We start from the raw sequence: 1,153,433 nt of genomic DNA, 5'->3' as shown, positions 1-1,153,433 counted from the left end.
GGCTTCGCTGGGTGCTTCTGGCTCAGAGGTTCTGCAGGTGTGGCCACGGGTCTGGCCGCGGCTTCAGTCATCCGAAGGCTGGACCGGGGTGGGAGAGCTTGCGATCTCCCTCACATGGCCGCCGGCGGGAAGCCTCAGTTCCTCACCACGTGGGCTGCTCTGTGGGGTTGCTCAGGACTCGACAGCTGGCTTCACACAGAAACTTCACACAGGGCGAGGGGAGAGAGAGAGAGGGAGCGAGAGAGAGAGAATGTGGAGATGTAAACACAGTGTCTCTTACACCATCATCTTGGAAGTGACATATTACTTCTGCCGTATTCTCTTGGTCACAGGGGCCAATCCTAGTACAGTGGGAGGTGGGCTCATTGGAGCTATCGTGACCTTCTTAGAGCTACCTAGATCCTTCTCGTCCTCTGACTATTTGATGTATGAATTTATTTGGAAAATGAGACCCATCTTCTTTTCCTATTTGGCTCCGTTAAGTTAATGTAAGAAAGGCACTAATATACTTCTTTTTTTGCAATAAATATGACAAAACGGCCTTATGATACTCACAATGAAATGGAACATGCTTTTGTAAACTTTGACCTCTTTGTCTGCGGCCTCATAGCCTCCTGAGTATGACGTGCAAGAGCTTGGTTGAACCATGGACGTATTCCTCTGAGCTGGAGGCTGGGACCAGAACACCTCTGCAGAGACAATGCGGGAGATCAGAATCCTAGTAATGCCCAGACTACCCTCCTTACAAGCCCCTGAGTCTTCACAGTACAGCAGGTGGAGCAAAGCAAGTGTGTGTGTGTGTGTGGGGGGGTGGGGGGTGGTCCAAGCAGGTGTGGACAGAAAGAATCTTGGGTAGAGACGTCTGGAAGACTCACAAGCAAGTCAAGGAGAAAATGGGTCCAAATCATGTTCGTCAGCAAATCAGCATTGACTTGAGTGGGCGAGTCTGGGTAAAGCCCATGGACGTTGTTCTTTTGTTGTTTTCCCCAAACACCGTTTCACCGGTTCAAATAATTCCCGCTCTGGCTGGCATCCTGGCACACAGCAGGCCTCTGCCATGTCACCAATAAAAGGCAATTGCCTCTAATGGGATGGAAACCCATGGCAGGATAGGATCAGCGATTACATAAGATTACGTTCTGTCCTCAGGCTGTAAGAGGCTCTTACAGCGGTGGAGATCTGTGTAAATGGCATTAACTTCAGCTCATTAGGACCCCTCCCGACCTGAGAAATCTGAATTCCGGAAGCAGATGTGAGAACACTTGGACCTGTTTGCTGAGTTACAAAGCAGCTTACAGTTGCCTGTGGCTGGTGCTTGTTTAAATCCTCACGTCGTAAAGGGCTTAGCGGAGGCTCTTCATTCCAGCTTGAACAGAGCAACTGGCCACAAACGCTTGGACTTGTCCACTGAGGTCGTTAAGACTTTGGCCATGGGACTGTAATTGTTTGGACTGGGTCCACCCGGTTCAGACCGGTTAAGAATGTGTGGAGGCCCGCTTCCCATCAGAACTCTGAGGGAGATGAGCATTTAGGAACATGATACAACCCCTTTCTGGGTGCGAATGGCACCGCTGTTTCTTCCAAGATGTCCCATGCACTCAAGGGCCACCTCGGGGGTCCTGCTTTTCTTCAGATTGCACCTGACTTAAGACCCCTGACCATGCTAGGGGACACCTGGGTGGCTCAGTCAGGTAAGTGTCCGACTCTTGACTTCTGCTCAGCTCATGATCTCATGGTTCACGGGATCGAGCCCTACATTGGGCTCTGTGGTGACAGTGTGGAGCCTGCTTGGGATTCTCTCTCTCCCTCTCTCTCTCTGTCTGACCCCCTCTCTCTCAAAACAAACAAACAAACAAACAAACAAACAAACATTAAAAAAAAAGATGCTAAACAAACATCAGGGAATCATCTGCCCTCTTAAGTTCAGTTCTTGAAGACCATCCCTAGCCTTTGCTTAGGTCCACATTCAAGCTTCCTTGGATACACAGGTTGGGGAACCAGTTTCTGTCAAGGTTTGTATATTCCTGGCTACATATCACCTCAGGGGTACCCTTCTAGATCAGTGTCCCCGGGTTCCCCTTTCTGACTGCCGCTGGTTGGCCCTCCGAATTCTCTGCCATGCGGGGCTAGTGGAGGGTATGGAGAGGAGTCCTGTCCTGTCGGGAATACGTGTGGAAAGCTGGGCCTTCGCAACCACATTAAATACTTCCTTCCCTCTAGAAATCTTGCTCTTCCCTCTAGTGCAAGAAAGTGTGTCCAAAACAGGCACACACACGATAGAGGCAGGGTTGACTACATCATGCTGACCTTGTCCGTCCTAGACAGCTCTTAGCTTATTTGCATAGGTGTCTAGAGTATTGGCTAAGAACTCAAGCTCTGGGTCACACCGTGTCTGAAGACTCTCTCTTCTCCATGTTTGACCTTGAGCAACTTCCTTAACTGCTCTATGTCAGTTTCCTCACCTGAAAAGTGGATATCTATTATGTATCTATATATCTAATCTATCAATCATCTATCTATCTATTATATATTACCCATCTATCATCTATTATCTATTATCTATCATCTATCTATCTATCTATCATCTATCTTTTATCTATCTACCTATTATCTATCTATGTATCTATCTATGTATGTATTTATCTATCTTTTATCTGATATCTATCTATCTATCTATCTACCTATCTATCTCTATCCTCTTATCTATCATCTATTGATCTATCATCTTATCTGTCTATCTATCTATCGTCAAGTATCTATCCACACCTCATGGGTTGTTATGAGGATTAAACAGGTTACTATACGCAAAATGCTTCGAACAGTGCCTGGTAATATAGTATATAATAAATGTTAGCTTTTAAAATGGTCTGGTGGCACCCTTAAACTTGCCCCTGATAGCAACCAATATTTTCCTTCTCCAGTCTTCTTGTTCACATACATGCCCTGCTGCATTGTTTTATCTTTAACTGTTGTGGAAAGCGCTTGCTTTGGCAGCACAAATACTAACTGCTGTGTATGTCTTTCTCCCTATTGTACTGAAGGGTGGGAAAGACAGTCGGAAATACTGCAAAATTATCGATTCTGACGCAATAAGTAGATGTGTATGTTTAGCAAAACTCCAACCAAAATCTTAATGCTTTGGCTTTTAGAACTGGACAAGACTTTGAAATTTATAATGTAGAAGAGCATGCAAATAAAGGTATATTTGTCAATCAATAATGAGGCCTCTTGCCATATGAGACCTTGCGCTAATCACCCCGGGTGGGGTAGACGGAAGGGCGTGCAGCCTCCGTAGGGTGTACTCACACGTGTAAAGACGAAGGATACAACAATGCGGCACACTGGTACTCATCATCATCAAGCATGAAGAAACATCCAGATGCAGCCGCCTTCCCTCCCCCACCCCTTTCCCCCTTTCCGGGGATGTGCTTTGTGAACCACTGAGAGATATCGCTGGGTGTCAGAGGAGACCAGACAGAAGTGTAGTGAAGGTATCTTTTCTGTCGGCTGGTGCGGAGCTGAAGCTAGTGTGTGTAGCCCAGGAAGGCTGGAGCATGGCATCCGTCTCTCACCCCTTAAAAAGGCAAACACACGAATTCAAAACATCTCCAGGGGGGTTTCAAACCCTAAACAGCACAGGACAAACCATTAGCCAACCCATCTCATCCTTCTTTTGGCCAACAGTCAGGACGACACTCTGAGCGTCCCCAAAGGTAAGCCTAGAGTGTCCCAGTCCCGCTGGGAGACAGCCATGCTCCCACCCAGTTCCCGCATGTACTTAAAAAAAATTATTTTTTAATGTTTATTTATTTCTGAGACAGAGAGAGACAGAAGGGCAGAGAGAGAGGGAGACACAGAATCCGAAGCAGGCTCCAATAGTCGCAACGTCGGGGATTGGTGAAAATCTAGACCGCTACAAGAACAAAATACATATTAAAATTGGTGCTGCACATCAGTGAGGAAGGGATAAATCATTCAGGAAATTATATCTCGGTTTGTTCTAGCCATTTGCTATTTTTCTGGAGCAACCATTTTTATTCAATGATAGAAGTGACCTTTAATTTTACCTCTTAGTAGCTCAGGGACTCTTCTGGTGGCAATATTTCAGTAAGATGTCAAGAATACGCAGATTTCAGGGGCGCCTGGGTGGCGCAGTCGGTTAAGCGTCCGACTTCAGCTCAGGTCACGATCTCGCGGTCCGGGAGTTCGAGCCCCGCGTCAGGCTCTGGGCTGATGGCTCGGAGCCTGGAGCCTGTTTCCGATTCTGTGTCTCCCTCTCTCTCTGCCCCTCCCCCGTTCATGCTCTGTCTCTCTCTGTCCCAAAAATAAAAAACGTTGAAAAAAAAAATTAAAAAAAAAAAAGAATACGCAGATTTCAGGAAAAATGTGTTATTGCAGTTTTCTGTCAAATTTTCAAAACCATACTATCATACATGACCGGTGGCATAGATTTTGGGGGAGCAGGACACACACACAAAAAGATTTGTTTGATGTTCATTTTTACTGGAAGTTCATGAAATTTACTAAGGAATCTCTTCTTACTTGATTTTTTAGATGTTTTCTTTTTTAATATAAGCCAAATGCATGTCTAATCATGAACTTTAACTCTGTTATTTCTTAGCCTCTCTTTTTATGCATCAGTGTTTTCACAGGCATGCTTAAAAATGCGTTTTATAAGTACAAATTTAGGGGCACCTGGGTGGCTCAGTCGGTTGAGCGTCCGACTTTGGCTCAGGTCCTGATCTCAGGGCCCGTGAGTTCGAGCCCCCCCTCGGGCTCTGTGATGACAGCTCAGAGCCTGGAGCTTGCTTTCGATTCTGTGTCTCCTCTCCCTCTGCCCCTAACCCACTCGCATTCTGTTTCTGTCTCTCTCAAAAATGAATAAACATTAAAAAAATTAAGTATAAATTTAGGGGCATCTGGGTGGCCCAGTCGGTTGAGCATCCAACTCTTGACTTCAGCTCAGGTCATGAACCTATGGTTCATTGGTTCAAGCACAGGGCCTGCTTGGGATTCTCTTTCTCCCTATCTGTGCGCCTCCTCTGCTGGTTCTCTTTCTCTCTCTCTCTCTCTATCTCAAAATAAAAAAATAAACTTAAAAAGATAAAGGTACAAATCTAACTGCATTTATCATCTTCAACATATTTGTTAGTTATCATTTGTGCGTGTTGAGGAATGCATTCAGTTCTGTCTTCTAAGTCTGCTTCTGGGATAAGAGGTTCTTGGAGCGTACATAAGCTGATCGTCAGAAAATTATCTATTTCCAGGGCACCCAGCAGGCTCAGTCAGTTAAGTGTCCGACTCTTGGTTTCCGCTTAGGTCGTGGTCTTACAGTTGGGTTTGTGGGACCGAGCCCTGTATGGGGCTCAGTGCGACATTCTCTCTCTCCTCTCTCTGTCTTTCAAAATAAATAAATAAACTTAAAAAAACTTGTCTACTTCCTCATTATTATGAGCAAATACATTGGCATTCTGTGTTGCAATCTGCCGGCCTGGCCTCCAGAAGGCTGGGTTAGTTTAATTTTTTTTAATTTTTAAATTTTTTTACGTTTGTTTATTTTTGAGAAAGAGAGAGAGGGAAAAAAAAAGTGTGAGTGGGGGGTGGCACCAAAAGAGAGGGAGACAGAGAATCTGAAGCAGGCTCCAGGCTCCAAGCTGTCAGCACAGAGCCTGACACGGGGCTCGAACCCACGAACCGTGAGATCATGACCTGAGCAGAAGTCGGACGCTCAACCCACGGAGCCCCCTGGGTGCCCCGGGGCTGGGTTAGTTTAAATCAGTTCCCTGGCGCTTCTCTTCTTTCTCTTCATCCTCTGGAGCTGAGAATAAAAGGAACATTCACAGCACAGGCCAGACAAGATGGTCCTACAAAATGACTTAGGGCTGGTGCACGTGAAGGGTGAACAAGGTGTTTTCAGGGTCATTCCTGGTCAGAAAAATCTAACATTCCACAGCAACTTTGCTCATACAGTGGTAACTATGTTCTCACTTTGTAGTGTTTTGGGGCACATGCTCTCTCTCTGTGCTCGAGTTTTATACTCATGACTGATGCTCAGCCAAATACACTTGCACATTTTATTGGTCAAGACACACGTGCAAGGGAAGAAGCGTCGTCAGTGGAAAACTGCAGAAATGCACAAATGCACGCTTTTCCTACCCTTCATGAATTAGAAAGCTTCATCAGTGATCGCTTTAAATTACAGGCTCCTGGTCTCACCGCCTAGTAGTCACATCATCACCAACTCCTTATCTGTTGCCCACTAATCTACCATTTGTAAGGTGTCCTTTCTGGAACGACAGGGTAGCTCCGCAAGAGATTCTAAAATAAGAGGGGTGGTGATAAAAACTTCAACGGCTCTGGCAAACGGGGACACAGCCATCCTTATCTCATCTCCGTTTCGTGTCCTCGTCTGCGTCACAGTCTCTCTTGAAGACCCGGGCAGCCGCTGGGATGTTTACGGGATGATGCCGATATCTCAAAGGATCGGACCGCAACACTGACTCTGATATAATAAAATGAAAAAGCGAACACATTCAACCTTTAACGTTCATGGAGATCTTGGATTCCTTCTTTTCTTGAAGCAAGTTATATAAACACCTACCGCTAGTGTGAATGAAACCCTTTAATGTTGCATATGTATGTGTACGTATTGAATATTATGGGATTACGCAAGTTGGGCATTTAGAGATGTTTCCTAAATTAATTTTATAACTGAACAGGATACCTGGAGAATGAAACCCATGTGCTACTTAAAACACAACAGCCATGGGAAGACCACGTTTAACAACCAGGTCTTTAAGGTGAGAACTTGCTCTGAGATGCTTGCATATTGTGGCATCACCACTAGAGTGTAGGGATTTTAAAAGTCCGCTGACCCCCTGGATGAGACGAATCACACAGAACCAACGTGTAATTTTTCCTGATGCAGATCTCCAGGTTAAAAAAAAGAATTGTTTCAGGAACTATGCCAGGCACTTGCATCATTGATTCTTCTAAAATAGCCCCATTTGTGGTGCTTGGGTACCTCAGTCAGTTAAGCGTCTAAGTGTCCAACTCTTGATTTTGACTCAGGTCACGATCTCACCATTTCTACATTCGAACCCCACATCGGGCTCTGTGCTCACCACTCGGGGCCTGCTTGGGATTCTCTTTCTCCCCCTCTTTATGCCCCTCCCCACTCATGCTCACTCTCTTTCTCTCAAAATAAATAAATGAACTTAAAAAATAAAATAGCCCATTTAACATCTGAAGAAACTAAGTGAGAGATTTTAATTGAATTTGCTAAGGTCATACAAGCAAAAAAAAAAAAAACAAAAACAAAAACAAAAAAACCAAGTTTTTCAAATTCCCTGCTCATTGGCAAGAATTTACTGGCGTGGCCATCATCCCAGTATACAAAGATAAAAATTGAGATCTTGTTATCAGCCAGAAAGGAAAATAGATGCTGGGGCAGAAATTAAAGTTCCAACATGTATTGAGTCGGGGTTCCAGAATGAGATAATAAAGTAACGCTGAAGAAATTTTCCGGAATTGAAAAAAGGCATCGATCTTGAGTGTGAAAAAACACAGTAAGTCTCAATCAAAACACGTGAACCCAAACTTCGTCATAGGTACATTATCAGAACACCGTGAACCATCAAACACAGAGAGAAATATCTAAACAGCCATCAAAGAGAAAAGACAGAATGTCTAGAAAGAGGAGTGACAGCACGAATGTCTACTCTTCGGGGGAAACGAATGTCATGAGATAATGAAATAGCTGAGCTGTCGTGTTGGGTGGGTGATGGGAAGGGCTGGAATCAGAATCTCTTCACGCATCTTCCCGGAAACAAGAGTCCTAAAGGAGCATAAATGAAGTCACACGCAAGCCCCAGCACCCTAATTGCTGGGAGGCAGAGAATACCAAAAATTTCAATGACCTAAAGAAACAAATATCAAATTCCAGAGGAGTTTCCATCACCGTTATAAACCATTAGGTGCAGAAAACAGGGGAGGGGAAGGAAGGCTTCAGAGACCCTGTGAACAATAGAAGAGGACAGTGGGAATCCACAATGAAATACAGGCGAAATCACTCTCAGAAAGAGAAAGTCCGACCCTGAGTCTAAACTCCTCAACCGTGGTCAGGAACTGGTTCCAGGGGTAGGGATTCGACTGTGCAACACTGGATTTTGTGGCTTCAGGGAAACACTGTCCCTTGGGGAGAATCAGATCTGTAAGGAGGGTGCCTCTCAGAGGGGCGTCAGGGTAGAGACAGAAGGAAGAGAAAGAATTTGCAGAAACTAAGAAATGAGATGTATCCACCTGTAACCTTCTACCAACACCTAAATCACCACTTAATAAACTTGGTTTTACTAACCTGATGAGAGAGAAAGTTTGTAATGAGGAGCCCTATTCATAAATGTCTGGGAATGGAAAAAAATCAAAGCAACTTCATATAAACCTTTTCTAAAAAACTAGAAAATGCAAATCACAACCTTTACTACTGATAAAAATTATCCCCCCACAAAACAACCAGGAAGCAATAATTATAGATTATCTATAATCTAAATTATATACACATATAATCTATCTATCTATGTATCTATCTAATATCAATTGAAAAAAAATTTCACATTTATTCATTTTTGGGAGACAGAGAGAGACAGAGAGTGAATAGGCGAGGGACAGAGAGAGAGGAAGATAACAGAATCCAAAGCAGGCTCCAGGCTCTGAGCTGTCAGCACAGAGCCCAACGTGGGGCTTGAACCCACAAACTGTGAGATCATGACCTGAGCCAAATCAAACACTCAACCGACTGAGCCATCCAGGCACCCTGAAATACATATGTATTCTAAATATATGATACATATATAATCTGAATATGTATATATATAAACTTGACATACATACTCACATATATACCTGGATGTATATAGTTTGAACATCTGTAAACTGCACATATATAACCTTGTGGGTGTGTATTTTTTTTTTAATGTTTATTTAGTTTTCGAGAAGAGATAGAGTGTGAGCAGGGGAGGGGCAGAGAGAGGGAGGCACAGAATCCGAAGCAGGCTCCAGGCTCCAAGCTATCAGCACAGAGCCGACACCGGGCTCGAACTCACAAACTGTGAGATCATGACCCGAGAGGAAGTCGGACGTTTAACCGACTGAGCCACCCAGGTGCCCCTGTGTGTATGTGTGTATTAACCAGAGGGAATAGAAATCAGGAACAATATGGAAGGAAAAGGCAAAATCCATCTCAGAAGTGAAGAAAAAATTACTTGGTGTCCTAGGGTGAGTCAACTAGAATGAAAATTTAATAAGAAACATTAAAGGAAGACAGGAAAGCAACCAAGAATTTGATTAAACAGAAGTAAAAATGACTAGAGGGAAAGTGGTTGAAGTGGAAGATGGGAAATAGATATCATTGCAATTCTTGAAAAAATAAAACAAGGTAAAGGGAAAGAATGAATATTTAAATAATGATCCACATAAAATTTCTGGGTAATGGGAAAAGGTATAATTGTATATAATGAAAGGGGCAGTTGTTTTTCAGGGAAAATTGCACTGGAAATGGTTAAATCTGAGACCTGGCTCATTCAAAGCACTCATTGAGCCTTGGCAAACAAACAGCCTTACTTGTGTGTTTGAGTGAGCTGGGCAGGCGTGAGACCAAGTTGTTCTGGAAGCATAAGGCTTTCCGGACGGAGAGTGCGCATGTGTATGAGCTCAGGGAGCACGGTGCACAGAAACCTCCGGAGACACCGACTAGAGAATGATGATCATCCGACTGGGGACAGACTGGGGACCAGCCGGGAAAGGACCAGCGAGTGCTGGTAATTCAGTACTTTCGTTGATGAGCCGAGATTAAACCAAGACTGTCGTATCTTGTGACAAAGTAGAAAGGAACATACAGAAAGTGCAAGGAAAGGAGGGGACATCGGTGACCAATGACTAGTGACTAATGACACTGATCACTGACTAATACATAGAAAAGAGATGTAAGTCAGATGCTGCTGCTTGTTAAACCTCAGAGCCTGGGTGGTAATGGTTAGGTGAAAAAAAATGGGACTGCTGTAAGAACTATAAATATACAGCTAACTACTAGAACCAAAGGTTAGCGATTCCAAAAGTGCCAAAAGAATTTGCAAAAATACGGAGAAAGAAGCCTCACCGTACAAAGAAAGAAACACAATGACTATGACCAAATACACAGAGTAATCAGAACAGAAGATTATGTGACAGGTCTGAAACCAATATACCAGTGGTATAAATACAAGGCGAATGGGATTAACTCATCCATTAAAAGAGAACTGTTTTCACAGTGGCACATAAAATAGAACCCAACTCTGTGCTGTGGAGAGAGACCTACCCAATATACATTGATTCAAAAGGCTAAAAATAAAGGAATGAGGACCATATACGAGGCAGATGGAAACAAGGAGAAGATCGGTGATAAATCTGATTTCAGATAAAGGGGAATTTGGGCGGAAGAGCATTAAACAAGGATATTTTATAATCCGGAGTCAAAACTCATAATGAAGATGTGAATATCTACGCACCACATGGCCCCTACCTGCACGGAGCAGAAACCGTAGAAGAGGCAAGGAGGAGCAGACATTGGCACTGAAAGGGTAGAAAACGGTCATAACCGTCAGTCTAAGACAGGTCAGCTGCATTGATAAGTAAGAACATAAACAATCCAAACAGTGTCCGAAACAAAGTGTATCACGTGTGTATGGAACTACATCCTGAAAACAGAGAATGTACCTCCCTCACAGTTGCACGTAGACCATTCAAAAATTATATGTTGATCATATATTGGATCATCGCGAAAGCGTTAGAAAATCCCGTGGAATAAATACAAGCAAACTGTGATCAAAATATAAAAGATCTAGAAATTTAAAAGGGAATTATAAAAATGAAAACTCCCCCAATTCTTTTCATTTGGGAATTTAAAGCCTTCTCTTCAATGACTCCGGAAAGAAAGGGGAAATATGAATTGAAATTTAAGAATTTCCGGGGAAAAAAAAAGAATTTACATCTCAGCATCAATGGAATACATTTAAAGCAGTGACTAGAGGAAAATTCACAGTCTTAAATAAATAGCTGCAGCAATAAACACACAAGGGTGAAAATAAATGGATTGAATTAGCAATTTGAAAAGTTATTCAAAGCGCGAGGTGAACAGAACAAAGCATAATAAGGAAATAATAAAAATAAAGAAAAAAAAACTAATGAGGTACAGAGCAGAAAAATATTAGATCAAAGTAATCATCAAAATCTTGATTCTTTGAAGATCCTTTAAAAAAAGAAAGAGGGGGCGCCTGGGTGGCTCAGTCGGTTAAGTGGCCGACTTCGGCTCAGGTCATGATCTCGCGGTCCGTGAGTTCGAGCCCCGCGTCGGGCTCTGTGCTGACAGCTCGGAGCCTGGAGCCTGCTTTGGATTCTGTGTCTCCCTCTCTCTGACCCTCCCCCGTTCATGCTCTCTGTCTTTCTCTGTCTCAAAAATTAATAAACGTTAAAAAAAAATAAAAAATAAATAAAAAATAAAAAAAGAAAGAAAAAAGAAAATCCACTGGCCAATTTTATGAAGTAAAAGGAGAAAGCACAAATATATAAAATATCTATTGATATTGAAGGAAATTTGAAACAAAATAACACCATTTTTACATCATTGTGCTAGTACATTTGAAAACCTCAGCGAAATTAACAATCTCTTAGGAAAATAAAATTGACCCAAGATGATCTCATTAGACCTAAAAAAACCTTCCACCAGTTCCCACAGAAGAAACAGAAGGTTATCAAGGCTCACCCCACAAAAATCACCCCCCACTCAGTTGCTATCACAGGGATTCTACCAAATGTTCGAAGCCCAGATGATCTCAAAGTCAAAAACATTCTTTCAGACCATAGAAAATGAGTCAAAACTTAAATTCATTTTGTGAATCAAGATTAGATACAAGTCAATATACCAAAAAGAAAATGTAGATCAATGTTGCTTATTCATATCAACACAAAAACACTACTGTTAGTAAACATTGAAAAACCACATTAAGAAAAAAAAAAGTACACCATGACTAGGTGGAATTTATACCACGAATCCGATCATTAAGAAATCTATTAATATAATTCTCCATACTACTGGGTCTAAGAAAAAAAAATCCTATGATTGTCTCCAAATGAATTTAAAAACACTTTGGCAAATTCAACAGCTGTCCTACTAAAAACTTCCGAGGAAGTAAGAAAGGATGGACACAGTTTTAACATCATAGCATATAAATACTGAAGTATCAGGGCCAGATTCTTATTGGGGAGATGAGAGGCCTTGGGTTCATGGTCAGAAACAAGGCAAGGATATTAAACGTGGTGGGAAATCCAGTGCAAGTGAGGAAGAGAGAACAATTAGGGCATAAGACATAGAATTCAAGGAAGACCATTACTGATAGCCGCTATGATAGCATGCCTCGAATGTCCTAGAAAAGCAAGAAGAAAACTAACTCAAACCATAAAGGGATCTATTGGGTTGGTAGGATATGAGCTTTACCTAAAAAATCAATAACGTTCATATATAGAAAAAGTAACCAGTTACAGTATAATGAAGGAGAAAACTCCATTTAGAACAGGAACAAAAGAGGTAATATGTTTGAGATTCGATTTAATAATTTAAGTGGGTAAAATGCACCTATTAAAAGACAAGTATTCTCAGAATCAAGAAAACCTAGCTACATGACCTTTGAAAGAGCTATGTGCCTAAAACGTGAGGCTCTAGAAAGTTCAAAAACATAGAACGGGCAGAAGTTAAACCACAAAGGCATTACTTTACAGAGAGCTCTATTAGCTACCTCAGAAAAAAGTTAGGAGAAAAGCATCCAGAAGGATAAGGAAGAAAAAGTCTCAAGGATACAAAGCAAACATTAACTAAGAAGATACGAAAATCAAGTCCCTTTCTGCGTAACTCCATTGCCTCAAAATGTTTAAAGCAATAGAAAAAAGAGTGGATTGTGAAACTGATGACAAATCTACTCACATAGCAGATGTTTCAATAAACTTACAGAAGGAAGGGATAGCCCATTGCCCATTGAATGAATTGAATCATTTAGTCCTTACAGTAATCCCATGAGGAAGATAGGAATTTATTTCCAGATGAGGAATCTGGGAGCACAGAGTAGTTAAGTAACTTGCCCAGGGACACACAGCAAGTAAGCGGTGGACCCAGAAATCAAAAGTTGGCAATCTGACCCCAGAGCCTGTGTGCTTTAGCTCTGAAGACAGAAGAAAAGACCTAGCTGGCTAGCTGTGACCTTCAGTCACCTTAAAATAACTTGCATTACTTAGGTTTTCAGCTTACCGTTTGTAAACTACAGCCCACCCTTGAACAATGCAGGATTAAGGGTGCTGATCCCCCACGTAATTGAAAATTCACATATAACTTGTGATCCCCCAAACCTAACCACTAGTAGTAGCCTACTGTTGAGTAGAAGCCTGATATAAGCAGTCGATGAACTCATATTGCACGTGATGAGTCTTATAGTAAAGCAAGCAAGAGAGAGGAGGTGTTACTAAGAAAATCCTGAAAGAACATACACTTACAGTGCCGTATTTCTTGGGGAAAAAAAATCTGTAGAGGAACAAACCCACGCGGTTCAAACCCGCCCTGTGCAAGGGTCAGCTGTAAGTGAAATGACATCAGGTGCCTGGCGCACAGCGGTCTCAGTAAATGACAACTGTCGTCAGTCTCGGCAGCTCTAACAGCTTTTCCTCCCGAAGAGGGCCCCGAAGAAAGCACCGTCTCTTCATTCCCGGCTTCATTTCTCGCGGATCACTCTAATCGGTCTTCCCCGGGGTGGGAAGGATTCCTCGAGAGAATTGCCAAAGGACAAACACAAATGACCCACAATGAGAAAAACAGTCAGCTGGTAAACATTTGACAACAGTAGAGGTCATCCCCACTGGTAGTCAAGGACATGGGCGATTAAAACACCATTTTCAAATACCAGGTCGGAAGCTACTTTGAAAAGTGTTACTACTCAGTGTGTGAGTCCTGGGGGTTTATTATGCTCATCCACGGGCTGGTGAGGATGTTAACTGGTATCCTCGTTCTGAAAAGAAAAGTTTGTATCACGACCCTTTGAGAAAGTTCGCGTAACTATGTGTAAGGCTACTTGAAACATTTGCATGGTGTGAATGACGAATGTTTATCAAGTTAAGCACAACCGCCTCTATGACTGTGGGTTACCTGTTCGCACTCGGCTCCTACCTGAAGCCCAGCTCCTTCTTGAAGATGCTGAGAGACACAGCCAGGACCCTCTCTGACGATGCAGGGAGGGTGGGGAGCTCATAATCATCAAGATCCCAAGACTGGCCGAGGAAGGAGGCACCAAATCATAGGGCAATTTCTGGAATCTCCACACCCCCCTTAAGTCTCAGCCAACCAACCACAAGACTCAAAGTTGTCTCCCTTGCTGAGTAAGGTGGACAATGGCCACGAAGGAGCTCAAGGCACAGCCGAACTTGGGATGGATTTGGAGGCTGCTGTGGGTGATGCCCTGAACTCCTGGCCGGACCTCCCAGTGGGGTTAGATAGCTCGGACGTGGGCTCTGTACATTGCTTTATTTCATTCTCTGCATTTTCCCTTATGTTTTCTCCTATCTCCGTTAGGGATTATTTTTCTAGAGGGTGGGCTTTACTGCCCGAACATCCCCACACCTTTAGCACATTGCCTTCCAAAGGACATACACTCAGTAACAACGGATGGTTGCTGCTCTGTGAGTTTTCTCATATTGTGCCTCGCTATCTCGTCTTGTATTTTGAGCAAAGCAGATTACATTAAAAAGCAAAGAACCTAACTAGCCTAACGTGGTCCGATCCCGCACGGTTGATAACGCGTATAGCTGTGCATTTAGGCTTTTCCATAGATGGGCAGCTGTTGTGCGTTATTTTCTCACTCAAATTATACTTGTATTTGCTTGAGTTGACATCTCAAGTTCACTGTGTAAGGGTTACCTTTAGAAGTATAAGGACAAAGAAAAAAAAATTTAAGTTTTATTTATTTATTTTGAGAGAGAGAAAGCATGAGTAAGCGAGGGGCAGAGAGACAGGGAGGGAGAGAGGATCCCAAGCAGGCTCCACACTGTCAGCACAGAGCCCGACGCGGGGTTCCGACTCACAAATCGTGAGATCGTGACCCGAGCTGAAGTCCGTAGCTTAATCAACTGAGCCACCCAGGCGCCCTGAAAAAAAAAATTTTGGTCAAGTGAAACTTTTACATTCTGCGTATTTTTTCCAGGTCAACAAAAGCAATTATGAAATGATAAGGCACAAAGGAAAGAAAAAGGAGAAATAAGGGGAAACTCCCCAGCCCTGGTTGACATCTTTGTTAGAATATCTGCCCTAAGTTGAGGTGCTGCTTTGTTTTTTTAAATGTTGATTTATTTTTGAGAGAGAGTGCATGTGAGCTGGGGAGGAGCAGAGTGAGGGGGACCGGGGACCCAAAGCAGGCTCCGTGCTGACAGCACAGAGCCCCACGCCGGGCTCAAACTCAGAAACCGCGAGATCATGACCTGAGCTGAAGTTGGACGCCCAACCGACTGAGCCCCCCAGGTGCCCCTGAAATGCTGCTTTTTTTGATTTTCGGAGGTTTCTTTGTCTCAGCAGTGGTCATGCTGACAACTGGAGACCAACTTACTGTGTTCTTTGGAGCCTCCAAAGTGGCTGGCCCCAGCTGTAGCAGATATGCTCCCATCCACTGAGAAGTGGGATTATACGGGAGTTAGGATCCCAAACGGTAATTAATTTATTAAAACGAGGAATGAAATAAAACAGCTATCTTATGAAATCATCTGCTTAATTCATAAGCTAGTGGTTTAGATTTCAAATTTCTGATCAAACTTCAAATCAAGTTATTAATTCAATGCATAAGCCAACTGCTGTCCTGGGTATGGAGGCCGCTATGGACACGGGCAGGTTAGACCATCAAGGAGCGCATGGTCCGGCCATTTCTCTGCAAATACATTGTACCATTGATTCAAATGCTGGCATATCTGAGGACGAGAAGCTGTATGGTTCTTCAGAGAGATCATAGCTTCCATGCTAAATAGTTTTCAGAAGTGCCGAGAAACTCATTGACTTTCCTCAGAACTTTGCCTGCCCGGTATCCATCCTGTTCTGTATTCTAGATATGAAGGGCCAGGCCTTCAGAATTTCGCACGGTGCGGTTGGTTCTTCATCAGTATGGGGGCTCCTGTCTCACTGTGCTCACTGGAGAGGTTGGTAAGTTCTGCCTGGTCCATTGTAATTTCACTGTGATGGGTGCTGCGATAGTGATGTGATGTGGTGAAGTGCATTTCACGAAGCACCTGCTGATGGCGTTTGAGCTCTGACATACCCCCTGTGGTATGTTTTCTCTCCTTATAATATGGTCCATGCTTTTTTTTAAAGTTTATTTATTTATTTTTTGAGACAGAGAGAGAGAGAGAGAGTGAGCAAGCACCAGCTGGGACAGGCAGAGAGAGAGAGAGAGAGAACTCCAAGCAGACTCTGCACCATCCGCAAAGCCCAATGAAGGGCTCAATCCCAAGAACCTTGACATCACCACCTGAGCCGACACCAAGAGCCAAACACTTAACCGACTGAGCCACCAAGGTGCCCCACCATGCCTGTTTTTTAATAAAAAAAAAAAATTACCCATATTTAAAATTTTTTAAAAAATTTATTTATTGTTTATGTTTTTGCTATTTATTTTTGAGAGAGAAGCAGAGTGTGAGCGGTGGGGGGAAGCGCAGAGAGAGAGGGAGACACAGAATCAGAAGCAGGCTCCAGGCTCTGAGTAAGACGCGGGGCTCGAACTCACACCCAGCGAGATCATGACCTGAGCCGAAGTTGGGCGCTCAACCGACTGAGCCACCCAGGCGCCCCCATACCCATATTTTTTAAAGAGGAAGAACAAAAACTTCCCAGAGCAAAGACAGCCCTCTCTTGAAATGTTCAGGGGAGGGAGATAGCGTTTAGAAAGCTGTTTAAGCTTTTCTTTTACAGATGGCTCACTGCCTTTAAAATGTCGTGATCGTATGGCAACTTTTATAAGTAAAAGAGGAAATGCTCTACCTTGGCAGAGACTGTGGAATGTTTTCATCCACTGATAGTGAATCTTCTGGACTCATTGTTGATGAAAATCAGTGGGCCTCTCTTTGAAGAATGCCCGGGTAGTTTATATACAGAATAGGATCTTCGATCCTTTTTATTTTATAAAAGCACACAGTTAACGGATTTCTCCGGCGTTGGAAGCCTTCCCCAGACTGCAAAGGCTATCAGGAGCCAAGAAACATCACGGTCATGGGGAGTGGGACCCGTCTCATTTCTTGCCGGAAGTCCTTCTTCCAATGCCCCAGGCTTTCTTTTCCCTGGTTCCTTATGAGTTCTGCCCTTCGAAGAAGAAGGTGAATTCATGAATTGATAATGTTTCTCATCGTTGTAGAAAATAAAATTTGCATATATATTTCAGAGCATAAGGCATTGATGCGGATGACAAACAGAATCCTTCTAATCAATAGTTCAAATGTCATCTGGTGGTTTTTAGCCCTGGCAAAAAATATATTTTTCTGGAAACTTATAACAGGACACTGGATAAAGTCTCTGCGATCTGCTCAAGGCAAATGTCTGACACACACTCCAGCCGGGTTTTCTCTGATGCCATTGTCGGCTGAAGGAAAGAACACATCCTACTGTGTGAAATACAAGGAGTATTGACGGGGAAAAAGTCTGCAAGAGAGACCTAATGAAAACACTTCCATCACCATCAAAACATCTCCTACCAACCGTTATCGTGGGAAGAAAAGTCATCAGACTGGCTAAGACCTTACGTATGCTCAATTGTCCTGATCTGCTTTTGAGGAGTAGCATCTATCTATCATCTATCTATCTATCTATCTATCTATCTATCTATCTATCATGTATCTAACATCTATCTATCATCTATCTATCTATCTATTTTTCTATCTATCTATCTATTTTTAGTTTATTTATTTATTTTTGAGAGGAAGAGAGAGTGACAGAGAGAGAGAGAGAAAGAGAGCTGGGTAAGGGTAGAAAGAGAGAGGGAGAGAGAACCCCAAGTGGACTTCACACTGTCAGCACAGAGCCCTACACAGGGCTCGAACTCGCAAACAGTGAGATCATGGCCTGAGCCGAAACCAAGAGTTGGACACTTAACCGACTGAGCTACCCTGGCGTCCCGGAGGAGCAGAATTTTTTAAAAATGATATTTGGAATCAATGTCTTCCTCTGATTACAGGACAGTAAGTCTGCTGTACCAGTCTTTCTCCCTCCCTCCTGCCTCTCTCTTTCTCTCTCTTTTTCTCTTTCTGACATTGTGGAATAGAACAGTGACATTTTAAGCTTAGGTTATGATCATTCCAATCCTTTATAAAGGAAAGGAAGAGTAAATGTGCCTGAATTAGATTTTGGTGGAAAAACCGTGTCTAAATAATACTCGTTTTCAATGCATGTAACTTTAGGGTCTAAAATAATTCAGCAGTAATTCATTCAACATGTATTCCATCCGCACTTACTCCCATAACAGGGGTGGTGTCCTCAGTCGGACCCTGGGATTAACAAGGTGACCAAGAACCTGTCCCTCTTCTCTAGAATTTCAACATCCAGTCAGGGAGCCAGGCACATCTGTAAATGATTTTATTCCAGGGCAGATATCTGAGGAGTAAGGCACAATATGGTACTGAGGGCAGAGAAGGGGAGAGGGCTCCTTTATTTGTGGATATAGACATACACACACACACATATACAGTCAGTAGAATAGCCTCTTGAAGAAACCAGAACTGGAGAGATCATTTGAAAGATGTCCGGAATCAAGAAGGGTAATTTACGCAGAAGAAACAACTTCAGTGAAGAAAGATTAAGTACTTATTGTGTTAAGGGGAATAGAACTTCATCACCTTATGGGATTTTTAGGGGCCAGGGTGAAAAGCTGGCAATAGAAAGCTATGGAATATTTTATAACAAAGGAGTGCCCTTCTAACAGCTCTAACAATGTCAACAGCAACAATAACATTCCACTGTCAAGGGCTATGGTAGCGAGCTTGCAACGGGGCCCTGAACAATTCTCAGACCTTGATGTTGGTGTCTATACTGGGTTGAACAGTCTCCCCCACCCTTCTCCTCTAATCATGTCCACCAGAATCACAGAATATGGTATTTTTTTGGAAATAGGGCTTTTGCAGATGTAATTGAGTTAAGATGTGCTCATACTAGATTGGGTGGATCTCTAAATCGAATGGCCGATGTCCACATATAAGACACAGACAAAGCCTAGAACACCATGCGAAGGTGGGTACAGAGATCAGATGATGCGTCTACCAGCCAATGATGGCTAAGAATCACCGGCAACCACCAAAAGCTAGGAGAGAGGCGAGGAAGAAGTTCTTCCCTCCAGAAGGAAGCGACCCCTAAAGACACCTTGATTTTGGACTTCTTGCCTCCAGAGCTGAGGTAGAACGTTGTTTTAAGTCACGCAACTTGTGGTACTTTGTTACAGGAAACTAGTACAAGGTCCTGTGCTGTGCAGTCTTCTCTCGAGAGAGATAGGGCTGGCCTGCATGGCCAATGGGATATTGCCAGAATGACAACACGTGGCCTCTACCTTGTTCTCTTGTGCATGGAACTCTCTGGGGGAAACTGTTTGCTATCTCTGAGGACACATACACACAACCCGGTGGGGGGTTCATGGGGTGAGGAGCGTCAAGGATCACCAGCACTGACCTGCTCGGTCTGAGAACAGGCCACCCTGAAACAGACCTTCTGGACCCCATCAAGCCCAGATGACTGCAGCCCCAGTGCCCCTCTTGGCTGCAACCTCCTGAGCAACCCTGACCCTGAAACTCCCAGCTGAGCTGACCCCCAATTCCTGTCCCACAAAAATTGTGTGAGATACTGGGTTTACTTTCTTGAGCTAAGTTTTGGGGGTAACTTGTTATATGCTAATCCCAAGTATTCACATTTGGGAACTTTCTTTTCCATGGCTGCTTTTGAGTAGGTTGTGCGGAGTATGCTCTCTTTAATGATGGAATAACTTGCATTTTACTCCCTGCTTATGCAGAGTTTAGCTCTTGAAGCCTTTTTCAAGACCTACCCAATGGTCATGGAACTTTTTAGACCAGGATCATGGTTTTCGGGCAGCACCCTTTCCTCAGAAGCTGTGGGCATTCTGACCTGTTTCTTTCTGGTTGGCTGCATGTGGGACTGACCATACCCCAGTTCATTCCTGGACATGCCTTTTAGCTTTTCTTCCTCTGCCCATGCTTCCCTGATGCCATTTTGAACCTTAAACCACAGGCTCAGGGGTGGAGTCTGGTATTGAACACACATCCGGGTCACTGGTCGACCGAGGAATCTCATTAGCTTTTGTGGCCCAAAGCTCTGATTGGTCTTATTCTCTTCCATTTGGGGCCAGAAGCACTTGGTTTTTCTAACCAGACTTGCTCAGTTTCAGATGTTCTGTGTTTCCTTTAAGTTCTTGAAAACTATCAATGTGTTGCCCAAGCTTATTTTATCCCTTGCGAAGGGCGGACCAAAGCAGCCCAAACACAGTGATGCTCTGACTCTGTCCTGACCCACTATGCTCTGCCGACCACGTTACTCAGGACACAGTTTCACCAGCTGTTTCCCATGGCATCACAAGACTCTCCAGTGTGCCGTGTTGCCTGCCACCTTCCTGCTAAAACCATGTCACAAATTTAAGGTTTCCTTAGGGCAGCACCCCCCTTCAAGATAACAAGTTCCGTATGGGTGACTGTAGGCTGATTGCTATAAAAACCAAATGCCCAAGTTCCATGGGTTTAACACAGAGAAAATTTATTTCCTGTGCCTCTAACAAGACCCTATGGGTCCAATTGAGAGTTGGTAGATGTGGGGAATTCTGTTCCTCGTGTTTCATTCAGGGACCCAGGATGCCAAACATTACCATCTTTATATCACTGGCCAATGTTCGGCCAGCAGATATATAAGAATATGGTGGATTGTGCATACAATGTTTTTACAAGTATGACTTGGCGGGTTTACAAATCATTCCCAGCGGCCGCACATGGGAAGTTGGAAAATGCAGCCTGGCTGTGGCCTGAAATATGAGGAAAGAGGATTGATGGTCAGTTAGGAGTCTTGGACACAGATATTGAATCTCAAGAAATACCATCACTTCAGGAGTAATTACAAGAAGAAAGAAAAAAAATACGATTAAAGAGAAGCTGTTCAAGTGGAGCGAGGACCAGCAGAATTCAGTGACCAAAACGAAGCAAAACAAAGAAAGTGCTAGTTCTAAGGATGGAGGGGTCAGATTTGTGTTTCAGTCATGTACATTTCTCCTCTCACCACTTACGTGTTCACAGAAATACGCTACACGCGTCGGGTGTGTGCGTGTGTGGGTGTCTCTAGAAAGGATGGGTTCACACGCTGGGTGTAAGCAGTAAAGTAGAGAGCAAATGACATCTGGTTACCTACAGTATCTCCTATCTTAAAACCTACACGAACATGTGGAATGAAGTAAAGGACGAGCAGATTAAAGTTATCTCTGCCCTGGTTATAACACAAGTTGATGTGGTTAAGTTGGTCAGTTCTCCAGGCAGCGTGGTCGACATGTGAAGAACGAAGTCTCTAGCTTCAGACACATTTGGGCGAGAATCCCAGACCCGCCTCTCTCGCGGTGAGACCCTCTCCGAGTCTCAAGTTCCCCATCTTTAAAATGTAGCAACCACGGTACTTATTTTGTACAGCTGATAGGATTAGTTAAAACGATAAGTGGAAATTCTAAGCACAGTGCCTAGAACATAACAAAATATACAGCAATAGCTACTTTCTTCATTTTTAAAGAAAGCGTCCAAGCAGCTTGTGGTTGTGGCTAGAGAATACCTCTAGGGGGCGTGCAGTTTCCCAATCCCCTCCGCCCATAGGGATGAGCCATGCCAAAGAATATGGGGAAAGTGACCTTCCCTCTGGCAAGTAAGTCTTGTACACTTTTGTAAGTAAAGTAAGTAAGGCTTTTGGATGGCAAAGCCCAGTGGTTAGAGATCTGTTTCATGTCCTTTTCTGATGTTTTTTGTCGCTTAGAATCATCTCTTATTGTATTCCGCTTCCACGAGGGTGATGATGAAACATGGGCCAGAATTCCTCCAACATGGGGAAAATACTTCTCCCGACGCTCTTTCTCCTAACTCCGAGTTAGAAAGCCGCCTAGTTGCAACCCATGGGACCCAGGACAGAGTAAGCCTGGGAGAGACCACATAAACTCTCATTTTGTCTGATCTTTACTGAAGGAAAACCCAACATTTCATGCTGACACTGAGAGCACACTCGGACTTTTTATGGAGATTGGAGGCTGAATTTCTAGGAATCACTGACGTGCAGTTTTTTTTCTGGAGTGCCTTTTGTGATATGTGCCCAGAGGAAACCAGCAGAGAATGAATCTTCAGAAATTCTGATTCTTTGGTTCTCTCCCCAGAAGGGAGAACATAATAGTGATGAGAGAACATATCAAATTAGTAAGTGAGACTTCCACCTGGAACTGAATTTTGTTCCCTTTCTAGTTTGAATTGTTTCTCTCTCAATCGATCATCTATCAGCTTTTATTTTAGGAAATGTTGGGAAGCACTAATCATTTCTTTTTTTTCTTTTTTACACTTTTTTAATGTTTGAGAGAGAGAGAGAGAGAGGAAGAGAGAGAGAAACAGAGCACGAGCAGGGGAGGGGCAGAGAGAGAGTGGGAGACACAGAATTTGAAGCAGGCACGGAGCCCGACATGGGGCTCGAACTCACAAACTGTGAGATCATGACCTGAGCCGAAATCAGGTGCTCAACCAACTGAGCCACCCAAGCGCCCCGAGAAGCGCTAATCATTTCTAACCTACACATGGGTACTTCTTGATAAAGTATTTCTTTCAGTACCATAAATACTTCCAGAATGTCTTCCGTAAGTTTATTCACATCATACCCAGTACAGTTTGCTTAGAACAATATCTAAATAGGATTCACTGTTGGGGTAAATCAACTGTTGAACTTCTTTTCTTACCATTATTTGGGCTGTGATTATGTTACTGTGGTAACACGGCTATGTCTAATTCTGTGCTATGCACTCAATAATGTTTTGAGGTCTGAATAACAATTAAAAGCAAGCCAAAAATACTAATTTTGTATCAGAGCATGAACTCATCTCTTTCCTTCTCGGTAATAAAAATATTTTTATGACGTTACTTGTTTCTATTCTAATTTCAAAAGAAATGTAACCTCATAGCAGGGTCTATTAGAAATAGAAAAGATTGAGGAAAAAATTAGAAATTGTTACATAAAAATCATTACTAACACATTTTTATATTCATTTCCTGCAGTTTTTTTGGTAAACATATATTTAAACCCGTATTTATGTGGTGAAAGAATCTGCTTACACAAATATAGATGTAGAGAACAAAATTGGGGTAACCCTGTACATGATATTTTGTGTGACAGAGTTATAAAACGTTTTTGACTTAATATGATATAATGAGCATTTTTAGATGGTATTAAGTATATTTTTAAAAATAACCTAAAAGCATTGCATAAGATCTCAGTATAGATTTGCATTTTAAGCCTTATTCCAATGTTGGTACTTTGGTTTTCTGTTATAAATAATGCTGTGAATACTAATTATTATATTTATTACTATAGTTATCATTATTGTTTCTTTAGAATAAATTCCTGGAAGGAGATTGAAAGGGTGCAATCTTTTTTATAAACCTGCCCTGATTTGCTTTCTCACCAATAATGCATATTCACAAAATAACTGCTTTAAAATCTTGACTAAGATTAGAGAGAAATATACTGGCATGTATCATTTTTTTCAAGTTGTAGTTCTGTCATTTCTCATGAGATGGAATTTTCACGTATTTTTATCAGACATTTGTATTTCTTTACACTCCTAGGAGAAAGAAAACAAGACGGAAGGTAGGTGGCGGGGGGCGGGGGTGGGTGGTGGGTGGGGAGGAGAGATGATAGCAACACCCTGACTTTGCAGGTCAGGGTCACAGGGAGAGAGGAATCAGGACCACTCCGTGGCAGTGCATGCTGGGATTTGTGGCTGGTCTTGTGCTTCACTGGTTGGGACTATTAGGAGGACCCACCGTAGAAGACCCAACAGAGCCCAACTGGATGAATGTCTACTGAGCACTCGGAGAGTGGGATAGAAATTATGTCTGTCAACTCGTCCTGCACCTGAATATCCAAGGAGCGATTTTGGTTGTCATCCAAGTGGATGGGGAATGGGTCAAAAGCAAGCCACATACCCCTCCTATTGGTAAAAAAATGTTTCTGCCTAGAACTTGACTTACTTTATTTTTATTTAAAAGAAATGCTTGGGGCGCCTGGGTGGCTCAGTCGGTTGAGCGTCCGACTTCAGCTCAGGTCACGATCTCGCGGTCCGTGAGTTCGAGCCCCGCGTCGGGCTCTGGGCTGATGGCTCAGAGCCTGGAGCCTGTTTCCGATTCTGTGTCTCCCTCTCTCTCTGCCCCTCCCCCGTTCATGCTCTGTCTCTCTCTGTCTCAAAAATAAAGAAATGTTAAAAAAAATAAAAAATAAATAAAAAAATGCTTATTTTTGAGGGGGGCAGGCAGGGAGAGAGAGAGACTGAGGATTCGAAGTGGGCTTTGTTCTGATAACAGAGAGCCCAACACAGGGCTCGGCTCCTGAACCGACAGATCATGACCTGAGCCAAAGTCAGACACTTCACCTACTGAGCCACCCAGGCGCCCTTGAGAGCTTGACTTATGTTAACAACAAACAAAGTGTTTTATGGAATACCAAAAGTCCAAGTGACTAACATCTTGAGTCATAGAGAGAAGTTTACATAACCTTTAATTGCTTTATGACCCGAATAAGAAGAAAAACGTAGAAAACTGCTTACCGTTCTTAATAGGTTGTAGGGTAGAATAAACTCTCAGAAACGCATAAGAGAAGAGAAAGCCTCACCAGGGTAGAATAAATATAGAGAGGCATGAGGCAAGAAAGGGCTGCAGTGAAAATTTAAAAACATAATAGTGCACTTAAGTCAATGTGAAAGATTTGTCTACAAAATCATGACTGCATTTTGGAGTTAGAAGTGAGAACAGATCCATTCCTCTGTCCACATAGGTATTTTTTTTTTTCTTTCTTTCTTTCTTTCTTTCTTTCTTTCTTTCTTTCTTTCTTTCTTTCTTTCTTTCTTTCTTTCTTTCTCTCTCTTTTTCTTTTTTTTTTAAGTTGACTATATTTTTTAGAGCAGTTTTAGGTTCACAGCAAAATCGAGCAGAAAGTACAGGGGGGTCCCGTATGTTCTCTGACCCCACACGTGCACAGCATTCCCTATGCTACTTTTCTTATTAGTTACAAGAGCTTGGAAAGATTCTGGAAGTATTGGAGACATGTGAATAGTTTACATTCAGAGGTGCAAAAACTTCACTTGCCCTGCATCATTTCCTCCGTCCCCAGTTTCAGAAGACAATTGTGCTATAGTCAACAATTTTCAAGATAAATGCCTGCTACCCAAGAAATGTGCCCGGAGAAGTCTTTTATGGAGAAAGGCATTTAAAACATGTTTAGATATACAGGAACGGGGAACATATACTGCACATTTGCTCTTCTTAGAGAAAAAAGAATACTTTGAACACGTACCAAGATGTATTGAAGCTATGACTTTAAGAGCAAAATATTCATGGATTCAAAGGGCTGACGAGGCTTCCCTTCCTGGTTTTCACTCCAGATCCCGGCATCCAGGGGTGCTGTGTGCTCTGGCCCGCTCCGCAGGTGGACCCCAGCTTCCCTCGGTGGTCCCATACCTGCCTGTTCTTCTCACCAGGAGCCCCCTCCCCTGGCCAGGCCCCCCACAGAAACAGAACCTCCTGCTCAGTTTCACGTGCACTTAATACGGTTGCTTTTTTTCCTCTATTAAAACTTAATTTTGGTAAAATAGGTCCCTCGTTTGGACTCTGAGACCAGAGAATTAAAAAGTCAGCCAACAGAATCTATTTTGAAGTGTATGATGCTATTCCTATTATAGATTCTCCATTCCCTTAATTTAGTCCCTGGGGTTATTTAAAACCTCTCCTCTACTGACAATCAAAATATTCTCAAGGTTCATTAGTTTAGGATTCTTTCAACATGTATTTATTTACTGATGATTTTATGCCAAGTTACCGGGATGGGCACTGGGGATAAAACGATGGCAAAAAACGAACACGATTCGTATCCTTGGGAAATTTAAACCGTAACAGGGAACGTGAGCATTAGTCAAACAATCCGCAGACTCATGCAAATGGCTATAGTGGCAAATGTTGCAAAGAGGGGGTGCACAGTGCTGTGAGGCCTCGCTAGGGAGTCAGAGTAGTGTGCGAAATGGTCATTTAATACATTGTTTTTGTAAACATCAGTTAAAATATCTAATACCGCTTTCCCCTCCTTTTTGTTATTAGAATCTGACCCCAGCTGGTTCAGGGCAACACCATGCAACTGCGAGGGGGAGCGGGGGTGGGAGGGGGGGTGGGGGTGCGGGGGGCAGGTGAGCTGGTGCTGGCCCATAGGATGTGCTGGGTGGGGTTATCAAGAAGGCTTTCTTTGAACCAGAGACTCAGTGGACACGTCCTTTTAGCTCTTTGCTCTCCACAGTTTGTGTATTTCCTCCATTTACTTGAGGAAAAAATACAGCTCAGCTGAGGTATAATCCACGGATCATCATTTTTTCCTTTTAATTTATAGGCATCAGTGGTTTGCAGTATATTCACAGAGGGGCATGCTCATCAGCCCTGTCTGGTTTCAGGTGTGTTTCATCCCCTCCCCCCACCAGGGTTAGAAAACCCTGTACCTGCCAATGATCAGTCCCTCGTCCTCCCTTCCATGTAGCCTCTGGCAACCAGTAACCCGCTTTCTGCTTTCCTGCGTTTGCTGATTCTAGACATTTCACACAGGTAGCACCAAGCAGTCTGTGACCTTTTGTGTCTGGCTTCTGTCACTGGGCGTGCTTTACGGGTTCATCCATGTCGTACCTGTGACAGTACTTTGTTCTTTCTATTGCCCAAGATATATCATTGTATGGATTTGCCACATTTCGTGGTGTTAATTCCTTAAACATTCGGTGGAATTCGCCCGTGAAGTCATCTGGGTCTGGACTTTCCTTTGTGGGAACATTTCGTTTACTAGTAGAATCTCTTCCCTTGTTATGTGTGGATTCATATTTTATCCTTTTTCTTGAGCCCCTTTTGATAGTTTGTGTCCGTCTAGGAATTTGACCCTTTCTTGTAGGTTATATAATTTCTTGGCACACAGTTGTCCATAGTATTGCCTATAGTCCTTTTTGTTTCTGTAAAGTTGGTAGTGATGTCCCCTCTTTCATTCCTGATTTTAGTAATGTGAGTGTTGTCTCCCTTTTCTTCTTGGTCAGTCTAGCTAAACGTTTGTCAGAGAACAAACTTTTGGGTTTAGTTGATTTTTCTCTATTGCTTTCTATTCCTTAGTTCATCATTTCCACACTAATCTTTATGACCGTCTTCCTTCTGCTTGCTTTGGGTTAACTTTTCTCGTTTTTTTTTTTTTTTTAATTTTTAAAAATGTTTTTATTTATTTATTTTTGAGAGAGAGAGAGAGAGAGAGAGAGAGAGACAGAGCATGAGCGGGGGAGGGATCGAGAGAGAGGGAGACAGAATCCGAAGCAGGCTCCGGGCTCTGAGCTGTCAGCACAGAGCCCGACGCGGGGCTCGAACACATGGATTGTGAGATCATGACCTGAGCCGAAGTCGGATGCTCCACCGACTGGGCCACCCAGGCGCCCCACTTGTCTCGTATTTTTTCCAGTGCCTTGGGTAGAAGGCTAGGTTGTTGATTGGAGATCTTTCTTCCTTTTAAATGTGAGCACTTGGGGCTGTGGAATTCTGTCTGTTCCAGGAGTACTTGAGGAGAGTGTTCAGTCTGTTGTGGGTGGGTGTTCTATACATATCTGTTCGGTCTGGCTGGTTCTTAGTGGTCTTCCAGTCTTCTATTTCTGTTTTGATCTTTCGCTTACGTTTTCCATCTGTTACTGAAAGCGGGGAAATGAAAGTCTCCAACTATTCTTGCTGAATAATCTGTGCATCCCTTCAACTCTATCGGGATTTGGCTCATGTATTTTGGGATCTATTATTCGGTGCGTGTAAGTTTATAATTGTTGTATCTCTCCAATGGATTGACTCTTGTTATGAATATAAAATGTCCTTCTTTGTCTCTACTAACAATCCTTGTATTACAGTCTGTTTTGTCAGAGATGAGGCTAGCTACTCCAGCTCTCTTTTCATTACTCTATGCCTGGGAAGAGTTTTCTACACTTTTAGTTCCAACTTATTCGTGTCTTTGAACCTGAAGTATGCTTCTTGATCTATACTTGGATCATTTTTTTTAAAAACTCATCCTGCCAATCTCTGCCCCTAGATTTTAGTGTTTAATTAATTTATTTTAATGCAATTACTAATGTATGTAAGATCTATTATGGTAATTACTATTTGTTTTCTGTATATTTGATGTCTATCACCTTTATTCCTTATTAATGTCTTTTTATGTCTTATTAGTGTCTTTTTTATGTCAACTGAATATTTTCTAGTGTACCATTTTAATTCCCTTATTTCCTTTGCTATATTTCTTGAACTAACTTTACTAGTTCCCCTGGAATTACAATTAATACTTTAGCATCTAACCATTTATTTTTAAATTTAATTTTTTAATCTTTATTTATTTTTGAGAGAGAGAGAGAGAGAGAGACAGAGACAGAGCATGAGCATGGGAGGGGCAGAGAGAGAGGGAGACACAGAATCGGAAGCAGGCTCCAGGCTCTGAGCCACCAGCACAGAGCCCGATGTGGGGCTTGAACTCACGAACCGTGAGATCATGACCTGAACCGAAGTCGGATGCTTAGCCAACTGAGCTACCCAGGCACCCTATAACCATTTAGTTTTTATCAATTTAATTTCAGCAGTACACAAAAATGTTGTTGTTATTCAGGTTTACTCTTCCCCCTCCATTGCGCTATTGGTGTACAAATCACAATTTTCCAATCCACGATCACAGTTTTACCATTATAGCTTTATGCAGTATTCCTTTAGCTAGAGGGATGAAACCCTTGCCAACAAAGACTGTTTATGCTGTTGTTTTACATTGACCTACACAGCTCCCTGGACTAGCGCTCTGTCTTTCCTCACGTGGATGGAGTGGCTATCCATTGTCCTTTTATTTCCGTCTGAAGTGCCTCTTCTTGGGGATCCCTGCTACTGACAAATGTCCTCCGTTTTTGTGTTTCTGGGGAGATCTTCATTTCTCCTTCATTTTTGAAGGTGGTTTTGTTCGGTGTAGAATTCTTGTTTGACATTCTTTTCCTTCCAGCGCTTTGAATGTGTTATTCCATTGCTTCCTAGTCGCCGTGAGAGATTAGCCGTTAATATTTTTGAGGATAGGTGACAATTGGCTTCTTTCTTGCCACTTTCAGTTTCTCTCTTTGACAGTTTACGACGTGTCTTGGTCAAGATCTCTTTGAATTTTTCGTATGTGGAGTTTACAGAGCTTCTTGAATGGGTAGATTAACATTTTCAAAAAGTCAAATTTGGGGCGGGGTGGGGGACCTGGGTGGCTCAGTCGGTTAGGCATCCGATTTTGGCTCAGGTCATTATCTTACAGTTTGTGAGTTCGAGCCCGGCGTCGGGCCCTGTGCAGACAGCTTGGAGCCTGGAGACTGCTTTGGATTCTGTGTCTCCCTCTCTCTCTGCCCGCCTCCCCAGCTTGTGCTCTCTTTCTCAAAAACAAATAAATGAACATTTTAAAAAATGTCACATTTTCAGACATTATTTAAATATCCTATTTGCCCATTTCTTTCTCCCTTCTCTTTCTGGGACTCCCATTACGTATATGGTTGGCCCAGTTGATGGCCCATAGGTCTCTGAGGCTCTGCTAATTTTTCTTCATTATTTTTTATTTCTGTGCTTCTGACTGGAGAGGATCAATTGACTGGTTTTAAAGTTTACTGACTTTTTCTTCTGCCAGCTCAAATCTACGTTAAGCCACTCTACTGAACTTTTTGGTCAAGTTACTAAACTTTCCGACTCCAGAATTCCTATTCAGTACCTTTCAAAACTTTCTCTTTTTGATATTTCCTATTTGGTGAAGCATTCCCCCTCCCCCCATATTTTCCTCCAGGTCTTTAGATGTGGTTTCTTTTGCTTTGAACATATTTGTGATAGTTGACCTAACATTTTTGTCTGGTAAGTCCAACATGTGGGTTACCTCAGGGGTCATTTCTATTGACTGTTTTTTCCCTGCACATGGGCCGTATCTTACTGCTTCTCTGAACATCATGTGATTTTTTTTTTTACTGAAAAGTAGACTTTTACATCGTAAAATGTGACAACTCTGGAAATCAGATTCTTCACCAGCCCCTCTTCAGAGTTTGTTATTGTGGCTTTTCTTTTTGTTGTTGTTGCTGATGATTTTCTTTAACGACTTGATTGAACAGATTCTGTGAAGTCTGTCATGTAAAACCACTGAAGTTCCTGCCTTGTTGACTTGGTGGTCAGCTATGATGGGACAGAAATGTCTTTAAATTGAGTCACTAGGTCTCCAGTGCTTGCTAAGGGCTCTGCCTGTGTGCGCTTCTGTACTTTCCAGCTCTGCATTGTCTCCTCCTCACGCTTGCACAGAGCCTCAAGGTTCACAAGATGGGGGTGTTTAGGACCTTGTAAGGTGTTTGCTGGGGATTCGTGTAGCTTTGCATGTACATGTGGGCTGCTCGATTTCCAGAAGTATGTGGGAGTTTTTCAAGCTTTCTACGGATGTCTCATGCTTTGGATTTTCTTTGTAACCGTTTTCTTGCAAACCTCTTGTTGCATCCAATGGTTATCACCACCGATCATTTTTAATAACTGTCTGGAGGAAAGGAGCTCAGAGCATGTGACTTCTGAGTAAGGTCAAATAAAGAAAACTCCGAAAGTAGGGGTTTCCAGAGAGTTCGCAGATGGGTCAAATACTGACAGTTCACTGAGGACGGGGCATGGGGGGCTCTAATCCAGTTCCTCCGTGTCCCATGGTGGTGAAGCTGCCGGCCTTCCAATCGGCGGTGGTGGGGCTGCTGGTTTGCAAGGCTCTCGTGGGGGGAGGGGGTGAAGAACACAGCAACAGGGCAAGTGAAAACACCAACACCTCACTGAAGGGATGTTGTTTCTCTTGAATAAGCTCTTCTTGGAGTGTTACAAGCCTTTGTTTAATTTCCAGAGTTCTAAAAAGGTTGATTTGCCATTTTTGCTGGTGTTGTGATTGCTTTTGCGGAAGAGTGTATTTTCATATAATTGGTTCTTCTTTTTTCAAGAAAAATTTTAAGTTTATTTATTTTTTATTTATTTTGAGAGAGAGAGAGAGAGAGAGAGAGAGAGCAAGCAAGGGAGGAGCAGAGAGAGAGGGGGAGAGAGAATCCCAAGCAGGCTCTGCACTGACAGCACAGAGCTTGCTGTGGGGCTCCATCTCATGAACCGTGAAATCATGACCTGAGCCGAAGTCGGATGCTTAACTGGCTGAGCCACCGAGGCGCCCCTGTAATTAGTAGTTGGTTCTTATTAATGTACTTGGTCCTTACTCCACCATTCTGAATGTTACCTCTCCCTCTCCCCACTCTTCTTACCAGGAATGTGGAAGATATGTTTGGAGTGGGAAGAGAATCTCATTACCATGAACCCAACAGTTGCACAAGTAAGGGCGGTGGAACAGGAAGGTAAATAGAGCTTAAATCCTTTATATGGTTGGACCGTCATGTCCATTCTGTACTGGGATTCCTATTTGTGGGAGAGAATCAAACCCTTATTTTAAAAAATCGTCGTTTGAGTTTCGTTGTTGTTACTCGTAACTGCAGGCAAGCGCAACATGGGGTGTGGCACGGAACGCTTGTTTAATACATTATTTTTGAAAAACATTACTTGATCATCTCAACTATATGCGACTGAGCAGAGGTTTGCTAAGAAATGCTTCTTCTGTGGCAATTTGTGCCAATTTAATGAATGGCTTTACTATGGAACGCCCTCCCCCCCCCCCCCCCCCCCCGGAAACTTACCTGGAAAGAGTTCAGTGGGCAGAGCAGGGTGGGAGGGGGAAAGTGTTGGGAGTACAGCATGGCGAATGGCAAGGAGACAGAGAAGGGTGGGGCCCCAAAGGGGATGCTGAGGAAATGGGGTTCCATGCTGGGATTTGGATTGAGAAAGCCACCTTTCCATCAGGCATCAGAGCGTCTTCAGTGGCATGTTAGGGGGTCTGGCCCTTCTAACGTATGCAAATAGGTGGTGGAGTCTGTCTTTTCCCCCAAGTTAAGAAAAACCCCCTTAAAGATACTTTCAGCCTTTGCTTTAAAAGAGCGAGAGCCGCACACCCCCATTTTTCCAGCCTGCTAGCTCTCGGCTGGCGTGGAGAGATAGGACCGGCCCAATTTCAATTTCGCTATCTCTTCTACAAACACATTAGAGCATGGCCAGCAATAGAAATGGAAAACTCATCCTACGGCTTGATAAATGCCTCTCGAGAAGTGCCTGTTTTCCCAGGGGCAGCATCATCTTCTGCAGGATGGGAGGCCTAATGAGGAGGGCCACTCCACCGGTGTGAAGGGCAAATAAAATGCAGAAAACATGGAACCTAAATTCTTCCCAACAACATATTATTGTTTCACAGAATCGCTCCACGACGGTCATCTTTACGTGCCTCTTTAAAGCAAAACAACTGCGTTACAACTGTTTACCAATTTGTGGTGAAAGCTCTCCCACGTACAAAGGGGAAATACAGGAATGGCTAGTTTTTATACCAGGAGATACGGGAAAAAACAGTTCCTGCGGAAACATACAAATCACGAGCACACTTGAAGTTGACTTGAACTGGATGTGACAGTAGCTATTAGACGCTACCCTACCCACCACCCCCCCCGCCCCCAAATAGGGAGTCACTGCAGCCTGGGTTTATGTTTAATCCATGGGAGGTCCTTATGAAATGTTATTTTCATGTTATTAATATTCCTGTCCATGAATGTACTGCAAGTGAGAATCAGTAAAAACACATTCTTTCTGGTGGGAGCATATCACCCCTCTCAGGGATATATTTCAAGAGGGAAAAGCAAGAAAGTAGGTTGAGAGGAATTGATCTCTTGCCTACGTGGACAGTAAAGGTCAGTGTTTATGTGTGGGTACAAGACTCCATGAGAATGTGTCCCTCGTTCGCTTTCCCGTCTCCGTCAATATTTAATCAGCTCACAACTTTACGGGTCTTTACTTACAGGCTCTCGCTAGATTGCATGAAAGAGACCATTATCTCCCATGGTTACCTGCCTTGTGTTCTAACCAAGAACTGCCCAAACTATCCTTTCTCTTGCTCAAAATATAAAATAATGAAAGCTTTAAGTTTCCATTAGGTAGCCTCCCTGAGTACCTTTACAATATCAGTATAGGGCTGGGCAAAATGGAGAATTAATGTCTTTCTCCTTTTGGATCTGAAAATAATGTGCTTTCCTTGCATATTATTTTAATTTTTTTTTTTTTGAGAGAGAGAGAGAGAGAGAGAGAGAGAGAGAGAATGAGCAGGGGAGGGGCAGAGAGAGGAAAACAGAGGATCCAAAGCAGACTCAGTGCTAACAGCACAGAGCCTAATGCCGGTCTCCCGAACCACGAGATCATGACCTGAGACCAAGAGTTAGACACTTAACCAACTGAACCCCCCAGGCCTCCTTCTTTGTGTGTCATTTTATATTAGTGCTGTCCAATAGAACTTTCTGCAGTGGCCACTGAGCACTTGACATGTTGTTGGTGGGACTGAGGAAATGTTACATTTTTCTGCTGTTAATTAATTTACATTTAAATAGACCCAAAGTATTAGTGGCTAATGTACTGAATGTACTGGACAGTGCGATTCTAGAAAACTCAGTGTGTAGTTAAAATCATAATAATTAGACAGCATGCCCAGGAAAACTTTATTAATTTATGTCTGAATGCACATTTCCTTTTGAGCTTCAGAAAAAGACCTCTGCATGTGTGTGTTTGTTCTTGTGTCTGTGTTTTGTTTTTTAAACTAAGATTTACCAAGGTCTAATTTACATACAACAAAATACACCAATTTTTAGCTACAGTTTAATGAGTTTTGATAAGCATTTACAGTTGTGTAACCACCACCAGAAAGTTCCCTGCACAGTCACCCAGGTCCCTCACCCCAGCCCGTGGCCACTGCTGACATCTTTCCTGTTGTTAGGACCTCACCGTTCCTTTTTGTCCGACATCATTTCTCTGTAATGTTTTGGGGTTTACTCGTGTTGTGTTTTGTATTGGCAGCTTGTTCGTTTTCGGTTGAATAATATGCCATCGTAGGGATCCGTCACAGTTTGTTTATCCTTTCACCTGTTCAGGGACATTTGGATTGTTCATATTGTTTTGTTACTATGAATAAGTCTCGGTGAAAATAATTTTTACAATTTATTTTCAGTAGGTTGGAGGGAGATTGCTGGGTTGTATGATAAAAGCATGGGTAACATGTAAGAAATGGCCAAAACCGTCTTCCAAAGCAGCTGTCCATTTTGCACTCCTGCGGGGCATGTGTGAGGGTTCTGGTTCTTTCCTTTATTGGCCAATAGGCAGAAAAGTCAGTGTTTTAATTTTTCACCATTCTAGGGCATCTGTCATGGTATCTCACTGTGGTTTTCATTTGTGTTTGCCTAATAGCTACTTACAGGGGGCATCTTTTGTTATGCTTATTAGCCATTGGTATATTTTCTTTGGTAAAATGTCGGAATATTTTCCCCGTTTTTTTCAGATGGGTTTTTTGTCTTTTTATTGAGCTCTAAGAGTTCTTTACACATTCTGGATCCAAGGTTTCTTTCTTTCTTTCTTTCTTTCTTTCTTTCTTTCTTTTGAGAGAACATACGAGTGGAGGAGAGGGGGCAGAAAGAGACAAAAAAAAAGAATCTTAAGCAGGCTCCTTGCTCAGCACAGAGCCTGACACGAGGCTCAATCCCATGACTCTGGCACCATGACCAAAACCAAGAGTTGGAAGCTCAACCAGTTGAACTACCCCGGTCCCCAGTGGATCCAAGGTTTCTAAATTGGATACACATTTTAAAAATATTTGCTTCCAGTATGTGGATTGCCTGTTTCATTTTTAAATGCCTTTAAATAGCAAAATTCTTAATTTGAGGAAGTCTAATTTTCAATTTTTGTTTTATGGTTTGTGCTTCTTGAGTACTACCCTTGAAATCTATTCTTAACCCACAGTCATAAATTCTTTTCATCTGAAAATACAGGTTTAACTCTTACATTTAGATTTGACTTTTGCTTGCAGTGTAAGGTGAGGTTGAATCAGAGGAAATCTGAATCTGCCCTCTGCAGTGGGGTTTGAAATCATTAAGGTGGTTAAATCCACGTGAAAGTTTAGAAATACAACTTTAGAGTTGTTTGCATTCTTAAAAAAATTTTTTTTAATGTTTATTTATTTTTAGGAGACAGAGAGACAGAGTGCAAGCTGGGGAGGGGCAGAGAGAGAATGAGACACAGAATCTGAAGCAGACTCCAGGCTCTGAGCTGTCAGCACAGAGCCCGACGTGGGCCTCAAACTCACGAAGTGCAGGATCATGACCTGGGTCAAAGTCGGAGGCTTAACTGACTGAGCCGCCTAGGCGCCCAAGTTGTTCACATTCTTAATTTCATTAGTTACCTTAGAAAAAAATTCTGGCAACTCTTTGGGAGAGATGAAATTTTAGGCTAAAATTAACTGGCTAAAAATAGGCAGGAAATTATGATTCTTTTGCAGAGGATATACCCTTGCAACAGCTTTCAATGTCTTCTTCGTTGTCAGAAAACATATGAAGCTCCCATCTCTTGGCTTCTTTAACCACTAGATTATTCCATGTATTCCCTCTTGTATGGAAACAACTCAAATCTACCAGCCCCTCCCCTCCCTGTAACATTTTATAACACCTAGTAATTTTGGCCGTAGGGTTAGATAGGGTCTACTATCTGGAATTTACTTTATCTGCTGACAGTCTTTTATTTAGGTATTCATAATATATATTCACCTACTTTATCCACCCCATTAATATTTAGATAGATGCCCACCAATTAAGAGAATGGGCTCAGTACCTTAAAAGGTATTTACAGAAGAAGGTGCACATTCTGAGACTTACTTAGCTCTTATCTCGCACCCATTTGATAAACATATCTATCTTCCCTTTATGGATAGATCAAAAATGATTACAAGGTCAAGCCCTATGTTTTTATCTCTTTTTCTCTTTCTCATCGTGTAAGCATTCGGTTGGAACCGAGTCAGCCACTTACTGGTTCATTGAGGATGACTGCAGACCTCCATAAAGTGCAGAAGGTTCATGTTCAGAGGGGGCAGAGGAAGGGCACTGGACTGGGGCATGGGGAAAAGACCAAGAGGGTGAGGGTTCCATGGCCCAAAGACAGTGTGGCGGGTGCCCCCCCCCCCACTCTGGGGAGTTTGGAGGGAGGACAAGATGGCACTGAGGGGTTGAGTTCATTTATATTGCAAGAAGACCTAGCTGGATGTTGGTGGTGCCTCTAATGAACACATGGCAAGAGGGAAGCCAGAGAACCCAAGGTAGCAAGGCCAAAGCCTCAACTAGATCAGAACGCTGATAATACATGGGGGCCATATTCACTCTCCTCCCTTCATAAGCACCCTGCTCAGTGTTGGGGGGCAGCGTGAATGCAGTGCCCGGCCTGGGGTTCTGTGGGCAACGTTATTTTGGCAACGTCGCTCTCCTGAGGTGGCATCTGACCACCTGCACCTGCTCCAGTCCCTTCTTCCTGCCTCTGATAGAATGACTCCTCCTTTTAAATATAAATGATAAAATTAAATAGTCTCATCTGGATTTTTTTTTAAATATTATTTTCACAGCCCGGCGTCTGCGGTTTTATTTCTAATCAAAACACGTATTTGAAGACCCTAGTATCTGAACACTTTCAGAAAGTGAAGTATTTTATGACATAAAATATGGAGAAGGGAGGCCTCGCTGGCTCCGTGGGTGGAGGATGCGACTCCTGATCTTGGTGTCATGAGTTTGAGCCCCATGTTGGGTGTAGAGATTATACTGTTAAAATTATTATTACATTATTACCATTATTAAAAAATATGGGGAATTGATGACATAGGACAAGCCCATCATACTGGAACATCTATCATTCCCTAAATGTGACCTACAATTTTATTCTTTCTGGTTTTTATCTGTGGTATCCTTTTCTCCAATCCTTCCCAGCCTGAAGACCTTGCTTACGTGTGGAATCCACCAGAAGCCTTCTGTTCTTCCTGTGCTGCCGTGAACCTGCCTGTACTAATCCTCCCAGGATGGCTGTGCGATAAGTCTCTCTGTATTTATTCTTTTACGATTGTGTATATACCTCCACTGTAGCACATCTTATATTTGTCTTGTTTGAGAGCAGGTTGTAAAAATCTTCCTGAGGAAAGGGACCTAATTTTTGTATGAATTTGCCTCAAAACACTTAGTGTACTAAAACATAGAGTGGTCCTTATCACGTCTTGGTTGAATAGGCTTAAGCTAGAAAGCATCAAGAAAAGCATCAGAAAGCATCAAGATTTCAAAATACACAGAATGATAGAGCCAAGAGTAATAAAAGCCATGTGAATATCCTGTCACCGCTCTCAGTCACCCATTGATTGATGAGTTGGCTCGGAGAGGGTCAGTTAAGAATGTAAATCGTTTCCGTGACAGGTCCTATCCTGGTTCCTCTCATTAGCCTCTCCCCATAGAAAGAGCATATTTCTAGACACATTTTACAGATGCTACATTCCTTGTTAAGTGTGAGACTCAACCACTGTTTGAATGTGCTAATGCCTCAAATTAGGAAACGAATCTTAAGGGAGTTCACCTTGAAATAAACACACAAACCATAAACTTAATTACATAAATGAAGAATTTCTTAGTGGGGCTTTCCTGCCTAACATTTGGTGATTATCTGCAACACAAATTTGCATACATAAATATTTTTGTACATTTAGAGTACATTAGGGTATTTTGGTCTCCTAGTTATGTGTACACACACACATGTGTGCACACACACACACAAGCATGCACATATGTGCACGCACACACAGATGTGCATCCAGAAGCATGCACATGTACACACTCACAAACAAGCATGCACACATGGGCACACGCATGTACACACACACACAAGCATGCACACACACACAAGCATGCACACACACACAAGCATGCACACACGCATACACACGTGCACACACAGCCAGTTCACCCAAGTGAATTAATGTTGTACCTTTAAATCGAATGTGATTGTGGGGCCCCTGGGTGGCTCAGTTGGTTGAGTGACTGACTCTGGGTTTCGGCTCTGGTCACGATCTCATGATTTCACGAGTTCAAGCCTGTGTTGGGCTCTGTGCTGTCAGCATGGAGCTTGCTGGGGATTCTCTCTCTCTCTGTTCCTCACTCACTCACACTGTCTCTGTCTCTTAAATAAAGAAAAAAGTTTTAAAAATTTTAAATTGAGTGTCATTACTTTCATTTTAAGACACTGAAAAAAAATTTAAATGGTAGAGTTAGTTTCTCAAGGCTTTCCTTGTGTCTTATGTTCTTGGACTCTAAGCTAGGACTTGGATTTTGGTGCCCATCTTTTAGCTCTCATGCATTACGTAATGTCTAGGCATTATCTTGCCTCCCCATGACTCATGAGCATGTGGAGACGTGTAAGTAGCCTATAGCTACAAGAAATGAGGGGAAGATGGTGTACCCAACGAACAATACAGTCATTACAGAAAGGTCACATGAATGTAACACATTTACTTTCTCACAAAACGGAACAAATTAAGACCTGAGGAAACTTTGAATGTTTGACAAGAAAAAATAAATTTTGTTAAGGAAAAAAAGCTCCTATATCTTAAACAGTTCCACAAATATTGAAGTTAAGGAGGGGTGACCATTGGAAGACACTATGAAGAGCACTGTTATATAGGGTGTGCTTTTGACTAGATAGTGAGTGGATTTATGAGGTGGCCCTGGGGACACGGTCTGAGCTGGGAGTGGGACATGAGTCCATAAGTTTGCACTTTTCATTTATCTTATTTTCTTTTATCTTGATGGTGATATTTATAAAGTTTATACTTTTGTAGAACAAATGGAATAATCACTTGCCTCGTACAACTTACAGAGCGGATTCCGTACGCAATCATAGTTTAAGTTCTGTCATATTTTCAGTAAATGTACGTACTCTTTTCATAAGCATTGGGATTTTAAGTTGTTATAGCGCACAGTTGGGGTGGGGGCTATGTTGTATACCCTCTTTGTTTCCCCTCCCCCCTGCTCCCCGCCATGTGCAATCAGGACCATGGACAACCGCCAATGTGGTAGTTGTATCTGTGCTTTCTTTCAATGCTGAGACTTCTATGATTTATGTTTAGTCTTTCTCTTTCCTACTGAGGTTGGGTCCTAATGTATTGAACATGATCAATTTTTCTGTATATATTTCTAAAGAAAATACTAGACACGAAATTGGTTAATGAAGAAAGCGTGAATGAAGAACTATATTTTACCTTATATCAACTGTAAATGGGATTCCCTGGGTCACCAATTCCTGTTACTTTAGTTTATAACATTGTATCTCTTATGCCTTTTATTATTCCATTCTGTAAATTCATTCTCCATTGATACATGGAGTTTTATGTTTTTTTATGAAGAATTAAAAAAGGATAGATTTTTTTTGGGTTTTCCAGTTTAATAATGCCTTTCTTATTTTTTTCAAATTTTTGTTAAATTATAGTTAGTTAACATAGAGTGTAATATTGGTTTTGGGAGTAGAATTTATTGATTCATCACTTACAGATAAAACCCAGTGCTCATCCCAACAAATGCCCTCCTTAGTACCCATCACCCCACCCATAATTATGCTTTTAAATTTACCTGGTTATGGAAGTCACTTGATACTGGAAATTGTGTTCTTGAAAACAGTGAAATATTGAAGCTGAAAATCCTCAGACTTGATCTGTAGTTCTAATTCTACATCAACATGCATTAAAAAAAACCAAAAAACCTAATTTTAGACTGACTTTATTGCATGTGACATCTCCATCCACATTCGGAGCACCCTTATGTCGAGTGAGGGACTGAAATACCATTTTCCACTGAAAGGAATAACAACTACTTAGAGAAATAGCAGTTCTGGGTCTGTGGCAGTAAAACCTTTAGACATTCTATTGTGCTGGAAAGTAAGGAAGCTATCCGAGACGGCAGGGGCAGCTTTCTTTGAAGTTTTCCATTGTTCAAATTAGGTCCTAGGCTTGATCTCCAGCGCTGTTTGCCTCTGGCTGCGGATGGGAATATCCATTTACATAGAGTCAAAGAAGTTCACTGACCTTCACATTATGCTCTACATTGCGATTCATGGCTCTGAGCCTGCCATTTTCTCTCTTTAAGGAATCTATGGCACTTGGGAATATCCACCCCAATCTGCAGTCTTTATAATTCTCATTATCCCCCTGTTGTTGTTGTTGTTGTTGTTGTTTTCAAATCCTGGGGACACTGCAGGAGCTGGTGTATCTCCTTCTGTGTTTGTCCTGTTCCAGTTTACAGAGGCCAAGGCCTCAGCACTCTTACGTACCTGAGGGGTCCTCTGAATACACCTCCTGCCGTGCCAATCTTAGCAACGTCACTGCCTTAGCAACGCGCAGCCAGGCGTGCAAGTCCAGAAGCCCATCCCATCCAGAATCCCTTCTTAGGACCTCGACTGTCACCAACCACATTACACTGAGTTCCCTAAAAGCAGTTGCCACTGCAGGGCTCAGGGGATGTGATTTATTGAGAGAGTGCACCCCCAGAAAAAGCTATAGGTTGGGAAGGCCAGGAGGGCAGGGAGAGCACTGAGCAAGCTGGTCTCAGGTAAGGTCTACTTCGATGGGTTTGGTGGGCCAGTGGCCACCAGTGGCGGTGACCCGGCAGTCATCACAGATCCATCTACAAGGAGCTAACTGAAGCTTTGGGGCATAGATCTAAATCTAGGATGTGGGTGTATTAATTTGCTGTGGGGGACATAACAAAATACCACAGCATGGTCTAAGTAAGACAACTTTATTTCCTTACAGTTCCGGAAGCCGGAAGTCAGAGATCAAAGTTTTGGCAGGCTTGGTTTCCCCTAAGACCTGTCTCCTTGGCTTGTGATGGCCACCATCTCACAGCGTCCTCACATGGTCTTCTGTGTGCCCGTGTGCTAACCTCCTCTTCTTGTAAAGTCACTAGTCAGATTGAATTAAGGTCCACCCCAATGACCTCATTGTAACTTAACTACCTCTGTAATGGCTCCCTCTCCAAACACAGTCACATTCTGAGAGGTAGAGAGGAGTAGAGCTTCAAATAGGAGTTTTGAGGGCACACAGTTTAATCCTAGTCCAAAAAAGGGGGTGGGGAGGGGAACCTGCTATAGATTAAAAAACATCAACAAAGTGTAAGATAAGGGCCTTCCTAGGTCCTAATTCAAGCAAATCAACAATAAAAAGATATTTTTGAGTGAATGGCACCTGTTGGGATGAGCACTGGGTGTTTTACGGAAACCAACTTGACAGTAAATTTCATATTAAAACAAAAAAGAAATCCCATTTCAGACTGGGTATTATAAGATATCAAGAAACAAATTTTAATTTGGTTAAATGCATTAATGGTGGTTTTATTTTTATAAAAATGTTCTTACATGAGAATAGGTACTAAGCATATATTGATGCCTGGGATTGGTTTATTTATTTAAAACGTTTTTTTTTTAAAACATTTATTCATTTCTGAGAGACAGAGAGAGACAGAGTGCAAGAGGGGTGGGGCAGAGAGAGAGGCAGCCCTGGAATCCGAAGCAGGCTCCAGGCTCCGAGCCGTCAGCACAGAGCCCGACATGGGGCTTGAACTCACAAACTGTGAGATCATGGCCTCAGCTGAAGTTGGATGCTTAACTGACTCTGCCGGGGATTTATTTTAATGTAGCCTAGATGTGCTGTCCCCCATAACAAGAGTGGAAGCGTATTGCTGAAAGAATAAAGGCAAAAATTCAGACGTGTTTGAAAGTGGGTCATTGAAGATTCATTGTACCACTTTTTCTAATTTATTTTTTTTTGCATTTTAAAACGTCCATAAAAATGGTAATTAAACATAAATTAAGAAGGGTGTTCACATTGTTCCATGAGGAGAACATATATGTTGAAGCGAATAGACACCCCTTGCTCTCACTGTATATTACCATGGGTCAGGGTGATTAGTGCATGTCTTTTATCTTAACTATTAAAATGGGAGTTAATTGAGGGCAAAAAGCAAGTTTTCTTCATCTTTTTTATCCATTGCATTTTTCACGGGGTCTTGCACAAAGTGAATTGTCAACAAATAAGGGAATTAGCTACGGATTAGAATGTCAGGTTCATAGCATTTATTTTTTTGTTCTTGTTAGATGTTCTACATTAAACATTTTTTTTGCCTGTATTGTTATTTATCTGAAATAATTTGGATGATTTCCCAAAGATTTTTTTTTTTGGCTGAGTAATTTTGACTTTGAAATTTCTCATGCAATAACATTTTTGTCAGTAGGCATATTAAATAATTCAGATAGTAGCTCTCATTCAAAATCTAATAGGCATAGTAAAAAGGTAGCATGAGAACTGTAGAAATTTCTTTTGAATACCCTAAAAAAACCTCTTCTTATGAAGACTTGAGGTCATCGTACTGATGGGTGGCCAATATATGAAGTGCTCATAAACAAATGTTTATGGTTAATATCTATTTAAGACCTTTTTTTCTTTTGTTTTCTCTTTTTAGGGGCCTCCCAGTTGACGCTGTAGGAAGTAACATCCAAAGCTTTAAGTTTCCTACAGACCAAATGATGGTGAGACGCTCGCGTCTCCTTCTATCTCGGTCCCTCTCTGTCTCTCTGTCCCTTTTTTACTTTAAACCTAGTAACAAACATAGAGTTTGAAAGCTGAGAAGCAGGTATGGGTTACAGGTGCCAAAGCGTTGGCACACTGGTCTAGCTTCTCATCTCGGTCACCTACCAGATAATGACAGTCTCTTGCCTGTCAGTGTCTGTGCACGCAGTTGTCAAATTTGCGGTGGCAAATCTCATGCACTTAAGTGGAGACTGCATGCTCCTGCTTGTCCGGCCCTTTCTCAAACTCAAAAGAACCAACCAAGAGGTTGAAGTGTCTTGATACAGTCCGCCATTTTACTTTGGAGTTGGCGTTTCTTCCCCGGCGCACTTTGGTCTCCTTCTGCTTTCAGAATATCTCTGTTGGCAGCCTGAAAATTGCTGAGCGTGTTGATAAAATTCGGATTGCAACACTAAGTCCCAGCTGGAAAACAGGCCCTTTGGCTTTGGGACATTCTTTATGTTGATGCATAAGATTTCTTCTTTTCTGCCTACTCTGTTCTACCCTTGTTTTATTTCTTTAGTGGTAGCCTGAAAAATCTGGCATGGCTAAGAAATGTCATGTTCTGGAAAGATTAGGTCATGAAATAACTTGTATTCATGGGCAATGTATTGGAATTTTAAAAATCTTTAGTAAATAAAGAGTCCTGGGGACTCTTTCCAAAGTTTCAACTAAAGGGCACACGATTTAAATCAATTCCACCGTATGTTTATTTCACTATTGTTTTTGCTTTTTAACTAAACAGACAGACAAAAAAAACCCCAACAATAACACCAGTTTGGGAAAAGGGCTTAAAGGTATGTCATCTCATAAAACAAGGTTCCAATTACCTTTGACCTGGATTTCCTTTTTTTTTTTTTTTTTTTTGGCCTCCATTTTCTGTTTGGATCCAATTGTGCTAAAATAGCAATAACACAAACAAAAGAAAACACAAGCAGCCTCATTATTTCCCAGCCTAGGACACACATGAGCCATATGGACCTCACACTGAAGTTCTGATCATCAGTCTACGGCAGGGCATTCACGTTTTATCTCCAGATCAAGCAGATAGAGAAGCCACTTCGCGTGGATGGGGAATTCTTACTCAAAGCACAGACAGCTGGAATAATAATGAAGGAAATTCTGCAAAGAGCTCAACTAGTCACAGGTGCAATTTTTTCTTTCCTTTTATAACTTTACCAAGTCTGAAAATTCACGGACGTAAAGACACGGCAGAGAAGAAGAGCACAAATATACAGTTTCTATTTAAAGCGGTGAGCTAACAGCCATGGGTTAGTGGGTCACAGAAATCCTGATGATTGTCCATCGGAAATGCCACAAGGAATACCCTACACGTCTTTCTCTTTGGTCCCAGTGGTAGAACAAGGTGTTAAGAGTATTACAAATATGTACATTTCATTTTTTTCCACACTAGAAGAGGGGACATTACTCTTCTCTTCCTCTTCTGAAATACCAATAAGACACACACACACGCACACCCGTGTGCGCACACAGAGATCGCCACACAAGTGTCGGTTGTGACGGCTGTCACAGGGCATTAATGGATGGTATCAGATGGCACAACGTGGGAACAACTCTGCCTGTGAGTCATTTGTGGGTTTTGTTGCTTTTTCTGAAGGTAGAACCTGTATCAAGAGGAATGTAATTTGTTTCTATAAGAGGAATGGGTAACTCTTTTGTAGGGTCACTGAGGTATGACGAAAGCTGCCATACTTCATTAGACCAGCTTGTCACACACTGTTTAGTGGAAATACCTTCCAGCCTTTCTGTCAGCTGTTCTGACAGACCAGAGAGACCTCAGATTTTAAGGAAATATTCCATTTGACGATGGGAAGGGAGGTTGCAGGGTGCCAGGACGCAGGCACGACTGGAAGGCACAAACGCACGTGGAAAATGTAAGTCTTCCCTGGGTGTCACCGGAATAGATTTCAAGATGCTGCCCAATGAAATTTAAGGCAAAGTTTTCCAGAATCTCACAATTCAGAACATCCTCAAGCCTTCGGGTTCCACGTGAAGGTTAGTCTGGCCTATTGATGTTAGAATAATACTATTTTCATCTTACTACTAATTTCTGACACTGCGGTAGTTTATCGTAGGTCAGGGCACAGTGGAATGCGCATCAGCTTACGGGATACACTTTTCCTGTCACATTCATGTTCTGCTGTTTTTATTTTTTAACTCTGGCAGGGGTAAGAGTAGCCATATGCCCTACAATTAAAATGCAAGCATCTATTTTTATGCAAATTTTCTCATCTAAGAGAAACTTCCCCTTGAATGTTGGCACATTATATATGTTGATAATAAATAGCAATTTATGTTTGGTATTATGGAAGGAAAGTCACAAAAAGGTCTTTGATCTCTATGGGCCCAAGTAGATAAAACAGGATACTGCAATTAGCAACTAATGTAAGCCCTGGAGAGGCATAAAGAAGGGAAGGAGGAATAGGCATTTTTCTTCTGGAAGGATTTTAAGAGAACTAAAGCAAAGAAGGATATTAAAGCAGTAAGATAATGGTTTCTTTTATATGTCTACCAGGATAGCGGTGTCCATTGTTATCTGTGTGAAAAACATTCATTAAACATCTAATGGCACACCGAAGGATAATAACACTAATTCAATATTTTAGTCCAGAAATCATTTACGAAAGTTGTTAGTACCATAAAATTCTCCTTGGAAAGTTCGACTCCATCAACATTTGCTAGAAGAAGAGTTCCATTGGTTCAAAGCAATGCATACCACGGTTTCAGGGGCTGCAAAGTCAAATTCTTTGTGGAATTTTGTGATACCCTCGTTATTTCTTAAAACCATAACAGCATTTGTTTTTTGAATTTCAAAGAAATTAATGTAATTCAATTTTGAGGCTCGTTGAAATGCCTAAGCATGCTCTTGAAACCATTGGCAGGAGTAGCAATTTCCAATACACCAGGCTTGGAATTATTGAACTATGGGAAGAGGTGATATACTCAGTTAATTTGATAAATTTCTGATTATGAATTCACAGTAACAATGTTTTAAGTTTTTTTTTGTTTTGTTTTTTGTCTTTTGCCATACAGCCAGTGGAAAACACAGTGACACATTATAAGCATACAGCCGAATGCCTGATCACATGGGCACAAACCTACGATTCCTCCATCCAGGATGGGATGACATTGAACAGCACGGACACCTTCGAAACCCTATGACCTCTTCCCCATGCCTTTCCTGCCCATAGGTAACCATCGTGTTGGCTTCTAACATGACGGATTAGTACTTGAGTCTTATGCAAAACGAATCATATATACGTATTCTTTGTGTCTTGTTCCTTTCACTCATGACGATGCTGGTAAGTCTCATCTCTTGCGCGTAGTGGCGGTTTATTCATTACTTTGTGACGCCCCATCGTATTCCACAATCTATTGTCTCTCCACTGCACTGTGATACAAACTGTCCGTTTATGGGGCACCTGGGTGGCTCAATTTCATGACATTTGTATGACAATATGGGGCGAACTGGCATACAAGGTGGGTCTCTCCCCTGTAACTTTCTCTGACGTCATATATTTTTCGGCATACCAAACCCTGCATGACAGTGACTTCCACGTCTGTAACAGGAATATATGCAACTTGTAAAGATGTTATATTAAGTCATGTAGTACTTTTGCTCTTTTTAAAAAAAGTTTAAAGCAATCGTAAAATTATAAACAGGTTGTGAGACAGGACGAGGCTTTTAAAAATCCTGAACTACTCGATGCTTCATTTCCTCTAAATATTTTCATCTTCATCTCCTACGAATGCTGACGTCCTCCTACCTAAGAGCGATTAAAATCATGTCATTAACACTGATACAGTAATAATATTTAGTTCAGGCTGCATTTGAATTTCTCTGATTGTCCCAATGACATCCCACAGCAAAGGAATACAGTTCAGAATCAGTGCGTTTAGTCGTCGGGTCTCTTTAATCTACCCCAGCCTGGATGAGTTCCTCAATATTTGACTTTGGGGAACTGGGCACTTTTGGAGATGACAGGCCAGTTATTTTGCAAAATGTTCTTGGTTTGGGTTTGTCTGCTGTTCCTCATGATTAGACTTTGGAGTTGAGTTTGGTCAGTGTGATGGGCAACTGGACAGAAGCGACCCCGGAGAGCTGGTAAGCATCATCCCCTGGTGTGTCTGTGAGGGGGTGCGTGCAGGAGACGAGCATTTGATTCCGTACATGAGTAAAGAGACCCACCCTCACCACCCTCACCACCGTGGGGGGCACCGTCCCTCCCGTGGGGGGCACGGTCCCATCCATGGGGGCACCATCCCATCCATGGGGGACATGGTCCCTTCCGTGGGGGACCTGATGGAACAACAAACCGAAGGAAGGGAAAATTTCTCTCTCTTTTCTCGAGCTGAACATTCATTTCTTCCCCCTCCTGCCAACCACCGGGGCTTCTAGTCCTCAGGCCCTTCAGCCTTACCAGAGGCTTCCCGGGTTCTCCAGCCTGCACATGGCAGGTGGCAGGACTTCTAGGCGACCGGAACTGTGTGAGTCAATCCGTGTGATAAACGTCCCCTTCCATGCCAATCTATATATCCTACCGGGTTCGTTTTCTGGAGAACCCTAACACAGGAATACAACGGTGGGGCTGTTCTGCTACATCTTACACGGAGGCTCGAAAACTTTGTTCTGCTGCTGAAGATGATGAATTGGATCACAGTGATGAATGCAGTGTCTGCCAGGGTCCCTCCTGTGAAGACACTTGTTTACTCCTTGTAATTAACGAACGTGTTTTTTTTTATGAGGAGGGATTTCCAAACCGTGTGGTATAACCCGTCCCTTACGCATGGAGGTATGTATGTAGCTATCGGGGACTACTGGTTTCCTATTGTATCCGACGAATTACAATTCTATTTATTTGTTTGTTGTATTCTGATGTTTCAATGGTCCCAGATTTGGCCACTGGAAGTGCTTCAACTTGGTTTCTGTGTCCTTTTGCACATCATTTTTTGAGCACTTTTTTTGGTTTGTTTTCAAGAATTGCAAGATATTCCAGGTTTTTTTTTTTTTTTTTTTTTTTTTTTTACTTTCTCTGTCCCAGATCTAGAATCAGCCCATTCTCCAGGGAGCCCTGGTTCCTTCTAGCACACAATGGTGTTAAGAATGTACTATGTGTGCAGCACTAGGTGTGATCATCGCTGCCGGGGCCCGGCTGCTCCCCGGCCTGGCAGTGGAGTGGGACACTATACGAATATGTGTACGTGCACGATAGGGGCGTGTATGTGCATGGGTGAGTGTGTGCATGTACACGTCTATTTGCTTCTATACATTTCTGCATATTTTGAAGTACGTTAGCTCACACTGACAACTCTAATTATGATCTCATATCACAGCATTAATTCTAGCTTTCTTCTCCCTTGCAATCCAAAAAAATTTTTTTTAACTGTTTAATCTTGAGAGAGAGAGAAAGAGAGAGAGAGCAGGAGAGGAGCAGAGAGAGAGAGAGGGAGGCACAGAATCCGAAGCAGACTCCAGGCTCCGAGCTGCCAGCACAGAGCCCGAAGCGGGGCTCGAACTCACGAACCGCCAGATCACGACCTGAGCGGAAGTCGGACGCGCCACCCGGGCGCCCCTCCCTTGCAACTTTTTGGTCACCTGATTGCAGACATAAACCTGCTCTCATTCTCTTGAAGATGTTTACCCCCTTGGTCAAGCCTCCCATGTAACCCATCAATTTCTCCTCTCCCCTTTCCTCGGATGGGGACACTCACCATGTCCAGGTTCAAACGCCACAGGCCAGACCTTCCACCCTGCCGGCGCGCCCTCCTTGGCCCGCTCACCACTCTGGCTCTGACTTCCCGTCTGCTTCCCCTCCAGCCCGAGATCACCCTGCTCACCCTGCTTGGAGTCACTGCACAGCAGGCCTGCCCCTCTGCTTGGGGCTGAGACCCTGTGGGGCTCCCATGCACGCGTATCTTCCTTCCACTGTTCGGTTCCCAGACTCCGCACTGGGCCACCCCCCAGGCCCCAGCAGAAAGCTATTTTGCTTGGCTCCGCACCGTGGCTTGGAGCGGATTTGTTCAGGAAGAGAAGGAAAGGAAAAGGAAGCGCTACCTCTCTGTATTTTTGTTTCCTCTTTGCTGCTCGTAGTAAAAAATGTGTTCGATTTTGGCATTTTTACTTTTCTACTTTTGTATCTGTAGCAGGTTGTTAGAGCAACCTTTGTAAACATACCTATTAATTCTAATAAATTATGTACAGACTCTAGTACATAGTTTAGCACCTAGCTATGCCTCCCGTAAATAGTTGCAGGTTTAATTTCACTTTCCCATCCCTATACTTTTCTTTCTGTTTCTCTCCTAGGTTAGGGTGGGTATGTAGTAAGGGCAGCAGGTAGGATTTTAACACAACCCACTGGGGAGGAAGGCTTCGAACATTCCGCCACTGAGGATGTTTTTGCCATTTTGTGTATTTCACAGATGCCCTTTATCAGATTAACGTTTACGTTCCATTCTTAGTTTGCAGAAAGACTTTTCATCCTTTTTTTAAAAAAAAAATTATTTCGAAAGAGAAAGAACAGGGGAGGGGCACAGAGAGAGAGAGAGAGAGAGAGAGAATGCCTGCACTGACAGTGTTCGAGCTCACGAACCGAGAGATCATGACCTGAGTGGAAATCAAGCTGAAATCCAGAGTCGCACGATTAACCGACTGAGCCACCCAGACCCCCATCCTTAATAGATACATTATAAAAATGTTTTCTGTGTTCACTGATTTAATTCTATGAATTTCCCCACCTACTCTATTGATTTGGAAAATTACAATGAGTCTTGATATTATTACTAAGACCTTGCTTTTGAGGTCACTTCAATATATCTTAGTATATTATCCTTTTTATTTGCTGCTTGATTCAGTCTGCTTCTTGTTCAGGAGTTTTGTATCTATGTTCATGACAGATGGGTCTGAGTTTCCTTTTGTAATTTTTTTTTTTTAGTTTTGTTATAAAGATTTTCACTGCCTTGGCTATTCCCTAAAACAGTTAGTGTAAGAATGTCATTTCTTCCTTCAAAAACGTGCAGAACTTTTTGGCAAAGCTTCCTGGAACTAGAATTTTTGTTGTTTCATTTTTATCTGGTAGTTTTTCATTGTAAGTTTACTTACTCTCATCATAATAGTGCTATTCAGTTAGTCTATTTTATTTCAATATACCCTGGAAAGTTTTGCTTTTTTGGAGCATTTTCTAATTTCATCTAAGTTTTTAAACGTATTGGCCACTACAAAAACTACAGCGAACTGTTGACTACTGGCAACATCTCACCTGCTTAGGGCTGTGATTTTAGTGAAGGCAAACACGAGCCGGGGCAGAATTTAAAAGGACGCTTAGATAATGAGAAGGAACTTGAAAAGCTCTGATCTAGTCCTTGTGATCTAAAAGGCTGCGTGCATATGCACAGCTCTGTGCAAGACCAGCAAAGACTTTGGGAAAGAGTAAGTACCATGAGTTCACCTCTGGCTGACCTTGACTGTATGCACAGCAGGAAGTGAAAGTTAAAGCTGTCTTGTTAAGTGCCTGATGTTTGAAGACCTGTATCCGCATACTGACCCACTTGGCAAAAGTAGGAGACATACAGAGAAGGCATAGAAAAATATCTTCCCACGAAGTAGTCGTTGGTTGGTCACTAAATTAGACTGATCCAGGTCTGACCCATATGAAGCCAGTTTTAAAAATAAAAATGAGGATTTAAAGAAAAAGTTATCAGAGAAGTCAGTTGCTTTATATAACCTATATAAAATAATACATAATAATAATACACAATACATAATAATATATCCTATTATATATAGGATATATAATGCTATATGTATAGGATATATAATGCTATATATATAGGATATATAATGCTATATATATCCTATATATATTATTATAATATACTACATATTTCAATACACAGAATCTATAGATTAGGAAAGTTGCTAAACAAGTGAGCTACAACGAAGAAAATTAAAATCGGCAACAAACACAATAATGGGGGGGTGTGTGTGTGAAGGAGTCTAATACTAGATATGTTATTATCTAAAATGTTCAGGTTTCGATAAAAAAGTATGTGTCATACAAAGAAGTAAGAAAGAAGGACGCACTTACCGTAAAAAGAAGAGTTGACAGAAAGTGTCCCTGGGGGGCTCAGATGTGTACTTAGTAGACAGAGAGAGTCTAAACAATGAAAGGAAAATGTGGCTACAAGGTCTTACCAAACAAAGAATGTCAATAAAGAGAGAGAGATTTATCTTAGTTCAAGCGGCCATAACAAAATACCCATAGACTAAATGTGTAAGAATATAATTTATTTCTTAAGTTCTGGAGCCTGGGAAATCTAAGATCAGCGTGCTGGCAGATCAGGTATCTGGTGAGGACCCTTTTTCTGGTTCATAGGCCATCTTCTCATTGTAGCATCACATGGGGGGAGGGGCGGAGAAGCTTTCTGTCGTTTCTCCTTATAAGGGCATCAATCCCATTCTAAGGGCTCCACTCTTATGACCCAATTAATTTCCAAGAAAATATCCTTCTGATACCATCATATTACGGTGAGGGTTTCAACTTCTAAATTTTGGGGCATACAAACATTACTCCATAGCAAAATTTATATAGCAAAAAATATATTTATATTATTTATATCATCTCAAATAGCAATTTTGGACTCAAAAACTAAATAACTGAAATAAAAAATTTACTAGATGGACGTAATACAGATTGGAGCTGTTAGAATAAAGAATCAGTGAACTTGAAGATCTGTCAGTAGAGATTATACAGATTATACATAAAGAAAATGGAGTGAAGAAAAATCAATAGAGCCTCAGAGACCTGTTGGACCCCATCAAGGGTACTGGCAAATGCATAATGGAATGCCACAAAGATTAGAGAAAGACAAAGGGTCAAAGGGTCAGAAAGAATATTTGAGGAAATAATGTCAAAAATTTCTCAAATTTGATGAACAAAATTAATCTACACATCGAGGAACCCCAACAATCAATCGGGGTAGTGCATCATATTCATAGAATAATGGAAAAATCAGATGAACGTTTCAATAGATACAGCAAAAATCATTTGACAAAAATCCAACATGCTTTTATTATAAAAACTCTGGGGCGCCTGGGTGGCGCAGTCGGTTAAGCGTCCGACTTCAGCCAGGTCACGATCTCGCGGTCCGTGAGGTCGAGCCCCACGTTGGGCTCTGGGCTGATGGCTCGGAGCCTGGAGCCTGTTTCCGATTCTGTGTCTCCCTCTCTCTCTGCCCCTCCCCCGTTCATGCTCGTCTCTCTCTGTCCCAAAAATAAATAAACGTTAAAAAAAAAAACTTTTACTCAACAAACTACAAGTCGAGGGAACTTCCTAAATCCAACAGAGGTCATCTGGGAAAGTCCCACAGCCAATATCATACTTATTGGGGACACATTAAGTGCTTTGCCCCTAAGGTCAAGAACAAGATGCTTCTATTCAACATGGCACTGAAGGTTCTAGCCAGTGAAATTAGGCAAGAGAAAGAGGTAAAAAACACCAAGATTGGAAAGGGAGATGTACAGATAGAAGAGCTCTATCTGCCCATTATATGATCTTGTTTATAGAGAAATCTAAGAATTCCCCAATAAAACTATTAGAAATACTAAGTTCAGCAATACGCAAATTAAAAATGGGCAAGTGATGGGAATAGATATTTCTCCAAAGAAATGGCTAATATTTCTCCAAATGGCTAAAAAACAAAGTGAACAGGGACATGTAAGTTAGAATCACAACTGTGTGATGCCACTTCCTACACGGTAGGATGGCTATAATAAGAAAGGCAGACAATGGCATCCATCAGCGAGGCTGGGGAGAAATTGAAACCCTCCTACATTACTGGTGGGAATGTAAAATGATGCAGAACTTTGGAAAAGTGAGAGCTGTCAAAAGATTAAACATGGAGTCAGTGGATGGCCCAGAAATTCCGCTCATAGGTATAGTGAAGGAAAGCAGGCACAGAAGACCATGTATGGTATGATTTCACTTGTACGGTATGATTTCACTTACATAAAATGTCCAAACAACACATACGGAAAGTAGACCGGTGGTTTTTAGGGACTGGGGGGTGGAGAAGGGATTGGAGAATGACTGTTACTGAGGACAGGTGTTTTGGGGATGGGGTGACGAAAATGTCCCAGTGGTAATGGTTATACAATGATGTGAATATTGAAAAACCACGGATATGTACATTTTAAATGGGTGAATTTTATGATATGTGAAATATATCTCAGGAAAGATGTTTAAAACTCGAAAACTTTAGGGGCACCTGGGTGGATCAGTCGGTCAAGTTCTGAATCTTGATTTCAGCACAGGTCATGATCTCACAGTCATGGGATTCAGCCCTGAGTCGGGCTCCATGCTGAGCCTGCTTGGGATTCTCTCTCTCCCTCTCTCTCTCTCTGTCCCTCTCCCCTACTCACACACACACACTCTGTAAATAAATAAACATTATGTAATGTAAATAAATTTATTTGTAAAATTTATTAATTTATTTATAATTAATTTATAAATTAATCAATTTATTTATAAATTAATCAATTTGTTTATAAATTTATTAAATAAATTAAATAAATTTACATTACATTATGTAATGTAAATAAATGAACATTAAAAAAATAAAAATTGAAAAATTTAGAGTCTCTGGATCATGTCCTCCTTCCTCATTTTTTTTTTCTAACATATACAGAGTATGTTAAGTAATGAAGTAATCACTTAAATTCTGGTGAGGATTGTTTTTAAGCCTTGTTCAGGCTGGTCTACTTTAATAGCCTCGCCCTTATTCTGAGAAAGTGGCCCCTCTGGTATTTTTATTACAACTGCTCCACCTTGACCCGAACTCCAATCTCTGTGACATTCAGTCCCTCTGTGTTGAAAATGTCAAAGTTCTGGGTAACGGTGTTGGGATGAATGTGAGGTCTCACCTCATTCTGCTTCCCTTTGGAGGACAGGGACACTTCATTCTTTCTCGCTTTGGCTACGCTCCAAAGTTTTTTTTTTTTTTTTTTAGCAGTGCTTTCTTCATTTTCCCAGATTTCATGTTTCCTGCTGGAGACATAATAATAACCCAATTCTCCATGATAAGTACTGAACACCCCTCTGTAGTGACTGCTTTTAGCATGGAGAATCTCAAGACCCCTATGGCAGACGTCCTTCGTGCTGACACACCCAGGCGCTGCCTCCCTCCTTGCAGGACGTGGGCGTATTTCAAAAACTACGGGGACCTCCATTCCAACCATGGGATCTGAGTGGGAGCTGCCAATCACGCACTCCCACCCCCAGGCAAGCCAATCAACCATAGATCTCTAGTTTTTATTCCTCACTGGTTACACACACTCTTTCCTGTATAGTTACACCAGTAAGTTTGTCTTATTCTTTGAGTTAGTTCCTACTTTTGTCCTAAGCAATGAGGCTTTGGATCTGTAGACCAGGCAGTGACTGTTGTGCCTTCACACCTTGATTCAGAAATCATGTATGTATATTGGTTTTCTGTCCACAGTTTGGGGACCATTGCTTTAGGCAATAGGAAGAAATAGAATATTATTTATCAAGAGAAACACATGCCTGGATTTATCTCAAAAAGCTAGTTTTGATCACAGGGCAGCACAGGAAATAGGGAGGGAAGAATCAGAAGTCAGAGAAAAGAATTGAAAAGCGCAGTGTAATTTAGATAAGTAACAAACCAGGAAAGTTGTAGAAGATGAGCAAATGAGAGAAAATGGGTATGAGAAGTATTCTGGCAGGAGGACTGACAAGACACGGATATTGACGAGAAAAGAAAAATGAAATAAGAAATCGTAATTTCAGAAGTTGCCAAGAACTGTCACGGGGGAGGATAGGATAGAGGAAGAAACCTCGTGTGTGTGTTTCCTGGGCATCAGTCCTTGAAAATATTGGTGGAGACTACATCTTACCCTGTTGTCACATGGTCTGATCATGGACTACACACTTGGAAACAATTGGAACTCATCTATCCTTTGTTATTTCCCTATTCTCGCTCTTTGATCTATTTCCTGGGATGGCTTCAGCTCCCCAGCTTCTCAGAGATTTGGGATGTTATAACCATGCTTCTCTGTAACTACGGTGATGTAACATTGGAAACGATACCCAACTTGTTGGCTGGGTAAACACGTTTCATTTTTCTAATCATGTTTTAGATAACAAAAGAAGAAACAATCACATGTATCGGTAAGCAAATGGAACCAAGTCTGGATGAGCTCAGCGTTAGAACAATGACAAAATGTTGACTCAAAAATAACCAAGCTTCTTATATGTAACAGTGTCCAATGTGTTTTGATTCTTATTTTGTTGTTTTTCTGTCATCTTATCTATGTCCTTGGAAATTGTAGCCTCATGTTTTATTATAACAAGAAGAAATATTCCCGGGATGCATACAGCTGTGATATTGAACTTGTGACATTTAAAGGGCAATAGAATGCTAATGTGACTAATAAAACAGAAAAAAAAAAGGTTTTCTAACAGGCCATGTGATCATCCTTGGTTCTTGTTTACTTGTTTTTTAAACTGACTAAATTTGACAACTTAGTTTGTAAAAATTGCGATAAAGAGGCGCCACGGATTCAAACTGAAATATCACTGAAACAAAGACATTTCTTAGCTTTCAATACACAGGTTGTCATCTTCTTCTCCCTTTTTTCTGTAAAGAAAAATCTATCAGGAAAGAGGTGAAGAGTGTGTTTCTATGAATGTGACGGTCTCTAATGATTTTTGGATTACTCTGGGAGGCAAGAGGTTGCAATACAAAAGTAATCCTTCTTTGGTAATTGATTTTTGTACTTTTCCTTTGAACACACAAAATTGGTTTCAGGGCTGGCGTATTACAAGGTGCCGGTGAACAAGGATATTGATAACTATAGTACGTGAACTCTGCAAGCTTTCAGTGGCTAGTTTTGACCCCGGTGGTTATAGTTGGCATGTAAAACCACGTCTCAGTAGCTACAGTGACTGTGGGGCTGAGAATCAGAGCACTTGGTCTGTCAAAGGTAAGTGTGCGTAAGGGAGAATATTGAGTGAGGTTATTCAAAATAAGGATACTCTAGAAGTTCTACAACATCTAGCTACTCTAGCTAAAAGCTATTTTAAGGAGAAAAGACCACAACATCCTTCCTTCCTTCTTTCATGAACTCAATAGGCATTTTATGACTGTATGGTAATCACCAAACACTTGAATAGGGAGTTGGGAATGGAACCATGAACAGGACCTCCTCTCTAACCTCCTCTTTTTTTTTTAACTTTTTAAATTGATTTTGAAAGAGAGAGAGAGAGAGGGAGAGAGAGAATCCCAGCAGGTTCTGCACCATCAGCATGGAGCCCAACATGGTGCTTGAACCCATGAACCGTGAGATCATGACCTGAGCCGAAATCAAGAGTTGGATGCTTAACCTACTGAGCTACCCAGGCACCCCCAATTTTTCCATTTTTAAAAATTATAGTCAGCTTAGTGGGTATAAAGTGGTGCCCAGTTGTGGTTTTGATTTACATTTCCTTAAAGATGGATAATGTTGAGCATCTTCTTGTGTGCATGTTGGCAATTTGTATCTTTTGTTTGATGACATATCTATTCAAGTCCTTTGCCCATGTTTAAATTGAGTTGTTTACCTTTTTGTTCTTTCTTTTTTTTGGCATTTACATATTTTATTTGAGTGTAGTTGGCACACAGGGTTACATTAGTTTCAAGTGTATAACTTAGTGATTTGCCAAGTTTACAGATTATGCTATGTTCACCACAAGTATAGGTACCCATCTGTCCCAGTACACTGCTGTCATAGTATCATTGACTGTATTTCCTATGCTCTGCTTTTTATTCCTGTGACTTATTCATTCCATAACTGGAGTCCTGTGTCTCCCACTCCCCTTCACCCAGTTTGCCTCCCCACCCCAGCTTCCCTTTCCTCTGGCAACCATCAGTTTGTTCTCTGTATTTATAATTCTGATGCTGCTTTTTGTTTGTTTATTCATTTTTTTAAAGATCCCATTTATGAGTGGAATCATATGATATTTGCCTTTCTCAGTCTGACTTATTTCACTTAGGACAATACTCTCTAGGTCCATTCGTGTTGTCTCAAATGGCACAATCTCATCCTTTTTGATAGCTGCGTAACATTCATTGTATATATCTGTGTATGCACATTTTCCTTATCCACTCATCTATTCCAAGTGATGGTCACTTAGGTTGCTTCCATGTCTTGGCTGTTGCAATAATGATGCAATAAACATAGAGGCTGTATCATAGATCTTTTCAACTTAGCGTTTTCATTTTCCCTGGCTACATACCCGGTAGTGGAATTATTGGATCATATGCTATTTCTGTTTTTAGTTTTTTGAGGAACCTCCATACTGTTTCCCACAGTGGCTGCACCCATTTACATGCCCACCAACAGTGCACGAGGGTTTCCTTTCTCTTCAAGTCCTGCCAATGTTGTTTCTTGCCTTCTTGATTTAGCCATTCTAATGGGCATAAGGTGGTATTTCATCGTTCTTTAGATGTGAGAGTTATTTATACATTTTGGACTCTAGACTCTTACCAAATATGTGATTGGCAACTGTTCTCTCCGATTTTGTAGGTCATCTGTTATTTTTTTGATTAATGTCCTTGGATGCACAAAAGTTCTTAACTTTGATGAAGTCCAATGTATTCATATTTACTTTAGTTTCTCATGCTTTTGATGTCATATCAAGGAATGCATTGTGAAATGCAAAGTCATACTGGTTTACTGCTATGTTTTCTTCTAAGAGTTTTATGGTTTCAGTTATTGTATTTAGGTTGTTGATGTCTTTTGAGTTAATTATTGTATATGGTGTGAGCTAGGAGTCTGATCTCATTCTTCTGGATGCGGAAAGCCATGCTCCAGCACCACCTGTTAAAAAGACTGTACTTCCCACACTCAACAGTCCTGGCGTCATTGTGGAAAATCAATAGGCAGGAAAATTGTATATTTTAATACAGTCAAATTATGACTACATTTCATTTTTCATTTTCGTGAAAGCAGATCCTCTGAGTAAATGATGTCTTAATTGTGGATCATAAAGAGGAAGCTAGTCTTCTGGGAGAGGAGATTGAAGCAGAACTAGACAAGAAAGAGCTGTGAGGGATGGAGAGTCCCTGCCCCTGACCAGTTTCCATTTCCAGTCTCTCTGAGGCCCAGCACTGTCCCTGCACTGGGTTTCCTCATCACACCTCTATCCCCATCGGAAGTTCCACTTAATTTGCGACTCACAGAATTTCCTTTTAGATGCAGTTAGTGAGGATGATCCTTAAGACAAGGGATACTCTCATTGTGCCCAGGAGAAATGGAAAGATAGAAAACTATGCTTGAATTATTGCATGTAGCCCCACCTTGGCAGGATATTTATGTGCAACCACATGAATGGGACAGAGGCTGAATGGCTAGGCTACCATCAAGTGTGTGAGGCTAGAAGGGCTCTTACGGATTCATAGATGCAAAAGAAACCCTAGTCCAGCTCGTGCATGAGGGTTCCTAGACTTTTATTGCCGGTGGACACATCTTGATCAGAGCTGGCAGTTGTCACAGACATTTACTATGCGGTGGCCAGAAATCCGTGATGCCCAGACAACCTCTCTATTTGCTGATTTTGTCCAGAATTTTAATATCCCAGCTCCATTCCTTTGCTTACATAGTTTTTTTTAAATTGAGGAGTGATTATTAAACAATGGGTCAGATTCCCTACACCTTATATGAAAAGACATATTTTTTACTTTACTTATATTAAACAGTCTTTAAAAATGACTTATTACACAAGAATTTGTCCTTTTCTTTGGCTTTTCCTAAATGACCCCACTTCATCAAGTTTTTATATAAAATTTTAATTTCGATATGAATTAATAGTTTGAAGTCATTTAAAACCTATAGAAAAGTTATAGGAGTAGCTAAATAAAACCTGTATGTCCTTTATCCAGATTTACTCATTATTTACATTTTACCCAATTGCTCTGGTGTGTTCTCTCTAGACATATACATAACATATAAGCAAAATCATACTTATATATTAGATAAATTTATATTTTATAAATTAAATGATACGATATATATTATTTTCCTAAACCATTAGACATTAAGTGGCAACAATAGCTCTCCACCCTTAAATACTTCAGAATGTCTCTCCTAAGGAAAGGAGATGTTCTTTTAAATAATCATAGTACATTTATTAAAATCAGGATATTTAACATTGATGCGATACTACTAAATTTTGTCAATTGTCTCAATAACGTTTTCAATTGTCAATTGTCTCAATAACGTTTTCCAGCTGTATTGTCTAAGGAATTTTTCAATGTGAACTAAGCATTTTTAAAAGGTCTAGTCTTGAAAATTTTGCCTTATCCAGCTGTTTTAGCCTCTAATTTTACAAACTGTCTTTTGCTTTTTCAGTTGACTTTCATGGCACTCAAGTCCTGCCTGCATGCCCACACGTCTCTCCAGACTCCCAGAGTTGTGTATCTAACTGAACATTCCAGTTCTTCCTAATGTGGGCACGTAGGAGTTACTAAACATTTGGTAAAAGTATGCATTAATGAGTGAATGTGTGGATTTCTTTCTGTACCACGCACTCATCAACTTCTCCACAAATCCATCCAACTCAGAAATCTGGACATTCATTCTTCTCTCTCATTTCTTCCCCCAATCAGCCATCACTCCCTACTATCCATGATGGTTCTGAAGTGTTTTTCGTCTCTATTCCTCTGGTCTCAGGTTCTCATTTTCATTTTCTTTGGTAAGGGTATATTTCTCTGCCTCCCGTCTCCTCTCTTCTACGACCCTCCCAGAATGTCTTCTTCAACACTTGAAAGGCTGGTTCTATTACTCCTCTCCTCAATATTTCTCTTGGTAGGAAACTTATATGCCATATCCTAGCACACGGGCCCTTGACCCCATTTCTGTGCTTGGCCAGCTGTATCTCTATCTACATGGCCTTCAATATCATTAGTTGGTATTTGCCGGTTGAATGTTTTTGCAGATGGCAGAAGTGCTTTTATGTTTTTTAAGTGTATTTATTTATTTAGAGAAAGAAAGAGTGCAAGTTGGGGAGGGGCAGAGGGAGAGAGAGAATCCCAAGAAGGCTCCGCATTGCTGTGCAGAGCCTGGCTCAGGACTTGAACTCATGAACCAGAAGACTGTGACCTGAGCTGAAACCAAGAGTCAGACGCTTAACTGACTGAGCCACCCAGGTGCCCCTAGATATCAGAATTGCTTTTAAAGCTTAGATTGCATCAAACCTGGTGTAATTGCTCCTAAGGTAGACTAGGCTGAGAAAGAGCAAGGCTAAAGGGAATTTGATCCCCGCAATGGCCATCTGAGGGCCCTGTGGAGGTCCACTCCAAAGCCAAGGCATGTAAATCAAAGGATCTGACAAATGATGAGTGAAAATTCAACCAAAAAACTAGTGTGGTGGTCTTATGTGAGGTAGGGGGAGGCAGTGGGAAATCTAAGTGACGTGACAGGTGCAGGCTTGGATAGACAGGCAGTTGGCATTAGCAGGGTACTTCCTCAAACACTGAAGCTCCATCTCAAGGCTGAGGCCAGGACCAGGAAGATTCCAGGCAGGTGTCAGAAGAGCTCTGTGACCTTGGAGCTGGACTGTCAGGCCCCTTACATTTCTGAGTCATGGGTGGTGTAGAAACTGGGCCGGATTGGTCCTTCTATGTGAGCCCAGTGTCTAGAAGGAAATAGAGTAGGGCATGCCCAGAACCTGGGAGCACCGGGGTGCATAGACTAGTGTAGATATTCTGGAAAGCACCTGCTCCTGTATCAATGATGTCACCTGCTCTTTCCCCTGCAGGCTTATAAGCTCACCTGTGCCCCATTAGTTATTGAAATAATTGTTTGTGACTCAGTTTCATTAAATATCTTTCAAAGCAGATTAAATCAGTACCCTGTTGATTTGAAAATGAAGGTTTTTAAAATAATCTTTTAATTGAATCTTAAAAGTGAAGAGGCTTTTAATTAAGCACCTGAGAGACAATTAACAAGTGAAAAATCTATTGTTTCAACCGAATCTTACTGACATTTGTAGTTAAAATGGAGACATCTCCAAGTAGCGCTTTTCACGGAGCTTGGATTCTGTTAGTATCGTAATCATTTCTTTTAAAATACTGGAAAAGGAAGAAGTGTGTTCTGGAAAATTAGAAAATATTGAGGACTTTATAAAAATAGCTGCTGTGGAAATTCAGGTAAAAGCACACTTGGATAATTCCAACAAAATAAAATTAATGGCTCCAGATGGCATTCAATGCAGGGGTGCAGCGGAATTAGCGACGAGACATTCAACTACTAAGGATTATTTTGAGAGTACAAAAATAGAGACCTGGGAAGGTATCAGGAGATCAGAAACTAAGAAGTAGGACACATCATTTTAAAAGAGAAAAATAACCATGGTAATTACCCTAAATGTATAATTCTTGCTCATTTTATAAGAAATTGTAAGATAAAATAGCTCAGGAATCTGGATTCTACTGACACTATTTTTTTTTTTTAGAGAGTGAGTGAGCAGAGGAGAGGGGCAGAAGGAGAGAAATTTTTTTTAATGTTTATTTATTTTTAGAGAGAGAGAGAGCGAGCGAACGTGAGCGCACAAGCAGAGAGAGGAGCAGAGAGAGGGAGAGAGAGAGTCCCGAACAGGTTCCGAGCTTTCGGTGCAGAACCTGATGTGGGGCTCGAATCCAGGACCCTGGATCGTGACCTGAGCCGAAATCGAGTGTTAGCGCTCTGTCACCTGAGCCACCCAGGTGCCCCTCTACCCACACTATCAAAAATAAAATTCATCAGGGGCGCCTGGGTGGCTCAGTCGGTTAAGAGTCCGACTCTTGGTTTCAGCTCAGGTCATGATCTCACAGTGTGTGAGTTCGAGCCCCGCATCGGGCTCCATGCTGACAGCACAGAGCCTGCTTGAGATTCTCTCTCTCTCCCTCTCTCTTCCCCTCCCCCACTCACTCTCTCTGTCTCTCTCTCAAAAATAAATAAATAAAACTTAAAAAAAATTAAAAAAAATTCATCAGATTTAAAAGGTTGGTAGCAATTCGTCCAGAGGGTTTTCTTCTCTTTCTTGAGTTGAACTGCTTTTCCCACATTGGATTCCCCTTTCCCTGCCACCTTCTGCTGCTTTAGTGAAATCATCCACTAGCTTGCCGCAGGATGACCGTCAGGCTTAAGTGAGACCAGGTAGGAAATCCCTGCCACACCGAGCCCGGCACATGACGCGAGGTAAGTGTTAACTTTCCTCCCTTCCTACTCCTCCCCAGCCTTACATTCTACTTCTCTGCAGTACGCAGTCTATTCTACTCACTACCCTCCCAACATGAATGCCAGGGTCCTAATCTGTGAATTTCGTCAATCAGAAATGTACTATCTGCTGTCGTGCGGACAGCGGGCTGGGAACCGTGATGGACAAGAGTGTCCACATAACTCACTTGTGCCCTGTAAGAGCTCAGTGTCTGCCTTCAACCCGCAGCCTCCTCTGATCCCCGTCTTGGAAAGTCTTTCCTTCCCTCTTCTCTGACGCTGGCCTTTTGCCCCTCGTTCTGGCTCCACGAAATGCCCCCAGCTCTTCCTCACTCATCCGGCGATCACGTGGAACTTCTAGAACAGCCCTTCGTGAACATGGCCTGAGGGATTTCTTTGGAATGTTGATAATTTTCAGGCTCCAATACATTCGGGAGTGGTTGATTTAAATGAGGTTACACTAACAGCTTGGATTCTGAGTAACTTGTTTGGTGAGTGTTCTGGAAGACGAGCAAACATTTCTGATAAATTTTAGCTCGATAAACGAGCGATGTCTTCCAATAGGAGTCGTCCGTGACGCCGAACGTCACATGATCGCAACTGAGCCAATGGTTCTTGAAATTCGCTTTGCTATACGAGTGCTTTGGATGACAAGTGTGTTTCTGGAAGGAATTAAGCTCGCAAACCGAGGTTTTACTGTAGCTGAGTTTCTTCTGCACAAGATTTCTCAGAGCTTTCAACATCCAAATCTGCAAGTGTTCTGGCGGTGGTGGTAGGGGGAGGGTTATGGTTTACATTTATATATTTGAGAACATACATGATTTCACGGGAGGACAAATGCGGCCCGTGTCCTGCAGCACATGCCCTGCTCAGCTCTGTTCTGATTACATGCTGTGTCACTCCCTGATCGTTCCTGTTATGTTTACATGTCTCATTTCTTCAATTAGCATTCTCCCTCTTTTTGAGGACTATGGCTTATGCTCCTTTGTCCCACACAAAGCATGGCACACTTTGCCTTATCCAAAACACAAGGTGCAATTTCAAAGAAAAGCCAGACTACTACTTATCAACACCTTATCTGCAAGGTGCTGGACAGGTCTTTGCAGGGGACACAAAGCTTCTTCTGCAATAGTTACCATTATGCTTCTGTGATATTTTAGAATTTGCCTCATACTTTTCAAAAAATGTTTATTTATTTATTTTGACGGTGTGGGGGGACAGGGCAGAGCAGGGGAAAGAGAGGATCCCAAGCGGGCTGTCGGGGCAGAGCCTGGGTTCGGACTCGTTCACACGAACAGTGAGATCATGACCCGAGCTGATCACGAGTTGGACGCTTAACCAGTGAGCCACCCGGGCGACCTTAGAATTTACCTCATACTTGAAAATACAGTGCTGTCGTTCAGCTTCACAGCAATCTGGTGACGTTTGACAAGTGTCACTCTACCCACTCAACAAATGACTCAACTGGGTTCCAGTCAAGGTTGCCAACTTCAGAGTTGTGTGCCCAGTAAGCACCAGATGAAGGATGTGATGTGGCTTTGCCCAGCAGGAATGGAGTCCCGCCTGGGTGTTCACGCTAAGGGGCCCGGGAAGTTACCCAAACACAGGCCACCCGATTAACTACCATGTTGACGGGTGCCGGAGGGGCGATTATTTGCTCGAGAGCAACAGTGTTGCCAAAGGACTTCACACAGCTTTGCATCACTGATAGGTTAATTAGGCCAGGTGGTGGGTTGAACAGTTCTTGGGTGTCACAGAGGACCAGACCCATGCCAAGATAAGCTGTGTGATTTGGGGCCAATTATCTAACTTTCCTGGGGTCTCCACGCATCAGGTAGAATCCACCAGCCCATAGGCAAATCAAGGAGTCATTTGGTCCCTGTTGCCGTGAAAGCATGGCCACATTTTACCAGAAACATTGCTTTCGCTTCTGCCTTTTAAAGGCACCCAGGCAAGGAATGTTCTTATTCTAGAGAAGAGCCAAGTTTTCTATTCTAGAAAGAAATTAGAAATGCTAATTGCTTTATTTGTGAATTTCATAATTTCTGAAATTATGGAGGGGAACGAACCTGTTGGGATTGGTACCCATCGTGCATGCTTGGCATGATGATAAAAATGCAATAAAAACTGAATTCGGACATATAGGGACAGGTGGCCACATGAGTACTAGAAACGTGACAAGTAGTGGCAGTCTTACAAATTCATGATAAAGGAAGGATTGTACTTACAAATGAATTAAGGCTGCAACAAACAAGTAACAGGCTGTGAAAAATGTTGTATTTATCGTGATAAGTATAGGTATTTTGACTTGCAGAATTTTATAAGCTTTAAGAGCTCACTGCTTTCTACTTTATATTTCATTATGAGAGTCTTAAAAATATTAGTCATTAAGTCACATATATATTTAAATTTTAAGTGGGAGGTATGAAATTGTCCATATTTTCTATAAAAGTTTTTAACTTTCTTAGTAATGCAGAAATAGTGTAGTCATCCTGGATAAAAGAAATATCAATGCTTTAAAATTGTAGCAAGTGTTAAGATTTTAACTAGAAATAGGAAAGTCTGAGCATATGAAGTAAAGTGTCATTTACCTGTCTGTCTATCTATCTATTTATTTACCCAAGTTAAAAATTTTAATTCCAGTTAGTTATAATACAGTGTGATATTAGTGTTGGGTGTGCAATACAGTGATTCAACTCTCCCAGCCATCAGCCAGTGCCCAACAGGACAAGTGACCCTTCCACCCCCATATCTTATTACCCCCATTCTCCCGCTCACCTCACCTCTCGTGTCCATCGATTTGTCCTCTGTAGTTAAGAGTCTGTTTCTTGGCTTGCCTCTCTCTCTTTCTCTCTTGTGCTCATTTGTTCTGATTCTTAAGTTCTACATTTGAGTGAAATCACATGTATTTGTCTTTGTCTGACTTATTTCACTTAGCATTATTCCTTCTACAGGTGTTCTCAATGTCTTTTAACATTTTGCCAGTCCTTTCTGCGTCAGTACAAACATAAAGATTTGTTGAAGGACTTCCTCTTAGCTTCAGAGTCCTTTCAATTTGGGATTTATCACCGTTACTGTTTGCATCCTCACTGCTCATTAGTGGGCATCTTGTTCATTGATAATGTTTGGAGAAGAGCTTTGAATTGTTCTTTAAAATGACACATGGACGATACAGTATTATATATATTTTTAAGTGTGTTTATTTATTTTGAGACAGACAGAGACAACGTGAGTGGAGGAGGGACCGAGAGAGAGGGAGAATCCCAAGCAGGCTCAGCACTGTCAGCGTGGAGCCCAATGTGGGGCTCGAACTCATGAACTGTAAGATCATGAACTGAGCCGAAATCAAGAGTGGGATGCCTAATTGACTGAGCCCTGCCAATACAGTATTATTAAAGCACGGTGACAGCCATGCCTACTGGTCTTGGGTGTGGCTTCTGTGGATGACAGAGCACGGGGTTAGCAAACTGAGTGGCTGCAGACTCTTGTACATGAATCTGTTAGGAACACAGCCACACTCACCTACTTGTATGTCGTCTGTGGCCACTTTTGCACTGTGGTGGCAGAATTGAGTAGTTGTGGCAAGAACCTCAGAGCCCACAAATCCTTTTTCTACCCGAGCCTTTACAGAGAGTTTGTCTACTCTGACTTAGAGGCTGTGTCGGGGGGAAAATACTGTTTCCTCTGGCCAGTATTCCGTTTTCCGTTTTCTGATAATAGCTCATGGTGTCCCTTTAAGGAACCAACCTCCTTTGCTCTCAGTCCGTGTTCTTTGATGATTCCAGTCCTGCTCCAGTCCCGGGAGTAGGCACCTTGGGCAATCAAGGTCAGCATGACTGTTCAGGGACGGGCACTTTATTTGCTTTGGTCCAATTCAGAAACTTTGAAAGAAGCATTTTTGTCAGACGAGAGGCCTTTTTTCTTGCTGGCTTGCTAAGTTTAGAGGATCTATAACTCAGTTGCCATGTTGAGAGAGCCTCCCAAGAAAGGAGCTAACCAAGGGAAAGTGAGTCAGCACTGAAGGGGAAGGGATGAGGCCGAAATTGACGATACCTGTATACCTGGATGTATACGTCTATCTATCAACCAAATCCTGATGATGCGGTTGCTGCCTGGAATCTAGTGGTGCTGGACCTCCCACCCTTGCAAATAGAGACCCCAGTTTAGGTCAGGATTTAAAGAATTCCAATGGGTATTGGTGTGGGGAGCAGGGTGTAGATAGTGGATTGAAGACAGAATCTTCCAAGATCATAACAATGGAAGTTATAGTAAAGGGTCAAAATGTCACACTACCTGGCAGAGGAAAAGACGGGAAGGTAGAGAAAAGGGGAGCCATGCCCGTCTGCTGTCCTTGAGGCAAAACAGTGGGTGTGGAAATAGCTGGTCTGTAGTAACCCAGACCATTGGGTTCATCTCGGGGATTAGGACAGACATGACCCAGCTAGCAGTTGAACTCCAAAGTCTTTGAAGTGAGGTTTTAAAACAAGGCCCTCCTCAGAAGCATTATGCTCAATGAAAGACTTCATATTGTATGATTCCATTTATATCATGCATCCTGAAAAGGCAAATTTATAGAGACAGAAAGCAGACTAGTGCTTGCCTTGTGCTGAACTTGGGATGGGGATTAGTTGTAAGTGGGCATCAGAGATATGTTTGTTTTTAAAAGAGAGAAATGGGGGAGGGGCAGAGGGAGAGGGAGGGAGAGAATATTAAGCAGGTTCCACGCTCAGCTCAGAGCCTGATGCGAGGCTCGAGCCCACGAATCGTGACATCATGACCTGAGCCGGAATCAAGATTCGGACGCCTAACTGACTGAGCTCCCCAGGCTGCCCAGGTATCAGAGATCTTCCTGGAGGGATGAAAATATTCCCAAACCATATTTCCAAATATGGTGATCGTTGTATCACTCAGTAAAGTTAATAAAAGTCATTGAATTGTATGTTTGAAATGGGTGGATTTTATGATGTGTAAAATATACTTTGATAAGATTGCTTAAAAAAGAGGCAAGAAAGATAAAAATAAGACGAAATAAACGACTTTGCCTAAAACAGAAGATTTTATTTAAAAACATTGTTCCTACTGAGCTGGTGCACAGCACCATTAATAATATCACTTATAACCAAATGCAATACATACACCTTGGGCGAATTCTGGTGAAGAAAGAAACCCAGTGGTACCAGGCATTCTTGGGACCGTTGAAGACACTTGAGTATGGATTAGGTATCAGGTGGCATCATAGGGGCGTTTTTAATTTTCTGAGGTGTAATAATTACACCTTGTTTTTACCAGAGACTAGCCTTAGTCTTAAGAGGATGTTGAGCCATTCAAGGTAGCAGGTAATGATAATTTAAAAAGCCTGGACATTTCATTGTATTTCGTTGTATCTAATACCCCACTGGTTGTAAGGTGCATCAGTATTGTTTATACCATGGAAAGGGAAAGAAAGTTGCCTATAAAATGACACAGTCCTTTTACGTGAAAACGAAGCCAACCAGGGGACCAAAGACAAAAACTGATCTCGTGGAGTGAAACAAGATTCTGGAACCGCAAACCTGAAGGTGTGTAAGTATCCATGGGGAAGATACAAGCTGGTCTCCTGCTTCTCCATCCATCGTGAGTGAGGTAGGAGAAAGGGGAAGCTGTGAGGTCTTGGCGGTTTCAGAAATTTTCATTCCCAAGTGAGTTCTATTGATTTAATGTTTGTTTTATATTACGACGCACACTTGGCAGTTATCACTCAATAACATTTTTTTAAGTTTATTTATTTTGAGACAGAGATAGAAAGAGAGAGAGAGAGAGAGAGAGAGAGGACAGAGAAAGAGGGAGACAGAGAATCCCAAGCAGGCTGTGCACAGGCAGCACAGAACCGATGTGGTGCTCGATCTCACGAACCGTGAGATCGTGACCTGAGCCCAACTCTTAACTGGCAGAACCACCCAGGTGCCGTAGTAACATTATTTTAGGAGGCGTAGCAAGATCTAGCTCTACTGCACACATCACCACGGTGCTGGAAAAGCTGCGGTCCGCTTCCTGAAACCAACATGAGTCAACTAGTGACCTGGAGGGACATGTTGGATGACACATGGTCCTTCACACGGCGACCACTGCAATCCAGATGTGGCTCCTAGTTTCCGGAAAATCTCATTCTCATGTGGACCACACTGATGAACAACATAGCTAGTCAAGCACAAGGGCTGTCAGGCATCCAAGCCCGTCAAGGAGCTGCTGTTACGTTCACTTTTTTGAAGGAAATAGATTAGGTTTCATATAAGACAGTGAACGAATTAACATATGAGTTAAAGGAAAGTTGAAAATAAGGGGATGGGGAGAGAGGTCCTAGGAAGCCTCAGAGAGAAACAACAGTAAGCAAAGGGGTGTGTACATTTGTGTGAGGAAGACGTTAGCGGAAGGGGCATGCCTCTAAATTTTGGCAGTGAGTAAACGAGGACCATTGCAAATACCTTAATACACGTGCCTTCACAGCCGTCCACCCATTCAAGAAGGGAGAGAACGAAGGTGGCTATAAGCAGTGTTAATATATTCCTTGCCGTGGGAAACTGAACAAGGTGAACATAAAATATGTCTGGCTTTTGGTTAAAGAAGAGCTTCAAAAATATACTCTCAGAGTAACTTGTTATTTTCCCTTCGTGTTACCTACCAAATTTATAACTGAGTATTTCTTTTTTTAATTTTTTTTTCAACGTTTATTTATTTTTGGGACAGAGAGAGACAGAGCATGAACGGGGGAGGGGCAGAGAGAGAGGGAGACACAGAATCGGAGACAGGCTCCAGGCTCTGAGCCATCAGCCCAGAGCCCGACGCGGGGCTCGAACTCACGAACCGCAAGATCGTGACCTGGCTGAAGTCGGAAGCTTAACTGACTGCGCCACCCAGGCGCCCCTATAACTGAGTATTTCTATAGTTATTTGCGTACTGGCTATGATGCGAACAGATTATAAATCACGTAGGAACGAAACTGTCTCTCTCTTGTATGGGCCTATCCTTAGCGCTGACGCTCTGCTTATCAGAATGTTCATGCTGATTCAACGATTTTTTGAATGAATGATGCACGTGCTAGCAAGTTAAAAATATTTCAGAAAGATAAAAGCTCCATAAAGTGTTGAGATGTAAGAACATAAGGGGCCTTGAAAGGTAGTAGAGGGGTTAAAATGGTAAATAATTATTTCTTGAAAGAGCAGACGAGCTGGTCTGCATGACAGAAGCTAAAACAGGAATGCATAGTTTGCGGGGAGGGCTCAATGATCACATCTAATTACACTGGAGTACATGTCATTCCTCCATTCCTGGCAAAATCCTGCTCATCCCCAAGACTCACTTCTATAAACACTGTCTCACCATATGCCTCTAGACGATTCCCATCTTTCCTACAGATTTGGGATATCATTGTGTTGGTTGGCTAGAAACAATGGCTATGGCTTGGCATGAGTGTGGGCAGGTGGCCACATGTTGGGGACGGGGCAGGAGGCAGAAGGCAGCCTCAGGAAAGAGTGGTCTGAGACTGTAAAGAGAGGATGGGGTGACCAGTGAGGAAGGGTCAGACAAGGTATGGCTGGTGAGTCAGGCAGAGTGCAATCACAGAGAGTGAGTTTGCCATGCTACACAGTTTTTCTGAAAGTGATGGTGGGCATTTGGAGGGTTTGGGGCAGGGAAGAATTCAGCTATTTAGAAAGATGATTGTTTTGGTAATATGGAGAATGGGATAGATTGGAGGCAGGTAACCTTTTTAGGAAGCAAAGGTTTTAAGAACCTTAGGACATGGGTAATAGCAATAGAAAGGACAGCGTGGATAGATATTAAAGTAGGATGGACGAAACTTTGCAATATATTGGGTATGAGGGTTGAAGGAGAGATCAGGGGGTGAGATGATTCTTGGCTTTTTAGAGTCCATGGACTTTTGAGAATCACATAAAATGTTGACTTAGAAAACGTTATCAGCTCACAAACACACAAAGTTTTGCTGAGAGATTGGAGAAGGAGTTCAAAGATCTACCCCCCACCCCAAGCGTGCTCTTGTTCTATCCCTCAGGTTCCGACCTCAGCAACAGCAATTTCCTACCCAACACACACCCAAAGGCAAGGGAATTAAAAGAAAAAATGAACTACTGGGACCTCATGAAGATAAAAAGCTTCTACACCGCAAAGGAAACAATCAACAAAACTAAAAGGCAACTGACAGAATGGGAAAAGATATTTGCAAATGACATATTGGACAAAGGGCTAGTATCCAAAATCTATAAAGAACTTACCAAACTCCACACCCAAAAAACAAATAATCCAGTGAAGAAATGGGCAGAAGACATGAATAAACTCTTCTCTAAAGAAGACATCCAGATGGCCAACAGGCACATGAAAAGATGCTCAACGTCACTCCTCATCAGGGAAATACAAATCAAAACCACACTGAGATATCACCTCACGCTGGTCAGAGTGGCTAAAATGAATAAATCAGGAGACCATAGATGCTGGTGAGGATGTGGAGAAACGGGAACCCTCCTGCACTGTTGGTGGGAATGCAAACTGGTGCAGCCGCTCTGGAAAACAGTGTGGAGGTTCCTCAAAAAATTCAAAATAGATCTACCCTATGACAGCAATAGCACTGCTAGGAATTTACCCAAGGAATACAGGAGTGCTGATGCATAGGGGCACTTGTACCCCAATGTTTATAGCAGCACTTTCAACAATAGCCAAATTATGGAAAGAGCCCAAATGTCCATCAATTGAGGAATAGATAAAGAAGTTGTGGTTTATATATACAATGAAATACTACTTGGCAATGAGAAAGAATGAAATATGGCCTTTTGCAGCAACATGGATGGAACTGGAAAGTGTTATGCTAAGTGAAATAAGTCATACAGAGAAAGACAGATACCATATATTTTCACTCTTATGTGGATCCTGAGAAACTTAACAGAAGACCATGGGGGAGGGGAAGGGTAAAAAAAGTTCGAGAGGGAGGGAGGCAAACCATAAGAGTCTCTTAAAAACTGAGAATAAACTGAGGGTTGACGGGGGTAGGGGAGAGGGGAAAGTGGGTGATGGGCATTGAGGAGGGCACCTGTTGGGAGGAGCGCTGGGTGTTGTATGGAAACCAATTTGACAATAAATTTCATATTAAAAAAATAAATGCAGTTTCAGTTAAGGACCCCGGGTTTAAGGTGGCCACCCAAGGTGGGGCTGGACAATGGAATCATCCCCTAGCATAAGAAACATGAACAAGAGCGAAGTTTTCAGGGGAAAGATGAAGACACCAGCTGAGGAAATGTCGGAACCTAACAGATACTATTATTAATGTAGCTAAAGTGCCGGGTGTAAGCTAGGGAAGAGTGCCCTGCCGGGCGCAATCAGTTAACAGGTGGTATTTAAACATCGGGAATAAATAAGGTAGTCTGGGAAGTGTGCCAAGAGAAGAGAAAGGACAAAGGACAGAATCTGCGAGAACACAAGAAGCGCATTCCTTCAAATGCACTGAGAGTTGAGCAGACGATTAAAGGGAGTCAGAAACTCATGTTATTTAAACAGAGAGTTTTGAGAAGAACCTTAACATGCTCCAGAGAGGTCCCCGAGGGCGAGAAGTACACAGTCTATTGGATGCGGTGTTGGTCACCAAAGTTGTGTCACTGGGGGTTGGGGGGTCCACCGGCACCGAGAGAGTGAGGCAGCGAGTACGGAGTCTTCTGGTGGAGGACTCGCTTGTGAAGGGCAGGCGAGGAGAGGAGTGTGTCAAGAGAGATACAGTCGTCGCTGATGGTTATGAAGGTAAGTTAAAGATGCCCAGGGTCCATCCACTTCCTTTTGCAACTGACCCTGCCCTCAAAAAAGATCAGCACGTGTCCCCACTTGCAGAGATCCCAGTAGGTTGCGCGGACACTTGGCTTGACCCAGAGGACAGTTATCGCGTTGGACGAGGTGTTCTACCGCCGCGCATGTGCCGGAAATAGTATTGGCACCACGGATTTCTAGGGCAAGGGGGTGCTGTTGATAACACCACACGGCGTTCTTGATTCATTGTTTCCTCTCATAAATAATACATACGAGTGTTTCAGCCATGTAGTCCAAACGGTAAAAATGCAAGTTTTGTCTTACTCTGTGTGTCTAGAATGTAGACCAAACAGAAAAAAGGGGTAAGATCTAAAATCATTAGTTCTTTATAGTCATTAGCATTAACTAACAGTTTATATATTTTCCTGTATCTGAAGACATGGGCACTAGATAAATTCTTTAACTATTTCAGGAGTAAATAATACATTACTTTTACTATGTCTACACTCTGCGCTAGCTTAAAAAACTCTAGTTTTGAAGGCGCCTGGATGGCTCAGTCGTTTGGGCCTCCGGCTCTTGGTTTCGGCTCAGGTCGTGATCTCCTGGTTTGTGGGATTTTGGGTCTCCCTCTATCTCTGCCCCTCCCCCACCCGCTTGTGCGCTCTCTCTCTCTCTCTCTCTCTCAATAAAATAATAAAAAAAAACCCTCCAGTTTTGAGTAATGCATTTACATCTATGCCAATTCAGGTATCATGACTCCTGTCCTTATCTCTCCACGTTTCTCAACATTGATGCATTTCAACCACATCGTGCATGAATTGGGATGATCAGAAGCCCAGGGCATCGCTGTTTATTCCTCAGCTCCTTTCTTAGGAAGTGTGCTTATTTCCTTATCAATTAACTCATTCATTGCCTCCGTTGGGATTACTGTGTGCCTAGGTCTAGAGAAGCAAAGGACAAGGGAGACACAGACTCTACCCACATGCAGTTTACCAGTTGTGGAGTTTACCTTGTGGGGCGGAGGGTCTTCTCTGGTCTTGGAAGTTTGAAGTGAGCCCTCATGAGGAAGCCTCCCTGATGCTTGAGGGAGGAGCGGGACTTTGCCAGAAGAAAGAAGGATGGAGGGGCACCTGGGTGGCTCAGTCGGTTGAGCGGCTAATTCCCGATTTTGGCTCAGGTCACGATCTCACGGGTTCATGGCTTTGAGTCCCACGTTGGGCCCTGTGCTGACGGTGGGGAGCCTGCTTGGGATTCTGTCCCTCTCCCTCTCTCTCTGCGCGTCTGCCACTCGTTCTTTCTCTCTCTCGAAAGAAATAAACAAATTTCAAAAAAGAAAGAAGGATGGAGAGAATTGTACATGGAGGACACTGGCACTTATAGAGGATCTTGGTACATTTAGGGAACAAGAGAAGACGGGTGTGTCAGGAGCTTAAAAGCATCGTGGACAGTGCCACGAAATGGCCTCGCCGAAGGCAGACACGGACCAGAACGCTCAGGACTTTGACGTGGAAAGTACAACAAGATGTCAGCAGGTGATGTTGTCAAACGTAGTTTAAATAATCTCTGTGGCTGCCAAAGGGAGAAAGGATTGTGGAAGGCACGAATGGCCGCAGAAAACCGTTCAGGGATCATTGTAGTGATCAGGGTGAGATGATCAGGAGGGAGAACAGAGCCGTGTGGGGTGCTGCGAGGAGCTGGTGAAGTCACACAGGTCTGAGAGGCATCCTGGTAAGTGAGGGATTGTTGGCACTGGGCACCAGCCTCTGGATTCCTCTCCGGGTGCGAGGGGCACTGGGGGATCGGGGGAGGGCGGGGAAGCATGGGTTGTGAGAGCGTAAGACGAGGCATAATAACAGTTAAAACCGTTTTGGTCTTTATTGCAAGGCACCGGTATTATTTTATCTAACTACCAATGACGATCAAGCTTATGAGATCATTTCCTTGATGACATTTTGAGTGGCTTCAGGCTGTATTTATAGGAAGTAGATGGTTCCCGACTACATGGCTTTTGTCAAAGACACAGTTAAGACATCAGGGGGCTATGTTCTGCTTTGGTTCTCTTCCTCTTCATAGGAGATGACCTGAAATGAGAGAACGAGCAGATAATTTCAGCAACGATGATTTACTGCTCTCCGGCCTGTGCCTGGGCACACGTACCAACTCTGCCTCAGTTCCCTCAGCACCCACCGTGATGTGAGTGAAACCCAGCTCCCCTTCAGGAGCTATTCTACAAACGTCCCCCTGCGAACAGTGTCTCTCAGCAGAGAACATCACAGGCGGACATTCTGGGGCTGGGGTCCTGACAGGCGGAGGGGGGAATTCACAGGGGATGTACGTGCACTGGGATTCAAGCCCAGGAAACAAGCCAACAGAAGAAAAGGACTTACTTAAAAAACAATCTCAGAAGAAGCTTTCAGGAGAATGCAATCTAAAACTCCCCCACCCTTGACACTGGGGATGCTCCCATCTTCAGGGACCACTCAGATGTCCCTCAAGATCCAGAAAGGCCTTCAGAGACCCGTAGGAGGGAGCTGCAGGGTGGCCGTGGGGAGGCAGGGCTCACAGCCCGCGCCTCTGCGGGTGGGCGCGCTCGTGACCCAACGCTGGGCACCTGCCCCAGGTGCCCGCAGAGGGGACCTCACATTAGAGTATATGGGCCCAGGTTTTAATTATTTGGAAATTTCTGGAAGTTTCTGGAAAGCAACTCTCAGTCGACTTAAATAACAAAGAAATGACATTTCCTAAATATTACTGTGGACTCCTCTCCAAATGGAGCAAACGTCACTGTCACCATTCTGCTCCCCTGTGTGACAAAGTTCTGTTTTTGGATGCACAGCAGCTGGGTTTAATCCAATTAACACAAGATGCATGAGATGTTGGCTGGCAAGAAAAATATCCCCAATAGCTGCCCATTATTGTGCCTTTACTTCTTTCGAAATTGGGCGCTGATTGCCAATTCTCAAGACAGTGTGGTGCTTTACCGCCATTATGCACTTGTGTCTCTGCTTTAAGAACCTAAATATCTCCTCCTTTTCTAGAAAAGAAAATCCCTTTCCTCTTCTTTACCAGCTCCATAAGAATTAATACGATTATTATTTTTTAAAAAGGCCTGAACATGAAACATGTTCTCTAGCGCTGCCAGTATAAAGCCCCAACTATTTCAGAAATAATGTTGATTATCTCTCAGAAGAAGAAAGATACATTGTTTCTGCTTGGCTTATCAAGGGACGCAGCTTAGGCTGGGTTCTAAGGCGCGTTGTTTGCTGAGTTTCCTGGTAAAAAGAGGTTTAAAATTAACTCATGGTAAAATAAGGCAGGGCTGGGACTCGTCGATATCAATTTGGAAACCCTTCTTTATCCGGGGGCTAGTGGAGAAACGGATAATTGTATAGGAAAGGCATTAAGATAGCGCAGGCCCTATCCATAAGCAGAGCAATTTCAGACCAACATCTTAGCGACCTGAAGACTGGTTCATCTGTCCTGCATTTCCCTCCCTATGCTTCTCATGGCTTATGTCTTGCGGGGATCACACGTATTTGAAGGACCCCAGCTTGCTATTTTCTTAACCTCGAGTAGACTCCCCTCATCTAGCGAGTTCAGTTAGTATTTAGATCCATATCTATATAGTACTGACGATTCTCTAGCATTGAAATTTGTGCTTATATACAAAAAAAGGCAAATAAGGTCAAGGTTATGAAATTTCATCAGGAGAAATGGCGGTAGCCGCTTGCCTCTTCCAATGAAAATATTTTCTGTGGTTCAATGAAGATTGCTAAAGATCTCTCAAAATCTTTCAGGTGGCCCATACAGTCACACCCTTTAGAAATTTATTTTAGGCCATTATTTACTTTCGCAAAGGGAACAGGGCTGGGTGTCTCCATATCCGACACTCAACGTGCCAGCATATCAGGCACTGTATGGTGAGTTCATGCATGCATCCAGACACCTGCTGGCTCACAGATGCCCTGGGAGCATCCCTGGTGTGATCTGAAACCAGACCCTTTATGTGGAGCTCAGGGAGGGACCAAAGAAAGGGGCAGGCCACCCCAGAGGACTGGTAACAGGTTTAATAAGCAAGGGAACTTAACCCACGAGGCTTCCGTTGGGTGGCCACACGATGAGTAGATCTCTCTGCCTGCACACCAAATCTTAAAAGATTATATGGAGGCCTGGATCGAGTTTAGCCACATCTACAGATGGTCTCAACACTGCATCACTGTCTCAAGCCTGTGCCCTTGGGGCAGCTTCTGGGGAGCAGGGAAGGCAGGCAGAAGGCACATTCCAAGGACCAGGGTGCCTCAAATTGTTGGGGTCCACCTCATGGGCCAACCAGTGCTTACATATACTCAGCGACCTCCGCCAACACCATGAGTCCGTGAGTTCGAGCCCCGCGTCGGGCTCTGTGCTGACCACTCAGAGCCTGGAGCCTGTTTCAGATTCTGTGTCTCCCTCTCTCTCTGCCCCTCCCCTGTTCATGCTCTGTCTCTCTCTCTGTCTCAAAAATAAAAATAAAACGTTAAAAAAAAAAAAGAAAACTGCAGAGAATTGAGGGTTTCGATTCAAATTTTAGATCCCTATTATTATGAATGAAAACAATAACACAATTGTAAAGTACTGTGGATCTAGAAAGAAGCTTAACATTTAGCCTTCGAAATTCAGACTTTGCATGAAATGTCTTTATGGTAATTGGCACGTTCAGACATCGGTTTTAATTGTAGATGCACAGTGTCAGGAAATAAAACTGTCAATCTGGCCATCATGGGAGAACAAGACATTCAAAGATATGCCTAGAGAAAAGAAATTATATCCCTGAAGCAAAAATAGAAAACTTTGAAATATGTGCAATATTAGAAAACACTCTACAAAAGAAAGTAACATACTTCAAGTTGCGTTTTATAACCAGTGGGTATTAAAATGAAAGCTACAAGAACATTTTTTTTCTTAGGATAAACATATGTTATTTTTCTAAGGAAAAACGTCTGATCTCTACCACTTCTCGATAATTCTGCCAGCACGGAGGACTTGGGAGAGGGCGGTATAAAAATTCCTTAAGAAATGACGGTTCCTGGGGCGCCACGATCTCGCGGTCCGTGAGTTCAAGCCCCGCGTAGGCTCTGGGCTGATGGCTCGGAGCCTGGAGCCTGTTTCCGATTCTGTGTCTCCCTCTCTCTCTGCCCCTCCCCCATTTATGCTCTGTTTCTCTCTGTCCCCAAAATAAAAATAAACGTTGAAAAAAAAATTAAAAAAAAAAAAAAAAAAGAAATGACGGTTCCTTCCCAAGACTCAATTCTTCAGTTGTTTTGTTACAAATATTTATGGCGAGGCCCATTGATTGTGCTTCATAAAACAGTAATAGTTACCTCCATCAAGTCAGTCTCTGTGATTTTGTTGAAGTGTTCATAAGCACTGCTTGTCTACAGTAAGGCCATGTTCTTCTGGTTACAAAAATCGCCAAAATTTGGAAGTATCGTGGAAGCTGCCTTCACCGAGGAAAGTCACCTGAACGAATCATGCCTTAAGTTGACAATTCAGTTTGCAAAAGTGTATTCATGTGACACAAATGTCATAATTCTTTTTCCAACTGGTTTCTATATCAGGTACGCTCCCAAAGAGAGAAACATAACCCAGTTATCTTGCATTTTCTACTGTGAGAAAACTTTAATTAGGTATAAATGAGTTTGATCAATGAATAATTAACTTCTGTTAAAGTTTAAGGAGATTGCCTGACCTGTGGCCGCTCTATTCTGAATTTAATCTGGAATAGGCTGGATAATTAGTGTTAAAGGAGTTGATGCTGGAGGCTCTCCTTCTCGGTCTTCCCACCGGACAGGGTTGAGTCAGCCAAAGAGTTCATTTTACAGTCAACTTCTCAGGGATCAACAGACTGTAGTGGGCTATTCTACCGTTAAACATAGTCTATTAAGAAGCTGATGCTGCTGTTTTCGCTGGGGGCTCCCAACCTTCGGGAGATGTGGTGATCGCTATCTGAATGGCTGTTGGCCCATGTTTCTCAGATCTAAAATTTTAGAGCGCACTTTCAAGTTTACTCAGCAATTGTGGATACCTTTGTTCATCTACTCATTTGCCTTTTATTTCATACCTACGATAGGCTGGCAGTGTGCTGGTTGCTAAGGATAAAAATTTACACCAAACTCAGTTCCAGGTCCTGGGGAACCTACAATGAGGGAGGCAGAAAAATACATGAACAGTTTAGGGGCGCTTGGGGGGCTCAGCCGGTTAAGCGTTTGACTCTTGATTTTGGCTCCTGTCGTGATCTCACGGTTCGTGGGATCGAGCCCCGTGTCAGGCTCTGCTCTGGAAGCGCAGAGCCTGCTTGGGATTCTCTCTCTCTTTCTCTGTCTTTGCCCTTCCCCCACTTTCATGCATTCTCTCTCTCTCTCTCAAAGTAAATAAGTAAACATTAAGAAAAGAGAAAAATACATGGACAGTTGAAGTGTGATGTGACAAGAGCTATATTAGAGGCTCACAAAATGCTGAGGGTCACAGAAGACGCAAGCCCTAACTGTCCCTGATTAACAGTAATGGGCGAGCTGAGCCTTTGTGACTGTGTTTTTCTGGTTCGACTGCACCAACGAAAGCGTGGGAGTGAGGTTGGGTGGGGTGCGTGGGGCAGTGCGGTGAATGGGTGTGGACTAGACTTGAAACAGTGCTTACGGATGCAGTTCTCAGAAAACCCCATTTCTCACCCGTGTGCTTGATCTCTTGTTCTCAGCTCTCTGAATTAGTTTGTTTTAAAAATTCGGCAATTACGACGTAAATTTTGATATTGAGGGCAAAGTAAAAATAAAATGAGACAAGGATACTTCTCTCTCTATTACAGTGTAGAGTTTACTGTTAATAACACAAAAACTCTATTTGGGAGAAATTTGAGTACCAAAGTCCTCACCTTTACTAGTGATTATCTGAAGTGTCTACCAGGTTTTATAAGAAGGTAAGAATTCTAAGCCAATACTAAGAGTCACATAGATTTGAGGGCAGCAGAATGATTCACGTTTTAGTGTTTCTGTTCCTCCATATTATTATTCATCACATTTAATAAATGCAAGTTACTCCTGGGGAGGTCAAGAGTGTCGTTCCGTAACCACGGCTGCTGTTAGTATAGGAGTCACATTTTTAGAAGTTTCAAAGCCTCGTATTCTCTCACTTACCAGTTTACACCACCCTTTCAGTTGGAAACTGTCCTTCCACTTCTGAGTGGGGAAACCGAGCTGGCGATGGAGGGTGGCCTCATGCAGGGAGCCATCAGATGGTCAGATCCGGGTGGGAGGTTCAAGCTGGAACACGTGTCCCGGAGATTCTGATTCTCCACCTCCCCACCCAGTGTAGGGGAACCACTAGTTACTGAGTCTGTGCAGCCGCTGAAGAGAGTCTACCCCTCGGACACGTTGTAGAAGGGGAAAGTGTTGAGGACTGCTGGCTGAACATCTCAGCAGTGGAACTGCTTCTGTAAAGAGTACTGTTTTATGAAAGCCACTGCAGTAAACACATTTTCATGATTTCTGGACATTGACTGACCGTAGAAACTTGATGAAATAAAGGGAACCTTAATATTGGTCAATTATTGATTCATCCTGAGTAAGTAACACTACAGTTGACCTTTGAACGTGTGGGTGTTGAGGTGTTGACTCCCCATGTAGTTGGAAATCTGCATATGACTTTTCTTTTTGAAGAGGGGGAGGGGTAGAGAGAGAAGGAGAGAGAGAATCTTAAACAGGCTCAATGCTCAGTGCAGAGCCCGGCACAGGGCTTGATCTCACCACCCTAGGATCATGACCTGAGCCCTAATCAAGAGTCTGATGCTCAACTGACTGAGCCACCCAGGTGCCCCCGGTGTATGACTTTTGACTCCCCCCAAAAATTAACTACTAGAAGCTTACCGTGGACCGAAAGCCTTACCAATAACACAAACAATCCCTCAACACAAATTTTGTATATGTATTATATGCTGCATTATTAAAATAAAGTAGGCTAAAGGAAAGAAAATATCATTACAGAAATCACCAGAAAGAGAGTGATTACAGTACCATACTGTATTTATTCATGTGTAAGTAGACCCGCACGGTTCAGAACTTTGCTGTTCAAGGGTCAATTGTTCTTTGGATTCCTTCCCTTTTTTAAAAACCCCCATGAAAGGAAAAGGAAAAATAATTGTCATGTGTAAGTGGCACAGGGTAGAGACATGGGAAAGAGAAAAACGCTGAGGCCCTGTGAACAGAGATTGATTTAGATTATCCCGTAGGCTATGCTTGGAGTAACGCTTGAAGGGAACAGACGGTAGGAATCAGATTGAGACAGATCAGCAGCACGCACTGTGCGCAGGTGTCTGGAGGCGAAGGTGGGCCAGCTGACCGGGTTGGGACTTCCTTAATTGTGCCTCATCGTTTCTGCGATCGTGAAGTTGCAACTGGCGAAAGACTTTTTTTTTAAAATTTTTTTTTGTAATGTTTTTATTTATTTTTGAGACAGAGAGAGACAGAGCATGAGTGGGTTAGGGGCAGAGAGAGAGGGAGACAGAGAATCGGAAGCAGGCTCCAGGCTCTGAGCTGTCAGCACAGAGCCTGACGCAGGGCCCAAACCCACGGACTGTGAGATCATGACCTGAGCTCAGTCGGATGCTCAACCAGGCGCCCCATGACTTTAAAATAAAAAGTGTGGGACCCAAAAGGGGTATTTCCTGAGGCTGGGGGAGGGGGAGGACTTCCGGGAATCTGGAAGTTTCCGGAAGCTGTCTCTACGCGACCCTGTGGGGGCCGCAGGGCTGGGACAGGCCTACCCCGGTGATGATGGGTGGCCGCCTCTTTTTTATTTTTTAAAAAATCGAAGTATAGCTCACCCATGACTTAACCTTAATTTCAGGTGTACAGATAGGGATTTGACCACCGTGCATGCCATGCTGGGCTCACTGCACGTGTGGCCACCAGAGTCACCACACAACGCCATTGCAATACCTTTAGGTATATTCCCTACACTGTGCTTTTTCTTCCCGTGACTTACTCCAAACCCGGATGCCCGTGTCTCCCTCTCCCCTCCACCCCCTTCATACCCTACCCGTGTGTGGCCTATTCTTGAAAGACATTTTGCATGGGGGAGGGGGACCCTGGGGGAGAGGGTCCGGTTCAGGCCAAACCCTCACCAGCACCAGAGGCGGCAGAATGAAGGGAAACCCATGGAAAGGGAAAAGGGCAGGCGGGGCTCATTTGCGACCACCCATCAGAGTAGCCTTCTGCGAGGACAGAGGCGGGAGCCACCCGGGACCGCCTTGCGGTGCACGTGTGGTGGACGTCCAGGCCATACAAAGGCCTTACAGGTGCAGTGACTATGGGCCGACCTTCCCCTGTTCCACCCGAGCACCACACCGGTGGCGAATGCGGGACGTTCTTTATCTCCTTCAACAGCAGAGAGTTCACACAGGAGAAAAGCCTTCCGAGTACAGCAGATGGAGAGTTCTTTAAACAGCTCATGACAGATCGGAGTTCAGCCAGGGGAAGGGGCTTCTTCTGAGTGCAGTGAATGCGGGGAGGCCTCAGGTCTGGTCCCACCTGGCAGGGCCCTAGAAAGCTCACGCCAGGGGCAGCCCTAAGAGGACAGCAACCGTGGGAGAGCAGTCAGCCTGTGGGCTAATCTGATTAGCACCAGAAATTTAACAACCCAGAGAGGCTGTTTGTTGAAGCAGCAGATGTGGGAAAACCTTTGCACAAAGATCGAAACTCTTCCAGAACCAGGAAGTTCCCACTGGAGAGAGGCTTTAGTGTTGCAGAGATCATGCTCTCTTTTTTCCTTAACGTAACAGCTCATGACAGAGAGAAGTCCTGAGGACAGCCTTTTTTTTCTTTTTTTTAAGTTTATTTATTTACTTTGAGAGGGAAAGAGAGATCAGGAAAGGGACAGAGAGAGAGGCAGAGAGAGAATCCCAAGCAAGATTCACACTGTCAGCACAGAGCCCAACACAGGGCTCAATCCCAGGAACTGAACGGTGAGATCACGCCCTGAGCCGAAATCAAGTCTGACGCTTAACCAACTGAGCCACCCAAGTGACCCATGACAGAGGAGTCTTGATGACCCAGATGGAAAGGGCTCTCATTGTTCACTGGTCTTTGCAGCCAAGGTTGAGGACAGAGATGGTCAAGTGAATACGGGGTTATGAAATCTTCTGTTTTTCTAAAATAAGAGGTAAATCCAGATTTTCTTGTGCAAAGATTCATTTAAACATTTTATTGAAGGATAATTGATGTATACGAAACTATAAATACCTGGTGTGTGCAATTTTGTAAGTTTTGAAATACATATTCATGGATGAAAGCATCATCATAGTGAGCATACCCATCACCCCCAAGTTTACCCTTCTAATCGCTCTCTCCCACTCCTCTCCAGCGTCACGTCTTCAGGAAACCAATGCTTTCCTTTATTTCTATTAGTGAATTGTTTGTCTCTTCTAGAATCATAAAGTGTTCACTTCTTTTTGTCTGATTTCTTCATTACAGCATGATTCTCTTGCGATTCTCCCTGCTGTGCATGTGAATGGTTCATTCATACGATGAATGTACCATGGTTAATCTACTCTTGTTAATTGACTTATGAATTTTTAGCTTTCACAAATGAGTCTGCGAGGACCGTGAACATATAAGCCTCTATATGAACATATGCTTTCATTTCTCCTGAGTTAACGCCTATGTCAGAGAGCACATGAATGTTTAACTTCTTAAGAGACTGCCAAATTGTGTTTTAAAATGTGTGTTTCTGACAGCAATGTGGAGTGGTTATGGTTCTTTAACATCCTCACTTAAAATTTCCATGGTGGGGGTTTTTAATTGTTTCCCTGCCGATAGATGTGTCTTGTGGTTTTAACTCGTATTTCTCTAATGAGTCATGATTTTGAGCAATTCTCATGTGTTTATTTGCAACCCCCATAGCTTCTTTGGTGAAACGTAAATCTCTTTTGTCTATGTTTAAATGCACGTTGGTTAATATTTCCATTTTCATTACGAAGGAAACAGTGAAACAGCAAAATATTTTGAAAGGTCAGTCATTTATCAGGGATACCAATAGCTTCTTTTCGGAAGGGTAAAGCTGTTTGAATCTTAGAAGTGTATTTCAGGGCGCCTGGGTGGCTCAGTCGGTTGGGCGACCGACTTTGGCTCAGGTCAGGATCTCGCGGTCTGTGAGTTCGAGCCCCGCGTCAGGCTCTGTGCTGACACCTCAGAGCCTGGAGCCTGCTTCTGATTTTGTGTCTCCCTCCCTCTCTGCCCCTCCCCCGCTCATGCTCTCTCTCTGTCTCAGAAATAAATAAACATAAAAAAAATTTTAAAAAAGTGTATTTCATCCATTTTTCTGTGGTATTCACAATATCAAGCTGTGGACGTGGTGTACTTTTCAAATCCATCAGAACTATTATATCCACCGCTCTAAGTGAGGTAAACAATAAATCAATTCAGTGACAACGCAAACTCTGGAAATAACTTAAAAATAAAAACAATACATGCAGATTTCCACAGCTAGGTAGGTGTGTTGTGTATACAAGTGTGTTGAGATGCATGTTTGGGGATGCTTATGCTAATATGTTTATAACAAGAATGTAGAAGCAACTAGTCACTGGTGGGGCGTTGGCTCAGTCCACTGTGGAGGGTCCGTGGAAGAGAAGGCCATGTGGTGTGAAAAGGACAGGTAGATTCACGTGCGATGCTGTGAAAAATTTCCAAGACACATTGTGGGAAATGATGTGCACAGGCACGTGTGTGTTAAAAAGTCCTACCTTTAGATGGCGCACTTGGGTGGCCCAGTCAGTTGAGGGTCAGACGCTTAATTTCGGCTCAGGCCTCGATCTCACGGTTCATGGGATCGATCCGTGCATCAGGCTCTGGGCTGACAGTGCGGAGCCTGCTTGCGATTCTCTCTCTCCCTCTCCCTGCCCCTCCCCGGCTCTCTCTCTTTCTCAAAAATAAAATAAAATAAAATAAAATAAAATAAAATAAAATAAAATAAAATAAATATTTTAAAAAACATACTACCTCTAGAAATGAAACGAGGTATCACTGGGGTCGGGTGGGGGTTACTTTCATTCCATATTCATGCCTTCTTTAGGAGTTTACTATGGACATGGGCTACGTTATGTTAGAGACTCCATATTTAACTCTGGCAATCGAAGCTGAAAAGCAAATGTGAAATTTAGGACAAGGGGTGTGGTTGAGACATAGACGCACACGTAATTCCAAATCAGCAAAGTCGATGTTTTAGAGATTTCTTCGACACGTGAGAGTACAATGTCTTTGGTTTTCGAAATAATTTGTACCACTCTGTGGTCGGTGGTAGACATCAGCTAGCTTGAAAAGTTACCTAGAATCAGAAGAAAAGACCACAGACCTAGGAAGTCAGGAGGCCCGTGCTGTGCCGGTGGCCTGGCTGCGTGGGGTGCCAGGCACACCTGACTTTAGTTTTAGGGCGCACGGCGCATGGGGGCAGATGTCCAAGCGGAAAACGAGGCTGCTGGAAGGGTGCTAATGCATGAAGGCATCTCTCAGAAACCATCTGGAAATCAGAGCCCCTCAAGCCCTTTGTGGAGGCTTTTTGCTTTTCCTTTTAGTGGGATTTCCTTGTTGTTCTGTGAAGGGGCAACGATCATGTGATCATGTTACACCTGAGAAGGGGCCGGCCCTGTTTCTCAGAGTCCCCGGAAACAAACGAAGGTTCCTGTGATGGGCTTCAGTGCTCCTTGGTCCGGCGTGTTAAAAGAAAATTTTCTGTAGACAATTTACTCATCTACGAGGCTTTTATCCTGTGACGAATGAGTCGGGCAGTGTCTGGTCTAGCAAGGAGAAAGGTGTTCTAGAAGAGCTGAGCAAAGCGAGATTTTTATCGACCAAATGGAGCAGGAACAAGCAAGTTATCCAGGGCATTTGCTGATGGGTGAAAACAGGGTTATTTTCTGTAGGTGCAGCAAAGGGAAGGCTTGGAGCTGGTGGGGTCAGGTAATGTGTGCCGAGCAGGCAAGGGTGGGTTGGTGGACCCCGGCCTTCCTTTTCCAGGACAGCAAGCCTAGGAACTTCAGCGTTACTGGTTTACTGATGTGGGGCTTAGCATGAGCGACTCCATCTTGGGCTTAATCTGGTTACTTTAACAGGTGTGCGCCACAGGGGTCCTTGTCCCTGGGCTTCCCTCCTTGTGTTTTCAAGCAATCCTCCCTTCCTCTAAACTCGGACTTTCCCGGTACACACGTCAATGATGATGTGACCCTCTGTGATGTTTCAGTCACAGTGTGAGTGTGGCCACGCGGACATTTGTGTGGTTTCTATTTTATTGACACTTAGGTGGTTTTAGCTCTTTCGTTTATTTGGTAGTTGATGGATTTCACTTCAAATTTACTTTAAAATAAAAACCGGGGATTTACTTTCCAATGGAACAATGATGAGTATGTTTCATGCCATGGATGACAGTGGCCTCCTTTGATTCTGAGGTGGGGTTCTGTGGGTTCACCCTGGACTTAAAACCAACCCTATCATGCTTGTGCCCAATGAAGCACCAGGTCCCAGAATCTGTGTCCACCGGCTGCTGTCCAAAATTCAGTCAGCTTGATCACTCAAGTTCGCGAGGTCTATTTTACCAAAGACGAATGATGAGATTGGGTCTGGCAAACATTCAGAGGCCTGCTGGAATTGATTATAAAGTCAACGGGGAAACTGGATTCCATCTCCCAAGATTTTGTTACCCTGCAACTTTTTAGGATCTCATCTAGTTTATGATAATTGCACACTTATTAGAAAAACACTAGCATGAATGATTTGGTCTCAGCTCCACTGGCAGATTTTGTTTTAGATTTGTTTCCCCAATTACATCCTTCTATGATGGGAACTTTAAAAATGAGGAAGAACAGAAATATTTGCATCCCTGTCACAAACCTCATCTCTAAAATGAGATTTTTTGGTACTTAATATTTAACACGTTATAAATTGTAACACATTTTCAAAATAAATTTTACTAGCTAATGAGTTTTCGCAATTTCTTGTTGCAGTTGTATTAACTACCCATATCGATTAGATTCAAGTTTCCTTCTGTTGAAGAGCCATGAGAACTTTCTAAGAGAAAACATTTGTTAAGGCTTTATTGCCTATGGTACATAATACACAGGCTCAGAATCCTGTGGGGGCAGTTGTTGTTGAACGTGTTGCTTTACAGATTGTAACGCTGATCCTTGAGGAGGTAAAGCGATGCGTAAGTCACGGGACTTGGGAATTCTGAGGTTTTCAACTCAACCCAACGTCATTCTTCACTCGAAGTCTTCGGCAGTGTTTCAGCCGAGGAAGTTAAGAGGCAATTCTCCCAGCCAGCAGTGTGGTTTGACCGAAGACATGTGGGCATCAGCACCTCTTCTGATGAGCAACGTTTTACTGGTTAGTTATGTCACCTAACACAGTTAAGTTACTGTTTCCTATGGAATGGGAATAGGTCATTGCATAAAGACCGATTTCTCTGAGAGGAAAAGATGGAGGCAGTTTCTGCACAAACTACCGAAAGTAACCGAGAAGAAAAGAGAGACTATGGAGCATATAAGAGAATTAATGTCCAACGATCAAAAGAAGTAAGATATCGTTACAGCAACGAAAGAGAAATCAGGGGATGAAGAAAGCCTGGTTCTCAACATCAGTCGTCACCAGGGAAATGCAAATCAAAACCACAGTGAGATACTTCCTCATACCTGTTAGAATGACTGTCATCAGAAACTCAGAAATAACAAATGCTGGCCAGGTTGTAGAGAAAAGGGAACTCATGTGCACTGTTGATGAGAATATAAATTGGTGTGGTCACTATAAAAAAACAGTTGGGAGGGTCCTCAGAAAATTAAAAATAGGATTATCCTATGACCCCGCAATTCTACTTCTGGGCATATATCCAAAGGCATATATCCAAAATGGGATCTCAAAGCGATATGTTCACCCCCATGTTTATTCTGATATTATTCTCAGTAGCCAGGAGATGGACACAAAGTGTCGGCAGATGAATGGATAAAGAAGTTGTGGTACATATATATGGTGAAGTATTATTCTGCCATGAGAAATAAAGAAACCTGCCATTTAAAACAACATGGGTGAGTCTTGAGCGCATTATGCTAAGTGAAATAAGTCAGACAGCGAAAGATGCTGCATGGTATCATGTATATGTGAAATAATAATAATAACAATGATAATAAAAAGTAAACCCCATGGAAACTGAGAGTAGAAAAGTGATTTCCAGGGGCTGGAGGTAGAGGGAACAGGGAGAGGTGGGTAACAGGGTGTAAGTTTCAGGTATAACGTGAGTAAGGTCTGAGGGTCTAAGCTAAACCATGGTGACTACAGTTGATAACACTGTATTATGTAACTGAAATTCACTAAGAGAGGAGAAGTTACGTGTTTCCATCACAACAACACCAACAAAACTGTAAACACGTGAGATGGTGAATGTGTAAGGAAAGGAAAGCAAGTCTGGTGCTGAAGGCGTAAAACTCAAGAGCAAAGAACTAAGGTGAGTGGGTACAGCTGCAGGAGTTGGGGGAGGTCAGAAACGATCACGCAAAATTGTTCCTCTAGTATTTGCCGGTAAGCAAGGGGAGATTAACACTGGCGCTGAGAACGATATTGCACGTCACACCATCAGGGAGAGGGTGAGCAAAGACTCCTTCAACATCTACAGAATTATATGTTTTCCCTTAACTCTGCTGTTATTAGTGCTAATGCTTTATCTAAAGAATGAGGTTGGGGGAGCAGAGGGTATGGTTTGATAAAGGGACGCCCAAGGACTTAGACATGGATTTGGGGCAGTAAGCCCTAAGTTCTTTCTATCATTGTGTATAATGTATATATAATGCATATATGTGTATATTATTCATATCCACACACATATATGGTGAATATATAACATATACATATATATTCGCCATAGCAGACATACATGCACACGTACAATGGAACATTTCAGTGGTTAACTTCTCATAGTGGAATGCTTCAGGCGTGAAAATGTCTCTCTCACACCCATCTTTTCTCTCTAGTAAACATGGTTAAGAAATGTCTATATTTCAGTTTTCCTGAGGAAAAACACAAGAAGAATGTATTCAAGGTTTTCTGGAAGTTACACCCACAGATAAAACGTGATTCCTTAGAAGTCGAGATCCGACCCCTGGGCCAGGGGAAGGGAGAGGCAACGTAGGGTAGGGAGCAAAATTAAAAATGGCGGGGGTAAGTGGGGTTGTGGCAGACGCCCAACAAAGGAGCACAGGGGTAAAAGGGAATTAATGAATATAAGTAAGAGAGCAAAGGCAGATTCGAGAATATAGGAAGTAGAAATAAACGGCTTCATGATGCCCTTGCGGGCAGCGAAAAAGCAAAGAAAGTGTGCAAGACAAGAACAGATGAAACTTCAGAACAATCCGAGAAGCATGACATATATAAACAGAGAACAACATTCAGGGCGGGGAGACTCACACCACACAAGCCCTTTACCTGTGAGAATGAAAATAAAGCCCTGAGCAGAGAGAGAGTGATGGGGTCAAATAATGTTAATAACATTAAGCCCATGAAATGTAAGGACAGAGACTATGTGACTTTGAGAACAATAAAGGCTCTATATTGCTCTCCTGTCCAAATCCAACCCAAAGCCAAAGAGAATGATGAGTGATTCCAGAAGGTGTAGGATTGAATGAATTCCACTGAAGTTTTGCTACGAGTAATTTATATGTGGCTGCCACCACCTGGATGCATGGGTTTCGCAGCCATGATTTTTACATTGCTTTTTGGGACAGCATTATTTAGAATCACTCCTTGACCTTACTTCGTCTTCAGGCTTATGTATTCACTATGCTCTATGTAATTTTGATAAATTGCTTTGTAATTGTTCTGTCGTTTCACGTTGCGGCTCCCTGAAAATATTTTAAGTTCTTTGAGGTTACGGACTTTGTCCTCTCTGTTTTTGTATTTATAACCTATGTTTCCCTTCTCTGAACTTCCTTCCTTCCTCCCCTTCTCTCCAACACACACACACACACACACACACGCACACTCAAGCACACACATGGCACCTTGGGTATGGAAAATGATCTTTAAGACTTGCCTACTGACCGAAGACATCGGAAAACATTAACTGGCAGCTTTTCTTTGCATTAAATGGGCATGCCATTTTATTTTTAAAAGTTATGGATAAATGGGGCTTTTGAATGGTCAGCTGAAAAATTTCAGTATTTAAAAATCGATAGAAGATTTACCCTGCTTTTGGAAGGAGCCCTGTGCTGGAAGTTGCCACACGCCAGTTTAGTTCTGACCGTGTCTTAGCTGTATGACATGGGCAATTTACATAATCTCTCCCGAAGGGAGTTTTCTCATCTATAAAATGTGAAGTTCGCCTAGATGATCTCTAGAATTCTCCCAGTGATACAAGTAGCTTGCTTTGGAAAGAAAGTAAGGGGGGAATAGAAAGACGGTGCCCCTAAAGAAGACAACTGAATGCTAACAGTGGGGTAGGATTGGAAACAAAAACAAGAAAATGGAGCACGGTGATTACTTTTTAATTCTCTACCTTCAGCCAACTCTCAAGGGCTTACTGAATTTATTTTCTGTCCTCTTCACTTCCATTCCTTTATTCTTATCCCATTGAACTAATAATTGAATCCCCCAGATCAACCACTCTTCTTAAAAGAAACTACCTCATTTCTCTGTCCTGGTCAACTCATAGCTAGTTCACCGCACAGTGGATCATCCCCACTTGGTCATCATGACTTTTCAATCACTTCTCTTTGTTTGCATGCTTCCTTTGATGTGCTGGCCCGTGTTTGCAAGGGCATTGCTAAGTAAAAGCCTTTCCTCTCATCTAGAAGGGAGATTGGAATAAGTTTCAGAAGCCAGAAATCAAAAGAAGCATCAGTCTATGAGTTTCCATTAAGAGATGCCATAGCTGACGTCCTTGGAGGCCACCACTGGGAGAGACCTGAAAACCGAGCACTTGAATGCAGGCTTGCTTCCTTGGACTAGGACTTGTGAGGGGTGTGGTCTGTCCAGACTTTAGTAGCTTCTCTTAGGTCCTGGGCATCCTTTCCCACACCCTCACAAACTGACTTGGAGACGACTGGCGCAACATTGGAAGACCTACTGTCTTCCAGCCCCACCTTGCTTACGCCAAACCACCATCAGTCACCCAGCAGTGCTGTGCCTCTCCTGTGGGTCCCTTCCTGCACTTGCCGCCTCCTTACCTCTCCTTCTGTGCGCACTTGCCCCGCTTCTCCCCAAATAACCCTCTGTGCCCAAACAAACCGCACCCCATGATGAGAGAACTACGTCTTGACTTCCTCCTTCAATGTTCCCTTCAGTTACCGGCCTCAGCTGTGCCATGGTGGCCGTCACATCAACGGCTGGTGCTCATTTCCCTCACTTTCACCTCCATCGAGTTCAGAAGGAGACGGTGACATTTTCCTTCAGTCCAACCTCTACTTCTAGACTCTTACTCCTCCACCTTGTATTAAATAAACGAACAAATAAAAGAAATCAAACAGAACCACACACACACACACACACACACACACACACACACACAGCTCAGCTTTTCCAAAATATGTGCTGTATAGTTTTACCTCCTGCTCATCACAGATCTGCAGAAATATACACCCCGCCATTCACTGAGGGTTTTGGAGGCCACTTCACAATCTTCTCCCCACCTGAGTCCACCTTTCACTCTGAATTTCATGACTGTAGTGTCTGGGTTTTCCTTCTTCTCTTGCTCATCCTTCCAAGTCTTCCTGACAGCAATCACGTTCCCTGCCTGTAAGTATTGTCGGCCCTGTGCCTGCGTCCTAGGCTCTTCTCTTCCCACTACCTACGTGGTCCTTGTCAGTCTCTTTCATATCAACATCTTCTCTGACTTTTTAGATTTTTTTAAATGTTTATTTATTTTTGAGAGACAGAAACAGATAGAGAGAGAGAGAGAGAGAGAGAGAGAGAGAGAGAGAGAGAGAGATACAGGGTGAGAGCTGGGGAGGGGTAGAGAGAGAAGACATACAGAACTGGAATCAAGCTCTGGGTTCTGAGCTTTCAGCACAGAGCTGATGTGGGTCTCGAACCCATGAACTGTGAGATCATGACCTGTGCTGAAGTTGGATACTCAACTGACTGGGCCACCCAGACACCCCTTCTACGGCTCGTACTCAGCTTGTTTCTCTCACCTCTCTATTTCTTGCATAAATGGATTGTCCAGACCCCATATGGATCCTGAATTTTCCACTTGCATGATGTACAGATAAGGGTTAGAGAACTCTCTATGTGCAAGACTCAACAGCCACACATCACTTCCTGCAGTTAACAGCCTCTAATTCAAACTTCAGCCACAGATTTCATTATCTCCAATTTATTCTCCACCTTGAAAACAGAGTGCTGGCTCTGTACGAATCTGGTTATATCGCCCTCTGCTTAACAAGTAGTTTCCTGTAACTCTGAGGACTTATCCTCGCACTGTGCATTCCAGCTAACTGTCCCTGTTGTGTATAAAGGCCTATATATGATGTGTGTGTGTGTGTGTGTGTGTGTGTGTGTATGGAACACTTGCACTGTTCTCTTCATTTGGTTCAGTTCTACTCATTTTCTTAGCTGAGACATCACTTTCTTCAGGAGGTTATTCCAGAAACTTCAAACAGAGTCATTAATCCCAGAGTCCCTGGACTTACCCCTAAGGTAGTGCTTTTCACATTATGAATTCTCTTTCTTTGTTTGTGTCTCCTACCGTACTGAAAGTTCCTTGTGGTCAAAAAGTCTGTCTTGTTTACTGTTTTATGTACAGTCCCAACACAGTGCCTGGAAAGAATGGATTCTTGCCAAAAATTTATGGAATGAATTGGTACTTTCCTGTCATTATGTTGTGATTACCGTTTTCTGCAGGCTTTTGTTTTTAAGTACATTTCATTAAATATTTTCGTTGAGAAAGAGAAGACACTTACAATTATGGAGACATAGTTTATGGCTCTGCAAAGTGGTGATTCAGAGGGGCAGGGGGGCACATGCTGAGCACAGGGGAAATTACAGCAGCACTCTCGATAGTGTAAATAAGGTCGAAGTCATAGAATCACTTTCTGAAAAGTGATCGCAAGACCACTGAGCAAAAATAAGGTAATAAATTACCCAAAGACAGACATTTGTACAAACAGTTTTGGGTGTTGGCTGACATTCGATGGGTGTTGAGGGAGCATAGGGGTAGGGTGAGGAGAGCTTTCTTCCAAGCAGGCAGATCTGGGTGCTGCCTGGACATACAAACCAGGAATCATACTGGAGTTGGTCTTGGTCTAAGTTTGCACGTCTGTAAAATGGAGGTCTGTAAACCGAACGTTTGTGCCCTCCCCAAACGCGTATGTTGAAACCTAACCTGCAATGTGACGGTGTTAGAGGAGGGCCTTTGGTGGGTAATTAGGTGATGAGGGAGGAGTCTCCATGATAGGGATTAGTGTCCTTCTGGAGGGACCCCAGAGACCCCACCCCCCTTTGCCCTTCCAATGAGTGAGGAAACAGGCAGAAGACAGCTCTCTGGGAACCAGAATGCAGGTTCTCACCAGACGCCGGATCTACCAGTCCCTGGACTTGGACTTCCAGCCCCCAGACCCGTGAGAAATAAATGTCTGTTGTTTACAAGCCCTTGGTCTGTGGTATTTTTGTTACAGCAGCCCAAATGGACGGACACACGAGGATAACAAAAACTACCCACTTTAAGGCTCAGTGGCAAAGATGAAATAATGTATGTGTGACGCCCTCATCATTAAAGAAACTCAGTCCAAAGTGGTCACTGTAGTTCCTGCCGTCACTGCTTCACCGCCAAGTGTTTCTTAAAGGACTGCTTCCCATCAGGAATTGTGGGCAGACAGTTAGACGCAGGGGATGAGGCACGTGTAAGAAAGCAACGTATGTACTTAGTTCTTCGTGATGCTGGCTCCTTCTGAAAGGGAGGAAGAAAACAATTGTATTTTCAAGAGAAAAATAGTCAATAGATGATACTGCTGGGAAGGAAACAAAAAGTATTTTGGGGGAACACTTTGTAAACTGTCTTTTAAAAAAGAACTGTATTCATGTATCTCCACTGGTGGGGGGGGGAATCTTTTTTTCTAGCAAAGCCTGTGAAAATTCAAGGGATAATGTATGCGGATCTATATTTGCTATTTGTGTTGATTGGAAGAAACTGCTTAAAAATAGGTGTTTGTTTGTTTTGACAAAACTCATAGATACAGAGAGCAGATGGGTGGTTGCCAGAGGGAGTGGGGGCAAGAGGTGGGTGAAACGAATGGAGGGCTCAAGCAGGAGAAATCTTCAGTTATAAAATAAATAAGTCCTGGGGGTGTAGCTACAGCACGGTGACGATAGTATTAATACTGTGCTACATCTTGGAAAGTTGTGAAAACGACAGATCTTGAAAGTTCTCATGAAAAAATTATAACAGCTCACTGTGACTGACGTGACGTAATGTGGTGATCGGTTCCCGGTGTATACCCACATTGCATCATCTCGCACACCGGAAATTACTGGAACGTTACATGTGAGTTATACTTTAATTAAAAAATAGGTGATTAAGAAAGCTCTTTTTAAGGGGAGAAAAATATTTTAAAAAGTTGCATCGTTTCCTTTTTCTTCCGCCTTTCCAGTCCTTTTGACACAGCTTAAAAAATGGGCAAGAGTTTGGTTTCTTAACGATATTGTTAATGGCACACTCACCGTGAGGTAGGTTAGTTCACATCTTTGTGCTTAACAAGTGCGGGCTTCAGTAAGAGAGCAAGTGTTATGGGTCAGAAGAAGTTACTGGGAGGGGAAAGTGTGGTTCTTGCTCAGAAAAAGGGAATTCATTGTTGTTTTTGGAAAAAGAATATAAAGCATCGAGGCTAGGCATTATCAATCCACCTTAAAGGGAAGCTATGAATCTTTACTCCTCATATGTCTGAGTCATTTGGAAACCTTTTGTGTTACTAATGGAGTCCTAAGAAAGTGTGGGTGGCAATCAAGGGTTCACATCACAATCTCATGGCACCTGAAATAATTATGATCCTATTTTAAAAGGTACACGAACGGGTGTTCCAGAAGAAGAAGAATAGAGTACCAAAACAACACAAGACAAAAGAACAGTACATGTTTCTGGGTCAAATGCATTTTGTAGACATCGGGTCAAATGATGTCCAACGGGTATCTCTTCTAAAAGACTCCTCACAGACATTAATATACAAAGGGGGGTTAGTTCACAGTTTCCCAATGTTTTCAGAGGCTGAGCTGTTTTGACTGAGCATATGTTCCGTAGTACACAACTGTTTGCTGGCACATGGTCTGGAAAGTGGTGGTAAAACTCAGAGGTTGGGATTAGGTCAGTGGTTTGGACTGTAAAACAGACTACCGTAGACTGGGTGCTTATAAACAACAAAAACTCTTCTCAAAATTCTGGAGGCTGGAAGTTCAAGAGCAGAGTGTCAGCATGGTCAGGTTCGAGTGAGAGCCCTCTTTTGGGTTGCGGGCTGCCCACTTCCTGTACCCTCACATGGCAGACAGCAGAGACAGGAAGTAAGCTCTTTGGTGACTCTTTAAGGGCACGAATCCCACCGTGAGGACCCCACCTGCCTGACCCCATCTAACCCTAATTGTCTCCCAAAGGCTCCATCTGGTTCTATCGTCACACTGGGGTGGGGGCGTAGGGTTTCAGTATATGAACTTGGGGGAAACACAAACATTCAGTCTATAGCCATTGGTGCCTCTGTCTCTGCACCAATCAAGATCGTTGCATAGAACCTATCAACAATGATTAAAAATCCAAGGCATATTCTGGAGCCTCATGGTTTGGATATTTGCCTGTCAATGGATCTAGTGCTCAAAGAAAAATAATATGAGGAAGAAACGGATTAAATCACAATGAATTCAAATCTGTTTCCTTCTTACTAACTCCTTTTCCTGTTCAGTGGCACACATGACATTCACCTTTTACCTGGAATACCCCAGCATCCTCTCATGTTCTCACTTTCTTCCCTGCGTGACAGCTTCATTGTTTGCAAAAAACAAATCTGGGGGCTCCTGGGTGTCTCAGTCAGTTGAGCGTGAGACTTTTGATTGTGGCTCAGGTCATGATTGGATCCTTGTGGGATTGACGCCCAGGTTGGGAGCCTGCTTAACATTCTCAATCTCTCTGTCTCTCTGTCTCTCTCCCTCTGCCCCCTTCCCCACTCATGCTCTCTCTCTCTCTTTAAAAAAACAAACAAACAAACAAACAAAAAAGCAAATCTGGCTACGTTAGCCTTTGCTTAAAGTTTTCATTGGCTACCCTCTAGAGTCTTCCATAGCTTCGAAGGCTTGGCCAGCCTGGTCTCTCCCCAAGTCTGTGGCCTTATCTACATTTCCCTCTGTTATGGTCTGTAGTTAAGCTGTAGCGACCTTCACAAGACCTTGAAAACCCCATCCTATCCCTCATCACAGGCTCCCCCCTGCAGTGCCCTCTCCTCCCAGCCTATCCAGCGTCACTGAGACAGTTTCTTCTCATCCTCCAGATTATACCTCAAAAGTGATTTGTTTGAGGAGGTTTTGTTGATCTCCCCGATTAGGTCGCCTGCCTCTGTTATGCACGATGGTGGTACTTTTTTAATGATAGCACTCATAGCTGTGGTAATTATGCATCCATTTTTGTGATTGGTCGATAATTCTCCGCTTCCCCTCTAGATGACAGCCTATGTGAGCGCAAACACCATTTCTCTTTTCTCCATCTCACTGTATGTCTCAGGCCCAGTATGGTCCTTGTCCCTGGGGAGTATTTAAAAGCACATAGTTTGTTTGCTGAATTAACTAAACAGTTGGTTTTCGAAAGGCTATCTAATGAGTTGCCTTAAACTCTTTGTCAAGGGAACCTATTCGGTACCGTATACAGGCTACATAAACATGGCCAGAAGTAGCCCACGATGTAACATCCCCACCCATGTATGTGTGTACTATATATAATGTGCATAAGACATGTTATATATCTTCAGGCATAACCGCGGGCATGCGCAGGTACATGCGAACGTGGGCATCCCCAAGCCCACGGCAGGATCCCCTCTTGCTCTGGCCAGTCCCTGGGGTGCTTGTTTCTGTGTAAGTCAAACTGCGGTGATCTTCCCGCTTCAAAGGGAGCCCCGTGGTGGGGCGCTCCACTGTGTCTCAGGGCTGTCTCATTGATTTGATTGTCTAATAAGTCTTTCAATTAAAACCACAAGCCCGTGTGGCGCCAGTTCATCCTTTCCTTGGAACACGCCTCCCCTGGGACAGATTCTTTGGCTTGGCTGCTGCCCTTTTATGACTTTTATCTCTCCCTCTTCCTGCCACTTTATTACTCTGTCTTTCCCCGATACAAAGCAAGTCGTTTCCTACGTTTTATGAGTCTCAAGCATGGGTCGAGACTCATAATTAATGTGGGCACGAGCCTTGCTCAACACTAGAGTGATGCTACCCTTGAAGAAGGGAAGGAACCACTTTGCTTTCAGATGGACTTAGAGAAGGAAGGGGTGATTGAGGATAATTTTCCAAACGGGTTTGCCACACGTGCCCCCTGACTGGACATTCTCCAGGGGCAGCATTGCGGGGACAGCATGGAAACTGGCTCCCCCGTCACCCCGTGGCTCCAGATGTCACATCACCCCGTGGCGCCTGTGGGCCAGCAAATAGCCATCATTTATGTGTATCCTCCATTGGTATGCCACGCGTTATTTCATTTTCTCTCAAGTCCCCACCAACGGAGAACAAGTATTTATTTCCTGCTTCCTTCTTGACTCAGAGGGAAACAAAAATCTGCTTCTCTTTCTTTCTCTCCTTTTCCTTCTGAGCTTGTAGAAAAATTGTACCGCAGTTTCAGTTAACATCATCCCTTCCTTCATAAGTTTTCCTGGTGCTGGTGTCTCTGCATTTAAGTCCCATCCAAGCAAAGGTGCGTCCTGAACCGGATGATGAGTCTCAAATAAATCACTGTTTAATTCACATAAGTGAATTATGTAAATATGTGAGTAGGTGCTCAATAACATTTGTTGAGTCAATGAACGGATTTTGAAGATAAGACGGATTTCAAAGCATGACTCAGTATTAAATGAAAAATCTATTCGGTTTAGTTACCTCAACTAAAGTAATTTTCTGGTTTGATTATATATTTTATGGGTGTAGCTCAATTATTCAAATTCCATGACCTTGTTAGTTAGCTTTCACTAAATAATGAGCCATCCCCAAACTTAGTGGTTAGAAACAATGAACATGTATTATTTCCCAGGATGCTGTGGGTAAGCTGGGGGATCTTCTGTTCTGCATGGGCACAGTCAGGACTGGATGATCAGGAAGGCCTCACTCATGTCTGGCCATTGGCAGGCTGGCTGGGGGTCTCGGGTGTGTGGGATGTGTGGGATGCTTAGTTGGTTGGCTCATTTCTGCTCCATGAGGACTCTTAACTACATCATCAGGTGAGTGCAGGGTCCTTCACGTGGCGACAGAAAGATCCAGGGTAGCACGAGACAGCAGGACCCAATGAACATGCATTTTTCATGTCTCTGTCTCTGTCTGTTTGCTATTGTTCCACCCCAAACAAGTAACATGGGCAATCTGTGACTCCATGTGGGAGTGGATTATGCAAGTGTATGGACACAGGGAGGTAATTATGGCAGACGTTTTGCAAACAACCCACTACAGTGACATATGGTGAACTAGTGAAATTTAAAAAAGATGATTCACAGTGATGTAACATGTCCACTTTATGGCTAAATCATTTACTTTGTAGCATTTTTTCCCCTTTATTTTCTGCATAGAAAATACAATTTTTTTCTTTAGTTCAAGGCCAGAATTATAGTGCAGCTACTATATATTCAAACATCTTTGTGGAATGATGCTAATGTCAGGATACTAAAGCTGTAACACAGAGCAGAAATGAGCTACAATGTCTTTGTGTGAACCTGGAATCCAAGTTTCTCATTGTGAATAAACTAGTTTTTAGCGTTTATTTATTTTTGAGAGAGAGAGAGAGAGAGAGAGAGAGAGGGAGAGCAGGGGAGGGGCAGAGAGAGGGGGAGACACAGAATTCAAAGCAGGCTCCAGGCTCTGAGCAATCAGCACAGAGCCCAATGTGGGGCTCGAATTCAGGAACCGTGAGATCATGACCCAAGCCGAAGTCAGACGCTGAACCGACTGAGCCACTCAGGCGCCCCATCAATAAACTACTTATTCTTAAAAGAAGATCTTGGCATTATGTTATTGGGGCGCCTGGATGGTTCAGTCGGTTAAGTGTCTGACTTCATGTCAGGTCATGATCTCCCATTCAGAGTTCGAGCCCTGTGTTGGGCTCTGTGCTGACAGCTCAGAGCCTGGAGTCTGTTTCAGATTCTGTCTGTCTGTCTCTCTCTCTCTCTCTCACCCTCCCCTGCTCATGCTTTCTCTCTCTCTTTGCCCCTCCCCCACTCATGCTGTCTCTCTTTCTCTCAAAAAAAAATAAACATTAAAAAAATTTAAAAAAAGATACGTTATTGTGTTGGAGATACTGACAGAAATGGCAGCATTCCTGCACTCAAAAGGAGAGGCAGACAAAGGCTCAGAACACCACAATGCACTGTGGTAATAACTGGAACAAAGGGTTCTAGAAGTAACTATCAGAGTAGATGAACAGTACCTACTTCAGATGGTAGAGGAGGGAAGAGGTCAGGAAAGACTGGTAGACAAATTTCAAAAGAGAGGACTTAGGTAAAAATACCAGTAGGAGGTCTCCAGACTGAGGGGAGAAGAGGAGTGAGGTCAGCAAAGTGGGCATGGCCATGGCACACTTTGCTGATGTGGGCACAGAGGGCCCCCCAGAGCAGTAGAGACAGAAAGGTGTGCCCCGAAGGGTGTGGGATGCTAAGATTGGCTTCATCCACTCATTTATCCCACAAATAACTACCGAATTCCCTGCTTGAGGGAAAGGACACTAAGTGACTGGGACACAGTAGTAAACAGAGTATATAAGAGTCTTGAAAGGTCAGGAAGCTTAGAACATGTATTCTTTCCCAGGATGCTGTGGGTAAGCCGGGGGATCTTCTGTTCTGCATGGGCACAGTCAGGACTGGATGATCCAGAAGGCCTGGATCAGGTGGAAAAGATGGAATCAGAGCAACAGTCCGTAAACAAACATGATTTTACATTGTGACCTGCGCCAGCAACGGGGTTTTCCTCTACCCTTGACAGCACCTTGTGGAGCAATGGAAGCATGTTACAAAGAGAAAAGATTGATCGTGTTTTAGTTTGACAGGAATAAGAGGTATCCTGGCAGCCAAGGGAGGGGATAATTTCAGGAAAAACTGGGTGTTACTCATATGCAAGATAAGAGTGAAAGTATCTGCTGTATTCACAACTAAGTAGTTGTATGATCAATGACTGTTGCTTAGTTGTAAGTACATTTTACAGATGTTTTAACTCGTCGTGCCTGTTATCTTCAAGTAGGAGATGATGAAAGAAACCAGGTTTTGATATTGTGAGTAAAGCCAACAGACACAGTTCAACGGGAGCTCAGAAAATGACCAATTAAGTCCATCTGAAGAATTGAGACTTCGTGGAACATGGAAAATCGAACTGACATTGAAGACTAGAAGCATACGAAAGGGTTGGGCGTCTGACAACATAATGGGAAATATGGAATGAGCATGTGACGTTTTATCCATTAGGATACTTTCAGTTGCAAATGGCAGAAATCGGAAGTTCAAATGAATGAATATATATATAGAAAAGATGTTGGCTCAATATCAGAACCGGCCACATCTGTGGCTTCAGACACATCATCAGCAATCTGTCTCTCCGTGTCTTGGCTCCACCTTCCCTCTAAAATACCCTCATCTCCGGGGAAGTTCTCTCAGCTCTAGGAGACCGTTTTTAGCAGCTCCTGGCTTACATAGCTCCAGCACCATGGGATCTAAGTCAGAGATGCTTTTGCTCAGAGCATCCATATAAATCTCTAAAAGGGGTATGATTTACTTTTCTCCGACCGTGTGCCCAGACCTTGGGTACTACAGTAACTATCAACCGCTGGGTTAGTCTAATGTTGGCTCTGACTGTACAAAGCTGAGAGTCAACAGTACAGGTGCTGATGGATCAGGGTGAGTTTAGGCAATGCCACAGTGGGGAGGGATAGCTTATCAAGGATATTGTTTGGAATTACAGGGGTGTGGTGAAAAGTAAAAGCAGACTCTTCAATGTTTTTAATTCTCTCTGGACAATTTTATTGTCTCTTATTGTTCCTCTCAATTGGTACATAACCAAGTACAAGCTGATGTCTTTTTTTTTAAACCTTTTTTTTGGCAGTAACTTGACCATTTTGCTTTTTCAAGGGAGAAGGTTATGTCATCTCGATTTTATAGCACTTAAGCAAATGACCATTATTACAGAAGATAAAGTTCTAAGGAAGGGTGTAAAATTAAGTCCTCAAAAAACCTGTAGGGTTAGCATGACTTTAGAGAGACAGAACCATTCAGCAGAAAGAAATACACTAAATGAGACTGAGAATCACCTGCTTTTGAAGACTATTCTGTTCTCATGTTCAGCAGGATGTGTCTTATCACTCGTCATCATGGCAATCGAGAGCCTCTGCCAATCTGTGGAAATTTTAGAAGATCTGTGATCAGGCTTTGGGAATGGCTTTTTTGACTGTATTTCTTAAGACTTCAGGCCATATGTTGTTGGCCTTCAGGAGCTCTGTGGGAGCACAAGGCATCCGTGCGCTCTGTGAGTCTAGGCTCTTTGAGGTGCTCCTTACACAGGGGAAGAAAGCAGGCTCTGCAATGCTAGGGGAGCAGTGGGTGAGTCCTCTGCAAATCCCAAACCCTGGGTCAAGTCCTAAATCTGGTAGTAACCAGGGATTATCCTGAGAGACTCACTTCACCGCTTTTTGATGTGGGTTGCTCGCCTATAAAGTAAAAGGGTCGCTTTGATCATTGCCGATGTCTTCTGTGGCTCCAACTGTGTATGAAATCTAGAGAGTGTATATTAAGGTTGCAAAAATATTTGGCTACATCCTTTATCTACGTAGCTTTGCTGTTTTCTAGAGAATCTTGAAGTCTTATTAGGACATAAAGTTAATCTTGAGGATCCTTGGATTCAGAACGAAGTCCAACATTGGCCCAAAGAGACAATGGAAAAAGTCCAGGGAAGAAAAGGGGACTGCGTCAGTCATCATTAAAACAACCACTTTGTTGCTGACCTGTTGCTCGAGCTGAGGCACAGGAGGTGCATCTCAGCAGTGTGTGTGTGGGTGTGTGTGTGTGTGTGTGTGTGTCTGCACTGTCCCCTTTTTCATGCCTCCGTGTGGAGGAGGCTGTGAGTCTGTGGTGCACACTCCCTCTCACAGGTGGAGGCTCTCTGGAGGGATCGCGCGTCTCTAGGGAGCACTTCCTGTTTCTGCTCTCGGCAGTGTGTGGAGCTGTGGGGGATGTTGAGGTTGTCCCCTGCGCCAGGGGTGCGGTAGAGTCACCTGCCCTCTGCATTCCTACCGGTGGCAGCGTGCCGACCTCAGGCTATCTCACGGCTTTGGTTTTCACTGGGCCTGAGGTGCAGGGAAGGGAAAGGGAAAGATATGTGTCCACAATCTCAGGCCCCAAGGTGTGCAGACACATGTGTGCACGTGCTAAGGGAAACAGGGATGCTCCAAGTGTACTATGTGCACCTTCTTGGGAGAAGTTGGGGGTGGGGCGCATTGCCCTTGTCTTTGCCACGTTGGCATTGTCGTTCTGGGCTGCCTTCCGGCCCTATGACTCCTCTCCCTTCCTGCCCAGGTGATGCGTTCAGCTCAGGTCATCTGGAGGAACGAACATCAGATACTCTGTCAAATGGTTAACTTATGTCACACATTTGTTTTGATTTCAGTCTTGGAAAGCAGTTCTGATTCTTGTAATTCCTGTGGCTTTAGTTAGAAATTGTGTTCATTTGCAAATAATAAAAATCCCTAATTTCAATAGCTTAAAATTATAAGCTATTATAATATTTAAACAGCTTAAAACATGAGCTATTTATGCTCTACCATAATAGCTTAAAGAAGATGAATGTGTATTAGACCATCTCTTTGTCACATATCAAGTAGCCTGGAAGTTGTCATCCAGGTTGGAACATTGTCTCTGGACAGCCTGCCATCAAGCACCCAGCCCTTTGTTTTCCTCCTTAGCCATCCAGAAAATATGGTTGCTGCACTTCCAGAAGCCCTGCTGAATAATTTCAACTTAGGCCTGATGGATGTGTGGCAAACGTCTGGCAAATGGAGCCCTTTAACAAAGAGGACGGGGCGGGTAGATATGGCGGCATCTAATGGTTTCCGAAACACCTGCACTCAGATCCTTTGTTCACACAACAGGACTGACGCCTCACACACGGTGCACGTCTACCTTGGGGCATTTGAATTTTAACAGGGACCAAGTCTATGCAGTTAAAGGAGTTAAATCCCCTTCCGAATGTTAGATATGAGTCAGTTTATAGAGTTGGCCATGTGGGGGCTGTGGGACCCCCTCCAGACCCTTGGACTCACCTATCTATGGAACAGTTGATAGTTAATTTAATTACTAGCATTAGCCCTGACACATTCAGCACATCTGGCCTAAGACAGTATAATTTTAACCTGATAATAAAGCCATCACATATTAGGTTGATGTAATGATGTCATCATCGAAATGCAGAATCATGAGCATATTACAATGGCCACTTGGATGGCTTCTATTTCTCATTCACGGTCTGTTTTTTGTCACTATGTTCCATTCTCCCAGCCACGAGATGAAAAGAAAGGAAACCAAAACCATTAATTCATGTCCTTGTGTTTCTTTTTATCTTCAATTATAAGAAGGAGTTTGTTTTGAGGTGTGTGTGGCAAACATATTTCTGTCTAGCTCTTGATATTTTCCCTGAAGACATATCTTCATTCTATGATCTATTTCCCCATAATAAAAATTTGAGATTATTTATATCTGTGAATCAGTGTTTTTTGTTGCCACGTGCTAAACTTGGGTAATTTTGTATTGATTACGTTTACCCCCACAATTGATCTGTACTATTGAAAAGGCTGAAAAACTATTTACTATTTCAATTTTCAGCCGGGGAAAAGAAAAGAGAAAGAAAGAAAGGTCAAGTAACTGAAATAAAAGAGTACATCGATGAAGCCAAAACAACATCTCAGGTCCCACAGATCTCCATTTCTTGCCCAAATAAACCCTTATGTTTTACTTCCATCGGCACCGTATCTAAGTTTTATTGGACTGGTCCATTTCATTTTCCCTGATGTATTTGTTACATTGGAATAAACCAACTCAGGAGTGTTTTTGCCATCTTTTAATTACGAATCGCTGTGCCTTAATCTTTAGCCGTCCATCAGCCTATTTGCGGGACTCCAGCGACCTCAGCATTTCCCTCCATTTCAGATTCCTCACTCCTCCTCTGCAGCTTAATAATAAACCTCACGGCTTCACCTGCAGTCTCTCCACCCAACCCCCATCTCATCAGAATCCAGCTATGACAGGTAACGATGGCTTCAGGGCAATTCTCATATCAATAGCTCAATAGCCTTTTTAACCTCTAGGAGGCAACCGAACCCCTAAAAACATGTCTTTATCCTTTTCTTGGTTCTGTCTTATCACGAATGTCAACCAGAGAGCCAATGTTCAGAAGCGGAGGGGCTTTCAGTAGTATGAGACCAGCCCAGTAGAATCAGAGGTTCAGAGAGTGTTTACAAGATGGAAAGTTCCTGATGGTGCAGGTGGGAAGTCAGGGACACGACCTTATCTGCTCCTTGCTAGAACAACAGGCAATGGACAGCCAAGATCGTGTGGTGGGCAGCTAATCTAAGTACATACATGATGCTTGGGGGCTCATGGTTTTGCTCTGTCACAGTGACTCTGTGCTTTCATCTTTTGGAAATTCTCAACATAATTGTTCATATTCCAGCCCTACGCACTTAAAAAGGTTTTTCAGACTCCATGCCCATAACTCATACTATTCATTAAATCCCAGTATTTTCCTGGAGTGCTTTAAAAAAGTTTAGAGATGACTTTCCACGGAATGAAATGCTCAGATCTCAGTTAAATGAGTTTCGAGAAGCACATGCACTGGCATAACCAATCTCCTTATCAAGATACAGAACAGTTTCTTCATTCCATGAGGTTCATTCGTGCCTTTTCCTTCTATTCTGTCCCAAGAGGCAATCAGTGTTCTGCTCCTGAGCACTATAATTTTTCCTGTTCAAGAACTTCATATAAATGGAAACATATAAGGGGCGCCGGGGTGGCTCAGTCCGTTGAGCGTCCGGCTTCAGCTCAGGTCATGATCTTGCAGTTCGTGGGTTCCAGCCCCGCATTGGGCTCTGTGCTGACAGCTCGGAGCCTGGAGCTTTCTTCGGATTCTGTGTCTCCCTCTCTCTCTGCTCCTCTCCCGCTTGTGCTCTGTCTCTCTCTCTCTCAAAAATAAATAAGCGTTAAAAAATTTAAAAAAATAAATGGAAACATAGAAAATGTACTTGTTGGTGTCCAGGTTCTTTGCTCTATTCCATACTTTGAAATTCATTCATGTGGGTCAGTGGTTTGCTCCTTTTTTGTGGCACCATTCCTTAATCCATTCTGTTGTGGATGGACATCTGGGTGTCCAGATTTTGGCTATAATGAAGAAAGCTGCTATGAACATTCTGATGTGTGTGTGTGTGTGTGTGTGTGTGTGTGTGTTGTGTGTGTGTGTAATATATACTATATATATATATATATAGGTACATATATCAATATATATGTATATTGATATATATTGATGTCGTTGTTTGTCTTCACTGGTTAGTACCTGCAGAACAATGTTGAATAAAAATGGTGAGAGAAGACATCCTTCTCTTGTTTCCTAATTTTAGGGAAAAAGCATTACTTTTCCTATTAAGGGTAATGTTAACTATATTATTTTCAAATGACTTTTATTAATTTGAGAAAGTTTCCTTTTCTTTGCGGAGAACTTTTATTAGCATAGGGGTTGAATATTATCAAATGTTTGTCTACATTTTATTTGATCAAATTATATAGTTAATGTCACTATTCTCTGTTGATATGGTGAATTATTGATATTTAATCATTCAATTATCCTTATGTCTCTGGCATAAAACACTCTTAGTCATAGTGTCCTTTTTATGTATTTCTGGATTTGATTTACTCATGTTTGCTAAGTGTATTTTTGTCAAGTTTCATGAGGGGTATTTGTTTGTAGTTTTAATTTCTTATAATGTCTTTATCTGGTTTGTTTTGGTTAGATAAAATCAATCGGTGTTTTTTTCCTCCTGTAATTTATGAAATGATGGTACTTATTTTTTAGGCTTTGAATTAATCGATTGGTAAAACCATCTGGGCCTAGAATACTCATTGTGGAAAGGTTCTCAATAGTGAATTGAAAGATAAGTGGGAAGTCAGGGACATAAGGGAATAAGGAAAGTCAGCGAATAAGGAAATCTCTTATTTCCTTACGAGATAAAGGGCTATTCAGATTTTTATTCACCTACAGTCAATTTTTTTTTTAATTTTTTTTTCAACGTTTTTATTTATTTTTGGGACAGAGAGAGACAGAGCATGAACAGGGGAGGGGCAGAGAGAGAGGGAGACACAGAATCGGAAACAGGCTCCAGGCTCTGAGTCATCAGCCCAGAGCCTGACGCGGGGCTTGAACTCACGGACCGCGAGATCGTGACCTGGCTGAAGTCGGACGCTTAACCGACTGCGCCACCCAGGCGCCCCTACAGTCAATTTTTAAAGTTGCATTTTTCAGAAGTCATGACTGTAACTATGTTGTTGAATTGACTGGCAAAAAAGTTTTCATTTTGTTTTCTCATTCATCTTTTAATGCTTGTAGGGTCTGTATCTGTAATGATGTCTCATTTTCATTATGATTTTGATAGTTTGAGGGTTTTTTTTAAACCTTTTTCACCCTTACTCTCTCAAGCACTGTGATTTGTTATTTTTTACAATTGTTTACTTTCCATCTTATTCATTCTGATCTTATATTTAGAGTTTCCTTTCTACTTCTTACTTTGGCTTTAATATGTGCTCTTTTTCCAGCTTCTTTAAGTGAGAGTTTAGCTTCTGGATTCTAAACTTTTCCTTTGTTTTCTGATATATATATATTTATATATGTTTTATCTTTCCTTTTATGTGAATTTGAAAAAAGTTTGATTTCTTCAGTTGTTGGGTTTGGGCATTGTCATAGAAAGACTTTGAGCTGGCCCCCAAGATCCTCTCTCCTGGTACTTACGCTTTTATGCAATTCTTTCCCCTTGAGGTTGGGTCAGACCTGTACCTCGCTTGTAACCAAAAGAATAGGGCAAAGGAGAGGGATATTTTCTTACTCCTGTAATGACGTGATTGTGTTATACAAGATTTTGTCTTGTTGGCAGACTCGACTTGGAATTTCTCTGTCTTTGGGTTCTGTCTCTGTCTCTCTTACTTGCTGGGTTTAGTAAAGCAAGCTTCATGAATCCTTCAGCTGCCAGGGAATAAATTCTCCAAAAATCAGAAAAAGCTTGGAGGGCGATCCTTTCCCAGTCGGGCCTCTGATGATAATGCAGCCCCTGTCAACACCAGCATTGCATCCTGATGAGACAATAAAACAAAAGACCCCGCTAAACCATGTTCAGATGCCTAACCCGCAGGAACTGAAATGATAAATGTGTGTTGTTTTAAGCCACTAAATTTGTCGTAATGTGGCATATAGCGTACCCAATGATTGCTTTACATTACAGTATTTTATTTTTAAGTGCACGTTAATCAAGATAGTTGATAATGCTGTTCAGATATTCCTTAGGCTTACTGATTCTTTGTCTTATTCTTTTCTCCGTTACCAGAGAGAGGTATGAAAATCTCCTACTATGATTGTGGGTTTGTCTATATCTTCCTGATCGTCCGTGAGGTTTTGTTTGGTCTGTTTTGAAGTTCTAGGCTCAGTGTGATATTCAGTTTTCTTTGTCAACTTGTCTAGCCTATTGCCCCAGTTACATAGTTAACACTAATCTAGGGTGTGCTGTGAGTGTGTTTAGGAGATTGGACTGACGTCTATAATCAGTTTAAGTAAGGAAGATTAGTCTCTTGGGTGGGCCTCATTCGATCAGTGGAAAGGAAATCAGTGGAAAGGCTTCAGGAGCAGAGCTGAGGAGGATTCTCCGAGGAAGAAATTCTAGCTGTGGACTAACTTCAGTTCGTGCTTGAGAGCATTGGTGTGCCCCCTCCTGATGCCCTTGATAGACTTTGGACTTGCCCAGCCAACGCCCACAGCCATGTAAGCCAACCCCATTTAATAAATCTTTTAATATATAAATCCTACGGATTCTGTTTCTCTGGTGGAACTCTGATGGAGACGGTCAGGTTCAAACACATTTATGATTATGGTGTTCATGATGAACTGAACTTTTTATCATTCTGAAATGTCCCTCATTATCTCAGGTGATACACCTTGCCTTGAAGTCTAGTTTGTCTGATGTTAACGTAAGCATTCCAGCTTCTTTATGCCTCCTGTTTGCATTTTGTATCATTTTACTTTCAAACTGTCTCTAAAGGACATTTCTTACAGATAGCATCTAGCTGCATTTTACATTTTTATGCATTGCAATAATTTCAGCCTTTCCATTGAAGCGTTTTGTCATACGTACTGTCTGCTAATTTACCTTCACATAGACATTAGCCCCACATTAATCACATACGTTATAAAGGAAATAAGAGACGAGTTTAAAATCTGGTGTTTTAATATTTTCATACCTATGCTGATTTTGGTGGTCCTTATCTCTTTCAGAAGATTGAAGTTTTCCTCTGATAACTTTTCCTTTCCTTGTGGTGCATGTCTGCTAGCGATAAGTTCACTGAGTTTTTCTTTCTTTTCAACGTCTTTTTATCTTCTAAGTTTTTGAGTATATTATCACCGGCTATAGAATTTGAGACTGACATTCCTTTTTTTTTTTCTTTCTTTCTTCTCATACTTTATAAGATGGCATTCCATTATTCTGGTCTCCTTTTTTTCTGGTAAGTCAGCTATCATTTGTATCATTGTTTTTCTGTCTTTAATTTTTTTTTTTTTGGTCTTTTCTCAATATTGTTTCCTCCTTTCTTAGGTTTACCTGTTTGGCAATGATGTGCCTAATCATGGTAATTCTCAAAAGCATGGTATTGTGAAATAATTTCAGACTTACAGAGAGTTTAGCAAAAATAGCATGAACAATTCTCATATGCCCTTTACTCAACGTTAATACCAGATTTATTTTACATAGGCATATACGTTAATGTACTGATGTCATTATACATCTATTCTATCAGTTTTTTCTGGACCTCGTAAAGTTGCAGACATATTTTTCCTTACAGGTAAATAATTCAGTGTGTGCTTCCTGAAACCGAGGACAGTCTCTTACGTATCTGCAGTGCAAGTTATCAGTGGTTTTAACATATTTGTTAGTCACCCGTCATCACTCACATGTAACCAATTGCCCTAGTCATATCTGTGTTAGCAGCAGAAGAAAATTGATCAGAGAGCCAATCCAGGAACACTCATTGCTTTCAGTTCTCACTTCCTTCTTGTCTTCTTTAACCTGGAACAGTTCATCAGTCTGCGACATTTTGACAAGCACAGACTAGTTGTGTTCAACACCCTTTAATCTGTGATTGCTGGATGTTTTCTAACAAATAGATTCAGGGTGTGCATTTGTCACTGGAACAACACAGACGGATGTTTTTAGTACGTTATATCAGATGGCACATAGTACTGACTTGTCCCTTTCCCAGTGCTGTTAATTTCGAGCATTTTGCTCAAGTTACGTCTTCCAGCTTTCTCTACCATAAGGTTACTACTTTACCTTTGTTATCAAAAAGTATCTCTTGAGGAAATGCTTTGCGATTCTGTCAGTATCTTGTTTCTCCTTAAATTCTGTCAATATCTCCTTTCTCCTTAAATATCGCATCCACTATTTTTAGTATCTGTTTACGATTCTCGCCTGAATAAATGCTTGCTGTAATGATAACCAAATGGTGTTTTTCTAATTTGCTCATTCCTTCTAAACGTACTCTTTGGAGTTGTCGTGTAAGGAAGTGCTTTGAAGTTTCGACTCTTCATTTATCCACTTTGATACGGAAGCACGCGTCCTTACTTGAGTCGATGTATTTTAACCCTTGGGAGCCCCTTCGGACTTATTCACGTCCTGTGTCCTGGCTCCAGTATGTTTTGTCTTGTTTTTTTTTTTTTTTAATTTTTTTTTTACGTTTATTTATTTTTGAGACAGAGAGAGACAGAGCATGAATGGGGGAGGGTCAGAGAGAGAGAGAGGGAGGCACAGAATCTGAAACAGGCTCCAGGCTCTGAGCCATCAGCCCAGAGCCCGACGCGGGGCTCGAACTCACGGACCGCGAGATCGTGACCTGAGCTGAAGTCGGACGCTCAACCGACTGAGCCACCCAGGCGCCCCTGTCTTGTTTTGTTTTTAATTTTTGGTGTAACAGTATACTCCCTCTTATCTTGTACATTCCCAGCCTCAGCCCTGGACTCGGTATCCTAATGAGCCATGGTATATTTTAGCAGATAATGTTATTATGGAAACCAAGATTATGGTTTCTAAATATCATAATATGATGAGGTACACTCGCTGTTACTGGATATTACTGCTTTTAGTTCCTCTTAGCAGACAGAGCCAGGAAACATGTGCAGATGTGTGTGCATGCACACAGGTGCACACACACACACACACACGCACACCTGTTTAACTCTCAATATATCAACTATACATGTGTATGTCAGTATGTACATCAAATCTACACCTGCCTATCACATCATGGGTTCACACTGGTACCTCCAATTCCAATGCAAAATATAGAAGGTTTACTCTCAACTCCTCTCTTTTTACGCTTCACAGGAAAGCCCTGACTTCATCTGGCTGTGATATATTTATTTCTTTGCTCAATCCTAGAATTTGGAGAAAGTAGTATTAGAATTGTTAAGTCACACCCACTGAAAAGAAACAAATCCCTTATAGCTAGAGTTTAAAATGTGTTTATGTTTCATTTTTTTCTGTTCATCCTGAGGCTAATAAAAAATAAACTGGCTAAAGGTCACTTGGGTCAGTTCCTCTCACCCTTTTGGGTGTGGTTATGTCTCTCGTTAGAAATACAGTTAGGTTGCTTGCTGTTTGCCTGCAATTTTCGTATTCTTATTGACTTTATTATTTACTTTTTTGTGTATATGATACGTGGAAATCGTTTAAAAGTCAGACGGTGAAAAATAGTGTACTCAGATGGGTATCACTTGCCGTCTCTTCTGTGCTTTTCTGATCCTACCTCCTATTTGGTTTTTGTTTACACATCTGTACTTCCCTGTGCACTAGTGAGTAGATGCATATTTATTTTCTTCGTTTTCTTTCTAATATAAAAGGTCACAATATATAGACATTTACACTTTACTTTCACTTGGCAATTATATCTTGGAAATCACATTATGTCAATTCATTGAGATGTTCTTTATTCCTCAAAGCTGCCTAATGTACCCTTGGGGACATGTATCAGTTTTGTTCAACTCCTGTCTATAGGTATCTGGTTGTTCCTAACAATTGGCATTCATAAACAGTGTTGCCATGAGTAACCTTATGCACATATACAGTTGTATGGTTGAAGTGTATCTTCAGGGTAAAACACTAAAAGTATGATCGCGAAGTCGAAAGATAAACACTGAGTAGGTTTGCTAAATATTGCATGAACCAATTTGTGTGTCAACCAGCAATGTATGAAAACGCCTGTTTCCCCAAAGCCTTAACAAAAAGGTGAAATGGTAAGAGCAGAGCCATTCTTCTATAATTTATCGTGGCTATAATTTGTATTTAAAAATACATCTATCTTGATCACATAGTTTGATGACTTTTTAAAATTTTTTTTTTCAACGTTTATTTATTTTTTTGGGGACAGAGAGAGACAGAGCATGAACGGGGGAGGGGCAGAGAGAGAGGGAGACACAGAATCGGAAACAGGCTCCAGGCTCCGAGCCATCAGCCCAGAGCCTGATGCGGGGCTCGAACTCACGGACCGCGAGATCGTGACCTGGCTGAAGTCGGACGCTCAACCGACTGCGCCACCCAGGCGCTCTGATGACTTTTGACAAATGTATACATCAGTGTAAACACCAGCACCATCAAGTTCTAGAACATTTCTATCCCCCGAAGCTTGTTTATGCCTCTTTGAAATAATTACTCCTTTCTACTTTTGACAACTAGCATACCTCTGGGATACTTTTTGTCACTATAGACTGGTTTTGCCTGTTCTGCAATTTCACATGAGTAGAGTCACAGCATGCACGCTTTATTTGTCTTCTGTTGCTCAGCATGGTTTTGACTTTCATCCATGATACTGAATATATAAATAGTTTGGTCCTTTTAATTGCTGAGAAATAGTATAGATATGGGTATACCACAAGTCGTTTATCTCTTCACTGGTTGATGGACATTTGGGTTATTTTCAGATTGGAGATACGTGAATACATCTGCTAGGAACGTTTGTTTAAAAGTCGTTGTGGGAACATATGTTTTCAATACCTAATCTGCATTTTTTTAATGAGTAAAGATGTCAAACATTTTTCATATGGTTATTGATCATTTTTGTGTGTTCTTCAGAGATTGTAAATACTTTGCTGATTTTCATTGGTTGTTTTCTTACTATTACGTTGTAAGAATTCACCATTATTTTGTCTGATAGATATATTGTAAACCTTTCTGTGGCCGCATTTTCATTTTCCTAACCCTGTCTTTGAAGAACAGGAGTTTTAATTTGATGCAAGTTGGATGTATTGATTTTGTTGCACAGTTCTTGTTATCGGTGTCGTAACTAAGAAATCTTCATGTCTGAGGGTGCCTGGGTGGCTCAATTGGTTGAGCTTCTGACTTTGGCTCAGGTCATGATTTACGGTTCGTGAGTTCGAGCCTCGCATCGGGCTTGCTCCCATCAGTGCAGAGCCCGCTTCAGATCCTCTGTCCCCCTCTCTCTGCTCCTCCCCTGCTCACTCACTCTCTCTCTCAAAAATAAACATTAAAAAAAGGAATTTTCATGTATTCAAAGTCAAGTAGATTTTCGCATGTTTTCTTTTACATGTTTTCTAGTTTTAGCCCTTAGGCTTTGGTCAATTTATTTTATGTTTTGTCAAAAATCAAATGTCCGTATACCTGTGTCTATTTCTGGATTCTTTACTGTTTTCTATGGTTTATATGGATATTATGCAAAGTTGCCCAATAATCCTTAGGGAAGGTGCAGTAACTGTATAACGATTTATGGGTGGCCCCCTTCATGGTGATGGTGTCTTATGAAACTGGCCCATCTGAAATCTCAGAAGTCAACCTGGTCACTCAAAAGTCAGTCATTTACCCTAACTTGGCTGTGAAGGTTTTGCCTTATCCAGAATGGGTTGGAAAGGTACTCCTATCCCCCATAGTAATTTATATATCATTTAGTATGATCAATTTTGTTACATTCATTCTTTCAGTGCATTCTGGAAGGGGTCAGAGGGTGTTGGCATAAAAACAGTAGTGTAGCTTCAGTTAACAGCCAAGAGACTAGAGCAAATTCTGACTCTGTGTCTTACCGACATCATGAACTGAGGAAGTTCTATAATCCCTTAAGCCTCAATATGCAAACCCTAGGGACAATAACAATATACATGATTTAATATCTGCTATTGTCTAATAATATCTACACAGTAAAATCTTATAATTAAACACTTAGCATATCTTAGTGGCATATAATAATAACTAACATTAAGAATTTCAGTTAATGTTTATTATCAGTACTTTTATTCTGTGACAACTCAACATTTTTTCTTTTGAAAAATCTCCAAGTAGTTCAATATATAACCCCTATGAGATATACAGAGAGAGAATATTCAGATACACCTTTTCAGGTGTCCATTGAGCCATGTTTTTAAAGAATCCCTTGTTACGATTTCAGACATACCAAATCTACTTGGTGCTTGTAACATCTTAATTTGTTCGTCATTGAAAATTCATCTTTGGACTTCAAAGTGAGGACAAAACACTCCGGAGGTGAAATCAGTACTTACTGAGTCAAGCAAAACCAGCTTTCATACAATGAGGTGAATCAATGTAGTGCTAACATCAGAAGACTCGTGCTCATCGGCCTCGCACTTTTAATTAATGACAGCATCTGAAGGTAATGACTCAGAGCTTTTCAAATAAATGTGCGCCATTTTCTTGAGTAATTTCTCGATACATAGGCCATGGCTAGTAGAATGGCATGCATTTAGTGTGTAAGGCAACAGATTCGTAATTCACATAAACATAAATATTAAAAAGAAACCGTTATTGTAAAAATATATTCATGAATCAGACATAGAGATGATTTTTCCATGGTAAAGAATAAATCTCTCTATTGACCACAGCATTTGTTGTAACTTTACGTCGCTATAAACTGATTATGGTTCTTATTTGACGGTCTAGATGCCCATGCATTTTCAACTGGTAGGCTAGGAACTTTATGGGGATTAGTAAACCCTATGCTTCATTAACACTGTCTTTGATCTCGTGAATAACAGCTTCATGTCACAGAAATATGCTGGATAATTTCAGTGCCTTTAATTCCTGGGAAAATCACCCAGGAGCTTATGATAATAGATGAGCTAAGTAAAATAAAGAATGTGGCCTGAAAATAAATTTGTTAAAGAGACCTGACTTCTAGGGAAGGATTCTATTGATGGTACAACAGACACCCCCCACTTCCTCAGCTGTAGCTCATGTTATCATCGGATAATATTGGCGTTCTGATTCACAAATCAGTCTCTCAGGAGTTTGGTTATAATGAATCATTTTTCCCAAACTTGATCAACTGTGAATAAGCAGATAAAAACCAGAGCCACTGTACTGTGTTACTGCTGGCCACAGGCAAGGGCTCGTAGGCAGTGAAATCTGTACTGAGGTCACAATCGTTCAGTCCCCGGTCGGACTGCTAATGTTGTGGTCACTTTGGCATCAGGCTCTCCATAGACTTGAAAGGTCTTTAGCAGCAGAGGCCCACGAGAGTTTGTTTTCATGGAGAAGCTTCTGAGCCTGACATAGTTTAGGTTCTCCTTTTCCTTTGTTTAGGTTTATTTGAGAGAGAGAGAGAGAGAGAGAGAGAGAGAGAGAAAGCATGGAAGGGGATGGAGAGAGAGGGAGAGAGAAAGGATCCCAAACAGGCTCCGTGCTGATGTGGGGCTCATTCCATGAGCCATGAGATCATGACCTGAACCGAGGTCAAGGGTCTGCTGCTTAACCGACTGAGCCACCCAGGCACCCTTATCAAGTTTTCCTTTAAGGGGCTTTACTTATACTGTTAAGAACTGGATATAAATTTTACCTGCAGGGAGAGATGTGGGTTTGACACAATCAAATACTCTGGGGGAGAAGACCTATTATTTTGCTTTTCCTTATTTCTCTCACTAGGGTCTGGGATTTATTTTTCTCCAATTCCCTTTTTTGAAAAACAAATTTTTCTAATGTCTATTTTTGAAAGACACAGAGATAGAACATGAGCAGGGGAGGGGCAGAGAGAGAGGGAGACACAGAATCCAAAGCAAGCTCCAGGCTCCAAGCTGTCAGCACAGAGCCTGATGCGGGGCTCGAACCCACGAACTGTGAGATCATGACCCGAGCTGAAGTCAGACGTTTAACTGATGGAGCCACCCAAGCGCCTCCTTCTCCAATTCTGTAAGCAATTCGCTGTCTACTAAACACACAGCTTAGCTCAGAAAAGGGATTTGGAGAAGGATAAATGCTTTCTAGGTTCATGCGTTCATAGCATGTCTGAAGGGCATTGTAGAAACAGAAGGACTTTTTCCCATTCCCAAACAGGAATTTTCAAGGCCAGGGTGCGTTGGCAAGGCGGGGCTGCTTCGGAGGTGACGAGAGAACCTAATGAGGGAAGGCATGTAGACTTAAAAGAAAACAGCCCGCCTCATTTATTAGTGGTTCAATAATGAGCTCTCCAGCTCTGGGATGGCTCGAAAATATGTCCTCATCTGCCTACCACACTCCCCGGGTACAGGGGAAGGCTGTCTTGTTCCAGAAAGACAACCTGGCACTCGCTGTGCGAATGTTCCTCCTTACAGAGAGGTGCACTGACAAATCTTGAAGACGAACATGGCAATTTTAGGGCCACCCTGCAAAATGCTTGGGAGTAAATTTCTGGCTCCAAGGTTGAAGGGTTTATTTGCTAATTGAGACAACACGTCCAGACCCACGTGGGTCTAGGCACAGGCACAGAGTGACACAATCCAGTCACAAACACCCCCAATTTTATTCATTCAGCAATTGCTTATTGAATGTACACTCCAGGCCAGCCAGTCTGCTAGGTCCAAAGAATAAGCGAATGAGTAAGACACCATCCCCTGAGTCAGAAAGTTTCTAGTCTAGTGAGGAGGGCAGGCGGGAAAGGGGACACGTGATAAAGAGAGACAACACACTCCAAGGACAGAGTTTCCAGTCAGGTGGCTGGTCGGGGAAGAATTCTCTGTGCAGGTGAGGTTTAGGTAGAGAGAATCTGAGACACCTGAGTGCACATTCACTGAATACAAAATCCAACCCTTTATTCAGGCATGTGGGGACCTTCACCGTCTAATTCTTGCTTCCCCTCCGGACTTCTTGTCGATGACTCCCAAGTTTTCAGATTTTCTTTGATCTCCTCACAGAGCACTTTATAGCGACGTCTGTTTAGTACTAATCATTTCGTATTATGACTTAATGGGGTACCAGGAATGGTCATTTTAAAAAAAAAAAAAGTCAGCGTCACCATTCATCATCAAAGATCACTGCACAGTGCATATGTGTGCATGCAGAGAAAATGAACCCAGAGCAGACCTTGTTTGTTTTGTTAACAGTCCCTTGGGAATCCTTTCTAGACCAATGCGTGTGTGTGTGTGTGTGTGTGGTGGTGGTATTTGAGAGACGTTAGTTCATATCATGACCTTCTAACTCTGAGAGAGGGTTAGAACAATTTAAAAATAATTGGGGGGGGTCATCAATAGGAAAGAACCTCTGAGCACTCGTTAGGTAGGGCAAGAACAGGTTCAACAAACCTGTTGCCTCTCAGGGGCTTAACACGACGGCCGTTTGGTGCTTGCTCATGTGGAAATCCAGGTCCGACCACAATGGCTTCAAGTCCACGGTTCCTCACACCTTGCACGTCCACTCTTCTGTCAACAGGAGGGGAACTACAGCGTGAAGGAACTCATCTCGACTTTTCTCCTGCCATGACTTGTTAGTGACAAAGGTACTTCTGTTTATATTCCATTGGCAAGACTACATCCGTGGCCCCCCACCAAGGCTTCCAGTGACAACTCTATACTATAGGGAGAGGTGTAGGTATTTTCGTGTTAGTTTCGTCATCCAGTAGTAGCACCCGATATCTGTTTGCACTCTTCTTCCCAAGGGGAATTTTTTTCCTTAGACAGAAAGAGCCTGAGTGGGCGAGGCGGGGGGTGGGCAGTAGGGGGAGAGAGAGAGAGAGAGAGAGAGAGAGAGAGAGAATCTTAAGCAGGCTCCACGCCAGTGTGGAGCCTGCTGCCAGCTGGATCTCACAACCCTGAGATCATGCCCTGGGCTGAAATCAAGAGTCAGATGCCTGACTGATTGAGACACTCAGGCACCTCCCCAAAGGCAATATTCTTGCCTGTTCCCAAGGGAGGCGACCCAGGGTCCCACCCAGTCAGTACATGTCATGCAAAGTCCAGACCTCATTACTATCTGCAGGCTTGAACGTGGCTTCTCAGTGTTTAGAAAGCTATGGACCAATAGACAAGTCCCTCATTCCGGCCATGGTGTGAAGAACCACATGCCAATAACTGCAACCCAATGTCAAGTGCAGAAAAGCATTAACTAATGGCAGACAGATAATAGCATCCACTGTTCATACCGTTCCAGAACAAATGCCAGGGAGGCTCTTTGGAGACTCTGTGGCTAACGGAGCCTCATTTTTGATGAACTCTAATTCTCCTTACTGAGGAGAAACTCTTTTATCCACTTTCCCTGACTCGTGGGGCTTCCCTCCCAGTTGGATAGAACTGAACAGACATTATTTGAAAACCTACAGCATATTATGTACTGAGCAGTGCTAAGAAGAACGCAGTCAATGGGGATGGGGTTTTGTGCTTCTAGACAGGATGGCTTTATGGCTTCAGGTAGCATCCGAGTAAAGACCTGGAGAAAATGAGAGAGACGGAACTGGAGCCAAAGTGATGCCAGGGAAGAGCGTTCTCGAAGAGGAGCCAGCTTTTGGCAGTGGAGGTACCGCAATGAGTCCTGTGTCCCTGGATTGGAAGGAATGGGGACAGAGTCGTAAGAAGAGACGTCACACAAGCAAGAAGGAGGCATATCGTGTGAGGCCACGCCTGCCTAATGTGTGGAATGTTTGATCAGACCTTGATCAGACTTGGAAGTGTCCATTTCAGTGAATAACGACATCTCTGGCTGTAAAGCTTTTCATATTACTTTCTTTCCCCCCGTTTGCAGACTGGTTTATGAAGATGGCTAGGAAACACAACACTAAAAGCATGGCTTCAACCGACGTGCACCGAATCAGTGAAATGCCATGCGTTCTGAAAGAGGTCTTAAGTATCATCTACTTCGTGTGTTGAACGTGCTCCTTTCCTTTTTCACACGAGAAATTTGAACCCTAGGGTGCTTTCGATGGTGGCACAGCTAAGAAGTGTGAGTGCTAGTCTTAGAACTGAGTTTTCCTAACTGGGCCTTGTTTAAAAAAAAAAAAAAGAGTTAATTGAATTGCTGGAAGTAGGAATAGAGATTACAGATAGAGATTGCAATGAATAGTTTCTGTCACTTTTTTATATTTCTTCATTTTTCCCAATTTAAAAATTAAAACATAATTAACTTACATGAAATGAAATTCCCTCTTTTAGTGTAGGGTTCAGTGAGTTTTGGCAAACATATACAGGTAGGCAATGACCACCACAATAAAGATTTTGTACACCCTAAAACATTTCCCTCCGCACTCTTGTAGTGGACCTTTCCCCCGCCCGTAGTCCTGGGCGATCGCTGATCTGTTTTCTGTCTCTATAGTTTGCCTTGGCAAGAATGTCATATAAACAGAACAATGCCGTGTGTAACTTGTGGATTTGTCTAGTTTTCTTTCCACTTTATATGTTTTTGCTTCATTTATTTTAAGCCTCTAAGAGTCACATATATGTTTGGGTTTTTTTTTTTTTTTAATAAAGACTTTCTATTAGAGCAGATTTCTTTTAATGTTTCACGTTTTTTTTAAAAAAAATTCTGGTTAGTTACCATAGAGTGTAATATTGGTTTCAGGGGTAGAATTTAGTGATTCATCACTTACATATAACACCCAGTGCTCATCCCAACAGGTGCCCTCCTTAATGCCCATCACCCGTCTAGTCCCTTCCCCACTCACGTCCCTCCATCAGTTTGTTTTCTATCATTAAGTCTTTTATGTTTTGTCTCCCTCTCTCTTTTTCCCCTTGTCTTCCCCTATGTTCGTCTGTTTCTTAATTTCCACCTATGAGTGAAATCACATGGTATTTGCCTTTCTCTGACTTATTATACTTACTATTATACTCTAGCTCCATCCACATCATCGTCATCACTTTATTTTTTTTAAAGTTTATTTAGTTATTTTGAGAGAGAGAGAGAGAGAGAGAGCAAGAACAGGGGAGGGGCAGACAGAGAGGGAGAGAGAATCCCAAGCAGGCTCCCGCTGTCAGCCTCGACAGGGGCTCGAAGTCACAAACCACGATACCATGGCCCGAGCTGAAGTCGGATGCTCAACCAACTGAGCCACCCAGGCGCCCCTCTTTCATTTCTGATATTAGTAAAAATATGTGTGTGTATGTTTTCTTAGCTAGCTGGCTTATCAGTTTTACTGATCTTATAAAAAAGGAGTTTTGGGTCTTGTTGATTTTCTCTATTGATTTCCCATTTCCAATTTCATTGATTTCTGCTCTGATTTTTATTATTTTTATGCTTACATTGGACTTAATTTGCTATTTTTCTCAAGCTGCTTAAGGTGAAAGCTTAAATATTTGATTATAGGTCTTCCTTCTTTTCAAATATATTCATTCAATAGTTCAAGCTTCCCTCTACTGCTTTTGTTGTATTCTACAAATTTTGAAAAGTTGTAGTTTTGCTTCCATTTGGGTAAAAAATGCTTTAATTTCACTGTGATTTCTTCTCCAACCCATGTGTTATGTAGAAATGTGGGGACTTTCTTTCTCCAATTGATTTCTAGTTTAATTCTAATGTGGTCTGATAGCAGATGTGGCTGTGGCATGATTTTTATTCTTTTTTAAAAAACTTATTTATTTATTTTGAGGGGGGAGGGGACAGAGAGAGAGAGAGGGAGAGTGAGAATCTAAAGCGCTGTGCTCCTGGGGCGCCTAGATGGCTCAGTCGGTTGAGCGTCTGACTTCCGCTCAGGTCATGATCTCGCGGTCCCTGAGTTCAAGCCCTGCATCAGGCTCTGTGCTGACAGCTCGGAACCTGGAGCCTGTTTCAGATTCTGTTTCTCCCTCTTATTCTGCCCCTCGCCCACTCATGCTCTCTCTCTCTCTCTCTCTCTCTCTCTCTCTCTCTGTCAAAAATAAATAAACATTAAAAAAAAAATTTAAAGCGCTGCGGTGCCACGCAGAGCCCTGCGTGGGACCCAGTCTCACAAAATGTGAGATCGTGAGCTGAGCTGAAATCAAGAGTTGGACACTGAACAAACTGAGCCACTCAGATGCCCTTAGTTTTTATTCTTCACAAAGTTTTAAGGTACATTTTATGACCCGGAATGTGGTCTGTCTTGGCGAATGTCCCGGTGAGGTCAAGTAGAACATGTATGCTGATGTTGCTGGATGAAGTAGACTTATTGACTTTCCGCTACTGGGTCAGTTCATGTCTGATAGAGCAGAGTTCAAGTCTCTCTTATAATAGTTCAGTCATCTATTTCTTCTTGCAATTCTATTGATTTTTGCCTCATATATTTTTATGTTTTGTTGAGACGTACACACATGTTAAGGCTTGTTATATATTCCTGGAGAATTGACTCCTTTATCACTATGTAATGTCCCTCTTTGTCCATGATAACCTTCCACTATCTGAAGTCTGCTCTGTGTGAACTTAATATACCTACTCCTGCTTTCTTTTGATTTGTGTCATCATGGTGTATTTTTCTCCAACTGCTATTTTTAATCTACATGTGTTTATATTTAAAGCGGGTTTCTTGTAGGGGCACCTGGGTGGCTCAGTTGGTTAAGCGTCCGACTTTGGCTCAGGTCATGATCTTGTGGTTCAGGGGTCCGAGCCCTGTGTTGGGCTCTATGCTGACAGCTCGGAGCCTGGATCCTGCTTCAGATTCTGTGTTTCCCTCTCTCTGCCCTCCCCCACTTGTGCTCTGTCTCTCAAAAATAAACACAAAATTTTTTTTTAAATAAATAAAAATAAACAAACTGGGTTTCTTGTAGACAACATACCGTTGGGTCTTCTTTTTTGATCCAGTCTGATGACTTCTGTATTTTAGTTGCTATAGTTAGACCATTGACGTTAAAAGTGATTATTGATAGGGGTCGCTGGTGGCTCTGTCGGTTAAGTGTCTAATTCTTGATTTCAGCTCAGCTCATGATCTCACGGGTTCCTGAGTTGGAGCCCACATTGGGCTCTGCATTGACAGCATGGAGTCTGCATCATATTCTGTCTCTCACTCACTCCACCACCCCCCCCACCCCCGCTCACTCTCTGTCTCTCAAAATAAATAAACATTAAACAAAATATGGTGATTATTGATACGGTTGGAATGATACCTATCACTTTTGTTAGTGTTTTCCATTCTTTGCCCTTTTTCCTTTTTTTTAAAGTTTATTTATTTTTGAGAGAGAGAGAGAGAGTATGGGTCAGGGAGGGGCAGAGAGAGAGGTAGACACAGAAACTGAGCTGTCAGAAGAGCCCGACGTGGGGCTGGAACTCACGAACCCCAAGAACATGACCTGCACCCAAGTCCAATGCTAAACTGACTGAGCCCCCCAGGTGCCCCGCCCTTTTTCTTTGCTCCTATATTTGTCTTCCACTGGTTTTGCCTTTTGTGATTTTAATTCAGCCGTTTATAGGATTAGCTTTTTCCCCCCTTCTCAACAAGTTACACTTCTTTTCTTACTGTTAGTGGTTGCTCTAGACTTTGCATATACATTTACAACTAATACAAATCTGCTTTCAAATAACCCTAAACTGCTTCTCGGGCAGTGCAAATACCTTACAACAAAATAATCCTAATCTCTCCTCTCATTTCTTATTTAATGGCTGTGAGTTTTACCTAACTCTTTTAAAGTAATCTGTTTGCAGTTTACTTAAGAAGAAAACAAATAAGGTTATATGTGTGCACGCACTGAAATGGCGTTCCATTAATTGTGTCTTTGCCTTAACCACAGTCGGCATTGTGGGGTCAAAAAGGAAGAGAAAGTATTGGAAAATCATTGTGGATCGTGTTCTATTTGTGGGCCTTGGAATCTTACAAAAAGACAGAATGTTTCACTAAATAAGTTTGGAGTTTGTCCTTCCGTATTTTGTTTATTTCTCTCATCTTTTCCAGACAATCCTCAGGAAGATGAATGGTGTTGATTTAATTATCTTTTAAGCTGCTCCAGACTATAACTGCGTGCATCCTTATTTCCGTGAGTGAATGATTGAACAGTTCTATTACTGAGACTATTAGATTTGGAGAGTTTATTGATTTGGAGTCTTGGAACAAGACTGGTCAATACGCTGGTTTGGTACTTTAAGCTCATTTAGATTCAAAAATTCCTGGAGATAGTGGAGACCGAGGTTCTCCTTTTGAATTAAAGATTACGGTGGCTAAGCAATTTCAAAAACCCTGAGCTTTCCCTTCATGGACTTTAGAAGATAATGTTAGAAGATCAATCTGTGCATGTGATTACAAACACACACCGGCCTTTGACATCGACTCTATGAAACAAGTGTGTCTAGTCTAATATAATTTGGGTTTTGAGAAATGGTGCCTTATGGTAATTGATTCCTTTACTTGAATCATCTTGGTAATATTTTACTCAGCCTAATAAAATTGGTGTATTCTCCGGTGAGGTTCAAGATGGATCACCCAACCATCATTAGTAGAAAGAATTGATGAATTCTTAAAAAATCAATCAACATTTATTGAATTTCTCCAAAAAGCAGGGATCTATTGCCAGAATCATCCGGCTTTGCTGAAAATCGGGTTATATTTACAAATTATTTTGAAAGATTTAAAGTGGAGCTAAATTGGAATTGCTTATTTCCATCCAAAATGGAAATGACTTTCAGCTTGGCAGTGCTGCACTCCTGGCCCTTGTTTTGAGGAAATGTACCAAGTCAAACCGACTGGAGATGGGGTCGAACAGAATGCAGTGTTGGAGAAGGCCCAAGGAGAATGAGTGTTATCAGTCTTTCATTTATGGAGCTCTGGAGGTCTGAATTCCTCTAAGTCCTGGAAGAAATTTTAGCCATTTTAACCCTGCCTGCATGCCAGCAGGCTGCAGTGGTCCAGCTGGCAGATTGGAACATCTCGGTTGGTGAGTGTATCAGCCTACAGGCCCGTGATGACCTCAGGGACCTCCCCAGGAGCTGGTTAAGAAAAAACGTGTAATCGGCAGACCTGTTTTGGTGTAGACCTGTCCGAACAGAGACTCAAGTAGGGGCTGTGTTTGTGTTGGTCGTTTTCGATAACCTGGAAAACTTTTAATTACGTAGGGAGAGATTTGGGCTTTTGATCAGAAATGTAAACCTCTCCAGGGACAACAGGATTATTTCATTCATAGTAAGTGTCCTTGAGAAGGGTTGCAAATAGGGATTTGCCTCACAAAACTGTGATTTTTGTGTAGGAAAATAATAGTCTCCTGAAGATGGAAGCATGGTTTCTGCACCTGCTATTGACTCAGGCTTTCTGGTTGATAACATTAGTCGTTTCTGACACCAACTGTTACCTTTGGGTGCCTCTTGAGTAGGGTTCACATTAGGAGATCATGTGTTGTGAGAGCACATGTGAGAGCACATTCTTTGATGTGTCTATACAAGGAAGTCCAATAGAAGATGTGAATGGGATTTAATTTTAATTTAATTTTATTATTTTTTCTGAGAGAGATGAAGAAGTGGGACTCATCCGGGGCTCATGTTTTACGCAAAGCAGGGCTCACGTTCACCCGAAGCGGGGCTCAAGCTCACGGGATGTGGGATCGAACTCGCGAACTGTGAGGTCGCAACCTGAGCCAAAGTCAGACGCTTAACAAGTGAGCCACCCAGGTGCCGAGAATGGGATTTTTTAAGGCCGAGGAAAAAACAACCCAAACAGAGGTTTGGCAGGTCCTGCCTCTCATATCAAAAATCTCCTATTTCCTTATTTCTTGAGCTGATTTGCCCAGACCTACATCGCTTCATTTTCCCAGTTTTTGTCCCCCAACATACTTTTCAAGGCTGAGTTCATTGTTTTTGAGATGATCTTAAAATGTGTTGTCCTCTTAACAGTGACCTGAAATTCTTAACAGAGAAGAACTAAAAAAAGAGAAATCCTTTGGTGACCTTGGGGTATTTGCTTTATTGTGAGAAAACTAGAGAAGTAGATGGCTAGTAATGGGCTGGGGCAGCAGTGAGCTCACCCAAAGGGACGCTGTCATATGGGATGCAGGACACTCACAGCCACCCACAACAGGTGTGTGTTGATCTAACTCTGTGACCGGGTTCCAGTTCTTCCTTAGTTTACGCCCAGAGTGATACATCAATTTGTAAGCCAATGCTTCCTTAAGAAAAATGTCTTTTGCTTAAATGAACACCAATATATTTGAGGCTTCATTAACAGAGGCATGAAACCCACTAACTCTGGCTTTCTGAACAATTGTTTTCAGATTGAGCAGAAGGTCGTCTGTCAAGATCTCCCTTCATAGTAGAAATAAATGCTCCTGGTAGAGTGCGTGAACTATGATTATGACAACTTCCCAAAGCTAGTCCTGCCACAGAGGCCTGCCCAAGCTGCTTGTAGGGACGCTGCTGGGGTAGGCATGTTGTACCCAACACAGTTCAGAATACATGCTATGTGGGAAGAAATTGTCCTGTGTGCAATTTGTGCAAGGATACCTCAAATCATTTCATTAACAGGAATATAGATATATAAAGGGATGCATGTAGACATATATCTAACAAATATCTAGCACCAATTCTATCTTGGGACTTTTGCTTATGTAAATAAAGTCCCTAATCCACAGACTTTGAGGTCATCAAAAAGCCTATGGTGGGCCTGGCCTTATCGGTCGAGTTTGGGAGGCAGAGCTGCTTTCTCTTGTTGGCCTTGAAAAAGCTAGTCCCCATGAGTCTTACAGAGGCAAGGAAATAAATGCCTCCGATGCATGTCATGAGCTTGAAGAGCAGGGACCCTGAGTTTCAGAAGAGAACACAGCCCCAGCCCACACTTGGATTGCAGCCCTGTGAGACTCTGAGCAGAGGATCCAGCTAAGCTGGACCCAGAACTCTGACCCAGAGAAATTGTGATACAACAGAGGACTGTCTTTTAAAGCTGCCAAGTTGGTAGCAATCTCTTGTGCGGCAGTAGAAAACCAACATGGCACCGTACGTGGGTTGGTTGCTGGTTCAAAGAATTTATCCCGTCTTTGAGTGTAACTTTCTAAACTTGCACGGTGTGCTTCCCAGTTGGTGCTGGGAGTCTTCAATAGGCCATTCCAAATCTGGATGTGGCAAAGACAGTGCATTCTGCAGGTGGGAGCCCCCTGCAACACTTCTGCTGAGAAAACGAGGGGTTCTTGGTAGATGCAGAGCATCCCGGAATACCACGGCAGTGAAGAGGGTATCCAGCAAGCCCGGGACTATGGCTCTGGAAGAAGCACTGGGGGTAGGGAAGGCACCTCCATATCCATGCAGAGTGTGTACTTTGATAAGGACAAGACCTGAAGGAGGTTTCCATATGACCAAGGTGGACGAGGTGGCTCTCTGCTCCACCCAGGGATGACGCCACGCAGGGGGCTCAGGTGGCCCCCACTTTGGGCAGGTTGGGCAATCGGTTGAGTCTTTAGCCAGACAAGCTTCGGTGAAGGGAAGTCCAGGGTGTCCGTCCATTCCTGCCACCCTGGCCGTTTTCTCCGTGAACTTCAGCAAACACCAGGGTGGATGAGGAAATGAGTGACACGCGCAGAACGTCCCCCAGTCCACCTGATGCATGAGGGCCTCCTCTTGGGTGCACGTGGGTGAGTGTCCACACAAAGCCTTCACACATCACGCCTGTCCTGAGGGTCCACCTACAGGTTTCTGCCCCGGAAGTTCTGGTCATCTATCTCTCCATCTTTTATTCCAAGTTCCTGCCTGTTGGCCAGAATGCTGGTTGTTCGCTGTGACTCAGCGTCGATCTAACACATCTGGCCATCTTCCAGGCCAGGCAAATGGAAGCCCGATGTCCTCTCTGAAGCTCTTCCTTACCTGGTGGTGGTGGTGGGGTTTCTTGAACTGCCATCTCTCAGTACAGAACTACAGCAGTGTAACCGAAGAACCATCAGCAAACCAGGCTCAGGACTCTACTTCCTGCTTTCGCTGGCCCTCGGGAAGCTCTGTGAGTCCCTGAGTGGAGGTGAAGTGCAAGCTGGCAACGAGCCGGAAAAGTGCCACCAAAGGGTGAGCTAGTGGCTCATGCCACGTCTTCGCGTCTTTGGGAGCCACCGCCCTGTGCTGTTGGGCACACGTTTGCCTCACTGACGTGTCCAGCCGTCAGTCTGTGGGTCAGCGCATTGTTAACGCAGACCATACTCCCCCATGAGCTATCTGAGCCCTGAGTGGTCGTGGTGAAGGCACCAGAACCAAGATCTTCCCCCCCTCCCTTGCAACGTGGAGGGAGGGAGCTGGAACCCAACATTCTCGCCTTGTGGGGGCTCGTCTAATATTAACGGTTGCTCTGGGCTCCCCTGCTGTGGGATCAGGAATTCCCCATTTCGGGCTTTTCTTACCCAGGCCTTCCCTCCTCTTTCTGGAATACATCCTGATCTGAAGGCCGGCCACCTGTTTGGCTCCCTCCCTTCTGCCCACCCACAGGCTTTCCCTGGTGAACCTCCCCCCCCCCCCCCCCCCCGACCCCGGCCCTCTCTCCATTCCTGCTTCCTATGCAGCCTGGTGCAGTGATTAACTGTGATCCTCTTTCCGAAGGAATGAAGAAAGGCATTCAGTGGTGCTCAAAACATTCCATTTATTGTGTTTCCCCTTTGCTTTGGGTGTAGGGCTTCCTCTGCTTGGGTTTCAGAGTAATCCCTAAGAAGGGGATTTAAAGCCCCTGGGCACAGGCCAGGGATGCCGAGGGGCTGGTTTGTGTCTGGACGGGCCGGCCAACGTCCTCCCTCCCGAGGACAGTGGGGTGCGGCCGGTGGCTTTGTCCAGAGAGCAATCGTACCCCAGCCCCATCTGTGGCGGATAGAAAACCAGGGCTAGCACTTGGGGAGCTGATCCGGGAAAGGTTTTGGAGTCTCCAGAGTTCAATTATAGAATCAATCTCCCTATTTTCAACCTCTTTCCTCACCCCAGGCCTCTGCTGTATCTCCTTTCTCAAACCCTTATCCCCCCCATGTTGAGGCTTTCCAGAAAAATAAGCCTCCAGTTCTGTGGATTGGAGTCCGTCGGTGGTGGTTTGTGCGGGAGGGGGGGCCAGAAATCCAGCCCCTCCGTGTGGGGACCCTGGTTCTCCTCTGACGTGCAGCCTACCCCCCCCCCCCCCAGCCCCAGCCCCCTCATGCCCTTTTTAGATGTTCCTGGGACCCTCAACCCCTTTGCAGCCCTTCACCTCCGGAGCACCTCTTACAATCCGGTAAGTCACCCCAGCGTGTTGTTCCCGGTCTGGTTTGCTCAGCTGGCTGGGCTCGTGCCTCTTGCATTTTGTTGCGGTGATACTTGGAAAGTTTTGCAAGGACAGGGGGCACGCAGGTTCCTTCGACCTGCTATTTTAAACCGGAAGCTTCATGTTGAGTTGCCGCCAGTGATTCTTGGTGTTTTTTTTTTTTTTTCCCCTCCTTCCCATCAAGGTCGTTAATGAAGCCACTTTTGTGCCTTTCTGTCATACCCTGGACTGGCCCTTGGAGACCTGGTCTTGAACACCCCACCAACCCGTTCCCCGAACAATCAGGGGCCAGACTTTGTAGTTTTAAGTCTGAATAAAGCCTGCACGTAGTAGAGGAACAGTAAAAACTTGTAAAGAAAGCAAGATAGTACCAAGGTTGGGTAAATCTGGGTTTATGTTGCAATTCTCCTGAGAAAGTTTATCAGTCGAATCAAATGCTTAAGTTGGTATATGTTAATTGTTCTACTTACGTGATATATTTGAGCACCACATGTGGGTGACAGACAGCGAGAGGGAAGAAAGTGCAGGTAACATTCCAGTGATGTTCTGATTTATTCTGACTCACTAAAATTGACTTTGATTTTAAAGCTATGTAGCTCCTTGTATAGATCATATGCATGCATAATCTTCTACTTGAATATTTGAATATGACTTCATCACAAGTTCATGAAGTTTAAAGTTTAATTTAAGAGCACTGGGAATGACAGACTTTCTTATGAATAAAATTTCCTGTTTTTAAATCTTAAACGGGCAGTGGGAACCTTCTTTCATTGAGCAGAGATCATAATTTTCAATCTACTTGTAGTGAAAGGTTTTCTCCTCTCTCTTCTGTCCAGAATGATGCCTCTATAATTCTACAAATAGAAATCTCTTATAAAATTTCTCTTACTGGAGGTAATTTTAAATTCCCCATTTTATTTTTTAATTTTTTAAAATGGTTATTTATTTTTGAGAGAGAGAGAGAGAGAGAGAGAGAGAGAATGAACAGGGGAGGAGCAGAGAGGGAGACAGGAAATCTGAAGCAGGCTCTAGGCTCTGAGCTGTCAGCACAGAGCCTGACTCGGGGCTCGAACTCACGAACCGCGAGTCGGAGTTGGTGCTTAACCAACTGAGCCACCCGGGCACCCCTAAGTTCCGCATTTTAATTAAGCACAGGGTATTTGGGCACTATTGTTATCTGACTTGACTTTTCAAATTTCTTACAGTAGATATATTGATAATCTTGTCATCCATAGTACATATTCCTTAATTTGGACTCTACCCTAAATATTATACGGAACTTAATATTTTTCGCAAGACTCAAATTCTCAGCTCCTTATGTATTAACCTATTTGAGAGTGTTCGGAATACGGGAGCTCTCAACCTCGCTCTTTTGTTTCTGCCGTGGGACACATTTCCATAATCTCAAAACCGGAGGCACAATTTAAACTTGCACAGAGGTTAATATTATAGGGCTCTTGGGCCGCGGAGCTGACGGCTTCTCCCACACTTGAATTCTGATTTTTCTTCAGGAGGACCCTACGTTTTCATTCACGGCTGATGCAGATGTTACAGATGTAATCGAACAGCCTCAAGCGGTTGCAGAGAAAAAACCGGTTCTTTTCTGGTTTCATCTTGTCTCCCGGTTCATTTGGACGAAGCTTCCCATTGAGCCTAGACATCGTTCTAACACCCCGCGATGCCGAGTGTAAACTCAAGCCACGTTCTTTCTGTAAGATGATGGAGAAACTGCGTCAGATCGGTGGGGAGGGGAACCATGGAAATAGCACAGCAGGGAATCTTGCATAGACACACCATATTTACATTTCCATACTTGGATCCCCCTCCCTCCTAACAAAATTTTTGAGCGCAGTTGACACACAGTGTTACGTTAGTCCCCAGGGAGTCAACCTCTCTGTGCGATGATACGCTGCGCTCACAAGTGTACCTTCCACGGTCACCGCACAAACAGGTTACAACATAATTGACTGTCTTCCCTACGCTGTGCCTTTCCCCCCCCCACCCCATGACTTATTCACTCCATAACCGGAAGCCTGTACCTCCCCTCTCCTCTTCTGCCATTTTACCCAGCCCTCCCCTCCCCTTCCCTCCTGCTGCCACCAGTTTGTTCTCTGTGTTTACAGGTCTGCTTCTGGTTTCCATTCATTTGTTCACTTGTCATTTGAGATTCCACCTCAGAGGAAAATCATGTAGCACTTGTCTTTCTCAGCATGACTTATTTCACTTAGCATAATATATACCCTCCAGGCCCATCCAGGTTGTGACAAATGGCAAGATCTCACTTTTTTTTTTTTTTTTTTTTTACGGCTGCGTAATATATAATATACACCCACATCTCCTTATCCATTTATCTGTCGGCAAACACTTAGGTTGCTTCTGTATCTTGGCTGTTGGAAATGCTGTGGCAATAAACAGAGGCGCCTGTATCTTTTCAAATGAGGGTTTCTGTTTTCTTCGCGTAAATACCCAGTAGTGGAATTATTGGATCATATGGTATTTGTATTTTTAATTTCTTTGAGGATCTTCCGGGCTGCTTCCCATAGTGGCCGTACCAATTTACGTTCCCACCAATAGTGCGCAAAGGTGTCTTTTTCTCTACGTCCTCACCGACACTTGTTATTTCTTTCATTTCTGATTTTAGCCATTCTGACAGGTGTCAGATGATATATATCATTGTGGTTTTGATTTGCATTTCCCTCATGATAAGTGACGTTAAGTATATTTTCATGTGTCTGTGGGCCATCTGGATGTCTTGGGGAAAACGTCTCTTCAGGTCCTCTGCCCATTTAAAAAATTTTGTTTTAATGTCTATTTTTTTGAGAGAGAGAGAGAGAGAGAGAGAGAGAGAGAGACAAAGGGTGAGTGTGGGAAGGGCAGAGAGAGAGGGAGACACAGAATCCGAAGCAGCTCCAGAGCCCTGTGCGGGGCTCGAACCCACGAACCGTGAGATCATGACCTGAGCCGACGTCGGATGCTAAACCCACCGAGCCACCCAGGAGACCCTGTCTGCTCATTTTTTAATTGGATTATTTGTGAGTTTTTGTTTTGTTTTGTTTTTGGTGTTGTGTTGTATACATTCTTTATATATTTTGGGCATTAATTCCGTTTCAGATATATCATTTACAAATACCTTCTCCCATTCAGTAGGTTGCCTTTTTCTTGATGGCTTCCTTCACTGTGCAATAGCTCTTTGTTTTGATGTATTCCCAATAGTTTATTTTGCCTTTGTTTCCCTTGTCTTAGGAGACATATCTAGAAAAACATTGCTGCCGTCCATGTCAGAGAAATGACCGCTTGTGGTCTCTTCTAGAGTTTTTATGATTTCAGGTCTCACATTTAGGTCTTGAATCCATTCTGAGTTTATGTTGGTGGCCCAGTATCATTTTTTTTTTTTTTGCATGCAGCTGTTTAGTTTTCCCGATGCCATTTATCGAAGAGACTGTCTTTTCCCCATTGTATATTTTTGCCTATTCTGTTATAGGTTAATTGATCATACAAGTGTGAGTTTATTTCAGAGCTCTCTGTTCGGTTCCATTGATCTGTGTGTCTATTTCTGTTTCAGGAACATACTTTTTTGATGACCACAGCTTTGTAGTATGTCTTGAAATCTGCGATTTCCACTCCCCTGTGACTTATCCTCACAATGTTTACAACTTACTCTTGATATACTGGTAAAAACACACATAACAAAAGGTCACAGTGTCTCTTAAAAGGTTTGCTAGGAGTTTCACAGAAAACTGTTCCTCAGACCACAGAATGACATGACTGACACATGTGGCTGGGAAATGATATTGGCAGTTTTCTTTCTGCCGCAGTGGGCGTGCCTGGCGAGCATCAGGTGTTCATCTGGACGTCCGATGTTTGGGAATATCTTACTGTTTCGAAATCTGCCTTCTCCTTCATTATCAGCGTCTTCCTTAAGTTTTCTTTATAGTTGATTCATTTATATGAATTGTTTCCTATTCTCCTTATTCTGTACTCTTCCTGGTACCTTTTAAGGGATTAGTTGTATTATTTTTTGCTTTCTTTGCCAGAAAGCAGAGTTTAATGGGAATTTTGGGATAAAATTTGCTAGTGACTTATGATGGAGAAAGTCATGATGGTTTCTATTTTCTCCCCTCTGACATCCATCTTTAGTTTTTTAAAATATTTTTTTAAGTTTTAATTTAAATTCCTGGTAGTTAACATGCAGTTAGTTAACCTACAACAGACGGTTGTTCAAGTGTGCAACATAGCGATTCAACTCTTCCATTCAGCATCTTTATTTAAAAAAAATTTTTTTTCAACGTTTATTTATTTTTGGGACAGAGAGAGACAGAGCATGAATGGGGGAGGGGCAGAGAGAGAGGGAGACACAGAATCGGAAACAGGCTACAGGCTCTGAGCCATCAGCCCAGAGCCCGACGCGGGGCTCGAACTCGCCGACTGCGAGATCGTGACCTGGCTGAAGCCGGACGCTTAACCGACTGCGCCACCCAGGCGCCCCTCAGCATCTTTATTTTAAACATCCCTTCCCCACCCCTGCAACACGTTGTTGCTGTATTTGGCATTAAAGGTGAGAAATATTTGGTAGTTAATCATCTGAGAACACTAAGCTGATCAAAAAGGCATAGTTAATATGTGACGGGGTATGGAGTTCTGTACAAATCAGGGAGATAGCAGAGTCTAGATTACAGAGACTTGTTGCATGGTATTGTTACCAAGGTTGCCATATGCAACAAGTCAAAATACAGGGCACCTGGATAAACTTGAATTTCAGACAAATAGCAAATGGTTGTATAGTGGGAGTATATCCCAATGCAGTATTGGGATAAACTTACGTGAAAAATAATAGTACTGAACATATACTTGCCCTATAGAATTATTCATTATTTATCTGAAGATCGAATTGAACTGGAGGTCCTGTGTTTTGTCTTACAGCCCCAGCCATTATCTATAATGACTTTACAAAAGGTAAAAAATATTACATTGTGACGAGGTCTACTCGCTGTTATCTTCACTACTCTTCAAATGTCAGATTTCAGCCAAATGGCATTTTAAGGTAGTTGTCTTGGTAATAATCTCTTGAAATTTTCATTATGTATTTCTTTTGGTAACAGGGAATTGTCATCTTTCTCAAATTTCTCACCATAAATTTTGATGGGAAATATGAAAAATATATTTTCATGAACATCTAACCATTCAGCTTTATTTACATGGATACTTGAAAAAATTGCCTTGTTTGAACTGAAAGTTTAGTCAAAACTTTAGTCAATTTTTTTTTTCTGGTAGTTTTTTTGCAGGATCAATAGTTAAACATCCAATCAAAGTATTACACGGTTATTTACTCTAATAATTAATGAGAATCGAACTAATTGAAAACAAAATTGAGAGAAATGATGTTGAGTGTCTGGAGGTTATACATAATCTCAAAAGAAATACTTCTAAGTTTATTGTTAATTTTTTATTGTTTATTTATTTATTTTTTTTTAACGTTTATTTATTTTTGAGACAGAGAGACAGAGCATGAACGGGGGAGGGGCAGAGAGAGAGGGAGACACAGAATCGGAAGCAGGCTCCAGGCTCCAAGCCATCAGCCCAGAGCCCGACGTGGGGCTCGAACTCACGGACCACAGGATCGGGACCCAAGTTGAAGTCCGACGCTTAACAAACTGAGCCACCCAGGTGCCCCAATTGTTTATTTATTTAGAGAGAGATTAGGGAGGGGCAGACAGAGAGGGAAAGAGAAAGAACTCAAGCAGGCTCCACTCTGTCAGTCCAACACAGGGCTTAAACCCACAAACCATGAGATCATATCCTGAGCTGAAACCAAGAGTCGAGCTCTTAATTGACTGACCCACCCAGGTGCCCCTCTAATGAAATAATTCTTATAAAACATAAAACAAACTAAAACAAAAAAATACTTCTTTTTTTAATGTTTTATTTATTTATTTATTTATTTATTTTTATTATTTAAAAAAAAATTTTTTTTTTTCAACGTTTATTTATTTTTGGGACAGAGAGAGACAGAGCATGAACGGGGGAGGGTCAGAAAGAGAGGGAGACACAGAATCGGAAACAGGCTCCAGGCTCTGAGCCATCAGCCCAGAGCCTGATGCGGGGCTCGAACTCAGGGACCGTGAGATCGTGACCTGGCTGAAGTCCGGCGCTTAACCAACTGCGCCACCCAGGCGCCCCTGATGTCTTACTTATTTTTGAGAAAGACAGATAGACTGTGAGCGGGGGAGGGGCAGAAAGAGGAAGGCACAGAATCTGAAGCAGGCTTCAGGCTCTGAGCCGTCAGCAGCACAGATCCTGATGCGGGGCTTGAACTCATGGACCACGAGATCATGACCTGAGCCAAAGTCAGACGCTTGACCAATGGAGCCACTCAGGCACCCCTGAAATACTTGTAATGTAAGAAGGTATAAAAGCTGAACTGTTCTAGTTGATGCATACAGGAGCTCATATCTTTATCCCCATTCAAATTTCAGATGTCTTTGAAGATACTAACTTGGAAATATTTGTTGCTTGATTTGTGGTGCACAAATAATCAAACTACAATGAAAAAAAATCCCCAAATATAGGAATTCTAGGGTTTTGTTTTGTGTGTGTGTGTGTGTGTGTGTGTGTGTGTAGAGAGAGAGTGTGAGCTGCAGAGAGAGAGAGAGAGAGAGAGATAGAGAATCCCAAGCAGGCTCTGCACTCTGAGCTAAACCTTACATGGGGCTTGATCCCATGACCATGAAATCATGATCTGAGCCAAAACAAGAGTCGAAAGATTAACCAACTGAACTACTCAGGCAGCCCAGAATTGTAGTTTTTGATAACTTCATGTCCCATCTGAAATGGGCTAGAGTACAATTAGTTTCCAAATATGAGATTTTTTTCTTAAGAACGGTAGTTAATTCCTACCAAAAAATAAGGAGATGCTGATGGGGAGAGAATGGAGGGGCAAAAGAACAGGAGAAAGAACTGGAAGAGAAGGATCAGAAGAAAGAAAGGAAGTTGTTGAGTTAGAATTAGGGATTGGATTCACAGAGTTTTTTTTAACAATGTGAGCATGATATGACATGCCAATGTGTTTGTAATGCTTAATTTTATGTCTGAACTTAATTTTATGTCTCAGACAGAGAGGGAGGCAAACCATAAGAGACTCCTTTTTTATTTTTATTTTTAAAAAAAAATTTTTTTTCAACGTTTTTTATTTATTTTTGGGACAGAGAGAGACAGAGCATGAACGGGGGAGGGGCAGAGAGAGAGGGAGACACAGAATCGGAAACAGGCTCCAGGCTCCGAGCCATCAGCCCAGAGCCTGATGCGGGGCTCGAACTCACAGACCGCGAGATCGTGACCTGGCTGAAGTCGGACGCTTAACCAACTGCGCCACCCAGGCGCCCCAAGAGACTCCTTTTTTAAAAAAAACATAATTTATTGTCAAATCGGCTTCCATGCAACACCCAGTGCTCATCCCAACAGGTTCCCTCCTCAATGACCATCACCCCTTTCCTCTCTCCCACACCCCCCATCAGTCCTCACTTTGTTCTCTGTATTTAAGAGTCTCTTATGGTTTGCCTCCCTCCCTCTCTGTTACTTTTTTCCCCCTTCCCCTCCCCCATGGTCTTCTGTTAAGTTTCTCAAGATCCACATGAGTGAAAACATATGATATTTGTCTTTCTCTAACTGACTTATTTCACTTAGTGTAACACTCTCCAGTTCCATCCACGTAACTACAAAAGGCCGTATTTCATTCTTTCTCATTGCCACGTAGTATTCCATTGTATATATAAACTACATCTTCTTTATCCATTCGTCCGTTGATGGACATTTAGGCTCTTTACATAATTTGGCTGTTATTGAAAAGAGACTCTTAAATGCAGAGAACAAACTGAGGGTTGATGGGGGGCAGAGGAGAGGGGGAAATGGGTGATGGGCATTGAGGAGGGCACTTGTTGGAATGAGCACTGGGTGTTGTATAGAAGTGATGAATCATGAGAATCTATCCCTGAAAATAAGAACACACTTTACACACTGTTTGTTAGCTAACTTGACAACAAAAGACCTGGCTTTGATCCCGATTAATCCTGAAAGTGGTTATAAAATTAAATGACACAAAATTTTTTGAGTTGCGGAAACAGCGTTCAAAGAGTATTTATTTATCATGTATGCATGCATTCGTTCTCCCATCCATCCAAAGATGGTTAGTGTGTATGTAAGATGTGCCTAATTGCTGGGACTGACAACCATGAGGAACTCACCACACAATGTCCCCACACTTCGAGGACTGTCCCCTCCGATGATATTCCTAATTTCAGCATCTACCCATGTGCAGATAGCCTATTCTCATGAAGAATAGCGCCATCAAAATACTCTTTCTTTATTGATCCCAAGTCAAACATTTCTGACATGAATTTTCTCTATCCTGGTCAACCTCATTTGGGCTGAGCCATGTTCCTTTCAGCATCAAATTGAGTGTCCAGGTGAGTGCTGAACTGTGCTAAGGACAGAGAGTGCAGCAGGGCCCAAGTCATCAGCACCATATTTTGCACAATCTAAAATCCATGATGATTTGAAAAATAGCTTTTGATAGGTGTCCAATGAAGAAAATTTATGTTTATTTGTAGTTTTACCATAATACAGTAAGCTAACTACTTTTTGGAAATTTAGATTTTATTCAAGTTTAAAATATTATAAAACTTTGTGGTAAATGTATATATTAAAATTCTGTTGGAATTGCATTAAAGCACTGCTCTATCTTGGTTACAGTTAATGCATTTCCAATGTAAAAAAAATCATCTGGGGGCGCCTGGGTGGCTCGGTCGGTTAAGCGTCTGACTTTGGCTCAGGTCATGATCTCACGGTCCGTGAGTTCGAGCCCCGCGTCAGGCTCTGTGCTGACTGCTCAGAGCCTGGAGCCTGTTTCAGATTCTGTGTCTCCCTCTCTTTCTGCCCCTCCCCTGTTCATGCTCTGTCTCTCTCTGTCTCAAAAATAAATAAATGTTAAAAAAAATTTAAAAAAAATCATCTGGTCAGTAACATGGATACACCACCTCATTCAAGTTTTCTTTGATTTCTCAGTAAAATTTTATAGCCATATTCATATAATTCTCACAAAAGTCTTCTTAAGTTTATCCCACTTTATTTTGTGATGCCAAGTTTGAATTCTACTATTTCCAGTCATTTTTCTAAATAATTATTCTGGTGGAAAGGGATACAACTGACTAAGTGAAAGAATGAAGAACAACTTAAAAATCACATGTACTAGAGAGAGGATATTCTACTTAGTAGTTGAGAAATTGAGATATATTTTTCATACAGTAAATGTGGAAATCTTAATTGTAAAGCTCAAAGGATACTTACTCATGTATATACTGCACAGACTGATACAGAATATATCCAACACCCACAATGCCCCTTAACGCAGCATCTCAGTCAATGTCCCTGCCAAAGGTAACCACTATTCTGATTCTAACATCAAAGGTAAGTTTTTCCTGCTTTTAAATTACATACAAATAAAAAGAGTCTTAACTATGGAAGACAAACTGAGGGTTGATGGAGGGAGGAGGGGATGGGTTAAATGAGTGATGGGTATTAAGACGGGCACTTGTGATGAGCACTGGGTGTTGTATGTAAGTGATGAATCACTAAATTCTACACCTGAAACCAATTTTACCATTAACGGGAATTATGGTATTATGGAAAATATAATAAAGGGACATCTGGGTGGCTCAGGCGGTTAAGCATCCAACTCTTGATTTTGGCTCACGTCAAGATCTTAACGTCATGGGATTGAGCCCCATGTGGGGCTCTGAACTGAGTGTCGAGCCTGCTTGGGATTCTCTCTATCCCTCTCTCCCTCTGCCCCCCACTAGTGCTTGTGTGCCCTCTCTCAAAAAGAAAAAAAAAAGAAATTACATATAAATGGGACCATAAAAATGTAGCCTATCCTCTCTAACTTCTTTCACCCGGCATTTTGATTGTGAGATCCTTCCATCTTGTTGTGTGAATTAGTAGTGCCTTGTTTTTCATTGCTGGAATTGTATCCCTGGAATAAGTCCCAGGAGGTTATGATATTATCTTTTTTATATATTGCTGGATTTGAGTTGCTAATATATTGTTTAAGATATCTCTGTTTTTGTTAGTGAGATAAACTATCCTGTAATTTTCTTCTCCTGTAAATCCTCATAACATTTTGGTATCAAGGTTATGCTGGCTTCATAGAATGAATGGGAAAATATTTCCTGATTTTTGTATTCTTTGGAAGAGGTTGTGTAAGAAGTGATGTTATTTCTTCCTTGAATATTTGGAAAAAATTCACCAGTGAAGTTATATAGACCTAGAGCATGCTTTCTTCAATAGATATTGGAAAATTTAGGTTTTATTTTACTATTATGAATGTTTTACCAAATTGTGATTTTTTTAAAGAATGACTATGTTTCATCTCTAAAAATTTATTGGCATAAAGTTCAAAATAATCTCTTGTTAAACTTTTACTATCTCTAGTATCTGTAGTGATGTCTCCTTATTTTCCTGATATTAGTAATGTTTTCTGATTTGGAATCAGTCTTGTAAGGTGTATATAAATTTTATCAATGCTTTCAAAGAAATAACTTTCAACCATGTTGATTTCCTCTATTGTACATTTTTTTCTTTCATTAATATTTGGTCTTTAAATTTTTTTCCTTACCTCTGTTTAGCTTGGTTTTATTTGTTGTTCCTTTATCCAGTTTCTTAAGTTGAGAATTTATGCCATTGTTTTTGACTTCTGTTTTTTCTCTTAAATATATTAATCTAACACTATGAATTTCCCTTTAAATACTAATTTAGATTTATCCCACCTATTTTTATATATTTGCATTATTATTCACCTTAAAGTCTTTCTAACTGCCACTATAATTTCTTCAATGACATGTGGACTATTGAGAAATGTGTTACTTACTTCCCAATCATTTTTGGATTTTTTGGTTATCTTTATGTTATTGTGTTCTAATTTGATTCAAAGTGGTCAGAGAATCTTTTTATTTAAATTTTTTAATGTAATTTTTTTTTTAATTTGAGGATAGTTGATACACAATGTTTCATTGGCTTCACGTGTACAACATAGTGGCTGGACAGTTTTAAACATTATGCTATGCTTGCTGAAAGTATAGCTACCATCTGTCACCACACAAAACTATTACAATATCATTGACTATGTTACTTATGCTGTTCCTTTTACTCCTGTGACTTTTTTATTTCGTAACTGGAAGCCTGTGTCTCCCTCCCACTGTCGCTCATTTTGCCATGCCCCCTCCCCCTCCCCTGTGGCCACTGCCAGTTTGTTCTCTGTGTTTATGGGTCCACCTCTGCTTTCTGTTTGTTTATTCATTTGTTAAACTTTTTTTTAATAAGCCAGGTAACATCTGTTTTGGTAAATGTCTCATGCTTATGAGTACAAATTGCATAGTTGGTGGTTCATACATGTAAGTTGAATAATCATGTTTTTCAAATTCTGTATACTTTAGTGATTTTATGCATGCTTATTCTATCAGTTACTTAGTTCTCCCACTATGGGTATGGATTTATCAACCTCTGCTTTTAACTTCTATGAAAATAATTTCTCTTCTACATACTATTGCTGACTTATGTTTCTTCACCACTTTTCTTAATTTTAAATACATAGGGTCCATGTTGAATCTCCTATATATTTTTATATTACTTATTACTTATTTTTCGATTCTATAATTGATTACTACGTTGGTTATATATAATAGAATTATGATGAATGGCAATGATGAACTGGGGTACATTTAGTTGCATAGTATGTCTGTGTAATTGTTTCATTAATAGGCTTTACTGTTTAACTTTTTTTTAATGTTTATTTTTGAGAGAGAGAGAGAGAGCAGGGGTGGGGCAGAGAGGGGGACAGAGGATTTGAAACAGAATCCACGCTGATGGCAGAGAGCCCTGACACAGGGTCCGAACTCATGAACCATTAGATCATGACCTGAGCCAAAGTCAGATGCTACCAATCGAGCCACCCAGGTGCCCCCTATTTAACTTTCAAGAAGGATGTTGGGTATTGATATATTTGTTTTTATTGTTTTTAGGACACATCCTCTTATTTTCACATATAATTATCATTTTAATCAGGAATGAATATTAGATTTTATTGCATTTACCAGAATGTTCATAATGATCTAGGATAGTAGTTGATTATGAAGTTTAACCTATTTTTACAATTTTTAATTCCCCCTACTCAGCTTTGATACTGTTATATTGAAAACTTATAGCATTTTGTGTTTTCGTGTTTTACTTGAAAAAAATTGCTCCTACATCACCAAGAGTTTGGACTATAGCTTCTTTTTTTTTTTTTAATGTGCTATTTTTAGTCAGGTTTTGCTAAAAGAGTTTTCATTAGGTGAAAGAAGGTTTTGTAACTTTTAGTCTTTTGAGATCATTTGGATCAAATTTTATGTATATTGAAGTTATTACTTTTAAGCCCAAGAGAAATTGTTAATAAAGATTATTGGTAAAACTCTTTGAACTTAAAAACATTTTAAAGACAATTATGTTATACAATTAAATATATGTTACATGATTATTCACTTTTTCAAGCATTCTTTAATTTTATGTATTTATTCTTTGAATGTTTATTTATTTTGAGAAAGAGAGAGAGAGAAAGAGAGTGACCATGAGCTGGGGAAGGGCAGAGAGAGAATCCCACGTAGGCTCCAAGTTCAATGTGGAGCCCCATGTGGTGCTGGATCTCACAAACTGCGAGAACATGACGTGAGCTGAAATCTAGAGTCATACACTTAACCAACTGAGCCACCCAGGTGCCCCAAGTATTCTTTGATTTTAAATAATCCTTTTATTTTATAGAAATCATGAAGATACCATAGAATTCCCATATATCCCACACCCAGTTTTTCCTATTAACATTTTATATTAGTATGGTATATTTGCTTTAATTAATAGACAATAGTGATACACTATTATTAACTAAGTCAATATCTTATTCTGATTTCCTTAATTTTAACCTACTGTCCTTTTTCTTCCTCAGGATTCCATCCAGGATTCCACATTCTATTTGGTAATTTAATGTAACCTATGATTTCTTAGAGCTGCCATAACTAACAACCACAACTTGAATGGCTGACTACAACAGAAGTTTTATCAAGGTGTCAACAGGGACGTACTTCCTTTGCAGACTCTTGGACAGAATCCTCTCTTGCCTCTCCTGAGATTCTGCTGTTACCGGACATTCTTGCCTTTTCTTGTCCTGTAGATGCATCAGTCCAATCTCTGCCTTCATCGTTTCACCTTTCCCTGTTTCTCACCACACGGTCTTTCCTTTGCACGTGTCTGTCACTGTGTCTGTTCTCCTCTTTTTATAAGAATATCAATCATATCGGACTAAGGGCCACCATGAGCTCCTCTTAACTAATCACATTTACAAAACCCTTACTTCTGAGTTGTGGGATGGGCATAGGTTTTCAGGGGAGAGCACCATTCAACCCAGTATAGTTGTCCTGTCTCCTTAAGAAGCTCTTGGATGTGACTGTTTCTTAGCCTTTCTTTGTTTTTGATGACCTTGAGAATTTTGAATAGTGCCGGTCATGGTCATGTACTTTATAGAATATCATGTTTTTCTCATGACTGCACTGTGGTTATGTATTTGGGAGGAAGACCACAGAGGGGAAGTGCCATTTTCATCCCAACGTTCCAACATGATTTATCACTGTTGATGTTGACCTCGATCAATTGATTGAGGTACGTTTTCTTTTAAAATTTTAATCTGTTTGGATCATTTCTAAAAGACAAATTTCCCTGACATACTGCTTTTCAAATTAATTAACATACATATTGCATAATCGTATTTATCATGGAGCTCGAGGCTAGTAGATCCAGAGACAGGGACAATGTATAAATGGATTTCAAGACAAGTTCAGACAGATGGGAATTCAGCCAAGCATTCAATGCCGTGGCTGATTTTTCGCAGCTTGAGCAAAAAGGAAATAACTGAGTAAGGGCCCTAGGCTGCCAGGCCCACTGAGTAGGAAACAAGGGGGAGTTTGATGGATATTTCCTTGGATTAGAATGTGGTCTTGGTTACTCAGATTACCAATAGATTATATAGATACAGGGAGACAAAAACCTATGGGGGTGCGAAACTGGCGGTTCCTATTTCTTTCCTACCCAGGGTACAAGACTGTCCTAAAAGTCTGTGCTTGTCCAGCCCGGCTCTACGTGATTGGGAATGGACACACAGGGGACAGTGGTCAGCCTCCTATGGCTGCCAGTTGTATGAGTGAGTCCTCTTTCTAAATCTGATGGTCTTACATCAGGTGGGGATTAGGCTCTGTGTAGAAAATTAATGACAAATGAAATGGAGGAGGAGTGGTTAGCCTGATAAAGGGAGCCAGTAAATAGATAATGGATACATTGGATAAACACAAAAAGAAGGAGGAGAAAGAGGAGAAGGAGAAGGGGAAAAGGGAGGGAGGAAGGGGGGAAGGAAGGAAGGGAGGGGAGGAAGGAAGAAAGGAAGGAAGGAAATGAAAGAAGAAGGAGAAGAAGAAGAAGAAGGAGGAGGAGGAGGAGGAGGGGGAAGGAGATCTGACAGCCACAAAGTACACATTGAGAGTCTGAGAGCAACAGAATGACATCATCTTTTATCACAGATGCCCATGAGAGAGAAGCTTTTTGTCTGCAGAAGCCTCCTCTTTTGTTTGAAGATGAAGGGCCAGGATGGATCCCAGCAGGCGGGGGGAGTGTTTCATCCAGATGTGCCTTGATGATGCCGGCAGCGCCTTCTAGATGAACACTTGCTGGATGTAATTCTAGTGTTACTTTGTCTTTGGGTTTGCCTTTTAAAGCTATGTGTCTTTCAGGGGCCTCAGCGTTTTGATCACCTTGAAGTACGTTTCCTACAAGAGTGGCGGGAATGTGTTTAATTCTTTTCTTCATTTGACAGCTCTCAGAGTGAGACGTTGTGCCTCGAGCAGACACTGTGACGCCTTGCCATAGTCCCTTAAGTTTTAGCATTTCTGCACAAGCTTCGTTTCCTTCCCACCAACGGAAACTGCACTCTTTGCCTGACGGCTTCCTCAGACGGCCAGACGTCACTTTGCCTGGGGTGAGGGACCAGAGGGCAAGGGGTTTGACGTCACCACATCCCTTCCTCTTTGCTGCTCTGACACATGACAGGTGTGAGCGGAAAAAGACATAGGTTCCTGCACTCCCAGCTGAGAAAGCTCTGAGGCGTTCATTGTACACTGGCTTCTAGAATTCTCCATGAGGATTGAACTCTGGTTGACCGCGGTGATGGGTAGCTGGATAATGCCCACTCTGTAAACTCTCTCAAGCTTGTCTCCTCTCTCCACCTCACCCCACCCCACTCTTTGGGCTGGTGTTTCCAGGGGTTATTTCCCAAAGACACTGCTTACACACAAGTCCTTGTCCCAAGATTTGTTTTGTGGGGACTCTAGTTACTGTCAACAGTAAGAGTGCTTTTTGTTCTCCCCTTACTGTTTTTCTTTAGTCTAGCTCTTTCTCTCTCACTCTCCTTTAGGCAAAAACACTCAAAAAATTTTTTTTAATGATATATTTACTTTTGAGAGAAAGAGAGAGACAGAGTGAGTGGGGCAGGGGCAGAGAGAGAGGGAGACACAGAATCCGAAGCAGGCTCCGGGCTCCGAGCTGTCGGTACAGAGCCCGACGCGTGGCTTGAACTCAGGAACTACGAGATCATGACCAAGGCCAAAGTGGGATGCTTAACCAGCTGAGCCACCCAGGCACCCCATCAACTTTTGGGGTTTTATATATTCATTGTGTTTGAGTCTATTAGTCATTTGGAAAGTGCCCAAATTGTCACACTTTCAGTGATTGGCAACACTTTTCATGTTATCATGTTACCTCTTGAGTTCCCTCCTTGTTCTTTTGTTTTCTTTTCTCAAAAATAAAATTTCTTTCTTCTTTTTTTTTTTTTTTTGAGAGTGTGAGTAGTGGAGGGGCAGAGGGAGAGGGAGGAAGAAAATCTTAAACAGGTTCCAACCCACTGTGGAGCCCCACACAGGGCTTGATCTCTCGACCTTGAGATCATGATCGGAGCTGAAAATCAAGCGTCAGATGCTTAACCAACTGAGCCATCCAGGTGCCCATAGATGGTGCCTTTCTTTTTTGTGCTTAATAATATCCCATTCTCTAGATGTAACACATTTTATTTATTCACTTACTGAACAACGTCTTGGTTGCTTCCAAAATTTGGCAATTATAAATAAAGGGGCTATAAACACGTATGTGCAGGTTTTGGTGTGGACGTAAGTTTTCAATACATTTCGATACATTTTTCAATACAAAAACCAAGCAACATGATTGTTGGATTGTGTGGTATTGGTCTATGTAGTTTTGAAAGAAACTGCAGGACTATCTTCCAAAGCGACTGCACCATTTTGCTTTCTCATCAGCAATAAATGAAAGCTCTTGTCGTTTCACATCATCGCCATCATTTGGTGTTGGCGGTGTTTCAGATTTTGACCGTTTTATTTAACGGGTGTGTCGTACTATCACAATGTTGTTTTAATTTGCATTTCCCTGATGGCCTATGTCATGAAACAGCTTTCCGTATGTTTATTCGCCATCTGTATATTTTGGTGAAGTGTGTTGACATATTTTGCCTACATTTTAATTCAGTTGTTTATTTTTTTTTTTGCCGTTGAGTTTTGAAAGTTCTTGGTGCATTCTTCATATGACAGTCCTTTATCAGATGTGTCTGATTTTTCCCCCCGTCTCATATTTGTCTTTTTCATTCATTTTATTCTCATTTTTTACTTTTACTTTTTTTTTTAAGTAGGCTTCATGCCCAGCGTGAAGCCCAACCAGGGCATCGACTCACGACCCTGAGATCAAGACCTTGAGCTGAGATCAAGAGTCAGACGCTGAACCGACTGAGCCACCCAGGCACCCCTCACTTTAGTCACACTTTTTCAATGACATTTTCTATTGCAGGTTAACGTACACAAACAAATGTGCACAAAGTGTAAGTGTAAGCTCAATAAACCGTCACACGATGAAGGCAATCTTACAACCTATACCGCAGAAGTTCTCATGAGGTTTCATTCAAACACTACTGTCTAGGTAACCTCTATATGGAGTTCTGTTGCCATAGATTAGTTTTGCCTATTTTAAAAGGAGTTAGTTTTTGCCTGTTTTAAAATGATTGTCTATTTAGAAAGGGGTTCATTCTGTCTGGCTTCTTTCACTCTAGGGTGTGTTTGGGAGATTTATTCCGTTTTGATGGGGAGTGGTAATTTATTCATTGTCATTATTGCACTTCATCGTATTAATGTATCACATGATATTTTTCCACTTTTCTGTTTTTGGACATTTAGGGTGTTTCCGTTTCCAGGGTCAGTTATTATGAATAAAATTACGATGAATAAACTTGAAGAGAAAATTTAAGGGCATAAATAAGATTTCTTCTGTAGATACCTAGGAATAGAATCACTGGTCATAGTGTAGGTATAGATTTGCTTTCTAAGAAAAAGCAAAATACTTTCCCAAAGTTACTGTGACCTTTCACATGACTGCCAGCAATGTCTGAAAGTTTCTGGTTTTCTGCATCCTTGTCAACATAGGGTGCTGTGAGTCTTCCACCCACTTTAGTGAGTATGACAAGGTGTCTAAGGATGGGCAGAGTTTGCGTTTATTTGATGATTAATGATGTTGTATTCCCAACTGTCGACTCGTAGTTCTTCTGTTAAGTACGTGTTTAAGTCATTTGCCAATTTTTAATTGAGTTCTTTGTCTTTTTATTGTTCATGTTATATAAGTTTTTTACATTCTGGATGCAAATCATTTGTCACACACGTGTAGAGAGAATATATTCTTCCAGTGTCTGGCCTTCCTATTAATTATCTTACCAGTGTCCTTTATCGAGCAAAAGTGTTTTGAACTCGTCTATAATGTTGTTGGAGTCCGATTTATAAATTTTGTTTTCTAGCTATTTCTTTTTTTTTAATTTAAAAAAAGTTTTTTAAACTAGCTATTTCTTTTTGTGTGTTTTCTAAGAAATCCGTGACTATTGCAAGGTAACTAACTAATTGCCTAACCAACTACATATATGTACGATCACGTATTTATTTACATATTTACATATACAGTACTCTTAGCAGTCAACATATTGAATGTTTTAAGAACTCTGCTGATGTATAAGTTACGCACCACAAATTTACCCATTTAAATGTAAAATTTAGCTCTTTTGAGTAAATGCATTGAGTTGTGCATCCATCACCACCATCCAGTTTTAAAACATTTCACCCCATAATGAACCCTCATGCCTGTTTGTAATCATCCCCAGCCCCAGGTAATGACTAATCTGCTTTCTGTACCTATAGAGTTGCCTTTTCAAATATTCATACACATAGAATCATGCAATACTGTGATAGGCAGAATTTAAAGTGGCCTTCATGACCTTGATCCTCGGGTATTTTAATGTGACTATGGTACTTTAAATAAAAGGGAGATTATTCAGGTGGGCCTAATATAACCACTTTAGGTCTTTATTTTTATTTATTTATAAAATATAATTTGTTGTCAAGTTATCTAACACACAATGTATACAGTGTGCTCTTGACTTCCGGCATAGATTCCCATGATTCATTGCTTCCATACAACACCCAGCGCTCATCCCAACAAGTGCCCTCCTCAATGCCCATCATCCATTTTCGCCTTCCCCCTCCCCACCCCCCCATCAATCCTCAGTTTGTGCTCTGTATTTAGGAGTCTCTTCTGGTTTGCCTCCCTCTCTGTTTGAAACTATCTTTTCCCCTTCCCTTCCCCCGTGGTCTTTTGTTAAGTTTCTCAAATTCCACAAATGAGTGAAAGCATATAATATCTGTCTTTCTGTGTCTGACTTATTTCTCTTAGCATAATACCTGCCAGTTCCATCCACGTTGCTTCAAATGGAAAGATTTCATTCTTTCTCTCTCATTGCCAAGGAGTATGCCATTGTATATATAAACCACATCTTTATCCATTCATCAGTTGATGGACATTCAGGCTCTTTCCATAATTTGGCTATTGTTGAAAGCGCTGCTATAAACATTGGGGTACATGAGCCCCTATGAATCAGCACTCCTGGATCCTTTGGATAAATTCTTAGCAGTGCTATTGCTGGGTCACAGGGTAGTTCTAGTTTTAATTTTTTGAGGAACCTCCACACTGTTCTCCAGAGCAGCCGCGCCAGTTTGCATTCCCACCAGCAGTGCAAGAGGGTTCCCCTTTCTCCACATCCTCGCCAATATCTGTTGTTTCCTAAGCTGTTCATTTTAGCCACTCTGACCTGTGTGAGGTGGTATCTCAGTCTGGTTTTGATTTGTATTTCCCTGACGAGGAGCGACGTCGAGCATCGTTTCGTCACAGTAGATCTTTAAAAGCAATGGGTTTTCTCCAGATTTGGAGCAGAAGGAAAGACAGGACTAAGCACTAAGAGGATTTGATGAGCCCTGTCTGGCTTTGGAGAGGCAGGAGGCCCCTTGTGGGGCTGGGGAGGGGGGTGTCTGTGGGTTGAGAGGGTCCCCAGCTTACAGCCGGCCAAGATATGAGGAACTCTTATCTTCAGGCTGCAAGCAGCCGGATTCTGCAGCAACTTGAACAAGCTAGAAACAGGTTCCTCCCCAGAGCCTCCAGGTACTTGCCTAGTCTGACCTCCACCTTGAATTCACCTTGGCCTGCACCAAAGACCCAGCCGAGCTGTGTGCAGATTCCTAACCTGCAAGCGGGAGGTGCTCGAGGAGAGTTTTGTCAGCCACCGAGTAGAGTATGTGGCTGTTGTGATGCAACAGTAGAAAACGAATACGAACATGTAGTCTTTTGTGCCTGGTTGATTTTATTTCCATGGAGGCTCACATATGTTGTTGCGTATCAGCCCTCCATTCCTTTTTAGTGACAAATAGTGCTGAGTGCAGTTTTAAATAGTTAATTTTAATAATCCTTCTTACGTTTAAGCAGTTAATAATATACAAAGAAAAACACTTGACTGTATACATACTTATCGCATGAACACATTCTATAAATATTCAGATGGGAGCGAGGATAAGTTTAGTTAGTGTTTATGTGTATAGTTATAACGTTTATTTACACTTACAGTTTTAACATTGATCCATGATCAATTTAATTTAGCTTGTAGATCAAAATGATCATTCATTGGTCAATTCATAATAACAGAAATCACATTTAGAGGAAACGATTGTGGCTTCTAAGGTTGGAAGGTATGGGGGAATTCACTGTTACAAATATATATTTTAGGGGCGCCTGGGTGGCTTAGTCGGTTAAGTGTCCGATTTCGGCTCAGGTCATGATCTCGCCGTCCGTGAGTTCGAGCCCCGTGTCGGGCTCTGGGCTGATGGCTTGGAGCCTGTTTCCGATTCTGTGTCTCCCTCTCTCTCTGCCCCTCCCCCGTTCATGCTCTGTCTCTCTCTGTCTCAAAAATAAATAAACATTAAAAAAAAAAGAAAGAAATATATATTTTAGTTCAAAGGCATGGATCTCATTGATAAGATCTCATTTGTATTTTAAGAGTTTTCGTTTGTATATCCTTCTGATAGGAAATTTAAGTTGATCTAAGATTGCAGAGAATACCGTGTAATTATACATAAAAATGATAGCACTTGTCTCCACGTTGTGTTTACTAAATTAATCCCTTGAGGCTCAAAAAAATATAAAGGATAATTGCAGATAAAGTAAGAAAATGTCAATGAAAGCCTAGTGAAATTTCTGCAAGTGGTGCAAAAAAAAGGAATGTGGTTGATGTGTGCTGCAGAATCACGTAATATTATCACTTTGTCTCTTTCTGAAAATGTGCTTATTTCAATTATCCGGACAGAAAAAATAGTGTATGGTAGAATGTGAGGCAACCCCCAAGCCCCCTCAATTTGGACACTAAGGTGTTTTAGCACCATTTGTTGAAGAAATTTTTCCTTTTCTTATTTAATTATTTGGCGTTTTTGTTGAAATTTGATTTTCCACTTAAATCTCGGTGTAATTCTGGACTCTATTCTGTTTCATAATGTATTTGTCTATCTTCATTCAAACCCCACGCTGTCATGATGTCTGTTGCATTAGGTCTTGAAATCAGTTTGGGCAGGGGAGCCTGGGTGGCACAGCCAGTTGAGTGTCTGACTTCGGCTTAGGTCACGATCTCACGGTCTGTGAGTTCAAGCCCCCGCATCGGACTCTGTGCTGACAGCTCGGAGTCTGGAGCCTGTTTCAGATTCTGTGTCTCCCTCTCTCTCTGCCCCTCCCCCACTCATGCTCTGTCTTTCTCTCTGTCCAAAATAAGTAAACATTATAAAAAATTAAAAAAAAAAAGAAATCAGTTTGGGCAAACTGCTCATCATCTTGACTTTTCTAACTTATAATCGTAGTATGTATTTCACTTTATGGAGGATGCCTTTAATTGTGCTGAAAAAAGTCTTGTCATTTTTTGGAAGAGATCTTCAACAACTTTTGGTGTATTTATTCTTGATCATTTAAATGCTTGATATTACTGTAAATGGTATTTATTTTAAATTTTATTTACAATTGTTCATTGCTTACGCATAAAATTACACCTGCTTTTTGTATATTGACCTTGTATCCTGTTACCTCGCAAAATTCACTTACTAGGTTTAATTTTTTTTTTGTAAATTCCTTTGGATTTTCTACTTTTACAAACACATTATCTGTGAATGAAGACCAGTTTATTTTTTCCTTTCCAATCTCCGTGTGTTCATGATTAAAATATTCTGAAAGTAATTATGTTTGTGCATTAGAAATAGAAATATCATGAAGTTTCGCCAGAGTGGTTTCACCTCCACCAAAATGCTTTGCGTTTTGTTTTTCTCACCCAGGAGCCCTGCTACGTAAAAACAAATATTTCAGTTTCCTCGACAAATATTCTGTGGAAGGGAGAGATTATGTAACAAGACCAAGAAACAGATACTAAATTTTTGAATTTGAGCTAGGATTTGGACAGAGGCATTTCTGATTTCAAAGCCATCTTTAAAGCGACTATGAATATTGACTCTTGGTTGGTCAAATAGCTATTTTTACATTTTATGCACAACATACAGATATGCTGTCTTCTTACATCACTGATAAAATCCGAGCAACAGAAAGACCTTCTATCACACCAATGAATGCGTGATGTTCGACCAGTCATAAAGCCACTCACGCAGACGTCAACATTCTTTCATGGACCTCCTCTTTAAATATTCCCAGTGAAAGTCCTCTGACATAACTGAAGAACAATACAGATTCTGAATAATAAAGACTACAGGGATCCTTAAACCACAACTTCCAGTGTCAGAGAATCGTGCAGATTATTGGCATGGATCAATGACGGTCACATGAGTCTCGTAGGTTACCGAGCAATCTTTATTCACCTGTTTATTTTTTGATTTATGAAAAGGCATTTCCTAAATGCCCCTTGGGCATCCAGTTGGCAATGAATATAAATTTAAAATACAATAAACCTTTCTTCTCTATAACATTTTTTCTAACATACTGCGAAAAGAAAATGCTACAGGGAAAGAACTCAACAGAGGAAATCATATGAGCATTACAAAGACTCATTAAATGTTGTACATTGGGAAATATAAATGGGTTTCACTGAATATTTAATTAAAATTAATTAAAAAGAAATCTCTCACAGGCTCCTATTGACTTTCTGTGTGTATGTCTAAATACTATTATATCCTATGGCAAAACAAGACTTCACTGCTATCTCTAAATAATGCATGCCTCACTACTGATATTATATATTATGCGTGTGAAATATGGGGTTGAATTATATACGCATATAAAATTATAGCCGATGATATGAACGCCATGTTGTCAGGAGGGAATTGCGAATATTATAAAAAATCCTAGTGATGTTGTTTTTAGATTTTTTTCTGATTCAGTAGCAGCAGCCTATCAATAGTGTCGTGCTGCAGAGATCACACCTGATGGGAAGGAATAAAAGGATGAGGAGGGAGAGAAGGACTTTGGAAACACAGTCCACTTCCTGGACCACATACGGATTATGGTGACCCGGTGGCTGGAAGTTGGAAAGCCCGATGGAAGGGGAAGAAGGTGTGACAGGAGAGCTTTTGAGAGCCAAGGGTAATTCTTGGTTTCCTTAGCCTAGGCTTTCCCTAAGCTTATGAACAATGTAGAGACAGAGACAGAGATTGAGATGACACTGATAGAGATAGCTAGAGATAACTAAATTATGTTGTGGGTTTCCTCCTGCATCTTCCCAGGTCATTGACTCATAAAACGGTTTTCAGCAGGTCAGATCTGATGGACGTTCTATAATGGACTTAAACAGGGGCGGCCGGGTGGCTCAGTGGGTAAGCATCCGACTTCCACTCAGGTCATGATCTCGCAGCTCGTGAGTTCAAGCCCTGTGTTGGGCTCTTTGCTGACAGCTCCGAGCCTGGAGCCTGCTTCAGATTCTGTGTGTGTCTCTCTCTCTCTGCTCCTCCCCCACTCGTGCTCTGTCTCTCTTTCTTAAAAATAAATCGACGTTAAAAAAAGTTTATCATGATTGACTTAAACACATTTGTGTGAGTGTCTCCTCTGAAAGCTTAAACAGAACTGATGTCAGACTTTCAGCCAGAGACTCATCATTACGGCACAGGAAAGAGTTTTTTAGAGGTCTACTTAGGGAATTGAAAAATAATTACATATGGGTCAATTTTTAACAAAAACAAATTACGTTTAGAAGCAGTAGCTGGCAGCCCCTGACTTCAGAAAGTTTGGGATAATTTATTGATAGAAAAACGTATTTTATTGAAAGACCTCATTCTGGTTGGGGAATAAGGCCTGTTTTGTACTTCAGGACTTTATGTTTGAGACTTTATGCATTTTAAAACTTTGAGGAGGAAGATGTCTGGAGACAGCACTTGGTTTTTCTAGTTGCAGAAGGCTACTCCTGGCATTTAGTGGATAGAGGCCAAGGATGCTACTGACATCCTGTGACACAGGGGACGGGACCCACCAACCCTCACCCTCACCACGAGGAGATGTCTGACCCCCGGGTGCCACAGGGAAGCGAGCCATTTCCTGATATGCTTGAAGGTCTACGTAGACCAGCAATGGGCCTCTGGGCCTGGTCCCGTTGACTTCATGCACAGATGTTTGTCGATGCAGAGCACATGTCTCTGACAATTTCTGACTCTACCTTATGGTAATTTGGAAGCTTCTTCAGGCATAAGCCCTTCGAGCATTTCCATGACAGGTCATAACATCGGATAAAAGCAAGCTTTCTCAGACATGCACAGAGGGAAGTCATCTTAACCAGAGGTGAATACTAAGGCTGCTTTAAAATACTTGAACAATCTAGCATTGAACCCCATCGTGTTGACTGTAGAAGCCATTTTAGTAACTCGCAGGTGCTGATGATACTACTGAGAAACAGAAAAATTCACATCGCCCAGCTGCCTCTGGAAAGTTTCTCATAAAACATAAACTCCCACCTGAAGAAAATGAGTCACTGTCTCTGTGTGAAAACAGACATTTCTCTTGAAAATAACAGTTTGCGTGGGCATGGAAACGTTTCACCTCTGTGAGAGAGAAATGCTCAAAAGTCAAGAAAATGTATCACACGTTCCTTCAATCTGCTTTCTAAACCGAGGTTTGCCTTTTGCCAGTTAAGGGGAGAGGGGGTGCTGTTTTCGCAGCATGTCCAGACACGGGGAATTCACTTCCGCAAGGCTTCAGTAGCCAGGTGTGTGCGTGTGTGAATGTGTGTGGGTGTGTGTTTGCGTGAGGGAGCGTGTGCACACATGCGAGAGAGTATGATGGTGTTTGTGTGTAACTGTGTGCATGCAAACGAGTGCACGTACCTGTACACTGCGTGTGTGTGTGTGTGTGTGTGTGATGCTATCCAGCTTCTGCAGAGGAAGGAGCCCGTCATCCTAAAGTCAAATGCTGGGGCACCTGGGTGGCGCAGTCGGTTAAGCTTCCGACTTCAGCCAGGTCACGATCTCGCGGTCCGGGAGTTCGAGCCCCGCATCGGGCTCTGGGCTGATGGCTCGGAGCCTGGAGCTTGTTTCCGATTCTGTGTCTTCCTCTCTCTCTGCCCCTCCCCCGTTCATGCTCTGTCTCTCTCTGTCCCAAAAATAAATAAATGTTGAAAAAAAAAAAAACTAAAGTCAAATGCTTCGTAAGAGCCCGTGTGCAGACGAAACCCCGGGAAGAACGAAGAGGCAGTTAGTTTCCTGCAAACAGCCTGTGGGTGAGACAGCTTTTGCTTCCTGTGGGGATTTTCCTTGACCATCGCAGGGCTGGAGGGCCACACGGGTCATTGTTAGAGAAGCTGCATACCCTTCTGTCTATTGGGCGTCCCTGAACAGGGCCCTTAATGACATCACACTGCTTCCCAGGTGGCCTTGTGTCTGCATCGCCTTTGCTGGTCGTGTGGCCCCAGGAGAGCTGTGTGAGAGCAAGAGCCCTTTCTCGTGGTTTCTTCTCATCTCCGCTTTGTCCTCCTCTGGTGCAACACAGACACTTGAAGTGGACCTGGCCATTTCTATTGTCAGGGTGCTGAGGCCTGTGGTCCCCGTGAGGACACAGCCTGAAGCACCCTTGGGGGCATGCGGGGTCACAACTGAAACGCGTGGGGTGGGAAAGGGCGGCTGCTGGTGTGGATGGAGCCTGCAGAGAGGCCAGGGCAGCTTCTGGGGGACTTCAATTTTGAGACGGGACTGAGATAGAGCTTTTTCCTGGAGGAGAAATGAGTCCAGAGAGGAATTTGAGACAAGAAAGAGTGCGAGGCAGTGTATAGCAATGAGGAAGGGGTTGGCTTGTCTTGGAAGCAATTGCTTGCCTCTGCCACCTACGTGTCCCCAAGAAGCGTGTTGGTCTGACTTTCTCTTGCTGTCTCTCCGTCCGTCTGCTCGGGCTGTCCTAACCCAATGCCACACACTGAGTGGCTCCAACAATAGAAATTGATTTCTCATGACTCTGGAGGCCAGGAAGTCCAAGAGCAAGGGCCCAGCTGGCTGGGTTCTTCGGGAGAGCTCTCCTCGGGGCTTGCAGATGGCCACCTTCTTGCTGGGTCTCATGTGGGGTGGGGAGGAGCCATGGAAAGTAGGCTCTGGTCTCTATTTCTCTTCTCCTCAGGAGTCTAATGTGTCATGGGGGCCCCGCCATCATGACCTCATCTAATCCTAAGTACCTCCCAGATGTGCTGCCTCCAGAGAGTGTCCCGCTGGGGAGCAGGGCTTCCGGGGGGAATTTAAAAAAAATCTTTATTCATCTTTGAGAAAGAGAGAGCATGAGAGAGGGGAGGTGAGGAGAGAGAGGGGGGGACAGAGGATCCAAAGTGGGCTCTGTGCTGACAGCAGAGAGCTGGATGTGGGGCTCAACCTCACGAACGGTGAGATCGCGACCTGAGCCTATGTCGGTCACTCAACTGACTGACCCACTCAAGCATCCAATCGAGGTGGGAGTTTTAAGGGGACACAGTCTTGCGTCCTACGTATGATCTCTCAAGTCGTCAACTTGTCCATGCACATCCAGGCTGTTCGTGAAGGGTAAACACAGACTTGTAATTCTTATTCTATGGATAGTAAGGAACCAGTTTCAATCTCTATACAGAATGAGAAAGAACCCCATGGACAGAGATGTATTTTATAAAACTCAGTGCACAGGAGGTGATGAGGGTCCGATGGGAGCCAGCTGAGATCTGGACAGGGGAGGGTGGAGTGAGGGAACACTGCAGACATCAAATGATCGAGTTTCACTCATTAGCTGAATGTGAGTGTACAGGAAGACTGAACAGGCGTGGATAATTCTAGATATTGTAACCATGTGCCCGGCGATGTCAGCAGCCCAGGAACCAAACACTGATGGGAATGTGAAATATTCAGAGGGGGAGGAAAGTGCAGGACTGTGGGCATCGCAGTGTGGACCAGCGCTCGTGGCTCGTGAAAGAGCATGGGATTTGAAGTCAGGTGGGCTTTACTACAAACACAGGCTTTCTTGTTCTTCCAGAGACCTCGAGCCCTTTGCTTCAAAACCGGGGTACTTGGGCGCTTCTTACAACAACAGTAAGAATTAACATATATAGCTTATATCGTTTATAAATTATTCTTGAATAAAAGATAACTGTGCCTGGTGTATAATAAACATTCAACTAGTACCAGCTATGAGTATGTAACTCCCCCCCCCCCCCCATCATGGTAAATACATTGACAGGTAACAGGTGTACCTGTTTTTGCTGAGTGAAAGGCGTGTTCTCAGTCCTTTCCAAACAGCAGCGTAACATTCTCCGAGTAAGATCGTACGATCAGTACTTTTATTTCACACATGAGCAAAGGGGAGACGCAAGAATCCAGCAAATGAGGCAGCAGGGGGAAAATCACTAAGGGGGCGATGATGCAGAAGCCAAGAAGAAAACCGGAGGGGGGAAGGAGGGATTCGCTGTGTGTGCAGGCAGGTCACTGCCCAGGATGAGGAGGACGAGGAGGATAGAGGCCGGGAAGGCACTGGGCTGTGTGTCAGGTCGGGACGAAGGAAAGGCAGGCGGCAGGGTGAGCCCACCTGGCCTCACGTGTTACCATTGTGTCTTTAACCGACATAAAAAAATAGAAATAAAAATGACTTCACCTAAGGCAGGTATCGAATTCCTCATTTGGTGTCTGCGGAAGACGTTCTGTTACCAAGGAACAGAGCAGTTGTCTGCCTCGCATGCCAAAGCTGCTGCTTTCAAAATAGTTCCTGGATTGTGCCTTTACAAACATTGCTTACATTTTCTTCTTTATGGGTAGTTCGGTCGGGTCTTATTTACCCGACACGTCCTGGAGTGACGGGCTTTGAGTGTCACAGCAGGGCTCTCTCTGTCCTGGTTTGTATGAAGCTGCCTCTGTGAAAAAAGCACCAGGAGGTTGACCAGGTGCCCAAGAGGTCCTTAGTGAAGACGATGGACCATGTGTCTATTGAGACACAATGAGAGATGGTAGTTCTGATTCCTCCAGGATTCACCCGTTATTCACTCCCAGCCTACGGAAAAGTTCTGTGGACGAGTTGACAGGGGGACTTTCCTTGGAAGAGTCTGCGGTGGGCTCCTGGTTACTTTCTTTTGATTTAAGGACTGGTGTTTGGCTCATGCTGGCGTGGGAAGGTGGAATGAAGAGCGTAGCCCTGTAAGGGAGCTGCACTTCCTCCAGAGATGCATGTTTTCCAGAAGTTGTAGGTGGACTCCATGGAAAGACCTGTTTGTTGGTACCACGTGAGAGGGCACGGAGGTAGAAAAGTCAAAGCTCAAGAGAGGGGAGTCCTAGGCCGGAAAGCAGCATCGTCCAACCTGCACGAGGGGGTAACCTCATCGTGTTACTTCCATTGTGCTGGAATCTTTGTGTCTGCGGTGGGCAAGGAAAACCACGCTTCTTCCAGTGCAGGGTGGTGTTGGCACTCGGGAGAGCTGGCTGTGCGCACCTCTTCTCTCGCTTGTATTTGGCGACGCTGCCTTGGCAATAATGGGTGAATCCTGGCTGGAGCATCTACAGCATGGAGGTCAGTAAGCACCACTGATCAAGTCCTTCTCTATTCTTTGGAAGGCTGGTCATTAGACATTACCAGCACACCGCTGTGTTAGGTTCATCTGTCCTTCACCCTGGCCTTGAAGGGATCCAGGAAAACCACTCGTAAGTTGGGGAGGATGGACTTAGATTTATGGACTCATTATGTCCGATTCAACGGGATGGACCCTAGGAGTGCCCTGAAAGATAGCAGATCTGATGGAGTTTCTTCAGGGGAAGGAAGGTAGGAAAGTTCAGTGAGGATGGCGAACAAAAAGTGAGTGCATTTCAGACTTTTAGATCTTAAATACATCTTTTTAAACTGGTTACAACTTGGGGCGCCTGGGTGGCTCAGTCGGTTGAGCGTCCAACTTCAACTCAGGTCATGATCTCGCGGTCCGTGAGTTTGAGCCCCGCGTTGGGCTCTGGGCTGACAGCTCAGAGCCCGGAGCCTGTTTCAGATTCTGTGTCTCCCTCTCTCTCTGCTCCTCCTCTGCTCATGCTCTGTCTCTCTCTGTCTCAAAAATGAATAAACATTAAAAAAAATAAAAAATAAAATAAACTGGCTACATCTTGATGGGGTTTTCCTATGGCAATGGAATCAGACCAGTTCTGGTGTTTTTGTGATTTAGAGATTACCTTATTAAGTAGCAGTTTACATATCAGAGGACTAGTCTTCTCCTGAGCTACTGTGAAAGAAATACTCTGTAGCTGTCCTTTGAAGTCTCAAAACAATCATTTCTCTAGGAGTCTGTGGTTTAAAAGCCTTACAATTAGAGAAACCTTAAAATAGTAATATTCACGTGCGAAAGAGGCTTCTGTGTTTCATCAACGACAACAGTTAAAAACCAGGGCAAAACAGATAAGGAGTTAGGCTTTGTATGTGGAAAAATTAAAAGGAATCCCTCTCTGGTCCTGACCATGAGAAAAGTCTGAAAATCTACACATGTTCAGCCAATGTGCTGAATTGTGAAGACTGACAAGGCTTTCCAGAAGAGAAGGAACACAAGAACGGTTTTACCTTTGGCAGCAGGTGGGAGAAAGAGGTGGCTGTTGCGAAAGTAGGTAAGAAGAAAGCAGATAAAATTTTAACACGTTCTTAAACGCCAGGTGTGGGCTAGACAACAGCCTAGAAACCAGGAGAGACGCTCCTGCAGGCAGGAGAGAAGTTCAAATGGTCCCATTTCTTCCTTGGGCTGCTCTGCTAAGTGCTTGCGAGGAAGAGTGGGGACAGGGCTGAAAACTGGGGTGGGTCCTCCCTGGATGGTGCAGACATCCCAGTGATGACCGACTGCTTCCAGGGCCAGTGAAGAAAGCTCACCCGCTTCCCCACACCCTTCTCTATCTGGAGTCAAAACTTTGAGGTGAGGGGCAGGGAACCCTCCACCCTCCAGTCCAGGCAAAGATCCAGTGCTTCTGGAAGAGGAAGAGTAGAAGCAAAGAGTAGAAGCAAAATGCATCTGCAGCTGTAAGAGGGCAGTAGAAACCCTCCTGCCCGTGGACCTAAGTGAGACTCACTGAGTATGGGAGAAGATCAAAACTGAAAGGCTGCCATCCCTGGGGGAGGAAGGAGGAAACTCTCTTAGGCCCAAGGCCATGCCCAATGCAAGCAGGTGCTGGTGCTGTCCAAGAGCCTCCAGAGATACAAGGCAGAGTGTTAATGCCACAGAGGCGAGGCCCCAGAAATGCTGAGAAGGCTCAGCTCCCAACGCCTGAGCACACAGGGCTTGCCCAAGACCGAAGATGGATCAGCGGGGACTTCTGAAAGCAGGACTTCAGGGACAAACCCTCTGTCACTTGAGGCCTGAGGCTAAGCACAAATTATCAGCAAGTGTTGTCGCAGAAGTTTGGAGCCTGCAGACAACGGGAGCAATTCGCTGCAGACAATAGAAGCAAACAGCGGAGCCCAGGCCTGACTCAACGGACCACACTGAATCTAACTTCCAGCCCAGCGGCCTTTAAGCAGAAGAGATGTGCCAGTTTTTGTATATAAATAAAATTGACCTCAGTATCTATCATTTTATTCTATACATTCAAAAAAGAAATCCTACGTTCGATTAATGAGAAACACAGTAAAAGCAAAGATGATTAAAAAAAAAAAAGATCAAGTATCAAGAGATAAAGCAATCAACAGAACAAGATCTGGAGAAGACTTCAAGGTTAGAGCCATCACACAGGCACTGTGAAATCACTACATTTATGTTGAAAAAGACATAGTGGAAAAAGTACACAGTTCAGCTTGTATGGATAGATGGGGAATTTCCCAAAGAGTTGGAAACCATAAAAAAGAATGAGATAGAGGGTCACCTATGTGGCTCAGTCAGATAAGTGTCTGACTCTTGGTTTTATCTCAGGTCATGATCTCACCGTTTGTGAGTTTGAGCCCTGCATCTGGCTCTGTGCTGCCATTTGCGGGGCCTGCTTGGGATTCGGTGTTTCCCTCTCTCTCTCTCTGCCCCTCCCCATTCACGTTGTCTCTGTCTCCAAAAATAAATAAACTTAAAAAGTAAAAAATAAAATAAAAAAGAATCAGATAGAAATGCTACAAATAATAACCACACACACACACACACGCACACACAACAACAACAACAACACACGTGCAAAGTCAGGGGAGGAAGAACTTAATCCATGCACTTAACCGGCAGACCGGGCATCTCTAAAGGTAACTGGCAACGTTGAAGTTGAGTTGGGTTAGTAGAAACTTTCAAACTGAGTCACAAAGAAAAATAATATGAAAAAAGAGTAGTACATTCGAGGATGGTGGGCCACCCAAGTGTCGAAGATAATCACAACTGGAGTTCCAGAAAGACAAGAGAGAAAGAAAAGAGAACAGACGGGTTAACAAGTGAAAGGTTTGCAAAATTAGTGAAAGAAACTAAACCACAGATGCAGGAAGCTCAGAACCACCATGCACCACGGAAAGTCAAACTCTGCACGTAGTGACGCCAGAGGAAAGCTCCAGGAAACCAAGGATAAAAAGGCAAAGCACAGAGGCATAAAGAGAAGTCAGAGCGGTCCCCTACTCAGAAATGGTGGGTGGCCAAAAGGATGGAACAGCATCCTAAAATTGTTCAAAGGGGGGAAATCAGTTAACTCAGAAATCTGGATTAAATATTAAAGTGAAATATAAACTATTTGTGAAAAAAAACCCACCTTGAAATAATCTACTGCCAGTAGACATACATGTTAAGAAATGTTAAGAAAATTCTTCAGGCAGAGGATCATGATGATAGATGGAAATGCGGAACTTAAGAGCAATGAAGATCATTGGAAACCAGAAAAATGAAGGTATACATAAAATATCGTTTGTAGTATTTTTAAGGACTTCCAAAGATAACTGTTTAAAGGAAAATCGTAACAATGGATTGTAGAGGTTACGACCTACGTAGAAAGAAAACGTACGGAAGCCGTAGTGGTAAGGGGCAGGAGGAGAAAATGGAAGTGAGTTGTGGGGACGCTCTTATCCTCTGTGTAACGTGGGATAGTATTTGAAGTCAGACAATGGCATGTTGAGAGGTATCTTGTAGACCCTGGATCAGCCACCAGAGATAAGAGGAAATCATAAAACTTTTAAATCGATAATTAAGAATAAAGGGGAAGAATAGGTAACAAAGAATGGATGGGGAAATACAACAGACTTAGCAAAACGGTACCTTTTATTCCAACCATATTAATAATCCCACTGATAATAATTCATAATTATTAATAATAACTGACCCATCAATTTTACTCCTCAGTATTTCCCCAGGAGAAAAGAAAACTTACATGCACACAAAGACCTTTCCATGAGTGTGTTCAGGGTGATTGAGAGGCTCTGTCTTCATTGTGATGGTTGTGAATCAGACAACTGTGTGCCTTTGCCCATATGTTTCAAACTTGATCTTTAGAGGGGACTACGTAACAAGTGTAAAATATACTACGTTAAACCTCACTTAGGGGCGCCTGGGTGGCTCAGTCGGTTAAGCGGCCGACTTCAGCCAGGTCACGATCTCGCGGTCCGTGAGTTCGAGCCCCGCGTCAGGCTCTGGGCTGACTGCTCAGAGCCTGGAGCCTGCTTCAGATTCTGTGTCTCCCTCTCTCTCTGCCCCTCCCCCGTTCATGCTCTGTCTCTCTCTGTCTCAAAAATAAATAAAGGTTAAAAAAAATTAAAAAAAAATAAACCTCACTTAAAAATCTCAAACAGAGGGGCGCCTGGGTGGCTCAGTCGGCTGAGTGTCCGACTTCACCTCAGGTCATGATCTCCCAGTTTGTGGGTTCAAGCCCCACATCTCAAGCCCCGCATCAGGCTCTGTGCTGATGGCTCAGAGCCTGTAGCCTGCTTCGGATTCTGTGTCTCCCTCTCTCCCTGCCCCTTCCCCACTCATGCTCTGTCTCTCTCTGTCTCTCAAAAATGAATAAACGTTAAAAAAATTTTTTTAAAAATCTCAAATAGGTAAAAGTGTTACTCCAAAAGCTATGAACAAAACCAAACACCAAAAAAGCAAACACTTTTGTTAATTACAACAGTATAATTTTATGTTGGTTTTCATTTACTCAAGATTTGTCTGTGTTTGTGTATGTTTATGAGGAAATGATGTAATTTTAAAATGAACGATACAGAAATAAAATATTGCCTATTCCCTGGAAGTCATGAATTTGCCATTAAAGAAAAGCCATGCTATTATTGGGATGAGTGAAGGAATTTAAAAAAATATGACAACATTGTGACAATTTAAAATTTTTAAAAATGTTTATTTTTGAGAGAGAGGGAGGGAGGGAAGGAAGGGCAGAGAGAGGGAGACACAGAATCTGAAGGAGGCTCCAGGCTCTGAGCTGTCAGCACAGAGCCCTTTGGGGGGCTCAAACTCATGAACTGAGAGATCATGACGAGTTGAAGTCGGACGCTCACCTGATTGAGCCACCCAGGCGCCCCCAACACTGTGCCAATTTAAAATACTTTTATACTTTCTCAAACTCTATAATCAATTTTTGCTTTAAAATGAGTAAAATCTAGATACATCTCTTTCATGTGCCTGTTCTCTGCTTCTCCCCGTGAAGCTATTACTACCTCAATGTGTTTTATAATTGATGGCATTTTAGAAATGAAGAAACTAGGTAGCAGTTCAAGAGTAAAATGCTGCATATGAGATCCTTTAAGTGCCCTTTGAATTAATCAACCACTCTTGGAAATGCAGAACAACTTTAGAAATGCATTGCTGTACGTGCGGGGTTTTGGGCTTTCACGACCAATTCTTCCTCTGCCTTCTTTTGTGTGTCATCGTCTCCCTCCCCCGCCCCGAGTACCGTAAGCCTCTAAGACCTATAGATTGAGTCCACTCGCCTTCATTTCGTAAAACAACCAGGTCAAATTCTAAAAATACACTCAAGTAGTCCCATTTGGTGGGGCCTGGCCGGTCCCACATCAGATTCCTGTGGAGTCGACCTGACTATATGCTGTTGCTTCGTTTGACAACATAAATCATAACTAATGTTGGAAAGCCCACTGAAACCGCTCTGGAAACACTCAGAGAAGGGATCGTTTCAGCGCTCTCGCTTTTGGGAATTGAAATTGACCCCGTGTGTGTCATCATTAACGGCCCAAACTTTCAGAACCTTGGGGCCGGAGTGTATTGCAGGCACTGGCAGTAAATTTCTGCACGTAGAGGAGTCTCGTTTCTCCTTTCAAACATCAACAGATTTTATATTGCATCCTGAAGAGGCATTAAAGTAGGAGAACAAGGTTTATTTTACGGACGAGATGAGACACTTTTAATATCACCGGTAGAAAATAACCCTGGTTACAGAGGATCGAGTCTGGAAACCATCTCTTTAAAACTTACAATTGTCTCTAGAGTTAAAATCTGGGGAGTATGTCCTAAGGAGGTGAGCATAACTCCATAAATGGGGGCCATTCGCAGTGATTTCTTTCCAACATGTGCGGCAGGAAAACGAGGAAAAAGCAGACTGACAAGTGGCGAAACTGACCGCCTGGTCTCCGCCAGGTGATAAAGGTCGACGTGGACAGTGAGGAACCACGCTGATGAGAGTGCGTACCCTTGAGACGATGCGATGAGAATGACTTTCACCTCTGTGATCTTCCTCTTCCAAACCCAAACCCCTATCTGATATTGAGAAAACATCAGAGAAACCAATCGGAGGGGCCTCTTATAAAACATTTGATGAGTACCTCTCAAAACTGTCACGAATATCACAAACGAATCTGAGAACCCGGCATTAACCAAGAGCAGCTTCAGGAGACACGAAGAATAAATGTAATTTGGCGTCTGGATGGGGCCGTGGGACAGGAAAGGACATTAGATGAAACTAAGGAAATCTGTATAAAGTGTGGTTTCTAATGAATCATAATATTCCAATACTGGTTCATTAATGGTGACAAATGCACGTTTGTGTAAGGTGTTCCTCCTCAGTACCCCACTGAGTGTAGGGTAATAAATAATCTCTGTACTTTCATAATTTGCTGGGAATCGAACATTGTTCTAAAATGTAAATTTTATTAAAAAACGTTGGAGATACAGCCGTATGAAGTGTAACACTCCATTCCATTTCAGACAATGCTGGTGTCTGAGCATTCAGCAACCTCATTTATTAAATGGAGAGTTTTATTCTTATGTATCTTTAACCTCATTCGGTATTTTTCACACTCTCTTATATTTACTTGCAGACTCCGTGTTTCCCATTAGTTGCTGGCTTACAAATATACACACATTATACTTTGTAATTAATGCAATCATTTGAGATAGCATCAATGTGCTTCCCTGTTGATATGAACATTACCAGCTAGCTTCTAAAATGAGCTTCTGTCTTCTTCAAAAGGAACACATAGCCACCAAAAGAATATTGGTCTTGGGTTACTGGATATCATTTTTTTTAATAAGCAAGTAATTTCACATAAAGAATATTATAGATGGAGAACTTGGGTCACTGTCTGCAATGTCTTTTGCTTCTGTTATTCTTTTTAATATGGGGCACTTCTTACTCAGCATAAAGTGGCTGGAGTGGTTACAAATTCAGTGGAAATTTGAGTATTTTTTAATGATAATTGCAGAAAGTGTTTAGAGCAGAAACCACTGGCTTGTTCTTCCTGAGTGTCAAGAATCTCTTGCATCCTATTTGGAGATAAATTCCTTTGCCCTGGTCTTCAGGGCACCGTGTGATGTGCTGGGGCATTATCTTAACATATGCTGCCCAAATTTCTTGAAGGAATAAACTCGAAGTAAAAGAAAAAACAACAAACAAAAACAAAAACGAAAACCAATTTCCTCTTATACAAAGATCAGAATAAGGTGGCAATTTTCGATTAGTATTAGAGGTAAGCAGTTTTAATGACAGTTTGTATCAAATGAGTAGTGGTTCAACAGTAGTTTGGCGGCATTTGAGTGGACTTGTATTTGACATTGACAAGAAAATGCATCAGCAAATGTGCAAGTCTGTGGCGGGGCACAATGCCCTTCACTAGTGGGAGAGTCCTTCTCTCTTGAGTGCGATTAGCAAGAACATTGTTCTCACCCATACAACAACAACAACAACAACAACAACAACAACAGCACAACACTGGATAACTGCAAATTAAAACTTTTCTCGAGTTCATGAGAAATCTGAAGTCACAGAAAAAACAACTAATTTCAAATCTGGAGAGAGACGGTTCCTATAGGGAGAAACGGATCCCAAATATTTGCTTACCTGGACAGGTGTCACCGAAATAAGTTGGTCAGAAATTCTTTTTTTTTTTTTTAAATGCTTATTTATTTTTGAAGGAAGGAGAGACAGAGCGTGAGTGGGGGAAGGGCAGAGAGAGAGGGAGACACAGAATCTGAAGCAGGTTTCAGGCTCTGAGCTGTCAGCACAGAGCCCGACGTGGGGCTTGAACTCACAAACCGCGAGATCATGACCTGAGCTGAAGTCGGTCACTTAACCGACTGAGCCACCCAGGCACCCCAGAAATTCTTAATGAGTTGCCAAAAGCTGAGTATGGGCTAGCCTGAGAAGGTGAAAATCCTTCAGGTCACAGACATGGGACCGTGCGCACACTCTTGTAGGCTTTTCCTCAGAAGCCTTGGCAAGCACTCACGGAGTACGTCAGGGAGAATCCTGAGAACATTCCCCGCTGGTGCCTACTGGGGAAGGGAATGGCACTCATCATAGATATTCTGCTCAGACCTATCTCCCCTTCCTCTCAAGGAACAAAAGCTTTAATCTGCAGGGGAAAGGCCATGAAGCTGTTGACTGAGAGCCCTGGTGGGAATCCCACTGATGAGGAAAAGGGAAGAGAAAAACCAAAGCTCTACGTCTAGTATGGGGAATGCACTTGGGAGGCCCACCATTGAACCTGGAGGCTACCGTCTTGTCTAAATCACACCTGCGGACCCAGAACTGGGGTGCCTGCCTACGATCAAGGCTTCGTCAGAACACTGCTGTTGGAACCCACAGCCACATTCATTCTCTCAGAGCTCTGGAACTCAGAGTCTGGAATCAAGATGTGGGCAGTGTTGTGTTCCTTCTGGAGATGCCAGAGATTTCCCAACTTCATTTCTTGCTTGTGGACTGTCCCCCACGAAATCTTCATCTCTTCTTTCCATCACTCCACCCCTTGTCTCTACCCAACCCCCCTCTGCCTCCCTCTTGTAAGGACACATGTGGTTATGTTTAGGGCATACCCAGATAACACAGGGCAATGACCCCATCTCACGATCCTTAGTTTAGTCACTTCGGTGGGTCCTTTCTGCCATGTCACATTCGAGAATGCCAGTCTCGGGTTCTGGAGACGAGGACACTCACATCTTTCGGGGGGACGGTTATTCAGCCTCAACACCATCGCTTCAAAGAGTTGCTCCTTTTTATTTGGGTGTTTGTTTGCTTGTTTTCTCCACATCTATAACGCTATGTGCTGACATTTCTCTTTTTAAACATCTCTCTAACGGAAACATTGTCATCCAAGAAGCATTAGCATTCTCCTACGTTCTGCTCACCCGCTCTCAGAAAATTCTCTTACTGTCTCCTCCTCCTGTTTGTAAGGAATTCCTGACCTCTTCTGGTGAGGATATTCAGAATCATCTCTTTAAGGCGTCTGGGTTTTACCTCCAAAAAAAAAAAAACAAACAAACAGAAAGAAAGAAAAAGATGGAAGGAAGGAAGGAAGGAAGGAAGGACTTGACTTCAAACACTTTGTCTTTTCTGCCTGCCTTAAACATTTGCTGAGACAAAGGAGCATATTGTCTGACCATCTGCTTGAAATGGGAGGGAGAGAAACACAGGCAGAAAAGACTCAAACAACTCACTGCCGTTGGAAGCAACAGATCTGAGCTTAAATCTGGGTTCTGCCCCGACTGACTGCTTTGCGGCCTTGGGTATAAGGCAGAGATGGCAATACGTACCTCACAAGCCTGTGAAGAAATGATCAACGAACTTGAACACGCCATGCAAACAGGAATCACGCTTTTATGTGGTTAGAAGCAGAACCACCATTCAGTTCCTCATCCATGTCTCTGGTCCCGTTCTGTTGCCGGTTGTTCTTGACCTGTGGTGTAGACAACTGGAACACAGCGCATGGAAAATGTATGTTTTCCCCTCTTTAACGCTGAGGGGAACACACAGTTCCAAAGCCATTTTTTAATTTTTGTGAAACCGCGGCGGACTGACCTGTGCGAGGTTATTTTGCTGCAGAGCTATGTGAGACTAACCTCAATGAGGCAATTGATTTTTTCATCGTTCCTTATGAAGCCCGTTAGGCAGCTTTCGGTGGAGAGTCCATTACCGCATGGAGAGCCATTGGCCCTTTTTATGACCGCAATATAAGAAGGCTCATTAGCTCTCAGCACCTACACAACGCAGCGAGCCAGGGCGGAAGGCCCAGGGCAGGCGCCGGGCAGAGGCTTTTTTTTTTTCCCCCCTGCTTATTACCACCTTTTAATGGACAGTAAATCACCACCTTCACTTGTCTGCCATGGGCTCCTTTCCCAAGGAACAGACACACACAAAGGGCCTGTGCGACCCGTGCTTTCGCTTGTCAGTGTGGTTATTAAAAGTTCACGGTGGCGAAGGCAAGAAATGGTTTGGAGAGCGTGGAAGAAGCTAGGTTTGGGCTTCCCTCCTCCATGGCCCGGACACATAACCCGAAGTGGCCAGTGAGTTTTTTGTTCATTGATTTAGTTAGACATTTTCCAACGTACGTGCACCTGTTCCTTCTACCTCAAATGATACTCTCCTAAACACAAGATAACTGGGGGGAGGCATTGAAATGCAGAAGCATTACCAGAGGGCAAAATTCAAAGCTGCGAAGCTGGTTTTCTTCTGAACCCGCCAGCCAAATTTGGGGGGAAGTACAATTAAAGTTCACGGGTGACAGGGGAGTTCTAGTCCCTAAGTAGGTGAGGTCACAAAAAGGTAAGATGGATTTGAGACGACCTTCAAACCCCAGGGACTCTGACTTCTTGACTTGTGTTGTGTGGCTCAGTGTTCTATCCACTTTTAATGATTTATCCATCTCATCATCTCCTTATTGCATATGGAATATATCTTCTTCGGAAAGATATAATATGCAGGATGATAAGAAACAACGAAATTCTCTCCTCTGTGCTGTGCAAGTTTCCAGTATTTCTGTGCATATATTTAGCCATGTGTAAGAATTTTGCTCACTGTGCCATGACGCCAGGGACAGGGTTTCTGACTGACGAATACAACCAGCCACTGTTTTCAGGGCGCGCCTATAGTGAAACTGCACGGATTCACTCCGAAATCCTTAATAACTGTACTGTTGCCCTCAGCATTGTTTCCTGCCCCCCCTCCTCCCCTTTTTCTATTCAAATATGAATGCAGGAAAGGCCCATGAAGCAGGCGCTATGGTGTGGTATTCTAGCACCGATTTGTGTAGACTCTGGGTTTAAACGCCTGCTCTGGAGTCTGGGTAGACAGCTGTGAGAACTCGGACGTGTTTCTGCACGGTGCTAGTTCATTCATGTGCAGATGGGAATGAAACTCAGCAGGGGTTTGTGGGGAGGAATTTCAACCCCATTTGTGGTCCTGTCCTTGGAATGCAGTGAATACACTATAGTGGTGGCCATTCTGCATCAGTTCAAAATGTAATTATCTTCCTGTCTATTTCTCTGGGCTACATCCTTAGAAGCAGAAGCCCTGTTTTCCTAGGAGGAGTCTTACTTTTGAAAACCATCCAAAGAGATACGTGTGCTATTAGGCTGTCCTCCACAAAGCTTGTGCCATTTGACATCATAAACAGTGGGCTTAAGGTGCTGATTTTCACTTACGCTCGTGAACATGAGGTGTTTCCACCGATAAAAAGAATTTCATAGAAGATCATCTCATTATTAATTTCCATGTCTTTGGCTACTAGTGAGGTTGCACTTTGATTCTTAACAGCACCTATGTGTTTACTCAGCCTCTGTATTTCTTTTTCAGTGGTTTGTTATTTAAGCCTTCACTTTTTTTTTTTTATCGATAACACCTTCTCTGGGTAGTGAATTGTAACTCTTTTTGTGACATAGTGGCAAATATTTTTTTCGGGTTGTCACTCAACTTATTATCCTTTCCCTGTTTGCTTCCTGCCCCCCCCCCAAAGTTTATTTATTTATTTTGAGAAGGACAGAGACAGTGGGAGTGGGGGATGGGCGGAGAGAGAGAGGGAGAGAGAGAGAATCGCAAGCAGGCTCCGCACGGTCAGGGCAGAGCCCTACGTGGGGCTGGAACTCACAAAACTGGGAGATCACGACCTGAGCTGAAACCCAGAGTCAGACGCTTAACCGTCTGAGCAACCCAGGTGCCCCACCCTCATTTCCTGCACACAGCCATACAAGTTCTAAAATTAATTTGTGTCAGCAAATCTACTAGGCTTTTTCTCTAATATTTCTGCCTGGTGGGGGGGGGGGCGGTCATAATCCCCCATGCTCTAGTAGGAATCAGAATGCACTCAGATCTGCTGGTTTGGCCTTCTATATTTATTTAAAATTGCCGGGAAACACCTTGTTTTGTGAAAAGATTTCAAAAATGTTATACACTTAAACCAACTGTGCTAAATACCGATGTGAGCAGCCAAAGATTTGTGTAGTTTTAGGGGTCAGCTACGAATGAGAATGTTCACACGTATCAGCCTAAAGTATCGTGGTGGTCACTTCTGACGTGGAGATCAACTGCCTTCATTATGGATTATGCTAAATCAAACATCTCCAAGCATCTGGTGATGCACATATTAGATTTTGCCTAGATGGCGCCATCGTTTCTGGCTAAGCCCAGCTTGTCAGGTTTCCTGTGAATTTTGGAAGATATCTGCTGTTTTAATTTTGTTTTTTTTTTTCAACGTTTATTTATTTTTGGGACAGAGAGAGACAGAGCATGAACGGGGGAGGGGCAGAGAGAGAGGGAGACACAGAATCGGAAACAGGCTCCAGGCTCCAAACCATCAGCCCAGAGCCTGACGCGGGGCTCGAACTCACGGAGCTCGAGATCGTGACCTGGCTGAAGTCGGACGCTTAACCGACTGCGCCACCCAGGCGCCCCTGATATCTGCTGTTTTTAATAAACTCTTTTATTGTTTAAGATAAATAAACAAAAGGCATAAATGGACAGATATGTGAATAGACATAAAACAGTGGGCTAAAAATCACCAGAGACCTAGAATATCCAAACAGATGAACAGACTTTGTCATATATCTATCGTCTGTAGAAATAAGTTTACACATTCACCATTTACACACAAGTAAAGAACATGTGTTATTTTTAAAAGCACATGGAATATCTAGCAAGGATAAAAGACACAGGACACAAAACCCCCAAATGAAGATCAGAAAGAGGATGTAACCACAGACGGCCTCGGCACGAAAAAGACCTTAAGATGATATTACGTGCAATTACATCAATCAATTTGAAAGCTTAAAAGACGTGGACAAATTCGCCGATCTGGCTGGTTTTACTGGTAAAGTTTTATCTTCCCTGACGCCGTAATTACTAGGAAAATGAAAGCTAGCTCTGGCATTTAAATGGCCTCTGCACTGCACGTCTCGGCACCGTGACAGTGACAGTCTTCTGGAACTTTCCTTGGTCTGTAGAAATTTCGAAGTTTTCATTATTCTTGTTTTCTCTTACGGTGTGAGCCCTTATTCCGTTTTCTCCGTGTCAGAAGAGGATTCCAGTTCAGAGGATGCACCTCGGGACAGCAATTGATGTCATGACTTGGAATCGATGTGTCTGATCGTACAATGTGAGCCCCAAATCCAAGAAATAAAGGTTTTAAGGTACATGTGTATAAACCACTGAAGGACAAATTTCTTCTCCGTGGGAGAATACCACATCCCGGTCCCTTCGTGGTCACTGGCTCCTGTGTCTCCATTCGGCACCGTCGAGGTGGTTAAAAGGTACGCTCACAGATGTGCCCCGTAAGAGAGGCTGTGATCCACAGGCACTTTATAAAGCTGGTTATGGAAACCATGGGGGGGTGCCACTACGGAACTCAGGGAGCAGCAGGTTTTGATTTGCAACCGAACTGCTGTCTTCTCTTCTGGGATTTTCTCTTTCTCTCCCTCCTGTGATTCAATTGCGCTCCTCACCTGTGTGACACGCGATAACCATTGTATCCTTTAAGATGATTCCTTTTCATGAGGCACAATGCAGTTGTGTGGTGGCATTTGCAGCCACACTGGGTCTACCTCGCTTCCTTACCTGGAAACCTCTGCTGCGTGGCGTGGGCACTTGTCCCCTGGAATGGTGAGGCATCCACACGCAGGTGCTCCGGGTCGCAGGTCACCGCTACGGCGTGGCCTCACACGTCGAAAGAGGCTGAAAGCGGTTATGATTTACAAAAGGCTGTGACGTGCAAAATTCTTAGCTGGCGAGTGCTTTCTCCAAGGCTTTTCTGATCCACACAATCTTAGGGAATTTTCTTTTGTTTATTTATTTAATATGAAATTTATTGTCAAATTGGTTTCCATACAACACCCGGTGCTCATCCCAACAGGTGCCCTCCCCAATACCCATCACCCACCCTCCCCTCCCTCCCACCCCCCTCAACCCTCAGGTTGTCTTAGAGAGGGAGGGAGCCAAAACATAAGAGACTCTTAGGGAATTTTCACAGAAGGTCGTGCTGGCTTCCAAAGTTCTCTGGCACCTATCACCAAACCAATCCATCAGCTTGTTTTTGAAACCTAAACAAAATGAATGACTTTCTTAGCTCCTCCTCTCTAATATCTCCAACAGGATCTTCTATCCTTTTGGGAAACATTGGGGAGTAAATGACTAAAATAAAATAAATGTGTTTTTTTAAAATGTTTATTTACTTTTGAGAGAGAGAGACAGAGCACAAGTGGGGGAGGGGCGGAGAGAGAAGGAGACGCAGAATCCGAAGCAGGCTCCAGGCTCCGAGCTGTCAGCACAGAGCCCGATGCGGGGCCCGAACCCATGAACCGTGGGATCAGTCATCCGTGGGATCGGATGACCTGAGCCGAAGTCGGACGCTTAACCGACTGAGCCACCCAGGGTGCCCCGCAAAATAAAATAAATGTTTTAGGTTCTCATCCCTACTCTTCTCTCTCTGAATGCACAGAAGCACATGCACACAGAAGTCTGGGTACATAAACACGCACACAATACACGCTGTTTCTGAAGGCATGACGTACATGAATGCGTGTGTGTTTGATCTGGTGGGAAGGGAAGGACCGTGACCTGCCGAGGGCGGGAAGCCTGGAAGCAGGCTGACCAGGGCTAACCGTAGGTCTGTGACATACTCGGTGGGCCGGATGGCTACACCCTTGCCTCCCGCAGTCTCTGGCCCCCGGGTCACCTTGGGGTCCACGAGACAGATGCTGGAACTCCCACCGTTCTGAGGCACAAAGAAGGAAGCAAGAAAGAAGGACGGACAATGCTGACCAGTTTAGGCAACCTAAGAGCTTTCCCAGACACCTTACTCTCTGGCCACGGCTTATATTTTATTGACGTGTCTGCTCCAAAGGGAGATCAGCAAAATATCTAACAAAATATTGAGCGAATTGCGACCCTTATCGATATAGGGGTTCTGTGAGTGAGAAAAAAAAGGGAAAATGAGTCTCAGGCAGCCACTGTTTGTCCACCATCCATACATGCCTGTTGGGTTTTGTATCTGCGTATCACTCACTTAAAACAATAATTAAAAAAAAAAAACAAACCTGCTGTCATAAGACGGTACAATGAATGAGGGTGGAAGAAGACAATAGAATCAAAGAACTAATTCAAGAAGGGGCGCCAACCCAGCGCGTGGGACTGAGCAGCCGCCACCAAGTTGGGGAGCTGGGGAGGGGACAGGTGGGGTCTCTGGGTTCATGGGGAGGTCAGGTTTGAGCGCCCAGGTCCTTCAATCACCAATGTTGGAGAACCGCCTGCTTTCTTGGGGCACATAATGCGTCAGGGACGTCTCCTCTGAGAGCACATCTAGAATGTCTAGAATGTGTTAACTCTCCTCCCGCCGCCTGGTACATGCCAACCCTCGCTGCACAGGGACCTCTTACCGGAAGCTGCGCTTTGTCACTCCCTGTTTCTTGGAACTAGCGTTCCATCTAACTCCTAAAAAGAACCTGAGAAATCGTTTTTGAATCCATGAATAATAACAGTCTAAGGATTCCTTAAACTCTAAGGTATGTTGATTTAATAAATATGATATTACTTTTAGCTTAACATTTGTTGCCTAGATTTGACATAAGAAATGTCATGTGGGGCGCCTGGGTGGCTCAGTCGGTTAAGCGTCTGACTTCGGCTCAGGTCGTGATCTCATGGTTTGTGAGTTCGGGCCCCGCTTCTGGCTCTGTGCTGACAGCTCAGGGCCTGGAGCCGGCTTCGGATTCTGCGTCTCCCTCTCTTTGCCCCTTCCCTGCTCACACTCTGTCTCTCGAAAAATGAATAAACACACATTAAAAAGTTAAAAAAAATGTCATGCAAGATTGTAACAAGCCACCACACAGATATTTTTTTTAAATTATGGTTTTTAAAATCCTATGAATATGTTTTAAGACAAAGAAGTCTTAAGAAAAAACAAAGGTACTTAGTGCTGTATCGACAAATAATTAAAGAGAATTAAATGAAAACAACACAGGTGTCCAGTTTGAAAAACAAAAGTTTTGGAGTCGAAATCCATTTCCATTCTGGTCTCTGTCCCCAGGGACTGTTGTGGCTTCTCCGTATTTTCTTCCTTTAATGTTATTCCAGTTTATCTATCAATCCATACATCTACCCTCCTGCTGTCGTCTGTCTGTCTCTAACATCTATTTACCCTTTCAAACTTACATAAAATATTTACTTTGTTCATTTACTGTTTTTGAAAGAATTTTCTATATTGGCACAGACAGACCCATTTTATTCTTTTTAAACACGCAGTACAAACACCGGATGATATATGTGTAGGTAAAAAGTGGCAAAACGAACAGAACACTGTGAAATAAAACACAGACTTGCGTGTCATCCTTGAGCAGCACGTCCCTAGTCCCCCCCAGGTGACCCTAATTTCAGTGGCTCACGTCACATATTATTAACCAGTCTCTTTCTGAGTGACGCTTGATGGTTTTTCATTGGCTTGCTTTTATAAACTATGATTTAAATGCATGTTCACCTCTTACACTTCACACTTAGGATTTTATCAATAAGTTACATTTGCAATAGAAGTCATATGTTGAAAAGTGCTTGTAATGGACATTGCAGTTGACCTAGGCAAACCGTGCTTTCTAAAGTTTGGTCCAATCTACCCGCTCACCTAGGATATTTGGGTATCTTCGAGCAAGCTAAAAAGTAAAAAGTAAGGTAGTGGTGGGCGCCTGGGAGGCTCAGTCAGTAAAGCATCTGACTCTTGATTTTGGCTCAGGTCATGATCTCACCATTTGTGAGTTCGAGCCCCTCATCAGGCTCTGTGCTGACAGCTCAGAGCCTGGAGCCTGCTTCGGATTCTGTGTCTCCCTCTCTCTCTGCTCCTCCTCTGCTCATGCTCTCTCTCTCTCTCTCTCTCTCTCTCTCTTTCTCAAAAATGAATAACTATTAAAAAAAAGTAAAATAGTGGTGCTTATTTGAGATTCCACTGGCTGTTTACATTTATAGGTGAATAAACATTGGTTCGATATTAACTGTACTTACTGAGATGTTTTCATTTATTTCAATGTCTCTTTGGAGGGTTTAATATATTTTCTAATCGGCTATTCCCAGTGTATTAAAAACAATGGCAGTAAAATTTTAGAATGTGTCACCTTTCTACTTGCCCTAACTTTTCTAATAGTTTTTGGTTAATTCTCTCTTTGGTTAATATATATATATTATACATATAATGTACATTATATATGTATATATACATTATATTATATATTGTATATATGTGTATACACATAATATAATACATATATTATATAAGTATATATGTGTATGTATATATATTATATATATAATGTATATATATGTGTATGTGTGTGTGTGTGTATACATATACACACACCATAGGAGATAGATGTACATATTAGTTTACATAGATAATTAATATACTAATTTTATATATCGGTAAGTATAAATGCATGTGAGTATGTGTGCATGTGTGTGTCAAACAGAGTTTATGAAGCTATCAAACTGTTTTAATCTTGGTTGTTTGTTTTTTCTTGTTATTGCTACATAAGAATTTTCTCAAAACCTTCACAGAATCTATTGTCATATTGCATTTCTTTTTGATCTAGTAGTAAAAGCATCATATTAATCAATTTTCTAAAAATAAAACATTCTTGAATTTCATGAATCCAGCTCATTCAGTCATGATGAGTTAATTTAAAAAAAACCTTTTTTTAACCTTTATTTGTTATTGAAAGACAGAGAGAGACAGAGTGTGAGCAGTGGAGGGGCAGAGGGAGAGGGAGACACAGAATCCGAAGCAGGCTCCAGGCTCTGAGCTGTCAGCACAGAGCCCGATGCAGGGCTCAAACCCAAAGTTGGATGAGTTGGATTGACTGAGCCACCCAGGTGCCCCCTCAAATGATTTTTATATGAAACCATCTGGATCTTATTTTTTGAAGAAAAATGTATAACTGAATTCTTTTTAAAATGTTTATTAATTTTGAGAGAGAGAGAGAGAGAGAGAGAGAGAGAGAGAGAGCGCACAAGCATTAGTGGGGTAGGGGCAGAGATAGCGATGGGGAGAGAGAGAGAATCCTAAAGAGGCTTCACACTGTCAGTGCAGAGCCTGACTCAGATCATGACCTGAGCTGAAATCAAGAGTCTGATGCTTAACTGAGCCACCCAGGGACCCCACTGAATTCTTTTCAATGCTTTACATTATTTCTGTTTTGCTTTGAGTTTCTAGTATCTCTTGGAGCAATTTTGATATTTTCTGATAAATTATCTGTCATAGAGATTTTAAATTAAATGTTATAAAATATACACACCTGTTTAAAAAATTTCCTTTGTAACCATAAATATATTCCCCTTTACTGTTGTGATGTTTGTATTTGTGCTTTCTCCTTTTCAAAAATAATTATCCTTAACTCGTGGTTGATCCATTTCTTGCAGGGTTTTTTTTCTTTTTTTTGTCTGTTTCATTTTTCTTGCTTTTTTTGGTTTTCCCACTTTTTCTGATTTCTGTGCTTTAATGTTGCTCTTTGAAAATAGAAACACCTCAAAACCTATGCACTGCATGGCAACAACAGCTTAAAAAAACCCACTCCCATTTATTTGTACAATAAGTTTAGACTATGAATTTTCCTATGAGTATAGATTTGGCCATATCCAATAAACTTTAATGCGTAAAGTTTTCATTATCAAATAATAATTTATGTATCTTTAGTCTAAGTATTGCTTACTAAGGTTTTCAAACTTTCAGATAACCACTTTTTGTCTGTTTTTATTATCATGTTACAATTTTTGTTTCCCATGGTCAGAAAACACTATTTATATTCTTCTTACATTTTGGAATTTTTTTGGCTTCTCTTTATGATTATATATGTTTACATTTTGATTCAGTGTTTCATAAAACTTGAAAGTGTATTTTATCAGGTATTTTTTATTAAATATCTATTAATTTAACCTTATAAATTATGTTCTTTTGATTCTTTACATGTTTTCTTTCTCTTATGTTCTTGCTCTCCCAGGGAATAGAACTGCAATTTACTACAATACCTGAAATGTGTGATTTTTTGAGTTAGATTGCTACTATCTGCTACATAAATATTTATGCAAAAAACCTCACTGAACATTGTGTCCCTCACTGTCATACAGTGTTTCACTTGATCTCATTTCATACCTTCTGCATGTGGAAAACCCACTGAGCTTTCTTTTTGTAAACACTTTTCCTGGGGATTTTTGACAAACTTTTGTGTTTCACAAATAATAATATTTCATTTCTCAACTCAGTCTTTGTGTCAACTTTGTCTTAATGAGTTTATTCTATATTTATTTACTGATGTAAAGTAGATATTTGGACTTAATTCTGAAATCCCGAATTTGTTGTGTTTTTGATTACCTTACATTGAATTTGATTGTATATTTGAGAAGGCCCAACACACTCCACAGTAGGAAACTGGTTTCCCACATTAGGTCCCCTGGAGCTAGAAACATTAATATTAGCATCTGAAAAACTGATTCTATGCTTGCCTGTAGTAATACCTATGTTATATAAATAGGCTTGCTAATTCAACAAGCAATAATTCAACTCCCTAAAATGCGTGTAGTACCTGGCATTATTAAATAAACTCTTCCTGTACTTGCTTTTGTATTTGATTCTCATCCATTAAATTTAATATTTGGGAAGAAAAAAAAAGGTCAGTGCAAGTGCTTGGTCATTCTGTCTACATCAGAGCGTATTACTAGACCTATATCAAAAGAGGAAAATCACATTCTGAAATCGATTTCCCAGATTATTAATGTTATATGGTACTAATCATGCTGTGTACTCCAAAGAAGAAATTATGAGTAATGGCCCCAAATTAGTTACTGAGAGTGGTAACAGAAATGAAAAAAAAATGTCTGTTTATTCCATAAGTAATTTGTAGTGGTTTTGGCAATTGATAGAAATTTCTTGTTATTAAGCACTAATTAATTTGTCAGCTAGTTTACTTTATGGACTTGCTGGCTGTTCTTTTTTCTCATAAATATTTTATTACTTTGGTTAAGTAATTAAAGTTTCCTAAATGGCTTGTGTTTCGCGGGGCAGCTTATCCGTGAATTACAATGAACTCGGGGTGAGCCTCTTCCAGAGAATCTGTTTTTGAAAACCACAAGCTGCATTGGGCAGCCGGCTCCCTGGTCCACTTCCCTCCACCGCCTGGTGCTCATCGGGCACCTGCCCAGGAAGTCGCGCCTCCTGCTGGAGGCGGTTCTGTCTGGGGACACCAACGGGAAAGAAGCTCAGATCATGATCTGAAGTCTTAGTTCCCTCTGCCACTGCACTAGCCTCTTCATGCTGTCCCCACTGTCCCCATCCCAGCCTGTCTGCCTGTCAACCAGCAGAATAACATCATCTCGTAACCTGATGGTTGTTACTTTCTGGAGACAGTGGGGGCCTCATTCACCTGTAGGACCTGGACTGACCACCAAGGATGAACCCTCCTGGCACCTCCCCTGCCTGCTATTTTGCTCACACCAGATGGACCTCCGACTCACAGTAAGGCTTCTTTCTTCTCCTTTGCAAGTTTTGTTTGTATTTGTGTTTGCTTGTTTAAAAAAATTTTTAACGGGGCACCTGTGTGGCTCTCTCGGTTGAGCCTCAGACTCTTGATTTCCATTCAGGTCTTGATCTCATGGTTGGTGGGATCCAGCCCTGAGTGGGGCTCGGTGCTGACAGCGTGAAGCCTTTCTTATTTCTCTTTCTCAAAAGAAATAAAACTTACTACTTAAAAAAAAATTTTATTCATCCCACTCAGAGTGGCTTACTTTTCTCCCCCAGTATTTCTTTTCTTCGTGGAAATTTACAGGGTCTATAAATCCATTATAAATGCTTCATCGTCCACTGGAACCCCAGGTTCCATGTGAAGCGTGTGCAAATTTCATTTGCAATCAGATTGGCAGAGCGGTATTTTGTTGTTGTTTTACACTTAAAATTAGACTTGAAACCGTACATCTGGTTTGTGCATGCGGCAGCTCTATGGAATAGTATGTACTTGGAGTGCGAGTAGCCAGGGCATCTGAACAGTTCATTTCTCATGGGTACCTTTCGTTGAATGTTTTGCTTTAAGGAAGAATGTTTGGAGATTTGACTTCAGTTCTTGGTGTGGCCGTGCACTTCTTCATGGAGAACCATATCAACATGGTGGGAGCAGATTCCCCAGGGGTATCTCACATCACTTGTCGAGGGGTGCTTTATCATGCTAATGACTTGGGGGTAGGACTCTCCTGTTCTTGGATGGAATGCAGGGGCACATTTTCTAGAGCAGTGTACCAGAGCAACTGGAAAAAGTAGCATATTTTCCTAATGTTTGTCTGGGGATAGCACTACTGTATTATTGTTGAAGGTTTTTATTTATCATGAATGAACGTTTTCTTTAATTATGTTTTTTTTATAGATAAATGAGGACAGGTATATTCGTGTCGCGGCGATGCCTGTTTTCATTTGTAAATAGTTGAATACACACACGAGGCAAGACTTCTGACTTTTTGCAGTGTTTGGACTTACTTTTTACTTTTACTCTTGGAAAATTAGGATTTGATTGCATTTTATGGACCTTCAGCCTGAGTGAGATGTGTGAAGGTGTCCTGATAGTTTATGAGTATCTCCTGCAGCTAGTTATGTGAATAATAAACAGTTATGTTTAGGGAGAGAAACAAACAGTGGGCTTGGATTGTCCCTTCCATTACTGAGCTGTCTTTTCCCCTTCCTTTGGACATGTTTTTTCTTATCCATAAAATAATGGTATTTCAGTAGATGTCTTATCACTACCTGTCTCTCATTTTTGGTGAATAAAGAGTCAGTTCATTTTTTTTTTTACATTAGACATTTAAAAATATAAAATTGTAAAATACTAAAATATACTGAACACATCATGACATTAAAGATATTTTAAAACTTCTTTCAAAATTCAAATAAAGCAGGCACCATAGCCAATAGGAATCCAATAACTGAAATTGATCAGTTTACAAAAGGTTATTCTCGGTAGAAATTCACAAGTTGAACATGTGTATTAACAGGACTAATCTATTTACATAGACACGTTTCTACTTTTATTAATGTATGTGAACATTTGAAGTGAAAGAATTCTGTTCCGTATTTGGAATGAAATTTTCTAAAAATGTTACTGCTTTTAACCATGGCTAATTGGAAAACTCATTCCTGTAAATAATTGTAAACCTCGCATGTGTTTATACTGGAATTATTTTAATTTTCTCTTTTATTATCTCTGTTAATTTTCTTTGGTAATTAAAAAATTGAATTATAACAAAGATAGTGACATCCTTCTATGAATTAATACTTAGGTATGAAGTTTCAAGCGTCTGGGCCTTGAGTAGCTATTTATTTGGTTTTTAATGATTCTTCATAAATATTCAACAAATAAAATAATAAAGAACAATTTTATTTAACAGCTATGGAACTGTTCTCTAGCAACATTTTTCTTTTATATTTGGTTAATTTTCTCCTTGTAAAAATTTGACTTCTGACCTTTATTGGCAACCTGTTTTTCATAATCATTTAGTAAAAGCCGAAAATTCCTTTAAAAATCCAAGCCTTCTCATCCAGAAAGAGCTGACGAATTCCCAGGTGAACTGATACTCTGTTGCCTGAGCTCATTTTTAAAAAGAGATGTTTAAATAAACATAAGAAATTATACACTAACATAGTTGTTACCTCCACATACAGAATTCCTATTTAAGGATGCTATCTGCATCTACGAACCTTGCTTCTTCCACCATTCAGGGCATATTTAGAACACCTCTAAAATTAGTTTTGGAGCCTGAAACACACAGTTGTCTGAATATTCTAAGTGGTAGTTGACTTTTGTCTTGTGTGTATCTGTGTGTCTGTGTTAACAAACTATTAACTGTTGGGAATGCAAGCTGGTGCAGCCACGCTGGAAAACAGTATGGAGTTTCCTCAGAAAGTTAAAACCAGAACTACCCTACGACCCAGCAATTGCACTACTAGGCATTTATCCATGGGATACAGGGGTGCTGTTTCGAAGGGACACATGCACCCCCATGTTTATAGCAGCACTATTGACAATAGCCAAAGGATGGAAAGAGCCCAAATGTCCATCGATGAATGCATGGATAAAGAAGATGTGGTATATATATATATATATATATATATATATATATATATACAATGGAGTATTCCTCGACAATCAAAAAGAATGAAATCTTGCCATTTGCAACTCTGTGGATGGAACTGGAGGCTATTATGCTAAGTGAAATTAGTCAGTCAGAGAAAGACAAAAATCATATGACTTCACTCATATGAGGACTTAAAAAGACAAGACAGGTGAATATAAGGGAAGGGAAACAAAAAGAATATAAAAACAGGGAGAGGGACAAAACAGAAGAGACTCATAAATATAGAGAAGAAACCGAGGGTTACTGGAGGGGGTGTGGGGGATGGGCTAAATGGGTAAGGGGCACTAAGGAATCTACTCCTGAAATCAGTGTTGCACTAGATGCTAATTTGCATATAAATTTAAGAAAATAAAAGATAAAATTAAAAAAGAAAACAAGAAAACCAATCTATTAACTGTGATTGGCAGTCAACCTGGATAATAAGCTATTTGGGACCAGAAATGAGATGTGCTTATAAAATAATGAAATTTATTTCATTTGTGTCTTCTGAACTGTTCCTGAATTAATTCACTCAGAAACATTATAAAACCACTTTGAACAACAGCAGCTTCGTTGTAACAAATGCACAGTCTTTTATAAAAAATATTTTATTTTATTTTTTTATTGATTTTTTTAATGTTTATTTATTTTTGAGAGATAGAGAAAGAGAGAGAGAGCTCAAGCAGGAGAGGGGCAGAGAGAGGGGGAGACACAGAATCCGAAGCGGGCTCTCGGCTCTGAGCTGTCAGCACAGAGCCCCACGCAGTGCTTGAACTCACAGACCACGAGATCATGAGCTGAGCCGAAGTCGGACACTCAACAGACAGAGCCCCCCAGGTGCCCCTATAATAAATACTTTAAATAGAGGTGTAAAGGATAGAATATCAGTTTAGGCTGCTTTAGGTAAAATGACCTTTTTGGTCAAATGACTAAAGGGGCCGGCTTCAGGCCTGGCTTGACAAAGGGACTCAAATGTTACCTGCTCTTGTTGCTGCCTCTCACCTCCTCTAGACTATGTTGACCCCACTTAAGCTCTTGTGACCAGAAGTTCAAGTCCAACTGAGATTTTGCCTCTACCTGGTTGCTTCAGAAAAATCCTGGGGTCCACTCTCACATGATCAAATTGGATCCAGGGGGTGAAATCACATTTTTGGAGAGATACTAGGCCATTAAGTCAACTGGACAAGGGGAGTTTAATGCTTCACTGGTCAGATTTGTGCCATATTCTCCATTCCTTGGCTAGGTGTTGAAGCCCCACTCCTGGACGACCAGGACACCTATCTTGTTTCCTAAAAGCAAATCTATTAACTTAATAAAGGAAAATGAATGTAGGCTTTGATGCAGCAAACAGATAGCTTCCATGCACTTAAAGCCCAAGGTTTTGGCTTACATCGTTAAAGAATTGCCTACCATTATTGAATAGTAACTAATAATATGAGAAGTTATGTGTGAAGGTCTGCAAGGAAAGTTAGTTTTAACGTTTATTTATTTTTGAGACAGAGAGAGACAGAGCATGAACGGGGGAGGGTCAGAGAGAGAGGGAGACACAGAGTCGGAAGCAGGCTCCAGGCTCTGAGCTGTCAGCACAGAGCCCAACGCAGGGCCCCAACCCACGGACTGCGAGATCGTGACCTGAGCCAAAGTCGGATGCTTAACCGACTGAGCCACCCAGGCGCCCCGGAAAGTTAGTTTTAAAACTTGTTTTATACAATCCTAAAATTTGTGTGGAACCACAAAAGACCCCGAACAGCCAAAGTAATACTGAAGAAGAAAACCAAAGTGGGAGGCATCACAATCCCAGACTTCAGCCTCTACTACAAAGCTAAATCATGAAGAGAGTATGGTATTGGCACAAAAACAGACACAGAGACCAATGGAATAGAATAGAGAACCCGGAATTGGACCCACAAATGTATGGCCAACTAATCTTTGACAAAGCAGGAAAGAGTATCCAATGGAAAAAAGACAGTCTCTTTAGCAAATGGTGCTGGAAGAATTGGACAGCGACATGCAGAAGAATGAAACTTGCTTACACCACACACAAAAATAAACTCAAAATGGATGAAAGACCTGAATGTGAGACAGGAAACCATCAAAACCCTAGAGGAGAAAACAGGCAATGACCTCTTTGACCTCAGCTGCAGCAATTTCTTACTCAATACATTTCCAAAGGCAAGGGAATTAAAAGCAAAAATGAACTATTGGGACCTCATGAAGATAAAAAGCTTCTGCACCACAAAGGAAACAAACTAAAAGGCAACCGATGGAATGGGAAAAGATATTTACAAATGACATATTGGATAAAGGGCTAGTATCCAAAATCTATAAAGAACTCACCAAACTCCACACCCCCAAATCAAATAATCCAGTGAAGAAGTGGGCAGAAGACATGAATAGACACTTTTCCAAAGAAGACATCCAGATGGCCAACAGACACATGGAATGATGCTCAACGTCACTCCTCATCAGGAAAATATAAATCAAAGCCACACTGCGATATCACCTCACACCGGTCAGGAAACTATAGATGGTGGCGAGGATGTGGAGAAATGGGAACCCTCCTGCACTGTTGGTGGGAATGCAAACTGGTGCAGTTGCTCTGGAAAACAGTGTGGAGGTTCCTCAAAAAATTAAAAATAGAACTACCCTATGACCCAGCAATAGCACTGCTAGGAATTTACCCAATGGATACTGGAGTGCTGATGCATAGGGCAGCTCAATGTTTATAGCAGTGCTTTCAACAATAGCCAAATTATGGACAGAGCCTAAATGTCCATCAACTGATGAATGGGTAAAGAAGATGTGGTTAATATATACAATGGAATACTACTTGGCAATGAGAGAGAAAGGATGAAATCTTTCCATTTGCAGCAACGTGGATGGAACTGGAGGGTATTATGCTAAGCGAAATAAGTCAGAGAAAGACAGATATTATATGCTTTCACTCATATGTGGAATTTGAGAAACTTAACAAAAGGCCACAGGGGAAGGGGCAAAAAAATAGTTACAGAGAGGGAGGGAGGCAAACCATAAGAGACCCTTAAATACAGAGAACAGTGGTGCCTGGGTGGCTTGGTCGGTTGAGCATCCGACTTCGGCTCAGGTCATGATCTCGCAGTCCGTGAGTTCGAGCCCCACATCGGGCTCTGTGCTGACAGCTCAGAGCCTGGAGCCTTTTTCAGACTCTTTGTCTGTGACCCTCCCCCGTTCATGCTCTGTCTCTCTCTGTCTCAAAAATAAATAAACGTTTAAAAAAATTTAAATACAGAGAACAAACTGAGGGTGGATGGTGGGGGGTGAGGGGAAAGTGGGTGATGGGCATTGAGGAGGGCACTTCTTGGGATGAGCACTGGGTGTTGTATGGAAGCCAATTTGACAACAAATTGTATTAAAAAAATAAAGTTTGTTTTATTAAAAGTATTAAAGAAACAAGTGGATTCAAATTGATGCCCATAATGGATAATATTATTTCCTTTCCATTCATCATACTCTGTAGAAAAATCAGATAAGAAGCTGGCTTCGCTATTATTATTTCTTTATTTCTTTTTTAGGAAAACTCTACTTACATACTTAGGCACAGCTCAGGGTTTAGAGATTTTTCCAGTGTGACTTGGAAATTATATGGTCTATTTTTTTATTATTGTAAATTTAGTTAAAATAGGTAGGATATTCATATTTTCATGCATTTGTGTGAGAGGTTTCACTGTTTTGGACTTTACTTGCCCTTATGATCACCTAGCTCTTGTATCTTTATCTGATAAGACATAGGTTAATACTTGGAGAATTTATTATTATATAAGTGGCAATTTCATATCCATTTTTTCCATACTTTATACTTGGATCAATTCCGCAAGCATCGTTTCTCATAGGGAAGTCACGAGACTACTTACTCTTTCTCTCTTTCTGTTATGAAGTCATATAATATTACGTATTCTCTAATTTCTTATTTTGCTAAGCTGTTCAACCCATTATATCAGGGAGGTGTCCCAAGAGAATACAAAGAAAGGGGTAGTAGAGATAAAAGATGATGCAAGACGAGGTTTTGGGGGACCGATCGGTCAAATTGGTATTTGTGTTAGGCAGTAAGTAGAATTGTATCAAATGCTGCCGATATGCATTATTTTTCTCTAGATTTTAATATTAATGTAAAAAGGCATTAAAATCTAATAAACATCATCTTCTTGGTCCAAAATACATTAGTTCACTCTTCCTTTAATAGATTTTGGGAAAAAAAAGGAGGTAGACTGAGGATATAAAGTAAAACGCACATTTTGATTTTGTTTTTGTTATTGAGTTTATGTTTTAGTCTTTCATGTTATTTACATACTTCTAAAACTCCTATGGAAATGATTTTCAGTGGGGAAAAATTGAGAAGAGGAAAGTCATTGCTGTTGCATACAATTTGTTTTCACTGCTTTAACAGTTCCACGTGGAAAACACATGCACCAGCTAACTGCTAATGTATAAAACGGGAAAATTTTCTATTTCTATAGTAAAAAGCTATAAGGAAACATTCCCCAGGTAAGGAGAGGGGGATTCTTTTTATAGTAACATGCCGTTAGTATTTCCTTTCACTCCCTATTTTTAAAACTAAGCAGTCACTAATTGTGGGAGGGATGGTACCTTCTCACCAAAGATTCACGTGCTCCGTTTTCTTTTACAGGTTCCTCTGAGGGACTCTCTGTGTGGCTCTGGCCAGTGGACTGTGAGAGCCCATGGTGGTGAAGACCAGGGGCCTCTCTGTAACTCTCTTCCTTACCCACAAGGATCTTGGAGGCCACCTGTGCCATATGGCAGAGCCACAAGATGGTGAACAGCTGGTCTACCTAATTTGGACTTTGCGTGAGTGACAAATACAATTACATTTTGTTAAACTACTGGATGGTTTGAGATTCAGGCCTGCTGGCAGGTAAAATTAATCCAGATTCACACATCAAATTTTATTTAAAATATTTGACGTTCGATTTTAAATGTATCATGTAACTCTTGTAAGTAAAACTTAGGACAAAAATGAAAACAACCAGTTGGCACCATCCAAAGTTAGTACTTTTATTTTGTTGACGGTCCAACAACATTGCCCAGTTATAACTTTAAAGACTCCCAGGATATGAGATCCCTGCGCGAGGTGGCCATGCCAGCTCTATTTTTATTTCCAGAAAGTTCTCCAGTAAGAGGAGTATAAATGTTCCCTGGCATTGCTTTATTTGCACAGAATGATAGCAATCGAAATTTTGTCTTGGCGTCTCAAGTAAGTGATACTTTAACTTCTGCCACATCCTGTTCTTTTTGTTTGTTCACCTTTGTAATAGGCGAGTACTTTTCCTATTAATTTCATTTTCGTTATGAAACATGCAGACCTACAACGTGTTATTAAAAAAAAGTAAAATAAGGAATATCGGTGAACCCAACATCCAGATTAAAAAACAATAAATGCAAAGAACTGCTAAAATCATCTGGGTAAACTTCATAGCTCTCATTACACAATCAGCCATAGTTCCCTGCTGACTTTCTAAACTGAACCGTGATCTTGAATTAGGTGTCTAACATTCAGATTTATTTCTTTACATATTTACTTCCCACGTACGTAAGTCATACAACTGATGCTATATCTATGTTGATAGAGAGCATTAATTTACTCCAATTTGAGTTATGTCAAGCATTCTGTACTCTAATTCAATTTTTTCCCAGTTCTCAACAAGTAGTAGGTATCGGACAATTTTTTGAAAAAATTGAGTTGGAGCTGTGTTAGGCGTTGCTTAATTAAGGATTCACAAAGTTACCTTAAATATTTATGTAAAATTTCACCCAAATATATATACACACACATACACACACACACATACTTTTCTTTTGGGATTATCTTTCTTTCTTCTCTGAATGTGCCTTTCTTCTTGCTTAAATGGTGGATGTCTAGGTCATATAAATCAGAAATATTTACCGTCCTCAAAATTAGGTAACAATTATTGTTTTGGCAGTCAATATTTAAATTTATAAACCAGTCACTGCATACATTTTAGTCACAACCCATACTATAGTTCAGATCCTTCAGTGTGTTGAAGAATACGGTCAAATACCACAATTTCACAGTTTATAATTTTTTTAAACCAAAATGCAATATGAATTAACATAACAAGCACTGGTGAAGATGTGGAGAAATCGGACATCTTGGACATTGCCTGTAGGATTGAAAAATGGCACAGCCACTTTGGAGAACAGTTGGGGGTTCCTCAAAATGTTAAAGATACGTTTAGCATGCAATCCAGCAGTCCCACCCCTGGCTGTTTACTCTAGAAAATTTAAAATATATATTCACACAAAATATCTGCATAGGAGGGGCGCCTGGGTGGCTCAGTCGGTTAAGTGTCCAACTTCGGCTCAGGTCACGATCTCATGGTTTGTGAGTTCGAGGCCTGTGTCAGGCTCTGTGCTGACAGCTCGGAGCCTGGAGCCTGCTTCGGATTCTGTGTCTCCCTCTCTCTGCCCCTCCCCTGATCACGCTCTGTCTCTCTCTGTCTCTCAAAAATAAATAAATGTAAAAAAAATTAAAAAAAATATCTGCACAGGAATGTATGGTGGTATCATACATAATAGATAAGAAGAAACAACTCAAATGTATATCGATTTATGAATAGATAAATAAAATATGATATATTCACAAGGTGGAATGTTATTTAGCCATAAAAGTGAAGGAAATACTGGCACATGCTACAACATGGATGAACCTTGAAAACATTATGCTAAGTGAAACAAGTCAGAAAAAAAAAGAACAAACATTTTTTTTAATGTTTATTTATTCTGAGAGAGAGAGAGACAGAGAGAGAGCAGGGAAGGGGCAGAGAGAGAGGGAGACACAGAATCCGAACACAGGCTCCATGCTCCGAGCTGTCAGCACAGAGCCCAACACCGGGTTCAAACCCAGGCACGATGAGATCATGACCCGAGCCGAAGTTGGACGCTTAACCAAATGAGCCACGCAGGCGCCCCCAAAGAACAAATATTGTATGATTCCACTTTTATGAAATGTTCAGAGTAACCAGATCCATAGAAACAGTACATAGATTAGTGTTTGTTAGAGGTGGGAGGAGAATGGGGGGTGATCACTAATGGGTATGAGACTTATTTGGGGGGTGATGGAATGTTATGAGATAGTGTTGACAGTCGCACACCCGTGTGAACCTACTAATGGGTCATCCCTTCCCCCCACATTGTATACTTGAAAAAATGGAGTTTATAGCCTGTGAATGATAGTTCAAAATATCTCTTATTTAGAAAATACATTTAGGAGGCACCTGGGTGGCTCAGTGCGTTAAGAGTCCAGCTTCAGCTCAGGTCATGATCTCACGGTTTGTGGGTTTGAGCCCCACCTCGGGCTCTGGGCTGACAGCTCAGAGCCTAGAGCCTGTCTTTGGATTCTGTGCCTCCCCCTCTCTCTGTCCCTTCCCTGCTCATGCGCTCTCTCTCTCTCTCTCTCTCAAAAATAAATAAAAAACATAAAAAGAAAAAAAGAAAATCAACTTAGAATTATATCACTGAAGTGCCGAAATGTTTATTGCTTCACTTCTGTGCTTGATCACTTTTTTGGATTCTGTACAGATATCTCCACCCAACCCATTTAGCGAATATTTGTTTGCTAATAATCAGTAAGAAACTCTCTCCAATATCAAAGTGTACACATTTATCAGCAGCTGTATTTAGAAATGAGCCAGTGTTACAATTGTGCCATCACTCAACAGAGCACTGTCACTTGCCGTCACCTGCGGCTCTGGGACTCACGTTCCCCAGAAGCAATAATGGGGCCGATGAGGACCAGCGACTGCTTCCCGCACAGACCTGCTCCGTCTGTCTAGACTCTGAGTTTGCGTACAGTTAGATGCTTTGAATTGCACACCTAAGCTTTTCTAACTTTGCTCCTTGACTGATTACTATCAGCTCCAGGAAAAGCCCTTGGCGGGGGGGGGGGGGGGTGGGGGGGGGGGGGGGGGGGGGGGGGGGGGGGGGGGGGGGGGGGGGGGGGGGGGGGGGGGGTAAGGCTGTAAGCCTCCATATCCTGAGAGTTAAAGGACCAGTTTCGCGTAAGTATTTGGGATATCACTGGCACCAGAGAAGTCTTGTCACAAGCACACTGGAACTCAAGAACCCTAGTGCACAACATTTCCAGACCAACTCTTGGGACACGAGCACTTGCTCAGAGGTAGACTTCCTCACCTGCACTGCTTCTAGGGCAAAGCAAGCCCCATAAAAGTCTCTACCAATCTGTATCGTGTTTTGTTCTCTTTGCTTGTTCATCTTTATAACAGGCTAGTACTTTTCCTCTTGACTTTTTGAGAGGGGTATTTTGAGAATTCAAAGGCCCTTGGCATACATTCCAAGAACGTTTTTCAGAAGCACGTAACCCATATTTAAAGGGGGTACTATCATATATTTGATAATGGGGACCAGCTCTCTTTTGAGAGCGGAAGACCCGCGGCAGGAACTCACAGGGTACTGTTGGGAGTACGTGAGGTGCCTGAGGGCAGGGAAACTGATTCTGGAAATGGCAGGCACCGATTCTGTGCCTCTGAATGGCTGCTATGTGTAGTTGAATCCATGATGTCTGCGATCATGCCATCGTCAGGGAGCCCAGATTCAAGCAGGGCATTATGTATGACTTTATAAGTAACGTGTGATGAGGCAAATGCCAGAACCAAGGATAACAAAGGGCTAAGCAAATTAAACGCATAAACAATGACTACTTGCAGGGTGTGGAGGAGGGATCCTGGAAGCAGAAATATTATCGGAAGTGACCTCCGTCAATGAGTGGAGATTCTCCCTGGAATATAACCAGGGCAAAGTCATGGAGTAAGACGTGTGTGTGTGAACAAAGCAAGTGGTAAATGTGTAAGATGCCCGAGGAATGGTGACTGTTGCAACCGAAAGCCACGTCACAAAGAGCGTGACAGATGCTAAGGAGTCTCCTATTTTTGGAAGGAATGAACAGCTCTTTGTAGTTTCTAATGATGAAAATGTTCAAAAACACAGAGGCAGAGCGAACGTTACAACAGACTTATCACATAGCTCCAACAATTATCAACTCACGGTTAATCTTGTTCATCTATACAAAAACAAGAAAAACACACATTTTCTCTATCTCCGAGATTATTTTGAAGTAAAGGCAAGGCATCAGTGTATCTTATCCATAAATATTTCAGCGTGTACCTCTGGAAGATAAGGACTCTGAAGGAATATAACCATACCACGATCTTACCTAAAACAATAAAAAGTAAATTGCAATACCAGCAGCCGTATGGTTAATTTTCGATTTTCTCATAATTTATTTTATTTTATTTTATTAAAAAAAATTTTTTTTTCAACCTTTATTTATTTTTGGTACAGAGAGAGACAGAGCATGAACGGGGGAGGGGCAGAGAGAGAGGGAGACACAGAATCGGAAACAGACTCCAGGCTCTGAGCCATCAGCCCAGAGCCTGACGCGGGGCTCGAACTCACAGACTGCGAGATCGTGACCTGGCTGAAGTCGGACGCTTAACCGACTGCGCCACCCAGGCGCCCCGATTTTCTCATAATTTTTAAAGCTATTTTTGGAACTGGTATCAAAATAAAGTTCAGACATTGTCATCAGTGGCTGTGACTTTTAAGCCTCTGAGGTCGACGGGCATGCCCAGCTCATGTTTTCCTTGAATTTTATTTGTTGATGAAACCGGGTTCTCTGCATACAGATTCTGTGGGGGAAAATCACTAATTGCATCCCTGTGATATCCTTTCATACGTCGATCCCCCCTCTGAACTTTCTGTGAGTTGGTAGTGAGATCTTCAGGCTAATCTGAAATCAGATTTTGGCAAGAATACTTCTTACGGGGGTCGTCCGTTTCCTTCCACCAGGAACCATGAATGGTTATCTTTCGTCTGTGAGGAGAACTGTTCATAAGGATGTTTATAACCTTGGTCCACAGTTTCAACGGTGATCATCTAATCATTATTCATTTACTCACTCTTCATTAATTAGCTGGGACACTTCCACGAAGAAAAACTTGTCACATTTGGTTATGCTGTGATAAAGCTCATAAAAGGAAGGCAAAATAAGGGTTTGATTTTTTTATTCATTTTCAAACTAGTGAGTAGGTTTCTTAGTATCTTGACAAGGTGACCAAAGAAGCTTATTTATTCATTTATTTTTGTGTTTTTTATGACTAACAGATTTAAATATTTGTGGCATTCAGTCGACTATGGTTTATACTTACTGACGTTCAGATTCTGACCATTTTTGGTTGACGAGAGCCTCTTCAATTTGGCTACGGGGTCTTTTTATAGACATTTTTTTATAAAAATATAAAATGCATGCCATTGAATTTTCAAAAATTTGAATACTCAGTTCAAGAAACAGAAGGTTACCAGGACACTAGAAGCTGACATTTGCTAGGTGCTAAGTATTGAGACTGGGGTTGGGGGCAGTGCTGCACAAAAGATTTCTGCCCACTTCCATTCATCACAGAGGGGGGCGTGCACAAAACCTCTTGAGAACAAATTGGTTAACTTTCACTTGGTAGAATTGGAAGTCTAGGGCCATCCTTCCATTAGAGCAATCTGCTATTGCAATGTGTTGATAGATTTCGAAAGGCATTCTAGCACCTGCAACAATGAACATTTGTAGGTAATGAGCAATCTTTGAGGGAGGAAACTTTTCTTTCATAACTTATAAGGAGAGGTCCCCTTTACGTAACTTTCTCTTGACAAAGGGTCGCTTCTCCTCTATGCGTCATAGCTCTGTATTCTAATCTGATGTGGTTTGCCAGTCTTCTGTGTTTCAGGGAGTGACAGCAGGAATTTGCAAACAGGAAAATCATTTGTGGTGAAATGTGGACAATCAATATTTATTAAACACTATTATGTGTCAGATACTGTCTTTGGTGCTTTCTAAGAGAATCACAACTAGCCCTTCCCAGAAGTCCTTGGGCAAGTGAAGTTCTCCCTTCGGGAGAAAACCTGAGGTTTTAAAAAGAGTAAGGTGGCTCATTCAAGAGCACACAATTGGCAAGTGGTTGACCCTAGAATTGAAATCCCTTCAACTATAACACGCTTCTCTATTACACTCTACATTTCTTCCTCTTTTCTCTCAGGCTCAAAGAAGACTATACTGGTAGCATCCTAACGTGGACTGGAGACTTGCCCCAAAGTGCTCTATCTCATTGATAAAAATGCACATAAGCATCCACACGAGTCAATTCTACTAAATCTATGATGGTATGCTCTCACAGGTTATCAATACTTGTCTGTATCTGTACAAGTCACTGAGGATATGAGAGAGACACTGAGAGATAGTCCGTACAATGCCTTGTCGACACTTATTCTGCCTACTGGTTAATCATTACAAAGGACCTTGAGGCTCATTTCACTATAATTCAAATCACAGAACCAACGTTAAGGAAGATCCAGAAAGATGTCCCACGTGGCATGGGACATTAATCCTTTGGAAGGCTTCTCCCAGGGCTACTTGGAAATAGAATCATTGGAAACATTTTCTCTTGGGTAATCTGGCTTTGAATGTTCCTTACACACCTGGCATTTCATGGAGGCCGTGCAGGGAAGATAAGTAACAATCCCTTTCTATTCTTGCTGTGGAGTCACCTATCATTCCCACCCTCGATATCATCCAGATGCAACTCTGCCAGAAAATACACACTGGTGGCTGAAATCACCATCAAAGACAAGCCTGTCACCTTTGCCAAAGGCAGTAAGTTTCAGTATCACCTGTGGCTTCCCCTGATGCCTGTGTTTGCAGCCCACATTGGTTTTACCAACAGCGGTTTTCACATGCATAAATCCATCTTGTTGAAGACTTTCTCACCTATTGATAATTCTATTGTTGGTTAGTAGAATATAGTTTTTGATGATTAAGACTAAGAGATTTGTCGGAAACACATGGTGAGCTAAACACTCTGCTCTGTGAGGATCCATGGGATCCTGTTTACCCAAATCAGAATGTACCAGGGAAGCCCTTTGGAGCAGGTGACGGGGGCAGAGCTCTGCTCCTCGGTGTTACCATTTGAACACGTCTCGCCCAGGGAACACCCCAGCCCACACGTGGCGCATGCAGACGGCTCACTGTCTACAGAGAACAGCTGCCGCCTGGTGAGTTCATTCTCCAAGGACGGCGAGCTAATACCCCCATTCGTCTTCTTCCCTTGTAATTTGGGAACTGAAAATCAATTCATCCGCAAGGAAATGGAATTGAGGGAACATTATCTTGTAGATCCAGATGATCTTCTTGCTTCCATCCTTTAAAGATAATCTCTGTCATCATTGCATATCCTGACAGAGTACGTTCAGAGCGAGAGATAGTACCAGATAATCCAGGCAATTTGTCGCTGGATTATTACATGCTTAACAGAGAAAGCTGCCGTATGACATAGTTTCGCTGGCCTTGAGAGTGTGATGTGGAGTTTGCCATCTGTATGTTCCATTTGTCTCCCACAAGAAAGCCAGAGTTCGGGCAGGGGGAGAGGAATGTCTGCAAAGTCACCACCCTCTCTCTCTTCCCAGTGCTCTGTGACTTTTTAAGAAATTAGGAAAAGGATGATCCCCTTTCCTCATGCTGTCAAAACCTTGTCTCAGAAGAGACTTGTAGATTCACTCAAGGAGAGGTACGTGTGACTGGAGGTTGCATCACACATCCCAGAATTGTTTTTCTTTAGATATGCGGTATGACTTGAATATAAGCAAAAAAAAGATTCCCTGAGGGCTTTAGAAAAAGCCTGTCCAGGCAAGGATATAATTTAGGAAGTAAATAGCTGCCTGTTTTGTCCACTTGAGAGAAAGTTCTTAAAACATCTTTAACATACTCTTTCTGGTATCAGTCTGTTCAGGGTAAATTCACCCAGGGCGTTTCGCTTCTGCACTGAATTTTGTATTTCCTTTCTTCTTTTTTTATTTTTGTACAGTTTATTTCTTTATTTTGAGAGAGAAAGTGAGAGGGTGTGCGCATGTGTGCACATGAGCGGAGGAGGGGCAGGGAGAGAAAGAATCCCAAGCAGGCTCCGTGCTGTCAGCGCAGAGCCCGATGTGGGGCTCGATCCCACAAACTGTGCGATCATGGCCTGAGCCGAAGTCAAGAGTCAGATGCTTCATCGAGTCACCCAGGCACCACTGTATTTCCTTTCACCTTGGTTAACTTGAGGAAAAGGCAGACTGTTCCCTATTGACTGACACGTACTTATCATATGTTGTCTCGCCTAAGACGCGAGGCCTCACGAGGATTTCTAGGTAACAGAACTCAGAGTGATTACCTGTTTCAGCCGGTGGTATTTATGTTCTCTTTGGTCTTTAAAAATACTTAATAGCAATTCCAGTATTACAAAAAACAAAGTTCCAAGTTATGGGTCACTAATTTTGGTCACTGGGTTAAAAAACAACCGTATCGAATAATTATCTCAAACCAAAACACAAATGTGTAGTTCTTGGTCTTATTATTTCGGCCTTTTCTATATTGTTAATTTAACGATTGGCATTGACTTATTGGTATTCATTTAACAAGCCTCAGATGTAAATCATGTAATTGGGAAGGCAGCCTCCAAAGAAGAGATTTTTTTCTTTGCCGCGTGAAAGAGATTAAGTATTACAATATTGAAGTTATACAGAAAGGTGGTACTCATTTATCTCACCCATTTCCCCATGTCATTTAAATGACCCAAAGATCCTTGGTCCTTTTTAAATTGAAGCAGTAATTGGCCCTTTGCACTTGTGACTCCTCGTAAAATGCACTTCTTCCTCCTTGACATGACAGGATTCTCTTTATTTTTCTCTTTTGCAAACTCTGTGAGAATGGGGTTTTCTTCTGTCTTTTTCTGGATGGATGTGCGGGTGGCTGGGTGGGTGGGTTCCTTTTAGCTTAAAATGCAAGGATTTAAAAAATAACACAATTTATTTTTAAATTAAAAATTTTAATGTTTATATCTTTTTGAGAGAGAGAGACAGAACTCGAGTGGGGGAGAGGCAGTGAGAGAGAATCTGAAGCAGGCTCTGGGCTCTGAGTTGCCAGCACAGAGCCCTACGTGGGGGTTGAACTCACAAACCGTGAAATCATGACCTGAGCCAAAGCTTAACTGCTTAACTGACTGAGCCACCCAGGTGCCCCAATAAATTTTATTTTTACAGAAGTTTTAGGCTTGCAGAAAAACCAATCATAAATTAAAGAGGACTCTCATATTCTCTCTCTTCCCCTGACTTCAGGTTCCCTAGTATTAACATCTTGCATTCATGTTGCGCATTTGTTGCGATCCGTGAACCAATATTGATACATTATTAGTAACTAAAGTCCAGAGTCTGATTCGGGTTGCTCTGGAAATTATGTTTCTGTAGAGTCATGTGCAGGTTTGGGTGTGAACGTACTTTTCACTCAGGTAAATATCTAGAAGTGTGTTTACTGGATTATACGGTGGGGCTAAGGTGGCTTTCTAAGAAACTGACGGACTGTCTTCCAAAGAGACTGCCCTATTAGGCGTTCCCATCACCACTGAGGAGAGTCCTTGCTCCACATCCTTACCTGTATTTAGGCCAGTTTAGCCATTCGAGTAGGTGCGTAGTTGTATCTCACCGTTATTTTGATTTGCAATCGCAAAATGACATATGATGTTGAATATTTGTCAAATGCTAATTTGCACTTTGTAGGTCTTCTTTGGTGAGGTGTCTGGTCAAAGTCTCCCGCCCTTTGTAGTTGCTTTTTTTTGTTTGTTTGTTTGTTTCTTTACTGTTGAGTTTCAAGAGTTCTTTGTATATTTTGTGTGTTTTGGACACAAGTTCCTTTCTTAGATATGTGTTTTGTTAATGTTTACTCCCAATCTGTGGCTGTCTTCATTCCCTGAACAGTGCCTTTGCCTGACAAAAGTTTTTAATTTTAATGATGTTCAACCTATTAATATGTTTTATGGGTGAAGCTGTATTTAAAATTGCATGCAATTTGGGGTCTTTTATTTTTTCTCTTATGATATTTTCTAGGAGTTTTATAGTTTTGTGTCTTATGTTTAGGTCTATAATCCATTTTGAGCTATTTTTTGTAAGAAGTGTAAAGTCAGTGTCTGGATTCATTTTTTTTCATGTGAACACCCTGATGTGTCAGCAGTATTTGTTGAAAGACTGTCCTTTCTCCAAAGAATTGTCATTGCTCCTTTGTCAAAAGATCAGTTGACTATATTCGTGTGGGACTATTTCTGGTCTCTCTATTCTGTTTCATTGACCTGTTTGTCTACCATTTTACCAGTAGCACTCTGTCTTGATTACTGAGGCTTGAAGTTTGGTGAGACTGAAGTCAGCTAGTGTCAATTCTCTGACTTTCATTTTCTCCTTCAATATTGTGTTGGCTTTTCCATTTCTTTTGCCTCTTGGAATAAACCTTAGAGTCAGTTTGTCAATATTCACCCAGCAACTTAGTGAGGTTAGATTTGGGTTTCACTGACTCTTCAAGATCAAGTTGGGCAGAACAATAGTGAGTCTTCCTATTCATGAACATGGAATATCTTTCCATTTATTTGGATCTTGTTTATTTAGGTCTTACTTATTTCTATTTATTTTTGTCTAAGATGGACACTTAGCTTAGTTTATGTCATTCAACTTTTCTAATTCATGCCTTCATTGCTGTACATTTCCTCTCAAGACTGCTTTTTCTGCATTCTACAAATTTGTATTGGTTATACTTTCATTTCCACTTAGTTGAAAACATTTATTGCCGGGGCGCCTGGGTGGCACAGTCGGTTAAGCGTCCGACTTCAGCCAGGTCACGATCTCTCGCTCCATGAGTTCGAGCCCCACGTCGGGCTCTGGGCTGATGGCTCAGAGCCTGGAGCCTGTTTCCGATTCTGTGTCTCCCTCTCTCTCTGCCCCTCCCCCGTTCATGCTCTGTCTCTCTCTGTCCCAAAAATAAATAAATGTTGAAAAAATTTTTTTTAAAAAAACATTTATTGCCTTTGAGACTTCTTGGACTCAAACATGTTTTTTAGATGAGTATTGGTCTAGTCTTCAAACAAATATGTGGGATTTTCTAGCCATCTTCCTGTTACTGATTTCTACCTTCATTCCATCATTGTTTGAAAGATTACTTCATGATATCTATTTAAAAAAAAATTGTCAAGATGTGTTTTATTACCCAGAATGTGTTCTGTAGTGTTGGCTGTTCTCTGTGGGCTGGAGAAGGGAATGTATACTCTATTGTTGAGTGAAGTAATTTAGAAATGTCAACTAGACCCAGTTGATTGATGGTCCTATTCAGTTCAATTATATCCTGACTGACTTGCTGTATGCTGAGTCTGTCCATTACCCATACAGGGGTGCTGAAGTCTTCAACCATAATAGTAGATCAGTCTATTTCTCTTGGCAATTTTGACTCACCTATTTTGATGCTCTGGTGTTAGGAGCATCCACATTAAAGATTTTTATGCCTTTTTAGAGAATTGATGCTCCAATTTTTCTCTGATAATTTTTCTTGCTCTGAAGTTTGCTTTGACTGAAGTTAATGTAACTTTTCCGCCTTTCCTTTGATTAGTGTTAGCATGGTATAGACTTCTCCAACCCTTTACTTTTAGCCAAATCGAGCCTTTATATTTAAGTGGGTTTTTTTGTATCCTTGAAAGACTCTGTATTTTAATTTATATATTTAGACCGCTCACATTTAAGAGTGATTATTGGCATATTTGAATTAATGCCTACCATATTTGAAATTTTTTAGTCATTGCCTTTTTTCTTTTTTTTAAAATGACTTCCACTTTTTTTTCTGCCTTCTCTAACTTTAACTGAGTATTTATATGATTCCATTTTCTCCATTTTCTTAGCATGACAATTTGACTTTTTTTTTTTACTTATTTTACTTATTTTTACTTATTTTAGTGGTCCTTCCTTCCTTCCTTCCTTCCTCCCTCCCTCCGTCTGTCCTTCCCTCCCTCCCTTTCTTTCTTTCTTTCTCCCTCCTGCTCCTTCTTATTATTCCAATTATGTGTGTTTTACACCTTTTGCAATTGGCCCACTGTTCTTAGATTTTCTGTTCATATTTTTCATTTTTAAAATCTCTTTGCATTTCAGTTTGTGTCATTTCTGTGAACATATATATCTTCAAGCTTGCTGGTTCTTTCTTCAGCCATGTCCAGTCTACTGACGAGGTCACCAAAGGCACTCCTCATTTCTGTTGCAGCATTCTTGTTGTCTAGGATTTCCTTTTGATTTTCACTTAGTTTCCATCTCCTTGCTTAAAAATGTTGTTCTTAAACATTGCTTAAAAAAATGTTCTTTTTAAAATTTTTTTAAAAATTATTTATTTATATTGAGAGAGAGAGTGAGAGAGAGAGTATTAGCAGGGGAGGGGCAGAGAGAGAGGGAGAGAGAATCCCTAGCTCTGCACTGTCAGCACGGAGCCTGATGCAGGGCTCGAACTCACAAACTGCGACATCATGACCTGAGCTGAAACCAAGAGCTGGACGCTTAACCAACTGAGTCACCCAGGTGCCCCACATACCTATATATTCTTACATATTAGAGGCCCTAGGATATTAATTGTAGTTACTTTGAATTCCCAGTCTGATAACTCCAAAATATCTGCAATTTCTGAGTCTGGTTCTGATTCTTGGTTTGTCTCTTTAGATTGTGTTTTTTGCTTTCCGGGATGCCTTGTGATTCTTTTGTTGTTGAAAGCCAGACATGATATATTGAGTAAAAGGCACCAAGAAAGAACTTTGGTGCGAGGTTTTACATCTATGTGGCTGGAAGCTGTTTACCATGTGCAGTGGCTGTCATGTCTGAGGTTAATGTTTCCTTTAGTCAGTGTGTTTTGTCTCCCTTGTTTCCTTTGGGTGTCCCTCCTGCCTCCTGAAATGGGGCTGCGGCTTGCAATTCCCATTACTGTGCTGAAGCCCATTGATTGGAGGTAAGAGGTAGGAGGAGGAACATTCTAGTCTGGAGGTGAGGCCCCAGTCTCTCAGTGAGACTGAGTTGGGTATTTCCCTTCCCCAGATCAGCTAGGTTTCAGTAGAACCCCAGGCAGTAGGGCTCTGGTAAAACTGTGTCCCCTGAGAGGAGACCTCGTGAAGGAGACCAGCGTCCTGGGCTTATTTCCACATGCTCACTTTCCTTCACCCCCCTGGAGGGAGCACCGTGGGTTTGTTCACTGAACTTCACCTTGAGGATACCAGGGGCCTCTGGCGGTGAAGCTCAGGAAAATGTGGGGCCGCCAAGACTCAGGTTTTAAACTCTCAGCATCCGAACGGCCACCCTTCCACCGGGTTCGGTTTACATGCTCCTGCTCGACGCTTGTAAGTGGCTTCTACTCCTAGGTGTGGGCTGGGGGAGGTCGTGGTTCTCTGCTCCTGCGTGTCTGTCCCCCCCCCCCCCCCATGATTTCCATGCCGCCTGTGACCGCAGTTCTCTGAGAGAGAGAAAGAGAGCTGTTGATTTTCATTGTGTTCAGCTTTTTCCTGGGGGTGGGGATGGGAGCGGTTAATTCCGTGTTTTCTGCACGCCAGACCAGAAACCATGCAAGCACTCTGCGTGGCTTCTTGACAGGAATGAGTGAAGTACCACGAATAAGTGTCTTTTCTTCATGTTAGTCACCTGGATGGAGTGGCACACACCTGGTCTTTACGTATGAAGCTGAAGCTGTCACTCCCATTGTCCTTTGACGTGTTTAACTTGCACAGAAATTCATGAAACGCGGGTCTGGGAATATTACTGTTCAATTTTCAATGACAGGTTGAAATTTACAAAAGTGACATCAGGTCATAGTTATGCGTGTGTGATATAAACATGTGCTGTACTCGTATGTTCATGTATATTAATATTCATAGGTTTCACATATATGTGTAGAAGGTTTCATTGGATTATTCATTTATTTTTATACATTTAATTTCATATGTATTATAGGTGCAATACTTACACCTCTAGAGGAGAGAATCACGGGAGGTATAAGTCCATAAACCCATTACAGGCACTGGGTTGAATGAACAAGACAGGGCTAGCTCTCTTTTTAGCCCTTTCCAGCCAGCATGCTCCTTGGTCAATGACTATTTTATGGATGCGCCTTAACTTGATGGAAAAGTGCACATGTTTTGGATTAAGACAACTTGGGAGCAAGTTTCACGCCTACACTTGCGAGCTGGACAGTGGCTTTGGGCCTCCGTCCGTCCCTTGTTGATTCAATGGAACTGTTAAGAGCACTCTCCACGTGTGATGGGCTACTATGAATACATTGCACGGGAGTAGCCTGGAGCCTAATATGTTCTGGATATGCCGTATTATTGCTGCCATTGCCAACAATAGTACCTTTTCTGCTCTTTGACACTTTCTGTCATGTTTTGTTCAGCTTTGGGGGCATTAAAGAACATGACTGAACACGTAATCTGGGTGCGATGGCCAGAAGTTCCTGGCTTCAACTCAGTTCTGTGTCCTGGCATCTCCAAGATCGACATGTGCAGCCCAGAACTTTCTTCTAGGCTCCAGTGCCATATTCCCGTGTTGCTACTATTCGTCTCTATCCTGGAAAACAACTCAGCTGCCCTTCTCTTCCCACAGATCAATTTTAGCCCAATTAGATTAGCAAAACTTAAAAATATAATGACAGCTGATAAATACAATGGGTTAGTCCTTCTCCACACTGCCATGTGAGTTCAAATTCCTTTATTAAAGTACTTTGGGTCATGTATCAAAATCGTTCAGATATTCTTTTTTCTTTTTTTAATGTTTATTTATTTCTGAGACAGAGAGAGACAGAGCAGGAACGGGGGAGGGTCAGAGAGAGAGGGAGACACAGAATCCGAAACAGGCTCCAAGCTCTGAGCTGTCAGCGCAGAGCCTGACGCGGGGCTCAAACTCACCAACCGTGAGATCGTGACCTGAGCCAAAGTCGGTCGCTCAACCAACTGAGCCACCCAGGTGCCCCAATCGTTCAGATATCCTTAACATTTATTCCAGTATTTTTACTGCTGGCATTCCAGCCTAGAAGAATCAGAAATGGGGCCAAATATGATGTAAAATTTCATTTATTGTATCACTTCTTTGTAGCGGGGGAATTATTGGGTATTGGTTACATATATTCTCATAACGTAGGAAACGACAGTTATAATAATGCTAAGTGAAAAAATAGTGAACGCAATTCATCTATACGACTGTTTCAAAGTAAAGACATATGTAAATACACCGAGCATACTCATGGGGAAACACACTGTAGTTCAAAAGCCTGAATGGCTAATTATGTTATACCTGGAAATGAGGATATTCAGTTGTCATTTTCTTCTTTATGCAATTCTCTCATGCCATGTTTTATAATTCTGATAAATTACGTAGGAAGATACTACAGACAGAAGGAGGAGTCCAGAGGAGAGCACTGGCAGAAAGCACAGGCATTTTGTCTTCATTGTCCTCACTAGAAGGCTGCATTCCCCTGGCCACTTAGATACATTGTTTTCCCCTCACTACCAAGGAAAGGAGGTTCTGAGAAGCTGAGTAACTTTCATGGCTCATAGACGGCAAGGCTGAGCTGTGAGTCCCTGTCCTTGTCATTGTTCCTCGTTACTTTCGGGGGGATAATGTAAGGAATCGGGTCTCCAACTCACAGCCCCTCTTGGGAGGGAGCGGGTGCCGGCACATGGGAGAGGGGGCAGTGGTCACAGGAGGTCAGGTGGTCCATGGGAGAGGATTCACAAGGCCTGTGGGTCAGTCCCCTTCCCCTAGGACCACAAATCATAAACTGCCTGCAGGTGCGATATTCTGGTAACTGGTCACTGCCTTCCTTGCAGGGAATCCCATCCACGGCTTCCAGAACACAGCCCTGAGCACGCCCCGACCCGGCACAAGAAAGATCAGAGGCTGGGAGTCTGACATCCTAACCCCGCCTGGCCTTCAGATCTCTCCAAATCTGTCCTCAGACAGCCTTCCCGACTCTTTTCTTGCACACTCTCTGGGGCCCCTTCCCAATCAGTCCAACATTGACCTCCCTTCCTCTTCCCAGACCTCCCCCGTTTCCCCGCCTCGTGGCACTTCCTCCAGTGCCTCCCCCTGCCTGGACCGCCCTTCCTGCGTCTCACATCCTTCAGGAATCAGCCCAGTGTCCTCTCTCCCTGGTGGGAATCACGGGTGCCGTGCCTTATGCTCTCAAAAGAAAGCCCTCCGTGGCGCCACATTGTTGCACTGGCGTGCGGGCAGCATCGCACAGCACAGGTGGCTCCTGAGTCCTCACCGTACACACGGACCCGTCACCTGTCCCGTGTGACCCTGGACAAAGCACTTGCACTGCCCTCAGCCCTGCGTCCTCATCTGCGAGATGGAGAAATCAAGATCAAAGTCACCATGCTGTTGTTGGGAATAACAGTGGGACTGAAGGAGCCTGGGGGCCTCAGGGGGTAAAGCGTCCGGCTTCGGCTCAGGTCATGATCTCGCGGTCTGTGGGTTCAAGCCCTGCATCGGGCTCTGCACCGACAGCTCGCAGCCTGGAGCCTGCTGCAGGTTCTGTGTCTCCCCCTCTCTCTGCCCCTCCCCTGCTCATGCTCTGTCTCTCTCTGTCTCTCAAAAATAAATAAACGTAGGGGTGCCTGGGTGGCTCTGTCGGTTGAGCGTCTGACTTCGGCTCAGATCATGATCTCATGGTCTATGAGTTCCAGCCCCGCATCGGGCTCTGGGCTGACAGCTCGGAGCCTGGAGCTGCTTCGGATTCTGTGTCTCCCTCTCTCTCGGCCCCTCCCCTGCTCACACTCTGCCTCTCTCAAAAATAAATACACATTTAAAGAAAAGGACTAACAGTGGTGTTGTCTTGTGCCTGGGGTATGGCAGATGCTGGACAAACGTAAATAAATAGTAGTTATGACGTCAGTCAACGGCACTTCTAGATGTTTTCTGTGTCTTAGCTCTTCTTCTCTTCACAGCTGCCCTGGGAGGGGCCCTGCCATCATCATCGACCCACCACAGGTGGAGAGACTCGGGCACAGAGAGACAAAACGATGCTCCCGGGGCCACATGGCGGTGAGGGACAGGTCTGTCGCCGCTCCCCTGGGGTTGGTGACGGAGCCTGCAGGTGCTGGGGCCTGCAGAGGGGACCCAGGCGGGGTCTCTTCTCCAACCCTGCCTGCCCTGAGCCACCTTTAACCCTGTGGCCCCCAGGGGAAGAGAGCGGAGGGGGTTTGTTTCGCCCGTGGTGTGCACATTAGGCAACCGCTTTGGGGAGGTACAGAAGGACACCTGAGCCTGTTGCCTTCTGGAAGGTGTAGACAGCATTGTGGGAGTTCTTTTGCGGCCAACAGAGTCCATATCTGAGCATGGACGCTGGCAGGGCAGTTCCCAGCCACCCGCTGCCTGTTCGTGGACACGCGGACGCCAGGCAGGACCGTAATCCTGCGCCTCATCGCAGGGTCCCCTGCGCCAAGGTGCAGCCTTGTTAAGTGCCTAATTATTCCCTCGGGACAAGGTGGCCTGATGACGAAGTCCTGCCCCCTTTAATTTTCCTCTTCAACTCTTCCGCTGGAAGAAAGCTCAAGGCATTCCTCGCACCCGCGATCCACTGTGCAGACAGCTTCTCCGGGTGGTTTCGGCCAACTGGCTCCCCTCCACATCCTTCCATCCTTGCTGGTGACCGCAACTGTCCACGTGGCCTGGTGTCTCAGCCTCCCAGGACATTCAGTCATCGGGTCTCATCCGTGTCCGCGGGCAGAAGACGTGCCTCTGATGCCACTTACGTTTATGACGTTAATTTTAGAAGCATGTGAATTTTTGGCTGTGTTTTATTGAATTCGTTTTATTGGGGGACAAAGAAGGAATGCAGCTACTCTGTCCCGGCACAAATATTTATTTATTTATTTATTTATTTATTTATTTATCTATTTATTTATTTATTTATGTTCCCAACAATCTAGGGAATTACCAACAAGATAAAGAGAGTAAAGAAGCCAGCCATGACATCTGTTGTTGGAGGGGCGCATGGCCAAGACCGGAAACGAGGAAGATGTGACCTGCAGGCACGTATAAACTTTGAAAACATCATTTCCTGGAGGAGCACCTACCACTCACTTCTCTTTCACACCGAGAAAAGCCGTGTTACCGGGGAGCCCTCCAGGGTTCCTTCTCCCAGCTCACCCTACCGAGTGGTCACTGCATTGAAATACCTGTGCTCCATCGAAAGACCTCAAATATGTTCGTTTCCCCTCCTGCTCCAGCTGTAAATGCAGCTCAGGAAACGGCTCCCCCCCCCCCCCCCCCCCCCCCCCCCGTACTCAGTCTACTACCTTGCAAACCGTGCTGAAGTTTTCCCTGCTCTTGTGGTCCGTGCGTTGTTTCCATTCGAGCAACACGCGGAGGGCAGGGGCTGTGGCCACAGCTCCCTGGGGCCCAGCGTCCTGACCACTGCACCCACAGCCCTGCCCCCTTCGGTGAAATGCTTAAGGCGGCGCTAATTAATTTCTCCCTCCTTATCCCCCAGGCCCATCTCAGGGTATCTGGTCTCTCAATCGACTTCCTGGTCTTGTCCTTTTTCACAATCCAAATTAGCTTAATGCACGACAGGAATCTCATCTCGACCCAGGGCCCCGAGCAGCTGGCAGTCTCCCGGGAGAAATCAAATACCGAGTCAATTTGGGGGGGGGGGGGAGAAAAAGAAAAAGAAAAAAAGAACCGCATCGAATTTATTTCCAGCACCTTCGAGATCCGGAAGGGAGAGCCCCTCACCAATGACTGTTTAGCCTCGGGTTTTAACCAAATAAGGCTCCGACCAAAAGGCCACGTGTGCATTTATTCGCTGCATCGGGGCGGAGAACGAATCGCAAGGCGACAATCTGAAAGTTCCCTCGAAGTTCTCGCCCCTTCTCTCTCCTCATTCGGCCTGGCTGTCGCGTAGACGTTGCTGAAACCTACCGGGTACATAGCTGCCATACAAAGCACCAAGGAACTGGGAAAGCACAACCTGCCAGAACTGTGTTCAGAACTGTGTTCCGAATACAGTTCCCCGCGCTCCCGCCGGTGTCTGGCGCGTCTGCAGCTGGACTGGCCAAGAATACCAAAAGGGGGTCAATCGGCAGGTCCGGGAGCTGAGGGTCAGCTGGGACCTAAAGCAAGAACTGTCCTAAGGAGCGCGGTTCCCCTCGCGGCCGGCAGGTGGCAGCAGAGCCCCGGGGTTGCGGGGAGCCGCCCGAGCGGCTGCAAAGGCCCCCTTCCTTTTCCCGGGGGTCCACTCCTCAGATTCTCCCCAAGGGCTTTCTGCGGAACGGACCCTGAAATTGCATCGGTTCGTCCATAGTCGTATATTGCCAGCATCTCTCCCTTTTACCGCTTATCAATGGCATTAATTCAGAGGAAACAGGGACCACTGATCGTTTGGGGCAACGCTCTGCATAAAGAAGATATTCATAAAAAGGCAGGCACACCGCAGGGGCAGCCAACTGGCCTGAGATAAAGAAGTGAGTTTTAAGGGAACGGGGGAAGCACGCGGGAAAAAGAATTGATACTTTGTATTTCTTCCCTTCCTTTACTCTTTTTTATTTTTATTTTTTTTAACGTTTATTTATTTTTGAGGCAGAGAGAGACAGTGCATGAACGGGGGAGGGGCAGAGAGAGAGGGAGACACGGAATCCGAAGCAGGCTCCGGCCCGAGCCGTCAGCACAGAGCCCGACGCGGGGGCTCGAACCCACAAAGCGTGAGATCATGACCTGAGCCGAAGTCTGACGCTTAACGGACTGGACTCAAAACATAGGTTTATCCTTATGATGCATTTGCTTAGATGTCCAGCTGAATATTTTCCTATATTTAATAAAATCCCATTTGATGCAATGGTTTTAAATATCCTGTTCCCAGACTATATAATAAAAAAAATGACGCCGAGGACTGAATTTTGCGTGGTAAAAACAGGCCCTCTGGTACCCCAGTCCCTTCACGGAGAGCTTGGTGGCCTGTTGGCAAAGTAGACACGTGTCTGGAAAAGGATAAGATGCAAACGTGAAAGTATTTGGCCTACCACAAGTTCAAGTGATTGAGGGTTAAACTGAGGAGGTGTAAGGGGAAAAGACAGTTATTATTCCCTCAAATCTCACTAAATCTATGGGACAGGAAAAGACTGCTTTGCTTATTAGAAAGATTGTCATGATCTCAAAAGACTCTAGATGGTACTACCGAATCAGCCTGTACCACCATTTATTACGATCTCTTTTTCTGCTTTTTTTTTTAGGGCGTCTGGGGTGCTTGCGTCAGAAAATATATTAAGAAGAGAAGCTACAGGGGAAAAAGGCAATACTGTAAATGCAATCGATGAGAAATCGCCGAGTCTGGGGACGATGCGCGGGATGTCGCATGCGCGTTTCATTTGAGACCCCGTGTTTCGAATAATTTTCAGCCGAGTGTAACCGTCAAAATGTTCTGGAAGTACGTAATGGAATTATGCTGCAGCATTAATGAATCGTGCTGACTTGAAATGAGATTTTCATGAAACGTACTAGCAGAATAAAAGGAGACATCATTCGCCACCAAGTCGGGGCTGTGCCTCTTTTGCTCTGCCTTAGCCTTTCTGCGCAGGTGTGCGAGGCAGGGGCGTGTCTGCACGTGCATTTTCCTTTCTTCCCAGCCAGGAAGCAGTTCTTTGCAGGGGGCGACGCCTGTGGGCTCAGACACAGGTGCACACATACGAGCCCACACACGCCTGGGCCAGGTTTCCTCACACACCCAGTGCCACGTGTGCGATGTTAACGGCACGCGACCGCCTTTCCAGTGAACAAAGTGGCTTAAGACACCTTTTCTGCTGTTGCTGGAGGTTGGGACAGAGAAAGCAGGTGCAAAACCACAGGGAGACTAAGACGGGAGCATTTACAGAGCTATTTGGTCAGAAAAAGGTTCTTCCCCCTAAGTTACCTGGCCACGAGGCCTTTGGGATCGGGTCTTCCTCCTTCAACCTCGCGTCTGCTGACTGGCCCACCATTGCATTTAGGGTCCTCATGGCAACCCGAGCGGGTCTTCGAGATGTGCCGTGGAGATCCCACATTGCGCTCCAATCCCCCTCCCTCCACTCACCCCAGACCACTATCGAAGTTCTACATTTGTCATCCCTGCCCTTAAATGCAATCCCTCCCTTTTCGATCGTGGAACAATCCCCTCCTTTTCAAAAGCCACAAACACATGCACCTTGGAGGCGCTCCCCTGCGTACCAGATGCCGTCAGGTAAACCCTGCACCACATGACTGAACTTAAACCCGTGCGTAATTCTTCCTCAGGAGATAATCCTGCTTTACCGGTGATGGCAGTGAGAGCCCGAGAGGCTAAGTAACTGGCCAAAGGCTCTAAGCCACAAATAAGGGCGAAAAATTCAAAATAGAGCCCCATCTGATTCAAAATCCTGTGCTGTTAGCAAGTGTGTTCTAAGGTCTTATCATATCGTGTGAAAATCTACTGTATTGAAAAGGAACACCTACAAAAAGCCAACAAATGGAAAACTTGTCTCTGGATCCTTTATCTGCTTCTACCTGCCTCATCGCTATCCTTAATTCATTTATCAAAGTCCTACTGAATGCCTACATGCTCTAGTCACTGGTTTTTGGAGTCACAGCCTTGGGGCGTTAGCCAGAGAAACCCGCTATCGCCACACACAGCGTCTGTTGAGAGAGGACCCATGAAGCACGCCAAGAACATTCTTCAAAGACCAGTCTACTCTCATTTGCCGCGTACTCTTCCCGACCCAGCCGAGCACAATCTGATTCTTGTCCTCCATCGGTTCTCTGAAAGTTATTTTTCAGAGATCAATTCCTCCCTAGTTGCGGGTTATGAAGAATGAGGGGGAGGGGTCTGTGGTCAAATCTAAAGGCAAAAGCTGGCCTACAGGGGTGCCTGGGTGGCTCAGTGGGTTGAGCATCCCACTTCGGCTCAGGTCCTGATCTCACGGTTCATGAGTTTGAGCCCCGCATCGGGCTCTGTGCTGACAGCTCAGCGCCCAGAGCCTGCTTCGCATTCTGTCTCTCTGTCTCTCTCTCTCTCTCTCTCTCTCTCTCTGCTCCTTCCCTGCTCACATGCTGTCTTTCTAAATAAATAAATAAATAAATAAATAAATAAAATTTAAAATCAAAACCTGGCCAAGTCTGAAGGCACATTTCAGGTGAGTTACAGATTTGGTCGGGGTAGATGCCCTTCCGGGGAAAAGACATAGGTCAGAGACGTTCCCTTGAATGCTACGGGCTGCATGCCCGCTCCTGACTTTGCAGGCCATGTTGTCCAAATCCTGCTAACTGTGCTGGATGATATTTCGGACCTCGGCGGTTGGTGGCCGTTGACCCTCAACCAATGTTACCGTGCTGGCTTTGGTGGGCACTGCTTTTCTCAAGATGCTCGAGGAGAAATCGAATGTGCCTTCACAGTTCCATGAGCAACGCTTGGGTGCCAGAGGGTTCTATCACAAGCTTGTTGTCCCCTCTGCGTACAGTTTCACGAGAGCACCTGTCCCCCTGCTCGCGTGGGCAGAGCACTCTGCCACAGCCAGGCCAGCTGACCTAAACCGAGTGGAGTGCAGGGAAACATCACCAGCCTCCTCGCATTCCAGGCCTCCCCCGAGTCGTCGAGCTCACTTGGAGGTGACGAAACGGTGGCGTGTGCTGTCTGTGGGGCACACCGGGAGCCGGAGGAAGTGGGTTCCTGCATTTTGAGTAATACTAGAAACCACGGTTACGGTTTAGTAAACAACAACACGGAGAGATTGGCAATAAATGCAGGATATCTTGTTCTAGTTTACGAAAGATGTGCTCGTGTTGACCCCTGTTAGTGTTTGTCCCACGTGCGGAACAGAATCAGGCTTTTCATTTTCCTCATCCGAACGGGTGTGGTGTCCTGGCTTTATGACCTCCCACGTGGCCCAAGGCACGTGGCCATCGGGGCTTGGGGACACCAGGAGGGAGCACGGGCTTCGACCCGGGCTTGGGACCCTGCGGAGGGGCGATCCAAGCAGAAGGAAGAGCCAAGTCAGGGTCAGGAGACAAGAGCAGATGTTAAATTTAAGTGGAGAGGAGTGAATATTGGGCAATTCCTTCAAACCGCAGACAAAACATTGCCTCTTCCCTGAAACTTCGCCTGATGCACACTTCGCTTTACGTCACGTTGGGCGTGTGTGTGTGTGAACGTGTGTGTGTGTTCACCCACACACTCACGTGGAGTAGCCAGGTTTGCCACGGAAGCAGTGACACCCGGGTCTCGGTTCCCTATCATAACGGGATTTATTTCTTGTCCACGGTATGAATGTGGTAACTGTGGATCGACCCCAAACACATAGGTCCTAAGGGTGCCTAGGAAGCCCTTAGCGTGCACTTCTATTATGCTATATGCTATTGCCGTTATGACGACCGTGTCAAGGGTGGTTATGCACAAGGTGGCTTTATTCGAAAATTCACGTCTTCCGGGCACGTGGGTGGTTCAGTCGGTTAAGCATCTGACTCTTGATTTCGGCTCAGGTCACGGTCTCACGGCTCGTGAGATCGAGCCCCGTGTTGGGCTCTGTGCTGACAGTGCGGAGCCTGCTTGAAATTCTCTCTCTCCCTCTCTCTCTGCTGCTCCCCCACATGGGCATGTGCTCTGTCTCTTTCTGAAAACAAATACATAAACATTAAAAAAAAAAGAAAAGAAAATCCTTAGCTTCACCTCTCTACACATATCATTGTCGTTGGCTCTAAAGTTATGAAACGTGGAGTTTGGCATTTGGAATGTCATAGATCAGAACATACAGCTACAATAGACTTGCAGATTATATATGGGATCTCCCACGTATATACAAGATGTTCTCAAATAAGGGGAAGTTTATTTTTATTTTCATCATGCAAGGCAATAAGAGAACATTCATGGAACAATGAGAAGTCAAGGCATTTGGGGAAAAAAATGGGTGGGACGTTGGGCTAGTGACACGAGATCTCCTCCTACAGGTCAAATGAAGCCGTTGTCCATGAATGCCTTGTTTATTCCCCTGGAAACCTGGTTTGCTTCTATGAAACAATGCTTATTCCAAGCCTGGGCAACATATTTTAACAGATTGCTTTGCATTGGTTTTCGTTATCAGATGTCAAGAGATACGTGTTTGCTTTGAGGAAAAGTTTCGTTCATTTTCTTTATAACTTTTCACCTTGTTTCTATTGAAGGTGCGGCTGCCAATGTTACATGAGCTTCGGGTGTACAACAAAGCGATTCAACAAGTCTGTAAGTTACGCTGTCCTCACCTCAAGTGTAGCTGCCATCTTCTTTGATCACTGTTAAAATTTTATTATGGGGGCGCCTGGGTGGCGCAGTCGGTTAAGCGTCCGACTTCAGCCAGGTCACAATCTCGCGGTCCGTGAGTTCGAGCCCCGCGTCGGGCTCTGGGCTGATGGCTCAGAGCCTGGAGCCTGTTTCCGATTCTGTGTCTCCCTCTCTCTCTGCCCCTCCCCCGTTCATGCTCTGTCTCTCTCTGTCCCCAAAATAAATAAACGTTGAAAAAAAATTAAAAAAATTTTTTATTATGAAACGTACATATAAAACAGTGGACAGAAGAATCGAATTTCTACCTTCAAAAATTAAATATCGTCAATATGGCCCAAGCCTCCACTTCCAAGGATATACCCTCCTGATCATCTTCTCTGATCCCTTTCCTCTGGGAAAAATAACTTTTGGAATTTGATGTTTATCATATCTACACACTTTATAGTTTTATTTCAAAATGCATATGTCATCAAACAGTCTATGATGTCACTGTGTATATTTTACAACATTGTAAAATGGATACAACCTTTTTGTTCAATCACTGGGAGACATGCGTTGATAAGATCCGTTGTTTATATACTTTAAGTGTGGAATACTATTCCATTTCGTGAAAATACCACAAAATATGCACCCTTTCTTTTGTTAGCATTTTTGTCATTTCCGTGGGAGAAAGTGTGCACGAACATTTGCCGTATGTGCTCGTTTGTGAATATGTAAAATGATTTTCCTAAAATACTAAGATTAAGGAACAGATTTCTTGGGCTACCCGGCATTTGTGATCTTCAACGTAAGTGAATGTTGCCAAGCAAATCTCCAATGTAATTGTATAAATTTGTATGACCATCAATTATGCAAATAGTTTTCCTCCACATTCTTGATAACATTTAATATTTTAATTTGTGAGAAATGAATTATCATCTTGCAAAGAAAGTTACTTTTGATGTTGACATTTTTCTTCATATGTTTAGTTTATATTTCAGTTGGTTTCCTTTCCTGTGAACTGCCTATTTGTGTTGACTGGTATTTTCCACTCCTTTGTCTATTGTGCTGCTTATCTTTTCTTATTGACCTATTGTACTGCTGTTTACAACGTAGAGGGTACTTTTCCCTCGTCAGTCGTATGTACAGAGTGTCAATATCTCCTCTAAAAGTGAGGGCTATCTTTTTACCTTCTTAGGGTGTATTTAGATACAAACATACTTTTTAGTATTCACGAAGCTGAATTTATCAGTCTCTGTGTGTAATATTTTGAAAATTAATTTCAGGTGTACAATATAATGATTTAAGAATTCTGTACATTTCTTGGTGCTTATCACAGTACATGTACTTTTTATTCCCTTCACCTATCTCACCCATTCCCCCACCGTCCTCCCCTTTGGTGCCACCAAATTATTTTCTGTAGCTAAGGGTGTTTTGTTTGTCTCTTTTTTCCTTTCTTTCTTTGTTTTCTCAAATTCCACATGTGAGTGAAAATGTGTGTTATTCGTCTTTCTCTGTCTGACTTATTTCACTTAGCATAATATCCTCTAGGTCCATCCATGTTGCAAATGGCAAGATTTCTTCTTTTATGGCCGAGTAATAGTCCATTGTTTATATACACCACATCTTCTTTATTCACTCATCTATCGACGGACACTTGGGTTGCTTCCATTTCTTGGCTAGTGTAAATGATGCTGCAATAAACACTGGGATGCAAATACCTTTTTGAATTAGTGTTTTTGTAAATAGCCAGTAGTGGAATGACTGGGTGATACGATATTCCTATTTTTAAGCTTTTGAGGAAACTCCATACTGTTTTCCACAGTGGCTTCACCAATTTACATTCCCATGAACAGTGCACACAAGAGTTCTTTTTCTCTATGTCCTCGCCAACACTGGTTATTTCTTGTGTTTTTGATTTTAAGCATTCTATCGGTGTAAAGTGATATCTCACCGTGGTTTTGTTGTGAAATATTTAACAAATATTTTCCCAACTTATAAAGATATGTCCTATAACTTCTTCCAGTATTTTGAAGTTTTTCTTTTTCTTTTAATATATATATATATACATTTTAAAGTTTATTGATTTATTTTTGAGAGAGAGAAAAAGCATGAGGGAGGGCAAAGAGGGAGGGAGACAGAGAATCCCAAGCAGGCTCCACGCTGTCAGCATGGAACCCAATGTGGTGCTCAAACCCACGAGCCATGAGATCATGATCTCAGCAGAAATCAACAGTTGGACGCTTAATTGACTGAGCCACCCATGTGCCTTTCTTTAAATGTTTTAATCTACCAGAAAACGACTTTTGTGTGGGGTTTATGTACAAATCCGGTTTGATTTTCCCACTCTGGACAGCAAATTGTCTTAGCATCATCACTGGCACGCACGTTAACACACTCATCTGCAATTCCAGTTCTGTCTGTATGGGTTTTCCACATTTATGATGAATTTTTCTTCCTCAGCCAGAAGAAGACTAAGACTAAGACTAAGAGGAAGGAGGAGGAGAAGAAGGAGAAGAAGAAGGAGAAGGGGGAGGAGGAGGAGGAGGAGGAGAAGGAGAAGAAAGAGAAGGAGGAGGAGGAGGAGGAGGAGGAGGAGGAGGAGGAGAACTGAAATTAAGTGGTCATTTAGCAGGTAACACATTTGCATTTAATTCTTGCAACAAGACCATCTTATTTTCGCCTATATTTTCTTCTCCAAAGATCTCTTCTGCTGAAACCTTAGACGATACGTTTTGTTTTGCCACGGAGCCCACGCCCTCCTGAAGACTGAGTGCCCTCTTGTAACCTGATTGCCGACATCCAAACTCACGGCCTGTCTGTGAGCTGGGAAGCAGGGCTCAGTGTCCTGGCGTGGCTCCCAGAAGCCGCTGGTCTAACTCACATGCACTTGCCCAGCGAGCAGGTGGTTATCTGCCAAGGATGTTTCCGCTTGGACCCGTCACTGGGTTGTGATGCTTTGCTGGAGGTGAAGAGTCAGTGGTAGGGCATTCCAATGGTTATTTCTCTTCTCCTGCTTTGAGTTAACACCTGTCTTCAGCCAGTGAACTGCTGAGTGGAGCGAGTGGATCCTTTCTGTTCTCAGCCTTCCGGCCAGGTAAAGCCCTGACGCGCGTGGGCACGGAAGAGGCTATCGTTGGACACCTCTCGGGTTCATCAATCACCTGGACTCCTGTTATCGGAGCCAACGTACCTTTCAGCTCTTGGCCAAGGACAAGAAATAGCACGGAACATAATTTGTTTGCAGTTGGTCTTCTGAGGGCTAATTCCCCCAGTCAGGGTCTCCTTTCTGGGATTAAAAAATGGACTAAATACGAACCGATTCGTCTGCTGCCAGCCAAGAAAGTATAAACCCAGCAACTAGTCTGCAGATAGGAGAAAGCAGTCTCAGCAGCCGGTAAATTCTGCAGTTCATTATTTGTTATTCATCACGTGAAAAACACACAAATGAAAGGCCTGACCTTTCCCAGACAGCAGTGCTGCTCTGACAATGGTCAATGGTTACCAGCTAATAGTGGTGCAATTTAAGATCTGCTGTTTAATGATACATTTGTAAACACATTTTTTTTTTCCTCGAGCAGTGTGAATGGCAATCTACTGGCAGCAGATATAAAAATAAAATATCTCCTTCCGGCTGGTGGTGATCCCTCTCCTATAATTAGATTTCATGGGGGATTCATCCCGGGGGACGACGAGGCCCAGGGCTGGTGAGGAGGGGCAGGGCGAGGGGCGGCGTCCAGGCACTTTTTTGCCCTCCTGGCCCAAGTCTTTTACCGACTGAAAGTCTGTGGTTCTAAAAATGCCATTTGACTGTGCGGTGGAGGGAAGTATCTACCTTTGCGGTGGACAGAATGTGAGAAACACGTACGCGCAACAGGGATGTACTTAGAGACGTACTTAGGCAAGTCGCCCACAGGTTCCCTTTCCAGTCAAAGATATTGTATCTCGGTGTATAATAACTACTTGTTACTTGTCCTACTTTTAAGCAGTGTTTCTCTGTCCCTTTGTAAGTATACACAGTCACTGAAAATCCTCTCTTCAGGGACAAAATACTGGCTTTTGCCATTTTAAAAGGTGTGACTTCTATACTCTCCCTAATTTCTCCATGGATAGAAGCTGGACATCTGGTACCTCATCAGGAAACCTGCCAAAACCATCAGAAATGCTTAACGCAGAGTTTGGGCCAAATGCATGCTATCAATTCAGAGAGCAAAGCCAGAACAATAACAGGAAAGGAATCGTGCTAAATTGCATCAGACATTTAATTATCCTCCTTCTGTGTATCCACACTCACACACATTCACATACCACTCACTAGAAGCTTTAAGATCAAATAAGATCACGTCGCCTCTGTGGTGCTCGGCAGGTCCCCGCCTCCCCAGGCTCACAAACATCAGGCATGGTGCAGACCTTGTCAGGGCCTGTGCTGGAGAGGCGACGCTCCCACCCCGGTCGTCCGCTGAAGAGTCGCCATGTAGTGGGAGAGGCAGACAAGTAAATCGACAAGTATTATGGCTCCTCAAATGGACATCTCTAGGATCTCTGAAATGTTACCTCTAGGTCGACGAAAAGTATATAGACGAGGCATCTGTTGGGCTGAACCTTGTCTACACTCTGCCAAAGCAGATGCAACAAACAGTCTGAAAAAGATATAAGGCCTTGGAAAAGCAGCCTGGTTAGTTGAGGAAACTGGACATCGGTTACGATGTGTGAGCTCCAGGCATGGGGGTCCCGCAGGGATGCTGCAGGGGAGGGAGGCAGCGGCTTGTCATGATACCTGCATGTGCCAGGATGAGGCATTTGATCTGTATGCCAAGGTGGAAAGTGAGCCACTGAAAGGCTCTTGGCTTACTTGGCTTTTTGTCTTTTTTTGGAGTAAACTCTAGCTACTCACAAGGGTAGCACGTTTGGAAATCCATGCTTTATAGGCTGCTGTTCCCTCCGTCCCTTTTCTCCCTTCCTGATTTGATTGGGATTCTCTCCAAAGCAAAGCACTCGCACTTAAATGTTTGTCTTAGCTTTTACTTCAGGGAGCCTAATCTGTAATAATAAAGAAGGCAGAGTGAGGACTTCTAAGAGAAATTTTAAAGGGAAAGAATCCCAGCGGCACAGCTGATGTCTGGTTTCATAGAATAAGGTAAGACACAGGCATCTAGGGTTGTGGTTTGGATCGCGGGGTCAAGGTGTCGCCATTCATCGAGAACGGGCCATAGGAAGAACAGGAAGGCTGAGAAGAAACACTAGGGACTTAATTTTGGAATATGAATCTGATGAGTGCTGGAGACATCCAAAATTGACGTGCTTAATCAGCCGTATGTAACCAAGGCGTAAAGGGAATTCTGGACTGAAAACTGAGATTTCTGATAGAGTAGTATGAAGTTGGAGTCTTGGAGGAAAAAGAGGCTGCCAGGGTCATGGGAAGGCAGCATGGGGCACACGAACACTCAGGGGAAGAAAGAAGAGAGTCCCTAAGAACAAGGAGCAGCAGGAACACCACGGCAGTCGGATCATTGAGACATAACGATGTCATGGAAGTTACAGGGAAAGAAAACTACAAGAGCAAGGGAGAAGACAGGGTCCAAAGTAGACACAGTGGTCAGTGAAGATGAGGAGGAAATCCCTGCAACCCCACGGGAGACATGGGGGGATGGTGACAGAGCAGCGGCCTCAGGGTGAGAGGGCTGTGGTAAGGTTCGGTGGTAGTCCGGGAGCAGAGGCAGTGTCTGTGCATTGCTGTCACGCAAACATTTGACAACCGTGAAGGCACAGGCTCAGACGAATCCCGGAAAATGTTGGCAGTGACTCAGGAACAAGGTTCTAGAGACAAGACACCTGGCCAGGCATGTCCTGCCCAACTGCTGGGTTATGGAGCTGTCTGGGTTGAGGAGGAGAGAGTCCAGGGTGTCAGAAGATGTGGGGGCTGGGGGAAGCTCTTCTTCATGATTAGAATCACTCCACATGATTGCTTGCTGGCTATTGGTCCCATCAGTCGGGGTGCTCTTGCCCTGACACTAACCCTTACATACACACGGTTTGGAAAATAGCACGAATGTAGGGGCAGATCAGCCTGGGTGCAGGTGGCTTCTCCATGGAGAGGGTGCACCTACCGATGCAGCATGAGAAGGGGGACGGGAGGTCTGTCCGGTCAGAGCAGGGCTGCTGTGGATCAGAAAAGGGAAGGGAAGCCCAAGAGGCTCAGCTAAACTCAGCAGAGCCACGATGATGTGACTGAGTACAGTCCTGGCGTGAGATCAGAACACTCCGGAATCAGGATATCGAGGTACCGTGCACTGTGCATCACCCCACAAGAAGGACTTGGTGAGAGTCGGGCTGTGTTCTGGGGACAGAGGAAATATTTGGCCTTCCCTCCCCTCCGGGCCTGCCTCACATTGCAGAGAAACATATGGATGCAAACTATGGTCAGTTGTCCATTTTTCCAGCTCAGCCTGCTTCTCCTGCGTGAAGTTGAGTGAGCCCTTTTCCCTGAATGGTATGCTTAGCCAGGCCATCATAGGGAGGACAGGAAATGGGTGAAAGCTGGCTAAACGGGAAAGGGCAGGTTCCCAGGTGTGCAGTGGGGTTCAGTTCCCGGGTCGTGTAGGATCAGGCTGGCAATTCAACTCTCCAGGAACACAGCGAGTACAGGACAGAGTGCCTCCTCCAAGGCACGTAGACAAATATTGACAGTGATCGCCATCCGCATGAAAAAGGTAGGTGCCCTTCTGGGGAAAGGATTGAGCAGCTACCTTTTTCTTCTCCAGGAAAGAGTATCTGTCCCCTTCTACAGAAGCGCCGTCCTCTTTCCAGCTCATGGCCATATTTAGCAGCAATATTAATTTCGGTTTCTCACAGTTGCAGCTGTGAACAACTGAAAAAGGTCATTTTTCTCTACTTGAAATATGGAACACATATTCATTTTCCAGTAGATTAACTTAATGATCAAAACTGGGAGAGAAAAGAAAACACTTTTGGGGGGGAGGCAAGAAGGAAGAGAGTCGTTTTCTCACCCTGAGCCCACACCGGATCCGTATCGTTGTATTCCCTGCAGACATTCGAGTGGTCTTGGTAGAAATCCACGCTCAGGTTTCGTAGGGCACCTGAGCTGCAAGCAGGTGGAGGGCAGCGCAACACTGCCCCAGAGGGTGGCATGGAACGTGCCCCCAAGTCAGTCTTGTATGTGCTCCGGGCACGTGGGGCACGTCACCTCACATGCTTGTTGCTACCACTTATCGTCACTTTGCTTTTACATCTCCAGAGTCCTCATTTCTAGGAGTCTCACGCCAAGGGCTGGGCCACTGCAATTATTTGAAACACTTTCGCCCACGTTTCACACTTCGGCGTCTCTCTTTCAAGTTCCCAGAATGCTCAGAACATAAATACTTCTTCCAATCACCAGTTGAAGAAGGCGGAAAAAAAATATGTAACCGTTTTGATCAAATTCGCCACAAACCTTTCATACTGAACTTGAACACAAAGCTTCTAGTCACCTGGCCAACCTGTTATTCATTTGGGGAATTCAACGCAATGGTTGCAGGTATTTATTGAGGGCCTGTGTTTTCTCAACTACTGCAGATTAAAATAAACCCTAAAAAGTAGAAATGAGGAGGTGGCATAAGGGGAGTGTGTATAGAAAGAGTCTGTGGCATGCACAGGCTCCTAGATCAGGATATTTAAAGGGCAGGCAAAAAGAGCAGTGATCTGGAAAACCGAGAGGCGGTTCTATGAAGGAGGGTGGTCGCCCTCCTGTCCTTTAAAAACTCCTTCTGAGGGGCACCTGGGTGGCTCAGTCAGTTGAGCATCTGACTTCGGGTCAGGTCATGATCTCACGGTCTGTGAGTTTGAGCTCCACGTCGGGCTCTGTGCTGACAGCTCAGAGCCTGGAACCTGCTTCGGATTCTGTGTCTCCCTCTCTCTCCGCCCCTCCCCCACTATCTCTCTCTGTCTCTCAAAAATAAATGAAAACATTAAAAAAAAAAAACAAAAAAACTCCCTCTTGTCCCTACATTCAGTTGGAACTCTATCTTCTTTTTTTTCTTTTTTCACATTCCTTTTAACTTTTTTTTTAAGTTTATTTTTTGAGAAAGAGAGAGAAAGAGAACATGAGCAAGGAAGTGGCAGAGAGAGAAGGAGAGAGAGGATCACAAGCAGACAGACCCTGTGCCATCGGTGCAGAGCTCCATTTGGGGCTCGAACCCTTGAACCATGAGATCAGGACCGGAGCCAAATTCAAGAGTTGGTTGCTCAACTTAGTGAGCCTCCCACCCCCCACCCCCGCGGTTCCTCTAAATTTCTAAATGACTGGCACATGGTTAGCTATACTCACAAAAAGACCATAACAAGTAAAAGCCATTTTGCTCTAGGAATACCTGCATACAGTCAATCTGGTTATTAAGATTACAGAGAAAATAGAGATAACAATGCTTTGTAGCCAACCAGATAGTAAGAGCAATCGCTATGTTCACTGACACCCTCCCTTCTTCGTGCGCAGACCTTGTACGTGTTGGTTTTTTTGCCTTTCTAAACAGTTACTATTTTTTCTCTTTCCTATCTTCCCTCAAATGCTGGCTTTACATTAAGAAAATATTTTCTTCAGCAATATTGCCTCATTTATTGCTATACTTCACATACCGCTCAACTTTCTGTAACAAAGATGTGCATATTCTTTTCCGTTTGCAATGATGCTCCGCAACGAAAATACAGCCCAAGCACTAAAATCCCCTTCTGTATGAGGCAGGTGCAGTAAGAGTTGGCATCCTAAGTACTTTTATTGGTTTTTTGTTTGGTTGGTGTCAGTTTTGACCAAAAAAAAAAAAATCCTTCTGGGATTTTGACAGAAGTTGAGTTGATTCTATTGATCATTTTTGGAAGAACTGACATCTTAATAATATCGAAACTTCCACGCTATATTCATGGAATGCACTATGTAGTCTTTCTTTACATTTTCTCGGCCAGGTTTTATAGTTTTCGGTGCTCAGATCTTTCATATTTTTTTTTGCCAAATTCATTGTTTAGTATTGTGTTATCTTCAATGCCATTATATGTGCTATTTCATATATTTCGATTTCCATTTGTTAATTGGTCTTCTATGGAAATACAATGGATTTTTTTTGTTGTTCTCCTCTGCAACTTAATCAACTTATTTATTAGATCTACTACTTTGTTTATAGGTTCTATCAGATTGCCTGTGTGGATGACCTTGTGATATACGTTTAAAGATCATTCTGTTCTTTTTTTCTAATGTGGATACATTTTCTTTTTCATGCCCGATTGCACTAGCTAGTACCTCAGTACAACGTGGAATGTAGGTTTTCAGAGGAATATCCTTGTCAGTCTTCAACCACCGAGTACAACGCTGGTTCAAGTTTTTGTTGATGTCCTGTATCAGGTAGAGGATGTTCCTTTCTATTCCTACTTTCCTGAGAGTACTCATCAGGAAAGTCTCTTGGATTTTCATCCTATACTGTACCCATATTACCATACATATTGCAGTGACAATGTGTGTTCTCTCTCTTTTTTTTTTAATATGTAGAATTCCATTCTTAGATATTCTGAACATTAAATCAACTCTGCATTCATGTGATGAACCATACTTAGTTCCTTTTTTCCTTTTTTTATATTGTTTGATCAATTTGTTAAAAGTATTGTTAAGAATTTCTGCGTTTACGTTCTGAGAGAGATTAGACTGCTGTTTTCTTATCTCATAGTGTCTTTTTCTGGTTTATCTGGCTTCTGGCTTCACAGGAGTTGGGAAAAATTCCTTCCTCTTTAATTTTCTCCGTGAGTTCATGTGGAATATATTCTGTTATTAGGTGAATAAATATTTAGGGACTGCTTTGTTTTTTTGAGTAATTGATATACTGTGGCCTTCTTTCTTCCTGGTAGTATTCTTTAATCTGAAATCTTTGTCAGGTATTCATACAGCATGTCAGATTTCCTTTTGACTGGGATTAGCCTGATATGTCTCTTTCCATTCCTTTCCTTTCAGCCAGTTTATTTTTATACCTAAAATGGATTTATTGTAAGCAACATATAGTTGGGTCTTGCTTTTTTATCCACTCTGACAATCCCTGCTTTGTAATTGAAGTGTTTATACCTTTTGCATTTTATGTGACTATTGATATAATTACATTTAAGTTTATGATTTTTCTGTTTTTGGGTTTTCCTATTTTCTTCTATTTTTCTCCTCTCCCTCTTCTTTTGGATTGAGTATGTTTTCATGATTCTGCTTTATCTCCTTGTTGGCATATTAGCTATAACTCTTTGTGTTCTTTTTTACTCATCCCTATAGTGTTTACAATGTATCTCAAAATTTCTTGATTTTTCTCTCTGTTTTTGACAAAAGTTTTCTCTGGATATAGATTTCTAGGAGGACAAGCTCCCTCTAGGATTCTAGAGATGCTGCTCTCATCTCACTTACAATGCAGGACGGCCTATAATATTTAACTCCACTGCCCTCTATGCAGTACCTTCCGTAATATTCTTCTGTTCACTTTAATCCATTTGGATGATTCTGTCCTCAACATCAGGTAGATTTTCACAGACATGCACTAATTAGTACTCTGCTAAATACCCGAGGGGACCCTCTGTAGATCTCTCTCTGTCCTTATCCTTTTCTCTGGTCTCTGTGTGCCTCTTCTCTCTCTCTCTCTCTCTCTCTCTCTCTCTCTCTCTCTCTCTCTCCCCCCTCTAATATTCAGTCATTTAAACTCCAGCCAGCTTCTTCTCCCAAAGCTTCTGTGTCACTTCATCATGTGACCCACTGGATTCTGCCTAGCTTCCCTTCCCTGTGCTGTGCCCTGCAAACTTTTCAAGGCATTGAGCTATGGCGGTTACAGGGTTCATCTCACTTGTTTCCTATGCCTTAGGGGTCATTATCTTTCGTTCTTTCGTTGCCTGGCATTCTGCATCTCGAAAATCATGGTTTCATGTGTTTTTAAAAATTGTGTCAGTGGGGAGGGAACATCTAGCCTCTGTGTGTCCATGCTGGTCAGACACAAAAGTACCATTATAGTTAAATTTTAAAATTCACTTTGAGGAGCACCTGAGTGGCTCAGTTGGTTAAGCATCTGACTCTTGGTTTTGGATCAGATCATAATCTCATGGTTTGTGAGTTCGAGCCCCACGTGGGGCTCTGTGCTGACAGTGCAGAACCTCCTTGGGATTCTCTCTCTTCCTCTCTCTCTGCTCCTCCCCCGCCTCCAAAAATAAATAAAATAAAACTTCAAGAAAAATAAATAAAATTCACTTTGAATGTGAAATGTCTTTTTTTTTTCCTTTAAGATAGAGAGAGGCAGAGGGAGAAGGAGAGAGAGAATCCTAAGCAGGATCCACACCCAGTGCAGAGACTGATGTGGGGCTTGATCTCATGACTGTGAGATCATGACCTGAGTTGAAATCAAGAGTTGGGTGCTTAACAGATTGAGCCACCCAAGCACCCCTGTGAAATGTCTTAATTGATTTGAAAATTATGAAGAATTTTTATTCCTTTAATCAGGTATTCTTTTGATCAATATGCATCGAATATGACAATTGATACAGTTGTTGGACATACCTTTTCCTTGGAATCTTTTAATTCAATAAGAATGATAGCTATTCATAAAGGAAGAAACAGTTATTATCTTTCTAAATTTCTCCTGGGACTATAGAATATGTTTATTGGAACTGAAAAGAAGCTCAAAATAGTTAATTAAAGATACTTTCACTTAACTTTCTGTTGAGGTCTAGAAAAACATATGACTGTTCTGGTTATCTATAGCTGTATAATGAATGATTCCAACACAGTGGCTTTAAAAAACAATAAAGATTTAATTTTTTTATTTAAAAATTTTTAACATTTATTTATTTTTGAGAGACAGAGAGAAATAAAACATGAGCGGGGGAAGGGCAAGGAATCCAAAGCAGGCTCCAGGCTCTGAGCCGTCAGCACAGAGTTGGACGTGGGGCTCAAACCCATGAACTGGGGGATCATGACCTGAGCCGAAGTCGGACGCTCAACCCATGGAGCCACCCGTTACCCGCAATGATTATTTTATAAGTAGCTCCTACGGTTCCGGATCTTGTCTAGACTCTAATCGATGGTTTTTGCTAGTCTCTTGGGCAGAGCTGACAGTGGTGGGGCTGAGGTCACTTTGAGGTTCAGTCACATGTTTGGAGGTTGATACTGGCTGTCATCTGGCACTTCAGTCGAGGACAGTCTGCTGAAATGTTTACACATAAATGCTTCATATAGACTCCCTCCTACTCAGGGCATAGTCAATGGCCACCAAGAAGGGGTGTCTCATGAGGACCGGCAGAAAACCTATTGCCTTAGCTTCAGAAGTCACACAGTGTAGCTTTCACAGTAGCCACAAACCTCCGCAGATCCAAACTGAGCAAACTCTTGATGGCGGGAGGGCCCGAGTCACACTGCACAGAAGACTTGTGCGTGGGAGATCTTCTGTGGACTTCATGGAAAAGGTGGTCTGCCACCCTGACCGTCATTGCCATCCTTGAAGTCGCCACGCTGTCGTCATAAGTAGTGCCGTGAATACAAGGGTCCAAAAGCAGAAACAACAAAAAACCTAAGCTCCCTCTGGGTTTCTTGGGCAATGAGCTAACGAGGACTGAGGATTCCTCCTTCCCCTGGTGTTCTGTCCTGGTGTGAGCTTAGCCTCTGGTGGAACACTGGGCTGTCTCTCCAGGCTTCCATGGATCACCTTCCTACAGGCTCCATGTTTCCTGGGTGCTGAGTGACTGGTTTTCCTAGATAACTCCTATAAGAGTTGGCATCCTCCTCCAGGCCCCTGAGTGCCAGGCAGTTTGTGACATGTCCCACTGACCAGGTAACTCGAATTGGTTCCCTGAGAGAAAGGCAGGGCATCACGGGGCTGTGCCCGTTCGTAGAGTGGGACACCTGGCCTCAGCTCGCCTCTCTGTGCATGATGGGGAAGTAGAAGCCTACCTTTTCTTCTCTCAGTATCCTTTGGCCTCTAAAGCCTTCTTTTTCTCTCTGATAAATCCTTTTCTTTAACCTCTGTGATGTGACTTTGTGACACTTGTCCCATTCTTAATGCATAATTGGCAGAAACTCAGAAGGAAAGTATCATGCCACACCCATAGGAAAGAGTAAAGCAAGACACCTTATATGTATTCATATGATATACGTCTCACCAATTTCACTGATGAAATTCTATTTGTTTCCTAATTTCACCCATATTTACTTAGTAGATTATTGATACCTGTGTAATTTAGTAGGGCATACATAGTGTAGACTTGTCTGGCATAGGGTCAGGTTCAAAAGAGCAACAATAGTACTGTAAACATCCCTCTTATTTAGAATAATTCCCAGCACACAGCAGTGGTCCAGTGTGTTTTGTTAAATAAATGAATAAATGCTTATATAGGAGTTTATTGGTCATTCTTATGACTAAGGTGCCTATTTGGATGGCCCCGAGAGGCCACTTTGCATTTTGGGATGGGTCCTCAGTTATCTCAAATCAGTTGCAAACATGAATTTTATTGGTGCAAAGCCGACAATGTGTTATAACCAGGACAATGGCCAAATGTTTGTGGGGCACAAACTTTACCAAACTTATGACCTACCATAAAACTCGGGCTGCAAAAAATTTTTAAGGGTAAAACTGATTTCTGTACATACGACAAACAAAATATTAATACCCTTAATGTTTTCAACACCCTCATGAATCAATAACAGAAAGAAACACACATCAATAGAAACAATGGATTAAGGGTATGGATAATCATTTCTCTGTAGAAGATACAAAAAAAGAGGATGAACCTATGCAGGCATCGTTGATGTTCACTACATTGTATGTGACTTGTCAAATTGAGAATGATAAAAATGAATGCCACACATTGTTGATGACAGTGAAGTGAAAAATGAAATGTTATGAACTTTTAGGAAGATGGCAAGCCGATGCAAACTTTGGGTAGAACAGTTTGGTAACGTTTATTAAAATTGTCGACCAAGCAATTCTTGCTTATTACAAAGATACCCTAAAGAAATATTGAGAAATATTTTCAGATTTTAAAATTTATTTATCATATCAGAACATTGAGATAACCTTGGAATCTATCAAGAGGAATTTTTTTTTTAAATTTTTTTTTTCAACGTTTATTTATTTTTGGGACTGAGAGAGACAGAGCATGAACGGGGGAGGGGCAGAGAGAGAGGGAGACACAGAATCGGAAACAGGCTCCAGACTCTGAGCCATCAGCCCAGAGCCTGACGCGGGGCTCGAACTCACGGACCGCGAGATCGTGACCTGGCTGAAGTCGGACGCTTAACCGACTGCACCACCCAGGCACCCCAAGAGGAATTTTTTAAAAGTAATGGCACATGTAGTTGTGGAATATTAGGTACTGAGTTCGAATATTGTAAGAAGTATGTCACAGCATACACATTTGCTATCTAAAAGGCACATTTTAAGACTATCATAGTAAATGCAGAGCCTTGATAAGAGTGTGAGTGATTTTTATTTTCTCACTGTTGCTTTTCTGTATGTTCTTATTTATAGGGCGTACGTGTACTAATTTGGTATTGGGACAGAGATCACACTAAAAATAAACAAAGACTGTCACTGAGTAGAACGGGAGGTTCTGATAGCTTCTTTGAAAGTGGTCCCCTCACCAAGTAAAATAGCAGAAGCCACTTGGGGCCGTGATTTTGAGCGCATATGTACTAAAAGCCTAAAAGCTTTTTCAAACTCTCTTCGGTTTCACTTGGATAACTTATTGAAACCTAAGCTAGGTAACAAAGTGATTTCTCTCCAGTTACAAGTTAAATCGTTTGTCCACTTCAATCAGAATATAGATGATTACTAATTAATTAACTCATCCATTCAATATATAACCAACATTCATTCGACTTTGTGCTGTTAGGTTGGGCATCTGGGGCACTTAGGATAAATATGACTGGATGCCTGCCCTCTGAACACTTGGTGTTTGCACATCATCAGAAATCATTTTCGCACATGCTGACTACTCATTAAAATATGTATCTTTAAAAAAATTTTTTTTAATTAAAAAAAATGTTTATTCATCTTTGAGAGAGACAGAGAGACAGAGAGACAGAGAGAGACAGAGGGAGACAGAGACAGAGCTAGAGCAGGGAGGAGCAGAGAAAGGGGAGACACAGAATCTGAAGCAAGCTCCAGGCCCTGAGCCATCAGCATAGAGCCCGACGTGGGGCTCAAACCCACAAACCATAAGATCATGACCTGAGCCAAAGTTGGACACTTAACTGACTGAGCCACCCAGGCACCCCAAAATATATACCTTAAGGTAGGATTAAGTTGGTAGCTGTCCTACTAATTAGATGCATTATTGCCTTCAATATACTGATTTTACTTATTTATTTATTTATTTTTACTGTGGATAAAATCTTTTTTAGGATAGATCTTCTAAAAGGCTATTGATAAATGGGTACCATGATATGTGTAATTAACCTATTATAGATCTTCCTACCTAATGAAGAGGAAACTTTGCAAGACTCCTACATTACCCTTAACTCTTTCCTTTTGCATACTGCTTTGAATTATCTTCACATATTTGATGTTTACTTATAAATGGTGGAGCCAGGACACATTTTCAAAAACCATAAAATAAAAAAAAAATTAGTCAATATTGAAGGAATAAAATTGAAGCTATCGTTAAAATTTTTTTTAACATTTATTTATTTTTTTGAGAGACAGAGACAGAGCATGAGCTGGGGAAGGGACACAGAGAGAGGGGGAGTCACAGATTCCGAAGCAGGCTCCAGGCTCCAAGCTGTCAGCACAGAGCCTGACGCGGGGCTCGAACTCATGAACCATGAGATCATGACCTGAGCCGAAGACGGACGCCTAACCGACTGAGCCACCCAGGTGCCCCGAAGCTATCATTTTTAAATAGAAGTGGTCACATTATTCATAAACAGATCACAGAAGATAGGAGATATTTGCCTGGGTAATATGCAAGAGGGAAAGTACTTGCGACGTTGATAGGAAAATAGGAATTAAATTATTAGCCAGACTCCTTCCTGGATATGAAATATAAAGTTCCTTTAATATTCCCTGTTATCTTTCTGCATTTCTGGAAACCTCCTCTCTGGTTTATATAGTGAGGTGAAAATGTCCATAATATACCCAGAAGTCTGATGCAGGTGTACGAGATCAAAGATTTTCTTTCCTGAGCCAAGAGCTAAGATGAGAGGAATCTTTCTGAGTTTCCTGTTTAACCAGAGCAGCGAGGCAGTGATTATGGCCAAAGGCTGTCTTCCTCCCTTTTTATATTCAAGAGATTTAAGTTACCATCCCTCTAATCAGAGCATTGAGTACTGTAATAGACTTTTCTGAAAGAAGGTAAAAAAAAATTCCCTTACCTTTTTTATGATAAAAATTCAGTGCCATATAGAACTAGAAATGCTTTTCAAGCTTCCTGGAGAAGTTCATCCTCTGCAGAGGGTGAGTAATTTGACATGGCAGTAACATGTTCTGTTGGTAGAGAGAATGATTGAATCCTACAGTACTCTGCACTGGAGATCATTGCATGAATCTATTAGGCTTTATCTAAATGCAGTCCAGCAAATTACATTAATGACTGCCTGATGCTAAGTTAACATCTGGAAATCCATTGTTTTTGACTTTATATGATCCCAGTTTCTGAACTAGCTTGAAACAAACCACTTTAACCCTCTTGTTTTCTATGTATGAAGGAAAACTTCATTCACCATCCCGAGCTAGTAAAAACAGTGCTTAAGATTTGAGAAGCAGATATACTGGACTTCCAAAGAGTAGCAATGAAGTATGCAGTGAACTTCCTGCTTCCACTCTGTGTGCCTCCAATACAACCTGCACATTGCCATTCAATCGCTTTTAATTACAGACTCTGAGACATGTGATTTCCTTGTTGAGAAATGTACACCAAGGCCCTCCATTTGTCCGCACCATGGCTAGATTGTGACGAGGAGGACAAGATGCCTGACATGGGATAAGGCCAAGGCTGGAGACAGATTGGACAGAACCGAGGAAGCCGATGGTCAACTCAAGGCGTAGACGATTAGGAGTCCTTGAGCTTCTCCAATGATGGAAGTCAAAGTCAAGAAGAGAAATGAGCCCAAAGCAAGGCAGACGCAACAGAGCCAATTAAATGGTAGAAGCAATGGAGTCCAAATCCAGAAGCACACAGCCATCAGAGTCACCGGTTAGACAGAGAAGAAATGGGCTCCTGAGAATTAAGCTGACCGTCACAGATCAAAGAGCCTGGAAGAAACTGGGGACAACACAGAGCAGCCCATCTATTCGTTTTGTTTTCCATCTATTCGTTTTTAATGCTATTTCCTTAAAAGGTTGTTAAAACCAAGTTTAAGGGCATTAGACGCTTAAATATGAGGTGTTATGCCAATATTATTTGTACACTGAGCCTAAAGCCTTTTAATATATGAAACAAACATATAGAGACATATCAAATTAAAATGTTTGAATTTAAACTAGGAGTCTTTTATGAGAGTCAGGGGAGAAATCTCGGAGCCATAATTGGGTAATAATGTTTCTACCAGACTGGGCATGGAGAGATAAGAGAAATGGCCGTACACAGAAGAGATCCATTCAATTCATTTTCTTTACGAGAATATTTTTACATTTCTAATGAAAACTTTCCAGTTTCCAGGAGAACAAACACCAGTTTACAAAGGAACATGGTGGTCACAAGTCTCTTTCTGTAAAAATTGTTTCAAAGAAGTATATATAGGGTAAAACCAGAGCAGTAAGGTAAATAAAATGTGTTCTCCTACACTGTACATGTATTTCATGTTAAATTTTGTTTGAACTGACTGGGGGTTGGAAATAATTTTGGCCTCCATAAAATGGTCTAATTAGTGGTGTTTAAACAATTACTCTTATGATGCACCGTCCGTCTTAGCCTACTCACCTAACTAGCTTTTGTTTTGAGGCCATGTATGGAAGTATTGTAGCTGAAGCAGTCAATGGCTACTACTCGTTCCTCTCCGCTTTCCCATTGCTGCAGCTGCACACTGCAGAATTTACTACCATTTGAGTCATGGTCCAGTAGTTGAGCAGGTTCCTGATGCTTTCACCCAAGTTAATCTTTGAAGCGATTGAATGTAGTGCGATCCAGATGTGTTTCATAGGACCACCCAAGGTTCCCAAAGCACCCCCTGGTTTTTCTTGGTAGATAAAAAGCACTTGCCTTCAAGGTACTCCAGCTTTTCTGGCCAGAATCAGTGAGGAAGATTAAAGGGAACGATGATTTTCTGAATGAGAGGAGAGAGGAATACAATCATACCCACTGATCTCTTCATACAGCAATTCAATCTTGCTTTGCTTTCTTGTAAATTCCCCTAAGCTGTGTCATAGATGTTCCCTGTGACAGAGAATTGAACCTCTTTATTTCTTTGGCCAGCAAAGGCAGTAGTTCTATCCTTTTTGATCTTAGATTGTAAACTTCTCGGGGGCATGGACTCTGTTAGTTTAATTCACCTCAAGTCAAGCATAGCACCTTTACAGAGAAAACTCCATCCTTCTTATGGGTGACTTTTTACTCTTGTTATTATTAGATGTACATTCCTTTTCATGTCTAAGCTTCAGATTGGGGTGATATCTCTCTTACTCTTTTGAATGCCACCATCAAGGTGGCCGTTTCCCTCAATGGCGACACATATAACTGATTCAGCAACATGATCGTCCTTGCGTTTCCAAGGGTTGTCTCCGAATGCTTTCCCAAATGCATGGCCCTTTTACCGCCTGCTCCTTCTTTTCACATGAAGTGGATTTTAATTCAAGTCGGATATTATAATACTGGAATGGCTTATATATCAGTGCCTTTGTATTCTAAGGTGCTAATGGGGATGGCCAAGAGAATCAGGATTTTTCGGAGCCTGAAGGCAGTGCTTCTATGTTGCCATTGCGTTCCCATTAAATAAGTTTTTGTAAAGAAGTACCCTAGTTTATAGCTCTGCCTTTCTATTTAATAATCAGACCAAAGGCTTTTCTTTCAAAGAGCAATTTACTTCGTAGGGCTGCTGACCAGAAGGAGGATGTCCCAGCCCTCTGCACACTTGCTGCTCAAAAGTGTGGGCCATGGGTTGGCATCATCAGTGCTCCTGGGGAATTGTTAGAGATGCAGAAATCCAGGCCTCCAGGCTCACTCCAGATCTGCTCTAGCAGACGCCACAGTACAACAAGAACCCAGGGGATACGTATGTGAGGTAACATTTCAGAGGCTGGACTCCATATTCAATGGTCCTATTTTCTGAGATTGTGATCCAGTGACCCTTTTGGTTTGGCTTCTTGGGATCAGGTGCCCGCTTCAACAGGGCCCTGCTGAGGTGGCTACTGGGGTTCGTTTTGGGCACATGGTAGGTCCAGTAAGAACACCTCATGGAAAACAAGTCTTCAGGGCCCAGGCCTTTCAGTCTCAGGGCTTTGTTACTGGTGACTCCGTTTGGCAGCCACTTTGTGTCAAGTGTCACTGCTTCTCTATTTATCTTGTTGTTGACACATGACAATAATGAATAGCTTTGGGGCACCTGGGTGGCTCAGTCAGTTGCGTGTCCAACTCTTGATTACGGCTTGGGTCATGATCTCATGGTTGGTGGGATCCAAGCCCACGTTGGGCTCTTTGCTGATAGCACAGAACCTGCTTGGCATTCTGTCTCCCTCTCTCTCTCTCTTAGTCTCTCTCTCTCTCTCAAAATAAATAAATAATAAATAAACTTGAAAAAAATAGCCTTTGTTCCCCTAAAGGTTCGTATAACTACCAGTGACAAGAGATACCTAAGATACAAACCGCAGTTCAGTACTTTGACACCTACCTGTCCTGATGCTTAAGACTGATGCAGATGTTGCTTTAAACTTGCTAGCATGGTGCTCCAGAGCTCTTATTTAAAATTAATACATACACCACTAAAAATGTCAGGCAAATACGCTGAACATTGTCATTGGAGTGATTTTATGATTAACTGGACCCTTGAGGAAACTTCTGGATAAAGTTGAAAGAGGTCACACCGTATTCTTGACCTCCCCTGTTTTACCCACATGGCGTGGTTATCTATTTGGAATTTTAAGACTTCCTGGAATATAGTACCAGAACCCCCGGCATACAAGAATGACAATTCCTCATCCCCTGTCAATATTGCATATGATTTTCATTTGAACAATGGGTTTCACTGTCTAAACTATGGAATTCTTAAATGCTCTGGGATTACGTGTGTGTGGAATGAAGTATGATATATTGGTCCCACTGGCAATGGACTTGTCCTCTTATCTGAGTGCCATCGCTTAGCGATGGTGTGCAGTTACCAAGATAAATAGAAAACTAGTTGGTGTTTAGTGTCTCCCCAAGCCTGTCCAGGACCTTCCCACGTAGGATAATCTTTAACCTGCCTTGTTTGGAGTCCAGTTGGACGTCCTGGTGATTTCTCTCCTTCTCAAAGTTAGAGGTTCGTTTTTAAGCGGTTGGCTGCAAAAGGGACATTTAAGCAATGCTTCAAGGCCACTTTCTGCAGAGTGAGACCTCAAGCACTGTCTCACTAATCATCATTTACTCCTGGCTTGAGAGTGATTCTGAAACATTATTATCAGTGAGTATTGTCTCCCGAGTTTGTGACACTGTGATCATTTAACTACAGCCATTGCTGGATAGCTCTCTTCCATACTTCCGGGACTGCCAGTAGAACTTTGCAGTAGGAGCATTTCCCAGATGTCTAAACATATACTCTGACACTTGGTTCTAGATCTCTTACTTCATGCTGGGCATGCATGGCTGACAAGAAAAAGCTGATTAACACAGTGACTTTTTTTTTTTTAAAGCCAGGTACAAGTATTAGCCTGTAGTTGTAAATAAACTCCCTAGAATAATCAATTATTCTATTGATTGATCTATAGATGGGCATCAAAGCCTACTTCTCAGGCTAACATGTGCATCATCTAAAGGCTTGTAGGGGCGCCTGGGTGGCACAGTCGGTTAAGCATCCGACTTCAGCCAGGTCACGATCTCGCAGTCCGTGAGTTCGAGCCCCGCGTCAGGCTCTGGGCTGATGGCTCAGAGCCTGGAGCCTGTTTCCAATTCTGTGTCTTCCTCTCTCTCTGCCCCTCCCCTGTTCATGCTCTGTCTCTCTCTGTCCCAAAAATAAAAAAAATAAACGTTGAAAAAAAAAATTTAAAAAAAAAAAATAAAGGCTTGTAGAGGTCACTGTGAACTTATGAATTGTTGAGGGTCTACTATGCACCCAGCATTTCTATGCACGGACAATGCACCAGAGCAAACGGACACAACCTGTGTCTTCGTGGTTCTCACAAATAAGTGGGCACAACAGACATTAAACCATCGTAAATCTAAGATTTCATTTATGTAGCTGACAGACTTTGCATAAAGAGAGAGCCTGAAGTCTTAGGGACTTTGACCAACATTTTGAAAGAACTCACTAGACGGGTCACATGGAGCTTCCCTTGTGAAGCTAAGGCAACACCTTCCTGGAGGCATGTGACTTCTTCCTCAGTCCTGGCCAGTGCAAAGGGGCACCACACAGAAGTGGAGAGAACCTGAACGCTTTCAAGTTATGTGACTGTGAGTGAATTGGGTTTTCCCGCATTATGAACTTAACTTGCACGGTCTCTGAGAGTGTATGTGTAGTAGCAAACTGGTGGGAGAGTTAAACCTTGAAAAGTTTTTGAGGAAAAACACAGGTGTCTGTGCAACGCAAGCTGGTGAAATACTCCCTGGAGACCCTGCATGAAGAGACACCCCCACCTCGCTTGTGGGGGTGTGGGGCTCACAGCCGCACAGCCAGCTCCCTGGGACAACTGAGTGAAGACTGGGAAATTAGCAGTCAGCATAGAATCCTCGTCACATTCCCCCTCTGAGTGCCTGGGACTTGGGAAAATGTACTCTCGGAGGGTAGCAGGGAGAGAAATCCTGAGGCGGCTCACCCTCTGAGTCTTTGGCGGGTCCTGAAAAAGAACATGGCTGCTTCTCTGGGGGAGCTGCAGGAAGGTGGTGCTTGGAGAGAGATGCCAACATGAGGAGAGATTGTGTGCTATGAGCTCAGAGAATGCCAAGAGCTGGCTTCCCTTAAAGGATTTAACTTCCTAGGAGCTTTCTTTTGAGTTCTAAAGAGTGTCATATTCTGCATCCATCTCCAGATTTCTTCCTCAGAGATTAAAAAATAAGTCCATTCACTGATGACAGCCTTTAAGTCTGCACTCAGAGATGTTGTACACAACACACAGTCTGGTCTAACGGTGGCTCCGATGACACCGGGATGAGAGAGCAGTCATGGGACACAAACCGGCTGTAAATCCACAGCAGGCCACACTTTATTAAGGTTGTGAGTCTTCCAAATCTAGATGATAGATAGGGGGATAATTGGGGATGAGGGACACGTAATGGAGTCCTCTTAATGGACACCTCAGAATAATGTTGACTCAAGTATGTTCATTTGCTGCTTGCACATGAGGAAGTTGGCTCCTGAATGATTCATGGCGGTACATGGTGGTGAATAAAGGAAGGTGTTTAGAATTTAATTGTTGGCTGCAATATTCCCAGGGAGAGATTGTGCAGAGATGGGTGTTTTTGATTGCTTGGTTCAGGTAACGTTTATTCAAAAGTGTATCCCTGAAGGCTGGAAAAGAGCTGCCAGGGAGGGATAAGGAAACTCCGGTGACTTGTGGTCTCCTAAGTGTCAGGAGAGAGTATCTCAAGGAAGAGGAAGGAGGCAGTTGTGGTGAATGCAACTGACAAGTCACATAAGTGCTGACACGCATCCCCTGGATTCGTCCACAGGAAAGCCACAGGCGACCTCACCCGGGGTAGTTTCCACTGGGGCGGGGGTTGCCATTGTGTAGATGTCTACGGACATGGGAAACCATTGGATTTGAAGAAGGAAAGGCATGTTACACACACATGCACACTTGATTTCTCACTATTAGTAATTTGGCATGTTGGGCAATTTGTTCAAGGCTCTAGCTGTGGAGGCTCGCGTAGGAAGTTTAGTTCCTTATTTGAAGATCTCCGCAGAGGTGAAACTCTAATGGCATTGGCAACTTCGTCAGAAATGGGGCAGAGGTCTGTGGGTTCCTGAGTGATTTGCAGGATATTTCCATTGAACATTCTCAGGGGTCTGGCTACTGGTCTCCTGAGTCCTATGTCTCATTCATCAGACTGGCTAGTTTGAGCTGGAAAGTCCGGTATGATCTTTCTTGAGTAACAAAGAACATCGAAATATTAAACCCACACTCTCTTCTTCCCCTCGCGTCATTGTCAGCCTCAGTCTCAAATGCAAATTGTTGGGTGCTGTGTAATAATGCTCAGTGTTTTCATCGCTGTCTAATTGGTATTGGAGCAAAATAATACATTTAAATTGTCTGGCACAAGGTTGGTGCTTCACAAACAGAATCCCGTGATAAATAGATTCCCAGTAGTAATAGTACTATTGGAAACAAGAGGTCAGATGAAACCCTTATTTAGTTACATACAGAGAGGAAGATGAACTAGATTTTTCCTTTTACCATTTATACTAGAGTTTTTATCAAATTTGAAACAATTCACTTGTCCCATGTTCTGTCCCCTTATATCCTTGAATGAGGCTGACACATGATTATAACAGGGATTCGGGATCCACATCTCTAAGCCCTTGGCCAGTGCTGTCGCAGAACAGATTCAAAGGGTCTTGGGTGACACGTGAAAATAACCACAACTAACTATGCGTTACTTGTGCTCACACTCCCAGATCAAAGCTTTGGAAGAAACTTTGAGGTTGGTATACCGTGATACGCCCTCTCCTCTCTCCATAGTACAATGCCAGCTGTCAGAAGTTTATTTATATCATTTCTGGAAAGCTTGGAATTAAGAAATCAGTATCTCTAGAATTCCATATTCCTTATTCTTTTCAAATATACTTGGAGAAATTGTGTTATTGCTGTATATACGGTACGTTTACCTTCTTAGCTACCAAGCTAAAGACTTTAAGCTAATTTAGAAAACAGAACACGTACCAAAATGAATCAGCGAAATCAATGTATCCTTAGCTGCATTCTGTGTAAGAACCATTTTAAACTCTCAAAAAGAATCTCCTATTACATAAAAAACGTGGGAATCCAGGTCAAATCTGGGGATCATTGCACATTTCATAAAGGACATCATTTTATTCAAGAATGGAAACAATCTTATATTTATTGAGTCTTTATTCCATGCTTGGCTTTTGAAGAAGAAATATGTATTATTTATTTTGTCTAACAATCCTATAAGGCAGAACTATTTTGTCCAATACCCATATAAAAAAAAAAAGTAACCGGCTGATGCTCGCACAGCAGACAAATAGCATAACTAGAATTTGGGACCACGTCTGTTTACTCCAGGGACTTCTCTCTGCCCTCTGCCATACATTGAGAGCGAATATTTATTCTTTTTTTTTTTTAATTTTTTTAACGTTTATTTATTTTTGAGACAGAGTGAGACAGAGCATGAACAGGGGAGGAGCAGAGAGAGAGGGAGACACAGAATCCGAAACAGGCTCCAGGCTCTGAGCTGTCAGCACAGAGCCCGATGCGGGGCTCGAACTCACGGACCGTGAGATCATGACCTGAGCCGAAGTCGGACGCTTAACCAACTGAGCCACCCAGGAGCCCTGCGAATATTTGTTCTTAAAAGTGTTTCTATTTCATAATTTAACTTCCAGGTGTTTACACTCTGGAAACAGTCATAGACTTATTCGAATAATTGTCTATAAGCCTGTTTGGTCTTACTTTTTTAAATAACAAAATATTTAAAATAAGCCGGTGTATGAACATAGATTATTGATTAAATAAGTAATAAGAAGCTATGCTACTTTATTTTATGGAGACAACGTAAATGAACGTTTCATTTTACTCTTAATTATTTAAAAGACTTATTTATTTACTTGAGGAAGACAGAGACAGTGTGAGTGGGGGGAGGGGCAGAGAGAGAAAGAGGCAGAGAATCCCAAGCAGGATCCGAGCTGACAGCAACAGAGCCCAGCATGGGGCTTGACCCATGAAACCGCGAGATTATGTCCCAAGCCGAAACCAAGGGCCGGACCCTTCACCAACTTAACCAACCACCCAGGTACCCCTGTTTTATTTTTTTGAAGTTTCTTTTTATTTATTTTTTTTTAAAAAAATGATAGAGAGTGAGCTGGGGAGGGGCAGAGAGAGAAGGAGACAGAATCCCAAGCGGGGCTCGAACTCACGAGCGGTGACCTGAGCCGAAATCGAGAATCAACCGCTTATATGACTGAGCCACCCAGGCTCCTTCGAAAGTTTTGTAAAAAACCCTACTTTAAAGTGAAAAATGAATGTGGTTTTCTGTATATCTGTTGCCTAAAGCTAATAAAAGGCCATTACACAAGTTTTCCTTTAGGTCAGAAACACGGTCATTTATTCAGATGGGGCTCCAACGTCCCTGGATTTTCTTTTTTTTATTTTTTTTTAATTTAAAAAAAATTTTTTTTTCAACGTTTATTTATTTTTGGGACAGAGAGAGACAGAGCATGAACAGGGAGGGGCAGAGAGAGAGGGAGACACAGAATCGGAAACAGGCTCCAGGCTCTGAGCCATCAGCCCAGAGCCTGATGCGGGGCTCGAACTCCCGGACCGTGAGATTGTGACCTGGCTGAAGTCGGACGCTTAACCGACTGCACCACCCAGGCGCCCCTCTGGATTTTCTTTAAACGTGAGGGCCTTTCCGGTCTCTCCGAGGCCCAGTTTCCCAGGCCCCCCCCTCGTTGCCCTCCGTTCTTGACGTCTGTGCTGTGCCCTCACTGTCAGGTTGAGCGGACTCACCTGGTCCAGCTACACTGCTAGGTTCTTGATTCCGGCATCTGATTTCATCTCTATTTTTAGCAAGCGCCGTAGCAACCAAAGCGTTGCTAATACTGTGTCTCAGGGTACAGATCAAACTCAATAACTTTTAAGTCAGACAAGGTGAAATGTTCTGTCAAACTCGACCACTGTGAACTTTCATAGACCTGGCACTGGTCGGGGAGAGAGACTGATATTGATTACCTCCTCCTTACTTGGGAGGCAATTGTTCTTCGTGAAGCGTTCGCAGGAAGGAACCAGTGGAAATTTAGCTACCGTTCCTGACCACTATTGGATTCTGGGCAACTAATAGGTTCTTTGGGGAAATCCCTTGCTTCCCTGAGGCCCACAGCATGTTTGTCCCAATTTTAAATGCTGTGAGCTGTCTTAGGGTTTGGCTCGATGTGCCCGATTGCGAATATTGAACCTTCGGTAGTCAAACACAGAAGTGATATGTGTCTGAACCCTGGCAAAAGAGACCAGGGGAAGCGGACTGTGGAAGATTCAAAGACACCCTGCCTGTTTGGGACAGGAGCCCGGCACCCGGCCTGCATTCTTCCCGCCAGTTATAAATGAGCAGCATCGATCGCTTGTCTGCTGAGGCCCTGTGCCGCACCAGAGGCTGGGGGACAGAGCCGGAGAGAGGACAGCGTGCCTGCTTCGAGGAGCCCCTTAGATACCTCCCTCCCGGGAGCTGAAGTCTGGCAGTTGTTTCTGTGAGATTTCAGACAGGCATCCAAGCAGCTAGCGTGCCCCTCAAGGTAGTTCACACCTGCAGACACACAAAGAACATAGATCGCGAGCCTCTCGCCATCTATAGGGACAGGGACCTTGCCACTTCCTCCTTTCACTCCTTTCGTTTTAAAAAAGGTTTTTGTAATGTTCATTTATTTAGTTTTTGAGAGAGAGAGAGAGAGAGAGAGAGAGAGGAGGAGAGAATCTCAAGCGGGCTCCCCACTGTCAGAGCAGAGTCGCGTGGGGGGGGGGTTTGAACCACGAACTGGGAGATCATGACCTGGGCTGAAATCAAAGGACGGGCACTTAACCAACTGAGCCTCCCGGGTAACGTTTTACTCCTTTCTTTTTCTGTCGCTTCCACTCCCCTCCTGCTTTAGCTCAGATCCTGACCCCCCGCCCCCAAAGCTCGTCCACGGCAGTAACCTCCTAATTTCTCTCTTGCCCCAGCCACGGTCCCTGTAATAAGTCCTTCGCCGTGAAGTCACATTGCTCCTGCTAAAGTGCACACCTGATCTTGACTAATCTTGCCGGAAAACATCTGATGATTTCTCACTGTCCAAGCATGAAGAAACTGCAGTAATTCTCTACGTGTGTGTGTGAGTGTGTGCACGCACATTCACACATGCACACTTGCATAGGCTTCATTCTCTACGTACAATTTTAATCATGCTTTAAAGTAATATTTTAAATAGTTCTCATGTAGAGGCGCCTGAGTGGCTCCGTTGGTTAAGCGTGGGACTTCGGCTCGGTCGTGATCTCGAGGTCTGTGAGTTCAAGGCCCGCATCGGGCTCTGTGCTGACAGCTCAGAGCCCGCTTCGGATTCTGTCTCTCTCTCTCTCTCTCTCTCTCTCTCTCTCTCTCTGCCCCTCCCCCGCTCATGCTCTGTTTCTCTGTCTCTCAAAAATAAATAGACATCAAAAAAATTTAAATATTTCTCATGTAACTGAATAATCTTCTCATGGCGAAGATTTTTCAACCAATGTGTGTTATTCCATCTGTAACTGTCCTAAAATAAATCAGGTCAATCCATTATTGCTGGGCACTTACTTCATTCCAATTTGCAATAGGGTAAATAATGATTAATAAATATCATTATACTAAAACACAGAGATCACACAGAAATCTTTACTCTAAATAATCTGGTTATTTACCAGGATAGAATCAATGCAACAGAGAAAATAATTATTTTGATGTAACTCCGCATTTGTCAATATACTTCTTTTCTAAAGTCAACATTTAATATGATAAATGTGTAGTGCTTTTCCCGTGAAGGTTCTGCTTCTGGAAACCACCAGAGAAGCACTCATTTTCAAGTATGAAAGCACATGTTTTGGGGTATAAGTGGGGGAGGAATCATGCGGATTTTAGCATTTAATGCAAAAATCTTGAGGTAACAGCAAATGTTAATTTGTCTGCCTATGGTAGAGAACAGGATAAATTCTCACATTGCCTTTTTTCTCAAGGGAAATAAGAATAAGAATGTTGAAAGTGTAAAATCTGCCAATTGCTTCTTTTTTTTTTAAAGTTTTCTCTTAATGTTTATTTTTGAGACCGAGAGACAGAGTGAGAGAGACAGAGAGAGACAGCAAGCAGGGGAGGGGCAGGAGAGAGGGAGACAGAGGATCTGAAGCGGGCTCTGTGCTGACAGCAGAGGACCCGATGCGGGGCTCGAACTCACGGACCGTGAGATCACGACCTGAGCCGAAGTCGGAGGCTCTGGTCACCCCTCCAATTCCTTCTTTTTAGGACATTCACAAAATAAGAAGTTGGGGTGTAAGGAACTTCTGGGCCATATTCAGTAGGAGAAACAGAAGCTTTATGAGCCACACTTCTGATGGTTACAACAATATGTGAATACTGCCTCAGTGTTGCAGGTGTATACAGGAGAAGCGGCTGGAGTGGATCATGACAGAATGAACGGATATGACATGTTCACTTCCTGTGTCCTTTCACTTTTTCTTTCCCAAGGCCACTGAAGAAAAGATTCAGATAAATAATTGTGTCTTTAGCTTCTAGCTTCTAGTCTAGTCTGACTGCTAGAACTACAAAGAGAGAATAAATAATTTCATAAAGGGAATTAAGGATGAAAATTCACCTCTCTCTGTGTGCATCAGCTTGGTTCTTTTCCACTGTACCGAAGAAAAAAGAAATTCGTCGGGTAGTTACTCCACTATTTAAGACTCTGAGGTTGTCTGAAATTTTTAAACAATTTTTTTTTAACATTTATTTATTTTTTGAGAGACAGAGAGAGACAGAGCACGAGCAGGGGAGGGGCAGAGAGAGAGAGAGAGAGAGAGAGAATCTGAAGCAGGCTTCAGGCTCTGAGCTGTCAGCACAGAGCCGGATGCAGGGTTCGAACCCACGAGCTAGGAGATCATGATCTGAGCTGAAGTCAGACACCCAGTGGACTGAGCCCCCCAGGTGCCCCTAAGATTTTTAATAGAATCAAGTGTCCGTTGAGTAAACAGAATGGTGCATATTGTTCTAAAGTATATTCTTCCTGAGAAATTATTTGTACACGTGCCCCCTGCTCATGGATAACAAGGGGACTGTGTTCTGTGCTGAGTGACACATATCGGACAGGCACAGGAGAAAGGACACATTTGCTGAGCGGGAGCCATGGATACCTGAATCCCTGGGAAAGGAAAGTTGACAAGTGCCTTGTGTGAATGGTTAAAAATAGCTGCTTATTTAATTAGTTACAGGAAAGGCCTATGTTTTGTGAGTTCTATATATTGGGAATTTCAAATATTGCATTGAACTTGTTCCGCTAAGATTTTCGCATTAAAGTTTAGTTTTAAAATAGGGAAAATGCATCCACGTCAAATCCTGCCAATCCCTCTTGCTTTTGTAATTTATCTTAGGTGCTTTATTTTTTGTTTGCTTATTTTATTTTATTTTTTTGCTTTCTCATAGGAGCAAAATTTTAAAACATGCCTTAAAACCTGTTTGCTATCCTGGAAGGAAAAATAAAAAAGGAAAAAAAATAGGATTGTTATCCCATTTGTCCATGAACAGCAGAGACCATAAATGAGATAACTCCTCAAATACGTATGGCTTTTCTCAGGGATATATTTGTTCTCCTCACTGTAGAGGTTCAAAGATGATGAACTTTAAGAAAGGACACACTTTTCAGGGGCACCTGGGTGGCTCAGTCGGTTGAGCATCCGACGTCAGTCAGGTCATGATCGCACGGTTCGTGGGTTCGAGCCCTGCGTTGGGCTCCCTGCGTTGGGCTCGGGGCCTGGAGCCTGCTTCGGAGTCTCTGTCTCCCTCTCTCGGCCCCTCCCCAGCTTGTTCTCTGTCTCTCTCCGTCTCTCAGAAATAAAAATGTTAAAAAATTTTTAATAAAAAAAAAGGAATGATACACTTCTCAAAGCATGTTGTTATGTACACTGTGGCAGAAGAACAAAATTTGCTATTTTTCACTACATTTCGCTTCACATAAGCATCTACACACTGTATAGACATATACACCTTACATAACATATATATAGATATAGATATAGGTCTATACGCTGGCTCATGAAAATGAAATCATTACCTGGACTCGTGTTTACCTCTTCCCTGTGAACTAAGCCATCTCACTTTCCTGCCAACCTCCTTTCTGCCTGCCTGTTGAGCTGAGACATCTGTGTTCTGCTCTTGGAACTCTTCAACTCCCTTGGTTCTGAGGCCTTTCAACAAGATTGGAGTTACACCATTGGATTTTTTGGGTTTTCAGCTTGCAGATGGCTGATCATAGGACTTCTCAGCCTCCATAATGAGTAAAACAAATCTGAGAGGGAGAGAGAGAGAGAGAGAGAGGGAGGGAGAGACTGTTGGTTCTGTGTCGATTGTGTTTCTCTGGAGAATCTTGAGTAATAATTTATTTTGCAAAATCCAATTTTCACTTCCCACTCTGTCTCACATGATTTCTAAGTATCCTTTGAGCTGGTGGATTCATTCTTCCTTCTCCAAACTCTACACCTCTCTTGACCTTGCAATTTTTTTTTGTTTGTGTTTCTCTTACTAGGTGTGCCATTTTGCATTTTCCTCAGCAATGTATAAGAATTTCATTTGCTCTTGTCAGTACTTGGTTTTATTAATTTTTATCTGCCATTCTAATAAATGTGTAGTGGTTTCTTATTGTCATCTTAGTTTTCTTTTCCATAATAACAAGAGCTGTAGGGCATGTTTCAATATGTTTGTTTGACATCCATTTGTCATCTTTTGGAAGTTCCTGTTCAAATATTTTGGTCATTTGAAAAAGGAGTTGTTTGCTTACTATTGCATTTTGAGAGTTCTTTGTATATTTAGGATACAAGCTCTTTTTCAAATATGTAATTTGTGAATATTTTCTGCCAGTCGGTGGGCGTGTATTCTCTAAGAGTGCTTTTCTTTTCTTTTTTTTATGAGTGGTTTTCAAAGGTGTAAGTTTTTAATTTTGATGAGGTTCAATTAATCAATATTGTCTTAGATGGGCCATTTTTCTGGGGCCATGTCTAAGAAATCTCTGCCTAGCTAAAAATCACCAAGATTTTCTTCTAGTTTCACGTGTCTATTTACGATCCATTTTGAGTTAAATTTTTATTGGATGCAAAATATGGATCAACTTTTTTATTTTCTTGTAGATACCCAAATATTCTAGCACCATTCTTAGAAAAGACTATCCTTTCTGCATTGAATTATCTTTGCATCTTTACCTAAAAATCAAGTGATGGTCTCTATGGTCCTATTCCTGGACTCTCTATCCTGTCCCATTGACCCAATAGGTAATATTTTTTCCAAACACACTGTGTCGGTTGATTAGTTTAACTTTATAGTAAATATTTAAATTAGATGCTATTATAAGTTCTTCAACTTTCTTCATTTTCAAAATTGGCTATTCCAGTTTCTTTTCATTTCTGTATAAGGTTTAGGATCATCCTGTTAATTTATAGAAAATATTTTCTATATTTTTTTTCTAATTTTTCTCTAATATTTATCTCAAATTGAGCTGAATCTATAGATACGTTTTTGAAGACAGATGCTGATATGATATCGAGTCTCTTAATCAACCAATGTGATGCTCCTCTCCATTTATTTAGATTTTCCTTGATATTTTTTGTCATTATTTTGTAGTTTTCAGCATACAGATCTTACGCACATTTCGAAAAACTTATACAAAATGATTTCATGGTGTTTGGTCCATTTTCAACGGCAATTGAAAAATTTTTGTGATTTCAAATTGCTCATTGCTTGTGTGCTCTTTGAAAACTTACCTTACGATCTGTGTGATCTTAGTTCTAGTTCTTTCTCCGGGGTTCTTTGTGAATATCTAACACAGCAATCATGTTGTCTGCAAACAGGACGCTTTTGTTTCTTTCTTCCCAGTCCACGTGCCTTTTGCTTCCTCCTTTTGCCTTACTACACATCCCAGCCCTTCCACGAATTTGTTGAATAGGAGTTACATGTGGACAACCACACCTACATCAGATCTTAGGGGAAAAGTAATTGGTCTCTCACCAGTCTGAATGATGGGATCCATAGGACTTTTGGAGATAGCTTCTACCAGGTTGAGGAAGGCCATCTCTGCTCCTAGTTTCCTGAGAATTGTAACCATGAACATGGAAAGAGAAGAGGAGCATGGGGAGGATGTAGCCAGGAAAGAGTCCAACACTGAGCATCAGGAAGAAGAGGGTGGAGGGAAACCATCCTGCTGGGAGCAGCAAGTGACGGAAATGTGCAGAAATCCAAAGGAAGGAGTTTTGAAGAGGTTGGGAGAGATGAAAAGTGACCATTGCGTTTTGCAACATGTAGGTGGTATTTAACCTTGACAAGTGTCATTACGGTGGAAGGAAGATTCGAGTATGACAGCAGTGAATGGGAAGCGTTAAGTAGACATCTACAGACCCTTTCAGTCTTTCTTTCTGCAAGGGGGCCAGAGGAATGGGGAGATTCCCTGAGGGAGAAGGGAACGTAAAAGCAGATTTCTCATGCCAGTATAACACAGCCTGTTTTCATGCCAAAGGACGCGACGTGAGAGAGGAAGGTGACACCAATAGCGATAAAAGACAAAGAATGGGAAGAACTATGGATGTGTCACAAGTTCATAAAAAACAGAAGTAAAACCAATGAATCATCATCACAGCAGTAATCAGGGCAAGTTTATTGTGCACACACCAGAAAGACAGTTGGCAAACTGGGAGCACTCAAACTGAAACATGGAATGAGGCTCAGGGGTGTAGAGTTATAAAGCAGCTTATATAGTGAGAGAGCAGCGACTGTTTATTCTTCACAGGGATTGGTTATAATACCAGAGTTTTCTTACATGATAGGGAATTGGTCAGGGGTTACCTCACATCAGCCTTAGAAAACAGTTCAAGTTGTGCTTATGATTTCCAGAGGCAGAGCGATAAAGGATTCCCATCGAGTTAGGCTTGCAAAATAAGCTAAATTAAGCTTCGTTTGTATGGCTCAACTGGTTTTATTTGTTCAGGGAATTTTTACGACTTGTCTCGGTTTGTTTTTTATTTTAACAGATGGAAATTCATGAATAAAGCAATAACGAACAGGAGCCAAAGCAGAGTTCGCAGGTCTCGGTCTTTGAAAAGAACAGGAGTGGGGCACCGGGGTGGCTCAGTCAGTTAAGCATCCAACTCTTGATTTCGGCTCAGCTCATGATCTCGTGGTTCATGGGTTCGAGCCCCATGTTGGGCTCTGGGCTGACAGTGCAGACCCTGCTTGTCATTCTTTCTCTTTCTCCCTCTCTCTCTGCCCCTCTCTCCTTCTGCCCTCTCTCTTTCCCTCAAAATAAATAAACATTAAAAAAAAGAAAAAAGCAGGGGTTTGATATATGTGACAAAGTGTTGTTTTTTGTTACACAAAACAGAAAGAGCTCTTCAAATAAATAGGAAGAAAATAGAAAAACTGTGAAAGCATGGGTACATAATCCACGCAAGTGAAAATATCAAATAGCAAACAATCATTTTCAAATGGGGGAAGGAATGAGAGAGAAGCATGAATGTCCAGATTTCTGAGTTGGATGGATTTACGGGGAAGTTGACGAGCCCACGCTATAGGAATCCCCACGTTTACTCATTGATCCATACGTCTACCAAACATTTAGTAACTCCTACATGCCCGTATCAGGAAGAACTATTTAGAAAGTGTAGTTAGATGCACCACTCTGGGAGTTGGGAGAGACGTGTAGGTAAATAGAATCATTTTCAAAAGCTTCACTAACGATGATAAAGAATAACAACAATAATGCTTAATTCTCACCGAACTCGACTATAAAGCCTGCTATGGAGAATGCTGAGTGGTGCGTGTGGCCAGGTGAACCGGGGGTCACCAGAACGCAGGTACAGCCCAACGGGGATGATGGGCATACGATTTCCTTTCTAGTATCCCCCGGCGTGGACAAAACAGAGTCTAAACCCAGATGTGACCATGCAGGGCCGGTGGGAGAGATGCTGGGCACACCTTCTAGTTCCTGCTCCTGGAACAGAAAAGGAAATTTCTAAGTCTCAAGAAAGAATGGGGGGAATCCTCCAGGATTTTCTTCCTTCCATTGTCTCACTTTGTTCATGTCTCAGTCCCTGGGCTGTCCCAGGCAGAGGCGATGGCAGGGCAAGAGCTTCAGGAATGAAGTTGCAGGAATCAAAATTCCCGGGAAGGGGGCCTTCCTTGGTGGGGTAGAGCTGCGTCTCTGGGATGGAAGCGTCAGACCCTATGGCCTGTATTCCTCTCCATGCGCCCCCCTCCCTGCAGGGCCCAGAGATGGCACAACCATGGAAGTGGTGAGTTTCTGGCAGAATTGAAAGGGGAGCCTCGGGAAGGGGTAAGCGCTGACGTTGTAAGTCCTAGAAAGGGAGCAGCTCGGGAGAACCGCCCTGGAGGCAGGTTTATGAACTGCTGCAGGTGCATCCTGGCGTGCTGACCATTTCTCAGAGGCCAGCAACAGAACGGATATCGCCGCAATGGCTTTGGAAGCAGAGCTGACATTTCAACCGCGGCCCACAAAAATGCTGACATTCTCTATAGACTATAAACGAGACCCAGCATCCCATAACGTCAAAGGTCCAAGATACAAACTGAAATTACTCCGCAAGCGAAAATTGCAAACATCTCTACCGACTTTGTAAAAGAGCATTGAAAGAAATAAAGGGACATAAAGAAAGAAAAAATGAGGCAGTCAAGTATATACAGGGTAATTATATAGTAAACTTTTTTTAGCGTATCTGGTGGGAGCTTCAGGACGATTCTTAAAGGCAATAAAAATCCATAGGGCTTTTAAATATCTAACCCCTGTTATGGGCTAAACCGTGTCCCCCCCTCAACCCCCAGAATTGATATGTTGAAGTTTGACTCCTAGTATCTCAGAATGTGGCTTATTTGGAGACAGAGTCTTTAAAGAGCTGATTATGTTCAAATGAAGTCATTAGGATAAGACACAATCCAATATGATATTGGCTACACACGGTCTGAGGTTCAGTTTCTTTCTTTCTTTTTTTTTTTAGTGTTTCTTTTTATTTTTTGAAAGAGAGTGCGAGTGGAGGAGGGGCAGAGAGAGGGGGACAGCGGATCCCAAGTGGGCTCTGCGCCGGCAGGGGAGAGCCGGATGCGGGGCTCGAACTCACGAATCGTGAGATCATGACCTGAGCAAAACCAAGAGTCGTGCTCTCAACTGACTGAGCAACCCGGGTGGCCCTGAGGTCCAGTTTCTTTTTCTTTACAATAGTGATTAAACACAGTGCCAGAGTCAACGTTTGCTTCTTAGATGGCAAGGATAAAATGAGTCGATGGGCATCCATACCTTCCATCAGCGTTCTCCACGTTGTATGGAAATGGTCTGCAAACAACTCTTCACTTTTGTTTTCCTTCCAGTCCCGCTCTGGAGCCAGAGACTCATCTCTCTTGGAATTTATGTCCTCGTGCCTGTCAGACACACGTTAGGAGCAAATAACATTTGTTTCATTGAAATTAAAATATGTTTTCAATTTCGAAGAGCTGGTTATTAAACAATAAAATGATTTGTTCGGTATGTGTGACTCTAAAAATGTCTCTTAATTCCAGTAGAATAAAACCAGTGTGAAAACAGTTTTTGTCTATTCTTGAGTTATTCTGCCATCTTGTAAGTTGCAAAGAAATACGCAATATATTTTAACTTATAATTAAGTACATTTAATTAAATATATATATGATTACATAAATATGTTTTACTTATTTAATTTTTCTGGTCAAAAAAAGATTTTATTTTACACAAGGCTGAGATATAATTCTAGTTAGTATGATTTACCTTATTCTTTATTCTTCCTAAAATCAGTGACACTACATTTGCCTGTACTTACTGGGGTAGATTTGGGAAGTATTGACCCCCCACCAAAAAGCAATTTTGGATTTAAATGGATAAAGTGTCAAAACACACACATCAATAATATCTAAAACATTACATATTTTTTCCCTATAGTTTCCTGACTAGCAAAGCATTTTGTACCAGCTACATTTAGTTTCCTGATGTCAAGGTAGACTGTGCATTTCTCTCACAAAATATTTATGTGGCTTTCTCAATTTGCATTTGCTTCTAAAAGTGTTTGCTTCATATTGATAATGTTCCTGAAAGATTTCTCATGTGAAATTCAGCCTACCAACTTCCATTTACACATGTACAAAATCTGACTTTGCCTAACCATTTTCTTCTATTCGTGACTGGCTAATAATGTGAGCCACTGTTTCCGGACTTCGTGTCACACAAGTTAAATTTGAGTCAATGGGCCAAATGTTTTCAGAGCTCCACCAGGTACAAGAAAGGTTACTGGGTGCAACAGATACAAACACAAGGGAAGGAGTTTTGAAGTCTGGTATGATAAGGGAATGTATACAGAAAAGTGATCAGGCCATCATAACACTATAACTCAGGTAAATGTTAGTCTGAGGGAGGAAGGTACTGTGAGACAAAAATAAGAATATTTAACGAGCACCTGAGGATTGGGGTTCGAGGCCCGCCCGAGGAAGTAACGGTAAAAGTGTGACCTATCAGCATCGGGCATATAGTCAGTGGTATTAAAATGGAGGTGTATGGTGACAGATGGGAGGTACGGGCTTTCAGTTATGGAATGAGTAAGTCATGGGGATACAGGGTACAGCACAGAGAACAGAGTCAATGGTATTGTGACAGAGGATGGTGACAGATTGTAGCCACACTTGCGGTGAGCACAGGATAACATGCAGACTACATTGCACACCTGAACCTAATGTAACACCGTGTGCCAACTATCCTCAAATTAGACGAAACCCAGAAAAGTGAGACCTACCAGGTAGGCACTGTAATGGTTATCCAAGCAAACCATTTGGGAGAAAATGGGGAGAACCAGGCAGAAGAAATGGCTCGGACGTGAATACACAGCTGGGTGCTTTCAGTGCTAGGATCGGAAGGTGATTGGAGAAATCTAGAGGGACGAGTTTGCAAGAGAGTTGAGAGGAGCTTTGAGAAGTTAGCAGGTGCAAGGCATACAAACTGTGAGAAGGTGTGAAGGTAACAGGGAAACTTTGGAAGACGTCAAAAGGGGAATGTCCTAATATTTGTGCTTTAGTTTAGAAACCTCACTCTTGGTGCAGTGGAGGGAATGCTCCAGAAGAAGATGGCCGAATCTAAGTTGACGGGGAGGGGTTGATAAACTATGCAAGGTCAGAACTCAGATTTAGTAAGAATGAAGATTGCTTCTCTGACGGGCCCACAGAGCACAGGGGAAAGGTGAAACATTCCTGAGCCAAGCAGTTGGGAGGCTGGCCGTGCTTTGACTTCCAAGGGTAGAGCTCAGAGGCAGTGGCCCGTCGGGGAAACCCTGCCCCCACCCCAAAGCATTCATGACACATTCAGTTCTCAGCGGCAGGCTATACAGAAGTGATGTGAATCACGTCTAGGCTAAGGAAGTCACAGAGTGGTCTTTCCGTCCACACTTCTTCCTCTGTTATTAGATGGATGGCATGCCTAGTATGACCATGGACTACAGGCGACAATATGGTAGGTCCTTTTCCACTTAATTTTCTTTTTCCTTTTTTTTTTTTTTTTTAAATTTTTTTTTTTTTCAACGTTTATTTATTTTTGGGACAGAGAGAGACAGAGCATGAACGGGGGAGGGGCAGAGAGAGAGGGAGACACAGAATCGGAAACAGGCTCCAGGCTCCGAGCCATCAGCCCAGAGCCCGACGCGGGGCTCGAACTCACGGACCGCGAGATCGTGACCTGGCTGAAGTCGGACGCTTAACCGACTGCGCCACCCAGGCGCCCCTTTTCCTTTTTTTTTTTAATGTTTTAGTTTTTTTAAGGTTTATTCATTTTTCAGAGACACAGAGCCCGATGCGGGGCCCAAACTCAGGACGGTGAGATCATGACCTGAGCTGAAGTCAGAGGCTTAACTGACTAAGCCACCCAAGTATGCACCTCCCCCCGCCCCACTTACCTTAATTTATTAACTTAATTACCTCGTTCACTCTACTTAACTCTTAAATTACCTGGGAGAGTAAAAAAGGGGCACCTTGACATAAAGCATGGCCATAATAGAATCATGTTAGTGTTCAGAAGGAAAACTATGAGGAAAGGCTATATTTTGTGTGCAGTGGCAAAACATTTGATAAAATGTCACTTATAAAAATTTGGAAAGCAGCCCATATGCCTGTTGTGGTGTGGTCTGGAGGAAGAGATTGGAAAGAGTCAAATACAGTATAACTCTTAATTTCTGCTTTTAGCAAGATCTCAAAAGAATGAGGTGAGCTTAGGCAAAAATTGCTTGAGAGAACAAGTAAAACAAAATTAATCAAAACCATTGGGGCTTTAAAGGGTCTGAAAATTCAGTTCCCTTCTGATCCCAACAAGAGGAGACAATACAGAAAAGAAATGGCCGGGACAGTAAATGTTTCTTAGAATTTATAAGTTATTCATAGAGATTCATCCCTGGGTGTCTTTCCCTGCTCAAAGCCTAATTTCAGATAGTCTCAAGATAATTGATATTAAATTGAGAGAGAAAGGCTCGGGAGCAAGAGAAAAAGTAAAGCTCAAAAGTTATTTCTAGTTGCGAAGAATGTAGTTACTGGAACATGTATCTGACTGGAGGCAAATAAATCAGAAACTAACTAAATTTTAAATTTAATTACACTGTTAAGAAATGTAAAGCTATACTTGTGCCCCCAAAGTACATCAAGGGAAGGCCCACGGAGGCTGGGTAGCCCCCAGGAAGGACATAATTAATTGAAGTCTATCAGATTTGCCACGGAGAATGAGGAACAGAGATAACTCCCAAGAGTGAACCGAAACCAGAAGAAAAAATGGGTAATGAATAAAAGAAGGCAAGTGGCTGGAAAATTGGTTTCAAGGTGACCAGCTATCTTGATTTGCTCGTCACTTTCCTAGTTTTAACACTGATAGTCCTGTGTCCTGGGAAACCAATCAGTTCCAGGTAAACGGGAATGGTTGGTTACTGTACAATAATTCTAGGAATGAGTTTTTCCTGGTGGATCCTGATAGTACAGTGAGACAAAGTTGTTGGAGATATAAGTAAAAGTGTAGTTGTACCGATGGATGCTGATTCCAATCCAGCTGTGGAGGGAAGGACAGTAGAAATATCTGTCGGGGTGGGGGGGAGGGGGTGGGGGTGGGTGTGTAAGGGACTAGAGTTCAAGATGAAGTCCAGACGTAACCACAGTGGTTTTTCGATGTAAAAAGCTTTAAAGCATAGTATAAGGAGTCATGAATAAGAACGTTGAGGAAAGATGCCTGGCACCTATAAATAATTTATTAGCGTCTAATTTATATTGAGACCCTATTACAGTGAAAGTCTGGGTGAGCTAGTGCATTCCTTTGTCTTTCCTTGACTTGTTCCACAGAGATAAGAATGATAACGGGTGAGTATAAGAGCATTAGGAGTAAGCATTTCTGTATCTTTCAGTCATAGTCTATTCAATCTCAAAGCCTCTAAAATTATGAAGTTTATCCTGGTTAATATCCTGCCTTCAATTTCAACACCTCTCCCTCCCTGTTGGTTCTAAACAAGAAGGCACCAAACTCGTTTGATTTATGACGTGTGCTCTTTCCTTAACAGTTGGGACGGGGGCGCCTGGGTGGCTTAGTCTGCTAAGCGTCCGACTCTTGGTTTTGGCTCCCATCATGATCTCACAGTTCATGAGTTTGAGCCCCGCGTCAGACTCTGCACTGGGGCTCTGGGCTGGCAGTGCGGAGTCTGCTTGAGATACTCTGTCTCTGTCTCTCTCTCTCTTCCCCTCCCTTGCTTATTCTCTCTTTCTCAAAATAAATAAATAAACGTTTTAAAAATTAAAAAAAAAGCCCCACACAATTGGGATGAGTTGGGAAGCGTTAATACCAAAAGAGTTGCTTCTAGAAGACAAAGCAGAAAGCAAAAATGGTTTTTCTTTCACTTTACTGTATTTATTTACTATATAACTGATGTTAATAGGTTTGGAAGAAGGCAGGGGGGATACGAAGGGTGGATTTTAATTAAGTTTGAGGTGTATAAATGCAAGATTACAAATAACGTGCAAAGAGCCAGTCCTATTGGTGGTACTAAGGATGAGCTTGGAGCTAAATTACATTGTTTAGACTCTTATATTTTCACATTTGTGCAAGACACAAAGAATCGATCCCTACTGACAGGAGACATTCTAGATGGTTTGCAAAAGAGCCCTCATTCACTCTGATTCATGGTTATCTGTGTGGTAATGCAAGTGTAAAGTTTTTGCACAAACCATATTGCAAGCAACGAGTTTGAATCAAGGAATTGTCTTGATTATCTAAGTCTCAAAAAAATAAAGGGGAAAAAAAAAGCTAGTGAGACCACTTTTCTTGAGTCGCTGTCTAATGAGATGGATAAAAAATGACTTTGAGCACTAAATTAAGAGTAAGTACAACTTGTATAGCAGGGCTCATAGCAGAGACAGTAGCCTGGAAAGATTAAAAAGGAGGATGGTAATGATTGCTCTCTATTATCGATGCCCCTCCCCCCCCCCCGCTCCTCCCCCAATAATGACCGTGAACTACCTTAGAAAGGACACTTCGGGCACCCCTTAACCAGTTCCTTGTACTTTTTATGCATTGTTTAGAGGCACTGAAGTTCATCAAGCTAAATCTGTGGCTGGCAGTTATCAGGAGAAAATAGCAGTATTATGTATCAGGGTCCTGATTAAATAAATCAGCTAAGCTTTAGACTCTGCAGAACTTGGAGGAATATAGCATAAGCTTCATTAAGCCTAACAGGTGAATGATCATGTTATGGCGGGCCTCATTACCTTCCATCATTTGCCTATATTTTTGTAGAGGGCACAGGTTATTAAATGGCTGTCAAGGGAAACAGGACTTACTAGGAAAGGGAACCAGTTTCATCGTGTATCGGTCATATTATTTGGCTTTGATTAACCCAATTTTGGTCCCATCGAGTACTAGAAATGCCCCAGATCTTTGTAGGGTAGACAATAGGAAAATATGGGCAATGTACTGGAAACTTTCTTCGGAATTCTTCAGAGAGGTTTTGGGAAGATTTCTCCCTCCAAACTAGTGGGGAAGCATTCTCCATTCCTGATGCTGTGGTTGTGGGTTGTGTTCATGGTTGTTGGTAAGCTGCCCCAGGGAGAGTCAGGGAGGAAAATCCCTTTGGCTCCACCGTCTCTGAAAACACCAATTGTCTTAGAGAGGTAAAACAAAAAGAAAAACGCTCACCACCCCTAATTCTATGCAGAACAAAAATTTATCTCAAAACTGAATATGAAATAAAGACGTTTTCAGAAACACTAAACCCAAGGAGCCCTACTGCCAGTGTATTTTCACTAAAAGATCTTCTGGCAGAATAAAAACAATGCCAGTCAGGAAAGGGAAGTATACAAAAGCAAATAAAGAACTCTTGAAATGATAAATACGAAGGTAAATATAACTTTTTCTTTTATTTTTAAATGACTGTAATAAATAGATGTCTTAAGCAAAAAGATGATTTTAATTTTTTTTTACGTTTATTTATTATTGAGAGACAGAGAGACACAGAGTGCCAGCAAGGGAGGGACAGAGAGAGGGGGGAGAGACAGAACCTGAAGCGGGCTCCAGACTCTAAGCTGTCAGCACAGAGCCCGATGCGGGGCTGGAACCCACAAACCACGAGATGATGACCTGAGCTGAAGTTGGACGCTCCACCGACTGAGCCCCCCAGGTGCCCCTTATGCAAAAATATTAATGATAAACTTTCAGGGTATTTGAGAGAGCAAAATGTATTTCAAAAATAGCATAGGGGAGCCTGGCTGGCTCAGTCTTTGGAGAATTGAACTCTTGATCTCAGGGTTGTAAGTTTGAGCCCCATGCTGGGCACGTAGCCTACTTAAAAAATAACATAAATGAGAACATATACATACACTGTTATAAATTTCTTAAGTTTTATATACATTGGTTAATGTTTTAGAAATGTAAACCACGGTAAAATAAAATATATATTAAAAACCCTATGGCAACACAAAGATATTAGAAAAAGAGGCAGAACTAACAAATCCTTTGTAGAGACACAATGGAAACACAAAAGCACTCAAGTGATCCAAAAGAAACTTTTAAAAAGTGAGGCACCTGGGTAGCTCAGTTAAGCGTCTAACTCTTGCTTTTGGCTCAGGTCATGATCTCACGGTTTGTGAATTCAAGCCGTGCAACAGTGCAGAGCCTGCTTGAGATTTTCTCTCCCCCTCTCTTTCTCTCTCTGCCCCTCCTCCACTTGATCTCTCTCTCTCTCTCTCTCAAAATAAATACACTTAAAAAAAGAAATGTTTAAAAATAAAATAAATAACTAAAAGAATGGAAAAGGGAAAGACAACTTGCAAGGTGGTAGATTTAGATATAACTGTATTGACAATTATGTGCAAATGGTCAAATCTTACAAGAAATAATGCCAAAGCAATTGGGCATCTTTAGAAAACAATAACTGCTACCTGATACCAGCTACAAAAATTACCCCCAAATGGACCATGATCTAAACGTAAAACTGAAAGCATGGAATTTCTGAGGGGAATCCCCCCTAAAAGCAGCCAAAGTACTATCAAATCTTTGCAACACTGATTTAAGTAAAGACATTTATTAGATACAACACAAAACGCTCAAATCACAAAGCAAAATTGATAAATTGTACATCATCAAAATTTAAAACTTCTGTGCCTTGAGAAACACTGTTAATTTCAAAGATAATCTACAGACTTGGAGACAACATATGTAGAGCATATGTTTTACAAAGGACTGGTCTCTAAAATACATAAAGGACTCTTACAATTCATTAATAAAACAAATTTTAAAAATTGGCAAAATATGGAGCACCCAGGTGGCTCAGTTGGTTGGGTGTCAGATTCTTGGTTTCAGCTCAGGTCATGATCTCTCATTTCGTAAATTTGAGCCCTGAATCGGGCGCTGACAGTGTGGAACCTGCTTGGGATTCTCTTTCTCCCTCTCTCTCTGCTCCTCCCCCACTCGTCCTCTCTGTCTCTCTCAAAATGAATAAATAAACTTAAAAATAAAAGAAAAAATTGGCAAAACATGTGAACGTGCATACTTAGCCAAAGAAAAGACATGAATGGAAAGTGAGATATGAAAGTCATTCAAATTTGTTTGTCATCATGGAAATGCAAAGTAAAGCTACACTGAGATATTTCTAAATATTTGAACGGTTAAAACAAAAATTTAACCTCTTATAACATCAAATACTAGCAATGAAGTGAGGCAACGTGGACTCATCAATTTCTTGTAGAATTAACAATGGGATATAAATTTTGAGAAATAGTTTGGCGGTCCCTTAATTTGCTTTACTTTTACTTCTAAAATTGTGGTTAAGAACACAAAACATGAAATTTACCATCTGAACCATTTTTTAAACTTATAGTTGAGTGGGAGTAAGTACATTCATATTGTGCAGCCTTCACTGCCATCCATCTTCCAAACTCTTCTCATCTTGCTGTACAGAAACTACACCCACTGAGCAATAACTGCCCATGCCTTTCTCCCCATATGCCCCCGAAACCACCATTCTACTTTCTGTCTCCATGATGTGACCAATTGATGAACCTCATAAAAGTGAAATTATAAAATATTTTTATATTTTATATACCCTCAAGTTTCATTAATGTTGTAGTTGTATTAAAATTTTCTTCTTTGAGTCTGAATGGTATCCTGTTGTGTATATACAGCATATTGTCCTTCTCTGTGCATCCTTTGATGGAACTTGGGTTGTTTCCACCTTTAGGATATTGTGGATAATTCCTCTGTAAACATAGGTGTCCAAAATCTCTTTGAGATCCTGTTTTCAGTTATTTTGGGTACATATTCAGAAGTGGATAACATACTAAGTATATTTTTAGTTTTCTGAGGAAGGATCGTCCCATTTTCCATGGTGACAGCACCATTTTTCATTCATACCACCAGTGTACAACTGTTCTATTTTCTTCATATCCTTGTCGACACTTACTGTTTTCCGTTTTGTTTATGTGTTTGTTTGTTTGTTTTATAGTAGACTCAATTTGTGGCGTAACACGTCATCTGTCCTGGAGAATGCCCCATGTGCACTTGAGAAGAATGTTTACTCTGTTGTCATTGAGTATGGTGTCCTTGAAAGGTCTGTTAGATTTAGTATATTTATTACGTTGTCCAAGTTCTCTATTTCTGACTTTTCTTCTATTCTATTTGTTAGGTTCTATTCATTGAGATTGTGGTATTAAAGTCTCCAACTAGTGTTGTAGAACTATTTCTCCTTTCAATTTTGTCAATTTTTTCTTCATGTGTTTTGGTTCTGTTATTATGTGCAAAAATGTCTAAATTGCTATATTTCTTGCTGTATTGAAACGTTTGTTAATATACCCTCTTTGTCTCTTATAACTCTTTTTATTTAAAGTCTATTTTGTCTGGTATTAGTATAGTCGCCCTGGTTTCTTTTTGTCACTATTTACATGAAATATCTTCTATCCCTTCGCTTTCAACCTGTGTTTGTCTTTGGATCTAATATGAGTTTCTTGTAGACAGTATACAGTTCAACCATGTTTTGTTTTATTTTGAACCCCCACTCCCATTCAGCAAATCTTAGTCTTTTCATTCAAAACTTTAATCCACATACATTTAGCGAAATTACTAATAAGCAGAGACTTCACTTCCATCATTTTGCTATTTGTTTTCTAAATACCATATAGATTTTTTTGCCCCTTATTTTCTGCATTATTGTCTTCCTTGTATTTAGTTGACATTTTTAGAGTGAAATATTTTATTTCTATTTTAATTTCCTTTTGTGTATATTCTTCAGCTATTTTCTTTTCAATTGCAGTGGGAATTGTGTTTAACATCCAAAGTTATCACACTCTGAGTTGATTCCAGCTTAACTTCAATAACATAGAAAAATCTGCACCCTTTTTTTAGTTATTAACGTCACAGAATTACATCTTTATAAATTGTGTGCCTCAAAACACAGATTAATATTTTTTTGCATTAGTTCGTTAAATCATTTGGAAAGGAAAAAGTGGAATAATAAACCAAAACTATATTACAAATATGCTGACTTTCATAATTGCCCAAGTAATTACCTTACCCAGCAATCTTTGCTTCTTCATATGACTTTCAGTTACTGTTCAGTGCCCTTTCATTTCAAGTGGTAAAACTCCCTTTAGACTTTCAGGACAGATCTAGTAGTAAGACTTCCTTAGCTTTTGTTTATCTGAAAATATCCTCATACCTTCCTCACTTTCAAAGATCAGTTTTGCCAGATAAAGATTTTTTGGTTGACATTTTTCTTTAAGCACTTTGAAAATATCAGCCCATTTCTTTCTGGCCTCCAAGATTTCTGGTGAGATGTCTACTGATAATCTTACTGAGAATCCCTTGTATGTGACGGGTTGCTTCTCTCTTGCTGCTTTCAAAACTCTCTTTGTCTTTTGACAGTCTAACTATAATGTGTCTTTGTGTGGGTCTCTTTAAATACACCCAATGTGGGGCATCTGGGTGGCTCAGTCGGTTGAGCGTCCAACTTCAGCTCAGGTCATGATCTCGCAGTCTGCGAGTTCGAGCCCTGCGTCGGGCTCTGTGCTGACAGCTTGGAGCCCGGAGCCTGCTTCAGATTCTGTGTCTCCCTCTTTCTCTGCTCCTCCCCTGCTCATGCTCTGTCTGTCTCTCTCTCTCTGTCAAAAATAAATAAACATTAAACAAAATTTTAAAAATAATAATAAATAAATAAATACACCCAATGTGGAGTTTGTTGAGCTCTTTAGATGTTTATGTTCATTTATTTCATCAAATTTGAGATGCTTTGGTCAAATAATCTTTCTGTCTCTTTCTGTCTTCTTCTTAGGGGACTCCCACAGTACATATTTTGATCCACTTAATGGTACCCCATAGACCCTTAGGTTCTGTTCACTTTTTTCCCCAACCTTTTGGGCATGAACAATGATTTTCTATTTTTCCCAGTTGCTTTTGAATGTTCCAGTCCTTAAAAGTCAAGGTCCCAACAGAGAAAAAAAAAAAGAAAAATGAGGAGAAAAAAAATGTGTCAGCCCTTTAAATTCTCTAGAAGTCACTTCAGCCAAATGTAGTAAGCCTTTCAACAATAGGATGGGGGATTGTGAAATGATGGCTACCCATCTCTGCGCCTGCACCTCTGTGATCACAGGCATCAATCAATCAATCAATAAAAAAAAAAAAACCACACAGAGCGCAAATCCCCAATATTTGGAGGGCAAGGTCCTTTTTGTTCCATTGGCTTCTGTGAGGTGTGTGTAAATTGCTCCCAGAACACATGAACAGCTGGCTGCCAGGGACCTAGGAGTGGTAAGTGATAGCTGATGCTGTACTAAGAACTGAAATTGACTCAAACTAACCATGACTTACCATCCAAGCCTTCTCTGGAAGCTGGAAGCCTTCAAGTAGGTACAATTTCTGAAATCGTTACCACAGACAGATGCTGCCAGTACAGTTATTGTCAAGGTGGGGAGACAGCTTTCTGGTGCTTCTTATTCTGACATCTTCCTAGAACCTTCTTCAGCATGTTTCTTATTGAGCTAAGTTTGCACTTTTGTCCCAATAATCTCACTCCTAGGTATTTACTAAAGAGCAATGAATAATGAATATCCACAAGATAAAATGTATGTGAATATCTTAAGGGTTTAAAAAATCATCTCCCTAAACTGGAAACAACTCAAATAATCTTCAACTTGTGAATGGTAAAAAACAAAACCAAAAAACAAATAAACAAAACACCAAGTTAGTATAACCATATAATGGCACACAATTAATCAATAAAAGAATGGAAACATCTGACATGGGAAGTTGATGTAGACTCAACTTTCCCTTCTCCATCCAGTAAGTATATCTACATGCAAGAGACATAACACAAAAGATAATCAAATTAGAACTCTGAAAAACAGAAAGAGGAAGGTGAATTAGTTAGAAATACCAAGACGGGAGGAAAAACATAGGGGTCATTCTTCTTAGCATCCCCACCCTATCCAACAAGAAGAACATGGTTCAAATCTGGTGATTTTGACCTCCAAGTAAGCACAGAATGTGTCCAATGTATGACTAGCCATCCACCGGATCGAATGGGAGTCTGGTGACAAGACCAGGAGACCACAGCAGGATCAGCAAGAGGTTTCAGCCAGAAGCTTCACTGCCAAGAAGTGCACAGGGGAAGCACTCAACATCTCCACTCAGCTGAGATTTTCCAGCCAGAGAAAAATGCCCATCTTGGGAAACTGACAAGAGGGGTCCTGCCACAACAAACATCCATCCTGGGAAGAACTCTGAAAACAGAGAGAAAATAGACTGAAAAACAATTAATAAGCAGAGCCGAGGGACCTATGAGACAATAACAAAAGATCCAACCTTTGTGTCATCTGTGTCCCATAGGAGAAGAGAAAGAGAATGGGGCTGAAATGGTGTTTGAAAAAATAATGGCTGAATATATCCTAAATGTGATGAAAGATAAACCCACACCACAAAGAAGCTGAATGAATCCAAAATAGGATAAACTCAGAGAAATCCATGCAAAGATACATTGTGATTACTGAAAACTAAAGATGAAGGAAAAAATCTTAGCAACAGAGAGAAAAGACACATTATCTATAGGGAACACCAGTTCAAATGACAGCAGATTTCTCATCTGAAACCTTGGAGGTCAGAAGGAAGTAGCACATTTTTCAAATGATAAAAGAAACGTCAACCATGGATTCTATATCAGGTGAAACTGTCCTTCAGGAATAATAGGGAAGTAAAGACATTGTCAGATGAAGTAAAACTAAAATTATTTGTCACTGAGAGGCCTACTTGTAAAGAATGGCTAACATAAGTTCTTTAGACAGAAAAGAAATGTTAGGGAAGAAATCTTGGAGAATCAGGTGGAAGCCAGTAGGAAAAGGCAGAAAAACTGGTAAATGCAATAGACTATCCTTATCCTCATGAGTTTTTAAAGACTGTATGTGATGGCTAATACAAGAGTTATAATGCCATCTGATACTTAAGACAATGATATTTGTAAGTGGGAGAGGTAAAAGAAGTTAAATGGAAGAATTGCACACAACTAAAAGTAATAGAACACTAATGTCATTATATACAACTCTTTGGAAATGTACAACCTTTTCAAACGTTTTAATTAAAATAAAACAAACAAAGAGCAGGACTGAACAACCAGTCGTGCAACACCAATGATACATGATGATAAATGAACCAAGCCAGACTCAGAGGCCACAGAACGTATTTGATTTAAAAGACACGCTGACATATGCAATCTTCAAAAATAGAAAGTTCATCCATGTTTACCAGGGACTGTGGTGTGAGAAGTGGGATTGATAGCTAAGGGGCACAAGGGAATATTTGTGGATATGGAAATGTTCTGTATCTTGATTTTGGTGGTGGTAACATGATTGTTTGTGCTTGCCAATGTCCATAGACTGTACACCTAGGAAGGGTGAAATTTACTCTGTAAATTATAGTTGAAAACCTGCATGAAAAAATATATATTTATTTTTTGATTAATCGGAGTTCTAGATAGCTGAATTTCCTCATCACTTCCATTTCTGGCCTTTATACAGATCTATGATGACATTCTTAGGAGAAGATATCTCAGTGTCTTTATTTAGTCATGTGGTTTCTAGTAGACTTCTAGGAAATCATTTCCTGTAAGTCTTTTTTCCTCTATCCATTTTCCCATGCTATTCTAGGCTTACTCACGTGGTTTATTTAAGTGTCCTAGTCACGGTCAAGTCTTTGCTTAACTATATGCCAGGGTTGTGCTTACTACTGGACTTACAGATGTAAAGGGAACCAAGTTTGGTCTTTATCCCTATAGATCCACTCCCTGTCTTATATGACAATGCATAAAGCATTGTCCAGTAAAAGCATCTCACTGGATAAGTTTAGGCATCTCCCAAAAGGCTGCCTGAACAGTTAGTATGACCATGTGTGTGTATAGCTCTGGCAGATTTTTTATTTAAAAAATTTTTTTAGTGTTTATTTTTGAGAGAGAGAGACAGAGAGATAAAACCTGAGCGGGGAAGGGGCAGAGAATCCGAGGCAGGCTCCAGCCTCTAAGCTGTCAGCACAGAGCCTGATGTGGGGCTCAAAATCATGATCCGTGAAATCATGACCTGGGTGAATTGGGTCACCCAACTTACTGAACCACCCAGGCGCCCCACTCTGGCAGGTTTTTTTTTTTTAAGCCATTACTCTGTAATAAGAAGAACAATGGCTGGCATTTATTGAGTGCTTCCTTTTTATCAAGTTTTCATTAATATGTCACTTCTATATTTTCAATTAATGTTTATGATAATCCTATAAGAAAGATCCTACTAGGATCCTGACTTACAGGTGAGGAAATGTAAGTTAAATAACTCATCTAAAGTCATACAGGTAGCAAGTGGTAACCCGGTTACTTTGCCATTGTTCTTGAATTCTGCTGGGCACAGGTGGCCTGCCATGTGCAAGGGACCTGAAGGGAGAAATTAAAAACTCAAAACCCTGCAAAATAACTTTTCCACCTACTGACTGCTTACATGCCAGATAACCTAGTCACTGTTATCTTTCTAACTATATTAGTGAACACAACTAAATAGTACAAGACGACTTTGTGTCTGCATCGTTCATTGCTTTCAGCTTGGGGGTGAACACAGGTACAGGTTAGAGATTCTATAATGGAAAGATAAGAGTACTGAGAACAAAGGAGTAATTTAAAATCATAATGTCCTGGGGCACCTGGGTGGCTCAGTCAGTTGAGGTTGAGCGGCCGGCTTCGGCTCAGGTCATGATTTCATGGTCTGTGAGTTCGAGCCCCGTGTCAGGCTCTGTGCTGACAGCTCGGATCCTGGAGCCTGTTTCAGATTCTGTGTCTCCCTCTCTCTGACCCTCCCCCGTTCATGCTCTGTCTCTCTCTGTCTCAAAAATAAATAAAAGTTAAAAAAAATAAAAAATAAATAAAATCATAATGTCCTGCTCTGTCGTCATAATCTCACGGTCATTTGCATCACATTAGGATTAAGTATTGAGGAATGTCATAACATCAGCAGCGATGAATATGCAAAGGAGAGCCTTGAGGGGCTTTAGCTACCAGGAAATCTTTTGTAAATATTTATTTATTTATTTGGAGAAAGAGCATGCGCGTGTCTGTGTGTGCAGGTGCACAAGAGGGGGTGGGAGGGTGGGGGGAGGTTGCACGGCAAAGAGAGAGAGGGAGAGAGAGAATCCCAAGCAGGCTCCGCAGTGTCAGCACAGAGCCTGATGCAGGGCTCAATCTCATGAATCATAAAATTACCGCCTGAACCAAAATCAAAGGTCAAACACTTGAACCTACTGAGCCACCCAGGTGCCCTTTCGATTATGAAACCTTAATTAGTACCTCAAACCACCCTAAATAAACATGCGATTTAAGACCTGATATGTAGCTTCAAGTAAAGTTCTACAAAGAAAACTTCCTCCCTCAGGTCCCCCTTATGGAGAAATTTAGGAGCCAGTACTGGTGTGCAATATGAAAAATGCACAACAACAGTATTTCTGGTTTTCATTCTTGATCCAGCCATTCCTTCTTGTCCTGCACACACATGTACTTGCACACGCACGCACACACACACGCATATACACAGCATGCCCCTTGAAGAGAACACTGTAATACTTTCCTATAGCAGAATCAGGAATATATTTCCAGTAACCTCAGCTTGTTCCAGTTCTCAGGATAAATCTCGACTTTCAACCTGACAACTTTCATATGTGAAAAATTTACCTGGACACACACACAAATAGTATTTGATGATCATTCTCTATTTAATTTTGCCGCAGTTCTCTAAAGGCTGCATTGGAATCACCCATGCTTTCGTTTAACACGCATACAATTACCATTACTAGAAAATTGTATAGAAGAGACAGTACCTATCTGTCTCCACACACACTTTTATACACTCTATTAAAATCCCTTACTTTGCCAATTATATTTCTCTGTGCCTGGTTAGTCAGGCATCCTTTATGCTTGCGAAGGTCAGTCTACATGCTGTCAGGTAACATTAGAGAGACTTCCAATTTCATTTCTATATAGATTCTTCCCGAAGTCCCTATCATTAGACACACTGCCAGTGAAGCTTCCAGTTGGGCACATCGGGGTTTATGTCACTGTGACAGGTCACCGAAATATGCCAGTACCACACTAACACTAGCCTTGCATTTTGCTTTTACATTTATTTTAACCTTAATGAAGCCTTGTGCTGGAAAGAGAGACTGGCATAGCAAAGAAGAGTGAGTCATTACAATCCCCTGCGATCCCACAAGGAAATGTCAGTGAAACAGCTCAATCTTCATTGCTTTTTATATGTGAGGACCAGGTAGATTTTCAATTTCTTTAAAATACTTTCAATAATCAAGGTTTCCTTGCAGCCTCCGTCTTCCTTAAAATCTGCAGTCTCTTTCCTTTCCCTTCCCTGCTATTTACAGAAAAAAAAACTAATCATCTTGAAAAGTATCTGTACTGAATTTTTGTTTTGTTTTCCCAGAAAATCATGAAAAGTGTAGTTGTGCATAAATTGGAGACATTTTGGCCCAAAGTCATACAGTTATGAGGCAAATTATTCATCTTTATCATTTAGTGAATTGCAAGAATTAACGTACAAGAAATTAGAGTGCATTGAGTTGTCAGAAGTTACATATTTCAGATGTATGCTTATCGACACAGGTGCTCTTTTAAGGAATTTCTTTTAAAAAATAGTTTCTATGGCAACCACATTACATTTAAGACCAAAAAGAATGATCTTCAACTCAAATTGGAGACTTGCACTGTATATTGAGATCATTCCAATAAATTGCAACAATGTAATCTGTGCTAACACTCTAATGTTTTTCAGGTCTTCTCATTTTTTTTGTAACACACCTAAGTATGCCTCTGGGACTGAGTGAAGTCTCAGGGTGTAGAATCCAGATTGACAGGTGTTTTTTTTTCTTATTCCTTTCAAGGTCTGCCTAAAATGGCAATCAACCACAAGAGCACAAGGATATACATTTCCTCACACTTTCCAACAGTGGCATAAAACTATAAATTTCACCAGCCTAACGAACGGAAATATTAAGTCTGGTTTTGTTTGCATATTCCATAATACTAGTGAAGGTCAAGGAGTATTCATTACTATCAGGTATTTTATATCCTCCTTTGTTACTTTGTTTTTGTTTTTGAGGGGTTGTCACTAAAAAAATATTTTATAAACAAATAATAAGTAAACAAACAAACAAATAAATAATTTTATTGTTTTTCACCAGATTCTTCCTAGGTTACATATGTAGGAAATATATTCTACAGGTCTTTATCTTTTAACTTTGCTTTTAAGGACATAAAACGTTATTTCCTTGGATGGAGAGCATCTATCAGTCTTTGCTGGGCTTTGTTTTAGGGTCTTCTTTATGAGCATTTCACTCGCTGTCTTAGCCCATTTGGACTGCTCTAACAAACTACTACAGACTGGGGGGCTGATAAATAGCAGGGATTTATTTCTCACCATCTGGAGGCTGTAAGTCCTGGTTCAGGCAGGGTTCCAGGGTTCTGGTGAGGGCCGGGATGCAGACTTCTCATTGTGTCCTCACAGGATGGAAGGGGCAAGGGAGCTCCCTGGGTCTCTTTCAGAAGGGCACTAATCCCAACACTCAGGATCCACCTTCAGGACCTTATCACCTCTCAAAGGCCTACTACCCCCCAAAACTATCATGTTGGACATCAAGATTTCAGGGTATGAATTTTGTGGGGACACATTCAGACACAGTCCCTTACAACTTCATGGAAGAGTATATATCGTCATTTCCATACTTCGTTTCTATATTGTTTATTTAATACAAATCGTACACTGTTTTAGTAACTTGAAATGTAAAATATGTTTCTGTATCTTAAAGGGAAAGCTCTTCATTCATTATTTTCCACAACAGCCTTGGCTCTTCTTGTGCAAATATTGCATTATATACATTTTAGTATCATTTTGTCAGGTTCTATGAAAAACTCCTGTTAAAGCTTTGCCTGTAATCGTGTGGTATTTATTAATTAACTTTGGAGACTGGACATCTTCAGGTTCTATGAAAAACTCCTGTTAAAGCTTTGCCTGTAATCGTGTGGTATTTATTAATTAACTTTGGAGACTGGACATCTTTGCCATGTTGACTCTGTGCCATGGACATAATATTTCTAGTAATTCAGGCTACCTGTATATCTTTAGTAATATTGCTAATATTCTTATCAAAAGTGGTCTACTGTTTTGTTATTTTCTAGGTATTTTATTTTATATTCTTTTGTTTATGTTCTTACCATTATATTTTATAATTGTTGTTTGCTGACGTATGATATTTATATTTTCATCTTGTCCCAGACCATTTATTGTAAAGGTAGTTTTTCAGTGGATTCTCCTGAACTTTCTAGGTAGACTCTCATTGTCTGAACATTCTCACCAGTTTCTATCTATATTATCGTCTTTATATTTATTTTTGTTTTTCCCTATTATTTCTTCTCTATACCTGTCATCTTTCTTAATTGTTTATATTTCCTTATTCTCCTGTGAATTCCAGCCACACATGATCACTTTGTCTCTGACATATTTTTCTGCATTCATAAATTGTCTCCTTTATTCTTTATGCCACTGTGAATTGTTAAGGCAAGACTTTCTTTTGATGTACCAATCCCTTTTCTCATTGAAAATTGGTTTTTAAAAAGTTTCCATCCTTTATATCTTGTTTCGTAGTGTTCTTGTCTTATTTAAATTTTAAGAGATTTTAGAACAAATGCTCTCCGTCGTTAATTTTTTTAAGTTAAAAACGTTAGAAACCTAATTTTCCCTTTTCTTTATTGATAGTTTGATTCTTTTTATGTTGTAACATAATTTCATGAGACTCATGTTGGTTTCCATGCTTGTTAATCATTGAGCAAAGAAAAGGCTGTAGCTGATGCTGGTGATTTCTTGAGTTGAGTGTGAGTATGGGCACTCACAGTTCATTTGATGCTATTAGAATTTTTCCTGGATTTTTTTAAAGTTTATTTATTTATTTTGACAGAGAGAGAGAGAGAGAGAGAGAGCACAGGGGAGGGGCAGAGAGAGAGGGAGAGAGAGAATCCCAAGCAGCCTCCACACTGCCAGCATGGAGCCCGACACCGTGCCCGAACACACGAACCATGAGATCATGACCAGAGCCGAACTCAAGAGTCTGCTGCTTACCTGACTGAGCCACCTATGTGCCCCAATTTTTCTTGGCTCTTAAGTTGGAGGATGATACAAAAGATAAAAATTGAGGGTGTTGCCTTTTGGTGAATCTGAGCAGAGTGTCTTCTCTACATCTGATGATGCCACTACCTCCCTTACCTAGGTTGATCTCACCCCATGAAACTTCGCCCTTAGTCTTACTCACCTTAAGAAACGGCACTTAGACCAGGCCAATTGCACAAGCCAAACATAAGAATGACTCCTGACATTTATCTCTCCGTCACCGAACATCCTGTCAATGCAACTTCCAGGATACTTCCAAAAAGTACCCATTTCACTCTTTCTTCATTGGTAAGCCCCTCCTTAAAGTCACCATGATAACTCAGTAAATTGTGGAATCGATTCACCTGATCTCTCATCCAGTGCCTTCTCTCTATAGCACTCAGGTAATTTTTAAGCACCTAGATTGGTTATGGCAGTCCTTTCTGGACAATATTCCCAGATTCTGCATATCTTGTGGATAGTCACTCTGATTTGTTCTGATTTGTATCAGAGGTGACACATACCTGGCTGATAGTCACATAACTCTCTTCCAACAAGAATGAGACAGTATTCTATATTCTACAAAGCTTATTTTGACCAAGAAATACTACCTAATTTTCTAGCCCATTCAAAGGGGAAAGAAAATCTGTGGCAGAAAGTAAAACCACAGTCTTGGAAGACGGTGTTGAATATTCTGTTATCTGGTCTGAGGCTGCAGAAATCTTCTTGACCTCTAACACTTACTAAATTTGTGTGTGTGTGTGTGTGTGTGTGTGTGTGTGTGTGTGTTTAACTGGGGTAGTCAGCCTTCGTTGCTGACTTATTTATGTAAATAAAGTTGAGATTAATGTACATTCATCTTATGCAAGAATGAAATTATTTTCTTTCTAATTTAGCAGCCACAGCACACAGTGGTGAAAATAAAAGTATGCCAGTTGCATTGGCTGACTAGAAAGAGGATGTTTCACTCTCTTTTTGACCTAGGATATCACACTATATTAGACCTGAGCCAAGATAAAGAAACAATAACATCTCCCGTCCCCTGGTTTCCTTTTCCCATGGATTGCAAATGGGCAAAAATACAACCAGCCATGTTTGTTTTATTCCTAGCAACGGGAATCAAAACAAAAACAACCTGGGCGCTTCGACTCATGGGATTAGCACTGACTGGATTTGATTCAGAACGAATGTCGCTAACTGGTTTGGCAGGCAAATTATAGCAGCCGTCAGTGACCAAATGATAAGGATTTTGTGTTTGCTCCCAACTGAAACCCGTAGTGAATGAAGATTCGTTTGTGATGTGTGGAGAAGAGGTTTCCCTACCATTTTAAAAAACTTCCTTTTTTTCCTTCATAAACATCAGTTTCCCAAAACCACCAATGAAGCAGACTCTTAGGTCTAAAGGTATAATTTGTGTCTGAAAGTGTCTCGTCAGATGCGACCTCTTCAGATGAATTCCGACTCTTCAATACAGTGATGATAGGTCTCTGGGGCGAGATTAAGATCTCAGTATGATCCTCATTCTGTCGCCTGTGCGCACAGATCACTCCATGCGAACCGCAGCTTATAAGGTCGTATCGCCAGTGAAATCATGTATTTGTTTTTCCATTGCCACAATATCAAGTCCAAGTGGCCCGTCACGGCAGGTGTGCGGCAATCCTAATTTTATGCTTTATGTCCTACCCGTCTCCTTCAGCGGGCAGGCTTTGGCCACACCAAATCTGCTATTTCCCGTATCAACACATCTGCTGTGCTGCACACACTCTCCCCTCTACCACGAACCTTCTTCCTCTCTTACTCGTCCTACAGGTAAACTTCTAAGTGCCTTTCAAGCCCCTGCTCTGCAGGGTCCTGCCCTGAGAAGGCAAAGACACTCTTACAGGCAGTGAATCACTCCCTCCTCTGTGATCCCGTTGCGGGTGATTGGCTCCTTCGCTGGAGCATTCACTTTGTGGAACTAAAATCAGTTAATTTTGAGTCAGCCCTCTTGTGCTTCTTTGGGCAGGGCTGTTTGTTTATCTCCATGTCGCCTAGCACATTGCCTCACATGTAATCTCTCCTTTACCAGATGCTGGCTGCACGCACCCTCACGATTCCTGCTTCTGAGGCCTCTCTCCCTCCATTCTCAGGGCATGTGACACAAACTAGAGACTTGACAATTGCCTACCACTGAGGGGATCGCACAAGCCTTAATAACAACGAGAGGGAAGGGGAGAGGAAGACGGTGAGTATTAAGCATCTGAAAATGTTACGGTAAAATCCGTTTGGACCTCTTGTAAACACGTGGCTTCAGTCAGTGTGGGAAATGTAATGTTGACTAAGGCATCTTTTTCTTTTTTTTAAAAAAATTTTTTTTAACGTTTATTTATTTTTGAGACAGAGAGAGACAGAGCATGAACGGGGAGGGGCAAAGAGAGAGGGAGACACAGAATCGGAAGCAGGCTCCAGGCTCTGAGCCATCAGCCCAGAGCCCGACGCGGGGCTTGAACTCATGGACCATGAGATCGTGATCTGAGCTGAAGTTGGACGCTTAACCGACTGAGCCGCCCAGGCGCCCCTAAGGCATCTTTTTCTATCTTCCGTTTGAAACAAAATTTATGAAACGATGACTCCTCCGACTATTTTTATCTTGGGAAATAAAATAGCCACGGGTCATGAAGGTGACATATAATTTGCCAATAGAAACGGGCAAGGCCCGCACACTGTTCCACTTGCAGCTGTGAGGGAATGGTTGAGAGCAGATCACTCAAACAGTGAGATCCGTTAGAAGAGTTGCAGAAAATAAAAACAAATAAAAACGTCTCTTCGAAGGCATCTGAAAACCACAAAGGCATTCGGGATGTAGGAAGCCAATATCCCCGAGAGAAGGAAAACTCATTGAGGAAAGCACCATATTTCATGTACCTTTTCCTTTCAACGTAGTTGCCAATTCATAGCTGCCTAAACAGAGCACCAAAGGAATCCCCAAACAAAGTGTTACTCCAGGTGACAAGGGGATGGGGTGATAGTCTGAACCACTTTTGGCATTGACTTATTAGCTTAATTTGAAGCTTTGCCAACACTGAGCATAACTTGGCTGCTAAGATAATGAGAAACTAAATCGAGCGATTAACATTTTCATGGTGCTGAAGAAATAAAAATTGGAGTTCAGGGATTGCCAGCGTGGAAGGACCTTAAAAGACACCGTAGGGGAAGCTGGCGAGCCTGAACGTTTAGACCGGAGGAGAACGTGTGACCCAGAAATAAACCAGGACTCACAAAGAACCACCCCCGCTGAGAATCAGGTTGACTGCTGATGGCAGTAAGGTGATTTTCTCCCGAATTTATTACTGGAATAAACTAAAGTAAATCCCTTATGAAGAAAATAGTGTCGTCTAGAAGTTCTACCTTTTTTATACATATAATGTCCAGTCTGTAATAAAAATAAATGTCTGACAGAGCAAAAGACAGAATCTAGAGAAAATGAAAACCAAACAAAACAAAGAGTGATAGACTAACTGGTGATAGAAATACTGAGTTTGTCAGACTTGAGCTTTAAAATAACCAGGACTGACGTATTTCAAAAAAGGACGTGAAAATAAATAGGTTTGCCTGTAGCCAATGTGAAACCTTTACACTGAATATCTAATGTGAAAAACTCATAACGGAAATGAAGAAGTAATGAATAAATGGTTTTAAGAGCCAATTATTCAAAGTTGAAGAAACCACTAGCAGTCAGAAGAAACATTGTCTAAAGTATAAAGAAAAAAAAACCAATGAAAATTAAAGGGTGTAAAGAGATATATTTGACATAGACAATATTTTAAAATATTAATGCCCAAGAATTTCCACAAACTCACAAAAGACATCAAGACACACATTGAAGGGGTGCCCGCATGGTTCAGTTGGTTAAACATCCAACTTCAGTTCAGATCTTGATCTCATGGTCCGTGGGTTCAAGTCCCGCTTTGGAATCTGTGCTGATGGCTCGGAGCCTGGATCCTGCTTTGGATTCTGTGTCTGTCTCCCTCTCTCTCTGACCCTCCCCTGCTCGCCACTCTGTCTCTCTCTCAAAAATGAATAAACATTAAAAAAAAAGACACAGATTGAAGGGGTATCACAAATCCCCAGCAGGAAAAGAAATATACATCTGTACACAACATAGTAAATCTATTAACCAAAGTAAAGAGAAAAATCTTAAAAGTAGCCAGAGGAGAAAATTAGTATCACCTCTCAAAGAACAACAGATAAGACTGATGGCTGACTTTTTAGAAGAAATGGTGGACTCCATAAGATTATAGGCTATCATATTTAAAATAAAATAACTATCAAAGTAGCATTGGATACCCAGTGAAAATAGCTTTCAAAAATAATAGCGACTGGCAGGCATTGTAAATTCTGGTCAGCCCATCCTTCCCACAGATGACTTCCTAATCTCTGGACAAAAAAGGACTCTGAAGAGTAAACAGAGAAAAAGCCTTGGACAGATGATACAAACAAGGGTAAATTTCTCATCTTTTCAATTCTTGTGGCTTTGCTCAAAGATAGACTCCAGTCAAGTAACAGTTGCAGAGACAGAGACAGAGACAGAGAGAAAGATCTTTCTCTCTCCACTCATGCACCAAGAAGGCCACGTGAGGTTGCCATGAGAAGGCAGACATCTTCATTCAGGAAGAGAACTCACCAGAAAGCAACCCTGGAAACACTGAGAGGGTGCTTCTGGCCTCCAACACTGTGGGGAATAAATCTCTGTTTTTTAAGCTGCCTAGACTATGGTAACTTGTTGTGGCCGTCCGAGCTGACACATGCGAGCACCCATTTTAGCTATGCTCCATGAGTTAAAGGAACACACACTTGACATGAATGAAAATATAGAAAACCTCAGCAGAGAAATGACAACTGTAAAAATGAACCAAATAGAAATGAGCTCCACGGCAGAATAGTGATGGTAGTCAAAAGAGTCAGTGAATTTAAAGGCATTGCATAGGACTTGTCCAATCTAAGAGCAGAATATGATATCCTTCAAGCAGAAGGGCAATGCTTTGAGAGCTGTAGATCTCTCATCTGAAAGTTTAGAGACTAGAAGTGGCAAAAAAAAAATCCCCTTGAAACAAGAAAACAGGCATCGTCAATCCGGTATTTCATATCCAACAGAATTAAAAGGAAGTTTCAGATGAAAACAGTTAATACAACGTGTTGTCAGCAGATTGTTCCACAAGACACGGCAAAGGAATTTCACTAGGGAGTTAAAACTGATGGCAACTTGGATGTTCAGTAATGAAGAAAGAGCATTAGAAATGAGGATAACTATTCCGCACACACATATGGACACATGCAGGCACACAGGTTCACGCACACACATATCTTACACATATAAGACAAACAATGCATGGATATTCCATTGTCTTCTCACAAGAGAACTTACATACTGACCTGACATTTTCCCAAAGGCATTTCCCATGACACCACAGTGATTGCATCTTCATAATTTTCAGCATCTGCCATATGCCTTTGTCAGTCTTCTAGGCTCTGAGGTTTAGTCTCACTTACGAGTTTATACCCTGCTCCAGCATGTATCCATCATTTTGAACATTCAAGGCAAGGTGTCAGGATCCCACTTTCCTTTTTCCCAGATGGCCCTTTGGTCTTTGCATAAATGCAAATATATGCACATTGCGAAGAAGCCATGTCAATCTTTACCCATCCGTTTCTTTTTAGATGCCAGACCTTGGACTAAGGGTTGCAAAGCAAATCTGTGGGTCAAATCTGACCTATCCTTATTTTTGGAACATTTTATTAGAATACAGCCTCACTCTTTGCTTTACGTATTGTCTATGGCTTCTCTCATGCTGTAACAATGGAGTTGAGTAGTTGTGACAGCAAACATATGGCCCAGAAAGCCAGAAATACTTCTTTTTTGATCTTCTTTTGTAAAGGTTTGATCCTCCAGAGAAAGGAAAACATATATTTGGTTACCCTCTTTACAAACACTGTAAGTAAATACATCCTCTATACCTAAATAATAAAAGGAACAATGTAATGATATTTCCAGAAAAGTAAAAAGTCATCCTTATTCTAAATATACCCATTAATCTTTAGGAATTGAAACAATTGGCAATTTCCTTATACTCCAGATTAAAAAGAGACTCTAGACCTGCTCCCCAGTTTGGAAGTTTTCACTGGGCATCCCGTTATCATCCCACACATAAACACTTACACACAAAAAATAAAGCATAGTACCCTAGAACATATAATAAACAATAAAGGAAAAATTTAGAATTTTCTAAACAATGGAAACTGAATTTGTTGCCAGCAGAAATTGCATCAAAGGTAACAGCAAAAGAAGTTCTCCAGGAAGAAGAGCATGGAAATGCAGAACGTAATCGAAGAGGCAAGGAAAGGTCATATGTGGTATGAACCTAAAAGAACATCGTCTATGTAAAGCAATAATAATAATTTCATGTTATGTTTAATGTATATGTAATTAAATGACAAAACTAATAGGACATGAAGCAGTTAAAATTTCTTAAAATTCCTTCACTGCAACTAGCTAAAGTACTTATATCTATTAGACATTGTTAACTTAAGGATCTTAATAAGGTAACCAATAAAATAAATTAATTAAAAGGTAGAAGGAGGTGATAAAAATATATTTTTTTATCATATAAACGAAAGAAAGTAAGGAGACAAAAGGATTGGAGAATAGAGGGTACACAGATTTAAACGAAGTGTCAATCGTAAATTTAAATAAAATGGATTAAGTACTTCAATTAAAATGTAAAGATTATAAGACTGGATTAAAAATCTTCAAATCAATATCACTCTCAAGAGATTCTTAGATATAAAAGTCACGTAAAGCTGGAAGTAAGGAAAAATTTTATACCCCACATATCAATTATATCTCAAAGAAAAAATGATATTAAAGTAAGAAGAGTTAGTAAAAAATAAAGGATATTTTGTAACATTATGTATCGACTTACTGGCCAAATATAGCAATGATAAATTGGAATAGATCTGACAGTATAGCTTTAAAAACTCATATAATGAAAACTAATATTGCGTGTCAGTCATACTTCAATTTAAAAAAAAGTATAAAAAAAGAAAGGAAATTCAATGACAATGTGTTTTTTAATTGGTATTTTATAATAAAATGTTCACAAAATAAATAATATAATGACGGGTAGACCTGAAAGGAAAGGAAAAAAGCCATAGCGAAATTGAGATCCTCTAATGTACTCTTCTTAGTATCCAATAGAATGAAGAAATTAAACGAAATCAGTGAGAATATGAAAGATCCAAACAGTAAAAATAAATATGATCTAATTGGCGTATAGATAACATTGCGTAGAACTGACAAGAAGTTGTCTTTAAACTGGCTACAAAACCTGTCTTTCATTCTAAGAGTAGAAATGACTCAGAGCCTGTTGTCTGATTATAATGACATTAATCTAGAAATCAATAAGAAACAGGTAAATAGAAGATCTCCAAATAAAACTTTAATTACTATATATTTTAAAAATACCAGAGTTAAAGAAATGATAATGGAAATGAGAAAATATTTTGGGTTAGAAAATGATTAAATGTGTGGGATACACATCCAGCTGTATATTTATAATCTGTGGACATTTCCTTATGTATATTATACTTCAAGAGATTCCTTAAAAACCAATATGATTAGAGTAGAAGTAAGAAAAATTAAGATATTAAGATGCTATTTTACTAGTCCAGGTTGGAAATAACAATATTTCAAAAGTAGGTGATAATAATAAGTAGGCAGAATCTGAATACATATTCTTACAACAAAAGAGTAGTATCCAAAGTATATAAAGAACACCTACAGTTTAACAAATAAATCTGCTTTAGATACCTAAATGGAATACTGTGCAAAGGAGAATATCCAAAGGGTTAATAAGCATATGAAAAGTTACTCAACCTCATTTTGATCAGGGAAATACAAAATAAAACATCAAACTAACCCACTGTATGCACTTTGCTAACATGAACAAGATAGAAACGACCAAGGATTGACATGGCTATGTAGTAATAGCCCTCACACACTTCCTATAAAAGGTGATATTTTACCACTTTAAAAACCCTTTGATTTTATCTTTAAAAACCAGATATATTTATATCTCATTAGCTTTAAATCTCCTACTATTTCCCCGACTGAATTTCATGTGCATGTGGATCAAAAGCATATACAGTATGTTAATAGCAGCACTATTTAAAATAAGCAATGATTGGAAAAATCCGATTGTCAATGGATACATGTTGGCCTATTCAGACAATGATAAATTATGCAGTAATAAAACTAGGTAACTGGACAGCTAGGTGGCAAATTACACTTTTATGCACACTGGAGAACAGAACACACTTTAAGAATATTGTATATAAATTCAGTGTCTATTTCTTTTTTTTTTTTTAATTTATTTTTGGGACAGAGAGAGACAGAGCATGAATGGGGGAGGGGCAGAGAGAGAGGGAGACACAGAATCGGAAACAGGCTCCAGGCTCTGAGCCATCAGCCCAGAGCCTGACGCGGGGCTCGAACTCACGGACGGCGAGATCGTGACCTGGCTGAAGTCGGACGCTTAACCGACTGCGCCACCCAGGCGCCCCTTCAGTGTCTATTTCTAATGGTTGTAACCAATTAGGAAAATAAATATTGAAGACATTCATGCACTTTGTTCATTCACAACATTTCATTTAGACAACTATTGAGTATTTACCATGCTTTTAATATTCTATATACATTATCTCACATTCCAAAATTATATGGAGCAATCAAAGACCAACAATAGCCAAGATACTCCTGAAGAAGAAGACAGGATTTATTTTATTATATATTGAGAATATAACTTAATATAAAATATACAATACATATATGTAATATATACATAATATACAGATAATATCGCTACAGATAATATACAGATAATATACATAATATACAGATAATATGGCTACTAGACAACACACATATAAATATAACATATACTAAGTATTTCATATATACTTGTAATGCTATATTACATTTCATGGTTGGTATAGAATTAGGAATAAACAAACAAATGAATAGAAAAGAAAACAAAAGTGCGAAACTAGATCCATGCATATATGAAAACCTGAAATATGTTAAAGCTGCCATTTTACATGAGTGAGGAAAGTCATTAATACATAGTGCAGGGAAAACAATCAGTTATTTAAGTGAGACACAAGTAACAGGTTTCCATCATAATAGATAAGCAAAAATTTAATCCATGTAGTTAGTGACATTTGAATACAATGTTTATCAATTCCCAGGGCTGTATTCACAATGATATCCTGTCTTATAATTACACTAAGGATATGTAAGAGTTAACGTGATAGGAAGCTGGGAAAAGGAAATAAGTGAATTTTCTATACTATTTTTGTAACTATTCTGCGAATCTACAATTCTTTTAAAATAAGAAAAAATTTAAAAAGTAATGTAAATAACATATGATCAATAATAAACTGGATTCCATATGAATTATGAATTTAAATATGAACAGCAAAATAATATTTAAAAAAACAATACAGGAGAATGTCCTTAACGCTTTGCAGCAGGAAAGACTTTCTTAAATTAGATTTAATAAATACAAACCATAAATAAATATATTGATCATCCAACTACATTAAGAACCAGAATTTCTGTACGTTACAATTTATATCTCATTTCCACACTTGCCATAACAATTTTGAAAAGCAAGGGGCTAAGGGGTCAATATCAGCTGATATCAGATAGCTACCAAGATTTGGAAATGAGATTTAATCTCAGGTCTGCCTAATTCCAGATTTCTTGCTTTCAGTAATACTACCATTTGTTCCTTCCCCCAAATAACATGTTAAACAATAATGTAATCAGCCTGCAATCTTGAAAAACATGCATGAATACTATAACTTATATTCACATGTAAGTAAATTAAAAAGCATGACAGTTTAAAAATGAATGAAAAGGGGCGCCTGGGTGGCGCAGTCGGTTAAGCGTCCGACTTCAGCCAGGTCACGATCTCGCGGTCCGTGGGTTCGAGCCCCGAGTCGGGCTCTGGGCTGATGGCTCAGAGCCTGGAGCCTGTTTCCGATTCTGTGTCTCCCTCTCTCTCTGCCCCTCCCCCGTTCATGCTCTGTCTCTCTCTGTCCCAAAAATAAATAAAAAAAGTTGAAAAAAAAATTAAAAAAAAAAAAGAATGAAAAAAAGTAACTCACAGTAAACAGTAAATCCAGATGCCTTTTATGATGTAAGCTATCGGGGGACATACTGGATGAAATAGTGTGATGTATTACAAGGCCTGATGACATAGTCGATGCTTCATCCACGTAAATTTATATTCAAGAGGAGACAATTCTTAATTGGGTAGAGTCCACACTTTTTCTGTAGTTTTGACATTTCGAAATAGGGCATAAATAAGACTTTTTTTTTTTTTTTTGAGAGAGAGAGAGAGCACTGGGGGGAGAGGGAGAAAGGGAGAGAGAGAATCTCAAGCAGGCTCCATGCTGTCTGCATAGAGACCAAACATGAGGCTGGATGTCATGACCAGTGAGATCACGATCTGAGCTGAAATCCAGTCAGTTGCCCAGCTGACTGAGGTACCCATGTGTCCCAAGACTATTCTTATATGTAAAAGGTATTGTGTGTATTTCAATTACAGATACAAACTGACACAGGAATTTTGGGATAGTGACACATACAACGAACAGTGTGGCTGTTAGTATCTTGATTTTTCTGGAAATGTAAGTAAACTTTTGGTAAACGTTTGGACAAAACAAAGTACACGCTTCTTCAACTTTCATGATAAAATGAGGTTTTGGATAATTTCATAGATATTAAAGCTCAGCAAAAAATGCGTCATGCTTTGGGGTGCCCGGGTCGCTCAGTCAGTTAAGCTTCTGACCTCAGCTCAGGTCGTGATCTTGTGGTTCCTGAGTTTGAGCCCTGCATTGGGCTCTGTGATGACAGCTCAGAGCCTGGAGCCTGCTTCAGATTCTGTGTCTCCCTCTCACACTCTGTCTCTCTCTTTCTCTCAAAAATGAATAAGTGTTAAAATTTTTTTTAAATGCTTTATGCTTCAAAAGAGTATGAGAAGTATCCAGACTCAGATATTCACGCATCCAAAGGAAATTAGTGGGGCATTTGGTTGCCAGGTAGAAAGGACTGAACAACTTTTATTGTGCAGGGCTGTGTACGAACGTCAGGGTGTCTAAGTCACATGGATCCGGCCCACTAAAACTCCGCGCCTTCCTACTTTTCGTGATGGTGCAAAACAACTCCCATATTTCCAAAGAATTTTTGGGCACCCTATTGAGAACCCCTGGCCAACGGACACCAAGCTTTGGATTAACTTAATTAAGCCTGGCAATGTTATGTTTAATGGAAACTACAACATAATAGTTCCTTATGTTTGTCTGCCATTTTCAAAGCCCTTTCTACGTTACGTCTTCTCGAAATCTGCAAAAGGCAGATTTTTCTACTTTTCGGATAAATTCAACTTTGCAAAGCTTGCTCCAAGTCGAACAGCTAGTGGGTGGAAGAATGGGTCTTTATTCAGCTGTCAGTGAAACTATCCACGCCCTTGAAATGGACTGGATCTTTCCCACAGTAGGACATACGCCATCTTGGCCCCATTCAGTAGAGGAGAGCAGTGGGTGTGCGGTGATTCTCCGCTGCCACTTTACGTGGCTTCTTTTCCAGGAATCCCGTGGGAAGCAATTGTTTTCCCTGGCCTGTACTTCACAGGGCAGCCAGCCTGTCTCTGAGATGTGCACCCAGCATCTCTTGAAGCCTATGTGATATATTAAGAGACTGTGTTCACTGGTGAAGGCGGCCATCTGTTCCAAAGTGCTGACACATTTGTTCTGATAGCAGCTGTGGGAAGAAATCTAACAGCGCTGCAGAGGGTGCTGAGGACAGAGAGCAGCTGACAGCCTGAAGCCCAGTAAGGACACGGCAGAAGGCTCTACAGGCACTGAGAAGGACCAAAACAATCCTATGCAGGTGATTGACTTGGGACCCCAGAGGTACCGTCCAAAGCACAGAGTGGAAGCAATTTTCTCTATTCCTCTCCTAAGGAGTAGGTAGGGAACGTGAGGTCATCCTGGGGAAGCAAATGCAAGCTTTTGCAAACTCATCCCTCCCTTTTGAAATAAACAATTCTGATGTAAAAAGATGATATCAAATTCTATGATTAGAGACACCCCGCCCCACCCCACCCATGCCTTCTTTTAGGCATAAGAACTAACTTGTTCTCTGCTTTGTAACAATATAATGGTGCAGCAGGTGAGAATGTATATATGAGGGACACCCTGGTGGGCTTTCATGCTAGCAAATACTAAAGCAGGCACGTAAAAAGAGTGTGGTAGGCAAAACAATAGAACCCCAAAATGTCCACATCTGCATTCCTGGAACCTGTGAGTTTGTTATGTTCTCTGGCAAAAGGGAGTTAAGATCGTAGATGGAATTAAATTTGCTAATCAGGTAACTTGGAGATGGATTATACTGTATTACCTGGATAATCCCAGGGTACACTGGGAGAGACCCAGTGTAATCACGTAGGTCCTTATAAGTGACACTGGGAGGCAGGGGCATGTCAGAGTGCTGCAGGGTGAGACTCGAGAAGCCAAAGACACCTTTAAAGATGGAAAAGGGACCCCAGTCACAGAATGCTGACAGCTGCTAGGAGCTGAGAAAGGCAAAAAAACAAAAAAACCAAAAAAAAAACCACAAAAAAAACTGGATTAACTCCTGAAACCCCCAGGAAGGCAAGCATCCCTGCTGAGAGATCATAATCGTAGCCCAGTGAGACCCATTTCAGACCTCTGACCTCTGGGCCTATGTGATAATAACATCGTGTTCTTACGAGTCACTAAGTATGGCATAATTTTTATCACAGCGATAGGAAACGAATACAGGGTTACAGGGCTGCTGGTGCCTTTCACTTCCATTGCATGATGTCAGACTCAGAGCGGCAGGTTGATAAATTTAGCAGCCGTGACTTAGTGGTGAGAGAGAAAGATGTCTCATGGCTGCATGTGTCTGCATCATATGTTGAATCCTATCATAATTGGAGCTCTCCCAATTTAGAGGCAACAGAAACTATAATCAAATGAATTCCTCTTTGGGAGTAATTCCAGCCTTCTAGTGAGAAGAAATCACAAATGGTGTCCATGCAAATTAATTTTGGCTAATGCATGAAGTATTTGCTATCACACAGTGAGCTTCCTATTTGTCACAGGTGTAGTGATAGTGAGAAGAGAAGATTCGAGGAATAAATGCTTCAAGGAGGCATTTGAGATTAGCTGGGGCCAGCCGGGCCAGCTAGTGTCATTTTTTTCTTTATTCATTCATTTGCCAAACGTGTTTTAGGAGCTGTGTTCAATGTGGAGATGATGGAACGTTGACCACACGTAGTCTCTGCTCTCTACAAGTTAATTGCCCAGTGAAGGAGATAATCCTATGGATGAGTACAATGCAGCCTGGCCAATGCTTCTCTGGAGGCCCGAGCTGGATGCCTGGAAACAGGAAGGTGGCATTCAAGTATGACTGGAGAGGATAATCAGCAATAACCCCCAATATGACCATCTTGCCGGTGCGCTCATTGTATCCAGGAGCAATCCGTTCTTGCAACCAACATCATATTATATTGTTCTAATTCTTTACCCATCTATCTTCCTTGGTTGTTTTTATGCCCTTAAGGAAGAAGGTTATACGTTTTCTTATCTGAATTCCTAGTATCTACCTCAGGCTTTGGCCATTCTGATGATGCTCAATGAAGTCATTCCTTTATTGAGTAAGCAAAAGAATGAGGGAATCAGGTGACATTTGCCCTGATGGATCTTGAAGCACAAGTAATTGATTGGGCCAGGACAAAAAATATTGCAGGTAAAGTAAACAGTACTGTATTGATTGGATCTAGATTCCAAAGACGTCCCAGCACTGCACTGTTCTCGCATAAAAGGTCACCTAACTCTAGGTGCTAACAGATGTGCAAATACTAGACCAGCTCCAGTGTCCAAGGAGGTGAACGTGTAAGCATTCTGTCCTCTTTCTCCCAATACACAGTCACAGTAGCTCATTCTAGTGACTTAGAAACATAGTCCTTGATAGCAGGGCTCTGGGAAACGGAATATGGAAAAGGCTTCCTCATTTTGTCCTCGGTTTCTGCTATCTTTGTCACCTCAATGTCTCCCTCGGTCCACTCCCTATTTTTACTTTTCCTTGGTTCTTTCCTTTCTTCACAGTAGCTCTTGCTGAAACCGAAATCACTCTAAGATCCAGAATAAAATAGCTAAATGTAAGTGCTGTAAAACATTGGTTTGCAAGCATGATTCATTCCAGAAACATGCTTGTAATCCAAAGCACTTGTATATCGGAGTGAATTTCCCCATAAGGAATAATGGAGACTCATATGATTGTTCCACAACCCCAAAATATTCATATAAAAATGATTACAGTGCTGTGCTATAATACAAAATAATAAAGAAAACACAAAATAAAAAGAAAAATAAACAAATTGACCTGCAAGTGCCTTTGAAAGCCTTTGTGGCTGATGTGAGGGAGACAAGAGAGAGGAGAATTAATGTGCAGGAATGACTTTCACTGTTACTAACAGAATCACCGCTATCTATTGGCTCAATGGAATCTATTTCTTTTTGTGCAGCTTTAACAAAGAACCCATCTGATGATGACCTAGAATGAAGCAAAGCATTCCTCAGCTTTCTCTTGTATGTAAAAGCAAAGAACTGTCCACCACAGGTGCTTTGAAGTGACAAAAAAATATATCAGTGTCCATTGGCTCAGTTGTGATCATGTGACGTTCGGCATCACACGCAAATCCTGTTGCAAGGCATCTCTCGTTTATCAAGTTAAAATTTATTAGAAACGTTTGCTTGCCTTGCGGAACACTCACAGAACGAGTTACTTGCAATTCAAGGTTTTACTATATTTGCTTGCTTCTAAGGGGCTAAGAGACCCTAACACAATTAGAACCAGAGTGATCTATGATCACTTATACTTTCTTATACTTCCAGAATTCGTATCTCTAATGCATCGCAGGTTTGTTTGGGCTCACTTTCCTGTTTCCTAATCTTTTGGAGGTACAGTTCTATCCATTTTCTTCCTGCAGAAAAATTAGAGAAGGGAAGCCCAAAGTACCAAAGACCAGAGTGGGCCGGGGAATGAGATGCCGATTCTCCAGTGCTGTATCAGGGCCCGTCAGAGAAGAAAGATTTGGAGCCATTTGGTTCTTGGGAAAAAGTTATGACCAAACCTGTGAACAGTTTTCTCCCACTGATAACTGTGGGTTGAAGAAATTTTTGTTTAAATATTCATGTCGCAGAGTTATTGAAATTGCATTTTTGGTAGGAACATACTGTGGGCACTAATGAGCTTTTATGATGATAGCTAATTATAGGAGGTGTTTCAGATGGTTTAACAAGGTAATTTTTGAAAATTTAATTAATAACTAGCATTTATGTGTCATTCTTAAAATATGATATTGCATGTCTTTTATTGGAGAAGAGCGAAGATTTCTGCAGTTTGTGAATTTTATTAGGAACCTGATACTTGTTATATTTGTATATACCCAAACAACATACAACAACTGTCTCTTGGACTTTCTTATTTATAGTATTAGTCACCGGTTTGCAGATTTGCAAAATCATCATTCCTAGAGTTATAAAAATGCAATTTTATGCTCTGCTAGTTATTTCCATATAAACACTTCAGTGGATTTTGAGGTTATATTGGAGTCTATCCATTGATAACACAATAGAATTTGCTGGAAACAACATTAAAACCTATTATAACCCAGTACATTATACAGGTGACTTTTGAGCTAAGTGGTAAATGTGACACACATATGGAGCTTATATTAAATTTCTTAAATTTATTACATCCATTATTATGAATGGTTTTATAGAAATATATAAATAATATATACATTTTTGGAAGCTAATATTAATATTTTTGAAAAACAATGCCAAAGTTTCAGGAGAGAGGGATTGTATGAAAACACTTTACGTATGCAAACACTGAGACTATCAAACAAAGAGGTCACCTACTAAACAGAGCAGACTGGGATCGAGCTTTAGATTCTAAACTGCATGTGATTTATTAGATATGCACACAGTCAGACACTCAGTACAGACTGAGTTGAATGAGGGAAAGTAACCAGAATGTCTTAATATAGTGTCCACATAACCAGGAAGAAATATAAAAGTATTATGGGAAGAAACACTGTAAATATCCCCATAAAACTCAAGAAATTTACCATGTAAATCTTGAAATTAATACTAGTTACATTTTAGAACACTGTAAAAATTACAAATTTTTAGTTGAGATTACAACTCAGAGATCAGATGATCTCATGGCGAGTCTTGAAGCTATTATGTTCATATTTTCCATGCTACTCTCAATAAATAGATACATACATACATACATATGTACATATATACACAGATACTTGCATATATACATACATGATATTTTCTCATAGTGTAAGTGGGGGATTGGAGTCAATGGCATATTCCTGCCAGGAGTAAAGTTCCTTGATACTGTGGTTTTAAAAGGAACTACAAAATTATGCTCTCGTTTTTTTCCTTTCACAATTAACACAAGATGTCAGAAATGGTAAGCCTAAGTCAAGGAAAGCCCAACATGCAACGTTCTTGAGAGACTGGGCTTAGACTATTAAGCCATAGTCTCTAAAAAGAGGTCGTCTTTTTAACCTTTTTTGACTACAAGACTCGAATCTGTTTGGATGTGACCTTCAGTCTCTTAAGAAGTTCTATCAGAGTCACTGACACGTGAAGTTTAATAGCAAATGGCAACGGAAGATCAATAATGAGGAGGTCCCAAAGAATTGAAGCCAAGCATCCTGATCCAGGCATGTCTACAAGATGATTGACAGCATGACATCTGAGCAAGTCCTGAGCTTCACAGATGAAGTAGGGTCACCCCTGGACGCGTGAGTCGAAAGCTGGTGCAGGGACGTACAGAATCACTTCTTCAGGCAGTTAGAGCAGCAGATGTGCATTGGTGTGCCAGGCGCAACATGAGATGGAAAGATTCATTCTGGGCAAGAAAAGCAGCCATCCAAGGGGCAGAACCTTAGAAAATGACAGGTCTCAGAGCTGAGGGTACCCCTGTGCTCCAAAGAATATGTGTCTGCTATGTTAAAATTGCTGCTGGGCACACTGTCAGTAGTGACATTTTTGAAAGCGCTCAGTGAAGGATGAATTCTTTGAGATGGCAGCTTCTGGGTAGTCGTCAATACAGTGGACCCTGAAACAATGTCACTGCCACAGACCCGATAAGAATAATTTGTTTTTAAGGAATTTAAATGATCCTTTTAGTGCCTGATGATGATGATGATCTCTGGGGAGGTAAAAAAAAAATTAAGATAAAGAAAGGAAACTACAGATGAGGATGAACAAAGAAAAAAAGACCAAGTTCTATGCCCTTCACTATTTCACGATCAGAACAGAGCTTTTACCACATAAAGGTGACCGGTAGTACCATGGAAATACTGACAAAATAAGGTTTTACTTATTACACGTGTTTTACAGAAAATTGTTCGCATTGCAGTGGGCACGAGGCTTCAAATATCGGACCTCTCTGACACATCTTTACTGCCATACGTAATATTGGAAACGTATGATGATACACGCAAAATCCCCTGGGAATGAGACGCTTGATGAGAGCAAAAACCTTGCTTATAACATATCCATCAACATTTTCAAATTATTTGAAAATTCCGCAAAAATCAGAGTCATCCTTTCATGGAATATTCGTAAGCACAGGTCATATGCAAGGACTGAGTGAGATATTGATGATGTGGATATGATATAGATCAGAGAACACTTAATTCTTGTCCCCAAAGGAAATGAGGTGGTATTCCCCAGACATCTTGCCATCCTCTGGAGAAGACAATCAAGGGAAGCAATGACTAAAGCACATTATGACAAGGACCCTCATCTAATTTATAAATAGTGTGATAGAGAACCAGAGAAGAGAAATGGGTTTTGTTTTTGTTTTTGTTTTTGTTTTTGCTTTTGTTTTTTACTTTTTGGGAGAAGACACATCTGTATCAATTTAAGTGTCGAGAGGAAGATGTAAAGTCAAGCTGAGTCTGGACCAACACAGAAGAGTTTGGCCATTTGTAAGACTTTGAGGAGAAGTGGCCAAGGAAATGTCCTGGAAGACAGGCTAGCTTAATAAGTTTTCCGTTATCTTGAGAAGTGTGACGTGAGTAATGTCCTTTCCAAATAGTTTAGTCTCAGGATTGCTTTACACTCTTAAAAGTTATTGAGAACACCAAAAAGCTTCTGTTTACAGAACTATTGACAAATGTATTTTGTCAATAGTTACCGTATTTGAAATGAGAACAGAAATTAAGATATTTAAACTTAAAAATAAGAACACTCAACTAATTAAAAATAAGAACAATCAGCTCATGGTTAACATCAACACCATATTTTATGAAAATTACTATATTTTTCAAAACCAAAAAACTACCTTTAGAGGAGTGACATTGTTTTCCCTTTTATCTATTAGTATCTGGCATAATAGAAGACAGATGGATTCTCATCTGCTTCTGTATTCCATCTGTTGCAATATGTAAAATTGTAGTGTGAGCTTATATGGAAAAATCTGGTCTCATAGAAATATATAGATGGAAAAGAAAGCAGTATTTTTTAGCAGCTTTTTTGGACACAGCGGATATTCTTCTTTTGATATTACACCAAAATTCAACAAATAGTAGTATCTCAAAGTTTAGTTGCAATGTGAAATCTCAAACAAATCAGTAAGCTTTGGGTTTATTCTATCTTATTGGTCTACCTTGTACTTTCAGTGGATCCCAAGCATGTTTTGGGTCATTTAGAAAATACTGTTTTATTGGGTTACTGAGTTATCTTTCAAATATTGACTCATTTTATCGTATGATATTTAAAAATACCTCGTTTGTTAATATCACTGCTGATCTTATTAGAAAGTTATACATATTGGGAAGTTTTCAAGGTTACATTGATGGATATTCAGAACAACTATATTTCATTTGAGAGCCATTATTTTGTTTATAAATTAAAACCTATCACTTTTTTCTTTGTATATTTTAATAAAAATTGTATATATTTAAAGTGTACAGCATGATGATTTGATATATATATATATATATATATATATATATATACATAGTGAAATGTTTACTATAGACCGGGTAATTAACTATCATCTCTTCCCATAGTTAGCATTATTTTTCAGATGAGTGCACCTGAAATCTGCTCTCTTAGAATAGTTCCAATATCCAATACAGTATTGAGTATAGTCACTATATTTGCATCCAATCTGTAGACTTATTCATCCTACATAACTACAATTTTATACACTTTAACCAAATTCTTCCCATTTCTCCCACCTCTCCGGCCCTAGTAACCGATGTTCTAATCTGTCTCTACCAGTTCAACTTCTTTTTTTTTTTTCACATGTGAGATCACATAGTAGTTTGTCTTTGCTTTATTTCATTTACCAAAATGTTCTCCATGTTCATCCACGTTGTTGCAAATGGCAGGATTTCCTTTTTTCTTGTTCCTGAGTAATATTCCATTGTATATCTCCATTCATCCATCGGTGGATGCTTAGGTGGTTTCTAAGGAATCTCAGCGATTGTAAATAATGTCGCAAGGAACATGGGAGCGCATATATCTCTTTAGGTTAGTAATTATATTTCTTTTGGATAGATACCCAGAAGTGGGGTTGCTGCATCATATGGAGCTCTATTTTTTGATTTTTTGAAAAACTTTCATACCATTTTCCAACTACATTCCCACCAAGAGCGTACATGGATTCCCTTTTGTCCACATCCTGGCTGACATTTGTTGTAGTTTGCGTTTGTGATAATAACTATTCTAATAGGTGTGAAGTGATATCTCATGGTGGTTTTGATTTGTATTTCCCTGATGATTAGTGATATTGAGTATCTTTTCATATATCTATTGGCCACTTGTACACCTTCTTTTGAGGAATGTCTATTCAGGGCCATTGCCTATATTTTAATCAGATTGGTTTTTTTTTGTTGTTGTTCCTGAGTTTTATGTTTGCAAATACCTTCTCCCATTCAGTAAGTTGTCCTTACACTCTGTTGACTGTGTCCTTTGCTGTGCAGAGCTTTTGGTTTGATGCAGTTATATTTGTCTTTATTTGTTTTGTTTTGTTTTGTTTTGTCTGTTCTGTTGGAGGCATCCTGAAAATGATCCTTGCCCAAAACAAGGCCAAGATTTTTTGTTTTGTATGTTTTCTAATAGTTTTATGGTTTCAGATCTTACACATAAGTCTCTACTCTATTTTGAGTTGATTTCGGTGTATGGAATGGAATAAGGCTCAAATTTCATTTACCTGCATGTGGAAAATGAGTTTTCCCACCAGCATTTATTGAAGACACTGTCCTTTCCTCAGCGTATTCTGTTGGCCAATGTGTTGAAGTCAACTAACCATAAATGAGTGGATTTATTTCTGAGTTCTCTATTCTGTCCCGCTGATCTATGTCTGTTTTACTTACAACACCTTTGTGGTCTATTTCAAAATCAAGTACCCTGATGCTTCTAACTTTGTTCTTCTTGCTCAAGATTGCTTTGTCTAGTCACAGTCTTTTGTGGTTCCATACAAATTTTAGGATTATTTTTTTTTTCTGTTTCTGGGAAAAGTTCCAATGGGAATTTCGATAGGGATTGCGTTGACTGTGCAGATTACTTCGGGTAGGATGAACATTTTAACGATACTGATTCTTCCAATCCACAATTGTGGAATATCTTTCCATTTGCTCATGTCTTCTTCAATTTCTTTCATCAATGTCACAGTTTTCAGCACGCAGATCTTTGATCTCTGTGGTTAAATTTATTGCTAAGTATTTCTTTTTGATGCTATTATTCATGTTTTCTAAATTTCGCTTTTTGGATAGTTTTCTGTTAGTGTATGGAGAGGCAACTGATTTTCGTATGTTACTTTAATAAATTTTTTCATCCACTTTAATAATTTTTTGGTGGCCTCTTTTGGGCTTTTTACTACATGACATCATGCCACCTGCAAACAGCATTTTACTTCTTCCTTTCTTATTTGGATGCCTGTTATTTATTTCTTTTGTCTTCTTTTATTTTTCTCCCTCTCCCCTCAATTGCTTGGGCTAGAACTTCTAGAATTATAGTTAATAGAAGTGGTGAGGGTGGGCACATCCTTGTTCCTGATCTGAGAGGAAAAGTTTTCATCCTTTCACCATTGACTAGGACATTAGCTATGGAATCTATACTATCCATACATCGTATACTTTCACACATTATATTTTGAAACAACAAATGCTTTTCATATGATGAATTCAGGCTTTCATAGATCCGCTGAAAACAGTCCTAGCATTTGGAGGTCACAAACTTATGGTGAAATTAGGCTTACAGATATGTTTAGCGTGACCCAGATGCATTAGACCACACAGCCCTTTACATTTGTATTTGTTTTTTTAAAAATTTTTAATGTTTATTTTTGAGAGAGCAACAGAACGTGAGCAGGGGAGGGGAAGAGAGAGAGAGGGAGACACAGGATCCAAAGCAGGCTCCAGGCTCTGAGCTGTCAGCACAGAGCCTGACCCTGGGCTGGAACCCACAACCTGAGAGATCATGACCTGAGCCGAAGTCGGACGCTCAACCGACTGAGCCACCCAGGCGCCCCGTACCACACAAGCCCTTTAAATTAGGTGGCAATATTTAAACATCAAGAAATTTAAATACTCAGACTTATGACCTCTTTGCATATTCACAATGTATGGCGAGGTAAACCTTCACTTCTTCACGACAACATCCAGGTGAAGCAGGTTTGAAGTGGTCCCTTTATTCCAAAATGTCCCCTCCAACTCAACCCAGGCCCCCCCGCCCCCTTCTTACACGGTTGCTGATTAATCTTATATTTTGCCTGCCTTGCTTATCCATATCACCTCCCTGGTGCCTGTCGCCAGCAGCTCAAAATAAGCAGAATAAGAGATAGACTGAGCCAGGTTCCAGCTGATTTCCTCTCAGGCATCTCTCCCTTCTAGCTTTTTCCTTCTGTATCCCTGGGGCATTGTTTGTTGGCCATCGACCACGCTCCAGCAGGCTGGACAGCTGCTTCCCTTAATGAGGGCTGGTTTGCCCAGAGAGGGAAGGAGAGAGAGAGCAAGAGAAGGAGCCCAGATGAGAGAGAAGTTATCTTAACTTTGCTGCAGATTCTCCAAGTCTTTTAATGCTGACCGGAGCAGGTAGGATTTGGTAAAAGATGCCTATGAGGTTCTCGGTGAGAGACTTTATAACCTTTTCTCTTAAAACTCTTTTTGAAATAGAAATTTCTTTTCAACGTAGGATCTGCCCTGTGACTGGCAGAGATTTCCAGACATTAGGAGTATAACGAGCATATGACAGCAGGCTTCTTCCCTGTCCCCCTGCCCCACTGCCACCTTGTTTACATGGAGACTTGACCTGACAGCTTCCACTGGGCACATACTCTTGTGGTCAGTAAAGATCTAAAGTCATTTCAAATGTACCTCATCAGACCAGGGCTTATAATGTTTTTATTAAATTATACTAGATAAACAGAAAGGTGCACAAATCAGAATTACACAGTTCAACAGTTATCCCTACATGAACACAGCCATGAACTTCAATCAAAGTTCCTGGCATTTTTACTTAATGAAGTATCTAACCTTAGGCCGGCTTTAAAAAATTTCCTTCTGAAACACCGTCTTTTGATTCGAGTCCATTGTTACAATTCTATCCATTATATTAAAGAAAACAGGGTCTCCAGTGGATCAGAAAACAATTGTGTTTTTTTGTTTTTTTGTTTTTTGTTTTGTCCCTACTGAACATCCAAATCCACTCTGCGGGACAGGTTTTCTCGTACACACGAATGAAATCTAGGCCAAGCGCAGTCATATTTCAGCTCGTTTTTCTTGCAATAGAAAATTTTTGATCATTTTCATCTTTCCACAGTGCTCTCGGCTCTATATTTTTCCACAGTTAAAGCATCCATAAGTATAGTAAGAAAAGGGAAAAAAATTTCCAGGTTAATTTGGAAATTAAATCTATTGCTCTGAGCTTGCTTGCAGGCAGGGGTCCGTCCGGGTATGAAAGAAGGGTGGATGTGGCTGGCTTTCCCACCTTATTTAAGACTGTTTTCTGATTCTTCTGAGATCAGGGATGGGAGTTTGGAGTAAAGCGGTAAGCAGGCAGGAAATAGTTTACTTCTATTGGTGCTGCCTTGAGAACTGCCGGGACTTGGTTATTATTCAGAGCCGCCTCTATACGTGATGCATGATCAACCGCTCAAATTCTTTCGACACACGCGTGAGTTTGTCGGGGACCCTCCCATGGCCAGGACGCTCCTGCACCCCAGCCGACCTGTGTCTCTGGCTGTCTCCCTCAGCCTTTGGTGGTCCAACCATCAGCTATGATCATACTTCCAATCTGAACTTTTCGCCTGGGCCAGATGTAAGGTTAATCCAAGGGCAGTTCTCTCTCTCAGCCGTGTCTGTGAACAGGAAACACTAACACATTTGCTGCTTCTCCGCACACGAGGATGCTCGCTGTGCTCACAGCGTTCCATCTTTGGAGCACACGGGCATTCCAGAACTTTCTCCCTTTAAACTTTTCAGCTAGGAGTCAGACACCAGTGGGCACCTAGCAACCTCTCCAGTGTTTTCCTTGATATTCGTCTCGATATGTTTTGCAGGATACGCTTCTTGCTGAGGTGGTTGTAGAGAAAGGAGCATATGTGGTTTCACGGGAGCGGAATCAGAGAGGTGTCATACTATCAGTTTGTCACACGGTCTACGGAAATCTTTTTGAAATCTGGCTGTCAGATTGGTTTCACTTATAAATTTTAAATGCAGATTATTTGGCATCAACACTTTAATTAACAGTTGGAAGAAAGGGCCATGGCCAGGGATAAAGTCCTCGTGGTAGGCTACCAGATAACTGCTCTTGAGCTGGAATGTTCTATAGAGGAACACTGTCCATGTACGATTTGAACTGCATTGCTACCTAACTATATTATCATTCAACATCTCTGTGCTGTGTTCACAATGATGTATTATGGGTGTTTTTTTTTCAAATGCTTTGTAGAAGCACAGATATTAAGCGCATTTTTAAATTTTTTTCAACGTTTTTTATTTATTTTTGGGACAGAGAGAGACAGAGCATGAACGGGGGAGGGGCAGAGAGAGAGGGAGACACAGAATCGGAAACAGGCTCCAGGCTCCGAGCCGTCAGCCCAGAGCCTGACGCAGGGCTCGAACTCCCGGACCGCGAGATCGTGACCTGGCTGAAGTCGGACGCTTAACCGACTGCGCCACCCAGGCGCCCCTAAGCACATTTTTAAAAGGAAGTGTATTCAAAAGAATGCACAAGAAACACACCAACAATTTAGGTAATAAGAGGAAGACTTTTAAAAAAATATTTGCGATTTCTTGGCACGAGCTTCTGACTGAGATGCTAGAAATTGAAAAACCTAGTTGGAATATCATTAGAAAATTATCAGTGTGAGAAAAAGGCAAATAACAAACTGGGAAGAATATTTATAGCATGACAGGCAAGTGATTAATGCTTTTTACTATTTTAAAACCCCCAGAAATCAGGAAGAAAAAGACAGAGTCTCCATTAAAACGGGCGAGAGATATGAAGAAGTAATACATAAATTATTATGACGAAATCCAAATTTGTTAATTATCTAAGAAATGCAAATATAAACAAAACAGGAAGCCATTTTTTATCTTTCAAGTTGGCAATGGTAAATGGCAGTGCTTGGTGTTAGCAAAGGCTCAAGAGGTTCTCATGCAAAGCTGATAAAAGGAGAAAAAAATGTTACGTATCTTCATTTGGCAAAGTGTACGAAAATGCTTAAAATATCGCTGCCCTTTGACCCATCAGCCACGTCTAGAAACCTAAATCAAAGAGATAATCAAGGTTGTGCGCCGAGATTAGCCACAAGAATGCGCAGAATTGTTTCTAACGGTGAAAACTTTGAAAACAAATTCAAACACGAAACACTAGATCGGTAGTTGATTGTCTTTATACTTCCTTTTAATGGTGTGCCCTTTATCCACTAAACCGTGTGTAACAAATTAAATGAAAAATTAGCTCCTTCTTTCACACTTTGTATTTGCTCAGCACGTGCACCATGTGAGGGGCTTTTCTAGGTACTGATGATACAGCAGGGAACAAGGTGGGTAAAGCCCCTCCTCTCACAGACTTTACCTTCTAGTGAGTTCAAGCTAATTCCAGATAGTAAACACTTTGATAAAAATAAAGCAGGCTATGAAATAGAATCAAATAAATTAGGTGACAGCATATACACCCAGACAGCCCTATTGCTTTCTTTTCAAGAGAAGTATTTTTTAAACGTAAAAGTTAATCTGAGCAGGGATGTCCAGGTGGCTCAGTAGGTTAAGTGTCTGATTCTTGACTTCAGCTCAGGTCATGATCTCACGGTCTGGGAGATTGAGCCTCATGTCAGGCTCTGCCCTGACAGCACAGAGCCTGCTTGGGATTCTCTCTCCCTCTCTCTCTCGGCTCCCTCCTCTGCTCACTCTCAGGTGACCGTCCACTCTCTCTCTTGCTCTCTTAAGATAAATAAGCATTTTTGAAAAAGTTAATCTGAGCAGCAGAAATACTTTAAGTTGTTCTCTCCTATTCCTTGCTTTTACCTTTCTAATGTTTTATAATTCACTATGATAATTTCATGTATTTGTTAATTACCGTAAATCAACTCAGATTTTCTGGTGTCGAGTGACCTAAACCATGATCAGATAAGTTGTATTTCTGTTCCTTTTCATCCAACTCAGAAAATATTTGTTAGGATACCATGCATTCACTATACACGTTTATACTCGGCTCCATAAATAATCTCACAGCAATCCATAAATGTGGTTATGTGCGTGTAGGCGCATCCCTTTCTTAGCGAGGTCTGTATTTCTTCTTAGTCTTTTTTGCTTCATTACCCAGGGGCCTGCCATCTTCCTCTTTACCAGCACATGGTGATGCACATTATCAGCCCGGGCATACTGTCCTCCTTTCCCTCTTCCTAAGCCCCCCGATCATGTGCTATTCTAAGGACAAGCAAGCTGGTGTGGAAACGCAGGGCAAGGAGGTGTCTCCACCAGGAGACGGGAGATGCTGTCTTTGCTTCTCCATTCTTCACCTCTTTGCTTCTCCATTCTTTGCTTCTCCACACCCTCTTTGCTTCTCCATTCTTCAGACTGACAGTCCTGGAGACCTCCTGTATGGTTCCCCAGGGCTCCCACCGGAAATGGGCAGGTGTCAGGTCTTAATACGACAGTCCTATTGGCCTTTATCATCCTTTGTTTCCACATGTGTCCTTAGATGCCACCTCCTACAGAAAGTAAGTTCACCCGGGTCCTGTCCCAGGCTCTGATTAAAACAAGATGTCAGAGGTACTCACGAGACTTTGTGCGTTGTGTTGTTGTTTTATGAAGATGAGCTAAGTTACAGTACATGCTTTGCACTGTGATTCATTCCTTTTTTATGGAAATTCTTCTTACCACGTGATTGCATCTGAATGTATCTCTCTCACTTATTGTCTCTCCCTCCCTCTCTGCCTCTGGATGCACATGCACATAAGAGATGTGATGCATAGTACGCATACAGACGTGTGTGTGTGTGTGTGTATGGTTATGTTTCTTTGTTTATCCTTTTTCCACCTCAAATAAAGCTGCAAGGAACCTCTGCATGTTCTAGTACTTGATTTCTGTGGGCTAAATTGAAGAGTGAGGGTTGTTTGTCAAAAGGTATGTCAACGGTATTTGAATAGTGTTCCATGGTGACAGATGGTACTACACTTGTGGTGAGCACAGCACAATGTGTAGACTCATTGAAACGCTCTGCTGTATGCCCGCAGCTAATGTAATATCACGTGTCAGCTACGTTCAAATAACCTTTTTTGCTAGAAGGGTGTGTATATGTTCTTCTATATAATTTCAGTAACGATGTTACCAAATTATTTTCCTTAAAAAAAAAGGGTAGTATCACTTTCCATTTTCGTCAAAAATGTTTGAAAGTATTCTTTACCACACATACTTACTGGAAATAGGCTTTGTATCTTACATGTTTTCAGTTTAATGCGAAATGATATATCCTTGTTACTTTCATTTACATTCCTCTACCTCCAAATTGTGTCTTTTCCTGTGTCTCATGGCTTTTACATTTGTACTTGTGTTAATTATTGCATTTAATTTCCTTTGCGTTATTTGGTCTCTTCTTGCAAATTTTTAGTATGTCACTTTATATCATAATGGTAACACACCGACATCTGCGTAACGAAAGTTTTCCACCTGACGTGGTTGTCTATTGGCATTTTTTATGGTAACTTTTGCTCTACAAAGATTTAACTTTTTCTGTAATTCAATGTGCCAGCTTTTCTTTAAGAAACACCCAGGTGTCTAGCCTTGATTAAAAAGAGAATTTCTTGGGGCGCCTGGGTGGCTCAGTGGGTTAAGCGTCCGACTTCGGCTCAGGTCATGATCTCACGGTCCGTGAGTTCGAGCCCTGCGTCGGGCTCTGTGCTGACAGCTCAGAGCCTGGAGCCTGCTTCAGACTCTGTGTCTCCCTCTCTCTCTGACCCTCCCCCGCTCATGCTCTGTCTCTCTCTGTCTCAAAGATAAATAAACATTAAAAAAAATAAAAAGAGAATTTCTTGGACTCCCATGTGTAGGTTTTCTATTAGGTTTTCTGTTGGCATTAACTCTTCTCATTTTTTTAAACATTCAACCATCTAAAATTTATTTTGATATGAGGTCTAAGATTTGAGTGAGTGTGGATGCCCTTATTTTTGTCTTCTTGATAGACAGTCGATGGTGGCAACACAGTCATTAAATAAGCCATTGATTTTTTATTAGATTATGCTAACACCTATTTCTATATTCCGATATCCACTTTTGTTCCAGTGATTTATTTTTCTAATTTCATGTTTCAGTAGTGATCAGTTAGCTTATGCTGAGTTTCAAACATCCCCCAAATGTCAATGTTTTAAACCAACAAATGCCTATTTTTTGTTCATTCTGCATGTTCCAGGCAGCTTTTCTGAGACCCATGGTGGAGTAGGTCTCTAGTCACACACACCCTTCCACAGTCTTCCAGCAAAGAGAATGGAGATAAGACCAAAGCATTCGCTGTGTTTCTGCCTGGAAAGATCACACCAAACATTGTGCTAAATATAGTTCATCGGTCGAAGCAAGTCACGTGGCCATATTTCTTCAGAAACGATGAGGAAGGAAAAGAAGAAGTAGACTAGCTATGACAACCATAGTGTTCATTCTTAAGGGCAAATACCAGACTGATTTTGTTAGTTTCTGTGAGACTATGGATTGATGTCTTTCATCAGTTCAAACAAATCCTTGGTCTTCATGTCCTTTGTTGAACCCGACTCATTTTCTCCTTGCTCTCCATCTAGAAATTCAAATAGATGATGGTGTATGTTTGCATATAATCTTCCATGTGTGCTATTTGTTATTTTAGATCTCTGCCTCTTTTTCCTCTATGCTGTGTTATAATTTATTTTGATCTATTATCCTACTGAGTAATTTCTTCTGCTGCCATGTCTATTTTTAAAGCATATTTTGTTGAGTTTTAATTTCGCTTTCAGCATTTTTCACGGGTAGTTGTTCTATTTAATTCTTCTGCAAGTCAGCTGAGACATTTTTATTAATTCCCAGATTTTTACCATTTTTTTTTCAAATTGGTTTGTATTTCTTTAACCAGAGTAAGATAGTTGCTGTATATGTAAACAGTTTTAGGTCTATTTTCTCAGAGTGTTTTTTTTTTCTTACTGATTCTTGGTTATGATATCTTGATTCCTTGTGGGGTTAAGTATTTCTGAAGGTTAGGTGCTAATTTTCCTTGATTAGTTATTTGTGGGGATTACTTAAAGCATAGGAGGAAGGCTCTATCATTGGAAAAACATGTGAATTTTTCCCTCCCTCGTGCCTATAAATGTTTTAAATCGGGGCCACATTAAATTAAAGTGATGGTGGGGAGCCTGGGTGGCTCAGCCGGTTGAGCATCTGACTTTGGCTCAGGACATGATCTTGCGGTGCATGAGTTGGAGCCCCGCATCGGGCTCTGTGCTGACAGCTCAGAGCCTGGAGTCTGCTTCAGATTCTGTGTCTCCCTCTCTCTGCCTCTCCCCCAGTCATGTTCTGTCTCTCTCTGTCAAAAATAAATGAAAAAATAATAAATACAAAAATTAAAAAAATAAATTAAAGTGATGGCTACAGGTGTTGCAGACCAACCATGTTATATACGTTGGGTTGCAAGGTGCACATGTGAGGTTTGCATTCAAAGAAAGAAAAAGGTCTCAGTGAAGGGATAGAGAACTTCAATGGAGAATTAGAAAATAGAAGCAATAAAATTCCATGATATGGAATTCAAATAAAAAATTCCATGATATGATAATTCAAATAAAAAATTCACTAGATGGACTCAACAGCAGAGCGGAGATGACAGAAGAAACACTCAGTGAAATTGAAGATAGACGGATGGACATCAGCCAATATAAAAAACAAAGGAAAAGCCAATAAGAGATGAACAGAGTCTCGGAGCCCTGTGGTAATGCGTTAATGTGTCGGTATGAATGTAATCGGAGTTTCAGAAAGAGAAGAGGGAGAGAAGGGAGCAGAGAAAATACTTGAGGAAACAATGAGGTAAAACATTCTACATTTGGTGGAAAAGTTATACAGATCCATGAAGCTCAACAAACTCCGAGGAGAGATTAAAAAAAAAAAAAAAAGAAAATCACCTGGGAACATTGTAACTGAGCCATGGAAAGTTAAATATGGGAGAAAATATGATAAGAGAAAAACATTTCATAAAGAGGAGAAAAACCAGAATCCACCCTGAGTTCCTATTAGATAAAAATAAAAGCCGGAAAATATTGGGCACCATGTCTTTATGCTACGGGGAAAAAAGCAAGAACAGAATTCTTTAAAAATTTTTTGAGTATAGTTGACACGCAACATTACATTAGTTCAGGGGTACAGCATAGTGATTGTACCGCATTATGTCACGATGTGTTCACCTCAAGTCCACCTGCCATTTGTCACTACATGACTCCATTACAACACCAGTGACCATATGCCCTATGCCTTTGCCCCATGACTTATTCCCTCCATAACTGGAAGCCTGTGCCTTCCACTCCCCTTCCCCTATTTTGCCCATCCCCCCCTCCGACAAATCGGCTTGTTTTTGTTCTTTGTATATGTAAGTCTGATTCTGCTTTTTGCTTGTTTGTTTACTCATTTGCTGTTCAGATTCCACATGAGGCAAACTCTTTTTAAAACAATTGTTTTAGGGGCGCCTGGGTGGCGCAGTCGGTTAAGCGACCGACTTCAGCCAGGTCACGATCTCTCGGCCCGTGAGTTCGAGCCCCACGTCAGGCTCTGGGCTGATGGCTCAGAGCCTGGAGCCTGTTTCCGATTCTGTGTCTCCCTGTCTCTCTGCCCCTCCCCCGTTCATGCTCTGTCTCTCTCTGTCCCAAAAATAAATAAATGTTGAAAAAAAAACCAATTGTTTTAGTGTTTATTTATTTTTGAGACAGAGAGAAACAGAGCATGAGCGGGGGAGGGGCAGAGAGAGAGAGGGAGACACAGAATCTGAAGCAGGCTCCAGGCTCTGAGCTGTCAGCACAGAGCCCGATGCGGGGCTTGAACCCACCAACGGTGAGATCGTGACCTGAGCCGAAGCCGGATGCTTAACTGACTCAGCCACCCAGGCACCCCTAGTCAAACTCTTAACTAAGAATTCTACCTGCAACTAACGTATCCTGAAAAAATGAAGGGGAAATGTATTTTTGGTACCAGAGGAACAAAAATTGAAACTACTTGTCACCGGCAGACTTCCATTATAAGAAATGCAAAAAGAGAAAAAAAAAAGGTCCTTTTTAGGCCAAGGGAAATGACTCTAAATGACAAATCCAATCTAAGGAAGGAAGGAAGAGTTGCATGAATGGTGAATATATGAGTAAGCATGAAAGATTATCACATACAGGGACAGACACCTACACACACACACACACACACACACACACACACACGTGCGCGTGTGTGCCTGCTTTCTCGTACACACACTTAGAAGGTTAATCCCAGCAGCCCTGGAATTGGCCTGGGCTATTTTGTTGAAATTGGTGATGGTCCTGTATAGCACTGACCCTAGTGAAGGCATGAAAGGTATTGATTAATCAACACGCCGCTTTGTGATGAGGGGGCCAAGGGAGTTTGGGGTGGTTTGCACAATAGAGTCGATGATTTGTGCGGGTCCAGGTAAGAAACCCAGAGGGCTCTGCGAGGGCGGTGGTTACATAGCAAGCTGGTCATATACCACGGGATAAGCCAGGTTTAAGATGCCCCCATTGAGAATCTACTTTGGGGTGTTCCATGCACCTGTTAGTGATTCTGGATTTGAAAAGGAAGCACTTCTAGTTGAGACAACCTGAAGAGAAAAGACCACCAGGGCTGATGCTGGCTCTGCAGGACCCACGCAGAGAGGCAACCTACAGATACCCTCACCTTAATGTAGTTGCTCCGTTGTATCCTTTTCCAGAAGTAAATGGTTCGCCTGAGTTGCCATCTGGGGTCTCGTGAGTCTTCTTTAGTCAGAAAAATCAAACCCTATGTGAATGAGACCATTAGAGTTTTGTCTACCTCACTAAAAGGTATAGGACTGTTGAAAGCAAAAATGGTCATATTTTTTGGGTCAGTTTATAATGTCTATAGGATGGTGGATGTGACAATAAGCCATAAGGATGGGAGTGTTACAAACAGACTGATCAGAAGTTTCCTATAGTGACTGAAGTAATTGAAAAACAATTCTAAGACTACTATCATACATTACAGATGCATATTGTAGTCTCTAAAGAAACTACTAAAAAGTAATCCCAATAAATACAGCAAAAAAGCCAATAGTGGTAATAAAGCGGATTCATAAATTATGTAATTAACAAAAAAATGGAAGAAAGGAAGAACAGAAGTTAAACAAAATGGAAAACTAACAAACAGTAAAATGGCAGACTTATTCCCAACCATATCAATAATGATGTTAAATGTAACTAGACTGAAGAATCCAATCGAGACAGAGATCATCAGACTGGATTTGAAAAGCGTCAATTTTATTTTATTTATTTATTTTTTAACGTTTATTTACTTTTGAGAGAAAGAGAGACAGAGAGACAGAGGCATGAGTGGGGGAGGGGCAGAGAGAGGGAATCACCGAATCCAAAGCAGCTCCAGGCTCTGAGCTGTCAGCACAGAGCCCGACGTGGGGCTCGAACCCACAGACTGTGAGATCACGACCTGAGCCAAGGTCGGACACTCAACTGAGACACCCAGGTGCCCCTGAAAAGTATCAGTTTTAGCCTGGCTAGAAGAAACACCTAAAACACACAAACATAAGTAGGTTGAAAATACGTTAAAAATCACATGCCCTGAAAACAGAAAATGGCAGAAAGAAGGAGAGGCTATAAAGGCTCGTAATGTTCAATAGGCCTTCAATGTTCAAGAAGCTGTCACTGTTACCTACATATGTTTGAAACTGCTGTAGCTAAAACTCACAAGATTTAAGGGAGAAGTAGGTAAATCCACACACAAATTTGGAGACATTAACAAACATCGCTGGCAATGTTAGTTCATCTTTCTTTGTAACTTACCGGAGAATTAAAGAAAAGTAATTTAGAGTGACGTAGATCTGAATAGAATTCAGAATAAAGTAGATGAAGAACCGCTTTAGCTTAATTGACATTTCCGTAAGGGCCCGTCCAACAATTGCATAACGCACTGTTTTCATTTAAACCTCACCGGTGGATACAAATACCTGTACATCCTACCGCCTTTCCTCTTAGTGTTTCCTCTGCTGTGTTCCCACCCGGTTGTCTCTTCTGCCTCATTGTTTCAGTTTTATTTTATTTTATTTTTTCTGATAGAGTCTTTTCTCACATAGTTTTCAGTGAGTAATATACTTGGAATTTTTGCATACCCCTTAGTTAGGTTTTTATTTTTCTTTTTAGCCCCACAATCGTAAACGTGATCGTTTTTTGCAACTGTCTCTTTTATTTTCCTCTTTGTGTTCCGCGTTGATTTTTTTTTTAGCTGGTAGGGTACTGGACTTTCAGTTAAAAACCTTGTAAGAGTTTCCCTATATCCTCCAACCATGCCTCGATTTGATTCGTAACTCTTTTTATCAATCGTCTCTGGAAGTGGTGAGCCATTCTAACTTACAGGCTTCAGCTCGTTCTTCGTGTAGCAGTTTTCCGTCTTATCAACACTGAATTAGTAGAAGAATAAGATGATGATTATTGAGGGTAAGTTCCAATCTGTGTACATTCTCCTTCTGAAGCTTCTGTTATGAATATTTTTTTATCCTTTTAAAAAAAATTTTAATGTTTATTTATTTTTGAGACAATGAGAGAGACAGAATGCAAGTGGCAGAGGGGCAGACAGAGGGAGACACAGAATCCAAAGCGGGTTCCAAGCTCCAGGCTGTCAGCCCAGAGCCTGACGTGGGGCTTAAACTCACAAACTATGAGATCGTAACCTGAGCCAAAGTCAGATGCTTAACCGACTGAGCCACTCAGGCGCCCCAATATTTTTTTAATCTTAATCTACCCTCCAATTTTCTAATGTTTCCTTCCAGATATCCCCCCCCCTTTTTTTTTTACATTTTTGCACTATGGGTTTGAAATGTCTTGAACTTTCTTTTGCAAAACACAATCTCAATGTTTTTCTTCCGTGCATCTATTGCACTTTATAGAAGACCTCAAGCTCTCTTTTTCAGGCCCCCAAAAGATGAGTAGACATTTGTGTGTTACATCTCAAACCTTAAAGTTCTGTCTGTTACGCGCACACAACTTGGCGGGGCTCATCTGTGTCCCCTGGCAAGCCAATATCCCTCTTTTCTGCAAGGTCTCCCTCTCTCTGGCTATTTGGTTACTCGGCCTGCCCTGGATGGTTGAGCTACTCATCTGCTGGTTTCTCGCAAGCTTGGAAGGAAGGTTTCCCAGCCTCTCCCACCCTCTCTGTAACTACAGCATAGAGCTGAGAGAATGTCAGTTGCTTCCTGAGGATTCAGAGGAGGTTTCCCCTCTTTGGCCCCAATCTTTGGGGCGTAGAAGACTCAACACCCCTCATCGGCTCTCTCGACCCAGTCAGCAGCCTGTAACTGTCACATGATGGAGGGGTGACTCTGTTCTAAGGCCATGTCTTCACATTGCCTTTGGGTCCTTTCCTGGGCGATGACATTGCTCTGCAGTGTTTCTTCAAGGGGGTGAAATTCTGTGGAGTGTCCTGTTCTCTCGGTGGGGATGCCCATGAACTCCCCCCTCCTCTCTTCTGTCATCAGGCACCGCCGCTCTCTGTTGAGAAATGACCTGCTCCACGTGACGTCACCAGTAGAGCTTTTTCTCCAGCCGGTGTGCCCCAGGGCCGCATGACTGCCATAGCCTTTCCTCCAGGCCTTCTGGACACTGTCATCTTGAAATTGAGGTTAAAATAGATCTGTGAAAAATTCAGAACAATGAGCGATAACCCTCAGCAGCCCTGTGCTATGGGGAATCCTTTAGAATCTTCGGACTTTCCAAAGCACGCATGAAAAAAAAATCTTCTGTTTTTCTTGATGGGAAGCAGGAAGAAACTGAATGAATGTGCAACAGAAGAGCTTTTCAGAAGTCAACAAGACATAACTTCCCAGGATGGTAAGACCATGAAACATGGGGAAATTGCAGCAGTAATTACGTGAGATTGGACAGGTAATTGCACTGAGAAACATATCTGCAGTTCTTCAAGAAAAAGTGCCAGGACAACTTTAAGATAGTGCTGGTTACAGAGCCAGAATCATTGAATCGTAAGCTTAATAAGAACCGTGAAAAACAAAGATATTGGAAGAAATTTTAATATACATTTTTGGTTTCAGAATTGATGAAATATATTTAAATGATACATGAAGTCAGACGGCATTTCCAACGAATGACTCTACAAGCTTTGCCAATTACTTACGTTATTCAGCCGAAATAGAGAAAAAAATATACTGTGTTCAGTGTAAGCTGTTAAAATGACCTGAGACAATTTGCCTATTGTAATAAATCTTCTAATCCAGTTTCTCCCCCCAGAATAAAACAAAATGTAGTGCATGGGAAAGAAATTAATTTATCTTTATTCCAATTTTAATTTGTACCCCTAGCTATTGAAACCTTTCCATAGCAACACCATACATACAGATTCATAAGAGAGAAAGCAAAAACGGGCGCCTGGGTGGCGCAGTCGGTTAAGCGTCCGACTTCAGCCAGGTCACGATCTTGCGGTCCGTGAGTTCGAGCCCCGCGTCGGGCTCTGGGCTGATGGCTCAGAGCCTGGAGCCTGTTTCAGATTCTGTGTCTCCCTCTCTCTCTGCCCTTCCCCCGTTCATGCTCTGTCTCTCTCTGTCCCAAAAATAAATAAACGTTGAAAAAAAAATTAAAAAAAAAAAGAGAGAAAGCAAAAACAAAAAAAGTCTACATTGTTGCTGCTCTTCTGGCAGAGAAATTTCCAGGGTAATGCCAAGTTGACATGAATGTGAAAAGAATTATAGCAGGTGTAATACATGGCCATTAAATAAATGGTATTGATCTCCACCTATCGTAAACTGAAAAGCACAAGAATCATTGACATTCTCTCTATTGGCTTTTTTCTCTCAAAATCTGTTCTAGAAGATAGCAATTTGTTATGACAACCTGTTCTATTCATCAGGACTAGAAAGAATCAGGCATTTGTAAGTATGCATTCTGAGCAATGTATTCGGTGCAAACAGCATACTGTAGCTGAAAATTAGTCTGCAAAACCAGCTACCTGATACGCTAAGCACAATGCAGCATTTACAGCTTCTCTATAGAAATTGGTTTTTTTTTCAACGTTTATTTATTTTTGGGACAGAGAGACAGCATGAACGGGGGAGGGGCAGAGAGAGAGGGAGACACAGAATCGGAAACAGGCTCCAGGCTCTGAGCCATCAGCCCAGAGCCCGACGTGGGGCTCGAACTCGCGGACCGCGAGATCGTGACCTGGCTGAAGTCGGACGCTTAACCGACTGCGCCACCCAGGCGCCCCATTTCTCTATAGAAATTGTAAAACTCAAGAGGCAACGTTGCTTTTTAACTGAATGGACGCATGTATCCATTTTCTTCAGTCCATTAAATACTGGGTTGTGCTTTGGAAGAATGACATGTAAATGGCAATAAAACACACACACACACACATTCAGACAGTCGTAAGTATCATGAGTTGCTGAGTTTTATCTAGATAAAAGTTCTGGGGGTCCAAGTAGTCTCTGTTATTTCCGTAACAACAAATCTCAGTGAATTAACCATGAAAAGAGGGGGTCTCTCACAAAGATGGTGAGCTCTGGGTTGGCGTAACTCCCAGGGACAGTTGCCCCATGTGTGGGCTTGATACTCTGCGCTGGGTCAATCAGAACTTACCAGCAGACCATCGCCACCGCAGTAAACGCTTCTGAGCACCATGGGAAGAGCCACCTGGAGAGGGAACGCCAGCCGGGAGGCATGTGATGGCTATGATTGCAAGTGACTGAGAGTGACTCCTGGGCAAGTCAGGCGCACCTGCCTTAGAGATGAAGGAACACAAGAATCCCAGATGTGCAAGTATGGAGGAGCACGGGACGTTGCTGAACAGTGGTTGCCTGCGTTTTGCTGCTCTTCTGAATTTTTCCATCTCTCGAGTCCACCAATAACCACGTCCCCTAGCCTCAACATCATCGCAAATAATTCCTCCTATCCCGGATCGACCAAGAGCCTGGCACTGTGCTAGATACTCTGGATGCGTTACCTTCCTTCATTCTTACGTAAATTTATGAGGTCAGTGCACTGGCATCCCTATTATACAGACAGTGAAAAGTGAATATCCCAGTATGCACGCCGTCAGGACTCAACCCCACTTCTTTTTCTGATTCCAAAGCTTAATTCCCAGGCTACTGACTCATACGATGGTTTGCTTCCATTCACCAGTTACTGGCTGTGTTCTTTTATGTTAAAATCTACAATCAGAAAGTGCTTATAAAATGATATTAGACAATGAAGAGTCAAGAAGAATGGCGTAGAAGCTAGGCTGTAGCCCATCCTTTCTACTGGGGAACACCCAGGGTGAGACGGATAAATAGAAAAAAGGAAAAGGCTAGAAGATCTCCCTTTACACCTGCTAATCGGAATTCCTGATAGAAGAGAATGAGGAGTCTTTATCTCCAGAATGCCTTTAGCAAGTCATATCTGCACTTCTTGTCTTTCTAACAGGAAGCCAATTTTATGGATTTGTGGTTCATTGAATTATGGGGCACACCCACTTAAACTAATAGGGAAAAATCTATTATAAGATGGCCAACAGGACTGATAGGGGACTTCCAGTCCCTGCCTGAAGACTCCCCTTCTGGGCTTTTCTTCCCACCCTGCTTGCCTCCTGTGCCAAATTACTACTAATGCGGAATGTGGAAGTAACGGATTATAAATTGTCCCCTCTGCTCATGCTCTGGGCTCAGACCTCGGGAGAGCGATCTCCTCTGAGCCCGCAGGTGTGAAATAAACCTCCCGCCTTCCAAGACCTCTGAGTGCCGCTTGGTTCTTCCGCTGGGTGATCCGGACCAGGTTCTGCAACAAAACTATCAATGTCAGTATATTTCTATGAAAGCATAAAATGTCTCCCTTTGTGTGTGTGGGGGGGGGACATCTAACCTAATGTCCGTTAGCAATCTCTTGTGTTCAGCCTGGATCCGAGAACATCCAGTACAGTAAGAAATGACCTGGTGGCCGCAGGCAGACTTCGTTCGTCACTGCGTCTCAAAGCTCTCTCTGCCCCCTGGTTTATAAGAAAGTTGGAGAGTGCCTCGGATCTTCAAGTCTTGTGAGAATGATTTGGCCATCCTAAACTTGGTGACGTCTAGCCAACTTGATCACCCGTCTGACTGATATCACTAATGCTTAGGAAATAGGGCTTCGCCCTTGTTTTGGAGCTACCTAAAGGTGAAAACCAAGCCTTTTTGGATCCCTGACTCAGGGAGACCAGGAAGCCGCAGGGTGACTCCAGGGAGGACTCAGATGTCCTTTGAGGGACATGAGGAGTTAAGTAAGCTAAGCAATTGAACATTTTGAGTCAGAGGATTTGCCAATGTTCTAGGTCAAGGCAATACATCTTTCAAAATATCGCTTTTATTTCTAGTAAGTGGATATAATAAAACCTGCCTGACAGCGATGAGGGAGTGTGGGGCAGGCTGAGAGCAAAACACAAGCCAGCAGACACTCCCCCCACCCCCTCCCCCAGTGGGATTTCTGTGACATTCCTCAGGCACTCTTGGCTGCCCAAGGACAAAGGAAAGGACAGAAAACAAATGGTGGAGCTAATAGAGTCGCCATCAGTTTACAAATATCTTAGTAAATTACAAGAAAAAGGCAATCTTACCAATAGCCTGATCTCCAGAAACCTGTAGACTCAGTTTCCTGGAGCCTCAACATCACCCCTCCCTAGTGATATGGAGAACAAAGGCAAGAAGAAAATGGCAGGTAAAATTAAATTTCCTTATAATCAGCAGCCCATGGACAAATACTTGAGGCCAGAGGAAAACGTTTCTCCAGGAACTCCCTACTGTCTTAATGCTAATGTTTTGCTGGAGGGAAAAACAACTTTAATTTGACAATAGCCAGGCCTGGGGTATCTTTGGAGTCCTCTTTAGCATATGAAAGTCCCTCCAGGAGGCCCCCCTTTTGAGTTTACCTCCAAGTCCATGGTATATAACCATCCATTCTACACAATCCCAGGACAGCTCTTCCTGCCCCCGGGTCCTGTCCCCAGGCTTCAATAAAATCACCTTTTTGCACCAAAGAAGTCTTCAAGAATTCTTTCTTGACCATCGGCTCCGGACCCCATGAACCCCACCATCGCCCCCAAACCTCATCAACGGGGTTCAGGTTTTTAGAACCTGACAAACTTTCCTGACTTTGTGTCGTCTTCCCGTCCCCTTCTGGGCAGCAACGTCTCAAGTCTGTTCATGACATTGATTCCATCAGTTGTGTGATGGACACAACTGATCCAATGAGTTCGAAGCAACGGGGCCAAGCGCCGTTCCCACACCCAGGGCGAGGGGAGCCTGACTGGGATGTTGTGTGGGGCGTACTTAGGCAACCAGCCCCAGTTCTCCTGCACTGGTCCCCATTGACTGGTCCCCAGTCCTGCACTGGTCTCCCTGCCCTGCCCTTCTCGCCATTCCCAGAGCATCTCAAGAAGTGTCCTGGGCCTCACTCAACACCCCCTTTCCAGCACTTTCTCCCCCTGTTTCTTCCTCCCGCTAGTCTACATTCTTTTCCTTTGAGAGCCCTGCCATGTAAAATATAAAAGAAAAGTTTTATAGTTCCTCGCAACCCAATGGGCATGGTAAGAAGTCTGTTTACCGATCCTGTGGATAAAGACAAGCAGTTCTTAAAAGCAAGATGCCTGATTTCCATTCCCTGCAAAAAAAAAAGGGTACTGCTCACCCTCTTCCTTCTCTTCCTTCCCACAGACTGTGTGCTAGGAAAAAAAATAATAAATCCACATTTAATTCACGACTTCTCCTACTATTGCCTAGGTCTTTGAGAGGACGCCATTCTACATTTATGCAAACAGAAATCCTCTTACCCCCCCTCAAAATGATTGCAAACTGCTAGCAGGCAGAGGCCACATTTTGTACACATAATTTTTTACCGAGAGCTGCACGCAGGCCTGAAACATGATAAATAATCTCTCTGGATTCCCACCAGGCTACAGAGAAAGCTTCCCCTCGTTGAAAAACATGCACTTTATATGCAAACTTTATAGCAAATAGTTTTCTGTGGAACCAAGACCTGGAATATATCAAAAGTGATGCTAGCACATAATCTTCCCATGGTCACATAGTTTGTAGAGATGGCATATTTGTAGTTAAAGTCGTAGTTTGGTTATAGTTGTAACACTAATAGCACATTAAAGTGTCGGCAGGGTCGCCTGAGACAAACCTTTTCAATTTTAACCTACTAGTTCCCAAACTTCCTTGGAATCCGAACTACTTTCTCTTGGGATCAGAGGCCAGTGGGTATTTTTCTGGCAGAGTCAGACAATACATGTTTTCGGGTTTGTCGACAAAAAATTTAGGCTATCGTGTGGGTGTTCCTATAGTCACTTAAAGCATAACAATTTGGAAAAAAAATGAAATAAGATATAGCCATGTGAAGTGTAAAAAGGCCATTTTTCATTCGTGGGCCATAAAGAAAGAGGTCAGCCAAACCTGGCTGACAGGTTTACCAACCTTTAGTGCACACACTTCCACTGACAGAGCGAGGCAGAGTTGGGGATGCTCACAGTGACGTATCTGCACCCTTGAGTGTTTGGCTCAAAACTCGCTCAAACGTCAAGAAACTGCTTGCGTCCATAATTGATTCTCATTTTGATGACTGCTAATCCCACTTACACTTGGAAAAAAGATACAAATACTTCCCTACTTTCTTAAAGTTACACACTGTTTTTCAAATTGCGTGTCACTTACAAGTAACAATAGAGAAAACAATCCCACGACTCCGAGATAAATATTCTTTTTTTTTAAATTGGTAATGTGTATTTGTTTTTGAGAGAGACAGAACATGAGCAGGGGAGGGGCAGAAAGAGAGAGGGAGACACAGAATCGGAAAGAGGCTCCGGGCTCCGAGCTGTCAGCACAGAGCCCGACGCGGGGCTCGAACTCACAAACCGTGAGATCATGACCTGGGCCGACGTCAGATGCATAACCGACTGAGCCCCCCGGGCGGCCCTCAGAGACAAATATTCTTAAGCATGTGTTATATTTCTCCCGAAGCTTCCTACTGCATAGTTTAAAGTAGTATTGATTCTTTTGAAATTGCAGAATCCATATACTTGAGGGTTTCAGTGTTTGCAATAAATAAGTGTAGGTCAGAGGGGCACTGTAATTAGACGAGGGTAGGCTGGCCGTAAAACAGATCGCTGACTGACTTCCCATTTTAATGGATTTTTTTCACAAGTTTTAATATTTTTCCTCTAAATTTCTGTTAATCGAATGAGATATGCACCAAGCTATGGAGCAGATACCACTGTCCTGGGTGGAATCTCTTCTTTAGGCAGGATGACAGGATTGGGGACGTTAAATTCACTCAGCTCGCGGAATCATCCCTGGCGCCCTGCGTGAACTGACAGGTGCTGCCGTCACAGAGTTAAAGCAGCTGGTTGCCCAGTTATGCTACATATTTGCTGTGCCGGGAACCACCTCTTCTAGCGCCTTTTGCATGAGCTAAAACTGAATGAAGCAAATAACAGAGCTCACTGCCTTGGCGACACGGATCTTCTGCATTTCAGGGTAATCTGCATTTCGTGGAATGCAGTTTGCATTATCAGAGCCTCTCACGGGGGATTTCACCATGAGGTTCCGCACCCACAGAAGCCCCTTCTGGAGGTTTTTACTGATATGTCATGAAAGTTGCAAATATCCGCTGTGTTTCTCAGATTCAGAATCTATTTGCACCTCAGCAACTACTGATTATGGGGAAGGGGGCGCTTGGCTGCTGGATGGGACAGGGTCAGCCGGTGGCTCTTCACATCTGTTGGTCTAAAAATGGACTAGTTAAAAGCTCGCTGCGTAAATTTTCCCGAGTGTTCAAAACTGAGGGAAGGCTGCCAAGGGAGGAGAGACCAAGTCCTGCCAAGAAGCTAAAACAGACGAGGCTCCAACAATTTATTAAGCACAAATAACAAAGAAATAGGGTATACGCTGCTCTGTCCTGCCAGCTTTGAGCCACTTTTCAATTCCAGTGAAATTCTACTGTTGGCAGAGAAGAAGAATCACATACAGGAGACTGGAAAGGTCCCATTCACCAGCCCACACGTCAGTAGCACAACGTGAACAGTAAGTAGTGCTGACAGAAAACAGTCTAGAAGTGGAAAACCAGTGAACAGAAAGGAAGGATCGAGAGAAGAAAACAGAAGACATTTTCAGAGGAGCACAGACGCATCTAGGGAGACTCTTGATGGTTTTCTGTCACCACGTTTCCTGGCACTGACAGCTTATATTCGACTTCTAAGGGACAGAGGATGCTGTACGAAGAAACTTTAGTGGTTGAGCCTCCAGAAGCATGGGGCTGTCTCCTACGAATGGACTAAGCCTCAGAGGTGATTGGATGATGGATACGAAGGCCGGTGCTTCCCCAGTTACCCAACCCCCATCCCCCAGCCTGCTTGAGCATCTCCAAGGGAGAGATCTTAACAAAGCAACATCTTCCAGGCTCCAGGTCACTTGCGGCTCTCACGCAGAGTTCACGCCGAAGGAAAATGACACGGTGTTTCTGTCCAAAAAACGACGGAGCAGCTGGAAGGGACAGAAGTGGCCTTATGTGCTTTGAAAAGATGGGCTAATGACTTAAGAAAGCGGCCAGTTGTAATCTCTCTGTGTTCTCCTTGGGATACCAACAATAGGGTGGAAGCATCACCTTGCCTTTGGATGGCCCGAGATGGAAGGGGTTGGCCAAAATGGTCATGGCGGTCCCAGCAGCACATCATGCATGTTTTATGGGGAGATTCTTGGAACCCAGATCCTGGTTTCCGTGTCCAGACTCAATGTACACAATATGTTAAAAAAATTTTTTTAAATGTCTATTTATTTTTGAGAGAGAGAGAGAGACAGACAGACAGACAGAGCATGAGTGGAGGAGGGGCAGAGAGAGCGGGAAGCACAGAATGTGAAGCAGGCTCCAAGTTCTTAGCTGTCAGCCCAGTGCCCACTGCGGGACTCAAACCCAGGAACCATGACATCATAACCTGAGCCAAAGTGGGACACTGAACCGACTGAGGCACCCATGTGCCCCAATGTATACAATATTTTGATGATCTGACCTAGATTAGCTAGACTAATCATTACACAGATTATAGCTGTAGATTACATTATAGCTGTAGATTGAAATTGGTTATGATTTTATCAGCTACCATTTTACGTGTGTAATTTGTAACTTCCTTTAGGTCATTTTTTTTCTTTCAATCTCCTTGGATGTTGTGAACTAAGTATTTGTGTTTTCCCAAAATTTGTATGTTGAAATATAATCCCCAATGTGATGGTATTAGCAGGTGTGGCCTTTTGAAGATGACTGGGTCATGAGGCTGGGGTCCTTATGAATGGATTAATGCTCTTGTAAAAGAGACCTAGAGAGCTCCCTCACCCAGTCTGTCACATGAGGTCACAGAGAGAAGATGGCCATCTAGGAACCAGGAAGCAGGCTCTCACCATTCTCTGGGCCTGCAAATGCCGTGGTCTTGAACTCCCAGCCTCCAGAACTGTGGGAAATACGTTTCTGTTGCTTGTAAGCCCCCCTCTCTCTCTATGTGCAGCAGCCTAAATGGACTAAGACATTGATTTACTATTTTGAACTTTACTATTGCCGTGCTTATGTTAAGGTTTTTAAGCAATTTACGTCAATAGTCACGGGAGAACCAGGAGATAAACAGGAAGATACCGAGGACAACACTGAAGGCTGTGAGGGAAGCCGGCCCGGCTCTGGTGGACAGGAGATGCCCGTGGCTCTGTGACGGGTTAGTGCCAACCTCAGCCTCTCTGGCACTGGCTTCCACCAACTTTGGACCTGGACTCCCTTGACCACCTTCACACTCCCCAGGTGATCAGACCCCTCAGTCTGTTCATGTCCTATCGCTGCACACACGGTGATCGGCCATCTGGGTGACTCTTTCACTCAAACCTTCCCTCCTTCATACATTTACATGGTAACTACCACACACAACTCCAGCTTCTCTTCCATGTTGCCCTCCAGAGTCTCTACTGCGTGCAGGCGGCACAGTGGTGATAAAGAAAACCCGACCCTCTCGGAAACCAGTTCACCTGGCGCGGCTTTCTGTGTGAGCCACCGTCCCTCCGTTTCGGCTGCAGCAGGACCTCTTTTTTCCCTTCAGGAGCCAACAAACTGGAAGCACCATTGCCATCCCCCTCCTGTCCACCTGCCGCTGTCCCACTGTGAAAGTCAGGGCCGTTCTGCGTGAACCCGTTCCCCTTCTCAGGGCCCCAGTCCTCCACCATGACCCCATTTTCCATGCCTGTTGCCAAGAATCACCTGTCTCCTCCCAGCGTCTCCTTGGTCCTTTATCACCTCCCTTCTTTGGGACGCGCCACAAGACTCATGGCCTCTGGTGTAACTTTAGCATCTTTCTATCACTGAATCTTCCCACGAGGCTTATGAACCTCTTTGTGGCCAATTCCAAGCACTCTCTTTAGTCTCTGCTTCTTCTAATCTCTGCCATACATTCTACTGTTGACTCTTTATATGACAGCCATCATAGTCCCTGCCTTCCTTGGATTTCTTCCACCAGTCCGGGCAGGTTTCTTTTTTCCCTGCTTCTTTCTTCCTTGTCTTTTCCTATTACTTCCTTCTTCCTCATAAAGAAATCCTGAATGCATCCCCCCTTTTCCTGCTAAGATCACTCAAGACCACATTATAGACAGTCCCTGCTCTATGCAGGGCAAGATAAAAAATGAATATAAAGTGAACCATTGTAAACCAAATTTCTTACTCATAGAATTATTTAAAAGAGCTTTACTCATTTTTATGGCTGAGTAATATTCCATTGTGTGTGTGTGTATGTGTGTGTGTGTATGAGTGTTTGCGTGTGTGTGTGTATATGTATGTATGTATCTATCTATCTGTATCTATCTATATCTATATCTATATCTATATCTATATCTATCTATATAGATCTATCTATAGATCTATAGATCTATCTATCTATAGATAGATCTATATAGATAGATATAGATATAGATTTCTATATCCATTCATCAGTATATGGATATTTGGGCTGTTTCCATAATTTGGCTAGTGTAGATAATGCTGCTATAAACACCCAATGCATGTACTCTTGTATTCTTTGGGTAAATACCTAGTAGTACAATTGCTGGAGAGTAGCGTAGTTCTATTTTTTTTTTTAATTTTTCTAACGTTTATTTATTTTTGAGACAGAGAGAGACAGAGCATGAATGGGAGAGGGTCAGAGAGAGGGAGACACAGAATCTGAAACAGGCTCCAGGATCTGAGCTGTCAGCACAGAGCCCGATGCGGGGCTCGAACTCACGGACCGTGAGATCCTGACCCGAGCCGAAGTCGGCCGCCCAACCGACTGAGCCACCCAGGCGCCCCATCATAGTTCTATTTTTGCAAAGACATGGATAGAGTGAGAGATTATTATGCTAAATAAAATACATCAGTCAAAGGGGGCGCCTGGGTGGCTAAGTCAGTTGTGTCTGACTTCGGCTCAGGTCATGATCTCGTGGTTTGTGAGTTTGAGCCCCGTGTCGGGCTCTGTGCTGACAGCTCGGAGCCTGGACCTTGCTTCGGATTCTGTGCCTTCCTCTCTCTATACCCCTCCCCAACTCATGCTCTCTCTCTCCCTCTCTTTCAAATATAAATAAAACATTAAAAAAATTAAAAAATATAAGTCAAAGAAAGACAAATACCATATGATTTCACTCATATGTGGAATTTAAGAAACAAACCAGAAAAGGGAGAAAAAGAGAGAAAGAGAGAGACAAACCAAGAAACTACAGACTCTTAACTACAGTGAACAAACTGATGGTCACCAGACGAGGTGGGAGGGGGGCTGGGGAAACAAGTGATGTGGATTAACGAACGCACTCGTCATGACGAGCACCAAGTGATGTACGGAAGTGTTGAATCGCTATAGTGTGCACGAAACTGATAGAACGTCATATGCTAACTAACTGGAATTTAAATAAAAACGTAAAACAATGAAAGAGCTTTCGTCACTAGTCGTATTGCTAAGAACATGGGGACAACGACACGTGCAACATGATTGATACAACATCTCAAGTGTAGGCAAGATAATTTCAAATACTGCTCTCTTGTTGCTCCGGAAAGGTAGCAAGTGGCCATACAATATTATTTACAGAAGCAGATATGTATAAAATATATGATAAGTTATTGGTAGTCTCCATTTACACAGGTTGCCTGAAAATTAATTAATAAAACCACACGAACACTTGAACATGTGTTTGCAGAAAAAGAAATACAAGTAACCCATGTTTGAAACAGTGAAGAGTTGGAAAGGACCTTTGCATGCAGTCGTGACATTTTTTTGCAATCTGAGGAAACTACTAAGAATGTTATCGAAGTATGTGTGAAAACATTAATGATATACTCCGTGTGCTAAAGTGTTGCCAAGCTCTCTGAAGTGGGGTTCATCATTTGCAAAATGAAAACGTTACTAACTATTCCCCTGATTTCAGAACACCATCAAAATCCAGTAAACCCTCAAAATACCATTTTTACCCTGAGCTGAAGGCTGTGCATAAAGTACGATGTAGACAGTGAAATGTAATAAATTTTAATAAATTATGTTGTCAAGTATTTGCGGAAAGAATAATATCGCCTTCGTGGAGAAGGCTTGGGTGCTGTCAAGCACTCTTTCAGGTTTGGGTATTTTTCTCACTCAAAGTTACAAATGTAGCCACTCAGAACGTTATACACTTTTAGTGCTTGTAGCTTTTATTTGGTGGCTACTGGAATACGCCCCAGTTCACTGGAAAAAAAAATCCCACAAAAGTGATCAGTTTATTCATTTGGATTTTAGTGTGTTCCTTTCTTGGTGTTGCATGGAATTATTAGGGTCGGAGGAAGCAGTGCCTTATGGAGCGTGTGGGTTATGTGTCGTATATTTGAATATTAACAGAATAAGTGGATATATTCAACAAGACTGAAATATAAATATTAACATTTTTTAATGTTTTATTACTTATTTTTGAGAGACAGAAAGAGAGCGAGGGAGAGAGAGAGAGAATGAACAGGGAAGGGACAGAGAGAGAGAGGGAGCCCCCGAATCCAAAGCAGGCTCCAGGCTCTGAGCCATCAGCACCGACGGCTTGAACCCATGAACCCGTGAGATCATGACCTGAGCCAGTCAGACACATAACCGACTGAGCCACCCAGACACCCCAGTAATACTGTCTTTTAAAGTACTATTTCCGTTGTGCAAGAATGTGGAACAGGCACAGTGAAAACTCTATTAGGTTTGTGTCATTTGGTCCAGGAAACTGAGGCTGAGATTAATGGGCTAAAGAAGAGTCACACAACAAGCGAAGAATGGCTAGTGTTGGCTACAGTGCAAATTTATCTATTATTTTAGAACTGTGCTGACAATACCGAAGACCCTCAATTCATATTTGTTGGGAGCGTTAATAAATGGTTGCTGATTTTCATTGGCCCTTATTAGCCTTTCTGGACTTGTTGCCCATCTGTTTGTTTGCTTCCGGTCCGGAGGAGCCCCGAGGAACAAAACTTTTAATGGGTCAAGCCTCTAGAGGCTGAATGCTCTATTATTTCCTTTCTCATTTCTCCATCTGTCTCTAGGAAACTAAAATATTAATTATAAATATCCCCAACATATATATTTTTGGTGCCTAAAGATAGCATAGTGAATCTGGCTTGTGAATCATGATCTGGAATATTAATAAAATTCTCTTGCCTCTTTTCAAGTTTACAAAAAACATTACTCAGAGATGATAATCTCCTCCCGGAATTAACTTCAAATATTTAAATGAAAGTAACCCCAGGACTGTATAAATATTATACATGCTTAAATGATATGAAAAGCAGTTGACAAGCTATTGATGTTTTTGTTACTAGTTTTCAGGAAAAAAAAAATCTTAATATCTGAAAACTAGAGAACTCAGCGAATATCAACAAAGCTCACTTCACATGTTTTAAACGTTGCAACATTTCCTCAAATTGACTGAAAGATAATTTGGGGGGTGTAAGATGAGAATAAGAATCCAGGAAAATGTAGTATGCAAAATATGAAAAACGTCCTTCCTACTTGACCCAAGATCCCAAAGGCTGACAATGAACAGTTTGATTGAGAAAGAACTTCGGTGCTGAGAACTGTTGCTTCAAAAGATTACCAGTGTCTGTAACGTGCACTGATTTGTTGCATTAAGGCATGCCTACTGAATGCTGAATGGAAGCGCACCAGTCTATAATAGATGAAATTGATTGGTTTTGGTGGCAGATGGGAAGAACATCACTGCTCATTATATGGTTGGCTCAATTGGCTTTCCCCCGGAAAACAGAGACAATATTCTCTTAATCTGCTCCACACCAGGTACTTAAAACCAAAGCCTCTGAATTATTGTCTAATTGTCAGTATTTTTAAGAGAGTGGTTATCTTCCGGGATTGGCTTATGATAAAACACTAGTTTGTCCTTTGCATGGAGATTCATGCCTGACAACAAAGGTCGTCTCTGCTATTTTCAAGCATTCACCTCTTATTGATGTGAGAATGCACCGATTTTTTAAAAATCAAAAACTTGAACAGAATACAGCATTTAATGAGAATATTCTTCTCTTTGGGGAATCATTTTTGTTGTCATGTTATATATAGCAGAAAGGTCAAATGATGGATTTGAGTAAGTATTACAAATCTCAGTGATTTATGAAGGGCATATCTGCAAAACACAATCAGTCAGACCTCGGTGAGATTTATTTTAGTTGCTTTGAGAAAACAATGATCAAAATCTCTGTTTAAAATGGCTTTAATATTTCTGTTCTGTAACTGGAAAATTAATAAACAATGTTTGCAAAAAGACTTTGAGCTGTGATTTTTGTGACTATGGTTTAAATAGTAAGAAAAATCTAGATTAGGGAACAACAGATTAATATTGTCTTTTAAAATGTTTTTTGAAAAGCAGCAATTCCTGAAACAGCCTCCCCCAAGTTCTCATTAAAAGATGGAGGGAGAGGGGCGCCTGGGTGGCGCAGTCAGTTAAGCGTCCGACTTCAGCCAGGTCAAGATCTCGCGGTCTGTGAGTTCGAGCCCCGCGTCAGGCTCTGGGCTGATGGCTCGGAGCCTGGAGCCTGTTTCCCATTCTGTGTCTCCCTGTCTCTCTGCCCCTCCCCCGTTCATGCTCTGTCTCTCTCTGTCCCAAAAATAAATAAAACGTTGAAAAAAAAAATTAAAAAAAAAAAAAAAAAAAGATGGAGGGAGACTGGGGCGCCTAGGTGGCTCAGTCGGTTAAGCGTCTGACTTCAGCCCAGGTCATGATCTCACGGTTTGTGAGTTGGGCCCCGGCGTCGGGCTCTGGGCCGACAGCTCAGAGCCTGGAGCCCACTTCAGATTCTGTGTCTCCCTCCATCTGCCCCTCCTCTGCTTGCACTCTGTCTCTCGCATTGTCTCAAAAATAAATAAACATTGGGGCGCCTGGGTGGCGCAGTCGGTTGGGCGTCCGACTTCAGCCAGGTCACGATCTCGCGGTCCGTGAGTTCGAGCCCCGCGTCGGGCTCTGGGCTGATGGCTCAGAGCCTGGAGCCTGTTTCCGATTCTGTGTCTCCCTGTCTCTCTGCCCCTCCCCCGTTCATGCTCTGTCTCTCTCTGTCCCAAAAATAAATAAACGTTGAAAAAAAATTAAAAAAAAAATTAAAAAATAAATAAACATTAAAAAAAAAAGATGGAGGGAGACACAAAACAAAATGAGAACTCAGAACACTGCAAATTTAGACCAAATGACCTATACTCAGAATCTAGGAGAACTTTCTGTAACCTGAATAAGCCTGGACTACCCCGCAACTTATCTAAAACCAGTGCCATGCTCAAAACAAAAACAAAAACAAAAACAAAAACAAAAACACACAAAAAACACCAAAACCCCACAAACCGCCCCCCCAAACCAACCCAGTTGGATACACAATAAAGGAATCAAACAACAATTTAAATGTTTACTGCTGCTCTACAAAGAAGTGCCAAAACAAAATCGCAATTCATGACTCATGGTGAAAAGCCCTAAAATCATCTATATTCACCTGAATCTCTCTGAATCCTCTCAAAAGTTGTTCATGAGTCTCTCATATACATATTTCTTCCTCAGAAAACCTACAGTCCACTCAGCTCAGGCAAATCCATACTTTCATTTTTGTCTTCCGTACATGGTCTGTCTGACTACTGTTAGATTTAAGACTGATTCAGGGCCTTTCCTATTGTAAATCAATCTAGTCTTTTTCGTTTTTTTTTAATTTGTCTCCTACCTAACAACTTGCATTAAAAGAAGAACTAATGATTAAACAAACAAACAAAAAACCCATAATCATAGTTTCTAGGAAGGGAGGGAGTTCTATATTTCTATTCTTATACAATTTCCTTGAGCATAACAGGGCTGGGAAAATTTCAGTGTCTTCCCCATTAACCTCATGAAACAGATAAACTGTGCTCACTGGCAAGGAAAAAGAAATATAAGCAAACAAAATATTACATGCTTTAGAAAGTAAACCACCAAAGCTCCCTTCTTTCCACATCTTCTAGAATTTTATTCATGTAAAATAATGAAGCATGTCTTATAGTTTACTACTTATATTTCGATAAATCATCTGCCATTCACCAAATTTTATAATCTAGCCTTAAAGCATTAAATTTTTGTGCCCCATTACAGGTTGTCCCATCTTTTAGTCTTTTGGTATATCAATGGCCACTTTTCACAGATGACGAGAATAATAACATTTTCTTAAGAATGATTGTTTTTGGAGACTTTTGTAATTTAGGTCCTTGTGGATGATCTAATTATATACAGAGATATTTTACTGAAAATATCCTTCAAGATATGCACATTTACCAGTCCCCAGATAGCCATTATCTACTTATTAGATTGCTATTACAAAGTATCAATTGTATCCTAAATTAAAATATTTTGAAATAGAAGTTTTGTACCATATGAATCTCTTCATTTGTTCCACTGTTGTATGTTGTATATATGTAGGAGTGCGTGTATGTGCACACACACACACGTAATATACAATCTATGACGCAATTATTTAATCTGCCATTGTAGCTCAAAAGCAGCATTGATGATAATGGATAAATGAACATGGCTGTATTCCAATAAAACTTCATTTATGAAAATAGGCAACCAACTTATGGGCTATAATTTGCCATGCCTGTTGTAGAAGAAAAGAATAAATGAACAGATGGTACTTTTCATTAAAAACAGAGATGAAACCATAACAAATGATCTCATAGAACACAGTAAAAAACATTTAAAAATGCTTTGATAAGCTCATTGTTAAAGTTGATATAGTCAGGAAAGAATTGGTGACCTAAAGATAGGTCAATAGTAATTAAGTAATTTAAAAGATAAAGAAGAAAACAAAAATAAGGCAGAGTATGGTAGATATGTGAAATGATATAAAGGATCTAACGTGTGTATAATTGAAATCCTGGAAGAACCAAAGAGAGAGAAAGGAGCAGAAGAAATATCTGAAGAAATAATTGCTGAGAAGTTTTTAATCAAAATAAACAACACTAAACTATACGTTCAAGAATCTCGTATACTACCAGAAGGGAAATAAATAAAACATGCACGTGGAGAAAAGCTTTAAGGCAGCCAGTGAAGACCCACTTCATACAGAATTCAAAAATAGGAGTTACAGGGGTATCTGTGTGGCTCAGTTGGTTAAACCTCTGACTCGTGGTTTCGACTCAGGTCGTGATCTCACGGTCCATGAGTTCGAATCCAACATCTGGCTCTGTGCTGACAGTGTGGAGCCCGCCTGGGATTCTCTGTCTCCATCTCTCTCTGCCCCTTCCCTGCTCACTCTCTTTCTCTCTTTCAAAATAAATAAATCAACATCAAAAAAATATAATAAGATTGACGACAGATTTCTCATTAGAAACCATGCAAGTCAGAGGGTAATGGAATGTCATTTCATTAAATGCTGGAAGAAAAAACTCAAACAGAAATTGTATATGCAACAAAAGCATGTTTTTAAGAATGAAGGGGAAAGAAAGATTACAAAAAAATCAAAACCAGAGAGAATTGATACTAGTGAACTTTTACTACAAGAATTCATGAAGGAAGTTCTTCAAGCTAAAGTAATATGGTCTCACAAAAAGATATGACTTGCAATAAAAATGTGGCTATAAAACTCACTTTTATTTTTTTAATCAGTTTAGAAGATAAATGACTTTCTAAAGGAAAAATAGTATTATTGGCTTCCATATATAAAATGAAATATAAAAAATAAATTGTATGAAAGCAGTATCACAGTTGAGTGTAGGAACTGAGGTAAAATGTAAGTTTCTTATGCTACAGATGAAGCATTGTGATATTCTTTGAAGGCATATTGCGATTATTTGATATATTTATAATATAAATGCAAGTATAATCATTAAAGGTTTTAAAGAGCAGTGTAAGAAATAAGCATAAGTGAAGATAAAATGGAATAAAGGTTTTAAAATAATATAACTCCAAATAAGCTACAAAAGGAGAGAAAAGAAACAAGAAAGAAAGGAACAAGTAGAAACTACGACCTAGCAATGTAGAAATTTTAATCCAAACAGCAACAATCACATTGAACATAAATGATTTGTACATACCAATTAAACAGAAAAAATAGATTTGATAAAAACTGACACAGCTATATGTTTTTGTAAGAAATCTACTGTAAATAAACAAGTCAATAAATACCTATTTAAATATAGATAAAAATTAGGGTGCCAGGGTGGCTCAGTCACTTGAGTCTCTGAGTCTTGATTTTGGTCCATTTCATGAACCCCGTTTGTAGGATGGAGCCCTGTGACTGTCTCCATGATGAGCATGTAGCCTGCTTAATATTCTCTCTTTCTCTCTGGCCCTCCCCTGCTTGCATGCATGCTGTCTCTCTCCCTCCCTCTGAAATAAATAATAAACAAACAAACAAACAAATAAATAAATGTGATAGACAGATGATAGATAGATAGATAGGTATGTAGATAGATAGATAGATAGATAAAAATAGAATGGAGAAAGATATTCCATGTAGACAGTAATAAAAGAAAGCTATACCGGCTATTTTAAAATTAAACAAAATAGATTTATAATAAGCACTTTTACCAGGGATAAAAACGGGCATCAATGAATGAGAAACGTATCAACACAACCAATCTATAATCATGTTCCATGTACACACACCTAACAGTAGAGCTTCAAAGTACATGAAAAATAGATCAAAAAGTAATAGAATCGAGAATATATTGTTGTGTTGTGTTGTTGTTTTAGACCCGAGTGACACTCATTAATTACTTTTTGTTTCTGCTATAATTATTCAGTTAGATTTTCTCTTTCTGTTTGGATCAATATGGATAAATTACATTTATATTGGAAATAATCCACTTCATGTAGGTTTTCACAGATGTGCATGTTGTTGTAAAAAGACGTCTCTTATGATATTTTAAAGTCTCTTCTGACATTTCCTTCGTTTGGTAGTTATTTGTCACTTGTCATTTCCTATGTTTGGCATTTGTGTTTCCATAGCTTTCTATCAGTTGGGTTAAAGTTTATGAATTCTGTTGGGTTAAAAATAAATCGTTTTTGGAATTTCTCCTTTTCTCTACTATTTTTTGTTTCCCAATTAACTAATTTTTATTTTTATATAGCTACTACTTTGTATTTCTCTTGGGCCGTTTTAGATTTTAGAGTTAGATTTTGAGAGATATTTTTTCCCTCCTGACACCAATCATTTCTCCAGTCTCTGTGGACACCAATAGGTGTTTCACAAATCACTTCAATTCTGACCTTCTTTACTCGAAGTCAGGGCCCAGCTTCCCAGGCTTCAGGGCCCAGTCCACAAGACTGTCCTCACTTCAGATGGCAGTCACAGTGTCACTTCTCAAGTTATGCACACTTTGGTCAGAATTAGCTACAAAATTGGAGGTTCCCACAACCCCTATCCACAGGTTTGATAATTTTCCAGAGAAACGGAACTCTGGAAAGCATTTTATTCTCTGTTGTCATTTATTATAAAAAATATACCCGAGGAACAGCCAAGTGGAAAGGTGCATTGGGCAAAATATTCTCTTTTTAAATAAATTCTGAGGATTGGTCCATATTTCCCTTACAGTACAAATTGATTTAATTACATTTTAAAATCTTCTTATAGGGGTGCCTGGGTGGCTCAGTCGATTGAACATCTAACTTCTGCTCAGGTCACGATCTCACGGTTCATGAGTTCAAGCCCCGCATAAGGTTTTGTGCTGACAGCTCAGAGCCTGGAGCCTATTTTGGGTTCTGTGTCTCCCTCTCTTTCTGCCCCTCCCCTGATTATGCTCTGTCTCTCAAAAATAAATTAAAAAAATTTTTTTTAAATGTTAAAAATTTTTCTTATAAAAGTGTGCTTTTTGCATTTATTAGCTTTTAGTTTATTGCCTTGGCATTCAAATTTTATTTATTTTATGATGTTGGGAGTTTTATTGCCAAAGCTATAGTCTATATCACTTGACCATCCAATACATGAGTAAGTTTTTCTCTATGTTATTTGTATACAAGGTACAATATGTAATATAAGCTCTACTGTATTGGCCATGTTGTTCAGGCCTTCTAAATCACTTCCATTTTATTTTTTCTGTTTAATTTGTCTTAGACTCTGTGTTTAAGAGTACATTTTGAGTTTACAGCTACCAAAAAAAAAATCAATATGGATACAAATGAACCAAATACCATGATCAAGCAATTGGATTCAATTTTATTTACTCTGAATTACTATATAAATAGTAAGAATATTTCTATACCTTTTTGTGACTCTAACATAATCTCTATTCTAAAACATGAGAAGCACCACACAAGACAATAAAACTACAGACCAATTTCACTAAAAAATTAACAAATATTGGAAAATCAAATCCCATAATATATATAAGGAACAATACATTACAACTAAATGGGGCTTATTCCAAGCCTTTAAAATTGGGTAACGTTTGAGTATTAATCAATGTTTCTTTACTACATTAAACATAAAAAAAGAAAGGCTATATTATTATCTAAGTAAATCTGGAGAAAGCATTCAAAAAAATTTAATACCCTTTCTTGATTAAAAAGTATTATTAAACCAGGACTATGAGAGTACTGCATTATTTGGAAAAGAATAACTACTAAGAAAAACATTAATCCCTATGGTAAAATATTCATCTTTCCCACCCTCGAGAGCAGGAAGAATAAATGCATGCTTGTTATTCTTCTTATTCAGCCAAGTGCTTACTGAAATATGTAGCCTTTGCTCTGAGGCAACATAAATAAATAAATAAATAAATAAATAAATAAATAAATAATAAATCTATATGGATTTGGAAGGTGAAATGAGGCTGTTGTTATTTGCAGGCAACATGATTATTTTTTCTAGAACATCCAAAAAAACGACAAATTATTTAAAATCAATATGTAGACTTAAAAAGGCTATTGGTCACAAGGTCACTAAAAAAATCAATTGTATTTTAATTTTTTTAATTTTAGAGACAGAAAGAGTGAGAGCAAATGGGGAGAAGGGCAGAGAGAGAGAGAGAGAGAGAGAGAGAGAGAGACTCTTAAGCAGGCTCTATGTTTGGTGCAGAGCCCCATGCAGGGCTTGATTCTGAGACCCTGGGATTGTGACTAGAGCCAAAATCAGGAGTTGGGTGCTCAACCACCTGAGCCACTTAGATGCCCCTCAATTGTATTTGATATATTACAGCATACATTTAAAAAATATAAGTGTCAGAGACATGCCAGAAGTATTTCATAAACCATATCAAATACAAGAACAAAATCTAATGAAAGAGTTGCAATATTTCTCGCTTGCACATTCATGGGTCGAAAGATTCAATATTGAAAAAAGTCAGTTTTCTCCAAATTTATCTATAAATTCATTTCAATGACAAACAAAATCCAAGCAAGTTTTTCTTTCCTTTCTTTCTTTTTTTAAGAAATTGACATGATGACACCAAAATTATTACATAAATTGAAAGGCACAAGATTAACCAGGATGCTCTCAAAGGATAAATTTGGAAAACATACATTCCAAAAGTAAGACTTACCGTAAATCTACATGAATTAACACAGTGTAGTAGGGAACAGGGACGCTGTGTAACTGCATTCTCTTATGAAAAAAAAATGTGCTCCAAATTCTGTTTCAGACAATACACAAAATTAAATTTCATATGGAATCCAAATTTAAATAATGACATTTAAAAGAATAAATCATAAAAGAACATCATTATGATGTTGACATTGGTGCAGATTTCTTAAAGAAATATGAAAACACTAAGCATGAAAGAAAAAGAATAAACTGAGATGTATTAAAAATTGCTATGTCAAAAAGGAGTCATATACTGAAGAGAGAAATCAGCACAGGGGTAGAAAATATTTTCATACATACAGGTACAAAGGACTTTACATAAAGAACTCTTGCAAATAAATAAGGATAAGATTCACAATCCAATAGAAAGACACAACCTGGACAAGTATCTCACAAAGGAAAATATACAAATTGCCACTAAATACATGAATGTGCTGCTTTTCTTTAAGTTTTTATATATTTATTTTGAGAGAGAGAGAGAGAGAAGAGTACAAGCAAGGGAGGGGCAGAGAGATTATCCCAAGTAGGTTCTGCTGACAGTGAGAAGCTCAAAGCGGGGCTCGATCCCACAAACCAGGAGATCATGACAGGAGCCAAAATCAGTCCGTTGGACACTCAACTGACTGAACTACCCAGGCGCCCCTGTTCATCTGTTTGTCATTAGGGAAATGAACATTATAACTGCAGCGGTATGATACCATTACGTATCCACCATTTTGGCTAAGATGGAAAAAATACTAAAAAATTATGAAGCGCTGAGGAAAAGATAGAGTGACCAGGACTCTCATGCAACACTGACGAGAGCACAACTTGAAAACTACTCTAGAAGGCTGATAGGCAGTCTCCACGAATGTTGATGCAGATAAATACCAGAGCAATTCCACCACCATGCATATGCTCAACAGAAATGCATACCTGTGTCCACTTGAAGACAGGGACAAGAATATTAATAGCAATATTCTTTGTAATAGATATGAGAGCAATTTGATAATAGGCATCAAATGCCTTGAAAGGATCTATATTCAGCAACTATTTTAAAAGAATCTTACCTAAATCTTGTATTAGAAATGTGAGCAAAGATTTATGGAATTAGTTACAAAAATACAACTGGTACTATCAACAATGAGTGAAGGATTACCACAGTTAAGATTTATCCAGAAGATAGAATATTCTACGGTCGTTAAAAATCATGTTCACAAAGATTATTTAATGTCAACAATTAATGTCTCCCAAAATACGATCTGAAATTCCTGAGGTGGACACAGGAGGCTTTCTGGGTACATCCAGAACTCTGACACCAAAGCAACATATTGCAATCTATTGAATGCAGAAGCAGAAATGAGAACGGAGCTGTCTTCTTTTAAGCCAGATGGCAAAGAAATTTGTGAAAATGTAAAACAATGCCCCTTTTCACTAATATGTTGCTTTGGGAAACATATTTAAGGGTCAGACAATTATTATTTTTGTTAACACGTAATGGATTACTGTTATTTTTAAATGACTAAATGCATATTTGAAATTATTCTCAGTTTTAAATTCTGATAGAGTCAATTGACACAGCTTACATAAACCAAAGTTCTTGGTGGACTCGGTAAGTTTTAATAACATTGTTCCAGAGATCAGAATGATTGACAACTACTGCACAGGTAGTATCAGCATAAGAAATTAAACACAGTTTGAACAATGCACGGGTAAGAGCACTGATCCTACCCTCCAACCCCAAGTTGAAAATGCACATACAGTTTTTGAATCCCCAAAGCTAAACTACCAATAGCATACCGTTGACCAGAAGTCTTACCAATAACATAAATAGTTAATTAATACATATTTTGTATATTTTTTATATACTGTATTCTTCCAAATAAAATAGGCTAGAGAAAAGGAAATGTTCTCAAGAAAATCATAAGGATACATTTACAATACTGTACTGTATTTATCAAAAAAAAAAATAAATAAATAAAGGGGCACCTGTGTAGGCTCAGTTGGCTAAGTGTTCGACTTCGGCTCAGGTCACGATCTCACGGTTCCTGATTTTGAGTCCCTCGTGGGGATCTGTGCTTATAGCTCAGAGACGGGGACATGCTTGGGATTCTGTGTTTCCCTATCTGCTCTTCTTCCACTTACACTCTGCCCCCCTCTCTCTCTCTCTCTCTCAAAAATTATAAATAAAAAATAAACATTAGAAAAAATCTGTTCAAACCCATGTTGTTCAAGGGTAAACTGTAAAAACACACACAAAACGTAAACTGCCTGGCTTTGTGCTTCCATAGCAGTGAGTTAGGAAAGTTAACTTCTGTGTGGCTGTGTTTTCTTACCTTTTAAGTGTGAAAATTAATCATGTCTTGTTGGTTTCTTGCAATGATGAAATTCAGTAACAGTTTTGAACCTGGCATATCCTAAGCCCTCATTCCGTGTCTTCAATAATAATTAACTGCTTTCAGATTAGAAAACATTTAAAAGTCATTTTTCTCTATATGTAAGAAGACTTTTGTTAAAATAAGGATCGTGAAAACAGAGAGAGATGGAGAGAGACAGAAAGAGATTGGGCTACAACTAAAAAATTAAACTCCTTATTTCTAATCTTAACTAAGAAGGTGCCAATTTATTGCATTTTAAATTGATTACCTTAATTGAAACTTCTTGGTATCTTTTTTCGAGGCAAAGAGAGAGAATGTGCAAGCGGCAAGAGGGGCAGAGGGAGAGAGAGAAAGAATCTTAATCCTAAGCAGGCTCCACACTTAGTGTGGAGGCTGATTTGGAGCTTGATCTCACAACCCTGGGATCATGACCTGAGCTGAAATCAAGAGTTGGATGCTCAACTGACTGAGCCACCCAGGCACCCCAAAACATTGTGGTATTCTTAAAACGAAATCTCAGCAAGGTGACTCTGTTGGTATTATGGAAATCCAATATAGTTTTTCTTTTAATTTAAAACTTCAGATCAGGTGACCACATTAAACCTCCAATATAGCATTACTAATATAAATATCATAGTCAAATTGCTACATTTGTTATGGAAGAAATAAGGACTCTCACATAAAATGCCATGAAACAAATAACACCTTGAAAACAAAAGCAAAAATGAACTACTGGGACCTCATCAAAATAAAAAGCTTCTGCACAGCGAAGGAAACAATCAGCAAAACTAAAAGGCAACTGACAGAATGGGAGAAGATATTTACAAACGACATATCAGATAAAGGGTTAGTATCCAAAATCTATAACGAACTTATCAAACTCAACACCCAAAAAACAAATAATCCAGTAAAGAAATGGGCAAAAGACATGAACAGACACTTATCCAAAGAAGACATCCAGATGGCCAACCGACACATGAAAAAATGCTCAACCTCACTCATCATTAGGGAAATACAGATCAAAATCACGATGAGATACCACCTCACGCCTGTCAGAAAGGCTAACATGAACAATTCAGTCAACAACAGATGTTGGCGTGGATGTGGAGAAAGAGGATCTCTTTTGCACTGCTGGTGGGAATGCAAACTGGTACAGCCACTCTGGAAAACAGTATGGAGTTTCCTCAAAAAAACTAAAAATAGAACTACCCTACGACCCAGCAATTGCACTAGTAGGTAATTATCCAAGGGATACAGGTACGCTGATTTGAAGGGACACATGCGCCCCATGTTTATAGCAGCACTATCAACAATGGCCAAAGTATGGAAAAAGCCCAAATGTCCATCGATGGATGAATGGATACAGAAGATGTGGTATATATATGCAATGGAGTGTTACTCGGCAATCAACAAATAACATCACCTTGAGCAATAAAAGCTATAATATAGTCACTGAATATATATAGTTTTTGTAACCATGATTTGAAGAGAACTTTTCTCTGCTCATTAATATTCTAACTGAATGCAAGAGTATTCTTTTCAGGTTCAAGTAGGAAATTAATCAGGCATCTGATTTTCATTTTGCTTGGGGTAGTCTCTAAACATCTGAAACCATCAGTTCTTTTTTTTAAATTTCTTTTATAATAGAGGGTTGTACCACGTAATTCTTTAAGATTCCTTGTTTTCAGATCTATGGTTTTTTGCCCTATGTTCCCTAAAATGAAAATAGGGGTTGTTCTTTTTTTAGCAAAATTCTTTTGACGTCTTCACTTTCATAACCTAATCCACTCAGCCAACATTCCTTTTCAATTATCCAATGGCTGCTAAGTTGTCATGTACAATTTTTCATTTAATTCTGAAACTGCCATTGAACATATTTTATAATTATCATAAAGCAAAAATGTTATTAAAATTGAACAGGAATTGTGTTTCCTTTGATTTGCTGTGCGTAATATTCTCTGAAACAGGCTGACTCAATAGCGTGTTCAAAGACAGAGTTTGTCTAGTAAGCGTTCTGGAAAAATGACAGGTCTAAGACAGAGCCAAGGATCCACGGGAAAAAGAAAGAAAAAAAAGGAGAGCAGGAGGGAAAATGCACATGTTGTAAAAAGGGAATCCCAATAAATAATTCAAATATATTCTGCCCAGATACTTTTGTGAAATGGAAATGGGTTTTGTGTGGGCGTTTTAAGTTTATTTGGTAAGGAAAATGATGAGCTTTGAATTATCATTTTTTATTATTAATTTGGCAGCTTACGCTAGGATAGCACTTACAAGTTATGACAAATTACTTTCTTGCTTTGAACTTCACAGCGGCCTGTGAGGGTCTTTAAACAGGAAATATTTGCACATGAGGAAACCGGCAGAAAATTCAGTTAAATTGCCCTAATTCGTCCACACGTTAAATTGCACCAGGCCTTTTTCTCTGAATACTGTTTATTTCCATCTCATTAGGATTTCTGCCTGTCTCCATAGGGAGGGAAAAAGAAAGGAAACAAGCCATTATCCACCCACCAGCTTGCCTGGACATTCCGAAAGTTACGTTTGTTATGATTTCGTGGCCACATTATTCATGTCTGCTCAAATGCATACTCCAGCGATGTGGCTATAACAACAAAGGTAGAATTAGCTTCAGAATTCTCTAAGAAGCTATTGTATTAGATTATGAGGTTTTACTGGAAAATCCTTGCACTCATGTAAGTTGAGTAATATTTATGTGCATGATAGTTATAAGCTTTTAGCAATAATTTAATTTACAAGTCCTCGAATGACACACACATGTTTTAGATGGATGGATGGATACATACATACATACATACATACGTACATATGTAGGATGGATAGATAGACATAGATAGATACATACATACATACATATGTAGCTGAAATAGTGTTGTGTAGTCTCCCACGTTTGTATACATGTCTAGTGCGTGTGCTTTTTACTTCACTCTCGTGCTGTCATTGCAGGACTATTTCCTGATTTCTACTATTTTTATTAATTGTTCTCACAATGTGCTTCATACGAGATTTCCTGCAACTTACATAAGTCCATAGGACAAAACGCAATGGTCCACAATTTAAATTGAGTGGATGGGAGAGGAAGAAGGCAGGACCAAGGGAGTGAGGGAGCAGTTGAATGAAGATTTGGGCAGCTCAGCACCTGTGTGTTCTCTGCTGCGACAGCTGCATTCACTGCTCAAGGCTTTCCAGGGCAGGGCCATAAATTTGGTTTCAGATTTTTCGAGACTGTCACCCAGTAAAATGAAGATCACATGGCTGATCAATTGGCCCCATTGGCTAAAAACTCAGGCGTGGTCAGGAGAAATCCATCTTGTTTAGAGGTGGACGAAATACGGCCCAGCACTTTGTCTTTGAGTGTCCACACCTCCTTCTGTCCCTGGCAGGCTTTGGGCATCAATAGGGCATCAAAGGCATCTTCCCTCTCAGAATCAACTTTTAAAGTATCATCTCTGACCTGTCACTCTTTTTATATTCAAAAGCCGAGGGGATGCTAGGATTTGGAGCTTACTTTCCATCTGGTGAAGCCACATCTGTAGATGTGAGATCCCTTGCTCTCAGGATGGTGGGGGGGAGGGCAGGGGGAGGCAGCTCTGGGCTTTGCTCCAGCCTCCGACTATGCACACTGAGTGCAATGCCTCGTGACCAAGAAAGGAGATTTCTTTCTTCTCAACTTGACCAATTTTATTCAACAACCACCACCAAGAAGAAAAATCAGTTTTATTTTAAAAGCTTTAATAACCCGGAATTACCTGAAATAACCATGGTAACATGTTCTGAAGTAATATACGTTGCTTATATAACCATAGAAACGGTACTAAAAACTGGAAATTACCTATAATTTATCTCAGTTTCTTACCGTGACAATAATATAATGTGCATTTCTCACAAAGCACATATTTTGGCTATCGTGCGATCAAGAAGTTATTCAAAAATTATTTCAGGCTTTCCAAAAGGTATCAGTTATTGTTTGGTTGTTAAGGTTAGTTCTCATTAATAATTTTCTGGACATGATAATGCAACTACACACACACGGGAGCAAATTTTAAATGCAGGAAAACCAGGTATTTCTGAAAGTTACTGGTACAGAGCTCTGATCCACAAGCGTGAGAACAACTGCTTATGTTTTCGTCTAGTTTCAGGTTTTTTTCCCTTTAGACAATATTCAATATTTCTCTTTTTCTATATGTTTATAAATCTATAATTATGCTATATTTGTAGTATGTATTTCACCAAATCAGAATGGCTCACTGGCTCCCTGGCCCACTTAAGTTGACTCTGGGCACCGTATGCTGGGGTCAGGTCCATGCACCTGTCTACCCATGCAGGCCTGTGGACACTGGCGGGACGTTCAATTTCTGGAGCTCCACTGGGCACTGAATCACATTTTGGGCCCATGAAGTACCTGATTCTAAGCTGATATCTCAGTTTCCGAGGGTCAAATGATTAATTCTCAATTCACGTGCTGGAATTTACAAATGACCACCACTGACTTGACGTTGTAGATTCTCGGATTATTTATTTTTAGAGAGATTTCCAACGATGTGGTAGCATTCATAAAGGCCCATAACCTTTCTTATCCTTGAGAATGACATCCATCCAATGAGTGCTTCTAGGGAGTATTTTTTAACAGCTTTATTAGGATGTAATTCACATACTATAAAATTCACTCGTTGAGTGTAGAATCAGTGTTTTTTAGTGTGTTCGCGGAGTTGTGTAGCCACGATGATGTTCTAATTGTAGAACACTTTCATAGTCCCCAAGGAAGACCTTACCCCTTAGTGGCCACCCACGGGCTCAGCAACAACTAATCTACTTTCTGAATTTATACGTTGCCTATTCACCACCATCCTAGTGAGGAAGCAAATAAGGAAAAAAATATTTGCAACCAGGGAATTTAAGTAAATGACATAAGGAAGTTCTTTGAACTATTTCTGTGAATTATTTATTTTTTTACATTTATTTATTTATTTATTTATTTATTTATTTATTAATGTTTATTTTTGAGAGAGAGAGACAGAGACAGAGCATGAACGGGAGAGGGCAGAGAGAGGGAGCCACAGAATCCGAAGCAGGCTCCAGGCTCCGAGCTATCAGCACAGAGCCCCACGCGCGGGCTTGAACTCGCAACCTGCGAGATCATGACCTGAGCCGAAGTCAGACGCCTAACTGACTGAGCCACCCAGGCGCCCCACTGCGAATTTTTTTTTATAACTTTTAAGTTATTTCAACACAATACCAAGAGTCTTTTTTTCCATTCTTTCTTTTTTTCCTGCATTTCCAGTGACCTCTTACGCGACAGGGGTTGGTTTGAAATGCATATGTGTATAAATGGATACGTCCTATGCATAGTATAACTAGGACATATGGTCCCTTATAGATATTGTAGATCCAATAAGGTTAAAATTTTTTGCACAACTCCCTTTCGGAGGTAGAGTCTCTGTCACTGCCCATTAGATCTGGCCTGGCATGTGATTTCTTTGAGCAGTAGAATGTGGTAGAAGTTAAATTATGGACGTTTCCGAATCCAGGCCTGAAGAACTCTTTCCAGCTTCTGGCTTTCAACTCTGGGAGGGCTCCTGCTCCCGCTGACATGTAAACAATCCCGGCCTTTCCTCCTGAATAACAGCAGAGAGAGAGAGAGAGGTCCGGACAACAGTCAACTCCAGCAGCATGAACCTGACCACGAGCCAGAGGCTGTCCTAAAACCCTGTCCACAGCTGAACTGACAGCTGACGGAAGCATCTAAGTAAGGCCAACAGGCCCGGCAGGAAAACCACTGTTGTGGTCAAGGGGTAAGAAAGGGGTGATTTTTCAGTTGCTCTATGGGTGTCTGCTTCTATATGTACATGTTGATTCCTCAGCTAGATTCCAGTCTATTCATGCTTTGGGGGACACTCTACACTTCCCAGTCTCTAGTGAGCCCCTGAGGGCACTAACACCGATTGTCTTTTTCAAGCCCTCTCTGGACACCTCTCACACGAAGGAAGCATGACCACACCGGTTTTGTGGCGAACGGAAACTTTAGGGAAAAGCATCTTTACTGAATTCCATCTTGACTGAATACGGTTTATACGAAACAGCTCAGAAAGCCTAGCTGAGGGCAGTGCTTGGCTGTGCCTTAAGCACACTGTTTGCTCGTAGTTTTAGTTGCTGTTTCGTGGCAAACTTTTCCTACAGACTTGGCCATGAGACCCACTGACCCTTAGCTCCGAAACGGTGTCCGGCCCATTGTAAACCGGCCATAAATATTTGTTCAAATATTTGTTAGAGGAATCCGTAAATGACCCTCCTTTATTTAGCTGAATCTTTGGATGGGTGTGGCCCTGAAAATCTGATTTGATTCTGTGTCTCTATCTCACTAAGACTCTGGACTTTCAGACCAGACTCTGGATTTTAAGACTGAGCCCCTTTTGGCTATTTTCCCACGTGTGTGTGTGTGTGTGTGTGTGTAACATGATATATACATCATGTTATATACATACATAATATATATGTGTTATACACACACACACATATTCAAAATTAAGAAAGCTTTTGAGATTCAGGAATTTCCCAATACCTTTACTATTTCTTGGGCTCGTGTCTTTATGAAAACATGCTTTTAATTTGAGTATTAGACTGCCAACATGCCTAATGACACAATATTGTGACAAACCCAGAAGTGCAGAGGGCAACATGACGCTTTTTTCATTTCGAAGTGGTTGGAAATTTTGACTATGGCAAAAATAAAAACAAATGCAACAAAAGGCCAGAGTTGACATTGTGCTCATATCTGTGAAGACAATAGACAGGGAAGAATTATGAAAATAATCAAGGCAGGGGAACTGCTTCCCCAATCAACTGGTTTTTTTTCCCCCTTATTATTGCAGTATCTGTATGCATAGCACTTCTGTCTGCTAACAGACTACGACCAATCCACGGTGCGTAATGAAACTGGATTGTCTGGCGTCTTATTTTATGAACCGATAATTTAAATCTTGCGTTTTCCTTTTTCTGCTTATCAGGCTAAGTATTATACAGTTTTTTTTTTATAGTTGATTTAGCGGAAAAACCAAAGAGAAAATAAATCCTTGTTATTGGCTCTTTCTAGTGGTTCCTCCGCTGCCCCACAGCAGTAGCTTAGGCTTCCCAGCTGCCACGCGGAAAGCTCAGACCACCCATGGGGATCAGAAGGCCCTCTGAGACTCAGTCTGTGGGGTAAATTCTGTGCAAAGATAGAGACAAAGAGAGGCTTTATACCGCATGCATTTAATGCTCTTTATTTCTTCCTCAGTCATAAATGAGAGAAACTGTTCCCACTAAAAGTGGAGAAGAAGGATATTTCAAAAAACAATTAGGCACCAGGCCAGTACCCAAAGTACCCACCCTAAATACCAAAGGCTTTCCCTTTCCTGGGCGTAATGCAGAAATCGTTATCAGGCTCAAAAGGCAACATAGTCGAAAAGGAATTAAGAATTAAGTGAGTTGTATTTTTATCCCCCAATGCCCATAACTACCATAGTGCCAGGGAGATAGGAGATGTTCAATAAATTTTTATTGATTGAATACATGTAGACGGTTCAGTAACTTATTAAAAGAATAGGCATTTAAGAGAGAATTGCTGAATAACACTGACTCTTCAGATGATTGGCTAATCAATCACATGTGTTGCATTTTAGATAATTTTCAAAGCGTCCAAAACTGAAATAGGTTAGGCCCAGGATTTTTTTTTTTTTTTTTTGGCTAAGCTCAAGCCCCAGGTTAGCCTATCCTCGTGTGGTGAATTTGTATTACTTGTGAGCTGTTGATTGTCAAACTACTTCAGGAGTGCTTACTTTGCATCAGTAACCACGTCTAGTACAAAAACTGAAAGAAAATACTCAGTGGAAGGTCCAATAACATAATAGAAGGGTGTCTGAGTTAATTTGAGCCTCCATAACAAAATACCACAGACTGGATGGCTTAGCCACAGACATTTATTTCTCACGGCTCTGGAAGCTGGGAAGTGCAAGGTAAGATCCCAGCTGACTTAGTTTCTGGTGAAGCCTCTCTTCTCAGCTTGCAGACAGCTGCCTTCTCTCCAAGTCCTCACAAACCCTGTCTTCTGTGCATCAACACAGGCGTGAGGAGAAGAGGCAGGGAGAGAGGATGAGAGAGAGAGAAGAGGGGGGAGAGTGCCTTTTGGTGTCAATTTTTATAAGGATACATATCCTTTCGGATCAGGACCCCACATTTGTCATCTAAGGTAATCTTAATTTCTTCTGTAGACGCCCAATCTCCAAATACAGCCACATGGAGATTAGGGCTTCAATGTATGAATTTTGGTGAAACCAACATTCAGTTGTTAACAAGGGGAGAAAGGAAAGAATCTGTGAAGTTGAAGACAGAACAGTAGAAATTACCTAATTGGAGCAACAGAGAGAAAATGGACTAAAAAAAGGGACTATAACATCAGGGACCCATGGGACTATAACAAAGTATACATTCTTATCATCAAAATGCTGGGAAGAGAAGAGAAAATGGGAGGGGCTGAAAAAGTACTTTAAAAATTAATGACTGAAACCTTCTTAAATGTAGTGAAAGACATAAAAATACATATTCAAGAAGCTAAGTGAATCCTAAACAGGACAAAATCAAAGAAATTCACACTGCAGCTCATTATCGTCAATCACCTGAAAACTAAAGACAAAGAGTAAATCTTCAAGTCAGTGAATGAGAAACCACACCCTACCCTTAGAGGGAAACAAATCAAATGACAGTAGATTTCTTACCAGAAACTCTAAAGATCAGAAGAAAGCAGCACAAACGTTTTCAAATGCTGAAAGAAAACAACTGTCAACCCAGGACTCTATATCTAGTGAAAGTATCCTTAAGGAATGAAGGGGACATCAAGGAATTCTCAGATGACAGAAAATGAAGAGCGTTTGTCTGTTTGTTTATTTTATGCCAGAAGACCTGACATAAAAGGACAGCAAAAGGAAGTTTTCTAAATATAAGGGAAATGATGAAAAAAACAATTAGAATGAGGAAGGAAGAACACATTAAACAAAAATATGGGGATATATATTACTTAGTGATAAGAGGGTCTATCCACCAGAAGTACACAGTAATCTTAAATATGTATGCACCACACAATAGAGCGGCAAAATATGTAAAGCAAAACTGTTTAAACTGAAAACAAACAAAAAAAAACCCAACAAATTTACAATTAAAAACCTGGGGCACCTGGATGGCTCAGTCGGTTAAGCATCAGAGTCCTGATCTCAGCTAAGTTCTCTATCTCAGGGTCTTGAGTTCAAGCCCCATGTCGGGCTTCACACTGGGTGTGACGCCTACTTAATAAAACAAAACACCCACTCATGCTAAAAACTCTCAGAAAAGATAAGAAACGAGGAGACTTCAATTTAATAAAAATTATTGATGAAACACCTACAGTGAATATGATACTTAATTATAAACACTGAATCCTGTTCCCTAAAATTTGGGGCCAGGCACAAATGTCAGCTATTACTACTCTGATTCAGACAGTAGTGCAACGCAGTGAGAAAAAGCAGTAAAAGGTATACGGATCTTAAAGGAATAAAACTTCCTATCTCAGATTGTATGAGGATCTATGTCAAATAATCCCAATAAGACTACAAAAATATTATGAGCACTAATGTAGAGTTCAGCAATATTGTAAGATATAAGATACACATTCAAAATTCAATTACATTTCTGTATATGAACAATGAGCATGTGGATTTAAATTAAAACTATAACATTATTGATGGTCATTTACAAAATGAAATGTTTAAGTGTAGATCTAATAAATGGACAGGATTCGTACACTGGAAACGACACAAGGCTAATTAAAGAAATCAAAGATCTAAGCAAGTGGAGACTCACTGTGCTCATTAATTTGAATACTCAACATCATGAAGATGCCAATCTTCCTTACACTGAAATATAGATTTAACGCTGCTTCTAAAGTACTAGCAAAATGTTTGCAGTTATAAACAAAATTAATCTAAAATTTATAAAGAAAGTCAAAGAAACTAGAATAGCTGTGGGACACAGTTAAAACAATGCTGAGAGGGAGATTTATAACATTAAATACATGTATTAGGAAGGAAGAAAAACCTCAAGTCAACGATCTAAGCTAAAACTATTTCACAAAAAAGAGGAATTACTCTACTTAATTTCAGGACTTATTACTGAGCTCCCATAATCAAGATTATGTGGTGTTGTGAATAAGTAGACTCACACATGAATGAAACAGAATAAAGAATTTAGAACTAGAATCACATAAACATGCCCTGCTGATTTTTGACAAAGGGACAAAAATCTTTCAAATGGAGTAAGACGGATTTGCAATAAATGATGCTAGGTATCTATGAACACAAACAACAACAGCAAAACAAAACAGAATCTCAACTGAAATCTCACACCTCATACAAAATATTAACTCAAAGACAGATTATAAACTTCAAAGTAACAAACGAATTCTAAAATGGAGAAAGGACAAAACCAGACATTTTATCCAGGAGAATATACAGGAGGCAAATAAGCACATACAAAGTGTTTGATATCATTATCATTGTTAAGGACGTGCGAGTTAAAACCACAACGGAAGGTCACAGCACATGTAACAGAATGCCTAAAATAAAAAATAATGACAACACCAAATGCTGGCATGGACGTGAGAAAGTGGGTCACTCATATATTGCTGGTGGGAATGTACAATGATACAGTTAGTCTGTGAACCTCTGTGTACCTTACATGCTGACAATTACATTCTTGGGCATTAATGCTAACAATATATTCACTAAGAACCTGTACATGAGAGGCCCCTGGGAGGCTCAGTCCGTTAAGCATCTAACTCTTGATTTCTGCTCAGATCATGATCTCAAGGTTCATGAGTTTGAGCCAAGCGTTGGGCTCTGCACCGACAGCATGGAGTCTGCTTAGGATTATCTCTCTCCCTCACTCTCTGCAATCCCCAACCATCTCAAAAATTAAATAAGTAAATAATTAAACTTCAAAAAAAACCTTGTACATGAATATTCAGAGCAACTTGTTTCATTGTAGGTCCCCAATGGAAACAACTGAGGTGTCCTTCACTCCGTGAACAGGGAAACTCTGACATAGCCATACCATAGAATGGTAACTCAGTAACAAAAAGATACACAACAACATGGGTAAATATCTTAAAAATAAGACTGAGCGAAAAAGCAAATCCCAAAGCTGATTATACTATATGATTCCATTTATAAAATAGCCCTTGAGTGACAGTATCATATAAGCAAAATATTTTTGGCTTCCAATGTTTACAGAGGAGATGGAAGGGTAGGAAGAAAGTGGATGTAGTTACAAAAGGACAAGAAGGATCCTCACGGTGAAGGAAATTTTCTGTCTCTTGACATTATCAATGTATGTATTCTGGTTGTGACAGTGTCCAAAGTTACACAAGGTGTTACCATTCAGAGAAACAAGGTAAAGAATACATGAGATCTGTTTGCAATATTTCTTCAAAAAAATTTTTTTTAATCTTTATCTTTGAGAGAGAGAAACAATGTGAGTGGGGGAAGGGGAGAGAGAGAAAGAGAGACACAGAATCTGAAATAGGCTCCCGGCTCTGAGCCGCCAGCACAGAGCCTGATGCGGGGCTCGAGCTCACAAACCGGGAGATCATGACCTGAGCCGAAGTTGGAAGCTCAACTGACTGAGTCACCCAGGCGCCCCTGCAATATTTCTTAAACTGAATCCAAAACTATAATTATGTCTAAATAAAAGAAGTTTAACTAAAAAGAAAATAACTGGACTCATCAATAAAAGAGAGAGAGAGAGAGGACTCAAATAAACAAAATCACAAATAAAAGAGGAGAAATAAGCGACATCACAGAAATACAAATGATTATTAGCAAACTTTGTGAAAGATTATATGCAAACCAACTAGATAACCTAGAAGAAATGGATGAATTTCTAGACGCTTATAACCTACCAAAACTGAATCAGGAAGAAATAGAAAATTTGGACAGACTGATTACCAGTAATGAAATTGAATCAGTAATCAAAAAACTCCCTCAGGGAACCTGGGTGGCTCAGTTGGTTAAGCGTCTGACTTCAGCTCAGGTCATGATCTCACGGTCCGTGAGTTTGAGCCCCACATTGGGTTCTGTGCTGACAGCTCAGGGCCTGGAGCCTGCTTCAGATTCTGGGTCTCCCTTTCTCTTCACCCCTCCCCTGCTCATGCTCTATCTCTCTCTGTCTCAGAAAGAAAAAATTAAAAAAAAGTAAATAAACAAAGACAAAAACAAAAAACAAAAAACTCCCAATAAACAAAAGTTCAGGACCAAGCAACTTCACAGGCAAATTTGACCAAACATTTAAAGAAAAGTTAATACTTATTATTCTCAACTTCAAAAAAGAAGAGAAGAAGAAGGAAAGTTTCCAAATTCATTCTAGGAAGCCAACATGACCTTGATACCAAAACTAGATAAAGATAACACACAAAAAAAGAGAACTAAAGCCAATGATCTCTGATGAACATAGATGCGAAAATCCTTAACATTTAGCAGACTGAATCCAGCAATACATTAGAAAAATCATTCACCACAGTTAAGTGGGATTTATTCCCCTGATGCAAAGGTGGTTTAATATTCACAAACCAATCAACATATTACATGACATCAATAAGAGGATGACAGCCATATGATCATTTCAATAGCTGCAGAAAAAAGCATTTGACAAAGTGCAGTATCCATTCATGATAAAACCCTCAACAAAGTTGGCTTAGAGGGAACATACCTGAACATAATAAAAGCCATATATAAAAAACCCACAGCTAACATCATGCTAATGGGGAAAAACTGAGACCTTTCCCCTAAGGTCAGGAATAAGACAAGGATGTCCACTCTTGCCACTTTATTCGACATAGAACTGGAAATCCTATCCACAGCAATCAGACAATAAAAGAAATAAAAGGTAATCAAATCGGTAGGGAAGAAGCAAAACCTTCACTATTTGTAGATGACATGATACAATATATAGACTCCATCAGAAAGCTACTAGAACTGATAAATGAATTTATTAAACTCACAGGACAAAAAGTCAATGTAAATCTGTTGCATTCCTATACAATAATAATGAAGCAGCAGAAAGAGAAATTAAGAAAACATTCCATTTATAATTGCACCCAAAATAAAATACCTATGAATAAACTTAACCAAGGAAGAATAAGACCCGTACTATAACTATAAGACACCGATGAAAGAAATCAAAGGCTACACAAACAAATGGAAAGATATTCCACGTTCGTGGATTGGAAAACCAAACATTGTTAAAATGTCTATACTACCCAGAGCAATCTACAGATTTAATGCAATTTCTTTCAAAATACCCACAGCAGGTTTTGCAAAGCTAGCGCAAACAATTCTAAAATTTTTATGGAACCACGAAAGACCTCGAACAGTCAAAGCAATCTTGAGAAAGGAAAACACAAGTGGAGGTATCATAATTCCAGACTTCAAGTTCTATTACAAAGCTGTAGTAATCAAATCTGTATGGTACTGGCACAAAAACAGACACATCGATCAATAAAACCGAATGGAAATTGCAGAAATAAACCCGCAATTATATGGCCAATTAATCTTCCATAAAGAAGGTAAGGGTATGCAACGGGAAAAAGTCTCTTCAACAAATGGTGTTGGCAAAACTGAATGCCTGAATGCAAAAGACTGACACTGGACCGCTTTCTTACAATCTACACAAAAACAAACCCAAAATGGATTAAAGACCTCGATGTGAGACCTGAAACCATGGAAGTTCCAGAAGGGAGAACAGGTAGTAATTTCTCTGACATTGGTAATAGCAACATTATTCTAGATATGTCTCCTAAGGCAAGGGAAACAGGCACAAAAATACACTATCGGGACTGCATCGGAATAAAAAAGTGTCTGAGAAACAAAGGGAAGAAAGAAACCAAAAACCTACTGAATGGGAGAAAATACTTGCAAATGACATATCTGATAAAGGGTCCGATAGCATCCACTATCTATATAAAGAACTTGCACAACCCAACACCAAAAATCCCCAAAGAATCCAATTAAAAATGGGGAGAAGACATAAAAGATTTGTCCACAGAAGACATCCAGATGACCGCCAGACACAGGAAGAGAGGCTCAACATCACTCATCATCAGGGAAACGCAAATCAAAACCCACGATGAGATACCACCATTCTGGCCGTCAGAATGGTTAATACAAAAAACTCAAGAAACAACAAGTGTTGGCCAGGATGCGGAGAAGAACGAATCCTTTTGCACTCTCGGTGCAAATGAAAACTGGTGCAGCCACTCTGGAATACAGTATGGAGGTTCCTTAAAAAATTAAAAATAGAACTACCCTATCATCCAGTAAGTGCACTGCTGGGTATTTCCTCCGAGAATACAACAACACTAATTTGAAAGGATACATGCACCACCGTATTTATCGCAGCCTTATTTAAAATCGTCCGGCTGGAAGCAGCCCAAGGGTCCATTGACAGATGAATGGATAAAGAAGGTGTGGTGTATATATATGTTATCCAGCCATAAAATAATATTATTCGGCCATGAAAAAGAATGAAAATATGATTCAACCATAAAAAAAGAATGAAATCCTGCCATTGCAACAGCATGGACGGACCTGGAGAGTATACTGCACTTTGTCTTGTGCATTACTGACTCCCAGTCCCTAGTGCGAAGCAGACACTGCAGTATTCATGGGATGGATGGACGCACAAACAAATAGTCTTATAACTAGAAAACTCACGGTATAATTACGGATGCTAGACTAACTTTGACATTATTGCCCAATGTCACCTCTATTAATAATCAATAACTTGGGACGATTAGTGCTACAAGTTTCTACAGAAGCCGTTAATTTTCAGAAACCAAGAGTAGAACTTCAGCTGAATTAATCAATGGGTATGCTGAATTCTATTTATTTCACTTTTAAACAATATAATTAAATAGATTTTTTTTCACTAAATCGTTAACACGGTGGCTTGTGTTTTTATGAAGAAAGAAACAACAGAAAAGTTCCTTTCATAGTCTTGGAATGGGAGATTTAACTTTGATGATTCCTCCAGTATTTTATAAACTGCTTGTATTTATGTAGGTAATGAAAAAATATAAATCCACACATATTTCACTGCAGGGGAAATAAATGAAGCACAGTCCTGGGAGGCTTGTCTTTAATCATGAAATGTGCAACATTTGGCTGCACTGAATTAGCCATTTGTCTCACTAATGTAAATCCTCAAGAGCACTGAGGGCCCAAGCAGAAAAATCCACGGAGCTGAGAACGTGCCTTCCAGGGGCGTGGGCATGAGTTAAGCAGCAGAAACAAAAAGATGAAGGGTGTTGCTCCCTGAACGTATTTACGTCGGGGAAGTCCCAACTTCCGTGATTCTCTTTTATCCCCCAAAGCCCCCCATGAATATATTCATCAGAAGCCCAGCACAGTTTCGGCGATCCGACACCAAATAAGGGGTAAGAAGCTTCCATTGCCTTTCGATTTACCTTCCGACTGTGCTTGAGCTGTGATGACAGACTTCCTGGTTTCAGAGACCCATGTGGCTGTTACCCTGCCTTCTGCGTGGGTCTCTAAGCTGCCTCCACTGGGTGTTAGGAAGACCACTGGAGAAAAAAAAAAAAAAAGTCAGTATCTGACTTCTCAGAAATGCAAACAATGAAACACGCACTGGGGATCATTTCTATCATAACTGTGGCCATTTTGATTAACACGGTCCACCTAGTACGATTGCAAACTATTCATCAAAGCAGGTCTGTCCTACACAAATGCCATTAATAGTGGAGACAGCCTCTCGCTCAAGAGACAGTGGTGGCATTAATCTTCCCCACTGTGCATTAGTCATGCTACTTTACTGGTCTAATCTTGTAGGTCTTAAAAAAAAAATCACATCCTTGCCAGATCGCCTGGAATTTTCAGATCAATTTACCCAGATTTACTCTCTGCTCTCATCACTCAGCTGATACACAGAGGAGATGGTTACAGGCAGTATTAAACCCCATTTCATCCCCACTCGTGTTTCTTTACAGGAATTTTATAGGTTTCATCTGTTTTCCTTACATTTCAAAATGATTCCATTGTTTTCAATATTGCCCTACTTAAAAGGAGTAAAAGCAGTGCTATGTTTAAAGGAAGCCACTTGGGGATTTTAAGCACAACTACACAGAAATGAGCATGCGGGGTCATTTTCTGTGTTAATTTTGATATTGTGGAAATTAAAAATGATTTGTAGAGCTTCACCTCAGAAGAAACACTGAAATTCTAATACATTGAATATTTATATTAAAAAACAAAACTAGAGAATGACAACAACATTACAGAGCATAGATCTGATCCTGAAATCAAAGTTACTTCCCAAACCTAAACCAATAAGAAATGCCAAAGAAGATGGGGGCGCCCGGGTGGCTCAGTGGGTTAAGCGTCAGAATTCGGCTCAGGTCATGATCTCACAATTCACGGGTTCGAGCCCCACGTCAGGCTCTGTGCTGACAGCTCGGAGCCTGGAGCCTGCTTTGGATTCTGTGTCTCCCTCTCTCTCTCTGCCCCTCCCCACTCACACTGTCTCTCTCTCGCTCTCACAAATAAATAAAACATTAAAAAAATAAAAAAATAAGAAATGCCAAAGAAGAAAAGAAATAGGAAATACGAATTTGAATTTGAAGATGTTGACATAATCACAAAATGAATTTTAAAAACATGCAAATAAGAAAAATAATTGCAACAGATATAACTGAGCAGGGACAACAAATTATTGTAGGAAGCATCTATATAAGTAGACCCAAAATACTACAGGTAATGGAAAGATTATTATAACATGACAGTTAAAGAAGAATCACAGATGATTAATAAAACCATTGTATTTGTTCAGTTTAATAATGACAGGAAGTCAAATTAAACAAAAATGTCTTGCTTGAGAGATTAATAAAATTCTTTGAATAGTAGTATCCAATTTTGGAAAGGTCAGAATGAAATGAGCTCTCACATATTTTTTGAAAAATCTGACATTTGGGGTCATGACAATGTAGCACACATTCTCTCCCTTAAAATGTTCATTACCTCTTAGGAAGTAACCTAGGGAAAGTTAATCTAGGCAAAGACTTTGATTATATATACATATATATACACATATATATATAATATATACATATATATACATATATACATATATACACATATATGCATATACATATATATACGATATATATGTATACATATATATATGATATATATGTATACATATATATCGTGTATATATATACACACACATATATACATATATATACATATATATACACACACACATCAACATTGTATGTAATATATATACATTATATATATTATATATTATACGAGCATTGTATATAATTATATACAATAGTACTGCATTATATTATTATATATAATACAAAAACCTTAGGAGCAATGTAAAATAGCCATGGGCAGAAAAAATATTCGATTATCAAATGTTCACTTTAGAGCAAAATTATCAAAAAATATTATGAATACCCTAAATTATATTTTCAAAGATTATATAGTTACATATAACACTGATTATGATATATTAAAAAACACAACTATATCCATATATATATAGGTCTACATTCCCTGTGTGTGGATACATATACATATATATGTAATTAAATGTGTGTGTATATATAAGCCATAATAAATAATGCTTACATTGTATAGTAATTTAAATTATATATATCACATATATAATTATAATATATATGATATCATAAGAATTTAAATATATAATGATATGTATCGTGTTATTAATAATTTTAACTACGACATATATAACATATAGTGGAAGAAAATGAACTAAATGTTAGCCATGATTAATAAATTTGAGAGTGATTTTGCATTCCATTTGTTTATTTATCTTTTTAAGTTATTCTGTAGTTAATAGCTTGGGAAAAAATTAAGTAAAAAGACGTGTAAAGGGGCGCCTGGGTGGCTCAGTCAGTTCTAAGCATCTGACTCCCGGTTTCGGCTCAAGTCATGATCTCATGGTTTGTGAGTTCGAGCCCCGCGTTGGACTCTGCTCTGGTGGTGGCATGGAGCCTGCTTGGGATTCTCTCTCCCTCTCTCCCCCTCTCCCCGCCTCAAAATAACTAAATAAACTTATAAAAAAAAGATTATGAAGTGAAAAGCAAGGTTTGCCTTGCAGAGACACCGTTTTCCACTATTCCCTCAGCCCTCCCATTGTATACATGTGTGCACGGCCCCTCTGACAAGTGCACAGGCATTTCTCACTGTGAGATCCAGGAGTCTGAGCCTATACCTTGTGTGACCACTTGATAAAATAAGAGGGACCAGGAAAGAGTCTTTGCGAATGGTGCTGGGTAAGGAGCTGGAGTGTAAGTGACAGTAACTCTTCCTTAAACTTCATGACCGTATACACTTTGACCGTATACACTCATGTAAAGCTCACACACACACACACACACACACACACACACACACACTTTTCTTTTTCAAGTCCTCAGCCACTCTCAAAATTCTTAGAATTTGGAATTTCCCTGGGAGGTAGAGTTTAGAACAGCATATTGGGGACCGGCGTGGCCTCAGCTGCTATGCACGTTACAGAATTACCTCAGGACAGAAGCTGCACTTAAGGTTTGAACAGAAATGAAAATGAAAGCAGTGACGATTTTTCTGGATCCATTCCGGTCACCCAGGAAGTTCCGCACGTTGCATGCATGAACTGGTCCCTGGGCATATGTTGCCCGGGGACAGAAAGCACGGATTTGAAAGGAATCCATAAGTCCTGTGGATGTTGTGTGCTATGTATAACAGAATTTTGTTCTTCCTTAGATATAAACTGCCCACCCCTTGAGTGAATGGCAGTGGGCAAAGGCACTTAGAACCTTCTGCAGGAGTAGAAAATATGGCTGAATGTTTTAAAAAGTTCAGAGTCTAGGAAGATAGACAAGTCAGAAGTTTACCTAAATTTAAAACTCTTTGTTTCTGGCTAGGTGTGCATGCCCTCAGGATATAAATGAAATAGACTGACTCAGTGGACTGGACTTACCAGTAAGAGATGGTCAAGGTCCTGGGTTTGTAACTTTGCTGCCTCCCACCGTGTGCTGACAACTGCCTTCTGTCTTAGGGGCTCCTGGGGGACTAGTGATACTCAACTGCACTGACGACAAATGCACAGGCCCAGGTGTCCAGGAAGAGATCAAGACAAGTGGTAAAACATTCTCTGTCTCTGAGTGTCTATAATCTCTTTGGAAGAAGAGCAAAAAAAATGAAATCACGTCATGCGTTTTACTGTATTCCCACCTCCGACGTGTTCTTACAAAGCAGGACATTGCGTGATGCTGAATTATTTAATGTTGCACCTGGAAGGGAGTAATTATCATAATTTCCTTATTTAATGACAAATTTATTAATCTTACCAAAGTAAATATTTTGAGACATCAAGAAGTGCCATTCATCCACACAATTACATAAAACTTGTACAACCCATAAAATTTATGTACCTCACAAAAGAAAGTACTTCAACCATGGACATATTGGTTGAAAATATAACCATTTCTGTATATCTTATTAGGATGAAAGTCTAATAAATCAGGCCTTCACATACTTTAAACTCTGCAAGACACAGCCAAAAGATACATGAAATGTTAAAATGATTGCACGATAGTAAACTTACCCTAAAGAAGTTATAAAGAATGTTAATCCCACGAGATTGTATTAACTATTCCTATTCTTTCCTAGAATAATTTCTACATGTCCCTAGGGTTTTGGTACACTTGTTACGCCCCAAAGAAATGAAAATATGTTTTTGTGCTAGCCATGGTTACAAGACCTGGGTTATCAACTGAATATTTTTTGGTAGAAAGTAGGACCTTCCTGTCCAGCCAAAGCATGAGCGTCAACAGCAACGTTTACTCGGTATGTCATCTCTCAAGACCTTGCACTTTTTTCCCTGGAATTTGATTTTTAGAGGCGTAGTGTCTTTCTCAAAGCCAACGCGTTCTACAAGTTTTACATAAGCTGTCATTATGAACGCACATTAAAAGTCCATTACAAGAGCAGACCTAGTCAATTTTTTTTATCTATTATGATGGCATGTTTAGAGTTTTCATTATTTAGAATCATTTCATTATTTAATATCATCTAGAAACTCAGCTTTCTGTTGTTGTTAGTAAGTGACCACTGTTGTGGATTCCTTCTCCTGTCTTTTTCCAGCACTCCTTGACTTACTCAAAGTTTACTGTGTTGGCTTGCGTGCATGCTGGAAACAAGCAAATATCCGTGTTTTATGAGAAGATATATAATTGTTAAAGAAACAAGCTACGTATAATTGCCCTCTCGTACACTCAGAATTCAGTGACGATTTAAACTTATTTTTTATATTCTTATCATTTTATGAAGTTTGTATTTTGTCTTCGGAGTGCAATTATGAGTCCATGGCTTGATGCAGTCTCGGCTTGTCCCAATTTCCGATCACATAATCGGAAACGTTTTGAAGATCCATTTCTCGTAACTTAGCTGATAGGAGCCCTTTCACTTGGCTTGTTGTGCGTCCTTTTGATATTACTCCTAACCTTCGTGAAACCACTCTTGGTTTCTGGATGCGACGGGACGTGTCAGAATCATCCTCATGTTTTCCTGCCCAAGATACAGAATTGAGAATATTGAAGAGGTCCCCATATCCACCATAATTGGTGGAGGGCAAAGTGCTGTTACTGTTTCATATGCCATTTTGACGCCAATAATGACTTGGGCATTTTTGCCAGTGTTCTCAGTAATTTTGTGAAGGGAAGAATTTTCCAAAGTCCTTACTCTGTCACTCCTGCTGCTACCACCTCCAGGTTTCTTACTCTAGCTTTTCTCTCACCAAGGTTTTCTCTACATTTACCGTGTGAAAGACATAAAAGGTATTCCTACGTATTGAGAAGCTTGCATTAAGAACAAGTAAACAAATGAAATCCAGTTATTATTAGAAAATGAGACCACATATGAGGGTGTGGCGAAGAGGGCGAAGGGAAGCTTTGAATGCCACACACAGGCGTTTGTGGATCAGCTTGTTCCAACATGCTCTCTGCCCGTAGTTTAATGCTTCAGAAGATGTTTAATGTAAGGCAGTTGTCGGTACGGGGGTGTCTTCTATATCACTTCTCTTTATCAGGGGAACCAAATTCTACAGAGCAGGTTCTAAAGCCCGAGTGATCGTTTAATCCTACGATGTAGGGAAATCTTGATGTTGAGCAAAAGAAACGAAGAGATCTATCATCACCGTAGTGCAGACGAGGCACTGTGACAGATGTTTAGAAAGATTGTTTCACTTACTTGTCATACTTCCAAGATCAATATCATCATCCCCTTCGACAAATGGTAAGTGAGCTCTTAAATGAAATTTCACGAGACCTTTTGGGTTTCAGGAGACGTCTTTGCATTCCGCTGTTCGAAAGCTTGGATTTAAACCTTGTATGCACCCAGGCACTAACTATGTGACCATGAAAGGAATCACAACTTCTTTGCTGCTTGTCTCCTCAGTTATGAAGGACACATTATGTTACCTGTACATCTGAGCAAGATCCCGGGAAGTAAGCGAAGAGATGACTGAGACGTGGTCTATTTCAAAGCTGTTCGCGGAATAAATGGATCGGCAGCCCCTCACCGGGGCCACAGGGAAACCTGGGTAAACAGAAGCGCACGTGGGAATGTTTCCATTGGCTGTAATCATTTCTCTTTGCTTCATGTGTGTGCTATCTCCAGATGGGACTAATTAGTGGGTATAAATGTAATCACTGATATCACAAAGAGATACAGTAATCTGCCATATATATTATATATATTAAAATGCTCTCCGATCATCCTGCTTTCAAGGATTTGAAATTTGGGGGCACATGGGGGGGTTCAGTCAGTTAAGCATTTAACTCTTAATTTCAGCTCAGGTCACAGTTGCACGGTTCGTGGGTTCAAGCCCGGCTCTGTGCTGACGGCGTGGAGCCTGCTTGGGATTCCCTCTCTCCCTTTTTCTCTTCCCCTCCCCCACTTCCTCTCTCTCGCTCTCTCTTTCTCTCAAAGTAAGTCAATAAACTTTTTTTTAAAAAGAGAGAGTCTGAAATTTGGCTAAAGGTTTATATGAGTTGGGGGCCATATCTCTCCATGTCTCCTAAGAAAAATGTATCGTTATTCTGCTTTCTAAAGTATACGTAAAATGGGGAACAGTGACGTAATACCCCCATACACACAGCCTCTGGTGGCATTTTGTCAGTTTATTCCACCGGCTAAGGGGGCTCCTTCAGTTATGCTGGCTTTGGGCGCCTCCAAGTGCTGGCTGGAAGCCTCGCTGTGGGGCAGCTCAGACAGCTTCCACGGCCACCTGTTCGGTAGTCACTCTTGAGTCACAATCCACTTGGAAGGTTTGTGCTCAGCTAGGGTCAGGGTCACCTCACAGGCCCTGGGGCCTCAAGGGAGCATCCCGGCTTCTGCAGACTTTCACACAGGTGCCCTCATGCCCGGCCCTCCAAGCACAGGCGTGTAGGGGATTTCTCACAAACGCTTTCTTTGGGTTTTCAGTGTAGACTCACCACTCACTTTTGGAAGCATCCCAAATTGAGGAATAAGGGTCTGAGCCCCGTTCTTTGCCTCTGCACAGGTGTCTACCTTAAAGTTGAGGAGATACACTGACATCCTATTCAATTGGCAAGAAATTGTTCTCTTGTCATAGAAGATAAGTCCTCTACCTGCGATCCTTGGTTAAGTGCTTTTATTTGGCTCTGGACTCCGTGTGGTCTTTTAGAGGGTTTCCTGGTCTCAGCTGCTGGAAAAGACTTCTCTTCTCCAGCGAACGTATTCCCCGACCTGGAAGCAGACCTCAGGTGGGGCCCTGGAGGCAGCAAGAGAAGCTGGGCTGAGTGGAGACTCACACCACAGAGGTACAGAACCCCAATACCTCCCTCTTCCACAGACCGGACCAACTGGATGGGGTCACCGGGTTTCACCAAGCACGTTTTTCAAATCAAATTGTCCAGGAGAGTCTGATACAGGTCCTCCACACCCAGCTCCTCCTCCGAGCGCCTGGCATCGAGTGCTCACTGCATTGGTGCGAAATAAGGCTGAGAGAATCCCATTTTCCTCTCAGTTTTCTGGTCCCTTGCAGTTCAGCGGGGACAGGACACAGGTCTGGCTGTGCTCCGACTCACAGACACTGTCAAGGGCTGAGAGGCGAGCACGAAGGCTACAGGCAGCAGCAGCAACCTTGATCTCTGAGCACCCAGGTGGGGGATGCAGGGGGGGGGTCCAGGCTGATGGTGTCACAGAGGCCAAGCGGTCACAGGAGGCTTCAGGGTGCGATCCTAGGTCCTGTGACACGGGAGCCATCCTACCCATTTTTTTTTTTTTTTTTTTGCCGCCTATTCCTCCCCATTTTATGATCCTGAGATGGTAAAATCTCAAACAGGATTATAAAATCCAATCCTGAGACAATCTTGAGTCTCCGGTCTTTCGTAGGATTCTGTAAGCTAGCCAGTAAACTTCCCAAAGTATCATTTGTTGCTTAAAGCCACCAGTTATGTTCTGCCTCTCGCAAAAAAAGAAAAAAATGTCACAGTGGAGAAGGTGTCAGCGGTAAAAGCAGGGTTCAGGACCCGGACTCCAGGACTGATGACCCTACCCGAGCTTCAGGGACCCCGGTCTTACTGGCTGGGAGAAGGCAAGCCCTCAGATGTTTGCGCTGTGAGCGACCAGATGGACGATCCAAAGTGTGGATCCCCGGTGGCTGTGTCCTCGGGGCAGGTCACTGCGAAGGCACCCCCTTTGCAAAGGTGGAGCCCGCCTTCATGCAGCCACCCTTCGGGACCCCGACACTTTGCGGGACACGGTTTTCAAGCCCCTGGATAGTCTCTCAACTCCGTTTCAGCTTCAAAATAATATGATCATACACATGTAAGTATGTAAGTACAGCGGGAGGACTTGATCAGAAATTTTAGCAGAGACACTTCATCCAACAGCCTGCTTCGAATGCCTCCCATCTCTTCTCCCAACAGCCTTGGAAAGACTGGTTTCTGCGCCCACGAGAATCACATCCTAGTGAAGCTCTAGACTCTATGAGGGTAAACGCTGCGTCCTGTGTTTTCCGTGGTTCCTTCAGTGCCTGTATGAGGCTCCAAGGGCTGTGGTGACAAAATGCCACCAGCCAGGTTGGCTGACCCAGGGAAATGTCCTCCCCCACCGCGCTGGGGGCAGAGTCTGACATCTGCTGATGGCGGGATCTCACCCCCTCAGGAGCCCTGGAATTGACCCTTTTTCCTGGGAGTGCTGGCAATGTGGGCTGCCGCTTGCTGGCCAGTGCCCCACTCCACTGCGTCACATGGCTCCTTGGGTTTCTTCTTTAAGGACACCTGTCACGTTGTGTGTGGGCCCACCCTATCCCAGGATGACCTCACCCCAACTTGGCTACATCTGCAAAGACCCACCTTTACTGGGAGGGGGACTAACATTCCAGCGTATCTTTTGTGGGGGACACACCTCAGCACCCCCCCAGACAGGGGAAGGTCAACACGCTGTTCTGAGAGCGTATTAAATATATTTCTTCTCTTCTAATTTCTCCTCACTCAAATAAATCAGCAACCCACAATTTCCTTTCTCTTCCACCTTCCTTAGCTGCATGATTCCAGCCTCTCTGCCTGTTTGACTGGGGGATACACTTTTCCCACCTGCGACAGTCACTTCTTTCTTGTGCTGGGGGCAAAGCCGCAGGGAATCTTCCAGCTGAGCCTGTCCCTCCGCCTCCTCCACCGCCCTGAGGACAAGGAGACCCCTGACCTCGGCATCGATTCTTGGATCAGGCCTCTTCTTCATGTTCTAGAAACAAAACTGCATGAAACAAGCAACCCCCATCGTGTGTGTCTCTTGAGAACGTCTCTTGCACTAGCCGATCCATTTCTGTCTCTCCCCCTCTGGCTCATCCCAATCCATCACCTCCCCCTCCATGGTAGAGAGGAAACATCTGGAAGGGAGTCACAAAGAGCTCAGCGACGGGGGGAGAAGTGTGATGCTTTCGCTCTGTGGCGACGGATGCCCAGCCCTGTGATGAATCCCCCTCTTGGCCCAGCGCTGACGTGAGGCTCCCGCATAGACGAATTCACAGCCACAGACTCACGGACCTGCCCCTTCAGGCTGCAGACCAGAGATGTGTCTGATTTGTGTGTTTGCTGAAGCTTAAGTGGGCAGGTTCTTTTCTCTACCCTCTGAATAGCCAAGGAGGAACCCACCAACTTACAAGAGAGAGAAAAATCCACCCCAATAGCAAGTGTGGTCTTTCTTCACACCCCTCCTATCGCTTCATCCTCCGAGGTGCTGTTTGGAAGGGTGTATGGATTACATCTGGGAAGCTTTCCAAACTGTCTCCACAAAGAAAAGAAAGAAGGAAAAGATAACCAGCTATATTAGGCCAGCCATATTAACAAGCAAAACGCTTTTCCTTTAGTGAACCACAGAGTGTCTGTGGTGAGCAGGGAAGGAGCCTATGTTCTGGGGTTTTCTCACAGAAGGTTAGGTTTCCGGTCTATTTTCCTGGATCTAATCACTCACGTGTCCCTACCGCTGGCTGTGTGTGCAACCAAAGTTCTCATCAATTCGCTGGCTTAACAAGGAGTGGATGTGAGCGATGGGAGGGTCTCCCCAGATGCCATGCGTTTTTGTTCGCCCCCATTCCTAAACGTGGTAATAAAGTGCTATACCAATAACTAATTAAAAAGTCCCTGGAAAAGTTGCATGAATGAAATCCCTGTGAACTACTGCCGTAAATATCATGAGAGATTCCTTTCATTCAGAACTGAGTGGGTGCCAGGCACGGTGTAAGCAACTGATCCGATCTTCACCAAATGTCCATCAAGGTGGGACTTTTATCTCGGATAAGAAATTGCGAATCAGAAAGATGAAGCGATTTGTTCAAAATAACAGAGGTAAGATATGGGAAAATTGGGATTTGAAAGTGGGACCTCGGATTCAAAAATCCTGATTTTTAATACCGCGCTATGCTGAAGGAGATAAGGAACAAAAACTGAAATACGGAATGGAAAAGTGGGCTGGTACAAAAGCGTGAAGTACAAGTCAACGAAGGGCTCAGAACTAGAACAACAAGTTCTGGTATGCAAATCGAGTGATCAAAATTCTTAAAAAAAAAAAAATAGCAGAAGTGTCATAGAAGACATAGATTTGGAGCCGAATCTGGAGGTAAGAAAGAAATACTCCAAAGAGAAAACCGTCCTGTATTTCTTTCTGTGCACTTCCTGTTTTAGAAGTGCTGTAGTCATTGGGCAAGAATCTCATAGACATGCAGAGATACTTTGAACTTGGGTAGACCGTTCCATAACCTGCACGGGTATTGGCAACGGGATGGTGGGGAATAGAAAGCATTGCTATATCTGAATGGAGGTTCATTGATTTTATCCGTTAAAAATAGCTTGGCAATTGGCTTTTGATCATTGTTTCCTCAGAACAAAAACCGAAAGTAGAAGAAATAGCCTATTGCCGAAATTGGGTCTATAGCCGCTACCTGAAACTTTTTGCTGGATTCAGGGAAGAGTTTGGAATAACCTGAAGATCACGTTTTTTTTTTTTTAATGTGCTTGAAAACAAGTTGGAATCTTCATTGAACTTGAAAGTGCAGGAATCCCAGCATGTTGGGCAGATAGTGGTGTTCAGCCTTTGGGGCTAAAACAAGACAGGATGATGACAGAAACCCATCTGTGGGCTTGGAAGGCAGTTATTATGGGATATGATAACAGTATTTTGAAAGGGTGACTGTTTTTATGTTTCCTGTCTTTTCTTTGTGGTTTCCCTTTTATTCTTTCTCTTGGAGTTTGGTAAAGATCTTTTGGAAAATTCTGACCTGTTTCCACTCTTCTGGAGGGAACTTTTACAGAGGAATCTGCCTATGCTTGGGGAAGATTTATTTTTAAAAAAAACCTGGAGTATTGGGGCGCCTGGGTGGCTCAGTTGTTTAAGCCTTTGACTCTTGATCTCAGCCCAGGTCAGGATCTCATGGTTTGTGAGTTTGAACCCTGGGTCGGGTCTGCACTGACAGCAAAGGGCCTGCTTGGGGTTCTCTCTGTCCCTCTTTCTCCACCCCTCCTCCATTCACAATCTCTCTCTCTCTCTCTCAAAATAAATAAACATTAACAAAATGAAAGCATTTGGTGTTTTGGTTTTCTTGTGTGAAATAATTCATGTTTTCCACACTACAATGGACTACATGTTTTTAAGAAGAAAAAGCAAGATAAAAGAAATTCATATATATTCTTTCTATTCTAGAAGAACCTTCATTAATACCATCATACATATCTGTCCAGGACTGTGTGTAAGAATGTACGTACTTGTTCTGTAGATAGGTGGGTGAACAGATAACATAGTGAATCTCACTGCACAAGTTGTTGTGACCATTTTTTCACAAATGTATTTCACAACATCAATTTCAGTGGCTTCAGAGGTGAATCCTGTGAATATTCTCTACCGTATTTAAGCCCATCCACCACTCTTTTCCCAGTCTGGCTTTATAAACAACACTATGAAGAATATAGATACATTTCCGCATATATTTCTTCCATAGTCCGAATGTGTTTCAATCTTCTCCTGAACATCCCAGAATTCTCCCTATTGTGCGACCTCAGAAAACATCTCTTTTAAATGTGTTGTTTTGTCATATTTTCAATATCTCCCTTTCTCCACATGTGGTGGCAAATTAAGTTATCTCATTATATGCCTTGTTTAATGCAGTGATTAACACATCTAATTCACATAGTAAGAATTGAAGAGAATTGTGAGAGACTGTTGAAAAGTGTAGTAACTGTTAATAGTACCAACTGTTCACGGTGTACTTAGCTTAATTTATATGGAAGAATTGTGTGTGCAGCCGCACTTGCCAATATGAAAATTTGCCAACGGTAATGATCGTTTTGTCCCAAGACCTGTGATTGATCTCCACCTTGGGTCAGAAAGGATTTCTCCCTGTGCTTTAGTTTTTTATGGTTAACTCTATCACGGGGGCTTTCTGCTTTCCTCTGGAACAGCTGCACCAGCTGCTGTCACACGCAGAACTCCTGACTCAATGGACCATTAGTTTTTGTGCAGAAATATGTGTGGATTTACAAAAGGCACTCGTGAGTGCCTATAATGGAGGCCATGTGCTATCAATTGGAAAGAAGGGAGAAATTGGCTTTGCTCAGATCATTACAATTCCCCAAGCAGAAACCTCTGTCCTAAAATAAGCCAAGCACATACTGGGGCTATGTGGGCTCAGAGATCTCTCCCGGAGTCCCTGAGGTAGATGCCATCCGGATGCACTCGGAATCATCAGGTGAGGATTCCCTGTATCCGAGGCATTTGACAGATCCCGGGGAATCAGCGTTCGCCAACAGCAGAGAAAGCGGCTGCTCTTGGGCATAATTTTAGGAGTGCTGAGAAATGCCCTCGGACCCCAATAATTCCTCTCTGTTACCTGTAGCATCTCGTTGCCGGCATCAGATTCTTCTTCCACTCCAATATTCTTTTCCATCGGGAACAGTCGCGTCTAACCTAATGTTCGCTGAAATTAATCTGTAAGACTTTGTGCGAAAAGACAGCTGCTTGTGTGCAGAGGAGAGCTAGGAGCGCAGGTGGAATTGCGTGCAGTCTTGCTGAGATAACAGAACAGTTGGGGTAGAGAACGTGTCCCACGGCCCAGGAAGCTGAAGGGTTTGGTTGCTGAGTTTAGGGCCTTGGGGCCAGAAGCGGGCTGGGGGTCCAGGATCCGGGCAGCTGCAGCCGGTAAAGAACAGAGTCTATCTTACCACTGTTTTATCTGGGATTCTCAACTCCTCCCCGTCCTCTCCCTGGAAGGGCTGTCCTTCCCTCCAGGAACTCCGCGGCACGTCCCTCTAATATAACATACGGCACTGCCCTAAGACTACTCCCTTTCATGTCTCGCTTTCTAGAACTCTACTGGTCTTAAAGAAAGGGTCTGTGTTTTTTCTGTCTGCATATTCTCAGTCCCCTTAAAAGTAACTAACACATGGAAGGCGTTTCAGACTTCCTTTTGAAAAAAAGGAAAGGAAGGCTCCTCCGAGGAGAACGCGATTGCTTCCTACTGAAAACATCGTCTCTGGACACTCATACCTTTCCAGCAAAGAAACAGTGCGGGCGCTCCAGCGATAACACAGAGTGGGAGTCCCGGAGTGTCAGCAGCACTTGACAGGGATTCCTTGAACTTGTTGACTAAACTGCATGATGAAACCATAAAGTAATAGAACAGCAGGGATGGAAGAGAGTGATGGATTTTGCGCCCATCGCTCACCAGGCCTGCGCGTTGTTGTGCAAACGTCCGTGGAGGGCACAGGACATGTAGGTACCGCTGTTCCCTGTCCTGGTGTTAAGGCACTGACCGAAACATAGGAAAGAAACGGCCTCGGAAGTGAAATCGAGTCTATCAGGGAGCTTGAAGGCTATGCCGAAAAATAGGCGGGGCATGGGAAAAGGGGGTTCCAGCATGCCAAGGCGGGGGTGGGGGGAGCAGGGAGTTGTTATCTAATGCACGGTTGCAAGAAAGGGCCCCTGGGGGCACCGTCTGCCTGTAATGTGGAACCTGAGAGGGTAAGGAGTGTCCACCCGGTGTGGCCTCCAGATAATGTTACAAACCGTGGCTTCGAGACTATCTTGGAACAGATGAGCATCTTGAGTATAAAGGTGGAGAACCCACAGAAAGGGAAAGCCTGGGGGGGTGGTTCTTACCCCACACCTGCTGCTCTAGACTATCCCCCCACCTCCGACCAGTGCCCCTGTCAGGTGTGGAGACAGAAGCCTGGGCAGAACAGAGAACTAGAGGAGGAAGGCCCGAGTCTGCGGGATTCACAACACAATGTACAGGTGCGAACATCACTGGCACCGGGAACTGCCTCAAGAAGACCAGCCACCTGTTAATTTTTAGGAGCAACTTCACGGCCAGAGAAATCGCATAGCCGGTGGCCACCAGTATCGGTTAACCTCTGCAACACTCTGAAGCCCCCAATCTCGAAAGTGCCCCCGAAGGGACAAGGCCAGACCTACATAGTAGGATTCCGCCTGATGTCTGCATCGTATCCCACACAGAGGCAGGTGGTGGCTTTGGTCTAGGAACACATCCGTCCCATATTTGCACCCGCAAGAGCAAGCCAGCCTTGCCCGGTCAAGTTACAGGCACCTGGTCCGGCAAGAGCAGCCTTGTTCCTGTCTTTGGCCCCCGCCCTGCAGAAGAATCAAGCAGGTGTAGAAGTGAACTCGAGGATGCTTTGTGGAGTCTTGCCAGCGGTGGGGGAGAAGGGGCAGGCAGTCGGGGTTTCCGGGACCAGGGCTGTAAGTGTGGGGGCACATCACTGCGGCTCTGCGAGAGGTCAAGTCCAGACTCAACGTCCGCCCCATGCCCTGCGGAAAAATTGCATTCGTTCGTGGCCGGGGCTACCCCGAAACGACAGCTGGCCGCGAGGGGGGTGACTGCAGCACAAAACAAACCTACCTGTTGCTCAGGTGGCAGTGCTGAGCGGCCCCAAGGTCAGGGGCGGAAGGAGGAAAGGGTCAGGCCTGCCATAGCTACGTTCTCCGCACACCTCCTGCCGTTCCAGTGTCTCTTCTCTCGGTTTGGGTGCCCTCACTTTGTCGGGGGACACTTCAGTCGCATTTGGAGTTGGCATGTTTTCTCGAACATGGCCTGAAGATGTGAGATTTTTTTGTTGTTCTTCACTGTGTTCCTCTAAAGGTTTCCAGGAGAAGCCAAAGAATAATTCAGAACTGGGCTGCCACATATTCCCATCCGAGGAAGAATCCCGTCTTTCATTCATTTCCATGAATATTTTCTGTATACATACACATATATTAACGTTTATTTTTGAGAGAGAGACAGAGCACGAATGGGGAAGGGCAGAGAGGGAGAGAGGGAGGGAGACACAGAATCAGAAGCGGGCTCCAGGCTCCGAGCTGTCAGCACAGAGCCCCATGCAGGGCTTGAACCCGGGAACCGTGAGATCATGACCTGAGCTGAGGTCCGATGCTTAACTGACTGAGCCACACAGGTGCCCCTTTCATTCATTTGTAAATCATCGACAAGGGTACCTCCTATGCTGGACTGTTCTCACGTGGTTTCTAAAATAGTTTGGGAGACGGACGAATAGAGATATGTTTAGAGAAAAGTATGGTGAGAAATTTTGACGGGAGAAATAAAGGTCATGGGAAGAGAATCAGGAAACAGAAGAGGAAGGTTTTAAACAAAACTGCCTTTTAGACCTCCCTGAGAAAATACACCCGCACATTTCTTTCCCCACTCTTCCAACCAAGATATTTATGAGGAAATGAAACGTGAAGTCGATTCCGATTTGGAAAGGGAAAGGTTGGAGGTCTAGACCTTTCCCTTCTGTTTTAACCAAAGCCCAAGTGCCTCGAGAGGTTAAATGTAATATTCAGTAATATTCAATAATTCGGGAGTCAGTGAGCCCTGAGAGGAGGACTGGAGATTCAGCAGGAGGTAAGGCCATTTCTATCCTCCTTGGTTTTCTCGGCTTCTCTGTCTCTCTCTGGTTATCTGTCTTCCTCTCGTGGAAGGCAGTGGTGTCCGAGGTCAGCTCACTGAGCACACGTGTCAAGCTTTGAACCTTGATAACCATGAACGACTAGAGGAATTGGCCTTGGATGAAGGAGCTGGGTTACTTCTCTGTGGGCACCGCCTGGGAAGCATGCCTGTGTGTGAGATTCCACGGAGGTGGGTGTCTCTGGTGGGTCACGTTTGTGGAATCTCCTCTGATTATTTCTATTTCTTTAAAGAAATAGAAACTTGTGGGGCGCCTGGGTGGCGCAGTCGGTTAAGCGTCCGACTTCAGCCAGGTCACCATCTCGCGGTCCGGGAGTTCGAGCCCCGCGTCGGGCTCTGGGCTGATGGCTCAGAGCCTGGAGCCTGTTTCTGATTCTGTGTCTCCCTCTCTCTCTGCCCCTCCCCCATTCATGCTCTGTCTCTCTCTGTCCCCAAAATAAATAAGCGTTGAAAAAAAAAATTAAAAAAAAAAAAGAAATAGAAACTTGTGTCATCAGTGGAGAGAGACCAGATAAGGTAATGAAGCTGATCGTCCATTTGATTTTCTCCATGAAGTTCTATCTGTGCACAGTCTATTGAGAGCTTTAGGATGGGAAGCCTGAGCCGCTGGCTTTGTCCTTAAGGGAGGTGGAGGGCACATTGTTCTCTACGCTGTGGTCTAGAAGCAGAGGCTGAGTCTCCTGACCATCCATGGGCTGACCACTCCCTAGCCTGGGCACGAAGCATTCGATGCCAAGGCCTTGTTTCCCTTGCATTCTCATTTGAACCCTGTCTTTTTTTAAACTTGATTTATTTGTTTTGAGAAAGGGGGGGGGAAGGGCAGCGGAAGACACGGGAGAGAGAGACAATCCCAAGCAGGCTCTGCCCTGTCAGCACAGAGCCCGACGCGGGGCTTGAGCCCACGAACCGCGAGATCGTGACCTGAGCCAAAATCAAGGGTTGGAGGCTTAACCAACTGAGCCACTCAGGTGCCCCTCATTCGGAGCCTGTCTTTGTGGCTGGTGTAACCTGACTCTGTGTGTGGCTGTGTCCTCGCTTCAGAAAAATGGAAGGCCCGGTGCACTGAGGGTTTGACCCAGGGTCACTCCGCCTCTTCCCCAAACCCTCCAGTCAGGTGAACAGCCCACATTTCCAACTTTGCTCTGGTTTTCAGTTCCCTTGTCAGCTAGAAAAGATGTCACATTTCAGGTTTTCTCCATAGGTGGTGTCTAAAGCAAGATTTCCATTTTTGTGTTTTGTGTTCCACCCCCACCCCACCCCCACCCCCAGTCTCCGGAGGACCTGAAGAGGAGGGGTCGAGGCTGTCTGGCCTAGACCTGCGTTGATATCTGGCTCCAGCAGCCATGTCCATGATGGCCTTGGGCAAAATATTTCTTCACCTGTAGGGTGGGTGTACAAGATCCCTTCTGCCGACACATCGTGCAGACGGGATATGCTGTACGTAAAGTATAAAAGTTCAGCATTAAAGTGATGCTGAATCAAACGTAGCTGATGAAAGTTGTCATTTATTCAGTGCTCACTACATGCTAATGAACTCATTCGCTCCTCACAAGGACCCAGGTTCTGTTACAATTGTCATTTGACCGAAGGAGAAACTGAGACTCAGAGAGGACATGTGACCTCCGTGTAATTAGGCAGCTAATATAGGAAGACTGGTGTTCGAACTTGGGCAGTGTGACTTCAGAGAAGTCACTGTGGAAACTACCCACACTGGTGGGTGCCAGTACCCACCCCCCCGGCTTCCATCAACTGTGCACATACCTGTCTTGGTTTCAGATTGTTGCTGTCTAAAAGTCGACAAGAAGATCGTGGGAGGAACTTACGTTTACCCTCAAGGGAAAAAAAAATGACTTTCAAGAATGCCACTGCATTTTGATAATGAGAAATTCAATGAAATGCAATGTACTCATAGTTCGAAGACTGCAAGTTTTATTTTAAATTGTGAAACTGATATATTTTTGAATTTCCAACTCAGAAAACAAGCCCTGGGACAGAACAACTGTTCCTGTGTACAGACAGGAAAAGGAAGCAGGGTGTGTTCAGGAGAGCCAGGAAAAATCGAGAACATAGTTCGTAATGTTTATGAGAGGTAATCAATCCTTAGCCTGTATATTGTAAATTCATGCACAAAAAAGCATATAAGAATTACAGAAGCAAAAAAGAAAGTGTAGTAACTTTAGTAAAAAAAACAAAAAAAAAAAGATCAGGAGCTATGTAAGCTTCATAGGCCAACATAGAATTTCCGGAGAGTTCTTGAATTTTTAACGATGTTTACAAAGTGGAGCTAAGAGGTCTAAAACCTGTATCCTCTTAATATTCCACTGAGGCTGTGGATGCATTAAATAATGAGTTAGAAGTTTGCAGAAACCACTTTGTGGCAATCGCAAAGCATAAAGCATATTTAATTAAATTAAGTAATCTCTATTTAGATGAAAATAAATCATTTTAGTGCTGACTATTTTTAATGACTCGGGCTGTCATTCAAAAAGAGGACAGGAAGCTGATAAAGTACTTAGAACTCCACTTATGGGGCTTTTATAGCAAAGCGCTAATGGGATTTTCTTGCCAGGGAAATGCCACATTTTATTAATAAATGATTCTGAAATACTCACAATAATTAATAACACACCTCACAAAATGTGCCAAAAAATGGGGCAAGAATATTTTAAAGATGTAAGTATTTCTGAATGATTAAAAGTGTCTTTAGAATATTTTAAAAATTATGGTTACTTAATCCATCTAACTTTCTGTAAGAACGTTAATAAAAAAAACAGAAGAAATCTGTACTAATATCTTTTTTTTCATGATAAGATAGCTGGCCCTCTCTATTGGCTTTCAGTTGTACAAGGATACACGACTGAGGATTCTGGGAAGATGGTGGGCTAAGAAGCATCTGGAACTGGTCCCTCCACCTAGACAACAATTGCACTAGCAGAACCTGATGTAACTATTTTGGAACTCTGGAATCTATTGAAGGCTTGCAACTTCTGGATGAAAGGCTTAGATGGTCCCACGGTCGACAGCTGTGTCCAAGTTCTCCAAGCAACCTGTGCACAGTTTGCAAGAGCCTCGTAGGCAAAGAAGGGTCTGCCCTCCAGATACTGGGGATCTGTGCTCTGATCTCTGACTGCTGCCTCTGATCGCAGAGGCACAAAGGGTGGGTGGCCACTGTTGTTATACCTCCCCTCATCATTACATGGCCCTCCGTCCTCTCTGGCTGAAGGAACTTCCAGGGAATTTCAATTTCAAGGGCTCTTTTGTTTCCTTCCATCATTTTTCTTTCTTTCTTTCTTTTTTTTCTTTTTCAGGAGTCAGACATTAAAGGCTAGGGCCTTCAAAAGAAAGCACATTTTATAGGGAAAATTAGAAAGTGACCATGACTGCCCAGGAAAAGGCACAGGCTCAAAGCCCCTCGAAAGATCTCAGGTTTACGTCTCAGGCTGATTCATGGCACATAGGCAGCCTTAACAAATTTTTTAAAAAAGAAGCAGTAGGAGAGAAAGAAACAATAGCAAAATGCATCAAGCAGTGAAAAATGGAGGAGAATCTGACTTCCAAAGTTACCCCATTGTTAGATTCAAATATCTGGTTTTCAACAACAACAAAAAAAATCCAAGGCACACAAGGCAAAAAAAAAAAGTATGGCCTATCATAAGAAAAATAATCCACAGAAATTATCCCTGGAAAACACTTTGATGACCTATCTACCAAAGGATTTAAAACAACCAAGGCTCAGAGAACTAAAGAAAGGCAAGGAGAAAGTCAGGAAAAGGATATGTGTACAAAATGAAATATCAGCAAAGAGACAAAACCTAAAAAGAAAGCAGAAAGAAATTCTGGACTTGAAAAGTACAATTAACTGCAATGAAAAATTCCCTCAACAGGACAATGGGAAACCTTGAGTCTGAGGAAGAGAAAGGAAAAAAGATGAAAGAAAAGTAGCCTGTGGCTACAGTACCGTACTGTACTGTACCTGTGGAGCACCACATAGGTCAACTTACGTCTACGAGTCCCAGAGGAGAAGAGGGAGAAAAAAAGGCCGAGGGAATATTGGAAGTGATGGCTTAAAACTTTCCAAGTTTGATAAAACATATGAACATAAACATCCAGGAAGCTCACCAAAATGCATGTAAGATGCATTCGGCTTTCATTAGTTGAGTGGTAGCCTTAAGAACCAGCAGCCTACCTTCGGAGTGAGAAGCAATGGTCTAGCGGTCTCTGTAAGGGGCAGAAGGTGACTGGAGCTCCCGAAACACCCAATTCCTCTGTAACTCTTATCATTTGACCTGTCTGGCATTTCCTTGGAAAATTACACTCCCAAGGCTTGTTTTCATGGGATGTGAGTTAGAGCTCACTCAGCGGGGATAGCATTTTCTCCGGAATCGTTTGTCGGAAAACATCTGCAGCAACTAATTGACATTGCGGCTGCCTGCGTGGGTGATGACAATTGGGGAAAACACTGAGGTGAACAACAACCCTTAGAAGGAAATGGTGAAGAATGAGATGTCCACAGGGGGGCTTTGAAAAGCTCCAAGACGTCCCCGGGAATGCAGGAGGCCCACACTCACTTGTTGGGCTGTGCACCTGAGCAGGGCGGTGCACATCTTGAGGAAAAGCCAGAGGTTCTCCCCTCCAGCTGACCTTGAGGCCCTGTGCAAGGAAGAAGTGAATGCTGAGGAAGAAATGTAAACTACGCACCTGAAAATGGAAAATGAACTCCAACATGTACACAGAACCCCTCAACAAAAGCTGATTCCAGGCATAGAAGGAAACCTCTGTCCAATCTGCTGACCACTAAGTCGAGTGAACACTCCAGCGACAACAATGCATATTCCAGAATCAGTTTTAAAATATAGCAATAAGACAAAATACAAACATCAACAAAAACAAACCCTGGGGGGTGGGTAAGAATGTGATTCCTAGAGTTGCCACAGGACGTCAAAAGTCCAGCTTTTGAAAAAGGGTATAAAATATGCAAAGACACAAGGAAGTAGGGTCCATACACAAAGAAAAAAAATCAATGGAAACTGTCCCTGAAGAAGACCAAGCACAGGATTTATTATACACAATTTTTAAACCATGTATTTTAAATATTTTCAAAACAATTATTTTGTAAAGAAGTAAAGAGAAGTATAACCGTGATACCACAGTAAATAGAGAAAAGAGATCGAAATTGTAAAAAAAAAATCAAGTAGTAATTCTGTAGTTGAAGCAATACAATAACTGGAATCAAAAATACATTTAAGAGGGGCACCTGGGTGGCTCAGTTGGTTAAGCTCCAGACTTTGGCTCAGGTCATGATCTCATGGTTTGTGGGTTCAAGACCTGCATCAGGCTCTGTTCTGACAGCTTAGAGCATAGAGCTAGCTTCAGTTTCTGTGTCTCCCTCTTTCTCTGCCCCTCCCCTGCTCACTCTCTGTCTCTCTCTCGCACCCCCCAAAAAATAAACATTAAAAAAATACATATAAGAATAGAAGAGTAGTTTTGAGCTGGCAAAACAAACAAACAAACAAACAAACAACATGTTGTTTACAATTTTTTTAATATTTATTTATTTTTGACAAAGAGAGAGAGAGAGAGAGAGAGAGAGAGAGCCAGCGTGTGAGTGCAGAGGGACAGAGAGGGGCAGGGACAAAGAATCTGAAGCAAGGTCCAGGCTCTGAGCTGTCAGCACAGAGCCCAACACAGGGCTTGAACTCACAGCCATGAGATCGTGACCTGGGCCGAAGTGGGACACTTAACCAAGCGAGCCACCCAGGTGCCCCCAAAATATGTTGTTTTAAATTAAGATAGTATTTATAATCTGCAGGACATTAGAAAATCCTCAAAAATGTAGTAAAAGAATTGATAAGGAGTAAAAATAATGCAACAGAAAATATCTTTCTTACACAGAAGAAAGAAAGAAGAAGAAAGGAAAAAACAGACATAAAGAAAACCAATAGCATAATAGAATTCATAAAGCCAGTATTATTGGTAAGTCTGGTGTACGTAAATGGATTAAGCACTCAATCAGTAGGCAAAGGTTGTCAGAATGGATTTGAAAGAAAATATTTCAGGATGTGCTATCTGCAAGAGACACAGTCTAAATTCAATGACAGATACACACATGTATATCACACAAAATAGACTTTAAGAAAAAAAATATCGTTAGAAACAAAGAAGGATATTTTGCAAACATAAAAAGGGTCAAGCCATCCATGATGTAACATTTAAAAACATGCATGTACCTAACAACAGAGACCCAAAATGCAGGGAAAAATCCTGACAGAATTGAAGAGAGAATCAACTCATCAACAGTAACTGTTAGAGACGTCAGTTTTTTCCTTTTAGTAACGGATAGAAAGACCAACACAGAAATAGATGACATGAACAATGCTGTAAACCGTTAGACTATAGAATATTTGGGGCACCTGGGTGGTTCAGTCAGTTAAGCGTCTGACTTCAGCTCAAGTCATAATCTCCCAGTCCATGAGTTCGAGCCCCACCTTGGGCGCTGTGCTGACAGCTCAGCGCCTGGAGCCCGCTTCAGATTCTGTGTCCCTCTGCCCCTCTGCCCCTCTGCCACTCATGCTCTGTCTCTCTCTCTCTCAAAAATAAACATCACATTTTTAAGAACTATAGAATATTCAATCCCCAAATAAAGGATTACACCTTCTTTTCAAGTGCACAGTGAACATTTTCCAGGATAAATCATATATTAATGCAAAAAACCAATCAACACCAATTTAAAAGGGTTACACATACAAAGTATGTTCTCTGGCCACTATGGAAGGAAATTAGGTATCAAAAACACAAGGAAATTTTGGAAATTCGCAACATGTAGACTCCAAAGGACCCATTCCTAGATAGTAAGTTGATCAAGGACAAAATAACAAGGGAAATCAGAAAATATCTTTATGTGAATAAAGATGAAAACACAAAATTCCAAAACGGACAGAGTTCAGCAAAAGTAGGGTTTATGTGGCCACAAATATCTCCGTTGAAAAATAAGAAAAATCTTAAATCAATAACCTAACTTTGTATCTGAAGAAATAAGAAAGCTAATCCCCCAATAAAAACAGAAGTAAGGAAATAATAACAGTGGAAATACATGCAATTGGACATAGAAAACAGTAAAGAAAACCAATGAACCCAAGAGTTGGTTCTTTGAAAAGACCCGTAAAATTGATAAACATTTGCATCTCAAAGGAGAAAAGCTCAAATCACTAAAATCAAGGAAGAAAAGTGGTAAATACCATCAATCTTAGAAATAAAAAGATCTATAAGGTAATATTATGAATAATAATATTATAGGGTAATACCTACAAGATGTTAAGCATTTATCTTTTACCTGTTCACCAAAAAATTAGATAACCTCACAGAAATGGACATATTCCTAGAAAGAAACAAACAACTGAGAAGGACTCAAAAAGAAGTAGAAAATTTTGGGGGTGCCCGAGTGGCTCAGCCAGTTAGACATACGACTCTGGATTTTTGTTCAGGTCATGATCTCATGGTTCATAGGATTGAACCCTGCATCAGATTCTATACTGACGGCACAGAGCCTGCTTGGGATTCTCTCTCCCTCTCCCTTTGCCCCTCCACTGCTCATGTGTTCTCTCTCTCTCTCTCAAAATAAATAAATAAACTTAATAAAAGAAGTAAAAATTTTAAATAGACTTTTAAAAAGAAGAGAAACTGATTAACAATTAAAATCTTCTCTCTCTCCCTCCCTCCCCCCCACTCTCTCTCTCTCTCTCTCTCTCTCTCTCTCACACACACACACACACACACAGACACACACACACACACACTTTTGAAGTCCAGATCTAGCTGGCTTCACTGGTGAATTCTACTGAGTTATTGAAAAAAAATTAGCATTAATCTTCTAAAAACACTTCCAGAAACTATTAGGAAGGAATTCAATTTATTTATGAGGTCAGTATTACTGTCATATCAAAACCAGACATCATGAGAAATTACAGAAATACCTTAGGAATCACAAAAATCGTCAACATACTGCCACCGCACTGAATCCAGCAACATATAAAATGGATTCTACACCATGACTCCAAGAATGCAAGGTAGATAGAACACATGAAAATCAGTAGATGTAATTCTGTCTCTTAACAAAGAACAAAAATAATGCAATCATATCAATAGATGTAAGAAACAAACAAATGAAAAGAGAGGCATTAGGCATTAGATAAATTTAAGAATAAGAAAAATGAAATATTTTGTTTTACCTTTTAACACTTATTCTCTGATGCTCTTTCTTTCCTTATGTAGATCTGATTTTTCTGATTTATATTCTACTCCTTCTGTCTGAAAAACTTTTTAAACATTTCTAACAAGGCAGGTGTATTAACAACAAATACCCTTATTTTTGTTTTTCTGAGAGAGATTTTATTTCTCCTTCACTTTTGAGGAATGATATCACCAGACGCATAATTCTAGATTGGTGATTCTATCTTTCAACCCTAAATATTTTATTTCACTCTCTTTTTGCTTGCCTGAAGTCTGAAGAGATATCTGATATAATTTGTATAACTGATATTTTATATAGAAGGTGTTTATTCCTCTGGATTCTTTCAATACTTTTTTTCCTGCAGTTTATATATGATATACCTAGGAGTACATTTTGATTTATTTATCTATTATTTTTTACTGTTTACTTATTTTTAAGAGAGAAAGAGAGAGAGAGAGAGAGAGAGAGAGAAAAGAGGGGAGGGTCAGAGAAGGATGGGGACAGAGAATCTAAAGTAGGCTCTGCACTGACAGCAGAGAGCCCCACGCAGGTCTCGAACTCACGAACTGTGAGATCATGACCCTAGCTGAAGTCAGACTCTTAACCAACAGCCACCCAGGCGCCCTGACCTTGGTGTACATTTTTAAATGTATGCATTCTAATTGGCATTCTCTGAGTTTTCTGGATGTGTCCTTTGGTGTCTGTCACTAATTTTGAATAATTCTTAATCATGAATAGTTCAAGTATTTCTTCTGTTCCTTTATTTTTATGGTATTCACATTCCGCGTATGTTGTACTTTTGTAATTGTCTCACAGTTCTTAGATATTCTGCTCCATCTTTTAAGTTATTTTCTATTTACGTTTTAACTTTGGAAGTTTCTCTCTTGACCTGTCTTCGAGCTCACCAGTTCTTTCCTAGGCTGTGTCCAGTCTATTAGTGAATCTCTCAAAGGCATTCTTCATGGTCTGTCACAACACATCTTAACTCTTTTTGATTCTTTCCTATAATTCCTGTCTTTCTGCTTACACCCTCCCCCCTCTTTTTACATGTTGTTCACTTTTCTTTTAGAGCCCTTAGCGTATCAATCATAATTGTTTTAAATTTCTGGTCTGATGATTCCAAAATCTCTGTCATATCTGATTCTGCTTGTGAGGTGTCCTCAGCCTCTTTAAGTCATTTAAAGATTTGTCTTTCAATATTCCTTGGTGTGTTCTGTTGAAAGCCAGACATGATGGCGGGATGGAAGGAACTAGTAGGCCTTTGGGGTGAGGTTTTGTGTTTATCTAGCTGTTCCTTAGATTGTGTTCACTGTTCACTCTAGTGTTTTAGGCTAAAATTCCCTTGTTTTTGCCTCCTGTGTTATCTTCGGGTTTCCCTGGAGACTTCTTAAGTAAGGCCTGAGCCACGCGTCCTGTTTCACTGTATTCCCCAGGTCCTGGCCCCAGTGCACTTCCTGCCTCTGGGCTTCTGCTTCTATAATCTGTGATTCTCTGTCTGTCTGCCTCTCCACCTTGGGAGGAAGCAGTTTTTCCAGTGACCTCAGTTCTCTGATGGATAGATCGAAGAAGGGTTGTTGATTTTTAGTTACAGCTTTTTCGTTGTGAGTATGAAAGTGATAATTTCCAAGCTTCGTGGAGGCTGAATCAGAACATAAATGCTTTTGAATACTCTCCAGCAAAGAGTTAAATTTACCTTCCTAGGGCTAAACCAATCTTTCTAAGTAGTGATTAGAGCACATTTTCTGTTAATGTACCATTTAGTTATTTAAAGAGAGGGGTAATGTGATAATTTAATCATTTTTATTATACTTCAACTTCACAATGCATTCAAATCAGCTTTTCTTATTTTTTAATAACATACTTATGTATTCTTTTTCCATATTATCTTTACTGTAAAATCAGACCTTTAATAAATTTGGGAAATCAGAAGATGGGGATACGATTTGAGCTAACGATTTCATGGCGAGCCCCATTTATTGAGTGATGATTTTATAATTTTTACATACTTTGAAATCCTTATCTGAGTTACATTACTAAGTAAAATATTCCATTAACAAATGAACAATAATGTACATTTCTATGACAAAAGTAATAAACACTGGAAGATAAAGCTGCCTTCGAGTTTAGAAGGAAATAAGCATCTATATCATGTGACACAGTTCAGGTGTTCATTAATGGGTACCTTGATGAAACTTACAAACTCATCCAAAAAATGGGTCAAAAAAATGATAGTTGTTGTAATATATAATCTAGATTCTGGCAGTTACAAGTGAATGAGAGTCTAAATCCCCTCTCTTACAACCTCATGTTTAAATGTTACTTATAATGAAAGCAAGTTTTAGACCAAACTCTGCCAAACAACAAAAATGCACAACATCAAACAAATTAAAAAGAGTCACAGAGCATTTAAAGTCTCACTCTCTCACCTAGCTTTCTCCAACTATTACTATGCATGAAACAATAGCTTGGAAGCCCACAGCGACTTTCTGGCTTCTCTGTCAGAGTACGGCGACCTCTGCGAAGGAAGAAATGTAAGAAGAGGGCCCTGAGCTGTGAGCCTTGTGTGACAACTTTTTGATTGCTTTGCTGGAGACTTAAACCCCAATCGCGTATTGGATCTGTAAAGTATTAATAGATTCTTGCCCACTGTTACTATCTTTAACATTTTCATTTTTCCAATATCATTTATTTCAGATCCCACTTACAGCAATTCTGACCTTGCCCAATGGGCTGGAAATACTAAATACCATTCTGATACAGGTGATTTCTGATTAGAGCCTTTCAAAACCCCAATCGGTGGCCCTTTAGAGGAGATTAAATTTGAACACATGCATCACTGTTTATAATGAGACATTTGGTAACTAGGTAGTTCATAGACGATATAAAGACAGGGGAATTTGAAATAAGTATCCATGATAGATAAGCAGAAGGGAGAAGCCACCAAAGACAAACCAAATGGCGATGCCTAGGGCAGCCCCGAAGTGATGGAATGACATTTCTTACTGTCTTTGCTGGCGGTTATTCAATATGGTCATCAGTCCTGCCGGCATAATGTCCCAGGCTGGCCCTAGGAATCTTGTGGTCATTCAGTAAGGTGTCATCACTGAGCAAGGACATGTTCTCAGCAGTCACATGGATCCTCTGGCTGTCCCCAGTGTCCATAAAAATTGTCTGACTTTGTTTATTCGCCTGTCCAGGCAGACCAGTGATGGAAAGGGTAATGCCAGTAGTGGTTCTCATGGTAGGATGCTGGATCTTCCTCGGGAAAAGGAAACATCAAGATTTGGGAGTAGGTGAAATAAAGACTATTTGGGTAGAGTTTTTCTTTTCTTCCCCAAATGGTACTTTCAGATAAGTAAAGTGGAATTCAAACATTAGCTTTTGTTAGTACTTAGCAAAGGGTAAATGGGAGACGGCATTTCAAAATAAAGTTTTCAAAATAAAGCAACTCGGTATTTAAAAGGCTTATCTCTTTGGGTCCCCTCGTGTGTTATTCAATTGTAAGCTTCTGTTCTCCCACTCAAACTGTGGGACACAATGAATCACAATTTTCAAAAAAGCTTCATTGCACAAACAGTTCATTTTTTCATATTGCTCTGAAGAAAAAAAATTATGAAAGTAATTTTTTTTTTTGGAAATTAGTGAAATTTTTCAGAAAATTGCTTACCTTGAGTTTCAAAAAGTCAGATGATGCAAGCAATGACTTTAAAACAGCCAATGTAAATTGGTTAGAATAGAGAGATGCGTATAGAAAATAGATCAAAAATAGAATTTAACAAGGAGTTGGAATTTATAAAAAAGGGTCAAAAAACACTGCAGAACTAAATAATAAAATGTATAAGTTGGGAACTCATCAGATGATCTTAACAGTAGCCTGGACTTAATTTTAAACAAAATTAGTAAACCAAAAGACAGACCCATAGGAAATTTACAAATCACATATTTGTGTTTAACGATGCAAATTAAAGGAAACAAAATGAGAATGAGAATAGTAGAAAGCGTAAGAACTGCATGTGACCTGGTTAAACGGTTTCATACACATGCAACAAGAGGCTGCAAACTAGAATAAAACAAAACCAGACACAGAGTATCTAATAACTGGGATTTTCCGATGGTGACGAAATGCATCTAAAGCCACACAGAATAAAGAGGAGCAAAGCCACATGCAGGTATATCACAGTAAAATTGCTGAGCATCATATATAAAATTCAGGAAGAAATGAACCCTGGGAAAAGGAAACTTGTGGGTGAATATTACAGACTGTTAACCATCTAAACAGACAACAATAACCATGTCTAAATGGAAACATTTATAACATCTGTAGAATAAAACACAAGGCAACATCAACCCAAAGATCCAAAGAGAGCGCAACTGTTTAAATTGTTGTGAGACATTTGTGGGCTTTCTAGAATTTAGGGAATAATCAGATAAGTTAAAGTATCGATTTTAAGATACACATTTTAAATTAGAAAATACTACCAAAATGTTATGAAAGCGCACTCTTTGTGAACTTGGCGGGGGTGGGGGGGTGGGATGTACAAGTGGATTGGAGTAAAATGGGAGGTGAGGACATGAAAACCAACTGCAGGGGTGGTAATTTTTAGAAGTCTGGCTGGGCAGGGATAAAAGGAGGTGATATAGTACTAAAAGGTCAGGAGATGCCAAGGAAGACTTCTATATTTTTTCATGAGAGAGAATAGAGCTTGGGTTTTTACGTGATTTTTATTGAAGCGTAATGTACCTACAGAAAAATGCACCAATGATACTCGCACCGGTAGATAATCTCTAACAGAGCTAAAACATTTCTGCCACCAGCTCTCCATAGGTGCAAAAACCCAGAAACATCTCCTCGGTTTCCTCCTAGTCACCACCCCTTATGAAGGAAAGCTAATTTCCAGATTTCTACCGCCGTCACTTAGTTTTGCATAGTATCGACCTTTCTATAAATGAAATCGTGCCGTATGGGGTTATTTCTGCCTGGCTTCTCTCACTCCTTCTTACATTTGTGAAACTTTTGCAGATCATCCGATATAATACTTGATTCGCTTTCCTTGCTATATAGTATTACATTTCTTTCAATGTATTATCTTTTGTTTGCGCCTTCCACTTTGATACGCGCTAGGTTATTCCTGGGTTTGTTCAGTGATGGGTAAGATGCTTTAATATTCTGTAACATCTTTTTTTTTTTTTGTGGAACACTGTTTTCCTTTCTCTTGATTAAATATCACGGTGTGATAGAGTCAAAAGTTTGCACGTCCTGCTTTAATGGCCCAATTTTATTTCCCAAGTAGTTGTACCTCTTTGCATTTCTATTCACAAGGTATGAGGATTTCAACCGATTTGCATTGTTGCTAACACTTGTCAGTATCTGTCCTTTTTTCCATGTCAGTGATTCTAATAGATATATAGGGCTTTCTTGTAGGAGTTTTAAATTGTATTTCCTGATGAGTTGTGAAGTTGAGTACTCTTCCGTTTGCAAAGGGCCTTCTCAAATCTTGCTCAGTAAGCTGGTCTTTCTACCTGCTCTCTGGTCTCTATCATTACAAGCCAGAAGGTCACATTAAGTGTGTGACTGTGTCTAACTTCCTCCGTCTGTCTCTTGCATTCATCCATACATGTGTTTCTCTCTTAATGACTTGTGTTGTGTCAGTCTCCACTTCTGTAGTGAAAGACTTCTAATTTTACTCTTCTTATCTTGGACATTGGCCTTCCCATAAAAAAAAATATTAGAATCTGCCTGTCAATTTCCACATTTGCCCCGCTCCCCCCCACCCCCCCGCCAGAATCACCTGGAATTTTATTTAGGGTTGCTTTGTAACTATAGGTCAATTGGGGAGCAATGACTTCTTTAGAACGTTGAATCTTCTGTGCATAAAAATGCTACCTCACTTCATATATTTAAGACTTCACTTATTCTCAGTAACGTTTCATAAATTTCAGAGTAGAGTTATGTACATCAATTGTAGATTTATTGTGCTTTGCGGGTTCTTGTGAAGCTACCGATGGTATGAATTTTTCAATCAGTTTCATTTACATTTACTTATTTAAATTTGTGTCTTTTGTTAGTTTGAAATTGATTGGCTTGCTGCCATTTTATGGTTGAGTTCTACCTTATACTTGTGTCCCGTGACCTTGTTAAATCCACATACAAATGACCATCTGCAGACTATTCATTTCTGTGCCCACAAATGTTTCATACGGGAATAGTGAGCTTTCTTTTCCCATCTTCCTGTATCTTAGCGTATTGTTATTTTCCCTCATATTGGATTCAATTTTCCTTCAGCTAGGAGAAATTGAGACATTTGGAGTCCGACTTTCAGACTTTGTGAACGCGGGCCTATTTTCAGTTGGTCTTTGCTCCCAAGGAAAAGCTAGTTAGAGGTCTCAACAAAAAGCTGATGGTGCTGACAAAGCCCCTCCCCTTTCAATGGCTCTGAATTACAGCTTCTGCCTCTCTAGTTCTATGCGGTCCCCAAAAGCTTTCAACCTGTTACCAACAGCTTCTTCTTTGGTCTCTCAACCCCCAACTCTTAACTCTCTTAGGATTTGGCCATGGCGTCAAGGGAAAAGCCTTAATCCTTGGGGAACATAAGTCGTGTGTGAGTCAGGGGCCGGGGGAGTCCTTCTCCACTGAGGCCAGGAAAAAAAAAAAAAAAAGCACTCTACAGGAATAAACAGGAGAAGGTGCTTGTGCCAGCGGGCGTGTTTGCGAGTCGGTGAAAAGCGGGGTGATTCTACTGAGTACTATATTCTCAATAAAGGAAGGGGTGTCATCAGCCAGGAGCGGGAGCCCCAAGTGGATAGCAGATACGGTGTGGGTCCAAGACAGCTCGCACAGAAAGAAAAGTTCAGAACCGTGATCTTTAAAACTGGGAAAATGCGCTTAATAGAAAACGCTGGTGAATTGCCAAGCAAATTACGTAATTTTTCCGTAAGGCAATTTTCTCACCTGCTGTATTTATCTAGACCATCTTGCAGGGTTGATCCAGGCACTTAAGGGATAATGGCTGCAAAATGTCTTTAAAAGCCACAAAATGCTATAAAAATCCTAAGGCACACAGGAATGGAAGGATTAGTGAGGGAGGAGGTGGGGCTTGGGGAAAGTCAAGGGAAGTTGAGGAGGGATTAATGACCAAATCTTGCAACTGGCTTTGGGAGAAGTAGGGGGACCTGGTTCAGACACCTGTATCTTGGAAGCCTGTCTTTAGAGGGAATAAAGGATGACGGGAACCCTAACTGAGGCGGGCAAATCGGAGAGTCCTGCTAACGAACGGGGAAATGTTCCGAACCCTAAAACAGGTGCAATTTTCGAAGGTTGTCTGTCATCATTTATTTATCGGGGCATCTGAGCGTTCTGCATCTCTGAAGCAAAGACAAGAAAGAAAAACAAGAGTTAAGACTCATTATTGTTATTATTGTTATTGTAGGTTTTAATACATGCAGACTCTCAACCCACTGTCCCCAAAGGGGCTCTGCAATCACTAGGCATTCAGCCAAACCGTCATGTATTATTCATAAGGCTGCTTTGTTTACTTTAAAAGATATTTAAGAGCTATTCCAATTGCATACTGCACCCGGTCTCTATAGCATCTGTGAGCATTCAATTCTAGTCGGTAACTCTTTCCCTCTTGAAAGCCTAAGACATATGGTTTTTACCCTCGCTCAGCTTCTTTGATTCTTGTGCCTCATCGTTGTGCACTCTCTCTGGGATGTGTCATGATCCAGAAGGTTACCAACCAGTAGAGTCATGTTGACTGTTGAATACCAACCTTGCATGGAGCTCCTTGTCCAGAGCTCTGCTATTGCATAAAATCGCCTTAGACCCGGTGCTCCGGGTAGTTGCTGTGGTTCTTGAGGATGGAATCCATGACTGGAGCCACAGAAGGATTCAGAATTTTCAGGAAGGTACTAGTATATCCCAGGTATCGAGGCAATAGATTTAGTTAGTGCTTTAAACCGTTTGAGGAAGATGTGGATAACATGTGAACTAGCATTTTGTGTAAGCAGTATTATTAAGCACCTACAATCTGCAGTGTGTTGTGTGACTATTAAACTTCTATGAAGTCGATGGAGTATAAAGTATGGTTCTTCCCCATCAGTAACTTTTAATTTGTAGAAGAGACAAACCACATACACAGTTTCAATGACAAAAACTCACACTGTGGTAGCATTTAATAGTTTACAAAGCACTTCAGCCACATAGAAGCCTCATAAAATTCTAAGAGGAGGTTAAAACCGCTTTTATAATCTTGACTTTAAAGGCATTGAGAAACTGAGTTTCAGAGATGCACATAGCATAATCGGCAGGGTGACAGTTTTAGTTTCACGCGAATGACCCCTCCCCCCACCCCGGATCTGTGCAGGGGGGAGGCCTAGTCAGTGCACGTCGGAAATAGCACACGCAGACCTGGTTGTGTGATTGAACACGGGGTCACTAAGGAGCTAGAATTCAATGTGCCTGGGAGCAATGGAACCTTGTAAAATGAGTTTAGACCTGAAATCAGAAAGGGGGTGAGGCCGCAGGAGGATCAGAGATGGGGGAGAGGACATTCTAATCCAGAACCATGCGAGCCTGACCGTTGGCTCAAGACTAAGCGCGACATATTCCACGGACAGCCTCCACGGTCCCACCAGCTGGCGCAGAGGTCTGGGGTTTAGGCCTAGTAGAGACAAACTTGTTGGAGAATAGGGGGTGAGTGGAGACGAACACCATGGAGCCCTTGCTGGATTCAAGTAGGGAACTGACATTGCGGGAAGCATTTTAGTTCTGCTCACTTGCAAGGCTTCTTTCATTCAAGACTTGGGTGAAAGGTGGTTGCGTTTCTGGTGTTTCACACCACTCGTGATATATTATTTTTATAAAGTTAGAAAAAATCTCTTTAACTGTCACCTTCTTAGAGCTGTAATTTTACTCAAAGCTAAGAAAACTGAACCTTTAACTCTCCATATATTTAGATTAAAAAGATGCAGCTGGGCTTTAAAATTGGCCCCATGCATTTTCCCTTCCATAATTTGGCAAAACGGTAGCGACCTACTCCCAAACATTGGCCTCTTTCCTCGTTTCAACACAATGGAAGCGTTCACATTTCTTCCAAAGGGCTTATTCACGATTATGCAGCCCTGGACGGAAGCTTCCTGCAGAAAGTCACGGGGAGTGATGCAGGCACCCCCGTTTGTCTGGGTTCCTGCCGAGAGGCAGCGATTTAATGAAAACGAGGAAACCAGACCACATCGTGAGGAAGATTCTAACGTGTGAGCCAGCATACTAAAATGTTAACAACCCCGCTTGTATCATTCACATTAATGAAAACGCAGTTAGTCTGACACACCAAATGCACTTGATTTTGAAAGCACTTCTCATTCTCATACCGACCAGATCATCTGCTATTTTTTTAATCTTTTTTCTTTTTCTTGAACCTAAGAGGATGGGTCTGAGAAAAATATGCTCCCTGTCTTTACATTGAAAAAGGGGAGAGTTTTGGCAAGTAGCGACGAAATATCATATTTCCCCTCTGAGATTTAACATTATTCAGAGGAACGTATTTAAATGAGACCAGCAATGAAGCATGAAATATTTCGTTTCCTGATACAGCAGGACTCACTCTCTTTTATTGTTTTGGTAGCATCCAATGAGAAGTTGCATTCAGATGATGAGTCTATCCCCTTTAGATTTGCTGGCTGCTTACTTTAATATATTGTAATAATTATGTAATTAGCTCATCATCTCTCCCACATTCAGTTTATTTCCCTCCTAGCTACTTTCTGTGTTTACTTGAGGGACTTTTTGAAAGCTCTGTGCACAGAATTAGCAAGTGGCATAATTTATCTCTTCACTGTTCACAAAAAGCCTTTCAGACCTGGGTTGCCTTTATCCGCTATAAACCCTGGGGCACTTGGACCATGATGCGGTCCTCAGTAGTTACTGATTCCAGGATTCAATTTAAAATACAGTTCAGTCTTTATTCTGTTACATTTTGATTTCTCGGCCTACAGATTTTGTGTTTGAAGGCATTTCTAAAGACACTTCCAGTCAAGAGTGTTAAATTACTAATCAAAATGCCATGATATATAAGGCAGGGAACAGGGTAGATTGGGGAGAGAAAACACGAGGGCGGTACTGACAGTTTTCGTGATGAAGTAATGATAAATGCAAAGTAAAGAGTTCCAACATTTTCCATGAACACGGATGGCGATCACCCCGTCCCCCCTTCCCCATCTCTTTTGTGGGTAGGGTTGAGAAGCTAGGGGAAGAGTGGCTATCTGCAGAAAGATGCCAGAAGCATGCTAGTGAATGAGTCTCTTACGCTGACTCAAAACAAGGGTGACGGGATAGGTAGATACTCCTTTGAATGAGGAACTCAACGGAAGAAACAGTTTCCTAGTCCTGACAGAGCAGGAGGCCCTAAGCGAATGTGGCCAACATTGAGACTGGAAGCAGGAAGCTAAGATTCAGAGGGAATTACAAAACCTGCAGAGAAATTAGTAGTAAGAACGCACGTAGCTGGACTAGGATTTTCCCTCAATCCGGGAAGTCAAACTAAGGAAGCACCAAGTGGTAGAAATGAAATCGAAATAGGTTTCAGGTTAATTAAAAGAACTTTGAAACAATCAAAACTGTTCTGGAAAGCTAATAGACTGCCTCAGCCAGCAACACGCTTCTCATGAATTGAAATGTTCAAACGCAATTTATCATCATTTGCTGGATTCGTTTCAGGACAGACTCAGGCATTAGCTCTATGATTACACAAAATTCCCTGAAAGTGCCATTTAATATTTAATCCGTGGTCCTAAGCCTCTCTATTTTTAAATTTATTTATTAGCTGTTAAGACAGATACAAGGTGCCCACAATCAAGACAGAACAGAGACAGAAATAAGAAATACACCAGGCGATTAAATGAAAAATATGCATAAAAACCCGGGGCAATGACTATATCTCATTATTATTTTTACATTAAATTAAGCAGGACCTCCCACCGACAAGCCTAAACTTCCTAATGGAAACAAAGAGGAAAAATATAAATTCACAGGCTTTCGCATTTTCATTCCTGTTCAGTTTTATGTATTGTTGTGTTTTCTTTCAGGCTTTCTTTTTGACCGATGGCCTATCTTAAAATGTATGTTTAATTTCCAAGTCTTTGGGGGGTTTTCAAGTTGTCTTTCTATTATCGATTTCCAGTTTCATTCCCTTACGGTCAGGGAACATACTCTGTGACTTAATAGGAATTAAAAGAATTTAAATGTGTTGAGATTTGTTTAATAAACCAGAATATGATCAATCTTGGTGAATGGTCCACACGTGCTTGTAAAGAATATGTTATCTGCTGTCGTTGGGTGGAATATTCAATAGATGTCAATTAGATCCTGTTGATTGATGGTTACGTACAGACTATTGAGAAGTTCCTCTTCAGAATGCTTGCCATACTTCGTATCTTAAGAAAACATGAAAGATGATAACCATTATTTAAATGTTGCTTAAAAATGCGAGGTACTGTTGCTTTCTATATATAAATCTGATATAGTCTTAATTATAGTGTAGATTCCCAAAACATTGTTTCAAGGGGTTTTAATAACTGCTTAAAGAATCCCAGTGCTGTGAACCAAATGGTAAAATAAATGTAGAATTGGGCAACGCTAGCACATTTCTTTACTATAGTAACTTTTCAGAACCGTTAAACGGAGTAACGTTAACGTTAATACGAAGAGGTCCGCCAATGGCTGTGTGTCTTCTTGTGTGGCAGTCACCGCTCCTTGATCAGGGCTTGGTGTGAGAGAATTTTATGGTTACCGCTTCCTGCTGGATCACCTGTAGGAGCAGTGTGGCAACCCAGGTTCTGCGAGGAATGTCTCCTTCCATCAGCCTAGTTTCTGCATGGCTTTCTCCACTCTTGCCATCCAGAGGGCATTCCTTCCTTTGCCAATTTGCAGTAGATCGTGAGCCAACCAGTAAGTCATATGCTCCTCTCCCCTCCCGACTCCCTCTGCTTTTTTTGGCTTCAGGTCTGAGAAGTGGGAGGTGAAGAAAGGAATACAGACATTCCTGAGGTCAAGGAGAGTGGCTGTTGCTTCCCACAGACCTAGACCCGGGAAAGGTTTCTGCAGCGTGGACACCTCTGTTGCATTTCACGGTGTAGTAGCCAGAGACTGCCACACAAGCATCTCTCGACGAAGTGTCTCCAGGCTCAGCGGCAGATAAATGGAAGCCCTTCTCCTGTGCCTGACTATGCAGATAGGTGTCATTTGGCTGATGGAAGAAGTGCGTGGTTGGCTAGCCTGAGCTCGGGTCGCTGGTTTCCCACACCTGGTTCCAGCTATACCTGGATCAGGTGTTCTCTCCACGAGCTGTTCCTGGGTCCCGGCCAGAGGTGCGTCAGCTCCCCGGTGTGGGTTTTCCCCATTTTAAATCACGGTAGCCCAAGAGCAAAGCCATTCTGCACAGCATCTTAGGGCCTCAGCTCACATCACATTTACTAACATTCCATCAGGCCAAAAAAAAGTGAGCTGGCCCAACACCACATGATGTGATTAGGAAGCGTCCTCTGCTCTCGCTGACAGGTGCGGGGAGAAGGCGCTGCCGAACGATGTTTCCAACTATTGCATAAATCCAGAACCTTCTGCTCTCTTTTTTTAAGTTTACTTACTTATGTATGTATGTGTGTATGTATGTATGGATAGAACACAAGCAGGGAAGGGGAAGAGAGAGAGACAGGGAGAGCAAGAATCCCAAGCAGGCTCCTCGCTATCAGCGCAGAGCCTGATGCAAGGCTCAAACCCACAAGCTGTGAGATGATGACCTGAGCCAAGATCAAGAGTTGGACGCTTCCCTGACTGAGCTGCCCAGGCACCCCCGAGCCTCCCTCTCTTTTCGATGCGCTTCTAGTCTAGCTTTTTTATCAGATCAAACTGTTTAAGGGGGAGCCGGAGGAAGAAAGTATGATAATTAAGAGGAAGGGACAGAGAACCACGTAAAGCAACCTTAGGATGGATATTGATTGAAAGCAGAGACGACAAATTCACGATAAACGATGGATGAAATCAGAACACGCTTGAGTGGAGATCGAGAGCAAGGGCAGTGGTCCTTTGAGGTAAGAAAGCAGGAGAGTGGCTGATGTATTTCTCCTGTGGTTTCCTTTGACTTTTATTCAGTTGACTAGATTTCATTAGTTGATAGGAAAGCACAAGGATACAGCAGTAAAAATCCTGTGTGTAACACTCACGTGCACCTACCCTGTTCTTCTCTGGTGTGCAGTTCGACTTAGTTATTTTCTCTTTCTTTTCTTTTCTTTCTCTCTCTCTTTTCTTTCTTTCTTTTCTTTTCTTTCTTTCTTTCTTTCTTTCTTTTCTTTTTCTTTCTTTTCTTTCTTTCTTTTCTTTCTTTCCTTCTTTCTTTTCTTTTCTTTCTTTCTTTCCTTCTTTTCTTTTTCTTACTTTCATTCCTCTTTCTTTCTTTCTTTCTTTCTTTCTTTCTCTTTCTAAAGCACTTTTAGTTTATTTCCTAAGCTGAAATTTGTTCCTTGTGTGTTCAGTATTTGATTGGATTTACTGCCCGAGGAAAAATAGATTATAAACATAACACCTAGATTGTAACATTTTGAAACTGCAGAAAGGGGTTAATTTTCCCCCTAAAAACTCATATATGGATTAACCCGCATGGATGACTGAACCCATGAATCTGTAAGTCTCCCCTATATATAATATCTAGAGATGGGCGGAGGGGCCTTTTTACAAAGATAAATCCAAAGTAACAAGGAAAAATACAGTGCATTTGTGCACACAAAATTATAATTTCTGAAAGGTAAAATCTGCCAGAAAGCACGGCAGCAGGGGCCTGCCACAGAGCAGGAGATACTGAAATAATTGTGTGTGTGTTTCTGTGTGTGTGTGTGTGTGTGTGTGTGTGTTCCCTTCAAATAGAAAACTTTGTGAAGGCAGGTATTCTTTATTTTTTTACTTGTAGCATCTAGATTGATGGTTATTTGCAGACTATTGAAAGACTCTTCTGAATGTTCACTCTAGGTATATGATGGACCCTTCTTGACAAAAGCATGGAAGGAAGGGAGGGAAGGAAGGGGAAATGAAGAGAGAAATGGAAGGAGGTTAGTTAGTACAGTAAGTAAGTCAACATGGTTGTTCATGACCTCTGAGGGTTAGTGGTGTCAAAAAATATCTGGGGATGGGGCGCCTGGGTGGTTAAGCCACTGACTTAGGCTCACGTCAGGATCTTGTGGTCCGTGAGTTCGACCCCCGCGTCAGGCTCTGTGCTGACAGCTCAGAGCCTGGAGTCTGCTTTGGATTCTCCGTCTCCCTCTCTTTGCCTCTCCCCCACTCATGCTCTGTCTCTCTGTCTTTCAAAGGTAAGCATAAACATTTTTTAAAAAATATCTGGGGAATATTTTCAAGCTAAATCTTTCCATCCCACCCTTCATCACCTCACAGGGGGATCACATGTGTGAAAACATGCCCCGGGGATTAGCCTGTAGTGGCTCACACCTCTTTCCAACTTTCCTCCCCCTCTATTGAGGACCACTATTTAACGTGATATAACTATCACAAAGGAGCTCTTGGTATATAGTGTTCGAAAAACACACTAAGGAGACAGGATTGCATTATTCTTTCCCTCTCCAATAGAAAAAAACCAAACACTTCTCAAGTCTGCTAATTGCCTACAGGGATGTTACCAACCCACTTAAGCTTTTAAAATCATAGAAAGTATCTTTTTCTATCCAAAATAAAATCACATAAAAGCATCAGCAATAAAAAATTATCTAGATAATCTATAAATACTTGGAAACTGTATAACACAATTCTAAACAACATATAAGACATTAAAAATACATTTTAAAATATTTTGAAAGAAAATGGAAACATAATTTATCAAAAATATTAGGACTGAAAGATGAAATATCATGCCAGATACTACAGAAATTAAAGTGGTGAAATGGAACGATGAACAACCTTACACAAATAAATTGGGCACATACTTGAAATGGACAAATTTTTGAGAGATTCAAACTTCTACAGTCTACTAAAAAACTATACAGAGAAATTACCAGGATACACCATGCTTCTGTCTTTCATATTTCAATATAAATTTTAGAATTAGCTGATTAATTTTTAAAAAGCCTTGGTGGCATTATTAATGAATTTATATTGAACTATAGGTCAATCCGAAGTAAAATGGTATTTTTCAAGCCATGAACATGGTTTTTCTGTTCATTTATTTTTCTTAGTAATATTTTAAAATTTTAAGGCTTAAATACTTTTCTTAAGTTTATTAATTAGCATTTAACATTTTTATGCTGTTGTAAGAAAATATCTTAAAAATATGATTTCCATTTGTTTGCTGCTAGTAGGGAGAATGCAATTGTTTTTTGTGTTTCAATCTTACGCTTTTTAATCAAGTTAAATTTAATTACTGATTTTTCTGGTGATCTTACAGATTCTTAGGAATATGTACGTAAAGTTATGTACATAATACTTGTATGTACAAAACCCTCGAAAGTTACAAGTATTCTTTGCTTCTTCCTTCCTGAACTTTATCCCATTTATCTGGTTTTCCTGTCTTATTACCACAGCTAAGATTTTTCAATATCATGTTAAGTAAAGAAGTAAGTAACCAACAGGGTTAGAGTGGTAAAATCCAATAGGGAATTTTTTTTCTCTTCTTATTTACTGAAAGAGATTGTGGAAGATAGGGTTATTTCATCTTTTTAAGTATTTGATAGAATTCAGTAAAGCCATCTGGCTTTGAGTTTTCTTTGTTGTAAAGCTTTTGGATTTGTTTGGCTTTGTTTTGTTTATGGTTGGTTGGTTTTAACGAGAATAGTTATTATTTATTAATGCCTGCTTCTTCCTCTGCTGGGAACAGCACAAAATTTTAAAAATATAACTTCCCTTCTCAGGAATTACAGTAAGATTTTTAATAAAAATATTAAGTGCTTAATGGTTTACGACTATTCAAATTTTGTTTCATTTTGTGTCTGTCTTGATAAGTTGATTTTTTCATATTATTTTCTTATTTTATATATATTATTGAACATGTTGTAATAAAGTTTTCTCATAAATATCTTTTTTTTAAATGTCTGTAGTAAGTCTTTTTTTAAAAAAATATTTTATTTGTTTAGTTTGAGAGACAGAGAGAGTTAGAGAGGGAGCAGGAGAGGGCCAGAGAGAGAGAATCCCAAACAGGCTCCACACTGTCAGAGCAGAGCCCAGAGCTGGTGCTCGAACTTACGGACCATGAGATCATGACCTGAGCTGAAACCAAGAGTCAAACGCTTAACCAAGTGAGCCACCTAGCATCCAGGTGCCGCTGTAATCTTTATTTCTAATATTTGTGTTTTAGTGACCTCTCTTTTTATCATGTTAAGGCCAGTTTGGAATTCATCAATTTTGTTGATCTTTCCAAAGAACCACCTTTGGGCTATGATAATTTTCTTTCTTGTTTTTCTTTTTCCTATGTCTTTGGATTCTGTTCTCATCTTCATTATTTTTTTCTTTCTGCTTAGATTAATTTCTTCTTCCTGGTTGCATTTAGTTTTCTGTGTTCTATTTTTAACTTCTTAAGGTAGCAATTTAGATCATGGAATTTAGACATTTATTTTTCTCAATTTTATGTATTTAATGGTCTATATTTCCCTGTACAGACTATAATTATACTTCACAGTTGTGATAATATTTTCATTTTCATTCGATTTGATTTGATTTATTTTCTAGAATCTTTCATAAGTTCTTTTTTTTATCCATGTATTATTTAGAAGTATGTCATTTAATTTCCAAATATTTTTATGTTTATTGATTGCTCACTAAATTACATCAGGGAGAGAATATACCATATATAACAGAAATCTGTTAAATTGATTAAGACATTCTTTATGGCCAAGGATATACCATGGTAAATGGTAAATACACCATGTGCACTTGAAAAAATGCATTTTATGTAGTTGTTGAGTATAGTGTTCTATAAATGACAATTAGGTCAATATGTTGATAGTTATTATTTAAATTATATATGCCTTTACTGTTTATTTTGCCTAGTTTTCTACCAATGTCTGAGTTAGGGAAAAGATCAACTTTTCACTGGAGAACATTTATAATCTATGGCTATGTAATTACATTTACTTACATCTTGTTACATATTTTGTATCTCTTTAAATACATATATACAAACATATACATATCTATGAGTTAACACATGTACATAAACTATATACTTATGTACATATGTACATAAACATAACAACATATAACACACACACATATTGTTACTATATATAATTTAGATAATATTCACGATTCAATTATTAAAATATTTTTGTTTAGTTTTCTATGTCAATTATACAATCTTTTGGAAAATATAGCTGGTTAGTCATGTGATCAGAGATTTGGATTAACAGGTGATAACCTTCTCAATTCGGGGCTCCCCCTATTAAGAAATGGTCTACCTATGTACGACCGATAGATCAAAGCCAAGTCCAACCAATGATAACAAAAGACATTCTTTATTAACTTTCCCTTCAAGTGAATAAGTTTACATGCTTTTTAACAGCAGATATCCCAGACTGAAGGTCTTCATTGTGACTCAGTTGTAACTACAAATATGAGTATAACTCAGGATATTTTCTTTATTTCTCAACAATTCAAATCTGGAACACTCTGGATATATGTCTTAATTGCTGTGCAATTTAAGATCTCATATTTTATTATTAATACATGCTAGAAAATAAAAGAAATGTAATGTTTCCTCAAGACAACATAACATCTCATCTCCTTAGAGATATTTATTTATATTCTTTAATTAACTAAATTATCAAAGTGACGATTTAGGAGAGCATTCCAATGAATGGTTTCCTTTTTCTTTTACTTCCGATGGTAGAGGTAAAAGGCTGACTTGAAAATTCTGTGTGCAATTCCACTTTTGTTTTAGCTGCAGTGTATGCTTGTTATATATAGTAGATGTGTTTCTTTGGTGTCTCTCTGGCAATGATGTAGCTCAGCAGTGCTTGGCCTCTGGGTAAGAAGAAACTATTGCATTAGCCTTAGCTATAAATTGGTACCACTGGGATAGACAACTACTTAAATTATCATATTATCTTCACAAGATGCCTTGTTCTGAAATACTTCCCATTCATCGACTTAATAGCTCAGTGGGTATCTTCTGTAATGTTTATCATTTGGGTCAGTTAGCTCTGGAGGGTAGAATGGTGATTAGGAGGTCAGGGTTGTGGTTTTAATCTCTGTGTGGGCCAGTTAGCTTCTCAGAAAAACCCTGTGCATAGCGATCACCTGTCCCTCTCACCTTGCTGTCTTGTGGTTGCACATTAATGGTTATAAAAGTTATATGTCACGGGAATGTAGATGACACAGTGTAATTCATCATTACTACTAGGGAAAAAACATTAAGGTAAATATTCCATTGACTATATATTTTCCTCATTCTTAAATGGGGAAGAATCTACATTGATTTGAAGCTATATATGCTTGCATTTAAATGAATTCTTTTTCATTGAAATAAAGACAAAGCCAGTAGCTTTTTGAATTTGGAATACTGAAGGGTAAAGCATATCGATGCTTGAACTTTGGAACCCTTTTAAAGCTCCCAATGTGCCCTACAAGAAGCTCCCAGAGATGTATTTCTCAGAGGCTCAAAAATTCCTTCAGACTAACTTGAAACTGTTATTTTTTCCAGTCTTCCACAATCATTATGTTTAGCTTTTCACCTAGGTGTATTTGTTTTCTAGTCTTGTTTGGATTGACAACCCAATTTTTATCCGTCTATGTGGCTGAGTCCTGGCGTATCTGAAAGCCCATATTCTCCTTTCTACTAATTGTACTTTTGCTTTAATGATCCATGCTTCTGGAACACTCTCTTTGCCTGCACTACCTTGTGCCTCCATTTTTGAAGGAAAGAGGTTGGTCTGGTAACTCAATATCTTTCTCCATCCCTTCAGTCAAGAATATTTGCTGACTATCAGCATTTTTTTTCAAAGTGATGTATAAGATAGAGTAAATAATGATGATCTGCTTTAAGAAGCTTATCATTTACGTATAGAAAATAAGAAGTAAGCATTCTTAATTTTAATTCAAGAAAGACCATGGGTCATGACCAACGGGTATGGAAAAGATATAAGCAGTGCTGTAGGAATCCTTCAAATATTGAACTGTGCTAAATGTTGAATTCACTTCTTTGAACTTGATTCTTCTCGATATACTTACTAGAAACAGTATGAAATTTGGTGGCCAATATCATGACATTTAATTTTTCCTTGCTACTTTGTGACCTAAAGTAAGTTTCTTACTTTCCCTAAATTTCAATCCCTCACCCATAAATGAAGTATTTTGAACAGTTTTTATGAGAATTAACAAAAATGTATGTGAAAATAAGTACACATCCTCTTATACACAAGTAGATGTTCAGAAAATGTTGAATAAATAAATAAATACATAGGCATATGGATAAATACATTGATTATGACTTGCTTCTAATGCTAATGACTTGTACTTCTTTAAAAGAATAATGCCAGAGTAAGATTTTAACACCCTTTACATTTTCTCTTAATTTTTTTTAATGTTTATTTATTTTTGAGAGAGACAGAGACAGAGCTTGAGCAGGGGAGGGGCAGAGAGAGAAGGAAACACAGAATCTGAAGCAGGCTCCAGGCTTTCAGCTGTCAGCACAGAGCCCGACGTGAGGCTTGAACTCACAAACCACGAGATTATGAACTGAGCTGAAGTTGGATGCTTAATCGACTGAGCCACCCAGGCACCCCTACATTTTTTCTTAAAGCATATATTCTCTTGCATTCCACTTGCTAATTAATTTGGGTCTTCCCCACCTCATGAATGGACAGCAAGAATAACAACTGGTCATTTCTGCCTCTACAACTTCACTTTGAGTCTGATTCTCATACAAATCTTGTATCACCATTTCTTTCAAAATCGTCAAAGACCTATTACAGGTATTAAAGGTTTGATTTTCTTATCATTATCCCATGCTAGTCTCTTCAGTTTAGCAGATTAAAAATTGACCAACACATTGTCAACCCATTTATTTGCAATACATTCTAAATAAATATTCTACATTGCACATGTACATGGAGTCAAAACACCGTATTTGTTAATTTTATCATCAGAATTTTTCTCAGCTTTAGCGATGTAATTGACCTGTAACATTGCGTAAATTTGAAGGGCACATAGTAATGATTTTACATATATATATATTGCAAAATGATTACCACATTAAGGTTCGTTAACACATACATCATCTCACATAGTTACAATTTTGGGGGGGTGGTAAGAACCATTACAATCTATGCCCTTAGCAACTTCTAGGTAGGCAATACATCATTGTTAACTGCAGTCAACAGGCTGTACATACATTCCCAGGACTGGCTTGTACCCTTTCATACTTTCACCCATCTCCCCACCCCCCATCCATGGAAACCACCAATCTACTCTCTGTTTCTATGAATTCAGTTTTTTAGACTCTTCATATAAGTGAGTTCATTCACTATTTTTCTTTCTCTGGTTTATTTCACTTAGCTTAATGCCCTCAAGGCTCATCCATGTTGTTGTAAATGCAGGATTTCCCTCATTTTATGGGTGAATGATATTCCATTGTGTGTACGCACACACACACACATTATAATACATATATGCATTAATAAATATATATACACAATCACCTTTTCTTTTCATCTATTTGATGGACATTTAACATTTAGGTTGTTTCCATGTCTTGGCTATTATAAATAATGCTGCTGTGAACATGTGGGTGTGGCTATTTCTTTCAGATAGTGATTTCATTTCATTTGAATATATGTCCACAAGTGAAATTGCTGGATGATGGTAGTCCTATTTTTAATTTTGAAAAATTTTTTACACTTCCCGGCGATACTCCATACTGATTTTTATAGTTCCTATACAAATTTACATTTTCACTGACCGAGTACAAGCATTCTCTTTTCTCCACATCCTCACCAACATGTGCGATTTCTTGTCTTCTTGATTATGGACATGCTAACAGATGTAAGGTGGTACCGTCTTATGGTTTTGATTTACATTTCCCCAATAACTAGTGATATTGAGCACCTTTTCGTGTACCTTCTGTCCATTTGAATACCTTCTGTGAGCAAATTTCTACTCAGGTCCTATACTCATTTAAAATTGGCTTTGTTTTCTCTTGGAGTGTATGAGCTCCTTATATATTTTGGGCATGAGCCCCTCATCAGATGTATGGTTTACAAATATTGTGCTCCATTCCATAGGCTACCTTGTCATGTTGCTGATTATTTCCTTTGCTGTGCAGAAGACTTTTAGTTTGATGTAGCCCCACTTGTTTATTTTTTTTTTGCTTGTGCTTTCGGGGTCATTTCCATAAAATCATTGCCAGGAAATAATGTTAGGGAAAATTTCCTTATTTTTTTCTAGGAGTATTAATGGTTTAATTTTTTATATTTAAGTATTTAATCCTTTTTGAGTTATTTTTTTTGAGTGGACTAAGATAAGGGTCCAGGTTCTTCATTTTCATGTGAATATCGAGTTTTCCCAGGACCATTTGTTAAAGAGATTACCTTTTCCTCATTGAGTATTCTTGGCTATCTTGTCAAATCCTATTTGATTGTTTAGGCATGGGTTTATTTTTGGACTCTAGATTCCATTCCATTAGTCTACTTGTCTCTTTTTATTCCAGTATCACGCTGTTTTCATTACTGTAGGTTTGCAGTGTCATTTAAAATCAAGAAGCGTAGGGGCGCCTGGGTGGCTCAGTCGATTGGGCATCTGACTTCGGCCCAGGTCATGATCTCACTGCCTGTAGGTTCTAGCCCTGCGTCATCGGGCTCTGTGCTGATGGCTCAGAGCCTGAAGCCTGCTTCAGATTCTGTGTCTCCCTCTCTCTCTGCCCCTCCCCCACTCAAGCTCTGTCTCTGTCTCTCTCAAAAATAAATAAACATTAAAAAAATTAAAATCAGGAAGTGTAATGCCTTCACCTCTGTTTTTATTTCTCAGATTTGTTTTGACTGTTCTGGGTCCTTTGTGGTTCTAGAAATTCTGGAATTGTTTGCTCTATTTGTATTTAAAAAAATAAAAGCCACTGAAGTCTCAATAGAGTATATTGAATCTATAGATTACAGTAGGCAGTATGGACATTTTGACAATATTAATTCTTCCATACCAAGAACACAGATCTCTTTCCATTTATTTGTGTCTTCTTCAACTTCTTTCATCAATGTCTTATGGTTTTAATTATACAGATATTTCCCCTCCTGGTTTAAATTTATTTCTAAGGATATTTGACACTATTGTGAGATTGCTTTTTAATTTCTTTTTCAGAAAATTAATTGTTAGTGTATAGAAACAAAACTGATTCTTGCGTGTTGGTCTTGTAGTCTGCAACTCTACTGAATGTGTTTATTTGGCTCCAACAGTGTTTTGGTGGAGTCTTGAGGATTTTCTATATGTGAGATCATATCATATGCAAACAGAGACAATTGGACTTATTCCTTTCTAATTTAGATGGCTTTTATTTCTTTTTCTTGTCTGATTGCACAGGCTAGAACTGCTAGTATTATTTGAACAGGGTGGTGAGAGTGAACACCTTTTCTTGTTTTTGATCCTAGAGGGAAAGTTTTTAACCTTTTGCCTCTGAGTATAATGCCAGCTGTGGGTTTATTAGATAGGACCTTTATCATATTGAAGGTACTATAGTTGGAAAAAACCTATGTCACCATCTTGATGACATCTCCCCACCGTGAATCTGTTTCTTTCATTTGCTGAAGTCTACCAATATTCTTTTCCATGCATGAAAAATCCATTTTTTATATCTTTTTTATTAAAACAATTAAGATGGAATCTATTTTCCTTTAGTCTTACTTTTCTATCCCAACAATATATTTTAATTTCATATATATATGTATACACACACACTCACATATTCAACTATATTTCTTGTGTAGGGATTCACAAAGTTGAAAGAATAGCTGTGTGCTTTGACGGTTTTTCCTCAGGACATTTCCCACACTTAAATTCAGGTCATAAAGATATTTTTAAATGCCATTTTAAGAAGACAGGGAGGTGGCAGATGCAGCATTTGATTTGTAGGTTTCTCGTGTTGTTTACGCGACCCTGCAGCAGCACAGAAGAGCACCAGATCCCGGAGCAAGGCAGGCGGCACTAGGGAGGTGATGGCATCCCAGTCGATGGGAGCTGTCTCTGTGCCCCTGGGTGCTTTTCTGATTGCCACCCAGACCTATGTGTTCCTTTTTAAAAAGAAAAAAAAAATGCATCTGCTTAGTCCACTGTTCTCTTCTTGCTGAATGTCATTCTGCTGCTGACACCGATGTGCATCTTGCTCTGTGTCATAGTCACTGCCCTTGGTGCATCATTGTTAAGGGCACATACAAAACCAACTCTGGGAAGGTGATGACGGTTGGACATCTTTCCATGGAAAAGAAGTATATATTAATCCAGATCTATCTATCTATCTATCTATCTATCATCTATCTATCTTATCTATTTATCATTTATCTATCTATCAATCATCTATATATCTATTATCTATCTATTATCTATCTATCTTATCTATCATCTAACTATCTTGTCTATTATCTATCTATCTATTATCTATCTATCTATCTAAAGAATAATATGCTCCTAGCAAGTCAGGCATCTTTCCAGAATGCTAAACTTGCTCAATAGTCAAAAATTAATTAATAGAATCCATTATATTAACAGTCTGAAGGGAAAAAGATCCCACATGATTGTATCAGTGAATACCAAAGAAGCAAATTTTCCCCATTCTTAAAACCTCTCAGTGACTTCGGATGGCTCTTACACTAAAGAATACATTCTGTCAAGCATCCTGCAACTCTGTGTCTGAATTGTCTTCCTTCCGCCTCTCTGGCTTTCCTCTTGCCCACCTATCATAGAGCCGGGCAGGCTTTCCGGTTTTCTCCGGGAGAGGTGGATTATCTAAACTCTTTTTTACCCCCAGTTATTCTCACTCAGAGTTGCCTCTGCTTTGAAGGTTCTTCTCCACCATTTTTGCTTCTTCCCTTCTCTAGCTTTGTTTGAGCATAATCAGGGCGACTTCCTGGAAAGGCTGATGTAAGTGAATTCTTACTCACCTACAACTCTTAGTTTATGTTTACGACTGTACTTACACAGTAATTCCACATTTACATACACATTTGTTTATGCTTACTTCTCCACATCTGCTGTCTAATTCATAATAGGTATTAGTAAATATTGATTGTCTGAGTGACTGAGTTGCTTCGTAATGACTTCAGCTTTAGAGCATTTTATTAATAGCTGTGCCATCACGTAACAGGCAGAGCAAACATGTGAGAGAAAACATGCTAAAAGTACATAGAACTGAATCAGCCTGTTTTGCATTTATACAGGCCTGTTATTCTCATCTCGATGTTGTATTCAATATTTTTATTGATTTTTATTGTTTCTTTATGAAATGAACACTTATTGAGCACCTAATATGTTTCAGGCTCAAGGGACACAGTAGTAAATAATCCGGACAAAATTTCCCAAATCTCAGAAGCGTGCAGATTTGTGGGTCTTTTTGTTGTTGGTTTGCTTTACAAAAGAGGATACAAGGGAGGAGAGAAGCAGTCAGTGTTCTTTCTTCCTAGATAACCCCCGTCAATATCACAGAGTACTATTTAGTTAAAAACAGTTAAGCCATTTAAAAAGGAGTGAAATGAAGGATGAAAGTATCAATCCCCTCTGCAACTTTGAGCTTCTCTCCCTAAAGGCGACCACTGTTTTCTTTTCCTTTGACTCTCTGAAAATAAATGAAAAACTATATATGTGTACATTTTTATTTACCCCGAGGAAAGGAATGGTAGTTATTCACCTCTGTTTTCCATTGAAATCACGGCATGTCAATTTTCCACATTAGCTTATGCACAGATAACTCAATTGTTTTGGCGATGCAACATTATGGCTAAACCGTGATTAACAAAACTCATCTCCTCCTGAGTAGCTCCAATTGTGTATGTTTTTCATTATAAAAATTATTTTGAAAAATATGTAATATGTTGTAATAAATATTTGAACAGTGAGGAAGGTCATAGAATGATACTTAGTTCATTCTAAAAGAAAAATAATAGATATTATAATATTAAATTGATCCTTTGACGATCTCATAAGAATCGAGTAGTTCATTAAGTATGACTTCCCTATGTATTAAAGGACCAAAAGGTCAGTTATAAAATAAGAAATGAGCAGTTACTGAATCACACTGGGAAAGTCACCAGCTTTGAACTATTTTGCCTTCTTTGGATCACAGATAAATGCTTTTCCATAAGAATGCCCCTTCAAAAAAAAAAAAGGCATCCCAAAAGTATACATATGTCTAGCCAAAAATTCCTGTCCTATGTTTTTTGAAAGTGGTCTAGGAGTAATGCAATATTTGGACTTATAAAGCGGACTAAAATCCAGAATTTTCTATCGGCACATCTCTGATGATAGCTACATTTCTTGCGGAGAGCAGTAGGTACAAAGCATAGTAGTGCCTTTGCTAAAGGTAGCATCCTCTGTTTTCAAGGAGCCGTGAGAAACCAAGGCGGTCCAGGAAATTCATCACACATAAGCACATTGACAATGAAATGAGAGCATTCATCTGAAACAACCCACCAGATGCTTCCATGATATCCTGTCAATATGGTTCACTTCATTCTGTCAAACCCTTTCTGACAGTATGGTTGTTTTGTCTTGTAGCTGTCAAAGATACTTTTGTATTGGCAGGCCCAGCAGGGATCATTTTTGAGATTCTTTTTTTTCTTCTTCTTCTTCTCATCCCATGAGCACACAAGTACAGTGAAGGACAAGAATCAATAAGCCTGCAGAAGATTCTAATGAGGAAAGCACATGTATGTGCTAACCTATTTTGTTCTTTAAGAAAAAGTGTGATGGGAGACAATGTATACACAAGGAATAGCTGGTTTGTTTCTAACACATCGTTGCTGACTCTGTTTAATCTCTGCTTTTTCCTGGGCTTAGTGGTAGGAGCTACAGTTTCTTTTTCCTTTTAACTAGAGACTGTGTGACCAAATGTGTTGTGTTTGTGCCTGAAACCTGCACTATTTCTGACCCAACATCTCTCTAAACGTTGAAGATGATGTTCTCCGCAGCTGAAAACTTTAGAGTTCAACATCAATTCGTGGACACAGCTGAACCAACCACAGGACCTGCATTGGGAAAGAAAAGGACCCAGCAGGCTAAAATATCAGTAAAGCAGCAGCGTAACTGGATTGGACTGAAAGCAATTTTGGCTCAGAATATGTCAGAACGTTCCTTTCTCAAAAGTAAGATTCACTCTCTCTGGAGCTAGATGTTTTGAAACTTTTTTTTTTTAATTTTTTTTTTCAACGTTTTTATTTTTATTTTTGGGACAGAGACAGAGCATGAACGGGGGAGGGGCAGAGAGAGAGGGAGACACAGAATTGGAAACAGGCTCCAGGCTCCGAGCCATCAGCCCAGAGCCCGACACGGGGCTCGAACTCCCGGACCGCAAGATCGTGACCTGGCTGAAGTCGGACGCTCAACCGACTGCGCCACCCAGGCGCCCCGAAACTTTTAAATTTGAAATCGTTTACATTCGAAAAACTGAAGCCTTCACAAGCACCTCTCCCCCAGCTTCCCCCGGTAGTGACATTGTGCACAACATCATGTTTCAAAGCAGAAATTTGACATCAGTATAACACTAGTATAGTCACACCCTGCTTCCAGTCCAACCCACGGGCGGCTACGGCATTGTCTCCATCACCCCGACTTTGTCATTGCAAGAATATTGGAAAAATTAAATGATGAAGTATTTAACCCATCCTAACAGATTTACAGAGAGATAGGACTCACATGTCATAAAGATCACCCATTTAGAGTATCTGGTTCAGTGCATTTTAGTATATTCACGGACCTGTGTAACCATAACTTTAAAATATTTTCATCTCAAAAAGAAACTCCAGGGGTTAAGCATCTGAGTCCTGATTTCAGCTCAGGTCATGATCTCTCGGTCCTGAGATGGCACTCCTACATTGGATTCCACGCCTACAGCAAGGAGCCTGCTCGGGATTCTCTCTCTCTCTCTCTCTCTCTCTCTCTCTCTCTCTTTCTCTCTCCCTCTCTCTTTGTCCCTCCCCTGTTCATGGTGCCCCTCTCACTATCAAAATAAGTAAATAAACTTTAAAAATAAAATAAACTCCATACCCATTAGCATTCACTCTCCGTTCCTCCACCCTCAAAAGCGCACGGCGTTAGATATCCAAGGATGTATTTTCCACTTTATGTCCCTAGAGATACTTCTGCTCTAGATGTTTCACATTAATGGACTCATACGATGTGTGGTCTTGTGTGACTGACCTTTCACTTGACATATTGGCATCAAAGTCCACCAACTTTTATGCTGCCGAATTATTCCTTTGTTATTTCCAAATTGTATTCCATTTGATGGATATTACCAACATTTTATGTGTCCATTTCCAACATTTGGTGGAAATGTGGGTCCCTTACAGTCTTTGACCAATATGAGTAGTAGTGCTATGAAGAATTGTTTTCACATCTGTGTGAGCATGAACGTTGCCTGTCTGTTGAATATGGGTTTTGAATAGAGATGTTTTTATTCTTTCATTATAAATACACAACAATGTAATTGCTGGGTCATATCGTATACATTTAACTCCGGAAGGAATTGTCAACTGTTTCCAGCATGGCTATGATGATTCCACATTCTCATAAGCAGTGCTTAGAGATCCCGTGGCTCCTTGCCCTCATCAGAACTACGTATTGTCAGCGTATAATTTGAAAAAACAAAACAAAACAAAACTTTAGCCATTCTTAGCAGAGTGAGCGCCATTTTGTTGTGGCTTTAATTTGCATGTCCCTAATAAGCAATGACGTCGGCACCTTTCAGGAGTGTATTTGGTATTGAATATTCTCTTCCCTATTGTGGCTTCTGAGTGTTTTGCTGATGTTCTAAATGCATTGTTGCCTTTTTTTAAGTTTGTTTATTTATTTAGAGAGAGAGAGAGAGAGCGCGCATGGGGGAGGGGCAGAGAAAGAGCTAGAGGGAGAGAATCCCAAGCAGACTCTGCACTGTCAGCACAGAGCTCAACGTGGGGCTCGATCCCACCAACCTAAGATCATGACCTGAGCCAAAATCAAGAGTTGTACTCTTGACTGACTGAGCTACCCAGGCACCTGTAACTGCATTGTTTACTTAACTGTAACAGTAGAAAATACTTTATGTATTTTCCATTGTAAGATGTGTGATTTGCTGGTATTTTCTCCCAGCCTTTTTGTCCTCCTAACAAGGTCTTTCACAGGACAGAAGATTTTAATTCTGATAAAGTCCAGTTGAATCATCATGTTTTCAATGAGCTGTGCTCTTAGCGTCATGGCTAGGAAATCTGCCTAGGCTTGGATCCCAGTGATTGCTTCAATATTTTTCAAAGTTATAGTATACATTTTACATTTCGATCTATAAGTAACCTTTAAAATAAAATATGGACTTTAATGGGCTTTTTTTTGTGTGTTTGTTTGTTTTGCCTATGGATGTCCCTTTGCTCCATTATGATTCATTTAAAAGACTCGATTTCCCCATTGAATTGCTTCTGCCATTTGGTCTATTTCTAACTCTTGGCAATGGTGAACTTTACCTGAGCCTTGCAATCCGGGAAACAGCAAAGATTAATAAATACCCTCAACCTTTGTGTCCTACAAAGTTAAATGTCTTACCTGAGGTCAGCCTAGTTTCTAGGATGACCCCTAGGGCAGGGTCGGATGGTGGCAGAGGCCAAGTAGGACAAAGTCCAAGATGTGGTTCATAAGCATTTTGTTTCCATTGATAAGTGAGGACAAACAGTTCAGCTGATCATTTATTAGGTAAAAAATGGGAATTTGGGGTGTCTGTTTCTAACCTTGCCAGAGGTAAGCAGGGCAGTATCCCCGAGACTTACTTAACTCATATGGCAGAGGATGTTACCTTTAGCAAAGCCACTGCTATGCTTTATGTCACCTGCCTTCTGTAGATACACAGATATCATTAGAGATTTGCCAATAGAACATTCTGAGCTGTAAGGGTGCCTGGGTGGCTCAGTTGGTTAAGCATTGACCAGCTCAGGTCATGATCTCATGGTTTGTGGGTTCGAGCCCCATGTCGGGCTCTGGACTGAGAGCTCAGAGCCTGGAGCCTGCTTCATATTCTGTGTCTCTCTCTGTCTCTACCCCTCCTCTGCTCGCACTCTACCTGCCCCTCAAAAATAAATATGAAAAAAAGAAAATTCTGAGTTTTAGCCCAAATTGTTGGTCAAAAGAAATTGCCATTGCTCCTATACGCATTTAACAAAACATGTGAAAGGAATGTCTCACTATACACGTGCATATTATTGAAATATTGCTTCTTTTCTTTTTGAAGAAATGTTCCAATGGAAAAGCTTCAAAGAAACAGAAACTAGCTCCACTCCAAAAAAAGAAGATAATACATAAAAACTGGCTACTTTCCATGTGCGATTCAGTGGCATCTTTCTTATTCCCTATCTTATGGCTTACCTTCTGGTCCTTTAATACGTACAGAAGTCAGACTCACTGAACTATTGAGCTATGTTTATGGCATGGCCATAGGATCAGAATAACACTTAATATTATAATACCTATTAGTTTTCTTCTGGAATAAACCAAATATTCTATGACATTCATCACTAATAGAATATTTATTACCACATATTATTACATATTTTCAAAATAATTTTGTATTAGAAAATATACACAATTGGAGCTTTGCAATAGCTGGTTATATTAAGTATGATATATCCATAAGAGTGCATTGCCAGAAAAATGAGGTACATGTGCACGTGCTGATACGGACAATTTACATGTCATGATTTCAGTGAAAAACAGGTGAATAACTGTCATCTGTTTCACCTATACGTAAATAAGAATATATACATCGTTTTCTTTTTCTTTTTTTTTTTTGAAAGAAATACAAAAAAGAAAGACATATAAGCAGTGTGTGAAGCAAGTGAATGAGATTATCTACTAAGAAACAATGTTGTCTAAGTGAAGAAAAGCTCAGAACCAGGCCGGACAGACTATAAGAAAGCAGCAAATGAATTGGGCGAAGATTGACACCCAGGGGAAGAGTAACACGGTGAGCATGTGTAATGTGTGGTGTCATAATCCAAGATTGATGAGGATTTCAAGGGGTGTGAGAGTTTCTAGAATACGAGGGAACACGGGGTTCATTTGGACGTAAGTGAGGGGGGATCGCTGGAGTTATTGGCTATATAACCTCCTGGGGAAGAAAACTGTAGCGAATTGGAGATCGATCCCGAGAGGAGGATTGGAGTCAGTCAAACTTTGGAAAATCTGGTTGTAAAAGAATATAAGCTGGACAGGTAGGACAGGAGTTGGCGGGAGATGTGAAGTCAAAGAGCAGCTCATTTGCTTAAATGAGATGTTCTAGCATACATTTACACATTTAAGGGAGATAAATCAGGAGACAAAAAGAGGCTCATTAGATCGGAGAGAGACTGGGTGCCGAAGTTGAAGGAATAAAATTCTGTGGTAGGCAGAACATCGTAGACAGAATAATGGCTCCTCGAGATATCCACATTCTACTCCAGACCCTAGGAATCTGTTACTCACATGACTCTGCTAATGTATTCAAGTAAAGGACCTTCGGAATGGGGAGATTATCTTGGATTATCCAGGTAGATCCAATGTGTATCAAAGATCCACTATAGATCGAAGATCATAAAGTTTCTTAAAACTGAAAGAGGTGGGAGTGACAGAGTCCGAGGAGAAGATATGAGGACAGGAGACGAAGTTTAAGTGATTGCTGGCTTTGAAGATGCAAGGGGCCACGGGCGGCGGGATGTCAGGTGCCCGTGGAAGGTGGAATGAGCAAAGAAATGGGTCGTCCCCTAGAGTCTCCAGAAAGAGCACAGCCTTGCCGACCCCTTGGCTGCAGCTCTCTGAGACCCAGACATCCTGAGCTTTCTGCCATCCCAAACCATAAGTTAACACATTTGTGCAGTTTTAAGCCCCTGAATCTGCATAAGTTGTCTCAGCGGCAACAGAAAGCCAGCATAGCTTTTGTCTGGTCAATCTCCCTTAAAGATTTCACATCTGGAATGTGTTTGTGCTGGGAAGAGATGGTTCTTATTGACTCATCGACTTATTTCTTCATAAAACCGTCTCATTAAAAGGGGAGACTTGGTCCTTACTGGCAAAATAGCTTTTCCTAACATATAAAGACAACTTTAAATTATCTACGTAATTAAAATACTTTGTAGTCGGGCCAACGGTAGCCAGCATAAGCTCCTGCTTTCCCCTGTCTCTACTATAGCATCTAAATATCACAATTATATTTGTTTTCTTTTCCCTATCTCCCAAAGTTAATCATCAAAAAAAAAAAATCTCGAGAAATTCTTGACAACTCAGAGTTATGAGGGAATTCCTAGGAGTGATACTGGCCAAGCTTCTGTGGCATAGCCCCTGTGGCAGGCATCATGGGTGATCTCTGAGATGCAGTTGTGGGTGAGTCACTGTATTTCACCCTTTTAGCTTATGGATAACATCGATGAAACTCTCCCTAAGAGCAAATAGCATCTACAGAAGGCAGGTTGTCCTTGTTTGATTCCCTGATGCCAGTGTAGAGGAATAATTGTTCCCTTATTTGAGTTCCCGCGTACTTTATACATCCCACTGTTGTAGAAAATCTTATATGGATAAGTTACTTACTTATATTAGTTTTTGCCGGAAAGATAAATTAAGGTTAAGAATATTACCTAATTAACGTTTGAATATCTAGCTGTAGTCCTGGTACCTGATATATAATAGATACTTCATAGATCAGCAAAGTGAGAAGAAAGCAGTGATTTCTATTCCTTTACCACAGTGTGTATCTTAGAACTTTAGCTTGGTATGAATAGAATCTCTGAAATTATGGCAATGAAAACAAGGGCAAAGCTGTCACATCTCTAACCTGGGTAAGCCCTGGGCAAGTCAGTAAGTTCATCTTTGGCTCTGTTTTTACATCAGTAAGATGAAGATAATGATAGTCCCTACTTTTACGTTGTCTTGTTATTTTCAATATCACATAAGACACGGCATGTAAAATTCTTAGCCCAGTGCCTTATGTAGTTTCTCTTCAAAAAAGTTCAGCAAAATTGTAACCATCTTGCAAAATCATAACTCCATAGACAATAAATATTGATACTATTACACATTTATTTTCCCAAGTGAGATGCTAAAGTCAGCGATGTTGCCTACTGCTTTTTATATTAGATACTTAATTGAAAGCAACAAATAAATTATGGATAATTTCACTTGAAGAGGAATGTACTAATAGGATATTAAATGATTCACCAAGCCTCTAGGAAATCTAACAAAAGTTGGAGGCTGCAGAGAGAAAAACAATGCTCAAAATCAAGCCAGCGAAAATGCTTCTGGGGGAGACAGAACTCGTCTCCCAGAAACACCACCCACAGTGGACAACGCTCCATGTGGTTTTTAGTTTTTAAGTGTTCATTTATTTATTTTGAGGGGGCCAGGGGCAGAGAGAGAGGGTGAGAGGGAGAATCCCAAGCACGTTCCGAGCCACCCAGGCAGAGCCCAAAGAGGAGCTTGATCTCAAACACCTTGAGATCGTGATCTGAGCTGTAATCAATAGTCGGATGTTTAACCGACCGAACCACACAGCCACCCCTCAGTCCACGTTGTTTATGATTCAAATTATGAGGACAGCATGTCCAGCTGGACAATCCCAGGTCATGTACTCTGCCTTGCCTCCAAGAAAGCCTGAGAAGATGAAACTTTGGCTGCAAGAGAGCCTGAGAAGATGAAACTTTGGCATTTTGGTTTCCATGGGGGAGATGAAGGTGTTCCTGCAATGCAATTCCCTGATCACAGAGAGTTAATTTAAAAGCTGAATGGCAAAAGAAAATGTAAAAAGTTAATAGGTAGAATCCATGGGATTTCAAAGAAAGAAAAATTAAGTCTAAAAAATATACTGTCTTGAGTTTAATCATATATCAAATTTCCTTTAAAGTTCTTTTTATCAGAGGCTACTCCTCACCTTCCCCCCAAACCAAAGTGGCTTTACACACACACCCCCGCAACGTGTTACAAGTGTTTACAATCTTGCCTTTTCTTGCTCTTAGATTGGAATCGTGAGGTGGCATCGTGAATGAGGGCAAAGACAAAAGTGTCACGATCGCCGGGCTGTTGGTGGCAGTTGAGTGGCTGAGACGTGCACTTCAACTCAGACACGCTCTCGAATTCTCGTGGGAGAAATCTTAAGGCAAGTCTATATTTGGATCGTGGTTATTGTATTCTCTCCTTTGTTCTATATTCAAATTATCCCTAGATTTCACTCTGAACACAATCAAATCCTACCCATGCCTACTAAAGAAAATGTGTGAAGCTTCTACAAACACACTAGGCGATTTGAACAAAGCCTCTGCTTCTACAACTCTTTAAAGTAACACTTTAAACTGTATCACTTGCCTTTTGTATTTCCCAGGAGAATCTTCATGAATGTTGTTCCAAAGAAATAATGATTCTGGGTTGAACGGGGTGACTGTGTAACTAAAATCAATGTGAAATTTTTGACAAAAAGGATTTCTCAAGAGTGTTTCACAATTAATATGAATTCTCACTATAGTCTCCATAAAAAGGTGAGTTTTTTTTTATTATTATGGTAAGGTATTTTAATTCACTAGAGCTAGAATAAACAGAGAAAGCACCGTATTTAAATATGTATGATTATGTGTGCATATAAATATTCATATTTGTACAGTTTATTAGTTATACCCTATGTCACTAAGCCCAGGGGTACAGTAACATAATTTAAAATACACGCTCCACATTTCAATGTTTAAAATATTTAAAGTCAGTATGAAATATATGGTAACTAGTAATGTTAATGTATATTCTCTTGCCATAGTTGTGTGTGAATACATATATGTAAAATGTAAAAAAAAAATTTTGTTCAACGCATTAAATATATTCTTATATAAGAATAAAAATTCTTTCTATCCCGTTAATATCCAGAACATATTAGATGTCAATGAGTGGGAGGTTAAATTCATTTCTAGTGAGTTAAAATTTAAAGCAAAAATTTAAAAATTCTTGCATAATATCCTGGCCAAGAACAAACCTAAGTCATGAATCTACAGAACAAGGAAGCAGTGGAGGCAATATTTCTTGAAGAGTATATGACAATTTCTGATGGCTTAAAACACAAATTTCAGGAGCCATTACAGGAGACAAGAGGCAAATCTAAATCCCTGAGTTGGGTGAGAAATTGCACTTAAGAAACCCTATTTACAGTAAAGGCCTCTGACAGGTAGCAGATTCAGCAGATAAGACACGAAACACTGAGAATTTATATGTTCTAACCATTGGATTTATATCAATTTTGAGTTGGTAGAGCCTCTTAGCTCCTAGAAGTAACATCAACAACAAAGAAGTGAAAGACAGTGTGTGCCCATACGACACAGAAACAGTAAGAGACAGAGACAAGGAGAGACAAGGAGAAGAAACCCATTCAGAAGAAACATTCCTGAGGCCCCTGGGTGGCTCAGGACCCACTCTTGATTTCGGCTCAGGTCATGATCTCACGGTTGATGAGGTGAAGCCCTGCGAGGAACTCTGAGCTGACAGCACGAAGCCTGCTTGGGGCTGTCTCTCTCCCTCCCTCTGCCTCTGCCCCTCCCCTGCTCACACATGCTCTCTCTCTTTCAAAGTAAATGAAAAACTAAAAACTTAAACAAAAAGACTAAAAATGATGTTAGAAATTAAATGACTATGTACCAAAATAAACATAACTGAAGAGATAATTAGGGATAGATCTGAAAAAGTTTATAAACAGTTTGAAAATATCACATGAAAAAAGCTCTGTAGAAGACAGGGGGCATCATTGAAGGAACATTGAAAAGACATATCCTATAAAGTCCAGCACACATAATAGCAAAACTCCAGAAAGAAACAGAAGGAATGAGGAGGATAACAAACTGGAAGATGTGATTCACAGGTTTTCAGTTTTGTTTATGTAAACCAATTTACATATTTAAGAAACCCAGTAAATCCAAGCCAGAAAATAACATATATATATATATACATATATGTAGTACATATATGTATATATCTATGTACATACACATATATGTACATAGATATATACATATATATGTGTGTAAGTTTACGTATATATGTGTATATGTAAGTATATGTGTATATATATGTATATACGTAAGTGTAAGTATATGTAAGTAAGTATATGTATATGTATGTAAATATATGTATATATGGATATATGTAAGTATATGTGTATATATAAGTATATGTATATATGGATATATGTACATATGTAAGTAGATGGATATATGTATGTATGCATATATGCATATATATGGATATATGTAAGTATATGTATATATGTGTGTAAGTATATGTATATATGGATATATGTAAGTAGATGTATATATGTGGATATATGTAAGTATATGTGTATATATATGTATGTATATATATTTATTCAAGGAACTGACTCACATGATATTGTGGGCTGGCAAATCTGAAATCTTCAGGGTAGCCCCACAGGCTGGAAATTCAGGCAGAAGCTGACGTTGCGGTCTTGAGGCAGAATTTCTTTTCCAATAAAACTAAGTTTTCACTCTCAGAGCCTCAAATGGATGAGGCCCATCAACCTCATCGAAGGTAATATCCTTTACTTAAGGCTAATTTATATACACCACACTTAAAATAGAAAAAAAAAAAAACAAGAGAAGAAACCAAGAACAAAAAACTTTCAAATAGCAACTAAATTGACAGGTCTTTAACAAGAGGGGATGAGAAACAAAAGGAGACTCAAATTATGAAAATCGGGAGTAAAGAGGCAGAAATTACAACTGACTTTACAGAAATAAAAATCATAAGGGGATACTCTGTCCAACCGCATGTCAATAAATTACATAACAGAGATGAAATGGACACATACCTAAAAAGACATAAACTATAAAACTGCCTCAGAAAAAATAGGAAACCTGAGTAGATCCTGAGTGGTATCGTTTACCCTTGGGAGGAGAAAAGACCCACACTGACTAAGGAAGTGAGCCGTGGCCATTTGGGTGGGGAATTCTGGAGTTTCAAGGGCCTTGAATATGGTCTATCGAGAGGGTAATAGCTGTAGCCAGCATATCCCTTTGCCGCCCAGGACTCCTTGCCTGGGCACAGAGATGTAGACAGAGAAAGGCTATAATGCAGACCTCTGTAGTGCAGTGTTCTCTTCTTTGTTTCCAAACACAGTGTTTCTTCCACTAACTACTTGTGTAATATTTGGCAAGTCTTGTTGTCTTCAGCTGTGGGATGAATATAATACGTCATTGAATTATGAGAACGAAAGGGAATCAGAGATTGAAGAGAAAATATTCTGCATTGCCTGATACATGGAGATGTACTGTTCTGTGTGTTTCCTTTCACTATTGCCTTAGTTTCTCCTAGAATCTTAGATTGCTCATTTATATAAGAAGCCTAATATTATTGCTGAATTCTCAGTATTGATGTAATGAATACATCATGTAATATATGAAAATGAAACAGTAAGAAGTAAGTGGCATAAAAGATAGTCAATACATGAGTCACTGAGCTTCACTTCCACTTGGGAAAAATAGAAGTGGAATTCATAACTATTTGGAATTTGCTGCTAGAACCATCCTGATACGTATTTTTTCACACAAAATTTTCACACAAAATTTTAGTTGACCTAGAAATTCATTCTTGCTTTAGTTTTAGCAAAACCTAATAACACGTAAACTCAATTTGGAAAACCTGCCAAAGATTTATCATATAATTTCCAATAATATGTGTCAGAGAGATTTCTGTTGGTGTCAGTCCTCGGATGTCCCACTTTTTTCCTGGCCAGCAGAAACAGATGGCTTCTTGGAGAGAAGTTGGCCTGGAGATGTAATTAGAGAAGAGACTCAATGTGTCTGTAATTTGAAAGCTATCTGGTTATGATGTAACAGAAGTCATGGTGGGATTTTGAAGTTTAGGTGGGAGTCATCAGAAGAACAAAATATTCTCCCGAAGTGAGTCCTGAAAAGTCTGTCTTATCCAGTCATGCTACCCTCTCTACATGCATGTGAAACTGCATGAAATGCTCTCATTTTTTTTTCTAGAAGCTTTATTCAATCCCACATCTGCTGCTTTACTCATCACATCCCCCCAAGAGCATCAGTGAAAGTACAAATTTATCTCGAAGCAGTGTATCCTTTAGGATATCTAGAAAGTTTAGTAAAATTAGATTCATGAAAACCTCTCAGAGAATGATGTTTAACTGACACTGATGTTTAACTGACTACTGAATTTTGCATTGTTAATTTGAGAAGGCATAATATTAACTTTTGGAAAAGTCTACATCTGATGTAAAACTCATTTAGTTGTATCAATAAATTTAATAAGGAAAGTTGACTCTCCCCCTCCCCCATCTTAAGGTTTTTTACATCATAAGAACATATTCTAAAATAGTAAGCACAAAGGGCCATGACTTTATTTTAAAAGAAATATGCCTGGGGAACTTGGGTGGCTCAGTCAAGTTGCAACTCAGGTCATGATCTCATGGTTCATGAGATTGAGCCCCACATCAGGCTCTGTGCTGACAGCCTAGAGCCTGCTTGGGATTCTCTCTCTCTCTCCTTCACTCTCTGCTCTTCCCTTGTGATCTCTCTCTCTCTCTCTCTCTCTTTCAAAAATAAATAAACAAACATTAAAAAAAAGAAATATGTCTAACATATTCTTTATTTTATGTGAAGAGAAGTTGCATCGAGAGATAATTCAACACACGATTATTTTTATTTTTGAGAATAATCAGTTCAAATTGCAACTTAATGTTAAATATAAATCTACAGTGCTCTGTGAAAAAGTTTTTTCCTTTTTTTCCCATTATATTCCATTTTTTTTTGAATTCCACTTTTTTCCTATTATATTCTTAAGAAACACACAAAAAGATAACCACAAAAGAATGAAAAGTATTCCATTTTTTTCCTACAAAGTTCAAATTAACACTAGAGGAAAACTTTGGTTTGCGAGCATAATTCATTCCAGAAACAGGCTTGGAATCCAAAGCACTTGTATTTCAAAGCGAATTTCAAGAACCATTGGCTCAGTTGTGATCATGTGATGTTCGGCAGCACATATGCTCATATTGCAAGAAATCAATCATTTATCAAGTTAATATTTATTAGAAATGTTTGCTTGTCTTGTGAAACACTCATAGAACAAGTTACAATCCAAGGTTTTACCGTATATATTGTAAAAAACCTCAAATGACCACCAAGGTAGACGTATACAATTATATGATGGCTTAGCTATATTTTCTCTTCCATACTACATGAACAGAAACCTTAAAATGTTCCTCAAATTAAAGTTAGATTAATGCATCCCCATCATTATATATGTATGTATATATATATCTTATTATACATACATATAGTTTGTATCTACATTACATATGTTAGTATATACACTTAAGGCTTTAAAGACTTATAAGGATGCTCAAGTATATAAGGTATTATATAGCCTACTATCAAAAGAGGGACAAAGGTATAAAACTTTGATCTTTTTGTTTTGAGAAATTACTATACATATCAGTAGATATCTATTGAGACACAGAAATCTCAGAGAGGATTGGGGAGCAAAGAGAATCTCCTAAAAGACCCAAATACCTGACAGCCAAGTTAAAGCAAAGTGAGACCTCCCACAGTTCGGAAAGTACACATGGATGGTAAGTAAAACTAAGTCTTCGTATTTTTCCCTCCAAGTTCTGCTGATCAGAAGGTCCTGATCTTATCCTCAAATTATCTGAAGTCAAGGGTGAAGGGAATATCACTGATACAAGAACAAAGTTTGGCTTCAGCTTATGTTGGCTTGTGCCATCAGGCTAATGTCACTAGCTAATATCAATAATTAATGTCATTTACTTCAGCCTCTCTTTTTCTCTTATACACACTGTCCAGCTTATAGTAAACAATTAGAAGACACATAAAGAAGCAATAAAATATAGCCCATTGTCAAGAAAAGAGATTGTCAACAGCAACAGAAATAGAAATAGACCACATTTTAGAGTTAAGTTATTTAGAGTAACCTATCTTGAAAATAGCATTTAAAACACCCATGATACATATATTAAAGTATGAAGAGAAAAAGTGGGCAAAGTGCACAAATGGGTAATTTCAGAAGAGAGATGGAATTAGAGCTAAACGGGGATGATGTTCACGAAAAATGTAATATTAGAGATAGATACAATGGAATAAAGAATCAATACAGATAAAGTCATTTTATAGAAATAATCTTATATGAAACACAGAGATTTTTTTTTAAGAACAGCCTTTTGGATTGTTGGAACAGAATCAAATTTTCTACTATTGTTGTAATTAGAGTCTCAGATGAAGAGGAGGAAGAGATTCCAAATTTCAAGAAAACCAACAATTTATAGACCTAAGTAGAGTGAATCCCTGGCAGGAAAAATGCAAAGAAACCCACAGCTAGATATATGATAATAAGTTGCTGCAACAAAGATAAAGAGAAAATCATAAAACCATCCAGATGGGAGAAAACAGACAATGTATTGGGGATTAGCTATTAGAATAATACGTGACTCCACATCAGAAACTATGACATCCAGAAGAAAATGTAAAAAACATATTAAAGTGCTCAAGGAAGGAAAAAAACAACCTAAAAATCTATACTCTTGAAAAATTAAGTAAAAAATGTGCCATTCAGACAGATAGATGCTGAGAGAATTTATCCCCAAGTGAACTGCCTTGCTAGAAATGCTAAAAGAAGTTCCAGGGAGAGGGGAGATGATACCAGATAGAAACCCAGGTCTTCAGGAAAAAATAAAGAGCACCATTCAGGAAATATAAATATATATACATTATAATTACCTGTAAAAATAAAACAAAAATAGTAATGTATTATGTAGTTTATGCATGCAGGAGTGAAATTATACATCAATAGAAGCACAAACCATCTAGTGAAATTAAGTTAGGTATAGTTAGCTGTTTGAAGAGTAGACTGTAATAAGTGAAATATGCATAGTGTAACCTATGGGGCAACCATTAGAAATATAACACAAAGAAGCGAAACAATAAAGACAATGAGGGAGATAAGAAACAATACTCAAATAAAACTCAATTCACCTAAAGAGAATAGATAATGTAAGTCAAACATTGTATCACAAAGCTTAAAAGGATATATAGACAATATATGGTCATAGTTGTAGACCTAACAACATTCCTCAATAATGGAGAGAGATATAGACAAAAATAAAATCAGTAAGGAGATAGAAGAATTTAACAGCCTATCAGTAAGCTAAATCTAATCAATATTTAGGGAAAATTTCACCCAGCAATTACAGAATTCACATTCTTCTCCAGTTCCCATGGAATACTCACCAAAGCGGACCACGTTACAGGTAACAAAAAAAAAAAAGCCTCAACAGATTACCAATAATTGAAATGATACTGAGAGGCTTTGGTTTCTGGCACGTAAACAGCTTGAAAGTTGTTACCACCATTATCACAACAGGAGCTGAGCCAGCCAAAAATCAAAAACTCTTCCTAGACCCATCAGAGAGTTGAGTTCACAGGGCAAACCAACCACTGACCCCCAAAGGAAGAGACAGGTGGATACAAAACATCGCAGTGGACCTCCCGGAGCAGGAGCCCAGGACCGCTACAGGAAAAAGTACTGGTATAAAAGAACCTAAATTGTAGTTGACAAATTGCTGGAGACTCAGTGTGCACAAGTTAGAGAGCTAAAAATTCTCTGTTGAGAGGGATAAGGCAGGCAGATACAAGACTCCACGCCGTGTGAAAGTATCGTGTGATACTCACACGATATTTGGGAAGAGGAAGCACTGATCTGCGGCCATGGAAGTCAGAGCACTGGCTTTGGAGATGGGGGACTGACCATGAAGGCGCACGAAGGAACCTTCCGGTTTACAATGATCTATATCGTGAGAGGGCTGTAGGTACCATGGGCATATCCATTCATGAACATTCAATGGACAGTACACGTACAACCTTTACATGGAACTGTGTGTAAGTTGCATTTCAACAACAGAATTAAAAACTAACTGAATAAATACACATGTTAATTAACTTAACTCTATTCCTGTTTAGTCTTTCTCTAAGTACAATTCAGTTAATTCAAGAGAATCAACCAAAGGACTCTGTTTCATAATACAGCATGCCATATGCGTGTGTATGTGTGTGGACACATTTGCGTGTTTGAGAGAGAGAGGGAGAGAGACGCAGAGATAGAGGGAGAGACAGAGTGAGAGGAAGCTAAATGAAGGTGGGATATGAAGTCAGAGAGATACAAATAGAAGGAGACACGTTAAAAAGTAGGAGAAATAAAACTCGAGTGAAACTCAATTTGCCTAAAGAGTAGGTGATGTCATCAATCATTATATTAAAAAACCTAAAGGGATATATAGACAGTAAAAGAAAATGCTTTTGCCGAATTGCCAGCCTTCAGGAAAGTTACGCAAGTCTTTGTTTTCCCACAGGCCAAAGGACATATACCTGTTGATGAACCTAACAGCACCACTCTCTAATCAATGAAGCAAAGCAAGTAAGTAGAGTCAGAGGTGAACTAGAACTGAGGCATGTTAAGTTAGAAACGCAGGATACCTGATCATATGTTCCACAAAACAGCTGAGGGCTTTACACACTTTTCTTTCTATTTGAAGTGATTCTCACCCTTTCTATGTCACCAATTCCCCATTAGGGTTCAGGAAGACAAGGCACTGAGGAAGCCAATAGGTAGTTGTATTAGCTTTTCTATTTCAAGCTGCGACAGCTGCAAAATTGTTCAGTGTAACTCCGCAGGGAGTGCTACCCAGCTATGCAAATGAATTCCAAATGTGACATTTGCCAGTATGGGGGATGGTGGCTGTGAAGGCTGAATGACTGCCACCGGTCTGTCTGATGGATTGACGCCGATCACCGAGATGCCTGCCGCCATTGATTTCTGCTCCTCAACGACCTTCTCCCTGGAAGGAAGGAAAGGAGGGAGAAAGAATAGAAGAACAAGAGATGTAGAAAGGAAAAGAGAGAGTTCAGGTGTTTTCTTTCTTATCCCTCCTCCCTGAAAGTATTTCTGTCGCAATGTCATTCTTCAATCCATTCCCCGTGGCCACAACACTTTACTCATGTTATAACCACATTAATAACTAGTCTTCCCTTCCCCTCTGTTTTTTATTATGCGGCTTGCTTTGGTGTTGCTTAATTAGTATTTGTGTCATGTGCTTTAGAGTGTACTACTTAAAGAATAGAGATAACGTAGGGATTTTGTGGCATGATATAAATTCTAAACCATATGGGCAGAAGATGTGAAATATTGTCGGTTTTCTTTCGGGAAGAAACTCCCGTGTCATATATGTTAGTTTCAACAGTCCCTGATGTAGTGTAATGATCCCCTGTTCTTGCCTGAAAATGTTTTAGGGGGTGGGACGTGACAGAAGAGCCAGAGGCAAGATAAAGAGTGAGTCGTGTCCAAGAGAGGGGACAGGATTCAGAAACCAAGGATGCCCCGAAAAGCTTCGTGGGTTTTGTAGCCCGGAGTGTATTTCTTGCTAAATGTTTTTGTTTTCTTAATCTTCTCTGTCTACATTGGCCTCAGTCATACTTCTTTATGAAAGCAGAATTTTTACAGAGAACTGTGCCTTCCATTTAGGAGTTTAAGAGCTTTCTATCTTGTTTAAAGAGTTACAGCAAAGGCGGGGCGCCTGGGTGGCTCAGTCGGTTAGGCGTCCAACTTCAGCTCAGGTCATGATCTTGTCCGTGAGTTGGAACCCCAGTTTGGGCTCTGTGCTGACAGCTCAGAGCCTGGAGCCTGCTTCGGATTCTGGGTCTCCCTCTCTGGCTGCCCCTCCCCCACTCACTCTCTGTCTCTGTCTCTCAAAAATGAATAAACGTTAAAAAAATTCTTTTTTAAAAAAGAGTTTCAACAGAGGCAATATTGGGATGGTTGGAGCTGGGCAGATATACAAATGAGTTCCTGTTAATTTTCTCCTTGGGGATTCACACTCGGATTCTCTGGACCTTTTAGAAGTTCTCAAATGTATGTTTCAAAATTCCTTGCTTGAGTTGTATTCAGTTTGTAAGCAGAACTTAATGGCAATATATAAGGCTCAGGATGTTATGGCTGGAGAATAAAAACAGAATTTTCATCCTTGGAAGAAGTCTGTAAACAATAAAAGACATCAGAGTGTAGACGAAATCAGTATGTGGCTATAAAGCTCATTTTTTTAAATCTTATTTTTTGTTTTTTAAAATTCATAACCAAATTAGTTAGCATATCGTGAAACAATGGTTTCAGGAGTAGATTCCTTAGTGCCCCTTACCCATTTAGCCCATCCCCCCTCCCACATTCCCTCCAGCAACCCTCAGTTAGTTGTCCATATTTATGAGTCTCTTCTGTTTTGTCCCCCTCCCTGTTTTTATATTATTTTTGTTTCCCTTACCTTATGTTCATCTGTTTTGTCTCTTAAAGTCCTCATATGAGTGAATTCATATGATTTTTGTCTTTCTCTCTGACTAATTTCACTTAGCATAATACCCTCCAGTTCCATCCACGTAGTTGCAAATGACAAGATTTCATTCTTTTTGATTGCAGAGTAATACTCCATTGTGTGTGTGTGTGTGTGTGTGTGTGTGTGTGTGTGTGTATATCACATCTTCTTTATCTATTCATCCATCGATGGACCTTTGGGCTCTTTCCATACTTTGGCTATTGTTGATAGTGTTGCTATAAACATGGGGGTACACGTGTCCCTTCGAAACAGCCCACCCGTGTCCCGTGGATAAATGCCTAGTAGTGCCATTGCTGGGTCGTAGGGTAGTTCTATTTTTAGTTTTTTGGGTAAGCTCCTTACTGTTTTCCAGAGTGGCTGCACCAGCTTGCATTGTCACCAACAATTGTAAAGATAATTTTTAAGGACTCAGAGCAATTTAAGGCAGTGAAGAGTAGATTCCGCTCAAGTTGACAGAATGGCTTCGAAGGATCATCAGTGCATGTGCTAATACTCCCACACCAGAACCAAAGTGTCAAAGGACCTATAGCAAAAATATTCATGCATGGGGCTTCTGGAGCATGGTGTGAACCACAATTATATTCGTAGGTAACCCATGAAGGTTTTCAAAAGGTTGTATGAAATAACTCCACAAGTAGCTTGGACTAAAAGGGCCAGAAATAAGTTTACAATAAAAGGAAGGTTCTGGGCTTCCCAGTTTCTATGATGAGGAAGCAGCATGATAACTGTTCAGTAGCAAAAATTATTTTCCCATGTTTTAATCAACTTTATTTTTAAATCAACCATATACATATGTATATGTACATATATGTGTATGTATACACACATATATGAACAATTATATGCAAGTATATATATATATATATACACACACACACAGTTCATTGAATTTTGGCAAATGTGTAAATGTGTGTACCCATGTCACTGCCACCATAATGATAGAAAACATTTTCATTTTCCTAAAAAGTTTATTTCACTGGTTAATCTCCATCTATCCTTGTGTTTCATACAACTACTGTCTCTTTTACATGGCTATTGATAAAATTTAATTTTTCTAGAGTCATATATGTAGATGAAAATAACATGTTTTAAATTAGGAACATTAAATTTTATATAAATTTTCATACAAATGTATGTATATGGTAGAAATTGGTTTTGGCTGACTTTTAAAAAAAAATCACTGTAACGGTTTGAGACATATCATGAGTTTTCATGTTTAATCTGTATCTGTACATCGTCTAATGGCATTTCTGAATAGAATTCTATCCCATAGATTTTCTGAAATTGGATTATCCACTCATCTGTTGATTTGTATCTGGTTTATTTCCAGTTTGGGGTTATTATAAATGAAAACAGCCATGAACGGTAATGTATAAATCTTTGTGTGGACACATGATTTTCTATCTCTTGGGTAAATGCCTTAGAGTTGAGTAGCTTGGCCAAAGTGTAAATGTAAATTAGCTTTAAAACATGATGTCAAAGTGTTTGCAAAATGTTACATTCTGACCAGCAGTGGATGAAGTTTCTGGTTGCTCCATCCCAATGTGCTGTGGTCAGTGTCTGTGACAGAATTTCTAGAATAGTGTTATCTCACTGTGCTTTGAATTTGCACTTTCCTGAAGACATAAAATTGAGCATTTTTTCATGTGCTATCATAATTATTGAATTTTAATTCTGTACGGTTTGGAGGCACATACTTTTTTCATATGTATGCAGAGCAAATATTTTCTTCCAGTTTGTGTCTTGCATTGCATTTCCTTCATAATGTCTTTCAAAAAGCAAAAGATTTGCATTTCGAAGTCCAGTTTAACAAACGATTGTTCTATGTGTCTTACTCAGTCATATAGGCAAGGAATCTCAGACTACACCAATGATGAAAATATTTATTCTATGCTTCATTCTAAATATTTTATAGTTATTTATTAACCTATATTATTATATATATGTTATTATATATTAATATACAACATTAGATAGCCGTGACCAATTCTGAGTTATTTTTACTGCACGGTGCATGGTAAGGTTAAGGTTTTTTAACATATTAATACACAATTTTCAAGGATTGTGTGTTGAAATGTATGTGTGAAATTATATGTTGAAGTTTCGCTTCCTCCCCATTAAATTATCTTGGCTTATGTCCCCATTACATCTCCTTGGATGAAATAAAAACTTGACCATCTATATTTTGAAACTGTTGGAAACCGTGATTGAAAGCATTGCTTCAGAGACCCTGTGGACAAGCCAGCACAAACCCTACCTCACCTTGCATTCCAACACCGATGCCGCACTGAAGGGTCCTGCGAGGGGTCCCATGTGGTTTGAACCAGTTCCATTACAGCACGTGTTTCTGAAGCTGAAAGTAAGACCTTCCATTTTCGAAAGTTCATTCGTGAACATGCGCACACACTCAATGCGACAAGCTACCTTTACATTTATGTGACACATCAAACTCTTGGTAAGACGTTAAACCACTTCCTTTTTTTATATTTTATTTATTTATTTATTTATTTATTTATTGTTACATGAACTTTATTGTCAAACTGGTTTCCATACAACACCCAGTGCTCATCCCAACAGGTGCCCTCCTCAACGCCCGTCACCTACCCTCCCTCCCCTCCCTCCCCTCCCTCCCACGCCCCGACAACACTCAGTTTATTCTCACAAAAATAAACTCAAAATGGATAAAGAACCTGAAAGTGAGACAGGAAACCATCAAAGCCCTAGAGGAAGAAAGCAGGAAAAAACCTCTCTGACCTCAGCCACAGCAATTTCTTACTTGGCACCTCTCCAAAGACATGAAGCTACTTCTAGCAAAATAACGAGTTAAAGATTTGCCGTGGAGAGTGCCAAGAACGTCGATGGTGTGTTTACGTGTGTGTTTTAAATACTACATTTTTTTCTTGAAATCATTTTTTAAAATGTATTTTTATAGGGCATTTTTATGTGGATAGAGGGGTGACTTTATGCTCTATCTCTCTCACCTTGATTTTGACCAATTTTAGGTCCATGCCTCGCCATTTTCCCCTCAGTGCGAAGTCACCATGTGGAAAGGGAGCCTTAACATGCTGGTTTTGATCCTTCATGGCACCTGACTTCTCTCTTCCCTCCAGGCCTTGGAGGCGGAGGGGGGGCTCCTTGAATTCCACTGTCACTGAATTAGATGACACACTTTTTTGTTCCAGCTGCTGTTCTCAAATGAGCCCATTATTTTTGCAGTTACTTAGAGATCTCCTGTTTTACACCAAACCCTCGCTGTCCCCCCTCTGTTGTCTCCCAGTCAGATACCAACGATTTAAAATTCTTAGGACGGCTGCTGATTTTTCCCCCTATTTGCTTCTATGTTTTGAAGACTAAGATTATACTTTGTTAGTTTATTATGCCATAAACGTCACTTAGGGATTTTAAAAGTCTTGCTATCTCGGGGAATCTGGGTGGCTCGGTTGGTTAAGCGTGTGACTTAGGCTCAGGTCATGATCTCTCAGTTCTGGGTTTGAGCCCCACATGGGCTCTGTGCTGACAGCTCGGAGCATGGAGCCTGCTTCCGATTCTCCGTCCCCCTCTCTCTCTGCCCCTCCCGTGCTCACGCTCTGTCTCTCTCTCTCTCAAAAATAAACATTAAAAAATATTTATTAAAAATTGTGCTATCTTATTTTAATTCTCTGTTATCAGGTGGGTATTTGGAAAGATCTAAAAATTTCTGCTGTTAACTCTACCCTCCTCTTCCCTAAATCCTTTTACACCTGATTTTTATTATTTTTATCTAGTATTTATTTCTATAGGTCGTTCCCTTATACATTGTCCTTATACATCTTTGATTAAGTTACTCATTGTTCTAGATTTTTCCCTTTGAAACTATTTCTTATTAATTTCATTTCTCTCTCCCCATGCTCCTAAATACAAATGTGTTTCCCTAGTAATTCTCCTTTCAAAGCACGAATCTTTCCGCTCTCAAACTACAAATGATTTGTCCCTTTAAGTTATCAATTATTGAGGGTCCATTTATTTTATTTCATTTTTCAATATTTGTTTCTTTATTTATCTAAAATGTATCCCACACACAACATATATCTGATTCTGAAAAGTGTGCAGATACATTATACATACAAGTGTGTGTATCTATGTGCATATACATATATATGTATATATATATTAATTTTTCACCTATTTCTTTTCTAACTTTCCATCACTCCTGATCAGGTTAAATCTTTGAAATACCTAATTCCCCACCTTAACCTTTTTTCTGAAAAGCTTTGATTTTTTTTTTTTGCTGACATATTTTCATATACTTAAATAGTTATTATTAGAACTTCCTCGGTGGTAGGAATCCATTGTTTTAAGAGTTCTAATTTAGCACTTAAATATTCCTAGAGAATTTGTTGTTTTAAGTCTAGGTAAAGATTGGGGCTCCTGGGTAGCTTGGCCCATTAGGCACCAACTTCAGCTCAGGTCACAGTCTCACGGTTCGTGAGTTCAAGCCCCACGTTGGGCTCTGTGCTGACAGCTCAGAGCCTGGAGCCTGCTCTGAATTCTGTGTCCCCTCTCTCTCTGTCCCTCCCCCTATTGTGCGCTATCTCGCTCTCTCTCTCTCAAAAAAGTAAATTAATTAACATTGAAAACATAAATCTAGATAAAGGTAAAGGTATTGTGTGTTTTCAATTTTTTTATATCTGTAAACCTTCTTCCGGACATGTGACTACTAGCTCATGTGGCCCTGCTCCTTCCCTAAGTTGGAGGCGATCCCACCGCCTACCAGCCAGCAGGGTGTGGGCGAGAATTCTGGTGCCAGACTGATATTTTTTTCCTTGAGAGAAAACATGCTCTGCTGATCCGAAAACTGGCATTTTTTAAGCCACGATGAGCCTAAGTTTGTGCTTTTCCTCATCACTTCAGATTTAGATTCAGGTGAATTCTTTAAATTGATGGATGTTAATATTCCTTTAACTCCCTGGCACTTTCCTCTGTTCTCTGTGTAATTCTGTTCATCATCTTCCTTGTGCATTTTTTTATCTTCCTGGAACCTCAACTATTTGCAGTCTTTGGCATCTCCTAACACTCTCATGATTTATATCATTATATATATCTTAATATATATGTGTGTGTGTATATATGTATATCTTAATTTTTAATATTTATTTATTTATTTTAGAGACAGAGAGAGAGAGAGAGCATGAGTGGAGGAGGGGCAGACAGAGAGGGAGACGCAGAATCCGATGTAGGCTCCAGGCTCTGAGCTGTCAGCACAGGGCCCAACATGGGGCTCGAACCCACGAGCCATGAGATCGTGACCTGAGCTGAAGTTGGGCGCTTAACCAACTGAGCCGCCCAGGCGCCCCTCCATCACTTTGTATGTTTCCTTATTCATTCATCTCTCATTCAACTGTCAAATGAACGTGTTGAAAACTATTGTTAACCACATATTGTAAGAACACACCATGCAAAGTTAAGCATTTCAGTACAGTGTTAAATCCCCTCAGAACTATAAACTCCCATTGTGAAGAAGATCCCAATGACCTGTTAAAAGCTGTCTTTTTATATTTTGTCTCGTGTTCTTTTTTCTTTATAAAAATTACGTTAAGTCATTTTTAACTGTCGGTATAGGCAGGAATATTTAATTTTATTTGGACATTTAGAACTCAGTATTTTTTTCAAGTTTGTTTATTTATTTATTCTGGGGGGTGGAGAGAGATAGTGTATAAGCATGGGAGGGGCAGAGAGAGAGGGAGACAGAGAGAATCCCAGGCAGGCTCTGCATGGTCAGCACGGAGCCCGATGCAGGGCTCGAATTCACCACCATGAGATCATGACCTCATCCGAAATTGAGAGTTGGACACTTCATCAACTGAGCCACCCGGGCACCTCCCCACCCCTCTGCCCTGAATATATATATATATTTTTTTTTTAAAGAGAAACTGGAAGTCACTTTGACATTTATAGCAAATCCTAGGTTTGCTTTCAGGAGACTGCTAAAAAATAATACTAGGAAATGCTCAGGGTATTTTGAGAACACTGATGCTTGTCTAAAATATTAATCATGGGCTATCCCATTCAGTTGAGGATGAAATACTGAGCTATAATCCAGAAAGTGCTGGCTGAGAGAGTTGCCTCTGCTAAATTTCCTAAACAAGTGGAGTAGAAATAGATAGAACTCTACGGGAATTGACCTGGAAATGCATTAATCCAGGAGGTGGAGACGGGAACAAGAGAGAAAGACTTAATACCTCACTGGAGAGAAGCTTTCTAATTATGCAAAATGTTTCTGTGGAAAAGTCATCCGTTAAGGAAGTAACACTGGGTTCTGCAACTGTGCTCCTGACACAGCCAAGCAAGTTTCGGTCAAAACTTCTGTAACTAAAAGGAAACAAAGACACTGAAAAACCATGCAGCAAACTAAGATGCTACCATAAGCAGCAGACTTGAGCCAGTGTTCTCTCCGTGGAGCTATCAGAGGCAGAAATGACAGAGCGCTGTGGGTACATGACATAGCTCTGTCCACGAGGATGGCAAAGAGACTTGAGGAGACGTGGGCTTGAGAGAGACAAGACAAAGAGACTTGAGAGAGACTTGAGCAGACATCTGCTGTCACTGTGAACCAGACCGTTTTCAAGATCTGAATAGATTAAGGACAATGTAATAAAAAGGAAGGTTGCAGAAGCTAAACACGATTGTTAAAAGGAGATTTATAAGAAGGAACCCCGGTGGCTCCGTCGGTTAAGCGCCCGACTTTGGCTCAGGTCATGATCTCCCGCTTCCTGAGTTTGAGCCCCGCGTCAGGCTCTGCGCTGACAGTGCGGAGGCTGCTTGAGATTCGCTCTCTCTGCCCCTGCCCCGCTTGCACCCTGTCTGTCTCTCAAATAAATAAGTAAACTTAAAAAAAAAAAGTAGATTTATAAGAAAGCGAACTTCATACGAGGGCTTCCTATCAGTAATCATGACGTGTGATGGGTTGAGGTGAATCATTGGGAAACTGCCTTTTAGAATAAAATAGATTGTTCTTAAAATAATTTCACGAATGTGTACAGGAGAATTGAAACATGTAAAAAAATTCTTGAGTGTTTTTTTTTTTTTTTTAGTTTAAAAAGGGCTGTCTAAGATAAAGTCGAATGAATTCATAATCGTAAACATCTGAAACATTCCTGCAGCATTTTCAAGGTTGGGTTTTCTGTCCCCTTATCTCAATCCTCATCTGAGTCACCATACCACGATTTTGTGACTCCAGTGTCTCTAATAATCTCCGCTAGTAAAGGGCTATGAAAATTCAGTAACGACACAGAACAGGACCTCAATAGATTCAAATGCTCATATTGTCTTAGGCCTTGAGTCTTCAGAGAAAGCAAATTAATGAAAATGGTTTTCTCCCCTTTTCCTCCAGAATGGTACGTATATCATGATTACCTTTCCCCAGGTCTTCAGTATATTTCGCTATGAAATATAAAAGTAATTTCTGGATTCCTCTTGGTTTTGTCATATACTCAGGGGTTTGCCTCAGTATCACAGATACAGAAAACACAAAAACCTTCCTTGTATTTATGACTGATTACATAGATAAAGGGCTAATATTTTGAAAATCGAGGCAAAACGCATGTTGGGTGTATGCCGTAGCAATGCCATGGAGTTCTCACACTTGCACACGATGAACCCTCCCGACAGCCCAGCCAAGAAAGAAAACATGTTTAACCTGAAGATACGTAGAACCCAGGAGCAAGGGCATGGTCCAAGGAAGTCAATTCTGTCCGTTTGGAGGCTCGTTCAACTTTTCTGTAGAAAGAAATCATAATCATTTCTTCCATAAGGGACAGAGATGGACAAGCCGGAAAAGGTTTAGGTACTTCCATCCATAAAAGTTCACTTCTCAGTTTCACTACAGACCCTGAGAAAAATCAAACGTAACATACTTAAAAGTTTACATCTGTTCGATCAGTTTGATAATTTAAGCTTCCGGTTCTGAAGTCTGGGCTCTGTCATATTCCAAAAAAAACCCCAGTGTTTACAATCAGAAATCCATCGTGAGAGTCTTTTCCTAAGAGGTCGCTGTATGGAGTCTGCTTTTTCAATTTCCGTATTTTCAAGAAACGCAAGAACTCCTCTCCGTACCTGAACCTGATTATGAACCCCTGATTGTCAGTGGGTGCGGAGAGCCTGCATCCATGAGGAAGCAGTTTACAAAAAAGAACCAAAAACACCTTAATTATGAACTGGATTCAGAACTTTCTCGGTCAGGGAAGCTTTTGCGTCAGATGATCAAAACACGGAGTTTCGCTAATCCTTTCTTCTGGATTAGAGAATGTCATTTGAAACGTAGAGAGAAATACACGTAATATATTGGATGACTTCTTGTGCTGTGATCATTGTGTGTTGTTGGAACTGTTGATGCTGTAGGTTGTCATTTGGCTCCAATGCCCTGGTGGTAAGGAAATGAAAACCTGAGGGACATCTTTCTCGTTTATAGCTGGGGAGGGCTTTCTTAACTGCTGGGAAAAATTGGGAGGCCACATTTGTCCTCGGTTTAGTGGGACCATCAAATAGCCCAGCAAAGCGCTGTGTTGATTGCCCTGTGCACCGAGCGGGGCTCTTCCATTTCATTTTCATGCATCATTTACAAGTTGCTGCAGTGAATCTACGGAGTCAGCACATCTCAGCAAGTTAACACAAGTGGGCTCGAAGGGAAGAAAGACATTCTGAGGTATCGAGGCATGTTTGTTTCTGTCCACTGATTGCACTGAAAACACAAGTCAATCAGGAAGAAAGATTAATAGTTTGTGTAGATGTGAGAAGTGTGCAGGTCTCCACATGGACGGGATCACTCGCCGAGCTCACATTACAGCAACAACGTGATAGAAGCTAGCTTTGCGTTCTGAGTTTGGAGCATCAGGATGCGAATTTCACCTTCTTTTGCCTTCATAATTATGCGTGAGCAGAAGCATACCCGTGAAATAACTATGGACAAAGAACTTTCACATCGCGGGGTGCCTGGGTGGTCAAGAGGGTTAAACGTCCGACTTTGGCTCGGGTCATGATCTCACAGCTCATGGGTTCAGGTCCCAGGTTGGGCTCTGGGCTGACAGCTCGGAGCCTGGAACCTGTTTTGGATTCTGTGCCTCCCTCTCTCTCTGCCCCTCCCCTGCTCGTGCTCTGTCTCTCTCTCTCTCAAAAATAAATAACCATTCAAAATATTTTTTAAAAAAGAAAGTTGAAAAAAATAAGAACTTTCCCATCTCAATATTAAGGAAAAAATGGAATAAGGGCATTAAAAATTGTCAAAGAATTTGAACACACACTTCACGAATGAGAAGAAACAGATGACAAATTATTACGTGAAAAGTTGGTATCTACCATTAATCATGAGGGAACTGCAAATTTAAAATGACTCTTAGAAATATCTAAAAATAATCTGACCATACCAGTCACCAGAGAGAAAGTGGAACAATAAAACTCGTTTACATTTGTGTGAAAAGCAAAACGATACAGTCCTTTGGGGGGGAAAAAAAACTGGGAAGTTTCTCATAAAATTAAGCACAAGCTTAACAAATGAGCCCTAGTTATTCACTCAAGACAAATACGAGCCCATATCCACACAAAGACCTGTGTGCAGATCTTTATAAAACCTTTATTCACACTGGCCCAAAGTGTAAAGAGCCCACATTTTCATGGTGAATGAACGAATAGGTAAACACATTGGGATGCATTCATGCAATTGAACACTACTCAGCAGAATCAATCACTGATGCCCACACCCGCAGAAACAAATCGAATCCGCAAAGCTTTAGGTTAAGGGACAGAGCTCTACGCAAAAAGGCTGCACGCTCAATGCTTTTATTGATGAGGGACACTTTGCAGAGGCAAAAGGAACCAAAACCAGGCAGATGGTTGGTTGCCCATGCTGGGGACAGAAGGAGTTGACTGACTATAAAGGTGGGAAATGTCCGTGGGGTGAAGGAAATACTGTGTGTCTTTAACATGTTGATGGTTAGTCGACTGTATCACTTTGTAAGTCTTATGAACAGTGAACCTAAAAAGAGTAAATTTCATTGTATGGTAAATGTACTTCAATATATTCAATGGGCACGTATATGTGTGTTTATACATAGGTATATACACGCCCTTTCCCTATTTCACCCTTGGGTGAAGGTGGGGCAAAAGGTATGGATTTCCAACTTATAAAATAAATAGGTCCTGGGAGTGTAACCTACATCATGGTGACTCTAGTTAAGAATATTGCATGGATTTTTTTTTTTGACGTTTTATTTATTTTTGAGAGACAGACACGGAGCGTGAGCAAGGGAGGGGCAGAGAGAGACGGAGACAGAATCTGAAGCAGGCTCCAGGCTCTGAGCTGTCAGCACAGGGCCCGACGTGGGGCTTGAACTCACAAACCTCAAGATCGTGACCTGAGCCGAGCTCGATGCTTAACTGACTGAGCCACCCAGGCGCCCCAACTATACTGTACTGAATATTTGAAAGTTTCCAAGGGTCGATCTTAGAAGTTCTCATCACAAGAAAAAAAAAATTGTAACTCTATATGGTGACGGAAGCTAACTAGACTTATTGTGGTGATCATTTTGCAATATATGCAAATATACTATTATGTTAAACAGCTGAAGGTAATACAATGTTATATGTCAACTATACCTCAATAAAGATATACATGCAGAAAAAATACACATGCAGATATTTTTACATATATAGTACATAAAGAGACTAGGTCGGTGTTTCTCAAATGCACATGTAAATCTTTAAGGCATCTTTCTAGAAATGCACATTATGAAACAGTAGGTCTGGGGGGTAGCCTGAAATTCAGCATTTTAACAAATTCTCAGATGATGTCTGTGATGTTATCCATGGACCACTGTGAGTACCAAGAGATAAGGTCTGGTACAAATCAGATTGGGCCATTATCCGTGGCGCTAAAAACAATTACAATATAATTGGCGTAAATTGCAGCCCATAATTTGAAAAAAGGTCTTGAAATTCTTGAAAGACGAAATTCTTCTCCAGGGGCCCTGTTTAGCTGAAAGCATTCAATGAAATACATTCCATGAGGGAAGGCTTCCTGGGAGCCGCCGAAGGCCTATGGAATTCAAGTCAGTGGATCTTGACTTATATAAACTTTCTTGATGTCCACAGGACCTAAATGTCCAAGATTTCATTCATAAAATTCTTGTGTAATCTTGTGCCCAAATCCAATTGCATTACAAGATATAATGAACACAAGATTTATTTTTTTATGCATGAACTTTTGGAGGCTATAAATATTTTTGCTAAGAATTGAACTTGGGATTGGCATGATACGTCACTAAGCAGGTGAGTGGATCTCAGTTCAGCCTTAGCTCTGTACTAACACTCCAAGGGCCATCTCGTATTAGTGCTTCCTTTTAAATCAGGCCATGGAAAATTAGGAAGATGTTTCTTTTTATCCATTTTTTAAAGTTTATTTATTTATTTTTGAGAGAGAGAGAGAGCAGGTGAGGGGCAGAGACAGACAGAGAATCTCAAGCAGGTTCTGCCCTGTCACCACAGAGCCCAGCATGGGGCTCGAACTCACTAACCATGAGATCATGACCTGAACCGAAACCAAGAGTTGGACGCTTAACCAACCGGGGCACGCAGGCACCCCTCTTTATATCCATTAATGGAGGAAAACTTCTACCCTGTCAAGTCATATTCCGTTTTCAATTTTCCTTGATTTCATTCATCGTAAAATGATACCTTTGCAAACTAATACACTAGACAAGAGGATGTAAATGACTTAACATAATTTATGCCAGAATGTTAATTTTACTTGGTTTTTGAAATGCTAATAAGAGTATAGTCAAAGTGCTTGCATAATATTAGAAAGATAGTTTCTTCCTAGGGGGATAGTTATGAATGCATTCCGTCCTATATTTTTATTTTCTAGATTGCAATACTTTATGAATAAGGTATGCTTTTAAATACATTTTATTTGTGCTTTTATTCATGGTAAAGTTGGAAGGAGAATCCATAGAAACAAAAGTACCACCAAAGTAGTTCCTTTATATGTGGATAGCATTTGTACTTACCACACCCTCAAAGCAACCTCAGTATTTCTATTTGTCTCACAATTTGTAAATTTTTCCAGTATCCACTTTTATTCTCAGATCACCTGCTTAACATATAACATATAAAACTAAGGTCTAAAATTCAGTGTCATGTAGGAAGGGTATGAACGTCAACACTGATGACCTTCGATGTCTGGAAGAATTTTGTCAGACTTCGCCATTCAGGACAGAGCTTTGTTAGTAAGTTCTTTTTAACACAAAAACCTATCAAAATCAGTCAGTGCTTTGTGTTGTTAAATGGAAAAAAAATTATTATTCTTAAATTGTATCTTTATAACTGTAATTTGTTCAATTGATTCAAACACTGAAATGCCCTGATGGGTATTTCATGGAATATTTTATTGGGGAAATTTGGATTGGCACTTAATTCTTGTTCATCAGTAAACGAGCAATTGTCCTGCGTATCGTAGGAGACGAAGGGCAGGCTATCGACTTTGCTTTCTGCCTGCAGTATATTTACTAACTGAATTTTTATTGAGTTTGTGTTTTTGTTTTCTCCCCGTGAGTCACTGACAGTCCTACCAAAATGTAAAAATTCATCCTGAATCATCTTTGGCTCTCAGATAACATCTTAGCTGGTTACTAAAAAAGCTAACTGAAAAAAAGACACGATATAACTTCAAGGAACACAACCGAAATCGAGTTTTATAACACATATCTACTGTCATGGTGGAACCAGTCCAGTTTCATTAGACCAGAGGTCTTGCTAGATCACAGGAAGCCAAGCATTCTGGGTTCAGTTGGTGCTATGTCTCATCCGAGGCGTGAAGTGTTGGTCAATATTAGATTAGAGGCTTCTAAAGAAAATCAACAAGAATGATTGTTGTTGGCTTAGTGGACGGCACTATTTCTTCTGAAACCTTTTTTTAAAAATTTGTTTTTAAGAAAGGGAGAGACAGAGTGCTAGCTGGGTAGGGGCAGAGAGAGAAACACGCACAGAATCCGAAGCAGCCTCCAGGCTCCGAGCTGTCAGCCCAGAGCCCTACATGGGGCTGGAATCCACGAACCGCGAGATCATGACCTGAGCCAAAGTCGGAGGCTTAACTGACTAAGCCATCCAGGCGCCCCTCTTCTGAGACCTTTTTAATGGACACCACTCGCAGGGGGTTACTCCTTCTTTTTAGAAAAAAATTTTTTAATGTTTATTTATTTTTGAAAGAGAGACAGAGAGAGAACAGAGGAAGGGCAGAGAGGAGACACAGAATCCGAAGCAGGCTCCAGGCTCTGAGCTGTCAGCACAGGGCCTGACATAGGGCTCGAACCCACAGACGGGGAGATCATGATCTGAAATGAAGTCGGAGGCCCAACCAACCGAGCCACCTCGGCGCCCCAGGGAGTTACTGCTTCTGAAACACAGAACATAAAAGCCCCCCGGGGGAAATACTAACAACTACCTCATTTCTTCAGTTCCTTTGCCAAGTGAGTGAATGTTTCAGAGTTGCGTATTTTTTACCACTTAGAAAAGTATGCGCAAACTTTCCTGTAATATCCCTCCCTGAAAAGACAGTGCACAAGAAAACATTACGCACACATGCACACAAACAGAAACGTGCCTACTTCTCAGAACCTAGTGCAAGCACGCGGTCTAGAAAATTCAGCTGCAATGAGAGGCCTTCTTGCCTGTTTACCAACCTTCTCTTTAATGGCGTAAACTTAATATGTTATGAACACTCAAAATTTTCATAGTTATTGCCAGAGCATTAAAAAGATCTTCTCTTTTTGGATCATACGTTCACAGAATTATTGGATTGGATATAATCCTGGAACTTCCCATGTGAAGCTCGAATTTCTTCCATCATGGCGTCTCATCTATGTTTGATATTGGGAGCCACACATTTCTTAACTTGGCAACTATGGCAAAAAGAAAGTTCTTAGATTCAGTCGAAGTGCACCTCCCCAAGATTCTAGCCTGCACATCCCTACCAAACCTAACCTCATAGTCCTCTCTGGACTATAGAGAAAGCTAATTCCTTTCCACGCAACAGTCTTTCATAATTTGTGTTTTCCCAAAGTTAACCCTTCTTACAAGTGAAACTTATTTCAGCAGCTTCTTATAGGACAAATTTGCATTGCTTTGGCATTTGGTGTTGGTATTTAAAATACGTTCCAGTTTTTCCATCTCTATCTTCCAGTGGGTTCCATAACCATCGTTGGGGAAGCAGGAGTTTCCAGGAAAATATTCACAATTACTGTTTTGCGTCTTCTCAGTTACCTGATGATTGGAGCTTCATCTGCTAAGATAGCCCTTCGGAAAGAACGGGGATAAGTATTGTGTTTTACAGAATAAGACACTGCATTCCTTCCATAGAAGAAAGACCGTGATTCACGCACTGCTTTGAGTGTATCGATTCATTCATTCCTTCATTCGCTAGAAATGTACAAGGCTGTCTGCTAGGTGTATAAAATACATAAAGAGGAATCGCTCATCAATCCTGGTGTCAAAAGATCACAATCATTAAGGAATAGAGAGTGTAGGGGTGCCTGGTTAACCATCCGACTTTGGCTCAGGTCACGATCCCTCCATTCGGGGGTTCAAGCCCCACATCAGACTCCGTACTGACAGCTCAGAGCCTCGAGCCTGCTTCAGATTCTGTGTCTCCCTCTGTCTCTGCCCCTCCCCTACTCGTGCTCTGTCTCTCTCTCTCTCTCTCAAAAATAAATAATAAACATTAAAAAATTAAAAAAAAAAGAAACATAAAGTGTATTATAGAAGTCAGGTGTATGATGTTGTCTGGAACGTATTTGAGTCCGTTATGGTGACTATGGTTATGACTTATGATTCAGATATGGAGAGATTATTTTTAGGTGTGAATCAACTTTACTCCCCTGTGTTAAGATTTCTAACTAATTTAATATTTAAACCGTTTTCTATTTCCTTTTAAATAGTAAGCTCTCTGCTTTGGTAGTGAATTCCTAAAGGCGAGAAATGTGTAATAAAGGGAAAGCATCTTCACAAAAAAAAGGGGGGGGGTGCCTGGGTGGCTCGCTTGGTTAAGCGTCCGACTTCAGCTCAGCCCATGATGTCGCAGTTCGCGAGTTTGAGCCCTGCATCGAGCTCTGTGCTGACAGCTCAGAGTCTGAAGCCTGCTTCAGATTCTGGGTCTCTTTCTCTCTCTCTCTCTCTCTCTCTGCCCCTCCCCTGCTTGTGCTCTGTCTCCCTCTCTCAAAAATAAATATTCAAAAAGAAAAGGGAAAAGAGCTTCTAAAATGTATTGTAGTGTGCCATGTGTTGGCATTATTTCATTATCATAAAATCAAAATACATATAAATCTAAATATAGAACACTTTAATAAATGAAATATTGAGTTATATTTCATATAATACTTTTGCTTTGCGGTTATTGAGCTGTGTCAATGCTGATATTTAGACTGCCCCTAACAAACCTTTGAAAATTATGTTTCCATGTGGCTCAGTCAGGTAAGCGTCTGACTTCGGTCATGATCTCATGGTTCATAGGTTCGAGCCCCATGTCAGGCTCTGCACTGACCGCTGAGAGCCTGGACCCTGCTTCAGATTCAGTGTCTCCCTCTCTCTCTCTCCTCCTACCCTGCTTATGCTCTGACTCTCTCAAAAATAAATAAATAAATAAACATTTTTTTTTTAAGTTGAAAATAATAGGTTCTGTGGTCAAAACAAACAAAAGCAAATTGTACAGAGAGCAGTTCCTATGTGTTACCCAGGCATTGAGACAAATAGATTGACATTTAGTCTTCTCACATAGGATGCAGAGTAGATATTATTAAACCCAATATTACAGAGAAAATAGTCAACTTTTAGAGATGTTAAATCATTAACTTTGTCCTATGGCTAATGCATTTCAGACCCCATTTTGATGGGACCTCAAACAGACATATGATAAACGTTTATGTTTTTCGTAAAACATTTTAACTTCATGCTTACCAAAATGGCTTGTCTTGCCAGAATTCCTTGGGAGTCAGAGCATATGTGACCAGAGAAGGGACAGTTTACGGTTGCTTCTCAGTCATCAGGGTTGCGATGATCAACATCTGTATTTAGAACTAAAAAACCGGAGGGCGCCTGGGTGGCTCAGTCGGTTAAGCATCTGACTGTTGGTTTCAGCTCAGGTCATGATCTCACAGCTCTAGGGATCGAGCCCTGCATTGGGCTTTGTGCTGATGGTGAAGAGCCTGCCTGGGATTGTCTCTCTCTCTCCCTCTCTCTGTCCCTTTCCCCTCTCTACCCCTGCCCCCCCCCCACCTGTCTCTCAAAATAAATACATTAATTAAAAAAAAGAACCTAGGAACTGAGTCAGGACATAGGCTGTGGGCATGTCTCTTTCTTTTCACTTCCCCACCAGGGCATGATCGTTTGGCCTTTTCTTAAAGACATAAATCTGAGACTCACGAATCTGCCAAAGTAAAACAGGAGGGCTTGATTCAGATTCTATCCTAAAGGAGCTCTAATAAGAAATTCTTGTAAAAAATTTAATGCCCAGATTTTCAGAATTCTGATGGTAGTTGGGAGAGTATAAGTAGGAAATCGGAACAGCTTTAGGCTCTGCTTTATTTAATGTATTAAGATAATGAAGTTAGCGTCCGTGTTTCAGGAAAATGGATGATGACATTCACTATTGATCTCTGGACAGGTTGAGAACAATATTATAATAATCCATACCAGTCAGCCTGACCTTTTACTGATTTGGCTTCTAGCTTGAGTGGGAGGAAAAAAGAAGAATAAAATAAAGGCTTCTGTATGAGTGAAGTATAACATAGGAACGGTCATATCCCTGGACTTTATTATTATTTATCATTAAAGCAGTGATCCATCAAATCATTAATCTCATTAGAGACTTGTAAATCAGGAAGACAGGCCATCATGAAGCTTCATAGGATCTGCTTAGCAATGAACTTTAAACATTTTTCAAGGTCCATCTATGAAAATGGGCCTTACAAGCAATAAAGGAGTTATAGTAACTCTTGTGGCTCAAATAGCACCTCTGTAAAGGTTCCTGAGACTTTTCCACCTAGAATCAATTTCTCCTTCCTACATATTGTGCCTCTGTGATAAGTCAAACGTTATAATCAGAGAATGTTAGACGGGGAAGGCTCTGACAATTAAATGACGACGAATGCCACAAAGCTTGTTACGGAGACAGGGACCATTTTAGAACATCTGTCTCCCCTACTCGATTATAGCTACTGGACATTAAACCTGGACATCCCAGCTACCTCCGAAACGTGCATTTCCCATCACAGGACATCAGCGGATATGTCGCCCAAGCGAGAAAAGCTGATCAGGGGAGGGACAGAGAAATGCACAGCTGAGAGCCAGCCACGTTTCACTCACCGAAATGGGTACAGGGGCTATTGTGAGTGTGGACGGGGGCAAGCGTGTTGACGCTCAGGTGAGGCGGCCATAGAAAATAGCCAAAGAACTAGCAAAGAAGGGGAGTTCCCTTGGACAAAAGCAGAAGGAAATCTTCAGTGCAGGCTCAAGATAATTTAATTTAAGCATTTTAGACTAACTCTATTTCCATACTCATGATGAGTATGCCAAGGAAAAATACGGTTGCTTATTCTGTCGACCTCTACACTGCACGTCGACATCTTCACTGTCAGTTTTGAAATCTCCCAGATGTCGTGTGTATATACAGAGCAGGCATAGAATATGCACAAAGCAGTGTTGCACAGTGTCTAAAAGCTCGTGTCAACACGCCAGGTTCGAATCTTGGCCTCACCCCTCACTCCCCGTGTGATTTTAGGCTGCCATATTATGTCTTTAAGCCTCATCGGTAAATGAAGATAATAGCATCTACTAGAGGAGAAAATATTAGAGCAAATATTTCTATGAGACAAATTCATGAATTGTGTGCTGACCAAAAGTTAGATATGACACCAAAAGCATAACCCACACAAGAAAAACAGAGAAAAATCAGACTTTGTCAAGATTGAAAACTTTTGCACTTCAGAAGACACGATTGACAAAATGACAAGACAAGTCACAGACAGGGACAAAACCCAGGCTGGTTATTATCGAAAGGCCAGGGAACACTGACTGCTGGTGAGCACGAGGAGAAACCAGAAACTCTGCATATTCCAAGCAGGAATATGAAATGTTACAGATGCTTTGGAAACACCGAGGCCATTGTTTAAGAAGTTAAACGTAAATTACCGTAAAAGCAAGCAATTTCACCCGTTAAAATGTACACAGAGAAAGGCAACAGCATTGTTCATGACAACCCCGAACTGGAACAACCTAGTATCCATCACATAACAAATAGATAAGATATATATATATTTTATTCATTCGCTATACGATATATATGTATGTCTGTGTGTGTGTGTGTGTGTGTGTGTGCAATGTTCATGAAATGGGACACTGCTCAGCAGCTAGAAGGGAAGAAGTCTCAATGCGTGCCATGGTGTGGACCCTCAGAACCATTACGATAAGTGCAAGGAATAGACACCAGAGAGAAAAGGTTATGTGAATGGATTATCTGAATCAATTTACATGAAATGTATAGAAAATGCAAACTTAGAGACAGAAAGCAGATCAATAGTTGCCTTGGGCTTGGACTGGGAGTGGATAGTAACTGCAAACAGACTTGAGGCAATGTTTGAAAGGTTCTAAAACTGTACTGTGGTAATATTTGCACTCTGTCCTTCTACGAAAATCATTTCATTCGACACATAAGAGGGGTGAATTTTGTACTATGTAACGTATCGCTCAATAAAGCTCTCAAATGGACATTGGTGGAAAGAGAGTACACGAAACTACACAAAAAAGACTTCGCCTAAATGTCTATTAAAGTTCCCCAAATAGGAACGTACATGTGATATAACCAATAGCAGCAACAAAATACTATTGAATCTATGGGGATTTCACATTATACAATATGTGAAATGTAAGTTGCTTTGCCCCAATGCATATTACATAGCAGGTATTTAGTAAATGCTACATGTAAGTAATTGTTAGTATTCAAATATTACAAAAATCACTTGAGAGACATATGTACAAGCACGTTTGTATCCACTTAACATAGCCAAATATACTTTATTTGACTTAATTCTTTTAGTTCAAAACTAGATTTTTGGGTGCGCCTGGGTGGCTCAGTTGGTTAAGCATCCGACTTCTCAGCTCAGGTCATGATCTCGAGGTCCGTGATTTCCAGCCCCATGTTGGGCTCTGTGCTGACCGCTCAGAGCCTGGAGCCTGTTTCGGATTCTGTGTCTCCCTCTCTCTCTGACCCTCCCCCATTCATGCTCTGTCTCTCTCTGTCTCAAAAATAAATAAATGTTAAAAAAAATTTAAAAACTAGATTTTTGTTGTCACGCAAATGTAACTGGCAAAATCGTGAGCTCTGATTCATTTAAATGATCACTCGTGTTATTTTTGTTTGTGGATAAATTATTTTCTGATAAAACTCACTCTTCCTGAATATGCTTTCCATTTGATGAAGTACATGACTGCAACAGAGCAGGGTAAAAATGTTTAGGAATGCTTTGAATGGTTGAAGAATAATAAAATAACAAAATTAGAATATTATCAGTTATGGGGCATCTGGGTGGTTCAATCGGTTGAGCGTCCAACTTCGGCTCAGGTCACCATCTCGAGGTCTGTGAGTTCAAGCCCCGCGTCAGGCTCTGTGCTGACAGCTCGGAGCCTGGAGCCTGCTTCGAATTCTGTGTCTCCCTCTCTCTCTGCCCCTCCCCTGCTCATGCTCTGGCTCTCTCTCAGTCAAAATTAAGTAAACATTAAAAAAAAAAAAGAACATTATCAGTTACTTACCATTGCTTACTCCTTGCCAATCCCAAGTGACAGTGTTCTCCCTACAAGTAGCTGCTCTAATTGTTTTTTTAATTTTTTTACGTTTATTCATTTTTGAGAGACAGAGAGAGACAAAGCACAAGCAGGGGAGGGGCAGAGAGAGAGGGAGACACAGAATCCGAAGCAGGCTCCAGGCTCCGAGCTGTCAGCACAGAGCCTGATGTGGGGCTCAACCGACTGAGCCACCCAGGCACCCCTACATTTATTTATTTTTGAGAGACAGAGAGAGACAACGTGAGCAGGGGAGGGGCAGAGAGAGAGGAAGACACAGAATCAGAAGCAGCCTCCAGGCTCCCAGTTGTCCGCACAGAGCCTGATGCAGGGCTCGAACTCATGAACCGTGAGATCAAGACCTGAGCTGAAGTCAGAAGCACAACCGACTGAGCCACCCAGGCGGCCCTGCTCTCCTAATTCTTGTGTTAAATACCTTCTTGCTCTTCTCTATAGTGTTAATAGATGTGTGTGTGTGTGTGTGTGTGTGTGTGTGTGTGTGTGTGATTAAAAGACATACTATTTAGTTTTGGTTTTGAGCTATATATAAATGGAATCATACCATATGTATTTTTCTGACTTTTTCCTCAACACTGTGGGTTGGAAATTAGCACGTGTGTTAGGTAGCCAATCTACTTTTATTTTCACTGGTGATAGAATTCTCTTGAATGCATGCTTGACAATTCGTCATTTATTAGATAGACAACGTCGGCTGCCCCAGGTTTTGCTCTAATGGATAATGCCACTATGAACATTATTATATGTCTTTTCGGTGCATATTTAGAAGCATCTATTTAACTGCTGGGTTGTAGGATAAACACATGCGTCTATTTACATGTTAATGCCAAATCATTTTCCCGTTCGCTTGTACCACTGACGCTTACCATTAAGCAGTGTGTGTGAGTTCTTATTTCTCCAAATCCTCACTAATGTTTGCCTCACTCATTCTCCAAATCCTCACAAACAGGATGTGGAATGGAATGTTGATTTGCACTTTTCTGATTATTCATGAATTTGAACATATTTTCCGACATCGATCGATGCCTGAGTTTCCTCCTCCGTGAGGATTTATTTCCAGGTAATTAATATTGATGAAGTGGCTACTAAAATATTTCGCTTAATATTTCCTTGTGTATCCTTGATACATAGAAATACATTCTTTGAATCTTGTTATATCTAGAAATTTTGCTTATTTCCCTTGTTCCACTAATCTATCTGTAGATTCTTCAAGATTTTCTATAGAGACAAGTATATTGTTCTTAAATATTTTTACCGTTCATTTATTTTTGAGGGAGGGAGAGAGAGAGAGAGAGAGAGAGAGCAGGGGAAGGGCAGAGAGAGAGGGAGACACAGAATCTGAAGCAGGCTCCTGGCTCCGAGCTGTCAGCGCAGAGCCTGACGCGGGGCTCGAACCCACGGACCGCGAGATCATGACCTGAACCAAAATTGGATGCGACGGAGCCACCCAGGCGCCTCTGTTCTTAAAAGAAAAGGATAGTATCGACACTGATGTTTCCTTTCTATTCCTTACACTTTTCCTGTCCCCTGACTTATGGCCTGAGATACGACACACAGGTTAATGAGAACTGGGCATAGTCCTGCTGGCACTCAGTGCTTCTCACAGTCTTAAAGGAAATTGAGGTTTGCAGGTTCGCACATGACTTTTCCTAAACGATAAGAGGCAGAACCACCAACGTAGAACTATGATTTTTAGCAGAAAAGGAAACCGCTCTCCACTGGCTGCTACATTAGCTGCAGAGGCCCTGATGGCTCTAAATTAGGTTTAAACAAGTGCTCTCTGCAGAAAGGCACACCGTGATTGAAAAAAATGTATGTCCTTAAAATAATTTGGCCTCTTTTCACTTTTTTTTTTAAACGCAACCGACACTTTTAAGGCACCTATGTGCCCACATCTGTGGCTCACGGGACATTTCCATGAGAGGACGGTCCAGAGCCTTTCTGTGGTCAGACTGGAGCCGATCTGCAGCAGAGATCACACGGGCACGGTTTGCCTGTCCTATTTCTCTCGTCCAGGTTCGCACGCATGCATTCCTCCAGAAAGTTACTTCCACAAAAATCCGCCTGTGGTTCCTCTTCTAAGAAAGCTGATCAGTGACAGCTGGGGTCAGAGGCTGTCCCCAGAGGCAGATCCTGCCGTGGGATCATGGAGCACTGCCGTGCCAGCCCTGAAGACTGCATCCCGGCTAGCAGGTGCAGCCCCAGTGTCCCCGGGGTGCTGGCAAGGTGCAACTGCTTGGCTTTTCACTTGGGAGAACTGGGATGGAGTGCACACGGAAGGGGAGGTCCGTACGATGCCTCACACATTCACAAAATAGTAGCTATTAGGAAGGCAGATTTGGGTGGCTGTGGCCAAGTGCCACTGTCAGGCTAACATCTATGAAGCAACAAAAGAATGAAAAGTTTTCAAAGACTTGACATCGTGCAAGCCGTACTCTCGAATGCAAGTGCAATCGATGCTGAATGCAGTCACAAAGAGACGAGCAAAAATGTGGTTGAAAATTAAAGAACGTCTTCTCAAACACAGGAGAATAATAAAAGACACGATGATTATAAGCGAGTCAATGGTTCACAATGATTATAAGTGAATCAGATAAACAAGTGGGCGTATCAATAGGTAAGACATGTAGCTGAAATGTTTTCAAAGGTAAGGGCAAGAAGAAAGAATGGAAATCAGGGACCTAAATGGTCATCTTAAAGATCTGCAAGAGAAAACATGACTCCTAATGTGGAAATCTAATGTAGAAAACAGAAAAAAAAAATAATAACATAGAAAACAAAAGATAATGTAATTATCAATGATTCTGATAGATGTTTGGGCATGTAGTCAAGAAAAAAAAAGATAAGGCATAAATATTAAAAACTCGGGAATTAAAAAAGGGAAAAGTAATACAAGTTCTTTTCACATCAATACAGTATTGGAGAAACAAGTTTATTGCAAAAAGTAATTGAAAACGTAGATGTTATGAACAAGGTCACAGGTAAAAATGCAAATGAAAAATGAAAAAGAAAAAAGAAATGGTACATCTGGACAGTCTGATAACCGTTGAATTTATCATTATAAACCTTACTAAAAATAAAACTCTGGTTTCATTGGCTTTACTTGAAGGTGTTAGCAAATACTTTAGTGGAGAAATAGTTCCAAGATTTAATAAGTCTTTCAAAGCACAGACAAGACAATGAGCCCTCTGCAAATGTATATTTGCTAGAGTGACAATGAAATCTATCAAGGATAATATGAAACAGAAAATTAATAGGCTAATAGCATACATATGTATGAAATCATAGAAAAAAAGGGAGCAAAATAGAAGTAAAGTAAAACAAAGGAAGGATATAATAAACCAAAGAGCTAAACCCATGGGGCGCCTGGGTGCCTCAGTCGGGTTAAGTGTCGCTCTTGATTTCAGCTCAGGTCATGATCTCCTGGCTCACCAGCCCATGCTGGGCTCTGCACTGACAGAATGCAACCTGCTTGGGATTCTCTCTCCCTCTCTCTCTGACCCTTCTCCCCTCATTCTCTCTTTCTCTCTCTCAAAAATAAATAAATCAACATTTAAAAAAAGAGCTGAATCTACAAACTATTAAAAAAAAAGAGGAAATTCACAAAGTCAAAAAATGCTTTTTTGAGAAGAGCAGTTAAGTAGGTCGCATGAATTGACAAAAAATAGAGAGAGAGCTCATATCGCCGAAGTTAGGAATTAAAAAGGTGTTATCAGTGCATATATTAAAATGATAAAAGTAATGTTGTGAACTACTTTATTCATTAGAATCAAAAAGTTAGATAAAATGAACATCGTCCTTGAAAAACACAAATTATAGAAATTGACATGGAGTGAAACTGAATCGGAAAAACCTTGTGCCTATTAATGCAATTAATTGACCAATTTGTTAAAGAATTGACACCATAATTTTACATCATATTTATTGAATTATTGAATATTGAACACCTCACATATGAAGTGTTAGATGCATACTTTTGAACTCAAGGCACAACACAGCATACTTAGGCAACATAGAAAACATCCACAGCAAGATTTTTTCCCCCATGACTTACAATTCTCAGTGTAATATCACTCTTTTTTTTTTTTTGGAAGACCTAATTGGCATTATTAAATGATTCGTGAATCAGGAAGTACCCCATCTAGCAAGTAGAGAGGCACCCTGAGTTGTCCAAAGAGGAAGGTTTTTCTTTCTTTAATTTGTTTCAGTTTACTATTTTGAGAGAGAGAATGGGGGAAGGGCAGAGAGATAGAGAAAGAGAATCCCAAGCAGGCTCCGTGCTGTCAGTGCAGAGCCCGACGCGAGGCTTGATCTCATGAACCAGGAGACCATAACCTGAGCTGAAACCAAGAGTTGGATGCTTAACCAAATGAGCCATCCAGGAGCCCCTGGAAGGATTTTTTTTTTTTAAGCCCAGCAAGAAAAATCTATTTAAACTCTGAAACTGTCTACTGAAACAAATACACATACACAATATAAAACAGCTTAGAAACACAAAAGATGAGGTTAAAGGCATCACACAACCCAGCAAACTGAGATGCCACTGCTAATTTGGGGTAGCAGTCAGATATCGGCACTTTTACTTTTGAAGTGATCTGGTACATAGAACAGGATTTGTCAACAACACAGTCACCTGAGCACGGAAAAGAATGCACAGGATGTTGGAAGAGAGACCAGAGCGGAATCATTCTATGCGCGTAGTACTTGTAAGAGCTAACTAAGTACTTGCTGATTAAACGTCTTTTAAGATTACAGGATGTGAACAAAAACATTTGTAGCTTAAAATAATTCAAAGAGCTTTTAAAAAACTGGGCACGCAGGGGCTGAGTATTTCATCAAACCAAAGAACCACTTAATAAATGGTACTCAGAAAAATTGTGCTCTTGGCCTGCTGTTGGCAGAGCATGTGCTTGTGAGCTATTTATGGTGTGAGCTATTTATTTTTATTACGGGTTACTAAGCCCTGGTTTGGGAACTCGGTCTGACACCATATGGGGCCTGTGGTATTTTTTCTTTGACTTTCTTTTCTTTTTTTAAAAGTTTTTTGAATGTTTATTTACTTTGAGAGACAGAGCATGAGCGGGGAAGGGGAAGAAAGAGAGAGAGACACAGAATCGGAAGCAGGCTCCAGGCTCTGAGCTGTCAGCACAGAGCCCCACGTGGGGCTTGAACTCCTGGACCGCGAGATCACGACCTGAGCCGAAGTCCGACGCTCAACCAACTGAGCCACCCAGGTGCCCCATTTTTCTTTTTCTTTTTTGAACAACTTCTCCTTTTGATCAGAAGCTCCGTTTCACCGAGACGTGGCTGACTTTCAAGGCATTAGCGCTCCTCACCGCTACGGCTCTGCAATTCGCAGATTTTGTTGCTTCTTTGTGACTCTTGCTCTTCATAGGCTTCTTTGCTGGAGAGAAACTGTCTTCCTATTAATTTATTTTTATTTCTCACTATGTTTTTGAGTAAAGAGTAAATGACATATTTTATTTGTATTTGTATTTTTAATAATTCGCTCTTAACATGAAAAAGTATTAACATAACGTAGAATCAGGATTAAATCGGAGCGCAAATATGATAAAATCGTGTATCAGTTAGACTATGAGGAAAAAGCAGAAACATCAACGAGAAGTAAAATGGTGATGCGAAATTAAGGTAACAGACAAGTTAAATCTACATTATATAACACCGTGTTAAGACACGGTAAAAGACAATACAAGTTATACATAGCTGATGAAAAATTTTATTTTTAAATTTTGGTTACTATTTATCAAACAAATTGCTCTTTTAAAAATTTTTTTTAACGTTTGTTCATTTCTGGGACAGAGAGAGGCCGAGCATGAATGGGGGGAGGGTCAGAGAGAGAGGGAGACACAGAATCCGAAGCAGGCTCCAGGCTCCGAGCTGTCAGCACAGAGCCCGACGTGGGGCTGGAACTCACGGACCGTGAGATCATGACCTGAGCCGAAGTCGGACGCTCAACCGACTGAGCCACCCAGGCGCCCCTCAAGCAAATTGCTCTTAAGCTGGCTTCCAACTTTGAAACTTTGATAATGAGACTGCAACTGAAGGACACAATCAATCACAAGCTTTTCTTCAGGGCTTATTCCATTAATTTGACTGTGCACTTCCCAGAGTTTCCTAGTGACCGTGGGTGGATGTGAAGCTCTTTGAGCGTAACCAAGTGGACACATGTGTTGTTCTCCACCATGAAGTCCGCGGGACTGAACTGAAGGCCCCTTCCAGGCTCGCTCTGTAAGTATCCACATTCTAGGTTTGTAACTTATCTACATCTCTTTGATCAAGAGAATTCCAATCTCCCACGCAGGTGTCTGCCCTAAGAGAAGCCAGGAGGCCACGTAGGCCATGGAATGAAGACCTGAGTCGTGGTAGTCGCTGTCCCACAGTGACTTGTCTTAGGCCCAATGGTATCTCCTCTTCAGAAGAGGCGTGCTATCATGAGCTCTCCTTGGAAAGAGAGAAGAGTTCATCTTCGGTTAGGGGTAGGTTCAGGACAACTATATTTTGGCTGTAATTTCAGCTCCATTGCAAATAGCAGGACGGAAATATATAGGATTCCACAAATTATAACTCTTATAAATGATAATATCTTTATCAGGTGAAAGGCCACCTGCTGACGGAACTGTATGAACTCACGATATCACTGAAGAGGCTGATCATACGACTTCTCAAAGAAGAATAGTATTTAAATGTGCTTTAAAATCTAAGTGAGGGGTTCCTTGATCATACAACTTCTCAAAGAAGAAGAGGATCTTAAAAGCTTTATTTCTTTTGAGAGAGAGAGAGACAGTGCGAGTTGGGGAGGGCCAGAGACAGAGGGAGACAGAGAGTCCCCAGCAGGCTCCACGCTGCCCCACAGAGCCCTATGTGGGGCTCGAAACCACAAACCGTGAGATCGTGACCTGAGCCTAAACAAAGAGCTGGATGCTTAAGCGACTGAACCACCCAGGCATCCCAAGAACAATTTTTTAGAATGTGCTTTAAAATCTACTTGAGGGGTGCCTGGGTGGCTCAGTCAGTTAAGCGTTGGGCTCTTGATTTGGGCTCAGGTCGTGATCTTATGGTTTATGAGTTGGAGTGCTGCTGACAGCACGGAGCCTGCTAGGAATTCTCTCTCTCCCTCTCTCTCTCTGCCCCTTCCCACCTCTCTCTCTCTCAAAATAAATACATAAAGTTAAAAAGATTTTCAATCGAATTGAAAGAATAAAGTGTGTGTGTGTGTGTGTGTGTGTGTGTGTGTGTATCTAGCAGAATCAGAAACATTTGAACTTAATTAATTGTCTTCCTCTCTGGTAAAAGATTTCAAATGACCTGAATGCATCCGGTCACAAAACTGGAATCAGTTCCCTGCACGGTATTCTTTTTTTTAAACCCGCTCACTCTGTGTGGCTCTTTCAGGGAAACAAAACTCTGACAAGCTGTCAGCAGGAATCTACACAAGAACCAAACCAATTAATTTTCATAAAAACAGGCTTTTGTTAGTTCCCCTTATAGTTTCAGGTCTCCACAAAGAAAAAGGGAAATAAGAAAATGCAGGTAGAATTCTGTTCTCACATCGCTCACATGTTATTCTCATTGGCGATCCTTATAAAACCTGCAAACCACGTGTTTGGGCTCTTGCGGGCATCAATTTTTCCTGAAGCATACAGAAGAAATTTTAAGGAATTTGGGTTTGTTCTCTAATCTGATGAATATTAAGAACGCTGCGTCATCATCTATTGCTATTTAACAAACCACCTCAAATCACAGTTGCTTAGAACAGCAACCATTTATTTCCTCACAATTCTGTAAGTCAGAAATTCGGGTTGGGCTCAGCTGGGTGATTCTTCTTCTGGTCTCCACTGGGGCAAATCCTGGAGACGTCACTTGTTCACCTGGTACGGGATGGTCGAACTTGCCCTTACCCAATGCCTGGCAGTTAATAATGCCCACTGTTGAGTGGGGACCTTGGTTCTCTTCCATGTAATGAGACTGAATTCTCTTTCTGAGCATGGTGTCTCAAGAGAGTAAAAGGAGAAATGTCAAAGCCTCAGAATTTGTGCATTTCATCCCTCCTAACAAGTTTAGATTCAGGGAATTGGTTCCATGTCTTGATGGGGAAGTGGAAAACTCACATTGTCAAAGGATATGTATGCAGGAAGTGTGATCTTTGGGGGGGGGGGGCATGATCGCAATAATCCATCCAGACCCGCTTCCCGGAAATATATGCATACACATTGTTCATAAAACTCCATAGACCACATCCACAGATCTGAGGTAAGGAAAAATAGAAGGAGATAGAAGGAGCAACATTGTTTTCCTACAGGATTGGTTAGTAATGCTCTGTAGCTACCATGGAGAATAACTTCACTGATCCTCACAAGAGATGATGCTTCTGTGGTAGTGTTATCTAAACGATGCCTCAAATCCTTACCTCCACGTTTCATGACATTGAACAAATGCCAGGGGAGATTTTGGCCAGTTCCAAGCTACGCGCAGCCAACTGTGGTTCTTGGCACAGTTGTGCTTTATCTTGTTCGTGACAGAACAAAGTCCATAGCTGGGAAAATGAAACATTTCATGGATGGAGGTTCCAGGGCCATGCAACTGCTATATTACACATAACAGGCTATTCTGTGCCTCACTTCAGACCTATTAAATACCAACGTCTCTTGTTACGGATACTACGTGTGAAGACAACTGTTCATAGTTTTAGCTAGTTTTTATTTTTATTTATTTTTTTAATGTGTATTTTTGAGAGAGAGAGAGAGAGAGAGAGAGAGAGAGTGAGAACAAGTGCACAAGCTGGGGAGAGGCAGACAGAGAGGGTGGGAGAGAATCCCAAGCAGGCTCCACGCTGTCAGTGCAGAGCCTGATGCAGGGCTAAATCACACCGATCGTGCAATCATGATCATGACCCGAGCCACAATCAAGAGTCCGACACTCGACTGACTGAGCCACCCAGGTGCCTGTTTCGCTCGTTTTTAAGGCATGAGCCAAACACATGAAAATTTCACTTCAGATTTGTTGCTAGTAGGTGAGTTGGATATCTTATATGGTTTTGAAGAAAACATATGATAATGACCTTAAAATTAATCTGGACTATTTCCTCAGTACTATGAATACCGAATATTTCCTTTAGGTCTTCTAATATATTTTAGTATTAATAAATAAACTATACAGTTTAATATATATATACACATATATATTTAAATATATAAAATACATGTATTCAAATAGTAAGACATGTACAGGCAAAAAAAAATCATCTGGTTCATGATTTAGAAACTATCCCTCTGCTTTCCATAATCACAGGTGATTTATTTAAGTTTCCCATATATCCTTTCAGACAATGTTGGTACATATTAATTTCTAGACTTAATTTTTATCCTCACGTTCTTATTCATGATGGTTTTTCAAGAGAATGCGTGGTACACATACTCCTCAGCAACTCGCTTTTCTTCTCAAGAATATTTCTCGGAGGTCTTCTCATATTAGCAAGTATAGACTTCTTGAATTCTTTAGAACACACGCAGACTATTTTAGCGCATACGGACCGCAGCTCATGGAAGGTGTGCTTCACCAAGAGCTTGTTAAAGAGTTTCCAGAACTTTGCAATGACAGTAAACACTCCCGATGCCTCTTTCTCTATGCGTGCAAGTATCTGTTGGTGAGACGCTCGGAAGTGAGATTGTAAATCAAAGAGTGTGTGAATTTTTAAATTTTGCTAACTATGGTTAATACTGTGGGCATTTAAAAATTTTGATAACCGTGGTGAAAGAAGTTTCAAAAATACCTATTTCTTCCTGGACTGGAAAAATCCTTTTTTTATCTCTAACGAAGACAAAAATGATCTCTGTCTAATTTGATTCCTGAGAATCTACCAGTTTCCAAAATTCCCCATTTTTATTTTATCATCATAGAGTCAATTAAGAAGAAGATTGAGAATAGGGGTTTCTGGGTAGCTCAGTCCATTAAACGTGCCCGGCTCTCGATTTGGGCTCAGGTCATGACCTTGAAGTTTGTGAGTTTGAGCCCTGAGTCGGGGTCTACTCTGATTGTACGGATCCTGCTTGGGATTCTCTGACTCCCTCTCTCTCTGCCCCTCCCCCGCTCACAATCTCTCTCTTTTCCTCTCTCAAAAATAAATAAATAAATAAATAAAGAAACACTTTTTAAAAAGGATAAGATTGAGTATATTTTCAAATGTTTTTAAGTCTCTTGTGTTTCTTTTTTTTTAATGTTTATTTATTTTGAGAGAGAGAGACAGAGACAGAGACAGAGAAAGAGAAAGAGAAAGAGAGAGGTATTGCGGGGGAGGGCAGAGAGAGAGGAAGACAGAAAATCCCAAGCAGGAGTGGAGCCTAACACAAGGCTCGAACTCATGAATCATGAGATCATCACCTGGGCCAAAATCGAGAGTCAGACGCTAACCGACTGAGCCACCCGGGCGCCATAGTTGCTTGGGTTTCTTATTCTTAATTAGGAGACAGTTTGTTCTTAGCCATGGCCTCCTTCACTATTAGATCTGCTCTTAGCTTTTCTTCATACTGATTACCTGATAATCCACCATTGCCCACTGCATCGAAATGCTCACTTCTTTCTCACATACTAATATTTCCATATGCATGTGAATTTGTTTACGGAGCATCTAGTTTGTTTCATTAATCTAATGCTAGATTTCTGCCAACTAGTGCCAACTTTTGAAAACGCTGTGGATCAATGGCTCACGTATTTTGGAGATTGTGTTCTTGCCTGCTACTCTCAGCTTCTAGCATCTTTCTAACAATTAAATGGTGCCTATTGCGTCGTAACACCTTAAAGTCAGCCTGCTGATTCCAGAAGAAGAGGCAATACAAAAATATAGCAGTGAAGTTAAAAACAAGGGGGAGGATGGGTTATTGTTATTATTTTTGATAATATGCAGCTTTCTTATTCAAACCCAAGAATGCTTTAACATTTACTCAATTTTTATTTTATGCCTCTTCATAGATTATTTTTCTTTGTTTCTAATTTTCTTTATTTTTAGTGCAGATCAGTTTAAATATAATTTAAATTGTATGTAGTTGTTGTTGATTTTTGTATACTAGTTTCTGATCAATATGTATGCTAATTTATCTTGTTATAAGTAATTTTTAGCTGATATTCAGCCTAGAAATATCAGGTAAACAATGAAATTTTATTTTCTGTTTCCACGGTTCACTGCATTACTTTTGCTGGTATAATATCACCGACTGTCTTTTACAACTAACGAACCAAACTGATGTTAGTGGACATACGGAAATTGTTTCTCAATTGAATAGGATGGTTTCCAGTGTTTCACATCATGTATGATGTTGAATTTTGTGTTGAACAATATATTAAGAAAGTAAATTTTTTTATTAAGAATTCTTTTATATTATGAAGAAAAAAAAATAAGATTTCTCCCTGTCTTTGGACTCATTAAGAGAGTCCAATTTTTTACTAGGTTTTCAAACAGATCGAATCATCCTTGAAATCCTGGAGGGAAGCAGTCTTAGTGATTTATGCCCGTAATGGTCTGCAGCTTCCTTTTCTGTTATCTCTTTCAGGACTTTATGGAAGTGTTCTATTTGCTACATAAAAGAAGCTTAGTAGTTAAATGTTCCTTGAAGTTTTGATAGAGTCCACTCGTGAAATGGAATAGGCCTGCAGTTTTTAACACCTTCTAAATTTCTTACGTGGTGATTGATCACTTTAGATTACATGAAGCAGTCGCTTGTGTTAGGCTGTATTTGTCGAGAAAATTTCCCATTTCACCCAGCTTTTCAAATATATTAAGGAAAATGTATCAACATATTTAATATCTATCTATATTTGAATCGCCTACAAATCTATGGCTATTTGCCTGTTTTCAGTTATAATTCTATGAAATTATACTTTATTTTTATAAGATAGCTAGTACTTGTTCTACTGAAATATTTTTGCACAAATGAGCAGAGATTATATTTATTTTTTTTTAGCTATTCTACCCAACTTCAAATTAATGTACCTCTGTTCTTATCATTATTCTTTCTTTCTCTTTCCCTTCATTTATTTCTTAGTTTTTCCAATGTTTTGAGTTGATTGTCTTTTTAAAAAATATCTTTGAATTTTAAATATTTCAGGTATAGTGTAAGTATTTAAGTATTTACTATTATGAAATTTTTCTCTAAGTTAATGTATACAACTACTCTGAATGACTATTTGACATATTTATCTAAATTAGTAAATAGATAATTGATGATAGACGATAGATAAGCAGCTGCTTATTACAGATTTTTGATGTAATAAATTTAGCTCTTGGAATTTAGAGTAGACAAATCGTTAAGGTAAGGATATTTATATATTGAGTTACAAAGGTGTTTCTTATTGCAGTACTGGTTTTAAAGGTTAAAGCAATAAAAATATCCTACAAAAGAAAGTAGGAATTTTGTTAGATCTGGGTCATGAATGTTATGTCATTATTAATAATAATGTGAGAGAAGTATGAAAGTATTCATTATTAATATATTTTGTGGTCTATTCATTTATTTTGAAAAAAATGTATGTGTGTTTACAAACATAAAACAGGAATACGGCAGAGTAGGAGCTCACCTCTTCCCAAGGATATGACTGGATAACACCCTCATCGGTGTGAATAACTCAGAAAATGACCCGAAGACTGGCAGAACAGACTCTCCACAGCTAAATGTAGAGAAGAGACCACACCGAAGAGGGTGGGAAGGGCTGAGAGGGGGTAAGAAGGAGAGAGGAAAGAGAAACAGACCTTGATATCAGGAACCCAGACACAGGGAAGACGAATCCCCTTAACATCTGGCCTTGAAAACCACAGGGACCTAATTTTGTGCGTTTTTGCAAGTTGCAGGGCTTAATACCTAGAATTGATTATTTATTTATTTATTTTTATTATTATTATTTTTTTAAATACCTAGAATTTAAAAAATCAGTAAGCTCAGCTCTGGGAGAGCCTGGAAGGCACTGGAAAACTTGATCTCTTGCCTTTAAAGAAACAGCACAACAAGCAGCCCCGTGGAGATACAGCATAGAAGTAGCAGTTTGAAAAATGCCCGGGATACATGGGAGGATTTCTTTACTAATGTCACAGCATGCGCTGCAGGGCGGGAATCCTTAGGAGGCTTCTCCAGGAACAAGGAGCTGGCGGGTGCCAGTTTCCCCCCTACTCTAGCTGAGACACACAGAAACCTGTAGGGATTACTGCTGTGCAGACACTCTCCACCGAATTTGCTAGCAGCATGCTCTGTGTTCTCCTGGGGATATTCTCCCTTCAGCCAGGCCTTCCTTCCACGTTTCCTCCCCCCACTGCAAACCTGCCAAAAAGATACTGGCACTATTCACCTTGCCCCCACACTCTCCTGCGGACTTGTTCTCCGGCCCCATGGCAAGAGTGCTCTAAAGTGGCTCCAGGTCCCTCCCATTAGAAGACCTGTGCAGACCTTGCCTGTTGTGGGTGCCCTGCCCCATGTTCCCCTGCAGCCCCACCGCATCCAATAGGCCCTTGGCTGGAGCACATCCAAAGTGGTGTCACAAGCCTGGCAGTATGCAAGCAGCCTGAAAGGGACAGGCAGCACTCCAAAATGACTCCTGCCCCAAGGAGAGGGGAAGGTAGCCACGTTGGTCTGACTGCAGCCTCAGAAATCATATGGGGGTAGACATCTGGTCTGACTGCAGGCCCCACCCACCAACAAAAGCTGCTCAGGGGACAGGGTAGGGAAAGTGCCCTCTACTTCCCTGCTGCTGCATCTGAAGCAAACACCTGGTCTGCCTCAGCTCAAGCCCAAGGCGGCCCCAGACTGGCCCACTAACAACAAAGAGACTAAACCCTGCCCACAACAGGCTAAGAGAGCCACTGCAGACAGGTGGGCTGAAGGCAAAATCAGCTCAGCCACAACAGCAGGGCACACACATCACACACAAGACACACCCCTGAAGAGCCAGGTTCTGGCTGACACACAGAAACAGACACAGAGAGTTAGACAAAATGAGGAGACAGAGGAATATGTCCCAAATGAAGGAACAGGACAAAACCACAAGAGACCTAAGAGAAACAGATAAGTAATGTGCCTGATAGAACTTAAAGTAATGTTCATAAAGATGCTTCCTGGACTTTAGAAAACAGTGGAAGACCTCAGTGAGACCCTCAACAAAGAGACAGAAAACATACAAGAGAATTCAGAGATAAGGAATTCAATAACTGAAATTAAAAATACACTGAATGGGACGCCTGGATGGCTCAGTCAGTTAAGCGTCCAACTTCAGCTCAGGTCATGATCTCGCAGCTCATGAGTTCAAGCCCCACATCGGGCTCTGTGTTGACAGCTCAGAGGCTGGAGCCTGCTTCGGATTCTGTGTCTCCCTCTCTTTCTGCCCCTCCCAGCTCATGCTCTGTCTCTCTCTGGCTCTCAAAAGCAAATAAACATTTAAAAAAAATTTAAATACACTGAGTGGAATGAATAATCGACTAGATGAAGCAGAAGAACACATCAGTGACATGGAGGATGAAATAACGGAAAGCCATCAAGCTGAACAAGTGAGAGAAGACAGTAGGAATAAACAAATAGACCTAGGGAACTTGGTGACACTATCAAGTATAATAACATTCACATTATAGGGACCCCAAAAGGAGAAAGAAGAGAAAAGGGGGAATAAAATTTATTAGATGGAATAATAGCTGAAAACTTCTCAAATCAGAATAAGGAAACAAATCCAGATCCAGGGGGCACAGAAAGCCCCCAAACCTGACCCCAAGGAGGTCCACACCAAGACACATAGTAACTAAAAATTATTGATAAATGGAGAATTTTAAACGCAGCAAGAGGAAAAAAACCCAGTTATATACCAGGGAAACCCCATAAGGCTATCAGCTGATTTTTCAGCAGAAGCTTTGCAGGCCAGAAGGGAGGGACATGATATAGTCAAAGTGCTGAAAGAAAAGTACCTGCAACTAAGGATACTCTATCCAGCAAGGCTACCATTCAGAATAGGAGAGATAAAAAGTTTCTTAGACAAACAAAAGTTAAAGGAATTCATCCCCACTAAACTAGCCCTACAAGAAATGTTAAAGGGAACTGTTGGAATGAAAGACCAGAAGCTGGAGTTAGAAAAGTAGGAAACACGAAAGCAATAAAATTAGGTGTATCTCTAAAAATCAAGGGTGCGTGGGTGGCTCAGTTGGTTAAGTATCTGACTTTTGACTTTGACTCTGTTCATGATCCCCAGGTCGTGGGATCGTGCTCTGTATTGAGCACGGAACCTGCTTAAGATCCTGTTTCTCTCTCCCCCTCTGCCCTTCTCCTCCGCTTGTGCTCTCTCTCTCTCTCTCTCTCTTTCCCCCACCCAAACAAAGCAAAACAAAACAAAACAAAACAACCCCAAGGGATTCACAAAATAAAAGAATGTAAAGTGTGTCACCATATACATAACCATGTGTGTGGGGGGAGGGGAGGCGAACAGTAAAGAATGGATTCAAAGTTAAGCAATCATCAATGTGACATAGACACCAATATGCATAAGATACTGTACATAAGCTTGATGGTAACCAAAACTAAAAAACTGATTATAGACATGCAAAAATAAAGAAAACAGAATTAAGGTATATCAATAAAGAAAGCAGCGAACGGTGAGAGAAAAGAACAAGGGAAGAAGAAAAAACAGACTGTAAAAACAAACACAAAACAAGTAGAAAAATGGCAATAAGTACATACCTATCGGCAATTACTTTGAATGTAAATGGATTAATCATTCCCATCAAAAGGCATACAGTGACAGAATGGATGAAAAAGCAAGACTCATCTGTATCCTGCACATGAGTGACTTATTTCAGACCAACAACACATGCAGATTAAAAGCAAAGGGACGAAAAAGCGTTCGTCATGCAAATGGAAGCGAAGGGAAGCTGGGGTAACAATACTTATATCAAAGAAAATAGACTTAAAAAAAAAGACTGTAACAAGAGACAAAGAAGATACTCATGCACACACACGCACACACACACAAAACAAAAACAGAGGACTCAAATAAAATCAGAAATGAAAGAGGAGAGGAGAAATAACTGATATCACAGAAATCTAAGAATTATAAGAGACTATAATAAAAAATCATATGCCAATAGATTGGACAACCGAGAAGAAATGGATAAATTCCTAGAAACATATAACCTCCCAAAACTGAAGCGGGAAGAAATAGAAAATTTGAACAGACTGATTACCAGCAATGAAATTGAATCAGTAATAAAAAAAAAAAAATTCCCAACAAACAAAAGTCCAGGATCAGATGGCTTTACAGAGGAATTCCCACCAAAAATTTAAAGAAGAGCTAATACTTATTCTTCTGAAAATATTCCAAAAAAATAAAAGAGGAAGGAAAACTTTCAAATTCATTCTATGAGGCCAGCATTACCCTAATACCAAAAGCAGATAAATACACTACAAATAAAGAGAACTATAGGCCAATATCTCTGATGAACATAGATGTAAAAGTTCTCATGAATATATTAGTAAACCACATCCAATAATACATTAGAAATCATTCACCACAATTAAGTGGAATTTATTCTTGAGATGCGAGTATGCTTCAATATTCTCCAATCAACGTCATACATCACATCAATATGAGAAAGGATAAAAAAACCATATGATTATTTCAATAGATGCAGGAAAAGCATTTGACAAAATAGAACCTCGTTCATGATAAAAACCCTCAATAAAGTAAATTTAGAGGGAACATACCTCAATATAATAAAAGCCATATATGAAAAAATCATAGCTACATCATACTCAATTGGGAAAAACTAAGAGCTTTTCCCTTAAGGTTAAAGAAATAAAAGGCTTCCAAATTGGTAATGAAGAAGTAAAACTTTCACTATTTGCTCATGACATGATATTATATATAGACAATTATTAAAACTCCACCAAAAATCTGCTAAAACGGATAAATGAATTCAGTAAAGTCACAGGACATAAAATCAATGTACAGAAATCTGTTGCATTTTATATAGTAATAATGAAGCAGCAGAAAGAGAAATTAAGAAAACAACCCCATTTGCATTTACAATTGTACCAAAAATAATAAAAATAGCTAGGAATAAACTTAACCAAAGAGGGGAAAGACCTCTACTTGGAAACTATAAAACACTGATGAAAGTAATGAAAGAACACACAAAGAAATGGAAAGACATTCCACGCTCCTGGATTAGAAAACAAATATTGCTAAAATGTCTACATTATCCAAAACAATCTACAGATTTAATGCAATCCCTGTGAAATATCAACAGCATTTTTTCGCAGAAAAAACCAAATAATCCTAAAATTTATACGGAACCATGAAAGATCTCAAATCGCCAAAGCCATGTTGAAAAATAAAATCAAAACTGGAAGCATCATAATTCCAGACTTCAAATTATACGACAAAGCTGTAGTAAAACAGTATGGTACTGGCACAAAAACAGACACGTAGATCAATGGAACAGAACGGAAAGCCCAGAAGTAAACCCATCATTATATGGTCCATTAATCTTCCACAAAGGAGGAAAGAATAGGAAATGGAAAAAAAGTTTCTTCTACAAATGATGTTGGGAAAACTGGACAGCTATATACAAGACAATGGAACAGGACCACTCTCTTACACCATACACAAAATAAATTCAAAATGGATCAAGAACCTAAATGTGAGACTTGAAATAATAAAAATACTAGAAGAGAGCACAGACAGGAATTTCTCTGGCATTAGTCATCCTTCTAGATATCTCTATTGAGGCAAGGGAAATAAAAGCAAAAATAAAGTATTTGGACTACGTCAAAATAAAAAGTTTCAGCACAGCAAAGGAAGAAGCCAAAAAACAAAACAAAACAAAACAAGAATAAAAACAAAAACAAAATCACCTAACAGACAACATACGGAATGGGAGTAGATATTAGCAAATGATATGTCCAATTGTTGCAGGATTTTTTACCTCAATACCTGGGATTCATTGTCTTGTCACTTCGAAGGATGAAGAGTTGGACGCAAAATGAGAAGCAGGCAAAAGTTTATTAGAATATAAGATTAGAAAGGAAGAATAGTAGGAAAGCTCTCTTTACAGAGAGGGGGCATTCGAAAGTGAATGCCCATTGCCAATAGCCAAGGGTCCTTATGTCACAAGCTTCTGGTTGACCTCCTCTTTCCCTACCACCTTGTTCCTTCTCAGGTTCTATCCTTACTGGCTGGATAACCCCAGCGTTGTTTCAAAATTTGTGTTTTTCCCCACCCAGGGACCTCAGGTCCTAATCCTTTCCCTCTCTTCCTATCTTATCCTATCTTTTCCTATCATACAATCCAGGGTTAGTATTCAAAAATATATAAGGAATTTATGTAACTCAACACCAAAAAAAACAAGTAATCCAATTAAAATTGGGCAGAAGACATGAACAGACATTTCCACAAAGAAGACTTCAAGGTGCACAACACATACATGAATGATGCTCAACATCACTCATCATCAGAAAACTGTAAATCAAAGCCATAAGGAGATATCACCTCACACCTGGTATAATGGCTAAAATCAAAAACTCAAGGAAAAACAGCTGTTGGCAAGGAAGTGGAGAAAAAAGAACCCTTGTGCACCGTTGGTGGGAATGCAAACTGGTGCAGCCACTATGGAAGACTTATGGAGGCTCCTCAAAAAAAAAAAAAAAATAGAACTATGCTCTGATCCAGTATTCACACTATTGGGTATTTACTGAAAGGATACAAAAACACTAATTTGAAAGATACGTTCACCTCTACATTTATTGCATCATTATTTACAATTGCCAAACTCTGGAAGCAGCCTAAGTGTCTGTCGATGGCTGAATGAATAAGGAAGAAGGGTGTATATATATATATATATATATACACACAATGGGGTATTATTCAGCCTCAAAAAAGGAATGAAATCTTGCCACAGACAGGACATGGTTGGATCTAGAGGCTACAGTGTTAAGTGAAGTCAGTCAGTCAGAGAAAGACAAATACCATATGATTTCACTCATATGTGGAAATTAAGAAACAAAACAAATACAGAAGGAAAAAAGGAGACAAGCCAAAAACCAACTCTTAACTATAGACAGCAAACTGATGATTACCGAAGGGAGATGGCTGGAGGGAAGGGTGAAATAGGTAAAGGGGATTAAGAGCATACTCACCACGATGAGCACTGAGGAACATATCCAACTCTTGAGTCGCCATTTTGTACATCTGAAGGTACTATAATGTTGTATGTTAACTATACTGGAATAAAAAAAAAAAGAATAGGGGCTTTCAAGGCAGAAAAACAAACCATAAAACAAAGCACTGATGGTAGATGTCTCTATGTGAATAATATTGTGAATTTTGTATCGTGGGCTTGACTTCATTTTGGGGTTGAATTTCCATAATAAGGAAAATGCAACGTAAGGTTTTATAGTGGGGAAAGAAAGCAGAACGCAGAAAAGTCGTGAAAATCCGTGAAAAGAACAACAAATAAATACAGAAAATAGTTTTCATCCCCACTTGTAACCAAATGAAGTATTATCAAAACAATTAAATACCATTTTTGACTGGGACAACAGGCAATGATTTCGTGAAACTAATATCAGTTGTTGGATCTGATATTGGAAAAAAGATAATATGCCGCAATTAGAAACATGAATTCTATGGATTGTAATTAGAAATGCATATCCAAAGCCATCAATAAAAAACAAACCATTTATTTCAGCAATCCAATCGCACTTCTAGATATTTACCTTGAAGTAGTAGCCAAAAAAGACTGTAACATTGAATGAACAGTGATGTCCAACAACATTTGATTTAAAGACTAGTAAAATTTCAGCGGCGCCTGGGTGACTCGGTCGGTTAAACATCTGACTTTGTCTCAGGTCGTGATCTCACAGCTCATGGGTGTGAGCCCTGCATTGGGCTCTGCGATGACAGCTCTGTCTGGAGCCTGCTTTGGGTTCTGTGTCTCTGTCCCTTCCCTGCTCGTGCTCTGTCTCTCTCCCTCTCTCAATAAATAAATAAATAAATAAATAAAATAAAAAATTTAAAAAAATAAAAAATAAATAATAGTAACATTTCTAATGTGATGAAAGTAATTAAATGAAACATGACATTTCCATCCAGACTGGCAAACTTTTTCTGTAAAAGGACTGATTCGCGCAGGTCTCAGCATATCCTTAACCAGTGTTGTGGCTGGACCAGCCCTTGCGGCTCTTATTACGTTTGCAAGATCCATTTCAGCAATAGCAATCAGGAAAACTTGACCAAAAAAAATGGTTTATTACTTATGAAACCTAAAAATTACGTGGCGCCCCTGGAAAGTGCCCAAATGGGCAGTTATGGAAATCAACCAAGATCTCTAAAAAAAAGGAGCCTCAGCTGGGGGAGGTGGCTTGCCTTTTTATCTAGTGTAGACCAGACAATGTGTTTATTTGAGATAGCTGTCTTTGAAGTGGATGGCTTGGCAATCAAAGCTTAAGTCAGGCACTTGCATTAAAAAAGGGGGAAAAACCCAACTGCCCGGGTTTACCCTACAAGGAGAGTAAATTAGGCTTTATATGTCCTAAGTCTTTGCCACAACTATTTAACTCTGATCCTGTAGCCATGAAAGTAACTTTAGACCACAGGATAACAATAGGCATGCTTGTGTGCCAATAAAACTTTATTTACAAAGCAACCAATCAGACCGATTTGGCTTGGGTTAGTATGTTATTAATATATCACAGATCATTTAAGCAATGGAAAATATTCTTAGAATATTGTCAGATGAAAAAGAGAACATGTAGTACTTGATTCTATTTCCTACGTGTGTATTTAAATCATTTAATATTATTTTTATTTATATATAATTTATATTTATATATTTATTCATATATTTATTTTTTACTTACGTATGTACAAAAAGCATCTGTAACGTTCATCAATGTGTTCATATATTTATTGCTTGATAGTAGGATTATAATTTGGTTTAATTTTTCACTTTGTGTTTTGTAAAACTTTCTATTTTAAAGTTAGCAGTTTAAATGCCCTAAACATGGTAAGTAAAAAAAAAAAAAGCAATGACTGCAAACTCATGCAAATGAACACATGAAACAAAATGACATACGGTCTCAATCAATAATAAGACTGTTTATTGATATGAATAATCAGTCCATCAGCTAGAACGGATAAAAACAAGTTAGCAACTAAATAATGAAATGTTCTTATAGGGGGAGCAGAATATATTTTGTTATGTCTTGCTGTTTGAATTATTTCTTTTCCAAAAGATTTTTAAAAATCCATAAGGTTAGTGAACCTGCTGAATCAGAAATTATGTGTAATTTAATTACTTCAGGGAACGGGAATCACATTCTTAATGCAGCTATATTGAGCTATATAAATTATCAATAATATAGCTAAATAAATCATCAGTTAATCACTTCTTTGGTGTAGATACTATGTAGAAAAGCAGTAGCAATTTCCTATGCCAATAACGTCAGTCAGAGTATATCTGAGAATCTTGGTATTAGCTTGCAAGAACGTTTGAGAAAAAAAAAAAGATAGAGAGAGACATTTCTCTATTGGCACTGTTTATTAATTTGGACCAATTTATTTCTGCCATCTTAAATTTACAATGTTAATGCTGTTAGGGTTTAATGCAGTAATTGACTCAGTAGATGGCATTCTTCCTCAAGTTAATATTGAACCAATACCCTGGGTATCAGTTAGGATGAGCTATAATATTAAAACTGACAGAGCTATAAAGCTGAGTACTTTTTACAAACATGTGCTCATTGCATATTTGCATCAGGGTTCAGTCATCATTAATGTCTGGCGTTTCTAGATCATTCTTTTTTTAGAAAGTTAAACTTCACACCAAATTCTTATTCGATTTTTTATGATTCTCCCTGGTCCTGGGACACATGGCTGTAGTTTCAACAATGAATGTAAGTAGATGAGACCTATCAATACAACTCACCGAAGAGTTATTGGCAGAATCAGATTTTCGTTGGCATTTTTATTTGGTATTTTATGCTGTTATCTAACATAATACTTGAATTTGGCTTAATGGTGTAAATTGGGATGGATTTGAATGGTATTAGACTTATTATAATGCCCTTGTTAATTTCCTGGTAACATAATATCCAATCTTACAAAGATAATTCATGCTTCAGTATTTTTTTGACAGCTGATATATGGAAGCAGTTTGATTTAACAACATAGTGGTGGAATTGAAAACAACAGATATAAAGACAGTAAACATGAGTTCTAGTACAAGTGGACACAACTAATAATCAGCACTTTCAAGATTCAATCTCGTTTTGTCTCTGAAGATGATGCTTTTATTCACTAGGCAATGTTGCTTCTCATTTCAGAAAATATTCTCAATTTATCGCCATTGTTTACTTTTATAGTTAGTTGATTTAGTAAGTTTCCTTCTGAAAGCTTGTACACATACAGTCAGTAATCTATATTGCTAATTGAATTTTTATCTTAAGATAATTGTAGGAGTGCCTGGGTGTCTCAGTCAGTTGAGCATCCGACTTCACCCCAGGTCACGATTTCACTTCGTGAGTTAGAGACTTGCATCGGGCTCTCTGCTGTCAGTAGGGAACCCCCTGCAGATCCTCTGTCTCCCTGCACCTCTCCTGCTTGCGTGCTCTCTCTCTCTCAAAAATAAATAAACATTAAAAAAAAGGCAACTGTAAATTCACATAGGGTTATAAAAATAATGCAGACATATATTTAGTCCCATTTATACAGTGTCCACATTATAACATCCTAGAAAACGATAGGACAATAGCACAGCTAGAACACTGACCTTGATGTGCTCAAGATAAGGTTCAAGATATTCCATCATCACCAGGATAGTTCAAGTTGTCATTTTGTAGTTACATCCACTTTCCACTTTTGTCTCTCCCTCTCATTCCCCCCTTAACTCTTGGCAACCCTAATATTTTCTGTCTGTAAAATACTATAACTTAAGGAATGTTATATAAGTGAAACCACCTAATGTGTCAACTTTTGGGAATGGCTTTTTTGCTCAGCCAATCTCAGGCTCAGGAGATGGATCCCTGGTGTTGTGTGTCATGCGTTTTTCCACGTTATTGCTGGGAAATATTTAACAGATGAACGCACCATGGTGTGTTGAACCCTACACCCACTGTAGAAAACCTGGGTTATTTCCAGCTTTTGACTATCACAAATAAAACTGCTATAAACATTCATGCACAGGGCTTTGAGTAACTATACATCTTCATTTCCCTGGATAAATGCCCAGGAATTCCATTGCTGGGTTCTACAGTAGTTGCATATTAGTTTTTTAAAGAAATTGTCAAATTGTTTTCCAGAATGGCTGGAAAAATTTTACATTTCTGAAGTGATCCAGGCCTTCCTATCTTCACTGGTATTTAATACTGTCACTAATTTTTTTTTAGCCATCTTGAGAAGTAATTAATGAAACTAATTGTGGCTTTAATGTATTTTCCTAATGACTAATGATGCTGGATATCTTCATGTGCCTATTTTCCATCTGTGCATCCTCTTCAGTAAAATGAATCTTTATGTATTTGTCCATTGGATTGTTTGCTTTTGTTCCTTTCGAGTTTTGAGAGTTCTTTACATACTTCAGATACTAGTCCTTTGTCAGGTATGTGTATGCGTATATTTTCTTCTACTCTAACATTTGTCTCTTTATCTTCTTCATAGGGTCTTCCACAGAGCAAAAGTTTTTAACTTGAGTGAAGTCAAATTTATCAGTTTTTCCTTTTAGAGATTATATTTTTTGGTGAATAGTCTAAGAAATCTTCCTAGCTCTAGATCGAAACATTTTCTCCTATGATTTTTTTTCTAAACTTTTACGCTATGCTTTCTATTCAAGTCTATTTTCTATTTAAGTCTATGATCCATTTTCTGTTAATTTTTGTACAGTGTGTGAGTTCACTTTTCTCTTTTTTTAATTTTTAAATTAAAAAAAAATTTTTAACGTTTATTTATTTTTGACACAGGAAGAGACAGAGCATGAACGGGGGAGGGTCAGAGAGAGAGGGAGACACAGAATCCGAAACAGGCTCCAGGCTCTGAGCTGTCAGCACAGAGGCCGACACGGGGCTTGAACTCATGGACTGTGAGATCGTGACCTGAGCCAAAGTTGGACGCTCAACCGACTGAGCCACCCAGGCGACCCAAGTTCAGTTTTCTCAGGTCAGGTTTCATTTATTTTGCCTATTGATGTCCAATCGCTCTAGCACCATTTGTCAAGAAGGTTATTTTCCCTCCATCGAGTTGCTTTCACCTTTGTCAAAATCATCCGGTCATATTGTATGGGGTCCATTTCCGGGCTCTCTAATCTACTTTCCTAGTCTATGTGCCTGTGCCTCCTCCAATACCACACAGTCTTGATTGCTGTAGCTACATAATAAGTCTTGATATTTTAGACTGATTCCTCTCACTTTTTTCTTCCTTTTCAAAATTATTTTACCTATTCTAGTTCCTTAGAGTTTCCATATAAATTTTACAATAATCTTATCTATACCTGTAAAAGCGTTGCTGATATTTTGACAAAATTTGTTTTGAATCTATATATTAGTTCTGGTAGAAGTGATGTTTACTATCTTATTCTTCCAATCCATGAGCATGGTATGCCTCTATATATTTAGATCTTTCATTTCTTTCATCAGCATTGTGTAGTTTTCAGCATACACATTCTGCATATGTTTTGTTAGATTTATACCTAAATATTACATTTTTTGAGTGATAATGAGTGATATTTTATTTTTAATATCAGTGTCCACATTTTCATTGCTAGCCCATAAAAATATAGACAGGTACTTTTTTTTTTTAATCTGTTACCTTGCAATTTTGCTAAACTGACTTAATTCTAAGATTTGGGTTTTTTTGTAGATTTCTTGAAATTGTTTACATAGCAATTTATGTTATCTACAAGTAGGTCTGTTTTGTTTTTTCTTTCCAGTCTGTATACTTTTTATTTCCTTCTTTTGCCATATTACATTGGCTAGAACTTCCAACATGATATTGAATTAATAATAGTGGTGAGAACAAACATCCTTGACTTGTTCTCTATTTTAGGATGAAAACATTCAGACTTTCATCTTTAAGTATAATCTGAACTTGGATTTTTGTAGATATTTGTCATGTTGAAAAAGTTTCCCTTCATTCCTATATTCCTGTTTTAATCATGAGCAAATCCTAAAGTTTATTAAATGCTTTTTCTGTCCCAATTGGTATAATCATTTGATTTTTTTATAGCCTGTTAATAGAATAGAATATGTTGATTGATTTCTAAATATTGAATCTGCCTTCCATCTTTGGAATAAACTCTACTTGGTCATGGAGTGTAAATTGTTTTTTAGATATTACAGAATTCTCTTTGCTAATTACTAAGGATTTTTTGGTCTATGTTCATTAAGTTTGTTGGTCTGTAAGTTTCTCTTTTTTTCTTTGTCTTGTTTTGGTATTAGGATAATGCTAGCTTTGTAAAATAAATTGTGAAATGTTCTTTCTTCTAATTTCTGGATAATATTATATAGAATTATGTTAATTCTTTAAATATTTGGTAGAATTTCTCAGTGAAATCATCTGGACCTGAACATGTCTTTTTGGGGGAGTTTTAAAATTATAAATTCAATCTCTTTAAGTTTATTTAATTTATTTTTAGGGGGAGAAAACATGCAAGCAAGGGATGGGCAGAGAGAGAGAGAGAGAGAGAGAGAGAGAGAGAGAGAGAATTCCAATCAGGCTCTGTGAGGTTATGAATCATAATATCATGACCTGGGCTGAAATAAAGTGTCACATGCTTAACCAACTGAACAACCCAAGCGCCTCTATAGATTCAATTTTCTTGATAGTTATAGGGCCATTAAAGCTCTTTTACATTGGCTGAAGTGTGGCAGTTTTTGCTTTTTACGTACTTGGTCCATTTCCTCCAACTTGTGACATTTATTTGTGTCGAATTTTTCATAGCATTCTCTTCTTATTCTTTTGCTGTCTATGGGGTCTGGAGTAGGTCTGCATGGTTTGCTGTCTATTGTTGTTTCACTCCTGATCATAGCCTTTCAAGAGTGACAGTCTAGGCTTCCCATTTGTCCTTTGCTGCCATTGGTGGGCATCCCATCACATTTTTTTCTGCGATGTATGGCTGAAGTAGAGGAGTTATTGTTTAAATTTTCTACCTTTCTCAACTATCTCTTTCCTGACTCTTCAGTTATAGAGAGAAGGTTTGGGGAAGAGGTTATTGTTGTCCATGTGCATCAGTGTTTCTGTTTCTGGCTTCTCCATTTTGAAATCTGGGATACATGAGGCAACCAGAAAATCCAGGACTCTAAACACAGTGTCAAGAGTTCCAAATTCCCTAGCAAGTCTGCCTTCTTCTCCTTGGCTTTCAGAAGCTCATGTTTGTCTTATGTATAATGTCTTAGAGGAATAGGGGTGGCATGCCTGGGTGGCTCAGTCGCTTAAGCAACCACCTCGTGATTTTAGCTCAGGTCATGAGCTTATGCTTCATGGGTTCAAGTTCTGGGTTGGGCTCTGTGCTAACAGCACAAAGCCCGCGTGGGATTCTCTCTCCCTCTCTCCCTGCCCCTCTCCTGCTTGCACTCTTTCTCTCTCTCTCTTTCTCAAAATAAATACATAAATAACATTAAAAATTATTTTCAAAAAAGAAAGAAGAATAAGGGGAAAGTGCAGCTACTCCATATTCCCAAAAGCAGAGATTCCCATCTCTTCTTTTGAATCAGTGGTGTTTGAATTACCATTTCCTTCATCATTTAAACCTAGGGTTTACATCTTCTCTAAGACATTCTCTGACTAGTGACTTCTGACTGCTATTACTGACAGGGAACCTGTTATATCCGGGGTAGCCCCTCACTAGGATGTTCCTCCATGTGTTAGTAGAAATTTTAACAAAGAGTGGAGTTTTTTGTCACATTGAGAAAAACATAAAACATTTTCATAGCTAGTCTCACGATCTATCTTTGCAAATTTTAAATTGGAAAAATGTCTAGGGTCAAATCTTACCATACAAAGCTATTTAACGTAAAGGGTATTTTAAGTGATTGAGGCTAGTTTATTACTGTATTCCTCAGAGTGAAATATTCTTCTATAATCTCTAATCATAGAAGGAACACTCCAAGAGTGCCCCTTTGTTTTTGTGCCTTTATGATAGAGCAGCCATGTGATTTGGGCAGAAGTAGTGTCAGATGACCCGTTATTTTATTCATGGCTTCATAAATCGAGTGGAAGAATGTATGCTGCTTGCTCTAACAGTCCAGCATGCTTATTATAATATGTTATTACTTCATGGTGAACTATGTTGAGTCTTGCACTGCATTTTCCAGGTTTTTAGGACACTGAAATTCTAGGCAAGGCTAAGTATAGGTGTATATTTATTATCTACTTTTCAACCACTCAGAAAGAAAAATGGCAATTTTCAGTAGCCTGGAACCAGAGTTTATTGTAAACATAGACTCACAGGCTAAAAGCTATCATTGTTTATCTATTTTTATTATTTTATGTCTTTCCTAATAGTGACCATCTCCATCAGGGTTTGGTTTTATTTGGAAACCAAAAACAAACGAAAATAGCTCCTACATACTTGAATAGGTACAGAGCAGTATATTTCACAGGAGAAAATGTGTAGCTTTTCTCAATTCTGACAATAAAGCTTTAACACTAGTTTACATAAGCTACAAAAAATAAATCAAGAACAGGAAATGTCACGTTAAAAATGGCACTTTGTTTTGTGTAGCTTTTAAATTCAAACTCCAACCCGAGGGCGATACAAATTAATATGGCTGGAAGTGGGAAAGGGAAAGAGTAATTATGAGTTGAGGTGTTTCTTTTATAGCGGTCTTCTCCAAATGGATGGAAAATTAGTTGAATCAAGAGACAAAAGTTATACCAGATGACAGTGAATGCAGAAGAGAGGATTTTTAAGAACCCGGTTCTAATGGCTAGTGCTAGCAAAACGAATAGAGGATCACACACAAAATAATTGAAATATAATGAAATAAAATGCTTACAAGACGTGAAAGTCACTAAAATAACTAGGAAAGATTCATATTTTATTTGGTAAGAAACAAAAAGGTACGTGGTTCCTTCCTCTTCCTTGCCACAGACTTGAGACTTCACACAAAGTTTGATTTCGGCAGTAAACACGGAGTTACCTTTGTCTGCCTTCAATTTAATAATCGTGTGGCTTCTTCATATAGGTTACTTGCAGCCGCATAAAGTTCCTGAATACCTCAGGTACACACGTGCATCCTGCTTTCCATGTAGAAGGCCATCCACTCTTTCTATTTCCTCTAGGACTGGAGACCGACTGGGACCATGCCACCTAAGATTAGTAAAAATAGATGTTCGACGTGAATTCCGTAAGACGTGGTCTTACCCAACAGGGTTGAGTATGAAGGAGGGAGCGTCTCTACTTTCTTTGGGGTTTAGCACGGAAATTTTAGGAGTGGTGACTTCATTCCAAGGATAAAATGTGTGTGTGCAAGACTACTTTTCTTCTGGGGAGGGGTGGTGACGGGGGCAGGGGGAAGGTAGGACAGAAGATCTGGTTCAAACAGAAAACAGGAAAAAGAAGCAGCAAAAGTTGATGGGTCAAGACTTCCACTCTGAGAAGAGACACCTCCAATCTCATATTTTAGATCATTTAGCTGGGTGCAAACTCTTTTGTCAAAGGTGACCTGACTCTTTCTTTCAATACAAAAATACGTTTCTAAGCGATACAAATCTTAATAGAACCCGGAGGAAGACCAACATACGTTTCCACAAACAAGATCACTTACCAACTGCCAAACCAGCAACTTTGAGGTTTTCCAAGATGCACATGAGTACTTGAACTACAGGGGACAGCACTTGCAGGATGCAAGGACCCAGAATCAGACACCTAGTGTTATAGTGCCTTTACCCCATCACAACACACGGATGATTTCATTGAAGCCCCACAACACTGTAACACCCCCCTGTCTCTGTCAGTTGCCTTGTCTGATCACACAGTCATTACCGAAGCAGGAAGGACACACGCTGGCCCCTAGTACCACCAGAAGCCCTTCTTGGGTTTCTCCACAGCACAAGCAGCAGAAATCAGAATTTTGAAAATTTGGGGAGTCTAAGCCTAGGTTTGTGATTCATCCCCAGGCAGCACAGGAGAGTCACAGGTGATTTCCATTCTTAGAACTCATGTTCCTCATACGCGCCCAACTTTGAGATTTTACGCACACACGTGCCCATGCACATGTACACACACACACACACACACACACACACACACCCCTACACACCCTTCTGTCCATTGTGGATGGAGCCCAACACAGTGAAGACTGGGCCTGGGATATGAAGCAAGTCTAACATTCCAGGATTAGATGTTTGGATCTGAAATCCTTCAGTACACGTGTAGACGTGTATAGATTCACTCTGACCCATTCAGCTGTCCTGGCATTCCCTCCTACCCTCTGTGCACTATCAGCCCATCCGGCTTACTTCCAGTCTTGAAGCAGAAGGGGGGCAAGTCAAGGATGACCCAGTTAACACAGCGTCCTCACGAAATATTTTCAAGGTTGAGGAAGAGCCCAAGGGGACACCGGGGCAAAGATTCCGCTCTAGAAGGCAAAACAAAGCCGTCTAACAGGTCCTATACTCTGAAGAGATCTTCATGGAAAGACAGCATGACAGCCCTTTCCCCGAGGCACAGATCTGCAGCTGTTCCTGATGTGTTTCATTACTTGAGAGCACAGTTTACCAATGAGGAAGGACATTTTAGGTTCAACGATATAAAATATAAAACTGCAATATTTACATTAAGAAAAAAACATGAAGAATGCCAAAACTAAGTCACTCACACACAGCTGGTGCAAGAGGCATTTCCAAGTCACGGATAGGCAAGCACACAGGCAAGTAATGCCCCGTGCATCTGCAGCGGGCTGGGAGAGAGCCCTAGAAGCAATGTTTGCACTCACTTCCCCAGAACTTCCTTTTGACTGCATCACACCCCATTGCTTGGGACAGCTCCCAGCCTTCTGGAAGAAGACAAAATGGAGGAAAACCATGTCCTATGTCTGAGAGATTCCTTTCCACAGAATGGAGCAGCTTCGGGTTTGCGTCCATTGAGCTTGACGCAAGCTTTATGTTTTTCCTCTAGCATAAGAAATATTATGTATCCCTTTTGAAAGTGAAAGCACTTTCCTTATCCAGACCACTTTCCTGGATACAGTCGGTTTCACGTAGTTTACCGTGGGGATATTTAGCTCCACTACTAGGTTGTGGGCTTGGGGATCTTGGCTGACTTCTCTGTCTACCGAGAAAGACACTCTGGTCTGGAGAATGGAGAGTCAGACATCTCTGAGTCCTACGTGAGTTCTGGGAATTAGTCAGCTTGTAACTGCCTGACAGTTGTTCTTTGCCTGGAATTTTTATGGCCTTTTATCCCAGGCATGCCCAATTTAGTAGACTCCTGTGGATTTGAGGAGATGCCCGTGCAGCTTTCTGGAGTCCTTCCTTAGCGCAATGTTCTCCCAACTAGCCAGACTCTGGATTCCAGCTGTGTTGGTCTCCCCAGCTCTTGTCTCCTGCTTACGCTACCCCTGAGCTGTGCAAGTGGGAATCCACCTGGTCTGTCTTCCTCACCTCAGTGATCACAGCCCGGTACTCACTGCTGTCCACAGTTGGTTTCGCTATTTCACCCTGAGCGTGGAAGCCGCAGCAATGGGCAAGGACAAGTCACGCTGTGCTAGTTACCGCTCATGGAAGCAAGAGGAAGTCTTGACGCTTCAACATCCTCAAGCTTCTTTTCAAGTTTTGCTCATGTGGTTCTGGAGTGGCTGTTGTGCGAGAGCTAGTTGAGTCGAACACTGGGCATGACCCTCCTGGGGTCGCTACAGAATGCTTGGGTGTTCCAGGAGGTTTTCCCACCCTGGTTGATTGCATCCGAACATCTCCCATCCCCATACGATTGCCTGATCTGGTTCAGCCTGCAGCTCCACGATCGTTTCTCTTTGCTGGCCTCATGAGTTTCACTCTACACGTGCTCTCTTAGGATTCAGCCAAGGTTTCCAGAGGCATCTATGCAGATTTCTAGGGCTCTTCCTGGGCATCACTTCCTCTGCTCTAGAACTCCGCCCCACAAACCCCAGCCACCAAAGCCTCCCTGACCTCCAGCATCTGGGCTCTCACCTCAGCAAGGTCTCCAGGCTGTGCTTTCAAAACCACTCTTGGCACCACGGTCTTCAAGCACCCCCCGCCGAAAGCCAGGGCAACCTCAATCATGAAGGAGGACTCACCTCATTCACTTCCCTTCCTCAAGGCTGAGTCCTCCTTCCACCCGTGGCCCAGTATCTGTTTATACATTCTGTCTCGTTTTCTAGTTGTTTATGGCATTTGAGGCACAGGACGTCTGATGGTCACGACATACCCTGATCTGTGATATCAACAATGATTCTTTCAACCCACTGGGGTGCGTTGCAATTATAGTTAGCATTTAGTAAGCACTTACTCCCTGTGCATTTTGCTGTTGGACGGACATTAGTGTTTTTATTTTATTGGTAAAAAAACTGAGGCCAACGTAGTTTGGGTAACAGGTCTTAGGTCACCCAGTTAATAAGCACTCAAGCCAGGATTCAAATGTGTGATGGTCTAACTCCAAAATAAGCCTACCTTTTGATCTCTTTAATATCGTAAGCTAAAGTGGTATCCTGATTTATGCAAATGGGCTAAAAGGCAAAATTCTTATTAAAACAACAAAAAAAAGAATTTCACAATGAGAACTTTGCCAACTGGAGAGTATTACAGAAATATAAAAAATGGTGATGATTGTGGAGATAATGAGGTCTCGTGAAAGAGGCTTTTGAATGGATTATGCACTGTTATTTGTTATACAGCCTGAGATCTATTTACATATGAAGAAGGATTTTCTAATCTGGAGTACTGTCCCATGCAGACATTTCCCTGCTATTATTCATTTAGTCCCTGCTGGGGTGGGCTCAGAAAATAAAGAGAAAAGAAAATGCAGTTTCTACTCTGGAGGAGGGTGACACCCGAGGGTTAACTAGTCCCTCTTTGCATTTATTACCACAGTCCCCAAGGGGGTCTTTCCTACTGCCCGGCAATCCTCTAAATTGCTTATAAAATTACACCCCTGCTTTCTGACATGTCTATTTTACATCTTCTCCCCCCGCCCCGAAATGTCCAACATTCCTGCTTCCACCTCACTATTTATTCGCTCATGACATCTCATCTCATTTTACGTGGAAAATAGAAGCCACAGGAAAAGAAACAGCCTGTCTCCCTTGGTCCCGAGATGCCTTGCTTTCCTCCTGTTAACATGGATGAATTCCTCAGGTGCATTTCAAGCTGTTCTATTTCTGCTCTGGGTTCCCTTCCGTCTTGCTTTCCTCAGCACTTTATTCTTGCAATTAGCCCTTCTCTCTTTGGCATCACTATTCGGCCCTCTCTGGTACATCGTGTGTAGCAAACAAACATGCCCCTTTTAAAACAAACACATAAATACGTAGATCTTTGTGCCCCCATCATCTGCTTCCACTCCTATACCTGTTCTCTTTAGCATAACTCCCTCGTAGGGTCCCTTCCGAGGCCCGCTCTGCTTCCTCCCCTCTCATTACCTACTCTTTGGGCTTCTAGCTCTCCTGTTCCATGAACCTGCTCATGATCAAGGCACCAGGAACCTGCACCCGTTCTACATCCGGTCGTCAATTTTGGGCCATTTCTTAAAGATACACTCTTCCTTGACACACTTTATTCACACGCACGCTTCCAGAGTAACCCCAGTCCTGGTTTTCTTCTCTTTTCTCTATTTTTGATTTTTTTTTTAACTGGATCATCCTTTTCCTGGCCTCCAAATGGTGAATATGTTGGGCATATCTTTATTCCGCTCATACATTCGCTACCTGGAACCACTGTTAAGTTGACATTTCCAAGTCAATCTCTACTAAGTCTCAAGTCTTCAGCTTAAGGTTCTCCTTTGCGGTATCTTATACTCCTTTTATTTAAAAAAATATTTATTTATTCTGAGAGAGAGAGAGAAGGAGAAGGAGAGGGAGAGAGAGAGAGAGAGAGAGAGAGAGAGAGAGAGAGAATCCCAAGCAGGCTCCGTGCTGTCGGCACAGAACCCGATGTGGGGTTTGAACTCATGAACCGTGAGATCACGACCTGAGCCAAAATCAAGAGTCACCCAGGCGCCCCTCTATCTTACATGTCTTGGATGGCATAACCAAGTTAAGTTGTCCGTGAGAGAATTCCGTGTCTTCCAAGTTACATTCCTCAACACCTTCCCTATTACATAAACACCACCAACATTTATCCAACTGTGCAGGTCCCAAACCTAGAAGTCATACCTTGGTGTCTATTAATCATCGTGTTATTAATTCTGCCTGCAAAATACATCCCGAATCTGATCACGTCCTGCGATTCGAATTCCTGTAACTTTACTGCACATCACCAAGATCTCTCAACTCGGCTATTGCTCTCTTTGTTTCCAGTTTTGCTTTTCTCAAACTCTTTTCTGCATGGGGGACCCAGAGCACTCTCCTCAAAAACGAAACCAGGGCACGTGTCTGCACTACTAGAAATGCTCCGAAGACCCCCAGCACATGAAAATTCAGCCCAGAATCCTCCGGGCCTTCGCCCTTGTCCACACTCTGATCCCATGTCTCACCTAGTTTGTCAGCGTGACTTTTTCCAACCTGCCGCACCAACCTTGTGGGGAAATTGCCGAGCCTGCGCCTGCATTAAGGCTTTGCATTGGCCCTTCCTTCTGCGCGGAAGCTTATTTCCAAGACATTTTCATGGTTATGACTTCACTCTTTAGTAATCTGACCTGATGTGATTCTTCAGCTTGGTGATTGCTGATCATTGTAGGTAAAACATTCTATGCATACACCTGCCACCTCCTACAATACTTAGCGTTTATCACGATACGGGATAGGTTATTATATTTGTCTAGTCTTTTACTGTTTCAGTTCTACAAGGATACAAACACAATGTTCTTGACTGCTGCTGAGACTCTGCTGCCACCAGCCCTGAAGACCAGACTCTGGGGCTCATCCTGCCCATTGCCCTTATCGCTGGCACTGCCTTAACTCCCAGCCCTGCCAACACAGCTTTCTGCTGCCCCAACAGCACCACCAGAATGTTCTCCCCACTTCTGCTCTGTCACTCACTGGCTCCTCAGCCTTACTGGCTGTAAAGAAGGCTGGAAAGCAAATTTCCAAAAGTTTTAGCTTCCCCAGAGAAAAGCAGCCTCTGCCTATCAACAAAGACTCACCTAATAAAGAATGGCTACAAGTGACAGGGGAGATGCTCACGTGCCAACGCGTGGCAAACTTCCCCTAAAAGAGCCAAGAACTTGCATCGCAGTTGATTTAGAGATGGATGAAGTAAAGAAAGGCAACAGAGAGTGCTTCGTCGAAGACTGGAGAAAGAGAGGTTTTTAAAAACCTGTAAGTTACAATCAATTTCAAATGAGATAAACAGAATGCGTCATAGAAGAACCGAAAAATGTTCACTGGATTAAGTTATCTGAGCACTTACGATCTGGAAAATAACTGTTTCCATTAGAGTGACAGGAGCAGGCACCGGACTGAAGTGCGTTAGAGGGAAATGCAAGCTGTAAGTATTGATTTTTTAAGTTTAGTTATTTGTTTTGAGAGAGAGCAAGAGGGAAGAAGGGGCAGAGAGAGGGAGAGAGAGAATCCTAAGTAGACTCAACACTGTCAGTGCAGAGCCCCTTGTGGGGCTTGAACCCATGAACTGTGAGATCACCTCAGCCAAGATCAAGACTCAGATGCTCAGCCAGGAGCCTTAAGTATTGATTTTTATTTATAAGGCTTCACTGAAGGCAAAGGGGAAAAATACAGTAATGAGAGAAGGGGGACAGCCAGTGGATAGTTTTTGTTTTATGAGAGGAGAGATATGAGTGTGTTTATTTACTGTGGGGAATGGGGTAAGAGCCAAGATAGGTAGACTGCAGGTCCTGGAGAGAAGCTATTATAGAATCTAATGGTTTAATAAACTCCCAAAGGAATTATGAAGGGCTTATTTTAAACACATGGAAAGATTAGCTCACGACTAGAAGAAACTTTATCTTCCACTGCAACTACAAGAAAGAATAAAGATGAATTTCTATAGGATCTAGAGACAGGCTTTTTAAAGTGATAGGGAAGGAGCACCTGGGTAGCTCAGTCGGTGTCTGATTCTAGCTCAGGTCACGATCTCACGGCTTGTGAGTTCGAGCCCCACATCAGGCTCTGTGCTGACAGCTCAGAACCTAGAGCCTGCTTCAGATTCTGTGTCTCCCCCCCCCGCCTCCCTCTCCCACTCATGTGTGTACTCTCTCTCTCTCAAAATAAATTAATAAATTTTTTTTAAAAAGCAAGAAGGAAGAAAAATTAGTGCAATTTTTTTCACTTCCTTGCACATCTGGCCCCCATTCTAAGGTGGGAGATGTTACTTTCGGGATTTCAGGAGAGATAGAAGTAAGTGAGTAGGAACATATTAAAGAAGATCAGTTTGGTTTTATGAAATCACGAAAGACTGATGAGTTCAAGTGGTTCCATTTTGTGATTTTTCATTGTTGAGAAATCTTGTACAGGAGTGGAAAAGATGAATTTTTTAATAGATTAAGGCCTGGGATTTTGATAGACATATGCAACCCCAGATGAAGGGTCACTGGAAATAAAAATATTCATGAGAGTGATTTGGTGCTTGACCCTGGTATCTACATTGATTAGGGATGGTGGTGAAGAAAGAATGGAACTAAGGGATTGAGTTGAAATGGACAAAGAAAGGGGCGGGACATACCCACGATGATGAATAGTGGTGGATGATGGCAGAAATGAAGTGAGGTAACTGTTAGCACAGGAGAGCAGAGGTCTCTGAGTGAGGCACTGATACTCACAGAGTTTAAGACATCAGAAAAGCAGTAATGCTAGGTAACGAGATGGTCAAGTATGTGATCACGCAACCAGGTGAGTGAAGTGAAATGATGTTTGACAAATTCATAAGTCGGGTTTTTGCTTGCCTCTTTGCTTAAACACAGAGTCGTGTCCAATAGGCAGAGTTCAAAGTGTTGGAGGAAGTAGGAGGTGAGAAATTGGAATATGAAGGAGGAGCAAAGAGAAATACAGAAATGCAAAAATCAGAGCATAGAACGTGATAGCTGACAAGGGATTGTGTTTAACTGGGCCCCAAGTGGCACAATGAGGGGGATGATAAGATGAAGTAGCTTCTAGGTTCCAAGCAGAGATCTGACGGGAATATTATTAACTGAGTCTCAGGGTCTCAGGCTTTGGGACTTGAAGGCTATTTGGCACTTGAAAGTTCTTTCTCATTTCCCAAAACGAATGTTCATGAGCATCAAAGAAGCTTTCAACAGCTTCAAAAGCAATGGAATCAGGGGTATCCAAGATGTAGTGCATCCTTTTCGAATTGCTTACAATCTAGAACATTTCTCAAGAAACCAGCCATGACCTGAATGGCCATGTCAGCTTTGGAATGAAATATATAGCAGTGTTGTGAGGTTTTCATTTCGAGAGGTGGGGTGAGGGCAAGACATGCTGTTTCTTTCCTTCTCCATGGAACCCAGGGTTCCGGCCTGATGTAGCACTGACCTCTGCACTACCCAGCCTGCTAATGATTGTACTTACTTTGTGCACCATTGTTAATGGAGAACCTGAGATTCTGCAGATCAGTTACCAACTCAGATCAGATGACCTTGCCTCTCTGAAATGCAAGTTCTAAAACTTTCTAAATTTCCTTGTTAACGAAGATGGGTATTCACAGTTTGACTACTTATTTATCTAGTATTCCAAAAATATTAAGTATCTGTAAGGTTATATTTATTGAAAATCAGAAATATCATGAACACATTGAAATGTGGTCTTGAAATACAACCAAACATTATTTTCCCTGCGATTTATTATTTAGAATCTGATTTCTTTCCTGTGCAAACTTAAAAGTATACATTTAACACTGTGTAGAATGTTTAAGGTCAGAGTATTAGCTGAATATATAATGATTTACTAGTCCAGTAGAGACATTGCAATGAAATAATATTGCAATAAAATCTGTGCCCAGGAAAGGACTCTGGCGTACGAATAAGCAGACGAGAAACAGAGTATTACGTTATTCAAGGGGGCTACTTCTCTTCCAACATGTAAGTCGTGCAAACATTAAAAGGTTGAGAAGTAGAATTGCCCTGGATTCCTATTACAGAGACAAGTGCAAATGATTTGGAGAACATTACATGGAAATATCCTAAAAGGTACCACTTAGGGACCCATGGGTGTGCTTGAGTATCCACAATGTCCACATAATACGACGTGTCTTAGTCTGTTCGGGCTGCTGTAACAAATTGCCACAGCCTGGGTGGCTTATAAACAACATTTATTTCTCTCAGTCCCAGAGGCTGGCAGTCCACGGTCAGGGTACCAGCCAGCATGGTCAGGTGAGGGACCTCTTCTGGATCAGAGACTTTTTTTTTTTTTTTTTTGCATTCTCAGATGGCAGAAGGGGGTAAGGAGCGCTCTGGGTTCTCCCGTGTAAGGCACTAATCCCATTCATGAGGGCACCACACTCATGATTTAAGCACCTCCCAAAGGTCCCTCCTTCTCACACCATCACTTTGGGATTAAAGTTTCAAGAGGTGAATTTGGGGGGGACATAAACATTCAGACCCTAGCTCAAGATAAAGGATGGTCACATCATTTCTTGGGATTTAGTAAGTCTCTCAAACAGAATTTGACAAGGCTAAAAGTGACCTGATAACAGGCCATAGGTTTTTTTTTTTATTCCCAGCTTTTCTAGAAAGAATGGCCCGACAACTGTTTCTACAAAACTTTCCAACCAGACTGGAAGCACTTGGATGGTAGAATGAACACACTGACGGCTGTACAAATACTCCTGTTGCTTCTTGATGCAAACTGGGTCGAATTTGGTAAGAGCAGAAAGAACGTGCTGTATGTCAAAGACTATACCTGTGATTCCAAGTATTGGGCTAGAAAGGTTACCTGGATGCTATCTATTCCTTCCCCCAACCTAAACTATACCAGCTTCCAGTTGTTTCTTCTTCTTCTTCTTCTTCTTCCTCTTCCTCTTCCTCTTCCTCTTCCTCCTCCTCCTCCTCCTCCCCTCTTCCTCCTCCCCCTCCTCCCCCTCCTCTTTCTTCTTCTTCTTCTTCTTCTTCTTCTCCTCCTCCTCCAAACAGCACAGCTTTGACATGTTAGTAACTTATTAGTTTCCTCATCTGTAAAAAAGGGTAAAGTAGTACCTACCTGTCAGAAATATTGTAGGAAATAACTGAGGGCTAAGAACTTGCATAGTGATGGACTATCAACCATCAAGACACAGTAGGTGGGTTTGGCCACAGTCAAGTGATCAGCACAATGATTCTTCGGGTAGAATCCACTTAGCACCTGACATCCTAAGGATTTCTATCCTGGGCTCTAAATGGTCTGTAACCTCTCACACAGATAGCTGTGATACTCCCGACAAGGGTCTCCTCTCCAGTCTAGACAGGCTACTTCATCGATATTCTCAGTGTGGAAACCTCGGTCCAAGCAGGAGATAAGAACCACACAGTAGGTTAATCGGTGTTTAATGTAAGTATTAATTATGATAAAGAGTAACCATAAGATGTAAGGGAACTCCATATGCTACTCTGGGGACATGGGAGAAAACCCAGGGGATATGGGAGAAAACCCAAGGATAAGCTTGGAGGAAGTTTAGGCTTCCTTGGAGACCATGTAGGCTAAGCCGTGGGGTAGCAGAGAATTTTGGTACCTGGGCCAAGCTGGAACTGGTCAGGAGCTGCCAGGTAAGCACTAGGTCACCATCAAGAGTTGGGGTCGGAGAGCTGACTCTTCCCATGGGTAGAATGGGCTACAGTGGGCATCCAGACCCTGGAAAGGTAGGAATCTTTCTGAGCATCCAGGTCAGAAGGGGACTCGCAGAAAGGGCTGCAGCTTTGTGGACTCTGAGCCCTGGCGACTGCAGACAGGACACGTGAGGACTTTGGTTTCCATGCAATGAGAAGACTGCAAGATTTCGTGGAGCTTGGACTCTGGGCCCTGGCTGCGCAGGCTGTAGCTGGCGTCCTCACGCCCACCGCTCAGGCAGAACATTGGCGAGGTCCCTTCATCCTGCACTGTCTCCCCAGCGCCCTCTACTGGCAGCGCGCCCAATTTGAAGGAGTAACTTGAAGGAATTTTCCGGATCACAGATCACCTACTGCAGGGAGTCCTTGGGGCTGAGTGGCAGTAAAGTGAAAACGAACACATCTCCCACGAGGCAGAACCTACATGGCAACTTCTATCTTTGCTGTCGATTGTTTTATTTAAGGGATTGCGGTTGTCTTTCGTGAAGGATAATTTGTTTACAAAAGGAGTTGCAATAAACATCTTCATAGAATTAGGCTCACCTGTCTGATCTTAAATGGACTTGGATTCACAGAAATTGGGATCGTGCACATTACTTCTGGAACACTCCCACTGCAGAGAACGCTTGCCGTAAACGTCCTTTGTACCTATTTTATGCATAGCAAAATAGGGATGATGACGTTCATACCTGCTTACCTGTGCCCCAGTTTGGTGAGGCAATGAACTGAGGTAGGGACAATTCTCACCAACCATCAGGTGGCATCATGAGGCCGTTACTCTGCAAACCTGGCCGCTCAACACTGACAAACCTACCACCATGCTCGACTTTCCAGAGATTGGTTAGAGGTGTTTGTCTCTCGTCTGAATCCTTCCCTGACTGCAGTCACGATCACAAGGTTGTACATCCTCTTTCTTTCCAAAAAAGGTATTTTGAATCATTTAATGGAGAACACTGAGCTTTCAACGGAAAGTGAGCTATCCATCGCGTGGTGGTGGAAATGCATCAAAGAGCTGATGTTTAGATAGAAACTGAGTCTAGCCCTCTGGTTATTTTTTTTCTCTTTGACCATGAATGAGCACCTAAATGACAAGCCAAATTAAAAACTACACCTAACAAGTGTTCGAGGAGCTGGTGTTACAGTTAAAGCACTGTGGTAGCTACCGGAGTATCTCTAGCAAAGGGCCGGACATCTAGTTAAGGGTATGTATAGTGCACATTCCCCAGATCACTGTGACACAGGAAGTAAGAGGGAGGTCTCCCTCCAGACCGTTAGGGAGGGGACCATGTGGCCTGCTAATAGCTGCAGCTAAGGTCGGTCCTTCTGTCTTCTCTGTTCACATGCTGGAAAATACTGAAGCTCATTTGGTCTATTTCGAGAATATACAACGTGGGAGGATAAATCATCCAAAGAGCATTCATTAAACAGAAATACTTGCAGTTGGCTGCTGGTGTGTGTTTTCAGGTTCTTGAATTAATAGTTAACTGAGATAGAGGCCACAGACCAGCCCTGAGGGGGTTCTTTGAGGACTTGGGAATAAAAATGCCTCCCAACGGTGCCCATGCTCCATTGCGTTTTCTTTCTTTGTTCTTTAATATCATTCTTTCTAGAGGTAAGTTCTTCTTCTAAATGTTCTTACCACTCAGATATATTAAATAAAGACTTGTGAAGACATCACACAGGTATGGGGAGGAAGTGGGGTGGGGGGGAGCCCAGCAGGGATGGTAACGCTTGATGAGCAAGGCGAAGTTTCCATTCGCCAAAGCACAACAATGTTACCCATGTGAAGTCAGGCCAACGAGCTGCTTGCCTTTGAGATTGCACTGATTGTATTCTGTTTGTGCCACACCAGTGACAAGGATGGCTTCTTTTGTAAGGGATTAAATATTTGAAATCCAACAATAAAAAAAGAATATCAAATAAGGAAGGGGCAGCAAAATCATAAACAGAAGTTCCAACAAAGAAGTGGCAGCAAGCATGTGTGTGTGTGTGTGTGTGTGTGTGTGTGTGCGCGCGTGTCCGCGTGCGCATACATGAAAATGAAGAGACTACTGATGCACATTTTGGAACATGCCCGCAAAGGAGCGTTCATTCTTCACATTGAAACCCAGCTGGTTCCAATGGGTCTTTCACGAGAGCTCCCAGGCATGCCGTGACCACGTTGTGAGGACCACCTCTCCATCCCGTCCCCTCCAAGAGCAGTGCAATGCCAGCGTAAGTGCTGGGAAAGCCTGGATCAGAACAGCAGAGGCAGCTCTCGTTATTCTAGAACCTTATGGTAACCTGTGCTATCACTTTGCTGCTCTGGACTACTACTGTTCACTCGTCTAAAACAATGAAGTGCTACATGCGATCACCCCCCCTGTCCTTTTTAGCAGGGACACCGTGCAAATTGCTTTATGACAAAGGCTGAAAAGCAAAGATGTGCGCATCTCGAGATCCCCCCAGTTTTCCCCTAATCGTTTTGTCTTCTTGGTCCTTGAGACAAGAACCCAGAAGATATAGTTTGGCATAGTTGCAAATCGGTTAAAGCGCTGTGTAACTTACTACAGCGACGGGAGACCGGTGGTGGTAGTGAGGGCAAGTGCCGTGCAGTTTTCAGCCTGAGTTCTCTTCTTGGATTTCCACAGGCCTCCCAGCGTGAGTGTGCAGGAACATGCACTTCTCCAGGGCCTTAGCACACGCTTTCATGTCCGAGGGCTTTCATTTTAGGGCATGAATGCCAAGAAAATATAAAAGACAAAAATTACGCTCCATTTAATGCATAAAAAAAATTATATCAAAGCAGGCTACCAAGCCTGAAATATCATCAGGGTGGGATTTTAAAAGGCTCATTTGAGTGACAGCGTTATTAATCCCTATCCTGCAGCCTCTGGACTTCCTGGCATTTGGCTGAGTTCTTTCATTTTACTGGACCTTACCAGTGTGATCGGTCCTCGCCATCTATGCCCATTTTCTCCTGGTTATAATGTTAAATTGCGGCTGAGATTCCCTTATCTTACCTTTACTTCCCTGGAGAGAGAGAGTGCTTCTCTATAGCCCTGGATCCTGAGGATTCCAAAGCACAGCTATTATGTCTAAAATAAAAAGCTGCTTCTTTCTGTGAGAAAAAACAGTGGGTGATGCTTCTGAGCAGTTATCTTCCTTTTTAGGGCATGGCAGTTAAGAATTGAGAGCTGTGGAGCCCAGAAAGTCTTATATTTATCTTATATTTGACTAATATAAAAATAGTTAAAAGCTTTTGCTCTTAAGAGAGCCCACAGAGAAATTATGATGGTGATCCTTACTAACAGCACCTGCTCTGAGACACAGACTGCTGAGAGCTGTGAGTCTTTTTATTTGATCTTCACCCATTCTGATCCTTCGACACTATGAGATGAGTATTTATGCGCGCATTTTAGAAACGTCTCATAGTTACTTAGTGTCAAGGTTAGGATTTGAATCCAGGTTGAATGACACTGAAATATCTCTTCGTAAGCACGTGTAAACTTTTCACATCAGGACAAAGGGAGCCAGGGTGAATGAGAACATACAAGAACTGTTTAAATTCAGTAATGATTCTTGGCACAGATGCATCGCGATGTTTCTCCGACTGCAATCAATCAGAACTTGTAGTTCTTGAAAATGGGTCGTCATTTAAAGATCAAATATTTGCGTGCCCGCAGTTGAATTTAGTTGAGCAAACCTGTCTTAGACACCTGCTGTGCTCAAGGCAGGCAGCTAGAGATTAAAAAACAAAGTCAATAAGACAGTTTCCACCCTCGGGAAAATGCGGTTCTGTTCACTATATAATCTGATAGTCAGAGTGGTCTGAAAGGGACACAAATAAAACACCGTGAGCAGAAAGAAGGGCCACATTCCGACTAAAGACAAGCAAGGGAAGTTTCATAAATGGGGTAACCTTTGAGCTGGGCTTCGAAGGTTATATTCAAAGATCTTTTGTATTGGTTAATTTGATGTTTTGGTTGATTTTCAGTGTGGATCTTTTCAAGCCTAAAGAGACCACGATATATAGGAAAAACAACATATTTTAGTGGTTACCTGGATCCACATCCTCCCCGACTTTTTTACCAGTTGTGTGGAGTTTGACCAGTTCTATAACCATTCTGCACCTTGTTTGTCTAATCGACAAAAGGGGAATAATAAATCTGTCTCATGGTATAGTACTATGTAAGGGTTCCATAAATGCTTACCGCTCATGTTATTTGTAAAACAGCCGTTGTGCAAGCTGGGTTAGACTGGTCATTCAGTTCTTCATCTAAAAAGAGAAATTATGTTCAGGGCACCTGGGTGGCACGGTCGGTTGAGCGTCTGCCTTCAGCTCAGGTCGTGATCTCATGGTTCGTGAGTTCGAGCCCAGCTTTGGGCTCTCTGCTCTCAGCTCAGAGCCTGGGGCCTGCTTCAGGTTCTGTGTCTCCCTCTCTCTCTGTGCCTCTGCCCTGCTTGCGCTCTGTCTCTCTCTCAAAAATAAAATAAACATTAAAAAATTAAAAAAATAAATTATGTCCAATTAATTTTTAAAAATTGAGTTATAACCCGACACAATCATAGATAATCATGGAATAAACTGATACATGAGTTCGCCTTCTTCCAGCAAATTGGATCAAGTGAGGATTTGAGGACACAGTTGTGATTACAAACCTGATTACCCAGGGCCACATAGTTTTATGATTCATACAAATGACTGGGGTGTGCAGAGGCTGGATGGGCTCATTTATTTATTTACTAAGGATCATGATTAATAAATTCAAACAAAAATCTTAGAGGAGATGGGATCACAAACAATGGAATCAGTAAAAATTGTAGACAGCTCAATTTAAAAGAGACTTGAAGATGAGATCATGCATATTAATAAAGGAAACATCTTACTCTCAGGAATACAGAGTATGATGTTTTAATAGCCATCAATTAATGACTTTGGGTGCTAACTGGAATGACAGATTTAGAAAAAGAAAAATTTTAAAGAGCTAAATTACAAAATTAGTTGATTAAAAGGGTATCACAAAAATATACAAATGGACAACAAGCACACGAAAAGATGTTCAACATCACTAGCTCTTGGGGAAATGGAAATCTGAACCCTAATGAGATGTCACTCCACCCCCATGAGGATAGCTATAAATCAAAGTGACGTTTAATAAGAAATGTTAGCAAACATGTGGAAAAATCAGAACACTTCTACATCTAGGGGGGATGCAAAATGGTGCCGCTTCTCTGGAAAGCAGTCTTGGCTGCTCCTTAAGAAGTGAAATATAGAGTTACCACGTGACCTAGCAATGGACCTCCAGGTGTATAACCAAGAGAGATAAGACATATGTCCATACAAGAACCTGTACATGAAGCCAAAACATGGAAACTACCCAACCAGTTGTTTGCCCCAGTCGATGTCCATCGATTGATAAATGGGCAAATAAAATGTCATTTGTCTATAAAATGGAATGTTACTGGGCACCAAGAAGGAACGGACGACTGGTACAGGCTACGACATGAGCAAACTTTGAAAACAAGGTGAAACAAACCAGTTGTGAAATACAACCTATGGCATGATTCCATTTGTAGGAAATTTCCAGAATAAGCACATGTATATGGAAAATAGATTAGTGTTTGCCCAGACCTACATAAGGTGGAGGGAAATGGGGAATAATTGTGAATAAGCATGGATTTTATTGGCGGTGTATGATGAACTTATTCTAGAATTTGTAGAGATTACGGTTGCACAAATTTGTGACTATACTAAAGAGAACATTAAATTGCATCATATGGCATGTGAATTATTCTGTAATAAAACTGTCAGTAAAAAGAGTGCCACAGGTATAAATTTAGATCTTAAAGGGTGTTTGATGGCATTGTGAACATTTATTTTTCGAAATAATCTCAAAAGGTGCTTAAGCACAAAGAAAATGGCCGGCATTTAAAAAAACTGCTTATGGATAATAATCCTCATTTTGTGACCAATATCAACAATATATATTTCAAGGCTAAATGGCTAAGAGAGTTTCTGAGGAAGTTTCACTTCCATTTACCACTGTTTTCCGAAAGAACTTGAGATGACTCTAAATCGGGAGATTAAAATTAGCAAAGTGAGGTATATTATCAAGAAAAATTACACATGTACATACATAATTGAAAAATGAATGAGGGATGGAAACTAAAAATGCTAAATCTTAATAAACATGGTACTTGATATATGGTTGAAACCCAGGAAGTTTTAGAGAAAATTTACTTTCTTATGCCCATGAAGTTAGGTTTTTGCTTAAACTGCAGTCATCCTGATGGTTTCACTCAACAATTAGTGGATGATGAGATAAGAACTCTTAAAGTATCCTTTAAATGAAGCCCAGAGTGATGATCTGAATTATTAGTTGTAGTAACCAGAGAGAACGGACAGCATTAAAAAACAACACTGGATCAGAAAACAGAGATTGAGGATGCTGGATATTAGCTTCTCAACTAAGTGATGATTTAGAAATGTTGTGACATTATAAATAGGTGAAGATATACATGCAACTAAGGAAGAAAGCTGTGTGTAAGACTATTGGATGCAGGGCATCAGGAGAAAACAATAAAAGAAAGGAAAAGAAAGGAAAGGGAAAGAAAGGAAGGAAAGGAAGGGAAGGGAGGAAAGGAGAGGAGAGGAGAAGGGAGGGGAGTGGAGAGGAGGAAAGAAGAGAAGAGAAGAGAAGAGGTTAGTGGAAACAAAGCAGAACATCAAAACAGTCCACAGAAAGTCTCACATAGGGTTTTATCTCAATGTTCAACAGAAAAAGCCCACCATGTTGTCACCTTTTCTTCTTTTTTTAAAAAAAAATTTATTTTTGAGAAAGAGAGAGCGCAGGTGGGGTAGGGGCAGAGAGAGGAGGAGAGAGAATCCCAAGAGGACTCCACGCCATCAGCTCAGAGCCCAACGCGGGGCTCAAACTCGGGATCACGAGATCATGACCTGAGCCAGTCTGACACTTCACCGACTGAGGCACCCAGGTGCCCCGTCACCTTTTTCTGAAGAGTTTTCACATTGGTTTTCATCAAAAATCTTCAGCTATAGCACAGAAACCTTCCATAGCGATGACTTTAAGATGATATTCTGAACTTAAGAAAGAGGCAGACGCGGGTCAAAGATAAATGTGAAATGACTATGCAAAAGAGCGCAGTGGAAATCATGTTCCTAACCCCCTTCCGTCATTGCTAGGACCCTGGTGACTCAGTCAGGGCGGGGCTAGAACTGTCAGGAGAGAACCCTATCATTGCCCTTTTCCAAACCTAATTGTTCTCTCTCTAACTCCAAGAGAGACAGTCAGAAACACAGGAGCAAATGAGGGAGCCAAAATAGCTTGTAATTGCTGCTCCTAAAACAATGCACTCTCTCAAAGAAAAAATCCCGGGAGTTAATTAAAAGCTGTGGAAATATCTTTGTGTTGCTGACGCTCCTGTGGTTCAGTGCTGATGACTGCTTTTCCAGAAGGGCTCAGGCACCAGGAGATGATTGCTGGGTGGGTGGTAGCCTTCCTTAAAAAAAAAAAAAGAAATAAAAGAAGAGAAAAGAAAAGAGAAGAAAAGAAAGAAAGAAAAGAAAAAAAATATTATAGAAGAAAACCCCCAAACTGCATGGGGCCACCATCATACCTTAGGAGATTTTGATCAATTGCGATTTTGATCAATGGGGCTTTTTTTCCCCATTGGTCATCCTCTTCATTTGATACCTAAGACTCTGTAAAATAACATGAAGTTAAAAATAGCATTGCCAAGGACATTGTAGAGAGCAACTCGTGTAGAGTTTGAATACATGGAAATGCATTTCGTGAAACTCTCTTGAACTCAGATAAACCTGGAGAAGTTTAATGCGCCGTGAATCGGGCAGTGATTGCTTGCCGTAACTTTACTAACGTTCAACAGGAGAACCAGGACTAATACTTAAAATTGGGTCCATGATATTTGTCCCTGGGCTGCGCATGGGTTGGTGCACTTTGGCGAAAGGACTCTAAATACATAAAGCACAGAAGATCGGCTCCTGTGGCCCCAAGGAAAGACGAAGGCCCTCAGAACTCAAGTTTCTGCTTTGTAAAATTAAGGCTTTGGACTCTATCTTTCCAGCCACAGTTAGTTCTTTAGAAGCCTCTGATTCCAGATGAGTATAATAAAACTAGTCAGAGGAGACAAGTCATTTTCTTTCATTTGGGAAATAATGAAGAGTTAGTCATATTTACAACCAAAGATGCCATTTATCCAAAGTCCATTTGCGACTTTTTAAGCTCTTCTGGGCATTTCATTTCTGAGATTTAGTCCGCGGAAGGGCTTGGGTTTTGTCACTTTATCTTCCACAGACACCTCTAGGATGCCTTGAGCTCATGGGCCCATGGGGAGAAGGGGAGAAATCCCACTCCCAGATGCAGTATATAAATGTCTGCATTTGTTTTGATCTCTGAGAAGCATCCTGCATTTTTGTCTTTTACTTACTGTTAAAAGAACCGCCCAATAAACACTGAATATTATGACCGTTGCTGGGGGATCCAAACATGAACAGGTCATATTCTCAGACCTCAGGGCTCAGATTGTACTCTGGCAGACAGACTCACAGGCCAATTAATTACCTTCATCACTAAGGCTGCCCTCTAAAAATTGCACTGGTTAGAGTTGACCACACAAGGAAGACTTAATCGGGTGCAGTAAGGACAGAGTTAAACTCTGCTCAGCTGGAACAAAAGGCAGGAAGAATTTTCAGCTGGGCTGGGCCAATGGAAAAGTACCAGAGGACATGATGGGAGGCTAGTCAATGAGAGGAGGCCCTCTGTGTTGAAGGATTGCTTCTTTTGGAAAAGGCTCCTCGGCTCCCCCCAGAGACTGGGAGATCAGGACTCTATCTTTCTATGGTTACATTTCAAAGGGATCATTCCCAGGCCTTTGAAAGAGACGTGGCTAGGCTGTAAACCTGGCAAGCAGCTGGGAGAAGTTTTATATCACAAAGGGGCAGAGAAAGAGTTTACAACTGCAGGTTTTCTAAAATAAATACTTAAAGAGAAAGGACGCTAGAGGCCTGTAATCAGGAAGAAACTGTCTAAGGCTTAGTCAAGCTGAGGGGAACATTTACGAACGTCCTGGCCGAGATGAAAGGAAAGGAACTAGTTCGTGACTCAGGTGAAAATCAGCTCTCTGGAGAAAGATCCAGATAATGAACTGTCTGTCCACCATAGCTTACCGCTGTTCCGTTGCTGCATCATAATTGAAGTTTTAATGAGCGGTTTCTTAAGAACAAGAGGAAAAGGAATTGTCGTGACGTATGAAGGCCTGGATCCAGGACTGTGCGAGCTGGTGGCCTGATTAAAACGAAATGTGTCTCTTCAGTGCTCTCTCGGCACAGTCGACCTAACGATATCGATGACTATGCACCCGACAGAAACAGTGTGTCTGCACAAAGTGTGGTCAAGGTAAGGGGAAAGGAGGTGTCTGCTGACAAGGAGCCGAAGCAAAGGAACTGGGAGAAGACAGACTCATGGCCGGTTGAATGTGTCCTCCTTGTGGTCATGCCAAACCCCTCCGAACTCCGTGTGACGACCGGCCTCACTGGGAGCTTCCACGGGTGGGGACTCCGAGAGCACTGCCAGGGCCCAGGACCGGGAGATGACTTCTGTAACCCGGAGAGATGTTGAAAATGGGGTTGGGTGGATGGGAGGTAAGGGGAGCAGGGGCATCCGCGGACTGTTTCCTTCATGACTGCTTATCTTTATTTCTTTTTTATTTAATTTTTTTTCAACGTTTATTTATTTTTGGGACAGAGAGAGACAGAGCATGAACAGGGGAGGGGCAGAGAGAGAGGGAGACACAGAATCGGAAACAGGCTCCAGGCTCTGAGCCACCAGCCCAGAGCCTGACGCGGGGCTCGAACTCACGGACCGTGAGATCGTGACCTGAGCTGAAGTCGGACGCTTAACTGACTGTGCCACCCAGGCGCCCCTTTATTTAATTTTTTTTTTAACATTTATTTATTTTTTGAGAGACAGAGAGAGACAGAGCACGAGCAGGGGAGGGGCAGAGAGAGAGGGAGACACAGAATCAGAAGCAGGCTCCAGGCTCCGAGCTGTCAGCACAGAGCCCGACGCGGGGCTCGAACTCACGGAACGCGAGATCGTGACCCGAGCTGAAGTCAGTTGCTTAACCGACTGAGCCACCCAGGCACCCCTGCTTATCTTTATTTCTATTTATTTGTCGTTTTAACAGTCTGAGTGAGGGATCAGTACATGGAGTATTTGAAAGGCTCGGCTGGAAATGCCACTTTACTCTCAGTTTCGGACCAGCAGCTACCATGAAAAAGGTAACACACGCAGGGGCGCCTGGGGGGCTCAGCCGGTTCAGCATCCGACTTCGGCTCGGGTCATGATCTCACAGTTCGTGAGTTTGAGCCCCGTGTCCGGCTCTCTGCTGTCAGCCCAGAGCCTGCTTTGGATCCTCTGTCTCCCTCTCTCTCTGCCCCTCCCTTTCTCTCTCGCTCTCTCTCTCAAAATAGACACTTTTAAAAAAACATGTAACACACATATACACATGTACACACACATATATCTGAGACTACTACTGAAGCAAAAGGATACTTCGATTTCCTGTCTATTTCTTTTCTTCAAGTGCTTAACCCATGCAACACCGACATAGCATTATTTCCAGCCATATTGAGTTCATAGTTTTATTCAAAAGGTACATTCAAGTCTTGGGGGAAGATTGGGTCAGGAAAAGTCAAGTTAACAACCACGTGACAACAAGTCAAGTTAATTGTTCCTCAAAGCAGTTTTTGGCCTGCTCCTTGTGGGGAAAGCGGCAGCAAAGCTTTAATTTAAGGTTCAAAGCCAAGTTTCAGAAAGATCTCCTCATGGATTTAAATCTTTCTGTGGACTTTTACAACATAACTCTCTGTACTTGTGAGTGCTTTGTTTTTTATGACTTAAGATGGGTACAAAGATTAGGTGCGAGTTAATGAATTTAAAGCATATCAGTAAGAGAAAAATAAAGCAATATAAAAGGAGATAAAAAATGCTGTGCAAGTAAGCAGAAAGTAGAAATGGAGAGAGAGAGAGAGCGAGTTGGAGGGAGGATTAGGAAGAATTAGGGGAGAAGTGGAAAGATAAGGGAAGGAAAATGGGATGGCCCTGCCTTGCTGTGCATGGGCCCTAACAGTCCTTTATAATATTCATGGAGCCACGCCTCACAACAGCAGGGTATGATCTCCTGTCTTTCCAGGCACCTGAACACATCACGGCCCAATCACATGTGTTATGGTACCTCACGTACAAGTAAGGGAGCAAACGGTAAGACCAGGACAGGAAGTCAAGAAACTGGATATAATCAAGGCAACAGATCTGAATGAGTGGCAATTAGGCTCAGGAATGTGATAAGTGAGTTAGCTAAGGGGCGTTTACATATTTAGACTTAGAGATTAACAGTGGCCAAGAAGAATGTCAAAGTGGCCCAAAGAAGCAAGTGACATTGTTTGCGAGCATAGGGACGGCTGATTCCACTTCAAACTGAATGTCAAATCAGCATGGATTAAATTTCTCTTATTGCTGTGACACTAAAATGAAAAAAAAAAATCAGCAAATACACTGGAAATGGCCAAGGTTTTTGCCACAAGGTTTTTCACACTCCAGAATAATAAAGCAACGTCAGAATCCATCAAATATTATCCTCACTTAGCCAAGACTTCATTAGTTCTTCAACAGTTCAGAGACCCCTCAATAATGTGAAGTAGGTAGAACATAGACGTAGCAATTTATTAATGTATTTGTTGAAACAATGCTCACCGAGAAAACACAAGGACACTGGATTTGTTCACCATGGACAAAAAAACAATGGGAGGGCCTTTTATCGTCAAGTTCTTGTCGATCAGCGAGCAGGATTAGCACCACTTTCTAATGCACATGACAGGATTCTGAGAAGTCAGTAACCTGAAAGTTCATTTATCGGACATTTATCGGACATTTGACTATTCTGACTTCCTAATATGAGACATCCACCGGGCCAAGATTTCGCAGGTATTTATTTGAACATTCACAAGACACCTGTGGGTAAGGTACTCCTGGCCCACTGCTCTACATGAGACCGCTGTGCCTCACGTGTGTTAGAACGCCCACTGGACTCACCCCTGCCAGAGAAAAAAGTAAACTTTAAACCCAAGGATTTAAATGTCAGTTTTTGCATCCAACTACTGTTTTCTACTAGTTCCAGGAAAGTAATTCTGTGCAGAAGAAAAGCAAAGTATTTCCTAGATGCCTTTAACCTCGTGGCCACAACTGGCCTCCTTTGACTTTAGTATTTATTTCAAGTCTTGTCTTTCAACCAAGCAACTTTTAGAATGTGCATGTTCCCACATTAGACAGCTACTTAGTTATTTATTTATTGAGAGAGAGAGAGAATACAAACGCGGGAAAGGGGCAAAGGGAGAGAGACAGAGAATCTTAAGCTGGGTGTAGAGCCCGATGTAGGGCTCCATCCAACAACTGTGAGTTCATGACCTGAGCTGAAATCATCAGTCGGATGCTTAACCAACTGGGCCACCCAGGTGCCCCTCTACACCTGTTTTGACTTTTTTGTAATGTCTTTTTTTTATGTTTATTTATTTTTGAGAGAGAGAGAGAGAGAGTGAGAGAGAGAGAGAACATACACACAAGTGAGGGAGGGGAAGAGAGAGAGGGGGACAGAGGATTTGAGGCGGGCTCTGTGCTGACTGCAGAGAGCCAAACTTGGGGCTCAAACTCATGAACTATGAGATCATGACCGGAGCTGAAGTCGGATGCTGAGCCGACTGAGCCACCCAGGCGCCCCAGCTGTTTTAATTTTTCATATACAAACATAATGAAGATTTTACAGCTTTGGGAGTAAAATGGAAAATGCAAGAAGATACATGGGTGTCTTTGCCTACCTCTGTGCTTTGGAGGACGGGGAGGGGCATGCAACCCACTTGAGACATTGCACTTGGTAATAATGTATCTGGTTTTAAATTTAAGAAGGGCATATTATGTAATATTGCATGTCCAATATTACATATATTACAGATATTACATTACCTAATGTTATCTAATATTACCTACTTTTACACACCTAATATTATCTAATTTTACATATATTACATATATTTTAATTATTATCTAATATTACATATATTTTCCATGAAGTAAAGTACTATTTATCAAGTAAATACAAATCTTTAAGGCATACTCTCAAGCCCACTCACGAGGAGAAGATAATAAAATGTGTCTTTAGCAAGTCCGTGTCCCTTCCGGACTCAGGACCCCGATGACACTGGTCAGGAAAGAAAACTTCTTCACATTCCGACCTCACAGGCCTTTGTGCCCTCAAAGATTTTTTTCTTCAGCCGCCCACCACTCACCCATCAGGTCGTTTACTTAGTAAACATTTCTTGAACACTAATCCCTGGCTGGTTATAATGTTAAGCACTTATGATACACAGATAAGTAAGTCCCCAGCCTTCAAAAGGTTTACGGTAGAATAGTTAGAATGTGTTTCATTTCCTAATTGGCAGAAAGAACTCTGTGCACTGTAGCAATAGTCACATTATGCCAACAAACCCAACATGCCAACCATTACTTGTCTATCACTTGAATTCATAGTTGGTTTTCTTTAGCACATCTCTCGGGCCCAGCAATGCAGGGATGATCATACCCAATGGCATGGTAGCATTATATACCAGTTATAGCTTAATGAACAACATTAAAAGTCCGGACCATCTACTCGAAGAAAGAACTTAGAATTTATCTCTAACGCAGTTCTCCAGAATCACATTGACTCTGTTCTGTAGTGAATATCTTTATTTGAACATATTTTTTTTAAATTTTTTTTTTCAAAGTTTATTTATTTTTGGGACAGAGAGAGACAGAGCATGAACGGGGGAGGGGCAGAGAGAGAGGGAGACACAGAATCGGAAGCAGGCTCCAGGCTCTGAGCCATCAGCCCAGAGCCCGACGCGGGGCTCGAACTCCCGGACCGCGAGATCGTGACCTGGCTGAAGTCGGACGCTTAACCGACTGCGCCACCCAGGTGCCCCTTGAACATATTTTTTATTTTATTTATTTATTTATTTATTTTTTATTTTTTTTCAACGTTTATTTATTTTTGGGACAGGGAGAGACACAGCATGAACGGGGGAGGGGCATAGAGAGAGGGAAACACAGAATTGGAAACAGGATCCAGGTTCTGAGCCATCAGCCCAGAGCCTGACGCGGGGCTCGAACTCCCGGACCGCGAGATCGTGACCTGGCTGAAGTCGGACGCTTAACCGACTGAGCCACCCAGGCGCCCCTGAACATATTTTTTAAAAGGCCACAGGTATGTCTCCCAAGGGTTAAACGAAAATTGGGAGAAAGCTTCCTGCTTTGCTTGATTTCTCTATTATGAGGCACTTAGCATAATTAGCTCAAAAAGGGAATCGGTTGATATAAACAGTAACTGCAAGGCTGTGTTTTGTGGGGACAGTAGCCCCTGGCTGATATTCATACAAAGGCCCTGGCCAACTCTAGCTCCTTCAATCGATACAAGGTTTAAATTGCCTTGGATATTAGGGGCTGGTTTGCTTGTTTGTTTGTTTCTTAGGAAGGTGTCCTTCAAGTAAATACACCCCAGAATGGCTCCTGGTTACCACTTTGTTCAGGTGAACAAAGGAAACATCAAAACGTAGATTCTATATTCCATTTCCCGTTAAGTAAATCCCGGAGTGGAGTCTGCCGAGATGAAAGCACTGAGTGCATTTCACAGTTAATGGTAGTTGTGCTGTTCTCCAGCGAGCTGACCTGGTATCTAGAACTCTGCCAAAGATAAGTCCGTGCTGTCTTCCGAGTAGTGGCTTCAAGAAAATCCCATTATCTGATTATGCAACTAAGCAAAGCTAAACTACAAGATAAGCATCCTATCAACGATGAAAGGAAATTGCGCCAGAACTTAGCAAGGAAATACACAAGCAAGAAAAACCCGGCCTTTTTTTTTTTTTCTTCAAGAATACAAACTTCATCCCAGAATGCCCCATATTTCTCTAATCCGAAGAGAGAGATGGTGTTATTTATATCCTTTTGACAAACCACTAAAATCACCTTTGAAAATGGGATGGCGTGTGCCTTTAAAAGCCGACGGAGACAGTCCCTAAAAATAGTTTACCAAGCAACAGAGTCAAATGTTGGGGAATTGTTCTTTAATGCATTAGAGAGTCTATTCCTATGGCACTTAAACTAGCCAGAGTAATAAATATAAAATGGTAATTTTTCTCCATGAGCTGTTCTCGCTGCTCCCACATGATTTCATTCCCACCCAGGAGTAATATAACACTGCCTGCTAGCGGGCTCCTGGATTCATGGAACAGTGCAATGTGCTTCTGCTACTTGGTTAAATGTACTCAAAAGAAGTTGGCAATTACAATTAATCCCTCTGTTGCCTGGGCGCTGCCCGTCTCTATTTCCAGAGTGTGAGTATCAATGGGGTGTTTCAAGTGCAAGGAAATTTTAGACTCCGACAAATAGAGCGGTTGAATAGCCTTTTATAACCGCCCTGAGCCTCCCTTTCCTTCCACTACCTCTCAATCAAGGCAGGGGAAAATGCTGACCCAGGATAAAAGATGCATCTCAATGAGGGAAACTATTACGGGAGGTTTAAAAAATTAAGAAATGATGGGGGGGGGGCGATCCTAAAACCGCTCTCCTGACGGGCCATTTCCTAGACGCCCTCAAGAGCTGTGAGTTAGTGCTCGCTTGTATCACACTGACTGCTTTGCCTTCGCCACACTGCAGTGTGAGAAGAAAGCACTGACATTACTGTTGTATTATTGAAATTAGAATACACCCAGAGCTTGAACATCGGAGTCTTGTTACCATCACTATTTTCTTTTTTTTCTAGCAACTTTAATGTGTGCCCTATTAGGCTCCCATGTGCATGTTTCTTGGTTAGGTGGTGAGGAGATCTAACTAGATGTTGATGTTGTATTTAAGGTGGGGAGAATATAAGGTGGGAAGATGATCCGCCTACCTATCCATTAACTTCGATACAACGAACATGTAGATAAACATCTATCTCTTGTTGGCTCCCCAACAAGAATACTCCCAAAAATCTGGATTCTGCTTCTGGATAGGATTGATAAACCCGGAAGGAGTGTTCACCCAACCAGAAAACCAGTTCAGAAAGACTACAAACTCGTGACGTTCCTTGAACCCAAAAGATAGCTGTGGTCGCAGAGTCGCCAAGGAAAGCCAAGGAACGACAGGTCCCTCCAAGGAGAGAGATGGGAACATTGAGTTACCTGCGGCAGAGCACTCGAGGACCCGACGCCTGGTGCCATACGGGGGGGACGAGGATTCAGCTGAAATCTTTGAAGACTTGCTAACTGCCAAGAGTGGGTGTCTCAGTCAATTTGGGCTACCGTAACAGATACCATGGACGGAGTGGCTCGTAAACGGCAGAAATGAATTTCTCACGGTTCTGGAAGCTGGAAGTTTGAGATTAGGGTGCCAGCACAGTCAGGTTCTGGCGGAGCCCGGGCTCCAAGTTGCATATTGCTGTCTTCTCGTGGCGTCCTTCTGCAGTGGAGGGCAGAGGGGGCTCCCTGAGGTCTCTTTTGTAAGGGCGCTAAGTTCATTCATTGGGGCTTCACCCTCATGCCCTAATTACCTCTCGAAGGTTAGACCTCCTAATTCCATCACACTGGGGATTAGGAAGTCCACACACCCATTTAGGGGGGCCACAAATGTTCAGTTCTTTGGGGTGAGGTGCTGTGACAATGTAGAGACCCTGAGATCTTCAGACAGGGGATCCACTCTTAGGATCGTCTTCAGGCATCTCCAACAGGTGCTCACTAGAAAGTCTGGGGGCTTGGTGTGAGACCGGACAGCCAGTGTCGGTCTGGAAGTCAAGGGCAGCTATGCTGTAGAAAAAGCCCAATGCCTGGGTCCTCGTTCCTCAGGAATAAAATTTTAAGCTGCTGAAGGAAGTCAGCAAATCCAGTCAACCCACCCAGCACAACGTTCGGCTGCCTTGAGAAAGAGATGTAAATCACTCGATTGGCCCTCCTCTACCCCAGAACCTGGCACAGCGAACCTACCTAGGACTGAGTTGGGACCAGGATAGCAGAGACTGCCGCCCCCCACTTGCCGCCCCCCTAGGAACACTAAGCGACAAGTGGTTACGCTAGGGGAGAAGCAGGAGCGCATAGAACAACCTCTCTGTCTGGCATAAGGTCATCAGGACAAAAACAGAGGGAACGACAGGAACGTGAACTTATTAACCAGCTGACTTCACTACTTAATTCTACCTAATATTTAATGAAAAAATAAAATCAATGCTGCAAAAAACTCTTCCAGAACGTAGGAGAAGAATAAACATTTCCCGTTATATTCTGTGAGACCGGCATTACCCCGACACCAAATGCAAACAGATCACAAGAAAACGGCACACTAATATCCTTCATAAATACAGACACAGAAGCTTTCCATAAAATGGTAGCAGCTAAAGTCCAGCAATATGTTGAAGACATTATTTATCGTGATTAAGTGGGTTTTGTCCTGGAAATGCAAAGTTTTGTTTCCCATTTGCCAAATATGCAATGCAATGTCATATAAACAGCCAGGAAAAAAAGAAGAAAAGCAAAAACCACATAATCATTTCAATAGTTGCGGAAAAAGCTCTTGACAAAGTTCAACATCCATGGGCCCTGAGAGTAAAAACTCTAAGCAAACTGGAAATTAAAGTACCTCAATATAATAAAAGGAATGCAGTGATGAAAAGGTATAGTTAACATCATACTTTTAACGGCAAAAGATTGAGTTTTTCCCCTTTTGATCAAGAGTAAGACAACATTTCGGGGGGCCTGGGTGGCTCAGTCAGTTAAGCATCTGACTTCGGCTCAGGTCATGATCTCACAGCTTGTGAGTTCAAGCCCCGCATCGGGCTCTGTGCTGACAGCTCGGAGCCTGGAGCCTGCTTAGGACTCCATGTCTCCTTCTCTATCTGCCCCTCCCCCACTTGCACTCTGTCTCTCTCTCTCTCTCAAAAAATAAATAAACATTAAAAAAATTTTTTTAAAGAATAAGACGAGATTTCTCTTCTCACCCCTCCTATTAGAATTGTAATAGAGGTCCTACCTACAGCAATAAAGCAAGGGGAAAAAAAGAATAGAATACAGATACATAGCAAGAAATAAAATCGTCCTTATTTTCAGAGAGTCTATGTATAAACATCACAAAGATTCATCGAGAAAAACTACTAGAATATACAATTTAGTTTAGTAAGGTCCTGGGATACGAGATTAATATACAAAATCAATTGTCTTTCTATATATTAGCAATGAACAATTGGAAACTAAAATTTAAGTCACCATTTATAATAGCTCCAAAAATTATGAAGTACTCAGGTGAAAGTCTAATAAAATATGCACAAGATCTGTATTCTGAAAATATTACAAAATTTAGTGAGATGACTCAAAGATCTACATAAATAAGGTATGCAATATTTGTGGATGAAAAGACAATATTGCAAAGATAAGATCCATCCCAAGATGACCAATAGAATTCAAATTAAAATTATGAACAATTTTGTATTAATCAACAAAGTATTTTTAAATGTATATAAAATAGAAGAGAACTAAAATAACAAAATAATTTTGAATAAGAACAAATTTGTAAGACTCAGACTTCCTGATTTCAAGATGAATTATAAAGCTCCAATCATAAAGACAGGGCGATACTGGAAAAGGGTAGACATATATAGCAATGAAACATAGTAGAGAATCCAGATATAGACTTACATATATGGTTAGTAGATTTCAGCAAAAGGACAAAAGCAAACTTGGGGCGCCTGGGTGGCTCAGTCGGTTGAGCGTCCGACTTCGGCTCAGGTCATGATCTCGCAGTTGACAAGTTCGAGCCCTGTGTCAGGCTCTGTGCTGACAGCTCAGAGCCTGGAGCCCGCTTCAGATTCTCTGTCTCCCTCTCTCTCTGCCTCTCCCCTGCTCATGCTCTGTCTCTCTCTGCCTCAAAAATAAAGGTAAACATTAAAAAAAATTCTAAAATGTACAAAAGCAAACTCTGTGGAGAAATTAGAGTCTTTGAACAGTTGGCGTTGTGACAGTTTGACATCCAGATGCAAAAATGTCCTCCACTCTCCCTTGTACCACATATAATAATTAACTCAAAAGGGAGCATATGCAGAAAAAGCATTTGTCCAAATTCGACCTCCATTTATGATGAACACTTTTAATAATGTGGATGTAGAGGGAACATACCTCAACATATTAAAGACCACGTTTGATAAGCCATAGCTAACATCTTACTCAACGGTGAAAAACTGCAGGCTTTTCCTCTAAGATCAGGAAGAAGACAAGGATGCCTGCTCTCACCACTTTTATGCAACAAAATACTGGAAGCAATAGCCAGAGGAATTTGGCAAGAAAAAGAAATAAAAAGGAATCCAAACTGGAAGGAATACAACTGTCACTATTCATAGATAACATAATATTATCTGTAGAAAGCCCTAAAGTCTCCACTAGAAAACTGGCAGAACTGATAAATGAATTCATTAAAGTTGCAGGATACAAAATCAATATACAGAAATCTATTGCATTTCATACCCTACTAAGAAGGTATCAGAATGAAAAATTAAGAAAGCAATACCATTTGTAATTGCATCAGAAAGAACACAACACCTAGGAATAAATTTCAGCGAGGAGGTGAGAAGACCTGTCCAGTAAAAGCTATAGGAAATTAATGAAAGAAATTGAAGAAGACACAAGTAAATGAAAGATATTCCATGATCGTGGACTGGAAGAACTGATATTATTAAAATGCCAATATTACTCAGAGCAATCTATCAATTCAATGCAAGCCCTATCAAAATACAATGGCATTTTTCACAGAAATGGAAAGAAGAATTCTAAAATTTGTATAGAACCACAAAAGACCTTGAACAGCCAAAAAGCAACCTTGACAAGAAAGACCAGAGTTGGAGGCATCACATTCTCTGATTTCAAACTACATTACAAAACTATAGAAGTCAAAACAGTATGCTATGAGATAAAAACAGACACATAGATCGATGGAATGCAACAGAGAGCCCAGAAATAACCCATGCATATATGGTCAAGTAATTTCTGATGAAGGAGCCAAGAATGTACAACTAGGAGAAGAGAGACCCTTCAATGATTGTGCTGGGAAAACTGGACAGCTACGTGCAAAAGAATAAAACTGGACTACTCTTTTACTCTAAATGCTATAAATAAAAATTAACTCAAAATGGATTAAAAACTTTTTTTTAACATTTATTTATTTTTGAGGAACAGAAAGAGACAGAGCATGAGCAGAGGAGGGGGAGGGAGAGAGAGAGAGAGAGAGAGAGAGAGAGAGAGAGAGAGACAGAATCCGAAGCAGGCTCCAGGCTCTGAGCTGTTTGTTCGCACAGAGCCCGACACGGGGCTTGAACTCACAAACTGCAAGACCATGACCTGAGACGAAGTCGGACGCTCAACCGACTGAGCCACCCAGATGCCCCTCAAAATGGATTAAAAACTTGAATGTAAGGCCTAAAATCATAGTAATCATAGAAGAAAACATAAGCAGTAAGCTCCCCAACGTGAGTCTTGGTGATGATTATTTAGATTTGACACCAAAAGCAAAGACAACAAAAACAAAAATCAACAAGTGGAACTATGTCAAACTATAAAGCTTCTGCACAGGAAATAAAATTGTCAAGAGAATGAACAGGCAGCCTATTGAATGGGAGAGGGTACTTGCAAATTAGATATCTGATAAAGGGGTTAATTTCATACATATATATGTGTGTGTGTGTATATATATATATATATACACCTCATACAACACAACAGCCAAACAAAAACAAAAATCCAATAATCCAATTTTTCCAAGGAAGATGATCAAGTACAGATTATATTATAATAATTATATACATATATAATAGTTATAATTATAAAATTTATATAAATTATATAAAAACTATAATAAGATTATTATACAGATTATCAAGTACATGCAAAGAAACGCAAATCAAAACCACAATGAGATGTCACTTCACACCTGTTAGAATGGCTATTAGCAAAAGACAAGAGGTCACAAGTGTTAGTGAAAATGTGGCGAAAAAGGAACACTTGTGCCCTGGTGGTGGGAATGTAAACTGGTGTAGTCCCCTATGGAAAACAATGGAAGTTCTTTAAAAAATTAAAAATAGAACACTGCCGTATGATCCATCAATTCCACTTCTAAGTTTTGATTCAAAGAAAGTGAAAACACTAGCTTGAAAAGATATGTGCACCTGCATGTTCATAGAGCATCATTTATAATAGCTTAGATATGGCAAAACCTAAGTGCATATTGACAAACGAATAGATAAAAAAATTGTGGCGTATACATATATATACACATATATATGTATATGTGTGTGTGTGTGTGTGTGTGTGTGTGTGCGTATAGTCTTGCCCTTTGTGGCAACATGGATAGATCTTGAGGGCATTATGCTTAAGTGAAATAAGTCGGACAAAGAGACAAATACCATACGATATCTCTTATATGTGGCTTCTAAAAACTCAAAAGAAAGCAAAACGAAAGAAGGAGCTCATCGATATGGAGAACAGATTGGTAGTTGCCAGAAACACGGGTGGGTTAGTTGTGGGTAAGCAAAATGAACATAAGGAGTCAAAATATACAAACTTCCAGTTACATAATAAATAAGTCATGGGAGCAAAACGTGCAGCATGGAAACTATAGGTGATGCTGCACCTGCATATTTGAAAGTTGCTAAGAAAATAAATCTTAAATGTTGTCGTTGTGAGAAAAAAAATTTTGTAAGTATGTATGATAACAGATGTCAAGTAGACCTATTTTGATGATCAATTCACAATATATACAAATATCCAGTCATTATGTCGTAACCTGAAGCCACTATAATGTTTTATGTCAATTATACCTCAATAAAAGAACAAAGGGGGGGGGTAATAGTTTAAGCGTAAACATCTGAAACCACAAACTTCTAGAAGAAAACGTAGAAGAAATCTTTATGAATTTGGCCTGAATTTCTTAGATATCAAACAACAAATAAAAATCACAGGTCAGTGGGGAAAAGCAAGTAAAAATCTCAACGAGTCCTCATGATAGTTATTAAACGACAAAAACAAGACGACAGCGACCAGGGTCAGCATCTCCAGCAGCACTGAGACCAGGAACCATACAATGTGATGCAATGTGAAATAAACTTTTTTCTGGGTATTTTTAACAAAAAGAGGTAATCTCAGTCTGATCACTGGGAAAAACTCAGACAAATTCTCGTTGAGGGTCATTACAAAATAACTGATCAATGCTCTTCAAGCGTGTCTGTCATGAAAGGCAAAGAAAAGACTGAGGAAGTATCCCCGAGTGCCAAGGTTTAAGGAGAAACGCCAAGGAAACAAAAAAAGGATGTGAAGGGGAAGCACTGATGAAATTCAAATAAGGTCTTCAGGATGGTAAATAGCATTTTCCCAGTGTTAATTTTCTGGTTTTGATCATTGTACTCAGGTTATTTATGATAATAGCACTAAAGGAAACTATGCGAGGGTCACATTATTTTCTAGAGTTTCTGTAAGTTAAATGTCCAAAATAAAAAGTTGAGAAGTTGGCAGTAAAAATGAAGTAAACGTTAGCTGGACTAGAAATTGACCAAGAAATCGACCAAGAGTGACACGCATAGCAAGTGAGATAAAAATTTTGCGTTCAATTTTTTTGTATTACAATGCAAGGTATTTAATGAGACGCCACTACCCCAGACACCAGAATTGAGACCGCAGAGAAGGAATCCCGAGCGTTGGCAATAATGTGGAAGAATTCTCAGACATTGCCGGTGGAAACGCCAAATTTTACGGCCACTTCGGACAGCAGTGTGGCAACTTCTTGCGAAGATAAATACAGACTTTCTATAGCACCAGCAGATCCACCAGAGAGGAACGAGATCTATTCATACAGAAATCTGTATATGAATGTTTATAAGCTATAGTTGATAGCCACCCAAAATTGGAAAGAACACAAACGTCCCTTTCCTGAGGAATGGATAATCACCCAGACAATGGAACAGGACTCAAGAATAAAAAGAAGCAAACTCCTAACGCACACAACACAGCTGGACATCAAACGTGTTGTGCTATGCGGCGCCCGACTCAAAACATTTCGTACCACAGGAGTCTACTGACCTAGCGGTCGGAGAAAGTCAAAACTGACAGGTATGTCAGAACACGAATTTGTGGTTGCTTAGGAGGTGAGGTGGGGGAGATGTTGCCTCCAGAGAGGCACAAGGGGACTTTTTAGGGTGGAGAAGTCCTAGGTGTTGATTGTGGTGGCGTTTACCTGGCTCTAGATGCCTTTCAAAATTCATACAACCATCCACCGAAAGGATACATTTCATTGTATGCAAAATTGACCTTAATCAACCTGACTCTAGAATAAAGAGTAAGGCCCCGGCTGCCTGGGAGGCTCAGTTGATGGAGCATCCAACTCTTGATTTCGGCTCAGGTCATGATCCCAGAGTCGTGGCATTGAGCCCCACGTGGACTCTGTGCTGAGAGTGGAGACTGCTTCAGATTCTCTCTCCCCACCCCCCTTCGCCCTGCTTTCCTGCTTACACCTCCTCTCTCTCTCTAAAGAAAAAAAGAGAGAGAGTAAAACTCCTCTGTTCTCTTTGAGGAAATGAAAAGCAAGCTGAGAGTTTAGAGAACAGACATGGCGTTTCAAGCCTAAGAGGTAAGGTCAAGCTCTCCTGTGGCTTTTACGGTGGCCCTTGCAGGGTACGTAAGGGTCGGGCAGTTGGCAGTGAAAGAGGGCGTTGGGCCACTAGGCCAAGAGTAATCAAAGACACTTCATCACAAATGGCACCTACGTTTACAGGAGAATTAACGTATGGCCTATGAAGTGAGATCAGGGAGACCTGTGTTAAAATCCTGGCCCTCCACAGAAGTAGTCGTATCACCTTCAGAAACTCTAATTTTCTCATGTAAAAGGGTCACAATAATAGTATCTGTTGGGAACCGAATGATGTCTCCCTGAAATTCTTCGGTGAAGCCCTGACCCCCACTGTGACCCTATTCAGAGGCACGGCCTTCGAAGAGAAGTCAGGTTACAATGGGGTCATGGAGGTGGGCCTTGGTCCAGAAGGATCGGTGTCCTTAGAAGACAGAGACACCCACAGTGCGCATATGGAGGAAAATCCCACATGAGGACAGAGCGAGAAGGCTGTCGTCTGCAGGTCAGAGAGGCCTCAGGAGTCACCTGAGGTTGATCAAAATCAACCTCTTGATCCGAGACTTCCAGGCTCCAGATATCTGCTGTTTAAGCCACCTGTTCTGTGGATATTTTATTAGAACAACCCTAGCAGACCAGAACGTCAGCTTTGCAATGTTGTTCTTTTTTTTTTTTAATGTTTATTTTATTTGAATGTTTATTTTTGGACAAGAACGAGAGAGAGAGAAAGCATGCGAGCAGGGGAGGGGCAGAGACAGAGGGAGACATGAGGATCCAAAATGAGCTCTGGGCGGATAGCAGAGAACCTTCCAGATGTGAGGCTCAAACTCATGAACCGTGAGACCCCGACCTGAGCTGAGGTCAGACGCTCAACCCGCTGAGCCACCCAGACACCCCTCTTTGTCATGTTATTCTAAGAATTCTTGAAATATCTCTAATGCGTGGAACTCAGTAAACGCTATCATATATGACTTAACATTAGTAGTAGGCTCACTGTCAGTGGGGGTTATTGGTACCCAAGTCATTGGTTGTTGGTACCCAAGGTCAGGAATTGGTTATTGGTACCCAAGGTCAGGAATATAGGTTTGGTCAGATGGTGGAGGGCCTTGAACATCGCAGGAGCATTTATATTATATCCAGGGGCAAGGGGAGAATCACTGAAGACCCCAGAGCCAGGCAAGCGAAATTAGTTATACCCGGGAGTCACGGTGTGAAAAGTTTGGCATTCGGGCAACCCGTTGAGAGCACCAGTGAGAAGAGGCAGGGAGATAGACTAAGGGTGAGAAGAAGGGCTACAGTTCAGGGGGTGTCTGGGTGTTGACTGGAAAGGACACCAAGCAGTGTTGACCGACGCTGAGGGTTCAGGACGGGCTCATAGGAATTGGGATGAGAAGGACCAGTTGCATGAGGCGGAGAAGGTGAGAAGAAGGTGTTCTCCGTTGCCCATGAAGTAAACGGCAGCTTTTGCTGGTATTAACGAATCGATTGACTAATGGCGAAATGGAAATCATAATATTTTTAATGTTCTGTATATTTTACTTTCGAGAAAGAGAAAGCCTGAGCGGGGAGAGGGGCAGAGAGAGATAGAGAGAGAAAGAGAGAGAATCTTAGCGGGCTCCACGCTCAGAGTGGAGCAGGAAGGAGGCTCGATCCCACTTACAGTCCCAGTGACATAAACATGACAGACACGATCAGGTCCCGGTGCCGGAAGAGCAAGGCAATCCCAGGCTTCATGACCGGGCAACGTGGGGCACCCCGGGGAGGAGCAGGCTGCGGGCGACAGGTGCGGGGGTGCAGCGCTGGGGTGAAGAAGGAAGAGAACAGACTCGCCGGAGAGCAGCAGCAGAGGCGAGAAGACGGGAACCACAGCGTGCGCCGTGTGTGCGCAGAGGCGCCTGCAGCACGCAAGCCAGCCCCTGGGGGGTCCTGCTCTGCAAACCACCGCCCCGCAGGCTGCGGGGAGGGCCGGCCCGGGGCACCGGGAGCGCTTAGCGCTGAGTCCTCCCTGCTGCCCCCTCCAGGGAGCAGCCCTCCGCCTGCTCCCGGAAAGCCCCTTCTGCACCGATGGCGGGAGAGGCTCCGCTTGACAATGGCACATCGCGTTGCCCTTCCGGCGGAAGAGACGTTTTAAAGGGCCCCCGTGACTTCTGTCCCGTAGAGGGGGGGACTCTATCCACACGGGGTCTGTTTCTGTGCTTTGTCAGGGTGTCTTTCTGGTGAGGCCCGAACAGCGACAGGCACCGGGCGGGGCCTGGGGCAGCCAGCGCTGCTCCGGGAGGACCACCCGCCTCCCTCTCCCTCCTCCCTCTGGCGGGGAGCCCAGCACCGCCACCGGGGCGCGGGGCGGGGTGGGGCGGGGAGGGTCGGGACCGGGCCACCACCTCAGTGGGCCTCGCGTTGCTCTTTGAACCTAAAACCACCGCCACCACCAGATTACTTGCAGGGACTTACTTGTCACCAAATGCACAGCACACTAATTACTCTCTCTCTCTCTCTGGGAGATGCTATCAGCGTCCCAGAAGAAAATCAAGGGACCTCCGTGGTTTACAGGTAGATATTAATTAGACCCTTAATAATAGCCAGTTAAAGCATTTTAAACATGCCGTCACGCAAATTAATGACGATAACATAAAATCGGATCAATAAAATTCTGCGTAAACTTTACCAACCAACCGAAGAAATAAATAAAATAAAATTCTGCGTAAACTTTACCAACCTCTGCGACTTTTCCTAGTCTCCACTTTCTCGACTGCCCTCAAATTCCCCCGACGGGAACAGACCGGCGTCCAGCCCCGGGGCCACCTTGGGATCTGTGTCGCGCCCACCGTTCGACAACCTGTACGCTTGTGAACCTCTTTGTGCTTCAATCGTCGAGTCCCCACCAGGACACGCGCGGCCTTCCGTACCCACACCGTGTCTGTCCATGCCGTCCCCTCTCTCATACCGGACGTTCCCCGGGAGTCCCAGCTCCGTCTGTAACCGCATGTGGTTACGGGCTGTTTACATGCTGGAGCCTCAGCTTACCCGTCCCTAAAATGGGAACAGAGCGCGGCACCTCTTACTACAAGGTCTGCTATCGCTACGCTATCGTGAACGTCAATCGTCGCTACCATAATTCACATCCCCATGGTGGCCCTCATAATCACCGTCATCGTTTCTTCCCTGGTCACCTTAACATGTGTCATTCTAACCCTTCGACTATTATTTAAAGTGATGGCGATCTCCTTAAAGTGCTAAACTGTCGGTCTCTTCCCTAAAGAATCCGCTTCAGCTGATCACTTTAAAGTGGGGACGATGTCCGCTTTGTGTGTCTTACGATCCTGTTTGGGCCCGAAGAAGAGTTGTATTACTTAAATTTGCTCCGGACGCTCTTAGAGAGTAACTATCCCCTCTCTCTGTATTATTATAACAAAATAGAAATACCTCTGCTTCCCCGGGCCACTGCCTTCTTCATAGAAACCATGACGATTTTATATCCCTAAGCCCTCGCTTTATGTCATTCCAAACATTCTTACTCACCAGCCTGTGTTACCATAAAAGAAGACGAAAGCATGGATTTTATGGGCGGCTAGAAGTCTCTGCCTCATCACGGGTCCAGGACGTGCGGAGCGGCGAAGATCCTCGGGTTCCATTCTTTGCACTTAACCTCTGCCCGAGTAAACGTGCCTTGACCTCCCCTAAGCGCGCTGGAAACATAACCCGCAGCAGTCAGCAGGCAGCCTCTGTTAGCTCGTCTTTCTATGTTGTGCCAGATAAGAGATTAAAACACATGAAGTAATGGAGAGAGGCAGATGTGGGTAATATTTTTGGATAAGATCATCTCACTGTTTTTTTTTTTTTTTGGAAAAAAATATGTTTCTTAATTTTTAGCTGAAAATATTGATATCACAAAAAACGTTTAAAATAACAGATTTGTGGGAGAAGATATGTGCGGCTTAACAATATAAATAAATGCAACTTATGAATAATGAAAATGCGCTTTTCCTTCCTGATTTTCAGAACTGCGATTTCTCTGTTCTCGGAAATCGTAATACCATTACCATCAACGTTCAAACGATTACGAAGAGGTGTCTTTGGATTTCATTTACAATTCAAGTGACTCTCTGTCTTCACTGTTCAGGAGAGAGGTATTGTCAAGAATTACTCAACATTCCCAGATGTGATTGCTTTTTATATTTTCACCTATCAAACTGCGTGGCCCTTGTCCGGGGGGTCAATAAGCACCTGTGTGTTACACCCTCACTTTGCTCCTAGTGGGAAAAACGTGTGAGGACAGTGCAGACACTGTATAATTAAGATGTAATGAGCTTTGTATTTTCCTCAAGTCAAAAGAAAAGAATAGATCCGGATCGTCTATTTCATAGCAAGCCAATACTATCCATATAATTTTGTTAAGTTTATTTATTTACTGAGAGAGAGAGAGAGAGAATCTCTGACAGTGTGGGGCTCAAACTCACCCCCCCTGAGATCATGACCTGAGCCGAAATCTAGGGCTGGACGCTTAACTGACTGAGCCACACTCAGGTGCCCCCGCTATCCCTATAGCTTCTGTGAGTTCCCAGGTGCTTGACCTCTCCTGGTCACCTCTGGTGACCTCTGGGCTCCGAGTTCCAAGTCTCCAGAGTGCAACCTGTGGGTTCCTCGGTGCTTTGGGTCTTGGCCCTGTTCTCTCGTTAAAACGGCTCGAAATCGCCACTCGCCTAACTTCCTGAGAAACCCACACAATCAAACCAAAACCCCTGTGTTGCTGAGAACAGCGGATTTATCTGAACAGTGGCAGGGGAGAGGGATCGGGGGTCTTACATCATAGTCAGACTACCTGAAAACCACATGTAAAGCTGTTTTTGTTTGACGACGACGACGATGGTGGCGATTTGGCCTCTTTTGTGCGAGTGCAGGATCCCCTTTGCCTAGACCAGTGGGTGGAGTAGGAAATAGCTGGAAAGCCTTGATTAAGCCCGCAGGTAGGGCAGCAGGCCCCCTCCCCGCACTGGTCCGGACGGGGATGTGAAGTCAGTGAGAGGCAGCTCACAGCTACAAAGCCGTGGGGACCCCTGTGGACCAAAGAGCTCCTTCCGCTCGCTCCTTCGTGCCGGAATTGGCAAGGAAAAACGCGGAAAGATCGTCCCCTTCAAACAATACTGACAGAGTGTTGCTTTACCAGGCACCCTTCCAGGGCACGGACGTCCTCGGAGGGCCAGTTTTCAGCACAGGAGAGCAGCAGGGAGAGGTGAGGAGGCAGGGGCGTGGCGGGACGAGTTGAGGCCCACAGACGTGTGGACGGAGCTGCCTGAAGGCAGGGGACGGGGTGGGAATCAGGTCAGGGTGCTGGTCAGCTTAGGCTGACAACAGGACACCACAGGCTAGGGACCGAAACCACGCGAAAGTATCTCCTCACCATTTGGGAGGCTGGAAGCCACATATCGAGATGTCTCTGTTGGTTTCTGGTGAGACCTCTTCAGAGCTTGCAGACGGCCATCTTCTCGCTGGGTCCTCTGTCTTTCCTCTGTGACTGGAGAGAGAGGGAGAGAGGGCAAGCTCTGGTATGTTGTTTCTTCCTCTTCTTATAGGGACACCAGTCATGTTGATTAAGACCCCACACTTAAGACCACACTTAACCTTTATTACCTCTTACGGACAATAATACAGTCACATTGGGGGTATGCTTTGGGTGGGTGGGGGGGCTCAATTCAGTCCGTATCAGTCAGACATACAGTGGGGTCAGATCACGGAGGGCCCGGCAGACCATTCCAGAATCTCTGAGTTTTAATCCTAGGGACACAGGATGTCATTGCAGGGTTGGGAGCAGAGAAGTCTCTGCTATTTACAACCGTGGCCTGGCTGTGTGGACACAGCTGAGCTACCATGACAGGCTATCCCAACAACACGGGAGGAAGGCTGGAATAGGTTGGCCCAGGCTGTTGAACACGATCGAATGTAAAGGTAAAGCTGAGAAGATTTGCTGACGGGTTGGATGTGAGATGTGAGGAAAGAAGGGTGTCAAGGAAGATTCCGAGATTGGAGATTGGATATCCCTAAGAAGGGATTTCCACTTAACTGATACGGGAAGTCCATTAGGGGCCGAGGTTTGCAGGGAAAAGAAATTTTGGAGCTTGACTTTGGGCGTGCAAAGTGAGTGTTGTCTGCTCTATATCTGAGTGGAAATGGTGGGTCAGTATGATCTCTCGCGATAATATTTGTGTTCTACGTCTCGCGTTTTTATGAGCGTGCACTTGCAGAGGTTGGGGTGGGGGTAACATCAGCCGGCATGAACTTACGTTCACCATGTTTCTGGAACTCTCCACATGGTGCTTAAGGACCCGGAGAGAGAACAAAGTTTCCAAAACCTGACAAGAATACTCATCCGAAATCAACAGCCCTCGTCATATAGAGTCACGGCTTTTCTGTGGAAACAAGGAACAAGACAAATTTGGTTCTCCCACGATTATTATTTGTTTTGCTGCATTGCTCTCCCTCTTCGAATGCAATTGTCATCTACTTAGTGTATTTTAAAGGTGTCCCCACACTTGAAGGACAGAGATTCTGGATGCCTAGGTGCCCCATGACGGGTTCTGCAATCTCGCCAACTCCCAGCTGGACGTGCTTGGTGCCGTTTTTTGAGGAGTGTATGAATTCAGGTATGAATTCAGGTGTTTTACAGAAAAAACAAGGTGTGGACTCAGGAGAGAGAGGCAGCTGCTCTCTTCCTTTGAAAGAACAGCTGGTGATTTGAACGTTTGAACCTGGAGACCGGGTTTGGGAGCCCAAAGTCTCGGAGCTGGCTGGATGTGGAGGCACGGTCTCATGGACGTGGGTGTGGGGTCGGGGAGTGAGGAGCCCGAAGAAATTCTCTGGGTGGGGTAGGGCATAAAGACCCACCAGAGAGATTCCTCCTCACAGGCCCCCCAGGCAGTGATGGAGGCGGGGGATTGGGAGCCCTGGGCCTCATTGCTGCCTCTGCCCTTCCCGAGGGGGCAGGTCCCTGGGGTGAGTCATCCAGAGATTCTAGATGCTGGTCTTCCTCCCCCACAGACCCAACTCTCCAGCTGGTCTTTTACCTCAGCCGGAAGGACGGCCTCGAGTGCTTCTTGTCATGAACAGCTGCTACCACAGAAACTCTTGGCTTCCATGTATCCGAAAACACTCACCACCCTCGTTTGGAAGGATGTTTTCACTGAACAGAGAGCTCGAGGGTGGCGGGTTTTGTTTATTCTTTTTCCGGCCACCGTAAAGCTGCCACTGACAGGACTCTTGCCCTGGACGCAAATCCTCTCCCTCCCTCTCATTGGTTTCCGATTTTCACCTGGGCTCCATTTTCAGCACTTTGGGTAGGAAGGACCCGGGTGGTTCTTTGTCTCTATCCTTTCTAGCTGGGGGGGGGGGGGGGTCACTGAGGGCTTGGGACCCTAGATAGGCGTTTTTCGTCACGTTCTGGAAACGTCCCTCCACTGTGTCTTTCAGTAGTTTTCCGGTTCCATTCCCACCGTCTTCTTAGGGAGCGTGAATGGCGTGGGTTCTAGAATGTTCGATTTTTGCCACACCGCTTCTCTGAGGCTCTGATCACGTTTCTTCAATCCTTTTTCTCTTGCTTCTTTAGTTTTAAAATGTTCTGTAGAAACCGTAGAAGATACATGACTGTTTCTTCACCCCTTTGCAGTCTGATATTAAGCCCATTCAATAATTTTCCATTGTACTTATGGAACTTTTAAGTTTTAGGTTTGGTCATTGATTCTTTATGAAATTCTCGTTTCTCTGGGGAAATTCCTCACTTATTCCTTGAGATTCTATCTTTTTTATTATCTGCTATATCCTTGATAGTTGTTTTATCACGTTTGCCTAATAAAACAGCCTCTGGGTTATCGCAGGACTGCTTTTTATTTTGTCCTCCGCTTTTATTCTTTGCCTGGGAAAATATATATTATAAACACCCATGCACACGTGTCTGAGATCTAATAGTACTCTGCTGTTTGCTGGGCTTGGGGTGACATTTTAGAGAGCCGGGAGTTTGTTATTTCCCCCTGCAGAATGTCGTGTCTTTGTTACAGGAGGCAGTTCAGTTCCTGACTGCTCACCTTGACATTGTGTGGGCTTCCTTTCATCCTGTGTTAGGGAGGGTTTATGGAAGATCCAAGGTTTCCCCAAGCACGTTGAGCTGGCCAAGATTCCACTTCCTTCTTCTCTCTTACTTCTGGATCTTTACGTCTGTGAGGGTGTGTCCAGAATAGCTCTTACATCCTTAATAGGAGGATGTCTTCGCTTCCAAGATGGAGAAAGATGTTTCTGTTCCTCTCTCCGCTTGTTGCAACCGAGCTCCTGTAAACGTCTGGCGTTTCACCCTGCACTTGTGCGACCCAAACCTCAAGCAAGCATTTGGGGAGCACTCACACTCGGTAAGAATTTGTGGGTCCCCCAGCTATACAGACTATGATTTACTTCTTTATCCCTCTGGCGTGCTGGGCTTTACCTGGACTCCAGCTCATTGCATTATGTTTGGGAAAGTGTCCTCAGGCAGAGCAGTGGGCTCATCGTGAGACTCCACATGAGAGTGTCCCTTTTTGTCCAGAGATGTTGGTCTTGTGTAGTCCCTGTCCGATGACGGAAACAGTTCTCTCCTATATTTTGTGTAGTTACAGTCTAAATTTGTTGGGAGAGTTGGTTCAACAACCAGTCTCTGCCCCATCCTCACGATTATTTGTCACATCCATAAGCCCACATTATTTCAACAAGATGGCAAGTAAAAGTGAAAGGAATAACTATTAAAATGAAGTTAGTGCAGTCATCATTAATTTTGAGTGGTAAGATTATTCTGCCCATAAATCCAAAAAGTCCATGAAAATAATAACAGAATATTTTAATTAACTGCTGACAAATGACAAAGTCAATAGGTTGCAAATCAACTACCGAGTGAAAAATCAAAAAAATCACTTAGTTCCACATTCAAGCAAAGAGCATCACAAGGACAATGGGAAGTTCAACCACCGTCCCATCTAAGCCTATACGGAGTGTTTGTGTCAAAGTCTAATTTTAAAATGGTATTTGTTTGCAAAAACAGTATATACATTTTTAGAGAAAATTGGCAAATAGTTGAGAAAAGCTGAATAGAGAAACGAATATTCTGTCCAGGTATACCCTCCTTGATAGCAACTACCATATCTGAACTTCTTTCTATGATTATTTCATGCCTTATGTATTTCTACTTAGATAGTTAATTAAATGAGGCCAAATATCATCTACAAACTAACAGTATTTCATTCCCCCAACCTTATTTACCAGAGATCTTTTAGGTCAATAAATTTTGACTTCAATCACCTCAAGTGGTGATATAGGATTCCAATACATGGGCATACAATTATTTATTTAGCCAACCCGCTTTGATAACTGTTTTGATAGTTGTCACTTTTCATTCTGACAGGAAACTCAGGTACGCAGCAATGGTAGTGTGCGGTAACACTTTTCACCCAATTTCCTCTGACTCTCTTCATTCTAGGCACAAGGCTAAATGTCATCGCCTGACCCCACGGGCAAGGTGGACGGGGTGAATTGTGAGTGGAAATGCCACCTGTCACTCCTAGGCTCCAGTATTTACTTGCCATATACTTTCCTCAAGAGGTACTTTTTCTCTGCCACGGAGCACATTCGAGATTAGGGTCTTGAAGTGAGGACATAGGACGCAGAGTCCCCACCTACTGGCAGTGGTCATACAGTATGAGCAAAGAATAAACTGTCATTTTTCAGGCACTAAGATGTTTGCTGTCTGTTACTGCACCATAATGGATTCAAGCGATCTATTCTCACTGAGAGAAACATCAATCTACATATTTTTTTCACTAGGCCAAATATCTCTTTAGAATAAATGCTTGCAAATGAATCCTGGATCAGAGGACATATTCATTTTATATTTTGATCCGTGTTATCAAATTATCTCTTTAAAAGTATACACAATAGAAGATTATTTATGTTTGGATCAGTATTCGAACGTCACTCCCAAAAAAGATACTCAAAAAATGAATTATTCTTAAAAGTACTATTTTAAAAATGAAGGAAATTTTTATTTAGCAATTGGTAATGTGGAGATGATTGGTAATTTCATGAAACACACAGAGGGCCATTGGTCCTAATGGATGGGTGGAAAATGGCTCACTCAAGGGTTATTTCGTGTTGGGAAAATCTCCCAAATTGCACTGAATAAAGATCATTTATTCGATGGGGAGATGCTCCGGCGGTATTGGCTGCAAATGTGAGCAAATGGCATCTCAACAGCAAACACGTGACGCGGAGGTCTTTTCAAAAGCCCTGTCCTGTCCTCACTTTCTTCTTTGTGTCCAGATGCTATTAAAGGAAATCATGCTGGGAAATGATTTTTGCTACATCATTACCTGAAGATTATTGAGGATTTTCTTATAAATCGAAACTGCCTGTATTTATTATTATATGATAGTTATGTTTTTTTATAAATTTTAAGTAAATGCATAAATTTTATGTTCTGAGATTAGGAAGAAAAATACTAAGAAAATGTATTCGTTATATTTATATCTTTAAATATGTAATATTTACTATTTTTTCAGTGTTAAGTATATATACGTGTATGTATGCATAGAGAGATAGATACATGTAGATATATATTACTGTTGCCAAAATTAACCCATTCTTTAACCAATACATAATAGAAAAATGTTCTCTAAAACAAATACTTACAAATTTCTTTATTCTTTCTCATAAGTAAAGGCTCATATCATGTATTATGCCATAGGGACTAAGATGTTTTCCATCATTATTTTCAGTTTGAGATATCTAAATTCCAGAAACATCTCCTGATTAACAGATTGTGCCTAGACATTGAAGGCACTCCTAATCTACTATGTGCCTATGCTCCACATCAACATACACAGGATTCTCAGGACACTTTGCCCCCTTGGAAGGCTTTGGCTCCCACTATAGAGGCTGAATATGTCATATACTAGACTTCTGAGCTTTGTAGACCCAGGACATCTGCCTATGACCTAATCCTGACCATTCAGACTTTTTTTTTTTTTTATTTTTTTTCAACGTTTTTATTTATTTTTGGGACAGAGAGAGACAGCATGAACGGGGGAGGGGCAGAGAGAGAGGGAGACACAGAATCGGAACCATTCAGACTTTTAAGAGAGTATTCTGATGGGCCTCTAGGAAAGGTTTTTCACAGTAAAAAATATTATCTACTTGGCTGAATGTTTGGTTAATATTGATGTTTGGAACTCAAAGAACAAGCATAAGCATGGATCTAACAGATTAAAGACGACATTGAAGAAATATGTAAAGAGACGGAGTCACTGAAATCATAATGGAGGCTTTGTAACAACTCTGAAGTTACTGATCTCAGGACTTCCTATTGTTTAAAATAATAAATACTTTTATTGTTTAAACCGCTCTTAGTTGGGTAACTCTCATTTGGTACTTGGGGTTTCCCAACAGAGAAACTCATCAGCCTGTGTACTGTGTGTTTCATCTTTGGCAATCTAATAATCAAACGAATTTATTTTTTTGTTGTTTTGAAGCATAATTTTTGAATTACCAGTGGAGTACAGTTGAAAATCTATGCATAACTCCCCCAAGACTTAATTACTACCAATAGCATACTGTTGACCAGAAGCCTTACCAATCACATAAATAGTCAATTAACATGTATTTTGTAGGTTATTATATGTAATACATACTGTATTCTTACAATAAAGTGAGGTAGAGAAAAGAAAATATTATTAACAAAATCATAAAGCAGAGACTCTACATTTACAGTACTGTATTTATTGAAAATAACCTGCATATGGGTGGACCCATGTAGTTCAAGCCTGTTTTGTTCAAGGGTTAACTGTATAAACAAATATATGACCAAATATATATATATATATTTTTTTTTAATTTTTTAAATGTTTTTATTTATTTTTGAAGGAGAGAGAGAGACAGAGCATGAGCGGGGGAGAAGCAGAGAGAGAGGGAGACACAGAATTCGAAGCAGGCTCCAAGCTCTGAGCCGTCAGCACAGAGCCTGATGCGGGGCTCGAACCCACAAACTGTGAGATCATGACCTGAGCTGAAGCCAGACGCTCAACCGACTGAGCCACTCAGACACCCTATAACCAAATATATTTAAACATATTATTACTTCAATATATACCCCAATTATTTTCCTTTTTTTTAAAGTTTATTTACTTATTTATTTACTTATTTTGCGAGAGAGAGAGACAGAGAAAGCGAGCGAGGAAGGGCAGAGAGAGAGGAAGAGAGAGGGAACTCCAAGCAGGCTCTGAGCTGTCAGCACAGAGCCGGACACGGGGCCCCACCTCACCAACCGTGAGATCATGACCTGAGAAGAAATCAAGAATCCGCCGTTCAACCAACTGAGCCACCCAGGCGCCCCTACCCCAATTATTTTATATCTTCATTCTGGCTTGCTTCTTTCTTGATGATCATCCCTTTTTACGTTTAAATCTATAATCCACCAGGAATTACATTTGGCCAAGGAAATAAATGAATAAGTTATAGCTCTACCTCTTTGTTGTCTCCAAATAGTTTGCCAATTGCCACAATATCACTTATTCTATATTCATTATTTTCATACTTATTCGGAATTTCTTTCTTATCATGTTACAAAATTTCTATATGTACTTGAGGATTTCCTCTTTTTCTACTCAGAATTGTAAATCTATCCTTCCATTCGAGTACCTATAATATACAGTTGTAATTATGTTTTATATGAAAAGATGTAAGTTGGCAGACAGAAAATATATAAAGGAAGAGCAGATGTAAGGATTTTGTAATTATTTTAAATCAAGTATATGTTTAACGTATAGTAATATATGTTATGCAATATATGACACATAGTCATATAATTAATATGTTACATATAAAATTATTTTATTAATCCTTATGCATGATCTAAAAAGCAGGGAGCTGGGGTGAAAAAAATACATTCAGAAGAAAGTTAAAACAACCAGAAAAGAAGCATCAGGTGTGGTGGGCTGCAGGTATGCCCAAAGATATCACGTCCTATTTCTTGCAATCTGTGACTATTACCTAGGGTAAAAATTTTGCAAATGTGATTAAATTAAGGATTTGGGGATGAGATTATTCTCGAATATCAGAGTGGGTCCCCAATGCAATCATAGGTGTCCTTCCCCCACCCCGCTTTATGGAAGTACGATTAACAAATAAAAACTGTCTATATTTAGGTTGTACAACACAACGTGTGCTTTTTAAGACATACAATGTGATGATTTAATATGTACACAGTGAAGTGATTACCACTATCAAGTTGATTAACACATCCATCATTTCACATTAGTTACCTTTTGTGAAGTGTGGTGAGAATATTTATATCTACTCCATTAGCAGTTTTCAAATATACAACCCAGCATTATTAACTGTAGTCACTATCGTGTACATCAGATCCCTAGAACTTATCTTATAACTAAACGTCTTTGGCCAACATCTCCCCCATTTCTCTTACCCTCCAGCCCCTGGAAATCACCTTTCTACTCTCTGGTTCTACACGTTCAGTTTTATAGATTCCACAAAGAGGTGCGATCATGCAAGATTTGTCATTCGGAATCTGACTTATTTCACTTGGCATAATGTCTTACAGGCTTACCCATGTTGTTACAAATGGTGGGATTTCCTTCTTTTTTTTATGGACGAATAATATTCCAGCATCTCATAAGTGACAAGTGGACATAGATGAAACAGACACATAAAGGGGGAGGACATGATGAAAATGGAGGTCAAGATGAGGGCAATGCAGCCACGAGTCAAGGACACCTGCATCCACCAGAACCTGGAAGGGATAAGAAGGATTCTCCAGCCAGAGCTTCTGGGGGAGGGGAGGAACATGCCCAGAAGACACTCAGTGAAACTGATTTCAGAAGCTGGTCTTCAGAACTGTGGGGGAATAAATGTCTGTTGTTTGAAGCTACTAAGATCACAATAAACATTTCCATTAAATTTTTATCATCTGCTGTTACGTCTATTTTTTTTCTTAAAATACATTCGGGTTGACATTTTCCCACTGCAACCAGTGATTTTCATGTCTACCCATATTACTCTATTTTCTGTAATGTTATTTGATTCTTTCCTGTTATTTCTCCCAATATGTCCCAAAAGGGAATGTATTCATTTATAGTGGTGTCACTCAAATGTTTATGGTAACACTCATGTACCTTGACACAGAAGTAGGCAACCAAAACTGTAGGAATGTACTGTTAGTTACCCTGAAAACATGTATAACTAATAGGCTGATATTAACATCATCCACATTTGATAGTATATTGCATTTATTTAACCAAAAGAAAATATATCAAGATTAATTACACAATACATTGATATACATTAATTCAGCATTGATTGAATCAAGAAGATATACTCTAAAGCTCAAACTTTTTTTATCTTAAAATAAAGTCTTCCCTGGTTATACAACTTATTATTAACAATAGTTATGCACTTACAGTGAGAAATATAAAAATACGAAACTCCAGACATCTTTACTAAGTTATTTGAGTTACGTTTTAAACTTCACTGAAATTCTTATAAGAATAATTGTCAGTCTATCTGCCTCTATGATAAAGATCTCAAAAGTCAGTTCTGTATCTTTTACTTCTTTCGTTCCCAGAACCAGTAATAGAAGCTAGCCAGCACTGGAAGAAGGAAGGGAAAGAAGGGTGAAAGAAAAGTAGGAGAAGAGGAGGAGGAGGAGGAGAGAGGAGGGTCAATATGACAAATAGGTGATCGATAAGATCATTGCCATCTGGAAGACTTAAAGAGGATGTCCTCACTCTCCAAAAAGACTGGCTACATTGGCTTTGGCTTTTGACACAGGAACTTGTGACGTTGAAGATCGCAGAAGCTGACCCAGGACAAACGAGACGTGGTAGAACTATTTATTTTAATTATATGATGATCATACATGTGGGACAAATTTATATTTGCAAACTTTGACTTGGGAAAATCTTGATCTGGTGAGGAACAGTGTTCCAAAGAACAGAGTGGTGGAAGCTTTCATTGGTAAAAATTTAGCATGGTTGAAAATGGCAAGAGAGGAGAGCAGAGAAGGCAGGTGACGTTGATCCAGAGAAAGGTGATGGTACACGACAGTGTTGTAAGAGATGGAAAATAGAATAGAAAACGGAATTGTCAGATTTTTTTTTTTTTGAGGTAAGAACTCAAGAGAGAAAAACAGATGATCATGAGCACACAGTGCCGTCAAAGAAACATCATCATTAATGGTGTAGAGCTTACTCTTAGTTTTCTTTTTCTTTTTGTTCCTTTTGCGTGTTATGGGAGAAAAGGATTCTAAAAAATTATAACTTGCACTGTTATCTTTCAAATGACTAGAGAAGAGGTGTGTGATCTATTAAGTATTTCTGGGACAATTGCTCAGTTATTTCATGATGAGTAAAATAAAAACTTTACCATGCATTGTACATAAAAGTAAAGTATGCTTAAATTAAAGAGTTAAATGAAAAGGGTGAAAATATAAGAGGGAAAAGGCATTTTGTAGCATAAACACATTGAAAAACTGGTAAATGAGAACTTGCCAAATTGCAGGAAAATTAAAATTCTATGCATTTAAAAAGAATAGAGGTGCAAAAGCAAATATAAATTGTCAAAAATTATTCTAATACACAATATACATGTGTGTGTATACATATAATTTTAATAGGAAAAGATTAGTGTGCAAACATAATACAAAAGAAATATTACAATTGTTGAAAATATATGAAAATAATTAATAAGACTGATAACTTAAAAAAAGAGGGAATCAAACTCCATTTTCCTGTTTACCCAAATGTTTTTACTGATAAATAGAAGCATATGGAAAGCATACAGAAAATACATATTTTAATAGTTTCGGTGACAGATGATGGATAGTATGCATGCCAATTCTGAGAAGTAAGATAATTCTGTTAATGTAATATTCCCAAAAGTGCTAAAAGAAGTATTTTTCCCCTAGCCTAAAATATTTGCAAATCTCCAGGCTAATTCCAGGAATAAATGATCAGTATTGTGTTTCTCTTCTAGCTGACCTCTTGGTTACTGCTGTCGGTAATGTACCCATGGCATTTACTGAGTTCTTAATCTAAAATTTATTATGTAGTAACTCTACACATTTAAATAAAATAAAGCGTCCTCCTGCCAACGGATCTTATTAACCACTAAACAGGAATTTATTTTTATTATTCACGCTGAAATTAGAAGTTCTGAAATCACTTTTCCTCTAAACCAATAAACGAATTTTGACAACTTCTTCACTATAGAAATGCCGCCGAGCAGCACTCCATGCTGTCTTGAACAGTGTGGTTTCTGTTAACTTTCTGCTCTGTTCTGTGATCTTGGACAAGTTACTAAACCAATCCTTTCCGTCCTTATCATTACTCGGTAAGAGTTAGCTGGAGGTGTTCATTACTTTATTTCAAAAACACAAGTTTAATACTCATTAGGTCCAGGCACTGTTTGAACGCCTTTGTAAATAGTATCTCAGTTAATTCTGCTAACAACTCTCTACTGCCATTACTATTATTATACCCAATTTACAGTTGTGGACAATGCGGAAATGAGAAAGATAAGTGAGGTGCCCGTAGTCCCACACCCAGGAGGAACCCCTGTTGCTTGGCATAAAATACATAGTATCCACCCTCTAAGGGAAAGGATAATTAAGGAGGGGTTAACCAAGGACTCCTCTTCCACTGGAGAATCAAGAGTGGAGCATTTGGTTCCTGAGGGGCAAAGTTGTCTGGGGCATAGGTCAGATGGATCAGGATTATCATTGGGGAAAGAACCCTTTTCCTTTTCCATGCTTCATTCTTTGTTCCAGCTTATCCTTTTCATGACCACAGACGAAGTCATACATAACTCCTTTCAATCACATCCATTCTCCTCTCTTGGAAGCACTTTATTTCTTTAGAATGTTTATTTATTTATTTTAGGAGAGAGAGTGTGTGTGTGTGTGTGTGAGCAGGGGAGGGGCAGAGAGAGAGAATGGAAGAGAGAGAGAGAAAGAGTCCCAAACGGGCTCCCCCCACTGCCAGGGCAGAGCCCGAGGAAGGCTTGATCTCCCCAGCTGTGTGATCATGACCTGAGCTGAATCACGTCTGATGCTTAACCGACTGAGCCGTCCTGTCTGGGAAGAACTTTAAACTCACAACGTTAAAAATTCCAAGTATCATGGCCAGTGATCTCCCTCCCGCATCCCCACCACCACCCCGGCTCCCTGTGCTTCGTGTCGCCGTGGAGGGCACCACCAGCCTCCACACACAGAAGCCTGAAAGCAAGTGGGATCATCCCTAACTTCTCTACCCTTCACCCTCTCCGTCCAGTCAGTCACCAAATCCTACTGATTCCACCCCCTGGATGCCTCTCAAGTCCGTCCACTGCCATCAAGGCTGAGAGAGCCAGCCTGGTCTGATTGCAGAGGATTGGTGAGGAGAGACCCTGGTGCCCACAGAAAATGCTCCGCCTTGTTTTAATACACAGACTGCAATCCCAGGCCCTGCTGAAATGTCTGGCTAGAAGGAGAAGAGTTTTAGTTACTTTAAATGTTCTGTTTTCACCCAAAAGATGTGGAGATAGTCCTTCCATTGCTTAACCATTCATAATAATTTTTGTGTGTTATGATCTCAGAGGCGTTCCTTCACCTTTGGTCTCTGTAGATTGTATGGAGTATTTCTCTGAATGATATTTGACTTACAGTGGATTACTTCAACAACAGCACAAGCCCCCTACGATCCTCCTTGATCAATTTTGTTTCTAAGGGAGGTTGGGAAGAAACGTCCTTTCTTCGTTAGAAGCGTGTTTGCTTGGAATCCACTGGTCTTACCAGTGCACTGTATTGTTGATTCACTCCACAGAGCCCCAGAGCCCAGCAGATCAATTCTCCAAGGCTCTTACTGGTTTGACTTGTTGGGACTATGCATGAGGCTTCTTGTTTCTCAGAATCATCCTCACAGCTCCCATTGCCCAGCAAACCAAAAGAGAAGTGTAGCGGGGGGGGGGGGGGGGGGGGGAGGGGGGGAGAGGTACGAATCAGGCTCCCACCCTGTCTTTGAGTAAGACCCCGCTGTGGTTATAGGGAGTAGCCATTTGTTTCCACTTTCAGTGGCCCTACCCTAAGAACACCCCATGGATACATATTCAGACTTATCAGCTCTGAATCCAAGTAGAGTAAAACCTTGGTTTGTGAGCATAATTTGTTCTGGAAACACACTTGCAATCCAAAGCACTGGTATATCAAGGCGAATTTCCCTAGAAGAAATAATGAAAACTCAAATGATTCGTTTCACAACCCAAAAAGATCCACATAAAAGTGATTAGGATACTGTCACATAATACAAAATCATACAGAAAATACAAAATACAAAGAAAAATAAGCAAATTAACCTGCACTTACCTTTGAAAACCTTTGTGGCTGGTGTAAGGGGACACACGAGAGAGGAGGGTTACCGTGTAGGACAACTTTCACTATCACTAACAAAATCTGTTGGCTCAATGGCATCTTTTTCTTTTTGTGCAGCTTTAACGAGGAACCTATCCAATGACCTAGAATGAAGCAAAGCATTCCTAAGCTTACTCTTGGATAGAAAAGCAAAGGAATGTCCATAGGTGTTTGGAAATGACCAAAAATACACGAGTGCCAGTTGTGGGCACCTTCCAACGACTGAAAAATCACTGATTTCTGCCAAACACTGTGGCCTGAGACCAAGCATCCAAGCATAAGAGATGATCACCCACAATCCCACGGGGAAAGAGAGAGAGAGAGAGAGAGAGAGAGAGAGAGAGAGAGAAGAACGATTGGCTCAGTGGTGATCATGTGACATTCGGCATCACACATTTGTATTGCAAGACATCGCTCGTTTATCAGGTTAAGATTTATTAGACATGTTTGCTCGTCTTGTGGATCACTCGCCACACAAGTTACTCGCAATCCAAGGTTTTACTGTCTTCCGTTGTCCTGAATTGACATCTGCGGATTTGGTGATAACAGTGAACCTGATCCTCGTTTGAAGTCCATGAATTCTGAAAAGAAAACACCAGCCTCCCTCCCTTCTCCGGCAATCGGGCTGCATCTACGTCACTCCCAGGTACTGCTGGGAGGGCTCTTCCACCTCAGAGAAGAACCCAAAATGATCTACTACAAATTCCTCCATGGGCACATTTACCATATTGCCTTCCCTCCCGCACTGCCGCAGCTGCCCTTCATTTGCATCCACAATTTACCTTCCTTTCTCTCTCTCTCTCTCTCTCTCTCTCTCTCTCTCTCTCTCGCCTAGCCCTGCTTCTCTTTGAGGACTTGGTTGTTAAAAATTGAAATTGCCAGACATGTCGTATTTTACATTTGTACCAGAGCTCCTTAAGAAAATTCTTCCTTCATGCCCAAGCGGGAGGAGTGCACAATTCTCCCGTGGCGCCTTTGTTCAGACATTCTCCTTTGCTCCTGAGTTTTATGACAAGATCCCTGGTTTCTGGGGGAGCTGGGAAAATTCTAGTAAATGCCATTACCCAGGAGAATGTCTTCTTGAGTTATAAATCAGTCACATGAAGGAAGAAGGCCTCCTTGGCCAACGATGTGGATGCAAGATTGATGGCTCACCTCCGCGCCCCCTGTGACTTTCCATTACGAGGCTCTCTGCAGAAATATCAGCGGGTAGGGGGTGAGGGCCCTGCCTCGCCTGGCTCATGACCGTCAGACGCTGAGGTACCAGTGGAGGGAGACACTGGCAAGAAAGGGGTCACTCCGGGCATTCAGTGAAGACCTTTGTGTCTCTCAGCAGCTCCTGCCTGTCGTGTCAATTAAAAATGAGTAGTTCGTTAAAGGACAAAAGCAAAACAAACCTTAAATCACAGCTCAAGAATATCTTTCCTCTCCTCTGCGGGTACCCAGGAAATAAAATAGCCGGGCACTTCAGCTTTTCAATAAGAAGCATTTCCAATTTGAAACTGCCTTATTTATTTACTATTTACAGCAACCTCTCTCTCTCCTCTGCCAACATTAATCTGAGTTAGTTTCGTGTATGAATCATTGGCAGGTTTAGGACTGCCACACAGATGCATATGGCCTGTGGAATAGCTACAGAGAAGCTCCTACATGCCGCACAATCCTTAACACGGGCTGCTTTTCGCAATGAGTACAGAGTATTTAAAGCAGGCTGTAAAATTGTCACAGTTTATAAATCAGTGAAATTAGTGCTGACGCTCATTGAATCTATATGCAAACAGCAGCATCTGTAATTGACACGCACATCTCCTGTAAGGGGCAACGTGGAGTTATTTGTGTGACCAACTGGTGCCTTGCAGCTCGATCCCAGCAACGATTCCCTACGTGACAACTACCCCATTTTACATGAGTCCTTTAACCAGAGAACCAACGTTTTCGTTCGAATTCGGATGAGAATTTCCCCAGATGTGGAGCTGCAGGTACCTGAATGTATCAATTCTAATACAAATTAAGTATAGTTCCTTTTTTCTTCTTACACTGAAAAATTTGGCGGTATTTTTGTAACTGCACCTTTTATCTGCTTCCCACTTATACCTGGTTTGCTCAGTATTTATAGCAAATGGGGGAGCCCTATACTCTTAAATTTTATCTATGTTTTAAAAGCCAACTCAGATACTTAGACTCTTTAAAAAGATGGTATCTGGAACAATGATGCAAGAAATCTTAGAATCAAACCGTCAACAGGGAGGAATCACAGATGTGTAATTGGTTGCGTGTAATTGACTAAGCCACAGAACTATCTGAGACATGTCTACTTCTCTATACGGGACTGATTGGAGCCGAAAAAAGTTATAAGTCTCTAAATGTTTCATTGAATATCTCCTTTTTTTTTCAGGCTCACATTACAAAATTAGAGTTAGTTTTACCATAAATTATTTTGTTTCCGTAAACGTGGAAAATGCTTAACGATAATGATGTCTTATAAAGCATCTACTGAAAGAAAGTGCACGTTGTTATGCAAAAACACCCTTGATAATTAAAATGCATTGTACAGTTTAAATATTGAGATGAACATTATGTCAGGTGATACCATAGCAAGGTATGAATCACCGTCTTACTGTTTTAGGCATAACTATCACTGAAGATGCAGGTCTGGGTAATCCAAGGAAAACCTTAGCTTCCCTACTGAGTTCAGGTATATCAGCAATTCCTGTTCCCCTCCCCTCTCTTTAATATACAGTTTTACTCGGGGCGCCTGGGTGGCTCAGTCGGTTGAGCATCTGACTTCGGCTCAGGTCATGATCTCACGGTCTGTGAGTTCGAGCCCCACGTCGGGCTCTGTGCCGACAGCTCGGAGCCTGGAGCCTGCTTCGGATTCTGTGTCTCCCCCTCTTTCTGCCCCTTTCCCGCTCGTGTTCTGTCTCTCTCTCTCTCTCTGTCAAAAATAAACATTAAAAAAATTAAAAAAAATACATTTTTACTTACTGTTGACCTTGTTTTGGTGAAACACGAAGTGGTCTCTTAGCACATCACGGTGTATATACCTTTTTATCGGTAAGGGACTTATATTGTACTTTCCCTAAACTTCAAATCAATGGATTAAAAAATTTCAGAAAATGAATCCCTCTCACTCTGCTTGCTATTCAGAGCCCTTCTCCTGTCACTGCTTCATCACGTCAGGCATGGCTCATCGGATCTGTGCAGATTCTTCCTACAATGTGGAGCTCTGAAGATTCACAAGGATTTTTGAAAATACGCCGAGGTACTCAAGAACCACCTCTCCCACAGTTGAATGGTCAGCACATGGTTTTCTGCCTTAAACTATCCCTGGATTGGGACCGATAGGAGAAGTCGAGGAGTTCCATAGTTTATTACAGATCAGGCAGGCGAAAATGTGCAATGAATGGCCTCGAGTGGGAGCTTATATTGTACTTGCTTGACAAGCCTCAATCCCGGAAATGCAGCTGCCCTCCTGAGCTTGCACATGTGGAAATGAGTGGCCTGGGAGCAGCCAGCAGCCCTGTGAACTGGAGCCACTTTAAATTAAGAAACAATGACCCAACTGGATCCTTAATCACGACTATTATTCACAGTACATATATTTCTTTAGTTCATTCACTCTCCAATTCTCTCAGGTCAATATCCTTTGCGTTCTCCTCAAAACTTCAAAATGGCCGCTCAGCCTCCCTCGGGTCATGATCCCGCTTCCAAATTTATTGAAAAAATTGAAGAAATGAAGACGAGGGCTTCCACCACCTCCCGCCACCATGTGGAACCATCTTCGCCCATCTCTCCTGCTTCTCCCCCTGACTGTGCTCTCCTTGTTTCAATCAGCACTGACATTCTTTCTCTCCAGTTAGAAGCAAGCAACACCATCCTTCTTGATTGCATTTCCTTAGTACATACTCCATTTCACTCTACAGTTAACCCCCTCAAACTGTTGCATTGATGTCCTACTTCTGATTCTACACACCCCATTATCCTTGAACCTAGACCAATCTGGCTTTTGCCAAACTATTCTCTTGATTGATGCCTTGTGCATTGTAAATCTTTTTATAGAAATAATGTAACTCTGCCAAAAATCTATTTCTGTCTTTAGAAGCCACAGTATTATATTATTATTTAAGGAGATGCTTTCTGAGACATCATTATTGTGAAGCATTTTCCACTTTCCTGGAAACAAAAATAATTTACGGTAAAACTAACTCTAATTTTGCAATGTGAGCCTGAAAATAACATATATTACTGTACTTAATGTATACTAAGTAATTGGCATTTTGGTATATTAATATTGGACAATTTACTATTACAAGTAAAATTTGACATTATTTGAATCTATTGTTCAATCCTCATCTTTCTTAGCTCCTTCTATGCCTGACTTGCAGGACAACACATGTATCGTGGTTTTATTCTCACCTCGTTGGCCATTCATGTTTGGCGAGGTAGCCATTCCTCCTCATTTGGAGTGATTCAGGGCTTGCTTGGTATAACAATCTCTTCTCTACCAAAACTTGATGATTTAACATAATCTCACATTTCTGAATACAACCCAAATTTCTGTTTCCAAGCTGGATCTCTCTACTGAACTCCAGACTTAAAGATCCAGCTGCCTTGTCAACATTTCCATTTGAAATATGAATATGACTTTCAAATGTGGCCTACCCGGCACTGAACTCTTGACCTGCCCTGTGTCAAAACCCATTCCTGCCACAATGTTCTCCATATTCTACCAGGGTTTGTTTGTTTGTTTGTTTTTTACTAAAACCCTTAGTATTTACTGACCGGTCTCTTTCTCTTACCACCACCAATATTAGCATACTGACTTGAACAACTGTCATTTCTCAATTGGATTATGGAAGTCATTTTCTAACTGTCTGCCCGGCTTCCACATTTGTCCCTCTATAGTTTATTCTCGTGACATCCTCCAGATTCCTGTTCTAAAACATAAGTTTGTAGAGACTCTATGGATATTGAAAAGATAATAAAGGAATACTATGAACAACTCTGTGCCCACAAATCTGAAAACCTAAATGAAATAAATCCATTCCTTGAAAGACCCAATTTGCTAAAACTTATACAAGAAGAAATACTTAACCTGAAAAGGCCTATTATGCCTATTAAGGAAGTTGAGTCACCAATTAATAACCTTAAAAAAACATGCTTAAATGGATTTACTAGTAAATTCTACCAGCTCTTTAAGGAAAAAAAATATACCAGTTGTCTGCAATCTCTTTCAGGGGCTAGAAGAAGAGGGAATACTTTCTAAGTCATCTATGAGGACAATATTATGCTAATACCCAAAACAGACAAAGACATTACAAGAAAGAAAACCACAATACAATATCCTCAATGAACACAGATGCAAAAATTCTCCACAAGGTATTAAGAAACTGAAATCAAGAATGTTTAAAAGAATCATATACTATGACCAAGCGGGATTTATCTAAGATATGCAAAACTAGTTTAATACTCGAAAATCAAATTCTGTAATCAATCGTGTCAACAGAGTAAAAGAGGAAATTAACATCATCATGTAAATAGATACAGAAAAAGCCAAAATCCAATACTCATTTATGAGGAAAACTCCCAGTAAACTGGGAAAAAAAGGCAGACTTCCTCAACTTGATAAAAACTATCTACAAAAGTTATCCATAGATAACATCATCCTTAATGGTGAGAAACAAAGCTTTCTGGCTAAGATCAAGTATAAAGCAAAAATAGTACCCTGTCATCACTCCTTTTCATTTTTTTTTATAATTTTTTTTTAACGTTTATTTTTGAGACAGAGAGAGACAGAGCGTGAACAGGGGAGGGGCAGAGAGAGAGGGAGACACAGAATCTGAAACAGGCTCAAGGCTCTGAGCAGTCAACACAGAGCCTGACGGGGGGCTCAAACTCATGGACCATGAGATCATGACCTGAGCCAAAGTCAGACGCTTAACCGACCGAGCCACCCAGGCGCCCCTCATCACTCCTTTTCAACACCATACTGGAAGTCTTCGCTAATAGAATAAGGCAAATAAAAGAAATAAAAGATATACAGTTTGAAAAAAAGGAAATACATTTATTTTTGTCAGCAGACACCTAGGTCATCTCTGTAGAAAATCTGAAAGAACTGAGGCACCTGGGTGGTTCAGTTAAGCTTCCGACTTCAGCTCAGGTCATGATCTCGCGGTTTGTGAGTTCAAGCCCCGCATCGGGCTCTGTGCTGACAGCTCGGAGCTCAGAGCTCGGAGCCTGGGGTCTGCTTCAGATTCTGTCTCCCTCTTTCTCTGCCCCTCCCCCACTTGTGTTCGGTCTCTCTCTCTCTCTCTCTCTCTTAAAAATAAATAAACGTTAAAAAAGTTAAAAAAAAAAAAAGAAAATCTGAAAGAACTGACAAAAAAATCCTGGATCTAATAAGTCATTATAGTAAGGTTGCAGAATATAAGGTAATGAAAAGCCAAGTCTTTTCTTATATGCAGGCGATGAACAAGTGAAAATTGAAATAAAAACTATAATACCATTTACATTAGCACCCCCCGAAATGAAATAGGAATATATCTAACAAAACATATACAAGATCTATATGAGGAAAAATATAAACCAAGGAACAAATGCAAAGAACTAAAAAATAAAGAGACATTCCATTTGCATGGAGAAGAATAATTAATATTGTCAAGACTTCAGTTCTTTGTACTTCACTGTAGTTCAATTTCATCTATAGATTTAGTGCAAAGCCAATCAAAATCTCAGCAAGTTATTTTGTAGATGTTGACCAACTGAGTTTAAAGTTTATAAGGATAAAGAAGGACCCAGAATAGCCAACACAATATTGAGGTAGAAGAACGATGCTGGAGAACTGACTGTAACTGACTTTGAGACCCTCTATAAAGCAACAGTAAATAAGGCAGTGTGGTATTGGTTAAAGAATGGACAAATAGGTAAATGAAAAAAAAAATGGAGAGCCCAGAAATAGACCCATATAAAGGTAGTCAGATGATTTTTACAAAGGAGCAAAGAAAATACAATGAAACAAAGACAGTCTTTTCAACAAATGGTGCTGGGACAAGTGAACATGTACACACACACACACACACACACACACCAATGAACCTAGACATAGACCTTATACTTTTTACGAAAATTAACTCAAAATGGATCCCGGACTTCCATGTAAAGGCAAAGCTTTAAAACTCCTAGAAGATAACATAGGACAAAACCTAGATGACTGTGGGTATGGCAATCACTTCTTAGATGTTATACCAAAGGCAAGACCCATGAAAGAAACAACTGATACGCTGGACTTCATTAAAATTAAAAACTTCTGCTCTGTAAGAGACAATCTCAAGAGCATGAGAAGCCAAGTTATGGGCTGGGAAAAAATATTGCAAACGACAAACCTGATAAGAGACTACTACACCACATATACAAAGAACACTTAAAATGCAACTTTAAGGAAACAAATAACTCTGAGAAAATATGGGCCAAAGACCTTAACAGACACCTCACCAAGGAAGATATACAGATGGAAAACAAGCAAATAAAGATGCTCCACATCATCAGGGAAATGCAAATTAAAACAAAAATGAGATACCACTAACACCTCTCAGAATGGACAAAATGTGGAACATTGACTACACCCAAGGCTGATGAGGATGTGCAAAAGCTCATGTGCTCATGGCGGGAATGCAAAATTGCACTGCCATGTTGGAAGAGAGTTCGGCAGTTTCTTACAAAATTAAACATACCACCCAGCAACCGGGCCCCTTGGTATTTGTCCAGAGGAGTTGATTAGTTATGTCCACCCAAAAATAGACACTTGGATGCTCACATGAACTTTATTCGTAATTGCCCAAGCTTGAAGCAGACAAGATGTCCCTCAGTATGGATGGATACACTGTGCTATATGCAGACGATGGAATATTATTCAGCACCAAAAGGAAATGAGGTATCAAACCATAGATAGACATGGAGGAAACTTAAGTGTGTATTACCAAGCGCAAGAAGCCAATTTGTAAAGGCGATGTGCTATATGACTACGAGCGTGTGTCGTCCTGGAAAAGGCAAAACTATGGAGACAGTAAAAGGATCAGTGGTTACCAGGAGCTGGGGGAGTAGGAAGAGGGATAAATAGAGCACAGATGACTTTTAGGGCAGTGAAAGTACCTTGCATGATATCATAATTATGGGTTCATGTCATCATACATTTGCCCAACTCCAGAGAATATACAACGCCAAGAGAGACACTTAAACTATAGACTATAAGTGATTATGAGGTGTCAATGTAGACTCATAACATGTAATAAATGTGCCATATCTGTTGATAATGGAAGAAACTATGCATGTGTGGAGGCAAGAGACATTTGGGGAATCTCTTTTAATTTTGTTGCGAATCTTAAACTGCTCTAAAAAAACCAAATTCTTAATTAAAAAAAATATATAAATTTGAGTGGGTCATTCAATGACTTAAAATCTTCTGTAGTTGTCCTATATCACCTTATTTGGATTCAAGCTAAACTATTTACAATAACCCACAACAGCCTACACCATCAGGCCCCATGATACATCTGTGGCTCCATGCCCTATCCCTGTCCCTTTGCTCACTCAGTACCAGCCACAATTGCTTCCTTACTGTACCTTCAAGGGCAGACACAGTTCCCAGATCATTGAACTTGTGATTCCATCTGTCTACAATGCACTCCCCAGATGGCCTGGTTGCAGTTCTGTAAGACTTCCTTCATGGCAGCAGTAGACAAAATAATGGTCCCTCAAATACGTCCGTGTCCTACTTGCTGGAATTTGTGAATATGTTATCTGACATGGCAGAAGGGACTCTGCAGATGTCATTATATTAAACTTCTTGAGATAGGAAGATTATCTTGTATTATCCGGATGGGCCTGATCCAATCACAAGGATCCTGATAGAGGGAGGTCTTTGGAGTCAGAGGACAGGTGACAGTGGTAACAGATGTCACAGAAAGATCTGAAGATGTTATGCTGTTGACTTTGAAGATGAAGAGGCCTCATGCCAAGAACTGTAGGCAGCATCAGGAATCTAGAAAAGGCAAGGAAACGGATTCCTCCCCAGGACTTCCAGAAAGAACACAAACCTGTTGAGAGCTTAAAGTGTTAGTCCAGGGGAACTGGTTTTGGACCTCTGAGGTTTAGAACTGTAAAAGTATAAACTGGCACTATTTAAGCAAAAAATTTTGTGGTGACTTGTTACCACAGCAGTAGGAAACTAATGCAAACTATTTGCTGAAAAGCCTCATTTTCTGTGAAACCTTGTGTGACTTTTCCACTTAAAACTATGGGCTTCTTCCACCTTCCATGCCTTGTTTCCATGCTTTATTTTTCTCTTGTCACTAATGACCATCTGGCATTTTGTTTATTCTCTTTCTCCCCATCACCCTAGAATCCATGTATCCATGAGAACAAATAACTCTGAGAAAATATGGGCCAAAGACCCTAACAGACAACTCACCAAGGCTTTTCACCAAAATACTATTGAGTTATTGCCCTTCTGCCGGCACCTAGAACAGGATCAGATCCCTGTGCTTGCTCAGACCATACTTGTTGTGTGAACGATGAATATGGAAGCAGAAGGAAATTATAACTATTAGTCCATTGAGTGGAGAGACACAGCTTTGCCTTCCTCTATGCCACTGCCTCCCCTGTCGCCGTGGATACGTCTCTGGGCTGGGCGATCTTCTATCTGTAGCCTTATAACGGCACTAGGTGCATCATTTTGTATTTAGTGATTTTTATTCCATCTTCAAATTAATTCTGGAAATGCGGGGCCTTGTGCATCTTTGTAGCACACATTGGAGCACAATGCAGGGTCTCCAGCTGGGGTCAACTGGTGCAAAGGCAACGCCATTAGCATTCATAGAAAAAAGGCAATGCAGTCTCCTGGAAAGACTCCCTCAACCTAGAAATCAAGTATGGGTTCTACCAGTTCCTAGCTGTAATGTCCTGAAAATTTTACTAAACCTTTCTGGGCCTACCTTGCACTAGCTATAATACGAACTTTGCTTCACAGAGTTATTAAAAATCTCAAGTGAATGAATACAGAGGCTCTTTCTCTGTGAATTATAAAACATTGTGAAATTACAGGCTCTAATACAATATCCCCAAATCAAGTAGGAAACAATGTGACGTCTGGTGAAGGATGTTTCATTTTTATAGAAATTTTTCTAGCTTCTTAATCAATGATGCTTGCTATCATGGTTTGAACCTTCCACCTATAAGTGGACAGCAATCAAATCAAATCTAGATCTCCATTCTTGAGTTTTTTTCATTTGAGTTCAGGAACAGGCTCTGATCCTTAAATGAAGTTGGCAAAATCGGCCCGGCTGAAGTGCAGTCCATTTACATCGACCAGTTCAATACACTATTGAACAAATCTTTACTATGAAGTTCAATGTGCTAGGTAATCTGCTGTGGGCAATAACATTTCCCAGTAGAAGGATGCCATGGTCATTTGTGCTTCAGAAGGATCACTCGAGAGCTTTGTGGAGGTTGGACTGAAGGGCCTAGCCAAAGGCATGAAGGCACATTCTTACGGTAATCCAAAGAAGCCATGATGGCCCTACTATCTGAAAGCATCCTTAATATGAGTCTAGTGGCGTTAACTGCACTTGAGAAGCTGAGAAAATGAAAATACAGGTTTTGTTTAGTCACGTAAGTGGGGCAAAAGGGAAATTCAACATTGCTCCCAAGATTCTGGCTTGGGCGACTGGGTGGTTAGTGATTCTACCTACAGGATAAAATGCAGAGGGCACTGGTTACAGCGAAGGTCATTAGTTTAGTAATAGGACAAGCTGTTTTGCCAAGTTGACTTGAGGCATCTCAGGAGCATGTGCAATGATCCACTGACATTCGGACTGTGGATGAATGATAGGGCTTTTGCATTTTTTTCTAAAGCGCTGCTGGGCTTGTCCATATGAGCAAGTCCCGAGTTTTGATGAGTACAGTAGACATTTTCCTCTAAGTCATCACAGAGAAACACCCAAGTGTTAGAGACTAAACTTGGAGAAGTGACCTTATCCTCTCGAGTGATTTGTTAAAATATGTCTGGTGCCCAGTGGCAGATTTTCATCTTTCTAGTTAATGAAGAAACTTAAGCATTAGCACTCCCAAAGGGCCTTGCCAACAACTCTTATAAGCGCTAAAATGGCCGTCCTCTGTGAAACATTGCAAATAGAACCATCACAACACATCATAATGAAAAAGTGTGTCATGTATTGATTTTCTAGCTACCACTGGATCTTCATTAACACACATTGTAGATACTTTTTCTGAAATCTCATGCCATTCTCCTAGGCTAAGTGTATTTTAGAGAGGAGCAATGACAGATCTGATGTGACAGGCACTGTTTTGCAATTACCATGTGTCTCCGACACTGACATCCTCTAATTCATACTCACGGCATTCTTGTGCATGTAGGATTATTAGCAATTATTTTTTAGATGAGAAAACTGAATCAATGAGTGAAGTGACAATCAAAGTAAGAGTACTGGCGATGAAGCCAACAGACTTAAGTTCAAATCCAGGCTTTCGCAAGCTATTTAATCTCTTTGAATCCCCATTTACTCATTCATAAGGGAGACTAACAACAGGAATAATTTAAAAATTAAGTAGCTAATGTCGTCAATTAGTATTTGGTGACTAACAAATGCTGGTCACTTTCCCTTATTACCACGTATACTGTGCTGCCTTATTTCATTTTAAAACACCTAAACACCAGAAGTGAATTAAACAGGGAACTCTTGCTTCTGATAATAATGAGACAGAGAAAACTAAATCAGTGTGACCACTCAGAGTAACAAGAAATCTTGGAGCATACACACATTTACTGCATATATACGGTTCATTCTCATTACTCATGGTAGCTAGGTTCTGGAAAGTTACCATGAACATTGTGCTCAGGCATAGAGCCACGTCTCAGAGGGAAGACACAGTTAGCTTCCTTCAAACTTACAGTCTGAATATTTTTGTCAACTAACCAATACATAACTTTGTTTTATGTACATTTGTGTTTAAATACATCTTATTTAGTGTACATTGTAAATTTACGAGCCTTGAACTCATGGTCAACAGCATCGTAACTACAGCTACGACTCATGTCTAGAAGAAGTTTATCTAACATGTGTATTCTCTGTAAGGCACATCACAGCCTTCTTGTATTTAGAAACACTAGACGGCACTTCAGCCTTTTAAAGGAAATCACTGACAAAGAGCAAAAAAAAAAAAAAAAAAAAAAGAAAACAAAAAAAGGAAAACCACCATGGCACTAAACAGATCAAGACCACTTGTTCTCAGTATGTGAACTAGACCTCAGCTGGGAGCGTGTGCACCAGTGACTCAAATTTCTTGCCATGCCACACTTGTCCAGAAATGACCACAAAAGCATTCCGAGTACTGATTTTTGAGTCACAAATACATTTGAGCAAGCGGGTGAATTAGCAAGTGTAAAATCTATAAATAATGAGGTACAACTGTATATGTATATATTTTGCATCCAGAAAAAGTATTTTTCCAAGCTGAGAGAAGGAAAGGTACTATCAGACAAACCAAAGCTGGAAGAAGTTATTGAGAGCAGAATTGCACTGCAACAAACACCAAAAAGAGTCCTTTAGGTTAAATAAAAAGGATCGTACGTGGGATTATAGAACTATGGGGATAATACGAAAGGGATTAATATTTAGTGACTTTCGAAATAATAAAAGTAAAGACAAGCTCATGAATAAAAAAAACATTTAACTTCATTATCTTCGGTCATGTATAATATGTTCAATTTTTGTAAGTTATTATATAGACTTAAAACAGGTAATAAAAACCCAACCAGAAAAGAAAAAAAGAAATTCTCAGAAGCAGACTCGAAAATGACACAAAATTAGAAAGGTAAGACGGGGCTTTTAAAATAACTATGATTGCCACATTAGAGAATAATGGGAAAGGTAGATAAGACAGAAGATCAAGTGAGTAATGTCAGCAGAGATGGAAACTAAAGACAAAATCAGATTGAAATTCTGGAAGTCAAAAACAGAGTAGGTTGAGAGAAGATGAAGAATGTCTTCAACCAGCTCTTTGGTTGATTCCACACCAGTCTGGGAAAATAATGCGTGAACTTGAACATAGACCAATGGAAATTAGCTAAACTGAAATTCAAAGAGCAAAAAATGGAAAAAACAAAACAAAACCCACCAGGGCGGAGGGTGGGGCCAGTTCATACACATGGAATAGGAATCCCAGGAGGAGAAGAAAAACAGAAGAAATATTTGAAGACATAATAGCCAGAATTTTCTAATGTTCGTGACAAACAACAAATCATAGACCTGAAAGAATAAGGACAAAAAGCAGGATAAACGGCAAAATATTCACAACAAGGAATATCACATTCACAATGCTGAAAACCAAAGTACAAAAGAAAACCACCGAGGCAGCCCAGAGAAGATATCCTTCAATTGAAATAAATACTTGGGCAAACAAAAACCGAAGACAATAGACTTTGTCCAAAAAAATGGGGAGCAGTAGTTTATCAAGTATGAGGCATATGATCTATGTCAGAAACTTGGGTCTCCACAACAAAGGGTATCAGAAAGCAACTAAATGAAGATAAAATAATTTTTACTTGAATTGCTTTCAAAGATAATAAGCTTTTGAAAGCAAGATTGGTAGTGTTTGCGTGTTTGCACCCTATATAAAACAGAAACATATAATGAAAATGACATAAGGGATAGGACGGGGACTTAAGGAATATATTATTATAAAGTCCTTGTATCATATGTAAAACAATATAACATTTTTTGATGGTAGAACCATTTATTAAGAAATGCATGATGTAGACCCTAAGGCGACTGCTAAAATGTTTTTAAATGATTTATAAACAATAAATCGGGGCGCCTGGGTGGCGCAGTCGGTTAAGCGTCCGACTTCAGCCAGGTCACGATCTCGTGGTCCATGAGTTCGAGCCCTGCGTCAGGCTCTGGGCTGATGGCTCAGAGCCTGGAGCCTGTTTCCGATTCTGTGTCTCCCTCTCTCTCTGACCCTCCCCCGTTCATGCTCTGTCTCTCTCTGTCCCAAAAATAAATAAACGTTGAAAAAAAAAATTATAAAAAAAAAACAATAAATCAATGGGAGAGATAACATATACTCACAGAAATGCTCAATAAGAACAAGGAAGGCTGGGGCACCTAGGTGGCTCTGTCGGTTAAGCATCCGAGTCTTGATTTCGACTCAGGTCATGATCTCATGACCTGACTGAGCCCCACATCAGGTTTCGTACTGGATGTAGGGCCTACTTAAGATTTTCTCTCTCTCCCTCTGCCCCTCTCCCGTGCTCTCACTCACTCTCTTTTTAATTTTTTTTATTTTTTTTTTAACATTTATTTATTTTTGAGAGACAGAGAGAGACAGAGCATAGCAGGGGAGGGGCAGAGAGAGAGGGAGACACAGAATCCGAAGCAGGCTCCAGGCTCCGAGCTGTCAGCACAGAGCCCGACGCAGGGCTCGAACTCACGAACCGCGAGATCATGACCTGAGCCGAAGTCAGACACCTAGCCGACTGAGCCACCCAGGCACCCCTCACTCAATCTCTTAAAAGAAAAAAACAGGAAAAGAAAAAAAAAAGGAAAACCATAAAAACCAAAACCAAACGAAAAGGTCAAGGAACAAATGGAACAAGTGGGAAGTAGGTAAATAGATAACAGATTATAATCCAACCATATTAATCATAACTTGAAATGTGAATGGTCTAAACATACCACTTAAAATACAAAGATTGCCAGACTGTATAAAAAAAGCAACACCCACATATAGTCTACAAGGAACCCACTTTTCTTTAAGAAGATTAAAAGTAAAAGACTAGAGTAAGATACATAGGGAACTCTTTCAATGAAGGATATTTCAAATAAAGTGAAATTTAAGATGAGGATTATTAGATATGAAAAGAAATGTTACATCCTGATAAAAGGGGCAATTTTCCAAGCAGGCATAATCATTACAAATCATCCCTTTCTGGATTTTAGCCCTATTTAAACTGTCTATATATGAAAACTGTTTCTTTATCCTACACTAAGATTGTATAGTTTATTCAGATTATTCTTGTTGCAAAGGTAATATTAATGACTTCCTACATCTGAGCAAGGAAAGGGTGCCTTTGTGCTCTTATATTTAAAATAAGTCTTTTGCAAGCAGCCCTTTTCGAAAAACGGGTTGTTTGTTTGATTTTTGGTGAGTTTTGATACTATATTATATAATCTATATACAAGTCTTTTATCTGAAATATGATTTATAAATATTTTCTGCCAACATTTTTACTCTCTTAACAGTCTTAAACACAAACATCATTTTTAATTTTGATCAAGTCTAATTTATACTTTTTCCACTTCAGTTTTGTGCCTTTGATGTTGTATCTAAGAACTTCTTCAACACAAGGTCATGCAGAATTTTTCTCATGATTTATGTTTTCATCCAGAATTCATATTATTTTGCATTTCACCTTTAATACTATGGTTTATTTTGAATTAGTTTTTTTGACAAGATGGCAAGCGTATACCAAGTCTCCTTTTTTGGCGAAAGGATGCCGTGGGCAAGCCGCGGTCGGCTGAGGCACTGCCATCAACGTTCAAACTGCTACCGAATGTTCCATGGCTGGTATGGCACACTGGGGTTTGAGAAGCCACAGCCACAAACCAGGTTGGTGTCAATTATCTTCCTGTCAATTATCTCTGTGGGCCTTGCCTCGATGTGGGGAGTCTGGCTGGGGGTGGTAACGAAACATTCCTGAGATTTCTGAACAGCAGCAAAGAGAGAAAGGAAGTCGGCCAGCAACTCAGAACCTTGGCTGTTGGGCTGATGTGGTAGGAATGAGAGCAACCGTGAATGGTCACAGGGTGTCCACATCTCGTGCGCTGTGGCTGACGACACCATCTGCCAAGGGCACGGGTGCAACCCAAGACGGGAGCCGGGTGTTATTTGGAATATGACCCTTGTCTGGCCAATAACCACAGAAAGAATATATGTGTGCCTGCATCGCTGGATATTCAGTCACAGAGTAAAACCACTTTTTGAGGCTCATCCATAGCTTTTGGATCGGGCACTGAGGAAATGGGTGTTGTACGTTGGCGGCCAAGGAGCTATTTTCCTTGCTTTAGATATTGCTGAAGAGAGGAGTGTCTTAGTTATAGCAAAGGGCACTCAGTTAGCCCCATTACGCGGCAGATGAACCAACTCCTAATCCGGTGAGCTAGGTGAAGGTGGGGCACCTAGAATGTTCTTGCAAAGTAAACGTTCCCTTAAACACTGAACAAAATATCCCTGGGGCTACTGAACTTCTAAGTGGGGTTGAAGAGTGGGAAAAAAATGAGAAAGAAAGATCAGGATCATCCCCCAAAATGGAAGCAGTAAGAATAAAAGAACCCCCAAATTCAGAACAGTTATACTGGGTGGAAGGGTTCAGATGTTTCACTAAAAGGGGGAGGGCAGGTTGAATCGCTACCACAACTGTAATAATCGCTCTAAAAGCCTAGGAGTCTGGCTGTTGCAGAAAGAGCTCAACACGTAAAACAAACAGGCAAACAAACAACACCTACGACTGACTTGCTCCGTTTATCCTAGTCTTGATGAATGAAAAAAATCTAGTAATGCACGAAAAAGAAATCTGCAGCCTTTCAACGACAGGTGAGGTGAAGGGAAGGACGATGATTCCGCGTTAAAGAATGTCGGGGGTTTCGGAAGCAAAACCCCCAAGACGTCCTGAGGCCACTTGCTTCGATGTGGGGAGATGGGCTGGAGGTAGTGACGAAACTGAGGTTTCTGAACAGCGGTAAACAATGCAATGCCCTATTAAAACCCTGTCATGAAAAGCCGAAGCGGAATTTAGTCAAGTTAGGCGTGTTGGGTGTATGAAGTCGCAAACTCCCAGCAGGATGTGTGTTACAGGAGCAGGGGTGCGGTCTGAATGGAGGGCTTTCCCACGACACAAACCACTGGGGGAAGAGGGTGTTGTGCAACTGTCTTCACCCTGTTTTAACTGGCCACGTTAGAGGGTAACCCCTACCATCTTGAGAAGCTAAGTTAGAACAATTTGGGATACCTGGAATTATCAGGAAATCTTGGCTTTAATTAAGGATATGCCGGGTAGAGGTGTATGAGTACATGCAGGTCTCCTGTTTAATAGTCCAGGATGGGTTAGGAGAAATTACGCATAGAATCGCAAGATCTGGAAACGGTGGTACCTTTACCAGTAAAACGTGGCCACGACCACTACGGTGTTAAAACTCATGTCCTGTGACAAGCTCAGAGGATTGAAGTTCTGTGATTTGATTGGGCCAATGCCGGGTAAGGCTCTGTTGAAAAGTTGCCTGGGTACGAGGAACATAAAATATCTTCTGCGTGCCCAACTTGTCATAGTAACTTTATCCTCAAGTCTACAGACCAGTTCCCCCCTGTTTTTTTTAAGTGTGAAGCGATAATCGTGGTAAAGAACATTTGGAAAACCAAACCCAATATCAATTTACAGGTGGCTCGGTGGGCTTACCTATCTGGCGCTTAGAGCACGAATATTTGCTGAGTGTGTCTGAGAAAGCCCTTTGGCACACTCAAACTGAAGTGTATTTGGGGATTATATGGCGTTATCTTGGAGAACTTACCATTTTTAGGGTCTCCAAAATCTATCCAAGTTGTCTTTATGTCTTTAAACAGTCAGTACTCAGTTGTTGGGTAAACCAGCTTGGCAGAAATGTTCTCAAAGTCTTGGGAAAAATTATCATAGACCTAGGAATGCTAGAAATAACTGGATTTCTTTTTAATGAGGAGAGAAAGCTGAGGGCGAAGACCGTTGGCTCGTATTGTTTGCGGAGAAGAGATATTATCCCAGAAAGAAGGGAAAGGAAGGTGATTAGCCCAGTAAAAAGGCTTAGAAAAATAGGTATAACAAAATAGAGACAGATGATATAGTATGGGGAAGAGAGGAGAAAGCACATACATACTGACCCAGGAGAGGCCATGAAGTATGTCCTTCCAGATGCAAATGGAGGTCGCTCGATGAACCGGGCTGGCATCTAGGCTGTGTGCAGTAGGCCGGGATCTGAAGGTGCCCCTAGCCCCCTACCTCCCCTCCAATAGTCTTGTCCCCTGGCTCTTTGATCGAACACCATTCGGGATACTTCTGTGAAGGGTGTTTGCAGATGCAATTAAAATCCAAGTCCTTAAGACACAGAGATTATCCAGGTGGGCCTGATTTAATCATGCAAACCTTTTAAAAGGCAGAAGAAGGCACATGACAGACTCTTGCTGGCCTCCTAGAAGAAAGGACCTGCTGGTGGACTGGAGCAGGCCCAGAACACCCCCCTGGCCGACAGTCAGCAAGAAAACAGACCTCGGTTCCACCATTAAGGAAATCACCTCTGCCAAACACCAGTGAGTGCCTCAGCTGAGGGCATCTTGGTTTTGGCCTACAGACTGAGCAACGAATCCAGCTAAACTGCAAAAAGGCTGTTCTGTAACCTTGCACCTGGGCTCCTGGTGACCAGGCATCTAGCGTGGAGGTTGGTGATACAAGATGCGGAGATGAGACACATTCTCTACGACAGAGGAAGGGGTGCATCCTGTCCCTGGCATCTCTGGGCCTCTCTGATCTCTCCCTGTGCCTTCCTGCTCTGCACCATTTATCTTTATCAAAGCTGAACATGAATTTGCTCTGTGTAGTCTCATAGTCCCTCCAATGCCCTGACTCAATGTAATCAATAGGGTTCTAATAATCAAGACAGTGTTTATAAGTGGAACGTGATTGCAACCAGAAACAAGCCCGCACACATTAGGTGCTTGACTTGTGACAACAGCGTCACTGTGATTCCACAGGGAAAGGAGGCCATTTGCAATAAATGGCGCATGGCCAATTGGCTATTCATATGGAAAAAGTAATATTGATTCATTCCTCACGCTACAACAAACAGAAGGTCTAGACAGATTGTTAATCCAAGGGTAAAAGTTAACAACAACAAAAAAAGCTTTTAGAAAGTAACATAGAATTGTACCTTTCTGATTTTAGGCAGGCATATATCTCAGGGAGCACACCTACCTTTGAAAAAAGAGTCAATCAATTGGGCAAAATTAAAATTACGAACTTCCAATCCTCAAAGGACGGTATAATCAAAATAAAAATGCCAGGCACAAATTGGAAGACATTTGTAATACAAAAAAATGAATGCCACCCTATACAAAGATGAGCTTCTACAAATCAATAACAAGAGGCAGATAATGCAGTAGAAAAATGAACCCAAATAATTAAATAAACACCTTTTAAAATAGAATACGCAAATGGCCAATGCTCATAAGATAAAAAGGGCTCGACCTCACCAGTTACCAGAGACAAGTAAATATATTATTTCTACACGTGGTTAAAAATGTTAAAAGACTGTCACAAACTAAACGTTGGAAACATGCGGAGCATGTAGAATTGTGTTATACTGTTAGGAGTGTAAATATGTAAAATCACTCTGGAAAAACATTTTCAGCATCTAGTTAAACTGAATATTTTAGTACCCCATGCTTTAGCATTTATACTTCAGTTATATGCTCAAGATAAATGACCATATGTGAGCAGCAATACAAAAATTATCACAGCACTCTCCATAAGATCCCCAAGCTGGAAATTACCCAAATGTCCACCGAGTCTAGAAGAATGAGCAATTCAAAGATGGGATGTCCACGCAATGTAACACCGCGTCATTGGACAGTGCACGTGAGCACGGCAGCACCATACACAGCCACACAGATGGCACTTACCAGTGTAATGTCAAACAATGCCCAAACACCAACAAGCACACTGAGCAATCGTTCGCATATAAAGGCGCAGAGAAGACAAAACTCATCGGTGAGGGTAGAACTTAGGAAAATTGTTGCTTCTAGAGAAGGAGGGATGGTGGCCAGGAAGGAACACTACAGTGGCCTTTGGAGTGCTGATAATGCTTTCATTCTTGAATTTGCTCTTGCATTAATGTTCAGAAGATGTGCTGAACTGTACATATGTGATGTATATACTTTCTGGTAAGCGTGCACACCAATAGAAATGTACTTAACATATGCACAAACTACATTCTGTGACAATATAACCCTTCAATGTTTCTAACTTCTGGCCAGGCTTCTTCTTCTACAAAGGTCCAGATTGTTTTTGAGTCCACATCTTTTATTAAAAAATGGTTCCAAGGGTGCCTAGGTGGCTCAGTCGGTTAAGCGTCTGACTCTTGGTTTTGGCTCAGGTCATGATCTCATGGTTGGTGGGATCGAGCCCCATGTTGGGCTCTTCCCTGATAGCACAGAGTTTCTCTGTCTCCCTATCTCTGCTCCTCCTCTGCTCTCTCTTTCTCTCTCTCTCTCTCTCTCTCTCTCTCAAAATAAATAACTAAACTTAAAGAAAGTGTTTCCAGATTACCTTAAAATCCAATTTGGGAAGTCCTCAAAAAGTTACAGAAGCTCAAATAACAGGCAGTTGATAACCTGGGAGACTTCTGCCTTGCCGTCTGGTTCTTACTCTCATGAAATGGCCATCATTTTGTGTGGTTAAGGGACAATCCCTGGCTCTAAAAATGTCCCATGAAGCCTGGCTCAACCTCATCGTTTCGCATGTTATAATGAAAGAATGACAGCAACTCAAAGCTTGAAAAATCTGTTTATTGTAATTCTGTCTCCTTTGGGCCACCATAGCACATTCTACACACTATGACAGCACATGTTGTTTTGTACTTTCTATAGGGTATGAGCGGATAAAAGACAAGATACTGTCTTAATGCAATCGTGTTCACATCACCGTGACATAGCAGAACACATGGTGATTGTAGGAGCTCCATCAGTGTCCGAGCTGAGGGCTAGGTGCATGAAAGCAAGAATCTTCAGGTTAACAACCAGAGTAGATTGGTGTCTGACACTCGTTTAACACCTTAAGTGGTAGGGGAACTCACCGCTGCAAGGAATCACCCAATTTCATTTTTTGTATATCTGTGTTACGTGATAAAACTATTTCCTTTGATTGAATTGGAATATCGCTTTCTAAAATTTTTACACTTAGATTCCTACTGCCCTGGTGGATCACATAAAATACGATTATTAAAACCTCTACAAATTTACTATCCTCCTTTTTTAAAAGAATGACTCTTTCCTATAAATGATTGCTTCGTCAGCCTAGAGATTCTTTCATTCTTCCACCTCAGAAAGTAAGATTTCCAGTCCATTTGTCATCTCCTTTTCCTTGACTAACATCCATCCCAGGTAGGCAGAGACCTCATGATGTAATTTCTGGGGTACTGACCCCCTTAGCATAGGTGCCCTCTCGGCAGTAGCATAGCCCCAAATTGCCCTTTAACACCTCTCCGCACAGTGTTATACCTGCCGCTGAGCTTTTGTAGAATTTGTTGGTTTTTCTGGAGGTACAAACGTACCAGTGTTTCATTGGAGAATGTCTTGGGGAAACATGAAGAAATGAATAAAGAAGAAAAGAAAACTCCTTGTAATTCTCATCATCTGGTGAGAATGATTAGAATCACAGATTCTTAAGCCATGTCTCTTGCCCTTGAACCGTAGAGAAGTCCACTTCTGTGATCATGCAATTTGATGTCTAAACCAAAATTCAGGACTTTCATGTGGCCCAGGTGGCTTCTAGCTATTGTCTGGGCCTGTAAAACTCCCTGTGAGCCTTGACTCCATCACCACCCTGCGAGCCTGTCCTGTGCATCCTCCTCTATTTACCGAGCCTGGGCCATTGCTCCAGGGCACAGAGGCTGCCCGGCTGCTGACTTCCAGAGCCTTCTGGTGCTGTGGCCCCACCCACCTCTTTGGGATGGATTCCAGTACTTGGAGCGGGACCAAACTGCTGTTGTGGCTGCAGGTAGCAGATTACCCAGATGAGAACAGAATGATGACCTAAGAGAGAGGAGAAACCCTTTGGGGTGGGAAGTTTGAGGCTAGAGAGAGAGCATATGGGTGGAAAAGGGCCAGGGTTATCTGACGGGGTGGGGAAGCATGGGAGAAACGGCTGAGGGTGCGAGGCCTCGGGTGAGTAAGGTCATGGTGAAGTGACGAGTTAGGAAGGTGGAGGGGTGCTCACTGGACACCTTCCTGCACAGAGGGCTGCCGCTCAGTATGTTTCCAGGCAGCAACCTAGACCAAGTCTACTGAATTATAAGGCCATGCACTAAATGTGGTGTTTCGATGGCAAGCGTAGATTTGGAGCCAGACTGTGTCTTGAATCCCTGCTTCATGTCCTACTGGTAATATGACTCAGACAATGCCCTTGATTTCTCTGGGCTTCAGTTTTGTCGAGAGCGAAATGGGAACAATACCAGAATCGATCTCATCATTGTTGCAAGACGTAGATAGAGTACCATACGCAAAGCACTTAACAGGGCCTGGCACGTAGAATGGGAACTCTCTAAGTGATAGCTGAATGTTTGGAGATAACGTTAATTTAGAAATGCAGTTCATGTGGAAAGTTAAGTGCACGTAAAGGAACTATACAAAGGGGGTTCAGCTGTTTACTATGCCCTGTCAATCACAGGTCTCAGGAAGGCACTGCTAGTTGAACCATCATCAGAAGCAAGCATTTGCAGAAAAGGAAACCACAAGGTTGTTTTTTTTTTCTTTCTTTTGATGTTGAAAGCCAGCAGAGCACCTCGAGGGACGGAATGGTCCTTTGCCATCAGCAGGCGCTCACACCACAGCTGTGCCTGTGGTCAACAGTCAGGGCTCAGCAGGCTGGTTTCCCCTTCGACCCTCACCTTCATCCAGGGACCTCAAGTCCACCAAAGATGCAGGGTGGGTTCCTATGGTGACGGTGCTGGGCTAGGGGGTCATGTGCTGGAGAAGACTTGACCAGGAAAAACAAATTTAAACTCCCTTCAGGAAATGGTGGAAAAGAGTCTGAAATCCTAACGAGGAAAACAAATTGTGGAAATGAAAGTATTTTTGCGGATCATCTTGGGGCTCTCTGTAACATTATCTTTTATTTATTTTTAATGGTTTTTAACGTTTATTTTTTGAGAGACAGACGAGACAGAGAGTGAGCGGGGGAGGGGCAGAGAGAGAGGGAGACACAGAATCCAAAGCGGGCTCCAGGCTCTGAGCTGTCAGCACAGAGCCCGACGCGGGGCTCGAACCCATGCACCGTGAGATCATGACCTGAACTGAAGTTGGAGGCTGAACCAATGGAGCCACCCTTCAACATTATATTTTCAATTCCTGTTGAGTTGAACTAGATGAACCTGAGAAATGGCCTCTCTAATGCATCCGTCCATGGCTTGCAGGCAGGGAGGGTGTCCCCACTGGTCTACCATATCCTTGCCTTTGGTCTCAGTAAGAACCACATAAGCTTGACGTGCTGCTACCTCTTTAACGTTGTAGTCCTTTCAGATCCCAGTTACAGGGCATTTTCTTTTGAAAAAATACAAATGCTCTCAATGCTTCTGTTTAGATGTCTTCCTATTTTTTTTTTTGCAATATTTACTATTCTACATGGCCATTAAAAGTTTCAATTTAAAAAGAACATTAAATACATTATTTTTTAAAACTTGAGGCGGAATAAGAATGAAAAAAAAAATCCGTAAGACTCAAGTCACAAATTCCTAAGGAGCTGACCTGTTGGGTGTGACCCTTGCTTCCGCTGGCTCCCTCTTTCCTTGGCCTGTGGCTCTCTGCTATATGACAAGCATGATTCCCACTCCAAATTAAACTTTTTTTCTACCAATATTTGCTCCGTAATGAATAAAAATCTAGAATGAAAAAGAAGCCTACTTTTTACTTGAGTGAAAGACACAAGGAGTTCTGGGTTTTGCCATTTAGACATGGAACATAGGGAAGAGGGGGACAGTGAAATATGTTCGCAACAGACATTTGGAAATGGTTAATGAGAGAACATGTTCTAGAAGGATTTTATCAGGGGCAGTGCAATACATGACTGTGAATGTCCTCTGTGTTTTCCTGTTCCCTTCTAATCCAGCCAAATCGTAAATGCTGAAAGAAAAATTTTTGTTCTGTTCAAGAGTCGTTACCTTATGAAGTTTCAAAATTGAGAAAATTACCTCTTGGGGGACAAAAATTAAAAAAAAACAACCACCAAGTTTCTCATGTGCAGGGAGTGTTCTCCTGCAAGAAAATAAGATGTAGTCAAATCCTAGCAATGGATCATCCCTCATTCAGCCTGTCAGTGGGCCTAAAGTCTTTCTATATTTCCAAGAAAATCATAGTCCTGTTATTTTCTGATTTAAGGGGAATATCTACGTAATGCTATAAGTGCGATGCTTCAAGATTGGCTTAGGTCCTTAGGCTAAAACGTGAACAATCCTACTTGAAACTCCTGCTTATTTTGAATCATTTGGTTAAAACAGTGTCCCTAGTTAAAATGGAAATATATAAGCCTGAGTCTTACTTTCTAGAAAATGTCTTTATGAAAGGGTGTTTGAAAGTCATAGTTCTAAAAGTCAAAGGCAGAGGGCATCATTCTCAGATATGGGAAATGTATTCCAATTATGGTTGCCACAATCATTCTTGAGCTTCCGCATCAAGATGGGTGGGTGGGAAACTTCCTGTCCATCCAGGAGTCCAAGATGGATGGGTTGCCATCCAAATTCCCCATGGCCCTGAAGATCGGAAAAGTCCATCTACACGATTCCCCCTTTCATTGGTCTGCCTGCTACTCAAAACCCTTTTGAGGGTTTCCAGCAGAAAGCTGGGTCAACTCTATTCTGCAGCTAACCACCCCCCACTGCAAAAAAAGCAATTGTAAAAAAACAAATGGATGCAAAAGCAATTGTCACAAGAAACAAAAGTGGAAGAAACGGTCTTTGTTGCCTTCGCAAAGCTGGCTGAATAAGCAAGAACTCGCTACCTTCTGATCTCCTACATGAGGCCCCTGATGTGGGTACAGTCCACGTGCAAAGGAATATGGTACTGCCGACTTTTCTGCCTTCTCACATCCCCACTCATCCATGGAGGGCCTACAGGTAGGTACAGTGTGTGTGGAGAGGATGCGGAGACAAACTAGGGACTTCTACTGGCCACAGGTTGTTCTGAGCCAGCACGTCCCAGCATCCCACGGGCCCTGTCCTAGCGCCTCTGCATGGGGTGGGCTTTGATTAGAAGAGAAGGGGTAGGCCTCAACAATGTTGACGTTATCCATGTCTCCTTTCTTCAAAGAGAAGACAACCAGGTCCTTTGCAGCACGGTTAATTCTTGCCGAGATGAGTAAGTGGAAGTGATGTTGGCCTATCTTGTCTGAGGCAAGAAAAGGTCTTACACGATTCTCTGGCCTCTCCTTCTTCCTCTATAGCACCTGGTGAGGCTGTGGGTGATGGGGTTTCCATCCCACTGGGCCCTGAATGACCATCTGGACAACAGCTCTTGCTGCATACCTCCCACCTCCCCTCCCCCACAACCTAGATTGCCCCAGTGAGCCATCGAGCACTCTGGAGAAAGAGATTGGGCTGTGTGCTGTTTTGCTACTGTTGTGCAAACATAGCCTTTCCTGATGAGTCCAAGTGGTAAGAACGAAGCCCTCCCTCTTGTTGAGATTCGCACCCAGGGGTACAAACGCTCACAGAAAATATGCTGAACCCTGGGGAGCCGGTGGGGCACTGGCTGTTTCCACCAGTCAAGTGCGATTCCTTGAAATCCTCATTAGTTAATGCGAACGACCAAATCCATTCCACGAGAGGGGGTTATAATAGTGTTTTGGTGTGCAAAAGAATGGTTAAGAGGTTAAGTTGGTACCTACACTGTCACACAGTAGCAACAGGGCTAAACTCTTCGTGACTTAGCATGACTTTGCTTTACCACTGAGGTGCCAGGAGGCTGGGGTGGCAGCCACGGAGGCTGGAGGGAGTCGAGGGAGTTCCAAAGCATGGCAGAGTTTTCAGGGGCTCCTCAGCTGGTACCACAGGTGCCTTGGAAAATCAGGAGGGCAAAGCACCCCTAGGAACCAACACAAACCCAAGCAAGTTGGCCAAGATTGACAGTGTGTGGGGCTGACAGCAGCATGAGGTTCCTACGGTCGTGGTGAGAAGGGGGGAATACTCATGAACAGGCATTTTTTGTTTCAGAGAGTTGGAATCAGTCATAATTACACCTTGCATGTGCATGGTGCTTTAGTATGTACAGAGTACTCTGAAACTCACTACTGGATTCGATGCTCACAACAACCTTGTGATGAGGGTAGGAGAGATATTAGTGTTATTCTCATTCTACCAGTGATGCCACTGAGATGCTGAGATATGAAGGAACTTTTGACATTCACACACTGAGCTGGGACTTAAGCTGAAATCGTAAACTGTCCAAGTCGTGTCTCTTGCTTTAATATTTCATAAGCTTTTCCAATTAACGATATGTGCTGATTTATGTAAAACTTGCTTGCTTAGAAGTGATCAAAATAATTGAAAAGAAGCTAAATCTCACTAGTTTTTATTTACTGCCATATAGATGTAATATTTAAGGTTAAAACATCAAATTGTTTTCCTTGAAATAAGTATTACGTTGTCTGGGTTGCCTATGAACAGTTTCAAAGTATTTTATAGATGATAATGGAATTTGGAATAAAATGCTGATTAAAGCAGAGCATAGAATATTTTTCATGCATTACATATCTCCATAACATATGATGAAGCACATTTTGTATTAATTTATTATGGGACGAGTAGGCACAATTAATCACATATTATAAAGTGAGTTTCCTTAATCTCTGCTGCGGTACTGTTTTATTTTATGTAGCATTATTCATGCAAATGGTATAAATAGCCTTAGAGAGTTAAACAACAGCTATAGACCATAATGACAAATAATAGGAGAGGAAAATATTAATGAGCAGAAGAAAGTGAGAAAAGATCCATTATCGAATGAGTAAGGAGAACGGAGAGCAAGTGTAATTTAAGGTCTTGCAGGAATGGATTGGTTGTTTCCAGGAAGACCATTTACATCATGCTCCTAGAACATTTACCAGCCAGTACAGTCCGAATAATATTTCACTTTAGTGAGAATAACAGAGACGCAGCACACAGTGAAGCTATTTTAAAAGCAGACTTGAAAGAATTCAAACTCCAAGGAGAAGGAAACAACCAGGTCATTTTCCACGGAGACACACGAAGTCCCGAAGTCCTATAGCTCAGAGTACCAAGACTCATGGGCCCTGTGAGGAAGAAACCCAGCCACCAAAGTCATCCAAACACCAGGACAAGGGGCTTCGTTTTATCAGAGACAAGAGCCAGAGCTTTCTCCTTCTCAAGATGGAGGAGGAAAGTGACATCGTGCATACACTCGAGAAAGTCAGGCAAAGAAATGAGATAGATTTCCGTATGTGACCATTTGAAGTCAGAATTAGCACAGATGTGAGCATCTGTAAATCCATGAATATTTCTACAAACCTGAAGGAAAACCCTATCAAATACATTTATTTTTGCCTTTCCACTCAGCTGGAAATTGGCTGGATCATCAATGAGGAGCCTGTGGGAAAATAGAAGTAACTGTCACCACCCATGACTAACAAGACAAAACCAACAAAAGAAAAAAAGAGAGAAAGAAAAGAAACAGAAGTTTGGGAGTGGATAGGAAAAGAGGTGAGAACATCCATTGGAGTTGCTCCATTAGTCCAATAATCTCAAAAGTAGTCATACAAATATAGGGTGAGATAATATGCCATTTTCCCCCTTAGTCAATAAATCCTGTTTGTGTGAACTTAATAGCCCAGGCGTAAGCTTTTCCAGAACGTTTTTCTGTTTCCTGACCTTGTTGTTGGACATCTACTCATTTCCCACAGGAAATAAGAATATTGTGGAATTCCCTGAGGACAAGAAGTGTGGCTTCTGGCGAGCTGTGCTGAAATAAATCAAAAGTCTGTTGACATCGGGGAAACAACATGGCCGACTTCAGGTCTGCAGGGCCAAACTGAGGTGAATGCTAAAGGAATGAAATCAAGAAATTACCCAGTCAAAAGCACAGAAGTGGGTTTCCTTTGTGTTAGATGCCTGCCTAATCTTCTAATTCCAGCAAAGACAGGGATGGGTACACAGACCACACAGAGTCTTAACAGGTGCATATTCTAGCGTAGAACTTCAAAAGGGCAAATTACTTGGGCAGTATGTGCGTTGGCAAGTTGAATAAGAATTAGTGACCATAAATTGAGAGGGCAGCCTTAGTGAGGAAGTCATTTCAAGACTTTACATCGGAAGCATACACGGCCACCTTCGCCAAGCATGGGAACCGGAACAGCAGAAAGGAGCTACAGTCGAGCACTGCACCAAACCGTAGCTTCCAGTCCCTGCAAAGAGCTGGCTAATCTCTTGCTTCACATCCCTTGTAGCCCGGAACAAACCGCTTACGTGTTCTAACGACCAACTCAAACCAAGACATAATCCCGTACTTCTAACACTTGGCCTTGCACGCTTGTTGGCTACTGAAACTCTTTTTGCTTCCTGAGAGAACTTTGATGTTGTTTCATGTATCTACCCCTTTTTCTTTCCACGTGCCTCAGGAGAACCTGGCCTACCGCCTACACAAATGGCTCGAACTGGTCTTCTGGGAAATTCTTGAAAAAGGATTCTTCATGCCAAGGAGAGGTTTACAAGGAGAGATGGCTTTTGAGTTCCCTGTGCATATGTCCACACGCGAGGCAGGCGCGGACGCCCTTCGGCTACCAGCCTGAACATGGAACCCACCCTGAGCACGGCAGAGTGGAGTCCTGGAAAGAACTTGGGTCTTCGAGACACCATTGACCTGAGCTTCTTGGCTCAAGACAGAACAAATATCTCCTTCAACTTCTTGAGGGGTGTTTCTGTTCTTGCGAGCCAAATACATCCTATGGAAAACTCAGGAAGAAAAAGTAGCATGTCTATGCCATGCCCTACCTGTGTAAAGAATTTCTTTCCACCTCCCCAATAATTCATTACAGAGGTAAAAAAATTGGTTTCGGGGCACCTGGGTGGCTCACTTGGTTAGGCGTCTGACTGTCGGTTTCTGCTCAGGTCATGATCTCACTGTGTGTGAGAGATCGAGTCCCAAGTTGGGCTCTGTGAGGCAGCGAGGAGTCTGCTTGAGATTTCTCTCTCTCTCTCTCTCTCTCTCTCTGCCCCTCCCCAGCTTGTGCTGTCTCTCAAAATCACATAAACTTGAATAAGTGAAAAAAAAAATCGGTTTCAACTCCAAATCCATTGACGTTTCTTTTGAAACAAAATTATTATGCAAACAGAAAAAAGACGGAGATTTGTTTCAGTTTTACTCTTGGCGTGTCTTCCACTTTTGAAGACCAAAAAAAAAAAACAACACACAAACAAACAAACAAAAACAACAGGCAAGCAAATATGAATTCACGTAACTTCCACACCAATAGGTGTTTACCTGGCCCCAGCTCAGTAGTGAAAGACTATACGTGACCAATGATACAGAGGTAGAATAAAAATAAAATAGATCTCGTGGTGGAGTTTAAAGTATTGCCTCCCTCCCCCACTTTATTTTCTTTGCGAGGGTCCCCTGGTAGTTCGAGCCCTCTCACTGATGGCAGCTAACCCGGCTAGGCTAATTTTAACTGCTCATTTACCGCCAGGATGGAAACTCCAGTGGACAGTCTGGATCTTCTCCAGCTTCGAATATTTACCCTCTAGTGAGAGTTTATCATTAAAAAAAAAAAAGTGGAAAATCATTTTTAGGTTAAATGAGTAAGAAATCACCACTTTCATGAGATAAAGTCACCCCAAAACCTAGTCGCTGGCTTCCCAGCCCAGGTTTCCACCCAGCAGATCACACACGGACACGTGGGGTGTGCGTATCCCCAAGAGCTGGCTGTAGATCCAGGTGGTCCTAAGCTGTGCAGAAGACCAAGGTCCATGGTTTTGGAATCTGCCTCTCGCTAATGACCTTCCGCCTCCTCTCTCTGGCAGGAACACGCCATTCGGCCATGCCAGCATACCTCTCTATAATTTATCACTTGTAAATAATTTAGCAGATTCTTTTTTATGAAACCACCGAATTAACACACGTAATTAAAATCAAGTTTGCGACCACAGTGTCTAAGAGTACACAAAGATGACTACTGGGCTTTCCAAATGCCAGCCCACAAACATCTGCATTAATTCTTGGCCTCCCTCTTTGCGCGCAACATACGCCTGGTAAAGCGCTTTCTCAGCTATTCACTTATCGTAATCTGAGTCAAGGAACTTACTGTCCTAACGCTGGAAATGGATAAAGGGCCTTCCTTTTCCAAGCCTGTCGGGTTGCGTTGGAATTTCTGCCAGAGTCGATCTTTCCTTTAAGAAGCTCCCAAATTAGCGCATGATGGGAAAACATTTTATGTCACGGGAAGACACCAGCCTCCACAGCAACACAGGCGTGGGGCATCGGCATGAACCACAACAATGACCCGGGAGTACGACTGCAGGCACATGGTTGGAGTCATCTGTTACCCCCTTTCCGTCGTCTTTGCAAAGCCCAGCCCAGCCCAGAAATCAGCGAGCGCTGATTCCGCTGGTGGGTTTGCCCAGCACTGGAGTGGGCTCCCGGCCATCCCTCCCACCCTGTGGCCTTAGACACTTACTCAGTTTCCCCAAACATCAGTTGTACTGCCCGTAAAATGGGGGTGACGGTACTATTCCATCCCTGAAAAAAGAATGCGAAACATAGGCAGCACGATGCACGGGTGGACTGTGGGACACGTGGCAGCTTGGGAGCCACAGAGGTGGGCGACGGTCAGGGTGAACACATACAGTCCACACAAACAGGTGCAACTTACCCATCTGCTTACGTTTCAGTTTGCTGGCCAATGAAATGGAGTCATTACACATGTCTCCAGGGTGTATCTTGAGGCTAATTTAAATAACGTGTACAGGGGCGCCTGGGTGGCGCAGTCGGTTAAGCGTCCGACTTCAGCCAGGTCACGATCTCGCAGTCCGTGGGTTCGAGCCCCGCGTCGGGCTCTGGGCTGATGGCTCAGAGCCTGGAGCCTGTTTCCGATTCTGTGTCTCCCTCTCTCTCTGCCCCTCCCCTGTTCATGCTGTGTCTCTCTCTGTCTCAAAAATAAATAAATGTTAAAAAAAAAATTAAAAAAAAAAATAACGTGTACAAAATAATCCACACATACTTCATTTCAGTAAATGACAACTACTTTGATATTTTAGCTCTGTACGTGTGGGTGCGTGCGCGGGCGCATGTGTGTGTGTTTGTACACACCATGTATCAATTCCTCTTGCCTGTTTGTCATTATATTATATCCCCCCCCACCCCCTGCACTGACTGCTTCGAAACTTTGAAATTTTACACAATTACAATGAATGGGTCTAAAGTTACTTCGGCAATCTGTGGACTTGGGTTTTTAGGAAGAAAGAACCCCAGGAACAATGGACTTCGTTCTTACAAGTCTGGCCGGTCTCCAAGGGCTTTGCCCATCGTTTAGAAATGAACTTTCTCCCGACTGGAAATCTCTGGTGTTAAGATTAGCTGAGAGCCACCCAATACTCCGCTGTCTGCAAGCAGTCGGCAAATCAGTGCTCTGACCTTTCATTTCCCCTCCTGGAGGGGGGGATCAGCAGCCCGGGAAAATTCTTGTTTCCACTACCCACTGACAGATGCATAGACCAAAGAGAGTGTGCAGAATGTGGCTGGCTGCTTAAAAAAAAAAATACATGCATGAAAGCACCTGTTAATTTCACATGTAGCTACTTAAAGTTAAACAGACTGATTTTCTTAAACTGTGTAGATTGAGACTTCTATCCTTTCTTAAAAACTACCTCAGGTAAACCTCAGAATTTGACTAAACATAACTTTATTCATAGTACGTTTTCATGAGCCTTCTCCATATTGATTGAATTTCAAATTTAGTTTTTAAAATATACTAAACAGCAATGAAACCACCACTCAAACAGCTTCACCAGTTATTAAGGAAGTTTTTAAAAACATAGAGTAGAGGGGGTGCCTGGGTGGCTCAGCCAGTTAAGCATCCGACTTTGGCTCAGGTGATGATCTTAAGGTTTGTAGGTTCGAGACCCGCGTGGGGCTCTGTGCTGACAGCTCAGAGCCTAGAGCCTGCCTCGGATTCTGTGTCTCCGTTTCTCTCTGCCCTTCCTCCACTTGTTCTCTCTCTCTCTCTCTCTCTCTCTCTCTCTCTCACACACACACACACACACACACATTAAATTAATAAACATTTAAAAAAAACAATAAAATAAAATAAAATATATTTAAAACAATCTTTTTAATGATCCAAAGAGAGATGTTTAACTGACTGAGCCACCCAGGCGCCCCTACAATTAAGTGTATTTTAAACAATGTGAACGTCAGCTAATAGTTGCCTTTGGAATTGTCTTCAAAATGTCTGGAAAGTATGTAAAACAGTGAAAGATGGACAATACCTGGGGACAGGACCAGGGTGTTCTCATGTTTTCAGATGTTGAAATATATCACTTCGTAAAAATAAATAAATGTCCATCCAACATACAATAACGTAAGTGTGTTTTCAAATGATGTTTACCTTGCAATATGGAGATATTTATGGCTTCTAAAAGAACATAAAGCAACTCAGAGACGGTTCATGTGAGAAGTAATTATTACATCATTTATCTGCATTTTTACAGTTTATCATAAAAGTTCACCGTCTTGAACTTTCAGAAGGAGGGATCAATTTCTGGTCCTTTTAGAGACTTCTTCACTACAAGAGTCAATTCCATTTAAAAGATTACCCACACAATTTTCTTTGGTGATTAAAGGGTTTATTGGGGTGGCGTGAAAATTATTTTAAAAAACAACAAATATACCACAAAACTTGAAGAAATGAAGCGGAGGAATTATTTCACGCTAGGATTCTACCCCAGCAGGTTTCCACTGAGACAGGAGTTCTGAGAAGATACTGGGTGTTCATGGTTTTCAGAAAAGTTACATTTCTGCCGAAGAGGAGCTACAGGAAGTCATCTCTTCTCACTGAATGTACTCAGAAAAGTCTGCAGTTACGGCCCCCCCGGGGGCTCAGTCGTTGAGGGTCCAACTCTTGATTTCTGCTCAGGTCATGATCTCACAGTTTGTGAGTTTAAGCCCCAAACTGGGCTCTGCACTGACCGCACAGAGTCAGCTTGGGAGTCTCTCTCTCCCTCTCTCTCTGCCCCTCCCCTGCTCTGTTTCACTCGTTCTCTCAAAATAAACAAACATAAAAAAAAAAAAGAAATGCATAATCTCAGAGCTCACTCTGGACCTAAAGCATAAGACTCTGCACTAACAAAAAAAAAAGTCTCTAGTTAAATGTTAGAAGTGCACTTTTTATGTGTTTGGAAATTATGTTTTCTAATTTTATTTTATAATTATCTGGCAGATTTCTTTAATTTGGGGGAAAAAAGTGCAGACAGCTTCAAAATTTTGATAGAAGTAGCCATGTTTTGGCTACTTGGGAAGGTCCCTGTCCTTACATTGAAATGATTTAAAATGTTTAATTTAGAAATATTTTTACTTAACAGAGTGCCCTCGACATTCATTCATGTTGTTGAAAATGGTCAGACTTCTTTCTTGTTCATAGTTGAATAATATTCACCCATATTTCTATCTACAGCTCTTTATCCCTTTATAGATAGCATGGTGGGGTCATTGCCAGAGCCTGGGGGCAGAGGGCAATGAGCAGATGTTTGCAAAGGATACAAAGTTCCAGTCGTAAGACAAATAAGTTCAGAGGATCTAATGTAATTAACAGTACTGTATTATATTCTTGAAAGTTGCACATAAAGTATGTCTTAAATATCCCTACCACACAGATCAAAAAAAAAAAGAATCATTATGTGACCAGATAGTGATGTTAGCTAACCTATGGTGGCAATCATTTTGTGATCTATAAGGGTATTGAATTGACACACCGTACATCTTAAGCTTACACAGCATTTTATGTCAATTATATCTCCAAAAAACTGTAAAAAAAAATGTAATATTTTGAAATTCGGTCTATATACGGGGCACCTGGGTGGCTCAGTCTGTTAAGCGGCCAACTTCAGCTCAGGTCATGATCTCACAGTTCGTGAGTTTGAGCCCCGTGTCGGGCTCTGGGCTGACAGCTCAGAGCCTGGAGCCTGCTTTGGATTCTGTGTCTCCCTCTGTCTCTGCCCCTCCCCTGTTCATGCTCTGTCTCTCTCTGTCTCAAAAATAAATAAATGTTAAAAATTTTTTTTAAAAAAATGAAATTAGGTCTATATAATTACCCTTCAGAAGAATTAATCAAATCATAAATTTCTAATCATTGAGTATCTATCAACTGCTAAAAATGAGGGCCCATTAGGCTATTTCAGCTATAACAATTTTATTTTCCTGTCTGTAAAGGGGAGGAAAAAGACAGAATAAGTTTCATAGAAGTTTAAAACAACACAAAATTGACACTTTACCATTTTGGTGCTGGAGTCCACAAATCTTATCTTTGGCTAAATTCCATTTTATTATATGTCATTATGGGATTAATAAAAGGAGAATCCTTCATTTCTTGGCATGGGATTATAGAACACATATTGTAGTAAAACACTGACATTGTAATCGTGAATGCCCTTTTATGAGATTAATGTTTGAGCATAATGGATAAATTTGCATTTATCAAATGGATACATTTCTGAAAATTTCAGGGATATATATATATATATAGAGAGAGAGAGAGAGAGAGAGAGAGAAAGGAAGATATAATTGTAGTTGAAACAAATAGCTTGTTTTTTAAATTGTGATGGTTCTGTAATGTGTAAAAAAATTTAAATGTTTTTAATTGTCTTGTTAATTATTAAAGGAGACAAGTACTCATTATCATTCGAGCTGCAAGTCAACTAGTTCGAGGAGATGACATAGTCAAAACACTTTAGTTTGTAGCAATGGCCTTTTTAAAAAAATTTTTTAACATTTATTTATTATTGAGAGACAGAGAGAGACAGAGCACGAGCTGGGGAGGGGCAGAGAGAGAGGGAGACACAGAATCCGAAGCAGGTTCCAGGCTCCGAGCTGTCAGCACAGAGCCCGATGCGGGACTTGCGCTCACAAACTGCGAGATCATGACCAGAGCCGAAGTCGGTTGCTTAACCGACTGAGCCCCCCGGGGGGCCCCAACAATGGGCATTTTTTAAGATAGATCTTAATATGAAGAAATTCAGTTGTATCATATACGCTCACCAAAGAACACTGCCAGAGGGATCACACAGGTGTATTGCCATTCATTCTTGAGTAAATATCACTTGACAAATGTCATTGAGCACATATAATCTTCAAAGATTTGGGTCAGGTTTTGAAGAAGTAATTGTGGCAATAGCTAACAAAATGAATGAACGCGGAGAAAGTAGACAGATAAAAACTAAAGCTGGATAGATAGGCTCCAATACTTTGCATATACAAGTCGTATAATCCTGAAATAACAATATGATGTAGGCAGTGCTATTTCCTTTTTGCAGAAGAAATAGAGAAGTAACTTGCTCAGTTAACCTTTTTTTCTTGTAAGAAATATTTTATTAATGGAGCCTAGGTGACATATAATGTTCTATTCGTTTCAGGGGTATAGTATGGTGATTCAGGAATTCTATACCTGACTCAATGCTCATCATGATTAGTTAATGTTTTGAATATTACTTTGTGTTATGACTGTCTAAAGACAGCATTTTCTCTGGGATCCAAAATTGTCCAGTATTTAATAAATAAATGAAAAGGGAGGAGCACTCAGAGAACTTGCAGAAATGGACTGCCAGGGACATTGGAAATGAGAAACATTTCAAGAGTCAAACGAGACTGGAAGAGAGATTTGAAGGAAAGGACAAGGACAGATAGAGAGAATTCCTTTACAATAGGAATAAAGGTTAATAGGTGTAAGTGATTTTGTTTAGCAGAAACAGTGGAAAGGGACCAGCTGACTGAAGCAAAGCACAAAATTGTTCAGGGTCTTAGCATAAGAGGTTTCAATTTAATGTAAGTGGCTATCGGAAACCCTCAAGGGTCCTTCTGGAGGCGGTGATGATTAATCCAGGGTAGGAGAAGATGACTCTTAATGTTGGTGTAGAGATGATGCAAGTGGGTAGAGTAGGGTAGAGGCCAGTGCAGGGACACTGGATGCGGTGAGGGTAGCGCTGACAATTTCTCAGCCAAGGAGATGGAGTGAAACAGAATTACCGCAGTCAAGTCAGCAAAATTATAGGTGGATTGCATGGAAGTGATGCCTCAGAAAGAAATAGCAGGTTTGAAATGCTCTTCCCCAAGGTTAAGAATGAGGATATTCACGGGGCGCCTGGGTGGCTCAGTCGGTTAAGCGTCCGACTTCAACTCAGGTCATGATCTCACGGTTCAAGAGTTCGAGCCCCGCGTCAGTCTCTGTGCTGACAGCTTGGAGCCTGGAGCCTCCTTTGGATTCTGTGTCTTCCTTCCCCAACATGTGCTCTGTCTCTCTCCGTTTCTCAAAAATAAAAAAACGTGAAAACAAAAATGAACTAGGAAACTTAGGACATTAACGACACCTTTACATCAGGTAACTTGAACAAGCGAAATTGGAGATTGAAAAACTATATTTGTGAACAAAATGGTGCCAGGGCCAAAATTTTTCAGCTGTGGACAGTTTGCTATTGTTTGGAGATGTTCGTCCAACATCCTGTTGCCCTAATGAGGCATCTCAGGACAGTCCTACAGGAGTCTATGCTAGGTGAGGGTCTGAGCTAACGTTATGAGGAGGGGCCATCAGGGTAAACAACTGTGAGCTAGAAATTGCTGTGAAAAAGCATCGTACACACACAGATGCCTTAACCGCCATTCAAGTTCCTTGTGCGGGTGTCTGTGGCCTTCCCATTCCGCAAGAAGTACAAACCTTTGTGAACCTCACAGAACTTCTGGAAACACTTGGGAATATGGAGAAATGACGGTGGGCCAGAACTTCGCCAGATTGGTTTCGTATAAAGCTACAAAGGTTAACACCATTAGGTACAAAAAAAGAAACAAAGAGTTCATTGGATGATACAGAGCACAGGGTCCCAAAGAAAGTCAGAAATTCAGATGATGATGGAGTTTCGTTTTGTGGGAGGAGGAACCATGTTTCATAAATTAATTAGTTTGGGATTACTGTCACTTGGAAAAATAAGGCTAGACGTCTACCTTATTACTTAGTCAAACAAAATTCCAGTTTGATCAGAGGTTTAAGTGTAACACATAAAGCCTTAAGAGGTTAAGAGAAAAATGGATGAATGTTTTTTTTTTATAATTGTAGTGTATAAATAAATAAACAAAAAACAAAAGCTGCAGGAGAATAATTGATAGATTTAATTTTATGAATCTTTAAAGTTACCGAATTAAAAAGGACTGTGATAACTTAAGTTAAATGTCCACTGGTGAACAGAGAATACAGTTCACAAATTAAATGATGTGGCAAGCGCTGAATTTCTTAATTTAGAGAAAGCGCACATATCTCACGATGAAGTGACGAGTGACTCAGAAGAAAGAGCTAACTGAACAATAGGAAACAAACAGAGGTCAAAATAAATTCTTAATCTGATTGAAAAGGAAAATGACAATATTTGACTGTAAAAATATTAGCAAATGGATGACAAAGATCGTGTGTCAGGTGCTGGGCGTTCTCCACTATTAACTCATTGAATCCCTCGAAAGCACCAGGAGATGAGCAAGTAAGTACAGAATTGTGATTCCCCTGGAGCAGGGCTGGCTCCAGAATCCATTCTTGGCAAACGCCCTGCAAATAGTAAGTCCCTTTCTGGTACCACATGCCTGGACACAGCTGAGAAGCAGAAACTCAAAATATGTTGGTGGGAGTGCAAAGCTTTTTGGAGGCTATTTTGGTTGCATTTATAAAGTATTTAAAATTTAAGTGATTCAACCCCAGTGTTTTTATTGCCAAGAAATTGTTCCTCGGTAGTCACTAATACGAATTGTTCCTCGGTAGTCACTAACATGATGCGAGTGAAGGGAATTTTTATTTGGAAGAGCAAAAAATAGGTCAACTGAACAACTTGACCAACAGAAAACCAGTTGAACAACATACCGTAAAAATTCTCAAAAATTTTAGTGAGCTTATTGTATAAGAACCATCAAATCTTAATTTCAAAACAGATAAAAACATGATAGGTACCAAAAATTATAGGTCTATTTAACCTACACTTGCAGATAGAAATAAAATATTGTCTGTTCCGATCCAACAGGGCATGAAATAAATAAATCATGATCAGCTAGTATTTCTCCAAGAATGGAAAAATAGTTCAATAATAAATAACCTATCGACGCAGCTGACCAGACTTAAGGGGGAAAGTCATATAATCACTTCAGTACTTTCAGAAAAAGCACTTGGCAATGTTCAATACCTATCTATGATTTTAAAAAGCCCTCGGGGAGCGCCTGGGTGGTGCAGTCGGTTAAGCGTCCGACTTCAGCCAGGTCACGATCTCACGGTCCGTGAGTTCTAGCCCCGCGTCAGGCTCTGGGCTGATGGCTCAGAGCCTGGAGCCTGTTTCCGATTCTGTGTCTCCCTCTCTCTCTGCCCCTCCCCCGTTCATGCTCTGTCTCTCTCTGTCCCAAAAATAAATAAACGTTGAAAAAAAAAATTAAAAAAAAAAAGCCCTCGGCACATTAGGAATAAAATTGAACTCCTTTAACGTGGCAAAAGTTGTGTTTCAAAAATCTACATAAAATATTATACTTAATGGATAAATTATTCACCCTTTTCCTTTAAAAGGCGAATAGGACCAGCCTGTGTACCCCACCACAACTGTTCAACAGAAAAGAGAGTTCCTGGCCAATGTGGAAACCAAAAGCGAACAATGTAACAATTTTTGGGGAACGGACGGTGTCTTCTCTGAATGCAACAAACATAATCATCCGACAAACTATGATAATTAATGAGCACTCAACAAATTTATTGAATAAATGAATACATTACAAAAAAGGCAGTAGAATTTGTTTACAGTGAAATGATAGAAAATGAAATAAGCGTACCGTAAAATACGTAGTAATGAGAAAATATATATACTAAGGCAAAAAGGGAGATCTGACTAAAGGATGGGGAGCATCAAAATAAATCCATGAGACAACATATTATAGAAATATTGGTGTCCCACAAACGATACATGCAAAGCTGTCTTACTTAAAATTTCGGGTGGATTTTCTGAGGAAAGAAAAAAAAATGTAAAATTTAAAAAGTCCACGGGAAAATAAAGATCCAAAGACAGCTAAGAAGTGTGAGAGTGGTTAAAATATCAAGAGTAGCTCTCATAATTAGAATGACACATTCAGGAGGGCAGGCATTGGTGTCCGTGTGATTCACTGAGAAATTCACTGTAGAATCACACCCGGCACGTCACGGACGCTCCATAGACCCGTGTGGAACACGTACAAGATGCAAACAGCAGTCTGCTCAAGTAAAAATAGACACAAAAGATTCCACGGAGATCACAGGTCAGAAGGACACGCAGCCTTCACCCAAAAGTAAACCATCATAAGTGCGATGAGTTCTATCCAAAGGGAAGCACGGGGTGAAATGTATTCTCCGCAAAGGGGAAATTAACCTGTTCTGTCCCCTGAGAGGGACACGTCACCAACAGTAGGTGGGGCATTGTGAACCAGTCTGTCTTTCTTCACGTTCACGTTCTGGGAAAACTGACGTGGGCATGAAACTTAGGGAACACTTATGGGTAAGGAAACTGTCTTCCCACTTAAAGGACGCATCAGACTGCTTCCTTGAGATATGATCTTTAACAAATTAAATGTGATTCTGGGGTGCCTGGGTGGCTCAGTTGGTTAAGCGTCTGACTTTGGCTCAGGTCACGATCTCACGGTTCATGAGTCCAAGCCACACGTCAGGCTCTGTGCTGACAGCTCAGAGCCTGGAGCCTGCTTCGCATTTTGTATCTCCCTGTCTCTCTGCCCCTCCCCTGCTCCCACTCTGTCTCTCTCTGTCTCTCAAAAACAAACGTTCAAAAATTTTTTAATGTGATTCCAAATAATATCCATCGATACCTTTCATTTCTAAGGGTCAAAATGCAAATGTCAATAAATAATAATCTAAGGCAATGAACGAGCAGATAATTCTTAATATCAAAAGAGATGTTTGGAATACTAGATGTGTAACTTCCACCTTTTGCTATTTTTACATGTACACTAATTTATAATATAGTTTCAAATATTGCTAGAGGACACTTTAATGACACTGTTCAAATTGATATTTTCAAAACTATTGATCCAAACATAAAAAAAAAAAAAAGAATCTGTGGTGAGATTCCAGTTAATGTAAGTTATGGTGACCTTAAGGGGAAAAAAGAAGAAACAAAGACATATATTTTCTGTTAAAACATAGAAGTTATTTTTATTTTCTTCAGGAAAACCTCTGTGGGGAGATGTACTCTGAAAGCTGTAAGCTTGGGTTGGGACGACTGGTGAGTTCAATTGGTTAAGCATCTGACTCTTGATTTCTGCTCAGGTCACGATCTCATGGTTCGTGAGTTCGAGCCCCACGTCAGGGTCTGTACTGACAGTGCGGAACCTGCTTGGGATCCTTCCTCTCTCTCTCTCTCTCTCTCTCTCTGCCCCTCCCCTGCCCATACATTCTCTCTCTCTGTCTCAAAATAAATAAGTAAACTTAAACAAATTAAGAAAAAAAAAAAAAAAAAACCAAACCCTGTAAGTCTGGGGACACAATCTCTCCTAGACAGAAAAACTTTGCTAAATGATTCTCAGAGGCGTGCTCCCATTAGCCTTGAGGACAGGACGAGTCACCAGGTTTCCCAGCACCAGGCTAACACTCTCTAGAATAATGTATACTTTTAAACATTTTGATTATTCACGGTGATGGAAGTAATAGGAGAAAGTGGGTAACCTTCTGCCCGTGGAAAATGCTGAGTAGTTGACCACCCTAGATTTGGTGCAATTACTTTGTGGTGCAGCGGAGTCTTAATACATACATATCTCCAGCCCAAGCTTTCAATGTTGGGAAAACGTATTTCATTTCTCTGCCCCAAGCCTCAAGACCCTGTGAATCACACTCAGCGTAATTCCGTCCACCCGACCTCCAACAAACAGAGACATTTAAGATCTTAGTTCATCTTTGGGGGCATTTCATTGACGGTCTTTTGCCTGTGCCTCTATTGAGAAGGACTTTATCCGCTTGTGGGTTTACAGTAGCTTTTTTCACTATTTTCCCATCTGCAAAATTAATTCCGTAATATGAGTATTTCCTGGCAGAAGAGACTTCATTTTTGGAATGGAAGCCGAGTGTCGAGATGAAAGATAAAATAAATAGCCAGCCCGGGTTCTTATGACCATGCTGTATTTAGAAGATATTGGTATTCTCATGCAGTTTTTTTATCGCCATAGCTGGGATTTATGGTACTTAAAGCATTATCTAAATGAGCAGACAAAAAAAAAAAAACAAACAAAAAAAAAACAAATACATAAAGAGCAAGTCTCTTACATGACTCACTGCGAAATATCATAAAACAAATAAATTAATTCAATTGCATGCTCCAAATGACATTTTCAGAGCACTGCTTTTGGTGAATGTCTTTTTGAAAGAATGGTTCCTAGACTCCGTCGGAAGGAGTGCCGTTTGAAAACTATTCCCTGATAATCGTCCCTGATAGGTTGCCAGTGTACAAAATGCTCCGCCTGGAAACGAAGAGTGCCCTCTGCTGTGCTGGGGGTGGCAGGAAGTGTTCTATTGGGGCTACCATTTCCGGAAGAGCGAAAGTGTCTCCGAGCCAATTCTAATCACGGGGAAGGCGGGCACTGGGTGCGGTGGCGGGGGAACCGGCACAGAGATACGGTGACTCCAAGAATGTTCTCCCATTTCGTACCAGCCGGAGCTGAGTTAGCAATGGATCACTCCGGCTGCAAAAAAAAAAAAAAAAAGATGAACACACTATCAGATCAGATGTGTATTCGGGGGTCGTGAACTCCAAAGGGAGAGATTCTGCCAGCACGCCTTACATGCGTCCCCGACAGTGCATTTAAGGAAGAGAACAGTCCTGGAAGGAGAAATGTTTAGGTCAGCAGGCTGAGACCTGAGGAGGGCTCCTGCCCGTTCTCCTGGGGGCAAAGATCTGCCATCCGCCCCTAGAAGGAAAGGGCTCCAGGTGCAAGAAAGGCCCAACCCTGGGCGCTGTGTCCTGGGGGAGCCTTCGGTCGCTGGGGGACGGGGGCGATCTCTCTGCGTCCCCCGAGAGCCACACCACAGGAGGCTGCAGCAAGTAAGGTCACAGCTCTTCGATTCGATTCGTTAGTGTTCCTGGGGCACCTGCATTCTCGGGATGTGGAGATCACTCACAGGCGGGAAGGCTTCGACGGCCTGCTTCTCTCCGAAATCCTCGAGGGGAAGCTGCCCCTTGAAATCGTTAACAGAAAGAGAGACGACGGTGCCGGAATACGAAGTCATTTTTTTCAGCGGGTATCTATTGGGCCTCTGTTATGTGTCTGGCCCTGGTCTGGCTTGGTGACCGTGACAGCGAACAAAACCCGCTTCCTGCAACTTCTCTCTGAGTGGCAGGTGGCCGACAGGAAGTAACCGAAGCCAGCAAACAAAACAGAGTTCCGGGGGGAGGGGGGTGATTGTTGCCATCACCACTGAGCAAGAAATGTGATGCTGTGACCAGGGATCAGGGAAGGACAGGACGGATCAGTATGGGAAGGCTTCTCGGAGGAGGTGATGCTGCATTGAGGCCTGCATGATACGCAGGAGGAGGCCGTGCCCAAATGAAGGGGAACAGCATTCTGTGCAAAGAGAACAGCGAGGGCAAAGCCACCACAGAGGCGGAAGCAGGGCTGACTTGTTTGAGACACAGAAAGGTGGGCAAGCAGCGAGGGGTAAGTGAGGGGGCAGCCCTGGAAAAGCAACGTTGCTCTGCGTGTGCTGGAGAATGCGGAGTTAATCCAAGGCGACTCCAAACTGAAGCAAGGAGGTTGTTTTCTTTTGGGAGGACGGCAGGAACACTGGATGTTCAAAGTCGGGAAGGAAAAGATCTCATTAAACTATGAAAAGATCTGTCTGGCTGTGAAGTGGAAACTGGACTCTAAGGTAGAAAAAAAAAATGGAAGGAGGGACACCGGTTAGAAGCCTCAGTTCCCTGTTACTGCTGTGAAAAGTTAACACAGGCTTAGTGGCTTGAAACAAACGCAAGTTGATTACCTTACTTCTGGAAGCCAAACGTCCCAAATCAGCCTTCCTGGGCTAAAGTCAAGGTGGTGGCAAGACCACCTTCCTTCTGGAGGCTCCAGGGAGAATCCAGCGTTTTCCAGGATGATGGCTCGGCTCATTCCTTGGCTTGTGACCCAGCGCCACATGCCCCTTCTTTTTCCGGCCGCTTCCATGTTCCTGCTGCGGCTTGTCACTCTGATGGCCCGCTTACCTCTCATTAGGACCTTCCTGATCACATCAGGAACGCCCGAGGATCCATCATAATCTCCCCGTCGCAAACCCGTAACTCGGTCAATCTGCAAAGTCCCTCTCGCCTTACAAAGCAGCATCCGCAAGGGTCTTGAAGATCTTACGAGAAGTCTTCCCTTCGCCTTCGGTGGTAGACAAGGCTCCATGTAGGGATCTTTAAGACCCAGCGAGGGTGGTAGCAGCGGACTGAGTGAATGGGAGAGATTTGGGATATATATAGTGTTTGGGGCTGCAGGAATTATTGATGGACTGAACATGCAGGGCTAGGGAAAGAAAAATAAGAAAAATGTGTAATTCAGAGCAGCAGCTCCCAGAAAGGGGGCCCCGGCCCCTCAGACCAACAGAGTCAACACAGTTTTCGGAAGAAAACCCTGAGGTCACTTGACCTTTTCACTCCTCTTTCCTATGAGGTTAGGGCAGGAGTCTCCAGAGGCCATTTGCCCTGAGGGGACAACCTCACCCCCGTGGCCGATGGAAGGCATGCTTCTGCTTTACATGTCTTTAGTTATAATTGTAATGTGGCAAATTCATAACATGGAGAGAGCTGGAGACATAACCTATATATACAAAAGCTCTTGGAAGTACTCAATATTTTTTTTTTAATTTTAATTTTTTAAAATTTATTTGTATTTATTTATTTATTTTTCGATATGAAATTTATTGTCAAATTGGTTTCCATGCAACACCCAGGGCTCCTCCCAACAGGTGCCCTCCTCAATGCCCCTCCCCTCCCCTCCCCTCCCCTCCCTCCCACCCCCCCATCAACCCTCAGTTTGTTCCCAGTTTTTAAGAGTCTCTTATGGTTTGCCTCCCTCCCTCTCAGTATTTTTTTAAGAGCATAAAGAATTCTTGGGGCATCTGGGTGGCTGAGTCAGTTAAGCGTCCAGCTTCAGTCCAGGTCAGGATCTTGCGGTTAATGAATTCAAGCCCCACATCAGGCTCTGCGCGGACAGCTCAGAGCCGGCTTCAGATCCTCTGCCCTGCCCCTCTCTCTCTCTCTCTCTCTCTCTCAAAAATAAGCATTCAAAAAAACAAAAAGAGTATGAAGAACTCTTCAGACCAAGAAGTTTGAAAACTGAGGCATATTCCGGGTGAATGGGAGTAACATCCATGAGAAAAAAAAGAAAGAAAGAAAAGAAACCAGCAGGAAAACAGTTGTGGGAAAGTCAAGAGTTCTGTGAAACATCATTGAGCAGGTACATTATTTACTATCATGCTCTAAATGGGCCTCAGACAAATGAGTTGCCGGATATTAAAATTTGTCATCCCTGTTAACGCAGCCGACAGAAACTCACCTTCCTCTCCTGAGTACACCTAAGCAAAATTGCCTGAGGAAAAAATTAGCCGGTCCCAGCTAAAATATAGTCAGCACTGCGAAATACGCACCTGACTCACGCCGGCTTCCGGGGACAAAACAAGGAATAAGACAAAAGACGGTCAAAAACCCCACACACGGAAAACATAGAGTCTTGGTGGGACCTTGGTGAATAAAGAAGCATTCCTGATACACAAAGAAATGGAATCACAGGGACAGGTTCCCAGAGGTGCACTGTGGGCACGGTGATTTAAACTAGGATCCTCAGGGAGCAGGGGATCAAGTCTCCTTCCAAGAACTCAACGTTCTATGGAACATCTGGGGATGTGGCGCGATACAGAGGAAAAGATTAGCCCGCAGCAAAATCCCTGTGAAAAACATTTCGCGAAAGATAATAAGGAGTTTGGACTTCATCTCCAGATGCGGGAAAGCTGAAGTGTCTTAAGTACGCTGTGATTGATTATCGTCAAATGAATGAATATGTAAAGGGATTTGCAAGCAGCGGAGGAGACGACGTTGGGAACCCCTTAAGGACCAGGACTGGATCTCACTCGGGTTTGAATCAACACAGCCACGTGGATGTCATCGGACCCGCGCCCATCTGCTAGATGTACAGCAAAGCCCATCGCGGAGACCTCAGGTTTACAACAAAGAAAGGCTTTCTTCCAGACGCAGCCAAACAAGGAGACAGGAAGGCAAGCCTCGATGCCGCCTCCCTGGAGAGGAAGAGAACAAGTTTTCTGTGATCACAGGGGCGGAGATTTCATACATATTGATGGAAGGGAGAGAAAACGTGACTGTTCATGAGGAAAGACGAGGCGTGCGCACGGAGCAAACAGACGCAACATCTACCCCATGTTCACTTTGGGGCATAAACTAAACAGAAGGAGGTGAAATTCAGCCCCTGAGGCCAGGAGGTTATCTGGGACAAGAAGTGACTGTGGGCAAGCACCGAGAGCGGGTATAGCCTCCGTGGGGTCTTGGGCTGGGCCTCTGGCAGAAGGAGAGCAAGGCCTTGCTTGTTCCTAGGCGGGAGCCACATCAGAGGATCTGGAGTCCGGGCTTCTGAGGAGACAGCTAGTGGGGTCTTAAAAGACACAGTGGTCGATTAAGGGGAGATGTTTCTCCGAAAATCAAGCTTTAGCACTTTCTGCTGGTTTCAACCTCATTAACCCTATGGGGCACGGTTTCACTGGTACCCAGACTCTGGCCAAAAGGTGGGTCAGACGTGTGTCTAAACGGAAAGAAGATGTGCATGGGTTTTCTTAAATACCTGATACGCCCCGTTTTAGTTTCTAGCTAACGAAGGACGATGTTTCACCGGGGAACGAGAAATAAAAATTAAATCCAATCCTGCTCTACCTTGAACCCTAATCATGCCTAGATAGAGATTTCCTATTTAACCATAGCTATTTCCTTTCCATAAATAAAGCAAACAACCAGACACAAACATAAATGTTTGTAGAAACATGGTAAAATCGATGTTTTTATCAAGCTTCTGGGTTTCATTGTATTTTTCGATACCGGTTTTATGTTGGAGTAATATCTCTGTGCAGGAGCGACGGGTAGAAGCGATCCCTGCATATACGACATGGAAGCCGCAATGTTCTTGGAGGGGGAGGAACCCCCTGTGCGTTCATGCCTGGTGCATAATTACCGGATCTCCACAAGATGAAGGGTTTCTCAGAGCTGCTTTAGTAAAATGCCACGCTAACTCTCCTTTTCTTTTCACGTAAAGGTCAACCACAGCCTGTCTGTTGCTTGGACTGAAATGATCACTGTGCTCCCATGTGCCCGGGGTTCTGAGTTCCCTCCAGAAGGCACCAAAGAATCGTGCGTCTAGGCGTGCTGTTCCTCTAATGTAAGCAATGCAAACCTGTCCTCCATCTGATTTGTAGCGACGATTACCTTTGATGGAAATATCGAGTTGCGCAGGGTAACGTGAAGAGAAATCAAAGTCTGGGTTGAAATTTCCTTGGGTCGTTTTGAAAGACAACTGCGACCAACTGACCGTAGAGGTGAATTCATTAATTTGCACATGCGTGCACTTGTTCCACAAACACTTACCAAGATCCTACTACGAGCAGGAAACGATTGTAGGGAAAGAGAAGTGGGCTGTAAACAAAACAGGTAAGGAATAAAGGAGATAGAAATCAGTGATTGTGTAATGAATTATTTCATTACGTGTAGGGCTAAGGCCATAAAAGAGAAATACACGGTGTCATCGGGGAGCAAAACAGGGGGCCCTGGCCCTTTGAGCCTGAACCCCCCCCCCTTTGAAAGCTGTAAAACCTTCAGAAGCAACCTGACGGTCCACCTGGGTCAGCAGATGCCCTCCTGGCGAAGCTGCCCATCTCTGTGGGCTTCCCACGTTCACTCAAAAATTTCGGTTTTATGACTCATTACTTTGTTAGATTGTGTGCTATTTGAAAGATTATTTTGAAATATTGATCCATCGGGATCCCCCGGGCTGGGTCAGTCAGTGAAGCATCTGACTTCAGCTCAGGTCATGATCTCACGGTTCGCGGGTTCGAGCCTCGCATTGAGCTCTGTGCTGACAGCTCAGAGCCTGGAGCCTGCTTCGGATTCTGTGTCTCCCTCTGCCCCTCCCCCACTCTCTCTCTCTCTTTCTCTCTCAAAAGTAAATAAACATTAAATTTTTTAAAAAACAATATCCATCTGGATTTAAGGGGGTGGACTTGCCCAAATAAAACCTTGACATAGTACCAAAAATAGAAGGCAAGCTCCAGGAAACAAAGGCGGTGTAGGTGGGACAGGATATCACGAGAGGCAGAGCCCAGAGAGAGTAGCCGAATGATGCCTTCCCCAACCTGATGCGCAGGGCCTTACACCTATTTGAGGACTGTGATCTCTTTCACGGAGGTTTTGGGTAGTCTTTGAAGGTTTACGTGCGCACGAAGGACAGAATCAGATTTGTACTGTGGAAAGACCACCCTGGGTGTCGTGTGGAGAATATTTTGGAAAGGGGCAGAAGTGTGGTGGTCGAACCACATAGGAGAGTCTTGCAGTGGACCTGATAGAGCAGGCACCATCTCCTACTAAATGGTGACAATGACATGAAGGGAGTAATAGACTCTGATGATGGTGTGGATATGGACAATTTGTAGGTGTCCTTAATATGTATTATTTATTCTCATAATATATTCTGGAGCTCAGAACGAGCATTTTGTTGTTGGAAACCTTTATATATTTTTTAGAGCTAACACTTCTAATCATTTTTAACAGTCTTCTTTGCTAAGAGTAACTAACATTACTCTGTACTGCTAATTTTAGTGAATTTAAATGTAGCAATGTTCGCGAATTTTAGTGGTTGGATTCCATAAGACTGAGCTTTTACCTTCCCAGAGTCCAGTTAAAATCAAACTCCCAAAGGCAGCAAAAACGAAGAAAGTGTTACATAAAATAATTTTTGCTAACTTAAGAAATTGATACCTTTGAATCTCGTCTTGGCATGCCTTCACATCCGTAGTTCCAACATCAGAAAAACACGATGTTTTCAGCTTGCTTTTTTACACATAAAAAGGATTGTCTGCTATTTCCATTCCTTTGTGTGAGGGCATGTTATTCGAATAATTTAAATTACACTCCACTGTTACCAATATATAAAAAATTAAATCCTAGTAGCAAGGAAAATAGATTTAAACTGTTACATTTTTAAAACAGATTTTGGACTTTTACAGTGGATATTGTATCAAGGTCTCATAATATAAGTGTCATCTATACCTACTGTTCTGTCTCAAAGCCTTTGAAATAATTGAAAAAAAAAAAGATTGTAAACCTGGAAAAAAGAAAGAGTGTAATCAGCAAACTAGAAATTCTGAGTGATATTCAGAGATAGGAAACAGAACAAACAGGCTGGAGAAGAAATGGAAGTTGAAGAACTATAATGCAAAAATCTCCCAGGAAGACACCACAGTAAGGGCCAGGGGACCTAAGTGAAGGGTGACTCAATAAAAAAGCCAGAGGGACAGGGAAGGGAAGCCTTTGGGGGATTATCTGGAGTTTACTTACTTTTAAAACTGCACTGAATTCAGCAGGAGCAGCTGTCTGTAGTTCATGCTTATAAAGAACAGCAGAGAGCACGGTCATTTTCCGGAAATGGACAGCCCACACGGCTTTCCTCACCAAATTGGGTGGTTGGATTGGAAAGCGATTATAGCTTGACAAAGAAATTGACAGAGTGGAGCTTGAAGCATAGTACAACGTTGGTTTGCGAGCAAAATTCGTTTTGGAAACATGCTTGTAATCCAAAGCGCTGGTATACCAAAGCGAGTTTCAAGAACCATTGGCTCGCTTGTGATCATGTGATGTTTGGCATCACGTACTACTCATAATGAAGACATCGCTCGTTTATCAAGTTAAAGTTTATTGCAAATGTTTGCTCATCTTGTGGAACACTAGCAGAACAAGTTACTCGCAATCCAAGGTTTTACGTATTTGTAAATTGCAAAAAAAAAAGCAGAGAGAGAAGAAAGAGAAGAGAGTATACGGCTGCATTTTAATATTTAATTATTCATCCTTAGAGGCGATGACAAACTCCTTTCTAATTTAATAATAAATTAAGCAAAACTGAGCAAGAATGTGGGGTCTCGGTATAGTACAGTCAGTATGCCTGAGGTTATACGCATACCCCCCCCATACACACACAGCAGTGTATGTAATAAACAGAGAACAAAAACACTTTACTAAAAACATGGATTTATGAAAATATATTTATTGTTCTATGTCTCTTATTTATGAATAATTATTATATTAGGCTCAGAAAGTCAAAAAATCATAAGTAACAACATATTCTCTAACCAAAATATCATATTATAATAAAGATCAGAAATTAAGGGGAGGTCTGAGTGGTTCAGTCGGTTAAGCATCCTACTCTTGAGTTCGGCTCAGGTCATGATCTCATGGTTCTTGAGCCATGCCATCAGGGTCCGTGCTGACGGCATGAAGCCTGCTTGAGATTCTCTCTCTCCCTCTCTCTGCCCTCTCCTGCTCATGCTCTCTCTCTCTTTCTCAAAGTAAATACATAAAACTTAAAAAAATAAAAATAATCAAAAATATTTTTAAAAGATTAGAAATTAAAAGGAAAACATACAGCTTGACATTCATTTATTATAATAAAAGGATTGAAAATGATTATGTATTCAAATTAAGAAGATAAAACCGTACTCATTATAATAAACCTAATAGTAGAGTGAAGGAATTAATCTAAAAAATGCAAAACACACTAGTAGCCTTCATTGATGGGCATGCGAACTGGTCTTTTGAAAATAGTCAGCTAAGAAAACAAACCAACCTTAGATACATGCTGTAATGCAGCTATACCAGTTGCATGAATAGACGAAGATGATGGAGAAGTATAAGAAAATACTACACACAACCAAAAAAGTAAATTTGAAAATGTATAAAAGCATAAATTATCAAAAATTATTCAAGAAAAAAATCAGAATCTTAAGCGATAGTAGCACCTGTTATGAACACTTTTGTACACGGAGATCACAAAATATATTATTAAACTGTTACAACAATAGTATGGACTCAAAATACTGATCCGTAACATAGAAAAAATAAGTTCAGAAACAGACACATATATCTATGAGTTTAAATTATATTAAAGGTGACATTTCAAATCCACAGAAGGATGTAGCTCTACAATTAGACCAAAGTAGATGCTTCCTTTTATCATATACAAAATTGAATTCCTGTGGCTTAAAATATATAAATGTTCTTCATATTTATACATGCATCAGAAAAACTGTAAGACTATCTTTGTGGCATTGATATTTGGACATTTAGGTTTGGAAGTCCAGATCTAGATGCAGACATTTTGATTGATTTGGTTAAATATGAATTAAAAAGTAATATATCATGGGAACCAATATAAATAAAAGGTAAGTGAATGACTAGAGAATATATATATATATATATATATATATATATATATATAACATTATATGACTGGGAAATGTTAGTAGCTTCAACGATTAAAGTTACCTAAAATTTAAAAAGGCAAAAATATGGACAGAAATATCCTAAAATAATGAAAGTCCTGTCATTTGAGAAATGCTGATTAAATCGAATATTTTCACCCCTCAAAATTCACAAAATTTATGTTAGCATTGTAACTGTGTTAAAAATGGGCAAAAATAACAGATAATGCAAATACCGATCAAGAAAGATTTTTTTTAAGTTAGGACGTATCTTTTCTACAAAATATTATGGAAAGTTATTAACAATTTTTCTTATTGTAAATACTTTTATGCAAACATTTTAGTGCATCTGGTTTGTTTTTGCTATGAATAATTATCTGCAAGTCAGTTTGGTAGGTCAATGATTATGCACTTATTAAAAATACTAATTCAGGGGCATCGGGGTGGCTCAGTCGGTGAAGCCTCCGACCTCGGCTCAGGTCATTATCTCACAGTTCCCAAGTTCAAGTTCCTCATCAGGCTCTGTGCTGACAGTTCAGAGCCTGGAACCTGCTATGGATTCTACCTCTCTCTCTCAAAAATAAATAATCAGTAATAAAATACCAATTCAATGTGATCATCGTTTTTCAGAAATAAATTTGCTAAATGATATTTCCACCAACTGTGCATTAGAGCATAGCTACATAACATTTTTTATTTTGTCTTATTGACGTCATAATTTATTATGCCCACACTTTCATTTTGAAAATGTAAATCTTATTCAGTTTCAATTGAAACCTTTGTTCATGTATCATTTTGCTTCTCTTGAATTGTTTTCTTATGAGGAACATTCAGGAGTAAAAGTACTGGGTCAAAGATTCAGTACACTGCTTCTCTTGCTATACATTCACCATATTATTTTCCAAAAGTTTTAGGGCACTGTTTTAACCTCAACATTAACAACATTAGTTGTCAATTTTTCTGTTTCCAGATCAGCTTACTTTAAAAAATATATATGTATATGGAATAAATATAATATCTAAAAATTAGAATGTTAGAAAAATAGAAGGAAGAAAGAAAATAATCTTGCTATTTAGAGACAACCACTCTACTGTTTACTTTACATACTTCAAGGTATTTTTGTACGTGGGCATGCGTGTGAATGTTTGTATAATTTTTCCTTAAAAGTGAGGATTGTTCCGTACCGATGAGGGTGGGCTTTTTTGAACACGTAATATATTGTAAATACTTTCACATTTGTAAACACTCTTCTGTATTGACAGCATAATATCTCATTAATATTCTACCTGTTTAAGTGTCACCTATGTTGCTTAACTGATTGTCTATTTCAGAAAATCGTAGCAAATGTTTGTTGTGTGGCATCTTCTTACTGATAACCAAAACCGGAAAGTCTTTACAAAGGAGAAATGAATGAGAAAAATTTAGTGTATCAAATTAGTGATTTATTATGCAGGCAGTGGAGGCATAAATATCAAGATACGCATCACTGAATGAAATATTTATAGTCGAAATTAAACGAAAAACCAACCTAAACTAATTACTGGTGCATTCTGATTTTATCTATTTTAAGCTATGAATGCCTCTGCAATGATAAAACTCTACAGAAATAAAAATACATTGCATAAATATGAAATTTGTGTTTTTATTTGTAAGATTTCTGTTATTTTAGTTTTAAGTACTATTTAGTTTCAGAAATGTTGACAATTATTTCATATTATTCCTTTTTAGGCGTAAACATTGAAGCAGTAAAGTAAAGGGACTTCTTCATGGCCTAAACCAAAGTAGCAAACTTAAGGCAAATATTTGAAAGGTATTGAGGCGCCTTTTTAAAAAATAATCAAACAAATATGAAACTAAAAACACTTCTGCATAGCAGAGGAAACCATCAGCAAGATGAAAAGGCAACTACTGAATGAGAGAAATATTTACAATCCATTTACAATCCATATGTCATTATAATCATACAGGGTTAATATCAAAAATATATAAGGAATTATACCACTTCATAGCAAAGAAAAAACAACCCAAGTCAAAAATGGGCAGAGGATCTGAATAGACATTTTTCCCAAGAAGACATCCGGATGGCCACTAGGTACATGAAAAGATGCTCAACATCACTCATCATCAGGGAAATGCAAAACCAAACCATATGGGATATCCCATATGGGTTATGGGTTATCATATGGTTATCCCATATCTAACCTGTTAGAATGGCTGTCCTCAAAAGACAAGAAATAACAGGTGTTGGCGAGGATGAGGAGAAAAGGGAGCTTTTGTGTGCTGTTGGTCAGGATGTAAACTGGGATAACCACTATGGAAAATAGTACGGGAGTTCCTAGAACTTTTAAGCCTAGAACGAGCGTATATCTAGCAATTTCACCTCTGGGTATTCATCCAAAGAAAATGAATACACTAACTCCAAATGATATACTTACCCCCATGCTCACTGTAGCATTATTGCAATAGTCAAGCCATGGAAACAATCTAAGTGCCCATCAAGGGATAAATTGGTGAAGAAATTGTGGTATTCAATGAGTATTATTCAGCTATAAAAAAAAATCTTGCCATTTGGCAACATTATGCTCAGTGAAGTAAGTCACACAAAGAAAGACAAATACCATATGACCTCACTTACAGGCAGAACAAAGCAACCACAATAACAAACAAGCTCATAGATACCGAGATGTCAGAGGTGGGAGGTGCTGGTGGGCAGATGGGTGAAGGGGCTCAAAAGATACAAACTTCCAGATCTGAAAAAGTCAAGTCATTGGGCTGTAATGTCTACCACGCTGACTATAGTTAATAATACTGTATTACATATTTGAAAGTTGCCAAGAGAGTAGATCTTAAATATCCTCGTCACAAGGAAAAAAAATCACAACTATGTATGCTGACAGACGTTAACTATACTTAGTGTGATGGTCATTTCCTTATATACAAATATGGCATCATTATATTGTATATCTAAAAACCAATATGTTATCTGTCAAAGTATATCTTAACAAAAACAGCAAATAATTGTCTAATGAATGTAGTTGATTCCACTCAAATAAATAGCTTTAAAATTGTTCTCCAATAACATTCCTTTCATTTGTTTTACAAGCCCTATGCTACGTGCTTTGAAATTGCATTATCTTTAGTGTTTATTAAAAACCTTTTCTTAAGGCGATTTTAAGTAAGTATTGTTAGACTCCAGTTTGGTTCTAGAATACTTGAGATGGTGAATACCTGAACTGTACCTTCTCATTAGCTTCAGGCATGACTTTTGCATTCAGAATTTGGGAACCAGGAGCCGTTAGTAATTCAACAAGTGGAGTGGTATTGTATCCATAATCTAAAAGGACAGTCTGAGCATGCTAGAAAGTCCTAAGTCAGAAATCATATTCTTCATCAGAAGCTATTATTGTAGTTCTCAAACCAATACAAAAAAATTCTTTCTATAGCAATTTGTGAAACATAAATATTACATGGCTACAAATATATCTCTCTGATTTATGGCCTCAAATATTATAAGAAATCTTTCCAGGTGGATAATCCAAGTTTTTTTGTTCTTCAGTGGTTTTGAAATCCTTTGGATAAAATAACTTAATTCAGTTTATTAACAGTAGTCGTAGATCAGAGTGAGATATTCACTAATTAAAAAAAAAAATCCCTGTTGTATGACATTCAGACTCACAACCCTAGTAGAATAGCATATACTTTGAGATGGGACACATGCGTGGAAGACAGTTTGAGTCAAAGTAACTTTCTTGGTCCATCTCCTGAAAATTGCTAAGACTTGAAACCAAGTCTGTCCACGTGAAATGTGGAAGTGACTTCTTTATGCTCATCGTCTTCAGGATCAATGGACATCACCTTCAAAGTTCTACTCACCATGGTGGCATTAATTATTATAAGCTGAAATGGATCGACCACGTCAGGAGCTACTTTGCCAACATATCCTAAGTTTTTGCAAGATGGGGTTAAGTAACCGTAAATAATCCTTTGACATTTCAGCTCATTAAAAACTATGACATTTCAGCTCGTGCCTGGGTGGCTCAGTCGGTTAAGTGTCCGACTTCGGCTCAGGTCATGATCTCACAGTTTGTGATTTCGAGCCCCGCGTAGGGCTGTGTGCTGACAGTTCAGAGCCTGGAGCCTGCTTCAGATTCTGTGTCTCCTTCTATCTCTTCCCCGCCCCCTCCCCCAAAGCCCCGCACTTGTGCTCTGTCTCTCAAAAATAAATAAATGTAAAAAAAAAATTAAAAAAAAAACAACTATGTGACATAGTGGACATACAGTGGATTAGTAGCTATGGAATGTTTTAAATTAAATTTAATTATATATTAATAACTTATAAATTTAATTATTAAATTTAAATATTTTAAATGAATATTTTAAAATGCATCCCTAATAATAATGGTGTAAGCCTGACATTTCGGACACATTTAATGAAGAAACATAATCAGTATCAAAATCTGCACCACACGGAGAGTGAAATCAAGGGAACTGACTCCTCACTCAACGCCACGTAAGCTTGAGACAAGCCCACGTTCTTATCTCAGTGGAATGTTCCTGTTCCCCTTCCTAAGTATGTCACACTTAATTTTCTCCGCAGTCAGTTTATTTCCTAACGTGGAAAATGGAAGGTCAGGATTCATTTTTTATTTGACAGAAGACATTATATTTCTTGAAGTCAGGTCTCCATAATTGAAAAACGGAGAACGTCAAAGTGTCAGACTGCAGATTACATTTTTCTCTTTCAAGGGAAAACTCAAAGTTTTTTCATGAGATCTCAGAGTTGGAAGAAACTCGGATATCATTTAATTGGAAAATTTGTGTTTTAAATGTTCTTTGACAATAGCCATTTAGCCTATGCTTAAGTCCTCCAAGGCTGGGTACCAGAAACTCCCAGAACACTTCACTGCACAAAGTAGAGGTGTTATTAGGGCTTTGGAGATTCACCCGGAACTGGAGGGTGGCTGATAGTCTTTAATTAGGATCTCATTCTTACGTAAGAAAATACCTTGATGAGGATTAATTGATAGAGCATGTAGAAAAGCTTTTGCTTCTTTTACAATGTACTAGAAAATAAAATAATAAATAAAATAAATAAAGCACATGGCTCAGCCCCTAGCAGCCACAGATGTGAGATTCCGTGAGTAGGGAACTCAGGTACCATCATCCATTTGGTAGAAAAGACAATAACGCATAAAGAAGCGTCATAGGCTGCAGCCAGTACTGTGAATTTGCTAACGGAATAGATGTTCCTCACCCACCTCCCTTGGGCCCCCTATTATTGAGGCTCCAAAGTCATGCTGGCTCATCATCCTTTGTTAAGGGAAATCCACTCGGGGATTCAGGAATTGCTTTCAACTTTCTAATAAAATAAACTGAACTTCACGAGTCTTTTCTCCTCTTCTTGATTTGATACAGAAACAGTGTGTAGAGATGAGGCATCCATTTTGTGATCACGACATGGGGGGTACAGGGGAGCAGGGAAAGGAACCAAAATGTGAACTCGGACTCTTGATCCTGCCATGACACTAGAAGGAGATGGACATAAAGCCACTGTTTGTAGGTTTTCTGTCACTTCCAGATGCACACGCCCTCTCGGACACATATACCGATAATATGAAATGTTTCTGGTTTGTTAGACTCTGAGAAGGATCATTTGTGTTAATAAAATTAAATATTTGTGGGGTGCCCTATATACAAGCAGTCAAGTCAATGCCTCATGAATACAAGATAGTTTCCCTATTTTTCATTAGTTTATTTAAGTATAATTTATGTGAAGTAAAACGTACAAATCTTATGTTCAGCTTGATGAATATTACATATGCACACATTCATATATGGACTATGTGCATGAATATATAGAATATTTCTATTGCTCTAGAAAGTCTTTTCATACTGTTATGTTGCTTTTCAAAAACCCCTCCCCCTCCAAAGTAATTATTTATATGACTTCCATCAATGACTTTTTAAGAGTTGTTTTTTATTTAATTTTTTTTTTTGAGAGACAGAGAGAGAGATAGAGAAAGAACGTGAGTGGGGAAGAAGCAGAGAGAGGGAGACACAGAATCCGAAGCAGGCTTCAGGCTCTGAGATGTCAGCACAGAGCCCAACGCAGGACTTGAACTCATACACCACGAGATCATAACCTGAACCGAAGTTGGATGCTTAACCGACTGAGCCACCAGGCCTCCCGATGACATTTAAAAAGGTATTTTAGGGGGTCCCTGGGTGACTCAGTCTGTTAAGTGTCCAACTCTTGGTTTTGGCTCAGGTCATGATCTCATGGTTCATGGGTTTGAGCCCTGCATTGGGATTCTCTCCCTCTCTCTCTGCCCCTCTCCCGCTCTCTCTCTCCCTCTCTTTCAAGTTAAATTAATAACTTTAAAAATGTGTTTTAGAATTGCTACACTAGCCAAAATGTCACACACAAGAACAAATCCTACAGCAGCAATACCGTGGACATAAAGAATACATCTTTTTCCTACCTTCCTTTAAAGTTCTAGTTGCCTCCCCAGAATGTTACTCCTTTTTACTGCTCGTTTTTGAGTTTTTCTGGTGGTTTCTTTCATAATGTGATAAACAGCTTTTATTGAATCTTTGCTTGAATTAGCATTCATTGTTTCAAAATACAAACAATGAGTTTACTAACCACATTACTATTTACCCTCTCTTACCAATGTTACTATCACTTCAGTTCTATTCTTGTCTTTAATATTTTAAATACTTTTTAAAAAAATTCATATTTTCCAATATTGATATTAAGGAAGCATCAGTATCCTTAACTTTTGTCTGGTCTTTCCTCCTCCTTTCATTATTCTGTCTTTTATTAGCCATAATTTGCTGTCATGTTGTGAAAGTTAGCATTTAGCATTAGTCTTGAAATTATGGCTAAATCTTATGTTCTGTCCATAGCTTCAATTTGAAATTGAAAACCCAGAAACCAGGATTTATGTAACAATGCTTATGTAAAGTTTTCTGAATTCCAAGAGACATATGTTCGAATTACATTTCATCTCCTATACTGATCACTGAAAAATATTCCTAGCGGAAAAGCCAATTATTTGAATTCATATTTTTATACGTGTGTTGCTTCAATAAACATTTGGTTTCTTTATTTTCCCCTAGAGTGACTAGTTCCCTTTAGTTTTTCTTATCATAGTCGCCTTTCTTATAATCACTTTTTGAGTTATTTCAATCCTTTGAAAATTGTTGGAATTTGTTGAAATTAGCTTTATGGTCTGACATGTAGCCAGTGTTAGAAAGTGTTCTATGTCTACTTGACAAGACTTTGGTATTCTGCATTTTTAGGGTGCAGTCTGCATGCCTATTAGGACATGTTTGTTAAATGCCTTTTACTAACTCTGTATGCTAATTCCACAATTGCTAACACAAATACATTACAAATCTTCACTATTAATCGCGTACTTCTTTTAATTCAGACATTTTACGGCTTTATGTATTTTCAAGTTATATTAGAATCACATAAATTAAGAGCAATTATATGTTCCTAGTAAATTGACCATTATATAATTTTGCAAGATGCCTTTCTATTTGTCACGATGCTTCTTGCTTTCAAGTGTACTTTGAAAGGCAAAATATTCAAAGTAATAGTTTTTGCATCGTGTGTCCGTTATTTTCTACGTTTCTAACTCCAACTTGTCTGTGTCCTTATATTTAAGCCTTATCTCTCTTTTTGTTTGTTTGTTTCACTGCTGAGCCTCGGCAGGAAAATGGATTTATCTCTTAAGGCAGTATGTATGAGTTCTAATTTTGTAAATCTAGGACGACGTTCCTGTCTCTCTTTAGATTCTCTCTTCTCCGTCACACCAGGAGAGCTCTGGCTATCTCAACCTTCTCAAGTGAAGATCATGGCGGAGTTCAAATTTCAGTCAACCGACGAGGAGCTCCATTCAGCTGAAATCAGTAATGTGATGATGCCAGAACCTCTTGTATGTGGGCCCATATTGATGGATTCAGCCCTATCTGGTGTTATAGTCTTCCCCTCCCGGCATAATCGTTGTGGAATTTGAATGTCTTTCTTGGGTCATGCTAATGGCCAATATCTTCTTAAGTCATCTGTGCTGGAGACATTTTCCCAGGACTTTTAGACACAGAGGATGTGCCCCTGCTTCTGTCAAGCTGCCCAGGGGGGGTGCTAGGAGAAGATGCCACGAGAAGAGGCCAGGCGTTGCTGGCTTCCCAGTGCTAGGGAAAGCTCCCCACATCTCGCAGAAGCCTGACAAGAGGAGTGGCCAGAACCAGAAAGAGAAAAGCCCTCTTTCCTGCCTTGAACCTGCAGCACATCTCCTGAAAAAGCTTAATATCTGTAAGCCGGCAAATAAAAGATCATGAGAGAATTCAGTTCTGGTTTTGCAAAGCAGGCAACGAGGAATGCATTTGGAGTTGAGAGCTATTAAATTGATCATTGTCCCAACTAAGGAGAAGAACGATTCATAGAAAAAGTTAGACATTAAAGATAACATAAAGGTAAGATTGAAGGGGCCCACTGAATAAGCAGAGTAAAAACAAGCAAAGAAGCTCCTCAAATTCACATGCACACACATACACGCACACATGTGCACACCCACACATGCACACACATGTGCACACACAGGCATGTGCAACCCCCCCACACACATACACGCATGTGCACACCCACACATGCATGTGCACAAACACGTGCACACACGTGTGCATGAACACACGAACACACAAACACACACGTGCCCACACATGCACACACACATACATTTACAGGGTAACATGCCTGGACACACCATATTAAAAACTTTTAAGCAGCTGGGACTTTTTAAATACTTTAAAATCCCCAAAGATAAAATTAGAGATTACCTATCAATAAGTCAGACTGCCATCAGACTTCTTGTTCTTGAGAATGGATATAAATATAGAGTAGAGAAATATCTTTACATGTACAAGAAAATAACACTGCATCTGGGGTCTTATCTATGTCGAACTCTCATTCAATTGGGATAGTGATACAACATTTTCGGACATGTAAGAATAAAGAAATTTTGTTTTCCATTGATTCTTTAAGAAAATATCTCTGGAGAAAATAAATGAACCAGGAAGAATAAAGGAAGCACCAGTGATGGGGAAGAAAAGAATAAAACAAATTATTAAATCTAAAACTTGATGGGCATTAAAGAGGGCACTTGTTGGAAAGAGCTCTGGGTGTTATATGTGAAAAATGAATCAGTGGGTTCTGCTCCTGAAACCATTAACTTGAATCTAAATAAATTAATTTAAAAATATCTAAAAGTTGAAAGTTAAAATTAATAAATTATAATCTTGACCATGTGGATCATCTTAGAAGAGGTAAGAAAGGCCCTAAAAAAGTGAAAATATGGTAAGTAATATCTATTGATTAACTCTAGATAATGCTAGAAATTCAAAATTTTTAGCAAATGCTAAAGTTTTTGGAGTAACCACCAAAAAAATTCAAGTAAATTGTAAAATCATAAATATTTAGCAAAAATTTAGACCATAGGAAGCTTGACAATTCCAACAAATATCAGATATGGGAAGAAAAGTAAACAACCACAAAGCACGATAAATAGAACACGTGAAAACATACGGCAGGAATAACTACAAAAATGTAAGTAATAACAACAAATGTGCATAGATTAAAGTCATTTGTTAAAGACAGATTCCCAGAAAATCTTCTCAAATGAAGCACACCAGAATCTCAGTGACACAAAAATCTGTAAGTAAAGGAATGTAAAAAGACTGTAGGAAAATGCTATCAGATTAACGACAGTAAAAAACAATAAAATATAATTCAAAGGGAAAACTGTTTCAAGATGAGGGAAATTTACTTTGCTGAAAGGAACAATTCTTCAAGATTATTTATTTAACAGTCACGAATTTTATGTATGTGAAGCACAGATTTGATCAACGTAAAACAAAAACTGTTAGAGATCAAGTATAAAACAAATTTTTTAGTCACGATATAAATTTAGAGCACAGGTCTTTCAGAAATTAGCAGACCACGCAAAGGAAGAAGACAAATACAGAAGACATGAATGTTATAATTGAGAAACTTAGTTATATAAATAGTTGTAAGGATACAGATAAAGGAATAGAAATATCTATATGGCTATTATTTTGTAATATATTACATAAAAATGTTTTACTCTTTTTAAAATCTTCTCTTGTTATGACAGGCACAAAAAATTTAAAATCTGAGATCTCAACCACCTGCAAGTGCCAAGTTCTTGACTTCACTGCAAGAAAGAATCAAGGACAAGTCAGAGTCAAGTAGAACAGAAGGAGCTTTATTGCGAAGGGAGAGTGCACTTAGAAGATGTGAGAGCAGGTAAACTGCGCCCACTGGGGTTGGGGTTTCTAACTTTAACTGACAATTGTCAACAAAGGGGTGGAATGTTCCTTACTGGAGCCAGGGATTCCACGGAGGCAGGGCTATGCCCTTTTTCTTCTGTAGGTCAGAGGGTTCCTATCCTGACACCGCTAGGGGGAGGCATTAGGAGGCGAACCTAGTATAATGAGGGAGTAATGTGAACTTTGGCCTACTTTGTCAGCCATCTTGGGCCTATCTGGTTTGATCCCTTTGGTGTGGTTTTGCTTGACCCTTTTTCTTCCTTAGGTCAGGGGGTTCCTATCATGGCACCCCTAGGGGGAGACTTTAGGAGGCTAACCTAGTATGATGAGGGAGTAATGTGAACTTTGGCCTACTTTGTCAGCCATCTTGGGCCTATCTGGTTTGATCCCTTTGGTGTGGTTTTGCTTTGGAGTGCCGCCAGGACCCGCCTCCCCCAACATCCTCTTTGCTGGCCTCCAGGCGTCCTGTTAGGGGCTAACTGCCTCCTCTGACGCAGGGTTATTGCATTGCTATCAAGTAATCCGATTTTATGGCCTAATTTAAGCAAGGGAATTGCCTTAGGAAGAATTCTCCCCTAAATTGTTGATGTTTTTTAACACACACAAAAACAAGTGCGTAGCATGAATATTTTTCCTAATCAGTTTACAACTAAGTTACAGATGGCCTTAACATGATACGTTAATGAAACAGTAAGTAGCTGAAATCGTCCATGTGCAATCAGTTATGACTTTTTCCAGGTGGAAATGTTTCCGCACGTGTGATAGGACAGACCCTCCTGAGAAACAGCATGGCAGCTGGGCTTCCTTCGGAAACGGAAGGCTGAACGTTTGCACACGGATTCCTGGAATGTGCTTAGTATTTCAAATTGGTGGCTTAAATCCGCGGGAATAGAAGGGTCTAGCGGGGCTAGTGGGAAAGCAAGCACACATCCCCATCTGTCACCTCGGAGAGCCTCCTCCCCCCTTCCCACGGCCCCGCCTCTTTCCTCAGGACGCCCGCTCAGCTCTCACGCCCCGCTCAGTCGCCAATGAACCGTCACCACCTGCTCCGGAAATGGTTTGAGATTTCCGGCTTTGGCAGCAACTGATGTAAACACGCTACAACCACGCGTTGTTCGCAAGTCCGGTCCTTGCTCGGAGGCACCGAGATGCTGGGAGCGGCGGTGTTGGCCTCCACTCCACTGTACCAGCTCAGCGCTAAATTTGTCCTGAGAGTAAGCGCTGGGCAAGTTGGTGTCCTACTTGCATTTTAAGTCCTTGTTCTCGATATGACCCGTATGGTTTCTGAGCCCACGCAAATATGCATGGTGATACTACGTTGAAAATACGATCAAGTGTTGTCATAACACATTAAGACAGATCACATTATCTGAGTAATCAGCAAAGTACAAATGGTTTGCAATGCGTATCTTCTTGTGCGTGTCCCTAGACTGCAAAAAGCCCTATTTCAGAGCCCCTTTAAAATTTTGTGCAAAGCTGGCCTTCCTTTTTCTGAGTTTTCTCATATTTGCTACACAATAAAAAACTCATCTTTTCACCTGTGTGATCTTAATATCCTGCGTCCACTTCAAATAGGCCTATTAATCTACTAACCTATGCACCTTATCTTCCGTGCGTACATTTAAGAAAAAAAAAAGCAAAATCATTTTTCACGGTGTGATATCGCAAGCAGCTATGGCATGCTGGGAAGATACTGAAGTTGTCTCTGCCTCAGGAGTCTGGGCTTTCTATAAAGCATCGCCTCTGGCAGGGAGAGGGAAAAGTGGCCACATGAACGGCCAGATGCATCACTCCATCTTGAAATGTATGGGGCTCCGGTGACATCATGGGCAGACCTCCTTATCATAGACTATAACAGCCCTTATTAGAGCTGCTGCTTATCCAGTGCTTTCTGTGAGCCAGGATTTGCGCAAAACCCTTTACACACGATCTGTATCTCATTTGATCTGAAGGTAGGTGGAAAGCCCATTTTATAGTCGGGACCCTTGAAACAGAATGAGGTTGATGCATTTACCCGGAAGCACGCCAGTGTCAGCCGTGGACTGAGATTCAGACCTTTTCTGTTAATCTCTACATTATATTCCCCGTTAAATAAGAACAAATAACTTCAGCTATGTAAATGGTAGCGAAGACGCCATAATTTGCAGACTGAAATTCCAGAATTGATTACCTCTAAAGTGGGGGTGTGGGTTCCTGGGACAGGAATAGTGCAAGAGTGACGTCCCCATGACGCTTAAGGGAACAAACAGCACACGGGTGACATGGCTGAGGTCAACTTCCATTGTCTTCTCGTGGTCCCTCCTGGTTAAGAGACTGCCAGTCTGTCTCGTAGAATCGTGACGGGCGTAGCTCTCCATCAGTCATACCGCCTGTCCCATTTTGAAAACGTGGCCCTCTTTTCAACTGCCTCCTTGGTCACACGTGCTGATGGCGTACATGATTCCAATTTCATATGCACGTACGTATGTTTCTATCTCTAGTTTAACGGTTTATTAAAATGTAGGTAATCCGTGGGACGTCGAGTAAATTCTGTTCTAATTATGTTGACAGTTTCCATTTTAAGTATCATTACAAAGACACAGGTGAACTAGGTGAACCCGATTCATTGTCAGCGTCCCGGCGCTAGAGGGCATGTTAACAGAGCATCTAGTCTAAGATTCCTGCACTGTTTGAACTCATAATCTGCATTTCACTGTACTAATGTACATTTTCCCTCAGGATTCACTACCGGGGATTGAAAAGCCACGACGATACATGCGCATGCACAGATCAGGGGAACTTTCAGGTGTGGGAAAGTCTTGTTGGGAAGATAAACAGTGAATCACAGTCACGTCTCTGCTTTTGTTTTGATAAAAATACAGCTTTTCTCCCAATGTTTAGCCATGACGTGCGTGATCAATAACGTCCTCTTCACATTAGTAAGATAAAATATCTTTTTAAAATAGTGAAATAGTCTTGGGACACCTGGGTAGCTGAATCAGTTAAGCATCCGATTTCGGCTCAGGTCATGATCTCACGGCTTGTGGGTTCAAGCCCCGCACCGGCCTCTGTACTGACAGCTAGGAGCCTAGAGCCTGCTTCGGATTCTGTGTCTCCCTCTCTCTCTGCCCCTCCCCCTGCTCTCACTGTGTCTCTCTTTCTCTCTCAAAAATAAGCATTAAAAAAATTAAAAATAAAAATAAATAAAATAAAATAAAATAAAATAGTTAAGTAGTGTCTTATGAAAGCATGCAAATGAAAAGGCCTCACACATTCTGTGCATTAAAAGGAAGGGGTAAATGCTGAGAATTCATGAGGATTCCATGGGCATATCACTGGAGTTCATGCAGAAGATTTTTAAGCGTGAAAAAAATGGAATGAATTACATAAGTGTTATGGATCCTGGAAAGCTTCAAGATGTAAAGCATGGAATAACCAAAAAAAAACAACAACAAAAAAACCCCATTTTTGTTGTGGAATGGTGGCCATAATTGGCATGTATACCCCCTCAATGGGAAACACTGATCATTGTCAGAGGTCAGCTGAACAAGTGAATGGAAAAGGAGATGATTTGGTCAAAGAAGTGTATTTCAAGCAAATCTAGGGTGTGTGAAGAAATTTTAGAACCGTGCAAAAACGGATAACTTGAAGACGGTTTATAATGAATTTGCAGCCATCTCCCTCAGCAAATTGCAGTGATCTCGTGACAAATGGTTTTGCTGCACAGCAAAATTTTAATCTGGATGGAATTGGGCCTTTTCGTAAACAGGTACACTCCAGTACAGTCTTGTCAAGACACAGAGACAAAGATCTGGGACTGAAAGCATTCTAAAACAGACTAGTGTGGGGGCGCCTGGGGGGCTCCGTCGGTTAAGGGTCCGACTTCGGCTCAGGTCATGATCTCGCGTTTCCTGAGTTCGAGCCCCCCGTCGGGCTCTGGGCTGACGGCTCGGAGCCCGAGCCCGCTTCGGATCCTGCGTCTCCCTCTCTCTCTGCCCCTTCCCGGCTCGTGCTCTGTGTCTCTGTCTCTCTCAAAAATAAATAAACATTAAAAAAAAATTAAAAAAATAAACAGAACAGACTAGTGTGTCTAGATGGAGATGATGCTCAAGACGTGTCAGTGGAAACTTTCTCGATCTGTCCGTCTCAGGGATTCCCACGGCCACCTCATCATTGCCACCTGTGGCAGCAGTGATTCACCGATGACTTCTGGCCGTCGTGGACGTCGCTGGTGGTGTGGCTGGCTGCTGCGGGACCCCGGGGCAGATGACACTCTTTTTACGACAGATTTATAGAAAATATTTGACCTGAAGAAAATGAAGTTACCAATCGATTTTGAAAAAAAGGGGTATTGAGACAGTTTACAGACTGCAGAATTAGCTGGATCTCCATTTTTTTCCTGACTTCCAAATTTCACAAAAGCGAAGGACAAAAAGCAAACAGTCTTGTTTTTTTATTAATTAATTAATTCATTCATTCATTCATTTAATTTACTCTTCTTTAATTTACATCCAAGTTAGTTAGCACGTAGGGCAATAATGATTTCAGGTTAGATCCCAGTGATTCATCCCCTATGTATAAGACCCAGGGTTCATCCCAACAAGTGTCTTCCTTAATGCCCCTCCCCCATTTAGCCCATCCCCCCCCCCCCCCCCAACACACACGCACACACACACACAACTCCTCCAGCAAAAGGAAACCGTCTTGTAAGGCTGGTTTTCTTGAAGGGGGCAGCAAAAATGTTGAGCGATTTTTAGCATTATACAGCAAAGAATTTACTCTCAAATAGTTCTTTAAGCTGGGTGTCTTATCATTGTTCCAAAAATAAGAAAAAGGAGGGTCACAAATATCCATCGGGTAACTATTACTTTTTCTATTTTATTTTTTAAGAGAAACTTTTTGATTAGCAATTTATATAGATGTTAGAGAATTTTATTCATATTAGAAAAAATGGTAGGGCTTTTTGTATGGGGAGGGAAGAGATTGGTTTTCTCATTTAAATTAACCTATTACAGACTTTTACTATTTAAAAAGTCACTCGGCAACAGATATTTGGGCAAAGACTGGATTCAGATAAGTGACTTCATTAGATTCCATCTTAATAACATAAAATTACTTCCACAATCATGTAGCCTAATTTTTCGAAAACCATCTTTGAATGCATGGAATTCAGTAATGGTTGCGTGGGAAATAGAAGTAGAAAGCGAAATTTATTTAATTTCAGGTTTCTTATGGTTTCTGAAAAAGCAATCACAGGACAGAGAAACGTCCAAGCCCACACATTTCATAAGGACCAGGATGGAAACGGAATTTAGATCAGTTGATTCCTGGTCTAGTGTTTTCACACTCAGTTTCTGGGGATGCCGTATCTAATTGAAGAGAAAGTCTACTAGAACTAATAACAGTTACTGTTGCTGTTAATAATTAGACTAGACCTGTTGAAGTCAATGCCTCTGGAAGTCCTTAAAATCTACAGTGTGGTTGTAAGTTATATTTTGAGAAGAACCGGATAAGAAGAAGACATTAACATTTTCAGCTAAGATAATAAGTTTACCCTCATGTCACAATTCAGTGCCTACTTGAGACCCAGGGAGACATTCAGACCACACGTTTGCCAGCAGGGACATCAGAGAAGTGTGCTTAAGTTAGGGTTTCTACAATATACCTACAAAGAAGACGATGCCTCCTCGTCTTAGTCACATATATTTGAGGGAATTTGCAGTTTTTCAGGACACACTGTTTAACGACGTTTTCAAAGACAAGCAATCACACAGAACCATTCATTTAACCTGGAAGATTTTGAAGATAGTTGCCAGTTACTCAGGATGACAATTTTGTTTCATTCCGAAACAGGTTCTTTGAACCTGTGCTCCTTTTGGGGTAACCATTGGTATCTAGCTTCTTATTAGAAGCCTATCACTTTCTCTGATCTCTCTGACATGCTTTGTGCCATTCAGATGATGTTTGAGGGGCGCCTGGGTGGCTCAGTCGGTTAAGCATCCAACTTCGCCTCAGGTCATGATCTCACAGTTTGTGGGTTCGAGCCCCGCATCGGGCTCTGTGCTGACAGCTCAGAGCCTGGAGCCTGCTTTGGATTCTGTGTCTTCCTGTCTCCCTGCCCCTCCCCTGCTCATGCTCTGTCTCTCAAAAATAAATAAAAACATTAAAAAAAATCTTTGGATAATGTTTGAAATGGATGTATACAGACAAATATCCTTAGTGATTCACTGAATTGACTACTTTAGATGACATATTTCCATTGCAGCACCATTTTAGAATAAAACATTATTAGAAAAGTAGTGTATGGGCATTTATACTATTAAAAGAAACCAGACATGCGAAGTAGAAACACACACACACACACACACACACACACACACACACACTGTCCTCAGTCCCATTAATCCTGGTTCACAGTGGTAACGACAAGCAAATATTTCGTGTCTATCTTTCTGAACTTCGTGTGATCTAATCCATTCAACATTTTGTGCATAAACATGATTAACTATTGTACTGCAACCTGTTCTGCATCGTTGCTGCTTTTGGAGGGAGGGTTGGTAGAACACAGTTTTTGCTTTTTTGCTTCACTTCAAAACCCCTTTTGGACATATATTAGTGTCTGTTCACATAGAATGATTACATTCTCTCTAGAGATCATTACCACGCATTTGGCCGTGCATTTCCTTCAGACGTCCTTCCTTTACTCCTGACGTCTGGGCTTCAGTCCCTTTTAGTCCCATGTAGTATCCCATGTAGTGAAAATCTTTAAATTCAACTTTAGTAGCTTTAAGCCTACAACAATGTCAATACATCAAACTGCAAAGCCACATATATTCCTACTCCTGGTTTTTAGTGCAATCATCACAGGAGGGTTACGTGACTATCAGCCTCGGCTGGTTTTCCAAGATGATTCGAAAGAAAAGACATCTGATCTGAAATGTAGAGGTCTCAAGTTCTGAGCCCCATCATTAAATTCTCTTCGTGAGCTTAGGCTTTGATTATTGCGTGTGTAAATTCAGGGTATTGGACTGGATGATCCCTGCAATTATATTATTCTATGCTTGTGTTTCACACAACTAATCATTAATTTTCTCTTTCTCTCTCTCTCATTTTTTTTTTTTTTTTTGGCAGATGGGTTTCTGTAGTGCCAGGTTGAATGTAATTTTCTTTACCAAGGCACTGTGATTGTTGAGCAAAGATATAGGATTATGTATTCAAATAGATAAACTTATTCAAAAATACATTTATAGGAGAGATTCAGATTCATTATCTTTAAATTCAGAATGTTCTGTTTTTATAGCAACCTAAGATGATTGATTTACTAAAGTACACTCTGTATAAACCCAACTCTTCCCGGAAGTAAGGTTAGCAAAGCTTATCAAAAATAATATTTAATCTCGTCAAACTCAAAGCTTGCCAGGCCAACTTCACCCTCTGTGGTCCTTCAGGATGATGGCTGGGACTTTTTCTTACCATCCGTGTTCTGGTTATTCTCTGTAACATCAGAATCCAGTTCGTAAGTCTTACTTACCTTACTGATTTGGAAAGATGTTATATTCTGTAAGTCGATCTTAAATCAGCAAGTATTATTTAAACATTATTCATCTCTTTACCACAGGTATTTTTTAGCAATTGAAGCACTGAGATACAAAAAGATAAATTCTCAATTATTTCATTAGTTGTAGAAAGAATTTCTAGCCCCCCCCCCTTTAAAATACTCCAGAATCTGGCTAAATTAACAAAGGAAAAGTATGAATTTGGGGTGTCTTTGAGGGTCTCCTTTGGAACAGAGCAGAACTTTATCTGCTGTTGTCATTTCTTACCCAGTTATCTGTTTTTCCAGCTGGTGATTCCCGGTCGTCAAGAATCAATGCACTACACCTATTCCAGATAGCATGCCAGCTGCTCCCAGAAGAGAATGCATGATATATTAGCTAAGAAATGTGCAAAACATGATAAACACAACAACTTAGGAAAAGTGTTGGAGCTGGTTTGCTCAGAACAGTATTAATTTTTAAATAAAACTAATGCAATCTAGCTAATTCAAATCAAATTTGTCCTGTGTGTTAGACCCCTTAGTAAGCAGTGTGGTTGGGGGAAAAGAAAATTGAATAGAGCATTATCCTGACACAAAAGAGATTACAGGCAAGTAGGCTGAGTAAATTTTGTGCACACAGAAATAGAGAGTATTTTGTAATTCTCTGTAAAAGGCACTAATAGAAATACCTGGGAACAAAGGTGAAGCCTTTGGATATCGCATCATATCAGGTGCCTATAATTTGCCATATTACGTAGGAAAGTGTTATATATGTTTCAAATAATCCCTGGTGAAGGAGAAACTTCAACACCCCTAGAGTTTAGGTTATAAGCTATTTGTTGCTACATCTTTGGCTGCATGGAATCCGTATAGATGCTGTCTTTGAACATGGGAAAGCTGACAAAAAGTATTGGGGAACCACTTTTTCCTAGAAAATTATCAATTCTAGTCACACTGCATTCTTCAAACTGAGAAAATAAATGATAACTTGGTATTGTTTATATTTAGTTGCTTCAGTTATTACATGCAATGTGTTTTATAGCACAAAGAGGGAGAAAGGAAATAAAAATAAACACTTTCAAAAGATAAACCATTGTCAAAGGATAAAACCATCCATAGTACAAGACGCAGAAATTATTTAAAAAAAAAAAAGATGTTGGAACCATCAGGCAGAGAACATTTTTATGCTTACATTTTTTTTTTTAAATAACCTAGTAGAGGGGCACCTGGCTGGCTCAGTAGGTTAAGTGTCCAACTTCCGCTCAGGTCACGATCTCACAGTCTGTAAGTTCCAGCCCCACATTGGGCTCTGTGCTGACAGCTCAGGGCCTGGAGCCTGCTTCAGATTCTGTGTCTCCCTCTCTCTCCTGCTCCTGACCTAGTCATGCTCTGTCTCTCTGTCTCTCAAAAATAAACAAACATTAATTATAATAATAACAAAAACCTAGTAGAGAAAGTGAACATTCCTGAAAAAAAGATTTTTAAAAAGATATAAATAAAACGGAAAAGTTATACATAAAATACTTAATGAAACAATATCACAGATGACAGATTGTTCTGTCAACTTATTTTTTTTTTAACTTTTATTCATTTCTGAGAGAGAGAGAGAGAGAGAGAGAGAGACAGATCATGAGCAGGGGAGGGACAGAGAGAGAAGCAGGCTCTAGGTTCCAGGTTCTGAGCTGTCAGCACAGAGCCCGACACAGGGCTTGAACTCACAAACTGTGAGATCATGACCTGAACTGAAGTCAGACGCTTAATCGACTGAGCCACCCAGGCACCCAGCCCTACCTGTCAACTTAGTAGCAGACTAGATACCACTAAATATGGATTCGGTCAATTCAAAGACAGGTCAATAAGTATTCCCCAAAGTGAAAACAAAGAAAGATAAGGTGAAATTTAAAAGAAGAAGAAGAAGGGGGAGGAGGAGGAAGAGGAGAAGGAGGAGGGCAAAAGGAATGTAGCAACATCAAAGAATTTTGAGAAAATAACAAAGAGTCTAAAATATGTATAATTACTGTCTCTCTCTGTCCCAAAAATAAATAAAAAACGTTGAAAAAAAAATTTAAAAAAAAAAGGGGGCGCCTGGGTGGTGCAGTCGGTTAAGCGTCCGACTTCAGCCAGGTCACGATCTCGCGGTCCGTGAGTTCGAGCCCCGCGTCGGGCTCTGGGCTGATGGCTCGGAGCCTGGAGCCTGTTTCCGATTCTGTGTCTCCCTCTCTCTGCCCCTCCCCCGTTCACGCTCTGTCTCTCTCTGTCCCAAAAATAAATAAAAAACGTTGAAAAAAAAATTAAAAAAATAAAATATGTATAATTAGACCCCTTCACATAAAAGAAGGGTGGAATAAAGTATGTGTGATAAATGAACAGATAATAGAAGAGAATTTTCTAAAATTGATGAAACACAGCAAACCATAAATCCAAGAGTATCAGAAATCCCCAAGCCAATCCTTATGGAGGAAATGTTAAACAAAGAAAAATCTAGGCATCGTAACCGAACTTTGGAAACCGAAGCTAAAGGAAAAAATAATCATAAATGCATCTAGAGAAAAGGAAACCTGACAGAGGAACAAAAAGCAAAAATAATGAAAGAATCCGGCACATTGTACATCTAAGACTGCAGTCAGACCAGTGTGGTTAAGTCTTTAAAATACTTAAAGGATAAAACTAGCAACCAGTAATTCTTCACCCAGTGAGAATATCCTTTATATTATTTGCAGAGACACTTCTATAAAGAACAGAATTGGACACATAAAAATGAGTTCAGCATAATTAGTCCTTAAAGAGGGGCACCTTGGAGGCTCAGTCGGTTAAGCATCTGACTTTGGCTCAGGTCATGATCTTGCAGCTCGTGGGTTCCAGCCCCGTGGGCTCTGTGCCGAGGGCTCAGAGCTTGGAGCCCGCTTTGGATCCTTTGTCTCCCTCTCTCTCGCTGCCTCTCCCCCACTTGTGCTCTGTCTGTCTCTCTCTCTTACTGTCAAAAGTAATCAAACATTAAAAAAAAGTTAAAAAAAGCAATTAGTCCTTAAGGAAATAGAAGTCAGAAATCACAATGAGTTGTTACTACTCATTCAAAGGGCTAAATTACATTAAAAAAATAAAAAACAAACCGAGTTTTCCTCTGGTATAATACCTAGTGATGGTAAGGTTGCAAAATGACTAGAATTCTTGTGTATTTCTCATGGAAATGCAAAATGGCATTGCATTTGGAAAACATGTCACCAGTATTCTTTTTTTTTTTTTTTAATTTTTTTTTTTTCAACGTTTATTTATTTTTGGGACAGAGAGAGACAGAGCATGAACGGGGGAGGGGCAGAGAGAGAGGGAGACACAGAATCGGAAACAGGCTCCAGGCTCTGAGCCATCAGCCCAGAGCCTGACGCGGGGCTCGAACTCACAGACGGCGAGATTGTGACCTGGCTGAAGTCGGACGCTTAACCGACTGCGCCACCCAGGCGCCCGACCAGTATTCTTATTCTTAGCTCTTTAGCCAAGAGAAATAGAAATACTTGTCCACAGAAAAAAACCTGCACACAAGTGTTTATAGAAGCTACATTCATAATTGCTGAACGCAACACAAATGTCCATCAATCTACGAAGAAACAAACCATGGTATATCCACACAATGGAATAAAACAGCATTAAAAAGCAACAAGTTCATGAAACATAGATGCAAAAAAAGAATGAGTCTCTACAGCCTTTTACAGACCCTGAAAAACTACAAAGTGTGCGATTTCACTTACGTGACATTCAGAAGACCCAAGCTAGAGAACACAAGTCAGATCTGTGGTTGTCAGGAGGTGGGTGTTGGACAGCGAGGAGGTGGCCTTCACGTGGTGTGGTAGGGTGAATAATGGTCCCCAGACACAACCACTTCCTAATCCCCACAACTGTGAATGATACCTTTTGGAGCAAAAATGACTGCCAATGAGATTCAGTTAAAGATCTTGAGTCGGGGAGATTACCCAGAATCATCAGGATGGGCTCCAACTAATCCCAAGGGTGCTTTTAAGAGGGATGCAAAAGGAGCCAAGGTCAGAGGGAAAGGGCAGTGTAATGAGGGAGGCAGACTAGAGTGATGTAGCCATGAGCCAAGGAGCGAAGAGATGCCAGAAGTCTCTAGAAGCTTGGAGAAGTAAGGAAGGTATTCTCTCCTAGAGAAGCAGTGTCTGCTGACCCTTTGATTTTAGCCTCTAAAGACTCATTTCTGACTTCCTACCTCCAGGACTGTAAGAGAATAAATGTGGGTCATCTGATGTCACTAAGTTTATGGTAATTTGTCACAACAGCAGTAGGAGACTAATACAAGCAGCCATCAGGGCACTTTTTGAGTAGAGCCCAATCTGTGTGTTTGGGATAATACGGTGGAAAACATTTGCGAATACTCATTAAACCGAGCATTTAAAAAAAAGAATAATATATGTAACTTCAAAAAGACAGATCATGGAAATTATAATTATATGTTGGCTAAAATGTCTGTATTAGTATCAAACTGAGTAGACTTCTGAACAAAGAATATTGTTAGGAACAGAGATTGTTTCCAGTTATAAGGTGGTCATTTTATATAAAAGATATATCTTTTACTTATATCAAAGATATATAAATATAAAAAGATATATATAACCCTAAAGTATATAAACCTAACAAAATGTTTCACAATACATGAACCAAAAATCTAATGGAATTGATAAGAGAGAGAAGGAAATTCACAATGAATTTGAGGATTTCAACATGTGTTCATAGTTAATAAAACAAGTAGGTGAAGAAATCTGGAAATATATATAATGTGTAGAGAAAATTATCAACAAACCTGACTTAATTTATATACGTAAAATTTCCCAAATTATATATATATATGTGTGTGTATATATATATATATATATATATATATATATATATATATATCAGTGTAGCCATTTTTAAGGGCATGTGAACCATTCACCAAAGTAGACCATATACTATGCAATAAAACACACATCAAGACATCTGAAAGTATTGACATTTTACCAAAAAATATTCTCAGAACAGAACTGATCACAACAGAATTGAACTAGGTTACCGATAACATAAACACATCTTAAAAATCCTCAAATATTTCAAAATTGTATTTAAAAATAGCAACCCTTCCAAATAATCCATGAGTCAAAAAGAAATGACAAGAGGGGCAGCTGGGTGGTTCAGTCCGTTTAGCGTCCAACTTCCTCTCAGGTCATGATCTTGTGGTCCCTGAGTTCGAGCCCTGCATCAGGCTGACAGTTTAGGGGCGCCTGGATGGCTCTGTCGGTTAAGCATCCGACTTCAGCTCCGATCACGATCTCACAGTTCATGAGTTCGAGGCCCACGTGGGGCTCTGTGCTAACAGCTCAGAGCCTGGAGCCTGCTTGGGATTCTGTGTCTCCCTCTCTCTCTGCCCTTCCCCTGCTCATGTTCTGTCTCTCTCTCTCAACAAATGAATAAACATTAAAAAAAATTAAATATCTTTACATTTATTAAAAACATTAAAGTGAAAATCAAAAACCTTTCTATAGAGAAAACTACAGGCTGTATGGCTTCACCGGGATTTCTATCGAATATTTAAAGAGAAAATAAAACCAATCGTACAAAAAACATTTGAGAAAATACAGGACTTACCACACCAATTTTTAACATCAGTATTACTCTCAAATTTACTAAGTTACTCTAAAACAGAATTTTTTCTCTAAAACTAATATATAGAGACACCATAAAAAGAAAACTACAGACCTGTATTTTCATAAATATAGACATTAAAATCCTTAATCAGATATAAGCAAGTTGCTTTCAGCTATATATTCAAATGGTGATATACCATGACCAAGTTCAGTTGGACCAAGAAATGCAATGGTAGATTAACATTCAGAAATCAATATAGGGGCTCCTGGGTGGATCAGTCGGTTGAGCATCTGACTCTTGATTCTGGTCAGGTTGTGATCAAGTCTGGCATTGGGTTCCATTCTGACAGTGCTGAGCCTGCTTGGGATTGTCTCCCCCTCTCTCTTTGCCCCTCCCCTCCTCAAAAGAAATAAATAAACATACAAAAAAAGAAATCAATATAATTTACTATACTAACTCAATAAAAGAAAAATCATGGAATCATCTCAAATTTTGGAGAAAAAAATGATTAATTCAACATCTATTCATATTTTAAAGTTATAGTAAACTAGAGCAGGAAGGACATTTATAACCTGGAAAAAAGTTGCTGCCAATAAACCACGAAGCAAACAAACAAAACTCCCTACACTTGACATTATATACTCTGAATGCCACCCATCAGGAATAAGATAGGATGACTTTCATCACTTCTATTCAACAGCGCTCCAGAAATCCTAGGAATACGATTTCATAATCGTAAAGAAGAAAAATGCCTTTATTTACAGATGATGTAATCTTGCATGTAAGAAATGTTCACGATCTACAAAAAAGATTATTAGAATAAGTAAATAGCTTATTAGATCTTTATTATTAGAATAATTAAATAGATGAACCTACATTGAATTTCTAGATTTAAGGAATAATTCAACAATCGAAGGTATTTGTATAAATTAGCAGTAAACACTTAAAAAATAAAAATGTAAAAATACCATTTAAAACAACCACCAAAACATAAAATATTCAGGGAAATTTTTAATAATGTTATAAATGGCCTGTCTATACACTGACAATTGAACCTACCTGCTGGGAGAAATGTAAAAGTCCAGAATAAATGTAAATATATACCACGTTCAGGATCCAGAAATATTAATATTTTAAAAGTATTAATTTTTTTTTTATTTAGTGCAAGCCCAATCACAACACCATAACTCACTTGTGGAAATTTTCAAAACCTTTCTAAAAGTTATTTGGAAAGGAAAATAATCTAGAATATATAAATCATTAAAAAAACTAACAAAATTGAACAATTTATACTGCTGGAATTTTAGATGTACTGTAAAACTTCTGTAATCAGGACCTTTTTCAGGGTTATGAAAAAGAATAATCTAGTAATATATCCATGTATATATGGTCAATAGAAAACTTGAGTTGACCAATTGGTCAGTTGAAAACTTTTCTAGAGTACTTTTTTTTTAAAGTTATTTGTTTATTTATTGAGAGAGAAAGAGAGAGCGAGCATGGGAGGGGCAGAGAGAGAGGGGGAGAGAGAGAATCCCAAGCAAGCTCCACACTGCCAACATGGAGACTGATGTGGGGCTGGAACCCACAAACTATGAGACCATGACCTGAGTGGAAATCAAGAGTCATATGCTTAACCAACCAAGCCACCCAGGCACCCCTAGAGTACTTTTAAGTTCACGGACAAATTGAGAGAAATGCGTAGAGATTTCCCATATATACTCCTATCCCCAGACTGCCTCCCCCATTATCAACATCTCCCCCTCCCAGAATGATACATTTGTTACAATTGATGAACCTACATCGAGACATCATCATCCAAAGTCCACAGTTTAAATTACGTTTTGCTCTTAGTGATGTGCAGTTTATGGGTTTGGATAAATGTATAATATACATTCATCATTAGGGTAGCATAGAGTATTTTCACTGCCCTAAAAATCATCTGTGCTATGCCTGTTCATCCTTCCACTCACCCACACCCACCCCCCACCAACTGGTAGCCACTGATCTTTTTACTGTAGGGCTGAGTAATATTCCATTGTCAGAATGTACCACACCTTATTTATCCACTCACCTTAACAGATTTTTGAACAAAGTGTCAAGCTAATTCAATGGATCAGTGTAGTCTTTTTCAAGGAACAGTGGAGTATCAGCTGGAAATCTTTATGGGCAAAAAAACCACAACTCTATTTCTTTGGTAATCTTAGGTAACCCACAGAGCTCTAAACAAAAAGATAGTAGAATCTATATTGCAAAGCTGTTTGAGGAGTAGGATAAATACGGAAGAAGTTGAAATAAAACAAAAGCCACCTAAAATCTCAACTCTATCCTGGGTACCTCAAAGGATGTTGAATAGAGCACTAAAATTTACTTCTTGCATTAAAATTAAACATTCCACTTCAAAGTCTTGCTCTCAAATCGAATTGCTGTTTAGCAAAGCGATTTGGATTAGAAGATGGAATTTTGGCAAACTTTCTGAACTGGATTTCCCCTCATCCATGACTATTTCAGCCATTGGTATTTCTCTACAACTCTTCCACGCTTGCAGTCTGTTCAGGAGACGGAAACTACTACTCCAAAGCCTTCATTTATAGAGCCTCCCTGATCTTAGCCCCTCCCTCTGGACGTGGGCTGAACACCATAATCCTGGTATGGGCTGCAGGGTACCAAGAACGGGGTGGGGGGCACTCTTCACACATGGTATTTGTGTCCTTGGTAAGCTTGCATTGGCCTTTGAAGAAGCCTTTTGTTCCCATCATTCAATATTACTTTTGAAACAACTTTCCAGTTGTTGTTTTGAAGGCAATCAAAATTGTTCCAAGTTAAAAATCTACACTGTTAGGATATAGTTTTTCAACCAGCTATTTTCGCTACACGTAGATAGATGATAGACAGATAGATGATAGATAGATAGATAGATAGATAATAGATACGTACAACATAGGTACATAACTGTGTGTGTGTACGTGTGTGTGTGTGTGTGTGTGTGTGTAGACACACATATTTCAACTTGGTGTATAGAACATTATACATATATAACATTTGGCATATTTCAATTTGCTATATAGAACATTATAAGGCATGATGCTGAATGTTTTAGTAAAATTAAGATAAACCACATCAGCCACAGTAGGGAACTGTGTAAGTCATATAAATGATTCATGCCCCAAACACTGAATCTTATAATAGTTATTGTGGGATTTCCATAGTGAATTTTATATTACAAATAATAACAGTGTTTCTTCTTGCCTGCCTCCTGAAAAATGTGGGTAGTTTCCTTCACTTGTTATGAAACATTCCAAAGATACTAAAATTTTCTAATGACATAGCTTGGAAGGAGCTGAGATTCGTCTGTATTCAGTTGTATGCATTTTAGATAAATACAGACAGGAGATCTTCCTTTGGTTTTAATTCTGCTATGAAATTTAAAGAGCTGTCTCTAACACTGCCCAGGAGGTGTTATTTGCTAGGTGATAAACCTCTTAACTGGTTTCATCCTTGCTTTGCCTCTTGCTCCAAACTCTTGCTGTATTCCTTCAAATTGAGTCTGGGTCTCAAGTAGTCATTCCTAAGGTTCCCTGGAGATTATCAGTCAGTTGGCTTTCTAGGAAAATTAGTGTCACAGTCACGGCTGAAGCCAGGAATAGAGTTGGCAAGCAGAGAACACCCATGGGCTGGGTATGGAAGCCACTCAATGAATTAAAGCTGAAACACGGTCCCTGAGGAGACAGTGTCCTCCTCTCTCCATAGACTCTCCATTGTGCCATCAGATAATGTATGACATGCCTGGAAGCTGCCCTAGATTCTACTGTTGTTGAAAACTAGCCCTGCCACAAAGTAAAGCACGTGCAATAGAATGTGATATTTGTAGTCGGTATTTGACTTTTTTCTCCTCTTGCGCCGTGTCAGGTTGAATCATTCTCTGATACTCTGCAAGTAGAGTAACCAAGAGCGATAGATCTTACCAGCCTGGAGGGTTGACATCATGTCGTATTGGTACTGTTCGTAACACCACAGGAACAACTGAGCGTGTTCCCAGAAAGTGTTGCATATACACAATTTTATACTTTGAGGTCAAGTTTACTTATTTTTTTAAATTTTTGTAATGTTTATTTATTTTGAGAGACAGAGAGAGACAGAGTGTGAGCGGGGGAGGGGCAGAGAGAGAGAGAAAGACACAGAATCTGAAGAGGCGCCAGGCTCTGAGCTGTCAGTGCAGAGCCCGACGCGGGGCTCGAACCCACAAGCTGTGAGATCATGACCTGAGCCAAAGTTGGACGTTTAATTGACTGAGCCACCCAGGCGCCTCTCAAGTTTATTTTTAATAATAATCCAATGTCCCTTGCTTCAAGTACATTGTTCTGTATTTTCTTGAGTATTATGACTGATTGGGGGGGGGGGTTATTATCAACTACATTTTCTTAATCTTAAGAAACTAGAACTGTACTGTCCAATATGGTAGCCAATATCTACCTGCATTATCTAAATTTAAATTAGTTAAATTGAAATAAATTTTAAGATTCAGTTTCTCCACATGGTTTCTCCAATCAACAAAACTAAAAGGCAACCTCCTGGATGGGAGAAGATATTTGCAAATGACATAGTCAGTAAAGAATTAGTATTCAAAATATATAAAGGGCTTATAAAACTCAACATCCCCCCAAAATAATCCAATTAAAAAATTGGCACAAGACATGATAGACATTTTTCCAAAGAAGACATGCAAATGGTCAATAGACGCATTTCATGAAAAGATGCTCAACATCACCAATCAAGGAAATACAAATCAAAGCAACAAGGAGATATCACCTTGCACCTGTCAGAATGGCTAAAACCAACAAGAGAAGAAGCAACAAACGTTGGCGAGGATGTGGAGAAAGGGGAACCCTCTTGCACTGTTGGTGGGAATGTAAACTCATGCAGCCACTCTGGAGAACAGCACAGAGGTTCCTCAAAAAATTCAAAACAGAACTACCCGAGAATCTAACAATCATACTATCAAGTATCTGCCCAAAGAATACAAACATACTAATTCAAAGGGATATATGCACCTTGATGTTTATAGAACATTATCTACAATAGCCAAATTAAGAAACAGCCCATGTGGCTATTGACTGGATGAAGACGATGTGGCCCATATAAACAATGGAATAGTACTAAGCCATAAAAAAGAATGAAATCTTGCCATTTGCAACGACATGGATAGAACTAGAGAGTATTATGAGTGAAATACGTCAGTCAGAGAAAGACAATTACCATATGATTTTAATTGTATGTGAAATTTAGGAAACAAAACAAAGGAGCAAAGGAAAAAAGAAAAAGAGAGGCAAACCAAAATACAGACTCTTAACCATAAAGAACACACAGATGGTTACCAGAGGGGAGGTGGATGGGGAATGGGTAAGTAGGTGGTGGGGATTAAGGAGTGCACTTGTCGTGATGACCCCAGGGTGTTGTATGAAAAAGTTGAATCACTATATTATACACTTGAAACTAATATTACACCATTTGCTAACTACACTAGAATTTTAATAAAAACTTAAAAAAAATCCAGTTTCTAAGTTGTACTAGCCACATGGAAATAGTGACTACTTTATTGAATATAATATTTATGCCCCACAAAAAGTTCAATTGTACAGCACAGGTCGAGGCTCTTGATACGTAAGAATTAATGGATCCAGTTCCCATCTTACTATTTATTTTAATCACACATTAATTGTGTAGAACTCTTGCCACTGAGGATCTAGTTTTCCTTAGTTTAGCCCTATCATCTGTATAAGGCAGTGGAAAGGTATGGATGCAGAAAAGTCAATTCAGGTCAATGTCTTCCCCTGGAAAAGCATCTTAAGCTGTCTGAGTTCCACTTCTCTCTAAGGAATTAATGTTATCGGCACTCCCCACCTCACAGAACTCTCAGGAAGCCTCAAGGATGCCGAGTCCTAAGCAATAAAGATCAGTGACGAGGAAGATAAAGTTAGAAACAGGTAGACACGACTCACACCTACAGGGCTAGCTGGAGTATTAACCCCTGGGGCAGTTATTCACAAGTACAATATCACCTCCCGCATGGAATTGACAAACTCTTCTTGATTTGTTACAGAATTTGATCCTCAAGATATCCGATCCTTTTCACGGAACAGTTATCTCCAAGCAGAAGAAATGTGGCATGGTGATCATAAGCGATACATCTGTCGGAAGCAAAACCTAAACACAAGGAGAACCATCAGAAGCAGAGTGTTGGAGCCATGGTCAAGTGGACGATTCAGGGCAGGCCTCCTAGTTTGTGGTTAACCAGCAGATACCAGTCGGGAGACCAGGCACAGTAATACACAGAACAGAAATAAAGGTGGATGGGACAGGAGACTACAGTTCTGGAGACACGTGGCTCCCAACGTTACTCAGGCGCATCAGATAGTTGTTTTCAAACTGCAAAATGGGTTCACATCCTACCAAGTGTGTTTTTGGAGCCAGTACAGTCTTGCCAGGTTTGGTCAGCTTGCTCAAAAGCGAGGCTGGGCTAAAGATATAAGAAATCAGGAGAGCGAATTTCTGCCGATAGCGTGGGGAAAGCGTGAGCTAACAGTGATGATATGTGCGCCCAGAGAAACACTCTGGAGAGGTAGACCGTTGCCTGACCTTGGATCTTAAACTTTAACCCAAATGTAATCTGAGGAGCTCTGTGGCCTTTGTGAGCCCTGGGAAGCAGCAGGCATCCAGAGCACGGACCGGTGTCGCTGTCCAGATGTGACCACCAGCTCCAGATACTTCCTGGCTGTACTTCAGACAAGTTTTCTTTTCTTCCAGTGACTCAATTCACTCGGCTGGACAATGGGGAAGATAACTATAGTTCCTGTATTGCAGAATGGTGAAGCATTACGAGTTACGTAGAAGATGTAACATAGAAGATGATACGGAGTGTATGGGTTAGCCCTGTGGACTTCATTTCCGCCCTAAAATACAGGATTATCTCTTCATTCGTTCATTTGTTGAGCATTCGCCGTGTGCATGGCATTGTGTGAGACACTGACTATATCTTGTTAACTAAACAGAAGACATACACTTACTCCGCTTACATGTTCGCAAGGAAAATAGGACTCTTGCGGACCCGTGGACCGTGTGGGCTCTTTAAGTCAAAAGCAATTATATTGTATCTTGATAAATTCTACCACAGGAACAAACACACAAACAAGACTGGCAAGAACATTTTCCCAAACAGATAATAATGCAGACCCGTGTTGAATTATTTTTTTCCCCCCGCTGGTTGTTCCTTTACAAGCTTTTCCTCCACTCTTCATCTTTTGCAAGTTTTTATGCTTTAGAGATGAGATTTTGCACAAGTTCAGGGAAAAAAAAATGGAGAGGCAACAAACCTCAGCATTCTCGTGGACAAATAACATAAATGTTGACCTATAACTGTCATTTTTCTTCAGCACATTCAAAGGCAGAAGCATAAATATCCCATAATGTTCACATTTCTTTTTTGTAGTCAAAACCAGAATATATTTATAGTTATTGCTGACTAATGATTAATTCATAACATTGGAAGAAATACTGGAGTCTAAGTATTAAGTTCATTGGGAGAACGCGGAGAGGATCCAAGCAGAGGCAAAAGCCACGAGGGAGGCCTGGCATGGGAGAGCACGTGGAAAATTCTGGGATTTGTTTAGATGCGATAAACTTTGGCATCACCGAGGCTGAGTAGTTTTTCAAAAGTGGACCTACGACCTACGTCCAGGTAGGTGAGACAATTCAAAAATCTGCATTTTATCAGAAAACAACTCACCTGCTTCTCACAGGTAACAGAAATCTTGGCCAAAAAAGCATAGGTCATGTAGCAACCCAGTGGATAAAGGAAAGAGGAAGTTAAGTCACCATTGGTATTAGATGAATGCTTCACACTGTGTCCAGAAGCTTATACTTCTTTCCAAAAGCAGTGGGGTGCTGTAAAATATTTTTAAGAAAACAAATTACACAAAGAAACCTATACTTTAAGGAAAAGTACCCATATGGATGTTGGGAATGGACTGGAATTTGTAAATTCCATTGGGGTGATATTGAAGCCGCTCAGATGAAAGTCACTGAGAGCTTGCGTTAGCATAGGTCCGACGGAAGTAGACAGAAGGAGCTTACAACAGGGCAGTAAGACAGGCTGGCTTTAGCTGACTTAAACCGGAGGGGAGTACATTTTAAAATTGTGAACAGCAAATAGTTGAAACGACACTATATCTTGTTCATTAGTGTGAAACTGTGCAGTGGTCCACATAAGAAAGGCATTCAAATATATTTGCAATGGTTATCTAGAAATTCCCTTTTGTTCAAAGAAAAGTCCCTAGGGAAATTTTTTCCTAAAGTAATTTCCAAGTCGGGGTGCCTGGGTGGCTCAGTCGGTTAAGTGCCCGACTTTGGCTCAGGTCATGATCTTGCAGTCTGTGAGCTTGAGCCCCATGTCGGGCTCTGTGCTGACGGCTGGGAGCCTGGAGTCCTGCTTCAGATTGTGTGTCTAACGTGTCTCTGCCCCTTCTCCACTCGTGTTCTGTCTCTCTCTGTCAAAAACAAATAAACATTAATTTTTTTTGAATAATTTCCGAGAAAAATTACTGTATTTGTATATTTTTGCATTCACACCCAAACAGGTATATTATATGTATATGTATATATGTATATTATTATACATGTATAATCTCAGTCAAAAATGTTTTAGATTTCTAAATAAAGATTTAACAACATTTTTTAGGGTCTAGAATATGCTAATATGCTTTGTTCATATCTCCCTAAGAAGAGAAGACCTATACTTTTTTCCAAATATTTTCTGAACCCCAAATCGTCTTTTATTACAAAGATCTTAGCACACGCCTTGAGACATACTTATTTAGGATAATAGACATTTTTTGTGTGTATGTATTCTATACCTATTTCCCCCTATAGTTTTATTATTTTCTTAGCTATGGATACCGCAGTAAAGGAAATAAACTAACAATACAACAAACCTCTGGGAAATTTAGTCGGCTGGTAGTCAACCACTGTCTCTATTCCTCGAGCTCAAATTTAGGGTATTTGGATTATTGTCATTAAGGTGATTCTCAATCAGTAAAACAAGGGGAAGTATTTTTTCAAAACATCTAAACCGGAAGTTATAGGTAATTTGGATTGGAGAATGGAAGGCTTTCGAATAATAAAAATTATGGAATAATATATTTAAAAAATGAATATATAATATATAAGGTTAATATATGTAATATATAATATGCATCTAATAATATATCTATCTATATACATCCAATAATAAGACATATTAATAATCTAATAATTATATATATAGCTAATAATAAGCATAATAGAATAATATATTTAAAAATGAATACATAATATACAAATTTTAATATATATCATATATATATATGATATATATATGATATATAGTTTTATTATTCTGAATGTTAAAATGCATTTGCCAACTTAAAACACAAATAACTGAAAAGTATTTTCAGGAAATGGTCAATTCCTTAATACGTATATGGAAATTACATGGGACTAAGGAAAACTCACATGGGAAAACAAACAAATGACACAACACAAGAAGAAATACAGTTTGGGTCACCTGGGTGGCTCAGCTGGTTAAGCCTTCAATCCTTGATTTCAGCTCAAGCCTTGATCTCACTGTTTCTGAGTTCAAGCCCTGCCTGGGGCTCAACGCTGACAGCAGGAAGCCTGCTTGGGACTCTCTGCACCGTCCCCCCTTTCTCTCCCTCAAAAATAAATAAATAAACGTTTTTTAAAAAAGAAGAGATACAGGTAAATATGAACTAGGTCAGTCCTACTTCTTAATGAATATGTAAAATGAAATAGTAAGGGTCCAGGGAAACGTGCAGTATTGGGGGAGTATAGGTTGGAAATATGCATCAAGGATCAGAAAATTGTGCTCTGCTCAGCTGTCGTCTCCCTGGCACATGAGGGTCTGCTACTCGTCCGCGGATCGGTTCTCTCTTCTCCTTTTTCCTACTCGACCACCCCAGGAGGCCCCAGTTGGAACAGGGCACACCCGGAGACTCCATCCGCAGCCTCCAAGGACGCTGTGCTTGCTGGCTGGATGGGGGAACATGGACGTGGAAACGCCATTTGAGAGTCACCAGACACATTCTTAAGAAAGGAAGATCTGTGTCCTCCCTTCCCCCTTTCCATGTGGCGTGATTGACAAATGCAGCAGTCATTGTGGACACAGGGAAGGAAGCCTGGGGGGACAGATGTGCCCCATCACCTCAGAGCCCCAGGTTCTGCACTCCCACCTGAGAAATAAACGTGCGTGTCTGTTGAGCCTGGGCATTTTGGGGTCTTAAACACACGAGCTTAGTCAGTACCCTGATACGACATTACGGAAGATTATTCTGTAAGGAGACAATGGTTCTACTTTTTGTAAATTAGAGTTTTAAAATATTCACAACAGCATTAGGATGTTAGCAAAAGCTCTGAGGAAAACAGAGTCAAATAATGAGACTATTTTAAAATTACATTGTTTCCATCGAACAAAGTATTAAAAAGTTGATATTTTTATTTTTGAAAAGTAATAACATCGACAAGTGTTCAGCATAATATGAAGTGAAAAATCCAAATAAAACCGTGCATATATTATGGTGTGTGCTTTCTAAAATAATGATGCATACAGGTTGCAAACAATTTATCTGGCTGGGAGCTAACACATCAAAATATTGAGAAAGGTGAAGGGTGGGTGATGGGATCGTGGGACCCTTGATCTTCTCATTCCTTGTCGTCTTTATTTTCTATAATTTTCTTTAGTGAATTTACATTTGTTTACAGTCAGTGATGTAATGTTAAGGTCTTTTCCTATAACTTGCAGTTAATAAAATGCAGAAGAAGAAAAATAATATGCATCAGATCATGGACTCTTAACCAACTGAGCCACCCAGGCGCCCCTGTGCACCTGCCAACAGAGAAGAATTTGCCTTTTCAGTAAAGCAGCGCGACGGGCCAGGCTGTGGATGGGCGAAGGGGGCAGCGGGGAGGAGAGATTAGCCCTGTGGGGATCTGGGGGTTCAGTTTGGGCAAGATTGAGACAGTCTTAGGGCCGGAGGGAGCCCCACCTTGCAGGCAGGGGGCAACACGGGGCGGCTGCAGTGCCCGTGACCCCTGACTCCGGGCTGGCCCTTGCCTGCTGCAATGCGTGTGAACCCACCCCCGCCCACACTCCTGGGAAATACTCAGCACCTGTAGGAGGCAACTACCGAGGGGGAGAAGGGGTTTGCCCCCTCCGGGCGCAGCCCTCTTCCCCCCACCCTGGAGGCAGGGGGATGCCAGGAAGAGTCCCCTCCGCCATCGGAGCCCCCAGTGGGTGAGCAGCCTGGGCTTTGCCTGCCTTTCCGCGTGTGAGCTGACCCTCGCAGGCGGAAGGCTCGGAGGCCTTCAGAGATGGACGGGTGATGAACGGCTCACGTAGACCCCCGGTACCGGGGCTGAATTAGGTGCCCTGCTGGGACCGTAGTGACAAGAGGGAAACCCAACACTTCTTCTGATCGAGCACAATAAAAATGCAATCCATAAAAAAATGCAATCCATAAAGCAATGAGAACACGTTTACTTATTTCTTAATGTTTCTTTATTTTTGAGAGAGAGAGAGAGAGAGAGAGAGAGAGAGAGAGAGTGAGCATGAGCGGAGGAGGGGCAGAGAGAGAGAGAGAGAGGGAGACACAGAATTCCAAGCGGGTTCCAGGCACAGCGCCCTAGGTGGGGCTCGAACTTACGAGCTGCCAGTTCAGGAACTCTCACCCGACGGAGCCACCCAGGCGCCCCTGCGCGCTCACTTTTAAAGGCGTTATCTCCGGAAAGTCTCCAAACGTAATTTCTGCTTCTTCTCCCCCTGCAGTCCTCCCTTTGTTATCTCCCTTGCCCTGTCAGGGTAGACGCTTCTGCCTTGCCTGGTAATCCGCTCGCGTCGGGCAAGGGAGCAATTGCTAGAAGCATGGAGCGTGTTAGGCTAATTCTCGGTTGGAGGAGCTGAGCTGCTGGGGGCTCCTTCGCGCGTGCGCACAAGCTGCAGACAGGGGCCCATCCACGATGACCCAGACCCTGCGCGGCTCCCGTGGGTGCAGGTGCGCGGCTAGGCCCGGGCGCCCAGCACAGCGGCCTCGTGGGGTCTCGCAGAGAGGGGGCCGCGGAGCACCCCCCCCCCCCCCCCCGGCTGCAGGAACGTTTAGCCGGTTTGATTGCCCCTGCCAAGCCTGTGGCAGGTTCCAAAGGGAGGGAACTGATCGTGAGGATAAGGAGGTCTGCTTCGAATGGAAAGTCGATTTTCATTACAAAATAGTGCAGCCCGGAGACTCCGCAGTGGCCTGCGCGCACACCCTCTCGTCCTCTGCCTTCTCCCCTCCGCCGTGGCCCTCGCGGGGAAAGAAAGCGACCTGGAGGAAACAAGCGTTGGCTGTGACCGCGGAAATGAGCCTGGGAGAAGGTTGGCAAATGAACCTTGATAAGGGATAAGGCAGGCTAATTTGGTTACTCTTGTTTTATTAATAATGACGTAACTTTCTCACCTCTCCTACATTTTGTCCAGTTCGGGTAAAACTCTGGTTCTACACGGAACGTGCCGGGCAAGAGAGGGTTAATTCATAAACTCGGGGAGAGCGGGGCTCCTGACCGCTCTTATTACCGTGGGCCAGTTAAGCCGGCCAAAGAATTTCTGAGAAAGTTCAGTCTAATGCCGCACTCATGACTAAATTACCTAAAAATAGGATTTCTTCTATTAAAAGTGGGGCTGTTTCAATGACACTTGGCTGTACCCAGGGAAAAATAAAGACTGAAGGAAGAATAAGAAGCAGAGGGTCGTTTTCCCCCCCGCAGTGACTGTGACAGAAGCAGCTTAAGAGGTCGATCACAATTGTCACAACTCCTCCCGGCTTGCTCGTAATTGCCGAGCCAAGGATGCAGACTTTTAAGTGAATATTCGCAAGTTAAGATCTTAATAACTCTGCCAGGCATTTCAAAAGACCTTTTTGGCCTCTGACACAGAATATCGGTGTGTGTGGATCTGCTGTGAACTGTGTCAGGAGTAATTTGTCGTGATAAACACAGAGACTTGGGAAAGACTGATAGGCACTCTTATACATTGGAGCAGATTCAGATTTCCAAATGATCTCACACCCATTCTGGAAAGTAGCTGGAACAGGGGAAAACGGATGGGGCTGGGTGTCCAGGGGGGCTGGGAACTGCCTGGAGGACTGTGGCCTGTCTTTGGGGGGACCTCCTCAGGGTACAGCTGATAGAAGATGAGAAGCTGTTTCTGCCCTTGATTGATTGACCCCGATACTGATTCTTTTCCGATTATTTTCACTGCACTTCTCTGTAGGGACCGCATGGGAACTCTGTAATAGGACACACATGCATCTCACCCAAGTACTAGAAGGCTAGGGCACATGGAGGTTACCTGAAAGGAAGTCTCTCTTTGGTGACACCCACGGGACACATCAATATTTACTGAATGTCTGGTGGGTGTTGTCCAATCTTCTGGGCACGGGCGAGGCATCATTTTTAGTCAAAGCAACGGTCCCTGGCCACTTGAGTCACTTTTGTGTAGCGATGCAGACCAACACAAACAAACAACAGCAACAAAAACAAGAAAAACAAACAAAATCGCCCAAACGGCAGATTTGTAAGACTTCCGATCCGTGTAAAAAAGGAACATCACGGCGTCTGGAGACGGGGGAAGACACACACTACTGAGTGGCTTGGGTAGATTTCTGGCAGGGGCCACCTCCTCGGGGGAGATGTTGAGTAGACGATTGAATACACAGATCTGGAGTAATCAACATGTAAATGATAACGGAAAGTCCTCTGGGCCAATGGAACCACCAAGAGATGAAGCCTAAGGAGAACGGAGGAAGGGATCCATGATTAAACTCTAAGAAAGACCATCCTGTAAAAGATTCCTGTACAGGAGTAGGAGTCAACAGCCAAGGAAGAGAGCACCCAGAGAGGTAAGAGGAAAAACAGAGGTTGTGATTTCATGAGCACCAAGGTAAGAGTTAGTGTGGCCGGGGAGAAGGACAGCTTTGCTGAGTCCTGTGGGGAGGACAGAGGAAAGCCAGTCCGAAAGCACCCACTGGATTTGGTCCCATGGATGATGTAGTGAGCCTGGCAAACGTACGCATGTGTTTAGTGTGTGCACGTGTGTGTGTGTGTGTGTGTGTGTGCGCGTGTCTATGTGTGTGCATGTGTGGTGCATATGTGTGCATGTGCGTGTGCTGTGTGTGTGGTTTGGGATGGGGGAGTGACAGTTGAGCGGATGAAGTCTGTACAGGAAACTATGGGTGGATATTTGGCTGTTAAAGTAAACAGAAAAATGGGTGCGAGTCCCACATGGATTGGGGCAGAAGGAAAAATATTTTAAATGTTTATTTATGGTTTTTTGAGGGGGCGGGTAGGGGCAGAGAAAGAGGAAAAGAGAGAATCCCAAGCAGGTTCCTCGCCGAGCGGGGTCAGTCTCACAGCCGTGAGATCATGACCTGAGCTGAAATCAAGAGTTAGCTGCCTAGCCAACTGAGCCACCTAGGTGCCCCAGGAACAATTTTATTCAAGATGGGGTATATGGTAACGTTTTAGCATGATGACAGTGATGGTCCCACAGAGATTAGAAACTGATGATGTCAGAAATACAGGGGCTAATTAAAGGTGACAAGAAGTTGGGGAGGTAAAGAGAGGGTACAGGTGAATGGTTTGATCTTTCCTGGGAGGAGGGATGTCCCATGTAGTAAGTGGCAGAAAGGGACAGCTTGCTATAGATGCACTTGGGGGGTGTCGATTTGGGGGTAGGAATATGAGGACCTTGTCTCTGGTCTGGGCATGTTTGGTAGCGTTGAGTTTAAGCTTTGCAGCTTGAGGATATGGTGCAAGGGAGTCCTTGAAACGTGTGGGAACACAAAATAATCGAAACATAGAAAGTTTGCTAAGCAGAGTTGAGTTCCCATTGAGGGCTGAGAATCATGAGTTATAGCTCCATTAATTTGCATAAGTGTGTCATTTGCTCTGCAAGGCTACAGAAGGCCAGAGATGGGTCTTACCAAGAGTAGAGAATCTTTAAAAACAAGGGAGTCGTGATGGAAATCTTGTGACTAACGAAAAATTGAAGTTCACACTTGGCAGGTGAGGAATAAAACAGAGATTTCGCGAGATCTTGTTGAGGATAGTACATCTCGCGAGTGGCTGATGTGAAGCTGGAATCTGCTGGAACCCTGCTCATTAAGGGAGGGGGCGGGCAGGTCTTATGGTCTTAACTGCCAAGTGTGAGGGAGACAGGAATAGAATATCCTTCCACCTAAGTTGTTGATGGAAAAGAAACAGTGAAAGTTGGATGGAGGGGCGCCTGGGTGACTCAGTCAGTTAAGCATCCGACTCTTGATTTCGGCTTGGGTCATGATCTCATGGTTCATGAGAGCCCGCGTTATTGGGCTCTGTGATGACAGGGCAGAGGCTGCTTGGGATTCTCCCCCCTCTCCCCTGCCCTGCACCTCCCCTGCATGTGCGCTTTCTCTCTCTCTCTCAAAATAAATAAACGTTAAAAAAAATGGATGGAGACACAGAGAGGGGGAAAAGTGGAACACTTTTTCTCATTTTCTCATGAAACAATGAACAGGTCAAAAAGATGACTTCCTAATGTGACTGAAGGGCCGTAAGGGCAAGCAAAGGTGCTCCTTAGAGACCGGACGAGCACTTAGCTGAAAGTTTGATTTTGATTTTTTTTTCCTGACAGCTCTCATGTAAATTCGTCTTCCTCCTTGTAAATTGAGCTGAAATGGCAAGAGCTGGAATGGCAGTGGGGTGCACAGTTTGATGGTTTCTTTCCACTGGGTGAACAGAGGAGATGCCTAAGATTTGACGCGCCATGTTTATTCTAAGAGATGTCTGGAGCTGAGGTCGGCCCAGCTTTTTATGCTTCTAAATTATCCTTGAAGAGAAGGGAGAGCAAGCCTGCGCCTTTCAGATATGAGACTTAAAGGTAAACTGATTAGGAATGGTGACAGTGTCAGATTTGACCCACTGGCTAATCGGCAGGAAACAGGGGGTTGAGTCATTATGTGCGCCGTGCTGTGAACTGAGCAGAAATTTTTCAGGAGGTGCAGAAGTTGCATCCGCTACACGCGGACCTTACTTAGGCCGCATGGCCCCTTCCACAGAAGTGCCTGGCTCTCATCTCAGGAATGAATTGACAGGCAAATGACACGTTTCCTCTGTGCCTCCCGCTTGGAGGTGCTCTTTACTGATGGCAAACTCGCTGTCATCACCTCTCTCCAAGCCCCCCGAGGGCACGACTTTCGGATGCCAACCGTTCTCTCCTGCACCGCTGGCCGGTAGATCAGTCCCCACACTGCGTTTAAGCCTTCTGTGCCTTCGCTCTTTTTCCTACTTGTTGTCAAATCTTTAACTCATGTCTCCCAATGACCCAGGCTGTCCCATGCTGTCCTCTGTACCAATGCTGGTGTTATTTTTCTCGAACTCAGATTTCATCATGTTCCTCCTGTCCGTCCAAAACCTTCAGGGTTGCCCCAGCCACCCAGAGGGGAAGGGCAAATCTTCGTAAACAAGAATTCCGGGTTTCTTCCTCTTCCATTTCCAAACTGACATCCCACTAGGTCCAGAAAGAAGGAAGCCTCGGGCCTATTCAGACCTGCTTTCCTCTCGAACCCCCACGTTCATGCCTTTCCACCAGCGGAAGGACTTCTCCCGACCTTCCCCTTGAATCAGATCTCACCCGACACACTTGGCTGGCTCACATGCCGACTGCCGTGGGACACCATTTTTTCGAATTCTCCAGTCAATGTGGTCTGTTCTGCCTCTGACTTCAGGCAGCAAACAGGATGTATTTCTTTTACAAGACATGTCCTCATCCGATACTTTGATTAACTTGCACCGTATCTTATTACCCACTTTGTAATATTAATGACTGCCTCTTCTTTTTGAGGAAGTTGTCTTTCTTTTTGTGTTTAATTTACATCCAAGTTAGTTAGCACATAGTGCAATAATGATTTCAGGAGTAGATTCAGTGATTCATCCTCTATGTATAACACCCAGGGCGCATCCCTACAAGTGCCTTCCTTAATGCCCCTTCCCCATTTAGCCCATCCCACCCATAACCCCTCCAGCAACCCTCAGTTTGTTCTCTGTATTGAAGGGTCCCTTATGTTTTGTCCCCCTCCCTGTTTTTATATTATGTTTTCTTCCTTGCCCTTATGTTCATCTGTTTAGTATCTTACATTCCTCATATGAGTGAAGTCATATGATATTTGTCTTTCTCTGACTGGCTTATTTTGCTTAGCATAATACCCTCTAGTTTCATCCATGTTGTTGCAAATGGCTAGATTTTTTTTCATTCTTTTTGATTGCTGAGTATTACTCCATTGTGTGTGTGTGTGTGTGTGTGTGTGTGTGTGTGTGTGTATCACATCTTCTTTATCCATTCATCTGTAGATGGACATTTGGGCTCTTTCCATACTTTGGCTATTGTTGATAGTGCTGCTATAAACATTGATGTGCATGTGCCCTGTATCCCTTGGATATATACCCAGTAGTGCAATTTCTGGGTCATAGGTTAGTTCTATTTTTAACTTTTTGAAGAATCTCCATACTGGTTTCCACCATATCTTTTTACCCCCTTCCTAATATTAATGACTGACTCTTTTAAGTTCTACAGAACTTAGTACAAAATAGGAGCTTAAAACGTGTGTTCATATTTTGATAGGCAAAGCTACCTGTCCTTTGTAATATATAATTGAGACCTAAGTTTAAATCTCAGCAAAAGATAATAACAAAATTACCATCACTGGCGGCAAAAGACTTTAGAGAAAACCATCGTAAAACCTTGAATGAGGTACCCACATGTTAAGTCACTTCTTGATGTTGACATTCCTACAAGTTCCTGTTTTTTGGATTTATCCTTTCAGTGCATAATGTCAGAGAGTGAGGTCATTTTGTTTTTTTCTGGTATATGTGAAACAAATACCTCATACAAATCTGACTGGGGCTTTATGAATTGTCGTAAACATTAAATAAATAAGTTCACCAGAACTCCCCAAACCAACCTAAAAAAAAGGCACCTGGAAGGCTCAGTCAGTTAGGCGTATGACTGTTGATTTGGGCTTAGGTCATGATCTCACGGTTCGTGAGATCGAGCCCCACGTCAGGCTCAGCATTGACAGTTCAGAGCCTGGTTGGGATTTTCTCTCCTCTTCTCTCTCTGCCCCTCCCCTGCTCTCTCTGTCTCTGTCTCTCTCAAAATAAATAAACTTTTAAAAAAAAGAATTTTAAGGACTCCTCAAACCAACACTGTGAACTCAAAACAGCACATGCCATCAAGAGAAGCCCCGCAAAGTTTGCAAGAAGTTCAGCAGCGACCATACCAAGAATAAAAGGAAGAATAAAAGTTGGAAACTCAATAGGAGGGATACAATCATTTTGAACCTTCTGTTCCATGTTAACAATCAGAATGTTTGGCAGATCTCAGTTTTCCTAAGTTAGTGGAAGTCTCGCTGTGAAAGTGATGAAAATTACTGTATCCACAAGTCTTAATTGTACCACACTAGAACCAAATAAATACCCTGCCTAATATTATACTTGAAATGTTATGCACATAGTCTTAATTTATGGAATGTTAAAATCTCACTGAACTAGATCTTATGCACAAGAGGGTAAAACACACACGAAAACCTCAGGCGGTGTATTCATAAACGTTGGCAATATTCTTTCCACAGCTAAGTACAGAGTTGGCTGTAATTAATATTTATGATACTAAATAACTAAAAATTCTATTTCCTCTTATTTTTCCTAGGCACTGTGATGTTAAGATGATATCATTCTAATAATTTCTTCTCTGCTAGTCGACATTCTATGGGGACGTGTTAATTGTCTTTAGATCTGCATCTTACACAAGTTTCTTGACTGTGTCGCTTTGGCTGACGGACGGCATATATGTGTGTATAATGCCAAACTTGTTTTGTATAGAAGACACGGCAGAGAATTCACATGGGACTTCCTGAAGGACTACGAGCCAAAGGTGTCCAAGATTGTAGTTTTGGAGTAGAGCTTTTAAAATACGCAGAAGGGAAGGGGAGATTTGGCATATTTATCAGCCACTCACAATCGGTTCCAACCAAACCAAATATTTCAAGTGTAGAATTCAAACGACCGTAGCCTCACAGCTTAGACGCACGCCAGAAGAGGCCTCGCTAATATAAGATGGTTTGTGTAACACATCTAGGAAGCGTCAAACTCTTTATAGAAAGTTCTAAAGGGAAGGGGTGTGATGCAGATGGAAATGACTCACCTAATTGATAGTAAATTATAGAAAAACGATGTCAGAAAGGATGGCCGAAAAATCTAAATTTGTCATGGTCTTCGAATCATTGCTTTAAGTCAGGGTGTCTGCTCTACATCTGATGAATGAAGGAAACATCAACATTGCCCTGTAGTCTTGAAGTCCTTGACTTAAATTGCAGAATATCTGGAACAAGGGCTAGCTAAAGCAAAAAGAAGGTTATTGTTTCACTGAGTGTTATTTTTCCTGAAAATAAGCACTGTATACGGAAGAAGGAATCAAAGTGTACCATGAAAAGAGTACCTCCATCAATACTCAGTTTTGGACAAATGTAGGTTAAATTCCACTTTATAGCTGGAGCTTCCGACTGAAGCAGTCCATGGAACATATAAACGCGTGTTCCTAAAGTATTTGCTGTCCGGTATTCCCCTGGTAGGTCTCAGAGATGAACCATTCCTGACCATCAGTGGAAGGTATAGATCATTACCTGGGTGGGAGGGGGAATGTTGGCATCATAACCAACATAAACACACACGGGAAGATTTTTTCAGGGAGTCCTCATTAAAACCGAACTTATGGGTGTATTGCTAATAATTGATTTTAAAGCTCTCAAGATGGAAAAAAAAATTATTCTTTTTTATCCGCTTCTCAGTTAATCAGGGGTAAGTGAAAGCAGCCCGTCTGAAAAGGCTACATACTATATCATTCCATCTCTATGACTTTCTGGAAAAAAATGACACGGCAGAGACTGTGGAAAGATCAGTGGTTGGCAGGGGTGGTGGGGGCTGGAGGGGTGAAAGGGCAAGCACAGAAGACGATATGATAATGGTGGATACGTGTTATCTGCATTTGTCCAAACCCACCTAGAGTGAAGGTACAACACCTAGAGTGAACCCTAAAATAAACTGTGGACCTTGGGTGATAATGACGCCTTTGAAACCAATCGTAACCCACCAGTGGGAGGTGTTCTATAATTTATCTGTATCTGTCACCCTGTTTTTGGAAGAAGGAAGGAAGTCTTTCTTCCCTCATTGAAGCTTGTCTCTGTGCGTGGGCCCCAGATTCCGTCCCTTTCACCTGCCTGTCCTGTGCTTCATCAATTTCTATCTCTTCTCAACATTATTCCTTTCAGTATACATATATGCTCCGGTGTTTCCATCTTATAAAATTAAATAAAACAGTGTCTTTTGGGGGCGCCTGGGTGACTCAGTTGGCTAAGCGTCTGACTCTTGATCTCAGCCCAGGTCATGATCTCCTGGTTCATGAGTTCGAGCCCCACGTCAGGCTTTGTTCTGACAAGGCTGAGCCTGCTTGGGATTCTCTCTCTTCTGCTCTCTGCCCCTCCCCCACTTTCTCTCTCTGTCTCTCTCAAAATAAATAAATAAACTTAAAAAAAATGTCTTTTTTGACCTTACGTCTGTCAACATGCCTACCTCCTTTTTACAGCTACTCAACCATTCAAAATTTTTGAATAGACTTTTTTGTATGCATTATTCTGCAGTCCGTCCATATAGGTTTTTTCTTCCTGTTATGTTTATCATTGTCAAATGCTGGGTACCCGAAATGTTACCAAAGCAGCCTGCTGATGAAATTAAGCTCTGTTTCTTTCTAACCATGGTTGAGAAGAAAATGGTCTGCACAGCCTTACTAGCGTCTCAGAGGGTGACCATCAATGCTGGGATGTTCACCGACACTTTACAGTGTGGGGTGGACGGATCTTTTAACGTGGAGGATATATTGGGCCAAGTGAGCATCATGATACAAGAGAATGGTGAGCTCAACCAAGCAAGGTTCGAGGGTAAGGAGTCCAAAGAATGCTAAGATACAATTCATCCCATTGTTTTGTTGAAAAATTCATGGATCATTCAAGAAATTTACAGCATAACAACTGGGATTATTTGCATCTTTGATCTTCCTGGGAAAAACTTCTGGAATAGTAAAGCTATGTTGTTGTAGGGAGTGGAATATTCAAGCCATGTTAATGGATGTAGTTAGCTATGCAGAAGGTTTAAATTTTCATCATGATTGCCTTTGTGAAGGTCATCATTTGTCCTTTATATTATCAAATAAAACGGGTACTTTCTCTGTTCATTATTTCAACAAATCAGCATCTTAAATTTAGTTAACCGTTGCCTCACCAAAGTCCTTTTAGCTTTGGGCTTTCATGATGGTCTAGTCTCCCTATTGTCCTTTTATCCCATTGGCTATTCCCTCTTATCTTTCTTTTCTGGGTTCTTCTTCTTCATCTGACTTCTAATGTTAGAGTTCTTCTGAAGTCAGTCATAGGACAACTTAGCTGTCTTCTATGCATCTTTTCACTGAGTGATCTTATCTGTTTCAACAATTTTAAACAAAATCTCCACAACAACGACACCGAGAACGATGTCCATAGTCAGATCAGGAAGACTACAGTGCATTTATCCATTTGCCTACTGAAGGAAATCTTGGTTGCTTCCAAGATTGGACAATTATGGCTCTTTTCTTTTTCTAATGCTCCATCACTTCTTCTGAAATATTATTCCCTCCTTCTGCGTCCACTGGCAACATTGTCATTCTCTCAAATCTCTACCTCTGGGTGTGAGAGCGTTAACCCATCATTTCAACTTCTTGCTGAATGAACTATCTAATAGAAACAAAGACGTGCCAAACTCAAAATACTGCAAAAAAATTAATTATTTTATTGTCTTTCAACCCCAAGCCAATTTTTTTTACCTGTTGCATTCATCTTGTATACTGGCATTATCTTTAGCCCTGTTGCCCAATCCCGAAAGGTGAGTGCCAGCACCAATCATTCTATCTTCTTCTCAGCTGTCACGTTTGAGTAACCATCAGGTCCTATAAAACTATTGTGGAATTATCTCAGAATATTTCCTTCTTCTCTAATCAATTAGCAACTTCAGTTTGTTAACAGTCTCACACCTTACCTGGATGATTTCCATCACTTTTAACTAGAATGTCTGCTTTTAGGGGGCGTCTGGGTGGCTCAGTTGGTTAAGCGTCCAACTCTTGGTTTCGGCTCAGGTCATGATCTCACAGGACATGGGTTCGAGCCCCACATTGGGCTCTGCGCTGACAGCATGGAACCTGTTGGGATTCTTTCTTCCTCTCTCTCGGCCCTTCCCCTTCTCTCTCTCTCTCTCTCTCTCTCTCTCTCCCTCTCTCAAAAATAAATAAACGTTAAAAAAAAGAATGTCTGCTTTTAGTTATTGCTTTTTTCTGGCCAATCTTCTATGTTACTCACTGTTTTATTTTGTCAAATACAAATCTTTCCATGAAATCCCCCAACTTAAATACACTTGATTGTTCCCAGCACGAGATTCTTCACTATTTAGTTGTTATTTTCTTCTACAGACGTCTTTCTAACCATTCCTTCCCTGGATACACTCTAATCTATAGCATGCTGTGGATCATTCCCTGAACTTGGCATAAAAATTAATGCCTCCATATTTTGTTCACTCTTTGTTTTCCTTCTTCAATACATTTTGCTCCTTATATTTTTGGTAAACTCCTACTCATTGTTAACAGCTCAACTAATGTGTATCCTCTGGGAAGCTTTCCATAACTCACTTAGGCTTTCTCTTTCTCACTGCTCCCATGTAAGTTTTCCTCCATGAGAGTGGCCGTTTCACTACGTTACAAGTATTTATTTGCACATCTCTATCATCTATTGAATGTAAGCTCTTATGTACACTAACTGGATTGGTAACTTGCTCACAGGATATAATCATGCTCAAAATGCAGGATAAGTAAATGATACGTTAAAATAAATGGATAATACAAAGTTAAAGTTCAGAGATACACATAGCAGAACATCTCAAAGTCAGGCTGCATGTTTTTATACTATTATTAGGGACAGAAGTGAGTTATTGTATGCCTTTGAGCAAAAAAAAAAGTCATTATTGGGCCAATTATTAGAGCATATGATTGATGGACGGGAAGACAGAGATTTGGAGAACAGACAGCCACCTTGATAGATACATAAGCAAAATATTTTAATTTGGGAAAGAATATAAGAGAAAAAAACAGATTGCCTCGAGAAAAATACTTTTTGTAAACACACTCATTTCAGTGACTGACTGACTGTTGACTCACCCAAATGTCTTTTATGGTTTTATGTCCAGAATGTGCTATCATTGTTCTCCGAACAATAGGAGAAATGAAAGGTGGATTATATGGGTCCCATCTGGGTGCTTTTCAGTGTCTAGAGTTTGCCTATTCCTGTGTTATGCACAGTAGAGAGACAACGGGTACTATGATTTACTAAGCTGAGTTGAGGGATGCCCAGATGGCTGGCAAATATAATTTCTGGGGGTGTCTATGAGGGTGTTTCAGGAAGAGGTTAGCATTAAATTAGTAGATGAAGTCAAGATCACCCTCCCCAAGTGGGTGGGCATCATTCAATCCACTAAGGGCCTGGGTTTAAAGGGAGGGAGAGTGGGGGAGAGAAATGGCAACATTTTGTCTCTGCTTCAACTGAAACATCAATCTTCTGCCCTGGGACATTGGTGCCTTTGGACTCAGCCTAGAACTTTATACCTTGGCTCCCTTGGTGTCAGTCCTTTGGGCTTGGTCTAGAACTACACCACCCATTTCCCCGGATCTCCAACTTGCAATCTACAGATAGTGGGACTTCTCACCCAACCCCTCATAACAAATTGCTTTCTCTCTCTCCCTCTCTCTCTCTCTCTCTCTCTCTCTCTCTCTCTCAACCAATAGGTTCTCTATCATCTTGGTTCTGTTTCTCTAGAGAACCTTGAGTCATACAGAAACAGTATTAGAAGTGATATTAAAGCACACACACAAAATGCATCTAAACCGGATTATAAGTGCAGGTGAGACAGCAAGACAGCAGATCACGCGTTTTATTCAATGACCTCCTCACATTTCAAAAGCAAAATGTTAAATGCAAACCAAAGGTAAGCAGACTCAAATATGCATTTTCTGAGAAGTCAAATGAAAGTCTAAAGAGTGACTGTCTGTATGTCTGTTTCCGTTAGGAAAGGCTTCGGGGAAATGTGCTCACACCGTAAGAGACTGCCATTTGGGTACATCTGGATCCCTCAAAAGAACCCATTCACAAAATTCAGAATCTGTCTAAAAAGATGCTGATTTTGTACTCTTCTTTTAAAATGGGTAACACTTCTTTCATTGGAGCTCCATTAAATTTTTCCAAATTCCCTTTTGGCTTTAGAAGCGAAGGTCTGAGCATGATGTTTGTGAGAGCAGGTATGTGCTCAGTAGCTTTATAGTCTTAAAATCACACTGTTGACATATAATACTTAAATTAAAGCATTAGGTTCATAGGCACATGTAGTTTTTATAGCCTATACAAAGTATCCAGGACCTCATATGCCATGTTCTTCAGAGGAAAGGAGCCATAGGTCTAAAATAACTGAAAATCACCGGAGATAATGATGTCATCAAAATTAAGTAGGACCAGAATATATCTCTAAGACAACTCTGAGTGGATTTTCTGAAGACATCTGTAGTTTTTCGGTGCAGAGGTAGATACTGTGATAGAAGGAAGGGAAAAGAATAATAAAAATTTTTAAAGCCTTTGATCTTTGAGGAAAGGTCATTTTAATAGCTACAGACTGCATGATTTTCTTTGCCTTCCATCTGGTTTCTACCGGACAGGTTTGTATGTAAAGTGTTTTCTCTGCCTCATTTCCCACCAGCATCAGTGCTATGCATATGAGTGGGAAGGCAAGGGCTAGATACAGCCTTGAAATTCAGCTGGGATGATGTGATCTGCTCTCAAGCAGAGTGCAAAAGGCATGCAAGGAAGAAGACTAGAGAGGAATTAACCAGTCTATCAACCGATGGGATTTCACAACTTAAAGGAACCACCTTGAATGATGATAGAAACCAAAGAGGAAACGGGCGGGAAAAGGAACCAGAATACCATGGCACTTCTCCAGCCTTATTGGATTATTGATTTTGTTTGTCATCTTAGTTTATTTTGGGAAATGTGTCTTAAACCCATGATCACATGGGAGAGACTAAGAGTGTCATTTCTCGTATATAATGGAAAAGAAACAGAAAATTTATGAAGCTCTCCTAGGGAATGGACTTTATTCCAGTATAACAAGTACTGAGAAGACTTATCTCACTGAACTTTATTTGAACTTCAAAGAATGTGGAATTAATTTACATTTCATTATAGGCTGATAATTCCTTCAGCACAATATAAGGTGGTTCCAAATTGAGCAAACTGTGTATATCCTTGGGCTGCTGCAAGATCCCAGGAGCACCAACCCCCAAATCCCAGTCTGAAATGTCAAACCTGAATTGTTTCATCAGTATGAACCTCGTTCCGTACCTTTGGAGAATGATCATGATGCAAATATTTCAAAATCAATTACTGGTACTTCCCGTTACAATGACAGTTTACTTGTGACCCCAAAATAACAAAAATAACCATAAGTTAGACTATGTACTAATTCATCATCTAACAAATGTTTCATTAGTAAATTAAAAGAATTTGAGTTTGCAGTAAAGCAATAATATCGCTATATTCACACATCACTTATGTTCCCTACAACCTGTAGTCTGACCCGTTACAGTTCCTATGTCCTTAATCTCATTTGGTGAGTTTCTTAAGAATTTTCTGTACTTATAGGCACGTGGGTGGTTCAGTTGGTTAAGCGTCCAACTTTGGCTCAGGTCATGATCTCGTGGTTCTTGAGTTGGAGCCCTGTGTCAGGCTCTGTGCCGACAGCTCAGAGCCTGGAGCCCGCTTTGGATTGTGTCTCCCTCTCTCTCTCTGTCCTTCCCCCACTCATGCTCTCTCTCTCTCTCTCAAAAATAAACACTAAAAAAATTTTTTTATTAAAAAAAAGAATTTTCTGTGTTTAAAGATTTCCTACAGCTTTTTACCTGTCAATATTCTTAAGTTCACCGTTTTCTTTACCTCCAAGGATTCTCCAAGTGAGGTTATGACTATCATTCCCTGGGACAGGATCAGTTATTAAATTATAATTTAGGCAAATTACCTGACAAGATATGCTTCCATGTTCCTCCACCTTTAAAGCTTCTGGAATTCATCATCCTTAACCTTGCCTTTAAGGATTCTAACATTTTTTTTTCAAGCAATTTGACTTGGCTCATTCACATAAATGTCTTGGACTTTTTACAAGTGGTCCCAGTTCAGAGGGTTTGCACTCTCAAATATGGAAGTGGAAATTGTATTGTAGACTGAGAGCCAGCCACATCAGCATTTCACTAAAAGTAACAGTTGCACCTCCGCCGAATTCAATTTAACTGTGAGCATCATTTCCAGACTCCCCAAAGATAGCTTCTTAGCCACCAGAAATGGTGCTTGTTGGACCATATACAAAAAACCTAATCACTATTGTGATGTCGCTCTGTGTGGCACATTGTCTTTTCCAAAGATAGGCTGTTCAATAACGTTACCATAACCCTCCTCCGATAGGTGGGGTTGATGTGCTTTCTTTGAATCTGGGCTTATGACTTACTTAAACTGGTAGAAGGCGGCAGAAATGATGATGTACGATTCCTGAGGCTATGTCAGAAAAGGTGATGTAACACCTACCACGATGTTCAGAAGTCTCATTTTGGTGCCTTGAATCCAATGGTAGGTCGTCTGACTTTTCTGAAACCACCCAGCAACGGGCAACCCAGATGTGGTAACATACCATTCGGAAAAGTCCTGAGGCTTTCTGAAGAGAGAGAGAGAGAGGAGGCTAACCAGCTGCCTTCTACTGTCTGGCTCTAACCACATAAAAGACCCCACATCACCATGGATAGAAAGCGGGTTGAGGAGACTACCCAGTCACTACCATGGAAAGGGAAAGGAGATTCAGAAGAAGAAATCAAAGACCAGAACATCAATCCCAGAGATAGTACCAGGCCCTAATCAACTATATAATAAATACAAGATAACCTTGGGCCCCAACTCAATCCACTGACCACGACTGCCATAACAGAGCTTGAAATCTTCCTTGTTATCTTTCTCTGTAAGAGAGGGGATGAACAGGATCACCTCTAGAGTTCATGTCCGCTCAACAATGGGAGCAGAACCCAGGAAAATATGACTTATTTGACAATCTAGGTAATCAAAGCCCATTTATAATGTTACTATCTGTTTTACATGAGGAGCCTACATTAATGATAAAATAAATTAGAAAATTAAGATTAAAAATATAAAAGAATCTTACTTTAATTCTACTACTCAAAAATAGTCACTTATAAATATTCAGGAATCTCCATTGATGGCGTCATAATCCACTATAGTTTAAGCAAAACGCTTTGTAAATAAGACATATTTTGATAGGTCAAGAAAATTGTTTTTTATTGATTGATTTTAAATTTTATTTATTTATTTTGAGAGAGAGAGAGAGAGACAGCGCAAGCACAAACAGAAGGAGGGCAAAGGGGGGGGGGGGATAGAGAAAATCCCAAGCAGGCTCTGTGTTGTCAGCGTGGAGCCCAAAGTGGGGCTCGATTTTATGAACCATGAGATCATGACCTGAGCCAAAATCGAGAGCTGGGCACTTAACCAATTAAGCCACCCAGACACCCCTGTTTTATTGTTTTTGTAGGTAGAGAAACTCTAGAGGTGCCCACTTGACACTTCTTTCTAAATGTTGCCTACTACATTGTCAAGGAACCAAGATGTGGTTTCTACTAGTAGCTTAGTGTACTTATTTGTAGTGTATATTTATAGTATATTTGTACTATAACCAGAGATTCCTTATAGAGTAAGTTTTGTAGTTAAGAATTGGGAGTCTTCCAACAAAATTTTTGATGTTTTCTTTTATTTTGAGAGCGAGAGAATGCACAAGACGGGGAGGGGCAGAGAGGAGAGACAGAATTCCAAGCAGGCTCTGTCCGCACCAACACCACAGAGCCTTATGTGGGGCTCCAACTCACAAACCATGAGATCGTGACCTGAGCCGAGATAAAAAGTCAGACGTTTAACCAACTGAGCCACCCGGGCACCCCTAACTTTGTGTTTTGTGAGGTTTTTTTTGTCTATTCTAGAGCACTGCATTTCTATATAGGATTAGTTTGTCAATTGAAAATGAAAACAGCCTGGGATTTCAGTAGGAACTGTACTGACTAGTAGATAAAGTTAGGTGAAAATTGTCATTTAACAGTAGTATGTCTTCTGATCATGGACATCCATTTTGTGTATTTAGGTTGTCTTTAATTCCTTTCAACTATGTTTTGTAGTCTTCAGTGCACAAGGATGAACTTTTTTGGTTTAATTTATCCAGGCATTTAATTCTTTTCAACGTTATTATGGATTGAATTGTTTTGCTAATTTTACTTTCATGTTGTTCATTGCTAATGCACAGAAATACAATTGATTTTTGGTGAATATATATTGTATCCTGTAACACCACTGTTTATCAATACCAATAGTCACACCTTTTCAAAGCTCTCTGTGGACCTCTCAATCCATAGATCTTTCTTTTAATTTTTTTGCCAAGCTCTTGTTTGCCCTAGCTGCTTTTGCGGCCTCAGGCCACTGCAATGGGAAATAATTGCTACTGATTGTTTTCTCCAAAGCTCTCTGGATGAGGCTTTTCTTGGAAAGAAGAAGGAGAAGGAGAAAGAGAAGGAGAACTCCGACTCAATTCAAGTAACAACAATAGAGGTTTTTCCAAGAAACTCTGAGATACATCAAGTTATAAAAAATGTGATGTAGATAGGACTTTTTCTGGAGCTTCACACCCCGTCTGTGCCCTCAGTGGTTTCTGGGCTGCTGGTTCTCAAGGCTCCCCAGCATGATGGTAGAGAGAGGGTTGGAAAGAGATCAAGATAACATGCTACAGACTGCTGTTCTTACAAAAGTTCAGCACTGTTTTCTTGAATACACATTCCTCAATTGTTGAAAAGTTTTAACCAATTCCCAGAGTTCTAAAAATGTTAGTGTAGTCGGTTGCCAGTGTTCTTATTGCTTTTATGGAGGAAAATAAAGTATAGGTCCTCTCTCCACCATTCTGGAAGGTCTGATGTGGAAATGTTGGGGTTTGGAGCCGACAGCCAAGAAATCATTCTTGAGACATCTTCCGTGCAAAAAGATGGTTTTATTAAAGCACGGGAACAGGACCCCCGGGGCAAAGAGAAGTGACTGGGGTCCTGCGGGGTGACTGATTATATACTTGGGAGTTGGGAGAGGTAAAGTCCAGGGGAAGTTTCCAAAAGGACCTTCATATGCTAAGGAAGGCTCACAGCATCCTAGACACCTAGCTATTGTCAAGCTAAGGTTGTTTTTCCCTCTAGCAAAGCAGAAACTTTAAGATTGGAGGGAGTTCTTAGGGAAATGTTATACTTCCTCAGCCTCAAGTATTTGCTAATGGGCTGCAGGTTATAAGGAAATTTAATTTTATCTACATTTCTTTCTGCCTCTGTTTCCCATATCGGTTCTACTTTCCTTTCTGTTTTGAACGAAATTTATTTACTACTAACTGGAACACAGTATGCGTGGTATATTAAAGTCTATTTTTTTTTTACTTAACTGGATATCGTAGTAAATTATTAAAACTATTTCCCATGCTGTAAACATACATCCAGACAATATATTTACACGTTTCTTCCTTTGAGTGGACGCTCTCCTCCACTCTAACCATTTTCTGCCCGTTAATAATCACAGGTCTTGCTTCCTTTTATAATAAGAGTTGATAGGCAATTAAGAAAACGTTTATAATGAAACATAGGAAATATTCAATGAATCATAGCAGTATACGTAGGAAGGGCTACTAGGGTAGCTTGGGGCGGGGATTGAGTGATGTTAAGATTTTCTTAGGGAAAAAATGTTATTGGAACAAAATTCTGAAGAATGAGCAGGAATGAACTTGGCAATTTATGGGAAGACTATCCGTCAGGCAGCATCCGAAGGCCTAAATGTGAGAGAATTATTATTGACGGTCGGAAAGTAGAAGGCGGGGGCGAGTGGCTAGCGATGGGACTGGAGGGTAGGACCCACGAGGAAGCCTGAAGTGACAGAAACACATGAGCATTTAGAGGCGTAACTGATTGCAGCCAGTAGAAATTGGACAAGGCTGCATACAGAAAAATGAAAAAGGAGGCGTCTGCAGTAATGGGAATGGGAAATAACATTGGCCTTGGGGATACAGAAGAGCAGACAGATTCGGGGAGTACAATCATAGAGCTTGGGGATGAGTGGACGGGCAGTTGAGAACCAAAGAAGTCAAAACTGAGTCCCAGCTGTCTGGTTTGCAAAAACTGAGTTGAAGATTATTGCCATCACGGGGAGACAGAGTCGTTTTTTTCAGGGAAGGATTCTACGTTCATTCTCTGACATGTACGTCTTGGAGTACCCCCGAGGTAGCCAATATCCGACACTCAGTAAGGATTCTGACAAGTGAGTCGGGATCTCGGAAAAGAGATCGGGGCTGTTAACAAAGATTCAAGAATCGTCAGCCTAAAATTGGTCACTGAAATCCCGGACCAGGATGAGACGAGGCAGGGACAATAAAGAAGCGAGAGCACGGCTATCTTAACACCAAGGTTTAGATGCCCACCCAGGGCCAGAAGTCTGCGGGGAAAATGGCAGGCATGGCCTAAGATGGGTGACACCGACCAGGCCAACGAGGCGTCGTGGGAGCTGCGGAGACTAGAGGGAGACTGGGAGTACCAGAGGCTGCTGAGGACCAATCCAGGACTGAAAACTGTCCTTTGTGTTTAACAACAAGCACAAAGCCGTCCTTTGTCATTGGTGATTTGGTGAGGACGTTTTGGGTGGAATCGGGGGCATGGAAGACAAAATTAGCGGGAGCGAACCACCATAGGCAAATGTCTTGGGAAGCTTGGCTGTGGATAGGAGAGAGGGCTAGAGACAGCTAACACAGCGTCAGACCAACTTACATCGTTTTCTTTCCCTCTTCCTCCTTTTCTTGTCCTTTTCGACATGTGTTGGCTTTGGTTTCTGTATTTATTTATTTTTAAGTTTGGCGGGACTTGCACACATGTGAGAGTCTACAGGCAGGAGCCATCAGTGGGGTAAAGTCCCTCCCTAAGGTAGGTGGTGAAACCCTCAAGCCAAGGGAAGGCCACCCGGCTATGTGCCTGTGTGTGCCAGGGCCAACTGAAACTAATCGAAGTCGGTTGTTCGATTCACCAAAAATCAGGGTTTTCTGTAATTCCGATTCTCTAAGGGAAAGAAAGTGCCCAATTCCGGACCTTCTGGTAGCATGAGGCATTTCTTCTTAAAAGATGCCAGTAAGCTGGTTCTTTGCTACCCTCCCCCAACCCCGCCCAAGTATCTTTTTGGTCCGGACACATTCAGAACCAACCAAGGCCAGCAGATTCCTGATGTACATTTAAAGTTTCATTAGGATCTAATCCTCTACCTCAGGACTTCGCCCCCAGGGCTTAGGAGAAGCATGTGTGTGGTACCCGACTTGTATTCCCAGACAGTCTGGCTCGTTTTCTGACGCTGGTGCTTTAACATGTAATCAGTTCACACTTTTCTGTGAGTCCTGCCCGCTCTCCAAGACTTACCTGGTGACACAGAGCGGCTCTTTGTGGCACGCTATTATCAAAGGCAACGCAATCCACAAGCAGCTCTATCGGTGGGTTCTGCAGTAATATATTTTGTGCAACGCCTATGACCCAGCCCGGGAAGTTATATTCTGCGCGTCTCCTCCTATCCCCTTCCCAGTCCATCTGCGACTCTTCCTGTCCCAACTTGATCTAAGCTCCAAAGTCAAGTGAGGGAGAAGCGATCCCCGATGAGCATCCTTCCCAGCCCATCGCAGGATGAAAGCAACACTCAGTGCAGGGTCCCTGCTCTCAGCAGTCTGGAGAGGCAAAGCCACCCGGGAAAGCACGGATCTCCTGCAGGCGACGGCCTCACAGACCAACGGGGTCTGTGGTGGAAGACGTTCTACTGGTCCCGCAGAGGACAAAAGAGGACAGGAAAGAGGGAATGTCGTAGCAACCAGAGGAGGGGCGCGCATCGAAACCCAGCGAGAGAATTCCTTTTTTCTTTTCTTTAGGAGGAGAACTGAGTCTCATGAAGGAACTTTCCTGTATGGCTTAAATGGGGTGTCAGGAAAGGTTGGAAGATGTTTGCAGCCGTGTCTGAATAAGACTGAGTGAATGGCGAACACACCGAAGACAGGACGAAATTTTTCAAAATCATGTGCTGCCTCTGCCTGTCATCCTTCGACCTTACAGGAGATTGCTCGGGAAAACAAGGGCCGCTCTCAGCATCTCCCTTTGAAGTCACTCGGCATAGGAGATAATTATGATAATGCACCCAGTGGCTCTTTCTTCCGTCAACGTTCCTTTTCATCAGTCTCTCTGTTGTTTTCCCCAACATGATGGGTAGTGATATAAGGCCCCATTCTCTCTCTCTCTCTCTCTCTCTTTTTAATACCATTAATGCTCACTGAACCACATTTAATTAAGGAAATGTATATTGATACGCATAGCATAATCAGGTCAGGGACCGGAGCTGAAATTGATTGAGGACAGCTCTTTCACACTTATTTCAATTTATGAATGCTCAGACGCAGACAGATAGTGAAAAGGATTTAATTTCCGTTTGTGTTGTTTGCACATTCTTTATAATGTAAGCATTAATTGAACATGCTCGGTGTCAGTGCGGAGCAATCAAGCATATCCATTTTTCATAAATGAAGGTCACAGGTCAATCTCGAGCAAGTTCCAAGCAATCTAGTTATAGAAATGTATTTATATTTGATCAGCTATACTCTGAAAGACTAGAGATCTGGAAAATTAACACCGGCAGAGCGATGCGGCTTCGGCTATAGGATGGCACCTTCTGGAAAGTGAACACCAAGGGCTTGCTAGTCTTTGCCTTGGATGGTGTTCCGGCACTCCTCCTGCATTTCGGAGATGCCCTTGGGTTTCCTTGTAGATGCCAGCCGTCACAAAGGATGAGTTACATCTGCTGAGCTTGGGGGAAGGAATTGTTAGCCGACGTTTGTTTTGATGGGGATGGGGTTGCCATATAAACCCACAAAGCATGCTGTGCCTTCAGTCCACGAGTATTGAGGAAGGGCTTGCCCTTTGCCAAGCACTGTGCTAGGCACACTGTCTGTAAACTGGGTAATGTATTTTCCGGATGAGTGTGGGGCTTTTTTTCACATTATGAAGATGTCAGCTTTTCATGTAAAATAACAGGTGTATAATAACGTATCTTTGTTACGTGTTTTCCCAATTTGGTGGTAATACCTGTATATTTTACGACATTAACCGTGGATTCGAATGTTCTGCTTATGTCTGAGATTTTACCTTAAAAATATCAATGTAAAATCAATTCAGATATTTCCTAAAACTCAATCCAAGTGCTTACATCTGGGTTTAGTAAGTCTGTAATCAGAATGAATCAGGGGCGTCTGGAGGACTCAGGCAGTTGAGCGTCGGACTCGGGCTCAGGTCAGGATTTCACAGTTCGTGGATTCGAGCCCCGCGTTGGGCTCTGTGCTGAGGGCTCAGAGCCTAGAGCCTGTTTCCGAGTCTGTGTCTCCCTGTCTCTCTGCTCCTCCCCTGCTTGTGCTCTGTCTCTCGCTGTCTCTCAAAAATGAATAAACATTAAAAAAATTTTTCTGATGAATCACACTTGTGGCTCCTCTATAAAAATGTGCACAATTTCTCACATCTAGAGTAATATTCTCCATGTGTCAAGCTCAGAGTAGTATGAAAAGAAGTGGGGAAGCTTTCCGAAATTCATCTTTCCTCTGAGAGTAAGCATATTACCAACGTAAGCAAACTAACCTATTTGTATCTTCATCAGCAAATGTGTTTTTTGCTCATTGTCTCAGAGACATTGAACTGTTCACTCAGTCTTACATCCTCTTATCTGGTCCCTAGAATTTCCAAGAATTAAATGTCCCAGGGTCTTGTAAAGTCATTTTACATTTCATCGTTGAGCAGTGTGTGGCCAGCTAACTAGGTAATATAACACTAAAAGTTGCACGTGATTTCATTTTTTTTCCTTCATCAAGACCTTGTTGAAGAGTTAAGTGGAATAATGATCATCATGAAAGCTACTCTGTCACTTCCAGTATTTGTATCTTGCTTGAACCAGGAAAAACAACAGGGAAAACATTCAGAAACGTTAGGGACAGACAAATATTTAAGATGTTACTTGTTAGTTTGATTAGAGAAGTCAGTGAAAGGGAAATCAAAGACGAGAATCACACAGGGGAGAAGAAATACGAAAAAAAAAAGCAAAAATGTTACTTATGCTTGTAAAACTGTATTCTAGATTGATTTACTTTGTGAAAATTCAACGAACAACTCTATGCTTTGAAAAACAATTACCCCCCCCCACACTAAAAGGGGACCCAACAGGAAACTATTAAAGCCTATGGATATTTTTCACTAAAGAGTGTTATTTATGGGAACAAGTCTTCTTTGCCCCATTCCTTAGGCTAAACCAGAACAGTAAAGAGAGCAAACACTTTCAACTTCGTTAAAAGCAAAAACAAACAAAAACAAACAAACAAACAAACAAAGCAAAAACTATTAGAAGGACGAGTTTGGTGTCTCATCAGAGAAAGACACTGACGATTGTCCAGTGTTTCCCTGTGTGTCCCATCCCCTCAGACAGAACATCAACTATTTTTATATTTGGTGATATGAGTGATGTGGTATTTCCTGACCTCCTTTTCTCATGTGGATATCTTTAATATATTAATCTTTGTCCAAGGTCTTGAAATTTCAAGGAAAAAGATGCCACAGCATATACCGGAGGAAGTGTGAATATAGTTATTGTTAAGAGGTCAGGACAAAAACTCTAGACGTTGGAAAAAAGAGATGACCTAAATGTCCAGGCTCAAAGAGGAACCAAATGCATGTTGGATGTGCTCCATCAGCCTGGGACTCTCACTCTGAGAAAGAAGACATTTTTAATAGGACAGATTTCAGGGCACCCATAATGACAAATTCTTTTTTTTTATTTTTAAATTTTTTTCAACATTTATTTATTACTGAGAGACAGAGAGACACAGAGTGTGAGCAGGGGAGGGGTAGAGAGAGGGAGACACACAGAATCTGAAGCAGGCTCCAGGCTCTGAGCTGTCAGTACTGAGCCCGACGCAAGGCTCGAACTCACAAACTGTGAGACCATGACCCGAGAAGAAGTCGGTCGCCCAACCAACTGAGCCACCCAGGCGCCCCATAGTGACAGATTCTAATTGAAAGTTCCTTCATGGTGCACAATATGTGTAGTGCCTCCAGATGTTTAGATGGAAAAAGAATGTAGATAGCGTTTTCTTGGAAAAGCCGAGTTAGGAAAAGGAAACCGTATGAAGGAAATGTACGAGAATTGTTCCAAGAGGCGTTATGAAAAGGCTTCTCGTACAAAAGAGCCCTTACGGGCTGCTGTTGATCTGGAAGAATGACGTGTCTTCTCACACAATGATGGGTAAAATAGTTTTAGAGGCATGGGACTCCAGTTCCAGAGTTTGGCAGGTAAGCAATATTTTCTTGGAATAAGAGGAAAACAAAAGATACGTTAAATGAAAAACGATACATACAAGTAGTAGGTAGTACATTTAAAAATTAAATTTCTTAGGGGCACCTGGGTGGCTCAGTCGGTTGAGCCTCCGACTCTTGATTTCGACGCCAGTTAGGATCCCAGGGTCTTCGGATCGAGTCCCACGATGATTGTCTCTCTCTCTCCCTCTGCCTCCCCCTGCTCATGCTCTCTCTCTCTCTCTCTCTCTCTCTTAAAAAAAGGAGGGTGATCAAATTTTCTTAACTATTATTGTTTTCTTTCCTTATGGTAGCAAAACAAACAGGAAAAAACACAGAACAGTCTTAGGACTTTAGGTGATGTAGAATGAAGTTGATAGCTGGGAGGTGCACTGGAAGGTTTCTTATTAAATGTTGAGACAATTGATCAAGATGAAAAATTTACCTTTCCTAGCCATGAAATTCCTGGAAATTTGCTTATCTTTCTTTTACTTTCTCGCCACTAGTTTCCTAGAGGAAAAAAAAAAAAGTGATTATCAGCCAGCACCAGAATTCTATTTTCCTAACCTATATGACCTATATTTTCACTCATTTTGAGTGAATTTATGTAGTTCCTTCCTTTGGAACAAAAGACAACCGATCTTCATAGGTGTATCTTAAATTTACAATTCTGTCCAGAAATATACTAACAAAGCATGTAACTTTATTTTCAAAATACATGAGGTAACCAGTTTGAACAAAACTGCAAACAGGATCCTAGGTTTTATTAAACCTCCCAAAAAAGGAATGTAAAAATTTATCTCTCAAAATGTCTAACTCATATTTGTACCTTCTAATCTACTGAATTGGGGGTTTGCAAAACCTATGGCCTGCGGTCCAAATCTGGCCCCCGGCCCACATTTGCAAATAAAGTTTTATTGCAACACAGCCAGGCCCATTATTATGCACATTGGTTGCTTTTGCTTTTGTCTCTATAGAGACAGTGTTTGCTGCCCTCTGTAAAGATGCAAAGATTTTATGGCAGATTTATTTAAAAGGTGTGGACTTTCTGATTTTTCTTTTCACTCTGCAATTCCATCAAGAAACTGCAGTGAGGACTAATTTTGGGTGAAGTTCTCTGCCAGTACGTGATACGTATATTCCTCTGTGTGTCTCGAAACTTTTCTGTGAGGGAGATATTTTTAATCCTCACATTATTTAAGATAAAATAGACTCAGATAATTTAGGAAGATTTTCCTGTCACACAGCTAATAGCAGAGAAGGAACATTTTCCAAATATATTCTGGTATTTTCAGTGACTCAAGCTTCAGCTCACAGAAGATTGCCTATCAAAAGTCAAGTTCTTTACATGCGGTTTCGTCTGTCGTTTTTCTTTGTTTTGTTTAGCTGTCTCCTTCAGACTAAACTTTATTGTGAATACTACTCATTTTGAATATTGCATCTATTTTTAGACAGCCAGTAGCCTCCTATTTTAAGCGATTTTTATTAAAAAAATCTTTTTAATGTTTATCTAGTTTTGAGAGAGAGACAGAGTGCAGAGGAGGGGCAGAGAGAGAGGAAGACACAGAATCTGAAGCAGGCTCCAGGCTCTGAGCTGTCAGCACAGAGCCGGACGCAGGGCTTGAACTCAGGAACAGCAAGATCATGACCTGAGCTGAAGTCACACGCTTAACCAACTGAGCCACCCTGGTGCCCCAGTAGCCTCTTATTTCAACCTGTATTCTGCCTACGAATAGAAACTATTCGTGTGCAATTTAAAATAAATTGTACATGTTTTCTGGCTTCCAGTGTGGGTGTAAAGTTTATGTAGTTATCTTTCCAGTGTTTTACCCATTGACTTCTCCTTCTGCCCGTATATCTTCTCGTGGATTGGAATTAATCATTCTTACCATCGCTAATTGTGTAACAATGCCTCATTGTTTTCGAATGCTACGATTGTATGAGAGAACGTCTATAAAGAAGAAACTGTTATTGAGTGTCTCCTATGTATAAAGCCCCTTACTGAGGACTCAGGATGAATGAGTATCTTCCCTAGGGAGTGCTCAGCCTGAAGAGGAAACAGGAAAATAAACAGATCATTTCAGCACCATGTGGGAATATTCTCTGATTAAACCAAACCGGGTCCAAGGTCCAATGGGATCACAAAGATTAAGACTCTCACCAGCTGGGGGTGTGATGGTGGCATCTGGGAAGATGGCTTGAATGAGGTAACAGCCAAGTTCATTCTTTAAGAAGAAGAAAGGGTGATCAAGGCAGACAAAGGAAAGGGTGATGGGCCAGGGGCTCCGGGCAGGGCAGTGAAATGAGGGAGGCAGGATCACGAATCAATTTGGCGTTGGTGGGGCATACAAGCGAGCAAGGGAGTTTCAAAGGGTGTGGCCGCGACAGAAGGCTGACGTAAGTCACGGCGTCTTCTTCGTCACATGTGGGCTTAGAGTTTACCATGCAAGTCACTGATGCTCATGGCAAATAAAAAGCAGAGGAACACGCGATCGTGGTTTCATTTGGTTGTACATGAAGGGTATGTACAGAGAAGGGAAGAAGAGAAGAACACACATCGGGACATTATTCATATAGTTACGAGAATGATAGTTTGAGACCGAACTGGGGAGTTTGACACGAGGCACCAGGAAAGGAGAATGAATCGGAGAGACAAACGATCACAGAATATTGTATCTGATTGAATAGGAATGGTGCAGAGTACGTGTGAAGGCAAACGGTCATCTTCCTGTTTATTGATGGGATCTCGAGGATATTAATGTGATCAAGTCAATAAGGAAGAGGTTAGAGGAATCTGGTAAAAAGGCAGATTTGCCCGTTTTAAATATACTGAGTCCGACATGCTTACACGTATATTTCAGTGGGTGTGGCCCGCAGGCATTTGGATGTGTGATCTGAAACTCAGACGTCTGGCATAGATACTGATTTAAAACTGATTACCCTAAGAGGCAATAACCACCTCAGCCACGGGAGGGCCGGTGAAGGGTGACGCAGAGGGAAAGACCATAAACCCTCTAGTGAGAAATACATTTCCAGCTGAAGGAGTCCATGAATGAGACGGGGAAGAGAATGCTAGAAGCAAGGAAGAGCACAGCCTTGCATGGCCCAAGCAGGAGAGGAAGGGGAAGCAGGGTCGGAGAAGGAGGAAGTCAGTGAGATCAAGAAGGGAACCATGAAAACATCCATTCAACGGGCAGTCAGGAGATGGCAGGCAGCCTCAGCACAAGCAGTTTCAGGGGAGAGAGGCGAGGATTCGGGGAAGGGGACACAGTGGCTCCAGACCAATCTTCCAAGAAGTTAGGCTGAGGAGAAATGGAGGGAAGCAGGTGGCTATCCTGAGGGTATGTGCGTCACAGGAAGCCTCCACTAACATGGCTGCCCTTGGGGGTTAAGCATGGACTGATGGAGAACAGCCGGGAAGAAGGATGGAGATCTAAGGAGAGAACAAGTAATGAGCCAATGTCCCAGCAAGCCCGGAATCGAACCCTGGGAGGAAAGATGAGAAAGAACCAGGACTTCAGGTTGGTGGAAGATGTTAGCCTCATGTCGCCGCCCTCGGTCGGAGCAGTGGAACGTAGGGAGGGCCCACTCTGGCCACCTCTGTTCTGTCCGTGGTGGGCAAGGGGCTACCAGTGGGCTACAGATCATTGGCGTGTCTGCAGCCAATGTAGAAGATTTGGAACAACCTGTGAGCCTAACTGTGTAGGAGCTGGACAAAGATTAGTGAAAGTGGTTTTTTGTTTTTAATTTTTAATTTTTTTTAATTCATTTTTGAGAGAGAGAGACAGAGTGTGAGTGGAGGGGGGGGGGAAGCAGAGACAGAAGGAGACACAGAATCCGAAGCAGGCTCCCCACTCCGAGCTGTCAGCCCAGAGCCCGATGTGGGGCTCGAACTCATGAACTTCCAGATCATGACCTGAGCCAATGTCGGATGCTTGACCGACTGAGCCATCCAGGCACCCCAGCTAAAAGTGGTTTTGAATGGTAAGAAGAGAATTCTTGAAAGTCTTAACAGCTTAAAACGTCTTCTCCAAAGACCAAAAATCGAGGTTCCTTCTGCCGGACAGATGGCATTTGGAAATATTAACCAAGGTGGTCTTCCGAATTTGCTTGTGTCACGTGCCCTTTCCCAGACAGGTGGTTAGGACAGTATTTCCTAAATAGTCATCCCCCCCCCCCCCCACCACCACACGCATGATCTTTTCCCATTGCAGTGAACAACCTGGACTCTTACAGATGAATATCTTTTTTTTTTTCCTAAATGAATTCATTTATCTGATGGAAAATTATTTCAAAAGGAAATTTTACACGACAAACTGAAGTAGAAGGCACAGCCCATGTTGCTATAAGCACAAGTTCAGCATACAATACACCAAATTAAAACAGAAACTGTTAAAGTCTTTCTAATTTCTACTCCCAGCAAAAGCCTGAATCGGTGCCCCTGCGCTGGGCGAGGGCTAGAGAAGAGTAATCGTGTGCGTTCCCCGGGTGATTCTGTGAATTAAGGGCACCAAGAGGACAGTTTTCTCTTCGGTAGAATCAGGATCCCAGAGAATGCAAAGGAGAAGGATGTTTTCTCCATGATTGGATGCTATTTAATGCAGTGAGTCTGAAGCCCGCTAAAGCCGGAGAGCAGGACAAGTGATACGTGTCCTGCAATTTGTAAATCAGAGCTGGGGAGGGCTGTGTCCTTTCCTCCGGAAAGGACAGAGACACAGAGGAAGTGCAGAGAACAGCACGGTGACCGGTCACACCTGTGCCCACATCAGACGTGGGGCCACAGGCCTCAGTTCTAGGAGTCAGGCGGGACAGTTCAGGGCAAAGCTGCCAAGGGTGGGCCCTCCCCCGCCCCTCACTGGACACACGCACAAGTCAAGGGCACAGCGTCCCAGGGTTGGGAGAAAGAAACCTGAAAGGGGATGGAAAGGTGTAGGTGCACGGACCCCCGAGAAATGGGCCTGGCATCCTGGGACTGCACTGGGAGGACGGCGAGGAAACCCCAGATCGGTTCATGAATTCAGGGCCCCTTCGTAGGAGATCCAAACACATGGCAAGACACCTGCCCAAGTCAACAGAGGTTGGGACCAGGACCCAGCTGGCCCATCAGAGGACAGCTGTGCCGGCTTCTGACGCTGAACTGGGACCACAGGATTTTTGTCTGTCTTGTCCACCATCCCCGGTGCCTAATACATGCAGGACACTTGGAAGATGTCCAGGATACATTTGACCTGGACAGAAAGAAGAGCCAAATACGAGAAAAGAAATAGACTATTTAGTATATTAAATGAGATGCTATTAATCAAAAATTGGGGGTGGGGTGGAGGTAACAAAAATTCTATTTAGAGGCACCTGGGTGGGTCAGGCGGTTAAGCACGTGACTCCTGATTTGGGCTCAGGTGACGACCTCACCGTTGGTGAGATTGAGCCCCACGTTGGGCTCTGGGCTGACAGTGCAGCATCCTGTTGGGATTCTCTCTCTCCTTCTCTCTCTGCTCCTCCCCCACCCACACTTTCTCTTTCTCGAAAAATAAATAAACTTAAAAAAAAAAGCCACTTCTATTTAAACCCTAGAAGAGACACAGTTTTACACAAAACGGGCCTCTCATGGGACCCATCCTGACCACCCCCTTACTTGAAATCACAATCTCCCTCCTTCCTCCTGTTCCCAACCCCCAACCACACCCAATCACCTACTTGCCATTTCCCTGTGGTCCTGTCTATCTCGGCTACAACGTTGTCTCCACTCTGAGAGCGTTACCACCTGGAGGAACTTGGAAACAAGTGCTTCAAACACCTCGGCCGCTGTCACCTCACATTCCTATTCTCGCAGGACCAAACAAGGAGGTCTGGCTCAGTCAAGTCATTCAGAGATCTTGGGTCATGGAGACTCAGCCCTGACCACACCACCATGATTCCGGATCCCAGTGAAACACTCACCCCGGACAGTGGGGTGAGAAGTGTGGAATGCCCAGAGGGGCGGGTGTGAACATTCCTACAGTCTTTTCCGAGGTGGGGTTGCTGTCTCTCCCACGCTTGTTTATCCTGAGCACGTGTGACAACAGCTACGTGAGATGGGGGCTCAAAAGCCACTCGTTTCCAGTCTGTTTCCAAACTGCCAGTTTCCACAGCCGTCTGTGCCGAGGCAAATATCTTTCCTGCACGCTGGGGGCAGCGTGTTTGCCTGGCTATCACTCGTCTGTGGCGAAGGTGCCACAAGAAAAGCTATCTCGTGGGACGTTTCATTGTCTTGGGTCACACACATCCCAGGCTTCAACCATCCAAGGTGGAAAGGTACCAGAACAGCCTTCCCATCAAGATGGAAACGATTAGGGTAATAGTTCCAATCTTATAAACAACCTGGAAGTCCATTGTCTCCCCCAGACTCCTCCTCCCCTAAATCCCAGGGGTTACTTAGACTTGTTCCCAACATCATTTTTGAGTACCGCGGACATCGGTGAAGGAAGTAGGAAATAGGGTCGGCTCCCACAACGGCTGAGCTCTGCGGACCCCCTGGCCGGCCCCCTCCGCGTTCTTCGGTGTGGCATCTTCCCCACACGGGGTCTGACCAGTCGCCACCTCTTGATGACCATACTTCCTGCTCTTCAGCTGCCACCTCGGCAATGCTGTGGGCTCACCCAGCTCAGGGGGAGAGCACTTTCCTTTCAAGTTCATGTCCAGCGGGAATAGCGTTCATGTACAGAGTCAGCTCTCCAGCCGCAGTGCTGCAGGGGCACTTTCAATAGGCTGGCACGCAGGTCATGCCACATGCACATACAGAGTCGTGGGTCGGCATCAGCAGGGCCACAAGTGTGCAGAGTCAGGGGTCTCTCTCCTGGACCTCCTCCCGGCGTTAGGAAGACATCATGGATCCGGTGTCCTCTATCCCTTATGGTGTCTTTTCTCCTGGCTCCTGGGTACTCCTTCTCTGTCACATGGCCAGGATCGCTGCTACCCGCCCTTAGACAAGTCCCAGGGCATTTTAACCACCAGGGCAAGATGAGTGTCCATTGACTCTGCTCCCACCAGGTCGATTGTTCTCAGGTAAATATATGAGAGGAAATTGAAACATGGTGCTGGGGGGCTGTTTAGGCACTGACAGTTCATAAGCCCCAGGTCCCTGACAAGTTTCAAATAGCCTTAAATGTTCACGGCAAAAAGGACCACTCAGTTCCATCTTCCCAGAAGAAGGAGGCATCTTCCTCAAAGAAAAATGTCAATCCGTGGCCAAGAGGCGGAAACCGCTGAAGAGTTTCCAACTGGCAATCTTGGAGCTTGAAAAATCTGAAGGTCCAGTCTCTATTGATACCCCGTTGCATTTTTCGCATATTTGCATCTCCTGGGTCCACGTATGAGGAGTCGTGCCAACAACGTGTAATCTGTTGGGAATCGTAGAAGGTGATACCAAAAGATCTGTATCTCGCGATGATACGAAACCGGACAGTGATTTGAGATACACGTGTACAGGCTTAGCTGATTGACTTCAGAAAACATAGGTCACTCCTGAAGCCTGCGTTCCCTGTTTCGTAAAAGAGAAAGAAGTAGATCTCAACATCTCCTTGGTCCCATCTCTTCATCATCCATTCGTCCGGCATTCACAAATGAAGCAGAGGGAGACCTTGAACGGCACAGCTTAAGCACTGCTATTCCCTTCCAGCAATTTTTTTTTAATTTTTTTTCTTAATGTTTTTATTTATTTTTGAGACAGAGAGAGACAGAGCATGAGCAGGGAAGGGGCAGAGAGAGAGGGAGACACAGAATCGGAAGCAGGCTCCAGGCTCTGAGCCGTCAGCACAGAGCCCGATGCAGGGCTGGCACTCACAGACTGTGAGATCGTGACCTGAGCGGAAGTCGGACACTCAACCGACTGAGCCACCCAGGCGCCCCTCCCTTCCAGCAATTTGTTCACGATCTTGGGAAAAGTCTCCTCTGGGTGTGGCATCCGGAAGATGACTCTTCTCCGCCGTAACCATGTGATGGCAAAGAAGAAAATCAAGACCCCCAAGATGGTATTAGAAGGCTCCTCGATTACGATGTTGTCGTGATATTGGTAGTTCAAAAGGAATGAAAAGAATGATTAGACCTTTATACAACAGGTAGAGTGTCTTCCAATCGATCTGTTTTGCAATGACATGTGGGTACAAGTTGCAGTGACATCTGCTGAGTTCTAAATGAGGAAGGCTAAGCTAGTTAACGAAAGCCTTTCAAACTGTCTGAAAGCTATTATCTTCTTGCAATTGTTCCTTGCCCAAAAGATACAGAAAAAGCTAGATAGGGAAGCGATGATAAAGGGTGAACCATCCGAATTTTCTCATTAGAGCCTGGATTCCTTCTGAGCAGATGGGAGGGTGGCCCATCGTTTCTCAAGCCTTTTTGAAGTAAGCAGGTGGTATCTTTCCTTCTGCAGACTGGCTCTGAGGCCTGGGTCTCCCTGCCTTTGAACGAACATTGTCACACAGTTTGGAAATACTTCCTCGTTTCATTTGCCAAGGTAGAATCATTTATACACAGTTGTAGAAACCAGGATTTTGATCCGTTTCTCGTATTTCAATCCGATACAGTGAACACAACAGCTGCCCAAGGTCTGCACAGCAAAACTGCTTATTTAGGTCAGACGATGATTAGCATCATAGGACCCACAGCACGGTTCAACACAACCGCAGTTTCTTTTAATAATAAAAAAGGATAATAAAAGAATCTTTTTTAATTATCAGACTAAAATCATTTTTAAGTGTTTTTCAAATTTAGATTGTTGTCCACATGTAAGAAAATGTGCCCTTTCATTTGTTTTCTGTGCTTCAACAGTGTTTAATTTACATAAGCAAAGTTCAGACAGCCATTTAAAGGATGATACAGTTTAAAGGAGAAAATAATCCAAAACCTGAAACTACAAAACTTCCAGAAGAACCACAGGAATATACTTGGAGACCTTATGTAACAGAAAGAGATTTTAAACATGACTCCATAAGCACAAATCACATTTAAAAAAATATTAATTTTTCTTTATCAAAATAAAAAGGTTTTGTTGGTCTTGTAAAAGGGACCATTAAGAAAACGAACAGACAAGCCTCTGACTGAGAAAACATATTTGCGAATCACATTTCTGACAGAAGACTTGTATCTAAAATATATAAAGAACGCTCACAAAACTCAACAATAGAAAAAAAACCCACTTGAAAACCTAAGTAGATAATTCACCGCAAAAGGTATATTGATGATAATCATATAAAAATATAATCTATATCATTAACACTAAAGAAATACAAATTAAAATGAAAATAAGATACCACTAAACATCTATTAGAAATATGTATAATTGTAATAGTATAATTAAGCATAATTATATATAATTACATATATTTATATATAATTTCTTTACATATATAAATTATAGATTTAAATATATTTCATATATTTTATATATTAATATATATTATAATTATATATGTTATGTTTAAACATACTATTACATATAATAAATATGTACCTATTACATATAATGTGTTTATCATATGTAATAGTATATTTATACATAATAATGTATTATGGTCTTTATATTGTTACTTATAATTCTAGTACATGTTTAGTGGTATCTTATTTTCATTTTATATATACACACACACATATAAAAACCTTCCCAACACCAAATACTGAAGAAGGTCCAGAACTGGAACATGACTCTGTGGCCACGGCATATGAAAAATCACTATGATTTTTTGTAATCGTTTGTAAACTTAAATACAACTTAATATAAACTTTTTTTTTTAAGGGAAAAAAATTCGCTTTGCTAAAACCGATAAGCAAAGGATTGCCTTATATGAGATCTAAGGAGTAAGGTCAAAGCTAATGAATTTAAAAAGAAAAAAAAAATCAAACCAAGGGCTTTAAAATAACAGCACCTCTGTGCAGGAAAAGGGGTCAGGAAAATGTCTTCTGATGCTCAAGGGCAGGTCATTTCTCCCATTGTAGGTCCTTCATATAGATGCAAATGCTCACTTAGGTTAGGGGCATACATCAGATTTCAGACCAGGGACTGATCAGTATTCATGTTTCTATATACATGCAATTAAAATAAAGTACGTGTTATGAAAGCCAAACATCAGTTTACATGTTTTCCTTAGCTCTGCGAGCCAAATCTTTTTATAAGAGACCCGCATCACCAAAATAATACGAGGTCAAGTGATTTGCCCATCATTGTATAAATAGTTGTTAAAAGTCACCCTGACCCCATGAGAAATTATTGTGATACCTTTATGTTTCGTTAAATGTCATGTAATGTTGAATTCATTAACCTACTTTAATGCACCTATTTCACAAAAATTTACTTTACCGTATAAAAGAGCAAAGACTGCTTCCAGAAATCAAGTGTTTCCATGCAGATATACAAAGGAAATTAAATTCCGATTATTTTGCTTTAAGTGCGCAGTATTTACAGATAGTTTTTAAAACTTTTTTTTTTTAATTTTTTTTCAACATTTATTTATTTTTGGGACAGAGAGAGACAGAGCATGAACGGGGGAGGGGCAGAGAGAGAGGGAGACACAGAATCGGAAACAGGCTCCAGGCTCCGAGCCATCAGCCCAGAGCCTGACGCGGGGCTCGAACTCACGGGCCGCGAGATCGTGACCTGGCTGAAGTCGGACGCTTAACCGACTGCGCCACCCAGGCGCCCCTAAAACTTTTTTAAAGTGTATTTATTTTTGAGAGAGAGAAAGAGAGAGAGCATGAGCGGGGTAGTGACAGAGCGAAAGGGGAACAGAGGGTCCGAAGCAGGCTCTGCTGTGCACAGAGCCCGACGCGGGGCTGGAACCGAGGAACCATGAGATCATGACCTGAGCGGGAGTCGGACACTTTAACTGACTGAGCCACCCAGGCGCCCCTACGGATAGTTTTAACTAAGCCATCCTCATTGTTTCTCACATCCGCAGACCCCTAACAGGAAAAGTACGTAACAATTTTCGAAAGCTGAAACAATTAAATGATTGGCTGTATAAACATAAACTCTTCCAAGTTATGTCCCCCAATCCAGGGTTATCTTTCCTTTTATAAGTTTGTAAACACATGTAGAAGGTAAAGGAAAGCACTTAGCACAGCAGAAGTTAAAGTAACGAGCTGAAAAAAATTAGCTCAACGGCTGAAAATTCAAGTCACGTGCCTGGATCTCCATGCATTATTTTCAAGTACTAGTGGATGCTCTTATAAATTCTGTTTCTAATGGCGTGCCAAAGGAACAAAACGAGGAGGATAGTATTTAAAGAACTGTGTGTTTACAAATACCCTTTAGCTGACACCGAGTTCAGCATGAATGCTTTCAAAGTTAGTATCCTAAGGGCAGCATGCCATTTTTTGAAGATCATCACCTCCTCTTTCAAAATCAGGACAAAACACGAGTTGGCCTAGCAAGTTCCGGATCACAGTGTTTCTTCTGATGAAGAAATGGCGAACCTGGAGGGTCGGCTGCAGTCGCTGGCTGGCTGCGGTCCCTGCACGGCTGTCCCACTCAGGTGACGGGCTCAGAGCCTCGCCACCTGCGCCCAGACATCTGCACTCTGCTTCCTGCACCCAACAGAGTTGAGCCCGCTCAGCGGCCACCGAGCACCAGAGGCTGCACCTGCAAGGCCACCTGAGAGCCAACCCGCATCTCTAGGGCTTTCCAGCCCCTTCTCCAATGATGAAGATGACTTTCACCCCACAGAAACGTGAATCTTCAGGAAAGAACGAAAAGCAATGGAAATGCGAGGGGCTGTGGGCGGTGGCATTCAGAAGCCGGGAGCCCGCCTCGTGCCCAGATCTAAGATTCCTTGTGCTAGAGCACCCGGCAGAGGCCTTCGTAAGTAGATCACGTAACCAATATGGACACCACAATCAAGGCACCCAATTAAATGGTGCACCACCTAGTAGGATGCAACCAGAACAGCACAGAATCATTTCTGCCACGTTCCTGACAAAATGCTCACCTTGAAGGACACGCTTCTGTGAAGATAGGTCAGACAAACCCAGATGAGGGGCATTCTACAGACGTCACCATCAGACGTGGTTACCATCAGACGTGGTCATGCGGGTCAAGGGAAGACTGAGGAGATGTTCCCAGCTGAAGGAAACCAGGGAAGGATGAAAACCCAAAGCAAGGGCTGACCCTAGGTTGGGTCCTTTACAAAGACATTTCTGGGACAACTGGTTAAAACCTGAATGAGGTCTGCGGATTAGCGTGTAGTGAAGCGTCATTGCCAATGTCTTCGTCTCATGGTTGTGTGTAGGTTGTGTGTCTCATACAGGAGTATGTTGTTATTTGTGAGAAACACACACATGAAAGTATTTGCATGTCTGGCAACATACTCTAGAATGGCTCAGGACAAGAAACTTCTTTGCGTCAGTCTCGCAATTTTTGCATAAGTTAAAATTACTTCAAAATAAAGAGAGAAAAAAAAGAAATGGCACATCTAACGGTAAATGTGTTTTGAAAATTTGTTCTTATGTTAATTGTTATAAATTCCATCATAAAACCCCATGTATCTTTGACGTCATTCAAGAGAATGTTCCCTTGAACCTAAAATCAGTTCACTTCATTTCCTCTTTTTATAGTTTTATTTTTGATGTTTTTAAAATTTTTTTGTATGTTTATTTTTGAGACACAGAGAAAGAGCACGAGCAGGAGAGGGGCAGAGAGAGAGGGAGACACAGGATCTGAAGCAGGCTCCAGACTCTGAGCTGTCAGCACAGAGCCCGACACAGGGCTCGAACTCATAGACTGTGAGATCATGACCTGAGCCGAAGTCAGATGCTTAACCAACCGAACCACCCAGCTGCCCCTATATTTTTATTTTTTAAAAACTTATTCATTTGTTTGGAGAGAGAGAAAGAGAGAGAAAGAGAAAGACAGAAGGAGAGGAGAGAGCAGCATGAGGGAGGGAGGGGCAGAGAGAGAGGGAGGAAGAGAATCCCAAGCAGGCTCCATGAGGTCAGCACACAGAGCCCAGTGCAGGTCTCAATCTCACAAACCATGAGATCGTGACCTGAGCTGAAGTCGAAAGTCAGTTGTTTAACCAGATGCCTCCGTTTACTCGTATTTTAACATATACGGAAATTTTGTGTGTGTGCTTTTTAAGTGTCCAACTAAATCTTTCTATTTACAAATGCCATGGATTTTCACAGAATCTTTCAGAAACAAGCATTGTTATTTTTGTTTTTATTTCTATTTCTATCTTTTTTACGTATTGTCATTGGATCTCATGCCCATGACTTTTCAGAATCTGCGAGGAGGCTTAGATGCAACGTAATGTATTAATGTCTCTGTATTTACTCTGAGTTTTGCTTTCATGAGAGGTTGTAGCACTGACACAGGATACACATGCTATAGAGCACCAGGGTTTAATTCAGTGTAACAATGAGAAGATCTCATGATCTCATGATGTGAGTGATGAGTTAATATTTAAACAAACAAACAAACAAACAAACAAAACAAGAACAGGAGAAAGGTCAAGGGAACATGTTTAAAAACTTCAGAATCCCAAGTCTGAAATAACAAAATCTAAAGGACTTTGAAAAAATTGATAATCTCCAACTCAAACAGAGTTTAACTTGAGGCGTGTCTGACAGAACGATTCTTATGCCAGACTTACTCGGAAGAGACTAAAAAGGGGAAGTGTGTCAAAAGCCATCACCGTTAATATGAGACAATTTCCTTAGACTAGTTGCCATTTAGGCATCCTTGTCCTTATCTCTCGGAAGGTGATGTCGCACGAGTTCCACTTTCACTGAGGATGCAGAGAACAGCACCAACACTGCTGCTTTACGCAAACAATGAGTGGCAGCCAGATCAGCCATAAATTTATAACTTTTTTTAGCCCATCGGAGAGCGCGAGTCCCAACGCAATCAGGTGAACTAAACTCCAGTACGTGCGAAGTCCTCGGAGGGCAGAGGGACATGTGAATTGTTTTGTCTCTGGCGGACCACGAGAGGAAGCAAACACTGGTGTTTCTTTACCAACCCAGAAAGCATTCTTCCACTTGCACAAGTTTTAAAAGCAGCGTGTGTGCCTGTGCGACAGTTTGGAATCCGTGGGGATTCCTGACACCGAAGACGGTGGCAATTACTTGCCAGCCACCGCTGGCTACTTGAAGACCAGCGATCTGCCCTCTAGTGTGTATACATAGGGATGGCGACCAGCCACCGCAGAGGACAGGCATGAAAAGGCGCCCAGGTGAACGTTTATCTCATAGGAAGCAAATGCAAGCTGGTGCTGGGCGAGCCGGGTGGGAGTGGGGGGTGGCGGGGGGGGAGGGAGGCTCCAGCCTCAGTCTCAGGAAGAAGGTCAGCACCTGTTGGGGGAGGATAGGAACCCTGTGTGCCTCCTCCCTGCTGTTACCCAAAGTAAAATCTACCTGCCTCCAAGGCAAGTAAAGCAAACTCACACGTGGATGCCGTTCGGCATTGACACAGAGCAGAGTTGGGCTGCCATTGCAGAGGGACAGAAACTCACTTGTGCTGAGAAGCCCCACGGACACAAAGCAGAGTTTCATGACCCAGTAAGCAGAAAGTGGGATGGTGAGAAAGCCCTATTTATTTATTTATTTAATAAGGTTTATTTATTTTTGAGAGAGAGATAGAACACGAGTAGGGGAGGGGCAGAAAGAGAAGGAGAGAGAGAGAGAGAGAGGGAGAATCCCAAGCAGGCTCCACGCTGTCAACACAGAGCCTGATGCAGGGCTTGAATTCATGAATTGTGACATCATGACCTGAGCCAAAATCAAGAGTCAGACGCTTAACCCACTGAGCCACTCAGGCGCCCGGAGAAAGCCCTTCTTCGAAAGCTCACAGCTCAAGGACTGACAACAACCAAAGACGGACACAGGCCTCCATAAAAACAAAAAAGACCAAAATGTAAACAAACAACACAAAGCTTCCTCATCAGAAGCCTTGCACTGAGTAATAAGCAACAGTGGTCTTTTGCAGAAAAATATTCATGAACAGATGGGGACTTTGGGAGAGGGTGGAGACTTTGAAAGCGCATTGAGAGAGAGGAGCTCTACCAGGTGTCAAATATGGTAAAAAATAATGCCAGAGGTAAAAAAAATTCCTTTGACAGGCATGCCAAAAAGCTAGACACAGCAGAGGAAAAAATGATCAAGTTAAGGACAGGTCAATAGACATTTTCCAAATTGAAACAGAGAGAGATAGAAGAGAGAAGATAAACAACCTGTGATCTCTGTCCAAAGGTCTAATGTGCATTTAGTTGGAATTTCAAAACAGGAAGAGGGACAGAACGAGAGAAGGAATATTCGAGAATTCAAAGGCCAAGAAAGTTACAAAATTAATGAAAGGAAACAAAGCACAAAACCAAAACTCTCAAAGAAACCTAGCAGGATTTAAAATATATATATTAAGCTTATCAAAAGTAAACTACTAGAGGGGTGCCTGGGGGGCTCAGTCAGTCGAGTGTCCGACTTCAGCTCAGGTCATGATCTCACAGTCCGTGAGTTCGAGCCCCGCGTCGGGCTCTGTGCGGACAGCTCGGAGCCTGGGGCCTGTTTCGGATTCTGTGTCTCCCTCTCTCTCTGCCCCTACCCTGCTTGTGCTCTCTGTCTCTCACAAATGAATAAATGTTAAAAAAAAAAAAATTAAAAAAAAAGAGTAAGAGTGGGATCCAGTGAGAGTCTAGAACACTCTTCAGCTATAGATCCAAGGAAAGTTAATATTCAATTGGAGCCCATTTCAGATTCTGTGTCTCCCTCTTTCTCTGCCCCTCCCCTGCTCATGCTCTGTCTCTCTCTGTCTCAAAAATAAATAAAAACATTACAATTTTTTAAAAAGTAAGCTACTAGAAATTAAAGATGATCAGAGAAATTTTGAAGACATCCAGAGATACAAGAAGAAAAAAATTGTAGACACAGAGGAACAATGAGAAAATAATAGCAGACTTGTCACTAAAAGGCATGCAAATCAGAAGAGAAAAGAGCTACACATTTTACAGTTTTGAATGAAAAGCCTGAAAATGTACAATTTTTTTTACCATATTTTATGAAAACATCACAAAAGTGAGGGCAAGACTTTTTCAGAAATCCCAACCTTGAGTAATATCATTGTCAGCTGATCTAAACTATGAGAAAAGTTGAATGTAGTTCTTCAGAAAGAGAAAATATGGTACCAGAGAGACATTTGAAAAAATAGAAAGAAATAAAGAGCTGCGGAAATAATACATGTGGATAAACATGAAAGACATTTTTTTCCTATTCATAATCTCTTTAAAAGAAAAAGGAGTATTCTAGAAAATTAATAGCAGCAAGGCATTGCAGAGTTATGAAATTTAGAAATGAGATGTATGACTGAAAAATAAAACTAAGGAAATGATTTCTATGAAAAGGTATATTACTCTGTGTATATAGACTGCTGTTAGTTAAAGATGTATATTGTAAACCAGAGAGATCAACATCCAAAAGACATTAATGAAGCAAAACAGTATATGAATAAACCAGCAGTTTAGATAAAAATGAACCATAGAAATATACTCAATTAATTCAAAATATTAATATTTCAATTTAATGTTCAAATTAGAATATGTAGAAAAAAAATAACAAGATGAGTGATTTAAATTTCCAGCCATTATTAAGTGCTATATTAATATAAAAAGTCTAAAGTCTCCAATTAAAAGGCAACACAATGCTTAGGATATAGAAGCAACATCCAACTATATTTTTCTATAAGAAATCCACTTAAATAGAAAGACATATGTAAATTAAAAGTAATAAATCAGAAACAAGTGTACCGTCCAAATCTTAAGCCAAAGAAAATGTGAGAGGCTCTGTTAGTATCAGACAAGATAAACGTCAGAACCAGTGATGAAAAGGGACATCCCATAATGATATAGAGAGAATCCATCAAGTAGACATAACAATCCTGACTATGAATTCAATAAATATTAAGATTCAAGCAAAACCTGGTGGAATTAAAGGGAGAAACAAGAAGTCCACAATTATAGCTGAAGAATGTAGTTTTTTCTCAGTAATTGAGAAATGGGTGAAGGAATGGGCATACTACATGTATTACAGAAGTTAAAAGGAAAATAAAAAGCTGTTACGGACATTTTTTTGCCAATGAATTTGATAACTTTGATTAAATGGATAGATTCCTTTAAAAAAGCACATTGCCAAACCACACTCAGAAAAGGAATAGAACACTTTCTATCTTGTACAGAAATTGAGTTCTTAGTTAAAATCTTTCTGACGAGGACCCTGGAAAAGTTACTTCACCGAAATATTCTACTGAGTATTTAAGGAATAATACCAATTCTACACAAAAACTCTTCCAAAAAATAAAAAAAAAAAAGAAGTAAATACTTCTTATGCATTTTATGGGGCCTTCAATCAGGAAGTAAATACTTCTTATGCATTTTATGGGGCCTTCAATCAACCTTGAATCTATCCCAAGATTGAAAGAGTATGTCAATATTAAAAAACAGTTGTTTCAAGTCCCACCAGAGTCGGAAAAAAAAAAATCTGGTAATTGTAATACACTATAACAGAGTAAACAAGAATTTTAAAAATAAACAATCTTAATGGAATCAATAAAAGCTTTGACAGAATTCTACAACCATTCGTGACAAAGTCTCAGCAAACTAAGAATAGAGGTAACATCTCCATACTAATGAAAGGCTTCTATAAGGAAATCTATAGCTAGCATTATACTTAATGGTAAAAGATGCAGTCTTATTGACTTAAATACCAAATGTCGAGGTTTAACGTAAAATGGAAGAAAGTATAACACTGTGGTATTGGCACAGATACGGGCAAACAGAACAGTAGAACAAAATTAAGAACCCAGAAAGGTTGATGCATGGATGGAAAAAATACATATGTTACAAATCCGTTATGAAAGATTGGACTAGTTCACAAGTGATATTGGTGTCACTGTTATTAGTATGGAAGGAAGTAAAAATGTATTGATGCATTAAAGTGTACGTAAAAATCAATCCCATGTATATTAACAACATGGGGGTAAAAATTAACTTGAAAACAAAACTACGGAACTATATCTTTATGACATCCAAACAAGATAAGAAATGCACAGAACGTAAACAATAAGGGTGAAGAGTTTGACTACTTCAAGATAAACAACATATAGTCACCAAGAAACACCTCAGGAAAATACACAACTAAGACCTAAACTGGAAAACGATATCTACAACACAGAAAAGAGGCAACAGATACTATCCAAACTAGGTAAAGGATTTTTTTTAAAAGATTCCAATAAGAGGTAGACAGACAACTAAATGAACTCAAGGGTATATTGGCAAGAATGTTCATAATAGCATTGTTTGTAATGGCAGATGAGAGGACACTACACAAACACAAGTACAAATGACACAAGAGGTGAGTGGAAGATGGTATTTTGATCTTTTCATAAACTAGGTTAGTATATGACTTGAAAATTAAGAAACAGTGCTCACTTCGGCAGCACATATACTAAAATTGGAAAATTAAGAAACAAATGCTGTTTGGTTTTTAAAAAGAATGAATCTCATATTTCTAGTTATTGATAGAAAATCAACATTCAAGGAGCCTCTGGGCAGCTCAGTTGATGTCCAACTCTTGGTTTTGGCTTAGGTCATGATCTCATGATTCATGGGACCAAAACCCATATGGGACCCTGAGCTGACAGTATGGAGACTGCTTGGGATTCTCTCTCTCTCTCTCTCTCTCTCTCTCTCTCTCTCTCTATCTTGTGTGCATTCTCTCTCTCTCTCTCTCCCAAAATAAATAAATAAACATTAAAAAAAAATCAAGACTCAAAAGGAATATCCATGCTTCATTTGCATACAATTGACACATTAAAAACAGTGGTTCATATTCCACAAGATTTCTCAAGATTTCATATTCCTCAATATTATGTGTGTGTGTATGCACACACACACACACACACACACACACACACAAAAGACAAATAAATAAAATAAAATAAAAGAAATAAAAAGAAATAATAAGATCTAAATTTAGGGTACTGGTTCATCCAAATAAAGGAGAAAGATTCAACTCTGGAAAAGTACATAGTGTTCTCAACTGTATTGGTAATATTTTATTACTTGATGTGGATAGTGGCTATATCTGTTTCATTTTGTTGGTTTTTTTGTACATCAATGTACATTTTAATTATTGGATAATAAATTACAAACACAAAACTCAATTACAGAATCATAGTTTCCACACATTCAAGAGAAATTTTGCCAAAGGAAAAGCAAACTGCTAGTTTCCAGAAGGCTGGACATTTCTGGTAGCATGGAAACCCTAACTAGCAGGCTGTCCAAAGTTTTATTTAATCCACAAGATATTTAAACATTCATATTCACCATTTTAACTTCATAATCATAAAATCACCATATAGAAATTCAGGCAGTTGTATTTGTTTTATATACAGTTGGATAAAAGTTTTTAAATGAACTACAAAGCAATTATAATTCCATTAAAAAAAAAAAGAAGTTCAAAGGTTATTTCTCCGTGGTTCACAGTGGGTGCCTGGACCCCTTAGAATCCTTCCATGTTGATTGTAATTGGTGTCTTAAATATGTTTTCAGTCTTTTAAAGAGCCAAAAAGAGAATGTAAATTTATCAGCATTAAGATTGCACAGACTAATTAAAATTTCTTCTTTTTTGTTTTGTCTAGTACTATATCAATTCAGTAAGAGAAACTCATGATGTTCATGCTAATTAGCAACTTTAATTGGAAATTATAAATGTCTCTTTGACAATGAACAATTATTTCATAAATGCAGCCTGTTTAGTAATCAGCATATTTTATACCATAAGGTCCAGGAGAGAATATTAATTAAAAGTTTGCTTGATGATATCAGTTCTGAGAGTCACTGAACCATCAATCATCATATACAACTCTTAATTCAGTAACTATCAAAACAATTAGGAAAATATTAGCAGCTTTTAGCAGGAACAGCTTGAGAGGACTTATTTCAGAATTTTCCTGCCTTTTCATAGGAAAACCACGTAAGACAAGGAAAGTGACAAGAGCAAACCAGAAAAGGCATATGTGGAGTCAAATTAGGGAACAGGGAGAATAGACATTACCAATGATATGGAAGTGCCGTTAAAGGAGCAAAGATTGTCAGACCATAAGCAAAACCTGGGATATTGGGACAGAGAAGAAGAATGGGAAGAAGAAAGGGGACGTAGCATTAGAAGGTGGCAGACGTTTCTAGAAAATGTACACCCTCAAATTAAGAGAACTGCCTTCATGTTGAGCTGTTTTGAGCAAAGGATACGGGTTTGGGGAGCATAGGAGGAAAGGCAGTGAGAATGTTCACAACCTCACAGGTAATAGCTCAAAACATGGCTGCATTCACGGCTTCTGGCAGGTCACCTTGGAGGGCAGGGACCACTTAGGGACAGTGGCCAGCGAAACAAGAACCACACAGGACAGGTTCTGAGAGGTAGGCAATGATACACGAGGTCTCCACCTTTTTAGAAACAACAATTCATCTCTATAACAGTGAAGGGGAGAACCCTTGAACTACAAAATCTACGAGGGCAAACTGGTCCTGAAGAATTGTTTACTAATATCTACCTGTTATTTATCTTAAAATTAAAAAAAAAAGGGTTAAGCCTAACATCCATACAAAGTATAAGAACACGTGTTTAAAAAGAGGAATAAATTTTTCCTGTAGGTGTGGAGTCAACAAACTTTTCTGGAAGGGGCTGTGGAGTAAAAATTAGAATGGAAATAGTAAAAGAGATCAAAGGAATTCGTGAGAACATAGCTACAAGAGATATGCAGTCACAGAGGAAAACCAAGACAAGGAAACGGAATAAATATATGCCAATATTAACAGGGCACATCAATGTACCAGAAAAAACATGACCACAAATTCTATAGAGTACTATATTATATACTATTTATGTATTATATACTGTATATGTATATATGTATTGTATACTATATAGACATGCATACAAACTATACTATATTATATATTATTATATTATATTATATTATATTATATTATATTATATTAGAGGCATATCTTGTTTTATTGTGCTTTGCTTTATTGCACTTTATAGACATTGTGTTTTTTTTTTTTTACAAAGTGAGGCTTTGTGGCAACCTCATGTTGAACAAGTCAATTGGTGGCATTTTCCCAACAGCATTGGCTCATTTTGTATCTCTGTGTCACATTTTAGTAATGCTCACAATATTTCAAACTTTTTTATTATATTTATTATAGTGATCTGTGACCAGTGATTATAACTCACTGAAAGCTCAGATGATGGTTAAAGGATATGTACATTTTTTAGACAAAGTGCTGATTGCACACTGATTAGGCTACAGCATAGTGTAAACATAACTCATATATGCACTGGGAAACAACAAAATTCATCGGACTCACTTAATTGTGATATTCACTTTATTGTACTCGTCTAGGACTGATCCTGCAATGTATCCAATATATACCTATATAGTATAGTAGAATAGAGGATACAATGTAGTCACTAGTATTTACTAGAATAATTGTATACTAGCATATACCTGTAAAGTTTTTTAGACTTTAAAAATAGAGAAAAAAAGTGGCATGCAGTCAAGTGTTCAAGGCACTTAAAATGGAAAGCCAATCATTCTGGAAAGCCAACACGCCAAACCAACACTCAGTGACAGGTGAAAGCACAACACTTTCTACAAGATATCTAGCCAAAATGTACTTCTAGACTAAAGACTGTGAACAGCCACTTCTGAATATTATAAATCAAGTAGATTCCTAGATTTCACCTCAAATGCAAAAAGGAAGAAAGAACGTTGCATCCACACCAACAAAAAAGAGGAGGCTACAGAATCACAAATTTTCTTCAACTTATCATAAAGCTGAGCTCACAAGACAGTCTCCAACATGTAAGTGAAGAGGTACTTCCAAGGTGAAATGGGAGTCGTGTAAAAATCTGGGGAGGCAGGTGGAATGCAATCCCCTAAACAGGCAGATAATTATAACTCAGCTAAAATGCTGGTCAAATTGCTTAAAGAGTAAGAGTGGGATCCAGTGAGAGCTCAGAACACTTTTGAGCTATAGATCCAAGGGAAGTTGATATTCAATTGTAGGCTTTTCTCTATGGACCACCATGCGACCTTGAGAAAGAGTGGGATCTGCGTGACAAAGAGAAGAACCCGTGTTTTTGCAGCTCTAGAGGATGGTTGTTATGCACTGTAAGTTTGTGCAAAATTCGTGTGTTGAAATACCTCTGGGAAGTAACAATTAGGTCATAAGGATGAAGTCTTCATCAATGGGATTAATGCCCCGAGCACTGGTATCATATGTAAAAGACGAATCACTGGGTTCTACTCCTGAAGCCAAGACTATACTGTATGTTAACTAACTTGAATTTAAATTTAAAAAAAAAGAGTGAGAGAGGTGAGAAAGTTTCTTCCTCTCTCTGCCATGTGAGGATACAATGAGAAGATGGCAATCTGTAAACCAGGAATGTCCTCACCAGATACCAGATCTGCCAGTTGCTTGATCATGAACTTCCCAGCCTCCAGAGCCATGAGTCATAAATGTCTCTTGTTTAAGCCCCAGTCTACGGTAATTCGTTATGGCACCCCAAGCTGACTAAGACAATGATGCAAGTGCTACTGCAGGAGAGGCATGAAATACCCCTCAGAAACTTCTCACCTAGGAAACAAAAGCTTCTGCTTCTGGGGGAAAGGCAGCAAGTACCATCAACCTCAGCGTGCACATTCAAGAAGACTCATATAACCAGTGGAAGGGTAGAAGCAAATGTCTCCTACTCCTGAGGAGGTACAGAAAATCATCCTGGGCCCAAGCAATTAGAGATCTCCCATCACTGGGGGAGAAGCAGGATTACTTACAAAACTGTACCCTAGAAATCCAAGGACATGGGACCTAAGATAGAGAGTGAACCAGGAAAACAGAATCCCCCTGCCCCATTGCCAAGGCTACCAAACACCAAGCAACTGGGAATTTCTATTGCTGAAGGAGAGGAAGGAACAAGGAGCTAGACCCTCTCTGAGGTATAAGTGTGAAGGTAAGACCTAGAGCTCTGGTTGGGGAGGAACACTGAGGTAAAACCCTATGAAAAATTATCCGGAACATAAGCATGATATTCAAGAGAAATTACCCAAATTGAAAGTCAAATGGAAAAAAAAAAAGAATATGTATGTGTGTCTGGTTGGGTAGGTCAGCAGAGCATCTGTAAACTGGAGCAATATTAAAGGGTGTAATTTATGTTAGTTGCAATCCCAGACACAGAGGAAATATTGACTGGGCCAGAAAAGGTATTTGAAAAGACAATAGCTGAGAATTTTCCAAATATAATGAAAATATAAAACCACAATTATAAGAAATTTAGAAAACATCAAGTCAGATAATCTCGAGAAAAAGAAATTCAAGGACTTCATATTCAAATTGTTGTTTGCAAAGTGAAAAACACCTGACAGAGGACTAAAGATAAGAATTAAGTCAAACTTTCCATCATAAATTGCAGGGGGAAAAATGGAATGGTATCTTTAATGTGCTTAAAAAAAAAAAAAAAGCTTGTCAATCCAGGATTCTATACCCAGCCAGTTGCTTTTCAAAAGTAAAGGACAAGTAAAGGCTTTTTCAGACAAGTAAAAACAGAGAGAGTTCATAAATTAAACCTTCATTACAAGACATATTAAAGAAATTCTTGAAGCAGAAGGAATATAATGCCATCATAAATTTGATCTAGAAGAAAACAAGTCATGATTCCCAGAAATAATTAAGTGAAGGTGTATATAAAAGACTCTCCTTAACTTGAATAGCTATGAAAAATTATGGACTATCCAACATGAAACAGGTAGCATTGCATTGTTGGTCAATAAAATGATAGTAAAGTTAGGACAGGAACAAAAAAGACAAGAGGGAAAATAGTAACTCTGCTGTTGTAAAGTGTTTGCATGCCCAGTGTAGCTATTTATGACTATTTGAGCACAGATTGTGGTTATCGCAACTTTGATGTTGTGACGCTACCACAAGCATTAAAACAACAAAGGCGACAGTAGATTTTCAAACACCTATAAAAATAAGCCAAGAGTGGAGGAGAAATGGATTGTTTTAAGAAAATCCCTGTTTCTTTTAGCTGGAAAACACCTTACTTGATAAAATGATGACAAAAAAGAGAACACGAGGAGGTGAGAGTAGAGTTTATCTCCCAGTGGTGGCTGCAGAAGTGGCAAATGGCAAATTTCGGGAGCTTATAAGACCAGCTTGTCCTCCATGTTGAGCCTTCTCACAGAGACTGCAAGCTCTTGATCAGTTAATAATGTGTCTTCTCAGCACCGAAAATAGTTTCTGGATCACAGAACATACCTGATAAATTAATGAGCTGTGACACTCCAAAACTGAATGTTTTCAGACATTTCTCTTTATTCTGTCACCTGACACACTTCTTCCTGTCCTTCACATTTTGTTATACACTTGCATGTTTTCTCCAGATTGGAGAATCATCAGTTATAGCTTGGTTCATTGAGTTATGTGCCATTGCTCATTTAAATATTTCTAAGACAGAGGTGACTAATGCAGATAAAATTTGATTTATTTGTTCAAGAATAAAAGACGATAAGCCATAGTGAAATAATCAACAAAACATCCTTTCAGAGGATTCATAAACTCTAGAAAACAATACAAAAGCAAAGTGTTTAAATTTTCCATTAGAAACAATAATAGCAGCATTGAAAATATCCATCACCAAAGGTGATTTATTGAATAAACATTTACATGCAAATTCTAGATCATTATTTACTCTAACGGAGTAGCTAGACTTGTATAAACATCATTTTGGGAATCTTGTTATAGGAAAAACTATATTGGTGTTACTGTATCTCAGAAACATAATTCTTGCCAGGAATGCACATGAATCAGAATTCTCATAAGTTCCTAAACATTAGAAAAATATTTCCCAGACTTTGCTTGGCTGTCTCAAGAATTCTTGAGGGGAGTAGTGAAGCTGTGGAAGAATCCTGGAGGAAGATGGGTGAAGAGGCTGACCAAGAGTTGGACAGTTTGGGGTCAATGTGAATGACTTCGTAGAAGTTGGAGTCCACTGTGTGGTTTTTTCAGTTGGGACATTTTGTACACTGGTTAGCATATTAACTAGAACACCTTTGTTGAAACAAATAGAAACCTGTTGAAGTTTATTTAAGCCCACACAGGGATTTTATTGTGACACTATGCTGTGTTTCTTTCAGAAACCAAGGAAGAAGGCAGCAAACTGTTGGGGAACACCTGGCACGAGGACCTCAAGGCTTCAGTGTCCTTCCCCCTCCCCTACTCCATGCTCTGGGTAAATGGTCCATCTCCTGCCACTGTTCCCCAATCTTTGTGGCCATTCACAGCCCCGAAGTTTGCTTATTCCAACAGAGTCACAGAAAAAAACTCCCCTACAATGTAGCAATTGCACTACTAGATATTTACCCAAAGGATACAAAAATGCTGGTTTGAAGGGGCATGTGCACCCCAATGTTTATAGCAGCATTATCAACAATAGCCAAATTATGAAAAGAGCCCAAATGTCCCATCAACTGATGAATGGATAAAGAAAATCTGGTATATATATGCTATGGAATATTACTCAACCATCAAAAAAGAATGGATTCTTGCCATTTGCAAGAACGTGGATGGAACTAGAGTGTATTATGTATGCTAAACAAAATGAGTCAGGAAGAGAAAGAGAAATAGCCTATGATTTCACTCATATGTGGAATTTAAGAAACACGGCAGATTAACATAGAGGAAGGGAAGGAAAGATAAGATTAAAAACAGAGGGAGGCAAGCCATAAGAGACTCTTAAATACAGAGAACAAACTGAGGGTTGGTGGTGGGGTGTTGGGTGGGTAATGGGCTACATGGGTGATGGGAATTAAGGAGGCCACTTGTTGGGATGAGCACTGGGTGTTATATGTAAGCAATGAAGCACTAAATTCTATTCTTGAAATCGTTATTACACTATATGTAAACTAACCTGGATCGAAATAAAATTAAAAAGTAAAAAATAAATGAAAGTTAAGACAGTGTAATTAGGCCCTAAAAATATATATAAAAACGTGTTAAACTGAAAGAAAGAAAGAAAGAAAGAAAGAAAGAAAGAAAGAAGAAAGAAAGAGAAAAAGAAAGAAAGAAAGAGAAAAAGAAAGAAAGAAAGAAGAAAGAAAGAAAGAAAGAAAGAAAGAAAGAAAGAAAGAAAGAAAGAACGAACGAGCTCCCTCAGATGCAATTGCAGGGTCCAAAAGTGGAGTCCAGTTTAGCTTTTACTGGTTGCACCCCCTCAGCAGAAGACTTGCCATGAGGAAAGAGGGGTTGATGGGCTGAGTCCCATGTTACAAAGTGGCTCTGGGTCTACCATGTTGTTTTTTCTTTTTTAATTTTTTTAATGTTTATTTATTTTTGAGAGAGAGAGAGTATGAGCCAAGAAGGGACAGAGAGAGAGAGAGAGAGAGAGAGAGAGAGAATCTGAAGCAGGCTCCAGGCTCTAGCTGTCAGCACAGAGCCCAATGAGAGACTCGCAACCACGAACCGTGAGGTCATGACCTGAGCCAAAGTCTGGCGCTCAACCGACTGAGCCACCCAGCTGCCCCTGCGTCTACCATGTTAAGGGAAAGGACGAGGTAAGGGGGGGGGGGTCTCCATTAAGAACACTTTTTAACATACAATGGTGCTCCTCATCTGTGATCTTGGTGCAGTGGGTGATAGATGGATGATACAGGCAGTGGGCTTGGCCATGGCTTGTGGAAGGAGAGGCTGGGAAAACCCAGAGAGAGAAGATAGAAGGAGCACTGCTAGGGAGGAAGGGGCCCTTCCCTTCACCTTCCCTCTTCTCTTCCCCCCCCCCCCCCAGGAAGAGTATCCATGGAAACAGTCCCGGAAAGGATACCTCTAGATATCTAAACTGTAGATTCCACTTCAAACTTAAATCTACGTGTATGTAACATGACACGATGCTGGGGCTCAGACGGACCCAAGTACAAATTCTGAATTTCCCGCTAGCCAGCTATGTGAACAAGGACAAGATTCAACCTCTGTCAGCTTCAGGGTCTGCTCTGAGAAGTGGGGGCCACCTGGGACTAGAGGATATGATCTGTTTAGAGCCCTCCACCCCGTGGGAGATGCTTCCTAGCAGCTTACTCTAACGAGGACTGGACTACTGATGGAAGAGAATTGTGGTTTTCCCCTGTATAGTGTTTGTGCCCTGCTAATTATGGTTTGGCAAATTGCTCAAATTTACATTACTCCTGATTATATTAACGACTGAACCTGGACAATTATGCCCATAGCTGAACGACCCCTTCTGGACGACCTGTGATGTGAATTAGTAAATTGTGTGAACAAGCACAAAAGACTCAAGGCATCTACAATTACTTTGTTCATCTATGCTAACAAATAGAGACGTTTACACAGCTAGTAAGTGCACTTATGTCCTCAGAGCTCAATACACCCTTATTCTTGTCGGCATGCCTTTTTTCGTCTTTTCAGGGAATAATAACTATAGAAGCTAAGTCATTACATTTTTTAATGACTTGTAGGGTGAGGGCATGGGTGTTTGGTGAGTACTATTGTGTTCCCTGGAGGAAGGGGCAGAGGAGAAAGCTGGAGAGTGTTTTACTTCTACTTCGTTTGATGTGCAAATCATGTTTGTTTTGGTTTTTCTGCGATCTGATGCAATGGGCGTCTTCTCCAAACACAGAAGGGTATCCTCCTAGCTCCGAGCCTGAAAGCCAGGTTTTCTCTACTGAGAAAACAATTGGAACAATATCGGTATCAAGAGTTAACGTTACCCCTCTCAAGTTTGAAAAAACTCCATTGCCCTAGAAACCGCAATTCATGGATAAGAAGAAAGTGATTCCAAGGTTTGATGGGAAGAGTTCAAGACTCGGGGCTACGAGGCCACCAGCACAGGAGACATTATCATATCAATGATGTGCAAATGACTTGCAGTAGAGGAAGGCAAAGGTCTTCCAATCTGAATTAGAACAGCTTTTCTTCAGTGTGGAGGCTGGAAGGTCAATGGAGACGGGAGTGGTGCTTGGACAATTTTCTCCCAGATTCCAAAACAGGTCTGGAAGGGTTTTGAACTATTAACATGGGAAATGTTTTCCCCAGCGTAACTTCTAGTTCCCAGCTCTTAAACCGTAGTCATAAAATAGTGTCTTTTTTGCCAGTTTACAGTGACCCCACAGGAGCTTCTCACATCAACCCTTCAAACTAAAGACAAAAATAAAAATTAAATGAAAGAAAGATGACATAAATGATTTATTTGTGTGCATTTCACTAAATGCTCAAAAAATAATGAGCAAAGAGAGCACTGACTTATAATCAGAGACCTTTCGAATGGTCTTGATTGACACTTGATTTTTTTTAAAGTTTATTTATTTTTGATAGAGAGAAAGAGAGAGAGAGACAGAGCATGAGCGAGGGAGGGGCAGAGAGAGAGGGAGACACAGAATCCGAAGCAGGCTCCAGGCTCTGAGCTGCCAGCACAGAGCCCAACCCAGGGCTCGAACCCACAAACGGGGAGATCGTGACCTGAGCCAAAGCTGGCCGCTCAACCAACTGAGTCAGCCACCCAGACGCCCTGACTGACCCTTGATTTATATGGATTTCTAAAATTAGGAAAAACAATCCACTATTCTTTCACTTCTGCCTCGTAGTTTGAATGAAACTGTTTAGTATAGAGAAACACAAAGGTAGACCCAAGTATAATAGCGATTTTTATATTATTGGGATTTTCAAATAAATCCAATCTTTGATTGCTTTTATACCTCAAGGACTATCAGTGATGCCCACATACCACACATCGTCAGTATAAAGAGTAAACCTGTTTTTTGTTTTGTTTTGTTTTGCCCTTTTTTTTTTTTTTTTGGTGGCTAGACATGTTTCTTGGTAAGAATGCAGTCCATAGTAGTCGCTACTCTAAGAGGTTACGTTTTGAGGACAGACTGTTGGGTAAACCGTGGGACATCTGGCTGTTTTTGTAAGTGAAGTTTGGGGGGAACACTACCTTTGGCGGATCACCTATGGTAGCGTCTACACTACGACAGTTGGACCCTTGCACCTGGGACTGTATGGCCCTTTAAAAAAAAAGTTTGTCAACCCCTGCACAGCAGAGATTGATTTAAAAAAAAAAAATTGTTTTCCATTGCACATCTTCATAATGTTACTAGAATCTTCAATTAGCATTTGAACACCCAGTGCATCCAAAACGTGGTTCTTGGAACTGTAACTCCGATGAGTATCTGTTGAGATAAATGACATAAAAATATCCTGTTAATTGCTTTTCGGTCAACAGGGCTTCAGCACTTGGTATCACACCAGTCAATGAGTGACCACAGTACCAGAATCTCTTTACTTTTTAATTACACTCAATTAATTGCAATGATGTCTAATCTCGTCCTAAAAGGTTCAAGATGCTATCAAGTGAGTGAAACATATAGTTTTCCTTCCTTCTTTTTTTTTTTCTTGGCACCTTCTGTGAATAAGTGTGTTTAAGTTTAATTGGTTTAATTACGCTGAACAAAATCTATAAGGAATATGGTAAATGCAATTAGAATTTAATCAGTTTACGTCGAACAGATAGAAACCGGGTTCTTTCAGCCAAATAAGCTCAAAATAATACCGTTGACCCGCTCAGGACATGAAAGGGTTTCCATATAATGTGGGCGATTATACCCTCAGTTTAATGTGCATAAATGAGAAAATAGGAAATAGCATGCTGATTAAATCATTCAATTCAACTACTCAGGGAAATCATTCTAAATGGAACTGGCTGTTGAATAATGACATATATTTGGCACTCCAAGGGGATTTACATTTTTTCACCTTATTGCATGCTTTGTTGAAAGTCATTAACTTATCTATGGAGCAAGCAATTTTAAATATGTGACTTTCTAAAGGATTAAATTAAGATTTCACCTGTATATTAACTTACATCCTGATGACTATATAGATTCAAATTATGTTTCGATTTTGCCAACAAGCTGAATTTGGTCATTTGTTACATTTTATGTGATATGAGTCAATGAAGCGTTTATCCAAAGTTCAAAATACATATTTTGCAAGCATAATCTTCACATTTTTCTCAGGATTGATTGATTTAAAATATAGAGGTTACTTTAAGGCAGAACTCAGAATGGTTGGGATATAATTATATTTTTGGCCTGGACCAAATTGCTGGAGATCATTGTGATGATAATTATTTTAGTCATTATCTCCCATTATTGAGTTTTAAAAATAATTGATAAAAGCAATGTAGTAATTGAAATCACTCAACCCAGAAAGAGAAAGATCAATAGGTTGATTCCTTTTTACTACTCATGCCAACACCTCGAGGCAACCACCGAAAACAATTTGGTTTACTTCTTCCAAAGCTTTGCCCAAGCCAGCATTTCTCCAAGAGGTTCACGGAGTCCTGGGGTTCCCAGAAGACAGTCCCAATCGTACACAAAGTCAAACATGGTTTTAGGCACATGTTGAGATGCTAGTTTCCTTCTTGTCATGTTGATATTTGCAATAATGGTGCGAAAGCAATGGTGGGGGGGGTGGTCAAACTTTGAGCGGTTTTGCATGAATCAAGACAGTGCCCCCAAAGGGAACCCATAGTCACTGTATTTTTTCGTGGCAATTGTAGTGGGAACAGAAGCCGATTTCACATAAGAGTATCCGTGCTGGAGCAGCAAAAGTTATTAATCTTATTAAATTGCAACTCCTAAATACAAGTCCTCCTGAGTATTGTGCTTGATGAAACAGAGAAACTGCAGAGAGCACTTTCAGGCGTGTGTTGGGGTAGGAAGGCTGCCTGACCTCATCATTTCATTGGCAAAGTGAGCCACATGCTCTTTTCATTTAACATCATTTTTATGTGGAAGACTGACTGACCAACTATGGTTATTCAGACAGGAGTGCTTGACAGGCATTTTGTCAAAAAAATGAGAAAAGTGAATCTGTTACAGATGGGAAAACAACTGACAGCATTTGTTGCTCATGATGCAATTCAAGCTTTCATGCGAAAACCCAAATTCGGGAAAAAAGATGCCAACCTTGGGAGCTCCACGGTTTCCCAATATTTAAGACTTTTTCCGGTGCGATCGTTGGTGATGCGAACGCATCTGAGCTCTTTTGTGCTGGAGAATAAAATTTGGCAACTCATACAAGATCGGTACGACTTCAGCAAACCAATCGTTTCCAAATGACCATTGCATGGTGTTGCAAAATTGCACACGGGTAGAGCATCCTTCAAAAATATAAGCGAGATCCATGGATTTTAATGTGACCGAGTATGAAAAAAAAATCATTATGGTGAAAAGGCGACTTAGCAAAAGGCCAAAGGAAAACAGGCCGTAAAGAGTTCTCTTGTGAGAAGGATTTTTAACTACAAGTTTCTTTAATAGATGTACAGCTACTTGAATCATCTACTTCCTTGTGAGTGAGGCTGGGTAACGCATAGACTCTAGGGGATGTGCCTGGTTCTTCAAATTTTCAAATTTATTGGCCTAAAGTGTTTATAACACTTCCTTATTGTTCTTCTGGTAGTTGCAGAATCTGTTGATATGACCTCTTACATTCCTAATATTGGCAGCTTGTATTGTCTGTCTTTTTCCTTCCTGATCTCTCTAGCTAGAAGTTTATCAATTTTATTGATTTCCTCAAAGAGCCACCTTTGGGTTCATTGATTTTCTCTATTGTTTTCCTGTTTTATATTTTATGTGTTGTTGTTCTTATCTTTATTATGTCCTTTCCTCTCTTTATGTTATGATCTGCCCTTTTTTGTAGTTTATGAAAGTCAAAGCTGAGATTATCGATTTGACACTTTCTTTCTTTTCTAATACGGAAATGTAGTGCTATAACTTTTAGCATAAGCCCCGCTTTAATGAAATGTCACACATATTATATACTATGTTTTTATTTTCATTCAACGCAAAACATTTTTTAATTACATTTTTTATTTCTCCTTTGATCATGGGTCATTTATTTACAAATTTTTTTTAACATTTATTTGTTTTTGAGAGACAGAGCACGAGTGGGGGACAGGCAGAGAGGGAGATGCAGAATCCCAAACAGGCTCCAGGCTTCGAGCGGTCAGCACAGAGCCCGGCGCGGGGCTCGAATTCACCGACCGAACGGTGAGATCATCATGACCTGAGCCAAAGTCAGATGCCCAACCAACTGAGGCACCCAGGCACCCCGTGGATCATTTCGGAGTATGATTTTTAGTTTCTAAATATTTTCTAAAGATCTTTCTGTTATCAATTTTTCATTTAATTCCTTCATGTTCACAGAAAATTTTCTGTATTATTTAAATCCTTTTAAATGTATTGGTAATTATTTTATTGTTACAGCAAATACTCGGCACCCAGGAAGAGACAAGCCACACGCACTCGGGAAATCAGGAAAAGATTTTAATTGCTCACTGGTGCCGGCCCAGCGGAGTCACCTCCAAAGGCTGAGCCCTGAACCTTGGCATGGGCCTCCTTTTATGGCTGAGGTGGTAGGGGGTTGGGAGCCAAAAGAAAAAGGGGACAGGGCACTTATCAGTGGTCTGTCTGGACAGTTGGTGGACACAGGAGACAAGCAAGATTCCAGAAGTCAAAAATATGCAAAGGGAGTATCCAGCCTCCGACATCTGGCTGGCCCCTTTCATCTTGTTTTTACTAGCTTTTCTTCTCATTAGGGCTCAGAATTACCATCTATCTTGGTCAATAGGTGCTGAAAAAAATGCTCTTCTACTGTCGTTGAGTGGGGTTCTAGAAATATCAATTAGGTTGACAGCATTGTTCAGTTCTTCTGTGTTTCTGATTTTCTGCCTCTGTGTTCTATCCAGGTGTAGTGAAGCTTCTGAATACAATAGTTGATTTGAAGGTTTTCTTGAAGTTTTATCATATTGTTCTTTGTGCATTTTGAAACCCTGTCATCAGACGCACAAGTCTTTAGAATTAGTATTGCCTTGACTCCTTTCTCATTATGAAATGACTTTTTTATCATTGGTAGTATTCTGTTCTTAAATCTACTTTTCTGATGCTAATGTCACCTCTCAAGCTTTTATTGGATAAATGATAGTATCAGTAGGATGTATATCCCCCCCCCATTTTACATTTGAATCGGTTGTGCCCTTAATTTCCAAGTATTGTAACCAGACTATCCTTGGCGATTACTTTTTTATAGAATCCTGTAATCTCTGCCTTTCATAGGGTATTTAGACCATTTACATTTGATGTGATTATGGATATGGTGGGGCTAATGCGTATCCTCGTGCCCTCTTTGTTTTCTCTGTCACATTTGTTTTTTATTTCATTTTGATTTTCCCCCCCATCTTATTTCTTACTAAATGGTTGTTTTTATGATCCTACATTATTCCTGTTGTTGGCTTTTTAGCTATAGCTCTTTGTTTCTTAATTGTAACGTCAAAATTTAATGTATAATATTAAAATATTGTATTCTACTTTCAGTGATATTGTACTATAGTCCATATACCATAAAGACTTACAACAATATATTTTCATTTGTCCCTTCTCAGCCTGCATATATTTTTTGCATATATTTTACTTATATATTTTACTTACATATGTCCATACACTGTTGTTATTTTTATTTAAATTGTCAATTGTATTTTTAAGTAATTTAAATGATAGAGAGGAAATGTGTATAGTTGCTCATATAATTGATATTTTAGGTGTTTCCGATTACGTTCTGCAGATTTGTATTTCTGTGTGGGATCATTTTAATTCTGCCCAAAGGGCTACGTTTAACATGTCTTGTAATGTGGTTGTCCCGATGAGGAATTTTTTTTACCTCTGGTATGTCTAAAAATTGTTTTCACTCTGAATTTTGAAAGGTATTTTCATGGGCTACAAATTTTAGCTCCACGGGTTTTCTTTCATTTTTTAAAAGATGTTGCTCTACTGTCTTCTGCCTTGCATTGTTTCTGGAAGGAAATCTGCTGTCACCCTTACCTTGGTTCTACTATTCCTCCGTATGTGACATGTCATTTTCCTCTGGCTGCTTTTAAGATATGAATTTTTTTTTTGCATTTTGATTATGTGTCTTAGTTTAGTGTTTACATTTTTCCACTTGGGTTTTGTTTAGTTTCTTGGATCTGTGGTTTCATATTTTTTATCGAATTTGGATTTTTTTTTTAATTTTTTTTTTCCCAACGTTTATTTATTTTTGGGACAGAGAGAGACAGAGCATGAACGGGGGAGGGGCAGAGAGAGAGGGAGACACAGAATCAGAAACAGGCTCCAGGCTCTGAGTCATCAGCCCAGAGCCTGACGCGGGGCTCGAACTCACGGACCGCGAGATGGATTTTTTTTGATTGTTAATTCTTTAGATGCTTTTTCTGTTCCTTTTTTTTTTTTTTTTTTTTTTTTTGGAGAGTCCAATTACACCTATATATTCTGGTCAAAGTTGTCCCACAGCTCACTAATGCTGTATACATTTTTTAAAAACCTGTTTTTCTCTCTGTGTCACTTTGGATAATTTCTATTCCTATGACTCAAATGTAATATTTCTTTCTTTCACAATGCCCAATCTGCTGTTAAACTCACCCAGTGTGTTTTTCTTCTCACACATCATAGGTTTTATTTCTATAACTTCAATTCTAGTTTTCGAATATCTGTCGTGTCTCTACCTAACTTTATACACATATGGAATATAATTCTGAGAATTTTTTGCTTCTTTCAGATCTCGCTTTTAAGACTTGTTTGGGGGGCATCAGAACAAAGTTTAGTCTAGAGCTCGTGATTTCCTTCCACTAGCGCAAGGCCCACAAGACCTTAGTTCTCTACTCAGTCCCCACACATGGTGAGTTTCCATGGCTGGTAGAACAAGCACTATTCCCAGCCATGTGTGAGTGCTGAATACTATTCCTTCTGTCTGATAGGATGGTTGTGTCTCAGACCTTGAGCACAGTTTGCATACACATGTGGATTAGCACTTTACTGAATACTAAGGGGATGTCTTCTGAAGATCTTAGCGGTTTCGTCTCGTTATAGCCCTTTTCTCTCTACTCTGTCTTAAGTCTACTTCAGTCTACTCTGACTTAAAACTCTTGTCTTCTTGATCTCTCTGGACTTTCAGCTGTGTCTCCTCAATGTATGGGATCAATTTGGTTCTGTCTCAGTTCCCTCCCAGTGTTATGTTCTGGAAACTCTCTCAAGGCAGTAATCTGGAGAAAATTATAGATCTTTCTGGAAAATTTTGAGTGATTTTCTTGGATACATAGAATACCTGGTCCTGGTCTGATTGGATGTTAGGATTTCAGGGACAGTGTCAAGTCAGTTTCATCCACTATGTTCACATTAATTTTTCATTCCAAATCTATAACCACCTACACGGTGAGTTTGAGGAGAGGAGTGAGGGTCAGCAAGTAGACTTTAGTTGAAGTACTTTTACTATGTAAAGTACTAGAATACTTGTCTCTTTGGCCAGGCTTTTTATCATGCCATTTCGATTCCAAGTGGCATAGGGAACCCTGGATTCTCCACGTCAAAATTTTAAAACCTTAAATTTATGCAACAGATGAGGAAGCAAGAATTCTTCATCAATTCCACCGATATTTGATTTATTTATTTATTTATGACCAAGAAAGCATTTTTTTAAGGATGTGACAGAAATACTCTAAGAATATTTCCGCAAACGTAACAACGGCGCCACGCAGATGTGTGGCCATTCAAACCATTCTCTTTCATTTGTTGGGAGGGAGATAGAAATGTTGTGTTGTTTTTCCACTTCCTTTCAGTGGCTATCACGCATCGCCTTTCCTCTTAGAAAAGCATGGAAACAATCAACATTTATTCCACATTTGACATTCACATGAATGAAGAATTTCTGTTCGGAGCTGTTCAACTCATGTTATAAAAACCATGACGTTGCCCAATCTTTAGATGACATTTGGATAAAGTAAGAAAAGAAAAACTTCCCTTTTACTAAATGAGTCGAAAAAGCTAAACTTTCCCTGGTTGCTAGAATTGTAATATTGCTGGAGAGTTTATCCAAGCTGGTGTGCAATTGCTTTTCCTAGAGAGAACTTTTAAAACATACCAGTCACCCAAGTATTCAGAACAGTTAAGGTGCAGGTGCAGTGACACCTGCAGAGAAGTGTGAATACACGAAGCATAAAAAGCACATCTTTAAAGGGGCAGCAGTTAGTCTTTAATGTTGGATTGAGCTTCCCTACCACTGGGGGGGGGGGCGGTTATAACAAGAAGGAAAATCCATTTGAATAATTCCAGACAAGCTCCTACATCTACAGCTAATCAACAAAGGAAGAGGGGAACATTTGATTGCAAACAAGAGCAAAAATAGGGCACAGCTAGTCTCTAGGAAAGTGTAATTTACAGTAGACAGACCATTTGCAGAGCCAAAGCCCCTGATAACCTTGCAAGTTATGTTTTCAACAGGGCCCCCGAAACGAAGCAAAGGAGCAACATGCAGATGACAATCTATGAAAAGAGGACTCAATACCATCCTTTCAAGTACAGCAGTTATTTACCACATTTAAAAAATCCACAGGTAGCTTGGAATAGAGTATAGCTTGAGTGTCTCAATGAAACAGCATGCATTTTCACTTAGGGGATAAAGCATTTGCAATCCACTGAAAACTGCTTTAGTGACCCAGGGGAGTTGCCAATATTTCCTTAAGAAGGCGACTAACGACAACAACAACAAAATCTAATTTTGCTACAGATCTTCATTCATTTGGAAAATACAATGCGAACTTCAGCTTAATAGAATTAGGGAGCAGATTGTGTATGTGGAAGTTCAGCGGCATTTCTTACACTCTACAGAAGAAATCATCATTGAGAGAAATACAACATACTTCAAGAGCAGGCTTGTGAAGATCTGGTCTAAGCTAAGCTGAATCTCCAGGTGATGGATTTTCCCAGAGACTGATGTTTTATGTTGAACTGTGCCAGGTGCTTTGGGACAGAAGAGGCATTTTCGAGATAAAACAAAATTCTCACAGTATGAAATGCTTAACTGAGACAAAACTCTTCTTTGCCAAATGTTTGCGACTTGAATTCAACAACTGGTTCAAAACTTTAAACTTTGAAGTCTGGTGTTCTGGTACAACCAGTGCCACCATAAAATTCCAATTTGGGGACGAGAAGAAAATCAAAAGCACCATTTGTCTCAAAGGTTTGATTTTACGGATAAAGAAATCCAAACACTCAAAGTTTAATAATGTATCACGACAGTAAGACACACATGTGAGCTGCCCAATCAATGTTTTTGTCTTTAAAACATTAGCTACCCACCCAATGAGGTTAAAGTGAGAGAAGCAGGTATAGGTTGACTGCATCAGAGTCGAGGCACTTCTTTCTATTAGGAAGATTTGGAATTGTAGCTTTTTGTGCAGGCTCATTATTTCACCCATTTTAATCCCGATGGGTCCATGGGAGAAATTTCAGTTCTTCTTACCATACTTCCTACGTCTTAAGGGACTTGCCCAAAATAACCTGCTCTCAAATCCCCATTTCTGTGTTCTAATAATATTCCAGGACAAGGTTTGGAAAACTTTCTGAAAAGAACCTGGAAAGAGTGCTTTCAGGTACCAGTGGGCCACAGAGTCCCTGTCGTAATTACTCGACCCTGCCATTACAACATGAAAGGAGCCACAAAAAATACATCAACAAATCAGCATGGCTGTGTTTCAGTAGAGCTTTATTTATAGACATTGAATTTTGAACTTTACATCATTTTTACGTGTAGTGAATTGTTATTTTGGGGGTTTATTCTTTCAACCGTTTACAAATGTAAAAACCATTCTTAGCTTTTGGGCTCTACAAAGTAGATGATGTCAGGATTGGGCCATGGCTGTAGTTTGCTGACTCCTTTTCTAGGAAGTAGTGATTGTCATGCTGATACAACAAAAACAAAAACAAAAACAAAAACAAAAACAAAAACAAAAAACAAGGAAGGTCATGATTCAGAAAACACGTTGGAATGGGCTTCCAAAAAAAAAAAACACTCCAGGGCAGGGAAGGTGGATGTGAGTCCCTGGCAGGTTGCGAGGCCTCTAGGAGTCCTGGACTCCTTTGAAAGGATTTTCGTGTCCTGCAAACAGGGTGGCAAATTTTGCCCAGAACATCTATTGTAGGTTTTCTCCCCCAGAGGCCAATTCCGGGACAGCTTTCCTTGACGTACTCAAATGACTGTTCCCCAAGTGCATCTGCCATTAATGAGTGGTGGGGCAGGAGTAGAGGGAAAAGCAGGCTAATTAGGCTTTCTCTGTTTCTTCCATGCCAAAGTGGGGAGGAGCACAATGTCCAATTGAGAACAGACAGTGAATGGAGGAGGAGACCTTCGAATTTGCAAAAAGCTCAGGTGGGGGAGGCAGAGATGTGTCCACATTGATTCTTGGGCCAGGAGTGTGGAGCCTCGTTAGGGGAACATTACAGCTGAATTGATACAAACTCCAATAAGGCCTCAAGAGATAAAATGCATTTACATGCAATTAAAGGGAGAGATTAATTAGTACAAGCTCTTAATATTTAAGAGTCTCAGCTCAGTTCTAGTTAGAAATTTTATGATTCACCATATGAGCAATGGGGGTGTGGGGGAGGCAGGTGGTTTAAAGTGCTGAATTCAATTTCCTCAATTCAATTTCCTTCCGAACTTGCAAATTTCTCAAGTGCTGCACAACCTAATAGGACTTTTAACCATCTTTGGTTTTGTCAGAAAATGCTGTCTTCTTTTCTCCTTTTTAACTAGATGACAGGGACCAATTAAATTAATGAGCCTCACAAAAGTATTTCCCTTGGCAAATGGCAGGCTGTATTAATGTTTGCACAGTGCACATTTTGAGCTGTAAGCCTCTATGTTAAATGCGTATGTTGCATAAGGTACCCCCGTGTGCTATTGACTTCCACCAGCTTATAAGTACCTATGTGTGTATGTCTGCGTGTGTATCTTCAGAATCAGGCTTAGCGTTTTATTGCGACATGTACGGTCAATAAACAGTGAGACTATAAGTGAGGAAAATATGAGAAATATGGATAAGGTCTGCATACGAGTCGCATAATTTAGTCAAATCTCTCTTTTTTACGTAACAGTCTCTGGATGATTATTTTCTCTACAATTAGTTATTTAACAGTTGACAAGTAAAATTTCCCAAATGATTATAGAAATCTAAAAGATACTAAAAACACGTCGGTTCCCATTGCTTGAATACTTTAATCCTCTGATAGTGGTCTAATTAAGTGCTTATTATAATTTCTCTAATACTGTATGTAGACACGTTGCTGATCGGAGAAAAAAGTCAGAGCAAAATAGCAAAGTCTCAATAATCTAGAAGAAGTCTTCATCTTTACTCTGGAGAGAGAAGAAAATAAGTCTATGCCCCATGTTGTGATCTCTTTGAAAGAGTGCCATGTTCCTGCCACATAGAAGCACCACATATGCACTATATATATTTAGGGGACCGGTTGCATGCCAGTCATTCTTTAGCTAAGCTCTTTAGCAACATTATTAAAAAGTGTGGATTTCTCTTAAAATCCAGGTTGCGATGTGGCTAAACGTTCCTATCGCTTGGGAGAAAACATGAATATGAAGCTTCTTTGGTTTTTTTTCAACATACACTGTTCTTACCACATACCTGTACCTTCAAACAATACCTTTTACATTAGCATTCACATATGAAATAAACGAGAACTGACACACATTTTTTTTTTATTTTAGAGAGAGAGAGTAAGAATGGGGGAGAGGGGCAGAAGGAGAGAGAGAGAGAATCTTTAGTAGTCTCCAAGCTCAGTGCAGAGCCATTGTGGGTCTTGATCCCATGACCCTGGAATCACTACCTGAGCTGAAATCAAGAGTCAGATGCTCAACTGACTAAGCCACCTAGGCACCCCTAGGGCCTACACATTTAAAGGGATCTCTTTCAAAAGGAAAACCTTTCATAGGTATAGTTATAATGTGTTCAGAGTTATAGATCTCTTTACAATAATGATCATGTTCATTGAAAAAAGTGGCAGCAATTGAGTTCAAAAAATAATTTTTTCTTTGATGTTGAGTCTTTGCATTTAAGGATGTATAAAATGCTCATCTAATAGAGTGACAATGAGCCAATATCTCAAAGATTACTTTTTGATTTGTCATAAATGCAAGAATTTACCAAGTACAGACAAGGAAAACACAGGCCAATTCCAATATTCTAGTGAAATCCAATTCAGATGAGTTGATTCTAAAATGGAATATATGCATCGTAGAGTTGGGTTGTATTTCTATTAGATTCGTTGGTTTTATTCTTTTATTTAATTTTTTTTTATGTTTACTTATTTTTGAGAGAGAGATAGCAACAGAGCATGAGCAGGGGAGGGCAGAGAGAGAGGGCGACCCAGAATCCAAAGCAGACACTGGTCTCTGAGCTCTCAGCACAGAGCCCGACGTGGGGCTCGAACCCACGACGCGCGAGATCATGACCTGAGTCGAAGTTGGAGGCTCAACCGGCTGAGCCCCCCCAGGAGCCCCTACTGGTTTTATTTCCAAGAAGAACGCTTTCTGGGCTTCATAGCTACACCTTCGTCTACCGGATTTGTTGCTCTGCATTGAGAGATGCCAGTTGCTTCGGAAACTTTTTTTAAAATACGGAAAATTGTCTTTGGCAGAGCAAAAAAATTGATACATAAGTTGTTGTCAGTTGTACAGTCACCAAGAAAGACCTTATTCATATCGGTGCTTGGGAAATGTAAGCATCGAACTCCTGCCATTTTCCATGTTCAACCCACTATGCTTTGGAACAAATTTACTAAAGCTACAGACGTGAGTGATTTTCTGTTGGCTGTTAGCGTACTTCCAAGAACACGAAATAGTCTTCAGATACATCAGCTCAGACAACAGATGCTGAATATACGTGGGTCGTGCCTGCTCAGAATAAATACATTTAGAATTCTACGTTTGGCTCCCAGACGGTAAGATGATCTAGAATTTACCTCTCATCATTAACACCCAGAAACTGGGCAAAATGAGACACCACTATCAAAGGACATTACAAAATAGGTAACTCTGATGGTGATCCCTGAGAGAAAGGAAACAAATGTAGCAAGTCCTACCGTAACTCAGGCTTCCTGCAGCAAAACAATTTCCAAACCGCAGCACAGGGAAAGAGACGCCAAACAGGGCCTGACAAGCTTATAAATGTGAAGACACAGACACAGGAGTTTGAAGAGACCGAGGAACCTAGAATGCATGAGGCAAATTTCATAAAGGAAAGGATTACACATGGGAAGATGTCCAGAAATCTATGAAATGGCTCCATTGAGTCTTTGGTTGAATATCGGTCTGTGCAACTAACACGCGAAGTCCCAGAAAGCCGGATAAGAACAACTTTGAAAGGAAAAAAATGCTAGAGAGCTGTCAGAGAAACAGAGTCTACATGAGGTTAGACTTAGGAGACTTCTCTTCCCTGATTCCAAAACCTCTACGAAATGCATGGCTTCAACAACGTACCAGATCAACTCGAAGCAGGAAAGAAAACATGGTACCTTGAAGCAGAACAAGGTATCTGGTATCATGGGGCAGGTTCTTATTGACGCAGGGGTAGATGGATAGGTAGATACATAGACCGAGGTAAGAGGAAATCTAGAAACAACTCATATTCTTGAATTTTGACAGAGGTTAAACTAGAGTGAGGTATAGAAGGCACGGCTTTTCAGTAAGTTTTCTGGAGCACTTGCGCAGCCATAGGGGGAAAGTGAATCTCAACGTCTACCTCACATTACCCACTCAAATTAACTCCAGAGTGGCTGTACATTTAAATGTGAGAAGGGGGGCGCCGGGGTTAAGCATCCGGCTTTGGCTCAGGTCATGATCTCACAGGTCGTGGGTTCAAGGCCCGTGTCCAGCTCTGTGCTGACAGCTCAGAGCCTGGAGCCTGTTTCAGATTCTGTGTCTCCCTCTCTCTCCGCCCCTCCCCTGCTCATGCTTTGTCTCTCTCTGTCTCAAAAATAAATAAACATTAAATGTGGGAAAGAAAAGTTTTAAAGCTCTATACTATTCACCTAGAATGGGACTATAGTTATATGAGCATGAGGGAGAGGCTTTTTTTTTTTTGACAGACAGAGAGAGAGTACAAGAGGGGAGAAGGCAGAGAGAGAGGGGAAGACAGAGAGTCCCAAGAAGGTTCCACGCCTGACTCAGGGCTCGATCCCATGACCCTGGGATCATGACCTGATCTGAAATTAAGAGTTGCATGCTCAACCGACTGAGCCACCCAAACGCCCCAGTCAAATGTTTCTTAAATAGGAACAAACATTCCTAGCACAAAATGGGAAAGTTGAAAGAGAGTATATTAAAATGAAGAATGACTGTTCATCAAAAGACTTCCGTAAGAGAGTAAAATAAGACACAAAGTGTGAGAAGAAATCCACAGTATCTACATCCAACAAGGAATTTGCACCTAGAATATAGAAAGACTCCTATCCCTCCATAAGAAAATGTTAGCCAACCCAATAGCAAAAAATATGCAGAACATTTAAATACACCTCAGAAAATTGGGTCTCAAATAGCCACCAGAAGAGGCCTTATGAGTCACGAGGATGAGAAAAATAAAAGTGCAGGAGATACCAACTTAAAAAGAAGAGGATTGTTAAACAGAAAGAGACAACATCAGGCATCTCTAGGATGTGGAACAATGACAACCCTCATGCACCGATGGCGGGGATGGAAATACAGTAACTGCTATGAATCACTGTTTTGCGGTATTTACAAAAGTGGCATTCGCTTATCATCATCCATTCTGTTGGTATGGTAGGTGTCCCACCCCCGGTGGATCTATGTGTTCATAGCAACACAGCCGGAATAACAGAACAGTGGAAAATAACTCGTGTCCACCAACTATAAGATTTATAAATAAGGATGTTATATAATTATACAGTAAAATGCTGAGTTTGGACCTTGATTCGGATGTTTAACAATCCTTTGAACTTGGGAAATCTATTGAAATCTCTAAGTATTGACCCCTTTTTTGTAAAGGAATATCCATCTGGCTGAATGGTCGAGATTTACAGAGAACCTCACATGTGTAAGATACCTGGAAAGTGGCCCACCTGAAAATACCACGCCTGGGAAGTAACACCTCAGCATCTCCCCGCCCCCCACACTGCCGGTAACACTTCTCATTTCCTTGACTGGACCAAATGTATCTCTTTTCTTTCCATTACTCTCTGTTCAACCTAGTACAAGATCCTAGTTTTCACTTTAGATCCAACATTTAGAATCTCTTCTAATGCGCGCATGATTGGTTCTGTTTATATCCTTTCTGTTACTGCCTTGTTGCATCATCCACACTTTTTAAACCTCCCGCTCATTTGTTTTTTCCTGCAAAGCCATCCTGCTATTTGCTCCCCTTTCTCCTGTTCAGATACCGCAGTGAATCTCAGCTACAGAACCTATTTCCTTGTTCTTGAGCATTTTACCGATAACTTTGACGCTGGTGAGTAGGAGGGGGGGCCATGTGAAATTCACATTTCCAAAGGACCGAAATCTTTTCCTCAAAGTATGCATCAGAAAAACACACGGGAGAGATTTCCTCACATTGGCTCTCCTGCTCCGCCTCCCGAAGTGTGGCTCGTGTTAATTTTTTTTTTAATTTTTTTTTCAACGTTTATTTATTTTTGGGACAAAGAGAGACAGAGCATGATCGGGGGAGGGGCAGAGAGAGAGGGAGACACAGAATCGGAAACAGGCTCCAGGCTCCGAGCCATCAGCCCAGAGCCTGACGCGAGGCTCGAACTCACGGACCGCGAGATCGTGACCTGGCTGAAGTCAGACGCTTAACCGACTGCGCCACCCAGGCGCCCCTCGTGTTAATTTTTTAATCACAGCAGCGTCTGGAGAAACCTATTAGTAGTTGAACAGGTGGGCGGGAGTCTGACTTACGATTGGAGAAATTAGACGGTAAGGAAGGAACTGACGTCTTGCCACAACATCTTACAGTTAAGGAATTTGGGGTTTTTTTAATGAGAGGAATCATTTTGGGGCACCTCTGTTGTTTCAGCATCCAACTCTTGGTTTCAGCTTGGATCGTGATCTCACGGTTCGTGGGCTTGAGGCCCATGTCAGGCTCTGCGCTGACAGCCCAGAGCCTGCTTGGGATTCTCTCTCTCTCTCTCTCTCTCTCTCTCTCTCTCTGTTTGCCCACCCCCTCTCAGCTCTCTCTCCCCCCCCCTCAAAATAAAGAAATAAACTTAAGAAAATAAGAGGAATTGTTTTCAAAAATATAAAAGACATACATTTTACTGCGACTTTCTTAGAATTTGACTATGTATACAAGAAAAATGATAACTTACACAAATGTGGCAAAATTGCTGTTACCACTGCTCTCACCTTCAGTGTAGCACCAGACACCTCCTGAGAGCCCCCATGGGAGAGTATCAAGCCGTTGTGGTGGGTAAGAGAGGCTGTGCTTGGCCATGACTTTCTTTTTTATGACTTCCTTCTCTTTTATAGCTCTACATAATAAATATAACTGGCACAGATTTAAGTGAACAATCCGATGAGTTTTGACACATGTATACATCTGGGAAGCCATCACGATTAAAATAATTAATACTGTCATCACCACCGACAATTTTCTCTTGCCGCTGTGTAACCCTTCCCGACTAATCCTCCTTGCTCCATACCCACATAACCACTGATCCATTATCTGTCCTACAGATGGGTTTGGATTTTCTAGAGGGTGATATCAATGGAATCATACAGAACGCATTATTTTTATGAGCCTAGATTCTTTCACTGAGCCTAATTATTTCAGTTTCATCTAGGTTCTTGAAGGAATCAGCATTTTGCTCTTTTGTATTGCTGAGTACTTACTTCATGGTGTGGACATACCAAAATTGTTTATCCATTTACCTGTGTATGGATATTTGTACTGTTTCTATTTTGGGCTGTTATGAATAAAGGTGGGATGAACAGTCTTGTGCAAATCTTTGTGGACATATGTTTTCAGTGCTCTTGGGTAAACAATCAGGGTCAAGTTATTGGGTTGCATGATAGGTAGATGCTTAACCATTCTAGAAACTGCCAAACTATCTCAAAATGGCTTTAACCATTTTTATCCTTGGTAGCAATATATGAGGATATTAAATGGTCTACGTATTTTTTAACACTTGGTATGGTCTTCTAGTTTTAGCCATTTTAGTGGGCATGCAATTATATCTAATTATTTTAATTTGTATTTACATAAAGATCAGTGATATCGAGAAACTTCTTGTGGGCTGGCATGTCCACCGCGTATGTTCTTTTATGAAGTATCTGTTCAAAATTCTACCAATCTTTTTTTCTGATTGGCTAACTGTGAGGATGTTTTCTCCAAAAAAAGAATATAACTGAATATAACTCCACTGAAAATACTATGATAAATATAACTATGTCTCTAAATGACACAGTAATGGCTCCTGTAGTCAGAAATCACAGAGTACAAGTATGACCTCATTTAAAAGTCAATGGTCTACAGAAAATTTTGCCAGCGTCACATTGAATAATCTTTGAAATTGGCAAATTTTCAATGGAGAAAAAAGGATGTCAAGTGAGTTCACGAAGCAATTAGCTTACTTTTTTTAAGATTGCTGCTTTTATTTATCATTTGAGAGAGACAGAGACAGACAGAGACAGAGAATGAGCAGGGGAGGGGCAGAGGGGGAGGAAGAGAGAGAATCCCAAGCAGACTCCACACTGTCAGCACAGAAGCTGACATGCGGCTTGATCTCACAAACGGTGAGATCGTGACCTGAGCTGAGGTCAAGAGCCGGATGCTTAACCAACTGAGCCACCCAGGCACCCCTTAGCTTACTTTTTATCATTTCATTCTTTTAGCCTTTCTCTAATTTGGCTTTCTGGTCCAACTCAAATCCCTGCCCTCTACTTCCTTGGAGCTGCTGACACAAGTTCTTTATTGGACTTCCACATTTCATAAACTTCATTGTATTGCTCATGTCTCTTTTTAAATAACTTCTTTTGGAAAAATTTTAGATTTACAGAAAAGTTGCAAAGATAATACAGACAGTCCCCATATACCCCTCACCCAGTTTCCCCTAATGTTTATTACTTATACGACCTGCTCAAATATAAGCAAACAAACAAACAGACAGAAAACAGAAAAAACAACCAACATTGATGCATTACTAATACCTTTCAAATTCTTTCTTTATCAGTTCTGGATACAAGTTCCCTCTCAGATATGTATTTTGCAAATATTTCCTCCCAGTCTGGGGTTTGCAGTTTTATTTCTGCTGTCAATGTCTTTTGAAGAGCAAAATTTTGACTACATTCAATGAGGTCAGTTTTTTTCTTTCTGTATCTTGCTTTAAAAATATCTGTATTACCCAAGGTCATTAAAATTGGTTTCTCTTCCTCCAGAAATTCTAGTGTGCTGAACACATAAATGAGGAAAAGAGAATCTTTCCAACAGCTGATGCTACCATGAAAGGACATGGTTTGAAAAAATAAAATAAATAATAAAATAAAATAAAATAAAATAGAGAACTCAGCCTTTACCATACAGCTTGCACAAAATTAAAAATGGAAGTTAACCATAGACTGAGACGTAAAACATAAATCTATGACTTCTCTATTGATGGTATAAAATTATTTGTGATAAGCTGGATACAAAATTATGGCAACTCTTTTTTTATACTTTCTACAACAACCACAACCACAAACCCTTCACTCTTTCATAACACCTCCATAGCAAATATTTACTCTGTGCCCATTTTGTACCAGATACTGGGAGGAGAGTGTTGAGGAAAAATAAGCAAAGTCTTTCTTCGTATGGAGCTTCCAGTTTATGGGAGACAAATATTCATCAAAGCATCGAAGATAGGTATGGAAACTAAAAACATATCTGTCAAAATTACCTATGCCTTTGCCTTTTGACACAACAATCTCGGGAATTTATCCCAAAGATATACTGGCGGTAGCCTGAGCTTCCGCCTTCTATCTTCTGGTTGAACCAATATTCCAGCAAGGCATCAATTATAAAACCTGGACCAAAAAAAATAGTTTATTTGGAAGAATAAGAAGGTGACTAGAAGTGGCCAGACACTGGACACCATATAGAGATTTTTCTTATTATCTTTTATACCTGCTGAGTACCCCCTCTGTGCTCACTACTGTTTACTTCATCGGTCTCCTCTCTAGAAACAATTGTTTGATTTTTTCCCTGCCTTTGGTTATACCAACAAAAATACTGTACTAAATAGTTTTGTGCGTATATCATTTGATATTTTGTCCGAGCCTCTTTAAGGGAAAGTATTTAATGAATCACCATTAAGGGCAGTGTTAACAATCACTTTTTCATAGACGACGTTTATCAGGTGGAAGTGATTCTAGCTTTGCCTAATTTGTTGAGAATTTTTACCAAGAATGAGGGTTCAATTTTATCAAGAGTTTTTTATGCATCCATTAAGAAAAATAGCCCTAAAAGGGTACTGGGAAAATTCTAATGTGAGCTCACAACTTGATAAAGACCCAGTTAAAATTTTTGATAATGAAATTATAGTCATATAAAAATGTTTTTGCTCTTAATAAAATACACACTGACCTGTTGAGGGGTAAAGAAATTCAATGTATGTCAATCAGTAGTGTTAATTTTGTAGTAATAGCGGTATTGTTATTTTGAGATTATAATTTTATGAGAAAACAAATACGCACTTTGCTAATATCAGGAAAAACAAAGGTTTCCCACGTAATATAAAATCAAGGAAGTAAGCAGGGTTGTTAGAGACGTATAAGCTAATATGAACTCATCATGAATTGTTGGCAGTTAAAACGCGTGCTCAAAGGCATAAACGTAATGACAATCCAATAAACACTTCTTAACCCTTAGAGATCAGCATCTCTCAATGACATTTTCCATTAGAAGGAATGAGGCATGTTCAAAGGAATGTCTGATTCCTTGTCAGAGGAAAGTGCAAGATAAGACTGGACGTCGTATTCTTTCAGAAACAAGGAAGCAATGAATGATTAATGGACTCATGTCAAAGAACCGAGGGAGAAAACACAGAGACTCTGACTCCCAGTGTCCAAAGCTGACACAATATGAACATTAAAAGTGCCCCCCGTTGCTGATTGTGAGGGCAGTAGCTTCTTATTCAAAAAGAACATTGATCAAAGGAAAGAGCTAAGCATTTAACCTGTTCTTTTCCGTGTGAATTAATAGCAGTGCAAACTGTTTTCTGGATAACCAAATTGTATATAAGGACAAATTTCTCTTTTATGGAAAAATGACAGGGAATCAACACAGAAGGAGTAATGGTTTTAGAAAGTGGCCACGTTGCAATTTCGAATGGCAAAATGTCCCTGAGCAGATACTTCATTGAATATGAAAACAATCAGCTAAAGCCAGTAGAGGAACTCTAATATGGGTAAGTCAAACTGACCTCGCCTCAAACTAATAATCTCAGAGTGGATCAACCAGATATCACGGACTCCATGAGCTAGAATAGGAACTATCTCTGAGGTAGTCTTGCCTGCGTATTTGAAATATATTTTGAAAAATGCCACAAGGAAGCAATAGGTCAAGTCAACAGGACGCATGATTTGGTTTCTCTAACAACACAAACCACGATTTCTTAACATAAAAAAAACAACGAAATAAAACATTAAAAAACAAAACAAACGAACAAACCGAAACCTTAAGGGATTTTCCCAGCCAGGTATTACATGTCAACCCGGTTTAGATCCTGACTCAAACTCTAAAAATACAACATGAAGCCAAGTGGAGGGCACTCCATGTGGACTGGGCATTCAATGTGCCTGCCGATTTCGTCCGGCAATAATATGGTAGAAGTTATATATGTTACTTACCATTTGGAAATGCACAATGTGTGGTGTTTCCTGAATTTATAAATGGCAGCTTTAAAGTTCATGTCAGGATATGTGTACCCATGTAAATAATCATGAAACAACAGCAACAAAAATAAGGCTTTTGATTTTGCAAGTAGGGGCTTAGAAAAGGGACCATGAGAAAGGAATATTCCCGTGTCTCTCAAACTGAGATAAGCAGAATGCTAGTGTCCTAAAAAATGTTAAGGAAGACTGATTAGGAATTATTACAAAAGTAGGATCTGTGGTCCAGTAAGTTTGGGAAGTTCCGGCTAAAAAAAAAATGAATGAAAAAAATTTAAGCCTTTATTTTTGAGAGAGACAGAGAGAGACAGAGAGAGAGAGAGAGAGAGAGAGAGGAGGGGAGGGGCAGAGAGAGAGGGAGACACAGAATCCGAAGCAGGCTCCGGGCTCTGAGCTGTCAGCCCAAGAGCCCGACGTGAGGCTCGAACTCAAGAACCGCGAGGTCATGACCTGAGCTGAAGTCCCGCGCTCAACCCACAGAGCCACCCAGGGGCCCCAAAATAATGAATTTTGTTTTTTTTTCACAAAAGGACTTCACAGATTTCAACGTGCTACTATGCATGATCATTCTCTAAGGGTCTGTGGTGGTTTCCAAATGAATTTAACTCTGAAATTCCTTTCCCCTTTCAGAGCATTCGTTAGCATCTCATCGGACATTTGTGGTCGGTGCCACTCAACTTGGGAAACATCAGTGCAGCGTCGTTTCCATTTCAGCGGCTGCCAAAAACGAAGCCCCAGGGGAATGATCCACCGTTTCATCGCTCCACTGCTTGGCCGTGAAAACCTGAAGCCGGCTTCGGAGGCGGCTGATGCGAGAGAGGCCTGCATGCGGACGCGGGCGGTGCCTGAGCTGGACAGCTCCAGACGGACAGAGACTGTCCCCAGGCTTTTGTAACCGACAGAAACTTTTTGGGACATTCACGTTGGGTTTCCAGACATCTCCTGGTCTGCAAGGAGCCCAGAAGCCCTATGGGAAAGAACTGCACCACGTTTGGCAGATCGGGACATGTAAAGACAGGTTTTTGGGTTTTTTCTTTTATTGTCCAGAGAGGGAAGAAACATCACCAATCGGAAGTCAGGAACCATGGCAGGAGAGCGGCCTCTCATGGACAGCACCGATGGCGGATGTTTGCTGGACAGAAGCTCACGGAAAACTGTTCCAGAAGAGAGTTAGCCTATGGTTGGCGACCTCGGTCAATACACAGATATGAGTGATGTCAGCAGGGGGGCAGAGGGGTTGAAATGCCAACAGCCACAGGTAGCTTCTCCTGCCAGATATGAGGCACTCACTTCTCTCCTGACATAGACACCCATTTGAACAGACAGGTCCTCAACTTAGGACCCCCAAAACACTGAAACTAAGGAGATCTGTGGAAGCCTCCTGAGGGTATTTAGAAAGGACCGGGTTTCAAGCATGAGCAAATGGAGACTCAGATGTCTCGAGACTGGGGAACTGTCACACACGCAGCTGGCTCTTGCCGTATTCGTAATTCCCGGAAAAGAGACATTCAGATTAGTCTCCGGTAGCACGATAGAAAAATTAATAATCAGCCATGTACCATTCACAACCGCTATAAAAATTTTAAGGTAGCTTGAAACAGTTTTTTAATGCAAGTCTTTTGTTTTCAAGCAAATTTTAATATTCAGTTGAAATTCACTTAAAAACGCCTAATTAAATAGAGAGACGTTCCATTTCATTGCGCACAGAGCTATCATAAAAAACCCAGTTCTCCCCAACTTGATCCATTGTTCCAATAAAAACTTCAGGGGAGGATTTTGTGTAATTTAATAAGCTGAACAAATGGTCAAAATTAGCAAGACACTTCTGGAAGAGAAAAGGGGAAATGGGAAGTAGGGGGAGCTTGCCAATATGGTAAGTGTGAAAAGCTATCATCTTGTGGTTTAAATTTGCATTTCTCTGGGTACTAAAAAGGTTGAACAAGTATCCATATTTTCACTCTTTGTTTCTCTCCTATGAGACCTACAAATTATTTGCCCTTTTCTCAACTGGGTGATTTGCGCTCCCCCCTCCCCGATTCATAAAAATTCCTTTTAATATTCTGGATATTAATTATTTTCAATGATCATTTGGTAAATATTTTCTACTAGCTTGTGGCTTGCCTCTCTCTCTTCATGGTACCTTTCAGTGCACATGTATCCCCTGATATAGCGGGATTATCTTTCCTTGTTGATATATATGGAATTGATTTTTGCTCATGACGTAAGGTAAGAACATAATTTCATTTTTTCCCATACAGGTAACTAATTTTCCAGCATTATTAAAAAAAAAACTTTTTAATATTTATTTTTGAGAGAGGGGGCGGGGAGGGGCAGCAAGAGAGGGAGCCACAGAATCCGAAGCAGGCTCCAGGTACTGAGAAGTCAGCACAGAGCCCGACGCGGGGCTCGAACTCACGGACCCCGAGATCATGACCTGAGCCGAAGCTGGACGCCCAACCGACTGAGCCACCCAGGCGCTCCTAATTTTCTGGGATTATTAAGTGATTATCTCCCCTCTCTGTACTGAACTACAATAATACCTCTGATATGCGGCAAGCTTCCACAGAGGAAGTGTTTCTGATCTATTTCTGCCTCATTGCTGTGTGTAGCTATCACAAAATTTAAAAAGTGTGGCTACTAAAAAATTTAAAATTACATATGTGGCCTCCATTATATTTCTATTTTACAGTGTCGATGCGAATAGTCACAGTAACTGCCTCTTTCTTTCCAAACCTTATACCCTTGATTTCTTTTCCTTGTTTATCGAGCTGACTGGGAGCCCAATGCCCACGTTGGATAGATGTAGTAACAGCAGAAAACCAGTTATGTTCCTGATTCTGTGGGAACGTGTTTGATATTTCACCATTAAGTGAGATGTAGCTGCAATATAGTTTTATGTACTCTTTGTCATAGGGATAAAATTTCTCTTCTGTTCCAGGAGTTTTTGCTTATTTTCTTTTAATTATTAATGGCTATTCAAATCTATCTAATGCTTTTTCTGCATCAATGTGATATATTTTATGAATTTGTTTCTAGTGTTAAATTTACCTATTCTTCCTGAAATACTCTCCACTTGGTCAAAATATATTATTTTTAAAATATAGTATTGGTTTTTATTTGCTAAAATATTTAGAAGATTTTGGTATTCATGTTCCTCTGTGACTTTAGCCTGAAATTTTAAATGGTAGTTCCTGGATCTCTCTCTCTCTCTCTCTCTCTCTCTCTCTCTCTCTCACACACACACACACACAGCATTCTAATAGTTTTACAAAATATCTATTGGTTTATACTTATTCACATGTTTGCTATTTTCTTCACTCAAAATTCTATTCTATACCTCTGACCTTCCTTTTGAGGTTGTTTTTTCTTCAATTTCATTCTGGAATTTGTTGTTTCTGCTTATCCTCAGCTCTGATCTAAATTTGAAAATTGGTTTCTTTATTTTATCCAGTATGTTTACATGTTACAAACCAGTATGTTTTCTTTACCATATTGCCAGAAGAAAATTCTTTATATTTATGTTTAAAGAAATTAATAAAATACTGATATCCTAACAGAAACTTTATAAAATACTTAGGAGTATAGTCTAACCCATAAGAGATACATTTTGCTTGCCTCAGTTAATTTTCTTTAAATATTTAGTATTTGATCTCAAAATAAATACTGTGTGTGACATGAAGAAGTGTTAATGAAACAATGAGAAATAAAAATAGAGCAGTTACTTCTTACTGCTCCTGACGCTTCAAGTACCAAAGGCCCCATATAAATTTTAGAAAATAATTTATTTTAGTTTTGGCAATTTTTTTTCTTTCTTTCTTTCTTTCTTTCTTTCTTTCTTTCTTTCTTTCTTTCTTTTCTTAGATTCAGCCATGATTGCAATGATTCTGGGTCTAGAGATACTAACTGAATAAATCTTGGATACATTCGGGAACCTGTCTTTAATGAAAGAAGTTCTCAGGGCTCCACTGTGAAGCAAAGTTTGGAAATTCCTCGAAACAGATTTCTTATTCAGAGACCCCACAATTACACAGAGAGATGAAAATAGTTCAGTAGAATTTGAAATATAGTTATGCCCTGGTAGAAAAGCAGTTTTTAGCTCACATTTAGTAGCATTTAAAGGACTAAGAAATTTTGATTTCAGTTCAAGGCATGCCTTAATTAGCCAAATCTTATATCCTTCTTTGGCCAAACTGTCAAGAAAAATGTGGCATTTCTGCATTCCAGAAAATAAGAGCAGAGGTAAATAACAGCAGAAACACAGTAGAGGCACCATCAGGAGAAGGACAGTGTCTTCTTCCAATAGCCACATCAGAGGACACCCTGGTCTAAACCAATGATTCACAAATCCCTCATTAAAAACAGTCAGATCTAAGTTATAAAAGTTTCCCAGAAAATAAAGTATTTCTTTTCCTCTTTAAATTATTATGTCTTGGCCAGAAGCCCCGAATATTCTTGGAAGATCCATTACAAAATTTAAATATTGCACCAATAATTTTTAAACACTGTGAATTCTGTTAATAATTTTTCACTAAACATACAGAAGAAAATGTGTGTGTACATTTTACATAAAATACACTCAGTTTTATGGTTTTGCTAAGCTGAACAATAGAATGTTAACAAAATGCAAACCAAGTAGGACTTGCATTGTGAGTTTTAATCATAGAGATCTTTCGGGGAATAAGAAAATTTTCCAGTTAAAGCTTGTCCATTTAAAAATTTGCATGCTGGGGGCGCCCAGGTGGCTCAGTCAGATGAGCATCTGACTCTTGATTTGGGCTTAGTTCATGATCTCACAGTCCGTGAGATCGAGCCCTGAGCCAGGCTCCACTCTGGGCGTGGAACCTGCTTAAGATTCTCTCCCCCCCTCTCTCTGCCCCTCCCCGCCCCTGCATGCTTTCTCTCTCTCTCAAACAAAACAAAAACAAAACAGAACAAAACAAAAACCCTTGCACTCTGTATTGGTTTAGTGTGTCTTCTCCATGTGGATGCAAATAATGTTTTCTAGTAGCTAATGGGTAGTTGTTGTGCTCTTATCCATAAAGGACTTCGAGAAAGTTATAGAAAGTGCATACAGTGAGAACGTAGGACCCACTGGCTTTCTGAGACAGCAGCTGTTTGACTTTCTACAGTCCCCGTAAGTCCAACAAAACAGAAAGAGTTGTTTCATTTTGTTCCAGAATCCATTTAATTAAATCCATACATGCCCTTTAGAAATCTGTTTCTTAAAATGGCGTCAACCATGGAGATTTTTTTAGGGAAAAAGTATGTTTTTCCTATTTGTACAACTTTTGGGTGCAGAAAGAGAAGAAGACATTGAGGGGAAAGGTAGAACAGATGTTTTATTTTCCACTTTGGGTTGGGGAATATTAATGAAAAGTCTTTCGATATTAGATGATAGAGCAAAAGGAGAAGAAGGCTTTGCACAGTTTATTTTGTTTTCCTCCTGTGATTTTCTTTATAAAATACTGAAAAGTATCTACTTGAGAAAATACATAAATCAATGTCTATACGTCAAAATCAATAAACTTAGTGGTTATATAACAACCCTGTAACCAAGCATGGTATGTTTTTTTTTGTAAGTCCCCATAAAGTCAGAAGTTTATAGACTGACCTATAGCAGCTGCCACTGAGAGATCACTGATAACATCACAGGGGAAACAAGAATAAATATCTTCTGAGTAAGGGCAGGAGGGGAACATTTTCCAAGGCAGGAAGTGGTCTATAGTTCTTTTTCAGTTTAGTAAAGTAGAGGCTTCCATATCCCCCACCCTGCCAAATGCAAAAAGCATTTATGGGCATTTGAAAGCAGCACTCTTTTTCTCTTTCTTTCTTTCTTTCTTTCTTTCTTTCTTTCTTTCTTTCTTTTAGCGCAACACATTTTTAAAGGGCATTGCCAAAATCTAGGCGCATCAAAACAGTGGCACCTTGACTCCTAAGCATCATATACACACAATTAGGCAAAAGAATCACAAATAAAATTTATTTTTGAGAGAGAGAGAGAGTGAGCGGGGGAGGTACAGAGAGAGGGGGGGACAGAGGATCCAAAGCAGGCTCCACCCTGACAGCAGGGAACCTGATGTTGGACTTGAACTCACGACCGGTGAGAACATTACCTGAGCCAGTCAGAGGCTCAAATGACTGAGGCACCCAGGTGCCCCACTTTATCATTTATTTGTAAATAATACATGCTAATTGGAAGAAAAATGAGAATATACAGGTAAGTGAAATATGAAAATATTAATATTACCACTTAGATGCCATCACTGTTGATATTTTGAAGTGTCTTCTTTTAGACATTTATATTCATTGACCAAATACTTGTCTATCTAGATATATCTCTATCTATCTAACATCTATATATCTATCTAACTATCACAAAAACAAGAATGTATTAGATATCTTGTTTTGTAGCTCGTTTTTTTTTCAACTTAAATATATATAACACACAGCCACTGTTTTCTTGAAATAAATACATAACTTCCTCATTATATGAAATCACTGTATGTTGTTGCATTTTATGGTATTGACATACCGAGAGAGAGATTATGTAGATAGATAGAGATAGAGCGTTTTTATATTTAATAGTAACTTGCATTTTACATAGAGGCAGATTTAGGGTTTGGTTGGAGAGTGCAGATGTATGTGTACTTAAGGTCAGGCAGTAGACCAGGAAATAGATATTGTAAGGAAAAAATATATTATTTTATGCTAAATAAAGCTAGAATATCATTAAAAAGACTTCTCACCACAAATATTTCAATGTATGCGGCAAAGCTTTTGCATTAAAGTTAAAATAGTTAAGAGACAGGAGAGAAAAGCATTTGGTTTTTGAAACCAATTTTTTCTTTGCCGAAGTTGAACTTTTATACACGGAGATAGCTACATGACATATCTGTATCTATCGTCAACAGCCACAAATAGCAATATTAAAATCAACAGGCCAAATAGTAATTAGTAGGAATTGTTTGTGTCCAAGAATAGCTCTGGACGCTTTCAGACCCAAAACTGATAAGATGCTCGGTGGCATGGCGTTCCGGGACGGCTTAAGTAAAAACGAGGAGGTCGCCCAGCCTTTACAATGACTGGTTGTTACCATGTGGGTTAAGAGACGGCAGTGAGTTGGCTAAAAGCAATTATCTCATACTATTTTAGAAAGATGGCTTAAGTTTCTTCTGTGATTATCAGAAACATTTATAAGAAAGAGCCTAAATTAAGTTGTGCTGTTATTCACGAAATAAGCTAAATTTAGCTTTGCTTACCTGCCTTAAATGGTTTTGTTTGCTTGAGGGATTTTCAAGCCTGGTTTCCATTTTATGTTATTTCAATTCACTCTATCAGCTATCTATCTGTCTGTCTATCGAATCTATCTTCTATCTTTATCTATATACCCATCCGCATATGTGCTCTAAATACCAACGTGGGGGCATTTAATTTTGTTTCTATATTTCACCTGAGTCCCATCAAGGATTCCTGGGGCCTTTCAAACATGGTGTCTGGATTCCAAAAGCAAGCATTCTAGGAGACTGAAATGTATAGAATTTGTACAACCTAGCCCCAGAAGTCTTGCCACGTAGTTCTAAAGTTTTCCACTGTTCGATGCAGTCACAAAGTCTAACCTAGTTTCAAGGGAAGGTAAGAGATCTCCCTTCATGCTGGGCAAGTACTAGATCCCGGAATTTTTTTTTGCAAACGATCTGTCATAGACATCTTTTCACTGTGTAGAGATTTAATGAAGGGTTGTCTTTTCAACGTTTAAAAATAGATAATAACTTCCCAGTTTTTCATAGTTTCTCTGTTGTGTGGATGAGGCCAGAAATGAAATGTTAATTCCTTCCCAATGTATTTCTGAGATTTTTCATTTTGTGTAGAAAAGTGTTTTCATGATGAGAGAATTAAATCATATTTGAAATTTAGAAACAAAAGTTAAAGGGAACCCAGATTTTTTTTTGTAGCTATTAGCTTTGTATAGATTTTAAGAGACCATGGAGCATTGTTTTTCAATCTTTTGCCTCGTTGTCTAGCTGAATGGCACACACTGATAGACACCAAATGCAATGTCAATACTTTTAAGTTTCTGAATCAGTTCTGTCGTTGATCAAGTGTTCTGCCATAATGTACGTGCAGCAGTGATAAGAGCTGTGAGCGTATTCCCCTAGGTTAATTACCTACACAGAAATTAACGCTGAATTCTTCATCAGTGAGAGCTTTATAGGTGAGCTTTTTTATCGCTTGGAGTCCTGGGACAAAGGGTTGAGGTTACGAGGGCCAGAATTTCTGGCCAATGATAAGGCATGTCTTTTATACTGAGGAAGAGCCTAGTACTTATGCGATGTCCCAGCTTAAATAGGCACCAGACCTCTGGAATGCCCTCTTACTCGTGACCCCCTCCAAACAAGCCATTGTAAGTTGAAGCACCCCCACTCTCCGGGCAGAGAGCGAATAGCGACATTTTTCAAAAGCATCCAGATAGACACCTTGGTCGTATCTATTAGCTTTCTAAACAGACTGTCTTTAAATAGAGACGTGGTGTTTTTCAATAGCTCTTGCCTTATGCGCCTCCCAATTGAGTTGCTGAAGAAATGCCACTTCTCTGAAGTGAATTTCTTTCTTTGCGATGAAAACGTGACACTCCCTCTTCTGAAATATCTAACATTCTGACCCTCTACTGTTCCTCCACACTCTTCACACTCTACTCAGTATCATTGTCAAGAGAGAGAAGGGAATCCTTTCCTTAAACTGCCGCTGACACTGACAACTGACGGACTGTGCCGTCATTTATCTCCGCGAAAGAGAAGGAGACAAGGACTGAGTGTTGCTTTACTTCTTACAGAATTCTTACCTTGTCATAATTTTTACATGTCTAATGAAAACTCCTGTTCTATGAATATTCTATATTTTCTATGGAAATCGGCCACCTGTCAGTTTTCCTTGTCTTTTCATTTCATTTCTCTTCCTTTTAAGGGCATTGGTCATGCAATGTGCTAAGCTGCATCAAGGAAGCTGATTATTTCTCTAATGAAATGCCTGACGGTCTATGTGGCTTTTTGACATTCGATTGTTTCACTTTTTTCTTCATTTGTCCTTCATTATTCTCATATTTTTTCTCCTCTGAGTAATGACCAAATGACATTCATCCTATGGGATAGACTGCTTTCTAACTACATACGTGAAACATTCCAGTATCTGATGGGCTCTTTTTTTTCCCCCTGAACATGACTTCGTGCTAATTTTGGAAACGCTATCTATGCAATCATGGTGCTAGAAAGGCAACATAATGAGATATGTTGAAAACACGGACAATTCCGTTATAATGGAGATGTAACTCAGGAATATTGGAAAAGATGCAGTCAGTAGAAATGTGCTAATAAATGTAATGAACATGAAAGTGCCTTATAAACTATCGAGGCTATGCAAATATCAGCTTGCATGTTGACAATAAAAATTAATAGTTTCAGTTAAGAAGCTCACTGGCAAAGGACACATTTCCCGCAAGGGGACATATACGTATAAAATGAAAGGCATGCTAAAGAAACACGTCCTATTTTCTCACAATGTTTTCCACGAGAATGAAGCAACTATTTGCCTATAATTAGTGCTTTGAACAAGTGGGACACGATAAGGAACAGCCACAAAGTAATTTTTAAATTATTCTCGCTTGTCCTTTTCAACCTTCTTGATGGCGTCATAGGTCCATTTGCATTCCTGTTCACTCCTCGATAACCAATAGTTCTCCAAATTGAAGTCACAAAAGGTGTATCATTTCCGTAATAAAGCCATAATAACAAAAACTCCAGATGTCATTACTCACCAAAGCTTCTTTCTTGCCCTTGTCAGCCTGGTTCCCTCCCCCACACGTTGGCTTATCTTGCCTTTTGCTTGCTAGGCTGCAGTTGGTTCTTCTGGGATGCGGGTGGAAAGGAGAGGTAAAACGCGCGCACACACACACACACACACACGCGCGCGCGCGCGCGCGCGCGCACACACACACACACCTTTACCTGATTGTATCGTGATGTATTGTAACCAAATGCTTAAAGCTGGCTCCTTCTTAGAAATTTTCTACTGGAAATATTCACCTGCACTTTGCGTGGTGTGAACACTGAATTTCCTCTGGCGGACTCTCCCTGGGTGTCTGGCTGCCTGCTATTCTCCTTCTTAGGGTCTGCAATTAGCAGTAGACAAGCTGGATCCTTGGACCCGCCATTGGTAGAAGTGCCCATCACCCTTGTTGTGTCATCTTCACTTTACTGTTACAGGTCAGTGTCTTGCCTTGGAATTTTCCGAAGCATGATTCAGATATCGTTTCCTTGTGTCCACAAACTCTAGGAAATACTGGCCCCATTCAAGGTCCCTTCCCCAGAGTTGAGATGAGAGAGGAAAGGGGAAATCACTGCTTTTCCCTGCATCACAGGAAGGGAGGGATCATCTCACAGCACTCAGATAACTCACCCAACAATTTTTGCCGGATCATACAGAAGGCCCACTCTTTTTAATAAGTCAGTAACTGAAAAAAAGGTAGGGAGCTGTGGACACAGATTTAACACCTCGATGAAATCGGAGCTCCAGGTGGACAGTGTTTGAACAAAGCAGATATAAAGGGCCTTTTTTGAGAGCATTGGATTTTTGAACATGGTGTGGGTTTTAAGTGAGATAAAACTTACTGAAATGGAAAGTTAGAGAGTGACTGAAGGGAGATACAAAATACAATACGCGGTGTGATCTCACATCAGCTAAACATTGCATAAAAATAAGGAAGAAAAAGTATGCACGTATATAATATATATTAATGGATTAACAGTGGTAATGTCTGTACAGTGGAAATATATTTTATTTTGTCATGTTTGCTCATCCTTATTTTCTAATTCTCAATAGGGTCTATGAACAGCTTCTATAGTGTAACAATTTATGGAAGAAGGAGAGAAGGAAATAAAGTCTGTGTAACAAGACTCTTCTGCTTTCTCCGACTTGGTAAATATCCACTTATGGTAACTTAGAGCCCAAAGTTTAAAATAAGAAAAGACCGGTGGGCTTCCCCTTTGCGCAAGTCTCCGTAACTGACCTATTCCTCATGTTGGATCCTGTTGGAGTGGAGTCCCACCTTGTAGCTTTGTTTCTTTCTTTCCTTTGTTTGCCAAAACCAAGGCAAACATATTTCCATTTTAACATCCTATCACATACCCCACTCATTTAGTGGACAACAAAGATCATTAGTGCTTTAGGCTTGAACGCCCAGAACACTCATTTACATCACACAGACCCAGATAGCTGTAATCTCTGTTCTATCCTGCCCATTGCTAAAGCATTATTGCTTAGGTAGAGCTGGAGAATAGAACCATCCAGGGCTCTGCAGTGGGCAACAATGAGAGTGTCAATTGACAACATGAGACAGATGAGTGCCCTGCCCCCCACGTAAAAACAAACAAACAGGGGCGCCTGGGTGCCGTCCAAATTCGGCTCAGGTCATGGTCTCACAGTCCGTGAGTTCGAGACCCGCGTCGGGCTCTGTGCTGACAGCTCAGAGCCTGGAGCCCGTTTCAGATTCTGTGTCTCCCTCCCTCTCTCTGACCCTCCCCCGTTCATGCTCTGTCTCTCTCTGTCTCAAAAATAAATAAACCTTAAAAAAATTTAAAAACAAACAAACAAGACAAACTATACTTTTCCCATTACAAGAATAAAATTCATATTTACTCTGGCTTGTGAAGTTCTGCCCTCCCTCTACGTGGCGTGGTCTCACCCCAGATCTTCAATGGCTGCATTTTTTACACGATTCATGTTTCACCTGAAATGTCATGTCCTCAAAATAGATTTTATGACATTCCCTCTCAATCACACTATCTCTATTTTCTTCCTATCACATCGGTACCTACAATCCCTTTGTCAATCGTTTGTGAACCAAGTGATTACTGTGGCTTTTATTCCTCATGCCTCTTCCATGACCCTGGGGGACAGGGACCGGGGCTTTCTCCTGCTTTACAATGATTCCCTCGTATACGTACTGCATTTGCCCCCTACCAGTTGCTTGAGAAATATGTGTTAAATGAATTAATAGGTACTAGAGTTGCATGGTAATGATCATAAATGAGCATGGCGTCCAGCTAAGAACTTCAGCTAAAGGTAGCTTGTTAAGAAACGGGCTACCGCAATATTTGAAGACACATCCAAATTTAAAAATGAAAAAAAAAAATAAAGCACAATACAATTACATGCTTTCCCCCCTCCCCTGGTATGTTGAAAAGATTAAAAATTGACAAACAGGTATTGTCAAGATTTTAATGGAAATGTGTGTGCTCGTGTTGTAGTGAAGAGGGTGTATATTGCTATTATCTTTCTGGTAAGAAAACCCAAAGCACGTAACAGGAAGGAAAATGTTCAGCAATCACAATTCTAGGGCATCTTGTGGAGAAGATATCACAAGTGGGAACTGACATAAACAGAAGGAGCTCCATGACCACTTCCACAATAGTGAAGACTTTACATGTAGTTATTCTGTCAGCAGGGAATCGGGTTAAGGGAAGTTCAGTACAGACATAAAATGGAATAGTATACAGCCATTGAAATGCTCATGCCATAGAATTAATGGTGGTGTGTTTTTTCTTTTTCCCCCCGGTGGGGGGATTTGAAGGGATTTTTCATTGTCTTCTCTGCGCATTCTCAAATGACTCAATATTTTGTATATAACATGCTGATTTTTTAAAACGAATAAAAGTTTCACAATGATCACCCCTCCGAACCTTTCAAAAGCTATCGTGTATGATACTGAGTGTAGCATTTTAACAGTTCAGGATAGTGCTCAATAATGTTTAAAATAATGACGAGCCTTACTTCACCGTTTCCTCAAATGTGGACGTAGCTTTAACCTTGAATTAATTGAATTTTGGAGCTTAATCTGTGTCTATTCCATAAGGCTAATATGAATTTTATGTCTTCTATTCAGAGCTGTAGTTTCCTTTATTGTGTTTCTGGCAGTCTAAGCAATAATTATAGATATCTCTTGTAGAAACCTCTGAACTTCTGCCCGAATTTATAATACTATTCACGTTGATCTGCAATTCTTTTGAATAACTTTGTGCCATGATTAACTGGAATAAAAGATGAGTCATTGTATAACACAAACTACAAAAATGAAGCTATATCTTTTCAGGAACAAGTGGTCTCTCTTGCATTATGATTTCAGGATAGCTACTTAGCCTCTAGTCTCATATTTGATTTCAAAACAAGAATATTTAACATATCAAAAAAAAGATTCTTCGCTCTTGTAAATGACTTCGGTACTGACACAGCTGAATGAACACTGACATAGCAAGTATTGACCCTGAGACACCAAAAACCCACATTCAATAGTGAGTTTGGAGCCAGCATGACTTGGAACTCTTTTTAAAGAACTATAAATAAATTAAAAAAAAAAAGTCTCCAGTGTGAGTCACTGAGAAAATTTATACTTTAGTTTTCTCTCCTAAAATAAATATTTTTGGCCTTTTTGTCCAATTCCCCAAAATATGTGTAGACACGTTGTCTTGCTGTGATATGCCACAGTAGTTCATTCAAATGAACTTTACAGTTTTAATATAGTTCTCTCTGTAACTACTAGATGGTCTTGGTGATTTAGCTAGAGCCTTGTTTCTTCTAGTATCAGTGGGTCAGTCACCATATATTTTAACAGTGTGTTTTAACACTATTGGGTATAACCTACACTCATAAAAAAAAAATCTCCTGGTTCTTACATGCCTCTATCATGTCAAACCGGAAGAAGACATAAGAGCTAAACACTATCGTGAGACCCAGCCAGAAAAGTGTAATAGTTATCATCCATATTTGCCCCTGACCAAAGTGGAGTCATTTTAATTAACTTTCTACTCAGAAGGTCCATTGATGTCTCTCTCATTTTCTCCTTGTTTTAAAATTGAATCCCTATTTCCTTTTAGCTGTTTTCCGGGATTAGGTAACATTTCTTCAGCAATACCTTTACTTGGCCTTCATGCTTCTTCAACTTTACCATCCAGTGTCATTGATCTCTTGGAAATGCCAAGGAGAATAATGAGCCTGTTCTCTCACTGCTCTCTGTCAGATAATTAATATACTCTTGAAGATGAAGTATAATGGTATTTTCTTACTCTGGTTTCCTGGAACGCTTTCCAAAATGGCTACCAGTCTGTAACAAGTTTCTTGTAGCTTTCTTCTAACCCAAAACATCCATCTCTCAAGCCTGAATCCCAGTAATTTGTTATCCACTTCTGTTTTAAGCATCCCTTTCCCAGTTTCCAACCTGAACTGTTGTTGGATCTCTCAGACACTTTTTACTTCTTCATCATGGATCCCTGCCATCATGGATTCTTCTCCATTGTATCTTTCATACATTTTGCCTTGTTCCCGTTTTTAAAGTTACTAGCTACATTTGTGCAGCATTCTGGTCATAAAAACTTGAATATGGTATAGTTTCTTCCATCAAATAAATAAATATTTTTATTAAAAATATAACTACACAATTATATCATGCGATATTAGTAAGACCTGGTATGAAGAAGTCTTTCCCAACCTTCTGACATTACGGTGCAAGCAGAAAATAGTATTTATAGGGCATTTTGGTATAAACAAAAAAATGAGGACACTTCCAGAGGTGATTAGTCTGAGAGTTCCAGTAATCCACTCTGTGTCTGGCTATCTAAAGGTTGAAGAGATCAGTATCTCAGGCATATCTATAATTACTCATGGCGCGCTTCTCCACCTCTCAACACAGGTTGGAAAGCTGTGGTGCAGGAGACCTCAAGAGAATCATTCTCTTTCCCCTTGGATAGTTGTTGAAGTAGGATTTGAAGGTTAAAATAGTTTTCTTTCAAATCATAGCTTTTTAAATCATAGAAGGTGGAGAACTCCTCTGGTGCATACATGTACAGGATAAATAAAAAGAAAAGTATGTTTGCAACGAAGAGAGGGCTTTTCTGGATTGGAGAAGATTTGGTTGCTATGCATTCGTACGTGATTATATTGAATGCTTTATTTTATGCCTTCTTCAAATTTTTATATTTAACGTTTGTTCTTTAATTTGCATTTTTAAATATTGCATAAGGTTAACAGTATTAATTTTTTCCTTCCTTTTACACTATGTACTCCTTTCTTAGCACCTCATTAGCAGATAAAACGTTGAGCAAAGAAGATGATTGAAGTGTTGAATATGCTTTCGGTAAGTCTATAGCAAATAATTACATTCATAAAGGAAGAAAGGAAGGAAGGAAGGAATAATAAATGACAAATAAATAATGCTAAATTAAAGTTTTTATTTGGAAAAGCCAAGCTTTGCTGAGATAGAAAAAAATGTGGGTTTGATGAAGAACATCCTTACAAAACTGCACAGAACCTTTATAGGACAAACCATTAAGTAAGAAACAACTGTAACAGTCATCTTACCAAAAGAGAAATAAGGGTTTCACCAGAAACAGAAAGAGAAGGATGGGAGAGGCCATGCCTAAGATCTGGGCACTGCGTGGATTCCAGAACGATGGTCCACTTCTTCGCCTTCTAGGTCCCAACTACAAAGCAATTTGGAGGGAGAGTGTTATACCTACACTAACAGAAACACAGATAGCTTAACAGATTTCCAGCTCTTGTGAGCATGTGTACGAAAAGACTACAAGTCTTGGGGCTCCTGGGTGGCGCAGTCGGTTAAGCGTCCGACTTCAGCCAGGTCACGATCTCGCGGTCCGTGAGTTCGAGCCCCGCGTCGGGCTCTGGGCTGATGGCTCAGAGCCTGGAGCCTGTTTCCGATTCTGTGTCTCCCTCTCTCTCTGCCCCTCCCCCGTTCATGCTCTGTCTCTCTCTGTTCCAAAAATAAATAAACGTTGAAAAAAAAAATTTTTTAAAAAGAAAAGACTACAAGTCTTGTAGAAGTAGACGTGTCACGTAAGCCAGGATCGGTAGCAGGCTAGATTGACAGTGTTGGTCAACTGAAATAAGTCTTGGATGACAGGCCGAGACCACGGACAGCAGCAGCAGCTTCCTGGTCTTGCCAAGGAAGGGTGAGCAAGATTTCAGTGGCTGCCAGCTTCTGATGCCCATAAGGACAGTTGGAATGAGCTTCGGTGCAAGGAGATCAGTAATGAAAGAAGATGGCCGTCGGAGAAGAGCGTACCTTCGCAGATGTAAGACTTTTTTCAGTTGACCAGCACTGTCAGTCTAGCCTCCTACCTCCTCCCTCCAACTAGCCATGGCTAGTGTCAGTAGGATTTTCTTCTTCAAACCCACATTTTTTTCTATCTCCGCAAAGCCTGGCTCTTCCAAATAAAAACTTTAAGTTAGAATTCGCTGGAAACTTACATAAAACCAACCAAGGAGGAGTGACAAACAGTAGAAAGAAAACAATCCTGAATTTGGTCATGCAGCCAAAAGAGCCCAGTTTTAAGAGTGGAAGTGAGTTACCTTGACTTTTTGCGTTTTGCAACTACTATATGGAGTAAGGAGCTCATGAAGTGGGATGAATTCATTTGTAAGCAAATAAACAAAGTAGATTTATTCATTCAGTCATTCATTATGCCTGTAAATTTTATACCACTTATACTGTGTTTTAGATTCCCTCTTCTCATGGCAGAATTCATCTCTGGAAAACATGGGCCAGCGGTTTTAAATCATTGGAGAGAAATACAGGAGTCAGGTGATCCAGGTTCAAATTTGAACTCCTCTATTCACTAGCTGAGTGACTTCTGTTGAGAATAAATTCTGTATGGATCTCTTACATTTCTGCACATCTTATAAGAAAAGACACCCTTTTCTGTGTTCTGGACCTTCTTTTCAAGGATGGTCGTAGAGCCAAGATCCTTGAAAGCTAGAGATAATGTCTTCCTCTGGGGCAAATAACATGCTCCCCCCTCCCCCACCCCCATTATAAAAGATTTCAGTTCTCTAAGCTCAAGGTCTCCTCCTATAATGCTACCTACTGCATGTGAAATAGTCACCTGTCTCTCTTCGTTTCAATCTGTAAGAATTGGGGCTACAATCTGTTAGAATAGAGGCAGACATACTGGCACACAAATAAAATAGACTGATATTCTGGCTACAGTATCGTCAGAATAGGAGTCTCGTGTTTTCTGTCAGTGTCTACGAAACATAGGCAGGTTCATTTGTTAGTATGCGTGACCCTGAGCCTCATTTTCCCCCCTTTGAATAAATACTGTACTTTCTTCACAGGATTGTCATAGTAATGAAAGAAGATAGTATAAAAACAACAGAGCATACTGCTTAAGAGCTTGGACCCTGACTCCCGGAGGCTGGGTTTAAGCTCTGTCTCTACCGTCTACCAACTAAATGACTTTGGACAAGTTCCTTTATGTCTCTGTGCTTCCGGTTAATAAGTAGAATGTAGATCAGTAACAATATTGTTAACCTGATGGTTTTTTGAGTGCAGACATACCTTGTTTCTTTTTCTCTTAACGAGGCTTGAAGTACTATTTTTTAAGTTTCTTTCTTTCTTTATTTGGAAGGAGAGATAGAGAGAGAGTGCACAAGTGGGGCAGGGGGAGCAGAGAGAGAGAGGGGGAGAGAGAGAATCCCAAGTAGGCTCCACACTGTCAGTACAGAGCCCCACGTGAGGCTCGATCCCACAAAGCATGACATCATGACCTGAGCCGAAATCAAGAGCTGGACGCTTAACCAACCACGCCACACGGGTGCCCGGGGACATGCCTTGTTTTATTGGACGTCACCAATGTTGTTGTTTACAAACTAAAGGTTTGTAGCAACCCTGCATAAAGCATTTGTTCAAAAACTATTTTTCGCTTTTTGGCTCTGTGTCACATTTTTGTAATGCTCACGAGTATTTCAAATTTTTCCATTATTACTACATTTGTTACAGTGATCAGTGGTCAGGGATTATGATGCGCTGGAAGTTCAAATGATAGTTAGCATTTTTTCGCAACCAAGTGTATTTAAATTAAGGTAGGTACATTTTTTTTTTTTTTAAGGCATAAGGCGATTAAACTCTTAGTGGACTATGTAGAAACACCACCTTCATATGTATTGGGAAACCACAAAATTCATTAGACGTGTTTTATTGTGATATTCGCCTTATTGAGTGGTCTGGAAATGGACTCACAATTTGTCCAAGATATGCCTGTACTAAATGTCCCAAGAATATTTCCCAGCACAGACTACGAACTGTATTAGTGTTTGCTATAAAGCATTGAACAAAGATATTTGCATCTAGCTGGTTGGCAATAAAAGGTAGATGAAACACATATAGGCAGACAGATAAAAGATGACAGAAGATGATAGATAGATAGATAGATAGATAGATGAGACATACATACATAGAAAGATAATATTGGTTCAGAAAATAAAGAAGTCACTTCTGGACACAAATACTTATCTACGGGGCTGGATGCTTGCGTTGCCCAACGAATGATGGAAAGAATTCGGATATGTGTAAAGAAGAAGTATTTGCAGTCCAGAAAAATACTCCAGCACAGACACAGAGATATTTGAACCAAGCAGATACAGCAATGGTAGCTTAGAGCTACTGTGCTTTTTCTGTCCTCCTTCATCTCAAGTTCAATGCAAAGTACACAGTGAGTGCTCAATAATGTTGTTGGCTAACTAGAAAATGAAGACCTTTGAATAATTATCGTGCCCATTGAAACTTTAAGTTAGAATTTAATATAAATTACTTTGACGTACACTGAGCTTTCAAAGATCTTTCAACTCCACTGGCTGGTGAGACAGTACTCAGTGGTATTTAAGACCGAAACACAGAGCTTCAGACAGTACTTCTTGAAATGTAAATGCGTGATTACCCTCTCTTCGGTCTATTGGATTCAGAACTTATTCTGTTGCATTGATTTGGCCCTAATGATGTGCTTCAGTCTTAAAGCTAGATTATTCTACTTTTTTTCTCAGAGAACATAGCGATAATTTTAGCTTTTCTGTACTTCTTTTCAAGTTTTTATTCTTTGCCTTTCTATTTTTTGCTCCAGTTTTATGTTACGAACATCAGGTGGTAGCCACAATAGAGAAATACATTTTCTGGCAGCTGTGAATGTTATCTTGGATACATAGACTTCCCTGAAGAAATTAAACCATCTGGGTATTTTTCCAAATGCATTGAATTTATTGAAAGAAAAAAAAAAAACCTCACCATAAGATGCATCTTATTGGAGAGAAGAGCAAAGGAAGAAGTCTTTATAATAAATTGCGAATTGATGGTAAGCTCCACAATGTAGAGTCATTTCCCATCCTGGGAGAAAAGACTCCTGATTTTTTTCATGGTTGCTTTTCAATTTGTTTTCTCCGTTCGTCTATTTGAAGATTGGAACAATCTGCGTAATTCTAAAGGAAGTGTTTACCAGTAGGGAATGTCATCATCGTAGAAGTCTATGCCACCCTGGTAGCATTAGATAGTTTTGTAAGATTCTGCCTGTGCTGTCCTTTGCTCTGCCAACATCCGTTCAGCCTACTTCTCATACTATCGGGAGTGAAACAAGTGTGTGTAACGCGTCTTCTGGATAAGGTTTGCCCCACGCGGGCCACCGAGGGGTAGGTATGTGCTGTGAGGCACCGGGTGAGCCCCGTTCCGAGCACTCCGGGACTGTTAGCCCTCCTGCCCCTCATCACTGCATGCTGGCAGTGCCTCTCTGTCTGTGTGACAACCAGAGGGAGCATATGTGCACGTCCAAGGTGGCAATGGTACCTAGGTGAAAGCATCTGGCCCTTGGCTGGTTCCACCTCCCAGCACCAAGAAACATCCTTTATAGCACTTGCAGCTAGAGCCAAGAACGTGGATGATAGTCTTTCCTCCAAAAACCACACTGGGTCAAGTCTTTGAGTATCAAGTCAGCATGAGACATTTGTAGCATTTTTATTTCTTCAAAAATAAGACCTGTTGGGATGAGCACGGGGGGTTGTATTTGATGATAAATTTCATATTAAAAAAATTTTTTTTAAATAGGGTTTTTTAATTTGTTCAACCTTTATTCATTTTTGATAGAGGCAGAGCACCAGCAGGGGAGGGGGCAGAGAGAGAGCAAGACACAGAATTCGAAGCAGGATCCAGGTTCCGAGCTGTCAGCACAGAGCCCAATGCGGGGCTCGAACCCACAAACCGAAGATCATGACCTGAGCCGAAGTCGGACGTTTAGCCAACTGAGCCACCCAGGCACCCCTGATCTTTTAAATTAAAAGGGGGTACCATGCCATTTTTTTTATAATTTCTTTTTCAACGTTTATTTTTGGGACAGAGAGAGACAGAGCATGAATGGGGGAGGGGCAGAGAGAGACGGAGACACAGAATCGGAAACAGGCTCCAGGCTCTGAGCCATCAGCCCAGACTCTGACGCGGGGCTCGAACTCACGGACCGCGAGATCGTGACCTGGCTGAAGTCAGACGCTTAACCGACTGCGCCACCCAGGCGCCCCATCCATGCCATTTTAAGGCCAGGTTCTAAACTATATGCTTCATGCCCAGGACCAGCTGTAAAATTTCCAGGGCCCAGGGCAAGATAAAAATCTGGGCTCCCTTGTTCAAAGAGCAATTGAACGTGTGGACTTTTCTTTCAAAAATATAGTATTGCTTACAAAACACATAGACTAATAGTGATACATGCGTACAAATGGCAAAAAAAAAAAAATGTGTCATAACTTTATAGAACACAAGCGTACTTTATGCAGGTGATACCTTAATTGACCATAAGATTTTTCTGACTTCCTTTTCTGCAAATACATTTATTAGGTCCTCAAGATTTATACTTGCGGCAATGTCATGAAAATGCCAGCCCATTGCTACTTTTATCACTATCATTTTACAAGGCCTTTACAGAAATTAAGTATCTGACGGGTAATTGGTATAGATGAAATACAGTGGATGCAGGATAGAGCTGATTTTCCTAAAGGCCCCTGGCTCCCCCTTTTTCCCCCACCTTTTTTTTTTAATTTTTTTTCAACGTTTTTTACTTATTTTTTGGGACAGAGAGAGACAGAGCATGAACGGGGGAGGGGCAGAGAGAGAGGGAGACACAGAATCAGAAACAGGCTCCAGGCTCCGAGCCATCAGCCCAGAGCCTGACGCGGGGCTCGAACTCACGGACCGCGAGATCGTGACCTGGCTGAAGTCGGACGTTCAACCGACTGCGCCACCCAGGCGCCCCTTCCCCCACCTTTTTAAACTATGTTATTCAAGTACAAATTTGGAAACCACCTTCTTAATGCTGCACAGGTGAGTCTATTCTGAGCCTTGACTCTCACTTGCTGAAAATCTGTGTGAGGAAGTTTTTCACACTTAATTGAAAGCAACAAAATAGCTTTTGGCAAATGCCAAGCTATAAATAATCATCAAATATTTTAAATTTTGAGAAAGATCTTTCTGCTGATGTAGCTGTTCCGGGGCCCGTTAAGAATATTTCACAGGCTATGACCACATTGGGATGTATTTCTGATACATTAGTTCAACATACAAATTTTAGTTCAGCTAGAGTTCGTGATTCTCAGAACAATTTTCGAAAATGTTAATTCTTCGTACAAATCAGCCTCAGATGAGTCTAGATTTAACGTGGAACAGAATTTATTCAATGGAATTGTGGTATTTCCAGAGACGTTTCACGTAACATGTGTTATAATTGGGACTTCATGATGTGGTGAATTATTCAAAATGCCTTTTTTGGTCTTCTTTTGCTATATCTTCATCTACAACAAAATGTTAATTTTAGCATTGCCTTCCTTGTTATTAACTGGCTCATCCAGAATTTCATATGAAAGTGCTATTTTCCCTTTCACGCAACAATCTTTAAGTTATGTTTCTGAGCCTGTGAATATGTGCTTTCCAATGTTGTACCAATTGTCGAAATCGGGATTCCAAGTCCTTGAATTCTAATAGCGTCTTGATATACTTTGTTGAAAAGTCCATGTACATAATTTTTCCTTTTTTTATGGGGATGAAATTCATAGACCATAAGATTCATCCTTTTAAGGTGTACCGTTCCGTGGTTTTTGGTTTACTTTCAAGTTTCGCAACCCTCGCCGCTGTGCCATTCTAGAACATGGCGCCGTCTCATTGCAGTGGTTTCTTATCAAGTTCTCTTCCCTTTCTCCCCACCCCCACCCCCTAGTCCCTGGGGACTGCAAATCTGCACTCGTCTCTGTGGATTTACCTCTTCTGGATGCTTATTTGAATGGGAGATTATAACACGGGGGGACTTGGGTGTGCAGCTTCATTCAGTTAGCATAATGTCTTCAAGGTCTATCCATCTGGTGGCATGTATCGATATTTCATTGTTTTTCTGACTGGCAATATTCCACTGCTTTGAGATACCACATTTTGTGTATCCACTCGTGAATTACTGGACACTTGGAATGTTTCTATTTTTTTTGTCTACTGAAAATAATACTGCCATAAATATCCATGTACAAGTTTTGGTATGAACAGGTTTACTCTTCTTTTGCATGTATACCTAAGAGTGGAATTATATAGATAATATATTATCTCTGATATATATGTGTGTGCGTATATATATAGAGAGAGAATATATAGTATATATTTATATATGTGTATATATATAAACATATATATATAGAGAGAGAATATATATAAAATCTGAGCATATTTGACACACGATGTTACAGGTGTACGACATAGTAATTGATTCGACAATTTCCCTACCTTATACCTTATTCGCCACAAGTGTGGTTATTGTCTGTCACCATGCAATGCTATTACAATACCATTGGCTATTTTCCCTATGGTGCGTATTTGATTCCCATGACTTATCCATTCCATAACCGGAAGCTTATCATTCTCACTTCTCTCTACCCATTTTGCCCATATCCCCCCACCATGCCCCTTCCCCCTGGCAACCCTCACTTCGTTTTCTGTATTTGTGGGTCTGATTCTGCGTTTTTAGTAACTCTATATTTAACTTTTGAGGAACTTCCAAACTGCTTTCCAAAGAGGCTGCACTATTTTACATTCCCACCAGCAATTTAGGAGGGATCCGTTTATTCATATCTTTATTAATACTTATTATTGTCTGTGATCATATAACCATCCTGACGATGTTTTGTCTGATTCTAAAGCATAGTTACCAGACAGCATAGGTGGATCATGCCTTATTTTGTGTGTGTGTTTGTGCATTCTCTCAATATTTACCTTTCATTGAAGTATTTAATTCCTTAATTGATTTACATTTATTATAATTATTAATAAAGTAGATTTTTATATCAGCCATTTTGGCTTTTTTTAAATTTTTAATGTTTATTTATTTTTGAGAGTTTGAGATAGAGAGGGAGTGCAAGCAGGGGAGGGGCAGAGAGAGAGAGAGGGGAACAGAGGATCCGAAGTGGGCTCTGAACTGTCAGCACAGAGCCCAACGCAGGGCTCGAACCCATGAACCATGAAATCGTGACCTGAGCTAAAATTGGCGCTGAACCAACTGAGCCACCCAGGTGCCCCTTGCCATTTGTTTTCTATAGATCTCGTTTCTTTTTTCTCTATTTTCCCTCATTATTGCATCATTCTGTTATATATATTATGTTATACCATTCCAAATTCCTTGTTATTTCACTATTTTTTTGAGGTATTCTGCTAGTTGTTTTTCTGGGGATTATGATTAACTTCATGCCTTAAGACAATTGAGTTGTGGGGCACCTGGGTGGCTCATTCAGATAAGCATCCAACTTTTGATTTGGGCTCAGGTCGTGGTGTCATGGCTCATGGGCTCAACCCCCACATCTAGCAGCACATTGACAATGTGGAGCCTGCTTGGGGTTCTCTCCCCACCGCCACCCACCCTCTCTCTTTGTCCCTACCCCGCTCACATGAGCACGCTCTCTCTCTCTCAAATAAACAAATAAACATTAAAAAAAGAGAGAGAGTTGAGTTGAGATTAATACCAGCTTTAATTCCAACAGTATATGATATTTATGTTTTTATATGGCACTATTCCTTCCGTGCTCCTTTGGGTGGTTATTTTCATATGAATTACATCTTTTTAGATCAAATCACCATCAACACATATTTGGAACTATTGCTTTCTATAGTTGTTTTTTTTTCTTATCAAAAAGGGGAAATAAACATATCACAAGCATACAATATATTTTTACTGTCACTTATATTTATTTATGTAGTAGTAAGATTCGCTGGTGCTCTTTGTTTTTTCGTGTAGATTTGTGCTCTTTTCTGGTATCCTTTCATATCTGCCTGAATCATGTCTTTTTGTGTCTTCTCAGACATGTGTCCTAGCCGTGCATTCTGCTCTTTATTTCTTCTCCATTTTTCAATAATTATGATGAATACAGAACTCGTTTCACATTTTTTCTTTGTGTTTATTTACATATGTCATTTCAATGTTCTGGCCTCCACAGCTTGTGATGGGTGATCAATTGTTACTGATGGGTCATCCTTAGTAGGTGATGAGTCATTTCTCACTGCTTTGTCTGTTTCTGTCGTTCAAAGGTTAAATTATGAAATGTCTAAATGTAGAATATTCTACTTGGAGTTTACAGAACTACTTGGACATGTAGATTAATATTTTGGGGGGTCAAATTTGGAAAATTTTTGCTATCATATCTCAGCTATTGTTTTGGCCTGTTGTCTCTTTCATTTCCTTCTGGGACTCCTATTATGCAATATGTTGGATTGTGCCCCACAGGTCGCTAGACCTTGGTCATTTTTCTTCACTTCTTTTTCTTTCTGTTCCTCAGACTGGATAACTTCCACGGAGCTATCATGAAGCTCGTCGATTCTTTCTTCTGTCTACCATAACCTACTGTGAAGTTTCTCCATCTCAGTTATCATAACTTTCAACTGCAGAATCCCCATTCAGCTCTCTTTGAAAGTATTTTCCGTATTTTTACTTGCATCTTCTATTTGGGGCAACATCATTCTCACCCTTTCCTTTGTTTCTTTAGACATGGTTAACTTTAGTATCTTGAGCGTATTTCAAGTAGCTGACAAAAATCTGTGTCTAATATGTCCAACTTACAGGCTTCCTCACAGTTTCTACTGATTGTTTCCTTTCTTACGTGTGATGGTCCATACTTTCCTGTTTCTTTGCGTGCCTCATAATTTTTTACTGGAAACTGAATAGTGTAAATGACCTAATGTGACAGCTCTGAAAAATCAAATCCCCTCATCTCCCCAAAGATTTTTGCTTTTGCCTTTGTTATAGGTGTTATTATCTTCTTATTTTTTTTATTTTATGAATGAATTTTCTAAGTCTGCATTCTTTGTCATGTGTGGCCACTGATGTCTCTGCTCAGTTAGCTTAAAGGTCAGTTAATGGTTGGACAGCGATTCCCTTAAATACTTATAAGCAGTAAGTGTCCTATTATTTACCAAGTGGGACTGGGTGGGTGTTGGGTGTGTCTTCTATGCTTAGACCGGAATTTGACACCTTTGTGTAAGCCTTTGTTTCCTGCTTGTGCAACCTCAAGATCAACCAGATGTGGGAGCTTGGAACCTTCTCAAGACTTTCCTTAGCATGTATACTGCCCTGTACCTGAGCAAAGCTGTTGGCAAGCACATGGCCTTCTAGATTCCCAGAATTATTTCAGAGCTTATCAAAGCCCCTGTGGACATCACCATTTCCAATTTTTCCTTGAAAGCTTTTTTTATTCATTTGTTTGCCACAACTATTCACCACCCCAGGCACCCATGAAGTCAATCAACCACCTGTTGTTGTTGTTGTTGTTGTTTTTCCTGACATTGTCTTTAGAGATAAGTGACAGAAGTTCTGTCACCGGAAGAGCTATGAGTCAAGTCAAATACATACTGTCTTATAAGTAGAGTCTTCAGGGATGATCAGATCATGACAATTTCCTGGTAATAAAGCTTTTAAGGAACCTCGTTCTACTCCTTCTGGGGATTGTCAGTCTATTTTCACCACTAAAGTGGTTTATTATTTTCAAAATTGCCATGGAAATGGAGAGTGGAAAATAGGACTAGGGCACCTTAAAATGCCACAAAACCAATTATTCTTACCAAAATTTAGCTATTTTTCTTGAATAAATACTCCCCGCATTTCTGCAAGCCTTTGGTTAATTTCCAGCTTTCTGAAAATGTGATTCCGGCTACTCTTTTGAAAAATACCACTTTGCTTTAACGAAGGAGAGAATATCAGGATATCCTCATTCCACAACTTTCAGTGGCATAGTACCATGTGTACGTTTTTATTTTGTAAGAGTTTATTAACAAAAGTACGGTAAAACCTTGGCTTGCCCGTGTAATTCGTTCCGGAAACACGCTTGTAATCCAAAGCGCTTGTATATCACAGTGAATTTCCCAATTCTCTGAACCATTGGCTCAGTTGTGATCACGTGACAACCGGCGTCATGTACTACTTGTATTGCAAGGCATCACTCATTGATCAAGTTAAAATTTATTAGAGATGTTTGCATGCCTTGAGGAACACTCTCAGAACAAGTTACCCGCAATCCAAGGTTTTAGGGCATACTGCCTGGGCACTGGCAGTTCCCTTCCTGACACTCAGCCCAGAGAATTAATACATGTGCCTCAGGGATGGACTCTCGTGATGAATGGCGAACCTGTGTCCCATTATGGGTCCCGGTGTTGTCCCTGTGTGGAACCCCTCCTCTCTGTCTTGAGACTGTAACTGTCCTTGTTGCAGTGGCTATAACTGCCAATCTGCCAATCTGGGCCCGGGTCACCACTGCCAATCTGGGCCCGGGTCCTTCCCCTTCCCCACTGACCACACACTCGTCATGCCTCAGATCGTCCCACACTTGTGTTTACATGCTGGGTGACGAGGTCAACCACTCAGCCCACACGCACGCCACCGGGCATGACTCCTCTGCTTACCTGCACGTTTATCGTCCCATAAAACTCCATGTGTAAAAGAGAAGCTCAAAGATAAAATGAGTCACCGTTTCAATACAGTGACAGAAGGGCTGGTCATGCTTTTTAGACTTTTACCTCTTCTTTCCTTCTCTGGCATTCTTGAATAAAGAAGCATATAAATATTCTTCGGCCTCCTTCCTTAGTAGAATAGAGATCTCGATGAACTAACTTATGAAGAAAAAGTACAACTAAAATAATTTTTACTGTACCTGGCACGAAACACACATCGTACAAATAATAATTCCTTACTCACTTTTCCTTTCATTATTAATATCGGCTAATGTTTTCAGCTTCTATTTCTGAAGCATGCATATGTTTTTACATTGGAACTCTCTGTTCTTACAACTCCTTTTTCTTCAGAAGTTCTGAATGTTAGAAGTTCTTTGAACTCTTCAGGGCTCTCTTTCAGAGGTTCCAAGATTTTTTGCTTCAATATTAACTGAGAATCTCATTAACTTGTTTCCTAAACCTTGGAACCACCTCCACAGATATCCTCTATGGTGCACTGTAATTTCAATAATTCTTTATTTCAATTATCGTGATTTATCACAAGTCACTTTGACCCATTAGCAAGCCACCGCTTCTTGATCAAGCTTAGATTGATATTTCAGTTCTAATTTAAAAAGATGGTCATATTGTGACATGTTATAATAGTTGTTGTTAAAATACTAAGAATTCCTCCTCTCTTATTGTTTCTTACGCGTAACCTTCTGAGAATCATACCTTATAAATTGGTTACGTTTTTTTTTCCCATCAATGTTGAAGACCTACCCAGTACTGTTGGAATCAATTTTGTGAGATAACAATTGGTATATTCACTTAGCTGACTCTTTAATTGAAGTCAGAACATGTTTAGCCTTCAAAATATCTTTAGAATGCCTCTGAATGTAAATTGAGCTTAAGTAATGAAGGTCTATCTTGGCAATAGACTGTCCTCAGTGCTTAGCGTTAGGCTAAAGTGATAAGCAAAGCACAGTGTTTGATTTCTGAAACGTCACTGTGTCTGCATAAAATAAATTATATACATGTAAATAAGTCTGCAACCAGAATGGACTTTACCAGTCCAGAAGAATAGGGGAGATAACATTTAGTTGGAGATCCAGATTTCAGTGGCTGTGAGCCTGACTGGCAAGGTTTGAGGAACTTAGCCCCTTGTGTCGTCTGTCATCTCCTTCCTCACCCATGCTTCCCCAATGGAAATGCTTCAGCTTCTATGACTGCCTGGCCCCCAATAAGATGTCCTTTCTCCCTCCAGGACAGTACTTGTGCATCTAACGTCCTGCAGGGACCATGGTTCTCCCTCTTTATTAAGAGAGAGCTAGGGAGAATGGAAGATGCTTCCTCTCCTTTATCACCCCATCTCTAGCATGGAGTTACTATTTGGGGGCATTTAGAACACACCGGTGAACAAAATAATCAGGATCTCTGTCCTTATGATGCTTGCATTCTACTGGAGAAAGACATGCAAAAGTTCATAAAGGTAATCCATACAAAAATGAAATAATATGATACAAGGTACTCATATCCATGAGACAAAAATGAAAAGTAGGGTAGATGAAAGGGATGCCAGAGTTCCTAGGCTTAGATAAAGGAGAGGATTGGGATTTTAAATTAGTGTGGTATGGATAGGCCTTATTGAGAACATGACATTGGAGTAAAGTCTTGGACAGTGTGAGGGAGCGAGGCCAAAAGATATAGGGCAGGTAGAGCATTCCAGAAAGAAGCAGCCGCCAATGTAAGGCATGAGACAGAGACGAGTAAAGATGCCTCCAACCATGTGTTGATGAAGTACGATGAATGAGTGACTGGGGCACACTTAGACCTAATGAACAAAACATGGTCACAGACAACGTCACCAGGTCACTTTGACCCCAATATCTCTGCTCAGGATATCGGTCTTAGAATGTATTTGTACTAACTCCAAGAAACCACTGTAAGTAAATCCATCATAATGATAGCATACTTGCTACTAACTTTCAAAAGATAAGATGGCTCATGGCGTGGGAAATGAGGTTAATTCTCAACACGAGAGGGGGCTATAAAAGAACATTTCCCAGGGCGAATGGGGATTGGACTAATCTTGAAATAACACAAAGTGTCAGAAGTTGCCTCTATTTTTCCCTGAGGAATTAGGAGAGAAAGACAAGTCATATACACACTATGTAGACACAGAGTGGAGAGCCTACATTTCCTTGTCTGGCAACTCATTTCCTGGTTTTCTCAGCCAGTGTAGACTCTGTTCCTTCCTACCCTTATGTACTCCGTCAACACCTCAATGCCATCACAGGCTCACCTTTACTTCCTCCGGTGGGATTTGTCCATCAGGTCCTGGTATGGCCACTGCTCTTCCTTTGTCTAGTGTTAGCAACTGGTAGCCCCTTTCTCACCAGTGTCACTTATCAGTGTTACATTATCTCTGGCTTTGTTCAGATCTCTTCCCAGACTAGACTTCAGTGAAAGTTCCCTGAAACTCCGTCTCAAGCAAGAGTTGCCAAATTTGGCAGGTAGCTAGAGAGAGGAGAGAAATGCCACAAGAGGAAGCCGAAGACAGTGGACGTGTTTTAATCATGTGTCCAGTACGTAGATAATGCGACAGTAAAGGTCTCAACAGCAAATGGAGCTATCCTAACTCAAGTTAGTGTAAATAAAAGATTTATTGACAAGTCTATAGCAGGGATGTGAGTGGGGTACTGGGCATCACAATGGTTAGTGCTATAGTGTGGGGCTAATAGCAGTGGAACAGCAGACCCCTAAGCCTAAAGGAGGGGAAGTCACTGGAAAATGGGAAATTAGTGCAGAGAGGACCATTTTGAGAAGAGTTTGAGCACTGAGAAAATTAGGCCTTTCACATTCTGGCTTTCATCACCTGTAATGAATTAATCCTCTCTTGTGCACCTTGAATAGCACCAGTTCTGTGCCATCTTTGGAGAATTGAAAAAGAGGTTCACGAGTCACTTTCTGTGTTCATGGTTCTGAGTCAAGAGACAAAGCAAACCCAAACATCCTCACAGGGAGGGAACTTGGGTAACAAGTTCCTCAACCTTCCCTCTCTCCAATCTCCTGCATGGGTTTCCCCAACAGCCAAACCCATTTGGAAGTCAGACGGCAGTCAAGTGTGTTGACTGTAGTAGTTTGGGTCAGTCTCCAGGGGTAGAGCACAGGGCGGGAGTGGAGGTCAGTGGAAGACAGGACCGAACACAACAGCAATTCCGTGCCTGGGGACCTGTTTTGGTTTCCTAGGACTTCATAACAAAGCACCACAAACAAGATGGCTTAAAAGCAACATGAATATATTTTCCCAAAGTTCTGGGGGCCAGAAGCCTGAAATCCCGATGTTGGTAGAGCCGGGCTCCCTCTGACATCTGTAGGGGAAACTGTTCCTGCCTCTTCCAGTTTCTGGTGGTTGGCTGGTGATCATTGGTATTCCTTGGCCAACAGATATTTGCTCCAATCCGTCATCATCACGTGGCCTTTCCCTTTGTCTCCGTCTCTTCAAACAGACTTCTTTTGATAGGACAGCAATCATGTTGAAATAAGGGCCCACACTGCTCTAGTATGACCTCAGCTCAACTAATTACACTGGCGACGGCCTTATTTCCCAATGAGGGCCCATTCCAAGATCCCAGGGGTTAGGATTTCAACATATCCTTTTTTAGCAGGGGACACAATTCTACCCATAATAAGGCCAACATGGAAAAGAAAGGTATACTGTACAAAGACTCAGATTAGGATATAAAGATGAAAAACCAAAAACCAAAAAAAAACAAACCCAAAATGTTACCATACCATAAGAAATTCAGTTAAGTTAGGAAATAAACAAGAAAGAAACATATTAGCAAAACGGTTGGCGGCCATTACAACGTTACGGCGGGATTGCTTGTAATAATCACACTGCCAGTGAGGTCCTAACCTAGATCCTGTGGCAACAGGACTGAGGCCCATATAACCTGCTAGGTAATAAGTTAAATAAAATCTTTTTTTTTCCCCTGTTAACATTTGCAATAAAAGCTGTTAAGTGATAAATGTTAGTAGTTAAAATTCTATGAGAACACGAGTGCCTTCCCTTTAATACGTACACGGTGTATCTATGTACAGAAGATAACTAGCTTAGCAAATGTTTTAAACAAGTCATTGCTGCATAGGGGAATCAACCCCCGTCACTGTGTTCCACTCCTAGAAGACAGCAATTTGGCAACTCCACTAAACACACCATTTAGCTCCTCAATTGTGTTACTTGCTTGATTCGTTTCCACGGAAATCTATATCTCTGTAGCCAGAATTATCAGATGATAGCTCTTGGTTTGGTTGTTTCTGCTGGTTTAAGAGGCAGTTTGGAGCACTGTAGAGTCAGCGTAATTGCTTGTAAGAAACGTACAAGCTTTCCAGAAAACACAGAGAAATCCTGCTGCAGATCTTCTGAAGGCTGCCATGGACCGTTGCCTCTGTGGGAACTCTTGTGTCTATCCGTTGTGGCCAGGTGTCTGTGTTGTCACAGCACAAAGCTGCAGAGGGAGCCGAGAGAAAGGGCATGGCCAGATGGGGTCAGGGCAGGGCCCTGAGCGGTAACAAAGCCAGGCCACATTTTTGATTGCTCCCAGGGCCTCTGTGAATCAAACGTTATTTGAAAACCGTTTGCAAAGCTGCGTTGATAGCCTTCAAATTTCCTTTATTTTGGGGGGGAAAGGAAGCACAGTTAAACGGCTTCTTTGGGGTTCACTTTGCCCGCCATAAATCCTATAACTTATACTTTCAAGGAAGCTTTTCTGAGCTTACAGAGTCATTAAAGCAAGCGAGGACCTACCCTTTTGCCAAACAAAAACATAACTTTCTTCGAGACAGAAAGGTGCTGTGATCAAGAACGCATTGTCTGCCGTGCTCGCTGGACCAGTGTTACTTTCCTCTTCAGGAATCTTGGGTCGTGCAATGATCACGTAAGGCGTGAAGGGATACATGGGCTCATTGCTGAGTCAACTGATTAGAAAATACTAAAAATGAACTTAAAAATAGTCAAAAGTGACTCTAGTACATCTGTGCCAGTAGGAACACAAAGGGGTCCCTTGGTCGCCCCGTGGGGTTAGAGAATCCAACAGTCAGTGCCACGACGCTGAGGGCTTTGCAGAATTTCCAAGCCACTGCGGCATCTGGCTGAGAAGAAATCAGCGGTCAGTGTCTCAGGCTCGGGCATCCCAGAGTCACATTGAGGTACAATTTCTATATCTCAGTGTGCTAAAGTGTGTAAAATTATAACACTAATAATTGGGTTAATGTCCACCAGAAAAATTTCTGGTTCTCCCTGGGAAATTTGGGGTACTTGATTTCCAGATTATTTGCTAGTCTCCTGGAGGTAGAGAGTGTAGGTAAAGTGAGTAAGGATGTGGCCTGTGATCCCCGAGCCCCATGTCTAGAAGGGAAGCAGGTGAATAATTTCTGGGATCTCAAGATTAATAATAATAATAAAAAAAAAGACAATAGAAGAACAATGTGGTATTGGAATAAAGAGGAAGAGGGCAGTTTTGAGTTGACAAGACAACGAATGGCTTTATAATGGAGAGAAAATATGAAAGAGAGAGGGGAAAGTAGGGCTTCTGGGGCGAGGAAATTTGAACCCAGGGAGAAGGCAGCATGAATACCGCTTAGCCTGTGCATACGCATTGAGAACAGACTGAGCAAACTTTTCCTGTAAAGAACCATATTTTAGTCTCTCCAGGGCAAGTGGTCTATACTTCAACTACTCAACTCTGCAGCTGTTGTGGGACAGCAAGTTAGCCAACATGAAAATACTCGCTGTTCGTGTTCACATAAGACTTTACTTACAAAGCAGGGGGTGCATAGCCATAGTTTTCAACCTACAGACGCCATGACAATGGGGATTGTTGCCTGTTTTGTTCACGGATTTATCCCAGCTTTCTAGAGCAGTGCCTGACATGGAGTGCATGGTCAATAAACACTGTTAAAATTGAGATATAATTGACATAGAACATATAATTGACATTATATTAGTTCCAGGTGTGCAACTCAACGATTTTGTATTGCGAAACGTTCACCACAATAAGTCTAGTTAACATTTGTTAAATGATGAATAGATTAAAGAAAGAACATGATGCTGAACAACAATGACAAAAAGATCAGATCTGAGAACGCTTGACTGGCATTCTTTTTTTAATTTAATGTTTATGTACTCGTTTTGAGAGAGAGTGTGTGTGCATGAGTGAGGGAGGGCAGAGAGAGAGGGGGACAGAGAGTCCTGAGCAGGCTTCAGGCTGTCAACGCAGAGCCGGATGCGAGGGGTCCATCCCACTGTGAGATCATGACCTGAGACACAACCAAGAGTCGCTGCTTAACTGACTGAGCCACCCAGGCGCCCCTCCCCCTGGCTGTCTTTCTACAATTTGGTTTTATGTCACAGGTAACAAGAAGGTTTTTTCTATCGAGTGATTATTGTCTGCATCTCAGAAAGGCATCTCTGGCAAATAAACTGGATGGATTGAAGGGCAAAGCTATTCGAAGCAGAAAGATAGGCTGGCATATCACAATTCATGCGAGAGAGAAGAGATTCTGAACTAGGATTGGGAGTATCTGGCATAAATAGAATATAGATTTTAGAGACTAAACCTATAGGATCAGCCATGTACCGGAGATTAGAGGAACAAATTTAGGACGATTCTTGGTGACTAGGGGCGCGGTTGATCCATTCTCTAATTCACAGATGCCAGAATTCTTTCAGGGATGGTAGACACGATTTTTAATGCCAAAAAGAGTCAAGTGTAGGTGAAGGTGATATATCCGTGTGTACACCTCACATCCAGTAGGTTATCAGAAAGTCGGGATACTAGAAATCTCTTCTCTTGAGTAAGAATTTAATGCAAAGATTTTCTCATATGATTGTCAGTCAGTGAGTTCCTCTGCCCATAGTAGACTCACTTGTAAGCACTTAGAAGGTGCTTCCCGGATTTCTATTTAGGTAACATCAGTAAAGAGGGGAAACTTAAGTAAAAGGAAAACCAAGGGCCTCTGCTGAAATCATTTCTATCTTGCATACATTGTTGGTCATCATGCCAATTACCTGTCAGCTATCTAACTTCTTTACTAAAAAAAAAAAAAAAAGTCCTTGTTTAGAAACAAAAACAAGGGAATCTGGGTGGTTCAGCTGGTTAAGCAAATGACTCTTGATTTCAGATTAAGTCACGATCTCACGGTTGTGAGATCAAGCCCCTGGTAGGGCTCCACGCTAAGTGTGGAGCCCGCTTGGGATTCTCTCTCACTCTCCCTCTGCCCCTCCCCTACTCACACACACACACTCTCTCTCTCATGGTCTGTCTCAAAACAAAAACAATAGTAATACAAGTAGCAATTGAGTTTTTATGGGGTTTATATTTCAGAAGCAGGGACAGGCTTTGTCACTTGAGGTCATGAGCTGAACGGCAATAAAGCGTTAAGTTCTTTACCATATGGATCATGGGTGCAGAGGCTAAGAAGAGATGTCTCTGATAACTTGGCAGGGGTGCCTATGAAGGAGATCTCAGGGGACCAAAAGTACATGGAGTTGCAATTTTACGTATGATTCTATCTCTAAAACATTGTTCTCTGTCATTACAATTGCAAGAAGAAACATTGATAAGGACCACGGCGAGATCAGGTCAGAAATTCAAAAATGAATTTGGTTCTATAGAAACCAAACAAAGGATTGCTTAGGAGTCTAAAAGTCTAAGGTTCGAGGGCCTCGATCCTTGCTGAAGACCATGGTCTAGGCTTCACAAGGGTTTGCCCTTTTTGCCAAATTTTCATCATCAAAATGTTGCTGCTAACCATTCTGTTTTCTAAGGAAAAAGTTGCAAATTCAGACTGCCCCAGGGGCCAAGCAGATAACATCAGTGTGGGTGAAGTGAACCAGAAGTGACGAAATGGCGGGAGGCCAGAGTGGAAAACCGTGTCCTTGTGAAAGGGAGATGGGAAACTGTAATTCTGTTCAGGCACATGTGGCTTTGCGTTGCTGGATCTTGTAGTTTTTTACGCAAAGCGAGACACGTGTATGTTTCATGTGAAGTCTTTGAATGTTTAGATGTTGGCAATTAATTACTTCTATAGTATTATGGTCAAACGAAAGATAACTCCGTGCCCCCAGCTTACTATATCTTGTTTTTAACCATTTTCTTGTTGAGAGAACACTGATGAATTGTTTAATGGCAGACCACCATTAGCTACTGCTGTGAGCAAATGTGCTTCTGTGCTCCCCCAAAAGATTTCATAAGACCTGGTTCAAGAAAGAGCAGAAAATTATCATGGCAGATTAAAGAACGGAGAATTGTTAGGATAGCTAATATTTTTGTTGAGTTAACTATGCTCTATGTTTTCAGGGTTTTCGATAAGGTAACACACTGAATCCTGAGAATGGCCTTGTGAGAAAGGGGCTAATATTCTTCCTGTTTCACAGATGAAGAAACCGGGGCACAGAGAGATTAAATAACTCACTCAATGTGGAAGTGGAAAATCCCAAGTTCAATGCCAGTAGAATGAATCCAGTTTCTATGCTCTGGCCACCATACATCCTGCTACCTGTTCATCGTGGCATGGCAGAAAGTCACCTAGCCTAGCTAAGCTTAGTTTCCTTATGGCTAAAATGGGAGTTGATAGCCGTCAATCCCATGTGGTTGTCATGGGGATAAAAGTGGGTACTAAATGTGACAGTCTTGTATACTAATGAGTGTTATTCAAACACAACTTGTTATGAACAATTGGGTGTAAGGCTCTTAACGCTGCTGAGACCAAAGCCTGTGTCACCAAGCCTTATCAGAATAGTTAAGGAATTCTATAGCCGAAGCACGGCACGACGGTTGGTGAATGGTCATTCAGTGTTTGAGTTGATCTTCTCACCTGGCTGCCACCCTTAGACTAGTAAATGTTTTAAATGGGTGCTGAATATGCAGACAATTGGATGTGGCCAATCATGCTGCTACAGTGACACATAAAAAACGTGCAGCCAGCGTGAGGATCGTTCAAATTTTTTGGCCTAGTGCGTTTCCACCAACCCCCCACGTGCAGCTACTTGAGTTACCCGTGACTGAAGAAGTGCCAAGATGTTGCCTACAGTTTTGCAGCTACTCAAATGTAGCATCCTAGTGTATACATCAGCATCTCCTTTTATAAGTGGGCAATCCGTGGGTCTTCCTGTAATTATTCCCGCTACCCTACATGTCTAACCATGGTGATTCGCCTCAAATAGAAAATTGAGTTACTAATCAATAGAGAGTAGCTAAAGTGTTATTCTCACTGCTTTCGGAGCATATCATTCTGCCATGGACGACGGAAGAGGAGAAAAATGAAGCAACTGAACTTCTAGCTCTACTCAATGCGCTAAAAATCAGCTGTATCAATTATATAAAGCAAGCACCAGGAAAGACGGGGACTATTTTCTAATGAGTTTCTGATATCTCATCCAGGGGCAACTGACAATTTAAATAGGGTCAGTTTGGGAGAGGCAGCTATGCTCAATGGCTATCCTCGGCGTTGTCACCCAAGACAGCTCACCTATATGGCTGGGCGCTGGGGGGAATCCCGCTAATGGTGAGAAGGTTGTGGTAGAGCTGGCCTGGCAGAGTCTCCCGGCAGCGCTCTGGCCAGTGGCCATTTTAAATGAGCTAGTGTGGCAAAATGCTTAGCTCAGTGCCTGGCACGTAGCCCCCAATCAACATTAGTTGCTATTATTGCTAACTTAAAGAGTTAGAACTACAGACCTGATCACCTGAAAAACAGGAGCGAGAACACGTAGCCATAAGCCAGGCTTTGAGCTAAGTGACTGTCGAGAAGGAGCACTGTGACTCTTTGTGGAATTTGAACCATCATTTCATTTTTAAAACAAAACGAAAACACAGACGACAACGACAACAACAACAAAATCTACTTTTGTGAATTCAAAAAAAGGCAAGAAACCCCCTTTGCAGTTCAGATGATGAGTATTTTCTACCCTCTGTAGGAGATTGCTAAAAATAGCCAGAGTACGTCATCTTCCTGTGTCCATGCCATTTGTAATGTGACTCCTGCAGCACCCCTCCCCTCTCCCCCCCTCAAGAAATGGCGTCTTTTCCTACCCCTTAAATCTTGGTGGATTGTACTGGCTCTGACATTTGCTCCCGAGATTTGTTCTTTCACTTCCTTTCCTGGAAGCTGGAAACTACCATGTGGATGGGCCCTGCTACCTGTCAAGGATGCAAGGCCAGCTGTCCCAGCTGCCCATCACCTCCACCAGCCAGCTCCCAACCCACCTGGCAGTTGACCTTACATTCACAAAGGAGGTCAGCCCAGCCTGGAAAAATCACTCAACTGAGTCCAGCCCAGAACCTCGAGCTAAGATAATGCATATCTGCTTAAACCACTAAGTTTTGGGATGGTTTGTTTTCCAACAAAAGCCCACTGGCTGGGAAAAGCAGTAAAACTGATTTTACATCCCAGGGTAAGCTGAGTCTACTGACACATCATCGCTTTCCATGGTCAGTGACAGATCAGCGGTACTAGGGATTGGCCCAGAGTCGTCTCTTTAATGCCAAGGGGACACTAAATAATGTGCTGTTATTGACCCAGGCGTGTCAGCTAGACTAGACCAGAGACAAAGACATTCTGAGAATGCTAAATAGAGATTGCAGATTTCTTCATTCAAGAGGCTTGCATATTTCAGAGACATGTTTCAAATTGCTATCATCATGTGACATGAGCAGTGACACTAAAAATAGTAACTCAAGATAAAGCCAGGTTCACTGATTTGTAAAAGTGAGAATGTGTGTGTTTCTTAGGGTGCGTTCCTTCTACTTCAGAGGCATTTGGGGAAGAAACTGAAGAATCAGATTGACAAGAAAACACAAAATAGTTCTGCTTATTTAAGGAAGGATGTTTACATTTTTATTGAATTTAGTTATACGGATAGGCTGCTTTAAAAAAGTCTCACGGGCTGTGTGGCTTAAGCATAGAGATGTATTTTCTCACACTTCTGGACACTGGAAGTCCAAGGTGAAGGAGTCAGAAGGGTCGGTTCCTTCTGAGGCCTCTCACCTTGGCTTGTGGATGGCCATCTTCTCCCTGTGTCTTCACATCGTTTTTCTCTATAAGCATCTGTGTTCAAATTTCCTCTTCCTGGGAAGACAGCAGTCGCATCGGATAAAAGCCCATCCTAGTGACCCCATTTGAATGGAATTACCTCTGTCAAGACTCTATCTCTAAATACAGTCACATTTCGAGACACTGAGGGTAGAATGTCAACATATTCTTTTGAGGGGCACAATCCAGCCCATAACCCAGGGCCAACAAAGAAAAACAAAGAAACCTCAAACCCCTCGTTGTTGCAACCAAGAAACCACTGATCTGAGATGGCTTGTTCTAGAATTTCATGTAAATGAAGTCCTACAGCTTACGTTCTTCTGTGAGGCATCTATTTTAGATCTTCAATCCATTTCCTCATCGGGCTCTTTGTCTCATCATCTGGTTATAATAGTTATTTTCATGCCTTCCATGACCCTTTGTTACCCATGCATATTGAGAATATTTTCTTCTGTCTATGCTTTGCTTTTTTTTGTTTTCTTAACCATGTTTCTGGAAGAACAAGTTTTTAATTTTTATGAAGTTCACTGTCTTGACTTTTCCTTTTACTGTGGTATACCTGGATTCTAAATCACAAAGATTTTTCTCCTGTGATGTCTTCTATTAGCTACATAGTTTTAGCCTTTCCATTTAGGTCTGTCATCCATTTGGAGTAATTTTTATGTAAACTAAGAGAAAAGTATGAAGGTTTATGGACTTACAGTTGTTCTGGCTCCATTACTGAGAAGACTATCTTTTCGCCATTGAATGACCCTGGCAACTTTGTGGAAAATCAATTGAGATTCTATTCTTTCTATGGATCTATCTGTCCCTCCCTACACCAACCAACACTGCACTGCCTGAATTATTGTACTTTTATAGTAAGTCTTACAATGAGGTAGTGTGAGTCCTACAACTTAGTTCTTTTTTGAAATTTCTTTAGCAATTCTAGATCTTTCGCATCTTCATATGCATTTTAGAATCCCTTTTTATTTTAGAATCCATTTCTGTGAGCAAGCCAGCTGGCATTTTGATTGAGAATCTTCAGATCAGTTTGGGAAGAATTGACATCACAAACATATTTAGTCTTCCAACCCATGATCGTGGTGTATCTTTTCATTTAATTAGAACTTCCTTAGTCTCAGCGGCAATGTGTGGTAGTTTTCCCTGTATGGTAAGTCTTACATGTAACATGTTTTGTCGCAGTCGTCTCTAAGTATTTTATATTTTTTTACAGTATTTGATATTACTGTAAATATTATTTACAGTATTTGATATTACTGTAAATAGCAGAGATATAACTGATTTTGATATACTCACTTTATATCCTTCAGCCTTGTTAAATCAGTTATTTTTTCTAGAAGGTTTTTGGTGAATTCCTTAGGATACACACAATCATGCTGTCTACAAACAGGAAGAGTTTTACTCTTTCTTTTCAATCTGTAGGACTTTTATTTTTGTTGCTTCGTTATACTGTCTAGGACCCCTCTGATATGGTTTGAACAAAAATGATACAGTTTCGTGCCCTTCTCTTGTTCCTGATCTTAGGGGAAAGTATTCGACGTTTTTACCATTAACTATGATGTTTCTTGTAGGGCGTTTTCCTTTGTCTGGTTTTTCGTCCTGGTTGTTTTTGGTAGATAAGGTATCCTTTATCAGGTTGAAGAAAGTTTCTTTTATTCCCAAGGTGCTAAAAGGTTTATTGTGTTGTAATCATGAACGGGTGCTGAATCTTATCAAACAGCTTCTGGGCACATATTGAGAATCTCCTATGATTCTCCTAATAGAGGGAATTGCATAGACTGATGTTTCTAAAATCAGATTTTACTTTTTTTAGTGCAGTTTTCCGTTCCCAGAAAAATTGAGAGGAAGGTATAGAGATTTCCCGTATATCCCTGTCCCCACAACATTCCATTATCAATATCCCCCATCAGACTGGTACATTGGTTACAATTGGTGACACCACATTGACACATTGTCACCCAAAGTCCATAGTTTACATTACAGTTCACTTTCAATGTTGTACACCCCAGGGATTTGGGTAAATATGTAATGAAATCTATCTGTTATTATGGTACTATACATATTTTCATTGCCCTAAAACTTCTTTGTGATTTTCCTATTCATTGATTCCTCCTGACCCACCCTACAACCCCCAGAAGCCACTGAGCTTTCTGCTGTCTCCATATTTTTGCCTTTTCCAGAATGTCACATAGTGACATATAGTAATCATAGTGAATCATATAGTAAGTAGATTTTTTAAGATTGGTTTCTTTCACTTAACATTATGAATTAAAGTCCCTCCATGTCTTTTCACGGCTTGATAGCCACCTCCTTACCTTTTAAAGCACTGGATAATCTTTTATTGTATGGACGTACCACACTTTATTTATTTATTCATTTAACAGATATTTTGGTTGCTTCCAAGATTTAAAAATTCTGAATAAAACTGCTATAAACACCTATATGCAAGTTTTTGTCAGATTACAAGAGTATCATGGTGTCGTTGAATAGACATGTGGGAAAAAGAAACAGTATGTATTTTCTGATATATCACCGTCTTTGGCCATGTGCACATAAATTTTAGACTGTTATTTTTGTTTTTCAAGTTCTTTTTACAATAGTACAAAATAGTTTTGTCCACTATTTTGACTCATAGTATCCTATGAATGTTACGAGTTTTTATAGGTAAAAACTTTCCGTTGTTATATCTAGTTTGTGAATTACAACTTTAAATATTATATACATAATTCTCTTTTTGGTGAATTTTATCTTCTTTTTTTTTTTTTACTGTATGTCCCGGGTCCATATTTTCCAGTCCATTTCCAAGAGTTTATCTCTTGAAAGCATCATACTGTTGTACTCTGTTTTCTTGTAATCTGAGAGTCTTTATTTTTCCATAGAGTAATATATTCACTCACAGTTGTTCTGATTAATATGTTTGGTTTTATGTTTTCTGTCTCATTAAATAAGGAATAAGGAGTACCTAGCTTTTATTTCAAATAATCTCAAAAGAACTAGAAATAGTCCATAACAATCTTTTAATATCTTACGTATGACTACAGAAATTGACATGAGAACTGGCATAAATTTTGTATTAATTTCTAACTGATGTCTGTGCAGATTTCATTGTTTAAAAAGTGCTTTCATAATATGATCTCTTCTCATTCTTATTATTGTTATTTTATTCCCATTTCACACTTGATGAATGTAAGACTTCAAGATGTTTATTAACTTGTTAAAGTCACACAGTCAGGAATTGTGGAATGGAGAATCAAATGTTTGTCTTGCTTTAAAAAAATAGTAAGAAACGCCAAAACACTGTCATTCTTTCCACTGTATAACACGATCGTGTAGAGAGCAAATGGTAGGCCAGAGAGAGAGTTGTTCCCCAATCCTGTTGTTCCTATGTTGATGGCCATCTACCTGTAACACTTGTGGTCACTGGTCAGCCCAATTCTTCCCTCCAGCTTCAGCCAATAAGAGAAGAGTGACTCCCTCTGATTGCCCCATTTGCAAAGAGACAAGGTGGCTTAGCCTGTCACTTCTCTCTCTCTTTCTGAGTGTGGCTGCCACCCACAGAGAACACGTGCTATTTTGGGGTCCCCAGTGCCCTATGTTTAGAGTCCGAGCTCTAATCCTGTGGGTAGATAATCCGCCCAAGCCCTCACTTCCTGTGACTGGGTAAGTCAGTCTATCCGAGTTGGGGATTCTCACATAAGGATACCACGTGTCTACAAGCGTAAATCTCCATGATCAGATTCGGTAGTAATAACGGCAATATCCTGTTCTCCCCACTGCCTGATTGCTTGGCTCAGAATTTGGGCAAAAAGAAGTGTGCAACTTGGGAGGATCCCTTTGAACCTGAAGAGATGCTGTGTGAACTGATCTGAATTCTCTTCTTTAATTTAGATTTGGTGAGGAAAATGGCATCTCCTAGCCCATCGCTACTACGACACTACACTATCTAGCCTGTAATTACAAACGTTGGCTCTGGGAAGGTTTTCTCCACTGGTTCAAAAGTAGGTCAGCAAAAGCTCACAGTGATGGAAATAATTTGAGGGGAGGAAGATTATATTTAAATGATCCTTAAAACGAAGGTAATCCATTAAGTCAGCTAAGCCATTTAGGGAAGTTCTGGGGCTGAGATATGATAACACCACTGCATGAATATTTTATAATGTCATCATCTCAAGTTCTGTGTCAGGTCAGAGTTGAGAAGCGCAGATCTTTTGGAAAATGAACAGCGCGTACCCGTGCGCCTTGGCATTCCCAACTCAGAACATGGACAAACAAGATGGCAGTGTTCTCATCCAACAAATATTTGCCCCGTGTCAATTATATGACACAAGCTGAAAGAGGAACACAAAAATATAGCGGAGATAGACCCTGACCATAAAGAGCTTATTCACCGAGAGAGGAAATATGGCCTGCATGTATAATTAGAAAATGCAAGGTCACAATTCATTTGCTTCTTCGCATATAAGCTACACGGATACTCGAATAGCTGAAAACAAATCTCTAAACACCCCAAACTGTACAAATCGCAGTGGGGATTTGGAGGAAGGAGTGCTGATTCCATCTCTGGCAGGGGAAGTGCAGTGGTTAAGGAGACAGGGAGAAGGCGGCATTGAGGCCAAGCCCTGAAGTCAGAATGTTCAGCACGAATATAAGGATGGACGCGATCTTTCTCTCAGTTTCCCGTAAGGCAAAAACAAGCTGTTACAGAGGCTCTCCACACATGAAAGGACCACCCGTCCACACTTGGACCACCCATCCAAATTTGTCACATTATGAACCAAAACCAGAATGGCCCCACTTTGCGGGGCCTGCAGTTCGTGGGGGGGGGGGGGGGTAATGAGAAGGAAGGCTTAGCTGGGTAGACGGAGCCCAGTTCACTAAGGACAATAAATATCAAATTAAAGAATCTGGACGGTAGATTCTTTACACAAGCGGAGATCTATTGAGGGTCTAGGGGCAGGTTTGTGACGAAAATGAGTGATGCTCTCGTAAAAATAATATAGTAGGGTAGAATTCACCTAACAAAGGTGCGTAAGAAGAAATCAGAGGAGAAAGAGGCCAGCAGAGAGGCTGGGGTACTTATCGAAGGTCATTGTGAAAATGCAGAAGGGGCATGGATCGCTCCACTGGCAGTCGGGTTGAAAGTAGAAGACCACACGAGATAGAACAGAGGGACTCGAAGAGGGCCCACCAGCGACAAGAGACTGAGTGTGAGGGAGAGATTAATGATGGGAGAGGGAGGCGTGAAGTCCCTCTCTAAATACATCGTCGGTGCTTTATCTCCTCTCGCTTCTCCATATATGAGCTACACAGACACACTAATAGCTGAAAACAGATCTCTCCACATCCTTCCTAAGTTGATTCAACATCGCATTTGATCCCATCGCATTTGATTAGAGGCCCCAGGGCACCTAACATCCTAAGACGTTCCCAAGGCAAAGAAGCCTGGTATGTTCCTGGGGAGCCAGTCACCCACCCGCCCAGCGTCCTGCCTCCTCCTCGGGGACTCCGCCCTCTTGCCCATTCTTCACTTTCCAGTTCAATCAGTGTGTGTTTAAACAGAGTCAGCAAGAGTCAGCAGACATTTGTACCTCCACTTTCCCCCAGAGTAATTGTCCTTCACATACGTTGTAACAGATGCCTCACGTCATGCTGTTTCTGTTACAGGGGATCTGCGTTGGGGGGCTGAATCTTACTGGCTCCTGTCACTGTGTCTCTTCATGTAAATTTGTCAGGCACAGTGGTTTGCCACTTGATAAAGCCGCCGGTTCATTTGTCACTAAGTAAGTAACAAGTCAGTTCATTATTTGTGGTCCAAAGAAGTCAAAACAAGCTGCAACAACAAGTCATAGCGCGTGGATGGCACAGGAACCTAACCGCTGAAAACCCCCTTCATCTTCTTGAACAAAAAAGAACGTTATGGGGAAGGATCCTTCTCTAACCGTGCTGCAAAAGAGGGAAGCGACGAGAACAACCTTAATATTAATCATCCAGCCCAAGAATCGATTTCCTGTCTGCTCAGTGTGGTCACTGAATTTCATTTTTCTAGATTTCCCTATAGCCAATAGATCATGGCCATTATTATTAATAACTGCGTAATGCAGTTAGGGTAAATGTTATTGATCTGAGTTCCGAAAGCATGAATCTGAGACCCGGGATGGTCGAGTAACTTGGTGCAACCACTCCCAGATGGGACGTTCTCTGATTTATTTTTTCAAAAGCATCCCAGAGTTTATTTTTAACGTTCTCTCTTCTCTCCATTGCGTTGACGTGTCAACTCATATCACCTGTTATTTTCTTCAACATTTCGAAATATTCCTCACAAGGGAAGGAAAATTACCCGAGCTGCATTTTCAAGAAAGCATAGAGGCAGCATGGAAGAAGAATCCGAAATTTCTTTCACTATGTTATGACATGAGAGTTGACATTCAGAAGCAAAGTGCAGGTGTCTGTAAAAGATAGAGAGATCTGGAACATGGGTATCTAGGATGGTCTGATTCTGCAGACCAGAGAATCGGAACATGCGTGACTTATACCCCAGAAATCCTCCCAAAGTTACATGAAGAGCAGTATCGTTCTGATAATAGGATCTGTGGTCCCATTATCTCTGAAGGGACTGGAATAAAAGCTGCAATTTAGAGAAGAAAAAAAAAAACAAACCATGAATAACTAGTTACAATGAGCTGGGCACAATGCCCAGTGGGAAAGTACACCCAGTCCTGTCTAAAGAAGACACTTTATAAACATGGGCCGGTATTGTCTCTCCTCTCTCTCTCTTCACTCAAGTGATAAAGGAGAATAATTTGTACTCGTAAAGAACGTCATGGTACCTACGAACAAAACTGTTTTTAAAAGAGGCGTCTCTTTACAAAGTGAAATGAGGTTCACCTTTGAATGACTTTCTGGATTTTTTAAACCCTCACTTTGAAGGTATGCGAAGGATAAAGAATGGAGATTTTTTTTCCTGATTCAGGTCATGACAAATTAGTATTTTTGCTAGCTATGGGAACGTTTGTTGAAAGCCTTTTTATTTGTTTGTTTGTCTGTTTGAATTTTTAACATTTAATAGAAACCTATGTTATTTGTGTGACATAATGATGCAAGGCCAGCTTTTCTCGCTGAAAGAGTTGACCAGTTAGCACATCTCAGAACTGAAAAAAGAAATCCCTTTTAATTTTGCGAGCCTGCTAGGGATTAATGCATGGCAGTCCAACTAAAGCTTTGTTTTATCCCCAGGACTCATGAATCAAACAACAGAATGACTTTCTACAGCCATTCTTCCTCCAGCAGTGAACGAGTGGTGCATTTTGCCCAGGGACGATCTGTCTTGACGGCTGCAGCCCTCCGTGGTCACAGTACCCTCATCAATAGATGTCTGGACTCCAGTTGAGTGTGTGGGTGGCAAACACCAAACACCTCATTTTGATGAAGGAGGCTTACGATGCCATTACCAAGGGTGATGTTTTCATAGCAATCAGACATATCTCTCACTCTCACCTAAAATGTTACCCTCCATCCATGGTGCTTCACCTGCCCTGGGAGGGCATATGAGACATCCTTTGTGCTAAAGCCAGTTAGCATCCTTAAAATTGGGACCAAAATGCATGCTTTAACATCTAGCAGCCGCTGACTTTGATCGAGTCTCTTGTCTGTCCTTATCTCGTCACAGGAGCAAATTTTCAGGTTTATATATGGCAGCGGCCCTCATCAATCGGTCCTTAGCTTCTTGGCTTCTCGGTGCACGATAGTTGTATGAACATCCCCTCACAGAAACCTGGGATGGGGGAAGACAAGGACATTTAGTAAGTAGAAGGAAAGAAAGAGTTCGCTGAGAAATGCAATTTTTTGATAAAGCCATCCAACACTGGTGACACAGAAGAAAGCATGGCGATTTGGCTCTTTTTTTGCAGAAGTGGGTGCCCAGGAGTTGGGGGAAAATCAGAAATACAAAATCGGTTTACGGTGCCCAGACCAAGGTCAAAGCATTCAAAAAATATATTTTATTGATCTCTCGGTGCTAAATTCAAAGAATGAAACAAGGGAAGGATTAAGTCCGTACTTTTTTTTTTTTTTTAAGTTGGAAAAATAACACAGAATTTGGAGTGGAAGTCAACTAACACACTTCCATCTCCTTCTTGGAGAAGACAAAAATATTTAAGTGAAATGAAAAGAATACAAACCAAGCCTAAAAATCCTGAGATTAAGCCTAAAAATCTGAGAAGTACAAATACCTAAAATTTTACCATCGACAGGAATTTACTGACTACCCAGTAGGTTTAAGACATTATCTTAGGTCTCTACCAGGAAAAATAATCTGAAGGAAGGCTATAACTTCCAAAGTTATAAAAGCCTGAGACTGAGCTCCAGCTGTGTTACTCACTACAGTAAGCAAGCAACGACACCACATCTGAAATTGGCTGCCTCAAATAATCATAGAGCACAATAGTTATCTAATAAATTTGCTGTGGGAATCAAAAGTATCTATCGTGTATTTCACTGATTTACCAAGTACCTAGAGAGCACTGTCTATGTATTATGACATGTTCTTGAATTCAGAATAACATGGTTAATAAAAAACTTGAACGACTTAAATTCAGGTGGGAAAGGTGGACAATAAATAATATAAGGTAGAGTATATGGTGGGCAGTGAGTAGTGCCATGTGCTAAAATAAAGTAGGTGTTGGGGATAGGAAATGTTTGGTAGTGTGACATTTTATGTGGGGTAGCTGTGGAAGGCTCCACAGAAAATGTGAATTTGGGGGGAACAAGTTGATGCTTGAGTGAGTCAAGCAGATATCTGGATAGAAAGCATAGGCTAAAAGTTTTTTTTTTAACTTTATTATTTATTTATTTTGAGAGAGAGAGAGAGAGAAAGCAAGCATGCATGGGGAGAGGGGCAGAGACAGAATCCCAAGCAGGCTCTGGGCTGTCAGCACAGAGCCTGATGCAGGGCTCGAACTCACAAACTGTGAGATCATGACCTGAGCTGAAATCAAGGGTCAGACGCTTAATCGACTGAGTCACCAAGGCACCCCTGGTTTTTGTTTTTCATGAATGTTTGTTTATTTGTTTGTTTGTTTGTTTGTTTCTTTTTAGAGAGATAAAGACAGCACAGAGAGGGAATCCCAACAGGTTCCAGGATGTCAGCCCAGATCTCAAACTAACAAACCGCGAGATCACGATCTGAGTCAAAATTAAGAGTTGGTCACTTAACCAGTGAGCCACCCGGGCGCCCCCGACTGGTGGGTTTTAAGCCGGGATGGGCTCTGGCTTGCTTTGCCACCATCGCTCTTGACTCCTGTGTATTTAGGACTCTGAACAGGAGCAAGCGTGGAAGAGGGTTATTGCAACAACGTAGGATGGAGGTGACAGACAAGAGCGGTGGCAGTAAAGAAGGTGAGAGATGTCAGAGTCCAGATATGTCTGAAGGCGAGAAAGCAGAATTCGAGGACAGATGGACATGGGCTGTGTGAGAGCAAGAGGTACAGAATGACCCTCTGCTTTTTGGATTCAACCACTGGGAAGATATATTCACCAGTGACTAAAATGGAGAAGCCCGTCGGAAAAACAGGTTTGGGGCAGAATGTCATGAGCTCAGTTTTGGACACGTGAAGTGTGTGATGCCTATTTGATATACAGGTGACATGTTGAACAGGTAAAGCACAAGAAAACGTAGTTTGAGGGAGAGGTGTAGACTGGAGACTAGAATTTGAGTGCCATCCCATCTCATACGGATGCAATGTGAAGCAATAGGGTTGGATGAGATCATCAAAGATGTGAGAAGAGATTATGTCAAACAATTGGGTCTATGAGTATCTCACCTTTTGGAGATCAGGAGAAAAGGAACGTTAGCAGAGGAGGCTAGAAGGAGCAATCAGCAGGATTAAAGGAAAAGCAGGTGAACTTGGCCTTGACGTCCTGCAAGACAATAAAAAAAAAAAAATCCAGGAGGAGGGAATTGTAAAGTGTTATATTTGTTAATATTGCTCATAGGTCAAATAAGATGAAACTTAAGATGATCACTGGATTTAATGACAGTTTTTATAAGAGATTCTGTCGCATTTTTTTCCCTGGCGGATATAAATAACTACTTGTTTATTTAATGTATTCGTTTTATCCTTCTCAGAGGGAGTACAGTGGCTCCTGTAATTCCAAAGACCTAGTCCAGTGGGTTGGACCATGGGTTGACAGCATACTCTGAGCACGCTTGGCAGTTTATTTCTCCAGAAGTTTAGAAATCCCCATGTTTGAAGGACTTGAGATGAGGGGCGATGAAAGTCAACTGGCAGTGATGTGGAGAAGGGAGGAAACACGTGTCAGAAGTGGAAAATTGGATTAAATTTAAATGCATTGTGTTCGAGATGAGCTATTCACGAAACATCTAAATGAAGATGTCGCGCAGACGTAGGCCAGGGTTCTATAAGCCATACACTTGACACAATTCTAGTGAGACACTCAAAATAAGCAAATGGGAAAAGAGACCTCAGTTATAAGAAAATCTGACAATAACAGTTTATAGTTGAGATTACACTTTAAAGCAGCCCCAGGCTTTTGGTGCCCACAGACACATGTCAGATTATGGGATCCCACGAGGGGGATAAGAACGTGATGAAGGAACTTTACTGTATTACAAGTTTTTGAAACAACCTCGCTAGAGGGGATGAGGAGAAAGGTAGTGACCTAGATAACTTTGGAAATCAGTCAAGTGTATACAAATAAATTAATTAAAATAAATTATATGCCAACACCACACACTAGTGGATCAAGGTGTTTCCCACCAGATAGCAATTCTGGTCCTAGGAATGCACACCGTGATGTAACGATTAGACCAATGGCTGGTGGATGGTGGGAGTCAGATTTCTCAGGGTCGGAGTGGAAATTTACAGATAGGAAGGGGAAGGAGGCTAGAACGATCTATGTGACAACATTTAATTTGTACCACAGTAACATGTATATTTTGTCTTATTTCTACCATATGTCTTTATGCTTTCCATTTATTCTACCTCTTTCAAGTTTTCATGTATCTCTCATCATCCCTTTGGACTTTTGTTTTTTTTCCCATTCAATTTTCCTCTGCTGCTTTGGATTTTATGAACTCCTTTACTATAATTTTATTTTTCAAATCTAGAAGTCATCATTATTTCTACTTTTCTTCCCAATGTTTTGTTCAGCACTTTATTTTGGCTTTATATACTATTTTTGCCAAGTTACCATATGGATCTTGTGTGGTTTTTTGCAACCCCGAAAGTTAGATGTTAATGGTATATGTTCTTTGGAGAGATGTCTCTTTAGATCTTCCACCTATATCTGAATTGAGTTGCTTATTTTCTCGTAGTTGAGTTTGAAGTGTTCTTTGTGTATTTCCAGCCTGCGTCCTTCATCAAATGCGTGTTTTGGAAACATTTTCTTTCAGTCTGCAACTTGTCCTTCATTCTCTTAACAGGCTCTTCCTCAAAACAGAAGTTTTTACCTTTAGTAAAATCTGAATTATCAATTTCTTTTTCTTTCGTGGATTATTCTATTGTTGTTATATGTAAACCCTCATCACCGAATCCAGGGTCGCTTAGATTTTCTTCCAAAGTTTTATTACTTGTTCTAATTCAGTGTTAAGTTGTTTACAATCTTCAGTGTAAACACTCTTGTGTCATGGAAATTCAGTACAACGTAGCTCGGACACCCACTGTAGTCCTCAGAAAGCTGTAAAAGAATTTGCACACTCCATGAAAGGTAACACGTGGAAAACAGACATCATATGCTGGCAGAAATTACCGAACTACAGAATCAATTCAGGAGAAATAAGAACTCAAAAACAGAAGTGCCTAAGAACCATATAAATTCTAGACAAGAATCCCCAGAAATCCTGAGAGCTCATTAAGATGCCTCATATTTATGGGGCGCCTGGGTGGCGCAGTCGGTTAAGCGTCCGACTTCAGCCAGGTCACGATCTTGCGGTCTGGGAGTTCGAGCCCCGCGTCGGGCTCTGGGCTGATGGCTCAGAGCCTGGAGCCTGTTTCCGATTCTGTGTCTCCCTCTCTCTCTGCCCCTCCCCCGTTCATGCTCTGTCTCTCTCTGTCCCAAAAATAAATAAACGTTGAAAAAAAAATTTAAAAAAAGATGCCTCATATTTGAGAAATGGACATTTGAGCAAACTTAAAAAAAATGTTTCAACGTTTATTTAATTTGAACCTCAAAAAACAAGGTGACACTGACATGTAGCAGAGTAACAAGCAGACCCTGTCTTTCTTGCAGTTACAAAAAAAAAAAAAAAAAAAAAAAGGACTGTTATGAAGGCTTTCCAGAATCTTCCCTTTATCTTACCAAATTAGAAACCATCATCGAGAAACACCTGGTCAGTGAGCTGGGAATGCAGTAAAGTTCCAGACGGCCAAGATCCTGTCTTGTTCCTCACTGCATGGCATAGATAGGTACTAAGTAATTGTTTGTTAAATCTCTGCTTCTTGAATCCATTGATTTAAAAAAATAATAGATCCCATAGAGCAGACTTTTAGTAACAGAGCAAAGAAGAATCTGTTTTCGATACATCTCAACGCGATTCTCCTTGAAAAATACAATTTTCAATAACAGTGTGATCTTATCTACAGTAGAATTGTGACATCACCATCAGCCACGGACTTTGGCTGCTTTAGGAAGATCACATCATAATGGGTTTTAACAGTGTATTTTATTTTATTTTATTTTATTTTATTTTATTTTATTTTCTAACATAATTTATTGTCATTATGTCATTGGCTAACATACAGGGTATATATACAGTGATTTTGGGGATCGATTCCCGTGGTTCAGCGCCTACACACAACACCCAGTGCTCATCCCAACAGGTGCCCTCCTCAGTGCCCACCACCCATTTTCCCTCCCCCTTACCCCCCATCCACCCTCAGTTTGTTCTCTGTATTTAAGAGTCTCTTGTGGTTTGCCTCCCTCCCTCTCTGTTGGTACATATTTTTTTCCCATTCCCTCCCGCCATGGTACTCTGTTAAGACGCTTTCAGTTCTCTGTTCCTCTAGGAAATAAGTTTTCTCTAATTCTACAACAAGAGCTCTATCCGTCAGCACACACCCAGCTAAGTCTTACTGCCCACAAATCTATTTAACTTTCAAGCACCTCTCCTAGAGCAAACTCGAGAACCACTTATGGACAGGACATATTCAAACAGAAGATGCTAGGCATTAACAGAGATCAACACACCCTAGGGTTTCCCTTCTGGGATGTGTTACTATACAAAGGACAAATACCATATGTTTCCAGAGCCTCTTTCAAAGCACTCTTACATAATTTATCTCATTTATCCTTATATTTGAAGCAGGAAAAGCAAATGTTTTCCTGTTTTTTTAAGAGGAAGAAACATACGCGAAGGGGCTAATTTGCTTGGCCAAGGTCACACAATTGATAAATCATAGAACAAAATCCCTAGCCCATATCTGTATTTTCGCTCTATTCCTCTCTTCAAACACACATGAAATTGCTAAGGGCTTAGAATAAGAAATGTCCACCAGGATATCTGGTCTCCATTCCCCTGAAGTCACTTGGAAGCCTCCAAATACTCATTCGCTTTGGAGGTTGCTGTGTACTGTTTGGAAAGGAATCAATAATGATTTAAATCAAGGCGAAACAGTTGGTAGAAGGCCACTTTAACAGGAAACGTGAAAGGCTCAAAATTCTTGAGCAACAGAAAGAGATTTAATATTCATAGACACACAGTAAAATATTCTACAGAGCAATAATTAATAGCATCATGACAATGTGTCATGTTTTATTAAGTAAGAACTATTTTGACCTGCTTTTAATACCCAGATTTATATATATTGATGGGTAGAATGATTCATAATGCCATTTTACTATTAAACTACCCAAGTTCCGCTTCAGATTTTAAACTAAACAATTAATTTTGTTCATGCGCACCCTCTCCGAACAGACTGACATGTATTTGTCATTTATTCTAATTATGCATGCAAAATAAGTTGCAGACAGCAATATCGTTGAGCTGTGTGCTTACTGTTTAATATTTATAGGGTTCCCGCAATGATTAGGCAGTACTTACAACAAAATCCCTACTCCTCGAGGCACATAAATTCTAGTGCTATGATGGACTTTGTAGTCAAGACACCTGTTTCATAGTTACCAGCAGGTTAGCTCTGTGAGTCTGCAAACATGTTGTGCTGTCGGGACCCAAGGCCATGGATTTGCTCCTCCTGTTATGCAATTAACATTGCTTTGTGCCAAAGCCACATACCGCCCTAGGATCTCCAGCCAGCCATCTGATCAACACCCTCCATTGGTTCCAGAGGCTGGGCACAATGGATGAGAGAGGGTGAATGAATCAGTATAACTTCAATTTCACCACTGGTAAAGGAACTCAAAAGGTATACACGAATGACAAATCCTTAGCCTGTGTATAAAAATCCAATCATCCTAAAAAAAAAAAAAAAAAAAAAAAGCTCATTACCCTGCCTTTGTTGATTACCATGTTCATTCTGAGTATTTTGGCACTGAAAATTTTATTTTTATTTTCTACTGGTGCCAAACTCCATCCAGTTTCCGTCTTGATAAAGAACGATGGCTAAGTACCCTGAGAGAAGCTTGAGTAATACACGCGTGTGTTCTGTCGCCTTACAGAGCTGCCTGTCCAGGTGGTCTTTGAGAACATTCTTGATGAATGAGACAAGATGACTCTACAGAGGGGAAGACACGGCCAAGCGAGGCGCTCGCAACAGAAATCCTAGTCAAAGGGCTGCTTTCAAATACAGAAAATAATGCAAGTTTGGAGAGATAAAAAAGTGTATGTGCCCATCGAGGAAATACAGTCAAAAGAGGCAGGAGTTGGGGGAAGGAGGCAGGGGAAGACTCCGAATTTGAAAGAAGGTACCAAAAAATTCAGAATGACGTGAGTGGCTTTAGACAACATGGGCAGGCGGGCAATCTGGCGAGTGAAATTGGGAAGGAGAATGGAAAAAAAGTTAATTCTTACGGTACCTCTTCAAGGGGAATCACTTAGAGGCAATGAGTGGAGTAAACGTGCAAGGGCGGGCAGGAGAGCATAGGAATGAGAATTGGAATCGTTCACGAGTTAAAACCTAGAACAGAGATGGAGAGAGAAGCAACCCAGAAGATATTATAAAAGGCACTATTTTTGATCACCTCTTGTAATCGTCACGTCTGAGTTCCAAGTTTATTGTTCTAAGGGGGGAGGAGGATGGCAGTTAGTGACAATATCAGCTTGAGCGTGGAAAGATGTTTTTGAAAGCATTAAATCCACTCTGGTATCTTAAAACCACATTATCACGTGATGGCTGTACTTCGGCAGTAATCACGATGGTTATACTAATGTGTGTGTGTGTGTGTGTGTGTGTGTGTGTGTGAGTGAGTCTCCTCTCAAAGAGGAGACTATGATATGCTTGGGTCAGATTCCAGGATACAGACGCGTCCACATGTTTTAATGGGCAGTTACTGCACGAAAAATGTGAATCTGTCTTTTCTTTTGTTCATGTCTAGGTGGGTAAAATGCCTGGGGATCAAGTTCTTTTTTCTTTTTTTCTCCACCTGCTTTCTTCCAGCTGGTGTACTTCTGTTAAAGGAGACAGGGATTTCCCCCTGTAGCTTGGAGTTTATTGAACATGCTCCAACCTAGCCTGTGAAGTCTTACATCAAATGACCAATTAGTGGCCCAGCAAATTATGCATTCAAAAGTTTATTTACGTTCACCGACAGTCCCTGAAGGAGAAGGAGGTTCTCACTGAGTAAGGGCAGAGCCTTCTAATAGTGCCTTAACACTCAACACGGGCATGAGAATTCTCTCCAGAAACTTCCCCCAGAGAAATCCATCTTCCTGATATGCTTTGAAACGGTAATGAAATACCTGGAAAATGAGAATTAAACATCCTCAAAAGAGGTGCCCCCTAGTAGCTAGGAAAGATCAGGTGGGCAAGGGCAGGTTTGGAGGTATTTTAGTGGTAAGCGATTCCGACAAATGGAGTGTGCACGCCTACCTCAAGAACACCAGTGTTTGAGGGGCGCCTGGGTGGCTCAGTCAGTCGGTGGAACGTCCGACTTCGGCTCAGGTCATGATCTCGCGGTTTGTGGGTTCGAGCCCTGCGACGGGCTCTGTGCTAACAGCTCGGAGCCTGGAGCCTCCTTCGGATTCTGTCTCCTTCTCTCTCTGCCCTTCCCCCACTTGTGCTCTCTCTCTCTCTCTCTCTCTCAAAAATAAATAAATGTAAAAAAAAAAAAAAAAAAGAACACCATTGTTTGAAAAGGTGCTCGCGTGTGGCATGTGAATGGATGGTCAGAGACGGGAATTGAAGGGTGAGAACCCAGAACCTGGGCCCCACATGCCCTGCAAGAGCAGGGAACAGAGGGGAAATCGGGCAGGGAAATGGCACAAATCCCCATTTCCAAAGACATAATGTGGGTCCAGTCATGTTAGGAAAAGAGGCAACCAAAGAGATTATTGTTATTGTCATATCTGAGTTGGTTTTTAAAACATCCAGGTCCCTGGAGGAGGAACTAGGTGAACACGATGCATTTTCGCAAAGTACACCGGGGGAGGGGGAGGCGGGAAGGTCACAAAATGAAAGACGGTTCTGAGACTACTTGCTTCCAACAGCGCACGCTTTGTGTTTGGCACACTTGATCTGGCCCCAAAGGCGAGCCCCTGTAGCACAGCCCCGAGGCCGTGCTGGCGACTGCCCAGCACCCCCTCCCGGGCTTTGGCGCTCCCCACTCACAGCACTGGACAGTGACAGCCCTTTGCCCCGGCTCCCCAGTCTGTGGCTCTCCCCACGGTTGGATGTTTAGATGTCTGAGGCCCTTCCTCCCGAGGCTTTGAAAGTGGGTTGACGGTTGGTCTGGGGCCTCCCGGGGAGACCGACCAGCGACAGACCCATGTTGGAGCTGCATTGGCCATTTTTTAAATTTTCCTACGTGGATCACATAAGTCAGTTTCTCAGTAGACACAGAGAAAAGAATCAAGGCGATGCACTCCAGGAGGCCAAGGTGAAATGTGGTCGCCTGGGATTCCCTGATTTTGTCCTGAGGCCCCTCCACTTTCTGGTCTATGTTGGTTCACGTCAGGCCAGATATGTTCCTGACCCTTTCAAGTAAAGGACATCAAACCAGGGTGGGGCAGGGGGGGCGGGGAATCATCACAACTCGGTACAATCGTTAGAAATTCTTCTACAGATCTTCCTGAAGCATTGAGACTTATTTTGGTTATGGATTGGGAAAATAATTTCATGGTCTTAAAATTGAATTTGGCCATCTTCAAGAGTAATTAGAGGAGATTTTCCTAGGAGTGAGAATTGCTCCATCAGCAAATCAGCAGCAACCCCCTAAATAAGAAATGCCTTCTGGGACAGAACCAACGTGTTTCATGTGTTCCCTAGGCCGTGAGGTTCCTAGAGAAATTCCAGTCTTTGAGGGATCAACGGCAAAGGTGCTTCCCGCCATACGAGTTGGATGGACTTTGAATTCTAGAATTCTGACCTCCTACATTCTCCTCTGAAAATCCGCCTCCTCAGGGCTCCTGCGTGGTTCAGTAGGTTAAGCGGTTCAGCGTCTGACTCTTAATTTCAGCTCAGGTCATGATCTCATGATTTGTGGGTTCGAGCCAGGCGTTGGGCTGACCACTGTCAGTGCTTGGGATCCTCTCTGTCTCTCTCCCTCTCTCTCTGTCCCTCCCCTGCTCACGCTTGCTTTCTCTCTCCCTAAATAAATGAAATAAACTTAATAAAATAAAATAAAATAAAATAAAATAAAATAAAATAAAATAAAATCAGCTTCACCTCAGCAGACATCCCATGTCAAAGATGAATAAGCACTTTCTTGGAAATACTTACGTTTGATTTTAGCAAAAACAAAACAACAATAGAAACACACTATTTTAGGGGCGCCTGGGTGGCTCAGTCAGTTAAGTGGCCGACCTCGGCTCAGGTCATGATCTCGCAGTCCGTGAGTTCGAGCCCCGCGTCGGGCTCTGTGCTGACAGCTCAGAGCCTGGAGCCTGTTTCGGATTCTGTGTCTCCCTCTCTCTCTGACCCTCCCCCGTTCATGCTCTGTCTCTCTCTGTCTCAAAAATGAATAAACGTTAAAAAAATAAAAAAAAAAAAAGAAACACACTATTCTAAATTACTACCTACATAATTTTTCCACTAATTAGCTCTCCTAGGTATTCTGGAAAATTCCTTCTTTCCCTTTTCTGGCCTTACTCACCCTGTCCAGAAGAGTGGACTCCTTTCAACGTTGATTTAGTACCAAGTAGAGTGTTTTATATTATTTGACTCTCTTACATTCAACACGTCCAGGTACGAGGCGGGGGGGGGGGGGGTGGATCACTACAGGACTTCAAATAAATCCTCCATGAGAAGATTTTCCTGTGTCAATGGACATAGAAAAAGAGCTGCCCCTGTTGATTTGCAAACAATGAATCTTCTCTACCTATAAATAATGGAAAGGGAAATCTCAGAAAGGATTTTTCTAATTCAGCTGGCTTCGGGCTACCTACCCAGCGTGCCTTCTTGTTTACAACTGCAAGTACAAATGTATGATTTTTTTCCCCCCTTTTCACTCAAAACATTAGCTTTTTGGCTTATGGAATTAACCTCTGCCATGCATCTACGCTGGTTGCTTGTTGTTGCTATTTTAAACACTGAATCTGTTCTGCACTTTTTACCATAAGGCTCTTAGAGCGTTGTACAAGCTGCGACTGCATGAATTCTCTTCTAATCTCACGCAAGGTAAATGTTCAATTCTCACCCACACTGACTGATGGGCAGACTAAATGTTACAAGCATTCAACAGAAGGTGAGGTTTTTATGGAAAACCTTTTGAGCATCGGTGACTGTAGTAACCATGTTTCTAGCTTCGGAAACATCCCCAATGATACCGTCACGTGACTCCACGCATCTGAGAGAGGCCCCGGGTCCCTTTGCCTTGACCTCCTCCCTCCCTCAGGACCCACCTTTCAAGAAGTCCTCTTCCTGGGGGTGCTTTTCAAATACAAACTGATCAATCCAGAGTCCACATCCCAGTCACCTCTTCCATCCATTTTCGCCCACGGGGCCCTTCTGCAATCACCCCCAGACAACTCCAGACAGCTCCTTTGCACCAGACGCCACTGAAATTATTCAAACTAGTCAATCCTAAGCCTGCTTCCCTTTCCTCACCCCTTCCTTCTCAAGAAACCACAATAAAGGCTTTTGCCCAGAACTCTCCCCCTTCTCTGCCTTGTGCCTGACAGAGAAGCCTTCCCTTGGGGCTCCCCCAACATGGCGCGCCTCTCCTTCGGGAAAGGTCAAGAAATAAATTGCCTTTTCGGTGGAAATCATTTCCTCATCTGTTGACGTTACAGTATATTTGAAAGCAGCAGCCCTCTTGGAGACCAAGGGGGTCCCTCCTTATGGCTACTCCCTGTCGCCTTTCTCTCTAACAGAACTTTTGCTTGAACTATTCAAGTTATGTGATTCACCTGTTCACCCATTGAGGATTAACAACCCAGAGACAGAGTTGTATCCAACAGCCAAGAAACAGGAATAAATGACCCTTCCACATCACTCCTGGTTCTTAGACGCTGAGATTTAGTCAAGACTTGAAAATATGCTGATACTCCTATTTGTAAGGCTAAAATAATTCTGTCTGCTATGCAGTTTCTTCTCTGTCTCCATTTGTTTGGTTTTTATGTAAATGTCACTGAAAGAAATCTGATGTAATTGCTCTGGCTAGTCTAAGAGAGGCAGACATGTAAATGTGGCAGGCAAAAAGGAATGTTTTTGTCTTAATACCTTTGGGAGACTCTCCGTGATTTTTTTGGTGCCCCTGCCAATGTAAATGTAAATATCGCTCAATGATTTTAATGGGAATCTCACTCTTCAAAGCCCAAGTGCATTTAACAATGACATGGGGCGCCTGGGTGGCTCAGTCAGTTCGGCTCAGGTCATGATCTTAGGGTTCGTGAGTTCACGCCTCACGTCAGGCTCGCTCCTGTCAGCACAGTGCCCGCTTCAGATCCTCTGTCCCCTGCTGGCGTGCTCTCTCTCAAAAACAAATATTTTAAAAAAATGAGATGACATGGTTAAGGTCCCATCCTGCTCTATCAGCAACCTTTAGTGATCTCCTAAAGACCAAAAGGTCTCAGATGTCTTATTCAAGTCTCAACGAAATCAGACGCTTAGTTTCCAATGGAAGGAAGAATGTGTCCCCTCCACTGTGGTCACTGATCTCCGTGGTACGTCTGCCTCCCTGTCATTTTGTGACGTGTTCTCTAGGACATCTGGCCTTCCACTTCCACTGGACGTTTGCTTCTTATGCGAAGAGGCATATACAAACGCCCCCATGTGATAAATTACTTCTTCCGGTATCGAGACCAGCCCAATGTCATTGTGAACATTCACGTTGATTTTTTTTTCATCAGAGCAAATAACGTGGTCGTGTATGTTCGTAAAGTCTGTGTGTTTTTACAAACGTCTTTCGCTATCCTTTATCAGCATTGTTTTGAAGAAATTAATAACTTGAAAGGAATATCACAAGGTGCTTCTTTGGATTTCACCTCAGTAACTTTCACCCGCTCACCCTTAACATAAAGCTGCAGCAAACGCATCATAACTGTCACAGGTATGGGTGGTAGAAAGTAAGTTGTAAGCACCAAATCTCAGAGAAGACATAACTTTATCTTAAATTGGTTACTGGGTTAGGACAAAAGGAAACAAGGTCTCCATTCCCTATAACATTTGGAGTTGGGAAACCAATAATCTTGGTATTCAAGGAGCAAAACAGCTTATAAAGACTTCGAGAGTGGCTGTGGAATTTTCAGGAATTTTGTAAGACTGTTGTTTAATAGAAACTTATTAATAATTAATCTCTGCATAATCTCTGCGTGATTAATCTCCGTGTAATAATCCAATAATCACATTGGCAGGTTGACATCAGCTCTCACGCCACAGAAATCAGATGCTGCAAGTCGGGGCTTGACTTGCTGTTTTGTTGGTTGTCTAGCCATAAGGACGGGTGGGAAGACTCAACAGAGCAGATTGAACTTAAAAGTACTTCGGGTCAGTAGCTGTGACATGATAAGTGTCACAAAAAGTTCAGGGAATGTTGTTCTGGTGGTCAAAACTCTTTTCCAAGTGAGAGAGGGAGTCTTTTATATTAGTGATGAACGAGTAAAGTTCGTCACACATTTTTGTTCTGTCACGTTCACCTTGCTCTGGAATGTAAATGAAGATCCTAACCAGGATTCACGTTATGACGGCACTTGGTCGTCAATTGCAACCACAGGTTGAATATGGAAACGCTTTACAAAGTCAATGGCAGTCTGTGAGATCCAGTTTCTTATGTGAAATTTACAATAGGGTATTGTACGTCATTTGGAAATTGCTTGCTACACATCTTTGCTACAAGTAAAATTTACAATAAATGTCCACAGGCGAATAGATCCATATGTACACATTCTCTTTCTTTTCAGAGTGTGCTGTTAAACAGGTGTTACCTGCACGCCCTTGCCTACGGTAACCAGTGACATTGATCCTAGAAGGGGACACTCTGCTTACAAGGGCCTTTCCATGTGACAGTCTTATTTTATACGCTAAGATGTTTAGAATTGTACTGTTTTTTGTTTGTTTGTTTGTTTGTTTCTGGTCAAATCCATTCTAAGCGGTAAAACTGTGTGTGAGAATCTTTAGATACTGAACCGAGTTTATACAACTGTGGCGTCGCTGGGGAGAAGTCAAGCCTATGTCAGGATAGATCCAGTGATGGCCCCTCTTCTTTCCACCCGACAATCTGTGGCCACTTAAAATTATTTTCCCAATGTGCCTTCAAGTTGTGTTCAGGCTCCAATATTTGTTACTTCCATGGAGTTTTTAAATTATATCTTTAATACACAAGAATGACTGAGGCCATAAAGATACTTTGTTGTCATCAAAATCCCAAATGGAACAAACATTTTTCACTTCCCCTGAGACACAGCCGGATAATAAGTTAAGTACTCGGAGAGAGCTACGGGAACTTGGGTTCCTTTCCAGAATATCAACGACTTTTGCAAAAAACGTCTCTCCCTGCTTGGACAAGGATTAGGATCTTAATGCGTTAAGACCTTGCAACATGACTGGCGGGAAGTAGATGGGCGAGAAGAGGCCAGTGACACCCACCTGCGATGTGTCCCAATGTATTCATCCAAGGAAACAAAACTGAACAGCAATGAGGGGGCAACAGAACTGGGGCAGACGGCACGTGTCTCCGGATGACTTCTTTCCTTGCTCTGTCTTCCCTCAGAGGTCGCTGTAACGTTCCCCCTGCCCCTAGGGCTCTGCCAGACTCCAGAGAGAAGAAACCAAACTCCTCGCCCACCCTGCACGGCACACTCAGCTCCCGTCCGTCTTCTGCGTGGCATCTTCCAGACATGCTCGCCAGGTAACTAGATCTGAGAGCATCACATATGGGTGGTCCCAGAGGTCAACGGATTGAATGTCTTCTACCCTCTCCTGTCCTTCTGTTTCTGCAGTGCTGTCCAGCCCCCCACTTTTACGGTCGAGGAGCGTTTGCTGTGGTTCATCCCCGCAGTCCGAGCTGCTGGGGCTGCCTGCTTGTTTGTGTCGTTTTGTTTTCCCGTGTAGACGATTCGCCGAGTTGCGATGAGACTGGCCTCCGTTCCGGTGAATTGAGGATGCTGACATTCGGCATTTGAAGAGAACAAAGGTGTACGGAGAACTGGGCGACGTGACGAAGGAATAGCTACAGAATTTTGGCGATCACTGAGGATCAGCACTTCCGTGCGAGGACAGCATCATTGCTCTCCAGGGTTAGTTCTGTGCTACATGGAATCTCCTCCAACACGCGCACACGCATCGTGTTTTCACAACATGTGCGCAGAGAAATTTAAAATGGCAATGTGTCGTCCAAAGGAAATGGGACTTAAAAAAAAAAATCTGCGCTTCTATCTCCAAGCACGTGTCAAGCACCGATTGCTAACGTAACGTCAGTACGTAGGAGGGGGCATTGCCCAAGAATGCTCCATTTCAAACTCTCGAAAGAAATCACTTTGTTCTAAAATCTCAGCTCATCACTTAAAAAATGCTGCCTCCTCTATTGCAGGACCCTCTCCCCCAATAATTATCTATAGATATCGCTGAGGAGAAGACCAGGGTCAGTTCCCAGACCCTGGGATTGGATGCATTTCCAGATCACCTTCTTACTTAGCAGGGCTAGATTTTGTAAAAGGAATCAGTGTTCTAGCAGATCCGAATAATACCGACTGTTTGAGGTGGAGTTCTCCACCCTTCTTAGTTTCTTTTCTTTTTAACTTTTTTAAAAAATGTTTTTATTTATTTTTGAGACAGAGAGAGACAGAGCATGAACAGGGGAGGGGCAGAGAGAGAGGGAGACACAGAATCCGAAGCAGGCTCCAGGCTCGGAGCTGTCAGCACAGAGCCCGACGCGGGGCTGGAACTCATGAACCACGAGATCATGACCTGAGCCGAAGTCGGACGCTCAACTGACTGAGCCACCCAGGCGCCCCTCCATCCTTCTTAGTTTCCGAACATCCAGTATTCGCTTTAATAAACCCAAGATCAAGGGACACGGTGTGGGACAGGTGAGAGAGCAGACTGCTCACAGGAGGGACCATGCCTCAGCCTTCAGCTCCAAGGAGAGCTGCCCAGAAGCCCCCACTTTCAGCCATCAGAGCCAGGGACCATGATCGCATCAGCAAGAACGATTTTGCAGAAACTGTTTTTCCAATCAAACTGTTTCCTTGGAAGCAGAAGACATTGACAAAGGAGATTTTGCTCTTTTCTGCATTTGCATCTGAGAGCAGGGTATTGGTTTCATTTTCTGTCTTAATTTGAAAAGCATAACACGGTACAAATTTTGATTTCCAGTTTGCAAGGAGGCCATCACTTACGGAACTGAATTTGGCCCAAATTCTCAGGTGTTTGGAATTTATGACAACTCCCCCAGATTCTAGAAGGAGTATTTTTTGGTCCCCAGATCAGAGAAACGAGAGCTCCTGTTCACTGCCACTGCCCAGATGTTTTCCCGGTCCTGCAAATGGATAAACCCTACAACTAAAGATCATCCGTCTGATAGAACAGCTGTTTCGCGCTTCTTCCAAAACCCAACACTGGCCTGTGAGTTGCAGAGCAGCAGCATAATTTAGGCAAGCGGGGTGTCTTTCCAGGTAGGGGAAGGGCTGTGGATTATACTGCTGATGGAGGTGACAATGACGGTCTTTAGCATAATAATGGAGAGTAATAGCATCCCTGAGGGCAGACCCAGAAGTGAAAGCAGCATCGCCCATTAAGATAATGTTACTGTGGTGTCATTGAAAGGTGTGTGTGTGGGGGGCGCCATTTGTATGATATTGATAACACAGCATCTAGCATCTAAAAATCGATTTGTGAGAGTGTTGGGGAATAGGATTGGGCTAATTTGCCCACATTTATTATCTACCAACCTTGGTGGGCATTATGCTTGCATATGCATGATAATCTCTTAGCACTGAACGCATTAAACTGTTGGCATCCATTAAATATCCAGAGAAGAAATGCATCTGTCCACTAATGAGTGCTTTCCACTATGGAAAGAGAGAATGCGAACAGTGTGGGGCTTTACAAAGAAAACAGAGCCAGCTCTGGTCCCCCACCCCCACCCCACCCCACACCCACACCCAGTGTCTTAACCAAGACAGAAGAGTCCACATTTGTGAAAATTGTCTGCTCAACGCTAATGGCTATTTTTCAGTTTGCTGTTGAATTTTGCACACTTTTTCTAGAATCTCTCAACAAGAAGCTATAGATAGATAGATAGATAGATCCACTTTACAAGTTGATTACACCCAAAGATGGTTTGCTTCATAACCAGAACATACTATTTCCTAACATTTGTTTTAAAAAAAAAAAACCCGGTAAGCTAATTTAATTATATATACCTTCGCTCCCTCTCGGCTCACTTAATGCTCAAAAATTGAAAAAAGTGCCGTAAGGCATGTTTTTCACAGGTTAAAAACAGTGTGAGAGAGATGTGGTGGGTACCCTGGCCTGTGAAGCATTTCCCTGCAGACCCAGAGGTCCCAGTCCTGGGGCCTGTGACCCTGAGCTCTCTCCCCCATGGCACCGCGCCCTCCCCAGAGTAAGCCCCCGACACAGCCCTTTCTGGAAACGGCATTTTGTGCTGCACCAAATACAACACAGTGTGCCCTGAATATCTGATCAAGAAAAGAAATTTAAAATGGGAACGAGATAACACCTGTCAGTGACAAAGACAAATGAAACACTTTATTATAAAAGTTTAATGGGGTAAAAATGAAAAATTTACTTATTATTGCATAGCTCAATAACCTTGTTAGAAAATCTTACTTGCTTACTGAGACCCCACGCCCCCCAAATGGGAAAACAGCAGCGGGGAGAATGAATGGTACAGAACGATGCGTGCGAGGGCACATTTCTCAGCCCCCCCCACCCCCCTCAGCTCCTAGGGCCTGACCAGGGCCACGGGATCAGCAGAACAATTAAATAATTCAAACTCATTGAAGCCAGAAAATCTGTACACTCTAAACTCTTCGGGGCGCCTGGGTGGTTCAGTCAGTTAAGCATCCGACCGACTCTAGATTGCAGATCAGGTCATGACCTCACGGTCCGTGGGTTCGAGTCCCGTGTTGGGCTGCACACTGATAGCACAGAGCCTGCGTGGGATTCTCTCTCTTTCTATCTGCCCCTCCTACCCTTGCATGAGATCTCTCTCTCTCTCTCTCTCTCAAAATACATAAATTAACTTTAATGAAACAAAAAAATAAAATCTTCAACTTCTGGACTCTATATCTTCATCAACGGCTTGACTTGTTTTTATCTGTAAAATGAAAGAAGTGTCTAAATACCTTTGTGGGTCCCCGTAGATTCCATGTGAAATTGAACTGGGTACCCATAGCTCTGAAGTCTCAGCCCGCCGGGGTCCCAGGCGCTCCTCTGTTCAGGGCTCCTTGGCCCTAATGGGAAGCCGTCCATGGGGCACACTGCCAGGGTGACCTCTCTCTGTAAAAATGCAAGTCTAAGCATGTTGTCAGTCTACACCTTCCAGTATCCACCCATCACTGTCAAGATAAAGGAAGACCAAACTCCTCAGCCTGATGTCATACGTGTCCTTGGACCTCCACACCAGCCATCCCCAGTCCCTCGTCTACACCTCTGTGGGCTGATCATGCTCCCCAGCTGAAATGCCTCTTCTGTAGGGCGTCCCAGCCTGCCCGTGTCTGTGTCAGTACCTGTGCCCACTTCTGGGTCTGGGATCGTGTCCTTCATGACCAGGGGCTAAGCCGCCTGGGGAGCGTTTAGCCCTGTGAAGAGAACTGCATTTAGGATCTGTCTGATCGGGTCTCGATTCCCAGTTTCACCACTTATAACCTGGGCATGCCGGTTAACCTTCCTAAGCCTTCGGCCCTTCAGATTGTGGATAACTGCACTTAATTCAAAGAATTCTAATGAGTGGAAGGCCTCTAACTCTGCCTGGCACATAGAAATCATTCAGCAAATATTACATGGTATATGGGTTGTTCTGTAAGACTCAGCTCAAGCCTTCCCTCCTCTGGAGAGATGCCCTTAAATGTTTTATCTCTCCTCATGTATCCCCCTAACCCCTCTATTTTAAATAACTTGTCCTTATTCAACAATATCTGTGCATCACTTCCTGCTACCCGGAGAGATTCTTGACCATAGATGTATTTTATGCCCACGTACCCCACATAGAACAGGATGTATATATCATTCTTAACACTCATTGTTGAGTTAGTGACTGAATATATAGGATTAAAAAAAAACAAGATTAAATAGATATGCCCACATCGGTAGATAATATTGTAACAAGTTTTAAACATTTTATAGTATTTAACTTTTTTTTTAATGTTTATTTATTTTTGGGAGACAGAGAGACAGAGTGCAAGCAGGGGAGGGGCAGAGAGAAAGGCAGACACAGAATCGGAAGCAGACTCCAGGCTCCGAGCTGTCAGCACAGAGCGCGACGTGGGGCTCGAACCCACGAACCGAGAGATCATGACCTGAGCTGAAGTCGGACGCTTAACTGACTGAGCCACTCAGGTGCCACTATAGTATTTTAAATACATTTTTAAATTTTTTTTTCAACGTTTATTTATTTTTGGGACAGAGAGAGACAGAGCATGAACGGGGGAGGGGCAGAGAGAGAGGGAGACACAGAATCTGAAACAGGCTCCAGGCTCTGAGCCATCAGCCCAGAGCCTGACGCGGGGCTCGAACTCCCGGACCGCGAGATCGTGACCTGGCTGAAGTCGGACGGTTAACCGACTGCGCCACCCAGGCGCCCCTTAAATACATTTTTAAAATGTACTTTCCCCTCAGGTGTTTTTGGGTTCTTGGGTTGGTTTGTTTTGTTACCAGTTTGCACTAAGTTCTTTTTTTTTTCTTTTAATGCTTATTTATTTTTGAGAGAGAGACAGAGAGCATGAGCAGGGGAGGGGCAGAGAGAGAGGGAGACACAGAATCGGAAGCAGGTTCCAGGCTCTGAGCTGTCAGCACAGAGCCCGACGTGGGGCTTGAACCCAAGAACCATGAGATCATGACCTGAGTGGAAGTCGGACGCTTAACCGACTGAGCCACCCAGCATCCCCAAGCACTAAATTCTTAAAGTAAAGGCTCAGTGAAAAAAGAACCCTGCCCAAAACAAAAGAAAACAGCAAACACTCTCCTGAGACCTGGAGTAAATATTAATCGTTCTATTTTCTCTCTTCTGCTAGAGTTACCTGCATTCATATCTTCTCGCTCCCTTGCTTATAAACTCCCAGAGGACAGCAACTCAGTTTTCATACAAGGCTATATTCTTCACGGTTTCTTTCCACATTATAATTCTCATTTAAAATAGTTATGAAATGACTTGACTGATTGAATCCAGGACAAATGATAGAAGCATTGTATACTAGAAAAATATTCTATTTGCCTATAATTAGCTGACAGATAAGTCGTAGCCTGCTCTGGGTTCACTTTATCTCTTGCCAGCAATCTTCTGGAAGTTGCAGAAAGAGTAAAACTTACTGTGTACTCTTTTTCCTTCTGCCTACAAGATGAACTGCAAACTCTGATGTTCTTTTATCATAAAACATACAGTGTAGCCGTAGGAATAGACTCTTTTGTCTTTCCAGGATACCCAGTACATAGGTCACATGCTGAAGAATTATTTCCCTTGATTTTTCTCCTAGTTTCCTTGTTAGGCACCGAGAGGAATCTTAGTAGACAAAGCGTGTAGTTTTTTTCTCTTGAAGAACTTGTCTGCTGCTTTTGTGGGAAGCTGCGATCCACCTCTGTAGAGAGTGACTCATTGTTGCTTCACTAATTATGCATTATTCCTACTGTAGATTACGGGTCTAAGCATCTACAAAACCAGATCCAAGGAACCTGAAGGCTAATTGGGCCGAAGACATCCGTTTGCGCAAGCCCGAAGGCAGGAGATATGCAGTCAATTGGGCTCTATTGGGCAGACCCAGCGACCAATGCTCCCCTCTCCCCTCAACAGCCAGACTCCACATGCTGCCTTCAAAACAGTGTGCACCAGCTCTATGCCTCCTTAATTCCCAGCAGCAATTTTCTAGGAAGCTTTCCTGTTGGGATTTCCTCTTCAAAAATATTATTTAAGAGTGTTTCTTTCGAGAAATACTGTTTGCGAAGCTCCGTGACGGTTCTAGGGTGGCTAACACAGAGCATGGTACTCACATTCTAGTAGAGAGGAAACAGACATAGACACACACGTGAAAAGAGCTTCTGACAGAGGATGGGGGACCAGAGGGGATGGGCTCAGAATAGGCTGAGCCTTCAACTCCAAACTAGAGCTCTGGGATCGGGGTAAGAGCCTCCTTTCATTTCTCTCCCAGAGTCTTCCATAGGTCATAAGGCAATAGGAAACTCCAGACATAGTGTTGTTTTTTGCCCCTTTCGCCTAAGGCTCCGGTTAAGTCCATCAGGTGTCAAAAGTCAGGGGATAAATAAGGTACGGAACACTAACTCTACCTGATGGATATTTGAAACACTCCAGTAGACAGGCCAACCGGTATATTTGCTCTGCACATATTTAAAGTGGCTGCTATGTTCCAGGTGCTTTTCCAGGCACTGAGGATTCGGCATTGAACTAAATCAACAAAGACCCTGTTCTCGTGGAGTAGCATTCATTGCAGGTCGGGGTTGAGGGGGGAGCAATAAAGAGATAAATGAGAAAATATATGATACTTCAGAAAGTGAGTGACCTGGAGGCCAAGAGAGCCAGGAGCAGGATGTGAATATGGTAAATAACCATCTGGTTTTCCTGGGACTCAAGGGATCTGGGACCGTCAGCACTAAAATGAGGAAGTCCTGGCCAACTGGGGTGAGTTGCCATTTTAGGCACTGGAGACATGGAGGGATCATAGGCGACTGTAAGGATTTGGCCTTGACCAAAGTGAGGATGGGCTGGCTATTGAACAGAAATGGAAAAGACTGGAGGGTTGCAGGAATGCAGAAAGAAGAACACGGCAAGGATTGCTTTTGTAACATACTATGTTTAAGATGTCTGTTAAAAACCCTACTAGAGGGGCGCTTGAGGGGCTCAGTCCCTTAAGCCTCCAACTCAGGTCATGATCTCACAGTTGGTGAGATCGAGCCCCACATTGAACTCTGTGTTGACGGCATGGAGCCTGCTGGGATTCTCTCTTTCCCTCTCTCTCTCTGCCCCTCCCCTTCTCTCTCTCTCTCTCTCTCAAAACAAATAAATAAACATAAAAAAAGAACACTCAATGGCTTAACAAAAAAGAACCCTGGCAGATATGTTGGGTTGGTAATTAAATACAAGGGTCAATTTCAGGAAATAAAATCAAGGCAAGAAATAAACTTGAGTGTCATCAGAATATAAATACATAGAATTTATTGCATGAAAGCCATTGGTGGAATGCAATCCCCGGGGTGGGGGTGGGGGGCGTAGTCACAAAAAGGATCTGAACTTTGAGACTTGGGGGCCTTCAACGTTGAGAACTTGGACACGGAGCCAGATGGAGCCACGCAGTGAGCAAAAAGAGAATAAGAGAGGAGTGCCAGAACCCAAGTGGAAAGAAAATTGGAGCTGGCAGTTCTCTGCTTTCTCAGCGAAGCAAAGATGTCCACTGGGATTGAGGAAGTATTGGAGGTTGGAGGAGACCCGAGGAGGAGAGGGGGGCACTGAATGGCCCACAGAAATGTAGGAAGACTGTTCAGAAGCATTCTTTAAAATAAGACCGGTCAACACGGCCGTGTGTTTTACTCAGCTGCATTTGGATGCATGGGTTTCAGTGTGAGGGAAGGTTGTATTTAATCAGGACTGGTGTCTTGCCAGACTAGATTCTGAGTCTTAAGTATTTGGGAATGTATTTGAGACAGCTACTTGTTACAGTGATGGACTGTGGAACCTGAGACATTAAGGAGAGAGCCCCAGTTGTTAGACTTGGGGTCATACAAGGGCATAACTGGCAAGACAGGAATTTTTACTGGGAATGCACTGCCTGTCGTTAAGACCACAACAGGTGCAGGTATTGGTAATATAGGGGCCAAGGGCAGGTCACCCCAAGGTGAAGCACCCCGGCATGAACTTTTCTTGAGTTTTGAGCAATCGGAACCCAGCAGATTCAGGAAAAGCCCTTTAGCCCCACCTCAACTGCCTGCTTGTACCAGGAAGAGAGCTATTCACAGATATTCCTTTTTGCTAAGAAACTGCTGTGCGTAACAGGGCAACCTTTGTTCTCCAAACATCTCTTTTTTTACCTTCCTGCTAATGGCCTTCCTCCCCTTTGCATCCTCGGACCCTATCCCTCTCCTTAGCTCCCAGAAGCCTCATGTGGCCTCACTGTCTCTGGGATTTCCTGTCTATATGGATTCCCTGCGTGTATGCTATTAAATTTTATTTTCTCTTGTTGATCTGTCTCGTATCTTGATTCTTAGTCCAGCTGAAAAGACTTTGAAGGGCGGAGGAAATTATTCCTTCCCCAAAATAACCATGAGGTATGAGATGTGACCACGGGAGAGGAACACAAGGTCTTTGGAAGGGAAAGGCATTGAACTGAGAGGCCAGAATATCTTAAGTATCCTCTGTGAGAGTGTTTTCCAATTTCAGGTTATAACCACTAGTGGGCTATGTTGTAAATTGGATAGATATTGTCAAATCTGTTTTTAAGTAGAAGAGAGGCTAGAGTAAGAATAGAATAGAGTAGAACAGAATAGAATAGAACAGAACACTATATGATATGATACGATACAAGAAAAGAAAATACATGGGTCCGTTGCTCCTAATATGAGTAAGGATTGTTCCTGAAATGTGTATGTGCGTGCGTGTGTATAACTCAATTATGATATAACTTATTGCTTACTGATCGTTGCCTGGGAGTCTCGGTCGTGATATCTGAGAGCCACTGCTTTATGTGATCCTTGAAGCAGTAATAATAATGAGGAATGCTGGAAAAAGTACCAATGAGTCGGAAGTCACAGTCTTCAAGGAATGATGGAGGGTGACCTGGGATCTGTGGTTGACTGCTCCCAGCGAAGGTTCTACACCATGGGCTATAGAGGGAGGAAGGGGTACGATCTGGAGTTGGCGACGATGACCGAACAGATATCTTCCTCGACACCAGGCACCGTGGTGAGGATTGGGAGAGAAACCAGCCTGCCCTGGGGAAGGCTTCCAGGGAAACCCCATCCTCAGGACAGAGCTGCTATGATGCAGGGGGTTACGAAATGCATACGAATGTTTAGCCTAAGGACAGGAGGCCTGAAAGAATCTGTCGCTGAAAGTGGATAATTCTGCAGGTTCCCTGCTCTGGGTGGACAAGGGCAAGGGGTTTGCTCTCCCTTGCTCCCAGGGTGCCTTTCATACTTTTTCACTGTGGTGAAAAGCGCCGACCTGAGGAGAAGGGGCTCCTAAGGAGACGGCCCTGTGTTGGGTGCCTGCTAAGCGCTTCATGGGCATTATTTTACCCGAAGGGACGCAACATCACCAAGTACCGTCCCAGCTTGAGAAATAAGGAGACGGAAATGCGGTTTCCGGAGGATATCGCAAGCAGGCGTAGAGGTGCAATCCGAGCGGACGCAGGCCTATCTGACCTCGCAGCCCAGGCCGTGGCCACCACCCTACCCCGTGGGTTCGAAACGTCACCTGCGTGGCCACCCGCGACACGGGATGCAGCTCTGCGAGGGGTGGCCGCCTACCTGGTTCCGCCCAGGCGGAGCATCGACACCTTATTATGTCAAAAGTCCGATGGTGTTCATCCAGGTCAAGGAGAAGCATAGCACAATCTATGTCATGGTTGTCTACACAGACTTCAGGGAGAAGGCAAAGTGATTCACTGAGGATGGCTAAGAACAGCACGCTGTTTATTGCACGTTTTGATAAACTGCTTATAAAGGCTCTGGAGTGGCTGTGCGTGCCTGACTCCAGGACGGGACTGATGACAGCTGATGACTGATTCCAGTTCTCTGCGGCAAGGAGAGGCGGCAACCAAGAAGCTGGCTGCATCCAGTGTCGCGTCACAAGATCGCACGTAAGTACCAGGAACAGCTCCCTCGCTTTTTTCTCTCTGGGCATTTCAGACCCCTGGCGTCTCCTTCCTAGCTGTAATGTCCAAATGAAGGGGGACGAAAAAAGGATCAGCTGCTCACCTGGCTTAGACCTCAAAACGAATTCGGCAACAATGCAAGAGATGGGCGGTCACGGGAAGCGCTCTCTCGCTCTCTCACTCTCTCTCTCTCTCTCTCTCTCTCATGGTGGCTCATCTTAACCTTTACATACAAGACGTGTTCTTCCTCTGCATGATATCCTTCTTTGGGGGCACAAACATCTACCAAATTCCTCCCCAGACTTCCCTCAAGGGACAAGGTGGACTGAATTAGGTATGTGTCTCCTGCCCTAACAAGAATGCTGGTCTCATCGTAATGCAGGTGCAGCCAAGTGGAGGTCTTGTTGCAGGAGGCACAGGACAGGGACGGACACAGCACAGAAAGGAGACACCCGCACCCTTATTGGGCCGGGTCCCCCTGCCCTCCGGAGCTAAACCTTTGTTGGTTACACATAAGCAAAGCACCCCACTGTGGTGTCTATTTTCCTTCTTCTTAAGGTCAGTTGACCTCCACCGTTCTCCTGAATTTACTCATTTAAACCCATCCACTTCTCCCGAGAAACTTCCTGCCTTTTTCTTTTACCGTCCCATGACTCACCCCCTATTAATTCTTCCCAGTGAACGAAAGGCACTCATTACTGTTGATATTTGAGTCATGCTCTGGATGATCCTGCTGCCTGATCCGAGGACCTGCTTTTTGTGCCTTGTCCTGTCATCCCACGCTGGGAATATATGCATGTCCACTTCCTGCTTCAACGTCCTTATTACTGAAGGCTTGGTAAAGCTTTTGCTCTTACTCAAAGAACAGTCTTGAAGTGTTAAAGCCTTGTGGGTGGACTGACACTGGGCCAAGCTTGTCTTCCCTGAATATTTGTTGCAAATGCTGGCAGCCTTTTGTATCAGGTTTCTGGGACGGTTGTACCAAATCACCACCAACACGGTGTCTTAAAAGAACAGAAATTCGTCCTCTCCCAATTCTAGAGGAAAGAAGCACAAAATCAAGGTGCCGGTTGGCCACATTTCCTCCCAGGACTCTGGGGGAAGGTCCCCCCTTTCCTTCTGCAGTGTCTGGGGACTGATGGCAATCCTTGGTGTCTTTGGCTTATCAGAGACAATGTCAACCCAGCCCCTGCCTACATCTCCATGTGGACTTTCCCTGTCTCTCTGTGTGTCTCCTTTTCTGCCTCTTATAATGGATGCTGATCACTGGATTTAGGGCCTACCCTGGTCCAGGATAGTCTCATCTCAAGATCTTTACCTTATTATCTACATAAACCCTTGTTCCCAATAAGGTCACATTCTGAGGGACCACTGTCCAACCCATCACACCCGCGCTGGTGGTTAATAATGGCAGGTCACGTGATGCCACACCTTGTGACAGGCTCTTCTGAGTCTGGTTTCTCAGCTTTGTCCTGTGTTCTTTTTGGCATAATGTGCTGTGACTGTTGGAGGAACTTGAACCCTTTTCAGCAAGAAAAAAGAAAATCGCTCTTGGCTTCCTGTCCGAGTTGATAAGGGCGAGAATAGAAATGTCTACACACGTGTGTGGGTGCACATGTGTGGATGGGTGCATGCGTGTTATGCCTGGGGGTATGTGTGTGTATTCCTGCATGTGTGTGCATATTCATGTGTGTGTATACACGGCCGCCCACGTAGGTATGTATAAATGGCAGGAATGGGCAGATCATGGCTCTTTGGGGGCAAACCCCTTAGACATTCAGCGGGAAGCGGAAGCCGGAGAAACTACGCAGGGTGTGGCTACATAATCACTTCCTCTTGGAGGTATGCTGACAACACCCTTCAAACCTGAAGTGCACGGAAACCAAATTAATGGTGGCAGTGATGGTGGGGGAAGGTTGTAGGGTTCAGCACCTCAGAGGGTTTTGGTCCTCCACCCTACTTGGATGGCCGGGTGTGCATCATCAACACCTTTCTTTCTCACACCCGCCCCCTCCTGATTCTGCTGATAGTTCTCAGCTAAGGTCATAAGAATCTGGTCAAATTTAATCGTACGAGTACCCTGATACCCCAGTGAAAACTGAAGAAAGGGAGGCAGGATTGTTACAATGATTTGATGCCTCGACAATTAGTATACTTACTTGACTTTTTTTAAAAATGAGGGTTCATTTGTACATTCCCATCACCACCGAGTCAGACATCTCTAATAGCTGTTACAAGGTCACTTGTATCGTAATTGACGACTGCACGTTCCTCTCTTCCCAAAGAACACTAATTTTCTCTTTAGGATCAGGGATTGAATGTCATCGTAAGGTCAGTGGCTAGCAAAACACCTGGTGCAAGAGATGCTTCTTGAATGAATGAATGAATGAATGAATGAAAGAGTTTGAGATTCCCTAAAAAAAGATGTGATAAGACGGATGCCGGAGAACAAGCCTTGAGGTTACTCTTAGACAGGATTCTTCACCTATTTTCCTGTGATGTAAAAGAAACAGAGGAATATTACATAGATAGATAGATAGATAGATAGATAGATAGATATAATATTATATTATATGGGAATGAGAACTAATACGTTTATATAAAAATCAGGTTGTCTTGAAGGCGTGACAAAGCTCAAAAATCTCCAGAATAAAGAGTACGTGTAGGATTCTGTTTGTAACTATTCAAGGGGCAAAGGTTAGAGAAGCCTTTCCTGGTACATCCTAAATCCATGCACATGACTGAGATGTAGACAAGTAGAAATGTTTCCAGGAACTAGATCCTTATGGAAGAGTGAAATCATAGAGGTAAGAGACTAGTGGAATTTGTTCTAGAAGATTTGTCAATCCCTACTGACTTAGGGTGTGAGTTTTAACAACCCCTATCACAGAGTTGGTGCGGTCAGAGTCAACTCAGAAACACTTGCTTCACCCCAGGACTCTCCAAAGGAGGACCTCACGGGCTAAATTAACAAAACCTGGTACACAGGACAGAAGGGGACAAATGAGCTTTCTCACTTTGACCCTGCGCAAGAAGGGGGATAATGCAAGAGTTCTTGGAGAACACTGTTTTCGACAATCACTCGTGGACAACAAAACCTCTGTGGAAGTTCAGGCTTGCAGAGGAGAAACTCCAACACCCCAATGGGCCAAAATTAAAAAATGAGTTTGGATGCATTGGAGGTGGGCAAGAGGAACAATCTCCCCCCAAGGTGGCACGCTTCGGGGCGAGGACAGATCTTTTCAGCCTGTGGTCTCACAGGGGAAAGTGAGACCATATGTGTGAGCACCTGAGTTGTGTGGGAGGCTGCCAAAGAGGCCAACTTCTTGCTGATTCCCGCCCCCCCCCCCCCCGCCAGCAGAATAATGAATCTTGGGCTGCATATACTGGGGTGGGGGGGAATCTGAGAAAGCAGCAGATAGGATTCTTGGAGGGATTGAAGGGATGTGGGTCTTCTTAACCATGTCATGGACCCTATCAAAGGACAGTTCAACAAAATTAAGAAAATGATACAGAAAAAATGAGAAGTTCAACAGAGAGATAGGAATAATACAAAGAAGCCAAACAAAACTTCTGGAGCTGAAGAATACCATGAATGAAATAAAGATATGCAAATCAAGAACATGAAGGACAAACTGGATCAAGCAGAAGAAAGAATCTGTGTGCTAGAAGCCAGAAACTTTGAAATCGTCCAGTCAGAACAAAAAAAAGAAAAAAAATAAGTGAAAAAGAATGAGGAACATCTACATGACTTATGGGATATCATCAAAAGAATCAATTGTTGAATTATTAGAGTTCCAGAAGGAGAAGAGAGGGAGAAAATGTATTTAAAGAAATAATGGGTGAGAACTTCGCAAATAGGGAGGCAGATTGGGATATCCAAGTTCAAAAAGCTCGCAGGTCACCCAACAAACCCGACTTAAAGAGATGTGCTCCAAGATACATGGCAATAAAAGTGTCAAAAATCAAAGGCAAACAAAGAATCCTAAAAGCTGCAAGAGTTAAGAAGCTTGTAACTTTAAGGGAATCTCCATATGATTTATCAGCAGAAACCCTACAGGACAGGAGAGAGTGAGAAGATATATTTAAAGCACTGAAGGAAAAAGAAGCACCAAACAAGAATTTTCTATCTAGCAGTTATCCTCCAGAAATGAAGAAGAGATAGAGTTTTCCAGAAAACAAAAGCTGAAAAAATTTGTCACAACTAAACCCATCTTAAGAGAAATATTGAAAGGAGTTCTTCAAGCTGAAATGAAAGGAAATTAATTAGCAACATGAAAACATTAGTCACTTTGTAACTTTTTTAGGAGAAAATAGCTACAAGGAATAACATTAGTAACATGAAAATACACAACACAAAGGTAAAGGTAAGTACATAAGCAAGTTCAGAATACTTTAATACTGTAATATGGTGGTGAGTTAACCACTTAACTCTAGTATAAAAGTTAAAGGTAGAAAGTATTAGAAAATAACTACAACTACAATGATCTGTTTATGAATACACAGTATAAAAAGAGGTAAATTGTGATATCCAAAATATAAAAGGAGGGAGCCAAAAGATGGAGTTTTGTGTGCAACTAACATTAAGTTGTTATCACTATAAAATAGACTGTTATATTTGTATTGTGGTTTAGGTAAGCCTCACGGCAGCCACAAAACAAAAACCTGCAAAAGATTCGTGAAAGATAAACAAAGGGATCAAAGCACACTGCTACAAACAAACAAACAAACAAACACAACCCCTCCACCCCCCAAAACACATCAATTCAAAAACGAAGGCAGCAAGACAGGAAGAAAGGAGGAAAGAAGCTACAAAACAGCCAGAAAACAATTAAGATGGTATTAGTAAGTCCATACCTATTAATAATTAGTCTAAGTGTAAATGGACTAAATTTTCCAATCAAAAGGCATGGAGTGGCTGGGTGGATTTACAAAACAAAATAAAACAAAACAAAACAACAAACAAAAAAACAAGACCTAACTATATGCTGCCTGTAATAGACTCATGCTAGTTTCAAGGAAATCAACTTTTATCCCTAAGATTCCCAGTCAAGAATATTCATGCCACTTGCTCCCAAAAGACAGGCAGTAGACCTGGGTAGATCCAGGACATTTTCACCAATATGTGACCTTCCTTTTAGAAAAAGTCCTGAATTCTTCATGTTGATGATTATAGCCCACATTTTACACAGCCCCAGGTGTCGTGGCCATCCAAACGCAAGCATCTGAAGTCTCTTTCCTACTTTTCCTGATGAATAGATATTAGATTTTTAGGGGAAAAGTTGCTACGAGAATGAAGACTGCGATTTGCGTCAACTCACTTGGAATTTGTGTGCTGAATTCGGTGACTAGCATTAAGAATATTACCTCAATTGCCATCATTATACCTTCATGAATCAATTTTCCAAAATAACTGTGATAAATATACTACTGGAAAAAATTTGAACATTCAAGTTCCATTTCACATTGTGCTGTAGAATGCAGGCCCCCAAATTGAAAACAGAACGACAAACTTGTATCAAGAAACAAATTACAATGTCAAGAAATTTTAAGGTAAAAATTGCATTTGAATTTTAAAATATAAGGACTTATCTTTTTCTTTATTCTCTTTTGAGATCAAAGCTTTCAGGGTTTTTTTTTTATAATACCCTTTATTTTATGAAATGGTGGTGATTTTAAGTGGTAGTTTTATTAAGGATTTTTTTTGACAAAGTAAATAATGGCAGCTTTCTATTTTATTACATTTTTAATTTTATGGATTACTGAAACCAAAAATCTAGGAACCAAAAGTCTATATGTTTAATTATAATATTTATTACAATTGAGCCTATTAATTTCAGTATTTGTCTCCTCCATGAGTTAGGGAACCCCTTGCGGAAGCAAATTGTGTCGTGTTCATACAAGATCTTAGTGTATGCTTGCACGCCAGGAAAGCAAAGTAAGGAACTTTCCTAAGGAATGATACTACCACTTTTCTCCTGCTGGTTCGTTCAGGGAATTATAATCCATCTAATGGAGAACACTGGGTTGTTAGGGAAAGAGTACATTATTTACAAGTCACTATGGTAAAGAGTTCTCTGTTGGCTTGGATAATTGAATGTCACTGAGTGGCTGGGACACTACACTTTGAGACTCAACAGCAGAATCAATTCTTAGCTCAACAGGGAAGTATGTTCACTCTGTCCCGTTTGAAAGCTCATGTCCCCAAACTGTCCAGAGTGAACTTCCTGAGACCCTGCCCCTTCTGCAGATCCCCCCTACATCTTTCTCCCAGGATACCTCACTCACTCATTTAGCAGTTGGGACTGTGTAACTGATTAAACCACGGAGGTAGTGAGTTGATGGTCTGTGCAGTTCACGTTCGTGTCTCAGGGAGCCTTCATATTTATAACCTTCCTCGTAGTGGATTCCCGATCCTCGTGGGAGTCCTACAGGCAAAAATTTTGAAGATGAGAATGAAACATCCTTTGGACAGCTTCCCTTGTAGGCAGTAGGCAGCCAACTAACCACTCTTCCTTCAGCTACGCATCTGCACCCTGCTATCCTCTGAATCCTGCCTAGAGATACCCTACTCTTTCTAAATCCATATCCAGGGGCTGTAGGGAACATTTGCATGTGAAGTGACATCAGTGTTCCATTCTCCATGATAAAGGTACTTCTAATTCACTGAGGTCAGTGAGAAACATATTTGTTGCAAGGGGGGAAGAAAAGACCATGAAAATACACCTGCTTTGCTTATGTATATTTCACAGATTGTGTGAAGTGAGATACTCACTCTATAAACATCTGCCTCTTCTTTGAGCAAAGAAAAGCCGGTTTCCTATAATGACATCAGTTCTGGTACATTTTCGCCTACACTTCGCTCAGTCTCCAACACTGCAGCTCCTCAGGGGGCTCCCAGATGGCCTCATCCACTCCTACGCTGCCTGTAGGATGAGAGGGCCCTGAGCCAGCTGGGTCTACAGTGCGTCTAGAAGTCATGTTTCTTTTCCTTCTGTCTAGATCAGTGGTGTTCTACCATTTTCCTCTTCTTCAGCTTATTTTTTTCTGAGTAGGTAATTCCATTCACGTTGTTAGAATATCAGAAGTATATAAAGGTATAGAGTGAAATTCCCCTTCTGCCTTATCTAGCATTGCTAATTCCCAGAACCTCTTCCATAGGTAACCATGGTTACTAGCTTTTTCAATACATGTGACGAGAAAATACAAATGCGTATTCCTCCTTCCCTTCAGACAAATAGTGACACAATCCTGTGCACCTTGCTTTCTTTACGCAATGGTATGCAAATGAGACGGTCACAGAGAGGCCAAGGTCCAGCAAAGTGTACTCTCCCCTTCCAGAATAACAGGTACGGCTCAAAGCAGCTGCCCAGCCAGGGGCTGTACTGCACAGCCTCTGTTGGATCTAGATATGGCCATGGGACTAGCTCTTTGAGACAGAGTGTGAGAAGCCACACGCCCTTTCAGATCAGGAGGTTTAAGAAGCAGATATGCGTCTGCCATGTTCTTTTCCATTCCATTGCCGGGATGCAGACGATCTGAGCTTTTAGAGGGTCGTGGGGCCACGTAAGGAAGGGAAAAGTGTGGTGGTCTTTGTGTAATCTTAGGGAAAGGTTATAAAAATGACCCTTTACAAGTTAAGGCCCCAGCATCACCTTGTGGAGGAGAGCTGGCTGCCAACCAGGAGAGTGAGAGAGACCTTGATCGTGTTGATATATTGTCAGTCTAGTTCCTGCAACCGGTTAGCCTACCTTCTCCAGCACGGAAGCCATACCATATGGGTACATAAAAGACTCACCTTGTTTTTGTTTTTTATTTCTGCTTGTATTTGTTTTTACAGCTGTTAACCGTTCCCTTACAAAGATGAACCATGGTTCGCCTGCCCCTTCAGACTGTCCCTTCTTTGGGATATTTGAGTAGTTTCTAGCCACTTCCCATTCCAGACTATGCCACGGTGCCTGGAGGTACCACATCGATCATTTCGTTCCCAGAAATATTTCATTTTGAAATTGAAATTTTTATTTTAGTATTTATTTTCAATATAGATGTCGAATAAGGCCTATGCACGACCAACATTAATACAGAGTATATATATTATCATCATATTCATTATTACAAATATACATGTATATACATTCATATGTACAAATATATTTTATTATATTGTTACATATACATATACATTTTACAAGTGCATATACACTCTACATATACATAATAATATATACACATAGTAATATATATAATGATATATATAATATTGCCTCTCAGCCCCAAAACTGAGCCCCCAACTGCCCTTTGGGGGGCACTGAACCAGCATTCTCAACTATTGGCTCAAAAATGAATCCCGTTCGGAGTTATCATTCGATACTATGCATTTATAGTTAATATATAGAGACCACGTGCAGTCATGGGTTTTACGATCAATTAAGTCCGTCCTTGCTCACACAGGGCCGCTATTTCCTCTTACTCTAAACACATTCTGAAAATAATTGGTCATGCGGTACTCTTAAAGATTGAAAGGGGGAGAACAGAAGCAAGGGGAGGATTGCTTTGAGCAGGAACAGGCAGGGGATAGAGCCCAGAAAGCTTCTGAAAATCAGACACGAGTTTTCAAAGGCCACTTCGAGTCAGGGCCGCGTCACATCGCCGTATGGTAAGCAAAATCAGTGATTCTCAGAGTTAGAGCGCTGAATTATGAAGGAATTATTAAACCGTATTTCATAGACTATTTGGAAGCAAAAATGAAGTGCAATCTTTCAATTAACATTACCACCCCCGGGAGTAAGCTAGTGGGGTTGGCTACGTGCGAAAGTCTGTCCGTGTAAAACAGTTCATTTCCTGCCAATTCTAAGTAAATGAAGTGTGGACCAGAAGATTTCAGGTGCTGGTAATTCAGCACTCTAAAATGTATGAGTTACAGAACGCATTGGGAAAGGAGATTTGGGAAAACAAAACAAAAGACAAAAACGAAACAAAAAAACCCCACTTCTAATGGAAGAAGAGTGTGAATTTCCTACTGAAAAGGCAAATGGCTTTCCGACATTCGTATTCTTCCGTGGGCCTTGTTGTGCTGTGACCTGTATAATATCCTTAAACATGCCCTTCTGACTCCCATCTGAAATAAATGATGTCCCCAGTGCCGGACTGTCCTGGCTCATTCATCAAGAATGGTATTTAATCGGAACTTTAAGTCGAGCAGAGGAGGCTTGTTAAAGTAACGGCAGGATGGACACTCAGGCTGGGAGCTGCGGCCTTATCCGTGGGCTGCCGTGTCCTTTGACTTGCCAATTATTTTCATGCACCTCCGACCTGCCGGCCCCTGCACAAACCACAGATGAAGCTTGTTCACTCGTGGGAGAGGAGACCTTGAAGGAAGGTCCTCCGGTGCTGCTGATAATCAGGGCCAGGTGCTCGGCCTTCAGGGTCACTGCCAAATGGACATCCAGCCTGGAAGCCACAGACAGCTGTGGGAAAACAACAACAACAACAACAACAACAACAACAAAGCTTCTTGGATTCAAGACGCAGTTAACGGTCCCCTAGTTACTCTTTCCGTGAGTCAGGGATTAATTTTAGTCCTGGATCTTTGGAGACGACCGTGTTCTTTATTTCCTCTACACTGTGAATGTGAATGCAATATTCTTCTCTGCTTTGGATTTCAAACTGTTCTTTAATATTGCATGGGAAACAGGTGCCACACGCCTCCCTCTCCCTGCAAAGTGGGTAATGGAGACCCTCACCGCCTGCAGTGAAGTGAAAAGACTTTTGGGTGAGAGGTGCTCCAGGAAGGACAAAATTATTAAAACAGCAATAAACGCCGAGTTCTGCGCTCATTGAGACTGCAATAGGTCTTCAAATTTTGCAAAGAAACAGATGGGCTACAACTCCTTCCTTGATCTGGAATTAACAAATTCCACTTTCTGATTATGCTAATCTGAGGAGAGTTTAGCATAGAGCATATGTGTTTGGATTCAGGATATTTCTTATTTACAAGCAAAACTAAATCTCATTTCTCCTTCCCACTTTCTGAGGCCATTTTTGCAGATTTAAAAAACTTGTTTGGGGACCTTGAGAGAATTCGGCTCTGTCTCAGACACCAGGATTAGGCACACATTTGTCTCACACCATTAGCAACTTGGTATAAACACATTTATTGGAATCATTCCTTTAAGAATTGCACTAGGGATGGGGCGCCTGGGTGGCGCAGTCGGTTAAGCGTCCGACTTCAGCCAGGTCACGATCTCGCAGTCCGTGAGTTCGAGCCCCGCGTCGGGCTCTGGGCTGATGGCTCAGAGCCTGGAGCCTGTTTCCGATTCTGTGTCTCCCTCTCTCTCTGCCCCTCCCCCGTTCATGCTCTGTCTCTCTCTGTCCCAAAAATAAATTAACGTTGAAAAAAAAATTAAAAAAAAAAAAAAGAATTGCACTAGGGAATCAAGTCTCCTGCCCCCCAGCCACCACCTTTAATCTTCGATCCCAGACCCACAAAATATTTTGTCAAACACCACCCTCAATGTGAAAACAGTAGTCTTATGTTTGCATGATGCTGAATGGTTTATGAAACATTCTCTTTTCTTTTCCTTTTTCTTTTCTTTTCTTTTCTTTTCTTTTTAGAAGACCTTGATCTTTTCGAGCAGTTTTAGGTTTACAACAAAATTGAGATGAAGAGATTTCTCGTCTACCTCCTATGTCTACACATGCGCAGCCTCACTCATTATCAACATCACTCACCAGAGTGGTGCATTTTTCACCAAGGGCAAACCTGCATCGGCACATCCTACACACCCCAAATCCATACTGTCCCGTAGGCTTCACCCTTGACATTGTACATTCTATGGACTTGCACAAAAGTGTAATGACATATATCCATCAATATATATAGTGCCATACGGAGTATTCTCATTGCCGTAACAACCGTCTGTGCTTCGCCTATGCATCCCTCCCTCCTCTCAACCTTGACAACCACTGATCTTTTTATTGTCTCCGTAATCTTTTTTTCCAGAATGCCATATAGGTGAAAACAAGTACTATGCAGCCTTTTCTAATCGGCTTCCTTCACTTAGTAATATGCATTGAGGCTTCTTCCATGTCTTCTCATGACTTGATAGGTCATTTCTGTTTCCCACTAAATACTCTCCCAGTGTCTGAAAGTATCATAGTTTATTCATTCATTCATCTACTGAAAGATATGTTGGTTGCTTTCAAGATTTGGAAATTATGAATAAAGTTGCGTAAGCATCCGTGTTCTGTTTTTTGTGTAGGCATAAGTTTTCAGTTTCTTCGGGTACATACCAGGGAACACGATTGCCGGATCATATGATAAGGGTACATTTACTTTCGTAAGAAACCACCAAATTGTCTTCCAAACTGGCTGTATCACGTTGTATTCCCACTGGCAATGAATGAGAGTTTCTATCGCTTCGTTTCCTTGTCAGCATTTAGTGCTGTCAACGTTCCAGATTTTGGTCATTCTGATAGGTGAGTCTGGGTGTTTCCTTGTTGTTTCCGTTTGCATTTTCCAAATGACATACGCCATGGAGCATCTTTTCATGGCTTATTTGCCATCCTTCTATCTCCTTTGGTGACGTGTCTGTTAAGGTCATTGGCCCGTTTTTAAAATCAGGTTGTTTGCTTTCTTATTGCTGACTTTTAGTATTTCCTTGCATATTTTGGGTAACAGTTCTTTATCAGATGTGCCTTTTGCAAATATTTTCTCCCAGTCTATGATTTGTATTCTTATTATCTTGAGATTGTCTTTCACGGAGTAGAAGTTTTCAATTTTAATGAAGTTCTGATTATCAATAATTTCTTTCATGGCCCTTGTCTTTGGCGTTAGGTCTAAGAAGGCATCGCCACACCCAAGATCATCTGGGTTTTCTCCTATGTTCTCTTCTAGGAGTTCAGTTTGGGTTTTACATTTGACTCTGTGATCCATTTTGAGTTAATTTGTTGTGAAGAGTGTGGGGCCTGTGTCTAAATTCTTTTTTTTTTTTTTTGCATGTGCAAAAGACCACCTTTGCTCCATTGTATTGCCTTTACTCCTTCATCAAAGATTAGTTGACTATTTATGAGGGTCTATTTCTGGGCTCTCGATTCTGTTCCATTGATCCATCTGTTGATATGATCATGTGACTTTTATTTTTTAGTCTACTGATGGGATGGATTACATCATTTGATATTTGGTGGTTGAACAAGCTTTGCATACTGTGGATAAGTCCTCCTTGGTTATGGTGTATAATTATTTTTTAATCCAAGTTGTTAATATCTTTTTGAGGATTTTGCATCTATGTTCATGAAAAACATTGGTTTGTAATTTTGTTTTCTTGTAATGTGGTTTGAGTATTAGGATGATGCTGGCCTCGTAGAATTAGTTAAGAAATATTGCCTCCGCTTCCATTTTCTGAGATTACAGAAAATCGGTATTATTTTTTTCTTATGTGTTTGTAGAATTCACAGTGAATTCACCTAACCAGTTACTTTCTGTCTTGGGAAGTTATTAATTTCTGATTTGCTTTCTTTAATAAATATAGGCTTGTTTATATCATCTACTTCTTTTTGTGTGAGTTTTGGCAGATTGTGTTTTTTAAGCAGTTGGTCCGTTTCACTTAGGTTATCAGATTTGTGGGCATAGAGTTGTTCATAATATTCCTTGATTGTTCTTTCAATGTCCATGGAATCTGTAGTGATGTCTCCTCTCTAATTTCTGACACTAGTAGTATCCATCCTTTTCCTTTATTTAGCTTGGCTAGAGTCTTATAAATTTTGTTGCATAAAACATTTTCTCATACATCATTTCATTCTAATATTTATTTGCTCAATAAATGGTTTTCAACAAACAATGTTTTTGCTTCATAAACCCAGGGTCAGTTTGATCCAGTAGGGAATGTCCAAAGATCCTAGGCTGTTACATTCAATACAAAATATTAATTCCCCTGACAAAGTTTTCCAGTTTGGGCCCAAGGGTCTCCCGCATCAATATCATCTGATGAGTTGGTGGTGGGATTGTCAGTTAAAGGGTTCGGTTCTTGCCGCACCCACATATCAGAGATCAGAATCTCTTCGGCGAGCTCAGGGATTCTGCACTATGAGCCTTCTTCAGAGTGATTTTTGGCTCAATAACCTGTGCCTTTTCAATTCCTCACAAATATAATGGCTGATAAGTTAAGTCCTTTCTCTCTTCACTCCTGCCCTTTAATCACACAACTGGGTTTTTAAAATATTGTGGAAAATACAGTGATAGTTCCTGTAACTTTCCAATATAACTACTTAAGCTGAAAAGTTTATTAAAAATCGAAAGCAATTTCACTACACCACTGAGTGCAGAGTGTAGTAGGGAGAGTAAGTGTTTTAGGATGTCTGGTATGGAAAAGCTTGTTCCCACCTTCAGGTTCAAAAAGATTTTGATTATCACAATGAGATTAGTTAACACCTCCATCACCTAACATGGTTATCTTTCTGGGTGTGTGGTGAGGGCTTTTAAGAATTAATCTCTCAGCATCTTTCAAAGATACAATACAGCATTGTTTACTCTAGTTATTATGCTGCACATTAGATCCCCAGATCTTATCATCTTATAACTCAAAGGTTGTACCTTTGATCACCTTCCCCCATTTCCCCCATGCCCTTGGTTGCTTTTTACAATCACCAAAAGGGTATAATTTTAAACTATCTTAGTGATAAAATACTTGTTCCCTTAAAAAATGTGTTGGTCTGAATTCTATTACTGTTAACCTTTAATCTCCACATGTAAGCCTTAAAGGAACATTTAAAAAAAATTTTTAATGTTTATTTTTGAGGAAGAGAGAGACACAAAGTGTGAGCAGGGGAGGGGCAGAGAGAGAGGGAGACACAGAATCCGAAGCAGGCTCCAGGCTCTGAGCTGTCGGCACAGAGCCTGACACGGGGCTCAAACTCATGAGCCATGAGATCATGACCTGAGGTGAATGAAGTTGGACTAAAGGAGCATTTTTAAAATCACTTCTCTTTAATGTAAGTTGCATTCTATATGATAGTTATTCCAGAGAGCTAAGCTACCTGCGTCCATTTGGAAGGAGAGTTTGCAAAGTTTGGAGATCATATAAACTCATTTTGGGCAGAGTTCATGTCTCCATACCCTATGGTAATACACGTATCTGCATTTAAACAGCGGATTTGGAATCTAAAATTACAGCACAGATCTTGTGGGGGAAAAAATTCAATTCAAATTACTCCAGTTGTGGCCACGTTTAGATTTCATTGCATATAAAATGTAAAACTATGACACCATGCAAATTGTGAGGAGTAATATTTTTGTTTTGTCAGTATAAATTTTGGTTAATACATGAAGTAATTGAAAATTATGGAATTACTGAATGAAGTTTAGTAGTATCGCTCTGGAACAAAGTCAGTGAGACACAATTTTTTTTAGATGTTTTTTAAGCTTCAGTGCCCTGAAATTACAGAGAAAGCAATTAACTATGGTCACAAAAAGATGTAATGAAATGGACATACATAGTAAAAAAAAATTAAATTTTGAAGAATGCCAGAAGGGATGACCAAAGTTGGTGGTCTTAATGGCCAGAAAAAATTAAATAGTCAATGCTTGAATACCTTTATTGTTTTCAGCAAGAAGCAGACATTCTTTATAAAGCAGTAAATAAAATATGGCAATATTTGCTTTCATTTCATTATCTTCTCTGATTTTTGGAGAAAAGGTCATGTTTGAAATTTTGGACAAAAAAATGATAACAACTTATAATACATTTTCTGCTAAAGTTTTTTAGTGAGTTGACCATTTTTCTTTTCTCCAGAGACATTTAAAAGCTCCAAGAATCAAACCTGAAGAAATAAAGACCCCGTATTTTCATTTCCAAAAATTTTGATATAGTGGAGGTTTTATGAATCTCTGCCAAACTCACTAATCCAGAGAATTTTGTTCTATCCCTTACTTCACGTGAAAGAAACTTTGAAATTAAAGTCAATAAGGACTATTCTTTGTTCAACTCTGAACAAAGATACATGGATGAATCTGGCTTTACTCTGTTGAACACGAACATGCAAAGATCATTTGATAGGCATTGACAAATCGGTAGAAGTCAATCTTCCAAAACAGAAATTGTAATTTTATTCTTTCCTGTAGCAAAGCATGGTTTGGTTATAGTTAAAATATGGTTATAATTTTCACGCAGTATGCCACTTACACATACCCCTGAGCAATATACATTATTGTTTTCTATCTTTTACAGCTTTCTATAACTTGCATTACACAATATATATTCTTTGGCAACTATGTTTGTTCATTCAATGTTGTGTTTGTGAGTCATCTACGTTGATATATGCAGTGCTGGTTTGTTGACTTTCCCTGTTGTATCATGTTCCATGGCATAAATACAGTATTTTTTTTTACACCACCCCCTATGGGTGAATATTTTGTGTTGTTTCCAAAGTGTTGCAGCTGTGAACATTCTTGCTTGTGTCTCCCTAGGATCATTCCCATCTACCTATGTGTGGAGTGACTCGATTATAGGGTAGGCATTTCTTAGACTTTACTAAATACGCCACATTGTTCTTCAAAGTACTTACAAGGATTTCTAATCCCACATGCAATGAGTCAAAGCTCCCGTCGCAATCTTCAACAATAATGGCTACTTGCAGAGTTTTTGTTTTGTGTTGTTTTGTTTTCAAATAGGAGTGCAGAATGTCTCATCACTGTGGTTTGGTTTCCATCTTCGCGATCACCTGTAACGTTGAATATCGTGTCATGCTTTTCGTGAATTCAGCTTTGTAAGCCTTTGTTCTATTCATCTCACTGCTGCTTCTCCACCCCCCCAACCACCCTCCTATTCTCAATCCTGTAATTGTACAAATTTTTATTTATTTATTTATTGCTTCTGTGATCAGTGACCAACAATACTTAAAAATCAGAATAGGTCATTTGAAGTTAATTACATATGGATTAACCGGGAAGTTATTCATTTGCTAATTGACCATCCAGATATCTACCACCATTATATTTAGTATAATTTTTTTTATTATTTTTTCCTTTATGTAAAGGGTTTTAATATGCTACAATTTCTTGATGAGGCTGAACTATTGAAGAATGTTCATTTTTTGCAATATTGTTCAGTGGTGCAGAGAGAACTACTGTCTTTGGGCATAAAATAACTCAACAACGAGAAGTCTACACAATGCAAACACAGGTGAGAATTTGTGAAAAATACAAGTCAATGTGCAGACCTGTGTTCTGGGTTCTACAAAATCCAAAGTTCTGATCCTGGATCAGGTCTGACTTTCCAGACCTCATTCCTTTCCGAGATCCCTTCCTCACCTGGTGGAAACAGTCCGTGTGAGTGTTCCTCTCTTTAGAACTACCCAGAGTATGTGTGTCTGCCCCCGTGGGACCCTAGTACTCGACTGGGGCTCCCTCACCTGGGGGTTCCTCAGTCCAGTTAACCCCAAAGTGACCAATCTCTATCACATTCATGTCATTTTCTTCACCTGATACTGTCACTTTTTATCTTTTTATTGTCTGTTTCTCCATACAAGAACACTGCTCCAAGACACCAGCCCATGTATCCCTGGTGCCTAGGGCAGCACCTGATATGCAACACACAGTAAACACACTAATATGTACTTATCAGTTCAAGGTCACGTTAGAGAGCATGCACTTCTCGAATTAAGCTATCAAAACTCATACAAAGGGAGGAAAATGTACCAGTGACATTCAACAGCATTGTGACGCCGGCTTTGATAAATAACAATGGAACTCAACTCACTTCCTGCATTGGGAGGGCCAGGATTGGCTTCTCAATTGAAGAACGGTCCTATGGGACTTGACCAATTCATTAAAGGGCCTTGGAATTATGCCTGAGTATGGTCTTTGCACGTGGTGTAGAAAATGGGCGTGAAGGTGGGGTTGTCAGAACTTAGTATCAGCAGACTACATCTTTCGGGGGTCTCCTTATCTGATAAGGGTGTTTCAGTCGTGGCTGCTGCTCCTGGCGGCCTGCGGGAGAGAGAGCCCAAAGCCACAATTATTTGACAAATAATCTTCAGTGAATTATTCGAGCTCAGTCTAGAATGTGGATGCTACGGATATTCTGGGAACAAAATCGTCTCCACGGTTATTTTCTGTTCACATCGTCAAAGAGACCGTTCAACAGAGAGGCCTGGGAGATGGTGGAGTGGGACGCGGCAGGTCCCAATTTTGGGGTGGTAAAAATAAATTAAAAAGTATGGATTGTTTATTTGGATACTGGTCAGAATATGAGACGGTGTCCCTTGTTTTAAGGGGTGCACATTAATAAAATGGATGTAATTTGCTGTAGAATCAAACTGCATTGTTTAGATCTACTAATTCCAAAAAAAACCAAACAAACCAAAAAAAAAAAAAAAAACCCTCGTAATTCAGAGAGCAGTGTGTTGATTCTTGTCTTCGCAAATACTTTATTCCAGATGTGACTAATTAGTACTATAAACAAGTTTGCTCAGGGAACGTTTATATTACTCAGGAAAAAAAAATCATAATTAGGAAAGAAGCTACAAAGGATGTGTCTCTGGGAAAAGTTGCAGAGTTGGGCAATTAGCATCTTATTCTGACCATCCTCTAAAGACTTTTTATGGGGATTATCTATTATCACTATTTTTTTTCATTCTTTGTGTTAATATATAAGCATTTCTATAGCATTTATACCTTTATTTATATATACGTATAAAAATGATATATAATATTCATTGAATATCACCCATAACACATACATTTATCAACAAGGTTACTGAAACTCTGAGAAGTTAAGTAACTCAAAAAGGGCATGTCTTCTATTAAACTAACTAACTGACTAGAAGTCATGGCTCCTAACTCCAAAACCTGAAATATTTTCATATACATTTCTGAAGGCCCTTGCCCGCATTATCCATCTAAACTCATGAAAAATTGGAATCTCTTGGTATTTTCTGCATTACCAAAAGAAAGCATAAAATTAATAGTTTAGTCACACCCAACATTGCCGATATCAGTTGAGGATAGGAACACTCACAATCTACCTCTAATTTTTTTTTTCTTATTTATTTATTTATTTACTTATTTATTTAATTTACATCCAAGTTAGTTAGCATATAGTGCAACAATGATTTCAGGAGTAGATTCCTTAATGTCCCTTACCCATTTAGCCCATCTCCCCTCCCACAACCCCTCCAGCAACCCTCAGTTTATTCTCCATGTTTAGGAGTCTCATATTTTGTCCCCCTTCTTGTTTTGTATTATTTTTGCTTCCCTTCCCTTATGTTCATCTGTTTTGTCTCTTAAAGTCCTCATATGAGTGAAGTCATATGATTTTTGTCTTTCTCTGACTCATTAATTTCACTTAGTATAATACCCTCCAGTTCCATCCACGTTGCAAATGGCAAGATTTCATTCTTTTTGATTGCCGAGTAATACTCCATTGTGTATACACACCACATCTTCTTTTTTTTTTTATTTATTTTATTTATTTTATTTTATTTTATTTTATTTATTTATTTTTTTATGAAATTTATTGACAAATTGGTTTCCATACAACACCCAGTGCTCATCCCAAAAGGTGCCCTCCTCAATACCCATCACCCACCCTCTCCTCCCTCCCACCCCCCATCAACCCTCAGTTTGTTCTCAGTTTTTAACAGTCTCTTATGCTTTGGCTCTCTCCCATTCTAACCTCTTTTTTTTTTTTTCCTTCCCCTCCCCCATGGGTTCCCGTTAAGTTTCTCAGGATCCACATAAGAGTGAAACCATATGGTATCTGTCTTTCTCTGTATGGCTTATTTCACTTAGCATCACACTCTCCAGTTCCATCCACGTTGCTACAAAAGGCCATATTTCATTTTTTCTCATTGCCACGTAATATTCCATTGTGTATATAAACCACAATTTCTTTATCCATTCATCAGTTGATGGACATTTAGGCTCTTTCCATAATTTGGCTATTGTTGAGAGTGCTGCTATGAACATTGGCGTACAAGTGGCCCTATGCATCAGTACTCCTGTATCCCTTGGGTAAATTCCTAGCAGTGCTATTGCTGGGTCATAGGGTAGGTCTGTTTTTAATTTTCTGAGGAACCTCCACACTGCTTTCCAGAGCGGCTGCACCAATTTGCATTCCCACCAACAGTGCAAGAGGGTTCCCATTTCTCCACATCCTCTCCAGCATCTATAGTCTCCTGATTTGTTCATTTTGGCCACTCTGACTGGCGTGAGGTGATACCTGAGTGTGGTTTTGATTTGTATTTCCCTGATAAGGAGCGACGCTGAACATCTTTTCATGTGTCTGTTGGCCATCCGGATGTCTTCTTTAGAGAAGTGTCTATTCATGTTTTCTGCCCATTTCTTCACTGGGTTATTTGTTTTTCGGGTGTGGAGTTTGGTGAGCTCTTTATAGATTTTGGATACTAGCCCTTTGTCCGATATGTCATTTGCGAATATCTTTTCCCATTCCGTTGGTTGCCTTTTAGTTTTGTTGGTTGTTTCCTTTGCTGTGCAGAAGCTTTTTATCTTCATAAGGTCCCAGTAATTCACTTTTGCTTTTAATTCCCTTGCCTTGGGGATGTGTCGAGTAAGAGATTGCTACGGCTGAGGTCAGAGAGGTCTTTTCCTGCTTTCTCCTCTAAGGTTTTGATGGTTTCCTGTCTCACATTTAGGTCCCTTATCCATTTTGAGTTTATTTTTGTGAATGGTGTGAGAAAGTGGTCTAGTTTCAACCTTCTGCATGTTGCTGTCCAGTTCTCCCAGCACCATTTGTTAAAGAGGCTGTCTTTTTTCCATTGGATGTTCTTTCCTGCTTTGTCAAAGATGAGTTGGCCATACGTTTGTGGGTCTAGTTCTGGGGTTTCTATTCTATTCCATTGGTCTATGTGTCTGTTTTTGTGCCAACAATCTACCTCTAATTAAAGAATTGTTCAGACCAAGTGGATGGTCCCTAGCTGACAGCATCCCGTTTATATTTGAGAAACCTTGGTAAATGAATCAATTTTGTAGTTGCAAAATTGGTGGTAATCATCTACTACAGGAAAGCCCATCTATAGGTGGGACGTAGGCAGATGGTTAGTTTCCTAAACTGAATACATTAGGGCTTTCTTCTTTCTCAGCCCATGAATTGCAACCGATAAAGTTGTTGAAGGAACGAATAGACAAAATATTCGATTGAAAACTGATCATTAAGAAGCACCTGGGTGGCTCAGTCGGTTAAGCATCCGACTTTGGCTCAGGTCATGATCTCGTGGTTCGTGAGTTCGAGCCCCGCGTTGGGCTCTGTGCTGACAGTTCAGAGCCTCGAGCCTGCTTCGGATTCTGTGTCTCCCTCTCTCTCTTCGCCTCCCCCGCTCATGCTCTTTCTCTCAAAAATAAATGAATATTAAAAAAATTAAAACAACAAACAACTGATAATTCACCAGAGAAAGTATTGTTGACCAAATGCGGGAGGGAGAAGAAGCATAGGTGTATAATTACATAAGGCAAACTTTGTCTCTAACTAACAGATAATATGTATTTTGGGTTATGTGTGGAAATGACTAAAAAAAGACAAACCCTTCATTATGGCTCATTCAACTCCCCACCCTCCCACCCCAGAGACAAATACCTCCCATCCCCTATGTAATCCTTGTCTTTATCCAGGACTGCAACGTTTGTTGTTTATTTATTTGTTTATCCAGTTCAAAACCACTTCTACTTTGCATGCTAAGAATTTAGTAAAGTCCTGACCAAGCTTCCTAGGTCACGGATTCCAAAATTTCAAACTAACAAGCCAAAGACATTCAGTATGTTGTTTCAGCCAACTGTATTTTTGAAGAAAAGAAAAATAAAGCCACCACATGGAGACAGTTACAGTAAAATTAAGGGAGACAGATATTATATTATTTCAATGTGCAGTTTAAAACTACATATTGAAAGTTACGGCCCATTAATGTAAATTATTTTGCCGTGGAAATATCTAATTATCTTTTCCAGATAACAAACATAAATGAAAATGTTTCAACCTAATCATAATAACCTGCCTGGAGAGAAGCTGTACAACTAGAAACCCAGAATGTGTCCCATTATCTATGAAATTCACCCTTGGTGTCTCTTATGGGCTGTTTCTGTGTGCCTTTTTTATAGAATGAGGAAAGAAAAATGTATTTGATGCTTTGTGTGTTGAAATTACATTTTTATAAGAACAATTATTTGGTGTGATGGATAGCCGTTTTTTTGTTTTGTTTTGTTTTGTTTTTGTTTCACCTCGCAACGATCATGGTTCCCAGTAAAATGCATCCTCAAAAGTGAATGTATATCAATTAGTTTCAAGAATTTTTTCATCCACTGATTTCATGTCAGAATTGTTAACTTTTGTATAGTCAAAGCTTCAGATCCAGAAAATATACTGAAAAAGATAACTTCGTAATACAAATAAGAATCGAATATCATTTAGAGGTTATGACTTGCCCATATTCATTTACAGACGTTTTCAGGCAAGATTTATTTATTTTTGTGTATTTATTTTGCTATATTTATTTTCCTACTTAGACCTGTCTCAACTCTGTTGTCAACATCACAGCAGCAAAACCGACTATCAAGATGGCAAGTCCTGGTCAGGTAGCTATGATCTCAAGAGCAACATTTGGCTATGAATATTTTACCAAGTGCAGAGCCTGAAAAATAAGTTCTAATGAGAGCAGAAAAACTTTCTCTGGGGGTGCCTGGGTGGCTCAGTGGGTTAGGCGACCGACTTCGGCTCAGGTCGTGATCTCGCGGTTCATGAGTTCGAGCCCCGCGTCGGGCTCTGTGCGGATGGCTCAAAGCCTGGAGCCTGCTTCGGATTCTGTGTCTCCCCCTCTCTCTACCCCTTGCCTGCTCACGCTCTGTGCCTCTCTGTCTCTCAATAATAAACGTTAAAAAAAAAAAGATTTAAAAAAAAAGAAAAACTTCCTCTGTAAGTGGAAGACTTTGAGTATTTGGTTTGCCCTCTCCTGCCCCCATTTTAGGATGCCCTCTGCTTAATGTATTGAAAAACACAAAGGTAACGTGTACTTTTCAATACTGTGCTTTAGAATCTTTCCAGTGTTTTCATGTTGACATGAAGACTAGGGACTCACATGTGCCAGGCATTGAAACTGTGGAAGTTCCTTCAGGTAGCAAGACACAGGGGCCTTCTAAGGGGACAATTGTGAAGATAAATGACAAAAAAGAATATCGTCTGCACTGCCTAGTGGAAAGGAAAGTCACACCAAAGCACCTATTCTCATGAACACCAGAATACCATGGAAAGAATTGCAGGGTGGCTCAAGACAGGGCACAGCCTTAGTAACTACGTTACTGTTATTCCTGGCTCTAATTTCTGCCGTTGTGATAGTTTAACTATTCCCTCTTTCCTTACTCCTCCATCTGGTACTCAGTAGTTGATTCTCCCTCTGGAATGTTGATCTGACAGGTGCGACAAATGACTACCTGTGTAGGGGTCCCCTTGGGAAAGAAGTTTTATCTCAGCTTGTCTCCAGGTCAGAAACCCCTCTCATGTCCCTTTGACAGTAGGCAAAGTGATCGCAACTGGGCTCAGAGCACGTGGATCCACAGGACATAATTCTTCAGGACAGGGCTGTGCACGATCTTCCCCAAATATTACCGAAATTTTAAAGTATTCACGTTTGTGGCATGCTAAGACTTTTCCAAAAGATAATTCGACATCTCAGTGCTCCACAGCTCATTATGATTGGACTCAACATCTCTGGTCTTTTAACCGGCCATATACCCCCACGTTTCCTACCATATTGAAATAATTGTGAAAGGTACCTAAAGGTACTGTACTATGTTTCTGATAGTTCTGTTTTTACTTTTTTACCACCTTTGTCTGGAATAGTTTTCATGAACCCTTCTGTGGGTTAACTCCTACTCATCATTCAAGATGCAGCCAAAGCATTAGAATAAGCATATCTTGTTTTCTTCCTATGTAATATCTCTTCCTCCTTCTTCCTGTCATTATCCCTCAGGGAACCACTTTTCTCTTACCTCCAGCCTGCCCTGTTTCAACTGAAGCTTACTCCTTGCTCCAACACCAAGGCCGGAAGGATGATGTTCCTCAAACAATACTTTTTATTCTCTCAGTAATGTGTTTGGATTAAGAGTAGAGGTCCCTTACATCTGGCCACATGGAAAGGCCAGTCATGAGAAAGCCAACACAAACATAACGAGACCTGGCAACATTAGCAGGTGCCTGCATCAGACTACAACTGGATGTGAATGATGCCTGAAATTTTCCTTTATGCATGACAACAAGTTTCCTCTCCTTTCCCCTCCCACTTGGCCCAAATGAGATTGGTCTGAGTTTTCTGCCACCCGCAACAGAAAGAGACCTAACTAATCAAGTGGGGTAAGCCCAGTACCTTCTTCTAGCGCTCGCCACACTCCATCACATATTTTCATTTGTCTTTTCTTACAATAGACTGAGCTCATGGAAGCCTGCAACGGTATCTCATTTTTGTGTGGCGGTGCCTGACCAGCTGTGTGTTATATTTCTGGCATTTATTAAGTATTTGCTGAACAAATGAAAGAAAGATGGATAAACTTTTTCGCTCTTTGATTAACAGCAGTATTTTCTGAATTGCTGAATGGGTTCATTTTAGTAAAAAAAAAAAAAAACAAACCAAAATCACATTCCCATGATAACTAGCAAAAGATTATTTCTCAATCAAACCTATGATTTTTCTCTCTTTAGTGTTGTTCTTTAAAAAAATGAGTCCAACAGATTTGGCACTGTTTTCTCAGTAGAATATAAGCGTCATTTTTAAAACTTCAGTCGACAGACCCCATTTCGGTGGTTCGAAGACAGTGAACAATTTAATAGAGAGAGAAGTGAGGTTGAGGAGGGAATCGAGGTCCGGATCAGGGAGGGGCTCAATTTCTATGCTAAGCAGTTTGGATGTTATGGTGGAGGCAATTTGGGGCCGCCGAGGAGCAACCATGCAAAATTCGCCTTTTAGAAAGATCATCTCGGTAGGTTCAGGATGTGGGGAAAGAGCCAAGAGACCTGATCTAGAGAACACACAGAGTCCCACTGAACGTACTTGTCAAGCCAGAGCAGTGGCAGCGACACCAGGGAGAAGTGGAGGCCGGAATTAGGGGCCAGATGTAAGGAGCAGGAAGAGAGACCAAAGGCGATCCCAGATTTCTGGCTTAGGTGGTGGCTGGATTCAAAAAAGGCCAATAAGACAAGTGGATCTGGAAAAGAAACCAATTCAATTTGGAACATAATCAGTTTTTGTTTTGTTTTTTTTTTAACAAAGGCAAGCGTTTGTCAAAAAATATCTGTGGGCTTTTGTGATCTTCGCCTTTTCTGCCAGGAGCTCTTTATTGCTGGAGCAGGCGTCCTGTCTGCCCAGCCTCACCCTGTCTTCCCCCTGCCCCCCCACCAAGTCAGGGGTCACCTGGCTCCCCTGGGCTTCCTGCACTCCTCTGAGCAGGACGCACCTTCGCAAAGTTCTCGAAGTTCCCCTATGTCCAAGCTCTAAGGAAGCTCTTACTTGGCGTACGTGGATCATAAAATTTGGGCGTGGGAAACTGCATTCCATTTCCAGGTATTCTCATATTTAAAAGAAGTTGAAAGAATATCAAAAAGTGTTTTATTTATGAGGCTCAACACCAAAGCGTCCTCATTCCCACTGAGTATCTCTCATGCTGGCATTCTCCCTCTCCTGTTTGGCCCCAGCCCCTCAGGACCTGGTGCGACACTACAGACAAGTGAAAAGTGCTTGTCCCACGAGGGCGGGCAGGGGCTGGGGGAACCCCGGAGTGCACCTGCTTGCTTGCAGCCGATTTCTTCCCCTTTCGCCGATAGATGTCCCTGCAGCAAATGAAAGAATTTTGAAAAGAGTCCAGGGGTGTAATTAAGTGAGACAATACAGATGCCAGGACTTAAACACTGCCAGTTTTATGTAATTTAATTAATACAGTGGAGAGGGGGGAAATGCTTGTCTGTGCAGGATTTCGTGAAGTGAGGAGTGGCTGATAGAAAGGCCTGAATCTGACAGAACCTGCAGAAAGAAGGAGCTGTTCCATCGATGGCTCTATTGGATCAGAAAGGACAACCACATCCAGAGTCCTGTTTATTATTTTATGTGTGACATTTCATGAGTCCGTGTAAGGTGATTATCTGTAGAAATTCCAACAGCGTGCCATTGTGACTTACAGGTGTACCTGCCTCTCCACACAACCTTCCAGGCCGTCTATTCCTTATGCCACCTGCTCCCTTTGCTGGCCGACTGGACGCCGCGAGGGGGCGTCTCCCTACACATGGGGACGGCCGGAGGACATTGTGAACCGAAAGAATGATCTTCTCGCTTAAAATCTCCAATGCGTCCATGTTGTTATTCCTAGCTTTTACTTAATCTTTTATTCAGCCAGGACATTTTGATAAATATATATTCCATCTTCCTCAGAGAGGTAGTGGAGAGGGCTTTCGGTGCAGACTCCAAATCAATTTTGGTAATAACTGTGCTACCGCTCACGGCTCCCTGGATGAAAAATCAAGGAACGCGCAAAGAGAAAGAAAGTCTGCGATCAGCAAAACACTCGGATAGGACCCTGATGTGTCAGGGGGTTCCTGATTACAGATTATGGGTTTCGAAGGAGGGAAGACAATTGGGAATTTCAGAGTTCGGGGCTCTACACTTGTCTCTGTTTAAAATGCTTCCTCGTTTTGTCTTTATACTTCGTGGTTCGTTCCAAAACTTCCGCCCGTAGCACGCGCTCAAGGCCGTGTTCTATGAATGAAAAGACGGGATGAAAAATAAAAACCAAGATAAATGGGAGGCTAGTGAGCTTATAGGGCCGCCGTCCCTTCTATGGTGTCCGCCATGTTTCTGCACTCTGGACACACCTTCCTGAGATCACTTCCTGTTGGCCACCTGTCTGGTTTCATCGAATACCTTCATAGTTAAATGCTATGGTCAGATTCATGGATCTTGTTCAACTACAGATTCAACAGAACCAAGATAAACTATTGGGGAAATGGGTCAGTTCTGGATAGTCCAATATACGGGGGCCAAAGCATTCAAGTGTAATTACATTAAAGCATTTCCCTCTATTTTAATTAAGGGTGTCTTAAAAATGCACCCTTTGACCAGGTTCTGTGTGCGGAAAGTGTCAGAAAAGTTAATCACCTGGGAGGGGCAATGACTAAGCTCCGAGCAAAGCGCACTGGGTGTTGTCTCGTCTAAGCAGGTGATTTATCCACTGCTGAGGAGTAAATCCTGTGGCTTCACAGTTCTGTGCATCAGGACTCAGGCAGGGCCCAGCCTGGTGTTTCTGCTGCTCTGGGAGATTCTGGCTGGGATCACAGAACTGCAGTCCCTGGGCTTCCCATGTGTCACCTTGTGGGTGGGGTGGGGGCAGGCTGGCTGCGGGATCCCAGCAGAGGGCTCTGGGAGGAGCTCCAGGAGAGGCTTCGGATGGTGGCCCAGCTGTGAACGCTACACAGCATCTTTCCAGGGCGTTCTCTCGGCCTGGACAGATTCGAGGGGAGGAAAGTCGACCCTCCTTCTCGATCAGAGGCAGGGCAAGAATTCACAGCCATCTACCGGCCAGCAGACTCCCTCCCCTGGCCACAAATGATTTACGTGGTCTGATGTGCAAAATACACTGACGCCTCCCAGGACCCCATAACTGCCACCCCGTGACGGCGTCAGGCTCCAGTGCAAAGAGCACGATCTTGTCATCTGTGTCCGGACAGGGGTCAGTAAGACTTCTCCCACAGGGCTCCCCAGGTAGGGAGACTCGTGATTACAAAGACAAGTCAGAGGGAAGACACAGAACGTGTAGGGAGGCCGGAACAGAATCACAGTAATAGACATTCCAAATCAGAAAGAGGGAAAGGGACAGTACGTACAGTGATTCTGAAATCCACCGACGCACGTCTTCAGATTCCCTTAGCTCGCTGAGAAGGGCCTCGATCGTCTCACGGGGAGTATTTCTTCTCAGCATTTGGCTTCTGCCTTTGAACCATGGGTTTCACCCTCTGAATGACCCTTCCTTTTATAGGAAATGTTCTCTGCTTGCAACGAAGTAGCCTTCTGACTGCCCTCAGAATACGAGGGGAAAAGGGCACCTCTTTCCAGTTTGTATTTGGTCCCCTTTGGCTCAAACTGATACAGCTTCCTAAACTATTCAGTGGGATTCCAGTGTATAAAGTCATTAACTCAATCCATTGGCCAAACATTGAGCCCAGATGGTTGTTTGTTTATTTGTTTTGAGACTGAGCACTCTATCGTGGGTGGTGAGTTGGGAGCTATGGGGAAAAGCCCTTAAGTTTCTTAGGAGAAATTTGTCCAGCTCCAGAGGAGAAACAAGCACCTCTTAAAATTTTTTGAGATCTTAACATCAGGTTCCATGTTCATGTCTTTGACCTGCCTTTAACCTGCAGGCCGTGGGTTCCTGGCAGCACATGTCTTTGATCTTTGCCTGAGTCACTGTTCATCTTGGGAAACATTTGCCCGCTGGACAAGTTAGAAATAACAATTACCTTGGGGCACCTGGGTGGCTCGGTCAGTTACGCGTCCGACTCTTGATTTCAGTTCAGGTCATGATCTCACGGAGCATGAGATCGAGCCCCCCCCCCCCTCCCCTGCCATCAGGCTCTGCACTGAGAGTGTGGAGGTTGTTTTGGATTCTCTCTCTCTGCCTCTCTCTGCCTCTACCCTGCTCATGTTCTCTCTCTCTCTCTTTCTCTTAAAATAAATAAATAAATAAATATATATATTTTTTAAAAAAATGATAAATAATTTTATTTTCCAACCTAGCAAGACTGTAGTTGGAATATTTCTCTTGAGTTCTGCTTTAAAAACCAGTTTCTTTCCAAATCCTTCTTTCCCCACACATTATCACTGAGAGCTAAACGGAGCCCGCCATTACCTCCAACCTTCTGCCCGGACTTCTCACGTTCCACCTCCTATGTTTCTGCAAACACCAGTTTGCAGAAAGTTCTGCAACCCAGAGCACAGGCCACAACTTTGCCAGGCTTCAGTGGATATCTTCTCATGGCCTTTTCAGTCTGCACCAAACTTTTCAAGACCCTGTAGGTTGCTACCAATGCCATCTGTTCTGGGTTTTTGTTACTAATATTAGAATCTGTTTCGATTCTTCTACTGACGTTTGACAAAACACTTCAAAACGCAGTTGCTTATACAATAACAATGTATTGAACTGCCATTCTTTGTGAGACCAGAGTTCTGCTTTCCCTGGTGTCCTAGGGAGTGCTGGGATGACTGAAGTTTCCAGAATGTCTTCCTTCACGTGGCTGGCAATTGACATTGATCACTGGTTTCAGTTCCTTGAGGGGCTGGGGGCTGGGGGCTGGGGCTGTGGCAGTCTTCCCGGAGGGCTATGCCCTGGGGCAGCCTGAGGTTTGTGGTGCCGTGGGGGCTGGGTTCCAGTAAGGAACATTCTAGAAGGTGGGAACAGGTGGAACATTCTAGATCTCCTAAGGCTCAGCCTCGGAACCTATGAAACATCTCTCCCACCACACTTTCTTGATCGGAACAGGTTGAGAGCAGCCTGAGATCAAAGGTGTTAAACTGGATTCCATCTTTTAGCGCAGAACTGACAAGGTCAACTTACAAAACGTAGGCACAATGGAAGATATGGCACAGCCATCTTCTGTAACAAGCGGGGATGTTGGGAGGGGGTGATGCATTCGACACTTGAGAAGACGTGAGCTTTGGGGGGCAAAGTGCTGTGGGCTGAATTGTGTTTTTCCCCAAATTCAGAACCTTCAGTAACTCAGAACATAGCCTTATTTGTGGACAGGCTCATCGCAGATACAACTAGCTAAGATGAGGTCACAGGACGTAGAGCGGACTTTGTCCTTATAAAAAGGGGAAATTCGGACACAGACATGCACGCAGGGAGAATGCCGTGTTCAGAAGACCGACATCAGGGTGGAGAAGCCCACGTCAAGGGATGCCAAAGATCTCCAGGGATGGTAAGATCTCCTTACCCCGGAAGGTAAGAGGCAGGCCTGGGACAGATTCTCCCTCCCAGCCTCAGAAGGGACCGGCCAGCTCTCACCTTGATCTTGGACTTCGGGTAGCCAGAACTGTGGGAATAAACTTCTATTTAAGCCACCCAGTCTGTCACACTTTTCCTGGCAGCCCTGGAAACTGACAGAAGCGGCCATGGACCCCTTGTCACGCACCTATCCTGGTAGGTAAAGCAAGAATAGCAAGATTTCCTGCAGTTGGAATCCTCTGAATTCTTCAAGGATCAGGCCAGAAGTAGCAGTTTTTGCACGGAAAGGCAAACACTGAAGTACTTTCTTTTCTGAGGCAGTTTCTGCCGCTTTTTATTCCAGGCTTTCATGTAGTGTTATCAGGAACCAAGTGTGTGTGTGTGTGTGTGTGTGTGTGTGTGTGTGTTTGTATAGTGTTTTCCTTCCAGATCACAAAACACCACCCTTCTCCGTGACCTACAGTGGAAAGGCTTTTTTTCTTGGAACTCCTGGTATTTCTGTTTTCATCCAGTAGAGAGAGAGACTAGGAATCAGATGTCAACTACCTCCTCCAGGCAGGACACTCCAGAAAGCCGGCATTAGCCAAGCAGAGGCCGTTCCCACCCAGTCTCTAGGTACACAGACAACCGTGGTCGCTGTCCGTTCTGCAAAGAACAGGAAATTCTGGACCTTTTCGTTCCGGTTTCCCAGGTAGGTGCTTTGCTCGTTCACCAAGGTAGGTATGACAATGCTGCCCAACACCAGGGCAGCCGCCCAAACTCCAGTGTAGTTGCTGGGATACACATGAGGGATGACGAAGATTGATCTGTCTACAGAGGATTGAAATGTGAGCATCTGCTCTAATGGCACTAAAAAGAATTAGACTCATCAACTATAGTGATTCATAACGATGGCTGTGTTTGCTCTTAGAATATTAAGGGAATCAACCATCCACTTAATTGCCAAAAAGGATTTTCTTTCTTTTTTCTTTGTACCGTGCAACATCTCTCTCTCTCTCTCTCATTCTCTCAATATATAGATTTTTATAAAATAGATATATCCCCAAATGGGCTCGCTGGCCCAAATATAAATGCAGCAAAGAAAAATTAAAATGAGCTAATATCTTTGATTAATGCTAGTTTCTACGTCTGAACTTGGGAGCATAAATATCCCTGTATAAGTAATACTGTCTGCAAATAAGATCAAATTAAATTCCAAGGCACTTTGTTAATGAAAAGTATCGATTTTTATAGCATTTGGGTGAAACCATCGCCAATTTGCAATCTATTTGATCTCCCTTTTCGCAAGCGGTGCCTTGCCCTTGAACACACAGATGTCCTTCTCTTTCTCCTCCACTGGCTTCTCTCCTCCTCCTCCTCTTCCTCCTGTCCAAGCTGTGGGCCTCTTCTCTTTTCTCTTTACGTTCTCCTCCTTGCTGATCTAATTCATCCCTACAATGTCAGTCATCCCTTCCAGGCAGACAACTCCTATATCATTAAGGAGAATGAGTCGAGGCATTGCGTTCCCAAGTCCTTGCCCAGATAACCGGCCCTTTCCAATCAGTCTGCTTCCAGAGTGCTTCTGTTCCAACAGCTTTAAGCGTCCCCTCCACATTTGCAAACTTCACCATTTTTAACGGAGCACAAGATCCCGGGGTCCTCCTTCCTGAATCCTCCTTCTGACTCATATGCTTTCTTATCAGAACACATCCACTGCTCGATGCTCATACAGACTGGCCCTGCTCTGTCCCGGGCGGGAGAGTTCAGTGACTGGATGTGATATTTGGAGAGGGTGCATGAGGTGAGGCCAGGTGAAGAAGGTAGCTGGAGGGGAAGCAGACAGAGCCCACCCAGTATATATGACCCATCAAATCCACTCTAACAATTACTGGGGTGGCACATACCTCTGAAAGATCACGCTTCGCTGTCCAGTTAAATGCTAATCATACACCAGCATGTGACCTCTCATGTTTTCTGAAAATTCCCATTTAAATCTAGTGTTCCTACTTTGCTTCTGTAGGTTTACGTTTGGTCTTTCCAGCTAGATTATAACTCCCTAAAGATACGACGATATCTAACACCCTTAAGAGGGTCTCCATCTGTGGGACCAGCGAAACAATAAAGATTCACCCAGAAGATACTCTAAACAGTTTCTGCTTTGATTCCATCAACCACTAGAACCTCTTAATTGATTTGCAATCATAACCAAAACAGAAATAGGACCTCAGACCAACGAGTAATGGAGGCAAGCAAAAAAGAATGAACTGGAAAGACAATCATTTGCAGCTTTTGAACCCAGTGGTTAAAGGAGCGTTCTGAAACCAGGAAACTTCTTTATGGTCAGAATAGAAAAACAAAATGTCCAGAAATAGCTCAGAATCTCCCCCTTGAGGTCCCCCGTAAGGAAATGCCCTTGGCCACATGTGACAAAAATATTGATTTACCCTCATTCCTCCTGAGCAGAACATGATTTCTAAAGAAAGCACCTTCAAAAATGGTAATTTTTATTTGAAAATAAAGTAGAGTAACTCGCTTGACACATAGCGGTGCCCTTGAGTGCAGGGCAGGTGATGTCCAGAAACAAAGATACAAAAAAGTTATTAATCAGCTCCAAACAGAGACTGCGGTGGCCTGTGAAAAGCCTTCCTACAGAGATCATTGTACTAAGTTACAACTTCCATTGCCTTCCCAGAGGAAAGGAAGCCTTTGAAAAAGTAGAGGTGAAAGTGAATTTCACCTTGTCTACATACTTGCTTTTTCCATCCCACACATAGATGGGGCGGTCAGTTTAGCAAAAGGAGTTATAGTGTCAGCATAATAATAGCCTAGTAGAAATTAATTATTGTTGGTCTACTTTGGTCGAATAATAAGAGACAGGAGCCCAGGAGGTGAAAAGTGACTACAGCCAGAGCCTTTTCAAGAAAACAGATGAAACGGGAGTGAACCAAGAGGTGGTAACCAAACCAAAGTCGCTGGGTGGTTTCTATACCAGATGGCCCTCCTGCTTCTTCTGTCTCTGCTCTGCTGGTGTCCTTGAATCCCGGACGGACCCGGCCAGTCTGGGCCTTGGGAGCGACGCCTCTAACACCTGGCTCCCCACAGATACTTTGACTGCAGCTGCTGGCACTTTGGAGGTCGTTTTCTGTTTTCGTTCCTCAAGACCGTGAAAGATCGCTGAATAATTATGCAATGAACATGTACAACCTGGCTCTTTAAAAAAAAAAAATTTACTCTGAACATTTGTCGGGCTGAAATTCCCTTTGTGGGCCCTGCAACAACCTGGAGAGGTCACTCCCCGTCCCAGAGGCTCGCTGCGTATCACAGAAGCCTACCTGGAGGCGAACCCCACAGACTGGCCTATCCGCGGCCTGAGGCCGGGGGACTGGATCTTCCCTTTTAAGGGTCATAAAAGCACGTTTGGGGACGCAGGCGGTTTTGACGCATAAATCCCTAGCACTGAAAGTTCAGTCTTAGCCTCTTGACTCTGGAGTCGTATCAGGCCGTCTGCCACTGTGGATATTTCCAGTATAACAGAGGATGGGAGCGAGGGGGAAAGGAAGGGAGGGAAGTGAGTTCGCACGTATGAACAAATTGGGTTTCTACTTACATCGTGATGCTTTCCCCTCAGGGGCTAATGACTCTAACAACCAAAGACCATGCCCAGAGACCGAAACCACCACACCAGCGAATCGTGAAATCGTCCCTGGAAACAACCAATACTGGAGTCCCTTCGATGCCAGCCCTCCGTGTTGTTCGAATCCCTGCTCTCGAAAAAAGGAACCCACCACATCGCAGGCCACCTCACTCCCACCCAAGACAATAACCTGGCCTTCTAAAAATAGTCTTCTTACATGGAAGCAAAATCCCGCTCCCCCCTTCAAATTTCACTCCTCTGTAAGATGGGAATAAATTCTTCACGAGAACCTAAAACTTTTATGAAAACACAAAAGTAAATTTGGTGAGAAGCAAACGAGTCAATGGCTAAAATAAATAAACTCAAAAACGTGCTGTTTTAACTGGAAATACCGTTTACGAGATACCTGAATAGCTCCTAATGAGGATTTGTAATTTTTTAATGGACTGGTGTCAGAAACAAAGGCGGGCGAAGGACGCGTGTCACATCACGCGTGTTTTATAGGAGACTTAAATGGCCCTGCTCATGGACCAGACCCACAAATTTAGGAACGAACGATGAGGCTATTTTGAAGTCTCTCACAGAAGGCTTATCAGCCAGTCCCTGTAATTTCTATTACTTTCCGTGATTTACATATTCGAATAATATTGTTTCAAACCTTGAAATTCACCTGAAAACGTGCTGTTCGTCCCGACTCCTTTAAAGGGTCTATCTTTGCTCTCCTGGCCATGCACGCTCCCACTCAGAAGGGGCAAAGGAAAGGCTCTATAAAGATGTACCCAAGGGTCCCCACCACCAATCCCCGCAAAAACCACCTGGAAAGGGAATAAAGACAAGACGTAGGGTCTCGCAAATTTCTTTTATTCCAGCTGTCTAATTTTCATTAGTTCGGCCCAAGATTTCAGCTAAGTGTTGTCCCTTTATGGCCACTACACATTTTCAAAGCCCCGTGGAAATATGATCTGAATGAACTCTTACTGCCCTCCTTCTAAGAACATCCTGCGCTTAAAGATTCAGTCCTTTAAATATTTCCTGAAGAGCGTCACAGAGGTTTACAGCGAAGAAGTCAGAAACAGGCTTGTAAACCGGGAGGTTACTGGAAGCCAGTATTCCCAGTGTGGCCCCTGGACCAGCAGAAGCTGGATGCATGAGAGGCGTCGAATTGGAATAAACCACTCTAGATGCCTGCAGTCAGCACCTGGGGGGGAGCCCCGCTGCCAGAGCTTCGCCAGACCCCCTGCCCCCAAGACACTGATGCACCCTGCGCTGGGCCACAGGCAAACTGCAAAAGGACTTTCCAAACGAAGAGGCCGGACCAGCCTTTCCCCAAAACGCAAGAGTCATGAAACTCGCAAAATCACAAATGGAATTTGCATCGGAGCCAGCCGGCTCCAATTGAAATTTGCAAACCTCGCGGCCAATTTCTGGGCTTTCAATTTAAATTCTCAGTCTTAACTTTATGATAACAAAGCTTGCTGTCGTGAGACTAATAGGATGTCGTTAACTGCCCTCCGTGACAGTATTTCACCCAGGCTTGATGGGGCAATTTGAAAACATCATTAAAGAGACAAGTTGCACCAAGAGGGTTGGCAAAAGTGCGATTATCTTTGGAGATTAAATCCCCAAACACTGTGCGGCTTCTAAATGTGTGTTTCTTATTGATTTAAAAGTCCTGACTAATGGTGGACTTTCCCAAATAGTGTTTTCAGATCCGCCGTTGTGTGTGTGTGTTTCCACGCACAATTTGTAAAGTGTTTTCAAAGTATCTCAAAATCTTGGGCGTTCTTAAAAACCATGGTCGGATTCAGTCCTCTTCCAAAATGAATACAGCTCTTTTCCGTACTCACTTTGACACAAACTAATTGAGACAAAGTAATAGCAGACGAAGGAAAAGAAGACAGAGGAGGAAAGGAGGCGAGACAGAGTAGGAGAAAAGCCAAGAAGGAAGGAGTCTAGAAAGTAAGAATGCCAAGAAGGTCAAACGCACCTGAATTCCCGGAGTTTAGAGAAAAGTGCTGTGTCTTGTTTTCCCAGCTTCCACACTGAGAGCTAGTTGAATACATTAGTGGTAAATGAGTAACACAGCAAGTGCTCAAAATTGGAGTCATCCTACCCATGCTGTTCTCGAATCTGCTTTTGCTTTTCAATACATGTCAGAGACATCCTTTAAGGCAGGAACTGTGTATCCACATTATCATTTTTAATTGTTACACTGTGCTCCATTTTCCCTAGGAGGCATGTATGCCCTCATTTATTTTCTAAAATCTGTAAGTGTTTTGTGGATGTAAGCCACACTGCACCACTGTGCCCGGCTACTTTGATGTACCTCTGCGCTGTCCTTGGGGAATGTCACCAGAAATTTGACCTCGGGGTCAAGTGATAGGTTACCTTTAAATTTCGATGCATGTTACCCAGCATCTTTTCAGGAAGGCATGTGATGTCCGCTCCTTCCAAGAGTAGAAAAACAAACACATTCTTCTGAAGAGTTACATTTGGTTCAGTCAGTGTTGTAAATTTTTAGCCATTGAATGAGCAAGATCATCTTTCTTGTTTTTTAAACGATTCCGAATGAGAGTAGAAGATATTTTTCACCCGTTTGTACGTCTTCTTTTGCACTCAGGTTCTTTAGTTCTTTAGTTATTAATTTGTATGCTACTTTAATTAATTTATTTATACTTTTAAAATTAATTAATACTTTTTAAATTAATTTGTATACTACTTTAATTAATTTGTAACTACTTTAGTTATTAATTTGTATATTAATTTGTAACCCAGGTTCTTTAGTTATTAATTTGTATAACTTCTTTGTTCATTGGGGCAATTATTCTTTGTTATACATCCAAAATATTATTACGATAGTTGTCTTTCTGTTAGTTTATGGTATATTTTCTATTAGAATACTTCAAGTATTTACACATATTTTAAGTATCATTCTATGTACTTTACGGTTTCAGACTTCTGTGAGGTTTTTTTAAAGTTTTTCCCTAATTCACATTTTCTGTCCTTTCTTTTCTTTTTTTTTTATTATTATGTTTTTAAGTCTAAAGATTTGACCACCTATGGTATAATTTTATTATAAATGATGCTGTGGGCTTCTAGCTTCAAGAAATAAAATTTACTCTTTTGTACCAATACCATTTGTCAAATAATCGATAAAAATTTTCTATATTTTTCTTTTGGGTATCTTTTCCCATAACTTGAAAGAGCCAGGCTCTTTTTGTACAGGGAGACCAGTGAAACTGTGTCTAAAAATCCACCTCGAGTTTTCACATCAGTAGCTGTGTGAGAACCACACAGTTTTAAATAATATGTGTGTCTTAAATAACCACAAAATATATTTTATATACACCTAGATTCCCACTATTACTTTTCTTTTTTAGAAATGGCCACATTACATTTTAAAGTTTACTTATTTGTTTTGGGGGGGGGCGGCGGGCAGAGGACCTGAAGCCCCTAATGTGGGGCTTGAACTCACGAACCGTGAGATCATGACCCGAACCAAAGTCAGAAGCTTAACCCACTGAGCCAGCCAGGCACCCCAGAACCAGCCAGATTTTATTATATTTTATTTTCCAGATGAAATTGAGAATTGCTTCACCAAGTAACAAAAAATATCAACTGATCTTTTGATGTGGATTATATATTGAACGTTCACAGTAGAATTTAGTTATCAGAGTGGTATTACATAATTTTATTTCAAAATATTCCTACTTTCTCAGGTTTTGTTAAGTTGCAGTCGTAAAGGGTATATTTTCTTCCTTAATGTTCTGTTGCTGGTAATATGTATCCAGGAAAGCTGTTGGCTTTTTAATATTAATTTTCTAACCCCCTCGCTTATGGAAATTCTACCCCTTTCTGGTAGTTTGTCAGCTGATTTCTTATTTTCCAGCTCCACAATCACGTAATCTACAAGTAAAGATAAAGAAGCCTATGGTTTCTGGCATCTGTGCTTCTTAGTTTTATTTTTCTCTAATTGCCTTAGTTACTTTCCTTTTTCTTGACTTTAATGAGAATGTTGCTAGTGCTTTAAAACTCTGTGTGCTGCTGGCTTTCAATTCAGATGTGCAGTTTTTATCATATGCTAACATCGCCTTCTTTTATCATCTGAAAAGGATGACTGTTTTAAAACATGGAGTGTATTTTTTAAAAACATGGAGTAGCTGGGCGCCTGGGTGGCTCCATCGGTTAAGCATCAGACTTCGGCTCAGGTCACGATCTCACCGTTCGTGGGTTGGAGCCAGCCCCACGTCGGGCTCTGTGCCGACAGCTCAGAGCCTGGAGCTGCTTCGGATTCCGTGTCTCCCTCTCTCTCTGCCCCTCCCTCACTTGCACTTTGTCTCGCTCTCAAAAATAAATAAACATTTCTTTTATTTTAAATAAATAAGTAAATAAATAAGAATAAAAACACGGAGTAGATACAGGATTTCATCAAATACTGTCTTGTGCTTATTAGAATGAGCATATGACCTCTAAAGTGAATTTTATAAATGTGAATTCTGGTAGTGAAAGAGACAGGCTTTCTTGTAATAGCTCGTATTTGATCATTTATGACCAATTTCCTCAAAAAATATTAATTAGCTGGGCCACCTGGGTGGCTCAGTTGGTTGAACATCCAACTTTGGCTCAGGTCATGATCTCACAGACTGTGAGTTCAAGCCCCGTGTCAGGCTCTGTGCTGACAGCTCGGTGCCTGGAGCCTGCTTCTGATTCTGTGTCTATACCTCTCTTGCCCCTCCCCCACTCACACTCTGTCACTCTCTCTTAAAAATGAACATTAAACATTTTTTAAAAATATTCATTAGGGATTTTTTATTTCAGATTTTATGTGAAATTATCTATGTTTTTCTCTTGGGTACTGATTTTGTCAAGATTTTGAATTTGATATTTTGTTGAATTTACAAAAACAAATGAGATATTTTCTCTCTGCAAACACTTATATAGGAGATATTTATTATTTGGAAATTTGAAAAAAAATCACTTGGGAAACCATCTGAGAGCATGGCAGATTTTTCTGCCATCGAGGCTCCTGGGATATGTTTTTAATTTCTTGGGTATGTTCTGACTTATTTGGATTTTGTATCTCCTTTTAGGTCAATGTTGATCATTTGTATTTTCTGAAAAAGTTGTGTATTTTATCCAGATTTTAGCTTAGAACTTTGTATTTACACAAAGCTTAAAATATATAACAAAAATATTTTTAAGATTTGTAATATTAATATTATTTAACTAATATTATTTAATATTATTTTTAATCAAAAATATTTTTAATGTTTAATTATTCTTAGAGACAGAGAGAGAGAGAGAAAGGGCATGAGCGGGGAAGGGGCAGAGAGAGAGGGAGACACAGACCTTGAAGCAAGCTCCAGGCTCCGAGCTGTCAGCACAGAGCCCATCATGGGGCTTGAACTCAGAAACTGCGAAATCATGACCTGAGCCAAAGTCAGAAGCTTAACTGACTGAGCCACCCAGGCGCTGCTCTTTGTATTAATTTCTGAGGACATTATTTTTGTGGGCTAAAGAGAAGAGCCAGAAGAGTTTGTAAACATATAATTTAGCTGACATCTTTCCCAGAAGTTCTTGTCATACTCATTTAAATTAACTCGGGGTAAGCAGATTTGACTCCATAATATGTAATCTGAATATATGCATGACCATACTAATGACATATCTCTTGGGTCTTTTAACATAAATATATGACAACGTCTCCAAAGTCATTTTAGAAAGCACTGGAGAAGCATTCACTTGGCTGAAAATCTAAAATTTAACAGGTGAAAACAAACATTGCTTATTTTTTCTTAATCATGCAGTCACAGACATTACTCTCATGTTTATCAAATAATGTCTAACAATTATACCCAGATAATTGGATTTTCTTTTGGCATTTGGGTAGAAGATTTGAAACATGTGCCTATGAAAATAATTGGAGTTTTTTTAATACAGGATTTAGCCTTAATTATGTACATATATTTACATCGGCCTTATTACTGCCAACGACACAGGATCCCTCTCATTTCTACCTGGGCAGAAAGACACAGAACAAAGAGCAGAAGATTAGCCCATGATTTTTCACTCTGCACTTCAAGGCAGAATTACCCACTTAACAGGCAATAGGGCACCTTATGTTTTATATAATCTCTAGTCATTATGTTGATATATATACCTATGCTTCAAATATGTAAAATATGTACCTAACTGCACAGGGCATCAAAGAGAGATATTTGCCAGGCTTTTGGCAAATGTTGAAGCAAAGACTTTCCCAAGGACCCGGTCAGCTTTCCAAATCTTCTCTCCCAGGTTTTTTCCAACCTCCCCCCCTCACCGCCCCCCAACGTATGACAAATTTAGGAAAATGAGCAAATTGATGTCTTATTTCTGTCTTTGCATGTTGGGACTGAAATAGGCAGACGTTAATAGCAGCATTAATATGCTATGCTCTGGGAGGGTCATGTAAATGCATCTGCTCTGCAAAGCCCATGGCAATGAGGTCAAGAGCGTTCTAGTGAGAACGACAGTGAGAAGAGCGGCTGGCTATCGTCTGTGCTCTCCCCCCCCCCCCCTCCAGGTGACCTGCCCGGTCACAACAGCCAGCAAGTGTTGTTCTTACCCTGCTCTGACCCTCAGGTAGCAGACCAACCCACTAGCTCGTGTGCCGGCTCTATATGTGGAGGAGATACCCCTTACCTCATGGAAATGGGGGGCTCTAAGTTATAGGAGCTATAGAAAAGATGCTTGAAGTCTTGGATTGAAGCAAAGCCTAGAAGTCAGTTGAATGATGTTTTAATGCTGGCCTTACGTATGCATTACATCAAGGCCAGAAGCAGTTATGTGTCGAAGCGGGTCCCCTCTAAGCGCTGTCAGCAGTGTAATGAATTGAAATCCGTGAAACCGTGTATGAACATTTCGCCTTTTTTCTTTCTGACTCCTCCGTTGGGTTTCGAAATCCGTGGAGTCTGCATGCACTGAGAATATCGATGAACGCAGAAATCCACACTTTCCTTTTGTCTAATTTCCCAAGTGGGTTCGTCAAGATGGGCATGGAGATTTCCCATGCAAAAATGAAACTGTACACGTGTCTCTTCTAAGGAGTTTTATCCGCAGGACCGAGTTTCCCCTTACGTTTATAGGATGTTTTATAATGTACAAAACGTGGTGACGCAGAGAGAGCGCTGTTCCGCGTCCGTCCGTGTGCAAGTTCTGATTCCATCTGGGGCTGCCCAAGACCTTCTAGCCAAGTAGATGGGAAGCCGGAGAAAACCACAGGCTTTCGGAACTGCAAATTTACGCCTCGTTCCATGCAACCGCATGATCTTCCCTGGCCTGAATGCCCATATCCGTAAAAGCTCCCCAAAGAGCCTCTCAGCGCTGCAGGAAAGCGTAATCTATACCCCCTCTCTTTTCATCTGGTGTAACACTCTTCTTTAAATACCAAGGTATTAACAGATAAACCATGTGGACATGGGTAAGTAGATGAGTTGTTTTTTTGGAATGCATTACACGATGGATTGGAATGGATTAACATTTCATCACCCCCTCCTCCCCCACCAACCCCCAAGCCCTCGTGTTATTTTTACCATTTTGTTTAAGCCAAGAGGATATGCTTACGTGACTTCTGTTCTTTGGCTATGAAATCCATTTGTTTTATCCATTATACTTTCAGAATGACTGATGCAGTGCAAATACATAAGAAAAACTAGTAATTACACAGGAAAAAAAAAAATCCCCAGACTCGTTACGGCTAACTTGAAGTGGAATTTGGGACTCCCGTTTCAACAGTTTTACTCTTACATTCTTTGATTAACATGTTTGAGGCCCCAGAGTTCTTCCAAGATCCACTGGCTGGCCACACTGCAGGCTCACCCTTGAGTAAGGCCTTCTGTGCTCTGCTGAGCTCCACACTGACTTCCCGCCCCTGGATTTTCTTTGAATAAGCGATGTGTTGGGAAAGGTGGTTGGAGAGGGATTATCCTTAGGAGCCCTTTAGGCAAAATGACTTCTCCAGTGTCTCCAGGAAACAGCGTGCACAGTTATCTCCAGTACCTCTGGAATAAAGATAGTGCGAAGAAATCAATGAGCATCACACTGCTGAATAGATGTACATTTTGGTTTTAGATTTTCAGAAATCATTTTCAGGTTTGGCAGTGAGAGAAAACAGCTGTTGTCATTACCTTTCAGTGGTTTCTTTAAAAAATGTTTTTTAATGTTTATTTATTTTTGAGAGAGAGACAGAGCGTGAGCAGGGGAGGGGCAGAGAGAGGGAGACACCGAATCCGAAGCAGGCTCCAGGCTCCGACCTGTCAGCACAGAGCCCGATGCAGGGCTTGAACTCACGGACCGCGAGCGAGATCATGACCTGAGCCGAAGTCGGACGCTTAACCGACTGAGCCACCCAGGCGCACCATTCAGTGCTTTGTTTTTAAAATCACTCCCAAAGACTAATGATTCATGCAAGTGAAAATATCTTTTTTCCTAAGACAGAACAAACGTGGAGGGTAGCAAACATATTCTGATTTATTACTAATGAGAAACTAATGTTAAGTAAACTCTCCATTTTCAGATATTGCATATAGAAATTAATTCACCCACATGTAGCTGGAAGGGCGCAGAATGATTTTAAGTGACTCGTGTTGGGGCCTAAGTCTCTCAGTCTGTGTCCCAGAGCCATCCTGTAGCAGGAAGAAAAGACAAATAAATGAGATTCGACATCCCCATTATGATCCCCATTATGGTTTCCTGGCTCCTAGCGCCTGTCAAGTAAATAGCTCCCAGAGTGGAAGGAACATTCCTAGCTAATTCTCTGTGCAATTCCCCAAACAGTTCTGCCATCCCGACCTGCTTTTTCCCTTACGTCCATTCCGTATACATGAGTGCTACGCTTAGCTCCTTGTTTTAAATGTTTTGTTTTGGAGGATATCCCCAATTTCTGAAGGGAAATTCCCAAACTTCCATACGGCTGTGTTTCGGAGCCCAAATCCACCCTTCATAGCTACTCGGCCAGGGGGGTGGGAGTGAAGACAGGGACCTAGGGAGTCACAGCGCTAACAAGGGAGGTCGAGGACTCTTTCTTGCTTTGGCACCGTTAGGTTATTTCTCTCGAAGTTCACTTTACTTTAGGCCTACCTACATGCCTTGAGAAAAGTACTTCCGACTTCTCTCGGAGTGGGAGAAACCACTCCCAACGTAAGAAAGCCGTCTTCCTCCCTAAGTGCAATTTGCTTTCAAGTGTTTCATCGTTTGGTAGACGGTCGCTCCATTTGCCATTTGTCTTGTCCGTAGTTAATTTCACGTATCTGGGAAAGTTGTGTATTTCGGGAAGCGCTCACACATCTCTAAGGCAGCCGAGGAGGGAAGGAAACCACCTGTGTCTATAAATACAGCTTCTGTGGCTGTCACAGTTTCAGCGACAAGACAAGAGGAAAATTATTCCTTTTTATTCCTGCCGGAAGAGTCGCAAGGCTTGAGCATTTCTTTAGGAACACTGTAATCAGCTGCAGTTGCTGTCCTTGTCCCCAAACATTGGGTCTCCATGGCACCGGGGAATGAAAGCACCATGACACCGGTCCTTCAAGAGTGACAAGAGGGCTGCTTCGAGTTCCTTACGAGAAAGAGCTCCGCTGTCTGTTTCCCTCTTACCCCAAAAGCTGGGGAGGCAGAGGCATTGAAAGTCAGGACGTGGTTAATTGGTAGAAACCAAAGATCCCAGGTACTATCTCCGTTGCTGTCGTTAAAATATAAGAAGCGGAGTTATGTGCTCACAAAAGCATTAGCCTCCGGCCTTGAATTTGCAAAGGTGCTAAAAAGAGAGGTTACTGCTTTACTGCCATTGATCCAGTGTGTGGCTGAGATTCAGAGTTATTGCCGGATTTATCATATAAGGGGTAAACTCACTAGTAGCCAGATTGAGAGAGCTCTCTTGCACTAATGTAGCATTTATGACCTGTCACAAATATACTTTGTTCGTCTTTTAATGCTTCCCCCGGAAATGTAACTTCCCATTAAAAAATTTATTAATCTTACTATGCAGTAAGATTGCTGAAACGGAACAAATACGAAGTCTGCGTAAAATGCTGTGAGTCGTCTCCTGCGAAGTATGTTAGACATTGCTAACGTTTTCCCGGTCAGCTGTCTCTACAATCGGGTAGGTTTGTCGCGTCTGCTTATGAGGGTGACTACCTGTCCCCCTGGTAACCTTCTCTTTCAATTGACCGGTATTTAGACTGCAATAAAACAAATGCTACCACGTATTAAGTGTGGGGGCACAGGAGGAGGCAGGAGGGCTCATTTAACTCGAAAACCAAAGGAAGGAACCCCATCCGTGGCCCTATCGAGGCCTCAAAGGCTGCAAAACATAACGCAAGTGCTCGATGGCAAGCAAATATAAATATTACGCAGCGATTTAAAATGGATACAATGAAATCTCTTCTCAGTTAACCCGAGGAGTTTTTTAAAGGTGTTATTATCTGAGTGAGAAACGTGACGCGCTGGGAAGGAGTTGTGATGCGTCACCTTTCAGTGGGGGCGCCGATCTTCACCGTGGATGTGTTTGCACGCCTGCACGTGAGGGTGTGAGCAGAGACAAGTGGCCACGTGGCACACTGGGCAGGGAGTTGAATGAAGAGACCAAGAAACGCAGAGAAATGACGCAAGAAGAAGGCACAGAGGACCAAGGAACCTACGGGATACAGTACGATTTGTGTACAATCGTGGATGCATGCACATTGGCACAAATGGATGTGTGAAAACGTATATCAGAGATAGTAGTGGCAGCTGTCGTAAGGTGGTAAATAGGTGATGTTCCTTTTTTTGGTACATTTCGAGATTTTTTTTACCTGAGTATGCATTCTGTGTTGTAAAAATGACATTCTTTCAATGCGCTGAAAATAATATCATAAATATTCCCTTTAAGCAAAATCCTGTTGAGTGAGCACCTTTATAGATGTAATACATGATCAAATATGTGAACATTGAAAATGGTTCTATAACCCCAAATATCCACATTGTTAGCAAAAATCTGTAGATGTCTTCAAACTAGTTTAGCATAAAGGCTTTTCCTTGAAATATATCTGAAGTATGTACTTAATTTCTGATTATTTTGGTCATTAAGAGAAGGTCAAACTGCTATTTCAACAAAATAAAAAATACGTAAGAAGGAATAGGTGTTTGTGTATATACATGGGTTTTGTAAAAGCAGCAAAATCCACACATTCACAGAGAAGCATACATATGTGAGTGCACACACACGTGCATGACAATGCTGGGACATGTGCACACACACAGGCAGGAAAATACTGGACACGTGCACACACACAGGCAGGAGAACACTGGGACACGTGCACACACACACAGGCAGAACACTGGGACACGTACACACACAGAGGCACGAAAACACTGGGTCACGTGCACACACACAGCAGGAGAACACTGGGTCACGTGCACACACACACAGGCAGGAGAACACTGGGACACGTGCACACACACAGGCAGGAAAACACTGGGTCACGGGCACACACACAGTCAGGAGAACACTGGACATGTGCACACACACAGGCAGGAGAACACTGGGCCACGGGCACACACACAGGCAGGAGAACACTGGGACACGTGCACACACACAGGCAGGAAAACACTGGGTCATGTGCACATACACAGGCAGGAGAACACTGGACAAGTGCACACACACACACAGGAAGGAGAACACTGGACATGTGCACACACACACACAGGAAGGAAAACACTGGAACACGTTCACACACACACAGTCAGGAGAACACTGGGACACGGGCACACACACAGGCAGGAGAACACTGGGACACGGGCACACACACAAGCAGGAGAACACTGGGACATGTGCACACACACACAGGCAGGAGAACACTGGACACGTGCACACACACACACAGTCAGGAGAACATTGGGACATGTGCACACACACACACAGGAAGGAAAACACTGGGACACGTGCACACACACACAGGCAGGAGAACACTGGGACACGTGCACACACACACACAGGAAAACACTGGACACGTGCACACACACACACAGTCAGGAGAACACTGGGACACGTGCACACACACACACAGGAAGGAAAACACTGGGACATGTGCACACACACAGGCAGGAGAACACTGGGACACGTGCACACACACACACAGGAAAACACTGGACACGTGCACACACACACACAGGCAGGAGAACACTGGGACACGTGCACACACACAGGCAGGAGAACACTGGGACACGTGCACACACACAGGCAGGAGAACACTGGGACACGTGCACACACACAGGCAGGAGAACACTGGGACACGTACAGAGACATAGGCAGGAAAACACTGGACATGTGCACACACACAGGCAGGAGAACACTAGGACACATGCACACACACAAACATGCATATCCAGACACACATGCAAATGCAGGCACATGTACACACTCATACTGCACACAAGGACATGTCTACACACTTGTGTGCATGTGTGCACAAAAATATAGTCATTCATGCAGACATATATACGCCCACACACAGAGGCACACACATCTGCAGGCATATGTACATGCCTACGTGTGTGTGTGCATGAGAAACACTGGGCCCAAACCTAGGACAACCAGACCCTAAACCTTCATATCCCAGATGTGTTTCTGAGCCCTTGCAAGCCTGAGTTGCCTCACCTCTAAACTTACCAGTAAGACCAAGGTCAGTGATTTTCAATTCCATCAGTTTCATACAGGTGCTCAAGGAGTTTTAAAGATGTTTCACCTAAAGAAAGTATGACTATTTGGGGGGGGTCTGGGTGGCTCAGTGGGTTAAGCATCTGATCTCAGCTCAGGTCATGATCTCACGGTTTGTGGGCTCGAGCCCTGCATCAGGCTCTGTGCTGACAGCTCAGAGCCTGGAGCCTGCTTCAGATTCTGTGTCTCCCTCTCTCTGCCCCTCCACCACTCATGCTCTGTCTCTCTGTCTCTCTCTCAAACATAAACATTAAAAAAATGTAAAACAATAAAGTTTGACTATTTTTAAAAATGGAAATAATAAAAAGGGTACATACAAAAGCTTTATCTCGTATAACGTAACACATTGAGGATCGCTAATGCGTGAACTTACACTGTTAACTAACTCAGTTTTTACAGGAATCAGAAACACAGCTTTTCCAAATATTTTCCTGTGAATTTTTGTGACGTTCTTGTAATCATGTCTTTGTTAGAAAGCCAATAGCCCCACACTAGTCCTTCTTTTCCCTCTGTTATTTCAGTCTTTAAACAACAATGCATCCAAGTGCACCGCATATCCATGGAGCCAGGCACTAAGGGACGGGGCGGGGGGGGGGGGGGGTGGCGTCGGTCCACACTTACCATGGAACAGCAAGGGATTGTGAAAGCCCGTGAAATGCAACTTGTGCGCCACGTTCAAAATTTTAGAACTTCGAATCCATGTCGGTACTTGGACTGTGCGTTTTAATCAGCTGAACTGCATGCACTCAATTTATTAAATTATTAGCACAAGTATGAATAGCGAAACTTCTGTTTGTCACAGTTAAAGGCTTTTTTCAGCAAGCTATGCCTTAGCAGTGACAGCATGAGGACAGAGCTGTCAGCCTGCGGGGGGTTGTGACAACCTCCGTCCCTGCGTGTGCCGCGCGTGGCCTTGCTGGCCGACATCCCCTGGTGCTCACTGGTGTTGGGAACTGTTCCTTAACTGAGACTCGGAAGGTGGGCGTGGCCGTGAGACTTCCTCCGTCCAGTGGGACGTGAACAGAAGTCGTGGGTGCCAGTCTCACGGAGAAGCACCTGTTCACGCTTTGCACGGCAGCCAGCATGGTGGAGAGGAGGTCTACAGTATGGGGGTGACTTTGAAGCGGAATGGCTTCATGCGATAACCAAATCCTGGAATTCACTCTCCCCTTAGTTTATGCCGTTAACCTATCGGACGTATGGCTTCAAAATCAGTTAATTTTACTGCCTTATTAAACTGAATAACAAGACGAATATGACTGTCTCGGAAAGAGGTATAAAGAAGGGACAGAAACGGATACAGCCTCAGGTTTTCACAGTGAACTTGGATATCGGAAGCATGTCATATACTGTTTCCCTGGATAAAATGCAGTCAGCAAATATATTAGTTAAGCTCCTACTATGTGCCAGGCACTGGACTGGATTACAGCAATGTAGGGGTAAGGGGTAAGTGTGTTTCCTAACAGGGCAGAGGGCTTATCGGGAAGGTGCATCGACCATCACGTGCGGCAGCCCCTGGTCTGCTGGGCAGGGGGTGGGATGGGGTCCCAGGGGAAGTGGCAGTGAAGACGCGTAGAAGCGTGCCCCGCCTTGAAAGGGGAAACAGATTCTTTCCCTTGACAGGAACCGGACATACCGATGCCCGGGGCGAAGAGAGCGTGGCACATTTAGGAACGGACTGCGGGATCCAGGAGTATAGGGGAGACAGGGAGGGGGGGGGTGTTCAGTGGCGAAGAGAGGAATCTGGTTTCCATGCAAATGACTCAGGTGCATTTATGCTATAGTTTCTGAAACTACCCTTGAGCTTCAGATTTCAAAGGGAAAAGTTTGTGAACCACAACTTAAAAGAAGAAAAATGTATCTCTAGAGGGAGTTTCTCAAAGACGAGTGAGTGAGCTAGTATTAAAGTGTCTTGTAACCCACAAAGAATGAAAGCATATCATTTCCAAACCCGGAGTTGATGGTGGGGATTGTCAATAACTTGCAATCAAAGGTAGACCATGCTGAAACACCAACTTAGTGCCAATTATCTTAAATTTCAGAAACAGTTAGATGCAATCATTCTGAGAAATTTTTTAAAAATTAGATTTTGCAACAGGGCTGTGGGACCATATTTTCCAAAACGGATTAAGAACAATTATAACTGCTGGGGCACCTGGGTGTCTCAGTCGGTTAAGCGTCCGACTTTGACTCAGGTCACGATCTCACGGTTCATGAGTTTGAGCCCCGAGTCAGGTTCTGCACTGTGCGGAGCCTGCTTGGGATTCTCTCTCCCTCTGTCTCTGCCCCTCCCCAGCTTGCACTTGCTCTCTCTGTCTCAAAATAAATAAATAAAAACTTTTAAAACAAAACAGCGATAACTTCTGTGATTCTGAAATGCTCCTTGGGTAGCCGTGAGTCAACTGCTGTGAATGCATACCCCTCTCATACCGGTATGTGAGTTTGCCAGAACCTAAGCAGCATCACCTTAAAAATAAGAAAGGTGACTTCTTCTCTCTGCCTTCTGTGTCACTATCAAAGTGTCCTTAAAATCGTTAACTGCTAGAAAGTGTGAACCGACACTACATAATTCTTTTTGTAGATTTTGACATGAAATTAAACTTAATGATTACTTTTTAAGAACCAATGATGAAATCAAGTGCTAAAATCATAACAAATCTGAAGAAAAGCTTCTCAGAGTAAGCTGCGCTCATCAAATAATAACAAGTGTAAAAGGGATCAGCAGATTTGTGGGGAGTCGGGTAATAACCTAAGTAGTGACTGATCCAATTGTCAGTTTCAAACTTGCACCAGCAGAAGTATGTTGGCGAATATTCCACAGGGTGGACATCAGCTCAACAACATTCAACAGGACTCAAACTGCTTCATTTAGTTTTTCCCATACTTGTATTTTTTTTTTAAAGTTTTTAATGTTTATTTTTGAGAAACAGAGAGAGAGTATGAACAGAGGAGGGGCAGAGAGAGAGGGAGACGCAGAATCCGAAGCAGTCGCCAGGCTCTGAGCTGTCAGCACAGATCCGATGTGGGGCTCGAACTGACAAACAGTGAGATCATGATATGACCTGAGGTCGGACACTCACCTGACTGAGCCACCCAGGCACCCCTCCAATACTTGTATTTCAAAAGAGATCATATCTATTGCATAATACAATCAGATAGATTGAAAAGTCTCAGACCCAGAAGTCCACCTGAAGACACAGAATTTTTTTAAAAGATAAAACATGAAAACATTTTGAAGAGATACATATATCAATGCTGGACCAGAAATTTGGGGTGCTATCTAGCCAGTGTAAGTAGCCAACCTCAAATTGAGAAAGAAACAGAAGTCTTCCCATGGTGGGGCCTCTGGGTGGCTCAGTTGGTTGAGTGACCGACTTCGGCTCAGGTCACCATCTCATGGCTCATGGGTTCGAGCCCCGCGTTGGGCTCTGTGCTGACAGCTCGGAGCCTGGAGCCTGCTTCCAATTCTGTGTCTCCCTCTCTCTCTGCCCCTCCCCTGTTCATGCTCTATCTCACTCTCTAAATAAACATTAAAAAAAAAAAAAGAAAAAAGAAGTCTTCCCATGGATCTAACCAAGTTCAGAAGAAACTCCAAGTTCAAAGCCAACAATATAAGAGACCGGTGGACTGTCAAGAAATGATATGTCCTTGAAGAGTCTCCGTTGCCTCCTGTACCTCTCTCATCATGTGTGAAGGGAAGAGCCGATGTCACTACTTTTGACCCAACCCCCAAAAGCACTGCGTAAAGAAGGTTATCTCTGTCTGAGGAGTGTTTCCAGGCCCGGGGAGTGAGGAAGGGTAGGGTCTAAGCATAATAGCGCTCCAGTCCTAAAGTAAAGCCTCCTTGCGTTGGTTAGTTGGGAAACTTGGGGCTGAAATTCCATCCGGAGGAATAGCGTTCAAGTGAAAGTTTGTCTTGCAACCAACCTAAAGGAAAGACAATGAACCCAATGCCAAACACCACCTGATGCAGAATTCATGGAACAGATACATCAAGAAGTCAAAGTAAGGCAATACCTATCCTCAAAGGCATAGGATTATGAGGCAGAAATGAGAGACCATGTGGGAAAATAATTAGTATGAAAGAAAGACAATAACTTAGATAGAGAGGGTGTTGATGGGGAGAGCAGCAGATGGATAGAGCTGAGAATGAGCTGGAGCGCTGGACAACCAGATGCAAAAATTGTCCCAGGATGCAGTAGGCTAGACCAGAGCAGACGCCATGGAGAAAAGCGAAGGCAGGCGGGGCACGGCGATAGACCTGCCACATCAAGATAACACGATCTCAGGAAGGAGAGAAAAACGGGGGAAGAAAATATATGAAGGGACTGTCATTGAAGCATCTCCCAGAATTTGAAACAAAATTTCAGATTTCAAGACTCCTTAAGTTCCAAACAGGATAGACAAGGAGGGTTCACATTTAGAAATCTCAGCGAAGTTGAGGAGCAGAAAGGATCTAAAAAATCCAAGGCTATCCACAGGAGAATTAGGCAGGTGAATAGAAAGATAGACGATAAGTACATAAAAATGACAGATACACGGAGATGACAGATGATGCACAGATGGATGGACAGAAAATGCGTATGTACTTGCAAGCATACCTAAGCTTACAGAATGACAGACACTCGTTTGATATCAAACCGCCTTCAGCCCTACTAGATGCAAGAAGACAGTAACGCGGTATTCAAAAAAAGTTGCAGGAGAAAAAAACATTAAGACAATTTTGAGTAACAGTGAGGACACGCGTTCCCAATTAGTCAAGGTCTTGCCCTCCCTTTCACCTCCACGTCCAATCCCTCGTCAAATCTCCTGATTCTGCCTGCAGGAAATCTCTCAGACACCATCCCCTGGTTCCGTTGCCAGTGCTTACACCCTATTTTATACCCAGATAATGAATCCTCTAGCCAATCAATTGCAAATGTCTCCTAGCTCATTCTCCTCCATCCAGCTTCCCACCCTTCTGATTCATCCCCTGAGTTGTTCCCAGGATCGTCTTCCTCTTGAACAATTCCAACTGGCTTCCTTATTATCCTTCAGCGTGCTCATTAGCCCTTCTTCTCACCCTAAGGGCACCCTAACAGCAATTTCTCTCTTCTTCTCTTCCTCTCAGTGAGCTTTCTACTTCAGGTTAATACTGAGCATAATTGACCTTGTATTATAATACTTGATTCCCAACTAGATTGTGAACCCCAAATGGGCAATATTAAGGTTCATTCATTTTGGATTTACTAAAGTGAATGAATCCCCTCTGTATTAGAGCACAGTTGGTTCTCAATAAATTTATGGAAATGCTGTTGAACGGCAACGCATCCAAGGAAGCCACCAGGAATTTTCCCATTCGGGCATCTGTCTCCATTAAGTCCTATGCAAAGATAAGAGTGTTTCTGTAATAAACAAGGCCCGCTGCTTCTGAAACAGGAAGATCTGCCGGGGTGGTCACTCATTTGCATGCAGGGGACATGAGAACATGGCAAAGGAGCTGCTGTAAATCACCCGAGAGCTCGGTGACAGGGCCTTTCGGAACGCCTGGCTCAGAATTATTAATTAAAGCTTCCTCAAGGCTGGTTTGTTTGCACATCAGTTGAGCTAAGCCACGCTGGTATCCCTGTAAATAATAAGACAGCCCGATTAGGCCTAGTCATTAATTAAGTGTCTTTGCTGTGGATAAACAGTGAAATCTTTCAGTCTGGGAAGGTCGATGGCACAGTGGTAGGCATGCAGCTGTTGACCGACATCTTCATCGGCTACCGGAGCTCCCTCCCCAGGGACACAGGGCTCATGTCACAGGGAAGACAGCACACGCTTCACTTGGCCCCCAAAGTTATATCATGTGCAAATTTAAAAATCATCTGCATCGGGAATAAACAAAGGGGGGAATGGTTGACACCCTTAACGGTGACCCTTAGCTGTCACACTTAACCGTCTCACGTATCGGCGTGCTTGCAGCATACAGACTGGGACAGAAGTAATCTAAGGCTTCCACTTGGAGGAGATGGCACAAGTCTGTATTAAAAAACAAACAAAAAACAAAACCTCACTTGGGGTCCCAACTCGTCCGAAACCGTTAGCTGTTTTTTGACTTTTTGTTTTTATCGTTCAGCAAATGCCCCCAAACGGGCAGAGGGAAGGTTGTGTATCATGTTTATACCATTTGAAAATAAAAATAGGCATCTCTACATCAGATACTCCTAGATTTTCTTTTATTCTTCTGTCTGTGGAAGTGCTTTGTAAAATGTGAAATGCGTACAACACAGAAGGGATTGATTCTTTTCCATTATAATTTCCTCACGAAGCTCTGTTTTTTTTTCTTTTTAATGTTTATTTCTTTATTTTGAGAGAGAGAGAGAGAGCCCACACTAGTGGGGAAGGTAGAGAGAAGGAGAGAGGAGAGCAGAGCCCGACGCGGGGCTCGAACTTACGAACCGTGAGGTCATGACCTGAGCTGAAATCAGGAGTTGGTCGTTCAACTGACTGAGGCACCCAGGCACCCCGTGAAGCTCTATTTTCTAATACGGGTCAGATGACAGGGTTGGTGAATCTAGCCAGAACCTTCAAGAACTGAAAATGCCCCAATTCTGCCATAATTGCTTATATCCCAAGATTGCCGACGAGGTTATAAGCAAAAGCCAGTACGATGCAACAGAAACGTCACTGTGTTAGTACTTACTCCACCAGCTCCAGGTGGGTCCGCTGAAAATGTTCATGAGGGCAGTGGGCCTTGTTTGCAAGGACCACATGGCCTTCTCCAACCTGGCCCCCAGAGCCTCAATCTCAAAATCCCTGGGCTTCGGTATGGAGAAAGAGGGCAGAGGCAAGTGGGAGATTCAGAGACAACAGACTCCCATTTTTGACAATGAAGCAGATGGAAAGATGAGGAGTGGGTGACCAGCCATCCGGGCCTCCGAGGGTTTGTCTACCAGATGGGGCCAGAGCAGGAAGTTCAAAGACAGGAGATCTAAACCTCTCTGACGCTCCCATTCTTGGACTTGTACACTTGGCATCTAAGAGTCTGCCTGACCAGATTAGCAGCTCCTCCTTCCTGGGGAAGCAGAGGGTTATGGGGTGGTAAGCTGGGCCCAATAGGCTCTGGCTTGCTGAGACTCTTCACATGAACCTCTTCTCACCCCATCCAAAGTCTAAGCTCCTTGAGGACAAGCCGCATCCCACTCCTGCTGGGTACCCCCCTGTGGAACTTTCCATGGGCTTTGCCCATGATGATGCTCAGGGCACTCCACCCAAGCAGGTAGTCAAGTCAGGCATATAGGGTTCTTTGTTTGTGTGGACCCTAAGCAAATAGGCCATAGGGACAGTTGAAAGGAACTTCCTCAGGGTCGCCAAAAACTGCCTTTGAGACTCACCTAGAGTACCGTAACTGGGAATTCTTGATTCGAATTTATGACACATAACTAGCAAGTAAAGGAAAGCACATCGGCTCAGGAGGCTTTATTTATTGATGAAAAGTGGCATAACTGTGGGAGAAGCTGTTGCTCTCCTGGAGAGGAGCTCAGGGCAATGAAGGGTCCCTGCGATGACCCAGGAACGAAGGGACTTCACGGTGACCCAGGAACAAAGGGACCCCGTGATGACCCAGGAGTGACTCAGCCAGTCCTTGTTGAAAATTCAACCATAGCATACCACCCTGCTTTCAAGGCCGCCTACAGCGCAGCCAGGGAAGGGCTGCTATGGTACATAAGCACCTAAAGATTCGTCCCAGGGCACGTACGGGGACAGGTGGCGACAGAGGCGGCATGTTTTCTTTGACTGAAGGGGCCTGAGATGTTCACGGTGTTACCCTTTGGAAATTCAAGGAGTCTGTCGCACTAAGAGGGGGTGGAATTCTAACTTGGGGTCAGAAGCAGTGTAAGTATTGAACAGAACGTGGCTGTCCCATGAGGGAAAGAGAGAGACGTAAAAAGTAATGCCAGCCTTGTTCGGTGCAGAATAAAGGTGTAGAGAAGTCTAAACTGAGGTCGGGTGCACAGGGGGTCAGGTGCCAGGCTAAGGTGTTTAGGTTTATAAATCAACAATAAAAGGTCATCGGTGCCGAGCTGACGTGAGGGGAGGGATGTCGTTAAAATGAGCGGTGGTGTGCACAGTGAGGCAGAAGAGAGAAAGACTGGCCCGAAGGAGACGGAAGCGAGTCACGACAATCACTGGAAGGTGAGTTGATGACTGCACAAACCAAGTTCAAGGCGGCCACAGAGTTCAGGGGAAATTAGAGTCAGAGCGATTAAGAAGAAAGCATCCACGGCCGGGAGACTGAGGAGCCAAGTCTGGACCAAGGGGCAGGTGTCAGCCGGCTGATGAGGGGAAGAGCCCATGGGCCAAGGTCAGCGTGCCCGGGGGCTGCGTTGCTGGAGTGTCGGCTGGGAAACACGGCATGATGCTGTGAAGACATCATTGGGCAGGTGCAGGGATGGGGTCCAGGAATATGCATTCTAACAAAATTCCCGAGGAGCACTTGCACCACACTTGGAGAAGTTACTGCTTAAACCGTGAGTAGTTAACCAATAAATTACATCCTCAAGAATCCTAAGACCGTGTCTGGTCGACACATTGTGCCCCCCAGGCAGCGACGTGGACTTCAGACTTTCCCGTCCCCTCCATCCAAATTAAATGCCCCGTGTCTTGTCTTGATCAGGGCAGACCTTGTCCTGCCTTCCAAGTGGCATCCCAGGGGCCAGTCTCTCCAGGCAAGCGTCGCGTTCCAGCTCCTTCTATAATGCCTCCTTCACTGTCCTGCCTCTTCCTCTCCATTTCACAGAGACCTCCTTATCTTTGTACACGAGGAGACTGAGGAACAGAGAAGGCTTCTCACTTTGGATCCTTTACACTTGCCCCCCTGAATGTGTGAGCGAGAGGAGTAATCATGGGGATGGGGCCTTTCGAGAGAAAACAGCCCTGTTTCCCGACCCAAGGACGCTGATCTGATGGTGGCACAGACCAGAGGTGTGCCGAATCTTGTCGCGTCCTTCCTCCGGCCACCCTGAGGGGCCCAGACGGCCATCAGCCCTGAGCTGTTGAACGTGCGCACGGTTTCCCTGCAAACATCTGCAGCAAAGCAAGCAGCTGGGGGAGTTCAGCCTTCAAGGCTCCAATTTAACTGAAATTCTAAGCGAAAAAATACGAATGAACGAACAACACAGAGGAAGAGGCACCCGCCAAGAGCCGTGGACCGAAGGCGTCTGTCAGGCGAAGTAAAGATTCCCTCTCACCTTCTCCCGCCTGTTCTCTCAAGGTCTCCCTTCGAAACCTGATCTGCATCCAAAACCTCCGCCTCGTCCTACGGAACACCGGCTGGAGCCTACATGCACTTTGGTGAGATGAAGGACATTCACCTTTTCTGTAATAAACCACATTGTCGGGGCGCCTGGGTGGCGCAGTCAGTTAAGCGTCCGACTTCAGCCAGGTCACGATCTCGTGGTCCATGAGTTCGAGCCCCGCGTCGGGCTCTGGGCTGATGGCTCAGAGCCTGGAGCCTGTTTCCAATTCTGTGTCTCCCTCTCTCTCTGCCCCTCCCCCGTTCATGCTCTGTCTCTCTCCGTCCCAAAAATAAATAAACGTTGAAAAAAAAATTAAAAAAAAAATAAACCACATTGTCCACATGAGAATAAAAATGATAGTAGCTCTTATTTATTGAACACTTAATAGTCTCCAGACCATTTGCTAAGCATCTGTGACCCCTGTGTATGTATGTGTGTGGGGGGGGGGGGCAGGGAGGGGGCAAAGGTGAGGTTGGTAGCTTATCCCTTTTATCCAGTGAATAAACTCAGAGAGGTTACAACTGTTTCTTAATTTCGAGAGCAGGATTTGAGTCCAGGCCACCCAAACGTACAGCCTGCCTGCTTACACATTAGGCATGAGATGAACACGTTACACGACTTTCTTTAATCTGTTGGACAATAGAGATGAATTAGAAGCACGAGTGACCCCACCCACCCCTCCTCCAGGAACCCCGAGTTTGTGCTCCGTATTTAAGAATCTCTGATGGTTTACCTCGCTCCATTTTTATTTTATTTTTCCTTCCTTTTCCCTGTGTTCGTCTGTTGAGTTTCTCACATTCCACATATGAGTCAAGTCATACGGTATGTCTTCCTCTGACTGACTTATTTCGCTTAGCATAATACCTTCCTGTTCCATCCGTGTTGTTGCAAATGGCAAGATTTCATTCATTTTCATGGCCAAGTAGTACACACACACACACACACACAGACACACACACACCACTTCTTGACCCATTCATCAGTCGATGGACATTTGGGCTCTTTCCACAACTTGGCTATTGTTGATAGCACTGCTAACAGATGTTGAGGAGGAGGCGGAGAAAGGGGACCCTTCTGCACCGTTGGTGGGGATGCAAACCGGTGCAGCCGCTCTGGAAAACAGCATGTTTGATATTCGATTTTGGAGTTTGAATTTTGGATTTCACCAACAAGAAAAAAAAAAAAGGTAATTCAACTGCCTACGGAAGCTTTGCTCATACTTTGTTTTTGTTGAGAGCTCCTCATCGCGACCTGATATCTTACTGTAATTAGTGGAATTGAACTCGAAGGGTGTGAGTTTATGGGCGGTGTCACCTTCTGCTGCAATGACGATTGCCCCTTGACTCAAGGCTGTTGGCAGGAGCCCTTGGCCCCCCAGGTGCAGAGCCCATGTCAGGAAGGACACGGCCCCCGGATCTCACTAACCTGGGATCCATTCCTTTTCCTTGCTGCACATTTCAGGACAGCTGCACGGCATTTCTGCCATAAAACCTCACTGGCAGGACTGAGGAGTGCGAGACCAAAATTTCAGTCACCGGTGCTGACATCTGAAAGCCTACCCTTGAGATCATCCCCTCTGACGCCTCTTCTGCCACATTTCCTCGTCTCCCACTCGGGCCGTGCTCCGCCCTTTTGGGATTCTGCTCCTCCTGTGGTTAGATAGTGCTCAACACTCTTCTATAATTACAAGAATCCACAAAACTAGTTTTCAGGGTGGTAAACCCCTATGACGGGGTGACATTCCTTTTCCTTAAAGGGGAACCTCTCTGCTTCAGAGATTTCTGACGTCTCCGTCCAAAGAGGTGACCTGATGTGCTGAGCGCTGTGTCGTGTTAGCAGGAAAAAAAAACATGCCTCCAGGGTGTTTTTCTTTCTTATTTTATATTTTTTTCCGTGCGTGTGGACATCCGTTCTCTCCCGCACAAGTGTCTGCGTCTATGTCTGTGACTGTGTGTGCCCTGCCTGTATAGGACACCCTTGAAAGGGAAGCTCTAACCTCACAAGCAAAGGCCACGCACCAGAGGAAAACAGAGACTGGTCCCCAAATGCTGTCATTTGTTTGCACTAATAGGATTCTCCTTTACACGTCCCTCTGATGGCCAGTAGCCCCGGACACTAAAAACGTCTCTGCTTCCTAAACATTGAGATTCCCCAATGTTCTTCTTCATGCAACATCCAAGCCATGTACCAGCTGTCTGTGACAGTCTACAATATTTAATCTGCAAATTTTTCCATCTACAGGATGGATATTGGAAGAAATTGGATCTCACAGTGAGGTCAGACAGTTTATGAACTCTTCTTTTTAAGAGACACAATTTCCTCCCGTAGAACCTATAAAGAACAGAATAGGAGCTGGGTTTCTTTTACCATTTAGTTTGGGTTCACATTTCACATCTCAAAATGCAGGAAGAAAGGGATTCCAATGTTATTTGACCCAATCCTTACTTCAATTCCCCTGGCATTTATCTCTCCTGTGTGTGAAAAGCTTCTTTTGAAGTCAGAACTCCAGGCATGGAGGAAGGAGAAATTCGTCAAGAGAATTGAACTCAGAAAGATTAAAATGTAGTTTTAATATAGCTGTAGCTGACACATGTCAAAGAGATAAAAGGAAGATTCTGGATTCTCAGAACGGTGCCAGAACTATGAAGCACTGCTTTAAAAATACATATTATTTTGATTGAAATTTGTAGGGGGAAAAAATCAATATAATCAACCACTCTAGCAAATGGATGCATTGAGAAAATGTACTTGGCCCTACAGTGTTCATTTTTTAAATGGAAAAAAAAAAAGCAAGCTTTCACTGAACACATTTCTGATATGTTTTCTAACAGGCAATATTTCTAAGTGTGCTCAACGTAGAGAATCTTCTGTTTCCAATTTTATCTGGAGCTACTCCCACACAAACAACTTTATTAACTCTAAATGAAAGATGATAAATTCTACCCCTATACCAACACAGTTACAATAGGATATCAGAGTCTAAGAGGTTTGAATGAAAAATATCTGAAAATGATTAGTTAATCTCTCTTCAAAAAAAGACAATTATACTAAACATTCACCTGATGTAGAAAAAATGATGAAATTCTGAGAGATTCATCTCAACATTTACCACTTTTTGTTGGTATTGTCTCTCACACTCAGCTCCATAAACCACAGAATGCATATGTATGACTTGCCATCAATAAAAATTCTCCGTTGAGTATCCTAGAAAATAATTGTTAACAACACGGGTCAGTCTGTGTCTCCCAAATCTAAGGTAATCCTGCTGTGTTTTCATGAGAGCTTTGCCCTAAATTTTCTTATTTCTGTATATATAAGGGAAGGTCAAATTAGAGAAAGAAAAAGTTTTAAGTTGCAAGTGAGAAGTTCATTATGACTTATTAGCTTCGGAAGAACAATTGGAAGCCTGAAGTTTGAACTGAGTAAATATTTTTAGTTGCTTCATCAGCTCCCTGATTCATAAATTATGATTGCCAGATCAAACCTAGAGGTTGGTATTTTCCTTGATTTAATATCAGGGAAAAAATAGGCAACAACAACAGAGTTTTAAGTTACTCTCTTCTATGCTCATTATATCTGTATATAAAGGACACCAGGGGAGAAATGACTTGGGAAAGAAATGATGAATTCTTTTTTGCCAGATGGAATTTGGGATGCCTATGAGGCATTCAAGTAGACACGGGCACCTGGAAATCTGCTGGTCTGGTCAGAAGCCCCGAGAGACAGTGCGGGTGTGTGGACCTAAGAGTCCCAGGCACTGATGGGAACTCAAACCGTGAAGCTATACGGGATCATGCAGCAAATAGGTACAAATAGAGAAGAGATGAGGACCTGAGTAACAGCACCATAGTTGAGGTGGTCAGAGGTGAGAAGTCAGAAAAGGGGAAGGAGAAGGAAACAACTGGGCCAAAGTGTCAGGGAAAAGGAGGTGTCAAATAGGAAAGAATATCCCATTCCAAGCTACTTGGAAGTCAAATAAGATGAATAGTGAAGACTGAGCACTGAAATCAAGAAAAATCATTTGTGGCAAATGATTTGGTGAAAACAAAGCCAAATTCTTGGCATAGGTAGAAATTGGGAAGAGAAGAAGTGGAAACAAGAAGTATAGATAACTCTTTTGAGATTTTTGACTATGAGGAGGAAGAGATAGATAGAGGAGGTGTTTGAGGGGATGTAGTGGCCAAAGGAGCTTCAATGCTCCTTTGGCTGGATTGTGTCATTCAGCCTTCTTTTTTTCTAGATCATGTCCATATCCTGGTGTTTACTTTAGGACATCCTCATTTTTTCTTGCTTAGAAAAAGCTTCAGACTTTACATTTGAATGCCCAGTTTTCTATGGTTCTCCTGTGTAATGAAATTCAGTGATAGAGAAGTTTCTCTCAAATGAACTGATTTGGATGGGAGAAAGATGTTACAGTTGTAGTGACATACCCATTGCCATTAAAATTGGCACACCCCAGGGACATCTAAGTGGCTCAGTTAGTTAAGCATCCTACTCTTGGTTTTGGCTCAGGTCATGATCTCATGGTTGTGGGATCGAGTCCTGCATCAAGGTCTGTGCTGAAAATGCAGAGCCTGCTTAGGATTCTCTGTTTCCCTCTCTCTCTGCCCCTTCCCTGAACATTCTCTCTCTCTTTTTCAAAATAAATAAATAAACTTAAAAAAATAAATAAATATTCTCTCTCTCTCTTTCAAAATAAATAAACTTAAAAATAAATAAACTTAAAAAAATAAACATTCTCTCTCTCTCTTTCAAAACAAATAAATAAACTTAAAAATTGGCACATCCCACTGACTGTAATGCACCAATGCCCTTGACTCTAGTGCCCAGTCAGTTAATTTCATCTTCACTCAGAACTCTTTGTTTTCCTTCACATGGGCTAGCACCACTCAGAGATTTTTATGTGCGTCTAATGAATTCCATTTAGCTCTTCCTCTGACCCAACCCTGAAGGGCCAGGTCATTTTTATTTCCTTGATTGTCACAAGGAGAACTTTAACATTATTCTTTGCCAGTGGAATCCCAAATACTATCTGTGCCCTTGGCTTCCACTGGATTTCAGTCACTGAGCATCACTGACTAGGAGAGAAGAGAAAGAGGTCAGGGTATTTATTCTCCCAGCTCCTCACAGGGTGGCAGTGCCACCCATGGTCTGGTTGTGTTTCTTCTCCAAGAGGTCAGTCCCCTTTGGGCACCTACTTCTCCTCAACATCACCACCCCTCTCCAGCTTCCAGTAACCCACTATCTCCCTTCGCTTCTCTCTCCTGGGGTGATCATGGTTTTGCCTGTTACTAGCCCTGGGGAACTATACTACCTCTTGTGTTTCCCTAACACTCTCTCCACACCTTCGAATATAGTCCCTTTATTAAACATTCCTTAGAGACCAACTGTTTCCCGGGGGGCCCAGATTGATTCAATCACTTCCTATGTGATCTATGCAGTTTATTTGATGTCTATCAACCTCAGGTTCCTCGTTGGTAGAATAGGAACATATTGCCTGTCTTTCAGAATTTTTGTGAAACACAGGAGGTAACAATGCTTTCTAGAAGTAAGACGCTCAAATTTTATGTAATAGAGATATGATAAGTGTAGTATCATAAAAGCAATTTTATGAATAGATGAAATGTAAAAGATTAAAGACGTTGGAGAACATGTTTGCTATATATATATATTAATTAAAATTTTAAATATACAATGAGCTCTTATAAGTCAATGTAAAAAACTAGAAAATGAATCCAATAAGTAATTGTAGTCAGTAAAGGGGGGGGGGATAAAAATGGGCTTAACATTTTTAAAAGGTGTTCAGCCACACATCGAATAAAAAGAAATTCAAATTAAAACCACAATGAGATTTTTTTTTTACCCATCAAAATGAAAAAGATCAAAAGGCAGGATAATACATTCCACTGACGAAGATGTCAGGAAATCCGAACTCTCATGCATCATTGACAGGCATGTAAATTGGTACAATCTCTTTGGAGTGAAACTTAACAATATCTAATAAAATAAAAAATGCACACATCCTCTGGGCCAGCAATTCCATTTTCAGAAATTGATTTTCTCGCTGTGCTTACACAAGTGAACAAAGATGCAAGACCAGAGCTATTCATTACAGCATCGCTTGCAGACCCAAAACATAGGAAACACCCCCCGTTTCCATCCGCGTGGGACGAGTGGAGAGTTTTGAGCTCAGAACCCAGCTAAGCTGATTCCCTCCCTTGTAAGTTTCTGGGTTGGGTAGGGCTCACCAAGAGAAACGTGCAAGGTGGGCAGCTCCCACAACATTTCTTCTTGTGGGTTCTCTGCATCTTGGCCAGGTGCAAGTTCAGCTCTGTGGTACAAGGTAGCAGCTACCCTGCAGGTGCCCTGGATGGTCAACAATAGAGGTGGTGAGACACATGGCTTCACTTTACCCTCACAGTTCTAGTTTGTCCCACTTCATGCCCAAGCACCCACTCTAATGACTTCAGACCAAGTACCATTTGTGGGGTCCATAGATATACAGGCAGCTCAACCAGCCCCCAGGCTGTAGAAGGTCTAATTCTTCTAGATCACCCAGCGTGTCCATTTCCCTGATCAAACATCGACTGATACAAGTAGTTAAATGAATCATGGGCAATATGAAGCCATCAAAAATAATACAGGTCTGGGGGCATCTGGGTAGCTCAGTTAAGTGTCTGACTTAGGCTCGGGTCATGATCTCATGGTTTGTGAGTTTGAGTCCCATATCAGGCTCTGCACTGACAGGGCGGAGCCTGCTTGGGATTCTCTCTCTCCCTCTCTCTCTGCCCCTCCCCCGCTCTCTCTCTCTAAAATGAATAAACATTTTTAAAAAATAATAAAAAATCAGATATTCTATCTATGAATATATTATTCATAGACAACGACAATATTATTCAATGGAAAGAGTGAGGTTCAGGAAAAGGTACATCATCTGTTACCTTTTGGTTTTAAAAAAAAGGGGGCAAGTGCCCACACTTCCACTCCACACTAATAGGTACCTCTGCTTGCCTGCCACGGACTTTCACAGGAAGGATGCATGAAAAACAGCAACTGTCCTCTGGGGAAAATAATTGGGAGTGATGGGGTGACTTTCCGTTGTACATCTTTTGTAGTGCTTTCTTCTCCCTGCCGACCCCCGCGCCGTGAACGGGTATTAACTTTTTAAGATAGTAATAGTAACTCTTTAAAAAAGAAATAACTCACTGAAATCTCGCTGCACGAGTTTCCTGAGCATAAGGGCGTCTGGGAGCTTCAACTCCTGTCTACCTCAAGGTCCTTCTAACTGGACTAAGAATCAAGTTGACATGAGACAGATTAACAGGAGAAAATCAAATTTAAGGGCGTGGGTATGGGGAATCCACACAGACGTGAAAATTCCAGGGACAGGCGAAATTAGGTAGATGTATCACCCTGAACTGGAGAAGGGGTAGGGGTCTGGGATGTCAGAGGGAAGGAATGTACTTCACAGGGTGATAAGAAGAGGTTTGTAATTAGATGGCTTCCCTGCCATCCAGCTGGGTCACTCGGACACAGTTTCTCTCAGCCAATAACCCTTATCCTGGGAAAGACCTCCAATTTAGATTCTTCTGTGTAGTTAAGGAAGAGGTAGAATGTCTCCTGAGCCCCCAGGGTCCCCATTGCCCTCAGCTCAGAATAATCCACACGCCAAAGTGGCCCCTTCTGAGGCACCTGTCCTGAAGCCCTTCAAGGGCGGGCAGGAAACTTGATGTCCCTTGTCCTCTTGAGGGTACCCCTCTTACCCCACCAACCCTGTAGGGCACCCGCGTTTCTTCTGAGAGACATGATGGTGCCATCAGCCGTGTTGTAGACAGGATGGGTAGGACGGACCAGGAAATGAGAGGGTGCTCATTTTCTTCACTCAACCTGAGAGCCGGTGACACGGCTCTTTGTATAAGGGCGTGGAGGCACCTGAGTCTGGTTGCTGGAATAGAAAGGAAAGTGAGCCTCAGCAGCTTCCTGTTGAAGCTGGAAAGAAGGGGAGGGCCTCGGAAATTTTACAAGGGTGCAGGGTGGAGAGAGGTATTCCCTGTGGCTGCCAGCTTTCTCTGTTTTCCTTGTGTCTCCCTGAAAAGGGAGTATAGACTCACTACGTGAAAACTTAGTAATGCCTATAATGTAATATAAACGCTGAATTCTGCTTTATGTGTGGCTAAAAGGTCTTAAGAATTAACTACGTATGTATATGTATTGTGTACGTGTGTTTGTACTCTAGAGCCTTAGGAATATTTTTCTTTTTTTTTTATTTCTTATATTTTTATTTCTTATATTTTTTATTTCTTATATATTTTTTTTAATTTACAAAAATAAAAAGGTTCCTGTGAAGTCACAGTGAGAACGGCATACGATCTGGTTGAACACACGCTGGCAAAAAAATACTTATGGCGGATTATAAACTTTGTGAAACAGCCACACACACAAATGCAAAATACCCTGGTAAAAATATAACTTACCAAAACTCATTGCCTTGAACAAGGCATATTTCTGGCCACCTGATTGTAGGAATAAAAGTCACGTGATCTGGGCTGGAGGCAGACAGAGCTGAGCTCTACTGGCTTCACCCCCACGCACGGGAATGTGTCTCTTCCCTTCACGTCACTTCCTTGGAGACTTGAGCAGCGTGACCCCCCACACCAGGGCCATTCCTCCTGTGTTGCCAGGCCCCTACCCGGCAAACAGAGTGGGGTTATGTTTGAAGGGAATCAATAGGTAGAGGGGCTCCAGGATCGTACCGGAAAGGAGGAAGGACAGAATTAACCATTGGCAACTTATGAGAGATCCCAAAAGCCCACTGAAGGGCATTCCTATCTGCTTTCGAGGCCTGCACTCAAGCTCGGTCTTGACCCCTGGTGACAAGGGAAGCAAGGGGGGTAGCAGAGAAGGGTGGTGTTTCAGAAATGAAGCAAAATCCTTCAAAATGTCCATAACGTCGTCTTACTCTGTAAGATCAGAGAGAGCAACGGGCTTTTATTTCTGAACATCTACACAGAACCGTATGTCACTTTCAGCATGGAATTAGCACACACACTCCAAATTCACATCCATGGGCGTTAGAGCAACAAACTAACTTAAAAGAAACAACTAAGGGGCGCCCGGGTGGCTCAGTGGGTTGGTTAAGCGACGGACTCCGGCTCAGGTCATGATCTCACAATTCATGAGTTCGAGCCCCGCATCGGGCTCTGTGCTGACAGCTCGGAGCCTGGAGCCTGCTTCGGATTCGGTGTCTCCCTCTCTCTGCCCCTCCCCGCTCATGCTCTGTCTCTATCAAAAATAAATAAACTTAAAAAAAAATTTTTTTAAGAAACAATTAATACATAATTAATTGTATTACAAATACATAATTGGAACATAATTGTAAGACCCTTTCAGATCGGTTTGGTTTCCCTACGCCCATTAGTCCTGGCGAATCAGACCTCAAGCTTTTTACAGGGAGCCTTCGTTTCTACACATCCGTCGGTCAGAGAGCAGTTGAAAAAAGGAAAACAGCATGTGTGTGCAGGCAGCGTCTGCTGTGCTGTGATGCCTAGCTATCTTCCATCATTCATGAGCCTCAAAATCAGTATTATTACCAGGCATTTCTAGACCACCTTTCCTCCCCAATCAGCTTCTAAATGGTTTTACGAATGGATTAGAAACAGCACAGATATGGATCACTTCACACAGCACAAAGTACAGTCACCCCAAGGGGAAATGCAAGAACTTCTATATAAATCAGGATAACATTAGGTGAAGGTTTAAGACCAACCATGAAGAATGGCTTATTTTCCTGAAGCCGAGGGGAATATCAGGTAAGCAAAGGGCATTTCCTTCCCTGGTTACAAGGTCAATGTGGCCTCATCGGCTGAGGCTTGGGGTTAATGGATCCAGCTTCCAGACGGTGGTGCGTCCAAGGACCAATGCACAACGTTTTCACGGCTTCCCAGTGTGTTCGTGTCCCGTCAGCAATGCAGCCTGGCCCGGGAGCGGGGACGCTCAGCTCTGATGACACAATTAAATGACCTTCCGATGCTCGCGGATCCATCGAGACCCAGGGGGGTCTGCGTTCTGGTGTCCTCTTCTGCAAAGCCCATGTTGGTATCTTCCTCCAGGATCCAACAACACAAACCGTTTGGGTTTTGCTCAGAAGCCGGTGGCCTCCCATCAGCCAGAGCTGCCTCACAAGGACGCTCACCGGCCCTCAGTTGGACAGGACCTGTGGTTCTTCTCAAAATCGCCTCTTCAGATGCTGTCAGGAGATGCACTATTGAGCGCCCCTTCCCCGGGGGTCCCACCAAGCCCCGAAAGCAGCGCGTGGCCAACAGCTAACAACCTCCTGTCAGCCCTTTGTGGAGACAGAGCATCGATCTACTCGATCTCGTCTGTGGCTTTTAGAAGTGAATTTCCTCAGGGCAGTTATGAAGATGCCAATGTTTCATGAGACTTGTACTTGATATTTACTATATTTAGGTGCAGACCTTCCCTCCGTGGGATTGGATTTGCTTTAAACTTCAGTTGTCCACAACACGTCTATGATGATAATGGGGGTAGTGGCATACACATACAAGGTAAGCAGACACTTTGAAGATAATTCTGGAAGTTTTGGGGGGCCGGGGAGGCTCAGTCGGTTAAACATCCGACTTCAGCTCAGGTCATGGTCTCACGGCTCGTGGGTTCGAGCCCCGCGTCGGGCTCTGTGCTGACAGTTCAGAGCCTGGAGCCTGCTTCGGATTCTGTGTCTCCCCCTGTCTCTGTCCCTCCGTCACTCAGGCTCTCTCTCTCTCTCTCAAAAAATAAACATAATTTTTTTTTTAACATTCTGGAAGTTTTGAAGGTTGCTGGGGTCTTACCCAGCTCTTAGTGAAAGACGGCTCGAGGCTTGCCACATTTAACACGCATAGACCCTTGTTACCATGCAGATTCCGACTCCGTCTGTCTGGGTGAAGGCCTGACTTTCTGCATTTCTAAAAACCCCCCGGGCGCTGCCTTAGGTGCTGGAAAGTTAGGTGACTTGCGTCTTCCGGTCCCAAGTCGGAACTTTGCCAGCCAACAGGCTTGCAGGGAAATTCCCAGAGCAGGGATCCCTCGTGGGTCTTGATCAGATGTCACCAGAGCAGAGTGACTCCATATCACCACCCCCCTCCTCAGGGGACCCCAGGGGAAGAGGTTTTCACTACGGAAGCACGACTTGTGAGAAAGAGGGCGTCCGGAAGCAAGAGACCAGTGTCGCCTCCCCTCCACACTCCTGTGCTCTGTGCTGGTCATTTGGCCTGGCTCCAAACAGAATGCAAAGTCAGATTTGTTGTGAGGCCCAGAAGCCAATTCTCCCGATTTGAGCGACAACCAAGAAGGGAAGCCAAGGCTGCGGGCTCCCGGCAGAGGCCCAGCGCGGGCTGCACACAGGGCATCAGCACCGAGAGGCCATGCACGGAGCTGGCCCGGCTCTGGGGTCACCTGGGAGCACGTGCGGATTCAGTGCACGTGCTCCCGGTCCCCCGGGGGTCCAAGAGAGGGACTCGGGAAGGGGGGGCAGGTAACCGTTAGTCTGCGTGAGACAGGAGTGCGAACGGTATGGACCGAGAAGTTCAGCGCTGGCTTTCACTGGGGAACGTGTTGCAAAGGAGCAGGAAACCAGGTTCGGGACAGAGAGAACAGAAAAAGAAACAGAAGCGGCCACAAAGTGGAACCACTCAGAAGCCCCAGCAGAGGGGTCGATGAGTCTTTTGTTCCGTAGTTTGCTCCTAGCTTCCCTAGAGCCTGTGTTGGTGGAGGAAAGAATTCTAACCTGGGATAAGCCACATCAGCTATGATCAAGTTATTCAGGTGCAGTGGGGATTTCTCCAGGATGCACCAGAAACGGGGATTTGGCAGACAGATCTCAGCCTGGTGTGCAGAAGGGAGCGACGGCAGTTAAGGCATATCTTCCCTTCATGCAGTTTGCATATCGTCCGGGACGTGAGACATCGTGCCAAACGCTGAGACAGAAGCACAGGTAGCGGTTCTTCAAAGGTGGCCATGTGACTTTCCTCGGTTTCTCCCGTGAGTAGTATGGGCCGCAGAACGCAGCGGGATCAAAAAACATTCCGCAGATGAAAAAGCAGTAGTTAACAGTGAACTGTTTACTAGGTATCAGGTGTTGCCCTACAATGCTTTCTTTGCATTATCCAAGGGCAGAAAAAAAAAAAAGGAAATTAGTACAGATTGGGGATTATTAACTGACTGGCCAGTTAATATGAAATCTCCAGCAAGGATATTTTCAGCCATCGGGGAGCACAGAGGATAGCATAGGCTTCCAGGCAGGGACGGACTAGATTTCCAAATAGATCTGGTGTTTCCAGAACATTCTCACAAGACAATCTGCCTCGGTTCCTGCTCTGGGCAGTGTTAATTGGGTGTTTGTTTTGGGGTGTGAACATCACATCCCCCTAGCAGCCAGATAAATAAAGACCTATGGTATTCCTGTCATTTGAAGAAATTCTGCTGTCTGGACGTGACATTGCTGGGTTAGCGATGGAAAGGACAAAAGTGTGCATAACTCACATTTCTAATAACGTCCGTGGGTCTTGAGAGGTCACGATGCCTTCCTCTCCGTAAAAATGCCTGTATGTTCAAGTATGTACATTAGGAACTCTTAAACCAGAGTTCAACCCTTGACAGTGGAATCCAGGAACAATCCCTACAATTAGTTTTCTCTGAAGCCACAGCATTAGGGTTGAGCTCATTACCATCTTCCTCCTTGGCTCTTGGGTCCCATCTCAGGGGCCTTTTACTGAGGGCTGCCCCCCCAAGACCAGTCAGAGAAAGTCTTGTTTACTGTCTCAGGGTCTCCTACCGCTACCTTCGTCCAAGATCTCAAAGAGAGAGCTAAAGAGCCGTGTGGTTTATGCGTAAGAATGAAATTAGCCTCAATTATTTTCTTAATGGGGAGGAAATGGGAACTTAAAGCTCTCTCCTGCTGTAGCAAACCAAAGTGCGGGGTGAGAAACAGCCTTTTTTCCCACAATTTACTTTGCTTAAATTCCAAGTTGTTTCGTTATAGCCCAACACCCCCCAGAGGAATTCTGTAGTTTTCTGCAAATACTATTTGCATTTGCTCATTGAATCGCTCTCAACTTTCCTGCAGGAGAGCTTCAAAAGATCCTTGCCTGGTGCAGGAGCTAATGACTGCCCTCCCCAGGAGTCTGCTCAGAAAACGCTTTCCCTGCAATGGCTCGCAACATTCACAGTCTACCTCTTGGAAAAATCCCAAATGTGATAATTAGGGCAATAGGCATTTTCATATGAGGAGGTGTATCTCAGTGATGGGCGTTCCAAGTTCTTGGATTTCAGCAGGCAAAATACAGTGCAGTCATGGGAAAACACTTCTCTGCATAATCCAAGGCCAAAGTGGAATTTCGGGAGGGAAACAAAACAGGTTTCTAGAGCACTCATACCAAATTTGGAACTCAGGTCTTTCAGGCTCGTTATGTTTTGGCCCAGAGGCACAGCGTAGCAGAGTGTTTTCTACTGCAGGCAGAGATCAGAGTATAAAGTTGCCCTGTGCTCTGTCGTTTCCCACCGTTGCATTCTTTTTAAAAACTTTGTAATGTTTATTTTATTTTTGAGAGACGGAGAGACAGAGCACAAGCAGGGGAGACACAGAATCCGAAGCAGGCTCCAGGCTCCGAGCTGTCAGCACAGAGCCCGACGCGGGGCTCGAACTCACGAACCGCGAGATCATGACCTGAGCCGAAGTCGGATGCTTAACCGACTGAGCCCCCCAGGCGCCCTGCCGCCATTGCATTCTTAACTATCACACAACCTCTCTGGGTCCCTGTGACTTCGTCTGTAAGGTGGGGATCGTAATATCTGCAATACCTAGTTTGCCAAGGGGATTAAACAAGAGAGAAAAATAAAAGTTCCTTAAACACTGTAGTCCGTCAGAGGACATTCCCTTTGCTCACCGCTACTGGACCTCTCTCTCCATAATCATCTTGAGTTCTAAAAATACAAGAAGGTAAAAGAGAAAAATGGAGCAGTATGATCTTATTAATCTAGAGGCAATGGAAGCCTGAGCGAGAGAAAAAAAAAGAAAATCTGCCTTTGCCTTTGCGAGATGAACGATGGAGAATTAGAGAGAAAAAAGAGGCGTGGCGGTCATGGAGAGTTCGGTGGGTCTGTTTGTTTTGTTAAAGATAAACTGAGGCGTATTAAACATTTTATGAGTTTGAGCGAAAATTGATTCGAGGGAGGCAGCCGCACGGTGGGATTGGTTGGGAGCCCTTGGACAGCAGCGTGGGGAGAAGAACTTTGAGAGAAGGTAGGAAGGAAATGAGTCGATTGTCTGCAGCTTAAAGGCTGGTTGGCTGCTTCTTGTCACGACGGGCTCTCCTTCCTGTTGTGATGTTGTGACCGTGAGGCGTTTACCAGCTTTGATTTTGGTTTACTTAGGGCAGGCCACCAGGGCACCAGGGCCACCGCAGTCCAACGGCCTCCGTGTTTAGTTGATTTCACAGTTTGCATGTTTGTTTTGGTTTAGTTTGACTTTTTAGAGCCGGAAATTATCATAGAGATGGTCTAGCACCAATGCCTCGTTTCACAGGTGGGAAGAGTTAAATTCCGTGGGATCCCAGACACCTAAGAGAGCAGCAGAGTAGGGGGTGGGTGGGAGTCCAGCTTTCCTGATTCATACGTGGTGTTATTTCTACCATAACTTCTTCTGTTCACTGACCCTCCAGGACTTGGCTCAGGGATCACCTGATCCTGTGACGATCATGAAGCGCTGGACAGATCTCCGTCCTGACTCGACCACTACACCACAGTGAGACTTTGGCGACTCTCTCCATGTCTCCGGATCAGTTTTCTCATCAATTTCTTTGTAGGTCATCCAGGCCCTTAATTAACCCAAAACAAGCCCTCGCATTAGATTAGGAAAAGCTGACCATGACAGACATTGCTAACGCATCACAGCACAGCCCTGTTGACATCACACTTGACCTCAGGCTCTTATGAGGGCCCAACAGACTCTACCAATATATAATGGTGCAAAAAGACATCTATTTGCCAACTGTAGGTTCAATGAGTGCAAATTCTTACATGATGTGATTTATTTCTATGGTCGAAGTGTACTGAGCTGAGTCCCAGAGCACCGTTGTGTCCCAAGAGGCCCACAGGCCCGGGTCAACAGCTCTCTCCCTTCTGGCTGATTTGTACTTTAGCAGATAAAGGTCAGGTGGCCTGTAAGCCCCAGGTTCCAGCCCACTTTCCTGATGCTGCCCCTACTGCAATTCCCGGTGACTTTGATCTTCATCAAGACGACCTTCCAACAGTTCATCCTCTCCATTCCTTGACCTCTTCTCTGCTGTCATTTCTACACTCCACCAACTCGTTCCCTTCGCCAAGTCCCAGATATTGTCATGACGGCAACAGCATGCATTCCACAATCTGAATTTCAAGCATCCTGCCCTCCACTCCCCACCACCTAGTTTTCCAGATCGGTCTCTACATGAGAGGGCGTAGTTGGTGGCGAGTTCCTTTTTTTGCCAAGCAGGACTTACAGTCCACCAGTTGTGTCTTTCCTCTTTCGTTCCCTTGCTTCCTTCCTTTCTCTGGTGGCCTTGATTCCTTAAGCAATCATTGCCATCACTCCCTTGAATTCACCCTCAATCCCCTTCCACTCTAGGTGATGTGAAAACCACAGTTAAGCCCAGCTTGTCCCCGACCATCCCCGTACGTCTGCAACTGAACACAGCGGGAGAAAAATGCGTCTCCATGTGGAATGACATGTGAAAGTCTCGCGCGTTAACCTCAGGTGGGCCCTTGACATTGGCTGGTGATAAAATTGTATTCCCTATTCATCCCCTCTTCCGGGTTAATATCTCGTGCCTCGTTCTCCCTCCTCAAACTGCTTGTCCCAGCACTGCCTCCACCGGGTGGAGGATTATGGACTCGGTCTGTGCCTAGCTTCTCAGTTGTAAACCAGGGACGATAACATTGCCTACTATTTCTCGTAGTTTCTGTAGTGAGGCACGTCAGTAGTGCCTGGCCCAGAGCACACACCATGTGCTCCTGCGGTTGATTGTATTTTCTGTGCACGTATATTCTGTCTCTTCCCCAGTTCTGGTGGATGGGAGAGTGCCTCACTCTGAGCAAAGGGCAACCCCTTGACCTAGGCACTGGGTCTCATCCGCTCTCCCCAATGTGAGGACATTGTTCCAGCGAGTCACATGGCACTTTTCCCAAAAATGTCTAAAATATATAAAATACTATTATTTTTCCTGCCTCTAAGAGCCTCTCTCGACTCCTACGTATCCCAGCTACTGCACTGTTTTGTCCTTCTTCCAGCCAGACCACCTACCAGAGTGGCCTGTCTCCCGTCCCCAACTTCTCTTCTCAGCAATACCCACCCCAAGCAGATTTAGCCCCTCCCACCTCACCTAAACTGCTTTGTCCAGGGCACCAGGGTCCCTTGAAATGACTTCCTCACCTACCTTCCAGGAGGCCCGCAACAGTCTGCTTCCTCTTCTACCATTTGGTGGCGTTTCCTTGGACTCCTTTTCTAGATCAGCCTGATTTCTCCCCTCGTGAAATGTGGGAGTCCGGGGGCTCTCTTGTACGCACCCTAAGTCCCTTGCTGACCTTCTCCAGTCTTGCGGCTTTCAGTGCCTCCTAGGTGGCATTTCCCCCTACGTGATGTCTTCAGTGTGAACTTCTTCCCGGTCTTCTGAGCTCCAGAGGCCCACCGCCCTACAGCTCCCTTCAAACGTAACCGGTGTGCGACACAACTCTTCGCCATCCTCTCCAACCCGCGTCCCCGCCAGCCGTGGCACCTCAGCCCGTGGCAATTCTTTCTTCCAGGTTCTCGGGCTGCAAACCCTAAAGCCAACTGAGCTCCCCCACTTTCTCTCATACCCATCATCTTACCCATCAGTTTTACATTCAAACTACCCTCAAACTCAGGCCAACTCTCAGCCCTCCACTTCTTCCTCCTTAGTCCAAGCTCTCAGAGTCCCTCGCTTGGGGTTTGCAATATCCACGTCCCCGGGCCCTGAGCCCCCGTGCCTCCTATCGGTCTATTTTCGACAGAGTTCCAAAGGGATCGTGACCCAGTGCGGTTTGGAGTGTGTCACTTCTGAAGCCCTCTGGTGGCGTCCCTATCACTGAGACCAAAGGCCAAGTGACATTGGCACATAAGCCCTCACAGTGTCTGCTTCAACACCCCCCCACTCCTCCACTGGTCTCGTCTCCCATGGTGCCTGCTCATTTCCGCCATGCTTCTTGTAGAACGCCTTCAGTATCCTTCTGACTCAGCACTGTTGGAGTCTCCTTCCTTCACCTGCAATGTTTTTCCTCTGATGCCCGACTTCCACCTGGCCCTCTCTCTCACCCCCTCCAGGTGTTAGCTCCGACACCTTCTCTTTGAGGCCTGTCTCGGACACTAGACCTGAAATATCGCCAATCACTGCTTTTACGTTCTCTGTCTCCTCTCCCCGATCTGTTTTTCCTCTCTCCTCCTAATACACCCAGGTGTATGGTACCTTTTCCCTATTTGACTTAGTCACTGTATGTGTCCTCTCCAGAGTAAGAACCATACGTGGGCTGGGATTCTGATGTGTTTACTGCTTTCTCCCCAGCTGTGTGCTAAGGACTTTGGCCCAGAAAGAGGTCTGGACTTCCACCCTGCTTCTTTGGAAAGAATCGCTAAACTCATTTAATTTCTCCAGTGATAAAAGGTCTCAGCCATTCCGGGTGGGCCCGTTGGACCACATCTGATGGTTTATGCTAATGAGGTGGCCCGCCCCCAGCCTACCTCCAAAGAAGGGAGATGCTGGGAGATTGCACTTAACCTTGTGGGGGAGCCATCAACCAATCAAACAGGCCAAATAAAGAAGCCCTGCTGAAATCCCTGGACGTCAAAGCTCAGGTGATCTTCCTGGTGACACTCTTTCATGCTTGCTGTCACACGTCTGTGCCCGAAGGGACATGCATCCTGAGGACAGAAGAAGCTTTGCATTTGAAGCTTCCCTGACTCTGCCTCACGTGTCCCTTCCTTTGGCTGATTTCAGGGCATCCTTTCCCTGTAATAAATGTGACTACAAGTAGAAAAGGTTCCAGTGGGTCCTGTGAGTCTTTCTAGAGCATCATTAAATCTGAAGATGGTTGGGAGAAACCACAACAAAGTCGTCATGGGTGTAAAAGTGAGGGTGGCCTTCTGTGGATCTTTCCCTTTGTGCAGCTGGACTGTCACTGTGCCCTGGGGTCGGAGGCCCTTGACGGGGTTGGCTCGCTGGGGGCCGTGCCCCTCGTGTCACATGTTGGCCAACTCTGGGTACCAGCACTGACGTCTGAACTTGGCACCCCAAGGGCATCCCCAAGCAGGTGTTGGATGAAGAAACTAATGAGTGACTAAAAAGATAATCCCTCACCCAGGCTTACATTCGGAAACAGTCAACTCCTAAGCTCAGCTTACATTCAGCACATTTTTTCTGGGTTCCATTCGCTTCTGACCTTTGGGGGACTTACAGGTCCTGTACGGCAGAGGACGAGCTTTTGCCTCCGTACGAGCCATTCCTGAGCTTGCCTAAAAGCCCTTCTGTGAACATTTCATATACAAAATTAAAAACGACATCCTTTTTACTCAAAATGGTCACGTTGTTCTTGGCAAGTCTTGGAGCAAGCAGCCTGAGCTATAAAACTATTAACACCTGAGTGTAAACAGAATCAACCTAAGGAACTTGTAACTGTGTTTTTGTTCTGTAAGGGAGATAGATAATAAAACAATAAGACACCACTGATACTAATGTTAAAATCTCCGTGTGAAGTTATCAGTTTTAGCTTTCTCGTCCAGCCCAGATTATTTTAATCCCTTCAGATTAAAAATTCTGCTTGTCGTTTTTCAAAACACTGCCTTTCGGTTTTATCTGCCGGAACATTACATTCGTAGAAAATAGTAAACTCTAACCTCAAACGGAGAGGAGCATAAGAGGATGACAATTAAAACTAATAATAAAACCCTCTGCTCACGGGAAGCCTGCAGAAACTGCTTAAGGCCTTCCACTGAGAAGACACCCTTTGCAATTTCAAAAGATGCTACCAAATGCTTATCTGCAGAGGAAAAGAAGAAAATAATTTCCTCTCAAATTCATGGTAAATAAAGGCTTCTTTCTTTCATACGTATTTGACTTTTTTTTTTTAAAATTTTCTTTTAAAGCTTCTTTATTTTTGAGAAAGACAGCGTGAGTTGGGGAGAAGCAGAGAGAGGGAGACACGGAATCCGAAGCAGGCTCTGGGCTCCGAGCGGTCAGCACAGAGCCCGATGTGGGGCTTGAACTCACAAACCAGGAGATCATGACCTGAGCTGAAGTAGGACGCTCAACCAACTGAGCCACCCAGGTGCCCCTTGACTTCTTGAGACTCCGTAACAAACCAGCAAGGAAACAACAGGATAGAAATTACAGACAACCCGGGGCACCTGGGTGGCTCAGTCGGTTAAGCGTCCGACTTCAGCTCAGGTCATCTCGCGGTCTGTGAGTTTGAGCCCCACATCAGGCTCCCTGCTGACAGCTCAGAGCCTGGAGCCTGCTTTGGATTCTGTGTCTCCCTCTCTCTCTGTCCCTCCTCTGCTCATGCTCGATCTCCTTCTCTCTCTCTCTCTTAAAAATAAATAAACATTAAAAAAAATTTTAAAGTTTAAAAAACAAATTACAGACAACCCAATTTGATAGTCAGTGCAAGTCAGAGTTTGCAAGACTTTCTAGAAGAACCTGAAACACCCCCTTTTGTCCCATGTGACGTAGGCCATGTGTCACTGAAAACATACCGTCAAGTAATCAATGTTGAAATATTAAATTATGGCTCGGGGCTAAACAGGGACTCTTTATCAGTTTTATTACTTTGGAAAATGTACACACACACACATTCATGTTTTCCAGGTCCTTTTCCAAAACCGCCCAGCAACGAGAAATACATAAAATCAAAAATAACTTTGACACAGGATATTTCTGGATGACAGGATGAACCGAGTCCCTTCTAACCTGCCATTAAGGCCTGGGCCATTCGTCTACCCTAGAAATATGAGCTTGGATCATGAGGCATTCTTAAAGTGAGACGTGAACTGAGTAAATCTCATTCAAGATGTAATTTGAATGTAACGCCTTATCCGTAAAATAAACAAAGTGTCGTAAAAAGTGTAACGATTCACAGTGAAGCAAGAGAACGCAAAGAGTGCCCCCAAACTGCGTAATCTCAACACGGCTGTTCCTCTGTTTACTGCAACACGTTGTCCGAAGAGCTGAGCTCATCCTGATAGTTTTCTGGATCATCACAACACGGACTTCCTCTGAACTCGCAGAGCTGCTTAGGGTTGCTCCTGCTTGTCAGTCTTTAAGTCATCTTACCAACTATCCATGCTTCAAAGTCGACGCTTCCACGTTGATTAGGGATCCATGGGTTCGGGGCACACAGCCTGGGATTTCTAAAGAAGGGAGTTTACGACCCAAGCCAGGTTTCCGAAGCACCGTTCGGACAGAAAAAATCCTCACTCCTCCCGTTTGTTCAGGTGAACCACGTGACCCGCTGCATCGCGCGTCATTGTCCAGGGATGGTGGTCTTGTGTCAAGCCAGAGACGCGTCTTGTTTTGTGTTGCAGTATCAGTAGTAAAAAAACCCAAAAAACAAAAAACGAAAAAAAACCCATCATGGGCTTTTAAAATTGTTCCTGCTATCATGGACCTCCATTTCCCCCGTGCATCTTATTCTTGGGTGCCGGAATTTTCACTGTAAGTACAGCATGGGGAGTAAGGGGGCAAGTTTTGGAATCTTACTCTTTGGATCTCAGGACCCCCACTCACTACATACACACGGATAAACTTCTAGGACCTCCGTTTTGTTACCTATAAAATGAGGATTGTATGCCTCCTCAGAATGCTAGGTTGATGAAAGGAGATAATGCGTTTATTTATTTCTTTTATGCTTATTTATTTTTGAGACAGAGAGAGAGAGAGACAGAGTGCAAGCAAGGGAGGGGCAGAGAGGGAGGGAGACACAGAATCTGAAGCAGGCTCCAGGCTCCGAGCTGTCAGCACAGAGCCCGACGAGGGGCTCGAACTCACAAACTGTGAGACCGTGACCTGAGCGAAAGTCAAAGACCGTGACCTGGCCGCTTAACTCACTGAGCCACCCAGAAGCCCCTCAACAGATCCTTTTTAATGAAAGAAAAGTAGCCCATGCATGACAAGCGGTTGCTCGAACTCACGGACCGTGAGGTCACGACCTGAGCCACAGTCAGATGCTTACCTGACTGAGCCACCCAGGTGCCCCCAGACAACGCATTTAAAGGGAGATAACACTGTGCCTAAAATACGCTTGCCGATAAATGGTTAATGATAATAATTATTAGAACACACACAGAGTAAATTTACACTTGTTCAAAGCTTGGAAGCCGAGCGTTTATGTATTTACATACACACATATACACACGTACACACACGTCTATAGTTAGAATTCGGACATATAACAGATTTTTATGGCTTTTCCTATCTTTGCAAGTGAGAGGTGTTGGCTCCTTCCATTTCCTAAATGGAAAACCTGAAACACGCAGCAGCGACCTTCCCAGTATCACAAACGAAAGCTTTCTTCCCAACGTTCCGCTGATAAAATGAAGCCCAAGGTTGAAGTTAGTGAAGCCAAGGCTTCCGTGCCGACAGAGCAGAGGCCCTGGGGAGGCGGCTCTCTTGCAAGGGGGCAGTTGGCCTCCCTTCCGGTGGCCTGGCACCCGACTTGCTGAGACCCAGGACCAGTCCAGCCTGCTCCTTGGCATTGGAGAGCGAGGCCCTGAGCTCCAGGTCATGAAGACGGGGAAAGTCTCCCGGAGCCAACCTATCTGTCCACATCCACAGACGCCCGCCTCGAACTGCGAGGTGGGAAAGGGGAACTTGGCCTCCGCCTCCCGGGCGGATTCACACGGTTGTTTCATCGCAGCCTCTTTTCCATAAATACGAGTAGCCGTGGAGAATGTCTCCAGTGTCAGGACTTCCTTCCCGGCTGGGCCACCCTGGAACACTCAGAGGGGCGTCCTGGGGCTGCGTCCCACTCTCCCCGCCCCCCCCGCCAGCGCCCACATTTCTGCCGAGGTCCCTCTATTTAAAGGTGAGATCATCAGCTTTTGTTCCATTGGCTTGGATCAAAGACCTTCTCTGAGCGGGAAACAAAGCCGCCCTTCGCTGGGGGCAGCCAGCCTCTGTACTTTGCACGCAGAGAAAAGGACGGGGTGTTTTATTCCTTTTCCAGGACTAGAAATTCTCATGCCCTGGAAACCCCAGCAGCAGAACCAAAGTGTTTCCCAAAGACAAACATCCCTATTATGCAGGGGACAGGACTTTGGCAGGAACGTGCAAACTGTGGTGGGCAATTTGGCACTGGGCCGTTGGGCCTCTGTAGGGGGAGAGCAGACAGTCCCTTTGTCCGCCGTCCACGGGGCCCAGATTGAACGCCACGGTCAGGAAGTTCTCTTTCAGGCCCACCGCCTCTCGGTCAAAGCCCGCTTTCTCAATTTAGCGCTTTCCTAATGGTATTATCTGACTCCTCCAGAGAAATTGCCTGCCTGGCCCGTCAACCGCACTGTGGACCATCGCTCTGTGGCTCTCCCCCCCAAGACTGGCTTCTTTTTGACTCTCAGGGAGATGGGCGGCACCTGAATGGGGTCCCCCGTCTTTGGGTTGGGAAGGCCACCTTGGCCGAAAGTGGTGGGTGCTAATCACGAGGGGTGAGTGCAGTTATTGGGTCGACTACAAAAAAGAGAGGAGAGACTTCTCTGGTAAGTGTCATGCTTCTGAACTCTCTGTTGAGTTTACACATTCCCTAAACCCGTAAAATGAGAAAAGTGGCATGGCCGGATGATGGGACGGCCTCACGCTTTGCAGACCAGCTTGGATCTGTCGTCTCTGCCCTTCACTGAGAGCTGGGCTGCTTCCCCCCTTCCTAGGGAATAGAGGCCGGGGGGCCCTTCACCTTCCTGGAGGGTGACCTCCGTGAGCCACCTGTCCCTCGGGGCCCCCACCAGGTGCCCTGAGCTGCCCCTGGAAAGACGGCTCAGAAATGCGCAGGGGGCCGGTTTTCTTGATTTCCTGTCTCCTACGTCCAAGGGAACAAGGGACAGAGGCGTACAACATTTCTTACGAGAAGGAGCAGGTGGGTATTTCCAGGTCGTAAACGGTATTCCGAAAGTCTGCTCACTGCTGATTAACACTCCGGATGAGATTTTCTAAAATCATTTTTGCCACCAGGTCCTCCTTATCAAGGGACGCCTGGCTCCGCTGATTACCGAACCGGCTGACGACCCTGATTAAGACCCCCCCCCCGTCTCTGCCCAGGCAAGGGGCCCCGGTTCCTCCCCAGCTCCCCGGTTGTTGCAGCCCCAGCTCTGCGGCTGCGTTCACAGGCAGCCTCTATTTTCTTAAGGAAAACAAGTGCCTCATTCTGAGCTGCGCCTCATTTAAAAACAAGATTTATAGGCTTCCTCTTCCGCTCGGCCCTGCACACCTCATTCAGCTTCCCTGGCATCTGCGGCTTGGATACAAAGATTCTCCTGAGCTCTCTTAGAGTCCTTGAACATTTTCCAACTGCACTGAAAACACCCAACATGTATATCAGTTATATGTACACACACACACACACACACACACACACACACACAGGACACCGAGAGCCAGGGAGACAAACAAATAGCGAAGGACAGAGACAGAGACAGAGACAGAGAGAGATCAGTAACACGGTATATGTTTCTATAAAAAATAATGATTCTAACAACTTATCCTGTTTGGCCAAACGATTACTATGGTTGACAAATACTCATAGCTACCACACCTAATTAAATCTAAACAGGAGGCCTGCAGGCTATGGAGTAAGAATTCTATGGCTTTAAGTTTTTCCAAATAAAAATAAATCAATTCAGGGGCGCCTGGGTGGCTCAGTCAGTTTAGCATCCGACTTCGGCTCAGGTCATGATCTCATGGTCCGCGAGTTCGAGCATCGCGTTGGGCTCTGTGCTGACAGCTCAAGCTTGGAGCCCGGTTCGGATTCTGTGTCTCCCTCTCTCTCTGCCCCGTTCACACTCTGTCTCTCTCAAAAATAAATAAACTTTTAAAAAATTAAAAAAATAAATCAATTTATTAAAATACCATTTTAAAGCCTTACGATGCAGAATTGTATGCCCTCTCAGTGAGTACTATGTTCTAACCTTTTTAGAAAAAGTTCCAACATTTCTCTTCCTTAATGTCTGCATTTTGTGTTTTGTTTTAGCAGATGACAATGTCTCCACCTGGGTCGTTAAGATGAACATTTTGGAAGACGTTTTTAGCAGTTTGTAAACAAGCAAGGAAGCAAACAAAGAAACAAACAACTTCTAGGGGCTCTTAGAATGGCCAAAGTAATATATGGTTAGGAAATCAGTCCATATCTTTCTATTTTGATTTGACCGCCTTTTCTCCGCCTCTGTAGCAAACACAGGCCCTGGATGTTCTGGTTTTGACTTTCCTCTGCAACCAAAGTTGGTACACATTGGCTAAAATGTATCCCATTCCTTCTTGATTCCAGAAAATTCCTCTTCCCCCAAACCTAGTTTATGTGTGATGAACAGAGGGACAACAAAAAGAAATCCATTTTTAATGGGATTTCTCAATTAAAACGGTCGGGATAGACACATTGACCAACGGAACAGGCTCGAGTTTAGAAATAGACGTCAGGCACAGGTGTCTGCTTTCCGACGAAGGCACCTCAGTAGTCCAGCAAGGAAGCGATGGTCGCCCCCGACAAATAGTGCTGGGTCAATGCTGTCTCCACATGGGGGACAAAATGTATTTGAATGCCGTACACAAAAATCCTTTCCTGATAGATTTCAGATCTCATTGGCAAAGGTAAACAATAAAGCTTTCAGAGGAAAATAGAGAGAGAAGTTTTGTGACCTTGAACCAGGAAAAGATTTCTTAAACAGCACACAAGTAAGTACTACCAATACAGGAAAAACGTGGTAAGTCATCCTACGTTAAAAGTCAGAAGGTCTGTTTTTTTGAGACACCACGAACACAGTGCAGAGGCACGGCGAGATCACAGTCTGACAGAGGACTTGCATCCACACTATGTAAAGAAATACTGCAAACCAGTCTTTAAAAAATAAAATTACGGGCGTCCCAAAGAAAAACACGTAAGCGAATCAAAAAAATAAAAGAAAAACACGTAAGCGAATCGAAAAAATAAAAGGAAAATGCGTAAGCGAATCGAGCCAACTCTTCACAAAAGAGGATGTCCGTGTGACCAATAAGCAAATAAACAGTCTTCCGCTTCATCGGTCAACACGAAAGTGCAGATCAGTGCCCGTTGCCACACCACCACGTGCACACAGAGTGGTTAAAATTAATAGCAAAAAGACGAAAACGCCGGTGTTGGCAAGGATGTAGCGCGGCTGGGACCGTTGGCGGCACACGTGGGAAAGGCCACCGTGGAGAAACCGTAGCACGTTCGTGCACCGTGACTTGCCACCACAGTGACACTCAGCAAGTCTACCCCCAGGTGTCTAGACGCAGCTGAAAGCCATGCACACGACCAGCAGGTCGTGAACTGGAAGGGGCGTAGCAATGCCTCTCAGAATAGCCCCACTCTGGCAACAACCCAGTTAAATTCTGGCATTTAAGCCCAGAATGGTAAAGCAATGATGATACGTACACTTATGGGAACATTATGCAGGATGGGGAGTAAACAATACTCAACTGCCTGCAACTTTATGCATAAAATGTGGCGTTAGACAAAGACACCAGGCACCAAAGAGTGCGTTCGGTGTAACTATTTACCGGAGGTGATAAATTGGGCACCACTACTCTCTTCTGATAAAAGTAAGAATTGGGCTAGTTGCCCTGGGCAAAGGAGGGTAGCTAGAGTCGAGAAGGCAGGACAGAGAAGTTTCTGGAATGCAGTTAGTGGTCAGTCTCCTCATCCGGATGTTAGTTACCCGGGTGTGTCTAATTCATGGAAATTCATTGGTAGGTGCACTTTCCTTAGGCATGCGATGCTTTTTAAAATGCAACATAAATAGATAGGTGATAGATAGATGATAGATAAAATGCAAAATGTGTTCAATGGGAAATACATTTTACTCTTACTTTAGAGTAAAAGGGCGTCTGGGTGACTCAGTCCGTTAAGCACCTGACTCTTGGTTTCGGCTCAGGTGACTATCTCACAGTTCTTGAGTTTGCACCCCACTGTCAGCGCAGAGCCTGCTTGGGATTTCTCTCTCCCTCTCTCTCTGCCCCTCCCTGCCTTGCTCTCAATAAATAAATAAATAAATAAATATTAACAAAATGTGAAACGGTAACTTAGTCACATCAGTAATGAATCCCATTCTTTTCCGAGTTAAATATGGTTATCACCATATTTCATTGTTTCTAAACCTTTTTCATAATAAAGTTATGTAAGGGGAGCGCACTCCCAGAGAAATATTCTATGGGCCCAAATAGAGAGGTTTTCTCCCCAGGACGGTTGCAACAGGAGCGTCATGCTCCCGATTTGACCATTTCCGTGCACCTGGCACGCACACACACCCTGAGCAGCGTGGACATTGCTCTGCACGAGCCTCTGTCTGATGCTGAAGTCCCTTTGCCCGTCTCCGCGATGGCCCAAAGTGCCGGGGCACTAAGCTCTCCTGGGATCGGGTCTCAAGACGGCTGACCCAGCTCCTTCGTCCCTCATGTGGCACCGGGGTGGGGGCTGGCGGCAGGTGGGTTCGCCTGGCAGCCCACGGGCCACCTGCCCTTCCCCTTCTCCCTGCCCCCCCGCCCCCCCCCCCCACTCACCAGGCGGCCTTCACCTCACAAATCTTCTGCTCAGGCACCAGTCCTTTCTCAGGATCTGCTTCCGGAGGGAGCTCAAATTAACACAACGCGATTGAAAACCAAAAGTTTATTTATTCACCCCCAAAGCCTAAGCAGATGTCAAAACAGGAGGAAATCTTGCTGGAGACCAAGCAGGAGATGCATAAGACGTGTGAACTACGGCCCAAACACAAGGCAGTTGGGAGTAGCACAGACTTTGGAAAAGCCAGCTGATGTTCCTGGAGAAAAAGAAAGGAGATCCCACATAAGGATTTGACGTTTTCCCAAGGAATTCAGAGCAACTTGGACAAGAGCGATAATGGTATACATTGTGGAAGAAAATGCTCCAGAGCTGGGAAAAAAAAGGCAAGGGAAATGGAGAAAGTGTTCGATCTCGGTCTGAACCGAACAGACAGCTGTGTTTCCTCCCAGTCTGGCATATTTTATGATTTACAAGGGTGAAGAGAAAAATTGTTACAAAGACCCAGGGGGGAAAAAAAAATCAAGCCACAGGTGAGCCTGTCTCCAAAGGGAAAAGGAGAAAACTGGCATCATACTTCTTTAGAAGACAAAATGCGAGACGAGATGTTAAGACACGCTGTACCGGGGTCAAGGGGGATTTTAAGTGACTCGCGTTACCATTCGTGTGAGAAGGTGACAGGGAGCTTTTCCTCAGATGTGCAGGGAGTCAGAAATATTAGATGGCTATGCCATTCCTGGACAATCTGCCGAAGGCGAACTCCAGATAACCAAGGGACAAATGCAAACACTGAGGACGCAAGTCGGAGAAGTCACGGGACGAAATGACGGGCTGGCTCAGTATCAACGCATGATGAGCAAGCGATCACACACGTCTGGGGTAGAAATCTCCTCAGCAAACCCGGAAACGCAGCGGGAAGGTGGGAGGCTCCCTGCGGTGTCAGCATCTGGATGGACTCCCGAGTGTCAATCCTCTACCCGGAGAAAGGAGTCTGGCCGCACAGAGCTGCCCTCCGGAGGACAGTGGTGAAGGGGAACATAGCAGGCAGAGCGGTGACATTAGCGAGAAGCTCAGAGTGTGCAAGTTCCCATCACCTGCAACCTCTAGGGCCTCGGGGGAAAAATCACTGCAACGTTCTAAGCCTCAGGACGTGTTCAATCCACAAGATGGGAATCGGCCTCTCTACGTCAGTATGGGTATAAGCCTGACCTGAGATAATTCGATGAGAGTCTCTAGTTACTCTTACTAGACCGTCAGCCTTTCAGGGTGCTGGTCGGTGCCGATAGCCTCTTCTGCTGGATGCGAGCCTGGAAGAAAGGCTCCGCGCTCGCCATCTGCCCTAACTGCGCATGTCCTGACTCACGTGCACCTGTCAGCCAGCGATGCCAACCCTCTGCGGGGTGGGAATCCTCCCAGGTTTGCGCGGCGCGCCGTGTGTCTCAGTTTCACCGCCACCGGGGGTTTCACCCGTGTTTCCATAGATATCTTCACAGGTAGAGTCACAGGCTGTGTGACAACCGGCTGCCAGACAGCATTTGAAACCATCCGCAGCAGAAATATCACACAGAAGCAGAAAACCAGAAACAAAGTAGGATCACGCAAAAGGGGAAGATCGGGGGAACGCAGGTTTCTAAGACAGGCGCCTCCCAGTTGCGAAAATTGCTTTCAAGGGATAAGTAATGTGAGGGAGACCAACATGCGACTCTTGGACCTGGAATCCCTGACAGTATCTCGGTGACATTTTTTAAAGCCTCGAAGGAACAGGATAGAACCTCCTTTTTCAGAAGCAAATGCCAAGGGGCACACCGTCTGAAATTAAAAAACATTATGAGAATACAGGAAAGTCTATGGAAACTAAATCATTCGTGCTAGATTCTCACCCATGAAGCATATTATAAATTTGGACCACTTTTGCTGGGAAATATATAATAAACCATAAAATGTTGTTATGTAGTAACATGAATGCCCTTTATGAAATCTGGCATTTTATTCTCTGGTATGTTATTTACGTATTACGTTACTTACTTATTGTGTTATTTATGCTATTTGTTTGTTTGTATTTACGCTAAATTTTATGTCAGATCATGCCACTTCTCCTCGATACATTTGTATTTAGGTCAAAGTTGTATGCCCTTGGAACAAGTTATTTCAAAGTGTCTTTTAACATTCTGTGAGCCTTTAGACGGATGATTCAACTCCTAATTCAATGGAAGTACTCGTTCGTGATTTTTAACAACGGTTATGTTGAAAAAAAGTTACAATTAAACTAGTTTTGTGAGTTTAAGTATATTGTTTGAAAATTATTCTAGAATGTGGCTGCAGAGTAGAAATGGTTCCTAAGCTCCCTCCGAACAACCGAGCTCCCTTGTCCTACGCTCCCTCCGAACGACTGAGCGATTAAGAACGATCCAGGCAAGACGGTTGGAGTTAAGGGCACCGTGGAAAACGGTCCAGCATTCAAGGTCACGGAGTTACCAGGGTTCCAGATGAAAGCTGCTGTGTGACATTCTTCTCCGTTAGGGCCATTGGCGTTAAGGGTGACTATGTTTTTTTGTGCAGCTGTATTGACATTTTACACTTGGAGACAAAGAAATATTCATTTATTCATTCATATATATGTATGTGCCATGTTATTTTACGTTGAGATATAGCTTCTCAAAACATTGTGTTAGTGCTGGAAAACGGAGACAGATTTGAAGAGGCTGAGGCACAGAAATGACAGAAATTTGGGGATCACAGGTAAGGTCTAAAGCGACCCTTGCAATGCTTCCAAAAGAAAGCAAATTCGAGGCTTTGAAGAAAATTGTAATTGACTTACATCTGCGGGATCCAAGAGAATCAAGGCTTGGTTGGAAGACCTCACGTGAAATGCAAAAGGTCATCAGGCCCGCAGTCCTCTGACCTCAGGGTCACCCTGTCCTTTCCCTCCACTTCTCCAGCAAACGGCCACCAGACAGCCCTTGGAAACAATTGAAGGAACCGCTGTGTCCTCAGGGCACCCCAACTTTCCCTTGCAGGGTCTTTTGATCCGTTATTATTTTGTAAAGTCTTTTTAATTTTTTTAAAATTCTCATTTATTTTTAAGAGCGAGGCAGTGCGCAAGCAGGGGAGGGGCGGACAGAGAATCCAAAGTAGGCTCCAGGCTCCGAGCTGTCAACGCAGAGCCGGATGTGGGGCTCAAACCCACGGAAGCGTGAGAGCATGACCTGAACTGAAGTCAGACGTTCGGCCGACTGAGCCACCCAGGCGCCCCGATTTATTATTATTTTTAAGCCAGACTAGGCTAATGCAAATGGACTCTGAGAGCTTTAAAGCACCCTGTGGACCAGGAACTTTGGAAAAACACCAGGGGAGTTACTTCCCCGCTCTGGTGTCTACACTTCCTCTGAGCACCGCCAGATGACGAGTTTTGATCCTTGGCAGCTTAAACCCGTGCCAGCCTTCCCATGTGGATCTGTGTATCTAAAGAAAATTAATTCTTTATTGTTTAAATTTGATTCCGATGACTAATTCTCCATCATTACCAAGACTTAAAATATAATTCAGAGGCATTTTTCGAAATATCCTTAAATACCAATCTCAAATAGGAGCAGTTGGTTTTATAACACTTTAATATGCTTTCGGAGCGTCTGTCAGAGAATAGCTTTGACTTAAAATAAAATTGCTTTTCTTATCTGAAGCCTTCTGTGAAGCCCGAACACAGGATGGCAGGGGCGGCTTCTACCTGTAAGGAAGATTTTGAGGTCTGTCTCTGCATCGCCCCCATAGCAAAACTCAGGGCCTCTCTCGTCACAGAACTCACTTCTAAGGTGTCTGAATGAGGCCACCCCTGTCTGCGACAATCTCTGGTGTGAGCCCGACTCCCTGCTTCTGGTCCGTAACTGCACAGCTCACTTATTAGCCATGTTACCTACCGCCCTCACGCTCCACGATGCGAATTGCCCCATCCAGTTTGGGGAAGAGTTAAAGTAACACGTGTAAAACTCTCCCCCTGCGTATAGTAAGCCCTCGATAACCTCGCTGGTATAAATATTATTATTATCGTTTTACCGCAAGATGCATTCTGTAATCCCGTGCCAAGAGACGGAAGGATGCTCCTTCTATTAATCCCATAATAACGTGCAGTCAAATGAAATCTAGGCCAAGATAAGATTCGTAGCTTGATTCCAGCCACAAAATAGTGAGGCATCGATTTTGTGTTGTTTTAAGCTTCTACGAAACCTGTTCTTTCCCCTTTCCCCCCATTTACAGATAGGAAGAGAAAATTGCTAAAGCTGAATAGCGTAACGAACCCTCATTTTAGCGGTTGATAGATATTCAGCGATCGGAAAACAACTGTTTCAATTTGGAGGAGCTGGGACCTTTCTCTTTGGACTTCAAAATACACACCAGCTCTGCCCGCATTTTGCTGCAGGGACGTCCCCTTCTGTCTTCCTTTGGACTTCCTCAGTCATACCCCCACTGCCATGCGTCTTCTCCTCCAGCCCACCAAAGAAACCCGCAACGGTATAGAAAATTTCAAATTCCGTCTAGATCCAATTTGAAATTGCCCCACAATTATTTTGTATCACTTGAAATTATAGTCAAAATGTCTCTGTAACATTCGTCAGTCTGCCAGGATGGAAGAGACAGAGTCTACCAGCTAAGCGTGAAGGCTGAACAGTGGATCATGGCCACGGCGGGATCTCATCGGTTCCCGGCTTCTGCCAGTTTCAGACTGAACACTCTTCTGGCAGAACAAAGTCCAGTTTCAAATGCCGTAATGGAAGGCTGTGCCATTTAACTTAAGCCTGGATAATTTCATTCAAATTGGGTTGGTTTTATCCGTGCCTATTCTAGACAATGCAAAAATGAAGGTTCTGCTATGTTAAAGACAAGGTTTTTATAATAGTTAACTGGAGACTGTGAGTATTCTTCCGGCTTGCATGATATTTATTATCAAACAGAAGCCTCAAGCCAATACGCTAAGACAAAATTCCCTGGAGATCGAAGTTTGTTTCGGTGTAAGGGGAAGGGTGTTAAACATTCCTATCCAGAGGAATTGCTCTGTCGCCCTCTCTCTTTCTCTCAAAAATAAATAAAGATCGAAAAAAACTTTTTTTAAATGTTGGTCCTCTTACAGCCTTCCTGGTGACACACCTCTGGGTGAAGTTAGGATTGACTCCCATCTGAGCCGTTTACGTGTTACGGAGAAACGCAGAATCTACAGACCTATCTGTGGAATTGAGAGCAGCGTGGGATCTTCACAGACATGAACGTGGCATAGTTTGTCACCCTTGTCCTTCATTTTTCTTAATTCTTGTATTTCTTCTTAATTTCTCCCAATAGTATTTTGTAACTCTCCGCATAGAGCACTTATGTATCTTTCCTTAGATACAGCCACTTAACCTTTTGAATCTTAATAACTTTAAATAATATCATTTAAAATTTTTCAATGGTATATACAAAAAGTGATTTTTGTGTAGCATGGCCTTGTCCCGAGCGATTTTATTAATTTCATTTATTCATTTCAGTAATTCACCTTTTCCATTTTTATAATTTCTGGTTTTGTTTCTATACCTTATTGCAAGGTCTGGGACCTCCAGTGCAATTTAGAATATGACTGAGCCGGGAGATTTCTTCCTGGGAGATTTATTTTATTTTACTTTTTTAATGTTTATTTATTTTTGAGAGAGAGAGAGCCAGAGTGTGAACGGGGGAGGGGCAGAGAGAGAGGGAGACACAGAATCCGAAGCAGGCTCCGGGTTCCGAGCTGTCAGCACAGAGCCCGACGTGGGGCTCGAACCCACAAACCAGGAGATCATGACCTGAGACGAAGTCAGACACTTAACCGACTGAGCCACCCAGGTGCCCCTTCTTTCTGGGAGATTTTAAAGTATATATTCACCTTAATTCACTCTGGCTGAGTTATGTTTCCTAGAAATTTGTTCATTTCATTTAAATTTTCAAGTTTACTGACAAACTTTATTACACCCCCTTGGCATCTTTTAAAATTTGAACTATCTAAAGTGCTGTACCAAATTTAGTCCCGACACTGGTAATTTGTATATTTATTCACTATATATATTTATATTATATACATATATATATATATATATATTTTTTTTTTTTTTACCAGAGATCTGTCCATTGTTTTGGTCTTTTAGAGGAACCAGCTTTTGGTTTGATGATATTCTCTATTGTATTATATTTTTCATTTTGTTAATTCTTCTTATTACTCTCTCCTATCTTACTTGGTAGAACTTGCTACCTTTTCTAATTTTTGACGATGGATACGTACATCGTAAATATTCAGACTTTTTTCTTTTCTGATACATACTTTTAAGATACATCCATACAAACCCCTCTCAGGAGCACTAGCTGCGTCCTACAAGTTTTTATATGTAGTATTTTCTTTAGCATTCCTTTCAAAATACTTCCAGATTTCCAGTGTGCATTTTGCCCATCACTGATATAGCATTTGATTGTTTAATTTCAGATTTTAATTGAGAATTTTATTTATTTATTTATTTTTGCTGTCGTTTCCCAACTTAATTCCACCGTGGTCAGAGAACATATTCTGTTTGATTTCAATACTTAGTGGTATTGAACCATGCTTTATGACCCAGTCATAAGTCGGTTATTTTTAAAGTTTATTTATTTATTTTGAGAAAGAGAGAGAGAGAGAGAGACAGAGAGAGAGAGAATCCCAAGCTCTGTGCTCAGTGCAGAGCCTGACCGGAGGTTCGATCTCATGGCAGTGAGTTCATGGCCCGAGCCGAAATCAAGAGTCAGTCACTGAACTGACTGAGCCACCCAGGTGCTCCTAAGTCAGTTTTGATAAAGCTCTTTTTCGGAAATTTTTTTTTTGCCATTTGGGGGCTTAGCCTTGTATACATGTCCATTTGCAAGTTATTAACATGTTGAGCGGTTCTCCCGTATCCTTACTGATTTTTTTTTTTATCACATGTACTACCTGCTGTGAAAGAGATACGATAAACCTTCCCATTGTGACTGTGACTTTATCTATCTTCCCTCTTGCTCCTACCAATTTTTGCTGTATGTATTTTAAAGCTATAATTTGGGGAGTGTGGAGATTTAAAATGCATTCCTTTTCCTGATGGATTGATCCCACTGTGATTTGCAAACCTGCTTCCTGCCACAGCTTTCTCTACTGGGTTCTTCTCTGATATTAGAATAGCTAAACCAGTTGTATTTTGATTCGATTTAAAGGCAATGCTGTTTACAAACACTTGATTGGAAACCTTTTGTTTGCATATCTTGATTTTCTATCTTATAAACAAGATATTGAGAATTTCGTTTATCCTACCCGCTATAACAAGCTAGAGTCCTTAGTTCATTTATGTATTGAAATCACTGATGTATTTAGCTTGAAATGTGCTATCTTCTTACGTTTCATAGTTGTCCCATTTTTACCCAAGAATTATGGCAATTTTCACTTGTTGGTATTTTAATGACGTTGTTAAAGATTCTTGATTTTCCCACTATTTGTTTAAAAAATTATTTCACTTCAATTTTGGAAACAGAATTATAAGTTGTTAGTGGCTGTCTTCAAGTACTTCAAAAATGTTTTTTCATTCCTTTTTTAGCACTTCCATTTTTCTGATCAAAAAGCCAACTATCAATCTTTGCTTCTTTGAAGGTCATATGACCCTTTCTCTCCTTTGGGTGCATTTAAAATCTCTCTCTCTCTTTCTCTTTGTTTTTCATTAATCTTTATAATTATCCAGGTTGGGTTATATACAGCGTCTTGAATCTGTAACTTTAATAGCTTTAGAAAATTCTCAGCCATTGTAACTTTAAATATTGCCTTTTCCACATCCTCTCCACACTGCTTTTGGTACTCCAATTAAATGGATGTTAGAGTTTTCTCCACTGTATCACATAAGTTTTTTTTATGCTCTTGTCTATACTGTGGACCTTTTTGTAATTAGCTCCCTAATTAATATGCACGTTTTCTATGGACCTGTCCTTCGGCTCGCTATCCCTGGCCTCTGCCGCTTTAATTTGCATCAAATCTGCTTATTTACAACTTGCCTTCAAGTTATTTTCACTTCTTGAAATTCCATATGCTTTTTGGTGAGCTGGATATTTCCGGGTAAAATAGTATGCCTTTTTTATATACCTCCTTCATCTTTTTTTTCCCCTCAGGTTTAAATCTTTTTTTTTCAACGTTTATTTATTTTTGGGACAGAGAGAGACAGAGCATGAATGGGGGAGGGGCAGAGAGAGAGGGAGACACAGAATCGGAAACAGGCTCCAGGCTCTGAGCCATCAGCCCAGAGCCCGACGCGGGGCTCGAACTCCCGGACCGCGAGATCGTGACCTGGCTGAAGTCGGACGCTTAACCGACTGCGCCACCCAGGCGCCCCCCCTCAGGTTTATGAAAAAAGCTACTCGTGGTTTATTTTGAAGTTACTGCCTGCCAGTTGTAAAATAGAGATCACCTGTGCTTGTGTTCGTTTCATTTTTTACGTTTTTTATTTTTATTTTTTGTTTACTTGATTTTTCATAATTTAGGCCTATTTCCTGGTGTGGCTGGTCATAGTTGGCTCTCCTTGTCATAGAAAATAATTTTATTTTCCTCCTCATGGCTCCGACCCTTCCCTCCAGCCAGAGAGAGTAGGGGGATGATCGCTTTGACCCAATGAAAACCTCACGGAGTGCGTACAGGCTGACACTTTTGGTGCCGGAGGTTCCTCACCTCTGGTTTCAGAGCACAACCCTTCTGGAAGCTGGTGAGATCAAGGATGCTGACCGTGGCTTCTCGTCACTGGTAGATCTTCTTCCCAATCTCGGTCTTCTGGGAACCAGAAGAACGTGCCAAACTTTGTCCCAGGTTTTAGAAATATTCTTCCAAGATCTTCGGTTCCTGCTAGGGGTGGCTTTGGCCGAGGGATAGACAGGTCGAGTGTCTGACACGGTTCCCCGATCTTTTTCCCGTACTCGGGTTTTGGAACCTTCTATCGCTATTATTACTGTTTTTCTCTCAAGCACCACAAAATTATCAAAAGCTCTGCCGGTTTCTTTGTCTCCTACTTGTCACCTTTTTCCGGAGCAGCCGAGATTCTAGACACATGCCTGACATTACAGGTGACGAACACCTCGAGGAAAACTACAGGCATAAAATGCTGGCTGACGTTCGGTGGTAGCCTTTCAAGTTCTGACTGATGCAGAAATGACTGTACCTTCAATCAGAGGGCTAGTGCTTTCTTTGACTTTTTTCTACTTGTCAGGGGGCATTGTGGTTTGCTATAAGCCACCCTTCTGAGTCAGAAACAGAAATTCCAAGTCCTGATTTTTTTTCTTTTGTTTGTAATCTGGAACTTTTGTGATAAAACTGGGCCACAGAGAGAATAATATCATCTCTAAATGTCATTGTCAGCAACTGCAAATTCATTTAAAGAAAAAATTACCCTTTTGTGCTTAGCTATGCTTTTACCTTTTTTTTATTAAAAAAAATTTTTAATGGTTTTATTTATTTTTGAAGGAGAGAGAGACAGAACATGAGAGAGGGAGGAACAGAGAGAGAGGGAGACACAGAATCCGAAGCAGGCTCCAGGCTCTGAGCTGTCAGCACAGAGCCCGACGCGGGGCTGGAACCCACAAACCACAAGATCATGACCCGAGTGGAAGTCAGATGCTTACTCGACTGAGCCATCCAGGCGCCCCTTAAAATTTGAAATTCAGTGCCCAAAGTGTATGCCTTTTAGGAAAGGAACACACATCACATTGAATAAAGCTCTCAAAAGGTTATTAAATAAACACAAAACTTCAAAGATAAAGTCCCAAGAATCTGTGAGTGGTAAACAAATTGGGAGTACCGAATCGGACTTACGTTTACAATGTGGCTAATACGCAAAATGTGTTTGAAAGAACATATCAACTTGTCAAAAGTAAAGACTGAATGAATTCAGTATCGAAGAATACCTATAGACAGAGTTCGGGTTTTTCCCCAAGATACTACCCAGACTTGAAGAAATTGCATACAAGAAGCTGTCTCCGTAAGAGAACACCTATAAAGACAATTATTAGTGAAAATACTACGCAGCAATCTGGCTAATTTTCAGTGTGCTATAATTAGAAACCATGGTTACGCTATGCACATTCCATTAGTAACCAGAACTTTCTTTTGTCCCTGCTTAGGCAATCTCTCATGACCGGGAACATGCACCCCAGTGCAGGAGACTTTTAATTAAAACTACAGAATGTAGTAATTGTGAGTCGAAATATCGCCGGAATGAAATGCCCTGAATTTCCAGAGCGTGCTCGCTTTTTAATAGATGCAAACAATCACTAATCGCGGGGCCAGGATAAAGCCGTACAGTCGGAGTTGTTCACCCAGGCCACGGCTGCCAATCGCGGATGGGACCGTTCTCTGGGATGGACCTTCCAAGCCTGGACCATCGGCAGTATCGGGAAACCCCTGCACTCACAGCACGGTGATAACCAGTTTTCGGGGAGCAGACCTTCACCGGGATGAGGAGAAACCCAGAAGTCCATCAGGAGGAACACAGACAGGCAGGACCCACGTTTCTAGGGATGTCTTAAGGAGCGGGGCTCCTTCGAAATGCAAGGTGAGGCACAAGCGTACCTTTAAAATTATAGTGCCCATGGGGCGCCTGGGTGGCGCAGTCGGTTAAGCATCCGACTTCAGCCAGGTCACGATCTCGCGGTCCGTGAGTTCGAGCCCCGCGTCAGGCTCTGGGCTGATGGCTCGGAGCCTGGAGCCTGTTTCCGATTCTGTGTCTCCCTCTCTCTCTGCCCCTCCCCCGTTCATGCTCTGTCTCTCTCCGTCCCAAAAATAAATAAACGTTGAAAAAAAAATTTTTTTTAAATAAATAAATAAATAAATAAATAATTATAGTGCCCATGTTACAAAGTACAACAAAGGGGGCACCTGGGTGGCTCAGTCAGTTAGGCGTCTGGCTTTGGCTCAGGTCATGACCTCATGGTCCATGAGTTCGAGCCCCACATCGGGCTCTGTGCTGATGGCACAGAGCCTGCTTCATATCCTCTGTCTCTCTTTTTCTACCGGTTCTCTGCTCACACTCTCTCTCTCTCTCAAAATTAAATAAACATTTTTTTTTAAGTACCAAAAAAGTAAAATTATCTGTAGTAGTGTGTTTTATTTCACCCAGTCTGTCAAAAATGGTTTCATCTCAACATGTAACCAATATAGAAAATATGGATGCATTTTATATTATGTCTTTATACTAAGCTTTTAAAATAAGTGTGTATTTTCCACGGACAGAACATCTCAGTTTGGACTAGCCAATAGCCACAGGTGGTTAACATCTACCACACTGGACAGCATATACCTAAAGCCAGAGAGTTTCTTTTAAGAATTATGAATGTCTCGGGGCGCCTGGGTGGCTCAGTCGGTTGAGCGTCCGACTTCAGTTTAGGTCATGAACTCACAGTCCGTGGGTTCGGGCCCCGCCTCGGGCTCTGTGCTGACAGCTCAGAGCCTGGAGACTCATTCGGATTCTGGGTCTCTCTCTCTCTCTCTCTCTCTCTCTCTCTCTCTCCGCCTCCCCCACTCATGCTGTGTCTCTGTCTCAAAAATAAACGAACATTAAAAAAATTTAAAAAAAAAGAATTATAGATGTCTACGCATTGCAGCCACTGGAAAAATAGCTAATGGCTTGAGCCATGAAACCCAAGTAACAAATTAATGTATTGTCTTATTTCTACAGATTCGGCGAGCATGTTCGTTTCCTGATTCGCTAACACCTTTCATGCATGAAGCTCTGTGAATATTTAAATATACAAAAAAATACCGTGTGCTGTTGGTAACTGAATAGATACCTAATTAAAACATGAAAATGTGGATGTGAAGAATACATGCAAATATTACACTAGGGTTTGTTCTAGGAAAAGAGAGAAGCCTGTGTCATGTGAGGGGCATAAAAAGGTGTCCGTTTATAGCCGTGAAACCCTCAGAGGATCTCTTTTCAAAAGCGACGGTGTTGTTTTTCCCATTTCTTGATGCTACAGGGTTTTCATTAGAGTCCAAGTACCAAACTTTGTTTTCCTTTTCCCTCCCGGAAAAAGGTCTCAAGGGCATCCCAATGCCATACAAATGACTGATGGAGCCAGGCCTCTCCTGGTCACTCGCCAGCACAAATCCTGAATCATCTTTTGCATCGGGACCCAAACTCACTCTTGGTGACCCCTGGGAGATGTTAGTAGTCTGAACCAATTTTGATGACTCTTATTTTCAAACGTGTTGGTGTTCCCCCTTACGAGAAATTTATTCTCCGAGAAAATTAGACTGTAATAAGCCAGGGATGCTTCTCGCTGGCATCGCCTGGTACCAGTTTGTTGTTAGGTGGCTGAAAAATTACAGAAAATGACAGAAGACTGGGGTGGTCACAGCATTCCTCAAGGCGTGAAAAAGTAGCTTTAATATCCATTTCCCTCCTCTCATTCACAGAAACACAAGCACATGTACTTAAATTGCCTTTGAAAGCAGCGATGTTGGCACACACCTCCTCCTTCTCTACATCATCAGGGATGCCTGGGTAGAAATTAATCATGTTTCTCTTTAGTGCTGATACTCAGACACTCTTTTCTCTCACCACAACCTAACACAAAGCATATCTTCAATGCCTTCAATACTTAACGACACCACAAAAATAGTCCTGCAAGTAAGAAGGAGATGGGAAGAAGGTGTTGGCATTAACTGCAATTAAGGACTAAGCAAATAGCAAGTAATTTGGGCATTTATTTGTTGACACTCAAATACAATGCATAGTTATTCTGCCAAATGATTCAATCGCAGTAATCACGGTTTCCATAAATCAAGTAGATAATCTCTTGCGTTTTAGTTTTTTCCGCATCATGGACAATCTTTCCCGGTAACGAGGTATGAAATACAGCATCTCTGTGTCATCTCGTGTTATCTCTCCTCATTATGACCACTCATCAGAGGGTGAAAGGCTGAGTATCACAAGAAGACAATAATGGGGGAGCCTGGGTGGCTCAGTTGGTTGAGCGTCCGACTTCGGCTCAGGTCACAATCTCACGGTTCTGTGAATTCCAGCCCCGCATCGGGCTCTGTGCTGATGGCTCAGAGCCTGGAGCCTGCTTCGGATTCTGTGTCTCCCTCTCTTTCTGCCTCTTCCCCACTCCTGCTGTCTCTCCTGTCTCTCAAAAATGAATAAACATTAAAAAAAAAAAAAGGAAGACAATAATGGTGGACAGAGGGTACAATAGACCCTCTTGTCAAAATGGATGGTGGAAAGCAGTGTCCTGGCGAATGATGGCAGTCTCTTCTTATCTTTCGCCTGGAGAGATTGAAATTTCTTCCATGGTACCAACTTGGATTACTGTGTCCAACTTCTGTTCAACAAAAAGAAAGCTCTCGGGGCAGCTGGGTGACTCAGTAGGTTAAACGTCCAACTCTTGATCTTGGCTCAGGTCATGATCTAAAGGTTTAGGGGATGGAGCCCTGTGTCTGGCTCCATGCTGACAGCACAGAGTCTGCTTGGGATTCTCTCTCCCCCTCTCTCTGCTACTTTCCCATTTGCGCATGCTTTCTTTCTCAAAGTAGATAAACATGAAAGAAAGAAAGAAAGAAAGAAAGAAAGAAAGAAAGAAGTGAAGAGAGAAAGAAAGCTCTCTTACTTTCTTGCTTTGGAAATGACCCAGCCCCCTTCAGGTGGCCTGAAGAAACATCTTCAACCACTGCACTAAACAGGGGCTCTGGTCTCCCCAGAAGCCCTGACTTGCAAATAAATACAAATTCTAAACTCATTCCAAAGTGGAAGAAAAAAGAAATCTGCATCACATCAAAGCAACCCTTTTCTTGGGGCACCTGGGAGGGTAAACATGAGTAAACGTGTGTAGAACCGACCAAGCTGGACCAGACAACAGTTCCACCAACAAGCATTATGGCTGTCACCGGAGCTCAAAATGGATAGGAGGAGCCTCCTGGGGCGTGAAAGGAAGGACATTTGAGATGCATATTACGAATGGAATCCAGTTCATTGGAAAGTATTTTTTCAGGGTATAAAGAGGGATATTGTTCCCCCCATGGATCCGAGGCATCAGCAATTTCAAGACCAGCCAGCAGACGGGGGAGAAGAGACGGTCTTGCTTCCTCACCTCTGCAGGTGGGACGGAGCCCATCCACCTGGAGACATTTTATAACCAACAGCTAAGTGTCCCCGCTGTCCCTGGCCAATTTTGATGTCAGTGAGTTCCTTTCTCTCTGAGAACACTTACTGCGTGCGAATGGCAGACGTAAGAACGACTTCCCCTCTGGCACGAGGCCCTTTCTATCCACTTGACGTTAGACTAAGTGAATACGAAGCAGCGTTTCTCTCGTTTCTTTTATTGCGTTCAAAATGTGCTTTTCAATTAAGAAGACGGGACAACGGAGGAGGGGTCTCTCCGGTTGGAGGTCAGTTAATGTTCCTACGTCAGAAGACCATACCGTATTTCAGAAGAAAGCAAAGCCAGTATCATTAGTAATCAGCTAGAAAACAGCTAACTGGTGCTAGCTAACAAACGGATAGTCACAGTCAGCTGTTTTTGTGGAAAAATCCTGGGAATAATTGATTTCAGGAGACGCAACTGTCCACAAGGAAAACTGTGTGGTTATTTTGCTGGACTTCCAGCTGAGGAACAATTTACATCAACAAGCTCATCCCTTGTTTTTTAAGTTCCTAACAAGCGTATCTATTAATTTATGGGTGTGCTAAGAACCACGAAGGGGAAACCTGTGTAAAGCATAAATATTGATCCCCGTCTCAAAAGGCAGCGACTACACTCGGGGGGCCGAGGAGGAAACCAGTTCGCAGGCAGCTGGGCAGGACCACGATGAAGGTCTCAGCTCAGGGCCACCCTGGCTGTGAGACACTTCCCACTCAGGTGCTGCGAGGATATTCACCCTCTTTCAACTGTAAGGTTTAAAGAGGCCCATCTCCCTCACCCAAGATTAGTCTCTCGAAAGAAAGAAAGAAAAGAAGACAGAGAAGTTCTGTGTGGGGTGCACTTGTTGGGAGACAACACGGCGGCAGTCATGCTGAAGTGCGAGGCATGGTGTGGGAGTGTGCGTGCGTGCACGTGTGTGAGTGGGCATGCGCATGAAGGACTTCTGAACGGGACGATGACCTAAGCAATGAGTACAACAAAATAAGGGAGGGTCCTCTCCACGCCCCCTCCCACATTTTGGAAAGGGAGTAATGGACAATGGAAACTTGAGAAATTCTAGGTAGGAGGAGTTTGGGAGCAGCAATCAGGTCCTAGGGGTACAAACAGAACTTTTCTAGACTTTTCCGTAAGTCTACTGCGGTGGCCCAGATTATCCATTTGTTTAAGGTGGCTTGGGAGCGGGGAGGTACTTTATCCTTGTTTCATGTGCCAGCCACCTAACAAAATGCTAAAATTGGCTCTCTTAGCATTCGTAGTAATCTTCATAACCTAGCCTGAATTTAGCTTTCCTCAGATGGGAAACTTCCCCACAGGTAAGGCCAAGGCTCCAAGAACCAAGTCAACTGGAAGGAGTTGGGTCGTCACTCAGGTGTCCTGTCCTAGCTTGGAGCAAAGTGGAACGGGAGACCCTGGTGCAAAAGTGCCATGAAAGGTGCTAAACGTAAGCGCGTGTCCTTTCCTCAGTGGTCTCTCTCTGCAATGGCCGTGGCATCTCTTTCACTTGTTTTTATTGATACGACAAGTAACCCTAAAGTATGTCTTAGTTACTAACGCGAAGTTTGCCTCTCATCTTTATATCAAGCTGTGCCAGGTCTGAATGAAAGTATAAGCTCTTTAACTCGTAGGCGGCATCACTGAAATGCACATTCGTATTTCCCAGCGTGTACATGCCGATGTACTTTGTTCTGATCAGAACAGTGGAGACCTTGCACAAAACCAGAAACGCTGCACAAAACCAAGCCAACTGTATTTATTTCACTTCTTGCTATATGCACATTAAAAAAAAAAAAACTTTAATGTTTATTTATTTTTGAGAGAGAGAGAGAGAGAGCAAGTGTGAGCAAGGGAAGGGGCAGAGAGAGGAGACACAGAATCCGAAGCAGGCTCCAGGCTCTGAGCTGTCAGCACAGAGCCCAACGCGGGGCTCGAACCCATGAGCCATGAGATTGTGACCTGAGCCAAAGTCGGACACTCAATCGACTGAGCCACCCAGGCTCCCCTGGCTATGTGCAGATTCTACCAACACCCTCTGCATTTGGCTTACTGGTGAGGAAGGAAAAACAGAAAGGGAAAGGAACCATAGATTACCCGATCTTTCTTTTTCCTTCTATGTCATTATTTGCCGTGTCACTGCTTGGTTAATGCAGGAAATTAACACTAGTTAGAAGGGACGTGATAGGGACCTTGGCCGCTCTGTTTCTTAGAATGGCCCTACCATTTTCCATTTGAAGCAAGTCCTTGTTCAAAAGGGAAGCATGGTCTCTGGGGCTGTCAGTGACCTTTTCCACATTCATAGACATCACGGACATACCTTGAACTTGCCTTGGGTCTCCTGGACTCCCACACATTGTGGGGCCACGGGAATTCCAATGGCACGTTATACGTGCTACATGCAAGTGGGACGGTGTGGCACAGTGGACACACATGTTATGTGTACCTTCCCTGCTCAAGGACAAAATACAAATGCAAAGACAACATTGTTAAGAATTTTGGACAGCAACAACAGAGCATTAAAGCAAGTGTGGTTTTCTTCTGAGCCGTGGATGGAGGGAAGGGTCTGTGCAATTGCACATGTCACACACCCATGAGGTCTCAAAAGACTGTTCAGGTGCTGTGTCTAAAATGCTAAGCACAGGGGCGCCTGGGTGGCATCTGGGTTGAGCGTCCGACTTCGGCTCAGGTCATGATCTCGCGGTCCATGAGTTCAAGCCCCGCGTCGGGCTCTGTGCTGACGGCTCAGAGCCTGGATCCCTCTTCGGATTCTGTGTCTCCCTCTCTCTCTGACCCTCCTCCTCTACTCACTCTCTCTCTCTCTTTCAAAAATAAATAAACATTTAAAAACTTTTCAAAAAAATAAATAAAATGCTAAGCACAGTTTAGAAATCCCTGTGTCTTCAATGGTGAGTTAGAGCCACTATATAGAAACCAAAACATGTCTACATCCTATGGAATCAATATGTAGAAAGCAAGCTATTAGAATAGTCTACTTGGCTGAATAAGGCTTACATGCTAGTATTTCGTATCACAACAAAATGTTAAAATATAATGATTTGTACTCATGAACTGAGAGTCACAGAATCACTTCTGGGGCAAAGAAACCCGCAAGATGAAAACCTATTGTTTTGACAGGTTAAGGAAACCAAGGTGATCAAAAGTTTGGCCCAAGGCCACAGATTGTGATAAATAAGGGAAGACTCTTTCAATGGCCTTGTCCACACCTCATTCCCTACCTTAGAGAATTCCTTTGTTCATTTACTGAAGGGTTGCAGATACTCTGGAGGTGATTTAAAGTGTGACTCAGAAATGATCTTTGGCCTTTGGTTCCGTGAAAATTAAAGTTTAACAGAAAACTCTGTAAACCATCCAGAATAAAGTAACTCTCTTAGAATTCATGGCGATGAACAAGAAGCGATGTGGCCATCTTAAACACAACTCTGTGAACTCTCTGTTGCTTTAAAAGCATTTTCTTGTTATACCTCCTTTACCATCCCATCCTTCTGGAATTATGTTTGGGATTTGCATTATTTTCAATTTTAAAGCGAAGTACAGAGGGCTGGCATATTGACGTTTTTATAGAAAATAATTTGGCAATGACTCCTGAAAGGAAGAAGCTTCTAGTTCTTTGCTAATGTAATTATTTGTGTGGAGAAGGGAAGAATCCAAAGAAATAAGAATCATAGGCAGGATGAACTAAACAAACACCCAACTAGACAAGCCCGTGTCTATCTAAACACGTACTGACAGTCGGAAACCCTTAGGATACTGATTAAAATCTAAACAGGAGTCAGAAGAAAGTTCACAATCTCAACTAGTAACATTGCAAAATTAATAATAATAATAATAATAATAATAATAATAAAAGTTTAAGTAAAGAATGTTAGGAAAAAAAAGTATCTCCTTTTATGCGTTTTGTATAATGCAATTGGCTGAAGTATTTTCTTTTTTTTTTTTAATTTTTTTTTAACGTTTATTTATTTTTGAGAGAGGGAGAGACAGAGCATGAACGGGGGAGGGTCAGAGAGAGAGGGAGACACAGAATCTGAAACAGGCTCCAGGCTCCGAGCTGCCAGCACAGAGACCGACGCGGGGCTTGAACTCATGGACCGCGAGATCATGACCCAAACCGAAGTCGGATGCTCAACCGACTGAGCCACCCAGGCGCCCCTGGATCAAGTATTTTCAAACAAAGCAACTGTTAACTATTACCTCCGGCCATGGGAATAGCCCAGTGGAGTTTAAAACGCAGTCCTGGTCAGAGTTAAGACTGAGGCAGAAAGTTGATCCCATAATATATTGTCAGGACACAAGGACTTTTTGAACCAGAAAATTTGCATGATTCCATTGTTTTGTTTTGTTTTTTTTTCCAGATAGAGATGCGGATTTTCCAACTGTCTACTCCCACCCAGTGCTAGTGCAAAGGATTTCCCCACCAACTTGCTCAGAGACCTTCTTATCAAGGGCACAAGCGTTGCCTGAGCTGTTGGAACAGTGTCCACGCGGTGAGGAGAGAAGAGTCGCAGCATATGCTCAGCCCACAGAGAGAAATCCGTCTTCTGGGTGACCTGTGGGGAAGGTGTGAGCAGTGGTCGATAGAGACCTCACGCTCACAGCAAGCAGAAGACAAGGGTGGTGCCGTGCACAAGTTTGAATGGTAAGTGGGAGTTTCAAGGTGCCATTTGGTTCCATTGGTGCCGTGTGTCCCAGGAGGTCGTGGCATCCCTACAAGGTCATCTGTGCCCAGTTGGGTACCACACCCTCTCCTTCAAGGTCGTATCCTACCTAGTCTCCTTCCCGAGATGGTGTCGGAGACAGGAGGGTCTGCACGACCTAACAGAGAAGAAGACAGACAGACAGCGTTCACGTCCCCAGGAGGCCAGAAGCTACCCCACTGGTCTTTCCAACCTGCCTGTGGCCATTCCCTGAGGGTGTCAACAGGGTCTGATGAGCTCAGACACTGTTTTCAGGGAGCCCCAGTCAGGACCCAGTGGTCCTCGAGAGGCTCTGACTCGTGGCTCGGACATCCTGAGGTTTGACCCTGATTTCTGTTCAGCTTGGTTGGACAGTGACTGCTGAGGTCCTTCTCAGGAATCCCCACCGGCAGCCTCCTGCCAGCCTTCAGGTAACTCCTCTCTTCCCTAAGGACAGCTTCCAATTCCACCGGGAGTCTCAGGAGAGTCTGAGTAAGCCTGGACCCTGATACAAAGAGCCGCCCCTTCCATGGGACAGGAGGTCTTTGGGAAGTTCAAGTTCAGAGGCGGGTGGCTACAAGGGGTTACAATATCCCCTGTGATATTTTCACAGGTTGAAAATATCAGGTTAAAGATCCCACTTCAGATACCACGCACCCTCACGATCTCAATGGTTTCTTGTCTTAAACTCCAAACACCCAACTGTTCAGTCACTGTTTTACTTTTCCTTGCATCTTTGTTCTGTAAATACAACCAGTCGGTGCCCTGGATTTGCTGCAGCCCCTTGGGCTTTGAGAAATCAAGTGACACCCTTGGGATAAAAGAATATGTGACTTTGTGTTGAGAACCTTTCTCTCCTGACTCACCAGTGCCCACGTGGATCATGACCTGCAGAATGAGAGCCAGAACTCAAGCAGGGTGACTGTGGAGAATGGACGTTGAAACACACAGAGCAATGACCTTGAACCTGGTCCTGTAACCTAGTTCCGGAGAGGGCGCGAGGGAAAGAATTCTGGAGCCTGGCTGCAGGGGGAGGGGAGACACACGGGAACATGGCAGGCTTTCTCGGCGGGGACCACTGTCATTGCTGGGTGAGGAAGGCTTGAACGAGTTAAGAGATGTGGAGGTGATGCCGGGGAGAGGGGGGAAACGCCAGGAGAAGCAGGATGAAATCTACGCGAGACCTTGCAGAACCTGAGAGGAAGCTGGCTGTAAAAGCAAGGCTGAGAAACTGGTCTTGAACAAAGAGCGATGTGTCGACGCGAAGATAAAACAAGAAGGTGAGGGGGGTGCACTTGTCGATTTGGGGCAACTCCAGGAGGGCATGCACCTATAGATTTGTGTCCGTCATCCTCCGCCACTGGGGTTCTATGCAGGCTGCCTGATGGGCCCTGCACTTCCCTCCAATGCCATCACCAGCCTAAAATCCGTCTTTTTATCTTGGAACTTGTGATCTGTCGATAAAGTCTCAGGGGCAGTGGGCCATGGGTGTGAGCAGAGGTGATGTATGCAACACGCACGTCCGTCCTCGGCAGCCCCTGCCTCTCCGTTGGACAGAGTGCCCTTGGTGACCACGAGCAAGTGAGAACTCCTGGCTGTGGGGCAGAGTAAGCTGCCGTGTCTGTGGGCGGGGACAGGGCACCGGTAGCTCCCAGAAGCCACCCCTCTCTTCCAAACCAGAACTCGCTTAGAACAAGGAGAGAAGGCCACGGCATCCTGAGACAGAGAACAGCCAGGATTCCAGTGTGTCTTCTCTTACATTTGCCCCTTCCCTGCGTTAGCCTGTGCGTTTGAGATGGGTGGTCAGGAAGGCGTCTCTGAGAAGGTGACATGAGAGTTCAGAGCACATGGGGGCACATGCTGAGTGCCATCTGGGGAGACGATTCGACCAGAGGGAGAGGCCCTGTGGCCAAAGCAGGCTTGAATGAGGGAAGGCAAGGGGGCAGCGTGGCAGGCAGAGGGCGGGCAGAGCATGGGATCCCGTAGGAAGCCGGTGGAGGAACTCACAGACAGCATCTTCCAGTGTGTGCCATGCATTCTGGTGGCCCAGCTGACAATCATGGCGCTATTTTTTCTTTTTAATATTTATACATTTTTTTTGAGAGAGAGGAAGAGATAGCATGAGCAGGGAAAGGGCAGAGAGAGAGGGATCACAGAATCCGAAGCGGGCTCCAGGCTCCGAGCCATCAGCACAGAGCCCGATGCGGGGCTCGACCCCACGGACCGCGAGATCGTGACCTGAGCCGAAGTCAAGTGCTTAACCGACCGAGCCACCCCGGCGCCCCTATAATGGCATTTATGATAGATACAAGCCTACTTCTCACAAGTGCCATCGGGAAGGTACAGAAATAGATCCACAAAGCCTGTATAAATCCAGCGGACGGATTGAGAAAGCTGTATGGTTAGAGTTTGTTTTCGATGATGAAAACGTTTCGAACACGGATCGTGGTGCTGGCTGCCCAACACGGAGAACGTAGTCAGTGCCACTGATAGTACATTTAACAAATGGATAAAATAGCGAATTTTATGTTCTGTATGTTTTACCATGATAAAAGAAGAGAAACTTTCACGTCAGCTTTATGCTGGTCTTGAACAAATGTTTTCCGACAGGGAGGCCAATAAACCTGAGAATTCCGTTAACATACTGCTTCCTGTCTCAAAGTCCCAGGGGCTGGGTGGCTTGAGAACAGACTGGCCCGGTCGGTGGGGCCAAAAGCAAGGTGTCTGCAGGGTTGTTGCCTTCTGAGGCTGTGGGATCTGTTCCAGGGCCCTGTCTCTGGCCCATGGCAATGGCCTCATGTTTACTTGCTTCCCCCTATAGAGACCCCGTCTCCAAATGAAGTCACATTCTGAGCTCAGAGCTAGAGCTTCAACATATGAATTGGAGGGGGACACAACATGCCTCTGCCTTTGTTCAGCTCAGTCTCACACACATCCCACAGGTTATTGGAAAGTTCAAATCACTTACCATTTTATGGGGCGACTTCAGGCCAAGGGCAGCAGTTTCACCGACAGACGTGGGCGGGGACTTGGGTAAAGCAATTAAGAGATGCAGACTTGAGTCCTGTCTCCACCTCCAATGAAGCAGAGACCCTTCGCCTCCGTCTGTTTCCCAGGAGAAGTGAACAGATATTCTCCGAATTCCTCTCTATCATTAGCACCCTACGATCCTAAAAATTTAGAACCCTCAGAATCATTCTCGTCTTAGGAATAGCTAAGTGGCGTGAGGGTTAGGGGTGAGGAGAGAGATTTATTTTTGATTTAGTGAAAAGCATACAATTCTACATTGGAACAGACAACTTCTCATTTGGTTACTTGTTTTAATGTTTTAATCATGTATTTTTCCACTTTGCAAACCACACTACTTTCGCCATAATTGATAGTAATTTCTTATTTTCCAAAACTGATACCCTTGTTTCTAGTATTCTTAGAAGCCCTGGAAATATCTACTAGATTCTCTCCTCCACCTTCAATCCCACCCATGAACTTCATAATCCAAGACTTCAGCTATCATGTTATATGACCCGGAGTGGATTGTTCTAGAAATCACAGCATCTTATGGAATCCTGTGCCTTCTGAATTCCATGCCATGCACTTGTGCTCTCTGGCCATCCCCAAGATTCTCTGCCACCTCAGATTCTATAGCTGCTTGGCCCACATCTTCCCACAACCTTTTCCACTCCTATCTCTCCTCACTCTTTATGAGGAGTGTTCAACCCCTCTACAGACACTTCTATTTTATTTGAAATTCCCTCCATGCATAAATGTAAAGAATGGATTCTGAGGACAGAAGTAGACACTCTTTGAAGTGAAAATGGCCTCAGGCTGGAACCAAACCTTGGCTTGGCATAGAAATCAATCAAAAAAAATCCCAGATACATTCATTCATTCACTCACTCACTCATTCATTTATTTAGATTCTGCTCAAATATATCTGGTAAATCATTCTTTTATTTATTTAAAAAAAATTAATTGAAGGATTACTATGGCCCAATGTGTGAGAACGTAAAGGGAAATCCAAAAGTCCCATCCACAAGAAAATTACAGTCTGATAACGGAGGCATATGAGTTTCAGACAATCCCAGTACAACAGGCTAAGACGTGCCTTAGAAAGTTTGCATCGTTTTCCAAGCTCGATATCAATTTTCACCGACAGAAAGAAGCATTCAGCAGTGACTCCATTTTTTTCAAGATGGAAACACACCTAAATGTTGGTGTCTTCCCATGACAAAAGCTCAACACAATTATGCCCAAGTCAACAAAATCAATCTTGCTTCTACCTTTCAGAAAACAAGTATCTAAAAGGTGATATGAAATAACCCCATTTGGTCTTTCGAATTGATCACAGAAGGAGGGCAGTTCTGCACAGAGGAGGGGAATTTGATAAAAACTTAGGGATGGAATAAAAGAGGCATGATTCAACACGTATGGCATCTTTGAGGATTGAGATTCCCTGCGCTCCAATAACATGAGCATATACATGATCAGGAAACAACTTGTAATTTCCAGGATGGAAAAGAAGTGGACTTTCTGAGAAAAATTGTTCTTCTGGGATGGATGGAAGGATGATGTTGGCAAATGGACTTGGGGCTTTGTATACATTCGAGATTTTTCTCGCGATGGGAGAAAGAAGACAGAGTTGCTTGAGGCGAGAAAGAACCGGGGAGGAGGGCTAATTCTCCACGGGGAAGTTGGAAACCCAGAGGAAAAGAAAGCAGAGTTTGAGGCCAGGAGATTAAACAGGAAAGAACGAGGAGCCACCAGGCCTTCCACTGGGGTGGGGGAGGGAGTGGCTGTAGGTACAAGTCTCCCCAAGTTCCCGAACCCCCAGCTGCCTGAGTTCACTTGGGCAGGAGAGGCCCCCAGGGACTGCCCCCCCATCTTTTTATCCTTCTTGAATACAATAAATTGTACTTAACCAAGAATTTCTGGGGTAGAAAACCAAGGATATTTGGGTTGTTTTCTGGTCTGGGGGGGAAAAAAACCACAACACATTCTCACAGGCTAAAACGTAGGCAAACATCTCTCCAGACACCAATGCAAACAGTAAAATAACAGAAAAGCTCCAAGCTTAACCAGACTTCATGAAAAAACTAAAGTATGTGTAAATCAAATGTGATACGTTTCACCCATGTCTCCTTAATTTTAGGAGACTCTGAAGCATAATATCTTTACTTTGCAGGAATCAAAGACACGAAATAGGCTATTAATGGGTGCCTTGGGGACTTTACATGATTTTAAACCCTCCTTTCAACTGCCAGCCAAACACAAAATAGCTTGTCACCGACTCTCCTTTTTCTGAATTGTATCCATCCGTACAGTTTGATGCTTTCCACAAATCCTGCTTAGCAATTCATCTTTTGCGGACACCCGGCCCATTGTAACTTTAAATTCATCAATAATGAGGGGGGTTTTTTGGTTTTCGTTTTTGTTTTAAATTTTTTGAATGTTTATTTTTGAGAGAGAGACAGAGTGCAAGCAGGGGAGGGGCAGAGAGAGAGAATCCGAAGCGGGCTTCAGGCTCCGAGCTGTCAGCACAGAGCCCGACTCGGGGCTCGAACTCACCAACCGCGAGATCACGACCTGAGCGGAAGTCGGACGCTTAACTGACTGAGCCGCCCAGGCGCCCCAATAATGAGGGTTTTTAAGAAAACACTGCACCTGGATCGGCTGTAGGACACCCCGTCACGTCATCTAGACAAAGCCCCGAAGTGAGAGCTCACAAAATACCGAGACTCGAAAGGCTCTCAAAATTTAAAAATGCAGATTAAAAGGAAAATTGAGCTCTTGGCCACTTTAGCACTTCCAGGTAATTAGAGACCCTGGAGTAAGTCTTCAGACACCTCAAGCGGAGGTGTAACTCTTGAGCCGAGATGATTACAATCACACGATTTTTATTTAAAAGATTACCCACCACATGCAAAGTCCCACGGTAGGCACTGGGGGGCAAGGGGTTGAGATTCTGGGCTCGTGCGGACTGAGCACCAGTTTTAGGGACCTGGATTTGGAGGGTAGGTTCAAATACAATCCCCAAACATCCCCCGAGGGCTCCCTGCGTGCAAGACCTGAGACAAGGACCTTTAGCAGATCAGAAAGAGTGAAGGGTGGTCCTCACCTTGGGGGGATGGTTGGGTTTATCGGCAGACGTAAAGATGAAATGACAGCTGGGCAGGGGTGCAGAGGCTTGAACGGAAACCACTGCACATCCTGGGAGGGACCGTCAACATCTCAGGATTCCTTTCAGAAGGAAATGTTCCTCCAGGCTTTTTGCATAAAAAAAAAAAAAATGGGTCTGGATTCGAGAAGAGAAAACAGAGAAAAGGGCAGGCAGATGTACGGAGAAGAGACTCAGAAGGCCCCTGCTCTTTCCTCTGCATCTGGAGGGTACTGTTCCTATTTCCTGGCCTCGGAGAGACAAACGAAATTGTTTCCAAAGCGTTTCTCTCGCTGGGCCAGACTGGAGGATGTCACACTTCTGTTACCTATTGCCCTGCCACCACATTCTAAATTCAACTTTTCTCATTCCGAGGAGATATTTAGTACCTAATAACAGGTTAAAAAAAGGCGGGGGGGATGGGAATCCTGGAAGATAAAGCTTTTCGGGTCAGGCACAATCCTGATAAATACAAACAGCCTTTTAAAGTGAAAAGCTTAGACGGAAAAGGCTCAGAGAATGATTTGCCCCCGCGGCCTGCAAACGTGTGTACCTGCAAATAAAAGAAATCGATTGCCCTGTGACGGTCTCCGGATGGAGACCGGCAGGTGTGGTCTCAGCCAGCAGCAGAAGCAATTCACACGCGTTAAGTCCGATCCGGACGCACAGATCTGGCGCCTGTCGCTGAGATCAGTGATCTTGTCGCGGGGGGGGGGGTTGGTGCGAAGAGGGCGGTGCTAAGCCCTCCCATGCAGAGTGCTGTAGGTTTAATGCTTTCCGGCAAGGAGACCCTCTTCACGAGGAGACACGGGAGCATCATCTTACCTGTAGGAGCAGGTGTACCAGGGGACCGTCAGCGAGAGCCTCGCGGTGACCGGGTCTCTACACGACACCCAGCTCTCCAAGCTGAAGCAAAGTTGGTTCCGACAGACTTTCTCTCCCATGGGGACAGAGAAAGGAAGGTCCTCCGTCCTCCGTCCTCCCGCTCTGACCCTGCAGTCTCCACCTGGGCCCCCTGCCTCCTGCGGCCTGCCCTCCCTGCGGTCACTGCAGGCACCGGTCAGTCTCCTCCCTCCTCTGCTGTGGTCATTCTAGTTCCTTCTGTGCTCACTCAAGGTGGCTGCCAGAGCCCCCCGGGCCTCCACTCCACCTGCACGGCTCCCCCCCCGCTCGACCCCCAGCAGCCACAGGCCACCTCTGGGATATCTTGTGCTTTTTCCCACCTCTGGCCTCTTGGGCTCCTGTTCTGGCCACCTGGGAGTCTCTCCCGAAATATCCTGGAAGCTCCCTCCTTCCACCGCCTCCCATCTCTGCTCAGGAGTCACCTCGGTGAGGCCCCCTGGGGACCAGCCAGTTACTATAGCAAGGGCCCCGTCCAAATCCTACCATTTTATCCCCCTGCCTACCACTTATCACCATCTGGTTTTTTGTTTGTTTACTGTTTCTCCCACACCGCTCCCCCCACAGCCCCCACCATCTAAGCTCCATGAAGGCAGGGATTCTTGTTTTGTTTGTTTGTGGGTTCTCCGACGCCTGGCACATTGAGGCTCTATAGCCTCCTTTGACTAAAGAATGTCTCCATTGCTAAAGAAGGCCATCCAGTTTGAATTCTCTTTACTGAGAGTAAATCTGAATCTAAAGACAGAATAATAGTGGACCCAAATTACGTGGTGTATTTAAGGCGCAAAAATGTATTAATTGGACTAGGCGGTAAGGTAGGCGCTTACGAGAGGCCCATAATATGGGCAGGAAAGGTGTATGGGGGGACCCCCCAAAGGATCGCTTACACCCCCAACTGCCCTGGATTGTCGCAGGTAGTCGGAGTAAGGGTCTCCAAAACTACCAACAAACAGTGCAGAAGAGGTAAGGGGATTTCAAGGTTAAAGAGGAGGACACCGGGCACCTGGGGAGCTCAGTTGGTTAAGCGTCTGAACTCTTGATCTCAGCTCAGGTCTTGATCTCAGGGTTGTGAGTTCAAGCCTTGTGTTGGACTCTGTGCTGAGTATGAAGCCTACTTAAAAAAAATAAGATAAAATAAGATAAAATAATATAAAATAAGATAAAATAATAAAATAATAAAATAAAATCATAAAATAAGAAAATAAAAAATAAAACAAAATAATAAAATAATAAAATAATAAATAAAATAAAATAAAATAAGATAAAATAATAAAATCATAAAATAAAATAATAAAATCATAAAATAAAATAATAAAGTAAAATAAAATAAAATAAAATAAAATAATAAAATAAAATAAAATAAAATAAGATAAAATAATAAAATAATAAAATAAAATCATAAAGTAAGAAAATAAAAAATAAAAATAAAATAAAATAAGATAAAATAATAAAATAATAAAATAAAATCATACAGTAAGAAAATAAAAATAAAATAAAATAAAATAAAATGAGATAAAATAATAAAATCATAAAATAAAATCATAAAATAATAAAATAAAATAATAAAGCAAAATAAAATAAAATAAAGTAAAATAAAATAAAATAAAGTAAAATAAAATATAAAATAAAATAAAATAAAAAAGAGGGGAGGGGAACATGGAGGTTCAGAGAAGTCGTGTCACTTGACGAGAGCAGGGGCCACTCTGGGCAGACCGGATTTGAGGGACTCAGCTCCGGCGGGTTCCAGAAGCTGCATATGCTTTCCCTGGAGCTTTTGAAGGAGGCGGGACAAATGGGATCTGGGGTTCGTACTGTCCGCCTTTCCCTGTACGCTCCCCCCACCCTGCATGCAGCTGGCGCAGAGGGAAATAATGAGCAAATTTCACCAGTGATTTTCATCCCATCTCATTCAATTTGTGACTAGTAAAGGTGTCCTCATTATAACACCCACCGGAGGGATCTGCAAACGGAAAAGAGCTCTCCCGTCCAGCAAGAATGCATCCTCTGAGGGGACAAGATATACCCCCGTGAAATGGCTAACACAACATCAGCTGGGGACTCAGGGCCACGCAAACAGTGGTGCAGGTAGTGACTGGCTGCCTGAGCTCCATCAGGCGCACTTCCGACAGGAGCCAGGGCGGACCCCCTCTGTGCCACTTCCTCTCTGGCTCACACTTAGCTTGAATGTCACAGAGAAACTTCCCGGCATGCAGAGGGCACAGACAGCTTCATGTGAGTGGCCACAAGTGACACATGCAGTAATTCTATGAGGGGTTCTGGGAGCTGAACCGTGTGCCCTCAGGTTCACGTTGAAGTCCTCACCCCCCTCAATGAAGACAGGGTCCTTCAAGAAGTGATTAAGGTTTGGGGCGCCCGGGTGGCTCAGTCGCTTAAGTGTCTGATGGTTGGTTTCGACTCAGGTCATGATCTCACAGTTTATGAGTTTGAGCCCCGCATCGGGCTCTGGACTGACAGTGCGGACCCTGCTTGGGATCCTCTCTTCCTCTCTCTCTGTCCCTCCCTTCCTCGCACTCTCTCTCTCTCTTTCTCAAAATAAATAAATAAACTTGAAAATTAAGAAAAAAAAAATAAGGAAGTGAATAGGGTAACATGGGATCTTGGAGGAGGGTCCTAACCCAATCAGGCTGGTGCTCCCACGACAGGCGGCAGTCAGGACAATCAGGACAATCAGGACAATCAGGACACAGACGTGCCCAGGGAGAAGACTCCATCTACAAGGAGAGAGGACACTGGGGAAACCAGCCATGTCCACATCCGGATGGCCAAGCCTCCAGAGCCGTGGGAAGTAAGGCCCTGCATTTGGGCCCGCAGTCTGGGGACGTGCTCAGGGCTCCCCTGGCAGATGAGCGCGACATGGGAAGCACCCTCGTCCCCCGATACAGACGGCAAACCTGAGCTTAGCGACAGCAGCTGCAGAAACTGAACCTTCTGATCCTGGGCCAGGGGGTCGGGACCCACACCCCGCCCTGCTACTGACCGCTACTCTTTCGTTCTTTGCATCCAGCCAAGTGTGTGCGGGGCCCCAGGGGTGGCGGGGGGTCTCTGAAGACACCCAAACACACACACAGACCCTGGCACCCCAGAGCTGACACTATGACCCTGGGAAAGCACGCAGACCCTGGAGCCCTGGAGGAAAAGCCCGTGGCCGTAGTTCAGGCTGCAGTGACATCCTTAGCGACAGAGGGGCAGAAAGTCCTGGAGGAGGTCTTCCTGGGCCAAAGGGCTGGCAAAGCAGCCTCCTGGAGGGTGCGGGGCAGGCATGAACTCGTGGGAGGGACCACAGGCCGCCCACCGTTCCGGATCAGGGCCGGGCAGGGTGGAAGTTGGACCAAAGCCCACAAGGCATCAGATCGGGGGAGGAGGAGGGATCCACCTGAGCAGAGCTGAGTTCTCCTGATACAGCAATACTGGAGGTGTTTCCAGATTTTAAATAAACATAACTATGTGACATCGTAGTTCACGTATACGGTGAATACGTAACCTTAGTGTGATAAATAGTGCAGGTAGCCCAAGTCCACGAACATCCGGTGGATGCAATCTACGTTTCAATGAATAGAATAAATATGATCCCATGGATACAAACATTTATTGGGCCCGTCTACACAAGGATTCTCGGTGATGTTCATTTTAGTCTGGATCTTCCCCCCACCCCCCGGGTAACTGGAATCGTCTCCTCACTGATCTCTCTTCTTCCTGCCCGGACACCAGAGTGAATTTTTCCGAGCACAAATGCAGTCACGACAGCCTCTTCTTCAAACCTTCCGCTGACAGAGAGTGAAATCCACACAAGCTTGGATGGTGAACCTCTGAAGTTGGTCTACACCAGCTGATGTGCTTAGGTGGTATTTCTGCCCTTTGGCCTGGCTCTGGGCCTCTCTCCCTGGGCTGCCCCTTTCCTGCTGTACCCGTGACAAGCCAGACTATTTATCTCCACAAGATCATGGCTGGAATTCAGCGCTCATCAGAATCCCATCCCAATGTCACTCTGCAAGAAGTCTTCCTTGGCCACCATATTGCCAAAGCAGTCCCCTGCCCAGGGCCAACATCGCGGGCAGAGGACCCGTGTGGATGCCGGGGGGAGGGGGACTCATGCTTAGAAGGGCTCTGCGCTCGGCTTAATGCTGGACAGTGGCTGTCTTGAAATTTTTCATGATTTTTGAACTAGGCCCCTCCATTGTGTGTGTGTGTGTATGTGTGTGTGTTTTATGACAAGTCCTGCACAGAATGTTGCCTGTTCTTCCCATTCTCCTTGGTTCCTTCATCTCGCATCATCCCACTTGGTTTGCCACATGGCACTTCCCATCATTCAAAGTGATCCCTTCTGCTCATCTGCTTACTGACCTTTCCCCTCTCTAAGACATGCGCTCTGGGAGAGAGGGAACTTCGCAGCCCCGCTCACTGCTGGGTCTCCAGCACCTGGAGCAGGGCCAGAGGCGGGCTGCGTGCTCAGTAAGCACATGGTGAATTAATGACGAAGGCAGGGCACCAAAAATACAGCTGGGAGACCGGAAAATCCAGAGAGCAGTTGAGGTAAGCTGGGCTTTCTGCCATGGCGTGAGACTCACCTCCCCCCCCCACCCCGGTCATCCCACTGATGTAAGAGACTGATTGATAAAATGTGTAAACTCATCCCCTCAAGCGAGGAACCAAAACAAAATTCAAACACCGAAGTCTGCCACTCGAGGCTGGGAATCTCACCAGAGGACGGCACCCTCCCTTCGTCCTCCCTCGTGAAATCCCAACGGTCCTCAGGGATCTCTCCACCTGCCATGCATGTTCGTCCCTGCACTGAGCTCAGCCCTGCTGTGGCGGGGGACCAGCCTTGGGACCAGGCGGGCCACTGCAGGATGCACAAGGTGAGATGTTGGGACAAAGGCAAGCCCGAATGGGGAGCCCTAAGAAAGTTCCCTCCAGCTGTTCCAGGGAAGCTTCTGTAAGCAAGACCGTTCTGCTCCAAACATCACCTGCCCCAAAGTGGGTCTCAGAACTGGGAAATCCTAGGTTCCCACCGGCTCGAGAATAAGACCATTAGTTGAAGGAAGGCAGGCCCCAAAGTGTTTACTAACTAGAGCTGGAGACACTGACTGAGTAAACATCCTTCCAAACCCTCCGAGTGGGGGTTAGCAATTGATTTCCTGTTTAAGCCGGTTTGGTTGGTTCTCTGCTGCTTGGAGGCTACAACATCCTAGAGAGACAACATCAGAGAGAGAGAGAGAGAGAGAGAGAGAGAGATCTTGCTTTACATTTGCCATATATCTTCTCCAACATTCAATAGTATATAATATTTAACAATAAAGTAAGGGGTGCCCGGGTGGCCCATTCGGTTCAGCGTCTGACTCTTAATTTTGGCTCAGGTTCTGATCTCACAGCTCACAGGATCGAGCCCCGCATCAGACTCTGCACTGGCAGGGCGGAGCCTGCTTGGGATTCTCTCTCTGCCCCTCCCCTGCTCACTCTCTATCTCTCAAAATAAATAAACTTTAAAAAATAAAATTAAATTAAAAAATTTTTTTGCTTATCCAAATATTTCACTATACTCTCATTTGCAAACAGGGAGTTTAACTAACCCTTTATCACGGGCGTTACTATGACCACAAGAAGGAACTTCCATGGCAGGGTCCTTGCTTCGAAGACACTGGGACTGATCAAGCGAGACCACATAAAGACCACATAATCCATGGCTGGGATCGCAGCCCCAGCCCCACCCTCCTCGTGGAGAACCGGGACCAAGGGCAGGCTCTCCACGCTTCACTGCAGAGATTTTGTGGGAATAAAAGTAGCAACACAGATTCTGCAAAATCATAGTGAGGATCAGGTAAACTGAGGCACGAGATGACGTTGGTCCCCAGTCCGCAGTTGTTCACTGAGAGCGCTGTCGTTGACGTTATTATTAACCATGGAGGAAAAAAGTAGGGGAAAGGGTAAAAGCTTGGCGTCTACCCACGAGAGATCATCTTGGGGAGGTAGTTCGGAGTCGTTGACCAGAAAATACAAGATACAAGATAGCATGAATGGAGAACACCAAGGGATTTAGAAAAGGAAGTGTCTACAATGAGTGAAGGCAGAAAGACCTCCCTGGCCCCACCGCCACCGGGCCAAGACGGGAGGCCTCACCGGCCAGGAGGGGGTCGTAGACCAGCAGCCGGGCCTGACACCCGCACAGAGACCAGTACAGAGAGGCAGGAAGGTGCTGGCCCAGCAGTCAGTCCCTGGAGGCCACATCCTCTGCACCACAAGGTTTAGCCAAGTGGAGCCTGATGCCAGCACACACAGGTGGGACCGGGAGGTTTGGGAACAGCAGCCTCCGGACTGTATCCACAGGGCAGCTCATAACACTATCTGAACAAAGCAGGGAGGACAAAAAAAAAAAAAAAAAAAACAAAAAACAAAAAACAAAAAACCAGCTTTAAGAGATTTCATTTAATTTCGAGACACAGGAATAAGTAAGGATGAGGGGTCGGCATCCTGAAGGCAAGGAAATCTCTAAAGATTTTTTTTAATGTTTATTCATTTTTGAGAGAGACAGACAGAGTGCAAACAGGGGAGGGGCAGAGAGAGAGGGAGACCCAGAATCCGAAGCAGGCTCCAGGCTCCAAGCTGTGGGCACAGAGCCTGACACGGGGCTCGAACTCACCGACTGTGAGATCGTGACCTGAGCAGAAGTCGGCCGCGTAACGGACTGAGACACCCAGGCGCCCCTCGGCAGGGAAATCTTTAAAGAAATGTTTCCGGGGGGCGCCTGGATGGCTCAGTGGGTTAAGCGTCTGACTTAGGCTCAGGTCACGATCTGGTGATTTGTGAGCTCAAGCCCCGCGGTGGGATCTCTGCTGTCCTTGCAGAGACGGCTTCGGATCCTCTGTCTCCCTCTATGTCTGTCCCTCCCCTGCTTGTGCTCTTGCTCACTCTCTAAAATAAACATTAAAAGAGAGAGAGAGAGAGAGAGAGAGAGAGAGATGTTTCCAACGTGTGGGTTTGAGGGGATGAGCCCCGCCTGCCTGGGGATGGTAAAAGTCTCCCCTGCACATCTTCAAACAGCGGCGAATACTTTTCACTCCAAGGATTACAGGAAAGCACAAAAGCTGAGAATATGCTTAATAGTGTTGGAGAGAGAGAGAGAGAGAGAGAGAGAGAGACCAACAGGGAATGAAGAAGAGAGAAGTCTGTGCCAAGACCTTCCGGCCACCAGAGGGCGCCCCTGGGCCCGGACCCAGCGCGGGGAAGGTGCTGGATCCTCGGCAGAACCCGCACGTGGGGGGGGGGGGGGGGGGCGGGAGGCTGCGAGAAGTCGCGTCGGGTCCGAAAGGGGCCACCTGGGTGGTTACAAGGCAGAGACAGCCCCCGGGTCTGCCTGCGCCCTGTGTCATCCATGTGATCACGAGGTCAAGCAGGTGCATCGAGCTCCCAAACCCCAGGACCCGGAGACTCGCTCTCGGCCGTCGGTGACACGTGAGCCTGGCCTGCCCCGGGTCCCCGACCCCGAGCGCGGGGCCCTCGTCCTGCACGGTCCCCCCGCGGCCAGCGGGCTCTCCCCTCGCAAGCTGCCCGCTGCACCGGCACCCCTGCCTCCGGACGCCGCCAACTAAGAGGGCACCGGTTCCCCAGATTAAAAATAGGACACGGCCGCCCGGTGCGGGGACCGGCGGGCCGGTGACACGGGAGCCTCCGGAGAGCCTGGACCGGCGCCCCACGGCTGCCCTTGCCCTCTCCCCGCCCCCTGCCCCCCCACTCCCGGGGGAGGGGAGGCCAGGTTTGCAGGGAGCCCCGCCAGGAAAGATCTGGGAGGGAGGGGAAGGGTGGAGAATCGTTTTCCGGTGAGTCAGGGGCCGACAGCTGTCAGCACGGAGGGGACAAGAGGTGGAAAGGGGGTCCAGGAGCCTTCGCGAAGGCCGTGGCGGCCGAGTCAAAACAAGCAGTCAGAAACATGAGGCCCTTAAAAATACAGTAATTCATACGACATCAAAGCGGTGATTAGCACAGCTTCCTGGCTGTCTCTCGCCGCTTATTTATGGTACATTACACATTTTAATGCTATTTTCATAAGGTGCTTCAGCTGTGCAGCCCGGCATCGGGGAGACAAGAGTGCCCGAGGGGCCCCGCCGTGATCCGGCCTCCACTCCCCGCCCTGCACCAACCCGATGTCAACCAGGGTAACAAGACCCCCCCCCCAAAAGGGGAGGTGACAGAGGAAGTGTTCCGGAGGCCTTCTCCATGCAGCCAGACAGAAGACACTCTGATGGCAGGGGCGAGGGGAGAGGAGGCGAGGCCAAGTTCACCTTGGTCTGTTACCCCTAGGGGACAGAGGTCACTCTGAAGACTTTGTTGAGGTCCTTTTTTTATTACCTCCCAAAGCTCCGTCCCAGTGGCACCGGCTAAACCCTGGAGTTCATCAGGACCCCCGCCCCTCCCCCAAATTAGCGGTATTTAAAATACATTTGCGTCCCTATCGTGGCCAGAGATAGGGGTAAGGAAAAGTAAGAAGTCACTGGAAAACATCTCCTGCCTTTCAGGGAATTTCTTTGTTTTAAAGAAGGTGAAGGACAATCACGAGGATCCCTGCAGGAAACAGTGCCATTTCACTTCATACGGAAGAGACAAAATGCATTTCCCCCCCAGCAGATAAACTTAGTAACAATTTCCTCCACGTCCCACGAGTCTTTACAATTAGTCACCTTGAAAACGGCAACGGAGTTTATTTATGCCATGGGAAAAATATGTAATCTCGGCATGCAGAGATAGAGCAGGTGGGAACAAACATGAGGTCAGGCCAGGGGAAGGGAAGACACTCAGTACGGGCGGGCCTGAGCTGGTGGCTCGGGAAAGCTGAAACGCTACGACCCTGTCCCCCAAAGACCTATGATTCAAGGGGCTCGTTTAGCTGGATTCAGTGCGTCCCCACAGCGCAGCTTCTACGGAGAGCGCTGACCCCCTCCCCCAGCCAACGCATTCAATTTTAAGGATTGGTCAAGATGCCCAAGCTCTAGAAGCGTCGATGCCTGGTTTTTCCCCTTAACAACGCAGAGCTGCTTTCCTTTTCTGTCTGAGCCCACCGCGCGAGGCCCTTCTGGGGCTGGGATATCTTTAGGGCCCTGGGACTGATGGATCTGAGGCCTGGTCTCCCCACCAGAGTTTCCTAAACCGGTGCCAACATTCTCGGGTGGACACCTGTCCTGGAGGGACCGGGCTCGAGCCCAAAATGCGTCTCCCGCAGGCCACTTACAAGCCATCCCAAGATAACTCAGGTCAGAATTTAACCAGCTGCCTACAAACAAAGAATATCCCATGACTCCACTCGGAAGGCATCCAATTCTCCAAAGCATCTTATTTCCAATGGCCACATCAGCCATAAATACACTCTGTAGGCGGGCACCGGTCGAGGAAAGTCTCGGCAGACAGCACTGCCTTTTTCTTAAAATCTACAATGAAATTAGTTTGACCCTCGCAGAACCCTGAAGCATCAACGCGTCGGGACAGAAGCTCACAGAAGTGTATGATGTGGATGCTCTCCTGATGCTGTTTGGCTGAGATTTACTGAGCGAGGGACACTGTCCTACCCAGTCTCCAAGTATCATCTCAGTTGATCCTTACTGAGTCTCTCAGGGAGGCTCATAATGCAGGTAGAGACACAGAGGAACAGTCCAGTGACTCATTAATTGTTTTAAAAAAATTTATTTATTGGGGCACCTGGGTGGCTCGGTCGGTCGAGCGTCCGACTTCAGCTCAGCTCACGATCTCGCGGTTGGTGAGTTCGAGCCCCACGTCGGGCTCTGTGCTGACAGCTCGGAGCCTGGAGCCCGCTTCCGATTCTGTGCCTCCCTCTCTCTGTCCCTCTCCCCCTCACGCTCTCTTTCTCTCAAAAATAAATAAACATTTTTAAAAATTTTTTTAATTAATTTATTAATTAATTTAGAGAGACAGAGAACAGGGGAGGGGCAGAAGAGAGAGCGAGAGAGAGAAAATCCCAAGCAGGCTCTGCCCTGTCAGCACAGAGCCTGACAACGGGGCTCAAACCCACGAACCGTGAGATCATGACCCCAGCCGAGATTAAGAGCTGGATGTTCAACCGACTGAGCCACCCACCCAACTGCCCCAATAAGCCCTTCTTAATTGGCAGCAGAAGGAAGGTTGCTCAGGAGTCCTGCTATTCCTGGTTTAGTTCTGGGGTGGGTGGCACCCGTCTTTTGGTTGGCTTCGCTGATGCTGGTAGTGTTTCTTAGGGTTGCTGGGGCGCTGTGTGGGCTAACATTCGTTGGGACAGTTTTCACAGCATCCGTCTAAGATGCAAGCCAAGACGCCAAGGATGTCCGGGCACGGGTGCCGGGGTCCATCCTGGTGCACAGGGTTCTGCTTCCCAGCATCCCATCAAGCCGAGAAATCCCAGCTGTGGTCTGGAAAGCGAGAGACCATGGCAGGAAATGTAACTTACAGGCAGGCGTAGAAGGTACTTTCTCCAAAGCACCTGGGCTCCGGGACCCCCCCCCCCCGCCCCGGTGGCTGTACTGTGGGGTATGAAGGGCTCCAGACTCCGGGGGTGGGAAGAGACTCGGGGGACGGAGTTGGATCTGGGGTGTCCCGCACATGCTTGGCTGAGGGAGGCCTACAGCTCCGAATGGGGTCCCACAGGCCACTAGGGGGAGCCGGGACCATGTGTGTCCACGCGTTCCCAGGGTCACCAGGCCTCGGAGAAGAGATGATTAGCTGCCTGGCAGCTGTGGTCACACGTTCGCACGTTCACATGCAGCACGGCCAACTCCGTGTCATCTTCAGATGGAGTGAGGTGGCGGGGGGCGGGGGGGTTGCCTGGAGGGGATCTGGGCTCCTTCTCTAACGGGCAGCTGGGGCACAGGGCCACGGAGGCCAAGCACATGGAGGGGTCAGGCTGCCCGGCCCGCGAGGGTCCCTCTCAAAGAACGTGGACATATGTCTCTGAGCGACAGGCCAAAGTGGTGCCCACGGAGCGGTGAGTGACTTCGGCCACAACGGGGTCACTCGGGGCTGGGGACTCTGAGCCTCTGGGCTCCTTCAAGACTGAACTTCCCAGCCCTGAGCCAAGGGGAGTCGAGAGCACTCCAAAGCAGCCGCGCCTCCGGTCCACACAGTGCAGGGCGGAGGCTGAACGGCCCAGAAAGTTGCACAGAAAGGGCTCAGAGGTCACATGGTTCAGCCCCTCGGGCCACCCGCCTCCACTCACGCTTTCTGAGAGAAAAGTGCTGACACCGTTTCCCAAGCTTCAATTATACGTTATGCTCATCCCTTTAGTCAAAAAAAAAGCCGAATGTAAACTCCAAACCATATTGACGGTATTGACCCATCGTGGCCCCGAAGGAGTTAGATGTCTGCCTGCCAATGTGACAGAACCCCCCGCCCCCCCAAGGGAAAGACACCAACTCTTTGTGTCCTTGACAGACAGCATCAGTTTCTGGAGCAGGCAGATTTCTTCCCTAGCAGATTTAGGAGACCAAAGAGAGCTACGGCCCCTGATAATACCCGGGGGGGGGGGGGGGGGGGGGGGGGGGGGGGGGGGGGGGGGGGGGGGGGGGGGGGGGGGGGGGGGGGGGGGGGGAGGGGTGCGGGTGGGAAATTCTGGCTCTTGTCGGTATCTTCACAGCGCTGTACGGGTGCATGCGATGCTCCCAATACAACAGTCCCACAGACATTTTCTAAATATGGGTCTCTGCGTATGTATAGATTAGCCCAAGCACACAACAGAAAAACAAGCCGGCCGGCCGTCCCTTCCCCTCCCTCTGTAGGAATTTGGCTTGAGATGAAGGTTTGATCTTTTAGTAATAACATTCTCAGTGTCCAACTGAGTGCAGCCAAGGGAAATAAACACGTCGGCTTCTGAACCTGGTTCTGCCGTGGATTGACATGGCCGCCGACAAAGGATTAACCTCTTGTTGCCTCAGGGCCCTACTCTCCAAAGGATGACCCATATTTTCAACCCAAACAACTTCACCGCTTTCATACTTAATGGCCACAGAGCACAGTAAAACAAGGTGAATGTTTAACCAAGGTTACGCTCTTTCACAATCGGTGCTATTTTGGTCCTAAGCGTGCTTCCAGCCTTCGCAGTTATATGGAAATCAAATAGCCTTTAAAGGGGAAGGAAAAGAATGATGTGTGTGCAGAAGAAATCCAGTTTCCCAGACCATGCTCTGAGCGCTTTGCCAAGACTAAGGCGGCCAACGTTCTGAGGCTTTGTTCGAGAAAAGTCCCGATTTCTGGCTCCCGGTCACTTACTACCGCCCAGGGTCACTTTCATTGCCCGTGACCTCAAGCTCTCACCAGCAGAAGAAATTTCGGGTTGAGTGTCCCCAGCACCGCTCAAGAACGCTCCCCTGAAGACGACAGCGTGGAACACGGGTGAAAACTGGATGGTTTGCCTGCTGAACCACACCTTCTACCTAACTGTTTGAGAAGGTTTAGCTAAAACGGCTCAGGCCGGACAGGGGATCCTGTCGAGTTGAAACAAAAGAGACTCGTAACCGCTCCTCGTAGGGACGCTCCTGGTCCGAAAAAAGAAATTTCTAGAATTCCTATATAATCCACGCGTTCGGCAGATAATCCAGATTTTTCTCAGAAGCAACACACGTGCGGGAGAACTGAGTGGGCATGTCGGCTGCTGTAAAAAACAAATGCGTCCCCAAATTACACTGGCCTAATACTGGTCCAGTATTGGTCCAGAGTGTGCTCTTGGTCTGTGGGCCGACTTCATGGCCCTGGGCTCCTTTCCCGCTGTGACTATCCCGCTGTGAATATCTTGAGCCTTCAGAACCCAGACAGCAGATGGGGGAAGAAAAGGCGGGAAAGAGCTCCTGGCTTCCTACCTGCTCTGGTGCAGAAATGGCAGCCACCATTGTGCTCACGTTCCAGTGGTCAACCTTGTCACAAGGAAAAAGAAAAAAGAAGTTCTTATATTGAGTTATGGCATCTCATCACGCAATTTCCATCTGTTGATCTTTGGTCTACCCTTCTAGAATCGGAGAGAACGGGTCTACCTCATCTTCCACTTGACAGGCCGTCAAAAGATTGAAGATTCGCCGTGGCTCCCCTGAGTGATTCATTTTCGAAGTAGCTCAAACGTATTGATTTTCATCCCACTTATTAGACGGGTCATCTTTCCTGGGATATTCACACGACTCTTCTTGGCCTCCTTAAGATGGTTAGCTCAGGAATGAAACCATTTCATTAGGTGAGCGGAAGGGAGCATAATGGAACGATAAGAGACTCGGGGCATCTTGGTCTGAAAGCTGTTGCTTGAAAGACATCCTTGGGATAGCCTTCCCGCTTCTGGTCCGCTGGAAGGTGGCTCCAGGCTCCTGGTTATGAGGCCCGGGAGAACAGACGCCCTGCTGCTTGGGAGCGTTCCCTGCTGCAGTGTTCTTGCCGTGAGACCATTTCACTGCGAGGGCTTGTTTCAGATTTTCAGATCAATGCCTTTTCAAGCTTAAAAAGAAAAATTTGGCTGAGCTAAAACGATAATAAAGAGAGCTCGAGATAATACAGCCTTTGATGCAGGCCTTATATCACGCAAGCCGTGCGTTCGTGAACTCCTGGAGGTGAGCATAAATTAGACACGAATCTTTTATTTAAAAAAAAATTAATAAAGTTTAGATTAAATATTAAAGAGGAAAGCTGCAGTCCATTTCTCCCGGATGAAGGCTGAGAAAGACGACGATTCTTATTCTTCTTCCCTTGAGGCTGGCATTGGCGACACCGTCTCTATAAAAATATTTTCAATTTTTTAGAAAAGATCTTAAAAATGAATTTTTACGATCGGGACTTGTATTCTGTGTGGAAACACCGTTTACGTTAATTGTGTGCCATTTTGTGAAAAATGATGCGGAAAAACAATTTGTCTGTCTCTATTATGTTTTATTTTGCTCTATTTTGATGGGAGAAAGGAAGGGTGGAATCGTAAGCAACCTTTTAATGTAGTTTAGAAACTTAATGTGGAAAGGGCACTAATATTGTAATTACCAGTTTCTTTTATCAGGCACAGTGCTCTTTGTTGCTTCTGCTATTTAAAGTTACTGTTCACATACTGTGGCTAATTCCCTTTGTTAAATTTCACAGTGAATGCAGCTTCCTGAATATTTGTTATTGCAGTACTATGGATGTACGCTTCTCAGATAAAGGAAAAACTGGGTGCATCCATCTGTGGGCAAATTAAAAATGAATTTAACCCCCTGGCTTCCATGATAGTGTCCCCTTAGGCAAAATGTGCCCTATGCTTTTGACTGACAAGATATTACATTGTGGTCACGTACATGTCTTATTTTTTCAATGGTATTTTGTAGAACATCAAGAAAACTTTTTTGATATGGCCCTGTATTTATAGTAAGAGGGAACACGGGGTTGGGGGGGGGTTGTAAGGAGACAGGCAGGGGCTGGACTGGAGGCTTATGGAGTCTGGAGAACAAGGGACAAAAACAGTGACAGACTTTGGCTTTGGAAGGCAAAAGTCTATTTTCATTATTCAAGGTATAGTCCCTGACAAGTTATTATTTTATTGGCCACTGGATTAGAGTTTTTGGAATGTTGGTTTTACCAGCTGCTTGGAGACTCAAGAAGGAAGAAAAGTAGGAAAGGAAGCTAGGGCAGGTTGGGTATGGAAGGTGTGCCCACCCGGCAGGATATGAGAATTTTGTCTTAGCGACCAACCAGAACCCACAGAAACCACAGGAGCGGAGACCTTTTGCTGTTGTTTTTCGTAAGAATTATTCTCTACTTCTCTCCTTTTGATGGCATTGCCACAAACAGGAGTCTGTCCTTACAGGGAGAGTGTGCGCATTTTGTCTTCTCTTGTCTATTAATAATTTGTTTATAATAACGTTCAATGAAAGAGAGGGAGAGAATAAGAAAAGAAATGACTTTTTTTTCCCTGTCCCTATCAATCTAATTTTGAACAGAGAGAAAAATTTATTCCACACACAGGAATAAATTTTGCTTTGTACCAGGGATCGTAACATTAATTTATTCATTCAACAAATATTTGTCGAATGCCTGCCATGCACCAGCCTCTATTCTAAGATGGGGCAGAGGAGCGAACAAGTCGGAGAAGAACCCAGATTCTGAGGGACACGAGTCTGGTGGTGGAAGACCTTAAAGAACAAGAAAACAAGTAAGAGTAACATAGAAAGGGAATTAAATAGGGCAACGAGAGACAGATTGTAAGGTCATGTGCTCATGGCTGGCCAGGGACAACAAAGTGACCTTTGACTGGAGTCCCGAGTGACGCGAAGGATCTGCTGTGTTAAGAGCTGGGGAATTCGTATCCTAGGCCAATAGAAGGACAAGTGCACAGGCCCCAGAACAAGAAAGATCTGAACGTGTTGAAGGGTCAAAGAAAACCAATATGGCGGGCCCTGGGGCCCAGGCAGATCGTGAAGATGAGGAGAAGTTGATGGGTACTGGGTCGAGTACCATGGGGCCTTGGGTTTTATTTGAAGTGCTCGGTAAATCAGGAAGGGCTCTCCTTATCTAATTTTTGTTTTAAGAATACGGATGATTTTAAACTCAAAGTATAGAGAAGACCACGAATCTCATATAGGCATCAGCCAGCTTCACCAATGAACGAGTCAGGCCATCCTCACTTTTCCCAAGGCCCGTTCAGGCCTCCCCATCCGGACCGGATGTTAATGCAAATTCCAGAGATCATTGCATTTCTCCCTAAATGATTCAGCATGTATCACATCTGAACATTGAGGAGTATCAGGTAAAAATTAGCAAATATGGCGTCATGTTTTAAAATTGTACGTGTGCATAATTTTTATTTCAGTGTGTTTGGATCAGGACTTAAATAAAGTTCCCATCATGCAACTGGCTGATATTTCACTTACGTCTCCTTTAATGCATAGGTTTCTTTTCCTGGGAGGGATTCGGCAAGGAGATGTAATGATTTGTCATTTTTTACAAGACTACCCTAGCGCCATGTGGGGACCAGCTAGCAGGAGGGCAGGTGGGGGAAGGTTATGACATGGGGCCGGTGCGAGAGGGTGGTGGTCTGCAGGACAAGGGCACCAGTGAGATGGAAGGAATTTGGACGAATCTAGGATTTGTTTATTTACTATCTCATTTTCCAGTTAGAGCTCACCTGACTTGCTTTTTAGATATGCCAAACAAATTTACAGATTATGAATGTACGTGTATATAAACGATAGACATACATGTGTGAATCAACATATGAAATTAGTGCACACATGGAAACATTTGTTTACTAGAAATATACAGATGCGGGCGGCCTGCCTGCCCGGCCAACAGGGGACTATAACAAGGGGAGTCTCCAATCCACAAAGAATCATGCCTTTCGTTCATAGGACCCCCACACCCCCTGATGGAAAGTTAATCAAATTGCCTCGTCTTTATGTTCTAAGTTGATGACTTCACTTGAAATTCTCCCAAATTCTTTTACTTATTTTTTTTTAATTAATGCTTATTTAGTTTTGAGAGAGACAGAGTGCAAGTGGGGGAGGGGCAGAGGGAGCAGGAGTCGCAGAATCCGAGGCGGGCTCCGGGCTCTGAGCTGTCAGCAGAGAGCCTGAGGCGGGGTTCAATCTCACGAACTGCGAGATCCGGATGGGATCGTGACCCCAGATGAAATCTGACGCTTAACCGGCTGAGCCACCCAGGCGCGCACCCCGTCTCCCAAATTATTTTAAAGTAACAGGGCAACCTAGTAGGAATTCATTATGCTGCCCCAAAGGATAATAAAATACATGTTTATTATAGATAAAATAGAGTTGGGTGGCTGGGAATAAACGAAGACACTGAGAGCTCCCCCTCCCCCCTCCCCCCTCCAGCGTGCTTCCTAGGCTGGGGCTGGAGGGAGGGGAATGAGGGAGGGAGGAGGATGAAGTAGGGATTGGGGGGAAGGGGGGGCTCCGCAGGTGGCCCAGCACTTCCGACAGGCGCACCGCCTGCGCGGCCCACGGGCCCCAGCTGCTCAAGGGCGACCCGTTCTTAGCCTTCTCGCTCTTAATTGTTTTGCACCTGCTCCGGCCAAAAATCTGCTTCCTGCTTTCCTTTCATCTGCGTGATGTTTCCCAGCCTTCCTGGAGAGTCTCAGCGTGATACTGAGAAATATTACTCTCTCATTCTGTTCTTTTACCCACGGGTCGCTATCGTTTTACATTCACGGTCCATTTGAATAGAGCACTTTGTAGCCTCTGGGAGCGCCACTTACAAAGTCCCTTGGGTTCTGACTCAGGCAGAGCACCCTGTGACCCCCAAGTCTGTACGTGGCGTCTGACTATCCTTTCGAGCTTTAAAAACTGGAAGGGGGAAACGGGAGGGAAAGAAGGAAAGCGAAACAAGAGTGCTAGGGAATTGTCACAGTGCCATTTGTTACGAATACTTAGCATTAAATGTCAACCAGCTCTGAAGGGCTTTCGGGGGCAGGAATCCACGGGCCAGCCCTTGGTTATTTATGTTCTTTGTGTACATGTTTTTCTTCACCCTCCACAGTGACATCAGAGTTCTCGTTTCACATCAGCTGTCTTTGCTTGCGGTGTTTTCGAGGGTGTGAACGTGGCTGAAGATAACAGCTTGTGACTCGTGTGAGCTCCCTTGGGGAGTCTCCTCTGGCCACCGCAGCTTCACGTGGACTGAGGAGCTCACAGCATCTGAAGTGACCTGATGCCTGTCCCCTCGGGTCGACATCAGCGCTGTGGTCACAGACGCTGGACGGACACACGCCGCTCCCTGTTCTAAGCAGTTTGCCTGGTTTTCGCTCATTTCACGGGCTCCGTCTACACCATGCTGCACATCCAGATGCCAGCGGAAGGGCCGTTTAAAAATCCCAAGGATTCTGTTGTAAACAAACAGTCCGATGTTTCTTATATTTGGACCGGTGGAGAGAGGGGAAAAGCTCTACTTCAATCTGCTCAGTGGCATCTTGTTCTACACCGAAGGCACTAAAAATACGCTCCGTTGAATCAAACTGTTTATTGATAAGATCCACTTCCCCAGTGTACTGGGCACTGTGTCGATCAATAGTTCAACGCGGACTCTGCTCCCTATGGTTTTCTGTATAGCGTTGCCTCAGATAACATGACCTTTCACGTACTCGGGATGAATGTTTCACAGTCCTAAAGCATCATTATTTCCTAGAGGAACAGTAGGGTAACTCATAATCAGTACTTTGCATTTTTCTCTGGGTCAGCCACGGTGCTAAACCGTCAGTGTGAACGATCTCACTTCATCCCCTCACCAACCATTAAGACGTCACCCTCATTTGGCACAGGAGGCATCTGCAGTGGGGAATGTTTACACGGCTTGCCCAAAGGCGCTCGGCGAGTCGCGACAGCATGACCCACACTGGGCTCTATATTCTCACATTACGCTATCTTACTGTATTATTCTACCGTCTTCTGGAAGATTAGACCCACTTGAGTCCAAGTGGCCCTGGTTTTATGTTTTTGTCACTAAAGCTGAGCGTGTCTGAAATCCCAAAGTCCCCTGTGTGTGCGTGCGTGCGTGTGTGTGTGTGTGTGCGCGCGCGCGCGCACCAGATGACTATTACTTGGGCGGGTTCGTTTTCTTTTGTTCGGTCTCCAGCCGATATGCATAATAGCATTTCCTTATTCTGGAGGGCGGTGGAAGCTCCACGAGGCAGAGGACACTCCTCTCAGTGCTTCCTGTTGAGGGAAACAGGAAGTGCTGGAGAATCAGGAGGAAGCCTGCCAGCAAGAGATTTCTAGAGTTGAAAGGGCAGAACCATGGGACCCAGCGTGGAGCTCAGAGCTTAGGCTTAGAAGTTGGTAGGAAATAGACGCCTGAGCTTCTGGGTTTCCCTTTCCTCCAATCACATCAACAGAGATGCTTGGCGGACATGTGAATGGCTGCATTTTAGGGAAACAGTTGCTGCTAAATGCTGCAGAGCCATTGCTGATCCCCCGCGAACAACAGGCCGGCTCACAGCTGATCCAAAGGACTGCGGAAAGGGGTCAAGAGTGAGTCAAAGGTATTCACCATTGTTCCTAGACTTCCAGAGTGGCATTCATTGAGAGGTTTTTTTTTTTTATTTTTCCTTTTTAATGAAGTCACTGACAGCAACGGGCCAGATGGTAGGTTGGGTGAGTAAAGCTAAGTTTGGCTAGAAAACAAAAGCAAGGTGGAGCAGAGTGATACAGAGCAACATGCAAACAAAGTGGAAACGGAATGTTTATAAAGGAAATGGAACATCTGCAAAAGAAGTTAAAATCCCACTTGCAGGAACTTGTTTTGGCAACGGGACAATGACCCTCCCATCTTGGCAGAGCGGCCTGGTGAATTTCTGGCAAATGGGATTGGAGGGGACCCCACAGGGCTCCCTTGTGCAGAACAGAACTGGATGTTTCGATATTGGCCAGCGTGGGCCACGTCAGAGTTACTACCATATATCAACTTCCAGCCTCCCTGAACCCAGACCCTCAGATTTCTGCCCCCCCCCCCCCCCCGCACACCTCCCCTCCGCCCACTTCAGGGGCCGTGACAAGATCACCAGTGACTCCTGAGTTCTTAAAGGGACCATTTCCAGGCATTGAGGCCTTGGCCCCCTCTGAAACATTTTGCACTGTTTCTTAGAATCCTTTTCTTCCCTGGTCTTCTTGAACACCCTACTCGCCTGGTTTCTCTCCACTTTTCTGGTCATGCCTCTATCCACAGGACTTTTGTCACCATCCATTTGTCACATCGTTCTGGGGACAGGGAGGCACAGTCTTTTCTGTTCTCACTTCTGGAGATGTATGCACTCTTTTGGTTTTAACCACTATTTGTTTGCTCACAGTTGCTATTTCTCTGTGCAGCGTTTCAGCTTAGAATATCTAAACCCCTTCTGGAATTTTCCGTTAAAACTCTCACTGGCATCTCACCCTTGGCCAGCTCAACGTGAAACTCCTTCTCGCCTCTTGCTCTGCCACTGTCTGCTCCATGTGTGGGATCATCATCCACCCATTCTTCTAAGCGATGACCAGAGAGCCATCGTCAAAGCATCCCCCTCCCTCATTTCTGTAGCCAATAAATTATCAAGCACTCTCTTTGCTTCTTTGTAAATAGCCAAAATCTGTCACCTTTTCCAAACCGCCTATCAGGAAGTGCTGCTGAGTAATCTTATTTGGTGAATGGATGGACACGTGACTGAGATCGGGTCATGGCACATCATGAACTCCAGCTCAATGCACAATGGGGTCACCCTGTCCTGGGCTCCCCGAGGCCATGGCCAAGTGATTCAGTTCTGGTCTCTCCATGGCCTTGTGCCCTGACAATGCCACTTTCAGAACAGATGAGGATGTATTTCCTGATGATCTAAAACCCCACTGAGGCTCTGAGTTTACCCCAACTGCGGGAAAAACATAAAATAACGAATATTCGTGTAAATTTATATCAGTCAGGATGATGTGCGACTTTTCTCTATTTCTCTGTTTCACGCTTTCCCATCTTCTAACTCCACTTCATACACCCTGGCTCTATCAACTCCTGAGGACCAGATTTCCATTATATGACATCCCAAGTCTCTTATCCAATTCTGTTCTTCCTTCTTCAAAAAAAAATCTGTTGGCCATTTCACTACTAATGTCCAGTATCATCTGAAAGAGGCTAAGAGAATGAATGTGTGTGTGTGTGTGTGTGTGTGTGTGCGTGAGTGTGTATGAAATGTTCCGAGGAAGAAAGAGTTGAATATGCTAGCCGTGTTTCTGACTAGCATGAATATTTTTAATAGCTCCGTTTCTTTGACTAGATTCCCAGGCAGAAAGATAAACAGCACAAAGAGAAATCTGCCAAGCTATTCAAAAAAATAAAGAAAGCCAGAAAGATGGGAAATCTTGACAGCAGATGGAGAAAGGAATCAAGAAAGAACATTGATAACAGGAGGCGAAGCTCTAAGATATCCAGGGGGGAAATGGACAGAGCACAGACAACAAGATCTAGGGTAGTATTACCCTTGGGCACACACCAGTGAATTTCACATTTTTTTCCCCTTCAAAAAGTCCTCCCACAAGAAACACAAAACAAGATGTGCTTCTTGGCAGAGTTTACACATGCTACAGATTTCTTTCTCATTCTCTTCCGAAGAACTTTCCCCCTTGATGTAAAGTTAACGGACATAGTATATTCCTATGGTATAAATATTCTCCAAGACCAGAAGGCTATGCGGCAATCTTCATTAGCCTTACAACCAAAATTGACAACAATGAAACTACCGGCATATTCTGGGGGGATTTAAGAGATTTGTGCTGGTGTCGTTGTGTAGCATACAGTGTGTGAAATGCCACAGATATCATTCTATGTGCATGGCTGGGATTGGGAAATTAAAATCATTTAGCTCTCTGTCAGGTGAAGGTTAGAGGCAGAGATTCTGAAGAAAGAGCTGACAAAGACAAGGATTTGACCTTAGGTCTGACAACGTTTGGGACGGCCCGCAAGCCTGTATCGTCTCCGTTTCCCAAAACGTGTGCCGTGAACACCCGTATGGCGGTTTTACAAACTCACCCGTGAAAACGTCACCACGTGGCAAGATAGAATGTGCACTGCAAGGTAGTCGACGGAGGGCAAAATAAAAGGCTTCGCCCCCATTCGTGGTCTTTCTATTGTCCCAAAGGGGAAATGAGCCCGGTAATTCTATTATTCTGAAGAGACGTCAAAGTTACCATGTCTTGAGCTTCAAACACTGATAATCTTCTCTAAAATTCCATAGTGAGTTGGGAGACCTACTCCGCTGATAGTCCCGCAATCACATGGATTTCCCAAGCGGACTCAGTCATTAAAGGAGACATTTAGGAGGATATTCATTGATTAATTCACAGTTGTCCTGAAAACACTTCTCTCAAACGCGGCTATCTTCTACCATTTTCCGCCGTACAGACTTGTAGTTCTGCACTGGGAGCGAAGATGACGTTTGTCTCAGAACCTCTCAACTCTTGGGGATCATGCTGGTCCCGGAAAGGGCCACTCAGCAACCCTTTCTTGTACTCTCTGATCCCGCAATAGACCTAACTCGGCGGCTTCAGGTCATTTTCACCCCTTAGTGAATTTATAATTCTGCTGGATGCCTTTGGTAGCGAGGTCATCACAGGATGCAAGAACCCGGCGTCCAGACGGGAGTGTGGTCCCAGGCCTGGTGACAAAAAGGCAGAAAGTAAAGCTGTCCGGGCCCATCCCCAAGCGCATATGAGGAGCGAAGAGAAAATTCCACATAAAAACGGCAATGCATACCTACCTCTCCACTCCCCCGCCCCCACCCTGAGGTCGGGGTCTCCTGGGCAAGCAGTTTGGTAGATGATTTGCAAGGAGGCAATCTGCCACTTCCCTTCGGTCCTCACGTTTGCCAACCGCGAATTTGGGGGAGAGGTCAAATTTAGAACTCAGTGTTCTCATCAGTAAATCCTAAGAGGTAAGTGAAGAGGGACCCCAGAGATGATAAAGCTGTGTGGCAGAATATAACAAGCGTATATTCACACCGTTTCCCATTCTATCAATATCTTGTCTGAAGCAGAGCCTTTGGGGTCTCTTTCCGGCTCCCTGCACATGAGATGGCTGCTGGCCTTGAATCGGTTCTCAGCCTCCACCCCCACATCTGAAATATGAAGATAAAGATCTCACCTTGAAATGCAGTTGGGAAAGCCAAGAAGACAAAACATGCAGATCCACTATGCAAACTGAAATGTGCCGGACACACCCTTTGGGTATCGGTGCGCACTTGAAATCCTCAGAGATTTTGAATCCGCTATTTTCTAAGCCGGTAATTCCCAGCAGGCACACCCTCAAAGGATGGAAACTGCCAGTATATAACCGCGCCCACCCTGTCCCCTCAGCGGCAGGACACCCAAACGCACTAGGTTCATGAGCGGTCTTGTCTCCATCTTGCGGAAGCCCCAGAAAAAAAAAAAAAATCTGTGGACTCATTTATGTATTATCAACCTAGTCTCAATGGATTTTTATTTTTTTTCTAATATTTATAATTCAACGCTATCCTCAAATTCCGTGTTACTCAAATCGTGCGCGTAGATCGGTGAGAGCCCCAGGACGCTGTGTGTCCTTTTGACAAGTTACCCATCACTTTTTAAATCTTTATTTTCTGAGGTAACAAAACCGTCCAGGTTCCTCTTGTACCCTCCTTGACCCAGCACCAGGACCAGCCTCGGTTGCATTCAAAACAGAATGGAACCAGAAACCAAGAGTTGCATTCTGAGTGAGCTCATTGTTTTAAGGTGCCTGTGTTTCCACACCCTGTTGGTGGACAGAACTGGGTGGGGGGGGGGTATATGAACACAAAGTGCAGTGCATATATACATACACATATGTGACCCATACGCATCCATTTACATCCTCCTATTTTAGAAATGACTGTATACCAATTTTTCAAATTCCAAGCCAATTCATTCCAGTCAAATCCAAACTCATTCATATATATAAATGTTATATATATATATAATATACATATATATGAATATTATATTATATATATAATATACATATATACGAATATTATATTATATATACAATATACACATATCTTCATTCTATATGTATTTTTATGACCTATATGACTATATCTATTATCTATATCTACATACATTCTTTCACAGTAAGCACCTGGTTTCCAAGACCAATCTATTTACTTACCTGTCGATACCATAATAGGTCTAAAACAGTTGCAGCCTTGACTCAGACATTCACATTGAAAAGCAAACTGCTGAATAAAGAGTTGAGGATTTGCTGGCCCTTAGCGTCCCGCCCCACTCCCACCCCCACCCCAAGACTGAGGCTCCCCGGTCAACTCTGTTCCTAAATTAGCTGACTGTCTCTTCTCTCCGGCTCAGTGTGGTTTTGTGATTCATTTCAAACACAGTTGCATGCGTGAGTTTCAGCTTGCTTTCAGTTCCATTGCCTTTCCACTCTTGTTTGTTTTCTTTTCGAATTTTGATAGAATATTAACATGTCTGAAATCTCAAAACTATACAAAAAATAATCTCGGAAAAGTTTCCTTTTTCATTTGTAATTTTTTTTTTTTTTGCATTGTTGGAGCTGTATCTTCAGGCAAATTTCTAGAAGTAAGATTTCTGGGTAAGAATAAATGCATATTCAGTTGTGTTAGACAGTGACAAATTCCCCCCTATAGGAAGCACACCATATTCGTCCCCACCAGCAATGTGTGTTTCCAGACAGCCTTGCCAAGATCGAGTAAACCAAGATCGAGTAAACCGCTCAGCTCTTTTGTCTAAATAGATGGTTGAGAAATGGCATCTTAGTGGTATTAATTTACATTTTTCTGACTCAGAGTATAACTGAACATCTTTGACATATAAATATTATTTTAGTATCTTTTTTGTCAATTTTCTATTCGTGAATGCCTAGTATCCGTTTTTCTGTACGAGTTTTGATCCCTTTCCCTCAATATATCAAAGTTCTTTATATATTAGGTGTATTTTTCCCCAGTTGGTCATTTGTCTTTTGACTTTATATATGATGCTTTCTGCCACAGAAAGAGGGGTGTTTTTGTTGGGGGGGGAGGGGGTAACGTAGGCAAACATATCAATATTTTCGTTTATTGCATCTGGATTTTTCATTGTTGTTAAAAACATTTTCTTACAGTCAGGCTATAGAAGAACTTACCTTTCTTTCTTTTAGATCTCATACAATTTAATTTTTGCATTTAGATCTCTAACTCATTTAGGGTTTATTCTTGAAGATGTGTGGGAAGTGGACCTAAATTCATCTTTTTCTCTATGACTCTCCAGTTATTTCAATGTCATTTATGAAAAAATCCTTCTTTGCTCCCAGTGATTTGAGACACCACCTTTATATTTTGCTAGATTTCTCATGTATGGCTGGGTCATAGGAGGATGGCTGTGTTGAAACGTCCCCATTGGGTCTGTCTGGCGTATTATACGGTTTTTATCCCCAAGACAGGATTAAACAATTATGTTTAAGTTTACCTCTATTCCCCTCCACCATTTTTTTTTAAGACAGAGTGTGAGCAGGGGGGAGGGGGAGAGAGAGAATCTAAGCAGGTTCCACACTCAGTGCTCAGAGAATAGCCTTATTGGAGGCTCTATCTCATGACCCTGGGATCATGACCCGAGCTGAGGTCAAGAGTCGTATGCTCAACTGACTGAGCCATCCAGGCACCCCAAAAGCTATTAATTTCTATTTATTAATTGTGTGCCCTCCTTATTTACTAAGATTTGATTAAGTTAGTTTTATTGTTACTCTTGGATTTTCCAGGGATACTAACATGTACTATCCTGTCACCCACAAAGAGAGGTTTTTTGTTTGTTGGTTTGTTTGTTTTCAGTTTTTTCACTTTTGATTGTTTTCTCTGGGTTAATTACATTGCCCCAAGTTTCTAGAACAGTGCTAAATAGTAACAGATATAGTGGAACGTCTTGCCTTGTTCCTAAACTTAATAAGAATGGCTCTAGTGTTTCCCAATTAAGAAAGATTTTAGAATTAGGATTGAGCATGTACTTATATTTATATGTAATCTATGATATAATATAAATTCAGTGGAACCGGTGGAACCCATAGGATATACATAGATTTCTTTTAAGGAATTGGCTCATGCAATTGGGGGGTTGGAAAGTCCAAAATTTGTAGAACAGACCAATATGCTGAACACTCAGGCAGAAGCAGATGCTGTATTCTTGAGGCAGCATTTCACCTTTTCCAGGAAACCTCAGTTTTGCTCCTAGGGCCTTTACCTGATTAGATGAGACCCACCCACATTATTCAGGATCATCTCCTTCACTTAAAGTCAATTTATTGTAGATGATAAGCGCATCTGAAAAATGCCAGCCTCGCAGCAACAACTGGATCGGTGTTTAATGAAGTAACTGGGCAGTACGGCTCAGCCACGCCGAAAAATTAAACCGAACACGCACGAGCTTGCCTCTTACTTCTCTGTTCAGTGATTTTCTCTGTCACTCTTCTCCTTTTCTACTGTATCTTAACTTTATGCTCTTGGCTGTTTTCCTTCACATTTTCTTCATTGGCCTTTCTTAAATTTGGAGTCAAATCTATTCTATTCTTGTCACTAAGCTTTCATTTCTTATACGATTGTGTCATTCTCTACTGTTGCTTTCCTGAGTCCCATTAACTCCTGTGTCGTATCTTTTTGTTGTGTGCCCCGCTTCTATTTTTAAGGGTTTGGTCTAGGGTATTTTCCTTGTATCTTCAAATGCGTGTTTGGGTATATTTAATTCAGTTTCAGTTGTTGTGTTACAATGCCCTCCTGCCTCGTGGTTGATTTTTTTTTTCCAGAGAATTTTCATCAGCTTTTATGTGTTGACTCAGAGTGTCAATTTTCCTACGATAGTTCTGTACGAATACAACCTGCATTTTCTATTCCTGTTCATCTCATGGGAACGATTTTCAGTTCGAGAGCGTACTTTTTTGTGTGTCTCTTCTCTTCTGCACGGTTTCCTTAATGGGCGGTGCTGGCTGTGGTGCTGAGAAGACAGACGGTGTGGAGGGTCTGTCATTAGTTCCTTTTGTGAGACTCCTTCACCCCCACCTGGTTTCCTTCTGTCCTTCGCTGCCCTGTTCCCGGTGGCCGCCGTGCCTTCTTCGTGTGTTCTGCCTCTTCTCCAAAAGGAGCCCGTCTTGGGGGCTGCTCACTTCCCTCGAGCAGGTGCTGGGAGCCCCACGTCCTGACCTGTAATAAGCATTTTAGCGTTTAGTGTTGGGTTTTCCCTTCAGAGGTGATATTTTCTTTGCTTTCACTAAGCCATCTCAACCTGTCTTCTGCTTCTTTATTTTTTATGTTGATTTATTTTCGAGAGAGTGAAAGAGACAGCGTGAGCGGAGGAGGGGTAGAGGGAGAGAGGGAGACACAGCATCCGAAGCAGGCTCCAGACTCCGAGCCGTCAGCACAGAGCCCGACGCGGGGCTCGAACCTATGAACCGTGAGATCAGGACCTGAGCCGAAGCCGGATGCTTAGCGGACCGAGCCCCCCAGGCGCCCCTGTCCCCCTTCTTTTTTTACCCGTTTAGCCTTACGTTTCTCCCAACAAGAAGCTGAGATCATGAGAAACCTGAAAAGGACTTTAGTGATGGGGGAAATGGAGCCCCATAACAAAGGCGTTGTGTATGCCTAACTCAAAATAGGATAATACTACTCTTCTCTTGGGGTGGTTATGAAGATTGACTAAGGCCATTAACACTAAAGCACCTGCTGTTATTTAACTGGTCACTCGAAATCATCCTTCAAGGGTCTCCCAGCAGGTACTCGGCCTTGATGCTCTTCGCTGGGCTGTGTCCTCAGAACCCGAGAGGTGGGGCATTAACAATTACTTCAAGTTTTCACTTAGCTAAAACCTGTTTTTTAAGGCAAGTTATTCGAATGTCTGGAATACAGCGTCACTAACCAACACACATAGGTATCCGCCAACCCAAATACGGAAGTGGAAGGAAACCCAATAGCCTCACGCTAATTCTGAGCACATCATCGGCCTCGGTTACTGATCATTCTGCCAAGAAGGAGATGAGAGGCAGCGTTTGAAACCCGGAAAATTCCCTAAAGCAATCTTCCTGGCACAGGGATTTATGGGTCAGAGCGAGATTTTCCCTTCCCGCCTCTAAATCAATGTAGAATCTCATATTGAAAAGCAAAGCCACCCATCTCCTTCTGAAGCCATTTTCTTTCTTCCCTTCTCTTAGTTTTACCCCCCATCTTCCCCTCACTCACCCCGACCCCCACCCCCCAAGACCCTCTCGCCCCTCAGGACCTGCCTCCAGTTCTCAATAGCGGCCATGACTGGGTCTCAATGAAAAAAGATGGATAAAATATTACCATAACCTCAGAGGCATGAGCAAAGCCCTTATTAGAATTCGGACCTACAGCTGCACCTTCCAGCATGGGGCGGGAGATAAAGTTCACCATTGTTAGCTCACAAGTGGCTCCGATTTCCTGGCAACTGCCCTGAATTACTCAGTCATTTATGCAGGCCTTCAGAAACAGTCCACTGTTTCCCAACAAAAAAGGCATTCAGGAAGAGAGAGATGGCTCCCGGGGCCCTGGGGAGCCGGCTTTAGGACAGTGAATGGTCGCTGCCTCCCAAGTCAATGGCCTCTGTGGGAAAGGCAATGATGTCACCGCGAATGTATTTTCGGGGTTTTGCCCTGCTTTTTCCTGCTTTCTCCCCTTCTTAGGACGATGCCCTGGTTTCCTTTTTCTTCCCCCTCTTTTCTCTCTCCTGCCATCTCCCTCCTCCCGCTTCTTTGAGGCCATTCTTTTTTTTTCTTTTTCCCCCCCAAAGTTTAGAACTCAAATCCATTCAAGGCGCACAGCAATACCACTCCCATGGCAACACTGGGCTTCTACGCTTCAGTTTTTGCATAAAGAGTAGAAAATGCTGGAAAGGGAGGGCAAGGGTGGAAGGGGGAACGGAGCCAGCCTGGCCCCACAGGGGTTGGTGTCGGGTGGGAGAGCCCAGAAGCAAATCGGGAAGAAAACTGGTGAGGCCAACGGGAGACTGGGAGACACCGATGTGTGAGCCTCCACGTTCAGACTTCAAACACGGATCTGGCTTCTGACGTGCGACAGCCGAGGAAGAAAAACACAGTGTGCGCAAGAAATAAGGTTTTGCTTTTGAAAATGTACCCAATTACAGTTTACAGAAAGCTCCCCAAACTTTGTCGAGCCTTCTCAAAGAGAAACAAAAAGGAGAGGAAAAGTCTCGCAAGGACTTGAGTGGGGAGGGGGCAGAAAACAAGTTGACGTGTTTTTGAGAACGCCCAAGGTTCTGGAGGCCCCTATTGTCACAGGGCCACGATCAGAAAGTCTAAAGTGCCATTTGTGTCAAATCAACTCAAATTCATTGACGGCAAATAGAAAGAGGCATTCATTCCTCTGCTTTCCTCTCCTGGGGAATACAGTTACCTTGAACTCCTGAAAACAAAACAAAACAAAGCAAAACAAACAAACAACAAAACCCCAAAAACCAAATACCAAAAAACAAAAAAAACCCAAAAAAAACCGTTACATGGCTATGCTTTATGTTCATCCTATCAAAAACCAGATACCAAACAATCTGGTAAAGGCAGCTTCTGGAAAACCCAAATAATCGGTCCCATGAAAACCAGAGCCAGCTGGTTGGGCCATTTGTCACGCAGACATCGATCTGCCTTTTCCCTTCGGTCACCCAGGGTTCCTCCCCGTTGGTATCTACCACCTGACCTGTGTGAGCCTGCATCCAATTCCTGAGTTCTTGGTGACTCTTCTAATTCTCTCTTCTACCTACTTCGCCCATATTAATCAGCTGTGGTTTAAGCACTGTGTTTTCCATGTGTGTGTGTGTGGGGGGGGGGGACACAAATCTACTGGATTCAGAGTCCTTTTTAGAAATGGAAACATTAGTCAAGGGAGACCGAGCCCTCAAGAAGGAAGGGATGGTTTGTAGTATCTGCTGACAATGGGGGATGACCTCTGCTCAGGGACCCACCCATGGTGTGGCCAAGATTTCCTCCTGGTCCTTCTCTTCCTGTCCCCTTGGAGAAGCCTCAGAACTTACCCTCATCTGAGGGCACCCCTAACTGATCGTATCCCCTTCCCCTTTACCCATCCTGCATGGGTTAGATGAAGGTCAACAGAGGTAATCAAGCTGAGATGAGGCCATTAAAGTGGGTCCGCATCCAATATGGTAGGCGTCTTTATCAAAAAGGGCAATTTGGGGACAGACACGCACAAAAGGAAGGCCATGAAAATGGCGGCCATCTACAGACCACATGTCCTAGTCAGGGGGGAAGTCGTTGATAATGTGATGATTCAAACATTTGAAGAATACAGAGGGAAGAGTGTTATGAGGACAGCAGAGCTCGCTGGTGCTTATGAAGTGGCAATGATGTCCCAGAGATGGGTATGAGTAAATGAGGGGGGATAACACTTCAAGGCTAACCGTATAAGGGCCAGCAGGCCTGTTTGGTAGCTTACTAAGATGCTCTGCAGTAGAAGGGACGATGTGCCTGGAAAGCAGCCTCGGGACTTCCTAGCTGGAGTTGGGAGTTCCATCGATGTTTAAATACTCACACAAGTCAGGTCTGATTATTCTAGGGAGATGTCCCAGTGGAGAAAAGATAGAATATCCTGAGTCGTGGGATGGCAACATCTGGGCGGATGGCCCTGAGCATTTTTGCTCTGCGGACCCTGAAATCTCCAAGCTTGCGGGTTTCCGTGCCGTCTTTAGCCTGATCCCACGCGGGAAGACGCTGCAGAGGCCCCTCCCTGCAAAAGCTTCTGGTGTTCAGGTCCCACACAAGCTGCCCCCCCCACCTAATAAAACAACAACCTGTCTTAAAATAATATATCTGGAAGCAACCCAGGCAGAAGCAGTGGGTATGACTGAGTTTCCTGAGCCTCTTTGGGTTTGAGTTTGCCTCTCTTGTCCATAAAGCCTCAACCACACTAATATCCACCGACTTGCCCTCGGCCACAGGACCCGCTTCACCTCAAAGTGGGTGTGGGAGTGGGTCCGTGACCGTGGAGTCCGCCGGCTGTATCACAAGCCACAGGGTCCGGAGGCAGTCGACTTCCTGCAGCCCTGGAACAGGCTGCTGAAGGGCAGGGGTGGAGCCAGCCTGGAGGCCACGCTCTGCACGGGTGAGGTGCCAAAGCAGGACAGGGTGTGTGCACGATTCAGGGCCCCCTCTGTGGCGGGATGTCTTCCACAGTAAGACTACATGGACGGAGCGGAAGTGCAAGCACAGACCTATTTAGTATCACTTCCCATGACCCATGGAAGGAGTCCAGGCTTCCATCCACGCAATTCTGGAATCTGCAAGGTGGGAAGGTCACAGAAGAGGTTCCGTCGCACCACAAGCTGTGGCTGCTGCTTGGACAGGCGAACTTCTTACCTCCAGGCACCGGAGGGGAGAAGAGGCATCCCTGCCCTGACGAGGGAGGTGCCCCTGCCCAATCGGCAGGGCTGGGGGGCTGCTTTTCCATACCGGGGCAGGGACAGCGCGTGCAGAACTGGGAGAACCCAGTTATGACTGTGCACGGGCGCATGCCCTTGCACATCCTTGGCCGGAGAAGGGGGTGACTACCGAGGGTTCAGAGCCCTCGGGAATGAGGCCACGAGGCATCCCACCAGGCAGGCCGCAGCTGCAGGTTGAATGGTGTCCCCCAGAAAGGTATGGTAGGGTCCTGACCCCTGATACCGGAGGGCGTGATCTCATTTGGAAGTAGTGTTTCTGCAGGTGTAAGCAAGTTCAGATGAGGTCACACCGCATCTGGGTGGGCCTCATCCAACGCGATTGGTGTCCTTATAAGAAGAGAGAGGAGACGGGAGGCGGCGACCTGTGAAGACAGAGGCGGCACAGGTGGGAGTGAGGCGGCTCCAAGCCATGGGGCGCCTGGGCTTCCAGAAGCCGGGTGGGGCCGACGGATCCTTCTCTGAAGGCCTCAGAGGAGCAAGACCCGGCTCCCCCCTTGGTTTTGGGCCTCTGGCCTCAGGAACTGGACCGAATTTCAACTGTTTTAGGGGCCCCGGGTTGTGATACTCCGTCGCAGCAGCCACAGGAAAGGAACACAGCCCCGCAGGGCGGCTGAAGTGCTTTCTCGGGGTAGGGAGGACAAGGTGCTGTCCCCAGCCCGGTTGGCGGTTTGTCGCAGGAGCCCCTCTCCTGCGTCCCTGCAGAAAGAGCCACTCCGGAGGACCCTGAGACGCGCTCCCAGGATGTGCAGAAGTGGATCGGCGCAGATCGGGGAGGGACAGCCAGGCCCTGAGGTGCTCCACCCGGGTCCCCCTCCAAGAGTGCCAACGGCACAGGCGACGGGTCGCCTCCAGCTGTTGCACGCCACCATCTGTGTGGTGGCTGTGCCACGGATTTGCGCCCCTGGGCTCTCCCAGTCCACAAGGGAGCACAACCAGGAACGAGGTGGAGGACCTTTCCACCTCGACCGGCCACCTCATGCCTTTTCTGGAGCCACGCGCTTCCTCCTGTCCCCTGACAGGGGCCCGAGCCGCTTCACCGGCTGGTGCTCCCCTCCCATCCCCTCCCAGCCCACCCCAGACGCTCCCTTATAAATCTTCCGCAAGCGGGATGCTCTCCCCTGGCACTTGCCTCTCAGAGGACAGGAATGAATGCCGGGAACGCTTCTGTCATGCTGTCACTCACAAAAACATCTCATCGTATATCAAATCCCTGTAAGCTCATAGGAGCTGATCTTCTGCCGTCATTGACTCACTCAAGAATACACAAAAATAGCTAACACTCCAGGGCTCGGAACCCGCAGAAGCGAGTGCAGGCAGATTAATGAGCTGCGCCCACCTTCTGAGTTCTCTTGATTAGTTCAGACCATTACCCGACTCCGCAGCTATGATGGGCGGCTTCCAACTGGGGTCGAGACCAGAGAGATTCCGCAGGAGCTGTGGTCTCCGGCTTCTAGGATTCCTTGTGATCCGAGCAGACTGCGTGCAAGTAAAGACAAACAGACAAAAGACGGGCGGACGGTGACGCTCAGTTTGCACTTGTGACATTATCGAAAATTGTCAGTGAGCAGCAGGCGCCCTACCTCCTGCCACACGGCGGTGTCACCGACAGAGGAAGGTCCACAGGCAATGCCCTGATTTATTGTTTTCCGGTGAGGCGTTGCTCTGCGTGACGAAAATTAGAGCAAGGCAGTGTTCTTCTTCCCTCCCTGGTCTTCCCCATCTCACAGAGGGAAGATTATCGTGAGTTTAAGGAAGGCACGTGTCACCTTCTTTACATTTGGGAGCCAAGATGTTACAAACACCGCTCGCCAACCCTTGAAAACTCTCTTTTCAGGATGGAGAGCCAGAAAAAACAATGGCAATAAACTGTAATGAAGAAGAAAGCGAGAGAGAGAGAGACAAAAAAGGAAAAAAAGGAAAAAGGCTGGTTATCATAGACCCGATCATCACTATGAAGGACAAAGGAAAAAGATCAGGTACTTTTCCGCTAAGTGACCCAGGTGTAGTGGCTGCCGGGACGTGCGTGAGGCCCTCCGGGGGCTCATCACCTGGTCAGGGGCATCTGACACAGCGGATCCAACGGGGCTACAGAGGTACCTGCCAAAGAGCTCAAGTCGGAATCCTGAAGTGGAGATCTCAGACTCGGATCCACGCAAGGGCCAGACTTTTAATCCAGGCTTTCTCGAAAGAGTAGCAATTCTATAGCCGAACAAATAGAGCATTTCCAAGACCATTTGTTAAGGCCTGCGGAAACAGGAAGAGGGGTGATGCTCGATTCAGGGCAGGGGCCGGTCAGCCACAAGGGGGTTCGTGCAAGGCCATTAATACGTCAAGTGAGAAAAAGAGGCAGAAGAAAATCAAGACAACTACAAGTTTTAGACTTTAAGTAAAGAGTCTTTCTAAACAAGGTGCTAAATGTGAGCATTTAAAAATGCACATTTACTTACTGGTTGAGGTAGTTGTGTTTTTATTTATTTGCTTGTTTGTTTTTATGCTGGCGGAGGTGTGCGCCAAAGATATTTTGCACGCTTGCCTGGCCAGCTACCTCGAGGCCGCCAGTTCCTGGCGAAGATGTCAATCTAGACATCAGCTCACATCAAGCAAAGACCCCAAGACCAGGGACGACAAAGGGGATTTGTCTTATTTCCCTTTGTTCTTTCTCTCTATATAGGAAGGGACTCTATAAACATATTCCTCATTTGACCAAATGCCCTTGTTTTATGAGACCCACACATATGTATATTCCCCATATCTTTCCAAACCACAATTTTCATTTCTTTACAATCTTAATCCACATCTCATTCCTTTTGATTTATTTTGTGGGTATGTATAGACACACATATTTTATCTCTTTGCTCTTTGGGGTCACAAATTTGCATATTCAAAATCAAATGCTTTCGCTTTCTCCTAAAACGATTCTTTTTTGGGTACTTACAAAGCCGGATAATGCTTTCGCTAATTACCCATGTGTTCCCACAAGAAACCTTAGAGCCGTCACCCTTAGTGAGCTCACCTGCCTCAATCTCTTATTCTGTTGCCCACACAAGCAATGAGTCTTCACTCTCAAATGTTTCTCTACTATTTCCCTTTCCACTGTACTCAATGCCATTGCCTAGTCGGGGCCCATCAGTTCTCGCTAAGACCATTGCAGTAGTCTCCTAACTGTGCTCCTCACTGTGTCTGCACTGCCCTCCTCACCAGTCTGCTTTCTTCACTGCTAATGGAGCAGTCTTTATAAAACATGTCTGCTCATGTCATTCTCCTGCTTAAATTTCTCCAGTGGCTCCCTAAACCCAGAGGATGGTCTAAACTTTCTAATTTCTTAACCTATGTCACAACGCTCATCCCGGTAGTACCCTAATCATGCTATCTCCCCATTTTTCTCGAGCGTTCTCCACACTTGGCCATGCCACCTCTTAGTGGAATGCCCTCCTCTGCCCTCCCATTGCCTACACCTTCTCTGCTCCTCATCCTTTAAGGGCTAGATCCAAAGATACCTTCCCTGTGAAGTTCAACTCTGAACCAAAAGTAATGTTGTCCTCTGTCGAACTTCCGAATCACTAAGCACTGCCCCTTGGGTTATGCATATACCTCTGCCTAGTATGATGAGTAGTTATTTATATGCCATATCAAAACTACTGCACTGTAAGCTCCCACCATGACCACACATGCCCCGCCCCCACTTTTCTACACAGGAAGTCCCATGAGAGTGCAGCCTTTCTATTTGCTGGGTCCACTGTAGGTCCTGACACACTAGGGGCTCAAACATGGGTTTTTGTTTGTTTGTTTTTTTAAGTTTTTGTTTATTTATTTTGAGAGTGGGCAGGTACAGAGAGAGAAGGAGAGACAGAATCCAAAGCAGGCTTCACTCCGTCAGCACAGAGCCCCATGTGGGGCTTGAACTCACAAACTGGGCCGAAACCAAGAGTCGGATGCTTAACTGACTGAGCCACCCAGGCGCCACAAATATGTTTCTATTGTAGGAATATCTAAATGAAGAAAATAATAAAGAAAGGCTGATCTATGCCTCACTCAACCTTGCAATCCTCACGGAAAGCAATATCATTTGTTGAAATTCAACAAATCAGTAATTCTTGAGTGAATAAATTACTTAATAAAAATATAATACGTAAAAACTGAAACAAAAAATACTTAATGTAGAATTTCCCAGCGATCCGTATTTTTCTGTTGTGACCTCTGACTGATCAGTCTAGCCAATCACAAAAACATGTCCTGAATACCCCAGAACGGAAAATATTCTCTCTAATGCAGTGACAGAAACCCCTCTATGAATTTATTAGACACAGGTCACTGGCTGCATGGATAAGTCTGGTGCCTGATGGCAGTGAGAGATATTGTACAGAAGAAAGACGTAGGGCAGAATAATCTTCTGCCAGACAATGATTTCTAACAAATAAATTCGTTCTAATTTAAAAGATAGATGAGGACTGTAATCACATACTTGTTAGACCAGTATTTTCCAGCCTGGCTTGATTTTAAAAATTACCCAGGCAAACAAATAAACAAAAGGGCATGAGAAATACAGATTCAATAAATCCAATTCAGCAACCTGTAAAAAGAATTCTACCCAATGACCGAGCAACATTTATTCCAGGTATGCAAGATGGGTTCAACATCCAAAAATCAATAAATGCAATTCACCCTATCATTAGGATAAAGAAGAAAAATCATACGATCATACCAATGGACACAGAAAAGCATTTGACAAAATCTAGCAGGAAAATCTATTATCAATTTTTTTTCATGCTAAAAACTCCGAAAACCAAGGACAGAGGGAAACTCTCTTAGCTGGATAAAGAGCATTTACAAAAAAATTCATAATAAATATCACTAATGGCAAAGGTAGAATAATCTCTCTTTACGGTGAAGAGTAAGACCAAGGTATTTGCTCTTACCATGGGCGAATGGGTACCACTGGCGAAAGGGTAAGTTCTTTGAAAGACAAATCAAAGACATACAGACAAAAAAAAATTAATTTGTACTTATTTGCAGATGACATGACTGTTTACATAGAAAATCCCGAAGAATAATCAGTCAATCAGCCTGCGAAATCGATCACATTTCTATACTAACAACAAACATGTAGACACCAAAGTTAAAAGCACAACAAAATTTACGATTACGACAAAGTAAAGGAAATACATAGATACAGACTTAAAAAGCGTGTACAGGTTCTACATGATGAAAACATAAATGCTCATGAAAGAAACCCGAGGAGACACAAATGAGCGAAGACTTAGCTCAAGTCCGTGGATTGAAAGACTCAATTGAATGCATATGTCTGTTCTCTCTGAACTGACCCACCGGGTTAATGCAGTTTTCCTCCATTTCCACCAAGTTTTGTTATGCATATAGACATGCTAATTCTAAAATTTCTGTGGAAAGAAAAAGACAAATTTTATAAAAGAAAAATACAGTGGAAGGAATCATTCTACCGGATTTGAAGAGTTATGATCCAGGGACAGTAGTCAAGGCAAGGAGATAGACACAGGGATTAATGAAAGAGGGTAAAGAACGCAGAAACAGAGCCACACAAATACGCCCACCTGATTTTTTACAAGAGTACAAAAGCAACAGAGGAAGGCTAGTTTTGTCAGTAACTGAAGCAATTAGACATCTGTAGGCAAAACATAATAATTTCAATTTCAGCCTCACATTTTATACAAAAACTAACTCAAAAATAACTCAAATAACTCATGAACTTAAAATATAATATGGAAAACTACAACAAATTTTAAAATATGAAAATACTCTCAAGACCTAAGGCTGGATGAAGAGTTATTAGCCTCGATGCCAAAAGCATCTGCCACAGAAGGAAAAAATGATAAATTGTACCTGTTCACAATTAAAACTTTTGATCTGCAAAAGACCTTTTTAAGAAGATTAAAGGACACATTACTGACTAGCAAAACACATATTAATTACAAACCACGTATCTGACAAAGGACTACTACTAGACTATCCAAAGAATTCTCAAAACTCAACAGTAAACAAATACACGAGTGGGAACATGAGCCAAAAACATGGACAGACATTCAACAGAAGAAGAAATGCAAATGTCAAATAAGCACATGAAAGATGTTCACTATCATAAGTCATTAGGGAAAAGCAAATGAATACTAAAATGAACTATCACCATATACCTATCAGAATGGCTAAAACACAAAAACTAGCAAAAATACCAATGGAACACGGCATTTGTATTCATAGCAGCTCCAAACTAGAAATGACCCAGATGTTCCTCGACAGGTCAATGGGGAAACACACCATGGTCCATCCAGACATTGGGACGCACTATTCATAAACTGAGTCTCGAATGAACCTCTCCACAGAATCCTGCTGTGTGAGAAAAAGACAATCCCAGAAGATGCTATGGTGTAAGACACCATTCATAGGACATTTGTGAAATAACCAAAGTATCAAGATGGAGAACAGGTGACTGATCGCAGGGGTTAGGATATGGGAGTGAGGAGAGGTAAACGTGGCTGTTCAGGGTCGTGGGAGAGAGCCCTCCGGTGTTGGAACAGTTCTGTGCCTTGACTGCAGGTTGCACAGGTCTGCACGTGATGAAATTGCATAGAAGTAAATGCACACACCCACACGTGTATATAACCTGGTTGTGAAATTGTACCATAATTATGCAAGATGTTACCACTGGGAGAAGCAGGGTGAAGGGCAAACAGTACCCTGATCAACTCCAAAGAGAAAGCTTTTTTTTTTTAAATGTTATTTATTTATTTATTTATTTATTTAGAGAGACAGAGTATGGGCGGGGGAGGGGCAGAGAGAAGCAGAATCCGAAGCACCTGAGCTGTCAGCACAGAGCCGGACACAGGGCTCGAACCCATGAACAGTGAGATCATGACCTGAGCCGAAGTTGAACGCTCAGTCGACTCAATCGGCTCAGTCGAGGAGCCGCCCAGGTGCCCCTATTTAACTGAAAGGCTTTTTCCCATTAGAACTTTAGAAACAACAACATTTTGGTGATTTGTTGTTATGGTACATGACAGTACACGGTTAAGTTTCCATAAATTTTCTTGAGTTCTCTTCATGGCTCAAAGTTACCAATCGCCCCTTGGAAGTCTATACCTTCGGGTTCAGGAGAGAAGTCTGTCTTTCACAGCCTAGAGATTTAAATTTTAGGAACTATCTCTGGCTCATCTAAGATCTGTAATGCAGAAGAACTATTATAATAATATTCAGAACATTCATACACTACATTTCATTCAGATCAGGACCTGGTGGAACAGGTTAACTCAGTTGGTAGGAGCTCCGGGCTAATGAGGCAGGGCCAGGATGGGAGTCCCCAGGAGACTGAAAGCTTTTCTCAGCAAAGACGAAGGGCCTGGAGTCCTGAACCAGCCCATGTGACTCAGGCCTTGGAAACAGGTTTAACCGTTCATCTGCTGGCTGTCTCTCCTCTCCTACTGGATGGTGAGCCCCTTGAAGGCAGGGGCTGGTGGTATTCCCCCTCTCCGTGCCAGCTCCTAGCACAGAATGTAGTTCAGACAGGATGCTGCTTAAAAATGTTTTCTTTTTAACATTTTTCATTTACTTTTTGACAGAGAGAGAGCAGGGAGGGGCAGAGAGAGAGGAGAGGAGAGAATCCCAAGCAGGCTCCACACTGTGAACGCAGAGCCTGATGCGGGGCTCCAACTCACAAACCGTGAGATCATGGCCTGAGCCGAAATTCAAGAGTTGGATGCTTCACCCACTGAGCCACCCGGGCACCCTGTTGACACTGCTTTTAAATGGATGGAAATGAAAGAGAACCAGAGAGAAAGGGTGTAGAAAGGCGTTTCCAAGGATAAACTCAGACAGACTCTGCCAAAGAAGCACCTGTGATCTTAGACCTCATTCTTGTGGAAATGAAAGCACCATGACCTGTGCACTGGGGCCGGAATGTTCAAGATTCTTGCCCAATGAAAGGCATTCAGATTTCTTTCCAAGAAAAAAAAAAGTCCTTAAATATTGCTTATGATTTCATTTTTCACACAGAAGCGTAAAGCAAAATTAAACAACAGTTAAACAAATACGATCTCAAGAATTGGCATGAAGTTGCTCCGATATGAATTTTAAGGGAACAATGACACAAAACTGGACAGTTTACACCTTTATTCGCATCCAGCGAAAAGTCTAAAGTCAACCCAGAGTCGCTCTCCACCTTTGCATTTTAATGAGTACACCTTCATTTTTAAAAGGCAGCAAGGATGTGAAATTAAAATCTGTTCATAACTGAGAGGTATGTTTCTAATTTTAAGACATGGGTTTTCAGAAACTGACACAGAAGAACACTTTCCCTCGATACTCTTTTAAATTGATATATTCGCCCAATTTCTTGGATCAAAAGTGTATTCTAGGGACAGACGAACTTTTAGCACCCAGATTTCCAAAATTTTTAGGAAATTAATAACAATTTCCAAAGAAAGCTATTACATTTTTTCCCCCTCAGTGCCGTGAAATACAAATTTAGTCATAGTCTTACAAACTTTTCCCTCTTGTTTTGTACTTTTGCTCACTCCAACGACATCAGGACCACAATGTCATTTCTGGAAATATCAACTCCCTGGTGGTAAGTTGGCCAAATTGAGCTAATTGTTTTAAAATGAGATCAGGGGCCTGGGTGGCTCAGTGGGTTAAGCCGCAGACTTCAGCCCAGGTCATGAGTTCCAGCCCCGCGTGGGGCTCTGTGAGCTGACAGCTCAGAGCCTGGAGCCTGCTTCCGGTTCCGTGGCTCCCTCTCTGCCTCTCCTCCGCTCGTGCGCTCTCTCTTTCTCTATCTCGAAAAATAAAGGCTACAGAAAAAAGTGCTTTTTCAATAAAGCACGTTCAAAAAATGCTGGTTTCAACAATAACTAAGACAAGCAGTTCGTTGGCAATCCCTTCCTGCCTCCAGGGACAAATCAAACGATTCCAAAGAGACTTCTAGGCCTTGTGGAGCTCACCTACCAAGCCCCCGCAGCCGGTGAAGGGTTACTGACCCAGAAGGAAGAAATGAATAAGCTTGAATAATTCCATGGGGCCCATGGCACTTGCCGCCCCACCATGAAGAGCGGTGCCCACATTCGCAGCCCAATTGCTCACCGGCTGCCTGGACGCACTCGGCAGCCTCCCTTCCAGACGCAGAAGCATCACGTACGCTAGCCCCCTGGTCTCTGTTCCCCCGCACCCCCTCCGCCGCAACCAAACCGCCAGGCGATTGTTTGGCAGGTGATTGGGAGATGATTTGGGAGATGATGGGGAGGAACAGAAAGGAAAGGAATTTCTGATGTGTTGGCGTCCACCGTCTTCCGGCCAAAACACTCAGGAAGAAGCTGGTTGCCCAGGGACGGTCTGCGCGCGGGCGGCCTGGCAGGTGCGTGGTGGGAACCACCGAGCGCTGGGCCAGCTGCCAGGGAGCGACGTCAAGCGGTCGGGCCTGCCCGGTGATGTAAGGCCTGCATCCCACACGCTCTCTGAAGTCCCCAGGATGCTCGAGATCAGAGAAGGCCGGAGGTCAGAGCCGGGGACCCTCGGCCAGGGCGCGCGGTGTCAGAAGGGAAGCAGCGAAGACGGGAGCGCACCAGCTGGTATTCTGGGTCTGGAAATGACCCCGCTTCACACCGTGTGTGGGCTGGGGCTGGGGTCCGGGGGCTCTTCCTGGACCGAGATGCAGCCCACCCTCTCCACACCGCCTTCCAGGAAAGGCCAAGAACGGAGAAAAGGGAGCCTAATACACACGTCTTTTAAGGATCTGTTGATGTTAAAGTAATTTTACAGCCTTAGCAGCAGCGCTTCTAGAAAAGGGGTGTTCGGACAAGCTATTTTTCTCACGGGACTTTACACATGCAAAGATTTTCTAGACTTCGCAGAAGGTGGGTACTGGTTTACTTAGCTCAGATTTTATAAACGGAAGTGGAATGCCTGATAATGAAGAAAAGGAATCATATGTAGTAATTCATGTTTACGAAACAAGAAAGCACTTGCAGTGATCGCATTTTGCACGGGGTGTTATTTTTACCTTGAAAACTTCCCGTGTCTACTGATCAGTAATAGGGAAATCCTCTCGCTGTCCGCCGGCAGCTAGTTATCTGCTTTAGTAAATTAGCCCTGATACAACACTTCTATCTAAACTACCACCTGGATCCCAGGTTTGCAATTGGCCTGCTGGTGTCCCCTGTGACTTCTGTTCCCTCCAGGGTAGGATCCAGGCAAGGGTCAGATGTTGCATTTAGTTGTCCTGGGTCTTCAGCTCCCTTTCACGTCGAACATTTCCTCAGCTTTTCGTTATGACCTTGACATTTTTTAAAAAGGCAGAGTCCCTCCTTTTTTAAACAGAACTTTCTTTACGCCATGCTTGATGTTTCCTCACGGCTGGATTCGGGATACGCATGATCGGCCAAAACACTACTGAGGGGATATTGTGTCCTTCTCAGGGTATCACATCCAGAAGCATATGGTGACCATCTGTCCCTCATCAGTGATGTTCATGGTCAACACTCCACTAAGGTGTTGCCCGTTTTGGCCACCACCTCATTATTTTTTTTTAAATTTTTTAACGTTTTATTTATTTTTGAGACAGAGAGAGACAGAGCATGAACGGGGGAGGGGCAGAGAGAGAGGGAGACACAGAATCGGAAACAGGCTCCAGGCTCTGAGCCGTAAGCCCAGAGCCCGACGCGGGGCTCGAACTCACAGACTGCGCAATCGTGACCTGAGCTGAAGTCGGACGTTCAACCGACTGAGTCACCCAGGCGCCCCTATTTTTTTTTTAACGAAGAAGAAGGCTAGGGGCAGATACTTGGGTGCTCATTATCAAAACCTCCCCCTGGATTTCCCATCCATTGACGGTTCTCGCCTGATGACGTTTTTTCTACGATGTTTACAAAATACTAACTTTCCTGCTCCATCACTGACTCACAATTCCTGGTTGGCAAGGAAGAGCTAACCCTTCTTCCTTATTTATTCATTTACGACTTTGTTTGCCTGTGTATTATCGGTACCTACTCGTGATTTGGCTGCTCAAGTTGGCGTAGGGCTCTGAAATAAATTTGTGATATCTTTGTGCTTAAATTTCCTAAAATAATTAAATTACATTGTACACACAAGTGTCTATATAAAGGGTAGATGTGATTGCACACGTGTACATGTGTATGTGTCAACGCAGAAGAAACACATATCGTGTTGGCAACATCCTAAAAAAAATTAATAAGGGCCCACTGAGCCTTATGGATGGCATTCTAGTAATTTTGAAAATCTCTGTTGGCATAAGCAAAAACATAAACTTGGGTTATTATCTACCTAGACAATTCCTAGGCTAGTCCAAAAGATGCAGAACAGTAATAACGTGAAACTCCCATAGTGGCCCGTGAAGGACGCTTCTGAGGAAGACATTAAAATCCCCATAATTATTATTTAACATGTATTTGGCACCATAAACATATACAGAGCGGTGTGATAGATAAAACTGTGTCTAGCTAATAACACTCTGCCCCGAGGAGCTCAGAGTCATGAAGGAATATGCCTAATTGGGCAGTGTTACGCCGTGGGGAGAAATTTCTTCTTGACAGGGTATGTCGCTCTCATGAAATATTTAGGAGACTATGGATGAATTTGGCCTTTTATAAATTATAAATCAGCATAATTGTCAAAATCACATAAATAAAGAAAGGACCTACCGGCACAGTCTAGCGAGAAGTTAACCTGTGTTAGGAAGTAACCGTCGGAGGTTTGGAATTGCCCGACCCAACCCCTCGTCTGGCTCTCCGCCTCCCAGGGCAGGCTGAGTGAACTTCAGGCTGATGCATCTACCTGCACGGCAGGCCACACCTCTGCTTTCGCCTCGGCCTTGGCCTCTGCCCGTGAACAAATAGGGAGCAGTGAGCTGGAAATCAAGAATTCACACGCAGCAACAACGGAGTGAACGGGTGAGTGTGTGGGCCTCACTGCCCGCCTTCCTGCCACGCTTCCGAGAGCTGTTGACAATTCTCTGCACCAAAACTTGCTTTCGGTGAATTTCTCAAGCCAGCCGCCCCATTTGATACGAAGAGAACACATACTTCATCAAGCTTCGGGCATGTCATCCCGAACTTCATTCCAAAACCTTCCAATCAAGTACTCCACATTTCGGTAATGCTTGGCTTTAATCTTATATGTAGACTTTGAAATAGGGTGAAGAGACACGAGGTAATAGCCTTCTCAGTTTCCATTTCTCCTGAAAAAACATCAAAACAGAAAAGCTATCATAGGTACTTTCTGTTTCTCTCATTTAAATATTTAAAACAAGGGTGAGCCCACAAGGCTAGAAATCCTGGAGATACCTGAGCACATTAGATTTGGGGCGTCCTCCAGGACTTCCAGCCTTTTAAAGCCGCCTTCTCTTAAACCTTCAGACACTGCCGGCCTTGAGCAATTTTTCATGGCTTATGACCCTCTTTCTCGGACCCGATCCTCTCCCTCCAAACCCGAATTTCCAATTCTTGCTGAAGTCAGAGCACAGAAGGGTGGTCCTTCCCTCTTTCTGCAAACAAAATCCCAAGTCCTTTCTGCTAAAAAAGGACTCTGCTGTGAGTGTTCATCCTTTAAGCTGCAAAACACCAGCAGACATCACAAAATTACACCCTTTTCTTCAATATGAACCATCGTTTGGGTAGCTCGCCCTCCTTCAGTGTGCCTTTTTAAAGGAAAGGAAAGTGGTAAAAACAAAGCCAAGCAAAACCAGAAACGACAGACGTGCTACCCCACTGTATGGTAAACACACAGGGACTCTGGGTTCCTTTTCCCTCTACTTCCAATTTCAGCCTCATTTTAACTTTATTTTTACATATGGGGAGTCTACCGGAAGTGTTTCAGCAGAGAACGCAGAGAGGTTCAGAGAGGAATCCTTGGTGCTAAAGAAGCTAAAGGAACACTTTGCTTTGATAGATTTAGTTCTACCATAGAATTGCATTTGCCTTCTGAATCTCCTTCTTCCAAGACAAAGAAAGGAGGAAGGAAGGAAGGAAGGAAGGAAGGAAGGAAGGAAGGAAGGAAAAGATTAAAAACACTCCATTTTGTCTTTCACGGAGAAAAATGTTTCTTTTGTATAACGGATCAACTTCCTACACTGGTTTCTTCAGTGTATCTGTTGCTTTTAGAATCTTCTCCTTTCTTATCAAGCAGCATCATTAAGTACTTGGTGGTTACTACTAGAAAAATGTCAGTGCTTAAAATTATAATGTTTACATGGATGTTTAAAAAGCATAGTCTATTCACAATGATAGAACAAAATCCATAGAGAAATAACATAAATAAGAGCTATTTTTATCCCCCACGTGCAATTCTACCTCTTAGGAGATAGTATTATGGAACAACTTTCTTGGATTGTAGAGTGTAAGCCTCTGAAAATAATTTTAATTTTTTTGAAGTTGATTTAATCATTTTTAAGAGAGGGGTGGGTGGAGAGCAGGGAGAGAGGGGGAGAGAGAATGCCAAGCAAGCTCTACACCATTAGCACAGAGCCCGACACGGGGCTCAAACCCATGAACTGTGAGATGATGGGCTCAGTCGAAATCAAGAGTCAGATGCTTAACTGACTGAGCCACCCAGGTGCTCCTGAAAATAATTTTAAAAAGATATAAGATATGTGTCAGGAATATAAAATATAATAACATAGGATATAGACAGTTTCTAGACTTTAAGTAAAAAAGTATTATGGGTATTAGAAACACACACGTCAGTACAAATTTCAGATCAATATTCAAAGTTATGGCTATTTTATATTAAAAATTTTTTGAGAGGCACCTGGGTGGCTCAGTTGATTGAGTGTCTGACTCTTGATTTCAGCTCAGGTCATGAGCTCACATTTTGTGGGATCATGCCCCGCATCGGGTTCTGCAAGGACAGTGTGAAGTCTGGTTGGGATTCTCTCCCTCCCTCTCTCTGCCCCTCCCCTGCATTCTCCCTCTCTCTTTCTCTCTCAAAATAAATAAATAAACTTAAAAAAAATTCCTCTTAAAATTCCCATGATATTCTAAAATTACTTTATTATATTGTTCAATAGGACTTCCATTTTTTGAAGACTAGATAGCCTGACTGACCTTGATCTTCTTTATTAAAACAATTAAAATACCAGAAGGTAGATAATAGATAGATGGTACTGTTGTGTCTCATTGTCGAGTTGGCACGGACGAAGGAACCTGCAGAGCATCTAAATAAAAGTGAAAGCAGAAACCTGGGAAATTAGCAAGAAGTGGAAGAAGTGAAGTTGGCTTCGCATGGGGAATTTTCTGGAACCTGGAGGCCTTGCGCCTCTTCTTTGATGTGAAACGAGAGACAAAACTTATGCCTGCTTAGTGTGAAGAATCTCATAAGATGCCTTTCCTCATAAAGCTGAGATCCTAAAGGAATAAAGCTACTGCCCAGAAAGGAAATTGATCTCGGTTTTGATTCTGTCTGGGATGGGGGTGGGGTGGGGTGGGGAACCTCTCTGAAGAATTTGTACCTTCACACAATTTACAGCCCGAAATCACAGTAGTTATGTGGAAGGAAGGAAGGAAGGAAGGAAAGAAGGAAAGAAGGGGTTTAATTTAAAGTCATCCCAGGTCGGTGGGGCACCAGGCTACTGGCAGAAGAGATCCAAATCCTAGCTGAGTACAACCAGGTATGAAATATCCCTACATGTAAATCCAGAGGAAAAAACTAGTTGACATTTAAAAAAGCATAAAACTCAAAGCACTGACATTTTTCTAGTAGTAACCATCAAGTACTTACTAAGCACCAAGTACTTAATGACGCTGGGTGGCTCAGTCGGCTGAGCGTCCGACTTCAGCTCAGGTCATGGTCTCGCAGTTCGGGCATTCGAGCCCCGCATCGGACTCTGTGCTAACAAACAGCTCAGAGCCTGGACCCTGCTTTGGATTCTGTGTCTCCTCCCCTCTTTCTCTCTCCCCCTCCCCTGCTTATGCTCTGTCTCTCTCTGTCTCTCAAAAATAAATAAATGTTAAAAAAAATTAAAAGAAAAAAAAAGAGTTTGAAGAGCTTAACAATCTTTGGCACCTGGATGCCCTGTCTGTGTGTTAGCAGGAGGACCCAAAGGAGCTTCTTTTTTCTTTTTCCTTTTTTCTTTTTCCTTTTTTGTTTGTTTATTTATCCAGTTTTTAGAGAGAGAGAGAGAGAGAGAGAGAGAGAGTTAGTGGGAGAGAAAGAATCCCAAGCAGGCCCCGAGCTGTCAGTGCAGAACCGACTCGGGACTTGATCTCACACACCGTGAGGTAATGACCTGAGCTGAAATCGAGGCTCGATACTTGACCGACTGAGCCCCCCAGGTGCCCCCAAAGGAGCTTCTTAAACCTGATGACAGCATCTACACTGTCCAGACCTGACCCAGCTTTCTTATTACCATTTCCTCCATGACACTTACCTCCTCTACAACACCACGTCATTTAGTTACTTTTTATGCTGATTGGTTATTTTCCGTCTTCACCTCTACCTTTGCTAAAATATAAGCTCCATGATATCTGGGTTTTAATTATGAGTATTTTCTTTAAGATCAAGACCAAAATAAGTAAGCCCAGTAAAACACACAAAGAAAGGTAAAACTCAATCCAAGAAACCAAATTGTCTGCATTTTTAGAAAATATAATTATCTAAAGAAGTCTCAAAATCTACAGGTAAAGTGTTAAAATTAATAAGGATATTTGGGGGGTGCCTGGGTGACTCAGTCAGTCAAGCCTCCAACATTTGATTTTGGCTCAGGTCATGATCTCAGGGTTATGAGATCGAGCCTCACGTGGGGCTTTGCATTAGGCATGGAGCTTGCTGAAGATTCTCTCTCCTTTTCCCTTGTCCTTCCCCTGTACTCTCTCTCTCTCTCTCAAAAACAAAAAGAAGAAGAAGAAGGGGAGGGGGCAGAGGAACCATTTTAGATAGAAAGGGACCTGAGAATGAACTTAAACATTTCAAGCATTTTATGGAAACACTATCTTACCAAAGATGCATAAGGAATTTTAAAAGAGTTATCAAAGAATTCCTAAATAACAGGAGAGAGATGCCAAATTTTTAATAAAAACTCCACGTTAAACATGTGTCAGTGCTACATAAATTGATGTATCATAAGTTCATTGCAATTCCAAAAAATTTCCCAACAGAGGGTTTCACAAATCTCACAAGTTATTTCAAAAATTTAGGGGAAAGAACAAACAGCCAAAGATCACCATGGCCTTTTCTGGAGGAGAACAAGGTAGAAATAATTGCCTTACTAGACACCAGGGCTTGCTATAAGGTAAAGTGATTAAGTGACAAATATTTAATAAAGTAATAGCAATCAAGATGTGTTATAAAGTAGGAGAAATTAAACTGGGCAGAGAGCCGCAGTAAACATAAGGAACTCAGAAACAGACCCACCACCCACGGCCACGGGAAGGGTCTAGGACTGAGAGCAGGGCGGGTGAGTGTGGGAAGAATAAAGTCTACAATAATGGTTATTCACATTAAAAAAGAATGAAGTTTGTACTGAACTTTTTAGAAAAAAAAAATCTTAGAGAACTCTCTGATCTCAAGCTAGGAAAAGATTTCTTAAACAAGGTCTCAAAAAAGCAGGAAAGATCGATCATTCTGACCACATTGAAAGGGAAAAGCTTCTATTCATTGAAAGATACCATAAAGTGAAACAGCATGCAACAAACTGAGAGAGGATGTTTTCAACACTTAAAATGGACAAAGGATTTGTATCTAGAGTATTTTTAATGTACTAATCAATCCAATGTGCAAACAATCCAGTGGAACGATCAGCCAAAAAGAAACAAAAGAAAACATGAGTAAGTATTCACAGAGGTAGAATCATGAGTGGCCCCAAAAACCTATGAAATGAGACTCAAACACAGTATTAATCAGGACAATTGAAACTAAATCTGCAAATTAGGGGCACCTGGGTGGCTCAGTCGGTTGTGTCCAACTTTGGCTCAGATCATGATCTCACGGTTTGTGGGTTCGAGTCTCCTGTCGGGCTCTGTGCTGACAGCTCGGAGCCTGAAGCCTGTTTCAGATTCTGTGTCTCCCTCTCTCTCTGCCCCTCCCCCCACCCACCCTCCATCTCTCTCTCTCTCTCTCTCTCTCTCTCAAAAATAAATAAACATTAAGAAAAAATTTTTTAAACCTAAATCTGCAATTTACATCTATTTCCCTACCACCAACTTGGCAAAAATTGAAGTCCGATAATATCAAGTGCTGGAGAAGATGTATGAGAATGGGAATACCCACCTGCTGGCGGGAACATACACTGGTACCAACACTTGGGCATAGGGTCTGGCATTAACCTTCAAAAGCTGGAAATAGAAGTGCCCGTGACTAAACAGACCCCCCCCCAAGAGAATATTGCTCATGTGCCCCTGTGGGCATCATATACACGAGCTCACAGCAGCACTGTTCAGAGTAACAGAAGATAAAGTAAAGAATTGTGATACCGATCAGTAGGAAACTGACAAGTCACTTGCAAACTATCTTTTCAGCAGAATACTCCAAAGCAGTGAAAATAAATTAACTAAGAAATTAACTAGAGCTACCTCCATCGCGATGGAAGAATCCCTAGAGCATCAGGCTAACAAATAAGCCAGACAAGGATACACGTAGTAGGAGTCCGTCTACATGCCCTTCAAAGCAGGCACGTTCAAACAATCCACTGTTCAGGGAAAGATGCGGAGAAGGTAAAACTATAAAGGAAAAAAGAATAACAAGCATAAATTTCAGAAACACAGAAAACCTCTTGTCAGGGTGTGGAATCAGGGAGGGACATCGAAGAAATAAGCGACGCATGGATAACGACCTATTTTTTTTCTAAGCTGGATGCTTCATACAAGAACGTTTTTTTTTTTAGACCCTACATAATCTATTTATGTCCTCTTTTTGTGTCTCACAATATCCGTGTTTTTAAAAGTCAGCAATATTGGGTCACCTGGGTTACTCAGTTAAGTGTCCGACTCTTCTTGATTTTGGCTCAGGTCATGATGTCACGGCTTGTGGGTTTGAGCCCCGCGTCAGGCTCTGCACTAACAGCACAGAGCCTGCTGGGTATTCTCTCTCTCCCTCTCTCTCTGCCCCTCCTCTGCCTGCTCTCCCTCTCTCTCTCTCTCTCAACACAAACATTTAAAAAAGTCAACAATATCGAAATAATAATGCTGCTCTCTGATTTTAGATTACAAAGTGGCATAGACTAAGCTCATTTTCTCATAGGTTTCCACTTGATTCTGTCTTTACTTAGAAATCCAAAATAACAGACGAATCTCAGCAAATGGGCACAAATTAAATACAAACGGAAATAGCCATTCAGATGTCTTCCTTTGGTTTTTTGTTTTGTTTTGTTTTGTTCTATTTTGTCTTGTTCAGAGCATTTAGTAAAACAAAGCTTCATGTCACAGGAGAATAGATCCTGGATTCTAATCTGTAAACACACAAACAAACAAACAAACTTTGTCCGATGTAAACTAGTCAACAACATGAACATGTGTGAGAAGTTGCTTGTGGAATATGTCAGCCTTCCAACCTCAATTACAGGAAGTGCTGTTGGGTGAACATGACTCGTGTAAACTAGACAGCAATGAAAGTTGCACTTTTGCAAATTCAAACACGTACCTTGGATGTGAACAGAAAAAGGTCAAAAAGATGAAAACAGGAACATACAACATGGTAACGTACTTAAATTCATAGAATGATGATATATTTTAATATATACCATATGCAAGAATGCTGTTGCTGTAAGTTGTATGTGCTGTTTCTAGAAATTAATGATTGTAGGACACAGCCACTAACAAGTCTAAGATTCTTTAAACCCGGTGACCAAAATTCTTCGTCACCATTAATTTGCAAAATACATAAGTAATTTTAGCACTCAAGAGTGGTTTCTAGGGGCGCCTGGGTGGCGCAGTCGGTTAAGCGTCCGACTTCAGCTCAGGTCACGATCTCATGGTCTGTGAGTTCGAGCCCCGCGTCGGGCTCTGGGCTGATGGCTCAGAGCCTGGAGCCTGCTTCCGATTCTGTGTCTCCTTCTCTCTCTGCCCCTCCCTCCTTCATGCTCTGTCTCTCTCTGTCTCAAAAATAAAATAAAAACGTTAAAAAAAATTTTAAAAAAAAGAGTGGTTTCTAAAACAACACTGGGATTTTACCAGTCACATAAAATGGCACTGATATTAATACCGTGAGATATTTTACTTGCAAATCAACTTACCCGTGTTTTTCTAGAGCAAGTGGCATAATGCAGTTGCAAATTGTATTACAAGTAGATTTGCTCCAAATAATCACTCTCAGCACCATGCCTCCAACTAAATAATCCTGCGATGTTTGCATTCGATTATTTGGGAAATAATAATTATAACAATTATAATATTTCCTGAGGGACCAATAATCTAGCAAATTAAATCCAGTGAAATATAAATATGTCACCATTGTCTTTTAATGTCGGAGAACTGGATCCCAGAAAACAGGAGCTGTTATTCAATAAATAAATAATTAAATGCAGCTTTATTGTTAGCACTCAACAATAACCATATAGACGTATCCAGGGCTGTTGAACAAGGCTCCTTGTTATTCTAAAGCCAAGAATTCATGAGGCGATTTGTATTAAATAGGATCTGACCCTGATTCAAACAATCTCGTTTCCAGCTTCCACACACACAACGGTATTGTCTAAATACCCGTTTAGATTCACTCAACTTGTATTGTCATTGCTCAGACTAAAACGAAAGCAGACGGAGGGAGTATGATTTTTAAAACCATGAAGACAAAGTGAAGTCTCTCTCATCCCAGGAGTCGGTGCTTCGGATGCGTGCTCTCCAAGTCTGCGTCGAGTTAAATTGAAAAGGACATTGCTCGTGTGGCCACAAACCAAACAGACTATCCCAAATCTCTGGGATGTACCAAATGTAGGTGGTTTTGAGATTATCCCAGGGGACCATGGGTGAACGTCATTCAACCATAACACTGTCTGGTCGTCAAAAATAATGGATATTCTGATGCCAGGACCATGGTCTATCCATGGCAGGGCAGGAAACGAGCAGGTGCTGTAGAAAGGGGGGTGTTCTGCTGTTTCACAGCAGTTCTGCTGTTTCTGCTGTAGACAGCTAGTGGGGGTATTAAGCCAGGACCTGAGGCAGGAGTGGCCTAAACTAGTTCTGGGGGTGCAAGCAAGACTTTCTTAGCATCACAGCCACAAGTTAGCAGAAAGACGAGTTCTGTCCTCTCACTGAACAAGAATAAAGCAACACCAATGGGGCCAGAATCTGGAGCAGCCAGAGTTTAGGTCAGGGATGTCTTGAAACCTCTCATTTGGAAGCATCAGCAAAGTTCACCAGCCAGATCCACCATGGCGACCCAGCCAAGTGACCAACGCAAGCAACAAAGGCGATGGCCTGGCACTGAGACAAGATGGCTGGAGGAAAGGTCTGGGTAAAAATGCAGAAAACTCTTTTCCTGGGAATCTCCAGAATGTTTGAAGGGTGCTTTCTGGAGTGCTTATAAAGCTAGCCTCTGAAAGCGGTGCCTGGGCGGCTCGGTTGAGCGTCCAACTTTTGCTCGGTCATGATCTTGTGGTCTGTGAGTTCAAGTCCTGAGTCAGGCTCTCTGCTGACAGCTCAGAGCCTGGAGCCTTCTTTGGATTCTATGTCTCCCTCACTTTTTCTGCCCCTCCCCCACCCACACTGTCTCTTTCTGTCTCTGTCAAAAATAAATAAACATAAAAAAAAAAAAACTAACCTCTGAAAAAGAAACCATGACTTAGTGGTTTTCATGACTTAGTGATCTTTCATCACTAAGTAAAATGCTAGCTGTAGGTATTTTGTAGATTTATTTTATCAAGATGGGAAATTTCCCTCTATTTGTAGTTTTCAGCGAGTTGTTTCTTTGTTTTATCATGAATGAGCGTTGAATTTTGTCAAATGCTATTTTTACATCAATTGATATAATCATGCCATTTTTCTTCTTTATCCTGTTAATAATGTGGCTTACGGTGACTGAGTTTCAAATATTGAATCAGCCTTGTATCCCGGGAGTAAATCCCACTTACTTTTTTGGTATATAAGTCTTCTTATGTATTCCTGAAATGTACTCGCTAATATTTTGTCAAGAAATTCTACGTCTACATTTATGTGGATTATTGCTCTGTGGTTTCTATTTTTTTTAACTGGTTTTATATGGTTTTGGTATTGGTGTAATATCCTGAGTTCATAAAATTAATAGATAATTGTTCTTTGTTCGTCAGTTTTCTAGAAGAGATTGTGTGTAATTCTTTAATTCTTCGATAAACATTTGACAGAATTCTCAAGTGATTCCAGCTGAGTGTACAAATCTCTTTTTTAGGGAGCTTTTCAATTATGAATTCAATTTTCTTAATAATTATAGGGCGACTCAGAGTATCTATTTCATATTGGGTGCCTTGTGGTAGTTTGTGTTTTTTCAAGAAATTGGTTTGTATCATCTAAGTTGTCAAACTTATATGTATAGAGCTTTGGATTCCAATATTATCCTTTTGATATCTTCAGAGAAGATAGTGATACCCACTGTTTTATTTCTGATAGAGGTAAGTTGTGTCTTCTCATTTTTCCTTTGTAAGTCTTGCTAGAACTTTGTCAATTATATAGATATTTACAAAGAATAGCTGTTTCATTGATTTTCTGTTTTCAATTTCATTGATTTTTCACTCTTACCATGACATTTCTTTCCTTCTGATTGCATTGGGTTTATTTTTTTCTCCTTATTTTAGGTTCTTAGAGTGGAATTGTAGGTTATTGAATTACAATTTTACCTTTTCTTCTGAGGTAAACGTTCATTGCCGTGAACTTTCTTCTCAGCACTACTTGGGCTATGTGTCACAAATTTTTATGTTGTATTTTGTTTCATTAGGTCAATGTATTTTTAAGTTTATTTATTTATTGTGAGAAGAGAGAGACAGAGCACACAAGCAGGGGAGGGGCAGAGAGGGAGGGAGAGAGAGAAAGAGAGAGAGGGAGAGAGAATCTGAAGCAGGCTCTAAGCTGTCAGCACAGAGCCTCGTGTGGGGCTTGAACTCACGAACCATGAGATCATGCCCTGAGCCAAAGTCAAGAGCCAGACGCTTAACTGACTGAGCCATCCAGGTGCCTCTCAGGTCAATGAGATTTCCTCTTTGATTAATGAATTATTTAGAAATGTGGTACGCAGTTTCCAAGCGTTGGAAGGGTCACTGTTGTCTTTCTGCTCGGATTACTAGTTTGATTCCGTTGTGGTATTTCCAGTTTCGGTTCTTGTGCGTAAAGAGCCTGTACGTCGTCAGCTGAACAAAGTGAAAATCAGTGGCTTCTCTTGGACACGTCAGAAAAGTGAGTTCACAAAGCCATCTTCCACCCCAAAACCCGAAGAGGCGGACAAGTCCAGAGATTTACAGACAAGATCTGACACAAAGCGGAGACGGCCGTGTCTTAAGTTAGTAGAAACACTGAAATTGTAATTTTGGTGAATTTCTGAAGGCTGAGCATGGAGTAGTGGGAGAAGAAGAAGCTCTAAAGAGTGAACTCTTGGTGGCAGGGTGTGCGTTCATGGACTTCGACTTCAGGAAGCCCACCATGTCCTTGAGGTGGAGAAGCAGGCAGGTCCCCTCCGGCAGGGGGTTGGGAAATGCAAGCATTGCTGTAGACACTTAGAGCCTCGTCCTCCACAAAGACCGACCGTCCAGCATGCAAGCCTTTTCCCGGAACTTCATCCAACCTGGAGGATGAGTATTTCCCAATTCTTAACCCCTTTTAGTCTTCCTGAACCACCCAAGGGGGAAGTAAAGTGACGAGAAGCTTGTGAGGGTCACAACCTAGGTGCAGACTTACAAGACTTGGATCTTAGAACCCTTCCGCCACTCACCTCCCCTCACCCCTACACAACAGGGCTCCAGCACAGTGACAGCAGATTATAGCTGAGCTGGCTGCAAATGGTTAGCTACCGACGGGTTCTTAGGGAAGCCCCCAAACCACAGGGGAGATGAAATCAGGGCACGAGAGGAACTTAAAGCCTCCTAAATACTCTTTAGTCACGTTACCTGTAAGCTAACTGAGCACTGTCTCCCCCCCCCCCACTCCCCTTTACCTGGCTAGCTCTTCCCGATCCTTCAGGACTAATTTGAGTCACGTCTCGAAGAAACACATGTGAATACAAGGCATCCCTGATTATACCACGACGCTTCGCAAAATCCCTGATCTCCAGGGCAGGGTTCGGTTCCTCTATGTGGCCTCTCTTGGCGCGTGGTACATACCCTGATGTGCATTTTAATGCTCTTGATCGCCTCCTTACATGACGTCCTTTGTCTCTAACCGCAAGTTAATTAATAGCAGGGGCTCGCGTCGTTCTCCTGTGTGTAGTTCCTACCACTCATGGTTCCTGGCACTTAATAGGGCCTCAATAAATAGACTGGATTCCAAGAAGGCTGAACTGATCTGCATGTAGAGGAAGGAAGCAACCACTGAGTCTTTACTGTCGGGTTACCAGGTACTGGACCCAGAACCGCCCTGGCCCACACAGCTCTTCCTCGGGGCACATCATTATCCTCTCGATAGAGAGTAGTCTTCATTTTTCCCCCGAAACTAACTCCAGGTGGGTGTTAGAAACACTTCTCTTTGGTAGCATGGAGTACGGACCGAGATGTTCTCTCTTCCTCCAGATGGGCTGTCACTTTAGAAAAAGGAGCGTGGCCTCTAGTAACTCCAGAAACCACTAGGGAAGGGGGCTCCCCATTCCAGTTCTACGAGGAGCATCTCAGGAAAGCTGCTGATTAGGGTCAGTGCAGGTCACATTGCAATTCCCGAGCTAATTGGTGTGACAAAAGATGGGGCGGAGGGGGGGATTGGGGTTGGGGCGGAAGCACAGAGACGGGACAGTTCTCACACAGAGAGGGGGAAGAGAGGCCAGAGGGAGCCCCGGGAGACCAACTAGTAACTCTTTTTACAGTTGACCTCACCTCCTCGCCCCCCCACCTCAATTCTTAATAACTTCTGACTTCGGTGCCGATGGGGTAAGGATGGAGATTAGACAATACGTGATATTGGAGACAATACGGGTGTTTAAGGTCTCCAGTTGTTTCCTAAGCAATCCAGTCCAAAGTGCACCTCTCGCAGGCATCGGCTCCCACGGGGATCGCCTCACACAAGAATCGCCTCTCGCAGGAATCACCTCTAGCTTTTCTGCAAGGCCACCCCAGTTTTCTCCATCGTGTGCTGTCAGTGATCAGAAACTCGTTGTTTTGCAAACAAGCAGAAAACAAAGTCATTCCGTAAGGGGGCAATGTGAGGAGGGCTAGGCTTCCTATGATAAATCTAAATTTTCTTTCTCTTTATCACTACCTACTGTTCTTTATTTTACCCTCCGCGGTAGTTACAGAATAAACCTGTCTCACCTTCCACACGATGACATTCGACTCTTTCAAGTCAGGTACCTTGTGCCTCCATTTCTTAGGCTAAATATCCCCAGGCCTTATTGGTAGAGAATGATATAAAAACCTTACGATTAGAAAAGCAGTTTTATAGTCTTGACACGACCTCACACATTTTAAAGATACATTTGTACCCATAAGATTATTCATGAGTCCCTTTGAAAGTCATGCAATGCACTGATTTATAGTTTTTGCAGGATGCCTTTATCCGAATTGCAAAAGCCCATCCTTTGACCAATGAGTTGCCCTCGTTTAGTGGGGCACCACACGAATAGAAGGATAGATGTAGATCTCGTGCTAGATTTGGGAATTTGGAGATTGAGATCTTTCCAGAACTCTCCCTCAAAACTCTGCAATGCCTGTTCTACGTACAGCAAATGCGTTACAGTTTAATTTTGTTTGAGTAAAAGATTGGTCATTGTTCATATCCCCGGGGCTTGTATTGGTTCACACATCACATCAACCCTGGAAAAGTAATTACCCTTCCTTAGGGCAACACAACTTGATAGATGGTAAAAGCCTTCCAGAGGAAGTCTTCCCATCACCTAGTGGCAGTAATAAATCAACTAGGCAATCCCATCTAGAAGTCACTTCATTACTGAGTGTGTACTGAGAAAATGACTTTCTATATTAGCATTGCTTACTTAGGAGGTAATGGATATTATAGTAATAAGAAAAACTTGCCCTTAGAATACTGTGGCTTCCTTTGATAGGTAATTGGCATTTAAAAAATAATAATTTTGAAAATATACTGGGGTCATTTTTTATATTTCAGTGTAGATGCTGATACGAACATTATTTTTTTCCTATCATCCGTGGTTACAAAGAAGAGGCATGGCCTCTTGCGTGGAGCCGGTAGCTGTGGGAGGCCCTCCCTGCATGTGGGACTCCTACAGTGTTGTTCCCCTGCACTGTCCCTGCTCATAGCTCCTGCGCCCCGGAGCACCTGGCCCGCTGACCTCCTTCTCGGCCTCTCGTGCTCCTGCAAAACTCACAACGTGGTTTAACCTGAGTGCCTTCCGGTCGATTTTCGCATAAAACTTGGGATCGTTACAGTGGTCTCAAAGACCCTGCGTGATCTAACTCTACATCTCTGAGGCAAGTCTTTCAGTAGAGTACCATTGGGAGGAAATGTCCATCTCGTTGCGACGTCAGAGTGCTGAGAGCAAAGGACAGCAATGCAACGTTGCCCTGTAAGTAGACAGACCTCCGTCGCTTGGCTAACGTGGCATCTGACAGGTTCTCCACTTTACGGTCACGGTCTCCCCTTTGCGTTCTCTGGTCTTTGGAGATAAACCTCTAAGCCCAAGCCACATCCAAGGGAAGAGGAATTCAGTCCAATGCTGGGGAGAGCGAGTAGCTACCCAACATTGTTGGTGATTTTTTGGTAAGGAATATTTGTCCCTTCTCATTTATTTATTCTTAATATTTTTATAGCAGTATGGACTCACGGATGTTTATTTTATCCTTAGAGTATAAGCCAAGACTTTTTAAAAAATTGTTTCTCACATTATACCAGCTTTGACCATTGGAAGATCTGTTAAGTTTGGCCATGGGAAGATCTGTTTTTGCCTATTTTAGTTGGATTATCTGTCTTTTCTTATAAGCCTTTAGTCAGACATCTGTATTGTAAATATCTTCCCCTGTTGTTGGTCTTTTTTTAAGCTGTGGATGATGTATTTAATCAACGCAAGTGCTTAATTTTAATTAGCCAAATGTATACACTTATTTAAGATTTCTTTTAAGTCAGCAAACTGGGAATAGAAGGAAACTTCTCTAATCTACTAAAGAATATTTACAAAGAAAACCACATAGCTTTTATACTTAATGGTTAAATATTGAAAACCTTCTGCCAGAGTCAAGAATGAGAAAAAGATGTCCGCCATCACCACTTACATTTAACATTTTACTGCATCCTGGCCAGGAAAAAAAAAAAAAAAAAAACTATCATAGTTGGGGAAGAAATTGACCTGTAATTTTTCACAAATGACCTGTTAATGCCTGTAGAAAGAATCTACAATTTAATAAAAGCAACAAGTATATGGAACAATGCTGATGAATAGAAGGTCCATATGTAGATATCAACTTTATTTCTGTATAGTAACAACAAACATGTGGAAAATAAAATTGTAAACACCATCTGCAAAGGCGTAAACGATGAAATAATTACAATAAGAAGTGTCTACACTGAACACTTAAAAACGTAACAGAGAAATGCAAAACTACCTAAATAAGTGGAGGGACTTACCATGTTCATGAATTGGATAGATCAATATTGTTAAAAAGTCAATTCTCCCAATACTGATCCAAAGATTCAATGCAGTCAGTCAAAATCCCAGAAGGTTTATTTTGTAGACATTAGCAAGCTAATTTTAAGACATATACATAGGGGCGCCTGGGTGACTCAGTTGTATAAGTATCCAACTCTTGATGTCAGCTCGGGCCTTGATCTCAGGGTCTTGAGTTCAAGCCCTGAGTTGGGCTGGGTATGGAGCCTACCTTATAAAAATTAAAAGTAAATAAATAGATAAAATGTATATGTAACTAGGAAGGAACTGGGATAGCCAAGCCGATGCTAATGAAGAGAAAAGCTGGATAATATTACGTTGATATCAATACAGTGTGACGTTGGGCAAGGACAGATTCATAGACCATAGTAATAGACCACTGTGAGAGACCAGAATGTCCAAAAGAGTCCCAAACACACACACTCACTCCATTTATAACAAAAACTCCATTGCAATTCGTTAGGGATGAGTTTTTCAATAAATAGAAATTCATTAATTAGATATGAAAAAAATCTAATCTCTGTACCTGACACGATATCCAAAAAAAATAAGTTGAGAGAAATCATGGTCTAAATAGAAAAGCTAAAAATAATAATAATAATAATGTTTCCAAAGCAAAAGAAAAGAGAATACCATCATGATTTGGGGAAAGGAAAATTTCATGATTCATGCATCTTTCCTTTTTTTTTGTTCTTACTGTGTTTTGTTAACTTCTTGAATGCTTACAAGTTAACTTATAGGACAGTAAACAGCATGTGCAACTGACTGCTTGTCTGAAGAATGTTCTCCTAAGCCAGAAACACCGTCCTATGTGTGTGTGCATTGCTGAGTCTGTCTGCTTGAGAACTTGTTATAAAAGGTGCTAGTTAGGTGATGGCATTTCTGGTCCTTGTTGGAGCTGAGTGGCTCTTTATTCTTCAAGGTGCTTTAAATTTTGTTATTGGATCAAGCAAGCATATCAGTATCTCAACCGCATTGCATTAGTTCATCGTTGACTTGTTTTTATCAAATGGTGCTTTGGGTGTCATGCCATGGGCATGAATTAGTGAGTCTTAAAAGAAATACTGGAACACTATTTTTGCGTTTACGGTGCAGATGTTTTTGAGGACATGCTTCAATAAATTCCAAAAGTCTTCTTGAAGAGGGTCTACAATTTAACATCATCACCATCCTAAACGCGCCTGCGTGGCTCAGTCGGTTAAGTGTCCAACTCTTGATGTCAGCTCAGGTCACGATCTCACTGTTTGTGGTTCAAGCCCTGCGCTGCGCTGACAGTGTGGAGCCTGCTTGGGACTCTCTCTCTCCCTCCCTCTCCTCCCCTTCCCCACTCTCTCTCCCACTCCTCTCAAAATAAATAAATAAACATGAAAAAAAAATAAATTTCTTTACCATCCTAGTATCAGAAAAAAAGCTGTCTGTTTCAAGCAGCTGTTTCTTTGTTCTTTGTACCCCGGGACACTCAGTCAAATCGTCTATCCTCCACTGATTACTGGAAAGGGACTTAATACATGCATTCATTGGTTTTGCTTTTTTCCCTATTCATGTTTTCCCTTCATCCTAATCTATGTTTATTTTTAAAACCGTGCAATGATTTATGTCATAACGTGAATCACTTCAAACCTTTTTTGTAACAGCCTGGGATTAAAATAAGCACGTATCCTGTTGAGAACTCGTAAATCCTTTTGTTTTCTCATTCCTGCCTTCATGTGCTTAGTTATTCTTATCAGGCATTCCTAAGGAGAGGGACCAAGTTTCCCTGATGTTGGCAATACAGTCTCTTACATCCAGATGGTACACATCGAAAAACATGGCCTTTCAGACACTCTTCCCAGGCAGCTGAGAGAGAGGAAAGGAAAATGTAGTGAGAGAGTCACAGTTTCAACCCGCAGAGCCCAAACTATTTGTGTCATCAGGTGCCTCACGGTCCACCAGTCTCCGAGGGCCCCGGGAGTCTGGCCCGGTGCCACTTTGAACCCTCCACTATCCTGGGGGAAATTAAGTGTGTCTGACAAAATCTCCTATTCTAGGTCATTCGCTCACGGTGTTACCGTGACGGGGACCCAGGCCTTGGGCCAAGATTGGGTTCCCCACACTCTAGCCACATCTCTTGATGGAGTTCAAGGGTTCGTGGTTTCTATCTACAGGCATCCTTACCGCGTCACGTGTGACCATGCGAAGTGTCCTCAGCACACTCCGGTTAATATTTCGCAAAGGGAGCTTTTTTTGGCTCGTCAGCCAGTGCAAGCCCAGCCGAAGCGAGAGCCCAAGGGCTTTCCATGTCAGCGTAGCCCGCCTGGCTTTTATGCTCTATTTCCTGGCACTTGTAAAATCACAAAGGTGGCCAACAGTGGCAGATGGGACCTGACATTTGAAATAGGGGAGTCCTCCTCCAGAAGAAGGAGAAATCAATGGAAGGTACCAGGCACATTCCCAAAAGAACAGAAGTTTTGGCCAGTGGGAATGAGAGTATGACGGGTAGGAGTTAAAACGGTTGATATTGTAACGCACGGATTAGATATTTCTGCCGGATGCGGTCCTAACACAACTCTTAAATAAAACCCTGAATGAAGTGGAGAAATGGCTCTGTTTGTATTTGCCGGAGTCCATTTGCTGACAATCACCTAAATGACTGTGTTAAAGGCAGCAGTGGGGCCATTGTCATAAAAACAAGGAAGATGCGTGGGCTCAAAGGAACGTGACACCATCGGATAGCGGAGCTGTGGTTTGTCGGCCTTCTTCAAGGGGAAGGCCACTGTTTTCAAAGCCATGTGTACAATGATCACTGAAACAGAAAAAAAAGGTGCCCTGACCCTATTTACTCAAAACTGCACTCTCTCTCTCTCAAAAGTAAATAAGTAAACACTAAAAAAATAAAGAGGGGGGCACACTGAGTGGCTCGGTCGATTAAGCGTCCAACTCTTGATTTTGGCTCAGGTCACGATCTCATGGTTTGTGAGTCTGAGCCCCGCCTCAGGCTCTGCGCTGACAGCACGGAGCCTGCTTGGGATTCTCTGTCTCTCTGTCTCTCCCTGCAACTCTCTCTCTCTTTCAAAAATAAATAAATATTTTTTTAAAAAAGCTGCAATCCTGCATTAATGTGTATGCAATCTGGAACCCTGAGGATTGGCAACAGAGTCTGGGAGGGCTGTGATAGGTTAGTGAATGAGGTTATCGCCTGGGGAGGTCTCTGGGCCCCATGGCACAGTGCGGTCCATTAGGGACCCTGGGCTTCGTGTTTCCGGGTGAGAGCTTGCAAGGTGGCTGTGGGTATGGAGGGGTGAACTTGATGAACTGGGACTCAACCTTCTGATGAATCCGGAAGGCTTCAGTAAACGTGTGGCAAGCTGGGCCTGACCAACGCAGAGTGAAATAAGTCTGGAGCCCAACAGAAGAGGAAAGTACATCTATTCATCTGGAAACTACTACCAAGCTGACCTGTGGAAAACAATTGTTCTCAAAGTACAGGAAAGGTAACTAGGAACTATCAGGGGAAGAAAAGTTAAAATCTCGAAGGCTTCTGTGCTCAGATTAGGTCACAAACATCTTGAATTTTTAACTCTTCTTTGAGGCTATTGGAAGTAGAAATTGTTAACACACTCTGAATGTTGTTTCTGCAAAACCCAACAGAGAAGGGGGTGCTGCGCATGGGGCAGCCCCAGGGCGCATGGAGGCTGGGTGTCCACCTCTCCTGGGGGCTGGTCTCTGCAGCAGATGCTGCACAACCACGGGCTTTGTGGTCTGAGAACCCAGACAGGCCCTCCCAGCACCCAGGCAGCAGATTTCGTCAGTAAGTTGTTACAGAACAGAAGTCTACACTTGGATCTCACCCTAACGCAGATCAGGAAATTAACATCATTCTTTTAAAATCTCTTTTAGAATCTACTGGGGGACGGGGAGGGGCACCTGGGTGGCTCAGTCATTTGAGTTTCTTGATTTGGGCTCAGGTCGTGATCCCAGGGTCAGGGGATCAAGCCCTGCATTGGGCTCCGTGCTGAGCATGAATCCTGCTTGAGATTCTCTGTCTCTTCCTCTGCCCCTCTCCCCTGCTTGCATTCTCTCTGTCTCTCTCTCAAAAAACAAAAAAATAGAATCTATGGTTTTGAAAGTCAGTGCCACGTTACAAAGCAAGCCTTCACAGGCTTAGAAATAGATATTTAATTTAAAGAGCACTACATCCTATGGAAAAGAATATTGTTTTCATAGGAAGTTTCAGATAAGCCAGTTATTAAGAAGACAGATTTCTCCTTCTTATAACTGAAGCCATCGTAACGAAATGCATAAACAAGCAGTTTGAATCTGTATACACATAATGAAGCCATTTTTAGTTTCTTGTACAACTCCTACAAATTTCAGAAAATGTCAGGGAAATTATTAAAATGACGTCGCATACATTTACACTTAAAAATAAATTAAGATTTGCACAACACTGATTTGTATTGGAGTTCATCTTTATTTTAAAAAAAAATTGTTCAATGGGAGTCAGCAATTCTACATATACTAAAATTTATATTTTGAAGTGATTTATCAGAAATTTTCTCCCGTGTTGTCATGGCTAATGAATTCCTCTTCAAAGTTACGGTAACAGTCACAACCACAGAAAGATTCCTTTCCGATTTAAAAAGCATGAAAAATTCTTTGCGATCTGGCATTTGCCATGAGCAACTGATGTCGCTTTCAATTATCTCCATTGAAAATGAAGTTACAATGACCTAATAAATAAATTTCCAGTAACGTGGGCTAAAAAAAAAAAAAAACATCTGATCAATCAAAATGTCATGTTAATAAAGTATTATTTACTATATTATATAAAATTATGACACCAAGAGTGTTCCGTTTTTTAATTTGTAAGTTCATGCTGTTACTCATGTATCACTGTTGCCCTTGTTATATTTATGAGTAACGAAATAGTTTAAAGAGAAGAATTTCATGGTGCTCTCCTCTCACTTTTTGAACAAAGGACTTACATCCTCGTTTTTCACTGGGTTTCATAATTTATCTACCTGGACCTACCTACAGAAATTTGCTTCTTAGCAAATTTGTTAATAATGGTGGGGCTCTTTTGACCACATTTCTTAAAGACCACGGACCTTTCTCTGGAGATTATCTGTCTTCAACCGTCCTTTACAATCGCTTCATGAAAAGTGTCCCCTGGATCAGGTGAGGAGAGTTGCTATGGATAACTGATAGAAAAACCCTTGGGAAGAAATCCTTTTAAAAATTTTGTGTCCTTAATTACAAAAAAAATTGTGTCCTGAAAGAATCCCTCAGATTCCCATGGGAAAACTCCCACCTGCCCAGCTCAGGACAGGGTGCACCTTCTTCCCGCACTGTTAGTGATGGCACTGTGTCAGGACTGGTGGCTGTTGGGACGCCGTCCTCACGTGAGGAATAGTCAGCTGCTTCCCTGAAGCATTCATGGTCACTGAAATCTCCGGCCTCATCATATAAAGGGGTAAAGTTCCAGATCGTTCACTTCTACCGAAGTCATTACAAGGAGCGATCGGCTTTTTAAAAAACAAAAGCAAAAAGTAAACAAACAAACAACCGAACAAAATACCCTGGTTTACCTGTGGGACCTCATTGCTTTTCCTCCAGCAGGTCAACTTCGTTCTTGAGCTAGTGTTTTGCTCTTAAAGAAAAAAAAATGTTTTTGCAAAAGTCTATGGAGAGGTTTTGACCTACAAACTCGTTTCTGAGATTTAAAATGTAACAGCTACCAGATGAGGACTTCACGTCACATGTTTAGCTGATGTACGTTCTCACTGGGTCTGATGTAGAATCTTTTCACTCTTCACATTCCGAAAAACTCCCAGATTTCCTATTTTAACTATCTTTGGTCATTAAATATTGTTTTAGAGTTTATCACTTATTGTGTACCATGTGCTGGGTATTAAAAAGAGAATCCTGTTCCCTGTGACTCTAAATCTTAAAGCCATCTTTTAGCACAAAAAGTTCATTGTCTGAGTTCTTGTGCTTTGTGAGTTTATATCTTAAAGCATTTTTAGAAACAAAATCCAATATCCTAGCCGTTGGGCAACTTCTTTCTCCCCATCTCAGCCATGCAAGGACACATTTTTGTGAATGATACAAGTAAAAGGAATTCGTCTGTAGAACAGGTTTGAGGCTCCTACCAGGAAAGAAGGAGATGTAATATTTGCTGTCATACAATAATTTAGGTTTATAATATTATCAATTGAGTGATTTTAGCTCTCTATTGAGATGAGCAAATCCAGGCAAGGAGAAAATTGTATAATTTGCTTCCAATCACAGAGTAAATAACCAGGAAAGTCAGAATTTGAAATGCCTGTGTGCCCCTACATCCCACATCTATACTGTCTATCTGGATAATAATAAGCATACTATAGGGGCACCTGGGTCAGTTAAGCATCTGACTCTTGACATAGGCTCCGTGCATGATCTCACAGTGGTGAGATTGAGCCCTACATCAGACTCTGCACCGAGCGTGGGATCTGCTTGGGATTCTCTCTCTCTCTCTCTCTCTCTCTCTCTCTCTCTCTCTCTCTGCCCCTCCCTCACTCATGAGTGCGCTCTCTCTCTCTGTCTCTCAAAATAAAAAAACTTAAAAGACCAGCATGTTATATAACAATATAGTGTGCATAACGGAGGCAACTAATCTTCAAGTGGGAATCAATAATAGATTATTATAAATAAAAGCTCTTTATATTTATATCATGTAAGGGAGTTAATTAACAAGCAGGAGTGGGAGTACAGGCTCTGAGCCCTTCGTCAGGGCTTTTATTTCTGTATGCTCTTTTCTATATTGGAAAGAAAGTGAAATATTTGATACGAGAACATGAGAGGACATGCAAAACACATAAAGTTCTCGAAGGGAACAATGGCTTGTGGAAACTTCCAGTGCTTCTCAAACTTTAATGTCACTTAGGGAGCTTTTCAATGCTTTTCATTTTCAGCTGTCACTCCTGAAGTATGTGGGCATTTTTTAAAAGCCCCGGAAGACAATTTGAACAGGGGTGCTCCACAGAACACACTTTGAGAAGCACCAATCTGGAAATGCAGTTAGGGAGATGGAGTAGAGCCCAAATTATAGCACATGCCCACATGGAAACCTAGTCGCAAATCCCCATCATCGGCCACAAGCAATAAAAATTACATTATTGCAATTGTCGCATATTGCCCTCTTGATGGCACACAGGGATAACTTTCTCTGACACCCCAAAAGAGGGGCCTCCTCATTGCTGATCTGTTGCGGCCTTGTCAGATTCTCACCGTGCTCACGTGCTAAGTTCTGTAATTGACGCCAAGAAGAAAAATGGTGCCCGGGGTAGCATGGAAACTGGAATTTAGTTCAGGAAGGAACTCCTTTGCTTGTTCCAGAATTTTACATCATGTAGTTCCAGGCAGTGTCAGCCCTTACATATTCTTTTCCAGCATTAAGTTTGTTCAATTTTCCCACAGTCATATGACATAGTCCTTCCGTGGGTCACTTTTACTCCCACGTCATGCAGACTTTTCCTCACCTGGTGGCCAGAAACACTCTTTAAAATAAATTGAACCATATTTCTTCCATGCTGTAGATCTTCCAGTGGCTTTCTACCACCATCAGAACAACCTGATCCAAATCCTTCCCATGACCTATGAGACGCACCACGAATTGGCCCCTTGTACCCACTTGGACATAATTTCCTACTCCCTTCTCCTGATCCACTAAGTTCTACTTGTCACGTTTATGGAACATGCCAAGTGTCTTCCTTTCCAGGACATGTATCCGTACTGTTCACTCTTTGGAAGGCTTCTCCCTCACATATTGCCTGACTTGTGCCTTCACTTCGTGGGGGCCTCTGCTCAACATCACTTCCTCAGAGAAGCATTTTCCGAGCACCTCCCACTGGCTCTGTACCTCCCAAACTGTCTTTTCATTTCTTCCTACAACTTGTCACTGCCTGAGATGATGCTAAGTTATTTTTGAAAATTTACTCTCTGTCTCTCCACCTAGAATATGAGCTCCACCAAGGCAGTATTCCAGTCCTGAGAATATTTAAAAGCTCCCAAATGTTTCAAATGCACAGTCAAGTTGGAAAACCATGTTTCAAAAGGGAAGTAGGGAATTCAATCTTGCTTTGAGTAGTTGTTCTCACCACGGCTTATTGACGGGAAAGAAAAACCAGAGGTCCCTGGAGGCGGGTGGTCCTCGTAGTTAAAAAGCTGTTAGTATTGGGATTCTGGGTGATCAGTCCATTTGGAACGGGGCCCGTATCAACAAAGAGATATACGACATAAGGCCCAGGATGCCAAGAGGAAGGGGGCAGGAGTGAGACAAAGTGCCCATGTCCTGGTCAAGGAGGTTGACATGAAGGGAACCAAGCATACAAAATGGGCCAGTGAGACAGGATGAAGGAGAAGTGTGCATCTGACCGGAGATGTGGGTGTGTAAGGGCAGACAAGGTATGTCTGGAAACGCAACTACCTTCTGACCTCACCCTCTGGTAAAGCAAGACTTGTAAGGAACCAGCTCTCTAAGAAATTCATTGTTGGTTCTGGGTCATTGTCGATTCTTCTCATAAACTGGGATTCCAGAGCCCCGAACCCAGAAATTCTGACTAGTGGCTCTGGGATGAAAGCAGGACACTGTAGTTTTACAGGTGCCCAGGATGAGCCCTTAAGTGTGTGCTTTCTGGAACACTTCCTGACATCTCATAGGTGGACTGAGCAGCCGTAAAGCATCTATGACTACATTCAGCTAAACAGAAGCTAGTAAGTTGGATCTGGTTATGTGGTTCTGAGGGTGACCTCCAGTCCATAGCTGGAAAGGTCTCCAGAGACATCTGAGCCTCAGCCATGACTCATCTTCCTACTCTGGATTCCATGTCATTCCATGTCCGTTGCCAAACTCTAGCTCTAATTCCCTGCTTGTCATGAAGCAAGTAGACTCAGCTCTTGCACAAGAAGGAAGAGGAAGGAAATCACCCCTGTTGAGATATCCACTTTGATGAGTACTTTGCTCTCTCCTAATAAAATGGAAGAGCATTAGCTGCTTCGTGCTCCCTACTCTAATGCCCCTGGTCCTGGTGTTCACCAGATAACCCTCGAAGTACTGTCATGCACGTAACATCTTGCAGTCATGGTGCCAGGCAGAGTGAGGGGACGCCATCTTGACATCTGGCAGACCAACTCTCAGAGAGCCGTGATAGGCCATAGGGCCCCAACCAAATGGCTAGCCTCAAGTGAGGAGTAAACTTTACATTAAATGGTAAAAATTATGAGTCTGTTCCCATACAGGACATCAACAACACCTCTAAGCAGGACCTGTTCTGACAAGCTGGGAAATTACCAGCTTATTAGGCCACCGGAGCCGTGTCCTGGAATCTCAACCATCCATCCTGGAGGAAGAGGCCGGCCTGGGACGCGTTTGTGTAGACTCTCCCACTGCTTCGGGGATCTCTGCCCGCACACGGGCACAGGCATACCCCTCCAGGCCACCCTTCCAGGGTTTCCCCCCACATTCTCCTCAATATGAAGTAGAGAGGCCTTGCCTCAGGCCTGGGTCGATTCCCTTTGTCCTTCTTAGACCCACAGCCCCTTGATAAAAACCTCCCTCGCCTCATCTGGGCCCCCGAGGGCAGCAGCTCCGAAGCCAGTCTGGGCATGTGGTGGCTCCAAGAAGGCAGGGACCTCGCTCACCCCTCTGGCTCCATCCAGAGCCACTCTACAAGACCGGAGCTCAGAACTCAGTACCTCTGCGGGGGGAAGAAGGCTAATTTGTTTCATTAAAAAAGCAGGTTGTTTTTCTGCAGGGTGAAGTGAGCCTGGCTGTGTGTTGACAGGAGGGGGACACTAATCCCCTCACCTCTGAGGGGCTCACACTCAGCTCTGTGCCATCCCGTGAGCCCTGCTGCAAGATCTGACTCCCACATGTTTCAAAGGATCACAGTCTCTTCCAGGACACGAGAGATAAATCCCTCAGAGTCCTTCATACCCTCCATTTTCCTATTATTTCCTTGTTATCTAGGGACTGCAGAGTCTCTGGGTCGTCATTACTAAATTCTGCTCAGGATCTCACCTGATTTTCATCTTAAATTCCTCAAACAGCTTTATCCATACAGGGAGATTGTATAAAAATGATACGAAAGATGTCAAGATCACTTGCTGATCAAGGAGATAATTTGCCAAAAGTGGATTTCTGAAAAACAGTTCTATCCGTTCACGGTTTACGAACACCCCTTGGCTTTTCTTTCAGAGCAAAAGCTATACCAACACTCATCAAAAGGCTATTCGTTTTCGGGGTGTGATCATTTTTGAACCATAACACCGGGAGTTTTCTCCCCGATTAGTCTATGTCCTGCCCCGTGTACAGTGGCCTCAAGGGAGGTAGACCAGAAGGCTGTGCAGTCTCCCGCCACACACATGAGGGGCTGTGGCCAAGTCTGACCTACTTCTCAGAAGAACAATGAATTGGATTCAACTGCCTCACTCACAGCCACACAGGTAAAAAGCACATTGCAATTTGAAAGTCCATTGTAACTAATAACTGGCTCTCTGGCAACACCTTTATTAAAAGCAATAAATAGATCATAAACAGTCACGCAGGCTAAGCCTCTGTCTGGGGCCTAGGACACAGTAAGTGCTTGGATGATGTGTATTTCCTTTCCTTTCTCTTATAATTTGCAACAACTCTATTTGACGTATCTATTTGATATATTCCTACCAGAGAGGAGCTCAGCTTCCTGTCTCGTGGTTTCAATACCCCAATTTTGAGGAAAGCAAGAATATACACAAATTCGCTCGCTGTCATTATCACTACCGTAATTATCATTATCATCATCATGTTAATAATGTATTCTAAAACACTTCTCGATGGAAACTGGAACTTTTCCCCCAGAACTTCCTGTCCTTTTTCGAAAGCCTTGGGTAGAGTTTTTAATCAATACCAAAAATGAAATCTCAGCTTTCTGCAAGCCTTGATATTTTGGGAGTCTTTGACAAATTCACCACATTCCTAGTGATTGTTCTCTTCCCCAACATTATTCAGAAATGCCAATTAGTTTCCTCTGAAATGCAGCTGTCTGATGGAAACTTGTGAATATCTTCGTTTCCCTGGCGATGCCTATGGATTGCTCTGCATCACACAAGGAGATTAAATAAGGCCTCCAGAGAATTCATGCTACCTCTAGCTTTTGGTCAACCAAGAAGATGTCCTCCTGGGAAGCCATTAAAAGACCCGCGGGGTTAAAGTCCAGAGCTCGGCTGCCTGATAACAAATGACAGTGACTTCCTGGCCCACCGGGTGCTTTCCCTGGAATCCGCATCCTGTCCCACATGGAAAGGTTGTTTCTCTTGAAATCTCATCTCGTTGTTCCCCTGCCCCTTCTAGAAGGGGCCATGTTTACCGCCAGCATCTCTTTGGACCAATTTAAAGGCTGACATCATGACTCTTCCCTTTGTCTCTTCAAGCAACAATTTTCAAAACCACTTATTTCATTTTGCGTTTGACATGAAACGAAAAGCAAGTGGTATTTAAAAAACCTGTCGGACAGGTAATAAAATCCATGACTCACTAAATCCATACACGGCTTCCCAAGGCTTTCCCACGTCTGAACAGTTACGTGCAGTAAAACAGCTTGACTGTCTTCAGCCACCCTTGAATGTTGTCTAATGATGCAAGGCACTCCTCTGTCTCCTTGATTACATTATGCAGAAAGACTGCCTCAAATGCATCCTATATTTTCGGACACCTGGAAACCTCTAAAATGGCGGCACCTTTGATCATGTGAAAAGAGCTTGCAATCGTATGTGTTCTCCACAGAACAGTCTGGATAATTACAAAGCGCTCATCACGAGCAGGCGGGGACTGAAGATTCCTTCCCTCGGGCCACCGTGGCTTTGGAAATCCAGCTCGGCCTTCCTGGCCTTGTACTTAATCTCTTCTGACAATTTTCATGGCTGGTAGTAAGTCATAGCACAGCTGCACATCACGGTCAGTGCTCTTTCTTGCTTTTGCCGTTATTTCACCGTAGACCATGAGAAGCAAGCATGTACAACCTCCCCAAACCAGACCCGCATAGAGTTTGGAGAGTCCGGCCCTTGAGGACAACTCTTGTTGGTTCCCTGGAGCCCGCAGAGTGGATCTCTGAAGGAAATAGTTGATTTCTCCCAGATCAGTCTCGCTTTCCCCGCCTGCCCCTAAAATATTGGCTTTACCTTTTCTTACCTTGAACTCATACCCCTTCCGATGCCCAAGAAACCTATCCTTACTCTCACTTGAAACTGCTCTTCCCTCCTGGTTTCTCCTTGTTCAGAGAATTTCAGAAACTCCATATTGTAGGGCCCCTGGTAAACGCTCCGTAGGAATTTGCTGAATGAGCAAGGACCAGTAAGATCCCGAAAAAGCAGGTGTAAACAAAAGAAGGACCGGGTTGGTCATATACCTTGAGGAGGTCAAAAGTCTCGTTTTGTTCAAGACGCAAGCCAACAAAGACTCCCAGAACAACAATTCTCAATGACCCAAGATGTCAGAGAAGGAATGCATTAAAGGGAGCTGGAGAACTCTAGAAAGGTTTCAGAAAAAGGAACAGATTTCAGCAGAAGTTGAAAGTCTTTTTATGGGTGCAAAGGAGAGAAGAATTCAAAGAGAGGACAATTCAAGAACTACGGCAAAACATGGTTTGAAAGTGGTTCTACAACTTACTAGGGGCCTAACTTCGGAAAGGGGTTCCCTTACCCTCATTTCCCTTATCTTTTAAATATATACTTTTTTAACTTAAAAAAAAATTTTTTTTTACATGTATTTATTATTGAGAGACAGACAGAGTGTGAGCAGGGGAGGGGCAGAGAGAGAGGGAGACACAGAATCGGAAGAAGGCTCCAGGCTCCGAGCTGTCAGCACAGAGCCCAACGCAGGGCTCGAACTCACAAACGTGAGATCATGACCTGAGCCGAAGTCTGACGCTCAACCGACTGAGCCACCCAGGTGCCCCTGTACATTTTTAACTTTTAATTTGAGAGACTCTGGGGTCATGACCTGAGCCAAAATCAAGAGGCAGAGGCTCAACCAACTAAGCCCCCCAGGTGTCCCAACCCCATCTTTTAAATAAAAACAGTAATGCTTACATTGTTGGTATTTGTGAGGAGTTATGGAAGTAATGCTGAATTAACACAGTGCTTGGCAAAAATAATACATAGTAACTATTACTGTTATCACTGCTATTTTTTATCCACCGTGATAATATTATTAAGACAGTGAACAAAACCAGCCTGATGGATTAAATGTTTCGAATGGACCACAAGAGAAATAAAATCTGTAAACTAACATGAATGCAAAAGTACTTGAACGCGACTGTGAATGCAGAAAATGGACTCTGTAAACAGGACTTATTATATATTCCCCCCCAAAGAAGTAAATACTAGCTTGCCATTTGTTGTTGTTGTTGTCTTTTTTTTTTCTTTTTTAAAGAAGTGAACTTTTGGGGCGCCTGGGTGGCGCAGTCGGTTGAGCGTCCGACTTCAGCCAGGTCACGATCTCGCGGTCCGTGAGTTCGAGCCCCACGTCAGGCTCTGGGCTGATGGCTCAGAGCCTGGAGCCTGTTTCCGATTCTGTGTCTCCCTCTCTCTCTGCCCCTCCCCCGTTCATGCTCTGTCTCTCTCTGTCCCAAAAATAAATAAACGTTGAAAAAAAAATTTTTTTTTTTTAAATAAAGAAGTGAACTTTGTGGCACCGAATCAAGGGAAAGAATCTCACGTTATCTGAATGCCTGCAAAGCGATCGGTGCTATGCACACATTATCATATTTCTTTTCTTTTCTTTCTTTCTTTTTTTTTGTATGTATTTTCTTGTGAGGTGGCAACTGGAATAGGAGCTGGAATTAAAATCCACATATGCGTGATCCCAAACCCCATTCTTTTCTAACAGTCAATGCTGCCTCCCTAACTGAAGGCTACTTTGTGAGATTCAAATTGGTGCCAGGTCGTAATTAACAAGAATAAGGCTTAGCAAACTAGAGTCCATGGGTCTGATCTCAGGGTTGTAAATAAAATGTTCCTGGAACGGCTACGGCCACTCATCCCATATGACCCGTGGCCACTTCTGCGCTACAACCCCTGAGTTGAGTAATTGTAGCAAAGCCACGGACCTGTGAAGCCTAAAACGTTCACTAGCTGAACTGCAGGCTTAGTTCTGACTGTCTTACGCACTCCATTGCCCTCCGCCATTTCTGCCTGGTGCCATTCTAGCCACGCTTCCAAGCCCAGATCAAACACCAACTCCTCCTGACAACCTTCTTGCTCTGTCTCTTCTCCCGTTGACATTGAACGTCCCTTCTGCCCGGGCTCCAGTGTCTTTGTGTCACCCTGATGTGCACATGCCTCGCGTTCCCCTCCTTCTAGACTCTAAGTCCCCAGATGGCAGATACTGTGTCACAATCACTTTTATACCACCCAGTACGATCAAGCCCATTATGAGTACATAATATCTTCTTAAGTATGCGAGAAGCCACCTGGATTTTATAGCCAATAATCTAAGTATATTTTGATTTCACATAAGTAATATCAAGTCATATTTTCATTAACATAAATATAACATATAAAGATTGTTACATTGCTAACCTTTCTCCATCACTGCATCTACAGAAATACTAACGAGATTGTATACCCAGTCTCTTAGCGCATTTTATACCTAGAATATTCTCATCATTTTAACAAGGGAAGATGTATCCTTAAAATCGCTCACTACACTGCACCAGACTTCCCATTGTTCTTCCCAAATAACAGTAAAGATGATAAGTGTGAGGGCATAAGTAATGGTGAAGATTCTGTCTACAAATCGTAATAATTGACTATCCTTGAACATAACCCATGTTTGACTAGCATCTAAGGCCAATCATCCTTAATAAAAACTATTATTAATACAAATGAAAAATGTGTTGACAAAGTCACATTTAATCATATAACTTCCTCACTTTTCATAGTGTTGTACTTAACACTATGCTAACTGTAGTCTAATTAAGACTTCATTTTTTGGATCTTAGGTTTCTAAAATTTCATTTAATTTTTAAAATTTTGCTGTTTACAACACCAGAAACCAAATATAGTATGCTACTCATTCGGATTCTCACACACTGGCCAAAGGCTTGATACAAGATATTTTTAATTTTTTTTTAATGTTTTTATTTATTTTTGAGACAGAGGGAGACAGAGCATGAGCAGGGGAGGGGCGGAGAGAGAGGGAGACACAGAATCAGAAGCAGGCTCCAGACTCTGAGCTGTCAGCACAGAGCCCGACACGGGGCTCGAACTCACGGACCATGAGATCATGACCTGAGCTGAAGTCAGACGCTCAACCAACTGAACCACCCAGGTGCCCCCCAAATATTTTTACACTAGAAAACATTGTGGAAATAGACTTATTTTTAGTAAAAATCTATACATCTCAGTGCTCAGAAAAGTAGAATTTTAAAATTATCTAGCAAGAAAATTTGCTTCTCTCTTGTAGTTCTGCTGGCAAGAAAATGGAAATACATATGACCCTTGAACAACACATTCGGTAGGGGTGCTAACCTCCCAAGCAGTTGAAAATCTGCATATAACTTCTTATTCTATAAACTCAACTGCTAATAGCCTGGTGTTGACCAGAAGTCGTACTGATTACATAAACAATTGATTAACACATATTTTGTATGCTATCTGTATTATATGCATTCAGGTAGAGAAAGGAAATTGTTATCAACAAAATCATAAGGAAGAGAAAACACATTTACAGTATTGTACTGTAAAAGATCACATCTAAGTGGATCTGTGGATCTGTGATGTCCAAGGGTCAACTGTACATTCTTTATTCCTTAAAACACACACACACACACACACACACACACACACATACACACAAAACTAAGCCTTTTTGGTCAGGAAATTTTTTTTTTCTGGGAAGAGGGTATAAGAAGGCATTTGGAGACTAGGGAATGGTCTCCCTACACCATTATGCTAGTTAATTTTGTGTGTCAGCTTGACCAAGCTAAGAGATGCCCAGAAACATTTTTTTCTAGGTGTGACGATGTTTCTGGAAGAAATTAACATTTGAATTGGTCTCCTGAGTTAAGACGATGGAAAGAAAAAGGAGGGGTGAATTAGCTCTCTGCCCAGCTACTGAGCTGGTATGTGAACCACCCACCCTCAGCATTCCTGGTTCTTGGGCCTTCAGACTCAACCTGGAATCTGGGTCATCAGTTCTCCAGCTCACTGGTCTTCAAACCATGGTACTCGCTTTCCTGGGTCTCTAGCTTATAGATAGCATGTCGTGGGACCTCTGAGTCTCCATAATGATATGATCAAATATGTTGTTATAAATTTGGTTCCAGATAGATAGATAAATAGATAGACGCATACTTAGATCCTATTAGTTCTGCTTCTCTGGAAAATGCTGACTAATGCACCCATAATTTCCAGGATTGCTGGAATGATGTAGGTCTATGTGCAAAGAGGAGTAATGAGGACGAATCAACTTACTAGGAGATCCTGATTCCTTTTTTGAGGTCGAGCCTTGTCAGAACATCTCTGCTGATGTAATACCAGGCATTCCCAAGGAAAAAGTAGCTATGGAAGTAGACTGGGGAACAGTGGGCTCTTGAGAAGATCTGGGCCCAGGAGAAAGGCTCACATTGCAAGAAGGATATAGTCAATTCTTTGTCATGCGGCTGAGACCACCACCCCCCCCCCAGATGTGGACACCCTGAAATACTGGGTATGCCCTGGGGAGATCATTATAAGTACAGTAAAGGTCTGCCATATTGGATGCTCGGGCCAACTGAGGCACAGAACAGATCACAGAATCTTGTCCACTCCACTGCCTCTTTGTCAAACTTGTACACAAGGAAGTGACAGCCTAACCTAGATGATTGTATGCTCAGTCTCCCCACAGTGACTGTGCAGCCACCAGGATGGCCAGGTCATTTCTACCCCAACAGTGGCAGACATTTCAAGCGAAGAAAATTGAGCAAGCCTTCTGCTCTTCTTGTCTCTGGACATTAGCCACTCTCTTCTGACGTGGGGTTAACTGAGTACCTGGGGAGGGAAAGAGAGAAGGAAGGAGGGAGGGGGAGGGAAGGAGGGAAGGAGGGGGAGGGAGGGAGGGAAGCGAGTAGAAGGCCACCTGTAGCAGTGAACTTCTAGGAGGTACTCTTTGGGAATCACCAAGAACTCCTCACTGCTTAGTGAAGTACTACACCCACCCTTCCAAATTTGTACAGTCAGGGTTGTCTGGCATTAGTAAGCATTGTCCCTATTTTAATTTGCATTTGGTGATTTGCAAACTTTCAAATTACATATAACCTCACTTAATCTCCTAAGACACCCCAGTGAGAATATATTTTCCCCCATCTCATAGATAAACAAGCTAAGGCTCCTTCTCGGGTCAATTCCACCTGTGAGAGCCTGAATCAAACCCCCCTAAGGCTTCATAAATGAGCCTGGCTGATAGAAAAGGAGACTGGTTCCCATTCTGAACAAAATCTTTTCGTTTTTCCATTGTTGACAGCTAGACAACCAAATTCTAAGTAAGCAAGTAAAATGATGACAGATAGGGGTGCCTGGGTGGCTCAGTCACTTGAGCGTCCGACTTGGGCTCGGGTCATGATCTCACCATTCATGGGTTTGAGCCCCGCGTCGGGCTCTGTGCTGACAGCTCAGGGCCTGGAGTCTGCTTCAGATTCTGTGTCTCCCTCTCTCTCTGCCCCTTCCCTGCTCATGCTCTGCCTCTCTCTGTCTCTCAAAAATGAATAAATGTCAAAGAATTTTTTTAAATGATGATAGATAGATGATAGAGAGAGAGAGATGATAGATAGATAGATAGGTAGATAATAGATGATAGAGAGATAGATAATAGATAGATAATAGATAGATAATAGATAGATAATAGATGATAGATAGATAGATAGATAACAGATAGACAGATGATAGATAGATAGATAGATAGATAGATAATAGATGATTGGTAGATAGATAATAGATAGATAGATAGATACATAGGTAGATAGATAATAGATGATAGATAGATAGATAGATAGATAGATAATAGATGATTGGTAGATAGATAATAGATAGATAGATAGATACATAGGTAGATAGATAATAGATGATAGATAGATAGATAGATAGATAGATAGATAATAGATGATTGGTAGATAGATAATAGATAGATAGATAGATAGATACATAGGTAGATAGATAATAGATGATTGATAGATAGATAGATAGATAGATAGATAGATAGATAGATAATAGATGATTGGTAGATAGATAATAGATAGATAGATAGATAGATAGATAATAGAAGATAGATAGATAGATAGATAGATAGATAGATAGATAGATAATAATAGATGATTGGTAGATAGATAATAGATAGATAGATAGATAGATAATAGATGATTGGTAGATAGATGATTGGTAGATAGATAACAGATAGATAGATAAATGTGAAACAATTAGTGAACCTCAGATTTGCATGTAAGCATCAGGGACTTCCTTTATTTCAACCAACACCTCCATTTTTATCTGCCACTATTAAGAAAAGAGTCAGATTATCCATTCAAAGGCAGCTTCCATCCAATTAACACTTGACTCCAAGTAATAAATCATATCACAGATTTTATTGACAATCTGTAGGACGTTATCTTTCCAATGACACTTGGCATGACCTTTAACTCCAAACGGTATAAAAGTGGTTCAAGTACAGCAGTTCCGAAGCTGCCACAGTCCCTGAGCAGGACACATCCTGGCTGATGCAGGGGCGTGCCAAGTACACTATGGAAATGGCACGCTTTGCTTGAAATACAATTACTGTTGATTAAGGACCATCCAACATCACATGTATACAAATCTATTTTTAACATGCATATTTAAAATCCAATTGAACTGGGTTCTCTTCCTCAAGAGTTCATTATTGCTACCTTGTTTTTTTCCCCAGAGAGAAATCAAACGTTCTATAATGCATTTTGTGTAGAACACTGTTCTAACACCACAAAAAATTCCGTTAAATGTCAGAAGAATTTAAAGCCTTGTTGTTGAAAATCACAGGCTCAGGATGTTACGAGTATTTAGATCTTTGGAAACTTTAATAACCAATGAGTGTGAAAATCTTTTAAAAGTCCCCATTTGGCTGTAGAATATGATATGATCACTAGTTTATTAAAAGAAACCAGTAATTATGCATGTGAAACAGGGAAAGATTTGCAGTGTTTTTACTTTGCGACCAAATAAGCATTTATTCCCCTACATTCTTACACATTCCAAAATATAAGTGTTTATTTTCATTCATTCATTCATTCATTCACTACACTGAACAATGATGTTTGTAAGGCTGTTAAAATATTTGCTATTTTGCTTCATTTTGTGAGTAATTAAGATATTGAAAGGACAAAAGGGGTGCCTGGGTGGCTCAGTCAGTCAAGCGTCCAACTTTTGACTTCAGCTCTAGTCATGATCTCGTAGTTTAGGACTTCAAACTCTGTGCTGACAGCATGGAGCCTGCTGGGGATTCTCTCTCCCTTTCTCTCTGTCCCTCTCTCTTAAAATAAATAAACTTTAAAAAAAGGTATTGAAAGAAACACAGAGGCAGAATGGAATCCAGATGTGGAGACGCCAGGAGACGTCAGGAGTCCAACACGAGTGAAACACGCACAAGCATGCACATACTCACCCTCGCGCACACAAGTACTCAGATACACGTGTGCACAAACGTGTGCACGCGCAGAGGTGCACAGCACACAGAGTCCTCTAGCACTGAAAAGAGAAACGTAGGAAGACCTTTTCCTTCTGGTCAAACACTAGATGATTTTGGAAATCAGCCCTACTCTTAACAAGTTTTCACGTTTCCTTCCGCTAACCACTAACCCCCACTAACCACTGCCTTTTCTAGCCCTGAAATTGTCAGTCGTGCATGTATGAAGCCCGATGCTGTAGACAGCAAAGTATTTAACAAAGAGCTATGGTGAAGGCGAGGTAATTAATCTCAAAATTAGTACAGCGGAAAAGGTAGGAAAGAATACGAGACAAAGATGTTTGAACGCCAGGCAGAGAAGATGCTACCAACACTTACAAAGATGAGGACGTAACCCAACCTGATGTCCATAGTGACTCGTGGCATTTAAATATGCACGCACTCAGTGAGTTTGTTAGGCTCTTAACTGGGCATTGAGAATAGAGAAGTGAACATGAATATTCCTCCTCGTGATCTAGGGGACACACAAATAAATTAAACTACTAAACACAACACAAAGATAGCTCTGAGGTAAACCTTAGCCAACACCTCTAAATATCCTATATCAGATATTTATGATATGTTATGGATGTAAATCCGACAGTAGAATTACTCTGGGAAAGCTCATCAAAGACGGTGAATTTTAAATCCAATTTTGAAGAAGAAGAGGGACAAGATTTGTCAGGCAAAATTGAGGTGGGCAAATCAGAAAAAAATCTGTAACTTAAAACGTTAGGGAAGCAAGAACATTCGAGTCATGGGCAAAAGGTAAATACCTAAACACTATTTCCTGAGTCGAATATATAAGAAAAGGCTTAGGAGAAGCTGGTAAAAGGAATAAAAACACAGTTCATAAGAGGACTCTTGCTTAATGAATCCCAAATTTCTGTCCTTCTTTCCCGAATAATTACTGATGTATTTGACATACGGTAAGTATACAAGTGTTTAAAGTTACAGAGAAAGGACCTACCTTATACATGTAAGTTTAAAACATACTTTTAAAAGTTAATTTAGTAAATATGACCTTGGAGAAGTAGTTCTACCTCTTTCTCCCTGGCTTGAAAAATAGAGAAACAATTCTAACTTACAACATAGCTTTGAGAACTAAGTGAGGTAAAAGATGTCGGGAACAGATGACGTGCTTGCAACCAACAATGCACTGAGCAAATGTTAGTTCATTTACTTCTCAAAATATTATTACCCTGAGCACTTTGCTACAGGAAATTCTAACAGTCTGATTTTACTAACATAGCATAATGCGCTAGAACATAATGATATTTGAAGACATGACTTTTATGTGGGATTCACACTACTTTAATAAAAGAAAATTCTCTAAGCTCCGAGTTTATAAATCCGCTTTGCAATCGTCCTCATAGAAATTAAATACAGCAAATCTCACGTGGTTTCATCATGATCAAATGCATGTTCCTCTTGGATCGAGAGAACACGTTTAATGATCGGGCATCATTTAAACACACCCAGCACGTTGCTGGTATAACAGGTGTTTCTGTACTTAGCTGTCAGGTACAGAATAAGGTCTTCCTGAACTTTTTTTTTTTTTAAATTCTGCTTCTTTTGGGTTCTGTGCCCCTCTTTCCCTCCTGTTGCCCATATGGTCCTTCCTGGTGCCTTGTGTATAACAGCCACATGACAACAGGCTATGATGAGTATTTCCTCAATTGCACAAAGGGGAAGGGAGCTCTCTGTAGACCCCGCTATTAGCTCCCTGACAGGCGCTGGCCACTCTAAATGTCAAAGTGTGACCGATACGGAATTCTCAGTCCCTCCGGGAGCCAGGCGGGCCCCTCCTTTCTGCAGCTGTTTCCCCAACAGCTCTGCGCCTTGCCTCTACTGGGTCCTGGAGGCAAGGGAGGTGGAGCAGTGAAATATCTCAGCCAAGGTGATCCCCCGGGAGTAGGCTGGGCTCCATCGCACAAAAGGGTGAGAACTGTGCGATGAGGCTCTGCCCTCACCTCCTCCCCAGAAAGCAGCCCGGCGCTTCTCTTGCAGATGTGCAGGATTTTAATGAGACATTTGCTGTCACAACGCATGCTCTTACGCACAGGGGTTTGACCGCTCCAAAAATGGGGGCGTCCTGCCATGAGGAGAGAAAGGGACTCTCCTCAGTAAATAGCACATCACCACCACCGTAATGAGTTAGAAACTGGAATTTCAGATCAGGGTCTTCAAAGTAGGAGAGGATAATTTATGGGATGGAGCTACAAGATAGGGAAATAGTTCAGACTTGGCTTTGGTTTTACCAGCACTCAAATGGGCCATAAGAAAACCCCCAAAACAAAGACAAAACAAAAACCCCTAAAAGTAAAATGCAAGGCTATTTTAATATGGCAAGTCCAATACAATCCAAGAAACAGTTTCTTAATAAAATATTACCGAGCACCTAGCATTTTTTTTTCCGATTCATTTTATTACTAACATAGTTCCTGACTTAGCACTTCTCTTTCCGTTGTAATTTAAGTACTCTCACTACTGAGACAATGGAGTTCCTAGCATGAAAGCCCCTCCCTGGTTCCTCATTGGCTGAGAACTACAAAGGTAAGTCCCTCCCCTGGTTCCTCATTGGCTGAGCACTACAGAGGTTCCAGCCTTACCCGGAAGTCGCCTAGGCCCAGGTCAGGCACAAAGTAGTCTGATTGGAACAAATGTACATTCCCTGAGATGATGCAGAGACTTTCAGTCCCGCCTCCCTGTTCTTTGGCGCATGCTCATTGTAAAGCCGTGAAAACAAGCCCATGAAACAGAAAGGAGAAGAACCGGGAAGTGAAGTGTCTAAGGGTTTGGGACTCCGTTGTATATATTAACAAGAGGTTGTAAACCTACTGCTAACCGGACAGCACAGCTTTTATTTGGTATTTCTGAACATGAGTCATCTCCCTTACTTCTCACGTTTCCCACTTGCAATTAAAATGTTGCTACGAAGTTAGTGTTTGCCCACAATGAAGTTGACCCTGGAGAAGAAAGGTCTCTCTTATCACGAAGCAACTACTTGGCAGTTACCTGCTGCATCAGCTCTGCAGGTGAGCGCATCCTCGGCTAAAACATAGTATCTTCTCCAAATAGAGGTCCTCCTCCAAAATGTCTACTTTCCGAATCCCCGGACCCTCCTGCCAGCCCGTTTTTCTCCCGGGCTGATTCAGCAAAAGATTTAGTAAGGCTCACTTTCTTCATTCATTCCGTCATTCATTCATTCATTCATTTCTTTAACCAATATTGGTCATTGATTACAGGGCAGCTCGTAGCTGGAAGCTGGAATCAGTGGGGACCGATCAACACAGGGTGTGGCTCATGGAGTTGACAGTCTGCGGTTCTGTTTGGTAAACACAAAGATTTCGTGAGGGTCTACGACGCTGACAGCCTGGCAGGGCGGGCAGTGGGCAGAGTAGTGGAATTTGAACACCAGGAAGCTGGGGCAGGTATTCGAACAGTCCCACCACAGTCTTGAGAACTGGGGACGTGGGGAGCGGAGGGGGGTTGTTTTACCTTCTGATTCTAAGTTACCTCATGGATAATTATAGAACCTTCATAGGGCTGGTGTAGGAGAAAAGAAATAATTCAAGGGCAGCACCCAACACGGGACGTGTGAGGGCCCAATAAATGTGAGCTACTGTAGAGGTGCCTGGCTGGCTCCCTCAAAGAACATGTGACTCTTTATTTATTTATTTTTAGGTTTTTAAACATTTATTTATTTTGAGAGAGACAGAGACAGCGTGAATGGGGGAGGGGCAGAGAGAGAAAGAATCCCAAGCAGGCTCCACACCGTCAGCACAGGGCCCACAGCGGGGCACAAACTCATGGAAACTGTGAGATCATGACCTGAGCGGAGACCAACAGCGGGGACGCTTAACCGCGGGAGCCACCCGGGCGCCCCAAGAGCGCGAGCCCCGTAATCTCAGGGTTGGGAGTCTGAGCCCCTCCTTGGGTGTAGAGAGGACTAAAAATGTTAGCTACTGTTATTTTGTCTAGGTTTTTTTTTTTTTCAGCTGAGGGTTTCATTTATTATTTTATTTATTTTTTTTTTTTTTTTAGACCCAGGACTGGGATAACAAACTGCCAGGCTTCAGCCAGCTGCCATTGCTCATAGCATGCATGCCTGCCGCACTTCGACGCGATAACACTGATTAAAAATAGATTTTCATTCCCCCCAGGACAAAGCTAAATTTGTGCACCTGTGCTTCCTCATTTCCCTAGGTAAGCCCTGTCAGCCCCCTGACAATGTGCTCTTCAAACAAGTGTTGGGCCCCACCCGGCCTCATCCCTGTCCGCAAGACCAAAGGAATTCGGGAATCATTCCCTCCAGAGAAGGGAGCCTTGCTCATTAGACGAGAGTCATTAAATCACTTTTGCCACAATTGTCATAAATCTATTTTATTAGTCCTAAGAAATCAATTGCAATTTTTAAAAAGCCTCTAAAGAATTACAAGAGAGATTGCCTGATATCAAAGTTTTACCCGACCCAAACTCTTTGGCCCAGGTGTGGGGCGGGGGGGAAGGTCGGGGAAGCTGGGGCCCGCTGGCTCCCACGGAGGACATTCCAACCCCACCCGAGCGGGACACTGGGTTCTTTAATCTAAAATTAGAATGCCCTTGGCATTTCTGGGCATTTAATGCCCTGTGCTACATCTCTCTCCTGTGAATTCCGGGTGTGTTTATCTTAATTTACAGAGACAATTTAAACATCTTCACATGTAATAGTTTTGGCCGCCTCAGCCTAATGATTAGCAGTGTGGAGAAATAATTCAACGATATTTCTATGGCTCATTAGGAGTCAGATATTGCAAGCTCCCAAACTTGATTCCAAACGCCCCGAGGAGGACTCTGGTATTTTCACCTTTGCACCCCATGGAGACGTGCACGTAGCCTGTGAATATAAAATAACGAATGGAGAAGGTCATGTTCAGGCTGGGGGAAAACTCGGCCGCATTGCACGGTGGCCCTTCCTGCTCTCCGGGCCCAAAGGGAAACCTGATGCGGGCTCCTAGGCACACTGTGAACAGGTGACCGCAGACGCTCTGAGAAGGGGGGTTGGGGGTAGGGGGGGGACTGGGGGAGCAGGTGGGGCAGCCAATCATTCCTAATCCTCAATCACAAGAGGCTTTGGGAACAGAGCAGGAGGAGGGCGGCGCCTCAGGCCAGAAAAGACACACCCCCCACTCTTCCTTCCGCAACAACTTCCTTCTTCCGCGCCCGCCTCCTCGTCCCGCAAGCCCCGCCCCCTTCCCGCGAGGTCCCGCCCCTCTCCCCAAGCCCCTCCCACTTGAAGCCACACCAGTCCCCTTTTCCATTTTCTCCCAGCCCCTCTCCTTCTTCTAAACCGCGGGAGGTGAACCCTTTTCCTTCGAAGCCTCACAAGGAGCCACGCACACGGGTATTCTGCAAGTGTCCGTCCTCTTCCTCCTCCTCCTCTTCCGGATCCTTGCTCTCAGGAATCCCTTTTGCTCCCACACATTCAACTTCCGCTATAACGTCACGACCAATAGCCATTATTAATGTCGGGTGCCAGACTGCTCTACCGCTTTCTAGCTGTGGCACCGCAGGCGAGTTATTTAAAAACCTCTGCCTCAGTTTCCTCATCTTTAAAATAGCAGTGATAATAGGGCTTCCGTATTTGGGGTTCTCAGGAGATCACTCGAGCTGATGAACCGGCGCGGTGTTCACGAGTGTGCCTGTACGGTATTAGCCACTTTTAAGGAATTGCTCTTGCTATCTCTGAACGCAGATGCCTCTCAAATCTTATTGACGCTAAAAGACAGACAGAAAGAAAAAAAATCCCACATCATCTCAGAATCAGCTGTCCGAGCCTGCACTCGTTAGAGCGGCACCCAAACCTGGCCCAAACCTGGTCTTCGCTAAATATTCCCGACGCCCCTCTGAAGTCCTCCTTCCCCCATTTACCCAACCAGAGACCCGAAGAGGGCGCCCTGCCCGCCACCGGCCTTCACCCCCGTCCCCCATCTGGAGCCCTTCCCTGCTTCCCAGACCCCTGGTCCCGGGGCCCCTCACTGGGGTGACCGCCACCGCGGGCCTCCCTTCTACAGGTCTTGACCTCTTCCCGCCCTTTCTCGGCCTCCAGAAGCAAATCCGATGTGCGCTGTACCCTCCCTGCTCGCGTTCTCCGCATACACCGCCCACGGGGGTTGGTAGGCATTCAGGTAATAAAGACAGGGTCGGGGTGGGGGGGGAAGGGACCCTGCGGGTAGACACTCTGGACGGTGGTCAGAGATGGGGCCCTGGTTCCTCCCGCCCCCCGAAGTGCTGTGGAAATCGGCACTGGTTACCTGCCAAGGAATGGGCCACTCACCGCCCCCAACCCCCCTTCACCCCTCCACCTACCCCCCCACCCCTCCACCTACCCCCCCCCAACAGTGATCCATGTGGTCTTTGCAGAGCAAGGCACAGCAGGGCTTTTGTCTCTTCCCCACCCTGTGTGTGTGTGTGTGTGTGTGTGTGTGTGTGTGACAGAGAGAGAGAGAGGGAGAGAGAGAGAGAGAGAGATCTACTCTAGTGTACCCAGAATCCCCTGTTCATATGGCAATGAGTCCTTCTGGCGGCCTGGCCCCTCTCAGGACAACAGTGTTTTTCATCTTGTTGGAACACTCTATCCCCCCCCCGAACCACGGTTGCAACTTTCACACCCTGGCAGTGCAATATTGGGGTACCGTGGGGTATGTCTGAACAGGACTGGGGAAAGCGACTTCTACGGTGGTGCCCACCCCCCAGTGTTTCGCCACTGAGACCGAGATCTTCCCAGGCTCTAAATTGTCCTTCGTGCAATACCTTTGGCTCTGTCTGCCATCTCTCTCTCCCTCTTCATCACCTGCCTAATTCTTATTCATTCTACCCTCTAATTTCTCCTCAATGTGAGCTCCTGTAGAGGACTCTTTACTCCTCTCTGGACTACCCCAGGTCGTTCACTGCACGACTATCCAGGTCGTTCACTGCACAACTCCAGTGGGTGCCGTTTTCACCTCCAGTTATGTTGGAGTGCATACGGATAGTGACCCCTGGGGTTGTGCAAGGTCTTTTGGGCCCGGGGCAACTTCAAGCACAGTTCCTGTCACAAGTGGCTGCCCCTAAATATATAAATATAGGAGCCAACTGATTGGTTAACTTTAATGAATCATAAATTCTCCACTGGCTCCCCGACCGCACTGCCAACCTCAGGAAGGTTTGGGAGCCCTCTTTGTGCATACCCTAAGCATCCTGGGGAGGGGAGGTGTGCAAATAAAAACCCAGGAAAAGAACGTGTGGCATAAAAGTGGGTGGACGTTGAAAAAGTCTCAAGCACCACGCCTGATTCTGAGCAAGCGCCGGGTGCCTGTGGCCTGTGGGCTTTCCCTCCTGTGCGGGGACAGAGCACGCGTGTTCCCAGTGAAGCAAGCAAGTAAACAAACGGGAGAAAGGAGATCTCTGTGCCTTGGGGGGAAATGTTGACATTACTCGTCTCTACCCTGGAAAAGGTCAAAGGAGTCTCTCTTGATGGAGGCCTGCCAACCCGAATGTGTGGACCTTTATTTGCAAAGAGAAAGCTGCTGATTGCAGCACCCCCTAGGCGGGGGCTGTGGGCTCTGGGCTGGGGGATGCGCGCTCCCCGCGGTGGCGGGATTCGAACCCCCCACGCGGCCTCTCCAGCGCCGGTGGCCGCAGCTAGGAATCGGCAAATGCCTGCCCGAGCGGAGAGAAGTCTCGAGTAAAATGATATTACCCTGCAAGATTAGACCTCCATTTTCAACAGACGTCGAGTCTGCGTCCTGAGGACGAGCGAGGCCCCCCTTGCCTGCGCCGAATCGCAATTCCTTGCGCACTGCAGAGGGGCACGCTGTGGATCACCCCAAGGGTCGAGCCCCCGCAAAAGGAATAGCGCCGTCCCCGCCTGCGCTTAGGGGTCATTCTGCCTTGTTCCAGAACGTATTGTTTCGACTCAAATTATTTCTGGAAACAAGATCATTGTCTGCTGGCTGCATAATTCGGCGTATTCTCCCAAGGCGCCTGGGCTGGGAGCACAGGAGCGGGGCGGGGGTGGTATTAGCAGCTCCGGGCCGGCGCCCGCACATCTCCCCTGGGCCCGTCAAGCTCCCCAGGAATAGAAATCGGCTTCTCAAAGTCCACCCGGGAGAATTCTGTTCCGTTTTCGGGGGAGACGGGAGGACAGCTTTAACATACTTCACAATAGCCACAACTAGGAAAGCAGGTGGAAAAAAAATTTCTAAGGAGAGGATAAACAGGATCCTGAAAGACCTACTAGTAGAAAGTCTTGCTAACAAGCCAGAAGCCCCAGCTGTAAGATCACTCATGTAAATACCTCCCAGGATGTCTTCCCTGATTAAGGATGTGTGAGGGTTATTGAGTTTTGAATTAGATGCACTTTAATAAAACAGTAGAATGTTCTTATCTGATTGCACCTGTATTGATTGTGTTAAAGAGGTCTATCTTTGGATCAGGGTCAACGATTTTACATAAACTTACTAGGGACTCAGAATGGTTATTCCTGTTTTCGGATTCTTGCAGGTTATCCAATTTGTTAGATTTCGGTAATCTAAGGAATTTAAGAGCATGCCTCTTGCTGAAGAGGTTTCTTTTCTTTCTTTCTTTCTTTCTTTCTTTCTTTCTTTCTTTCTTTTTTGTCTGTGTTATAGTGTATTGCGATTACATACTCAGTTGAAGTATTTTTTAAAAGTTGCATTACATAACATGATTTCTTTCCATTGTTTTTAAAGTTGAAGAGGTCCTTTGTACCAGTGTAAAATGCATAGTAAGTATCGCATGCGAAAATTAGCTACATATCCGAATAAAATGCCGTGCACAATTCAGAATTAAAATGCATGACGTGTTCAACTGATATGCATTCAATAACCATAAGCTTCAAATGACTAGTGGTATTGTTTCTGATGCCTCCTAGAAAATCAATATGTACAAGTAAACTCACGGGCAACCTCCTACCCGTAAGTGCTGTAAACCTCACTTCTGCAAGGAATGACGTTAACTGAGCTCAAGTTGGGTGCTTACTCAGTTGCTGTATGTATAAACATTGTAAAGACAATCACATAAAATGAGGGCATTAGCAAAGGCATCTGTGAAGCTTTTCTTAAATTACAGAGATGTTCTCCTAACTTACTTTTTCTATTTTACAAATAAAACAAAACCAGCCTCTCGTATTAGAATTGATGAATTCTTTTTTACTATTTAAATATGTTTTAAGGTTTATTTATTTTGAGAGAGAGAGAGAGAGAGAGAGAGAGCATGAGCAGGGGAGGGACAGGGAGAGAGAATCCCAAGCAGGCTCTGCATTCTTAGCACCGAGCCTGACACGGAGCTCATGACCTGAGCTATCAAAAGTTGGACACACTGACTGAGCCATCCAGGTACCCCTAGAATTGATTAATTCTTGCATTCAGCAATTTTTTTTTGTTTTGTTTTTTAAGAGGCTACTACACTCTGGCACTGTTGTAGGAAATGGGGACACGCTGGTGAACAAGTTAGACGGGTTCCCTGTCTTTATGGAACCAATGAGCTGGTGCGGACGACAGACAACAATGAAACAAGCAAAGGGGAGTCCTGGGGACACTGATGCCGGGCAGGGTTAGGAACAGGTGGAGGCCAGGGTGGGGATCGCCGGAGGGTAGGAGTGTGGTCATCCTCTCGGAGGAAGTAAGACATTAGCAGCAATATGGCTGCAGAGGAGAGGAAAATGGTGGAAATGTGTGCGAGAAAACTCAGCAAGGGTGGAGACCAGAGGTTCACAGGAGTTTGCCAAGTCTCCGAAACATTATGGCCAGGAAGGAGTGAGCGAGGAGGGGCCAGAGCGGAAGGAACCGCGAAGGGCATGGTAAAGACCTTTGATTTTACTTAAGTGTGCTGGAAAGCAACTTAGTAATTTGAGTAGGGGTCCAGCACGTTCTCCTTTGCGATCGAAGTTAGCACACTGGCTGCTGTATGAAGCGTGAGCTGGTAAGTGCGAAAATAGAAGCGTCGAGATAAATCCAAAGCTGTGTGGAGCATTGCTATCGCCCAGCTCTCGCTCCTCTCTCTCTCTCTCTCTCTCTCTCTCTCTCTCACCTCTCTCTTCTCCTTTACTTACTTAGGGAAGGAATTCAGCACTGTTTCCGGGTGGCAGTGTGGCCCCCCCCGGACAGCCACGTTCCCCTGCCTTCGTTTCAGGCATCAGATTCAGAAGCCGTCGTGGATTCAGAAGCCGTCGTGAATTTGCTAGACAGGGAGACGAGCGTGGGGCACGCGTCCCGCTTGTCCTTCCACGGTTCCTTCTGGGTGCGGTCAGTAATGTGACCTTGACGGCCGGCGGAACGGCGCAGGCAGCTTGGACCGCGGGGTGGCTTTAGGAGAGCAGGGCAGGAAGGCAGAAGGATGCCTGCCTCTGGAATTCTGCGTGAAAGCGTAAACTTCCATTCGCACTGGATTTATGGTGGGGAGGTCTCGTTCTGATTAAGTCGGGGGGTGACAAATGGCTCCATGAGGCACGACATCGCTCGGATGGGGCACAGTGCAGCGGGGGTGGGGGTGGGGGCGGATGCCAACGTGTATTTTGGAGGTAGAATCGCGAGTGTTTACTGCTCTGCATCTCTGGGGTGAAGAATGTGACGGTGAGAAGAAGAGAAGAACCATGACAGCTCCTGGAATTCGGGCCCGAATTACTGGTCATTTTGTGAGTGTGGATTGTATACTTGCAATATAAGCACACACTAGCTACTGCGTATGAATCACCTCCGTTTTTTTCAGTGCAAACAAGGTCCTCGGCTGAGCGTGAGACACGGCGGGGTGTCAGACGCTTGCAGAGAGAGGGCAGGTGTGGAGAGGGCGTCTGGGAGCCGAGGTGCGTGGATGGAGCCCGGAGATGTACTGAGACAACCTCCCCACCACCGGAAGAGTCATTAGATGTTTTCCCAGACCACAGTCCACTCATCAGATACGGGCGCAGAGCCGACAGGGTTGGATGTGGCCGAAATGGTGCTTTGACTTGGAGAGGACAGTGGAGGGGTGGACAGTGGAGGGGTGGAGTGCCAAGAGGGCTGAGGACGTTTCCGAGGCGTCGCCCAGAGATGGACCGCGCCGTCTGAACTTGGGGGGTTGGTAGGGAGAAGGCGTGGGGGTGGGATGGACATTGAGAAGGGTGAATGAGAGGGCCCGGGTTAGATGAAGTCGTGTTGGTGTACATGTACCAGAGGAAGTGAGCCGGAAAGATAAGACCTTGGCTCAGAGATACTTTAATTAAAGATTTTGCAGGGAGTGTGGCTACTGCTAATAAGTACAAGAAAATGGTCCCAGATATGGATGGCAGAAGTGAGAGGAAGCAGGGTGTTTGATGGTCTTTTACCAAGTGAAAGTCACCAGGGGTGATGAACAGTGCATTGGTGGAGAGAGTGAGAGAGAGAGAGAGATGTGGGCACGGAACTCTGCCCAGGTAGATGATGTCAACACGGAGGGGTGGGATTTGGAATAGTCTCATGACGTGTGCTCGGAGCATCCTGGCGGGCTGCTCTGCTTTATGGAAGAGAGACAGACAGTGGTTTGGAAAGATGCGCCTCCGGGCCCCGCGGAGTGCATCACGGAGGAGGTGGCCATGACCCGGGAGGCCTGCGGGGAGACATGTGGCTTCAGGAGGCAGTTAGATCTGTGTCAGAGCAGGAAGTGGGTGCGCAGATAACAGGATCCCACACGATGCAAACATATGTGGTAAAAAGAGGAAGAAAAGCAAACAGAACGCGCGTGGAGGCTGACACCCAGAACCCTCTTCAGACCAGCACGCGCGGAAAGCGTCTTCATCGTGGAGGGTGGGATCGGGGCACGAGGCGAGGAGTGTTCCCTGTCGCGGTTTCCATGGTAGGGACAGCGGATACCAAGGCACCAAGGATCGTTCAGTTCCCACTTCCTCTCGGAGAACATCCGGGCAAGTCAAACCTGGACAGGCTTGGCCAGGAGATCTCTGTTGAACTAGCTCTGCCCTTAACTTTCCCTGTGCTTAAGGAAGAAAGTCGCTGGATTGTCACACAGGACACCATAGTGTTGTTTCTTAGGAGACATCCAGAGACACAGGCGGGTGTGTCCTTTCAGCTTTAGCCCCTAGAGTGTGGCGGTGGACGTGCCCGAGGTTGTTTTCAAGTCTAGGAATCCATATTCAAGCTATTCTTGGAACCCAAGACATCAGAGTGAGGTTTTGGAAAGAGAAATCCTAAGACCCAAAAATGCTGACACCAGCCCTTCCCGGGCCACGCCTCCCTGGCACATTCTCGCCCTGCCTAGTTTATATCAGGCATTTATATCAGTCACTCAGACCTCATTGAGCCCCTCTTTTACGCTCTCTTGGTACCCCCGTGCTCATTTCTCTTAGGTACTTACAAGATCGTGTCCTTTGTGTTCTTGTCTTTTTACTAGACTTGAAGATTACTATCTTTTATCTTTGCGTCTCCAGGACCCAGTAAGTGGCGAAGACTTGAGAAATGCTTATGGGGAAGAAAGAAAGAAGGAAAGAAAGAAAGAAAGAAAGAAAGAAAGAAAGAAAGAAAGAAGAAAAGAAAGAAAGAAAGAAAAAGAAAGAAAGAAAGAAAGAAAGAAGGAAAGAAAGAAAGAAAGAAAGAAAGAAAGAAAGAAAGAAAGAAAGAAAGAAAGAAAGAAAGAAAGGATGGATGCCCCAAGATATGTCACACAAGTAGGAGGCGTGGTTTTGTTTTGTTTTCGGGAACCCAGACATATCCTGCGAGTACAGAGGTTCTGGCATTCTCCGTGTGGCTGGCTACATTTGCCTTCTTCTTCTCCACCTGAGCCAAGCTACCTGCTGGAGGCCATGGAAACGAGGCCAGTCACTGTCGTGGTTGGGACCGCATTTTTAGCACCAGCTGTCCCTTACCAAGTCGAGGGTGAACGTGGGACTAACCAGCCGCCTTATTAATAGGCCCTGCCATAATGCAAGACATTTGTTTATCCACTGAGTCATTGGTGGCCTCTTCACTCTGCCTGCCTCAGAGAATCAAAGGCTGACTAATGAGCATATTTCAGTGGCTTCACGTACACATTTCCAGAATGCTCTTGAGTAGGTTCTTCAAAACCCACACAAAAGAGCCCTAAATTGTATCGCTAACGCTAAAGAGCACGGGACAGCGTCACCATCAAAGCCGCTCACAGGGGCGTCCCCTCCAGTCACGGCCACCTGCGCCAGCAAGGGCCACACGTGGAACTGAATTGCCCTGCAGTGGGAGGCGACGTTCGGGGATCCTAGCCTCCGCAGGGAATGACTCCACGTTGTCAACGGCACATTCGTCCCAAGGCAGCATCCCTCAAATCAGGGAACCAAGGGAAGAAGTTGGTGACGCAATGAAAGTAAATCACAAAGAATTAGGCAAAACAAAACAAAATAGTGGCCTGGGAGCCAGATCAAGAGGGGGGATTTCATCTCATACTTTCACGGCTGTCATGAGGAGACAACAGACAGCCCCGATGTATCTGAGTGTAGGCTCGCATCACATTCCCAAGCCACGTGCAGATGGCAGCTCAAATCCCACAGCCACGAACCTGCTGAGGAAAGTCAGTCCCACTGGCTGGTGTGATCCCTGTGGGAGCTGCTGCGGGAAGTGGCTGAGATTCAGCACTGGCTTAGCATGTGCGGAGGGGGGTCCCGGGAGCTGTTACAGACCCCCTCCGAGACTTGTACCGCCTCAGCTGAGACCCAAGGCCAGCCAGCATGCCAGCGGGAGGGCAGGACTCACCGCTTCCAAGATTCAGCAGTAATGTGAACACACAGAAGTGTTTCCAGGGAAATGGGAAAAGGAGGAAGAGAGGCTCGTTTGTCCGTGGGGAGCAAGGGGGGACGACGGAGTCCTTGGGTCCTAAATAGTTGCTGTTGGCCGTGAATAGCTGCCATTGACAGCCTGAGGAAAAATACAAGAGCCCTCTTGCATCTAAATATTGGGTCCGGAGATCAGACACAAAAACTGTTTTGGGAACCACGACGGATCCTCGCCCAAGTTTTTATTTGCTTCACGGTGACATGAGAAAATGATGACAATATAGCAAATATATTCATAAGGCAGTATCTTATTTTTTCTAATTGGCCTTCTCCGCCTTTGGAGTGTTAAAATGTCTTTTCTCTTGCATGATTTCAACGATCTGTATGAGGTGAGAGCCATATCCGTTTGGTCTGACTTAGAATGTTCTTATTGGCTCGCTGTGAGGTTGGCAATCCTTCCAGATCCCCCCTTGCTTTGGGGGTTGTTGCTGGGCGGGTGACCAGTCCCGGACCCGCCGCTCCAGAGGGCAGTCTGGACTGTTCCATTGAAAAGCTTTCCACAGAACCCAAAACTAACCTAGGAACACCGTGTGTCAATTACACTTCAATTTAAAAAAAAAGAAAAAGAAAGAAAGAAGGAAAAAAAGAAGAGAAAAGAAAGAAAGAAACCTTTCAGCAGAAATTCTTGCAGCATCCAAACAAAAGCCAAGAGCCTGAAGGCAAGTTCCCTTGCACAACTCGCCCTGCTGTGTGAGTGGGCAAGGGTCCTGGACCCTCTCTTCCGCCCCCTCTCACCCAGGAAACACAACATACACCAGCACCACTCCAAGGGCTCCTCAAAATGTACCGCAGGGAATCCTGTGCTCTGCTCTTGGGGAGGGCAGTGACATCCCTCATTAGAATGAGAACCTAAGGGTCGGAAGGCAGGGTTTTTGCCCCCTTTATCCTTCCCAGAATGTAAGTCAGCCCAAGATACAGCTCTGAGAACAGGACACAGAAGATACATCTGCTCATGAAAGCAGAGCATTATGAGTGATTCATGATTAGTGTTCGTTTTGGAAAATGGTCTCCTGAAGACGCCCTCTCTGGAAATCTCTTTGTCGGCTTCCTTCTGCTTCCGTTTTTTAGAGCATCCTGCCCTTCATCTGCCCCAGCTTTTTCTTTTTTCTTTCCCTTTTTAAACTTCCTAACCCGTAGTGTCATATGTCTCCAGTTGGAAGCATTGACAGTAGAGAAATTTACAGAAATGATGCACATTTACAGCACGACGTAGTACGGAGAACAATGACCCGGTTCCAACAATGGACTGTTTGATCGTAGGCTTTTTTTGGAGGTTTAATTTCTGTTGAAATTATCTCCAGTATCTTCTTCAGCTCGAAACATCTGACTGAGAATGGACCAGAGGTAAATGTGTTTTCTTCACCCATCATCACAGGCATTCTCCCAGAATCTGGCTTGACCTAGTACCTGTCTGGAGGCGATTCCGTTCACTCATTCATTCATTCACTCAGCCAATCACTCTTCATTGAACATTACTGAGCTGGTATCACCCGTGTCTTGCAACGTGTGAAAACAGGAAAGCAACGGATGCTCTCTGTGCACGCAGGCCGGCTTTCTCTCCCCCTCGGTAAAGTCTTCGCGCACCTTCCCAAAAAAGTTTCCGCAGCTGTGTTGCGTCTGGACTTTTGTTGTGAAATTTGTAATGCTGTTATTTTTAAATGTTCACACGTCTTCCTCCCTGACTATAAGGTGACTCGGTCTTACCAGTTCATGTGCCTACAATTCCTTAGGTCGTGCTTGCTAAATTCTAGGTACCATTCTAGTCAATTTACAGGTAGAGAGTCACTTACCTGACAATTACCCTATCGCATATTATTGTCAGCTTTACCTTGCACATAAGAAATGGAGACTCAAGGAGGTTAAGTTATTTGCCCAAGTTCACACAGATGATAAGTGGTAGAGACAGCTTTCGAGCCCAGTAGACTGATTTCTAATTCTACACAGTAAATATTATCTACTGAGCCTCTGTACGGCCTTCCCATTTATTGAGTATATTGAAGAATTGATAATACCCATTGGCCTCATAAGAATGTTAGGATGACATAATATGCCATAATTATGCCCCGTATTTAATACACCCAAAGAGCAGAAAATTTGTAGTGATCTTCAGATTCTGGAATCCTATTTTCATGCATAATTTTAATAGCTTATATCTCTATTTATTGTATAACATCTCACATTATATTAATTACATAACTCTTTGGGAACATTCCATGATAAACTCTTCCACTGAACTGAACATATTTCTTATCTCCTGAGCCCCGTTCTAATTCTCCTTCCAAATCAGCCTGCTAAGTTTAACTTGTAAATACATTTACACCCGTCCTCCAGATTTTAGTCAGAGGGGGAAAAAAATTGCAATTAGGTTGAAAAGGCATGAATTTGGAAATGAGAAATAAATCTCAAGGTGTAGGCTTGATTGAAAATATTTCAATGAATAAGTGGACAAATTAAAAAATGTGCTTTCAACCTTTATTGTTCACTGAATATTGACTAAATCAATGCTGAACTGTGGGCTGTTCACGGATTAATTTGCCAGTTCAATGTGCAAACTCCTTTGAGGTTTTCTCAAGCTGGACTCGGTCCTCGGTTAATTTCATTACGGTTTGAAGAGACTAGATAAAAAGGAATATGAGTGATCTTTGAAATTAGTATTTTCCCCCTCCAGGGCTAATCTACAAATCAGACATTATCATTTTTTTTTTTATCCCATTCCCAAATCAAATAATTCCAGAGACTCCACACTGGCTGAGTTTGAAACAGAAGTCCCCAGGGACCTGAGACTCACAGCTGTGGTTTACTTTCTCGTTCCTCAACTTAGAAGCAGATTCATTAATTGGGACTTAGACTCCAGCCCGGCTCCCATGCGAGGGGCGGGGGGCCGGGGTGGGGGTGCCCAGAGTCTGGCAACGGCGGGCCTTGAGGAGTTGGACCCAAATACATCAGTGCTCTTTTTAAAAGATACAATAGGAACTTGTGAAGATTCCTTTTTTATTGGTCATTTAATTTTCCTCTCTTTCAAGACATTCTTTAGTAATGTGGTCCTCTCAGCATCTTAAATATCTCACAGGCTGTTACAAAGACGCCTTTCAGGGTCCTGCGGAGCTGAGTTCTGTGATATCACAGACACAGGAACTGGGAAACCACAGCATGTTCCCGAGGAAAGACCCACAGCCACAGAGCTGGCAGAGGGCAGCCACTTTTCCAGAGGAGAAGATGGCATGAATACATTTGAAACAAAAGGCCGAGTGAGGCCAGCCCCCTTTTCCACTGAGAATAAAGAGCTACAATCAACAAAACCACCTCCTTCTGTTTTCTTTCGCTCTTCTTGCCTCTAATCTTCGTGTCAGCCTGGCTGAATAAGCCACACCACTTATTGTATGATGTAGAAATTCTGTGAATCACAGAAATGTGACTTTAGTGGGAAACGCAAGGCATAACTGGATGGGTCATCCGCCCCAGAGGCCGCTTCGATTGACAAAGTAACCCAGAAGGTGCGTTCGCGTTTGTCCGATGAAAACCTGACTTTTATTTCCAGATGATGAATCCTTGAGACCCCCAATATTGTATTATTCAACGGCAGTAACATCATCACAGTAATATGGGGTGTCCGCACCCTCCCCTCCCCGAAGAGAGCACACGAACAAAAAAAGTTAGGAAGGCCGAACGAGCTGTCAAGATCCAAAAAATCGAGCAACTTTAAGAAGACATCATTGGGGCGCCTGGGTGGCTCAGTCGGTTGAGCGTCCGACTTCAACTCAGGTCACGATCTCGCGGTCCGTGAGTTCGAGCCCCGCGTCAGGCTCTGGGCTGATGGCTCAGAGCCTGGAGCCTACTTCCGATTCTGTGTCTCCCTCTCTCTCTGCCCCTCCCCCGTTCATGCTCTGTCTCTCTCTGTCTCAAAAATAAATAAATGTTAAAAAAAAATTAAAAAAAAAAAAAGAAGACATCATTTTCTGCATCTACATTATTGGTAATTGAAACCAGAAGTCTTCAATGATTAAGAAGCCACTATGCTACGTAAATCATTCACCAAGAGAATATAACGAAACCTGCCTCCCAGTGTCTAAAACAAAGATATTTGGAGGCTTGATGCCCTTTGGTATTACATTTTTATTATTATATATTGCATGTTGTTACCAGATAATACAACTGTTACATAGCATTGTCACAGTAACTAAAAACCGGGTCCATTCAATTAAACTTGTTCAACAATGAAGAATCCTTAACATCTTTCCCACAGGATAAAAGCAAATTGTAGAAACCCTTTTTCTCTGACGGCGATATTCAACAAAAGGCCATTTCTTTTGAAAGTCCAATTTAATTAAGGGCTTTGAAAAGCAGTGGACATTTTAGAATTTTACTTAAGCCCCCAAACCGCGGCGGAGTATTTGACTTACGAACAATATTAACAAAGCCTAGAAAACTGGCATTGACATCTCCCAAGTTTCCATTTGCTCATTTAAAGCAAAGCCCTGGAGGGGTGTCTGGGTGGCTCAATCGGTTAAGCGTCCGACTTCGGCTCAGGTCACGATCTCCCGGTTCACGGGTTCGAGCCCCGCGTCCGGCTGTGTGCTGACAGCTCGGGGCCTGGAGCCTGTTTCGGATTCTGTGTCTCCCTCCCTCTCTGCCCCTCCACCACTCCTGCTCTGTGTCTCTCTCTCAAAAATGAATCAACATTGAACAAATCAAAAAAATAAATAAAGCAAAGCTCTAGAGAAGCAAGGTGGTGGCTTTGTCCTCCCTCAGAGAGCCCATAGGCTTTTCTCATCAAGCCGTTGAGTTTGTGGCTTTTATAAAATCCCTCCCTGAGGCTGTTTAAAGCAGGCCGTACTCTGTAAAGATGTCTGCAGCTCTCTCTGAAGAGTACCCGTGGGACTTAATTGGCATCGTGGTTCCCTGTCGTCCCTCCCGTGGTGGTGGGGCATTTGTTCTGTCCCACTCCCTCACTGAGTCCTGAAACCCCTGACCGAGATGGATTTGAGCTCCTCTGGCCCCAACAGGTATTCTTACCACCTGCCTTCAAAGGTCCCCCCCCCTCTCCGCCGGGTACCAACTCCCAAGGTCAGGCGTGCCATGGTACAAAAGGTCAGCAGGAAGAGTACGATTGTCCTGTTCCTTCTCTCTGTGTGACCCCAGGAAGGTGCCTTAATCTCTCTGATTTTCAGTTTCTCATTTTTTCAACGTTTATTTATTTTTGGGACAGAGAGAGACAGAGCATGAACGGGGGAGGGGCAGAGAGAGAGGGAGACACAGAATCGGAAACAGGCTCCAGGCTCTGAGCCATCAGCCCAGAGCCTGACGCGGGGCTCAAACTCATGGACCGTGAGATCGTGACCTGGCTGAAGTCGGACACTTAACCGACTGCGCCACCCAGGCGCCCCACAGTTTCTCATTTTTTACAATGGACCCAACGGAACCCACTCCCCGTGTCACAGGGGCGTTTTGAGGCTTAAATCTACTGATCATGCTTGTTGAGCACTCAACCGAGCACCTTGCACAGGAAACAAACAAGCAAACAAAAGTTAGAGTAGCTGTGATTTGGAGACTCGCGATACAAGAATAAAAACCTCGGGAAAGCAACAAGAAGAGGAACGTGGTGAGCGAGCTGGGGGACGGAAATAGCGGGAAGCATGCAGTGACAGAAAGGTTTGTCATCAACTAGTCATACCGCTCTGGAGAAAGCTACGGAGAAAGGATGCTGTCCGTCATCGCTGCCGCAACCCGTGTTCCGAGACGGTGCCTTCAGTGCCTTTGGAACCGCGTGGAGTACAGGTAAGTGGCGGAGGGCTGGATGCCGGGACCGTGTGTCTATAACCCGGGACGCAGTGTCACTTGGAGGTCTGCGCTCCGAGCCAGGTATGCCTTGCATGCATTTTCATAAGCGTGACACAAAGTGGGCAGTCCCCGCTCGAGGCAGGGGCGCAGAGGTAATGAATGCAGGGCTGAGCATTGCACACGGGGCTCTGCAGAAACCCTGCCCGGCCTCGCCAACACCTGCCAGTCCAGGAGGACAATGCAAGACGCACAGCTCCGAGCGGCGTGAGGCTGACAGAGAACGTACGTGCTGGGAACATCCAACGTCAGCGTATTTCAGGCAGGGGTGAGTTTATAACTGAATGCCAAAGGGCTGGCTATCCAGACTGAGTGAAAAGGAAAAAGAGAAGACTGGCAATTTCCAGGGAGGCCAAGGGTGCTCGGTGAGTGTGATTCTCAGGGGAGAGGACAAAGTGTGGCTCGGGGTACAGCCTCCTGGGTCACAAAGAATTCTCCTCACTCCTGACAAACTGCAAAGGCCCTGCGGTCAAAGGGCTCAAGAGTGAGTTCGAGGCCTGATTGGCCACAAGGGTGTTTACCAACCCTGCCCTCACCACTGGGCTTGAGCCGGCGGGGGGATGGGAAATGAGCTGGGGCAAGCCGGACCCATTTAAAGGGCTCCACAGAGAAGAAGGTGGCCATGGGATTTCCAGAAATAAAAAAATCACCTGTCGGGCTTGGAGTAGAATTGAGCAAGCCATCACTCTTACGCCCAAACTGTCTGCTAACACAGTCTCCTTTGGGAATCATAGCCGACAGTGGACTATCTGGGGCTGGTCTTCAAGGGGCAGTACGTCCAGGGAGCTCTGAACCCTCTCCGCAGGTACTGCGATGCTCGGGGCGTCTGCCTCCCTGGTGACTTTATCAGGCAGGAGACCCCGCTGATAGCCGCACAACTGCCCGGGAGCCAGTTCTCATTCTGGGATCCATCCCCTTGGCCCACGCAGCAGGGAGAGCATTGTGGCTTCCAGAAGATTCTACCCTTTCGGCAGCAGCCAAGGGTTCGCTGCCTTTCCAGGGCTCAGGGAGCCAGGGGCAGCCTTTGGGCACCTTAGGCTGGAGAAGCTCTTCAAGACTCAACCCTCTCCCGTAGACAGCACGGGGGAGGAGGAACCTACCATAAACGGTGAAGCCACCAGAGCAAGTTTTGTGACTGGACCTTGGCTTGACAGTCAAGCTTGGCAGTGCGTATGTCTGCTCATCGGTTCTCCGGTTAGCTGATGGTCAAATCTGTTCCAGATTCATCATTTTCAGTGGGAACGTGAATACCTTGACTGGTGACCACCCTTGTCCTCACGTACAGAATCCAGTCATGGCGACAGGCCAGCTAATGGCCAGTTCCAGGTGATTAATGCTTTTCAAAGGTGGGTGTCTGTCAGGGCACAGGAGAGGGACAGGTGAACTTCTGGGGAAGCCTGGGAAGTCTGACCTGAGAACCAGATCCGGAGCTGGACAGGAAGGACGGTAAAGGTTTGCCTGTGGAGTCAGTTACTTGGCCTGCCCAAGATGAGGACCAGACAGGCTGCCTTCTCCAGTCACCACCCCGTAACCCTACGAACCACGGGAATGACCAACTCTGCACACACAGAGTTGCCTCACGGTGCTGGCGCCCTCTTACGCATCGCCTTGTTGGTTCTGTTTTGAACTTGGGTTCTTGCAACGGTCTTTTCTTCACCGATCGACTGGAAACCGTTTGACGGTCAGGAGGCTGGCATTTGCTCTCCCACCCCTACCGCCAAAATGCGTACATAAATATTAATCTGGGAAAAGAGGTGCAAATCAGATCTGGCTTCTGTGTCTAGGGATGGCTGGGAAACAAGAGTGTTACGGATGGAAACCACGTTCTCCATTGTGCGGTACAGGGGTTTTTCTTAGCAGAAATAGGGAGGGAGCGTTTTCCGAGCGTAAAACGTATGTTCAAAGGAAAGGGAGCGTAATTGATGGAATCTACGGTTTAACTGGAGCAAAGTTGCTTTTCAACGTTTATTTATTTTTGGGACAGAGAGAGACAGAGCATGAACGGGGGAGGGGCAGAGAGAGAGGGAGACACAGAATCGGAAACAAGCTCCAGGCTCCGAGCCATCAGCCCAGAGCCCGACGCGGGGCTCAAACTCCCGGACCGCGAGATCGTGACCTGGCTGAAGTCGGACGCTTAACCGACTGCGCCACCCAGGCGCCCCGGAGCAAAGTTGCTTTTTATTCAAAAGAGACTAACTTTTCTTGATGAGCGTTTGACCTCGGTGACACACTGAAGAAATGAGAACGTTCTCCTTGGGAAAGTTCCAGCCCATTTTAAAAACAAAGAAATCCACGAGGCTGTTTCTTTCGAGAGTCCAATTTAATTGTAAGGCCACCAGCACATGACTGCCAGAGGAGACAGCCTCAGAGAACAGAGGATGCCGTATTTTTTAAATGCACAGAGCGGGGCGCCTGGGTGGCTCAGTCGGTCAAGCATCGGAATCTTGGTTTTCAGCTCCGGTCACAATCTCCCGGTTTGTGAGTCCTAGCCCTGTGTCGGGCTCTGTGCGGACAGCCTGGAGCCTGCTTGGGATTCTCTGTCTCCCTCTCTCTTTGCCCCTCCCCTGGGCCCTCTCTCTCTGTCTCTCTCAAAAATAAATAAATAAACATTAAAAAATACTGAAAATGCACAGAACGAGTGCCCACTGATGGGCACCTACAGTGTCTCGCTCCTCACAAACACCTGACGAAGAAAGCCGTCTGTCCCCGGGACGGCGAGACCCTTGAGTGATCGCATGTGGTCCAAGTGCCTGTGATGTCTTTCTCTAATAACTAGGCTTTTTCGTTTTGTTATTTGTGTGTTTTCGGCCCTCTGACAAGAGTGTCTTTCTGCACGGATTTTTCACAAGGACCTCTTATCCCTAATGCTGGTTTCAGCATCTCTGAGTGTCGATACCGAACACCGATGAACACGAGCCAAGAAGCTGCGGGGGGCAGCGAGGCAGGGACTCCTTGTGCCCACCCTACACCTCTGTTCACCCGGAACGGCCCCCTCCCCACCCGTGGGGCAGGTCTCAGGTGCCCCGTGGAAGTATGACTCTACCCATCCTCCCCCCGCCCCCAGCATGCTCTCTGATGGGAGCCCTCTGTCTCCTTCGCCGTCAGCCCGGCCCAGGCGGATTTGAACTTTGTCTCAGAGCACAAGCTGTGCTCTCTCTCCATTCTCCGTGCTGTCTGTCCGTTGGTGGGTACCACGCATTAGGGTACATCCAGACTCCTGCCCTCTGTCCTGTGCCACGAGGGGCCAAGGCGATTTGAAGATTTTTACCCGGAGATTTCCGCGGTGCACCGGCTCTTAGACCGTGCTAAGCGTATCGCACACGCTTTTGGGTTTCGTTTGAATTGTGGCTCTGGTGAGTGGGCCTTGCTACCTCGATGCACAGACCAGGAAGCAGGGGCTCAGACAGGCTGAATGACAGGCAGCCCAGGCGTCAGTAGAGTGGGCAGGGCGGCTGCCCCCTCGGGCCAGGGCTCGACTCCCAGCCCGGCCAGTCCTCCGGGACCTCTCTCCGCCCATTATGTACGCTCCTTCAACTCCACTGTGTCCCCTCTCTCTGATGCTCCGCTCTGCCCCCAAGTAAGCCTAATTTTACCAGGACAAAGAGGAGAAAGCCTTCTTGGGATCCTGCCGCTCTCCCCTTTTGTTTTCTTTCAGGGCCGAACAGTTTTGAAAAGGGGTAGAAAACTCCCACCCCCACCTCCTGCCTGTGTGCTTCCTCCTCGACACCCCGCTGAAAAGACTATCTCGAAAAGCCCTGGTGACCTGGTCCTGGGGGAAGCCCCAGTCCCTGTCTGTGGCTCCGCTCTCTTCGTCCTCCCTAAGCACACCTGTCCGGAACTCCTCTGCTCACTCCTCCCCTCAGCTACCGAGGCCATTAAAGTTGACTTTCACAGGGTTCCTGCCCGGAACTGCGTCCCCTTCCCCTGGTCCCCTGCTGTGGGCTCTCATCACCTCTCGCCAGGACCACACCCACAGCTTCTCACTTGTCTCTGACTCCGTCCGCTTCCTCTAGGGACCTCGACACTGCTGTTATCACGGGGCTGCGGATGCCCCGGCCCCTCTCCCCCTTCTCGATGCTCGACCACCTCGCCTTCACAAAGCTCGAACGAGAACGTCCCTTCGTCCTCTCCCGCCCAACCACACGTCTCAGGCAAAAGAACGCCACAGGTCAAACCCAGTGGGGAGTCTCACTGCACCAAGTCTAGCGTAGAACCTCCCTCACCCGGACAGGTGTACTTGCCCTCACTCCACCTAGGCTCGTCGAGAACATGAGGAGACGTCTGAAGTCTAGAAAAGCCTGGAATAGATGGGTGAGGCGAGTTATTCATTCATCCAGCAATCTCTGCTCCAACATAATAGAATTAGCCAGACACTCCTTGAAACTTGAAAGGGCAACGTGGGTCAAGTTGAGCACTGCTTTGACAGACGTGATAGCCTCAGAATTAGAAATTTTAAAATGGTTTTTCAAAGGTCAGGAAACACTTGCATAAATGCGTCGTATCAATTTCTGGTGGAGGAGAGGATGTGATGAGTGCCTCAAGTCCAGGCTGCCCATTTGGCCTGGCTGTGTCCCACCCATCCAGAGCCCCTCGTTCCGAGTTCCCATAGGACTGAGAGAGCGTCGCAAGTAGGTGACCGCTCAATTACGCGTTGGCTGGAGATGTCGGACGTTGTACCACGGATGTTCACTCTGTGACGTCAGCCAGCTTCTAAAATCCTCAAGTTCAGGGCTACATCCGCTTTCTTTCTGTATGCCCACAAGCCTTACTATTGTACTCATTGAGATATTCTAGACTAGATAACTACAATTACGCTTCAGAAATTTGACATTTATCTCATTTTAGCCAACCGTATTTTTCACATTCAAAAGAATGCCGAGACCACTCTCTAGGCAGAACATAGGGGTACATGCATTATTGATCTGACCCACTACAGGATTTCATGTGTATGTGCAGGTGTCTGTGTGTGTGTGTGTGTGTGTGTGTGGTAAACTAGAATTCACTCTTCCAGAACTGATCCACTTAGAGCTGCATGTGAACAGTCCAAGCCAAGCACAGATAGAGACAGATAAAATCATGCCAAAATTTCCTAACACCGCCAAGAGAAGTCTTTGGAGATAATTTTTATACTAAACTTACACAACTATGTGCAATATTAAATCTAAGCCTATTATTCCCCCTAAAACAGGGACCAATTCTTCGCTGTGAAAAATAATCACTTATTTTGTCGCTATTAGGCATTTTCTATAACGTGACCCGTCCTTTGTAAGTACCTAGAAGCCACGTCAGTGATTATTTTTTTTAAGGATCACAGGCATTTTGTAAATGCTCCATTGCAAAAAGAAGTGGGAAATGTGCACGTCTTGACACGACTAAAACCTGTGAGCTCCGAGGAAGTGGGCAAGGATCTTGTCATCTTCCGTAAAATTTCTAAATACCCATCTCATACATAAACCCCCAGGTTCACCAGTGGAATTGGTCACTCTACTGACATCATTATTCTGTGTTACTTTGTAAATGGCACGTTTCAGAGATCCTGTTATCATTTTGAATTTTTTTTTGGTTTTTTTTTTTGTTTTTTTGGTTTTTTTTTCAACGTTTTATTATTTATTTTTGTGACAGAGAGTGACAGAGCATGAACGGGGGAGGGGCAGAGAGAGAGGGAGACACAGAATCGGAAACAGGCTCCAGGCTCTGAGCCATCAGCCCAGAGCCCGACGCGGGGCTCGAACTCACGGACCGCGAGATAGTGACCTGACTGAAGTCGGACACTTAACCGACTGCGCCACCCAGGCGCCCCATCATTTTGGATGAAGCACCATCACGGTCTCCAGATTTGGCTACGGTGGATCCTTCCAGACATCCGTGAAATGAATTCTGGGTTCATAAAACCTTATTTACTTGACAGAAGAGCAAACCACAGAAATCGGGATACGGTGTTGGTGCTGCATGGATGGTCTCCCCAAGGAGATGACCCACTTCCTTCAGAGAAGACTCTTTCTCAGGCAGAATTTTGAGGTTACTTTGCTGCCTGGAAAATTTCTCAGGACAATTTCAGCCCCGCAAGTGAGGAAGTAGCCACCCAACACCACAGACGCCCCTGACTCTCAGAACGTGGCCCTTGGTCAGCTAAGGGTGGAAACGGCAAACAATCTTTCAGTCTTTTTTAAAATTTTTTAAAATGTTTTTCTTTCTTTTTAAGACAGAGAGACAGAGCAGGAGTGGGGAGGGGCAGAGAGAGAGGGAGACACAGAATCGGAAGCAGGCTCCGGGCTCCCAGCTGTCAACACAGAGCCCGACGTGGGGCTCGAACCCACGAACCGCGAGATCATGACCTGAGCCGAAGTCGGCCGCTTGACCAACAGAGCCACCCAGGCACCCCAACAATCTTTCCGTCTTAAACTAATAGTGTCTTCATCCTACTCTTTAAAGCCCGCTGGCTGAAAATCCCAATAGCTTCACAAGTAGCAGATGTCTGAACTCTACAACAATCTCAGCTTGTTTTTTTTTTTTTTCACTTTATTTTCACTCTGAAAAAATAAAACCTTGAACCATAAAGGAGAAATACGAAGTACTAACCTAAGTGCTTGGAAAATCCGGTTAAAGTAGAATCTACTCAAGCTTTCCTTCGTTGTACCTGCGGCGAAACTCCTTTCGTTGTCATCTTTTCTCTCCCCCTTTCCCCCTCTGCTTCGAAGAACCAAGTGCTCTGTGGAAGGTTTGATTGACTCAAAGGACCAAATGTAAAAGATGCTCTCCCAGCAAAGCCATCTGCTGAGCAGCTAGATTCCCCCAGGCATCTGCTTGCAGCAAATACGACAGAACACCTCCAGGCAAGTTGCCTGACCCAGATGCTTGTGGATTCACTGTTCTCGAACCATTTCTCTGGGATGACGATTTTAATTTTGGCAAATCGTACAACCACGGCTTCCGGGGTCTTTCATCACAGGGCAGTTTTTCTTTGTGTCAAATACGTTCCTTTGAATGTCCTGCTTCTTAGGATAAATTCACAGTCTCTTTCAGAAACGCCTTCCCGGTTACACCCCTTATCATAACCTTTCTTTGCCCTTTGTTTGCACACAATGCAAAATGCCTTGAAAGGCACTTGAAGAATGTCTTTAACCTAGTATAGAAATATCTCCGTAGGTAGGAAAAAATACAAGAAAACGGCCTCTTGTTTCTGAGCAGCCTGTGTTCATCTTTAACCAGAATCCAAAAACAATATAGCTATAAGTCATACTAAGCTGCTGCTGGGGAAAATGGTATTTTACAGAGACTCCATCATCTGGCTATTGTGTATTAATGAGCGTCTTCTGTATGTTTCCTTGGATAAAAGCTATGATTCGCCCCGCAGATGCCCACCAAAGTAGCTCAGAGGTCAGAAAACGACAAGGAAAAACATTTAAAAATACAAATGCAGATTGATGGTTCCCGAATTCCCGATTCCCGCCCCTCCCATCCCTCTCGACCGTGGGGGGCAAAATAACTCCTTGCATTTTCTGACCGAAGCAGCTCCGTTTGAAAAGCTTGCCAGCCGGGATGTCTAAAAATGTTGCTGAATGATTAAACACAAATCCTTAGACGGAGAGAGCTGGTTTGTATTAAATATCCCAGAGCAACGCTGTCTGCCCACACTTGTGCCCACGTCTGGCTGCTGGCTGATAAACGTCGTGGCTTTAAGATATTACTTATTAGCATGCCTGTATATTTCTACCTCACACAGTCACCCAAGGGTGATTGCTATCTGTTAATTGAATTCTGTGCCAGCAACTGTGTCTGTGTGTGCTTGCCATTATAATTTCAAGGATTGCAACTTCATTTCCTATTTACAAATAAGGGCGATAAAAATACAAAGTTTCGTACTGACGCCTTCCCAAGTATGTGATGTGTGTGCACGTGTGGGTAAGTAAATGCATTTACCCACATGTACGAGTATATATATTTTACAGGACAGTGACTCACAGTCACAATATATTTCAAAAAGACACAATTTATTAAACCAAACATTTCTAGGTAGAAACACGCAGAGCCAACCACTTGACGTTCTCTGCTATCGAGCGCGGCTGGTAAGTGTACCAGATACAAGCAGGCTTTTTTTTTTTTTACACGATCATCAAAACCGACATGGTGGGCAGAATAACCAGTGAACAGGTATGAAACTGTTCATGTAGAAGCCTGTCTTTTTCCATGAAGTATAAGAATCAGCCACAGTGATTTGGTTAGCCGTCTTTGCATTTCAGAATGTCTCCTCTGAGTCAGACACTGGATGTAAGGAACATTCTCCAGCGAAGAAGAAATCTGGACCTGGGATCAGGATGCCACTTCTTCAGCGGTGCTGAGTAAGGTGAGGAGGCGAGGTCTGCAGATACGTTAGAGTCAAGGATTTCAACCACCCCGATGCCAAGCTGACCTCGATGTCTCCTCATAGGAAGCGAATCGTTTGCTCCAATTTTCCGAGACTCAGCCAGTTTCCGAAAGCACGGCGACCGTTTTCAGTCCTGGAGCTAAATAATATGTCTGCTAATATGGTTGGTTAATCTCTGGTAAGAAAGAGAGGTAACTGACTGACTGACGTGACCAATCCAGAGAAAATGTTCCAGACTATACCAACAGCCTGAACGACTTCACCGCGTTTACACAGCAGGCATTTCCCAGTTTTTGGAAGCCGGAAAGAACGGTGTAGGTTTTCCAGGGGCAACTGGTGGAATCTTGACTATTCAAACCATTACCTTCAGTGGCATTTCTAGTTAGGCACCCATGACTCCCAGCTCTGGATGAAACTCTCTCCTTTAGAAGCCCCAAGGAATGCGGGACGGTCTGGCCTACTCTCTTGTCATGAGCTTAGAGTGGTCATGGGATTTCTGGTATCTCAGAATATTTGGATTTGGATTAAAATCACAATGCCTCTTTGCCTTTAGACAGCACTCAATGAAAAATGAGTAATCAAATGAATGGATGTGGATTTCTAAGGAATCCAATTTGATCAGGAGGGAGTTTCTAATGATAGAGCCTGCCACCCGCCTCCTTGGCGTCAGCGTTGGTCCCCATCTTGGCAGCTCGAGTCCCAGAGAGACGCGGCAGAGGGGACAAAGGCTTGCCTTTCTGCACCCACCAAGTCCCCTCACGCTCCCTGCCCAGCTCTGAGGATCCCTGGGGCTTCCCGCAGATGTGTGGTGGTTGCCCAGCTGCCTGCGGAGGTGAAGTGCCCCAGACATAGAACCACGCACTTCCAACGTCCAGTACCTTCCCCACAACAGAAGACAAACTAAAATCCACTTCTCGTACTGCAGGTGATATTGTTAGGTACTGGGGAAAATATAACGTTTTTTTTTTTTCAACGCCATGCAAATAAAAATGGAAACTCTACTTTGTAACGCACAGATGTAAGGCACAGAAAAGATGAAAACGAAAGGAAATGAAAACATACAAAAGAAAAACCATTACAACCAAGCTTATAAGAATGTGTGGGGAGGGTGAGTGGGGGTGATGGAGAAACAGGAGGAAGACAGGAATACGAGAGAAGTGAGTGTCGTTAATAGAAGAGGAAGATTGAATGGTGTTGGGAGGAGATAAAAACCACAGCGTACTTGGCCATGAATGGAGAGCAAATGACTTACAGAGGGACAGCATCAATGGTTTACCATGAAGGTAAATTTAAGATTTCAAAATGTGGGGGCGCCTGGGTGGCTCAGTTGGTTAAGCCTGCAACTCCTGCTCAGGTCATGACCTCATGGTTCGTGGGTTCGAGCCCCGTGTCGGGCTCTGTGCTGACAGCTCGGAGCCTGGAGCCTGCTTCAGATTCTGTGTCTCCCTTTCCCCTGCCCCTCCCTGCTCGTACTCTGTCTCTCTGTCTCTCTCTCTGTCTCTCAAAAATAAATAAACATTAAAAAAATTAAAAAAAAAAACAAAAGATTTCAAAATGTGACAAACAACAGGGGACAAACAACCCAAGCTAAGGAAGCGATGTGAGGAAAGAGAGACCAAAGCACGAACCCGGAGGGCACAGCGGGCATGCCAGCACTGGTTTGTAGCACACAGGTAGAAAAAAGAGCGAGCTGAACCCTGAAATGGAGGTTGAGCCACATCACAAAAGGCCTTCCCTGACCAGCCATGGAGGTGGATCACATGGTAAGTGACGGGGAGCCTCCGACACTTGCTGAGCAAGAGGAGGCTCGGACTACAGATGTGCTTTCGGAACGGCAGTCTGCAAAGTGTGAAGGAGAGGCCGGGCTTCAGATAGACAGCAGATGGCTTACAAGCACGGACCGTTAGCGTGGAGACAGGGCTGTGCCAAGCAATGAGGTCACAATAATGCTGGGTAAGAAACAACCACGAAATTGACCACAGTACACAACAATACGTTTACATTTGGGTCACACACTGGCAGGTTGGCTGGGAGTCAGCTGATCTGGGCTTCCGGATAGTTTATGTCCCACTCTCAGGACCGTCGGGCAAGCCCAGACTCATCTCCACGGGGCAAGGGCATAGATGCACAAGAGCTCAAGCACCGTTGGGTAAGCACATTACAAGCCTCTGTCAAGTCAGACCCATTAAACTCCCACTGGCGAAGCAAGTCACGTGGTCAAGTGCAGCATGAAGAGAGTAGAGGTGTCTACCTCTCCCATAGAGCCAAGCAAGGAAGAGGGAACAGTCGGAGCGAGAATCCAATCCACCATAAACAGCCTCAAGCCAAGGAGGCGACCTTTGAGATGGAAAAGAGGAAACAGGTGTGATGAGTCCTACAGAGGTAACCCCTGAAAAGTCCACCATGATGTCACATAAAAGGTATGATTAAATAGAAAATTAAAAAATAAAAGATGAGCACCAGGTTTCAAAGCTGGGAAGTTATGATTATCTGGAAGCCACAGCCACAAGTACTAAGAAGGAATTAAATTGGGCGAGGAACGTAACACTGCCGGGAGAGGATAGCGTAGATGTCCAGGAAGCAGGTCTTTCTGTATCGCTAGAACTCAGAGAGAGCTAGGTTGTAAGAGGGCTCCACTAGTCCACTGCATAGAGGCTGGACTCGAGGGGTGAATAGGGTCTTCCAGAAAGACACCATCCATAGAAGAAGAGAGGACAGGCGCCCAGGCGAGGCTTCTGAACGTTGCACCCAGAGCTCAGTCAGACTCCACACACGAGGTCATCTCTGGGACTTCCTCTCCCCCATCTTCCACATCCAGCCACTTTCGAAGTTTTGAACGCTCTTTTGCTGGAAGGTTCATCAAACTTTTCCTCAAAGTTCATTTCCACGCCACCTTAGAGTTTGATGTGATAGTATTACATCTCAAGCACGGTAGGAAGCTGTAAATACAGATGTGGGGCTTAGTTGCAAACGCGAAGCTAGAGGGACAGAGCAGGCGTTCCTATAGAGTCGGAGAAGCTGGAGTGACAGGAATTGGCTGAGATCAGCCAAGGAAGAAGGATGTGACACAGCAAAGAGACAAGATACTTATGGGGGTGGGTTCCTATGTTTCGAAGGAAGTAAAGGAGGATGGGTTTTAGTGAGCATAGATGGAAAAGTAAAGTAGGACGCTACGGATGAAGAGATACCTAGGAATGAAGTGATTTCATACGTCGAGTATAAACAGAATAGTAGAAGACGGTGAGGTCTGAGTAAAGACGTGCTATGGTAAAGAGGAGGTTACAAGGGTTTTGAGAGACCCTCTCAGTAAAACGACTGTGACAGCCCAACGACATAGACTGTGCTCCCAAGAAACTCATGACGTGAGGCACGAAGGACCCAGTGGGCGATCCAGAGAAGAGGAAGGCAGAAAGCAGTAACCAAGGATGTTGTCACATTTTTGCACAATTAAGACAATTCCTTTTTTCTCCAATGGACTCTTCGCGTTTGAAGAAGATGTAGCTCATCAGTTAACTGTTGACGTGGGGAGAACGGAGAGGAGCGTTCTGGCACTTCCCTTGTGCATCATTGCCCATGCTTCCTTTTCACACGTGCAGTCCCACCCTTGCACCGATTCCCACCTAACCGATAACAGTTGGAGATCTGGCTAGTTTTCCAGAATCGTCCAAACCCCAATCGAAAGAGTAACTTTCATTTTCTGTTTCCTTGAAGCTGAAGATTCTTCTGATCCTGTTATTCTGTGCTGCTAGTTGTACACTGTTCATACCCTTTGAGGCGCGAGCTCCTCCTGCTTCCTAGCTGGAGTTCAGAGCGATCTTTCTCCTGACACTTGCATGATGTGGGTCCACAAATAAGCCGCCACAGATTGTTAGGGTGATTCAAGTTGTTGGCTCTCCGCTATGTTTAAGTTTTAGGGTGACTGGAATATGCCAACCAAGAGCATGGGAGAGTTAACGCAAAGCTAAATGTTTTGATATTAAACATAATATCAAATATACCTGTTTAATCAGACATGAACGTTTTCTGTAGAAGATACCAATTTTTAACAGGAATGTCTACCTGAGAAGCCAGACTCGGGGAAATTGTGTGTGTGTGTGTGTGTGTGTGTGTGTAGGAAGGACAACCCTTGCCATATCTTCTCTATGAAAGCAATGGTAACCAGAGCCACCAGCCACCATTTTGGAGCATTTGCTATGCAGCCACTTTACATAGGTCACCTCACTCAAGCTGTTTACCTTTCTGGTAAACTATTAATGCTTGTGAGTCCCCAGAGCAAAATGCCCCCTTCTCGGCACGCTGGTAAACTTATCCTATCCCTCACCCTCCCTTCTATTCCTTTTCAACATATCTTTTCTAGAGTTGATAAAGAATGGTCGTTTCCATGTTCACCACTCCCTGTGGTCATTTTGGGGGCAGGGTATATAATTACAGTTTGTCCAAAAGATTTAGAATCAGAGAATATTAGAATGCAAAAGAACTCAGGAGGCCTCTGCTCTCCCCCTTGTTCTATTGATTAGAGAACCAGGGTTCACAGAGGCTGAGTTGTGAGCTTTCAGGGCTAATTACCAGATGAGAACTCCAGCTTCCTGGCTCTAAGTCTAGCACTTGACACATGACCTTTTTATCTCCCCACAGCAATTCTGATGCCCTGGTCCAGACCCCATCTGATCCTGGCTGGGCTTCCAAAACTGATATCTCTCTACAGCAAGTCTGAGTATGGAAAGAAATCTAACACAAAGTTAGGCAACTCTCAGAGAGGAAGCGAGATCACCCTCACCTGCTTAGCCATCTGCACACCAAGACATTGGCATCCGTTCACCAGGGCTGTTGTCGGCCTTCGGGAGCTCAAAGAGGTCAACCTTCAGTGCACTAAAATGCCCTGAGACACAAACACATTGCATAGTCCATAAACCCAACGCTTAATTCTTCTGCTGCCTAAAGTTCCTCTGCCAGATGGAAAATGCGAGCTTCCCTAGCCAGGAGATAGGGAAGCCAAGGCTGGTTACCTAGGAATCTCTCACTGTAATTCTTCTGGCCCAGTAGGTTCTGCTAATTATATACATTCAGAATATGCACATTTTTTTTTTTACTTTCAAAAGTTAAATGTGATTCGATTTCAGGTTTTGATATTTATGTATTCTTTACTGAACATGCAATGTCGCAGTCGCCATTAAGGTATCATCTTAGTTCGGTGATTGAGTGGAAGTTTCCGTGAAAATAAATATCCACCTATTTCCTAAATATTTACATAATGAGCTATTTAAATGCAAGCGATTCTAGTATATGTAAACAATTTCAAATAGCGTATTTGGGAAAATCCAAAACAAAAAATGTCCACTGTCACTTGCACTGTGTGATTCATAATTTAGTCAAAACATATTTCTAATTCTTATGCCATGAAGAACTGTATGTTATGGTCATAAGCATAATATATTTTTCAAAGCAATTAGAAACCAGTAAAGTGAAGGAGTGAAAACGTAGCATGACAGTGTTGAAAAGTTATTAAGTGTCCATTATAAATTTTTTTGCCTTGAATTAGGTAGCGTGCAACTCCCAGAGGAATATACTTTAAATCATCGAGATCAATCTATTACGTCAAAGCCCATAGGAAGTGATTGCACACTTTCTTGTGAATTCTGACAAGTCACATAGTGCATAGTTTTTGTTCGGAAACATTCAGTGCCGTGTTTCAATTCTCCGTGGTTGTGGAGGGTTTTTTTAACCAACCAATCAAAATATGCACTCTCAAAATAGTTATCGAAATCAAGTGGAGAGAGCCAGGTCAGTAGTGCAGGCTAACCATCACTATTGCGCTATGACTTCCGCGTATTCCAACTTTATCTCCACTCTTCCCTTTCTCCCCGCTTTTTACCAGACGTGAAAGCGGGAGAAGGGTAAAAAGATGGTGGGTGTGAACGCTTTCTGCTTTTGAGAAGCAGTGAGACCCTACCCACCGAGGAGAGATGCAGAATAGTCTGTGTTTCGTACCTGCCCCATATGAATTACTACCCTAGCAAACCTCTCTTCACACACACATAGCTGAGACCAGTCAGTTCGGGGACAATGAGTGACGCCTTCACTGTTGTTGATGGCAAAGACGTGGAGAAGTCTTGGGCAGACAAAAGTACCTTATCTGAGGGTAGACTACTCCCCTCTTGCTCCTTTTTCTCAACCACAATGGCCAGAAATCGCTAAATTACTGAACAGAATGCAGCACCATGGTTTTTTCCATTGGCTTGGACCACCATAGGACAGCACTGCACAAGCTGAAAGCAAATCAAAATTATAACTGGCCTTGAATGTTTTCATTACTTCCCCACACTCACCTTATTCAAGGGTCTAAGTATTTTGAAAACTAATTTCTGTCAAGGACCGAAGAGCCGTGGTAGTGACTTTGAATGAATGGAAGACAGTGGGACAGCGTCTAACACATAGTCTTGCTCATGTCTCGTGGTACCAGTGCCACGTTGGGAAAGATGGTGTCCTCCTTTGCAGGTGAAGGGTGAGCCTGGAAAAACAGCTGTATGAGACGAGGACAGATGTGGCCAGTTGGGATTTTAGGGTGTTTGCCACTTAAAAAAATAGCAGACCTATAAAATTCCAGTATTTTGAAACCAAAAATACACATGCACGGACACATCCACATGCATGTATATGTGTGTGTGTATATTTTTATGTGCATCTATATGAATATTCATATAAGTGGAAAGGGGTCCCATTTGCTGTTTCCAACTCTCAGCCATACAACGAACACCATGGGACTGTCATTCCCTCCCAAGGCGGAAACTGAAGACCATCTTTTCGGCAGTTACCTGACAAAATCACATCATTAACAGAGTCCACTCTTTTATAATGGGTTTAGCGCCTCAGTCGTTTCACTGACTGCCTGCCATAGGTGAAAATAGAGCTTTTTTCCCTGGACACACAGGATGTTTTTGACTCTGTACAAGGACAACAGCCTATCGCTCTCCCTGTTTAAATCTCTCAAGTAAAATGCAAATGAACAAAGATGAAAATACAAAGGAAGCACACAAAGCGTTCGAAAGTTTTGAAAGGTTTTGCAAGAAAAAAAGAATTATGAAAACAAACACAAAAAATGGCTGTAAGAGCTACTTCTTCCAGCGCATACACTATTTTCACAGCGAGCTCTTTTTATAGGAAGCTACACGTTTCAACAGGTTCATTTTCCCCAGTCCGTGTCCGAGTAAATCATTCGTCACATCTGAGTGCGTATATTTTGTTCTGGACCCGTAAACCCTAGGGAAGGCTCGCTTTCTTTTTCATTGAAATTCTTCCCCCGTGGGGTTTTTTTTTTTCCTTTTCTTGCAAAGTAATTTTATACTGCTGGTGGTGTTGGCAATAATATATTAAAAGTTAAATTTATGTCAACATCCCCAGACCAACTATCAGATGTTGCTATTAACGTTGACATCAAAATCACTAAGAAATTTCCATCATGTAAATTAATTATCAGAATTGTATTGGCATGAATACATAATGACATTCTTCATGCAAATAATTAAAACTATGCCTCCTGAAAACAAATTATAATAATAGAATAAAATGTCATTGCTCTGGCTTCTTGACAACCCACTAGGCTTGGTTTTAGGCACTCAAGACTCTTCGGATTATCGTAAAGAAGGGGAATGAAATGAAAACATGATATTAACGCCAAAATGGAAAGTCTGAGACAGCAAGGGGCCAGGTCATCGTGGTGACCGGGCCACCCTTTTATGGCACCTCTTCGCTGTACAATTATCTCTACCATTATTGTTGAAAAGAATATTACTGTTCTTTTATTGTTGCCAATTTTGAGCCTCGAAGGACCTCCCACATAAAAAGGTTGTCATTATTCAAACACTGGCGCTATTCTAGCACACAGCAGGAAAAAAAAATAATTAACCTGCGCGCTCCCAGGTTTTCTCTCGTTACCCTACAAAAATGTAATTACTACCCCTCAGTGAGCACAGGGAGAGCCTGGTGACGGAGTTCACCGATATCTGCCAACTTCCCCAGTAAGAGAGACAGGGCAATGATGGGATTCGGGCTCCTCTGGGGAAAAAATGTCTAACCGCATCAAATGAACACGCTAAGAGTGTATACAGCAGAGCCCTTGGTTCAATGGTAGTTGCTACTAATGAATAATATTTTAAACAGTGATAACATTGGCTGTGAGGCTAAGTGAGCAGTAAGCAATGAAACCATCAACCTATCTGCACCTCTCCTTTCCAGCCAAATTCTCCCACAGAATCCTTCGTCTACGGAAGATTTAGAACCTTGTCCAAATCCACTTATAATTTGGGGCTCTAATTGGAGGGAAACCAGCAACAACTCACGAGCAGGAGTTGCAAGTAAATCATATAGAAACGGGAGATACAACCATGGAAAACACGGAGCCATGGTGTTATCAGCAGAGGGAGTTGCAGTGGTGGAGGGAGAAAAGGGAACTTGTATCAGCTCCCGGTTCGTGATTCGCACGAGGGCCCGCAAGTTAAGAAAAGCATCCTTTACGAAACAAGATTGAGAGTAATTTAAGCAAAGACCTTTCCTACTCTGTCTTTCAGAGGGCCCGTCTACAGACTTGCAGTTGGGATTTGCCAGGTCAACCCAACACGGTTCAAAGAAAGACTCAGAACGTGTCCTTAGGAAGGGATAGACCTGGACCGTAGATCTTGCCTGTCTGGAATAATGAGGGAATTGTTTGCAAACTCTTCCAAAAGGGATCGTCTCCTGAGGTTAGGAGTGTTTAAATCTCCCAAAGGCTTACTAAGGAACTGTGAATGCCATCTTGTTCAGAACTGGAAGGCCTTGTCTTACACCGTAGAGACTCACAAGAGTCATGAGAATAAATCTCTGGAAACCTTGGAAAAATTGGAGCATTAATTATGATGACACACTCTAACTCAGAAATAAGGGTGATTTCCCCCAAGGAGCTACCTCCAATAAAAAATTATTATGTGTCAAAGCTTCCCCTGAAAACATGAATATTCCCTATAAAATGTAGAGTCCCCCCCCCCCCATTTACAATAGTAACCGCCCTGTGCATTTTAAGAAAACCAATCATCTAGGGTCACTGTCAATAACAAAAAAAAAAAAAAAAACACATTTATCTTTCTTCTTAGTCGGCATTATTTTTTTTGAAGTTTATTTTTATTTATTTAGAGAGAGGGAATGCATGAGCAGGGGAGGGGTAGAGAGAGAGAGAAAGAGAGAGAACCCCAAGCAGGTTCTGTGCTGATAGCACAGAGCCCGACATAGGGCTTGAACTCACGAACCGTGAGATCATGACTTGAGCCCAAATCAAGAGTCAGAAGTTTAACCGACTGAGCCACGCAGGTGCCCCTTGGTAGGCATTATTTTTAGTTTCAGCAAGAAAATTAAATGACTTACTCTTACATCATGACCCTAAACCCCAGTAAAAGTCACCAGCCCTTGGTAATATTCCAGTTTGGGGCACTCCCCTGGTAGAGAAGAGTAACTTTTACTCTGCTGAGTTCGAATGACAGCATCCGTGATTACTGGGACCAGCGAATAGGCTTTGTCATGACTGCTTCCTGACAAGGTGGAGAATGGAGTCCAGCCGTGTTATATGATGGGGAGCAAGAGGACGATGGTGAGGACCCACACAAGAGAGTGGACAGAGAGTCCAAGAGACCAAGTCCCACGGGACGTAGCAGAACGTTCATGTCTAAGGAGTCCAGACAGAGCATGTCACGGACAGGGTCTGCTTCTGATGGTGCTAAGTGAGGAGACAACAGGACCCCAAAACCCTGAGCCAAGCTGTGCCGGAAAGTCCATTCAAGCAAGAGAGAGAAAAGCAGAGGCATGTGGCTCCCCAGGGATGGGGCAGGCAGAAATCCGGCAGGGAGTTGGCCCCCGTCCAAGAGGGAAAACAGGGCTGCGCCGTGGGGTCGAGGCCCCGGTGGAGGACGGAGGGACCCTGCGCAGTGGTCGGACTCGGTAGAAAGGTGTTGGCGGCATTGGGCCATGATGGAGGTAGAAAAGCAATGTCGCTCAGCGAATGCTCTTGAGTCTCTAAAGCATGCACAGGCAGGCCCAAGGCCAAGTTCACTTACCATAAAATCTGCTGGGAAGCGGAGAGGCAGGAGTGCTTCCAGTCTGCCTGAGTCTAATTAGTCAGGGCAAAGGAGCATGGCAGCCCAGAGTCAGCCCCCTCCCAGGCCTGCTCTGCAAACAGGGCCCAAACAGAGCACGAACTGATACGTCTGGTTTTGTGTGACACTTCAGCTCAGGCCAGCTAATGAAGCCTGGACCATTTGCCTGGGAACGGAATGGTGTCGATCTAAGAAGAGTGGCCCCTGCTAATTGGCATCCCGTCTCAGGGCAAGGCTCCCCCAGGATGCAACATCCCCAAAGAGGCAGAATGCGTCCTTATCTCAACCAACACCATTTTCTCTCCTGTAAACACAGAACTCCTTTAAGCCATAGCAGAATAAATATTTACAGTGATGCCTGATTCAATGCATGCGGAGACAGTCTTCTTTCGAGTGGATGCAACTCGATTTTATTCGCTCCCAGCTTCCTTCCTTCCTCCAAAAGTGTGGAGGGCATGGAGTTTGGGCGCAGAAACTGAATTAGAGCAAATGCAGAGTCTTCCTTGACATCAGGAATTCCGTTTGATAAAGATAATTTTTGAGAAGCTACAAAGATAATAACAATCACCCAACTTCCCACTAATTGGATTAGTATGTAGTACATTGTCTTATTTACTTTTAGACTCTTTCTCCTATACGTGTGTGTTTGAAAACATAAATTAGTAATAGATTCACATAGCTTCCTCTTCCAAATGAAGACAACATTCCAGTGGAGGGAAATCCCCCCTCACTGCCCCTGTCTCATTCCTTAACCTATTTACAGAGGAAAATACCACATGCCTTAACAATGAGTCTTTCCAGATGATCTGTGCACCTTTGAGTTTTTGCAAAGGCAAACTCACACTGGATCGTAGCATAGCCAAACTGCTACAAACTTCTCATCTTGCCCCCGTCTGCCCCAACCTCTTCCTTCCTCCTAAAATTATCGTTCCCTGTTGTCTTCTTGACCACCCAAGTTCTTTCGGTTCTTCCTACAAGAGCACGATGTGGCGACACTCCAGTTAAAATGATTTATAGCGTTTCTCTACATTATCTTTGCCTTCATCAAACAATCTTTCAAAGGCTTACTCCGCATGGTATGAACCTCCATCGTCTCCCCAAAAAGAAAACACTTCTTAGAATGAGTGTTTTGTATGAAGAAAGGCCCATGTCCTTTATTATCCCCGTCCTGGTATGAGACGCATTTTGTAGGGTCGTTACACTACAAGACTGAAGGACCATAGCTGGGGGAAGAAAGGAATCACACAGGCGACAGCATCTTGAAGTTGGCATCTACCAACTTATACTGTCATTCCTTAAATATTTAGAGATTTTCGAAGTCACTGAAGGTAAACACTCAACTCTGAAGTACGGTACGAAGGACATATGCACCACAAAGTATTTCCTCTGCGAACCAGGGACTAGGGCTGTGGCTGGCTTGAATCCCTCATCATTCGTCACCCAAAGACATTTGTTAATGTTAAATATGTTGTCGGGGCAGATAACAAGTAGATTGCTGAGATAATCACAGGGCACGATGTGTTGGGTATGACAGGGTGTGATGGTAGACTAAAAGACTGGATGTGCCCTCAGGGAAGGCCAGCGGCCTGTGGAGCCTCTCTGAGAGGGAGGACGCATCTGTGGGAGCCTCGCGGAGGAGACAGATGGCTGGCGCAGCCTTGTGGGCCCCGGGGGGCTGCTCTGAAGAGGGCGAGCTGCACCAGGAAGGTTCTTGAATTAAGGAGTGAGGGTCTGCACAGCAAGAAGCATGGCAACATGGTGGCTAGTGTGCCACAGCTACCCCAGTGGCCCCCCAGTAAGACGCCCCCGGCTTCGTCTGCACTCCCCACCCCCGCGGCTGTCTAATTTGCCCAGAGAGTGGATCGAATGCTGTAAACCACGAGTCTTCTTTTCTCCTTTCCATAGCAAACTTTTTCGTCAGAAGCTGCAAATTTGGTCTCGTCAAGGACCTTCCAGTCAAAGTGAAGAGAAGGGCACTTCAGATGGGTTTAAGACACATGAGGAATTCACCGGAAGTGATCTGGAATATTTCCCAGGCCCTAAGGGCAGGTACGTTTCACTCGTGTGTCTGTACGTATGGCAGGCGAATGATATAAAACTGCCAGTATTCAATCATTTTATTTTTTTTAATATGAAATTTATTGTCAAATTGGTTTCCATACAACACCCAGTGCTCATCCCAAAAGGTGCCCTCCTCAACACCCCTCACCCACCCTCCCCTCCCTCCCACCCCCCATCAACCCTCAGTTTGTTCTCAGTTTTTAAGTCTCTTATATTTTGGCTCCCTCCCTCTCTAACTTTTTTTTTCCTTCCTCTCCCCCATGTCTTAAGTTTCTCAGGATCCACATAAGAGTGAAAACATATGGTATCTGCCTTTCTCTGTATGACTTATTTCACTTAGCATCACACTCTCCAGTTCCATCCACGTTGCTACAAAAGGCCATATTTCATTCTTTCTCATTGCCAAGTAGTATTCCATTGTATATATAAACCACAACTTCTTTATCCATTCATCAGTTGATGGACATTTATGCTCTTTCCATAATTTGGCTATTGTTGAAAGTGCTGCTATAAACATTGGGATTCAAGTGCCCCTATGCATCAGCACTCCTGTATCCCTTGGGTAAACTCCTAGCAGTGCTATTGCTGGGTCATAGGGTAGATCTATTTTTAATTTTTCGAGGAGCCTCCACACTGTTTTCCAGAGCGGCTGCACCAGTTTGCATTCCCACCAACAGTGCAAGAGGGTTCCCATTTCTCCACATCCTCTCCAGCGTCTATAGTCTCCTGATTTGTTCATCTTGGCCACTCTGACTGGCGTGAGGCGATATCTGAGTGTGGTTTTGATTTGTATTTCCGTGATGAGGAGCGACGTTGAGCATCTTCTCATGTGCCTGTTGGCCATCTGGATGTCTTCTATAGAGAAGTGTCTCTTCGTGTTTTCTGCCCAATCATCTTACTTTTAACAACGGTAATTCCATAAGGTGTGGTATACATAGCTTTTCTTCTCTCCCTGCTCCCCTCCCCCACAGCCTCTCTTGAGGATATAATATCTCATCGTAAGAGAAAACGTACCACAGGGTAGAAGCGCGACCCAATTCCTAGATTCCGAATTCCCCAGGAGAGATAATCCCACCGGCACAGATTCGATCCCCCAGCAAGGGGCTGGGGTTCGGGATGACCACATGGCTGCCAGTGGCTACTTTTTTCTGAGTACGGCGTGTGTGTGTTAGTGCACATGTACACGTGTGCACACGGGTGTGCCCGTGTGTGTGCCTGCAGAAGGGTGGACAAGCTGCCAGGGTCAGCGCTTTGATAAAAATGATCTCAGGCAGGAAGCCGGGCCAGGGTAAATTTTAGTTGTACTTATTACTTCCACAAAATACCCGGACCCTGACAGGAACCTGAGAAAAAACCGAATCAACGATGAGGATAATGTTTCCGTTCAGTGATTACACCATTTGATGGCTGCGTGTACCCTGAGATGCAGCCGTTACCACCCAAATACCTCCCCAGAAGCTCTGTGTTTGCAGGACTAAGTCCGCCTTCCTAAGCCCGCCCTGGGAGGCCTCACTTGACCCGACTCCACTCCTCCCTAAGGAACCTCCTCTCCCATCACCTCCAAATTCCGTGCTTCCGTGTGGCAGGCTGGCCTCATCTTCCTCTGCCGCATCTCCCCGAACCTCAGGGCCGGGGACTCCTGACGCATTCACTGCTTTCCCCAGGAAATGCCTTCTTGCTCCCCAGCAGCCCTTCGCATTCTCCTTCTTCCAAATTCTGCTCGATCCCAGCCCTCCCCGTGAAGACACTCTTGTCCGCGTGGTAGGACGAGGCCTACTTCACGAAGTGGCCAAGGGCATCCATCAAGGGGATGTATAAACCACGTGCAGAACCGGGCACGGGGTAACTGGCCGCTGGTAACCGCCACTAATGGGATTCTATTACTGATATCGTCGGGTAACAATAATTATTAGCCCCCCCCGTGACTGTATTTCCCACGCTCTGCTCCATTTTCCGGAGTCTGAAAGCTCTCACTGTCTCTGATCTCTTTCTACGCTGCCCGCCTTTGTTACCCGGCTGTCTCCTGCCTGTGAGTCCTGTCTTCTCAAGAGCCTGTTCTCCTGAGAGCAGAGCTTTGCACTGTGTTTCTCGCCTCCTCATGCAGGGCTGGTTGGCACAGGGGCTCAGTGGTTCCCTAGTAAATGGTTTGAACGAGTGAAAAAGAACAGCGAATAAATAATTTTAGACAACCGGATTTTGCACATATCACGCGAAGAAGACCCTAAAGGTTAAATAAGAGGAATTTCTAATGGTAGACGGAAGAGTACACGTCAGCAGCAACAGAAGCAGAGAACGTGGCAATTTATTTTCACGAAGCCTCTTGTATTCAAAGCATTACCAGACATTTGCTGAAAAGAGTTCATTGTACCAAGGGCAGATGACGCAATGAAATATTTTAGTCACCTTTTGCAATGGGGGTGAGGCTCTCCTGAGACGTCTTTTGCCGAGCTGAGACCTGGCAAACGATCAGTAGGCAAGAAACCAGTGGTGCAGGAAATTCAGACTATAAAACAAGCCTCAGAGTTTAACCAGACATGATCAACGCAAGGCCAAGACAAGCTTCTTGAAATGCGATGTCCTGGGGACGAAGGGATGGTAACGGGAGAGGCCAGGGGGCGGCCTCAGTCTACCAGGGCCACACCCCAGATGAACACCTTCTTTCCGGGGTGCTTGGAATTGAAATTGATTGAAGTCATGCGGGCGTGGTTCCGCAAAGACCCTAAGGGTCAAATTCATCCTGGAGAAATCCCCACATACACATCATCTCCACATGGCACTAACAAAGGACACATCGGTGCACTCATCTGGGAGAATATTAAAGATCAAAACAGGGGCGCCTGGGTGGCGCAGTCGGTTAAGCGTCCGACTTCAGCCAGGTCACGATCTCGCGGTCCGGGAGTTCGAGCCCCGCGTCGGGCTCTGGGCTGATGGCTCAGAGCCTGGAGCCTGTTTCCGATTCTGTGTCTCCCTCTCTCTCTGCCCCTCCCCCGTTCATGCTCTGTCTCTCTCTGTCCCCCCAAAAATAAATAAACGTTGAAAAAAAATTTAAAAAAAAGATCGAAACATTTTTATGAGTATTGTAAAACACTGAGCTACGTATTCAGCTCTGAGTTCCCTGCCCCTGAAAGAAAGCAGTAACAAGAGATTTGTTTGCTAACTGCCAATGCCCCTTCCTTATCTTTTTGGAAATATTAGTCAACCAAACTACCAATGAGTTGGGGTGGGGGCGGAAACAGAGAAGAGAGACAAGGAACTTTCCTGAATATTTGTATTCAACAGAGTAAGATTTATGCATGAGATGCAAATTACTATGTGTTACTTACACATCTGAGGAAAAACAAATCTTGAATGTAAATGTTTAGAGGGCATATTATTTTTAAATATGAAAGTGGTAAAAAAAATATGATCAGAGCGTTTGCAACTCCTACTCTGTTAAAGAGAACATTTGAGTGAGTTTTTAAAGTAATTTTTGTCAAAGTTAGAGAACCTCTAGCAAACAAAGCATCTGAAAATTACAAAAAAAAAAAAAACCCAAAACCAAAAAACCATAGAGTAGCTGGCTGTTTTTACTTCTGCAAATCCTTCAGAATAATTAGTTGCATTTTCAAGAGATTTTAGGATCGGTCCTTTCTCTACAAACACTTGGCCATAGATTAACCATCAATCATGCAACAGTCACCCATTCATTTTCAAGGTCCTGTATTGTTTCCTTTGAAATTCAAATACATAGGGTATTGTATTATTTAGCCACCTTGGTCTGATCTCCTCTATAGACTTAATTATTTAGAAAAAAAAAAAAAAAACGTGAGACCAGTCAGGAAAATGGAGATCTAATTCTCTGAACCAGTAGTTGTTTACTTGGGCAATTACGCTAAATATGAAATTATGTGCTATGTTGGGCAGGGTTGAGCCCAGACGATTGGGTAAAAAGAAAAGAATAATCACTACTATGCAAACGGCACCTGCTCTGTTCTAACTATTATTACGGTTGCAAAGGTGAGGAAACCGAGGCTCTGGACCTAAGTAAGATTTCTGAGACGGCACGTCTGGTCTGTGGCACACGCAGGGTCTGATGCAAACACTCCAACACTCCATCTCGCGGAAGAGCGGGACCTACCGTTGAGATTTAGGGGGCGTGTCGAAAACGCCGTCTGTCACGCACCCGGGAGAGAAAGGTGCGCTCACACATTTCTTCTACAAATGACGCTTTAAGCCCAAATGGCCAGGTGCTGTGCTGAGAACCCTTTATATTACTATCTCATTTAAACGTCCAGGGACCCCAGTGGAGCCAACTTAGGACATGAGGATCTGGGCCAGTTCAAGGTCACAGAGTTAGATGTTAGGGGAACATGATTCCAACACAGGTCCAACCAACCCATATTGTTAACTAGAATCCCTTCCCAAACTACTTTCTTGAAAACAGTTTTTTTAATGTTTATTTATTTTTGGCAGAGAGAGACAGAGAGAGAGAGAGGGAGGCACAGAATGTGAAGCAGGCTCTGGGCTCCGAACTGTCAGCACAGAGCCCGACGCGGGACTCGAACTCACGGACCATGAGATCACGACCTGAGCCAAAGTCGGATGCTCAACCGACTGAGCCACCCAGGGGCCCCACCAAAGTACCTTTTCGATTCAAGCAAAGCATTCCAACCTGTTGATGACAGGCTACAGAGCAAAAAATGGTTGATTCCATGCACATCTGGATACAGCAATGTCTCCGGCGTGAATAAAGGCTGTCTTACTTATATTGGTGCTGCTCCTTTTCAAAAACATTCTTTTGGTCACTTCCATTTAAACGACTATATTGGGGTGTAATCGATAAGCAGCAAACTGTACATACTTCAAGTTTCCGTTTTGGTAAGTTTTAATTTACGTATATTCCCGCAGTCAAGGTGGTGAACTTAGCCGTCGACCGGCAGGCCCCGTGGGTGTGCGACCTGCTCGTTGGCACAGGGTCCCACACTCAGAAGGGCCACAGCTCGGCGTGGTGCTCTGCAGTTGGCATCTTGAGGCAAGAGACGCCACATTTTCATTTTGGCTTGAGCCCCACAAAGTACGCAGTCGGTCCTGCAGTCACCCCTCGGTGCTCCCTCATGCAATTTTTTAAATTGCGGTAAAAACACACATAGCATACAATTTGCTGTATTAACCATTTTTTTTAATGTTTATTTATTTTTGAGAGAGGGAGAACAGGGGAGGGGCAGAGACAGAGGAAGACAGAGGATTCAAAGTGAGCTCTCCACTGACAGCCCAGAGCCCAACACGGGGCTCGAGCCCATGAACTGTGAGATCACGACCTGAGCCGAAGTCGGACGCTTAACCGACTGAGCCCCCCAGGTGCCCCACGTCAACCATTTTTTAAGTGCACGGTCGAGTGGTATTAAGTGAAGTGTTTGTTGTGCAGCCATCACCAACATCCATCCTTGGAATGTTTTCCGCTTCTCAAACTGAAAATCTGACCCCATTAAACCCTCACTCCTCGGCCCCCTCCCCCAGCTGCTGGCACCCACCCTTCTCCTTTCTGTCTTTGTGAATTTGACTGCTCTGGGGACCTCATAGAGGTGGCATCATACAGGGATGCCCGGGTGGCTCAGTCAGTGAAGCCCCCGGCTCTTGGTTTCAGCTGAGGTCATGATCTCACGGTTCCTGAGTTTGAGCCCCACATGCAGCTCCGTGCTGACGGTGCAGAGCCTGCTTGGGAGTCCCTAACTCTCCCTCTCTCTCTCTCTGCCCCTCCTCTGCTCACGCTCTCTCTCATTCAGTCTCAAACTGGACAAAGAAACTTTAAAAAAAAAAAAAAGAAAAGACGTGGAATCCTACAATATTTGTCCTTCAGTGACCAGCTTATTCCGGTTAGGATAATGACCCCGAAGTTTCTCCACGTGGTAGCCTGTGTCAGAATTTGCTTCCTTTTTATTTTTATTTTATTTTTTTTTAATGTTTATTTATTTTTGAGACAGACAGACAGACCGGGTCAGAGAGAGAGGGAGACACAGAATCCGAAGCAGGCTCCAGGTTCCGAGCTGTCAGCACAGAGCCTGACGCGGGGCTCGAACTCACGAACCGTGAGATCATGACCTGAGCTGAGCTGAAGTCGGAGGCTCAACCGACGGAGCCACCCAGGCGCCCCAATTTCCTTCCTTTTTAAAACTCAACAAAAGCTGTTGTATTGGACACAACGCATTTTGCTCATCCATTCATCAGTGGGTGTCATGTACCCTTCGAGATTTCTCCTCTTGCCCCTCCCGTCTCCTCAGTCGTGTCTCCAGGAATCTAGTCTCTTTTCTCCCCCAAGACATGAGTTTGCATATAAATAGAATCACGTCCCTTTGGTTGACGTCTTGTGCTCGGCACAATTATTCTGGGCCGCTTCGTCTGCGCGGGACGGCATGTATTAACAGTTCATTCCTTTTTACTGCTGAGTAGTATTCCATTGTGTGGTTCTACCAGAACTCGGTTTCCGGTTTGGGCCAATTGCAAATAAATCTGCTGTGAATGTTTGTGTGCAAGTCTTCGCATGCAGAGAAGTTATTTCTCTCAGATAAATCCCCAGGACTGAGATGGCTGGATGATACAGTAAACGCGTGTTTAACTTTTTACAAAACTGCCGAGTGGTTTCCAAAGTAGTTGTATCATTTTGTCTTCCTACCAGTTGACCGGAGAGGTCCAGCTCCTCGACATCTTCAGCAACACCTGATAAAGTGAGTCTTTTAAAAAGAAATTATTTATTTGGGGGAGAGCACAAGCAGGGGAGGGGCTGAGAAGGAGGGACAGAGGATGCGAAGTGGGCTCCGGGCTGACAGCAGAGAGTCTGATGCGGGGCTCGAGCTCACAAACCTCAAGATCGTGACCTGAGCTGAAGTCGGACACTCAACCGACTGAGCCATCCAAGTGCCCCCAAAGTTGGTCTTCTTAACTTTAGCCATTTTCACTAGACTTGTAGTCATAGCTCATGGTTTTAATTGTTCCCGAGGAACTGATGATGTTGACCATCTTTTCATGTTGTTTATTCTCTATATTTTCTTTGATGAAGTTCCATGCGAATCTTTGCCCATCTTTAGAATTAGGCTGCTTCTCTTATCTTTGAGTTTTTAATAAATTATAGGTATAAATCTTTTAACAGATATAAGCCTTGTGAACAATTTCCCTCAGGCTACAGCTTGGCGATTTACACTGTCGCTGAAGGTCAAGCCTGGGGCTCACCTCGTTCGTGTCTGTGTCTCAAGGATTGCTGTCCCTTGTTGCCTAATGGCCGGTGTTTTCAAAACTCGTGTTACCTATGTTTTGTCTGGTTTTATTGGCTGTTTCTAATGACAGAGAAAATTCGGTCCCTGTCACTTGGAAACTAGAGTCTGATGTATACTCGCAAAAAGTCTAATGTTGAGATGACCCCAATACATATGTGTTTAAAAGTATTGTTGAATTTTTAGTAAATTTTTGATATGTTTTTTTTTCGTTTCTGTTTTTGTTTTTGTGTTTGTTTTTGTTTTTTACTCAAATGGTACTTGAAGAATGCTACCATCATTTAGGCATCTAAAAACCTTTTTGGAGCTGACGAAGGATTTTCAGTTTTGTAAGACAAAAATTTAAAGTAAGTGTTGTTTCCAAGCGTCTCCCTCATGCTGAAAAAGTCAGGAAATGTTAGGATTAAAAGGATTAGCTGAGATGTGAGGAACCTTGGAAGAGATCACACTTTGTGCAAATGATACCATGGAATGAGTTCGCTTATAAGAGATTTTTAAACAGTAGTCATTTCAGAAAAACTACGAAACATACATATGTCTGTATGTACTTTGGAACAGGTCCTATCCTCGGATATCCCATTGTCACCCACATGAGGCATTGATTTTTTAAGATTTTTTTCTAATGCTTATTTATTTGTGAGGGAGAGAGAGAGACAGAGCGCAAAATGGGGAGGGGCGGAAAGAGAGGGAGACACGGAATCCGAAGCAGGCTCCGGGCTCTGAGCTGTCGGCACCGAGCCCGATGTGGGGCTCAAATTCACGAACCACGAGGTCATGACCTGAGCGGAAGTCCGATGCTTAACTGGCTGAATGACCCAGGCACCCCGGAATTGATTTTTTTAAACATTTATTTTTTTATTTATTTTTGAGCTAGAGTGAGCAAGGGAGGGGAGAGAGAGAATCTCAAGCAGGCTCCAAGCTGTCAGTGCAGAGCCTGATGCAGGGCTCGATCCCACAAACTGTGAGACGACAATCTGAGCCAAAATCCAGAGTCAGATGTTTAACCTACTGAGCCACCCAGGCGCCCACCACGACTTTACTTTTACTTTTTAACTTGCTCCAAGATACCCGGATATGCAACATTTCCAGCATGCGCTCCCACAAACGGTAGGTGAGTGGGTAGACTGGACCAAACTTTCGAAAGCACGGTTTGCCCAGATCTGGATCTTGTCTGCACCTGGGGCTTCAGGGTCTTTACTGATCCGTTCTCACTTTCTGTAGTAGGAACGCCCTTGTGCCATGTTCCTCTTCCCTTGGCCCCCGCCTCTCCACCCCCAGCATCCTCTGTCCCACCCCCAGACGTGGGTATCTGATGCGAATAACCTGGCGGGTGTCCTTCCATACCTTTTCCATCTTTATGGCATATATATATATATATATATGCATAGATAACAGTAAGGTATTCATCCTTGTTTCGGCGTTAGTGTTCTAGGGCTGCAGTAAGAAATCCCCACAAAATGGGTAGGTTAAAACAGAAACGTATTCTCTGCATAGTTCAGGAGGGCAGAAGTCTGAAATCAAGAATTTGATAGGGTTGGATCCTTCTGGAGGCTCTGGGGGGAATTCATTCCATGCTTGTCTCTTAGCTTCTGGTGGCTGTTCCTTGTTTGCAGGTGTAATACTCCAGTGTCTACCTCCAACTTTTCTTTGCAAGAGCACTCTCCCTCCGTGTATCTCTGTCCTTGCCTTTTATAAAGACATCCAGAAAATGGATCTGTGGCCCATTCTAAATTCAAGATAATCTCATCTCCAGAACATTAAGCCTATCGCATCTGCAAAGACGCTATTTCCAACCAAGGCCACATTCCAATGAATGGGAGGTTGGGACTTGGAGATAAGTTGTGGGGGGGCATAGGTAATTCAACTCACTTTCCTTTCCCTCCAAAAATTGTATTAGTTTGTGTTATTAAACTCTTCTCAGTCTTGGTTTTCTCACCTAATGGTACACAGTGAGATTTCCTTCAACTTGTTGGCTAAAAATCAATCTCATTATTTTCAGTAACTACATAACAGTTCATTGCATAGAGGTGCCATATTTTATTGAACCATTTTCATATTAATTGGCACTTGTTTTGGGTTTGGTTTCATTAAGTATGAGCATTAAATGACGCAGGGAACATTCTTATGAAGATAGTCTTAGAGTCTGATATTTTATTTCTGTGGAGTAGATTCCTACGCATGGCCCTGCTCTGTCAAAAAAACATATGAGTAGTTTAAATGTTAATAGAAGTTTCCAGATTGCTTTCCAAGTAGGATGAAACAATTCACATTTCCACCAAAAGTTTGTGAGAGTACAGTTTTCCCACGTCCCAGCCAGTTTGTCCCCGCCCCCTCCCCCCCCCCACCCCAATCTGGTTGGTATAATGTGAGAGCAAGTACTTGGATTTGAATTTCTCTGACTCCAAGAGACGGTGAGAATCCTGTCATGGGTCCACAGGCTACAAGATTTGCTGATCTGCAGTCTGTTGGTATTTTTTGTGCATTTTCTCTTGGATTATTTGCATCGTTATCAACTTGCAAGTGTTCTTTACACATTTGTAAATTTTAATCCTTTATCTGCCTTTGAACTTAACCTTTTAATTCCCCTGGAGCGCAATGTGGGTTTGGGGGGGTGTTAGTTGTTGTTTTGGGGTTTTTTTGGAGCGCCATGTTTTTCCTCCCTTTTTTATTCATCAGTTGACCGTGTTTGGTATCTTTGCCTTACGAAAATGATTTTATTTTTAAGTCGTCAAATATGTTTATTTGATTTACTACCGTGCTTACGAAGACCTTGTCACCATTAAGTCTAACATATCACCAGCCTAGTTTCATTTTATGATTTTCACCTTTAAATTTTTACCTCTAAGTCATCAATAATCCATGTAGCATCTTGCCTATAGCACGAGACAACATCAAAGATGATTTTATTTTATTTTTATTTTTTTAAGTTTATTTATTTTGAGAGAGAGAGTAGGGGAGTGGCAGAGAGAGAGAAAGAGAGAGAAAATCCCAAGCAGGCTCCACACCGTCAGTGCAGAGCCTGACTTGGGGATCGATCCCACGAACCATGAGATCATGACCTGAGCCAAAATCAATAGCCAGAGGCTTAACCAACTGAGCCACCCAGGCACCCCCAAGATGATTTTATTTTAGACAGAGAGAGAGAGCCGTACCTCTGTGGCCATACCTCTCTCTCTCTCTCTCTTTCTTGCTGAATTTACTCCTTTGTCAAGTTCCCATAATGTACTGCGATCCATTTTAAAAGTTTCAATATTGTTCCAGTTTTCCATGCTGCAGTATCTTGGATTTTGTAGATACGAACCCATATCATCAGCAAGAATACTGTTATCTCTTTTTTCCCCCAAGTATTTTAAAGACAATGTCCCTTTCTTATTAGATTTCCTAGAAACATCGGAAATACAAAATAATAATAATGATAGTAAATATCCCTGTCTTGTTCACAGTCTTAGTGTAAATCCGTTTAGCATTTCCCCATTTAGAATATCTGCTGTTAGCTTTTTACAAATTGCCTCTTTCAAACTTAAATTATTTCCTCCTAATTGATCTGCTTGTGTATTTTATTAAGGATATCTGCTACATTTTATCACATGTCTTTTTAGAATGTATTGATGGGATCATAATTTCTCTCCTTAAAGAGGGTAATATAGTGAACTGTGTCAAGAGATATCCTGACAGTGAATCATTCCTACCTTTCTAAAAACAAAAACAAAACAAAACAAAATGAAAAACAAAACATCTGTTTAAGTAAACGTAATCTGGGGGACACTATTGGATTTTGACTGCCAATTTCGAATTCAGAATTTTTGCATCTATAGGGTGCATCTATGTGATTTGGGTTTTGGTGGTGCACTTACCAGCTTTTACTGCTTCGGTAAGCAATTCTTACATAAAGCGGATCTGTGAGCTCCCGAGTTGGCCTGTAGCTCTGTGGTCCCATCATGCTTTCCCTCTGACAGACTGTGCGGTCGCTGGCGGAGAGGGTAGGTGCCCTCTACCCGTGGCCCTCATGCCAACGCTCTCGCATACCCCTAATTTCTGCAGACATCACAGTCCCCCCATTGATACACACAGACAAGGCCTTTCTGTGCAAGATGACATCATGATTACGAACGCATCAGGAAGTGGCTTCAAAATGGGTCCCTGAACTATACTCCAAGGATCACAGAGCGGACCTGGATCCAGAAGAAAAGTCCAAATACTGACCACCGAATCTGTACACGTCGAATGTGCTTTCTGAAGAAACTCCAGGGAGGGTACTGAAAATGAGTATATCGGATCAGCGGAGTACATTTTCCCATTTTAGAGATCAGAAGACAAGGAAAAGGGCCCGTGTTGGGTTCGCACGGCTCTCCGGAGCGCTTGGTCTCCAGGAGCAGGCACTCCCGGGAACCCAACAGACGTTTCCTGAGCACATCCTCGGATCCACTTCCCAGTGGGTAAGAAGAGGGTCAGCAGTCAACAAGAATTCCTAAACACCTTTCGGAGCCAGGAGGCTGGCGCAGGCTGGCCACACCAAAGCACGGGGAGACTGGCCAGGCTCCCCCTCGCAGCCCCGGAGGCCCCTTCTGATGGGCCTTGACCTTTGCTACAGGGCCGCTTGTTTATTTTATTGAATGGCCCGAGGTGATGCTTCAGCAATGCAAACATGCCAGGCTCTCTTGCTTCTGAAAAGAGAGCCTTCTCCCTGAGCCCGGAATGTGGAAGACAAACACCGTCCCATCTTTCCCAGCTAATGAGGACTCCTGGAATGTGTGAGCTATGGCAACGTGCAGCCAAGAACTGTGCTTGGGGAGGCCCCCACAATGAGATGGCTTCTGAGATCATTAGAAGACGGAATCATGGCAGTGCCTCCGAAAAAGAGCGAGAGAGCGGCGTCAAGGAAGGCCCACGATGCGGATGCGATTTCCTCTTTGCCAACCCTGAGAAAATTACTTATAATGATTTAGCTGCACAAAATTGGTTCCCAGTGACAAAAATGCTCCGTATTTCTCAACGTCAATTTGTCAGCTGGGTGTTCAGACGTCGTAAAACTCCCTTGCAGGTGAAGACTGCCACTGCGAGCAGAAATAAGTCGCTGCAGGGACCCCGAACGGGTGTCGCCAAAGCACCCCCCAGCACCCCTCGCGTGCCTCGCTGCCATCTGCCCGGCGTCCTCCCTGGTAACTTTCTTCTCCGTCGAGGAGTAAGTGAACTAGACGTGCGTGAGGCTGTGGGACGCGCTCCTTTGGAAAGGGGCAGAAGACCCAGACTGCACAGGGTCACCGGCCCGTCGCGCCTCGTGCCCCAGGGCCCTGGGACCTGCCGGGCTCATCCGGGCACCAGAACGCTGTGGCGTGAGCTTTCACCTCTAGTGGCAGCATTCTCGCCCGGAGAGTCGCGACACCCAGGCGTTTCCTTCCAGGAAGCCACTTTATTCGTGTCCGCGGGGCTCCGTTGGGTTCGGACCCGAAGACCTGAGCCTTGAACGCCACGTGCTTAGTTTTTTTTCATATATTTTCTACTTCTTTGTCTCCCGTGTACGGTCACGCGCAAACATGCAGTCTGATTACGTGGTCTCACGTTACAAGGTCATGAGGGATGTTGTCACCTATGGTGTAGCCAAGTTGCCTTGAGGTTTTCTGCTTTGTTTGGTTTGGTTTTCATTCCTTAGAGAGGGGACCCTGTCTCCAGGTCTGTTCCAGACTCGTGGGCTGCGACCCATGGTCACAATGTTTCAAATTTCAGCGACATCCAGTGATGGGAACATCACTGACGCACAGGAGGACGTCTCAGGCTGGTGGAAGCCAGAGGAAGGGTGACTGCAAGGTGCCGTGGGGCTGATCTGAGGTTTAGGGGCGCAGCTTCGGCACCACCCACCGGGGTGCTGAGTTCCAAATTACCCGCCATACCTTAGTCGCCCCAGAATGGTGAAAACACAAGCCTGCTGAATGGATGAGAGCTTCATGCTGTTTAAACACATAACAAACTAGTGAGCTTTAGTATTTTTAATTAAAAATAGCACTCGTCTACTTTCATTACTAGAGCCATGCATGTTTGCGGAAATAAAGATAAGCGAAACTTCTTCAAAAAATTAAAAAGCATCCATTATCTCCTTGCGTGTTCGCGTACACTTATTTCCGAACGGCTCTCTCCCTAGATATCGTCATCGATTTTTCACAAAAACAGACTCGTGTTGTCCCATCCCTCTGTAAGTCTCTTGTTCACTTAGTAATATATCACAAACCAATTTCCATGTCATAAAAAATTCTTGTAGAGTATCATTTGAACAATAATTTATTTTGTTGTTATTCAAAGGCGATGTGGTTTTATTTCATCCTTTTTCATTACGAAGTTTAGTTTTCAATTTCAACAAGCCGCTGCCTATTTTTTTCAAATACGTGTTTTAGTTTTGTGCGTTCGATGTACTTACCAGGGAACTGGCGTGAGTCTGGCTGTAGGCAAGGCCGCCTTACGAAACCCAGTCTGAAGGCAAGGATTTACAACGTTAACGCCGGGGCGTCTGGGCAGCTCAGTCGGTTAAGCATCCGACTCTTGATCTCACCTCAGATCATCATCTTCCAGCTTCATGGGCTCGAGCCCCGCATTAGGCTCTGAGCTGACAGTGCAGAGCCCGCTTAGGATTCTCTCTCTCTCTCTTCTCTCCCTCTCCCTCTCTCTCTGCTCCTCCCCCACTTGTGCTGTTTTTGTCTCCAAATAAATAAATAAATACTTAAAAATGGTAATGCCAAACTAAAGATAAAATTATTCGTGCCACTAAGTATCTCAGAGGAAAAGCACAGCAGGCAATAAGCCAGAATAATGGTTCTTGACCAGAAACCTCCACGAAGTAACTTCAGGGACAAGGAAGGGACAGTCAGGCAGGGACAGCGTGTTTCAAGGCACTAGGAGGACCCTGTAAGTGAGGAGCGGAAGATCAGGACACCTGAGAGACAGGTGCATGGAAGAGGGAAGGGCAGCCAAGCCATGTAGTGTGGGGGCAGGTGCTGGTGTGGGTGCAGTGGGGGCACCCGGGGGACCCAGTCGGTTGAGCGTCCGACTTCGGCTCAGGTCATGATCTCACGGTCCGTGGGTTCCAGCCCCGCGTCGGGCTCTGTGCTGACAGCTCAGAGCCTGGAGTCTGCTTTGGATTCTGTGTCTCCCTCTCTCTCTCTCTGCCCCTCCCCTGCTCACACTCTGTCTCTCTCTCTCTCTCTCTCTCAAAAATAAATAAACATGAAAAAAAATTTTTTTAATTTACTTAAGGGGACCACAGTTAACAAATAGTTAAGATTTTCCTTGTTTTGTATAAACAATGTTACTTTTGTGTCCACAACTTAGATCAAGAGAAAGAACATTCCACAGCTTCCTCTTGACCTGTTTCTACTATCACTTCTTCTCCAAAGAGAACTGCCGTCCTGACTTCTGGCACTTTGGGTTAGTTTCGACTGCTTTCGATCTTTATGAAACAAATAGTGGTTTTTAAATTGTAATAGTGTCATATTATATAATGACATAAAATATTTTTATCTTCATCATAATACTTTTTTTTTAATTTTTTTTCCAACGTTTATTTATTTTTGGGACAGAGAGAGACAAAGCATGAACGGTGGAGGGCAGAGAGAGAGGGAGACACAGAATCGGAAACAAGCTCCAGGCTCTGAGCCATCAGCCCAGAGCCCGACGCGGGGCTCGAACTCACGGACCGCGAGATCCTGACCTGGCTGAAGTCGGACGCTTAACCAACTGCGCCACCCAGGCGCCCCCATCATAATACATTTTAATGACGTTAATTATTACATTTACATAATTGTATTTCATTATAATATATTTTATAGTTATATAGATGGCGTATTCTTTCGCCTGGTTCCTCTTGCCAAGTTTTAGGACTTTGAGATTCATCTATGTCACTGTGTATATCATTTATATTGGGGTGGAGTATCCCATTGCATAAATGCACCTTTCCACGTATCAGTGATTATTTTCTTAGCAAAAAATTGGGAAAGTGCGCCTGATAGGCCAAAGGTCAGGTGTTAAGGCATTGGAGAGCTATTTCCAGTTGCTCTCCAGGAAAGATGCCCTGATTTATTCTTTCGCCAACTGTGCAGGGTACGTGCCCGTGTCTAATTCTAACGCCATGGCCAACGTCAGATGCTGATTTTATGTGTGAATTCTCGCCATCTTGATAGACAACAAAAACACTTACTGTTGTGTACATTTAAAGAATTACACTTGGGGCGCCTGGGTGGCGCAGTCGGTTAAGCGTCCGACTTCAGCCAGGTCACGATCTCGTGGTCCGCGAGTTCGAGCCCCGCGTCGGGCTCTGGGCTGATGGCTCGGAGCCTGGAGCCTGTTTCCGATTCTGTGTCTCCCTCTCTCTCTGCCCCTCCCCCGTTCATGCTCTGTCTCTCTCTGTCCCAAAAATAAATAAACGTTGAAAAAAAAAATTAAAAAAAAAAAAAAGAATTACACTCTGCTGAGGATTTGCACATGCACGATGTGTTCGTAAAAGCTGTTTTGTAGCCTTTTCACCCTTGACAGTATGTCATGAACGTTTTCCTTTGCCCCTAAGTCCACAATACGCCAGCATCTTTAATTAGCAGATGATAATCTGTAATATAGATACGCCAAACTTTACCTCTTGAGAGTCCACTAGATGAAAGGTATCTACACTTTTTGTTTTAAATGAATTCCTCGCGTCGTAATATTCCTTAATCCTCACGGCAACGCCATGCATGGGTGTCTGCTATTGTGCACATTTTAACAGCCAAGAAACCAGGGCACAAAGGGATTGTATACCAGTTCGCCTAATGCTAAAAGTGAGACTTGGAACCCCAACTTGGAGGCGGGCAGGTCTGGCGTCAGCAGCCATGATTTTAACACCCCCAACAGACTGGTTTCTTTTAAGTGATTCATTATCACACGTAACTCTCCTTCAGAACAAAAGGCAGGGTTTATTCCCACTGTACTTTCGTGGCCTCTCGTAGATTATAATTGCCCAATAGACGCAACTTCATTTATTCATTAGAGAAAGGCAATATAAACGAGTAAAAAAAACCCAAAGCAAGTACGTGAATCGCTGTTTCATTTCAAAAGGTAATGTTTCGTTTCTTAGGATATTCGCACGGGTAACTGTTGTTTTCTAGCAACAGATTCACGAAGTCCCTCTCATTTTATTTCTGGAGCTCTACACCATGCATCTTGATGGGTTCAAAGCACAGAAATTCTGATACATTTTTTGGTGCCAACCTCTCGACAGGCCAGACTTCCTCGGCTCACTTATGATCTGTTACCAGTTTCACTCGCAGACAAGGCTTTGGTTTGCTGCTTACCTTGCTGTGAAACTGGTTATGGAATTGCCAGAGCTGGTTTCTGGCTTGTTCCTCAACACATTTCTGGGTCTCCAGGATGGGAGATAATGGAAGAGGTCGATTAGTTCATCACGCTGACTGAAAATTCAGATACGCGAACAGATGTCCGGAAAAACGACCAGCACCATTTAACTGTTAACCACGGGTTAAAAACAGGGTGTTCAGCCAACCTCTTTCAACACAGTAGTAACCTAAATTGCTGTTTTCAAAAGCCACTGCCTTTCCCTGCTAAACCCAATAGCTGTCACATGATTAATGTGCTGGTGTCTTATTAACTGCTCTGTTACAGAAGCTGTACAATTCACAGCCACCCTCACTGCAGAGACCTTTTTGTAAAAACCTAGTTGAAATCATGCTGTTCTGACTGCAGGCTACGGCACCTTCCACCAAAACATCATAAAGAGCGGAGAATTACTGTTTCCAGTAATCCGGGCCATAAATCAACCGGCTCTGAGGGTGGAAAAACATCACGAGTGCTCCCTGCATTCATATTCAAAAGCCGATCTGGAGAATGGCATATTCGGGAAGACTTCCGAGGAGCTGTGTGTTTGGACGTGTGCGAAGGGGAACGGAGGGAGGGGGGAGGGTACGGGGCAGGGTGGACAGAAGACATCTCAGCACCGGCGAAATTATTCCAAATGCCTGGATCTCAGCATGCCCTCCCTTGCTGTAACAAGATTTGAGACTGTTAAGAATTGCCACCTTATCTGTTTGGTGATCTCACCCCCTGCTTCACTTATCTGGGCCCAGCTGTTTGAGAAAAATGCAACATGGCATGACCTTGATTTCTTAGCGCCCGACCTTAGTATCTAATCAGTTGCATGTCCTGGTAAAGCCACCCAGAGATGTCACCTCGTCCCCCACCCCTCAATCCCCGGGCATCCGTGATTCAAAAGATGACACCTGGGTGGCTCAGTCGGTTGAGCGTCCGGCTTCAGCTCAGGTCGTGATCTCCCAGTTCGTGGGTTCGAGACCCACAGGGGATTCTGTGATGACAGCTCAGAGCCCAGAGACTGCTTCGGATTCTGTGTCTCCCTCTCTCTCTCTGCTGCTCCCCTGCTCATGCTCTCTCTCAAAAAATAAGTAAACGTTAAAAAAAAAAAGATGTCACTTCGTCCACCCTTTAAGAGACCCTCCAGCCCTACTCAGCACCCCCAGTCTGCAGACCTGTGGTGGACCCTTCAAGGGTGAGGGGGTATTGTAAAATCTTGCTTGCCCTTTCCAGTGAAAATAATTTGGATGCTTTTAGGTGAGTCGTAAAAAATGATCTGGGTTCATACTGAGATTTCTGAAGGGAAGCGTGAGTTCGAAAAACATTAACCATCCATGGCTGCCGTGGTGTTCATAAAACACAAACCTTTCCCTTCCAGTAACGGCTAGTTAGAAAGTCCTATAATACCTAGTAGTGAACACACACGCACGTGTGCACACGCACGAATGTACACGTGTGTGTGTATATACACATGAATATGTGTATGCACACACGTGTACACATATACACACATGCACTGTGCACTCACACACGTGTGCACCCACAGGAATACACATGCACTCAGGTGCTCACATATGCACAGGAATATACGTGAACATGTACACACACATGCAATATACACGCACACCCATACACACATGTGTGCACATGAATTTCATGTTAATTTTATCTTTTAAAAAGATATTTATTTTTGAGAGAGAGAGAGTATGCGAGCAGGGGAGGGGCAGAGAGCGTGGGGGACAGAGGATCCAAGCAGGATCTGCGTGGTCAGCACAGAGCCCGATGCAGGGCTCGAACTCAGGAACCGTGAGATCGTGACCTGAGCCGAAGTTGGACGCTTAACCGACTGAGCCACCCAGGCGCCCCTCATGTGAATTTTAAAGAGGGTTTTTTGGTTTTGTTTTTTTTTTTTTGAAACATCCTAATGTGCTTTCGTGGCCCTTGCTTGGAGTGAAGTCTTAAAATTTCCGAATGATATAAAGAGATGTCAGAGTTATTAAAGTACCCTTATATTAAAAGTGGCATAAAAGGACCTGGAATTTTCTCTCTCTCGGCAACTTTGGAATCAAATTTGCTTCGTTGACAAAGCAATCGTTGCCTGCCAGCCTGGAGGGCTCAACCCGGAGCCTGGAAACAGCCCAAGCTGTTTTCTTTCCGGTTCTGACGCTCTCACCTGGAACAAATAGCTGGCCATCATGACCCCACCCCTGCCCCTGGTGTGTCCGACCCAGGCAAGAAGCATCCTGGGTATTTTATTTGCCTGACACTCCTAGTACTAGTTTGCATGGTCCGCTATAACTCAGGTAGGACTGTTGTGCAGTGAGTTTTGAGAACGCTCATCTTCTACGTGATCAGCTGTGACGTTGCCTCCAAATTTGAAGCAAAGTCGGGAGACGGCTGATTACCCGCCCCCCTGGCCTCTCTCACCCCCTGGTTTCCCTGCAAAGATGAAATCAGGGAAAAGCAATGCCAGTGAGCGGGCCCGATGCTCTGCGGGATAATGAGGGTTCTGGCGAAGGGTCTGTGGACACGTCTCCCCCCCCACCACCGACCACAGGGCTGTTTCCAGGTCTCCGAGGGCGGGCGACCGACAGAAACCACAAATCTCTGGTCTGGGTGCTGCAAGTCCTTGTGGGGCTTCAGGAGGCTGCCACCCTTTCTAGGAGAGAGTCCCTGACCCTCAGCCCTGCGTGAAGGCAGCTTTGCAGGTGGGGAGAAACTGGGGCTCCCGTGGCGAACCCTTCAGGGGAGTTGGCGGCTTCCGGAAGCTGCACGATCCTGACCCCAGGGCACCCAAGCTCAGCTCCGGGTCTTGCTCGGACACCTTGACCCCCCCACACACACACACACACCTGGGCCGCTCGGTCACCTGTGCTCCACCTGATGTGCTGATGGCTCTGGAAAACCTTAAGCAACGTTTCCATCAGCCCCGCTCTTGGTTTTCTGGCCCAGCTGGCACGGGAGCTTCTGTGACCTTGTCGCCACTTAGAGCCCTGGCCTGCGGCTCAGAGGCTGTGATGTCAGTGACGGCGGGTGGGGGGAGGGGAGGAGGAAGAGCCCACAGACACCAGATCCTGCTGGGCATCCTGGCCTGACAGAAGCCTCTTGTAGGTGCCCAGGACTTGAAGAAGCCCTGTTGCTCTGCTCACAGCAAAATCTTGCGTTTATGACCCAACGTGGTTCTCCCTCCCACAAAGGGATCCGTGGTGCGCCCGCCCCCCACTCACCCTGGACCCACTGGATGCCACTTCATGCGCCTGCCATCTGAGGTTGGTTTCGACCGAATTAACCCTTCCCCTTACATCTGTTTCTGTAAACTCACAGCACCCTGACTCAGAGGCCAAGATTCTTCCCATGGTGACATTTTAGGGAAGGGTTTGTAATATGTTTTGAGGTTGAGTCTCTGAATTCCTTATGGTGCGAGGCAAGGCCTGTCCCCAAATTTGGGGAGAAACCGAGGGGGGCCACCAGGCCCGTTCCCGCTCACCGCTTCCCTGGGACGCACACTCAGGCCGCGGGTCTGGGGGTCCATCTCCTGAGGGCCCGGCGCGGGGCTGCAGGTGCAGTGGCTGCTGGAGGGCGGGTGATGAAACGCCTCCCACGGAGCTTATCCCGGTGGAAATAATCCCCCCGGGGGGAGCGGCCACACTAGTCCACGCAGACTGACAATGCAGAGCAGGCTCCCGGCACGTCCTTCCAGGGAACGGGTTATAGCACAAGTGGGGGGGGGTGTTTGAAAGGGGGGACCCCTCCAAATAGACACGGACCCCAAGACTGCCCAGACCTGCTCCTCCCTGAATCTCCCAGCGGAGCCCGCCTGCTCCACGCCTGAAGAGACGACGCATGCATGGAAATGTTAGCCTCAAGCCCTCGAGGACTGTCTGCAGCCCCGTGCAAGCGGCTTCGGGAAGCAAATGGACCTGCGGTGACTTTATATTAATTTCCGGCCTCTAGCTGGTCACGGGGTGTCATGTGCAGATGCCTACCGCATGCCTTAGAAAGGAGCCCGAAATGCACCTGACCCAGGTTCCATACCCTGCCCTTCGGGGGCAGAGGTGACCAGAGGGGTCCTTGCATGCGCTCCAGGGCTCCTCCCGACCCGTCCCTCTTGACAGGAGCCCATTTTCCACACCAGAATCAATCCGGCGAGGTTGTTAGCGGAGAGGGCGCCTCTGGACACGTGCCGGTAACCTAAGGGCAGAGAAGAAGGACGCTTAGAAACTTAGGCTTTGCATTTGGGCCGCAGGATCCTGGCTCCGGGAGGGAGAGCTGCAGGGCGCTTATGCGGAAAGGAAACTTCATTTTAAAATTTGAGCTGTGGGGGGCACGGGGGGTCAGTCTCGCTTAAATAGTCAAACCAACAGGTGACGCGCGGCTCTGGAGGCTGACCTGGCCAGGGCGAGCTGTGACAAGGCCAGGGTCGGAACCGTTTCAGCACATCCCGACCGTGGATTTGCTTTTCACACCAGGAAGCTTTTAACTTCCATTTCTAAGAGCGAGGACAAGAGGAAGTGAGTAAAGTAACCAGAGGTCTGACCTAAATTGTCAGAGTCAAACTGCTCTGTCTGAGCTCTGTCTCCTTGGGCCCGAGGCCTCAGTCATGACGGGGTGACTGGGTTCAAATCCGAGGTCCTCCTCCCATGAGCTGTGTTACTTCGGTCCAGTTACTTAACCTCTCTGTGCTAGGTTATGGCGGCCACAGTCCCCCCCCCGTTGGCTCATGCCTCCATTTTTCCACCTCCCTGGCTAGTGTCCTCTCCCACTGATTCTGGGCTTGGCCAGGGGATGGCTTTGGCCGATGGGACAATCACCAGAGTGACACAGCTGAGACTTGAGAAGCTCTTGCTTCTTGAGACATGCCCTCTCTTGCTGCCCTGGGCACCCCCTGCCACCGTGCTGGAAGCTGTGGACAAGGCTCGGTCACCCTCGTCACCCACCCGTGCCCTAGACGAGCGCGGGAGGTGATCCTGCCTAGTGGACCGGAGAACCCCGGGCTCCATCCGTGGTGGCTGCTGGAAGCCACGAAGTTTTGGGGATGGTTGTTGTGCAGAAATCCGTAACCGGCATGTTCTCCAAACCTCCATATCTTCATTGCTGACATGGGGGCAATGGAAGTGCTTCCCGCGGAGAGTTCTCTGAGGATTAAGGAAGGTAATGCCTGGCGTGCTGACCTCCAGCGTCTGCTCGTACAGGCCACGCGCACTGCACCTGTTACAATTTTACAAAGCAAGTGTGCCTAACCCTTTCCCTGAGTTTTAAAAACAACCGCTTGGCACTTACGAGAAACACCGACTCTAACGCTTTAACGTTTTCTCAAGGGCCACGAAAGTACGTCCTTTCTCGCCTTCCATCATCTCCAGGGACGACAAGCGGCCTGGCGTCCAAGGTGGACACTTGGGCAAGTTGGGCGCGCCTCCAGAACGGAAACTCACCTACAAGAGAGTCTGATGTCATTTTCCGGTGGCTTGGTAAATTCGGTACCCAGGACACAAGCTCTCCTCGCCCTCAACGACTCGCCGTTTATCACCAGCTTCCTGATCTCGGGCAGGTCCGGGAAATCCAAGGGGGCTGTGGCCTCCGACAAAGCCTGGCCTGCAGGGAGAGGGAAAGGGGAGACCAGGGCCAGGATCCATAGCAAGTTCCCTGGCTACTTAATGACGGACGCGGGAGGGGCAGAAGTGGGTCCCGTCTAGGTCTCTGGAAGGTCAAGGAAGACCAACGTCGCAGGCAGATGGTTGCTCGTGTGCTGGACCCTGAGCTCCTGGGTGGGATGAGGAGAGTTCACGCTCTGCCCCTTTACTCGCCTGTCACACGCTGCACCCCGAGGAAATAGGGGTACGGGCCTGGCCGCCAGGGACGCTGAGGGCAATACTAGCCAAGGGGGGGGGGGAGCGTGAACCAGGGTTTGCGCCCGGCCTTGCTCCAGTTCAGTCCCTGGCATTCACAGAGGATTTAGCAAACAGAGCTCTAAAACAGAACAACCAAGGACCAGCATAATTGCCCCGATGAAGCTAAGGCTGTAGGGATTATCTTTCTGGTATTAAAAGAAGCTGATAACCACCCCTCCCCCCATAAGGATTATTACAAGAGCCACTGGTAAGATCTGTTCTTTTACAGAAAAACGGGTTTTTGAACACGTTAGTCAGATCGTAGGGCTAAATCTCCCGAGTGCATGGCTAGACATTCTGTTGGAATGACATTTTTATTCATTCAGGAAGCATTTATTAAACATTTGCTAAGAATAGCGCACCACTGGGAGAGGAGGCCGGAAAACCAAGAACGCCGCACCTCCAGGACTCCGAGCGCTGGGGAGATAAGATACGTTGCAGGGGTGCGTCACAGCACGGAGGGCGAGCCAGCCCAGATTCACTCGGAGGGAACAGGAGAGCGGCTGAGGGGCTGGTGCTAAGCGCGTCTGGGGTAGGGCTGGGACACAAGGGGGGCCCGCGGAGTAGGGAGACCTTGTCTTCCAGAATGAGGTGTCCCACGGGGTGGGGGTGGGGGGTCAGGTGTGGCCGCCGTGGACTTGCCTTGCAGCTGAGACCCTGGTTTTAAGGGGAAACATGGAGGGGCGTTGACTCCTTCCTGTGGCTCTCCAAAGAAAGTTCAGGTATCTGTGCGGGTGTGTGAGTCCGCCTCCTGTTAAACTAAAAAGAGTCGGGGCACCAGGGGGGCTCAGTCAGTGGAGCCTCCAACTCTTGATTTCGGCTCAGGTCATGATCTCACAGTTGGTGGGATCGAGCCCCTTGTCGGGCTCTGTGCTGATGGTGCGGAGCCTGCTTAGGGCTCTCTCTTCCCTCTCTCTCTGTCCCTCCCCTGCTTGTATTCTCTCTCTGTCTCTCAAAATAAATAACCATGAAAAAACTTAAAAAAAAAAAAAAGAAGTAAAAAGAGTTAAGCTTGATTACTGCAAAGGGAATTTTCATTTGTGTTATTCTTTCTCCCCTCGGAACAAACGTTGTTTAAAAAAAAAAAAAAAGAAAAAATAAGGGACGCCTTGGTGGCTCAGTCGGGCATCCCATTCTTGATTTCGGCTCAGGCCATGATCTCATGGTTCGTGCGTTCGAGCCCCACCTCGGGCTCTGTGCTGACAGATCGGAGCCTGCTTGGGATTCTCTCTCCCTCTCTCTCTGCCCCTCCCCCACTCTCTTTCTCTCAAAAATAAACATTTACAAATAAATAATAAAATAATATAAACTAAAATAAAATAATCAAAAATCAAAAATCCAGTGCAGGCAACACTTAGATAAACTCAACCTTCACAAAGATAGCGGGTAAGAGTGGAGTAGAAGTATGTCTAAGAGTCGCCAGCGCCTTCCCTATTGTGTCTGGACCCTACTTGGAAAGAGTGGAGACGAGCCAGGCGTCCTAAGACTGGTGACATTAGCTGCCTTTCATTCCCAAGAGAGCAGAGCGCGCGGCCCGAGTGCCTCGGAAGAACTTTCCATTCTCTTGAATAGCCATCACGTTTAGGCTGCCCAGAGATTACTATTCAAAGGAGTCAAATGCATTTTCAGAGCAATAAGAAGGAATTATCTAATAAACGTTTGTGGATTTGACTTCAATCACATTTTGTATATTACATTTTCTTCAAGGAGAAACACACAGAAGGAGAGCTTTCAAAGATCAAGGCTCCAAGGCCCTGGAAGAGGTTACATGAAGGGACTGAGCCATCCCGACAGCCACCGTCTGGAAGCTCCCCGTGGAATCCTCCGGGGCACAGAAGGACAGCCTGCGTGTTCCTCCCCTGCCCCCAGATTCTGAGGAGGAGGCAGGGGCCGGTGTCTTCTGACCCAGAATCAGCAGGGCTGAAGTCGAATTTACAAACAGCCTCAAGACACAGCCCCAAGATAGAAGATTTAGGATTGGAGAATTAATTTTCTTTCCCTCCCGAGTAAAGCAGCTCTTTTCCTAAAGCCAAGAACCTTTACAGAATGAATGTACCAAATGGAAACAATCCAGTAAGCACTGCATGACCCTAATAATCCTGATCGTTTTGTGCCACATTTTGCAGTGGCCTAAATTAAACAGAAGAGAATCCATGTGACACGGTCCTCCTGAGAACATAGCTGAAGCTTTGCCAGTAGAAGCTCGCTCGTTCCCTGGGGGAGAAACTCGGGCGTTCTCTTCTAGAACCGAATGAGAATAGCACAGCGCTTGGATTCTGGCCGGAGGACTGTTTGGTGAGTTCGAAGTTCCTTAGGTACAATGATAACAAGTAGCCAGCTACAGAGAACTCGGATCCAGGTTTGACCGGAACATGTCTTTATTAAAATGTAACCTGAACAGTTGGAACCTTGCAACTCTTCCAAATCCTGCAACACGTAAATTTGCTCGTATGGTTTTATGTGTTTTCAAGCACACATTCCCCTTGCTCCGTCACAGTTACGAAACGGTATCCTCTGGATGTGATCCCAGAAGAATAGTTTCAAAGCGGGAAATTTTAAGAGAAAGCAATTGCAGTAAAAATAAGATACCTTTCTTTTCAAACCATACTTTGGTTTTATGAAGAGGGTTTGGTCCCATAATACCCGGATGAGTTCTGTTCACTGTTTTCGCCACAGAATCAGTATCTCACTTGCCTGTAAATCTAGATCAGAACAATTCTTCAGCCTTATTTTCAAGCAATGCACATGGTGAAAACAAAGCATGTCCATATAAACTAAGGAAAAATAATCTTTATAAAATATGAATGGGGCGCCTGGGTGGCGCAGTCGGTTAAGCGTCCGACTTCAGCCAGGTCACGATCTCGCGGTCCGTGAGTTCGAGCCCCGCGTCAGGCTCTGGGCTGATGGCTCAGAGCCTGGAGCCTGTTTCCGATTCTGTGTCTTCCTCTCTCTCTGCCCCTCCCCCGTTCATGCTCTGTCTCTCTCTGTCCCCAAAATAAATAAACGTTGAAAAAAAATTAAAAAAAAAAATATGAATGAACCTAGGTCTAAACAGAGATATCGATAAGGCTAGCACAAACACTGAACAAAGTACATAGGCTCGAGATGAATTTTAAAAATCACTGACTATTTGAGTGCAAAGTACTGTGTCCCCCCAGCGTTTAAAACCAGCAAAAATATTGATAAGTAATCGCCTTCAGTTTTATGTACTATAGTAAAATTAGAATATAGTTGCAGTGAAACAGTCTTCCAAACAAAACTCTTAGAAAAAAATGAGAAAGGAATATCAATGCACTTCCTACACTGACACTCTATGAAATACTTCAAAAATATTAATACATGTGTCACAGAATAAATACCCACAGCCAAATACGTTTAGGGAAAGCGATCTATGTTGTTTCAGGTGCTCTTTTCCTATTAAGGGCTCTGAGAAGTTCTGCAACAAAGAGTCATATTTAATCCACAATTTGCGAGACTTTCCGGAGGACTTTTCTTCCTGCACACCTACCGACAACCCGGAGATTAATTTCTCATAAAATACCACTTCGATAAACGGCCGGTGATTTAAATAGACCAGATCAGGGTCTCTGCCTTTATTGCCCCAACTTTCAAAAGGAAATGAAGCACTACGGAAGAGATCCCTTGAGACTATATTGACTCGTGCTGTTGGTCAAAAGCATGCACTTTCCCACCGCATTGGTTATATTCCGGCCTCCTGGTATCCCAGCTCTCAGGAGGAACCCTCCGGTTTCCATTGGAGATCTGATACCTGGAACCTCCAGCAGGGGGCTGTGTTCACTAGCCCTGACTGTGAAGGGCTTGAAGACCGGTCAAGGTTAAGATGGCTCAACAAATAACAAGCCAGGAATGTCATCTGGCCCATTAGAACACAGCATTATAAAAAAATGGAATCATGGTTCAAGAATGTTGCATGAGAGAAATCTGTGCTCAGAATTTTATTATTAGGTTTCATCATGTGTGCATTTACAAATATAGCTAAGAGATCCCAAAGGGGCAGGGGGATAGAAATCAAGGCATATTTTAATAAAATAGTTATCAAATTGTAAGACTTACGTTGGAAAATTTAAAAGGGCTTAAAAGCTTCCGTACGTGGTTGACAACTCAAGTATGGCAATCTTCTGTCAAAAATAGCGCCGAAAAACAAAAATGGGAAAGTAATGTTGAAAATTAGTGGAAATAAGTGACTTCCACCCAGATGAGGAACAGACACATCTCTTCCAAAACCGTCTCCTTCAACTGAAGAAATCACGTCGCTTTGGCAGAATCGTACTTTGGCGCAGTTCACATCCATAATCCGGATGATTTTCTCTTTCTTAAACCCCTTCTCCCATTCCCCGATCAACACACGCCTCCCCCAAGACAAAACCAGAACTGAATCAACCCAAAACAAAGCGGAACAGAGTTAACTGTTTTAAAAGTATGTACACGTGGGGTTGTGAAGGGATAAAAGCATTTGGTTCCAAGTGAAAGTGACACTCTATAAATAGCCCATAAACAACTCGGGTGGTCCGCCCTCTAATTTCCCCATAATCACGTGTAGATGAGTCCGAGGAGGTGACTGTTCTGAAGCCACGGTTTGATCTCATCGTTGAAAAAAGTCAGCGTTACATAAAGATGTTATTCCCGCATACTCTGTCCCCTCATTTACTTTGTGTGTTGCCCCAGGACCATGGCTGCTGGAATGGGGTGGAAGGTGCCCTCCGTAAACTCTGTGCTGGGTTGGCAGGCAGGCAGATGTGGGGAAGCTATAATGTCGTGTAGGTCAAGAGCACCAGGAATTTTCCTGCAAGGAGAATCTTCACGGAGGTGGCTCTCAGTCCGGTCTTTTGACTGGGAAGTGTGACCACAGAGGAGACAATTCCTCTGGGCATTTCTCACCCAACTGGAGCTCTGCAGGTCACAGGGTGGCTATTTCTAGCAGCCACTGGTGAGGATCTGGCTGGAAATAACATGGCCCTAATGACAGGGAGGAGACAGGGCCAGAGAGCTCATCCTAAGCCCATGCCTGCCCTTCTCCAGCCCCTCGGCCAGTCAAACACGGCACGGGGGGGCTTGGAGACCCCACGGGATTCTCTGGAGTTGGTGTCACAGAGATGGTGGCAACTCAGAGCTGAAAGCAAACTATTCCGTGGGATCAGATCGCCACAGAGATTTCAAGCAGCAAGTGCCCTGCCTGAGAGCGAGAACCAGAGGTGGGCTGGCAAATGACATAAAAACCAACCCTAACTCAGGGAATACAGCCCTGACTTGTATCATTCATTCGCCAATATCTGCGATACAAATACTATGACCCCGGCCAAGGTCAAGCCATCAAAGCGAGGTCACTGGATGAAGGGTGGGGAAGAAATATGAAGATCTGGCCCACGAGAGTGGGGTCTGCACCCAGCACTGAGCTCAGACGGCCCAGAGTGGGGACACGGGTTTCCAAGCAGGCTCCAGACTCCAAGTCCAAGGAATGTGGTTAAAACACAAAAATAATCTGGTTTAGGAATATGGGGCCCCATGCTGGAATTACTTCCCTTTATTAGAAATTAGAATTTGATTAAGAAGGATATTTAGGGGCGCCCGGGTGGCTCCATCGGTTGAGCGTCCGACTTTGGCTCAGGTCATGATCTCACGGTTCATGGGTTGGAGCCCCGCATCCGTGCTGACAGCTCAGAGCCTGGAGCCCGCTTCCGATTCTGTGTCTCCCCCTCTGTCGCTCTGCCCCTCCCCCATTCATGCTCTGTCTCTGTCTGTCTCTCTCTCTTTCAAGAATAAACATTAAAAAACAAAACAAAACAGATATCTAAAGAGTGTTTGGATGTTTGTTAAATCTTAAAAGCAAAATTATTTTGTATTTTAAAAAGTAGTTTGGGGAAGCCTGGGTAGCCAGTGGGTGAAGCACCTGACTCCTGATCTTGGCTCAGGTCATGATCTCACAGTTCATGAGATCGAGCCCCGCATCCGGCTCAGTCCTAACAGCACGGAGCCTGCTTGGGATTCTCTCTTTCCCTCACCCCTCTCTCTGGAAACAAATAAATACACTTTTTTAAAAAAAGTAGTTTTAACTACTTTTAACTATCTTAAGAGTAACTACAACTCTCTTTCAGTAATGGAATATGAAAAAGCATCTGTACGTTGATCTCTGCACATTATTTTGACATACTTTGGACAATGTGTACTCGGTAAATTTTCAAGTCAGGTTTTTTTTGCTGCCTCTTCTGCCTTACTAGCCGAGTTATCCCATTTTTAGCTTCACCTTTTCCCCCTCAATTTGTTCATACGGCGTTATTACCTCTCGTTCAGAATCTCTATGGACTCTGCGACTGGAAGCCGCAGTGCTGAGTGGTGATTCGTGCAGGAAACACAGAGAACCCGGCAGGAAGCACAGAAGTGTCTGCCACATCCCTGGCCCACTTACCAAGAACACGGAGTGGGTCTCAGTTAGCTCCATATGTTTCCATAAGGGTTCCATCCTCTCGCATCTTACTGCCAAGTACAAATGCAATTTCTTCTCATGCCCAAAAGCCATAAAGCTCTTATGTGGACATATGAACTTCAAAGCATTTACATTTCTTATGGATCGTATGTGATTAAGTCTGCAGCTTGCTGAACAGCGACTATGAAGCTAAGGAAAGACACAGGGTTGGGAAAGATGCTTGTAATGGCTCTCGGTACAATAGCCAACAATGGGTTTGGGCCAGGAAGAACCTTGATACTACACCTTTTTGGTTTTTTGGGTTTAAAAAAAATTTTTTTTAATCCTTATTTTTGTTTGAGAGAGAGACAGAGTGTGAGCAGGGGAGGGGCAGAGAGAGAGGGAGACACAGAATCCGAAGCAGGCTCCAGGCTCCGAGCTGTCAGTACAGAGCCCGACGCGGGGCTCGAACTCACAGAATGTGAGATCATGACTGGAGCCGAAGTTGGATGATCAACTGATCGAGCCACCCAGGTGCCCCTTTGTTTTTTAGTTTTAATCAAGACCCACCAATGACACAGAAATTCATAATAAGCCACCTGCCAATGCCGAGCGTCTTAGATGAGTCAAGTTGAAAATGTTTCAACTTCCCAAGCCATTATTTTACTCTTTATGGTATGTCTGGGTTTATTTCATGACTTCAAACAGTAGTGTGAATGGAAAGAATCAGGTATTTTCGTCTTTGTGCCTCTGAAGCTCTCTAGTGCTCTTAAACACTTTTTGTGCTTGGAAAAAATATTTAGAGTTGCAGATATTCTGAACGTGCCAAAGTGATATGTTCTTTTTCCAGTTTTACTAAAAGGGACGGATCTAGACCAATTTTGTGAATTTTAACAATGTCGTCTGGAATAAAATATAAATGTGATAGAGCGCAAAGGATTTTGCATAATCAAAGTGCTATACTGCGTAACTCCAAGAAAATGGAAAATCACTCATAAAAAAAAGAGCGAGATGAACTCTATCAGAATACAAAAATAAAGCGTGTAAAAATCTCAGCACCGAGGAATTAGTGAAGGTAATTAAATATCAAGAACATTTTCTAAGGAAACAAAGAAGCAGATCAGGGCCTAAAAAAACTAGACAACCCGTTTAAAGAGGAACATTACAACGAGATAATTAGATGAGTGTATTTGGGAAACATCATCTCTTTGTTCGTTATTTATTTTAACTAAACTTTGAAACAACAGTAAAAATGCAAATGAAAGGTGGTTCAAGGGAGTCCCGCTGTACCAGCTTAGCCAAAGGAGTTTCCAATGGCCTGCAAAAATAGTAAGGAGAAAATACGTGAGAAAGAAATGCCAAGAGACAAGCACGCATTGAGTTGTCCAACTTTGGAGCAACCACCAGTGGCAATCCACAAGGACGGACACGGCTCCTCTCAGTATTTACACAGTAAAAACTAAATCCAACACACGGGGCTTAACCCGCACTCCTTTTCTCTCTTCCCCTTTTTGAAGCGCGTAATGTAAATTGCACACCTTTAAAGACCCATCAGCAAACGGACAAATCCCAACAAAGGGAGGATCACTGACCACCAATGTCGAAACAGAAGATGAACTCCACAGTTGTAGCTTCTTCTTTGTGAAACATTTCTGAAAGGCGAACGGGGCGGTTTTATGTAAATACAGCTTGTTACACGCAGTTCTGAAAGGAAAAAAAAATTGCACGCTATCAACTAACAGTGGATGGTGCTTTTTGGTTAACACTGCAAGCCAAGCACGATATCTCAAAAACTCACAGAAACCGGAAACAGGTAACTGCTAATAACATCTGCTTCGTGTGTGCCAAGAGGGTGAGTTGGAAGTTGAGGGGCAGGCGAGGATCAGAGTGACCACTGCGAAACCAGGGTAAAATTTTGGATGGGTTCACTTCACCCAGGCTGGAACTTTGATCAGAGTGGGTGGGTATGTGTCCCGGGGACACCGGGTGAATCAGCAAAAGCAGAAGCATCGGCATGAATTGCAGGGTTAATGTAAACACATAAGACCTCAGAGTCACATCCGGATGTGACTGCCAACCCAGCACCTTGGGAAATTACAGATATGGTGGAGGACCAAGGCTTTTGTTCTTTAAGCCAGGGGAAGGGAATATATGGTGCACCGGGGAGGGCATGTGGCCGATTTGGTGGCGTATGTGGCTACACTGCCAAGATCTGGTTCCTAAAGTCAGTTGGGTACGAAGTACAACATTTTCTGGTGTTGCCATGACGATGGGGTGTCAAAATACAGTAGCGTCCAAACTAGCCACCCAGACCTAACACTGTGACCCTCCCACCCCCTTCCATTCTGCCAGCACAGGTATCTTTCTGACATAGCCGCTCGGATCATGCTACTTTCTTATGTCAACACAGAAGATGGTTCCAGCGTTTGGTCTGGAGACATAAATGTTAAGGTATTTGACCAGTTGGCTCCAATCTACCATTCCGTGGTTGGTGCCATGCCCCCCAACCCTCATCCCCGGCTTAATCCGTATCATCTCCCGTCTCTACTCAGCTAACTAATCATCTTCCATTGGCTACTTCCAAATGGCACCTCCTCAGTTTGGTGCCTCGGGTAGAATTAATTCTCGCTCTCCCTTGCTTCAAGAGCATCTCACTTGTATAGAAAGATTATCCAGAGTTGAGAAGGTATCACACCGTATTAAAGTTTAGAATATATTATATTTTATTATTGTTGTTATGTGTCTATCTCCAGTTAGACTGAGGTCCCTGGAGGATAAGGGGAAGTGTTTTCTCTTTGTGTTCCAGCAGCCCACCCACAACACATAGTTAGTGGTTGTTAGTTGAATAGAGTTTTATATGATTACAAGTTTGGTTACTTAGGGTTAGTGATTTTCCATTTTGCAGACTCAAAAAAACAGACCCAATGCGTAGACTCACCCAGTGAGTTAGCAGCCATTCTACGAAATGATAGATAGACACAAAGACATATAGATATATAGACCCAGATAGACCCAGGGACTTTATATATTTTTTTCGAAGGTTCCTGAACTCTCAACTTCCTTTCTGTAAGCAAGGTGATACATCAACAAAACGTGCACTAGGAAAACTTTTATTTGCAAGATTCATCGCATAGACATTCTTATTGGGCTCATTTTTTACATGAGAAAATATTAGCACACAAAAGCCAGACTAATTTACAAGCCTTTCCTTGCTGAATTAACAACAGAGCCACTCTAGAAGCCAAGATTTACTGAACCTCCAAGTTATTCTTAGTCCATTGAACCATTTTGTAGCTCACTGGAGCTAGACTAAAGGGAGAAAGATCAGGTTCAACGAGCACTCTTCCTGTTACCAGGTACCAAGAGTAGGGGACGGCTAGAATCTGCCTCATTCCTGTAGGGTAATGAGTCAACAGTAACTATATACCTCTCACTGATTTGAAGGGAGCACATGACAAATGGCCAGGGTACCATCTTTTGGCATAATGTAGGGTGAAGCCAACGGATGTATCATTAAGTATATCGATATCGAACATCTCTCATAAAACTCTTGTTAGCTCCAATGCATAAGGATCTTTCCTGAGCACTAGATGCCTTGAAAATTATAGTTTACAGGGGAAAAAATAAAACTTGCCAAGTTATGCATTGAATGTGACAACCTTCAGTACATTTGGATGTTTCTAAGAAATGTTTCCTAAATTACATTTGGATTTTCTGCAGGCTGAGGGAAACAATTTGCACATCATCAAGAGATACATGAAGATTCCAAGCTGTGTTAGGAAAACTTGATAAACATAAACATTCGGTATGCCAAATTTGATGCCTAAGTATCAAAGGAATAGTAGCTTGCTCGTGGTTCTGTATTTACAGTGTTGACCGGGTCAAACCAATGATGGCTATGGTGCTTTTGTTAAAAAGAAGGATGAGGGGCGCCTGGGTGGCGCAGTCGGTTAAGCGTCCGACTTCAGCCAGGTCACGATCTCGCGGTCCATGAGTTCGAGCCCCACGTCGGGCTCTGGGCTGATGGCTCAGAGCCTGGAGCCTGTTTCCGATTCTGTGTCTCCCTCTCTCTCTGCCCCTCCCCCGTTCATGCTCTGTCTCTCTCTGTCCCAAAAATAAATAAAAACGTTGAAAAAAAAATTAAGAAAAAAAAAAAAGAAAGAAAAAAAATAAATAAAAATAAAAAGAAGGATGAAAATCGTAGGCAGATTGTGGAATGCATGAAGAACCGTAGCAGAGAAAACTGGGGAAAAGTGTATGGGGGTACCTTAATCAACGTGAAATCATTGCTCTTTTGAGTTTAATGTTCATAGAAAGCCAGTGCCGAGTAAACACACCCGCATCAACACACACACACACACACACACGCACACACACGCACACCCTCGGCATGAAGTCGTCTCAGAAATGTTGTAACTATGTGACCTTGGCCAAGTCACAAGCCCTGAGACTGGCTTCTGAGTACAAAATGAGAATGGTTACGTCTTCCTCCCAGGACTATTGTTGAGTATTACATTAAATAAGTACTTGAGGAGCGCCTGGGGCCTCAGTCAGTTAAGCGTCTGACTTCAGCTCAGGTCATGATCTCGTGGTTCATGAGTTCGAGCCCCACGTCCGGCTCTGTGCAGACAGCTGGGAGCCTGGAGCCTGCTTCGGATTCTGCGTCCCCGTCTCTCTCTGCCCCTCCCACACTCACGCTCTGTCTCTCTGTCTCTCAAAAATAAATAAACACATAAAAAAAATAAGTGCTTGAAAACCCACTGTAACTAGGAAAAGCTTCTTTATAGAGAGGCAATAGGGAAAACAACCAAGTTGATGTAACAAAGTCCAAAATGTGAAAAACTAATGAGATGCTGATAAATGTAAAGGTGTTGACGATCCATCTTGAATGGCATACTTTTTAATTATGGTACTGTCATTTCTAATTCTTGAACTAAAACTTCATTTCCAGAAAGAAAATGAAAGTCTTACCATTTATACATAAAATGAGTCTCTTAAGTCAGGCTTGGTTACTGGATACCCGTCCCCATGTGACAAGTCCCCGTTGGATCTCCGACCACTTGGGACCCACCTGTCCTGCAGTGACCTCGCCCCACATCTGTTCATCTGCCATTGGGAGCCACATGGAGCTGCTGTGACCAAGGACAGCAGAAAAGACACTCCTCATCCCCACCAAGGGCAGCACTCAAAGAAAGAGTTTCTGGGGACGCCTGGGTGGCTCAGTCAGTTCAAGTGTCCAACTCTTGGTTTCGGCTCAGGTCATGAACTCCTAGTTTGTGAGTTCAAGCCCTACATCCGGCTCTGTGGTGATGGTGCAGAGCCTGCTTGGGATTCTCTCCCTCTCTGCCTGCCCCTCCCCCCTCAAAATAAATAAATAAACTTAAAAAATTTTTTAAAAAGAAAAAGAAAGAGCTTCTGGAACTGTCATTTGGTTCACTATTCTCCATGACCATTCTGTCATAGCTCACTTTCTTGTTTTCTTGTTGTTTCTGCCATTTTCATGTTTTTATTCTGTGTGTGTGTGTGTGTGTGTGTGTGTGTATGTGAACTTAGCTCGTCATTTCCCCCCACGGGCTCTCTACTCCCCCCATGGTTACTGTCCTTTTTCTAGAATCTCTTCCATATCATCCCCCGACCCCCGCAGCTGTGTTCCTCTTTCTCCTCTCCCTCCCTCCCTCTCTCTTCTCCCAGGAGGTCGTGGGTGTGGTGACAAGAACTCCGTACTTTGAGGAGCCCATGAAATGTTTTCATTTCTTTCAGAATCAAAAGAAAACATGAATTTTTAGATGAACTAAAATGTGTCAATAAAAATTTTAACATCTTCACCCTTTATATCGACAGAGTCATAAAACATAACTGTTAATATATTGTGTTTCTAGAAAAAGAAATGCCCAGACAATAGTCCCTGAGCCCACAAAACTCATAACATGGCCCTGTCTTCTCCTGCCACTAAACTGCCCAACCCTGTCACTTTTACAGTAATTTTTTTTACTTTTTTTTTTTTACTTTTTACTTTTAAATTTTTTTACTTTTACAGTAAAACTCACTGTACCATTTTTAAGGTTTTTCTCAACAACAAAGTCAATGGCTAACTTTTCCGTATTCCCGTAGTGCTTTGAACATATATATCCATTACTGAAACTATGATACTAACATCAGTTATCATTTTCTGAGCCCCAGTGGACTGTGAGCATTTTGCACGCCTAAACCTATCTTACTTCGCTTTTCAGGAGATTCATCGTTGTTTCATATGCTAACGAACCAGCACATGAATCAGTCAATAATCAAAGCCTGAGGCTGTGCCCACTGGTGCTTCTCGGTCCCTGGAAAGGACACGTACAACCCACCAGCTGAATCTGGTCATGAACAGGAAGGGTCTCAAGGCAGGAGGGATGGCCACGGCAGAAAGGCAGGGGTGGGTGGCAAAGCCATCGATGGTGTCACCCACCAGAGGGGGAGGGCGCGATTTCCGAGACCTGCTTGCTGCTAGAGACATGGGAACTGGAATTGTGAACATCTTTGGTGTGTGAGTTCTGCTCATCCTACATGGCCCGTTGCCAATGGAAACTTCCACTGACAGATTCTGAGTAGCTGGCTGCACACAAATGACTATGTATTCACGGACACAACGAACCAACCCGTTATTCACACTCACCGAGGTCGGGTTGGCCGAGGCAACAGAATTCCCAGGAGAAGAAGGAGAGGAAAAAAGAAAGAAAGAAAGAAAGAAAGACCCTGGAGTTATACTCCAGTTATCATGGAAAGTGTTCTTAGTGTTCATGGGAAGCCATCCCTGGATCGGAGGAAGGGATGTTTAAAATTAAAGGAAGGGAACAAGAGCAAAAGTTAGGAAACTGACCCGGGAGGACGGACCCACATTCCCAACACTTCTGTAATTCATGCAAGCCTCGTCTTCAAGGCCCGAGTCGTATTTCCTCGGTTCTCATTACTGTGGCTTGACGCGGTCTGAAAGCACCACATACACTCTTGAATTGGATAGGGCACAAAGAAAGTGTGTGTAATGTTGTGGCTGAAAAGAATCCTCAATGGGGATGTTGAGCTCTTGAACTTAGCAACTGTCTTGCTAGGTGGGTCGGCTCCCAGGGAAAGGAGCCGGCGTCACTAAAGCGGGGCCCGTGTGCCCTTGTCTGCTGGAGAAAACAGTTGCGACTTTACAAACTTGACTTGCAGAAAAAGAAAGTGCTGTGTTCCCTCTAGAACTTTCCGTTCTCACAGCATCTTTTGTGGCCGTAAAATTATATTCATTAACAAAGCCCCTGGGAAAGCCGGCTTGGCCGAGCAGCAGCTGGAAGTAATGCTGTGGAACGAGACTAAAATCGATCCAAAGGTCTGCGCCATCCCAAGGCCTCGAAAAGCTGAGAAACTAAGCAGCAGGGCTGGTTGGGCCACGGGCCTTGGGGGCCGAGCCCCTTCCCCTCGTAGCCTGGCCTGCCTCCTCGGTGGCCCTTGCCGCAGTCGATGTGACCCAGCCTCCCACACAGAGGATGGCTCTCCCCCGTCAAGGCTTAGAAGACAAGATAAGAAAAAGCAAGTAAGGGGCGCCTGGGTGGCGCAGTCGGTTAAGCGTCCGACTTCAGCCAGGTCACGATCTCGCGGTCTGTGAGTTCGAGCCCCGCGTCGGGCTCTGGGCTGATGGCTCAGAGCCTGGAGCCTGTTTCCGATTCTGTGTCTCCCTCTCTCTCTGCCCCTCCCCCGTTCATGCTCTGTCTCTCTCTGTCCCAAAAATAAATAAAAAACGTTGAAAAAAAAATTAAAAAAAAAAAAAAAAAAGAGAAAGCAAGTAAATGAAAAGCCTCATCTTGTGGTTCTACAGGAAAACCGAAAGCGGAAACTTCCTTTTATGTAGCAAACAGCGTGGAACCCTGCGGGTCAGGCATTGCCATCACGTGGGTGGAAGGACCTGGAAATAAATACGGGCTCCACCCACAGAAGCTTGCACGGGAAGCGGGGCTTTGCTGGTGGAGGCGGATGGCAGGTGAAGCCACAGCAGAGAGACCATCAGTCACCGACTCCCGTTCCCAGGCTGGAGGCGGACAGTGACCCTGACCCTCCGTGAGCCCTTCTTCGTCCTGGGTGCTCCCCAGCACGGCCCCGCCTCGCTTCACTGCTTCCTCGCTATGGACCCAGCCTTCTGGTCCGCGGCATAAGTGGGGCTGGAAAACGCCACCTAACTTGCTTAGCCTCTTTGAGGTCACCCTGTGCGTCGCAGGCTTACGGCTCCTTGCAGGCCCCGAAGGGCCTCATCCGTGTTCCAATGAGCCCTCTGGAAGGACGATGCTGCTTCAGTGTAGGTGGGAGTTGAGCCGGCGCCCCAGGGGTGTCTATTAATTAGACCAAACACGTCAATCTGGAGGTTGAGCTTCTCTGGCTCTTAAACCAGCGATCGCCTCGGCTGGGCAGCGAGAACGCCCACAGGCCCGTCTGGGAGAAGCTAACACAAATGTGCCATCACAGGCCACGTTGAATCCATTTCCTCAAATGACTAGTGTCTTCTCTGAACTCTCTTCTTCGCTCCGGAAATGTTTTCAACATGTGCCCAAGTCCCTTTTTGTTTTTTTATTTTTATTTTTATTTTTTTTATTTTTTATTTATTTTTTTTAATTTTTTTTTTTCAACGTTTATTTATTTTTGGGACAGAGAGAGACAGAGCATGAACGGGGGAGAGGCAGAGAGAGAGGGAGACACAGAATCGGAAACAGGCTCCAGGCTCCGAGCCATCAGCCCAGAGCCTGACGCGGGGCTCGAACTCACAGACCGCGAGATCGTGACCTGGCTGAAGTCGGACGCTTAACCGACTGCGCCACCCAGGCGCCCCCCCTTTTTGTTTTTTGAGACCGATGCAGAAGTAAAACCTCACCTGCGCGAGTGAATGAGCTCTGATGATTTTGTCTTGTTTCGTTTTGTTTCGCTCTGGGCGAGAAACCTTCCCTGAGTTGTTCATTTTTGGTTTGTTTTTTTTGTTTTGTTTTCTTTTGTTTTGCGGTAATAATATCACGGCATTGAGTGTGCATGGACCAAAACCTCTTTCGATACCTGAACTTCAAAGAGACGATATAAAGAAAAGAGTTCTCGCTCTGTAACAGCCTCGTAGGACTTTTGCCAACCTGTCGGGCTACTGGGAAGGAAATCGAGGCCACGTTTTCCACACTTAGCAAGAAACGCATTGGACGTGCTCCTGACGAGTAGCATAACATGTCTTGTCCCTCAAGACTGGATCTGTTTCATCTGTGTTTCTCACTCGCTCCCTGATGGCTCCTGGCTGGGCGCCCAATTCTCACCAACACCTAATAAATATTCACTGACGGTGACAAGTTATGTCTGCCCTGGAGACTGGTCAGTATCCCTGCGTGTCGGATGGCGTTGTCGCCCTGCCACCCACATCACAAATGCAAATAGCAGGTGCGTCTGAGGAGCCCCAAGATGAGTGTGTGAGGCCACAGTGCTGGACCCCACCCTTTCTAAAACCACCAGAGCCCAAGAGCTGGCGAGCGACAAACTCCATGAAGGAAGACTCCCTCCTTTTTTTTTTTTTTTACCCCAGGCAAATCTGCACTTCGATCTGCTAGGGCGTCTAATTAGAATCTCAGAGGCAGCGAAATGACTTCAGATATTTCACAACGCAAATATGGAAACCCACCATCTTTTCTAGTTGAAACATTTTATTGGGAAATTTTGGTAAGTGCCCATAATCTCTGATTCTTAAATATTTCAGATATGAACAGAGTATATCAGCAATTCTCCCAGGAAGCTAAACTCTTATTTTTATAAGCAGATTATTTTGTTGGAGACGATTACAGTCATTTACTCTCCCTTTAGAAAGCCCCCTGTTTATGGATGTTAGCTAAGCTCCATTAGCACAAAAGGTTGCCTGTCTTTTTTTTTTTTCCCCAAGGAAAGGTAAAAACATCCTGTTAATAGTTTTAAACTCTTTAACAACACGACAACAAAGCCCTAAACCTCTCTCTTTGGCGGGGTTCTAATGAAATCGCACTGGAAAATGCTTAACGCGATAGAAATCCCAGACTTTGAGGGTCTGTGTGTGTGTGTTTTTTTTTAATTGCCATTTTCTCCTTGCACTGAGGCATTAATCCTTCAAGAATAGAAAACAGACTTGCCAATAACCCAACAGAGAAGGGGCATGGGAGTCAGAGAAGGAAGGAAGCCCCTAAGTGTGGGAGTCTCCCGCCCTCCCTCCCCTCGGAAGCCACTACAGAATCCCGGTCCGGGACGGCCCTGCCCACCTCCCGCCAGGCCACTGGACGCCAGCCCAGAGCAGCATTGGTATTCAAATTAGGCTGCCAATCTCAGCCTGGCACAGCTCTTGGTGGCCTGTCAGTACATGGCTTGAAGAAAAGGTACCAGATCTCAGATCCGGGGCGATCCAGCCAGATTCCCAACCCACCCGGAATATGTGTCATCAGCTGTAAAGCAACCCGCCCGGAGTGGGGAGCATTTTTCTTCTCCAGGGTCTCTGTTTTCATTAAAACCAAAATACCCAGAAGACAATGCATCTCCAACAGAGATTTAAAAAGAAAGAGGAAGGGGCTCCGTGCAGTCAAGCTCCTCATTCAGCCAAACACCGGTTTCTATGGGAACAGGAGCTCCTTTGTGTGGATGGAGCCACATCCCCCTCCCCCGCCCAATGGACCGGGGCCACTGTCCTGCCATTGTGTTTGTGTGGCCAACTTTTCTTCTGTTTCATTCACTCTCCCTGGCCCCCGTCGGTCCCCGGCAACAACACCCACTGCCACAGAAGAAGAAAAGAAAGGGAGAACTCATAGCATCTGGGCTGAATTAAATCACGAAGCACAAAAGCGTCTGGGCAACTGGGAGCCAGCGTTCTGCGCAAGCGACCACAGCCCTCATGTTCCTTCTGATCTCACTTTGAGTCACTTCCTCAAGCAGGTCGTGATCATTTAACTGGTTTCAGGCATAACACACACAGGACGCATCCGTTCAGAATTAAGCTCTCGAGGGCGTGCGACGGGGTGGGCACGTTGGCTGCGACGGGAAAGTGATCCCGGTGATGGCCCAGACGGAAAAAGGTTAGAGAAGCGTGGTTTCAAACCAGCTTAACTCGGTAACTTTGTAAGGATGTTGATGTAATCTGTTTGAGGGTCTGAGAGAGGGAGGAACTTTTAGAAGGTCATCTCTGCCCGGCTCTGTTGAGGCAGATGGCACACGCTCAGAGACGGTGGGACCAAACCCCAAGTTCATCATCTCTCTTTGACTGGATGTCTTTAATTTGGCACCTTTTTCTAATTCATGTGAACTTTAAATTAAAAAAGGGAAATATTTATGAATCTATTACTCAGAAGCTGCCGTGCAAAAACATTTTAGCACATAAATCCTTGACGTTTTACTAAGTGTCAGGACTTTTTTTTTTTATTAAAGGAAAGGCATATTTCTTAACGTTGTTCATAAATCACCACTAAAATATTTAGTGCTACAAGTTCCTTGGCTTTCAAAGACACTCTTTTCTTTAAAAGCTTTACAGAATGCTTCAAAGTCTACCCCTGGCACAGCCCCAATGTTATTCACAGGCAAGCTTTCAGACTCAAAGAGGTTTGCATTTTGTTTGTAAGTATTTATTTGGGAGATCCGCACTTCATTTACTTTAGCAAAGATGAAATGCCAATTTTCATCGTTTAGATTCCAACTTGCAAAAAACCAAACCAAATCAAAACAAAACAAACCAGTTTAGCCCATTTCCGTATCACCCCTGTCGATCTTACAGTTTTGAAAGGTAGCTGGAGATATTTGTCATGAAAGGAGTTATTAAAGATTGAGGGCCATTTCGGGCCTTAGTGAATCAGAAATGCGATGTGTCCATAAGGCCAGAACCCGTCTTTCAATCCATCATTTCCCCCACTCGCCCTCCGCATGGATGCAATCTCTCTCTATCGCAAAGATGTTAGGACATCGGCAGTCTGTATGGGTTCTACATTCTCACAGCTGCTCTCTCCCACAGAATCTCACGGGATTCTCTGAAAACATTAGTTCGCAAAATGTTAAGGAGGCTGAACATCCTGACCGGGCCCTTCCTTCTACTTTCCAGGGCCACATGAATTAGTCTGCTCTTTTCGGTTTTCTCTTCTCTTCTTTTCTTCTTTTTTTTTTTCCTCACCCCCCCCTCCTCTTTTTTGTTTTCCCTTCTCCTCTTTTCTTTCTCTACGTACCTTCCCAGACTGAAGCATTCAGGATGGTCCTGAGGCCCAGGGACTTCTCTGTCAATAATTAGTAAGAGCTCTGCTCCGCCCACATCCCTGGGAAAAGAATAGCTATGTCCATTATTCTGCAAACCCAAGTATTTTTCGTGGCCCCAGTCAAGAACACAGAAGGCGACGTCACCCACCTGTTTGGCCGACGTCATTCTCCACCTGACTGTGTTTCTATGGATGAGGGTGGCTGAGTTAAATAGGCATGGCCGGCACCTTCATGGAGATCCCGTTCCAGTGCAGAGAGGCAGATTGGCAAAGAATTAGAGGGGTATTTGTTAAAGCACAGGTATGTTAAGTCAGTGTTTTTACACAGGGCCCTGCTTTCCCCCCTTCCAATGCCAAGGACAAAGAAAGTGTCTCCAGAGTAGAAGGCCCTGGTGTTCTGGGTCCTTCTTCCCTCTCCTTTCAGGCACCATTTCTCTCTTCTCTGTGGCTCCTGGCTCTGTTGCCTCTGCTTTGAAATATGGGTAGGTCTCCAAAGATCTTGAAGTGTTTCCACTGGGCTTGGCTGCATCCTTTGCCTACCTCCTCCTGCCACACGCCATAAAATCGCCCCACAGAAAGGTCAGAAAGGTCAGAGCTACCTGGTGATGGCCGTCGCAGCGTCTCTGCCCTGGAAGGCACACGGCCATGCCTCTCCTTTGCTCCAAGAGGAAATCTCCAGCCCAGCGGGTGCCTGCAGGTCCACCGAAGACCCCCTTCTTTCCTGCTCCAGCCTCTGAGATCTAGCTGCTTCTTCATTGAGTGTGGCAAACCCCCTTTCCCGAAGGTTCCCCAGGTGGACAGGGCTGCTTTTGCTTCTTTATTCTGCTGCTCACCTCTTTCTACCCCCAAGATGCTCTGCTTTCCTGTTTCCATGCTGCTGACGTTTCCTGTTGTTTCTCCTACCCCTTTGACCTCATCCTGTTTTTTGTCCCCTAGATCTGGAGCCTTTTTCTTCTTTCTTCCTTGTTTTTCCTCTGCCCTCACCTCCCTTCATTCAAATTCAACTCCAATTACAGATCAGTTAACAAGGCTTATCTTCTCTTAAGGGTCTACAATTTCCCTTCCATTACATGCCGATTGTTTCTTCTGCACATCAGACCCCCGTCACCTCATACCTGGATTACTAAAATGAAGAGGTGAATGCTACACCCAGAAATTCAGTTGGATTCAAAGTAAGAAACGGACTTGAAAACCACAAGACGATATGGTCCTTGAGCATAGGGACTGTCTAATTCAACTTGGAATTTCCAGTGATGCCTACCACATCATAGATCCACAAGAAACCCATGGAAATCCTAGGCTCGGTAGACTCTAAAAGACCACCATCTCCTCATTCAAAAATACCCACTACATCATTACTAAGCAACAGAGACAGAGTAACGAAATACGTACATGGCGGTCTCTGTATTGCTGGACCTCGCATCTAGCGGAGGCAAAGCAGTTGAGGCAGTGATTGCTAAAGTGATTAATTACAATTAAAACACAAGGAAAAAGCACAGGGTGCTGTGAAAATGAATAACAGCCGTGCCCACGTGGGAGGCAGAGCATAAAAACTGCCTTGGGAGGGCTGAGAAGGACCTGGAATGTCCTAAAGGCAGATGAGGTGGATGGGAACGCCGGGCAGCCCGCGTAGGCATGGGAAGCTGGGACTGTGGGACAGAAGATGGTCGGTAAGGCTGAAGGGCCATGAGGCAGAGAAGCAAGGGTACAAGACAGGAAGCGACGTAGGTGCTTCCGGCCATGACGTCCACAGCAAGAATACCGGGTCTTTTCCAGAACAAAGGGACGCCATTAGACACAAATCACAGATGGTGCTTTTAAAGCTTCTTCCCATCGACATTGAGCACGTCACACAATATCTCTATCTTTGTTGTCACCATGTCAAAACCTTTAGAATAAGTGTAGTTAATATTAAAGATAGATGGTTGGGATGCAAGTGGTTGAAATAAGAAAACATTTCACCTTTCCGTGGACTGAATAGGCATCCCCGTAACAGGACAGGTTAAACTCACTATCTACGATGATCACTCAGTGCCAGGGGAGAAGGGCGAGGGAACCAGGATTCCACATGTCACCACATGACTAGACATAAATAGCCAAAGATGACAAGATCGTCTGTCTTCGGAAACATTCGGCTCCAACAGCTTCAGGCATGTGGTGGGACAGGATGACCTTAGCCCCGAGAGAATCTTGTCCTGTAGAAGCTTGGGGAAGTCGGCCTTTCAAGGGAGAGCTTCTTAAAATTCTGTAAACAGCTTCTAATTGGTGTGGCAGCAAAACTTCTTGAACAAGCAGCCCCCAGGGCTTTCTGACAATACACTGTATCCAGTTAACTCTCAGGAGAGGAGCCTGGAACTCTTTGGAATGCAGCCACCATTTTCTTCCTGTGTGTGTGTGTGTGTGTGTGTGTGTGGACATGAGCTCAATAAAAGATATAATTTTACAGATAAAAAAAGATTTCCTTTCTGCCTGACTTCTGCATTCACCACCCATAAACATAAATAAAAGATGGCAAGATTTTATTTTGACCTTTTCACTGAAGTAATTTGAGGTTATTTTGTTTGTATAAACTTCCAAAGCACAGCTACTATTCTAATAATGACTCTTAATGATCAAAGGCCACCTTACCCATTAGTCATGTCAGCAAAAGCTTCCTCTATTTCTGACATCCCCTTTTGGTTTGATGGTCCCCAGGATAGGCTCTTCATCGTTTAATCAACCAGAATTAGCAATGTAAGCGTGGTCATTAAAACTCATGCTTATTAATGACAATGGGACACAAAAGGATTTCTGATAAGCCTGACTTCCAGGCTGTCAAGTTAAATGAGCATGTACTATTACTTTAATTTTTAAATACCTTAAAGCCTCAAAGATGTTTGCAACTCTGTTCGCTTACTTCATTGACCCCACAACTCCGTTTCTTTGGCTGGGCTGCGTGACCCATACGCTGAGATCATTTGTAAATTTCAAACAGTATTCCACCATTTTAATTTAATTGAGGTAATGTTTTCTTTTTTTTTTTTCTTTTTTTTTTTTTTAAATTTTTTTTTCAACGTTTATTTACTTTGGGGACAGCGAGAGACAGAGCATGAACGGGGGAGGGGCAGAGAGAGGGAGACACAGAATCAGAAACAGGCTCCAGGCTCTGAGCCATCAGCCCAGAGCCTGACGCGGGGCTCGAACTCAACGGGCCGCGAGATCGTGACCTGGCTGAAGTCGAACGCTTAACCGACTGCGCCACCCAGGCGCCCCTAGGTAATGTTTTCAAAGTTATCCGTGTCCGTGCTTGTTAAGATATGGGTTTAGCTGATATTCTAGAAACCAAAAAAGACAGCGCCTAAATAAGATGGAAATGTATTTCTCTCTCAAATAATCGTCTGATGAAAACGCCCAGGCTGTAAGGGCAGCTCACCCTTCTGTCTGGCTTCTCTGTCCTTCTAAAGGTGTTACACTTAGCTACGTCTCAAGTGGGCCTACACCACATTTGTGTTTCAGGGTGCAGAATGGAAAAAGAGGCAACGAAACGCAAGTCCCATCCGCTCTTTCAAGAGTACAATCTGGAAGTTTTACACATCACTCTGCATACTCCGTTAGCCAGGACGTAACCTTATGGCCAAAATTAGCTGCGAAGGAATCTTGGAAATGTGGTCTAGGCCGGCAGCAATGTGCCTGGCTACAAATTCTATTACTCATGCAAGAGAAGAAGACTGGATTTGGAGGGTAGAGCTAGTAATCTGTACATTTTTTTTTCTTTCTAGCTTTTCAATGACTGGCAGCAAAATAAAATTTAGCCACAAGATAACAAGTTCAAGAACCAAATATTATTGAGAGAGAGAAAATATGATCCTTTATCTCCTGCTTGAGCATGGCAAGAGCCAAGCCCTGGGGGGCTTGCATCAAGTCATTCTGTCCTAGAATAGACGGGGTGACCCCTTCTGTTAGGAACACGAGACTTGTCCTTCTACAACTGGGAGAAAATTATATAAGGCAAGAAAAAGAAAAGGCTGATACTTTTACAGTCTAGGATATGATGAGAGGCACACACAGACAGAGGGGAGACCGTAAGAGTACATGGTATCATGTTACCACCCCCGTGCCCCGACTTTCCCCCTTGGGATTCCAGACTTCTGCATATCAGCCAGAAGCTGTTGCTGCAATACGATTTCAGACCGAAGCCTTGAGTTGAGCCCTCGGGGTTCCCCTTGGCTGCTTTATGTCACGAGTGCTGAGTTCTGTGTCCGCAGATCCCCCATGTGGCCAGCCAAGGCTGGGCCAGGTGACCCACACAGTATCTGGGGGGGCACAGGTTGGGCCAGAGGAAGGAAGTAGTCACAACACAGGAAGCCAAGGGGGGGCTGAGGGCACCAGGTCTGTGCACGCCAAAAGAAAGACCACCAGAGTGTATTTATAGTCTTTTGAAATGTCAGGGAAAGAAAATACAATCGGAATTTTCCCCCAGACTTTCTCCCGACCGCACGAGAGAAAAAGAGATTTTAAAACAAACAGACAAATAAACGAAATGCTTGCTATGAAAAAAAAAGGTATATCGTAGCTTCCTATAATACCTTACACACAGTGAACCTGAACTCTTGCCAGACATTCATGAAGAAAAGACAGGAAAGAGCCCACCCAGCTTCTGGCAAAACTCTTTCCTTGCCTGGCCAAAAAGCAACAGAAAACCAAAAGAAAAAGTCTTGAAACAAACATTTTTCCAAAAAAAAACCTTTTTATTTTTTTACATTTGTTTATTTTTGAGAGACAGAGAGAGACAGAGTGCGGGGAGGGACAGAGATTCAGAGACACAGAATCTGAAGCCGGGTCCAGGCTCTCAGCTGTCAGCACAGAGCTCGACATGGGGCTCAAACCCAGGAACCATGTGATCGTGACCTGAGCCAAAGTCGGACGCTTAACCTACTGAGCCACCCAGGCACCTCAAACAAGGCATTTTTCAAATGTGACTGGTCTTCAAATCATAATTATTAAGCACTTGCACACCCTGTGGTGTTTCTTTCTGCCAAGGTTCCTTACTTTCTGGTGCACACAAGTAAATTCCAGTTACAAGGACACACAAGGCCCTTGTTTTGTCCTTTTCTCAGTAGAAGTGAAATCGTACAGGTAAGGAACCCACTCCATCACTTTCTTTGCCAATGGCATCTTGATTCTCCTCACCTCTCTGCAAACAGATCAAGTCTCACGTCTCGAGAAGAAAACAGTCTTTCCCTTGATCCTTCCACATCCAGCCAGGAATAATTTATTTTCCTCTTTCCTCTCACACCCAGGCTTATGGAATAGCCTATCCAGCCTTCGTCAGCCCGTCGCCCTTTACAGACTACCCCTCCAGGCTTCAGGCCCATCTCAACGCACTGGGTTAACCCCTTGTAGTACACTCCTCATCACGCTATTTAAAGCTCTTTCAGGATTTTCCTTGATGATCTCCCAATGAACAAAATGAACAGCCCTCTTGAAGACGTCATCCTCCTCAAGCCTAGTAGCATTGGGTAGTACAACCAACCAACCCTCTTTCTTGAGATACGTTGTCTTTGACAGCACTGACCCCTTCTTCTTAGCTCTTCTCCAGTCTCTCCAGATGGTTTTCCTCCGGCTCCTTCCTGCTTCTTCCTGCCTGGAGGTTCTGCAAGGACCCATCTTTAATGCTTTTCTCCTGTCTCTCGGCACCAGTTGCTTCCATGACTCATCAAGTGCACGTACAAGTCTTTCTAGGTCCTAGACGCTAGGGTCTGTATCCCCAGAAGGGACGTTGTGGATCGCAGGGTGTGCGTGTATTCGGTATTACTACTTTTGCTGAATTGCCTTCCAAATGTGACCCAACCACTGACATTCTCATCAGTAGTATGTGAGGGTGCCTTGTCTCTGCATTTGTGCCCCATACTAGCCATGGTCAGAGCCAGGTCTCTCATCACATCTCATTGTTATTTTAATCTGTAGTAAATCAAATGGTTGAACATTCTTCCATATGTTATTAACCATTTAGGGTTTCTCTTTTAAAATTTCCTGTTTATGTAGTTTGCTTAACTTTTAACTACTTCTTTTGTCTTTTTTGTTGACTTGTTGAATTTCTTCATATATTCTGGATAATAATCCTCTTTAGGATATATGCATTTGCAAATATATCTTCTTCCAGGGATACCTGGGTGGCTCAGTCTCTTAAGCGTCCGACCCTTGGTTTTGGCTCAGGCGTGATCTCATGGTTTGTGGGTTTGAGCCCAGAGCTCTGCACTGGCAGTGCGGATTCTTTCTCTCTCTTTCCCTCAAAATAAATACATATACTTTAAAAAATATATCTTCTTCCAGTCTTTCCAATTGCTAGAACCCATGTCTTCTTGTAGAGAGGTCTTAATTTTAATATTGTCCATTTATCAGTCTTTCCCCATAAGTTTGTGCTTTGTGGATCTTATTTAGGGAATTGTTTTCTAACATAAGATCAGGAATATATTCTCATGTGATCTGCTAGAAGTTTTGCTGCTCCATTGTAGGTCTTTAATTCACTACCTTCAGGTGATTGTTGGTGCACGGGGGAAGGTACAAACATAATCCCGATGTTTGAAATTTCACAGTAACAACAACAGTGACAACCAATTGTTCTTGACTGGTGAGTTACATCCTTTGCCCACTGACTTATAACGCTGTTTCTCAGTTCTTGCTTGTGTGTGTGTCCGTGTGTCTGCTTCTGGGCCCTTCAGTCTACTCGACTCTGCTATTCTATCCCTTCCCTCAACACCACACCGTCTCTCTGAGTGCTGTTCACATTGCTTTCTTTCCTTTATGAGCATGTATTCATCAGGACTCTTATCTGAGGGACTCTTGTGTGACCTTGGATGGAGGTATATAACTACAGCTCTCTTGTGTTTAATTTTGCCAGTTGCCCTGGAAGTATTGTAAGCCTAGGATTACTTTTTTAAATCATTGTTTGGCTTGTGGGCCCCTTCACCATATAGAGAGTATACATTTCAACCTCAAAAGTGGTATGAGGCCACTACTGTGATAATCAAACCTTAGAGGAATTTTTTTTCTATTCAGGACTAACAACAAGAAACATAAGCTCCCCAGTGGTTCCTTCCCCGGTAGGAACGCTTTGAAAACTAGAACCTTCTACTCTCGGCATAACCGCTTGAGCGATACTTATACCCAGTCTTACCTGCATGGTCCTGCTTCATTCATAGGATTTCACTGTGAGCCCAACTCTGTAATTACAATAGTTTTTATATTTTATATATAATCAAGATCACCTAGGTGGTTTTTGAAGGAGGAATTTTAGACTACTGAGTCCAAAATAGCGCTGATATGAAAGGGAAGTCCATGAGGTGACCACCAAATCTGTCACTGGAGCCACAGCCTCTTCATTCCCATATCATCTAACCTTGGCAATGTGACCCACAACCAGCTCAAAATCAACAAAACTTCTCCTCTCCTTCCAAAATAAAGTCCTGTTAATGACATCACCATCTTTTTACACGCATAGATTCAACATGTCAATCTCAGTGCGTGTTATGGTGTGTAAATTATACTTCAAGAAAGTGGAAAAAATATCACTCTTCGTGCCTTCCTTCCTTGACTCCAAAGCTAATAAACTGTGAAATTATAGCCAACGGACCCCTGCAATGCCTGATTTCCTTGCTTCCTCTCCAGCTGCAATGCAATGGCTCTGAGTCCCTGTGCTTCTGTCCAGGCCATGTCACAGACACCGCCATAAGGCATTCCGGTCTTCCAGACGTCTCACCCTCTGGCCAGACAAGTCTTCCTGAAGTAGGGGCTAACGTCCACCCTTCTTCTACCCTCAAAATATGGAACATCTCCATGTTTGTGGGATATAATCAAATTGTTCAACCTAGAACGTCAAGCCCTCCATTATCGGATTCCAACCTGACTCTGAGTCTAACGTCTCAAGGACACCTGCTCAAGGTATCAGCCTGTGCACATGAAATAAACTTCCCACATCCATCCTTTCCATGGAAGAGAAAACAGAGAATGTACTTGGAGCATGAGACTGGGGATTCAAATTCTGGCTTCATCGCTGACACATCATTTGGGCAAGAAATTTCTCTAAGCCTCATCAGGACATATTTGAAGATACGACAGGTACAATTTGTTGATGGACCAGACATGACATGTAAGGGAAAAGAGGGGTTGAAAATAATGCCAAGGATAATGGCCAGAGCTCTAGGAAGGACCGAGGCACCGCTGAGTGACATGGGGAGCTCTTGGGGGCAGGAAGAAAGGCAGGGTTAGGAGTCTGGTTCTGAACAAGTGAAGTCTTGACGTCTATGGATACACATTGTTCAAGACACGGCTTAGACATGATCTCCTTTGTGTGGCTGTCACAAATTCTGCCTGTCACCATAGTCCCTGTCTCTACGTTCCCTGGCACCGCTTCCTACCTTGCTTTATAGTCAGTGAATCTGTCTCTCTTCCCCCTCCTGCACCATCACCCTTGCTAACAAGAGGATTCACATCTAAATCACCTCTGTCCCCACCGCAACATGTAGGAGACTATGTGACACACAGTGGAAGCTCAAAAATATTTCCGAATAAAAATGAAAATGTATATGGAACTTCCCGTTCTATTTATATCACAAATACCAATAAAGCCCTTCAAACCAGTGAGAAAAGCCATCCTCAAGGGCTTCTGTAGTCCAACAACAAGCGAAGCCTCTTTATCAGACAGGCTCTTAAAGGTTCCTTCCAGAGAGAGCTCTTCTACACCTGCTTAGCATTTTCCATGATCTCATAGAAGAATCTCTGATTATAGATAGCTATAGGTCAGCCATCCGTTTCCAAACTTAGTGCTAAATACCCATTGTTAGAAACGTACGGCTGCTCTTCATTCGTATAACAGAGACCACACATTGACCAAGCAATTAAAGATAAGAGAAGGAATTGGAAAAAGAAAAATTACTGCCGAGATCTAAGCTTTGCCTTTCTAGCAGCATATGTGATGGGTCCAGGGAAATATTGGGCATCCTTTGCAGAGAACCTTCCATCCATCATGTCGCTTGAGCTGTACCGCGTCCGTGCTTCTGTAGAAAAATATTTCATTACTGAAAAGTCTGGCATTCCCTTTCTGAGCTCCTGTGAGTCTTTGTGTTGACTGACAGTCTCAGGAAAGGCAAAAAAAAAGGTCAGAATAGGCAAGAGACAAGGGTCCCTGAATCCAGCCTCTTGTGGCTGTGGGGGTTCCATGGCGAGGGAGGACACATCGGCCTCTGCAGTGGAAGAGGCCATGCAGGCTCCTCTCAGACAGGAGGGGGTGTGTTCATCCTTGTGTTTGCTTAACTGATTGATCCATTATTTAAAGTTTTCTGGAAAACAGCGAGAACACAACCACAGTTCTGTGATGACCTCAGCTGGCTTTGGGATGCCCTGAGAAAATTCCAGAAAGTGCAGGCATCTCTGGGCTGCACCTCACACCCACTGAACTAGAATCCCTGCGAGGAGGAGGGCATTAAAGTGGCTCTGCAGGTGAATGAAGGGTCCCCTCTGTGGAGGTCCGAGCTAAGGCTCTATGTCAGATGGGCCTACAGCTGAATCCAGACTTGGCACTTAATAGCTGGCCGGCCAGCCACAGGCTGCTGAGCCTCTCGGAATCTAGTTTTCCCTCCGCTCTGCAAGAATTACAATGTCTAAAAGGCCATCCTAGACAATGGAAATAATGCGCCAGTATTGCACAGGACAGTCATTGCTCAATATTGGTAGCACTTTATAAAGCTTTGGTCATAGCTTTAATTATTGATCATCTGCAAATCTATTTTTTTCTCAAAAATAAATAATTGAGAGAGAGAGACAGAGACAGAGACAGAGAGACAGAGCATGAGCAGGGGAGGGGCAGAGAGAGAGGGAGACACAGAATCCAAAGCAGCTCCAGACTCCGAGCTGTCAGCACAGAGCCTGATGCAGGGCTCAAACTCACGGACTGTGAGATCATGACCTGAGCCGAAGTCGGAAGCTCAACCGACGGAGCCCCCCGCCCAGGCGTCCCTGCAAATCTATGTTTATGACAGAGCCCCACATGAACAGCTTCTGCCCATCTTTTGATCTCATTCCATACCTCCCTCTGCCTTGGCCCAAGCACTCCAATTGGGCTGGCTTGCCTTCCTTAGGTTGAGCACAACAAACTAGTTCCTGCCAAAGTCTTAGCTACAGCTCCCTCCTCCTCTCACTGCTGGATCCTTCTTATTATTTGCTTTCACACTATCACGTCTCACACATCCCTTCTATGAGGCTTCCCATGTCACACAAATGGAAGTGGCCACCAATGCACCTTCTCCCGTGTCGCAGACACCTCGCGTTCTCTTACAGGTCCTCTGATGACCTAATATTGGCATTACGTTGATTTATTTCCTTACTGATTGCTTTACTCTTTCCCCACCCAGCCCTCGTCTGTCTCATTCTCTGCTCTCGCTCAATACCTAAGGCAAGAGCAGTGTAGGTCTTGCCAACTGAATGAGGAACCTTGAAAATCACATATTACTCAACCATAATCAGCTCACTGAGTCTGTGCATCGACTCATTCCTCAAATTCTGATCCTAAACCGAGACTCTTGTTAACCCCCCCCCCCCAAGCATAGGGAATCCCTCCACACGTTCCACAACACAGTCGACCTCCTCTCCCAACAGCAGTGAGCCCCGAGTTCCGGAAGGGGTAACAGCCAGAGAAGGAAGAAGTGAAAGGATAAGCCTCCCTTCGTTGCCTTCTTTCCTCCTCAGTTTCCCTCTAACATCTTTCTTCTGCCACTGCCATCAATTTTTTATAAACTAGAGCAATGCCAAAGGGTCTGAAAGTGACTTGATAGTGTCCATTGCCTTACTGATGGTGACCAGAAAGAGAGGAAGGGACCAGGTTGCTGTAGGACTTCCACCCCCATTGTCACCTACCAGCCAGCAACCACTGGCCTGGCTCAGGAAACCATAGCTGACGGTGATGGTAGCTAATGGCCCTGGGGGCAGCTTGCTTGCAGGGAGCCGGAGCGCTTAAACATGCGACTCCATGCAGCTCTGGGAGAAATCCAGAAACCTGGACTCTCCATAGAGTTCTTGATTCTGGACCGGGTGCCTGTGAGATCCAGGCTTCAGGGGAGCAAGTGAAGCGAGGGATGCAAGAATAAGAACTGTCTTCAAAAAGCAACCTTTCTGGGGTGTCCGGGTGGCTGAGTCGGTTGAGCATCCAGATCTTGATTTCGATTCAGGTCATGGTCCTAGGGTCCTGGTATCAAGCCCCGCATTGGGGTCTGCGCTGAACATAGAGTCTGCTTACGATTCTCTCTCTCCCTCTCCCTCTGCTGCTCCCCCACTCATGATCTCTCTTTCTCACAAATAAATAAGCATTAAAAAAAAAAAGCAACCTTTCTTTCCCATTCTCTCAGCTATGGACTTCTATTTTGAGTACATCATATAAACACCACAGGGGCACTGGGCAAGCCAGGAGCACAGACAGCCCTGGGGTTGACATTCGGTCGGTCTTTGGTGCAAAGGAGGCCTTTCTCCCAACGAAAGAAATTTCAACTCTGCATTCTGTGTAATATAAAGCAACTTCACGCTTTCATTGTTTTAGGGTTTCTTTTTTAATTGGCTTTTTGTCAGCTTAATTCTTTAGCCATGATTTTTTTCTTGGTGTAAGTCAACCTTTCCCTAATGAATTCTTTTTCTTCATTGATTGGCTTTTCTGGAAAGACGTCCTGTCTTTTCAACATGTTGTTTACCCATTCTTTTTTCTTTTATATTTTTTCTTTTGTGTGTGTGTTTTTTTTCTGGCTTATTATAAAATTTTCTTTTCTCTTGCATGGCTTTGTTAGTGTCTGGTTTTGAAGCATTTCTGGGGCTGCTGAGAGACTAGACATGACCACCACCAAGAATTTTGTATTTAATTATATACTCATAGCAAGTGAGTGCATGAAAACTGTGGATTTGGGATCTTTCAGGAGCGGGAAGCATACCCAGATTTGGGCCACATGCATTACCTATTTCTCGTAAATGAGCCTTCTGGGTAATTCTGCTTTGAAGACGAGAGGGAAGGCTGACAGGATCTTAAATCCCATCATGGAAGAACGTCCCTTTTCGGGTAGTTTTTAGGAGAGAATTGGCTGGAGAAGAGGTGGCAGAGGGGAGAATAATGGAGAACACTGATCCTGATGGAGATAACTGATGCTGGTACATAACTGATCCTGACGGGTCCCCAACTCCAAACGCAGAGAAGCCACTCCCTGCTAAAGGAACCACAACAGAAAGGAAAAGACCACAGAAGACCACCTTCCCAATGTTAAGGGCCACTGTCGAAGACGCACTAAGTGAATCCTGGTATGTGAACAGGTGAGTAGTCCTCACACAAAGGACATGAAGGGTCAGCGGTTACCTTCTAGAACTTACCAAGGCTTCCTAAAACTGGGGGCCATGCAAAACAGGTTCTGCGACCCTGCAGAGGCAGATCTGGCCGCCCGTCTCCTGCGCCACATTCAGTGTGTTGTGGGAAAGCTCTTCCTTCCCCTCGAAGTTGGCTGCCCCGGCACCACGTGGCTCAGTAGTCGCGAAAGCTGACAAGTAGGCAAGCTCTCGGGCTGTTTCCTACCAGGTCACAGCGACCTACTGAGCTTGGACAAAGGCAACCGCAGGTCCAAAGTGCCCCTGCTTATTTCCAAAGGCATTTCAAGAGAACACCCCCTGTACTAACGGCATGTCCTTGGCAACCACCCCCCCACACCAAATGCACCCCCCTCACAATCTTGCTGAAGCGAAGTGTGTCTGCCTTGTGAGTCCCCTTTTGTCCTGGAGGTGAAGAGGCCGTTTTCTTCTAAGAGATAACTTCATCATGTCCAATCTTCGTGGCTCGCTGTGTCCAATCCCATTTCCCAAAGTAAAATAGCCTCTTCTTCCACTTCCCCGAGTTAATAAAAGCTGAATATTTGGGCTACAAGGACACCTCATGAAATGTTCCTTTAAAGACATATAATTACGGTACGAGGAAACTGTGGCTCCCAAAATTAAGCTAGGTCCTTGACACCGCAGATGAGCTAGACATTCCAAGAATGTCTTAAAAGAATGAAATAGTGAAGGTTTCTAACATGCAGCATGAAACATTACTTCCAGGGAAAAGGTGTTATTTTTCCGTATTTCATCCTGGTGTCGCCAGAATCACTTAATTGACAATAGCTTGTGTCCAAATAAAGCAAACTGTGCCTTTAGTTGAATTCAACTCAGCCAACGACTCTTAAGGCCCTGCTTTGTCTCAGGCTCTGGGATATGAATTTTACATCCATTATCAAATCTTCCATAGACAAAGGTGGTAAGCATTTGTCTGATTTTGCACTTAAAAGGACAGACTGCTCAGAGAGGTTAATAACTTGCCCAAAGGCACACAGTCATTATATGGATCAGCTGCGGTTTGGCTGTGGTCTCCCAGTGCCTGTGCTGTGGGTGCCCTTCACCATGACGGCTCCGGGACATCACTCTTCACCCCCAAGAACTCACAAAACACACAGGGAAAGGAGGACAGAAAACTTTTTCAAGTAAATGAAGTGATTAAGTTCAATGATAGAGATCCGCATGAAGTAATGTGAAAGCACAAAGGATGAATTAATATATTTTTAAAAAATCTGGTTATTACAATCAGAAACATTTCAGCACACCCCTGGGAAGGATATGGCTTCTTTGCTGTTGTTTTTGGCATTCGGTTTTTACTTTTCTTTTTGTTTTGGAAAGGGAACCAAACATAGCTCATGCAATAGATTAGCTGAGGCCACCTGAAAGGCACTGAAGGCAGCCTAACTTCGTGCAATCCGTGCCTCCATGGGGCCATCTGAGAGTTTCAACTGGCACATAAGTGTACATAATTCACCAGTGGGAAAGAAGAACCGTAACGAAGCATTCGGAGAACCTTCGCTGCAAATGTGTAAAATTATCCAGCTGCCCCAGACTCGGGGATGTTTCAGCTCCGGTTTAAAAAATAAAATAGTGGTGCAAAGTTTGTTTTGAAGTCATGTTGAGCCTCTTACCATCAAACTATTAATGACATTATTTCTTCTCTCTCTCTCTCTCTCTCTCTCTCTCTCTGTCTCCCTCTCTCTTTTTTTCTGAATACCTTCCAGGAACGGCTCCCAAAGCCGTCAATTGTCTGATAATAAAGCGTGATGGGGCATGTAACAATTATGCAACAGCTGCATAGACATCACAGATATAATTTAGGATCTCCTACTACCTTAGGATATAATAAAAGTAACATTTCAACATATATCAATAAAGCTGAAAGAGCCACACCAGAACAGGTAGGTTTCAAGGTCTTTTTCACCATCATGTTGCCGGTGAGCATTAAGAGGGGTGGAGGAGGAGGAGAAGGAAGACAAAAAGAACAGAAGCTCTGTTTGTTCTATGGAGGCACGAAACCAGGCTGGCGCTGAATTCTGACCAGATGTCGGGGGTCCTGGGCAGGCCCCCCCACTCCCCGCCCCAGTCGGTTCCCTGCACTCTGTCCCACCTTGGGGTGCAAGCCGGAGAAACTCTGGGCCTCTGGCCCATTTGGTCTCACAATTTACACCTCTAGATAACTCTAATTCTGTCCCTTTGTTTTCTTTCCCAAATGAGGGATCATTTTTCCGCTTTGCCCCATCTCCATTTGAGACCTACTTTATTCCTTTTCTTTCATTTTTCTCCACAGTAACCAGACTCCCTCGCTCAGACTCACCTCTTTCATCTAAGCAACCTGACTTTCTTCTCTCTCGGACTTGTGATCAAGGCTGGAAGCCAAGATGTTGCATCTAATGTACAAGCTAATATTTTAGCCAGCTTTTACCGAGCTGCTGAAAATCAATGCGGCATAAAACACAGCTCTTATAAATGAATGCGAGACAGGTTCAACCCGGCCCAGTCCGGTTGATGGTACGCGGAGAAGAAGAGAGAGAGAGACAGAGAGAGAAATGTTCTGTTATTCCTGATGTGTTCACTGATTTGTTATTACCTACTGAGCCTTTTCTCAGCCCTTTTTAAGATTATTTAGATAAATCACAGGGCGCCAAGGAGCACAGAGCGCCTCGGAGAAGTAACACCTCCGAGTCATGCTTCCCTTCCACTAAAAATGTAAACATTTCAAGGGTTTTGGCCCCAGGTCTTTGACTCATCACCTCATTCGGGTCCAAACCAAGGAACCAGTGAGTCTTGAACTCAGGGAGTCAGCATATGCATTAATGCAAAACCACATCGTGCATTTGAATGAGCTCAAAAGGAGCTGGAAGTCATCTGCTTTGGAAGAAGTCAGTTTGAATGAGTTTTGTTACTTGTTAAGTGTTACACCAGGGGTTTGTCCACTTGGGCCAGAGGTGGGGCCCCCGGGGCGGCACAGGACCTCAGCCTTGGCAGATCAGGAGCGGACCCCAGGGCTTGTTCAAGAGAAAACCACTTCCTATTCCCTGAGAAACCTGTGAATAAAGACAGAGGCAGTTTCCTGTGTCTGGTGATTTTTGAAGTGACACGACAGTCCGAAACCTCCAGAAAGCTGGTCGGAATCGATCTGTCTTCAGAAGCAATGTCACTGAGCCCACTAACCCTACACCAGAGAGACAAAGAGTTTCGGGTTGGTTTGTTTATTTAATGCTGGGAGCCGTTTGAGAGTTTTTGTTTTTTGAGTTCAACATCCAGCTGACCCAGTCTTCCGAAACAAAGCTCTTTAGCAGATCCTGTGAGAGGCATCAGTGTATACACTCTGGAAGCTTCCACTTTGCTTGTTTGCAGTTAGCACCTAGCAGTCACGCAGCGGCTGGCGGTGAGAACTGTCTGCACGCCCGGGGTGGGCAGCCCGCGCTGGGGGGCAGCCCCGGTGCCTCGGGGGCCGCTGTCTCTTGCTCAGTCCTTCTGGAGCTGCGGCTCCAACCTGAGCTCCGTCATGCTTTCTGCTGGCCCTTTGGCTTTCGTGGATCCTTCAAAAATTATTAAAAATTATACTTGATGACCACAGTTGGTATGAAGGCAGCTATATGAACATCATATTAAAACATTTTCTTCAACTTAAAAGTTTACTTTTCTTTCTTGTGATTTAAAAAAATTTTTTTTAATGTTTATTTATTTTTGACAGAGAGAGAGAGCATGAGCAGGGGAGGGTCAGAGAGAGGGAGCCACAGAATTGGAAGCAGGCTCCAGGCTCTGAGCTGTCAGCACAGAGCCCGACGCAGGGATTGAACCCATGGACTGTGAGATCATGACCTGAGCCGAAGTCGGATGCTTAAGTGATTGAGCCACCCAGGCACTCTTTATTCTGATTTTAAAAGGACTTAAGGGGGGCCTGGGGGTTCAGTCAGTTGAGATCTGACTCTTGGTTTCAGCTCAGGTCATGACCTCATGGTTCATGAGTTTGAGCCCCAAATCAGCTCCACGCTAATTGTGGAGCCTGCTTGGGGTTCTCTTCTCTCCCTCTCTCTCTCTGTCCCCACTCCCTCTGTCTTTCTCAAAATAAATAAAGAAACTTTAAAAAAAAAGTAAAATAAAAGAACTTATTTTTCATGGATCCCTAAAGTATTGGGGACAACAGGAACTCTACCTACTGGGCTAGTGGACGTCCGCCCTGGGTCCAGCCATTACATCCATATTCCAAACGTGCAAGAGGACGAAGAAGCACCCAGGGGGAACACTTCCCTGATGAGATCCCATTATGCCTCATTCTGGAAGACCCAGACCGATTGGCCAAAGCTTAGCCACATGGCCGCTCGTAGTGCAAAGGAGTCTGGAAAATGCAGTCTTTATTCTAAGTTCCCAGTGCCCAGGGTTAGACAATTAGCAGCATCTGCCAAAATTGTCCATGTAAACAAATGGATACCTCTCTTAAATAAATAGAAGTGGGGCATATCAAATAATGAATAACAAATAAAAGCTTACTATGCTAGGGACGACTGGGTGGCTCAGTCGATTAAGCATCCAACTTCGGCTCAGGTCATGATCTCGCTGGCTGTGAGTTTGGGCCCCGCATCGGGCTCTGCGCAGACGGCTCAGAGCCTGGGTCCTGCTTCGGATTCTGTGTCTCCCTCTCTCTCTGCCCCTTCCCTGCTAGCGCCCTGTCTCTATCTGTCTCAAAAATAAATAAACATTTAAAAAAAAAGCTTAATCTGCTAGAGGTACATTCAAGATTTCTTTTAAGACAGCCCATACAGAAAAACAACACAAAACGCAAATCCCCTGTCTATTTGCCTATGTCTAAAATTCCTGGACAGGAACTCTATTTTAGCCCCGGCTTCAGGGCACATAATTTGCCCTCATCCTCAACGTTCACCCTCCATGCCTCAATTCTGACACTTGTAGTACTTCCCCCAATATCAAGGCTCAACTCAAATAGATTCTTCTAGAAACACTCCATCTACCAGCTCTTCACAGGACCCGCTCTGCCTTGGGAGTGAGCTGCTCCCCAGTCCCCCTCACCCAGCTCTGGGCAGGTGGCTGCTAGGGACATGCTCGTCTCCAAACACATACGAAGCACGAATAAAGAGTTGTCGAATGAAAACACAAATGGGGTATTTCAGTGAATGATGTGTTTGTCACACCTGGCTTCTTCGCGGATAAATCTGTACATCTACAGCATCTAAGAGCGTTTAGCAGACAGTAGGTGCCTAACTGATAACCTAAATGAGAAAACAAAATTGCCGCGGCTTCATCATCAATAGTTTGCGTGGCTGAAATTTACGAGAGGCCAGAATGCCGTTGTTCGTTTCCAGCTTTCAAATTCTTGCTACGGAAGGAATGTTCCCCTCAGAGCACCTTCTAGCCTGTGGAAGCTGGCTCCGTGAAGTGTGATCAGCGTCTGGTCCCACAAGTAACTTGACCGTGTTCGCACTGCCTGCAACAATTCAAGGGTCTCTGAAATGGAGGTGAAATACATCTGAAAATAATGAAGGGAGGCTCTTATAATACTCAGAGGGAAAATTACCATCTTCCTTACAATATATGTTTGTACATTTTCTTTCTGGACAACCTTTAGAAGAGACCCTACTGTCACTCCACAGAAGACAGCAACCAGAGTAAGCAAATTCCATGTTTAAGAAAATGTATTTTCAGCCAAGATAAATTAAGTACCTAGCACAGTGCCCAAACATATGCATACGCAAATTACTCGAATGAATAAATGGTAATTAACCAATCCATAAGGCAATTTGTCACTTTTTCAAAATAAGTCACAATTAGATGCTTTCTTCAGACCACTTTAGTATAATTCAAGTGATTTAATTTATAAAAAATCCAATTTATACTTGCTTTCCAAGGGAACACCTAGTTCTTAAAGCCAGTTATGACTTCAGGTGTATCAGTTAATTGAAATTTATAACTCGTAGCCCTAATTACCCTCCAATGCCTGGATGACACGCTGAAGGATGGTGGTTTTGACAGGTTCCAAAGTCCAGGTGATGTGTGGGGAGGCAGAAAGGTGGGCCCTTGTGGGGAATGAGGGTTGGCCACAGGTAACAGAGAAGGTGTGTGCTCAAACTGAGAGGTAGAAGTCAGAAATGGACAGCACAGGAGATACCAGAAGCTTTCGTTTCACCCACAGGATTCAAAATAAGTCAACTCCCGGGGCACCTGGGGGGCTCAGTCGGTTGAGCGTTTGACGCTTGGTTTCAGCTCAGGTCAGGATCCCAGGGTCATGGGATTGAGCCCGGTATCGGGCTCTATGCTGAGTATGGGGCCTGCTTGAGATTCCCTCTCTCTCCCTCTGCCCCTCTGCCCCCAACTCGAGCCCTCTTTCTTTTTTTAAATTTTTTTTTCAACATTTATTTATTTTTGGGACAGAGAGAGACAGAGCATGAACGGGGGAGGGGCAGAGAGAGAGGGAGACACAGAATCGGAAACAGGCTCCAGGCTCTGAGCCATCAGCCCAGAGCCTGACGCGGGGCTCGAACTCACGGACCGAGAGATCGTGACCTGGCTGAAGTCGGACGCTTAACCGACTGCGCCACCCAGGCGCCCCTCGAGCCCTCTTTCTATATAAAATAAATTTAAAAAAAATTTAAAAACCCACCAAATAAGTCAACTCCTAATCAGTTTATAAGGAAAGACTTTACCAAGCTACAACACGAGAAAAATCTAAACATTAAAAAAGAAAAAACAAAACATCGTCTGGGGCACTGGGGTGCCTCATCGGTTAAGCCTCCAACTCTTGGTTTCCGCTCAGGTCATGATCTCACAGTTTGTGAGTTCGAGCTCCACGTCGGGCTTCCTGCTGACAGTGCAGAGCCCGCTTGGGATTCTTTCTCTCTCCCTCTCTCTCTCTGCCCCTCCAGGAGGCACTCACTCTATCTCTCTCAAAATAAATAAATAAACTTAAAACAAAATCTTCCTTCTTAGCAATAGGCCAGAGCAGGTCAGACCATTGTTTATAATACATATGAAACCTGCTTTAAGGCGAAAGAAACGTTTATTCTCATTCATGGAGGCAACGTTCCTCTTCTCTAAACGTCGACTGTCGTCCCCAAACGCCTCAGCTGTCAGTGAACAGGTTCTGCATCTACAGTCACTACTCAGAGACGCTTCATCTACCAAGCTCTTCTTTGAGGAGGATGGTGGACATTTTCATTTAAAACTGCCAATTCGAAATTCAACCGCTTGGCAGTTTAGCCCAAGTCTTTTGTGCATGTAGAGTCCACTCAAAACCCCCTCCCTCTTCTTGTCCTTCCCTCCACCTCCCGCCCCGCTTCTTGGAGGGAGGGATGTGGCCCCTGCATGGGGCGGGCTTCCCTGGCCCTGCGCCCCTCTTTCCCAGCTCCCCTCCACCTCCCCCTTCTAATGTTGAGCCTAGGGAGGTTCAGTTTGGCCCTCCCGGCCAAGTCTGGTTTCCCGGCTATTGCTTCCACCACTTGTCCAAGAAATACACCCCAAAACTAAGTGTCCCCTATTGTTCTAGGCTGAAATTCCCTCTGGGGCCAGTCTCCACCATTGCCACGTGAAACCAGGGGCAACACGGGAGCTGAAAAGAATGGAAAACTAATATTATCAAATCAACGTCGCATTGGGGCGCCTGGGTGGCGCAGTCGGTTAAGCGTCCGACTTCAGCCAGGTCACGATCTCGCGGTCCGTGGGTTCGAGCCCCACGTCAGGCTCTGGGCTGATGGCCCGGAGCCTGGAGCCTGTTTCCAATTCTGTGTCTCCCTCTCTCTCTGCCCCTCCCCCGTTCATGCTCTGTCTCTCTCTGTCCCAAAAATAAATAAATGTTGAAAAAAAAAATTAAAAAAAAAAAAATCAACGTCGCAAATGAAATATGGAAGCGGAGGAGCAAGTAGCATGATCCAGATCATATGTCCCTGTTCGGATTATTGCTGCGTGTGTTTGAGAAAATGAAAGCAGAGAAGATAAATATAATTGGCTTGTCTTTTTAATCATTATGGGAATGTTTGCTATTTAATAAATTTATGACATTTTAAAATGCTTTGCCAAATGCATGCTTCCCCAAACAGTGTTAGGTTTTGAGCTCCTTTAAGGCAAAGATCATGCCTCATATTTATTTTATGTGTCATAGCAACTATCACGGGGCCAAGGGGTCACTAAATACCGACGCTCTGCCTCCAGCTAATGAAAGGTAGCCCCGTGCATTGTGCATCGTTCCCTATCTAAACAGAATCCCACAAAGGAAACTGGGCTTAATCAGTTGAGAGGGGATGGTGTTAGGGGAAGGAGAATGTTCTATTACTCAATACCCAATGAGTATTTTGTGTTAAGAAACTCTGTGAGCAAGTGAGGCAATATGCAAAAGCCATCCCCACAAGAATGAGTTAGGACCACCGTGTTCCATGAGGTGACCCTGTCCTTTGTCATTCAGGGTGGGAAGACGTTTAAAGAGAGCATGATTAATAATTAGCTTATTTAAACACAGTGGGATGCATGATCACCCAGGAGTTTTTTTTTTTAATGTTTATTTATTTTTTGAGAGAGAGAGAGTGTGTGAGTGGGGAAGGGGCAGAGAGAGGGGGACACAGCATCCGAAGCAGGCTCCAGGCTCTGAGCTGTCAGCACAGAGCCCAACTCGAGGCTCGAACCCACAAACCACGAGATCATGACCTAAGCCGAAGTCATCCACTTAACTGACTAAGCCACAAAGGCACCCCCACCCCAGGAGATTTTAAGACACAATAGAATTGGGGCATCTACCTGAGTGGCTCAGTCATATGAGCGTTTGACTCTTGATTTTGGCTCAGGTCGTGATCTCAGGGTTGTGGGATCGAGCCCCTCATCAGGCTCCATGCTGACTGTGGAACCTGTGTAAGATTCTCTCTCTCTCTTCCTCTGCTCTCTCCTTTGCTTGCTTTCACTCTCGCTCTCTAAGGTTAAAAAAAAAAAAAAGGGCACAATAGAGTCCTAGAACATTAAGGCTGGTAAGTTCTTTGGAAATCAGAGTTCAATACCAAAGGGAAAAAAATCTGTTCCCCGGAACGAGAATTTGTTTTGTTTTGTTTTTCTGAGAAATTGGTTCTGTTAACACAGAGAAACGACAACAACAACAAAAAAAACACTGTTTGCAGCCAGATAAATTTGGTTCATACTTTTATTAACCCGTTAGTCCACATTAACACATACAGGGAAATTTTTCCATAAGTCAACTTTTTAAAACTATCATTCTCCCAAATATCTGCGTACTAATCTTCTCCACTTCATGTTTTGGTGACGTGACCGTTGTCACCTTGCGGGCGGAAACGCGCGTCCCCTTCTCCTGTTACAGGTGAGAAACACGTCCCAGGGGATGACGTGATGCGTCCGAGGCCACGCGGTCGTCCGAGGCCACGCGGTCATCCGATGGCAGCACCGAAACAGGGGCGGACTAGTGAGCGTAGTTGCCGGGGCGGTGCGACCACACGAATAGTAGGGGCGATTGTTGTAGCGGTAGTGGTAGTAACAGCGGTAGGAGCAGAAGTAGTAACAGTCGTAATTGTAGTACCAGCAGCACCGGAAGTTACGGCAGCAGTAGGGGTGGTAGTAGCCGTCCCGGGAGAGCAGCGGAAGCGGAAGTGACGGTAGTAGGCAGCCCTGGGAGACGGCGACCGTGGCCTGAGCGCCTTCTACTGGGCACGCTGTATGAGCTCCAAACCCTTATTTTTGCACCAGGCTCCCCACCCGGCAGGTCCACCTGGGGAGGGCAGTTCTCACCGTGGCGTCCTCAACACTTGAAAGCCCGGGCCGACTGAAGCAGGAACTTCATCCGTATTTATCGGCCCTAGAACGAATAAACGCTTATAAATCGTCCCTGTCGAGACTAACAAAAGAACAGCTCCAAAGCACCAGAGCGTTCTGTGTTATCGGGAATCAACAAATCTCTCTGTTTAGGATTTCCCCCGCTTCTTCCCTCGAAGGTCAGAACATGCAGCGCGGTGTGTGTCTGGAAAAGCTCTACGAAAGTTCTTGAATTTCAGGAAACATAATTACGAGCGACGGCTCCTCGTGTAAATGAGCAAAGACACGTTAGGACAGTTTGGCAAATTACCTTGAAATATGAACAACACACGCAGAAGGAAAACTCGAGCAGCGCTTTGCTATTCACCAGGGTCACCCACTTAAAAGATCCCCACCGCAAAATTGTTCCGTTAGCAATAATCCAAAAAGGTCACAACGGGTGTAGGCAGGCAGGAAGGAAACCGGTCTACAAATGAAGGGCCTTACCTGTAATAAAGGAAGTTAAGGATTTTAATGAGCCTACCGGGGGAGCCACTTGGTAATCACTGTTTAGTAAGAGGAAAAATAAACAAAAGGGAAAATGATGGATGTTAGTGAACAAGAAAATGTCCTTAATAAATTCCTCATCTTCAATCTTGGTGCATTCTTTGACCATGGTGCTTTTTCTATCTGCTTAAAGATGTTTATTCCCAAAAGGTTAGTTTTTATTTTGAGTCTAAAGGAAAAATTGGGAGGACATAGTGACAAGATGGCTGTCTCAGGTACTCACGGGAAGGGGGAAAGGGTGTCCTAAACCTTGTACTTCCAGGGGGCAGAGCGAAGGTCTGTGGGTGGCAGCACCAGGGAGCCACATTTCCCACGTATGTAGCTCAGAATTTTCTCATAATTAGAGCTGATCGGTAATGGGTCCATTTGCCTTGAAAAATACAGTTTGGAACGTTCTGCCGCTGGAAGTGTCTGGGCAAAGTTGAGGCCACCATTGGTCAGGAGAAAGTTGGCATCCAAGTGTCCTTTACCTTCTGGGACTCCCCAGCTCTCTGTGGAACACAAAAGACTCTTCATTTCCTTGCTGCTTGAGCACTCCTGCAGAACATTAGGTGAATATTGTCAACCGGTGACTACTTTCAAAGGGTTATTTGGTCCTGATGTGATCGTTGGGACAGACAGTCTTAACTGAGTGCTCAGGCGAACACGAACATGTTACCTTTTGTTTAAAGCAAGAAGCGAAGGCAAGAAGTGAGCATTCTCACCTCCCCGTGGGCCTGGTCCCACCACGAAACACACCCAAACTGGTAGAAATCGGTTTAACTGGCCATTCTGTAGAACTTCCATTGAGCCTTCAGGAACGATGGAGGGCTTGGGCGAGTTCTGATGTGCAGCTACACTGAATCCCTGGCCTCGTGGACACCCATAAACATTGCATTAAAAAACTTTTAAAAACCGGTCAGAAAACAGACAACCGAACAGAAAAACAGACAAAAACACTTCTCAAAATCAGATATCTAATTTGGCCATAAATATACAAAATGTCCTTAGCCACTTGGTTGCCAAAGAAATACAGATTAAAAGAATAACAGGGGTGCTTCGGTGGCTCAGTTGGTTGAACGCCTGACTCCTGATTTGGTTCAGGTCATGATCTCACGGTTCGTGGGATCGAGCCCCGCGTCAGGCTCAGCGCTGACCGCACAGAGCCTGCTTGGCATTCTCTCTCTCGCTCTCGCTCTCACTCTCGCTTTCTCTGCCACCGCCCCCTCTATTAAAATAAGTAAATAAACTGAAAAAATATATAACAAATTGCTACTGTATAACCACCAAAGGCCCCAAAATTAAAAAGATCCCCAATAGCAAGAGTTGGCAGGATGCGAAGTAGCTGGAACACACACATTGTTGGTGCGAGTGCTTGTTTGCCCTTCACTTTGGGAAACCATCCAGCGGTATCTATCAAGATTGAACATATGAATACCCTAGGACACAGAAATTATATTGCTGGGTACACACAGAACTGCATGCTGTTGTGCACTCGAAGACCCGTACAAGAATGTCCGTGGCGGTATTGTTTATGATAACCAAACATCAGAATCCATCAAGGGAATGAGTAAACCAATTTGCCACGTCCGTAAAAGGAAATACTGTGTAGCAAAGAAAATGGACTGTAGCTATTTGCCATAGCATGGATGAATCTCCTAGCACGGAGTAAAGGAACGTGAATAAAGAAATGGTACATCTTGTATCATTCCCTTTATGTAAAGTTCAAAAGCAGCAAAACTCATCTACGGTTTTAGAATTCAGAACAACAATCACCTTTGGAGTGGTGATAACGATAGAGAAAAGCACAGGGGGGTTATCTGTGGCGCTGATCGTATTTTGTTTCTTGACTTAGGTTGTCATACACAGATGTAATCACTGTGCGAAAATCCGTTGAGCTATATGGGTGCGATCTGTGCACTTTTCTGTATGTCACACATCAATAAAAGTTTGTTACACTAGATTATTTGATTGAAAATTTCCTACAACTTTTAACTTCCTCTGATTGTTTTTACTTTACTCAATACTAAATAATTCTAAAATGGGACTTCTGTAAACCAACCCATGGTCTGGCAGAAGTTGGTGTGCCAGAACCGAAGGAGAGGCTAGTGTTAGGGATGGAGGAACATTCCGACAGAAACCGTGAAGGTAATTACGGATACCTCGACTCAGAGAACTTTAATGCTTGGCTGGTAACCAGATGGAAAGAAGTTTATTAGCATGGCTTCCAAGAAAGCATTCATTTCAGGAAAAATTCTTTCCACTCCTACATGCAACTCACAACGCACGTGCACATACTAAATGCACAAGTTCACAGAGCTTAGAATCTGTGTATTTGCATTGTGTAACCACATAGAATTTCTTCCTTCTTGAAGTTGTTCACTCTCACACAAAGGTCTCAGGGCTTATTCTCATTTTAAGTTTTTTGTTGGAGATCCGCTGCCTTCTGAACCAGATGTAGTATTGCACAGCATAAAGACAAAGCTACCATCAAAACTGAATGTAGTCTCTTGTGACTGAAACTGAATTCATAAAAATTTGTAAACAAAAATCCCTCCGTTCTTCATTTTCTAATAATTCGTTTCAATGACGACCTGCTTATTTAACTGGTCCTCTGTACAGGACTGCCAGGTTGGCTTGTCCATTCTGGGGCCCAAATCGTGGAACAATTTTCCTTTGAGTTCTATCTACTTCCGAAGTCAACTCTAGAAAGGCTCTTCTGTAAAAGGCAGCGAAAGAAGTGAGAAACATGGACCACCCAAGTGAAAAAGAGAACTAAATGTGCTATTCTGAGCAGTGAACTGAAAGCCCCCCATTTCCTACTTGTGTGTTTGGATGTCAACATGTCTATCTCTATCTACCGGTCTACCTACATCTATTTATCTATGTATCTCTACCTTTACCACTATCCAATTCTATCTCTCTATCTCTCTATCTATCTATCCATCATGGTTCTTGTATAAATGTCAAATCTCCACTCCCAGAGACTTGATGAAACCTTCAGTCTATGTCCTAGGGGAAATTTCTGACCCAGGTTGGCCTAATTTCACACTTCCTTCATGACTAGCTCTGCCTCACCCTGCCATGTCCCAGACCACCTCATCAGCATGCATGGTTTCTTTTTTTGTAGAGAGAGAATTATCAGCCTTCCTGGCCACATAACTGCTCAGAAATCACACCTTATGTGCACATCTTAAGAACTTTGCTTTTCTTGGATGTTTACCTTCTGGAAACTATGGGGCTTATCTTCAATTCCAAATATTTATCCTATTCCCATCTACCAGCATGGAAATTTCTGGTGCTTTATAAAGCAGAATAGAACTTTCTAATTGAGTATTCCTTATAAAGAGTTCCATGTTATACAGAAATTATAATTCCTACAAGATTTCCTGTTTCAACCATTTATCTATGCACCTTTCTGTTTCTCCCCCCAAGAATTTAGCTGTCTGGGATTTTGCTGCTTAACTATTGGCAACTTTCATTTAGACCAGACCACGGGACACATGCCAGTCCAGGGTTAAAGGTTGCTCTCAAGCAAAGAATTAGGACCCTGTCTTTTCTGTTTTCCAGCTTTGTTTACTTCCACAACCTAGGACAAATCCTCCTGTTTTTTCCGGGTTTTCAATTCCTTGAGAACAGTCTTCCATATCTGACTCATCTTAAATGTTTATCCAAGCAAATTTTACATAAGTTTTTATAAATTATATGTTCAATAAATTTTTTAAAAATCACTTCATGAATAAACACTTTAAATAGCTTGGGACTTACCGGTTTAAGACCCTATTTTTAAAAATACCAGATCAGTCATTTTGCACCCCAGCTCCTCTCCACTCTAACACCCTTGACCTCTGTTAGTTCTGCGTATAAAATACACCTCATCATGAACATTGACCAATCACCAACATGCCCTATGTAAATTACAGAATCATTCAGAATCATCAAAATTTAACAAAAAGGAAGTCATGGATGATTTGCATGGTCAGACTACCCTTCGCCGAAGACAGAAGATGTAGGCAAAGTAGTTTTTAAAAGGCTAAGGCGTTCATAATGACCAGAAAAGTGGAATCAGAGCAGCTGCAAAGTTGGGAGGAAATCCTGGGAGGGAAAGGGATGCAGAGGGGTAAACCCTGACTCCAAAACCACGTGTGCACAGAGACCCCAGTGTCCGCAGGAGAAAACAGCAGTGGGGAGCTTACAGAATATAGCAAAGAGTTCAGCTCCTGCCCACTGTGGGGAGACAGAGTCGGACGTTTGAATCCAGGCAAGTTAGCCGCTACAAGAATGAGAATCAATACTCTTCAGAGGAATAAAACAGAATCCATGCTCTTTATGACATATTATTATGTCTGGAATTCAATTAAAAATCACCAGATACATGAGGAAATGGGCAAACTGACCAAAATTGAAACAAAAAAGCAGTAAAAAAAAAATCGCCCCCAGATGACCTAGACGCTGCAATCAGCGGACAAAATTTGAAAGCAACTATCACAAAAGCACTCAGGGATTTGAAGTATTCTCATTAGAGAAATGGAACTATGAAGAAATATGATTTCCACAGAAAAACCTGCACACACGTGCTTAGCACAGCTTTTGCCATCGTTGGCAAAACTTGGAAGCAAGCAAGGTGTCCTTTAGTAGGTGAGTGGATAACTAAACATTGGTCCATGCAGACAATGGAGTATTATTCAGCGCTTAAAAGAAATGAGCAATCAAGCCATGAAAAAACATGGAAGAAGCTTCAATGCATATTTCTCAGTGAAAGAAGCCAGTCTGAAAAGACTTTATATTGTATGATTCCAACTGTATGACACTCTGGAAAAGACAAAACGATGATGGTGAGAAGACACTGGTTGCCAGTGGGATGAGGGGAGATATGGACACGTGGGTACAGAGGATTTTTAAGGCAGCTAAAATGTTCCATATGATACCAGAATTATACCATACCATATGAACACAGGCCGTTATACATTTGTCCAAATCCATAGAATGCACAACACCAAGAGTGAACCATATGTAAACTGTGGACTTTGGGTGGTTACGACGTGTCATTTGTAACAAATGAACCACTGGTGGGAGAAGTTGATAAGGGGCAGGCAATGCATGCTTGAGAGCAAAGAGGCATATGAGGATCATTCCATCTTCCCCCTCAGTTCTGCTCTCTCCCTAAAACTGCTTCAAAAACAAATGAATTTGCGTTGAAAATGGAAATTCTAAAGCTGACCATACAGCTAAGTTGACGTTTTTATGGGTGTGGCTTAATAACATGAGAAAGGGCAGATGATTCAGTGAACTGGATGGTAGAGAAGTAGGAATTACTCACTCTGAAAAAATGGAGAAAATGATTGAAGAAGCATGAACAGAGCCTCAGAGATCTATTGGGCATACATAGTATGCATACAGTCGGAATCACAGAAGTAGAGAAGAGAGATGGAGCAGAAACAAACAACGGAAAAAAATAATGACCAAAAAAGATCCCAAATTTGGTAAATGTTTCATTAAAAGGCCATGTCTACCTAATAAAGCGCTTGCAGTAATGCAAATATCAAGATATTAACGCTTGCCATCAACCCCAAAACATTTCAGACGTGCGGGCCTTACAAGCAAAGTAACTAGCTTTGTCCTGAAATCCGAAGTTGATTTCTTCTTATTTCTGTGAAGTCAGAATTATAGTTGACCCTTGCAAACCACAGGTTTGAACTGCGTGGGTCCACTCGTGGAATTTTTTGTTTCAAGAAACACAGTGCTATACAGTAAATGTATTTTCACTTTGTTATGATTTTCTTGATGACATTTTCTTTTAACTAGCTCACTTCATTATTAGAATACAGTGTGCATTACCCGTAGCACACAAAGTATGTGTTAATTGAGTGTTTATGTTTTCGTTAAGGCTTCTGGCCAACAGTAGGTTATGAAGTTTGGGAAGTCAAAAGTTATGCACGGATTTTCAGCTGGCTGTGGGTAGATGCCTCTAACCTCCACATTGCTCAAGCATCAACTGTACTTGTTAAAGCTGTAAATTACTCCTTGAACCCCTTGTCAACAAATGGATGTGTTTCCATAAAGGAGCAAAAAGCACAAGACACGTGAATACTGTTTGCTTGTGGCATTATTTTGCCACACATGGGTATCTCTATTCAGATGTGAATTTTTCTGGCCCAGCCCATCAAAGCCCCTCTCCTGCTCATGCTCTCCTTCTCTGTCAGAAACAAACAAACAAGCAAACAACAACAACAACAAACCTCACTCTCAGGAGTTCTCCGGCTGAATTGGATGAAACGACTATTCTCTTGAAACTTGCAACATCATTTTTTCCTAATATATGATTTTATATTTTTCAGGTCAGTATCTATCATGACCATTGTCATAATACAAAAGAAAGCAGTTACGATACATTGACATGACATTGAAATGAGAAATGAAAGCAAATTTGGGGCACCTGGGTGGCTCAGTCAGTTAAGCATCTGACTCTTGATCTCAGCTCAGGTCATGTCATGAGTTCAAGCCCCACATTGGGCTCTGATGGCACAGAGCGTGCCTGGGATTCTGTCTCCCTCTCCCTGTCCTTCCCTGTTTGCTCTCTATCTCTCTCAAACGCAAATAAACTTTTTAAAAGAGAAAACAAATGAAAGCAAATTAGAAAAACGTGCAACCCAAAACAACAAAACGAGAGTGCTCTGAAGTTAAAATAAATAAAACTATGAACTTTATTCCCTTTAATTCAAAAACACGTTGAGAGCCTACAATGTGCCAGTGTTGTTGTTTTTGTTATTACAAGATGTTTACAACTAGTCTGTGTTTCATTGCCGTCTGATTTTACACACGTGTTTTTCTAAATGTTATCCAAGCAGACTAATGAACACCCTGGCAAGATTCAAAAGAATATCTTGAGAAGAAAATAGGCAAAAGCCTAGTAATACCTTCACAAATTAAAGACTTGGAACCTCACTGCTGCAAATTCAGCTCTCAGTTACAAATTTGATGCATGGATTTTTTTCACCTACCGGCCAGGAGTAGGCAATAGGGTTGGTGTTGATAAATGAGCTGTCAGTTTCATTTGCCATCTTTTTAGAAATTATTTTTAATTTTCTTCCCCAATTCCAGGGTCATATCCCTTGCGATTCATGTAATTAAACAACAGCAAAAAACTCTTCAGAGGAAAGTTGTAGGAATCAAAGTTGTAAGCATGTCACAAACGAGCACAGTTAAATACTGGGTCGAGTGCTCATTTGCTCTAGTAGAAATCTGTCTAATTAAGCAAGGCAAACGTTTAGGCGGGTGTCAGAGATGTACAATTGGTCAAAAAGACCACTTGAAGGTCGCCTAGGAGCACAATGAGGGTCTCTGGGGAGTGCGTCACCTTCGCCCATGGAAGATTCTATCAGGTACATTTCCCACCAGCTTTACGTCATGTATGTTATTTGTTAACAAAACACATCCAACGCTGCCTAACCTCAGTATGTCCTTTGAGCACTTGAGCCCAAAGGGTAACATTTTTTCTACCCGTCTTTAGATAGCAGTGTTTTTAGGTCACTCTACCTCTGTATAAGTGATAGCTGGGTGAGGGGCATCTGGGTGGCTCAGTCGGCTGAGCGTCCGACTTCGGCTCAGGTCATGATCTCGCAGTCGGTGAGTTCGAGCCCCGCGTCGGGCTCTGTGCTGACAGCTCAGAGCCTGGAGTCTGCTTCGGATTCTGTGTCTCCCTCTCTCTCTCTCTGCCCCTCCCCCACTCATGCTCTGTCTCTGTCTCAAAAATAAATAAAAACACACACAAAAAAGTGATAGTTGGGTGAGCACATAAAAAGAACAGCTAACTCGAGCTTGGAGCATCAGAGAAGGTTTTTGAAGGAAAGCAAACTTAAGATGAGAAAGAAAAAGTGAGCAGGAACTACCTCCCTGGCGGGAAGAATATTTCAGGCACAAGGAGCCACGTGTACGGTCTCCTGAAAATGAGCAAGCACGTCCTACTCGAGTGGTAAGTGAAACTCACTGTGCCTGGAGGGTTGAGTCCGGGGCACTGGAGTCCGGAGGGATGAGACTGAAGGGTGAACAGGTGGAAAGCGCACAGGCAGAGGAAGTGCTGTCACAAACCGGGGACGAGAGGTGCGGAAACGGCCGACTTGATGTCACTGGGCCAGTGCCCTGACCTGATCGGTACTTTGGAAAGACCACGCTGGCTGCACCCCTGAGCACGTTCCGCAAGACCAGATGAGGAACGGCAGTTACAGGGTCCTCACGTGGGAAACTCGCCATAGTCTCGCGGAGGCGTGACGCTGGCAGGAATTACAGCGACAGCGGAGGAGATGGGGACGGATAGGCACGTTTAGGAAATTTACAAACAACAGGCGTTGTGAGTGACGGTGAGAGCAGAGAGGGAAACCAGAGGTCACAGCTGGAATTTTTGGGGAGGACAAATGACCCAGAGGGGCTCCATCCACTGACTGAAGGAAGAGGACCACGTTTGTGGGGGAAAGACAGAGGGTTGAACTTGCTGGAATGTGAAGTGTGCACGGGACAGGAAAGCAGAGATAGTCAGCACGGTTGGGTCTGAAAGCATGAGCTGTCATTTTGAAAGATGCAAAGTGGGTCCAGGTAAGGAGGTGGCATCTCCATGAGTGAGAGGTGAGGGTGCCCCACAAAGAATCTCGAGAACCTGGTTTATCTAATACGCAAAGGATGGGGTGCCTGGGTGGCTCAGTGGGTTAAGCATCCGGCTTCAGCTCAGGTCACCATCTCACGACTCGTGGGTTCCAGCCCCATGTCGGGCTCTGTGCTGACAGCCCCTCCCCTGCTCTCTCTCTCTCTCTCTCTCAAAAATAAACATTAAAAACATTTCTACAACAAGAATAGGCAAAAATAAAGAATGCATAAAAGAAACTAAGAAAAAGCCAGTGACCAAAAAAATGAGGAAATTTGGGGGAGCCTGTGTGGCTCAGTCGGTTAGGCGTCCGACTCTTGATCTCGGCTCACGTCGTAATCTCACAGTTTGCGGGATAGAGCCCCACATCAGGCTCTGCACTGATGGCCCTGAGCTTGCTTGGGATTTTGTCTTTCCTCTCTGCCCCTCCCCCACTTGTGCTCACTCTCTCAAAATAAATAAACGAACTTTAAAAAAAATTAGAGAAAAAAAAAAAAAGAAGCGAGGAAATTTGGTCAAGGGCCCCCAGAAAGGAGAGACGTCCAAGGAACAGGGAATACCAAAGGCGCCAACTCCTATACAGAGCAGACACCAGGCGCACCCTCTGGTATCTCCTCCAAGCTATTTATGAAAGTGTTGAGCAACAGCTAGCTAAGAATAGACCCTGCCCCCAGTACTTCAATCCGCTCATCAATACCCTTTCAACCTACTAATCAATTTCATTTAGGGTACAATTATAGGAAGTTCTGGAAGTCATCACCAATCTCTACTTCTTTATGTGTCTGGGAACTTGCTAAACTCCCTGAAAAGTTAGCCATATGGTGTTTCTGTCATTTCCCAGACTGGCCTATACGTCTAGTAACACTGCCTGCTATCATCCCAAGATGAATGGGGCTAATTTGACATGACTCGTCCTCATTGACTCACACTGGATCGTGGTGAGCGCTCCTTTCTTTTCTGGCCAACTGGAGAGGTAGGGCTCATTTCGCCATGAGTAACACAGGGCTCCCCAAGCCTGCCTCGCCCACCGCCCTCTGACCCCATCAGCATGGACGGAGTGCAGTACGCAATTCAATACCTCCAGGAGATTTATGAGGTCGCCCTTCTCTACGGTGCGTACATCAACAAAGCCTTGTGCGGGAGGGAAGTGTGGATTTCGGAGCCAGAGGTGCGTTGAAGACCTGGTCCCGCCTCTAAGGATGACCCAGGGTGCACTATGGATCTTTCAAGCATCGATTTCCTCATTTATTAAGTGAAGATTAAAATATCTATCCCCTAGAGTTACGATAAGGACTAACGGATGGGATGTGTGCACCCGGCTCTCACGGTGCTAGCACAGAACAAGGCGCTGAAAACACGCCTGTATCCCTGAGCCCCTTTCCTCCAAACAGCCCGCACGGTCATGGAGGGCGGAAGCAGCTGCTTCTTGGTTCTGTCGATCTCACCGTCTTACTCATGTATTTACCCAAAATGCACTAAGCTGGGAATGACCAGCATGGGGGCGCTTCACTATTAGGGGGTGCGGGCAGTGATGCGCACAGCAGAGGAGTGGCACATCTGGGCCGTCGAACTCCGGGGCTTAGCAAAGGACAAGGTTCAATGTCAGTACGCATGCGGCAGGAGTCCGGCACAGCCCCAGGGCAGGTGTGAGAAGGCCGGCACGTGCGAGGTGTTCCGACAGAGGCAGAGACTAGAGACGAGGGGACTGAAATTCTGTCTGCGAGAGAAAGGAGCACCTTGCATGGGAGAGAAGGGCTGGCGTCCTTCTAGAGCATTAGCCGTCTGCTCAGCGGCTCCAGACCCTGAACTAGAGACAGCACAGCGGATCTGTGGAGTCCAAAGGCCTGTGCGGTAAGGACCCTGCTCCCCAGAAGCTGGCACACAGAGCTGGACCGATGAGGTACATCCACAAATACCCCCAGAGTGGCAGGTAACCTGCATCACCGTAAGGGCGGAGCGAGGGAGGCCTTGGAGCCAGGCTCGGGTGGCAGCGGGGCCCCGTGCCGGCCCTCTGCGTCAGCTGCCTCGACCGATGACTTGAGTCTCTTCACCAATCCGGGCCTCAAGTTCTCTGTAATTGAGTCAGGACACTGAGATCATTCAGTGAGACGTTTTAAACACTTTGCCAGGCGTGTCGAGAAGCAGTCAATAAATGGCAGCTGTTCTCATCATTATGGGCGGCTTTGGGTAATTCGCTTCATCCCTGAACTTCAGTTCCCTCATCCATAATGCTGGAAGATTGGACAAAAATAGCTAAAGCCCCCATCGATCCTAAAAATCTATGAATGGTACAAATGAGATGAAATCCAATTCCGAGGCAGGAAGTGTTCCCTCGGGTGGCATTCCAACAAAGACTTCTTGGCAGACGCGGGCTTTGCTCGAGGCCTTGGCGACACGATGCTGGCCCCCGAGTGCATCGCTTCGGAGGCAGTGAGTGATCCAGACACAGGGCTGGGAGACGAGGCCGGGGAGAGAGCTGGTGGTTCACTAAGAAACACTGCAAGTTGTAGAGCAACAGACTTAGAACTTTCCCGGCAGGCAACAGGAAGTCACTGAAGATTTGCGACAGGGAAGTGATAGCGTGGATGTGACATCTCAGGATGTTTCTGGCTACGGTATGCAGAAAAAATGGGTCGGGGATACAGATTCGAAAGAAAACGAAGAAGGAGGCAACAGAAACCCTTCACACCCGAAAGAGTAAAGCTCTGAACTCAGGCAGTGGCAACAAGCGGGCAGGGGAGCAAAAAGAGATTGCAAATATTCAAGCCTGCGTGGCATTCCCAGTGCCTGAGCAAGGACACCCCCCCGACAGCCAGCAGGGCAGGGGGACCCCCAGCCCGAGCATTGGCCTATGGCATCTTCCTCTGTATGTCCGCACAAGGCTGCGTGTTGTTAGATTTTACTAACGGATGACGGTAGACGTGTCTTTGCTCCGCTTCTCTTCTTGTCTTAACATAAACCACGACCCACCGCTCACAACCGCACTTGCACAAAGAAAGGAGTTTCAGGGGTGCCTGGGGGGCTCAGTCAGTTAAGCGTCGGAACCCTGGTTTCAGCTCAGGCCATGATCTCACGGGTCATGGGATCAAGCCCCACGTCGGGCTCTGCACTGACAGCATGGAGCCTGCTTGGGATTCTCTCTCTCTCTCTCTCTCTCTCTCTTTCTCTCTCTCTTGCTGCCTCACCCCCACTCACGCTGTCTCTGTTTCTCTCAAAATAAATAAATTTAAACAAAAATCGAAGGAGCCTCAGGCTTCAGAGGCCAAGAAAGAGAAAGACACACAAAATTGCAAGATCAGAGATCTCATTTGGTGTGAGAACGGTTTTTGGAAACTGCTTCTTTTTTTTTTAATTTTTTTAAAATTTATTTTGGACAGAGAGAGAGAGAGAGAGAGAGACAGAGTACTAATGGGGGAGGAACAGAGAGAGAGGGAGACACAGAATCCGAAGCAGGCTCCAGGCCCCGAGCTGTCAGCACAGAGCCCGACGCGGGGCTCCACTCGCAAACTGCAAGATCATGACCTGAGCCAAAGTCGGACGCTTAACCGACTGAGCCCCCCCCAGGCGCCCTGAAACCACTTCATGCCCTAAACTGTCCCCTGTCTCATTTGAAAGCATCCCCCGTGGGCTGCCACCTCCCAGTCCAGGGCGGCGTTGGTATGCGGGGAGGTCCCTGCCTTGGACACAGCCACTCTTCCTCCAGCAGCTCCCCTCCTGGGGGGGCGAGAGCAAACACGGATGCCATTCCACACCCGCTAAAGGAAACCTTGGGCGGCGGGGGGGGCGGGGAACAAGTGCAGTAATTGGTGGAAAAGTTGAAGAGTTAGGTGCTTGAAGGTCAGGGGTTTTACGGAGAAAGTCACAGGATGCTACTTTTCAAAGGTCAACGGGAAAAATTAGAAGAGTCCCCTCTTGGCCTTCCCTGGCTAGAGTGGGGGGCTGCGAACATCAGTACATTCTCGGGACAGCTTTCTACACAGAACGTAAACCTTAATGTTATCTGATATTTGGGTTGGACGCACTCGAGCAAAGTGTGGAAAGTCTGATCCCTGGCAAGGACCCAGAGCTGCACAACTGATTGGTACCATCGCTCCTCTTGGTGTAGTAGCGGAGAGCTGAATCATAATTGGGATTTTTTTAACCCCTAAAATGAAAAGGGGGAGACAAGGGAAGGCAGTCAGGTGGGGGGGGTGGCTGAGAAACACTGGCTGGAGACACGGGCGGGGATTCTGCAGGATCGCCTCTCACGCAAGGCTGCAGGAGGTGGGCAAGGCTGGCCCTGGAGAATCTTCTAAACGTGGCCTGTCCATCTCCTCCATGCCTCCTGCATCCGTCCAGGCTGCCACTGATGCCAAGAATCATGGGCTTCTGTGACGGAAAAGGAATTGATGGAGACCCGGAGGTCCAAACGGCGGCTAATACCCTTGCTTTTGGAACAATGCTCACCTCTGTGGCGGCTGTCCTAGCCGGGCTACTTTACATCACTTGACATCACTTGTGTGTGGTATTTATCATGAATTGCCTCTTGGCATCTCGTTTGTTGTTGTTGTTCTGTTATTTAACTTTCCCCAACATCTCAGAGTTAAAAGAGACACCTCGAAGATTCAGGCTGGCTCTTCCTTTCATATTTGAACGCGCGGCCAAGAGGTTGATTGCCTGGTTCAGGGCCGCGAGAAGAGCCCCAGGAGACAGACATTTCGCTGCCTGCAGAGGTGACCTGTTCGTTCCACCTTCGGATGGACGGGACGCGGGGGAAATCGGAAGCTTCCAGATACACCCATCTGCTCCTGATGGGGGTATACATTTCGATCTTTCTGGAGGATAGCTAGACAAAACAGATAAGAAATCTTTTACAGTGTTCATAACCTCTGACCCAGAAATTCCACTTTCAGGGATTTATCCTAAAATATTAGCATGGGTGGGCCCGGTGATGTTAGAGACAGCTTGTGTGGGCTTGTGAGAACCATCCACACGCACCTCACCTCTCCCAGCTGCGCGCGCTGACAGCTTGAATCTGGTCAAGGTGGGAGAGAACACGCACATACGCCTTAGAAAATCCCCAAATGCTACCATCGGGGCTTTCGATACCCCCTGAAGCTCCAGAAAGCATCTTCGGCCCACCCCTGGGCAGGTCTGAATGTTTAGCTAAAGTATATTGGTTGCAGAATATTACAGATGAAGTAGAGAAAAAATTAAACACAACCGAAACGTCCAAGTGTAGACATCACTGAAATGAATTAAAGCGTACCAAAGTATGCAACCTTCAAATAATATGAGATAAACACACAGAAATATGTATATATCTTTAGAAAAGTTAAAGGAGGTTGGCAAACAGTCGGCCATGGTAAAATCCCATTTTTGTTGCAAGTGGTGGGGGCAGAGAAACAATCAGCAGAGATTTTTAACTGGATGGTGAGATAGTGGGATTTTTTTGTGTGCCATTTATTAGTATATGCTAACTCTACTGTAATCAACATACTCTCTTTTGTAACGTTACAACGTTAAGGGTTAATTTTTCACGACGTACAGGTCTGCATTCCTTATCAGTACCTATACTCAACAACACAGTTTTGATGTTGGATACATTTTTTTGTAAAGGAGAATCGCTAATGAAATGCATCATCCAGACAGCCGTATCGGGAAGACCCAGGATAAGACAAGACGTGCAAACGCAGCGCCCAGGAGTCGTCTCCTGCCTCACGAAGCTCTCCATTTCACGCCAATCTAAATTCACACAAATCCCAGGAACAGTCAATGGAACAGGAAATGAACAGTCTAATCAAAGCAACTAAATGTCCTGATTTTTTTCAATTTAAAAAGGTGTCTTTATTCCATTTAGGACCACCAGGGCAGCAAAGTTGAATGCAAATCTGCCTCCTCCCTTGCTTCGGTGGCCTTCTCTCTCTGTTTGGAACACGTTTCCTTCGCGCCTCTGCTGGAGAAGTCCGGGGGCTCGGGGGTCCCCCGAGGGAACCAGTAAGCCCGATGCAGGTGCCTCTGGCAGTGGAGATTGACATCACTGTGGAGAGGTCCCCCCAGCCCCAACTGAAAAGGACTGGCCCCAAATGCCGCACCGAACGGAACCATTCTTCGGAATGCTGGGGGACGGCACCCCCATTACAGAAAGAACATTTAGGGGCACCAGGGAGGCTCAGTCAATTGAGCGTCTGACTTCTGCTCAGGTCATGATCTCACGACCCTTGAGTGCGCACCCCACATGGGGCTCTGTGCTGACAGCTCAGAGCCTGGAGCCTGCTTCAGATTCTCTCTCTCTCTCTCTCTCTCTCTCTCAAAAATAAATAAACATTAGAAAGAACATTTACCTAGGGCACTCCTCTTACTGGTGATGCACCTGATGCAACCCCCCACCCCCGGCCGCTTTGATGCCCTCTGTCTGGCTCCGGCTGAGAGTCTGGGCATTGCACACCACCCTGGAGAGCTGCTGCCCTTGGCCATCCACTTCATCTAGGCAGCTGCTTGCCACAGGTTTGAGGTGCAGAGGGGACAAGGAAGGGCAGATGGTGTGGATGGACAGAGGTGAAAATGAAGCCCCCCACCTCCCTCCGGAGCTCTCTCCCCGAAACAGGACCCAGAATGAGCAGAGGTGCACGCTGTGATCGCTCGGGGAGCTCTGACAGCCTGCAGTTCGTAGCCCCCCACATCAGATTTAATTAATCTGATTTAGCTGGCCGGGTGAGGGGCCCCAGGCATTGGCATTTGTCCACATTTCCCCAGCTAGTGCTAACGTGCAGCCGGAGTTCAGAGGCAGCCGCACACCCCGTCAGCTGGGTGTTGCTGGGGGAGAGGAGTCTACGGCTCCGTCATGAGTATTCCACCCAGAGACCCGAAATCAGGGCGTTAATATTTACTCCTGCCTCTGGAGGCGGGGTATTAGCAATGCCCCACGGTGCATCCTGAATTATCCAAAGATCGTCTTCTGGCTGTTGAAGGATTTCCGAGCCCTCCTCTTCCCAACACCACCACCCACCTTTTTCTTTTCAAAAGAGAGTAGTCAAAGCATCTGTATTCGCTTCAAAGCGAGCAAACTCCACAGCCAACACATGACGCCATTACGGAATTCAAAAGGTCCTGGGAAGAGGCGAAACCACAGATTTGAAGGGGAATTTCTCATGAGGTGAAATCTTAGAGGCCTGTGGTGAAATCTTCTGATGTGAACTCTTCAAAACATTAAAGTGTTCAATCTCCCCCCGGCAGGGTGATGTGAGCTTCCAGAAACCAAGAGAGAGGGGAAAAAAACGTTCTTTGTGATCGAGAAACTGTCTGATAAATTACCAGATATAATGGGCCCAATTCTTTTGCCCTTAAATCAGGAAAATAAAAATCCTAATGCTGTTAATGTGTTGCTGGCCAACAGGGGTAGTGCAAAAGCACAGGGGGGAAGAGACACAAAATGAGAGATTTCATGTTCACATGAAATATACTTGTTCTCATAAAAGCTCTGCAAGATGAATTTTTCCCCCCACAGAGGTGAGGGTAAGAGGCTAAAGACATGGCCACTTCATACTCAGACTAAAAGATTTCCATTAACAACATTCGTAAATTTTAATGCTTCAAAGGAGGGCACATTATGGCTATCAAAAAAAAAACAGGTAACTATTGTTATTTCTGGTGTAAATTTTGTGCTATAAAAAACGAAAAAGAATAATGTCTACTGGCCAAAGCTGCCTTCACCTCGCTTTCCGTTTGATTCTGGGGAAACCAGCAAGCATAATTATAATTCCTTGAGCAAATCCAAGAAAGACATTGTTGTCCCGACACACGAAGCAATGCTATTTTCCCTCCAGGACTCTGTTCCAGATTCAAATGCGTGTGCTACGTCTGAATGTGCATCCGTCCCACCTCACTGGCCAGGAAATAATCTGCAGAGAGCACTGCCAAAAATTACAGTACTTTGCCGGAATGACTTCAGGCCACATTCATCAAGCGGTAGCTTACAAGGAGTGAAAATTGGGGAAAATACGGAGTTTCGCGCAAGGGCCGGGAAAGTGCAATGTTACCTTCAGGTTCCGTGGTAGACTTAAACTCCACCTCCCCTAAATCTAAACAGGAATAGCTGTGCCTTTATATTGGAAGCACACTGGAAATATACAAAAACACTGGAAAGTCACCCTGAATATTGATCATTAAGATTAGCCACTGACATCTGTAATATAGACACGAGCGTGTCAGCGATTCCCCTGTTGAATAAGGAAACTGGGCACTCAAAACGTTTGCTAAGCAGTTAGGTTTCTCTATTTGCTAGCAGTTTGGTCCTGTCCTGTCTGTCATTTACTGGTTATATCATATCAGGCAGGTTATTGAATCTAGCTAAAGCTTGGTGGTCTCTTCTGTAAAGTGGAGATAATCATTACAGTACGTCAGGAGATCAGAGACTGAGTTGTCATTTGTGTACTCTTGTATATCTTCTGGAAAAAAAAAAAGCTAAAACTATGCATCGAATAGAATGAGCAACTTCTGATAAGGATTAACCTGAGAAAAGACAAGTCAATCTCCTAGGGCACTACTCAGCTGTAGTAATTACTCAGTTAATGTTGGTTATGATGGTTATTTATCTAAGTTAGACAATAAAAGATGAAATGTATATCTTCATTCTTCACGGGATAGGCATTTTCATTTCCTGAAAGGAGCTACTTTCACCCACAGAACAAATTCAGCAACCTCACACTCACTGCCAACTATCAGCCCAGTGGAATCATTACTACCTGGTGAGACAGCCCAGAGCCGAGGGGCTAAATGTGAGCATCCGTGTGTTAACAGGGGGCCTCGATAAACACGGCTGTGATTCTCATCCACTCTTGTCATTATGTTTCATCCAAGGCTGGAGCTTGGACACTGTGCTGAGATCACCGGGGATAACTGTCTTCCTTGGGCCGACGAGGCAAGGTGTGCGGAGTTGCCAAGAACCTCACCGCTCGTCCCCGACACGTGCTTGGGGGCTTCTGACTCCTTCAGTCCTACTCCAGAAGATACGACCTTTATACTATGTGTCATAAATACACCCCAAGTGTGGCTGTGGGGCAGATCTAAGATCACAGATTCCTAAAATGTCAGGAAGAGAAAGAATATGAAACATGACCAATCCCGAACCTTCCATTTCCATTGGTGATGGTGACATCGGGAGCTCCAGTGACCATTCAGGGCTCCACACTGGTCCCCGATGGCCAAGTCTATCTGGTAGTCAGCTATATTTATAAAAGTTGCTGGACGTAACCACTACTGAAAGCTTACAATCTAAAGAAGGCCAATATTAGCACTGAGACATTAGAAAATACGTGAACTGAGAGAGCAGTACATCTGCATGGGAATACACAGCAAGAACAGCACTGGAATACATAAATAAATTTCCATGGCAGTAATCTAGACCAGGAATGATAGGGCTTTAACAAGTCCATTACACTTGGCCTGTAAAAGGATCAAAAGGGGGAAATTAAAGAAATAGAATCAATGAGATAGCATTATTTTCCTAGGGCTGCTCTAACAAAGTACCTTAAACCCGGTAGCTTAAAATAATCAAAATTTATGCTGCCACAGTTCTGGAGGCCAGAAGACCAAAATCAAGGTGTTAGCAAGGCCATGTTTTCTGTGAAGGCTCTCAGAGGAGAATCCTTCCTCGCCTCTTCCAATTTGTGGTGGTGGCTGGCAACCGTTGGCATTCCTGGGCTTATGACCAGGTCACTCCAATCTCTGCCTCTATTGTCACATGGTCTTCTTCCCTCCGTGTGTCTCTGTGTTTCTCTAAACCTGTTTTATAAAACTCCTGTCATGGGATTAGGGCCCAGCGTGATCTAGTATGACTTCATCTTAATTAACTAATTACTTCTGCAAAGACCCTATTTCCAAATATGGCTACATTTTGAGGTTCCAAATAGACATGGATGGGGATGGGGGGAGAAAAGACACTATTCAACTCAGAATGGGGATTTATTGACTGTCCGGTAGGATGCAGAGAGTGAGGAGAAACGAGCTGGATTGACTTCTGATCTCCGGTTTGAAAAATAGGTTGGAGGGAGAAGACATGAGAATTGAAGATAATTCTATTTAATTGGTTTATGTTGGGCCATCCAGCTGTCCATGTGAAACCAGGCCTAGAAAGGGATTCTGGGCTGCAGACTAGCCTTGGTCTTGTGACAGAGTATGTGTCCCCTAAGTCTGAGGAAGGCAGAAAAGCACAGGGTCATATAACCATCCCGTTTCCCTCCCAGAGATCTTGATTCACAACCATTTGCATGATTGAGAATTTTGTCTTCCTTTTAGCTTCCAACAAAATATATGAAAGGGGGAAGGGAGCAGAAAATACTGCCTTTGTGTGCCTCTTGAACACTGATGAAGACAGGAGCCAGGAGGCCCCTTGCAATCTTCCATTCCTCTTCTATCATCCAAAACCCACTCTCACATGGAGCTTGGACCACACCATGTGTTCGCAAGTGATGAGCATGCCCACATCCAGAGGGGAGTTTTAGCAAGACGTCATGTATTTCGAATAGTTAAAATGAAAGTTTGCACAGAGGAAACACTGAAAACACATGAAAGATTAAAAAGGCTATTTTGGAAGATGGAAAGCAGATAAAAGAGTGATCACCAATTCAGCAGAGTAGAGAAAATAAAAGCCTGGGTGCCTGGGGAGAAGGAAGCCATCAGTAGAGAAACTACAAGCACAACAGAAAATGCAGACAGCAAGCAAAGGGAAGGAGGAGGTGAGGCAGGAGGCTGGAAACAGCCGGTGTAACTGAAAGCCTGTGAAAGGAAAGTTATACCCCCAGATCCTCTCTCCACTGCCATTTTTCTAGGTAACTTCTTCTCCCTCTCCCCATCCTTATCAGGAGACAAGACCTATACTCTTGGAGAAATTAGACTAGAGGTTTCCTGAACTCAAGATGCCCAATACAGAGAGGGTTGAAAATTAAAGCAAAGAACTGAAAACAAAGGTGGAGTTCATGAAAGTCATTGTACTGAATGATGAGGCTTCCGGCCCTGTATGTCCTCAGAACCCACAGTAATTCAGGTTTATCCTGGCAATCTAAATAGCAGAAGAGTCTTTTTGGGGAGAGCAACTAGCCCTGGAGAAATTCTGAAAGATAGTGGCAATTGGCCAACCGCAACAAAATAGCCAAATACTATCTGATCACCCTATAGTGATGCCCACCAAATAATAATGCCACATCAGTACCCATAGCTTCTAACACACTTTTTTATAGGTTTGCTCCTAAATATGACAGATAACTAAAGACCACCAGACATTGGAGGAAAACTTCTGACATAAAAGACATGGAATAAAAGAAATGAATCAAGAAAAGAAACTTGGATAAAAGGACACTAGACAGGAAGTAGGAGATATATATATGTATATATATATCCTCATAGAGACAAAGGAATACTATACATCTCTGAAATAAAAATAGGTTCCCCTAAATCTAAATAATAATGGTTTCTATTACTATTTGGAAAGGAAAATTGTAAAAATAGGAAAGAGCTCTTAGGAATTAAAATTGTTATGTGATATTTTAAAAGTTTGTTCAATGTAAGGTGAGTTGAAGCAATTTCCTACAAAGCGTCAATCAATCAAGGTCAGATAAAAAAGATCATTTCAGACCTGAAGTTTCCAAAAAGATCGTTTCTCACATGATTTTCTCAGAAAGCCAAAGTTCAATGAATTATACCAACAAAGTAAAACTAAAAGAAAAAGTAAAGGGAAATAGAACAAAAAATATAAAACAATTAGATGATCAGAGAAGTCCATATCAAAAAATTAAAAAATTAAAAAATCATAAAATGGTAATTAATTAACTAATTAATTAAAAAACAAAACAGAGAGGTCCAACATCCACATAATAGGAGATCCACAAGAGAGAGGCTGGAGAAAATGGTGGAAAAGTAATTAGGAAAGAAAAATACAAGAAAAAATTCTCTTAATGGAAGGATAAGAATTTCCAGATTGAATGTCTCCATCAAGTGTCTAACACAGATACTTGAAAACTTACAAAATGAACTTATAGCAGATCACCACAGATTAAACAAAGACTCTAAAGTCTTCCAGAGATTATAATAATAAAAAAGTGATAATTACGAATCAAAATATTATACTTCTCAACAGCAAAACTGGAAGCATGTAGGCAATGGACCAATTTCTTCAAATTCTGAAGAAAAAGTACTTTGGAATTGAAATTCCCGTTTAGGTAAAGCGTCAATCAAGGTCAGATAAAAAAGATCATTTCAGACATGCAGTTCTCAAAAAGATGGTTTCTCACACGATTTTCTCAGAAAGCCAAAGTTCAATGAATGATACCAACACCAGACAGTAAAAGAGGAAAAAGATCCAAGGAGTAAAAGGTCAAGTTTGGAAGAGAAGTAAGCACAATTCTCCAAGTGTTGGTAGAGAGGGATCCAATATGGCAGCCATACCTCACACCTGCAGGACCCAGATGCTGCTGAGATCCAAGAGAATTAATTCCAGTTAATCCAGAATTAATTCCAATTAATGCATCCAAGAAAAATATGCAATTCACATCTTTAATTATAGAAAGGAGTTTAATCGATTGATTGGAAAATTTGGAGGGGAGTCGGTGATGGAGAAATGGTAAGCAAGAGGATATTGCAAACAAATGTCATACAAGAATGGAATTGTAATCATCTGTGAACAAGTCATAGTAATGTAAACATTGAATGTTCAAAAATCACCATCTACATTTATTAAGAGTCTTAGTGAAAGGGGAAGTGGGAGAGAAGCAGGAAGATGTCTAAGAGAATTAAATGTTTATCTTCCATTGTTTAAAAAAAGGAGTCTATATATAGTATCTAAAAATTTAAAAATAAAAAAGGGTTTTATATTATATTATTTAGAATATGGAGGTAAATACCGAAAGCACTACCCAAAATAGCAGAAGTGGGGGCAAGGAGAAGGTCAAGGGAATGCTTGCTTTTACATTTTAAACCTTTTAGTTCTAGTTGACTTTTAAAACCACGTACAGGGCTTATTTGATAAAATTTAAATTTAAAAAAAATGGGAGAAATTCCATCTTCGGACCCAAGAAGGGAGGACAAGTCAACTGCAGATTCACAGGAGCAAATCCTCAAGGCGCGTCCGGGGTGCACCTGCCCGCTATGTGGGCATCGGGTAGATGGTACCACACAAGGGTTCCTCATCTGAGGTTCGGCGTGAGCACTTGGGGACTGACACCCGGGAGGTAAGTGATCCCCAGAGTACCGGGGCGAACATTGTCTCCGCCTGTCACAGTTCCTGAGGAGGGCTCACTAGCATCCGTGACTCGTTTTGATGTAACTGTCACACACCCATGCAGTGGGTTCACAGCAAGTAACTGGGGGGAGGAGAGAGATAATGGACTTCATAATGGCACCCAAACAAAATGCAGTTTGCTCGGAGAGAATTAGGCTCATCCTTGCTTTGTAAAAGATTGGCTCTGAAGCCAATAAAACCTCGAGACCACTAGAAATTTAGAAGGAATGAAGGTAGCATTTACTGCCTACAAATTACCACCCCCCCCCCCAGCCAAAGCATATTTTCATAAAGCCAAGACCATGTTTTGAACATGAGTAAGGTAAGTCTCCACTATTTATTGCCTACATTGGATATACACCAAGGACCGCCAGGCGCTTCATATTCGTTACCTCACCTATAACAACAATCCCGGAAGATTCGTGTTTCCATTTCTATTTTGTAGATGAGAAGAGTGAGGCTCAGAAATTAAGTGGGGAACTTGAGAAAACACACTGGTCGTCTTCACTCCAGAGTTAGTGAAATAAAACCTCCAGGTAAGGGACACATGATTTTGTGATCTTCTAAAGCTCCCCAGGTTAAACTGGGGGTGTGACCAGGCTTGAAACCACGGCTGAGGCCACGTTATCAAGCTAGGTATAAATTAATCCGTGAGATCAGCCAGCTGCAAGTACTATTCTAAAATGCAATTCATTCCTCTTTCCTTTGCTATGTTCCTTTTAACTGTGTTTTTATGTGTAGTATGGGTTTTATCTTTAAAAATAAAAATCTTATAAAGGAACATTCAGATAACAGGAAAGAGCCTTTGCGAATTAAAATTGTGATATTATATAAATGAAACAGGCTTGTCTATAAAAAATATCTTAACTGTTTTCCTGAGACTAAAATGAGAAGTTGTCCGCAAAGAACCTGGCACGCGATAGAAGCCCAGTGAGTGGCTGGGAGGCAGTATGGTATCTTGGAAAAAGAGTGTGGGCTTTGAATCTGACAGACCTAAATTCAAATTCTGGTTCCACAACTTAGGCAATCGTGACTGTTGGGGGATATTATCTGCCTTGCAAGATGTGTTCTGAGAGTCAAAATTTAAAAATATACCCAAAGCCCCTTGTGTAGTCTTTGGAACATAATTGTGCTCAAAGGAATGTTAACTTCCTCCCTTGTAATCTCAACAACCTACTATGTTTTGTTTGCTCCTCTCTTCTCTTAGATTATCTTCCCATTGTGCCAGGTACCATTCTCCCTTCTGTGATTGCCTCCTTTACTCATCCAGGTAGTAATACAAAACTCTTGTTTTAAAATCTCACAGAATTTCTATTCTGAGGAGGAAAAAGGGTATTTCTTAAAAATAAAAGTCTTAAACCTAAAAGTCTTCATGTTTCCTATAGATTATTTTCTATATATTAAAAATCAAACCTTAAATAAATATTAAAAAATAAAAAGGGGTGCCTGGGTGGTTCATTTGGTTAAGCGTCCAACTCTGGAGTTTGGCTCACGTCATGATATTCACGGTTTGTGAGTTCGGGAGCTACCTGGGGCTCTGCGCTGACCATGGAGCCTGCTTAAGATTCTCTCTCTCTCTCTCTCTCTCTCTCTCTGCTCCCCCATTTGCTCTCTCCTTCTTTCTCTGTCTCTCAAAATAAATAAGTAAACATTAAAAAAATAAAAAAAAAAAATCAAGCGATCTGCCAATCAATCCTTTTTGATTTCTTTCCGCCTAACGAAAGTTGTGTAGTTGGACATTCCTCAAATAAGGTATCCATGTGGCAGTTTGCTTTAGCCCTTTTTCTGACTGGATTATTAAACTTAATCCTATGATAAGTACTACACAGTATTTCACACCTTCCATTACCAAACTCAAGACCACGCATGGTGATCATGTGTTCTCAATTTGCCGACAGTTTTAATACTGGGTAATTTGGTTCTTTTTGATAATTGAGGATGGTTAAATGTGCAACTAAATGTGAATTAGCTATTACACCTTTATATGATTTTTTTCATATAAATCATTCATCTACTTTTTGTGTTAAGAAACTGTACTATTTTTATACTGTACTAATTCATTCATATTAAAGTCTTAAAGCAGAATAAATTAGATAATGATTACTTGACATGTAATAAATCATCTTAATTGAAATGAATAAAATTATAAAATTGAAAGTGTCTTGGAAAATCTGGGACATACGATCACCATAAATTTAATTTCCTTGCTTTGGGTACTAGGAAAGAGTTATTATAATCGTCTCACAGGAATTAGAAAAACCTATCAGGAGCAAAATTCTAGACTAACCGTACTATGCAGAGAAAGTCCCTCAGATAGACAACAACCAGAAGGGTTAACAAAAAATATTTAGCGATGGTGGCATAAGAATTTAAATCTATTAATCCAATGCAAACTACTTGGTGTTCATAAGATCAGCAAGAAGGATATGTATAATATGTTACTCACCACTTTCACTGTTTCAGTTGGTGCTGTATGTACCGAAAATCCTCAAAATTGCAAATCTAGGAGACCATAGACAAGTAGAAATAAAGTACAGAACAGGAAGGCCTCTTGTGCTAGAACACGTGAAGGACTAGTTTTACAGACAGGCGTGCAGGTCAACAACGTCTGGTGTAGAAACTTCACGCACATCGTCAGATTTCTCAATTGACTGGTTTCCTCTCTGCCAAGAGTTAGTCTCTGGAACATTTAGCACATTCTCCTTTGAAATAAGTCTATGTTAAATGCAGTTTCAGAAGCTAGGGCATGCCTTATCAACCCGCACAAACAAATGACATCCCTACAGCTGCTTATCCAGGAAAGCACTGCCCCACTGTCAACTCCTGTGCTAGCCACTACCTAGGACTGTTTTCATGCCTTATATCCAGTGGTATGCCAGTCATTCGGTTCTGTGGGGTGAAAGGAAGATGTTTACCTGCCAATTTCTCTGGCGTAAATTCTTCCATCATGACCAATTTCAAGCTAGCGACCATTTAACATTTGCTTCTCAAAATCAACACGAGCTGACTCCCATGCGTGGTTTAAATTATTGAGTTAACAGTGAAGCAACAACCAGACAGGTAACTCTTACGGACCCCGTGTTATAGATGAAGAGACTGAAGCTTGGAGAAATGAATGAAGTTGTCTAAGATCCCACAGCTGGGAAGTGATTAAGTTGGGATTTGCATATGGATTTGCCCAAATCCACAATTCAACAAATATTTCTAAGAGCAAAATACTATTTTATACAAAAAGAAAAAAAAGACAAAACACACAAAAATCTTTTAAATCAGTCCATGTTCCTAAACATCTCCTTCTTTTCCCTACAGGTAGAGATCGCCCAAGAAATGCGCAATGAGACAACCCAAGGGACACCCTTCAGTAGACAATGGCCCTCCATTCGATCGCCATCAGGCAAGGTTTGTTACATTTTTGCCTCTCTATGGTGCCTCTACTTGGAGGTACCTCTTTGTCACAGCAAAGGTCATGAGAAACAGATAGTTCACTACAAACTGACTAGAAAGTTATGGCTAAACCATCATCTCTTAACTAGGAGATTCTTCACAACTTCCACCTTCTTGTCCATCATGCCAGTCAGGCCACTACGAGGTTTCTGGGTCATTCTTCTTGACCCTCAGGGTGAGTGTCACTTGCTGTCTCCACAGACACCTGAGCACTGATGTGGGAATTCAGACTCTGCTTGGCTTACTCACATTACTTCCAAATCTTCCCACACCCTGAGTCTACCTGCTTGAACAGATTCATCTAGAGGCCCATTCTTTGTTTTCAAGCCCTTTGTGGGGGATTCTCTCTAGCCTCCATCAAATTGCCTGGTGGTATTATCCGGCTCATCTAGGCATCCGGAAAATAGTCTTGTCACATCAAGGAGCTGCCTGCTCTTCTAGCCTCAATAAAAATATCAGCATGTACAAAGTTGGCTTGTGGATTGTGTCACTATGTACTTTATGGGAAAAAAAAACATGAGGGAGAAAGACTTAAACTCACATCTACTCAATTTCCTCGTCTGTGAAAAGGAAGCTTTTAGGACATAGACCTTAGAAGATTGTTAGGTGACTCAGAGATGCTTATACTAAAATAGTGTTAGCATCGTTATTTACATTTTATAACACAGTCTAGTAGGGAATAAGCTTTGATGATCCACAGGTCACTGAGCCATGCTTCCTGCCTCCACAGGCCTTACCGTCTAGTGGGCCCCGGGCGGTGCAAGCAGGAAACTCCCTTACTTTGCAGTTAGACCAATCACTATGGTGTTAAAGACACCCGGACATCAAAACCAAACCAGGGGTTGGGGAGGTTGCCCTGCTCTGAGCTTTGAAGGAAAGGTCAGCCCCAGGATCATCAGAATCCCTGTGGACCCTTGCCAAACCACACGTGCCAAGATTTGACCCAGATATTTTGGGTTGATAGATCTTGGGTAGGGCTGAATATTTGGATATTAATCATCTCCACAGGTGATTATGCACAGGAGCACCTATGACCTATATGTTTTCTGTCAGAAAATGAGAAACAACATTTATTGTATCTACCCAATGAATGGCAGCTAGTCCTCTGTATTTGGGACTCTTGCTGACATCCAGACACCAGGAATGACGCTACTATCATTGATGCAGGCCACATTTCCACTCGATGTCTTCATTTTCAATATTAGAGTTCCCTTCAAAATTAGTCAAGCTTGGTTTTTTTTTAATAACCTTAGAACCATTTAATCATATCCTATTTTCCCATTTCTCATAAACTCAAGCTGATCATTTAGGCCAGGCACGTATCTCTGAGCACTGAAAATTTAGAAATACTGTGAGTTTCCCTCTTTGTCAGTGTAGATAGTGGAAACCATAGAAAATAGTTCCAGTCAAAATATCATCTAATAAACAATTCACTGGAGACTGTAAAAGCTCCCCACAGAATTCCATCATAACAATGGCCGTAAAGATAACATTGCATCCCCAGATCCTGCTATGTGTTTATTCAGCCGACAAAATGCTGAATGTTATCTGAAATGGCAGCATCTGGTGACTTCTATATATTGATGTATCTCCCCTCATTTACTCTGTGACAGCTAGAGAAATGGAATAAAAAATGCTAGACACTAGAGATACCGGAAAGGGACATATTACCTTCAAAGAACCTCAGGAAGCCCGCCCCTTTCATTCTACTGATGAGGAAATTAAAAGGAAGGGAAGGGACTGAGTGAACTGAACATGCAGACATGGGGCAAAACCAGCACCAGGTTGCACTTTCCTTCTATCCAAAACCCCTCCGCCAGCCCAAAGAACTCTGGTACATAATTCAGGCACGTTTGTACGATAACATACACTGTGATTTCTTTAAGCATGATTATAATACATGGCTCATGCAAAAAAAAAAAAACCCTCATACAAACTATGTAATATATGCAATGGTTTCTACATGAGCAATTATCCAGATGTAAATAGAAACTATTTTTTATTTAAATCCAAAGACAAGTAAAAGTTTAAAATCTATTACAGAGTATTGTCAGTACTTTGCGATTATAGGAAAATTACTTCCACCCTGAGGCCAGATCTGAAGAACGAAGAAAAATTGTCTCCCTATGCGCTTTAAACTAAAAATATCAACATGGAATAAACAAAAACAAAGCTATGGAAAAAAATACTGAAGACATTACAAAGAAGACAAAGAGGAAGGAAAAGACAAAGAAGAAGGATGAGGAGGCAGGAAAAAGGGAGGGGAAGGGAGAGGAAGGAAGAGGAAGGAAGAGGAAGGAAGGAAGGAAGGAAGGAAGGAAGGAAGGAAGGAAGGAAGGAAGGACTGAAGGAAGGAGGAAGGAAGGAAGGAGAAAGGGAGGGAGGGAGGAAGGAAGGAAGGGAGGGAGGAAGGAAGGAACCGAGGGAGGAAGGAAGAAGTCAACTAAATCTGCAAAATTGTGCCCCTATCTTATGGAATATACTAAAATATTTCAAGCGTTGATAGTAAATATCATGAACCTCAATCCCTATAGCAAAGCCTTTCCTGACGTCACGTTTTCTTAGGTTAATGCCATTAAACATGTGATTCATTTTACTGGCTGACTTTTGCTCAGAATCTGTGCCCACCACGCCCTGCCCTCTGCTTATCATGGTGTGGCTTGGCGTGAATTGTACCTAGCAGAGAGACTGGGCTGGTCGTCCAGCTCAGGGGTTCTGAAACCTGTGATAGAAGAATTGTTTAGTATTTTTTTATTACAAGATGCTAAAATCATTAAAAAATGTATAGAGACAGCATAACAAACTCGTATACCCAACACTGAACTTTATCCAGTCAGACCACATGTATGTCAGGTTTCTTTTCAGGTTAATAGAATATTACAGTTAAACCTCTCTTTGTCTCCCTCCGAGAAATCTCTTTCTTTCCCTCTCTGGAAATAAAACTTACTTGGCCTTTGATGTGTGCATCCATTCTCAAAACCACCTGCCATTTGCTTGGTTTGCAATCAGCCAAGCAGGAGCATGTACACTACTACACTGGGAACAGCTACACATTAAGCCTTTTTTTTTTCAGACCAAGCATTTAGTAGCACATAAGTTTATAAACCCAAGTACATAGTGCTATTATTTTTGCTTTCAGCATTGAATTATCTGTTAAAGAAATTTTTCCAGATTGACTGAGATATGATGGACATACAGCCTTATACAAGGTTCAAGTGTAAGGCATAATAATTTGACTTACATATATTGCAAAATGATGGCCACAATAAATTTAGTTAATATGCATTATTAAAAAGATATTTTTTCACAACCGAAAAAAAAATTTACCATTTCTGGGTAACATTTACCATTTCTGATGGTAAATCAAACCTTTACCATTTCTGGGGTTTTTTTAGCTTATTTATTTTTTTTTAGAGAGAGAGATTGAAAAAGAGAGATGTGGGGGCAGGAAGGACAGAGAGAGAAGAAGACCAAGAATTTCAAGCAGACTCTGCAGTCAGCAAAGAGCCCGATGTGGGGCTCAAACTCACAAACTGTGAGATCATGAACAGAGCCAAAGTCAAGAGTAGGATGCTTAGCCGACTGAGCCACGCAGGTGCCCCAACATTTACCATTTCTGATGGTCTTTCTGTAGATCTTTCTGTAGATTTCCATATGCTAACATTTTCCTTTTGCTTGAAGGTATTCCCTGACGTTTCTAACAATGTACATGTGCTGCTCATGAATTCTTTCAGTTTTTGACTAACTACAAAAGTCTTTCTTTTGCCTTTGTTTTTGGAAGGTATTTCATTCAGCATGGAATTCAAGATTTTACTCCTCTTCAGTAATTTAAATATACTCTTGCCATCTTCTGACTTGCACTGTTTCTGACAAGAAATCTGTTTTCACTCCATCAGTGTACCTCTTACATAACGTCTTTTCTTTTCCTCTGGTTGCTTGTATGATTTTTCTCCTCATCACTGGCTTTAAGCAATTTGACTTTAATGTCTTGTGGTTTTCCTCACATTTTTTTTTTCTTTTTGGGATTGGTTAAGATTCTTGGATATGTGGGTTGGCAGTTTTTACTCAAATTTGAAAGTTCTCAGTCCATATTTCTTCAAGTATTTCATGACCCCCCCAACCTCATTTGGGGATATCAATTAAACTGTAACCATGGTGGCCACTTGAAACTATCTCTCAGCTCACTGTTCTTCATTTATTTTTCCTTTTTGTGTTTCATTTTGGATAGTTTCTATTGCTATGTCTTCAAGTTCACTAATCTTTTCTTCTGTGGTGTCTACTCTGATGCTGATTCTTCCCAATGTATTTTTCATCTGCATCACTGTATTTTCCAAGTTCAAGTTGAGTCTTTAAATCTTCTGTATCTCTGTTTTTAACAGAGATCTTTTCTGCACCATATTAAATATATGTAGTATAGTTATAAAAATTGTTTTATTTTCCTTACCTACTCATTCTAGTCTATTAATTGCTTTTTATCACTATGTGGGTTGTATTTTCCTGCTGCTTTGCATACTTGGAAATTCTTTACTGGATGCCAGAAGACTGAATTTTACTCTGTTGGGTGCTGTACATATTTTTGTATTCCTATACAAGACACAAAGTATTTGGCAGTAGCTTGATCCTTTAAGACTTGCTTTTAAGTTTTGTTAGGCAGGAAAAGAGTGGGCTTCATCCAGTTTTTCTGCGTACTCTATGTGCCTTGTGAATCCAAGGCTTTTTTGAGTGTGCCTGGCTGAATGGCCTGGTTCTTGATGCTGTGTGTGCATGGGGATTTTTCCTCCTCCTCCTTTCAGGTGCTTATTCCCTCAGCTTGGGACAGTTTCCTCCCACATCTGTGCTGATCCGCCTTAGAATATGATTGAGACGGAGCTTCTGTTTATCTCGAGGTCTTTCTGTGTGTGGCTTTCTGCTCCCAGCACTCTGCCCTGTGACCCCAGCCACCTTGGTGGACCTGGACTCCTGGCTTCATCTTTTCAATGCAAGGAATCCCTCCCACTCCACATGGGGTCTTCTCCCTGTGTGGCGGCCCAGAAGTTGTCTCTGTAGTAAGCGGGGTGCGTTCATAGGACTGATATGTTTGTTGTCCCTCCCTCAGGGATTACCGGCCTATGCTCCCAGATATCTGAGAAACCATCATTTTGTATATTTTCTCAACTGTTTTTATTTTCTTTTCAACAGAGAAAATCTGGTCCCTGTGACTCCATCTTGGCCAAATGTGGAAGTGTCAGTGTTACTTTTGGGCATTTTAATTTTTTATTAAAACCTGGACTTCAGACTTTGGTCTCATGGCGTGGTGAGTTTGACTGTCCCCTGAAATATGGACTACTGTTTGTGTGCCAGCACATCAGATTTCTGGGTCTTTCAGCCCAGAGTCTGTCCAAGGCCATGTAGTCATGAAGGTGGCCTGCAAGGTCTCAGGGAGAGGCAACCTCTCTGGGAGATATAATGACTGAGCCCAAGCCTGAACCCTATCTCAAATTTCTCCACAGGATGAATTACTCATGTGCATGATTTAAAAATAAAGTAGCTACATGAACATATGTAGCTTACAGACTGTTGTATGTAACCAAATCCTGTGATTTAAAATGCTAAAAATATGTGCTTACTCATCATAATTTTCAGAGAGAAAATGTATCCACCCGAATCTTAGTAGTACCATTAAAAATAACACTACATACTGAAAACTATATTACATGCTGTTATTAATAAAAAATAAAATATTTTATTGTCTAGAAAGTGTGTGCTTGTGCTCAAAATTACTCTTGATTTCTAATATATCCATATTCCAAGCCTTAAATGCCAGCTACAGACTTTTGAAAAGTAGCCATATTAGGAGCTTTATGTCATGTCCATGAATTCTGGTCTCTAGTTGCTATCATACTGGCAAGGAACTCCTCCCTCGGTAACTAAGCCACCTGTATAAGTCACCAAGGAGGAGATTTCATCTGAGATGGAGTACTTAAACGCAGACCTACTTCACCTCACAGAACTGTGCCAAAAGCCCCAATTTGATTTAATCAGCCTGTGGCATGGAATCAGGGTTGGAACAAACTTTTTTTAAGTTTATTTATTTGTTTTGAGAGAGAGAGCATGAGTGGGGGAGGGGTACAGAGAGAGGGAGAGAGAATCCCAGGCAGGCTCCACGCTGTAAGGGCAGAGCCTGACATGGGACTCAATCCCACGAAACGTGAGATCGTGACCTGACTGAAATCAAGAGTCAGACGCTCAACCAACTGAACCACCCAAGAGCCCCTCTAGGGCCGTATTTTTATCAAAGTTACACATATATATGGTACATACACTAAAGAGTTAAGAGTCCTCAAATCTGTTAAGAAAAACAGTAGCGTCCTTAATGTCCGTGTTCCCTTTCTCTGAGGAAACTACTTCCTATCCTTTTACTGTCTGTTGACATTCACCTTTGTATCTCTAAATTATGTGCTTATATCTCTATGTCTTCATTCTATATTTTAGGCAATATTAGTGATTTCCCCTACAGTATAGATGGATAGCTCTCTTTCCAGGGCCCTTGCACCTACAGCATGCACCCCTCTAGAAAAGCCCCAGTCTCACTGCACTCTCTGTAGAAGGATCCTCTTGGTCAATCTGGGGAGTACTCCTACCACATAAATGACCCCCGAGTATTTGCATGACACAGTGACCCTGTTCAACCCCCTCCTCACCTCTGTACCCTTTTATCCCCATCCTCCCAATATGGACATACTAATTTCGGTGAGATCATGATTATTATATCACATCTGTATAAACGCTAGTCATACAGTGCAATATGATGTTTATTTTGTGTACATTTTTTAATCTTACCTGAATTAATAATTTTTTTAAACTTTGTTGTTGCTCTCACATACTTCTAAACGTTTCAACTCCAGACATAACTACCCCATCAAAATCTCCTCTTAATATACCCAGATGTACGAGGCATTCTGTCCATTGCATCTCGAAATATTCTCTCCCTTTCATGCTCCAACTGGGACAGGTGACCTCACACCAACTGCAAGGAATTCATATTGAGATCACCCCCACCTTCGCCCTGGGGATTTGTCTCTTCTACATTGTATTCCCTCTTTCCTTTATCTCAAGTCTGCTCACTTCTTGGTTTCCTCCCTCACTGTGATGGAGCATATCCTCCAGTGGTCTCTTGAGATAGGTTGTGTGCAAGGTACATCTTTTCAGAAATCATGTCTGAAATGTCTTTCTTCTACACTCACACTTGATCAAGAGTTGACCTGAGTACAATATTCTAAATTAGAGACCGTTTCCCATTGTCTTTAAATCTCTGGTGTAGCTATTAAATTCGAAGCCCTTTCTGACCATTTGGATGATTTACAAAAAAAAAAAAAAAAAAAAAAAACAAATAAAAATAAAATATTTATTTATTTATTTATTTATTTATTTAGAGAAAAAGGGAAGCACAGAACATGAGCAGGGGAGGGGAGAGAGAGAATCCTAAGGTGGGCCCACAAACTGTGAGATCATGACCTGAGCCAAAATCAAGAATCAGATGTTTAACCAACTGAGCCACCCAGCCACCCCTAGGTGACACTTACATTTCTCAGATCCTGAAAGAACCTTCTTTGCCCTGAGTGCTCCAAAATATCATGATGATACACTTCAGTGTGGATCTCTTTTCATACACTGTGCTAAGTTATTAGCCTCTCAGTAGAGAAGCTTCAGTTCTGGAATGTTTTATTTTCTTGATTTATTTCAGTGATGATTTCTGTGCTCCATTTTCCCTGTCCTCTCTACAGAACCTCTATTATTAGGATGTTTCACCTCCCAGATTGATCTTCTGATTACCTTGTGTTTTTTTCCTCCTATTTTTCATCACTTTTTCTTTTTCTTTGACTTTCTGGGTTATTTCCTCTACTTTATTTTCTGTCCTCTCCACTAACTTTGTATTGTTACTATCCTATTTTAATTTCTAGGAGCACTTGTAATTCTCTCAATTTACCATTTTTACAGCACATTCTTCTTTCTGGGTAGGTGTACATTTTTTTTTTACCACACTGAAGATATTAATGACAGTTGTTTGGGTATTTTCTTCCTTCAGAATTTATGTGTCCTTAAATTGTGTGTGTTCACTTGTTTACCTTGGTCTCTCCTTTTCACATGACAAGCTTTCTTAAGATGTCTAGTGGTCCTTGGCTGTCTGTTTATATTTAACAGGGAGCTCTGAAACCTGGAGAGTAGCTCTGAAGGGATACGTGGTTAGACTTATTCCTGGAAGAAACTTTGCTGTCAGTATTTTTCGATCTTTACTTGTGGGAGGATCAGATTCTCCACTGCAGAATTTTCTGTACCGGAAGTTATCGTTCTGGGAGGCAAATGGAGTGAAAGGTCAGCAGCTCTGCACGTGGAATGAGATCATCCATATTTAACCTCCTGTTTTCAACTGCATCGGAGGAGCATTCTTCTGTGACACCTTCCTGGGAGCCCAAAGATTCTCTGGTGTAACCTTTCCAGAGAACACTCTTTCCCTCCCATCATCCATGGGGGTTGGGAGGGAGTCTGGGAATCCTGTCACTTCCTAAACCAATCCTCCTGATTTTTCTCCCACCTTCTCTCTCTTTTCAGAGGTCTCTGATGTCTCTAATCCCTAAGAATTTGGTGGTTCTATATTGTAAATCAGGGGGTCCTGACTTCCCCTACTGCTGGCTTAGGATTCAGTGTTTTCCACCTATGCTACCGTTCATCCATTTGTTTCCAGCCTTCCAAAAATTATTATTTCTCCCCTCTTGCTCCAGGTGTCCTTCTGGGTTTATGCTTTGTCATTTTAGTGGGGAGTCAGGAAGGGCCAAAGTAAATATACCTATGCAACCCACCATCTTTTCCTTAATGTCTATATATTATAATAGTTTTATTTATTTCTGTGCTGGATTGCACAAATATCCAAACCCATTCACCTTTGCCCTTTTTTAAAATAATGTTTAATTATTTTAGAAAGAGAGCAGAGGAGGGGCAAAGAGAGAGGGGGACAGAGGACCCAAAGCAGGCTCTGAGCTGACAGTAGTGAGCCTAATGTGGGGCTCGAACCCACAAACCATGAGATCATGACCTAAGCCAAAGTCAGACGCTTCCAACTGAGCCACCCAGGCGCCCTTGTCTTTACCCATTTGATTGTGACTGTGCGGTTCCTGTCAACAAGAAGTAAAGTTCATCCCCCTCCTTTTAAATTAGGCCTGGTCCTGAGACTTGTTTGGCCAGTAAAGGCATCAGAAATATCAACCCTGTCATTCCCAGCCTCACATGGCTCGTCTCGCTGTCTTGGAACCCTGTCCAGCCATGTGCCGACAAGCCCGGGCTCACCTGCTGGAGAATGAGAAGTCACCAAAAGCAGATGAGCCATTTCATCTGTAGCCATCCTGGACCACCCGCCCTAACTGATCCCAAGGCTGCCACGGAGAGTGAATCCAGTTGAAACTAGGAAAACAGCCTCGCTGAGCTTTGCATGAATTTCCGACCCACTGAATTGTGAGCTAAACAATAGTCATAAGCCACTAAGCTTAAGGATGGGTTGTTACACAGCAAAAGCTCACCAGCATGATTTCTGAAGAAGGTGATTTCAAACATCCACGCAGCTCAACTTTTTAAAACATCCACAAAGGTCCTCACAGAGTCAAAAACGGAACGATCTATCAAAACAGTCTGTTTAAGCTCGCTGTTGATTATGCTTTTGAACAACACCTGCATAAATAATAAATGTGCTGGTTTTGAACTTTATATTGTTTGTATTATAAAACTCCGTTCCCCAAAAGATGGCAAATCAATTTCATAGTCGGTGCTCACGCAGCAGTAGACAATTTACCCTGACACTTGATACCTGCCGGCTACTGTTCCCAATTATGCCAGATGCTGAAGAGCACGTCTGTGGAAAGAGCGAGTCAACGGTGTGCAATCAGCCTCGTTAAGATTCCAGGAGTGTTTCGGCCTCAGTTCAGTGCGCCTCCGAATCCCTACCATAAGCAAAACAGCGACACCTCCTACCTTTATGTCTGTTAATCTCTTACCAGTACTAAAGTAACAAATTAATTCACCGTAAAGCCCTTTTTGAGATCTTGCTAGCTTTGCCCACAGTGAAAAAAGAAAATCAAAAGATTGGAGGTATGTGAACGGAGAAAACAAGACAAAGCAAAGCAACCATGGAAGGGCTTACGATAACGCAATCACACCAGGCCGTGTGCCCACAGGTCTACCTGTCCAGGTTTCTCCAGAGTCGAGGGGAATGCGGAACAGTGCCCAACTCACTCAGCCCTGTTCCAGAACAGACTCACGCACCTGGGCCAGACTGCTGGTGATAAAAAGCCAGCGTTGACACAGTGGAGAGCTCAGAGGCGGGGGTGGCTCATCTTACAGGGGAGAGGGTCGACTCTAACTAGAAAAAAGGAAAGAGGGGAAAAGAAAACTCTGCCCACAAAACGTAACCGACTTATTTCCGAAAGCCTAGAAAATTCTAGTTAGCCTTCAAGATAACTGGAATTAAAAAAAAAAAAAAAAACTGGTACAAAAAAGTTGAGTATCTAATCCTTTACACATTGATTCTTTTAATTTTTAAGATACACATAATTAGATTCTCTAGTGAAATCAGAAACAGTGCGTTATTTAGATGTCATTAACAATTCGCATCTGGATGTCTCTAAATTACTGTGACAAGTGACCCTTCTATTTCGTGTTATTCTTTAGGTATGCCCATCCCCGAGTCCTCATCAAACCGACTTGAAGGTTTTGATGGGATCATCTGTATAAATTATTGGCGAGGAGAGGAAGGAGATTATATTCAAATACAAAAAGCAAAGAAGACATTAACTGCGTGCTAGAAATCAGCAAAACGACCTCAAGAAATTAAAATGCTCACAGTATCTACATCCTAGCTGGGTATGCTCCATAACTCTGTTACTTCCAAATGTCAGAAATTAAGAAGTGTTAATAGCACATATTAAATAATGACTTGCAATGATGTATTCTTAGCTACATGTGCATTTCTCAAACTTCCAAGAAAAAAATTATTGAGCAACCCTAAGTGCTGTGGATTCAAGAGCGGAAATATAGACACAACCCTTAACTTCATAGTTTTTCAAACCAGTGAGGGATACAATAAAGTGACCGAGTGCAGAGGACAGAGGGTCGTATAAGCACGTAGGAAAGGCGGCTAGTGTGCATTACCAGGTTCTGGAAGGCTTCCTCCATTGAAGAATATGTAAGGGCAAGTGTGAAGAATGAGTGGGACAGAGCCAGGAAACTAATGGGGCAGAGGTTCGCAGGCAGTGAAGGTGGGTCTAGCTATTTAAAGAAGTGATGTTAACTAAGATAAAAAGGCTGCAGAAGTAATCAGGGAACAAATTGGACAAATATTTATAAGCAACGTTAAAGAATTCGAACTTAACTCCGATAGCAACAAAGGAGATTTTCTTCTATCAATCATCCATCTACCTAGCATCTATCTACTACCTATTACCTACTCATCTATCTATTTCTCTAGGATCTATCTATCTATCATCTGTTTATCATCTGTCTGTCTATCCATGTGCCCATAAATTCTGAGAGAGCTTAAACATTGTCTTTTGGGTTCACAAGTCGCTCCGCCTGGGTTAGAGCAGTGCTTGACAGACACATCAGTGAACTGTCGATGATGCTCAGTGAACTTTTGTGGAATGAGGGAGCTCTTGTGTATTTCGCTGTGGAATGGCCCGGCTAGATTTGTGTTTCAGAAACACATTGCAGCTAAAGCTGGGGAGCATGAGCAAAGGCAGGGAGACCACCCTGGAGGCTAATCCGCATGTCGACAAGGGACGACGAAGCATGTAAACAAGAGATGACAAACCCACAAGCACAGTGGAAGATGTTAGCACACCCTTTTCAACACCTAATAGGAAACACAGACTGAAAAATCAGCTCAATATAGATCTGGACACTACAATTAACAAATTGACCTGCTGGATATATAGACAGAGATTATTGGATCCAATAGTCGCAGAATGCACATCTTTCTGAGTATTAACAAGACATTTTCAAAGAACTTGACTATAACCTACCTCATCAAGCAGATCCCGAAAAATCCATAGTATTAATATCATACAGACCTTCTGCTCTCGTGACAAATAATGAAGTTAAAGATCAGGAGCAAAAAGATAAGAAAACCCCACAACTTTTATCAATTTGGAAAAACCTCTAAATCACTCATTTGTTTAAAAAAATGTCAATGGAAATTAATAGCTTCAACTGAATGATAATGAAAACACTGTGTACCGAAACTTGTAACTATGCAGTTATGCATAGAAGGAAACGTGTGACCATTAGGTCCAGACGTTAGAAGAAAAAGAAGGGCTGCAAAATGTCAGGGACGAAGCATCTATCTGGGGGAGGTTAGAAAAACACAAAATAGACACAGACCGTGTGGAAAGAAGAAAACAACATCAGACCAGGAAATAAATGGTGTGATGGCTAAAAAGACTTGTGACGGGGCCTGGGGCCATGGTCAATTTCTGGGCCTGCGTGACATTTAAAAACACACTTGCTTTGGGCCCCTGTGTGCCTAAGTCAGTTAAGCAGGCGACCCTTGGTTTTGGCTCAGGTCATGATCCCACGGTTTCGTGAGTTTGAGCCCCACGTCGGGCTCTGCGCTGACAGTGCGGATCCCGCTTGGAATTCTCGGTCTCCCTCTCTCTCTGCCCCTCCTTCACTCATGCTGTCTCTGTCGCTTTTAAAAGTAAATAAATACACTTAATTTTTTTTTAAATACACTCACTTTACAATAATTGATTTGGCTCCACACTTTTGTGTTATATGTTTCTGTATACATAAGTTATGTTTTCACAATAAAAATGATTCAAACACTTGTAGCCACAGGGCAACAGAGATGATGGTTATGTAAACCAGCATAGGGAAAAGGGGAGCTTAAGCAGCATCGATAGATATTAAAGAATTAAGGTGGATTTGGACTTACAGACGGTGAAGCCCTAAACTTGACTTTACTTGAGTAGGAAACCGGAGAGGAGCAGTTTGGGACCCTCCTGATATGGGATATCTGCTGGATTTTCTCCAGTGGAGACATCCACTCGGCAGTCGGGGGCCCACGTCTTGCTCTAAGGTGAGAGGCCCCAACGATTTGAGGGTCGTGAGCACCATGTAAAGGGTCTTTGAGGCATGGGTTAGTGAGAGAGGTGAGCAGAAGGTAAGACAGGACCTGGAGGCCCACGTGCAGTCAAACAAGGGGCAGAAGAAACGAAGACTCCGGAAGTTCTCCCAGATGCGTAGGAAGAAACCTGGGAGAAAGCTGATGGAGGGAGGTGACTCAAGAATGAAAAATGATGGACAGGGCTTAATGCTGCTAAGATGGAAAAGCAGATCGGGATGGAGAAGCATCCTTTCCATCACTGAGGAAGGAACCCTAGCGAGAGACCCTTCCTCCATTGTCTGGAAGTGAGGGGGCAGGGAGAATGAGGAAACAGAAGAGTTTATCCATAACGTGGCAAGAAGGGGAGGTGATTCTCATGGTCCCTCTTTCTTCTGTGAAGAAGGAGGTTATGGTACTAAGGGTAAAGTGAAGGGAGCGGGGAAAGGTTTAAGGGCATGAGGAAAACCACAGGAAAGGACAAATGGAGTGGCCGGCAGAGAAAATAGTATGACAAGGCTTCCCACGTAGCTGTGGGCTGTGGGCTGTGGACCCTCCAGATCTGTGGTGTGTTGCACCAAGGGAGCTCCATTTTAGATAACTTTCATGTGAAGTTATTCCATTTTTATCTTTAATTTTCTTAAGATGGTATTTCGGAGCCCAAATCCCTTCCTTTTTTGTGTGCCTGAATCACATGTGTCTTTTCATCCTATGGTAGTCTTTGAGTGTAGATGCCACTAAGGGCCGTGCGAATGATGGAATGTGCCAGACCTCACACGGCCACGTGGACACGGTTATCCGTGCGGGTAGTGGTCTCAGCAACAATACAAGGATGAAAAAAAAAAATACTGCATTGCAGCTGATACGCCATTCTGACACACGTAAAACAACTCTTCTGGAAAGAGCTCAGGCTTCAAAGTCAGTTACAGACCCAAGTTCAATCCAATACTGGTTGTAACAGCAGCTTCTTGCTCTCCAGAAATGGGGAAATCGTGTCCACCTTTCAAAGCATTGTGAAGAGTAAACATGATATAAAGTCTTGGACAATGATCCGTGTATGGTAATGGCGTACCAATGGTTTACAGTCATTTATACCTTCCTCGTCATCACTGCTACCCCACCAACCTCTTCCTGTGCTGGAAATCTACAGTCAACTGCCAGTTGCATCAATGACCAGCCGTGTTGGGCAAGTTTGTTGGGCAAATGATGTAACTTCTCTGGGTCTCTTTAATTTGTTCAGCATAAATGGAGCCGATTTGAGTAGAAAATCTGTAAGTTTGCCAAAGGCATAAGATTTGGTATCGATTTCCAACCAGAATTCTTTAACACCTAATCAGTCACTACTACTTTTGACACGTCAGGATCTTTCGAAACATCGAATTTTAGCTACCAGCCAATATAAAGTTCTCTTTAACACCACGTTCCAAATTTATAGTGTGAACACTCTTAGGCCAGTCTCCGCTTTGTTTTGTTTTAGTATCAATTTCTGTGACTTTGAAAAGTAGGGGAAAAAATATCCCATAACAGACTAGGGTTCTAATAAACACAGGCATAAACATAAGGAGAAAAAGCGTTTTCCCCAATCTGAAGTACAAAACGTATGCCTTCATAGATTGCTTTTGGGAAGCTGAGACATCTTTAAAGTGAAGAAATGGTCCTAACTGTGAAGAACTTCAGCAGTTAGATCTGTTTCACAGGTAATGGCAGTGGGCAAACTGTTCAAATTCAGGGTGATCCAAGTTCCTGGCACCGTATATCTGCTGCTGGCAAAGACTGGAATCTTCCAGAAGCCATGGCATCTTCACTGTAGATTTCAACAAAATAAAAATACCTGACTGTGCCCTTATACGTTCTATTATCATGAATGGCCATAATATCCTATTGGGGGGAAAATACAAGTTACAGAACTGCCTATTTAGTATAATTCACACACATGTGCATCTACATAATGTGTGTGTGAGCACACAAACACACAGCATGTTTTATGTTCACTCAACAACATCAGAGGAGGGGCGCCTGGATGGCTCATTCGGTTAAAAGCGGCCGACTTCGGCTCAGGTCATGATCTCGAGGTTCATGAGTTTGAGCCCGCGTCGGGCTCTGTGCTGACGGCTCTGAGCCTGGAGCTGCTTCCGATTCTGTGTCTCCCTCTCTCTCTGTCCCTCCCCTGCTGGTGTTCTGTTTGTCTGTCTCTCTCTCAAAAATAAATAAATATGTTAAAAATTTTTTTAAAAAAGAACATCCAGAAGAATCCTCCCTGACTACATATATTGCTATGTCTGAAAAGGGAAAGGGAAGGCGACAAGAATTTAAAGGAACTGTCACTTTTTCCTTCACAAGTTGGATATGTATAAATTTATCCATTAAAACATACCTGGGTGGCTCAGCCAGTTAAGTGTCCTGCTTTTGATTTCGGCTCAGGTCATGATCTTGCACTTCATGAGTTCGAGCGCCGCATCAGGCTCAGAGAATCAAGGATTCTCTCTCTCTCCCTCTCTCTCTGCCCCTCCCCCACTCATGCCCATGCTCTCTCTCTCTCAAAATAAATAAGTAAACTTTTAAAAAATTGTACTGTTTTATAATTTTAAATAAGTGAAGTTTCATCGGCAAATAAATCTGTATAAACAATTTCATACGAACCCAGAGTGGGCTTTATTAGGAAGATACAAAAAGAATAAGCATTTAATGACACATTTTACAACTCTAAAAGCCATTCCCATCCGTCAGGATGCTAAGACTTGTCTAGTTCTATCAAAATTCGTCTGTCGTTTATGTCATTACAACATGTGAGTTGCTTTGCTAAAGACCTACATGCACTAAAGCATTTAATCCTCATACTAAATCTATGAGATTGGCTTGATTAGCCCCATTTTCTCAGGAGGAAGCTAAAGCCCGGGGAAATTAAGTGTCTTGCCAAAGTCACATCATTAGAAAAGAGTGCACTTGGGATCTGAATCATGCTCTTCACCTTTCCACTCCCCCACCCCCACCGACCTACCTCCCTTCCCACATGCTTTCCAGGCGAGAAAGGAAATGTGTTCTCCACCGGAAAAATCCCATCAAATGTTGATCGCTCAGAGAATAAAATGATATCCCTGTGATCAATTATCCTATAGGGAAGTTAAATGCTGATTAGTCACTCACTCTAACACGTTATCACAAATTGTTACTTTATGCCAACAAGCTCTTTACGCACCTAAACCTTGCCAAAAGCAATCACTGGAGATAGCAGGATGGATGTAGAAATTGGAAAAAAATCATACAGGCTTCATCTCAACAAAGGTAGTGGAGAAGCCAAAGTGATGAACAGTTTGGGGGACCGGGGTGTTTCTATCAATCCCAGGAGTTTAGATTGCAACCCCCTGAGGGCAGAAGCCGCAGGGTTTGTCTTTATCGTATATATTCTACAAGCCCCCACAAAATGCCTTTTTCAGTCACTCAGTGACAAATGTGGTTGAAGCCACAGTCTGAATGAGTCGGTACTCCCCGGGTGCACGTGGCAGAAAATGCAATCCCAAGTTGCTTAGACACATGTGTGTTGCTTAAGCATATGCACGTGTGTTTGTGCACATAAATAGATTTTACGTATGTTGGTATACATACACATACACACTTTTTTATGGAAGTAAAAAGGTCAGGGTAAGGCAAGTGTAGGTTGTCACTTGCCCCAGAGGCTTTGAGTATAGCACTAGGACTCATTCTCTCACCCTCTGGGAACCAACCATTCTCTGAGGGGAACTCCTTTGTGAAGAGAGGAACCTTCTACAGCTTCTCACAAATTCTGAGGTCCACATTCAGAAAAAAGAAAAAAAAGCCCCCTTCTGTGTGATCATGGGAACTGATGTCCTGGGATTCCCTGTGATGATTGGGGCACCTTAGGTCATGTTATTATAAATCATAATATTTTGGATAGATTCACTCAAGTAAACTCTATTATTAAAACTAACTTCACCTGTTTCTTTTCGCATTTTTAATGGGGCTAGTAGAACATTGAAAATGTTAGATGTGGCTCATATTCTTTTTTTTTAAGTTTATTTTTATTTTTTTTATTTTGAGAGAGAGAGAGAACACAAGCAGGGGAGGGGCAGAGAAGGAGGGAGGGAGAGAAAAAATCCCAAGCAGCCTCCGCACTGTCAGCACAGAGCCTGATGCGGGGCTCAAACTCACAAACTGAGATCATAACCTGAGCCAAAATCAAGAGTTGGATGCTTAACCGATGAGCCACCCAGGTGCCCCAGATGTGGCTTGTATTCTATCTCCATTGGACACTAATCCCCATCGGAAGCTTAGATTATGTGCCTCCTGGACGTGGGCGCCAGCAGGGGCGGGGGGGGGGGGACACGTGGGGAAGGGACACTCTGAGGGCAAGCACACACCCGGAGGGTCCCAGGCACAAACCGCTACCCCCAAGTAAGGGCATTTGGGTTCTCTGCCCAGGCACAGCCTCCCAGCCGTGTCCACAAAGGGTGGCCCCCACGTGGTTACTTTAGGACAGACTTGTTCAGAATGGTCTCTCGGCATCACCTACCAGCCTGTCCCTCGACAGTTCTCGGATGGCGATACCGGCCCATGTGACGGGCGTTAGGAAAGGGATCCGCCATCCGCTCCAGGGATCGCTTCTTTCCACCATGGATGAGGAAAGAGTGTCACAACTTGGTAATGTCACCTCTTCAGGTAGAGTCCAGCATGGGGAAGTGGAGGACTGGGTTCATTCAACCCCTTTCCGAGGCTGGGTTGCAGGACGCTCTCAAGGCTTCCCCCTTCAGGGAACCAACATAAAACCAACACAAAAACCAGAGGTCCGTGGATCATCAGAGTGGAAATTCTGTACTGAAGAAGACGCACAAAATTAATTCTATGGTCTGTAATTAATGACGAACAAGTTCTAGGTAACGACGAAGGAGCTCCTGACCGAGGCCAGGTAGGTCAGCAACTTGTTGCCACCTTTCAATCTCTAACTAAAGGTGAGAGAGGCCAGATTCCTTCTCTGCCTACTGTTTGTTAGAACTGCTAAAGAGTTACAGTCCTCACATTTCAAGATGCCCTGTCCATCTAAAGTTGAATTTCTTCAAGAGCCAAGACATCTATTTCCACCCTACAAAAGGCTACCCAGTAAATGGTCTTTGAGAAAATCTACTCCCCGTTATTATTTATGACTTTTATTCAAATGCAAACTGGAGCTTATCCTTTGTTCCAAAGACCTGAACCTTAAACCATCATTCATCGCAGAAATAGTGTAACATTGGCCAAGATCCCACCGCCAGAGTCACTCATGGGTGGGGAGGTTAAATGTCCTACCATATAATTGTGTTTCCTCATAAAGGAAATCTCGAACAAGAAAATGGCAAAAGGCAGAGATTAGGTGAAGAACCTATTTCTGTCTGGAACAGAAATGCTTTCTTGGGTGATTTTCATCCACACTGCTCCTTGAAATGCATAAATACTCAGATATGAGAATTAACCAGATTTGCCAAACCCTAAATGTAATATTTCACTTCGAGGGTCAGTTCTGGCCGAACGTGTTCTCGCACATCTCCTGAAAGACACTTTTTCCTTTTGGTTCCACAAATCACGTGGATGGAGATTCCCGTCCTTTCTCCCTAAATCAGTCCCGTTCCCAGCCCTTGATGGCTTCCATGGCTCTGAGTGTGAAACAGGATCCTCCTCCACCCGGGCAGCTGGCCTTCACACCCACACAGGCAGCCTCGGCTTCAAAGGACAGGGGTGAGGCTTCCTCTTAGGGCAACTCTGTGTAGGAGTTCCACGCGTTTCTGTATTGGAGCCGGGTTTTCCATTTTCCAGGGAAGCAATCCACAGCTCTTTGGAGGGGCTCGGTATCTATAAACGTGAGATTTATAGATCTCGTGTCTATATTCGTGTCTTTGGTGCAGTTGAGTTAAGCAACGTACCAGGTGTCAGGTGATCTCATCTGACGGACCTGTCACGGGAGCTCTTGGGAGTCTATATATTAATATCAAGATATGTTATGGATCTTAATACTCCAGGGTACTTGAGTCTTCTTTTCTTAGACTGCCCTCCCGATCCAGTCACGAGCCCTGCCTGTTTCTGTGTTACCTGAAGAAGGTTCAAAGACAGCACCGCAGGTGAGCACTTCTCTGCTAGATGGGATCCAGTCTCAGCCGCGTTAACCCTTATGCCTCTATTGAAGAAGCGGGTCACAGGAAGCCTTGCTTCGTTAACAGCGTGTGCATTCCCTAGTGCTGCGTCCTTCCGGCGAGACCTCCAGCTACCTGTCCCGTCACCTGTCTCTGGCCAGTTTCCTCTCGTCTTCTCTCCTTCTCTCAAAGAACCGTGTCCGGGAGAAGGTCTTCTGCTGACCCGTCCCTTGGCCACAAGGCCTTTCTTTGGCATCGGTTAGACCCCCGGGGCTTTATTGATTAGTCTGTGCTTTTCCAGATGTTCCTTTTTCTTATTCTGTCATCCGTGAACTTCTCACGGCTCCGTCTTAAGCCTCGTTCAACAACCTCATCAATCAGAGAGACCCCGCACGAATAGAGCGCTTTGCTGTTTACTGACAAAGGGACAGTGGGAAGGCATCTGGTGTGGTAGTTCTCGCCCCACAGCAAATGCAGTGTCATATTTTGTCTTAAGCTTCAGTAGGACATGGTGGGTTTGGTGTAATCATTGCCCTGTTTTCATATAATAATAAGATAATAGCTGACTCTTCTTGTGTGCCAGACATTGTTCTAAGCACTTCAAATGAATTAACTCACTTTCTTTTCTTTTCTTTTCTTTTCTTTTCTGAAGTTTTATTTATTTATTTTGAGAGAGAGAGAGGGAGAGAGAGAATCTCAGGCCCGACGCGGTGCTCGAACCCACAAACCGTGAGATCGTGACCTGAGCCAAAATCCAAAGTCAGATGCTTAACCAACTGAGCCACCCAGGCGCCCTAACTCATTGCATTTTCACAGCGCCGGGGCGGTGGCTACATTATCGTCTCCATTTTACAGATGAGGACACTGAGGTGTGGAGATACGAGCACCTCGCCCATGTTTGCGTAGCTGTGTGGCCTGTGAACGCTTTAGGCTGGCGGTCTCAACCCTCAGTGGCGTTTCACACCACAGAGGATGTGCAGAGGTGCGGCTCTGGGAGCACGGGCAGGTTCAGATGGGGACGTGCAAGCAGGTCCCATGGAAACTTCGCCGCAGCGCGGGAGGGTTCACAGGCGTTGGGTGAAATGACGCTGATCCTTGACACGTTTGGACTTTGGGTTTTGTGTGGTTCACGTTACAGGTGGGTTGTCCCCCAGGGCAGTGGGTTGGGAGATGGCGGGGAAGGGGTTTGCAGAACTTCAGAGCCCAGAACAGCGCACATGGGGATGGCTCAGGGGGGCACACCTGTCCCGATGCCCTGCCAGGCAGAGGGCGGCCAGCAGGTGTGCAGAAGCCTCCTCTGTCTCGTGCCACGAGGACAAAAGCAAACCAGGCAGCCTTTCACGACAGGCACTGAGGAAACGCCAGGCAGCCTCTGGCTTCTGCCCCACAGGGTGGTAGGTATGCCTCACACACGCTTCCGTGTAGACCGAGGGTAAGAGACTCCCTGTGACTTGGGAACCAGCTTCTCCGAACGCCTGCCTCTCTGCTCTGAGGTCCCTGAGCACATAATGAACACAACGTGCCAAAGCCGATTGGGATGCCACTGTGTCAACTTCATTGGCATTCAAGGCTAAAATAGCATGAGAAACACCGTTTTCTGGTCCAAACGAGGACCACAGGAGCAAACCCCGCTCGGCAGCCTGATGGATTCATGGGTGACATGAATTGTGGTGCAGCTCGGGAGAATCAGTAGTTAACAAATGTCAACATTTATTGATGGGAACGAAATTATGGGGACAGGATGTAAGACGGGGATCAGAAAGAAGAATTTAGTGTCAAACAGGAACTTCAACAGTGCCAATAAATCAAAGAAATAAACCCAGAAGAAACACCACCAAAAGTTCAAGCAACCCCATTAATAGAGAATGAAGGAGCAGAAGCCAGAATAATTGAGTTACCCCAGCGAGGAAATCACACGTAAGGATGAATTTACAGCACTGTCTTGCCTGATGGAGTGAAAGGCACAAGGAAACTTCTAAGGAAATGGAAAATATGGACAGAAAGCAAACGCAACAGGGGAGTGACGGCTTCCACGGCTCACCTCACTTAGCAAAGACGTCTGCTCCTCAGACCGATGCGTTCAGGTAACAGGCTCTCCGACCGCTATGAGTTAAGGCAACAAAATGGACGTCAATTAACCAAGAAGCCACACTTCTAAAGATACAGGATAATGTCTTATCCGTGACTTTTTTGGGGAGCAAAGATAAATCCACATAAAAACAGTGAGGAAAAAAGGAGGCAGAAGAAGGTAGTGAGCTACGTCCCCAGTCCATTGGCTGGAACCGGGGTGCACGGTGGGACAAGACACGCTGCTCGGACGGTCCTGCAGAGAAGCCACACGTCCCCAGGCCAGAGTCCTAGGGACGGGGACCTTGAAAATGTGCAACCTTAAGACGGGGAGTCTGGAGGAGGCGTTTCTGGTCTAGAAATACATTCTCCAGTATGGAGGCCACCAAGCACCTGAAATGTGGTTGGTGGAATCCAGATGAGCTGGAAGCACAAAGTAACACTGGGATGTGGGATGTGAAGATTTACGGGGGAGGGAGAGTTAAAATATCTCAATAAAATATTTTATATTGGGGCGCCTGGGTGTCTCAGTCCGTTGAGCGTCTGACTCTTGATTTTGGCTCAGGTCATGATCTCACCATGCATTGGGCTCTGCACTGACAGCAAAGAGCCTGCTTAGGACTCTCTCTCTCTCTCTCTCTCTCTCTCTCTCTGACCCTCCCCCCCCATTCTCTTTCCCTCTCTCTAAGATAAATAAATAAACTTAAAAAACTAATATATTTTATATTGATTATGGGTATAAATGATCACATTTTGGATATATTCAGTTAAGTAAAATATATTCTTAAAACTAACTTCACCCATTTCCTTTTGCTTTCTTAGTGGGTCACTAGGACATTTAAAATGATAGATGTGGCTCATATTCTTTTTTTTTTAATATTTATTTATTTGTTTGTTTGTTTATTTATTTATTTATTTATTTATTTATTTTATTTTGAGAGAGAGAAGGTGTGCCTATGAGTCAGGAAGGGGCAGAGAGAGAGGGAGAGAGAGAGAATCCCAAGCAACCTCCACGCTGTCAGCAGAGAGCCTGACGCGGGGCTCGAACTCACGAACCATGAGGTCACTATCTGCGCGGAAATCAAGAGTTGGAAGCTTGACCGACCGAGCCACCCAGGTATGGCTCATATTCTGTCTCCATCGGATACCGTCAGGTTGCAGAACGAGGGAGCAGCTAGTGGCAGCAGAAACATCATGTCAGGGCGCTCCTTGGGGGCCACCGTCCCAACATCTAGACGAGAGAGCAAGGAGCCGTGAATGCAGAACACCGTGCTGCGGGAGGCCAGGTGACAGCGGCGACATATCGGTCTCCCACCTGCAAGGGGCAGAGACAAGCATCTCTACCTGGGGGCCAGGCGGACTTCCATCACCAGCTCAGGTCTTCTCCTGGAATCCCCCAATCCAGGAAAGGACGGGAGCCATAGAAACACTGTTCCATGCCTGTGGCTGTTACCAATCTGTCTCCCGGTGAGTATGCAGTGAACAAGAAGGTTATGAATAAACGGAAGTCCTCACTTAGTCTCCTATTCGGGAAAGAACACGGAGTCCCAGCAGATCCCGAGAAGAAAGGTATACAACGTTTCTAAGGCCGCCATCACGAATGTCATCAACTGGGTGGCTTAAACAAAAGAACTTTACTCTCTCCCAGTTCCAGGGTTACTGGCACGGCAGTTTCCTTCTGAGGCTGTGAGGGGGGATCTGTTTCATCTGAATGTTCTCCGCAGCTAAATTTTCCCCTTATTATAAGGACAATCGTCCTAATCATTAGGACTTCGTTTTAACTTGATTACCTCTCTAAGGACCCTGTCTCTACATACAGTCACATTTTGAGATCTTGGGGGTCATTCTCCAACACATCACTTTTGGGGACACGGTATAACCCATAACGAGAGGAGAAGAGTCTGTTGAAACAACTCAGCTTCTTTAACAGTGCCATACACGAACCTAAAAGAGCCCAACTTCTGTTAAAATGTTTAAAGCTTAGACAGTAGGGTGAACCGCAGTCTTGCGCGAGCGGCATCTAGATGTCAAGGACTCTGGTGCAAAGGGCTTGTACTTCTCTGTTCTGTGGGTGGAGAGCTAGAATCTGATCCTTAACGTCTAAGTGGCCATCTTCTCAGTCATGGCTGTGTCTGGACTTCTTTTTTTTTTTTTTTTTCAACGTTTATTTATTTTTGGGACAGAGAGAGACAGAGCATGAACGGGGGAGGGGCAGAGAGAGAGGGAGACACAGAATCGGAAACAGGCTCCAGGCTCTGAGCCATCAGCCCAGAGCCCGACGCGGGGCTCGAACTCATGGACCGCGAGATCGTGACCTGGCTGAAGTCGGACGCTTAACCAACTGCGCCACCCAGGCGCCCCTGCTGTGTCTGGACTTTTGTCATTGATTCACGGAAGCCCCCCTGGGCCATCCTCATTTTCATTTTCGCACCCCTCATGTCCAAAGGCTTCCCCTTCTTCCCTAACGGGGTAAGCCCTGGAGACGCATGTGTGTCCCTGTGCACGGCCGAGGATGGGAATCTGTGAGTGCCAGCTGTGTGTGTGCACCCCCCGTGCGCCCGCCCCTCTCCAGGGGGGTTGTGCAGCCGCGGAATCCGGGCGTGGGGCTGGGTGCAGATTCTGTTGTCTCTGCCGCCTCAAACTTCTCTGGGCCTTTCTCTGGGGCCTCCCAACACCCTGTGCCCTGCACCCTTGCTGTCTGTCCTCTTGACTTAATGCAAGAGAAGCTTCCCTCGCCAGAGAAGCACTGTTCTGACCCAGGATGTTTCTTCCACATAATTCCTCTATGTCTGCAGGGTTTTCACCAGGGGTGTGAGCTGTGGGAACTGCTTGCTGGGGGGCCTGCGTCCTCCTGCTGAGCCCAGGAGCCCGGGATGACCATCCATCGCTTGGCGGGGAGACAGGGGGATTGAGAAGAAGCCGTGTAAACCTCAAGAGGAGAAAAAGCCTTGGCCAGAAGCACAAAAAGTACACTCTTGGCCCACTGTGTACAGACGAGAGACAAATATGTACTCTTTTTGTTAAAATAAATCTCAATTATGGTATGAGAAAATATTTAAATTCATAACACGTGTGCCTAAAAGTGGCATGTGTTTATTATTAACTCAGTGAAACCGCACTAATTTGAACTTAAAAAAAAACGCTACTTTGCAGCTTCTACGTAATTTTTTCTTTTAATGGTTTGGTTTAACAAGTATTTACTAGCAGAATTTCCTATGGGCTTTGTTACCTGAATGGCTATTGCCTAAATAGTTTTAAACACTCCCTGCCCTCAGCAGTGTAAACACTCCCCAGGTAACCTAGATTTATCCAGTGAGCAAATCCTTTCATTACAGATCCCGGAAAGGCAAACGTGGCCCTGACCGTTTCTGACTTCACACATACTCCAAACTATCCAAAGCCTGATTGAATCAAGTTGCCTCCCGTGGGTCTCCCTGCTTTCCCTGTTCCTTTAATTACAGATTTCTGCGGCTGATAACGATCGCCACCCATTCCGAAGTCGTTCTGGGGTGGGCACTTTTGCACAAGGCAGAAGCCACTCTCTGTACCAGAAAGGAGGGCTTTGCAGGGTGCTGGGTCGCCTCAGAGCTTTGAGCACCAAGGGGTTTGTCTCACAGGAGTGCTTAGCAGACCAAGGGGACGATGATCGCCGCGATGAGGTAAGCAAGACACCCAGGAGCTACCCACGGACGCCAGATGACTGGGTGTCTTCTCCAGGCCTCCCACGAGAGCGAGATGGGCACGCAGCGGCCACCCAGCCCCGAGCGCACACCGGGGACGCGGGGTCCCCTGCAGGTGGCGGGGCGCGGAGCAGCGGGGCTCCCCGGGGGCACAAATGAGGCCAGGGCTCCCTGTCCCCGGTCGGGTTCTGCGCAGAGCAGAGAGGGGCCGGCCCCCCGGGGAACGCGGCCTCCAATCATCAGGCGCCAGAGTCAGCTCCCCAGCGCTCGCTCGCACCGGGTTCGCGCAACGTCAATTGCGGAAACACCTCGGCGCTAAGACTACAGGTGCATTTGGTGATTCATTTCCCCTCCGTTCCCGAATTGCAATGACCCTACTTCGGGAATCCTTTTGCAGTTCACGATTCGGTACAATTTTTTTTCTAATATGAAAGGGCTTTCGAAAATAAATATATATTAAAATATAAATAGAGATGGGGGGGGTGTGATTTTCACCTAGGAAAGAGTCAGTTGGAAATTTCTTTTGGAGGGTGTGTGAGATGCCTGTAAATATTACAAACTGCAGACGGAAGTTGTAAATAATAATAATAATAATAAGACTGAGGGCAACAGTGACAAGTCACTTGGTTTCAGACAGAAGTCTTCCTGTGCAGGCCAGAGAGATGCCCAAAAAGGAGGCCACTGCATAGCATTCTGTCAACCACGTCAAAAGCAGGTTCCTCGCGTTTTCAATCCCTGCGTGCTAATCCTTGCAGGCTCCGTGTGTGCCTCATAAACCCGTTCTGTAATGAGCATTTTATTTAAGCCATTTTTAGAGATTAGAACAGAGTTCATTTCCTTCTACTTTTCATTTACGTTCCTTTTAATCCCTTCATTCTATAAACTTAATTGCCATCTTGCTAGTCCCCAAGCAGCTAACCTAAGCCTTCCTTAAGCATTTCTTAGTAATTTTCCTTTAGTTATTTACTACATTTTCTCTTTAGTCAGCTAAATGGAACTTTGAGGATATTTCTTGGGTGAATAAAACTTTTCAGATGAGACATTTGCTTTTTTGTTACAACCGAACACATTTTATTTTGCATTGTTTCCCTCTGATAGAAGGTTTCAGATAGATGACAGAATGATGGGTAGCAGCCATTAGTAATGATTTTTTTTTAAACACTCAACATTACATTTGGTACAAAAACAAATGAGCATTTCACAAATTACCACCCTTCTCCCCCATTGCGACAGATTTGGATTTCAGCCGGGATATCTCAATATCTTCTTCTGTAGTTTGGATTCACACTCAGGCCACTTTAGGCTTTATCTACTTGGCCACCTGCAATGTTACTGTTTCTCTCTTTCTCTCTCTGTCTCTCACACACACACAGACACACACACACACACACACACACACACACACCTGTCATAACAGCAGCCACGTTATAACGTAAATAAGCAAATAAATACATTTGAAAAAAACCCACTGAGGAAATGCCCTGCCCAGGTAAGACGATTTCATCCAAGGAAACGACTTCAGAAAACAGTTCAATTATTTACTTATTTATCCTCTTTGATAAAAATAGTAGCAAATATGACAGTAGGCAACGTTTGTCTTAAGAATCCTGCAATGTGAACATACAGATAAGTAATGATATCCATTAAATCAGCTGCCATGGTGACTGGGTATATATTTACGTATAATATATTTATATAACTATATTTATAAAAATATACTTTGCATGTGGTGGCTCAAAAAAAAAAGAAAAACATGAAGTTGGGGTCAGGTAATACAGTGGTCTGGCTTAATGAAAAATAGTCACACAGGAGTCAAGTACGAATAAAGCAACAAAAGTGACACATTTAGCCCATGAGATCATTAGAGAACCCACTTTTATGTTTGTATCTCCTGGTATATATCACTTACATCAGCCCTCAGCAAGGCCATGTACCTGCCTGAGGAAAGAGCAGTTTACTTTCCTCTCAAGGGTCTCATTTTACAGGAGGATTTCATGTTTATTTTCAGATTTAATCCTGTGCCCAACTACCACAAAGGTTTCTGATAACCAGGGCGGGCAATGGAATCTTCTAGAGGTCATATGACTTACCAATAGCTCCCAGTGAGCACCATGGTACGAGGACTTGAGCTTAAAATTTTTGTTCCAAATCTACTCTTCCATCAAAGGCAGGGTAGCCACCCCCACAGCAAGTATTTCTAAGTCTTGATTTCTAAAATACACACACACACACACACACACACACACACACAGTAGGATTTTTTTGTGCATTCCAACTTGAGACCCAAGGTTAAGTTTATTTTCCCTCTGCTCTGACGTTACCGAAAGTTGCGAGGACCCAACACGTCAACGAGGAATCTTCATCAAAGGCTTGATAAGGACGGAGAAAATACACCCAGTCTGTACAGTGTGGAAACAGTCCAGGTAAAGATCTCATACTATCCACTCCCCGCGATTAGCCCTCAAAAACACGAGGCAGGAAGGGGACACCGCTCGTCCCCAGGGGCGTTGCCACTTAAATTAGCCACCGTGTCATTACTCTGTGGATGACCAACTCAAGTACGTAGTTCTGCATGGCAGTGAGGGTTTGAAACCTCAATGAAGTTGCTCAATGCCTCTTTACAAACTGAGATGTGACTTTCCTACCCCGAGAAAGCTACCATGTGACATGGGGTAATACCAGCTGCTCATCTGCTTATTTCTTACCTGGAAGTAGGAAGCCAGCCACTCAAGCTGCTGCTGCTACGACCACGATTACCGCCACGGCTACGACTGCTCCTGTGAGTAATAATAGTAACCTCTCCAGACTACCTACCTCAACTACCCAATCAAAATGAGAGAATAGTGCCTGCGAGTGTGCGTGGTAAAGAGGAAAGGTCTACAACGATGTGAATGGCGATTTCGCTTTCATCATCATTATTATGCTGGAGGTAGAATATCATAGCATAGTTAGAGCATAATGTAGTATAGTTAATGCCAGCAGCAGCACTAGTCAGGCTTCCAGTGTGAAAAAATTCTCTAATGAAATCCAAGCCACTGGTATATGGGGATGGAATGTGTTCACGCTAGGGAGCACAGGTGAATGCCACTTAGAGACCTTATCATCCAAGCCACCTTTTTCCCTCTAGCTCTTCATGGCAGAGTCAGGCTGAAATAAGAGGAAAAACGGGGGCAGGGCATGGGGAAAAGGCCAGAGACCCCCATCTGTGCATCCCATAGCTGCTAAAGTCCTGACAGAAAATGTTAGTGATTGAACCAACGGTACAGCCGGACAACAGAAAGAGCAATGACAAAGGCAAATGTGTGATCTATTCAGTTCTTTCACAACCACATTTAAAGACCAAGCTCCCAACGTCCAGAAAATGGGGGTGGGGGGCATGGGCTAATTAACAGGCTGTGTCTTATCCCTTCCTGGATACAGGGAAATTTAGCTTGATAAATACAAGCCTTTACAGTGACTGTAATTACATTGTTGCTATATAGCCATTTCACAGATGGGAGAATTAAGGCCCAAGGAGAGCACGTGAAGCCCAGGGGGTTCTGAAGCAGAGCCCATGTCAGGTTCTCTGAACAACCACGGAGTAGAGGTCTTAGTAGAACGGGCTCTTTCTTTGAGGAAATAACAATGGCGAGAGCCCCACCAGTTCCAGTGTAACAATTTTATACACATCCTACCTTGCAAATTCCTTAAAAATGTATGTATATTTAATATGGGCATAAAAACCAATGTGTCAGCCTCGGCTCTATTCACACCTTGACGTAGTTTCTAACGGAGAGGGCAGCAATAAAATTAAAAATGTGGTTAACGTCCTAACGGTGATTTTGTTGTTTCGCGTTTGACATAACTGACCAAATGGGACATCCTCACTTTTAATGTGGTTTTATTTATTTTTCTTACACCATTTCTCCAGCACTTCTTCTTCGCACATGACATATTAATACATAATTCAGAGCTTTTATGCCTCCCTGCCCTGTCGGCGTGATTTCTTGTGCTATTGAACTGCTCTGTTTATGACCAAATGGCCCAAATGTCTTTGATTATTCATTTTGGGGGGCAATTTCTAAAAGCTGCTGGGAATTTTAACCCCCTAAATCCCAAATTGCTTTTTTGTGTTGCAACTATTTGTCTAAACTCTGGCCCTGGCCAGTAACACTCTACCTCCGCCTAGAGCATCCAGTGCTCTGAACACTGACCAATACGGCGTCCGCCCTGGGGACGTGAAGGGAGTAGGAGCCCCATACTGGGGGACAGACACCCCAGTGGGTACAGAGCCCGGGGTCTTTGCACCTTTTGTCTGAAGTCTTCACGGCCATGTTCTGAGCTTGCTGACCACCATTTGTTGCCCTGTTTTTATTGCTAACTTCTGTCATTTTGAGAGTACAGGATCTCCCTGACTAAAAGTTCCTGAAAAAACCCCAGGGAAGCCCAAGCCCCCATCCCAGACCTCAGCATCCCGTGTCCCCTCTGCCGCTCTCAAGGGTTCTGCTGGTGCCTCCTTCCAATCTTCTGGGAATGAGAAAATCTTGTCAGCAGAAGAGTAAAATTATGTAAAATAATTATAGAGTTTAAAGGCCATAGGAGGCCTTGGAGAAGTCAACCTTTTTATTGCAGATGAGAAAATCCAGAAATCACACTGTGTGCAAAGGCCACAAAAGCAGTAACAAGTGTTTACCTTGAACCCAAGTCCCTTGCTCTCTAGAATGTGCTTCTTCCACTCCCAACTCATGAAGGTTTTCACACACACATGGTCACCGGAGGCCTGAGAGGTGCCCATACACACACAGACAGGTGTGCATATAAATCCCCAGTCCTACCTCACATCCAGCTGGAACGTTCCATTTCTTTCCTCCGCACCGGGCTTTCCACAACTAGAAAGAGCCCAAAACAAGAATAAGGAAAGAGGAATGAAACTGTCAAGAAGCTTTTTCTTCGGCATCTAATTTTCCCCTCCCTTGGCTAATTAGTTTCCTACACTGTGTATTCTTACAGCCATCAACCACGTTTGCAGTCGATCTGGTCCAGCCAGACTCAGCACAGCCCGGGGTATGTCCAGGAGGAAAGCCAGTAATTTGCTAGACATACGTGGTAAGTGAGGCAGGTGTAAGCCCATGACGGCAGGTCCCGGAGTGGCAACGAATGCTTCTGTCTTCTGAAAGTCCTCCTTCCTCCTTTCTTCCTCTTCGCCTCCCTCCTTCCTTCTCTCCCCCGTCCTCCCTCCCTCCTTTCCTCTTTCCTTCCTTACATCCTTTCTTTTTTCTTGTCTTTCTGCATTTCTTTTCCTTTTTGCCAGAAAAGAAGCAGCCAACAGGCCTCGGTAGCCTACGGGATCTTCCACTAAAAGAAGAGATGTCATTCAGCCATCATTTACTCACGTCTTTGTTCATCCAGCACTTCCTGTGTTTCCACAGGCACTGGGCTGGAGTCCCAGGCTACAGAGGACTCAGAAGCCAGCTCCCGCCCCTAGCTGGGCACTTGGGTGTTCGCTCCCAGCTCTCTTCGGCCAGTCCTACCTGGTACATCTGAAATGTGCAGACCAGGACTGGGACGCCATCCATTAAAGTCACCTTCTAGTCATGCTTCATGGATCCCCTTGCTCAGGACAGTGAGTATTACACACTTGGCTGCCAGGGCAGGGAGCAGGTCCACAGGTATCCACCCTCCCAAGGGTCCCAGGGGTGCCTTCTCCCAAGACAGTGCCAAGGAGAAAAAGTGAAAGTGTCTGCCGCTTCCCAGATTTGCTCACTGTCTTTTTATTTTTTTTAATTAAAAAAAAATTTAGAGGCACCTGGGTGGTGCAGTCGGTTAAGCGTCCGACTTCAGCCAGGTCATGATCTCGCGGTCCGTGAGTTCGAGCCCCGCGTCGGGCTCTGGGCTGACGGCTCGGAGCCTGGAGCCTGTTTCCGATTCTGTGTCTCCCTCTCTCTCTGCCCCTCCCCCGTTCATGCTCTGTCTCTCTCTGTCCCAAAAATAAATAAAAAACGTTGAAAAAAAATTTAAAAAAAAAATTTAATGTTTATTTACTTTTGAAAGAGAGAGACAGACAGAGACAGAGCATGTGCAAAGGAGGGGGAGAGAGAGAGGGAGACACAGAATCCGAAGCAGGCTCCGGGCTCTCAGCTGTCAGCACAGAGCCCAACGTGGGGCTCGAACTCACAAACCAAGAGCTCATGACCTGAGCTGAAGTCGGACGCTCAACTGACTGAGCCACCCAGGCACCCCTGCTCACTGTCTTAATTGAGGATGTGATTGTGCCGTGTGCCATGATTTTCTAATAAAAGCACAGCTAATAATGATTAAACACTCACCTGAGCCAGACACTGTCTAAGCCTTTCTTATGTATCAACACACTCTAACATCCCAGCAATCCGAGGAGGTAAATATCCAATCACCCTCTTGTGGACTGACTGGCGCACTTCCAAGAGCCACACGTGGAAGCCCCGGTCCCCCATGTGGTGGTGTTTGGGGACAGGGACTTGAGGGGAGTAATTAAGGTTACGTGAGGCCTGAATTTGATGAAACTGGGGTCCTTCTAAGAAGAGGAGGAGAGTCCACAGCTCTCAGGACTCACGCACAGAAGGAAAGGCCACATGAAGACTTGGAGAGAAGGTGGTCGTCTACAAGCCAGAAAGAGAGGCCTCACCAGAAACGGACCCTTATGGCACCTTGATGGCAGAGTGGCAGCCTCCAGGACCGCGAGGAAATACGTTTCTGTTGTAGATGCCACCCCGCCGGTGGTATTCATGTTACGGCAGCCCCAACACCCAGCCCCATTGTACAAATCAGGAAAGCGAGACTAGTACACAGGAACCCGCGTTTCCCCACAGACGGAGCCTGCACTGTCACACACGAGCCTTTGCTGTCTCTACCAAGAGTCCACAGTCTCACCAGAGGGCTGTTCAAAATACCTCCCTCCGGTCATGCGTGAACACATTCTGATACACTTTCGGTCAACTGTTTTCAAACCTGGATCCGAGTTCCCCAGAACTGCTTTGAGAGTCTGCAAATATGTGATTCGAATTTTAAGCCTTCCTGATACATAAAATAAAAACATAAACCAACACAAATACTCCAGTATGTTGTGAATCAAATGTAACACGTCAGGTGACATCAAAATAACTAGAAGTGTCATTAGTAGATGTTCTCATAGACAGTGTCATAAAGTTTACTTACAAGACATTTAAATATAATATATATAAAATACAAGTATGTGGCAGAATCCTTGTCATATATAGTAGACTATGTGATGATATATGATATAAAATTATGCATAATAAACACCATTTTAACCTGTTTTATGTACAGAGGTTTGTACTAGTCCATGCAGGCTGCTGTAACAAAATACCGCAGGCCGGGTGATTTAAACAACAGACATTTATTTCTCATAAACTCTGGAGGGTGATCAGTTTCCACTCTCCTCCTGGCTTGCAGACGGCCACCTTTCTCACGTGTTGTGTCTTCACAGAAAGAGCAACTTTCTCGTGTGTCCTCTTAACAAAGCACTAATCATGGGGTTCCCCCCCATGACCTCACCTAAACCTGTCACTTCTCAAAGACCCCACATCCCAAAACCACTGGGGTGTCTGTCCCCCAGTATGGGGCTCCTACTCCCCTCACGTCCCCAGGGCAGACGCCATATTGGTCAGTGTTCAGAGCACTGGATGCTCTAGGGAGAGATAGAGTGTTACTGGCCAGGGCCAGAGTTTAGACAAATAGTTGCAACACAAAAAAGCAATTTGGGATTTAGGGGGATAAAATTCCCAGCAGCTTTTAGAAATTGCCCCCCAAAATGAATAATCAAAGATATTTGGGCCATTTGGTCATAAACAGAGCAGTTCAATAGCACAAGAAATCACGGCGTGTTATGGCTTCATACTGGTGTGTGTTGGGATAGCGGGCAGGGTGGATCACAGTTCAGTTCTTAGCAGGTTTCCATGGGGATTTTATCTAAAAACAGAATTTTATTCCTTAAAATTTTTGAGAATCTTTATGAGCCATGTTCTTTTAGGACCCAAGAACTTCATCTGTCTCCAAGGTTATAATAGAACTTATGGATTGTTGGGGCGCCTGGGTGGCTCAGTCGGTTAAACGTCCGACTTTGGCTCAGGTCATGATCTCGCAGTTTGTGAGTTGGAGCCCCACGTCAGGCTCTGTGCTGACAGCTCGGAGCCTGGAGCCTGCTTCCGATTCTGTGTCTCCCTCTCTCTGACCCTCTCCCACCGTGCTCTGTCTCTCTCTATCAAAAATAAATAAATGTAAAAAGAAAAATTTTTAAAAAGAACTTACACATTGTTGTCAATCTCTATTTACATTTTCGTGTCACAACTGGGGGAAAAATCTTTATCCTCCTTTTATTTTCCAGTACAGGACGTTCACGGCAGTAATGTATATGGAGTTTAAGGAACAAAACAGATGAGCATAGGAGAAGGGAAGGAAAAATAAGATTAAAAATAGAGGGAGGTAAACCATAGAGACTCTTAAATACAAAGAACAAACTGAGAGTTGCTGGAGGGGTGGGGGGTGGGGGATGGACTAAATGGGTGATGGGTATTAAGGCAGGTGCTTGTTGGGATGAGCACTGGGTGTTGTCTGTAAGTGATGAACCACTAAATTCCATTCCTAAAACCATTACTATATGTTAACTAGACTGGATTTAAATTTTAAAAAAATAAAAAATAAAAGATAAATTTATGCTTTAAAAAAATCATTTATTAACGTGCCTTTGAACATCACTAAATTTCAACCAGCAAAAATACAAGTCAGGCAGAGTGGTGTGGACCTCTCTTCACCCACGTGTAGATGTCAGAGCTCTCCGTCTGGGTGAATAGATGCCACCAGGGCCTGTGTGCATGTGACCATGGACATCCGTGTCAAGAGTGAACAATTACCAACCTCGTGGAGAAAATATAAGCTCTGTACTGGTGTATGGTAAGCAAATAAAAAATAGGCACACACACACAAATCCTTTATCACTTCCCTAATATAAACACGGAAAGCTCTACTAAACAGGATTTAAGATTTTATTTACAATTTCGTGCTGAACCTAAGTGGGTTTCTTTTCGATTCAGAGCTAGGCAGCTATGTCCAAATGAGCAACGGCTTTTTGGCTTCAGCCAAGGAGCTGCAGCTCAGGCTGTAGGACTCGGGGACCCTCAGCAGCCATGGCTACAGGATGAGCCACTGAGGCCTCCTGCCCTTCCCACCTGCAATGCCCAATTAAAAGAATGATGGGATCTGAGATCCCGAGCAGCAAAACACAAAACAAAACAAACACAAAATAAAAATTCGTTTTTGTCACAAATTCTTGCACGATAGTGCCGTCTTTGACGACACCACTGAAGCACGTTTAGTTTTTAATAAAAGTGACTCTGAAGTGAAAGATCTCAGGTGTCTGCCCAAAGTTGCCTCTTTAAGAACTTGAGAGCTTAGGGGTGCCCGGGTGGCTCAGTAGATTAAGCCTCAACTTCGGCTCAAGTCATGATCTCGAGGTTCGTGAGTTCGAGCCCCGCACCGGGCACTGTGATGATAGCTCAGAGTCTGGAGCCTGCCTCGGATTCTGTGTCTACCCTCTCTCTCTGCCCCTCCCATGCTCATGCTCTGTCTCTCTCTGTCTCCCCAAAAAATCAATAAACGTTAAAAAAAAAAGAACTTGAGAGTTTATAAAATTGTTGCATCACAACCTGATTTTTTAACCATTCAGGGGCCCCTCTTTCCATCTACATGGTGTGGGGGGCAGGGAGCAATCTTCATTTAATTGAAATACTGCCCACCATCCGGGGCTTCTCCACATTTTGTCTCATTTGGCACTAAGTTTATGGCTCCACCGAGATTCAGGCAAAACCCGGGGAGCTGAAATCAGGAGATTCAGTTCTGCCTTTCCGTGTTTCAAAAACGCAATCTCCACTTATTCCGTAATTTCTGTTGAAGGCCCTGTGTACCTGGACTTCAGCCATGTGACTATTTCTTTTAAAAAAAAAATTTTTTTTTGACATTTATTTATTTTGAGAGGAAGAGCGTGATTGGGGTCAGGGCAGAGAGAGAGAGGGAGACACAGAATCTGAAGCAGGCTCCGGGCTCCGAGCTGTCAGCACAGAGCCCGACGCGGGGCTCAAATTCACGAACCGTGAGATCATGACCTGAGCTGAATTCAGATGCTTAACCGACTGCGCCACCCAGGCGCCCCTCATGTGACTCTTTCTAACATGGCCCCAGATCACGTGCCATCATGTACACCATGACTTCCTCCTTTCTTTTTGCTCATACCCCACAACCTCCTTCAAGAACCCTTATACCAAGGGGCCCTTGGGTGACTCAGTGGGCTGTGTCTGACTTCAGCTCAGGTCATGATCTCACGGTTCGTGAGATCGAGCCCCACAGCGGGCTCACTGCTGTCAGCACAGACCCTGCTTTGGATCCTCTGTCCTCCTCTCTTTGCCCCCCCCCCCAACCTGCATGTTCTCTTTCTCTCTCAAAAATACATTTTTAAAATGTATTTCAAATGTATTTATTTAAATGTATTTCAAAAGTACTTTTTAAAAAAATGTAAGAGTCCCTGTACTGAAATAATCGAGATTTAGTCAGTGTTTCCATTAAAATTCAACTTCCGAGGATTTATAACCATGTCATAAAATGTCCCCTGGAACAAAAGGAAGTCAGAGCTCTTGTGTGCAGAACTCCACTGAGAACCGTCTAAGAGGATGCATTCAGTTGCTTCGAATAATGCACGTCCACCAAGTACGTCAGCCCCACCCCTGTAACTTGCAGATGAGCATCCAGGGTAGCAGAAATCCTCCCTGGGTTCCCTCTGAAGAATAATTTCCAAATGGACCTCAGTGGGGGCAGAAAAGGGGAACAGCTTATACGGAAGTCCCAAAGCAAAGCGTTGCCCATTCTGAAACACCACTGAGGAAAAGTTCCCTAACAGAGATACGAAAAAGAATCTCAACGCCCAGAACGTATCTTCAAACAGGCTTTGTTCCAACTTCATCTCTGATTTTCTTGTGTGTGTAGGTTAGACAACCAGCTGGAGAACACAGGTGTTAAGAACAACCCCGAAACACACAAATACACACGAGGGGAGAGACAGAAAATGAAAGGGCAACGACAACAGAAACACAACCTCTTCCGTAGACAGTGTCACGAAGGGTCAGTCCTCACAACTAATTGAAACAGATACTTCTCTTTCCAAATTACTCACTTCCTATCCTAGAGGAAGTCTTAAATAGTCTGTTTGATACAAAATGAAACACCAGAGAAAAAAAGGAGAGGTACAAACCCAGAAGCGTCCACACACAGGGTCGTTGTAGAAAGACACACGCACAAGCCTTCTCCCTTTTCACTAATTTTATCAGTTGCTTAGTCCTTTGAAACGCACAAAAAAGCCGAGGATATACTTCCATCTAGAGAATCGCAACCTCCCAGCCACCTGACAAAATTAAATCGGTATCACAATAGCATTGAGTCTCTCAGCTCAAAAAGCGGATTTCACTTAAGTGTAGGGCACTTATCTACCTAAGCACATGGGGGAAATGATATGGAAAAAGAGTGGTAAAGACTTACTATAAAGTACAGTAATCAAGGCAGTGTGGTATTGGTGAGAGAGAAGACAAGTAGATTAGATCAATGGAACAGATTCAAGAGCCCAGAAATAAATCCACAAAAATATTGTTGACTGATCTTCCATTAAGTGGCAAAGGCAATTCAATGGGAGCGAAGATAGTCTCTTCCACAGATGGTGTCGGAACGATTGGATGTTCACATGCACAAAATAAATCTACATGCAGACCTTACACCCTTCACTAAGTTAACTCAAAATGGATCATAGGCCTACGTGTAAGCTAAAATGCCGATAAGATAACGTGAGAGAAAACCTACATGACCTGGGGTATGATAATGACTTTGTAGACACAACACCAAAGGCATGATCCATGAAAGAAATAATTGATATGCTGGGCTTCATTAAAATGAAAAACTTCTGCTCTGCAAAAGACGGTGTCAGAAGAGCGAGAGCACAAGCCACACAGTGGGAGAAAATATTTGCAAAAGACCCAACTGATAAAGGACCGTTACCCCAAATACAGGAAGAGCTCTTAAAACTCAACAATAAGAAAGCCAACAACACAGTCAAAACACGGGCCCGAGACCTTAACAGATACGTCACCAAAAAAAGCCATATGGATGGCAAATATGAAAAGATGCTCTACATCATATGTCATCAGGGAGATGCAAATTAAAGCAGTGGGATATCACTACACAGCGATGAGAATGGTCCCGGTCAGGAACCCTGACGGCACCAAATGTTGGTAAGGATTTACTGCTGGCGGGAATATAAAATGGTGCAGCCACTTTGGAAGACAGTTTGGCAATTTCTGTCTTGTTTGGCAATTTAACAAAATTAAACATGCTTTTCCCATATAACCCAGCAATTGCGCTCCTCGGTACCGGCCCGAAGGATCTGGAAACTTAACGGCCACACAAAAACCTGCGCACCGATGTTTACTGCAGCTTTATTCGTGACTGCCAAAACTTGGAAACAACCCAGATATCCCTCAATAGGTGAACGGATAAACTGTGGTACGTCCAAGGCAATGGGACTCTATTTAGCCCTTGAGAAGAAATGAACCATCAAGCCATGAAAAGACATGGGGGAAACTTAAATACATAGCACTATGAAAAAAAAACCCGGTCTGAGAAAGCTACATACGGTATGATTCCAACTGTATGATATTCTGGAAAAGGCAAAACTACAGACACAAGAAAAAGGGAAGTGATTCGCGGGAGTCGAGGGATAGGGAGGGATCGGTAGATGGAGCACAGAGGACTTTCAGGTCGATGAAAATACTGTGATGCTATCGTGCTGGATACATGTCAGGATACATTCATCCAAACCCACAGAGGGCACAGCACCACCAGGGCACCCTAACGTGAACCGAGGACTCTGGGCGACCATGACCTGTCTGTAGGTTCATCAGCTCATGAGTGAGGTTGATCCTGGAGGAGTCCGTGCGTGGAGGGGTGGGGGGGGTGGGGAGTGCACGTGAGGAATCTGTAATTTCTTCTCTGTTTTGCTGTAAACCCGAAGCCCGCTCTTTAAAAAAAGGCGGGCGGGGGCGGGGATTAATCCAGGTAGCTGACGCTGAAAATCCGTATTTCACGGAACAGGCTCTAGGAGAGGGAGGGGAGGGGAGAAGGGAGGGAAAAGACAACGTACAAAAAGAAAAGGAAGAAAACGAGAGAAGCAGACCGCAGCAAACACCATGATAGTCTGAAGGAACGGGGAGATAGGGTGGCAGAAAGACAGACAATCAGCCGGTTCCGCAAGAATGGCACTTGGTGAAGAGTAGAGACGAGAGGCAGGTTTGAGGTCCTAGAGGAGCGCTCAGTGCGTCTCTCTCTCCAGGTCGCCCAGGCGCCGTGCACCTGGCCAGTTCCCGACTATTGGCACCCTACTTTTCCTCTCTTTAGCCTGAAGACCTCTTCCTCGGGTTACCGCATCCTTCGCTGAGAAGCTTCTGGTCACTGACACGCCCTGGTTTCCTCCAGGACCCCGTGGGCAGTAGTAGGAGAGAGAGAGAGCTTAATTCAGTGTTTGCGAGGACATTGAGTGGCTGCAGCCAGCGGGGGGGGGGGGGGGGGGGGGGGGGCATTTATTTAGTGAGCAGCTACTACACTCTGACCCCGAAGAGAGCAAGACCCCCTCCCGAGGCGTCATTCACGCACCCCGAGGGTGGCCTGTGCCCCCAAGGAGAGGACCGGCTGAGGGGAGGCTCCTGCTTGGCCCAGAGAGCAGCATGGTCACCAGCGACCCACATGGCATCTGGGAGAGTCAAAGAGTCAGCCAGGACTTGTGGAGGGAGGGGTAAGACTGACACCAGCTTGAGGACAGAGGAGGGCTGCGGGGAGGCAGAGGCAGGAGAGTCGCATTCACAGCCTCCCCTGTGACAGCAGCTGTCCTGGGCTTGCCTCACATCCATCCTACAGCAGTGTAGACAGCCTGCTTCACCAGATGAGGGCAAGAGGCCTGAAGAGTTTGAGTTCTCCCAGCACCTGGGTGGCTCTGTCATTTAAGCCTTGGACTTCGGCTCAGGTCACGATCTCATGGTTTGTGGGTTCGAGCCCCACATCGGGCTCTGTGCTGACAGCCCGGAGCCCGGAGCCTGCTTCGGATTCTGTGTCTCCCTCTCTCTCGGCCCCTCCCCCTCTTGTGCTCTGTCTCTGTCTCAAAAATAAATTAAAACATTAAAAAAAAAAGGGTCTGAGTTCTCTGTTCGGACCCCATGGGCACTCCGTGGTCGATCTGAACCCAGACACCCCTCACTTCAGAACCACGCCCCCTCCAAGAGCTGGGGAAACTGAGGTGGGGGTGGGCAGAGGGGGCTGCCTCTCAGGGCGGGGGACCGAGCCTGCCTTAACCTCCAGCTAAGCTGCCGGCCTGGGAATCTTCCCAGAGGAGTCGAGATGCTGCAAAGACAGCCTGGCTTCTGTGCCGAGTCAGGAATAGAGGTGCATTCGATGCCTAACGCCTGCAGAGCAGCTACGATGCTGAGAATTCCAGCTGAGACATGCAACTAGGAGTCGGGACGAACCGGTTCAACAGAAATCATTCTGGCTGTGTCCCTCTTACCAGTGGCCCGAAATGGGGAAGCGCTTAAACCATAACCACTCATCATGAAACTGGAAAGATGCGGTTTGGGAGTGACGGAGGCACATTTTGGCTATCTCTTTAATTTTTTTGTAAGTTTATTTATGTATTTTGAGAGAGAGAGAGAGAGAGAAAATATAAAGAGGGGAGGGGCAGAGAGAAGAGGAAGACAGAGAATCCCGAGCAGGCTCCACACTGTCAGCACAGAGCCCGACGTGGGGCTCGATCCCACAAACCATGAGGTCATGACCGGAGCCAAAACCGAGAGTCAGAGGCTTAACCGTTGGAGCCACCCGGGAGCCAACTGTCCGTTCAATTTTAATGACAGCAGAGAAGAAGCGGGATAATTCATGCTCAGCCGTCCACCTTAGGACGCACGGTGCCTACACTTCCCCTACAGAAGTGAGCGCCTCACTTTCGCATCTGGGTGTGGATACGTGCTGTGCTGGGATGCCCGGAGCTTCCTTCCGTGGGATGCCAGACTCCTTCAGTCTAGCCAGTAGGGTGCTGCCTCTCACAGCCAGAGAGGCCACCTGGCCTCTCCATCCCACTGCCCAGCAAAGTGCCACCAACAGGTGGACACACAGCCCCGACAGAGCTGGTGTCTTGGCCTGACCCCCAGAGGCAGGTTATAGTCTTTCCTCTTGCCCCTGACGTTGCTAAGCTTAGACAAGGTGACTGGGCTCTGGTGGGCAGGCCATCTTTGCAGAATGGAGCCTACGATGGCCCAGCCATCAGAGATGAGCCCTCCACGGATGTGGATGCTTCCGCTTCCCCGCCCGGTTCTGGTGGCAGAGGCTCAGGGCATTTCCTTCGTCGCTGTGAGGAACTCAGCTTTCTCTCCCGTGGGGATAATCAGTGCACCCCCTGCATCGCTCAGGCCGTCTGCTGATGTGAACTTGGAGCCAGAAACTCCAGCTGCTCACTGGGCTCTCCCTTTCTTCCAGAAGCCACCTCCCTGAACTAAAGGGTTGGAACGGAAGTGGGGAAGGAAGAGAGCACTTTCAGTCGGCAGTAGAATACGATCAAAGTGCGATCTAGGGAGCACAGAGTAGAAAGACTCCATAGGATAAACTTAAAAGGACCTCAGCTGCCTGAGAAATCCTGGACACGAGGAGTCTAGGTGATGATGAGCCTGTGCCCAAGGGCAATGCGGCCAGTGGCGACGGCAGACCAGGAATGAATAGACAGCATCATAAAGGTAAGATTGTCAGAACCTGATGTCCACCTGGAGGCTTTGTCCTTGTTTCTTGCCAGCCAAGAAAGCTTTGGCGTAGTCAAAACTGGGGAGAGGAATTTTCTTGGAACTGATCTCCGATTGCATTTAAAAAAATGTAGGCATGGGGCGCCTGGGTGGCTCCGTCGGTTAAGCGTCCGACTTGGGCTCAGGCCGTGATCTCATGGTTCGTGAGTTCAAGCCCCGCGTCGGGCTCTGTGCTGACAGCCCGGAACCTGGATCCTGCTTCGGATTCTGTGTCTCCCTCTCTCTCTCTGCCTCTCGCCCACTTGCACTCTGTCTCTCTCTCTCTCTTTCAAAAGTAAATAAATATTAAAAAGGTTTTTTTGTGTTTTTTTTTTTTTTTTTTTTTTTAATGTAGACAGCTCTACTTAGGCCCTTGGGAGACAAGTTCTTGCTCATATTCTTCGAGGGCGTTCCTCACTTGAGGAATGTTATGCCCTGACAAGCAAAGTTCCTATAAATGTAAATAAGCTGGAAACGAGGCTCCAGGACAGGAACAATCAGATTACAATTCGGCCACACTGGATAGGCCTGTGATGATTACAGATCCAGATCATGGGTTAGCAGGCCAATGTACAACCCAATGACAGGAACCCATTTTCAGGCTTAGTCCTCACAAGTTACTGTGGAAGTGACTCCAAGGTTTCTGGACCTGCCCAGGCTACCCCATGTCCTGAAAACAGATAACAGCGGGTGCTGGGGCCGCACCATGGCAATAACCCCAACATGTGCAGCCTGATGACGGTTTAGGAGAAGAACGGGATATTGCGTAGACGTGAAACAATTTTTTCTAATAAAAATTTCAGCCAATGAGTTTTGTTGCAGGTCTGGACTAGCTCCCACGTTGTTAGAGTAGCGATCGTAACAGGCCCCTTGGAGAGTCAGATCTGTCCATGGGAAACCCCAGTGTTAGACTGAGTCCCTCCAATGCATCTAAAATGGGATGTTCAAGGGCTCCTGGGTGGCTCAGTTGCTCGAGCGTCCGACTTCAGCTCGGGTTATGATCTCGCCGTTCATGAGTGTGAGCCCCACGTCAGGCTCTGTGCTGACAGCTCAGAGCCTGTACCTGCTTTGGATTCTGTGTCTCCCCTTCTCTCTGCCCCTCCCCTGCTTGTGCTATCTTTCTCTCTCTCTCTCAAAAACAAGTGGACATTTTTAAAAAATTAACGTAAGAAAACATTTTTGTTTAATCACACAAAAAAATGGCACATTCACACTGTTCAACACTAGCCCAACTCATAATTCAGCTGCTCACTCAGGCTGTGGAGAAACGCCTCTGCGTCTTTATTTGTAATATTAGAAACTCATGCTCTATTTTAAAGAGTTTTATCACGCTCATTGAAGAAAAAGACATCCCCTCTGTAAAATCTAAAAGTACGTTGGGAGAATGTATAACAGCTTACTGTATTCAAAGTTTAGAGACGCAAAATTGAGAGGATCGTCTTGACTAATCTGTGCTGGTGTGAATTCCTAATTTGGAACGGTGTCCTCCCAGCCACATGCCCTTCGGCTCACCTGCTGGTCTGGACCCAAGCTGCAGCTGAGGGCTGGACAGGAAACAGAGTCTGAGAAAACCGTCTTGTGAAATGAACCCTCTTCGATGACTGCCAACGCCAAGGGCTCGCTGTCCCGGGACCGCAGCAATGACGTCATCTGAGACCTTGTTAGAAAGGCAGCCTCTGCTGGGTGGCTCAGGTCAGGATCTCGTGGTTCATGAGTTCGAGCGTCACGTCGGGCTCTGGGCGGACAGCTCGGAGCCTGGAGCTGCTTCGGATTCTGCGTCTCCCTCGCCCTCTGCCCCTCCCCCACTTGTGCTCTGTCTCTCAAAAATGAATAAAGGTAGAAAGAAAGAAAGAAAGAAAGAAAGAAAGAAAGAAATGCAGGCCCTAAGGCCCCCACCCGGACCCCCTGAATCAGATCTGCCTCGCTGCTGATCCGTCTGGTCGTCAAAGTTTGAGGAGCATTGGACAGGAACGTAGCTCTGTGTCCGAGTCCCAAATCTTCTCACATGGATGTCACCCAGCAGTCGGGGCCCTGTCACTGCTGGCTCATCCAATGACAGATCCAACAAAAAGCCATTTGCCGCAAGATAATCAGATTGATGTGCTAAGAAGGCAAACTCTCCACAAGTGCTGGATTGTCAAGACAATGGCCTGTGGTTTACTTTGGCAGCCCAGCCATTCTGGTATTCAAGCCTTAAGGGCAAGAAGGAATTCTTTTGGGAGAAGGGATATCAAAGGTGACCGAAAGAGGCAGGGCCCGTGCTTCTGTCTGCCACTGAAACCCAAGCTAAGGGATCACCTTTTAATTCTGGTCGCAACAATAAACCACAACATTTGTGTAATGCCTTTTTCTTGGCAAGGCACTTTTCATGTGCATTATCTTTATTGACTGGGAACCAGGGGACGATTCAAACACGACATACAATTACTTATTCTAATCTTTATCAGTAGCTGGATTTTCTGTGTCAGTCGGATCATTGTGGTTTCATTCCCCGGCCTGGTGACTTATCTTGGAGTCGGCGCTTAGACCTGATTTGGAGCTCAACTCCGAACACGCACGTCATCAGCCCTCCCGCACTCCTTTGGCTCATGCGTACCCCACACGCCCGGGGCTTCCCTGACAAGGTGGGGACCCCAAAGCTCCAGCAGGAGAAAGACGACAAATCCCTGGGAACGTGGTTGTACTAACGTTCACTGCAACAGCACCAACTCAAATATCCATCTGCCTTCCCGAAGTTTAACCTTGAGAAGAAATGCATTCGGAGAAGGAGAACTACCCTCTGTTCAGGGGCGCCTGGGTGACAGTTAAGCGTCCGACTTCAGCTCAGGTCATGATCTCACGGTCCATGAGTTCGAGCCCCACATCGGGCTCTGTGCTGACAGCTCAGAGCCCGGAGCCTGCTTCGGATTCTGTGTCCCCCTCTCTCTCTGCCCCTCACCCACTTGCACTCTCTCTCTCTCTGTCTCTCAAAAATAAAAACATAAAAGAAATTTTTCAAAAATATCTGTTGTCCATAGCCATGGCGATTTTTTTTCTCCCCGTTAACCAGAGCTACTTTCCACAGTCCATTATGACACCCCTCTTCTGACTATTTGTCGAATATTCATGCGGTTGCCTTTTCTGTAAATTGTGACACTCAGGAGGCAATTTTCCTGAATGAAGATAAGCAAAATTTCTCTAGGATTTATACCTTTCTTCCGTATCTATTTGCATGTCCACGCGCACAGTTTCATGTTTTCCTTTAAAGAGAGAGTGGGGGACGGGGGGGTGGGGGACGGAAGAGGGCATACGAGCCTGCTGTAAATACGTGTTTCAGCTGAAGTGAAAGGCTGGGACATGATGTCATTTTCTCCACGTCGCGGAGCCTGCATTCGTCTTCCTCAAAAAGGGGGGAGCCCCACGTATTTGAGACAAATTTTGCTGCGCTCTGAATGATATGTGCGCTTTTTATGTTTATGAAACGACCATCCAGCAAAAAATAGCAGGCCTAATATTTTGACATGAAGGTCATTTGAAAGTTTTACTGCCTGCAAGTGTGATCCATTTTGTTGACAAAGAGCTCTCCCAGGGCTCTTTAAGATGCCCCAGCCTTCTCAGCTTTTCTCGGAGTCTGGCATTTCTGCCCCCTCCCTCTTTACCACCTCCCACCAGACTAATTATCAGCTCATTAAGGCTGTCCTAATGAATTATGTTGCAGCATTAAGAGAGGGTTTAGGACAAATGTCAGTGTCAGTGAAGAGGGGGAATGAGCTGAATGGGGGGGGGTCACAAACTCCATCCACGGGGCCACCGAAGCTTCTGCGATCTGGCCAGACTCTGCGCGCACGCACCAAAAACTCATAAATATTTCAGCTGCGGTGAGGTTCCGATGGATGTAAACGCGCTCTTGGGAGAAGCCGGCTCCCCTCCGGCTCCTTGGCTTTGCAGATGTAGAAATTTCCCGCAGGAGACGTGGCCCACGCATGTCTGAGTGGACACCCACGCGTCGCCCGGAGAGGATGTCAGGAGGGAAGGGGACCCGCAGGGCATCGCGGGGGACTCAGAAAGGCCAGGACGGGAGCATGTGGCTTTTCTGCTGAGATGACCAAATACTGACAGGGGGGAAACTGCCCGCACAGTCTGGCTCTATCTTTTTCAAACACACACACACATACACACACACACACACACACACACACACACACAATTACAACCTTTACTACTTGCTCATTTCATTCTTCTGGGTGTTCCAGAGAACAGAATAAGGTGCTTCTGTCTTTCTTCAACCTTCAGGACACTTGCTGCCCCGAGAACAAAGATGGCCTTTTATGCTCCACTTGTCCCCAGCATAGCAGCACAATAACCAAGTGATACAGACAGCAGCCCCAAACTAAATCAGATCCTACAACCAAGCTGGAAACCGAATTATGGAAGAACACGGTACAGCAATACAGTTTAAAATGCCAAATGTATTTTAAAGGGCTTGGTTTTTTTCTCCAGAGTTGTGTCAGCGGCATCGATCAAAAGGGTATTATTTTCTTATTTCAATAATAACCCACATCTCAAGCTTTCTATTTACTAAGTTTCTCAAGAGAAGAAACACCAAGCTTCTGAAAGTACATCATAAGCATCTGACTTTGTTTTTTCTGTTGTTATTTTTTTTTTGGTTTCTGATTTTTTTTTTTTTAGTTACAATTATACTGATGTTGTTGTTGGTTTTTTTTCTTTACAGAGCTTCCCAAAGCAACATCCGGCTGAGCCAGCTGAACAGCCACACACAGGGGCCACTTCAGCCCCTAATGAGAGACAATCACCCTGGAGTTGGAAATACAGAGCTAATTAATTATCATATTTGGCAAAGAATCCCTTGTAGCTAAACAGATAATAGAGATGATGAATATTGCTCTATCTATGGCCTTCTAAAACTAGTTTTTGTGGGTTTTTTTGGTGTTAAATGATGCTTTTCTCAGACAACACAATAGCAAAAACTCACATTAGGGAAAAAATGGTTAATTTCACCCGTAATGTTTATCTTAACAAATTCATTACCTCTAAGCAACTGTAAATCTGTGCCAAGTTCTGAGCTGACATTTCCATGCAGATCCCCAAACCTTTTAAGCAGCATAGATAATTTTAATCGGGTCTTGAAAAAAGAGGCCACGCTCAGCTGGGGAGGACAAGCTTTTGCAGATCACGTGCGGTCAAGTACAGAACATCACTGCCAAGATCAGCCTCCTCCATTCACCCTGTCTCCTCCACACAGAGACTCTGTAGAATACGTCACTTCTCCATTCTCTCTCTCTTTCTTGTATAACATCCTATATAATGCAAGAACTTATTGATTGATGATAGCAGAACCCTACTTTAAACGTGGGGAGAGAAGAATCCAAATGCGAGGCCAAGAGAGGACAGAGAACGTAAAAATAGACCAGTGTAAGAATTCATTACTTTAGCTATACATTAATTCATCCATATGGTGTGGAAAGAACTTCTTTTCCTGGAAATATCCGAATGATAAGGAGACATTCAACCACGTACTTAAAATAGTTTTAGTGTAGCCCTTCCCAAGAAGACGGACCAGATAATAATACCTTAAACATACTGAGAAACTACTACGCGCCAGGCACCCGGCAGGGATGATTCACTTCGTTCTCACAACGTCCTGAAAATGCGAGCATTGTTACCGCTCGGTGCATGGAGAAACGGAGGCCTAGGAAGGCTGAGTTACTGCCTGAAGTTGGCCACCATAAGTGACAATGGAAAGTTTTAAACAAAAGATGTCTGGTGCCGGAGACCTTGGTTTTTTTGTGTTTTGTTTTTATTTTTGTATTTATTTTTTTTTTTTGTAAGAACACTAACATGAGATCTACCCTCTTGAGTTTTTAACTAACACATCAGTGTTGGCTCTAGGCATAACGTGACACAGCAGCTCTCTGGACCTCCGTCTTGCATCACTGAAACGTTACGCCCGTGGATTGACGCTCCCCGTTTCCCCCTTCCCCCAGCCCCTGGCCACCATCACCCACTCTTTGCTTCTATGGATTTCCTACCTTGCATACCTCATATAAATGGGACCATGCAGCATGTGTCATTCTGTGACTAACTCAACTCACTTAGTATGACGTCCTCAAGTTTCATCCATGCTGTCACGTGTTGTAGGACTGACTTCTTTTTTAAGTCTGAATACTATTCCGTTGTACGTTTATGCCACACTTCCCTTACCACTCATGCGCTGATGAGCCCTTGGGTTGTCCCCATATCTTGGCTCTTGTGACTAATGCCGCCCCGATCAGAGGAGAGTAGATATGTAATCTCTTCGAGATCCTGATTTCAATTCTTTTGGATACGTACTCAGAACCGGGATGGTCGGATCATGGGGCACTTCTACTTTTAAGATTTTGAGGAGACTCCGTACTTGTTTCCACAGCAGTGGAATCGCCTTGCGTCCCCACAGACAGTGTGCACAAATCCCCTTTATGCCACACCTCCACGGCACTCGCCTTTGGGGTGGTCATCGTCCTAACCGTCATGAGGGGGCCTCTCAATTTCCCCGGCCCCACGCTACCTCAGATCATGCCAGATGCCCAGTAGAAGTGTCGTCCAGCCTGTGATCACCCCTGCGGCCAGGAAGTGTATTTGGTCAAGGGCGATGTGCGCTGGGCGTCGCGTTAGGTAGGCGTGTTTGCAGGCGTGGGGCTGGAGAAAGAGTAGAAAGCAAAATCCAAACCGGGTGCCAGTCAACACATCGTGGGGATCTCGTGTCGGGGTCTGAAGAGGAGAGGGGGGCGGTGTGCGTGGTGGACGGCTTCTGCCCCAGCTGGGGACAGAAGGACAGGCACCGGAGAAGAGCGTCTGGTCTAAATGAAGAAGGGCAAGCTTTCTTTGCTGTCTGTCCGTCTTTCCGTGGACCCCGGCTGCCTCCCAGGTGGCCTTTGTTTGTTTGGGGTCGGGTCCTTCTGTGTGTTTCACCAGGCCCACGGGAGGAACAAAGAACGTGTCTGGGCCTCAGAAGGGACGCCTCGCATCTCGCCGTGGAGAGGGAGGAGCGGCCCCGCTGGAGAGTGACAGCACCAGCGTCGGGGAGGTGGCTCATATCTGCCAGGGCCATCTCGCGTCCCGCGCCTATCAGCAGCGCCTGGCAGCTGGGGAGATACATTTAGATAAAGCAGCCGGCAATGGCCGATAACAAGCCCCTCAAATGTCAGGCGGCACAAAGGACAGCATTGATTGCTGCTACCCCCCGCCTCTCCCTTTCTGCGGCTCTCCGCTCCTTTCTCCCTCCTTTTGCACACGGCCAAGCCGCTGGCGGGGATAATCTGCCTGTGGAAAAGGCCACTGTGCCCATACACGCATTGTGCTATTTGCTAAATGCAGTTTATCCACATCTCTCCAATTTCTGTCCCTTCCTGCTGCCCCCTCTGAGGCTGGTCCCCCAGCCCTCCTGCAGCCAGGCGTCCGGGCTCAGGCCTCCTGGCTGGACAGGAGGATCCTCTGGGGCGGTGCCCAGGGAGGACGGAGGGAGCCGGGGGTGCGGAAACCGGGCCCGCGCCCGCTGCACACCGATGGGTATCCGTGTCAGAGAGAGGCTTAATGCCAGGAAACTAGTCCTCCCCCCCACCCAGCAGAGTACCTTTTCTCTCTAAGGAACTACCACTCGAGTCCCTTTGAAGAGATGTAAAAGGACACAGAGAAGGGGAAGAATGGCCATGAACGCAGGTGGCAGGGCCAGCCTTAATATAAGACGCGTAGGAACCCTCACACCCTCTTCTACCCAGTGGCCTGGAAACCCACCATCAGAGCCACCCTCCGAAATGACCAACGATGTTGATAAGTAAGCAAATACAAATACTCCCAGGAGGGGTCGTGGGCCAGAGAATAGCAAGTCCAACCATGCGGGATTTTTTTCAACTTTAATTTTTGTTTTTGTCCTTTTGAGTGTCCTACGTAGTGCAGAGAATTAATACGGCATCATTCCAGATTTGTTTTTGCAGAAATACATGCCTCCCAGATAGAATGTTCGCTCATCTCTCGCTGGTTTATATTGGCTACCAAATGAGACCTGTTTTCTAGTGACATCAGAGTCTCCAAAAGGGAAAAATGATAACATGCATTATTATTCTGCTTTTAATAGTTACAGGGAAATAATAGAACACTCTCTCTATTCTGGTCCACTGTACTTAAAATAGCTGCTTTGGAGCAAAAACAGGAATTAGACATGAAGAAACTACTTTGGAAGATTCTTATATTAAGAGGAGTTCAGTCTACAAACAGCAAAGACAGAGCAGTGCAGCGAGTATATCAGACCTTAAGAGGTTCAAACACTTTATTTTATTTTTTTTCTTCCCTGTTCTTTATTTTTTTATTATGAAATTTATTGTCAAATTGGTTTCCATACAACACCCAGTGCTCATCCCAACAGGTGCCCTCCTCGATGCCCATCACCCACCCTCCCCTCCCTCCCACCCCCCATAAACCCTCAATTTGTTCTCAGTTTTTAGGAGTCTCTTATGTTTTGGCTCCCTCCCTCAAGTTCAAACGTTTTAATAACAACAACGCGAAGGAGTGGTCCCCAAAGATGTCTACATCCTAGAGCCCCAAACCCATGAATATGTTAGACCACTTGGCAAGGAGGAATTAAGGTGCAGATGGAATCGAGGTTGCTAATCAGCCTGACTTTAAAGTGAGGAGATGATTCTGGAGTACCCAAGCATGCTCAACGACATGGGCACTATTGGCATTCACACTGGATGAGTAACCAAAGTGTAAAAGGTTACAAGGTCTCGGGGGGCCTCCTGGGTGGCACAGTTGTTAAGCATCTGACTCTTGATCTCAGCTCAGGTCTTAATCTCAGTGTTGTGAGTTCAAGCCCCGAGTTGAACTCTGCACTGGGCATGGAGCCTACTTAAAAAAAAAAAAAATTAAAAAAAAAATTAAAAGGCCTGATTGCAAATTAACCCACTTATGCTTATCCATGAATATCCCTCCATGTTTCCGCTATACAAAAGAATAAAATATGTAATGCATTTGTAGAATCATGGCACACGTTTAACCAGAGCTATCAATCATTGTTTGGAGATTCAAATTTTACAAATGAAATAAGGAGCCTGGGGAGACATCCCTGAGTTACTGAAAAGCCATGTCAACTGTCTCCACCATGCGATATCGGAGATTTCCTAGACAAGTTTGCGGGATTATGCTGCACGCAGCATTCACCGTGAAGTCCTCCAACGGTACTCGCCGACTGAACCAAATTTGACATTTATTATGGCCCAAGCAAAGCATCTCCCTAATGATGCTACATCACTATATGTCACAGAAATCAAAGGCGGCATTTCTAATAGAATTGCCGTCTCTCGCGTGAAGGCAGGAGACGACTTCCCAGAGTCAATGGAGCGTCAGGAGTCAAGGAGGTGAGACTCTGAAGAGGCTGTGGGTTGTCACACCCCTGCAGGCTGCCTATCTGGGAGAAAGCAGATTCTCCAAGGAGAAGTAACCTTTCTAGAATGTATGCTCTTCACAATCCTTCAGAAAAAAAAAAAAAAATTCCAGGCACATGTCCTTGAGATATCTTGATTCTTTAATGATAACAAACCAAAAGAATCATATTCTACTGTGGCAGAAAGCCAGCTGCCCAACAAGGATACAGGTCTCTTCAGTGCAGTCCTGTTGCAAGGAGACTAATTTTCCAGTTCCTCTTGCATCTAGATGGAACCATGATACTAGTTCTTACTAATAGGGAGCGTAAGTAGAAGTAATAGGTGCCATTTCTGGACTGAATTAAGAAACACATACGGTTTTGCCATTCTTTTGTTTGGTTTCCACAGTGAACCTGGAAGCCACATGGAGACAATCATGGCGCCCCGATAGGGAAGGAGCTTGTATCCCTGAATCACCGTGTGGCAAACCATCCACTGAGCTCACTTGTTGGCTATTACATAAGCAATAAATTCCACTGGGCTAAGTCACTAAAACTTCAGGGTTTATCTTGTGAAACCTGTTTTAGCTGGTAGCATTATCATAATTAAAACAGGCATTGGAAAGTTCCAGGGGAGCATATCTTATGGTTTTGGGCAACAATGCTGATAAGTCTCTGAGAGAGCAAGCTGGAAGTCATGTCCATGTGTTGTGTGCGGCAATAGAGAACCCTTCGCAGTAGTTTCTCCCGAGGCCTTCGGCAAAGTTATCAAGGTCAGCACTCTTTAAAGCTCAAAGTTATGTCTATTGGTCTGGAATTGGTTCTGATACAGAAAAAACCAGTAAGGTGCATGGCATATGCCTCACCCTAAGAATCGATGTTGATTTTGCAGCACCTTTTCAGGAGAACATCTTGCTTTTAGAAAATACCTTCTAAAAAGGCCTCAGAATGCTCCTAAGTCCAACTCAGGAATATTCCACAAGCAGACATAGTTTTGCATCTATCATTCACGAGTTACAGACCGGAAAAAAAATGATTCAATCAACTCTTCAGTGGATCTTCACAGAGCCCAGCTGAGCTTTAGAATATTGTTTGGGGGTGTAAATTGTTTTAGGAGTTAGCATTGTACCAAGATACCCTCAGGCAAGTAATGAGGCTTAAAGATAATCCAGATAAGGAAGATGCCCTGAAGCACCTTGTTGACGGAAATTGAGCAGTGGCCTCTCAAAGTCTAAAAAAGGAGCAAGAGGGGGGAAGGGAGACTCCACCCTCCCTCACCTGGAAGCCTATCCACACCTATCATAACCCCCCAGGGAAAGGCTGCCGGCTTTCACCTTGGAGGAAATGTTTCTGCCTCGTCTCTGCCCCAGCAGTAGCTTTGGAGAGAACGGCCATCAGGCCAAGTTCAGGGAGCTTTTCCACCGTCACCTCCCGTGGAGGGTGGGGGTTAGCCAACTCCACTCAACTCTTCCCCAGGGCCCCTCAAGTCCCATCTTGCACCACTCAGGACATGCCGGGGAGTTGAAGAGCTGGGAAACCCTTCCACAAAGGACTCCATTGACAATTGTAGCCCACTTGAGGTTGTTACTATGCTTATGTATTACAGTTACAATAACCTATTGCTGTCAGGATCATTTGTCTCAAATTCCCATTTTTATAGATCAGAAATGGGCAAATGTAACCAATTCATGAGCTTCAACTTAATGCAGTGCAAGATATTTAGAAACCAAGAAGGCAAATGAAACATCAACAGTATCCTCGTTATGGCTTCTGAAGCTCCTGCCACATCAAAGGGCTAGGTCCACTGCCCATACGCATCCGCCCTCCTTCACCGAATGGCTTGCTTCCCACCTTAAGAGGAAACATCCCTTCACAAAGGTACCACACGCATTTTGAACAGGATGCAAAGTATATATTGTATATTTTATAATACAAATTATTCGCTTTAAAAACTAATACATTCTCAGGGCACCTGGGTGACTCAGTCCGTTGGGCGTCTGACTTCAGCTCAGGTCATGATCTTGAAGTCTGTGAGTTCGAGCCCCATGTCAGGCTCTGTGCTGACAGCTCGAAGCCTGGAACCTGCTTCGGATTCTGTGTCTCCCTCTCTTTCTGCCCCTCTGCTGCTTACACCCATTCTCTCTCTCTCTCTCTCTCTGTCTCTGTCTCTCTCTCTCTCAAAAACAAACATTTAAAAAAAACTAATACATTCTCAATATAAAAACAGAAGGTACAAATAAATAAAATGTAGGCTTGATCTGTCTAAGAAATAGCACAATTTCAAATAATGCCACATTTGAGCCATCGACCCTGCCGGACACTCATTCAGTCACTTGTTTGCTCTTCTGCACAGTCCAAGGCCAATTTCTTATTGTCACAATAAACTGTTATCCCCAGCACCCCACGCAGTTCCTGACAGGTTCGCCATCCCGACGAGTGAAAACGAATTACAGTTCTTTCTTTGAGTCTTAAAGTATTAAAGCTCCTAACTTTTGAACATACGCTGTACGTAAAATGCCATCGTGAAATGAAAGATGTGTGTCGTACTCTCAGCCGCCTCTCAGTCAATAACTATTTTTTATTTATTTTATATTTATTTATTTATTTGCTTGCCCGCCTTCATGGAACATCATCAGTAGAGAGTCTTAGGGAATCAGACAAGAACAAAGGAAGCATTTGCCAGAAGCAGTGTGCCTTGGGGGCAAGCCCCATTGGCCCATGTCAAGAACGCAAAACCCTACTAATATTTGCCCATCAATCTTCCGCACCTACCCTTGTGCAGGTCTGAATTCTTCTGTAAACTTAAGGGGGGAAAGCCCATTATCCTCCTCACCAGTAATTTCTAGGTTTTCCTCACCAGTAATTTCTAGTAGAATGATGCATTCTACTTGGAAAAGAACTTTGGTCTTTCAGAAAACCATTTTGATCATCCTTTTTAATAACAGAAGCCCATCGATCTGCACATGTTTAAAGTTCAAGAGCAAGAAAGAGGTGGCCCTTGTATTTCTGTCAGCGATTTCTCCAAGCACACCCAGTCCCCCTGGAGAAACTAGGATTGAATTCTGCTGGCTGCCGAGCCCCATGGCAGTTCCCCTGTTCTCACTGCAGCCGGGTCAGGGCCTTGGGAAACCCGAGCCTCCCCACAGCTGCCCTTCCTTATTCTGTGAAAAGCTCCCCCCCAGGAATTGCGTCAGGTGGTTTAAGGAAAGGAACATCATTCTTTTTCCCACGCGTGGACATTCGCCAGACATCGCCATCACCCGTGTCTGAGTCATGATACGGACTGAGGCCCCACGAGGGCCAAAGCAGGGATTGTGCTCACAGGGCCCTGAGAACACATGTCACCTTAGAACGAGGGAGCCGTGCAGGAAGTTCCTCTGCTTGGAGACTTTGCACTTACTGTGCGGAGGGAGCCAGAGAAAGGAGAAAAGTGACCAGCGTTCAGGTTCGGCCACAATCAATTTTTATCACTGGGTGAAAAGAACAAAAAGCCAAAGGTCTATTCAAGTCTCCTTGGCCAGAGAAAACTTGTAATTAGTATTTGGTGAGTCAGTTCTCATCATGAGGCTGCAGTGGCATGATAAGGCCGTTCCAGACCCCGGTGAGCCACTTCCCATCCCAAATCCCTGCCTCCAGGAGCTTTCTTTCAGCGGGGAAGGCATTTGGGCCACGCTTGGAATGCGAAGTTAGTATAGATAGGACCTGCCAAAGAGGGCATTTGCTCCTTTTCCAAGCAAAACACCTGTCTAACGTTTGGTCGTCCCTGGGTAATGTGTTCATTTCACCGTCCATGGGCCAGCCAGGCCCTCCCTCCCCGTGGGCACATCTCTGTCTCTGCCCCGCTCTCGAAGGGTACCCCCCCCCCCACCCACCCATCGGCAGCTTCCCTGCTCCAAGCAGGAACCACAGAAACCGCTGTGATGCGGCTCTCCCCTCGGCCACCTGCTCCCTGGGCCTCACGTTGGAGGGCAGAGAAGAGACTTGAGTCGGGAGCAAGGAGCCCAGCACCAGGGAGCCCACGGCGGCGCGTCTCGCCTCTGTTCAGTCACCAGCACACACGGGCGAGCCCACGTTTGCATCCAAGGATTTTCTCAGCGGTACACGGTGCATCGTGCAGGCTGCACGAAACCACTCTGAAGAAGATAAGCGTGTCGTGTAATGAAGAAATATTTTGCAGGCTGGTCTGCCGCGTGCTAGCTTGGTGATCTTGAAAATGCTACCGAAAGCTTTTGAGCTTGGGTTAAACCAGGAAAAAATAATACCTCAAAATCAGGCTCTGCTGACAAGTTAAGGGATTGGGGCAAATTATCTTCACTGAACACCCACTTTTTTTTTTTTTTTTTTTACCTAGAAGAGGGAGCTAATAATACAGTTACAATTCTTACGGAGTTGTTACGGGGCTTGAGAAAACTTATGTAAGAGACTTAGCATAATACTTGCGAGAGAGCTGGCCTTCGTAAATGTTAGACAATATTTACGTGTTCATGACTCAGCTGTTCGTTTCTTCATTTAACCAAGACATGGGAATTAAGAACACAAGATATGCAGAATGCCCAGCTTAAAGTCTGGCACACGGTAGGTAGTCGACACAATTAATTTCATTTCTCTTCTCCTTTTCCCAAATGGGGAAACTAAGTTATAGGGACACGAGGTCCTTCCTACCCTATTTAATGTCACTGCTGAGACCTCTGTGTATCAGGTAAGTCCCTTCAGGAAGAAATTAAAAGTAGGAAGAGGACAGAGAGAAAACGGAGACTCTTGTATCTGCTTTAATTGATTTACTGCGGGTCAATCTCAAGGAGCGAGGACAGAAGTAGAAGTCCATTTAGCCAACTTCAAAGCTCTGCTCTTGACCTCTGATAACTGGGAGGTCTTTGAACTCATCTGCGTTTCTAAGTCTTTGGCCAGAAAGGAAAATTTCTCAGCCACTTTTTCATGCCTTCCAAAGGAATTCATTTTCTAAATGGAAAATTGAAGTAATTAGGTTATAGGCTGAGTGACATTTACTAAGGTGAAAAGCGAGGAAATTTTTATATCCTTTATTCAACAGTTATTAGATGTATTAAGCAATATGGAGTAATTACTTTTATTCCCCCAAATGTGATTATTCTTTTCAGGCCAAGGCAAGCTCAAACTCACAAAGATCCAACAGACCATGACTACTCAGAAAAGGACCAGGTCACCTCTTTCGCCTTTTTCCCGGAACCGCCTGGCTCACGCGGCAGGTAGGAAAGCGCCCAAAGGGAGAGGCATAGGGTCTGGTGCTCAAGACAGAGCTCAGTTTCCTTCTTCCCACACTTGGACTCTCCTTTCACTTTCTCCCACCAACCTATCCAGCGAGGAGATTTACTCACTGATTCAATAGCACCTACTATGTGCCAGGCATACAGTTCTAAGGCATACAGCAGTGAGAACAACAGACAAAACTTTGCACCTGCGTGGGATTTGCATTCTAAAAAGGGAAGCCAGACAGGGAGCGAAGCAAATGGAATCTATAGTTAAGCCAGAAGATCGTTGCCATGAAGAAAAGGGGGAGGCCCCCAGAGAGGTGCCGTTTTCATGAACCCTTGACGGAGGGAGAGGCTCCCCAACCAGCCAGCCGAGGAAGGATGTGCTAGTTGGATGAATCATCACGTGCAAAGGCCCTGGCATGACCCAGGGGTTCCAGGAACCCCAAGCCAACTGACTGAGTAAGGGGAGGGTGGTAGGAGACGATCCGAGCGATGGGGGAAGGCACACATTGTGAAGATTTGACCCCGATTCGGAGGCAACAAGGCACTGAGAGATTATGAGCCAGGGGTTCCTGTCAAGACAACCCACAGATATCCATAAAAGAGTAATGTAAGTAGTTTCAGAGATTATTATCCCATCAGTGCACCTTGCCTCCTACCTCTGTCTCCTAAATGACAAATGACACCTTTGTCTTAAATGTACAGTTCCCCGCTCCCTGACCTTACTTGTTTTGGGGTCTTGACAAGGCGGCGGCGGTGAGACTAGCACCTGGCACAAGTTGTGGATCCATTTTTAGAATATTAATTGATCAGTAGCCCAGGGAAGAACATCTGTGTCGACTGATACAAATCTATGCCTTTAACAGGTCTCTGTGCCTTCCTGAGCCTTTGTCTTCATGTCTGTGAAATGGGTGGGTGAGGTAATGCATTTAAAACGTTGCCGTAAACGGAGTAAATGGTAGTTATTTTTATTTAAAGAATGACCCCTTATTTCGAAGAATAATTCCATCTGTAATTCTTTGTTCCTGCCTAGAGAAGACCCTTTGGCTCCCCATCGGACCCTTGTTCCCTTGCTGGGTTCCACTCACTGTCGCTGTCTTCCTCCAAGTGTCCCTTAAATGTCTTTTCAGTGGAGACTTCTCACCAGGGGTTATTTGGTGCCCCAGCGAGCATTTAGTCATATTTGGAGGCAATTTTCATTATCATAACAGGGGGAGGGCCACTAGGTTTTGGTGGGTAGAGGCTCGGGACGCTGTAAACATACCACAGTGCACAGGACAGCCCCACAGCAGAGAACTATCCGGCCTCGAATGACACGGGTGCTGCCATGGAGAAACTCTGCTCCAAATACAATAAATGCGGTATGGCGCTTTCCTTCATATACACATGCGGGAGAGCATATATAATATAGACAACTGCTTCCTCCTAATGGACTCTCTCTGGCTCACATTATCCCAACCCCTCTGGCACTGACAGGCAGTCAGTGCAGTTATTGAGTGAGGGAGAGTTGGCCCAAACAGAATTTTATGGGAGCAATTGCATCATACGACTCCTACTGAAATTCTGCTGACCAAAGTGCTAGAGATTTGAACTCCAAGCAAAAATTTCCCTGTCGTGCTCCTTAAGTTTCCATATACAGTTCAAAAGGTAGTGGCATTCTAAGTGGATAAAGCAAAATTAATCGGTAGCAACTCTTGCAATTGTTTTCAAAGACAGTATTAAGGGCTCAATGGAGAAAAAAATACAGCCTATTTCGTCTCATCAGCATCTCACAGAAGGGACACAGAAGGCTGCCTAAGACGGCGGCCTTGTTGAAATAGAGCCAGGATCATTGGCCGGAGGAATCCCTGGGAGGCAGAACAGGGCCCCGTGTGTAATAATGTCTACACTCCCTGCCCTCCTCAGCTGCCACAGTCAAGGTTGCATGTAGCACATAGCATCTCTTGGTAGGAGTTAGGCCCACACGGCTTCTCTGTCCATGTTGGGCAGATGCAGGAGCCAGACCATGAAGGGGATGTCCACGGCATGGCTGGTGCGTGAAAGTCGCAACCGGGGGCGGCTGGGTGGCAAGGCCAGTTGAGCGGCTGACTTCGGCTCAGGTCATGATCTCCCAGTTTGTGAGCTGGAGCCCTGCATCTGGCTCTGGGCTTCTGATACCCTGTCCCCCTCTCTCTTTGCCCCTCCCCCACTTGTGCTCTCTGCCTCTCTCTCTCAAAAATAAACATTAAAAAAAAAGTCACAACCCTTTGTGGGAGCCCTGCTCTTTTCTTTCAGCTTACCCAAATTATTACTATCTCCTTTCTCCAGAGAAATGTCTCATTGCTACCCAAGGGGAAAATCAAGTGTTCTGAACAACTCGGTCACTAAAGAGATATGTGAGACTGGAACTCAAATCATCAACAGGTAATGGGTAAAGCCAACCACATGAGGAGGACCCAGCCCTAAGGGAGGGTTTATAAGCGAGGAGGGGGGAGATATGGGAATATCCTGGTCTAGCCCACGCAGACAGGTTTGCATTTCAAGGAAACATGTTTGAACACAAAAGAAGACGAGAACCCAGACTGCTGGGTCTTGACTGAGAAAAGAGCGTGTTAGAAAAAGGGGACGTTCCCATGAAGTCTAGAGAAAGGGGCGTCGTCACTGACCACTCCTACCCATTTCTAGAAACTTCCGTATCATGGCTTTCTCCTGGTTAGCTGCCTCTTTGTCCAGCACCCTTGTTGCCTCCTTCACTCACTGCTCTTCATCTCTGAGTCTCAGTTTCCCCGTCCATCACATGGAAGACAATAACATCTGCCTCACCACAGGGGCCGACTGCGTGGCAGATAGGTGCTTGATCGATGTTAGTCTGCTTTCTCCACGTTTGAAAGTCTCCTTTCATCTGTGCCCAGATAAAACTGCCATTTTCTTGGCGCAGTTAAACTTAACTGTTAGAAAGAGAGCCTTTTAAACAATTTTACATTCATGTGTTCCTGACTTCAAAAGCCATTTGATATTTTTTAGGGTCCGTGGCGACTCAAAGGACTCAACACCTTTGTAAGCTTCCTAATTTCAAATGGTGCGATACAATACAATGAAAAAAAAAAAAAATTCAGGCTACTAGTGTCCAGGAATCAGCCTCCAGGTATCAGCTTTCCCAAGATCTTAGCATTTCCCAACCTCACGTCCTATTCCTGAAACCAAAGATTCTCTGAGGATTTTACCTAAGACTTCCAGGAATTGTTGGCCAACTTTGCCCATGTTAGCCCCATTCTATCCTGGCCACGTGGTTTCTTCTTCCTCCCGTTCTTCCCCATACAAGCACACTAGGACAAACACAGAGAGCTAAGCACCCTAACCTGTCCTGGTCCCGAAGTGACCTGGGGCAGGTGAGCAGTGGTCACACACATGTGCACGTTGGGTGAGCAGGATGTAACAGCGGCAAAGCTGCCTGACGTGTCCGAAGGCTCCTCGTGCCGTCCAGAGTTCATCCAATTCCATCAAACAGCCCAGATGCCAAGTGCAACAGTCTAGCACCGTTCCTCAATTCCTTGACCTGGGACACTTGTGATCTTAAATTTGGATGGACTCCTTGATCAGACAGACCTGGGTTTGAATTTCAGAGCCATCATTTGATACCTTTGCCATTTTGTACAAGTGATCCGATCCTTCACATGTTAAATATCCTGTTCTCTAAGATGGGCTAAGAATGGTAACTGCCTTGGGAGGGTAAACTGAGGTCAGATGAGTAACAGCTGACCCCGGTGCTCAACACACATGAGCTGAGCTAGTCACCATGGTCGGTGTTGTTACCATCACCTCCAGGTGAAACAGGACCTCTGAGTCCTATTCAGGGTCCAGGAGCACCCTTCAGTGTCCCTTGCTAGAACCGGGTGAATGGGCTTCCTCTCCTCTATCCACACCACGCATCAACACACAGTCACGTGTCCTCAGTCACTCAGTAATCATTGGCTGCATTTCTTTAATGTTCTTGTGCACTAGCCTACCCATCCCCTCTACTCTGATGGTCTTCCTAAAAGAGGCAAGAAGAGGGAAATGAATATTTTAAGAGGTGAAAATTCTCATAGAGCGGAAGCAAAATGTGTACCTTGTCCCAGTGTTTTGGGAAGATTTGTCAGCCATTGTCCACCAATGTCTTAGAATACCAGGAGCCTCAATCCCCCTCTTGCCCATCTCCGTCCCCCTGGCACCTGCAGCTGTCACTCTCCTCCACGGCATGAAAGGCCAACCTCACCACAAAGCCAAGGATTGGCTGAGTCTCATTTCTGCTCCTTTAAAAAATCTGCTGTAAGTGAAAAGCTCGAGGCATTAAGAAGTGCAAAAATCAATCCTACAACATGTTTAAGCAGAGTAAATTCTATAGGAAGCCCTAAAATAATGATTGTGTCAAAGAAAATGGTTTTATCCTTGGCATCTTGGTAAGAGATAAAATTATAGTATTGGAAACTTGACAATGGAGTAATAGAAAGGAAATTAAGAGAGGGGGGAATAAAAAACTGTGTCTAATCTGCGCTGCACTCTTCCAAGAATGTACGCACGTAGGATCCGCTGCCCTGGGGACAGTGTGAGACGAGGGAGGTAAAAGACAACTCGCGAGGTGAGACAGACTTTCGGCAGCAAAGTTCAAGTCCTAGGAAAGTCAAGTGCCAGATGGCCATGTAAAGGCTGTTTCGGGCAGGGCGTGGTCCATGATGTCATGTTGCACGAGGAGATTTCAAGGAACACTGGACAATGCGAGAGCCTCTCTTCTCCCTGCCCCAACTGCCCAGCTGTCTGTTCCACCCACCCCACCATACCCTTTTCCCTGTAAGTTTGCCTTCCCGGTTACCACCTACAGATGTTCCCTTCCTCATCCCTGCAAGCAAGAGGGAGACGCTGAGCAAAGTGTCAGGCCTTGTCATTTAGACCGAACGCAGACAGCCTGCAGTGATGTCACCAGCCCCGGCTGCCCAGCCACGAGCAGCCCAATTCATCAGGAAACCAGAAATACGACAGTCTTTGGAGATACATCAAGAGATAAACAAGGCCAACGTGGGTTTGTCAAATTAAGAACAACAGAGGCTGGAGGACTGTCTCCATAGATATTCTAATGAGTTTTTGAGTTGGGAAGAAAGAGTAGCCCCGATTTATACAGAATCGCTCCCCACGCTCCCAACGTGCTCAGGTCAAACCCCTGGCGTATTCCTGACCCCCTCCCTCCCCACGTCCCACCTCACTCCAGTTCAGAATCTGTAAGGTTCTAATTGATGGCAAGGTTGGGATGTTTTTCTTGAAAACATGAACCCGATGAGAGCATGTTTCATGAAATATTTTTATCAGCCCCAACATGCTATGCAAGGCAATGACAGCAAGAACGGTTTCAATCGAGCAAATGTTCGTAGAGGCCCCAGCCTGTGTGTGACGCCATACTGGCTGCTGTGGAAGAAACAGGTGGGGAAACACGTCGTCAAGACCCTGAAATTCTGTTGGACTTAATTAGAGACTTAAAGGCCCAGGACATACTCAGCAAGGACTAGGTGTCTCCAAGAAGCACGAGGCGCTACGGGGCTCAAAGAAGGGAGACATCACATCAGGCTGAGAAAGGCCTTCTGCGTCGGCCATGAAGGACAGAAGTTTAGAAATTGTCTCTAAAAAACAGACTGAACAGATTAACGGATTGCAGCCTGCCGGAACCCTACAAACAAAGGCCTGGCATCCAAAAGTAGTGCATAAGTAGCATCTTTCCACCCATTCACTAGTTAACTCAACATTTATCAAGAGCCTGTTCTATGCCAGGCACCTCTCTGGGCACTGGGAGTGGAGAAGGGAATGGAATGAAACAGACTCTCCTAGAGCTTAGAAATAGGTCATATCCATGGGTTTAAAAACATCCCAGAGTAATGAGGGGTGATCAGAACAGGGCAGTGGGAGGGATCATCCTCGGATTGTGGAGCCCACCCAGGAAAGGAGGATACCTGGAGGAAGGAGGAGCTGAGGGACCCCGAGACGAGATGACCTTGACGGTTTGCAGAAGGCCAGCGTGGCTGGAGCAGAGACAAAGCAGCGGTAGTGAACCTCGTGAGCCGGGGCAGGAAGTGTGGATTTTGTCTTAGGTGAGGCAGGAGGCACAGAGCAGGCTGAGCAGAGGGGCGTCATCTGATCGGCATTCGTGAAAGGCCACGCTAGGTGCTGAGGTGCTGACTGCCAGGGTGGAAGTGAGGACTCCACTCTATCCAAGGGCCCGTAGTGGCTTGCACGGGAGGCAGCAGTGGGAATGGAGGAAAGCGAATGGCTTCGGATGGTCCCCGAGTTCGAGCCGACAGCATTTGTTGATGGCCTTGTCTGAGCCTTGAAGAGAAAAATGAAAGAAGGCTTCAAGATTTTTGCCTTAAGCAACCGGGAGTCTGGTTTCTAAGACGGAGAGGCCTGTGTGAGGGCACATTTAGAAGGAAATTCTATTTCGGACTTAATATAAAAGTAAGACAGGAACCAGAAAAGGATGTGGAATAAGCTTTTTTGTCTTAAGATCAGAAATGTTGAAACAGTTTTCTAGATTTTTTCAATCCAAATGCAGTGGATAAACCAACACTACAGGTGACAATCCATAGCCATTTCTGACAAAAATAAAAAAGGACATCAAACAATTAACTGTCAGAAACACAAGAAATGTATATTAAAACAAGAATGAGATCATACTTTTTTACCCAAAGAGTGGAAAAAATAAAAAAAAAATCAGTAACACCCAGTGGTGATGCAGATGTGGGGAAATGGGCATTCTCGTGCACTTTTGACAGAATTGTAAAACAGTGCAACATTTTTGGAAGGCGGTTTGGAGGCAGCTATCCAAAGGAATCAGGTGGCATAATCCCACTTGAAATGTATGCTGCACAAAGTTGCCCATAAATGATCAGAGATAAAGGGGCGAGCGCATTCATCACCTCGGTGAAATAAGTCACCTTACGTCCACATAGAGGAATATGGGGAGGTCAGAATAAAGGGAGACCTCCTCTCTACTTCTCATATTTCAGTACGATTTGAGTTTATGACACGAGAAAGACCACTTTTAAAGAATAACATAAGAAGTTCAAGATAAGTGTTAGAAAGTTAGACAAGACGGAACGAACAGCGTTGGCTTGCCTGCTCGGTGCTGGTGAGGGTGTGGGAAGTGGTCACTTTCACACGCTGATGGCAGGAAGTTAATCTGGTACATTTCTGGAGGACCGCCTTAGCCACCTGGACTAATTTCTTTGAACCATTCGTACACTTAGATGCACTAAACGGGTGTCTAGGAATCTATCCTGCGTGACCCCCCTACGGGCACACAGTCAAAGATTTATAAGAAAGAATGCTCATTGCCACATTACTTGTAACAGTGAAAAATGCGAAGACACTTATTGATGTGAATGATTTTCTAAGGCACGCTCAAATATACAGTGCAATCTAAGGAAGCACAGAAAACCACGTTATTTAAATTATCGAATGGCGTGGAGAAGTGTTTATAGTAGGCGCGAAGTACGAGAAAGAAGGATGCAAATCTCTTCACGTTGCATAATCCCTGTTGGCGCACACACTCGTGCCTACACACCCATTCAAAATAACACTAGGAGAAACTCATCCGAAAAGTTAACAGTGATGGCTTCTTGGTAACAAAACTAGAAGTTGTTCATTGTTTTTCAAGGAACACCTATTCCTTTTATAATCAGCATGCTTTTACTAAGAGAAGAGATAATAAATTAGTATGCCCGTTTGTCCCAAAGCTCACCGGATTTTATTTTGGGTTTTTTTGCCCAACTTGAAAAGCCCCCGCAGGTCACTCAACTACAGAGAAAATTGCCTCAATAAAGCAGCTGCATTTCACACGTGCCTCACTGCCCACTCCACACTCACTGCCACTCATCTTATCGATGTTGCGATGCTTTAACGCCGTGGGGGTACAGGCAACACCTCGCTGGTACCTGGAGATATATGAGCCTAGACTCCGGGCAGCATCTGTTGCTATAACAGAAGGTCATTCCTCAGCAGAAATTGAAATGGATGTTATTTACTCTAACCAACAGCGATTGCATCTCAGACTTAATAAATCACGTGCACACGTGCGGAACCAAGGGTCCAAGCAGGGGCAAGCCAGAGTCTGGGGAAGCGACATCTTGTCCATCTTTACCCTGAGTCCCTAAAGCAAGTCTAGGTCTAGCCAAAGTCGGATCATTCCGGATATAACCCCTCCCGATGTATACCCCACTCCCCTTCACCACGAGATCTTCACCAAGCCAAGTAAGCCCGCTTTGGATCCTTTGCGCGTTCCCCACACCCCCCGCCCCGTCCCTCTTCCACTTGTGTTCTCTCTCAAAATAAATGAGTGAACTTTAAAAAAAAAAAAAATTACTGAATATCAGGTAAGAAGCTAAGTACTGGACATTTATGATACAATTTCATCATTGTAACAGTCCCATGAGACAGGAAGCTTACACTACCCCCCATTTTACAGAGGAGCACCTGGGGCTCAAGACAAGAAACGTGCCCAAAGTCACAGCCCATAGACGGTGGCGCTGGGATTTGAATCCAACTGATCTGGCTCCGAGCGCCCACGCTTACCTGGTACGACAATACACCACGTGGGTATTAATGCTATATCAGTATCATGGGGCCTCTGTTACCATGCATGGCTCAGTCCTACCATCACGTTCCCCTGGTGCAAGATAGTACCTGAACCAATGTCTTCGTGCATTCTCAAGCCCTGTGGATCCGGAGGGTCTGGGTGGATGTACAAGGTGACCCTGTGTCCTGGGGCAGCCTCTCCGGACTGGTTGCGCGAGATAACGATTCCTGCCCTTATGGTTTCCACATGCTAATCAGAATTAATTGGCCAAAATCATTTTAAAAGTCTAGGTGCTTCATACATTAGTGCTTAATTACGATATATCATTTTCTCCGAGCAGGTACTTGGACCCTGGAGATGAGTTCTCTCTCCTTATCCCTTTAATAAGGAGTCAGTCCTGGACTTGCGTTCAGTCAACTCCTTCCTGAAATACAAGAAACAGAACCGATGGTGGTTTGATCTCTCTCGTTTCTTAGTTAAATGGATTAAATAGAAAGATAAAGAGCCATCTTTAAACTCGTGAACTTTTTTTTTCTTTTGCAAGCATTCTAAAAGCTTCCATTTCACAGAGTGGATATTGCTGTGTGGTCTGGTCACACACATCGAAGGTACGGGACATTCTAGTGTCCTTATGGGTGTCATTTGATGTTCTGCTTGTAACCTTGCTGCCTGTCATGGAGGCCAGTCACTGCCAATGATCTTCAATCACGGGCCACGGACAAACCTCCATTTGCTCGTCCCCACCCTTCCAATAGATGTGATGTTTCCAGAGAGCCCTCTCACATCTCTTCTCAGTAGATGTCCAGCATCCTCACGGAAAGTATGGAACAAAACCACAGTTTCCGGTCCGCCCAAGTCTCTTTAAGTGAAAGGAAGCTATTACCCTATAAAAACTTTAAACTGTATATGTCCTCAGCATCTCTAAGCCATTACAAAAATCATGCAGCTAATGACTTGGCATATGCCCACGACCCAAAACTTGGCCTTCTGGGCATAGCCTGATGAACGCCTCCTCACCTCTGCAATGACCCCAGGTTCAGCTGCCAAGACCCTGTCCCCTCCACTTCCCTCCATGCCTGGCCTGGCTGGCCCACGGCCACTCTTGCAAATGTGACTTCCCGGAAGTTGCTGAAGGACAGATCCCGGCAGAAAACCCCAGATTCAAGGATGCCTGAAGGTTAGAGCATGAACATGTATCCACATTTTGCAGATGGGAGAGTAAGGCAGACATAAGAAGCATCGTCCTCGGATAACGGGATGAGTCAGAGGAACTCCCAGGAATAGACTGCACATCTCCGTCTCCTATTACCAGCGGCATTACCGGGAGAAGACTGTGAGGGCACAGTGACCTCACACATGTTCTCAGCCCAAAAATATTTGTCTTGAGTCCTTTTCCAGCTCCTCTCGAGCTGTAATAAACTCAACTTTAAATCTTTTTTTTTTTTCCTTCAAGTTGACAACAGAAGATCAGTGTTAAAATCCCACTTTGGAATGTGTGTTTATGAATTTGTGACTTTCTTCGGGGCTACTAGTCATAAATCCAGAGTACAGCAGGCGTTTCTTTCTGGCCGGATTTATGAGAATACCAAAGGCGGTCGGGAAAGTTGCGCGTTGCAAGGCAAGTGCTGCTGAAGAGCCACCAGCTATTATATTTGACCTGGAGATGGGGGAGTTTCCCGGGGCCTGGGAATGGGCAAACTTGGACTCAGTGAAGAAGAAGGGAAGGAGGAGGGGAGAAAAGGAAGTGGGAGAGGGAAAGACACAGGGGGAGATAAGGAAAGAGGGAGCGGAGGGAGGAAGACCTACCTTAGTGGTGATTACAGACCGGTCAATGAAAGTTTGATGTTTGATTAAATACTAAAATAAATGCTCCAAATAAGGGTTCCTTTGCAAATGCAGGCAGACAGTCATGATTGTAACGTGGGAGAAAATCCTGTTGGATCCCTTCTAGCTCCTTCTCTGACAATGAAACTCGGCACTGAAACAGGCTCAGCCAGGGGCACCGTCTACTGGGGCTTTAGTAAGAATGTTGACTTTGGAAACAACACAGAAAGGTGATAGTCTAAGAGTCTCAGAAGGGCTCTCCTGAGCCTGTGGGGACATTGCAAAGTCATGATGTTCCATAGAGTACAGGGAAGGGGTGATCATGGTTCCCAGCCTGTACTCTTGTCTGGATGGGTGGTCAGGACGAAGAATTGACCAACGCTTGTAAGAGCAGCGAACGCACATGTTAGGACACAGGAAAGGATCCAAAGCGACCTTGACGAGTAGGATAAATCAGCCTCAAAACCATGATGTATTTAATACTGACACAACTCAGTGTAAAAACAAGAACTTAAGAGGGGGGCCTCACTAGTTCTGACTGACAGGAGACTGCAGACATGGCGTCCTGATTTTAAACACATAAAGGAAGTCAAGATAATGCAATGCTGGCAGGAAGGGGCCCAGCGGGCTTCTTCTTTTTTATTTTTATTTTTGTTTTTATTTTTTTTATTTTTATTTTTATTTTTATTTTTATTCTTATTTTTATTTTTATTCAGGTGGTCTTCTTAGATGTCCCTAGCACACCAACACTTCTTACGTAAACAAATGGGTGCTTCCCCTTTTGAAGACTCCACTTGGTTAAAATTAAATTCTCCCTGACGTTTGTTTCGCCAGATTGATTTCCCAGCGAACTACATCGTTATAAACGATGGAAAGATGACTGTCAGGCTAGCCCCAACGAATGATTTCAAATTCCTGATTAATGGAATATGAATCAATGAGTGCCCTTAATACAAAGAGAGGGTATGCCAGCCTTCCCCAAAAGAATGTTCTAGTGAAACTCTAGTCCTAAGAAATTTAATGGAAAGGGGTTCCAAAGACAAATGTAATAACAATAATAATAATATCAGTAATAACAACTAACACACACACACACACACACACACACACACACTACTTTATACCCAGCACTGCTCTGACAACCCATGTCTCCAGGATGCTCAGTGAACCCTGTCCCTCTTTTATTTACACACGATGGACATTAACATTTTACACTCTGATGGTCCCTAGAGAAAAGGAACCTACTCAACTTTGTTTTATCTGATATGTCCTCAGCTAATTTGATAATGGAACCTTATTCCTGCATAACATTGATTGATAGCAATTGTGAAATTCTGAGGTACATTCATTAACCATTCCACAAATATTCCTTAAATGCCTTTTTTTTTTGCCAAGCACCAAAGTAAGCAAATATCAGAAAGAGAGACAAAACAGTAGAGAACTGAAGATCAAGTAAGATACCTATTAGAAGAATAAACCAGTAAAGCGTATAACACGGTCTTGTTTTTATAAGACCCTAGAGGAAACAGCAGAAAGAATGCCTCCCAAAGATCGGGACACATACACAGCTATGGCCAGCCCGAGTCTGTGTGGCATTTGCAGCGTGTTGAGTTTATCCGCAGACAGGCGAGGAATTTTGAGAACCTCTACATTTCAAAGTAAGATGTATTTTCGTTGTCTTTAAAGACCCTAAATAATGTAAATCTGCATCAGAGTCAAAGGAGATTGGTTCAACTTTGAGGAAACCTTTCTGGCCCCATGAAGAAGTGACAGCAGAGGCCCCAGGAGATCTTAGCCCTCGAACCCCCCCCCCCCAGGATCTAGTATCATCTTTGATCTGTGGCTGGCCAGCGTTGCTTGAGGCAGGGGCTTGAACTGGTATCACTCTGGAACCTCATTCCAGACCTCTTAGTGTGCCTAACGACGAAGAAGAAAAAGTGTGTGCGTGCACATGCACACGTGCCTGTGTGTGGGTACGCATGTGCGTACGCGTGGGGGGGGGGGGAGAAGGGAGGAAAATGGACTGCAAAGATCGGCCCAATATTAAACATCAAAGCCAAGAGCAACTCACTGCCCTTACTCAGGGAATGCAGAGAGTGAGAAAAAAACAATTTAAATCACAATCACCATCAACCTTGGTTTATAAATCGGGTCGAATTTGCACACTTTGCTATATCCATTACCCCCAATTACAGTAATTTCCATTTCCCCAAGGCATTAATTGAGAAAGGTAAATTTATGGTAAGAATCAAAATGTCAGCTTCCACATTCTCTTAAGTGGCGTCAGAGTTCTCAGCTTTTTCGTTGAAAATTCTTTCTCCTGTTAAACTCCAACGGTTAAGGACAACTGTTCAGGTTGGCCCTCTGGTTTAAACACCACGCTCTGGAGTCCACTCTCCTCTTGAGGTGTGAATCCATGAGGACGTCAAGAAGACAACAGGATAAGTATGGGTGAAAACCAGGGGACAATGAATGTGGCGCCCGTGTCCTCGTAAACGACTCAAGTGCAAGGCTCATGTGCTCAGTTATTCTAAGATCAGCTGTGGGGAGGACCACACCACTGAGGGTAGAGTTAGTATGACAACAAGCAAGCCAACAAGTCACTAGAGGGGTGTGTGTGTGTGTGTGTGTGTGAACTTACACACATGCATGTACACACAATCATCATATAAACTCCTCTGCTGTCTTTAAATTTTTTTTTCAACGTTTTTATTTATTTTTGGGACAGAGAGAGACAGAGCATGAACGGGGGAGGGGCAGAGAGAGAGGGAGACACAAAATCGGAAACAGGCTCCAGGCTCCGAGCCATCAGCCCAGAGCCTGATGCGGGGCTCGAACTCACAGACCGTGAGATCGTGACCTGGCTGAAGTCGGACGCCCAACCGACTGCACCACCCAGGCGCCCCATCTCTGCTGTCTTTAAAGACTGAGTCTAGCTGGTGGTCTTGTCTCAAAGCCTCCTCACTCCCCACCCCCCCCCCACGCCATCAAGCTCTAACGCACATATTATACACACACACACACACACACACACACACTCCCAGACTCCATCGGATGTCTGTTACTACCGGATTTTAGCCATTTGCCATCCGCATCAAAAATAGATGATCGGTATGTTCAAAAACAGTCGGACTGATTCATAGCTCTAATGAAGGCTGCACTTTAGAACATTTATAGCCATGACGTAGCATCCCCAGAAAAATTTGGAAAATTTCAGTCTTCGAAGCCAACACTACCGAAGCTGGGCTCAGAGAATCAGTCCTCTGTTTATAAAAGAGGTGCTCGTAAGTCTCCTGCAGTCTGGGGATGTGTTTTCGTTTTGCTCCTCTGTCTTCCTGGCGGCTGTTCTTGCTGAAGACGGAGGGCAGGAACTCGATCCCACAGCTCAGTCCCTCCCCTGGCCTCTGGGGAGCCCAGGGTCCCGCCCAGGCTGAGCCTTGTTTGGTGCCTTGCAGCAGAGAGAAAATAGTTTGTATAAAAGAGACGCGAATTTCCAGAACGTTCGTAGTTAGGTAACATCTCCTCCCCTGCTCCATCGTCAGATCCCCTCTGACCCCCACCTGCCAGTCCAAAGAATTCAAACTCACTGTCCTTCTCGCCAACTGAGCACACAAGTTCCAATCCACCAACTGGAAAAAGCCACGAAGAGGCTGTCGGGTCTGAGGCTCTGGGGGACATTCTCCTTGCTGCCTGGAAACCTAAACAGGCCTTAAATGCTCTGCAGTTTTCTTGCCATTGTTCTCATTGTGAGCAGCACCTCTAGCCCTCCTGTATCAGCTCTTATCTTCACAAGGTATCTGTCCCTCCTTCCAAACGTGAGCCCTCCCAGCAGAAGGGTAAGGCCCCACATTCAAGGGCCTTTGAACATGAACGTATAACTTCATTGTTATCTCAGGTGAACTCAAAGTATAAAATCTAATTTGCATGTGCTCTCCAGAAGCTTTGATGCCTGGGAATGGTTTCTGAGAAACTGGAAAATCTTAATAAAAATCCAAGGAATCTCAATGACTTCTAACCAGCGTCTGAATTTTCAGAGAAAGGGTATCTGGGGAGAGAGAAATCTGGCAGCTGAATCATCTGGAGAAGGGGGCAATAAGGTACCAAAGGCTGCTTGAATGCCACATAGCGTGAGCACCGTAAGTGCTAGCCACTCACATGAATATTTTTATTCGTGCCCTGTCCCTTCCTTGTCCTTGAGTACGCTTTTGTGTCTCGCCACGCAGAACCCTACAAGTGAACGAGAACCAGAGTCTGGACTTTCTTTCTGTCAAATAGAGTCAATTTCACTTCTAAAGGTTCCTGAGCTGCTTTGTAGAGCTCACATCGCTTTTCTTCTTACTGGCTTGGATCTTGTGGATAATTTATTTAAAAGACTTAACTGGTCCCTTATGGCTGGAATCCATTTTAATTTCTAAATTGACCACTTTTCTCAATTGAACTTAAAACTGAACAAGCTACCTGTTTCAGACTGGAATAGTGACCTCATCCACCAACGTTGGCCTGTGGGTGTTGACAAAGCCTAGTTCATCAGGCAGCACCCTTGACTCTACTCCTCAGGGCAATCCCACAGAAAATGTCTAACAGATATCCTGAGCCTTCATGTCTAGTCCTGACAGTCTAGTGAGCCATCAGCCAGGTAGCCCAGTCATCCAGAATGGCATCGCAGAGTAACATTTACTGCGTGCAAAAGAAGGTGCTAGCAACTCGAGAGAATACAGAAAGGAATCAGCAAGGCCCCTGCCGTCGGACTGTTTATACCCTCTTAAGGGAGCAAGACATCACCTCGTGTAACAAATGAAAGCATGATGAATTCTAGTATGGAAGAATAAAAAAATCCATACATGTGTGAGGAAGAATAACTCCAACAGAAAGGATGAAAGAGGGATTGATGAGCTGAGACTTTTGGACTCAGAACATGGGGTGTCCTGTCCGCCTCACCGTGTGACTCAGACTGTAGACTCCGGCGGTCCCTGGGCTTAGGGACACCATAGTCACCCCATGCTGGCCCCGAGTGGGGTTGGATGGCATGGGTCTGGATGGCTTCTAACATGCACCCAAGAAGGGGTGCCAAAGCTTACCCAGTAGAAAAGGTGAAATCAGCCCATTGAGACAAGTAGAATGTGGTCCACCCCAGATTTTGACACTTCTTTACCTTTCTATCACTAGAGCCTTGCAAATAGTTGCCCATCTAGTTCCCAAATATCAGGGGTGGGTCAGACAAGCTTAGCAAATGACTGAAATCTCTTCTGTATTAAATTAAGAAAGACCTGTTACATAGATCATGTCTTCTTGGAATGCAATTTTATTCTTTGTCTTTTAAATTCTTTTATTATAGGGGTGCCTGACTTCGGCTCAGGTCACGATCTCATGGTTCATGAGTTCAAGCCCCACATCGGGCTCTATGTTGACAGCTCGAAGTCTGGAGCCTGCTGCGGATTCTGTGTCTCCCTATCTCTCTCTCTGCCCCTCTACCACTCACGCTCTGTCTCTCTCTCTCAAAATAAATAAACATTAAATAAAACAAAATAAAATTCTTTTATTATATATTCTTCTCCTTACAAATGCAATGCATTCTAATATGTAATATTAACAAAATATGTGAAAAGTATAACAAAGTAAATAAAATCATCTTCAATCCCTCTACCTAGAAACTACCATTCACTTACATTAGGGTGTATTTTCTTCCAGCCTTTACTTATGACAAGTTAATTTTGATGTCACATAAATGGCTCTGTACAAGTGCTGGAAGTTTACGTTTAGTAATTTTGTGTCTCATGGTTTTCAACTGGAAAATGTAGCAGGATATACATGTCTGCCAAGAAAATAACGTAACACATAGTAGGTAAAAAAAAAAAAAAAAGAAAAGAAACGTGGAAAAATATTTATGTCATATGATATTCCTGTGGGCAACCATGTGATAAAGAGTAATTCTTGGGGCACCTGGGTGGCTCAGTCGGTTAAGCGTCCGACTTCGGCTCAGGTCATGATCTCACGGTCTGTGAGTTCGAGCCCCGCGTCGGGCTCTGTGCTGACCGCTCAGAGCCTGGAGCCTGTTTCAGATTCTGTGTCTCCCTCTCTCTCTGACCCTCCCCCATTCACGCTCTGTCTCTCTCTGTCTCAAAAATAAATAAATGTTAAAAAAAAATTATTTTTAAAATAAACATTAAAAAAATTTTTTTAAAGAGTAATTCTTAAGATATTAAAAATAAAGTTGTTCTTAAGTGATATCTAGAAGGTGGGCGGAATGCAGGGGTGAATTTCTTTAAGAATAAATAACTCTCGCTCATCGAACCCAGGAGCTCTCCCCCCAGCAGGCTCTGCACTAACACAAAGGGCCACAGAAGAAAAGAGGCTCTTCCTCAGGATAGAGCCCCAGCCCGCCCGCCTCAGTCTGTTGACCTCTTGGTCTCTTATCAAGACTTTGAGGTGAGCCATCAGGAAACTCCCACTGGACACTTTTTACTTTTACTTTACTTTCTTTTTTTTTTTAAGTTTATTTTTATGTATTTTGAGCAAGAGAGAGCATGAAGTGGAGGAACAGAGAGAGAGAGACAGACAGAATCCCAGGCAGGCTCTGCGCAGAGCCTGATGCAGGGTTCAAGCTCACTGACCGCGAGATGGTGACCTGAACCAAAATCAAGAGTCAGACCTTAACTGATGAAGCCACCCGGGCGCCCCTCCCACTGGACACTTGAAGGAAAGCCTGTCAGTTACCTCCGATTTCTCAGTTCTCGGATGGCCTGGGGTGCAAACTGCCTCCAAGAACCACTTCCTGAGAGTCGCGACTACCTCTGCCCGTTCCAGGGGGTGTGATCAGGGTTTTCTCGCAGAGCCCCAGTAGCTCAGAGAGCCTGAGCACAGGTAACATGCTGAGAAGGTTTCCACCAAACGTCTGTTAACAAATAATCCGCAGAGCGCCGGCGAGACGTGGCTGGGACAGAATGGTCCCTCTTCTGCCTAAGAACTACTCCCCCTCCGTGTCGGACATTCCAACTAACCCAAGAAGGTAGAGCTTCTTCTGGGCCAGCCAGTTATAGCCTGAGTTTCTCTCACTTATTTCTCACTGGTTGGATGGTTAGTTCTATGTGTGAGCTCGTCTAGACCACGGCACCCAAATGTTTGTTCAAACACTGGTCTAGGTGGTGCTGTGAAGACAGTTTTAGCTGAGACTAACATTAAATGGATAGACTTTGAGTAAAGCAGATGACTTTCTACAGCGTGGGTGGGCCTCATCAAAACAGTTGAAGGTCCCAAAAGCAAAGATTGACCTCCCTCAGGAAGAAAGACTCTGTCCCCAGATGGTCCGCCGACCTTCTCAGCAACACTCACTCGTCCCTGGTTTCCAGCCTGCTGGTCTACCCTGCCAGGCCCACAAGCATATGAGCCAATTCCTAAAAGTAAATGTCTCTTGCTCTCTCCCCCCCACCAAATATGTGTGTGTGTGTTGTGTATTTCAAATTTAAAGCCACGAGATATACAGTTGCTCAATGTAAACTTCCAGCAATCCTTTTGTAGAACCATTTATGTGACACCAGAATTAATTTTTCCTAAGTAAAGCCTTGGAAAAAATATACTACAATATAAAAATATGATCATTTCTGGGTGAGGGATTTGCAGGTGATTTTATTTTCCTATACTTCACCTTCATTTTACTAATATCATACATTAGTATGTATTGCATTTATCACCAGAAAAATAACGTTAGTAAGAATAATTTTTAAAGACAAAGAATATATCCTATTGGGTCCCGTTCGTTTGGCGATCCCCAGACTGGAAAAACCCAAACCGGTACCAGAATTTCTTTCCACTCATCTGTCCTTCTCCAAGCAGCCTGGAACAATCCTCCCTGCTTCTAGAACAGCCCGCAGAGGTGCAAACCCGCCCGGCATAAACAATACCAATGGCATCATTGCCATGATGTTGGTGATAAAAAACTGGGTTGATGCAGTTTGGATGAGTCCCTCCAGATCCCAGATACAGGGCTAGAGAGAATGACCTCCCCCAGGCCACAGCTCCCCTACAACAGCGTGGGGGGCCTTGACCATGGCTCTCCTACATCGCCAGGACCAGGAACTGAAAGGCACTCGGCTCCCTGCCCAGGGGCTGCACTCCCTGAGGTCTCCTCACTCCCCCTGGCAGTGAGAGACTCTGGGAAACCTCGAGCGAAGAAATGCTGTTCTTGAAAATGCCTTCAGTAGCGCCCAAACTATTCACAAAGGCCATTAATACATCAATACAGAATTACTTTTTTTTTTTTTTGGCCAGGAAATAAGAGGATGCTGGGCCCCTAGAAAGACTTTGGTTCGCCTGCTCCAGGGAGGGAGAGCTAAGTTTTTAATTTCTGCACCGCATCCCCTGCCTCTATCTGCAGGCACGTTACTCAGCCTAATTCCAGAGTGAAACTAAAAGGTGTACAAAAGTCTGAGCAAAGTCACTCACAAAGGCAAAAAAAAAAAAAAAAAAAACCACGAATAGCCTTGTTCCCACAGATTCAATCAGTAGTGCAAGACCTACGGAGCTTCAGAAATTTAAATCAGACCGCACAATTAATGACCAGAAATTCCAATTTCATGTTAATTAGTTTTAATTAAAAATTTTCCCTCTGCTTATCTACCAGGGCTTAGTGTCAGTACCCCAGCAAGGCAATCTTTGAATTCCCTGCATCAGACGCTCTACCTTTGCAGCTGAACAAGAAAACAATTCTCCGAACGGCACCTGCGTGGCCCATTTGGGGCCAGAAGAAGGCAGGTAATCAGGCAGGAAGAGGGACCCACGAGCACACGCTGTAAGCTTGGACGTGAGGACGGTGCCCAAATGGCAGGAGATTCGTTCCTTTCAGGGCGTCCAGCCCTTAGCCACATTTCCCCTCCTAACACGGCACAAGACATGTACCCAGACTTCCCGAGGTGACCACTGCAATGTGATGGGAGCGTTAGACATCAAGGAACAGGAAGGTTATAAAGGAAATTGCTTTTCCACCATTTATCAAGCTCTAGCGGCCGCCCTCCAAGGAAATAAGGGGGGAAGCATCTGTTTCTGGGTGTCTGGGTAGCAGAGAGCTGCCTGGCAACGTAAGAGGACGAGGGGAATCTGTTTGTTTGGGGGACGAGAAGGAATTCTGTCAATGGCGGGAAAAAGAAGTGCTTTCTGCATTCGTGAGCGTTTCACCAGGGACCACAAACAGGCCGCAGCCACCAGCTCCCCTCTCCAGATGACCCAACACACACTCTCAGCCACAGGTCTGTCTTTCAAACATCATCATGTGTGAAAATTTCACTCCGATCCATTTTGTGGAAGGGCCGTGAGAAACAGCCATGGGAAGCCTCTCGAATCATCGAGAAGCCTGGTAGCCAACAGCCTCAACCGCACAACCTTGCCTGCCTCCACTAACACACCCGTCTTGCTTCCGATCAAAGCGCCCTCTGGGGTTTTATACCGGGAGCCCCTTCCGATCAAAGGGCCCAAGTCAGGACTCTTAGACGGTCACAGCGGTGGGCCGCTGGGTCCTATATATTTCCGTGGAAGCTACACTTGTCTGGAAGGTCAGTCATCAAACGGGGCTCATTTTTCACCGGCGACAAAGGCGCTGCCAAGGTCTTCAGTTTGTATGGAATGAGGCTAGTTTTGTAGGAGGGAGGAGGTGAGCGCAGGAGCAGTTTTGTTTTTAAAAACACACCCTAGAAGATTTAGAGCTTTAAAAATCACAAGCGTTGATCAAGCAGTCAGGTTTTAATGAGCTTTGTGAAGCAAACGATAAAGCAAAAGTTAATGGTTGTTCATGTATTTTTATATATATATTTATATATATATAAAATCCCTATTGAGGAGATCTTATTGGGGCGCCTGGGTGGCTCAGTCGGTGAAGCGTCTGCCTTCGGCTCAGGTCATGATCTCATGGTTCGTGAATTCGAGCCCCACGTCGGGCTCTCTGATGACAGCTCAGAGCCCGGAGGCTGCTTCAGATTCTGTGTCTCCCTCTCTTTCTGCCCCTCCCACACTCACACTCTGTCTCAAAAATAAATAACCATTTAAAAAAAAATTTTAAAGGAGTTCTTATTATCCCAAAATTCGCTATTTACACTAGAATTATTATAATCAATGAGATAATAGGCTGGTAAGGTGAGAGAGAGAGGTAACAATGAGTATAATCAGATAATACTTTTTATTGTGTGCTTGTTAATTCTAGAAAATTCAAGGAAACTTGACACTGTCCCTCTAAATACTTTAAAGCCCGGAAATGGGCTCATAATACAAATGCTGCTTTGATGAAGGACACTTCTATTCTTCTTTAGACAGGTTTGCTCGCTCGCTTATTTTTTGTTTTACCAACCCCCCGCCCCACCCTTCTCTTCTTTCTGGCCAGTCACTTTGCTCAGACAACCAATGTTTACCAGCCAACAGCTTTCTGTGTTGGTCGTACCATCATGGCGGAAGAGTATACATCTATTCATCTAAAATGTTGTTTTATTTAATCAATGCTTTATAAACACTTAAGACTTTTCTCTGCCTTTGGCTTCTCTCACTTAACCACTGCACTCTGGAATCCCTCTGTTCCCTGGTTTAGTACTCCTTCTATTCTAGAGCCACGTACTATTCCATGGTATTGAAATGCTATCAAATTCTGGCCCCAAAGTATCATCAACCAACCTGTTGACTTTATTGCTTCGTGGGGCAAGGGGAACACCCCTCAACAGAGCCATGGCAACATCTCAGGGAGGGAAGGGCCCAGAAGGATATTTGTTGAGATCTGGATGTCAGGCTTAAGGTGAGTCTTCCACTTTGGAGGCTTGGTTGGGTTGGGTAAGGATCATTCATAATTTTCTATTTCTGGTTCTTGTAAAATAGCTTATCCATTAGAAGTGTTATTGGGGTATAAGTGACATACAATAAAGTGCACATATTTAAGCTGGGCAATTTTATAAGTTTTGACACATGTATACATGCATGGGACCAACACGACAATCAAGATAGTGAACACACCCCAGGCGATGACTGATCTGCTTTCTGTCAGTGTGGATTCTAGTTACATAAGTGGAATCATACCACATGCACTCTTTTTGGTGTCTTTCACTGAGCAATATTATTTTGAAATTCATTTATGCTGTATGTATCAATAATTCATTCCCTTTAGGGGCACCTGGGTGGCTCAGTCGGTTAAGCTTCTGACTTCAGCTCAGGTCATGATCTCGCAGTCCAGTCTTGGGTTCGAGCCCCGCATCAGGCTCTGCGCTGACAACTTGGAGCCTGGAGCCTGCTTCGGATTCTGTGTCTCCCTCTCTCTCTGCCTCTCCCCTGCTCACACTCTGTCTCTCTCTGTCTCTCTCAAAAATAAATAAACATAAAAAATGTTTAAATAATAATAATTAATTCCCTTTAGAGTTGTAAAGTACTCCACTGTATGGATATATCACAATGTGTTTATCCCTCCCACCACTGAAGATCATTTGGGTTGTTTCTAGTTTCAAGCTTCTACAAATAAAGCTGCATTAAGCATTTGCGTACAAGTCTCTGGAAGGGCATAAGCTTTCATTTCTGTCGGATAAATCGCTAGCAGGGGAATAGTTGGATAATATGGTTGCTGTTTACCTTTTTAAGAAACCGGTCAAGAAGACATCCAGACGGCTAACAGACACATGAAAAGATGCTCAGCATCACTCATCATCAGGGACATGCAGACCAGAACCACAGTGAGACAGCACTCACACCAGCCGGAATGACTGGGATCCAAAAGACTAGAAATAACAAGTGTCAGTGAGGATGTGGAGAAAAGGGACCTCATGCCAGAATGTAAATTGGTGCAACCACTAGGGAAAATAGTGCAGACAGTCCTCAAAAAGAATTACCACGTGATCCAATAATTCCAATTCTGGGTATTTACCCGAAGGAAATGAAAACAGTAATTTGAGACAATACACATATGTATGCCATGTTCACTGCAGCATTATTTAGAGTAGTCAAGATATGGAAACAACCCAAACATCCATCCATAGATGAATGGGCAAAGAAGATGTGGCATTTACACACACACAATGAAATATTAACCACAAAAAGAATTAAATCCTGGGTAGCTCAGTCAATTAAGCATCCGACTCCGGCTCAGGTCATGATCTCACAGTTTGTGAGTTCAAGCCCTGCTTTGGGTGAGCACGAGCTCTGCTTCTCTCTCTCTCCTTCTCTCTCTCTGCCACTCATGGGATTCTCCCTCTCCTCCCTCTCTCTCTGAGCCTCCCTCACTTGTGCTGTCTCTCTCTCTCAAAAAAAAAAAAAAGGGTTAAATCTTGCCATTTGCAATTATATGGATGGACCTACAGGGTATTATTATGTAAAGTGAAATAAATCACACAAAAAGACAAAACCATCTGATTTCACTTATACGTGGAATTTAAACACCAAAACAAGTGAACAAAAAAAATGAACAAACCAAGAGAAGCAGACTCATGAAATAAACTGGTGGTTCCCAGAGAAGAGGGATTGGCGGGATGGGCAAAACAGGTGGAAGGGATTAAAAGGTACAAGCTCCCAGGTGCAAAATAAATAAGTCATGGAGATGAAAAGTACAAAATAAGGAGTTTGGCCAAGAGTATGGTAACAACATTGTATGGTGATAGATGATGTCTACACTCATGGTGAGCATTGGGTAATGCATAGAGTTGTCAAATAACGACTTTGTACAACTGAAACCATACAACATCATATGCCAGCTATATAGTTCAATATCAGAAAGAAAGAAACTGCCAAATATTTTCCAAAGTTGTATCATTTTATATTCTTACCAGCCCCGTATGAAATTTACAGTTTCTCCACATCCTAGCCAACACTTGGTGGGGTCAACCGTTTTAATTTTAGACATTCTAATAGGTGTGTAGTGACATCGCATGGTGGTATGAATTTCATTTCTTCAGGGGTTAATAATGTTGAACATTAACGTCTCATAGAGCAGAGTGGTCTGTCAATGTTAATTGGATCATGACGACCCATCATGCTGTCCACGTCTATTATTTCTTTGCTGACTTTCTGTCTTCTTGTTCTTCTAACTTTGAGAAATGGCTGTTGAAATTTCACACTATAGTTGTGGATTAGCTATTTCTTCTTGAAGTTCTTTCAATGCCGTTTATATTTCTGGAGCTCTGTGATTAGAGTCATAAACATTTACAATGTTTACATTAGGCCCTTTTGACTAATTATCCCTTTAAAATAAAAGGAAGAAGAAATGACTTTCTTTGTTCCTGGTAATATTCTTTGATATTTTTTGGTGTTAATACAGACACTGCAGCTTTATTTTGTCTGGTCTTTTAGCATGGGGTATCTTTTTCCATATGTGTATGCTTAACCTATTTGTGCCTTTTTTTTTTAATTTGTGCCTTAAATTTAAAGTGTGTTTCTTATGAACAACTTAAAATTGAGCCTCACTTTTCATTCAATTTGACAGTCTCTGCCTTTTAAATGGAGTGTTTAAACCATTTGCATTTAATGTGATTATTGACATGATTAGGGTTGACTCATCATTTTGCTCCCACCTGTTCTTTCTTGTTCTTTTCCTCTTTTTCAGTATTTTGGACTAATTGAATCTCTTTTATGATTCCATTTTATCTCTTTTTTTTAGCTCATTAGTTATTACTCTGCTGTGTTAGTTTAGTGGTTGCTTTAGGACTTGTAGTATACATCTTTAATTTATCACAGTCTACTCTTAAGTGATGTTACACCATTTCATGTATAATTTCAGAAACTTCTAAACCATATACTTCAATTTCTCCTGTGCCTGATTTTAAGCAATTGCTTTTAAGGAGAGTTAATCACAAAAATTCCTGTATATTTATCCATGTAGCTACCATTTCCTGTGTTCCTAATTCCTATGTACAGATCTAGATTCCCTTCCAGTGTCATTTTCTTTCTGCCTTAAAGGGCTTCCTTTAATTTCTTGTAGTGTGAGTCTGCTGGTGGTGAATATTTTCAGGTTCTGTATGTCTTGTTTTGGAAAGATACTTTTTGCTGCATATCAATTTATAAACACTGAGCGATGTTTTTCGTCCAAGACTTTAAAGATGTCGCTCCTCTGTTTGGTCGTTTGCAGTGAGAAATCTGCTGTCATCTTAGCTGTTCTTCTGTAGACATCAGGACTTTTTGTTCTGGCTGCTTCTAAGGTTTTCTTTTTAGCCTTGGATTTAAGCAATTCAATCATGATGTGCTCTAGTGTAGTTTTCTTCACGTTGTGCTTGGGGTTTGTTGTGATTCTTCAATCTGTGTGTTTATAGTTTTCATCATGAGTGATCATGGATTCTTCCAATATTGTTTTCTATGTTCCTACTGCTTTGGGAATTCCAATTTGGCGTTTATTACATCACTGGAGGTTTACTCACAGGTCACCGATGCTCTTTTTACTTAAACATTTTCTTAAATGTTCTTAAATGTTTTCTTAAAACATTGTTTTGTTCTGTGTAGGCCCTCTAACTATGTCTTCAAGTACACTAATCTTTACCTCTGCCATGTCTAATCTGGTGTTAATCCCATTCACTGTTTTCATTTTGTTGTTTCCATCTCTGTAAGTTCAGCTTGGGTCCTTTCCATATCTCCACATCTCCACTTAATTTGTTGAAAATATGGCATACTGTTATAATAACCTTTTTAAAAAAATATTTACTTATTTTTGAGAGAGACAGAGACAGAATGAGAGTGGGTTAGGGGCAGAGAGAGAGGGAGACACAGAATCCGAAGCAGGCTCCAGGCTCTGAGCTGTCAGGACAGAGCCCGATGCGCAGCTCGAACTCATGGGCCGTGAGATCATGACCTGAGCCAAAGTCGGATGCTCAACCGACTGAGCCACCCAGGTGCCCCATTATAATAACCTTTTTAATGTATTTTCCCTTCTAATTCAAACACCTGGGTCAGTTCTGGGTCTGTTTTAATTACCTGTGCAATTGTCCCACAGTGGGTCATATTTTCCTGCTGTTCCTTATGCCTGACATTGCAAATTTTATCTTTTTGAGTATAGGATAGTTTTGTCTTCTTATAAATATTCTAGAGTTTTATTCTGTAACACAGTTAAGTTCCTTATAAACATTCTGATCCTTTCAGGTCTTGTGTATTGATAATTTGTCGGGCATGCTTGGAACAGCTCTCTGTCTACAGCTAATCATTCCCTGCTACAGAGATGTGACCTTCCTGAGTGCTCTCTCCAGGGCCCCATGAGTTGAGTTTTCCAATATGGCTGGTGGGATCAGGCAATGTCCCAGCCCTTTATAAGCATTCACTGCCTCCAGTCCTTTCAGATGGTCCCTCTTCTGCCTCCAACTAGTTTCTCCACACATCTGTGATGATCTGCATTCTGATGAGTAGTTGAAGGGGCCTTCCCATCGGCTTTCAGGGCTCTCTTGCTTTGTTCTGTACTCCAACTGCTTGGCCTTCTCAGACTCTTGTCCCATCCCCTTGACTCAGAGAGGCTGTGGGCTCACCCTCTTGTGCTACAACCCACGGATTCTCTCCAGGCAACAAGCTGAACAGCTATAAGGCACATCTTGTTTTATTCCGGTCTCTCCCGGATCACTGTCCTTTCCAGGGTCTCTGCTCATATGTTCGACCTGGTTTGGTATGGTTTGATTTGGTTGTTTTAGGCAGAAGGATCAACGGGTTTCCTGTCATTCCTGAAGAGGAGTGCTCTATACGATCACTTAAGATTGATGGTCATAGAAGGTGATGATTTTGAAGCAAAAGGTTCAATGAGTAAACTGTAGTTTGGTGCTTTCTATTAAATAATGTTTTATGTCTTTCAGAAAGTTATTTGCAGCTTTTATCTGTCTGGACAAAGATCCCTGAAATAATAAAAATAGGTTAATAGAGACACTATAATACTAAAGTTATGTTAAGGTAGACTGCATGCTATGTGGTTATAGAGTTGCTTCGGTTTCTCAGTATCCCTCTTGTCATTCTTCAGTCTGCGCTGAGGAGAGGCCATTAATGAAACCTGTTTATTTTTGTGAAAGCTCAGTTACTAAAACGAGCTCCCATAAAAAAAGTCCCCTGGTATTGTTTTGGTGGAGACATTAACTTCCTTTTCCAGATATGCAAGATAAGGTTTTTTATATTTCTAGCTATTGTGGTGTTTGCCAAATAAAAAGTCACTGAATGGCTGAGTCCAGTTACCCTGGAAATCAACTGATTAATTAATCAATTTTGTAATTCCATCACAAGCAAAGGGAACAAAGGGAAACTGAGTAGTTCCAAAGGGAAATGTGTAAAAATCCCACCAGTGAGTTTGATCATAAGCTTTAACAAGTAAATCGTAGCCAGATGTTGGGCCCATACCAAGGAATGCCTAAGAATGCAAAAATCAATATTAAGAATTGGGCCTTCTAAGTAACACAGGTCAAAGTAGCCTTACCCTGGCTTGAAGAGAAGGAAGATCCAGGAAAATTAAGAAAAAAAAAAGAAACCAGATTCAAGCATGAAGGTCTGTGGCCTTGTTCTATGGCTCTTATGTGGAAGATGTCTGCATTTCATGCAATCATTAACCTGGTTCAAAGTTCTGGGTAGAAGCTGTTTCATTCTAAAGGTCATCTGCTTCTGGGGGTTTCTAAGAACCCTCTGCTTGAAGTCTCCAACACAGAAAGTCTTCCAAGAGTTGAGAATAAGCTTTTGCCTCTTTAATTGAGACACATAACCCAAGAATATCCTCTTGGAATTTTGCTATTTTAGTTGTTACTAGTGCTTAAGAATGTCCTTTACTCTGGGGTTTGGCAGCTATCTTTTCCTGATGTCTCCTCCAGAAGTCCAGGTATCTGGGTTTTCGATGGTAAAAGTCTGCTTAGGAAGATGTTATGGAAAGGCTTTCTGTACCTACTGATACACTTGGTCGTATGGATGAGTATCTGCAACATCAGACCATGTCTGCTTGCACTTGTGTGGAACCTAGAATTGGAAATGACATTTACAAATACATGGGCCTGCTTATTACTAATTCATGAGCACAAAGTCAATGAGTCTTAGAGGCATTTGACCGTGTCATTAAAGCCAATGGCAGTATCTTAGGTCATGGAAGTTCTAAAATACCTGTGAGTTTTGCTGATTTGAATTTTAGAATTCCCTTGGTTCTTTCTTTCTTTCCCGGAGATTGGGGAGGATCTAGACAGTAAAGTTTATGAGCACGTGGCAGGTAGTAACAGTCCCAATAAAATGGAATTTTCTTTAGTAATTCCCCAAGTTGGGAACACAAAAGCAAATATTTTTTTTTTTTTGCTACAATGAAAATTGAAGCACTTCAGAAAGGAAAGACGTCAGTCCATCATAAAAATAATCAAACCATGTTCAAAAGGTATATTGAAAGCCCACTTTAGAGGTCAGCTGTGTGAAATCTATTTGGAGATGAGCAAAGTGGTCCTGAGGTTTGGGCTCTTGCCCACGTCCCACATATACCCACCTTTACAATTCCCCCAGATTTCTGCTGCTGACAATGAGACATGAGCCAGAGAATTCCCCATCAAAATCGGTACAATTTCCCCATAAGTACTGACTGAGTACCTTGGCCAGGTTTTCATCTTGTGTTGGGGGATTTTATACAAAAAGTTGTGCAAGCTTCTGTTTGATACTTTCCCACTTTTGACTTGTATCGCTTGCATTCTATAATAGCCTCCTCGCCCCTCTCCAAAGATTTAGTCTCTTGGTGAATTTTGAGGGTTGGAATCTCAATGGGGGCTGGCTGTCTGACATGATAATCAGCCAAGGTATTTCTTTCAGCCTCCATGTTACTGCCTTGTGTTTGAGCATCTACTGTTGTAACAGCCTTAGAGCACTCAGTCATTCTTTGTTTTTCTGGCCATTAATTGAGGTTCTTACTAAGGTCAAGAACTCTCTTTGTTTACAAAGTGTTCAAAAATCATGAACTATCCTCAGGGGCACCTGGGTGGCTCAGTCAGTTAAGCATCTGACTTCAGCTCAGGTCATGATCTCACAGTTCATGAATTCGAGCACCGCATTGGGCCCTATGCTCACAGCTCAGAGCCTGGAGCCTGCCTCAGACTTGGTGTCTCCCTCTGTCTGCCCTTCCCCTTTTCATGCTCTCAAAAATAAATAAACATTTTTTTTTAAATCATGAACCATCCTGAAAGCATAGCTATTTCCAGTATATATATTAACCTCCTTATCTCTATTCTTCCCATTGGGCAGATTTTGCCTCTGGTAAGGGGTCTTTTTCTAGAGGTGAGGTGAGATTTGCTTCAGCTATACTCCTCTGATATTTTCCTGTTTCAATCCCCAGATAAGACCCATCAACAACCAAGAGTGAGTCTACAGTTTCTAAAAGGGTTTCTAATAAATCTATCAGGGGTATGGATAGTTCACAAACAGAGATTAGGGAGTCATGAGTTTCCCTTTCCTCAAACTATTGAAAGAAAAGTAGCAGAATTCAAAGGATTAATGAATGGAAATATGTGAGGAAATAGAAAAAGTAATAGGATTTCATGGGATATAAGCCTACTAGCTAAGAAATATTGTGCATTCTTAGTGTGCAGCAAGGATTGTATGCCATGACAGACCAACAAAATTAAAGGTGACCCCAAAGTCAAGTCAGCAAAGCCTTTACTGGCCCAGCTGTTATGGCCATTGTTCAGAGACTATGTGGATAGGATTTTGCACAGAGTCAAGAGAAACAGTATAGGAAGCTTTTGGCTACTGATGATTCCCATGAAGCTGAATCACAATATGAAGGGCTTGTCTCTTACATAAAAATATATAGAAATGATTAGGTAGGCACAGAGTGGGAGGTTGACAAAGGGCTAATTTTGAATTATAGACAATCTGTTAATGTGTAGGGTTCTGGTAGAGATCTGGTTACCAAGGACTTGGTTAAGTCATATCATGGCATGACAATTTCAAAAAAGTTGGGAACCCACTGTCTGTAGTAACAAGTGAGACCCAGAAAACTTCTTAATTGTGTCTTAGTTACTGGCCTGGACAAGTTCTGAAGGTCTTATAGCCTGTTATAAGTAAGAGATTTACCTCCTTAGGATAAATCATGCCCTAGGTAATGGAGGTTACCATAGTAAAATTGTAGCTTCTCTTTAGAAAGCTGCCCTTTCTGAGCTAAAACGGTAAGTAGATAGATGGAATGTATCTTAAAGCTTATCAACTTAGTACATTTTTCAAACACAACAAAAGGCCATCTACATAGTAGATAAGACTAGAATCAAAGGGAAATTTCAGGTCCTTAAGGACACGGCTGACGAAAAGTAGGTCACGCCTCCATAAATCCTTGGAGCGTTAACAGTGTAGTTACATTGTTGACTTTCCCAAGAGAAGCAAGCAAATATTTACTATGTTGATATAAGGAATCATGAAAGAAAATACATACAATGTACAACTATAAAACATAAATTCTCAGTAGGCACCAAGGTCAAACTAGTATCTGGGTTTGGTACTCCAGGGCCTGAGAGAATGACTAGTCTATCTGTGGTTCTGAGATCCTGAACAAGTCCACATCCCTGCACGATATTGATTTTTGCTTGCTTGTCTGTATTTGGTTTGGTTTCTGCTCATTCCTGCTGCTGTTGCCTGCACTGTTTTACCAGGAGGCCTAGGGTGTTACAAGAACGGGTACAAGTGTGACGAGTCCTTTCTCTATCAGACTGTCTATTGGCTTTAGTCCTTCTTTAGCTTCTGACGTAAGAAGACATTATATTTGGGTGGAAAATCACTCCATCTTATTGTTTTTCTTTCTTAGCTTCTACAGGTCTGTTCTTTCACCAATAGTCTTTCTGTTTATAGTATCTACACACATCTTTAATAAGTCTTACTCCTTATGGCTTCTTTTTTTAAATCGAGATCTAATTCACATATCATAAAACTCATCATTTCAAAGTGTGAAATTCAATGTTTTTTTAATATATTCCTACACGCTGCGACCATCACTAACATCTAATTCCATATATCATATATGTATGATTTACATGTATTTTCTCATGCTGTGAATTTTTTTTCACTTCCTTTCCCAACAAGTTCACAGACACACACAAAAGACATCCATAGTCTGTAAATCTTCCCCATAATGTAAGTGCTTAAGTCTTCAGAAATTGTAGAAGCTTAATTCTTTTGTAAAATATCATTGTAATGTTCATTCATCAAAATAATAGCAACTTTTCTTTGTGAAATGTCTACTCTCATCTAAGTGTTAGCATTAAAATAAAGGTTGGGGTGCCTGGGTGGCTCATTTGGTTAAGCATCCAACTCTTGATTTCATCTTGGGACATGATCTCATGGTTCACAGGATCAAGCCCCACATCAAGTTCTGCACTGACAGCACGGAGGCATCTTGGGATTCTCTGTCTCTCCAAAATAAATAAACATTTTCTTTTTCTAAAGGTTACAAGCCCCTGGGTGGCTCAATTATTTAAGTGTCTGACTTTGGCTCAGGTCATGATCTCATGGTTCGTGAGCTCGAGCCCAGCATCGGACCCTGTGCTGACAGCTCGGAGCCTGGAGCCTGCTTTGGATTCTGTGTCTCCCTCTCTCTGCCCCTCCTCCACTCACACTTTGTCTGTCCCTCTGTCTCTCCCAAAAATAAACATTAAAAAAATTGTCTTGAAAAATGAAGGTTAAGAGAGGTGAGGTTTAAAATAAAAAATTTGCATGCTAAACAAATAAGTGGCCTATTATCAGACCATCTAACTAAACAAATACCACAGACTCATAGTTCAGTTCATTGAAAACTGTAAAGCCATAGGAAAGACTAAAGCATTCTAATAACTTCCCCTTCTGCTTAGTGAAGATTTCGAGAAGCAATTATTCTTATACCTAATGAGTAACACCATAAAACCAACCGAGTCCTATGTCAGGTACTAAACTCATCCCACAGTTAATCTGAGCTAAGAACCACCAACGCCTCTAAATTAGGTTGAAAGACTCAACTCTGAGGTCAGATGGGAGGACACTTGGACATCGCAGAGAAAGATGTGGACCTTTGCTTCTGAGAAGTAAAAGTTCACCTCTTTTTACATGGCGGTTTTGCTCCCCAAAAGTCATTTGTAAGTTGTGCCGTTCTCAACCACATCCATTCTGTGTGTACCAGAAGTTTTGTTATTTAAAGATACATTACGTTAATCCTTTAAAAAATGAAGAACTCTGTGAATAGCAGTTGCTCTCCAGTTAATCTGTATGGTAAATTTGGATTTTTAAATACTGCAGTCTCTTAAAATAGGGCACACCTTGCAATACAGATTATTCTGCAAAGATAGAAACAGGGGATCAGCATGTTCCAGGGTGTAGCTTCGGTTCCTGCCCTTCGAGGAATGTGTTAGGTCTGGAAAGGATCCAGAGATGAGCAGCCACAATGATGAAGTTAATGGAAGACTAAGGCCATTGAGAAAACATTAGCGGATTCGAGCTTATTTAACTTGGAACAGAGAAGGCTCAAGTCCCACTTGTTCCCTATCTTCAAGAATATAGAATGTAGGGAAAGGGCTTACAGTAATATATGAAGTAAACAAACAGAATATACAATATGACTCTGGCTATGTAAGAGTAAATATAAATACGAACAAAAAGTACAAAGAAAAAACAATGACAAAAGCATAGGATACATTGATGAGGTTATGGATGAAACGTATTTCTGTTTCACACTTATTTTAATGCTGTTATAATGTTACGTTGTAACATACACTATTATAATATAATTGTATGTTATAATGCGTATGCTAATAGCACCATAATGTCACATGAAATTTAGTGGGGGCAGCTTAGATAAGGGTGTATGGCAGCCATGGACAAACAGAGGAGAAAGAGGACACAGAAAGATCCTCCTCGCTTCGCAGAGCACCTCCCCTCCTGACTCATCCGCAGCTGCTTCCGTCCCATTAACCCCAAGGACCCCAACATTGTCTCCCTTGGGTTAGCTGGGGACATCGTGCGTTTTCAGTCCTTGACTGATTCAAGAAAGATTAGTTGACCGCTTCCTGTATACCGGGCTGGGGATGTGCCGGAGCAAAATGCCGTCATCCCTACCCTCACTGAACTTATTATATTTGGAGCACAGTAAGTGCGGAGAGAGGCGCCAAAGAGGAGGCAGATGGAGACATTAGAGAAGGTGCTGAACCCGTATCTGTGAGCTTAAGGAAGGGTTTCCGGTAGAAATGTCACTGAGGCTGGGTGAGGGGATATGTCGGGATGGGAGGCCCGCAAAAGGTGGAAGGAAGAAAGACTGGAATGTTCACGAACCGGAGTTGAAAAAGGAGAGACTAGTGACACGCCCGGAGAAGTGGGCAAGTGTCAGGTGGGGCGGGGGCCTGACGGTGTGGGGTGTCCGTCACACCAACGATCTCGACGTTTGTCCTGTACTAGCTCTGGGAGGCTTCTGAGAAGGCGAGGGACGTGGTGAAGCTGCCTTTCGGGGGGATAGACCTGGTGGCTAAGTCCAGAAGAGACTGGAGGAGAGAAACGCAGGGGACGGGGAGGCAGATGAAAAGGTCATTCCAGCCAAAGCAGCAAAAGTGATTTCAGCAGTGGCGCTGGAGAGAAGGGGGAAGACTGGAGAGGGACCTGAGAGGTGGAAACTGAGTTTGGGGAATGAATGGTTGGTTGGGGAGAAAGAGTCCCTGAGAGGAGATGCACACTGTGCAGAGCCTCAAGAAGAGAACCAGAGGCAAGAAGGGAGACACGAAGCACAGGTCAGCCCTCTGGAAGTTGGAGCATGAAGGAGCTGGAGGTGTGGGCAGACGAGATCGGGGTGCTAAGCAAAGGGTAGGGCATAGAGGTCCTGGTTTCACAGCAGGTTGCTAGAACCGTATCCTACGTAAGGGACAAACGGAAGGAGTTTTGAAGCAATGCAATCATATGTTCCGATGTGCACCTCTCAGAGGCTGCTGATGCTTTTTCTCTTTCTACAGACAGTCAAACACAAAGGTACTGGTTAAAATCATAGCATGTTTTAAAAATATGGCAAAGAACTTCTTAGTTCTGGGAGTTTATGGTGAGGAGATACAGTAGTAAGAAATAGCTTTTCCTAGAACTTCGTTTTGTCGTCGTAGTCAGTGGGTAACAGGTGCAGGTGCTTCAAAATTCTGAAAGTACGAGATCGAAGTCGATGAAAAGTGAGTCTTCCTTCGATGCCCAGAGCCCATCATTGCTTCCGGTTTCTTATGAATCCTCCCAAAGAATAGTCAGCCTTTCCCTCCTTCTCTGTCAACTTCCTTCCTTCTCTCCCTCCCTCCATCCCTCTCTTCCTCTCCCTCTTTCTCAGTCTCTCTCCCTCTGTTTCCTCTTTCTCTCTTTCTCTCTCTCTCACACACACACACATTTCTAACACAGATGGTAACACACCAAATATGCTGCTCCATTGCCTCTTCCCTATAGCATTCCTTGGAGATCTTTCCCTACCGGTACATACGAGCAACTTCTTTCTTTTCAACAGGTGCTTCATTTCCTCGTATGTAGATGTATCATAAGTTATTTAATTAGCTTCCCACTTTCCTACTGATGGACTTCTAGTCTGATGACACTCTTCTGCTACCCTAAAAAAGCGCTGCAGGAAATATCATCGCACATGGGTCATTTTGCATAAGCACGAGGATGCGTGTAGAATAAATTCCTAGAAATCGGAACTATTGAACTCTTGGTTCCTACAACGGTATGCATATTTGTAATGTTTGTGCATATTGCTTGTTTGTCCTTTATGAGGAAGGTAAAACTATACCCTCCCCAAAGCAATTTAGTACTTGTCTGTCTACATCGTTGCAGAGACCTTGTGATACCAAACTTCTTGATCATTGTCCGTTTCATAAGGGAAAAATGTTACTTTATCTTAGATTTAATTTGACTATTTCTTAAAAGGGAGGTTGAACATGTTTTCCTCTGTTTAAAAGCCACTTGAGTTTTTTCACTGTGACAGATCATATCTCTGGCCCCTTTTCCCAACAGGCTGTTGATAACTTTCTTATAGATTTGTAGGAGCTCTTTATGTATGAAAGAAATGAAGCTCTTTGTGAAATGAATTGCAGTATTTTTTCATTTTTATTTTTCTTCTATTTGTGATACCTTTGCCATGTATAATTTTCTTCAGTTTTATGTAACCAAACTTATCAGACTTTTTCTTTTATCAAACTTTGTTATCAAACTTTTTTTTAATGAATAGCTTTGCTATCAAACTTTTTTTAATGAATAGCTTATGGGGATTTGGGATCACATTTCTAGTGTTATCTGTGCCAAGATTATTTTTAAAAAGATTATTTCATGTTGTCTTCTAACAACTTCTATAATTTTGTTCTTGGATGTAAAAGTTGTTTTCATCAGGAACTTACTTGGATGTAAGATAGGAAATCCAATTTTAGGTTTTTTTCCAGATGTTGGATATAATTACTCCAAGGCCATATTTATTTTCCCAGCTGATTTAAAAGCCTACCTGTATAATATGTGAAGTAACTAGAGTGGGCCTATTTTGGTTTCATTGACCTATCCATTTACACAGTAGACCGTATTATTTTGAATAAAGGAAGTATGCCCCTCCTTATTCTTTTATTTCAAAATTTCCTAGCTACATTTGTGTGTTTATTTTTCCACAGAAACTTTAAAATCAGCTTATCTGGCTCCCAAGAAAACACCCATGGTGAATTCTATTTCAATCTCATTAAATTTATAGATGAACCTAGAGAGAACTAAGGCTGTATGGTATTCAGTCTTTCTATTTGAAACGAACTAAACTTCTATTTGTACAAAACTGGTTTTGAGTCTTTCAGGGCAGCTTTAAAATATTTTTCCTGTAGATCATGTTCAACTGTTGTTAAAATTATATCCGTGCATTTAACCTTTCTGCCCACTGTTTTAAGTGAGGCCTCTTCATCCGCTGTATCTCTGTTGGTTTTTGTTTGTATGCACAGAGACTGCTGATACGTGCATATCAGTCTTGTACCCAGCACCTTACCTGTGGTTTTTCGTTGGCTTTCCTGGGTGTTTCAGTTAACAATCATATCATGCACAAATACAGATAATTTTATCTCCTCTTTGCAATGGTTACACCCCTTAGCTCACTCTCTCACTCTTTTGTCATATATCTTTGGCTAGCATTTTTGAAACAATGCTAAGTAACAGTCATGATAGGCAGATATACTTTTTGATTATTCTTCACTTTAATGGAATATATACCTGGCAAGCACGTTGCAGCCTTTTGGGTTGATACATATGAACTGATATAAATATTCATTCCTTATTCCTCTTTTAATCAAGAATGTACATTGAGGGGCGCCTGGGTGGCTCAGTCAGTTGAGCATCCGACTTCAGCTCAGGTCGTGGTCTCACGGTTCATGAGTTCGAGCCCCGAGTCGGGCTCTGTGCCGACAGCTCAGAGCCCAGAGCCTGCTTCAGATTCTATGTCCCCTTCTTTGTCCGTTCACACACACTCTCTCTCTCTCAAAAATAAATAAACATTAAAAAAAATTTTTTAAAAGAATGTACATTGAATGTCAGCAAAAGCCTTCTCTGCGTGTCTGGAAATGATCTCACCATTCTTCTCCTTAAATCTGAATTTAGATTTGAATTTGTGAAATAACTCCATTTTATTTATTTTTTTATGGTGCTGCTGGATTGTATTTCCTTTTTTTTTTTTTTAAAGACTTCTTTTTTAAATAACCTCTACACGCAACTCAGGGCTCAAACCCACAACCCTGAGATCAGATGTTACACGCTCCACTGACTGAGCCAGCCAGGCGCCCCTGGATTATGCTTATAATCTTGCTCATCCATAAAGATTATTACATCTGTAGCTTTCTTCAATCTCCTGTTTGCACTAAGGTTGACAAGATAAGGCTAACTACGTAAAAAAGAATTCAGAAGCTGCCCAGTTTTTTTCCTTTTCAGTTATTTTACAATACCTCAGTAAAGTTGGAATTATAGACTTCTTAAGTGTTTGGTGGAATTTCCCTTTGAAATAATCTGGGCCTAATACTTTCCTGTTTTCTTTTTTTGTTTTTTGTTTGTTTGTTTTGTTGTGTTTTGTTTTCGAAAAGTAGCTCTTGATAGCTTTCCGTATTTCACCTACAATAACTGATCTCTTTAAATGTTTCCCTTTTGGAGGGTCAGTTTCGGTAAAACATGTTTTAGGGTCTGAAATTAGGCAGAAATAAGGAAAGTAACTTGTCATGATTCTTTAATTTCTTCTTGCCCATCATTATCAACTATTATTTTATGCATTTGTCTTTCTTGCTGTTTATCTTAACTGATAGGCCAACAGTGCATCTATACTTTTGTTCCTTTTTTATTTCAAAGATCTAGACTTTAAATCTATTTATCACTTCTATCAGCTTTTGCCTTCTGTTCTTTATTAACTCCTTTCTTCAGCTCACTTTATTATTATTTTTCTTCTTCTTCAGGTGCAGTCGCCATTCATTATTTTCATCTTCCTTTGATGTTACTGCACGTGTTTAACACCATGGATATTGCTCAAGTCTGCAACTTCTTGTTCCATAATTTCCGTGTGGAACTTATTTTCCTTAATGTTCAGATATCCTTTGGTTTCAGTGTTTATTTTTTCTTTTCCTCAACAGCTGCTTATAAAGGATACATTTTGCCATTACCGTCATGGGTTTATTACTGTTTTATTCTTCATTTACAGAGGATAATGAATTCTCTTTGAAAAAAAAATTTTTAATGTTTTATTTATTTTGAGAGAGAGAGAGAGAGAGAGTACGAGCAGGGCAGAGGCAGAGAGAGAGGGAGACACAGAATCCGAAGGAGGTTCCAGGCTCTGAGCTGTCAGCACAGAGCCCCACGCAGGTCTCAAACTCCTGAGACGCGAGATCATGACCTGAGCTGAAGTCGGATGCTTAATCGACTGACCCTCCCAGGCGCCCGATTTCTCCTTTTTTTTAATGTCTGATTTGTTTCATTATGATTCGAGAATATTATATACAATTTCTACTCTTGGAAATTATCATGATTTTTTTGTGTGAAATTTTGTGAAAATTTTAGTGACATGGAAAAAGAAGATATATTCTATTTTAGGGGTATAGTTTTGATTGATTTCTCTTAGCTATCCCTTACTAAATGTTACTTTGTGTCTGTTTGATCTGCGAAGGACTGAGAGAATGAATCAAAGTATGCTTTTACCCATAAATGTGTCTGTTTCTCCCAGCATATATGTTTACATGTGTATTTATTTGTTTATCTTTGAACAAAGTTGTTGCTATTTTGTTAGGCACAGGTGTTCCGGGATGCCTTCCTTGTCAATTGTACTCTTTACTATTTCAAGTGCATATATTTACCTGGTTTAATGTTCTTTGCCCTAAGTCTGATATGAAATCATGACTTCTGGATTTATTTCTGTCTGCATTTACTAAGAATTTGCTTCTTTTATTTTAAGCATTTTTTAAAAAAATTTTCTTTCTTTTACTTATATCTCTTGAATCATTCTTTCCCACATGGATCTGAATGTTGCTGTTAAGCCCAAGACCAGTAGGAATGTTTTATTCTTAGGGGGATTTTTGCTTAAGAATTTTTGCCAAAGAATTCTTTTTTTTTTTTTTTGATCCAATAAACTTACTAGGCTATTTCTAGTCTATCAACTTGTGTCAATTTCTCTTGAAATTCCTCTTCTCCTTTCAATTTGTCGATTTTAGTTTTCTTTTATTTATGGAATATCTTCTTGTCTTATATCTTTAAGTATTTTTCTATTATTTTGGTTTAATCCTTTAGGGACCCCAATTATTCATATGTTGGATATCATGTGTCTTTCAGTCCTATGTTTCTTATCTGTTATTATGGCTTTTAGCATTGTATATTATTATCCTTTGTGTTACTTCCAATAAAATATTCATGATGATGATGGTTTTATTTTTCTTTTCATTTCTTTCTTAAAGCTCTCACAGTGCATCTTTGTCTTTCACGTCACCACTTCTGTCCTCAGCTCTTGTATCTCTTCTGTCTGCTCCAGTTTTATACAGGCTATTGCTTAGGTTATTTCATTCTTGTTTTTGCTGTTATTTTTAAATCCATGGACTTTTTGGTCCCAATTTTAGTCTGCTTTATTTTTTTCTCTGCCATTTGTTTTTACCTTTGGCATGTATCCTTTTTTTCTTATAACGTGTTTATGAGGAATATGTTGTATTCTAATTTGCTATTGCTTGCAGCCCCAGACCAGTTCATTATAGGAGGGACGAGGCAGGACTCTCTTACAGACTTGTTGCAATTCTCTTTAGAACACATCATGAGTTCTTCCGGCTTTTGATTCTCCCCCTACGATAGAGATCTATAACAAACCGTTTCCTGAAAATATGGCAAGTCTTTGCCATTGTTTTCATTCATTGTCATCTTCCTTGATTTTCTTTTATGCAGATAATTTGGAGAAGCTCCTTTTCCCAGGAGACAAGACTGTTGGATTCACCTCTCCAAGTGTTCCTTATGCCTTGGAAAAGCATGCCGTGCTAGCAATCTGTACTTACGGTGTCCTTGCTTCACGTATTTCTGAATGCGTCCCTGACCTCTCTTTTATACACTGTGGTTTAGGTTAGTATATCTCAGGTTTCACCAAAGTTGGGGTGTCTGCGTGTTTTCCTTTTTCTCCTTTTCTGCCCTTGTGTGATTTCTTAAAGGAAAGGAAGCAATGCCTTCTTTACTCCACTGTCTGATGTGGGGAAGTCCCCTTCCCACTTGACATAGATCTTCTACAAACCAGTTTCCTAACTTAGAGAATGACTCTTTCACTGAACAAACACATAGTTATAACATACTGAATATTAGGTGTTGTGCAGGTGCTAGGGACATGACCCACCTAGATATAAAAGCTAGTCTCTCAGTGCCTCCGATGGGAGTCAGGGATTACTGGGTGGGTGTGCTTTTAGCTGGTAAAGCCTGAAATGACAAGAGGTCTTTGGACTGGTGGCTAAAGCCATACCCCATCGAAGCCAACAGCTGAACTTCAGCAAATCCATATATGATCAAAATCCTGTCCTCGAGCCAGCAATTTACTTTGGTTTGAAATCTAAACCCCGGGCAACAGCTGTTTCTGACCCTCCCCTTAGCGTGGAGTCTTTCTCACAAATGGCCCTCACAGCTGGGAGTTGAAAACAGTCTCTTCTTTCAAACCAGTTGTTCCCTAAAGCATTTGTCCCGTCTGCCCAGGATTTTCCAGAGTCGGGACCAGTATTGCTGGAGTCGGTCCGTGGTTACGTACTGACTCACAGGCCAGCTGCCAGCCCAGGGCCAGCCGTGGATCTGAGGCCCGTCCCGCATGTATCCACTTCCTTGCAGCTGTCCTCACCAGGGCCCAGCAGGCCCCTGGGCAGAATTCTCCTCTGTGTTGAAAACAAAGCTTGTTCCACACGGTGGGAACACACTCTAGGCTATCTGCTTTCTTGTGTACGATTCTGAGAGCAGGGAAAAACACACAGGTCCGAACAGATGATGTGAAATTGATTTCTCATTAAGGTAAAAAGGTTAAAATTAGACAACAAAATACCATGTTTTTTTTGTTTTTTTTTTTTTTTTTACCAAATATTTGTTTATTTAAGGCTCTGGAAGAGCTGGGTAAACATTCTCAAACAGTCTCCTATCAGTATTCCTATAGTGGCTGAATCGCTGGAAGTCACAAACATTCCCATTTCGGTTAGCTCAGGTGGAAAAAGAACAATGCAAAGGGTATCGCGCTGGTGTTTTTGGACAGTCCGCTCTTTCAACACGAAGGGCGAGAGAGGTTCTTGATTAGGCAAGCCCTGGTAATTAAGGGCGACCTTCGCAGAGGGAAATGTATTGGCAACGCTATTTTGACTCGAGTGTAATTTGATGAGACCCATAGAGTAATAAGCATGTTTTTTCTTTGATGCACGTGGTTTTTCCAGACTCTCACGAACGATTATTTTTAGAACGGTAATCAATCTCAAAGCCTCTTTAAAGTTAAACCAGTGTAAAGGAGACTCCCTATACGCCTTTTTTCAGCTAAAGAAAAAAATAAATCCCAAGGCATTGGAAAGAGCCACAAAAATACGTGAATGTGCTTGTAAAGAAATGTAAACGTGCACAACCGAAAGACAAAATATTCGGAAGGTTCTTAAAAGTATTGCTAAAGCTCACAGGAGTACATAATTTGATGAAAAGTATTCTTGCTGACATCTAGTTAGCTTAGGACCTTGGGAACCAAGTTAGGAGCCTAGTCCATAAACAAACTACTAATCATTTTTGAAAGAGCAAGTATAACTTTTGCAAACTGCACACACCTTTGTGATTCCACATCTTTTGTTCACAGTTGCTGGAAGAAAAGTAAACAGCATCCTCTTGATAATAACGTCTTCAGAAACCATCAACAAGGACGTCATCCTTGTTTCACGCAAAATCCTAAGAATTGTTTTCTCCCCATACATGAGAAAGCGTGTAAGATAACGCTTTGCATTTGATCGGACTCTCAAATGGTAATGCTCATTACTAAGGCAGTGATGTGGGTGGGGGAAGGACTCCGATTCACTCCGGCTTTGCAGGCAGGAGAGCCTTACTTAATACATGGTTCTTAGGGAGGCTTGACTGTTGATCACGAAATAGTAGACGAGCTTCAAGCTCCACCTGGAAGCAGAAAATGGAAGCCCTCATCCTGGAAGCAGATGGCCCTGGGGGTCTCCACCTGGTGGGGATGCCCTTGTGTCACACCTTCCCCTTGGGGGTGGACTGAACCTGATGTCTCGCTTCTAGCACACAGGACAGGGCAGAAACAATAGGGTATCCCTTCTGAGATCGGAGACCGTGGCTTCCATTTGTCTTCTGTTAGGTGACTGGCTCGCTCATGGGGAAGCCACTGCCGTATTGGGAGGCAGCCCTGTGGGGAGGTCCACCTGGGTGAGGTTGGAAGCAGGTCCTCCCTGGACACAACCCTGAGATGACGGTAGCCCTAGTTGTCACATTGACGGAAACATGGCAAGACTCCGGGATTCCTGAGCCACAGAAACTGTGAGATAATAAATAAGGTGGACTGGGGACTAAAATGTGGAGTGATATGTTAGTAGCGATAGAGAATAAACATATATACCTTTAAGCAGAACATTTCCTGTTATTCCCGGAAGGCTAACAAAGAACAGAACATTCTGATGCTTCAGGGTACTTAGAAACCTTGGGTACTTTAGACAAAGATTGGTTCACACTTCCTGACACTTTATCAGGTATGTTCTTGGGACCCTCAGGAACCAACTGGAAGATGGAAAAGGCGAGCCTTTTGAGTGATGCGTGAAACACCATGAAAAGACTTCCAGAGTTGAATAACAAGAGCAGTCCAGACTTCTCCCTCCAAACGGCCAAGGATCGCCAACCTTCCTGTCACCCTCCTGGTTGCGTTCAGTCACAACCTTGGGTGGATCTGGTCCCTCTACATCCCCTCCCCCCCCAACACCCTTGAGACCAGCCATGAACCTCTGACTCTGGGTCAGCTTTGGCACCGCCTTTGGGGTCTGAACTTGCCACATTCTCATACCCTCCATCAGGAATTGCCACAAAGACCCCCGAGCACATTCTGTCAAGCCTCATCCTGTGAGGTATCATCAGACAACTTCTCACTAGCATCGTTTGCCCTCTTCCCTGAAAAACGACTCCCTTCCATGAGTCCTTTTATCGTCTCAAAGTTGACCTCGCCCATGCCAGTCCCCATGCACCCCTCATGCCCCTCCCTGGTGGGAAATACCCTGTGACCTCCTTCCTGCTAATTCACAGCCATATTCATCCTCCAAAGCTCAAATCCAAACAGTCTCTCTGAGACTTCTCCACCAATACACTCAGTATCTCCTTGGAGCCTGGAAGCATTAGACAAACGGAGTGTGTCAGTATGTGAGATTTTGTCCTTTTCCCTTTTCAACTAAACTGCAGACTTGCTGTTACCAGCCCCTAGTGTAGTAGGGTCCCCTCCTAAGGAAAGAAAAAAAAAAAACCTCAAGGCAACCTGGCCATACATATCTATGACAACATCCCTCACGACCTTGTAACATGAGTCTCCTTAATCAGACTGCGTGTTCGTGTGTTACCATATACATGGGAGATAAAAAAAAAAAAAAAGTAAAAAGTATATAAAAAAAAAAAAAAACTATGCCACCTGGCGCTTAGGGCTCTTCTTTGGGTACAAACCCACCTGAGCGGTGACAGCAGGAATAAAGTTGCTTCCTGGAAAGAAAAACCTCAGGGTCATGACTCTCTGCGAGAATCCTGCTACACTAGCTTTCTTTTGTCCCCACCGCATGCCCTAACAAAAAACGACATGCTTTCGAGATTAAATGAAGAGAATATAAGAAGCATATTATTACCTGGGTACCCGTTATGTGCCAGATAATGGACAAGTATATCTTCTTTAATGTATACGATGATCTTCTGAGATGCACATTTGTGTCCACATTTCACAAACAGGAAAGTAAGATGGGGGAAGGCGTCCAACTTCCTCCTTCTGGTCAATGGTGGAGCAGAAATAGGAATGTATGGCCGGAGACAGTCAAATCTGTCGTTCCATTTGCCATGCCACCCAGGGCAAATCTGAGGATCGAGTGGCGCTTAAATGAGCATGATGAAATGGGGGGGGGGGGGGGGGCTGGGGGCACCGAGCAGATTAAGAGCAGACCCTGTGGGGACTACCCGCCTGCTTCCAAATTTCACCTTTGCCCCTTCCTCATGCAGGCTAATTAGTTTCCCTGGGACAGAAGTCCCCTCTTTCCGGGGGGAACACAGCGGTGGCCGGCCCCAGGGTGGTCACAGGAACGAAAGCAACTAATGTAGATGTAGGGCTTAGCATTCAAGAAATGGTAGCCTTTGTCCTCTTGTCCCGGCTCTGCCTGCCACCTCGCCCCAGCAGCAGCTGTGCCGAAAGGCGTACGTCCTGTGACTTTCAAAGTATAAATTTTTAACACGTGCCCAAAACTTCTTGGTTTTTATTTGTGACTCTCTAGGATTTTTTTTTTTCTGCTTATTGTATTTACTCCACACAATGAAGTAAAAAACAAAACTCGTCCAATCAGAATTTTCCCAACCACCAGTCTGTGTGGACTGATTTCAAACTCTTAAGAGCAACAGACATTTTCAAATCACAGGGGGAAAAAAATGCATTTTATTCCTATTAAGGCAAAACAAACAATGGCAGCAATTTTTTTTTTTTAATCTTAGAAAAAGAGTGCGGGAGCAGGGGAGAGGGGCAAAGGAGAGAGAGAAACTTAAGCAGCCTCCATGTTATGGAGCCCAGCATGGGGCTTGATCCCATGCTTGATCATGACCTGAGTCAAAATCAAGAGTCAGATGCTCAACTGACTGAGCCACCCAGGCGCCCCTACAATGGCAGCATTTTTCAGGATAGATGATAGAGAATTGATAAATGAGAGAGAGGGAGAGAGAGAGAGAGAGAGACCATATAGATCATAGATGACAAAAATAAATGGTAAAGAGATGATAGATGATAGATAGATAGATAGATGATATAGATAGATAATGGATAGATAGATAATGGATGGATAGATGGATACATATATAGAGAGATAGAAATAATAGATAATGGATGGATAGATAGATGATAGATAACAGATAGATGATTGATAGATAGATAGATAGATAGATAATAGATATGTGATTGAAATTGATGAGAGGCTTGAGCCACCAACAGAGAAATGTGGATATGATACAGATGGCCATAAAGCACTAACATTTTTGGATGTAGAAGCGTCGCTAGATGTCATTAAGTCTCTTCCCCGTCCCGCCTGACCCAGTTTTATCTTTGGGAAAGCTGAGCCTGTGGGCAATTGACTGTCATGTTCACAGAGATAGTGACAGATGGGACCAGAGACCCATTCCCTGCACCTGCCACGCGGGCTTCCCCAGGGCACTCCTACTGCCATCCCTGTGTGGAGAAACTGAGGTCTCAGGTGGATCCTTTCTACATTCTTATCATTGCAGTTACTGCAGCCCTACCTCCTTCTAGCTCCTTCCACTATACACAACCATCTGCCTCTTGCCTCTTTGCGGTCTTCTACCCGCAAAACTAGCATTTAGACATTTATTCCACTGGCACCTCCCAGTAGCCCGTTATTCTCAGTAGCCACACAGCCTTTCTCCTCAGCCTGGGTGGGGTCTTCTGGCTCCGGCCAACTTGTTATTCCATTCCAGAAGTTCCGTAGAACAGAAGGCAATTAGATACCAGTGTTTGTTAGCCTGTCTGTCCTTACGCAAACACTCCCGTCCTGTCCAGCCCGGCCATGCGTCGTTTCCCTGCCTCCTTCCCATTCAGCCTTACTCCCCCATAGCCCTGCCTACCTCATTCTCCTCCCTCCTTCGTATCCTATTATTTCACAGGGTCTCAGGGACACCAGGAAATTATGACATAGAAGATGTTGAGATCTCTTGCCATGTTCCAACAGGTTTCTGTCTACATTGAAACAGGTCCTCCTTTGATCCTCTTTTCGTCACCTACATTCCCTATGTGTGGCCTCACGAATCTGTCTCTGCATTTTTGTCATACCTAACTCTGTGTCCAGTTGCACTTCCTTTCGGTCACTTGCAAAGCTACATCTTTGATCCCAGGGACACCTGGATGTGCCAGCCTGTGGCATAATTCTTAAAGTAGCTTGTATTAACCACCCTCAGGGCTTAGTAGATTTAGTGAAACTACTTGAGAACTGGGGGTCACAAAATCTTCTGAAAAAGCAAAAATAGTGATCTAAGCCTTCTGAGAACATACTGTCCTGAGAATGCTTATTCTTCAACATTTTAAACTGGGGGCGGCGGGGAATAGGCAATAATTCTACCACCTAACTGGAAAATTTGGGAGGTTGAGGAAGGAAGTTCTTATTTCCCCCAAAGAGACCTTTCCCACATCACCTGCTGAATAATGGGACTGAGACCAAGGTCCACCCCTTCCCACTTTCTAAGCCAGGAGTCAGCAACGTTCACCTGTAAAGGCCCAGAAGGTAAATACATTTGGCTCTGAAGGCCACGGGTCCGTGTAACTACTCGATTCTGTGTTAGAGGAGGAAGCATCCCTGAGACAGAAGCGAATGGGCTGGCCGGTGCTCTGATAAACTTGACTTACAGAAACAGGCAGCCGGTCAGAGTTAGCCGTAGATTCAGGCCCCTGCTCTAAGGCGACACATCACGATCAGTGAGAGTTACAGTCACCTGCCACACAGGCTCGATGGCACACAGAGCACCTTCACCCACGAGCTCGGACGGAGGTCTGGTCTCAAGGATGAGACCCCATTAAACGTATCGGAGATTAAATTCGAAAAGAATAGCAGAAGAGAGCAGCGGAGGAAATACTCGGCACAGAGGGGGGTGTAGAAATGTCACAGAAACCACTGTGTCAACAGCCTGCTGGACTGGGATTCGAGGTCACCGGTACCTGGTAGAAGAGGCATGGAGGTGAAAGCTAGCCCTCAACTGATACACTTCTGGATCATCAGTGAAAACCAGTGAGATGCGTGGATGCCTGGAGGCGTTTAATTCACCTCCGTGGCGCTGCTCCCCCAGGGCACGTGACTTTGGCGAGTGCTCTGTCATTATCACATTCACTGTGACGATGTGCCTACTCTTCTCATCTTCATCCTCGTCTTCCTTCCTCCTCCTCCTCCTCCTCCTCCCCCTCCTCCTCATCAGTGTTTTCGAAAGTTGCCCTTGTGAAAACATTACGCTCTACACTCTCCAGGGGGCATTTCATGAATCTTCAAATACTCGTGGACCTCAGGCTATAAAATGTCATCCACGTTCCGCAGACCGGGAAGGGGAGACGCAGTAGCTAATAACCCGACCACAGTCACAGGACTAGAAAGTTGCAAAGCCCGGGTTCAAATCCAAGGCTCCACCATCCAAAGCCCAACCTCGAAGCTAAAAAAACTCGATTCCAGAGTTGTTCCTTTGCTGTGCAAGATGGCATGTGAACCCTGCTCAAAGATGCTCATGACTGAAATCCTTTATCACCATCTGGGCCCATCATGAGCCATTTGTTTTGCAGTGGCTTTGTTTTTTTGTTTTTTTTTTCCTCCAAAAGGAGACTGTGGAAGAAGCCAGCTGGAGGGCACACAGGCTCCAGCCTGAACTGTCTCTCTTCTTGGAAATAACCCTGGTACAAAACAGAATCTGCTCCTCGGGGGATCATAAAGACAGAGTTCTTCATAAACCACCAGAAATAAAATTCAATTGAAAAACAAAAATTGCAAAGACTCTCCGTTACCTGGAATTTACAGTGGGCTAGGTCTCCTCAGTTGAGCAAAACCGTGTTACGCACCGTTGACCTTCCTGGCAGCTACTGGCAGTCACAAATGGATCGTGGTGGGAAACCAACCAGAAGCGCACCTCTGTTTGTCATAAGGGGGCTTCTGTTCTAATGGGACGCCCTTCAGAATCAGCTGGGGCCTGGCTACACTTCAAAGATGAATGAACGTCTTCTCCCCCAGCTGGACCTACAGCGCTGGGTGTGGCTGATCCAGACTTTGTCCTGTCAAGTTTGCCAAAGTCCAAAAGGGTGTTTTAAGGACTTTAGTAGTTTGGCAGTGAATTAAGAGTGCAAACTTGAATATAAGGTAGAGTGTGTGCTTTTGACATAGACCATCCCTTCTCTATATGACAGCCTGACTTGTGAATGCACCATAGTAAAAAGAGAGAAATGCCACACACACACACACACACACACACACACACACACACAAAGGAGCTGCTGGGCAAGCAAAAAAAAGTAAAACCATATAGTTAGTTGTTTTCACGTGCTGTCAGAAAAATGAACATAACCAGCCCACCTCTCTTGAGTTTTGAGTGTAAATTGCCTCACCGGATGTGAATTGCTTAACGTGGCCCAAATATACGATTTGCAGAGATTTGGCTATAAAAAGTGTGTTCGGGAAAAAAAAATCAGATTTATGACTTGAAATATAAAGATTTGGAAGTACGGAGTGATTGAGGTTTGAATTTGCGGAAAATGGCTGCTTAGTTTCCAAAGAGTTTGCACAGAAATTCTGTTTCGAAAGGGCGGGGAGGGGGAGGGATTGCCATTGAAATATCATGAAAAGTGTTCTGCTGCATCCAAACCGCGATAGCCTTGCACGCCTCATGAGTCTGAGCTTGAAATAATAAACTGCAGACTCGATGAGGGCAGATCTGGTTTTCTGCTCCCTCTTTTATCACCAAGACCCAGCCCAGTGCCTGCCCCGGGTACAAGTTGAATACATTTTTTAAGCAAGCTCATGAGAGGAAAGAAAGAAAAATGAGAGAGAGAGAAAGAAGACAGGAAGGACGAAGGAAAGTCTCACGCCAGCAGGTGGAAATTGTCATATGTGCCGATGATTAACGTGTGCAAGTATCTATGTAGTATCTGACATACAAAGGGTACAGTATTTCTGTCATAAGCTTCATAAGAAAAAGCAGGCAGGCATGGGTAGAAAGAACTCTTGTAGTGAATTTGGTAATTGAGGGCAGAACTACGATGTCATGCACAGAGAGAGCAAAAATTCCAATATGTTCAGAAATCTGTGTCTTTCCCCACCCACAGGCCAGCTCCCCGTGCAGAAGAATCATGACATTATGATCTGGTTCAGCCTAATGAGAACAAGAAGAGAACACTGGAGAACAATGTATCCACCAGAAAGTCTCGGGAAGACCTACTTTAGGCTTCCCAAATGGAGGAACTCGGGCCTTTTTGATTTACTTTCTATTATGGAAAATTGCAAACATACACAAAAGTAGACAGAATCGGGTAATGAAGCCTCGTGTACTCTCGCCCAGCTTGAACTGAACAATGGCCAATTTATGGACAACCTTACTTCATCTCAAACCCTACCCACCCTCCCCGATTTAGGGCTGTGGCGTAGCACAAAGATGCTGCCCTTTCTTGGCCCATATCCATACCCCTACAGTGCGGCTACCCGGGGCCCTTTCGTTAAGGCTCTGGGCTTGCGTTGGCCAATGGGATGCTAGTAAATGGGACACGAGCAGAGGCTTGCCTGAGATTTCTTTGTGCGGTCCGGGTCACCCGCGCTCTTGTACGATACCCTCATCGTGAGAACGTGTCTGAGCTAACCTCTTGAAGGAGGGACACGCGTCCCCCAGAATTATCCCCTGCAAGACCATTTGAGATCAGCAGACGGCCAGGTGACCCCCATATAGGCAATTCAAGCTGCAGTGAGAATTGCCCAGCCAGGACCAGTCAAGATTAGCACAGGCCCCACCAAATGTCCCAGACTGGTGGGTCATACACTTGTTTGTGGGCCACTGACGCTCTGTGGTCATCCTTAGGGTAGGTTACAGATGCAAGCGTGAGTTGCAAAAACATACCCAGTATCACAAAGCATTGCAAGGATCTCACTTGACTGTCACAGCTCTTGAAGGAGTGAATACGTGGTTTTATCCCCAGCTTCTAGATTAAAAAAACTGAGAGCCAACGCAATCAAGTCATTCACCAAAGCTGACAGAGTTGAGACACAAAGTCAACAATCCTGTTTCCTGGGTTCTTTCCACCCCATTGTCTTGAAGAAGATCATTTTAAGTGCCTGTTAAGGTAACCTAGATAGGAAAGATTCTTTTGTCCTGTACATCCTCTGAATAAAAAAGTGGCCATAAGAAAAAAAGCAACAAAACATTAAAAAAATATATAATTACCCACACACAATGAAAACTGCAAGCCAAAACAGACAACAGAAACCCTGAGTGGATGTCGCCATCACATTTTGTTCATGCTCTAACCCAAAGCAAAGCGAGGGGACTGGGCAAGATGAGGACCAGACAAGATTTCCTAGTGACCCTTCCTCGGTGCCCTCGGAGGCCTCTAAATAACTTTGAACATCGGGCAACTTATCTACATCTTGGTATGCCAAGTGACTGATATCCAACCGAGTCACCATAGACTCTGGCTCACAAACAACCGACAAGGACCATCATAATGCCATCTTCACACACGTGTGAACCTGCACACACACACACACACACACACACACACCCTCAACTGACGGTTAGGTCCACCGTGGGAGACAAAAACTGACCAGCACTGAAACACAGCATAAGTACCCTATTGTTCAGTATCCCTCTTTAGATAGAGTTCTAGTCTGGGGAACCGGAACTGACATTAGTAAAAGTACCTAGTTTACATATTGAATTGTCATTAGCAAAAGTACCTAGTTTACATATTAAGTTGAGAGCTTGAGGGGCCCCTGGGAGAATCGTCTGGCAACTTCCATTTGAAGAATACCATCCCCAGATATAAGTGGTAGAAAAACAAAGTCTTCCCTGAGGTTACAGAGAGAGTCATGGAACCAGTGGACCAGAACCTAAACCGATAAACAGTGGCACCTAATTTGGAGTAGCTTAAAGACAGAGAAAAGAATATTTAGTTAGAGTCTACTGGTGCCATCATGTTAACTGTTCTGAGCTATTTTCTGAGCTACTTTTTGGATTCCTGAGACTCCTGAATGTTAAAGGCAGTCCCAACTATAAACCTGTGGAAATATACTGAATAAGCTTTGTCAAATATTACTCTATATATGGAGTGATGGATATAACACATTAAAACCATATTACAGGGGCTCCTGGGGGGCTCAGTCGGTTAAGCAACCGACTTCAGCTCAGGTCACGATCTCACGGCTATTGAGTTCGAGCCCCGCGTCGGGCTCTGTGCTGACAGCTCAGAACCTGGAGCCCGCTTCGGATTCTGTGA

The sequence above is a fragment of the Prionailurus bengalensis genome, chromosome B2 (assembly GCF_016509475.1).
Source record: "Prionailurus bengalensis isolate Pbe53 chromosome B2, Fcat_Pben_1.1_paternal_pri, whole genome shotgun sequence".
Classification (NCBI taxonomy): Eukaryota; Metazoa; Chordata; class Mammalia; order Carnivora; family Felidae; genus Prionailurus; species Prionailurus bengalensis.
Note: the sequence above shows the minus strand (reverse complement) of the source record.